The sequence below is a fragment of the Puma concolor genome, chromosome A2 (genome assembly GCF_028749965.1).
Source record: "Puma concolor isolate L17-30 chromosome A2, mPumCon1.1.hap2, whole genome shotgun sequence".
NCBI classification, from domain to species: Eukaryota; Metazoa; Chordata; class Mammalia; order Carnivora; family Felidae; genus Puma; species Puma concolor.
In genome coordinates, this window is record NC_141668.1 from 41912062 (window position 1) to 42954560 (window position 1042499).

General features: G+C 40.1%; 4 protein-coding genes, 4 long non-coding RNA genes and 1 pseudogene across 14 annotated transcripts; 5 read left to right on the forward strand and 4 right to left on the reverse strand.

Moving 5' to 3' along the window:
* Positions 1 to 2504: 2504 nt before the first annotated feature.
* LOC147583121 (uncharacterized) lies at positions 2505 to 167583 on the reverse strand. The gene is made up of 5 exons (XR_015245547.1): positions 167309 to 167583; positions 167005 to 167214; positions 163764 to 163896; positions 162913 to 163105; positions 2505 to 2655 (listed from the first exon to the last, which is right to left on the reverse strand). It is a non-coding gene; the product is annotated as an uncharacterized LOC147583121 (long non-coding RNA).
* Positions 167584 to 195836: 28253 nt separating this feature from the next.
* Positions 195837 to 200419, reverse strand: DNAJB9 (DnaJ heat shock protein family (Hsp40) member B9). Its single transcript, XM_025929865.2, has 3 exons — positions 200182 to 200419; positions 198312 to 198538; positions 195837 to 197336 (listed from the first exon to the last, which is right to left on the reverse strand). The coding sequence occupies exons 2-3, from the start codon at positions 198526 to 198528 to the stop codon at positions 196885 to 196887; spliced, it is 669 nt and encodes a 222-aa protein (XP_025785650.1). The 5' UTR covers positions 198529 to 198538; positions 200182 to 200419; the 3' UTR covers positions 195837 to 196884.
* A 143-nt stretch (positions 200420 to 200562) lies between these two features.
* On the forward strand, positions 200563 to 208269 carry THAP5 (THAP domain containing 5). The gene is made up of 3 exons (XM_025929853.2): positions 200563 to 200794; positions 204294 to 204486; positions 204971 to 208269. The coding sequence occupies exons 1-3, from the start codon at positions 200715 to 200717 to the stop codon at positions 205877 to 205879; spliced, it is 1182 nt and encodes a 393-aa protein (XP_025785638.1). The 5' UTR covers positions 200563 to 200714; the 3' UTR covers positions 205880 to 208269.
* A 4887-nt stretch (positions 208270 to 213156) lies between these two features.
* On the forward strand, positions 213157 to 940859 carry ELMO1 (engulfment and cell motility 1). Of its 7 annotated transcripts, XM_086692444.1 has the most exons (36): positions 213157 to 213242; positions 275879 to 276058; positions 315393 to 315598; positions 316337 to 316548; positions 328708 to 328770; positions 333268 to 333399; positions 342526 to 342639; positions 343230 to 343381; positions 352081 to 352196; positions 371203 to 371250; positions 371909 to 372027; positions 381221 to 381289; positions 395219 to 395285; positions 401227 to 401362; positions 504456 to 504603; positions 528782 to 528822; positions 529857 to 529929; positions 565584 to 565634; positions 569798 to 569967; positions 581532 to 581567; positions 593543 to 593642; positions 600796 to 600947; positions 603077 to 603155; positions 607710 to 607754; positions 608762 to 608812; positions 611337 to 611459; positions 613130 to 613261; positions 661349 to 661453; positions 695081 to 695189; positions 772798 to 772934; positions 891618 to 891781; positions 902450 to 902562; positions 911686 to 911793; positions 923434 to 923516; positions 934019 to 934096; positions 939444 to 940859. In XM_086692444.1, exons 15-36 carry the CDS (start codon positions 504526 to 504528, stop codon positions 939642 to 939644), a joined length of 2229 nt encoding a protein of 742 aa, XP_086548570.1. In that variant the 5' UTR covers positions 213157 to 213242; positions 275879 to 276058; positions 315393 to 315598; positions 316337 to 316548; positions 328708 to 328770; positions 333268 to 333399; positions 342526 to 342639; positions 343230 to 343381; positions 352081 to 352196; positions 371203 to 371250; positions 371909 to 372027; positions 381221 to 381289; positions 395219 to 395285; positions 401227 to 401362; positions 504456 to 504525; the 3' UTR covers positions 939645 to 940859. The 7 variants fall into 7 exon arrangements, with proteins under 7 accessions (XP_086548570.1, XP_086548600.1, XP_086548586.1 ...); XM_086692474.1 differs by lacking the exon at positions 607710 to 607754 and having other exon boundaries at positions 213159 to 213242; XM_086692460.1 differs by lacking the exons at positions 213157 to 213242; positions 275879 to 276058; positions 315393 to 315598; ... (9 more) ...; positions 395219 to 395285; positions 401227 to 401362 and adding an exon at positions 404459 to 404853.
* GPR141 (G protein-coupled receptor 141) lies at positions 230682 to 276514 on the reverse strand. Its single transcript, XM_086692500.1, has 2 exons — positions 276131 to 276514; positions 230682 to 233711 (listed from the first exon to the last, which is right to left on the reverse strand). Exon 2 carries the CDS (start codon positions 233695 to 233697, stop codon positions 232792 to 232794), a length of 906 nt encoding a protein of 301 aa, XP_086548626.1. The 5' UTR covers positions 233698 to 233711; positions 276131 to 276514; the 3' UTR covers positions 230682 to 232791.
* On the forward strand, positions 278309 to 281575 carry LOC112866635 (large ribosomal subunit protein uL16-like; annotated as a pseudogene).
* On the reverse strand, positions 884156 to 908060 carry LOC147583122 (uncharacterized). The gene is made up of 2 exons (XR_015245581.1): positions 907938 to 908060; positions 884156 to 886486 (listed from the first exon to the last, which is right to left on the reverse strand). It is a non-coding gene; the product is annotated as an uncharacterized LOC147583122 (long non-coding RNA).
* Positions 940860 to 967903: 27044 nt separating the features above from the next.
* On the forward strand, positions 967904 to 1017785 carry LOC147583123 (uncharacterized). Its single transcript, XR_015242849.1, has 5 exons — positions 967904 to 968010; positions 987551 to 987647; positions 996962 to 997060; positions 1004182 to 1004267; positions 1017637 to 1017785. It is a non-coding gene; the product is annotated as an uncharacterized LOC147583123 (long non-coding RNA).
* Positions 1017786 to 1024738: 6953 nt separating this feature from the next.
* On the forward strand, positions 1024739 to 1033578 carry LOC147583124 (uncharacterized). Its single transcript, XR_015242850.1, has 4 exons — positions 1024739 to 1025830; positions 1027022 to 1027090; positions 1031360 to 1031563; positions 1032394 to 1033578. It is a non-coding gene; the product is annotated as an uncharacterized LOC147583124 (long non-coding RNA).
* The last annotated feature ends 8921 nt before the right edge of the window (positions 1033579 to 1042499 follow it).

A 1042499-nucleotide genomic window follows, 5' to 3' on the forward strand; every position in this document is an offset into this window, starting at 1 on the left:
TTTTTTGTTGTTTAAGCCACATAGTCTATGGTATTTTGTTATAGCATCCTGAACAGACTCAGACACTAAGTGACGAGTGGTCCACTGGTGCCACCATCACTGAAAGGTACACTATATCATATCAATTCTGGATCACCTCAGAAGCCTCCAGTATCATTTTCCTTCTCTTGGTTTCTACTTGACGTTTTGCCAATACCCATATAACTGATAAAAAAAATCTTCCCAGAACATAATAAAATCACATCACTTCCTGATAAAGAATCTACCTTGGTTTACTGCTATATCAAGTTCCTTTTTTTTTTTAATTCAAGTCTCCCTAAAATAGCCCCATAATTCTTGATCCTTGCCTCTAATGTCAATCTCTCTAACATGTCATGTAACAAAAATTCAATCCTGTTTATATTTTATTTAGTTTCATAAAGTCTTCTAATGATTTATAACATACCACACTATTTATGTATAATGTAAGATGCAATTAGTACCAGACTAAGGGGTTGCCTTTTCAAGTGTTGCCATAAGGCCACCTCAGAGAATATTAGGAAAACAAGCATTTCATGACCTAAGTGTCAGAAGATCAGAATTTTAGCTTCAGCTCTGGTGCTAACCAGTTATGTGACCTTAGGAAGATCATTTTATCTCTTTCAGCCTCTGCTTTGTCATTTGCAAAACGCAAGGCTTATATTCAATTATCTCTTAGGTTCTTATAACTCTAACGCTTTATGAGGCTCTTATCTCTCATAGACAAGGGTTATTTAAGGACCAAAAATAAACAGCACTAGCTTATAAGTTAGTGATTTTATAGGAAATATGCATTTGAAGCAACTTAATAAACTTTATGATACCATATTTACTAGATACATAAATTAGCAATTTATTCTTATATGGATTTTTATTTGTTTCTTGTTTCTGTCATTTGTGCAAAGTGTTTTGGCTTTTGTTTATAATCTAAAGCAGTCTACCTCTGACTGATGTGTCTGCTTTACACAAACTCCAACATTTCCAGACAATCCCAATTGCTTTGAATCTGCTCACATCTGGTCACAATAAAGATAAAGCTGTGATAACGTTTCTAAAAATAAGTTAAAATTATCTGAGTAGGCAAAAAACAATAACCATAATAATAGAGATTGCTACATCTGGTGAAAAATGAAGGGAACTGCTGCAGATTTCCTGCCTCTTGGTCATTTTACCTCCAAATTTTGCTCAGACTCATCCACACAGATTACCCTCTATGGTGCTAACAGTACAAACCCACTATTTCTTTCAAAGGCAGACTCAAAACCCACTTCACCAGCCCTTTCTTCCTCATGAGACAGCAGTCATGCTTAGCTCCACTTCAGTCCCTTCCCAGCTATGAACCCTCCCTCCTTAACCATCTACATCAAGGCACCATCATCATCACTCTCCTCACCGCTCAGGAAGTACATCCTGATGTGCACACTCCCAACTTCTTATCCTCCATACCAATATCCTACACCAAATTTTGGCTATATCCTGGCCTGTTCTTCTAGATTGCAGATATATTAAAGCAAAATATATTGATGGCCGAATACTGACACATAGGTTAAGATGAAAATATATTTATTAAATTCCAAAGTTAGTGCAGGCTAGGAGACATTTGATAGTGTGAAAAAAGGAAGAGAATACAAGTCTTCATAGCCGAATTAGCTTTGTCATGCATGAGTCTGATAGGAAGTCAAAGCTTCCATCAAAATGGAAAATGACCTGTGTAATTCTTCTGCTTGGTATATACAAGACATTAACCATTCCAGGTAATGCTAATAGCCAAGTTACATAGAAGGAAGAATGAAGCTTTTGAAAGATAGTAAACGGCAGTGGTGAAGGCCACTGGCTATGGATTCAAGCTGTCCAGGCTCAAGCCCCTTTGCCAATTACCAGCACAGAGATCCTGAGCAAGTTACTCTACATCTCTGCGCCTAAATGTCCCAATAATAGGCTGGGGATGGCACTACCTCCTACCTCAGGGAGATTTTGTGACAATTAAGTTGTTCGCACATATGTAAGCGTGTAGAATAAGCATTTCCAATTATTGTTGCTGTTGTCAAAAGGACCCTCAATTAAACACATAAAGCAGCAAATTAAGAACAGATAGAGGGCTGCTAACAAAACCTGTGAGTTTTACCAATTGCAAATGAAACAATTGGGAATTTTCAGCAATTAATCAATCCTGATTCAAGGAAGGAAAACACATTATAAAGAACCTGGTGGAACACAGAAGAGGATCATCACACACACAAAGATTTCAAAGAAAAAAGACCCCGAATAGATCCAGCAGAGGACATTCCCTTAGCATCTAATTCCTTAGTTGCTATCAATAATAGAATAATAGTGGGAGTCATAGTGGAGTTTTCCATGCATATATGTAAAGAATAATGTTTATGTTTATTTAGTGGTATTATAGTTATTAAATACAACTCATATATCTGGGCTCAGCTCCTCACCTTATCATATTTAATGTTGTTTTTGTAAAACCCAGGCTCCTAAGAAGTGGATATTTGTACCTTGTGATTCACGTGTCTGGAGTGGCTATGATGCTGGACCTAGGATGGACATGCCAGGCAAGAAGCGCTTTCAGAATGGTGCCTTGTTCCTTGTTGTGCCACCAATTCAATTACACGATTCCTCTGAAGTGTCCTGTGAATTATTACAAAGGCACTTAAAGTCTCAACTTAAAGAAATGGGTCCACTTCCTCCTTTCCTGACTCCTATCTTTGTACATCTCCAGTATATACAGCCAGCCAGTCTCTTCTTGACTCTTCCTCCCGTTCTTCCCCAAGCCTCCTCCATTTACATGTCTCCACTAGTGAACTACTACCATGCCTTCTTCCCAAGACTGCTTTTCTTTCATCTAGCCAATATGCTGTGTGACACCTCACTTTCTGCTTTTCCTACTCCAAGCTCAGTATTTCTATGTGATTTTCACTCTCTAATCGTTTTGCACATAATTTTCCTCTTTCTGTATCTCTCACTTAACAAATGATGTGCCAGACCGCTGGTGTCAGTCATTAACCTCAGGAAAATGTGTTCCCTCTCTTCATTCTGTTTGTTGGTTGAAAAGTTAGCCTAATCTTGATGATTTGATATTAATGCTAGCAACATATGGTGTTAATTAAAAGATTTCACTTTTATCAGATAAGGGGTATAGTATTCTTATCTCAACTTCTTTACAGCAAGAATTCTGAACTCTGATGCTAGAAGACCCCATCCTCACCATATCTGACCCCTCCATCTTACTCAGAAAAGTATGTTGGTGATGTAGCTTGGCAACAATATCCTTAGAAATTTGACTATTCTTATCAAATGACAATGAAAATGATTAGATATTAGTCCCTGGCAAAGAGATTTTTCCTTGACTATGGCTGGTCTGGGCTGTCAACTACTCTATTTGAACACAGTATGGCCCCAAGAAAAATTTAATCCTCAAAGAAGACAGTAAGTGCTACTTCATGAAAAGTAAGAGAGGCACAACTCTGGGTGAGTATCTGGGAAAATAGACATGTTTATCCTGTAAACAGAGGATACAATTCAAGAGGAAAGCTCAGTACTTTAGTATAAGAGCTATGCACATATTAAAAAATTATTGGCAAAGTTATATTTGGAGAGCTCTCAGGCTCTCCATAACCCTACCTGCCTCAAGAGCCAGGAAAGAGGAAAAGCTGTGATTGCCCTTGGTGAAGATATTTCTCTGACTAGGAAGGGCAGCACAACCAAAGCCATGCCAGAGGTGGGCAGCAAGCCCAACAAACCACAAGGCCCACATTGGTAAAAAGCAATGATCTAATTAGGTCAGCAGGCAGAGCACAGGGGCTGATATGTATGGAGAAGCACCTATGTTCAAGTCCTAAACTAGAAGCTGTTCACTATGTCTGCATTTCTTCCTGGTAACACCAAGAGTTGGATCATATGATTACCATCTCAGATAAGAGAAAATAGATTCAGAGAAATTGACTCAATTTCCCAAAGTTATAGAAGTCATGAGGAAAGCCAGTCTCCTGAAAGTCTTTGTGACTCTTTATCCACTGTACTACCAAGTATCCAGAGAAGAAGGGCAGCGTGGGGAGGAAGAAGTATAGAGAAATAATCCAAGGAGGGAATTCACACCTGAATGAGAGGATAGTGAAGCAAATTCCTAAGAAAAGAACTTATTGAAAATGGCTGAAACCACAACTGAAAAGCATTTACAGAGACCTTACTATATAGTTAATTTGAGGATAATCATTCAACAACTATAGATCATATATTTTGGGGGCATGGATAAAAATGTTCAAGGAGCACCTGGGTGGCTCAGTTGGTTAAGAGTCTGACTTTGGCTCAGGTCACGATCTTGTACTAAGTGGGTTTGAGCCCTGTGTTGGGCTCTGTGCCTACAGCTCCAGAGCCTGCTTTGGATTCTGTGTCTCCCTCTCTCTCTCCCCCACTCATGTTCTGTCTCTGTCTCTCTCTCAAAAATAAATAAACATTAAAAAATATTTTTATTTTTTAATAAAATGTTAAATATTAAATACCAATACCTTTTAGTTAAGGAACTTTTAAAAAAAATGTTTATTTATTTTTGAGAGAGAGACAGGGACAGACAGAGCATGAGCAGGGGAGAGGCAGAGACAGTGGGAGACACAGATTCCAAAGCAGGCTCCAGGCTCTGAGCTGTCAGAGCAGAGCCTGACATGAAGCTCAAATTCACGAACCATGAGATCATGACCTGAGCTGAAGTTGGATGCTTAACCAACTAAGCCACACAGGCGCCCCTAGTTAAGGAACTTTTGAAGAAAGCATAAAGACAGAGTTACTTTGCCACATCAGTGCTAGAAAATTATGTCAGGAAAGGCTTCACAGATGGGTGACTCTATGTGAGTTTCATAAACTAGCAGGCATCTACCAAGCAGAGGTGTAAGGGAGAAAGTAGAATATAGGGATTCCCAGCAGAGGACATGAGCAAAGGCACTGAGACTTGAAGTAGCATAGTGATCTATAAAAAGCAAACTGCAGAAGTCTACAGTAAAATTTACATGCATGAAATGTACTTCAATGAATTTTGACAAACATATTCAACTGTGTAACTCGCACCTCAATCAAGATATCATCACCCCCTGAAAACCCTCTTGTGACCCTTTAATTCAATTGCTACCAACCATGGTCAATATCTGGTCTAAATTTTATCACTATGGATTGGTTTTGCCTGTTCTTGAATTTCTTATTAATGGAATTATTGGTATGTTTTCTTGCATATAGCTATCAACATAAAGTTTTTGAGCTGCGTGCACAAGTAATACATTGCTTTTTGTTGCTGAGTAGCATTCCAGTGTATGGATATACTACAATTTGTTTTCCTATTCAAGGAGTAGGTTGGTGATGGCTAATGCACAGAATTTGTACAATGATGGGTTGAGGAATGGGAAATGTATCTTAAAATAAACCTGAAAAAAAAAAAAAGGACAAACATCATAGCAAATAGCTTACTGAGGTATTTGGATTTTATCCTAAGGGCAACAGGTAGCCAGCCATTACAGGAGTTCTAAGGAGTTTTAAAGGGGGTGGGATGTATATATAATCAGAGACTAATACCCAGCTTATCACTAAGGGGAAATCTAAATCTCTAATCAGTAATTACTTACATTTCACCTCAAGGTCTGAGTCTTTATAATTGCCATCCAGAGTGGATGCACTCCTTCTAATATCCCTCATTTTCATGTTCAGCTAACCTATTTTGAGCACCTATTATGTGTCGGGCAGACTATTAGTAAATGCCACACACATAATGGTTCTTAAGGTTCCTAACATCTTCATTGCTCATGAGGATATTCTCACATCTCCAAGATTTGCCTCTACAATACAGCCTGGCCATTTGATTTTGTTCTGCATTCTCCAGCTGCCTTGTCATAATGGGAGGATTTGATTCTGCTCATTCTTTTTGGAAGAAAACATAACTGTGTGATTGGAATTACAGCTGAAAGCAGGTCTCCCCACAGCACAGACACACTGTTTGAGTGGCTCAGAGGTATTAGTGTTTAAACATTTCATGTTCAGTCTCATATAAGCTACCAGTGCCCATTGGACAACCAGTTGGCAATTGCCAGTTGGATTGGCAGTTATGGCAGTTTTCTAGGTTATCCAATGGAATGATTTTTCTGACCCTTTTGATGGGACTAGAGCCAAAAATGCATTCACACAAAATACCCTAGACTCCATTTGTCAGAGGTAGCTCCAACGTAGGAAGTATAAAAAGAAAAAGGGCCATCAATTTCTATGTCCTTTGAATAGACTCAAAATCATTTGCTTGTTTTATCCTCATCCATTTAAAACTGCTTTTCTTTTATTGAGTACAACTCCTTAAGAAAAATCAAATTTTATCAAGTATAATTGTTTTAATACAGAAAAATACTGCTCAGTTATAGAGAACTACATGCTTCATAAAATGCTTTGTGAGTTGAGTTTTATGTCAGGGAATTTTGGAAGGCAGGTTGGCAGGTAACGCCAGCATTGTGGAAAGAAAATAAAGAGAAATAGTAATGCTGGAGGAAAACACTGAAAAGACATCACTGTCCCCTGGTCCAAGATGAAAAGTGAGTTATTTGCCAGCAGTGGGCTTCCTAGAATTCAGGGAACAAAGACTAAAACAAAGATGGGCTAAGCTCAGGGACCCCAGAGGAAACTGAATGCAGGCTTCCTGGCAAGCAGGAGAAGCTTGGGCCATGAATGCCTACAAACTGGAAATGATCCACATGGCAAAGGTCTCTGATGGGCAAATGAGGGCAGAAAGACTCACTAGCCAAGCCATCAATGATCATGAGGCAGATGGACATTAAGAAGATGGACTGTTTTGCTGGATTTTCATTTGCCCATTCTCAGTCTATGGGTAAAATATGTGTATGTGTGATATATGTGGAACAGGATAATTTCAGGATACAACGTATCCTGTGTGTATTCTCTTTCCCTTCCTTTGCTTTGAAGCAGAGAGTAGGCTCTATGTTTGTTTCAGGAGAAGTTCATGGCAGAACAACCTGGTCTTTCTTTTCACAAGCTTAGCACTTCGGGAAGAATGAGGTTTGAAAGAAAAAGATGTCCCCAGGCTGAATTATGAGCCTTTGGACTGGGAATGGTACTATAATCTGTGGTGACACACAACTTCAAGGAAACTGAATCCTACATGGGTCTTCTGAATTGACCAGAACCCCATATTTCAAGAATGGCATGGGAGAGCAGAGCCATCTCATTGAAAGTGGAAGGCAGGTTGGGAGGATAGGTATTTCAGTGGTTCTAATTCTTTATGATCTCCAAGCAATCCCAAACTTTCAGGCCAATAGTAAGGGACAGAAAGAACATCCACATGACAGACCACACCAGTCTCTAGCCAAGCTGATGGGTGAAGAAGTACAACTGATTTTTTGTACAACTGATGTTTCAGTACAAAGTCCCTTTCAGACCACAGGGTAGATGGGAAATTCAGGCAAGACAGTGTGGATTTGCAATTGCTTGGTTGACTGTCACTGAACACCACTCATGCTCATTGCCCAGCAGCTTTTAAATCTCCAGGATAAATTTGGTCCCTTTATAGTTAAAAAGTTACTTCCTGCATCATTTTATCTTTTATCTGCAGTATGAACCATCAAAGACTTTTCCCTGAACTTCCCCCACCAATGAAATTGTAAAATTATATAAACTTCTAGTTTTGTTCCCTGATCTACAATCTGCTCTCTGTACCTCATTCAGTCTTGAATAGTCTCCTTTAATTTGGAAGAAATCCCTCTTACCTTAATCCCACTGGACATTAGTTTTGAAAACAAAGCCCATGAAGCTCTCCCACAAATTTTTCTAAAGAAATGAGCAGTTGACCTCACTATTTCCTTGAATGGAGAGGAAAGTAAGTTTTTATTATTATAAAATCATTATAAGATTAAGATTCATTGGGCAACTGGGAGCAGGAAAGTAGAGTTTCATCGCTTCTAAAGTGTTCATTCCACTTGTGTCAAACATCTGTATTCTAAGCTTCTCTCCTTCCTTGGGCTAAAAATATGAAGCGCTTTGTATGCTCTAGTCAACATTTTTCTAAATTTACCTTCGTCACAATGGGCATTTCAGTCATACCTATGATAGAAAGGTGACCAGTGGACCACCAAGACCTATCTGAAAACTTGGTAATGTATGTGAAACCTTGGTAAAGAATATGAAAAGGGAGGCACAGGGATGACTGTAGTCACCCCTCCAGGCACAACAGGGAAAGAGTCAGAACAAAAATTCCATTGCTGTCCTAGGAAAAGCAGTAATTACATGCACAGTCCCATCAGCCAGACTTCCTAAGTGGAAATCCTGGCTCCACCAGGATTATGTGCCTTTGATAAGGTACCTGGCCCCTCTGTGCCTCAAATCCCTCACCAGCAGAGCGAGAATATTAATAGTAAATGTTTCAAGTGTTGTTGGGAATGATTGACTCAAAATTTACAGATATCCATATTACAGATAGCAAGAAGAGCAAACTGAGAGAAGAAGACATCCCTCCCCTGAAGATTCACACACTGCTTGTGCTTATGTCCCACTGGCCAGAATGAAGTCAGAAGGATACATCCTGTAGTCAAGGGAATATGATCTTTATCCTGAGAAGCCATGATCTAAGATTTGGAGGGTTCTTTTTCTGAGAGAAATGGGGAATAAGTATGAGAGAACAATTACCACCTTGTACCAGAAGTATCTCTTAAAAGACTGAGTTTGTGGATGGAGATTCATTCCCACTACATAAGCTTATTTTTCTCCAAAATGATAAGTATTTCCACAAGATTGGGAGAAGATATGTTAAGGAAGGAAGCATTCCTAAATTTAAAACTCTTACCTACAAAATTTGTATGGAACCACAGAAGACCCCAAATAGCCAAAGTTATGTTGAAAAAGAAAACCAAAGCGGGGGCATCACAATCCCAGACTTTAGCCTCTACTACAAAGCTGTAATCATCAAGACAGTATGGTATTGGCACAAGAACAGACACATAGACCAATAAAATAGAATACAGAACCCAGAATTAGACCCACAAATGTATGGCCAACTAATATTTGACAAAGCAGGAATGAGTATACAGTGGAATAAAGACAGTCTCTTTAGCAAATGGTGCTGGGACAACTGGACAGCAACATGCAGAATGAAACTGGACCACTTTCTTACACCATACACAAAAATAAACTCAACACGGACGAAAGACCTAAATGTGAGACAGGAACCTAGAGGAGAAAACAGGCAACAATCTCTGACCTCAGCCGTAGCAATTTCTCACTTGACCCATCTCCAAAGGCAAGTGAAATAAAAGCAAAAATGAACTTTTGAGACCTCATCAAGATAAAAAGCTCCTGCACCGCAAGGAAACAATCAACAAAACTAAAATTCAACTGATGGAATGGGAGAAGATATTTGCAAATGGCATATCAGATAAAGGGTTAGTATACAAAATCTATAAAGAACTTACCAAAATCAACACTCAAAAACCAAATAATCCAATGAAGAAATGGGCAGAAGACATAAATATCCACTTTTCCAAAGAAAACATCCAGATGGCCAAAAGACACATGAAGAGATGCTCAGCGTCACTCATCATTAGGGAAATACAAATCAAAACCATGATCAGATACTACCTCACACCTCTAAGAATGGTTAAAATCAACAAGACAGGAAACAACAGATACTGGCAAGGATGCGTAGAAAGGGGAATCCTTTTACACTGTTGGTGGGAATGCAAACTGGTGCAGCCACTGTGAAAAACAACATGGGGGATTCTTCAAAAAATTAAAAATAGAACTACCCTATGACCCAGAAATAGCACTACTAGGAATTTATCCAAAGGATACAAGGAGGGCTGATTTACAGGGGCACATGCACCCCAGTGTTTACAGCAGCAATTTCAACAATAGCCAAATTATGGAAAGAGCCCAAATGTCTATCAACTGATAGCTGGATAAAGAAGATGTGGTTTATATATACAATGGAATACTAATTGGCAATGAGAAAGAATGAAATCCTGCCATTTGCAATATGATGGAACGGGAGGGTATTATGCTAAGTGAAATAAGTCAGTCAAAGGAAGATATATATCATATGTTCCAGTCATGTGGAACTTAAGAAACTTAACAGAAGACCATGGGGGAAGGGAAGGGGAGAAAATAGTTTCAGAGAGAGAGGGAAACCATAAGAGACTGTTAAATACAGAGAACGAACTGAGAGATGATGGGGGCGGGGAATGGGTGATGGTCATTGAGGAAGGCACTTGTTGGGATGAGCACTGGGTGTTGTATGTAAGTGAAGAATCACAGGAATCTACCCCCAAAATCAAGGGCACACTGTATTTAGCTAACTTGAAAATAAACTATAAATAAATAAATTAATTAAATAAAACATTCTTATTTGTAAATAAATTAAGAAAAAAAAAACCTCTTATCTCCTACAAAAGAGTATGAGCAAAGCAAGAGTTACTCAAGAATAACTTCATTTGGTGCCAAACCTATCTTATATGGTGGACAGGACAAGCACTATAATCCTGAATTTATAGACTAAGAAAATTGAGGTTTCTTATTCATACAAAACCTAGTGTCTTATCCATGACTTCTGACCAAAAAACAAGTATTCTTTTCATTAAACTAAATTTAGTTTGTAGCCCATCTAAATAGCTAATCACTATATACAGCACATTTTATAAGAAGCAATAGCACTGAGCAAAGTAGTATAACATTGTATTTTAGAAGCAGGGCATCTGAATTCTGTTCTCAACTCTCCTGCTCCTTAGTTTGTATCTTGAACAAGTAATATTTGTGTACTTGACTTACCAGGTTGAAATGTGAAAGCTTTGTAACTTCACTCTTCATTCTATATAATGTGTCACCAACCACAGTATGAGCTATTCCCAGGCAAGAATCTAGCCCTCATATAACAGAACCACTTGTTACTGAGCATACAAAAAATAACTCTATAATATGTGATCTCTTAGACTAGATGACCTCTAAGGTTATATGGAAAAATGTTTGGATACCCACAAAGCATCAAGAAGCACTGAGTAAAGGCCTGGTGAATAAGTAAAAGCACCTCTGATTTATACTGTTTGGTGAATAAATCATTTGATAATTGTGGCAAGTGAACCAAAAGGAAATTGAGATATTCTAGGAAGCAAGGTGAATCAGACAAGAGTCTGGAAAAAAAATTATTTTTTAATGAATTTAACCACTGGTAATTAGGATTGGCAGTAGAAATTAGCATAAACACACCATCCAAATGATAATGCAACTAGAACATTGTTATAAATTCTTAATGCCTCTTTTAAGAATAGAAAATGACAACTCATCAAAGAACAATTCATCAGGGTTCACCCAGCACTGACCCGAGTGCTTCGTTGCTCTGAACTGTGGAATCTGTTCCAATTTACCAGGCAAAATGCTTAGAGTGGAGAAAAGAGAATTTTCATATATTAATAGTCTAGATTGGTAGGTTTCAAAATTTCTTGGCTGAAGCAAATTGTTCCATTTTTCAAATAAATTAGCAGGCAGAAATCTAAAGTAATAACAATAACAACAATAACTAGTATTTATAACTATGTGACAGGTACTATTCTAAATATATATATTAATATATTTAAACCTCATAGCATTACCCAGAAGTTGGTAATATTATTACCCCCAGTTTTTTTTTAAATTTTTTTAATGTTTATTTATTTTTTAGAGAGAGAGAGAAAGAGAGAGAGAGAGAGAAATGGAACCCCAAGCAGGCTCCAGGCTCTGAGCTGTCAGCACAGAGCCCAATCTGGGGCTTGACCTCAGGAACCGTGACATCATGACCTGAACCAAAGTCAGATGCTTAACTGACTGAGCCACCCAGGTGCCCCAAGACACAATTTTTTGAAGTCTCCTTTCTGTAACAGAAGTGCAGAAGTAAACAGCAGATTCCCCCTAATGAAAATAAGTGTTCAGAGCAATGTAACTACATGCTCAGTACATGTAACTACAATAGATGTCAGCAGACTATGGGAGAATAAGGACCACATGGAACTCTGCCCTTTACATACTCAAGAGTTGACCAACAATGTATAAAGAGGGAAATGTATGGTTTTCATTTCCATGTGGTAGGTACCTTCGCTGCAGTTTGTTTCTCAGCCAGGATTTGCATTGTTAATCATAGTGTACCCACCGTAGTGGCCTTGCAAGTGCAAGGCCTTTCTCTCATTCTGGAGCCCTTTCTTTTTCTTTCTCTGTGGAATGAAGTAGAATGTGATCCCCAAATCACAGACCCCTGGTCTGTGATAAATGTTAGTGACCAAGAGAGACTCAGGCAAGAGAGTATGACCGGCAAACTACTATCAGAATTCAACTAACCTGGGAGATACTCAAGCAGATCTACCCTGACTATACTGCATTATGGTATTTTCTTGTTCAAAAGACAGCATAATTTTGTTTTTAATGTTTATTTATTTTAGAGACAGACAGAGTGTGAATGGGGAAGGGGCAGAGAGAGAGAGATGCAGAAGCCAAAGCAGGCTCCAGGCTCCAAGCTGTCAGCAGAGCCCCACGTGGGGCTCAAACTCACAGATCGGACTGCAAGATCATGACCTGAGCCAAAGTTGGACGCTTAACCAACTGAGCCACCCAGGTGCCCCTTTAATTTTTTTAATGTTTATTTTAGAGAGAGACAGAGAGACAGAGAAGACAGCATAATTTTGTATTCACAGGAACATAGACCTCAGACGGTAGCAAAAAAGTTTCACTTGCTTTAGAAATCCTTCTTATGGGGCACCTGGATGGCTCAGTTGGTTAAACGTTTGATTCTTGACTTCATCTCAGGTCATGATCTCACAGTTCGTGAGTTTGAGCCCCGTGTCAGGCTCTGCATTGGCCATGCATGTGGAGCCCGGTTGGGATTATCTCTCTCTCCCTCTCTCTCTGCCCCTCCCCTGCTGTCCCTAAGTAAACAAACTTTTAAAAATATCCTTCTTATAACTTAATTCAGTAAGTGTTTATCCAGCCCCCAATCTGTTCATGGCACGAGTCACTTCAAGATGACAGTGACACAGTATCATCCATCAGTGTACTATGGTAATCATGATCATCTTTGCTCGTTGAAAACCTTTATCTGTCAACCATTCCTCTCTTATTATGGATGAAAGTTTTCATCTTTAAACACTTTTCCCTCAATAGCAAAAGACTCCAGTGCCTCTCCTAACCTGGACACAGTAGGAAGGAAGTACTGGTTTTGGCATCACAGAAACAGCCTCCAAGGGCAAGGAGTTCCCAGGATCAGCCTAGGCTGGGGTTCACTCAGTGGAAATTTAATCAGGTTTGTTAGCGGGTGTGAAGAATTCTAGGGCACTAACCACACATAACAATCGTTGTCTTGTTTTGGCACATGTATTATGGAGGTTTTACCAGTCGGATGAATTGGCTGTTCCAGAAAAAAAATCCTCTATGCGAGGGAACTGTGTTTAAGTGGAATAGATCTGGCAGGTGGTGGTCCCGAAGGAAGATCTTTTTCATGTTCAAACCTGAACATTTCTAGCTTATACCAGAGAAATGGACAGAAAGACGGAATATGTATGCACTGGCTAGAAAATGAGATCTCCAGCTCTAGGCATCGGCTCTTTACAAGAAGTTTTAATATTTAAAAATCTTTTCAAAAAATGCAAACACAGAACATACGTCGTTTAAAATAAGACTAAATTTAGCTTGGAATTTTGAAAGCCTATTATTTAGATATGCAACAAGATAACTACTATCCCTGCTGTGATCATGGATTATAAAATATGCAAGTGTGAGATTGCTATGCTTCACTGATTCCCTTCTCTCACATTTATTTTTATTTTATTTTATTTCTTGGAGGAAAAACAGATGTGTGTACAGCCCTTTGGTGAAGTATGAACAGCACCACATCAGGAGTTCATATTGGAAAGTTTATAATTGATCACGATAATTTAGTAGTACTTTTTTAAAAATTTGATAAAATTGCTGCACAACTCTAGATTGCACAGAAGTTGTGCAATTTAGTAGTCATTTACAGAGGAATATAAAAAATAAAGTATCCATGTTTCCCCAAGAGAAATGGAAACACAATTTCCTAAGCAAAATCTATTCGTGTTGGAATTTTTATTAGCTTTCTGTAATGGAAAGGCTATTAAATATATATTGTTTTGTGCTTCTGAATAGTTTTCACATCTCCTTAAGTGAAGACAAGATCAGTATTGCATCACGAAAAGTACCGTTCACGCATTGTAAGCGCCGGTTCACAATGCAATGGGCTGGATAAGGCAACATAAATTCCAAAATCTAAATAGGGCAAATGTGTTAAGATGAAGGATAGCTTTATTACTTACTCCATAGATGCTATGAAAAGGAACACAGAAACCTGAGGTTTGAAGCGAGCTTTTACTGAAATGTTCTTTAAAGCCATTTATTTGAAAAGGTAATGACATCTAGTGGCAGATTCAGCTCATCACTACTGTGTTCTCACAGACAGATCTTTGGCAGGCCACCTTTTTAAGACATTCCAAAAATAAGAAAATAAATCTGGCATTTTGGGTCAACATGAAAGATTGAAAGTTTATTGCAACTAAAAGAGCACGTTTTCATTTAATAGTCAAAGCCGACAAAATGAGACTAAGCTAGCAATTTGAGAGAGTGAGGGTACTGTTCTCTTAGTATTCCAGTGTGTTGGTGCTCCAAATTTTCTAGAGTCAATTCCATCATTTCAATGAGGACAATTAAATTAATGAAAAACACTGTTATTGTCTATTCTGATAACATATAATAATGTCCACTGGTACAAAATAATGGGTAGAAGTATGGTCTTGATCCAGTCCCACTTCAAGTGAACCACGGAGTTTCAGCCACAGTATTCTACAAACTTTCCCTCTCTTCTCTAAGGAACTAAACCCAGTTAGACTCTCTGAAAATATTTACTGAGAACTTACAGGCAGGCTATGGATCCTTTCCGCGTAAGTGTCTGCTTAGACACCATGGGCTTACATGGACAATTTCTCTCTTCAGAAGTATATTCTAGATTACATGGAATATTTAGGCCAACTTTAACCCCCAAAGAATCCTCCACCGGGTGTGATATAAACTAGAAACTATTAGGTTATCTGTGGAAATGGTTTGAGAAAGCTTGAGATCTCATTAAAAGCTCCATTCCCATGAAGTTATACTTGGTTCTTAATTTTAATCAAAGACATTTTCAACACCTGCTAAGCCCCAGTCACTGCATTAGACCTAAGGGAGTAAAGCCAAATAAGTCAGAACTCTTGACCTTGGAACTTCTCAGTCTGGTGGACCATGGAATCAGGAAGCACAAAAATGCTAAAGCAAAGGTAAGCCCTGGGTTCTTTTATGAGAATAGAGAAGTTACTTACCCAATTTTGTGCAGGAAGGAGGAGGAAGTAATGACAATGAGAAAAGCCTTCCCTGACCAGATGGCATTGGTGCTGACTTTTAATTGAAGAAGTCAGAGATAGATGAAGAAATGCATGGTGGTGGGAGAAGGTAGAGCTTAGGTAGAAGGAATGGAGATCATAGGACTTACATGAAAAACAAATCATTCAACATTCATTTTACACTAAAGAATATCAGTTACCTTTGAAGGATTTTAAGAAGAAACATGATAGTATAGGGGCACCTGGGTGGCTCAGGTAGTTAAACATCCAACTTCAGCTCAGGTCGTATTTCATGGTTGGTGGATTCAAGCCCCACAACAGGCTCTGTGCTGACGGTGCATAGCCTGCTTAGGATCCTCTCTCTCTCTGCCCCTCCCCCACTCATGCATACATGCCCTCTCTCTCTCAGAAAGAAGGGAAGGGAAGGGAAGGGAAGGGAAGGGAAGGGAAGGGAAGGGAAGGGAAGGGAAGGGAAGGGAAGGGAAGGGAAGGGAAGGGAAGGGAAGGGAAGGGAAGGGAAGGGAAGGGAAGGGAAGGGAAGGGAAGGGAAGGGAAGGGAAGGGAAGGGAAGGGAAGGGAAGGGAAGGGAAGGGAAGGGAAGGGAAGGGAAGTAACAGTATGGAATTGGAATTCTAGAATGATACTCCTCATGGAGAATGAATCCTGGGCTCTAAAGGACCCATTAAAGTCACAGAAGACTATGTGGGAGACTATTTGCTGGATTCTCTGAGAAAAGAAATCAAGCCCACCTAGTTTAATTCCAAGTTGGCTAGTTAGACTCAGGATGTGTGCAGCTTGGGCAGCAAATCTCACAAATTGGCAAATTAGCCATTTTTAGAACTCAAGCAACTTTCAGTCATTTTGCTCATCTAGAAAACTTTCTATCTTACTTCCTCCTACTTAACAACAACAAGAGTTTAAGAAAGAAAAGGAGAAGATGATAAAACTGACAGTGGCAAGAGTCCTTGTGAGAGTTTTCCTGATGCTTCAACTGCTGCCAGTCAGGTTGACCATCAGTCAATACTAGAAGTAATTTGGGGCACCTGGGTGGCTCAGTCGGTTAAGCAGCTGACTTTGGCTCAGGTCATTATCTTGCGGTCTGTGAGTTCGAGCCCCGCATCAGGCTCTGTGCTGACAGCTCAGAACCTGGAGCCTGTTTCGGATTCTGTGTCTCCCTCTCTTTGACCCTCCCCCGTTCATGCTCTGTCTCTGTCTCAAAAATAAATAAACGTTAAAAAAAAATACTAGAAGTAATTTTTCTGAGAAGTACAAGCAGAGAAGTACAAAATGCAGACCAAGAGAGAAAGTACACAGCTTGGGGAGAACGGTCAACTCTAATCCCTCTTTGGGCAGACTGGTTGTTTTTACTGCTCTAGGAAAATGGCAGAACAACCTCTTGGGACTCTTACTCTTCCACATATCATTCAGAGCCAGGCTTTCCTCACCTTCCCTTGAAGCACAGTCTGATGATATGACTATTTCTCCAGCAAACCTCAGAGCATAAAATCAAACCAATGAGCCCAGAGCTGAAACAACTATTCAAAGCATTTCAGAAGGAAAACTTTGCATTTGTTCCTTACATGTTTTGCACACATAGGAGGAAAGGAAGAGGGGTCCACTACGCCATACGCAGGCAAAAAAACAAAAACAAAAACAAAAAACCAGATACCATGATGACAGATGAGCAAAGCTGCTATAGCTTTCAAGACAAGAAACAATGTTGGCCTAAACAAAGGCAGTGAGAACAGGTGGGGATGGGTGTCGGGGGAATGTGACCTGTTTTGGAAATACTAAGGAAATTGAGTTAAGAAAACTTGCTGACCAGTTAGTTGGATGTAGAATACAGAGGAATGGAAAAATCTGAGATAATGCCCAAATTTCTGGCTTAGAAGACTAAGCAGTGATGCCATTCACCAAGCTTAAAAATGTAGGAGGAGTTAAGATTGGGAAGGGAGGGAAAAAAAGGAAAGGAATTAAGTTTTGTTCAAGTAAGGCTGGATTTTCTGTGGAACATCAGTGAGCTGTCTTCCAGGGTTGCTGTTGTTGCTATCCTTTTCTTTTGGGCTGTGTGGGACTTTATATATATTAACCAGTTATCACATATATAATTCTTAAATACTTTCTCCCATTTTATAGGTTGCCTTTTAATATTGTTGATGGTTTCCTTTGCCTGCAGAAGCTTTTCAGTTTGATGTGGTCCCATTTGTTTATTTTTGCTCTTTTTGCCTTTGCTTTTGTCACAAAAATATTTTTTTAAGTAATAAACTATTCAAGCTACACCCTTACTTTATTCCCTTTTCCCAAATTTCTTTCCTTCAGTGCATGCTTACCTCTTAATGAGGACTTGACTTTTCAGGATGTTTCCTTAGCACCCTGCTATATACATCCACTCAAACATGCACCCAACTCCTCTTGGGAATGTCCCATAAAGAAGCTGTTTTGTTTTGTTCTACTCTGGGTTGTGGTAGGTACAAAGCAATCTCTAAGAAGCAGAATCAGGGACAATGAGGTATATGCATCTACTCCAACATCTCTTCCCTTTTTGGACAAAAGAGAGCATCTATCTAAACCCTTCTTAGCACATTTGGGTCACAATGAAACAGACTTGGAGGAGAGAACCATCTCTCTAAGGGGACCCTCAAGGTTCTCAATTCTGACCATGGTCTTGCATCTTCTGAGTTAACCATAAACCCCAGGAACCAGATCTAGTGGGCCATTCTGAGTTCTTATTAGGTATTTGAATATCTAATTTGAATATCACAAATTATGATAGAAATGTCAATATTGGTCATGTGGCCCCCTGAAATCACAAAACCAAAATTAAACTGTAAGAAAAATCTCACCTAACCTCAAATAATTGTTTATCTTAACTTCTTTCTTATCAGAAACTTACCCAGTCCTAATCTTGTTCACTCTATCGCCCAGAAAAATAGCCTTATTTAAAAAAGGAGCACATGTCAACAAGAAGATAAAAGTAGCATCTATTTTAAATTAAACAACTTTATTACATGTGACTTACTCTATTTTAACACAAAAGGTAGCATTTTAAAATACTGATGCCTTTATATGTAATCTTGGCTAGAATATTCCCATATTTGATCATGGAAATCCATTTACCAAATTAACAAACTGCATGTAATCCAGTATCAGTTCAATGATCAACTCTGCTTTGCTGTAATTTCAAAAAATTCCGCAATTATTTACCACTTGTTATATGCTAATGCTGTACCAGATAAAGAAGGTGATGGATGAAGGACTTAGTGCCTACCTTCAGAAAGCACATGGTCTAGCAGTGTAAGAGAGCTTCATAAACCAGGAGTGATGATACAGCGTGGTAAGTGTTTGCTGCTGGCACATAGTTATGATGTGACAGGCTCTTTAAATCTACTCCTTAATTAGATGAGTTAATTCATGTCAAAAGCTTAAAAGAGTGACTGGCACACTACAAACTCTCAATAAATATTAGCATCTTTGGGAATAACATATCAGTGATCCATTTTAGAAATGATTGAAACAACATACTAAGAGAGATTAAATAATTTAGCAAATTAGCTAGAATGTGGAGAAGCTGTGATTGGCACTGATGTTGGAATGACATCAAAACTCACAACCTCCCCACCCTGCTCCACTACTTCTCAAAGTATGCAGATGAGAAGAGAAGTGAATAGGGCTTCATTCTGCCCCTGGAGGGGGAGTTAAAGTCTTCTGAGGCAGCAGCACAAGAACTGGGACTTGAAGAAAATATTCATTAGGAGGCAAAGAGCAGCAGAAGGAAATTCCAAACAAGGAAAGCATCTGAAGAATAATCAAGGCTCAGACAGGCATGACATATCTGGGGTGGCAACAAGTAGTCCAGAGGGACTGCAGAGTTAGAAGTTCAGGAGGAGATTCAAGAGGAGACATCGTGGAAAAGACACGGAAAAGACAACGCTGAAAAGGTCGCCTGGGAACAGATGAGGAAAAGCCACAGACTGTGCTAATTAACATAACACTCTTGGTACTGAGGAATTATTTGTCGTTTTAAGAAGGAAACAGACATGAAAAGGGAAAGGTATCAGAAACAGGTAATTTGGGAGAAGTGAAGAGAGGCACTGAGCTGCCTGAAGACGAAACCATTATTAGGAGACTCTCTGATGATAGACTGTCTAAACTCACTGAGAAACGAGGAGAGCCAGAGAGGGGAAAGGCAGAAAAAAATAAAGGAAGGGAAAAGGAATCCCAAAGGTAGTTTGGACATGCCATCAGCAAGACTTACTGACTGGTTCCTGGGGATGTGAAAAAGAGGAGTCACAGATGCCAAAGTTTCCAGCGGGAGACGCCTGCGAAGTAACTCCATGAAGAGAGCGGAAGTGCAGAGGAGGAGAAAGCTTACCATGGAACAGCTCTGTGATCTTTAAGAGGCCTTAAGTCCTGCCAGGTGAAGCTGGTAACTAGCATCTCCCACACGAGGTCTGAACTGGAGACAGAGGTTTGTGGAAATCAAGCACAGTTGCGATGGAAATGGATAAGAGAATCAGAACATCAAAGAACCAAGAATTCATCCTTTGGTAATACCAATATTCCCAAGCTCCCAGAAGGAAAAGAAATTTAGAAGGACACCCGTAAATAGCAGTCAAAAAATTAAGAGGAAAATTGCAGGAAAGTAGTGATTTGGAAGACAAAGGATGCTTTATTATGGTAAATGCCACAGAGGTCAAGGAGGATAACAGCTGAAAAGAAGCCATTAGATTCGGCAGACAGGCAGGTCAGAGGCTGTGGGTAACCTCCAGAAGCCGGCTTCTGTGGAGTGATGGGTGTGACAATCCGGAGGAAAGAGGCAAGCAGTGGGTAGAGACTTTTCTTTCAAATTCGGCTACAAAGAAGTGAAGATATTGAGCGATAGGGGACTCAAGATCGAGGGAAGTGGTGATAATTCTATGTGGACATTTTTATATATTGACAAACTGATAAGATAAAGGGCCAGTGAAGACAACTGTGAAGATATGAGAGAGCTGGGAAATAAGACTAACTCCTAAGAAAAGTCAGTGTGGAATCTCTAAGGATTAACAAGCTTTCATTCTATGTATCGGTTTTCCTTTAGTCCCTTGCCAGTCTCCTGGTGTTTTTAGAAGAACAAACTTCAGCTCACCGGTGCTAGGAGCCCAGAATAAATACTTTTAGAAAACAATAATTGGCCTTTTTTCAGGCAGTCATTTTTTATAATCTCTTCAGATACACAACCCATTATTTTTATGGCTTCAGCAACGTGGGTCCTCAAATCAAGGTGTTTAGTGGCAGATACCTGCAGTTTCAGAGCGTGACACCTCGTCAGTGCCTTCCTACTATTTCTTGCCAGGCCTTTTATTTACAGCTAGCTCACCCACATGTTCTCTCTCTCTTATATCTATCTTCTATATCTGTCATATATGCATATCTTAAATATATCTTGTAAAATGCTTTAGGTATAGAGCACTCTCTCATTAATTCTCCACTTACTTCAGGATTTATCCCACCTGCTGCTAATAAACTGGTATGATTTATAACATGCAGTTAACTTTCACCCATTACAGCCTAACTCCGAAAGCTTTCCAAACACTATTCTAAACCTTACTGAAGCTGAGCCCCTACCTATTACCAGATATTTCAAAGAATACCTTAGAAATAAGTTTTGAAAGCCGAAGTCCCGCGGGCTTCCCTCTAAGAGACACTTACACTACCCCACACTTGGAATAGGTTTCAACTACTTAGTCTTTTTTCTTAAATACATAATTCGAATTCATACTCAACCTATGCATCTTTTCACAAACAAGTCATGATACCTATTTCAGAATATGTTTTCTAAATGCCTTAAGGGAATTAGTTCTCACATCAGTGAGAGTTTAGGTATAGCCACAACCTCAAGGCAAGTGGATGGACAGGTTTGTAAATGCTTTTCCTATGTGGCATAATTAACCATATTCTTGAGAGACCACAGGATGATCTTCGAGGTATTTAGCTCAGGTCTCTGTATTTCTTCTTCAGTCACCCAAATTGGGGCCATATTCACAATGTTACTGAAGTAGGGGAGACTGGTGGAACAGCAATTCTGGGGAGGAAGAGAAGTGAAGATTGAGAAGTTTTTGAGGAAAATCCAGATGAAGACAGATGTCTTACACTGCCACTTACGGTAAAGTTCATGGCTAGAGATAGCACTTCCTACGCTGAACGTGAACACCTTTCTTATTTCTGGAAAGGTCCCTGGTATTTGCTGGGTGGGGCAAATGGCTCAGGTAACTTTATATTTTATTTTTTCCAAATTGGCACTCAGCAGTCCCAAAGTCAGGAACTGTCATAAATGACAAAGATTAGTACTAGTTTTCCAAGGAGAAACATCAAAAAATAGCACCAAGCCTTAAAGATTTTCATTCAGCAACCAGAACATAGAGTAGGTGGAAATAAATGGTGATGAGATTTCAGATGATTAGTTTTCATCCATGATACAAGAATAAATGGGTTCCATTTAATCAATGAATAGTTTTTCTTAGCTCATTTTTCCCTTTATCCAGCTCTCAAATGACTATACAAATGACTATAAAGAGGGCTGGGAATGGGGGTGGGGGGTGGGGAAGGGTAGTAAACTGAGCTACAGAATCATAAAGGAGGTAAGATTGGGTATGCATCAGTGAAAGATAGGATGTGGAATTCCCGTAAGAAGTTACCATTATAAAAAAATACTTTAGAAAAAAATCTTCTCCTTACCTATGAAAATAGAGAGAACATAAGCAAAACTGTTTCCCTAAAAACAACATAGGCACCATTTCTGCTTTCCTTTGATAAGCCATTATGAAGGGAAATAATTAACCATGGCATCTTCTAACCATTCATCCACAAAACTTCCTTAGCAGAGACATTTTCTATTCTACAGTTTATAAATGGATCTAGGCTTCCATATTCTCTATGAAAGCACTTATTAAATGAATCACTGTATTCTTTAACAAGGTCCTTGGCTCTCTCCAGAAATCACAGGCCCACATCAAATCTCATGGGGATTGGCTGTCTAAATTTACATGATGTCTTATTCCCTGAGTGCTGGGTAGCATTAGGGAGATAGCAGGATGCAGTATAAGGAACTTAGGCTTAGGAATCCATAAATGGTTTCTATCCTGGCAATCAACTGAAAAGTGATTTGCATGAGTTATAATCTCTTTGAATATCAGTTTCCTCATCTGTTAAAAAGTAAAGGTATGTCTTCTTCAAACTCTTAAAAAGTTGATTTTCTTGTTATAAAAGAATTTGAGGTGATCATCATTTTGCAAGAAGCTAACATCACTTTTTTAAAATGAGAATGCTTCATTAAAAAAACCCAGAGGCAGAATTACATGATTAACTCTTTATATTCTTTTCTGAGTTATCTTTAGTTGTAATCATAGTCATACACAATCATACTGATTAATATAAAGAGTAGATCACATAATTTATATTTTATATTTAGACCAGTTAATGTGTTCAACAGGACTTTGTTCTTTCTGAAGTCCTAGTTTCCATATGAATTATAAACATCTTTGTTAGCAGCTGTTTTACTATAATGTCTTTCTTGGAGCATGTAGGTGTGGTAAGACCTGCAAAATGCACAGAGAGATAAATATCCTCTTAGCTTATTCCGGTCATACAGTATTTCTTCCTGTGGTGAACATTTTCTGAAGAGTCATTAAAACACTATTTTCCCTGCATAACTAATAGCAGCATGGGGTTAAGTCAAGTGAATAAATGACTAAACGGAGATCATTTTCTTAGAGAAATTGTTTTCTCCTATGTCTAAAGCTTGTGAATTGTCTGGTATTTGTCTGACTCATCATCATTTTTAAACATTATGAAGTAAACAACACATGTGCATACTTGCACTCATTTACATATCACACAAAAGAGAAATAGACATCATGTCCTAACATCAAAGCCTGAACTGCAGCACACATCTAGAGTTCTGGAAGGTGATTTAGATAATTAGCTTCAAACATTACTGATTCCTGAATTTTATAGGGCACAGACCTAACCCTCACATGCCATTCATTCATTTATTTGTCTGTTCATTCATTAAACACATGGTAATGTAATGGGTCCTAGCTAAATGCTGAGAAAATATAAAGACAGTCCCTATAAACACTTCTCAACTGATGACAAAAGTGGACATGTATTTAATACTATATATATATATATGTGTGTGTGTGTGTGGGTGTGTGTGTGTCTTATACCTTATCATTATACCAATATACCTTATAGTACAGGTATGTTCTGGGAACTAGGTACTGCAGAAATGTTTTTCAATTATCCTTCCAGATTTCCTTTCTGCCCCTCTCTGTGGTGCTCTCAGGAGGCAATCTTTATGGCTATTTCGGCAGCCTTACCTTCCGGCTTCACAATGAGTTCAGACAATGGAAGACATTGAAAACAGGACAGAAGGTGCAAGAATTCTGAGGACAGGGTGCTTATTCCCCATTTCCTCCTTGAGAGATAGCTACAGATTGTACAATACACCAAACCTCTTGTCAGGTGGTCCTCTCCAGGATAAACCACAAGGCACGACCTCCTCTTGCCCCATCAGGCACAAGGGTGGTAATAACTGCCAGCTTTTGCTAGTTCTAAGCTCCTGCACTATCCTTCATAGGTCTTCCTTAATCATATCTACACATTTGTAAATAATCCCTATGTTAAACCCTCCTCAAGTTACTCCTTTTAAGTATGAGGTCTATTTCCCACTGTTTTCTTGATACATCATTCAAACCAAAATGGGCTGGGAGGGAACACACTTAGGAAGACAAAGTACACCACCTGGTCATAAAGAAGTAAAAGTTGGAAAGGAGAAGAAAGGGATTGGGGAAGGGACTATGAAAGTGGAAGGAACTGCATTGACAAAAGTGGAGAGGAAAAGTAATATTTGATACCTCTAAAGCATCTGGAGTCTCTGGGAAAGCAGTGTAACAGACAAAGAGGCAGACAGGAGACAGATCATATAGGGCCTGGTGCTATTGAAGGGAATTTGAGTCTCATTATGAATGCAACTCATTTTCCTTGAAATATTTTGTTCAGTGCAGTTTCAAAAGGTCACAATGGTGGCATTTTTTAAATTAGAGGGGAGAGAATGAAATTGGAAATAGGGAGAGCATTTATCAATTTATTACAATTATCAAAACAATGCAGTTGAGAAATAATGCACAGCTGGACTAAGGTCATGCCAGCAGGGACTGAGAGAAGGAAATGGAGGAGCATATATTTGATAGCATTTGGTGACCAATTAAACATTGACAGAAAGGTAATGAAACATACTGGCTTAAATGGCTTAAAAATGATATTTTTTGAGGGAGAGGATTTATTATGGGGTTAGCAAGGTTCTTCTAGTTTTGCATATTTTGACTTGTTTTTGTCCTCCCAGAAACTCCTAAAAATAACAATTTTATCCCTATTTTTTTCAAAGATATCGAGGTATACAGAGCTTAAGCAACTTGCCCAACATCATACAAGTTCAAAAGACAAGAGTGCAGGAAAAGGAGGAGTTTGGAGAGGGGGGTGAGCTAGATTATGATAACAGGTTGGAGTACCATTAGTTTCTCTAATAGTCGGAGACTATTCAAGTCGGGAGACATTCAAGTAGAACAAGCTGATGAACAACTGGGTATACTAGCTCGAGGTACAGCAAAAGAGAAATATTAATAGCTAGAGACACAAGCGTGAACATTTTCAACACATACTCTTAGTACCTGGAGTTTTGGGAGAGGATGTGAGGTCCCAAGGGAGATTATGCAAAGTGATAATGGGTTTGAGGATGGAGACCAAGGCAACATTACATTTAAGGAAAGAGTAAGAGGGGCTTGAGCAGTAGACTCCACAATCGAATCCTGTCCTAAAATTCCTCACTAATCTTCCACCTTTCCCCACTGAGAATCACTCCAGCCAAATTTATCTCCTGCTCTTGTATTTTGCTTCTTCTGATTAACTCCCTTTGGAAGATGCCACTTCTGTATTCCACTCATCCAAACTTTTCTCAGTCACAGGGTCCATTTCAAATCCTACCTCCTCATTGGAATTTGGTCCCAATTATCTCATTCTAGGAACTGTAAATACACTTTGCTGTAAAACTCAATGAGCATTGTCAGTTCCTTTTGCAGATATGTATCTTTGCTGTTGCTTATCTTTGCTTTTTTCTGTAATGATATATCCCCAAATAGATCATAGACTCCCTGAAGGAACAAAGATTCTTATTTTTATGTCCTGTCACTCCCAAAATAATGCCTCATACATGGTGGATATTTGGTAAATAGTGTACACTCTTTGATTTGGATTTAACAAGAACTAGATAGTATCCATGTTAGCAAGTATGTTCTTTACTAAGTGTCTGGGAAAAACGATCAGGGAATTGAAATATTTTACTCCACTACCATTCTCCTCTTTCATCTGCCCGATGTATTCATGTTTATTAAGGTCTCTTACTCTGAGGAAACATCATAAGTTCTACACCCTTTCCGATCTATCTCCTATACAAACTCATCTGACCAAAATTCCATTCTCTCAGTGCCATCCTTTTTGCAAATGAAAACTAGTTAACCTGGTCTTTTTTTCACCTCCTCTAGAAAAAAAGGTGAAATTGCCAGGGTCCATTAGAAGAAATGCACTAAACCTACAAACATAATTCAATGACAGTAATCTAGGCACTATAGAATATATTTTGAGACACTAGGGTTTGTCATGTTCTTTAAATCTTACTTCACACTTCACATTCCTAATTATTTCTAGGATCTTGACCTGAAACCTATTACAATATAAAGATATTTGGGATAGAAGGTTTCCATTCTATGAACTCAAAACTTTACCATTTCATTTCATGTGGCTTAGGAACAATTTTTAGGAATAGAATGCATTTCACTTAAAACCTATACTAGGAAGAACACCCTATTCACATTTATGTTATCTCATACATTTGGCATAAGCAGACTATCCACTTGCTTATACATTATACAATTTAACATTGTATAAATCTCAATGTCTAAAATATCTGTAAGTTTACAAATAATGTTTGCTTTGCCTTTAGATGAATTGTGCATGTCTCTTTAATTTTTCAGTATAATTGTGCATGGATTATTAAAAATGGCATGTGTAAGTGATAATATTAATAAAATACTAATTTGTGCTCTAATGATGGTCTCCCACTGATAGAAAAATGCTAGGAAAGAAATGTTGACATTATTTCTGAAGCAGTTTAGCTCATTACAACAACAGCAAAATCTATCTTTTTTTTTTTTTCCTAAAACAACAGCACAGTTTCAAAGAGCATCATCCATTTGGCTTTTATCTATAGAAAGGAATGATATTGATGGCTAAAAGTAGCTCTAGAATTAGTAAACTGGATTAAGTACAATTTCTCATTAATGAGTTGTCCTTTTTAAGAACTAAACTTCTCACTAATATTTTTATCTTTTAGGAAATAAACTCAACATTTAAAGAATCCACATGGATATATCTATTTTAAATATCCACATCAACATGGAATTGGGGAAGCTCTGTGTGCTTGGAAGCAGGTTTTAGTTTTATCTTTATTATTTAGCAGCTCAAGTTATTAAATAGTGATTTTTTTCACCTATAAGGACGTTAATAATGGGCAAATCACAAGACTATGAAGATTCAATTAGCTACAAACTGCCAAAACTTCAGTGTTCTTAACTGGAAAAACCCTATATAAATATAACAACATTACCTCAGGTCTTTAAAGAGTTTATAATTCAATGTGATATCATGGAGGGAAAGTGAGTTTTGGAGTTTGACACCACTTCCTAGTTATGGAAGCTGGGATCATTTACTTAATATCGAAATACCAAAAACCCCTGACATTGAAGTTCCACTTTCACTAAAGATGCAGAAAGCTACAGGAAAATATCACTTGAGCCATTGTTCCTAAAAACAGCAAAGAAGCTGGAAAACTTATACAATCATAATATTTGGTGACCCTGTCAGAGAACTGAGGCTACCAGGCATCCAAATTCCAAAGAATGATACGCATCTTGGCACGGAAATAGGATACACAAATGTTTTCACCTCAGCAGAGCATGGAGGAGGAAGTGACTTCAGTAAAGGCAGATAAGAAGAGATCTGGCAAACAGATACAAAGTTAAAGGCTAGCATGACAGTTTATAATAACTAGGATAAATTAACAGTTTATAGAGCAACACAAAAATGATTGAAGAAGAGTGGGAAACTAGGTAAGCCTCCCTTGGTGGCATACACGTGCATGTGGTGATCAGCGGCCCTGTAAACAGGATGAAATTCTGACTTCCCCATACCCTTCTCTCATATCAACAGCATTAAGCTTTGAACTTACTGACACCAAAAATCAGTAACAGAAGCTATCTGGAAAACCACTGAAGATTTAGAAATTAACCACCACAATTTTAAGTGCATCTATGGATCAAAGAAAAATATCACAAAGGAAATTAGAAAACACTTAATGACTGGAAATGAAAACACACCATATCAAAACTTGTGGCACATAGCTAATGCAGTGATTACAGGAAAATTTATACCATCAATTGCTTTAATTAGAAAAAAGAAAAGTAGAATTTTTTTTTACAGAAAAATAAGAGCAAATTAAAACCAAAGCTGACAGAGCTAGAAAATAATAAAGACTGGTAAACAATGAAATTAAAAAAGAAAAACAATAGATAAAATCAACAAACACAAAAACTAGTTATTTTAAAAGAGTAACAATACTGACAAACTTCTAGATAGTTTGGTCAAAAAAGAGGAAACAAACAGGGGCACCTGGGTGGCTCAGTTGGTTAAGCATCTGACTTTGGCTCAGGTCATCTCATGGTTCATGAGTTTAAGCCCTGTGTTGGGCTCTCTGCTGTCAGCACAGACCCTGCTTCAGATATTCTGTCCCTGCCTCTCTCTGCCCCTCCCCTGCATGCATTCTCTCTTTCTGAAAAATAAATAAATAATTTTAAAAAGAAGAAACAGAAAACAAAACCATCAATACTTTGATAAGAAAAGAGGGCATCACTGCCTATCACATAGTTAAAGGGAGAATAAGAGGACATTGTAAACAGCATAATACCAGTAATTTTGATAACTTAAATGAAATTTAAAAATATCATGCAAGACACTATCAAAATTCACTCAAGATGGAAAAGCCCAATGTCTATGCAATAGAGCAGGGAGGGGGAGAAAGAAAAGGAGAGTGAGAGAGAGAAAGAGAGAGAGAGAGAGAGAGAGAGAGAGAATTCCAAGCAGGTTCTGCACTGTCAGCTCAGAGCCCGATGTGGGGCTCAAACCCATGAACCCCGAGATCATGACCTCAGCCAAAGTTGGGGCTCAAACTCTTGAATGACCTGAGCCAAAATCAAGGGTCAGATTCTCAACTGACTGAGCCACCCAGGCACCACTAGACAAGGGTTTTAGAAGAAGAAAAAATAAAAACTACTCTTAAACATAGATATTAAAATTCTTACCAAAACATATTGACAAATAAAATCCTATGAAATAGAACTAAGTGGGCCTGATCCTAGGAATGCAAATTCAACATACCAAAATCAGTCAATTTAATGTCAAAAGACTAAAATAAAAAGAGGAAATGATGTGATGATCTCAATAGATGCCTCCTAAAAAGGCATTAGACATAATTTAGTATCCACTCATGAATTTTAGAAAAACTGCAAGTAAGAAGGTACTTCTTTAGGAATGAGTATAATAAAATATAGGTACAAAATATATGCTGCAAGCTAGAAAATACTGATGAGAAAAATAAAAGAAAACCCAAACTAAATCCTGTTCATGGACTGGAAGACTCATTATTGTTAAGATGTTAGATCTGTCAAACTGCTGTCTAGATTCAATCCAAACAACATCCTAGCAGCATTTTTGTTTTTGTTTTTTAGGGTTTGGTTTTTTTTTGGTAGAAATTAACAAGCATAATTATAAATTTTATATGGAAATGTAAAGGACTTAGAATAACCAAAATAATATTTAAAAGAACAATACTGGCAGACTCACAGTCACTGATTTCAAGAATAGTATAAAGCTAATCAACTATTTATCAGCCTAAGGACAAATGCTGTAGATCAATGGAACATAATGAAGAATTCGGAAATAGGTCTACATGTCTACAGTCAATTGACTTTTGACAAAGTTGTTAAAAATATAGATAAATGAAGACAAGATAGCTTTTAAGAAATCGAGCTGGGATATCCACATGCAATTAAACAGAAAGAGACAGAGAAAGAAACAAAGAGAAAAGGAAAAAAAAAAGATCCTTGACTCTTACCTTGTACCACATGTAAAAATTAATTCAAAATTGGTAAACATCTTTGTGATTTGGGGCTAGGCGAAGATTTCTTGGGTATAATACCAAAAGCACAATCCATAAAAAAAAAAAAAATTGAGACAAGCAAAATTTGAAAACTTGTTATTTGAAAGATATAGTGAGATTAAAGTGCAAGCCACAGACTGAAAGAAAGTATTTATAAAATTCATAGCTGATTAAGAACTGTTATCTAGAATATATAAAGAATTCTCACAGCTCATTAATAGAAAACAACCCAATAAAAAATGGGCAAAATATTTTAACAAACTTTATCAAAGGAAAAATACTGATGAAAAATAAGCACATGTATTTAAATGAATGAATAAATGAAGTGGCCCATAAATATGGATGGCCATTCCTTCACTCTGGTCTATTCTTTTTTTTTTTTTTTTTTTTAATGTTTTATCTTTCCCTGCGGTAGCACAGTAAACCCTTAAGCTTGGACTAAGTGGCAAGGAAAAGGTCAGGCTATAAGAACTCTCTGTTGGAATTTCAGGCACAAGTCCAGTCAGTAATAAAGGGTTTCTTTGCTTCCATGGTTATATTCCTTGTGTATGTATCTTTCTTAGGACCACAGGGGAGGTCCATCTGTAATATGGGGCAGGATTTAATTATCCTTGAATTTCTTTAGCTTAATAATGCCATACACCCACTATCAAAACCTCACTAAGACTTCCAATATATATCATAATAAAAATTGAGAGAATGTTTTTATTACTGCTGATATGGCATATTTGTTACCAGAACTAGGCACATAACTAGCTACGGAATGATTAAAAGCTTTAGAAGAACTAACATTTATTGGAAACCTACCAAGTGCCATGAGATGTCTACCAACTGCAACAATTTATTGAGGTCCCAACTGTGCCAGGGACTACAGTAGGTGCTTAATGTGCTCTATTGACTTTAAATCTCACAATAGCTCTATAAAGTAAAGTTTATTACTCCCATTTTACAAAATGAACTGAAGGTTAAGGAAAGCAAGGTTAAAGTTACTCTAACAGTAAGTTGCATCTACAACTAGAGGTCTAATTTTCCTGTGATATCACATTGCTTGGTTAAGCCATTTGAAGTTCTTATATTAGCAACTTAATAACTTACAATTGTGTAATGCTTTATACCTTAAAAATGTCATAATTTCCAAGAATACTAGCCCTTAACCTTGCACCACCTGCAAAGTGTAGCTTCTTATTCTTCCCCATCTAGCTCCACATAGCTCTTTATTTACATGTTGAGGTCCCCATCTTCAGTGTGTCTCCCATTTCTGGATGTAGAAACTCTTCCTTTGCTATGAAGCTCATTGTTTCCAAATATAAGTCTCCATTCTGATATCCCCACTCAGCCAAAGAAAACCACACCAGGTACTAGAAAAGATGCAATGCCTGTTTCCCCATCACTCCTAGACCCAAGTATAGGATCTTATTATTGCAGTATGCTGAGAGCCATATTCAACACACATTCCAACACGCTGGAGTAGATGGAACAAGAGGAATTTACTCCAGGGGCGCCTGGGTGGCTCAGTCGGTTGAGCAGCCGACTTCGGCTCAGGTCATGATCTTGCACTCCGTGAGTTCGAGCCCCGCCTCGGGCTCTGTGCTGACAGCTCGGAGCCTGGAGCCTGTTTCAGATTCTATGTCTCCCTCTCTCTCTGACCCTCCCCCGTTCATGCTCTGTCTCTCTCTGTCTCAAAAATAAATAAACGTTAAAAAAATTTTTTTGAAAAAAAAAAAAAAAAAGAGGAATTTACTCCAAAGGCTAATGCCAAGTTCACCTAGGAAAAACACCATCAAAGCTTTAAGCCCACACCTGGCTGGAAAATCAGAGTGGAGAAGAGATGGCTATACAAAGCTTCTCCTACAGAGCTGCACAAAGCTCTTTGGGAGTATATGATAAAACATAGTCAGGATTTTTCTGACAGTACAGCCTGAATCCGTTTGTTGCTTCAACTACACTGGACAAGAAGGAGAAAATGCATGACAGGTCTTTGTACTTGATATATCAATGTGCTGTGTTCTTGCCTACTAGCAAGTATTATCCAATCAATGCTCTGAAATTTAATCAATTCAATTAGCATCCTTTCAGCCTGGGGAGGATTGAAGAGGGAAGGTAGATGCAGGGAGCCTACAGAGTTTCCACATCAAGTCACCGACATTATATATTTAGTAAATAATATATAAGGAGTAATAATCACCAAACCTTTAGAAAGGGGTATATTTTCTTCCATGCCCTTCTTTCCATCACTGTAATGACCTTCATGTCTCCATTCTTATTCTCAAAGATTTATCATATTCCACTTTATTAATAGTCATTTGTATTTAGGTTCTATCTCTCCCCCAATATGTTAAATTATCTAATAAAAGTACTAAGCCTTATTCCTCTTTGTGTTCCCTATTGTGCCTTCTATACATTATTAGTTCTATCAATGTTACTTAATGGGATTAATCTCCCTACTGCTCTTTTCAAACTTAAGTAGCCAAGCCAAAAGGAGAGAACTCAGAAGTTTTATTTTGCTTCACACACTCTGACTCAGCTAACATATTATTGACTCTGAGTTGGAAGGCAAATTTTATCCAAGATTTTATTACTTCTTAGCAAGGTACTTCATTATGACTTTATTTGTACTTTCAAAGTTTTCACTGGAGAATAATGGTCAGTCTCAGATCTACTGGACTGGATGACAGAAATTCCATTTGGCATCATTTATTATATCCAAACATTACTATACACTGTCATTAATTTTGTCATTTCAGCTGTGAGAGACCTAATCTTACAAAGTGACTAAGAGGAAAAAGCTGAAATATAATTGGCAGGCCTTGTGGTTTCCCTGTAGAAAGACCCATCAGCTGAAAATCTAGAGTAAGTCATCATCACCAGTCAGATCACTCATCATATAGAAAATATCAAAGAACTGTACTCTCCTTTCCCTATTGTGTACTTGGAGTGCAGGAACATCAGTTTTATACCTGATTTTAAGGCCTAGCCATTCTACATATTGTATAATGTAAAATCAATTTTTTTTAAGGTTGAACAATTAATGTTTGCAGTGTTCTATGATATTAAAGGAGTTTGGACCAAACTGATTTTCAGGAAAAAAAAGCAGGGAACCGAGCCAGATGACAGTTCAAACTTTCGTTAGTGTCCTGTTCTATGAAGCAATGTTACTTAATGTTTCTTTTGTAGCTGCTCCCTTGTCTTTTCTTCCAAGAGAGAATAATGTGGTTTTGACACCCACTTAAAATGAACTCTACTGCTCTGGGATATTGAGGCTTGTCTGCATGTTTGTTGGGAAAACACCTGCTAAGTGCAGCAACAATTTGGCATTGAGTTGGAGATCCCAATCATTTACTCTGAGACGTCCAACACCACGAAATGCTTCTGAACTAAGGCACTCTCTGACCCGCTCACCCAGGACCTCTTGCGTCCCTAACCACAGGTTCTCTACCAGTTTTGACTAGTACTTCCCCTTGGCTCAGCCACTGTTGGCAGCAGCTAATCTAGAATCTCTATCAATTTTATAGATGTCTCCTTAGAAAGACCTTGTTAGCTCTGCTCCAGTCAAGTTTCAGCTATAACCCATATATGCTATTAGAACAAACTTAGCTGCCATGAAGCCCAAATCCTGGTATAACTCAGGCTTGGTCTAAAAACTGACCTGGTCCCTGAGTGTATCTCAGATTAACCAAACACCCCCAAATCTAGGTTTCCAGTTCTCTGTAGAGTAAGCCAGTGTTGATCAAAATAAGAGACTCAGATCAGCACATAAACTATTAAAAGAGGAGAAAAATGCAGGCAAAGAATAAAATCATATTTAAAGGAACTCCTTTCTCCCTATGAAAATTATATACACATTACATTTTCATCCTTTTAATTCAAATTAATAACTGGAACTCTTTGGCAGTCTTCATTCCCTGAGGTACCCCATAGCCCATCCCATCGTTCACATATTCTTTGCTAAAGATGCTTTCTTTTGCATCTATTCTAAAGGTGAACTTACTTCCCTTATTTAATTTTATTTTATAAAATTGGATTATATTTCTCATGGAAATATATAATTAAATCTCTTCTGCTGCCTGAGAGGTTGTTTTAAATAATAATTGTTATTAGATTTTGTTATGACAACATAAAAACAAAATTTCCTTTGACACACACGTTTCATAGAGATTATGGAGACATCAATCAATAGAAAAAGGACTGTGATCTGAGTCTTCTTGTGTTTAAGAAATCATTCTTTGTTTCTGCAAGAATTGATTAATTTTAGCAAAGAGTACTAAGAACTCATTTACCAAACTAAACTTGTGAGCTTCTGTATAAATATAATTTGAATTCTCTAGTAAACTTACTTGTATGATCCATAATTCATATTTTCTGCCAAAAGATATGACCTTTCATTTAATGAGCATCATTGACAAATAACCTAATTAGTTTTTAAATAAAAAATATTGTATTAGGATCAAAAGGTCTAATGTCTCTGAAGGGATCATAAAAACTTGAAACTAGATGCCTGAAAAGCGGTAAACACCTCTGGAGTTTCAAGTATCACTGCCATACCAGCCACTTCATCTTAAATGTCAGGTTCATGTGGGTTAAATGTTAGAAGTCCATAAAGTTGTAAGATAAAGGTCTTGGATGCATAAATATATTAAGAAACTATTAAGGAAAAATCTTCACATTTTTAATAACTTAGGACAAAAGAGGATCATTTCAAAAGAAAAACATGCCCAGTTTCTCTTTTATTGCCATGGAAATAATAATTACTTAGTAAACCTTTTTTTTTATTATTATTATTCAGTGACTGACTACATCAGGTATGGAAGGGAAAAAATGGTACCAAAAAAAACTGGTATTATCCTTATTAAGTATCTCTTATATGGAAAAGAGAATCTTTAAATTTGAAGATGAATATATCGTATCACTGCTTATGGAATGTTCACCCTGTACTAAGCACAATGCCAGGGAAGGCAGAGGTATGGCTTCTGCTCAAAGGAGTTACCATTTAAGAAATACAGACAGGGGCGCCTGGGTGGCGCAGTCGGTTAAGCGTCCGACTTCAGCCGGGTCACGATCTCGCGGTCCGTGAGTTCGAGCCCCGCGTCAGGCTCTGGGCTGATGGCTCAGAGCCTGGAGCCTGTTTCCGATTCTGTGTCTCCCTCTCTCTCTGCCCCTCCCCCGTTCATGCTCTGTCTCTCTCTGTCCCAAAAATAAATAAATGTTGAAAAAAAAAATTAAAAAAAAAAAAAAGAAATACAGACAAAGCCATTTGCATATAAGAAGAAAGTCAATACTTGAGTTAAATGTCAGAGTTACAGAAGTACAGGTTCTCAAGCAATTCTTAAATTTTTTGCCCTTTCTTCCTCCTGTATCTTCATTTTTTTTTTTCTTCTTTCCGTTTCTTCGCACAAGGGATTTTTACAGAAAGGGTAAATAAAAGAACTTTTATTTTGAGGACAAAAGAGTAAAGAAATGGACAGTTCCAAGCACAAAGGGCTGCTGAGAAGACAACAGAGAATACAACAGAGAATAGGGAAAAATCTAACCAGGACACAGGAGACCAAGAAAGGAATAAGGCTGAGAGAACCAATTTCTACAACTGTTCCTGTGTTCTTTGTTAGCAGAGGATGAAGTAAATATTCATTGTTATCTGGTTTTCTTTGAAGGCATTGGGATTGCAGAGGAAGAGGCAGTGGTTGAAGACTGGCTTCACACCCTTCCGCCTCTGTTCCACTTGGAGTTATGTTAACTAATCTTGCAGATGTTGACTGAAACAGGTAGGAAAAACATCCTAAAGGTCAACCTGACATCCCATTTGGCTTTTAAATACTATTATTTTTAGGGACTCAGAAAAGTTAAGTTTGAATGACTATAATTACTTGCCTTATATTAGAATAATCATGAAAGCATGTCCTGAATTGCTTCCACTTTACTTTTGTTAAACTTTGAATGAATTTATAAAGCAAATGTTGACCATCTTTTAATGATATGGGGAGAAAGGGAGAGATATAACTGTTAGATAATATGGAATTCTGTAAGCATTACCCTAATAACCCCTCACAAGTCTCCACACAAAAGCTATCATCATCCCCTCTTTACAAAAGTGGAAACTGGAGCTCACAGAGGTTAAATAGCATGTCCAAGGCCAAACAATTTGTGAGCAATAGGTGAGGATTGGACCCACTCTTCTAACTCCAGAGACAACACTGTGATTCACTACACTACTTTCCTAAGGAGGAGGTAAAGCTGATCAGATAGACTGGGGAAGATAGGTTCACACAGTTTTTCACAAAATGTAGTACATACAGCACTGGTGGTGCTCAAAATGAATTTCTGCGCTCTTTGGACAGATTTTTCAAAATGTTAATACTAATGTATTTATTAAGAAGTATGAAGAATGAACATGACCAGCTTATTAAACCCATTATTTCATGAATATTTTTGTTTGGAATAAGACTAATTTTTTAAAATATTTATTTATTTTTCAGAGAAAGAGACAATGCAAGCAGGGGAGGGGCAGAGAGAAAGGGAGACACTGAATCGGAAGGAAGCTCTAGGCTCTGAGCTATTAGCACAGAGCCTGATGCAGGGCTTGAACCCACGAGTGGTGAGATCCAGACCTGAGCTGAAGTCGGACTCTTAACCAACTGAGCCACCCAGGAACCCCTGAATGAGACTAAATTTTTAAAAGTGAACTGTTTAATATGTATGCAAAAAAAAATCTTGGAAAAGTAATAGTACAGATGGGGAGTTGATGGGGAAAAGGTACAAAAATAAGAAATGAAATTTAGGAAACAGAATTAAAGCACTCCAACCTGAAGAAATCACTAGTACAAAGTCATAAGGATATGAAAATAAACAGTAAGTATAAAGAAGAGCAAATAGGTCATTATAGCTAGAGTATAGAGTGGACAGAAATGAGACCTGAGAGTTTAGCATGTTAAGAAGCTTAGAATTTAAAACAATAGAAATCGGGAGTCATTAATAGCTTTGACATGGTCAGATTTACAGGTAATAAAAAATTCTCTAGCTATAGTGAAGAAGATGGATCAGAAGAGAGAGATCCTGGTGTCCCTGGGTGGCTCAGTCAGCTGAGTGTCTGACTTTGGCTCAGGTCATGATCTGGTGGTTCATGAAATGGAGCCCTGCATCAGGCTCTGTGCTGTCAGCTCAGAGCCTGGAGCCTGTTTCAGATTCTGTGTCTCCCTCTCTCTCTCTCTCTAAAAAATAAATTAAGAAATTAAAATAAAAATAAGAAGAAGAGGGATATCCTGGCAAAAAAGAAGCCAGGTAAGACATCATTACACCACACTCATTATGATGGCTACTACTAAAAAAGCAGAAAATGGCAATTATTGGTGAGCATGTGGAGAAATCGCAACACTTATGCACTATTGGTAGGAATGTAAAATTATGCAGCTGCTATGGAAAACACCATGGTGATCCCTCAAAATATTAAAAATAAAATTACCATAGAATCCAGAAATTCCACTTTGGGGTATATACCCAATGTATATACATATATTATTCAGCCTTAAAAAAGAAGAAAGTTCTGAAACATGCTACATCATGGATGAACCTTTAGGATGTTATGCTAAGTGAAATACATCAGCCACAAAGGATAAATGTTATATGATCCACTTATATGAAGTAACTAGAATAGCCAAATTCACAAAGACAGAAAGTAGAATGATGGCTGCCAGTGCTGGAGGAAGAGGGAATAAGAAGCAATTATTTAATGGGTATACAATTTTCATTTTGCAAGCTGAAAAGAGTTCTGTGGGTAAATGGTGGTGATGGTAGCACAACACTGTGAATGCACTGGATGCCCTTGAACTACGCCATTAAAAACAGTTAAGGTGGTGGGGTGCGCAGGTGGCTCAGTCAGTTGAGCGTCCCACTTCAGCTCAGGTCATGATCTCGTGATTCGTGGGTTTGAGTCCCACATCGAGCTCTGTGCTGACAGCTCAGAGCCTGGAGCCTGTTTCAGATTCTTTGTCTCCCTCTCTCTCTGCCCCTCCCCCGCTTATGCTCTCTCTCTCTCTCTCTCTCTCTCTCTCTCTCTCTCTGTCAAAAATAAATAAACCTAAAAACAGTTGATGTGGTGAATCTTATGTGTATTTTGCCACAATATTTAAAAATTTTTGAAAAGAGAGAGAGAGAGAGAGAGAGAGAGAGACCATTAAAGTAATCCACTCAATAAACATGGAACCCTTAGCTAAAACTTTCATTGGGTGAAGGGCAAGAAGCAATAACTGATGGAGTCACTGAGCCCTCCTCATAGTGAGGGCTCATACTCAACATGTTGGCCAGGTTGGCCAACTAACTCAACTGCTGGCCAGGTTGGATCACTTCTGATGTTTTTAGTAATTTATTCATGGATCCCATGAATTTATTTATATATAATAAATAATTATTGAATACTTACTCTGTGCTAGGCAGTATAAGACCCAAGGATAAAGCAGTGAACAAAATACATAACTATCCCTCTGATTTTCTAGAAGTGGACAGGAAAGATAATGGGTCTTTCTTCATTCACAGGTTTGTGCCCTTCAATTATTCTTTCTTTGTGTGTCCAGATAGCACTTTCCATTCCCAGCCTGTTTTCTTAGCCAATGTTTGGACTTGGGCATTGCCAACTTTTTATTTGATAAAGATAAAGATCTTATCAATTACCATGAATTCAGAAAAGGAAGAAAACCCTAACATACAAACAATAGTCTAACACTAGACATAATTTTAAAATAAAGAACAACGTGGGTGCCTGGGTGGCTCAGTCGGTTAAAGTGTCTGATTCTTGGTTCTGGCTCAAGCAAGATCTCATGGTTTACAACATCGAGCCTCAAGCTGGGCTTTGCACTGACAGCATGGAGCCTGCTTGGGATTCTCTCTCATTCTCTCTCTCTCTCTGTTGCTCCTTCTCTCTCTCAAAATAAATAAACATTTTAAACATAAAATAAAATAAAGAACAATCTAATAAATATATTTAATTTTAACTCACGACCTGCTCGTTATTTTTTTATTTTTTTGCCATGAAACAAAATTATCTTCAAGGGCATTCCCTCTCCTTTGGACACTCCTCTGGATTAGCAGTAAGATACCACTGGACTTAGGTGCAGCCAGTTCCTCAAAAGTCTGGGCCAGGTTATCTCTACCTTCTTTGGAGTAACAAATGGCTTCATGGGTTCCCACTTTGGCTGTCTTTGAACATTAACACCTATAAATAATAAATATAAATAATAATACCTATAAAATACCCAGAGGATTCTGCCAGAACTCTAATAATCCTTATAGCCATTAAATGATAAATTCAATTCAGACCCAGATAACAGGCTAAGTACTAGAAATAAAAAGCCCTTTAACTAAAGAATGGAGATATTATCTATTATCCAAACTGAGACACTTCTAATGAAAGAGGCTTCTGTTAATACTTATGCCAGAAAAGCTGACCCATGCAAATTAAGACATACGGTCACCCTACTTAAAGGAGCTCACAAGTTGGTAAGTATCATGACCAAATTGTGAAAAGTCACAGGAAAAGGCAATTCCTCTGGGGGAACAGGGAGTCTGAGGGTGGTGATCGGGGGACACTTTCCAGAGAAAGTAAGGTTTTAATTAAACTTCAAAGAACTGGTAGTGTCTCACCTCTAGGAAGAAAATGAGAAGTACACTTCATGCAAACAAAACAGAGAAGAGCTCATTAAAATACTGGTTGCAGAGGCACCTAGGTGGCTCAGTTGGTTAAGCATCCAACTTCAGCTCAGGTCATGATCTTGCAATTTGTGGGTTCAAGTCCCATGTTGGGCTCTGTGTTGACAGCTCAGAGCCTGGAGCCTGGTTCAAATTCTTTGTCTCCCTCTCTGTCTCTTTCTCTGCCCCTTTCCTGTTCATGCTCTCACTCTCTCTCTCTTAAAAATAAGTAAACATTAAAAAATAAATGCAATAAAATATTGGTTGCAATTCTAATGTTACCAATTATAGTGGAAAATACTAAGGGTTTATAAAACAAATATTTGTCATAATTCTTTAACTTTTTGGAGTTTGTCATTTAAAAAAAAATGTAAACACAATTTTTTAAAGGCAAAATAATGGATGAGACTTCTCCCTTGACTATAGAACACATACAGGAGGCCCAGATATGAAAAAACTACCAGATAAATAGGAGATCAGGGGAGGAAGAATGAAAGACAATTTACCAATATAATTCAGAAGGGTTCTTAACCTCCAAAAACTTTCATCATGATAGCTTTCTGGATTCAAGAGAGGTTCCAAGGATGGATGTATGGCTGATTATGTGACAGATTCAAGAACCATGTTTTTAGGGGCTGTTGCTTTGTAGTTCTGGAGTCACCAACAGAAGACAAAGCTGGTCTGGTTTATAAAATATCTGAGGTTTTTGTTGTTGTTGTTGTTGTTGTTGTTGTTGTTGTTTTAACATCTTGATATGTTACTTCTGTAACTCAATGTGTGAGTGTCTCCAAACCCACTCCAAGGGTTGCATATTTGAATGAAATTTATGCAAGACACCTTCTCCCGTTACAATGTATTATAAGCTTTTCCCAGGTTCAGCTTCTCCCCACCATCATGACAACTCGGAAAATAATCAGTAAGAGTCAGCCTGCCATGAAGCCCTTTAGTTTCTATTCCTTTTGCTAATTTTCATTATCTTTTAATTTTTAGCTAAGCGTCATGGCAGCTGGTCCTGATATCCAGTATTACTAAATCACGCAAAAGCAAAACTACATAAATTCTACATATTAACTAGGGCTGTGTTCCAACATATGTTTCCTCGGCTACCCATCTTTTTTTTTTTTTTTTTTTTTAATTTTTTTTTTTTTTGCAACGTTTATTTATTTTTGGGACAGAGAGAGACCGAGCATGAACGGGGGAGGGGCAGAGAGAGAGGGAGACACAGAATCGGAAACAGGCGCCAGGCTCTGAGCCATCAGCCCAGAGCCCGACGCGGGGGCTCGAACTCACGGACCGCGAGATCGTGACCTGGCTGAAGTCGGACGCTTAACCGACTGCGCCACCCAGGCGCCCCCCTCGGCTACCCATCTTAGAACTACATGAGTAGTACTTACTAAAATACAGATTTCTAAGCCTAGTTTCAAACCATTATTTCAGAAGCTCAAAAGATGGGTCCTGGAAATTTGCATTTTTAACAAGTTCTATGGAAATTCTGCCTCCACACTCCTGCCATTAAGATATGAGGTTTGAAATAACTCCCATTTCTATTTGTGCTACCTTAACAACTTGAAGTAAGAAGGCAAAATCATCTCAAAAGGAACTAAGGAAATGCTATCTTAGAGGCAACAACCAGAGATATGTGGGGAAACTAGTAAATGGCATCATCCAGGTTAATAACTTACTCAGCTGCAAAAGGCTCACACACTAAAACTATTTTGAGAGATCATAACATTTTGTAATTGAAGGGTGTACAGGAGTCATTTAGTGAAACCTTAACTCAACCTCCATATTAAAGCTGAGGAAATCAAGGATTGCAGAATTCAGTTATTATCTATTATTTTATTTATTTTGAAATAGACGATTTTTGCTTGCTTTTTCAAGAATCATACATAATAATGACATATATAAAATAAATGCATTTTTCCAAAATAGCCAGTCTACCCATCCACTGAGGGAGGATAATCATAGCAGTCCTAATTTATTTTGCTATAATTTAATCCAATTATCTAAACTCCAAATGTGGGGGGAAAAAAGAATTTATGTGAATAAATGGTTCAGTCTCACAGTTATAAATAGGTTAGGATGTGTCAATCATCCCATGCCCTCAGAAGGCAATGAAGACACAATCTGAAATGTCATGCTTTTTCCTGCTGTGAGCCACATGAAGGTTACTGAATTTTAAACATATTTGTACGCTTAATAAATACAGATTCTTCTACACACATGCCACATAAGCACAAGTACATTTTGCTTATTTCTGTGTTATGTTTATAGAATCATCTAACAAGGCTCAAATCACAAATCACCATAAAAATGAGATCTTTTTCATATGGAACATGCCCCATAGAAATAAACATATGACCAAAAGCTAAACAGATTTAACCAAGACCGTCCACCAGAAAGCCACAAAATTCAATCCTTAGCAAGAGAGGGAAAATAGTTTCTTGTTTCAGGGCATGTAACTAATAAAATGTGTTTTCATTGGGAAAATAAAGCTGTTAATCACACATTGTTATAATCACTCCAACACCTGCTTCTCTTTCCTTGCTCTCAATGCAAGTTTCCATTTCACTAAGAAATTAGATGCAATCCTAAAAGAATGTCCGTCCACAGTTCTGACCACAGCAAAAACACAACTGTGCTTATAAATCCTGCCTTCTCTCCTTTAACAGGAATGAGCTATCCATTCTCCTCAAAAAGTCCAAGCTCTCCACCCACACTAAATCTTAATCCTCTTATCTTCTCAACAGAAACCACTCCAGTGACTATTTCTCCCACATTCTCAATGGTTTTTCCTCTTTACTAGAATATTCCTATGGGCATATAAAAATCTGCACATCAAAGAAAAGGAAGGAAAGGAGAGAAGGGAAGTAGGGGATGGGAGGGGAGAAGAGAGGAGAGGAAAGCAGTTAAGAAAAAAGCCTCCCGTATCCCTCTATTGCTTCTCTGGTTACCTAAGAGATAAGGCTTACCTTGTCAAGACTAACCTTCTCTAGTCTGGGCTCCCAGAAAAGAATTTGTTGTCCTACGGAACTCCCCATGGAAACTGTGGAGCTAGTACTTATTATAATCAATCCTGGTCAATGAGAAATTTGAACCCCAGCCCTCTGAGCTGTTAAGGTAGGGACTGAAGGAATCAGGCTGGAATCAAAGTATCACTGTAGTCCCAGATAACATCAGGAGAGGAGCTGGTGTAACTAACTTTAAAGCCCCACAGCCTCATGTCAAAGTACCTCTTCTGGAATAGAACACTTAGCCTTGCTAGATCTCTATGTATTGCCCTAAATGCATCAGGCAGTGGGGGGCTCAAGCTTCTGATACTGGCCCTGCCCCTATGAGTTGTCCCCAAACAAACACTGCTCCAACAGGCCTGGTGTGTATGCTGTCTGCCCATTCACCCAACATGGTTGAAACGAAAATTTCATTCTGTTTTTAGCAAAACTCCTCAATAATTATTTATACTGCTGCCTTTTCTTTAAAATTTTATTATCTTTTAAACCGATTCCAGAAAGAACCTGTCTCTATCATTTCTCTGAACAACTCACAAGATCTGAACCCACCCACTCCCTTGCTGATGTCTGCTGTCCTCCCAGCCACATAGGCTGCCTTCAGTCTCTTGAACACACCCCGACCTCAGGACACTTGCCCTTCCTATTTCTTCTGCCTGGAGCACTCTTTCAACAAACACCTACATGGCTGATTTGCAGCTTCTTTAGGTCTCCAGAGTGACTTTCCTTAACTACAAAATGTAAAATTCACTGGTATCTTCTATTACCTCTATCACCTTATATCACCTTTCTACCCTGCTCTGTTTTTCTTCCTATTGTATTTATTGCCACTTGACTTACTTACTTACTTACTTACTTATTTATTTATTTATTTATTTATTTATTTTTAATTTAGAGAGAAAAAGAGCACAAGCAGGGGGAGAGGAGCAGAGGGGGAGAGAGAGAGAGAGAGAGAGAGAGAGAGGGAGAGAGAGAGAGAGAGAAAGAGAGAAAAAGAAAGAGAAAGAATCTTAAGCAGGCTCCATGCTCAGCACAGAGCCCAATTCAGGACTCAATCCCACAACCCTGGGATCACAACCTGAGCCAATCAAGAGTCAGATTCTCAACCAACTGAGCCATCCAGGTGCCCCTATATTAACATTTTTAAATTGTGATTATTTCTCCTCCAGAATGGAAACTCCATTAAGACAAGGTTCTTGTTTTCTTTGCTCTCTAGTGTACCCCCAGAGCTTAGGACAACACCAGCCTTATTGTAGATGACTATTGTGTTTGTTGAATGCATACATAAATATATAAATATTAAAATGATGAATAAATTAAACTATGTCAATCACAGTTTTACTAAAATTCTAATTATTTCATATTCCAATGAAAGGCTTTTAATAGTCATGTAAGAGATTACTTTGAGATGGCTGATTAAACATTTCATTTCCCAAACTAAATTTCTACCCTTGGGTCGCTATTTTCAAACAACCTTTCAGCCCTTTTGAAAGAACCCCACATAGATTATTATTTACTCTTTTTATTTTTTCATAACATTCTCAAAGATCAAGTAAAAAACACATGTCAAAACAATTTCTCCCTGTTTCTTCTGATTAAAATCAATATTCTCCCTGCTCTTAACAGCAGTAAAAATCAACACAACAGTTTCTGTTAACTCAATAGAATGTCAAGCGATATCTGAGTGTATTGTTACCAGCAGGGATATCAACAGAGGACTACCAACAGCCTATAATCATTGCTGTTTTTATTATCTACAAAATGTCATGTGTGCATATGGCATTTCACAAAACAACACAGTGAAAACAAGGCTCCTATCTCAAGCTGCTTAGAGCTTATTTAGGCAGAAAACTAAAGAATGGGGAGCCAAAACTTAAAAGAAGGGCCTGTTGTTGTGAGAAAAGAATATGATTGATCCAAGTGTTTAGGGCAGGGTGGTAAGTCTCATTCCTTACGTGACTGTATTGCTTGATTCCGCTCTTTGGATCACAAACAACAGCCATAACCCTAATTGCCTTTCTCCAAACACTGAGCCTGTTAGTCATAAAGAAGAGAGCTCAGAATATATCCATCAGCAAATACACTGTTAGAAATGTCCACCAGTAATACAAAGCCACATCCCACCTACAGTTGCTAGCAACATCTTGTAATATTTTACTATTTAAAGAAAACCGATCTTTCCCAAGAAGTCCCATAAAAACTACCTTGAGCTTAGTTTGATAGTGAATTTCTAAGTTTATATAATTTAAAGCATTTGATTAAGGATATTTACAATAGGGGTTATTTGTAATAGTTAATAGTAACTTATTTCAATTACTAGGAAATGATTGTGCAGATACATTAAAATGTGCAATAAAAGGACTAAATACAGTAACCAAAAAATGGAAGCAACCTAAATGTCCAAAAAATTGTTTAAAAGGACTGGATAAGTAAATTAAATCTATAACACACTATACTAAAGAATACCACTCGGTCATCAAAAATGGAGCTTTGGGTATTTATTGATTGTTCTAGAAAGGTGTTTTATTTTTCTTTTTAATTACAAAGCAGCATGTGGTCCAATGGTCCTACTTTGACATAAATATATGTATACACACACACACACACACACACACACACACACACACACTTACACGCATATATATACTCACATCCTCCATATATATGAATGTGAATACAGAGAAGGTGAAAAACAGCAAGAATGTGATAGAAAGAAGGTGAAGGACAGAGAAGCCAAAATAAATGACACAGAAGCCCTTACAGAAAAGAGTGGAGAAAAGCATGTTAAAAGAGAGAAAGCTCAATGAAGAGAGAAACAGGACAACCCAAATAGGGCCACCAAAGACACCCACAGAACGAGGTGCACAGATTGAGTCACACCCACACAGATTCACACAGATAGGAAAAAGTATGAAAGGACATATACTAAAAGGTTAATAGTGATTAAGTCTGAGTGGAGAACTTATAAGTTTCACTATACCCTTCTACATCACTTGATTTTGTACCATGAAATCGTATAGCTTTAATAATCAAAAACAGTAAAATAAAAACTACTTACAAAAGAAACTGGAACTCAAGAATGAAATGGACACACTTCAAACACAGAAATAAACAAATAAAATCCTCAATTTCTTAAGTGCTAAAACTTAATGAAAATTTGAATTATTCTTTAAAATCATGGAAGATTTGGTCTTTATTTACTCAATAATGTATATCAGTGTCATTGTAAGAAAAAGCACAGAGCCTATCTTCCAACTGCTTCTTAATTTATTCTATAAGACCCAGTGTATGCCAACCAAAAAGTTATTTCTCATTCAGAATATCATTTCCATATGAAAACAGCACATACATATTTGTATTTCATCTTTTCTTTAAACCTCAGAACTTCAAAGACTTCAGGCAATCGCAACATATCTAAGTAGGAACAAAGGTAATCACCATCATGTCATCCAAAATCAGATACAGAAGGAAGTTTTTCAGAGAGAAACAGAATTCTTGATCAGAATTATATAGTTCTTAACAGTCACTTCAGAGACAGATCCAAATGTAAGGAAAAGTTTGAGCAAAGGTGGCACACAATTTTTGCTTTAGAAAAGATCAGAAAAGATACACAGCTTCAGCAAATCATAAAATAAGTCACTCTGTATGCCCAAGAGTAATGAAAAATCAACTGTTTTTAATTCTTTCAGCAAAGAATTCATTGGTCTGAAAAACTAAGGTAAAGATGATCATTTTTTAGCATAAAAAGCACTGGTATATAAGTTTTATTTCTGAGTTTAAAAACCAGTAACTTTTAATTCACGAGAGAAGCTGAAAATCAATAGTACAGTAAAAGCTAGTGGTTTTCCACTTAAATTTCTTATCATATAAATATAGCTATGTGCATTAAAATAATAATAACGTATGTCAGATTTTCAACATGAGACAAACATAATGCTTAGAGGATTACAGACTAGAGTTTTCATTACTACCAAAATTTTTAATAAACTTCATTTAAAATCATGTTATTCTAAATAGATTAATTCCAAATACATGAGTAGAATAACTCTGAGTCACTGGATTTTATTGGTAAATACTATTTACAGAAACTATAATAATTCCTTTAAAATACATCATTCACAGAATCAGTACTTGCCTAAAATATTTCAGTGGTATTTCACTGCCTCCAAAATAAAATTCTGGAATCACTTTCTATGATTTTCCAACCATCTACTATTTCTTAACTTTAATGATGAGATTTATTCATTGTAATTTTTTTTTTGCCATTCACATACGTGTTTATTGCCATCTAAGTTGAACTATAATATCAACAATAAAGTATATATATATATAATGTATTACATGTATAAAATATATATTATATATTTTATATAAACATGATATATACATTATATATTATAGAAAGAGAGCTATAAAAAAATCAGAGGTCCCAGGGCTTACTATCAGGGAGACTGATTTAGTAAATTGAGAGTAGGGGCTCCGACATCCAAAATTAAAAAAAAAAAAGTGCTGATGTACCAAGTTTGTTAAAGGACTTTGGAGACTTCTAGATCACAGGCCGGCTACACCACCTCATAGTGTTACATTGCACTTTGCACTTTTCAGTGCTTCATATAAATTAACCTAATCAATATATGCCCCATTCCATCCCAAGATCTTTCCACTGCCACTTCTCAGCATGTTCTATGTCTTTGTTGTTTTTTTTTTTTTTTAATGTTTCCTTATTTATTTTGATGGCAGGGGAGGAGCAGAAAGAGAGGGAGAGGGAATGCCAAGTAGGCTCCATGCTGTCAGAACAGAGCCTGATGCGGGGCTCAATCCCAGGATCCTTGAGATCATGACCCGAGCTGAAACCAAGAGTTGGATGTTTAACCAATTGGGCCACCCAGGCATTCCTCTAAGTCTCCTTTGAACTCTACTTATTTTATATACAAAATACATTGGCACAATTCTATACAGGGTCTTGAAGGACATTGTGAATGTCTTTATGTACATGTGCATACTCTCCTTAACTAATGAAGTGGAGATGTTATTTTATACCTCACTAGTCATCTTTCCTCTCCTGTAGTTCTGCACCTTCTTCCACATCCCAGACCATCCCTTCCCCCCGCCCCTCTCTTTCTCTCATTATCTCATAGCTGACCTCCCTCTTAATTTTTTTCCCCAATTCTGGAGCCCCCAATGACAAATACCCCTCACCTTCTTGGTTGCTTTACAGGGTGTTCTCATCCCTGTGCTTACATAAAAACAGAAGTCTTCTCTTTGGATAGGGCTTTTCTTACAACTCCTTTGAATGGAAGCTGCCCTTGTTCTCATGCCACACATACACCAAGGAAAGGAGCTGGCATTTTTATTTTCTTGGCTTCCCATGGGCACTTCCAAATCAATTAATTCATTCCACCCAAGTGTGAAAAGAAAACATTTCTCCTTTGATTCCCAAATCATCAGATACTCTAACTTCTCCCTTTTCCAATGATGCTGCTTCAAAATTACTGCATATTTAGTGCAGATGTTAGCATCTGGGGCACTTGGGTTACTTCCAGTTTTTATCCAGAGGGACACTAATAATACCAATGGAGAGCCTCATAATCTCTTGACCTACTCAACTGCTATTACCTTCACTCTTCTTCAATATTTCTCTTCTAAGACTATATAATGAACTTTATCATCTAGTCAGAAGTCTTCTATCTCTGAAAAAAAGGAGCTCAACAGCCAACTTTCTGGTCACATTATCTTAAATAGCAGTGGTCCCCAGGTCTCGGGTCCACCACAGACTTTCTCTCTGATTTATTTTCTCTTTGGGAAATCTCAGTCCCGCCGATAGATTCAACTTCTCCCTTATTTCCTGATAACCACTAAATCTATCTAATTCAGATTGCTCCCCTAAACTACAAGTCTATATGGTTAGTTCTGCTGTAAATTTCTATTACGTTACTTTATAAACACCTTAAACTAATAATCAAAGCCCCAATATCCTCATCGGTCCTCTTGTACATATTCCTTTCTTCTAGGTTCCAGTTTATCAGAATAACAATGCAATCATCTACCAGGTAACCAAATACCTGAGAGAATCATCCTAGATGTACTTCTCACTCAGCCACACAACTATCAAGTTCTGTGCATTTTACCAACCAAATCTCTCTCTCTCTTTTTTATCTCCACTACTTCTCTGCTGAATCTAGGACCTCAGCTTTCACCTTCTCAATTACAATAACTTCCAAACTCAATGATTCTAAAACTTTGTTTATAAAAGGATCACTTGTTTGCATGTTTAAAATGCAGATTTTTTGTGTCCCTTGCTCAGAAATACTGTTCAGTTGCCTGGAATCTTCATTATTAACAAATTACTTTATCCTTTGCAGGTGATTCCAATCCTGGTGACCCATTCAATCAGACTTTGGGAAGCACTGAACTATCTGTCTCTTGTATTTCTCTTTCATTCCATTCTGCCACTGGTGACAAAATGACCTCTTGTTATATTCAGAGATCATATCTCTGATTCTTCCAGGTATGTGTGTTAGTCAAGAGTCTTCAGGTACAAATGGCAAAAAACCCGATTCAAATTAGCTTAAATTTAAAAACACACACATGCAAATTGGCTTGTGTAAAAAAACAAAAAACAAAAAACAAAAAAAAAAAAACAAGGAAAGGAGGATACAGTTTGTAGACACCAAAAAGAAAGCTCTCAAGCACTGTAAAGAAATTATTTTTCTCTCTTATTTCCCCTTCTCTCTGTAGGTTACTTCACTCTCCCAGACTAGCTTCTCTAGAAAGCAATCAGTCAGTGGCTAAGAATCTTAACTTTACCTTAATGATCTTTGACTTAGAAATGAAACACACATCCTCAGACCATAATTAGAATAATCCACAGAAGTATTCTGACCAACTCAGTGTGGATCACGAGCCCATCCTTGGAAAAGTTATTCTAATGGAGTAGCTGCGACAATGATTTCTGCAGCTGTAACAGAGGTCCACCCTTCTACTATCCAAAGCCCATGGCTAAATCTGGAAAAGGAGTAATTCCCCCAAAGAAAGTGAGTATTGCTCTCTGAAGAAGAAAGAGTATTGAACAAGCAAAACATTGGTTCCTTATTAGGTTAAGATCTTAACTCCTCTATGGGGCATGAAGATTCTTCATAATCTGGTCCCTACATTTGTCCTTAGGGCAAATCTATGCTCCGGTCAGGCTGCCTTAAGAGCTCCTGCCCCCGTAACTCCACTGTGCCCTACCTGTATCTCCTCTGTGGTACTTAACCACACTGAATCCTATTTCTTTAAGTGACAGGGTGGGGGTTATGTCTGAATCCCTGGAAAATCACAAGATACCTTCACTTTTATAAGTTTGGTGCCTTGAAAAGTGCTTGGCATAAAATATGTGCTCTGTAATTAATCAATATTTGTGTACTGATTATGTAAATAAATTCTAAATATAGAAGCAAAATGCTGGAATCTCTGAACCAGACTGCAACATTGGTGATTTGAGTTGGGAAAATTCTTTCTTTGCCTGCCAGGTCAGTGAAGACATTAATTCCCAGATCCTGCTAACCAAAGCTGCAGTTAGAAAAGATATGTTCCTGGCATTCCAAAGTAGAACACTGAGTTTTCCCATTATAAATATAATTACATAGAAAGCTTAATTTCTAAAACAGCATTCACACAGTAATATTTTGGGCATGTTATATAATAAATTTTCATGTTTGTTCCCAGAAGCCAACATTATTTCTATGATGGTAAAAGAGTATGCTTTAAGTCACAACTGAACATCAAATCTCTGAACATAATATTCCACAAACTGAGAATTTTCTTCTGGATGTATTTTATTTGGCTATACTTGTGAATTCTCTTAGCATATCAAAATTGTATTTATAACACATATTACTCCTAAGAGGAATATTTTCCACTCTAAAACAGCTCCTCTTTAATTGAATTTATGAACTATCCTGGGCATGCTAACAGGTAACTGCTATGGTCGTCACCATCTATTTGAACAACACAGGCACTGTCTACTTTCCTTCTAGTCACTTATAGACAGAGCCAATTGATGCCTATTGAATACCAAATAAAGCATCATTAAAGTGACTTGTTTATGGAGATTCTAAGAATCATTTTTCTTATCATGTATTCCTATAATAAGTGCTTCTATTGGTATGTCAGCAAAACCAAACAAATAGAATATATATGAAAAGAGATTTATTTTAAGGACCTGGCTCATGCAATTATAGGACCTGACAAGTCCAAAATTCATAGGGCAGGACAGTAAGCTGGAAACTCAGATAGGAGTTGATGCTGTGGTCTTGATGTAGAATTTCTTCCTCTTTTGGGAAACCCTAGTTTTTGCTCTTAAGGCCTTAAATTGATTGAATGAAGACCACACACATTATTGAGGGTAATCTTTACCGAAAGTTTGTAGATGTTAACCACGTCTATAAAACCCCTCCACAGAAACGCCTACATAAATGTTTGATTAAATAACTGGATACTAAAGCCTCAACACATGGATATAAAAATAACCATCACAAGGATGCCTGGGTGGCTCAGTTGGTTATGCATCACCCAACTCTTGATCTTGGCTCAGGCTCAGGTCGTGATCTCACAGTTTCTGAGTTTGAGCCCTGCACTGGGCTCTGCACTGATGGTGTAGAGTCTGCTTGGGATTCTGTCTTTTTTTTTTCTCTCTGACCCTCCCAAGCTTGTGCACTGGCTCTGTCTGTCTTTCAAAATAAATAAATAAACTTAAAAAAAAAAAACAGCCATCACACTATCGATAGGACATACATCTGTCAACATTTCAGTGTTAGCATTTGGTCCTCAGGGTTACTAATTTTGAAGTACTGAGACACCAAGATAGATTTCTTCTGTCTTAATTCTCTTTAGGTTAACCTGCTTTTTCCCCTAATGAACTTCAGTTTTTAGTTGCTAGAGACCTTGAAACTTCAATGAAAAGAACAAAAGAGCTTACACCAAGTTGTCAGATTGCTAAATACCAAGGAGGAGGAAGAGAAGGAAGAGACAAAGATGAAGACGAATTTTAGGAAGATGATAAAAACAATGGCAGTGCTGAAGAAGAACAAGGAAGAAAGAAGAACAAGCAGGGTTCTGAGAACAGGAGGGGGAAGGAGGAGAGACTGGGTCCTTTAGGAAATAACAAAGGATTTCAAAATGCGTGATTATGGATACTCTCTCCTGATAAATATACATACGAATTTTAAAAGTCTAACACAGCGCTACAAAGAGCACAGGAGCTATTAAATTTGGACTCTGATCCAGATACCTCAGTCAATCATAGTCTAAAACCATAAATCAGAAACTGTCTTCATTCTATGCGCCATATTTATTTGATGGTGGTGATGGAAGTTTGTGCCTGTGTTTGTGTTTGAGTGGGGAGGCTCCCTAAGTCACAAAGGTAAACAAACTGGGAGGGGGCTTTTTTCTTTAAAATCCCCTCACATCTGTTGGGATGGTTACTATCAAAATAATAATAATAATTAATAATAATAAAGGGTTGGTGAGCATGTGGAGAAATTAGAATCCTTGTGCATTGTTGGTGGGAATGTAAAGTGGTGCAGCAGCCACAGAAAACAGCATTGAGGTTCCTTAAAACATTAAAAATTTCATATGATCCAGCAATCCCACCCCTGAGTATACAGAACTGAAATCAAGGTCTCGAGAAGAGATATCTGCATTCCCATGTCCATTGCAGTATTTTTCACAATAGCCAAGATATGGAAACAACCTAAATGTTCATTGACGGGTGTGTAGAAAAAGAAAATGTACATATGAGAAAATATTATTCAGCCTCAAAAAGGAAAGAAACCCTGCCTGCCATATGCCACAATATGGGCCAAACTGTCTGTATGCTAAGTAAAATAAGCCAATCATAAAAGAACAAATACTGCATGATCCCATATACATTAGGTACCTAAAATTGTCAAATTCATAAAAACACAGAGTAGAAGGTGGTTACCAGGGATGAAGGGAGAGTTAAATGGAGAATTGTTCTCTAGTGGGTGTAAAGTTTTAGTTATACAAGTTAAATAAGTTCTAGAGATCTACTATACAACATTAGTGCCTATAGTTAACAATACAACATGATACAGTTTTGTTAAGGGGGTAGACCTCAGGTTAAGTGGTCTTAACACACACACACACACACACACACACACACACACACACACACACACACACAAATCCACAAAGAAATAAAGCCAAGCCATGTATTTTAAAATGGGCTAGGGGCGCCTGGGTGGCTCAGTGGTTAAGAATCTGACTCTTAGTTTCGGCTCAGGTCATGATCTCACGGTGTGTGAGTTCGAGCCCTGCACTGGGCTCTGTGCTGACAGCACAGAGCCTACTTGGGATTCTCTCTCTCTCCCTCTCTCTCTGCCCCTCCCCCACTCACTCTCTCTGTCTCTCTCTCAAAAATAAATAAAAGTTAAAAAAAACTTTTTAAATAAAATGTGCTAAAGCAGAAATGACACATGCACTGAAAATATCAAAATATTATTTGAATCAAAATAAGGCTAGTTTAAAAAAAAAGGACAGTTTCATCTGGTTCCCATCTTTCATTCTAGAGATATAAACTTGGACAAGATACAGCCTCTGTGCTCCATTCAGGGCTCTCCTGTGATAAATCCAAAGGAAAAACTGATCCATTACATTCATTCATTCAGCAAACATGTATTGAGTGGTCTAGTACAAGTAGTTGCTGTATTAGGTGTCACGCAGTAAAGAAATATAATGCACCTGTAATCAAGAAGCCTATAATCTAGTGGTGCAGACGTGCATGTAAACAGCTCAACATTTCACAAGGGAAAATGGAATAAGCACTGCAAGTAGAGGTAAAAGCAAATTGCCGCCAGAGCACAAAGGAAATAGCACTTAAAATGGAAAAGGGCAGACTTCAAGAAAGAGTTTTCACAGAGCCCTTAAGGAAAATCCTTGTCAACTGTCAGAGACTGTGGAGTAGTGGATGGGTTTAATGGGACCCGAGTGTGCATATGCAGAGGGTGAAACTGCACAGCACGTTCTGGGAATAGTAAATATTCCAATATGATAAGGATATCCAGTTAGTAGTCACCCCGATGCACCTCATCTCTCCAACGTCGTTAGATGTTCATTGTCCAGAGTTACCTATTCATGTACCTGCACTTTTGAGTCCGATCATCCTGAGTGGCAGATAATTTTATTTTCTTCTAAAATGTTCTCCCACATACATAGGATAGTGATACACCATCTTCTAGGCAATGTTCCCCATAAAAACATGTTCACATGGAAACACACAAAACAACCCACAAGGTACAAGGACAAACAGTGGAAACTGTCTCAGACTTCCCCTTCTCTCTCTAAGTCTCTCTCTTCACCTAGAAGTAAAGCAAGTCTGCACAAAGTCTGTAGGTCCTTGTGAAGCACACAACAGGATAAGGACAGCAGCAGGTGGAAATGTGGAAGGGTGTATTCTAGAAAAATATTTAAAATGACCAAGAAATATGGATCTTAATAAACAAACAAACAAACAAAAAAAACAGGAATTGAGGTCCCAGAAACCAAAACGACTGCTGTTCCTCTCCACCTCTCTTGCTATATCCTGGTTTGGAAAGTAAGCCTGGTCTGTAGACCAGCTTTGGTTCAATCTTAAAGGAGTCCTCAGAGAATCTTTGTCCTCCCCATTCCCTATTGTAGGAATATCTGTTGTTTTCCCTCTCACAGTCAATTTTCACCTGGTTCTAGGGACAGCACCCAGATTTCCTTTTAGGTGCTACCTTTCACAGGTTGGAAATATCTGAGAAAATGAAATTGGTGCTTGACTAGTGACCAAAAAGAAGGCATGTATGAATTGCTTTAAGGCATGATGTGAGTTTAAGGGTCAGTATCCCAAAGGAGGAACACATTGTTACACACTATTCTCCCCCTTGTACTAACTGATTACTAATCTTGCCTTTTATCCCCCAGAGTTTTATTGACTATTCTTAATAGGACAGTCTTTAAAAAACAATTCTAAGTACCTAAAAGAAGGATTTGCTGTCCAAGAAGAAACAAAAACACTGCTTTCTCCTCTCTTCCATATGCCTGTTCTTCCGATTACGATGGAGCTACATCCACCTTCAAGAGACACCTCACAGCCACCCCTCATGTTGTTGCTCCAAAGATAATTTCATAAGCCACATTTTTAACATTATGGCTTTGACCACAGAGTGACTGCTATTTTTGACAAGACTTCTTGTTAAAGTATTCACTATTCAACCACAGATAGTGGCTTTGTTAATGTATACCTTCTTGTCTCTAACAATGGTTAAGAAAGAAAGAAATCAAGAAACAAAGAAATGAAGGAAGGGAGGGAGGGAGGGAGGGAGGAAGGAAGGAAGGAAGGAACGAAAGAAGGAAGGGAGGAAGGGAAGGAGGGAGGAAGGAAAGAAAAGAAAAAGCTTTCTGCTTAAGTATTCTAGTCTCATTTTCCATATCTGTAAAATGAGAGAACAGACAAGGTGATTTATAAAGTTCCTTTGGCTCTAATAACCCATGATTTGAAAACACACTAAGCATTTCAGTTGGCAGCACTCTCAGGTAGAATGACCCTCACCGTGTGTTACCATTCAGAGATAGCAAAAGCTATGGTTCAATACGTAGATGAACTGGCTCAAGACAAGTTGACATTGTTACACCAGGACTTGCAGATACTAAACTGAAGTCCGACACCACACTGCATTATACGAATGAGTTTCTGTGAAGCGAAAGCACCAGGATTCGTAGGCATGGAGCTTAGAGGTAAGTTTTGGCTGGGAGGGGGCTGTTGTCTCCTCTATAAATGTTAAGCAGTCCTTATAAATACCATTTAACAAAAATACATAATCATAATGACATTTCCTAGGACTCCTATAAAAGACACAAAGCACAAGCCCTTCGTCAATGTCTTCTATTATAATGTGAATGATTTAATGAAATTTGAAGTTGACAGTAATGGTCTCATAAAACGACGTACTTTAGCTCAATAAAACAAAGGTGAAACAAAATAAAATCTAGAGCATATGCCTGGTATTTTAAAGATACATACTTGCAACCTATCATAGGAGTCAATTATTCTGACACATTGTATTCATGTATATTAGTGCATGTAAAATATGCACTAAATTAAAGGTTTCAACTTGAGTCATGCAGTAGGCACTAATATGGGCCAGTGACCTGAGATAATACAGCCAAGATGGACTCTTCATGCCATCACTTACTTATATTTTCCAGGGTATATAAAATGTGGAGTGGGTTTTCCTTCAAATTCTAGAATTCAACTACTTTTTCTCCATTTCTGCAACAGATTGCTACCACTCTGCACAGAGCTATCATCTTCTCTTATATAATCATTGCAATAGCCTCCTTTTTGGACACCCTGCTTTCACCCTGGTCCCCTATATCTATCTGTCCTAAAAAGCAGACTCATGCTTTTAAAATGTCATTCCTCTACTCTCTCTCATCCACTGGTTCTCATATCATTCAGTAAAAGCCCAAGTGTTTACCATGACCTACAATGCCCTACAACATAGCAACAACATCATCTGAAAGTTTGTTCGAAATGCAAATTCTCACGTCCTACTCCAGAAGTACCAAATTATAAAAACTCTGGGAGTGGGGGCCAGAAATATGTTCTAACAAGCTCTTCAGATGATGGGAATGAGGGCTAACGTTTGAGAACCACAAACTTATAGGACCACACATCCCACCCCTTCTCACTACCTCTTTGACCCGTCTCCTAGTCTTCCCTTTGCATATTTTGCTTAGCTCCAGTTATAATAGCCTTGAACTTGCCAAGCATGTTCCAATCTCAGGTGCTTTGCACATTTTGCTACTTCTACACATGAAACTCTTTCCATAATATCTGTGAAGGGTGTTCTTCCACATCCGTTAGGTCTCTGTACAAATGCCATCTAATATAACAGCCTTCCCTGACTATCCTATATAAAATAGTAAACCTTGGCCCCAAAATTCTCTTTCCTCCTTACTTTGCTTTGTTTTTCTCCATTGCATGTATTATCCCCTGACTTAGAACATTTCTCTGTTAATAGCCTGTCTCATCCACCAGAGTGTAAGGTCCATGAGGATGGGATCTTTGGTATTTACAAATAACCAGTGTCAAGAACATTTCCTAATATGGGGCAGACACTCATATATTTATCAAACATATAAATTCAGCTCCTAACCCTGAGAAAGACATAAAGGCCCAGGACCAAACCATTGTGTGGCTGTAACTGAAATATCTTAAATATCTCTCCTTTTTTAAAAGTCAGCTTTCCTGAATCATAGATTCTTAGAGCATTAACAATTAAGTCTCCTTAAACTTACTTAAGGGAAAGTACATTTTAACTAGCTGCAACTATACCAGAGATATGTTTATCTACTTAAATGATTGCCATATATACATATAGAACATAGACTATGTAGCACATAGCACACAGGCTTCTTTTTTTTTTTTTTTGAGGGGGTACAGGAAGCTGATGGAAGAGTTGTAGGAAAAGTTGAAAGCTTACTGAATAGATTCTTCATTGGCAGCCTTAGTCAAGCAAAAGGTCCATTAAAACAAAGTAGTAAGCTACCGAATAGCTGCAAAAAACAAATCTGTCACTGACATTACTGTAGATATCAGGAACCTGGGAGCAAGAGAGTTAATAGGGTGGGTGCCAAAATCAGAATCATAAATGGGTGGAACAATGGACCAAACATAATAATTTGACATTAAGAAATCACAGGTGCAAAAAAGAAGGGGATGTGGTTTAATGGTATCATAACTGCAAAGTACAGTTGTGTTTTACAAGTACTAGAAAAGTTCTTGGTAACATCGGTCATTATTTGTAAAATATAATATTAGGAAGAGGGAAGAAATAATCACACACACACACACACACACACACACACACACACACACACCCCTTTACTATGCAGGTAAAAGAGTACATGCTTTGAAAGGTCACAGATCAAAGAGAATTGGTCAAGATAAAAATAAACAGAATATTGAGAGGGAACAAAGCTGTCATGTGGGACACTCAACTCACATGAGTTAAAAGAAATCTGGGACATTTACCCACAAAAATAGACTCCATGTGATAGAAAGAAATATGAGAAAAGGAGACATTAATGGTTGCCTTTAACTATATAAAGAATTGCCATACAGAAACAGAATTTAGTTTGTTCTGTATGACAAGAGGAGAAACTAAGAAAAATTGGTGGGAGTTCCAAGATGGTGGATTGACTCTGTAGAAGAAAGACCTAATCAATAATCACAGCTGTCCCAGATTAGTAGAGGATGGCTCCAACAGGCGTTCAGACAAATTCCAACCATAATCCAAGTCACCATTCCTCTGCCTGTGTTACTACCATGCCCTCCTTGGTCTCTCGCTTCCAGCAGCCCCTTCTCCAGCAGCCTGAGCAAAATACAGAACTGCTCCGATTCCCTCACTTAAAATCCTTCCAAACACCCATTGTGTTCAGGATAAAATCCAAACCCCTCCTTCACCACTCTACGTGTCCAGCCTTCTTGTTCACAGTCCTAACCTTGTGCCCTGGGCTGCAGCTCAAACAAGTGTTTTCTAGATCTTTGAACAGGACGTGCTTCTCTCAACCCCAGACTTCACTTCTCACTTAGGCCTCCACATACAATACAATGGCTTCTCAGTGCCTATGCAAGTTCCTTTGGTCCACAGATTGAAACTTTAGTACCCAGCTCAGATCCCTTCTCTGTCCAACCAAGCTAAAGCCAGCCCCAAGCTCCCATAAAGAAACACAAAAACAAAATTGCAGTGATCATTTTAAGACATAAACCAGACCACCTCATTCCCATGCTCAAATCCTCAATGGCTTCTGATCACGTTTAAAACAAAATCCTCCTCACCATAATCTGCAAACCTTGATCTGACCTCTGTCTATCTCCATCCTCACTTGCTACCTGTCAGCCCTTCTCTCTGCTGTAGCCATGCTGGTCTCCTTGCTGTTCTTCAAACACCTGATGCAACTTTCTGACCTCACATCTTTTCACCTGCAGGCTCCTGTACCAGGAACAAAAATTTCCCAGATATCTGCATGAGTTGGTCTCTCACTTCATTCAGAATTCTTCTCAATTGCCACGGCCTTGGGATGTTTTCCTCACCATCACTCTATCAAAAATAGACCTCCCTGCTCTTTCCCTTTCTCTTCCATTACTTCATTTCATAACCTTTATCACGATGTGACTTCCTACTACGCATTTTTTTGTGTCTTGTTTCTCTTCCTTAATAGAAATAAATGAAAGCTCCACGAAAAAGAGAGTTTGTCTTACTCTCTGTATGCCCAGCTCTTACACCAGTGCCAAGAAAATACTGGGCACTCATTAAACTTTAATGTAACAAATCAGTAACTCCTCTTGTTCTTCTACACAGCATTCATCACTACCTGAAACACACTATTCATTTCCTCAGTTGCCTATTCACTCACTGTATCTCTACCTCCTAGATAGAATATAAGCCCTATGAGTTTATCTGTCTTGATCCTTGCTGGAATAATGCCTGGCAAGAAAGAACAAAATGACCAATTAATGAGTAAATTTAGATGACACATTTTTAGAAACATTCACTGACAACATTCATCCTTAGTTTACCCAGCTAAGGTACATGTTTCTTATACATTCTCAGCATAACATCCTATGCTTCCTTTGTCATGGCCCTTGTACTTCACAATAATGCTTGTTTCCCTGGTTGTATTTCCTGCTGAACTGTCGGTGCAGAGAATTCCGGAATGTGGTCATTTTCTTCGCCAGTTATATCCTCTTATCACTAGTCCTTAGTATAAGTATATTCATGTTTGTGCAAAGCAGGGAGAAGGGTGGAGGGAAGGGCAGATGAAGAGATAGAAGGAAGAATGAACTACCTTTTCTGGGAGTTTAAAAGATTTTTCAATTTCTAGTACTAGTAAAACAAGATGACCATTGAGGTCCCTGGGTTTTTCCCAAGGTAACATCCAAAGAAGCCATAATGGGATAAATTTCTAACTTGGGGCTTGAACATAGATTCTAAGAAGCCAGCTGGAGTCTCAGGGGGCACTGCTCACATTAATGTCAAAGACATACCAATCACTTGCATAAATAATGTTCAAATGGTTCAAATATTTTTGCTTGAGGGATCTGAGGAAAATTCTGTTCTCCTTGAATCTGTATTTTTCTTTCTTGTTTCCATATCTTCCTTGTTTCCATATATATATGTACATATACTTGAGAATCATTCATTACCACCTTATGATTCTCTTCCACAAAATGTAGAAATTTATTTTTAATTTCTTTTAAACACAAGGCTATATATTTTCTGTGAATTAAGAATTCATTAAAATTATTATTGGTATAAAATTGATAAAATAATCTACATATATTGGCATATATAAACCAAAAAGATAAACACAAACATAAAAGTGTTCATATATGAGGTAAAAATTATAAATACAAAAAGCAAAACTTTATTGAGGCTATCTCTTCATGAGAAGGGGAAGTTTATAATGCCTTAATTAGAAGAATTATTGAACTGTGCCTCTGCTGCTATCCTGTAGGCTTTGAAGTCCCCAGGTCATGCCCAAGACTGAGATTCACAATTGGAAAAGGTAGGCTTTTCTTTTGTAACCTAGGTAAAGAGGTCTTGTGGACGGAGAGCTAACAAAGAGAATGTCGTCTACCTCAGATAACTGCTCAAGTAAATCCATTTTAGAAAACAGCATATATGAAGCCAATTATCTGGAAAATGGTTTTCCTTAAAATGACCCCTGAGCACCACACTTGGAAAGTCCTTTGTACCTGGTCTGATCACCGCCCTGTCCTATGATGCTCTCCTCTTATAAGCATGTCTCCAACATTCTCCTCATGGCAATTCAGAGCCATGCTTCTGAGTTCCAGGCCGGCATTTCCAGCCCCTTGTGTGGCAGTCCCACCGGCACACCTATTTGATAACTCATACTCCATATGTGCCACAACAGAGCTAACCCTGTCCCACTCCCACGCAAACTACCATCACTTACATTTTTGATTTCACATAATGGTGCCCACCAGAAACTTGTGAAAATTATGAGAAATACTGTTGCAGAGTCTGGAGATATGAAGAGATTTAAGTGCTCTGAATTAAAATTTTGCCACCCTCTATAAAGATTAACCCAAGGGAAGTGTATTGGACAAGAATTATTAATATGTGAATATTCCCACAAACGCCACTAAAAATGTACATTATACAAGACCCCCTTCTATTGCAAAAGGCAGAAAATCAACTTAAATCAGCTGAAGGGGGAAAAAGGATGGGATTTCTTAGCTCACGGAGCTGAAAAACTCAAGGGTGCATCAGCCTCAAACACAGCTAGACCAAGAGGTTTATCCTGTTGCTTTTTCTCCCCATTCTCCAGTCCTGCCTTCCTCTTGAGTCAAATTCATTGCATCCAATCAGGGAAATGGAGGGGAATAGATGCTGACAATTCCACACTGTGATCCTCATAGCTTGTGATACACAAAGGAAGAAAGAGCCTGTATACTCAGTCTCCTGGGGACGGTTGTGGGGGGAGGGGGTGGCTGACAGATGCAGCTTTGGCCACGTGCATGTCCTTGAACAAATCATTTTGGCCAGTAGAATGAGTGAGTCCTGGAGGGGAGGGGCTGAGGTGGGACAACTTCATTGTTGTGATTTGGGGCATCTCTGAAAAGAGAAAGGAAGTGTTGGGTTTGTGTGAAGAAAATAAATGAGAGATAAAGGAAGCATTTAAAGTATTGCTTTAGAGTATGCAATGCCTTTCATGTGGTTAGAGCAAACAGGTATAGAGAGAACTATTCAGAATTACTGTTGGGTTTCTAAATTATTCCTTTGACTACTTCAATAGGACTAGATCCGTTATTATACAAATACTATATTCTATTTGTATTTGTACATCTATCTCCCCTACTAGATCAAAGTCTCCTTGAAAGTAGTAGTTATATTTTCTACATTTTCATAGTGCTTTGCACACAGAAAGGACTCGGAAGTGTATTGGTAGAATGAATGACAAGTTCATGATACATGATTTTTCTACTCTCAAGGCACTCCAATTAAGTGTGTCCTTCAAATTTTAAAAAATACTTAAGAAAGTGTTTTCATGGTCTCCGATTATAACTGCGACTTTAAGTAAACACGAATTTCTTTGTACCATTCATAAATTCCTTCTAAATCATTTTCTCTCTTCATGTGAATCAAGATAGTTAAGGCTGTTATAATCTTTCAAAATTACAGAATCAAAGGAATTCAGGCATAGAAGAGAATTTGAAATACTGGAACCAACTTCTTGTTTTATGGAGATGGAAATAAGATCTCTTTTTAGTTAAAATTAGTTATTCACTCCAATAGTTATTTAGTGCCTAAACCAGGACTTGAGTTCTTAAACTTCAGTTTTAGGACTATGTCTATATATCATCTTACCTCCTAAACATTATACCTTCCTAAAGACACATTCAAACTTCCTCTCTTCTCTGCGTACTAAATAAACATAATCATCCACGTCTTTCCCATAGTTCCTTGTATACAAAATGTGTGCAAATAGGGCGCCTGGGTGGCTCAGTCGGTTAAGCATCCAACTTCGGCTCAGGTCATGATCTCGTGGTTTGTGAGTTCGAGCCCCCGTCAGGCTCTGTGCTGACAGCTCAGAGCCTGGAGCCTGCTTCAGATTCTGTATCTCCCTCTCTCTGCCCCTCCCCTGCTCACACTCTGTCTCTCTCTGTCTCTCAATAATAAATAAACATTAAAAAAATTTTTTTAATATGTGCAAATAATATGGGGTAGTATAAAAACACAGCTTTAGTGTCTGATAAGTCTTAAGTCTGCTTCTTTAAACCTGTATGATCTGATGAAAGTTTGTTTAAAACGGGTGTAATAACACCTATAGTTACTGGATATCTATAAGGTACTGAACTGTGAGCACATAACAAAACAAAACATCTAATACATCATAGACCCTGAACAAGTATTAGGTTCCCTGGCTCAAACCCAAATCCCCATCCATAGCCAAATAACATTTATGAAAAACACTGAAACATACAGATTTCTATGCTAAAAGTCTATTTTAGATCAATGAAGAAAGTTTGGTTAGAGGTTGGAATAACAAGAGGTTTAGGTACTCTATGTTAAATTAACCATTCTCCAAGTTAATAATACTTCTTGTCCAACTCATAGTCCCATAATACTAATGAAATGAAATATTCCATTAAGTTTATTTTTATAATGAGAAAGTGTAGCACCAAACAAGTGCAGTAGCTCAGACCACAAAGTACTCAATGGGGTCTTATGGGATTTACTTAAAAGACAAAATTACTTTGTCAGTGATAGGAGCAGAGATTAGAAACTAAGTAACAACCCCCTTTTTCAAACATTACCACCTAATCTACAATACCATGCCAGCAAAGAGAGCAGTCGTGTAGATAAAAAGTAATTTGATAAAATAATGGCTGCCATTTTTCTACTGCAATTGCTCTGCGACATAATTTATAGGGACCATACTTCTCCTCTTCTTGATGACAGGTAATAGGAAAAGTTCAGCAGCAAACCTTGATATCAGGCTAAGACCATTTGGATCAGTGCAACTAAGTCATTTTTAACTGTTTCCTCAATTATTTTTTTCAACTTTTACTCCATTTCATCAAAAAGAAGGACAAAAGTTGATGATTAAAAAAAAAATCTCTGTTCAAAACTGAGATTTGTAGATTAAAAAATAGTTCTAAAATGATTTTTATTCTATTCTAAGAATAATGGTTCATTTTCTGCATTGAGATGATTATGAATTGGTCTATAATTTATCACCATGAATATTAAAATCTGCAATAAAGAGTTACATATACAACTCTTATGAAAATGAAGCTCACAGTTTTTTGTTTAATTGACTCTGCGCCCTATGTATTTCAAATAAATCCTGAAGTAATTCAAAGTATCACAGATTATAAAATGTGGTATTTAAGAATAAAAGGAAACAGATCACCTGAAGGATGTAAGTGGAATACTCCTTTTAAGCACCTGAGTTGAGTTGATTAAATTCCTTGAATACTAAATTTAGCTGTTGAGTTTCCAGAATCAAAGAATATAAAAAATGGGCAATTGCAGTAACTTTCATTTTTAGCCACTCACATCATACTTTTCATTATATTTTGTATGGATTCTAATTTCTCCTTTACTATTTCAATTACTCTTTGTATGGATCTTATCTTGATATTATAATTATCTGGAATAAGATAATAAATGGATAATTTAGATCTTTGATCTTTAATATCACGTATTAGGGATAGCTCAGGATGCCACATTTCTATGCAAGATAAGAGAAAAAATATGATTTAAATACTGAAACTTTAAGCAAGTAAGTTAAGAAATGACCAATTGTATTTTATAAATTTGTGGTAAATATGACAACTCAGATTATGCTATTGATGTATAGCTATTCCCTCTGGTAATTGCTAAGCATGAAGTCTAATTTTTTGAAATTACTAGAATAAGAAAATATATTCTATTCAACATAGTCAAAGAAGCTGTCATCAGTTTTTATATAGGACAACTATGCAATCCATATACAGAAACCATTCCAAAATATTCACATAAATATCTGTGTATTCATTTTTTAAATAAATATTCAATGGGAAGCTTCAGTGTTCGGGACACCATTCTAGAAGCAAGAGATTCAATAATGAAGCTGCCTGCCTTCATAGTTTCCTTCCATTCTAAAGAAGAATATAAACAAAAATAGTAGATATGGAATATAAGGGGTAAATGCCCTGAAGAAAAATAAAGGAGCATGAAGAAGACAGAAGTGTAAATAATATTTTACATATTATTAAATTTTAGATGATTTAGATTGATACTTTCCAAGGTGACCAGAGAAAGCATCTGTAAGAGGAAGACTTTGGAGCAGCAACATAAATGTAAATATCTTGGGAAAGAGTATTCCAGGAAGACAGAATAGCATATTCCAAGGTTTGGAGGCAGGATGTTAGAAAGGAATCCTAAGGTATAAACCAGACTAATGCTAATTAAAGATAGAATTCCATATAGTTTTAAATCCTTCCTCTCTTTAACTCAGTTTTGACAATGTTTTGAAAGACTAGAGAAATAATGATAGTCCAGGATCAACTTCCTGTGCCAATATATGGTTCCTGAATATTGAGGAAAGGATTCTGATAGGTCAATTAATCATTAAATAGTCCTTAATCATCCTTAGCAATTTTCCTAATAATATGAAATTGCTTTGTGTAGTAACCAATAATAGAATACATGTCTTGAATTATGCTTTTTTTTTTTACAAAATACAGCTTGAGGGGGGCGCCTGAGTGTCTCAGTCAGTTAAGTGTCAGACTTTAGCTCAGATCATGATCTAACAGTTCATGAGTTCAAGCCCCATATCAGGCTCTGTGCAGACAGCTCAGAGCCTAGAGTCTGCTTCAGATTCTGTGTCTCCCTCCTCTTTGCCCCTCTGCCAGTCATACTCTGTCTCTCTCTCTCTCTCTCTCTCAAAAATAAATAAATCATTTTTTTAATTTATAAAATACAGCTTGAGGAAATGATAATTCAATTGTTTCTAGGCTAAAAAAACTTTATCCATAATTTTGAAGTAATAAAGTTATCCCCATCCTGAGATAAGAAAAAGTAGTACTAATTATTTAGTAGTTTGGCAAAGTTCAAGGCTCATCACTGAGGAAGGATTTTGTATAGTTGTTCAACTTGACCTGTGAGAAATTCTGAAGGGAATGAGACAGAACTAGCCTAATTGTGGTGAAGGTGCTGACGGATGCTATATGAAGAGAGAAAGTCTGTCATGTGTATACCACAGCAGAACTCTCAAGGTTTTATGAAGAATTCAGCAACAACTAAAATTGCTTTCTTTGATACCCTATTTGGCCAGATCAAATACAAAATCTCCAGCCTGGCCTCTCTGCTCATTGACAAATAATTAGTTTATCCCTAAAAAAGTACAAACAAGATTTTTTTTGTTCTCAGGTTAACTATTTTGTTTTTAATTACCCTTACCTCTCTCTCTTTTAGTCCTGTTTTTTTTTCTTTGTCCCTTGACTCAGTCTTCCAACTCTCTGTAACATTTGAATGTATTAATTTTCATTCAAAATAATTTTGAAAGTATACAGCAACAGCTAAATGTCTCTGAGTTACACCTTGGTTAATCTGGGCTTTGAAACAATGTTCTTAAAGAACCTGATGAAAGTTACTGAATCTCTTCCTCCCAAAATGCAGTGCATCCATACACATCAAATTTTACACAGATTCACAGGCTTCCTGAAGCATCCCTTTGTGTCTATATACACTAAGGGAAGAGCCCCTGGCTGATACAGATTTAACGACTTCTCCCATGCCATCCACCAAAAGCTTTAGATCCATTTACAGTTCAGATGGATACAAACTGAATCTTGAAGCCATTTACAAATCGTAGCGCTTCCCAGTTCTGCTCTAACATAGAGCTGTACAAAGGGCACAATGTCTCTATCTGTCATGAGCTGGTCTTAAATACCTGATAAAACCTGCTTCCTTAGAGAATTGTGATATGTTTAAATCGTTATGCAAACCAACTAAATGGCTTTTGTGACAATGACTTGCTTACGATATTGTCAAGATAGTTTTACCTAATAGTTCTGGCTTCCTATTGGATTTTGCCAAATAATAAAGTCAACATTATCAGCCGTTTCTTTAATCAGGTCTAATTGTGCTATATCTACTCCCTGTGTCACATAATTGAAGTTGCTTCTTTCAGACGTCATATGTGAAGTATTACGTCATATGTGAAAGCCCAAGAAATTCCCCCAAAGAAAAGACATTATCCTCACTGCACCTTAGCAGTCTTATCTTTCACTGTTTCAGCTTTCCAATTTAACAAATAATCAGCTTGATGGTGAGATGTTTACACAAAATTTACATTGGAAATTATCATTTCCCATGGTCAACAATATCATCAGACCTTATTGAAGAAGTTCAACAAGTTGGCATTGAATCTACATTGTGAATACATGCCCATGTTAAAGTTGAGATTATATATCAACTCTAAAGATGGAAAAACCTATCTTGCGTGGTAAAGAGAGTAGCTTGAGTGCTTTCTCATGCTGGTAAAGAATCCTGTTTGTTGAAATTAGGTTAATGCTAAATAATCAATGTGTATGTGTTCTAAGTGCTATTCATCGTCAGAGACTGGACCTTATCTAACTCATCCTACATAAATATTCTACATCTCTCAATACCTGATTAAAAATAGTTGAGATAACCACAATACCAAAAGCCCACAGCTAGATCAATTAGCAAAGCTCAACATTGAGGAGTTTCAACCTGTATTGTGACAGCTTTTGTCTGTGCTACCTTTCTGAGAATAACTGTAAGGCAAGAAGTCTTGGAAGATAAAGATAGGGTCTTCCCTCCAGGGAAGACAGCAGATTTTTTTAGTGGCAAGAATTAAAAAAAAAAAAAAATCTCCCTCTGGAACAAATTTAGGCAAACTGGCTAGCGTCTTCTTTATAAGAATGGGGCTCAGGATTGGTACTCAGCTGTGACACAGACCCACTATGTGCACACCATTTAACTAGGCCAGGTTACATCACTCTACAGGACTTGGGGGAAGAGGGGAACCATTGAGAATGTGGAGCTCAAGCTTCTTACTGTGCCATGAGTAATAAATCCTTTGTCTCTGATACCGGAGTCTCATGTCTTTTGCCAGCATTCTAAAACTGTGGCAAAGTAACTGGTTAGTTTGCAAGCAGAGTAAAATCTCAGGCCCTTCACAGTTGTTGACACTAAGCTAAATAAGCAAAAATAATTGGGATAGGAAATAATATCCAGATTTCTGCATCTGGCCAAGATAGAGTAATGAGTCAAATTTATCCTCATGCCTAAAACAAATATAACACTGAAAATAATAAATGAAAACAATGCTTCGAAGACATTCGGACATCAGGCAATGTAGCACAGAGCAAGGGATAGTTTGAGCTCACAACAGCCAAAGTTTACAACTTGTAATTGATAGAGTAGAAAGAGTATTGCCTCAGTAGTATGGTAAAATTATCCCTAGACTGAAGATTATTCTGGACCCAGCAGGACCCAAAAGAATCAAATTGTTTCCAAGTTAACTTAGCTGCATCCTAGAACAAAGTTCAAGAATATTTACAAGGATACAAAAATATCCAGCATCCAACAAGGTAATATTCATCATGTCTGGCATCCCATCAAAAGTCACCATGCCTGGGAGGTTGGCCACGAGGGGAAAAAGTCACCATGCATGCAAAGAAGCAGCAAAATGAAGATATCCAGGGATATTCTTTCTGTTCAAAATGTGGCTCCCAGACCAGCAGCATCAGTGTCACCTGGGATCTTGTTAGAAATGCAGAAAAGCTGAGGCCCCACCTCAGCTCTACTGAATCAGAATCTGCATTTTAATAAGATCCCCTAGGAGTTTAAATGCACATTAAAATTTGAGACACAGAACTAAAACTTTTAGTCAAGGGAGTCTCTCGAAGGAGTAACTTAGAAGTACTTGCTCAGAGACTTCTACATAAAATATGTGGAAAAGGAATATTTATTCCAGATTTCAGATTTTTTCTTTCCTAAAAACACAATACGGTAATACATGCACTTTTTAAAAAAATCATATTCAATAATAAGTGTTTTAATAGAAAAGTGATAGTCCACAAGACACTTTTCCTATCTGAAGTCTGGATTTCAAAAGGTGACAACTTTTAACTTTTTTGTTTTAGCTCTTTTAGTAGTTAGTTCTTTAATGCTTAAAAATATACTTAACACTATAATCTCTTGATCTGTCAAATCTGACTCTGGTATGAACTATAAAAATTTAGCTTAACACTATTTCTACTTTTTCCCTCTAACCTCCCCTAACGTTTGATAGCCGTTATAAATTTTTACCATACAGTGACCATTCATTTCTACTGGAGATCTATGTAATTTTAAATAATAAATATATAGATATAATATTATTTTCCCACCAATTTGCGACAATATTTCTGTACCATCCACTCTACAGAATGAAGATAGTGGCACTTTTTCTTATCTGTCAGCTATATCTTTACCTTCACACTGTTAAGGTCGATCACATTTACATCTATTCTGTTTATTAAAGTTTACGATGCTTTGTCTATAAGTTGATTATTGAAATTGGAAACCCACAGATAGCACTTATATTATTATAGCTATATACCTATCATTCACTGAAAGCAAAGAAATGTACTAGGATTCTGTATTTTATCCTAGTGTCCAGGTCATACAGTTTCTTTTACACCCTACTAATTTCCCAAAACCTGCCAATTTGTTAATTGCTTCATATTTGGATTATGGCTTTCTTACGGAGGATTCTGTGTGCATGCTGGTGATTGCTCTTGCCTTTCCTTGAATACACATTTGCCTTATTTTCTCATGTTGAGAAAAGTAACTTGTCTACTCTTTCTTTTTTTTTTTTTTTTAAATTTTTTTTTTTCAACGTTTATTTATTTTTGGGACAGAGAGAGACAGAGCATGAACGGAGGAGAGGCAGAGAGAGAGGGAGACACAGAATCGGAAACAGGCTCCAGGCTCTGAGCCATCAGCCCAGAGCCTGACGCGTGGCTCGAACTCACAGACCGCGAGATCGTGACCTGGCTGAAGTCGGACGCTTAACCGACTGCGCCACACAGGCGCCCCACTTGTCTACTCTTTCAATGACATCTTGCAATCACTTATTTTACTCTCGATATTCTTATCTACTGCTTTGACTCTTCTCCATTCTTCTTCAGCAGATTCCTCAGGATACTTGATTCTGGGCCTGCTGTATAGGTGATATCCTGAATTTGTTTCCAATGGACGCTAGAGTTACTTCTACATTTTTTGAGTGTCTCATCTTCCCTTTTATTGTTTTTCAAATTTGTAGTACTTGAAAAGATCCTCAAGTAACTTCCTTCAAAATATATAAGGGAGGTCAATTTTCTGCATTTTTGCATGTCAAAAGGTTAATTACCATCATATCTCGGTGGGTATGGAAGTCTAGATTCAAAATAATTTCCATCAGAGGTATTGATTTTTTTAAGTTTATTTATTTTTGAGAGAGAGACAGAGAGAGACAGAGGCAGAGACAGTGACAGAGTGCAAGCAGGGTAGGGGCAGAGAGAGAGGGAGACACAGAATCTGAAGCAGGCTCCCGGCTCTGAGCTGTCAGCACAGAGCCCAATTCAAGGCTTGAACTCATGAACCGAGAAATCATGAACTGACCCAAAGTCACTCAACTGACTGAGCCACCCAGGCGCCCCTCCAGCAGAGGTTTAAAGATATTGCCCCATGGTTTTCTAGTATTGAGGACTGTCCATGAAGAGTTTGATGCCAACCTGATTCTCATTCCTTTTGGAGTGGTTTTTGTTTTGTTTTGTTTCTTTCTTTTTCTGACTGGAGGATGTGTATTTTTATCTTTGGTGTTCTAAAATAAAATAATAAAATAATGACTGGAGGAGTGTGTATGTATGGGCATGTGTGCATATGTGTGTATTTTTGTTCATTATACTTTATACTCTTTTCAGTCTAAAGACATTTATTTTTCCTATTACTGGTTTCATAATTTCCTCATTTTATCTTCTTTTCTCTGAAATTCTTACCAGATGGATGTTATACTGACCTTCTTACAATTATTTCTCTCTCTCTCTCTTTCTCTCTCTCTCTCTCTCTCCCTCATGCACTCTATATCTACTCTGGGAGATTTTCTACTTTACTCCCTGACTCTAATTTCTGAGTAATTTACCCTGTTCTTATTCATTTTGCATGAATATTTCTAATTTTTAAGAGTTCCTTCTTGTTCTTGGTTTTGTTTTCATGAGATGTTGACTTGGTTTTATCAGAGTCCTTATATCTTATTCCTTTCTGAATATGCAAATTAGAAGTTTGGAATTTATTGTTTGTATTTGTTTTAAGCTATACTTCGTCCTCCGAATCAGCTATTTTTCCTTTGAGATGTTTTTCTACTGTTATATACATTTGTCTTTTTTTTCTACTAGGTCTCTTCTTAATAGGAAATCTGTGTATGTGGACAGGACTAATTACCTGACACACTTCACTTTAAAGTAAAGGGGTAAAGATCCAACTTGTAGCTACGAAGAGAACCCCAAATGTCAGAATAGCAACCCTAACGCTTCCCAGGCAGTTTATTTAATTTCTGTGTAGAAGAATTTTCTGGATTTTCTTGTCAAAGTTTAAATATTGAGTTGTCCACATTCTGCCTGCCAAAGAACAGGAAAAGGCAAAAGGAAGGGAGGTGTGGAAACCAAAGTATTTTTGTTCCAGCAGGCACACTTTTAATTCCCTCCTGCCTGTTAACACACTTTCCCATTCTCACCCTCCTATACTGGCCCACGACAAGTCTGGTGCCTTTTGAGGGGTTCTGCCAGACTTATTCTGGCCTCTGGTCCCAACCCTGCAGGATGTACCAGCCTGCTCCTGTCTGCTCCATCTTCCAGATAAGGACTGAAATACCCTGTCAGCTGTTGCTCCACTGTCTTCACCACTAAGTAGATTCCATTTCTTAGTCTTTAACATTTCATTTGGGTCTTGAGAGGGAAAGGAGGTTATACGTGTGCTCAATTATCCATCTTGAATTAGAAGCCAAAAGAGGCCTATTACATGCATTATGTCATTTAGTTCCAATGTAGCCTCTGGCCACAAAATAAAGTCTCTCTTTTCATCAGCTTCTGAGCACAAAACAAGGTCATATTTCCTCTCTGTGTACAAAGTATGATGGCATGATTTCTACCCCACACAATGGTTTGATTACTCTGCTCTTTTGGGGGGACCCAAAGGGGAGGTCTTAGCTGCTTTCAATAGCAGTCAGCCTCCACAGCCATCTTCCTGCACCCGGATCGTCTTCCTGACCCAGGCTACCCAACATGGTCACATGTGCAGCCAGAAGTTACTCTGAGAAGCTCCAGCAGCAGCAGCAGAAGCAGCAGCAGCACACATATGCCAATGCCCAACCCAGGTGTCACCCACAAATGTTCCCAGAGGCTGAGGGTGTTGCCTGCAGACTTCCCAGAGCTTTAGCTCCTCAAGGTATCAGAATATTGAACACCTGCTTGACTCAGTAATGTGCTGCTCTTTAATATCTGTCCCCAAAGCAATTCTGCCTGTACCCAGAACCTCATAAAATCTCTTTAAACTGTTCTCTTAGCTTCTTCAACCATTCTCTGGGAGCTCAAAATTTTAGTCCCTGGAGCTAGGTGAGAAACTGATAGCAATCTATCCTCTTTATTATCATTCTCACTCCTTCCTGCCCTGCCCCAAATCTCCCCTCATCTCTCTCTGACACGTATGCAAGAGCCCTCATAGTTATCAGATACTGATAACTAGATACTGCTAGTTCCGGCAGGGGAGCACCTATGTGGCTTAGTCGGCTGAGCGTCCAACTCTTGGTTTCAGCTCAAGTCATGATCTCATGGTTTGTGGGATCAAGCCCCTCATTGGGCTCTGCACTGATAGTGCCTGCCTGGGATTCTCTTTCTCCCCCCTCTCTGCACCTCCCCTACTCTCTGCCCCTGCCCCACTCATGCCTACTCTCTGTCTCAAAATAAATAAATAAACTTAAAAAAAAAAAAAAAAGATACTGCTACTTCCTAAGTGACTTAAATGGGCATCCTATGGGAGTTAACTCAACTCTTATGGGAATTAAATGCTACTATTGCCACATTTATATAGAGATTGTTTAAGATACAGAAATAACATATAAAGTTTTTCAGATTATTTTTAGGTTAACCTGAAAATCAGAATTCATTATGTTCTAACCATTTTCCCTGTAATGGTAACTCAATGTTGATTTGGTATTTGTTTCAAATTGCTGATAAACACTTACTTTATGTTTACATTTAAAGAGAACTTTGGTAAGGTGGATTTCTTAAAGTTTCTTAGTTCATGATTTAAATTTCCATCCTGAGACCCAACTTAAACTGCTCAGCAGAACGCTGAGAAGCATGTCAAGTTCACTACTGAAAAGAGTATAATAGGGGAAGCATGTCATGCCAAGACAGTCCAACAAGGTCTTTTAAAATCTGTCACAATTCTAAAAGGGAGAATAATACATCATATGACAAAATGGAAATGTTACCTGACTCCTTTTTAAGTTTGGATAGGCTCAGGCTTTAAATAGACTTCAAAAACCATCCATTCTTTTTCTAGAGTGAAAGAGCAGACCATCTTGTTGATAGTATATAATATTACTATACACAGAGAGAAATGTGTAGTGATGGATCACCCTGAATTTGGCAGATAAGAAAATGGTAGCTCCCCTTTCTCCAGAAAATAACCCAACTTCTTTTTATGTTAGAAGAAAATGTCATGGATCTTTTCATGTTTAGTCAGATTTCTATATTCGCTTCACTTGCAAGAGTGAACTAGTTTCATTGCTTGAACTAGTTCTCATTCCCAGCATTAAATCTCTGCTTATAAAAGTACTTTTCTGTGTTGTTAGGCTATAATTGTAACCATCTCTGTGCTACCAGATTATCAGCATTAACATGACATTTGTGTTGGATAGAGATAATGCTCTTCATTTTTGCCACTTGGGCAGTTCACTTCCCTAAAGAGAAAAATAATTAAAGGAAGGTAAACATGAAAAAACACATCCAGGACAAGCACCTACTCACTAAAGAGATTAGACCATATTAAGAACACATCAGCTAACTGAGTAATTTAGAATGATGTTCTAAGGAGACACAGTTCACCAATGCAAACCCTAAACCTCTTTTCCAATGGCTACAGACACCATGTAGACTTTGCTCAATTTAAAAATGCAAATAATCTTTGTAAAATAAGAGTTAGCTAATAAGATTTAGTTAGTAAGTCTTAGCAAAATCCAGCACTACGCCTGGAAAATGTATTTAAGGTTTGTGCCCATCATTTGTGCAAAATAATAATAATAATAATAATAATAATAATAATAATAATAAAGTAACACACTTGAGGGCATTCTTTTCTCATATGCAGATTCAGACCACAGATGTCTACACACCCAGAACACTACCCAAAGAATATGTATTAACCAGACCCAGATGAAAGTGTTGTTTATGGTAGTCAAATGACTAACTCACTCACTCTCCATCCACATTTGCAGACCCAAGAAGAATGCTCATTTTCCTTATCATTTGAATAAAAAAGCAAATTCCTAGTTTGGGAGCCAAAACACTGGTCCCCTTTGGGTCTCAAGAGCCATCATTAAAACTGACACTAATTGGTACTGTTGATGACAGCACAGAGTGACAGGGTAGGCTCTCCAGAAGCACCATTCATCCTTCTGAGTAGGAGCCAGCTTATTCACGGATGGGGAAATTCAGGTGACCCCACGCTGAGCCTGTGATTGTCATTCATGCTCTGTGAAGACAAAGGATGACGGGACTTTTGATCCACCACTTCCTCCAAACACTGTTTACTGTCTTTGCCTCAGCACATCACCTCCCTTCCCAAGCTGAACTGATGAGTAGGAATTCAAAGGCAATGAAATCTTGGCTCTGATCAGTGATCCACGCATGGCAGGTGCTGAGAGGCCCACGGCAGTACTCACAGCGCATTTGGGTGTTATGACAGGAGCTCAAGACTGTGATGCTAATGAAGCTCATACAGCAGAATGCATTTTCCGGCCCAAAGAAGCACTACACCTCTGAGTGATAGGAATCTTCTTGGGTTCCATTGCGGTTCACTACTGGTGTGCATGGCAAAACTCATGCCATTGCTAATTTTGTTTTATTTATATCCTTCCTATCTGTTCTTAAATGCACTTGGCTTCTTCCTACCATATTCCCCATATTCCATACCTACATAGCTGCTGTCGAACTATAATAGTGTATCAGAAAGTTTGCTTTATAAATCCAAAAGAACATAGACTCTATCGTACCTACCCACAAGAAGAGAAGAGTTTGTTCCTGTTAGGGTGTGATCCAGAATGTTCATCTTGAGACAACTTATATCCAGATATAATCATTAAGTTAAACAAAGACAGAACAAAAACAGCCTCAAGAAAAAAAAGTTTCCATGCACAAAACGGAAATTTTTCAAGTAGGGAAAGGAAAGGAGAATGATTTCAAAATCAAATATTGAGCAGCCACTGAAAAAATAGAGATGCATGAAGAGATTCATAAGAAATGCATAAATACAGTGTCATATCTTGAAGAGACAAATGCTAATAAATCTGTATACATACTTTTTTTTTTTGCCTTATCTTGAGCTCATAGAATAGCATAGGTTTCACAGGTCATTTGAAAAGTCATTCTATTTTCTCAGTGCCTCTATGAGGGGAATGAAATGCCGTCAATAATTTACCAGATGTTTCCAGTCTCCTGCACAATCTTTGGAAGGGTTTTGTCCTTATTACCAAAATCATCTCACTAACTGGGAGGTGTGAGATATAAAAAGAACAAGTTCTATTTATCTAAAAATAACAACCAACTAATGAAATTTGGAAGAGGACTGCACTTTTCGATTAATTGTTGGTTATAAGATCGTGCTAAATCCAGAGATGGAGAGAAGGTCATATCTAATCTGTGTGTCTTAGACTCACCCACTCAAAGCCCATTCAGAGGAATAAGTTATACCAACACATAAGACCACCAAGCAAATAATATAAAGTAACTACAATAGTTAGGACTGCCTTAGAGCACCAAACTCAAAAAGACATACTATGGAACTTTATATTAAAGATAAATATCCATCAAAAAAAATTTTTTTGAAGAGAACTATATCTGACACTGTGAAGAACAAAAGTGATTTTTTCAAATATGGCTATATCATAGATATCAGAAATTTCACATTATTCAGTGATAGATGAAATTAATAGTATTATATTACATTAGCATAGCAGCACCCAAAACAAAGAGAGCCACCATTCGCTATGAACCCCTTAGGCAAAAATGAGGAAGATGCAGGAAGTGAGATGTTAAATGCCTTTTTCTAAATTCTTTGGTATCCCACACAGCACCTTGCACATCATTCAGTAGATCCTTGTTGATTAATGATAAAGTCCTTAGAAGGGCATAAAGAGCTCTACCAAGCTAGCTAAAATGATTTCCCTCAGGCAAGGAAAATTATACATTACAAGGTTCAGATCAAATTTTAGAGATCAGAATTCAACCTTTCATTTTTCTGAAGGGAAAATTTAGGACTAAAGTGGTAAAGGATGTTCCCCAAGGTTATTCCGTTAGTTTGCTAGAAATGTCCAGTCCCTTCAGGAATTCAAGGTTTTCTTTGCTCTTACTGTATGCCAGGACTCTGCATGATACAGTCAATGGCAGTATCCTTGCCTTTGTGAGATGACAATTTTTACAGAAGGTAGACATTTAAAATACCTGATATGGGGACTGAATTGTGTTCCCTGACTTTCATATGTTGAAGCCCTAATTCCCAATATTACTTTATCTGCAGATAGGGTCTTCAAATAGCAAAGAAGGTTAAATGAAGTGATAATGGTGGGACTGTGGCTTTATTTAAAAAAAAAAGACCTCTTTGTCTGTGTGTGTGTGTGTGTGTGTGTGTGTGTGTGTGTGTGATGTGAGAATACAGCAAGAAGGCAGCTGTCTACAAGCCAGGAAGAGTGCACTGGCTAGAAACTGAACCCTGCTAGAAACTTGATGTTGGACTTACCAGCCTCCAGAACTGTAAGGAGGCAAATTTCTGTTGTTGAAGCCATTCAATCTATGGTATTTTATGGCAGCCTGAGCTGACTAAGTCAATAGCTACAACAATTTGTAGGGAAAGAGGATGGACAGCACTCCTCATAGATTTCAGTCCAGACTTCTAAGAAAGTGGGCACCATAGCCACTGTGATCCAAACTGAGAACCTGTCCCTGGTGAATGCACAGAACTGACTAGAAAGGGCAGAACCTCATGAGACTAAGAAGGAGAAGCAGCTGAGACAAACCTCCCAATTGTAAAAGTAAGCCCAAGTGAAACATGAATGAAGATGCATCCTATTGAAATCTATAGGTCAGACATCTATTGTTGGCAGCATGAATATTTACTCTCTTCTTTAGGCAGACACCCTAAAGTCTGCAGATAAGTAACAAGAATACAGCAGTGACACCTTAGACATTGTCCTTGCCCACAGGATCTCACTTCCACAAGGGAAGACAACCTAAATGGGGGTTGCCATTAATCCTAGTGTTCCTTGAGAACCCAATGAATTCTACAGATTGGCCATAAAATCTGTCTCTGCCCATCTTATTCTGTGCTTTAGCTTCTAATGACAAGAACTTCTGATAGTTTTACAAACTTTTGCCACAAGCTTCCTGATGTTACTTACGTTTGAAGAAAAAGCACTAATTGGGCCATAGTCTATAAGAATTTATCCGTGTGGATGAGACCTAAGGTCATGAACAAAGTCTTTGTGTCTGGATATCAGGCTGGTCACTTTGCTTGTTGATCAGGCAATCAATGTGTGTAACTCAAGAGTTGGTGATTAATCTGTCTACCCCTCAGTCAAAGAAGTCTAAGATAATATTGTCCTCCAGATCTCCAAAGCAGAGCTGTCACAAAATCGCCTATAAAGTGGATTACATGCTAGATGCAAACATAAATCACCATTAAATGTATGTAGCAAAGGCTGCTATTGTTGACTGGCATCTACAAAGTCCACTCTTACTGGACCCTGGTATTTAGAAGATAGGGTCTAGATATGATCTCTGACAACTGTGGCTAGTGAATACTGCCACCCAGGAAGTAAGCATCAAAGGCATGTTTTAAAAGTGCAATAGGCAGCCATGGCATTTTCAATGCTTGAAGTCAAGACTGAATGCTATGCCCTTAGTCACCTATAAGTTTCCTTTAGAGAGGGCCCTGGAGATCTTTAAGAAATTCATAAATGATTTCAGATTGAAATCCATGCTCAAGTACCAACCCTAATAGCCAGAAATGCCTGATGCTCTGCCCTCATCCAACATTCTCAGCATTTCAGAGCTTAAACATCTGAACAGGATAGCTTCTGATGAAGAAATTTCTAATCAGTGGTAAAAGAAAATACATTGATATAATGCATTATAACAAGAGATCCTTACACAGAATAGGTGTATTTTTTAACTGCATTACAAAATTCAGTTAGGGGAGTGCCTGGGGTGCTCAGTCAGTTCAGCATCTGTCTCTTGATTTCAGCTCAGGTCATGATCTCATTGTGTGACTGAGCTGCCCACATCAGGCTCTGTGCTGACAGTGCAGAACCTGCTTGGGATTCTGTCTCTCCCTCTCTCTCTGCCCCTCCCCTGCTCTCACTTTCTTTGTCTTTCAAAATAAATATATAGGCATTGTTTTAAATGCAATTAGGGAAGGGGAGAAAAATAGTTACAAACAGAGAGGGAGGGAGGCAAGCCATACGAGACTCTTAAATACAGAGAACAAACTGCGGGTTGATGGGGGGTAGGGGAGAGGGGAAATTGGGTGATGGGCATTGAGGAGGGTACTTGTTGCAATGAGCACTGGGTGTTGTATGTCAGCCAATTTGACAATAAATTATATTAAAAAATAAATACATGCAATTATGGACAGCTTTGGGAAACTTGTAGTCAGAATGTTTTCATGCACAGGCAAGTTCAGCAAAGGAAAGCAAAGCAGGCAGGTCCTGGAAACTCCCCTTTTTCTAGGATGCCTTAGTTGGGCTGGAAGAAAAGTCTGCTATTAAGGTTCCCGGTTCTACTATGTCTATGGCCAGGAGAGGATACTGGAGGAGTTGGTGAATTGTAAAGAGACAAGTTCATTAAGTTTTATCTGATGTAGAAAACCAATTTTAATGGAAACCTATACCCCAAAGTTTCAGATAAGGGGTTGTCAGTAGTTTTAAGTGCTTTTTGATTTGATGATAAAAGAAGATGAAGAGAAGGGTTGGGGCTCTATAGAATAATCAAACAGAATTTTATTTCAGTTTAAACCAGACTTTTCTTTCCCTTAATGTAGTAATAAGTTGCCAGAGACCTGTCAAAACAAACATTGAATGAGGACCATGATAAGCAAAGTACAATGATCTCTGAAAATATGTCACAGGGGTCTTCCAGGACAGAGTCCTTTCTGAGGAGCTAACATTTAAACTTGGTCCTGAAATATGATTAGAAGTGAACCCTTTGAAAACAGAGTGGGAGGTGGTAAGAATGTCTTAGAGGAAACACCACGAACAAAACTATAAGATAAAACAAAACAAGTTGCATTCAAGGCATGAAAAAGTTCAGAGTGATACTTATAAAAGAGGGGAGGGAAAGGAGATGAGGCCAACAATCTAGAAATGGTCCAGGTGGCAGATTTTATAAGCTGGATTAAAGGATCTTAAGTGCATCCTCAGGACAATCAGGAAATCATTTGTGTATGAAACTTAAATTATGAAGTTTCATAATATTGCTCTAACAGAATAATATAAAAAGGATTTAAGAGAAACATGACTATAACCAGGAAGATAAGTCAAGAGCTGTTAGAGAATGCCAGGTGAGTGAGAGAAGATGGTCAAGATAAGGGAGATGGCAGTGGAGATCTGCAGAAAGGTACATTCTACACACTTGATATTTCCTGCTTAAGCAGGCAGATGTTGGAGTCTTCTGAAGCAAAACATATCCAAAACCCTACTAAAGATCTTCAGTCTTTCCAAGTCCAGTAAAAGGCACAATCATTCCCCTAGAACTGGAAGTTGGGAACCTTGGAGACATAATAGATTCTTCTATTTTCCTTATTTGCCCCCCATATTCCCCCATATCACTCTACTTTGTTCACAAATCTCATTAATTCTACCTTCAAAATTAAAGTCTTTGATTGTCTTGGTTCATGTTGGAATCAGACTCAAAAAGATTTATATACAAGAAGTCTAGTGGGGATGACACAGGACAACATTTCCAGGGGAACAGGGAAGCAGGATGAACAGAGGCAGTGGTTGAACTGCCATGTAGATGCAACAGAGGTGTCAGCTGATCCTACAGGGACCTCTGTAGCTAGAATGGTCTTTCTGAGTTATCCTGACTTAAGGCAAGGACCTTATTATTCTTTCTCATTGACTGGTCACTGGCTGTGAGCCAACCCAAAGGCATGATCTTGAAGGAGGCACTTCTGTTGGGCAAAGGACAAGTCCTGGGGATAGACTAAGCTCTATGTTGTTAGCAGTTAACACCCCTAGTAACTGGGAGAAAGTGTCTCAGTACTAAAAGGAGCCTTTGGGTGACATATCACAGAGTCCTCCATGTCAATATTTGTTCAGTTCCTTCTTTACTGCTGCCAACATTATTAAAAACCATTATAATCTCTCACCTTGACAATGTGTTAGCTCTGCCCCCATTCTTGATACTGTCCAATCCATTCTCAACCAAACAATCAGAGGTATCTTCTTGAAATGTGAAGCTGACCATGTTATTACTCTCTAATTCTCAACTGGAGACTTGACCCTGCAATTTAAATAAAATACAAATTCCTAACCCTGACTATGTCTACTACTTCCTAACCCTTCTTGTCTTAGTTCATTCACCCTGGTATAACAGAATACCATAGATTCAGGGGTTAATAAACAACATAAATTTACTTCTCACAGCTCTAGAGAATGGAAAGTTTAAGGTGAAGGTGCTAGCAGATTCAGTGTTTGGTGAAAACCTACTTCCTGGTTTGTAGACAGCCATCTTTTTGCTGTGTCTTCATATGACAAAAGTGGCAAAGAAGCTCTCCAGAGCCCCTTTTGTAATGTAGTCTTACTACATTATCAGCACTGTGAGGTTAAGACCATGAAGATTTTTTTCACCTCTGAATCTCCAGAATCTCTGAATCTCCAGGTACTAGCACAGTACCTGACACTTGTTGAATGAATGAACAAGCCAATGAATGGAGAATACATCAGGAGATATTTAGGAAATGCAATCAACAGAATTCTGTCAAATGCAGTGGGTGACTGAGTGTGACGGTTTAGGGAAAGTGACTCCTATGACCATACATTGGGCATTTTGATGCTGTCTACTGAAATGTTACAGAAGTGGTTTGTGGGGAGTGGAAGGAAGGTCATCTAACCCTGACTCATTATATCATGTGATTAACATATACTTTATTCCCTACAACTGTGGAAACAAGGACATTTACCAGACATGCCTTTTTACCTTAAAGCCAATTTCTCTCTTAATAGGCAACTCCTATAACTTTGAGCTTTCTTGATCAGCAAACACTTTGATCCATCTTGCTTTCTTTCACTGAAATCTGGCAGCTCTTAAAGACCCTTCAGCCTCTACTACATGCCAAATTATGCCTGCCTTTAGGACAAAAGCATGAGAATTAGGCAAAAATACAGAATTTGAAAGAAGAAGGAAGTTGAATATGGAAAGGAACATACAGAGGGGGGAAAACAGCCAGAAGGAAAATAAGTCTTAGCCCCATGAAGAGCAAGAGACAAAGACTCAGCTCTGGCTGTGTTGAGTTTAAGAGAACAGACCTCATGGAAAGCAGTTAATGGCTTCACTATTGTTATCTTTGACCTTCTACAGATGTTTAGTCACAAGTATATGTTGTAAGGGAAGCATAAATACAGCCATCTCTGCAGTATCCGAATTCCAACAATCTCCCATGCTTCATCTTTTCGTTAGTAATAAATATTTGCATTTAATTTCACATCACAAAGTTATATCGGACTGTCCAAAAGACATCTGTGTCTATGTCAACTTTCAACTAATCTTGCTGTTTTAAGTCTGATATTATGGATAATCTCAAATAGCATTAAAACTAAAATCACAGGGGCGCCTGGGTGGCGCAGTCGGTTAAGCGTCCGACTTCAGCCAGGTCACGATCTCGCGGTCCGGGAGTTCGAGCCCCGCGTCAGGCTCTGGGCTGATGGCTCAGAGCCTGGAGCCTGTTTCCATTTCTGTGTCTCCCTCTCTCTCTGCCCCTCCCCTGTTCATGCTCTGTCTCTCTCTGTCCCAAAAATAAATAAACGTTGAAAAAAAAAAAAATTAAAAAAAAAAAAAAAAAACTAAAATCACATATACATGGCTTTCATTATTACATAAATTTTTGGCTATGGATTTGCCTTTCCTAAATACATACTCCAGAAGTTATCTGTGACTCACAGTGGTTACAATGATCCTCACAAGTTAAGAAATAAAGAATCTTCCTCATATTACAGATGAGAAAACAGAAATCCACAGAGTCACTGTGACTTAACTAAGTCACATGCTTGTGGTGGAACCAGAGCTCAAAATTCCCAACCCCCTGTTTAGCATAGTCAGTGGTAGAACCAAATGGCATGCCTGGACTATTTCTCATGACCCAGTAATTTCCAAACTTGGAGAGTTGCAATACTATTGCTGATCTCTTGGACATTAGCCCACAAGATGGCAAATCATTGTTTAGAAAAATATTAAAACCTTTCAGATAATTGGGAGCATATTCCAGAGTACAATAGTGCAGCTAAGAATTATAAACTGAATAAATTCTTCATTTAGTCCCTTAAATTCATTCTTAGCTCTTCTCCTCCCTGATCTGTCACTGTAAGCCTGACCCAATGACCCACATCATCTTACCTCCTTTGTGGCCTGACTTAAATAGGGCTTGGCCCATGGGCATCACCAGAAGGAAACCAGAGGCTGGGAGGAGAGAGAAATAAGTATATTTCTTCCCTTTACACTCTATGCTTTGAACCACATTTCCACCAATTACTTTCTTCCAGGACTACAATTAATATTAGGTGACCCCTCTCTGAAGCTCCTACTGTCTCTAGGCTCAAGTAATACTATCTCCCTTCAAGCCCAGGGGCTAGACTGGCTTCCTTTGTTGCTAGTCTCTAGGTGCCTTGACATCCCTATTCATTTCCTTAATGCTGTTCACCCTTCATGGGGGTGGAGGGCTTGAGCCAAGTGATTTATTTATTTTTCTTCTGGAACTTGAATGGCACATGCATATAGAAACAATATTTACGTTAAGGTTACTCAATCAAATATACACCCTCTGAGCTGCAGTGCTGTATACATAACTGCAATTAGCTGAATCTTTATGGAAACAGCAAGTAGAAATAGTTTTAAGTTTGCTTTGGATCTTGAGTGTGCTTTTTATCATAAATAGCAGTCATAGGTCTACAGAGACCAGCTCAAATAGGGGAGAGAATCAGAGAACAGATTCGGATACTTGGGAAAGTGTCGCCCCTCTCCCCAGTCCTGGACTTATGAGGTAGTTGAAGTTCATGTCTCAAAAACACCAGTCAAATAGAAGTAGTATTAATTACATATAAAACAGTGATGTTATCAGAAAATGCCAGAACCCTGTCTGAAAAATTGCTACATTACCTGCAAATCCCTGACAGCTCAATTTGATGTTAAGGTGTTTTCACCAAAACAATGGCTTAATCACTCCATTACAGGCAAAACTGCTATATTAACTGATAAGGCTTATGGTGTACTATCCCTTATCCCTGGCAGCAACATATAGGTCAGCCCACGAGAGGGTGACTTACAAGAACATATATCATAGATCCATGCTTAGAAAAACTTCAAGCCTCAGCAGTTCCTGCATTTCCCAGTGACTGCACTCACTTGGAGATTGAGAGAAACAACACTGATATTTTATGTAAGAGTTTAGGTAAATTTATAAGCCAGTACTGCCACTGCTGTATCATCTTCCAGAATGCACAACTTAAGAAACTGCCTATATCTAGAACATTTTTTTGAATGCCAACAAATCATCATATTAAGACAAAGAAATATAAGCCTTACCCATGTGGACTATTTGTATTTTATATTAATTTCTATTTAATATTCAATTAAATATTTAATCCTCTGAAAATTACATTACTTTGGTCATTCCCCTATCCATTTATTTACTCAATTTGTTTGCTTGTTTTTTGGAATTCTGGGCACTAAGTTTCAGAATAGTTAAGCTGCCCTGGGTCGACATGTCCTAAGAAGCAAAGCCTAGATAATGAAAAATCTTCCGACTCCAAGTCCCATGCTCTTCCCCTCCACCACATTGTGCGTTTGTTCATACTATTCAAAAGCATACTATCTCTTCTAAGAGAAAATTTAATAAATCCTACTTTAATAATAAATATACTTCCAAATATATCTCAGATTTCTCCCCTTTTCCTTCCCATTACCCGATTGCCAGCTGCCATCATCTCTCCTCTGGACTTCTCCAATAGTCATCTCCCTGCTTCTACCCTTGCCTGCTCTCATTCCCACAGTTCTTAATCCACAGAACAATAAGAGAAATTGTTTTCAATATAGATAATATTATGTCACTACTTTGCCTTGAAAATCTAATGCTTTCCCATGGCACCAAGAATGAAACCCAAATTCCTTACCTGGCCTACAAGCTCCTATATGATCTGGCTCCTGTCTGCCATGCTGAGCTCCTCTCCAAACCACCAGTATTTACCATGCCTGAGCTATCTTGCCATCTTCCTACCCTCTGAGCAAGCCAGGCTAATTTCTACCATATAGGGCCTTTGCACTATTGTTACCTATGTCGGGATTGCCTTTTCTCCAACTCTACCCATGACTTTCTCAGCTTGTCATTCAACTTTCATTGAAAGTCACCTCTTGTCTGGCCACATTATCTAAAGGAGCTTCTTGCTCTATCTCCAGATAAAAATCCTATTACCAGATTTTATTTTCTTTATGATAAACATTACTCTCAAAAAGTTTTACTCATTAACTGTATTTTTTGAGGCAGTTTGGACTATTTTCAGCAAATAGTCCCTCTTTCCCACAATATTCCCTATAAGAGGTATGTATTTCCCCAGTCCATTGATCTAATATTTGGCCACATGACTTCCTTTGGCCACTGATATGTAGTTGGAAGTGACAATGAGCTTTAGGGAGCATAAGTCTCATCGGCCCTCTTGTGTTCCTAATTCCCACTCCCCCCAAACCCCCAAGAGAAGAGCTTGTCTGAGGCAACCACTGCCCTTCAACTTGGGTCCTGGAATGACAGACACATGGAACAAACCAGAACCCACTCATACCGTAGAACAAAGTCAAGTAATCCCAGATCTAAGAGCACGAAATAGACGTTCTTTATTTAAGGCACTATGTATTTACTATTCTTTGTTGCCATAGCAAAAACTCAGAGCATTTATCACTCCATGAGTTATTTGTTTATTGTCTATCTCCCTGGCTGAAAGGCAAGCTCCATGAGAGCAAAGACTTCATCTCATTCACAGCACCAAAGATGGCATCTGGTTTGTAGTTGGTACTCAATAATTACTTGTTAAAACTCATTAGCAGAGTCTGTTACAATCTACCACTGTAGAAAATTTAAAACTCATTGGACAATCTGAAGCTTTAAGATGTAATATTTAAACAATTCCTTAAATTCCTAAATTTCTCTATTTGTTGACAACAAAGGACTTTTTGTTATTCCCTAAAATCAAACCAACTGAAAATGAAAACAATTGAACTATAAATATGTTAAGTAGCAAAAAGGAGCAAGCCTGAGTGGTTTCCTCTGAGAGTAACAAAGAGGTTGCTGTGTGCTGAGAGTGTTTTCCCGTCAAAACCTGAAGTAGTTGACTAGGCCACTAACCTCTCTTCCACTCAGATGCTTCCACACTAGGCCTCCTCTCCCCTCCTGCCTTTGTATTTTGCCTACTACTCCTCCCTTTTTCTGGAACACCCTATTAAAAATCTCTGCATTTTAAGATTATAGCTATTCTTCAGATTCCATCCGTTGGCAAAATCTTTTCAGTCTTTGCCATACAGAATTAATCTCCTGGGAACTTAGGGAGGCTATTTGTACTATGTAACATTCATTACATCTTGCCTTCTATCTGGTCATGAGGACCTCTAATAAGCTATGTGAGGACAGGAGTCATGTCTTATTCACTGCACACTGCCCTGACAATCGTGTAATTCAGACAAATATTTGTCACTTTGAAAATACTGAAGTTTCAAACATCCCTTACCACCCTGGTATGCGATAGGACTGGAGAAAAGAGAAAAGACTACATTACTAACCAAGCTTTCTCACAGTATAGGATTTCTGTGGAAGTAGAAAGAGAAGTCAAAAACTAAACCTGCTTCTTGTAAGTTCAAAGATGCATAAAGAGGCTGAGGTTTTTCTCTTATTGCTGACATCCACAGATAATAATTACCCAAGTTGATTCTGAAGTGCTTTGTACATATGTTTGACTCTGCCACTGAATAATACTTACAAAGCTTATCACTTCTTTCAGGAAAGGATCAATTTGAATGTTTTCACATCCAAGCAAGGCCAATTTGTGGGAAAAAGAATAGGCACGTTCATTATTTGGCATAATTAGAAAAATATCAAGTTATACCACCCACTAAATACAATGCATCATTCAAGCTTCATTTCTTTGGGACAAGAGGTATCCTCTTTTAAAATCTACACCTGAGAGAGTCCACAGATTAAGCTAAATAACAGTTATTCATATCCTAAATGAATCAATTTAATAAGCTTGCGTCCCTCCTGACGTCCAGTAAAAATTGTTAGCCCTGGGAAAAGAGAGTTTAAAAATCAGCGAGTGTGGAGAGGAAATCCTAACACATGATGCTGCTCTGGGAACACGTTGATGGGAGCCCCAGCTGACCCTGAACAGCAACGATTGGGATATTATGACCTAGGGAGGGAGGAGACGCCAGAGATGAAAGAGAGGAGCAAAAGAGAAGATACATGTATGCTAATGAAACTTCTAAAACCTCACCCAACAGCGCCCTGGGACAATGTTCACATAAGATGAGTTTATATGATGTCAGGTTAAGTCCTTTGGGTTCAGTCACTTAACTATATTGGAGTGGGGAAAAAATCATCACTATTATCTGACTGCTTTAACTGTCAAATTCCCTGATTCACATTAACAAGTTTCCCTAAGGTGACTCAGATGCTATGTATAAATGATGGATATATATATTTAATATATTTTTATTAAATATATATTTATATTTTATTAAATATATATTTACTATATTTTATTTAATATATTTTACTTAATTCTAATATATTTTTATTAAATATATATTAATATATTTTATTTAATATATATTTAATATACATATTTAATGTGTGTGTGTATATATATATATATATACATATATATAAAAAATGTACATTGAAAGGCATCCAGAACAAATGTCCACAGACCAGCTGATCTCAAACAAGAATTTAGTATGAAGATTTGACATCACCCACAAAGAGATTAAGATAAAGTACTTTCTTCACCATTTTGATTCAGACACTTGAAAGCCTGCTATGATCCAGAAATTGGATTAGAAACAAAAACAAATAAGATAGATTTGCTGTCTTCAAAGAGCTAGTAGTCTAATAAGGGAGACTGACATAAAGAGGTAATTTCAATACAATGCGAAAGGATTGACTGAGCAAGGCAGAAGGTAGCAGTGGCAGAGCAAACAGTGGAGTGAGCTGCTGTCTGAAGAACTGCCTTTAGTTCTGACTAAACTGTGAAGTGACAAGAGATAGAGCTTTTGCTTCATGGGAGACAGAACTCGGACAGCCTTTTCTGCCATGCAGAGCAACTTAGAGGCTCTTCTCTAAGGAATGGAAATCTATAGAAGAGTTTCAAGCCTGAAGTAAAAAGATTAAATGTGTGGTGATGTGGTTTATGGATTGATGTGTGCAACAGTTTAAGTGATATATACTGGGAACATGAATAGGGTAGAGACAGTAAGAATCAAAAAGGACAGGGCAAAAAAACAATAATGTTCTGGCTTCTTGGGAAGGTGTTGGGTTCACTGATGTTCTCTACATTATTAGAATAAGCACACATACAATAACATACATACTTTTTTCGGTATTAAATATTTGATCTAAAAGAATTAAGCAAAGAAAAAAAGAGTTGCAGATTACAGAATATTTGAAGGTTCAAAACAGATCAGATATGTGGGCAGGAAAGTGGAAGAATCTAGAATGAGGACTGTCCCATACAGTTATGCATGTCATGCCCTGAACTGAGGGGGAAAGAGGGGACTGACCTCCAACCTGATCTTTGCTTATCACGTAAGGTTTGCATGTGCATGGAGAAAAGTCACCTTTTTCCAGTTTTCACGAATGTACTACATTGGCAAGTGGCAGCCCTGTCTAGGGTAACTTCCAGTTTTCCGTCTTGAGCAACTGAACGCTGGTGATAGTACCAGTGGCTGAACTACTAGAAGAGAAGCTACTCTTGGGTCACACTGAGGGGAAATGAAGAAGATCATAATATTAATTTCAGGCCATGTATGATGCCCAAGAGAAGATATCCACCAGAAATGTGTACCTATGATTCTCAAGGTCGAGGGAAATGTCAAAGGTAGATACAGAGAGCTCAGTGACACATAAGAGGAGCTAATGCATAGAAGTAGGAGAGAGTAGTAAGTGCAAAACAGTATCACTTAATCTGGAGGGGCAGACAAAGATGAGCTCAAGAAAGTGATCACTGAGCCTATTGCTCTAACCAGAGATTTAACAATCTCTAATACGTCGTTTCAATGATATCTTATTGCACTTATAATTTTCCTGAAAACTTAAAGCTTGTTTCCTACAAACCATGCAGTCAGTTCCCTAAAGTACCAGCAAGCCCATTTCTCATCAACATTAAGGCTTTTAACTACGTCCTTATCTCTTCTTGAAAAACAACTGATTGCCTGTCATTGGCTTATACTTTTCAAGATGGATTCTATAAAAGGTATTTCATCTTACACGTTGCCTTAGTCAACCAAGGATATATTGCCTCATGTTTCAAGACACATTCAATTCAAAACTGAAATTTAAGCCTCTGTCTTTAGCACTTTGCCCTTTTACCCCTGTGGAAAATGGAATTTTTATATAATATTTTTGGTGACATTCTTGCCATTCAAATGGCCCAAACATTTTTTAAAGCAACATTGCACTGCAACATCTTATTAGTAAAAAGGAAGAAGTCTGAGATGGATTTCTGAAACAGAAGTCTAAAATACTTTCATCAGCAAACTATTCACAAAGGTCTTAGTGAGTAGGTTCTCAGCCAAATGCAGTGGGATTAGTTAATTAACAGAGAATTCACTATTATTAGTTACATTTCCCTTTTCAGGGAGGGGCCAGACTTTGGGTTAGACCTAGGGAATTCAAAGAATAGGATATGATCCCCACATTTTAGAGATTCAACCTGGCAGATTATCAAGAGTAAAATATCATAGGGGCGCCTGGGTGGCGCAGTCGGTTAAGCGTCCGACTTCAGCCAGGTCACAATCTCACGGTCCGTGAGTTCGAGCCCCGCGTCAGGCTCTGGGCGGATGGCTCGGAGCCTGGAGCCTGTTTCCGATTCTGTGTCTCCCTCTCTCTCTGCCCCTCCCCCGTTCATGCTCTGTCTCTGTCTGTCCCATAAATAAATAAAAACGTTGAAAAAAAATTAAAAAAAAAAAAGAGTAAAATATCATAAATTGTCAGCTGACATTTTCTTCAGCTCTAATTACATGAGAAAATACGGTGAGGCCTCCATCTTTAATAAAATTTTATTTTAATTTTACTAAAAAGTGTTACTTCATAGCCCAATTCATTCCATTATTGCATCCTTTCTCCTCTTTTAATTTTAAAACTTCAAAATAAAGCAGGCTTACATGACTTATTATTTATGACATTTTTAATATACTCATCACTATTCAAGGTAAATGTCATAGAAAAAGAGATAAATTATGTGTCCAGGAAGGCTGCAGTTCATAATTCTTGCTCTCTTTAATGTCAGTGAGCCCTGGACAAGTTTTCAGGGACAAACTAGCAGTTAATGTAGATTATGTAGATTCAACCTCAACCATCATTTTATGAACCAGAAACTCCTAGATTTCCAAGCCTGAATTACAAATCAATTTGATATCACATTTATTTTTATTTTATTCACCTGCTTATACCCTGCAAAATAAAATGAAAAGCCCAAAACAGTATATCGTGTCATTTATTCTCTTTGGAACCAATAGAAATGCACCTTGTCTACTCATCCAACAAATAATAACTGAGCATATACACTGTAACAGACTGCATTAGTTAAAAATGGTGTCTGTGCTGAGGACTTCCTAGAAACTTAGTACATATCTTTTTTTTTTTAATTTTATTTATTTTGAGAGAGACAGAGAGAGAGAGAGAGAGAGAGAGAGAGAGAGAGAGAGAGAATATCCCAAGCAGGCTCTGTGCTGTCAGCATGAAACCTAACATGGGATGGGGCTCAATCACAGGAACTGTGAGATCATGACCTGAGCCAAAATCAATAGTCAGGTGCTTAACCCCGTGAGCCACCCAGGCACCCCTAAACTTAGTACATTTCTATCACATTTCTTTTTTAAGTTTTTAATTTAATTCTAATTAGTTAACATACAGTGTTATATTAATTTTAGGTGTACAATATAGTGATTCAACAATTCCATGTATCACCTGATGCTCATCATGATATCTATCCCATTTCTTTATAAAGTTTGTAAATTCTCAGAAAGACACACATTAATTATCTCCTAAAATTATATTTGGGGGAAAATGATGAAAGAGCTATTTCTCAGGATGTAAATTATCTTGTTTATTTTAGTGGAGTCATATTACATAATACCACAAAAAAAAAAAAAAACCCACACACGAAGAAAGGTATATGGAAGAACCTCATCTGTAGCATGATTCAAATGAGTTTATTGTATGTTTTGATGGTTATCACAATGTGGTTCAAGGGCCAGAGAATCCACAGCTAATTTCTTTTGCAAATACAAAATTGTAAGTAGTGGGAGCTTGGGCATTATTAAAAGGGTAGACAGAACATCTTCTCAACAAAAATTGCAACATATTTAAATTGTTCCATTTATTTCTTTTCCAATCCCCTACACTGCTCTTGTCATTCTCTTTGAAGCTATAAGGAGAATGATCCACCCTAATTTTTCTTTTCCCTTCTCAAACCATGTTTAGATTTATTATTGCCCTTAGATTTTCAATCACTCCCATAGTGCTTCTCTAGGAATTATTCTGGATCCCTAAAGAGCTTCCAAATATATAATTATTTTTGTGCTCTTTTAAAAAAAATCAATGTTTAAAAAATGTAAAAAAGTATTCTCAAATCATCTCCTGAAAATTTAGTTTTCTAATCCTTAGAAGATATTTCCCTTAATTGTTCAAAATAACTACCCCACACGCACACGCGCACTTGTATTTACCTTCTTTTCCTCTACCCAGTATTCAAAAGGACCTGAATTTCTGATATGATGACTGCAAGAAATAAAATAAACCAAGGAAACAACTGATCTATAGACTCTTACTGAATAAAACATCTGAAATAAGCTTACAGTCAGTAGCAATTTCAAGTATGTTTTATCCTATTCATGATAGGTTGTCCAATTCATTAAATCTATCTCTAAGGTGGCTTCTTTTTGGCAACTACCTTCTACAATGAGTCAGGTTCAAAAAGGTCATTTTTTTGCAACTTATATTTGCATTTACTGGTTGGAACAAAGCATTAAACTACATTTAATAACTCATAATGACCTTGAAAAGGAAATAAATGTCACCCTTCTAAGCATATTAGATAAGCTAAAGGTTAATATGAAGACAAATATTCTTTTTTTTATAAATCTTATTTTTGTTTAACAAAAGATAAAAAAAAGCCATTGCATTATTTTAAGGATCCAAGTTACTGGTGTTCCCCAATGTTCCATAGTAATTCATGGCCCAGTAAAGATAAATATAGATAGATAGATAGATAGATAGATAGATAGATAGATAGATAGACAGATAGAGATATAGATAAAGATATGTATTTTTTCCTAGTGATACTAGAAATGGGTATTTATTCTTTTAATCATTTCCTCCCTCTTCTCTCTTTTTAAATAATATGTCCATACTGCATTTTCATAAAGTCCACTGTCATTTCCCAAGGTGCCACTCTGGCCAAAGCTGATTGGAAGAAAAAGCCTAAGAGGAGCCAATTATATTTTCTCACATCCATCATTTTACTGGAGTTTAAACTAAGAGAGCCCAGTCAGTGAATATTTTAGCTAGGAGATTATTTTCTAAATACTAGAATGGTCATTTTTTCACCTAATGCAAAATGATGTAAAGAGAGTCAGTTAACAAAAAAAGTGGGAGAATGAAGCAGACACAAGAGAACTGGAGAGATACAGACCCTGAGGACAGGAGAGACAGAGAGAGTGACACATCCAATGCCAACCCTTCCTGGTATCAGACTGCACATCCTACCTTTGAGTTCTGTAAGATCTACCAAATCTTCCTTCTGTCTTGGCATATTTTTAATAGGTTCTACTTTATATAGTCAAATCACATTTGATTCAAACATTGATCTCTGTTCAGTATACAGGTAAAAGCAAGGTGCCAGGCATTGTCAGAAAAGCTGACTTTGGCCTTGTCTTACAATTAGTATCCAACACAGGATATGTGGTTGCCAAAAGGAGCTCTGCGATCTTAGTTGAGTCATGGTAACTTTGAGTCTATGTTTCTTTGCCTTTGAAATAAAGGTATAAGGACTTCTCACTCTAAGGATTTGACAGTATGGCAGATTTGATACCCCAAACAAACTTTCGAATAAAACAAAATATCAGATAAAAATTTTAAAGTATTTTTTAAATGCATCACTGAGCTAACACAAAAATAATAAGGGTGTCAAGCCTCAAACATAAAATAACCCGGAAGCTCTAGGAGATAAAAGAATGCCAAGATCTAGTTTTGACCTGAAGATTTTTACTGAAGTTGGGACACCCTAAGCTTCCACTTAGACCTGCCTAGGAGGTAGGGGATGTGAGATAACGCCCAGGGCTCCTCAAGGCTGACTAATCTAATAAGTGGTCCCTGCCACCCTCACTGTGGAAGGGTAAATGAGACATAACCCCACTGCACAGAACAGAACAGAAAAAAACTCATCTATGCCAACTAAGCTTTCTTAAAGGGAAAAAACATATATTTACCCCAGTAATTCATAACCAAGAGCCATCCTAAACCGCATTTGCAATCTGTATTCACACTATCTATGTGATCTGAAAAAAATCCTCAAGAGGAAATTTTAATTTATGGTGGTTCAGGTTGGTAGCAGCCCCAGGGAACTGGCAAAATAACTGCAAATCTTATTTTGAGGTGTATTGATCATCAACTAATTAAAGAATAATTCAGACAGTAAATTAAATGCAGCCTTACTTTCTAAATACAAAGCTGATCATATCAGTTCTGCGCTTTAAAAAAATTGTCATTGCCTTTTAAAAGTCAAACTTTGTTCAGTTTCCTCCCAGTCACACACATGTAATGATCCACCCACAAAGCGTTTTGTCTCCTAGCCCCAAACATCAGAGTTGTTTAGAGGTTTTTAACTACACAAAGGAGCAGATCCTATACAAGGAAGGAATTTCTACAATGGAGCACCAATTAACAATGCACTGAAATGGAAGTTCAGACTGCTAGACCATGCTGGGATCCTCTGCCATTGGGAGAATAGATAAAAGATCTTGTTGACCAAGATCTCAAAGTGGTTATTACTATTAAATGGGTTCATGGAGAATGGCTGGAACCCAGGTAATTCCCTGGAACACGTTCTTTTACAATCACGCTTAGTGATAAAAATTAGTAACTTGACTTTTTAAATGAGCAATGGACTCGAACAAAAATTTTTCCAAAGAAGGCATATAGGGGCACGTGGGTGGCTCAGTCGGTTGAGCATCCGATTCTTGATTTTTGGCTCTGGGCGTGATCTCGTGTTTTATGCATGAGATTGGGTCCCACATCAGGCTCCATGTTGACAGCACAGAGCCTGCTTGGGATATTCTCTCTCTCTCTCTCTCTCTCTCTCTCTCTCTCTCCCCCTCTCCCTCTCTAACAAATAAATAAATAAATAAAAATAATGAAGGGGCGCTTGGGTAGTTCATTCGGTTGAGCATCTGACTTGCTTTCGTCTCAGGTCATGATCTCATGATTTGTTAGATTGAGCCCCATGTTGGGCTCCATTCACTCAGTACAGAGCCTTCTTGGGACTCTCTCTCTCTCTCTCTCTCTCTCTCTCTCTCTCTCTCCCCTCTCTCTGCCCCGCCCCTGCTTACACACACTCTCTTTCTCAAAATAAATAAGTAAACTTTATTAAAAAAAAAAAAAAAAAAAGAAGACACATAAATGGCTACCAGGTATAGAAAAGATGTTCAACATGGCTAATGATTGGAGAAATGCAGGTAAAAACCACAACATCCCCTCACATCTGTTAGGATGGCTATTATCAACAACAACAACAAAAAGAAAAGTATTGTCAAGGATGTGGAGAAATTGGAACTCTTGTACGCTATTGGTGGGAATGCAATGTGGTATAGCTGCTACAGAAACGAGTATGTATGTTTCCCAAAAAATTAACAATAGAATTACTATATGATCCAGCAATCCCACTGCTGGGTAAAATGAAAGCAGGATCTTGAAGAGATATCTTCACCACCATCTTCAGTGGAGCATTATGCACAATAACCAGGATATGGAAACAAATCAAATGTCCATTGACAGATGAATGAATTAAAAAAAAAATGTGGCATAGGTTTCCGTTCTTATAAATAGAACATTTCTATGAAACCTTTCATAAATCAAAGAAATAATTACCATTAATTCATACAGAAAAAAATTGGGGGCATTCCCAGACCCCCAAATAATCTGTCTTAGGTTTTCTGATATCTTAGGTCATATTTTGCTAATGGATATACAAAATAAATCGAGATAAAACACAGATGCTCACAGACACAGTTCAGAGCTATGGCAGCTTGATGCTGAGATGCCAAGGGTAGTTCTTAGAGAAGGAACTTGGTGGGGTGTGCGCTGCCTTATAATGGTTCACTGCAAAACAAACACTGAACACTATTTTCATCTTTTTTCCTAAAAGTGAAAATCCTTTTCAGATTTCTTTCCATTGATCAAAACAGGTATTAATGTGAGGCTTTCATAAAAGCGAAGTGTTGTAAAGCAAACTTTCAAAAAGTGGGGGATACCTGTATATGCTTACGATGGAATATCATTCAACCTTTGAAAAGAAGAAAATCCTATAATTTGCAACAATATAGATTAACTTGGAGGACATTATATTGCATGAAATAAGCCAGTTTCAGAAGGACAAATACTGTATGATTCCACTTCTAACAGGTTATTTAAAAGTCAAATTCATGAAAGCAGAGAACAGAATGGTGGTTGCCAGGAGATGAGGAAGGGGAAAATGGGATGTTATTGTTCAACAGGCACAGAGTTTCAGTTATGCAAGACGAATACGGTCTAGAGATCTACTGTACAACATAGCACCTATAGTTAACAACAGGGTATTGTGCACTTAAAAAATTTATTAAGAGGATAAACCTTACACTAAGGCTTCCTACCTACCACACAAAAGAAAAGGCATGGGTGGGGCGTACAAGGTAACTTTTGAAGTCATGATGGATGTTTGCTGCCTTGATCGTGATGATGGTTTCAAGGGTGTGTGCATGTTTCTGAACTCACATACATTAAGCATGTACAGTTTTTTTTTTTGTTCTTCCTGTTTTTGTTTATGCCTTGATAAAGGTGGTAACAGAAATTATATGAAGAATCAATGCCCAGGGTTTCAGACATTTAAAGAAGCAGTGTTTGGAAACTATAACCAGGCAAACAACGCCTACCACATACAAACAGAATTGTAATGGGTAGTGCGGAAGAAATCATAAGTACAAGAACTAAAAATTCTAACCCTCACTCACATTCCCTTTATTGCTGGGTCATTTTTCTTTTAGTAATTGCCCTTGTCTTTGCTGGTGCCCTCCACCAATACTGTAAATGGTGTTTAGTGATAGTGATTAATTTGTCATTCAGTAAGTAATGTGGGTAATATCAGGATGGACGGATCACAGGGAGACCACAAGGAACAAAATGCCACCCAGATATTCACACATGGATTGAAATGCAGGAATTGGCCACAACTTCAGCCTGTTTCCCTCTGAGAAACGAGTGAATATAGTTTAGGTTGTAAATAATATAAGAGGTAGGAGCATTTTTGAATGTCTATTATTAGTGTTTCTCAAACTTTTATTAGTATCTCCCTTTATTAGTATTTAAATTTCAGGGGTGCCTGGGTGGCTCAGTCAGTTAAGCATCTGGCTTCGGCTCAGGTCATGATCTCACGGTTCATGGGTTCGAGCCCTGCATAGGGCTCTGTGCTGACAGCTCAGAGCCTGGAGCCTGCTTCGGATTCTCTGTCTCCCTCTCTCTCTGCCCTTAACCCACTCGCATTCTGTCTCTGTCTCTCTCAAAAATAAACATTAAAAATAAATAAATAAATGAATGAATGAATAAATAAATAAATAAATAAATTTAATTTAAATTCTCCCTAATGAGAGAAATTAAATAGTAAGGAAGAAGATTTTGTCATGTAAGGTTGAGGTTTAGAGAACCACAAACCATTGGGATACTGTATTTGGTTCCTACTCCTGCACAAACTACCACAATTCAGCAGCTTACAAAGGATACTTTTTTCTCTTATAGTCCTGGAGCTCAAAAGTCCAAAATCAGTTCTACTGGGCGACAAGCAAGGTGTTGGCAGGCCTCAGATCCTTCTGGAAGCTCTGGGGAAGAATCCATTTCCTTGCCTTTTCCAGATTCTAGAGGCTGCCTGTATTCCTTGGCTCCTGGCTCCTTTCTCCATCTTCAAAGCCAACAGGGTAACTCCCTCAGATCTTGTGCTTGTGTCATCACGTCTCCTTTTACCGACTCTGAGCCTTCTGCCTCCCTCTTAGAAGGACCCTGTAATTACACTGAGCCCGCTCACATAATGTAAGATAATCTCCTCCTTTCAAAGTCACATCTGCAAAGTCCCTTTGTACCAAGTAAGGTAACATAGTCACTCACATAAGCTGAGGATCAGAACATGCACCTCACTGGGGGAGCCAAAAGCCTACCACAAATATTCAGCCTACCATAAATATCTAATATTCCTTCCCCTCCGCCAGAACCAATTTTGCCTCTTTGAGGGTAATATCACTACCATTTAGAATGCATGCTATATATATAGGAAGGAATATGTGCATGCTAAGTAGCCAAAGGATGGACTTTACTGAACAGCTTCAAGGGTTGGGAGCACTTCCATCCATTCTCCCCTTTTCTTGGTACTAGCAAACCAGATTTCCTCCAGAGAATGGCCCTTTCTTCATTACATGCAGCCTTAATGAACCCATATATCAAGGGGCCTGCTTTCTCCCAGTCAGGGTGCAGGAATCTGGTGGTCAACTAGCTCCTCTCTGTGAGCAATAAAAAAAGAAGGGATTGGGGTTTCATTCAGCATGCAAGGAGACTGTCTTAGAGCCCACACTTCCTTAATTCCTGGCTCTTCTGCTTTCCTGGATCCACCAGATCCTTCCAATATATTCCATCTTTGATTGAGTTGGCCAGAGCTGATTTTTTCTTTCAGCATGCACACAAATAACTTCAATTCAATCACAATAAGATACTTTAATTTCTTTTTTCTTGTGTTTATTTCTTTATTTTGAGAGAGAGGGGTAGAAAATGAGCAGGGGAGGGTCAGAGAGAGAGAGGGAGACGGAAAATCCCAAGCAGGCTCTATGCTGTCAGTGCAGAGCCCAATGCAGGGCTCAAACTCACGAACCGTGAGATCATGACCAGAGCTGAAACCAAGAGTTGGAGGCTTACCTGACAGAGCCACCCATGCACCCCAAGATACATTAATTTGATACCACTATTATACTTTGGGGTCCAGGATTTCAGGAAAAATGAATAATCCCCAAAGTCCTTTTACTTCCATTTTGAATCAAAATGAAATTGAGCAATTTAACAATGAAATAAGTAGAGGACCACTAGTCCACAAAACTTTCTGCGATGGTGGAAAAGTCTTGCATCTGTGGTGTCCAATTCAACAGTCTCTAGCTACATAAAGCTAACCAGCACTTGAAATGGGGCTAGTATAACTGAGAAACTAAGTTTACAATTTTATTTAATTTCAACTAGGTTTAATTTAAGTAGTCACATGTAACTGTTTGCTATCATACTGGACAGAGAAGAATTGGAGCTATTGTATTTTTATAATTAAGAATGGCATCACACATGATACAGCATCTCTAAAATAAATGACAAGAGCCTTAATCATGGGAGCTAATTACTCTTATTTTTACAAATTCTCTGAAATTTCATAACAAAGACCCATGGTCACTGGCTGGATATTTCTTTTGCCCTTCCCAATCAAGCCTCTATTGTTTTCTTTAACACTCTTGGCGCCTTAGGCTGACACGTAGGGATTATATAAATGGACTCCATTGCCCTCTGGCTTCCATTGGAGGTTGATTACTGGGAATTCCCAGCAGATGGAAGGCAAGGAGCAGAGCAAAGTTGGTTTGCTCATCTCCCTGTTCCCTTCCTGCAAGGTAGCTATGGGCTAGCAATATCCCCCAACCACAACTAACAGCTCTTTTCAGGCTGGCATCTCCAAATGCCTTTCTGTCTGCAGGTTCTCGTAACAACCCCGTTTTCTGTCTTCTGGCCCTGAGATAGTGATGGTACCCCACTGTTACCAGCTCTCAGGTATTTAAACTGTGTTCTACCTTGCTCCACAAACTCCACCCTTATTTATTACTCTGTTTAAGTATCCCAACCATCTCCAGCTGGGACACTGATAAAATCAGTTAACATTTTCATTTCATAATACCTTAGAATAAGGTTTAAAACTATAAGCTAACAAATGGATATATCTCACCATAGAAGTAAAGAGGACCCTAATCAAATGTGTCATTGCTATAAATATTTGTCATTTAACACGTACACATATACACACACAGCACAAATGCACATACTGAGAGTTAGAAATAAAGTCAATTCAAAGCTCTAAGGGACAGTAACAATATTTCTATCATTAATAGCAGATATCAAAGATTCTTCTACAAAAGCAATTACAAACGTGTTGACACAGATCCTAAACTGCAATTTGGTCAGACTCCTGGGAACTTGTTTTCAAATGCAGGTCCCTTGGAAAAGAAGATAAAATATCAGTGGATTCCCATCAGTTCAGCCTAGTTAGGTTACTATTAATCAAAAAGGAAAGTGGAAGCAAAACTTAGTGTTATTTGTCAACTAAACACAGTTGGAAACAAAAAATGAAAAAACTTGTGTTTTGCCAGGAGGATGAAAATATGTGATATCCAAAAGAAACTTCAGCAACTGAAGAGCTCATGCAACTGAAGATATTTCCAGACTATGCTGTGAGTGGTCCTCTAGGAAACTTCTACAATCTTCCTTAATCTAATCTGATGGGAGTCAGCCCCTCACCCTTCTTTCAAAAGAAGCCATTCTGAAGTTAATCTCCCCCAAATTTTAATTTTTTTTTTTGCAAAATTTTAATTTGAACAAGTCCCTGCTAAAACCAGAAAAAAAGAAAAATATGAAAGCCACTTCTGCCTCAAAAGCTATCCCTTTACTTGTCGTTAACAAATGGGGTCCTATCTAAGATAAGTAAGGACTTCCCCAATGTCAAACATCTTGGCCCTCAAATCGGGTATCTACTGATTGTTCTTAGTATTATATTCCAGTTATTCTAATTAAAATATCATCAATGTTTTCCTTTTACACATGTGTGTATGTAATTATGTATATATTGTATCTGTGTAAATATCTTATATACGATATATATGTCAATTACATATATACACATATACATATATTTATATTTATTTACTTATAAACTTTTTAAGGATCTTTAGGAGGAGTGTTTGGTCCAAAGTTTAGTTACTGGCTACACTGATTAGAGTAATACTAGCTGCCACAATGTGTATTGCATCAAACTCATTAGGACTTTATTTCTTGCTGGACAGGTGATCAGATCAGTGGGGTTCAGATCCTCACAGTCATTCAGGGACCTAACGTGACAGATGCTTTGCCATCTTCAATATGTAGCTCCCAAGGCTCTCATGGCCATCTCCCTCCTAGACAGCCAAACAGGAAAAAACAGCATGAAAGATCACAATTGGAAGATTTTTCAAGGCCAGAAAAATATGGCATATATCACTTCTACCTACATTCTCTGAGTTAAAGAACCAAGTCACGTAACTATACTGAACTGCAGCAAAGGCTGGGAAATGAGCCTAGCTGTTTGTTCATGAAGGAAAAAAAACCTGGGGATTTGAGGAACATCTAGAAGTCTCTGCCATGATAGCATTAAACCTTTCTTGCAGGGGTGCTTGGGTGCCTCAGTCAGTTAGGTGTCCAACTCTTGATTTCGGCTCAGGTCATGATCTCACAGCTTCATGGTTTCGAGCCCCATGTGGGGCTCTGTGCACTGACCATGCAGAGACTTCGTGGGACTTTCCCTCTCTCCATCTCTGCCCCTTCCCCACTCGCTCATGCACGCTCTCGCTCTCTCTCTCCCTCTCTCAAAATAAATGAATAAACTTTAAAAAAAAAGCACGTTTTCTTTCAGCCCCTGAAACATATACCTAGGAAACAGGAAGAAAGAGAACCGCCCCCGTTTTCTAAATGGGAAAGCTACAGCATAGACAGTGTGCTGACAACAGAAGCAAAACGGGATCTCCCACTTCCAAGCTATTAGGCCTGAGACTGGTATTACCATCCTGCCAGAATGAAACCCAGTGAGCTGAAAACATGGCTTATGCTAGGGGAGAGGAGACAGAGGAATAAATAACTGACCCAGCTCCACCATTCACTTCATTCATTGCTTACTTCACAGTATCCCATCTATGAAACTCACTGCCCACAAGAGGGGAAATTGAACCTGCTGAACAGCCAGAAGACTCTACACTTGCTACTTATTTCTCAAGTTGTGGTGTAGGGCTAAACCCTCTATAGCAGTTCCAAAACCTTACAGTGGTTAGTTAAGAGAACACCGGCGGCTCTACAAGCAGAAACCCTGAAATCTCAGCAGCTTAACACATACATTTATTTCTCCTGCGCATAAAAACGAAATGGGTATTCCTGATAAGCTGCCAGGATTCCTGTGAGCCATGTTTGAAGACCCAACCTCCATCCAATTTGCTGCTCTTCTATTTTCAACATGTGGTTTCCAAGGTTACCCCAGGGGTGTTCATCCCGTCAGCAGCTGAGAAAAAGACAGGATGGAGAAGGCGGGTCTCACTCTTGACCCTCTCTTCCTGCCAGTGACACACAGCAGCCCTGCTCATGTTTCATTGGCAAGGCCATTGGCATGGCCACACCTAGGTGTAAGGGAGGCTGGGACAAATGCTGTTGTTTCCCAGCAACGGTTTTATACTGTAATAGGAAGGACACACATTTGTGATGAAGATCTAGCTCTCACTGTCACAACCCACTAGGAACCAGTGGAAAGAATCCTTTTATTTCACGAGTTGTTATCTGTGCCACAAAGAGTTCTGTTTCCATAAATAATTACTTACAGTGGGCTTTCTTTAGCCTGGTGTGGCTGAGCTTCAGAGGTAAGTGAATACTTTGAAATGTATTCAAATTTTCACAAGTACAGACTACATTTTTAAAAAGGGTCCATAAACTTTATTTCAGATTTTTCAGAGAACTTCAAGAGACCGCCACCCAGATATTTTTACATCATCTCCACATAGAGATTTTTCTAAACTAGCTTTGTCCTTCTACACCTCGTTCCCTAACCCAGTGGTTTGTGAACTAAGGAATCACACCCACAGAGGATCACTCTGAACGTACAGATTTCAAGACGCTACCCCAGCCTTAATTCAGTGATATTGAAATTGGGGTGAAAGGGATGTTAGGCAATCTGGGAATATGTGTGATTTTTTTAAACTTTCCACGTAGCCATTGTTCTTACTCCCGAGCTAACCTGAACAGGTGTATCTCTTGCTAAAGAGAGAGCTTGTTCCTCATTAGTGTTGCCAGTGTTTAGCTCCCCCCACTCAGAGCACACATTCCGTTCAGTCCAGCCACAGTTCAGCTTGTTTCTAACACACACAATCTTGGAATATTCATCAGATCCACTTTTGTTTTCATATATCCCGGAAGGACCCCTTTTTACTTATGATGACTTACATGACACTTATTAAGCATCTCCTACATGCCAAACATCATGCTTATCGCTTCACATTTCATTTAAAAGTCACAGCAACCCATTTGCAGATGGGTAGACTGGGGTTCTACACCTGTATCATTCGTCCACTGTCACAGGGCTAATAAGTGCCTGACCCTAGAGTCACAACTCACTGCCTGATTCCATTCTATTTGTCTGATACGAGAACCTAGTTAACCTATTTTTTTTTATAAGAACCTATTTTTAATCCCTCCTTCTCTTCACAACACTGCAGAATATTTTCAAGGCTTTATTATTGTTGGCCTCTCCTACTCTCAGCAGTTTTGCTCTACTCAAATACTACTTGAGGCTTTTATCTTCCCCCATTTTAAAAGTTTAATTATGAGGAGTCCATGTATTAAAAAGAGGAACTCTGTAACTATTTCCCAGTGGTAACAATGCATGTATTATTTGTCATCAATTTTTTCCATTCAGAAGCACCAAATGAAGTAGATGTGAAACATTCAGGATGTCAGGCTGAGCTACAGAGTTTTTTCTCTGCTCAAACAGAAAAAGAGATACGTTGGTTGCTACAAGTCTACAGATATCCTTAGAGCTTTGATCACAACATGCATAGCTGAGTGAGGCTGTTAATGACAAACACTTCAAAAAATAATTAACTGTTATATGTAACTTCACGTCTCAAGGAATCCAAGGTGCAATATCAGGAATTTGTGTTGAGACTGCAAATTATTTTGTGGCCAGATGGCACATGGTTACATTTCCTTAACTCATTCTGTTAACATCCCATGCTGTGTCTCTTTCTGAGTCCCGTCTCTGCTCTCACACCCTGCTGACACGGTGTGACTGAGCTCTACTAGGAAAGACCTGGAACTTCCAAAACCACTTCCTAAGTGGCAGAAAGCTCCTGATCATAAAAACTTTAATTTTCCTACTGAATAGGCCACTTTAATCACTTGGTTGGAGTTGGAGAAGGTGGGAAGTGTTTTGTTCAATTTTTTTTTTTTTGCTTGGAGGAAAAGTTAGGAATTTTTTTCTCCTTAGTATTTTTTCCTGGGGGTAAGTTGGAAAGGGAACAGAGACAAAACATAAGTTAGTCAATGACACTATTTTGAATTTCACTAAAATATTAAGCAGATACAAATGGTTAAAAGTAGTTTAAAAATAGTTTATAATGAACTATTTGTGGATTTTAATTGTTCTTGCCATCATTATATCAACCACATTGTTTTCTGAAAAATACTACAGGTAAGAAAAAAGGTAAAGGGGAGGAAGTGCCATCACAATATAGGAGATCAGAGACATTGACTTGGGGCAGATATCAGTGACTTAATAAATGAATTTAGGGGCGCCTGGGTGGCGCAGTCGGTTAAGCGTCCGACTTCAGCCAGGTCACGATCTCGCGGTCCGTGAGTTCGAGCCCCGTGTCAGGCTGTGGGCTGATGGCTCAGAGCCTGGAGCCTGTTTCCAATTCTGTGTCTCCCTCTCTCTCTGCCCCTCCCCCGTTCATGCTCTGTCTCTCTCTGTCCCCAAAATAAATAAACGTTGAAAAAAAATTAAAAAAATAAATAAATAAAAATAAATAAATAAATAAATAAATAAATAAATAAATAAATTTAGAAGTTAATTAGACAATACACCATACATAGATACACTTCATAGTTACTTACTGGTATCCAACTCACAGCCCCCTAACGTCCCCTCACTCTAAGCTGTCAAGGTATGTGCTGGGCAGGAACCAAGTAGCTCTGGGATGGGGCAGAGCCCATGCCCCTTGTGGGTTGCTCCTCCCTTCCCCCCGTGTTGTCAGGATCCCTCTTGATTGGGGCTCAAAGTGGCTGCAGTCAAGTGTTCCCACTCCACTGGCCTGGTTGCAGGGTCCTCGCCTGGGGGAGGGAGCCATGCCCCAGCTCCTTTCTCATGTCTCTGGATGTGTTTCTATTTTGCACTCTTAACATCTGCCAAAACTATCTACATTGAAAAAAAAAAATCTTGCTCCACACTATTTTCCCTTTAGCTTAATTAGAAACATAATTTTTTTTTCAACCCTTCAGTCGTCTTGCATCTCCAGTCTCCTTGTATCTCCAGTCTCCTTCTCCTGGCTAATAAACATATCCAGATTTCTTCTATCCTGAAAATGTTTCCTTGCTTGGTCCCTACCTCTAAGTCTGTGCTTGCTTTCTGTTCAGCTGTTTCTGAAAAATATTCTATTCTAGCTATCTCCTCATCCTTGCATCCCATTCCCATCTCCCAACCACGAAAAGCTGGTTTTCACCTCCTACCCATCCCACACTTGCCTCCACTCTGCAAAAACTGCTCTGGAAATGGCAACCAACAATCTCCATAGTGTCAAAACTGTCAATTGTCTATTCTTATTCTACTGGTTCCTTCTGTCCCATTTGAGAATGATAGAGACCCAATCCTTTCTAAAACTGTAAACCCTTGGTTTCCATGGTATTATTCTCTCCTAGGTTTACCCCCTTCTGACTATTCTATTACTATCTCCTACAAGTGTATTTTTGCTTCTCCTCTGCCTGTTCCTTAAAAGTTGGTGTCCCACAGGGTTTTATTCTCTTCTCACTTTTTCAGCACACTGTCTTTCTCACCATATGCTCCTTTCAGGTAGCTTCATTGGAGCTAACGATTTGAACTCTTATGTGCTAAGGACAACAAAAGCTAGTTCTATAGCACTGCCTTCTGCCCTGAGTTGCAGACTCGACCAATGAAATGCTCTCTTACATATACTCCCCTGGATATCTACAGTCACCTCCTATTCAATACAGACAAACCTGAAGGTGACCTCTTCTCCCCCACAATACTTCTTCTCCCTTTGTTACCAGTCATTCCCATGTGAGTCATTCCCCCTTTGTTACCAGTAACATGTTTGATAATAATGTGTTTTGGGATAATGCCTCAGCCATATAATCATGGAATCATTTCCTACTCATTGCCCCTGTTGAATGGACAGTAGACCATTGATTCTCCTGACTCACAGTTGGTTGGACCAGGAGACAGAAAGATGCAGACATGTGGAATGAAGCTGAATCCCAGAAATGGTTAAGCACAAAGGAAAAATGCATGAGCTCCTATCACTAGGATTCATGGGCAGCCTTGAATCTAAACCCACCCCACCAGTGAAGCCCAGACCTCTTCTGTTCTTAGGAGTCCACTTGTGTTCTGTACACTTCAGAAGGGTCTCTGCTTCTTGCTACCAATATAATACTGACCAATAATAACAACTTGTATCCTTAAATCAAACTGACCTCAACTTTTCAACAGGATTACAATGCAATTCCTATTAGCATCAAGTGTCTCTACTGCTCAGAGTTCCTCATTGCCATGAACCCCCCAGAACTTACTCTAATTATAACATGGCTCTCTAGATGCAACTAGCTAAGTCGGATCTTGGGTAACATACTGTCTCTGTTCTAATTTTCTTCTCACTCAGGAACTGCTCAGAATCCAAAATGTCAAATATAAATTATTAAGAATATATTCAAGAAGTCATTTCTGTCAGTTTCCAGCATTCCTGGTGCTGCATTTTTTTGCTAGCTGTTTTAATAATCCTCTTTTAAATTCCATTTGTCAGATTACCTTTAATCAACAAGAGTGCTGTTGCATGAGGTATACAAATGGGAAAGAACAAAATCTTCCTCAAGGTGCCTCCTCTTGGAATGAGCCTGGAAAGTGACACCTGGGTGGAATTGATTTTAAGAAAATGTACACTCTGAGTTCTAGCATGAAATGTCACACTAGATCCTAAAGGAAATCCCGATATACTAAGCACTGCCTGACATGTGAGGCTAATACTCATAACTGTTAAGTTTAAAAGCATTTCACTTATAGTTGCTTCTTTCAAGAATAAAATAAAGTCCTTTCTTCAGCTTTGGCTTAGCTACTCTTTAAGTGACTCAGAAGTAAGGCAGAGTAGTTAAAGGTTAAAGCAATTTGTCACAGCCACACGTGAGCAATTCAAAGTTCTTTAACCCCTTCATTCTGTGAGGACATTTTCCTTAAAAACAGACTCTGACATTATTTTATAGCCACTAAGTAGCTCAGAATACATAGGAGAACAAGAATCAGTAACCAACTTCCCTGACAAAACTTTACATGGGAAAAACCATATAATCTTCCAGTCTAATTAATTTCAGAAGTTCCTAATTGGGTATTTTGTTAGGGTTCCTATCTCAGAAAAATGATAAGCACCTCCAGCCTATAACATGCTAATCATAAATAGTTAATCCTGTAGTTTTTCAAGCAACTATGATTCACCATGAATCATGGTGAAGAGGGGAAAAAAGAAAAAAGAAAACAAAAGAAAAAAAAACAAAAAAACAAGCCTCCCAGGGTGAGCTGCATTTACTCACTCAACACCTTTGTAATTTGTTAAGCTTTTTTAAGTCACCCTTTAGTCATACCCCTAAAATCTGGATGTTGTATCCAAAGCAAAAAATGAAAGTGGGAAATAGTTCCAAAAGAGTTTGTTAAACTTTTCCTTTTACACTAACCAAGAAACATGTGAGCCAAGTCACCATTTCAATTCATTTGAGCTCAGATGAAATCTGGAGATAGATATTTTTATTAAAAGGCTACAGTCTTATTTGGTCTACTCATGAACTAAGAATGTCATAATCCTGGTTCTCATATGTGGGATATAAGAGCATATTATCATATAGTTAAATCACCAGCCTTGCTCATCTAGGATATCATCCTAGGATTTAAATGATATACTGATGAAGATTCATTTTAATAAAAACATAAGTTTCTGATTGTACTGAGTGGGGAAAAAAATAGGATCATGAAAGATGGCTATCAATAAGACAAGATAATAAAATTAAAATTTTCTCTCTACTATTTAATATGCTGCATTGGAATTTCGACAGAATTCAATTTATATGTGCACACATACGCACACATTCTCTCATACACCTCATGCCAAAAGTGACAGATTGGGATTACTAATTTAGAAGGAATGTGGACTGTGTCCTACCAACTTTGAAATACGTTTTAGCAACCTAGGAGAAGAATGGCTTATTATAAATAAGATAGACTACAAGTCCAGTATTTATCCAAAGTATTTATGTATATCGGAAGTAATTTAAGAAATTATACATAAAATTCACTTAACACACAGTTCAATGGATGCAAGGAATATATTTTCAAATTAGAAAGACAAAAAAATACAAAGACATATGAAAATAGGTTGAGTGCAAAAGGAATTGGGAGAAGGGGGAATTCAGGTGGGCTTTATAAATTAACAGAATCTCTAAAGCAGTGGTTCTGAACCTTGAATGCAGATTACAATTACTTTGATTTCCTTCTATTTAGGTTCTGATTTAATTGGTCTGAAGTGTGGGCTTGGCATTAAATTTTTTTTTTAACTCCCCAGGTAATTCTAGTGAGCAACCACAGTTGAGAACCACTGCTCTAATAGGTGTAAACCTTGAACTGCCTCTACGGTCACATTGGGATGGGTAGAAGAAAGTGCATCAGGAAGGGAGAATGGGAGGCATAAAGTTAGGCGCTGTAATTTGAAAGGAGAGGTGAGCTGAGCAAAAAGTACTACTGGCAAAAACCCCAGCCACCTGGCACCCCAGTCAGAGCTCCCCGTGATGGCATTTACTTTGTGAGAGCCCCACAGCTCAGAGCGTGACCTTCAATTTTACACATTAGAGAATATCAATTATCAACTGCTCAATCTCTCAGAAACCTGTCTCAATGACTGCACTCATAAAATAGTGAAGTATGAGCCAGAATGCCAAAGAATGCCTTTTCAAAAGGAGACGTATCAGCCTAGTGGGTCGCATATCATACTGACATTAGGGCAAAGCTATATAGGAAGCCAGATTATAGTCAAACATTAGTGTAAAAAATCAAAACAAGGATAACTAATTGCACAATTTCCATGGCTAATACAGCAAGTATGGAGAGCTGGATGCTTCCATCTCCTTCATATATGCAACCTTAATTCATGGACCAGATACCCAGGCAATTTCAAAGCAATTTTTCTCCAAGATGATGCTCTTATTCCTCATTTTTCTTTGGTTTCATGCTCTTGCCTGCCTCTGTTGGTAAATTCTTCCTGTAGCGATGTTAATACTATTGATTATATTACATTTAAGCTTGGTTTATTCTTTTAGATTTGAATCTAGGAAGCATATTATCTCTTATAATTACATATTGATTGTAGTTTTTTTTTAATTCTCAGAGATCTAGAGAAACCTTAATTTTGTTACCTACAGAAGAGAATTGGGAATAAAAGTCAGAGAACTGAAGCAAAAGAGACAGTTTCAGAGGTAATGAGAAATCAGTTTGTACAGCTCTGATGAGGACAAGAATCCTGAAATATGGTGTATTTATTTATTTATACCTCCCTTCTATCAAAATTCTGAACATCAAGTGGGCTACTTATTTTAATGTTATATATTAATATGTTGACACAATGTATTTACACATACATATAATACATATATTTATAATTTTATTGTGTATTACATAATTGAGTTCATTGAGAGTTTATTTATTTGTATTTGCTTATTCTTAGAGAGTAAGTTAGCCAGTAGTTGGCTAACTCTTCCTTCTTTCCTTCTTGCAACTGTTATTTATAAAGGAGCTCTTCTCACTATAGTGCTATTGCAAAACTCTACATCAGATTGGCTTCGGAATCACAGTACTTAAGCTATTTCATGAGATTAATCCCTTTTTCATTGCAACAAGATATTAGTGTTACAAGATGAAATCAATACCTTGATTTTGAAAAATTCGAATAAGAAGAAAACATCATGATAACCTGCCCGGATAGCATCTATGAGTGTTGCTGCTGAATTATAAAAAGAAAGGAAATGTCACTTCCAATCATTGGATTTAAAAGTAAGTTAGTCATTTTAGCCCCTCTTCTGAGGGGAATTGAAGTCTTGGCTTATCAGAAAAAAAAAAAGAAAGAAAGAAAACAGAGATGAAGACACAAAATACGCTTATATTTTATTAGGATTGGCTAGCTTTTAGGCGATACTTGACTTATTGTCATTTCATATTTAAGCATAGATACATCTCAAAGCATTTCTGGAGGGCCGGTGTGTTTCGCCCAAACCTCAGCTACCAAGAAATTGATTCAGGGGAGCTAGGCTTGTGAATTCATGTTCTGGATACCAAGCCCTCTACACTGGCTGGATTAAAATCATGGTTAGAGGCTGAAATCACCTTTATATCATGATCCAACTAATCAACTCTCTTACTTGGCACTCTTTTTCCCAGTTATCTCTAACATTCACCCAAGAGTTTCTGTGGCCCCTGATCATCTATCTTACTTCATATTTTTTCCATTAAGAAACTCACTTTAACAGACTCATACCCATACACCTGAAGTTCTTCTTATTTTCTTCCCATGCTCCAAAACTTCAGTTTACCAAACATTCCATAAATTAATAATAGCACCCTTCCCACATTTTCTCTAACTGGTACTCAAATCAAAGACACATAATCTTAAAATTTTACCCCCTCTTTTTCCAAAAGCTGCTATTTCTCTCTCCTCAGATAGGGATTCATTGCTCTTAAATAGTTGTGGCAGGTGGATTCCAAGGAGGAGATCAATATCTATTTTTTCTCAAAATTTGTAACTATAATAAATGCTAATGGTTCCAGAAATTTTCCAGAATTCTTCAACAATTTTAAAAGAATTCAATTCTGTAAGATATGATTAGATGTAACTATTGAGACACTTTCTCAAGCTGTCACTTCAGGAAAATTAGATGGTTAACTTTCTACCAAATATTTTAGAAAGTTTGGGAGGTTTTGGATATCTTCTGTGTTATGGAAACAATCTTTTTTTTCCTCAATGGTCATTTTCAAATCCTGTAAGAATATTCATCTGAATAAATACAAATCACTATTGAAACGTTAACAGTAACTGATGATACTCTATTTCAGTCTTTTTTTTCTGAATGCTGCTGTTGTTGCTTTTACTAATCCCATTCTTTTAATATAGTCATGCCTGGAGAATGACAGCCCAACAGCTCATAGTCAGGAAATAAGTCATCAGAAAATAGGAGCGAGCAAGTGAGGGTCAAAATGAGGTATAAACATGTTTCTGAAGCCAGAAAAACACAGTAAATTAACACTTCTCAGTCAACTTCTTTCACACCCAAAACTGTCCATAGACTTTCCCAACACATCAAGAACAACAAAAGTCAGTGTTCTTGCATCTTTCTGTTTCTGCAAAACTCTAAGGTAACAGTTCTTGTTCATACTTCTACAGATACATCATTGATTTAGCTCCCTTCTCACTGGGAAAATTGGTGAAGTAGAAAAACAGCTGGGCTTTTGATTTGAAAGAAGAGGTACAACCATTATCCAAAAAGCAAGACTTACTTTATGAAGTTTTAGCCACACTTGTAAAAGGTCAGTTGTTCTGTCCAGTTCCCCATTTGTAAAATGGGCATAATAGCACCTACTCTGGTCATTGTAAGCACAAATGAGAAAACCTGGTGTGGAGAAGGAAGCTCTGGGTGATACTTCTCTATGCAAGAATTGAGGGAACCTTATCTCTCTACTGCTGTCTAAGCAAACAATAGCTTTGCCAGCTACTGAATCCAACCAAAATTCATACTGTCTCTAGGAGAGCTGACAAAAGCCCATAAGTATTCTACTTTAGGAGAGGTGATGGCTCTTTGTATACCTTTTCTTTATTTCAGGGCATAAATGTGTATGGTGATCTTATTCCTTTAAGCTAATAATTTTGAATCAATAGTAGTATCCACTATTTATTGTTTTGTAACATAATCACCTCTAATACATGTGTTAGGGTTCAGTGAGCTCAGATTTACGTGGACTGGATTTTCTTAAGGGAAATTTCTGCGTATTGCCTCAAACAAATATGTCCTATAGATGGCAGGCCAAGATCTCCTCTCACAGGCAAGCAATGTTTGGTCAGAAAGATTAAGTGTACCTGGAAACAGCATCCGAGGCTCACTTTTGAAAATCTGATTATGAAACAGCACATTTCTCTGTTGTTCCAAGAACAGAAAATTTGGAGCATACTTTAGAGAAAATATACAGGTATTACTGTGGAAAGCTGAACAGTCTTTCTCAGTGACGAAGATGCAAAGGGAGCATGAAAAACCTGGTTGAGGCAGGTCCCAAAAGGAGGCTGAAACCCCACATAAAGCTTTTTGCATTACAATTCCTTAAACAAACCTAAATCAGCAATATTAAATAGATGCTCTGCTTCCATAAGGAATTGCCACAGGAATCCATACTCCAACTCTGGAATTCATCCAGGCCCCTCTCACTGGGCTGCCTCACAACACTGGTTTCTTCAGCACAGATGGTCCACCAGCCGAAATCCCAATGCCCAATTTTGCTTCATGCTTCAGCTATGTTTTCCTGATTAACCCAATTGTTTCTCACAGCGCAACATTCTGTCTTTGACACCAACACTCTTCAACAACTAGACTGTCACTATTTACAAGAACTCAGACTACGGACAGAATGGAATCCTACCTCAGATCTTGAAGGGGTAAGAGGCCAGACCTATTCCTCACCAGCAGCTCCTCCCCAGAGGAGGGTGATGGGATATTTCTCAGAGGCAAGAGAGATAAATCATTGAGCAAAACATCTAAGTAATTGGAAGTGGTCTGAAGGGGGAGAAGTAGCCTCTGGATGTATATCTGTTCATTCATTTAATGAACAAATATTACTGAGTCATGTGCTAGGCAGAGTTCTATAAGCTGAGGATAAAGGGAAGAGCAAGACAATGTCTCTATTCTCCTGGAGCTAAAGTACTAGCTGGGAGAGACAGACGTCAAACAAATGAAAAATAAAAACATACATAGATGCATAACTAAAACACTGATGGTGCAATAAACAAAGGCTAAGGGACTGGAGGCACCTCTTTAGATTGGGCCATCAGAAAAGGCTTCTCTTACAACATGATACTTGAGCTTAATCTAAATGAAGAAAAAAGGAGTCATGAGAGGAAATAGGGTAAGAGGATTCTAGGCAAAGGAAATGGCATGTGTAAAAATCCTGAGCTGTACATAACTGGGTTAGGTTAAAGAACAGGAAGGTGTTCAGTGCGCCTACAAAACAGCAAATGAAAGTAGTAGATGATGGCAGAGATTAGTGGGACCAGAATATATAGAACTGTGTAAAAGCATGATAAAGTGTTTGGATTTTATGCTAACAGCAATGGAAAGCAATTAGAGGGTTTTATGTAGGATAATGCCTGGTGTGATTAATGTTTTAAGATCTCGCTCGCTATGAAATGCAGTATATATTACAGGGTTCAAAAGTGGTAGCAGAAATAGCAGTAATGAGACTCATGTCTAGAAGAGACACAATATTGGCTTGAAATAGGGTTTGCAGTGGTAGCAAAGGGGCTACATAAAGTGAGTTACAGTGTATTTTGAAGGCGGCACTGAGACACTGGCTGATGCACTGGATGTCATTTACAGACTGAAGTGGCATTTACTGACATGAGAGGCAGAAGAAGAACTAGTCTGAGGGAGGAAATCCAGGATTCTTATTGGGATATGCTACTTTGAGATGCCTCTAGATACAGAAGGAGAGGCATCCTTAGTCCAGACTGCTGTAATAAAGTACCACAGATGAGCTGGCTTACAAGCAACAGATACTTATTTCTCACAGTTATGAAGATTAGAAGTCCAAATCAGGGTGCTAGCATGGTTGGGTTCTGGTAAGAACTCTTTGCTGGGCTGCAGACTGACAATTTCTTGGATCCTCAAAAGGCAGAAAGCAGTTGAGAGAACTCTCTGAGGTCCCTTTCATAAGGAAGGACATTAATTCCATTCATGAGGACTCCACCCTCATGAGCTAGGCATCTCCCAAAGGCCTCACTCACCATCACACTGCAGGTTAGAATTTCAACATTTGAATTTGAGGGAGATGCAAACATTTAGTCCATTGCAGGAGTGGACAAAGAAAAGCTAGATTTATGACCATTGAGCTTGGTTGGTTGGAATTATGGATAATATCTTGGAGTCACCAGCATCTGAAGACATGAGACTAGATGACAGGAATGAGGTGGAAGGTCATCTAGGACTGGGCCCTGGGGCACACCACCATGTGTAGATGGGAGAGCAAAGGAGGAGCCAGCAAAGGAGCCTGAGATGAAAACTCATGGAAGCCAAGAGAAGAAAATGTTTAAAGAAGAAGAGTTCAACTCTACCAACTGCTGCCAAGATGTGTGAGGTGAAGACAGAGAACTGACCAGGGTCAGACTGGGATGGGGCAAATGTGGTGCCCACCTGGCACTGGCAGACCTTGACAACATGTGCCTCCTTAAAGTCTGCACCTTAGATGCCACAACTGCCTCACCCTGGTTCCAGCTCTGTCTGGAATTGACCGTTGAATTTGGCAACAGGGACGTTATTAATGAGCTCGATGAAAAATGTATCAGTGGAGGGGAAGGGACAGAGCCTGAGCAGTCAGTGATGGAAAGGCCAGCAATGAGGAAGACAAAACAGTGAGGGTTGATAATGACACTGGCACTGAGCTGTTTCTGGGAAGAGAACAGAGAAATGGAGCACAAGCTGGAGGAAGATGTTAGGTGAGGGCAGTGGCTTAATGATAGTAAACCTGGAGCATTTTCTTATGCTGATGGGGATGATCCATGGGTGATAAAATTAATGGAAAATAGGACATTGCAATCCCAGAGCATGGAGAAAAAAAATGTCTCTACTCCAGAGGGAAAAGAGGGAGAGGATAGAATTACAGCCAGAGGACCACATTGGAAAGAAGCCTGGGTTTCCTCAGATAAGCAGCCACTCAAAACTCCATGTTGCAGATGCGAAACTCAGGCTGCAGAGGAGATATTCTGCTCCCAGACTGTGCTCTAAAAGCCTTATCCCTTACAACCCTAGCAACATCTCAGCCTGTGCTACATTGAAATGAAAAGCATTGCTCATTCTGGTGGGTACAGCCCCATCTACAGGGCAATGGTAGAGGGGGTGGCCATTATCGCTAGCTAGAGAGGAGAACACATTTACGGCAATGACAGTGGTTCACCTTCAGAGCACAGAGGGTGCTCATCAAAACATCTGCGGCATTGATGTCATCTGTCCATGGTAAGGGAGAGAAGGAAGAAGAAGAGGAGAGGGAAGAGAGCAAGAAAGAGAAGACTCAGCCCTCCTGTTGCCACAACTACCTGTTTTGTTGTTGTTCTGTTTTGTTTTGTTTCGGCTGCAATTTATAGTATGTGCTCAGCACGTTATTTTCTATGCTGAAAAGTGTTATGACCATCAAGGCACTGGGCTAGGTGCTTTATCATCTCTAATCCACATAGCAGTCCTGAAAGTTGTGTGTTATTGTCCCATGTTTATAGGTCAGGAAAGTGAGGCTCAAAGAGGACAAATGATTGCCCATGGTCACTGTTTGAGTCCAAGGCCTGTGGGTGCTGCAGACAGACAGCCGAGGGGCTGGAACACGGCACTTGGTGATGATCTCTGTCAGCCCTGGATGAGCCCAGGATGGAGACCCAGGACTCTGTCCAGACGGAGAGAAACATGGGGACAGCAGGAGGTGGGGCATTTTCCTGGTGAGCAGAGTTCATGAGGAATCCTTTTTTCATGTCCCTACAGTTACTTTGACCATGATGCCTGCCCCTTTAGGTTGGTGGGGAGGGGAAGTACTGTTCCATAACTGCATAATTCTGCAGCTAACTACACATGGTGTAATTTCCCACTCTACTCTCAAGTTGCGGCAGCTAGAAAGAAAAAAGAAAACAGGCTTATCTCCACGTGTACAATTAAATCTCTATAGAGAGCAGTGTTAGTCCTACTCAAAGACATCGGTGTTCCCCTCGTTGTGTGAAAGAATTATGAAAGCGTACCTCGCTGAGTTATGTCCTGAAATCTTTGAAGGAAACTTAAGTCTCGCTGGACTTGCCTAACTCTCTTGAAGTCTGTAAAACCGGAAGGGAAGATAAGGTTGCATAAGCTTCAATTAAAGTTTCCTTTCAAATATCCACAACTTTACACACATAAAGAGTAAGCTCTCGTTAATACTTGCTGGCACATAAACACTGATAATGTTTTAAAATGTATATTCCACAGAAGAAACACATTTTCATACTTAAAAGGTTTTATATTTTCATATTTGGAAAGTTGGAAGATGAGTTATCTGGCTTCTGACTGATTCCTTTCTTTATCAAACTCTGTGAGGCATCAGTTTTTCACCACTAATGTCCCTTCCCCTCCACCAGGTACTCAAAACAGTATTGACTCAAAATGGATCACAGGCCTAAATGTAAAAGCTAAAACTATACATTTTCTAGAAGAAAACCTAGAAGAAATGTGCCATGACTGTGGGTTGAGCAAGAGTTCTTAGAAACAAGAGCAAAAACATGATAAAAGAGAAAACTTTTAACAGGACTTAATCAAAAGTAAAGTCTTTTGCCTTTTAAAAGACATCATTAAGAAAATGAAAGGACAAGCCACAGACTAGGAGAAAGGATGTGCAAATCATATATTGTAGAAAGGACTTATACACAGAATATACATAAAGAATTATTTCAGCTAAATAATATGAACACACAACCCAATTTTAAAATGGGCAGAGGGGCACCTAGGAGGCTCAGTCAGTTGAGCATCCAACTTTGACTCAGGTCATGATTTTGCAGTTTGAGTTTGAGCCCCACATCGGGCTTGCTGCTGTCAGCCTGTCAGCACAGAGACCACTTTGGATCCTCTGTCCTCTCTCTGTCCCTCCCTGGCTTTCACTCTCCCGGAAATAAATACATATTTTCAAAAAATTTTTTTAAATAAATAAAAATAAAATAGGCAGAATATTTGAATATATATTTCATCAATAAGACATGTGAGTGGTTAATAATTATAAGAAAACTTGCCCAACATCATTACTGATGAGTGACATGAAAATGAAATTAAAAGGAGACACCAGTGCGCACCCACCTGAATGGCTATAATCAAAACAACAGACAGCACTAAGTGTTGGTGAGGATGTAGAGAAACTGGAGTTCTCATACATTGCTGGCAGGAATGTAAAATGGCACAGTTACTTTGGAAAACAGTTGGGCAGTTCCTTTAAAAAGTGAAACAGAGGCACCTGAGTGGCTCAGTTGGTTGAGTCCAACTTTGGCTCAGATCGTGACCTCATGGTTTGTGAGTTGAAGCCCCACATTGGGCTCTGTGCTAACAGCTCAGAGCCTGAAGCCTGCTTCAGATTCTGTGTGTGTCTCTCTCTGCCCCTCCCACACTCACATTCTCTCTCTCTCTCTCTCTCTCTCTCTCTCTCTCTCTCTCAAAAATGAATAAACATTAAAAAAAAAAAAAAGAAATTTACCCAAGGGATATGATGGCATATGTCTATGTAAAGGCATGTACCCAAATGTTTATAGCCACATTATTCAGATAGCCAAAAAGTAGAAACAAGTCAAATTTCCATCAGCTTGTGAATGTATAAATAAAATGTGTTATCTCCATATAATACTATTCAGCAATAAAAAGGACCAAACTACTATGGATGCTAAAACATGGGTGAATCTCAAAAACATGCTAAGTGAAAAAAGAAAAATGCAAAAAAATGCATGATTCAATTCAGATTTATATTCTTCAAAAAGTATGATTCCATTTAAAGGAAATGTCCAGAAATGGAACATGTATATAGGTGGAAAGCAGCTTGTTGGTTGTCTGGGACGGGGTGGGAGTAGGGATTAACTGAAAATGGGCACAAGTGAACTTTGGCAGATGACGAAATTGCTCTAAAACTGAAAAGTAATGATTGCAACAACTTTATAAATTTACTACAAGTTATGACACTTTAGGGGTGAATTTTATCGTACGTAGTTATACCTTACTAAAGTTGTTTGAAAAAACGAAAAAATTTAAAAAGAAAGAGCCAGGGGCACCTGGGTGGCTCAGTTGGTTAAGCATCCAACTTCAGCTAGCTCATGATCTTGCAGTCTATGAGTTTGAGCCCCATGTCAGGCTCTGTGTTGACAGTTCAGAGCCTGGAACCTGCTTCGGATTCTGTGTCTCCCTCTCTCTCCGCCCCTACCCTGCTCATGCTCACTCACTCTCTCTCTATCTCAAAAATGTATACTAAAAAAATAAATAAATAATAAAAGAAAAGAGCTATTAGGTACTTGACGGTCAGCGAAGTAGATCTATGGCTTTCACAAAAAGAATTATTTAATTCCCCCATGAGAAATATTTTGAGACACTTGTTAAATTGGGCAAAAAGCTTACAGTCATTTAATACCACGTAGTGGCGGATATATCAGGCAGGATGTGCTATGTTATACAACAGTATCTAACATACTTAGAATAATGTTATTCTAAGTAACCTCTTAGAATCTGTGGTTGAAAACAGAGGTTAGCAAACTTTTTCTGCAAAGGGCCAAATAGTAAATATTTTCAACTTTGTTGGCCACATAGTTTCCGTCTCACCCACTCAATTCTGCCTAGACAATATATAACAAATGGACATGGCTATGTTCTGATAAAACTTTACAGAAACAGGCAGTGGGCTAGGTGTGGCCAGTAGGACATGGTTTTCCAACTTCCGACGTAATTACCACTGATTTACTTATAACTCATACTTTATTGCGAGTCAACCTGGAGGCTTTGCTCCATGTCATCTTCACTGAGACCCAACGTGATGAAGAAGTGACCACGCGGATCATTAAAATTTACCGAGGCAGAGTCCAGAGACTGTGACAAATTTCTCACTGGCCCTTAAGGTTCCACTCACATTTTATTGCCCAAAACAAATCTCATGACTATGCCTAATTTCAAAGGGAGTGGGCAGTGCAAGCCACCACATGCCTAGAAGCCACCACATGAGCTAGAAGTCACAAATGAACAATACTTAATTACTACAACAGAGAGAATGGAGGAAGATGTGAACTCTCATCCACTGCTGAGAAAGTAAGTCAGAAAACCACTTGGAATAATTTAGCATATTTAGCAAAGTTAAATATGCTCTACAAACCAAAATTTCTACTCTTAGGTGGGTGCCCCACAGAATCTCCCACAAAAGTCCACTAAAAATATACATACAAAGATGTCCACTACAACATAGTTTATAATGGAAAAAACTGAATGTACCTTCAATGTCTATTAATAGCAGAATAGATAAAATTATGGTGTTTTTTAATAAAATGATATCATACATAGCAGTCCAAGTGAATAATATATGGATCAATGAAAACAAATTACTTTGTCAGGATGCATATATCTAAAGAAAGTAATTTTGAGTCAAAAGGGAAAGTTGCAAAAGAGTCCATACACAATGATTCTGTTTATTTCAATTACTAAAAATACATTGCTTGTGGAGACATAATATAAAGAAATGGGTACACATTAACTTTAAGACAATGCTTATCCCTGAGGACATGTGGAGGTTAAGGGACTTTCTATCTACAGTGTAGTATTTCATGAAAAGTATCTGAAGTTATGTCAAAATATTAATACGTATTAAATCTGGATAGTGAAAAATGTGGGTTTCTGTTATATTTTTTATTCTTATTTAGATGCTTCAAATACCTTTTAAATTACAAAAAAAAATAATTGCTGCAGCTAGTGTATGATTGTCAGCAGAGAGAAGTGTCACGGTGATATTAAATGACACAAAAGAGCTGGCTGAGCTAAGAGCAAGACAATGAGTTGCCCTCACAAGCTACAAAAAAAATGAGCCATGAAAGAGAACAAACGAACCTCACTGGCTGAGCAGGCTGAAAGCAAAAAATGTCGGGACTCAACTCTCTGAGTTAGGGAAAGTTAATAGTGAATAAAACCCTCAAAATATAAAGTCCATCTCTTCATTACTTTGAATAATACTTTGTGGTCATTTAAGAGATTCTTGTTAGGACTTTCACAATATAACAATTATTGTGTCTTCCACATTGTGCAAGTGTTCTATGATAACGGAAATCAAACGGAACGGACAGAGGAAGGAAGAAATAAAGAGAGAGAATGAGAGAAACATGGAATGGAGGGGGGTTGTGTGTGCTGGAAGTTGGGTAACTGAGCTCCCGTCCTTTAGCTCTGTCACTACATTGGTCTTGAGCAAGTAACTTCAGCTCTGTGAGTCTCAGTTTCTTCCTCCTTAATAAGAGGACAATGACCTAGATTCCAACTTTATATTCTATGATCCTTGAAATATCCATTCAGGTTCACATTTGGAAAAAAAGGTATTCCCTGAGATAAAAAACCCTCATCCTCTGTCTGATCCAGTGAACAAAGTGCTAGAATAAAAAGTTAGGGTCACAATTCAGCACGAAGGTCAAAGCCACACATCATTCATCAAGGCAGTTGCTATGCAAGCGTAGGTGGGGTAGGAAGTGAGCTAAAGTAGCCTAGGGAAACTGCTGGGTTTCAGACTTCCATTTATGATGAGCAGGATCCAACAGCCACACCCTCAGTTAGGAAAGCCTAAAGACAACAGTAAGGAGAAGTAAAGGTTTATGCCCACCTCCAATTTTTCAGGATCTCAGAGCAACATAAGAAACCTGAGGAAACTTTGGTGCATTCAAATCTTCAAAACTTGCCCCAAAGTTGGTGTGAAAGGTTTAGATCATATGATGTAGAACAAAGTCTGATGAGAGTGGTTTCTACCACTACACTAATACCAAGAAAGAAATACAGACAGATGAGAAGGAAGGAAGGAAGGAAGGAAGGAAGGAAGGAAGGAAGGAAGGAAAGGGAGGAAGAAGAAGGAGGAAGGAAGGAAGGGGAAGAAGGAATAAGGAAAGAGAAAGAAAGAAAGAAAAAAAGAAAAAGAAAGGGAGGAAGAAGAAGGAGGAAGGAAGGAAGGAAGGAAGGAAGGAAGGAAGGAAGGGGAAGAAGGAATAAGGAAATAGAAAGAAAGAAAGAAAGAAAGAAAGAAAGAAAGAAAGAAAGAAAGAAAGAAAGAAAGAAAGAAAGAAGAAAGGAAGGAAGGAAGGAAGAAAGAAAAAAGAAAGAGGGGGGAGGGAGGGAGAGAGAGAAAAGAAAAGAGAGCCACAGTTGTTCTCTTTCCATGACCCATTCTTCTCATCACCCACCTCTGCAGCATGTCAGCCCTTCCCCATAGAAGCCATAACAATGTCTAACATTTCTGTCTAGACTGAGTTCTTTGCTTTTCAAGTGGGATTGGACCACATCAAGCCATTTTTCCCTACAGTGATTGACAAGAAATCATCAAGGAAATATAATTTGGAGGGCTGAAGGTAGCACATGGAACTTGTGATCTGGAGAAGCTCCCTTGAGAAGTAGAATTCAGGATTATAAATAGACACTTTCAGGTGAAAGTTTTCCAAACAATCCAACCATTTCTACATTTGATATGATGTCATTACAAACCAAGATCTTTCCATTAAAGTGTCAAGACTCAGATTTATACAACAGACATAAAAATAAAAGCTAAACACTGAGACAAAGAATGTTAATGGAAGTTATATACATACATTAAGGGGAAAATGCACCTCTGAATGTTGTTTATGTAGAAGGCTATTTGTAAGTTTCAGCTTGCATTTCCTCAGATGTTATTTCAAAGTGTTTCAATTACTGATGTGCTAGAAACATTTCTCACATTTTAATTATGCTGTGGAACACACTGATTCCAATCAACACATTGAGGACAGTTTTAAAGCCCACAAACAATAAATAATTCTCATTCATACAGAGTCCAGGCTTTATTCGTATAGATATTAACATGCATTTAGTACCTACTATGTGCTTTACTAAACACAGGTATTTATGAAACACAAGTATTTAGATACTACTCCCTCTCTGCTGCATGGATAATGAGGTTTCCCCTTTGTGTCCCCAAGCTGACATGAGAATGACATTTTCTATGTGGCAGAGAGAAGCAATAGGTCAGCACAGCGAGGCAAGCAGAGGCCAGATCACAAAGGATCTTGTGTGTCAGATCATACATAATCGTGAAAGCTATAAAAACTGGAAATTTTTCATTTCAGGAGGTACAGGAACAGATTTTCATTTGTAAAAGATCACTCTGGCCAAGGTGGAAAGAACAAGGTAAAAGTAGGGGCAACAAGATGGGTTCAGGGTCCATATAGTAATAAGGAGCTTGAGTGCAGGTACAGTTTGAATAGGTGCATTGACATAGTTTGGTAACCAAGTGAGTTAGAGGTAAAAGACTGAAGGCAAAGATAACTCATTGTTCCCTGGCTTTGGCCACCAGACAAGAAAGAGTACCACTGGCTGAAAGAGAGAAGAACCAGGTTTGCAAGGAGAGGAGAGTGACAGACAGTTCATTTTGAACATGTTGAATCTGAGGTACCTGTGGTCAGTCACTGTGGAAATGTGTAGAGAACCCTAAGAAATCTGCCTAAAGCTCAGAAAAGATACATAGGGAATATTTGAGACCCCAGGTGTAGATGAGCCCTTGCAAGGAGAGTCTCTCATGGAGGAGATTGATACTAATAATACCCAACACTTTACATGTATTAACTGATGCTTTCACAGAAACCCAATGAGGTAGGCATTATCATTATCCCCCTTTTGTGGCTTGTGAGACTATGGCACAGATAATATAAGCAACTTGCCTGAGGTCACACATAGCTAATCAGTACCAGCTGGGATATGAACCCAGACAGATTGTCTCCAGCCTGGGCTCTCAATCTCTAAGTGATGCAGTCTTCCTAAGACAGCATGGGCACGGATGGGCACAGAGGCACCCTGGACAGCAATGATGTGAGAGAAAGGAAAGGATCATTTGAAGAATATTGAGAATGCGAAGCTAAAAAAAAAGGGATTGGGAAGGCCAAGGAAGAAATAGTTTTAAGAATTTGGAAGAGGTCAGGAACGTCAAACACTGAAAATATCATTATCCTATCATTTGTAAACACACAGGAGAAGAAAAGAAAATTCTCCATTAAAAAAAATAAATAAATAAAATTTGGAAGCAATCTAATAACAGCATTCAAACATTTATATTGAAATTATTTAATATTTCTGTCCCTTTATAATTTCTGTCCCCAGTGGCCACATAAACATGAGGCAGTCAGGCAATGGGTATGAATTTCAAAGTACAAATATAGGCTGTTTACAACAAAGTTTCCTCTGTTCCTCTCCTGGAGTTCAGTCTTGCCCATTGCTAGGTAAGGGCCACTGAAAAACAAAATGATTCATCCTGCTGCGACATCATGCCCAAAGGAGACAGTGAGATTAGTGAGGGCACTTCCCAGCAAGGGTATTAAACCCAATTTGTCCAGCACTAACTCCCTACTGCCACTGCCAAAGAAATGAAAAGAGGAAGCAGAGAAAAGGCAGCTTTGCAATCCATCCTTGAAAGAGCCACAATCAGATCAAAAATAAAAATCCTTAAAGCCTGTAGATATGCTCATTAAAGCTGTCGATTTGTCAACAAACCTTGACATATCATGCATATTCCAAGAGTCTGAAAATAACTCCGGATCCTGAAATCTAATCTCTCATCCCCAAAGAAAACAGTAAAGCCAAACTTTAGAAAGCCTAGCGTTTTCTCATTTTCAGTTGGGTGGGGAAATACACTAAAATATACGGCTCTAAAAAGTTAGAAGGTTGGTATCTCCTTAGCTCCATTCTCTCCTTCAGTGGCAATATATCTCCCTCTTGTGGATTTCAGGGATATTTCCACCCAGGAGAGTCCCTTCCAACTTACACCTCTGACTTAATCACTAGGTTGTATTGCATAACTATAATCATAAATAAAAAATGAGGTATCTATTGTACCCTCCTCCTAACTTGAAATACTAGATGGAATACACACCCTAGCAACTCACATTCATTCCTCTTCTGGAAATGAAGTAGCTGTTAAGAAAACTGTGATAATGTATCAAATATTTATTAAGCTATTATGAAAAGCATGGACACAGGGCACTTGAAAATGCAGAGCTTGCTTCAGCAAAAATTTACAACCTAAAACAGAAGACTGAACATCCTGCTGAAAACTATGTGTCAGTTGCTTTGATGGTAAAAATAGGCTTGGACTAAGACAGCTGACCAGGTGGAAACCCCCACCTGTGCCAAGCAATGCCAAACACTTAGATTCTAAAAGGCGGGAGTCCAGGGTGAAGTATGGTGGAGTCCTGTGACTATGAAACTGATATTTTCTCTTATATATATAAAAAGTAAGTCAATATAGGAATTAAATTTCATCATTCTGTACAGAGATAATGCTACCAGACAGAAATACTATTGAATTCTTGTACTGCTACCTTAATTTTTTTCAATATCTAGACCTCCTTTTTATTTTCTCCCTTTTCAGAAAGTATCATTCCCTTCCAAGAGTAACCCTTTTACAATTTTCTTAGCTTCACTCTCCTTTGCTACGTTTCCTCTGCCTACAATTTTGCTCAGGTCTTTTGCATCCCCTCCACTGATACTTCTTTGAACTACAAAGTCCACTAGAATTATTCCCATTCAAATTAGGCTCTACTTTGTTTCATTCATTCACTAAGGAATCCCCGGCAACAAAAACAGTGCCCAGTCCAGGGCAGTTATCAATAATTTTTTTCCTTATTAGTTATTGTCTATGAATGTCTTCATTGAAATATAACCATCCCATAAAACTCACCCTTTTAAAGGGTACAGTGGGTTGTTAATATAGTGGGTTGTTAATATATCCACAAAGTTGAATGATAGTGGTACAGTCATTGATGAGGGACCATAAGGCAAGCTGATAGCCAAGCACAAACTAGTGTGTGCGCACACACACACACACACACACACACACACACACACGCTCAATTGGGATATGTGTGCCATTCCTCAGGCACTCCTGTATGCCCAAGAACAAAGAAAAGAAAAGAAATGGCTAATTGACAGAGATCACAGTCATGGAGGACATGAGTCTCCATCAGTTTACAAATATCTGAGTAAATTACAAGAAAAAGACAATCTTATCAAAAACCTTATCTCCAGAAACCTATAGACTCAGTTTCCTGGAGCCCCTAGTATACCCTCCCCTCCATAGTGATGTGGGGAACAAAGGCAAGAAGGAAATGGCAGGTAAAATTTAATGTCCTTATAACCTGCAGCCCATAGACAAATACTTGAGGAAAATACAGAGTATAATGTTTGTCCAGGAACCCCCTACCATTCTAATGTTAATGACTTACTAGAGAAAAACAACCTTAGCTCGACAATAGCCAAGGACTCAGGTATCTTAGGAGTCCTCTTTAGCATACTTAAGTCCTTCTAGAGGCCTCCCTGTTGACTCTACCCCCCCAACTCCATAGTATAAAACCAGTCATTCTTCACAACTGCAGCACAGCTCTTTCTGCCCTCAAATTCCCCATCAAGAGTTCTCTTTTCTTCACATCCTCACCAGAACTTTTTAACTATTTTTTTAATAATAGATCTTCTAAAACATATGAGGTGATACCTTATGGCTTTGATTTGCATTCTTTGATGACTAGAGATGTTAAGCATCTTTTCATGTGTCTCTTGGCCATTTGAATGGTCATGTGTCTTCTTTGGAAAAATGCCTATTCAGGTCCTTTGTCTATTTTTTAATTGGGTCGTTTTTGTTTGGTTGGTTGACTTTTGCTGTTAAGTTCTATGAGTTCCTTGTACATTTTGCATTGTAACTTCTTTCTGTATATGTAATTTGCAAATATTTTTCTTCCATTCTATAGGTTGCTTTTCATTCTGTTGATGGTTGTCTTTGCTATGAAGAAGCTTTTTAGTTTGATGTAGTCCCACTTGTTTATTTTTGCTTTTTTTCCTTTGCTTTTGATGTCAAATCCAAAAACTCATTGCCAAGACTGATGTCAAGGACCTTATGCTTTCTTCTAGGGGTTTCACAGTTTTAAGTCTTACATTCAAGTCTTCAATCCATTTTGAGTTTATTTTTGCGTATGGTATAAAACAGGGATTCAGTTTCATTCTTTTGCAGGTGAATATCCAATTTTACCAATACCATTGTGTGAATAGAATATTCTTCCCCCATTTTATATTTTTGGCTTTGTTGTCAAAATTAATTGACCATATATATGTGGGGTTTATTTCTGGGCTCTCTATTCTATTCCATTGATTTATGTGTCTGTTTTTAATGCCAGTACCATACTGTTTTGATTACTATAGCTTTGTAATCTAGTTTGAAAAGAGGAAGTGTGATGCCCCTACCTTTATTCTTCTTTCTCAAGATTGCTTTAACTATTCAGGCTTTTCTGTACTTCTGTACAAATTTTAGGATTGTTTTTCTCCATGAAAAATGCCACTGGAATTTTGATAGAGATTGCATTGAATCTGTAGATTGCTTTGGGTAGTATGGACATTTCAACAATATTAATTCTAAATCAAAATTAGACCTTGTATAAAAAAGGAAAAGTGGAGTCAAGGGTGAACTATAAGGTAATAAGTTTGTGTTATTCTAAGCCACTAAATTTGTGGTAATTTGTTACAGAGGCAATAGGAAACTAATATAATCACCTTTCATTATTTAACAGGACTTCTAATGTGGATGGTCTTCCTGGCAATAATGTAGTGCTCAATTTCCAGTGATGGATGAGAAGCAGTTTAGAATTTGAAAACAAATAACAAATAAAGTAATAAAGAATGTTGATATTATTTTATTTTAAACTGTACTCTAAGTATTTACATAATATGATGGTTAATTTTATGTGTCAACTCAACCTGGCCACAGGGTGCCTAGATTAAATATTATTCTTGGGTGTAGCTGGGAGGATGTTTCCAGATGAGATTACCATTTGTGTCAGTGGTGGACCCAGTAGATTGCCCTTCTCAATACGGGTGGGCATTATCCAATGTGTTGAGGGCCTGACTAGAGCAAAAAGCAGCAGACTGGAATTACACTACTGGCTTTCCTGCATGTCCAGTTACAGAGGGGAGACTCTGTAGTGGGATTTCTCAGCTTGTATAAGTGCATGCACCAATTTCTCATAGCAAATAAATCAACACACACACACACACACACACACACACACACACACACACAGGTTCTGTTGCCCTGAAGAACCCTAATACACGTAGCTTTAGGAAAAACTAGATAACCTCAATGATAACCTTCCCATTATTCCTATGATAACTCTTCTATCTCATTCAACTAAGTACCTTTTGGCTGAACCCACAATATACTCTACTTCATTAGTAAATCCTACAGATTTTGTGATGTTAAACTTCATTCATTTAAGCATATAAGAAAAACTATGTGAATTACCACAAAAGGCACATTTTAATTTGCTACAAAAGTCTAAAAACATGTGTGAGCTCAGTGATAATTTGAAAACAATTGAGATGCGTGAACCTGATTTCTATCAAATAAAACCATGACATAAATTTACTATCTAATAGAAACTATGTTATGCACTAAAATCAACTAACATTTTCATCTGAGAAATAAAATTCCACAAAACAACACATACCCATTCCAACATACAGTTTGCTACTGCTATGGTCAGAATGTTTGTGTTCCCCCCAAAATTCATGTATTGAATCCTAATGCCCAAGATGATATTAGGAAGTAGGGTTTTGAGCAGTTAGTAGGTCATGAGGGTGGAGCCCTCATGAATGAAATCAATGCTCTCTTTAAAAAGATCCCAGAGGGGTGCCTGGGTGGCGCAGTCGGTTAAGCGTCCGACTTCAGCCAGGTCACGATCTCGCGGTCCGTGAGTTCGAGCCCCGCGTCAGGCTCTGGGCTGATGGCTCGGAGCCTGGAGCCTGTTTCCGATTCTGTGTCTCCCTCTCTCTCTGCCCCTCCCCCGTTCATGCTCTGTCTCTCTCTGTCCCAAAAATAAATAAAAAATGTTGAAAAAAAAGTTTAAAAATAAATAAATAAATAAATAAAAAGATCCCAGAGAATTCCCTTGCTGCTTCCACCATGTGAGGGGATGTCTAGAAAAAATAAAACTCTGATCTGGTTCTCCTCAGGAAAGACAAAGGAAGAAATGAGGTATTTCTAACCTGTACCTCACGACTCCAAAATAAAGGATTCTCTTAATGGACTGAAATGTAGTACATTTTTAAATACAGTAGAGTGGTGCTTCTCAAGCTATGAAGGTATAACTATTCAAGAATCTCATCCTGGAGGAGGGATGTACAAAAAAAGCGCACAGTTTATTATCTTTCCATGCATTAGCTTCTCTAGAATATGGGATTCCCAAAGGAATTTATACTATTTCCTGACAACCCCTAAGCATAAAATTAATAAAGAAGGTAAAAGAAAATTTGCTCTAGAGATTCAGAGCTGATTAACTTAAGCCATGCCCGTCCGTCACTCTCTGGAAGCCAATTAAGTAAAGTACTCAAATGCAACACGTTAACACCATAAATTAAAGTTGGCAAAAAGTTTAAATCCTATCATAAAATTAACCATTGTAAGTAAAGTAGTTGTGAAAATATACCTTTAAAAATAAAGTATATTTATGTCCCAATTGCTAAGCAAAACAAAGGAAATTTTTATTGTGAAACAGCCAAAATGACCCCATCAATCTTTCCTAGCTTTCCATTGGGGAAAGAGGTTCTTTGCAGTATGAGGTATGTGAAATTAATCTTCTTCAAGGGTATTATTCTGCAGGATCCTCTGAAAAAACTCATGTACAATACAACTTTTAAAGTTAACTCAGGGTGGGGCGCCTGGGTGGCACAGTCGGTTAAGCGTCCGACTTCAGCCAGGTCACGATCTCGCGGTCCGTGAGTTCGAGCCCCACGTCGGGCTCTGGGCTGATGGCTCAGAGCCTGGAGCCTGTTTCCGATTCTGTGTCTCCCTCTCTCTCTGCCCCTCCCCTGTTCATGCTCTGTCTCTCTCTGTCCCAAAAAATAAATAAATGTTGAAAAAAAAAAATTAAAAAAAAAAAAAAAAGTTAACTCAGGGCTACAATATGGCCAGAAACAGAAGGAAGGGGATTCATGGCCCTGATTTATTATTTTCTCTCTGTAATTTATTTGTAGACAGTATCACCCCCAATCATATCTCCACACAATAAATAAAGAAATGGACAGACCGATAGATTAGATAAACTAGCCCTGTAACTCTGTCTTGTATGCATGCTGTCAATAGATATTGTGTTTTTGAACTCAATTGTCAAACACCTGGCTACTGAACCATGGCTTTTATGACATAATCAAGAGAAAAGTCATTATGATGAGGAAGAAGAGTCCCATATGCTAAACCTAAAAGGCCTTGAAAATTAGGAGCCCGGGTTAATTGATTATACTAGATGATTCTAATGTTACATATTACCCCAAACACTCACAAAACCCCACCCTTATTCCATGCTCTGGAACTATACAAGCACCAGATAAAACCATTCTTCCCCTATTTCCACATTATCCTTGACATAAAGAGGAAGGTTTCCAAACTTTACATGCTACAGATGAAACCAACCTTCATCCTTCACTACATTAACTCTCACCACCTATCTGCCTTGAGTCTGAGATAGACTTATCCCTTTATTCTTGATTCATTGATCACCTCAACAAGCCCAGACTCACCTCCTCTACATATGCCTTCATCCCTGGGCTCTTCTTACCAGATGGCTGTGTCTTTACCCTTTTATGAATTCATCTCCCACCTGTCCTCAAGTCCTGAAACACTTCCAATATGTCCTCTGAAATCCACCATTAAGTGTCAGCAGAATCTAGGCACCTGGGTGGCTCAGTCAGTTGAGCACCCAACTTTGGCTCAGGTCATGATCTTGCAGTTCACAAGTTCGAGCCCCGTGTCAGGCTCTGTGCTGACAGGTCAGAGCCTGGAGCCTGCTTCAAATTCTATGTCTCCCTCTCTCTCTGTCCCCCGCCCCTGCTCGTGCTGTCTGTCTCTCTCTCAAAAATAAACATTTAAAAAAAAAGTGTCAGCAAAATCCCTTGTACTAATATGTCATCAGTTTGACTTGGTTTTCTCCCCAGGGTATGGCATGGCTTCATCTCATCAGACTATGTACCCGTTACCCCTCCTTGTTACAATTATCTACAGACCTGGGTCCTTCTCTACTCCTTGAAGAATTAATCTCTTAAGTCACTGTTCACTTCCAACACCCTGCTTGTCATTATTCTGGGTAATTTCAATATCCACCTGATGATCCTTCCAATACATTTGAACTTACCTCCTCTAATAATCTTGTCTTCCTCCTAACCCAGCCACCTTCTCATTACCAAAAGAGCAACTCCCCCGTAAGCTCAATATCAAGCATCCCACTCTCCCACCACCACCTCTTGTTCTCTAATATCCCAGTCCCAACCGGGGCCTATCACTTTTTCCCACATTCTATTCATATATTTAATATCTTCTTTATGTAGTTTAAAATCCACAGACCATCATCTCTCTTTTGCATAGAACCTCAGCTCTTTTTTCCTCCTCTTGCCCCATGGTTCTAACTTGGCAAAACTCTAATTGCAGTTAAATCTGACACTCTACCTGTTCTGTCCTAACATCTATGAATCTAAATATAATGGAAGAAAAACATCTCGCTGGATCTTTAAATCATGATCACTAATCTCAGATATTTTGAGGGCTGCCTGGTGAATAAACCGTATTTCTCTACTCTGCTCAATTTTCTCATTCTCCTGAAGGACTTTTTCAAGCCTATTCCTTCACCTGAAAACTCCAGCACCTCCTCATCTTCACTCTCAGTTTTGCTTCCTGTATCTCTAAGGAAAGAAGAGTTCCAGAAACTACTGCTACCACCTCTACCTACCCTAGCTTCATGTATTCCACCTTACTTTTCCATTACCAGAGGTGAATTTTCCATGCTTTCATCTAGTCAACTCCTCTACTTGAGCACAGGAGACCATAATCTCTCAAGTAAATGCTTTTGCTCCAGAAATTCCCCCCTCTCTTTCCTGATTTTTTCATCTCTACTAGCTCATTCTGTTAGGTATAAAATTACCAATTCACAAATACTTCTATTGTCAACTTCATCTCCATTTTGCTAAATCAAATCTCAATCTTCAAACTAAATGATATGTCTGCAATATCTGACTTAGTCAATTACTTAGTCAATATCTGACTGAGTCAATCCTCCGCCTTGAAAGACTTTATTCACTTGGTTTCCAGGACACTCTGGTTTCTCTCCTACCAATGGGATGCTCTTCAGTTTCCTTTGCTGGCTCCTCCTCCTCTTTATGACAACAACACTGGAGGGGACCTAGAGCTCCACCTCTGGATCTCTCCTCTATCTATATTTATTTTCTTAATGGTCTATCAATCTATAAGCTGATAACTCCCAGATTTATATTTTCAGCCTGACCTCTCCCATAAACTCTAGTTTCAATATCTAACTACATTAGGCATACTCTGCTTTAATAATGCTATGTAACATACCTCATGTATATCAGGTCACTGAAGTGACTTATGATGATGCATTTCTTCCCGATTTATCTTCAGGAGTGCCAAGGCATCTTTGCTTCATCCTACAGAATCAGTTCTGGTCTATTCCACATATATTTTATTCCAAGAATAGCAGTTCCTCAAGGGTTATGTATGCTCTTTGTATGGCAGAGAGAGACATCTTCAAAGGAATTGCCACATTTTTATCATATCACCAATCACCTCAGCTCAATTGGCACGCTGTTATTTCTACCAACAATTAACTGGAGAAAGAAAGTCACATGGCCAAGCCCAGCCTCAATGAGTCAGAGAAGTATACTCTACCCCAGGGAAGCCATTTAATGTAATCTACTGCACCAACTCCCTATACAGCATCTTCCAAAAAACATCTCAAACAAAAATCTCAAAACTTGTGATGGACAAAATTGATTTTATCCCCTAAACCTGCTTCTCTCACGATTTTTCTTTCACATACAACATCCAACCCTATTGCCTTTACCTTTAAATATGTCCAGAATCTGACCTCATCTACTCTACTGTAACCAACTTGGTCCAAGTCACCATCATCTCTTAAAAGGAGGATAATAATAACCCCCTAACTAGTCTCCAAATTTCCACCCTCATCCTCCTATAGTGTATTCTCAATGTGACAACTAGTATGAGTCTTTAAAAGTAAGTTACATTGGGGTGCCTGGGTGGGTCAGTCAGTTAAGCATCCGACTTTGACTCAGGTCATGATCTCACAGTTCATGGGTTCAAGCCCCGCATTGAGCCCTGTGCTGACAGCTCAGAGCCTGGAGCCTGCTTTGGATTCTGTGTCTCCCTCTCTCTCTCTCTGCCCCTCCCCTGCTCATGCTCTCTCTCTTTCTCTCAAAAATAAACATTAAAATAAATAAATAAATAAATAAATAAATAAATAAATAAATAAAGTTATATTGTGTCACTCCTCTACTTAACCCACCAATCATCTCCTTTACCACTCTGATATCATCTCCTACTATTCTCCCCCTCATTCCATTCCACTCAAACTTAACTGCTGATCAGTGCACACAACAGATACATTCTTGCCCACTGACCTTGTACTTGCCCTTATCTCTGCCTATATGGCTCTCTCTGCTTTTCTTAGGACTTTATTCAAATGCCACCATCTCAGAAAAGCCTCCTTGAAAAGTCCAATTTCATAGTACACTCCAACTGCATAGTGCAAGGAAGTACTATGATGAACATAGCTGTGGGAACCGAGAAGCTCACCAATCCAAACTATGAGTCAATGTATAAAGTACCTTTATAGTAAGAACATGCCAATGAAGAGCAGTGGAACATTATACTTTGTCACATATAACCTGAAATTCATTACCAAGAGGTAAGTGGTCTCTCCCTCAACCTGTGAGAGATGAGTACTTCCCTGATTCACTGATGGTGGCTAGGCCATGTGACTTCCTTTGGCCAGTGGGTTGTGTAAAGAGGCATTATGCAAGCAGAAGCTTTAAACCGGCTGTAGTGATTTGGCATGACCACTCATGCTTTTAGCATTTACCTTGAAAAGAATATGCCTAGAGTTGCTTCTGGCCCCAAATAAGAGTCATGTGGATCAAACCTAAACCATTCCATGGATAGCACCCAAGCCCAAGAAGCCCAGCAGAGCCCAGCAAGTCATATCCAACCTGCAAGCCCATAAGAAAGGAAGCCACTTATTGTTACAAGCCACTGGATTTTGGGAGTTGTTATGCAGCATTACTACAACAAAAACCTGAAAGTATTTTCATACACAACATCAGTACCATCTAGAAAAGTTTCTACAATCTTTCTCCATTAATTTTTTTCCACTACATCTCACAGAGTTTTACCCTTTCTCTAGTACCCAGCTACCACTATCACTCTTCTTCAGTGATAACTTCTTGAAGCAATAGTCTACATGTATTTGTCTTCTTTTACTCATTTCCCAACATGGTTTAACCCCCCTCCAATCAAGTTTACATCTTGATATCATAGAGACCATTTTCTCAAATGTCACTCATTCCTTTACCAAAGGGGCAGATACAACACAGGGCTGTGGCAGTAGGAATCATGACAACTAAGTCCATCCATAAGTGACAAGTAAAGGGTTGGGATGAATTGGGGAAGAAAATGTAAAGCAATTTGAGAAGCACTAAATTTTCAATCTATTGAATATTTAATCCAACTCTCTCCCTTTCAATTTTTACATTAAAAATTAAAATAGTTTATCTGTTAGATGAGAAATCAATCTCAACTTTCTCAACCACTAATTTGGTAATTTTATGTAATGCCACTTCAGTTCTCTGAATCCTGATATTTGCATTCATAAATTTAGAAAGCTAAACTTCATGGGTTTTGAGCAGAAACTTCTGGGAATTTTTCAGAATTCAGAAGCAAAAGACTTCCTATTCCTCCATCTAACTCTGATATGATGCCTTAGGGTAGAGAGGGATTTGGGCAATCTGAAATGCTCAGCAATTGATTTCTTACCTTCTCAAGCCTTGTTGCACATCCCTGACACACATTCACACTGGTCATTTAGGAACACTAAGGCAGATATTCTCCAACATTCCTTTAAATACTTAGTAGGTATGTTTACCTTCTATAGATTGTGATCTGAAAATATTAACTGAAATGTTTGTACGTCTAATGCAATCTATCTATGCTATCTAGTGAATATAAGCTTTCTTTTTTCCTGTTATAATATCTATCAAAGCACTAGATATTAACACTCTTCATATTAATTTACCCTCCCAGACCCTCAAAATACCGTATATGCAAGTGCTCTTATATCAAGCCAGCAACTTTGCAATGACATATATTATTTTCTTCATATAACCAACAGTATGGAGGGAAAGAAGAATTTAAAAATTAGTGTGAGCTTGGGAGTTGTGTATTTTAGATATAAATTTTCCCCATGACATAAACATTTGAAAGCATTATAATAATTGAATGTTTTCTTCTTTTATTATCTCTCTATTCAGAAAAATAATAATTGTATCATTTTAATTTGAGATTTTAGTATATGAAAGCATTGTTTTTCATACTTTTATTCAATTATTTCAATATAAATTCACATATATATACATGCACCAGCCTTCTAAAAGTCTAATACCCCTGCTGCTCAGACAGACATCAAGCAGTTTCCAAGGGAACATTGCTTCAAGCCAGTGATCCTATTAAAAAGATCCCTCTGAGAACAAATATCTCTTCCCTTCAATATCATTCAGAAGCATTAAATTAGAGCCACTCCTCTTGAAATGAAGAGAACAATCCTGCACTTAACCATCACAGGGTAACAGAGAATGTTCCCCTTAAAAGCATAATTATTCTACAGGGTGGCAGCACTGGTATGGACCATTAGCTCTGACAGTGAAAAGCTTCTAATTCCTCTACAATTGAAAAGTTGCTCTAGATGACAAGAGATCCACAAATCATGATTATCTTAAAATCAGAGAATTAAGCCCTGTAGCTGAAAAGACTCTCCAGAGATCTGATGCCCAAGTCCTCTGGCTGGGGCAAGGAGCAAAGCCAGAAACTAGCCCTGCTGAGAAGTCCATAAGTGATGCTGCTTGCCTGGTATCAGCCATCAGAGCAACAGATAACTCTTTAAAAGTTTTTTGGTTTTGGTTTGTTTTTGGTATTTTTTTTTTCTCATTACAAAATAATAAAAGTTAGAACACGTAAGAAAGGACAGGGAAGAGGGACACCTGGGTGGCTCAGTTATTTAAGCATCCTACTTTGGCTCAGGTCATGATCTCACGGTTCGTGAGTTCAAGTTCTGTGTCAGGCTCTTGTGCTGACAGTTCAGAGCCTGGAGCCTGTTTCAGATTCTGTGTCTCCCTCTTCCTGCCCCTCCCCCACTCATGCTTGCTCTCTCTCCTTCTCTCTCTCTCTCCCTCTCTTAAAAATATATAAACATTAAAAGAAAGAAAGAAAGAAAGAAAGAAAGAAAGAAAGAAAGAAAGAAAGAAAGAAAGAATTAGAAAGAAAGAAAGAAAGAAAGAAAGAAAGAAAGAAAGAAAAGAAAGAAAAGAAAGAAAGAAAGACACAATGAAGAAATAAAAATCAACCATACTTCTTGCACCTAGAGAGCCACTGTTAACGTTTTGGGACGTAGTTCTAAACTTTGTGACACTAAACTGACTTTTTAAAGACTCAAGTGAGTTCATTAGCATACACATAATGTACTTTTATCAAAGAGTACTTTATTGTAAATATTTGCTCCATCTTACTAAATATACTAATCAAGATTTTAAATTTCTGTAGTAAATTCTAATTTACTGTACTGGAATTTATTTAATAAAGACCGATTTTGACACACTTAGGTTGTGATTTTTCACTCTTACAACTAATAGGGAAGTAGACATCCTTAAAAATATACCCTTATGTACAATATACATCATCGCCACAGAACAAATTCCTAGAAGGAGAATTGCTGGATCACAGATATAAGTATGTTAAGATTTAATATACTTTATCAAAGTACTCCTCAGGTAGTAATAATTGAAAGTCCACCATCAGTATTTGGGAATGAATACCAGAAATGGCACTGGAATCCTTGGACGGGGTCCACCCAGGACAGTTCTATCTGTACACAGCAATAGCCAGGGGAATTCTGCCATCTCTTAAAGGCCAAAAGTTGGATCACTGAGAAATATTAGATTTATATTAAAAAATAAGACCTAATAAGAACATTACTAATAATGTTAATTTATAAATACTTCTAAGCATCTATAGATACTCCACAGAAAAGTTATAGCAGTAAGTTCCAGCTCCTACTCAAAATGAGCCAGAGCTAAAGGAGTTTTCTCTTTTTGTTCTAGAAACTTCTTACTGTTTTAAAAGGGCCTCCTATTGGGGTGCCTGGCTGACTCAGTCAGTGGAGCATGTGACTCTTGACCTTGGGGTTGTGAGTTTGAGCTCATGTTCACCATAGAGATTACTTAAAAATAAAAAAAATCTTTAAAAAAATAAAATAAACATCTTTGTGATAGGATAAAAGGACCCTTAACACGATTATAAGAGAACATAAACTCAACCAGCTATAAAGCCCAGACAGGTATATGAAGATATAAACTTGGCCAATTTCAAAACATTGGACATTGAGGAGTCTGTAGCAAACTGAACTAAACTAATTTAAATTCAAATTTAAATTTTTTTTTAATCATGAAAGACAAATTAAATTATGGAGGCACTTTACTTTTTTACACTATACCTTATACTTTTTTACACTATTTTTTAGAGTAGTTTTAGGTTTACAACAAAATTGGAAGGAAGGTACAGACATTTCCCATATATCCCTGTCCAAACACATGTATGGCCTCTCTCATTACTAACATCACTTACCAGAATAGTACTTTTTTTTTTTTTTTTTACCAAGGATGAACCTACATTGACACATTATAATCTCCAAAGTTGATAGTTTACCTTAGAATTAATTCTTGGTGAGGAACAGTCTATGGGTTTGGACAAATGTATAATGACATATATCCATCATTATAATATTATATAGAGTATTTTCACTGCCCTAAAAAAATCCTCTGTCCTCTATCTATTCATTCCCCACCCCCCAATTACTGATTGTTTTATTGTGTCCATAGTTTTGCCTTTTCCAGTATGTCATATAGTTGGAATAAGCCCAGTGTATAGCATTTTCAGACTGACTTCTTTCACTTAGTAGGACATCTTGGCTGCTTCCAACTTTTGGCCATTATGAATAAAGCTCCTATAAATATCCCTGTGCCAATATTTGTGTAGACATAAGTTTTCAACTCCTTTGGGTAAATACTAGGAGTACAATTGCTGGATTATATGGCAAGAGTATGTTTGGGTTTGTAAGAAACCACCAAACATGAATGGGTTTTGGATTTTGTCAAATGCTTTTTTTCGCCTCTATTGATATGATCACATGATGTTTCATTTCTAGTCTGGTGAGGTAATGGATTACATTAGTTGATTTTTGACATTGAACCAACCTTGCATAAATGGGATAAATCCTACTTGGTCATCATGTATAAAACTTTTTATAAATTGTTGGATTCAATTTACTAATATTGTGTTGAGGATTTCTGCATCTATATTCATGAGAGATATTGCTTCGTAGCTTTCTTTTTTTATAATTTTTTTTTTTTTATCTAGTTGGTGTTAGGGTAATACTCACCTCATAGAATAAATTAGGAAGTAGTCTCTCTGTTCTGTCTTCTGAAAGAGACTGTAGAGAACTGGTATTCCTTCCTTAAATGTTTGGTAATTCACCATGGAATCCATCTGAGCCTGGCGCTTTCTGTTTTGGAAGGTTATTAACTATTGATGCAATTTCTTTAATAGATATAGGCCTATTCAGATCATCTAACTCTTCTTGTGAGTTTAGCAGACAGTGTCTTCCAAAGAAATAACCCATTCCCTCTAGATTATCAAATTTGTAGACATAGAGATGTTCAAAGTATTCCTTTATTATCCTTCTAACAACCCTGGGATCTATAGTGATGTCCCCTCTTCCATTTCTGATATTAGTAATTTGTGTCCTCTTCTTTTCATAGTTAGACTGGCTAGAGGTTTATTGATTTTACTGATCTTTCCTAAGAACCAGCTTTTGGTTTTGTTGATTTTCTCTATTGATTTCCTGTTTTGGGTTTCATTGATTTCTGCTATAATTCTTACTATTTATTTTCTTCTGCTTACATTGGATTTAATTTGCCCTTCTTTTTCTAATTTCACAAGGTGGAAACTTAAATTCTTTTTTAATGTTTATTTATTTTTGAGAGAGAGAAGGAGAAAGAGACAGAATACAAGTGGGGTAGGGGAAGAGAGAGATGAAGTCACAGAATCTGAAGCAGGCTCCAGGCTCTGAGTTATCAGCACAGAGCCCAACCCAGGGCTCAAACTTACAAGCTGTGAGATCATGACCTGAGCCAAAGTCAGCCACTTAACCGACTGAGCCATCCAGGCACCCCCCCAAGGTGGAAACTTAGATTAATTTTAGATCTGTTTTTCTTTTTTAATATATGCATTTAATGCTATAAATTTCCCTCTACACACTGCCTTGTAGCAGCCTACAGATCTGGATAAGTTGTTTTCACTTTAATTTCAAATTCATTTATTAAGTTATTCTGACAGTCAAGCAAAACATATTAAGGGAAAATTTTCACTCATGGACCCCCAGATTACAACTGTTTTGTTTTGTTTTGTTTTGTTTTGTTTTGTTTTTTGTTACTATTGTAGATTATTCTCAGTCTCTAATGATTATTCAAAGTATGCTTTGAGGGGCGCCTGGGTGGCGCAGTCGGTTGAGCGTCCGACTTCAGCCAGGTCACGATCTCACGGTCCGTGAGTTCGAGCCCCGCGACAGGCTCTGGGCTGATGGCTCGGAGCCTGGAGCCTGTTTCCGATTCTGTGTCTCCCTCTCTCTCTGCCCCTCCCCCGTTCATGCTCTGTCTCTCTCTGTCCCAAAAATAAATAAACGTTGAAAAAAAAAAAGTTTAAAAAAAAAAACAAAGTATGCTTTGAGCAACAAAAATTTATTGAAAGATTTTTATGGATGCTTGCTTCAATGTACTCTTTAAAAAGAAGACCCAACCTGTGACATTTTATTCACTAATACTAAAATGGGGTTTCTTTCTATGAGCCTATATCCTGTCTTGTCTGTGCTCTGCCTTGCTGCAGCAATTTGTGGTGTCCATATCCAGTCAGTGTAGTGGAAAGTTGTTGCAAATTTATTATTGTTAGCAATAATAAAAAATACTAACATTAGCTAATATTTACTGGATTCAGTTCAACAGACTATCTTAACTAAAAAGGCGTTTCCCCATTATCCACCTCCCCATGGAAGCTCTGGAGATGTTCCTTTTAACCATTTCCCCCACAAAAACATATACAACCTTCCCTTATGGTAAACACAATAAGGTGGTTCAGGTTCCAAAAGACTGAGGTGCCCAAAGTTAAATGGTGCTTTTGCCTTTGGGATACAGCAGCATACTCTAATTACTAATTATATAAATTAAAATTGTTACAGATTTGAACAGTATACAACAGAGTCTCCTTTGTTGCAAGGTCTCTGGAAACAAGTGAGAACACAAGGAAGGAAAGGAAACATGGGCTAGGAAATGCAATGGGTGGCCCTTATAAAGCTGATTTTCAGTTGTGAGGCTGATATCCCAAGGGAGTAGAACTCTATTTAAGCCTAATGCTTTGGGGGGATGGTAAAGTTCTTGAACTCACAAGCTGAAACATTCTCAAGAGGGCTGTTTATTCAGAAGAGACATATTAATCCATTAAGCTAATGCTTTAACATAAAAGGCTAGACTTACTACATTAGCTTCAGTGACCTAAGTGATTTTGCCCATTTGAATAAATAACCTTTGGTGTGAACAATATAAAAAAATAATAATAATAAGCATCAAATTCCACTGTGTGTGTATGTGTGTGTGTGCATGTGTGTGCACATTCCAACTGTTGGGTTAAATTCCTAGCCTAGGTCTTTGTATTACTCTAACAATCTCCCACACTCTGAAACATACATCTGATCTAAAAAAGAAATTGCAACCAAAGGCCTGTACTTGTCTGGATTAAATGAAAGTTTTCTGAATGTGTGTAAGAGGAAAATTCTGCATAAAAGGAAAGATAAGTTGTGACAACTTGGGACTCCAAAGTAATAATGATATAAAATTATATCTTAATTGTAATTAATAAGGTTTGGAGGTACTGAAATGTGAGTTAACCATCTATGTTTAGAGTGAAGTTTACTCCTGAAATATGTTGAAATATAATTTTCACTAAATCTTAATAAATCATTTATAGCAGATGTTAAGTGTATCAGCATAACAGGATCATGCAAAGAAGTTAGTAAATTCCAACCTAGTAATAGCATCAGGCAAAACAAATATGCATGATTAACAGTGACAGTTTGAAAGAACAGCTCTAAGCAATTTAAAGACCCAGGGACCAAAAGGATCAAAAGAAACAAGTTACTTTCATTGGCTGAATAGAAGTAACTTTAAAATTGGGATTGTTGTAAGATGCTACTTAAAATGAGCTACAGGAAAGCAATGAAAGAGGACCTATTTTATTCTTGAAAAGCCTGTTCTGTCAAGGTTTTTGGAGAACCAATTATTCTTAGGAGTTTGTCAAATAAATGCCTCTGAGCCTGTCTCAAGCTAAAAAATTACATACAAGCATTTAGCATGTATTAGTTTGACCCTGTGAGCTGACCTCATTCATGAGATTTCAACAGAGTTGTAGAAAAATGCTTCAACATGCTAGCACACCTTAATCGAACATGACATGTTTTATAGCAAAGAGTATAATGTGGGAAATTGCATGAAAACGAGAGTAAAAAAAGAAATTAATTTAATGCCAATCTGTATCTCAATACCACTCAGAATTTAACAAGAAACACAAACTACATAACCACTAAATTCTGGTTTCATTGATCCAAATCCCCTCTAACTTTTCAAACCAACCCACTCACTTGTCTTGTTTTAAATATTTATGAACTCAGCTTTTATCTGGAACAATTATCAATTGCTAATTGTTATATTAATAATAGAAAATTACATTCAACACTGAAACAGATGGTCTCCTTTCACTCCACTCCACACTCTTCGTCTTATTGAAAACTCTCCTAAAAGCCAAAAACTATCAATCAGTTGAATGGGTTTTACAATATGTTTATTACTCAAGATGGGGTGTCAATGAAAGCTTTTCTTAGTGAGAGGCAATTATTTTGATCTGGAAAAAGTTCACAATATGTTTGATAACCAACATTTGCCTAAACATAAATATTTTCTCTCTTTTCCCATTAAAGAAATGTAATCTTATACCTTCTAATCTCTCACTCTTTGACATTTTATTAACCATTAATCTGGTGAATATTTATTTGACACTCAGTGAAACTATAGATCATATATTTACATATGTTTGAGAGCATCTCTTTAATGTGGCCTCTCTGGGACTTGGATCTTCATGAATATTGCCTTCTCTCTCCATTCTATGATCTCCTTCTGTGGTCTGCCATGCATCCCTGACAAAATAAACCCTCTGATTTATATGGAACTAATTAAGTCATCCTCATTCATTTATACCTTTAAAAACATTCATTCATACCAATAAGATCTTCCTAGACTAAAAGGATTGTATATATGATAATTCGAAAAACTATAACAAAGATATAAATACAAGCTTGATTTTTGCAGGCCTATTTGCACATTTTGTGGCACTGCTTTATTTAAATATTTATATTCATTTTCTATGAACATAAGAAAATTTAATGGTCAGAATTTTCATGGAAAAGCTAATCAAAAATAAATTCTTGTAAAGTAATTGGCAGCAAAACACTTCAGACTCACCAGGTAAATTATAAATATTTTAGTCATATTATTAAGGTAAACTACACTAATGTCAATTCTTTACTGGCTTAAAATGCATTTATTCTAAGTATTTTTCTTTAACCATAATGATGAAAAAGTATTTCAATAGATAAATATGTGTCTATGTTTTTTATCATAAGCAATGTTCTTGTTTCCTTTCATTAACCAATTGCATTTCAGCATGAAAAACATTAAAATTAGGATAGCCAGTTTACTTCAGCTGTTGCCTTATTAGTTATCACTGGACTGAGAGATCAGTCAGGAAATTGTGCTTTCCTCCTTTTTCAAATCCTAAACTATTTCTCATTTGCAAATAATTTAGCTAATAGAAACCATTCTTTCTAAACCTGCGGAAGAAATTCTGTTCCTAAAAGCTTAATTGTCTCTACAGAACTCCTATGATACGTATCTTGGGGGAAAAAAATACAAATAAGACAAAGCTTTAAGATGAAACTTTGCCCCTAAGAATCATGGTTGGCCTTGGTTCTGGTACAAGAGATCCTCAATCCTGATGCTCAGACAACTGAATCCCTGAACCTCTTCTGGAAAGCTTTGTCCCTCCCCAGGCTGGGGGCCAAGTCGGAACAGAGTTTCACTCAAAACTGAGGCATTGATTCTAGTAGAACTCTTGATATCTTTTCCCACAGAAGCTTTCAGCAACAAGGTCGGAGATTCTCAATAATAGGCAGAACAGTGTATAAGAAGTGAAAGCTAGAGACACAGTGCTGAGCATCAGGTGGGAAGGTGAAAGAGAGGCTGTGCCTAGGAAGATAAATCATACATTAAAAGTATGAGGGATAGGCCCACGTCAGGATATGGTACCTCAAAAGGGGACAGGCAAGCAGTTCAGGATGAAAACTATGACCAGTGCACAGGTAATACCAATGATGTGACATGGCAAAGGGCTTTATGATTAATATAGGACCATGCAAGTGTTCTTTTCTATTCAGAATCCTGAGTAGAAACATGGCACAATCTGGTATTCCTTTCAGAGATTTCACTCTAGTGTCAATGGAATAGATTGGAGAAACAAGAAATGGCAAAGGTGTAAATGAGGGCACTAGAACTGGGGAATATTCAGGGAATAGAATTGATAGGAATTGGTAAAAATTGGCTGCTGGGTCTGTGTGCAGACTTAAAGTAATATTTTTGTATAATTCCCAGGTGTGAGTTGGCCAAATGTGAGGATAGTAGTTCTACTCACACAGCTGGGAAAACAGAAAGAAGAGCAGACTTTTGAGTAAAATAATGAGGTCAGTTTTGACACTTCTGTTAAGCAAGATAGAAGTATCCCAACCCAACCAAAGAGAGACCACTCCTTCAGCCACTCTGGCTTGGTATTCCCATCTTTTGGGAGGAACTACAACTTGTAGCCAGAATCTCACTGTATTCACAGATGCTCAGAAGTATCTATAAATTATTATTAAACCTTACTTACTGTTTGTTTTTTTAGTGTAAATCTAGTATTTCTCAGTGAATTAATTTCTGACCTTTTAAGGGGTGGCATGATCCCTCTTATCATTGCTATGTACAGATATAACTGTCTTGGGTGGCCCTGCCCAAAGACACCAGGATTTATACACTAATGGTGGACTTTGAATGGTTATTACCTTTCTAAGGAAAATTTTGACAAAGTGTATCAAAAGTCTTAGCACACTTATATTCTATGATCTAGCAATTCTCCATCTAGAAATTTGTCCTAAGGAAATTCCCAGAGAGGTACACAAAGATTTATATATGAGGATGTCTAGCACACTATTAGTTATTAGTGTAGAATTTAAAGACTACCCAATGGGATTGTTTAGTAAGCAACTGGAAGTAGCTGATCCCTAGAAGTCCATCTCCCCCATTCAAAATGGGCATATTTCATCTACAGATCCCAGTCCTTCTTTATCTCTTCAATCTTCCCCTGATCTTACTCTTGCCTTTAAGTTGCTTCATGCCTATTTCATGTTTGATCCAATCCTGCCTTCTCCAAGACTAGTCTGCACTCTGAATTTTACTTATCTGTTCTTCATCCAATCCTCACAACTCTAGTCTTCTCTACATAGTAGACAGGTAATCTGATATTCAAGCACGTGAAACACACCAGGCAGAAGGCCAGATCCACTGTAGTCTCCAAGATGAGATGGTTACATTAGCACTAATCTCCTGAGCCCCATGCACTCTGTTTCTTGTATTCACAAAGGTGTAATTCCAAGCACAAGAATTCCAAACAAAGCATAAAACAGGAGTGCCATGGCAGTGAGTCAGGTAATACTTTAGGAAATGGGGCTTTCAGGTATCACTCCTTCATCTGGCCATTTATTCCATTCTAAAACTGGGTCCATCCTGGTCTCTGATTCATTTGAGGGCTGCTTATATGCTGCTCTTCTGGAAAGTTAAATAAGTCAATCTTTCTGAAAATATTTAAATTGCAAAACATTGCCATTATTTCTGAAATAGATTGATGTAATTATGACAGAAAGACGGTAATTGAGTATATGAATATAGCCAATACGTTCTTTAGCAGTCAATGACTAACATCAGTGCCAGAACTGAGAACACTGCTAGAAATTTAGCTTTGGATAGTTAAGCCATTTTAAGATGTATTTAAAAAGTTTCTAAAATACCTTGTCCTAAACACTGCCCTTCTCAAACTACAGAGCCACCCAGGGGAGACCAAGCAAATTCCTAAGGGTGACAACAGCATATTTTAATTGTCAGAGGAAACACAGGGGCAACTGTCAGATTCCATACAAACTGCAGCTCCAAAACAATCCAGTTTCAACCTTATATCTACTCACATTCCTTTTGATGATGTTAATGTCTTTTTTCCCAGTTTTATTAAGATATAATTGACATATAAAACTGTATTAGCTTTAGGATCTCCTATATGGATTTACCGTGATGGTATCATATCTTTGTGAAACATTTTCAGATGTTTCTGTGATGAAAAGCAAATTGAAACAAAAATTAATGTGAAATAAGAAATAAGAGTGGTATGGGGTGCCTGGTTGGCTCAGTCAGTTGAGCGTCCAACTTCAGCTCAGGTCATGATCTCACGGTACGTGGGTTCAAGCCCTGCATCGGGCGCTGTGCTGTCAGTTCAGAGCCTGGAGCCTGCTTCAGATTCTGTGTCTCCCTCTCTCTCTGCCCTTCCCCCACCCATGCTCTGTCTCCGTCAAAAAATGAATAAACATTAAAAAAAAAAAAAAAGAAATGAGAGTGGTAGTTCTATCTGAATTTACAGTTTCAGAATGCATGCAGGGCCCAACAGTCATACAATACTATGAGTAAAAAATTGTTGGTATTTAAGAATAAAATATTATTTTTCTTTTTACTCTAAGTGTATTATTTTTCCAAATGGCTTCTTTGATGTTAGGGCATAAACACCCATTAAGTTACTTGGGCCTAAATACTTACTAAATAGGTATATTAGTTATTTTTTTGGCCTAGGGACACAGTGAAAAAATTACCAGACGCTAAGGGTACTTGCTATTTACAGAGAGAGTTCGAGAACCTCTGCCTAAACGCTATGAAACTCGAGACATAACTACACATTATTATTACATCTTGGCTCTTTCACAAAATTGAACAAAACGGTTTTCACAAAATTTTGTTTGAATATCACAAAAAGCATTTAACTTCCAAATATACAGAAATTCTTAATATTAATCCATTTTTTATGAAACTAAATACTGTTAGCCATCGTATAGGATTTTATAAAGATAAACATTAAATCTTTATTTTCAAAAGAATTAGTTTTTCCTCCTATCTTTGGTTTCACATTTCTGTAATTTAAGAAAGTACAGACTTTTAGGCAAAGTCCCACATAACTAGTTGCCAAAGAATTTATTTGTATGGAAATTTCTCTTCAGCCCTCTCTACTGATACATAAATATAGTACGTAAAGTTTAACCTCATTCACAGAGGAAGAAACACCTGAGGCATGCCAATCAAGCCAAAATCTTTTATCAAATTGCAGGTGTGTGTTGTTTTCAATATCCAAACTAGCACCAATCATTCAAATCAGCTTACTTTATGTAAATTAGTCTCTTCAAAAAACTTCCTTAATCCAGGCCGTTATTAAGTGAAATGGGATTTACCTCAACTAATGTCTGCACAGAGGGAAAAACACACAAGGGAAACCTTATTATAGCTTGAAGAACTGGGCTCTCCTTTGTTTACTTACAATCCCTCCTCTGGCAAGAACAATGAGCAGGCTGTAATTATTTTCTTGACTGTCATTTTTACAGTTTTAATTTGATGCTGCATCTTAAGGAAAAGAGAAGAGGCATACAATGATGAGACCTTTTTTTCTATACCAGTCTGGTTTAGTGATTAAGAAAGGGGGACATCAATTTTGCCACTAATTTCAAAAGGGACAAATCTAAGGAAACCTATACTCTTGTGCTTACAAAGTAGAAGAGACCAATTTTCTAACTGGTATGACTGTGTTCCACTAGAAAATAAACACCCACCTTGGAATTTTTTTCTCCATTAAATAGCAATGTATTTTTTAAAAGGAAGGGCCGTCAAGAAGATTCACAATCTTGGGACATCAGTCCAGCACAGGTTTTACAGTATTAAATGGAAGTTTAACCAGGAGGTAAAGGTGACTTTTGATGTGTGTTTTTAAAAAGTCTTGATTGGGGCACCTGGGTGGCGCAGTCGGTTAAGCGTCCGACTTCAGCCAGGTCACGATCTCGCGGTCCGTGAGTTCGAGCCCCGCGTCGGGCTCTGGGCCGATGGCTCGGAGCCTGGAGCCTGTTTCCGATTCTGTGTCTCCCTCTCTCTCTGCCCCTCCCCCGTTCATGCTCTGTCTCTCTCTGTCCCCAAAATAAATAAACGTTGGAAAATGTAGGTTTGATCTGGAATAGGGTCCAGAAATCTGCATTTCTCCTATAAAAAAAAAAATAAATAAAAAAAAAAAAATAAAAAGTCTTGATTGCTAAGGCGCCTGGGTGGTTCAGTCAGTTGAGCATCTGACTTCAACTCAAGGCATGATCTCACGGTTCTGTTCCTAAGTTCAGGCCCTGCATTGTGCTTGCTGCTGCCAGCTCAGAGCCTGCTTCAGATCCTCTGTCCCTATCTCTCTCTCTCTCTCTCTGCCCCCACCCGTTCTCTCTCTCTCTCTCTCTCAAAAATAAACAAACATTAAAATAGAAGTTTCAATTGCTTTGTATAATTAAAGAATAGCCTGAGAGAAAACCACTAATTTTTGGAACCAAATCCAGTCATTGGTGACAAACTTAACATTCTTTTATATGTTCAGACCTTGTGTGTGCTAATTTAAAACTGACAAAAAGCCTTATCACCTGGAAGCCTGGGAAAATGAGTTCTCACCATGTCCCTTTGAAGGTAGTGGCTCACATCCCATACTCAATGGAAAGTGACACTTAATTTGGCAGACCTTGGTTTTAGGAACCCAAGAGAATAAATCTGTCCTAGTAACCTAAAGTACACAAAAGAGGTTGATACAGGGTGGAATTTACTTTCTCAAAATGTCACAAGCAGCCTAAGGTGGGAGCCAGTGTGAAACTGGTGCAAGGCAGATTTTGAGGAAAATTATGGGATTGATGTTTTTATTTTTATTTTTTACTATTTTAATTATTCTAAGATTTGCACTTTGCCAAGTGATTTTTTTGGTATTACTTTAATATATCTGCGACATTCATTCCAGACTCTAAATAAACATAAATAAACCTTAAACACATACTAGCTGCCACACATATATGCCATGTTATCACCATCTTCCCAGGCTCAGATGAACCCTGCTATAGGAAAGACAAGATGATATTTTTGGTCCCCCTGACTTTTTTTGAATAATCAATGCATAACAAACTCCAAGGCGTAAGTAAAAGTCAGCCATAAAAAATGGGAACAAAATTAGAAAAGTCATCCTCTGCAACTGAAATTTATATTAATTCATGTGGAATGAATGTGATTAGGCTTCTGCAGGAATGACCATTGAGAGACTTGGAAAAAGATCAGGGTGTCCCTAAATCTCCTTAGGTCTCAAGTCCAAATATAAGTCACTATAGCCTGGGCTTTGACTTTGGATAACCTGGATGACCACATGCTCACGATACATGCAAACATGATGTAGCATTCGGCACGAAGTTTAGAAAATGTAGAGTTGAAGATGAATAATTTTTTGAGGTTTATTCAGAGAGATGTGGAAGACAAGTCATTAGAAATACACATCCAGTGGTTAATAGAGCAGGAGTAATTCTCTAGTGTCTTCCACAATCCCCAAGAAATAGCCTTCAGAACTACTCCATTCATTTTACCATCATCTCATATGTTCATGTTTGTCTTTTTGTCAGCAACTTGGATCCCTGGGAAGTCTGGTAACAGGAAGGGCTGCCTTAGATAAGGGTTTTCTAGTGACAAGAAAGGAAAATCCCCACTGAACATTAAGTTAGCACTTGTTTAGAAATAAATCCACGAGACTTGTTCACCTAAGGTCAATCTCCAGAAGCTCATCATTCCTAAGTAAACTGAGAGCATCAAGTTTCTTGAAACTGGATTCTGGACCCACAGGAATTTCATCAGTCCTCAAAAGAACCGTGCTTGCAGAAACGTGTGAAATGGTGCAAAAGTAACACATGTAGCATATCATTATACATTTGTCAAAACCCATAGAATGTACACAAGCAAGAGTGAACCCTAATGTAAACTATGGACTTTGTGTGATAATGATGTTCCAATGTAGGAAGTTTCACTGATGGCAACAAAGGTACCCCTCTAGTGTGGAATGTTAACGGTAGGGGATGATGTGCTTGTGGAGGGCAGAGGATATATGCTACTTTCTATTCAATTTTGCTGTGAACCTAAAACTACTCTAAAAAGTAAAGTCTACTTTAAAAAAGAAAAATTAATGCATCCAACCAGAAGGAGTTAAGATATACACTTTGGAGGCAAAGAGACCTGGTTTTAAATCCTGATACTTGGGAGCCTGGGTGGCTCAGTCAGTTGAATATCCGACTCTTGATTTTGGCTCAGGTCATGATCTCACAGTTCATGGGTTCAAGCCCCATGTCGGGTTCTGTACTGATGGCATGGAACCTGCTTGGGATTCTCTCTCTCTCCCCATCTCTCTGCCCCTTCCCTGCTCTCTCTCTCTCTCTCTCTGTCTCAAAATAAATAAATAAGCAAACATTAAAAAAAAAAATCCTGACACTTGCTGTGGTTGGGTGACATTTATCCTCTCTGAGCCTCAGTTTTTTATCTGTAAAATGGAGAACCTAAATATATACCTTCAGTGTTATGACAGTTAGATGAAATAATATATGTAAAGCATGTAGAATAGCTCCAGGCAGATACTAAGATTTCATAATTTCCATACTCTGCCCAAAATAAATCCTATAAGGTTGGGCCTAAATTAGAAGCTATCCTTCATGCCAAAAAGTATAGAGCTCACTGTGACTACTCTGAGAGCCTAAGGCACATAGGGGGAAAAAAAAGCAAGAAATGGCAGGCCACAAGACCAGGCCTCAGAAAAAGAAAGCATCTCCAGTAAATAAGTTGTTAGGGTTAAAAATTTCACAAAGCATATTGGTTGTATCAAGCTTTCTTTTTAAAACACTTGACATAGGGGCATCTGGCTGGCTCGGTCAGTAGTGCATGTGACTCCTGATCTCAGGGTTGTGGGATTGAGGCCATGTTGGGTGTAGAGATTACTTAAAAATAAAATCTTAAAAAGAAAACACACATTTGATGTAAACTTTATTACACTGAATCCAAACTATGTGTCAGACACTGTCTTAAATGATGGAAATATAGAAATTAACAAGGTATGTATTCTTCCCTCAAGGGACCCAAAGAACAGTGGAGAAAACCAATAATCATAGAAAATATACCATAAAATGTACAGTGGAGACCCCTCCCCCCTCCCCCAAAGAAAAAAAACAATTCTTCTTTGGTCAGCAAACAAAAAAGTTTCTAAAGAAGAAGCAACAGGTGAATCTTGAGAAATACTGCAGCTTAGAAAATACTTAAGGAAGGGGTGCCTAGGTGGCTCAGTCGGTTAAGTATCGGACTCTTGATTTCAGCTTAGGTCATGATCTCATGGTTGATGAGATCGAGCCCCCCCTCCAGCTCCATGCTGATAGCATGGAGCCTGCTTGGGATTCTCTCCCTCTTTCTCTGCCCCTCCCCCTCTCACACTCGCACGCACGCGCGGGCACGCTCTCTCTCTCTCAAAATAAATGCATAAACATTTTTTAAAAAAAGAAAGAAAATACTCAAAGAAAAGAAGTTCATTGAACAGAGACCGGATCATAAAGAACTCACAATTTTCATGGGAGGAACTGGAGCAATGTAAGTCAAAGAGGCAAAGCACTCCTTTTAAGGGATGTTAATAAGAATTAGTGTTAAAAAACAAAACAAACAAACAAAAAAACAAGTATGCCATAATCTAATGGATCCAGAACATGCTGGGTCTAAAAACGTAAACAGTGACAAACAGATCTCTTTACCATAGGATTTCTTAGCACTTTTAACATGCAAATGTGTATTATAAATCTCCAAAAGGAGAATCTGATGTAGGACATTTTCCAAACTTACCTGACTCAGAACCTCTTTTATTCCATGCTCCTCACAAGACATGTCATTCAACCCATTCTAGGATATGAGGTTGTTGTCTAAGAGGAGTGAATAAGGAGCTTCAGCCAGAGAGTGAGGTGAGCTAAATCCTCTTGCAGATCCCAAAGTCCTATAGAATAAAGTGCAAACTCCTCATCCCACCTCCCAGCTGGACCCCGCACCACCTCTTCTAGCTACATATTTCCACTCCCTCCCTCCATGTTCTCTACACTTTGGACAAACTAGACATTTCATTTATTCCCAAGAATGTTTTTCACTTCCCTTGCTTCTGAGCTCTTGAATAGTCTCCTTTTGAAATTCTACTTTATCTTTTGGGATACATCTCAAAGACTACTTCTTCAATAAAGTTTTTCATGATTCCCCAAATCATGTTAATAACACTCCCTGTGTGTCTTGCTTTTATTTCTAGTTGCCCTTCTTTCATTCTATTCTAACAGATGGCAGTGCTCATGTGCAATGGGAGAAAGTTGGTGGGGAGCGCTGGTGACTGCTTGCCAGAACTACCCAAACACCAATTGCAAATTTTTCCTTCTATAGCACTATTTCCTCTTCCTTTGCCCAGTGACTGCCCTACCTCTCTCTGTCTCTCTGTCTCTGTCTCTCTCTCTCTCTCTCTCTCTCTCACACACACACACACACACAGAAAAGGGTACCAAAATATCACTCACTTCACACAAATGTGCAGAGAAAATTCAGCTTCTTTATTTTGTCTGTAACCGATCTAATCTTTCTCATTAGCACCCACCTGGTGAGTAGTGATAAAAACTGAGTTTATTCCTATCTTGTAAATTAATCTACTTTTTTCTGGAGAACCCAGTCTTTTCTGGATAAATGCCCAGTCTTTCAGAGGTCCTGATTCTTCCTTCTATTCTGCAAGAGGGCATCTGGGCATATGAGGTGTGTTTCCTGTGTCCTTCTGATGGTAGGGGGTCATCTGGGATTTACATTCTCCATCCTTAGGCTTTTCTCTGGACTGGCAATCATAAACTGAAACTGTCCCTCAGTGTTCTGTTGTTAAATTTGGCAGTTGTTAAATTTGGCAGTTGACAGGATTCATGATCTGACCTCTCTCTGTTTCCTTAAGCCCTCATGATCTGATTTAAACCCATCTTCTATCACTAAAGCAGGTGGTCCTGGCCCAGGTGGTTTATCCATGGCTCTCAGCTACAAGGTCACCTCCACTCTGCCACAGAAACTCTTGGCATGCTAGAATCTCACCTCATTTACTCTTCCCTCCTCCCCTCTAGGGCCTGCAAGACAATCTGGGACCCCATCCAAGTAGGACTGGAACAAAAAGACAGCCCAGGAGAGCTAAAGTCAGTAGGTGCTCAATAAAAATGTGAATTCTAAGAGTTAGATTTTTATACATTTTAATGTTACCAGTGCCTATGGTATTATTTTCACGAAGCTCTGATAAATTAAAATATAAATTTTATCCAAAGATTCAATGTTTTATATAATCATTTTAACATACACAAATTTGGTTACTTATTTTAGCTTATCATCATCACCCTCCATTTTACAGGATCATCATTTTACAGTAATAAGACCCCTACCCTCAGATACTTTAAGCTTTAAGAAAAATAATCATGATATGGATATATGAATGAAGAATAAGCAAGAGCACCATGTTAGCAGGAGCAAGGCCCCTATCCACAGTTATTTTAAATTTTAAGAAAAATAATCATGGTATAGATACACAAATGAGGAACAACCAGACAAGAATACTTGAGCAAAATATAACCTTTAAATCAGTGAGAAGGTCAAGACACAGAAAGAGTCTAACAGTGAGACAAGGGAAACAAGGGCTTGAGACAAGTGGACTTTGGAATGCAGGCAAAGTAAGATCAGGGAATTTCTCTCGGTAGTCATTCTCCATAAAGGTAACAGCACAGTGTTATTCAAAGGACATTAAGCATCTCTAAGAGTGACCCTAAACTCTTCTACAAATATGAAACTATGTAAATGGATTCCAAACTGATAGAATCTTTCAAATATTTCTCTAAAACATAGGTTCTGAATAAAGAAAATTAAAAAGAAAAGAAAATTAAACCCTTTCTAATACGCTAATCACATCTGTTCTTACTCCTCTGTATTAGTTCACCAGTCAGAGACTGGCTTCCAGCTTCCTGCTAATTGTGACATTAGCAGAATGTAACACTTGCTTTGGAAGAGAAGAGAGAAATCCAGACAGCTTTTAGCATTTGAGTAATTAATCATTTAGTAGGTAGTACTGGATGTTGGGTCAGGGGAGAAGGATTAGAAATCATTTTAATAGTGGATGAAAGGAAGGCAGGAGTTTTAGATACCATTTTCCTTCCCAGGAATATCCCAGAAGTTGTCATTAAAAAAAAAAAAAAAAATATATATATATATCTGATACAGAGTTAGGAGTTCATTGGCTTATTTCTTTTTATTTTTCATTTTAAGTAAAGTCTTCCCTGAAGATCGCTGCACCATGTAAGTATGAAGCCAAGCATTGACTATTTCATCACACCAAATACCATCTCTTTTCCTCTGAAAGGTGTTGAAAGGTTCGTTTAATCCAATGACTCAATTGGAAACTTTAACAATGCATTTTATATGACACACAATTTATCTAGGTTTTAAAAAATACATTGGAAGAATACCTTTGTACATTTCAATGACCCTGAGAGAACCTCAGTTACTTTAGATTACATGGATATTGTGCTACAACCTGCCTGCTTAACTGTAAACTTTTATCTCCAATTAACTTCTGCCTGTGATCTATTTAAACCCTCAGAGAAGGGGAGAGGTAGGAAGTCAGGCATAATGGTTCTTCCTGGAATAAGGCAGCTCTCAATCAGCTTACAGGTATCAAAGGGCAAGGAGGCCAACAAAAGCTACACAAAACAGGGGATCTTACCTTCATTCAGCCTACACTGAGCCTGGTGGGCATGATCTGGTGGGTTGAGCTGAAACGCAGAAACATTCCAAGTGGGCAAAGCAACAAAGAGAAGAGCCTGTCCAGACCTTCCCAGGCTCAGCAAGCACTGGCTCCATGTAGCCACCGGGATTCAGGATCAGAAGGTCCAAACATTAGAGGGCATTAATTAGCACAATGAGGGCAGAAGCAGAAATAAAATTCTACAGCCTGGACAAGTGTATGCATGTCAGTTGGATGAAGGTGGTATATAACAGATAACCACAATGGATCCAATAGAAAGAGAGTTGAGGTCCATTACAAGTGAAGCCAAAGGAAAGATGAGAGAGAAGATGTCACCTTGCAAAGTGAGCTGTGTCCACAGTGCTTGTAGATCAGTACTACCCTTTTGGGAGGTGGAGAACTTCCTTTAATATGTCTACCAAGATATGATCCCTTCCTTTCTGAAGGAGACTATATCCTCTTGATGATGTGCACATTTGTAACATGCTAAATTCTACCCGCATTTAATTAGCACATAAAGCACTGAGTGACTCTCCCAGAAAGACGGTATCAGACCTCACTGAATATTTGTTCTGGGTTAGGTAATACCACTAACACGTGTGGTACAATGATCTGCTGCTTTCCATTAAGTCACATCAACTGTTCCTCATCATAACGCCCCATAATGCCCTCTGTGTCCTGAGCTCCTGCTTACAACAGACAGAAAAGAGGACAATCCAGCAATTTCAGGTCATAGTCCCTCATTAAGTTAATGACCTGGTTGGGGTCAAACCCTGGGCTTCACATTTGAATCACCTGGGGAATGTCTGAAAAACAACAAAGGTCTGGATAAGGCCTGGATGTGGTTATTTCTTAGACCTTCCCGGAAGAATGTAATGTGCCCCAGGGCTGTGCATGATTGTCCAACTGAAGGCATTACACACAAACAGCAGCAGATTACAATGCTGACGGTTTTTCAGATCAGGGAAAGCTCTGAAACTGGCTAATCCCTATGCAACAGAGCACAGCACAGGACAGTTCCTGGCCTCCAGAAAAAAACGATTTCAAATTGGTTTGTCTGTTGTTTTGTAGGGTTGTTGTTGTTGTTAATATATTGGCAGCCCATCACGGATATGTCTAAGAATCTCCTTGCCAAGAAATCCCCAGTAATCACTTAACCCCAGCTATGTATTCATTTAACCCAGGTTTCTATGGGCCACACAGACCTGCAGAGAAACGCTACCATGGCCTTGGAGACCATCACAGTGTAACTGATTCTACCCCAAAACTCCCCATGCTGTCCTCGGCTGCCCTGGAAGTCCTGAGTGGTTCATATTCCTCCCTTGCAACAGTTTCCACTTTTCTGCAGCCACTGTCACTGGTGTCCATTCTCCTATAGCTGCCATTATTGAAGGCTTATTGAGCAACCACAATGTCAAGCAGGAGACTGGGTTCCTATATAGTATTTCATGCCTTCCCTGACCACACAGGTCGGGTTAATTAACCTTCCAACATGCTGAAAGAGCTCCCTCTACTTACTTTCTGACAGGAACTTCTCTTCTTTTACAGACCCAGTGCTTGCCTGTTTTCTTGCCTATATACCCAACATATGCACCACGAGAACAGTACTGGGTTTTTAGCCATTATTTGATCCCCAACAATTTCTCTTCCTCTGTTACAAAGCAGGACACTCTTAGAGGCAGTCCACTTGGAGGCAGCCTGACACTGAACCATACTGCCCGATTTCAAATCCTGTCTGTCTCTTACTACTGGTCGTAGGACCCCAGGCAAGTTTCTTAGCCTCTCTATGCAAGCATTTCCTCCTCTGTAAAATAAGGATACTAAATAATAAATGACAATAGTACATATAAAACTATTACTAAATATGAAGTGTTTAAAAGAGAACCTGACATCGATGACCAATTGTCCTAGTTTGCCCAGGACTGAGAGGGCTCTCAGGGTGCAGAACTTTCAGTTTGAAACCTGAGAAAGTTTCAAGCAAACCAGGATGAGTTGGGTCACCTCACTTGGCACACAGTAAGCAGTATATACACGTTAGCCTTTTTGGCTTGATGTAGTTGGTGAAACATGGAAAGATGGTTCTTTTGGACCATAAGTAGATGGTTAAATATCTGTAATTTCTGTTACTTTCCCAAAAGTCAAGTCATTTGAGCAAGATGCATCCCCCACTAAATTGCTCATCCTGAGACCAGGACTCAATGTGCTTATGGATTCTTTTGTCTTCAAACTTATCCAAAGTAGAGGCCTGAATCATCTCTGTTCCATCTTCCCAAGGTGCCTATATTAAAATCACAAACTCACTTCTCATTGGTTTATTTACTCTTCAGTCCTGCTGGTTAGAAATAGGCTTACTTCACATTGGCTCATTTGTTTGATCTTGTTTAATGAAGCAAATGTTTGCAACACTAGGAAGTAAAATATTATTACTGTCGACAGTGCCCAATGTTATTTGGCTTTCCATCATAGTGCTTGCTATGCATAAACAAATGGCATTTCTTCACCTTCCTCATCTCTACAAGCTGCATAATCACAAACAATATTAAAAATATCTCTTATACACTGGTCCAAGCTCACATAGAGATGTATGCATGTAACATAATTAAAAAGTAATGTGAATTTTCACAAACACAACAGAGCTAAGCATTGCAAAATGATGTTGTCACTCTGGAAGGAAACAACAGGGAGTATGAGAAGGAGCAGAACTTTCATGCCAGATACATCCCAATTCTCTCCTAGTTCCAAGGGGTCTTAAATCACCTAAACATTTTTTTAAAAATTTTTTACTGTTTATTTTTGAAAGAGAGACAGAGTGTGAGGAAAGGAAGGGCAGAAAGAGGGAGACACCAAATCTGAAACAGGCTCCAGGCTCCGAGGTGTCAGCACAGAGCCCAACATGGGGCTTGAACCCACGAACCACGAGATCATGACCTGAGCTGAAGCCAGATGCTTAACCAACTAAGCATAGACTTGTTGCATAGACTTGTTGCATAACCTGTTGCATAGACTCAACAAGTCTATGCATTATGCTATATATATATATATACACACACATATATATGTGTATATATATATATATATATATATATATATACATGTGTGTGTATATATATATATATATATATATATAGAAGGGACATGGACAAGGAATCTTTGAGAAGAAATTTTATGTGTCAATGTAACAAAATTGGAATGGATTTAAGTTTTTTTTTTTTTTTTCAACGTTTATTTATTTTTGGGACAGAGAGAGACAGAGCATGAACGGGGGAGGGGCAGAGAGAGAGGGAGACACAGAATCGGAAACAGGCTCCAGGCTCTGAGCCATCAGCCCAGAGCCCGACGCGGGGCTCGAACTCACGGACCGCGAGATCGTGACCTGGCTGAAGTCGGACGCTTAACCGACTGCGCCACCCAGGTGCCCCTGGATTTCGGTTTTTAAAGTATGAGTTTTTTTTTTTTAATTAATTTATTTACTTTGAAAGAGAGAGACAGAGAGGAGGGAGGGACAGAGAGAGAGACAGAGAGAAACAATCCCAAGCAGGCTCCACACTGTCAGCACAGAGCCCAATGCGGGGCTTCAATTCATGAACCCTGAGATCATGACCTGAGCCAAAACGAAGACCCAGATGCTTAACTGATACCCCAAAGTATGAGTTTTAATATCAAAAGTACATTGGCACAAAATTAGACTTTTGTTTTCTCTCTGTTAAAAGGACAATGGTTTCTTGGTCTGCTCTTGGTAAGAGAATGTGAGAGGTGTTTTTCTACCTTTTGGGTAATCTACCTGGAAAGGAAGATTTGTGTCTTACCAAAATAATTTGCTGTGTTTCATGCTGTCTTTATCAGGTCTTTGATTCCTTAAGAAAAGCCAGTTTTCTCAATATTGAAAGAGCTCAGTATTATTCATAACGAGCTAAGTACTATTTCATAATGAGCTGAGAGTCTATGCAGTCAAATGTTCAAACTTTTGACAAATTCTCAAAATAAAGCTCTAAATGGAGTCTTTTTTACCTCAAAGTTACTTTGACATTTCCCAGAGGGTCTCTGAAAAGTCTCAAAGGATTTGCCTCACCTTGTAAAAGAGGGATGTTAAACTATTAGGTTTATTTGGTGGTTTGTTTGGCGTGGTAAATTATGTGGGAAGCATTGTCAAATAAAAAGAGATGCTAGATCTTAGGTTATCTGTGTCTGGATATGTTACTAACGTGTGTATCCCAGAAATTGTCTAAAGTTTCTGGAAACTTGTCGATACTCTCATTGTCCAACTATTATCCTAAATTATTGTCTGCCACAGAAATAACTACATTTCCTTGTCAAATGAATTCTCATCAGATCATTCATTAACCATGAACATTTTTAAAGTCTTTTTTGTCATTTAGTTATTGTCTTACTCTTTTGCAAGGGTGCTTCATCTTCAGAGAAATTCATGGAAAGGACTCTGACAAGTACTCTGGATATAGGTTTCTGTTAACTTTAAGATCACAAAACTGAACTAGATAAGAATTTTTAGAATAAAAAACTGGACTCAAGCAGAACCAGAATCAACAATATGATATTGAATGAACTGATGAAGATGATTATATTTTGTATAAATTTTCTTTGAAATATTACTGGTTCCTTAATGTTATATTTTTGCAGATTTAAGGAAACCTTTTTCACTTTTCTCATAAGCTATCTATGACCTACAGTAAAGTATGTCTATGTAAACAAAATTGTAACATTTCCTTTTTGTCCCTGATTTATCTAGAATTCAGAAACCTATTGAGTATTCTTATTTTCATGACAATACAGTTATTTGCATAAGTTCAGTGAGAATCTGCTCTCCCTGTAACACGATATAATTGGAAACATTGGTTTTTACTAAGGCACTAAGGCTTTGACTAGAAAGTCATATTTGAGGGGCGCCTGGGTGGCGCAGTCGGTTAAGCGTCCGACTTCAGCCAGGTCACGATCTCGCGGTCTGTGAGTTTGAGCCCCGCGTCAGGCTCTGGGCTGATGGCTCAGAGCCTGGAGCCTGTTTCCGATTCTGTGTCTCCCTCTCTCTCTGCCCCTCCCCCGTTCATGCTCTGTCTCTCTCTGTCCCAAAAATAAATAAAAAACGTTGAAAAAAAATTTTTTTAAAAATAAAAAAAAAGAAAGTCATATTTGAGAATATGCATTAAATCAGATATAATCAGAACAGTTTTAAGGAACTAAGGTGGACATTATGGAACCAATAAAAGCCCCAAGCCCCTTGGAAAACCTGACCTTGTACCTTGGTTTACAAAGTTCCCAACAGTCTTACCAGGTGACTATGACAAGTCAAGTCCTGGCAGGCCCAGGAACCTCAGGTTATCTAGGCAACCTCCAGAAGAGAAGAATTCACCCAAATCTATAGAAATTCCAGGCAGAGTCTGATGGTGAATTCTTGGCTTGGCTTCTAACCCTAGAAAGGCTTTTAAAAGTCTAGTTTAAGATTCTTTATGAAAAGTTCCAGCAAAGCAGATTTAAAAAGAGCCTATCTGCATGATCACTGTTCTTGCTGTACTCCTGTAAATAATCAGGCCGACAGACTTATTTTATAAACAAATTAGCCTTCCTGTCACTACCTTTGATACAGATGATGGTGATTGTAGAGGGAAAAATTATGTTTCTGTAAAAAATTATAACACAACTTTGTGGATACCAGATTCTAGTGCCATTCATTGTCTTTGATTTTTATTAAGTATCTATAAACCAAACTGGATCAGTAATTCCTCTACTTTCTCCTAATATCCTATAACTCTCCAGGCTAACACTTTCAATTTTCTCCCACCCCTCTGATTTGGAATCAGTAAGAAAAAAGACTGCCCTTGAACACTTTGGAAGGGACCATACCAGGTCCTCCTCACCACCCAAACAGCAGCCAAACTTCACATACTTGAACCTTGGATCCACATCCCCCAATCAAAAAGGGCTCCTCCAGCTACACACTAGCTGGAGATCTAAATTTTAAATTGATTGGGGAGGTTTCTCCCCAGAAGCAGAGAGCATCTTCAAGTATACAGCTCCCCCAAGATCACTGATCAAGATCTTTATCTCCAACATAGAATCTTTATTGCTGCTGCCTTTCTGCTACTTGCTTTTCCTCTCTCTCTGTTCACACATGGGAAGACAGTGCTCCTTAAGTTTAGCAACTATCACTGAATAGTTAAGGCTGTAGCTGCACAAGTCCCTAGATTTTCTTCCTAAGGTGGGTTTAGAGAACAGAGTTGCTTTAGATTACCTATTGGCTGAACAAGAAGTCAGTACTGTGGCAAATATCTTCTGCTGTAGCTCGATCAACACCTATGCTATTGTGGTAAATACAGGAAATTAACAAACAAGCCACTTGGCTAAAACAGGTTGATCCTACTTCAGGTAATTACATTGATTTATTTGATACTGACTGGTTTGGTTGTTAGGGACCCTGGCTAAGGAGCACACATCAGTCTTTTGGTATTATCCTCCTAATAGTTATCATTGTAGTCTCCCTGATACACAATGTTCTCCTATGCGTCTAAAATGCATGTGCATAAACATCAGCAGTACATTGGATGATCTCACTATACTTGGAGAAACAGAAACAAGAAAACAAAGAGACAAACTGCAAAAACAATTCTTCCCCAGATCTGACATCTCGACCTGTGAGTTTCACAATGAGAAAAGATCAACTTAACTCTACTGGTGATTGAGAGTGGTGTTAATACCAAAATTTTGGTCAATCTCTCATGTATGAGAAGATGACCAAAAGGTGGGCATTATCAAATTAATTCAATAGGGAGGCCATTAGACTGATGTGACTCTAATGCCATGGCAGCCTATGTAAGCAAACCAAAACCCAATCCCGTCAGTACCTCAACATTGCAAAATCAAAGCTCAAGAACAAGTAATTACAAACAGCCAACTAGACTCCACACCATAGCCAATCAATAATTTCCCTACTTGAGCCTTTTCCCTATAAAAGTCTCTCCCAGAGCTCCTGACACTGGAGCCCTCCTAATCACTTTGGGTTTGGTGCTGCTGGTTCCAATTGATTTTTGTTCAAGTAAAATCTTATTTCTTTTTTCCAAATAAACTCTTAAACCCAACCAACAAATAAATAAATAAAGTAATAAGGAGAAGTAGGTCATAAACTAACTCTGAGGCAATTCTGAGAGAGGAGTTTCAAAAACATTCTGCAAACTGATAGAATCTTCCAAATTCGTTCATAGATTTCCAAGGTAATTCCTTGAAACAGCAACCCTAACCTGAATGATTGCTTCTAGGATCATTTATTTTAATCACATTTATTCTCATCCCTTTTATGTAATTAAAAACAATTCTGATTTCAGGCACTGATTAAGATACTCTCATCACCACTTATGCTTGATCTGTCATAAGCCAAAGCTGAAAATTATTTCTTGTTGTGTACATTCTTCAGAGTTTACATAACAACAAATAGGTTGTATCTGTTACACACGTTACTCTTGCTGATGACGACATGTAGGGCAGATTTCCACAGCCAGAATGACGAATAGATTTGTGTTTCCCATCTTGATATTTAGGATAAAATACCACAAAAAAAATGGTTAAAAATCTTTTGGTTTCAGTGTGATTAAATAATATGCTTGCATTAATATCTGTTCACTTTGCTGTGAACTCTTGCCCTCAATATGTATTATCAGAAACAGTGCTTTTCTGCTAGGACGAGCTGCCATAACTATCTCGAAGAAAAAATATGCTCTTGGCCACAAAGATAAATTATAGAAGAATTTTTTAAAAAGTTACCTGATTTTAAATCAGGTTTACTGATTTAAGAGGCACGTGGTGAGCTTTCAGACCTCAATTAAGGTTGTGATTTCAGAAAAAGAAAATGAATTTTCCAAGCAATTAGGTGGTAATAGATCTAATAGCTTTGGGGGGAAATAAATGGGTATTTTTAACTTTGACAACTGGCTGCCGTGCATTTGTTATATAACCTCTTTTGATAAGTATTTTTGTTCCAAATACCTTTTTTAATTATCTGAAAATGCCTTTTGCAGGGAATTATAAAGAGTAACAACCACAAAGGAGACAAGCATTCTGCCCTACAGAGTCAATGGCATTCACTTTTCTAAAAACATCTCACGTTAATTTAATAATACTCATTTTAAAAGGTCCAAAAATATGTGCTTACCGATAAACCGTATGGTCTCAGAAGGATATCTTACAAGAAAATGTGTCAGCTTTCATAAACTTCCACAGGGGACCCTTTTCCTTTTGAAAGAAAAAAACCTGACTTTGAAAACACACTGGAATTTGAACATGAAAAGATCTTTTAGCAGTATGAGAATGTAATAGAATCCAACAAAATCAGTGTATTTCATATTAAAGTAATGCCCTGTGTTCAGCTCATCCATGGGACAAAAGAACAAATCATTGCTTACAGTGATGTAGCATAGGTATTCAAAGTTAATGGAGATTTAGATTCCTCATTTACTTATAGTTAAAGGAAATGCTAAGGAAAGGCTAAGATTGATTCATCTGGAAATAGAGCCATTTTTCTATACCTTATGCTATAGGCAAAAATCTTTTTTAAGCTTTTTTGTTCTCAGTGTGCAATTTTCTTCGTTATTTAACCCCACTTTTCACCAGCCAATTCTATGGAGTGTTGAAATGCATTCTGCAAAGTCTCACAAAGACAGAAATCTTCTATCCACCAGTTTTGTATGAGCAGGAAAGAAATTATTTGAGTTTTGTTGTGGTTCTCCTGGAGGCCCCAGAAGCCTGGCCTCTCTAACCTACAGAACAGCACAAATACTTGGCTTTGGGGCAGAGGAAAATATTTCAACCTAATAACTGAATGAGATTTCTCTACAAGAGGACATAAAAAATTAAAACACATAATGGTTGAACCTAAAACTTGGCCGGAGACAAAGGAAGTTTCATGTCCACTTTGCTGGAGTTGAAATAATTGTTCATGAAATGGGGATTCTGAGATCATACCATCAATCAGTTAATGAGTAACGAGTGGAACAATAGCCAACTGATTCTGTCACTTTAGCCACACCGATAATGAATATTGATTTCTAAATCCAAATCATTCAGGAGGTGATCTATAGTGTTTACTCAGTTGCTCTGTTCACCTGGCCCCTTAGTAATGGATCTCTAGAGTGCTTGCTCTCCTCTGAGATCAAAGCACAATGTATTGGTGCTAATAGAAAAATAGCAGCTCTCCTAAGCTCAGGATCCCTGTCTCCATGGGAGGAAGCAAGGGGAACGGAGTGTCCTCAGCTCAAGAAAAGCTGGGACAGGACCTCAGTGCCACAGAATTAAGCAGGAAAAGCAGCACAGGTCATGGAGCCACAGTGACATAGGGTCAAGCTTAAAAGCATAAACACATAATAATGATAACAACAGGTGGCATATACTGAGCATAAATATTTGTCAGGAATTGTACGTATCTCAGCAACCCTTGACAACCTTTGAGATACATTCTATCCCTGTCTCAGGGCAAAACTGAGATCCAGGAAGCCAGTGGTGGAATCAAAGTTAAATCCAGGCATCTGACATCTGAGTCCTTGCTTTTGCCAGAACCTCTTGGTAGCACTGGCCAGAAGTGAGTAAATAGTCAAAATGAACATAAAACTGAATTAATTGGCCAGACATCAAGAGAGGGGCAAAAGGAGACGGTGGGCAAAGGTTCAAGGGGCTGAGCCCTATAGCCAGGACCAGCAGGTAGGTATGTGATGCTGCTTTAGAAGCCTGTTCTCAGCCACATCCAGCAACTATGGCCTGTCTCTCTTTAATCACCTGCAATTATGAGCCACCATCAGGCAGGGATAACTAGAAATAGTCATATTGGCAAATATGGGTAATTCAAGAGCAAATTCCCCAGGTCAGAATTCCTTCAGGTATCCTCACATTTTAGAACAACTATTATTTTAAAATCTACTTGTAAACTCTTGAGAAGAGGGTAGTAACATGTGGCTAGCATGTCTTCATCTGAGAAGCTCAAACCATTTCACAGTGGCCCTGGGAAAAGAATCATTATTCAGTGCCCTGAAGCTAGGGTTGGAGTATTAGAGAAGAACCCAGTGTCTTCCCATGGCCCTGTGGGGTATTGTGCACTTTGACCTAGGGCAGAGAGAAAACAATGGTAATTTAGAAATTGGAATCTCACAGCTTTTTTTTTTTGGCAGAAATCACATGCCAGAATCTCTGAAGGATGAATGTATTGCTTATTGTGAATCAGGGAATCAGTGGCAGAGTCTATGGGGCCTACCAGATAAACTGTTTTGCCAGCGTTGATTTGTTAAGCAATTAGAACATGTGCCAAATAAAGTCTTACACCCATTATGCCACGCTGGTAAATAGCCAGCTTTAATCTTCAGTACCTTTAAATGGTTGCCATTATATTATATTGTCCTCAGTGGATCATGTATCTGTTTATAATCCTTCTCTTTCTAGAATTGTGGTTTGTAAAGAAATAGATCTGACCAGTGAAACCCATAGTATGGAATTATCTTTACTACATAAATTTATAGTGCTTTATGTTTACAAAAGATTTTGTTGTTGCTGCTGCTAGTTCGTTTCAATGGATCTGTTTAGGTAAGTATGGCTATTTTCATTTCACTCCTGAAGGCTGACAGAGATCACATTGCTACAATTTACCCACTAAACTCATGACCCAAACAGAAGTCATATGCTGACACCCAGCCTAGTGTTTGGCCCATTTTTTCTTTCACTTAGGCAAAAGGTAAAAAAATATGGACAATTAACCAATTTCCACTTAACTAATGATTATAGATATATAGGTTAAATGATTCAGACCAAATCCTTTCCTAATCCTCATTCACATCAGTACTAGTATTTCTGGCAAGAATTACTTACTAAAGTAATTGTACTTTAGTAGCATGTCTACTGGTTTTTTATTTTCTTAATTTTTTTTTATTTTTAAGATTTTAATTTTTAAGTAATCTCTACACCCAGTGTAGGGCCCTAACTCACAACCCGAGATCAAGAGTTGCATGCTCCACCGAATGAGCCAGCCAGATGCCCCTGTACTGGTCTTTTGGTTTTGCATATTAAGATTTGAGTGCAAACATGCTTTAGACCAGGACTGTACTGGTTCTGTAGGGCCATAAGGGCAAGCACAGGGACTAAAGGCCCAGACCCACTTCAAGTGACAGTGTGCTCAAAAAACCACAACATACACACCTAAAATGTCCTGAAAAACCAATGTACCCAAAAGTGTGTGATAACATTCAGGTCAAATCCTAACGAATAAAATCCAACTGTAGAAATGCTAAGAGAAAACTTTCTGAGCCACCGTCAACAGCCACCTGGTTTCAAACAATATTTAGCAAACCAAATTCCAGCATACCAAACAAAGAAGGAACATTCTCTAGACTCTGGTGTGATGATATTTGATAGCATAAACTAAGGGAATACACACTAAAACAGTGGTTCTCAAAGTGTGGTCCCAAACCCCAAACATTAGCATCACCTGGAATTTGTTAGACGTACATATTCCCAGAACCCTCCCCAGACTCACCAAATCAGAAACTTGGGCAGGAGCCTAGCAATCTGGTTTCACAACTTTTCCAAGGGTTTCTGAGGCACACTAAAGAAGAGGCATCTGCTTCAAGTAGAATGAGATCAGGAAAATTTCTTGAAGGAAGATAATCTTGAGTCAGACTTCACAAGAAACAGAAGGCTTGCCCAGTTTTCCCTCTTGATAGAAGGCTCTACAAGCAAGGCCACAAAAACCCAGATTAAATATTTACACTTTCAGATAGGTTTAGGCTCTGTTTAATGCTAAACTGTATCATGCAACTACTTTGGCTGATCCATTTTCTACTGACGTTTCAGCCTAAAATTTTTACTCCCCAGGAAGCCAGTGAGCTATCTTAAGAAAACTAATAATCACTCTCAAATACTTGAGATTTCACATGTTATCCTTCAAGATGAAATGTGAATTACTTCCCTTACTGGCAATTGTTACTTCTTTTCTTTGTCCATTTTGCAAACCATATGTTTAGTTCAAAGGTGAAATGTGTAGGAAATTTACAAAGAGGTTAAAATTAATGTGAACATGATACTACAAAGATTGCTGAATTCTAGTCAACATTTTTTAAAGTTCTAATTTCTTGCCACAGAGTACAGTTTTTCTTAACACAAATATACTACTCCCTTTCATTAGGCTCCATTTGATAACAATTTTAGTGTTCTACTTCCCCCTTGTGGTGAAAATTAGCATTTTTACTATTTCTGAAATCTAAAGGTTGACAGAGAACAGCAAAGGCTTATTTATACTCAGCATCAAGTTTAAATGGAAATTGACAAATTCAGCCAATCATTTCATGATTTCTTTATAACATTCAAATTCAGATCTTTTTTAAATACCTGATGGTTGGTAGAATTTGTTCCTTTTCATCCAGATATATGAAATTATCTAGATGCAGACAAAAACAAATGATGGGAGTAGCCAGTCAATTTTTTTTCAAACAGCATTAAATTGTTGACTTTTTTAGTGTTCCTGAAAATAGAAATTCAATGCATCAGAATAATGCAATCATTACTGTCAAGTATAAAGTTGCTAATGACTCTACAGAGAATTTGTGGTAGGCTTCTCAACATTTATTTTGTAAATACTGCACTAGTTAATGGATAGCTCACTAGAAAAAAAAAGGCCCAGTTTAGTCAAAATTTCACTATAAAATCTGAAATTTACAGCTGTAGAGTTGACTTCTCAATGGTGCAGGATTAAGTGCCATCACAGCAACAAATTTCAGTCATTTATCACAATGTATTTTGAGTTGAATTACTGGAGTTATGAGTGTGGTGTCAAGACTGACAATTTAAAAATATAAAACCCTCAGAAGTCAAAGAAAATAAGGGAAGAATTGACAATTTCAACAGCTATGTTTGCATTCATGTTGCATTCAAGTTGTCAACTCCTATACAGTGTCTGTGTGATAATCTCAAAAGCATTGATTATGTGGGGCAAATGATGAACCATATAGGGGTCTGATTAATGAGGGTGAACTGGTTAGGATAACCAACCTCAATCCAAGAAAAAACTGGGATAAATAACCATGGACTCAACCTTCAAATAATTCTAGTTTCCTTCATCTCTGATATTGTTAAGCAGTGACATTTTTTTAAACACTTGCTATATTCAGGATGCTGAGCTAATGAACCATCTTGTCCTTCAAGGACTAGCTCAAATGCCAGATCTCTAAAGCCAGACACAATGAATTCTTCCTCTTCAATGGTAAGATAGTGCTTATTCCTACAACTAGGAATATGCTTCACACATGATTGTATAACTATTTTGTGCCCAGCTGTCTTCCTCACTAGGCTCTGAGCTCTTTGAGGAGAGGAACCACATCTAAATCATGTAGAATTACTAAAATCTAGCATAGTGCCTAGCATATAGTAAGTGCTCGATATTTTTTTTTTCCTAAATGAATTGAATAAATGAGGGTGAAGGGTGTAATACAAAGGAGTTGAAAGTATAATATTGGCCTTCAATTAGTTTATGGTTTATCTGCATAGGTTCTCTAAGTGTATATTGACTGGTTTGGTCTTTGTATGAGTGTAAGAAGTATAATAAAATGTATGTGATCTCTTCTGGGGTTAAGGAGAACTAAGAGAGGGTGTTTATTTGTTAAATGCCCCTTAAATCAGCTTTTCCACTAGCTCTTCCTTAAAGGCACAGAACTTGCTGTGTAGTCAGATGAAACTGGGCACCTTTAATTTTTTTTTTAATTTAATTTATGTATTTATTATTTTGACAGAGAGAATGAGCAAATGCAGGAGGAACAGAGAGAGAGGGAGAGAGAGAATCCCAAGCAAGCTCTTCACTGTCAGTGTGGAGCGGATGCAGGGCTTGAACTCATGAACTACAAGAACATGATCTAAGCCAAAGTCAGATGCTTAATCAACTGAGCCACCCAGGTGCCCTGGGGCCTCTTTTCTTGATCAATGTTATTTTATTTTCTCCACAATAGCTGTATGACCTCCAGCTAAGTTTGCACATGGGCAGAATTGGAAAGTGATCAATAACATGTGTTTTTTAAGGATATGAAGAAGACCCAATTATCCACTATTTTCCCCACAACTATGTTAACTAAAAATCCACCAAAATAAAATTGATTCCATTGTGCCATAAGTTTCCCCAACCATTTAAAAATGAAATATCTATCCCCTTGGAGGGGCAACCAACACAGTTCTTGACACCTTGGTGAGTACTGATGTTTATTAGACTACCTCCCATCTGTTCTAACTAGAACTGAGAAAGAGCATGAAGATTCTGGGTACTTAATAAAAGAAGGCAAGTGTCGAGGGGTGAGAATGAACATAAATTCTCTGACAGTGAATCACGGAAGCCCTACCATTCTAGACTTCTGCATTCTTGGACTGAGAGGGGACCCATTCAGTTGGCCTTCCTCTACATTTTCTGCTATCACCTATCCACCCACAGTTTATTACTATGATCCCTCCCCTTCAAAGTGACAACTAATTAGAGAGAAATCATTCCTTATACTATCAACCCTCAGAATGTTCTTCTTCCTTCCCAAGTAACATATGCTAGCTTATGTGATGTGGCAGGCTGTAATTAAACCAAACCCAGCCTCAGCTTAACTTCCAAGCAGTAAATGCCATTCCCACCAAGAAGGTTTGAAAGCTTTTATCACATAGCCTTAGGGCAGAGTAGCCTGGTTATCCAGCTAGAAAACAGTCAGCTAAGAGCACACAGACCCAGGGTGAGATGTAGTGGGCAGCTTCACACAGTCCTGCTTCCTCCATAAACTAGCAAAGCCAGCATCTAGCATTTTCCACAGGACACTGAAAAGACACTATGCCCTGAAAATCAGCAGATGGTAAGATAGTTCTGCAAAACCATACTCTGGGCCAGAGCTTAACTGAAGGCTGACAACTCTCTATGATCAGGAATACAAATCCTAAAGCAAGAGGGAGACCTGCTCTTGCAGACAGGGCTCTAAGAGTAGCCTGAAACACACCAGAGAGGAGTCACCTTGGACGGATCACTAGATCTGAAGCAAGGAACTGGAGTCAAGTGGACAGCTGTCATTGTTGTCATCGTTATTTTTACTGCTGGGCCAAACAAGATTTCTTCTTTCCTTCTAATGTTACCCTAAGTCCCTTCAGGGTAATTGCCTCTCCACCTCTCTATTAAGTCTGAGTGGAGCTGTACCTTTACCCAAACCAGAGATTGGGCACCAAGTCATGGAATGGGTGGACTGTGTCCACTCCCTATATTCTGTATATACTGAGAGGGGTGCTACAAATATTGAATATGGAGAAGAGTAATTTTTATTTAAAAAACAAAGTTTGGGGCACATTCATTCCAGGGCAGAACCTGTAAAAGATGGTCAGATACTTTCTATTGCCAAGACTGGCAAGACTGCCCTGGATTTTGTTCTTATTCTATTATTGTGTGGAAGTCATCGCATTTCTAAGCCTATGTATTCTATGATGAATCCCTCCAATAAATTTGCTTTCTCTAGAGTTAGCAGTAACCAGTTCAGGTTACTTATAACTAAGGAGGCCTGACTAATACTCATTGTAACACATACACATGTACATATATAACTATATAATAAATCTGGTTACTCACCTATACCAGGTACCTTAGACTGATTGAAGATGCCCATAGTAAGCAAAATCAGGTAAGCAGACATGCAATTCATTTTTCTGTGGGTATGTCATGTGCTATGTTTTATCAACGTATTTCCAGCCTCTTATTCTGGATGATCTCTGAGTGAGCCAGAAAAACAGAAGTATAATAGAATGTTGAGCATAATCCTCTTGACCTCATTGCATGGACCTATTGAATGGAGAACTCAATCTCAGTCTCTTGAAAGGGAGAGAGGTTATTTCTTAGATGAAGTAAAGGAATCAATACCTTTAGGGCATTTTACCTCAGAGTAGATGTGGCAGGCAGCAGATTCACATTAAAATGAATCCTTTTAGGGGCGCCTGGGTGGCTCAGTCAGTTAAGCAGCCGACTTCAGCTCAGGTCATAATCTCGCGGTCCATGAGTTCAAGCCCCGCGTCAGGCTCTGTGCTGACCGCTCAGAGCCTGGAGCCTGTTTCAGATTCTGTGTCTCCCTCTCTCTCTGACCCTCCCCCGTTCATGCTCTGTCTCTCTCTGTCTCAAAAATAAACAAACGTTAAAAAATAAATAAAAATAAAATGAATCCTTTTGGACTGTCACTGGACTGGATTGCCACTAAGGCTCCCATGCAAGAGCTGAAAAGACCAAGTCTTGTCATTTCCTGTGTGTCTTAGTTCCTGGGTGCTATAACAAAATACATTGAGTGGCTTATAAACAACAGAAATTTACTTCTCACAGTTCTGGAGGTTGAAAGACCTAGATCAGTGTGCCAGCACGACTGGGTTCTGGTGAGAACCCTCTTCCAGGAGGCACACTGCCAACTTCTCATTGTATTTTCACATGGCAGAAAAAGAGCAAGAGAGCTCTTTGACATCTATTTATTTATTTTTTTTTTTTTTAATTTTTTTTTTAATTTTTTTTTTCAAGTTTATTTATTTTTGGGACAGAGAGAGACAGAGCATGAACGGGGGAGGGGCAGAGAGAGAGGGAGACACAGAATCGGAAACAGGCTCCAGGCTCTGAGCCATCAGCCCAGAGCCCGACGCGGGGCTCGAACTCACGGACCGTGAGATCGTGACCTGGCTGAAGTCGGACGCTTAACCAACTGCGCCACCCAGGCGCCCCGACATCTATTTAATAAGGACACTAATCCCATTTATGAGGGCTTATGACCTAATTACCTCCCAAAGGCTCCACCTCCTAGTACCACCACATTGAGGGTTGGATTTCAACACATGAATTTGGGGGGACACATTCAGTCTATTGCACTGTGAATGGCAAAAATGTCCCTATGACATAGTAGTGTTGGGTTGGACCTCAGACCATTTTCTGCTCCATCCACTCCAGGCTAACCCACTCCTCCTCAAAATCAGAGTTCCATTTTCATTGACTTGCTCACCCCTAAGCACCACTCAGAGAAATAGGGGTCTAATAATTACAGGAAGAAAATTATTTTCTCACAGTTCTTGAGGGTAGAAATCCAACATCAAGGTGCTATCAGGGTCAGTTTCTGGTAAGATGTATCTTCCTGGCTTTGGGAGCTGGGGGTAGACATACAAGGCAGCCCATAACAAAGGCCCACAGATTGGGAGGCTTAAACAAAAGGAATTTATTTTCTCACAGTTTAGATTGGTTTCTTCTGAGGCCTCTAATTGGCTTGCAAATGGCCATCTTTTGTGACTTCACATGGTCATCCTTCTGTACAGGTTTGTGCCAAAATTTCCTCTTCTTATAAGGACACCAATCATATTGGATGAGGGCTTATCCTAGTGACCTCATTTTACTTAATTACCTCTTTAAAGACCCAGTCGCCAAATACAGTTACATTCTGAGGTACCAGGAGCTAGTTCTTCAACATATGAATTTTAGGGGGGACAAAATTCAGCCCATAACAGTAAAATAATAAGTCAAGAAACTGAAAAAATGATGAGAATAAAGAATGAGACATTTATCAAGGTTGGGCCCCAACTCTGCCTCTGAGGCTCATAGTTGCTAGCACAGAGAGAGAAGCTTGATCGGTTATAAGACATTCATCATGCTTTGTGCATGGATTTAAATGATGTTCTTCCACAGGCAGTGTGGTGTTGTTGTCTAATTAAAAAGTCATGACTCTAAGGGTGCCTGGGTGGCTTGGTCGGTTGAGCATCTACGTCTTGACCTCAGCCCAGGGTCATGGATTTGAGCCCCATGTTGGACTCTGCACTGGGTATGGAGCCTACTTAGAAAAAGTCATGACTCTACTGGTAAGAGACTCAAGCCAGGGAAAAAAAGAATAGTACCATGACAGCCCAGTAGGAAATGCATTCTTCAGCAGTGACAATCTTAGAGATTCCTTCAAAATACACAGTCACAAAATACACAATTCCTTCAAAGTCACAGGGCAACTATCTGCATTTCAAGATTCTGGGGACAGAAAGAGTTCCCCCAAAGAAACCAATACTTCATAAATAATATACATTTATATGTGTTTGCATGGCATAATTTTCAAAAATTACCTACTGCAGTTATTTTAAACAACTTCCTAATATTAACCACAGTTCTAATTTCTCAACTAAGTAACAAAATTCATGAGGGATCATAGATCTAAATAGGCTCTTCATAGTCTCCAGCATAAAGACCATCATAGCTCAATGGGTCAGATATGAGGAATGTCCAGGGACTGGAATCGCAAAATTTAACCTTTGATTCTGTGTCCTACAAACCACTTAAATCCTCTTTGGAAGAGAAATAAATATTTGGGAGTGAGGAAACAAGAAGGCATACATCAGGATGAATGGTATAGCCTAGAGATATGTCAGACCTTCCAGTCACATTCAGAGATAAAGTGTATCTACAAAGTGAAGGGAATTATCAAGTAAGCCTCCTTTTCTGCCACAGATAGGAAATCTTATTTAGTGCTAAAGGATCATGAACTTGGGAGATTGTCTGGGTTTGAATTCCAGAATGATCACTTATTTATTTTTTATTACATTTTATTTGAGGAGAGTTGACACACAATGTTACATAAGTTTCAGGTGTACAATGTAGTGATTCAACATTGGTATGTTATGTTGCACTCACCATAAGTGTAGCTACCATCTGTCATCACACACTGCTATTACAACACCATTGACTATATTCCCTATGCTGTCCCTTTTATTCTTGTGACTTAGGCATTCCATAACTGGAAGCTTCTATCTTCCACTTCCCTTCATCCATTTTATCCAACCTTCCCATGCCCCCTTTCCTCTGGCAACGATCAGTTTGTTCTCTGTATTTATAGGTCTGATTCTGTTTTTCGTTTGTTTATTCATTTGTGGGTTTTATTTTGTTTTTTTTTTTAGATTCCACATGTGAGTGAAATCATATGGCATTTATCTTATGACTTACTTCACCTAACACAGTACCTCTAGGTCTATCCATGTTGTTGCAAATGGCATGATGTCACCCTTTATAATGTGTAATATTCCATATGTATATCTTGGCTATTGTAAAGAAGGCTGCTGCAAACATAGGATGCATATAACTTTTCAAATTAGTGTTTTTGTTTTCTTTTGATAAATAAATACCTAGTAGTGGAATTATTGGATCATGTGGCATTTTAATTTTAGTTTTTTGAGGAACTTCACACATCTTCCATGGTAGCGGCACCAATTTGCATTCCCATCAACAGTGCATGAGGGTTTCTTTTTCTCCACGTCCTTACCAACACTTGTTATTTCTTGTCTTTTTTATTATAGCCATTTTGGCAAGTTTAAGGTAATACCTGTGGTTCTGATTTGCATGTCCCCGATGATTAGTGATGTTGAACATCTTTTCATTTGTCTGTTAGCCATCTGTACGTCTTTGGAAAAATTTCTACTCAGGTTCTCTGTCTTTTTAGTGGGATGGTTTTTGGTGTTAAGTTGTCCAAATCACCATTTATTAAATGTATGCCTTTGGGAAGTTTCATTAAGCTCTCTACACCCTGGCTCCTCATTTGTTGAGGAAGAGAAACAACTGCATCTATTTGAGGATTTGTTAAGAGGATTTAGTTAATATGTAAAGTGCTTACAACAGTGCCTGGCACGTAGTAAGTGCTATTATTATTAAATAGTTCCTTAAGCTCTGAAAATTATGGGTTGGTATAATCAAATTTCTATTGTCTGAGTAGAAGTGATAGAACAGTTTCAGCCATGTGTGCATATTTACATGTCCCAGAATGTATTTTGTATTCTGAACAAGGTTCATGTATCCAGAAGAGGACCTCATTCTGTTAGCATAAGAGGGACATGAGTTCCTTTGTCGATGCCTCATAATGAGACACCTCTGCATTTAAAACCCCAAAGGGAATTCTCCCCTTATGGAGCTGTTGTAATACCTTGCAATTCAGATAGAATTACCTATCTAATTTCACTCCAGGTCCAGACTTTACACATTTCTTCTCCAACTGGGCATCTTTATTTAAGATTATTTTCCCCAGGTGTATTTGTGTTCACTTTTCTTAGTTGAATCTTGTTATGTTTTTGTTCAAATCTCTGAGCTCCCTTCAGTCTTTGTAAATGATCTCGGTCTGTGGTGTTAGCACCGTCATTTGGTGCTATATTGTAAGCTTCATTGCATGTATTCTCTCTGCTAGATCATTAATGATGCTTTTAAAATTTACATCCAAGACTTTTTTCAGTCTTTTTCTTACATCCACATGCTTTTCTCTAGAAAATGACACCGCCTGGCTAGTTCTCTCCCTTTGTTCTCTGTCATTCATTCTCTCTTTGTCCTTTTAAGAATGAAGGGAAACTGTTACCCAAGTAAGCTCTGTTATTCCAAGATGGCTTTTCTCCCTTCATGTACTTAGTGCAGATACATAATTAGTGTAGGACATATTTGAATGGGATAATTTGTTTTATAAATTACAGCCACAGGCTCATCTGTTTTTGTATACTTTCTCTTCGTTCCCCTCATATCTAAAGTAATCGGAATTACGCTGCTGCTTATGTTGACTCCCTGTGGTTCTTGCGATATGTGACATCTGTTATTTTACAGTACTTAACTCACGTGCACTGGCAGCCAGGCACCTATTAGAAATAACAATTAAGGGCATAAATAACACACATCTGCATGAGTTCTGGCGCTCACTCAGGTATTAACTCTGCTTACCATCTTCCAGATTTATTCTCTTTTGCATTGTAAGAATCATTTGATTTTGGAGAGTTTAGCTTTCCTTCCTGTGGAGACTTCAGCATATATTTATATAATTGTTTTTGTAAGTTGGGACAAGTGTGTGGTTGCGTTTGTGTTGTGTGCTCTTTGATAATTGCACATTCAGGAGAGAGAGACACTCCCCATTGTATTCTCTTACTGCAGTGCTCGGCTTCCCACCTGAATAGTTTTTACAACAGCATCAAGCATGACTCATTGGTAATCCCTGCTGATATAAAATTCATATGCCTGTGTGCTTCCTTCTGAAGGCAGTGATTTGCATTTCTGTAGAGGTTTGAAAGAATAGGAGAGGGTTATTATCTGTTATTATTTGCTGACCACCCACAGCACTCACAATGGGGTACAAGAGACAGAAAGGAGAAAGGTCAGCTCTTTAAAATGTACATGTAACTAGCTCAGAGCCAATGGAAGCATCTTGGTGGCACTTTAATTAGCAGCTTCCAGGGTCAGAGGACTCTAAAAAGCTTCCTAACATCTACTTGGAGCCCATGGAAACTGTCACTTCACAGACTCACGAGATGAGAGGGCTGGCAGAGAACAGCTGCGAATTCTCTCTGCTTCACTGTGAAACAAGATGGTTAGTGCCACCTCACTCCTGCTTTTCAGAGCTTGGGGCTGGGATGCTCCATGGACATCACTGGCATCTGCTGGGTGCAACAAAAGCTTTAAGTGTTTATCCCCCTCAAGAAAAACAGGAATGAAAAAGGAAGGAACCATCTGAATTCAGTGACTGAAGGAATGGTGCTTCAGTGGATGGCATTGTAATGGCAGGACAGGCCAGATCCATTGGGAGAGAACGGAGCTGGAACAGAACCTGAATAAGGAGGATTCTGATGGTTAAGTCAGACTGGAATCCTAAACCCATGTTTCCCAGAATTAGCCATCAGAAAGAGAATGAGGAGGCTTTTTTCTTTTTCTTCAAAACAAAAGCATAACTTATAACACTAAAAATACTCTTACAGCAATCTAATTTTTTTCTAAAAACCTTTCAAATATTTTTAAATGACAGAGCATGAGGTCAGAGAGTTTTCTGTTTGTTTAGTTTTGGAAGATGACAGATGAATGAGAAGGTTGAAATAGATCATGTATAAACTATGCTTTCCAAACAATATGCAGGATTCCAGCATCAGAAAGGAGAACAAAGCTTTAAGTACTAAAATATGTCAAAATATGATAATACTAAAGCAAAAAATCCAGATATGTAAATGTCCAATGACAGGGAAATGGTTTAATTATGTTATATCTATGTGGTGGAATTATTAGATAACCATCTTCCTAGATGGTTATCTTCCTAGAATTAGGCTTTCAAGTAATTTTGATGATCAGGGAAATGCTCACTATATAATGAAGTGAAGCATAATACAAAACTATCCCTGCAGTATGATTTTATTTATGAGAGTGTATGTACAGATGTCCACACACACACACACACACACACACACACACACACACACACACACACAGGAACACTGGAAGGAAACACTCCCAAGTGTTGATAACATTGTTATATCCAGATGGGAGGAGCATTGGGAATGATTTAATTTTCTTCTTGACTTTTTTCAATCTATGATTAATGTATCTTACTATGAAAATCAAAAATAAATGTTTGTAAATGCCTAGCCTACTCTGAAGAGATAACTCATCTCACAGGACATTCACTCATGTGATACTAATTTAACATTTTTAAAAGTCCGTCTTAACCCAAATCTCTTCTACCAGTATCCTGCAGGTGCCCCAAATTCCTATAATTAGAAATTGATTTCACAACATATTTTGAGCAAACAATACATATATTGTATAATCCTATTTCTTCTTGCCTTTTAAGTAAGTATATATCCTAATACTTATTTATCTTGACTTATTTATATTATTATACATGTGTTGGGAACTGACCCAACCCAGTTGGTTCACAAACGTTAGCTTCTTTTTGATAAACAGCTGTGGGCTCTAAAGGTTGGAAGTAGGTGATAGCAAAGGTCTCTTTTCCCACAGCTGCCTTGTCAGGGGGTGTCTGGTACAGTGAACCCAGATCTCAGATGGACTTTTGTACAGGAGACAAAAATTTATTAGCATGCAGGTACAAACACAGGCATGCTCACTTCTCTCTGCTCAGAGTGCACATAGGACAGAATGGAATCCTCAACCTCATATGCCAGGCAAAGAGCATAGGATTGGATTTAATAAATTCTTGCTCCCTATTCATCAAGTGCAGGTGTGCCTGCATAACATTTCTAGCCAATTCACACATCTGGAATACTAATAATTTTACAAAGAAAAAATTATTTCTAATATCCATTATATGCTAAAAAATAAATGACTGGAGATCTTATAGTGGTTCTTCTAGTGTGTGGCCTTTCAATGGTAACTGATTGATTAGTATATGTCAAAGATTAACTAATCAGCTCTACAGTATTGATTAAAGCCAACACATATACTTAAGTAATTTATAATAAGTTATAGAGCATATAATCTTATGCCTTTACCTAAATAATCTGAAGAATAACCGGTAAATTACTATTAGTGGTATTCTCCAAAAAGAATGGAATTAGGAAGAAGGGACTTTTTTTTTCACACTCTCCTGTATTATTTGTTTACAAAAGCAAACATTATTTTTGTAATATATATTTATACTAATGAAATTTTTTAAAGGATGGGATACATGATAATGGAGATTTATTCAGAAATAGCGATTGACCTCTGCATGCCTTCAGAAGTATACAGCAGTGTGCTGGGGATTTGGAAAAGCACAGAATGAACAAGCCACTTTAAGAGTGAATTTTGCTGAGAATTTCAGATGGGTTACAGCACTGAGCAACCTAAATGGTAAGCAATTTAAAATAGATGTTGAAGCAGTTTCCCCCCCTTGGTCTTCCTTTCCCAACCCTTATGGCGCTGCCTCCCGCCCTGCCTCCCCCTCAGCCCCTTGATTTTAGTGGGAACATATGAGAAGTTATGCCTGCTGCATTACTGTGCATTAATTCTTGTTGTGAATTAGCTCATCAGATTATCAGCAGTCATGATGCGACAATTACCTACAAGGGCCAAGGAGTGAGAAGAGGATGTAACTGGTGGCAGCTAGTGGTTGGGAGCTTTGAGTAGGAAATGCAAGGAGAGAAAGAATGGTCTGGAGCTAAAAGGCAAACTGAGAAGGAATACCCTGAACCCTGGGGGCAGCCAACCCATGAGCTCTCAGGTTAGGGGACTAGAGCTCTGAAGTGGTGTGCCTTGGGGGCTGAATAGGAAGAGTGGAGCAGAGAGGTCAGGGAGCATTAACACCAAATAGTTTTATTACACAATTTTATCCCTTCCCAGAAAAAATACAGATGTAAATTCAGCAGCAGACAGCGCTATGTCAGTCATCAGATTTGCTGCTGCTGAAATACATCTGTCAGCTTGTTTGCATCAAGCAGAAGAGCTGAGACTACAATCCGTGTTCATGATAGATGGAGATTTGGAAGACATTTGCTTTATCCAGCCTTTTGCTTACTTAGGCATCATGCAGATACAAAAGACACCGCCAGAATTTGCTTAGACAACACTGAACATGGGATAAGAGTGAGAAGGAAGGGAGAAAATCACTATGAAATATTGCCACTTCCACTGCAATTCTGGAACCATCATTCTAAATTGTGAAATGCTTGCTGCTGCGTATGAGGAGCAGGAGCCTTTCCTGATTCAAAGGCATTGGCAGAAGGCTTCATTTGTCAGGGAAGGAAAATGCCTAATTCAAAATGAAAGTCACCTGGCCCTGATAACTTGAAACAAATGAAGCAAAACTTCATTCTTTGGTTCAGTGCCAGGGAACCACTCCTGTCCCTCTAGAGAGGGTGAGTTTCCACCCCTCACCATTTCTCACTTGCTATTAGACCCTTATAAGCGTAGTGATGGAAGAGAGAGGACAATGGGATCATCAAGCTAATGAAAATTAACTACTTTTTGTGTATTTCACTTCAGTTGCCTTAGGAAAGTAGCACAAATCTCTCACTCTTGCTCTGTCTGCCTCTGTCACTGCAGGACAGCTTTGATTCTGCCTTCCTGTGTCTGAGTGAGTACAGACCACTCCAGAATGTCGGCTTGCTTCCTTCCCCTGACATTCCTCCTTTTCCCCTTCCCTTTCTTCCCAACCTTCCTTCCCATAAACCTAAAGTCTAATTCAGACAGCTGGTGCATGATAACAAATCCTCTATTCATCCATCCCCCATCTTTTTAACAAATATTTATTTACAGCCTGTTATGGATGAGATGTTTGAGAAGGGAGAAAAAGCACTCCCCCAGACCCCCTTCCGCAGCTTATATGCCTGAGAGATTCTGAAAACTCAGCCCCTAAAGTGACTGTAAACAGTTTGCTGCTGTTTTCTGTATAGATCTATAAAGAGAAAGTATTACATAAAAATTACATATCTATTCTAACAATGCTCAGTGATTCCTAGCTGAATGCTACCCTCCTCCTTCAGCAGCTAAGTAAAATGAACCAGCAGAGCAAATAGAATCTGGTGCCCATGGCAACATACATTCCTGCTTTGAACTTGTCAATCCACCACAAGGAAATCACATTAATGGGATGTTTTTCCGCTACAAATAGCTTTTGTCTTCACATTTTAATTACAGGAATAGATTTTTCTTGATTTCTAAATTCTTCAAAGACCTGGGCAAAAAGGAGAAAAAGTAAAATAAAAGTAGTGTTGTTTCAAAACGTCCTTGAAATTCCAAGCAGCCTTTTAGTTGAGGGAAAGAAGGTGGAGAGAGAAAAATGATCTATTTGTCACCATTTTTCCCCACTTACATGACCATGAAAAGTCAAAGGCTTAGGTGGATACTCTTTCAGCAATTTGTTTGTCTTTTTAAGATAGTTTCCTCATCTGTAAAAACAGAGATAACACAATCTGCCTCATAAGAGTGTCATGAGGTTTAATTAATGTTTACGAAGTGCTAAGGATAACTGTTGAGGATTATCAATTAATACTGCTGGCTAATCCTGGGTGGGAGAGCCTCGGTTTCACCTTAGGCCGTTAGCTATTTCATTCAGTCATTATCAGCCAGAAAATGATCATTTTGTCTATCTTTAATTGCTTAATCGTGGACCATGACTGTAGGAGTTTATGAACACATTTTATGAACAGATTAGTAAGTTCATGAAAAAGATGAAATTAGAACTAATTTCCACTGAGAAAGCTGGGGAAATAGGATATGGCACCTAGGTACCACCATGAATTCTACAGGAAACTCCAAGGAGGACAAATTTGGACAACAAGAAGGAAAGAAACAATGAATATTTAAGTTGCAGATTTTAGTAGTCTTCATTCTGACCTCAAAACCAGCTATATGATAAAGGCTCTAATTGAAAAAGAGGGTTGATAATTTCTGATTTGCGAGAGTCTATCTCTCTAACTCTTTCTAAATCTTTTAATCTTGATTTTTGAGAAGAATTGAAAGGACAAGACAAACTTACTTGCAGGCCTTGGCTTTACTTACTTTGTAGACCTATAGGCATGGAAGTAAAAAGGTAGAATATGACCCAGAGCTCTGGGCCCTCCTTGCTCTTAGTTCTTAAGAAAAAAGACTTGCTACTTTAGGACACTATTGACTGAGGAAATTAGACCAGCCTCAGCCACTGTCTGCTGCTCAGTTTGTTGGACAAACCGAACCCCACAGAGCACAGAGTGCAAGCAGAAAAAAGCTACCTGGACTGCCCTCAACTCTTCACACTGGCTCTCACAGTTTGCTCCTCTGTGCCCTTGGAGGAAATCCTGGGCAGGTCTATAGGTATTCAGGTCTATATAGGTAACAAAAAGTCTTCCAAAGTGTTGGTGAGGATGTGGAGATAGTGGAATCCCTGTGCTTCACTGGTGGGAATGTAAAATGGTGCAGCCGCTAAGAAAAAAAGTTTGGCAGTTCCACAATAAGTTAAACAGAATCAACATAATCTAGCAATTCTACTCCTAGGTGGTGTATACCCCACAGAATTAAAAACAGGAACTCAAATACTCGTAGGCCCATGTTCACAGGCAGTGTTATGCACGACAGCCAAAAAGGTGGAAGTCATCCAAGTGTCCATCCGCAGTTAAATGGATAAACAAAATGTACATGTACCTACAATGGAATACTATTCAGCCTTAAAATGGAAGAAAATTCTGACACATGCTACAACATGGATGAACCTTGAAGACATTATGGTAAGTGAAATAAGTCAGTCACCAAAGGACAAAAACTGTATGACTCTACTTATACGAAGTATACCTATAGTAGTCAAATTTGCAGAGTCAGAAAGTAGAATTGTGTTTACAAGGGGCTGAGGGGAAAAGGAATGGGGAGTTACTGTCCAGTGGGTACAGGGTTTCAGTTTAGATGAAGAAAAAGGTCTGGAAATGGATAGTGGTGATGGTTGCATAACAATGTGAATGCACCAAATACCACTGAACTACACACTTAAAATGGTTAAGATGGTAAACTTTCTATTATGTATCTTTTATCACAATAAAAACATTTAAGTCCCTTAAGCACTTTGGGCAACAGAATATCTGACCAAATTTAAGTCTAAAATTTTAGTCTGCATCCAGTTTTACTCCCCTCTCCCTTCCTCCATCAGCAGGACACACCCCTGTGGCCCAAAACATTGCAGCGGAGAAGCTCAATGCATAAAAACTGTTCAATGAACACAGTATTAGATGAACCAGATATACATATGAATCCAAATGAGGAAATAGGACACTGAAAAGGTATGTCTTGATACAGATCAGGAATGCTGTACATGTATCCTGTATGTCCAAAAGCAGGGGACAGGTGGGGATGATGTGATGGGAAAATGGAGAAACTAAAAGAAAACCTCAGCCTTCCTCACAGGGGAGCTTGTACTAGTACGAGTTCTACCCTCTGATTTCCCTGCTCTCCCCGCTTCTGACTTCATCCTCTTTTCCTTTTATGGCCTACTCCAAAGGACAAGAACATGCACAATGCACAATTGATGGTGAACAATAGAAAGAGCAATAGAACACAGAAGGAAAAGGAAAAACCCTGTAGAATGGTATTCATTTTACAGCACACCCAGGCTGCTCATAGCTTTAAAGCAAAGCAAGGCCTCCATCTAGTGGGGAAGCAGAGGTGTCCAACATTGCAAATGTTAGTTGCAAATTTATGAAACCTTCCTCCACCCTCCATATTAAATTTGGCAGCTGTTCTAAAGCTATATGCCAACTAAATCATGCTTGACAATCATATTTGTTTCTGGCTACTTAATTCATTCATTTAGTCCAGTAATAGATATTAACAACATTATATTCCCTACAGCAATGCAAACAATTACAGACATTTGTAATGTTCCAGCTTCTGTGTCACAGATGCTAATGCATCAGTTAAACTCAATGAAAAATATCTGTCCCTCGGGGAGTAGGTTAAACAGAATAAAGGTAATTTTTTCTTCTTTACTAGTAATAATGGAAAAAGTGAAGAATCTGATCATTTTGAAAAAAGTCTTTTCACCTTTAGGCAATATATATTTTAATCCATCTAATTAAAACAAACAATACAGTTCAAACTACAATTCAACCAATATATACCAAGTGATTTTTTAAATAAGAAATACTGGCAAGACTGCAAAGTCACTCTTTATGTGTAGTTTAATGTGGAAAATTCTTCAAGACACTGGTAAGACCTTGGTTTGAGAGCATAATTTGTTCTGGAAAAATGCTTGTAATCCAAACCTTATAATCCAAGGTTTTACTGTAGTCAGTGGTCTAGCAACTGCCCAAAGTTTTTAATTAGAAGTTGACTTGAAACAGTTTATTCAGTTTCTGCTGTGTAATAAAAACACGGAAAATTACATTCAATTTCATTTCATGTGGAAACATACCACTAATTGGACTAATAAACTCTTATATTGGTTACATTTTTGCTGGACCACTTTTTCCCCCCATCTACTCTGAGTAGTGATAGGAAGGGGTAGACTACACCCTCAGACCTTTAATTTTACTTGTTGATTGTCTTGGGTGGACAGATGCTAATTTTCATATAGATTAAAACCTTGGATTGCAAGTAACTTGTCCTGCAAGTGTTCTGCAAGATGAGCAAACATTTCTAATAAATTTTAACTTGATAAACGAGTGAAGTCTTGCAATATGAGTAGTACATGATGCCAAATGTCACATGATCACAACTGAGCCAATTGTTCTTGAAATTTGCCTTGGATTATAAGCATGTTTCCAGAAGAAATTATGCTCACAAACCAAGGTTTTATTGTATTTTTTTAATAATGTGTTTAGAATTCAGTGGAAAGTTAGAAGAAAATAAAGTTAGAGAATGGAATAAAAAGAAAGCATTCAACAAACTACAACCAATAAGGTTTAGAAAAAAAAAAACAACACAACAACTCTGCCACCCTCTGAGAAATGTACAGGAATCCTGGGCTAACAAGTGACAGCAAAACAGGTCAGGCCTGGCCTTTAGTCCACACCTCTCATCATCCACCTTCTGCTGCCTGATTTTGCCATTAAGCACTGAACCTCTACTCTCTATGAGACACTGTATTATTTCCTATTGCAGCTGTAACAAACTTAGTGTAAATTTAGTGGCTTAAAAACAACACAAATTTATTATTTTATAGTTCTAAAGGTCAGAAGTCTGAAATGGATCTCATGGGTTAAAATCAAGGTTTGGTAGGTCTGTATTCTTTTCTGGAAGCTCTAGGGGAGAACCCTTTTCTTGCCCCATTCCAGCTTCTAGAAGCTGCCCTTATTCCTGTCATCTTCAAAGTCAAGCCCTTCTCAGGATACCCATTTCTCAGATCTGACTCTTCTGCTCTCTCTTTCCCATTTAGAGACTCTTGTGATTGCATTAGGTTCACGAGGACAGCCTAGGACAATCTCGTTATGTTAAAGCCAGCTGAGTGGCGATCTTAATTCCATCTGCAAATTTGATTCCCCCTTGTTCTGTACCTGAACATATTTACAAACTCTGGAATTAATACAGACATGTTTGGAGGGCCATTACTCTACCTACTACACTGTGACAGAAGCTCTGCATGGCAACCCTCTTCTAGTGCTTCCCAACCTCTTTTTACACCAGGGAACACAGGGGAAATGAATTATTTTATGAAAATATGAAAATGAAAATACTTTATGGAATATTGAGGCTATTTTTTAACAACTGGATAACCTAGTCATGCCCCAGCACAATTTTTTGGGAACCCCTGAAGTCTACACTGACCACAGGATTGATCATAGCGGCTCACACTACTACTCCTGTTAAGGCTGAGGCACTCATAGACCAGCATGTACTGTCTCCATGGAGTCTTCCAAGGCAGATAAGTGGGAAGGGAAGCTCTGCCATTTGATTTGCCATCCTACTTCCTCCCATTCTCAGGGGATCACTCTCTCCACCAGGCCAGCACATATTCATCTTCCTACCTAAGCATTACCTTCCCTTGTGTTCCCTTGTGTCCCCTTCTTCCTATGGGGGCAACTTAATGTGATTCCTTGCTGCTCCTGACACTTCATGAAGGGTTTGAGTGACAAGTGCTAGAATTCAACTCAGACTATCTTAAGCAAAAAGAGGACATCTTTGGTCTTCCATAACTGAAGAGTCTAAGGGGAGTTCTGGCTTCAGGCATAGCTAGATCCAGAGCTAAATGGCCCTGGAATTCTCTGTGGACACTTTAAGTTCCCTTGAAGTAGCTCTTGACAGAATCAGGTTGACGTCAGTCTTTCTGTTAGCAGTCCCAGGAGAAAAGATATTTTATAATCTAAACATGAATTAATTGAGATTTCTTTTGACCTACTTTATGATCCGTTTGAAAATACTCTAGAAGTGTTGGAAAAGACAAAAAGTTCTTTTGTTTATAAATACCAAATAGGGGAAATTATCAGTACACCATTTATTATGGCTTTAAAATGAAATTTAAATCACATGTTTAGGTGTCTGTGCCAATGCATATAGCTCAAAGGGGTTGGGAGAAGTAGGATTCTTTTAAAGGTTTTTAAAAGATAAGCTCACCCAACCCTATTCAGGGAAGAATGTCTATTTAAAAAGAGTTAACACTCAACTTTAATTTCTTAACTCAATAAAAGTTTTTCTAAAGTTCCCCTTTGATCCTCTTATACCTGAGGGGCAGTGTCTTAGTTTTCTGACTATCCAAAGATCCACCAGTATCCATATATAAACTGATTTATCTCCTTTCAAGAATGATCTCTTGAGATAGTATCTCTGACAGTTTGGAGATGGTATATAAAAATTATTTTCTAACACTAAGATGTCTGGCAAAAAAATAATAAAAAATTAATAGTAAAAGAGATGTTACTTGGGATTTTAAAAAATGCTGGATGACTAGGTCAGATTATCAGTGTCTTTATGTACAGATGTCCCTTATTTAGTATAATCGAAATAGCTCTATTCAGATTAATCTTTCATGAGTTGAAGGATTCTGTAATGTTTCAGAAAATCAAATTGCTGAGATAATGTGCATTGTGTAAATTATCTAATTCATTCGTTAAGTATTTACTGAGTATTCACTCTATAGCAGTCATAGATCTAAGCACTTAAGACACATCAGTGAACAAAACAGAGATTCCTATCCTCATGGAATTTACAGTCTATCAAGAGGAAACAGATAACATAAGTAAGCAAATGAGTACTGTGAAAAAATGGAGATGAAAAGAGATAAGGACTGTGGAGGTGGACAGACACTATGGTATTAAATAGGATGGCCCAGGAAGTCCACTGAAAAAATAACATTTGAGCTAAGACTGGAAGAAGGTAAAAGGATTGGCCATATGGTAGAAAAATGACCCAAAAAGAGGAAACACTAGTGCAAAAGCCCTAAATAGGAAGCATGCCCGGCATGTTCCTAGAGGGGTAAAGAGTTCAATCTGGGGGCGCCTGGGTGGCTCAGTCGGTTAAGCAGACGACTTCGGCTCAGGTCACGATCTCGCGGTCCGTGAGTTCGAGCCCCGCGTCGGGCTCTGGGCTGACGGCTCAGAGCCTGGAGCCTGTTTCAGATTCTGTGTCTCCCTCTCTCTCTGCCCCTCCCCTGTTCATTCTCTGTCTCTCTCTGTCTCAAAAATAAATAAACGTTAAAAAAAAAAAAAAAAAGAGTTCAATCTGGCAGGAACACAGTGAACAAGGGGATAAAATTAGTGAGTTAAAGGGAAGGGGTGGGATGATTATAAAGGATTAGTAGACCATTATAAAGGATTTAGCTTTTATTGTGAGAAGGGAGTAAATGAAAAGTTTTAGGTAAAGAAATAATAATCTCTGATTTACCTTACAAGAATAATCCTAGTTGCTGGTTTGATAACAGACTATAAGGGGTAAAGGATGGAAATTTACCTTTACTCAATAATCCATATGAGATGATAATGATATTTGCATTGGAGGTGATATAAAGTTGTAAGATTGTGGATATATTTTGAAGGTATAGCCATTAGGACTGGCTATGGGGTGTGAGTGCAAGAGCACGAAAAGAATCAAGAATCACTCCAAGGTTTCAACCTAAGCAACTGGAAAGGTGGATTTGCAATCATCTGAGATGGAACAGATTTCAATCAGAATATCACAAATTGTATTTTGGACATGTTGAGTAGAGTTGTACTTTATACAGTTGGATATATGAATATGGAGTTTAGGAGAGACCTGACTTGGAGATAGAAATTTGGAAATGCAGGTAAATTGACAGTTTTTGAACTATGAAAAGAGGACACATAAGGAATGAGCATAATCAGAAGAGAATAGAAGAAAGGAAAGGGGAAGGAAAAGGAAGAAGAGGAAAGGGAGGAGAAGAAGAAAGAAGTGGAAGGGAGGGAAGGACTAGGACTAAGAAGATGCAAAGGACAAGGGGAATAGAACAAAAGAGACTGCCAATGAACAACTACTGAGGGACACGAAAGACCAAGAGTTTGTGTTCTGACAGCTAAGTGAGGAAAGAAGATTAAGGAGAGTATTGAATTGTATAAGATGAGGCCTGAGAAATGATCAACTTATTTATTATTTGACACTGATTTTGTACAGTAGAGCTCATCAACAAGAGAACCCCAACAAGAAAGTGTTGGTGGAGTGGTGTAGCTAAACTTCTCCAAAGAAGTATACATATGAGACAGCAACTAGTTGGAAAAATAAAGAGAATTTGTTTTTAATGCGGAAGAAACAGCAATAGGTTTGTTTGTTGGTAGGAATTATTGAATGGAAAGCAAAGTCTTGATAAAAGGGAAGAACTTCTGGAGCAGTGTATTGAATGCTCTGAATGACATGACCCAGTGTAGTGGAGGGCTTGGCTTTAAGTGGGAACATGAAGAGTTTGTCGATGGTAATGGGTTCATGCAAAGGCAGAGAGAGTAGAGCTTGTGCTACCAAATGATGGTGGGAAACTTGGGAAGTTCTTTTCAGATTGCTTCAGTTTTTTTCAGTGAAGATAGATTTCCAGTAATGAATGAATATGGATGCATTTACCTTTGCATGTTTTTCCTGTACAGGTGAAGTTTCTAATTTCCCCAGTACTGGCTTTCTACATTCATAATTTTTATGTCATTTTCCAAGTGGCAAACAGAGACATCAAAGAGCACTCTGGGAATAAGGAGGACTTTTGGGCTTCTACTTTTGAGATTATGGCATTGCCATAATCACAGGCAGTCTATCTTTATAACCAACATCCAAGTTTAATCTGGAACTTCCTAATATTCATAACAAAGAAAAATGAGGTAATATATGTGTACTTTGCACTTTTAACATCATAACCCTTCTCAAATCACTCTTCTAATCTCTCTCTACTAACTACAGTAGCTCTGTGGATACATTAGTCCTAATACTTGTGCATGGAAAGCTTCTAGAGTAAAGTTTTTAGAAGTTTGCCTTTTCTACAAATGTTTGTTCTTTAATGAAAGATATGTCTAGTCCACGGTTTCCAAAGAGTATCACACAGTATCACACTGGTCCAGCAAGCTGCTCTTGCAAAAGGGTTTGTTGATGACAGATTTTAGAAATGCCTCAAACTGTATCTGCTTCATGGAGATATCTAACATAAATTAGCATATTAATGACTTCGAGAAGTCCTAAGACTCATAATCCAGTGTTTCCCGTATTTGACTGTGGAGTTCTTATTTTCATTAAACACACATATTACACACTTTACAAAAAGCTAGTTTAGTGCTGTTCCTTTTGTGAAAATATAGTATTCCTAATAAAATCCTAAGACATTTTATTTTGGTAATATTTAAGAAAATGGATGTGACTAATACATTATTGCAGCATGTCTAGTCTATGCCAACTAACATACACCTCTACCTACACAGGGGAAAAAAACAGAGAGGAATTGATCATAGCCTTCCCTGAAAAGCAAAGAAAAATGTTTTTCTCCATATCTTATATCCCAGATCTATGTAGGTCTATACAGTGCTCCTGGTCTGTGTCAGAGAAGGAGATTCGGTATTATCTAAATGACAAGAATGAACACAAATAATCAAATAATATGCATTAGCAAACTCTGGTTCATTCCATTTCTAATTATGAAATATATAACATAGAAAATGCTAAGGTAAAACTCATTTAAAACAAGAAAATGTTGGGGCGCCTGGATGGCGCAGTCGGTTAAGCGTCCAACTTCAGCCAGGTCACGATCTCGCGGTCCGTGAGTTCGAGCCCCGCGTCAGGCTCTGGGCTGGTGGCTCAGAGCCTGGAGCCTGTTTCCGATTCTGTGTCTCCCTCTCTCTCTGCCCCTCCCCCGTTCATGCTCTGTCTCTCTCTGTCCCAAAAATAAATAAATGTTGAAAAAAAAAATTAAAAAAAAAAAACAAGAAAATGTTGTAGCACTTTTAATTATCTACATATTAATACATTTAGTTGTAACTAAAAGTCAATTGTAAAATATTGGCAGAAAATTTTATTTTAATGACTTTTCCCTAATATAGGCAATGAATCATGTAATGCTTCAAGTGACTATTGCTATGCAAAATTATATTTAAATAACAGGAAATTAAGTTTAAAATATTGAATAGTTGAAAATGTTTGCAATACTGATTTAAACTGCTAATTTATTAAGTGATAATTACATAATGTGTCACATCCCAAAAAAGATTCTATCATGAGGCATCCATGGGGCCTCAGCAGCATAGGTTGCTGGGGGAAAAGATGAAAACAATGAGTTGGCAGCATCAAGATTAAGGGAAATAATCCGGATGTAGATTTGACTCCCTATAGGCCAGTAGATAAAAATTCAAAGCCAATATTCAAATAAATGAGGAAAATTGAGGTTTGACTGAGGTAGGATGGGGCGGAACAGAGAGGAGTGGGTGGCGAAAGATATGATCAGGTTAATGGGCCATGGTAGCAACCATCTTCACACACACACACACACACACACACACACACACACACACACACAAGGAAGAAAGAAAAAAAAGAAAAAAATAGAATAGACTTGACTTTGATGAAAGGGACTTGAACCTCTAATTTAGTGTACACCATTTAGCAAATAACTTCCCTCTTAAAATGCCTACATCATGACAAATACAAATTATCAAAAGATCTTTTGATATATAGACGTTGAATAGGTGGCTAGGCCTGCTTTCTACTTAAATGACTGTATCATGAATAGTAGTAGACTAGTAAGGCAGAGAATTCAATTTTGTACTTCAGAAAAATCACAAATTACTATATTATGGAACTTTGAGGTCTGTTCCAAATAGTTGAAAGCATAAATGTTAAACCTACCAATGCCAAGATTCTACAGTATTTAAAGTGAGGTTGGTTCCTGACTCACACAAAAACTCAGCCACCACTTGGGGATACAACGAGAAGAGCCCAATCCTCTGTTAAAACACCTATCTCATAGTGAAGAATAAATCATAAAGCAAAACCATTCAAGGCTACCGAAGTCTTTGTTTTTTAGTATTCAACTATTCATAGTATACACATTCTTCCAATTCCTCCCCTCTATTCTTCCAATTCCTAATAGAGTACCTTTTTTCTCCAGGTGTCAGTATTTTTGCAGGACACCATGAGTTTTAGGGGGAGAATAGCCCCAGCCCCAGCAGGTGGTCATGATTGGCCCAAACCAATCATGGTGGTCATATTTCCCTTGTTAGTGACTAGTCTAGCTGTGGACATGTAACAACATAGAACATTTCTGGACACTAAGATGGGAGGGAAAGTTTTTTTGAAGGTCTTCCAGAGAAGGTTTTATTGCTCATGATGAAGCCAACACTTCCTCTGATCAGAGGAAGACAACTACAAAGAAGCAAAGCCAGATTCCTGGCAAACTCCTAGAGCTGCCTGACTGACCTCTGGACTCTTTGCTAGAAAAGAGAATAAACATTTTATTGCTTTGTAAATTTAATTTTAGGGGTTTTCTATTAGCTGCAGGCATCCTAAGTAATAGACCAAGTTTTTTTTCTCTAAATACATGCTAATGTAGAAAAAAATCCTTTCACAAACAGAAATTCAAACATCACAGGTTCAGGGCACCTGGGTGGTTCAGATGGTTAAGCGTCTGTCTTCAGCTCAGGTCATGATCTCATGGTTTGTGGGTTCAAGCCCTGCATCAGGCTTTATGCTGACAGCTCAGAGCCTGGAGCCTGCTTCAGATTCTGTGTCTCCCTCTCTCTGCCCCTCCCCTGCTCGTGCTCGGTCTCTCTCTCTCAAAAATAAAAAAAGACAAACATCACAGGTTCCTATAAAATGCAAATAAGTCTTCCCTGCCTTCTCAGTGCCACATCTGAGAAATTATCAGGTTAGCAGGTGCTCTGGTGTTTATCATTAAAATTCCAAGTGATATATGCTTAAATCACTGGTCTTTGATTACCTTTCAACAGAATCAATTGATTACCTACCATGAAAGATGATATAATTAATACACTAACCTTTTCTTCCACCTTGCCTTGTCTTCTTTCTCTTTCTATTCCCTAATGTGAGGTACATTTTAGATAATTCCTATAAAAATAAATCTTGTGTACAATTTAATTGTAAATTACAACTTAATTGTAAGTTGAGTAATAGATCCATGAAGGAAACAAAAGTTTTGTTTTCTGAATGAGAAATTCCCATGTCAAATTCTAATCTATGCTCTTGCTTTCTAACTTTCCTTATTTCTTCATGAAGATATATACGCACCTGCCACTGTCTCATTTCCCATGCTGTACCCTTTCTATTACATTGTAATTTAAAGTAAAAATCAGCATATAGCATATGTGGGTAATAATCTTTGAGTTCTTGGATTTCTTTAAAAGTTTGTCTGTTTATTTTGAAAGAGAGCAAGCATGACTGTGTGTGAGCAGGGTTGGGGCAGAGAGAGGGAGAGAGAATCCCAAGCAGTCTCCACACTGTCAGCTCAGAGCCGACATGGGGCTTGACCCAACAAACTGTGAGGTGAGATCATGACCTGAGCCGAAATCAAGAGTCAGATGCCCAACCAACTAAGCTACCTAGGCATCCTGAGTTCTTGCATTTTTGAAATGCCTTCATTTTTGTCTCCCCTTCTGTTAATAATTTATCTGGTTACAAAGTTTTAAGTTCAAAAGCATTTTTCCCTAAGCTCTTTGAAGACATTGCTCCATTCCACTCCAGTACCTGATATTATTTTTCAGATATCTATTAAATTAATTCTTGCTCTTCTGTAGGGAAACTTCTTTTAACCCCACTTCCCCCACCAAATACTCTTCATTTCTCTGTAGCTCTTCCCAAGAAAACTATACATCGCTTTTCTAGACTTGGTGTCTTCTATCCTCTTTCTCCTTCTCACTATTTTGCAATATTTTTTTTGGTTTGGTTGGGGTTGGGAGAGAAACTAATCCTTATATTCTCCCATAAGATGAGACCATCTTGCCCGCACATGCTAGAAGCTTTATTATGGAATTCTCAAATTGTATTGCAATTCCAAATTGTAAGGAATTCTCAAGAGACTGTGATAAATTATTCACTTATATTAGTATTTTGATCTGTTTCCATTTACCCCGTTATTTTACAGACCCAAAGGATATTTCACCAAGAAAATATATGTATATGTATAGAAGTGGTGTGATTATTCTATTCTTCACTGACTAGATATAACCTGAATTCACTACTCAACTGTCAGAACCTGTTTGATACCACTAACTGCTAATACTGGTCCAGTTAGTAAAGGATGAGACTAGATTATAAGAATCATTTGCTCTTTATCCTAATAATCTCATTTTGATTCTTCTGTTCGCCAATACTATCTTATTTTAAAAATACGATTTAGTAACAATGACTAGTTTTTATTTTCTTGGGACAATATGAAAGGAATTTTTTAAATTAAATTGTACTGTCATATTTGCTTGATGATGGCTTTTATAGGGTATATAGTCCTGAAAAAACAATGCTATTTAAATAGCTATAGCAGTGATCAAAAGAAAAGCATGGTGATGAAATGTAAGCTAGAATAAATAAAATTATAAAGGGTCTGATGGGATCTTTTTCAGGTCATAGTTAATTCAAATAGAGAGAGAATGGGAACACAAGCATATCATTTTTGCTCTACTTTAAGAACACATACTATTTAATATGTGTTCACAAATGATTCGTTATGATTTTTTACTCAATTTAGGTTGGTATTTACCAAACTTTGTTGGTGGCACACTTGGATATAGTTAAAGGTACTAGGTAAAAATAGTTCCATGGTCCAATAAGTTTGGCAAACAATACTTGGTATATTGACTAGAGATTAATGATATAGACTAGCATATTGAAAGCTCTGAGAAGCCACTAAGACGGTGTATTCTGGGACCCAAACTTCAAAAGCGTGGGAGCATGTTTTCTCTCCACACCACAAGGCAATGCTCTGGACACTAGCTGGGTGTCCTACAATTCAGCTCAATTCTGACACTATCTACCCCTAGACAGCATCAGATCCCATAGGTTAAGGGCTCAGTCCTATAAGACTGCCCCTCCCTTCAGATGCCAAATGCAAGCCCAGCACATTACTTGTGTTTCTGACCAACTAGCTACATGATTGGAGTTTCCCACCTCTCCCTCCTCAGGTTTGGTTAATTTGTTGAGCAGCTCATAGAACTCAAAAACATTTTATTTCCTAGATTACAGGTTATTGTAAAGGATATAACCCAGAAACAGCCAGATGGAAGAGATATAGGGCAAAATATGGGGACAGGGCAGGGACATTCCTTGTCCTCTCTAGACACACCACTCTCCCCAAATCTCTATGTGTTCCCCAACTGGGAAGGAAGGTTTCTGAACCTTCTCTTTTTGGGCTTTTATGGAGACTTCATCACTTAGGCATAATAGATTCAATCATTGCCATTAGCTATGGATTCAACCTCCTGTCCCTGTGCCCTATCTGGAGGACTGGGGATGGGTGTGAAATTCCAACCCTTTAAACACAGGGTTGGCTCTCCTCGCAACCAGCCCCCTTCTTGGGTGTAGTCCCAAAATCACTGCATTAATAAAACAAGAGACAGAGTTATCACTCTCATTACTGGAAATTCCAAGGGGTCTGTAAGCTGTGAGCTAAGAACTGGGGACAAAAACCAAGGATATATGAGAAACATATTATGATCATTTAAATGACCAAATACATATTTCTTATAATTCACAATATAGTGCCTACCTATAAACATATTTAACAAGGTTTGAATCTTAACCTGGATTTCACAAAATTATTTAAACATTTTTTTTGCAGCATACTTATTAACATCCTATATAACACTATTCTGAACAACAAGCTATTTGCTACACAGATGGAGTCATAACTGAAACTCAATTAAAATATCCATGTTAAGAATTCTGTCCAGAAATATATTCGCTATAAATTACTTTCCAAATAATTTCTTTGAAAGCACTTAGTTTGGCTGCCATTGTCTCTTCAACCTGCTCCGAACAGGTGGGGCATCCCCACCACCTGACAGGAACTGGTCTTGTCAAAGTCATTTCTGACCTCCATATGCTAAAAAACAAACAAACAGGGCGCCTGGGTGGCACAGTCGGTTAAGCGTCCGACTTCAGCCAGGTCACGATCTCGCGGTCCAGGAGTTCGAGCCCCGCGTCAGGCTCTGGGCTGATGGCTCAGAGCCTGGAGCCTGTTTCCGATTCTGTGTCTCCCTCTCTCTCTGCCCCTTCCCCGTTCATGCTCTGTCTCTCTCTGTCCCAAAAATAAATAAAAACGTTGAAAAAAAAAATTAAAAACAAACAAACAAACAAACAAACAAACAACCCACAATGGTCAGTTCTCAGGGATTATCTTATTGTACCTAGTGGCAGCATTTTACAAAGTTGATCAGTTTCTACTTTTTGATAGATTTTAGTTTTTGTTTTTTCACTTTCTCCCAGGACACAAAACTCTTAATGCACTGGCTGTTTCTTCTCATGTACCTTTGTAGGTTCCTCATTTTCTCCTTGCACTTTTAGAGTGCCCTGAGGGTTCGGTTCTTAGATTGCTTCTTTTTATATCTAAAAATATTCCCTTGGTGATTTCATTTAGTCTCAAGGTTTAAAATATTTTAAATTATATTTTGACAATTAAATTATATTCTGACAATTCCAAAGTATACATTTCAAGTTCAGCTCTCTTTTCAAATTCCAGGCATATCTCCACCCTCTAGATATTTTCTCAAAGTTGATATGTCTAAATTGAACTTCTGATCTTCCCTCTCAAATGTCTTTCTCCTTTAGCCCTCCCCCTCTTGTTAATAGCAACTATCTTTCTAGTTCTCTATAAACACAAAGCTTGGAATCATCCTTTTCTCTTTCATGTCTATATCCAAACCATAGGCAAATCTTGCTGGCTCTACCTGCAGATTGCACGTGGAATCCAACCACTTTCCACCATCTCTACTGCTATCATCCAGGAACACTGCATGAGCTACACCAATTTTTCATTCTGGAATACTAAAATAATTTAACTCACGTCTCTATTCCACTGTTGCCCCTCCACAGCCCATTATCAACACAGTGCTAAAATGATCTAACATGTATGTAAGATAAAGTCATTTATTTGTTCATAACTCAGTTATCACATCACATTGCAAGGCCAACTTCTTTATAAAAGGCAAAAGCCCTATGTGATATGCTCCTAATCCTCACCACATTTATAACTCATGTCTAGCTACTCTCCTTGTTCACTGACCTCTAGCTACACTGGCTTCTTTGCTGTTCCTAGAACGTGTCACACATGCTTCCATCTTCCATGCAAATAACTCAAACCTGCGCAGATTCACCTTCTTAGTGAGGCCTGCACTGGCCATTCTGTTGAAAATTGCTTGATCTGCCTGCCCTCTCAATATCCTATATCCCTCCTCCGTGCTACATTTTTTCTGTAGAGTTTATCACCTAACATAGTAATTTACTTATTTGTTGTGGTTATTGCAGGTCTCCTTCCACTAGAATGTAAGCACTGACACCCTATTATTATAATGAATAACAATAAATAGGACTGCACAACAAATTATCTAGCATGGAGGAGTAAAAATAATTTCCCCTCTTCCTCTCTAGGTTCTTGACTGAGACTCCTCTTTCCCCATCCCTCACCCTGTAATAAAAAAAATAAATAAAAAATAAAAATAAAAAAACCAGATTAACAGGAAAAAAAACCAAAGATATTTAATAACATGTATACCTCAAGTATACATGCGAGACACTCAGGAAAACTGAGTAACTTTCCAAAATGGCCCAACCATCTCCAGAGAAAGACAAAAGATGTTACGGTTGGGGGAGCCAGTTATGGAAGATTTTCAGGTAAAGCACAGTAAAGAAGAGTAAGGTTATTACACAGGTTTAAGTCCACATCTTCTCCATTCATCAGAGTTTCTAGTGATTTAGTTATCTTCCTCTTCCTAGTACAAGGGGAGACACCCTTACAAATTGAGATATTCCTTTCAAATATAAATATCTTTTACAAAAACAACATCCTCTTGTTTTTCAGAGCGTCTCCCATGTCTATATTTTGTTTTTGTTTTTTTTTAAAGAAAAGTAATCAGCCAAAAATACTTTTTAGACCTAAAAGGCATATTTAGAGGTGGCAAATTCTGCTCTTCACTAGGTAGTTCCCCATACAGCAAGGTCTGGAGAAAAGCAGGGGAGGAGTTTGAGTAGCAAAGTTGAGAGGAGAAAGAATCTGAATTTTGTAGAAGGGTCCAAGTAAGTCCTGCATGATAGGGAACATATATACCACACATCTACAGTTATCTTCCAGTGACTTTGGTTGTAGTTGATGTTCATGTAAATTCATACCGCTTCATCTATCCTGTCTGACACCATCATCACATGGAAAGAAATCTTGGGAGAAGCAGGTTAAGTAAGATAAGGACCTCTGCCTGATTCACTGATGAAATATTTTATCGTAAGTCTAGTACTACTAAATTTTTAAATTTAAGTTATCTCCTATTATCACAATTATTTCCTGAATTATAGTTCTTTGTCAGGGTTGGATGTTGGGTTTTCCTTAAATGTCTGACATTCCTTGGACATCTGTGTTTATGAAGGACTACATCAAATTCCAGATTGCTGTGAAAAGCAAGTTTCCTCAGCAATTAGATAGCCATTTGAACAGAAGCTATGGTTCTGTGTAAGTTGTCAGGGCATCTCAACCAGCAGGCACCTGCAGGTATGTGGATGGCTTACAGAAGCTATTGTTTCCTACACATGCCCAAGTAAGGAGGCTTTACTCTGGGAGTGGAATGGTGTCATTACTCATCCTTCCCTTCCCCAAGCGAAAATTTACTTCACCTCTACTCTACCTTCTATAGCACCCCAATACCCTCACTGAGGAGCCTCCCTGGGAATAGGATAATCTGTTTCCTTGAAAATTTATTGTTTTAGGTTTTACCCTAAAGAAAAAGCTATCTCAGTTAATAGCAGTTTAGCTGGAGGAAAGAAGGGCAGGGGTTCCCAATGCAGTTCTTCAATTAATCATCATGACTGAACACTGGCCCATTCCTTTTGTCTCCCCCCACCCCCACCACCCAAATCTGAGCCTGAAAATTTCTCTAGGATACCTGGCCATGGTTCTCTTTTCTCTCAATCCAATCCCTTCTGCTTTATTCCCTCCTGGAATGTCTCAAAAATCCTCCTCTTCTCCAGAGCTTTTAGGACTTCATTCTTATATTTTCTGTTATTGGGACCAAGAAAGAGGGAAAACAATCATGGTTGATTATACTCAATCTGTCATCTGGAATTGAAGGTACCAGCATTAACATAAATATAAAAACTTTGGAGATCTACTGGTGGTACCAACATCTTCTTTCCTAGTGTGTTCTTTTAATTGCTAAATAAACTTTCACTTCAGAAAATTAAAATAACTACCCTAAGAATGTACAAATTTTTAATTGTCCTTCGGCAACCTGAATTCTCAAAGAACTAATCTCAGAATTGAAACTGAAACTCATAGCACAAACAATTGCCTAAAACCAACCGTCAGATCAGGAGTTAATTATGCCAATTCTGGAACACCAAAAAAATCTCATGCCTACTATATGCCCTATAGTATCTAATTCAAGACATATTCAATCCAGAAAACTTGGAAGAATTACAAAAATTCATTCAAGAAAAAGACTAAAAGTCACGTTATGGATATTACTATTTTGCCCAGAAGGAAAAAAAAGACTGGTAGATTTCCTGTATTGATTTGTGTAGGGAGGATAGATTAAGTTATTGTATTGATCATTTGTTAAATATAGTTTTCTATTTTTTACCATACACCTGTACAGACTAAAAAGAAGAAAATGTGTAAGTTATTGAGAAAACTTTTATGTTGATTACTGGTCTAACTTCCAGTTGCTTATATATCAAACTATACACACATAATACACATACCCCCATAGATTACCTAAGTATATTTTTGATATTTAGTTTGTATCTAAGGTGTGCGTGACTCAGGGTCCATTTTTTCCTTGCAAAAATTATACCAAAGAGTCAAAAGGGAGGTTTAAAAAAAAAAAAAGGGACATTCAAATAAATGTTCAGAATGGGAAAACAAGGGGTAATCTGGCCCAGAAGAAAAAGGGGACAGATGCTGACAATGTAAAGTTAATCCTGTTTGAGGTTTTTTGTTTTTGCTTTTTGCTGCATTTGTTCTGTTCATAGGCTACAGATAATCCTCAGACCAAAATTCAAGGTATGGCCATTTTCTTATCAAGCAAAAGAGGTAGATGGGGCACTTGGGTAGCTTAGTCAGTTAAGCCACCAACTCTTGATTTCAGCTTGGGTCATGATCTCACGGTTCCTGAGGTTCATGAGATTGAGCCGAGCATGGGTCTCGGAGCTGTCAATGCTCCCGTTCTCTCTTCCTCCTTCTCTGCCCCACCCCCTGCTCTCTCTCAAAAACTAATAAACATTAAAAAAAAAAGTAGTAGGTATATCTTCCAGGAAATAATTAAGATTCATAAATTAATAATTTCATTTTCTTCAGTTTGAAAATTAAAGATGATTATTAACAAATATAGCTTTATGTAAAATCTCTTTTTCCCAATCAGGCCTAAAGAGGAAAGAATACTTGCTCCTAGCAAGCAAATACATCAAAATCATAATTAACAAAATCTTTAAACTACAAAAACTTGTGAGGGAAGGATGATAAGAAAGTAAGAGTTTTTCAGGGTTTCAGGTCAAAAATAACTTCTGGAATATGGTCTATGGTCAGCATAAGAAGCCCCATTGTTTATATATCCTCCATAGGTCCAGACTACAGAATAAACTTTTAACAATGACAACTGACGTCATATTGTAAATATTATATTTCTCTCACTCACACACAAGGTTTTATGAGACATTTACTAGTTTTAATGTATCCATAGGATTAATACTCATATGGAGTAGAATGCAAAAAGTGCAGAACTAAAGAAGTCAAATGAAAACAAAAGCACACATTTCTTAGGATTTAAAAATATTGCACATAATAAGTTTGCACAGAAATTACTGGCTGTTTGTATAAACAGAATGAGGTATTAGTCAATCTCTAGATAAAGATGAGTGCAAAGAAGAGGAACCACACACGAGATACATAAATTCATAGAAGACCTAGAGCGCCAACGACTAAGAGAAATGTGAAAAGATGTGTAAATAAGCTATGATTTCAACACTACAAAATCATTAGCCAGGGACCAAACATGTAACAATGTCTTGGCAATATTTCAAAAGTTTTCAACTGTCTTTCAGCCTAAATGGCTATAAGCAATACAATCATTTCCCTTACTCCAATTTTACTACAGAAAGGTATGGTTCTGTGGTAAATATTAAACCGTGACTTTCTGAAACTTTCAGTGGAAAGATACTATTATCCTTTGTTGAGTGACTCAATTACAGTTTCATGTACATTTAGCAACCCAAATCAGAGATGCTGCAGAGCATGCAACTTTAAATTAGCAAAGGTTTCACTGCAAAAACCACTGAAGTTCACAAATTTAAATCTACAGTAAGTTTTAAAGTTTAACTTTTAAATACGTATCAGGTGAACTCAATCTTTTCTTGGTAATAAAACTGGCCACGCAAGTAAGCCCAAGGGCAAGTAGAGAAAAAAAGACCAGGCAGAATTATAATATCTTTTGTTTTTTTTAAAAAGAATGTTTCCTAATCAGGAAAATTAATAATTATCTATTTCTCTAACTGAATGTTGCTGAATTTTCAAAAACCATTTAAATACATTTAATATCTATATCAAGTTAAGTGAAATCATGCACTTGTCAAAATAGTTCACAGAAAACTGTTTTGCATCAAAGATATTGAAGAAGAGTCAACTAGTTGGATTTAGTGAGGACAAACAGTGAACTACTGTCCTGAACAGTCAGTGTATGTAGTAACCATATTTCCTCTTCGTTGTGTGACAGTCCTGCAGTGCTTGTTAGATCCATGGAATCTATTTTCAGTCTGTACTGTGTGCCGATTGGTGGTGTCAAAACCACTAAAAGAAAACATTTTCTCCATATCTTCAAACATGTCATCAAACAGTCCACCTCCAAAAGAAAACTCCTGGAAATGATGTCTTTGTCTACTGGAACCATCCTGGCGTGTCTGGAAGTGATTTTCAAAATGCTTCTTGGACCGAGTGTTTTGGTTTTGACCAAAAAATCCAAAGTCTTTAAATAAGTCATCAAAATTAAAGTTAAATGATTGCTCAAAAGGGCTTCCGTTACCTCTTTGTCCTTTACCATTAGTAAAAGCACTGTGTCCAAGTGTATCATACTCTTTTCGCCTGTTAGCATCTGAGAGTGTTTCATATGCTGAAGGAAATAAAAATATTAGTAACTGAAGGTATTCAAATTTAAATATAACCCAACCTCTTCAAATAAGTGAATTCAATTCTCTATTTTAGGGAAGAATATCATACCATCAATAAAACCAAAACATTATAAACGCAGGAAAAAGGTAAAATGAAAGTTACAGTAGGCAGGGCCTTTGTCTTGTTCACTGTACAGTATCGGCCATTAGCATATGCCTGCCCCCAATAAATATCCAATAAATATTTGTTAAATGAATGCTACCATTAGTTAAAGGTAAGCATATGGGTAACAATTAGTTATTTTTCATATTATTTGGGTAAAACCATTCTTGTATTAAATAACTTAATGGCTCAATATAACTTTAATTAGTTATATTTAGAAGAATTAAGATTTCTCACTTCCTTACTAGTTGAAGTCAATGTTTAACTCCAACTCTCTATTCAATTACCCCCATCCACCATTAATTACCATATGCTCAGTGCAACTTGTTTCAGGGCTAGTCTTAAGCTAAAATTTGTTTCATATTTTTTCTTTAAAGACAAATGTCATTTTTAAACATAGATGAAGAAAAAACCCACATTTCAAAGTCTATTTAAACTTTTTATACTTAATATTTTTATATTTAATCTCCATACTTAGTAAAAACCATGTTTCATAGGTTAGCTTATAAGTTTTGGGAACCTAAAATTCCTTTTAACATGTAAACAATAAGCTACTTCATAAACAATAAAAGAAAAGTAATACATTATCAACATTTTAAGATCTATATGTCAATAAAAATGCATACTACCATTTATCCATCCATCCAGGAATCAAAGTATTTATCATAATAGTCTCAAGAATCTCCCTTTATTTAAATGTAGATCCCTCTCTGCCACCCACCTCCACAGTATCTCCAGATACATACACTTCTTAGCTATCATTCTCCTTTACTAGTTAATATCTGTGAGACCTCAGAGACAGTCATTTACTTACCTTCTGCAATCTCTCTGAATTTTGCTTCAGCATCAGGGCTCTTATTTTTGTCAGGATGGTACTTCATGGCCAACTTGTGAAAAGCTTTCTTGATTTGGCGCTCTGATGCTGATTTTGGCACACCTAAGATATCATAGTAACTTTTGGAGGCCAAAATTAATTCCGTTATCATTAAAATGCAGATTGCAAAGACGAAAACTGACTGGGGAGTAGCCATTTTTAATATCCTAAAAAAGAAAAAAAAAATTATCCATGGAGCTAACGTTAAGATTTTTTAAAAAGAAGCCCAGTGAACTTTTAGGATACAAGCTATACTTCCTGCAGTATTAACATTGTTAAGCATATAGTATCTTGTACTTGTTTCCATGTTATTTCATTTTACAGGCTTTATTACCCCTACATTGGTTGTAATCTTCTTGAAGGCAAATATAATTCAACCAAAGTGGGAAAAAATCTTCTTTGCTTTACCTTTCCACTAATACTCTGGTCATACACAGAGTAGACACAAAAATACTCAATAACGGATTTTTGCCAGTTAATATTGAAGATTCATCATTTGTAAACATTGTAAAAAGGGTGGGAAATCCAAATAATTTTTCAAAGGATGTCAATTTCCCTTTCAAAAATTCATATTCTAAAAGGATTAAAAATAAGAGTATTTAACTTCACAGAAAAAGTACATTACCAAGGTAAACAGCCCAGTAGGTCTGAATTGATAATCTTCCCTTCCTAAGAATGTACCAACTTCAGCCTTCATTTTGGCAAGGTGAGCCAAGTATTGCAAATAGAAAATCTCATCATAATAGTATTGACAATACAGTAGAATGTAATGATTTTTTAATCGTAACATCCCAAATATTTAACAGAAAAATGGATAAATGGGTTTTGTTAAAAACTTGTAATTAACAGAATTTAACATTTCTCCTAAGGCTACCAGAAAAACGAACTGTCATAGTCGTTACTTTGGATAAGCTAGTTATTTTCAAACTTCTCAGTAGTCATTAAAATATTTCTCTAACCTTAAAGAAGTTTTACATTAGAATTCAACTTAGAATTCTGGGTAGTATAGATTTAATGACTTGGGATTCAAAACGAATGTGATCCTGTTTTTTGAACTCTACTACAGGAGTTCTTAATAACCTATGATGACATTACAAGGCTGACGAAAGACAATACGGTTTGTGGAAACTGCCTGCCTTTCTCTCCTGTGGCATTTTCTGAGCGTAATTAGCAGATGGATTCCTCCTTTCCAGAGAGTTACTCATAGTCACGGGCACCGAGGATCAAGTACGACCGTCTAAAGAACGCAGAGGGAGTACTGCGGACGCCACAAAGACTGCAGGTACTTCCCTAGTCAAAGGGTGGGTCTGAAACTGACAGGGAGGCACACATTACTGGTTTAATGAAGGTTACTCCACAGTTTAGTATCTGACACTTTTTTAGGAGACCGACTTTGTATTATACTGACTTCTCCTTCCCAAGAGGGACCCATCGGACAGCAGCCTGGGCCTTACTCCCCAGAGCCGGTGGCCGGTTGGGCTGCACTGTCCATCCCTTACCCCAAGACGACCCCATACGCGTCCGGTCCGTCCAGGCACCGCCCTCGCGGCTGTCCGCGGCCCGGAGGCCAGCCCTGGGAGGAGCTGTCCGACGCCCGAAAAAGCCAGCGGCCAACCCAAAACACAAAACGCCCTATTCTGTGGTTCGGTCATCTCCTTTTTCCTCGTCCCTCAAGAACACCAGGCAGCCTGAAGCGCTTGCGACGACCGTGGCAACCACCGAGAGGTCAGTCTACAAAGACCGGCCGAAGCCCTGGGGACACTCTAAACACCCCTCCCCGCGACCTCCCGGCCTCTCCCCACATCCTCACCCTCCGACTGCTGCTGCTCAACAGAGCAGAGGCGCCGGGAGACTGACGACCGGCTCCACACAGCTGCTCGGCCCGGCCCTTCGCCCAGGTCTCCACGGCCTCCCCTAGCCGGCGGGCGCCCCACTGCCGGTTGCACACCGACCTAACGCTGCGCCAGCCGCCGCCGCCGCGACCCCTCTCAGCCCGCTCCCCACTGGCCGGCGGCCGCTGCTAGCGCCGCCACCTCAGAAGACCTACACGAAACGCTTCCCTATTGGCTCCCGCTTCCCCACCTGACCCTGGCGCCCTACGCGCACGTGGAAAACTGTTGTTGCCGCTCAGCCTGTGCGTCACTTCCGGCCCCAACCTCCCGAAAGGGCCGTGCTGAAGCCTGAAGAAGCGGAAGTGAGTCGACTTTTGCAGCGTCTTTCCTCTCGGCCTATTCCGGCGCAGGCGTGGTGGCCTCGGACGGCCTGGACTTGCGGCACCACCTTGGCAAGGAGGTTCCGCCAGCGCCCCTCGTCGGCCTGGGCCTTCTGGGCCGCACCCGAGCGATGCCTCGCTATTGCGCAGCGATTTGCTGTAAGAACCGTCGGGGACGAAACAGTAAGGACCGGAAGCTGAGTTTTTATCCGTAAGTTGTCCTTCGAGCAGAAGCGTCAGACGCCTTGTCTTTGGGCCACTGTCCTGTGGCCGTTGTAGCCACGGTTTGGGGTTATCTGGAAATTCGTCCTCGGCTCTCCGGGCGTGGCTCTTCGCTGCGCGGGAGAAGGATGTTAAGGGTCGAGTTGAGTTTACCTAGAAATGCCCTGGACTAGGACACTGGGCTGGTGGCGAGGCATATAGGGGCCTTTTTGGGTGTTAAATAGCCCCCTAAAACAGTAGAGTTTGGGCGGTGCTCCGTGGATTTCCGAGCGTTTCCCCACCTCACCTGATCTCATTTTATTGTACGACGTTAACCACCACTTAAGGCACACATCAAACCCGCCGAGTGGGACGTTGCATTCACAGTTAATTTACACCTTCTGTGAGTTAGGTTGCATAGATGTTCTTAAGTCCGTCTTCTCCCGACGAAACTAAGGCCCTTCAGAAAGTAGGTTACCTTGAAAGTTCTGTGACAAAGCCAGGATTACAACCTGTGCCCTGCTCAGGGCTCTGTAGACTTTTTATTTGTACAGACAACAGGCTAAGTGTTGTTACAAACTACTGCTGCCACGAAATATTTCCGTGAACCCACAGAAGTGTTCATTTTTATTCAGAAGAAGAGGGAAGCAGTAGTAACTCGGAGTCCAAGCTCCAAAGCCAGACTTAGTAGGTTCACAACCTGGCTCCACTACTCTGTAGCTGAATGACCTTCTGCAAAGTTTGAACTCTCTGTGCCTGAGATCTCTCACCCGTGGAGTTATTAATTGTACCTACTTCACACTTTGTGTGTAAATAGGTAAAGCTGCACTTGACAGTCAATACGTGCTTAATATATGTGAGAATCAACATATTTGCAATATTCTGTTTCCTTTTTTTCTTGTTTGTAAAAATAATTCATTTAGCTCTAACCTGGTCGTCTTTTACTCTTGTAGATTTTCACCAGCTATTTTTTGAAGCCTGTTTTACTTTAAACCAGAAACTCTGTGTTCGTGGATACAGTTGCTTTCCATGATCTTAACTAATGGGAAAAAAAACAAAAAACAAAAACAAAAAACCTGGTAACACAAAATAACTTACATATGGCAATATTTCCAGGATTGTCTCCCACCCATAGCCCACAAGATGCAGAGTGACTTTTGAGAGGAATTGTTAGTCATCAATAGCTGTGGCTCTGAGAAGGTTTATAGCAAAAAATCATGTTAAACTTGATTTAGCCTCATATTTCCCAGATTTATTTGGCCTTGGATTTAGGGGGAATAATGCCAGACTCCAAATTCTTTTAAGTTAATCTTTCCATAGTTACTGTTTTTAAGGAGGGAAAAATAATAATGCCAGAGGAGGTCAATTGTAAAGATTTTTTTCCTCCAATTATGAATTTACTGAAAGTGGGTTTTTTATGTTTTTTATTTCCATATGTAGTCTGAAAAATAAAAATTGAATTAGTTTTAGTCCCCTAATAGCACCAAACTTGAAGAATTGAATTTGTTAATGCTAACACTGTAATAAGCTCTACTGTATACTAATTTGATAATTCAGTTTACATATGTATATAATATTCAGTTTATACTGTGATTATTTTATACTTTTGGGGGGATTAATACGACATTGAAACAAAATTACTGAGCAAATTGAACCACACTGTAAAGATATGAAGTTGTTCAGGAAACCTATTCCAGGAGATTTCTTAGAGATTTACCTGCTGAGGAAGTATTGCAGTCCAGTTACTAATGAGGATATGCACAAACTGATTTTTTTTAATTATTTATTTATCTATTTATTTCTTAGTTTGGTAACTTAGTATAGGTACAATAGAAATAATCTGCAAACAGCGTGCTTATACATAAAATGACATTTAAAAATATTGTAAAAGGCATATTCCCTTTTTAGATGTAGCAGAAAAAGTATGAACTTACTTATGGCTAACAGAATTTAGGTCTTCTGAAAAGAAAATTATTTTTGCCTTTAAATGTCTTTTCTGGTTATGCGTGTTATACTTACAACCTAAATTACTGATACATGCAAGGTTAAAAGTTTTTCAAACCATGTATGAATAGTGTATCTATGGTAAGAACTTACAAAGGTAGATCATCTGATTATTCCATATAAGGGTATCTGGGTTAAAAATTATTTCCTACAAAGTACCCAGACTCCTTTTCCTTAGCATCTTCTAAAAAATTTTTTATTTTAATGTTTATTTTTGAGACAGAGACAGAACATGAGTGGGGGAGGGGCAGAGAGAGGGAGACACAGAATCCAAAGCAGGCTCCAGGTTCTGAGGTGTCAGCACAGAGCCCGACGCCAGGCTCGAACTCGTCAACTGCAAGATCGTGACCTGAGCCGAAGTCGGATGCTCAACCGACTGAGCCACCAGGCACCCCTCCTTAGCATCTTATAAAGTTATCAATATTTGCAGGGGTGCGGGGGGAGGCATGCTATTACAAAGCATAACCTAAATGGTTGGTATTGAGAGGGAATGTATAATTGCTGCTTTCTATATAAGAAACCTTATGTCGTTACTATTTTTTAAAAATAAGAATTTAGACTTCTCATAAAATCATTGAAATATGAATTACTATTAACTCTTGTTTAATGGAGTTTAACTGAAACCTATTTAGATTGGTAGGAAAAGTTTTCTCTCAGATTCTGTCATTAGCCTAATTTTGCCTATAACACACATTTCATTATGTTAGCACCAACTCTAAATAGAGGTTATTTTCAGCCCAGGAACAGCACAAAAAGAACTGTCTTACTTTTCTCTGTCTTTTCTCTTTGATTTCAATTTCATGTTATAAAATATGAGTCTGTTCTTTACAACATTTTTAGTTCTTGTGTCAGTTTTCTTTCATAACTTGAATTTTAGGGTTCTCAGTTTATTGATCATATAAGTTTAGAAATAGTAGACTAAATTATGTATGGATAGATTTGAGGCTGATTCTGGTAAAGGGCATGGAATATTAGTACTTTTATAAAATATAGTATTCATTGTCAACTAAATCACTTACTTGAACTAACTTTTAAAAAAATATTAATAAGGGCCTAAAGTTTAATACTTCCTTGAAATATAGAAAAGACACCATTTGACTTATTAGTATATAGTATAAGTATAGAATACATTTGAATAGGACTTTGTAGTTTATGCCAAGCTCTTTCCCAGTTCTAGGCAAAATATACAACAAAATAAAAATATAATATAATCCACAGAAAATATGAGTAGCTTTTATCCTTTGTTGGAACACACATATTTTACTTGAAGAGACTCTGAGTTCTGTTTTACCAGCCAGTCTTCTCAAAAGCTTTGGCTACATGTCTTAGAGCTTACTCATCTTTCCTCGAGAGGGGATGTAGTAATTATCACAAAGATGCTCTTACATGGTAGGGACTGTTGCCTTGCTTTTGCAGCACTCAGTGCATAGGTTACCCTATGTATGCAGTCCTGGAACTTGGCAAAATTGTAAAAATATAGCAAAGTTTTCCTTTTTTAATTTCAGGTTTCCTCTACATGACAAAGAAAGACTTGAAAAATGGTTAAAGAATATGAAACGTGATTCATGGGTTCCCAGTAAATACCAGTTCCTGTGTAGTGACCATTTTACTCCTGACTCTCTTGACATCAGATGGGGTATTCGATATTTGAAACAAACTGCAATTCCAACAATATTTTCTTTGCCTGAAGATAATCAGGTATTGGAGGCAGAGCATAGGGGAGAGGGGGATAATGCAGGGTGGTAGGTTGCAGGGTCGCAGGTAATGAGGTTAAGGGAGGGAGAGGGAAAGATAACTGCTGGGGAAACAGATGCTTGAGAAAAAGGAAGAACTAATTTATGCTTTTACTAAAAGTATGATAATTAAAAAAATTAAACCATTGTGAAGCATACCTTAAGAACCAAAGATAACATGTGCATAAATCATTAAGTTATTGACATAAGATAGTGATCTAAGATTTTGTTACTGGTCTTTGAGTGATCTGAAATATTTCCATCATATATTGAATGTGCTTAATACTTTATAAAAAACACTTTGAAGTAATTTGAGTTGTTATATGCTTAGAACTTTTTTTAACTGCATAAATTTGCTTGGCCAATTTATAATTAAATATTCAGCACTGACTAATAAGAGAATAAGGTTAGTGAGGACATCTTTAGAATTTGAAAATATTATTTTCTAGGAAAAAGACCCTTCCAAAAAAATATCTCAGAAGAAAAAATTAGATGATGAGAAAGAAGTATGCCTAAAAGCCAAGTCACAAGAATCATTTGCATCAAATGAGCTAAAGAAAAATACAGTTAATACAGACATTCTCCCTGAACACACAGAATTACTTAATTCTTCTACCTTGGTGAAGCCACCAGCTGCAAAAACAGAAGGTATACAAAATAACATATTAACTCTTAATCTGATTAAACAAGATATTGGAAAACCAGCATCTACCTTGGAAACATCAGTTACCCAAAACATAGGTGGTTTTCACACATCTTTTGAGAATCTCAATTCTACAACTATTACTTTGACAACTTCAAATTCAGAAGATATTCAACCATCTTTGGAAACCCAAGAAGTACTCGAAATCACTACGAATCATCTTGCTAATGCAAACTTTACAAATAATTCTGTGGAAATAAAGTCAGCACAGGAAAGTCCATTCTTATTCAGCACAATTACTCAAACAGTTGAAGAATTAAATGCAAATAAAGAATCTGTTATTGCCATTTTTGTACCCACAGAAAATTCCAAACCTACGATTGATTCTTTTGTACCTGCTCAAAAAGAAACTGTGGAAATGGAAGATCTAGACGCTGAAGACTCCTTATATAAGGATGTAGACTATGAGACAGAAGTTTTACAAATTGAACATTCTTACTGCAGACAAGATATAAATAAGGAACATCTCTGGCAGAAAGTCTCTAAACTACATTCAAAAATAACTCTTCTTGAGCTACAAGAACAACAGACTCTTGGAAGATTGAAGTCTTTGGAAGCTCTTATAAGGCAGCTAAAACAAGAAAACTGGCTCTCTGAAGAAAATGTCAAGATTATAGAAAACCACTTCACAACATATGAAGTTACTATGATATAGAGTGTTAAGAGGTTTTAAAGCTGTGACTTTTATATAAGCTTTTTGCAGCCAAACCAAATTATATGTAAAGTGAACTTTTTCCTGTATAAAGTTCTCATCTTAATGAAGCTAAGCGTTCTAATATTTTGAACTGTATCCTGTTCTTATAATGTTCATTTTTGGGAAAAACTAGAGAGTTGTTGGGCTGTAGAGAAAAAGTTTCACTATTTGGTAATCTTCTAAATTAAAGTTAAAATAGAGTGAATAAATAATATGGTAATATGATTCATAAAATGGGAGAGCATGGATATGGTGAAAGGGATCCAGAAGAGAAATAGACTCAGGTATCAGTCCTGGTTCTACCATTAGCTTATGACTTGGGCAAGTTACTATTGAATCTCAGTCTGTAATCTGTAAAATAAGGGCACTTCCTAAATCTAGTCTGTTTATAGTTCTTTTCCTTTCTATTCAGGTACTTCTAATAGAACAGATTTTCTATAAGGTAATAAATACGTAATAATAGATATTGGCTAGCATTTGATGTTATTAACTATTGGATTATCCTCAAAATTCTGTGGTGTGTGACATTTTGACTATATAGTAATCTGTAGTAACAAAGGAAGGTACTCTTTTTATAATTTTATCCACTTGAACTAAAATAGCCATCCTTTAGCCAGTTCATAGAAGAGGTACATTAAACTTGAAAGAACATGTATTTCAGTACCGTATATGTAGCTGACCATCATAATACAGAGTCACTTAATCTTAACATTCTGTATTTAAGGTTATAATTTGCAAACCAAAGTTTTAATGAGGTTAATTTTTAAAAATCTATATATTACTTTATTTTAGAAATCATACCTTTTATCTGTTTAATGTGTAACTTTTAAAAATGTGTGCTTTTGTCATTTTTAAATTCCAGAATGATAGAGTAGTACTTAATATTCTACATGCCCACTTACATATATTTTATTAAAATACATAAGAAATTATAGATATTTGGTGATGTTCTTAGGCAAGTAGGAGAGAAATGGTGATATAAATAAAAATACTGCTTATATCCATATGAATTTTTTAAAATGTGAAAGCAAAGACTTAATGGGAACAACAGAAATGTGAAAACAAAAAAGATCTTGTAAAATTGTCACTTCATATAATTAAAATATGTTACTGATGGTGGTATTGAGCAAGTTCTGATCAGTGTGATTCATATTTTTTCATCTTTTTTTTTTTTTTTAAATAAAAAATACTATTATCTTCAAGAAAGATTTTGAGAATTCTTGAGGTAGCATGTTTTTGGTCCTCGAAGATAGGAGGTGCTCAATAAATATTAGTTGACTGCACAGCAAATAGTATACTAATTGTTTTGTAAATTCACGGTGATTGTTTTTGGCCACATTTTAGTTTTTTTAAGCTGATAAAGTTAATTGGTATTATATAAATATGTGTCTGCTAAATACAAAAAGTTGATTTAGACATGTCCTTATGTGATCATGGGAGAAAAAAAGAAAAAACTTTAAATTTTTTCATAAATTGTGTGCAGATAATTGGTAGATTTAATATTGTTACCTTTAAGTATTCTTATATTTCATTTTTACAGTACTTTAATAAAAATAGTATAGATGTAAATAACCTTGATAAGTCATTATGAAGTAATGTTTCAACTCTGTTTTTAACTGTGTATATTGTAGTTATTTTCCATTTGTTTGAAGTTGTAGTTTACTCAGGAATAATTTAAACTCATTGTATTTCTTTAAATTTAATAAATTATAAATATTTAAGATATTTTCTTGGCCTGCCTATATTCAATTCGGGATGTTTCCAACCTGTTAACTTCTAAATATATTTGGGGATTCTGATGAATTTTATTTCTTACTTGCATTATTATAGCAATCTCTTAGCTAATCTTGCCATATTTTTAATCCCTTCCATATCATTGTGGATTCTGTCAGCTTTTTACTTCAACTATAGATCTAACTATAGCATCCACCCACTACTTAACTTTCCCAACTCAGAAATCTGAAATTACTCTTGAATACCTACAGAATAAAACCAAACTTGTTACTATATGTGATCCTATGTGATTGGCTTCATCATGTGTTCTAGCTGCACTACTTATTTAGCATTTTCCAAATATAGAGGTGACTTTCTTCCTGAAATTTAACCAGTCAAAATTGCAGTTTGATTGAATTCCATCTCCTTTTTTCCATTCAAAATTGTTTTCTCTCTGCTCCTACAGGGCTTCATTTTATAACACCATAACAGCGTTTGCTGTATACTTTTTTACTTCATGATATTTATGGCTGTTTTTTGACCAGATTGCAAGCTTTATAAAGCAGAATTTTCATTAATCACTTGTTTCTTTGACAGTGTAATATTCACTCAATAAATGTTTGGATGAACATTTTGAATTTGCCTACTTGATTCTTGTCACTTAAAATCAAGAACCTTCTTAACAGAATGGGTCCTTGATACCTTAGAATGTTTAGGGAAAGTTATAGATCTTTACATAATCGTTGAAACATTCTATGTCTCCAGTGGACAATACAGTTTACCAATTATCTGCTATGCCATCTCTGAATTTTGTGTGTGTGTGTGTGTGTGTGTGTGGTAGACTATCCCCACTCAAATATTTTCTGTTTTCTATCCTATATAATTAAAAAGGAAGTAAGTCCAAGTATGGCTATGGAATATATCTCATTCTATATTCTTTCCTACACTGTGACCTTACCACTCTCTTATCAAGAGGTGAAATTTATTTCTCTACCTTTCTTAATCTGGTGGGCTGTGTGAATGCTTTGACCAATAGAATACAGTGAAAGGGATGCAGCCAGTTCCAAACTTAGCCCTTAATTGGGTTGGCAGCTTTTACTTATTTGGAACAGTATCTCTTCGAATGCTAGATGCCCTCTAAAATGTGTGATTACCCTGATACCATACTGGAAAAGCCAAAGCCACATGGAGAGGCTCTAGAAAATGTGAAGAACCCAAAAAGCAACTCAGTTTGTATCACAGAGTCCTGAAAGACAGTAATTGGAGTCAACAGGTATCTCTGGAATTGGAGGACGAGGTGTGAAGACATGTTTTTTTAAAAGAATAGAATGGATATTAACAAGCAGTAGTCCTCACACAGCTTGGCAGGTGTCCCTTTCCTAAACTCAAAGGTTTGCAAGTTTATTCTCTGGAGAGGACAAAACAAATTCTTCAGAAAAGATCATGGGTATCCCTATACCATACTGAAAAAGAGGTATTAAGTGAAAGTTTATAGTGAAAGTTTGTATCATTAAGTGAAAGCTGAATAGTGAGCTCCAACCTAGCCTCTATCATATATTCAGTTCCCAGAACTGTGGCAACCAAACTTACACCCTTTAGTTTTCTCTTGGGAATTTGACAAACTCATGATGATGAAACAAGATTTCACATTGAGAGTTCCAGCTGGGTCCAGCTAAGTCACTCTTCAGTAGTGATTCTTAACCCTTAACTGCATCAAAATCACTCAAGAGGTTTTAAAATGTTTCATTACTCAATCTGATTCAGTTAGGTATAAAACCTGAGTATCTGTGGTTTAAAATTTTTCCCAGGTGATTCTCCTATACAGAAAAGTTGAGAATCCTTGCTCTACAGTAAAGCTTATGGACATGGCTCATCCCCGAGTAAAGAGTTTCTCATCAGTGTCCTGCTGACAGTTGACAGTCAATTGTATTGGAGATAGCAACCAAAATAAGTACAAAACAGCAATTTAGAGAAAATACTGTTAAGTAGAAGAAGAGTTAGGGGAAAGAACCAAACTATACTTAATACTCTTACTAAAAAGAGATGTATATTGTATACCTGAAAACAAAAACAATACATTTTTATTTATTAAAAAATTTTTTTAATGTTTATTTCTGAGAGAGAGACAATGCGAGTGGGTTGGGAAAGAGAGACAGGGAGACAAATCTGAAACAGGCTCCAGGCTTTGAGCTGTCAGCACAGAGCCCGACACGGGGCTCCAACTCAGCAGCTGTGAGATCATGACCTGAGCTGAAGTCGGACACTCAACTGAGTGAGCCACCCGGGCGCCCCAACAATACATCTTTAAAAAGGAGTATTAAAAAGAGCCCTAGTAATTTAGTGTGATATTAGGGACACACCGAGGCACATTATTTTTAAAAATCAAAACTTTAGACACAAAAAGAGGATCTTATTTCATCAAGAAAAAATCCACAAAGGGTCAAGAATAGGACAGCTTCAAACCTCTGAATGGCTACACTGGAAGCAAGACGAGATCAATGATTTGAAAATTATGAGAAAAAGATTTCCAAGATCAAATCCTGTATCCAAAGTCTCAAAATATTGCATCCTCTCTTTTCTAAGGCAGCTATTGGAAAATGCATCCTAGGGAAACAAGGCTGTAAAAGAAAATTAAGAGAATGGCCTGTCTTATAAAATTATACCTGTGATGATATTTTATCATTCAATTGATCCCGAGATTAGAAATAGGAAAAAGGAAATTCAAACTGAGAAAGAAGCAGAGAGAATCCCAAGTTGGTAGTTAAGGGAGGTCCCAATTTAATAGCCTGACCACCAGTCCAAATTAGAATAGGGCAGAAGGCTCAGGGAGTTCTTCAAGAAGATAAAAATTGATAGAATAACTGACTGGGGTAGAATTTAGAGTTGAATGAATAGTAAATACAGAGAAAACTATGCAAACAAATCGGAACAAATACACAAAATATGTAGAATGGTCAAGCCGTTATTTCTTAGTACATACTAAGATACATAATTAAAATAATGTAGTTAAAAAATACATAGTTAGGGGCGCCTGGGTGGCGCAGTCGGTTAAACGTCCGACTTCAGCCAGGTCACGATCTCGCGGTCCGGGAGTTCGAGCCCCGCGTCAGGCTCTGGGCTGATGGCTCAGAGCCTGGAGCCTGTTTCCGATTCTGTGTCTCCCTCTCTCTCTGCCGCTCCCCCGTTCATGCTCTGTCTCCCTCTGTCCCAAAAATAAATAAACGTTGGGAAAAAAATTAAAAAAAAAAAATACATAGTTAAAAAATACTTAGTACGTCGTTAAAATAATGTAAATACAATATAAGCATTGATATATTAGGAAGATAATATGGGGCAGGGGGGGTGTGTGCCATGCGCATCCATAGGCGTGCATATATAATTGTGCTGGGGCCAGGAGCAAGGAGTGGGATGATGTAATTGAAGCAAAATCCTCATCAACCATAGTGGGATATCAAAAGATAATGCCTAAATGCAAAAACTTTAAAAATAGCAAATTAAGCATATTATTTTGAGTTAAATAGGTAAATACATAAAGAATCCACATATGTCGTTGGAAATTGTTGACTCAGGAGTAAGAAATGGAGAAGGACTGCAGTTTTTTGTTACAAGGCTTATAGGATGCTGACTTTTTAAGCACATGTTTAAGAGTAATGGGTTTATTTCTATTCATCCTCTAGGACTGACCTATTCATTATTTTATCTACAAAGCCTTCATTTGCCTTTCCAGATGCCCTTTTTAGTCTATTAGCTACCTTTACTTTTCCTATTATAATACCTATCTACCAGTATCATTATTGCTTCTTTACTTGTTCTCATATCCCCAGTAATAAATTTTCATACCTTCAAAGTATAAGCTTTTTACATGCTTTTAATAAAAGCTTCATTGTGTAGCACAATTTCTCATACAGAGTAGGAGCTCCATAAATACTTGTCAAGTAAGTAACTTGTCACCTACTAAACCATTTTTCAGGAATTATTTTGTTGGGTCTAATTCTGTCTCCACATTGAGATAGTCACTGGATAAGTTAACCAATTTGCAGCTCCATGATGCATTATTGCCCCATTATTCAAGCAGGCTCTGTTAAATTACTAACTTGAATTATAATGTAAATAATGCTACTTTATTTTTAATTTTTTTTTATATTTGAAGACATTATAGCATCCAGTGGCCTGCAGCTTATAATCCACACAAATGTTCTGTAAATCTCACAAAAGCTTGAGAACATAGCTTTGACATATGGAATGCTACTTTAAATCTTTCATTGGCATGCTATAAATAGTACCTAGTAAATGTGAAGTACCATTTCTTCCAGACTAGAGTTTTGTAACTTGGAAGTGTGGACTTTAGGAAGTCTCCAGGAGGGTCACTGTACCCCCTAAAATTTAATGTGACATCTTATGTATATAGACATTTTTCTGGAACGAGAAGCCATAATAATTTCTATTATATTAGAAAAGGGATAAATGACTCCAAAAAATTTAGACAATGCAATAATACCTTACATTCTACATTGTGCCATAGATCATAAAGCTCTTTACATACTTTATTTCCTAAGCACTCTGCAACAAAAACATAAGAAAATGTGTATTCTAGATTTGAATACACAAAACCCCCACCAATTTAGCTATGTGGAATAGAACTGGGATTAAAAGGATAATCGGCCCATATCCGAAAATGGGCTGGGTAAATTCTACACAATTTTTAAGAGTTTCCAACCAGTGTTATTTCATATTTTCTGAAAAATAGATTTTAATGTTCAAATTAGTATATAGACTGTCAGAAAAACAAATTCAAAGATTATATAAGTACTGTTTTGATTTTTGGAAAATACTATTTAAGTACACTTGTTTCTTGGTTATTGAAATATAATTCAAAATAAGAAGCAATGGAACAGGAGCCAATTTCAGAGCGAGCCTAATCTTTGTTTTCCTCAGTGCATGGTTCAGGTTTTACATTAATAAAAATGCATAGTGTTTTTAATATGCACGACAGACTAGCATATCAAAAATGTGAAATGAGGTTAATTTTATTGAACTTGCCAATATGCTTAGTCTAGGGAAGATGAATTTACTGACATGAGACTAGAACATAGCTGAACCATGGATGAAAAAGAAGTCAATCAGTTCAATGATGGGGTATTAAAATATGAGGAGTTTGGGAGGAATGAGGTGGGAGAGCAAAGAGCCTCCTTCAGATTTTCCAGATAATCCTCAGGCAATCATTAAATAAGAAAGCATTCATCTATTCCTCCCTGGAACACTAAGTACTATGTTAAAGAGAGATTTGGTTTGCTGTGTTAAAATTTGGTGCTTTGGAGGTCTGAAACATCTTTTGGCATATTAACTTACAGTCCACATGCAAGTTTAGTTTTATTAACTTGGGAAATGAGAAAATATGAAGGGAAAATATGTGGTAGAATATAGGAGGGGCATAGAGCTGAGACTCAGAAGACTGAGCAGTCCGTCTTGCCTCAGAATTATAATCTAATCTCCTTTGTCAGGCAGAAGCACATTACTGGGTATCATCACAGAAATGCATTCCTGAAGACAAATACTATAAACAAAGCCTTTTACTGAGAAAGACAGCAAAGCCAGTCCAAGGCACAGTGAGGTAAGCTGCTCCTTCTTTAGCAATAGCAAAATACTGAGGATGAAGAGACACCATTACTAAGAACAGGGAGTGGAGCATTTGGTTTTAACAAGCAATGTTTGGCACAGGAGAAATTGCTTCCAAACTTAGATTAAGTATTCCCACAAATCTCCCCTTTCTGTCTTTCTTTTGTTAATCTGGGTAGAACTGAAACAAGAACTTCATGGGTGGTGGGGCCTATGTATCACTGAAGAACCAGTTGCAATGTCACCTTTTCCATGTGGACACACATACACACACACACCGCTTAGTTTTTCACTCCTCTGTCTTTACAAACTCTATATCATTATAACTAGATAATTCTTTGTTGTAATTACCACCTTACATATCAGGTCTCTCTGATTACATTGCAAGTTACTAAGAAGTGGAGATTAACACTTACTCATCTTTGGCACTATAGGGGAGGAAAAAATTTCTCTGCCTTCTTAGATTGAGTGTGTGGGCCTGTGAAACAAACTGACAAGAGAAAAACAGTTTATTAGCACATTAACACATGCATGGCACATACATGTGGGATAACTCAGCAATGGGTAACTAAAACGGGTGGTCAGAACTTGGGGCTTATATAGCATCTTAACAAAGAGAAGTGAGGGGCACCTGGGTGGCTCAGTTGGTTGAGCGTCCGACATTTGATTTTGGCTCAGAATATGATCCCAGGGTCGTGGAATTGAGCCTTGCATTGTTGCAGAGCCTGTTTAGGATTCTTTCCCTCTACCACTCTCCCCCACTCATTCTCTCCCTCTCTCTCTCTCTGTCTCTCTCTTGGGTAAAACAAAAAAACAAAGAGCAGTGTAAGACAAAGGTAAAGGGGTTTAGGTCCATAGGGATGGCAAGTTATGGCAAGGTAAATATATGGAGGAAACTTAGGGAAGATAAGGGTTGTTTTAGTAAGTTTTTTTATGTAGCTTACTCTGATGCTGGTAAGTCTAGAGTTGTCTCTAGTAATTAAGAATTATCCTGCTCTTCCTAATATAGGAGAGAGCCAGAAGGTTTTGTGTGTGTGTGTGTGTGTGTGTGTGTGTGTGTGTGTGTGTGTGTGTGTGTGTCTGCTTCTTCTCAGTTGTCCTCAACTGAAAGCAAAGTGATATGTTTTGGGGTGACATAATCTGACCCCCTTTAGCACCTAGTAGGCCCTCAATTAGTTTTGGGAAAACACAATAATATGCTGTCTCTTGTGGCTATATTTGAATGACGGATGGTGGATAAAGTATATAGCATTATGCTTATGTCTAATTACTTTTAAATGCTATAGAACACTAACTTAATAAGAATTTTAAATTGCTCAGTTTCAAAGCCTATTCTAATTCAGTGCTGGCTCTTTTGCCCTAACGTGTATCTCAAATTTACCTGTTAACAGCAAATAGAAGTTTAAGATAGTTAAGAATAGGCAGGGGCGCCTGGGTGGCTCAGTCGGTTAAGCGTCCGACTTCAGCCAAGTCACGATCTCGCGGTCCGTGAGTTCGAGCCCCGCGTCAGGCTCTGGGCTGATGGCTCAGAGCCTGGAGCCTGTTTCCGATTCTGTGTCTCCCTCTCTCTCTGCCCCTCCCCCATTCATGCTCTGTCTCTCTCTGTCTCAAAAATAAATAAAACGTTAAAAAAAAAAAAAGAATAGGGATATCACTCTTTTCAATTTGAGGCCTCATCTAGAAAGTCACAAAATATTTACTCCAAGATTTCAGTTTTCAATTGCAATATGTAAAATGATTTAAAAATAAATAAGACTCAAAAATCTAAAATCTAGTAGTGCTAAAGATACCTTACTGGTGATTACTAAATCTTCCTTATGTTGGATTTACCTAAAATCTAAGTTGAAATTTTTTAAGTCAAGCCTTTAATTCTTTATTAATTATCGTCATCTTAAGTAATTTACCTCTTGATTTAGATTTTATTTTATGAAGTTTAAACTTCACCTACATTTATTCTATAACTTCAAATATATATGATTTCTAGAAGTGTTTATTTTAGTCCGTCTTGATTTTCACAACTGAACTGAGAGCATATTAAGTGTACTTTGTTTGAGCTTTATAGAGAACCTGCCATTCGGTCTTGTTGCCATGGAATGTTTTCTACTGACTCTCTTAAAGTGACACATATTTACTGTTTATGATTGTTCTGGGAACTACACTTACCTATTTAGACATGAAAAATCACTTTCGGGGCGCCTGGGTGGCGCAGTCGGTTAAGCGTCCGACTTCAGCCAGGTCACGATCTCGCGGTCTGTGAGTTCGAGCCCCGCATCAGGCTCTGGGCTGATGGCTCAGAGCCTGGAGCCTGTTTCCGATTCTGTGTCTCCCTCTCTCTCTGCCCCTCCCCCGTTCATGCTCTGTCTCTCTCTGTCCCCAAAATAAATAAAAAACGTTGAAAAAAAATTTAAAAAAAAAAAGAAAAGAAAAATCACTTTCATTACACTATAATAGAATATGGATTTTCTGAAACCTCATTTTAACCTGAATAATACTTTGCTTCATTTGCTTATCTTAAATCTTGTATCAGTTCATTTTCTGGAGTAATTCAACTGTTTTGTCATTCTTAGAAGTGTGTCTATTTTTTTTAAATATAGCATCAAATCCCACATAAACTATGGCAAGTTACATTTCTTTGAATAAGGCAAAATGAAACCAAATATAATTTGGAATTATCTTTCCTGAGACATGTATCTAGCAAGTTTGACTATCTCTTCCTCCTAAACTTGTTTTACTGCATTTCCTGTGTTGGTTTTATATTTGTTTATTTGTTTGTTTGTTTATTTTTAGAGACAGAGAGTGCGGGAGCATGCATGAGAAAGTGGGGAGGGGAGGGTGAACAGTGGAGGTGGTAGAGGGAGAGAGAAAATCTTAAGTAGAAGAAAATCTTTACACCCAGAAAGTTTGTTTCACACTCATTCTTACAACTCCTTTGGTTTTTTGTCTTTTGTTTTGTTTTTTTTTTTTTTTTATCTTATTTTAATGTTAATGACCTTTTTTATTTAGAAGATTGAAAGTTTTGGAGCACCTGGATGGCTCAGTCAGAGCATCCAACTCGTGGTTTCGGCTCAGGTCATATGATCTCATGTGGTTTGTGGGTTTAAGCCCTGCATCGGGCTCTGCGCTAACAGAGTGGAGTCTGCTTGGGATTCTCTCTGTCCCTCTGTCTGCCCCTACCCTGCTCTCTCTCTCTCTCTCTCTCTCTCTCTCGCTTTCTCTCTTTCTCTCTCTCTGTCAAAATGAATAAATAAACTTAAAAAAAAACCTGAAAGTTATGGATTACCTTATTTTCTCCCTTTAATATTTGGTTGCAAAATTCCCTGGACCTAAAGGTTTTGTTTTGTTTCATTTGTTTGTTTGTTTGTTTGTTTGTTTGTTTGTTTTTAAAGAGGTTTCTGAGAACAAATTCTTTTTTTTTTTAATATTTATTTATTTTTGAGAGAGAGAGAGAGACACAGAGCATGAGTGAGGGAGGGGCAGAGAGAGAGGGAGACACAATCCAAAGCAGGCTCCAGGCTCTGAGTTGTCAGCATAGAGTCCAATGCAGGGCTTGAATTCACGAACCGTGAGATCATGACCTGAGCCGAGGTCAGGCGCTTAACCAACTGAGCCACCCAGGCACCCCTCAATTTTTAAAATAGAAATGAGGCTATTCATATTTTCTTTTGGTCATGTGTTTGTTTTGGAAAGATCTGTTTTTCAAAGGTTTGGTCCATTTCATCTAAGTTGTCAAATGTTTTGTTCATAACACCCTTTTATTATCTTTTTGATGTCTGTAGGATTTGTAATGATATCTAACCCTTTTTTTATTCCTGTTATTGATTGGCCCCTGCATTAAGTAACATCTTTAACCCCCTTTACATGTGGGAAAATGAGCCCCAGTGGTGACTTACATAACTTGCTGGCTCAAGATGGTATGATTTGTTATTAACCTCTGATTTGCAGTGCACTGTGTTTTTCTGTATATATGTTTACCTGAAATATCTCACAAAATTTTATTTGACAAGCAGTCAAAACTATAGCTGGGATGAAAAATAATATGAAGGAAAATTCATGCCATGTAAGTCTTGGATAACTGTTGGCTAGAACAATTCAGTATAGCTATCAAAAATACTTGGAAATATTTCAGACCTAGAATTGAAAAACTAAAGATAACAGTTGCTATAAGTTGCAGAATTTTTAAAGATAACTTTTCTTTTGGAAAGTAATCATTTGGTGATGGACTGCTTGGCATTGGTCTATAGTCATTATGATTCTAGTACTATCATGATGGTAGATGGCTATCATCGATTTTTTCCCTCTCCATATAAGCACGTCATACTCCCATCAAGAAATAGCAGATAGAACCTATTCCTTACCTTCCCTTGAATCTGCGATGGCCTTAGTGACTTGCTTAATGAATAAAATGTGACAGATGCAATGTTCTGGGACTTGCACAGCTAGGGCATAAAAAGCCTTGCAGCTTCTGCTTGGGCCTCTTACAACACTTTGTCTTGGGGAAACCGGTTACAACATAGGAAGTCAGAGTATCCTGATCTCACCACATTCTAGAAGCTATATGAAGGTACTTCAGTTAATAGTCTGAGCTTAGAGTTCTGGCCATACCCACCAAGGCACCAGACATGTAAGTGAATCCACCTTGAACCCTCCAGACTGGCCCATCTGCCAGCTGAATGCCACCAAGCAACTTCAGTCAATGCCATATGGAACAGAAGAAACCAAGCTATGCCCGAATACCTGACCCATGAAATTTTGAAATGTAATAAAATGCTTATTGTTCTAAACCGCTAAGGCTTAGGACTGTTACACAGAGGTTAACCAGAACAATGACTATTATGTAAATGACGGAAAACATCCCTAACATTTAGCTTTATAAAGACTTATGTGAGACTCCTGATTAGTTGAAAGAGAACCTAGAAAAATACCATCAAATCTGACATGCTAAGTGGTATATCCTAGACAACTTTGTTCTCCTCCACAGAGCTAAGATGACAATACAGTTTCTAAAATTTATAACAGTTCTTGCCAACACAGTTATTTCAATTTAATATTATTGACTATTTCTGGTCTCCAGCCAGTAAAGACTTGTTTTTAGGGGCAGCTAGGTGACTCAGCCACTTGAGTTTCAGACTCTTGATTTGGCTCACGTCATGATCTCGAGGTTAGTGGGTTTGAGCCCGCATCAGGCTCCATGCTGACAGTGCTTGGGATTGTCTCTATCGCCTCTCTCTCTGCCTCCCCACCCCACCATGCTCACTCTCTCTCTCTCTCTCTCTCTCTCTCTCTCTCTCTCTCTCCCCTTGTCTCTCTCTCTCTCAAAATAAATAAACTTAAAAAAGAAAAAAATAAAAAGACTTGAAGGGCACCTGGGTGGCTCAGTCGGTTAAGCATCCTTTTGATTTCGGCTCAGTTCATCATCTCCCAGTTTATGAAATCGAGCCTCACATGGGGCTCTACACTGACAGCATAGAACCTGCTTGGAATTCTCTCTGTTCCTCTCTCTCTGCCCTTCTGCATGCACATGTACACATGCTCGCTCGCTCTCTCTAAATAAATATATTTTTAAATTTGTTTTTATGTTTAAGATATTATAATGAACAAGACTTTCTGATTATTGGTTGTCATCTTGGAGAGAAAATAAAAACATCTTCATGTGTAAGGATATATTCGAGTTGTAATGTAAGGCTTGAGCTTTTAGATTTTGGCTCTAAACATACTGGACTAGCTCATATTTCATGATGCTTTGAAACAAATCTCTGAATGAATGGATCTGTAATAGAGGATTTGCTTTCTGAGATAATTATCTCTTCCTGGAGTGTTAAAAAGCTTTATGTTGGATATCCATGGTGTCTCATGCAACTTAAGATTAGTCTGTGCTTTGCAGCCCCTTTAGCCAATAAGAGCATAAACAATATAACAAAGGTTAACATATAAAAAGCAATGACTGCTAAATTCAACCAAATATCTAGTGCTTTTTAAACAACATCCTGGATCATAAATTACTTTTAGTAAAAGCCTCATACCTAATTTGGCTTGGTGAGAATTTAATTGGAAAGTGTATATAAAGTAATTCAGTGTGTCTGTCCTGAGTTTTTAATCCTTCTTTTTATTCTTTAATGAAGAATAATTGTATAGCAACAGAAAACACAGTCAGTATCTAAAGTCATTGATTCCTTCTTGGCTCAACCAGGAATCATTCTCATTAAACAAAAAAAAATACATGTGGAGAAATAGTTATCATTAAAGAGTCCTTTCCTTGATGCATATTAAAAATCATTATAAGCCTTCAATGAATGCCACGTTTCTATATAGCTCTTTTTATGCAGCTTTAAAGTGCTATCACAATTGTTCAGATCTGAAGAAAATAAGAGAAGGTGAACTGGCTCACATGCCCACTGAAAGGAAACAGCTGAATGACTGAAATTTCCAGCCTTGTTTTTAGCTCATTAGGCAATTGTTAAAGTGTTTTTCCATTGCCATAACAAAAGTAATTAAATCCAGGACAGACTTTTTAAAGAAAATGGCTTGTAAACACTAAATCATATCTATCCCAAAGCCCAATGGCTTCAGTAGTTCATAATAGTCACCATAGAATACATCCATTTCTCAGGATACACAAAGGCCCATATCAATAGTCAAGTGGCTTGTATTTGACAACTGTTGTTGGCAAATGAGTAGAAAAGCTATCTTATCACTTAAGGCTAGTAAAATATAGATATACTTTACTTACTGAGCAGACCAAATTGTTTCATGGCTTATGATTACATTGTAATGCAATAAAAGCCATAATAAAAGCTGTTACTTCTGGTTATTTATGTATATATAAAAAGGTACATTATGGATTATTCCTGTGCATTGTGGAAGCTATTGCTCCCTCACGCACCCTGGAGGATTCATTAATTCATTTGTTCCTTTATCAACATTTAATGAGCATGTATTGCTAAAAACTGTTCTATATTCTGAGTTTGCAACAATAAACAAACCAGAAAAAAAAAAATTCCTGTTATCTTGAGGCTGACATTCAATTTAAAGAGAGAAAACTAACTCAAAATTTCAAATAAATGAATTATATAATGCCAGAGAGTAAGAAATAGTGTGAAGAAAAATAAAGCAAGGTATGGAATAGAATGTAAAAGGAGTACATTTTTGATGAGATGATCAGTGAAGGTCTTTCTGGAGAGGGGACACTTCTTTTTTTAGATATTTGTGTGTTTTGTTTTGTTTTGTTTTGTTTTGTTTTGTTTTGTATGGAAGTAAGCTCTGTGCCCAATGTGAAGCTCAAACATACAACCCCAGAGATCAAGAGTCACATGCTCTACCGACTGAGTCAGCCAGGTGCCCTGAGGTGACACTTTAGATGAAATGTAAATGAAATAAAGGGGAAAACTCTGGGAATATCTGGGGAAAGAGTGTTTCAGGCAGGAACAGCAGGTGTAAAATCCTGAGGCTGGAACTTGATTGGTAAATTCAAGGAATAGCAAGACCTGTGAGGTTGAAGTGACCTAGGGAATGATCACCATGATGCTGGAGAAATGCCCAGTAGCTTTGGATTTTACTGTGTGATAAGAAGCCATTAAAAAGTTTTGAGCAGAGAAATAAAAGATTCCTTTAACTGCTACATAAATGACAACATAGTGGCAAATGAGAAAACCCTGAGAGCAATCAGGAACCTGCAGGAGGCTATGGCAAAAGAAGATGGTGCCTTGGATAAAGGTGTGTTCTAGATGTTTTCTGTTTGCTTCTCCAGATTCACTTTCCATCCTTCCCCATGGTGTTTTGTGCCCTAGGAGGCTGGTTTGATTCAGCCAGTGGGGGACACTGGCAGAAATTGGAGAGCAAGAAGAGAGTGAGGAGGGTTATTTATTGTCCTGATTCACTTCCTGCAGGGTCACAGGAATTGATGTGTGCCTCTATCCATAGCTCCTCCTAGGCAACCCTCTTCAAATGCCTTTGCTTTCTAGGTTCTATAACGTCTAACATTCACCCCTTTAACCTATGCTAATGAGGGCTCTGCAAGGTTGCTAACCCTGAGATTTCATACTATCTCTTGTTGAGTTTTCTAACTCAATTTATACCTTTAAATAGTGCCTTTCATACACCCTCCCCAAATTACTGTGCTTTAATGAGTGACCTGTTTCTTGCTGGGCCATGATGGCACAGAGTGATAATGGTGATAAGAAGTACTTGGATTTGGGATATATTTTGACAGGATCTGCTTAAAGATTGGTTGTGTGCATACAACCTGAGATATGAAGAAGGGATACAACTTGCTTTTTTACCCTTAATAATATGGAGGTTTTCTTCCAAGTCAAAACCTAGACGTCTGTTTTCAGTTAATTCACACAATTCCAAAACATGAATATGCCATGGCTTATTAATCACCCCACTTGAAGACATTTAGTTCCTTTCTGGCTTTTTGCTAATATAATGCTGCAGTATACTCTTGCACTATACATCCTGTATCTTTGTGCATTGTGGATTTCTTGAGGACATATTTATAGAAGTAGAATTACTATACCAAGAGATAGGTACCTTTAAAACTTCTATAAATATTTCCAAATTGCTCTCCCAAAAAGCAATATTAATATGCCCTTCCAACAACAGTGACCTTTACCCTCACAATGAAGAAATATTAAACTTTAAAAAATCTTCTGATAAAAATGTTATTTGCTTTTCTGAACGCTAGTGATATTGAGCATCTTTCCATGATAGTTGGCCATTGTTTGATGAGGAATATGATTACACATAGATTCAAGATAGCTCCCACAAAATACTTAATTACAAAGAGAAAAAAAGGAACTTCACAGTGGAGAAATCTGGCAAACACTACCTTAATTAAGTGACCAAAGTGACTGTCATCAGTAATGGTGATGTGGTTTGAAGTGTTGGGGTTCAGAGCTGACAGCCAAGAGAGAATTCTTGAGACATCTTTGTTACAAAAAGGTGATTTTATTAAAGCATGGGGACAGGACCCTTGGGCAGAAAGTGCTACACTAGGGTTGTGAGGGGTGACTGATTATATACCTGATTATACAGTTGGGGGAAGTAAAGATAAGGGGAAGTTTTCAAAAGGACTTTCATATGCCAAAGACTCACAGGATCCTGAGGGTTGTGCTAAGATTTCGTTTTGTCCTTAGCAAAGTGTCAGCATCAAGGCAGCTAAGGTCCCAAAGGAAGGTTGCTCTGCCTGTTTCAAGGACTTGTCAGTGGGTTGTAGGCAGTAAGGTAATTTAATTTTTCATTTGCCTTTGTTTCCCACATCAATGGGACAAGTCAAAATTGTAGACCACCTCATGGTAATGGGATATAATAAGAAACAATGTGGTACTGTTATGCCCAGAATTCGTGATCCCCAAAGACCACCAGGGAGCCGAGTCCGATGCAAAAGCAAAGAGCCTTTATTCGAGCTAGCTCGAGTTCAATCCCCTACCTGCACCAACGCAGCAGTGAGATGCCCAGGAGAGATAGCGAGTTTTAAAAGCACAAAGGTTTTATTGGGGTCTAGGGGCAGTTGGTGACGTAATGGCTGTGGCCTCAGCCGATTGGCTGGAGAAGGGTCGTGGCCTCGGCCGATTGGCTGGGGAAGGGTCGTGGCCTCGGCCGATTGGCTGGGGAAGGGTCGGAGTCCTGTTACGCAGGTCGCCGGGTGTGTTTTGATCGGGAAGTTTGAACGGGTGAGCTGGAGGTTACTCAAGGGGAGGAGGCGTGGTCTGAGGTTTCTGCGATTTTCTCGGAAAGGGGGCAAGTCGGGGATATAGTCACTCAAGGTGGAGGACACAGAACAAGATGGAGTCAGCGGCGTAGGTCCGCCCTTTCAGTACCTGGGTGAGTCAACCGGTTAAGCTAAGTGTCCAACTCTTGGTTTCAGCTCAGGTCATGATCTCACAGGTTCGGGTTTGTGAGACAAAACCTGGTGTCGGGCTTCTCACTGTCAGCTTGGGATTCTCTCTCTCCATCTCTCTCTCCCCGTCTCTCCGTCTCTCCCTCTCTCTCCCTCTCTCTCTACCCCTCCCTGGTACATGCACTCTCTCAAAATAAATAAACTTTAAGAAAAAAAAAAGAAAGCAGCAGCATTTCTGTGATATTACTACCAAAGATACATAATCTGAATCTAATCATGAGGCAAAACCCAAACGAAGAGACAAACTAAAAAACACATGTTTGTATTAAGGTCGTGTAAGATAAGGAATGACCAAAGAACTATTCCAGAGTGAAGGAGACAGAAGCAGTGGGGTCTTTGGATTAGATAGTCATGAATAACTTCCTGATTTTTAAGCTTGTATAATCATTTATAGGAGAAACAGACCTTGTTGATGAGAAATTCTCACTAAAACATTAGGAAGTGATATGGCAACAGGTCAGTAACTTGTCCTGAAATTGTTCAGGAAAAAGCAGTTACTTATATTTTATTTGTAATTTTTCTTAAAGCTTGAGATTATTAAAACAACGACCAACTTTTTCACATCAGAAATCACAATACATATTCCTCAGGAATACTTCTCTACTTGGCATCCAACGGACACCATACATTTATTCTTGTGACAGAGAGGATAAATCTTAACTTGCTTTCTCTTCCCTGGATTGTTTTTTTTCTGATACAGGTTCAGCAGTGATAAATCATATCATAGTGGTTAGAGAAATATCTCATCACACTATCTACAAGTTAGAAAAATAAAGGTTCTGAGAGCTATTCAAAGGCTGTGTCATTGGAGAGAAAGACTTAAGTAAGGTACTGGCTTGCTTCTCATAAACTCTAGCCTTTTCGGGATTTCAAATGTAGGGGAGTTTCCTGAAACCCTGTCTTTTTTTTTTTTTTATTTTTTAAATGTTTTATTTTATTATTTTTGAGAGACACAGTGTGAGCAGGGGAGGGGCAGAGAGAGCCAGAGACACAGAATCTGAAATAGCCTCCAGGTTCTGAGCTGTCAGCTTAGATGGTTAAAAGACTGAGCTACCCAGGAGCCCAGAAACCCTGTCTTAAAAGTATTCAAATGTTTTGCTAATTGGCAAGCATTCAAAACAAAATGAAACAAAAACAGGTTACCAAAATCCCAATCCTCTACAAAAACAATGGTGTTTTGTTTGTGCTCTATACATTATTTCTAAGAATTAACTTAATTTGGGATCAAAAAATTAGTTGCAACAAACCATTATTAAAATAAAGTACTAAAACCTCTAAATATGAACTAACTAAAAAAAATTTTTGCTTTCAGAATTATTTTTGCTCTTATAGCTAGAGATAAGTTTTAACAGTATCTTCTCAACCAACCTGCTACAAAAAAACCACAAAGTTTTTATGAAATAGTTTTTTTTAAGAAAAACAATCTTTTGTGTAGGGTTCTGAAAATGCTAAAAGTTTATTTTTCTTACTTAATTTTCTCTTCTCCCCAACCTCCTTTTTTTTTTTTTTTTTTTTTTTTTTTTGGTAAGTAAATTAAGCTTAAAACTCAAGTAAACAAGCTTTGAAAAGCAGATACAATTGGTTACTTTGGGCTGCCATCTAGTGTTAAAGAAAATATTTACCTTTTTCATATTGACAGCGGTTTCAATATGACAAAAGGTGAAAGCAAATACTATCATTAAAATATTAAAAAAATTTTTTTTAATGTTTATTTATTTTTGAGAAAGAGAGAGACAGGGTGTGAGCAGGGGAGAGGAGAGAGACCGGGAGGGAGACACAGAATTCAAAGTAGGCTCCAGGTTCTGAGCTGTCAGCACAGAGCCAGTCGCTGGGCTTGACCTCAGGAACTGCGAGATCATGGCCTGAGTCCCAAGTTGGATACTTAATTGACTGAGCCTCCCAGGCAGCCCCTTTTTTTAAAAGTTTATTTATTTTTGAGGGGGGAGGGGCAGAGAGGAAGACGCTAAAATTTTTTTTTTATTTGTTTTAATGTTTATTCATTTTTGAGAGAGAGAGAGACAGCACAAGTGGGGGAGGGACAGAGGGAGACAGAGAGAGACAGAATCTGAAGCACGTTCCAGGTTCCAAGCTATCAGCACAAAGCCTGACGTAGGGCTCAAACTCACAAACCATGAGATCATGATCTGAGCCAAAGTTGAACACCCAACCGATTGAGGCACCCAGGTGCTCCCAGGATAAAAGATTTTTTAAATAAAAATTAAGTATATTTGAAGTATATAACATGTTGATTTGATACACATATACATAGTGCAAGATTACTACAGTTAAGCCAGTTAACATATCTCCTCACATAGTTACCACATTTGTGAGGAGTGCACTTGAAATCTACTCTTGTAACATATTTCCAGTGTTCAAAACAAAATCAAATATAGTCATGCCTTTACATTAGATCTCTAAACTTATCCTATATAACTACAAATTTGTACCTTTTGACCCACATCTCCCTATTTCCCCACCAACCACCATTCTACTCTCTACTTCTATAACTTTTACTTTTTTTTTTTTTTAACTTCACACACATTTGACCCTTGAACAATACAGGGGTTGGTGCATTAACCCCTTGCCTAGTCGAAAATGCATGTATAATTTTTAACTCCCCCAAAACTTAATACTTAAAGTCTGCTGTAGACTTGGAAGCTGATGAGGCCACATAAGGCAAGCTGACCCCCCACTCCCCAAATCACCTTCCCCCAGGTGGGATATGTGTGACATTCCTCAGGCACTCCTGGCTACCGAAGAACAAAGGAAAGGAGAAAACAAATGGTTAACTGGTTAACTGAGAGATCACAGTCATGCAAGGTATGAGTCTCCATCAGTTTACAAATGTCTTAGTAAATTACAAGAAAAAGGCAATCTTATCAATAGCCTAATCTCCAGGAACTCCCCACTGTCTTAATGATAGTGCTTTGCTAGAGGGAAAAACAGCCTTAGCTTGACAATAGTAATCCAGTAATACTTGAATCTTCTTTAGCATATGGAAATCCCATTAAGAAACTTCCTCTCGGGGCGCCTGGGTGGCGCAGTCGGTTGGGCGTCCGACTTCAGCCAGGTCACGATCTCGCGGTCCGGGAGTTCGAGCCCCGCGTCGGGCTCCGGGCTGATGGCTCAGAGCCTGGAGCCTGTTTCCGATTCTGTGTCTCCCTCTCTCTCTGCCCCTCCCCCGTTCATGCTCTGTCTCTCTCTGTCCCAAAAATAAAAAAATAAACGTTGGAAAAAAAGAAACTTCCTCTTGACTTTATCTCCCCCAACTCCATGTGTATAACCAGTCACTCTTCACAATCCCAGTGCCTGTCTTTCTGTCCACAGGCCCTGTCCCCTGTGCTTTAATAATTTTTTATTTCAACGTTTTTTATTTATTTTTGGGACAGAGAGAGACAGAGCATGAACGGGGGGGGGGGGGGGGGGGCAGAGAGAGAGGGAGACACAGAATCAGAAACAGGCTCCAGGCTCCGAGCCATCAGCCCAGAGCCTGACGCGGGGCTCGAACTCACGGACCGCGAGATCGTGACCCGGCTGAAGTCGGACGCTTAACCGACTGCGCCACCCAGGCGCCCCCCCGTGCTTTAATAAAATCACCGTTTTTGCACCAAAGACATCTCAAGAATTTTTTCTTGGCCATCAACTCTGGACCCCCATTACTCCCCATGAGAAGCCTCACCAATAAAAAAAAAGTTGATTAACACATATTTTGTATGTTACCTGTTTTATATATGTATTCCTACAAAAAGTAAGCTAGAGAAAAGAAAATGTTAAGAAAATCATAAGGAAGAGAAAATACATTTACAAAACTGTACTGTATTTATTGAAAAAAATCTGTGCATAAGTGGACATACCCAGTTCAAATTCACCTTGTTCAAGGGTCAACTGTACATATCTTCTTTATCCATTTATCTGTTGATGGGCACTTGTGTTGTTTCCATATCTTGGCTATTGTGAGTAATGCTGCAATGAATATGGGAGTACAGATATCTCTTTGAGATCTTGTTTTCAACTTCTTTGGATATATGCACAGAAATTGGATTGCTGGAACATATGATAGTTCTATTTTTAATTTTTTGAGGAACCTTTGTACTTTTTTACATAGTGGCTCTACCAATCCACATTCCAGCAACAGTGCACATAGGTTATCTTTTCTCCACATCCTTACCAACATTTATTATCTCTTGTGTTTTTGGTGACAGCAATTCTAACAGTGCGAAGTAATATCTCATTTTGTGGTTCTGCTTTGCATTTCCCTGAAGATTAGTGACACTGAGCATCTTTTCATGTACCAGTTGGCCATTTGTAAGTCTTAATTAGAAAAACATCAGTTCAGTTCCTCTGCCCATTTTTAATAAGATTGGGGGGGGTTTGCTATTGAATTATGTGTTCTTTATGTATTTCGGATTTCAATCCCTTATTGGCTATTTGATTGCAAATATTTTCTTTCATTTGACAGGTTGCTGTTTCATTTTGTTGATGGTTTCCTTCACACTAAAGATGCCTTTTAATTTGATGTAGTCCCACTTTTTTATTTTTGCATTTGTTACCTTTACTTTTGGTTTCAAATCGAAAAAAAAAATCATTGCCAACACCAGTGTGAAGGAGCTTAGTTCCTATGTTTTCTTCCAGGAGTTTTACGGTTTCATATCTTAAATTTAAGTCTAATCCATTTTAAGCTGATTTTTGCACCTGGCATAAGATAAGAGTCCCATTTCATTATGTTGCATGTGGTGGTCCAGTTTTCCCAACCATTTACTGGAGATTGTCCTTTCCCCATTGCATATTCTTGGCTCCTTTGCCATAAAATAATTGATTATAAATGCATTAGTTTATTTCTGGGCTCTATTCTCCATTGATCTATGGGTCTGTTTTTAAGCCAGTATTATGCTGTTTTGATTACGATAGCTTTTTTTAAAAAAAAATTTTTTTTTTCCAACGTTTATTTATTTTTGGGACAGAGAGAGACAGAGCATGAACGGGGGAGGGGCAGAGAGAGAGGGAGACACAGAATCGGAAACAGGCTCCAGGCTCCGAGCCATCAGCCCAGAGCCTGACGCGGGGCTCGAACTCATGGACCGCGAGATCGTGACCTGGCTGAAGTCGGACGCTTAACCGACTGCGCCACCCAGGCGCCCCAACGATAGCTTTGTAATATAGTTTGAAATTAGGAAGAGTGATGCCTCCAGCTTGGTTCTTCTTTCTCAATATTGCTTTGGCTTTTGGGGATCTCTTGTAGTTGCATACAAATTTTAGGATTTTTTTTTTCTATTTCTGTGACAAATGCCATTGGAGTTTTGATTTTGCATTGAATCAGTAGATTGCTTTTGGTGGTATGGACATTTTAACAATAATAATTCTTACAGTCCATGAGCATGGAATATCTTTCCGTGCATCTTCCTTAGTTTCTTTTATTAATGTCTTAGAGTTTTCTTTGTACAGCTCTTTTACCTCTTGGTTAAATTTATTTCTAAGTATTTTATTCTTTTTCATGTAATTGTAAATGTGATTGTTGTCTTAATTTCTTTTTCTGATAGCTTGTTGATAGTAGATAGTAATGCAACTGATTTTTGACTATTGATTTTGTATTTTGTAACTACTGATTTCCTTTATTATAACAGTTTTTGGGGGGAGTCTTTAGGGTTTTCTTTTTTGGCATTATCCAAGCAAATCCACCATCACTGTGCCCTGTTACCATAGGGCTTTTGTTACCAACTATCTCCAAAGTGCTATAACCAGCCCGTATTACAAAGAGAATTTCCTGTTCCTGTCACCCCCAAAAGGTGTGAGAGTCCTCAGTCCATGCCTCATCTTATTAGAGGTTACGTGAGCAAAATCTGCATAATCTAATAAATGGCAATTTCACAGTTTCACCTCACTGACCTTCCACTCAAGAGTTGATGACTGAGAATGTCTTGGCTCAGTGCCCTCCTTCACAACCCCTTTATTAGCTTAGGAAAGCAGTTTTACTGGCAGCCCCAATGAGGAGGATTAGAGGAGGATTTACTTATTTTCACCACTTGTTGAATCATTCCACACAAAGATTACAGGCAAAATAGTTTCTTTCTACCTAATCTATGTCAGGTTAAGGAGGAAAGGGACCCAAAGACCTTTTCAGAGGAAAAATAAGAAATGAGCAAAGGTTGAGTAGAGAGCTTTTCTTGACGGATGCCAGAAACAATCTTTCTGTCGGTGCCTCAAAAATTGTCATTATCCCTGGGTTTAAAATCTGGTAGATATTGACCATGAGCCAATTTGAGAGTCGTGAGTTCCCTCAAAGGGAAGTGCCTTTGTCTTATCAAAAAAGAAAATACACATATATATTTTCTAAAAAGTTACATTTACTCTTTTAATCACTGCAGAAATGAAATAGTTTAGAATTGAATCAACCTGAGGTTTAAGTATTCCTGAAATATAAGAATATTTTTTCTGTTCATAATGTCATAATTGATAAATCTGCCTTTTAAATTGACTCTGTGCTGGCTCAATTGGTCTCAATGATTGCAGATCCCAAACCTTTTTATTGCAAATATTTGGTAACACTTTTACCATTTTAAAACAAAATTCACAGATAATATAACCTTCTTACAGTGTTAAATATATAATGTTCTAACTGTAACAAATGAATAACGAAGAAGACAGTTATTTGTAATAAAGTAGTATATATATATATATTTAATATATTTCAATGTGTAAATGCTCAGACATGATCACCAAAGGAGACAAAATCAGGCAGTCTGATGTTGGCATCTATTTCTAGTATCTACCTGAATACAACAGCTACAAATATTGTTTGCAGGTTTGTTCTGTTGTATTTTAATGCCATAGATGGTGTCACCATTGATAATGTGATTTTCCAAAGGAATGAACAACTCTTGGTAAAGTTCTGAGGAAAACATAATAAAATCTTTCCTCAATATCCATGCCATGGTAGCTACATTTCTGGAAAATTCAGAAAATTAAAACTATACCTAAAAACACTATGCGTTTATGAAAATAGAATAAAACCTGACTAACTGCCCTAATTATTATTTACATATGTTTCACTTCATAAATGTCTGGAAGAGCATTCAAATACACAGTGAGACCTGGTAATTATTTATTTTTTTTATTTATTTTTTTTTCAACGTTTATTTATTTTTGGGACAGAGAGAGACAGAGCATGAACGGGGGAGGGGCAGAGAGAGAGGGAGACACAGAATCGGAAACAGGCTCCAGGCTCTGAGCCATCAGCCCAGAGCCTGACGCGGGGCTCGAACTCCCGGACCGCGAGATCGTGACCTGGCTGAAGTCGGACGCCCAACTGACTGCGCCACCCAGGCGCCCCCTGGTAATTATTTATTATGCAGACAGTTGTGTGCAAGGCAAAATGTCTCTGACCCCAGCCACAATTGCCAGTAGTATACTCTTATGATTTGGATATTCAAAAATGGCCAGAGAGGCCAGTAATGCCCCCACTCCTGCATGAGATTCATTTTCATAGTAATGAGAAACAGCAAACAGACAAATTGAAAATGTCCACTTATTTTCTAAATATTGATGATTAAGTTATTTTATGTTATGGAATATTGCATTTCTATATTTTGGGTAATATTTCATAGAGGTCCACAGAAATAGGCCCTTTATTATGATATATAATAATATAGGGAAAAGCATAATGTCTGAGCTTAACATATTAAAAACCTGGAAGAGGTTATAACACATTTATTTTACAAGCTAGCAGATATTATGATAGTAAGACATAGATATATAAGAAAAGAAATTTGATGTAATTTCTGTAAATAACTGGAAATTTTAATGTTTTACTATTTGTATTATTCTATGCTATTTATTTTTGTTATATTTTACTAATTATTTTCCTACAAATTTTATGGATGTAACAGATTTTCTTAAAACGTTTGTAGATCTTAGAAATTTCCTTACAACTTTTATGAGTCATGAGAAGGAAAAAAAAACTAAGAAAAAATGGTAAAAGAAGGCAAATAAGAAATAAAGGAAATATAACCTTAAAAAGAACAAATAAAAGAAATTTCAAAACAGGAAAATTTTGGTAACAAGTCATCGATACAGCATGTTGCTGCTTTGTCTTCCTCAAAATTATTTTCTATGACTTAGTAATTTTAGTGATCATAGAAACTCACAGGGATATTTCTTATTCATCTGATAAATTTGTGGATCCATAGAGTATAACAAATTAAGAGAAATCTTTAAATTCTGAACATTTATTTTGCTGAGAAAAAAACCTTACCTTAATTCATTCCATTCTTTTATCCCTAGCACCAATCACTTTAGGTTTTCTGAAGCATTAAAAATGAAACTGCGTCAGTTCCTTGGAGAGTTTCAAAATTATAAAACTTTGGGAAAAATAGTAGAAATATGAGCAAGAAGGGAAAAAAACCCACAAACCTATGTATCAACTTAGCAGCCTAATCTCATAGTCTAAATTAATTTTTCCTTTTTTTTTTTTAAGTTTATTTATGTATTTTGAGAGAGCATGAGCTGGGGAGAGGCAGAGAGAGAGAGAGAGGATCCCAAATAAGTTCCATGCTGTGAACATGGAGTCTGAACGTGGAGTCTGGCTTGAACTCAGGAACCATGGGATCAGGACCCGAGCCAAAGTCAAGAGTCAGACAAGGGCCAACTTAACCTTCTGAGCCACCCAGGTGCCCCTTAAATTAATTTTTATTTAGATTTCTCAAAAGGTCTTTTTTAAGAATATTGTTTTTGTTTAAAGACTTGTAACTTTAAGGGTAGAAGGGAACTCTAAAATGTATAACATTCTGTTTCCAAGGAAAATCTAAATTAACTGTGGCTCAAGACATCTAGAGTTATTTTCAAAAAGCATAAAGGGAAAAAAATTAATCATTTCCTTAGGAACTCATTTTAATGCTTACCAGCATATTGGTGAGGAATATTATTTAACTTATAGTTTCACCCTCATTTATATATGTTTAGTAAACTTTTTAATGATTTTTGGATTTATTGAGGATGTCGATCCCCTGTTCTTAAACTTGACTTTTTAAAGGACAAATCTAGATAGCCTTGTTACCCCAGAAGGCTGCAAGGAGTTCTGTTTCTCTTTATTGCTAGATAAGTGACTTCCTACCAAAGTTATGATAATCTAGAAAAATGTCTTACTGCTCTCCACCCTTATCTGTTATTTGTCAGGGTGGGAATTGAATGGACATCTTATCTGGTTAACCAAGTAGAGTTTGTGCCTTTGGGGCTGATTCATTGCCAGGATTAATTTACCTAAGGTTAAGTGGAATGAAAAGAACTAGAGGGCTAAATCTGTCCAAAGCTTGAAAAAGACCATGTTTCAAACTGATGAAACCAAAATAAGCTGGTGAAACTCAGAAACCATTAAACCCATGGTACCTACATGGGCCAAGTAGACATTTTATACTGGAAAATAATGCTGTAGTGCAGCTCCAAGAGGACTGAACATCACTAGTCTTTCTATAGACATCATTTAGAGATGGCAGGGATTAAATAAGAACTGGAATGAATGCTCTGACATTTTATAGTCTTTTTGTTTGGCTGCATCAAGGCATGGTTTTAATCAAGTAAGGAAATAACGCTTCCTGCCTCTCTGTGCCCATTTTTACTCCCAACATAAAGGGATTCTGAACCCTGTGGTTTGTGGCTAGCGGCACAAAAAGCAATTCCATAGGTCAATTATCTTTTGTTTACAATGGCTTCCCCCAAGAACAAAGAGCAGCAAATCAAAGCAGCTAATTGCTGTTACGCTCAAGAAGATTTCATTATAAAATGCAACAGTGTTGTTACAGTCACTTGACTGTGCCACCACATATAAGTAATAGATCCTAAAGAACTGGTAGGGAAGGAAGCAAACAAGGATGACTCCTATAAAAAAAAGGTTTTTCAGCTGGGCCCAGAACTCCTGGTGGGACAACAAGGAGTGGCGTAGCTTCCGCACCATTGACATAATGATGAAGATCTGGAAGACCAAGAGAATCACTGCAATGGCTATAACAATAGTGACTATCATATAGTTGATAACTTGCACATGGGCACGAGCAAGTTCTTTGTGGAATTTAAAACAGTGTTTCTCATCATACGTCTCAGAATTTCCATACTGAGAAACAACCAGGGGTACCACAATGACAATCACCAGCAGCCACATGCCAGTACTGGCCGCTACAGCATGCAGTTTTCTGTAGAATTCCACTTTGTCCTTGCGCTTGAAGAAGATGAGGTACCTGATGACCAGGATCACCACATAGAACAGGAATGTGAGGTACATGTGGATGTGTAGCATGGCGCTCACAAATTTGCAGAAGGGCAACCCGAATGTCCAGATGTGCTTGATGAGATATGTCAAGCGAAAAGGCACTGTCACCAAGAAAACACTGTGGACCACCACCAGGTTAATGACTGCTGTGGTAGTCACCGACCGCGTGTTCATTTTCACCAGCAGGAACAAAATAGAGATGATGCCCATCAGTCCTCCAATGAGCACTATGAAGTAGAGCCTGGTTAAATGGGGTGTCAATATAGGACTGCAGGAAGAACTGTTGTGGTCAGCCATATTTCAGAAGTCGCCTAGAAGAGACAAAACACCAATATAACTGACAAAGCTTCCAGAGCTTTGTTCATACCTCCTTCCTAGCATTGGCAATATGACTTTGTCACTTATCTGTGTATATGATATAAACTTTATGTACCTTAAGAATAAAGACTATGTCATATGCATATCTGTATACTTGAGACTGAAAACATAGTTAAATCATTAATTGTTAAGCTTTAATAGGTTAAAGACTTCATCGAGAGGCCCCCAGAGACATGTATGTATGCACATAGTCAAAACAGTTTGCATAAAACTGGATTGCAGACCATCTGAAGCTGACACATGGATACTATTACTGTGACAGCCAGTGGGGAAAAATTATAGCATGGAAGGAAAGTTGAAGTAGATGCATTAAGTGTACAAAATATTTCTCTTTTAAGTGTGATTCTAATTCTCTAATTCCTTCCAACTCATCAGCAAATGATGCAAGAGTATTCATAATTCATTAGGATGCTAAATAGTTTGGTCAAGGAAAATCAACTACATCAAAGCAGCAATAAACAATAGGAGTGTATATGTGAATTTCTCACCATAGTTATGTTGTAATCTAGCAGTGAGGCCTTGGCTAAATTCTCATGGGTCCCACTGAAAACACAGCATATCTCCCAATTCTCCCATTCCCACACCTTCAAATTCGTGGAAGAACCACTATCACTTTTCCTCTGAAAAGATCCTTTCCCTAAATAGTCTTAGTCCCTTCTAACCCATTATCCACATCCTAATTTATTATTTATTAAATGAAAGAGTTAGTAATCCTTTAGTTACACTAAGTCATTTCTTTTCTTACTTAAATTCCTTCAGTGGCTTCCCATTTCTTTCAGAGTAAAAAAATCCTGGGGCTCCTGGGTGACTCAGGTCATGATCCCAGGGTAATGGGATCCAACCCTCCATCAGGCTCTGTGCTAACAGTGTAGAGCCCGCTTGGGATTCTCTCCCTCTTTCTCTGCCACCACCCCCCTCTGCTTGTGCATGCATTCTCTCTCTCTCTCTCTCTCTCTCTCTCTCTCTCGGAATAAGTAAACATTTTTAAAAAAATCCTTCCATGTCTGCAATGTTCTGGGTCATGGCAAAATCTGATCCCTTGAGACCAGATTTTAAAAATGATCTAGAGGTGAAATTGACAGAATTTAATGGATTGTATATAGGGAAATGAAGGGGGGGGGGGGAAGTATCTCAGTCACTCCCAGATTTCTAACTTGAACAATTGTGTGATTAGAGATCTGTTTACTGACACCAGGGAGACTGAGGATCATATCTGAGGAAGAGCAGTAATTGAATTATACTCTTAGTACCTGATCTTTGTAACACATTTGCAGTTATTCTTACTCACTTCACGAATGTCTCTTCATATAATCAAAATTACCCAGCAGTTAAAATGAACCACTGATGAATTACAAAAACATTATGCTGGTGTACATGTAAATCATATATTCTCAGAAGTCCATTCTTAAGGTGTGAAAAAAATCTTTCCATGTATGAAACACAAATATACATAGGTACACAAATGGACAAGAGTATATCTATGGCATGAAAACTTCATAAAGAGGGGAGAAACAATTAGGTAACAAATGGCTAAAAATGTTCTTTAAGGGGGAGATAATTTTAAAAGTTAAAGAAACACTGTACTAAATAAAAGATGGCAGCCACAAAAGACTACATATTTACATTTTTTTTTCTAGAAAATCAAAATTAATGAGGCAAAAGGTGAGTGTAGTCTAGGACACAGGTAACAGGGGTAGGATTGGCTTCAAAGGGGTCTGGGAGAGTTTATGCAGAGATGGAATGTTTTATATCATGTTGGTTACAATTCTAGTTATTTGTCAAAGCTGAACAAATTGCACTCTTAAAGTTGGTGAATTTCCTGGCATATAACTTATACCTTAATAAAACTAATTTAAAAAATAATAATAATAACCTGACCCCAGGAAACCTGCTTTTGTGGGCATGGAATAGAATTTCCATGTGACCCACTTAAAAGATTCTTTCATGTTATATTTGTTCTATGTGCTGTGTAATCTTTGTATTTCCCTTTTATTCTTCCCTTTGAAAAGTAGTTCCTTCAAGTAAACATTTAATTATATTGTGTTTGTATCTGAATTAATGGTAAATGTGTCACTGTAAGTTCTGTCCATCATTATCTTCAGCTATTGAACTAGAATCTGGACTGATTTCTTAGAGAAGAAAGTATAATCAGTCTTATTTGAGTCATTTGTCTCAAATACTCCTTCTTTCTTATGTATAAACTGCTATGATCTCTGTTCCCTAGTTCCCAGACATTACAAGATACTGTGTAAAGTATTACAGAGTAGACACCTGCTTTTTTTTTTTTTTTTTTAATGTTCATTTATTTTTGAGAGAGACAGAGCACTAGCAGGGGAGGGGCAGAGAGAGAGGGAATCACAGAATCTGAAGCAGGCTCCAGGCTCTGATCTGTCAGCACAGTGCCCAATGTGGGACTTGAACCCTCAAACTGTGAGATCATGACCTGAGCTGAAGTTGGACACTTGACCAACTGAGCCAACCAAGAGCCCCTAGACACCTGCTTGCACCAGCTAAAGTGGATTTTGTTGTCTTCAGTTAACAACCCTGGCAAAGCTGATCAATTCCTATTTCTCCTTTAAGAATCCGCTGAAGCAGGGGGACCCCTGGGTGGCCCATTTGGTTGAGCGGTTGAGCCTCTGACTTTGGCTTAGGTCATGATCTCGCGTTTGTGGGTTCAAGACCCACATCAGGCTCAGAGCCTGGAGCCTGCTTTGGATTCTGTGTCTCCCTCTCTCTCTTCCCCTCCCCTGCTCATGCTCTATCTCTCTCTGTCTCTCAAAAAATAAAATAAAACATTAAAAAAATATTTAAAAAAAAGAATCCACAGAAGCAGGGTGTCCTTCAGGAAGCCTTTGATAATCTCCATTTGCAATTCAGATAGTGTGCCATTCCTCTTTGGCCCCATGGAAAATGCACCACGCTTGCTTCTATTATGGCATTTATGACATAGACCATAATTCTCAGTTACGCTGCCTCCAAACAAGACTAACTACAGAAGAATCATGTTTTCCTTTTATCCACAGAAACTAATGAATTTTTAAAATGAATGTAAATATCGTTATTGAAAACTAACATGCATATATAGTAGAGTGCTCAGCTGTATGTATATAGCTCAATGAATTTTAAGAGTAAACATAGCCTCACCAAAGGTAACCTCTATCTTCATAACTAACACCATAGAGTAGGTCTATCAACTTTGAATTTTATATGGGTTTAATGTCCTTTGTTTGTGTGTATCTAGCTTCATTCACTCAACATTATGCTTTGAGATTCATTCACGTGTATAGTTTTAGTTCATTTTTTTTGTGGTATGTTAGATTATTGTATGAATATGTCACAGCTATATTTTTGATGGATAATAGTATTATTTCCAGTTATAAGGCTATTATAGATAACATTACTCTGAACATTCTTATAAATATCTTTTGTAAAAATAAGTATGTATTCTGTTGGAAATTTACCTAGGTGTGGATTTGATGGGTCAGAGGGTATACCTATTTTCCTGGGGTCAAAGTCTTTACACCTGGAAATTAAACAAATGTCTTTATTTACCTAGTTGATTGTCTAATATAATATGAACTGTTGTTAAAGAGTGCAGCCAGGGGTGCCTGGCTGGCTCAGTCTGTTGGGTGTTGACTTTGGCTCAGGTCATGATCTCATGGTTTGTGAGTTTGAGCCACGCGTCGGGCTCTGTGCTGACAGCTCAGAGCCTGTAGCCTGCTTCGGATTCTGTCTCCCCTCTTTCTGCCCCTCCCATGCTCATGCTCTGTCTTTCTCTGTCTCTCAATAATAAATAAACATTAAAAAAAAAAAAAAGTGCTGCCGATCTCTTTAAGACCTGAAAGAAGGTGGAGCATTTGGGTGGCTCAGTCATTTGGCCTCAAGTCATGATCTCATGATACGTGGGTTCAAGCCCCACATCGGGCTTTTTGCACACAGTGCAGAGCCTGCTTCAGATTCTCTATTTCCCTCTCTTTCTGCCCTACTCTGCCCATGCGCTTGCTCTCTCTCTCTAAAATAATTTTTCTTTTTTTTAAAAAAAGGACCTGAAAGATGGTAAGGGATATAGTTACACTTCCATGGAGATAATCCATTACTAGTACAAGGAGTCAGGAAATTGCTTTAAACAACATCTATAACATTTATTTGCTGATGCTATTTAGATATCTCATCCATATATCTTCATCGTTTTTCCTCTTCTTGAAATATTCTATCCTATTTAATCCCCTTTGTGTATCCTTGAGATCTAAACTCAGGTTCCATTTCCTTCAGGACTCCTTCCTGCCCCTTAGACATTTCAGCTGCTTTCTCAAAATGCTTTACTTAGGTGCCTCATTCCTTTCTTCACTGCTTTATTAATTCCTAGTTTAATTCTTTATTTTAGTCATTTGTGTACTTGTTTTAGACACTGGATTTCTTTCAGAAGTAACATTTTTTTAATAGTAGGCACGAGTTGTTAATTGAATGAGTGAAATAATGGTAAAAGACTGCTTTGACTTTATTAAACATATTCTTGATAGGGCCCCATTTGGATCTAATCCAGTAACTAATGTCAAGATCCCAGAAATAAACTATAGACCCAGAGCAAACTCTCCTAAGGGAGTAAGATTGTCTCCCTGTTTCTCCATGAACAACCTTGCCTTGGCAGGGATCTCTTCTTTATCTGTGATCGAACCCTGATGCTCAGCAAGAAGCCTGGCCTCAAACCAGTCTCCCTGTGCCCTCTTTCATTCCCCTCTTTAAAATCCTTCTTCGTTCCTTTTAGTGAAAAGAATGAAGTATGACATCTACCATGCCATAAAACCTTTTGCAATCTGACCCTAACTTATGTTTCAAGGTGAACCTCCTGTTATGACCTTCTCCCTACCCCTGTTTCCTCATCCTGTGCCTTGGACTTACAGACCTTCATGCCATTCTTAGAATGTTCTCTTTTAAACCTCCAGGTCATTTCTTCTCTCCACAGACCCCAAACATACAGCTGGACACTGGACACTGAAGTCTAGGTTGTATGATAAACGGTTTTATATCTCTTATTTTAAAACTTCCCCTGGCCTCCCGTTGTCTCTTGGAGGTGTATAAACTTCTTAGCATGCCATGCTAGATCCCTGCCACTGGCCTTTTATCATTCTGTACCTAGCTTCTCTGCCACTAGAGCACCAGGATTCCCCTGCTCTGCCTGAAAGATTTCTTCATTGTTCTGTTTTGACCTCAACCCACGCATAGCAGAACTCCTGGGTTTACCCTGTGGTTTGGCTGGGGGCTGTTTCCTTGTGTCTTGGCATTTCCCTTCCCACATACTTGCTTGGGCCTCATTGGTCATTGCCCAAGGCTTGAGGACTACTTTAATATCAAAAGCGAGACATCGAAGTGGCCTCTGTGGCTATTTTATAAGGAATCCATGGTAGAGCCAACATCAGAGACCAATCTCAAAGTGAGAGTCCTAAAAAATTGTTAGAGTCCTACAAAATGGCATTAATTAGTCCACATCCTCATGAGTACATAGACATCAGGTCCCAGATCCCCTCCTTTCTAAACAGAAAAGCAGCTATAATCAACTTGGGATTTTCCATTTCATTTAAGGGACTCCCTGCCACAGTCTATAGATTAAGTAATAGCATCGCATCGATGTTTCTTATGTATATATAGTACATAGTGAAGATTCTGAGGTGAATAAAACACACCTCTGCATTTAAATCTCTTTCTATCTGATAGGGGAGAAGACGTACATAAATTATTTATAACACCTACAGGTATATTTAAAAATGCACCAATAATTCAGAAAGGGGAGTGATTAACACAGTGGGGACAGAATGTAGTGGCAATAGAGTAGTTCTTGGGCACAGATGTACAACAGATGCTGCATCTTGAAGGTTGTTTTGAAGTTCCAGAAGCAGAGAAGAGGTAGAGCACTCCAGGTGTAGACAAGAGGCTGATAAAAAGCATGGATCCATGTTCAGAGAATCACCTGTAGTTTGATGTGCCTGGAACATTAGGCAAATAAGCAGAATACAGGCAAATGTCTGTAGATGACACTTGTCATCATGTTGCCGTCATGTTGCCACTCTGAGGATTTCCTATTTTATCCTGAAAATTATGAGAGATGTAAATTTTAAAATGTAAAATGCCATTTAATATTTCAATTCCAAAAGCTGGGTTTTGGCAACAGAATGGAGAAAAGATTGAAGTGGGGCAAGACAAAAAGAGTGATACCGTTAGGAGGCTATTATGCTGATCAAGTTTAAATATCATAAAGATTGGTGCAAGTTGGTACCACCTAGGGGAGTTTTGGGGAATTTTTTGCACCCAGACTAAACAGAATTGAAGACTCTGGGGTTGGAGAAGACTTCATGTGCTTCAGGTATGTCCGTTAGCAAATAGTGACATCTTCATATCAAATCAATGATAAAAGGACAGGAATAGTCACTGAATATTTTAAGAGAACAAATGCCATATTAAAAAGTCATTAAACCCCTCAGGCAAAGAACTGAGAGTCTAGTTAGTTTTCTGAAAGAGAAAAGAGGAAAAAGTAACTTTAAATGTAATTGATACTGTCAAAGAGAAGAGAATGATGTGAAATTCAATTATACTTGTTATTGAATAAAAGATGTACTGAACCAACACAATTAGTGAGCTTGTAAGAATGTTCAGAAGGATTCCCACAGCTGGAACAACAACAAAAAGCCTAAGAGATAGGAGATGTAAAAGAAATTCTAAGACGGGTGCCTGGGTGGCTCAGTCGGTTCAGCATCCAACTCTTGATTTTGGCTGGAGTTGTGATCCCAGGGTTGTGGGATTGAGCCCCATGTTGGGCTCCGTGCTGTGTGTGGAGCCTCCTTCAGCTTCTCTCTCTTTCTCTCTCTCTCTCTCTCCTGCTCCTCTCCCTGCCTCATTCTCTCTCTCTCTCTCTCTCTTAAAAAAAAAAAAAAAAAAAAAAGAAGAATCTAAGAAACACCTAGGGCAAATTTAGAAGTTCCAACATCATCTGGAAATAGCAGAATGGAATGAAACATTCAGATAAAGAGTCGAAGAACATTCCTTACACGTAAAAAAAGATGATGTCTTTATGTTGAAGGATCTAACCAGTGCTTAGCTGAATTAATAGAAAAGACTCACATTAGGCACATCAGGATGGAATTTCAGCTCACAGAAGACAAACTCACATATCCACTTGGATGTCTAACAAACATTTCAAATTTAGTATATCTAAAGCTGAACTACTGTGCTCTTCCTGCCCATCTCCCAAACACACATACACCATTCTTCCTGATACCCTCCCAGGCTCAGGTAATAGCAACTACATTTTCCAGTTGCTTGAGTAAAAAACCTGAAAGTCATCCTTGATTCTTCTTTTTCTCCCCAAATTCACCTACACTCCTTAACCAACCCTAATCCTTCCTCCTTAAAAATAATCTACTGTACCAGATGTTTTTCTATAAAGGACATTACTGAGACAATTGGCAAAACATGAACAGTCTCTAGATTAAATAATAGCATTGCATCAATGTTTTTTTCTTGACTTTGATCATTCTATGTCATTATATAAGAGTATGTCATGTTCTTAGAAAATATACACTATATGTCATAAAGGCATCATGTCTTCAACTTACTCTTAAATAGATCAAAAAATCGTAATAATATATATGTATCTATATATGTATATATACATACACATACATGCATGCATAGATACATATATATAAATTGAAAACCAAATGTGATAATTATTACAATTGGGGAATCTGTGTGAAGGGTATATTGGAGTCCTTTGCACCATTCTTATGCTTTTAACAGGTATAAACAAAATTATTTCTGGGGCACCTGGGTGGCTCAGTCGGTTAAGCATCCGACTTCAGCTCAGGTCATAATCTCACAGTTTGTGAGTTCGAGCCCCGCGTCAGGCTCTGTGCTGACAGCTCAGAGCCTGGAGCCTGCTTCAGATTCCGTCTCTCCCTCTCTCTCCCTGACCCTCATCCACTCACACTCTGTCTCTGTCTCTCTCTCTCTCTCAAGAATAAATAAACATTAAAAAAATTTTTTTTTTTAATTATTTCTAAGTTAAGGGCACCTGGCTGGCTCAGTTGGTGGAGCATGTGACTCTTGATCTTGGAAGTTGTGAGTTCAAGCCCCATGTTGTGTGTAGAGATTACTTAAAAATAAACTCCTAAAACATTATTTCTAAGTTAAAATTATGAAAAGTAGAATCTAAAATATGTCTACTCTTCACCACTTACATTGCTATAACTGTGATTCAAGTTGCATCATCTTTCCCTAGGAATATTAGACAAACCCATAAATTCTCCTTTCTTTGACTCTTGCCTCCCTTGTTGTCTATTCTCAACTCAGCAACCAGCATGCTCTTTCAATGCCATTCTTCTTATCACAATTTTCTAATGGCTTCTTATTTCACTCAGACTCAAATCAAAATTTCAAAAATGGTCTATTAGGCCCTACAGAATTTAACCCACATCCCCCACATTCTCTCTTTCATCTTATCTCCTACAACTATCACTTTCATTGGTATATTCCAACTAGGCATAATAACTCCTTGCATTTTCTCAAACTTCCCTGGAATGTTCTCACCTCAGGGCCTTTGCACATGAAGTTTCCTCCTCAGGAGTATTCTTCCCAGATATCTGCACAGCTTGATCTGTCCTTTACCCCCTTCATGTCTCTGGCCAAAGGTCATCTCAGTAATTCACTTCCTCGCTTTCATATTTAGTATGTCAATACTCCACTTTCACACAGCACACCTCATCTCCTTTTTCTACTTTATCATTCTCCACAGCATTTATCACTGACCCACCATATGTTTTGTTTGTTTGTTTGTCTTCTTGTTGCCTCCACTAGAATCAAGTCCTTGAGGACAAAGAATTCTGTTTTTTTTTCACTTTTTTTACCTCTAGCATCTGTAATAGCGCTTTGTGCCTAGTAGCTTCTTAATAAATAATTATTGAATGAATGGAACCAAACATCCTAAAAGTTCCCATAGAGAAAAAAAAAAAAAACAAAAAACAAAACACAGATAATCTATAAAAGAATTAGAAACAAACCAGCATTAGACTTCTGACATATTACATGCTGGGGGGAAAAGAATCTGAATGGTTTTGAAAGATGATTTTGAATTTAGAATTCTGCTTGCAACCAAACCTGCATTCAGAAGAGTAGAAAAGCATTTCCTGATACATGAGCACTCAGAAAGGTTACCTCTCTCAGATCTTTCCTGAATTATTAATATAAATTCCAGCAAAATGAGAAAGGATCTATGGGATTCCAAAAATAGAATAGTGAACCAAAATATAAGTGAAACACAGCGAAATCTATAATGTTACCACACAAAACTAAAATATGGTTTCAGCGTGGTGGGGGTGGTGAAAATAAAAAGGAAAAGTTCTATGTTAAGATTTTTGTTTTATTGGGGAAGGGATTAAAGGTAGTATTTAATTGCAGAGAATCCAAAAACTATGAGTTTAAACTTTTGATGAAATTTAAGAATGGTCAACTTGGTGAATAGATGTTGGTATGCCTTACAAATTATAAGGAAAAATGAAATACAGTAAAGCCAATAAATCTAAGCAAAGGAAGGGAGGAGAAACAATAAAACAGAAAACAAACGAAAAAATGGTAAGTAGACAAATTTAAAAAGGAGAAAATTAGTGTAGACACCTCTGAAATCACTATATTGTTCCTTCCTCTACTTACTAAAAAGAATTGTATGCATTTCTGTGAATATACTAAAACCCACTGAATTGTACACCCTTTTTTAATGTTTATCTTATTTATTTTGAGAGAGAGAGAGAGAGAGAGAGAGAGAGAGAATTCCAAGCAGGCTCTACACCCAGCACAGAGCCCGATATGGGGCTCAATCCCATTACCGTGAGATTATGACCTGAGCCCAAACCAAGAGTTAGATGCTCAATTGACTGAGGCGCCCAGGCACCCCTGAATTGTACACTTTAAAACAGTGCATTTTATGGTATACAGATAATATCTCAATAAAGCCATTATTTAGAAAGAGAGAAACTATCTGAACTGAGTAATGAGATAGGGGAGAGGAGAAGGAGAAATGGTAATGAGAAGGAGAAAGAGAATTATTACTGACAAGGTAAAGAATTAAGACAGAAACAATGGTGCTAAGCAACTTCCTCCCTTCCTGTTGGGAGGAGAGAAGAGAAGTGTAACGTAAGAGTCCTGGCTAGACAGATAGCTCAGTGGCCTGGTCCCTTTGACCCTACACTTCATTCCTCTTTGCTTCCCACTCCATCCCTGGATTCACTTCCTCCTACCGCACTGCACAGATGGGCCTGTGGGTGAATCCATTCAATATGAGAGAACAAGAGCACTTGTCACTGTGGTCTCACTTTTTCCTCATTATGTTTCACACCCATCCTTGTCCCCAGAAATGAAGGATCCACAAAAGATGTGTAATTTACCACTGTGTCACCAGGGCCAGAGGGACACCTGTACCAGGGATCAGAAGACAACATCACAAAATCTTAGAATCAGAATGAAATCTAGAGATCACCACCATTTAAACAGAGGAAGACACTGCAGACCACACAGGGACTTTTCGTTAATCTAACAAAGTAGTCACTATCTAAACCTCAGGTCTCCTGTTCTAGTCCAGAACTGTTTTCATGACACAAGACCACTATGGAAAGAGTACAGAGGTCCAGAGACATGAAAGGCAGCTTCTGAGTGGCAGAGCCATGATTGAAGCCCTCCCCCAAGGATACTTCTTCAAGGATATCAGTTAGGAGCCAGGATGAATATTCTGCCCAGGTAGAAGAGGCGGAACAATGAGAAAAGGTTGTTGATGGACAAACAGCTTCCCTGCCTGTGAGATATCCTCAGAACAAATTACATTTTGTTATGTTTATTGAAAAAGAAAATAGGAGCATTCACTGTAATCACTCTGGGAAAAATCAAGCAGATTTTATCCAAAATATTTTGAGAAAAGACTCTGGAATGAGAGCTCCACATTAAGGATAACTTCAGGGTAGCTAAAAAAAGAAAAAAAAAATCTTTCTGAAAATACCAGAGGCAGTGTGAAAAACAACAAAACATAAATGTCAGGTCAACAGAAATCCATTTGAGAGAATTATATGCCTAAGTAATATACATGAAAAAAAATCCCCCTACATTTGTGTGTGTATGTTTGCCTTCTCTCACAGTCCTCATCTTTGCTATTCTATTTCTGTTTGAAAGGAGTCTCCTGGGTGTTCAACTAAAATTATAAAAAATGCTTGCTTAGGCAGTGTCAAATAAAGTTACATCTGTAGTCTTACTAATCAAAAAAATCAATTCCAGCCAACAATAACATTCTGGGTTTGAGCTATTATCTCTCCAGTTAATTGAGTTGTTAAACATTGTTCCTGACTTCACAACTTCTGGTTACCCATAAAGGAAGTGAAAGCTGATGTCAGAACCCCATGAGGTTGAAACTCAGAGGTTTTGTACAGAGCGAGAGTTACACTGCTTAGTAAGCCATCTTGGCACACTATTTACCACCTATTTTCTCCCCAAATAAGGAGAAATCTGTGAGGTCTTTCCATTCCTGGGGAGAACTTTGCACACATCTCTAGGCCTATAGGTATTAAAATGTGCTATGAATTCTTGATCGTACACTATACTCTCAGCCCTCAACGAGCAAAGCCAACAATGAAAGAAAACTGTCAGAAGTTCTACAGGTTCTTCTGTTCAAACCATGGCTCCCCTTCATATCTAAATAGAGCTCTGGGAAATCCTTGATCTCAGCTGAATATAATCTACCAACAAGTCAAGATGCAATGGCCAACAGAACACCTAGGAGGACCAGGAATGGAAAATTACTTTAGAGAATGTTGAACCTCTTCATTAAGGGAAAGATGGCATTTCATTTGGGAATTACCAACATCTGTGGTAGGAAGGTACCATAGCTTCAAGGGTAATGGAAAATATAAGCTTACTCAGAAGAACTTTCCTCAAGTCAAAGCTGCTGAGAAATTAGCCAGACAATTTAGTCAGAAATTAGCCAAGGCTCACTCTCCTCCCTTCTTTACTCCCAGGTGCCTCTGAATGTATGTTTTTTTTTATCAACAATGGGTATGTCTGTTCAACACAGTGTGTTGGTTATGATAGCTGCCCTGCCTCCGTTCCTGACACTGTGATGGAAATTTCATACATTATTTCTAATCCTCCTAAGAAGTCTAGGACATGGGTATTTTCTATCCCAAGTATCAGATCAGAAATTGAGACTCAAGAAGGTTAAGCAACTTTTCCCAGGTTACTCAGCTAACAAGTGGCAGCACTAGAGCCCAAATGCTGAGTGTCACTTCACTGGGTTGTAGCAATAGAGTCCTCCTGAACAAAAAAGTGGGCATTCCATTGCTGCTGCATCGCTGCTCTCCTCGGAGTTGGGGAATCTGCTAGACAGTTGATCCTTGTTTCTCCACTGCATTTGTTTATGTCTTGTGACCAGAGTACTTAAGGGCAATTAATTTGAATACTAGCAACAGACTTGGAGAAGTAATTAAAATAGGTCCACTCAACATTCTCTAAAGTCAATATTTGCGAAGCAGTTCATCAGATTGCAATATAATAGAAAAAACTGAATTAAAATTTAATTACTAAAATTTAATTTGTCCTAAAGATAGACTCCTGAAACTTTTTCTTAATTCCTTTTTACTTTTTGAACTATGTCCTTAACCACCCCACCCTTTTTGAGATGGAAAATCGTACTGAGAGATTGTTATGGTGGGCCTTGTCAAACTGCTCAACCCCAGACAGATCTAGCCCAGGGAAGTCCATGTGTAACCATCGACGGGCACAAGGGGCTGGTATCTGCAAGTATCTGCTGCTGTGTGCCCAGGAATCCCGGGATAAACAGCTGGGACACACCCCTCCCCTGGGAGTGCCAGGCTCGAATCATGCCACATCTTTCCTCTGACTCCCTGGTTCCTAATTAACTTCACAGCCTTCCTAGATCTTGAGCCTCCCTGAAGCCCATCCATTTCTCCATGTTCTGGCACTCCTTTCTTTCACTCCATTAATTCTTTTCACCCGTTAATTTAGTTGTAGCTTTCAGGTCAATGACCCTCCCAGGACCAGCCAACTCTTCAGATCTTGGTTCAGCCTGACTATAAAGTTCTTTAGGCCCTACTTCCTCTACTATTCCTGCTGGCCCCTGTTTCCAAGGGCTGTTCCTGCTTCTCTTCATCCTTAACTTATTTCTAATAGAATCCCTGGAAGGATTCAATCTTTGCCTTATGCTCTTATTTCCTTACCACTTCCTTTCAAAGTTTATTCCCCACCCTATCCCACAGGGGCTGAAATAGTATCCTGCTGAAATCCCCAGAGTAAGAGATACCACTAATTTCCTCAGTTTTGTGTTTAAATCTCAGCTTCTTTGTTCCTGTTTTGCTACCCAGCTGCCCCTGAACTGCATATTCTAACCATGGCCAAGGTGAACTCTAAGATTAGACAATATTAGACCCTTCTTACAACAGTGACTTATGACTCTCAGATATGTGTGGCAAAAGGTAAATTTCAATATTTTTTAAAAGTTTTTTAAAGCTTATTTAGAGAGAGAGAGAGAAAGTGTGCACATGATGGAGAAGGCCAGAGAGAGAATCCCAAGCATGTTCCACACTGCCAGTGCAGAGTCAGATGTGGGGCTCAATGGATGTCACAAACTGTGAGATCATGACCTGAACTGAGATCAAGAGTCACATGCTTAATTCACTGAGCCACTCAGGTGCCCCAAGTTTTAATATTTTTGAAGAGAGGAACTAAGTCACTAGGATCATTTTGGCCCTTTATACAGGAAAATGAAGGCCAGTTTGTCTATTAATAAACAGAGGGTAAAATCCATTTTATAATAGAGGAAGCTATTATTAATGCTGGATGAAGGAAGAGCCACCAGATATCTAACTATGGATCAGAAAGCTTCTTGGCAGATCGTTGTACAGAAGACTCATCACTGCATCTGATGGTCAAATAAAATGACCAATCTTGAGATCCTGTGACTCAACAAAGACCTGGCTTTTTCAGTCATGCCTTACTCCATCTCTTAGCTCATTCAGACTGCCACCTTAATCTCAAACAACAGAACTACTTTGTAGTAGTCCTGGTTACCAAGCAGCCAAAGGCATTTCTTTGGGGCTTTCTGGTTCACTCTTCATTTTCTTAAAGGTACCTGATAGCAAATCAGCAGCTTCTCTGGATTCTGGCCACAGAATTAACCTCAGTCCTGAAGGGCTTTAAAATAGAATATTCAGAAAGGACTTAGACCTTAAAGTTCCAAGACTGGCTGAGGGGGAAAGGCAGAATTCACTAGAGATCTCAAACTTGTGTCACTGACTTGGCTTAAATATTTTCCCGTGGATGATGTTTTTTCATCACAGATGACATGCTAGTATTACTGTTAATATTCTATATTCATTTATTTATGGCTAAAACTGCCATGTACAATGAGAGTAGAAATGCCTTGTCTTTCCCATACTTTCTGAGTGAGATGGGAATTGAATGTTGGCCAGCCCCCAAAGATATATATCCAAGTCTATGAATGTGATCTTATTTAGTAAAAGAATCTTTGTAGATGTGACTGAGGATCTCAAGATGAGATTATCCTGGATTATCCATGTGGGCTCTAAATCCAATGACAGGTGTCCTTAAAAAAGACACACAGTGGAGAGACAGGAGAAGAGGAGAAGGCCATGAGAAGACAGAGGCAGAAATTGAAAATGTGCAGCCATAAGCGAAGAAGTGCCTGGAGTCAATAAGAAGCTGGAAGAGGCAAGGAAGGATTCTTCTTTAGAGCCCTCAGAGGGAGTATGACCATACTGGCACCTTGATTTCAGATGTCCAGCTCCAAAGCTGTGAGGGGATAAACTTCTGTTGTTTTAAGCCACCAAGTTTGTGGTAATTTGTTATGACACTAATACAGGTGGCCATAATTTTAATGTTTACATTATCACAAGGGGAAGAAATCTTAATTCTGGCAGAACCTCTGGGTCTGTAATGTCAGAATCACCCAGATCTGTGGGGACATATTCAAGTACAAATTGTGCTACATACCACAGCCTTCCCAGATTACAGGAGAAAGTTAAGTTCATCGGATGAAACTCCCCATTTATAAATAGTAAAGCTTACTCTTCAGGCCTCTGTAATGTCCCCCACAAAACTTACCAGGAAAACTTAAAATAGAAGAGTGTTATGGAGGTGCCTGGGTAGTTTAGTCAGTTGAGCATCCAATTCTTGATTTTGGCTCAGGTCATGATCTCATGGTTGTGAGACCAAGCCCCATGACAGGGTCAGCGCTGGAGATGGATCTTGCTTGAGATTCTCTCTCTCTTTTTCTCTCTCAGTCTCTCTCTCCCCCTCCCCCCCCCCCCCGCTTCTGTCTGACTTCTTGATCATGCAGATGCACACTCTGTCTCTCAGCAACAACAAAAGAGTATTGTGAATTTGTGCTCTGCTTGAGATACTGTATCTTCAAATTCCATGCTGTGGTAGGCATCTGAAACTTAATATCCTCAAAGTATTTTCATATACTCTCAGAAGAACCCACATTAGGTAGATGAGGTTCTAGCATTAGTTCATCTCTCATTCCTGCTTAGGGCAAATGTCATGTTTCCTTTGCCCATGAGAGGCTTTTTCAAGAAGTTCCATGAATGCGTATGTCATCATTCCATTTAGTTCAAATCAAGGCTCACTAGCAGAAATGATTTTCTAACCCTCATTTTTTCCTAAAGCTTCTATTTCATCCTGAATCACCATTCACTTTCTATATAATGTTTAATGTAGTATCTAACTATAAAAGTGCCTGTTGTTTTGTATATTGATTGACCATTTCCCTTACTAAGCAAGAATCTCCCATAGGACAGTGACCATAGCTGTTTAGTCCATTACTAGTCTGATGCAGGATACATAGTAAACACTAAATATTTTGTTAAATATTTGTTGAATTTAAGGCTTTTTACCTCCCTTACTAGGTATAAATCTATTAATGGTGGCAACTTTCAATGTAATTAATCTATTTTATCCCAGAGAGAAGAAACCATGCGTTGCAAGGCTATGAGAGCAGAAACTGATTTCCTGGTATATTACCTTGGAACAATTATATTTAAGGTGCATATATGTTCCCAAGAGATGTGTAAAGATTATATAGTAATGAATTAGGGGCACAAAGTAAAAGAAGACACAGTCCTGCCCTCAAGCAGCTTATCCTCTCCTGAAAGAGGCAGATACATGTAGTAGAAATACATGAAGGTAGAATGAGAGAGTGCCTTGAGAGCAGAGTGATGAGAGAAGCCAAACTGGGAGAAGGAGAAATCCAGGAAAGCTTCACGGAGAGGCTGCTTGTGAAATGGAATTGAAGGATGGAAAGGATTTGGTAGACAAAAAGAGAGTAGGGGACAGAAGGAGAAGACAGAAAATGTCAGGGGATGAAACAACATGAGCCATAAAAGACAGACACCAAACTTTGAAAGGTTTGTTGATGAACAACTTGGTCTTCTTCATTAAAACCATGAACACATCAATCAGCAAATATACAACCTCTCTGTAAGTTTGATTATTTTGTCCTTGTTGTTCAGAGATGTCCTCAATCTACTTAATTTTGGAGGGGGGAGGGAGGTGACAGTAAAAGATGTATTTGTATTTCTCTTTAATTGCTTCTATTTTAGACCATATACTGTAGACTAGAGAAAAGAAGCATAGTGTTTCCTTTTTGTAGATTTGAAAGCAGCTTCTCATTCTCACAAGGCCTCAATCTATATTTTCTGGCCACATTCCCTGCTGAGAGGTATCATGTGTTTAAGAAATGACATAAATGTTAACCATAGTCAGACACACATAATTAGGAAGGTCCATCTGTAATCAGACACCCCCCATGGTTTAGACAGGGCCTTGTTCCCTTTTAATCATACCCATCATGAAAAATTGAGGCTCATGACCTTGGCGACCTTCCATATACCTTCCTAGGCACCTTCTATAGAGCTGGGCTCTAATGAATGCTCATAACACCCTTGGCCCCTTGGGAAACACTTTATCACTTTATCAATCTCCAGTCTATAAGGGAAAACTTCACTTTAATGTTTAGATACACAGCTTGAGTTGAAAATCTAGCCAAAATTTCAGCAACTTTAAGTGCTCTTTTATAACACATGAGACACAAGCAAATAACTAAAATGGAAACTTCATTCTTAAATAGAAACTCTTAAGAAGGCAGGGAGCTCCTAGATGGCTCAGTTTTGTTAAGCATCTGACTCTTGATTCATAATCTCATGGTTCTTGAGATCAAGCCCTGCATTGGGTTCCACACTGATAGCGACAGTGTGGAGCCTGTTTGGGATCCTCTCTCCGTTTCTCTCTGCTTCTCCCCCACACATGCATGCACATGCACACTCTCTCTCCATCTCTCTCTCAAAATAAATAAATGAACATTTTTAAAAAAGAAATTCTTAAGAAAGGAACCATTTAAACAAACAAACAAACAAACAAACAAACAAACAAAACCCAATTTGTACTGGCTTCCTGAGCAAAAGAACTAACTCAACTAAAGAATATAGAAGTTACCACTTTAGGCCAACAAGAAATCATACTTTCATTCACATACTTATTTTTTTGACCGTCTTTATTAAAAACACTAATCCCAAATAAAACAATGAAATAGGGTAATTTTTGTTTTTTAGGGTGCTACGTTTCTACTAAAGCCCTGACTATTACTTGTTCTTCTAATTTCTCTGTCCATCCCATTCCCTAACAAAGCTGACTTTTTCCTATGTCCTGATTTTTCCCAGCAATATATCACACATGACCCAAAAAATTCCTAACTAGTCCTTTATGTTCTAAGTCATCTTTCAACTCCCTCAAGAATTTTCTGTTATTGCTCCAGAAACGTAATGATCTTTCCCACTCTAATAGTTGTATCACTTTTGATTCACATCATTGCAAGTTTTAGTATAGCTTTTTGATTTGGCTCCTCCCTCTACATAATAAATATATAGATACCCAGAGAAGGAACTATGTTTAATTTTTTTTAGTTTTCCCCTCAGTTCTTAGCAAGACTGGTGTCTGCATGGCTCATTGAAAGAATGAATGATGTTGTGGATGGTTGTGTTTGTCTGCCTCCTCAGACATCAGTTCTGCCCTCCTCAAAACCCATCATTTCCATTTTAGGATCTGTGTCATTCTGAAGACGTTGACTCCATGTCTCAACTCCAAAGATGGGACTCTAGCCTTGGGCTAAGGTAAACTGAGCAGTACATTTCATCCCCCAGCTCACACCTAATCATAATTATTGCTTCAAGATGGAGGTATGACCTAGGATGGTCCAGTTGGAAAGATTTCAGGACTCTTTCTGGCTATGCTGGGCAAAGGCAAATTCTCTTGTTTAGAGGTATGTATATTTGAGACTTAGAAGTGCTGTGGTCATTTTACTGGCATAACAGAAGTCAACATTACAGTAAGCTCATGTTGCTGATACGGCTTGGCAAGAAACAAGCATAGGTATCTGGTATAGGAAATATGTTCTTATATAACATATAGGAACAGGAGGAAAAGAGAACAGGAGGAAAAATCCCAAATTTTGAGCCCATCTGATAACAACAACAACAACAAAAAGTCAAATTAGAGTTCTCTTCAGTTTGCATTACTAAAAATGTCATTATTTCCTCATATGTAATATGGGACCAAGAATGAGATAAATTATGTAAAGCACCCAGCATGGAGCTAAACACTGAACAGCTACTCCATAAATCTCAATAATTTCCCATTCTTTTCCTCCCCATCTAGAAGTCTTTAAAAACAAACAAACAAATAAACTCCCAAAACTGAAATATATCAATAATGAAAAATTCTTGTAATAACATGTTTTGAAGAACTCAGGATAAAACTAGATAATGCTCAGGAAAGAAACTCCATCTTCCAGCTTTTGCAAGGAGAAGACTAACCAAATCAGGACTCATATAGTTTTGTGAAACTTTGTCATTACAAATAAGGTAATAGCTTACATCCTGTTTCTACACATCAGAGTAACAAACCATGGTGCAACAATGCTTGCTACAAAAATGGCAGATGAAAACACAAAGAAAAGTAAACTCTTGATTCCTTGGGCCAGATTTTTACGTTAAAAAATGTTCATTGGAAAATGAGGATAATGTAAAGGAAGAAACTTCAATTTGATTTATTTAAGGTTATTTGGATAAATTCAAGTTTGCTTGGCTTCTTTTAGGATTATTCTTTAACTTTAATTGTCCAAGAAGTTATGTAACCAGCAATTAGCTACCAAGAGTTCCAAGTTATTAAAAAATTCTGTTACAAATATAACACTCTAGAACCTAGTAGACTATAAAACTGCATAGTAACTGTCTTCTACCAAGATATTTGTAATTATTTTGTTACAGTGGGAGGAATTCTCACTATTATTATTCCCAAATTCTTCTAGAACCTTATAGGAAAATATAGTCCTTTGGAATCAAGTTATCTGGCTAGTTCTATTAGCAAAAATGTATACTATCATTTTTTTCCAGTTACCATGATTAAATGTAGTAATTTAGGTGATATAAGAGAAAAATAGCCTGAGCCTAGGTCCCAGCTCTGTGGATTATTAACTGTTTAAATCTCTTTACTTCAAAGTATTAGCCCTCTCAGCTTTATAGAGGATAATGATAATAGTACATGCCCTGCCAAACCCATGGGCTCTCAAGAGAATAAAAAGGATTCCCAACAATATTTGCCACCAAAATACCTGGCATAAAACCTAACCTTAACTGCCTCTAGAACCCAGGTTGGGGGTAGGTGGCAGGTGATGGGGGAGGGGAATGAAACAAAAGTCATTCAGAAAATAATAGGAAAGGGGCGTCTGGGTGGCTCAGTCAGTTAAGCATCCAACTCTTGATTTCGGCTTAGATGATGATCTCATGGTTCATGAGTTTGAACCCTGCATCAGATTGGGCTCTGTGCTGTCAGCGTGGAGCCTGCCTGGCATTCTGTCTCCTCTCTCTGCGCCTCCCATGCTTGCTCTCTATCTCTCTCTTAAAATAAATTTAAAAAAACTTAAAAAAAAACAAAAGAAAATAGTGTGCCTGCTTGGCTCAGTCGGTAAAGCGTCCCAACTTTTGGTTTCGACTCAGGTCATGATCTCACTGTTCATGAGTTCGAGCCCCACATCGGGCTCTGTGCTGGCAGCATGGAGCCTGCTTAGGATTCACTCTCTGTCCCTCTCACTGCTCCTCCCCCCACTCATGCTGTCTCTATCTCAAAATAAATAAGCTTAAAAAAGAAAAGAATAGGAAAATCATTAGCTTTGCAGCTGAACACAACCATATTTGAATTCTTACACTATTACTAGTTTGATCTTAAGCAATTTATTTAATCTCCCTGGGTTCAGTTCCCCCATTTATATAATGGAATATTATATTATCAATATTGCAAAAGTGTTAAATGAGACAACAAAGAGATATAAAGGGCTTACTATAGAGTCTTGCTTTAGGAATTTGTTAATAAATTGTAGCTGAAATTACACAGAATATTCAAGTAGAGAAACAAGGTTTCAGTCATGAAAATATATAACTAATGGGTACTTTGAGCCATGAATTGGAGGTTCTTTAGCAGCAAGACAGCATATACTGGAGATGGCATATACTTAAAGTGATGGATCAATTGAAGCTATGAAGTTGGGAACTTTCATTAACTCATAAGTCTCAACACAGACAAGTGTAACAGTGGTACCATGTGGAATACAGGAAAAGAATTAAAACACTCTAGGCAGCAAAAGAGGAAGAGAAATCTAAACAAGAGACCTAACAGATACCCTTGGATATATTGGCTGAAGTGTTTTTTTAACAATTTACCCATGAAAAAACATTATAGAGTAGCATCAGAGTCCAATGGAATTTTATCTGAATTTTTAAATATGTAATAATATTGGACTTAATTATTGATAACATGCACACACTATATTTGTGGCAGGGGCATTATTTGCCTACCTCCTCACTCTCCCACCCCATGTGCACACACTCTGACGTGTGACTTTGCAGTCCCTCCCACTATAGGACCAGCTTGTATTCCCAGTCCCCGTGACTTTATGTTTGGCCAGGTAACTTGCTTTGGCAAATAGGCTAAGGTAAAAGTGACAGTGTGCCAGTCTTGAGCTTAGACCTTAAGAAGCAATGTCTCTGCATATTCCCTGTGTCTCTGCTATTACCAGGAGAAGACCATGCTGGGTTAGCCGCTGGTCCCAGGAGGAAGGTGAAAGACACATGAAGTGGAACTAAACCATCCAACAGAGCCCAGCTTTTGTCAGCAGACACCAGAAGTGGGTGCAAGCTGAAATGAGATCTGCAGAGCCACCCTGCTAAGCCTAGACCAATTGGCTGACCCTTAGCCAGTACGTAGGTCCATAAAGATAAACGATTGCTTCTTTATGCTTTTGAGTCTTGGAATGACTTATTGCAAGCATTTTGCTGGCAATAGCTAACTGACTACACTGTTCTTAAGAGGCATCTTGCTTTTTAAAGTATTGTCCCTATCTGCTTATTCATTGCCATCAGAAAGGCAACCACTGTTTGCCATCCTTCAGGTGTCAAGGTATGCTTTAAAAAAAAAAAGTCCTTTGATTCATGACTTATACATTATCTAGAGAAGAAGAGAAAGGTGATATGAAGAGTGAATGGCAGTCTAGTTTTTATGGTGAAAACAAAAGTAATATTAAGTATGGAAAGTCAATCACCATATTACCCTTTTTGTTTTTGTTTCTTCCAAACTTTTTGGTACCTCTCTTATTGACTCCCCAGTGGTAAACATGTGAGTAACCTGAGTCTCTTAACCACCAATACTAACCCTTGGGTCCTTCTCCATACAACAACATATGCACCTATTTAGGCAAGCCTAGGAAATTTGGAGGTGAATAAGTGACTGTTACCAAAGGGACCACAGGCAGGAACTCAGTCACTCCTCTCTTGTGTCCCACAACCTATGGAAACTTGTAATACAAAGCCTCTAGAATCTTGAATAAGGTGGCCTTATTAAAGAATAAGGTAGTTATTCCGAGATTGCTGAGTTGTTATGAAGTAATGGTATTTATCCTGCCTTTTGGGTATCTGTCATCTATTTTTTAAAAAATGTTTATCTATTTATTTTGGGAGAGTGTGTGCACACACACGTACATGCACACATACACGTGTGGTGAGCAGGGGAGGGGTAGAGAAAGAATCCTAAGCAGGCTTTGTGCTGTCATCATAGAGACCTACTTGGAGCTCAATCTCACAAACCATGAGATAGAGACCTGAGCGAAAATCAAGAGCTGGATTCTTAACCCACTGATCCACCCTGTGAGATCATGACCTGAGATGAAATCAAGAGTCAGATGCTTAACCCACTGAGCCACCCAGGTGCCCCTCTATCATCTATTTTCATCATACACAGAGGACTGAGATTTCCAGACCTCTGACACTTCTGGCTGTATTTAATCAAACCTTGAGGCTATTATTCAGGTAAATAATTTTATCTTTATCTGGAGTTGGAAATTTGCATGTCTAGGATACCTAGTTAGCTAGATCATACCTCATTCAAGAAGATCTAAACATATCCTGCAGAAAGTATTCAGGGCCAAGAAAAGGTTACAGGCAGAAGTTGTGAGATTTCAGAGAAAGATTTCCTGCAGTTAGGAGACTCATATAAAATTGCCTGGTGGTGTTTCAAATAGGCTTAAATTCAAATCAATGGCTTAAATTTGCTAGCAGAGGTAGAATTTTAAGAACCAGATTTTTAAGGAGAAATTAACCTAGAGGAATTAATTTCTGATGAAAAATTGAAGATACCCAGTAGATTTGGGGAGGTATCTAGCCAATTCATAATTCATCTGCTCCGGACCCTATGACCTGATTTTTCCAGCATGTGCTCACAGTGTTTTTCCATGTAGCTCACGGTGAGTTCATCTGTACTTTTAACAGAGCTGTAGCCAATGAAATGCTCACTTTGGTCATTTATCAGGAAGCCTCTAGATTGGTGCCACTCAAGGTTAGTCTGTGCATTGACAGCATCAACTTCACTAGGGCCCTATCCAGGCTGACTGAACAAGAATCTCTGGGCTGAGGCTCAGCAATCAATTTTTTTTTTTTTAATTTTTTTTAACGTTTATTTATTTTTGAGACAGAGAGAGACAGAGCATGAATGGGGGAGGGTCAGAGAGAGGGAGACACAGAATCTGAAACAGGCTCCAGGCTCTGAGCTGTCAGCACAGAGCCCGACGCGGGGCTCGAACTCACGGAGTGTGAGATCGTGACCTGAGCCGAAGTCGGCGGCTTAACCGACTGAGCCACCCAGGCGCCCCTCAATTTTTAAACCAAGTTTTCCAGAGGGTTCTTGGCCGTGTTCATATTTGAGGACTACTGACTTAATTCACCTTGAGCAAGTCACCCCTCTGTCCACAAAATGAAGAGGTTAACTTGGATGATGTCAGTAGGGCCTTTAGAGCTCTGTCATTCTGCTATTTCACTCCAAATAGTATCAATCTCTCCCCCTGCTTTTTTTCCCCTTTTGATCCATGACTGTTATAGAGTGTAAAGGAAGACTTTGAGAGCCAGATCTGTGGTAAGTCATCTCCACTCTCACCCTAAAGAAACTAGAACACCACTAGTTATAATAAACACATGGGATATTTGATGAAACAGGTATGGCATTCTGAAACTCAGAAGGAAAAAATTTATCCTGTTATATACATAAGTAAATAGCAATCAAAATTGTGTAAGCAAAACAAAAATACCTTCCTACTACTTCCTAGCTCAGTCCAGAAATAATGACCATCACAACAACAATAAGGATCTCTGTCACCCAGATCATGGGCTTTAAATATAATTTCCCTCTAGAAGAAGCCAGAGCTGCCTGTTGGAGAAAAGTGAGGGAGAGAAGAGAATTCTAGATTTTAAAAGATGTAATAAACAGATCAACAAGGGCAGTGTGTAGGCCTTGTTTGGAGCCCAAGTCAAGAAACCAACTGAAAAAAGTATGAGGTGATCCGGAAAATTTGAACAATAACTGGCTTTCTATAACACTAAGGGGATTATTTGGAGCAAGATAATTGTATTATAGTTATTTTTTTTTAAAGGAGTCCATGGGGCTCTTGGGTGGCTCAGTCAGTTAAGTGTCCAACTTCGGCTGAGGTCATGATCTCGCGGTTTGTGAGTTCATGCCCCGCGTCGGGCTCTGTGCTGACAGCTCGCAGCCTGGAGCCTGTTTCAGATTCTGTGTCTCCCTCTCTCTCTGACCCTCCCCTGCTCACATTCTGTCTCTCTCTGTCTCTCAATAATAAATAAACGTTAAAAATTTTTTTAAAAATAAAGGAGTCCTTATCCTTTAGAGATACATATCAAAGTATTTATGGATAAGATATTACATCTGGGGTTTTCTTCAAATTGATAGAGTTGTAGGGGCTGGGAGAGGAAGAAATCAAACCATAGCAGCTGTGAGCCAAGTCGTAGCTGGGTAATGGGTGCATGGGGGTTCATTGCTCCCTACTGTGCTGTGTATTTCAATTTTTCTATAATCAGTAATCTAAAAAGAATGAAGCCAGAAAACATTCCCTCCTCCAAAATACAAACCATGAAAGATAGATACACTTCCATTTTCTATTATGAAGAGTGAATATGGTTAAGTCCAATGCTTCCAGAGGAAGCATTGCCAGTGGGAGGGGGGGTCTCTCCAGATGCTCAAGTGCCCTCACTTTGTCTACTTGGAGCCAACCCTTGTTTTACCCCTTGCAGAGAGGGCTTTGTGAGCAGAGGACCCATGCTGTGAAACAAATGCCTAGAGAGTGTTAGTGCTAGCTTTGTGGGCACACCATAGGCACTCAACAACTGCTCGCTCAATAAGAAATACTTCCAGCAGAAGTACAAGTGGCCAGCTGACAGACACAGATGTACTTGAGTCCCTGCTGCTGTGCTCCCTGCCCTCACATTCAATACCCAAGCCTCCCTCGCCCTTAGCCCTTAGCTACTTACCACGCCCACTGGCAGCTACTTGTGATCTGATCTTCACTTTTGGTGGGAAACATCTAGTTTAGGATTGCCCTTTACAGATACTTCTTTCATCTGTGCCTTTAATGAATTGTGTTGACAAGGTAAAAAGACCTGACATCAACGGTTTTCAAATAAGTGAAAATTAAAATGGTAAGATCTTGGGGTGTCTGGGTAGCTCAGTCAGTTAAGTGTCTGACTCTTGATTTCAGCTCAGGTCATGATTTCAGTTTTGTGAGTTCGAGACCCATATCAAGCTCTGTGCTGACAGCATGGAGTCTGCTTGGGATTCTCTCTCTCCCTTATTCCCTGCCCCTCTCCCACTCGTTCAAGCTCGTGCGTGCTCTCCCAAAATAAATAAACTTAAAAAAATAATTATGCTACACCCACATGACCTATTAAGCCTCTGAAATTATGCTTACATTAAATAAAATAGAAGATACGTGTGATAAAGAAGACTGTTTATACACTGATCTCTGCATAATCTGAATATATATATATATATATATATATATATATATATATTTGTTGAAAATTACTGTATCAAATATTTAAGAGTAGTTGGTTTGGGCAGTTGTATTGTGAATGATTTTAATTTATTTCCGCACACTTTTGCAGTGTTTTTTGTAAACATTTTTTGTAATAAGAATACTATTTTCATAATCATAAATTTTTTTAAAACATTAGTTCTATAAATGTCCCTATATTTCTTAATTGCCTGATGTTAATGACTTTGACGATAGAAACAAAACAACAGCCATAGATACACTCAGAATAGGTACTATCGCTTGTGCATTTAATATAGTTTTTCTTGGCTTAGTTAAAAATATAGTGTAATAAGAACTTCATCTTAAGGTCATTTGGATGATAAATGAGACACTATGTAGAAAGAATCCTTGTAAGCCTTTAGGTTCAGTTTCCTTTGTATGTAAAACGTTGGGAAGGCTGGGGTAAGATACTATATTTGAACATGCCTTATAATCTATGAAATGTAAGAATGGTAGCCATTGTTATTACTTATTCGAATGTACTTTAACAAAGGCATTTGGGTTTTGCCATCTTATTCCTGCTCTAACCTTGCATAATGACTCCAGTGGTTCTGCAAGGAAAGGACCCTGTTTGCATGGGTTTAGTACCCTACACTTGCCTCCTTGTTCCCCCTCACCATTTCCCTAAAGTAATCTGTCTTTTGCTGGGAGAGACACATGACTTTCCACACACACAGTGTTCCTCTCAGACATGACATTACTACTCATTTTCCCAGGTCTTATGAGGTCAGTATTAGCTTTCACTACTCCCTGCAAATGACATCTCCTTTTGTTACCACCGTTAGTACTCCCATTAAACTGTGGAGGAAGAAATGTGTCTTCCTAACACAAAAATAAATTCTGGAAGAACAACAAGTCCTGCTTAATTGGAACACAGGCTGCTTTTGGCTGCCTTTTTTGCCAGGTAATCTGTCAGGAGACAGTTTGAGGAAATGCTGATAGAATCAGAGACTAGATTCAGATTCAACCATTTTTCCTCATCATGTTTAAATATGGCCACTTATAAAATTACAACCTTCTATCTGTTCTATCTGCTAGGCTGCTGTGATGGTTTAAATAAGCTGACTCTTAGATCCAAAGCATCTTAGAGGTTACATATTATCTAAGAGGTAATGCACTCTCCAGTGTTCTTTTCAATTTAGGAAATTTCTTTCACATCCCCACACTTCCACTGCCATAGAATCCATACTCTTGTTTTGTGTGGCAGTCTGTAGCATTATTGGACAAAAGTAATTGCTGGAAAGTTCTTTATTATATTGTACAGAAGTCTACCTCCCTATAAAAACCCCACCATAGTTCTAGTTCTATTCTTGGGAGGTTTACAATTTAAGTGTTGTTTTTTTTTTTTTTCCTTTCTAAATGATATTTCTTCATCAACCGAAATATTCCTATCTTCTTTCTTTCCTATCAACCTCTATACCCTTCTGTAGAATTACAAGCTTTGGCACTGGAGTCCTGCCTTTATCATTTACTAGCTGGGCTGTCTTGGGCAAGTTACATAATTAATATCTCTATACTTCATTTTCCTCATCTGTGAATTGGATTGTTATAATGTGGCATATTTCATAAAGTTCTTGTATTATTTCACTTGCATGCAGATAATCTACATAAAACACACAGGAGGACTAGGTATAGAGGTGGCACTTTATCACTTTATAAATGTTCACCATTAATGAAGGTGATAAAGATGGTATGGTTTCCTTCCTCATGTGGCCAGACTATTTGGACACTCTAGTCTATCAATGTCCTTCTTAAGTTATAATGCCAGGATTGGAGGAATAATCAGGGAAACTGAGAATTAGGTGGGATGTGTACCACATGATCTGGATGTTAGCTATTTGAAACTGAGCAACTTACTTTATTTCTCTAAACTTTTATTTCCTCATCTATAAAATGAGAATTATAAGATTATATGCTTTGCAAGTGTGTTGTGAAAATTCAGGGATGATACTGCACTAAGGTACTAAATATGTGTCAATCATGGTTTAAGCACCATATTTAAACACAGTACCATCACCTTGGCAAGCAGTAAGCATTCAATATTATTATGACAGGAGAAGGTATAGGAGTTTCAGGGTGCAGCTGTCTGCCTCTAGGGTAGTATTTTTGCCCTCGACACAGAATCTGTGGTCACCCCACCCCTGAGAAACCCCACACATATCTAACCACATTTCTGCCCAGCTCTACTTGCCAGATACTTTGACAGGAAGGAGATAAAAGGAAGAAGAAGAGAAGAAGCTTGGGGAAGCATAGGAGACAAAGAGGAAGAGGGAGACTCTGTAGGAGTGAGGGAGAAGTAGGAAACACACCAGGTGGGTGGTCGCTCTCAGAAAGAGGGAACAGGAGGAGAGCCACCAACATGAGAAGGGGCCTTTCTTATTTTCCTTCATCCATGCCCAGTTTCTTTGCAAGAGTCTGTGCTCAATGATGATTCATGTGAAAAATGAAAAAAAAGAACCCTACAAAATTCACACCATCACTTGCTTAGAAAAAGGCAATGGCATGAAGAACAAAGAATATGAGCTTTGGTATCAGATGCATTTTCTTTTTTTTATATAGTTGCATTTTCACGGTACTCATCATTAAGCCCTCCGTTTGAATACCAGATTCGAAGTGTTGCCTTTAATTTGTTGACTTAGATTCTTTTTTTGCCCTTTATTTGTGAAATCTTTAGTCCTGCCAGAAAAGTTAAGACACTGTAGGGGGAAAAAGATATTCCTACATCCTCTTGGTACCTACAGGGATCTGGAGGATCAAGAAAAGTTCTCTCCACTGGGAGAGTTTAACTTTGAGCCTTCTTCTTGAATCTGGAAAAAAATGCTTTTGGAGGCATTTTGATGTCCAGAGTTACTGAGAGCCCTGAGCACCTCTGTGTTCTGAGCTTTGGAAGTTTACTTATCACAATCCAGTGATTCCCAATCTGGTGACCGATTTGCACCATTAACCCCCTGCTCTGTATCTCCTAGACTTCCTGGCCACAGTTTAGTGTTAGATGCTACTAGTAAGAAGGGGTGTCCCTGTGACAATCTGAAAGTGAAACTAAAGAGAAGCTGTCACCTTTCCTTTGGAAACAGCATGCAGGCCCAAGGGCTTCTGTAGAGAGCAGATAAGCCATTCTGGAGGAGGATGTTAGTCTTCCTCCAAATCACCCTCCTTGGATCAAAAGCAGCTGTAGTTTTCAATGGCAGTTTTCTGAGATTCCTATTCCTGTGCTATATCTTCCCTGAGGTTTTCAGAAAACAAAACAAAAACCAGAAACTGCCCCTAATCTTTACTCTCTAAGCCCTCCCAATGGTGCTGTAGCATCTGATCCTCTGCACGATGTCCTTCCCTGTTTGGAACGCCTGGAATGGTTTCAGGGTTTCTTTTTTCATGGTACTCTGGTTGTGCCAACTGCACAATAGACTTGCCTGGACAGTTGTGGGAAAACACTGACGCATGGCTCCTACTTCTAGAGACGAGCTTCGGCACCCATATTTTTAAAATGCTTTCCAAATATTTCTAATGGGCATCAAAGATAAAAACCACTGTCTCAATCTCAAATTGAACACCTGATCTCAGCTTCTTGTTTCTTTTTTTGTCAGACCCACATTTCTTGGTCATTTCAAATCAGCTGTATCAAGTGAGAGAACTTGCTCTATCCCTTCCCTCAATATGTTTTCCCAACACATTGAGGATAGGCCAATAAAAGCAGTTTTCAAAGTGGCCTAGGGTTTCTTGGTGTCTCACAGAAGGTACCTGGGAGAAGCAAATGTCAATGCAAATATAAATGTGTAAAGACATACAAGAGTAAATTAAAAGTAAATGATTAAAAAGATTTACCAGGCATTTTGAAAAATAACCAACATTGTACTTTTGAAAATGAAAAATATGCCAATAGAACCAGCATCCCAAAGGACATATTTGACAAGGAAAGTAAAAACTGGTGAGCTGTATAATGGATGTGAATCAATTCCTCATCGTACAGCACAGAAAGAAAAATAATAAGACAAAATGGACTGTATACCTTTTTTAGCACTTTACATATAATTTCTTTTATAATTCTCATAATAATCCCATAAAGAAATACTATTGCTTCCTTGCCTTAGAGATGAGGAAACTGAGGCATAGGGAGGCTACGTAACTTGCACAAGTTTCTATACCTAAGAAGAGATAGAGCCATTATATTTGACCTAGAGAGCCTGGCTTCAATTTTGTTACTCAGCAACTATGTTATGTTATCATCAAGAAAATTGAAACCACAAAAAAAAAAAAGGTGATGTGGAGGCTGAATTTGTTCTAGAAGAGAAGATAGAGCAAAGTAAAGGCAGGTTTTTTTTGAGAGATAATTACTGAGACTTTTCCAGAATTGATGAAAAATAACTATCATCAGGTTCAGTAAGTTCAAAAAAGAATGAAAAGAAAAAGAGATAAATCCATACTTAGACACAGCAAAGTGAGAATGCAGAATGCTAAAGAAAAGGAGCCACTGATGTTAGACAGCCCATTAGAGAAGATAGATCACCTAAAAAGAAAATCCTTTATACAGACAAGTGGGCTCTTATAAGCAGCAGTGGAGGTCAGAATACAGTAGGATAGTATCTTAAAAACAATGAGTAAAAATAATTACTGATGTACAAAGTATACCCAGCAAAATTCTTTCAAGGATGTGGATGAAAGAAAGACTTGTGTACAAATAAAAATTGACAGATTGTAACACCTAGTTCTTTACATTAGGAACATGTAGAAGATATATTTAAGGAAGAAGGAAATTTATACAAGAAGTGACAGAGGAAAAAATTTCTAATCAAAGAAACTGCAAATATATGGGTAAATCTAACCAGATTTTATATAAAACAGCAATAATAATATCTAATTTATTGGGGTAAAATATAAGACAAAACTAAAATACTGGGCAAAAATATAACTTGAGAGGAGGTTTTCTGTCAATGTGTTGGATCTGTCAATGTTCTGTCAATGTTCTAGGATCTGTGTTTGAGAGGAAAATATGATATTGTTTAACTTAGGGCTCTGAAAATAGTATGAAATTTCATATTTCTTTGAAAGCACTAAAAGAATAAAAATATAATGTGTATCTTCCAAACCAGTAAGGAGGAAAAATGAAATGAAGAAAAGGCAAGTTCAATTGGTTAAAAAGGAAAGAAAACAAGGAAGGAAGGAAGGATGGACAGAAGGAAGGAAGGAAGGAAAGAAGGAAAGAAGTGAGGAAGGAGGAAGGGAAGGAAGGAAAGGTAGAGGGAAGAAGGGAAGAATGAAACCTACAAAAAGATACACACATAACACACTGAAGAGTAGGAATAGATGCACGTTTCAGTAATGATTTATTTCAGTGAACAAACTCTATAGTTAAAAAAGATTATCAGACTTTATGTCTAAAAATCCATTAGAATCCCATTATTTAGACACACCTTAAATAAAAGAACCTAGAAAGTTTGAAAGAAAAAGTACTAAAAAGCTACAGCAGGCAAACACTAACAAACAAACAAAAAAAAAAAAAAGGGAGGAAGTAATTGATATGTCTGTATCATCATGATTACAAAACAGGCCTGCAGTTCTATGCAATGAATGCTGTAATAGAAATAAGTACAGTCTATTGTGAGGGAAAAGGGGAAAAAAACCTCTTATCAGAGAGTTTAGGGGAAGAGTTGAAAGAATTTGAAGGAAGAAAAGGAAATAAACATTTGGCCAATGTTTGTTGAGCAGCTGCCTATTCCTGGCCCTGACCTGAGTGATTTATTTGCACTCTCTCCTTGTAATCCTTATGACAACTCTCTACAACATGAATTATTACCTTCAGGTTAAGTAGGTTGACTAGGGCTCATATGTGGCTGAACAGGACATTGAATTCAATTCTGTCAAACCAGACAACCCACCATGTGAAAACTGAGCCTTAAGTATTTATGTGTAGAATTACCAAATAAAATATAAGATAACCAGTTAGATTTGAATTCCAGATAAACAGCAAATAATTATTTTTGTACAAGTATCCCATGCAATATTTGGGACATACTTATACTAAAAAATTATTTATCATTTATCCAGAATTCAACTTTAACTGGGAGTCCTCTATTTTTGTTTTCTAAATCTGGCAGCTCTAGGTGAGATAAAAGGGAGGCCAGAGGTGAGCAGAGATATAACGGTGCTTAGCAAATGTCCCCCTTGTGTCCCAAAGCAAGACTCACCTTCTTTCCTCCTGTGACAACACATTTAAATAAATCAAAAAATATTTATGGTGTACCATTTTCTTAATTGTTATTTAAGGAGGGGGGGTTAAACCAAGCTTGTGGGAGAAGAAGAACATAGGCTGGACTCTTCTTAAAAGAAAGAATATTATCTAGTGGGCTATATCCATAGAAATATATAGGAGCTGGGTATAAATTCATGTATAAGTTTTATGACTGTTAATTTGCATGAAAAATGTCATTGTGTGATATTCTATTTTAAACATAAAGTCATACAAATGCTCATGTGCCAGTTACCCATACACACTTGTATTTTTTTCTGCACATTTGGGGAATGGGAGATTCTAATTGAAAATTCCTTTTAACCAAGAGCAGCGGCATAGCGTGTAGTTGGAGAGGTTCAGAGGGGAAACATCTCCTGCAAGATGCCCACCCCATCTTTCTACCTACAAGTTACAGATAGAGACAACCTGATACAGTGGTGATAGGTGACTTTTGCTTTCAACTGGGACACGATGTTATGCCTTACTAAAAGAGAAATCTATAAAAAGGGAATTGGGTGCTGAGGCTGGACATACTATGTTTTTCCAGTGCTTTGGTACTGAATTCCAGTTTCTGCATTTATTCCCAAACCCTAAGTTTTCAAAAGGTCAAACTGTAACAAAATGCCTTCTGCCCTATGTTTATTCTGACCATATACTCTTTCTCTTTCTCTTTTTATGCCCCTAAGTCACCAATTCAATAACTTACTAAAATTGAGGCATAGGGTATAATGAAACAAATAAGGCTTAACACCAGCTCTACCAGCATCTGGATAACTGAGGACAAGTATTCAACCTCTCTGAACTTCAGTTTAGCTACCAAGAGTTTTCCTTCAAGGAGCAAGGAAAGGAAGCACAGAATGATGGTTAGATAAGCCCTCTGGCTTCTTGAGCTCCACTTCCCACTATACAGGATCACAGAAGCAAATGATAGGAGGCACCGTCCTGATTCTGTCATGCTCAGAAACTGGTAGTTTATTTCAAATGTTTTTGGCAGTTTTATTAAAATAAAACACAAATTTATATTTACACATATTTTCCTATTATACACATTTAACTATTCAAAATATAAAATACAGGGGCGCCTGGGTGGCTCAGTTGGTTAAGCGTCTGACTTCGGCTCAGGTCATGATCTCGCAGTCTGTGAGTTCAAGCCCCGCGTCGGGCTCTGTGCTGACAGATCAGAGCCTGGAGTCTGTTTCAGATTCTGTGTCTCCCTCTCTCTCTGACCCTCCCCCGTTCATGCTCTGTCTCTCCCTATCTCAAAAATAAATAAACGCTAAAAAAAAAAAAAAAAAAAAACAAAATTCAAAACAAAACAAAACAAAATATAAAATACATTAAAAAAAAAATCCAAGTTGATTTGGGATTTCTGACTGCTTATAATCTAGATAAAAGGTTTTCAAACTACAGGTTAAGAGCCAAATCCCATCTGCCAGCTGATTTTGTAAGTAAAGTTTTATTAGAACACAGCCACACATATCTGTTCATGTACGATCTGTGGCTGCTTTCCTGCTACAATGACAGTTGAGCGATCATGGGAGGGACTATATGACCTACAAACTCAAAAATATTTACTATGTTTTTTAACAAAAAAAAAAGTTTTTTCCAGTCTCTGATTATAAATTGAAGAACTTATTTATTTATAAAGATTTTATTTATAGGGAGAGAGCATGTGCACACGGGTGAGGACATGATGGGGGGAGTGGCAGAGAGAGAGGAGACAGAGAATCCCAAGTGGGCTCCACGCCAATAGCATGAGGCTCGAACCTACAACCCCAAGATCAAGAGTCACACACTCCACCAACTGAGCCAGCCAGGCCCTGTGAAATCAATTTATTTAGATGGGCAGGAATTCATTCATGGGTTCCAGTGGTGCCAACAAGACAACAGCATATAAGACTGGAAGCTTTTATAATTAGAAGTCGTAGCTGATCTGGCTTCTAACCCCACCTTATATAGAATATGTACTGTGAGATAGAGAGAATTAAAGCTTGGCATGATGTCAAACATAGGCAATGTCAATAAATGTTCAGTCTCTTCATTTAAACAGGTATTAAAATGAATATCAGCTTTTCCTCTATACTCCGTTTCATTTCAGAAGTGAAAAAGAGCAAAGGAGAGCAGTCAGGAGTGTCACTCTGATAAAACGAGACAATGAAAGGCCTCTGTATAATTTTGTTTAAACACAGACAAAAACAAGGTCGCTGGGCCACACATGAAGTACCATACATCCCCTTCCTTAGTTAAAATTTATGACTGAAACATAAAATTGCCTTTGCTTTCTGGCAACATCCAGTATAGCGCCAACCCCTACTTCTTGAAACCCTCCCCTAAATCACTCCATCAAAGCCCAAATTCTATGATAGATTGTTTCTAATACTACTTATTGAGTTAGCCCGTGGTCCCCCATGGTGTGTTTTCTCCCTCCCTGCAATGAGTAATAAACCAGAGTTTTTAAACTACAGGTATCCACGTGGTCTTTGATTGAATGTCATTGACAGATGGGACAGTGAGATGAGAATAGTTTCAGGTTTATTGTAGGAACTATAAACTCTACAGTGGTTGTAGGAGGGAAGAAAGATGATAATTATTGAATAATACTGTGTCCTAGGCATTTTGCATATGTCAGTACTTTGGATCCTTACAATTCTCATTTGAGTTAGATATGATCTCTCTTTTACGGACACAAAAGCTGAGGCTTGTTGGAGTTGACCAAGGTGTGGGGCATGGCAGATGTGTTTGCCACTTAGAAGTATACAAAGGCCGAAAGACTCATGATTTTTTACAAAGAAAGCATAGCTAAAAGGAATAAGGCCTATATCTCCCCCTATGATAGCCTCTCTTGTATGTATGCACAGTACTGGGTATTGGGGCCAGGATGCACAGATCGTCTCTCTGAATATTCCTTCTCTCAGGCCACTGGATCGGAATCTATGGGGAGACTTAGAAATTGGTGCTTTTAACAAGTTGTTCAGGTGCTTCCAATACAGACACACCTGGAGAATCACTGCGTTAATGTAATGGACTGCCACATTCCTTGTCAGTCCTTCAAATTTCACACATCAAGCCTCAGTTGAGAGTCCCAACCTTCTGACCCCTCTGTCTTCACTGACCTTCCTACTCATAAAATTATCCCAGCTCTTAGAGTCCACATCATGCAACTCGTGCCCGAATACAGAGGCTGCTGGAGAAAACGCAAACAAAATTCACTTCCCTGACCTGCAACAGTATCCAGGTGACCTTAATCTTTGATTTTGTCATTATCAACATAAAGTAAAAATTATCTAAACCTAACCTGGAACAGAGCTTTTCTGTGTAATCCACTTCACTATGTTCTTTTGGGAAGCAATTAGTATTCCTGATAAAATGCTTTCAATTTTTTTCTAATAAGTCTTAATGGTATTAAGACCTGGTATAGAAAACTAGCTACTTATACAAGCTACCTATACATCATCTGGCTAATGATTTTTACTCAACATTCTTTTTCTTTTTATGCAATCTAACAAAAATTATCTAACCACTTTTTTCTTGTTAATGTCTCTGCCAAGAGCAACATCTTAGAATTGGCCTCTTTTAGATCTTTTTCTCTGAACAAAATTTGACATTAAACTTTCAAGTTCTTTTCATTGAATTTTTTTTCAATATATGAAATTTATTGTCAAATTGGTTTCCATACAACACCCAGTGCTCATCCCAAAAGGTGCCCTCCTCAATACCCATCACCCACCCTCTCCTCTCTCCCACCCCCCATCAACCCTCAGTTTGTTCTCAGTTTTTAACAGTCTCTTATGCTTTGGCTCTCTCCCACTCTAACCTCTTTTTTTTTTTTTTTTTCCTTCCTCTCCCCCATGGGTTTCTGTTAAGTTTCTCAGGATCCACATAAGAGTGAAACCATATGGTATCTGTCTTTCTCTGTATGGCTTATTTCACTTAGCATCACACTCTCCAGTTCCATCCACGTTGCTACAAAGGGCCATATTTCGTTCTTTCTCATTGCCATGTAGTACTCCATTGTGTATATAAACCACAATTTCTTTATCCATTCATCAGTTGATGGACATTTAGGCTCTTTCCATAATTTGGCTATTGTTGAGAGTGCTGCTATAAACATTGGGGTACAAGTGCCCCTATGCATCAGTACTTCTGTATCCCTTGGGTAAATTCCTAGCAGTGCTATTGCTGGGTCATAGGGTAGGTCTATTTTTAATTTTCTGAGGAACCTCCACACTGTTTTCATTAAATTTTCTTTAAAAATTTAGTAGTAAAATAAAGATTATTATACCTATCTCCTGCTTAGAAGCCATAAAAATTTTGACAAATACAGATCCTCATGGTGACATGATCTTTGCATTTGTTTTACATGGATAAATTGTAGCTTTCCAAATATATTATTGTCTCCTAGACAGAAGGGGTCATAAACATCTTTGAATATTTCCACATGCCTCTCTACCTATAACATTAACAAAGAACGAAGTAGATAATAATCCCTATTTTACTATTCATTTTTTTTTTCCTGAAAACAAGAAAAAGTTTTATTTGACATTTGCTTCATGGGAAGAGATCTGAAACAGGCCAATTTAGCAATTTTGTTCTTGGTAGAGATATTTTTAGGATATATTGTAAATAATGTGGTGTATGGAAAGAGAGACTGGGGGAGTGGATTGATGAAATTTTTTAATTTAATTCTTGCATATCATGTGCAAATCCCAACTAAAGCTTTTCTAAGTCAGGCTCCTGCATAGAATAAAGTCTGTGCTAGATATGGTCAGTGCTCTGCAAAGAGATTACAACCTAGGGGAAAGAGAAGACTTGCATTAAAATAGTCTTAGGCACTGTGTGATAAATTACATGAGTGCCATTGTACAGGTGTGAAATAATAAGAAACGCATATATTTGTCTCTGCCCCCAGTCCCTGACACAGAACTCCTAACTCCTTGTAAAATCCTAAGTGATAAGAGCACTCAGAACATGGTGACTCCGGGTGGGCTCCCAGATGGCTTCTGTATGGGGGGGGGGGGGTAGTCAACAGAAAGACCAAATCCCAAATTTTCAGTCCCATCCCATCCTCCAGAGAGGGGAGAGGGACTGGAAATGGAGTTCATAATTGATCAATCCCAAAAGTAGGGGCTTTGGAGAGCTTTCAGGTTGGTGAACATATCCACACTGGCAGGGCATCTCCCCTGACTCAATAGGGACAAACTCCAGGGCTCAGGGTCCCTCCCAAGACCTTGCTTTATGTATCTCTTCATCTGGCTGTTCATTTGTAACCTTTATAATATCCTTTAATAAACTGGTATACGTAAGTTAAGTGTTTCTTGAGTTCTGTAAGATGCTTTAGCAAATTAATCAAATCTGAGAAGGGAGTAGTGGAAGACTGTTTTGCAGCCAAATCTGACAGAGTGATGTGCACCATGAGGACCTACTACTTGTGATTGGTATCTGAAGCAGGCTGGGAGCAGTTTTTTGGGACTTGGCCTTTAACCTGTGGGGTCTGACTCTATCTCCAGGTAGACAGTGTCAGATCGAGTTAAATTATAGGCCACAGCTGGTATTGTGGAGAAATACTTGATGTGGGAAGAGAAGGCTCTGTACATTTGTTAACCAGAAATGTCAGAATTGAGGTATTCTGTATTAGTAGTAAAGGACACACCCATAAAAGGGAAAGAGTGGGTGGTTTTTCTAATACATAAGGTGACACAGAAAGAGGAGAACATTTCCATCTGTCAATGTCAGTGAAGGCCCTAAGACGTAGTTGCTGTGCTGGTTTTGACAACTAGGAGTCCCAGAGGGGAAAATGAGGCAGCAGTGGTCTAGGTATGGATCACAATTTTACAAAGAAGATAATGTGTAATATGCATTTGGGGAAAGATGAGATATTCTAATAATATCTCAGGGGGAACAGATTGGAGAATAGTGGGAGATAATTCGTGTCAGGTGTTCTCAGACTAGACCCCAATATTTTCAAACCAGAGATCGCTGGGAGCCAGAATAGACAGGTGATTTATTTTTTCATGTGATTCTAACAATAGAACCAATAATTTATCTTTCCAGAAAAGAGCAGATACTATGATTCCATTCATCTGAAGGATTTAGAATAGTCAACATGAAAGAGACAGAAAGTAGAATGGTGGTTACCAGGGAGTGAGTAGAGAGTAGGGATTTATTGTTTAAGGGGTACAGAGATTCAGTTTGGGATGATGAAAAAGTTTTGGAGATGGATAGTGGTGATGGTTGCATAATAATGTAGCTATATTTAATGCAACTGAACAGTACACTTAAACATGGTTAAAATGGTAAATTTTGTGTATTCTTTAGCAAAATAAAAATAAGAAACAGGAAAATAATTTGTCTTTAGGACAGACACTTGCTTTAGTCAAGAAAGGATAATTTTGGTGAGCTTTCTCGTAGTACAACTAGAAGGTATTGAAGATGCTTCATATATGGATGGACTGCATTTCTGTTCAATGGGCCTTGCTCTTTAGAGATGATTATGGAACAAACTTATTTTTGATACACTCTAAACAGAGCTTCACATAGGAAGGGAGAAACCTGAATTTGTCGATGTGAAGGTAAGGAGAGAAGTGTTCTGCCCCAGAATCATGAGTAGGCCTCAGTAGCATGGCCACACCCCAGGGCTAATGAGAGGTAGCTGTTGGATACCTCCACAAAGAAGTAGTAATGCCCACATCAGGTGATCCTAACTTTAACTTTTTCATTTCCTTCTACAAAATTGTAATTTTTAAGTTATCATCAAGCCTTCAATATAGTTCACAGGCCAGCAAACCACAGCCGGTGGACCAGCCACCTGTTTTTATAAGTAAAGTTTTTATCTCATCACCGATACTTGTTTATGTATTATCTGTGGCTGCTTTTGCATGACACCTACAGAGTTGAGTAGTTGTGGCAGAGATTGTATGGTCTATGAAACCTAAGATGTTTATTATCTAGTCCTTCCAAGAAAAAGTTTGCAGAAAAATTTGTTACAGATTCAAGTCAGTTGTGTTTGAGAGGGAACCAGAGGTGCCCTGTTCACTTTCTGGAATGAAGCCAGCCAGAAAGGTGCAGAGGTGGGGTGCCTGGCTGGTTCCATTGGTTGAGAATCCAACTCTTGATCTCGGCTCAGATCATGATTTCATGATTCATGAGATCGAGCCTCACATCAGTCTCTGTGCTGACAGCACGGAGCCTGCTTGGGATTCTCTCTCTCCCTGTCTCTCTCTGCCCTTCCCCTGCTTGATCACTCTCAAAATAAATAAATAAATATTTTAAAAAAGAAAAGAAAAGAAAGAAAGGTGCAGAAGTGATCTGCAGATAGATCCCAGGGCAGCAGTCAGATGAGAGGCACCCGCTGCTTTGGGCTTATAGAACACTGAAGCACAGCCCAGAATATCTCAAAAATCCTTCAGGAAGGGACGGAGCTTCCTGTCATAACTTAAGCCAGACCTTGGACCTTAAATATAATTGGGTTATATATTTGAGATCCCATTTATGAAGGTTTGGAATTTTGGACTCTATGTAGGACTAATCTCAATCCCTAAGGAGATCCAGGAATATGACTTTAGCACAACCTCTAACAGTTGAACAAGTGGTGTTATTTAAATTTTTTTTTCAACGTTTTTTTTATTTATTTTTGGGACAGAAAGAGACAGAGCATGAACGGGGGAGGGGCAGAGAGAGAGGGAAACACAGAATCGGAAACAGGCTCCAGGCTCTGAGCCATCAGCCCAGAGCCTGACGCGGGGCTCGAACTCACGGAGCGCGAGATCCTGACCTGGCTGAAGTCGGACGCTTAACCGACTGCACCACCCAGGCGCCCCAAGTGGTGTTATTTAATGCAGCATGACACTGCACAGGCATGCTCTGTAATTACATCCCAAAGTGAATAGTTTGTTGCTATTTACCTAACAGCTTTTGCAGTGGAGGGGGAGTGAAAGCAGGGAAGGAGGTGGGATGCACTTTTTTGAATAAGGACATTTCAGGCATAACTCCAGATGTACACAGGACTGCGCAGGCTTTTCATTAACATTTCTTAAATTTTTTAAATCTTAAGATTTAAATTTCCCTAGAGTAGTGAATGAATCACTAGCCAGCTATTGTAAATTGAATTCCCCTTTCATAAAATTAAATTATTCCTAGATAGAGAAGAGAGGTACATTTCAATTGCAAGTCATTCTCTACCCTGTGTAGCTGTGGGGAATCCCAAGTGAATGGTGCTCAGATTTTGGCATCATCATTTGGCAAGGCAATGGAAATCAGGCTGAACTTCTTTATCAGAGAACAGAGTGTTACTGTAAGTACTATTAGATCTGAGTTTTGGATTGCCTGTTTACGTGTAATGCTCTAGCTGGTACAACCAACTACCTGGTCTTAGCAGGAATGGCTCAGACGCTGAGCATGCTGCTATTCCTTAATCAAACACCACTCTCCATCACTCCCTCCCACAGACTAGGTTACTGGAACATCTGTAACATGTGAATTAAATTCAACAAACTTCACTCTTGTTAAAAAAGATGACTTAATCCCCAGGAACTGCAATCTTTAGTTGACCAAGTATTTTGAAATCACGGTTATGTCCAAAGTTGAAAAGAGAAGCAATCTTTGGCCTTAGCAATGATTGTTTTTAGAGCATTTTGGGTGCTAGGCCTTCAATGTGTCTGTAATTATGTGCCATAATAGGATTATCTTTTCATTCATTCATTCATTCATTCATTCATTCAAATATACATTCCAGAGATGTTGAGCACTTAGTATGTGGCAAACATTGTTCCCAAATAACAAGGATGAAAAATGCATAGTTCCTGCTCTTACAGAAGTCATATTTTTAGGAAAGAAACTCTGCTTAGGTTAAATTCGATTATGGTTATCATGACTAATACCATTGTCATCAAAAATAAGATAAGACCATAAGAATATTTGATTAATATTTTGACATCATTCATACCAGATTTGAAGACACTTTGCAAAGTAATATCTCAAAAAATGTCTGACTAATTGCAGAATTTTTGTCAAAGCTATTATTTGGAAGGATATTACTGATTTGTGCATATTACAATCTTCTTCAGTATATTTTTGACATGTTATTTTGGTCATAATGTGCTAATAACATCTATTGTAGTGTTAGCACAGTGGCTTAGACATAGTAGACATCCAATAAACATTTCATTGAATTTTAGATTTGGAAAGCATCTTTAGGAATCATCTAGTCCTGTGGTCCTTGACCTTAAATTGGGTTTTGAACCCCTCAAAAATCTGATGAAATATGTGGGCTTTTTTTCTCATTAAGAAGTAGCATATTTACATACACTCAGACTCTTGTATACAACTTTAGGGGATTGGTGGATCACCCTATGTATCATCCACAAACTCCTACATCTTCCACTTTATAATTGTTGGAAATCATTGCCTAGAACAGGAGTTGGAAAGCTATGGCCCCGAGGCCAAATATAGCTCATCTCCCATTTTTGTATCGCCTGTGAGCTAAAGATGGTTTTTACGTTTTTGAATGGTTTCATATTATCTTCAATTTTGCCTCCTGGATGGCAAAACCTAAATTATTTACTATCTTGTCCTTTATAGAAAAAATTTGGCAAGCCCGGGCCTAAAATGGTTAGAAAATATTTTCTAAATCACTCAGCCAATTACTAGAAAACAGAAGACTAGAATTCATACCACTTGATTCCTCATTTATTGTTCTTCTCATTACCCCTGTTGATCAGTTAAAATATTGACTGATTGATTGACTTAAACCCAATAAAAAATATAACAAGGAGTTGTAAATCTGGAGTCCTTAATAAAATTTCTTAGACAAATAATTATGCAGTTGTATAGGAAGTGGAAATCCAGGAATTAAGTGACCCATCCAAAATTATATTACAAATTTGTTAAGCAAGATTAAACTCAAACTCAAGTTGTATATTACTGACTTACTTTTTTAAAGTTTACATTATATTTATTTCACATATTTAAAGTGCAATACTTCTTGCAATTCTGTGATTTTAAAGTTGTTTTCAGATTCCCTCTGTCATGTAGTACTGCAAAAATAGGATAAAAGAATCATAATAACCATTATTACACATGTTACTTTAAATATACTTCTTTTAGAAATTTCAAAGTGCCTGACTGCTGTTGATTGTTTTCTTCTATTGATTAAGGCTGCCAGAATAGTTTTAAACCATATGTGAAAATATTACCAATAATAGAGCTTAAAGATTTTCAGAGGAAAAAAACACTTAAAATATAAACATTTTAATAATATGTAAATGCAATATCAAATGCCCAAAGGCCTCTATGATGGTTTTAACAAGACTCTCTTTTTTTCTTTTTCTTGACAGATTCCAAAACCACTTTTGTTCATTTTTGACCACATATAAAAACTGGGTGTCACCTTCAGAGCAGTGTGTACTACATGGCAAGAACTGGACAATTCCTTTTCTAAAGGAGGAATTGTGATCAAGAGGAAATAAGCTTGCTTTGTACAGCGAGACTGAAGATTCTGAATTAGAACTTCAATGGTAAGTTCAGTATGTTCTCTTCACGCATAACCTTCATTCATGAGCGCCCCACTCCAGGTCTTCCGCACTTACCTGAAAAAGCCAGACTTCTCAGGGAGGTACTGAGATGGGCCACCTGTCTGAATTCCAGATGGGATTCTTTTCTAGTAATAAGTCTGCTTGGGCACTTCCACGGACTGAGTGCATTCGAAAGGCCCAGCCAGTTCACTAAACCAAAAGGAAACTGGTGTGTTCGAAGTTCCGTAAGAGCGTCAACAGCAACCACAAAACCTCAAAACTATTTCAAACACACTAGCGTTGAAAACCCAGGCTCTTAAAAAGATGAACAGTAATCCAGGTTGCAAAATGACAACAAGGCCAACTGTCAAGAAATATTAAGGTCTTAGGACTACTGTAAGAATCCATTAAGGAAAAAAAATGATATTATCAAAAACAAAAAGGGGAGATAAACTGTGTGTTGTGTTTGGGATGAAAGATTGTATATGTAGTATTTCCCTTCGAAAATTGACAGAGTTGTTCTGTCACCCACTGGGAACCTAGAACTACTATTCTTATCATGTATTTTGGTGATTAGCTCTGTCATGGATATATAATATTGCCTATGATATGACACTGAACAGTTGATTTACTTAGAGTGAGAGAGAGGATGGTTCAAGCAGAGACCATTAGAGTGGCAGAGTAAGGGAGTACATTTGTCCACAGCCTTGCTTTTTAGACTCTTAACATTATCTCCAAAAGAAGATAAGCACACAGTCACAGAGATAAACGGCAAGTATTTGAAAGAAAAATAAGTTCCTCAAACTGCTCTAATTTGTCTAGCTTATTATGCAGCACTGTAATAGTCTAGAAATATTATAATTATTGTGTAAATTACATGATAATTTTGCATAGAAATCTGTGAGTTAAAATGCTAATTTGTTAAATATCAACATTTTAAATATACTCCAGTTTTTAGCTCTAATTTGACATTTCTGCATTAAAAAAAAGAGAAAAGCGAGCATCAAACACACCATCCCTGGGTTCTCTCTACTTTCAAGGCCCTAATTAGAATTATGATTTTGGTAATTTCTGATGATTTTCGGTTTCCTGTCAAATGCTGAAGAATATTCTAGGCAAACAGTTTGCAATCCCTGTTTCCTATTGTTCACATTTCTTGTTTTACGCCTAGTATTATTAGTGCATCTGACTGTTGTTTTTTAGTTTCAAGGGAAGGCCTCTTTGTCTGGAAAGTCTTCAGCTGCAGCAGGTGTGCCCTTTTTGTGTTATAGGAGTAAAAATGTTATATGTTTCAAAATAACTCAAACTGCAGGAATTTTAATTTTTAGTAATGGTAGAGAAGACTGTTCCAGACACACCCACCTTCTAAGAACAACTAAAAAAAAAAAAAAAAAAAAAAAAAAAAAAAGGATAGAATATAAAACCTATTGGTTTGAAGGCTATAGAAAGCTGGCCAGGTCATGAGAACCTGAAAAAGCAAAATCCCCAGGAAAAGAGAAGTACAAAGCGTGAACCTGATTTTTAATTCTAGTTTTCACTCAAGGTGTTTCTGATTTGTAAGTGGCCACTGAGAGGCAGAGAAATTGAGCAGAAAGGGGTAGTTAGGAAGCTCAGAAGTGAAGGACACCTGTTTAGGGGCAAAATTAGGGTCCAAGGACCACAAAGAAGGTGGCACCCTTATAGTCAAGCTTTTAAGTGGGACCTTTACAGGACTTCACCTTTGGAGAAGGCATGAACTAGAAATGCTATGTCATCACAAGATTAGAGCCAAATTTCTAATCTACTAAATTAGTTAGGTAAATAGATAATCAGTGAATAGATTAAGGGATTCATCATCATCTTAACAGCCTCCCTCTTACCATGAGCAAAAGTTATCTCTGGAGGGGCACCTGGGTGGCTCAGTCGGTTAAAACCTCCCACTCTTGATTTTGTCTCAGGTCATGATCTCACAGTTCGTGAGATCACATTCTGTACTGGCAGCATGGAGCCTGTGTGGGATTCTCTCTCTGCCTCTCTCTGCCTCTCCCCTGCTCACACACACTCTCTCTCCCTTTATAAATAAATAAATAAACACTTAAAAAAAGTAATTTCTGGAGCCAAAAAAAAAATTCTAGAGAATGATAACACTTTCTAAATCAGTAAATTAGCTCTGAAAATTTTTGCATGTATTATTCAAGGTTCTGTTAAAAAAAAAAAAAATATATATATATAATTTGAAGATACAATTGGCTTTATTTTTTAAAGTTTATTTGTTTAACTTGATATAGAGATTGGGGGAGGGGGGCAGAGAGAAGGGAGAGAGAGAATTCTAGGCAGGCTCCACACTGTGCTGTCAGTGCAGAGCCCCATGTGGGGCTCAATCTCATACTGTCAGATCATGACCTGAGCCAAAATCAAGATCAGATGCTTAACCCACTGAGCCATCTAGGCACCCCTATAATTGGTCTTATTTAATGACCCATGAATCAGGCAGCATCCCATCTAGCAAGTAGAGGGGAGTTCCTCAAGTTTCAATTGACATTAATAGGCATACTTATGTCAGAAGATAAGACCTAATAACCAAAATCACGAAAATAAACCTAAAATAGAAACAAATGCATAAGGAGATACAGATTGAAGGACTTTAAAATAACTGATTAATAGTTTGAAGAAATAAGGTGAAATGCAGAGAATTTTACATTTCTTTTGGGAATCTAGCTTTTAAAATTCAAATGGAAATTCTGAAACAGAAAAATAAAATAATAAAATAAAATACTCAATTGATGGGGCTAATAGAAGATGAGACACAGAAAATGGAGCTAGAATAAATCAGAAGAAAATATCAGATTGAAGAACAGAGGAGGGAAGAAAGGATAAAAATTACACAAAATCACACAGAAGACACAGGGGAAAGTCCTAACATGCCCAGAATTGGTGTCCTATAAAGAGAGAAGAGAAAGAATTAGGCAGAACCAATATTTAAAGAGGTAATAAGATAAAGAATTATACAAACCCCCTAATATAATAGTATCTAAATGAGTGAGCAATCACAAAGGTTTTAGACCACATGAAAAAAAGTACATGACACTAAATGTTAAGAAATACACTTGAAATGCAACACACACACACAAAAAAAAACTAAAATAGATGAATGAAAAAAAATTGTAAGGCCAATATAACTATCTATATTTTATATATTTATCAGGCAAATTAGACTATAAGGCAAGACACTTTATTGGCAATAAACACAGGAAATTTTATTATGATAAAAGAGTTAATATTTCCAAAATATTATAGTTGTAAATTTGTTACACTTAATAATGAGTTTCAACATATGTAAAGCAAAATAATGATGCAACTAAAAGGAAAATGGACAAATCCATTATCATAGGGAGATTTTTAACAGATGTCTCTTAGTAACTGATACACCAAACAGACAAAAATTCAACATGGATACAGTAGATTTGAACAATGCAATAAATAAACTTGACCTTATTTACATACCTTATACTCAGCAAATGCAAAATTCATATCAAATGCCAAGCCAGTTAACCAAATGATGAATCTAAAAGAAACCTTAAAAAATATCAAAAAGTAAAATTATACAGAGCACATTTTCTGACAACAGTGAAGTTAGGATAGAAATCAATAATGAAACAAGATAATATTAAAAATTTTATGTTTGAAAAGTACTCAAACTTTAATTACTTAGTTTTTAAGTAATTCAAACACTAAGAGAATGAATACAAATGAAAATTAGGAGATATTTTTCTTTGAATTATAGTGAAAGTTCAACGTATCAAAACTTTTAGAATACAGCTATAGACATACTTAAATGCTTTTATTAGGAGGAAAAAGCTGAAAATAACCTCTTTTCCTTTGGCTTGCCACTGGGCCCATGGGCCCAGTGGTATTGCCATGGGCCACCACCCACCCCGGTGTTACTGGTATTGTAAGAACAAGCGGCGTCCAAAGTCTTGTTTCTGCAGAGGTGTCCCTGATGCCAAGGTCCGCATCTTTGACCTTGGGCAGAAGAAGGCAGAACTGGAGCAGTTCCCACTGTGTGGCCACACAGTGCCAGAGGAATACGAGCAGCTCTCCTCTGAAGCCCTGGAGGCTGTCCGTATGTGTGCTAACAAGTACATGGTGAAAAGCTGTGGCAAAGATGGTTTTTGCATCCAAATGCGGTTCCATCCCTTCCACGTCATCCTTATCAACAAGATGTTGTCCTGTGCTGGAGCTGACAGGCTCCAGACAGGTGTGTGGGGTGCCTTTGGAAAGCCCCAGGGCACAGTGGCCAGGGTCCACATTGGCCAAGTCATCATGTCCACCAGTACCAAGGTACAGAACAAGGAGCATATGATTGAGACGCTATGCAGGGCCAAGTTCAAGTTCCTTGGCTGCCAGAAGTTTCACATTTCCAAGAAGTGGGGCTTTACTAAGTTTAATGTGAATGAATTTGAAGACATGATGGCTGAAAAGTAGCTTATCCCAGATGGCTATGGCTTTGGTCAAATACATCCCTAATTGTGGCCCCTTGGACAAATGGTAGGCTCTGCACTCATGAGAACCTTGACACTGCCTGCTCCTTATTCACGCCACAATAAACCCTGCTTCCTGTCAAAGAAAAAAAAAAGCTGAAAATAAATCATCCAAGTATCCATTTCCACTAGTTAAAAAAATTAGGCTGAGGCAACAGGCACATGAAAAGATGCTCAACGTCACACCTCATCAGGGAAATACAAATCAAAACCACACTGAGATATCACCTCACTCCAGTCAGAGTGGATAAAATGAACCAAATAAGGAGACTATAGATTCTGGAGAGGATGTGGAGAAACGGGAAACTTCTTGCACTGTTGGTGGGAATGCAAACTGGTGCAGCCCCTCCGGAAAACAGTGTGGAGTTTCCTCAAAAAGTTAAAAATAGATCTACCCTATGACCCAGCAATAGCACTACTAGGAATTTACCCAAGGGATACAGGAGTGCTGATGCATAGGGGCACTTGTACCCCAATGTTTATAGCAGCACTTTCAACAATAGCCAAATTATGGAAAGAGCCTAAATGTCCATCCACCGATGAGTGGATAAAGAAGTTGTGTTTTAGGGGCTCCTGGGTGGCTCAGTCGGTTAAGCAACCGACTTCAGCTCAGGTCATGATCTCGCAGTTTGTGAGTTCAAGCCCTGCGTCGGGCTCTGTGCTGAGAGCTCAGAGCCTGTAGCCTGCTTCAGATTCTGTGTCTCTCCCTCTCTCTACCCCTCCCCTGCTCACGCTCTGTGTCTCTCTGTCTCTCAATAATAAATGTTAACAATTTTTTTTAAAGTTGTGGTTTATATATACAATGGAATACTACTTGGCAATGAGAAAGAATGAAATACAGCCTTTTGTAGCAACGTGGATGGAACTGGAGAGTGTTATGATAAGTGAAATAAGTCATACAGAGAAAGACAGATACCATATGTTTTCACTCTTATGTGGATCCTGAGAAACTTAACAGAAGACCATGGGGGAGGGGAAGGAAAAAAAAGTTAGAGAGGAAGGGAGCCAAACCATAAGAAACTCTTAAAAACTGAGAATAAAATGGGGTTTGATGGGGGGGGAGTGGGAGGGAGGGGAAAGGGGGTGATGGGCATCGAGGAGAGCACCTGTTGGGATGAGCACTGGGTGTTGTATGGAAACCAATTTGCCAATAGATTTCATATTAAAAAATAATAAAAAAATAAACTTATTGTGGTAAACATAAAAAAAAAAAAAAAAACTAGGCCAAGGAAGAGCAAAAAGAAACAAATAATAAAATTAAAAACATATATCATGGGGCGCCTGGGTGGCGCAGTCGGTTAAGCGTCCGACTTCAGCCAGGTCACGATCTCGCGGTCCGTGAGTTCGAGCCCCGCGTCGGGCTCTGGGCTGATGGCTCAGAGCCTGGAGCCTGTTTCCGATTCTGTGTCTCCCTCTCTCTCTGCCCCTCCCCCGTTCATGCTCTGTCTCTCTCTGTCCCAAAAATAAATAAACGTTGAAAAAAAAAAATTAAAAAAAAAAAACATATATCAGTAAAACATAAAACAAATGTGCTAGAGAAAATAAATCTAATAATACATTTAAAAGACTAATTAATTTCACAAATCCCTGGAAAGACAGATCAAGAAAAAAAGAAAGTGCACAAAACACCAATATCAAGAATGATTTTTTTATAACAAAGGGTCTTAACTATAGATCCCATTGTTAAGGAAATAAAAACAAAAGGATATCATATCAGTTTGGGGGTAATAATTTCTATGAAATGATTTAGAAAGGCATAACTTAGGGGTGCCTGGGTGGCTCAGTCAATTAAGTGTCCGACTTTGGCTCAGGTCATGATTTCATGGCTATGGATTCAAGACCCACATCGGGCTCTGTGCTGATGGCTCTGACAGCTCGGAACCTGGAGCCTGCTTCAGATTCTGTCTCAGTCTCTCTCTGCCCCTCCCCCACTCGCACTCTGTCTCTTTCTCTCTGTCAAATATAAATAGATATTTTTTTTAAAAAGCCATAATTTACCAAAACGGTTAAAGTGGCACAAGAAGAAATATAAAATGCAAATAATTTAGTATCTACTAAATGAATTGAATCTGTAACTAAAACCCTATGAAAGAAATTTCCATGTCCATCAATTTTACTAATCAGTTCCTCCAAATATTTAGAAATAAACTCGACCTTACATATACTATTCCATAGCTCAGAAAAAGAGAAAAATTTTCCAAGTTATTTGTTGAGGTCATCATAGTTTTCATAGCAAATACTGGTAAGAACATTACAATAAAGACCTAAGAGAGACTAACTTTTATTTATATAGACACAAAGCCTATAAAAAATATTAGCAAAGCAAATCCAGTGATATAAAAAAAATGATAATATATTATGGTCAAATGAGAATTATTCCAGGAAGGCAAGATAGTCTAACGTGAAAAATCAATGAATGCAATTTACCACATAAACCAAATAAAGGAGAACAGTCATATGATCATCTCAAATAGAGACCAAAACACATCTCTGAATAAAATTCAACATCCATCCATGATTTAAAAAAGAAAAATGACAAACTAAGAATAGAAGGATATTTACAAAATCCTATAGCAAACATCATGTGTCACTGAGAAACATTGAAAGCTGTCCTCTTGATATTAGACGTTCAGTTCAACAGAGTATCCTCACCCAGTGTGATGAGGCAAAACAGTCAATAAAAGGTATAAATATTGGAGGGGTGCCTGGCTGGTTCAGTTTGGTATGTAGAGTGTGTGACTCTTGATCTTGGGGTTGTAAATTCAAGTCCCACATTGGGTATAGAGACTACTTTTAAAAAAATAAAATATTTCTTAAAAATGGTATAAGTATTAGAAAGAAAGAAATAAAACTGTCTTTATTTGCCAGTGGAATAATTTTATACATAAAACTTCCAAAGACTACAGACACACTAATACAATAAATGTATTAATTTAGCAAAACAGTTACATGTTAATTTGCAAAAAATCGATCATATGTCACGATTGCAACACACAAGCAGAGAATGCAATTTTTAAAATAATACCTTTATTTATTTACTTATTTACTTATTTATTTATTTTTAGAGAGAGAGAATGTTCAAGCATGGGAAAGGAACAAAGGGAGAGAGAGAGAATCTTTTTTTTTTTTTTTTTAATTTTTTTTTTCAACGTTTTTTATTTATTTTTGGGACAGAGAGAGACAGAGCATGAACGGGGGAGGGGCAGAGAGAGAGGGAGACACAGAATCGGAAACAGGCTCCAGGCTCTGAGCCATCAGCCCAGAGCCTGACGCGGGGCTCGAACTCCCGGACCGCGAGATCGTGACCTGGCTGAAGTCGGACGCTTAACCGACTGCGCCACCCAGGCGCCCCAAGAGAGAGAATCTTAAGCAGGCTCCATGCTCAGCACAGAGCCCAATGCAGGGCTCAATCCCATGAACCTGGGATCATGACCTGAGCTGAAATCAAGAACTGGGTACTCAACTGTCTGAGCCACTAAAGTGCCCCTAAAATAATACCATTTAAATTAGGATCAAAGAATATTAAAATAAATCTAACAGAATATCAGCAGATCTTCTATGTAGGATACTGTATAACATTGAGAGAAATTTTAAAAAGACCTCAGTGAATGGAAGACTATATATTACTTTCAGATAAAAAGATTCAGTATCGTGAGGATGTCTGTTCTCCTCTAAGCTACCTATATTCAATGCATTTCTTTTTTTGTTTTCATTTTAATTCTAGTGTAATTGATGTACAATGTCATATCAGTTTCAATTGTCCCATTTAGTGATTCAGTAGTTCCATATATTGCTCAGTGCTCATCAGAGTAAGTGCACTCTTAATCCCCTTCACCAATTTTACCCATTCCCCCATCCACCTCCCTCCTGGTAACTATCTGTTCCCTACAGTTAAGAGTATGTTTTTTGGTTTGTCTCTATTAAACTTCTAATCAAAATTTGAACAAGTGTTTTCTGTGGAAATTGACAAGATGATTTGAATGTGTATATGATAATGTAAAGAGTCTAAAATGTCAAAAACAATGACAAAAAAGGGACATATTTGAAAGATTTAAAATATCAGGTATCAAGAGGGGCACTTGCATGGTTCAGTGGGTTAAACATCTGATTCTTGATTTCAGCTCAGGTCATGATCTCATGGTTCATAAGATCAAGCCCCGCATTGAGCCCTGTGTCTGAGCTGTGCACTAACAGCCTGGAGTCTGCTTGGGATTCTCTCTCTCCCTCTTTCTGTCCCTCCCCTCATGCGTACAGGTTCTCTCTCTCAAAATAAATAAATAAGCATTAAAAAATAATAATTTAAAATACTGGGTATCAAGATTTATTTTAAATCTAAAATAATTTGGACAATATAGTATTAGCAGAATAATATACAAATAGACTAATGGAAGAGTATACAGTCCACAAACTAATTCACACATGTATGGACACTTAATTACAAAAAAGGTGGTAATATAGAACAGAAGGAAATAATGATCTTTCAATAAATGGGGCTGGGTCAGCTGGACATTCAAATGAAAGAAAAAATGAATCTTGACTCCTTACCTCACACTATACATAAAAATCAGTTCCAGATAGAAAGTTGATCTAAATGTGAAAGGTAAGATAATAAGATTTCTGAAGATAACAAAGAAAAGTATCTTTATGACCTTGGGATATAGAAAGAATTTTTTTTTCTTAGAATACAAAAATCAATAAGCACTAAAGAGATACTGATAAGCTGAACTACACTGAAATAAGATTTTTATGCCCAGCAAAGACATCATCAAGACAGTAAAAGGGCAAATCATGGAGTGGGAACAGATTTTTGTAGTTCATAAGCTGACAAAGGATTCACATCAACTAAGTACCAATAAGAAAAAGATAATAACATGAAGTTTACGTATACAAAATATACGAATAGACAATTTGCAAAAGATTTCCCAATAAACACATATTAGTGATTTGGGAACTGCAAACAAAAACTGCAGTGGAATACCACTAACTGTACATCAGATAGCTAAAATTTAAATAGAATTTAATACCTCACAATTAAAATTTAAAATTTGAATAGAGTTTAATGCCTCAGAATATCAAGTGTTGCAGAGGATATGGAATAAATAGAATTTTCATACACTGCTAGAGGGAGTGGAAAAGTGGCACACTAAAGCTGTGTTTTTACAGCTGAATATCCAAATGACCATGAACCAGCAATAGCATTCCTAGATATATAACCAACAGAAAATGCATACGCATGTGTACCAAAAAAAGTTACAGTTCTAACAGCAGTATGTATAACAGTCCAAATCTGAAACATCCCCGAGGTCAATAAAAAAAATAAAATATACTACAAAAATGACAGTGTGGAATGTATAGAATTGCTCTTACCATGAAAATGAATGAAGTAATTCTACACGCAAAAACTTGGATGGATTTTGCAAACATTGTATTAATATAAAGAAGTCAGCTGCAAAAGAAGGCATTGAGTGATTACATTTATGTAAAATTTAAATATTGGCAAAACTGATGTAGGATAAGTCACAAGTAGAAGTGATGACTAGAAGGAGGACTTCTGTGGTATCTCTTGATCTGGGCAGTAGTCAAATGTGCTTGCTTTGTGGTAATTTATCTGATTTTACCCTTATAATTTGTGCACTTTTCTGTCTCTAGATTATGCTGAAACAATAAAATTTTATTTTTAAAAATGACCCATACTGGAAATGCAGTGCTGTAAGTTATTTGCCACTAATTATTTTCACAGTTCTTTTGTTTCCAAATAAGACTTCAGGCAATGTTCTCTTTTCTCCTTAAAGCTTCAGATGGAATGTTCTCCTTTTCGGAATCACTTGCATACTACTGCTCCTTTTCCTGGGTTTGATGCTAACACATCCTCTTCCTCATTTTGAAATATGTTTGGCCAGTGCTTCATCCCCAGTGAAATACGTGCCTGAACAATTAGCTCCAAATCCATTTTTAGAGCTCATTTGGAACAAATTTGCATATGGCATTTGTGAGCTTCCTGCTCTTACCTATTAAATCAATATGCAAAGTAAACTCTGTTTGAACTCTGCTGTAGATCTTCAAAATCATCTTAAGAACATAAAAGGAATGATTTCCAATATTGGGACCCTATATAAAAATGAGGCTGGTGATGATGGCATGTCAAATATTTAAAGAGCAGGGGAGGGATCTGTGAAGCTCAGAATCTCAGTGTTTGAAGATACACACTGTTACTGGAAACACCCTTCCAAGTAGTCATCCAGTCTCTGCCTGCTCATCTTGTGACAGTGCTGACATTTAAAGTGATTCATTGCTTACAAGCTGAAATGTCTTACCATACTATCTACCCACATCTTCAGTTCCCCACTTATAGCCACCGAGGAAAAACTTTCCCCTTTTCTGCACAATAGCTCTGCAAGTACCAGGTGACATTTGCTTTGTCCAGTTTGTGTCTCGTCTTCTCCATGCCTGGGGCTGCGATCTGTTAACAGAATACTCATGTGGAATAGCTTTGAGTTCCCCCACCCTCCTGGCCTCTCTGCTTTCAATACCCTTCAGTTTATTTAACTGCTTTCTTAGGGGTTCATCCAGGACTGCACCAAACGCCTTCGGTGCGCTCAGACCTGTGAAAGGATATCTCTTTATGTGCTACTTTTTTTTTCAGAACTGCCTCCACATCTCTTACCATCCTGTGCTTTTGAAGCCAAGAGAAGACCTTTGCATTGATCTTTACTAAATTATTTTGCTCCAAGGTTTTTCAAAACTTTTTAGATCCTAAATCTCACTACTACACTTTTATTCAAGATGTCTAACAGAACAGAAGTTCAAGGTCTCTACCTATCCAAAAATTTCCATTTGAGAACCAGTCTATTCATGAGTGTCCTTCAAGAAAAGTTATTCTCCAAATCATACAGCTTGTGTTTCCAGAATGTCAATATTGCCAACAGCAACCTTGCCAAATGCCTGGATGAAAAAGCCACATACCTATGTCTAATGAATATTGTTCATCTTCATTCTGGTAACCTGTGCAAGATATCGCTGTCACAACTTAACTTTCCAGTGACATGAATTAGAATGTGGACTCTGCATTCACAGTAGAATGCAAAGATTTGGAAGTTAATCTGATTCAAGTTCCTCTCTTTTATCTAGTAAATTAGGTATCCTTAGACCACATAGACTCACTCAGGCTTATTTTACTAATTAGGACAATGGGATAATGCCCATGCCCCTACTGCAGAATTTTTTAAATGTTCCTTGTTTTATGATTTGTGTGACCTTTGTCTAAACCAGTAAATTCTCTTCAAGAGAATTTCAAGCTGCATATATACAGTGTTCTGAAACAGAGACCATCAAACATCTTCATCAGTGCAGAGGCCCAAGGTTTTCACCATTTAATGCATCCACACACTATATTTAGTTATTAAAAAAAATTATCCCCTGTAATGAAATGTCATTACAAGGGGTGACAATGACCACAGTGATGATGACAATGACAATGATGATGATGATGATGATGATGTACTGATATACAAATGGGGCTACACCCAGGACACCCTGAAGTCCACACCCTAATGCTTCTATTGTTAGAATAACTGATGTCACTCACTTGGCTTCCCCCAGAGCATGACATGTCCTATTTATATGCATGTCAGGATCTTATAAGGTATTTTAGGGTGTTGCTAGGGTTGACAAATGAATTTTATGGGCGAACATGAACGCACCACAAATCTGTACTTCCTGTCAACAAAAGACTAGATTCCAGGCCAATGTAATTCTCAGGAAACAAGTTTTACAGTACTATCTTTGTTTTTTATTTTTTTTTTAAAGTTTATTTATTTTGAGAGAGACAGAGAAAGCAAAAGTAATGGATGGGCAGAGAGAGAGGGAGGGAGAGAGAGAGAGAGAGAGAGAGAGAGAGAGAGAGAGAGAGAGAATCCCAAGCAGGTTCTGCACTGTCAGCACAGAGCCCAATGAGGGTCTGGAACTCACGAACTATGAGATCGTGACCTGAGCTGAAGTCAGATGTTAACTGACTGAGCCTCAGGTGCTCCTACAGTACTATTTTTAAAGCAGAGCTTGTTTTCTAGAATAGAAGCAGAATAGGAGCCCCTACACTTAGGGAGACTAAACTCCCATAGAGAAGAAAACCTAATGGTATTATAACTTAGGAAGTGTTACAACATGGGGGAAGAATTCCAATTTCCAATGTATTTATTCACCAATAATTTACACACACACACACACACACACACACACACACACCCCAAATAGATCTAATAACTGAATCACCAGGCAAAAACTTTTATTCCAGGCTAAGCCAGGCCAGCACCCAATTATAAGCCTCAAACATCCCAATCCTTTTCACAGAAATAGTCTTAGACATTTTCTCTTGACCTTTACCTTAATTTCTTTGCTTAGCTTCCATTTATTTTTTAATAATTTTTTAGATGTTTATTTATTTTTGAGAAAGAGACAAAGTGTGAACGGGGGAGGGGCAGAGAGAGAGGGAGACCCAGAATCTGAAGCACACTCCAGGCTCCGGGCTGTCAGCACAGAGCCCAATACAGGGCTCAAACTCACAGACTACAAGATCATGACCTGAGCCGAAGTCAGAGGCTTAACTGACAGAGCTACCCAGGTGCCCCGCATACCTTCCATTTCTACATCCATCTAGCTCTTGACTGCTTTGCTTTGGACCTTATGCTTGCTATTTGTAGTTGAGGGTGGATTTGACTTCTTAGTTCCGGATAGCCTACCTACCTGATGGAGCTCTAGCCTGGAACTCATCATCAGTGATGGTTTCCTTGTTTACTTAACACTCCACAAGTGAGAGGTACAGAGAATTCTCCTCAGAGTGGTGAGCTCTTGCCAGAGAAACTTAAGAGACAGTTATAGTGGGCCTTTACTTTAGCTGCCCCCAAATTTTTGTTGTCATTAAAAAAAAAATTCATTCCATGTTTTCCTGTATTTTCAACACTTGTGTTTTAGTCCTGTATTTTTGTTACTGCATCTCCACGGTGCATTTATTCTTGCAGGACGAATTTATTAATTTATTCAGCAATCATCTATTGTACCATTGTACTTATGTATTTAGCAGCATAGCTCCAGAAACTATTAGTTTGATTCCACCTTTGCTGGGGAACTTGTCCACTGCTTGTGCAACACTGTAGGTCTCATCACACTGGCCAGCACTCTGCTAGGCGGTACCTCTTTGTCTTTAAATTCCTTTGCCTTGGTACACAAGTCTTCCTATTCACACACTATCTCTCATTTGCTAACATTCCCAACTTGTAAATAAAAACCTTAATTTATCTACATTAATAAAGCCATATTTGAGCCAATATTTATGTTTTGTTTATAGTTCATCAGAAGATGAAATCTATGAAAGTAGGGATTATGGTTTATCTACAATGACTGACCAACACTTAGCCCAATAGCACAAAACACATTGTATATGCTCAATAAATGTTTGCTTAGCAGGTAGATTGATGGATGGTTGGATTGATGGATAGATGGATGGATGGATGGATGGATGCTTAGTATGTTCCAGGCTAATGTTAAGAATTTTTCATAGGGGCTTCTGGGTGGCTCAGTCAGTTAAGCATCTGACTCATGATCTCAGCTGAGGTCATGATCTCATGGTTCCTGAGTTTGAGCCCTGCATCAGGCTCTGCACTGACAGTGAGGAGCCCGCTTGGGATTCTCTCTCCCCTCTCTCTCTGCCCCTATGCTGCTCATATTCTCTCATTCTCTCTCTCTGTTTCTCTCTCTCTCTCTCTCTCTCTCTTTCTCTCTTGAAATAAAAAAATAAACTTAAAAAGAATTTCATATAAAATGATTCCTGGAGATGTATTGTACAGCATAAGGAAAATAGTTAATATTGTATTGTATATTTGAAAGTTGCTAGTAGAGTAAATCTTAGAAGTTATCACAAGGAGAAAAAACTCATAACTATGTGTTTGATGGATATTAACTAGAATTATTGTGATAATTTCACTATATATGCAAATATTAAATCATTATATTGTAGACCTGAAACTAACATAATGGTATGTGTCAGTTGTATCTCAATTAAATAAATAAATAAGAATTTCATAATTTTTAAAATATTATCCCCTCAGCAATTTTTAGGGGTAGGAATCATTAGTCTCATTTTATAGCTGGGAAAGAAAACTGAGAAATATTATGGTAGCTTTCCCAAGGCTATTGTTAAAAAATACTGTTATTACTTGGTATTCTGTTAGAGTTGCATTAATGATTATGATTAATAAACCTGTTAGCTAGCATCTTTTGAACACTTATGCCTTCAATAAGTATTTTCCTCACATTATGTTATATAGTCCTCAGGCAACCCTGTAAGATAGGGCCATTATTATGCCCATTATATTTAGTCTTTACTGTCACACCCAAAGTGTCCTATACGTGCATGACAATTTAAATGAGAGGTGTGAGGGGCGCCTGGGTGGCTCAGTCGGGTAAGTGTCCAACTCTTGATGTCGGCTCAGGTCATGATCTCACAGTCTTGAGATGAAGCCCCGTGTCGGGCTCTGCACTGTACGTGGAGCCTGCTTAAGATTCTCTCTCTTCTCCATCTGCCCCTCTCCTCCCCGCTTGTAAGCTCTCTCTCCCCTTCTCTTTCTTAAAAATGAAAGTAAAAAATAAAAGTAAATGAGAAGTGTGAAATACTATCTTTTCACTTATTCACACTTCTGTCTCCATGGCCAACTGAGGAAGTGGAACCTACAAAGAACCTCTGCTTCTGCTTTCCTGAAAACAGTGTTACCCAACATAAATAAAATCAGTAAGTATCTACCGTTGCTCTTCCAGTTCCTCATTACTAGAAAGACAGTGATCCAGATAGCTAAATTGTCATAACTAAATTAATCTGAATTTATCTCCCATTAATGATAGGCATTAGGATAGGACCTCAAGGTTTGGACATGCTATGATAATATTGAACATATATATTAAATATATAAATATAAATATAAATATAAATGTAAAACTATATATTTATTTTCTCTTACATGTCACCCAGGCAATTAAATAGCCAGCTAAAGGGGGTGTTTTTATCAGAGAACCCAACTATAAATTGAGTTCATCTAACATCATCATTCCTGACTTGACTTATTTTTTATTTTTAAATTTTTTATTGAAGCATAATTGACACATAACATTATATTAGTTTCAGGTGTACAGCGTAATGATTTGCTATTTGTATGTATTGTGAAATGATCACCATAATAGGTCTCGTAAACATCCCTCCCCACATACACAGTTACAGATTTTTTTCTTGTGAGGAGGAGTTTGAAAATTTACTCTTTTACAACTTTCAAAGATGCAATACAGTATTATCAACTATAGTCACTCTTTATCCTTACATTGGCTCTCCTAATAAGTCTGATATCTCTTGTAGGGTTTCTTCACATTTAAAAAAATCTTAGTTCTCTTTTCCTTTCCACCTGAACAATTGTGGAATCCCTATCCTTCAGGTTGTTTATTCTTCTTTTTCATCTGATCTGCGCAATTACCAAAGCTTTGTAATGCATTCTTCATCTTATTCGTTGAGTTCTTCAGTTCCAGAATTTCTGTTGTTGTTGTTGTTTTTTTTTAATATAATTTCAATCTGTTTGGTAAAGTAGTCCTTCTGTTCATTAATTTTATTCCTGGGTTTATTGAATTGCCTGAGTTCTCTGTAGTTCATTGAATTTCTTCATAAAGCTATTTGGAAATTTTTGGTTTTGTTTTTTTGCTTTAAAATTTCATTAACTGAGCATAGTTGACATACTATGTTACATTAGTTTCAAATGCACTGCACAGTGATTCAACATCTCTGTAAATTATGCTATGCTCACAAGTGTAGCTACCATCTGGCACCATACGATGCTATTGCAAATATCATTGACTGTATTCCCTATGCTGTGCCTATTCATTCCATAACTGGAAGCCTGTATCTTGCATTCCTCTTCACCTATTTTGCCCATCCCCACCCCCCTCTCCTCTGGCAACCATCAGTTTGTTCTCCATAACGGCTATTTTGAATTCTTTATTGGTTATATTGCAGTAGTCCGTGTCTTGAGTTGAGTTCCTGGAGAATTATCATTTTCCTTTTGTGATACCATATTGCTGTGATTTGTCATAGCGTTGGATGAAATGTGCCTGTGCTGTCACATTTAAAGCAGGAAACTCCTTTCTTATTTATGGAAGGCTTCATTTTCTTGGATTCTAACAGCTTAACAAGTGGTCAATTAGAAGCCTTTCTTTTCGTTTCCAGAAGGTGGTGCTATAACACAAGTTTTTGGTTTCTCTTCTCAGGCTGACCACACCGCACACTGTGATCACTTTTCCACCTCCTCTGCCCTGCCCGGAAAGGTAGCTGCTCCCAGCTGCCACGCTGCTACCAGCACAATCCCAGGGCCCGGCAGCGTGAGCTCTTGGGAGTGGGGCTGCCTCACCCATTCCTCCCTTTTCTTTGACTGCAGAATTGTCTCTATCTAACTCCAAAGGCTTGCCAAGTTCTCCCATCAGGTGGGCTTGTCCCTCCACAAATTCCCTATTTCCCATGAGTGCCCAATTGTGTACTCTCCAGGTTACTTCCCCCGCCCCCCCCATAGAAGCAGGTGGGGGTGGGCCACGCTCATGAGTCCCGTGGATACAGAGCATCATCTGTGTATCTCCACCCACTTTTGATGCACATGTGGGTGGATGTCCCAGGTGTCCTGGCATACTGTGCAGAGGCACTTTTGCTTGGTTCTGGATGCCCCATTACTTGTAAATCAAAGGGGAGGGAAAAAAGAAACGACTCACACTGCCATGATACAGACCTCACTCTCCTCCAGAACTTTCCTTTAAAGAGCAATAGCCTTAGGATAACTAATTTTTCTTGGTATGCCCAGAACTTTCGTAGTTTAGCATGAAAATCCCACATTCCAGAAAACTCCTCAGGACTCAGAAAGCAGGGATGTTGAGTCACTCTGCATGTCCCTTCAAAACAGGCCTCTAGGATCTGATACCAGCTCCACACAAAATGGGAGCTCCACTGAAAACCTGTCAATCCACAACTCTCCTTCGTAGATAAATCACATTTCTTTTCTGTTTATTAAATAGTCCACCTTCTTTGAAAATACGAATCTAAGTGGTATATCTTGGTCCTGCTTGGCCTCTATCCAGATGGTAATGCTGCTGAACGGGCGGCTGCTCTCCAGCTTGGATAGGACTTATGAAAAATGATGCCCATTACATCAGGGTTCTTCCTGTAGCCCAAGGCACACCTCCTCAGTGGCACAGACTGGTCTGCAACCAGCCAATGCTGCATCACAACTATGTAGACATACAGAGAATTAAACCTCCTATAGCTATGGTGCCAATGGACTGGGATGTCAGTGGGTACACTCCATAATGTGGCCAGTATCTTTGGTGGTCACACACTAGTGACCCCAGCAGGCATTAGGATCTTCCCTGGATGGGCTCACAACAAAGTCTACTTTAGTTTGAGTGTTGTCCACACTGATGCGCTCATTCATATTTTGTAGCACATTATTCTCCAGCACCCTTGTGCCCTCGTTTGAATGAGCACTTCAGGAAGCTTGTGTCCTGTTATGGGATGCTTTAGTTCCAGGTTAGCAAACTTTTTCTGTAAATGGACACATAATACATATTTTAGGCTTTTGCAAGCTCTATGAGCTCTGCCACAACCAGTCAAATCAGCTGTTAGGAGTCAAAAGCAGTCATAGACAATACACAGATGGCTGTGTTCCAATAATACTTTATTTATAAAAACAGACAGCAGGCTAGATTTGGCCTGTGGGATGTAGTTTGTGAACTTATGCTGTTAACAACAACAACTGTAGTTAGCTACATAGTTCTAGAGCAAACAAGTGTTGAAGCAGTTCTGGAGAGTGTAATATATGATCCAGTTTTATACATGTTCAGACTGCTAAAGATTTCAAATCATTGGAATCTTGATCTGGTTGTTAAACTCTTTAGGCAACCTCAGACATTTCAGTAAAGCACTGACATTCTGACTTCTTGACCAGGAAGATTGTGGGAGAGTAGGTACAGATATTCTGAAATTCACCAGATTGAAAAAAAATGTTTTTCCCTGCACTGTCTTTGAGTATATAAACTGGACAGAGCCTCTAATTTAAATGTTTTTTCCAGAATAAACATCTTATTTGAATGCTGGTCAGAGAGAGAATCCCAAGCAAGCTACACACCCAATGAGGGTGCGGGGGACAGAGGCAATGGGGGGCTGGATCCCAGGACCATGAGATCATGACCTGAGCCGAAACCAACAGATGCTCAACCGACTAAGCCACCCAGGCACCCCAAATTTCTCTTTTAACTCAAAGACTCTCATCTATTCAACTGGTACATAGTGGGCTTCACAATTGTTCTCTTGCCAGCCACAGTGCATAAAAATCTCCCACACTCCTCAGGAATTTGCCTGAGTAACTGCAGATTGCCTGGAAGTATGAATGCCTGTAGCCAGTTATAATCTTGAAGGGCACTTTGTTCTGAAATGAATTTTAAGCTGTATGCTCACTCATTTAAAATGTTAGGGTCTCGTTAAGCCAGTCAACAATTCCTGCCTTAACTGAATCATTACAAACAAAATGATCTCACAAAAACTTATACTTTTAGAGATTTATGAAACCTATTGCCTGATCAATTTCTCATCTCTTTCCTCAAAATATCCCCAAATAAAGTGACCCCTTTTTTTGGCTACTCAAAGCTCCCTGGAGTAGTAAAATCTATTTTAAAACTCTCTGTGCCGTAGTCATTTTAGAAAACTTTGCCATAATAAAAAAAAATCACCTTTATTCACATAAGCGAAGTCTGGGGAGAAAGCACATATTTATCACATCAGAGAAAGTTCTTTCAGATAATACCTATCTTGGGGACACAGGTTCAGACAAGTCTCTAACTTGGCTGTTTTGGCAGGAAGCTCACTGGGGACACACACTCCAACTGGCTCCGCTTTAATGATCTTACATAACACTCTCATAACCTCTGTGGAGGCATCACTAGGGTATGAAATTGTGGCAAACCAATCTATGAGTTTTTCATGGTATAAACAGCCCAGAGTTGCTATCATAAAATTAGCAATTTCTCTAATAAAACACAACATTTGCAACTTATATCCACTGAGTTTCCAGCCCCGGCAGAGATGTTGCTTTTGTTTCCCCTCCTCAATAGGTACCAGGTACAGGAAGGCTATTCTGAGTTCCAGATTATATAGATTATATTTACAGTCATCCATCAGAAGATATTTAGAAATAGTTCAACTCATATCAAGAAGCCTTTCACATCCATCCCACACAGTGCCTCACTGATCTTAGAAAAGCATTTTGAGCAGTGGATGGTGGAGGTTGATGGTCCCTTCACATTGGCAGACAGATTCATACCCTCATTCTCTTAGACATGAAACCTTAACATAGAGAAGGAAACAACATGAAATAAAATGAATTCCTATGAAATACACAGCTAACCCTATTAGTACTAAAACACACCTCGACTGGAGTCTCAAACCCCTCCTGTCTCCACCCTCCCAAACACAAAGTGAACACTAGTTTTGCTGATGGTAGCAATGTCCCACATAACAATTTTTTTGCATAAAGTCAGAGCCATCCTCTGCAAAACATGTCAGCCTACTCTTCTCTGCAATGACTTCTGGGAGACTCCTCTTTCAGTCTCTTAGACCACTAATTCATGTATCACTCATATCAACTTCACAATTTAATTCATCTACTGTTTTCTTTTTAATTTCCAGGAACTCTGTCTTGATTTATAACAGCAATGAATCTTCTTTTGTTAATGTGTTTCGTTGTTTCCCCCCCCCCCCCCGCCATTAACTCTGCTTCCTTGTGTATTTCTTGTGTTTTCATATCAGTGCCTCCGTTTCATGTTATTAGTTTTCTTGATATTTTTGAAGATTTGAAATTCTATGTTCCTATTTTGAGTTGAGGGTTTAGACTTAAAGCTCTGTTGATTAGGAGTCTATTTCATTCCCAAAGGAGCATTCTTGTGTCCCTGCTGTGACTCGAAGTCCTGGCTGTGGGACTAGTAGTATTTGTTTAGAGGGGTGTCTGGAGATGATGCTGGGCAGAGTGTGCAGAAGGCCAAGGGAGTAGAGTAGGGTTCCTCATTTCTCCTTCAACCACATGCTTCTCTGAGTGTCTCTGTATGAGAACTGTCTCTGCAAAAACTCATGCCTTGGCTTCTATCTATGGGAAAAGCCTGGTATCTACTGCTCCTTTTTCATTTTTAATTCCTGGCTGTTACCTAAAGGTGCAGCTTTATCTCTACCTCTGCTCTGCCTCTTGGTCCAGCCCACAGTATCCCCAGGGCTCCCCCCACCCCCAGTGGGCAGTGTGAGCAGAGAAGCAGTAGGTCCCAAGCAGCCCAGCTGTTTTGAAGGAAGACCTTTAATGAACTACTCTGCTGGCTGTCTTACCTGCATTTGTGGACTCTGACTTTAAAATTTCTCTTTGGAGAGGAAGGGATTGCATCTGAGACATTTGTCTCTAACCTGTATTTTGGGTTATTCTTTTAGTTCTGATTCCTTTGTAATTGCAATGCCTTAAGACTTCTGCTTCACTGATAGCAGACTTTCATATTCTTCCATCACTGTTAGGAATTATTTCTTTTAAAATACATTTTTCACATCCGTCAATGGAACTTGAAACAGAAGAGGAGATAGATGCAAATGCTGCATCCTTCGACTTACAGCAGATGTTCCAAGAGGTTATTTAACTTTGTTAACAAAAGGCAAATCTTGGTAAAGATATATGGGTTTGCTTCTCTCTCTCTCTCTCTCTCTCTCTGTCTCTGTGTGTATAAGCATGCATGTGTATATACACACACATATATATACAGATACATTTTTTCCAAACCTTAAAACAATCTTTTAAAGTATTATGGTCATCAGTTTTATGGATGAAGAAATTCAGTGAAAGCTTAAGAACTTTTGATTAACTTGATCTAATTTCAAATAAGTAGGAAACTTGTACTACACTTGACCTAGTACATCCTTTTGTCTATTTTTATCTATTTTAAAGTGATTTGCCGCCACTTGCTGCTGTCAGTGGTGCCTAGTGGTAGCTGGCATATACAGTAGGCACTCAATGCATCTTTACTGAATTCAGTTGACATGAAAGAACCAGGATTCTATACCCAGTGTGTCGAATTTCAGAACTTACATTGTTTTTACCACACTCTATCATCAGAGCTAACATTGCTCTAATTCTTCAGAGTTAAGACGCTACTCTCTCCTTATGCAATGTAAGGAAACTGCGTTCTCACGCAATCCCTTCCTCTAGCCTGAGGCATTTTCCCAAGGGCTCATTTGCATAGTCAGTAACAATTCCGAACAGGACACTTCAGCAGTGAGTTTTAGAAACTAGAACCCTAGAAAGGATAAGCAGCATGTGTCCATTTTGGTCTTTCTAGCTGCTTCCCTGGTGCCACAAACTTAAGATAATATACAAGGTGGAAATATTAACAAGATGTGAAAATAGAATGTAATGTCAGGAGCAGCAGCTTTGGAGATAAGAGGGGCGATCCATTTAAGCTGAGGCTGCACCAGTGTTGAAATCCAACACTGATCATGATTAGTAAACAGCACTTAAAGAACATCTGTTCCCATAGATACACCTGTGCTAGTGCTTTTGCTTTGCTTTTAGAGGAGAAAGGAGCACTTGCATGCAGGTTTATATGAATACATAAAGGCTGAAAATGGGCCAATGGGATGCAACTTCAAGTATCTTTCCAAGATTGGGTCCATGGGCCTGGTTGTAAATCCTATGGAGGGTAAAAGATCTGTTTACAAGAACACTCTCAGAACTGGGCATGACCAGCATTGCTTGGCTTCCCTGACTATAGATAAAATGCAACACAGAGTGAGTGCCATGAGCATGGTCTTCATTTCTGCTCCAGACCCATTAACCATTATGATTCTAGCCCTGTGAATTAGTGCATTGATGATGGAGACCACAGAGTAGCATGGGACCCCCATGAAGACCAGGAAGTTCAGCAGGAGGTGGTGCAAGCCCGGTGAATACCTGTGCAGAAATTGGAATTATTGTGAGACAAGTGACATACCTCGGGGGGATCCCTCAGAACTTTTGTGGGGGGCTACAGAAAGTGGACTTCATGGGAGACTGAAGTCATATTCCATGAAATAATGTAATGAGCCAAAATAATTTGAGAATTAATATTAACATGACCTCACCTTTATCTGCAGCTGTTAGAGTCTCTGAAGATTCTGGTTTTATTTCCTTTACTTTCAGTCATTTTCCCAATTCCTAGTACCATGTATGTTTAGGCAGAGTAGTACAGCTTACTTAGTAAAATAGGCTCTGAAGTCTAACTGCGCAGTCTGGACACAAAATGTTGCCATTTGCTAGTTGTGCCCTGTGTTTACTCCTTAACCTTTCTGTGTTCACTATGCACATCTGCAAAATAATACCTCCCTCAAAGTGTCATTGTGAATGTTAAATGATATCAAGGACCCAAGCACAGCATAGGGCTTGGTCCACTTTAAGCATTTGTTTGTGTTAGCTGTGTTGTTATTGTAATTAGTATTACAATCATTATTATTTTTTTAGTTCATCTTCATTTGGGGCGTTAGACCTGCTTATCCCACTCTACTTTTCATTTTCTCAACACTGTTGTGTTATCATAGACTTCAAAGGTTTTCTGAATAGTCATCTGTATGCAAATACTTAACTCTGTGCATTTTCCCTTTTCCTTTTGATAGATAGTGGTATTTGTTGACATTTATTCCTTCACTATTCACTGCATCACATATTCACCCATTATGTATTATGTCTACTGTATGCTAAGGATTCTTCTAGGAACTAGGTATATGACATTAAGCTACCCTCGGGGAGCTTACATCCCAATGGTGGAGATAGACAATAAAGTAAACACATATGTAATGTAACATTGGGTCAATGTAAGGGCTAAGAAGAAAAATGAAGCAAGGCAAATGGATAGAGAGTGACAAGTGATGTCAGCTTAAATAAAGAAATCAGGAAAAGCACCCCTTTATTTGTAACAGAGTGTGGGGAAGCAGTAGAGTTCTCAAGAGGTGAACTTGATGGTGAACTGATGAAAACAGTGGAGTTCTCAAGAGGTGAGCAATTAAGAGGAGTGTCCTTGATAAAAACAAGGAAGATGGTTGAGCAGCTAGAAGTACAACAGAGGAAACCAGAGAACAGATAGCTAAGAAGAGCCCTCCTGGGGGTAATTCAAGCCTCAAAGACTACCCCTGCAAAAGACCCAGCTTTAATTGGATCAGACTGTGGAGCAATGTATGACCAAAGGTGTTGTCAAAAACAGTAGAGAAATCAGCTAGCAATTAATTTAGTGGAGGCTAACAGCTAGGTGTGGTAACCAGCTTGAAGCTTAATGGGCAGTTCAGTTAAAGAGAATTGGCTAAAACCATACTATCCCCAAGGAAGGAGACCAGAGAGGCTGTGCATATACCTGAGATAGATCAAGAGTTTATGTAATCTGAATAATGTAGAAGGAAAAGAACTACATGACAGTGTCAATGGAGAAAAATCATTTGACAATATTCAACACCCTTTTGTGGAAAAAAAATTCAACGAACTAGAAATAAAAGTGAATTTCCTGTATCTCATCAAAGGTATCATCTCTCAAAGGAGAAACTCTCTGCAAATATCATAACTTAATGGTGAAATGATGAAGGCTTCACTCCTTAAGATAAAGAACAAGACAAGGGTGACCATTATTACCATCTCTGTTCAACATTGCACTGGAAGTTCTAGACAGCGTAATTAGACAAGAAAAAGAAATAAAAGACATCCAGTTTACAAAGAAAGAAATAAAACTATGTCTAGTTTCAAATGACTTTATTTTTTATATAGAAACCCTAAGGAATATATTTTCTATAGAAAATCCTAAGGAATCCACTATTAAGTGAGTTAAGTAAGGTTAAGGATGATCAATCTACAAAAACTATATTTCTATACAGCAGCAATAAGTAATCTGAGAATGAAATTAAGAAAACAATCCCACTTACAATAGCATCAAAAAGAATAACATATCGAAGAGTAAAATCAATAGATGAACCACAAAACTTGTAGTGTTAAAACTATAAGACATGGTTGAAAGAAATTAGAAAAGACCTAAACAAATTGAAAGACATCCACCTTCATGGATCAGAAACTTGATATTTTTAACATAACAATACTCCCCAAATTGATCTACTAATTCAATGGAATTTTTGTCAAAATCTCAGCTGGCTTCTATGCAGAAAAGACATCATGGGGGCTGTGGAGTAGAGGGTAGGTGGAGGAGGCAAGAGTGGAGGTGGAAAGCCCACTTTACAGGCAATTCCATTCATCTAAGTGAAAAGTGATAGGCTGGGCTATGCATATGGTGGTGGGGATGGAGAGATGTGACTAGATTCAAGACATATTTAGTGTGTAAAATCTGCAAAAATGTGAAAATAAACCTGGGGTAAATAACATGAGTCTGTAAATGAACATGATATTGGAATAATTTACTCTAATGAGCCCTTCAGAGAATCACTGCCAGATAAATCTAAATAAATAATGAGAATCTGCACATTGACTAAGATGCAAAGCTATTCTTCAGTGAGTGTTCTGCATAAAAAGCAACATCTTTCTTGATTGTTCTTGGCAACTTCTCAGAAGTTGTATAATTGTTTTATTGTGGAGCAGTAAGTCTTGCTGTATATTCTAAAACCTCCTTCCCAAGCAAAGTCTTTAGCAGAGAATGGGGGGCTAAAACAGCACAGGTACTCAGAATTCCTAAAAAAAAAAAAAAAGTAGAAAGTCATTTATTCAGAATAGGTATTTAAAGCTATTACATTATTGACTTAAGGATTCAGTAAATGGGGGTCTCAGCTCAGTTTCTGATTTCAGTTTTATTGAGGTATAATTGACATATAAAATTGTAAACCATTTAAAGTGTGCATCATGGTGATTTGATATAGGTTTACATTGTGAAAGGATTCTCCCCTAGTTAATTAACACATCCATCACCTCACATATTTATCTTTTTGGGGTGGGCCTAAGAACATTGGACTTCTACTCTCTTAGCAAATTTCAATTATACAATACAGTGATATCAACTATCTTCTGAACTTTTAAGCAATTTTTTTCTGCCCCCCATCTTTAAGATACTACCACAGATAGCAAGAAAGACAAATAGGTTAAGTAGTGGTTTCCTTGTAAACATGAGTTCATTCTCAGGTTGCTAAATCAAAGGGATTAAACCTACTGCTGCCTATTTAATCACTGAACTAAGTAATGGTATGTTTTGCTTTTAGTTTCAGATTCTATACATCAGGTTTAAACTTTAGTGCCAACAGCAAAATCCATCCTTTTAATTTATGGCTTTCATTCTAACTATTGATTCTTTATACAATTTTTTTAGCCCCATTTCTGTACTTGCGATGATCTCATTTGAAGCTCATTTTATCAAATATCATTTTAACACCTGACTTTGTGTGTGCTGTCAAAATTACATAGTCTAGAGGGAAAATGCTTTGCTGAGGCAGTAATAAAAATATTAGTAAAAAAAATTCTATACCACCAAATACAGTTGATATGGATTATTAGAATTATTAGCTGAGTATGTTTATTCTAGGATTTTATATTCTGAGATCAAAGCTCATGTTTTCATTTTGTTATTAGAAGGAACTGCATCGTTTTGTCTTGTATGCATAGTTCTGCCAAATAGGTGCTGAATTCAATACTGATATCAAAACTAATGTATCTTTATAATTAACCTTTCTGCTGTAACAGTATTAAATGTAAAACCATGTGACATGGTTATAGAAATTTCAGGATCTGAAAATGAGTCATCTTTCGCAACAGATAACATTTTTGTTCCAAGAGTTAATTTAATTTCATTTAATTCTCAGTAAGTAAAAATCAGGAAAAGGTTTGATTAATAAAGCTAAGGAAAGCGGGGAGTAAGTCCTTACAGGAAACCCTCTGTGGAAATGTTTTTAAGTCAAGTACATTTTATATATAGCACTATATATCCATTTACGCAGACTCCAGATATAACCAAGCAAGTGTGACAGACCATTATACTGGCTGCGATGAGACTCCACCTGTTTGGATAACCATCCTTTGGCTTAAATCATGGAACATATCTTTCCTTGACAACCAAATTAAGTTAGAGGGGAAAGAGAACATTAGCACTTACTATGTGCTGATCATGGGGCTTGGTCCCGGCTTCATAAATTGATTTCAGACATTTAGGACACGAAAAACTCCAACATGTTTTCTCTCAGTGATACTGTCTGTAATTAATAATAGCATCACAATTAACTCCAAAGATAACAGGCCAAATTCTCACAAATAAAAAAAAAAAATAATGCATCCAGAATTATAGCAAAAACCTGAGATAGTAATGTCAAGTAGCAGCTATGATAAGTGTTAATAATTACTTACAAATATCACAAATGTTTCTCTTTGTGCACTCCATAGCACAGTGTAGCACAGAGCACTTACTTTAACAATCTGGTAGTATTTCAAGGAGGAGAGGAGGTATTTTGTTGCATGTTCTCATCTTACTATTCTCTGGAAAAGGGTTAAGCTTTGGATGCAGCCCCATGAATTCATTGGGTCAATATTTCTAATATGTTTTGGTCTCAGAGAAACAGGTGTTTCAGAATATGATAAGCTACACTGTAAGATACAGACACATGGTGGGTGAGTGCATGGATGTCTAGACAGAACCTCTCCTCCTTGAGTTCTTCCCATGCATCAGACATGGTACCAAATGGTTTGCATAATTAATCCTCACAATAGAACTATTTTCCCCATGTAAAGGTGTGCAAGCAGCAAGGTTTATTATTGTATCAATGTCAAATGGAGGCAGAGTAGGAATCTAACCCAAGCTTGTCTGTTTCTCAGTCATGTGCCTTTTAAAAATCATTACATTGTGCTCTGTCTTATTATATTAACAGCTATATAGGAGATGTTTACTGGGTGCCAGTGTGTTTACTCTTTGATGATATGTTGTGTTTCAAATCCATGATCTCTTCTGAGTTAGGTATTATTTTACATATGAGGCTCAGAAAGGCCAAATACTAAATAGTTTTATGACCACCAAATCCTTGGGCTCCTTTGCTGACTTTCCAAATTGAATCACTTTGAAAATAGGACATCTTTATTCCTAAGAATTTTAATAATAAATGCATAGGAAGCAAGGAGCAATATCTTTTCCCCCCTCAACTTTTAGATGAGGCAACTGAACCACAAAGGATTTAGTGACTTGCAAGTTTTCCTTAGCCAGTCAGTGGTAAAGTCAAAATTATAGCTCCTGGATCTGAATCATGCTGTTTCTCTGGAATGCTCTGCACCTGAAGAGCCTATACTCAGCCTTTGTTATTCCACTGCCCATCAAGCTTCCTGACTTTCACATTGCTCGGCTCCTCTTGGTGGTCTCCAAGGAGACCAGGAGGCTACTGCCTGTTAGAAATAGTGCCTGTCTTCTAATATACAGCAAGACCATGATGGGTCTTAGTGGTGTGGGCTTTTTTCCCTGTGTATAGAGTGTGTGTGTGTGTGTGTGTGTGTGTGTGTGTGTGTGTGTTGTTTTGTTTCTAACAAAAGACACTCTTGAGGGGATAATATTCTGGCTTAACTTCAGCTTAAAAAATCGGTTTTTCAACCTGTAATCTAAACACTCTCCAAAGATATTAAAGGACTCATAAACAGAGCCTGGCCTGCACATACATTTCCCAAGAGGAGAACCGAAATGCTTTGCAAGGCAGGATCTACAGAAAATACAGTCTCTTCTGCACACTGGAGAAGTGTATCTACTGTGAGAACGCAAAGACCTGCTTCCCAAGTGGCCTTGGCAGAGAAGAACACTTCTTATTACCATGACACTGGGTACCGTGTGGTGTTAGCTGTTACAGGGGCAAAGCGGGGCCAGCCCCTTATACTGAGCCAAATGGCCAGTACTGACAAGGATGAAATAGCTGAGGAAGCTCACACTGTCTTTGTTCCTATTAGGTTTAGTGAAAATAGCACATAGTCTATCAGATAACCTGAACAGCTACCTTTCATGGTCAGTAAAATGATCATAAAAATAATAACAACTACAATGACCACCTTACAGGAAAGGTTCTTCTAAGAAAATTCTAAAGAAACTGTGTGTGTGTGTGTGTGTGTGTGTGTGTGCGCGTGAGCATATGTGTGTGCATGTGGTGTATGTGTATATAATGTAATATACATAGAAATATATATTATATACTATATACATAAAACATACTCAGCACAGTATTCATGCATTGATTCATTCAACCATTCAAACACACAATAAGTGCTGGTTTCCTAGATTCTTTTTGTTCTGCCCCCTTTCCCTACCTCAGTCTGATTTTTGTCCAAATGCTTGGGATAGCTCTGAAATTCCTTTTTCTATTTTGATTTGAATTTAAAATTTGTTTTGGTGGTTTAAAGAAAGCATCATCTCCTCCCTTCTCCTATAAGAATTATGACTTAGATGTTTCTGTCAGCTCTCAGCAACTGGCTTCTCCTCAAGACAGTAAACATCTGAAATTGGAGCGTTTCAGAGGTTGAGTATCTTGCCTTTTGAGTCACAGACACAAAAGGGAAAAAAAAAAGAAGTGAAAAGCATTTCCTTGAATATGTGCTGGTCTCTTAAAACTCTTGTTCTGTGGCAACCTTCTCTGCTCATCAGCCCACAGCATTTCCTCATCCCTGTGGGTATTTAATAGCTGAGCTGAGTTGGTTATTCTTTGTGTTAGGGGCAGAGTATATTTCCCTGTTAGTCTGTTAGCCTATGCCCTATTAGCCTGAAATAGGATCTCCAGGCCATCTCCTCCTTGTTCTCTGCCTCAGTGTCTTCACACAGACTGTCCTTTCTGTCTCAAGCTCTTCAATCCCAGTCCTGCAACACCGCCAGCAACCCCCAGGGACCCCTCAGCCCCCGTACAATCCCACCTCTTAGTTAAATCTTGTGAAGCGTTCAGATTCCCAGCCAGCTGCTTAGGAAAATTGGAGTCTTTTGTTATACATTTTAAAAACAAAGCAAAACAAAACAAAACCTACATTTCAAAGCAGTTGTCACAGGTTGAGATCATACACGTGTGTGTATGTGGCTATCTGACAAACATCTGTCTTCACCACAGCACCACAAGCTATAGAACAGTGAAGATTGTGTCTGGTTGTTTCTGTTATATTGCTGCACCTAGTACAGTGCTGGGCACACCCCTTAGAAAGAATCATTCCCATGAATATTCCAAAGCCTCAGCCCCAACTACGATGATGCCGAAATGTCCCCTTAGAAGGGATATTCATTGGAACACTGAGTAGAACTGCCAGAGTCTTGGGAAAAATCAAGGATGCTTTTCAGGTACGTCATCGATCCTTATTTCGCATACTATGTTTGGTGGCAGCATGTATACAACACCTAGAAGAATATGAGCTGCGCTCTCTGTCCCATGACTGTGTACCCTGCCCTTCTGAACAACAGGCACACAGAAAGGGAAGGGTATCAACCTCTGTCGCTCTCCTATGATGTGCCAAGCACTTTGTCTACACCATTTCATTGAAGGGAAGGACTGTGATTCTGCTTATTCCACATTCCCTAAGGCACCTCTGTGAGTCTTGGACATGTAGCAGGCATTGTATTAAACATTTAGTAATGCTCATCAAAGAAATTGCATTGATGAAAAGAGGGGCCCTATGATACGTAGGCAACAGTAGACAAACTAAAACAATAGTGACTCACCAGGATGTGTTTTTCACTTCTGTGATTTAGAAAAGAGAACTGTAGCTGGGATAAAATTCTGAAAATTAAAAAAAAAACAAGTGTTTGCTTAGTGCTATAGGAGAAAGTGTTGACATAAAAGGCAATTAAGAGTGTGTGTTAGAGGCACCTGGTGACTCGGTTGGGTGTCTGACTCTTGGTTTTGGCTCAGGTCGTGATCTCATGGTTCATGGGATTGAGCACCGAATTGGGCTCTGTGCTGACAGTGCAGAGCCTGTTTGGGATTCTCTCCCTCTCTCCCTCCCTCTCTCTGTCTCTCTGTCTCTCTGTCTTTCCCCCCACCCCTCCTCCACTCGCACATGCACTCTCCCTCCCTCTCTCTCAAAATAAATAAACTTTTTTTTTTTTTTTAAAGAGTGTGTGTTAATCACTGAGATAAATTCTTAGGTAACTGAAAAGCTAAGATAGCCAAATTTTAATAGCTATGAATAAGGGGTTCTGGTAATGTAGCACCTACCTCCAAAAATATCCCCTAAGGTATCTGTTTGGCCTCAACATAAGCAAGCCCTCAAGATGTTTTTGGCTCAAACGTCAATCATTTTGAATGATTGAAAATCATTCACCTGGAAAATCTTTTCTCATCTGTACCTCTACCATTTCTCCCCCAAATACTAGAGTACTTTGAAACAAATCACTGGTATTATAACATTTCATCCATGAATGTGTTAATCCTAAAAGATAAGAACTCTTCCTTTTAATATAACCATAATACCATTGTTATACCTAGAAAAAAAGGATGAATAATTCCTTAGGATCTTACTTTAGTATCTTACTCAATCAGTGCTCAGATCTCCCAATATGTCATATAAATGCTTTTATTGTTTGTTGGTTGGTTGTTTTGTGTTTTTTTTTTTATTCTCACAGTTGGCTATTTGGGATCAAAATCCAACCAGGGTCCCCATTGTGTATTGGTTGATATATCCCTGGTGTCTCTCTTGATCAATAGTTGCCTCCTCCTTTGTATTTCTATTTGCAATTTATCTTTTGAAGAAAGTGGGTCATTTTTTCTGTAGTCTTCCACTCACTGGATCTCACTGATAGGTCAATAGGGTATTGTTTAACATGCTTTTCTGTCCCTTGTGTTTCCTGTACAGTTGTACTTAGAGGCTTGATAGGTTCAGGTTCAATGTTGGGCAAGAATATCTCATAGCTGGCATTTTGTATTTCCTTTCACATCACATCACGAGGCACATAGTATTATTGTCTCTCTTTTGTGTTATGTTAAAATTTATCAGTAGATTCAAGTGTGGTCAACTTGAGCTGTCCATTATGAAGTTTTTTGTTAGCTTTTCACCAAATGATTTTCATAGTCTTTGATACTCTTTACCTGGATCTAGTTTTTATTAGGGGTTCTGAAATGTTGATACTCCTAATTCTATCATTCCTTCTGTATTTGTCAGCTAGAATTCTCATATAAAGAACATTCTCTCATTAATGGAATATGAATATGTATGTATACATTTATATTCTTAACAGTTTGTATGCAAGTGCAGGACAAATTCTTTTTCTTTGTTTACCAGTTTTCAGATTGAAGGGGTTCGATTTCATCTTCTAATGGTGATCATAAGTTTGTTTTTCTTTTCAAAATGTCAACTATAAACTCATGGATTTAAGCATGTTTGAAAGGATTCAACTCATTGCATTATTATCCTTATCAATGGTTCAATTATCCCATTTTTGAGACCAGTAGAAGCCAATTAAAGTCAGCTCTAGAGTCCTTCTGATATGACCCCAGTGATTTTCAGTAACTTCCTGACTTTCAAGACTTAGATGTCAGGGTTTATGTTGTACGTTTGCTGCCACAGACCTGGAATCAGCCATTCCTGCAAAGTTTTATTGGTAGTTTTCTTCTCTATTTCTAGAAGCTTTTTATACATGAAGTGATATAAGCAGTGGTGTTTTTTTTTCCCAGTTGACCTTTTGTCTTTTTTACTTTACATATGTGAAAGTTGCTTCTGGATTTGAGTCACACATAGGAATGTATTCCACACTCCTAGTCTATAGAGGAGTTTGCTCATGTTTTCTCCTAGTGTATATGTAATTTCACTTTTCAAATTTAAATTTCTAATTAATTTAGAGTCTATGCTAGTACACAGTTGAAGGATACATCAATGTTGTCCTTTTCTAAATGGCTAATTATCCCAACAGATAAATTTATTAAAAAGTACATCTTGTTCTCTTCTCTTCCTTTTTCTCCATTTCCAGAACAATTAGCTATTAAAGCCATTTAGTGGAGTGTCCCCATGTGAGAACAGTGTGGCAGGGACTGAGGCTGAGTAGGGTGAGAAGGCTTAAAGGGGAAAGGAGTTCCACAGGTTATCAGAGTCCAGGTAGGGTCTGGAGGGCATCTGTGTGTGTGTGTGTGTGTGTGTGTGTGTGTGTGTGTGTGTGTGTTTTAGGTGATGATGACCCTATGTTAAGTATCAGAACCCAACAATGGGAGGTAGACATTTTCATGTGTGGGAATCAAGGTATAAAATGTCAGGGCCCAAGCAGAGTGAGGAAGGCACGTATATATGAGGCTGGCCAGGCATGAGGTGTCAAAGCCCAAGCAGGGAACAGAGGATCTTTGCGCAGAGAGAAACCCAGCATCAATTGTCAGCACCCAAGTAGCAAGACAAAGTCATCTCTGTGGGGGAGGAGTGTGGTAGCAGTGATGGGGGATTGATTCTATCCAGAGGAATTGATCAAGCAGGTAAAATATGTAATGGATTTTGAGAGCTTATTATCTCATTGTTGGAGAAAGGAGTTATTAAGAGAGAATGAAAGAAAGCTAAAATGCACGCCCTTCACTGAAACCTACAGAACAATGCAGAGAGAAACTGAAGAATACCTCAACAATTGCAAAAATATACAACATTAATGTATTGCAGAATTCATTATTGTTTAATCGTGAATCTTTCCCAAAGTGACTAGTAGATTCAATACCATCCCATGCGAAATTCTGGCATTTTGGTAAGAATTAACAAATTGATTTTTAATATTTATAAGAAAATATAAAGGACCTAGAATAGTCAAAACAATCTTGAAAAAGAAGACAACTGAAGAAAAATAATTTAGAAATCTTTAATTATATGATATTAAATCTTATTGTAAAATGGTAATAATTAATAAAGCATGCTATTGACATAGGAATAGAAATATGTCCAGGGTACAAGTCACCTTGAATTTTTCTTTGCAGTAGTTTGCTGTTTTTAGTGTAGAGGTCTCACATGTTGTTTGTAAGTATATTCAATTTTTTATTCTATTGCAAATGGTACTTTTTTTTTAATGTTTATTTATTTTTAAGAGAGAGAGAGAGACAGACAGAGCATGAGCAGGGGAGAATCAGAGAGTAAGAGGGAGACCCAGAATATGAGACAGGCTCCAGGCTCCAAGCTGTCAGCACAGAGCCCTACATGGGGCTCAAACCCATGAACCATGAGATCATGACCTGAGCTGAAGTCAGACACTTCACCGACTGAGCCACCCAGGCACCCCAATGGTATTGGTTTTTAAATTTTGTGTTTCAGGTGCTTGTTGCTAATACATAGAAATAAAATTAATTTTGTATATTGACTTGTATCCTGTGTGCTTGCTATATTCCCTTATTTGTTCCAGCTGTTCTTACAGATTCATTTAGAGTTTCCTACATATATAACCATATCATCTATGAATAAAAATTATTTTAATTATTCCTTTTCTCTGTATGCCTTTAGTTTCATCTTTATGCCTTATTGCACTAGCTTGGACTCCCAGTACAATATTAAATAGGAGGAGTGAGAGTGGGCAACTTTGCCTTATTTCTAAACTTAGGGAGAAGATATTCAGTCTCTTACCACTAAGTATGTTAGGTGTCAATTTTTTTGTAGATATTCTTGATCAGTTTAAAAAGCTTTCTTCTATTTCTAATTTGCTGAGAGGTATTGTCATAAATGGATGTTTAATGCTTTTTCTGTATGTACTGAGATGATCGGATGGTTTTTCTTCTTTATTAAGATGATGAATTACATTGATTGATTTTCAAATGTTAAACAAACTTTGCATTCTTGGGATAAAGCCCATTGGTCATAATGTGTTATTCTTTTTATACATTTCTTGATTTAATTTCCTAATATTTTGTTAAGAATTTTTCCATCTGTGTACATAATAGATATTGGTCTATCATTTTCCTTTCCTTTTTTTTTTTTTTTTTTTTTTTTGCCATTTTCCCAGTTTTTCTTTACTGTTTTCCTTTCTTTTAATGCCTGCTGTTTTATTATCAGGGTTTGGCCTCATAAAACAGGTTTTGATATGTTCCTTCATCCTACGTTTTCTGAAAGCACTTAGATAATATTAGTTTTATTTCTTTTTAAAATGTTTGTCACTGAAGCCATTAGGGCCTGGAGATTTCTCTGAAAAAAAGGCTTTTAATTATAGATTCAATTTCTGTGTGAGAGATGGAACTATTCACCTTTTCTACTTAATATTATGCAATTTTAGATAAATCTTTTGGGTTTATTTTTCAAGGAGTTTTTCCATTTCATCTGAGTGATCAAATTTATTAGTGTAAAGTTGTTCATTATTTTGTATCAACACCTTGTCAGTAACTTTAGGTCTTGTATTGATGTTCTTTTGTCCTTCTCAATGTTAAGAATGTGCGCCTTCTTCCTTTCTTGCCTTTATTACCCTTGACAAAGGTTTGTCAATACTGGTAGTCTTTTAAAACCTAAGTTTTGAGTTTATGATATTACTGATTAATGTATGCTTTTATCTTTGTTTTGGTCATTGGGTATCTCCAAATATATCAGCCACATTTCAATACTCAAATGTGTTAGAATGACCTGTTCATGCAGAAGCTAATCACTTAGGAAATGAATTATATTTGTCAAAAGTTACTGACTGACTTTCAGTAGAAACTATTTAACTAACTACTAGACATTATTCAATTAAAGGAAAGAAGCAAAACAAACCGTTTATCAAACAAGAAGTAGAGATAGAAACTTTAACATTATTTGATATTACTTAAATTTTACTGTTAAACCTAAATGTGATACATTATTCAAATTCAAGCACTTGGACTGTAAAAAAAAAAAAACAAAAACAAAAACAAAACACCACAGTATCTTCATGGTATATTACACAATCAGTTGCTCATAGGCAAAAATTTTTCATTAGAACCTTTTGACTGTTAATGAGAAAAAAGAATCACATACTAAACTTTGAGATACCAAAGAAAGTACTTTGCAATTGTATATTTAAATGTATGCCATTGTTAATTAGTAAATTAGTTTTTTATCTAATTTAATAAGATTTTTTTTTCCCTGAGAGGCTGATATAAAGCTGGTGATACTTGTAATTGATCATATCTCTGAATTCAAGAAATAAATATTTTGCAGAGAAACTGAAATTTTCATGACTATTGATGACCTTTTAGGAAAAATAAGAAACCAAATTAAAGCAAGATGAGGAAAAAATTCTGAACTAAACAATAATCATGGAAGAAAAAGATGAAGCTGTCAAAACATAAAAGCTGCTGGCCCCAAGGGAGCTACTTCTCAGTCATGTTTGTTCAGATCTTAACGAAAAGATTCTTTCTTGGCTATTTAAACCCCTTTTGATCTTATAAACAGACATAAAGCTTCCTTATTAATATTAGAAAGCTAGAATAATCCTGATACCTAACTCTAATAGAAATAACACACAAAGGGAAAAAACAAAACCCATTGCATGCTCATTTGTAAATGTTAATTCACAAATCCTAAATAAAATAGAAAATTTAGTTCAGCAGTATAAATTTCAGAAATTCAATGATTAATATTGGAATTTCTAGTAATATCCTCAATTAGTTGAACATATCTCAAATGTCTGGTGGAATAAGAAAAAGGGGTATAGCTGAATTAAACAAAGTCAAAGAAATTTCCAGCCCACAAGTATCCTCACAGCCTTAATTTGTTCATATACAAGGAGAAATTGTTTTCACTCTTTCCAAACTTGGTTGAACATAAAACCTTTTTTCTTTCTTTCTTTCTTTTAGATTTTTATTTTGTTAAGTAATCTTTACACCCAATGGGGGCTTGAACTCACAACCCCGAGTGAGAATCGCATGCTCCACTGAATGAGCCAGCCAGCCGCCCCCATAAAACCTTTTTTAATACTAGAAATAATGTGCTTTACAACTCAGTTTGAGAGATGTTGAACAATGTCAATAGATGAAAGGGGGAAAGCCAGGTGATCATTTTGATAGATGTTAAAACAGCAAATGACAAAAAAAGGGAAATAAGCACATTTACATATTTAAGAACGCTTGGAAATTCTAACAGGAGTACTGGTGCAAAAAAAGAAGTAACAGAAGCAAATACAAAAAGGAAAAGAATATATAGTATTAGTTTATAATGACTGGTTATCAGGAAAATAACTCAAAAAAGTCAACCAATAAATGTTATAAAATCATGAAAATGTTCAATAAGGTACTCAGCAAAGAATAAAAAGTATATTAACAAAAAATAAACTATTAGGAAATAGATGGAAAAATATCCCATATTCAATGACCACAAGATATAGGAATTAAATAGGGAAAGAGTAAAATTATCATGGACTTATTTGAACAAGTGATTCAACTCTGATGAAGGACCTAAATGAAGACTTGGATAGCTAGAGAGGCAACATGAATCTGACAAAAAGAAAATCAAGTTATCTAAAGAAATGCAATACAAGAAAAGCGAGTAGAGTTGAGACATTTGGCTAAGTGTTTGGGGAGAAAGGAAACAATTAGAGCTCCACTTCATATATTACATAAATATAAATTCCATGTGGATAAAAAATCTGATTTCCAGCATAAATCATGTAATATTCATATAATCATGCAGTGGGGGATGCCTTTCTAAGCCTAATGCCAGAAGCAGAACCCATCGAGGGAAAGATTGATAGATTCTGTTATCAAAATGTTGGAAAAATTTTTGCTATAGCTTCTATGCAATGAAATATCCATGAACATAATTTACCAACAACCAAAAAGTATTTTCAATATAAACTACAAAGGGTAACTATGTTTGATACGGGATCAGATAAGGAAAGAATTAATACAATAAATGCCAAAGAGTTTTTAACATACAATTTGGAAGAAAAGAAAAAATTAATCAATTGATACATGAAAATTGCTTAACTTCGTTATTAAGCAAAGGAATACAAATTGGCAGTGAGTTACCCTGCTTTACCTATAAAACTGTCAATTGTTTAAAAATCTGAATGATCCTCAGTGGTTGAGGTGATGTAGGGCACTGACACATTACACCCACTAGGAGAAAGACTGGAACTGTTCTAAAGTGGAATGTTTAGCAACATATATACCAACATCTTTAAATACCTTAAATGCCTCTGGGAATGTTTTATTCCATGGGAATTTTTAGAGATCTAAAATCTAAAGTTTTGGGGGTGCCTGGGTGGCTTAGTCAGTTAAGCGTTCTACTTTGACTCAGGTCATGATTTCACAGTTTTGTGGGTTTGAGGCCTGTGTCGGGCTCTGTGCTGATAGCTCAGAGCTTGGAGCCTGCTTCAGATTCTTTATCTCCCTCTCTCTCTACCGCTCCATGCTTGTGCTTTGTCTCTCTCTGTCTCTCAAAAATAAATAAATGTTTAAAAAACTGTTTTTAAATAAAATCTAAAGCTTTTAGTGAAAAGTTTAGCTATGAAAATTTTATCATGGTACTGTCATTTGAGTGAAATTTGGACAAGCATAAATGTTCACAATAGGAATTTACTTAAATAAATAAATTGTACAAAAATAATTTCTTCCATTATTATTAATTATGCTATGCATGAAATTTTTTGATATGGAAATACTCTCCTGGTGTATTAAAAGGAACATACAGATTAAGATACATTAAACAGAGATTGACAAACAGAGACCAAGAACAAGATGGAGAGACTCACAGGGACGACTCAGATGAATACACACTAAGCTGCAAAGTATAGTTATGTGAAGGGATTTGGGGTGTGTTTTATTTGTGTTTTTAATTATCTGAAAAAATTTTTCACAATAATACGCAATGTTTCTAACAACAAAAAGAAATAAAATGTACTACCTCAATTGTGAATAATATTACACCAAAATATTAACAATAGATACAACGAGAGGACTGTGGGGGGCCTTTCACTTATATTTGCACTTATAAGCCTTTCTGTATTTTCCTTTAATGGACAGGTATAACTTATGCAATCTGGGGGAAAAAAACAATGCTATTTTTTTTAAAAAAAGCAACACAGAGAGATGCTCTCTGTTGCCCTCATAATACAAATCCAAAGTACATTCGAAGGTGTATAATTTTCTTCATGATTTGGCCCTTGCTTACCACAGGTCAGCTCTCTTACTATATCCTTTACTGCAGTCTACGGCTGGACAGATCGACTTTCAGTTCCCTACAAACAGCAAAGCTCATTCTTTCCTCTGGGCATTTGCTCCTGCCCACACACCCCTTCTGGCAACTTCTCAACAACCCCTTTACTGGAAAACCTCCTTCACCCATCACATGCTGCCTGGTGGGTCAGGTGCCTCGTGCACAACTACATCATTTCATGATTCCCATATCACTTTCTGTTTTCTTGTCTTTCCCCACTCACTAGGTTTTCTAAGTTCCTATGAGGAAAGCCTTAATGAGTGATCAATTATTGTTGTCAAAAGAGGTAATGAAATAAGAGAATGAATGAACCAGCCTCCATGTAGCGGATGCTGCCATGGGCATCTCATTTATTTTCTCTCATTGAATACTAACCAAGATTTCATGAGGTAGGCATTATCATGTTCCTTTTCCAGTTAAAGAGACCAAAGTCCAAAGGATTTATTGGATCGCCCTCAGCAGCCCCCAGCACATAGTAAATGCTAATAATTACAGAATAAAAGAACACGCATAGTCTAGGGTAATTTCTCTAAAGGCAAAACTCAAGGAAGAATTGAGCTTATTATCTGGATAACTAAAACAACAAGTGCTTTGTTATGAGGATGAGATTGAGAGTAGAAATGGGAATAGGTTGTTTATTTTACTTTTTCTTTTGGTCCTGAATTATTTTAGGTGGCTACATAGAGTGGCTGGATTCATCTGCATTGAAACCCCTTGAGAATTTTTATAGGTTGAACCAAAACAGAATAATGAAATGAACCCTCCTAGGCAGGAATGCAGAAGCAGACATGAAAGATGATTTCTCTGAATTATTTGGCCTTTATAGAAAGAACCATGATGAGTTTCTAGAAAATGCATTATTGATGTGATGTAATAAGGTGAGCTTTCTTTTTTTTTTCTTTTTTCGTTTCAAATAATGTCTTATTTTATATTAACCACGGTATGAAACATTGCCACTAAAGGTTGTTTTCGGCACAAGTGAATTGTATCTGATTTTATACCCTGCCTTTTCCATCTATCTTAATATCTCTTATGTTTGTGAATGAGGTTTTATTCATGTCATTATTCGATTTCCAGTTCAGCATGGATTCAATGGATTCAAGAGATTTTTCTTTCCCAAATCATACCCTTTGTTCCCTACATCGAGTTTTCTGATTTTTGGGTGGTTCCTGGTCAGTTCATGCTTACGCCCATATTTTATTTATTTTCATTTCCTTCTACATAAAAATAACACTCTTTAATTGTGCTATAGTTGAGAAAATAGATATTTCAAAATAATTAAATATTTTGATTTTAAAAGGGCAGCTTCTACTTAGTGTCTTGAAAAATATTGAAATCCACAGCCCTGTTCTCTTATTTTATATACAAATCCCACATGCATGCAAGATTGTTACAGGAGCACCAAACAAACTCAAAATCCACATAAAAGGAGAATGGTTAACTAGGACTTGGTATGAAATTTGCAAATTTAAATTAGGCAAATATTAATGTTCTTTCCATTTGAGTCTTCTCACTATCATCCAATAATGATTTATTTCTTGTCTATTTAACATTCAGTTGGTTCTAACTTTAAATGCATACTGAGCAAATGTCCATTTTCTTCCTTTCTGCAACAGAACGTCTCTTGTGTGCCAGGCATTGTGCTAGGCACAGTCTCCATTCTCTTGGAGCTTGTAGTGTAGAAAGAAGATAGATGAAGTCACACTAATGAATGTATAAGTACAAATCAAGACGAGTGCCCTAAAGAAAAAAAGTGTGGTCACAGGAACTCCTCTGTGGTGCGTCAGTCAAGTGGCACACCCGCCAGACCTTTAAACTGTGGTCTCTGGTAAGTCTGCAGCATTCCTGGGCTGCCTGTGATTACACCGAAACATTTTCCCTGCTAAATACTTGAGATGAAAACCTTGCTAGACCTGACCTGGCCTGAATTTTAAAATTCAGTTAGAAAGTCTCCTGCTTCTACTGTTAACACTGCAACAGATTATATTTTCGGGTTTGAAATGAGAAGTTTCATCTTGGAGGTGGCTGCCCACCTGCCAAGGCTCCATTTAGAATGTGTGGTTCAAAGTGTTTGAGTATCCACAGCAAAGGAGGGCATGGGACAAGCTCCAGAGAAAAAAACATCGGGTGTGTGACAATGTGGCAGCATACAGGGACTTCAGCAACAACACACAATGTTCCCTGGACAACTCTGTCCTGTTTCACCATTGCTCACAAATAAACTCCCCCTTACACACACACACACACACACACACACACACACACACACCCCTTCACATCAAATGCATACACTTAAGACACAGATCCCACATGCATGCAAGATTGTTACAGGAGCACCAGGGAAGGAACTGAATGAATAAAATGAGAAATTGGCCTTTTGTCAAATATGTGTGGTCAAGGTAGATGTTGTTCTTGGGAATTATTGATTGGGTTTAAGGTTTAGTGAGTTCACATCAGGTACTTGCTGACTTCACATCGGACAAGTATCATCTTACTAAACTGCGGAAAAATGAGACTCAGAAAATTCAGGCACTTGTCCAAGGTCACTTCACTTCTAACTGGCAGATTAAATTTAAACTCGCTTGTTCAGAGTTCTCTTTCCACCATCATTTTAGGAAAAAGATGTTGAAATTGAAAACATGAAGAAAAATGCAGAGTTCATCCAGCAATCTCTGGAAAGGCTCATAGAAGGGATCCTGGGTGGGGGCGCCTGGGTGGCTCAGTCGGTTGGGCGTCTGACTTCGGCTCAGGTCATGATTTCGTGGTCCGTGAGTTCGAGCCCCGCGTCGGGCTCTGTGCTGACTGCTCAGAGCCTGGAGCCTGTTTCGGATTCTGTGTCTCCCTCTCTCTCTGCCCCTCCCCTGTTCATGCTCTGTCTCTCTCTGTCTCAAAAATAAATAAACGTTAAAAATAAAAAATAAAAAATAAAAAAAAAAAAAGAAGGGATCCTGGGTGAGGAACAAGAAAGATCCTATGTCCTGGTCACCAACATAACAGGAGCCAGGAAAGCCTTCCTTCTTCAGAGAGAACCAGTAATTTCTAGGGGAAAACACAAGGCCTTTACAAAGCCAAAGTCATGATCCATGAAAGAAATAATTGATAAGGTGGACTTCATTAAAATTAACTATGCTCAGTGAAAGACACTGTCAAGAAAATGAGAGAACAAGCCACAGGCTGGGAAAAAATATTTTCAAAAGACTCATCTGTTAAAGGACTGCTATCCTAAGTATACACACAATTTTTAACACAATAATAAGGAAACAGGGGCGCCTGGGTGGCTCGGTAGGTTAAGCGTCCGACCTTGGCTCAGGTCATGATCTCGCGGTCCGTGAGTTTGAGCCCCGCGTCGGGCTCTGTGCTGACAGCTCAGAGCCTGGAGCCTGTGTCAGATTCTGTGTCTCCCTCTCTCTCTGCCCCTCCCCCGTTCATGCTCTGTCTTTCTCTGTCTCAAAAATAAATAAACATTTAAAAAAAATTTTTTAAATAAAAAAATTAAAAAAAGAAACAAACAACTCAGTTAAAAAAATGGGTCAAATACTTTAACAGACATCTCACCAAAGAAGATACACAGATGGGAAAATAAGTATATGGAAAGAAGTTCTACATCATGTATCATCAAGGAAATGTAAACTAAAACAACAATGAGACACTTATTATATACCAATTAGAATGGCCAAAATCCAGAACACAGCCCAGATCAAAAGCTAGTGAGGATGTGCAGCAAAACAGGGACTCTCATCCATTGCTGGTGGGAATGCAAAATGGTGGGGCCGCATTAGAAGACAGTTAGGTGGTAACTTACAAAACTCCGTCCACTCCTACCATAAAATACCAGCAATGGCACTCCTTGGTATTTACCCAAAGGAGCTGAAAAGTTAGGTCTGTACAAAAATCTGCACACAGATGTTCATAGAAGGTTTATTGACAATTGCCAAAACTTGGAAGCAACCAAGATTTACTTTGCTAAGTGAATAAATAAAAAAAAACTGGTACATCCAGACAATGGAATATTATTCAGTGCTAAAAAGGAGCTATCAAGCTATGAGAAGACATGGAGGAAATTTAATGCATATTACTAAGTGAAATAAGCCAATCTGAAGACTATATGCTGTATGACTCCAACTATGACATTCTGGAAAAGGCAAAACTATGGAGATAGTAAAAATATCAGTGTTTGCTAGGGGTTGGGGGAGGGGGAAATGACTAGGCTGGGCACAGAGGTCGTATCTGAATGATACTATAATGATGGGTATATGTCATTACACATTCGTCTAAACACACAGAATATACACCAAGTAGGAACCCTAATATAATCTATGGATTTTGGGTGATTGTGATGTATCACTGTAGGTTCATTGATTGTAACAAATGTGCCACTCTGGTGGAAGATGTTGATGGTAAGGGAAGCTGTGTATGTGTGTGGGTGGGATATCTGTGCCTTCTAAATTCTTCTGTGAACCTAAAACTGCTCAGAAAAAAACAATAGTCTTTAAAAAATAAAATAAAAAACCAGGCCTGTATTATATTTCACTTTATCCAGGTTTCCAGTTGATAATCTCTGATCTAGAATCCAGTTGGATGAGTGATGATTTCATTGTTTTTTTCTCAAAGATATCCTTAATGGTCTGCTCCTTTGTTCTCCCACTTCTTTTCTAGTTTTTATCCTGATTTCGATAATAATGTGAGTTACATGTTTGACAAACATTAGTTTATTATCTTGATTCTTCTGTTGCTAAATGCATATTGTGATTGATAGTATGACTTAGCATTTGTGGAAAAGGGAAACTTGCAGGAACTTGTAGGAAAGAAATATGTAAATACTTACTGGTTTCCAAGCAATTTACATAGTATAGAGAGCATTTAATCATTACTACAGCACCATAAGTCAATGTTATTATGACCATTTTACAAATGGATAAACAAAGACTCAAAATCAAGTTCCTATAGCTCACGTACCCACATACTATTTGGCATGCAGTAATTGCACCGTAACATCGAAATCTGCAACAATAAGGAGAGGGTGGTATATAATGATGTTAGCAGTGCCGTGAAATAACACAATGAGGGTCTCAGTTTGGGGTTGGAAGTTAATCTTCCCGCTCTTGTTACCAGAGCATGTGGAACACTAATCCTGCAAGAGGACACAGCTGGCAGTGCCACCACACGCAGCAGAAGCAGGGGCAAGGGGCAGCAGCATTACGCAATAGCTAAGGCCTATGGAAAGGCAAGTAGGGGATATTCCTCCATGATGAGGCACAGAAAGAAATGGATCTGATTCCCCCAGAACGAGGCCATTAGGCTTGTTGGTTAAGGGTTATTACTAGTTACACAGTAAGTGAGGTCTGGATATTTATATCAAAACCTCTTGCATATCCTTTAGAACTAATCAAATATAACCATAGTTATTACATCAACTTGTACAGGGTTCTCATCACAGAATAGGGACTAACTCTTTCTATCTTCAAATTTGAGTATCATCTTCATAAGGGTCTAAATTAAAGCATCCCATGCAGGTGTTTTGCTTGTTTGTTGTTTGTTTTTGTTTTGTTTTGTTTTACCTCTCAAGGGTGCTCAAACAGCAAAAGATGCCACTAGATGACCACTGAGAACAGATCCTTGATTCGTTCACCATGATGATTGGGTACAAATGGCAGTTAAGAATTGGGGCAAGGTTGGTGCGCCTGGGTGGCTCAGTCAGTTGAGCGTCCGACTTTGGCTCAGGTCATGATCTCACAGCTCGTGGGTTCGAGCCCCGTGTCGGGCTCTGTGCTGACAGCTCGGAGCCTGGAGCCTGCTTCGGATTCTGTGTCTCCCTCTCTCTCTGCCCCTCCCTTGCTCATGCTCTGTCTCCCTCTGTCTCTCAGTAATGAATAAACTTAAAAAAAAATAAAAAAAAAAGAATTGGGGCAAGGTTGAATTGCTCTGCCTAATAAGTAGGAAGTTATTGTAATGGAAAGAGAAGAGGAGGGAAGAAGAGAGGCAGTGGATGAAGGGAGAAGGGAGAAGAGAGGCTGGTGTCCAGGGACTATTTTGCCAGGAGGTAATTTTAAAGGACAGGAATGTCTAACAGGAGGTTTTAAAGTTATTTTCGGCGGAACATCTGACGTGAACACCCTCGTCTGCCCCCTAAGGACTCTCCCGTCTTCTGCATCGTTCCCCAATGCTTTTCCAGCAGTGGATTCTTAGCAGAGAATCAGCCAAGTGCTGGGCATCTGAGCGGAGCTGAGATGCTGATGTTCCATAGGAGGAAGAGGGGCAAGAAGTAGCAGAAAAACAGAGAAAAGATAGAAGGAAAGAAAATGTGTGGCGGAGGGGGCAGCCCAGTCCTCAGACGTGTTTAATTTCTCTTTGAATGTGCAGAGTTTGGGATTGGAACCAAAGTCTCCCTGACCTCCAAGCCCTGCATGGTCTACTCAAATATAAGCATACAACCGAATCCCTATTTCTAAAAGTCAGCCCACCACATAAACTCAGTCCCTGCTGGTTTGCAAGAAGCAGAGGACATTTTAATGGTTCCCATGACACAGTGAAAACACCCAGAAACTGCCAGAAAGGCTTTCACAGCCTCCCACCAAACAGCTCCAGACTATTGTCTGTTCTTACTTTCCCCTTCCAGGAACAGCTGTAGTCTGCAGCAGTTCAGGCTGTCAGCGGTCTCCCTCTGGGCTTCCCTTTTGCTCCCCTTTTCCACCCACGCAAGTCCTTTGTGCTCTTCACATCCCTGCTCACATCATCCTACCCCCTTCAAGAGGGCTTCCCAATTCCCTTCCCGATTCTGCTCAGTTTTCCATAATTCTGTCCCCTGTCTCATGTCTGGGGCCAACTTTAGCCATCTGTACATCCTCCCCACCACAGACCAGCATGGTGCAGAACTATAATGGGTTCCCAATAAATAATGTTTGCATTGAACGTAAAGATGATGGGTCTGTAACGTTATTTGCAGCTAACTTTAATAACCCCTAGAGGTTTCTTCTAAATAATAGGAAAATCAGATTTTGGCGGTCTAATGCAGAATTCAAATGCAGCAAACCCAGCGTAGCTGTCTTGCAATTGGCGCCTGTTACTCCTGGCGCTTGACTTAAAAGTGGCCTGGCTAAATGATTATATGTTTACATTAGAGACAATTAGGAGGATGAAATGATGCTGGGGAGAAAAAGTGCTATTGATTTTTTTTATGCCCCTCGGCTTATCAGCTGGGGCTACATGCCAGCCATATCCAGTGCAATAATAGCCAGAGGCTTGAGGGTTTTTGTAGTGAGCCGTGAACTTGAGTGGGCATATTACAGGGTGCCCAGTGGTTGTTCTGGGAGATGTACCTGCTTAGATGCCATTGGAATTTCCAATTTTTTGGCAAATGTCCTCACACCAGCTGGAACCACAGCTCTGGCAGATTCCAGGAGGGGCTGGCTGCACTCTGCACTGCCCTCAGGCTCATAACTAGCAGACCTGTTCTGCCGGAATCTAGAAATACGGTGCCCCTCTCTTCCTTAACTCCTTAATTGGCACAGAGGAGACTTCATCCTCCCAAGAAGGCCACAGGGAGATAGACAGCAGTGTGGTAAATAAAGCATCCTGACCATTGAAATGATAACTACTTATCCCATGAGCATTTACACCCAAATGGAAGCAAACAAAATTACAAAGTGGCTTATGTCCTTATTTGTTATTGCCAACATTATTCTTTACAACCACATACTGCTTTCCTTTACAAAGGCCCCACAGCACTTCTCAGATGTCTGGATACTAACATCCCTAAAAAAGAGCAGATACTGTTGAGTGGCATATCTTGTCCCTGCTTCAAAAGGCTTCTTCTCTAAGTTTAGCATCGTCTGAACATGGAATAGAAAAAATGGTAAAGGACATTGTATGTTAACTAACTTGAATTTAAATAAAAAAAAATTTAAAAACTATAAAATACTTAGGAATGCATAAAATATGTGTAAGATCTCTGCATTAAAAAGTGCAAGGCAAAAGAAAAGAAAAGAAAATGAAAGGAAAGAAAGAAAAAAAGAAAGAAAGAAAAGAAAGGAAGAAAATGGTAAAGGGAAGAGCTGGGTTACACACATAAACAGACAGGAATGAAAGTCAGAGAGAGCCAGAAAGGAAGAGAAAGAGATAGACACAAGAAGGGAAAGAAATAGTGTCAGAGGCATAAAAAGAATAGAGTGATGGATGCACAGATGGAAACACAGAACCCAGCAGAGCAGGCTGACAGACAGACAACCCACCACAGCCAGTCCGAGATCACGTTCCCCCTTAGCCAGTGTGAGGGACTAAATGGTGCCTGTGACCTTTTTTCCTCACAGGCAGTACTCCCTCTGGTCCCCTGCCACACTCACCTACTCCCCTTCCCCCAAAACACATCAGCCCTGTATGACTCCTGTGTCCCTAACCGTGACCCAACCCATGGCTGGCAATGACAAGGAGATGCTTCACGGAGTAATAGAATAAGAAGCAGAGTCAAGAAAAGAGAGCACAGGAAAACAGCCATGGGGAGGAAAGGAGGAAGGGAGGGAAGACATGATAACGCTGTGGCAAGGATGGGTATCTCTGGGAAGACATGTTCACATTACAAAGTACACCTGCTGGGAATGGCTCAGGCAAGGGGTGGCAGGCTTATCTCCTTGGTTCACCAGACTTCCTGGAAGCTGGAGTGGGGCCTTTTCCCTGCCCTTGTTTTGTAACTCAGGTACCAGCCACCTGGTGACCTCTGAGTTCCCCTGCTCTTAGGGCTGACCCTTCCTTTTTTATTTAAGCTTGTTTATTTATTTTAAAAAAAATGTTTAATGTTTGTTTATTTTTGAGAGAAAGAAAGAGCACAAGCTAAAGAAGGGCAGAGAGAGAGAGGGAGACATAGAATTTGAAGCAGGCTCCAGGTTCTGAGCTGTCAGCACAGAGCCTGATGTGGGGCTCAAAGTCATGAACTGTGAGATCATGACCTGAGCTGAAATCTGACTCTTAGTCAGTTGAGCCACCCAGGCACCCCAAGTTTATTTATTTCTGAGAGAGAGAGTTGGAGAAAGAGAGAGGCAGAGAAAGAGGGAGAGAGAGAATCCCAAGAAGGCTCTGCGCTGTCAGTGCAGAGCCCAATGTGGGGCCCTAATTCATGAACCATGAGATCATGACCTGAGCTGAAATCAAGAGCTGGACACTTAACCTACTGAGCCACTCAGGCACCCCTGACCCTTCCTTTTAATAGTTGAGTGATAATGGCTTATATTTAGGAAACACATGCTTAAGTTTTTAGAGCTCAAGTGTCATGATGTCCTGCAATGTATGTGCCAATAGCTCCACAAGAAAATAATAAAAATAAATAGTAAAAATCAAAGTCATACACAGAAAAGAAGAAATAAAGCAAATATGGTCAAATGTTAATAATTCTTGATTCCATGTGGTGGGCATACAGGAAGTCAGAGTGACTTTCATTCAATATGTCAAGATGTTTAAACTTTTCCTTTATGAGAGATTGGAATTAAAAAAAAAAAAAACTAATAAAAAGGAAGAAAAGAGTTAAGTAGAGTCCCTTGCCCAGTGGCGGGAAAATCAGCACACTCCCTACATTTCCTCAGGGCTCACTTGCTCTGATTTCCTGTGCCTGCCCCTCCATCACCTTATCTTTCTGTTTGGTGATGCCCCTTTCTCTTCACCCTGCTAGACCCAAACATGGACTACAGCCCCTTTTTCCTAATTTCCACAACCCCCCCCCCGCCCCCCATGCAAGACAGGTGTGTGCCATCACTTTGACCACAGATCCTGGGGCAGTGATCGGGGCCAGGATTCCATTGCAAAGCATCAAAGGGTATACATGAAAAATTGAATATTAAAAAAAAATTAATGTTTGTTTATTTTTGAGAGAGAGACACAGACAGAGCAATAGCAGGGGAGGGGCAGAGAGAGTGAGGGAGACACAGAATCCAAAGTAGGCTTCAGGCTCTGAGTTGTCAGCACAGAGCCCGATGTGGGGCTTGAACCCATGAACCGTGAGATGATGACCTGAGCTGAAGTCGGACGCTTAACCGACTGAGCCACCCAGGTGCCCCATGAAAATTGAATATTTTTCAATCAAAACCAAAAATAATGTTTGCCTTTATGGTTTTCAAATGGGTATACACTGTAACATCTTATTCTTGTAGTAATATTTTCAATAAAGTGAGACAACTGAAGGGTGCTGTTTCTAGAAGTTCTGTAGCTAGTCCTCCCACCAAGAGAACCAGCATCAGTTTTCCTGCTGGTCATCTCTTGTCTAACCCTGCCTCCTCAAGAACCAGCCTCCTCCCAGCCAGCAGATTCTCTTTCTTCTTCACTCCCTCCCTCTTTCTATCCACACAAACTCTGAATTCAACTCAATTTTCATGCAGAACCACTCACTTCTTTCTATCTTCTGTCCCCTGTTTCCAAACTCTATGTCTGTCTGTGTGGTAGGAGGTGGAGCTGCCTCTATAGAGCCACAGATCTATTAATTCATTTGGTTAAGCAAAAAATCATTTGCCCCCTGAGAGCAATTATGCTAGCAGAGGGCAAAAACATCCACACAGTGTTTATTTTAAACGGCAATTTAAAAAATTCTTGCTACCTTGAACTTTGGCTTCACCAAAGAACCCTATTTAAAATGTGGCAGACACTCAGTAGCAATTTGTATGGGAACTTTGTCTGCAAAGCCTGCTGCAGAAAGGCTACTGTCATTGGGTTTTCCTGGGTCACTAGCCTGAGAGAGGACAATTGAGACAATGGAAAGAAGTCTGCCTCTGCCCCATTTTCCCAGCCTGGTGATCTGCCCCACTATCACTGGGATTTCACTCAACTGGCCCACTGACAACTATGCTAGGTCTCTTTTTCTTTGGGGACTTACTTTGTTCTTTTTATGCCAGCATCCCAGGCCTGTCTTGGCTCTCACCTATTCCTGGAAAACCTGTTTTCTCTGCGTTGTCCCCACATTTATGAGAGCAGGATTCAGTGACCTCTGTCCCTCACATCATTTTACCAGACCCAACTTTCACAGGCAACATGAAATCCTTCAGGATCATCATCCCTGCCCTGTTATTTCTTCCTCTGCTATCCCAACTCCCACAGGATGCTTCTTTTTGAGAGAGGTTTATTTCAGTTCTCCACTTTGAGGGAAGCCAATGCACTCTGCCTTGCTTCTGGAACCTTGTACTATCAGAAAGAACTGTGGAAACATTACTGCTCTAGATTAGCCAAAGACCTCCTCGTTCTGGATGAGACCAACTTGGAGTCTTTACTTGCAATAAAGTGGAAGTTTCAGGACAATAAGAAATAGAAACTTGTTCAAAGTTCTCACTCTCCCATCCCCTATTAAATGAGATACCAAATAATATTTAAACAGCACCTGCACTCTGGATAAAGGAAGGCTTCCTCAGATGCAGACCCTTTAGGCCCCAGACCTGCAGGGAGCCCCAGTCAGTGGGTGAGAGTCCTTGCAGCAGCCAAACTCTGAGTAGCTAGCATAGACCCTTTCCAGGACAGGGTAGCCTTCTCCACCATTTTGCTATTTCATTGAGGCCAAGAGTTAAGATCATAATCATATCTTACCAGATTTGGGGCACTATGGGATAATGTTCTAATTTTAGTAGAAACACGAAAGAATGATTTCCAGAAAAATGAGCTTTCAGCCTAGGGTTTGCAAAAGTTGCGTATTCTCCTTCATTGTAATTGTAGTTGCCTTGCAGAGGGACATTTAGAACTTCTTGTACTTTTCTTAAAAATCTGCAATGAATAGACAGAGCCTGTTAATCCTATCTGTTTTCATAACTGGGACACATTACCTGATGGAGTAAGGAGCCCTGTAGAACCACATACCAGCAAGTGGTACTGTTCCGAGAACATCTCCTTTCCTTGAGAAGCCTGCCCCCATCCTTTTACAGGTGTGCTCCCACACTCTGCCCCAATGAGTGGGCAATGGCAACCTCTTCGTCTTAGGCAGTCAGAGTCCTTCCCACGGAATTAAGCTCAAGAGAGACAGCCTTTCCTCTCTGGAGGGAAGATTTGGAAAATGTGAGTCCAGAGCCATTGCCTGCCCCTGTGCCCATTACATGTCTTGAGCCACCCTATAGAAAGAAAGAAGGAACCCAACAACAGACAAGAAAAGCAGAGGTGAGTGATACCGAGGGGCCCCTAGTTTCCAGAGTCACAAGTTCTAAGAAGAACCCTGGGCACAGCCTTCCCAAGGTTCTTCTTCTAAGTTGTGTTTTTCTTTTCTGATGTTGGTTTTGACTTTCTTAACTACTGAAATAAATAAATAAATAAATAAATAAATAAATAAATAAATAAATAAATAAATAAATACTTCTATGCTTAGCTGGTTTTCTAGTGTCTGGAACCCAAAGAATCTGACCTAACAAATGGACCATAACTGATCTATCTTATCTTGAGAGTTGATATCATTACTATATGTCAGGAATTGTGTCAGGCCTTGAGCAAAGGCAGATGAGTAGGACAGCCTCCACCCTGACTGTGCTCACAACCCAGAGTGGGGGTGAGGGGGGTGGCAGGTAACATAGCTATATGGCACTCCTTTCTCTGAGTTCCTGGATTTATCACCTGACATGCAAAAGACCCATGCTCAGGATTCTCTAGCACACTCATCCCACAGAAGTAGCAATGGCCCTTTTTCCCTTTATATTCCTGTTGTTTAGTGCGATCATAAAGGCCTTCTATTTGTTATAGGAATAAGTGAAATTATGCGGTCATAATAACAACAATGCCTCCTTATGATTTTCAGAGCCCTTTCAGATAAATTATCTCAAATATCAAGAATATCCAGTCCATGGAATTCATATAGTACAAAGTTGAAAAAACATCCTGTAAGACCTTCAGCTTCCTTCCCTTTCCATATCTACTCTTAATTTTGCTTTCTATGTAGGCTTCCTTACTGAGAAAAAAAATGAGCTAATGGCTGGGAGCTGGAAAGGAAGGGTGATAAAAGTATCTGATTAACTTAGTTTACATTTCCTGAAAATAAGATTAATTGGTTTCTGTTGAAGATGAATCTCAGGGCCTCAGGTACCTAAGAGAATGATCCTCCAACAATGACCTGGGAATCAAAGTTCAAGGTCTGCCAAGCTGCAACCTCAACATCTCATTCACTCATTCATTCACTGAGCTCTATTGGGTGCCATTATGTACCAGGCATTATGGCGTGACTGTCTGCAGTCTCATGAGTTTACAACCCATTACAGTGGTTTTCAAGCTGACTTATACCCTAGAATCACTGGGAGAGCTTTAAAAAATACTGGTACCTAAATCCTACTCCCAGAAATTGTGATTTCATTAGTCTGGGTATGATCTGGATATTTGGAGTTTTAAAATGTCCCCACATGATTCTAAATGTCCAATCAAGGCTGAGAACTACTGGTCTAGGAGAGAAAGATAAATACACAGGGAATTACTAGAAAGGGTTTAAGGGTTTACAATGGGACCCCATGAGGCTCTCTCCACTCAGGCTTAGAAGACCCTGAGAGCCTTCCCAGAGGAGGTAGCTGAGATGTGAGGGATCAGGAAGACTAACCAGGTGATGGTGTTTGGAAGACAGGATAAGAAGAGTATTCTGAGCAAAATGAACAGTAAATGTCATAAGAAAGTGCACTGAAGACAGGTAATGTTGGAGAGCAGAAATGACAGCAAAGGAGAGACCAGAAGTGATAAAAATTGAACTTGAAGAGGTGAGCAAAGATCAAAACACAAGAACTGAAGTTTTGAGATGTAATTCTGAAGCCAACAGGGCTCATTATGAAGTGCGCTGTGGCAAAACAAAAGGCTCAGCTGTTAGAGATCCTCCGCCCCCTGCCCCCGCCCCCCACAGCCCTTCAAGCCCTCACTCTTATGTATCAGAATGACGCCAATGGCCACGCCATTGGAGCAGCAAGTTTAATGTAGATTGGTGACTGTGTTCAGGATTTGTCTTTTTAAAATCTTGTCTATACCTAGTCACTGTGTTTGATACATTTATAGGCTTTCTTTTTCTCCCCAGGAGATCAAAGTCACCTCACCGTCTCATTAACCTTCACTTGGCATCCTTAAAGGAGATAATGAGGTAAGTAATATTAGGGAAAGTTTTAAACACTTAAAGATTGAAAGACTTGCCAAAAATACAATACAATAAGCTAAGAAAACACCAAGCTCTGGAGCTGCTTTTTCCCTCTGATTCCAATTTATCTGCAAGATGACATTATGGAGGAGAACAGGTCAGCTTGGAGCATTGCAGAGCAGGGCAGTGCTGAGCTTCAAGTTAACCTGCACTTAGAAAAAAATCAGAGGGGAATGAAATTGCTTTTTGCTCAGGGAAGTTCTTCCAATTTCAGTTCCAGGGGAAATAGTTAATTCATGAGCCGAGCCGTGAGAGAAATGAACGCATTGGTTCCCAGAGGAAAAGGGATCTGGCCAGCTCTCCAACTGCTAATACAGATTTTAGGCTATTTTACATTTGCCCTCATGGGGGAGAAACTAGATATCACTTATCTAAAACTAAAACATTTTGAATTAGATCTGACCTGGTAGATTTCCGCTAACTCAGCCACCACACGTTGAGGTTGGCCCATTTATTCGGTTTAGAATCAGTTAACTGTGTTGCAAACTGCCTGCTCCATCTGGGAGCCCTAGCTCTGATTTTCAGCTGCTCTTGCCTGTATGAAGTTCCCTCTCACCTGAGCATCTGGAAAAGGTGGTTTGAATTTACCTTTCAGTTCCACCCTGAGTTCAGACAAAGAAGGCAGAGTATGAGCTAGACCAGTGCTTCCCAAACTATAATGTACCCCCAAGTCACCTGGGGACTTCTGAAAGGGCAGACCCCACATTCTGCCTTTCTGCCAAGTTCCCAGGTGGTGACGCTGCTGCAGGTCCATAAACCATACAATTTCTCTACCTGTTCTGACGCCCTGAGGCAATCTCTCCTCTCAAAACCACCTTCCCTATCACCTGGATCATTAGAGGATCATCTGGGTCTCAAAGGCCTTTTGTCCTTCCAGAGTCTCCTTCTTCAAACACTTCCCCTGGAGGATTAACATTTGCTGCTCCCCCAGCTAACAGTATCAGAGATTAGGTTTCAATTGGTTGAAATCCAAACCAAAATGGAAAGAGTCAGGACGGTGGATACTAAAGGAACAAAGGCAGCACGGAACAGAGAAAGGCACACATTAATGACATGATCTTCCCCAGTGAAAGGGAAACTAACAAGCGAAAGCAAAGCCACTCTTCCTGTCCTTAGAGGAGTTTCAAACCAGAGGCATTAACTAGAACACACTGGAGAGTCACAGCCTTGAGGGAAATCCCACTATGCCCCAGGATTTGTTTTGGGGGCAAATTATGTGAATTCCTGCATTAGCTCCCTAATTTGTAGAATGGATATGACAATACCGATCATCCACCTGGTATTGTTGTGAGGGTTAAATGAGTTCTTCCATCTTAGATATTGCCAAGCATCCAGTATGGTAGCTCTAACAGTCACTCAAATATAACCAAAATGCAACTAACAAGCATCGGTGAGGTTTGCAAAGTTCAGATTAGTAGAAAGACTCAAGAAGGACTTTGGGAATTCAGCGAGCTCCAGTCTAGGGGTGAAAGGAATACAGTTGATCACACAATTTGTCCTGTCAGATCTTGTATTCTATCTCAGCTCTCAGCCTTGAATGATGTCCTCTCCTCAATAACTGTCCCTGTAGAATTTACTTGCAGAGTTTTCCCCTAGAGACATGTCATATTCGTGAAGAAAACTTGCCCCAATAATTATTATGGATCCTTCTTGATATACCTTACTTAATTAGAAGGCAACACTAGACATCGATTCCTTCACTTGCCAGTTACTAGTTGACCTTGAGCAAATAACAAACTTTCTTACCCTTGGTTTCCTGTTCTATAAAATGGGGGCAAGAGCAACAGTCTCAGATGGCTGTTGTGAAGCTTAACTGGAGGATTCTCTGTGGCCCTTCGGTAACTGCAGATTGTAGTTCCTTCTTCCTTAAAATCCCCCATCAAGGTTACGTCACCCCACTGTGACAAATGGAAAGTCTCTTGGGACCAAACAGACCAAGCTGAAGATTGATCCTAGCCTTATTTCTTCATTTTTTTCCCTAACCTTGAAATGTTCACTCCTGTCTTCTTAACTCTTACCCAAACTCATGCTGTCAGTTTTCCCGCAGACTGTAGCAGACCAACGGACTATGGAAGAAGCTGAGTTGAACATGATGTCTTAGGGCCTCTCTTTCCTAACAACAGATCCAAACAGGGCAAATTCAAATGTCTGAGGAAGTAAGCATCTCAGCTGCGGGGCCTCAGGGTGGGAACTGCTCCCAGGAAATGGCAGAGTGAGGCACCCCACTGGCAGGGGCACAGTGAGGCCTGGCGAGGGGCTCCCCTTCTTCTCCCTAGAACTCAAATGTCCCCAAGCCAAGAATTAGAAGTAAAATTGTCAACATATGGTTTGTTTCCCAACAAATGATGTTCACTTTAGGCCGTGACGATTTTCTAAAATCCCATTTAATATAATTTCATTTTCTATGAGCTAGCAGACGGGGTCAGAAGCTGCAAAGCAGAATGGCTGTGCCGTGTGTGCTCAGTCACGTTGGGAGGGTGACAGGCTCCATGTGTCTGTGTGAGGTACGGAACTGTTAAAACAAATAAGAAGAAAATCAGGTCAACACATAGGTATTATGAAGGTTAAAAAAAAATCCTAATTTGGGAACCTAGAAAGTTGATAATCTGATTTTTTTTTTTTAATGGGAAATGCAGTGTTGAGATATATGGGAATAGAGCACCACCTTTATCAATTCTCTCATCCTCTCTGGGCCTCAGTTTCCTCATCCAAAAAATGAGGCTTGTTTGGGGTCAGAGATCACAGAGGGATTTCACTTCCTGTGCTAAGTCTAACCCACTTCCTGTGTTAAGTCTAACCCATGGCCGTGGCTACTCTGAGGACTGGCCTGAGAAGTCTGAGGCTCTAGCTGGACTGATATTACAAGAGATACTTCATATCTGTCATGAGTCTGGGGTAGCATCGGTTATAGTTGGTGCTAAACACTTGCAACCCATGTGAATCAGATGGCCTCTGAAGTCCCTTGCATTCTTAGTAGTTGTTGGGTCTAATTTACCCACCACGGGCTGAAGGGCACAGGCAGAGGAGGATCTGTAGAAGATTAGACTGAGACGCCCAACAGATAGGAGTCCCCTAGAGATCACTCAGGAGCATAGCTTTGGCTAAAAGGCATCTTGAAGTTTGACTTGCCTTGTCACTGAACACCACTCACAAATTCAAGCCTAAGCAATACTTGTGACACAGAAACCAAAAAGCATTGTGTTTAGACAACAAAGATATAGGTCCTCATAGTTCCCTGACTCTTGGCACCTATAATGGGTTGTGTGGTGGTCCCCGAAAAGATTTTTCCATTTCCTAATGCCCTGAACCTGTGGATGTTACCTTATTTCAAAAAAGGGTCTTTGCAGAAGTTAAGTTAAAGATATTGAGATGCGGTCATCCTGAATTTCTCAGGTGAATCCAAATCCAATAATAAGTGTCCTTATAGGAGACTGGAGAGAAGGCACATGAAGAGGAAGAGAGGCTGTGACCACAGAGCAGAGATTGCAGTGATACAGTCAAGGAGGCCAAGGAGTGGCAACAGCCACTACTAGCTGGAAGAGGTGAGGAAGGGTTCTTCCCTGGCCTCCAGAACATGAGAGAGTAAATTTCTGTTGTAAGCCACCAAGTTTGAGGTCATTGTTACAGCAGCCACAGGAAATGAACACAGCAGCCTACAGGAGTAATGGTGGCCCTAGAATAGCTCAGGCTGGCCAGAGGAAGAGTCAGAACAGTGGCTTTGTGGAGAGGACATCGGCCCAGATCCTCATCAGTCCTTCATGCCTCCCGTGCCTCCTTTACATGGGATCACTTCTGCAGCCCCCAAGTAAGAAGGTTCTGCCTGGATTCTTCTGAGGCTTTCCACTCATCTGCACCACCTTGGCCCTCAAATGGCCTCATCCAGGCCACCCCTCATGCCAGACTTGACCTTGGCCAAGTTGTATACTCTAACTCAGCTACTAGCTTAATCATTAATCATAATTGCCTTTGTCTAGAATGCTCCTGGCCATGTTGGAAAACACACTATCAAGCTAAACTCCCTCCCCTGTATTACCCAAATGAGAGCTTGCAACTGCATGCAAAACTACTGCCGAAACTCTGGCAGCATTTGGCATCTGAGGAATGGAGCAGAAGAGGAACTCGGAAGCAAGAGAGCTCTCTCTAACAGTGTTTGATACGGAAACTTTCCTCTCCAATTTCCAGTAAATAATGCTCAAAGGGGTCATTTCTGAAATTTCCTCTTTAGGGCCTCAGAATTGCAATCTATAGGAACAGCAGTTCACAGCAAGAACAAGTGGACCAAACCATGAATTTCTTTTGATGCTATTGCCCTTGCCCTACCTTTTTCTCATGCTGTGTGTTGCTTGAACATCCTGAGGAAATCTGGATCTCACCATACAGGAAACCTCTCCCCCAGATTGGGAACTTGACCAGTCTAACTTCCACTTCTCATTTCATTTCCAGCCCTGTGTTTGTACTGAGACTTCGCTAGGACAGATAGAGCACACTGTCCTGGGAGCCCTGCCTCCCCACCGTGGTCACAACTTGCAGCAAGGAACTAATCTGGTTGACATCTCTCACTTTATGAGAGTTGTGGTAAGGATTCTATTTACTATATGTTACAATGCAATATCATACATTACTATGGTCTACTACATACCATCTGTGGGACGCAGAGCATTTATTGAAAATCTGGCAGACAGTGGCTTCTCCTCTATAGGGAAGGAGTAATGACAGCTTCCTTGCATGATTACACTGAGAATCAACATATCTGGTACAGGGGTTGGCACTTGTAAAGTCCTCAGGACTTTACAGCCACCCTGTACAGTGTACTTTACAGCCATCATGACTCCCATTGTTGCTATTGTGATCATTGTTATTACCGCCCTCCCCCAAAGATACATAATCCCTTACTCTCCTCACCACCATTTCTGCCTGCTGCCTTGTGTGCTCATATAATGACTGAGCGAGGGATGAAGACAGGAGAAGAAATGTAAGCAAAAACTTGGTGCCTGCTGGATCAAAAGAGGTCTGAGCCATTCACAGACTAAGAGATGCATTTGTATCTCAACCTCTTTGATTATCTCTGTTTCATATTCTGTCCACAGACTCCCTGTTGGACACTTCCACTTCAGAAATCACAGCAGCCCTACTGGCACTAGGCTTTGTCTCCAAAACCACCAACCTCCGTATGAAATAGACATCACCCCAAGAAGCCATCTTGCTTTATGAACGATGAGACATGTGACTCCAGAATTGCCTATTGAGGAGAGCCTTGATCCCTCCCTTCTAACTGATGTCACTGCTGGAGTCCTTTGGCCAAGCACAGAGGGAAGGGCTTCTGCTTCTGTCCCCACCAGCCTGTTTGTGCACTGAAAGCCCTAGCCTCATCCTTCTTGGTGTGCTGGCTCTGTGCAGCACTTTATTTATTATTATTATTATTTTTAATGTTTATTTATTTATTTTGAGAAAACATGAGTGGGAGGAGGGACAGAGAGAGAAAAGAGAGAGAATCCCAAGTAGGCTGTGCATTGTCAGCACAGAGTTCAAAGCACATGGGGCTTGATTTCACCATCCATGAGATCATGACCAGAGCCGAAATCAAGAGCTGGATGCTCAACCAACTGAGCGACACTGATGCCCTTCTGAGCAGCATTTTAAAATGTGGTAGCTCTCATTGTAACCCCTCCACTGCCTCAGCTCTGACTCCTCTTTTCAACCCATCCACCTCTGCCCTCACCTCTCCACTCAGCCATGTTCTTCTATAACTATACATACCTAGCTCTTGACAAAAATGCAGGTTATCAATATTGCCCCTGACCTTCTTAGGCAAACTTCAACCTTCCTTATTGTTCCCACCAGATTACCCCAGCTCTATTCTAAGTGGGAGCCAGACCCTAGTAAGTATGACTGTCCACCCAGGGGTTGCCCCCAATTTCTCCTGCAATCTCATCACCCCAGTCAAAACTTGACTTTCCACCATAAAGTCAACAAGTCTCTTAGAAGTGCCTCTGATGAACTGGTCACACTGCCATGTAAATGACAGATGAGAAAGCAAAGGCACTCCCCTTGGGACTGGTAACCTGACAGGGGCAGACATTTCCTCCCCAAAGAGGCATTCCTCGGGGTCCTCAGTTGGCCAAAACATTGAGAATGGGTATACCTTCTCAAAAATGAGTTATTTCTACAAAGGTCAATCAGTATATTAGTTTGCTAGGGCTGACATAACAGAGTATCACAAACTGAGTGGCATAAACAACAGAAATGTATTGTCTCACTGTACTGGAGGCTAGAGGTCTGAGATCAAGGTGTCGGCATGCTTGCTGCTGGAATGGACAATCCATTCCATGCCTCTTCCAGCTTCTGGTGGCATCAGGCATTCCCTGGCTTGTAGATGGTCCTCTCCCTGTGTTACCACATCATCTTCCTTCTGTACATACCTGTGTGCAACTAAATTTCCCCATTTTATATAGATTTCCCCATTTTATAAGGACACTAGTCATTCTGGGGTAGGGACCACCCTAATGACCTCATTTTATTTTGATCATATGCAAAGACCTTATTTCCAAATAAGATCACATTCACAGGTTCTGGGGGTTAGGACTCCAACATCTTTTGTGGGGACATAATTCAACCCATAACACTATGGTATAACATATCCTTATTTACGTCAAACATGCAGTCCTGAAGACCTCATGTACTTCAAAGTTTTCATAATTAATTTTTCTGAAGGAAAAACAATAATAGTTAAGGGCACACGAGAGGGACTATTATCTCAAATTGTATCTATCCACAAACATGTGACTTGTTTGTCCTTGAATATTTCTTTCTTCTTCTCTCAGTGTTTTCGCTAATATTTCCCTTTGAGAGTTCACTAAATTTACTGCTTGGCCTATCTCAGTGGTTGTCTGGCTTGTGTAATGGCATTTTATGTAACTTGCACTGCAAAGTCACCGATTTGCAGACCCGATTTTCAGCACTCAGGCTAGCCATATGACTCAATAACATCTTAGATGATATTGTTATGTGATTCAAAAAGTTTTAAATGCTTAAGTTGCAGTGACTATTAAAATAACAGCACAAAAGTAACCAAAATCTTTTGCAGAAATTCTAGTGCATGTAAACAGGAGGGTGATCCACAGTCCACCGACAAAGGAAGCAGGGTATTTCCATCAACAGCTGAAGTAACACTGTCAAATGTGAACACGGCATATAGTTCATTTGGCCCCTGCTTTGAAATTGTGTGATTTTTTTTTTTGTAAATTTGAGGAATGTATTTTTTTTTTTAGGAAACTAATTGAGACTTTGTTAATATTCTCATATCATGCTATCTCAAATTCACATAGTTCACATTTGCATTAAGTGCCATTGGACTGTGTAATAAGCACCTTTACTTCAGTAAAAAAAGAATCACAGAGCAAAACTACGCAAAGGAAGAAAGGCAGGTGGAAGCTACATGTCTAGTTAAAGGCCAGTCTTATGTAGATTAGGAATAAATGGGTTTTAGCCATGTCTCTGGTCCGTGGTCTTTAAATTATTTATTCCCTGGTCCTCTCTGCCTAGCTCTGAAGTCCTCTAACAAAAGAAATACAACCTTTATTATATGATTTTTTTTTTTTTTTTTTTTGTCCTCTCCTGCCTCCAGCCACCAAAATGGGCCCGGGTATAAATGCTAAACTCTTAAAGCAGAATGACATGAAGGCATGATGAGGCAGTCAACTACTCAGCAGTACTGTGCTATGGGAGGCCACAGATCGGGAGTCCTGAGACTTGGCTTTTGGTCTTGGCTCTGCCACCAACAAGTTATACTTCCTGGAACGACTTGTTTAATTTCTCTTGGCTTTCCCTATAGTGAATGGTTTTGTCCGTTTTTGTTAAAGGGATGGAAAGCCAAAGGCAATACACAAGATGCACAACTGTTTCCTTATAGAGAGAAGCATGGGTCATGTGAAGGGGATCTCACATCATGAGCCCTTGCTTCTCCCTACGAAATCCATGGTTCTCCCAAGTCCTCGGGGAGACCAGAGGTGTCCTGTGCCATGGAAAGTGCCTTGGACTGTTCTCACCGGTTTTGCCAATTGTCTCATTACGAATGGCCTCACATGTCCCACTCTACCCCTGCTTTCATCTGAACCTTCACCCAGCCCTGGTGGGGAAGAAAGGCTTTCTTCTCAGGACACTGTGCTGATCCTGACTTTGATTGCCTGGCAGGTCCTGGACAGGCCCACCCTACGGCTCTCAGATAGAAAGGCCCTAGGTAGACACAGTGTCCATATTTTCTGAACCAAAACACATGATCTGTTTCACAAGAGACTTATGAATTTTAAAAATAAAATAATCTGAAAAATATGGAAAGCAAATATTTAATTTAGCCTCTAATTAATTTCCGTCATCAAAAAGGAACAAAATTACATTAGATTTATCTACCAACGAATCCCAGAATGAGTTTCCCCATTTTTGTTGAGGAACTGCAATCCTCTCCCCCCACCCAGCTGGTCTCTGTTGCTAATTCCATAGCCAAGCCTCATATCTTCTTTCCAAAATTCTTTCCTCTCTACATAAAGGAAGAAATTAATGTTCAGCCTCCTGGAAAAATAAAAGGAAGAACATATCTTTTCCCAGGTCTTAGGATCTTCAGTGTAAAAACACATTATATTTGTAGGCTTATTCTTTTCACCCCGTCTTCAACAGTGGTGTTTCCAGAGAGATTTGGAATTGTGCTCTGGATTCATCCTCAACATCTGGATGGACTTGTTTATGTCTGATTGTTTCTCATCTTATGGGGGTGGGAGTGGAGAGAGAAAGGCATTCAATACTCAGCTCTTGCCTGCCCCACCAGCCCTAGCAGCAACTGGTGTCAGTAAATGAAAATGACCTGGGGTTCTAACATCTGTGAACCAGGTTTCCTGTAGAGCTGATGTACAAGTTGGAGGCAGGAGGGAGGTTGAATTCAGGAAGACAGTGCCTTGCCTTTGCAAGGTGCAGTGGGGGCGAATGACTTCTGGAGGAAATAAAAAGTCCTCACAGGCATGAGTATCATTCAACTTATTTTCTTCTGGAAAGATTGTTCAGAGGCAGGCTGATGAAGAGGTCAGAATACACAGTTATTTTAAAGCCATTCCACAATTTCTTCTGTACTCAACCAAAAGGTCATTAAAGTTGCCAACAGCTGATGTTGTATGCCAACTTACTTGCAGGAGAAACCGATTCTCACAAAGCCCTCTTGTCTCAGATCGGTTTACTGGCCTGACAGCTTTCAGAAAAGAGGAGGAAGCAGATGTTCTTCTCCCTCTGACTTCAGTGGGCTTCCCACTGACCTCTCCAGCAGCAGAGACCTGATTTAAGCCCAGTGGGTACCTCTGAACCAAAGTGCTGCCTCCCCTCTGGCATCAGGTCCCTGACCCCAAGCCTCTCTGGTCCAATCAGTGCTTTAGAGGAACAAGGTCTCTTCTAAGTTGTGTTTGTATTTTTTTAAATGAAGGAATGGTATTTTCTGGTTTTGAAAATAACAGAGAGATGCAGCACTAACTCTGAAGGTGAGAGTGGCAGGCTGAAGTGCAACTGTAGACTCTGTGACCTGCCAACTTGAGTGACAGGCTATTTACACTCATTAGGGGACTCCAAGAATTGAAGGCCTCTGTGGATTTCTTGACTTTTTTGAATACTTAAAAATAGAGTGTTTTTTTTTAAAGGGCATCATTTAGGAATCATCCAATTATCTTATGATTTATAATCTGTATGCTTAAGCTTCTGTGGAGCTTATCAATACAGTAGAGGCATTAGTGATTAATAATTAGTAGTGAGAAACCATAAAGGTTCAGAACGTGTAGTTATTTAGAGAGGCAGCACAGCCCAGTGGTTAAGGCACAGGCTCTGAAGCCAGCCTACATTTGAGCCATGGCTCCATGACCTTGGACAACTGACTTAACCTCTCTGAGCCTATTTTCCCACCTATAAAAATAGCATGAGAAAAGTACTTTCACATGAGATTGTTTTAAGGACTAGATTCTTGAGTCAAGACCCAGGCATCAGTATTTTTTTTTAACATCCAGATGATTCTCATGTGCAGCTAAGCTCTCCAGCCAGAGGTCCCCCTTGCCTGTGACCTTTGGCTACTTCTCAGAGGATGCCAAAGTAGAGGAGGCCCAGATTTGATGGGACACCTGGCAGGCTGAGAGGAGGGTGAACGAAATCTCACACAAGCTTCTTTTCCACAGGCACTGTGTGCAGGAAAGTCTCCTCTCCACCCTGGATGTCTACCTCATGTGCCACATAAAATTTAAAAAAAAAAAAAAAAAAGCCTTCCAGCAGCACCACTGGCCCAAAGCACAGCCATGACTTTCCCACACTCTAGGTGGGTAGCTCTGCTCAAAGTGTACAAACTGACGAGTGTCATTTCTGTGCTCCAGGGCCGAGGTCTAGGGGGTCTCCAAATTGGTCACTTCCTACAGTTTGTGGCAGAATGTTCCTTCTATGACACCCATGAAGCTGAAAGGTGACTGCTCTAACCATGCCTCCTCAGCAAATAAGGGCTTCCTCATTCATTCATAATCATTAATCTAAGCGATTTGAACTGAATTTGAAACCCAGTTACATTACCAAGGCATTTTCAACCTAACGTTTGTCAATGAAAGACAAGAAAGAGCTGTTTGATTCTTTAAATATCATTTTTGAGTTGTTGTTACATGGTTTTAAAATTTTTATTCCCAGCCTTGAGAATAATGGTTTTTGTCAAGAATTTTAAAAGATCATCATTTAAAATCTTGCTCAGGGGTCACCTGCGTGGCTCAGTCAGTTAAGCATCTGACTTTGCCTCAGATTGTGGTCTTGTAGTTTGCTGCTGTCTGTGCAGATCCCACTTCAGACCTCCTGGCTCCCTCTCTCTCTGCCTCTCCCCTGCTCATGCTCTGTCTCTCAAAAATAAATAAACATTTAAAATAAATAAGTAAATAAATAATAAATAAATGAGACCTTGACCAGAAACTGCATTTAGCCATTTCATGCATAAAACCTGACTTTTTAAAGATTCTATGTGGAAGTTTTATACAAATTCATTTTCTTAACATAATTATGTAATATAAAAAATTATTTTTTCACCAATAGTCATGGAGATACCCCCTAACTCCCCTTGAGCTTCTCCCAATGTGCTGAACAAATACCATTGTTTTCTTTTTTTTCTTATTTATTTTTGAGAGACAGAGAGACAGAACATGAGTGGGGGAGGGGCAGAGAGTGAGAGGGAGACACACAATCTGAAGCAGGCTCCAGGCCCTGAGCTGTCAGCACAGAGCCCAATGTAGGGCTCGAACCAATGAGCCTTGAGATCATGACCTGAGCTGAAGTCAGACGCTTAACCGATTGAACCACCCAGGCGCCCCTACATATCGTTGTTTTCTATGTGTGCTGTGATGGGTCGGGAAGCATGGCCTTAAAGAAGTTTTGCGTGAAACATATGCAAGAATATTTATAGTGAGACAAACAGGAAACCACCCAAAAGTCCATCAACAATAGAATGGACAAACGATGGTGTGCTCACAATGGAATAGGTTGCAGCAAGGGAAATCAATGAATTTCAGCAGCATGTCAACATGAATGAATCTCAAAACCTTGAGATTAAGCAAGGAAATAAAACAAGCCACAGAAGAAAACATACCAAGGCCAAAAACAGGCAAAACCAAACAAAAAATCTGTGATTTTTAAAGGGAAAATAGAACCATTTATTCATTTGAGTCTGCTCAGAGCTCAGAGACTTGAAGTTTGATGGTTTTGTTCTACCTGGATCCTCTTTCCCCGGAATGATTTGGTTTGTCCTTCCCTGTAATTAGGTCTCTGTTCAAACAGCACCTTAACTGTGTGAGATCTTCCTAGACCAGCTGATATAAAATCCTGCCAGAGAACGTGCAACATACACACATGCAGACAAACCCACAAATGCACACACCACACAACAAATACACACCAAGCGCCTGTCTCCTACCCACCTTATTTGACTTTTCTTCATAGAATTCAACATGTGGCATACAGATTTGTTTCCTTTCTGTCTCACCCCAGCCCCCCAAACAGCAGGAACTCGTTTTGTTCACTGCTGCCTCTCCAGCACCTGTAACTATGGCTGGCACCTACTAGGAGTTCCATTAAAATCTACTGGATCCAAATGAACATGTATTTAGCACCTACTTTATCACAGCCTACCAAAATCTAGTGCAGGTACGAAATTTAGAGTCACCAACTGGCGTGTGGAAAAATGAAACCTTGTTTTGCCATAATTGCACCTTATTTTGTCTCAGAATCCAGTTTTCACTGGTTGAGAAAATCTAAAACTTTCTATTCCAAAGTAAACCTTTCCCTTCTGGATTTTCCTGCAGGCTCTCCTTTTGAGCAAACAGTCCATACAATATTTTACCCCACTCCCCACCTGGCCCTTGTTTCTCCCCCTCTCCTTGGAGGTGAGTTCGTTCCTGAGAGGTGGGGGCTTACAGTGCAGAGTGAGGGGCCCCCCACCTCCTTCATACAGGCTGTTGCATGCTGACATCTATGACAGTCTTACTTGTCCTGCGGGACCTTTGTTCACAGACATCTGTCTCCACTGTACCCACTGATGAAATATTTGAATTCCCCCTCCGCTCTCTGCTCTCAGGAGCCACCCACATTACTGATTATTTTTGTTCTCATTACACGGCAGTTCCGCCACCTATGAGCCCCTTTGAGGGGCGTAGGCAACTTTCAGATAACTTCCTGTACCACCCTAGAATTGCAAGAGATCGGGAAAAGGGATGCAAAGGTTTTCTCTCACATCATTTCATGTCTATTGCACCTCTCCCACGTTGACCTATGACGTTGCTGCCTCTTCAGACTTCACCCAGAAGGAAGATGCTCTGAGGTGCCCCCAAACTCACAGGAGTCTCCCTGGCATCCGCCTCGAGCATCCTTCTCCTCTAGCGAATCAAGCTTGGTCTCAAATCCCCCCACGCAGCAAAAACAAGCTCTTCCAACATCCTGAATCTCTCCCTATTCTCCAAAAACTCAAAGAACTTTTTCTCTCTCAAAAATCTTGGCTCTGGCTCTATTACCAGAGGTTTTCAAAGTAGTTGACTCTATTCAGAAACTCGACTGATTCTGAACCCATCAGCTCCCAGAGCAATGAATGACTCAATGGGTGGAAAGCTGGGGGCAGCAAGCAAAGTGAAGAAAAGAGGAACATCTGTTGTTTTCTTGGAGTTTTATCTCACCACAGCAGAACCCATGGCACCAAAAGAGCTTAGGAAATGGCTTTACAAGTTTAGGTAGTGCTTTATTTATCTAATCCTTTGGGAAATCTGCAAGAGTACTTTTTTTTTTCTCTGTCTAACAGATGTTCACTACCTGCAACTCCCATTTTTCTTTGTTTTTAACAATTCTTGATGGAAATATTTGTACCGCATATTTCACATCTTACAAATGTATTCAGTGTATAATCTAGAAGATATGGCCCAATTTTCAAAAGAAAGTTGTCTTATCAAGAATATCAATTATTACCTCATGCTATTTGATAGCTCTGAAAACTATCATGGGTTAGGGAAATGAGCAGGATGGCTTGACTTCTACTATATCCTGGCTCATCTGTTATTCTTTCTTCCACCTCCTTTCTTATCAGCTTTTCTCAAGGCTGCTACTATTTCTGAAGGCCAGGAGGAGTGCCTGGGCACCCTTTCTGTCTATAACAGATTGTTCTTGCTTCTCCAGGTGTGGTCCTTGGGCCGTGGCATCAGCATCACCTAGGAGTCTTCAGAAATGCAGAATCTTGGACCCCTCCCTAGATCAACTGAAGTAGAGTCTACATTTTATCACGATCCCAAGGTGATTCATGGACACATTAAAGTTGAAGAAGCACCGCTCCAGATTCAGTGCTTCCCGAGCCAGACTGAGTCCTGGCCTCACTCCCAAGAAATGTCAGTTCAGTCCCAGCTCAGACCTGAGCTGCCTCCTACCTACCCACCCCATGTAATTGTGATTTAGATGACTTGTGGCCCAGTACTGGGCTGACTTTCGTAGGTACAGAACAATTCCCAGTATAGGATGAGCTAGGACAATTTTCCTTCACCTAGAGTCTGGACTGACATTGGGGCAGTAAGTCAAGGAGACAGCTAACAGGAAAAAGAATGTGGTAGAGAAAAGCATCCTCAGATACTTTTTTGTACATAAATCCCATCAGCTTTATTGCGATGATAAATCATTGCAGTTGTGGTTACAAACATACGTACACTTTTTCCTGCATATCCCCCAGATTGTACTTCTGTGACTTATTTTTATCTACAAAACATCCCTTGGTATCTATCATGACTTGATTTCACCTGAATTGCAATTTTCCCTGGACTGGAGGGAGGAGGGGCGGATAGGGTGAGATCAGCTGGTCTCTTCTGACCCCTATCTGGATCTTATAACTGTAGGTCAGGAGAATATGTTCTGGAGCTAGACTGTCTGGGTTCACGTCCTGACTCTACCCTTGTCACTGAATGGTGCAATGCCAGTTATTTCAACTCTCTGCCTCAGTTTCCTCACTTATAGTATGGAGAGGATCATAACTGCCCCTACCTCTCAGGTAAGTGTAAGATTTATATGAAATAATCACATGTAAAGTGCTTAGAACCATAGCTGATACATAGCAAGTGCTCAACAAATCATTGTTGTTATTATTACTATTATTATTATTCCTAAACCCAAATAGAAAGCCTTAAAGCCACTTTTATTTCCTCCTTAAGCCATTGACCTTGAAGTCAATTTATTTCTCATCTCTGGATCTCAGTTTCCTCATCAGTAAAAGAAGGTAAGAACAGTGCTTACCTCACAGTGGAGTAAGAATAAAATGAGATTTTTAGAGAAGCATCTAGTGGAATATCTGACACACATAGGCTCTGAGCAAATCTTAGCTGCTTTCTCTCCTTTGCCATGAAAACAGATAGTCAACACAACTAAATGTTATGTTATCTTACATGCAATTCACATTCAAGAGGCTAGTCGCAAGAAACACCTATTCACCCTTCAGGACCCACCTTAAATACCGTCTTCAGTGTAGCTCCCCCACACTCACACAGGCACCCCATCACTCTGTATACCAACTGCCCCCATAGCACTTAGTCTACTGGGTTGTGACACATCTGCTTGAATGTACACCCCCCAAATTAGCTTGTGCACTGGTTGGGGACAAATCTCATATTTTATTCATATCTACATCCCCAGGAGACCAGACAGGGCCTTACGCAGAGTAGGCAGTATTAGTGGCATGGATAGGTGGATGAGTTGGTCAGTGGGTGGGAAGATGGGCAGAGATAAGGAAGCCTGGGGAAGTTCCTTAGTCCTCCTGACATCATGGAAAGATGTAGAGATGTGTTTAGCTCCTCTTGTTCACAGTTGTGTTGGAAGACTGGAGCTAAACTCTGCAGGTAGAGTGCAGTACTTTATTAAGTTGTGGGTAAGGAGCTCTTTCCATCTAGGTGGAAATTCAGACAGAAAATAGAAACGAGTTCATAGCATTTAGGAGTTCCATTTCCATAGCTGAAGAGTACTGGGGTTGTTCAGAGTTTATGCAAACCTTTTAGGATGGCGTCCTACGTCCTCTCTGATCTGGTCTCACTGTCTCCTCCCAGGCTCCGTTCTTCTCTATCTCTTCTTCGCTACCTCCTGAGAACATTTTCAGTCCAAGAACATTTTCCAGGTGCCCATCTCAGCCAATTGCTCCCTCTGCACACTCTCAGAACACTACTGAATTTTATGTCTTTGCATTGTTACTTACCCATTTTACAGATAAGGAAGCTGAGAATTAGAGAGATGATGTAATTTGCCCAAGTTCACACAGGTAGTAAATAGAAGCATCAGGATTTGAATGTGGCTGCATGGCTTTAGAGCAAATGCTCTTGAACACCGTGCGTAGAGCAGGGGTGTTAGCTTTTTTAGCAGGTATGTCAATAGCACTCTGAAAAAGGGGTGCTGATGAGCTGACTAGCACAAGCCATTAAAAAAAAGAGAATGCCTAATTACCACAAATATTAACTCTTGGTTACTCTGGTGATTAATCTCTTTATCCATATTATTCTCATGGGAGTAGGGCATATGTATATGTATATATTATATATTATGTATATATGTATATGTATATATATGTGTGAATGTGTATATATATAATATATACATATTATATATATGTATATATTATATATATAATATGGTATCAATTTATACAACATATAAATTGTTGATTTCAAATTTATAATCTGTTTCCATGGGCCAGAGTAAAGGCTGAAGTTCAAAGTGGGGTCTAATTAACAGTAACAATTATTCTTTTATTAGTACTTTTTTCTACTTGCTATTGTAGGACTTAAAACCAATGCCAAGCCTCCCAGTATCTGTTTATTTCAGAGAAGTCTTTTTTTTTTAATTTTAAGATTTTAGTTTTAAGTACTCCTTACACCTAATGTGGGTATCAAACTCACAACCCAGAGATCAAGAGTCGTATGCTCTACCGACTGAGCCAGCCAGGGAGCCCCTCAGGGAGTCCTTTGAGATGTCATGGACATGAAGGCCATGCTGGCTACTAACACGTGGACCTTCTCTTCACCTGTGTTCTGGACACAGGTTGAGGCTTGCTAATGCTGCTTCTGCTCTCACTAGTATGACAGCACCATATTTCCCCCAATTTACCAAAACCATATTATAATCTAGGTATATGGCAAGAGAATGCCTGTCTCCTTTATTATTTCCCTTAGGACTCTAAACTCCAAAGTGATTTTAGATTATGTTTGTGTCCCCCAAATTTTAGCAAGACCAGGTCTTTTAGTTTTGACTAGACTCCCAACCACTGGGCTAGTGAAGAGTTCCTAGTATGGACCTTCTATTCCTGTTCTTTAGAGCTCTACCTTCTCTAGTACTCACTTTCCTCCCTGTGCTTCCAGACTCAGAACCAGACTCAAGGTCTGCATTTGACTTTGAAGCCTCTTTGGACTTTACTATTCCCTGTAAATTTCTGAGGGTAATAACACCACCTTTTTTGTTTTGTTTTGTTTTGTTTTGTTTTGTTTTGTTTTTTTACAGTTCTTTTCCAAATAAACAGTACATCTTTGAACTTCTTATTAATCTTTGTCACCAACCTTGGGGATGGGCAAGGCTGGTGTTAGTTACTGCCCCAATCTGTAGGTAAGGCAATGTAGACAGGTATTAAGGAAATACAGAAAATAACATACGATCCCCAAAGAAAGGCCAGGATCTGGCCTTGTTTAGCATAGGTGGAGAAACCTGAGTCACCATGAAATCATAGTTTTCAACTTCAATGATGAAAAAGTCTCTTACCTAGTAGCTTGATGGGGACCAGATGTCCCTTTCCTAAGTTTAGGACAAAATGAAAAGGAACACTTTTCTTGCAGCTTAGAGTTGATGTGTGGAAGAAGGTTATGATGAAGACAATGCAAGGGCATTAGGAAGGGAACTTGTGGACAGTAGGTAAAATGAGCATAGACTTTCATTTCTTTGGGATTGCTTAAGGAGTCTCTTAGAGGGAAATAAATTATGTAACCACAGGACCTTATCTTGTGATATGGGTTCTTTATGTCATCCCATTCCCAACATGACCAGAAGAAACCTGGAATAATATTTTCCAAAGAAGTTTCTGCTCTTCAAAGAAAAGTAGCTTATCTGGTCACTTAACTTTAGGAAATTTTGGGTTAAGAAAAGTTAAACAGGTTGTTTTTTGTTTTTGCAGTATCTTTTTTTTTCCTCTTGGGGATATGAATCTCTGACAATAAAATATATTCTCTATTTTCTTAAGTATTTGTCCACATAACTCATTCCTCCCAGGGTATTTTTTAGGGCCCAATTTCACAAATTGCACTTTGATCCAATGTGTAGGTATTTCTATAGAAATAGAATCTCTTAGAGAGGTTCTAAGACACACCTCTCTCCTAAACAGCCTTTCCTTCTGGCCCTGCCAAGGACCAATGGGACATCCTTTCATAGGCAAAGCCTTTTAAAGAGGTGTAGGATTTGCCCTTGGGTTCATTACAGCAGAATACCCAGGAATCCAATTAATCCTCAGGTCCAAGTTCCAATTCCCAGTCCCTGGCCTTCATGGTTTCCAGGTTCTGTGTTCATTTTCCTGATCAGGCCATGTTATAGACTGAATTGTGTCCCCCCCAAATTCGTGTATTGAAGCCCTAGCCCCTACTGTGACTGCATTTGGAGATAGGGCCTTTATGAAGGTAATTGAGGTTAAATTAAGTCATAAGGCTGGGACCCTAATACAAAAGGACAGGTGTTCTTACAAAAAGAGGAGGAGACAGAGACAGAGACCAGAGAGCTCTCTGTCTCTCTGCACATGAGCAGAGGACAGGCCATGTGATGACACAGTAGCAAGGTGGCCATTTGTAAACTGGGCAGTGAGTCTTTACCACAAACCAACCCTAGCAGTCCCTTGACCTTGGACGTCTAGCCTTGAGAACTGCAAGAAAATAGATTTCTGTTGTTTAAGCCACCCAGTCTGTGTCATTTTGTTATGGCAGCCCTAGCGGCTAGTACAGGCCATTGAGATCCAAACAGGTCTCTTCCACAATTAAGAGAAATCTCAGCGCAGTAAATTTCCCCATAGCCTTCTTCAAAGAAATATATATCTGGGATTCCTTCTGCCCCATTGATTATTCCCTAGTCACTGGCTCCTATAATGCAGAGAAATACTCTTCTGCCTTTGAGCATCCTATAGAATAAGGATCAGCAACAGGCGAGGCATCACCTAATCTCAACCATACAAAGACTCCCGCAGGACCAAGGAACACAGGCAGAGAATTTCATTCTCTCGGCATCTCTGCTCCTATGCAAACAGGATTTGCTGGAGAAATGATTCACCCCGCCTAAGAAAATTACCGTAAAGTAGTTGCTAATGACTATCCAACGATGACTGCTCGGTGCAGAGCACTGCAGCCACCTGACACAGCACAAATCCTGACATTTTGGCAGCGTTCCTTTGTCTTACATAAATCATCTCATCTTCGCAAGGAACTGGGGCTGCCAAAAGCCCCAGTGAACAAACACAGCCTGGCAGATGTCACGATGGGACCAAGAATACAGGGTCCTGGAAAGGGGACCGGCAGGCTGACACACCTCCTTAAGTCCCAGGAGGCATGGGGAGGGCAACAGACACAAGCTGACCTGCATGTTAATGTCTCCCATGTACAGAGAATAGAACATGGGAGACAGAGGAGGAGAAGTTGGTTTGGAAGTGTTTTAAAGCGAAACCAAACACGTCTCACCACTTTAACCACTGAGGAGATTTTCAGATTATTCAAAGGCAAAGGCATCCTATAAACAAAATACAAGCACATAAAACGTGTTTTTAACTGGAAAGAGCAATCCAGGGCTATTTTAGATGCTTCATATAACAGAAATATTTATGTTTTTAAAATTTATTTATTTGTTATTTGATAGAGTGTGCAGGAGAGGGGCACAGAGAGAGGGGGAGAGAGAATCCCAAGCAGGCTCCACACTGTCAGCACATGGAGTCCGATGCGTGGCTTGATCTCATGATCATGATCTGGGCCAAAATCAAGAGTCAGACACTTAACTGTCAGAGCCACTCAGGTGCTGCCCCAGGAATATTTATGTTTAAATAGAAGGAAGAAAAATGGTTAATTGGATTCTTTTGAAAGAAAGACCATTAAAGCATATTTTTACAATAATTGGTACTGTCCTGCCCAGGGACACTTGAGTCCCCAGAAGTCCCTCAGGGAGTATGAGAAATCACCCCGCCTGCAGTGGCAGCCTCTTGGATACATCTTTTACACTGCCACCATGCCACCATGATGAAAACCATGTTTTCAAACTGCAGAACTTTTCACATCGCCCCCTTACTTAAAACCCAACAGTTGGTTCTTTTTGCCTTCCAAATGTAATCTAAAATCATCAGCCTGGGCCATGGGCTTCTTTATAATGGCCTTCTGCATATCCCTCTGCCATCATCTCCTGCCCTCAGACATCACCCTCCACTATTGCTATCCAAACTGCTTACTCTCTTCATCTCCACAACTTTACACATACTATTTCCTCCTCTACTGAGTGAATTATAGCTCATTCTTCAAGATATGGGTCAAATTTACCCTTCTTTTCATGTCTCTAGGCAGTGTCACTATTCCCTCCCCTACAGCCCAGAATGCTCCATTCTTCCCTCTGATATAAGATTAGTATTCAGTACTATGACTATTAGTTAGGATATATTGATAAATGTTGGGATGGTGGGCCTTTGAGGCAGGCACCTTTCTTATTCAACTTTGAATCTATTTGATACCCTCTAGGCTAGGCATATTATCTGTTGGCCCAGAAAAATCTTTTCCTATGAAAACATGTGGAAACAAACAGACAAATGAAAAACATGAGGTGATTCATAAAATATCCTGAAGCCTATGGAAAAAGTAATGTTTCCTGAAAACTTAGAAGAGTATATATATAAACATGTCTTTCAACAACCAAGAAGGAAGGAAGGAAGGAAGGAAGGAAGGAAGGAAGGAAGGAAGGAAGGAAGGAAGGAAGGAAAGGAAGGAAGGAAGGAAAGAGGGAGGGAGGGAGGAAACAGGAAAAAATCAAAAAGTATTGGCTTTGTGTCTTCAAAAAGACATGGAGGGCATAACCTCCAGAAAAGAGGATCAGAGAACTACAAGGACAGAAGAGTTGAGATGAAAGAATAGATATAGTAGGAACTTATCAAGCTGAAAGAAAAAAAATACAAAAAAGCAAGGAATTACAAAATGCAAAAGCAAAACCAAGACTGAATTAGAGCCATAAACAGTGATTTCTCATAGTTCAGCTATGTTTCCCCACCTGGCACATCAGATCCTGGCTCCTTCCTCCTGCCTGATCTGTGCTACAGAAGTCCCAGCAGATCTTCTGACTTAGCCCCCTCTTGTTATGAATCTCTGCTATCTGGGGGATATCAGCTGAGGGAAGAGGTAACAAGAAGGGCATGTAATTAGCCTTCTTGGGTATGTAGGCAGCTGCATCTTGGCCACTGGATGCCAAAAAGTTAAAGAACATAGGTCATCTAAGTAACAGAAAGGATAAACAAAAATAAAAATAATAGTAAAATAAGAATAGAGATAAAGATTCATCATGTTTACGAAATTAGTATTTTGCTTTTTTAAAGATGATAAGTTAAGGATCTGACTCCAAAAGCAAAGTCAACAAAAGCAAAAAGAAACAAGTGGGGCTACATCAAACTAAAAAGCTTCTTTCTGCACAAAGGAAATCATAAAGAAAAAGAAATATCAACCTACCAAATGGCAGAAAATATTTGCAAGTCATATATTTGATATGGGGTTAATATCCAAAATATATAAAGAACTCATATAATTCAATGGCAAAAAACAAAAACAAAAACAAAAAACAGTCTGATTAAAAAATTGGCAGAGGATCTGAATAAACATTTTCCAAAGAAAACATACCAACAGATGGCCAACAGATACATGAAAAGATGTTCAACATCACTAATTGTCAGGGAAATGCAAATCAAAACCATGTTAGGTATCACCTCATACCTTTTAGAATGGCTATTATCAAAAAGACAAGAAGTAGCAAGTATTGGTGAGGATGTGGAGAAAACAGAACCTTTGTGCACTGTTGGTGGGGATGCAAACTGGTGCAGCCACTATAGAAGAGTATGGAGGTTCCTCAAAAAATTAAAAATAGAACTACCATGTGATCCAGCAGTTCCACTTATGGGTATTTATCTGAAGAAAATAAAAACACTAACTCAAGGGCACCATGGGTAGCTCAGTAGATTGAGTGTCCAACTCTTGATTTCGGCTCAGGTGATGGTCTCAGGGTTTCTTGGGTTCAGACCCTGCATCAGGCTCTGTGCTGACAGTGCAGAGTCTGCTTGAGATTCTCCCTTTCTCTCTACCCCTCCCCCACTCGTACTCTTCTCTGTCTCTCTCAAAATAAATAAACTTAAAAAAATCCAAAAAGATATTTTCACTCTCATATTTATTGTAGAATTATTTATAATAGCCAAGATAGAGAAACAATGTAAGTGTCCATTGATGAATGCATGGATATGTGGTATGTATGTATGAATGAGTGAATGAATGTGTGGAATACTACTCAGCCATAAAAAATAATGAAATTTTGCCATTTGCAACAACATGGATGGATCTTGAAGGCACTATGCTAAGTGAAATAAGTCAGACAGAGAAAGACAAATATCATATGATCTCACACATATGTGGCATCTAAAAGCAAACAAACAAATAAAAAAAAAACAAGCTCATAGATACAGAAAACAGATTAGTCATTGCTGGAGACAGGAGGAGGGAGGTGGGTGAAATGGGTAAAGGAGGTCAAAAGGTACAAACTTCTAGTTATAAAATAATTAATGGGGATGGAATGCACAGCATGGTGATTATAGTTAATGATATTGTATTGCATGTTTGAAAGTTCCTAAGAGAATAGACCTTAATAGTCCCTATCACAAGAGAAAAAAAATACATAACTATGAATGAAGATGGATGTTAACTAGACTTATTACTGTGATCGTTTTGTAATATAAACAAATATTGAATCATTATGTTGTACACCCAAAACTAATATAATGTTGTATGTCAAGCATACATCAATAAAAATTTTAACAAAGATAAGAAGTTCTATTTTTACAACACCAGGATATTTGGAAAATACCCCAAAAGTAAGTATTAAAAAGAAGTAAACACTATCCCCAAATTACCACCAACACTGTAATCCACATTTTTCCAAAAATTTTTCATGGTAATACATAAAAAATTGCATAGTTATCCTACACTCATACTCATATCCTACATAATTTCCTTAAGTCTCTGTTGAACATAGCCTATTAGAATAAATAAATTTAGCTGCTATAAGAAATAAGCCCAGGGGTGCCTGGGTGGCTCAGTTGGTTGAGCGTCCGACTTTGGCTCAGGTCATGATCTTACAGCTCATGAGTTCGAGCCCCACGTCGGGCTCTGTGCTGACAGCTCAGAGCCTGGAGCCTGCCTCGGATTCTGTGTCTCCCTCTCTCTCTGACCCCAACCCAGTCGCATTCTGTCTCTGACTCTCTCAAAAATAAATAAACATTTAAAAAAATTTTAAAAAAAAAGGAAATAAGCCCAGAAATCTGCATCTAAAATGATAAAAGTGTATGACTTCACCAGATCGCAGACCACTGCACACAACAGAGCCATTCCCCTTGCCACACCAAGGATACTTTCAGCCTGTGATGCTAGGAGCATGAGGCAACATCTTCAACATTCCTTGTAGGTCACTATGGAAAGAGAAGAAGGAATGGAAAGCAACGTGGGTTTCTGAGAGGACAGGCCTGGAAGAAGCATGCATCACTACTGCTGACATCCGTGGACTCGATTTCAGTCACAGAGGTAAGGGTCTGACTCCAAAAACAAAGGTGACAAAAAGGAGTAAGGGTAAAAATTTAGCTGCATGCCCAACACAAAAGGAGACACAGAAACTAGTGAGCATTAGCAGTCTTTGGGTTGTGTGGTGGTTTCAAAATATGTCCACCAATTACCTGATGCTCCTCCCTTCAAAAGGTAGAGCCTAATTCCCTTACCCTTGAGTGTGGAAGTTCTAGCAAAGCGATGCAATGGTGTATGGCTTCTGAGACTAGGCCGTAAGAGACATTGCAACTTCCTACTTGCTCACTCTCTCTTCTCTCTTGAATCACTTACTCTGAAGGAATGTCAGCTTCCTGTCAGGAAGACACTCAAATAGCCATGTAAAGAGGCTGAGGTGATAAGGATTTAAGACTCCTGCCAACAGCTAGCAACAACTGAGACAGACTTCCTCTTAACCGCCAGCCATCTGAAAAGGCCATCTTGGAATTCATCTTCTAGCCCCAGTCCCACCTTCAGATTATTGCAGCCCTAACCAACATTATGACTGCCACCTCATGAGAGATCCAAACTAGAAATCTTAGATTTTGACACAAAACCTGTGTGACACAATAAATGTTTAACATTTTAAGCCACTAAGTTTTAGGATAATTTGTTATATACCAATAGATACTTAATGGAGCATAGATCAACACACACAGCATAAGCCTAGGCAAAATGTCGCCTAGTGGGACTTTGGGCCCAGACCTAAGATCAAACCCTTAATGGAGGCTCAGTGACTCTCTTACTTAAACGTGGCAGCTATGAGAGTGAGAAGCAAAGCTGACAGAGACGCTTCCTCTATGTATTTCCCTTCGGTCCAGACCGTATTCTGGCCCTCTAAGTATTACCACTCAAAGGGTCAGGTAAAGCCATTCCAAGGGAAATCATGCCAAAGAAAAACAAGGAAGAGGAAGGTGGAATCTGAATCTGAACAACATGTTCCTGGAGGTAGAAGGAGGAGGCAGCCCCTTACCCCTCTTACAGAAGTAGTGCCAGGAGAAAGGAGAGCAAATTTGCAGAAAGGGAAAAGAAAAATGGAAAACTTTCCATTCTGACCTGGAATCAAAACCTCTTTCCTTGTTTCTCAAAATTCTCTACATCAAAGTGCTGGGAGTCATTACATATCCTTATACACAGATCCATTCACATTAGAATTCTTGTGACGTGGGATGGAGTGGGTTAATACAGAGGATCTTTATGCCTTCCTGGGAGACCAAATGGTGTTATTTCCTGGCCTCATTCTTCTCTGCTTTCTGATAATAAAGGCTGGAGTCTGGCTTAATTCCATGATAGAATAACAATTTCTAACAATAGCCTATCTTCTCAAGTTCATTTTCACTTAATAACATCATATTCTAATACACAGAGTTACTCAAACGAATAACCAACAAAGTCTTTCCAAATGGAGACAGAAATAAACTGCCTTTAATGGACAGAGTACTTAGTACATTAATTGTTTACATACAGCAACAAACATTGATTGCATTGGTTTGTTAATGTCTAAAGTTCTTAAATGATTTTTTTAATAAATTAAAACTGTCCCCTTTTACTGGATTATCACTAATTATTTCCATCTTGACAGCTCATTATGCTTTGGGTAAATCATGTTTTTTAATGTTTATTTATTTTTGAGAGAGAAAGAGAGAGAGAGTGGAGGAGGGGCAGGGAGCAAGGGAGACACAGTATCCAAAGCAGGCTCCAAGCTCTGAGCAGCCAGCACAGAGCCCTATGTGAGGCTCGAACCCACAAACCATGAGATCATGACCTGAACCAAAGTCAGACACCCAACCGGCTGAGCCACCCAGGCGCCCCTGCTTTGGGTAAATTATTAACAAATTCTGAATTTAGCTCAAATTAAAGAAATGTTTTACCAGCAATAGCAATATGGCTATTGTTCAGCAGTCAGTTTTATCCCTTGTTTGAAAGACTAACTTGCCTGGTAGGCCCTTTCTAAGTGGATGGAGATAGGTAGGTAGATAAGTAGGTAGACAAGAGGATGGATAGAAAGAAAAAATGAGGGGTGCCTTGGTGGCTCGGTCGGTTAAGCATCTGACTTCGGCTCAGGTCACGATCTCGTGGTTTGTGAATTCGAGACCCGCGTCAGGGTCTGTGCTGACAGTTCAGAGCCTGGAGCCTGCTTCAGATTCTGTGTGTCTCTCTCTCTTCCCCTCTCTGGTTTGTGCTCTGTCTCTCTCAAAAATAAATAAACATTAAAAATTTTTTAAAAAAGAAAGAGAAAATGAGATAGGGAAAGAGAGAGAGATGGGTGTACACAAATAGAAGGCATGGCTGAAACACACAGGAGACAAAACGTCTTGATTGCTTGGCAGAAAGCGCAACACCCTGAGATCTGAGACCTGGTTCTGTGTCCTACTCTGGCACTTAGAACTTTTTCACTCAAAGCAAGTAACTGAAAGCATTCTCAAGTCCATGTCCCTGTTCCTGATAGGGAACACCACCATGCTGTCCTGCCTATGGTGTTGAAATACTTAATATAGGTGCCAGTGCTCTAAAAGAACAATCCAGAGTGCAAGAGATCATGCAGATGAAGAGAAAATGCCTCGTGTGGCCGCCATCTCCAATTTGTAACCCTCCACTTCCAAAATTGCTTTTGCTGCTCTGAGGAGAGTAGAGGCAGCTTCTTGCCAGAATTCCATTGTGTTTAGTTCCCCCTCACACTTTGTTCTTGCCTACCCCAAACCTTCGCTTCCAGAATAGGCCCAAGCTCCTGCTAAAATAAAATTTAACTATAAAAAGGATTTTAATATCTCTGAGCACATGACAGCCAAAACCCAAACTCTGATTAGATTCCTTGCTATGCTTGACCCTAAACTCAAAGCACCAAAAGAACAAAATTGTTCACTCTTTCTCCTCCCTCCTCACATCTAGTGTGTTGGAATGACCTTTGATGACCTTTGCCCTCCCTTCAGGTCTAAGAATCTTCACCATAGTATCCCAAGGCTTTATCCAAAGCCACCAGATTCTCATCATTTTACCAAGCCTACCCTGAGCTCCCAAGACCACCACACAGTTAATCTACCCCTAGGACACTCCCACTCCCACCTCCTCAAACACAGGACAGTGCAGAAAGGGCAAGTTCCCGCCTGTCTTTCCCCATCATATCCTCTGCTAACCTGTGACACAGCATTTTGGTCAAAGCAGAGTTGAATGAATCATAAATGGTGAGAGAGTTCCCACTTCGCAGTTTTCGGCATGGATGGCACCTTACCTTAGTGGATTTGTCAGCTGCTTTTTCGGGCTCAGGAATCATGCCAGCCTTAGCAGCATAGCATAGAGCTCAAGAAAAACTAGCCAAGAAACCATGAATGAGATATAAAATGGCAAATGCGCCCTAGGCTGATGGAGGAGAAGACAGATGTGTAATGTTAATCAAATGATTCACAGGTGCCTCTGGGTCTTTTCAGGATTGCCAGGACCCAGAAACACTTGCATCATCATTGCAACTGTTTGTATCAATGAAGTAAGTTTTTCATCGGCCAACAAAAAATACTCACAGATGATCTCCAATTTCTGTTAATCCAGTTTGGATTTTAGGGGAGCCAGAGAACTCCAGGTAACTGTGAGTTTTCATCACCTCTTAAGCAACTGAATGAACATACTAGTCACTTTAAGATCCTTTTCCACAAGTCAGCAAAGTCCCTTTTCCCTGGTTTGGTGTCCTCGGTCCCAGTAGGGAAATCTCCTAAGTATTCATGCCTACTTATTTACTCTAAATGTTCACACCTGTGCCCCTCTTAGTGGCCACCAGAAAATATATTTATTGGAAGCCGCCTCAAAAGTAGGCAGTTTGCAATGGTTTTGAGGAGCCTGGCTTCAGCCCAGTGTTGCCATGACTTTTGTGACTTTTTATTGCCATTGCCACTACTGCTACCACAGGCAAAGGATTATGAGAAACCAGATCTATTACTATCTCAGCAAATGGTGGGACCAAATAATTCTGAGGATCTTGGAGGGGTGAGTGTGTCACATTTTATTTATTTATTTATTTATTTATTTATTTATTTATTTAATGTTTATTCATTTTGAGAGAGAAAAAAAGAGAGAGAAACCAGAGGAGAAGCAGAGAGAGGGAGAGAGAGTATCCCAAGCAAACTCAGTGCTGTCAATGTAGAGCCGGACATGGGGCTCGATCTCATGAACCATGAGATCATGACCTGAGCCAAAAATCAAGATTCAGATGCTTAACCGACTAAGCCACCCAGGTGCCCTGTGTCCTATTTTAAAATCAGAATGTGAGTAGGACTTGGCCGTTTTCTTATACTAAGTAAGAGCAAGCTGTCAGCTGCTGGGCTCTGGCCCAGATTCATGGTCAAAGACCTGGGCTTTGTGGCTTTGAGCTTTCTCTACCTTCACTCCTTTCTTCCACAAGTGTGACAATCTGCCTGGGGCCTCAGCAATACAGGTTGCACATAGGTACAACCAGGGAGTGGGAAAGTTGATCCCTGGAGAGGACCCTGGGTAAATTCCCAGCCTCGTCATGCTTGGGTGGGAGTGTTCTGAGGCACGTTCCACAGTTTCTCCGAGTCCCTAGAAGGACTGAGTCCCCACTATATCCTACAGCCTCCTCATCAATGTGTCCTGTGTTGGCTTTTTCCTTCTCTGTCTCACTTCACTCCCTGCTTCTGCTTCCTGGGATCTCCTCCCAATAAGCCACCAGCACCTAAGTTCTTGGTGCTGCTTCAGGATGTCCTCAGAGTCCTGCTTCAGGATGACCTGAAAAAAATGAAGACCTTCTTATTTCTTTTCCTCTTTCTAAACTGTGCTGGAAACTCACTTTCCTGGAGGCAAAGCTGAAGGTAGTGGATCTGGGGTCTGAGTCATGGGGAGTGTCAGGAGGACACCAAAGGATGCTGAGGACATGAGCTGGATAAGCCCCTTGCAGTGCCTAGCTAATGTCAATAGGTTCCGTGATGACATTTATTAAGAGAACATAGACATAAAGGTCGCCCTTGCTCCATGTTCCTGTATGGGAACTCCCCAGCATGCTCCAGGGGCTGAACACCCACAGCGGCTGTGGCTTACCGAGCCCTCACCCTGTGCCTGTTCAGGGAGGAGCACTGGGTGGGATGTCACTCCATCTTGGCAGAACTATAAAACTCCCCCCAACACTGCCAGCATCAGCAATAAGGATGGTCTATTGCCTGCTGTTTTTAAACAGATTTACAAATTGAGAACATTGCTTCTCCAGCAACAGCACAGACTTGTCGAGAGCAAACAAGAACACCAACAGCTAGAGTGTTAAAAATGCAGCAGAATAGAAGAACTCTGTGACTTTCAGTGTGACTTGCAGCCCTTGCAAGGAGGGAACCCAATACAGAGTCTAGATGCCTAGAGTCCTGTGCTGACGGCATCAGAGCTGAGTCAGGTTGGGGGGTGGGAACGGCAGAATCCATGAGATATTCCCACTGTTCCAACATGCTAGTGACCAGGTATGCTCTCCGTTAACCCTGGAAGTACACTAAAATTAATGTTTCTTTTTGTTGCCTGGGTTTTGGCTAGACCTGTGCTTATTAAAAAACAAATAAACAAGGAGCACCAGGGTGGCTCAGTTGGTTAAGCATCCAACTTCAGCTCAGGTCATGATCATCATGGCCTTTAGTTGCAGCCCTCCATCAGGCTCTGTGCTGACAGCTTGAGCCTGGAGACTGCTTCTGATTCTGTGTCTCCCTTTCTCTCTCTGCCCCTCCCCCACTTATGCTGTCTCTCTCTCTCTCTCTCTCTCTCTCTCTCTCTCTCTCAAAAATAAGTAAACATTAAACAATTGACATTAACTTAAAAAAACATTAAAACAAACAAAACTTGTTTGTCCCAACTAATCCTTTTGCTGATTCTACAAATCTCCAGTTTAGAAGTTTCTCCTCACTTCTCACTTCTAGTGTGGGAGTGACCTCTGATGACCTTTGCCTTCCCTCAGGCCCCTTGAAAGAATCTTACTGAAATGGGATAAACCCAGGTGACAATGACTGTCAAGATCCTGAGACCTCGAGGGGATCCAAGCTCTAGGTAAACAGCCACTCTTAAGTTATACTGTTTCAGACAAAGGGTAAGATAATAGAAGACACTTAGGGTTCAAGGTCTCAGAAGTCTGACGTTTTAAAATTAATTGATAGGTGACCAATGCTTGCACGAGAGAACAGTGAGAAAGGGACGTGTTCCTTATCCCTGGGGAATTTCTTAATGTTGTAAAAGATGAGTAACCACACTAGAGGAAATTGGTTCATAAAATAAAAATATCAATGCAGTGGAACTTTAGGGTCAGAAAAAGCTAGACTCAAACCAAGCTCTGCCACAGAGTACCTGAGTTCCTTGTGCAGTCTACTTATTTGGGACTTCTTTTGAGCTAAGGAGTTGAAACACTTAGGTACTTGCCAGGCATTTCTCCCTTATCTACTTGCCACTTTGTTTATGTTAACGCCCTGCCTCGTTCCATGCTTGATAAATACTACTATATACTCTTAGTTTCATCTTTCCTTACTGTTACCTGGATATGCTTTTCCTATTTCATTATGAACTTTCAAAATAAGTGCCAGATCACAAAAGGACGAATACTGTATGACGTGCTTAGAGTAGTGGAATTCAGAGACAGAAAGTAAAGTGGTGGTTGCCAGGGGCTGGGGGAGGGGAGAACGGGGGAGTTAGCATTTAATGGGTATAGGATTTCAGTTTTGCAAGATGAAGAACGTTCTAGTGATGAATGGTGGTGATGGTTGCAAAGCAATATGAGTGTTCTTAAAGCCATTGAACTGCACACCTAAACAGGGTTAAAAAGGTATATTTTATGCTATATATATTTCACCATAATTTTACGAACAGAACACCTGACTCATTCTCATGATATTTACCTGTAAGGTTCACCAGAATGGAAATATTTGTCACATCCAGATCCACCTTAACATTGTTTTCTAGGAAGAATTGAGGTAGAGAAATACATACTTTCCCCTCCTGGACAAGGAGGATATATGCAGTATGAGTTTTGCCAAGGGAAGAAGAGAGGCAAGGTGGCATTTCCCTCTGAATTTTGGTTTTATGATCATTCTTTCGTCTTCTCTAATTTGCTGTCTTAATTCAACGCCATCCTTAAAAGTGGACGTCTTTCTAAAACAGCCACGTTCGAGGACAAACCACTCTCCCACTGCGTATGTTGGTTAAATTATCACGTTGTTTAAATTATCAGGTGAAAATATTTGCCCTGTGCTGGGTTTTCTGATGGTAACAGGGTTTGAACTTGACTAGACTTTTTTGTTTTATTTTGGTTGTATATCATTTACCCACATCATTTGGCAAATTACTGTATGAATATTTGTACTGATGTTCCCACAAAAGGGCACTAAGTACTGCACTAAATCTTAGCAGAATCCCTGTTGGAACACTCTGTGAAATTGACGGGATTTGGGTTTTTAGGTGTTTTCCTTCCACCCAGCTGAGCTGCATTCCCACAACCCGATATAAAAGTGTGGCCATTCACATTAACTTAAACTGATGACATATCTTTTCCTTCCCTTGATTTCCTACAACATATTTTCCCGTTATCCTTTATGCTCTACAATTACTTGGGGGAGTTTGCTTTTTGGCTTAAAAGCCTATTGCCATTTTATTATTTTAGAACACCAAGGGAATCCCTTTCAAGCAAGAGAGCAGCATTTTCTCTTCCGTCTTGAAGGAAGCCAGACCCTTCGCTGTCCCATTTCAGGCTGTGGATTGTTTTCTGACCTCTGGTTTCAAGCAGCATGGATGGCATACGGACTCAGGACTAAGGTTTTGTTTGATGCCAACGAGCATCGTCTCTCCTCGCCTTCTCCCGTGGCTGCTGCTAGTTATCCTGTTAAAACAGTGGCGGCAGCATATCTGCCCAGGCAGTTCCGCTTCTTGCATTTATTCAAATAATTTGGATGCAGATTTTCTTTCTCTTTCAAGCACTGAATATGATTCAGTTCCAAATATCCGTTATTATTTCACCTGCCTTGAAACGGGAATTGTAAGCACTCGGATAAATGATGTGAAAGACTGTCTAATTTCCGTAACAACCTCTGTCAGCTGTTAACTTGCAATTTTATAACATCTAAAACATTCTGAAATTCCTCTGTGCTTATCCCTGAGTGAGCTGACAGCCACGTGGCCCCTGCATCAATTCTGCCAAGAAAGAAGGAAAGAGAGAAAAGGAACTATTTTCCTCTTTCTCTGGCAGTGGAAGAACACTGCTCTCAAAGCTCAGCCTGCGTGAGCAATGAGTCTTTTTCCATAGAATAGAAGACTCAAGAGCCCATCACTGCATACAGTTGGGCTTAATTAATTTAATTTCTCTCTTCAGAACGCTCCCTTTTCCTTTCTCAGAGTCAAGGTGAGGGGAGAATGGGAGGGAACAAAGGTGGGAAGCTCAGAGATCAAAAAAGAACAACTAACCCACCGAAGAGCCCAGTGTTGTTTTCAGCGGCTGAAAACCCTCTGAGTTGATGAACCATGTGTTGTGTGTTATGTGAATATTTGTTGCAACATAAAGATAGCGTGAGGTCATCACTAAGCTCACCCTGCTGTAGGTGGTGATCATTTGGTTTGTAATAAGCTTCAGGAAAGACAGCTTTCAAGAGGGGTCCACCACATTCAGGAGCTCTGTAACAGTTACTTTCATAACCCTAAATCCAGAGTTTCCATGAGGACACTCTAAACAAACTGTATAGACTAAATAAACATCGCTGTGGGGTGGGGAGGGCTCCAATATGGAAATCATGGTGACAATACATTGGCAGGAGTTGCATACTGCAGTAAATTATAATGTAAACAGCTTTCCTTGATAGAAAATCCCATATGGAAAATGGAATCCAGCTGTAGACTATAAATCACATAAAACACCACATCTCTGCACTGAGTAGGAAAGCTGAAGAAGGTAGTGTAGGGACACTTGGGTTTTTTCCAGTCTGCACAGCAGGGGGTGAACTTGATGTGTTGACCTTGATTACAAAAGGTGGGTGCGCAGTTCCTCAGAGGCACATTCCACTTAGGCTCAGGTTTACAAGCCAGAATTTGTTTCCTTGGTCCTACTTTACTCTTTATCAGAGTAAAGACGCCAGCTTCTGACAAAGGGTGTGGGAAAGCTTCTGAATCCGTGAGTGTTCCCTAAATGCCAGACACGAGAAGAGTTTAATTAAAAACTTAAATATAAAAGCAGAAAAAATGCAGCAAATAATTTAACAAGCACTGCCTCCAGATTAACAAGCGTCAATATTTCGTCCTACTTGCTCCAGGTCTTTGTACCTTTATATAAAAGATACAAAATATTCCGGTTAAAATGGAAGCTCCCTTTTTTCCTCTCCTGAGTCCCATTCTCCTCCACCACTCCCCCCCCCCCCCCCCCCCCCCCCCCAGGCAGAGAAGCAGCCGTGCTGCATTTGGTATCTTTCTTATGTGGATTATGTTACTGTATATCTCATTCCCTCCAGCAATTCTTTGAAAAGGCTATTATCCCCGCATTATAGATGAGGAAACTGAGACCCAAGAAGATCAGTATTTGCCCATGGTCACACAGCAAGTAGGTAAAAGAGTTGAGCCTCACAGACCGGTTGCTCTGACTCAAAACTTGTGCCCTTTTTTACCATATCCTACATTTGGGGGAGCTGGTCTTTCTCATCTGCCCTGAAGGTGGCAGGGATTCTTTCCAACTGAATCCTTTCACCTCTTCAGATCTTGATTCATGGGCTTTACTTTCTGATTCCTTGATGGAATCATTTTCAAATTTTTGCCTTTTTGGTTTATAAAGCCAAAGCATGAATCCAACCGGGGAGGGTTAAGATGGGAGAATTACATTATCTTAGCCTATGCATTTGGGCATCCTATCTGTTTTTAAATGCACCACTGGTTCATGATTACCTTCCCGAGGGCCAACGGTGTAGCCTATATTTCATTGGTCCCATGCCATTAGGGAGCTATCTGTGAAGTGGTTTTTAAAATCTCTCCCTGGATACTTACAATTTGTTTCATAGCTGTAACACTCAAAAAGGACTTCCAGAGAAAGGTGGGACAAAAGCAAAGCATAACTTAGATTCAAGAGTGACTACAGTACAGACTTAAAAAAAAATGGTTTTGCAAAGTAATTTGGTAATATGTATCATGAGCCACAAAATTATCTATAATGTTTGACTGTAAGAACTACATTCTGAGAATCTATCCTAAAGAAGCAACCAAATAGTGGGAAAAGCAACATTCAAAACACTTCCTAATTCTGTTATTTATTGAAGCCTGGAAGGGAACTAATGGTCCAACAAATGTTGTTAGATGTACTATAGAAGGACCCCTTGACTGAAACATGTATTGTCATTAAATTGATAAAAGAAAAGCAAGGCACCCATCCTCACTGCTAATTAGGTGTATTAAATTTGCCAAGCTGGTTAATCATTCCGATTTTCAAATTTCTCAGTAGCAGTATACAAAATACTGAAATCTACCTTAAACATACGAGAAAATTGAATGGGCTAAACATGAAATAACTTATTCCACTTATGGCACTGGATAGTACCCAATAAACTGTACCTAATAAAATGATTATCTATGAAAAAGGTATAGATTTGTTGCAATTACTACAAAATATGTCAGTAAAAGAGCCTGGATTCAAATATATAAAAAGATAATCTAATTTATGTTACATGTTTTTATTACAGTAAAAAATTAAAAATATCTGATTTGGGGTAGTGGTGTAGGAGAGGCAACATTTTTACTCTACCCTCTTAGGTTCATGTTTTAGAGGCCTGCAAATTAAATGTAAACTTATAGGTTATCAGGGGAACAACCAAAACTTATATATAAAAAAGAAGTGGCTTTCTGAAATACATATATACCTATATACCTATATATATCTTATAGGTATATAAAAATGGGAGTTATATACCTAACTTAACAGGGAGAAGGAGAAGAAAAGGCTTCTATGAGAGGAACAAATGGATTTCTAGGAGAAAAAATAAGAAAATCTGTGATAATGTTTATTCAAGCCAGACTTGGTCTTAGCTTTTTTTCTTCTCAGACATAAAAATCCCCTGAAGATGGGACTCGTGGCAGCCCACTCCCAGAAGTTTCTGTAAAGGAAGGCTTTTTGCTGCACCTATTAAATCCCAAATGTCTTTGCTTTAAAATAATCTTTATATTAATTCTGGGGGGCCTAAATGGGCCTCCACATTGGCATAAAGCACTTTTCCACCAGGGTGCCTGGGTGGCTCAGTCAGTTAAGTATCTACTCTTGGTTTTGGCTCAGGTCATGATCTTATGGCTTGTGAGTTCCAGCCCTGCTTTGGGCTCTGTGTGGAGCCTGCTTGGTATTCTCTCTCTCTCTCTCTCTCTCTCTCTCTCTCTCTCTCTGCCTCTCCCATGTGCGCTCACTCTATCTCAAAATAAACTTAACAACAAAAAAAAACCCCACTTTCCCCTCTTATATATTAAACAAACTTGCTGTAATATTGTTAGGCAGATTTTATAAACTTTTTAAATAAAGTGATATTTTCTAGGCTGTTACTGTATAATCTATGACAGAGGAAGCTTTTCAGTTCAGAAGAGAAAAATTCTAACACAGTCTATATTCAGAGATCATTGCAATGGTAGAAAGAGCCCTGGACTATCATCCCAAGGACCTCTGGTCACATCACAGGAATAGGATTTACCTCCTGTGTTCCACCATCCAATGGACTGGGATATGCTGGTCCTCAATTTCCTCACGTATAAAGTAAGGATAATAATAATGTCTAATTTGCACATTTCTTAAAAAGAACTGGATAAGATCTATGTAGGTTGAAAGATCATTTCATTAATAAAGACTCATTTATGTTAGATTAAAATACTTTAATATATATGATCTTATAAATAAGGTGACATTTTATTCATGTAATGAATAAGGGAAGAGGCATGATGATTAAACCTGAAAACTTAAAATATATGTATGTATTCACCTCCAGGGAATGGCAAGCTGATATTCACCCTTAGGCACTCCAGTGGCTACAGCTTACGTCAATGCTGTCGTTTTAAAGACAAACTTGTTTTTTTAAAACTGGAGTTAAGGAAGAGCTAGAGACCTTACGGAAATAAAACAATAGCTTAAAGATGACCCTGAACACGATGACCTTGAAAAATGAGATTGTTATTAAAGAACATTGCATTGGATACTTCATCCTGGTTATTTTTCCAGCTCAAACCAGAAATGCCACCCTCTTCATCTCCTAGAGTCTCTGACATAGTTATGGATAGAAACTGGATGACAATGGGTTCATTTTTGATCCAGCAGTGTTGATTTAGACATGGAGTTTATCTGCTAATTTAACCAATATTTCCTAATATAAACCCTCCACCCACTCACAAACTATTATAAAGAATTTTCCCGAAACTTACAGCCTTACCTGGAAAAAACAGTTGTTCAATCCATCAAATGTAGCTATTAATAGTAATTTTAAAATTGTCCTACAAGGTCCAAGTGAATATAAACATTGGAATAAAGTACTCTGTGCACTCATAATATGCTTCTAAAAATTAAGCTTTTCATGTGGAAATTATCAAATAAATAGCTGTCCTCATTTCTGTGGAGATAAATAGCTCCAAGATTTCATTATTTGTTATGAATTTTCAAAAGAATTGGTTAAAACTCATATCTGGTTAACAGCCTGACACAGCTTCTCCTATTTTCCACAAAAATACATAGAAAGCTTTTCTTTTTTAATGATAGTCATAATGCAATTTTTTAAAGGACTATTGCCAGAATCCTGGAGAAATTTCTCTAACTCCAAAGTCAAATGATAGACAAAAGCAAGTGACTAGTTGGTGCTTTACCTCTGAAAATAATGGAGGCTTTCATTCTAAAATATCGACAGATATCCTTCATCCTTTCCTAATTTCATCCTCCTGATTCAGACTCTTTGCCATGCAGCCGCTTTTCTAATGCTAAATGTCTGGGTAGAGGTTTTTAAGGCAATCAGGATACTGGTTAGCCATTCCCCAGAGTATCTCTCCTTTCTCCGTGTAGTCAGAAACTGTGACCCCCAGGGCAACTAGACCGCATTGCATTCGGGGCTTGTCCACTTACTGAAGTGCGAGAGAAACTGCAGAGGACATGGGAAACAGGACATCCTAGGGATTATAGGTTTTTAACTTTCTTCATTTGCTCAGAGTATCAGGAAATCAGGAAACCTGTAGAAGTGCTCTAAATGAAAGCTCACTAAAGCCTAAAAAGTCTGCCTTAAAACTATAGGAAATGTGGGAACTATATAGATGCAGAATAGGGTCATGGGCATTCCACAGTTACTGTGTCAACAACCACCAAGTCACTATTTATTGGAGGATGAGTAAATATAAAAAGGGTGGAGGTTAGCTTACAAAAAAATCAGGTAAGAGAAAGGAAGTGTCTTGAATACTCAAAGAAATCACTAATTTCTGAAATGATGTTACCGCAAGAACGAAAAAAAAAAGTAATTTTGAATACTCTGTCATCTCCACTAGGATAATAGAATACTTGAGTTCAAATCTTGCGTGCTGCCATCACCTTGGGCAGATTCCTTAATCATTCTGATCTTCATTTATCTGTAAGTGAAAAAATGGAGATAAAAATATTTCCTCATATAGGGTTGTATTAAGAATTGCATAGTATTGTGTAAATGAAATGCTTCAATGCTTAGAAAATGGAAGAGTATAGCAGTGGTAGTAACAGAGTGGACGAGGTGGTAGTGGTGACAATATTTTCAGTAAATATTCTGATGTATATATGTATACTGATCGGTTGGTTCTGATGTATCAACATGTTTGAGAACCACTGTGTCCAGACTCCTTCCATGACCTGGTGCCTTCCTACCTACAGTTTCATCTTTGCCTTTCCCTTCGTCATAAAACAGAACTTCCCACGTATTATAGGATGAGCTCTTCTATGCCTGGAGCTATCCCTTTGCCTGGATCACAGACCCCACCTCATTCCAGTTCTTTGAAACACTTATCCCTATTTATTCTTCAGTATTCAGCTCAAGCATTGTCTCCTCCAAGACCTATTTTCCATCAAAGGAAATATGCCCAACAAATGAGCAATTTCTATTTTTATGGTCTCCCAGAGCATTCTGTAGCAGTAACTCAAACACATCTTTGCATTATACTGAAGCTATCTCTTCCATGTCTGCTTCTGTTCCCACCAAGCTTTGTCTTAAGGACAAAGCCCATATTCTGTGTAGCAATTCCAAACTCTAGATTTCACCATGGAATGATTATTTCGGTTTTACAATGGATAGTTTACAATTTTTTTAAAGTTTTTGTAATGTTTATTTTTGAGAGAGAGAGCGCAAGCAGGGGAAGAGCAGAGAGAGGGAGACACAGTCTAAAGCAGGCTCCAGGCTCTGAGCTGTCAGCACAGCCCGATGTGGGGCTCAAACCCACAAACCGTGAGATCACGACCTGAGCCAAAGTCGGATGACTTTGACCAACTGAGCCACCCAGGCGCCCCTAAAATATTTTTTAAAGCACTATTACCAAATTAACAGTAAACTATGTGGTAAATTACAGAGCACAAAGAACAATGGCCCAATTTTTTTCTGAATTTGTGTTTAATATACGCATATACAACATATATGTGCATACTTCTGAGTTAAAATAACCTATGAAGCCAACATTTCCTAAAGCAAATTCCTAGAAATACTTGTTTCATGAGCTACTCAATGAAAAGAAAGATACGTGAAATTAGATATTCTGAAATATCCTAAACTAAGAATTGAAGAATCATTGTTGAATACAATGGTTCCAAGAGTTATTTGACCATGATGCCATTTTGTTAAGTATACTTTTAAACCCTCGGAGTAAGTAGAGTTCTGTAGACACACATTTTGAAAGATGCAGAGTGACTTATTCTAACCAGTCCTTTTGCTAAGGTGGCAGACAGCACAGATGCAGATGTCATGGCATAGAGAGACAATTTTTGTTGGAGTGGGCTCTGCTCTTACTATAGCACAGCCAGAAGCAACAGACACATTGCAAGTACATTCTGTTGCATGGCTGTTCACCTCACCCTTTCCACTACTAAGGATTCTGCTCTGCTTTCATAGGCAGTCCTTTTAATTCAGTGAATAACGTTTTCCCCTTTTGAGGCATGTGTAAATGGATTGCTAACTATTTTGCAATGCATCCATCTGTGACCACAGTCAGGTTCTGGGCAGCAATTAATTGAGACAACCTGAGATATGATTATGCCTCACAAATAGAAAGGAAGAAAGGAGGGGGGGTTCTTCTTTCTTTATAGTATCAATTTTATTTCTAACATTATTTGTATGATATATATTTGTTTATAACATCACGTTTATCATATTTTTCTGTCTATTTTTTTAAATTAAGGCATAGTTTGGGGAATATGTACAAAAATGCACTTCTGATTTACGGTTTTGGGTGGAATGAGGACAGAACTTAGCTTCTCCTATTTTATTCATGAAATCTTAGTACAGGAAATGGTATACTATCCATTTATGTTAGTGGCTTCATATTCAGCACAAAATTAAGCTTTCTGCCTGGTGTCATTTGTCAAGTAAGCTTTTTAAAGCAGTAATTTTCCTTTATCCCTTTTAAAGGCAGCTTGTTCTTAAAAACCAGAGTGTGCCACATTACCCAACAAATTGTCACCAAGGAGAAGGAACAACATGAAAGCTGGGAATTATAATGCTGACCAAGTGCAAAGCAAATAGTTTTTTTGACCACCAATCTTATCTCAAATGCAGAGACTCAAATGTCAACTTTGGTAATAATTCAGAAGGTTAACTGACACTCTGCCCTGAATCTGAAATACTCAAAATTGTACATGTGTTGAAAATGCAGACTATACAAAGGTGCCAATGTACCATAAATATACATGTATCATATACAAAATGATGGAATGCCAGTCTAAGTGTTTACGAAATTTCACCCTAAACAAAATATTTGTTCCAGCAATAATGAATAATTTTAAATATTTGATTCCATATATAGCTGCTAAATGCTTAAGATTTAATGCTGCCTTAGAGAAATTATAGGGAGGCCATATCTCATTGAAATATTGGCTGGAAAATTCTGGTTGCTAAATCTCTATCTAGAGTCATACAAACAAGCATTCAAATCATTTTGGGTTTTCAAAAGAACCTGCAATTACCTCTCTTCACACTAGGTGGTGTAGTCAAGACCAACAAAGCTATCAAATGGATGAATACCTTTGGTTTAGCAAGGTCAAAACTAAAGGAGAGTATCATTTTAACCTTGAAAACAGATATGTATCTTGTGTTAAAATCCCAGTGTGTTTGATAAAGAGAACAGATGAAGAACCAGTAAAAGAGGAATGGAAAGCCTGTTCAAATAGCTTTGGGGATAACAGGGCTTCTTAAAGATTAAGTCACCAACCACGAGGAGTACCAGTGAAAATCCACATTCCTAGAATCCACACCGCCACACTTTACAATTACAGCATCAGAACAGCAGGGATGAAGTAGGAGCCTGAGTCTGTTCTCCTAAGATACACTCGAGTTGGTCTTTATGCAAAACTCTGAGAAATAGATTTAGATTGCTCTAAATCTGTCCAGGGGTAAGAAACCCCAGTTGACAAGTGTTTGATGTTCAGAAACTTTTTTTTCAGCTTCCTATAGCTTGTATCTTGAAGATCAAGGGTTATAGGCTTCACTATAAAATCTCCAGAGGAATTTTTCCTATGTTACCATTACTGCAAGAAAAAAATCAGAGTGGCAGATTCAGCCCTATGTGTAATAGAATATTTGGAAAGCAGTTTGAGCTTTGTAGAATGGGGAAAAGAAATGTATTTTATAGAATGCAATGAAAATGAATCTCTTCTGAGAGGAATGGGTGGTAGTTATATTAGATATTCAAAAGTCGAGCCACATTGATCTGCCTTTTGAAGTAATTACATTGATATCCGGAGTTTAAAGAAATGTATTGCTTGTTCCCTGTGGATGTTTTCAAAAATCTTTTTTTCTAAACCAAAGCAGTGTTTTGTTTTGTTTTTTTCTCTAGCTTGAATCACAAAAGAAAGCATTTTACTGAAGTGCAGCTAATTATTGTATAGGAATATATGTGTATGGGTGTTCATGTGTGTGTGAACTCCAGAAATGAGTTCTCTGTTTTTTATTTTAAGTGAGATTTTTTTGTTTGTTTGTTTTGGTTGAGTCAAAGCTTGCTCCCTTAAACTCATTTGTTTTAAGATATTTTTAAATGGACAATATACTAAGATGAATTTCCCACTAGTCTAACTTCAACTGAGTATACAGAATAAAATGTAACCATTTCTTTAAGACTGAGCACAATCCGTAGGGCGCCTGGCTGGCTTGGTTGGTATAGCATGCGACTCTTGATCTTGGAGTTTGATCCCCATGTTAGGCATAGAGTTTACTTTTAAAAAACTGAAAAAAGAAACATTTAGCACAATGCATGTTAAAATGTGTCCTGTACAGCATACTTAAGGAGCCATTTCTTCAGGGCTCGCTGAGGACTATTTCTCTACGGTATATGAAACCAGGCAACTTTGTTCCTTGAATCTTTGCACATACATTTTATGGTTTTCTTATTTTTTCCCCCTTACTTTTAATTGTTATTTCATGTTGCCATCAATACACCAAGGCAGTTGGGAGGACTCCTGTGTCTAATCTGCAGAGGTCTTGGAAGGCTGATAGCTAAATGTAGTTTGTCAGAAACGTGTACCGAGTGAGAAGAGTGGGGGCCTAGTGGGGGAAGGGGAGGCTGCATTAGTCAAGTGTCTACCCTGGCTATACTTTCGAATTTTCTCATTCTTGATTATTTTCCCAAAAGGTGAAGCTGCAGGTGGTTGAATGGTGGTTACCTGAACTATTATTTCGAACAAATCTTTCTAATCTGTTTTTACTTGGGATTATAATCATAACATTTGTAGAAAAGCTTTGTGGCCCCCTCAAGGTATATAAATCTTGTTTTATTTTTCATGTACTAATAGCATAGTGCATTTTCTCTCTTAACAAAAATGTCTCCATGTGCTTCAGCCTTTTGATTTCTAAAAAGCCTGTCTGCATTGTTATATGTGCATATATGTGTATGTGCACATGTACAAATATAAATGCAGATATGTGAGTGTGTATTTACTATGGGGCAGAGTGAAAAAGGAGCTCATTCTTCCACACTGGGAAACAACTTCATATGAACCTGCTTTCTTCTGAGCCATTTTTATTGCTTGCTTAATTATCTTTATCAAGGTCACTAAATGGTAGAAATGCTGACAAGAAGGAATGAGGGTGCTTTACAAAGGAACAGTAAGCCAGGACTGCGATCGCTCATGTGCTCCCTTTGGGGCAGGGTGGGGGAGCTGGTGAACAAAAGCAACAGTTTCCAGGAACAAACAATGGCATTCTCTGTGACCTGGAGCACAGCGAGCAACCCTGTGTCCTCACACGTCAACTCCCTCCCTGAGACCCAGGCTACCTTTTCCTCCAGCCACATCTACAAGGCCAGCATCTCAGACACTTTGGACATCTTATTTTTCTTTTTGGTTTTAGAAAACATTCCTTATAATGGGGGGCGGGGGAGGGAAAGCACTTTATATTTTTTTTAACTAAAGAACAGCTCTAACAAATTTACAAATCTCTAAATACATGAGGGCCTGAGTGTCTTTGTTGAGCCTTTGATCTGGAATTGCTATATCTTCCCCTGACCCCTCAGTGAGGGTAAAGACAGGTCTTGCTTTGCTCAACATGGTCTCCCTTGTGGGGCCCAGTGCCTGGCATAGAGAAGGCCCGAAACAAACATTGTGAATCAACTGATTGACTGTAGTTGCAAACAGAAACTCGACGGTGGGTGATTAAGTTTAGCCCGTATAAGCATCAGTCAAGATCAAAACATAAATGCGTTTATGTTTGTGTCTCTTACAGATTTACTTCCTCTTGTTTCTCCTCTGAGAGCTTTGAAAACATTTTAAATTTTATGAGGAACAAATGACATGTCCCACTATGCCATCTCAAATCTTCTTTTCTGAATTCAGGTTTCGTCTTAATTGCGGAAAAAGTGACACAGCTGCACTATAGAAAAAGTAAGCACAGAAAAGCATATTTTTAAAAATACCCATAATCTCACTGCCCAGAAACAACAGCCACTAAAATGTTGTTTCCTTCATAGTTTTCTGTATTTATGTCTTTAATGTATATCTATGTTCACATAATTGAGGTGTGTTGTAAATATAATTTCATATTCTGCTTCTTTCATGTTATTTCCTAAGTGTATGCCAGTCATTAAAACTTCCTCAAAAAGCATAATTTTCATAGTCATGTTGTGCTCCACCATAGAATGATGCCGTGTAATCAAGTTAAATTCATTTCTCCATTATCGAACATTTAGATCATTTGGAACATTTTATCTTTATGACCATCTAAAGATAGTGTTTGTGCATATCATGTGCACATAATGTTTGTGCACAACAGATTACTTTCTTGGAATGGTTTCCTAAAAATAGACTTGACTATTTTTAACGCTTTTGATTAAGTATTGCCATATTGCCTTCTGCTTTTATTGCAATTTGTAGATTAAACTTCTACCAGCAGTGAATGAGACTGTAACAGTAGCTGATAGCAGCTCCCATTTGTTTTTGATGTCTTATGTACCAGACACAGTGCGAAATGCTCTATGTGTGTCATATCATTAACTGTAACCATACCAATATGAAGTAGGTATCCTCTCATACCTATTTACAGATGAGAGACTGACAAAGAAGTTGCATAACTTTTCCAATGTCGTACAACTGGATTTGGGATCCAGATGATTCACCTCCAGAACCCTGGCCTTCACCATACTGAGGGAACAACATTGAAAGGTAACACTATATACCTAGTATTTTGATTCTTTGCTAATTTCATGAAGGAAAAGACCGTATCTTGTTTCTAAATTTCATTATTTTAATATTAGCAATTTTAGGTGCTTTCTTATTATAATTATTAGCCAGTTCTATTTCTTCTAGTGTAAATTGTCTCTTTCTATCATTTGCTACTTAGTGACTCTTCTCTTTTTACAATATAAACTTGTTAAATATTAAAAATATTCTGTTTTTCCTGTGCCTATTGGTGGCTAAAATTGCTCCTGTTTGGCATATAATTGTATTAGGATATTTGACCTTGTGACGGTTCATTTTTAAGCAGTCAAATATATTATTTTTCTTTGTGATTCATTCCATCACTAATTTTATGTTCAAAGGTAGTTCCGTATCCAGATATCTGATATTAACTTACATTTTCTTTAAAAACTCTATCCTTTTCTTGTGTTGATCAACCAATCTTTCTAGGTTGTTTACCTAGAAAGTCTTGCTAATTGCCTCAGGTTTCGTCTATTTGTCTGAGACCACACTGTTAGAATCCAAGTGGAAACAGATCTTTTCTAACATTTCTGTTACTCTGAAAACACAGTTCACAAAAATTTCAAGACAGCAACTTTGTCTGCTCCATCTCCCCAAAAGAGGAAAACCAAGAAAGCATAGATACACATTGCTAATGATCATTTGATACAGAGGATTGAGTTTTGGTCCTGGGCATCAGTGCCCTTTTCTGGCACTGAATTCACTTGGGTTGGTTCTCAGTATAAGAAGCCAAAAGACTAGAGTTACTTATGAGGTGTCAGTTTTTGAAATATAAACCCTAAAAGGACATATTTCCAATCCAAGAGATCTGCCTTTTGTGCTAGATCACTGTAGAGCAGTCTTTGTTTACAAAGCATCACATTATCTGGCAACAAAACCTCATAACAATCAAGGCTCCTTTCATTTTCCCAACACTGTTTGCTGATAATTCTTCAGAAAAATTTTGAGATTTTTTTTTCATGCTACTAATTTATGCCAACATAAATGGGAGTCTAATATTCTGTTTAAAAAGAAGTGTAAACATATTTTGGGGATGCTTCTCCATTCACTCTAAAATCTAAAGTCTGAAATTATTTACATGCAATTTTCAGTGATTTATTAACTAATTATCAACTGAGGTAGGGCTGATGTTGAAAGGGTAGATTTGCTATTGGTTCCTAAACTACTTTAACTCCCAGGAACAGAAAACCTACAATTATAAACAAGACATAGGCAACCATGGTAACAGATCTACTTTTCACAATAAATACACATTTTTTCAAAAACAATTAATGTTCCTTAATGTTTGACTGATTGTTACAAGCACTTCCAATGGTATCTGTTACCTTCTTTTTTTTTTTTAATATTTATTTATTTTGAGAGAGACAGAGAGAGAGAGAGAATATGAGCAGGGGTGGGGCAGAGAGAAAGGGAGACATAGAATCTGAAGCAGGCCCCAGGCTCTGAGCTGTCAGCACAGAGCTTGATGCAGGACTTGAACCCCGAACCACAAGTTCACGACCTGAGCCGAAGTTGGATGCTTAACCAACTGAGCCACTCAGCCAACCTGGTATCTGTTACTTTAGAAATAAATGTCCAGGTAAATATGGGTCTAGATGCATTAACTTTAAGTTAATTATATAGACCTCGGTTATATTAACTTTAGACTTGAAAATCTTGTGACTATGTTTTGATCCAATTTTAGACTATGTTATTATGCACATACCTTTTCAACAAACAGTTAATCTGGAAGTTATGCAATGATTTATAATGCATGATGGGATATTAAGCAATTACTATTTGAAAATAATAACTTCAGTGGAAATCCAAATGGTTCTCCAAATATGAGGAACAGTAAATCTCCTCCAGCTACTTTTCATACCATAAGACTGAAAGATATTTCACAAATTATCTGGACTGACTTTGAAGTAACTGAATGAAATAAAAATTATTACCCAGAATACCCTAATTAAAAGTGATTATTCATACCAACAGCTAAATTTATTGTGCACCTACTATATGCCCGAGATTTTCCAATCAATTGGCACTGATTTCTCAGGTACTATGTCATTCTCATTTTATGCTCAAGAATACTGAGGCTTAGAGCAGTCAAATAACTTGTTCAAAGTCAACTTTTATCAGAAAGTCTGTTTAAGACAGACTTAAGCCTGTCCTGTCTGAATTCAGGAGCTGAGCTCTTACCTCCTATGTAATAAATAAATATCAACCACATTCTGCCAACCCATCCTAGGTACACGATTATTAAAAAGGCTGGCTCTTCCATTATTCCTGAACTTCATTCAGCCAACATAGTAGTCAAGATATCTGAGGAATTGGACCCCATAAAAAGATGCCAGGAGTGACCCAATTAGCCAAGAACACCTATTTTTAAAGGTAACTAAGAGTGTTTGGAGGCCCTTATTTTTGAAAGCCTCTCTTTCTGAATAGTGTACCACTTTTTGCATAGAATCTCTTCTGTGTGAGAGTAGAGGTCAAAATAGACTGCAATGGCTTTTAATGGGCACCTTATTTTTTGGGACACATGGAGTGTCCCCATGTGACTCATTTGTAGCCATTCTTTTTTTTTTAAGATTTTATTTTTTAAGTGACCTCTACACTGAATATGGGGCTCAAACTCACAACCCGAGATCAAGAGTCGCACGCTCCACCAGTTAAGCCATCCAGGCACGCCTATAGCCATTCTTTAAGTAAAGAAATAAATTTGGACCAAAACACTAAATACTAAGTGTACATTTGAGGCTTTTTGATGCTTATTCTCCTTTGCCATGAAAATATTGCCAATTTCCTAATTGTATTAATGTACTATATTATAAAAAGTGGTATCACTGGGGGAGAGCTGAATAATGGTAACATCAGGCCACTCTGTACTATTTTTTTGTAACTGCTCATGTGCCTATACTTCAAAAAAAAGAGTTTTAAACTATTGCCAAATTTCCATCTTGCCAGGGAAATGAACTTCTGGGCTTTGCAGCTGATAACTCTCATCCAGCTAAGGTCCCTCTTGGGGTATTGGCCATCACTTTGAAGAGGCACTGATGTATGAAATGGGCACAAATTATTATCATAGAAGGACCAACAGAGCATATCCATAAACCTGCATAGAGGGTCTACCTCATGTCCTCCTCCTGGTATGTAGTCGAGGGCCAGGGTGTCTCTGAAAAGCTTCATTAGAAATGAAAGTCAACCTGTTGAGGAAGACTCCCAACTGCCTCTAGTGGCACTTATCCCCTGCAGAAAGACAAACTCACCAGGTGACAGGGTGAGTCCCAGACAGAGGTCTGCAATGAGCGGGGAGGAATTAGCCATGCTCCTTAGCTGGCTGCTGCCTTTGGATGTTTACTTATACACATCAGTGCCAGATCCTGACAAGGACAGATTACCCGAGTGCTGGCTTCTGGGAAGGGAACGTGCAGTGGAGAGAAGAGCAGAGCAGCCTCGTTCGGGCGAGCAAGGCCAGTCCCAAGCGGAGCTCCAAGAGCCTACAGGGCCCCTGTCATCAGGGGGACTGCTCACATGCTCACCCAGGAAATCTACTCTTTGTGAACTGCCTTGAGCTACTAGGAACATTCCCAAAATAAGACATTGATTTGAAGGACTGACGGAGGGTGAAAGAAAAAATTGAAGATCTGTTCGGAAGGCAACTAACTGTCTGAAATGCAATCTCTGCTTTTTGTTTGTTTCTTGCGTAGAGAGAGAGGAAGGGAAAAATAGAACCCTGATAGCTTCACCTAGTTAATGAGGCTGATCCTGGAAGTTCGTGGAACCCACTTTGGCCCATCCTACCCAGAAATGCCCCAGTCGGTATTCAGAGGAACCTGTTCAAGGTGGTATTAGGAACAAGGTTGCAACTTTGAAAAGATAGAGCCCTGCACACAGCATGAATTCGGAGGTGGAAGAAGATCTGCTAAGGGAATTTGGGAAGACAAATGACAGGGCAGGGAATACAAGGAATTCTCGCACGAGCCATTTCATAGACAACCCCAAAACTGCCCATCCGTCTTCTGCCGTCAGCCTACCAAAAGCCTTGTTGGCGTCTCTGAAAATAGATGGCTAAATAAGCCTAAGCTTTTTTGGTTCATAGAATTGGTGAATCAAAGGGGCAGAAGATTTATCTCATGCCTCTAAAGATCATTTATAACTTGGCTAAGTGGCCCAGGATAAAACCACAATAAAGGTGATTCATGCAGGAAATCCATTCTGTTGAGGCAGAAATGAAAATCCACATTAAATCACCGTCCATTCTGTGCACGGGAGAATTGGAGTGAGCCAAGCTCAGTGGATTCCCAGGCACACTAAAGGCTGAAAACCCATTGTTCTTGGAAAATGGGGGAAATGAGACTCCTTTAAAGTGGGAATGCAGCCTCTGGCTCTGAGAGCAGGGAGGTACTCCTGACCAGGGTGAGCTGCCCAGTGGCCCTGCCATGCGGGTGTCTGGGACTATATTGCCGGATGGCAGCCAGCCTGGGGATCTATTCAATTACTGCAAGATCCTTGCCAGGAGGCTTTTATCAGCTGCACTATTTATCAAGACAATTGGACCCAGTACAAAAACCCACCTTTGCAAATTGCCATGAAAGGGCTGTCTATGTGGCTGAATCAGGGATGTCTGCTGCCTCTTGGCTTTTGAACTCAACTGTACAGTTATTGCATTTTCTCCTGGCTGGGATCACCTGAAAATATTGTTGTCCCCTATCCTTCACCTTTCCTTTTGGTCCAGAAGTCTAACGTATTGAGGGATAATCTAAGCGCAAAAGCAAGCTCACGGAGCAGTCACACATGGGCCCATTATTTTGCACATGATTTATTTTTTGCATGACATTAAAGTCTTCTCAGTCTTTTTCCCTAACCTTCAGCTAGAACCACACTTCTTCCCTTTTTCCTGCTAATGATCTATCAGATCTCACTGTTGAGCATTGGTTATGACCAAGTGAGATGATTTCCAAGCCTGCACCCTCGCTTTTCAGTGAGAAGTGGATTGATGCTTCATCGGAAGGCCTCAATTTTATTGTAAGTTAACAAAAAAAATGCAGAATATTTTTAGTACACTTAGTTTGGGATTTTCCTTCCCCATTGGTTCTTTATTAGCCTTTATTCATACAGTAAGGTTGTATGCAACTTAAAATACAGTTATTCAGTCATAATGAACAATACCTAATGCAACTCGGTTGGTAGCAATGGAGTCTGAAATGGAGATAATCCACGAGTACATACACATCAGTGTGGTACTCGCCACAAATCACTGGTGCTCCTCTGTTGTCGTGACTGAAAGCTGACAGTGGCCATTGTGACACATTCTAAAGGGTGGTCTAAGCAATTCATCCGGAGTTGTAATAAAGGTAGGAATTCCATCCATGATAGATTTAGCAAAAGCAAAACCTCATTAAAGTAAATCCCCTTCTCTGAAAATAAGTTAAATCTATTAACTGCTTTATGCTCTTGTCAAAAGTGCCCATGTCCTTATAGGTGATGGTAAGCTATCTTGTCTATTGACAAACACACTTGAAAACTGGATTTATATGAGAATCATTGGCTTTCTTAAAAAAAAATAATTCATGTCTCTTCTTATGCACTGCATAAGGGATGCACCCTGCAAACATCAGCAATCAAGAAGGCTTATTTTATGGTAAAAGCAATCTGGTAGATTGTAGGTAGAACATTACATTTGTCTGGTCATATAAATCTTATGGGCACAAACTAAAACATACTGAATGTGTCAATTAACCAGAGTTCCTATTGGATTTTTTTTTTTTAATTTTTTTTTCAACGTTTTTTATTTATTTTTGGGACAGAGAGAGACACAGCATGAACGGGGGAGGGGCAGAGAGAGAGGGAGACACAGAATCGGAAACAGGCTCCAGGCTCCGAGCCATCAGCCCAGAGCCTGACGCGGGGCTCGAACTCCCGGACCGCGAGATCGTGACCTGGCTGAAGTCGGACGCTTAACCGACTGCGCCACCCAGGCGCCCCTTTATTGGATTTTTTAAAAATAAAAACTGTTTCTCATGGCACTACAGTCAGTACTTTGATTCGTTCCCCTTTCAAAGACTAAGGGAAGGGATAGGCCCCTGGTAACAGGCTGTTGCCCATCAAACTAGATGGAGACAATTAATTTAATGAAGAGTTTCTATTTAGGAGGAAGCAGTAGGAGGAAAGGGCAACGGTGGGAGCTTCCACCAGGTTGGCCGGTGTTTTACAGGCAGGAGAAGCAGCTGGAAATTTGGATGATGGTTTTGAAAGCCTGATGATAAGGAAAAGGTCACTAAAGTTGAAGTGGTGGGTGGGAAAGTGGAGCAGACCAGGCTAATGTGGCAAAACTGAATCATCTTGTGTGTGTTAAAGCTTTTAAGGAACTCTTTTCTTTTTGCTTCAAACAGTTTGTTCTTCTCCCTAGTGACTACTGTCCTATGAATGGCATAGATTATTTGCCTCTTTTCTTCCACCTAAATCAATTCTAAAAGCAATTTTTTAAAGTTCAGTTTATATGATAAGGAATGTTCCCATCAGACCTGAGTCATATTGCGAATGTGTGTCTTTTGCTTTAGTGTGTAGTTTTTTTAAGCCAATGTTGTTCCCAAACTACTTTAGAAACAATGTGTGTATTTACAAAACTAACAAACATCGTAGCTTGGAAAATTCCTTTGGCACAGACAGGAGTGTTCAGCCACAAATGCTTCTGACTTAAAACCTGAACCAAATAAAACTTGACAGCAAGGCAAAATATTTTATAGGCAAAGTGACATTTTATAATAATGGAATAATAAATGCAGAAGGGAAAATGAACCAAAGCTGAAATATCATCTGAGATCCACTGGATACTAAAGGGAGGTGAATCTCATTTAGACTTTTCCTGTTTTTATTACACTAATAATTATGTCTATGACTGAAGCACTCTTAAACTTGGAGAACTCCCGTATTTCTAATTACGTGGTCGCATATCTCCAATCGCATGTCTCTATGAGATCTGGATGATGCAGTGGGAAGCCTTGGTCGCGTGGTAAAATGGATGGATATGGAAAGAAAAGTGATGGAAAAATCACAGAACCACTTGATCAAGCACTTCACTTTGCAACCAAATCAAGCAATGTTTAAATCAACCTGATGAACATAATACAACCCAAAACCCATCTACAACTGGACATTAAATCACATTACAAATGGAATTAATAAAGACCAAGTAAGCTTACTTGCCAATCTCCTGTCTTCTACCCTACTACAAAAGTCAGCAACCACTGTTGATTTGCGCATTTAGGAAAATCAGCAAGGGTCTATCAACCACCTTTCTAGTCCATAGGACAATTGTAAAGAGGATACAAAACATTGATGTGTTAGTCTGGGAAAATAGAAATAGTCAAGGCTGGTTTTAACACAACTGGGTTAGACTAGGATTAAAAGAGAGCCAGGATTGCAAAGCAAGTTGGTGTGTGGATCTTCCCACAGTGCCAGGAGACATGCATCTGCCTTTCTTTCCTTTTTTTAAAATTAAGTTTATTTATTTATTTTGAGAGGTGGGGCAGAGAGAGAGGGTGGAGAGTGAATCCGAAGCAGGCCCTGCACTGTCATCGCAGAGGCCAACACAGGGCTCGATCTCATGAACCATGAGATCATGACCTTAGCCAAAAGCAAGAGTCAGATGCTTAACCGACTGAGCCACCCAGGTGCCCCACATCTGCCTTTGTGTAAGCGTTGATGAAATGCACTTTGGGTTCACTCCAAATGGATGGACTCCAGGCTGGGAAAAGCCCACAGTCCTCATGTTCATCACTCAGAAATAGATATTTCCCCAAAAGAATGACCATGGTATAATACTGAAGAAACAAAACAAGGCAAACAAGAAACTTACAGTCATCAAATCACTAGATTAAACAATGACTTTAGCTAATGTAATTATTCATTTGACAGACATTTATCACTTGGCCGACTTTTCCATGGTAATATATGGAGTGCTGGAGGACAATTGGAAATGATCTAAGCATCTTATCTCTGGATGTTTGGTTTCATTAGGTCTGGAGTGGGGTCTAGAAATAGATCCTATTTGTTTGTTTTCTTGCTTGCTTGTTTTAAACTCCTGAGAAGATTCTAAGGATCCACAAGTTGGGAACCCACTGATCTGACAGAGGTTTTCAGTCTCTGTGTTGCCTGGTAAGTCAGAGAGAGCATTAGGGAGGAACCAGAGCTGGTGCAGAGAGCATTGATCATAGCTCCAGTCTCTGAGCCTGCAGGACAGCAGCTATAAAGTGCGTTGCTGGGGAAGAAATTCAGAACTTTTTATCCAAACATTACGTTACTATTTAGAAGCTGTGTGACCAGGACCAAGTAATTAAACTCCTTGAAGGGGTACTTATCGCACCCCCTTTCAGAGTTGTTAAACATTCTAAGTGAGATTGTAACAAGGCCTGCTCTGGTTCCTGGTCCATCATCAGGCTTAGTTTCTGTCCTTCTCCCTCACATAAGGTGTAGCCCTTCTTCCCCTCCTCCTTTAATGTTAAAAATTGTTTTCATTCTCCACAACCCAATCCCAACCTACATACTCCATGAAAGCTTTATGACACCTCCACCACTCCCACCACCAAGGCTCACTGACCTCCCTCCTCATTGTACTTCTGTGGCCCTTATATTCAGGATCACATAATCTGATACTTAATTGTCCTCCAGTCTCTTCACGAGTATTATTTTAATTTTCCTGGCCTGGCTCTCCTTGAGCACTCAGACAATGTTTTCTTCATAGAGGGGCAAAAGAATTCCTTGTTGGTTGATCGAAAGTACCTGTTGGGCTGCTTCCATAAGAGACATCTAATGAGGAATGGGAAACCCTCAATTTTCTGTCGACATAATGCAGTGGAGACCAGCCAACATTGCCACGGCTTCTGTAGGCATTAGTATTCTGAAATAATCATCAGAATGCCAGTCTCCTTCCACCCCCACTCACTTATTTTGTTGGAAAAATGCAAAACCTGCATTTTCCATGAACCACATCTAACTCTATGCACAGAGTGAATGCAGTGTCTGTGTTTAGCATCCCAAATGTGATAATTATGCATTATACTTACTCCATGGCTAAATCTTACATTTCTATACTAAAACACAAAGGAATGACTAAATACTCTAGTGTGTTATCTTGCCCTTCCTTACCATTGTGGGTTTTCTTCTTATCATCCAGATTGGCCCCATGCTGAAATGCGCCTGCAAAAATAAGTAAGAAACTTCAGATGTATACAAGACTTAAAAGGTGAGTGACGAGAAGAGGTGAATTGTAGGGACACCTGCCAGGAAACACATGAGCATATTGGAAAGAGGTAGCAGTGTGTGTGTGTGTGTGTGTGTGTGTGTGTGTGTGTGTGTGTGTGTACGCCTGTGGAGAAAGCAGATTTTTTTTTAATGAGGAACAAAAGCTGGGTTATGTAAGCAGCACTGTTCAAAACAGCTTGTATAGCAAGAATGGAAACAAGGTATGAATATTCATAAGTAAAATGGAAGAAGTGTTCATTTGCAAGGAAGTGGAGATGAAATTCTGAATATTGTTTGACCACAATTTTACCCAGAAAGCTTTGGATGTGTAGATCACACAATATGTCATACAAACATAAAACCAACTAACCCCATTGCCTCAATATTCCCCTTCTTCAATACACTAATAACCAGTTTATTAATATTTCTACATGGTATTCAGTCAGGTTGTCTTGATTTTGATTCTTCCACCTCTGGATACCTAAAAGTGAAAGAAGAGGGGCGCCTGGATGGCTCAGTCGGTTAAGCGGCTGACTTCGGCCCAGGTCATGATCTCGCAGTCCGTGAGTTCGAGCCCCACATCGTGCTCTGGGCTGACAGCTCAGAGCCTGGAGCCTGTTTCGGATTCTGTGTCTCCCTCTCTCTGACCCTCCCCTGTTCATGCTCTGTCTCTCCCTGTCTCAAAAATAAATAAATGTTAAAAAAAATAAAATAAAATAAAAGTGAAAGAAGAAAGAGATAATAAAAATAATTATATACAAAGATTAACTCCAAATGAATCAAAGGCTTAAATGTAAGAGCCAAATCTATAAAATTCATACAAGAAAACATAGGGATGAATCTTCGTTACCTTGGATTGGGAAATGGATTCTTACATATGACATCAAAAACATAAACAAGATAAGGAAAAAATTGATAAGTTGGACGTTACCCAAATGAGAAACTTATGTACTTCCAAAAGATACTATCAAAAATGTTAAAGACAACCTACAGAATGGGAAATAATATTTGAAAATCATATATCTAATAAGAGTCATGCATCTAGAGTATAGAAAGTACCCGTGGGGATTCTGTATGGCTCAGTTGGTTAAGCATCCAACTCTTCATTTCAGCTCAAGTCATGATCTCGTGGTCTTGGAATCAAGCCCTGCATTGGGCTCCATGCTGACAGAGCCAAGCCTGCTTGGGATTCTCTCTCTCCCTCTCTCTCTGCCCCTCCACTGCTTTCATGCTCTCTCTTTCTTTCTCTCAAAAAATAAAGTATATAAAGGACCCCTATGATGCAATAATAAAAAGTGAATAACCCAATTAAAAATGGGCAAAGTATCTGAGTAGACATTTCTCCAAAGGAGGTATACAAATGGCCAATAAGGACATGAGAAGATGCTTAACATCATTGGTCGTTATGGAAATGCAAACCAAAACCATGAGGTACAACATCACACTCACTAGAATGGTAATAATAAAAAAGTCAGGTAACAAGTGTTGGTGAGGAAATGGAGAAATTGCAACCCTCATACACTGCTGGTAGCAGTTCCTCAAATGGTTAAATATAGAATTAGCATTTGACTCAGCAATTTCACTCCTATGTATATACCCAAGAGAAATGAAAACATGTCTATGGAAAAACTTGTATACAATATTAATAACACCATTATCTATAATAGTCAAAAAAATGTAGAAACAATCCAAATATCCATCAGCTGATGAATAGATAACAAAATGTGGTTCTTCATACAATGGAGTATTATTCAGCCATAAGAAGGAATGAAGTACTGATTACATGCTATATCATCAATGAGCCTTGAAAACGTGCTAAGAAGCCAGTCACAAGACCACAAATTATGTGGTTCCATGTATACGAAATGGCCAGAATAGGCAAACCTCTAGAGACGAAGAGTAGATTAGTGGCTACTTAGGGTGGTAGAGCGCATAAAAGGGTGATAGCTGAAAAGATAATGGGGCTTCCTTTTAAATTTTTATTTATTTTTGAGAGAGAGAGAAAGAGAGAGCAGAGGAGGGAAGAGAGAGGGAGAGAGAGAATCCAAAGAAGGCTCTGCACTGTTAGCACAGAGCCTGATGCAGGGCTTGAACTCACAAACAGTGAGATCATGACCTGACCTGAAACCAAGGGTTGGACACTTAACTGACTGAGCCATCCTGGCTCCCCACGGGCTTCCTTTAAAAGTGATGTAAAATGTTCTAAAGATGACTGTCGTAATGGTTGCACAACTCTGTGACTATACTAAAAACCATTGAATTGCATACTTCAAATAGGTGAATCATATGGCATGTGAATTATTATTTCAATAAAACTGTTGCAAAAGAAAAAAAGAAATGAAGAAAGAAAGAAGAAAAAGGAAAAAAGAAGTACTCACCATGATCTTGGGCTCTGTTAGAAGACCCAAGCTTTTTATCAAATGAAACTCTATCAGTGAAATTATCAATAAATTGAATGATAGGAACAACATGAAAAGAAAATGATCAAATGAAACTCATTCCAACCTCTAATGCATTCCCTAAGTCTTATGTACTGTCATGTAACATTTTAATGATGGGGTCTTAAGCAGTGATATTTTTCCCCCCTCAAGTAGAACTTTGATCCCTCATACATTTGCCTTGAAAATTGGAAGACTCAAAGCAAAGTTGATGTCAAATGGCAGACTATATTATAGCATTTGTCATAGTATTCAATCTGTGGAGCTTAAGTTTGGTAGTATTTTTCTTTTCTATATGAAGCCAAGAACAAATTGAGTAACCTTCTAGAATTTGATTAGGAAATCAGTGGATCAAAGTTTTAACTTTAGGATGAGGTACAGTAAGGGCAAAAATTAAATACACTTCAACCTGTTCACAGGATTTAGATAATCAGCCCAGAACTGATCTGTTGCCTCTGTTTTCAAACTGCATTCTATGGATCCTTCTGTGGAGGAAGGGGTCCAAGGAGAGTGTGTTCCAGGTTTCTCCATCCAGAGAAGCTCCACTTCTATCTGTTCTAAATGTAGAATTTCTGCTTAACAAGATTCTATGGCTAAACAGGTGTTGAAACATGGGGATCTAGATCATTTTAATTAACAGAAGCATCCTGAACTTTCCCAGCCTCACAAAGTTTTTGTAAAAACATGAGCCCACCTTCACTCACAGAGGAAACGTCACCAGTTCACAGAAGACCTGCTTCCTGTAAAGGACTTCCCACCCCAAATATTTCTTGGAGTCTTCTGGAGGCATTTTGTACATGTTCAAGAACAGGTCACCATTTATTCACTCAACAAGCATCAGTTCTGTGTTTGGAACAATGTAGTTATCTTCCAGCAGTCAGGTAAGGACTTTCTGCCCTACCCTTACCCTGTCCTTTGTTCTTTTGGTCAGGCAAGACTACCACTTTTAACAATGAGGGAGAGATCACCTTTCCAGTCCTTTTTCGACCAGCTATGATGAAGAGATGCCATAACACCTGGAGGAAATTAGGATTCTCCCTAATCCTTTCAACACAAACATGTGACAACAAGATGTTCTGGCTGTTTAAAAAAAATCTAAGGGGAACCTGGCTGGCTCAGTTGGAAGAGCATGCGACTCTCAATCTAGGGGTTGTGAGTTCGAACCCCACGTTGGACATAGAGATTACTAAAAACTAACTAAATAAATAAACTTAAAAAAATACAGTATACAATTCAATGTGTTCTTTTTTAAAATCTATACTGCCTTGGCTCAGAGATAAAGCAAGATTTTTCATCACATAGCTTTAGACTGTGGAGTGTGAAAAATTAATGAAATTTCATTGTAGAATAAATGGGCTTTTGAAAATCTAACTCAAAATGAGCCATTGCTGGTTTCATGTGGCATCTAACTAGCAGTTTCTGATGTGGCCTTGTCTGGTTTCCCACTGAAACACCCATGGAAACTCAGAGAACAGCGAACACTCAGACAGACAGCTCACCTATTACTAGAGTATGTATGGCACCTGCACTAACTTAATAGTGGAGTTAATATTTGAAGAGCCGAAACCTCCTTTGGGGGAGCCAACATAATATTTTGTGATTGAAAAAGCTTCATCCCTCCCACTCTGCCTCAGAACCTGAGTCTCCCTCAGTCATCACTTGGACAAGTGTTCTGCCTTTCTCCCATCAGGGAGGCCAAAACCAACCTTTTAAACCAACCTAGTTAGAAAATACTGTGTATTTTGATTTTTATCTCTGTATTTATATTTTTGGCAATTGCTTCTATATGCTTTTGGCCAGTACTATGGTGAAATTATCTTAAGTTTAAATTATGATAGAAGGAATTCAATTTTGTTCACTGATGCATGTCCATTACCTAGAACAGTGCTCTGCAAAGAGTAGACAATTAATATTCATTGTTTGCATATTCATAAGTAATTAGTTTTAAAAAGTCAATAGGACCACAATTAACTTCTAATCACACTTGTGCTTTAATTTTTGAAGAGAATTTAGGCACAGAATTCTTTAATAATGGTTAAATAATTTCATAAAGAATTTTATTATGAAATTCACCAAGAGCTGAGAGAAATAAAAACCAGGAGTTGGTTGAAAGAAGGAATAGTCCATTTAACAGCAAGAGTACTAAAATAGCCTTTGTTTATTAGTGACCTTCAAGGAATCAGCCCTATGTCCTCTCCCCGCCTACCAAAGCAAGTGTTAACAAGCCCACTCATTTGCCAGAGCAGAGCTGGGCTCCCAGTCAATGCCGCTGACAGTGGAAGGAAGAAGAAATAATTATTTCTTAAAGCCACACATTAATTTAAGCACTTGGGAAAATTCAGTTTGTGAACAATAAAGAATGAAATGGGAACAAAAGAAAAACCGTGTTTCATGTCAGAACGGAAAGGTTAGAGACAGAAACAGCAAACAGAATGGAGTGTGTGGAAACACAGTGAGCTGGAACCAGTGGGAAGACCAGCCTCCTGCTGCAGCATGGCTGGCATTCACCTCCCCACCTGTGAACGGGGACTTTACACTCTGCACACTGCCACCACCCGCTTTCCCTCTGTATAGACAAGGTGGGGGATGCTCACTAACCCCCTGGCAACCTACTTGTTTGAGGAAGGACGTTAAAATCATGACTACTGTTTGGGGGTTTGAGGGCACATGGAGTTAAAGGCAGCTCTAGGGCCATCTTTATCCTTCTCTTTTCAACCCTGCACCCAACTCCTGTGATTTCTATGTATAAGTCACCTTCTTCCTTTACTTCCTCAGCTTTGAAAGATAAACATGAAATACTAGATTAAAATGTTTTTAATTCTGCCATTTAAAGGTGCTTTGGGGGGCACCTGGGTGGCTCAGTCGGTTAAGCGTCCCGCTCCAGCTCAGGTCATGATCTTGTGGTTGGTGAGTTCCAGCCCCGCGTCGGGCTCTGTGCTGACCGCTCAGAGCCTGCAGCCTGTTTCAGATTCTGTGTCTTCCTCTCTCTCTGACCCTCCCCCGTTCATGCTCTGTCTCTCTCTGTCTCAAAAATAAATAAAAACGTTAACAAACAAAGGTGCTTTGGAATATAGGTTTTATTATTATTTAATATGGCAAGGCTGCCAGATCCGAAGTCAGCTGCCACTGAAAAATAGTTACACCTATAGATCCCAAGAGGCGGGGGTGTGTCATGCAGTGGAGGGCTACGTGGGGACGTGCCAGGGTCAGTCAGGAGGCAGAGGGAGAGGGGACAGTTGTGAGCCAGAGCTTTTACTGTGATTTCTGTAGGAAGGAATGGGCCTGGCATTGTAAGCAGGCTTAGGATTGGCTAGTTTGGACAAATTCAGTGGGCTCTGGGGCACAGGGTCTGTCCCTAGTTGTCTTGTACCTCGTCCTGGAGTACTTACGCAAGAGGATAGCGGCCCAAAGTGTGAAAGCCAGAGACAGGAGGTGGTGGGGATAAGGGCTCTGGACTGTTGGTTTGCATTTGAAAGGTATGCTCAATGTCCAGTTGTTAACTGTCTCTAGGTATTGGCTAGCCCTGGGAGGGATAGTCCCTCCAGGGTCAGCCAGGCCCCAGATGTCAAAGCATCAGAATACAGAAAATAAAAGACATGTTTCATACAAAAGGCACTTGCATAGATTCAGTTTACCAGAGTAATAAACCCAGCATTTCAGCTGGTGACTTTCATTATGATGTGGAACTCCAGTATTGAAAGGTCGGGTTACCCATACATTCAAAACCATAAAAAGGGTTTCAAGCTGGATGTGAAGAAACTACTTCTATTGCAAGGAACCATCCTCATTCTTGCCCTGATGATTTGCTCTATCTGAGTACTAAGAAAAATATTTCAGGAGGATGCTTTATGCTTTATTATTGACCATTAACTTGTCATACCATGAAGGAAAAGGATGGTATAGGACTGCTGATAAGAGCAAGAAGATTTTCTCTTTATCACAAGGTGGAAATCCAAACTAGTGCATCAATAGCAGAAGATCTTATCACTCAATAGAAGTTCAGAGCCTTGCAGAAATGGACCTGCAGGAAATTACTTTCATGGAGGAGGAAAAAAAATGACATCAGGTTATTGGTCCCAAATGGCTCATCCTAACCTCCAGAAATAAAATACAGATGAAGATGTCAGGAGGTAGGAGACATTCAACCACATTTAAACTAAGACTTTCTACCAGCCTATTATTGGAGTTTGGAAGGAATTCTCTCTAGCACTGAAGCTGATGGAATTGGATAGAAAAATACGATCAGTGACTCATTCAATGAATGCCAGTTTGCCATAAGGTAGGAAGTGCTTGCCTTCATCTTGCACAGTTTATGTTCTGGTTACTAAAACCCAAAAAGGGGATGTATAGATTTTTCTTCCTCTGGGATGAATAGGCAAGCAAAACAAAAACAGAAACAAAATATGCCCATGGAAAAAAAGGTATTACCAAAGGATAAAGAATGCCAAACAAGATGTCAAGAACTCCAGAGGAAAAACAAGCTTCTGAAATGGCTTTATTTCAGAAACCAAAGGAAATTGTTAAAAACTGTCAACCTCAGCAGGATTAAAGGAGACATATCCTTCATGAGAGAGAAGCAGAAAAATAAAAAGAAATAGACGAGTCTGAGATGCAAAGGGAAATGAATAAGGAAGGTATTCAAGAAAACTAAAAATGTAACACCAGAACCAACACAATTACTGGGAAAGAACAAAACTGCTAATTGAGAAAATCAAATCAGTAATGGGGCAAGATTAAGAAACTCTTCCAGAAAACAGAGAAAGAGAACAAAGAAATAAAAAATGACAAGACAGAAGATGATAATAAGTGTCTAGGACAGAAAATAGAGAGTTAACAGAATAATTATATGGTGTACCTGAAGAGAAATTAGAAGGACAGAACAAGAGCAAGAATCAGACACAAATGTATAATACTTTCATAGACCAGAAAATACGGGGGTTTATCACATTTCTATAAACTTATATACATTTTGACAAAATATTTGCTTTACAAGAACTACAGGAAAATAAAAAATAAGCCTATAAATTGAAGAGTGGGTTATGTGCAAAAGATAAAAATCAGGTTGACCTTAGCCTTTTCCTCTGTGACACTAAATGCTGAAGACAAAGTATTGGCAGAATTTTGAGGTAGAAAATTGAAATGTAAGAGTTTTTTCGTATGCAGGATTGTCTTCTCACAGTGTGAGGTCAACACAAAAATATTTCCCCAGTTGTAAGGGCTCTGAAAATATATTATTAGCTCCTTACCTTTTTATTAAAAAAAGGATATATTCCTTCTGAATGAGAGAAAAACAGGAATAAAGAACTCAAGATCATAGATTTAAAGTCAGCCAATAATGATATGTGCCATTTAGTTTCAGTAACTATTGAAAATTTAGTTACAATAGCAAACGAAATTCTAAATTAATTTTTTTTTTTAATTTTTTTTTCAACGTTTATTTATTTTTGGGACAGAGAGGGACAGAGCATGAACGGGGGAGGGGCAGAGAGAGAGGGAGACACAGAATCGGAAACAGGCTCCAGGCTCTGAGCCATCAGCCCAGAGCCCGACGCGGGGCTCGAACTCACGGACCGCGAGATCGTGACCTGGCTGAAGTCGGACGCTTAACCGACTGCACCACCCAGGCGCCCCTCTAAATTAATTTTTGACAGAGGAAGATTTATATGACAAAACAATAATTGAATTCCCAAAATCTGTATAAAAAACTGTTTCAAAACCTAGGAATTAGGGTGATTATGGTGGAGAAAAAGGTTTCTAAATTCCACATTTCATTTAAAAGGACTCAGAGGAATGCTTTTCATTTTTTAGTTTGATGTAGGAAGATTATAGGTTTTTTTTATGTTTATTTAAAGAAACCTTAAAGATGCGGGGCCTGGGTGGCACAGTCGATTGATCATCTGACTGTTTCAGCTCAGATCATGATCTCACAGTTCATACAATCCACCCCTTCGTCAGGCTCTGTGTGACAGCATGGAGCCTGCTTGGGATTATCTCTTTCCCTCCCTCTCTGCCCCTCCCCTGCTCGCACACACTCTCTCTCAAAATAAATAAATAAACTTAAAAAAGAAAAAAACCTTATGGGGTGCCTGGGTGGCCCAGTCAGTTAAACTACCAACTCTTGGTTTCAGCTCAGGTCATGATCTCATGGCTTCATGGGTTCGAGTCCTGCATCGGGCTCTGTGCTGGCAGCATGGAACCTGCTTGGGATTCTCTCTCTCTGCCCCTCCCCGACTCGTGCTGTCTCTGTCTCTTTAAAAATAAATAAACTTAGGGGCGCCTGGGTGGCGCAGTCGGTTAAGCGTCCGACTTCAGCCAGGTCACGATCTCGCGGTCCGTGAGTTCGAGCCCCGTGTCAGGCTCTGGGCTGATGGCTCAGAGCCTGGAGCCTGTTTCCGATTCTGTGACTCCCTCTCTCTCTGCCCCTCCCCCGTTCATGCTCTGTCTCTCTCTGTCCCAAAAATAAATAAACGTTGAAAAAAAAAAATTAAAAAAAAAATAAATAAATAAACTTAAAAATCTTAAAGATAACTACCAGCAACACAAAATGACAACATATATTACCTTCAAATCAGTGAAGATAAGTGCAGACATATTATGATGTGATCCTAGTTTTAGTTTTAAAAAATGTCTAGGAAAAATGTATGTAACATGTATTTTTTTTCAATTTTCACTGTTTCTAAAAGGAACATATATTAATTTTAAATGTAGAAAAAATTTTAAAAGAGATATCTCTCATATATAAATGAAAAGACTCATTGGCATTTTCTAACCAGTTTCTTTGTTTGCTCTGCACAATTCACCATCAGAACTGTCCTTATGTGCAGAATCAATTAAACATCCCATGAGAAAATGGGCTTAGTGAAAACTTCCATCTGGACTTTTGGAACAAATAACCTGCATCACTTTAAACAATGATTTGCATATCAAACATCGTTTGCACAACATTTGAACTGAGGTTACATAGAGGCATCTTCTTTTTTTTTAATCCTAGAAAAGCAACTATTCATGTACTTTGATTAGATAGTGATCTCTTTGAAGCCTGAGATTTTTTTTTTTTTTTTTATTCCCACTACCCAGCCCAGAGCCTGGTTATATGTTTGTCACATTCAAGTGAAATGAAATGACATAAATGAAAATATCCTGCCAGATGATTGTTGCTGTCACCATGTTCATTCCCATTATTGATCACAAGGCATTGATGTCACAGCCTCAAACTTCTTTAGTTGCATTTTGGGCCATTCCAAACTATTTCTCCCTCCATATTTTTGTAAAGTTTACTCACACCTGCAAAACCCAGGTGGTGTTTGTTACTATATATGCTTTTAATTACCAGTTGCTTAAATGAGCCATAGTTGTGAAATTGCATTTTCTGCTTAAATTTAAAACTTTTTTCCATCATCTGATTTTTATTTAGGTCCTGACTTTTCTTCCCCCAGGTTCTATGGATCTGCATTAATTTTATTTTCTTTGGAAAACTTGTTGAAGCTAACAATTTTAACATGGCAGGCTTTTTCACACCCCCAGGCCTTTGTTCATGCTGTTCACTTGGCCCAAGTGTCCTTCCCACCCCCCCCCCCCAGCACTTTTATACTCATCTGAATTCAGATATCACTTCCTTGATTAAGCTTCTCTTCCATCTATGGGTTTCCATTGCACATTGTACAGTCATTATAATGTTTATCAAGTAGTGCAGAGCCTGTGTCCCCTCTGTACCAGACCCATTCTTAGAACAGTATAGCATGTGCATTTTATAAACCCAATTTATGTAGAGTTGTGTGGTAGGCCCTCTCCCAGACTCCCAGGATGTGACATTGAACAGGTAATGAACCATGACGTGGTACTATCTTCATGGAGCTCCCGAGCTTATCTAATAAGATAATGACTAGTTTTGACCGAGCCATGACCAAAATAGATGGAATGATATACGTAGGGTGTGTGTGGGGGGGTATCTACTTAAGATAGGTAGTCAAGGCAGTCCTACTTGAGGGCAAACTAAGGCCAAGGCCTAAAGTACAAGAAGGAGCTAGACATGTAGAAGCCAGGCAACTGCCTTCTAGGCAGAGAAAAAAGCACGTGCAAAGGCCCCAAAGAAGGTATAATCTTGCCCTGTTCAAGGAAAAGAAACAGCTTAGTATGTCTCAAGCAGAGGGTGAGAATCTCCCACAAGGGAGAAGAGTGGCATGAGCTGTCACTTAGGCAGAGGGACCCACGTAATGATGGCCCTGCAGTCAGTGGGAAATTTTGATTTAATTCCATTAGTCATGAGTTACCATTCAAGTTTAAAATAAGGAAGTGCCATTACCTCATTTCTGTTTTTAAAAGAAATGAGAATTCTTCACAGGGGAAGTAAATTGGCATGAGAAGTGTTTTGGGTGGAGAGTAGTGCCATTTACTGAAGTTAGGAAGAAGGTGGGGCAGGGGGTGTTGGAGTGATTGGGTTTTAGACACAGTATGTTTGAAAGTGGAAGAATCAAGCAGGCAGGTGGATTTATGAGTTTGCAGTTCATGAGAAATGTCTGGCTCAGAGATTTAGTTTGAAAGATATTCTCATATACATGGTATTTAAGGCTATGGGATTGGAATGGATTACTTTGGAAGGAATGGAATAGGACCCAGGCCAAGTCCTGAGGCAACCGAACGTTTGGAGGTCAGATGAAGAGGCAAAACTAGCAAAAGAGCCCAAGAAGGAGGGGTCAGTAATGTTGGGGAGTGTGATTTGAAGGAAAACAAAAGGAAAGTATTTGAGAAAGAGCAAACAGCCAAGTGCGTGGAATACTGCTAGGAGTGCAGTGAATGAGGACAGATTTCCTTCTGAGCTGATACACCCCAGCTGGTTGGTGGCCTTGTCAAAAGCAGTGTCGACAGGGTGGCAGGAACAGAAGTCAGATTGGAATAGATTGTAAAGGAGATGGAGGTGAGGAAGGAGAGATGATAAGGGTGTAGCTTTGAGAGAAATTTTGCTGTAAAGGGGAGCAGAGAAATTACTTTCTGCCTATGTCTATAACACATACAAGACATACATTTTGAACACACTACAATACTTCTTTTTCAAGACTACTCAAAATATAAGAAGAATCAATAGACCAAATAGGAATATTTATAATAAATGTGTGAGATGGGAGAAGTCTTCTGTTAATCACAGTACTTTTTTTGTGAATTTCTGTTCTATCCTACACAGCTAAATAAATAATAGCTGACAACTTAGGAGCAACTGAAATTTGCCAAATAAAAAAGATTATTTTATTCAACACTCATAACAACCCTATGAGGAAGGTACTCTGACTATCCTGTCTTATAGATGGGGAGTTCAAGTCTTGGAGACTTAAAAGATTACATTGGACCACAGACCTAATAAGTGGTAGAGGCATGATTGGAACCCAAGTTTTGACTTCAGAGTCTGCATTCCTAAACTTAGCAAAACAAGAGTTGGAGATAAGAAAGAAGGTATTACTGACACAGGATAAAAGCTAGAATCTAAGCCATCCTCATTTACAGAGAAATGGTCTTTCACAATTCACTCATAATTTTGGTAAGAAGATGAATGTCTTTGTTAAATAATCTTCGTAAGTAATTTAGATAATTCTGTGGGTGGCTGAGAATAAATGAACAGAAGCCTTTGATGTGATCTCTCTGCCCCCTTTTTTTTTAAATGCAAGCAGGACAGAGATTTAGGAAATGCCATCAATGTGCCAGTAAATCTGGAATATTTAAGACTGAATATTCTAAAGGTCTCTAAGAATATGCCCCAGACATTCATAAAGGAAGTGTCTGAGTAAGAGTAGTACATCCTTTATTTACTGGGTTTATGAAATGTGCCTATAGCAATAGCTTCTAGGTACGTTTTTTAAAAAGTAGGTTCCCCAAACATTTGACTAACCAGAACCCACATTTCATCGGTGTATAAGGCAACATCCAGGTAGAAAAGTTGAGTCTCATGCATGGCCCAAAGAGATCAGCAAATGCATAGAGGCAAAGAAAAGACAGAAGTGAAGTGTGAGCCAGATGAATGCCCTCTGAAAACAGAATCCACCTGGCTCTCCAAACCAATGGCTGCCCTACTCATTTACAGAGCAAAGAGACACAACTCAACTCTAAGAAATGTTTAAGGCCACAGTCATTTAGTCGTCTATGCATTTAGTCATCTTGCAAATGGTTTTGAGTTTTTCAAAGCACGTCACGGTGCAAAGAGGCAGTTCAAGCTCTTGAGGAATTTATGATCTTCAGGAGAGATGAGTTCCTTGGCTTATCTGCCAAGTGCCACAGGAGTGACAGACACCAAAACAGGGTGGTTGTGAGAATAGAAAAAAGAGTAGTGAACAGTGTCAAAGACTCTAAGGCAAAGGTGTAATACAGATTAAAAAAAAAAAATCACAAATTTTAAAGGAAATATGTTGCCCACTATTTAAATTGCAAAGAAAAGAATTAAAACAAACATTTAATTCATTCTCAGCACTGATATTTCTGGGTATGCATTTGTACAGTTGAAATATGTAATGTACATTAAAAAGTCTTTTCTCTTTTTCATTCAGTGATATGTTGTGTTTCATACCACATTATATAATTTTCAACATCATTAAAAATTCATCTTATATACAGGCCATTTTAATGAGTATTTAATACTCCATTATGTGGTTAAACTACAACTTATTTAAGCATTGCCCTTTTTTTGACCATTTGAGTTCAATGCAACTTTTGAGATAACTTGAAATATACACTTTAGTGCCAACCATGTTTGTCTTGCTCTGATTATTTTAAGTACACATCACCAGAGTGAGTGAAACTTCTGGATCAAAGGACAGGAACATTTTTAGGGCTTTAGTTAGATGATGTTCCAGGAAGATTACAGCAATTTTTATATCTTCAAGGAAACTCTAGGTGTGTCTGTCTCATTAAACAATGGACTACCATAATCATCACTTTAATATATATATATATACACATATACACATATAATATAATACACATATATATATTAGTTTAATGAGTAAAACAATTACTCATAGTTATTTGAAATCTTTGAGTTCTTTGCTTAAATTCCATTAATATTCCATAAGCCACCTGCATTTTCCCTCTTATGAACAATCCGTTAATATCCCTTGCTTATTTGCTTTTTGGAGTTCTAGTGTTTTTTTTTTTAATTTTTTTTTTTCAACGTTTATTTATTTTCGGGACAGAGAGAGACAGAGCATGAATGGGGGAGGGGCAGAGAGAGAGGGAGACACAGAATCGGAAACAGGCTCCAGGCTCTGAGCCATCAGCCCAGAGCCCGACGCGGGGCTCGAACTCACGGACCGCGAGATCGTGACCTGGCTGAAGTCGGACGCTTAACCGACTGGCCACCCAGGCGCCCTGGAGTTCTAGTGTTTTAATGATGTGTTTGAGTTCATTGTATATCAAAAATCATAACCCATTATCATATCTGTAACAAATATTTCCAAATATCTTCCTCACTAATGGTTTGCCTTTCAATTGTCTTTGCTTTATGTCAGCAGGATGGACAGAAGCAGAGGCAGAGATGCCTTAAAGCATCTGATGCCTTTGGGAGGAGGAGCGTTCAAGGTGAGTGTGGAGTTTCTGGACACATGCGTATCCCTGTCCTGGCAGATGAGTCTGAAAGTGGATGTGAAGAGCTGTGTTTGGTTCATAGTTTGGATTATCGTTAGTATACAGTGACAGACAATTGGAGGCTTAAAAGAAAAAAAGGAAGTGACGTGATCAGACCTACCTCTTAGAAACAGAGATCTAATAGTTGGAAGAAGGGTGGGTTGGAGGGGGAAAGGGTCTTACCAGTCTGTTCCTGGACTATTGAAGGAGCCTCTTTGGTGGTCTCCTTGGTTTAACTTCCATGACTTTGGGGTGCCTGGGTTGCTCAGTCAGTGAGTGTCCAACTCTTGGTTTCAGCTCAGGTCATGATCTCATGGTTTGTGGGTTTGAGTCCCACGTGGGTCTCTACACTGACAGTGGAGAGCCTAGTTGGGATTCTCTCTCTCTTCCTCTCTCTCTGCCCTTCCCCTGCTTGTGCTCTCTCTCTCAAAATAAATAAATAAACTTAGAGACTTACCTGACTTTTTCTTTATGCTTAAATTTGAATATTTAAATTTAAGTTAAAATAAGGAATGGAGTATAGGATGGACATTTCTTTCTTAGAGAAAGAAATAAAATAGATAAAGATGAGTGAAGATCCCAATAAACTGAAAGTGTTTGTGGGGCCAACATTAAAGGAATACAGGACTTTCTTTTCCAACATGTGCTTGTTTGGTGGACATATTTGATTAAATCCTAGAAATTATGTAGAAAAGTAGGAGCGATAAAATCATAAGAGATAGGCTTGCCTGAGAGCAGAAGGCATCAAGTGCTAGAGTTTAGGATTATTTGTAGGTGATGGGTAACCTTTATGTGTTAGACATGAATAAAGTAGCTTATTGGGAACATTAACTTGAGAATGTGTAATATTGATTGAAAAGAGAGAGAATAGAAGCAGGAAGATCAGTCATAAGTTTATTGCTGTGGTACAACATTTCTGGAGGGCAATTGGTGATATGTAGCAACAATATAATACATCCATCTTTTTAAAAAAATTTTTTTACATTTATTTTTGAGAGACAGAGAGAGACAGAGTGTGAGCAAGGGAGGGGCAGAGAGAGAGAGAGAGAGAGAGAATCAGAAACAGGCTCCAGGCTCTGAGCTGTTAGCACAGAGCCCAACATGGGGCTCGAACTCACGAACCATGAGATCATGACTTGAGCCGAGGTTGGACACTTAACCAACTGAGCCACGCAGGTGCCCCAATACATACATCTTTTGACCCAAGAATTTAACTCTTGGGAATTTATTAAAGAAATAATAGAAAAAGTGTTTAAAGTTGTAGGTGCAAAGATGTTAACTGAACTGTCATTTATAATAGAGAAACAGTTTTAAAACTAAATATCCAACAATAATTCATAAGATGAAATTCTATGTCATGACAGAAATCTGTATTTACTAACCTTGAAATGGTTTCAAAATACACTTAAATGATGGGGCGCCTGGGTGGCTCAGTCCATTGAGCGGCCAACTTCAGCTCAGGTCATGATCTCGCAGTCCGTGAGTTCAAGCCCCGTGTCGGGCTCTGTGCTGACAGCTCAGAGCCTGGAGCCTGTTTCAGATTCTGTGTCTCCCTCTCTCTGACCCTCCCCCATTCATGCTCTGTCTCTCTCTGTCTCAAAAATAAATAAACGTTAAAAAAAAGTAAAAAAAATACACTGAAATGAAAGCAGAGAGATGAAAAACAGTATATTTAGAATGCCTCCACCTTTACTTTAATCATATATATCATCTCATCCTAGTAATCCTTGTAGAATTGTTATCTCAGTGGTGATTTCTAAAGCAAATATTGTTTAGAATAAATTTCACCAAATAAAATGTTCAAATTCCTCTCTTTCCTTCCTATCAGGAATGGAGTAAAATGGGACAGGGGCTAGGGCCTCAGTAAGTCTGTGCCTAATGTTAAATTAGTGTAAGTTCCATGTACTGTACATTTGTAATATACAGTAACATGCCACTTCTGCTTCATTTCGGTAACTGCAAAGGCACTTTTCCCCAAATACCGTTTATCATCTGATAGCCTCCAACTGAAGTCTTCAACAGTCCCCATAAGGTCAGCTATAGAAGTGTGGCATGGATCTCTGTTAAAGCAGAACGATCATGGCTCTGGATTGAGAAATATGCTTTCAGTCCCCATCTGCCACTTTATAGTGAATTTGGTAAGTCACTTAACCTCTTTGAGTCTGTGTTTCATCCTTAAGTGGGGATAATAAAATATCTTTCCTTTAGTTTATGTGAATTGAACATAAATAAAATCCCTTCCTTGATTTAATTCTTGTCTCTTCAGACGAGGAAGTTTAGACAAGGAATATAAATACTAGGGTAGCTTGTTTTATTTTTTATCTTAATTAAAAGTAACATATCCACAACTCATTGTATAAAATGCTGAAATATGTTTCCTTTATAATTAGTCTTTTTGGAATAAAACATAGATTATTTTCCCCAAATATCACAAACCTTTCCTCTTTTCATAAGTGTACATGCAAATTAAAGAGGATCTCACCTTAATTATAAGTATTTAAGATAACATAATTATGTTATGTAACCTACCTCAGATTTATATTCAAGTCCATAGTGTATTTTCCAGAAAAAAAGGCCTACCATCTTTAGGTTCATCTAAAACATTTTGCTCAGGGAAACAAAATGCTATTTAAGATTTTTACTGTCAGGTAAATATATAAAGAATCCTACTTGGTTTTTACTTTCCCCATTCATAACCTAAATACTAGGCTTTTTAGGAGAACAAATGCACATGCTTGCAAGTGAGTAATTACTTTCTTGGTCATAATGCTATTGTATTAACATGAGATCTAATGTTATTCCTCCAAATTTAACCCAAATACTTATCAAAACTTTTTTTATGCAAGTCTTAAGAGCCATATCAAGTCCAAAGCCTTAAAATTGGCAATTAACAGTAAAATTACTACCGTATCTCTAAATTATCTTTTCACATTTCATCCTTCCACCCCCTTTTTTCCTTTGAAATAAAAGAAGAAATAAGGTCATGTTTGGGGGCAAACAATATAGGGTGTTGACAAAGAACTGCAAAAATTGGGACACTGTCTTAAAATAAAATTGATGTCATTGTGGATGTTTGAGAGTTGAAAGTAAACTTCAATCAATCTGGGGCCCTAAATCCAAAAAAATCAATGTATATAAAACTACAGATGAGCTAAGTTTTTGTAGGTATATACGTCCTTGGAGAGACCAAGTTAGTAGGTCAGCTGAGGTGTGCTAACCCCTGAATTGTATGTGGTGACCCAGGAGGGGAAGTGGGAAGATGTGATTATGATTCCTGGAAATAATGTAAAGAAAAATGTGGAAGAGCATAATGGTTCAGAGTGTCCATTTAATGTGTCATGTGCCTGGAAAAAGAAGACAGTGTTTTAGGAGAATTCTGAGTGGTCTCTGGAGGGTACGACTGGGTGTTCTATAGACCAAAAGGAGAGCTTTTTAAAAATCCAATAAAAATTTTTTTTTTTAATTTTAGAGAGCACCAGCGGGGGAGAGGGGCAGCGAGAGAGAGAGAGAGAGAGAGAGAGAGAGAGAGAGAGAGAGAGAATCTTAAACAGGCTCCATGCTCAGTGTGGAGCCTGGCACAGGACTCAATCCCATGACCCTGGGATCATGAACTGAGCTGAAATCAAGAGTTGGACACTCAACCGACTGAGCCATCCAGGCACCATTAAAAATCCATTTTAATGAAGCATAATTTATATACAATAAAATTCACCTTTTTAATTTTTATTTTTTAGAGAGAGAGAGAGCACATGTACATGCATATGAGCAGGGGAGGGGGTAGAGGAAGAGGGAGAGAAATAACTTCAAGCAGGTTCCATGCCCAGCACCAAGCCCAGTGCAGAGTGCAGCTCGATCCCACTACTGTGAGGTCATAACCTGAGCTGAAGCCAAGAGTCAACACTTTACTAACTGAGCCACCCAGGTGCACTTCATCTTTTTTAAAAGTAAAGATTTTTATTTTGAGATAATTGTGTATTCACACACAGTTGTGAGAAATAATACAGAAATATTCCTTGAACCATTTATCCAAGTTCCTCCAATGGTGAAACTATAGTAAAATATTGTAGGGGCACCTGGGTGGCTCAGTCGGTTAAGCGTCAGACTTCGGCTCAGGTCATGATCTCACGGTCCTTGAGTTCGAGCCCCGCGTCGGGCTCTGTGCTGACAGCTTGGAGCCTGGAGCCTGCTTCAGATTCTGTGTCTCCCTCTCTCTCTGACCCTCCCCCATTCAGACCCCCGTTCAGTTTTGCTCTGTCTCTGTCTTAAAAATAAATAAACATTAAAAAAATTTAAAAAAAATATTGTAATATTGTACTATTGTACAATTGACCTTGACTATATCAATGTCAAAATCCTGGTTGTGATACTGTATTGTAGTATTATTATAAAATATAGTATATACTGTACTGTACTATTGTATACTGTGTAAAAAAACCAATATATTGACATTGACACAGTCAAGGTAAAGAGCAGTTCTATCACCACAAGGATCCCTCATGTAGTACTTATATAGCCATCCCCCCAGCTTCCCCCACTTTCCCACTCCACCATCTCTGACCCCTCCCAACCACTAACCTGTTCTCCAGTTCAACAGTTTTATCATTTCAGGTATGGTATTTAAATGGAGTCAGACAGTGTGTACCCTTTTAGGATAGGATTTTTTTCACTCAGCATAATTCCCTGGTAATTCATCCAAATTGTTATGAATATCAGTAGTTCATTCCTTTTTACTGCTGAGTAGTATTCTATGATATAGAGGACCACAGTTTACTTAGCTAATCATCCACTGAAAGACAGAATGTACTAATTTTAACTTTGTGTTTTTGATGAATTTTAACAAATTGATATACCCATGGAATCATTGCCATAATCATAAATGGGACATTCATACAAAAGAAATGAAAATATATGTTCACACACACATTACGTGAATGTAGCAGTTTCATTCATACTAGCTAAAAACTGGAAGCAATCCAATGTCCAACCACAGATGAATAAATAAAAGAATAAATAATGATATAGCCATACAGTGCAATACCACTCACTCAGAAAAAAGAAATGAACTACTGGTATAAATATCATACATAATGAAAAAAGCAAGACCTAAAAGAATATATGCTCTATGATTCCAATTATGTGGATTTCTAGAAAAGATAAAGCTTTTTTAGCGTCAGAGAGCAGATCAGTGATTGCCTAGGGCTGGGAGGGAGGAGGGGAGCGGTTGACTGCAAAGGGGCACAAGAAAACCTTTCTTGGTTTAAGAGAACATTTTAAACCCTAAACTGGGGAGAATCTGTTGCTCAGAATAGAAGGATGTTACTTTCACAGAAAACAAGGAAGTGCTGAGAAATAAATTTGTTTATGGAGGATGGTAAAAAGAGCAGAGTAGGGAAAATAGATGCTCAAAGGACCAAAGTATAGAAGAATAAAGAACTCCAAAGGTGAAAAGAGTGGAAACTTGAAAGAAACTTCTCAAAGCTTCAAACTACAGAAGGCTGATTGGAGCCTCATAACACCAGGGATGTGAGCCTCACCTATTTGACACTGAGTTTGTAATATGTAAATTTCCCTACTTGATTTTGTGATTTTTTTTTAATAATAATTCTACACTTGTAAAAACGAAAAAGAATTTTTATTTTTAGAGAGAGAGTGTGATTGGGGAGAGGGGAAGAGGGAGAGAGAGAGAGAGAGAGAGAGAGAGAGAGAATGAGAGAGAGACAGAGACAGAGACAGAGAGAGATAGAGAGAGAATCCGAAGCAGGCTCCATGCTCAGTGTGGAGCCTGACATGGGGCTCAATCCCATGACCCTGGTGATCGTGACCTGAGCTGAAATCAAGAGTCAGACGCTCAACCAACTGAGTCATCTAGCTGCTCTGGTTTGTGATCTTTACACAGCTGTGCTCCCTGTCCTTCTTTGGGTCTGGAAGGAGAACTTAGCCCTGTATATGCAGAAGCAAACAATGTGGAGACTGCAGGTGTGGAAATTCTGCAGGAAAATTGACAGGAAAATTCTCTCTGATTCCACTAATTGGTAAGACATGAAATTACCTCCAATAGCAGAAAGCAAACAAGGAACATTTTCTTTGCTTTTCTTGGGACTCTTTCATGACAAGATACACTGTGATATTTTCTACTGATGCCCTGCTGGAAGCCCTCTCTACTCCTCCCAAAAGTATGGAGTGCTGATATAGTAAATGGCATGCCCAGATGGAAATAAGCCCTTTTAGCCTAATACATATCCCCAAATCCCCTCTACCCTTGAAGGAGACAGTACTTCCCTGGTGTAGAGAGAAAGACTGGAGCAAAACAAAGACAATAGGACTGGAGGCATGAGTTCAGTCTGAAAGAGAACATAAGAACAGATGTCCAAAACTAGGTGAGAGTAGGGGTGAATACTAATGCCAGGGGGCCTGGAGGTGGGAGAGAAGTAAGATATGGTTACTGGGATTCAGAACTGAGGAAATAAACTAAAGTAAATAGGAAGCAAGAAGGAATCAAATTAAGTGGGGAGGATTGCTAGGAGATGCTAAAACCACTGGTTAAAAGATCATTCTGGAATAGGATATTTGCACAGTGTAAAGTATCCTATCACTGATTTCTTATTACTTGTAAAGGGAAAATTTACTTTTTCACTGGAGTTATTCACTTGGTGGTGACATTTCCCAGGTGGTTAAAGTTAGTACCACCAAGACTGGCATAGACTGACAATGCATATACCAGTGTGATGTAGTGTCAAGTCCCCATATCGCTCATGAAATGTTCTTACCATAAATGTTTAACCTGAAGCCCTAATCCATATAGAAAAAAGTACAAAGGATAAAGGGGTAAGTGAAATCACACCACAAGAGACAGACAAATCCAGAGTGTGAGCTATTCTCTAAGAGGGTTTGCCTGGACCCCACACCTTATTAGTAACAAGGATTAGAAATACAGGTTCTAGATAGAAGGAAGGGGATATTTTGCCTCCTAATACTGTAGGCAATAGATAAAGTGAACGGATGAGTTAGAATCTGGATGACCAAAGAAGAAACCTCAGTTAGACCCTGAGACCCAAAGCTTAACAAAAAAAAAATTGGAGGTTAAGACCAGGGTCTCACTATATAGCATTTATAGAATAAAAGTGAGAGGAACTAGTGAATCCAAAGACTCTGATCCTTATCATGGCAGAGGAAGCCACTTAGTGGGGTGTTTTCCAGAACCCTGATCTGTTCTCACCTAATCTGTGGGTGTGGGGAGACACTGATGCCTGACTGCATTAAATTCAAAAAGACTTAGAGAAGGTGAACCAGGGTCTTTGGTCCCAGAGATCAACCACATAAACACAGACATGACCTAACAGTAACATAACAAAGAATTTTGCCTTGCTATTGGATCAGCAGTGAGATAGATGCATTTGAAAAATAATTGACAAGATTTAGCTGTATTGTTTGTAATGGTTAATTAATTAATTAATTTATATGACAACTAACTTTTTTTTAAGGATCAAGACTGGTGTCCTTCAAGGGAAAGATGGTTAAGATGAGAGAGATTTGAAACCATAGGATTTGAAACCATAGAAGTTAGAGTAACGGAGAGCATTTAATCCTCAGGAGAATGTTTAGATAGAATTCAGTGTCTGTCTTCAAAAATCTGAAAAAGGGTATATCTTGGAGGAGGGATGTGACTTATTCCATGTTAACTGCAGAGGGCAGAGCTGGGATCAAAGGGTACAAGGAGGTGGATTTGTCTAATTGCTGTGCAAGGAGAGACACAGAGTTCCCTGTTTACTCTTGGAATAATTATGACAGCTAACATTTACTGAGTGCTCATGATGTCTGCACTATAGTTGAAGTCTTTATATGTCTTAGCTAAAAAGTTGTGGATCTAATTCATAGTTACTATTACAAGTGCTCATAGCATCATTGGTAAAGGTTCCTTTTACTGGCTGCTTATTAACTTACTTCGTTTGGATACTTACCTATTTACTGTTATTATATCATTATCATTTTACAGATGAGGAAGGCTGATTACTTTTCTGGAATCATCCTACTTTAAGTTATTGGCTTATAATGATCTGGACCCAAGTCTTCCTGCTACTAATATTGCCTTCAGAGGTTATGCATATAATAAGAGGTCAGATCAGGGCTGTTCATTAGAAATATAATGTGAGCCACTAATGAGAGCCATATGTGTAATCTTACTTTTTCTATTAGCCACATTAAAAATGTAAAAATAAGCTATTGAAAATATTTTAATTATTACATATATATATTTATACTTATATTTTAACCCAATACAATAACCCAACTGACTCATCACATCTTAAATTATTATCATTTGTTCAAGTGATGTAATCAACACAAAAATTATTAACAAGGTATTTAACGTTCTGTTTTTCACACTAAGTTCTGTGTCTATATTTTCATAACATCTCAGGACTAGCCACATTTAAAGTGATAGTTGCTCGGGGCTCTTGGCTGCTAATGAGGAGCCAGCACAGGGTTAAAATTTAAATCTCTTTGCAGGGGAGAGAGTGGGATTGCAATTTAAAGAGGACCTTTACCTTCCACCTTATATTCCAACGCCTCCTTGCTCCTGATTTACCTCCTTTGCCAGTTTGAAGTAACAACTGCCTTTGTCTTTTCTGGTAGAGCCAACGTATATACTTCTGAATTTGGAGAGAGCAGGTGTTTTTCCTGCAACCTTCCAAGGACTGTCATTTCCCTTCTGGCAGCTACACTGGGAGTTCATTTGTTTGAATTTTGCTTTGAAAGTCACAAAAGTAGGTTGCATTAATTAAATAACGTACTCCAAATACCAAATTGGGGGTAGAACGTCTTGCTTTATGAAAAGTTATGCAAAATTAGGGAGTCCCTGGTTTAATTGATTAGAAATAAATAGTGTAAATGCATAGGTGACTATAAGAGGGAGTAAAGGTTTTGTTATTTTTGCCACGCTGCTCACGGGTAGAGGCAGAGCGTCAGAACAAACACACCAGCCTCTTAAAGTAGCTTTAAAACAGCCCACCGAAGTTTCCCCTCGAAATTCCAAACCAGCTGCCAAAAATGAAAGCTTATAAAAAGATGCCACGCGCTCTCGGCCTCCCGGAGGTGGCGCTATGACGGTGACGGAGTTAATTAGTGCCTGCAAAGCGCCGCGTGTGAGCTCATCCGAGAAGTCATGCTCTGCACACATATTATTTATAGCCGATCTGAGGCGTGCACGGTGTTTGACATTTTTCTTCTTTTTAAGTAGGGGGACTTCAAAAAGTCGTGGACATTTCCCTCCACCCTCCACCCCGCAGGCAAAGTGCAGTAGGCAGGCTCCAGGGCGCGGGCGGGAGGTGAAAGCGCCAACCACGCGTGCCGGCGTGCAGGTGCCGGGGGCGGCGGTGGCCACTCTGCAGCGTCCGCTCGGGAGGAGAGTTCACGGTTGATCTCGGGATGCCTTGCAGATGCAAAATGTGTCTCTGGCCAGCAGGAGGAAGGAAGAGGAAGTGAGAGCAGCGGCAGCCGGCGGCGCAGCAGCCGGCGGATCCCCAGTGTAAGTGCGTGTGCGCGGGCGAGGATGGGCACGGGATAGAGGCAGAGCCACCCACACGGCCGCGGCCCGGAGCTGAGGGACAGAGCTTCTGGCCCCCCTTCAATGGTCACGGGTCGCCAGAGCTCTGGTCGCGCGGAACCCTCGCCGCCACCGCCGCTGTCCTGCGACCCGGGGCAGGTTCGTAAAGTTTCCTGGACTGGCGCCGCGCCCCGACTCGCCGACCTCAGCGCGGCCGGGGAGGGAGCTGAGGCTGGGGCACTGGAGGAGGCGTCCTGTTCTGGGGGACTCTGGGCGCCGCGGAGACACTTTTGTTTCCTCCCTGGGGGCTCCGCGGCTGGAGCAGGGGTAGCCGCGGCGCTCTGCGGGGCGAGGGCTGCGGGCGCTCCGGGGCGCTCAGCAGTTGGGGAAGTCTGGGCAGAGCCGGGCGGCTGGAGTGGGAGTGGGAGTGGGAGCGGAGGGAGGGGGCGCGGGAGATGGAGAGCAGGGCCCGGGGCCCGGGAACCCGCGGAGGCGATTTGGCCAGGGCCGGCTGGTGGGGGCCGCCGAAGGACTGCGCTGCTGGCTCGGGGGGGGGGGGGGGGGGGGGACTGGGGACAGGGGAGTGTGGGATTTGGGGGCTTGGAGATCCGAGAGGCTGCGCCTGGGAAGGTACTGGCAGCTCGGGCTCCGGCTTTTCTCTGGTACTCGCAGATGGGAGGGAATCCCTCGGCGACCGCGCTCTTGGGAGGGGACAGCGATGGGCTAGAGGGATGGAGGGCCCGAAGGGGCAGGAGGAAGCGATTGGGGCGGCTGGGACCCTCAGGGGCGACAGTTAGTAAATACTCGCCTCCTGGGAACATGCCGGGGTCTCCCGCTGGGACTCGGAACGAAGGAGGCGGGGGAAGGGGGGTTCTATGGGAGATACTGGCATGGAAGGGGGGGGGCACCAGGCGCGCCTTCAGAGTAGGGGCCAACGGAGCTTTGGGGGTCCTGGAATCCGAGCTGAGAGGGGCGGCGGAGATCGCTAGAGTAGCTTTGAGGAAGAGGAAATACAGAAGTCTGCCAGCCCTGGGGTGCGCGCGTGTGTTTGGGGTTGGGAAGTCCGTGTTGTGTCGCGGGCGCGCGCGAGGGCGGCGAGCGTGTGAGCAAGTGAGCGTGTGTGTGTGTGTGTGTGTGTGTGTGTGTGTGTGCTGTGTGTGTGTGTGTGTGTGTGTGTGTGTGTGTGTGTGTGTGATCGCGAGGGGCTCCGAGCTTGGGACTTCCCGCCAAGTGACCCTCTCCCGCTTGGGGGCCGGACGTTTGAAGTTGGCAATTCCGGGCAGAGGTTGTTGGCGGTGGGACCTGCGTTGACCTAAAGCTGCAGGGCTTGGCCTCCCCCAGTGACCTGGCCCTGGGGTCCTCTGGACAGCTCTTAGGACTCACTGAGCATATTTTGTGCAGCCCTGTGCCTCGGACCATGGGCCTGCTAACACCGCTGGCCAAGAAGGATGCGGACTTAATCCGCTGTATTTAAGATTTCAGAGAAGCTTGAGACCAGGGTTTCTGCCTCCGGAGGCAGGGACTTGCAGGCTCCCAGGTTATCGCTGCTAGTGGCTTGGGGGTGGCGCGGTGGAAGAATTTCGGAGGTTTTTGTTTGTTTGTTTATAAAATAAAATAATTAATGATATGCATTTATGCATCAATCATTTGAGGGTAACTTTAGGAACTAGAGGGGCATAACCCCACTGGGGTTCACTTTTAGATCAAAAGGCTGGCAGTAGCTATTGTTAAGGGCCTCTTCTGGTTGTGGTTTTTCATTTTTCCCCTCCATACCCACTTCCCAAGGTTATTTCAAGGATTTTTGTTTCCCAGTTTACAGAACTGGGGACTCAGAAGCCCAGATACCCTGCCGTCAGGTGGCAGACTTTTTTTTTTTTTTTTTTACACGGTTGCCCTTCTGAACTTCTGCTCTTTACTATGGTACATTTCCTATCTCTTGAGGGCTGTTACAGGTTAAATGTTGCCTTTTTTCCTAGTACATTTATTACTCAGATTTTTTTTTTTTTTTTTTTTTTTTTTTTTTTTTTTTTTTTTTTTTTGTTAAATTAGATGGACTGGTTGTCTTGGGAAATTGTGAGGGAATGACTTGACCTGCAGTGTTGGAACTCTGCAGTGGGGGGTGGGGTCTGGAGGGAAGGGAACTGGGGAAAAAGTTAGTAGGTGTCCGGGAAGGGGAAGTTGTGAGGCAGTCCCAGACCTGGGTCTGGTAGAATTTAGGATCCCTTTTTGGGCTACAGGATGGGTAGTCCTGTTAGTGGCCATATCTTCACACACACACACACACACACACACACACACACACACACACACCCGCCCCCATCCCCTTGTCCTATTCCTACTTTTCTTAAAACTGCAGCCAGGGGCGCCTGGGTGGCGCAGTCGGTTAAGCGTCTGACTTCAGCCAGGTCACGATCTCGCGGTCCGTGAGTTCGAGCCCCGCGTCGGGCTCTGGGCTGATGGCTCAGAGCCTGGAGCCTGTTTCTGATTCTGTGTCTCCCTCTCTCTCTGCCCCTCGCCCGTTCATGCTCTGTCTCTCTCTGTCCCAAAAATAAATAAACGTTGAAAAAAAAAAAAAAAAAAAAAAACTGCAGCCAATCTGATTGACTTAACATTCTTCTTTTTCACCAAGTTCTTTCCCCGGGACCTTTGCATATGTTATTCCTTTTGCACAAAGAACTTTTCCCCACATGTCCAGATGGCTCACTCCCTTGCACACTTCAGGTCTCTTCTACCCAGTTGTCAGCTTATAGGCAGCCTTTCCTGACCTCATGTAAAATAGCAACCAGCCACTCCATGGTCCTCTTAAGTAACTCAGTTCCACCCCCCCTTCAGCATTTATTACCCCCTGGCATTACATATTCATTTGTTTATTTGATTATGTCTGTTTTCCCATTAGAATGGAATTTCCATGAGGGTAGGGACCTTGACTTGTGTATAGATACAGAACCTAGACTGATGTACTGACCGAGAGATGCCTATTATGGGAAATATACCAGGCAAATATTGCAGCATCAGTGGCAAGTGAACCCAGGTAACAGGCTTTTGCTTTCTTTCTTTCCTTTGTCCTTCCTACCATGCCCAGCCATTCTTCTTGCAGACCTCTTTCTGCCCTGAGTAGACTCAGAATTTTAGCCTGAAGAAAGGAACAGAGAGGTGATTCCTTGAGAGAGTAGAAGACCAGTATAGTTTATTGATAACACGTAGCCACTTCTGATCTGGTGTTTGTTTTATCATATTCCTTGGAGAAAGTCTTTGCAAAAGTACGTGTTGCTTTACTCAAAGAAATGCCCCCTCAGGAAGAAGGGCATTGCTGTGAGTGGGGTGAAGTCAGATATCCACTCTATCTTGTTCTGCTTTCCCAGAAGATGGAGGTGAAGGCAGAGGAGGAGAAGACGTAAGGAAGAAGAGAAGCGGCAAATGTCTAGGAGAAGAAAAATGAAAGGGAGAAAACAGATGAGGGGCTTCTATAGTGCTTCTAAATCATAAGCATTTATGAAATTACAGTATTGAGATAAGATAATACTTAAGTGGTTTAAAGTAATTTACCCCCTTTGGGTGTTTGTTGTGAATGGGTGGGGAGAGGTGGAGGAAGAGAGTGCTTTGAAGCCCTTGCAGAGAGGATGTGGCTGGGGTGTGCCAAGGGGCTCTACTGAGTGCACACGTTGCTTACCTTACCATCTTTCTTAACACTGAAGGTTTAGAGCTAATCATTCCTATGGAGGACATTTCCTGTTCTGATCTAAGACACTGGGTACCCTTAAGGTTTGTAACAGGAAGCCTGCCACAACTTTTTAATGCCTGAAACCATCCAGGTGGGTAGTTTGGTTTTTAAGACATTCATTCTATTGAATTGGGAAAAGGTGGGGAATTACTAAACCCTGTCTACATCACAAAGCCTCAAGTGTTTGCTGCTAATTATGCAACTCCATCTCTGCTTCCTTCTTGTCAACTAGTCTAGTGTTTTTGAAGTTTGGGGTTGCAGTCTAGGAGTAGACCATAATATCAATTTATCATGTCCAAACCAGCAGTTTAAAACATGAAATAGAAGGGTACAATGGAAAATAGGGTGTTTTACAAAACAGACACTGAATCTTAATGTCAAATGCGTTGCTTAAGGTTAAAAAAAAAGTCTATTAAAAGGTCTATTTTAATAACTCTGGAGGCCCTAGGAATCTACATTTTCAACCAATTTGCCAGAGATCCTGATGAAAGTGGTTCACAAGGCCATACTTTAAGAAATATTTAGCTGCTCCCACCCCTTACCAATGCTATTGGTTTAATTTCCTTCAAAAGCTGCTATTTACAAATGTTCAATTAGATGCAGTGAAAATGTTAGCCATTGACTTAACTTTTAAAATGCTACTGTTTATAGAACTTGATGATATGCCTGGCTGTGATTCTGCCATATTGGCAAAACTGGAAATCTGGTTGGTATGTTTGTCACTTAGCGATATGGCGAGGCAGTAGATTCATCGGAAATAACTCTTTAACCTTACTTAGAATAAAATGAATGTACTCTTTTCTGGCCAAGTTTTAGTTTAGTGCTTTGGAGGTCTTTGGAAGCTTAATCAACTTTTCCTTTCATATTTTATACCCGGTATTCCCCATATGCCTATCTTAATTATTTTTGGACATTTGCAAAGACACTAGTCATCTTTTCTTGTGGCAGCCATGCTGCTGTGATACATAATTAGATAAAACATTTTATTTTATTTATTTATTTTTACGTAGGCTTCATGCCCAGTGCAGAACCCAACACGGGTCTTGAACTCAGGGCCTTGAGATCAAGACCTGAGTTGAGATCAAGACTCAAGATGCTTGACCAACTAAGTGTTGGTTAAGGTACCTCTAAATAAAACATTTTAGAGGACTTGGGCTTGGGCCTGACCAACCAAAGAAGAAAAAAGGGTGAGAACTTTAGCACCATCCAAAACAAAGATTTTAAAGACCAACCATCCAGGAGAGAGTGTGTGGCTCCCGTGAAAGGCATGTGGCCCCTGAAAGCCTTTGACTATGCTCAGCACAGCATTGTTAGGTACAGCGAAGCCATCCCTGCATGCATAACACACAGAGGGGTTGCGGTTTTCAATCTCCTGGATAATTTAGGTTGTGGGAGTGTTAACAATTCTAACTTATTTATAATAACCAGTCCTGAGGCCCATAAAACATTGTTAGGATCCGGGGTTAGGTTAACTGTGTTTTCTAAACTTTCACAGGATAAGTGCAGGTACAGTTTGACCAGAATTTTGTCACTGGCCTAAGGAAGTGAACAGTGAAGTATCCAATAGGAATCTGTGTGGGAGAGGGAACGCTAGCACATTAAATAGAATTAACCACAGCAACAACCTGGCGTAGTGCTGAGTGGAGAGATTAGTCACATGTATAAATAGAAGGAGATGACGATTCCCAGTCAGTGTTCTAGGCCCCCACAAACACTGATTTCCAGAATCTGAGCAAGATTATTATTGGAACCTCAATTTTAGGAATTGAGGCTACAGTTTTGGCTATTTTAGTTCTAACAGTTAATTCAGGGAATAAAACTTCCCTCAGTTAGAAAACGTTTACTACTTGCTGGACTCCAGGACTGCTGTGTGTCGGGTGGGTTGTACTTGTTGGGTAAGGGACAGTGGTTGGAGGGCACCATGATTAGGTAAGCCCTGATTGAGCATTGCCTCAGTGGTCTTGGAGTCACAGGATCCGTGCAATATTTTCCTCCTTGCATCAAGAGCTGACACCCTTCTTCCCAGAATGCTGCTTTGGAAACGGTGGAGAATAGACAGCAGAGTATTATCCTACTTTACAGATGTGGCTTGAAGGAATGAAATGTCACGGGGATATTTGGAGAGTAGATCTGAGCTTTCCTGACTCTTCTTCCCCTGTTGGTCCTTTCCCGTGCACCATGATGCCTGTTTTGGTGATTTCCTGCTCTTGTTGGTTCTCTTGTACTAGCCTGGCCTGAGGCCAGAACCCCCATGTTGAGCTAGGCTGCAGTGCATCCAGGGAGCACTTCCCTCCTGTATGCTGGTAGAAGTGACCTGGGTTCCAGTGGATGTGCTTTGTGTTGCCGTGGCTCCCAGGGATGTGCTTTCTGCCACTGAGACCAAGTTTTGCTGAGTTGGTGTCTCTCTTTGGATATCTCATTCCGAAGCTAAACTAGTGGGGGGGACAGCATGCCCATCACCTAAGCTCATGATATTGGAGCATATAAGCCAGAATGGAATTCATTAATCAAAAATGAGAACAGTGTTTGCCAAGGAGAATAGACACATATTCTTTAGCGAACACTTTTTTTTTCTCTCTCTCTGTGGGTGAGTCATGGTGAAAGCAAAAGCATGGAACCAGTTGGTGGTGGGGAGGGACCGAACGGTGGTAGGGAATACATTTAACAGCATTTTCCATCTAGTCTTAAGTTTTGCTACTTCTGCCCCATAGATTAATACCAACTAAGGGAACCAGAGACTGGAGTCTTCAACCAGAATGGTTTTTCCCTTGGGTGATGCTGAAGCTACTGATTCTGTTCTTTTTCTCCTTGCAGGCTATTGCCTTTTTTTTTTTTTTAAAGTTTATTTATTTTTGAGAGAGAGAGAGAGAGAGACAGAGAGGGTGAGTGGGGGAGGGTCAGAGAGAGAGAGAGAGAGAGAATCCTAAACAGGCTCTGCAGTGTCAGCGCAGAGCCCGATGTGGGGCTTGAACTCATGAACTGTGAGATCATGACCTGAGCCGAAATAACCAACTTAGCCACCCAGGAACCTCTGGCTATTGCCAGTTCTATGTTGAGTCTTTATTTCAGGCAGTCTCAACCTCAGCACTCTTGACATATGGGGCCGGATAATTCTTTGTTGAGGGTGCTGTCCTGTGCATTGTAAGAAATACTAGCTTTTTTTGGCCTCTACCCTCTGGATGCCAGGAGCAACACCCAGTTGTAATAACCAAAAATGCCTCCAGACATTGCCTATTGTTCTTGAGAGGGCAACCCCTCATCCCCCAATTGAGAACCATTGTTTTGTTTCCTTACGTAAATTAGACTAATTGTGTGCTGTCTGACAGGCTAGACTTTTGATAGCAGTTTGTAAGTGCCCCAGTTTTCTTGATACTGGTGAATTCTTAGACCCTGAGGTGGTGTATTCACAGATAGATGGCCTCACCCTATATGTTCTTTGATTTTCTCTAGATCTTCAAATTTCCTCTGGAGCTTCCTTCCCTCCTGTATTACAATTGTCTTCCTAACCCAGCTCCCTTTCAAGTTTGAATTTCATGTGTGTTTCTTCCTGGTCTGCTGTGGCTGAAGAAACCTAGCAGCTCATGATTTTATGTTTCAGTTTCCACAGAAGGTCTGGAATTCTGGCCACTGGTTGCTGCCTTAACCATCACCTCTACCTAATGGGAATATGATAAATGAAATGAGGAAGGTGGTTAACAAAGCTCAGTTTGGCTACATTCAGAGGCCTCTGTCACAAGATTAAGGAAGTGTCTGTGTGGGAATGAGTTAACAGGGTGAAATACCTCCTCCTTTGCTTGTAAAATGTACCTTGGCTAGTTGGATAGTAATAGATATTGATATTCCATTAGTGTGACCAGGACATTGTACTGGTCAGGGGAAAAGCTTTAAGGTACGTTTGTATGTGAAGTCCTTTCCCCCTCTATCCATTAGATTTCTGTCCTAATCTTGCCACATTTATTTTCTTATGTAATTATCTGTTGACCTTTTATTTACCTTCACTGTTTGGCTGCAGTAATAGTGCAGAGCATCATCTAGTGGCTTAAGTAATGTAGAAATATTGCTGGCTTGTATGCTGGCTATGTCTCCCCAAGGCAGCAGCCTTCTTATAAGTCACAGCCCTATGCCAACCCTCCACCCTTCCTTCCGCCCTTTGTGCCTTTTTTTTTTTTTTTAAGTTTGAAATTACGTTTAGAGAGCCAGCATTTTGTGCTATGGGGTTCTGTGGCTGAGCAGTGCTAGATGAGCTATATTTTCCAGTCTGCTACACACAATTACCCTTAATTTTGAAGCGTAATGCATTTCAAAATATTTTTTTTTTTCTGTTTTCAGGCTCTTTAATCCAAATGCAGAGCCACAGCTGGCTTTGCCCGTGGCCCTGAAAAGGCATGTGGCTTGGGAGGTAGAGCTAGTGGAAGGACTTTGGTTAGATTGCGTATTTTTGGCCGAGTGAAGAGTGAATTCCAATCACACTCAGTAAGGCTGGTTTTTACTTGACTCCTGACCACCTTCGCCCCTTGCCCCGCCTCGCCGTTTTTAGAGCATTTTTAGAGTAGACCCTGTGCCCCAGTTATTCCAATTGTGGGCCACTCTGTGGGAAGTGACTGAGTACTCAAAAATTTAGGTTTGGGGGAAGGGGTTGATTCTATCATACACTTAATAGTAAGCATGTGTTGTGTATGTATGTGTGAGAGAGAAAGACACACACCCACATACACATACATTTATGCAGCTCTCTTAATAATGAAAGGTCTTAGAAGCAAAGACACTTAACTATATCAGCTGCTAAATCTTATTTTCTTCAGTGCTTGTCATATTTACAGCAAGTCAGTACAAATTTTGTTAAATCAGAACCTTTATCAAGGAATGAATGTTTCCATCATTTTTGGACTTACTCTACTGCCACGAAGTGACTTCAACTCATTAGAACTATTTTCTCAGTTACTATCCATTCTTCAGTGGAGAGTTTTGGGAAACATTTGCCTGGGTTTATATGAGAGAAGCACAATAAAGATTTATTTATTAATTGTAGTATACTTTAAAAAATAAATGTGTGGCTTACACTTAAATGCACATAAATGTTTTCACATTGAAATATTGCTACACTTACAGCACCCACCATAACACATTATTTACATTATTCGTTCATTCATTCATTCGTTTATTCAGCAACCATTTTAATTGCATTTCATGTTCTGAGGTCAAGGCACTTCTTGGACATTATAAGATCCACTTCATATGAGCCGTATGGGAAGAGGGGCTGTGTGGAACACAGACCCATTAGCAGATAGTCATAATGGAGTGTGATAAATGTATGTGTAGAGTGTTTGCAGATCACAGAGGAAAGAGTTCACAATAAAGTAACTTTGAGAAAGATCTGGAAAGCTGAGTATTAAAAGAAAAAAAAAAAAACACATGATATGTCCAAGGAATACATCAATCAGGGTAGTCAGGAGAAAGTCTGGAAGAGGCCTTGTGTCAACTCTTCTGGGAGCTGGGCATTTAGATTGAATGGAAAGGAAAAACAAAGGATTTTAGGTAAGGAAAAGATACAATTGGAATTTGATGAGAAATGTAACTGCCAGGGCACCCAGGGAAGGTAGATGAGAGGGGGCAGCAGGAAGGAGGTACCAAGGACTGACGGAAGCTGTAAGCTTCTTCCTTCTGCAGCTACCCAGAAAAACATGCAGTCTTAGGCAAATGAATAAATAAGTAAAGCAGCATGCTTGCGGTGTAAATGCAACCTGAAAACAGGTCTCTCTACCCTACCTTCTAGTCTGAGTAGTGGGCCATCCTCTTCCTTTAAGGAAACAATTTCCAGAGACAACCCCCCACCCCCAACCAACGGCTGGATGGAAGTTGGAGAGAAAGGATATTGACATTGATGAAAACAAAACAAAACAAAACAAAACAAAACAAAACAAAACAAAACAAAATAAAACTTGGTGACTGATTAGATTTGGAGAGAAGGGAAAAAGTAGGAGCCTTTGAGATTTAAAGCTAAATAAATAAATACTTGCTGGCTGAGGATTCAGGTATCTTTTTGACTTTATCAGCTGAATGACTTGGTGTAAGTTAATTATCATTCTCAGCCTCAGTTTTCGTATCTGAAAGGGGAGGTAATCTAAGTCCCTATCTCTTGGAGCTGCTGAGGTAATTAAATGTAATGATGATTGTAAAGTAGGGTACCCCAGAAGCAGTGCATTGGATTTGCTGTTGTTACTGATGTTATTATTACTAATTCAAATAGTTACTATTCAGGCTTTTTATTCAAATATCTTGCTAAAATCCTTTAAAGACATACATTTATTATTTCATCTTCTCTATGAGTTGTAAGTAGCCCAGGAAATTCCTGTTAAGGTCCTGGCTAGACTGTTAGTTTGATTTATGTCTCTTTTGCTCAAGAACACAGAGAGGTAAGCTGCTGAAATACAGGTCAGGGGAAATTACGATCAATTGTGAATGAAAAGAACTGACCTAATGAATCCTGTTAGCAACTTGAGGTCCTCAAGTAGAAGCTCTTGTAAATAGATTTCTTTCTCCCATTCACTTGGAACTAACGTGGGGTTTTGCTGTGTTATTTTATTATTATTTTGCTTCATGTAGAGAGAATGGAGGTTGCTAATTGGGACTCTTCCCCTTTCCTTGATTCCAGTTTTCTGGGGGGGGGATGTTTGCACTTGCCCGGTGTGGACAGGAGCCCAGTGAGAAACGCCCCACTTAGTGGAGTACTGGTGGAAGAGCAAATGGCAGGAATTTAATTCAGTTGAACTGGGTTTCATCGGTTGTGTTGCCTATTAAGGAAATTCAGTGGTTCCAATAACACTTTGTAAACGTCTCTTTTTGAATCATTTGGAACATTCCAGTAAGTAGGGACCTATTAATGTTCAATGGCAGGTGGGTGGTAGTAAAGTGTTAATCTTTCTTCTTTGATCTGAACCTGTCAACCTGATTAGGAAATACTCTGGGGATTAAAACAGAAAAATAAAAGTAGGATGACTACAGTCCTGAGTGTGACCCAGCATCGATCTGTTGGCCCAGAGTAATGAAGCATGCCAACTCTCCCTTTCAAAAGTGTCTCAGGTTGGACAATTCATTTTATGGCCATCTAAGTAGAAACCACCTGTTTCCATTTCTGTTTATTTTTTCTGGCTTTTGCTAGTTGTTTGGGTGACTTTTCTGCTTTATGTGCCTCCAGGAAGGCAACAACTGGCTTGCAGACGCACCAGCTCATTAAGGAGTAGCACATGTACCTGTCACTTGGTAATGGCCTTCACGAAGTGGATTGAAAAAAAAACCAACCTCAATGCAGACGCTAAACTGCCATGACGTAGAAGTGTGCAAGAGAACTGTGCGAAACGGAAACTGCTTCTCTAAACTTGTGCTTCGAAAGAGTGTGGCTTCCCCACCTCCCGTTGCTGTAGTTGTAGAAGTCACTCATATCTCCTCTAGATGCAAATCTCGTTTGGTATGTGACAAATCGCACCCTATTCTCAGTGTAAAATAAAATTTCCAGTCTCTATCTCTTCTCCCAAGAGGGTGATAAGTATGGATGATTCAGCTGCTGGGTTGTCACCTGTGTAGCAATACCTCTACACTGTGTATTAGGATTGGTGTGTAACTTTAAGTAGGATCCAATGTTAAATAAATGTTTAAAGACCCATAAAGAGATTTATGTAGTGAAACACAGATTTATAGTAAATCACTGGAGAATTACATTCAGAGCAAACTGCGTATCAGTTTAACTATGATTCAGACACCTTGATTTGCCCTGTACCCATTTTATGGGTGACGAAGTTTGTCTGTTAGAGAGGCTGGCTGCCCAGCATCATGCAGATCCAAATTCAGTGCTCTTTTCTGCAGCACACCAAATGCTAACTTTCCTGCTGCCAAGTCTCCATCAATTTGTCAAATTCATTTTTGCCTCAGTTGAACCTGTTACGTTGGGATGTTGTGTTGAGTGGCCATGCTACTTGGTGAAGGGTGGAGAACAATTTGGCATGAGACCTAGTGCCAGAACACAGGTGGCAGACTGTTCATCACCTGACCCCAGGGCTGACTGCAAGCAAGATGGCAGAAAGAAGAGGACGGTAGTAGTGGATTCACTTATATTCCCGTGAGACATGATTCTGCTGTCATAGAAGTTGTGACTTTAAAAAAAAATTTTTTTTAATGTTTATTTATTTTTGAGAGACACAGAGACAGAATGGGAGTGGGTTAGGGGCAGAGAGAGAGGGAGACACAGAATCCGAAGCAGGCTCCAGGCTCCTAGCTGTCAGCACAGAGCCCGATGTGGGGCTTGAACTCACGAGTTGCAAGATCATGACCTGAGCCGAAGTCGGATGCTCAACCGACTGAGCCACCCAGGCATCCCGGAAGTTGTGACTTTTGATGACTTGTTTAGAGCCATTTTAAATCTTTGAATATGCTACTGACAATTCTGGCATATGCAAGTGTCATGAAGCAGTCTGAGAATCGACTCCTGGAGCTGATCATGATAAGGCACATGAAGGGGTACAAAAATATAAGAAGTCATCATGAAAATCTCCAAGTTTGTTTTTATTTCAAAATATATATTTTAGACAGTGAACAGGCTTTAGGGTAATCATTCATAACCAGATCAATGCAAGGCCCAGAGAAATGACATAATAGCAGTTGTAACATTGAGTTTCACTCTTCCCTCAAATTCTGGCAATTGTGTTATGTAGAGTTGGGCTCATCCATTAGTTTTTTGTTTTTTGTTTTTAATTTTTTTATTGTTTGTTTATTTTTGAGAGAGACAGACAGAGTGTGAGTGGGGGAGGAGCAGAGAGAGGGAGACACAGAATCCGAAGCAGGCTCCAGGCTATGAGCTGTCTGCACAGATCTTGACGTGGGACTCGAACCCATGAGATGTGAGGTCATGACCTGAGCCGAAGTCGGATGCTTAACTGACTGAGCCACGCAGGCACCCCGGGACTTATCTATTTGAAATGAGAAGTGCCAAAGAAGGTATCTAGTATCATATGCAGGGAAGGGACACTACCACAGGACTTTAGTCTTCAGGGTACCAGAGACATTGGAACCCCTTATCTTTAGGAGAAGGATCATAGTATATTTGATGGTTACTATGGGTCTGATTTTGCCTCCAGTGTTTTCCTTTTAAAATACTTTTTAATGCATTTGTTTACCCACAAATATTTATTGAGGACCTGCCAAGTACGATGGGGTGTACTATGTGATACATAAACAGTGGTGAGTCTTTTTCCTACAAAAAATAGCAGACCTATTGCTGCTTTTAGCCTGCCTAGACACTCACTAGCAGAAGAAAGGTGCATTGATCAAAGGATCACACAAATAAATGTGACATTTAAGGTCCTGATGCTGAAGGGCTGGGGAGGAAAGACACTGATGCTAGAAGGGCCCCTGGCAGGGGATTAATGTTGTCAGAGAGGGCTGGGAAGAGGAGAATGGACTTTTTTGGGAAAAGAGGAGTCTGTGCAGATGACTAGCATATGTGAAGAGCAGACACGGATGTTGAAGGAACAGGAGACCACAGTGCCCAGGGCAGGGAGCACTCCAGGCCTGGAGTAGACTGGGGAGGAGGGCTCCTCGGGATCAGGGGTTTGGGTCTTTATCAGAAGAGTGGTGGGAAGTCACTGGAGTGTTTTACCCGAGGGAGTGATGTGATCAGATTTATGCATTGCAAAGATCTTCCTGGTTATAGTAAGTTTTACATTATTTAAAGTTGGTCACAATGTGGATGCTCTCTTACTATTTATTTATTTATTTATTTATTTATTTATTTATTATGTTTATTTATTTTTGAGAGAGAGAGAGAGTGGGGGAGGGACAGAGAGAGAGGGAGGAAGAATCTAAAGCAGGCTCCAGAGCCCGACTAGGGGCTCGAACCCACGAACTGTGAGATCATGACCTGAGCCGAAGTCGGATGTTTAACCGACTGGGCCACCCAGGTGCCTCACTACTTTTAGAATCTAACCATTTCTAAGAGAATCAATGTAGTCACTAGTGTCTCCTTCAAATTTTAAGCAGCAGTTTAACCAAATGATTTAACATGGATGTTGCACAGTGCCTCGTTCTTTGGTTCTCAGCCTTCAAAATGCCTAAGATTCACTGGGAACAAGAAACTGCATTTTAGCAGGTTTCTCAGTTGATTCTGATGCCAGTGGTCCCAACTCCACTTTGAGAAGCATTGTCCCCAAAAGTGCTAAGGAGTGAAAAAAGAATATAAACCTTGAGGTAAAACATTGTGAGGCTGCCAATAGAGGAGGGAGCCTCTTTACTGTTGGAGTTTTAACTTGGACCCGTTCTCCTGATACTGGAGGGATTTTCTTCTAGTGCACCTGAAATGGATTCTAAATCCTTTGAGTTTCTTCTAATTTATTTCCTAATCCTTTCATATGCAGCTGTTTTCTCAGATCTGTGGCTTATTCCCTCTGTGTCTCTGATATTTTACTTTACATTGTGTTGCCATTTAATAAGAATCTTTTTTATGTAAGTCCCAAATGAGGTTATAAGGCAGGGAGGCAGGGGGCAGTGTGGGAGGCCGGCCAGATGAAGAGGGGGCTCAGAAGCCCCTGCTTGGCTTTGCTTACTTTGCCCTCTACAGCACCAGACTGAGCACCTTCTGCCAAGGTGAGACCAGTCTATAGTTACCATAAAAGGGGATTGTTTTCAGCTATTCCCCAGAGAGTAGGAGAGGCCAAAATTCTGGCTCAGGTGAAATCGGGCTGAAATGAATATTAAGGACAGACTTAGAGCAGAAAAGAAGTCACAGAACACATCAGACAATTCAGCGGGTGCTCAGAGAGTAAAGTGCCCTGGACCCACATCTCCCTCTGGTCCACATGACACAACTCAGTGGTCACCTCCTTGGGGAACCTTCTTGATTTCCTGGTATCCCCTCCTAGGACACGTTCGGTGCTTCTCTGTGCTGAGTAGATTGGAGGTCGTGAAGGTACATATTCCCAGTGCTGAGCCCATAAGAGCCACTTCATGGTATGTTTTCAGAGAGAAGCACAATTATGTATGCAGATGAGCACTGTGTCCTACAGTCCTTTTGGGAAGAGCCCTTTCAAATGGCTTCTTTGTCCCTGAGTATGGAGCCCAAGGACACGTGGTTCGGGGATGTAACTCTCATTGTACTCATTTCTTCTGAAGACAACTGCTGCTGGAGGTCACTGTGATTGAGTCCTGGGCCAGACCAGATGTCAGATGTGGGGAGACAAATGGCTACTGGCTTTGCAATGCCCTAATCCTGTGGTGGCCCTGGTTACTGCTTTGCTGTCATTCCACTGTGCCCAAGTGTACCTTGGATGTAATGAACTTTCCAGAGGAGGAAACCAATGTTTTGTCATTTGCGTTATTGTCTGCAGAAGTATTTATACCTCATGTAGGTATTTATAATTCTCTCCTCATCACTGAAAAGCCTGTGGGGCATAGATATTAGAGACCATAACTTGTAAGAATGTAGAAAACATTTCTTGGCTTCAACCCTGAAATTTCTATCCTCTTTGTGCCTTCATCCCCACAGTTCAGCCAGTGTTGAAGCTTGAGAGTTTTTTTCTCTTTTCCTTCCTCTTCAGTGCCTGTGGACGACCAGGCATTCGTGACATACACTAGGGGTTGGTATCCCTACCACATATGTGGTTACCCACATTTCATTTAGTACATTCTGAGAGCACCGTGGCCTTGATAATTTATGTTTCTGCACTCTAATTGCACATTATTTTTCTAGCAGCTATCAAAGGTTTCAGCTAGCAATTGAAACTTGATAAGTGTCATGGCTCTTCATTGCTGGAATGATTAATCCTGATGTTCAAGACCTGAGCCAAGCCCATTTCTTTTAAGACAAATAGCACACACAGTAAACCCCAAACTTAAGTGTTCCGAGTTCACTCTGAAAGTAGAGCACATTCAGGCCTCTGGAACCGCATTCTCAGAACTTCCACAGCCCCTTTCTCCCTTGATAAAATGAGCAAACCAGTCTTCACTCTCCCAGTGTGGGGATTCTGCCAGTTGCTGGGTCTGTGTATTTCAATTATATATTCTGGAGCTGGAGACTAACCATGGGATGGGCTCTGTGACCCACTGGATAGACTGTGAGATGGCTCTGAGCTAAGAAACTCCATTGATCACCTGAACTCCATTTAGCACCTTCTCTGATTGGTGGGCCACCAGTGACATTTTGGATCTCCTGGAATTAGTGACAATTCAGAGCTGGTGCCTGGTAGTCCCTCGAAGGTCTGATTATTTCCTTTTCCCTAATTCACATTCCCCTTAGTGAAAGCCTGTAGGTCCCTTTGGAGGAAGGCTGGGAGAAAGATTAATAGTATGAATTTTTGGCGATCTACCAGGGTCCTTCCTCAAGGGGATCCAGTCTCGCCTTCATTTAAGGGGTTCTGGGCCTATAAATTGGTTTAAGCACGGGAATTGGTGGAGAGGCCATGACTTTTTATGATTCAGGTTAGACTTTTGTCCCCTTGACTCACATCTTCTCTGCTTCTACAGATTAAGTAAGAATTTAGTAGGCTTTCTGTCTTTTTCACTTGTAGTTGACACCAGGAGTCTCTGTGAATCCAACTATGCTGATTGGTCTTTGACGCTGCTGTCCATATGGTAACCACACTGCCCTAGAAAGTACTTAGAGTCTTTGACTGGCTGAAGGGCTGACCTGCCGGCTCCCTTAGACACTTCACTGAACTGGCTTGGGGAAGCAACACAGGCAAGAGCTTCACAGCCACAATGATCGAAGTTGAAATTACTCATCATCTCCTTGCTATGGGCAAATTCATTAAGCTCTCGTGACTCCTGTTTCCTCCTGTATAAGTGGAAATGGTGCTCATGTGTTGTCACAGTAAAATGAAAAATGTCCCCAAGGAATGGAGTTCTTTGGGCTCCAGCAGGTGTGAGGTAGATGTGAATGGGTGTACACGTTTTGAACCTCTTCTCCAAAATTGTGCATTTAAGCCTGTTGGTTGGATGGAAGGGGTGGAGTTAGGAGTCACAAATGGACTTACAGGATGCGCTGTTTGTGGTTAGCTTCCCATTCTCTTCAGGTTTGCTGAAGTCCCTCAAGTACGGGCTCGATTTTAACTGTTGTAGGAAAAAGTGCCATTTTGTTAAAAATAAGTAATGCCTACAAAAGAATTTCACATTTCCTGTCCTCTGCATTAGGACTTAAATTTCAAGTTTACTATGTTTTCAAGAACCAGTGTTTGATTCCTGGGTCTTATTTTTCTGTCTTTAGAGAAATAAAGTCTGTATGGGACAGGTGACCTTCTTAGTACTTAGCTGATGCTGTGGAAAGTCTTGTTTGTGGACCCCGTTTGTGGACTTCATTAATTGACTCATTCTTCAAACACTCAATGCCAGGGAAGTGTGATACACAGGGAGTGACTTGGCTTCCTTCAGGGGACACCCATAATACAGGGTGATTAATACCCCCACGTAGGCACTGACCACTGTCACTGTTGGCCAAAGGCCTGCTTTATGGAAGATGTACATGGTGAGCTCCGCGGCTCTGGTGGTCCAGGCATGGAATTTGGGATCAAGAGGCCATGGTCTTGGTTCCATGGCTGCTAGGACTATAATCTGTGGCCTCCCTTGGTTGCCTCAGTTTTCTTAGCTATACTGTGGAGGGAGGCTGCTAGATACGATGGATCAATCCCAAGCAAAAAAACCATGGAGCAGCTGCTTCAGAATCATCTCAGCAGTTAACAAAATTAAAATCTGGGCCCTCAACCTCAGAATTTCTGATTCTGGGCAGGTTCTGGAATTTGTATTTATACAAGGACTCCCTGCCCTGGCTGATTTTCATATGAAGCATCCTTTGGAAGGCCCTGGATGACTTCCAGCTTCCCCTTCTTCCCTATAGCTCCACTCCTCATCTTTACAACCTAACACCCTCTTAAATATCTCCTTCAGAGGGCCTTTTTGACCTCTGACTGATTGGCTCTTTATAGGGAATTAGGCCTTGCCTCCGTGGAAAAAACAAAACAAACAAAACCCAAAAAACTTTAACAAGACTCATCACTGTGTACTTGTGTATGTTTTTGTCTCCCATATTGGCTCTGGAGCTTCTGAATGTTATGATGGCACTGTGTTGGCCATTGCATCTTCTGTGTCCTGCCCACTGCTTGGCATGGAGAATATGCCTAAAGGGGGGTGTTCACAGGGCAAGATGGGAGAGTGGGGAAACCGTAGAGTGGCTCCTTTCACTGCCTGTTAACACTCCTTGAAGAGGTTTCATGGATGTTTCCAAAAAATCACTCCAGCATCTTTGGGATTGCCCATTGAATTGCTTAATTTGCATCGGCTCTGGCACCCAAATATCTGCCTGTTACAGAGGAGCCTGCATCCCTCCTTTAGCCTCCTTTAGCCTCAAGACCCCAGGATGGACGTGGGATTGCTGAAAGAAGCGGGGACAAGGAGACACGTTGGAAACTGACAGCTTAAACTCAGGTGTTTTGCAAACACAGGGACTTCCGAGATATTAGTTGGCATTCACCTCTCTTTACCTCCTCCCTTCCCCAGTTGAAAAAGACAACCCACAATACGTGGGCCCCAATTCTCCTGAGGACAGAATGGAGTCACACTGAGAAAAGGGAAGTTGGTTTCCTGGTCGCCCTCCCACTCAGGAGTTCTGCGTGGCGCCATCCCACACTATTTGCATCACTGAACTATACACATTGCCAAGTCTGCATCTTAAATTTAAACATTTGGATGCTGGTAAAGAAAGCCCGAGGGAAAAGGTAACATTTCACCCTAAGCGGTGCGTAAGCACTGTACATCGTATGTTTTACTTCTGCTTTTGGATTAAGGACAGAACGTTAATTAAAAAGTAAAAAAGCTCATTTTCTGAGCAGCAATTAATTTGTGTTCTCTCTGCTTTTCATCTGTCGAGCCTTTGAATTTTTGAAAACATAAAGGCTGTAAAAGATCTCCTAGGGGTCTTTCCAATGTGCATTCCCGTCTGATTGTTTTGATCTTTAGGCTACATATTGACTTGGAAAAGGAACCAGTGTTATAAGAAGAAATGTCATCGCAAGGATCTGGTTTCTGATTGTCCTTTGGATGGCGCAGAGGTGATAGGGCTCCAAGCATATGCTCTTGTTGTTTATTGGTTCTGCCCAGTCCCCGTCCAGAGTCCAGTGTTCCGTTTAGTCAAAACCACTAAGAAGCAACATAACTGGATTCATTAGCCTGAGTTCTGAACGCTCCTCTGAAGAGTTATTTTTGTATCATACAATTTTAATTTTTGGGGACAGGCTGTACTACTTTCCAGGTGCCAAAAGTGATCACTCAGATTTTTTTATTAGGTACTATTTTAGCTTCAAAAATATTTTATTTTTTATGGACTGCTTTGTGCCTTTGACCCAGTTCTCTTTTCCCTGAGATGTGTGCCCTAAGAGGATGACGTTTATGTTAACAATACCTGGAATATTAATTCCTTTCAAATGAAATCACTGTCCCCATCCTCCTTCAACACACACACACACACACACACACACACACACACACACACAGCTTCCCAAACATGCATCCTTCATACTGGTAAAATGTGTTTAGAGTACATATGGGGAAAACTGATTTTTCTCCCTTTTGCAGCAGGAGGAGGAATGTACAGAAGTCTTGTGAGAGGTAGCTGGAGTAATCGAGGGCCCCCAATTGGCAGACCTGGACCCTGTTGTCTGTACTGCTCCTTGTGGAGGGATTTTCATACTCATGGTGGCCGTGCCGTGAAGGAAGGACCACAGACAGACCCTGTAGAAATAAGAGATGTGCCGTTTGCAGAAGTGAGCTGTCAGCAGCCATCTCCTCTAACTGTAATTTGCTACAGCCTAGAAATGAACAAGTGACAGCTATTAAAAGGGCTTTAGAATAATTGCAGGTAAGAGTGAAGATATTATAGAAAAGGCATTTTATGCCACTTATACTTGTTTTCTACTCAGGAAAGGGCTGAAAATATTTGCAGGCCATAACATGTTTACAAAACAAAATAGAATCCTTGGTCATTTTATTTATGACTAGTCTACAGTGTTCTTTATGGCTTCTTTCTTCTTTTCTTTTTTTTTTTTTTCTTCCATGTCCTAGTGGCTTTGGTTTAGCTGACATCTGAAGGAGGGCGGTATCACGTTGGAGGGAGCCGTGACACATTCTCAGCATTGGTCGCTGCCAAGGGGGTGAGGTGACTGGGGGTTATTTCATCCGAGATGTCAAAGTTCCTCACCATGTGCTTTTCCTAGGGGGAGGGGGTGGAGCAGGGGCTCTTGTTCTTGGCTGGGTGCCATCATGCTGTCATGTGCTTTTTGTGAATTTTGGTTTTAGAGTTTGAAGAAGCCTTTGCCCAAAATATACCTTAAAAACGTCTCCCCACCTCCCAGCTAATGTAGCACATCCTAGAGATGCCCCCCCCTTTTTTTCTGTAAATTGAACTGCAGTGGTTGTTCATTTTCACAAACCATTTTGTTTCAAGTAAGTATACATTTGCTTGACAGAAAAAGAGTTGAAATATCTGAATTTAAGCGAGAATTCCAAGTGCCATTCTTGCCTTGGAAAGTCACAGAGTCAGCTCCATGCCCTTTGTCATCTGTGATTTCCAGCAGTGAAATGATTTGAATCTAGTTTCTAAAGAGGACCCCTTTGATCCTCTGAACCATGATCCTTCCTTGGGGGAATCAAGTTAACCTTGGGAAGTTCAGTTTGTGATTTTTCAGGAGAGAAGATACAGCATATTTTACTGCAAAGACGTTGGGCATTCTAAGTTAATGTTTCCCTGCCTATGATATTGAGGAGTTAGATACTAATGCGTGCCATGCAGAGGGATTTGTGTATGGTATGTTATTTATTTCTCACAGAGTTAACCACTATTAATAATCTTATTGTATAGATAAGAAAACTCAAAGCTTAGAGAGGGCGAATCACTTGTTCAAAGTCAGAGCCAAACAGAACGATGGACTGATCTTAGGTCAATGAGAATAGTTAACATCAAAGAAGACTCTGGAGAAGAGATCCTTTTGTTAGGAGACTTACAGGCCTGTGGAGCAAATATTTATTGAGAGCTTAAAATGTGTGCTGAACTGCTAGGCACCAGAGACCCAGAGAGCTGCCTGAAGAAGACTCTTGTGAATGAAGGGTCTGGTAGCCTCACCGCAGGAGGGAACTCCCATAGGACTTTCCCGGGGAGATTCTCCTCATGTATTAGCATGTGAAGTGCTGAACAGCCTGCAGTCAGAAACCTGTTTTCTTTGTAATATTTTTGGTTTTCGAACTCAGTTAACCATAGGTTCCCTTTTTCTCCAATAAAACGTATTACATTTTGCAGAACCAATATTCTGTGCAGCACATGTTTGGGACCTAACCTAATCCTTTTAAACTCATTTTTACACACGTGAGAAATCTGAGGTCCATGATGACTTGGCCAAGGTCAAAAGTAGTTGTTGGCAAAGTTTGTGTCAGTCACCCATTCATTCAATAAGTATGTATCCAGTGCCTCCCAGGGTGATTTGGGGTATAGCAGTGAACAAATTAACAAGACAAATATACATGAAGGCAAAGCGATAATTTTAAATAATAGTAAATCTATGAAAATTGGAAATTTTTACTTTTTCAGCATTCTTTTCAAGACAGGAAGCTTGCCTTTTTCATCTTTGTTTCCCCAGTTTCTAGCAAAGGGCAGGAATGCACTTTCAATAAATAGTTGTTGAAGAAATAAATGAGCTGTTGATGATTTGGGGCCTTTCCTATTATGTAACAAAACATTCAATTAAAAAAATAGCAATTGCTGATAGTTTTGGGGTGTATTACTCTTTGGGAAATTAAAAATGAAATGGTCTGGGAAGTCCGCAGATTGAAGTAGGTTTATTGATCACGCTGCTGAGAAGCCACAGTTCTGAACAGTACTGACTTTAGACAGTCATTAGAAGGCAGGTACCTTATGTGAGAAGTTGTGTTTCCAAATCATCTCTATAGGTTTCTCAGGGTTGGTAAATTGTTTCATTGCATAGAATTTTCAGACCACATCTGTTTCTTGATTCCTGGGCTTTTGGCCATGTTGCTAAAGTGCCAGAATTTCTAAGGCTCTACCCACATTGCTAATATCAATAGATTCTTGAGGAGTATATAGTTTGTTCAGATGCAACAGACGTGGGACAGAGAATCTTATTAGATGGCCAGTTCTTCATGGCTTGAATTAGAGGGGACCTGGGAATACTGGGCAGTCTGGTGATTTTTCTGAACTGTGATCTAGATCTCTGCTCACGAATATTGAAAAGAACTAACGGAAAGATGTATTATATGTGAAGCATATGAAAAATGGCTGACATCAGTACAGTACGAGGGTCTATGAGTCCATTGGCCTAGAGGTTCTGGTCAACAAAGCAAATAGCCTTTCTACTTGCATTATCTCCTTCTCTTAAGGAATTTGTGGCTGAGGAAGACCATTCTGCTGTGGAGGAAATGATGATCTAACACTGGCATGTTCATGTCTCTTTACAGTTTGCCTTGTTGTCCCAGGAAGGGAGGGGGGAGTGCCACGATGGACCTTGTTCTGCATTCCTCAGAGTGGGAACTCCCTGCCCCCGAGAGACCTCCACCCATGAGGTTCACTCAGCAGGGCCCGCAGGACGTAGGCACCCAACACATCACCGCAAGCAGATCATTTAAGAGGGCATTTCAGAGAAGGGCATTTTAGTGGTTAGAAATGCAGCCTTTGGGAGCCTGTGTGGCTCAGTCGATTATGCGTCTGACTTTGGCCTCAAGGTTCCTGAGTTTGAGCCCTGCATCCAGCTCTCTGCTGTCCAAATAGAGCCTGCTTCGGATCCCATATTTCCCTCTCTCTCTGCCCCTCCGCTGCTGGCAATCTCTCTCTTTCCTAAAAATAAATAAACTTAAAGAAAAAAAAAGAAATATCTTAATTTCAGAGAAGGGCATTTTAATGGTTAGAAATGCAGCCTTTCTGGTAGAGAGCACTTACAATTTAAAAGAAGAGAAAGGGAAAAATGAATCTGACACCGTCTGTCAAATTCATTTCTAGGTTTCTCATGGAAATCTAGGTTTCCCCAAGAGGGTATTTCCCTGAGAAGGAATTATTTGATTCTACGTGGCTCTGTGCATCACAGCAAAAATCAGACATCTGTTTCTGGGGAAAAGAGGCAAAGAGGAATTGGGATAGGTATTTGAGAAATAAAATAAAATGGAAAGCTGCAGGTTTTATTTAGCCCCAGAAGTGAAAGCAGAGCTTTTAGAAGTTAGGTAAAGAGATACAGGCTTAATAGTATCTGTAGGAGTTTACTGTAGGCTGTAAGAGGAATGTCTGACTACAACGAGCAATGAAATGGTGGTAAATGGTATTGAACGGAAACGGTGGATCTTTTAACCTTCCATATTTTAAGTAAATAATCTGTAATGTAGAAGACATTGGTGCATGGCAAAGAGCATGATACCTGGGGCTGGAAAGAGCCAGGCCTGAATCCCACCTATTCCACTTATAGATGTGAGAACTTAAGTAAGCTGTGTGATGGTTTTGATTTAATAATTTTCTCATCTGTAAAATGAGGATTATAATACAGACCTCCAGAAGATGCTATGTGGTGCTTAGCAGGCCTGGCATGTGAGGAGTGCCCAGTAAGTAAATGGTAGCTTTTATTATGAACTCTAAATAGAAAAATACCTACCTAGTGTCCACCACACCTGGAGAGGAGCTCTGAAATGCCCTCTGGAGGTGCTTCCAAACCTTGTGACTTGATTTAGTGTGGCATCATGCTTGCCTGATTTTTTTTTTTATTTCCAAAGAAATCTTATATTTATTTATTACCCTGTAAAAAATAAGACTTTTTGGAATTTGCACAATCCATTAACTAATTCTAAAACCCCTTTCCTAAATAGGAAGGCAGGCGTTGCCCTGCTCCATCTGCCTGTTTGTGCACCTGTTTAAGCATTTTAAAATCCAGCAAAACATTTAAAATCATGGAAGCCAATTGCTTCATGACTAAACAAAATTCCCTAAAAGTGTTGTATATTCCTGCCAATAGCAGAATCCTCCAAAAGAAGTAGGAAAACCATCTGAGCTTCTTTATTAATGCTGTTGATGTGTTGAGACTTGTACCAGGTCCCTTAGGCCAAAAGGAAGCACAGATCTGGGGGTGGGGGGGGGGGAATTGGATGAATTAAGCCAATAAAATCTTATCTCTTGGCCAGAGATATGTAAATTCTTTATCTCAATTAACAGAAATAAGACTGTCAGGTCTGGAAAAGACTTTGGTAAATAATGCAAACTCATTGCCTTATTGAATTTATTTCTCTGGATGCTATAAATGTAATTGGTAATCAATAGGTATTGTTTGCTTGCCGTGTGAAATAGTTTCAAGTTGGGCTAAGGAAGAGTCTGTGGTGTTGAAATAGAGGAAAGCTAATTTTCTTATGCTGGGATTGGCTTTAATCTTATTAGCCAGATGTTCTAACCATTAAAGCTAACCAGTCAGATGAAGCCACAAAATCTCAGTTGCACAATGTAATTGGATTGTGAACTGCATTCTTTAAAGGTCATCATTTGTATGGGACAGAAGCACCTCTTGTCTGCATTTTGGGAGCACAGGTTGGCTCCCTGGTCTCATTCAGGTCAGAAACACTGCTGGCATTCACTTTGGACCTCAGCTCCTTGTGGTTAAATCACTGCATTTGTCACCTCCAAGCACAGGGGCCAATTTTGGCCAATGAAAGTGGTTAACCCTTCTGCCTGGCTCTCTCCTGCTGCTGTTTATGAGGCATGGCTCTTTCATCTGTGCCTGTTGGAAGAGCGTTCAGAAAAATCCATTGCAGCTCCCAATTTTGATAAAGCCTTTAATTTTCCATCCTTTCCCTTGGCAGCTTCATCCGTTTGCTGCAAATTCAACTCTGAAGAAGCCAGGGTTGAATTGAGGTGGCAGTTTCAGAACTGCCTGGAGTTTAGGAGGTGTGATTATATTAGAGAATCTCCAGCCTGGAGTTTGCTTGGCATTGAAATCTGAAGGCTTATACTATCCTCACAGGGAAAGATTTATGGTACCTGGGGAGAGAGGACCGTGGCCCAAATGAAGTGTGATATTTTGATAAGGTGCTTGGCAAGGTTCCTGGGTATAGAGCAGAGTAGGTCTCCAATGAATACAGGCAATCCTGAACCCTCTTGGCTGATCATTACAGAATGCGTGTCCACTAGGAGATGAGAAAATGTGTGGTGGGCAATATAGAAAGAGTACAGTTGGCTAAAATAAGCAAATAGGGAAAAGAAGCCATTTGAGAGAAAACTTGGCGCATATTTGGTATTTGTGTCTGTTTTTCTCTTGAAATGGGCTGATGTGTTGGCAAGACGTTTCTGGCTGTTGTCAGAACATCTGTGCTCCTTTGCAGAAGACTCAGGGTTCTAAAGTGTTTGGTGGAAACTATGTAACTGCCACTCTGTCTCCTCATTAAGGAGTTAAGCCTCTACTGCTCCCAGTGTGATTTTTAAAGAAAGACCTGGCACACAGCTCTGGGCTTTTACTTTTGCATACCACGTGGCAGAAGAGTTTCCAGCAATGAAATATAAGGCCATCAGATTCAAGTGTGCATCCTTGAGGCCAATCAGCTTTGCTTGCCTGATTGGAAATAAGAACGAAAGATGCCAAGTCAGCAAGGTGTTAGTGGTAAATGCTGTTACAGTGATCCTAAAATATCAGTGACAACACAATAAGAGTGTCGTGTTTGATCGCCTCAAAGTCCAGTGCTGGTCAGTGGGGTCACCCGGGGCATCCACACCTAGCCAGCACACTACCCATCTTCTACCTGTCTTTCTTTCTCTAGAACTCCATCACAGTGGCCAGATGTGGAGGAGATTGGGAAATGTGGTTAGTGAGGTGCTTGTGGAAATGCGGGGACTTACTGAATACATAGTATTGTCTCTACCACAGCCCTAAATGTTTTTCCCAAACAGTTGTGGATCCAGGTGTTGTGGGGCCTGATGCTTAAGCAGGTGTGAGGCTCACTTTAGAAAATGACACGAAATTAGGTATAAAAGTGAATATTCATTTACAGTGAGAGGGGAAGGGCTCAGTCAAGCAAGAGGCCATGCAGATAAAGGTTTCTTAGTGCCACCATAAATGTAGCTCTGCCCCTAGATGTCCCAATAGAAAATGGATGTTTCCCCTGCTTGAACTGTAACCAAACTGCCCTGCTTCATACAACCGCCACGGAGCACTTTGTGCTAGAGAGGGTACGTGGAGCCAGCTACCCCACACTGCCCCCCAGTGTGAACACTGCTCCAGCTTGTCTGGGGAGCCACTTGGCTATATGCCCATGATCCTTCATGTACTTTGACTCAGCTATCTTCCCTTCTCCTCCTCGGCTTGCCTGCACAGGGCTGCGGGCACGGGTGCAGAGGCAGATCCAGAGTGACTGTAACCTAGCCACTGGGTTCCAGACCGAACATCCTCCCCTGCCCGCATTTATAAATTTGGCATATACTGAGAGTGTGTTAATATCAGGATTAGTTGGGATAATGCATCAAAGTAACTTAGCGTAGTGCCTGGAACTTAGTAAGAAGTTAATACATGTGGTCTATTTTTTTATTATCATTCACACTAGGCAAAGATTTATGTTTGAAGATGTTCAATCTGCATTAGTCATATGTAAGAAAATGAAAATATTCTAATTGTCCAGTGACAGGTATATGCTTGAATTATATGGACTGTTACAGTAATTACAAATGATGGTAAAATGCTTTATGCAAGGAAAAATGCATGTAAAATAACAGGTGAAAATAATGATAGGAAACAGTGTGGCCCAATTATGTAAATAATGAGTAAATTAAAAAACATTGAAGTTAGGAAAATGTTAGCCTTGGTAATTTCTGGATGATAGATGTATGACCAAACTTTATGCTCGTCTTTATAGCTTTCTGCATGTCACAAATTATGTGTAATTATTTAAATAACAATATTACTGATCTTCCCTTAAAAATAACAATATTACAACTTTATTTTTTTATTTTTATTTTTTAACGTTTATTTATTTTTGAGACAGAGAGAGACAGAGCATGAGTGGGGGAGGGTCAGAGAGAGAGGGAGACACAGAATCCGAAACAGGCTCCAGGCTCTGAGCGGTCAGCACAGAGCCCGACGCGGGGCTTGAACTCACGGACTGCGGGATCATGACCTGAGCTGAAGTCGGACGCTTAACCGACCGAGCCACCCAGGCGCCCCACAATATTACAACTTTAAATGTGCCTGGTTATTTTACTGTTTCTGAAGTGCTGTCACTTCATATTTAATCTTCACAACAACCCTGAGAGAACAAAAAAGAAAAAACCTTGCGTTTTTAATGGAAAATGGATAAAACAAAGCAAACCCATCCAGCCACTGAGAACTTTGAATTTTTTGAAACTTCCAGATAGCATAGTCACAGAAATTTCTATCTCTTTCCTTACATTCCCTAATTAATTCTGCTGTTCGCCAAGCACTGTAACAAAGGTAAAAACACTTCTCTCTTCTCGATTAATATGGCCTTCTGTTTAGATCTTTCATTACAAATATTTTAAAAGTATTAGTTTGGGTTAATTTTTCATGGAGGTTCTAGACTACAGCTTGGAACCCTAGCCTTGTTCTGTCAGGAAATGCTGTCTGCATTTCAGCCAAGGAGTTTAGCAGTACACTTTGGGTCAGAGCCTGCCTGCTTCCCAAGCAGGGCTCCTGGGCTCCCTGTCCCCCACCTGCCCTGCAGGTCCAGCCCTGTGCTCTAGCACTCCAGGCCTGGGGAGTGGGGTTGCCGGAACAGCCTCTAGGGCCACAGGGACCAACATCTCCTAATCAGATCATCCTGCATGCTCTTCTACCCTGACTGACTGGTGTTCTTTATCTGACTTCTTTCTTGTTCCAAGTGCCAGAATCCTCACCAGAATGACCCACTGAGAACTGGGTGCTTGGCTCCTACCAGACCCTCCTTCGTGCCTTATTAGCCCTTTACTGCAGAAGCTGAAGTCTGCCTCCCACTCCTACCTGGTGGTTGATGTCTCCTGATAAAGGCCTGCATGGAGACTTCCCTGATTCTGACTACCAGGCCATACCTGAGAATATTGTGTTTCTAGATTTGCCCTCTCCACACCTGGCCTGGCCTGCTGCTTCCTGTTTCAAGTCTGACCCTTGGATGCTGACCTGGTTACTTGAGCAAACCCAAAGGCGTCCTTGGCGTGGACATCCAGCAGGTTCAGGATTCTGCTGGTGCAGTGCACTCCCTCCAAGCTACCAAAGCTGCCTCTCTCTTTGCTTTCGGCCTTGCTCGCCCCAGGGACCTGGGCAGATCCGATTCCAGGTTCTGGACTCTCCTGTGGGCCTTCCCTCCCTCACTGCAGTTAACTGGGCCAGGTCACCAGATACTGCACTTTGAAAAGACAACCTGTTTTGAAGTTGTCCACTGCTTGGAGGACTACCGAGCTGCAGGCTGCTGGGGGTGCTGGAAGGCGGGTAAGCAAGATAGCTTGTGCTCCTCTATGCTTAGGGGTAGAATCTTCTTATTTCAGCTGTGGCTAAAAGTATCATTCAAGGCGGTGCAAAGTATGTTGCACTTTCTACCTGGAACAGTTTCAAGTGCCTTAAAAGTATCCTGGGATGGGAATGTTCCTGTTCCTGTGTCTTCCTTAACAGGCAGGTCAGGTTAAGTGGAAAGTGTGGGCAGGGAAAAATGTCAGGGAGAGCCTGGGTTGCTTTGTTAGATTCCTTGGGCTGCCTTAACAAATTGCAACAAACTGGATGGCTGCAAACAGGAATTTGTTCTCTCAGGGTTCTGGATGCAGAGTGCAAAATCAAGGTGTTGGTAGGGCCTTGCTCCCTGGGAAGTCTCTAGGGGAGGATCCTTCTTGGACTCTCAGCTTCTGTTGGTTCCAGGCATTTCTTGGTTTGTGCACAGGACTCCTATCTCTACCTCCATCATCACTTGGCTGTTTTCTTGTGTGTCTCTGTCTTTGCATGGTGTTTTCCTCTTATAAGGACACCAGTCATATTGGATTAGAGCTCACCCCAATGATCTCATCTTAACTTGATTACATCTGCAAAAACCCTATTTCCAAGTAAGGCTACATTCATGGATCCTGGGGTTAGGACTTCAGTATAACTTTTGAGAGTCACAATTCGACACATAACAGCTGCCTTTGATCCAGTCCTGCTGAACTCACTTCCGTGGTGTGGCCACCAGCAGGACTTATTTGGGTCTTACTTTCCTTGGCTTTAAGTGGAGATAACAGTACTGCCCTCTAAAAGGGTTGTTGAGAGCATTAAATGAGGTAACGCTTGGGAGAGTATCTGGCTTATAGACAGCGCTCAGTAGGGTGTTAGCTCTTATGGCCAGTCACGTCCAGTCCTTTGATTTCACAAGCTGGTTCATGGAGGAATTGAGTCACACACAAAATTACAGTAAAGCAGAAGGTTAATTCTTTCCAGGCTGTGACCCATGGGATTTATCTGCACACAAATTCTGCTTACAGTGTTGTTGTCAGTGCTCCTTTTGCCCAAGTATTAGCTTGGTTGACATCTTCTACACTACTCTTTAAGGTGAATGCAAAGTAACTCTCTTGGGCAAGGTCTAGAGAATCTAGGCCTTGAGCTAGGCTGAGAAAAATGGGTCTATCCTCTAGGGTCATCGTGTAAGACACGTGGCTTGTGCACCACCAAGCTCCATGGTGCCATCCATAGGGCCTGTGTGAATGGCACTGCTGCAAGCATTTCAGGGAACACAGCCCTCAGATGGCTGAGGGTCCTTCCCGGGGTTGCATGAGGTTGGTTGGTGGGTACCACAAGTCATGGTGTGAAACTTGAAACGTATTCTACTGGTTTAATTAATTGGTAGAAATGGGACTCCAGAGATTCAAAGATTCCATATTCCGTAGCTTTGCAGAATAAATATGTATATTGTATTATGCATCAAGGTAGAACCTATAAGTTGTCCTCAAGTCAAACTGCTCTGGTTTTCCCCACATTGTCACTGTGAATTTTGTGTCATCAGTTTCACAGTTGGAAGCACATCTGATGTGGAACATAGGTGCTACAAGTTGAAGGCCTAAATAAAGCTCAGCTTAAGACTGAAGTCCAGTAAAGGAGTTCTCTATCAGTTCATTCACTTATTTCTGGTATAAGTCAGTTGCAAATCTGAAAATACGGGCTTGAGTTTGAATGTTCATTTAGTGGAGCTGATCATCTGAAATGCTTGTTATTAGAAAGATCGCAGATTTCATTATGGAAGTTACTTTGAACGTAATATATGTGGGTCTATTGATGTTCTGGGAATTTTGAAGCTGTGCTATAGAATTTTGAAGATGTTCTCGTATTGAAGATGTGCTGTAGCCATTTGGTTTATGAGCTGTTGAGGTGCTGTTTATTTTTAATATACTCTGTTCTTTCTTCTTCCCAAAGCAAATAATCAAGAATTACTGTTTAACTTTAAGTGAGATTCATTTACTTTATGTTGAGAGTTCTTATTACTTTAATTTATTTTCCTTTTTCCTTGAAGCTCTCATGTCTTTTGGAAGATAAATCTTCCCATGCAGTTTCTTGTGCATTCTTTTCCTTTTCAGTATTATTACAACCACAGCAAGGCATGTTATTACACACTTACCATATGCCAGGCACTGTGCTAACTGCTCTAGATAGATTATTAGTATTATTAATTTCATATCAGTACTAGATTTTTAAGTAGTGTCTGTTAGAATTCACATTTTATAACGAGTGTTTGAGGCCTGGGCAGACAGATTGGCTGATGTTTGTAAAGTGGGGGGGGGGGGGCAGAGTTTGAGCTCTGATACTCCCACTTGGGATCCTGTGCCCTCCACCCTGTACTCTTGATATTGCAGACACTGTCCATTCTTTGCATTCAGGGAACTTCAGATGCAATCTAGAATTTTTCAGCGATTCAGAAGGCCTCTGCATTTTCATGTAGTGTGAATTTTGGGCCAGTGGATGGATTCACTGTGTTTAATTTGTTTTGTTCAGGTTGACATTGTGCTAATTTGCACAGGCAGTAGCTGAAAGCAGTGGGAGATATCCCAGTAAGGCTCTGGGTTGCAGGAGAAATTAGCATGGAATTGAGAAATTCACAGGTTTCATACCTAGATAACCTTGAGGATTGACTCAACTTGTTATTGAGTATGTATTTCTGAACATAGAACGTTACTTGCTTTTGTGTAATAAATAATACCAAATCAACTCAGATAACTGGTTTGAAAAGTTAAATAGGGTTTAAAATTTTTTTTTTTAACATTTATTCATTTTTGAGAGACAGAGAGAGACAGAGCACCAGAGGGTAGGGACAGAGAGAGAGAGGGAGACCCAGAATCCGAAGCAGACTCCAGGCTCTGAGCTGTCAGCACAGAGCCTGATGCAGGGCTCGAACTCACCAACCGCGAGATCATGACCTGAGCCCAAGTCAGACACTTAACCAACTGAGCTGCCCTCCTCTCCCTTTTTTTTGTACTTGTGGAATTTCTCAAGGACTCTAGTATATCCTATGTGCATTGCAATCCTCAAGAGAGAATAAAAGGAGCCTTAAGTGTTTTTGGAATGTACCTGACAATTGTTTGCTTGTTTATTTGTTCATATTTTGTTCTGACAGGTAAGATTAGTCTTAATGCATTTAGCACATGTTATTTTAAGTTTTTACAGTGGAGTGGTTAGTATGACCTTGACTGTAAGTAACAGAAAACCCAGTGCCAAGTGGCTTAAGCAATAAAAGCTATATAAGTGCAAAGGTTAGAGGTATAGTGAGCTATAGAATTAGTCTAATTCAGCCACTCCCTAGGCATTTAGGATTTGGTTTCTGTTTTTATTTCTGTCCCTGCCACAGTTGAACTTTGGATCTGGACATAGGACAGATTCCCCTCACAAATGAACAGGGTGGTGACCAAAGAATGCCAGAAGAAAAATCTGATAATTTTTAGGAAGAACGCACGGGTGCATGGTTGCTTGAGAGGCATCAACAAATGCCCACCGTGGCCAGTGGTGTGGCTATGCCTAATTTAGATTAATGAAGATATTAATTCCATGTTTTCTTTGCCTTGTATGTGTTGGCATTCTAAATGTGGTGTATAGGGATCCCCCCCGCCCCCAATATTTCTGGTGAATATTTCTGTAGTTCCCTCTAAACACAGAAAAAGTTCCAGCAGCATGCTCAGAGGTACCATTCTGCATATTTCAGTTTCCCATGTAGCCATACCAGAGATCTGGTAAGATACCAGTGCTGGCTGCTAACATCCACAAAAGTTTTAAACTTAGTGAAAGGAGGCTAGAATGACATTATACCCATCCATAGCCATGTGATTCATATTTACACTTAATATTATTTTGATGTGAAAGTGACCTGGTGAGTGTAAATTGACTTCTCTTAATTTACCCTTTCACTATACTGCTCGCATGTTTTTTTCTCAGTTCTCAGAGAAGTGCTGAAGGGTGTTTGGTTGACTGACAGGCTGGGAACAGTGAGAAAAAAGAGAACTAAGGGCTATAAATTTGCATGTCACACGGACATCCAGTTTTTGGCCATGGGGTTTCTTCTGAGAAGTCAGAAATGCCTTCAGATGACCTGGTTCATTTGCTGGTTGCCCTATTTATTTGCCATATTGCACCAATTGGTATTTCCTTCCATTGTTCAGTTGATCAACTGAATGCCTGCTATGTGCAAGGTATTTTGTATGGATTCTAAGTTGATCGAGACTTTCTTTAGAAACACAGCTTTCTTGGTCTTTCAGTCTGGTCAAGGAGATGACAGGGTGCACAAATAACTGACACAAAGGATCAAGTGAGGAGGGAGGCTCAAAACAAGTTCTAAGAGGCTGAGAGGAGGGAAAGATTCCTAGAGGGCTGAGGAGTCCTATGTGAGTGGGGGAAGAGAGAAGACTGGGGACTTCGGACACAGGAAGTGTTAGCAAAAGGATAAATAATCTGGTTTGGCTAGAGCCTAGATGTTGTGAGGCAGTCAAAAAAGAAAACACCAAATTAGTCGAGTCACTTCTTGTACTAGGGATTTATTGTTGTTTAACCGTTACTCCAAAACTCAGCAGCTAACCCAACAAGAAGCTCCTGTTGCCTTTCATAGTTTCCGTGGGCCACGAATCCAGGAGCAGCTTGGCTGGGCAATTGTGGCTCAGGGTCTCTCCTGAGGTTGTACTCAGATGTCAGATTAGGGATGGAAGATTTGCTCCAAGGTAACTCATTCACATGGCTGGTAAGTTGGTGCTCGTCTTCTTGACATGATGGCTGGCCTCCCCCAGAGCAGAAGTTTGACAGAGTTAGTCAGGTGGCAGCTGTACTCTTTTAATGATCTAGCCTTGGAAATGACATAGCATCATTTCCCAAAGATTCTATGTATTAGAAAAGCCCAGTCTAAGGGAAGGTGGAAATAGGAGTCACCTTTGAAAGGGAGGCGTGTCAATAAATAAAGGGAAGAGTTTCAAAGAATGTGCACAGATACTTAAAACTATACTGCTCCTGAATGGAAAAAAAAAAAAAAAAATGACAGAAGCAGAAACAACAGTTGCATTGCAGTAGTTTTTTTTTTCTTTAGTTTTCGTTTATGTTTTCTTTAGTGGTAGTTTCTTTAGTTGTTTCTACATAGTCTTTCCTCATATTGTTGGCATGTTAGATTATTTTTGATTGGTAAACTATGGCATAAAATAATATCTTAAGTGTATTTTCATCTACTAAACCAGTTATTTAAAACAAAAGTTGGTAATTTAATTCAAGAGGTTTCTTGTAGCAGAAACTTACTACATAAGGTAGTAGATAAAGCAGAAGTGTCCCCAGGCTGGGGTGGAAGTGGAAGGGCGCAGCCTCCCCTGAGCACCCATCAGGACCCATAAACACTGGGACCCTGGAGACTAGAGCTCTGCTTGAAAGCCATGCCACAGATCCTTCTAGTTCGTTTTTTATTTTCTTTAAGAATTCAGTTTGTTCTTTTGAAGAACTCTTTCCTATTCCATGATTTCAAACTGCTTTGTAAAATGTTTTCAAATCCTGGGGTGCCTGGGTGGCTGAGTTGGTTGAGTGTCCAACTTCGGCTCAGGTCATGATCTCAGGGTTTGTGAGTTCGAGCCCTGCATCAGGCTCTGTGCTGACAGTTCAGAGCCTGGAACCTGCTTCGGATTCTGTATCTCCCTCTCTCTCTGCTCCTCCCCCACTCATGCTTTCTCTCAAAAATAAATAAACATTAAAAAAATGTATTCTAATCCTAAGAATTATTTTCGGCATTTTAAATATGTAGTTGGGTCATGGCACCCAATGATAGTATTGTTTCATTTAAAATGCATGTTTTGAGGGTGGAGGTGGGAGGTGGTTGAGAGTGAGGAAGAGGACTTTAATTTGAACAGAACTCCCCCCTCTGTGGAGCACATATTAGTTACGTACATACCCGGGGACTGAAGAGAAAGGGTGGTTATAGCAGTGAAAGACACGAGCCACCATTCTCTGTGATGTCAAAACTAAAAGCCGTCCGTGGTCACGGAGCCTCAGACAGTCACAGTATTACCTGCCGGGGTGGGAGGCAAAATTCTGAGAATGGAGAATATGCATACTTTTGTGTAAGTGTTCTTGATAATTTCCAGAAGCAACAGGAAATTTTTATGAACCAGATAAAGAAAACTATACTCTTTAGTCATATGAATATTAGTTTTCTCAACATAACAGTATACTACTAAGGTCCCTTTCCCTAAAAAGCCATTTCTGTAGACTGTGTGCATGAAAAGAGACCCTTTAATAGAGAAGTTGGAAAAGCAGATTACATTACCTCTCTTTAACACATTTAAAGGGCAATAGCCAGCAACATTATATTTTATTTAAAGAAATTTGAGGATGAAAAGCATGAAGATACTAATTTTTCTCTACCATCACTTTGCACTTTCATTGCTGCTACGCTGAACTTTACCTACTTGTTCCTGGAAAGAAAGAACATGTAGCTTGCTGCACAGATTTCTTTTTAAAATAAAGAAGTGTTGTAGTAGATGTAGAAAGCCTAGAAGAAACTAGGGGCTGGTTGTCAATTCAAGAAGGAAGATTCTGTTTGTTTCCCACCCCCCCTTTTTTTTTTTTACAAAGATGTGTGTGTGGGAGGAGATTATTGCTCTTTGAATTCCTCCATTACCAATCGCTGTTAATACCTGTGGGATTTCCCATTTAGAATATTGGTAAGGTAGAATTAGTTGCTCTGTCTCCATAATTATTTCTTAAAATGGTTTTCTAAGAGCCAGTAAAATGTGCTACTTCTTGTTCTTTCTTCCTGTTGTAGCTGTTCCGGGTTTTATTATGAAAATGTATGCGTGGGAATAAAAGCCCAAGCTCTTATCTAGCAGAGTGTTTGGCATGGAATAGCATCAGTAAACATTAATTCCCTTCCACCTTTCCTTACCCTGATGCCTTCTGCACTGACCCCAGCATCTACGTAGGGAGGGTGTCAAAAAGCCCCAGAGCAGATGGCTTATGAATAACATCCTTTTCTTCATTCAGCTCAAAATCTTTTCACTTATGTCTTCTAACCTTTGTAGGTTTATCTATTTCTCCCCAACATGCGACCCACTGTTTTTTATCTCTTCACCAGCATAGAGCTCAGGTTGCCTTTGTGTAGGGCTGGACCTACAGGCCCAACTATGGTTATCTTATTTCTCTAACAGTACTAGTTTTATCTTGTTTGAATGAAGAAAACTATTAGAAACTTGGATTATTGATCATTCCATTTTCATTCATGTATGTCCTATATGCCATCCATCCATCCATCCATCCATCCATCCATCCATCCATCCACTCATTCATTCATTCATTTGTTCAGCATAACATTTATTGAGGGCCCACTGTGTAGGGTTGTACATGTGTTGGGGTGGGGCATGGGGCATGGAGGCTACTGTGACCTAGACATCCAGCCCTTTGTCTTTGCCTTTTAGTAACTCACAGTCTGGTGGAGAGATAGACATGTAAACGAGTAAGTACATTTCAAATAAGCATTTATCCAGCTCTTGCTAGGTGCAAGGACATGAACCAAATTTCATTATTTTAAACCTGATCCTTTCTTTCAAGGAGTTTATAGTTTAGTACAGGAAAGAAAACACATATCTAATTTAGCAACAATTTAGAGAGCTTTGTATGTGTCAGTGTAGTTGGGCAGTTCAAGTTTATTTTCATGTTACTTACCTAAAATAGACCCTTAATATGCAAAGAAAGTAAATATCTTTGGAGCTGGAATAATTAGAGTGGGACCTGAAGAGAAAGTGGGAAACAGAATAGTTAAGAGTAGTCGAGTAGTTAAGGGCTCTGGACTGTGGGAGTCAAATATATCTGGATTTGGATCTTGGCTCTCTTACTTAGTAGTTTTGTGACTTTATGGGGGGAGGGTGGTTAATTGCCTTTCCAAGGTTTAGTTTCTCCATCAGCAAAATGGGGATAATATTGATAATACTGTGGCAGATTGTATTTTCCAAAGATGGCCAAACCAGTATCTCTCATTTCACATGTTCTTACCCATGTCACTTTGACAGTAATTACTCACTTAGTAATAGGGTTTTGTCTCTTCTCTTTGATCTTGAGTGGAAAGTTGTGACCATCTTGACCAACAGAGTATAGCCTAAATGGTGTTCTATGACTTGCAAGGCAAGATCATAAAAATGCTATGCATTGCCATCTTGTTCTGTGGTGTTCGTTCTTGGAAGCCAGCCACCATGCTGTGAGGAAGCCCAAGCTGCTCATGGAAAGGTCCAAATGGGAGGAATTGAGGACATTGGCCCACAGGCTTGGCTAAGCTTCCAGCTGACAGCTAGCACAGCTTGCCATCTTGAAAGTGGATCCAGTAGCAAGCCCCAGGTGAATTGTCCTGGCTGACTCCACATGAAGCATAGACCAGCCATGCCTCAACCCTGCCAAATTATATTTTCATGAGCAAAATAAATGATTGTTGTTGTTTGAAGCCACATATTATTGGGATGGTTTGTTACACAGCAATAAATAACCAGGACATCTGCCATGTAAAGTTGCTATGTGGATTCAGTGAATTGATGCTTATAAACCAGTACAAAACTAATGCTTCACAATAGTAGTTCTTTTCATTATTGTTACTAGTTGAGAAGATAATGGAAATCAGCATCAATTCAAAGCATTTAATGGAAATCAGCATTAGTTCACAGTGAGGTCACAATCTAAAGTTCCTCCTGAACTTCTGGTATGGGATAGATTTTAAGGAACTTGTTTTGTTCACTTTTTTGTCATTTGCAAAAATTCTGTTGTGTATCAGCTTCCCAGAGTTCTTTTCTCCTGGGTTTATGATACTGACTCTGCCAGACTCTGTCCTCCTTTGATCCAGAGTTTCATTCAAGCTTTTGGTGTCATGACCAGATTCATAATCAAGGTTTTAAACTTCCAGAATATTCTGCGAAGGTCATGCTCCTGATGTTATTAAAATTTTTTTTTATTAAATTGTGGTAAGAAGCATAAAATTTATCATCTTAAGCATTTTTAGGTATACATTTCAGTGGAGCTGAATACTGCTGTACAACAGATCTCTGGAACTTTTTCATCTTGCATAACTGAAACTCCATACCTATTGAACAGTAACCCCTCATTCTTCATTCTCCATGCCCCCAGTCCCTGGCAATCATCACTCCACTTTCTGTTTCTAAGAGTTTGATGACCTCATGTGAGTGGAATCATGCAGTATTTATTCTTTTGTGACTGGCATATTTCACTTAGCATCAAGTCTACAAGATTCATCCATGTCATGGCATGTTCTTTGGGCGTAAAGATATTTGGTAGAATGTGCTTCTTTTGAAGGCTGAATGATATCTATCCCACTGTATGTATGTACCACATTTTGTGTATCCCTTCATCTGCCAGTGGACATTGGGTTGCTTTTACCTCTTGGCTATTGTGAGTAATGGTGCAGTGAACATGGAGGCACAAATACTGCTCTGTTGTTATTTTTTCCACCTTCCACCAGTACCAGAACCTCACTAAAATGTATTTGAGAGGGGGAGGGGCTTATTTGTGTTCGCTGCCATTTTTCCCCCAATATATTTTAGAGAGTTGTACATCATTAGGTGGTCAAGCTGCCCAGCATATTGGGGCGTTCTTCCCAGGGGTTTCATCTCAGCATGCGTATCTGTTGTGTAACCTGAGTAATATTAGAGTTACACCTCTATTTGAAGGGCTCTTCCTTGCTTTCAAAGCATGGTTTCACATCATAAAAGCCATATATGAAAAGCCCACAGCTAATATCATCCTCAATGGGGAAAAACTGAGAGCTTTCCCTCTGAGATCAGGAACATGATAGGGATGTCCACTCTCACCACTGTTGTTTAACATAGTGTTGGAAATCCTAGCATTAGCAACCAGACAACAAAATGAAATAAAAGGCATCAAAATTGGCAAAGAAGAAGTAAAACTTTGACTTTTCACAGACGACATGATAGTCTATGTGGAAAACCTGAAAGACTCCACCAAAAGACTGCTAGAACTGATACATGAATTCAGTAAAGTCGCAGGGTACAAAACCAATGTACAGAAATTGGTTGAATTTTTTTATACCAAAAATGAAGCAACAGAAAGAGAAATAAAGAAACTGAGCCCATTTACAATTGCACCAAGAATGATAAAATACCTAGGAATAAACCTACCCAAAGATGTAAAAGACCTGTATGCTAAAAACTATAGAAAGCTTATGAAGTAAATTGAAGAAGACACAAAGAAATGGAAGAACATTCTGTGCTCATGGATTGGAAGAATAAATATTGTTAAAATGTCAATACTACCCAAACCAATCTACACATTCAGTGCAATCCCAATCAAAATTGCACCGGTGTTCTTCTCAAAGCTAGAACAAACAATCCTAAAATTTGTATGGAACCACAAAAGACCCCAAATAGCCAAAGCAATATTGAAGAAGAAAACCAAAGTGGGAGGCATCACAATCCCAGACTTTAGCCTCTACTACAAAGCTGTAATCATCAAGGCAGTATGGTATTGGCATAAAAACAGACACATAAACCAATGGAATAGAATAGAGAACCCAGAGTTGGACCCACAAATGTATGGCCAACTAATCTTTGACAAAGCAGGAAAGAGCATCCAATGGAAAAAAGACAGTCTCTTTAGCAAATGGTGCTGGGAGAACTGGACAGCAAGTTGCGGAAGAATGAAACTAGACCACTTTGTTACATCATACACAAAAATAAACTCAAAATGGTTGAAAGACTTAAATAAGAGCAGGAAACTATCAAAACCCTAGAGGAGAAAGCAGGGGAAAACCTCTTTGACCTCAGCCGCAGCAATTTCTTACTTGACACATATCCAAAGGCAAGGGAATTAAAAGCAAAAATGAACTATTGGGACCTCATCAAGATAAAGCTTCTGCACTGCAAAGGAAACAATCAACAAAACTAAAAGGCAACCAACGGAATGGGAAAAGATATTTGCAAATGACATACTGGATAAAGGGCTAGTATCCAAAATCTATAAAGAACTTACCAAAGTCGACACCTGAAAAACAAACAATCCAGTGAAGAAATGGGCAGAAGACACGAATAGACACTTTTCCAAAGAAGACATCCAGATGGCCAACAGACACATGAAAAGATGCTCAATGTCACTCATCATCAGGGAAATATAGTCAGAATGGCTAAAATGAACAAATCAGGAAACTACAGATGCTAGAGAGGATGTGGAGAAATGGGAACCCTCTTGCATTGTTGGTGGGGATGCAAACTGGTGCTGCCACTCTGGAAAACAGTGTGGATGTTCCTCAAAAAATTAAAAATAGAACTACCCTATGACTCAGTTATAGCACTACTAGGAATTTACCCAAGGGATACAGGAGTGCTGATGCATAGGGGCACATGTGCCCCAATGTTTATAGCAGTGCTTTCAACAATAGCCAAATTATAGAAAGAGCCTAAGTGTCCATCAACTGATGAATGGATAAAGAAGATGTGGTTTATAGATTCAATGGAATACTGCTTGGCAACGAGAAAGATGAAATCATGCCATTTGCAGCAATGTGGATGGAACTGGAAGGTATTATGCTGAGTGAAATAAGTCAGTCAGAGAAGGACAGATATCATATGTTTTCACTCCTATGTGGATCTTGGGAAATTTAACAGAAGACCATGGTGGAAGGGAAGGGGGAAAAATAGTTACAAAGAGAGAGGGAGGGAGGCAACCCACAAGAGACTCTTAAATACAGAGAACAAACTGAGGGTTGATGGGGGGGTGGGGGAGAGGGAAAATGGGTGATGGGCATTGAGGAGGGCACTTGTTATGATGAGCACTGGGTGTTGTATGTAAGCCAATTTGACAATAAGTTATATTCATAAAAAAAGCATAGTTTCACAAGCATTATTTTATTTAACCCTTGCTGAATGATGGCTATTTCTTTAATATGGGGAACAGAGGATACAATTATGGATGTAACCTCCATGCAGCTGTTGGCATTTAATATCGTATTCATGTTCTATACCAAAGTGAGCTTCAGTTATGAGTAGGCTTGATGTAGTTTTTTACTTTATTTTTTTACTTAATAGATGTAATTATTTTAATTTTTTTAGTGTTTATTTTTTGAGAGACAGAGTGCGAGTGGGGGAGGGGCAGCTAGTGGGAGACACAGTTCAAAGGAGGCTTCAGGCTCTGGGCTTTCAACACAGAGCCCAACACAGAGCTTGAACTCATGGACCACAAGATCATGACCTGAGCTGAAGTCAGACGTCTAACTGACTGAGCCACCCAGGAGCCCCAATGGATATTATTATTTTAATAGAAGTTTTAGGTTTATGGAGAAATCAGGGACTAACCACAGAGAATTCTCATATCTCCCCTCTCCTTGCACAGTTTCAGGTGTTATTAACATCTTGTGTTAGTATGGTACATTTGTCACAGTTGAACCAATAAATGACACATTATTAGTAATTGAAGACCATAGTTTACATTAGGGTTCATTCTGTTTTGCGTTGTTCTGTACATTTTGGCAAATGTATAATGCTTGTATCCACCATTACATAATCATACAGAATAGTTTTACTGCCCTAAAAATCTCCTGTGCTCTACCTGTTCATCCCTCACCTCTATGCCCCCTCCCGGAGCCCGTGGCAACTATTGATCTTTTTACTGTCTCTGTAGTTTTGCCTTTTCTAGAATTTCATATAATTGGAATCAAACTGTGTGTAGCCTTTTCAGACTGACTTCTTCACTTAGAAATATGCATATAAGGCTCATCCTTCTTTAAAAAAATTTTTTTTAATGTTTATTTACTTTTGAGACAGAGTGAGGTGGGGAGGGGCAGAGAGGGACGGAGACAGAGAATCCGAAGCAGGCACTGCGCTGTCACCGAAAAGCCCTACATGGAGCTTGAACCTACTAACCATGAAATCATGACCTGAAGCAATGTCAGATATTCAACAGCCAGAGCCACGTGGGTGCCCCAAGACTCATTGTTCTTTTTGTGTGTGTGTAGCTTGATAGCTAATGGCTGAATACTATTCCATTGTGTGGATAGACTCCTGTTTGTTTATCTGCTTTCCTATTGAACGATGTCTGGGTTGTTTCCGAGTTTGGGCAATTATTAATAAGATTGCTATAAGCATTTGTGTGTAGGTTTTTGTATGGATATGAGCTTTCACCAAATATCAAGGAATGTGATTGTTACATCATATGATGGGAGTTTGTATAATTTTGTAAGGAACTGCCAGATTGGCTTCCAAAATGGCTGCACCATTTTGCATTCCCAATGCAAATGAATTACAATGAATGAGACTTCCTTTTGGTCTGCATCCTCACCAGCATTTGGTGTTGTTGGTGCTTTGGATTTTAGCTATTTGAATAGATATGTAATGTAATCTCATTGTTGTTTTAACTTGCGGTTCTCCAATGACATATAATGTTGATCGTTTTTTCATATGCAGCATGTTTTTAGTCTTTATTTTTAAAAATTTTATATTGAACTCTTTCGAGACTCACACACACACACACACACACACAAAACAAACAAACAAAAACCCCACGTATAGAGCCATCCCTTAATCCAGCTTTTCCCAATGGTAACATCTTACTTTTATCAAAACCAGGAAATTGACATTGCACAATGCGGTGAACTAGGCTGTAGACTTTACTGGTATTTATTTCATCCGTTTTTTGTGCACGGATTCTATTTTTGTGCGTGTTTATAGTTCTGTAAAGTTTATTGTCTATGTGAATTCATGTAATCACAACTACAATTAAGATATAGAATTGTTCCATCTCCACAAAGACACTCCCTAGAGCTCTGCTTTTATAGTTACATGCTCCCCACAAACCCTGCCCGGCCCTAATCTCTGGAAACCACTATTCAGACATATGTTTTTTTAAAAAAATATACTTGGGGTTATTGATCTAATTTTGTCTCTGGGTCAGTATAATTTGAGGGCTATTGTTCGATTGATGTTCCTTTATGGGTCCAGTCTCAGGTTAGTTAGAATGAGCATCTTCATGTACATTTTGAAACAGGAACATTTTCTTCTTAGGAATTCAGATACAAAGAAGTTTTGCCAGCCGTGTTGCAAAGTTTTGAACGGCTAACAGAAAAAGAGGCACTTTAGTGAACTTGAGTAAAATGAGAACACTTCAGGAGTTTGGGACAGGTTTGACTTCAATGTATGTGTGTCTTTGCTACAGATTGTGAAATATAGTCATTAACCCTTAATGCAGCAGATCTGTTAGGCTGGGATTATTATATGATAAAAAAACTACACAAAAGTTTCATAATAAGTTCCTCAAAGTAAAGATGTACCTTAGTCCATTTAAAACACGACTTAAATTGGGGCATCTTAGTGGCTCAGTCAGTTAAGCAACCGGCATTTGGTTTTGGCTGAGGTCATGATCTCACAGTTAGTGAGATCTGCCCTTCTCCCCCACTCACTCACTCTCTCTCTCCTCTCTCTTTCTGTCTCTTAAAAAAAAAAAAAAGCAAGCAAGCAAGAAAAACGTCTCCAGACATTGCCACATGTCCCCAAGGAAGAAGCAAAGGAGGAGTCATCCCTAGTTGAGAACCACCGATTTTATACAAATATTTTCACACATACATATATTTGAAAAATATATAGTATTATTTTCTAATTTACATAAATCACGTGGAATTTATGTTTTGTTCTGTATCTTGTTTTGTCCATTTGTTATTATGTCATTGTATTTCAGCCATGAACGTAATTGTAGTGTATCCCCTTAAGTAATATATATTGGGTCACCTGTAGACTGTACCTGTATGACATTTTATTTATCTGTTGATGGACATGTAAGTTGTTTAAGTTGTTTCCAGTTTTGCCATAAAAAATTATTCTTCGGTGAATGTTTTTGTCCATGTCACCCCTGAGCATGTATGTGATTATCAGAGGCACTGAAGAAAAGCCCCGTTGAATGTATTCAGCTTTACTATAAATTACCAAATTGTTTTCCAGACAGGCTTTATTAACTTAAACTCCCAATCAGCAGTGTATGTCATCCTGTTTACTCTATATTCTTACTGACACTTGATATTTCAGAATTCTTTGTTCTTTGCCCTGAATATCTTCCGTGGTATCTTATTGTTCTACTAATTTACATTTTCCTGATTCCTAGTGAGTCACCAAGTTTTAACTGGACGGACCTTTGGGATCTTCTAGTCAAGTGCATTTTAAGATGAAAAAAAAAACAAAACAAAACCAAAGAATGTGGTTTTACTTCTTTCATGTTATTTTTATTTACCAGGAATATTTTTCTTTCTCACTGCTTTATGTTCCTCATGGTCTTGTTGTATTGAATTCTACTTAAAATTAAGTGGAAGGCTTTCACATTTGCAGCGAAGGTGGGAAATGTATAAGTAGAGAAAAAAAGAAGAATTTTGATAGTACAGATTTACCAGCCATCCCAAGAAGATGGCTGTTTACTGAACTGATTGTGTTTGGCCATAGGGCCTAGTTCAGGAAGGGCACTCAAGAGTTTGCATGAATGATGGAATGAACCCTGAGATGTAATGAGCTAAAGTCAAAGTCCTAGGAGCAGCTTTAAAATACCCTTAAAGCTGGGTTTTTCTCATCTCCTGCAGCTTGAGCTTAATTTCCTGGTTCTGTCTTTACCCACAGTAGACCTAGGAATTCCTGATAAGGGAAGCAAGTGTCAACATTTTGCTTATTAATGATTGGTTTCCCAGTGAATTTTGACCCATGCTCCTCAAGGCAGTCCTCTTGAGCTACCCTCCCAGAGTCCAGTTGCTAGGACCAGCAGAGTTGACCCTCTGGGATAGAGCACAGTCCCCCAAGGACACGCAGTTTCCTCTGACGGCCTCTGGAAACTGGAAGAGGTCCAGCCAGTCTGTGCTGTAACTGCCACGACACTAGTAAGCTTATCTTCCAGACAACCTCATTCCCATTAACGAGCCCAGCATCCTGAGTCCTGGTAAGTATGCCAAAAATGATTTCAGTGCCCCACGCACATGCAAGTTTAATTGCTCTGTGGTTGCGTAAGATGCAAAACGAAGGAATGTATTGCCTACAAGGAATGCAATTGTGATTATGTGTAATTCATTGCATCACAGATATTTGTGTCAGTCAAAGCAGCATGGAAATGTATTTGTTTTACTTTGTGATTTGGAAGAATAACTGCAGATAATCAAGCTTTCCCTAGAGTTAAACTTTGTGGGCTTATTTTTATGCTAAATGATGCACATAAATGCATGTTAATATTTTGTCAAACTGAAAAATATTTCTTGCTGAAAGAGACTCTGGTAATAACACTTTTTAAAGCTACCACATGGAGGATGCCATAAAGTCCATTTGTGTGTTTATTTCTTCTGTGATTCTTGTTTTGAGTAGGCATCTGTTGATGACCTACTGTGGGCAGTGTGCTGTCCCAGGTCCAAGAGCTAGAAAGACAGATAAGGGGGAGGCCTTATCTTGGGAGCTTTTTGTCAAGTGGAGATAAAGATGCACAAACAGATAGGCACTGTGAAAGGTGATAGATACCATGTGATACTGGGCAGAGGGGAGGAACTTTGGGATAATCACTTTGCTAAAGTTACAGGTTTCTCTCTGTACCCTGAATAATGAATGTGAATGCGATACAGATGAGACAAGGGGTGGGGCTGAGGCTGGAGCTGAGTGTTCCAGGCAGAGGGAATAGTATGGGCAAAGGCTAGGAGTTGTGAAAAAGCCTGACCTTTTGGGGGAGAATTGTTATTTATAATTCATTCTTGTTGTTTGGTCTGAATGTATTGAAAACACCCATGCCCTGCTCCTGGGAATACTTCATTCAGATAAAATCTTATCACCCATTATGCTACCTAACACAAGTATTTTAGTCCCCAGCTGGTGGTCCCCATTGCCAGTACTTCATTGATCTAGCCATGGTGACTTCTCTCCAGGGAATGTTGCTCAGCAAATGCCTTCTTCCAGCCAGTTTCATAGAGTCCACACTTTTAGTGAGGACACTGATCATGTGCCCACTTGCATTTTATTCAGAAAAGGGGGAAAAAAAAGAGGGAAAGAGATTTGAGCCAAGCAATCACTGATTTTTTTTTTTTTTTAACTAGAGATTTTATTTTGTCATCAAGTAACAATTATCCAGCTACAACCTCAGTCTATTTAGAACTAAGATTTGAAGTCTGCCTTCCAGACCCCCAGAGCAAACCATGGAAGAAAATATCCAGGAAACATTTGGGACTGGAGTGTGAGACTCCCCACCCCGCCCCCCTGCCCCATTTTTTTTTTTTTTTTTTTTTTTTTTTTTATTACTGAATTCAGAAACTGCTCCATTTCCACAGAGAAGTTACATCTCAACAGTGGTTCGAGTTCTGGGCTCTGCAGCTGGGGAGCATTTGAACATTGCTTTCAACTTGGGTAAAGGAGAACCCCTGTGGAAAGGGGTTCCCTGGAGGGCCTGAGGGATTTATTATTTACTAGATTGTTACTTCCATTAATGCAGAGAAGCATTTGAAGGATGCTTTCTTTCCCCCCAGAGATGTCATTATTGCAGGTAAAAATGACATGGGAACCCTGGGGATGCCCTGGAAAACGGAGGGAGTGGCAGAGATGAGCAGAGAGCATGAGCACCACTGGAAATACTGGCATGTCCTGCTGGAGAGCACTGGGCATGTGCAGGAGCGTCCTGCAGCACGTGGAGTAATTGGAAGATGAAAGAGAGGACCCGCTTAGGGTGCAGGTCATGGGTCTCTCTTGGTAGGATTAGGGGGAGGTGGTTTGTGGAAAAGAGGACAGAAGGTGCTGGTTCAAACCTTTCCATGCCCTCTTTACATCGAGTGAGTTTCTGTACTGATTTGACAAGAAAACTTACAATATGAGGGATTTTTTTCCCTCCCATCCCCTCCTCCCTTTTTCTTTTTCTTTTTTTTTTCTATTAATAGACGTTATTTTTTTTTAGAACAGTTTTAGATTTACAGAAAAGTTGAGCAGATAGGACAGAGAGTTCCAATATACATTCCCTTTTCTGTACAGTTTTTCCTGTTATCAACATGTTGTATTAGTGTGGTACATTGAAAAAAAATTAACAAATCAATATTTATGCATTATTGTTCATTATATCTATAGTTTACATTAAGATTTAGTCTTCGTTTTGCACAGTTCCGTGGGTCGTGACAAGTGCATAATGTCATGTATCTACCATTATAGTCTCATACAGAATCGTTTCACTGCCCCCCCCAAATCTCCTGTCTTCTCCTGTTCCTTACTGCTCCCATCCTCACGCCTGCTCCCCCCAGCCTCCAAACCTCTGGCGACCTCTGATCTGATCTTTTTTTTTTTTTTTTAATTTTTTTTTTAATGTTTATTTTTGAGACAGAGAGAGACAGAGCATGAATGGGGGAGGGGCAGAGAGAGAGGGGGACACAGAATCGGAAGCAGGCTCCAGGCTCTGAGCCATCAGCCCAGAGCCTGACGCGGGGCTTGAACTCACGGACCGTGAGATCGTGACCTGAGCCGAAGTCGGACGCTCAACCGACTGAGCCACCCAGGCGCCCCGATCTGATCTTTTTATTGTTCCTATAGTTTTGTCTTTTCCAGCATGTCACATTGTTGAAATCAAATAGTCTATAGCCTTTTCAGACTGGCCTCCTTCACTTAGAATTACGCCTTTAAGACTCATCCACATTGTTTCATGCCTTTATAGCTCCAGCACAATTGCTGGGTTGTATGGTAAGACTAAGTGTTTGGCTTTTTAAGAAAGCACCAAACTGTCTTCCTAGATGGCTGTACCATTCCTCCTTGCTTTTTAACTTTCCACATGACTTTAGTTTGGAAGTAGAACATAGAGGTAATTTGTGGAGAAATGCAGATGCTACTTAAGGTGCAGCGCACTGATTCTGAAGTAACTGGAGAAGTGGATTCGATAGGATACAAGAGCAGAAGACTTGATGAATAATGCCTTTTACTATAAGGACATTTATTGTTTACTTAACCAAAGTCAGGAGCAAGTGGCTTCAGATTCATTAAATAGCTCAAGCTCTTTTCTCCTCTTTTGCTCATCCATACTCAGCATGTTGGCCTTTTGTCTTCTGCTTGCACTTCATAGTGTGAAGATGGCTGTTGTAACACTAGGCGTCATGTCCTCACAGAATAAGAATAAGGAGGCTCAACAAGAATAAGGAGGAAAAAGAAACACCAGTAGTTCTCTTCTTACTTTGTCTCTTTCATCAGAAAAGCGACTGTTAGCAGATTTCTTCTGATGCCTTATTGGCCTCAAATGGGTGATAGAGTCACTCCAGCTGCTTGGAGGCCAGGAAGTGGCTGTTTTGAGCCCCTCTAATGTTTGACCAGGCCTCCTCCATTTGCCCAATGGACTGTTGCTACTTGTCAGCTTTTTTGGCCTCAGTTTCCTTCTTCTGTTGTATGAGGGTTGGGGTGTTCACTCATTTTCCAACTGTGTTTCCATGAGCCCCAAGCTTCTGGAGATGAGCTTAGGGTGCTTTCTGCTGGGAAATGGATGGGGGTAGACTGAGCCGGGTTCTGCCTTCCCACTTCTTCCTGGACAAGCCTACTTCCAGCTTCCTTACAGGTTAGGGCTCCCGGAGGGTTTCCTTTGAATAAGGCTTTTGCAGCCAAAATTCAGTGTGAAAGCATCCTGGGTTGGATGATGGTGAATGTCTCTTTCAATTCTAAGAGTCAGATTTTTGCACCAAGGTGAAACAAGGCTATTCGTTCCCTAAGTGCTTTGTAAAATCCTTAGAACTTTGTCTCAAAAGCTTTACCAAATGCACATGTTGTGCGCCGGCTGAAAGGAAACTGGTTTTGTTCTCTGTCCTGAAGGAAGAGGACTTTGCCATTTTGAAAGTGGTTTAAATCTTACTTCTTCCTTGACAAGGAGGTAGTTTGGAGGTGAAGATAAGATGGTCAGCAGTCTGAGTGTTACCTCTGAAAAGTTAAAAATTTGATCTTTCTTAGTCTTTTCAAACGTAAATATCTAATGTCCTTGAGCAAAAAACGATGATTTGTGTTCTCTTCTGTTCTTTTCTAACTCCTGTCTATATTTATGTGAAATTTGTGGCCTTTCAGATGGGCATTTTATATTTGATGTAGTTATGTTTGTTTGTGTGTGTGTGTGTGTGTGTGTGTGTGTGTGTGTGTTCTGGAAAATGTTGTGGGCCATTGAAATATATTTCAGTTAAGGTGCTTTGTAATCAGCATTTATGCCCTGAAGTGATTTTATGAAATTTTATGGAATATAAAATACAAAAAAAACCCCAAAACTAGGTGTGTGCTCCCTAAGGAGGAATGTGTCAATCTGCTGGTGAGTGAAGCTGACATATTTTTGTTTTTCTTTCTTTTTCCTTTTTCTTTTCTTTTTTTCTTTTTCTTTTTTTGGAAATAACTCCGGTGGCTTCACGGTCCATGCAGCACACTGTGATATATGGACAGCATGCTGGTGCTGGTACCAGCTGATACCAGCCTGGGATGCCCCCCTGATCTTGGGCAGCTTGTGTCTTTCTGGTCTTACTGGTACAGTATTTAAATAAGGAAATCCTGCTGTGTGAAAGACAAAGAGCCTCAGTTGTACCTGAGCACAAGCTATCTGATGTTTCATGGTGACAAGTGTCATCTCATTTACAATGCATAACTCCCTCCAAAGTAGATGTGTTCTCTCATTTTGCAGTGGAACACCGTGAAATACCAGACTTGTGCCATATTAAGTAGCCAAGAAGTGGTGGCAGAACTGGAGATGAAGTCTTCCCAGAAGACTGAAGATTTGCCTCTAAATCAGTGGCTCTGCCCTTCCAAAATAATTGGCATTTCTCAGACTTACTAATTTTGGGGAACACTTTTGTTTTTGGTGCCAAATAATTTGCGCATTTAAAGATGTTTCCTCCTCATAACAGTCCTAGGGAAAAGAGAGCTTATGCTGGCATGTAGTATGGGGGTTACAGTATTATCCCCATTTTATGTCGCAGGAAACTGAGGATTGAGAATTGTAGAGGAGATATGTCCTTCCAGGACATGTGAAAATCTGCTGAAGATGTTGGACAAAGGGTACTCCTGATAACACTGCTTCCAGCTTCTGTGGGTTTATAAAATTCCCCCAACGTAGTCACTCAGCTTATTCTTATGACTGATGGCACAGTCATGCGTTGTCCAAAGGTGGGGGTGGTGGTAAATGTTTGTCTACTGGAAAAAAATGATAAAAACTTCAGCCTTTCCTCCTTTCCCATACACTTTCACAGTGGCTCATAGTCACAGTTCTTGGGATCCCCTTCTTTGCCTGCAATGGGCTGGCACTGGGGCCAAAGTGGAGGGCATGATGTGCTGGCATGGCATAACTCTTCACAGGGCCTTCTAAGAGTGGGTTCAGGCCCTGGTGAAAAACACATTGGTGGTTCCTCCAGTGAGGACTCACTGGCTGATAATGTCTACATAAAAATTGAGATTAACATGCAAAAAAATTGCCTGACACACACCTCCCCCCCCCCCCCCCCCCCGCCAACCCCCAAGTCTTGGGGGAGAATCATTCTCCTCCCGCTCTCCTTTCCCCCAAGAAGTTTGTTGAGTGAGTTGAATAAAGAGCGTGATCCCAGCCCTCATAGTCATGTTCTGGCAGAGCATGGGTGGGCTAGTGATATCCAGCAAGACAGATCAAGGAGGAACCAGAACCTGCAATGGATTGAGGTGGGTTCCAGATGGGAGAGCAGAAGCCCAGCTGGAGGCTGAAGGTCTTTGTCCAGCCAAGTGGTAGAACATGGTATCTGGACTGGAGGGCCTCAGGGGCAGGTGTTAGACGGTTGCCTTGTTAGGTTGGTGAGGGTACCTATGAAGGGTCTGCTCCTTGTCCCATTGAACTTTAGCATTAATGAAGCTGGCTTCCTCTAGTAATTCAGTACATCTGAAATGGAAAATCAGTTCTGGGTTGGAACATGCCAGGAAGGTGGGGAATGATCTTTTTAGGAGGTCAGAGTCTTAAACTGAGGGTGATGTTTCCCAGAGAGGTGCCAGAAACAGGAAGCTTTTCTGTGCCTGTGGGGTTGGGGGTGGGAGCCCTGGGAAGTAGTGAGGGGAGGGACTTATACTCTGGGCACAGACCTGTTTAACAGGTCTATCAGGGGACTAAGTCTAGGAAGAAGTAGTATCACAGTGCCACAGTTCAGGTCATCTTTTCTTTCCATTTTCCAAGTAGGATTAATGGAAGAAGGTGAGACTGTGACAATAGCAGCTATACACAGAAGCCTGTGCTCTCTTCTGATCCCTGGCCTTTCATATGACAGGAGGTAAATAAAATACTGGAAACAAAGAAGGAAGATAAATAAAGTTGGTGAAGTCAGTCCCTTTCTGATTCCTACCTGAGTTTTTTTATCCCGTTTCTCATATTAAGCAGTGAAAAGAGCTTTAGAAGAAAGGACTTGTGATGATTAATTAAATGCTTACATTTAAATGAATATACAATTGAGTTTTCATGTGAAAGAAACTTTAAAGTACTAGAGATAGGAAGGGAAAATAAAAATGAAAGAGATATTAACCTCCCTACTTTTCAGGGCACTTGAGAATAGAATTCAAAAACCCTTTCCTGCTTTTCATGTGTTTACACATCTTTTTAAAAAGTGACCCTGGGGGCAGGAAAAAATAGAACATATTTACTAGTATCTGTTGTGCCTCAGGGGCTGTGCTAGAGTTTGTATAAATGTGAGCTCATTTAATGCTCACTACAGTCCTGGTGAAATGTGTGTCATTGGCCACATTGATGAAAAAATTGAGGCTCAGAGAGGTTATAGGCACTGCTCAAAGGGAGATCACTGGTAAATGGACCTGAGGCATTCCAGCTGTGTCTTCATGAACATGCTGTCCATGCCCCTGTTAGTGTGTGTGTGCTACCGAATGGAGCTGTCTTACAGATGCCTCTTACAGTCATTCCTTTTACCCCTATGTGTTCCTGACATATTGATTCAAAGGTGAGCTTGAACCTTCTTTCAGTTTTCTCAGCCTTTGAAAACTGACCCTTCCTGTTTTGAGCATGAAGTATTTTAAGCATTGCTATTCAAAGGGATAGAAAAGTTAAAGAAGAAATGAGGAAAGTTTATACTGTGAGAGGCCATAAAAAAGGTGTTTTGACCTTCTATTGGGTCTTAGTTTATTTCTTGTCTTAATATATAAGTAAATTAAAATTCAATTGATTATATATTTTGCGGATATTCTACCTTATTCAGTAGAGTTTAAGACTATGCCCAATTTTATATATCCAGCCAGTTTCTTTCCAATGAAAATTCCCATCTTCAGTCTGTACTTATCTGTCTTTCTTAGGGCTTAGCTATCAGATTTAGGTTAATAATCCGCATAACATGATGCAGTCATCTTTTATTTTCCCCCTTTTCTTGTTCAGTGAAAGCAATTGATGCTATGAATTTTCCTCTTAATTACTTTTTTGCCTGAGCCCTGTAGGGTTTTGTATATAGCATTCTTAAAATAATTGGTTTCTGGCAAAGATTTGTTGAACACCTATGATATTCTAGTATAAAGGAAAAATATATACACTATACTTTAAACTTGAAAATAGGCCAGTAGGCAAAGGGATGGCTGTGTGTTCCTTCAAAATCATGCTAGCTTATTGGCCCCACCTAAGGATTATCTGATTCTCTAGGTGTATTGCCTTTCTTTGCTTTTCTTTGACTTACTTTTTATTGTCGGTTAAGGTATTTTACAAGTCTTTGAGGGTAGATTAATACCTATAGGAAATGGTGCAATGCAAATGATTCTTGTCCACAAGAAAAGATTATCCCCCAAAATATAACTTTGCTGCCCTGCAAGGCATTATTACCTAGCTTTCTATCTACTTCAGCAATCTTATTTTGGAATGTTCCTTTCAGGGACTATATATAAATATGTCTCCTCTCCTAGAACCCTCTGAAACAACTTTTCTATCCTGTCGGTTTTCTCGTTGAATTAAATACATCTTTAATAGGTATTCATTTTGTGTTTGTATAAGGATCATATTTTTAATGTTTTGAAAATTGATTCACACTAGGAACAACATAAGAGGCTTTCACATGTGTCAGAAAGACCCAGAGCTGGACATTAGTTAAAACAGGAAAACTGATATTACAGGAACTATTGCAATAGGGGAAAAAGAGGACTGGGCTCAATTCCGAATGCAACAAAGGAAAGTGGAGATTTATAGCCAAGGATCAGGGAGAGGGTCAGAGAGAGAAAATTACTAAGAGGAAACATCAAGAACAGGGGATTCTTGTGAAACTGACACAACAGGATTCTTGCTGAAGGCAGACCAGGGTGATCATTTATCACCTGGGGGGTAATGGTGGATGAGGAATTTGGTCAGATATTGAGGGTGGGAATTTTCTCTTAAACTGATTTTAGCAGGATTCTTGTTAAAATTGGATTCTGCAGGGTCAGAGGTGGAAGCTCATGGAGAGGCTTTATTGAGCAGGGGACTCAGAGGAGGCTGATTAAAATTTGGTCAAGGAGAGAATCCTTGTAACACGAATAATGCAACTTAATCTTCACATAAATCCTCTTAGGTGAGCTTATCATCGTCTCTAATTGTACTCAGGAAGAAATAGGCTTAAGAGTGTTCAGGTGGGTGTAATGTAGAGGCACCCGGTGAGCCCAGGTTTATATGAATCAAGGTCAGCTTCGCCATGTTACCATGAGAAGAGCAGTGACAAGTGTGACCTAGTACGGTGCATGAGAGAATATGGATAAATAAAAGGAAGAAATAGGTGAAGGAAAAAAGTTTGAGATCACCTACAAAATAACTATGATACTATTGTGTTTTTTCTCCCCATAGGGCAAAATTAAAGTGTGCAGAATATCTATGCAATGGTTGAATCAGATGGATTTGACTTGGAAAGTCCCTATCTCCTACCTCAGACCTGAATATTTACTTACTGGATATATATAGAGAAGTGGTTTAGAAGAAGTAGCAGAGGTGCTTGCTTTTACATTAACAAAACAAAATGTTGGGAGAGGTGGGGTGCCTGGGTGGTTGAGTTTGTTAAGCATTCGACTTCGGCTCAGGTCATGATGTCACAGTTCCTGAGTTCCATCTCCCAGTTGGGCTCTGCTCTGAGAGCTCAGAGCTGGGAGCCTGCTTTGGAGTCTGTGTCTCCCTCTCTCCCTGCCCCTCTGACGCTTGTGCACGCCCACTCTCTCTCTTTCAAATAAATAAATAAAACATTAAATAAGAAACAAAAAAAGCATTGGGAGAGAAGAACTGTGATTGCTTCTAGATCTAGCCAAACACTGGGATTTCATCTTTCACTATGCAAATGTCCAGTTCCAAAGCTTAGCCTTTTAATACTGTGTGGTGTTTTAAGTTTTTCTTGCGGATCTCATAAACTTCTCAAAACAAAATTGGTTATAATTCACTTTACTTAAAAATAGGGGCGCCTGGGTGGCGCAGTCGGTTAAGCGTCCGACTTCAGCCAGGTCACGATCTCGCGGTCCGTGAGTTCGAGCCCCGCGTCGGGCTCTGGGCTGATGGCTCAGAGCCTGGCGCCTGTTTCTGATTCTGTGTCTCCCTCTCTCTCTGCCCCTCCCCCGTTCATGCTCTGTCTCTCTCTGTCCCAAAAATAAATAAACGTTGAAAAAAAAATTAAAAAAAAAAAATAAACATATGAGGGATGTGCTATGAAATTAAATCAACAATATGCTGCTTCAAGCCCAGGATTACTGGAAATGATTAGGGAGACATAAGTGGTAGGTGGTAGTGAGAGAGGCAAGGGTGAGCAAGTCTTAAAACATCTCTCCCTCCTTCTCACTCTCCCTGTAAAACTACTCTCAGCTATGCCCACAGTAATCACTGCAGCAGGTAACATTAGGAACTTAAATGTAATTAAAGTACTAGGGCTGAAACTCAGCATGCCATGGTATCCATCCGTAGCAGCAGACTCTGTCCTTGAAATACTCTACTAACCAGGTTGTGTATAACTTCAGTGGGGTTCCAGACTGGAGGTTGGGAAATTGGTTTTTTGTGTCTGGAAGTGCTAAGTCAGCAACACCTACTGTTGTTATATTCTGCATCCTGATTACAGGCACCCCCGCTCCTATCCATTTAATCCAGAAGCCCTCTGGACACTCCCGATACTGTTCTCTCCTGCACTTTTCACACACCTGCGAAATCCCATGGATACTGCATCCTGTGTTTCTAAAGAATCTGGCTTCTGCTTCCTTCCCACTGTTCCTGACCTAGATTAACAACTGTCTTCAGCCTCTGGTCTGAAGATGGCTGCAGTGGTCTACTAACCAACGTCCTTCCCTCTGTGCCCTGCTTCCTCCCCTCTGTAGATGGGTTCCTCGCATTGTTGCAGAAATGTCCGTAAGATCTTGCCAGTTGGCTTCGAATCCTTTAGTGGCTTCCCATGGCTTACACACCCTTGCTGAGCATCCAAGCCCTTTTTGCCTCAGCCCCGGTCCACCTTGTTCTCCAGTCCTCCCTTCTCCTGTAGTTCACCTTTGCTCACAGTCTCATCTGGAATCTGTTTACATCTGCTTTCAAGCAGAACCTGCAGACTGTGTTGAGCCAGCCATTTGTCCTGGACTGCTTCCCTCTCAACCTGGATGGGGTCAAGCATCTCCTTCTCGATACTGCACTGTAGCTTTTTATTTATAACCTTTCTATAAGAGACCATGCTGTGTTCTGGAGGCAGGGCAGTGTCCGATATACATTGTTGTCTCTGTGCTTAACAGGGAGGAGCTCCCCATAAATGTTGGTGGCTTGAATGAATGAGTGAAATGGGACCTTTCTGGCAAGAAAAAGTTAATGCAACTAACCTTTATTTAGCTCTGGAATATTTGTGTGAGAAAGACTTAAGGTGTTCACAAAAGCATATCATCTCTTCTTTCTTTTCTTCTACTTTATCCCATCTCTAGAAATGTGTCTGTATAACTCAGATGTCATTACTATCACTATTACTACAGTTCTCTCCAAGGAGGAGGCAGGAACGGTGGAGCAGAGAGGGTACAAACCAAGATATGCCCAAGTCCCTTCCCCCAGTTCGGTCTGTCTTTGAAGTAGGCAAGCCAGTCTTCATGGACATGAGGGGATTTGAGCACACACACACACACACACACACACACACACACACACACAAGCTATGTGTGTGTGTGTGTGTGTGTGTGTGTGTGTGTGTGTGTGTGGAAATGAACATCACCAGCAATGGGACAAATCAGAATCCTATACCACCTGGTAACGTGCAAGGAAAAGGATGCAGCTTCACTTTTCCGTGATTTTCCTGCCAAAAACTCATAATCTGACTCTATAATCACAGGAAGCATCAGACAAAGCCAATTTGATGGACTTTATACAAAATAAACAGTCTGTAATTTAAAAAAAAGAGTCAAGGTCAGAAAAATCAAGGAAAGACTTAGAAGGGGGAGGTGTTTTAGGATGAAGACCAAAAAGACATTAACAATTAAAAGAACCCTGTGATTCTGAACTGGATCCTTTTGCTATAAAGTACATTATTGGGACATTTGGTGAAATTTGAATGGGGTGCAAGCAGCAAATGTAATATGTATTATATGTTAATTTCCTGATGTTAATGGTTGTGTTGTGGTTATGGAGGAGAATGTTATTGTTGTGGGAAATGCACACAGGTATCAGTGAGTGGTGCACCTTTGGGTTGTTAAGTTACTTTCAGGAGGTTAAGAAAGAAGGTTCTTTGTATTAAAATTGCAATTTTTTTTTGTAAACTTGATACTGCTTCAAAATAAAAATTTTAAAGCAAAAATGTCAATAAACAAACTTGGACTTGTCCCCATGGACAGGTTGTCCTTATGTGATTCTCGGTGTATTTACGGTAAGGAAATTGTGCAGAGGAGGGGCTTCGTTTTCCTTGAGCTGAATTGGGAGCCAAGGGTGAAGTTGAGGGGCCTGGTGGAGAGCAAACATGGATCCTGTGTCATCCCCCCCCCCCACCGCCCCCGCCACCTCTCCAGTCCTCAGCAGGTCGCCTTACCTGAAAACAGGCTCAAAAGACAGACTGGCAGCTCCAGCAGAGCAGGGCTACCTCCCAGGGACAGGTGCAATTGGCAGGCTTCTAGTAAGATGCCAAGTTGATGATTTACTGTGAGACGTGTAAGTGCCAGACCACTGGCACTCTTTGACGAGCAGATTTCCTCTGTATAGCAAACTTCAAGGCAAGCTTGGTGGTAAGCAGGAGAGTGCGAGGTAAACAAGGAATCACAGTGAGGAGAGCTAGCCAGTGGAATTAGTGTCCAGAGGTGTCCTGTGAGGGGAGCCTGACTCCTCCATCCTGCATGGGAACGTCACACTTGGCAATGGCATGTGGAGGCGTGAATTGGCGGTGGGGCTTATACTCCCTTGGGCGGAGCTGGGTGGCTTCTTAGACTCCGATTTTTGTCTGCTTCCATGGTTGGCCACCTCTCTGCCTCTGACTGATGTGTTCTTGCTTTAAATAGGGAATTAGTGTCAGGCAGGTTGTTGACTCTTGAATGTCTTTGCATGTCTCTGTTCTGTGTTGACTCCTGGGTTGAGTTTATTTGTTCACTTTCTTTGAGTTCCTTTAGAGGTCCTCGTTGGCCACTACTGGCCACGTGGGAACTTGGGGTAGAGAGAGGTTACGCTCTAGAGAAGCAACTTCCCTTTTTCTATTTATTTTTTTTTAAAGCCTGGAGCCATGTAAAAGGAAAGAAAGACTTAAAAAAAAAAAAGGCCCACCTTCTTGGAATATCTTGTTATCTCTAGAGTTCTTGAACTTCCCCAGGTTTCAGAGATTTAGCCAAAATAGGTATTTCTCCCTTTTGAGAACAGTGTGCCCTCTGCTGTGAACCAAAGGCATTCAGCTTTTTGGTGCAAAGTCTATGTGGGGCTGGCTGGTGATTCTAGCTCTCTTTCCACGGCTGAGTAGCACTCTCTCAGGCGTGAGACTTCCTGGCTTCTCATCCCCCCCCCCCCCCATGGCCTCTTGAGGTTTTCTGTTGTTACTCACACAGGTGGTCAAGACTCTGCCAGGGCACTTCACGACCCCCAGGTACTTAGCCCTGGAACTTAAGGTTCCAAATGGCTCTGTATGTAAAAGCCATTTGTTTCCTGGGGGGTGTCACAGGAGACCCAAACCTTGAGGCTCTTGAGTGCCACAGCCTGTTTTTTGAAGAGTTGCCTAAAATCTGAAATGTAAGTCAGCCTGCAGAAAGAAGCTATGGTTCTGTCTGGCTCATCAGTTAGAGACCAGACAAAAGGGTCTGGGTCCTTCGGTGAGTGATGAAGGGCTGTGTGCTTTCAGGCACGAACTCCGTATCCTTCTTCAAAGGATAGTTAGAAGGTTGTTTTGATTTTTGCAAAGGAAGAGCATATACGTATATGGACTGGCCCACACTAGTCCAACTTAAGGGTCCTCAATTTAGTGTGATTTTATATTTTGTTTTCTCCTTTGCCCATGCAATGGTAAGGCCCTTCATACAAATGCCTTAATAAATGATAAGAACATGCCTGATTTGGCATCTTCCATGACATGGAAATTGAACCCCAGGTTCAGTTGGGGATGGGGAAGCAGCATCTACGTGGTCACCAGGTCAGCTGCTGAGCCCTAGCTTGACCCTCTGTGTACTCCTGAAGAGCTGTTGGGATCTGGTGAACAGACACAATAGACTGGAGGGTGGTGAGTGTCTGCGAGACTCAAGGAACAGACTTGGTTTCCATTTGCAAACAAAGTAACACTGCAAGCCCCACATGAATTCTGGAATTAGTCTTTGCTATATGTGTGATTTTTTTTTTCTTTTTCTCTTTCTATTTATTTATTTATTTTTTACCAAGTCAGGGGCTGTGATGAGTTATCAAACTCTGCGGACCAGAGAAAGGAATAGAATCAAATCACCTGAAACATGCTATTCAGAGCAGGTAGGACTGTAGTCTGCTCAGGGACCTATAACTTTCACTTTCATTCCATCCCTGGGCCTCCTTGCATCTGGGAGTCAGAGAATAATAATAAAATAAAGGCAGGCTGTAACAAGAAATGTGATCCTTGGGGTACCCTACTAAGCTGTGCCTCTGTCAGTCAGGTTTCCTATTTGATGGAAAGAGCTCTGCCCTTTCCAGCTCTGCCAGGCATTCCCCTTGGCGGTGAGGGGGCGTGGGCTTGATGTGAAACTGAGCCCTCTCCTTGCACGTGGTGAGGCTGACAGCTGTATAAGGAAACATTCCCTGGAATGGGCTTCTGGTCCCTGCTCAGTCAAGAGGCAGACTTTTTACTCCCAGTGACAGCTGCAAGGTACCGATTTACGACGCGGCACTAGCTCAGAATTCCAATTACCGTTTGAGTTTGCAAAGAGCCTACATTTCCGTGCCTATGGTGCATTTTTACAACTTGCCACTGTGATGGCCAATATAGAGCCATCCCTCGTTACTAATATTTCTAACCAAATGATTTGCGGAATGAGAGCGCAGGTGATATATATATATATATACTTAAGGCTTTTTGCTCCTTGCCGGGGGTTGGGGGTGGGCGGAAGTGCTGGGGAATCTGCTCGGAATTTCAAGAGGTTAAGAAAGGCAGGTGGAGATGGTGAAGGCTATCAGATTTTGGAAGCTGAGGAACACCTGTGAGGGTGTGGGAAACATGTATTTTCTGTTTACAGTAATTAATTTTTGTTTCAGAGATCAGCTCTCCCTAATGAAGGTAGCATGTGCCAGAGAGTTAATAAAGGATTTGGGGGGGCACTTGCACTTCATGCTTTATGCACACCCATAGCTTAACGCGGTAGCATTCGTTTCTTCTACAATTCTTGACAGTCTATTTCCTCGGGCTGAAGGACGACTAGAGTCGCTGTTGTAAGAGCAGGATATTGAGGATCTGGAGACTAGCACATCCCCTGCGCCCAGGCTGTCATTTTTGCCAGTTAATGCTCCACAGGGCAGGAGGATGGAAGGTATGTCTTCCAGCTTTGACAATTCATGGATCTTCAAGGCGCTTGCATCGCTATGTTTTAGCAGTGGATCAAAGTGTATAGATTTCAAGTAACAGCTTTGTTGCTTCTGTTGGAGGAAATCCACGTGTCTGTCCACATGCACGTCAGCACAATGGAGGAAAAAAAATCTCAACATTTTAAAATAGATCTTTAAAAACATTACCAAGACTATGTAGTGCTTTAAAAAAAATCCTCCTTCTGAACTTTGAAAGTCTTTTTCTGCACACATAAAGGAAAGGTCTTATGTGGCTGTTTTGCTTAATGTGGGCTGGTTTTATTTTGGACTCTTTGAAACCCAGCGTGAAGGCTAAAATTCTATGTGGAGAAGTAAAAAATGAAAGGAATGGTGAGGTTTTGGTTGTGCTAAATTAAAGTGACAAGGTACTGATAACAGGGCATGGCTGTGCCCACAAATTAGCCCTCTCTAATTTGCTGCTGAGGAAAGGACTGCTTTGGTGTTGCATTGTAATTTCTCTCTTGAATTAAAAGTTTAGAAAGTCTAGTTTGCTCAAAAGAGAAAACCTGGAAAACGTAAGCCTTTCAGTTTTGAAATGGCCCATGGTTCCCCTATGTTCAAGGAACTGTTTGAGCTAATCTTGCTTCAGAAGTATGTAAATTACATGGTTTTATGTTTAGAAGCCACACTGTGTGTTGGATTATTTGTGTGCTACTTAAGGTAGCCTTTTCCAAAGTTTTTGTTCCAATCCAGGATGTACTTTGTGTTCCTTAGGTGGCATCTGTGTTTTGTGTGGTCTCCTCTGTATATATGAGGTGCTATAGGGGCGCCTGGGTGGCTCAGTCGGTTGAGCATCTGACTTCACCTCAGGTCATGATCTCATAATGAATTCATGCGTTCATGAATTCAAGGTGTCCAGCTCTGGGCTGACTGCTTAGAGCCTGGAGCCTGGAGTCTGGAGTCAGCTGGAGCCTGATTTTGTGTCTCCCTCTCTCTATGCCCCTCCCCCACTCATGCATGTGTGCTCTCTCTCTCAAAAATAAACATTAAAAAAAATTAAAAATAAAAAAAAATAAGGTGCTATATTATGTACAGAATGGATTTCTGATGGGGGAAGGAGGTAAAGAAGGCAAAAGTTACTTTCTCCAACTTCCATTTAGTTCTAGGCAGCAGCTTGATATTGATGGGGAGCTGGGATGACATTAAGTTTCTCCAGGTACAATATGGCCTACCTCAAATTACAATATCCCTGTACCCCAAACTCAGCTTTCTAGAGGGCTGAAATGTCATTCTGTGAAATCAATGATCATATTACAAAAAATTGGCCTCATGGATTGTAGAATATGATTCGGGATTGTTTATTACAGTACTGCAAAAAATGGCAATTCATGATAATTCATCTTTTGTTTTTAGTTTCTGTTGGTGTTTTCTCAAGGAGAGACCCGCTGCTCCATATCAGATTGTCCACTCCTTGATGTTGACACTTGTGTCCTCGTAAGAGGCTTTAATTCATCATGGCTAATCCATACTTAGATAGTCATGGTGTTTCCTAAACTGTGTTCCAAAGGTGGTTAATAGATGTGATGTGGAAAGGGTTTTATGGTCAAATTTGAGAGACACTGGGATAAACAAAGCTAACAGATTGCTTTACTGAAGGACTTTTCTGGGCCTTTAACATTTATATATGCACATTGTAAATTGTCAGGACAGTGAGTGGAGTAGACATCTGGCACAGGTATCTGTTCCTAAGTGCATGCCTAGGGAACACTGCCTCAAACTTTGGCTCTGCCTGTCTGCTATGGGTTAAAACTGTGTCCCTCCCGGAAAAGATAGAGTCTTCCCCTTGCCCCCAGTACCTCAGAATGCGACCTTATTTGGCAATAAAGTCTTGTAGATGTAGTTAGTTAAGGTGAGGTTATATGGGAGTAGGGTGAGCCCCTAATCTATTATGACCAGGGCCATTAATAAAGGGGGAATTTGGACATAGACACATACATACCGTAGGACAGTGCCGTGTGAAGATGGAGTTATGTTGTCACAAGCCAAGGAACTACCAGAAGCTAGGAGAAAGGCCTGGGATAGATCTTTCCTGAGCACGTTCAGAGGGAGCATGGTTCTACCCACACTTAATCTCGGACTTCTCACTCCAAAACTGTGAGACAACACATTTTTGTTGCTAAGCCCACTCAGTTTGTGGTACTTTGTTATGGCAGCCCTAGCAAACATTGCCATTTTAGACTTGGGCTCAGTATCTCAGGCTCGTTTTCAGGGTGGGCTAGAACCACATTCCTAGTTCTAGAAGCTTCTCAGCCAAGCTCTTCTCTGATCTTTTCTGCATTGTGGGTTCATTCTTTTTTTTTTTTTAATTTTTAAAAAATGTTTATTTATTTTTGAGAGAGACAGAGAGTGCACAGGGGAGGGGCAGAGAGAGAGGGAGACACAGAATCCGAGGCAGGCTTCAGGCTCTGAGCTGTCAGCACAGAGCCCGACCTGGGGCTCGAACTCACAAACTGTGAGATTGTGACCTGAGCTAAAGTTGGACGCTTAACTGACTGAACCACCCAGGTGTCCCGGTTCATTCTTTATATATGCTGTGTGTGGTACTTCCACTAGGGCATGTGCCTTCTTCCCATTGACCTGGAACACTGGTTCCTAACTCTAGTTTTACGATGGAATTATCCAGGAAGTCAAAAAAATACTAATGGCCAGGCCCCGCCCTGGGCCAATTAATTATAGTCTCAAATATTAGACTTGAGACTATAGAGTCTGTACCATATTAGAGTATAGAGCTCAAGTATTTCCTTTAAAAGTTCTCCAGGTGATTCTAAGGTGCAAGCAGGGTTAGGAATTACTGAAGGCAGCAAGGGCTGAGTGTATGTCAGGGGGGGTTGGGGGGCTGGGTGATGGAAGCACCAACCAAAATTCAGCAGGGGATGGTAGGTCTCTTGTTGAAGCCAAAGAGCTGGGTTTGAACCCTGGATCTTCCACTTACCTACCGTGACTGTGTAAGAGTCACTTAGTGGCTCTATACCATGGCTTACTCATTTATACAGTAGGGATTATGATTATCCAGTAAGGCTGCTGTAAGGTATCTTAGTGAGGTCAGAGTTCTGTAACAGAATATGATAGACTGGGTGGGTTTTAAACAACACAAACCTATTTTTCAGAGTTTGGAGACTGGGAAGTCTAAGATCAAGGTGTCCATTCGTGTCTGATGAGAGCCCATTTCCCAGTTCATCTTCTTGCTGTATCCTCACATGGTGGAGGGGCCAAGGGAACTCTCTATGGTTCCTTTTATAAGGGCACTAATCCCATTCATGAGGGCTGCACTTTCATGATTTAATGACATCCCAAAGACCACCCTTACCCCCCCAAATACCATCACACTGGGGATTAGGTTTCAACATAGGGATTCTGGGGACACAGACGTTTAGTCTGTATCATGAGAGTTCAGTGAGCAGTATTGAATTCAGGGTCTGAGAGATAAGCATTGAAGACTCTTGGTGAACATGTTCAGGAGACCCTGTGATCCTGTTCTCATTGAGTCTTCCAAGGCAAGAACAATCTGTCCCTGTAATCTTCTGTCCTTTATCCAAACCTATCCCTTCATTACTCTTCCTTATTCCTCCCTCCCTCTCCAACTGCCTGCTCATAACAATCACAACATTCAAAACAAAGGAAACCTGCATTCTTGGTATGCACACCCTTTCTTCACAAATAAAAAACATTGGTTATGAGAGTGTGTTTATTCCTTAAGGAAGTGGGCTCTGGGCTGAGGATGAGGTCACTGTGGCCCATACCACTGTGGGCTGCAGTCACTGCTTTTATAGGTGAAGTCATTCTTAGCCAAGAGCAGGCAGCTAAAGCACAGCATCTGAAATACTACCCAGGAGTCCCCAAATTGAAGACAAGCCTGATCTTAGGTAAATAGGTAGCCCACTCTCTTGTGAGAGCTTTCTGGCTCCTGGCTCTGAATCAGAATTAACCCTGGGAATGCCTGTTGAATCCAGATCTCCAGGGGTCAGAGCTGGTGTTTGGTGTTTCAAAGGTCTACAGATTACTCTAATGCAAGGACAGACTTGCCACCCTTCATAGTCTGTATGTATGCATGCATGTATGGGTGTAGGCATGCATGCATTTTGTCATGTAGAAATCCAAGTACTCATTCAGTGCTTCATTCACACATGTCAGTGTGTGCCAGGCTCTCTTCTAGATGGGATATTGGCATAAATGAAACACTCATGTTCACTTGAAGCTTCTTTTCTAGTGAAGAATCCAGAAAATAAACATGTAAACAAATACCTGACATAATGTCAGACTTTGAGGAGCACCAATAAGAAAATAATATAAAGGAGGCAGGTGGGAAGGACAGGACATTGTTTTGGTTAGGGATTAAAGCAGGCTTCCCCAACGAGACAACGTTGGAGCCTGAGTAAAGAGAGGGAGCAAGTCACAGAGCAATTTGGTTGGGGGGATGTTCTAGGCAGAGGAGAGCTTTGTGTTTGGTGTGCTGGAGAACAGCAGGGCCAGTGGAGTGGACTGGACAGGGACAGAAGTGCAGAGAGGAGTGGAGGCCAGACCATAGAGGCCGACAGACTATGCATATGGCTTTGAATGTTTTCTCAGTGTGATGGGATGCAAAGTTTTGGGCAGGGGAGTGACACGATCTGATCTGTGTATTAAATGTGTCACTCTGGAGAATTTATTGACCATTGTCGGCCAAATCCCAGAGTCCCAAGGAGGCCCACTAAGAGGTATGTTTTCAGGCACTGTCCAAGGAGGTTTATTCATTTGCTCCCAGAAAAGTAGTAAACCAATTCCTAGGCAGTGTTGGCTATGCTTAGAACATCAAAACAAAGTATAGAATGTAAACTTTTTACACTTTGTCAAATCTGTATATTTTAAAATATGATAGCTGCAGTGTTATTTTAACGAGACGATAAATTCAAACAAATTTGTGTTCTTTTGTATTGCTGTCTTTTCTTGTGTGCAACCCTTGTTAGTTTTATTACAGGTTACAGTAATGGAAGTAATTTGTAGGGGTCAAATTTTTGAGGCAAGTTATTGAGTAGATCTAGAATTTAGTGTTTTCCTGACAAACAAATGGAGAATTTCCAGTTTTCCTATAATCTAATTATTGTGATCCCTCTTGTTGGTAAGTATTGTATCTTTCCTAATGACTGGCACTTTTTATTTGCATGTGTATCACTTCATTCATCTTGTTTGAGTGTAAGTAATTGAATGTCTGTTGTGGACTAAGTGTTTGTGTCCATCCAAAATTTGTGTGTTGAAGTCTAATCCCCAATGTGGTGGCCTTTGGGAGGTGGTTTTACACTTTTCCTTAACATATTATAAGATAAAAAGGGAAAGTAGTAGAAACATTGTATTTGGTAATAAAAGAGATAGGTAGAAAACAAAGATGAGCCGTCAAATAAAAACTGAAAATATAACAAAAAATGTATATGTAGATTCATTTGTGAAGTGTTTCAAAATTTTTGTGTTAGATGCTATGTAACAAAGGATAAGTAAAAATTCATGAACTCACTGGACAGATACAATCTTAACCAAGTACTCAAAGTTGATACCCTCCCTCATCAATGGGATAAACCAACTGCATGTGCCTCCTGATATGAGGTATGACACCACTCCTGTTATATTTCTGCCAAAAAATCAAGAGTCTCATTTCAAAGAAACATTAGGAAAACCCAAATAATGGGACGTTCTACAAAATAACTTTTGTAGATTTTACCTTACTTTCAAAAATATCAATGTCACAAAGACAAATAAAGACTGAAGAACTCTCCTAGATTGAAAGAGACCAAAGAGCTAGATAACTCAATGCTGTAAGTCATCCTGGATTAACTCCTAGACCAGGGAAACAAATTCTGGTCTTGTATGATAAAGGACATTATTGGGGCAATTAGTGAAAGTTGAATAAGGCTTGTAGATTATATAATAGTGTTGTATCAGTTTTAACTTCCTGATTTTGATAATTGTGCTGTGATTATGTAAGTGAATGTTCTTGATCTCTAGACATGCACATTAAAGCATTTAGGATAAAGGAGCATCACATTTGCAACTTTCTCATAGATAGTGCCAGAGGAGGAAAAGCTCTTTTTCCTCTATCCTCCTAGGTTCTCCGGCTGGGGCTCTGCACATTAGACCGACAAAAGATGAAATAATGAGAGAAAAACAAACAGAAGTTTATTGCAGCATGCATACACAGAGGAGAAACTCAGTGTTGGGTAACTCAAAGGGGTGGTTAGAACTTGGGCTTTATAGCATCTTCACAAAAGAACAGTAAGTTTCAAAGAAGTGATAAAGTCAAAGGAAAAGGGTTTTAGGTTTTCAAGGGTAGCAAACTATGGGAAGATAAATATGTGGGGCAACTGGAAGGTAAGGGTTAATTTAGTAAGGCTTGTTTATGCAATTGCATCTTGGTGCCATCTCATCCTAGGGGATAAGGTTGTCTTCATCCTGGTATGGAAAGCAGGGGATACCTTTATGGGGGATTTTGTGTTCTGTTGTCAGGCAGATTGGCAGAGGGCAGAAAGCTCATCCTGTGTATGCCCTTTTTAAAAATTGCCTTCAGCCCCCAGTAATCCTGATGCTAGACCAGCACATTTTGGGGGTGGCATACTCTGAACTCCTTCACTCTTCTGAAATAATACAAGAAAAAGAGATAAAGCTACTGTGATAAGATGTTAGTATCAGAGGAATCTGGACAAAGAGTATATTTCATATTCCTACTGGGGTTTTTTCTAAGTCTCCAATTAGTTCAAATTTGAACCCTAAATTGAGTTTAGGAGTGTATTTTCCTCCAAATTTCAAACACCCCATAAGCTAGCGTTTTCTTTTTTTCTTTTTTTTTAATGTTTATTTATTTATTTTTGAGAGAGTGAGAGAGAGGGAGAGGGAGAGAGAGAGAGCGCGAGCATGAGCATGATCAGACGAGGGGCAGAGAGAAAGGGAGACACAGAATCCTAATCAGGCTCCAGGCTCAGAGCTGTCAGCACAGAGCCTAATGTGGGGCTCAAACCCGCCAATCGTGAGATCATGACCTGAGCCAAAGCCAGACACGCAACCGACTGAACCACCCAGGTGCCCTTGGTGTTTTCTTAATGGTAGAAAGAAGGCTTCTTTTTTAAAAATATAAGGCAAGTATTTGAGATTTCCTTAAATGTTTGGTCAATTAGCTAAAAACGTTTCAACATTATCACGTATCAATAGAGCAGTGTGAGTCTTGACATGCCAAGAGAGCCAGTTAAAATTAAGTGGACCAGTGGGAGGTATTTTTCTTATACTTGATTCTTAAATAGCCTTAAATAGTCTTCAATTCTTGAATAGAAAACTAATGTGCAGTTTAAAGTATTTACTTCATACTGCTCATAAATCTGAAGATTTGTCTCCTTGTTTTGAATGTGTTTTAAAAGAGGACATAAAAATTTACTAAGAAGTGAGACATTCACCGTAGAGGGGATTTCCTGAATAGTGACAGTGATCTGGAAACTTGTCAAAGATTCTGTCCACTCCTGTAGGCTAGAAGGAGGCACAAATATTTGATGTCTCATGTTCTACATATAAATTTACCTGGACATTGGTTTGTAGATGGTTCAAGCTTTGACTGTTAAAAATATGTGTAATTGCATAAACTCACATTTTTGTTAATCTTAGAGCCTACGTCACAGTGTGAAATCACCTGTTGTTGTTATAAATAACTTGGGGCTCCCTTATGAATTGTCACTTAAGAAGTAGTAGCTAGTTGGGGCGCCTGGGTGGCGCAGTCGGTTAAGCGTCCGACTTCAGCCAGGTCACGATCTCGCGGTCCGGGAGTTCGAGCCCCACGTCGGGCTCTGGGCTGATGGCTCGGAGCCTGGAGCCTGTTTCCGATTCTGTGTCTCCCTCTCTCTCTGCCCCTCCCCCGTTCATGCTCTGCCTCTCTCTGTCCCAAAAATAAATAAACGTTGAAAAAAAAAATTAAAAAAAAAAAGAAGTAGTAGCTAGTTCTTGCAGTTTTACTGTTCAGAGATGGTGTAGCTTAGTGGCTCATTTTGTACAGACTGTTGTCCACTTCATGGAGAAGAGTTTTGCCTCTTTCACCCTGCACTTTCTACTGGAACTCCGATACACTGGCAATCCCGAGGTTTTATTCATTATGACCACTCTACCTAGAGTAATGGTACCCTGTTTTTGAAAGAGCAGTTCTTTTGTGGGTAGTACTGATCTAATGAATGGACAAAGGCTGTGAACTTGGACATTATCTGGGGTCTGTCCTCACTCTACAGCAGCTGTAGAACCTTAAATAAGCTACAATCAATACTCAGTATTTGTGGATTCTGTATTTATGAATTTGCCTACTTGTGAGTATTTATAACTCTAAATCAGTGCTTCTAGTGCTTTTACAGTCATTCACAAACATGCACTGAACAGTGAAAATTCTGAGTTGCCCAGTGAGCACATTCCCAGCTGAGGTCGAACAAAGCAACACTCTGCCTTCTTGTTTCAGCTCTCATGATGTAAACAAATGTCCTTTTCATGGTCTGTTTGGTGCCATGTTTTTCACATTTTTATGCCTTTTGTTGTGATTTCACTCTTTAAAATTAGTTCCAAGTGTAATGACAGAGTGCTGTCTAGTGTTTCTAAGTGCAAAAGTTTGTGCCATGCTTAAGAGAAAAATGTCTGTGTTAGATAAGCTTGTTCAGGCAGAAGTTACAGTGTTGCTGCCATGAGTTCAATGTTAACGAATCAACAGTTCATATTAAATAAGATATCTTTAGGCAGAAACACACATAGAACAAAATTGTGTATAGATTGACTGACAAAAATGTGGCTGTTGGCTCACAGGAACCTAACTGTGTATTTCCCTTAGGAGCAATAGTTCAGCATTTGCCAATTCAGTGATCCCAGTGACTTTATAGAGCAAATAGAGAGAAGTGACTTTATATTTGACCTCTCTGAATTTCAGCTTCCTTATAGATAGGGTGTCTATATATCTTACTCATCATACAGCCCAGAGTGAAAGTGAGAATTTATCGAACAGTATGCTGGTTCACCGAGTCTAAACAATTATTGTTGAGAAAACTGGGTCATATTACCTATCATAGGTAATATGGAGCTTAAAATACCTAATTTCAGGAGCACTCAGCAAATATTTATGGACCATCTCCTACTTTCCAGGTAGAGCATGAGGTCGGATCGAACCTGACCCTTTCTAGGAAGACCTTAGTGGCTGAAAACTAATGAATGAGGAGAGAATGATGCAAGATAACATCCTGTTAAGGATTCTAGGGACAATGGGAATCTTTTGAGAGATTCTAAATAGGGAAGTGATAAGACATTTAAAAAATTCTCTGTACGGGGCGCCTGGGTGGCGCAGTCGGTTAAGCGTCCGACTTCAACCAGGTCACGATCTCACGGTCCGTGAGTTCGAGCCCCGCGTCGGGCTCTGGGCTGATGGCTCAGAGCCTGGAGCCTGTTTCTGATTCTGTGTCTCCCTCTCTCTCTGCCCCTCGCCCGTTCATGCTCTGTCTCTCTCTGTCCCAAAAATAAATAAACGTTGAAAAAAAAATTTAAAAAAAAATTCTCTGTAGTGAATGGAATTGGGAGTGGAGGGGGGAGTAAGTCAATGCAAGGGAAGTGTCAGGAGGCTACTGTAATAGTCCCAGCAAAAATGATGGTGAAAGTGGAGGTGAAAGAAGACTGACGTACTTAGGAGTTCAGTTCTCTTGGTCTTGACAATGAATATGAATGTACGGAATGAGGAAAAAAGCTATCAGGAATGATCCTCAGATTGCTTGAATAGAAGTCCGTTTTCAGAAAAGAGAAATGTTGAAGGAGAACCATTATGGTGAGCAGAGTCAAGCATTTAGTAAGTTAGATTTAAGTATATTTACATAGAAGACCATCTGTAAGTTTTAGTTTTTTCCCCTTTTTATTTCTGGCAATAGCAATTTTTAAAATGATGTTTGTTTTTTTCTCCCCTCTCTCTTTATCTCTGTGGGTTTGTGCATATTGGTGTCCAAATCTGGTTACTACTCTTTCATTTTCCATACCGATTTTCCGAGCATTCTTTTGCACGCATTAGTTGGAAGTCGGTTAACACCCCGTGTCTTCAGTTCTGCCACTGTCCACAAGTATGCGGTTTTCCCGGTCCAGGTTTCAGAACTGCTTCAGGCTGCCCAGGAGAGACAGAAGTATGGGCCTCATCTGGTTATCTGGTCCAGGTTCTTACACAGGCCACACAGAGTGGTCTGACTCTGGCCTTCCGAGGGTGCAGCCCTTTAGTGCACACACGGGAGCTCAGCTGCTGCAGTGCTGGCTCCCCATTCCAGCATGACTGGTTTTTTGGGAGCCTTCTCCAGATCCTGTTTTTGAACTTGGGTTATACTTCTAACTCCTCTAGTCTTTGGGATCTGTTGGGAGGAAAACTTCTCTCTACCCACTTAGCTTCAAAAGGTCTGGGTCCTGCCATTTAACTGACAAGAGATTAACAGGGAAAAGCAAAGATTTACTTACATGTGCATGCAAGAGTACTCAGTATTGATTAACTTGCCTAATAGTCAGAGATAAAGGTTTATATACCAACTTAATAAAAAAGAGATGTTTAGAGCTTCAGTGGGGAAGTATGGAAAGTTCTGTTGGGCTTTTTGATGCTAATGCACAACTGAATTCGTTGGTCCTGGTGCTAAGGGTTAGTCTTCTCTCTCCAGGCAGAGAGGGTGGTGGGGCGTAAGGGGCCTCGTCTGTACTGTAGGCTGTATTTTTTGAAGCCTCTGCTGAAGTTTAGATAATTTTCTTTCTGTGGTTGCTGATTGTGCTGACGTTTTTAGTTTGCAGTAATTTTAATACCTCTTTGGTGGGCTGTTAATTAATCTCTTCAGACTCTAGGTTTCCTTTTCTGTCAGGACAATCCAAACCCATCGGTCTAATTAAATTGAATGTCCTAAGAGAGGGATTCTGGATCCCTTTTTTCCTGTGGGTAGAGGATGGCTCCTCTATCCTTCTGCACATGTATCCACCTTCTCGTCCTTGATCTACTCTGCCTATCAAGGAGTACTGGAGAGGGGTAACCCTGCTCAGGTCACTGAAGGTCACTCCTCCTCCCTCTTGTCAGTGGTACTAGTTCACCCCTCATTTGCATAACTGTGTGAGGCCACCTTGTTTACTCATCACTAAACTAAGATCTGCTTATGGTGATTTATCTTTGTCCACTCACAGACAGACAGACAGACACATGGTCTGGCAATTTCCCTTTTTCGAAACTTGTAAGACCTGCCACATCCTGTGGAATCAGAGACTTTTAACTAATGGGTAAGTAAGAGACGCTGTGAATTACAGATTCACAGATTTCTTGCAACTTTTTGGTCTTGGATAAATGAAAAATGCTTAAAAAACAGTGAACATTAGGTGAGGTCAGCTTTGATAAAAGGTAAAATCCTAAACCTTTGCTAACTGGTTTGTCCCTTCCCTCTCAAGCTGCATGAATCTGTGCTTTTTGGCTAGGAAGAATTTGATCTGTTTACCAGCTCATAAACCCAGGAAGGCTTCCCTTCTTTTTCACTTACCAAGTTTTTAGCAGGGAGAGGAGTAACCTCTTAAGATGTGATTATGCGTGCTTTTGAGTACTGCTTTGCCTCTAAGGAGAGGAAATACTGTAGGAATCAGGGACATAGGAAGAAAGAACCAAAAATTACTTTGTAGAAGTTCTAAATTAAAAAAAAAAAAAAAAAACCGATTAACTAGTGTTCTCTTTATCTGGCGAGTGGTAAGGAAGCCTCAGATACAGTCTATTCAGCTTTTTGCAAGACTTCCAGAAATGTATTAATAAGTTCTTGGACAACATGGAGAAAGGGGAGCTGGATGTTGATACAGTCAGACACAAATGGTTGCGTAACAATCTCATTCTCAGCCACCACCTCCTTCTTTTTCCTTCCTGGGCTGCTTGGGTGTCCAAGGTTCTGGCCTTCAGCCAGGACTCACTGGTGTGCCAGTCGTGGCCAGCATCCATTACGATTGGTCATTGTGGACCCTGTGCTGGTATTAAGTATTTTACATGTGGTCTCAGGGTATAATAAACTAGAGCTCTTGGGGAAGGCTGGCCGAAGCTGGACTAGGGCCAGCTAGCTCCTTGGGAACTTTGTGCATGGTGCCCACCCCCCCACATATAATTAAAATAAAAAACAATCATAAAATAAGTGTCAGGAAATCCAACACAGTGCACATATTCTCATGATGATGACCTTAGTATGTTTTTAGAACTATAAAGTAACAAATAATGTTTTATTTTCTCATTGACTGGATGTGCCTGCTTTGTTAGTCCCTTAAACATGAGCCTTTGTTGAACTCAGAGCAGGCCTCCTACGGCAGCAGGGAAGGGAGAGAATTGGGAAATATGGATTGATTCTATTTACATTTCAAGCTTCTATCCATAGTTGTGTTGGCTTAAAGTGAGTAAAAATTGTTTGCATAGCCATTAAGCGTTTACGATAACGTGTTGGGTTGTTTAAAAGAACAGCACTGCTTAAATTAAAATAGCACCACGCACAAATAAGCCATAGACTCCTTGCAGTGGAACGATGAAGCACAATATTCAACAGAGGGATTAACCGCAAAAGTCTAAATTTATTAAACTCCCTCTTTTGCATATTGGTTTAGTTAGATTGTTTGCTTTTGGCTTTAGGGCAAGTAAGTGTGCCTTTCCCAGAACAGATGTCCCCTAGCACTGTCTTCAGCTTTACATCTGCTTCTCCTGTTGTAATGTGACATGCTGACTTGCAAAGCAGATGGTGTGGCGGGATTTCAGGTGAGGCTCATTCAGGTGATTCTTCCCTTAGGTGTCACAGCACACTGTGACTATTGCTCAGCACCAAGGGTGAGATCAGAAGCGTGGAGGGGGGATGTTGCTTTTACAAGCCTCAGGATACCGGGCTGGCTGTGGCTGCATTTGCCGTCATTAAGAGCCTGTCAGACTGGGGAGATGATGTCTCCTGATAATCGCTCTCTTCTGCTCAACGCCAAGTTGAAGAGAAAGATAATTGTGAGAAAAGAGCGCTGAAGAGAAGCGCTGACTGTCAGATCCCTTAAAGAGTGAGGGATTTATCTAGGAACACAGCTGAAAATACCCATTAAATATGTAAACTAGACTGAAGGGGTTGGCAGAAAGAGTGGCGTTATTTATTGAATTACTGCGTTTTTATTAGTTTGAAATAAATATGTTTCAGTTAGCCCTGGGGAGGAGAGAAAAGTTTATTAGTACAACTCTAAGTTATAAAAAGTGTTATTTAGTTGCTATAATTTTAAAAATGAGATGTGTAGGATAGGGGAGGATAAAAAGAAATCTATGGAAAATCCTATTTTGGACCTACCTGGCCTTATGATTTTAGAACATTAAACACAGTGATCATGTATTGTATATTTATCATGTGCCAGTGTCTCATGGAGGCACTTGACTTCATATAATCATCCCAGCACACCTGTGACGTAGTGGTCCTACCCACATTTAACAGATGAGACGTTGAGGATTAAGGGATTTGCCTAGTCACTCTGGTAGTTAGTGATAGAGCCAGTTAGTGATAGTGATCTCAGAGATTAAGGTTTTAACCACACGAAAATGCGTTGGTTGCCTCAGTCACTTTTCTAGTTACCTTCCCTGTTTTAAAAAAGCGGGGACAGGGGAGCCTGGGTGGCTCAGTCGGTTGAGTGTCCGATGTTTGGTTTCAGCTCAGGTCATGATCTTGTGGTCCTGGGTTGACCCCTGCATCAGGCTCCCTTGCTGGCAGTGAGGAACCTGCTTGGGATTCTCTCTCTCCCTCTCTCTGTGGCTCCCCAGCTTATGTTCTCTCTCTCTCTCTCTCATAACAAATAAGTAAAACTTTAAAAAATTAAAAAAAAATTAAACAGTGGGGACAGGACTAAATTATTTTTAATGAGTCAGTGAGTTTTAGAACTAGAAACTCATTGCTTTTTTTAAAAAAAACTGAGCAGACCCAATGTTTATCCTATACTTACTGCAAAAGGTCAAGACAATGACTAAGTGGTAATTACTAGCAAGTATTTGTAGCAAATTAAGTCATTTCAGGATTTTACTTTTGACAATTATTTGTATTAGTTTTAGTAACAGAGACATGGAAAGAAGGTATTTCTGAGCCACATCTCAGTTGCTTTCTCATTTCTGTCTGTATGACCCTCCCCCCACCCCGTCGTACTCTGGAGTTGCTAAATAATCATATGACAAGCCATCAGCTCATCAAGGGAGTGATGAGTAAATGCAAGGGGTGCGTGAGAGGAGGGAATTTCAGGCAAGGAATAAGAGACAAGCCACTGAAGAGAACCAGGAAGAGACTGTTGATTCTGTGCTTTTCAAAAGTGAAGGTTATTTAACTCTGCCTCCTTAGAAAACATGCTCCTTCCTCCTTTAGGAAAGAAAAGATCCATTCTTTAGCAGGTCACAGATTCTTTTACATAGTGCAGTTTATTAAGATGTAGCTACTTTATCTTTATTAAAATTTTTAAAAAATGTTTATTTATTTTTGAGAGAGACAGAGCACAAGTGGAGGAGGAGCAGAAAGAGAGAGACAGGAAGACACAGAATCTGAAGCAGGCTTCAGGCTCTGGGCTGTCAGCATAGAGGCCAACAAGGGGCTCGAACCCATTAACCATGAGATCATGATCTGAGGCAAAGTTGGAGACTTAATGGAGTGAGCCACCCAGGGGCCCCAAGATGTAGCTACTTTAAATATATACAAGAAAGTTTAAATGTACTTCCATTATTTATTGCTATAGGGACATCTCATCCTTTTGTTATCATGCTAAAATCTGGTATTTCACAAAAGTTAATTTTCTAGGTAAATAAATACCAAAACGTAACATTTTAATTAATTAATTATTTTTTGTTTTTGAGAGAGAGAGCAAGTGGGGAAGAGGGGCAGAAGGAAAGAGAGAATCTTAAGCTCCTTTAAGATTCTTTTTTAAAAAAAAATTTAAAAAATATTTATTTTTTGAGAGAGAGTACAAGTGGAAGAGGGGCAGAGAGAGGGAGACTCAGAATCTGAAGCAGGCTCCAGGCTCTGAGCTGTCAGCACAGAGCCCGACGCGGGGCCAGAAACTGGGAGCCAGGCCATGAGATCATGAGTCAAAGTCCGATGCTCAGTCGATCGAGCCACCGAGGTGCCCCCCAATTAAGATTCTTAAGATCGAGATGTGGGGCTCCATCTTCCCATGCCGAGATCATGACCTAAGCCAAGATCAAGAGTTGGACACTTAAACTGAGTGAGCCACCCAGGCACCTCTTATTAACGTTTTCATTTTAATAAATTATGATAGAATTTTACATTTTTAAGTATACCATATAGGCAAATGAGGATATATAACATATGTATTGTTTAATGAGGAATAATAAAAAATTAATACTCATTTACCCACCACCCAGCCTGAGAAATGGAACTTTATAGTACCTTTGAAGCCCTGATCCCATTCCTCTCCCTCATCTTTGTAACCTTTGTCCTGAATATCTAATTCATGATTTCTTTTTATTTTTTTATTTTATTTTATATTTTATTTTATTTTATTTTATTTTATTTTATTTTATTTTATTTTATTTTATTATTTTTAGGGTTACATAAATATAGACAGTAACTTTGGAACTTTATAAAAATGGAAATATTTTGTATTAAATTCTCTGTGCCTTGTTCAACATTAACATTATGGTTCTGAGATCCACCCATGTTGATACATGTAGCTGTACTTCCTTTTCATTCTTTATAGTGTGTATTCCATTTTATGAATATGCCACCGTTTATTTTTCTCAGGATAGACATTTATTTGAGTTGTTTCCAGTCTCTTGCTGTGAGGATGATGCTATGAATATTTTTGTGCACCTCTCCTAGAGCAGATGAGTAACAGTTTCTCTAGGGTGTATCCCTGGGGAGGAGAAGCTGTGTTGTAAGGGGTGTATACACCTACCACCTTACTGGGCAGTGCCATCATGATCCCAAAGTAGTTGTGCCATAAATTCTCCCAGGAGCACATGAAGTTCTTGTTGCTCCACATACTTTCTACACTTGGTGTTGTCAGATTATATAAACTTTCTAGCCTCAAGGATGTAAAATGGTGTTGCATTGGAGTTTCTTTCCATTTTCCTAATTACTAATGAGGCTGACCATCTTTTCATAGGTTTATTGACATTCTGGTTTTTTTTAAATAGGAAAAAATTAGAGACTATTGTTCATCAACAAAAGAAACCCAAAAGAACTTCATGTTTTCTCTTTCATGAAATGCCAAAATGTGTTTATGTTGCTTATCCTTTTTTATATTGATTCCTTGCAGCTCTTTTTATATGCTATGTAATAAGTCTTTATTCATTATAAATGTTACAAATATCTTTTCAATAAGTGATATTAAAAAAAACTTGGGGCATGTGGGTGGTTCAGTAGGTTGAGTTTCCAATGTCCAACTCTTAATTTCGGCTCAGGTCATGATGTCACAGTTCATGAAATTGATCTTGTACAGCACTATGCATTGACAGCTGGAGCCTGCTTGGGATTCTCTTTCTCCCTCTCTCTCTCTCTGCACCTCCCTTGCTGACTCTCTGTCTCTGTCTCTTTAAAAAAAAATAAACATTTAAAAAAATATGATTTACAAATATTTTTAAAAAATTAACCAAGTAAATTAAAAAAAATTTTTTTAAGTTTATTTGTTTATTTTGAGAGATAGAGTGAGCAATCAGGGGAGGGGCAGAGAGAGAGGTAGGGAGAGAGAGAACCCCAAGCAGGCTCTCTGTTGTCAGGACAGAGCCCAACTCTGGCCTCGAACTCACAAACTGAGATCATGACCTGAGTGGAGACCAAAAGTTGGATGCTTAACCAACTGAGTCACCCAGGTGCCCCTAACCAAGTAAATTTTGAGATATAATTGGCTTTATTAAATGATTCATGAAGTAGGCAGCATCCCTTCTAGCAAGTAGAGGAATACTCCAAAGAACTGTACAAAATACAAGTTTTTTTGTTTGTTTGTTTTTTTAGGAAGGAGGGTGGGGCAAGAAAGTTACTAGCAAAAGAAAGGAAAGGATTGTTTTAGGCAAGGAGGTCTTTTCATGTACATCACCTAATCTTCCTTTGGGAGATATAGAGGGTCTGTGTGACAGGTTACCTTCATTGATGCTGACCAGAAAACTCCTGAATGACCAGTTAAGATTACGTTTTGGGGGGAGGTTGAATCTGCAATTTGGTCGGGCTATTTGTATCCTTCTTAAGAGATCCTTCTTCAGTAATGATAATTAAGATATTCTTGTGTATGTGTGTATGTGTGTGTATATATATATATATTCTAAGACTTACCTTTCTATTAATTTATACTTAATGTCTGGAATTGTTTCATTTAATGTAGATTGTGATGTGGGGGTTAAGTTTAATTTTCCCCACATTGTTCTGGTGCTATTTATTAAATGGTTAATTCCCCCCCTTCCCCCCCCCCCCCCAGTAGTCTGCAGTGTCAGCTTTAGCAGTTACTAAGCCCTCATCTGTGCTTAGGTCCTCCTGCAGCCTCTATATTTGTTACATATCCTTGTTGATGTCTTTACCATATTGGTTCCTCTTAGTCATAAACTTTATATCTCTCCATCTATTTTGGGGTGTTTAAAATTTTTCAATAAATTTTATTACTTTGTATAGAAAGATCTTGTAAAATTTTGTTTGGTATATTCCTAAGTTTTATTATTATTATTATTGTTGTTATTATTATTATTGTAAATTGTATATTTGAAAGATTGCTCTTTCTAATTCTTTATTGCTGGTGTATAGAATTGCAGATAACTTCTATGCATTGACCTTATATTAATAAATCTTGACAAACTATCTTATTAATACTAATAAAGTTTCTGGTAGATAATTATATTGTCTGATTAATGGCCAACTTGCTTTCCCCCTTCAATCCTTATAATGTTTGTTTTTCTTGTCTTATTGTGTAGGCTGGGACCTCCAGTACAATATTTAATAGAGATTGTGCTGTTGGACTTCCTTGCCTTGTTTTCAATTTTAAAAGGACTGCTCAATGCTTCATAATTGAGCATGATGATTGCTAGGCTAAAAAACCTATAGGCTTTTTAGATATATTTTACCAAGGAAGTTTCCCTCTACTCTAATATGTCTACTTTTTCTAAAAGGCTTTAAGAAATTGTGATTGACTTAGAGTGTTAGTGATTCTGATGTCCTGTTCAGCCATGGCAGGAAAGGAGTTAGATTTATTATCAGTGATTGATAATGATGCCTGCAGTGGTGGCTAGTGGAGAAGGGGTGATAGAGGGAAGTAGCATATGGTAGCTATAGTTTATTTCTGCCTGTTTATATGTTGTCAAATAATTTCATGCAAATTACCACATTTTGGCTATGATTTCTAGCTTTTTGTTTTTGTTTTTATTTAGAGGATTCTGATTCCATTACTGTGACTGGAGCCCAGGTCTAATGCTCACCAGTTTTTTTCTATTACAGTCTGGTGACTCTTAATATGTACCCTGCTTAAGTAACCAATTCTTTCTTCTGTAGTCTTTCCCAGGCTCTCCAGGTCACACACTTACTGAGTTGAAACTGAAGCCTGCTGTTTTTCACTGTACTTCTGAGGAATTTCCTTAAAGCGTCTAAGAAATAATTGGCTTACCCCGAATCTAATCAGTTTATTTAGTTATTCAGCAGATATTTATTGAGAGCCTACTATGTGACTAGAGGTCTAATGGTGAAGAGGATAGCATTCCTGCCTCATAGTTTACACTCTAGAGTGGAATTATGACAATAAACAAATAGGTGAGTGTGCAATATAGTACAAGGTAGTGATAAGTGGTGAGTGAAGGAGAGTGAGAGAGAGAGGAAGAGGATGATTGGGAATGTATGTGTGCTGGCGTGTATACCAATTTTATTGGCGTTAGGTTATGTAGAGAAGGCTTCTCTGAGGAGATGACATTTGGGTAGTCCTGAATAAGGTGAGCAAACAAGCTATGGGAAGTTGTGGGAACAGTGGGTGTAAATCATAGTATTTTTGAGGAACTACAAGAAGTTCCACATGGCCAGAAGAGAGTGAGCTAGGAAGAATGGAGTAGGAGATGGGGACAGAGAAAGAGAAAGAGGTCAGAAAATGTTGGGCTGGTAAAAACTCATCAAAGAGATTCTGCTTTCATATTCTTATTGATATAATGGAACTATGTAGGTGTAAAGTATTTTAGTAGCATCTGATATGTTTGTTCTTTTATTCTTTCAATGATTTCTTCAGTCCATTATTGGGTTGCTGAGAGTAAGAATGTAAATGCCTTGCGAGCAGCAACCAGGGTTTACTTAACTCTTGTGTCAGAATCTCCAAGCTCCATAATTGATGGAAGGAAGGCCCTTGTTAATATTTGTGAAATGAGCAGAGAATATTTTTCCCCTTGGAGGAGTTTAGGCAGTGCTGTTACTTAATTGAGGCTGGTTCTTTGGGTCAAGTTGGGAGATGTTGCTATTCTGCAGATGCTAGAGGAATGAACCTTGGATAGGGTAGGTGTTAGCCACATGTCTTTCTAGCCTTGAGTTGCTCTATGGATGAAACTCTTCAGTTTCAGTGAGGGTGGGAAATTCTCAAACTCTGACTTCCTCTCTTCAAATAGAAACATACAACTTAGGTAACTGTAAATGATTCGTACATGATCCCATAACTTTGTTTTACTTCAGCTACTGTTTTGAACATTAGGTATTAGGATATTGGAATGAATCTGATTCAGAGCTAGATGTTAACTTCTATGCCTTAGTCACCTATTTGTAAGGTGAGATTATGTGACAGTATTTGCTGTCCTACCTCACAGAGATTCTATGTATGATGAAATGAGATGGATGTTAGAAATTTGGTTTGTCTATTTTAATGTATGGTAAATAAAGTCTGATAGACTGTAGTTATTACCAATAATGTTGGTTTTGTTGCATGCAACATAATTTAACTTTGAAGAAAAAATACTCTTGATTTTGCATTCCTAAAGGATGTGACTATAATTTCTTCCTTTGTCTTATAGAAGAATGGCACAGATATGAAAATTGAGGGGTAAAAGTAAGGAAGCTGTTACTAAATTTTCCTTTTTATCTTTTATTCCCTTTGATTAAGATGGGATTTGCTGCTTAGAATTCAGAAACAATTTCTAGATAATTTTATTTAAAATTTTTTTAAAATTTATTTATTTTGAGAGAGAGAGAGAGAGAGGGGCAGAGAGAGGAGAGAGAGAATCCCAAGCAGGCTCTGCACTGTCAGCGCGGAGCCTGATGTGGGGCTCAAGCTTATGAACTGTGAGCCAAAGTCAAGAGTCAGATGCTTTACGGACTGAGCCACCCAGGTGCCCCTAGATCATTTTAATAACCTTGGAAACCTCATTGGTGGACAGGCCCCTGTGAGTGGTGGCTGGAAGTGAAATCTTAGTTTGGTGATTCATTTATCAGATGTTTTCTTATCAGCATAGTGATTGTAATCTTTAGTAGGCTATACAATGATTATTAACTGTTTTACATACTTAGGAATCTTAAAGTCCATGCACATATTTAGTAGTATGACAACATGGGAAGGAGAACGGTGGCCATGGTGGTACTTTCTGTGTGTCTGTATGCCTAGGAAAAGATAAGCGATGAGATGGAATAATTATAAGTAATAGAGAGAAGAGTCTACTATTGGGAAAAAGAATTTTCAGACTGTCTGCATTGATTAACTAGTTGGTTAGCTCTTCAGCTCTCCACTTTACCTTGGAAGCTACATTTTCTCCTGTGTCTTCACAGTGGGTTTGAACTTTTATGATCACTGAGATCAAAGTCTTGGTTGTAAGAAATTATGACTGAGATGAGTAGTTTGTATTTGAGAATTGGCACTTTGGTGGTTCTACAATAGAAGAGAGTTTTCTCTTCTGTTTCTCCTAATGAGGAGAGCTTCTTCAGGGACCAATATTGAGCAGATCTCCTACTGCCCTTTGTGTCCTGCTGCTTGTTTGGTGTTGGCCCGCACTAACTAGAGGGAGCTTGGATACCATCTCTTTCCTGTTGAGCTCTGAATCACTCCTCTCGCCACACTTCAGCATGATCCCCTGCAGCAAGCTTGGGAATTGATTCACCAAAACAAATTCTTTCATTTCCAGGTGCTCATTTGAAGGACTCTTCACTCTGTGAAGTTTCACAGCCTTTGATTACCGTAAGACTTTAGGACCACATCATAGAATTTAAAACAGAAAGTGAAAATGTGGCCTGATATTAGAAGTTATTTCAGTAAAAGTGGATGTGTTTTCCAATCTATGGGAGTAGACAGACTACTATTGTGTTCCCATTCCATGGAGGCTCAGATGTAAACCTGTGGGGTCAAAGAGCTTTTTATTTGATAAAAGCTAAAAACTTACCCGTATTCCTCACAAGTTATGACAGTCATTCACAACTGTCAAATATAAAAATGTTTGGATACCATCCAGGGATAATCTTTAATAAGTTCCAGTGCTAGACATATAAGAGTTTATAGAAACTTTTTGAGCTTTGCCAAGAAGATGCTTCTGACCTGTCTTCAGTAAGATTCCTTTTTGAATTATTTTTTTATCAATGGTGACAGAAAAGGGAATATCCTTAGCTGTCTTACACCTGAAAGACAGGATTTGTCCAGAAAAGCACTCTACTTTCTCCTCTTTCTTAAGCAAAACTTGCCAAATCTTAAGATGGTGAAATGAGAGGAAGAGCAAATTTGGTTTGACTTGGATTTTTTCTTATCTTAATTACAAAATGTAAGAATTCTGGAAAAAAATACTATAGTAGAAATAAAGTCCAGAATTTAAAGCACTAAAGCATGCCTTATAGAACTCATGTGTTATTTTTTTCCTTTTCACTAGATTTTTGAAACAAACAAACATGGAAAGTCTCTTTCTCCAGTTGGATTAACATTTAGGTGAAAGCCCAAATGGTCAAGTGTGAGTAAAACTCTTTAGGAAATTTCTAATTTAAGCATAAGTATGTTTCAGCATTCTGATTTTTGTCTGACATTTTGAATGCTTTTAGTCATGGTTACAATACTATATTTGGCAGAATGGATATTAGACACAGAGCCATATTAAGGTCCCCTGAGTATCTCTAAAATCTTGTTTTATTTTGATAAAGACACAGATAAAGACTGTTTGAGAATTTAATCCAAAGGGAAGAATGTATTGAGGGTTCCAGTTTGGTTTGCTGGGAGGATATCATCCTTTGACACCATAGTGGCCCAGAGATGGGGATGTATGGGGGCATTCTCTGGCATTCTGTGGGGAGGAGCCTTCTTTACTTCTGAGAGACCTGGCCTAGGGCAAGGTCTTAGTTAGAACCGAATTAAGTGAGGGGATTCTTGAGGGATTGAGTTTAAATACAGAAGCATAGATGGGAGGGTGTGGTGATGGTCATGAAGTCATTAGCGTCCTTCTAGGGTATAATTTTTCAGGGAACCCTTCCCTGGCCTTTTTGGTTTCCTGCTCACTGTGTTTCATTTCTTTCTCCAATTCCTAAGCCCTGGAGGTAACTTCCTTTCTCTTTCTAGCTCTGCCAGTGTTTAGATCTTATGGTATTATGGATTCTGAGAAATTAGTCTTATCGTTTCTTGAGATTTTCCAGAGTTATTTTTCCCCTTCTAGTAAGAAATGAAAGGTAGGAAGTAAAAGGAATAGTAAATGTGTTTTGGAATGACTTCAAGAAGCTGGGGGCAGAAAGGAAAAATGGAGAGGAAGGGAGACTAAGTTCCATAGTAGGAGTTTGACATACTACAGCAGCCAAGAGAGGGCCAGAGGTACTGAAATGGGATTGGGAATAAAGGGAGGGGGCAGAGGAGGGAGAGAGAGATGGAGAGGGGGAGAGTGAGAATGAATATGAATGAGGTCTGGACAGGCGGGCACTGGTTGGATTATGTAGGCCTTTGTGAAACTGTCAAAGACTTTGGGTTTGGAGGCGTCTGGGTGGCTCGTTGTTTAAGCATCCGACTTTGGCTCAGGTCATAATCTTGCAGCTCCTGAATTCAAGTCTCACATTGGGCTCACTGCTGACAGTGCAGAGTCTGCCTGGGATCCTCTGTGTCCCTCTTTCTCTGCTCCTTATCCCTCCCCCCTCAAAAATAAAGAAACATTAAAAAAAAGACTTTGGATTTAAGCCACCCTCAGTGGGAGCCATTAAAGGCACCTAAACAGAAGAGCCATTTAAAAAATGTTTGTGCTTTCCACGTTGGTGGCTGTGTGGAGAAGAGACTGGAGGCTTGTTATAAGTCCAGTTGAGAGATGTTGGTTTGGCCCAGGGAGCGTCAGTGAAGATGGAGAAAACAGGATATATTTGAGAGAGTTTAGTTGGATTGGTGGTGGACAGGAGGCGGCAGGTAAGGGAGAAGGAGTGTCAAGAAGGACACCTGGGTTTTGGCATGAGTACTGAAGTCCATGTGTTAGTCAGGAAAGACTAGGTCCCGCTGTGGTAACAACAGCCTCAAAATCTCAGGCCCATATCACAAAGTTTTCAGGCCTGCAAAGTGGGCCATACATCCAACTGATCCTCCAAGGCAGCTGCCCTTTGAACTCAGTGGTCAGACTGCCCACCATTTTAACAGACTTGGTTCTACCAAGTTTGCTGTGACAAAGGAAGAGAGGACATGACTCTTCAGTTATTCTGTCACTCTTACTCACATGTTGTCCACAGTGGGTTATGTATGGCTATACCCTTTTATTTCAAGGAGCTGGAAGTGTAACCCCCTAGTATACTCAGAAGAGGAGAAACAGAAAACTTGGTGTGAAGGTCTACCACAAACCCATTTTTTAATATTTCCATATCTCCATTTAATATCTTCAATATCTCCTCTGAAGGAGGAGCAGATTCTGGAGGAAAGAGTTTAGTTTCACATATGCTGTTTGAGATGCTTATGTGATAAACTAAATATCTATATCAAGTAGGCAGTTGTATATTTGAGGAAGGGAGGAAGAAGGAAAAAAAGGAATGAATGAAGGAAAAAAGGAAAGGAGGCCAAGAGAGTAGGAAGGAAGAAGGCAGGAAAATTTGGGTTTTGTATATATGTTGAAAGTATATCTGTGGGATTGTATGAGATTGCATAGAGATGGTGTCTAGAGAAAGACTAGGATGAAGAAATGAACCCTGTGTTAGTTAGGTTAAGCTATGCTGTATTGTGGGTCCTTTATGGTTCAGGGTAAGATTCTGTCATTTTATACTGTACTGTCTGGACAGAAACGGTCTGAACACAAAATTCAATGTCACTTTCCCAGCACCTGGAAGAATATGTTGAAAGAAGTGGTACCTGGTAAAACTGGACTAGCAGGAGGTAGTAATTGATAAATTATATTATGTTATATAAGATCATATCAGATTATATTATATTATATTATATTATATTATATTATATTATATTAGTCTGTTTTTTTTTCTGGTCAGCTTTGTGGAGATAGAACAAAATTAATTGCTTTTGCTTTCCCTTCAATGAGTATTGGCCAATGTATAGAGTCATGTATCACCACAATCAAGAAACAGACCATTTACATCACTCTAAAAATGTTCCCTTGTGTACCCTGTGCAGTCAAACCCCTCTCCCCAGACCCTGGTAGCCACTGATGTGTTTTGTATCAATATAGTTTTGCCTATCCTAGAATTTTATATAAATGGAATCATGCAATATGTGTTCTTTTGTATCTGGCTTCTTTTATTTGGCATAGGGATTGGCAAACTTTTTCTGTAAAGATTCAGATAGTAAATATTCTTACAGGCTATAAGGTCTTTGTTGAAAGTACTCAACTTTGCTGATTACATCATGAAAGCAGTCTTGGAAAATATATAAGCGAATGTATGAATGTATGTAACTCTGTTCCAGTGAAACTTTGTTAACAAAAATAGGGAGAAGGCCAGATTTGTCCTAGGCTGAAGAGAGCTGACCCTTGACTTAGGAGAATGCTTTTCAGATTCATTTTTATTACTGTGGGTAGTAAATCATTCTTTTTTATTGCTGACTGGTATTCCATTGTATTTCAAATATTCCATAATGTGTTTACCCATTCATCAATTGATGGGCATTTAAGTTGTTTCTAGTTTTGGCTTTTATGAAGAAAGTTGCTATGAACGTTCACTTACAAGTCATTGTGTTAACATATGCCTCCATTTCTTTTAGGTATATACCTAGGAGTGGAATTTCTGGGTTATATGGAAATTGTACATTTACTACTGTAAGAACTGCCCCAACTGTTTCTTTAAAATAAAAAAAAAAACATTTTAATGTTTATTTATTTATTTTGAAGGAGAGAGAGAGAGAGAGAGAGAGAATGAGTGGGGGGAGGGACAGACAGAGAGAGAGAGAGAGTATGAGCAGGGGGAGGGACAGAGAGAAAGGGAGAGAGAGAAACCCACACTGACAATACAGAGTGGGATGGGGGCTGAATCTCACTCAGGAACTGTGAGATAATGACCTGAGCTGAGACCAAGAGTTAGTTGGGTGCTTAACCCACTGAGTCACCCAGGTGTCCCACCCCAAAGGAGACCTACTAGTTAACCACCAATGTATGAGAATTCTAGTTGTTCTGAGTTCTTACCATTGTAGTGAGTGTCTACTGGAATAAATATTTATTAATATTTAAATGTTAATGGTTATAAATAAATCAATGAAGTATAGTGGGAATATTGTCTAGTGTCATAGATTTTTTAGATATGATTTTTTAATGATTACTATTCTGTCTTATGGCCTTACCATAAATTATTAAATGGATTTCCTATTATTAAACCTTAAGACCATTTATAAAAATTTCCTTTTGAAAACAGAGCAGTCACCGTCTGTGGAGAAGACAATACATTCAATATTGCTCTTACTGGTAAAGGTAGAGAGCGCAATTAATTCTTACTCTTATTTGCAGTTACTTGCTAGGACATGTGCCTTTCCTACTCAGTTGATCTGGGGATTGGGTTGAAATCCTTTTGAAATTTGATGCGCCTAATTCAATCCCACTTTTGAGTGGGCAGCCACCCTGCCTCTTCATGGGTACATCAAGGAGTACCCTCAGGCACATCCTGGAATTTTCTTAAAAAGTATTTTGTGTCTCTTGGTCTCCAAGTAATTTGTGCCTTAACATGTAGGTGAATTAATTTTTGTCTGGGTAATTTTTAAGTAAATGTTTTAAATGTCTACCTCAGTTGTTTATTATTATTATTATTATTAATGTTTACTTATTTTTGAGAGAAAGAGAGAGAGAGAGAGAGAGAGAGAGAGAGAGAGAGAGAGAGCAGGAGAGCACAAATAGGGGAGGGGCAGAGAGAGAGAGAGGGGGACAGATGATCCAAAGCAGGCTTTGCTGATAGCAGAGAGCCCGATGCGGGGCTTGAATTCATGAACTACAAGATCATGACCTGAGCCGAAGTTGGACACTGTTATAACCAACTGAGCCACCCAGGTGCCCCTCTACCTCGGTTTTTAAAAAATCTCTGTCAAGTTTTGTAAACTTCTACTTTAAGCTGTGTAACTTCCCAGTGAACTGTCTTATACCTGAGTGAATTGATTTGCTATTTAGGTTTTCGCTATAATAAGCTCATTAAATGTTGGAGCCCGACACCAAAAAGTCATTATTTCAGTTTTGAGTACTTGTTCTGAGGCTATATATTCTGACAGAGCTAGATGTCAATTAAGATTATTCCTTGTTAGTGGAAATAAAATTGTATTATCTGCTTATAAAAGAGTCCCTCTGGATCCTTTCTCTAGGGACGTAGGAGAGTATATTCAACTTGTGCAAAAGTTTATCCGTTCATTAAGTGGAAAGGTAAGAATATAGAGGTCGTCAAGAAATCCCAGTTTTACCTCACCGGAAGTTATGCTTGAGCCATGGGGTGTTTTTCCTGCAGAGCTCTCAGAGGAGCTGCATCAAATTGCAGGTTCTGTCGCAGCTTCAAGAAGTCAGTCAGTGTTGAGCCTGAATGGCTCAGGCCATGTGATTCCTTCCATGGAGTCAAGGTTGGATGCAAGTTTGGTAAGTCACCATCAATGTTATGTTATACCAAGTGAGAAGGTACAATAGGGATCCATAATGAAAAAGTACTTATAGCCTCCTTCTTCCTCATGAACCATATTTGTTGTAAAATCCTGGATTTGCCGATTCATAGAGCTAATGTCGACTGGCTTTCACTGTGTGCCAGGACCTGTTCTATGCATTTTGTGTGTATTAAGATAGAATGAAATTCAGTGTAATGGCACAGAACACAAGACTTTGGACTGGCTAGGCTGCTAACTAGCCAAGTTAGTGGCTGGTTTCCTTGGAGACTACATTTCCTCATTTTTAGAATGGGAATTATGAACAGCATCTATTTCCTAGGGCTATTGGGAGGATTCAATGAGTTAATATATCTGAACTGTTCAGTGGGGTGCCTGGCACATAGTAAATCATATGAACACTAGCTATTACCATCATCACCTTATTACTCATCTCAAGAAAGCTGTGAGATAGGTACTGTGCTTTTCCCCATTTTACAGTTGAGCAAACTGAGGCACAGAGAGCAATCCTCCCAAGGCCATAAGGCTAAGAGGCCATGAAACTAGGATTAGAATACATGTAGTCTGAGTCCAATCTGTGGCTGTAACTGCTGTGCTCTGCTGCCTCTCCATTTAAAAGAAAGAAATGGCTATGAATTTTAGGTGTAATCTGCAGTAAAGCAAATAGGTCCATAAGGAAGAGATGAGTAAGAGGGGTGTCTCTTGTACTGGGGGCTTGGACTTTACCATTGGTTCTTCTGGATGAGTCTATACATACATTGACATGATAGTGGTCAACGAAGTGACCGAGAGTGCATCTTCTGTCTGGAGTGGTCCTAGTTCAATAAGTTGGCATCACCATCTATTCTGTTAAGTCAGCCGGAAGGAGCTGGAATCCTGGGTCATGCTGAACTCCAGCTTTTCCCTCTTCCTTGTATGCAGTCTATCATCAATTCCTGTTGATTTTTATTTTTTAAATATCTCATAAATCTCTCACCTTCTCCATCTCCAAGGCACCACGTCAGCCGAAGCCACTGTCATCAGTCGCTTTCTTTCCAGTCTCCAGCAGTCTGTCCCTTCTTGCTCCATTCCAGTCTGCTCCACTCATAGCCTAAGGCAAAATGCAAATCTTGTAATCTTGTGCCCTGGCCTAAAGCATTACCCATTTCACATCCAAATCCAGATCTGTCTGATTCTAAAACCTGCCTTCTTTCTTCTGCCACCTTGCAGAAGAAAGTTTGGAACGGTTAGCTTTGATTTGCAAAGATGAAAAAAGTAAGATTCTTAGGTGTCAAGTAGAATCAGGTTTTCTTTGACCTCATTCATTACATTCATGCCTCAGATAATTAGGTCCCAGAATCTGACCCCATTACCAGACCCGTCAGCAGAACTCAAGTGTTCCACAAAGATTTATAATCTCTGACCTCTTTTCTGGGCAAGGCAGAGCGTATCATAATAGGAAAATGAGAAGATGCATAGCAGCCTTTTCTAATTTTTTTTCCCCTGCAACCTCGCTCACTAATCTAGCAGGTTATATAAAAAAGTTTTTTTTTGGTGTATGTGGTTATTTTTACTATTATTGGTTGGGTTTTTGCCTGACTGAGTCTTTATCAAACCAGATATTAGCTGGTTGAGTCCCAAGTTTGCTAGAACTGAGTGCTGATAATAAGAATTTTAAATCATCAGCATGCTGTTAATTTACCGAGGTAAAATTTAAAAGGCACTCAGTTAGCAAACTGCCAGCACTGAGTTGGAAGTCCCTCTATCTGGTTTCCTCTCATCAGCTTTTAATCTCAGCCCTTCCCAGGGCATGCAGACAGAGTGTGGGGGATCTCTGCCCAAGGGAAAGCAAAGAGGAAATGAGCAGGCAACAACAAAATCTATCCAGAACGTGATCCTCGGGTTGGCAGGAAGCCAACTGGCAACTCCAGGGTGTAACCAGTAATATTGGTTTTCAGGATAGAACTGCAGGCCGCCTTTTCCCCATTTTGTACCGGTTTTTATTTTTATTTTTTATTTTTAAATGAATATGGTAAGGAATTTCTGGATTCACATATATGCCTATGGAAGAGCAATGATTTTTTTAAAAATCTTTATTTATTTGAGAGAGAGAGAGAGAGAGAGAGAGAGTGCTTGAGTTGGGGGGGGGGAGGCGATCCACGAACAGTGAGATCATGACCTGAGCCCATATCAAGAGTAAGACACTTAACTGACTGAGTCACCCAGGAGCCCGAAAGAGCAGTCCATTTGTTCAACGGCAAACAGTGGCCCATTGGATCCACTGTTATCTTGGTGTTTGTGTGAAAAACTCTTCAAAGTGTGGCCACCTGTCTATGCTGATAGCATGTGCCCAGACAGTGTTTTATCTTAAGACAAATTGCAACAAACTTGTGAGGGAACCCAGACAAAAACCAGAAGTAGAGATCTCTATCATTCAATCCTGGGAGTCCTGGCAGAGCCTCCTCAGGTGAAGGAGGTAAGAGAGAAAAACCACGTTTTGGTTTTTGTTTGTCTTGTTGGGCCTGTGGGCTTGTGCCTAACAACCAGAGGGATAAGCTATCTAAAACCCTGAAAATGGAGGAAATTCATGTTTCCTAACAGAAACTTCCCTGAGAAACATTTCAGAGTTCTTCTGTGTCTAGCCAGGATATGATACCCCCGGTAGTAGAGCTGTGTCATCATCGGCCACTTAGTGCCCATGAAAACCCCAGCTTCTGGGGAGCAGCTGGGCCCAGGTGGGGTGGGCCATGCTCATCAGGCTCCAGGTGCCTCCCCTCCTTCAGCTTGGTGGGTGGAGCCTCAGCACTTTAGAGCTACTCACCTGGAGAGCAGGACAGTGAAATCAGTGAGTGGGGCAGCTGGACGGAGGTGTCCCTCAGACAGGTGAGAGTTGGAAGTCACTCTGGAGGGCTGGAGTGACATGTAACTGGGGAAGCTGTGTAGTAGTGGTGGGGCAGGTCCCTCTCTGTGCAGAGGGCACCCCTTTGGTCCTTCTTGAGGGACTTGTAACTGTCGCATACCTGAAGGCCACATCCACTTCTTGGAGAGAAAGGATTGAGAAGCAGTTGAGTCCCGGTCACCTCGCTATACTTACAGAACTTGGCTGTGAGACGTGGGTCGGGAGAGAAATCGGGTCCGTTTTGTTCCATCAGGTTATCTGCCCAGGCATTTCTGCTTTTGAAATGCAGGAGGATTCTTCCGGAATCTTAACACTATCCTTCCTTTTCCTATTCCTTCCAACGCAGTCACTCACCTGGAAGCTTGGTGCTCATCTTTTAAAACCCAGAAGAAAGAAAAAGTGTTCGTATCTGTAAACCCTCCGTGGACCTGAAGCCAAGTTAGCATTCCTCAGAACAGTTTGTCCAGTTTGGTTGTGATGCTAAAAGGCGAAAAGAACCACCGTGCGGTGGGACTTCTGTGTGTTTCACTAGGGAGGCTACTGGCTGCCGTGTCCAGGTCCCCCATGCCTGCCAGATTCATAATCATAATACTACCCTAGCAGACCCTGTTCCAATTGTTTATATGTTCAGGGTTCACAACAGTCCCATGAGAAAGGTTCTATTGTTCTTCCAGTGTTACAGAGAGGACACCGAGGGCTAGCCATGTTATGTAACTGTCCAAAGTCACAGAGCTGTGGGTAGGTCAGGGCCCGGATTAACACCCAGGCAGACACCTGACCTTCACACTTACTCACCAGCTCCTGTCCGTCTGGAGAATTAAACCTGAAGGACCCGAGGAGGGAGAAAGAGGCAGAAGCTAGTGCCATCCTCCGTGTGCGGCATTACATCATGTACGCGTTGTGCAGGATGACTAATTCTGTGCTGAGTTGTCAGGTGGCAGCCTGTGGACGCACAGCCCAGCCCTCCGCCTGCCACAGAAGGCCCTTGCTGCTCATCTGATGCAATCGAATTTCCTAGGGTGGCCTTTGCTGCTCTGCTGTTGCTGGAGAGAGAGAGAGAGGGAGAAAGAAGTTTCGCATATTGTTTTTTGATCAGCAGGTTTGGAAACTTTGAGTGTTTGGCTCACAGGATGGTGGAAACGCTCCAGCATTTCCTGTGGCCTCGAGTCTGGGTTGTGAGATAGAGAACTGGGCCTGAGCTTTGTCTCCTCCACCGGGGAATGTCAGCACACATCACGAGTGACAAGGCTTGCCTGCCGGGAGCAGGGGAGCTGGGGGGGGGATCTGAGGGGGGCGGACAGGAGGGGAGCAGTCACTGACGTTACAACAGCCGAAAAGGAATTTGAAAAGCAAATATCCAAAAACCAGAATAAAGGAGGAAGTGTGTGCCTTAGTTTGTAAAATAATGAACTTTCCAGTTGAGATGCTGCTTCCCAAAGTGCGAGAGAAAGCTCCTAGTGAAGGGAGAAGAACCAGCAGCTCAGCTCGTGCCTCATCTTGTTTTTGACAGAATTTCTCTGGGAGGAAAACAGATCTGGAGTAGGCCCTGCTCTCACCTCTGAGTGCCTCTATTTCTATTTCTGTCCAATGGGACACACGAGTAGCTGCTGCTTGAAGAAGTGCCTGAAGGTTTTCTGAGGAAGGAATTCTGGATTTTAAAAATGCATCATTGGTTTGAGTAATCCTGTGCATTTTTTTTTAAATGTCTGAATTTGCTTTTAAGGAAAGAGTGATTCATTTGTTTTATTCATTCACTTGTCTGAAAAGTATTTATTGAGCTGCTATTTGCCATGCCATCTGGTCTAGACTAGAGGTACAGAGATGGATAAGATATATGATCCCTACCCTTGGGGAACTCATAAACTAATAGCATAAGGTATGGAAAGGTGTTCTGGTAGGAGCTTCGTAAGCACCTGAGGAGATAGTTGGGGCCATTGCTTCTTAGCTGGGGAGGCTGTGGGGTCAGGGAAATCTATCAGAGGAACTGGCACATGAGATTGGCTTTGAAGTCTAGGTGGGAATTTTTGAAGCCAACCCAGGGGTGGAAGGGAAAGACATTCCAGGGAGAGGGAACATTGAGAACAAAGGCGGGAGGCAAGAGAATTTGCCATGCCCAGGAAATGGCCAGCAGTTTGATGAGGAAGGAGAGCCAATATTTGTCTTGGTGCTTTTCCTCTCCTCTCAGGACACTGTGGCACACCTCGAGAGTAATCCTCGCTTGGCCAGTCTGGGGCTTGCCTTCTTTAGGCAGTGCTACCCACAGCCACTGAAAAAGGACTGTTGATGATCTTAAAGAAGAACCTATTTGCCACGACTTAGAGCGTCCTCGCTTGTGTGTGCTTGTGGGTGGGGCTCAGGGATGCATTGGTGGGGGGAGGGTGTCTCCTGGTACTCAGAGGCAGGCGGGAACCAGGCTGTGGGAAGTTGATGTGCTATAGGTCATGAATCACCAGCCAAGGTTTTAAAGCTTGAGATTCAAGCTCTCACAAATCCAAATATTCTGTTTCTTTTGCTGTTTATCTTCTGCTAGTTTGCACAGTAGAAAGCTGTAGTTAATTGAATTTTTACTGTCCTCTGTGAATTGGAAAGAGTTACTCAAAAGAATTGGGTTGCTTTCCTGGAGATAATCCCATAGATGCAGGTGATGATAATTCAATATGGGACTAAAGGAAAGTGTTTTCTCTGCCACTTTCCACTTTATTTCAGGCCAAGACTATTCAGCACTTCTGTTTTTCTTGAGAAGTGGAGGAGGTAAATGGTCTCAAAGCATCGTTTCCCGAACTGTGTCCCATGTGAAACTAATGCCACAAGATGCTCCATGAAAAAAAAAAAAAGAATTTTCTAGAAAGATATATTTGGGAAATAGTATATACTGCATACAAAAATTTCACGGTACATATATATTACATTAAAGGCCCAATAAGTCCTATAGTAAAGGAACCTTTTTAAAAATGTGCTATAGTGATTAAAAACATTGACTGTGGAATCAGACACATGTGGATTGAGTTCTGGCTGGGCTCCATATTTGGATATGAGACCTTGGGCAAGTTACTCAATGTCTGTGCATTTTAGTTTCCTAGTCTGTAAAATGGTTTAGTAATGGTACCTATTTCATAAGGTTGTCATGAAAAGTATATGATACATGAACTAGCTGGTTCCATAATTAGCTGTTATTTCATTTGATGTTTTACAAGAGATTTATTTTTTCCTTTTCTTTCTTTTCTTTCTTTCTTTCTTTCTTTCTTTCTTTCTTTCTTTCTTTCTTTCTTTCTTCTTTCTTTCTTTCTTTCTTTCTTTCTTTCTTTCTTTCTTTCATGTTACATTACTTAATATCTGAAGGAAGTAGTGTTGTGTGGGAAATGCCAGGCTAAGGCTAATTCCTGAAATGCCTGCATGATTCCTGGCAGCAGTCCAGGAGAGGGAAAGCAGCTTCTAGGCACTGAGGGCTCCATCAGAAATGTGGACATGCAGATATTGAGCTCTAGGACTGGGGAATAAAGTATCATTCCCATTTGGCTCCAAGGTCAGATTGTGTAACTTTAGTCTGTGTTTTGTGGTTCAGTTGTCTCTTGAGGGACTGGCAAGATTATAACTGAGGGCAGTACACAGATATGGTAGGGTTGATGTATTAGTTAGAAGTTTTTCAATTACAAGTGATGGAAACCTACCTCAAACTCACTTACTGTACCAGGGAATTTATGGGTTCATATATCTAGGAAGAATATTAGGAGAGCTCAAAGAATGGAAGAAAAAGTGTTAGGAGCCAGAATACTCAACGTAGTTAAGACTCTTGTTCTCTTTTCCCCTCTCCTGTCTCTTTTCTCTTTGTCTTTGCTTCTCCTTGCCATATTCCTTCCTATTGCAGACAGCCCATTCCCACATGGATGGAAGATGGCGGCCTAACAACCCCCCATTGAAAGGGAGAACTCTTTCCTTCCAGGCCTCATAGAGCAGTCCCCAGAAATTGATTTGCTTAGATCATGTGTCTGTCCCTTGGACCGATCAATCACTCTTGCCAGAGAAATGGGCATTGTCATTGGCCCCACACATGCCCAATCTTGGTTGTGGGACAGGACCTGCTACCTGAAGAGAAGAGGTGGAAAAGCTCACTAGACAGACAAAAAACAAAGCTACAAGAGTTCAGTAAAGCTGTATGTGAGGGAGAATGTGCTAGAGTAGAAGGTTACAAAATTGTCCTCAAATGATATCAAGGTTTTCATGTTTTTATATAAATTTCCTTTCCTGTTGATTTTAGCAACTTATTTTTTTTTTATTTCTCCAAGTGGTCCTTATTCTACATCTCATCTCTCTTTTTTTTTTTGCAGTTAAACTATTATATTTATGACTATTACTGCCCACTTTGTGAAGTTGGTCTATGTAATAAGTTTTTTATTAAAAAGTTTTTTTTCTTTATTTTTGAGAGAGACAGAGAGACAGAGAGACAGAGAGACAGAGTGCAAGTGGGGGAGGAACAGAGAGAGAGGGAGATATAGAATTGGAAACAGGCTCCAGGCTCTAGGCTGTCAGCACAGAGTCCTATGTGGGGCTTGAACTCATAAACTGGGAGATCATGACTTGAGCCAAAGTTGGATGCTTAACTGACTGAGCCATCCAGGCACCCCAATAAGTTTTTTTAAAAGCAATATTAGAAGCAGTCACCTTAGTGCCCTGCTTTTCAACCAGAGATGATTTTGACTCCCAAGGGACATCTGGCAATGTCTGGAGACATTTTGATTGTCTCCATTTTATAAGTGAGCATCTGATTGTATAAACTGGCATCTACTGGATGGAGGCCAAGGCTGCTACTAAACTTCAGCAGAGGCCAGGATGAGCCCCACAGCAAAGAATTATCTGATCCAGAATGTTAATAATGCTGTGGTTAAGAAGCCCTGCTTTAGTGGTTTCAGGAGATCAGACCTTCTCATGGCCAAGTTTATTACTCTACATTTTATGGATTAAAAATAAATTAATTTTATTTATTTCTAAAGGGCTTTTGCTTTTTTTCTTGATTGTATCAGTGTATGAGAGTGTTATTTTGCCCACATTCTCACCAATCAATGAACATTTATTTCTTACCAATATGATAGACAAAAAAGGTCTGTTTTGCTGCTTTAATTTGCATTTCTCTTATTACTGTTAAGAGTGACCTTTTGGGTATTTATTGACCACACATTTCCTCTTGTGTGGATTACTTTGTAAACTAAAAAAAAAATTTATAAGAGATCATTGTTAAGGATATTGATACTAGGTTAGGTCACAGCTGTTGCAAGTATTTTCTCGATTGCTTATTATTTGTTTTTAAATTTTTATGGTGCTTTTTGGAATGGTGAAGATTTTAAGCGTCTTTGTGTCAAATCATCAGCCTCTTCTTTATGCTTTCTGTCTTCAGTGTTACGCCTGTTTACTAGGGCTGTCATAACAAAGCACCACAGTCTGGATGGTTTAAACAACAGAAACGTATTGTCTCCTAGTTCTTGGGGCTGGAAATCTGAGATCAAGGTGTAGGCAGCTTGGCTCTTTCTGAAGCCTCTCTCCTTGGTTGTCGATGGCCGTTCTCTTACTGTTTCCTCAAATGGTTGTCCTCTGTACCTGTGTCCAGATTTCCTCTCCTTACAAGGACAACAGTCAGATAGGATTAGGGCCCATTCTAATGACCTTATTACAACTTAGTTTCCTCGTTAAAGGCTCTGTTTCCAAATATAGCCGTAGTCTTGGGTACTGGGGGTAAGGACTTGATCATATGAATTTTTGGCGAACACAGTAGCCCACAGTCATGTTCGAGGGGCCTCCAACACCTTGGGAATATGTAAATATTTGGGGGAAGTTACCAAGCTCAGTAAGGTTTAGTATCTTCATTCGTTTACTGTAAGGAGTGCCAACTATCACTAGGGGAAGGATGCAGGGTAAGGAAACAAGTGTGTGCTTCAGGCTTCCAGTCCAATGCCTGCTCTCAGCTTCTGCCCCTGCTCCTTTCTACCAGCTGTCCCATGCCCTCCATGATGACATTTCCAGTTGCTGTGAGAGCAAAGACTTTTCTCTGCAAGTTTGCAACATATTGTAAAAGGGTAGCTAATAGCACGTTTCGCACCTGGCAAGTTGAGTTATTACTAAGATTACCTTAGGAGGCTTTTGTCAGGAGCATATACATAAGTTGGAATATTTGATTCAGTTCTCTCTCTTCCTTTCTTTCTTCTGAATGGTTATGTTTTGCACAGTGTTCCCCTGTTCCTGAAGCCATGAAACTTCCTCCTTGGCCTCTGCTGTTGTCAGAATGGATGTTAATTCCCTGATGGAGTAAGAGACTCTGAAATGGCACTCCCACCATCTATCGATCTATCCAGATCCTCCAGTGCAGGGGAGGATCCCTGCTCTCATGGTCTTCCCTGGCAGTCATTGCTCATCTATGCGACTTGGAAAGAGGAACGTCTGTCCTCTAATGCATGTTTGAGAAGGGAAACAAAGACAGAGTTCAGCAAGCGTGGATGAATCATAGCATCCTAGATGAGGTGAAGTGGGAGGCACCTGTCTCTTACTGTATTCTTGGGCCTAGACAGTAAGGCTGTTGGGATGTATCATTCTGTTTGGAATAAGAAGGATGTTGTACAAAGAAGAGGAGAAGAAGTAGGCCTTCCTGAGGCACAGTGCACTGTGCAAGACTGTGTCTTCCAAAGCACAAAGTAGAGGGCTCAGGAAAGCCTGAGTAATAGACGGAGATCAGAAGATGCCACTTTGCAGTAAGGATTGTTTTGAGCTGAAATCAATTTAGAAACAGCAGCACAGGAGGAACTCTCTGCCATTCTCATTTCTACTTAAAAGCAGGGCATAAATGTTTCTTTTGTAAAGGAAATTTAGATCTATAAAGGGAATTTCTATTTGTAAAGATATCTTCCTCTCCCAAACCTGGAAGAGAACTACTCCAGACACCACTCTTAACCACATGAAAGGATTTGAGACTGCATAACAAACCAACTGAACAACTTGTTTTTTAACCATACATTTCCAAATCACCATTCCACCCCTTGTATCCCTCAGGAGCCCAAACCCCTTTGCCTTCGTCTAACCTCTTGTCCACACTTTGTCACCCTGTGTGAGAGGGTATGTAAGCTCCAAGCTCTAACCACCCCTTTGAGTTACTTCTCACTGAGTTCTCCTGCATGTATGTACATTGCATGAGTAAACTCATTTGTTCCTTTCTGTCAATCTTGCCTTTGTTAGTTTAGTTTGCACTACCCAGGCACTGAACCTAAGAGAGCTGAGGATAGGTTTTTTCCCTTCCTCTCCAGATGGACAAAGTGAATGAAAGATTACTTTCAGAAGGGTGCTACTTTCAGAGTCCCTTTCTCTCTCTCTCTTTTTTTAAATCTTTTTTTTAAAAGTTTAATTATTTATTTTGAGAGGTGAGGAGGGGCAGTGAGAGAGGCAATCCCAGGCAGGCTCTGAAATGTCAGTGTGGCGTCCGACGTGGAGCTCGAACCGTGAGATCATGACCTAGGCTGAAATCAAGAATTGGATGTTTAACCGACTGAGCACCTCGGCACCCCTCTCTTTTTTTTTTTAAATGTTTATTTTGAGAATGTGAAGTAGAGAGTGTGTATGCGCACTTGTGCACGTGAGTGAGAGCGGGAGAGGAGCAGAGAGAGAGGGAGATAGAGAATCTCAAGAATCCCAAGAATCTGTGCTGATAGTACAGAGCCTGCTTGGGATTCTCTGTTTCCTTCTCTCACAGAGGCTGATGTGGTGCTGGATCCCTTGAACTCTGAGATCATGACCTGAGCCAAAATCAAGGGTCAGATGCTTAACTGATTGAGCCACTCAGGTGCCTCTAGGCCTTTTCCCTCTTTACCTAACCTGAATACTAAGGGAAAAGGTTGTCTATTTTTTTTTTTTTTCTACAAGGGAGCATTGAGCATTTGAAATATGAGACTGGTGCTCCCTCTCCACTATTCCCATAATCAGTATAAACCTATTATTTGTCACCAGTAGATAATGATAGCCAGTGGGCAGAGGACAACTTTCCTGGGGAGGAATGAAGGGACAGAGGAGTTGAAGCAAATCATTTACCCAGCTGTTTGGTGTTTCTTTCCCATTGATCCACCTTTTGGCTTCTACTGGCCCATCTGTCAGCCTCTTTCAGTGCAGTTGTGGGGGCACACAGTTCACCAGGGCAAGTGTGTTAGTTTTTCCATTACACAGCTCCTATAGGAATGTCCACATAGGCTTGATTTTTTTCCCCCTCTCTTAATAGGATTTGCTGGTGTAACAGAAAGACTAGAAATAGGATAAAAGGGTTTAAAGCCATTACAGGGACCAGAAGCTAAAACTATATGGGAAATTCGGTGGGGGGGGGGGGGGGGAAGGATCAGGTATTTGGAAATTTTATGCTCCCAAGACCTAATCAAGCTGACTGGAAAAACATGTGGTGATGTAACAGATCTTTAGGAGACTACAATGAGGTGAGCTTCAAACAGAGATATAAAGAACTTTGGACATAGACCAATGTGTAGAGACAGACAGATTTCTAGATGGGAATCAAGAGCGGTTTCTCTCTGTTGTCTTGGAAACGTGACCTAAAGCTAAGAAGGAGACCTTCAGCAGAATGATAAAGAAAATTGCAACTTGCTCAAGGGTTATGGAGTCACATGTAACTGACACGGGGACTTTAGTAACTAAGTCCCAAATAAAAAGCAACTAACTCCTCTGTCTCATTAAATTCGCTCAACTATAAGCAAAGCCATTTGACATGCATATTAAGGTTGTAGAATTTTCATGTTAAAAATGGAATCAAGTAAATCAATCAGCAGGCAAGCAGGGACATTGCAGAATTCTCCACCCGTTTCCTAGTTGCCTCCAGGGATTTGAGAGTTACCTTACAAGGCAGAATGGTTGGAGTGTCTAGCCAGCTGCACAGACTTCCCTTTAATGGGTCTTAAATTTTAGTTTGCATAAGAATTATTATATTAGGCTGTTTACCAAAATTTATGAACCTTATATTTATGGGGCAATTTTGACAACATTAGACTCCACTTTACTGCTGGTGGCTCTGATGAGATAAAATTAACTGTTCTCTCACGGAAATATAAATTCAAGAGGATAAAATGTGGACTTCTGAGGATAACAATGTGGACTGGATTATTCATTCTGAAATGGTGCACCTGACTCTTCCCTGCGGGAGCCCCGTCTGTGCTGTTTGTTAGTGTGGGTAACACTGATGAAGTCTAATCACACTTGTCAAGTGAATTCCCAGAGGATTCCTTGTAGCCTTTTGGCTCTCTCAATGGCTCCTTTGTCCACTGCTGCCTTCTTATTCTCCACAGAGACTCAGGGAGAGCCACATCATTGGATTCTCACCTGTTCAACAGGTTTTGTCTCAACAGTCTTTGAGGAATAAATACCAGTGAAAGGGGAAGAAAAGCACCCTTGGCTTTTGATTCCTGGGTGGTTAGATGACCTCTTTTAGTGTAATTCTAGACTATTTTGTGTAGAGGTGGGAGGAGGGTGCTCAAAATGCATTTTAATTTTCATTATCTATTCTCTTGATCCCCAGGATCGTGTGTTCTTTGTTTTGAGTAGTGTTACCTGGTGTTTACACAGTCTATTTTCACATTAGAACCTGTTTTCATGATTCTTATTCTAGGGTGTATAACTGGTTGGGATTGAAACGATGTGGTACAGACATAATACATTGCCCATAGAATTCTCTAGTGAATAAAGGAGCATAGAGACTATGAAGAGGAACACCCCAGTACAGATTTGCTACTTGTGCTTGCATATATGAGACCCCATAATTATTTAACAAGTCCCTGTTGTAGAATATTCGTCCAGGTGGATGTGCAACTTTAAGAGGACGGAGATTCTCCACTATATTTTCACACGCGCACACACACACACAGACACACACACAAATTTAAGTTTTGAGTCACATGAATGTGTTATCCGTTCAAAAATATTAAGTTAAAAAAGTCATCCTAAAGAAACAGGCCAATAATCTAGGGGAGGCAGCAGAGGATAATCTTACTTCTTTTGTGAAAGCAACACTATTCATTCCAGTGAAAATTCAAGGTCTGTTCTGTTTGCCGCACTATCCACATCAGTCAATTTTCCTCCCTCCTGAAGGCGCAGTGTGTGAACTGGCCTTGGGGAGGGAGTGTGTGTATGCATGTGTGTGAACCTCAGGGCATTTCTTCTTCCTCATGATATCCTGGTTGCTATAGCGCGGAGCTCTATTTGTGACACACAGAAAATACTTTAAAGAAATGCTGCTTCCTGACCATGACTTCCTGGGCAATCTGTTCTTCCGGAGACTGTTGAGCGCGAGAAGTTTACATGCGTTTCTGGACAGAGTGAGCCCAGCTCATCCAGACCCTGGGCACCACTGGGAGCCAAACCCCGTGGTAAGGGACAAACTGCCCCTTGCGGGGACCACGTCTCCTGAAGGCTTCGACTCTAGGGCATTGGCTCCTTCCTGTCATCTGTCTTCTCTCCTCAGGAGCAGCCGGAGGTACAGTTGGTGCCCTGTGTGTTGTATACCCAGAGCCGTTTCTCATACCTAAACCACCAGTGAAAACAGGAAGTGATGAAGCAGAATTTGCCCTGCATCGGCACTGAGCAACTTTTCTTTCTTTTTGTCATTCCTCATTAGGTGTAGACACGTGTGGCCGTCTGCACTGTAGGATCCCGGTTCTATAAGCTTTGGACTCCCTGGGATTACCATGCCGCCCCCCGCGGACATCGTCAAGGTGGCCATAGAATGGCCGGGCGCCTACCCCAAACTCATGGAAATCGATCAGGTCAGTCATGCTGGCAGCAGTTTGGGGGTTCTCTTCAGTCTTCTTTCTGTCTTGGAATTTTCACAGACTTTGGTTAGCTCTTTTGTCCTCCTTTCTCTCTCTGGCTGTGCTGAAAAATCTGTGCAATAATAGTTGCAGTGTAGTTTGCTTTGTGTACCAGATACAGTGACGACGGATGGGGTTTTTATGCTCGTTCAACATCTACTTGGATTGTGTGAATACAGGGTTTGTGTCTGAAGCTGGGTGAGAGGCAGCAGGGCCCAGTGGCTTAGGTTCCGGGCAGTTGGCACAGTGGAGGCTATCCCGGCTCTGCCTGGCAGGCGCTCATGAGTAGGTGCAGGTTGTTTTATCCTAGGCAACACGAAACTTAATTTTTTGATACACTTTCCCGTTTGATTTTGCAGAAGCAGCCAACAAGTACATTACAGTAACCGCTTAATAGTGAAATTAGTATAGAGGGGCCTGGGCTTGCCTCCCAGCTAATTGTAATTTTATTATTAGTGTAAAATGCACTGTCTGTCTAGTGCATTGTCTGGCATGTAATACATCCTCAATACGTATTTAATGAATGAAAAAATATTGAAAAGATTTTTTATTATGGCCCTACCTTTAAAGGCCTCCTTTAGCTTGGGTCTCAACAGTCTTACGGTGTGGCTTTGATTTGATTTGATTTGATTTGATTACAGGTTATCTCAGGAAGGTTACTAGAGCAAATAATTTAAGGAAAAAAAAAGATTGAGACTTATGTACACTTAGGGTTTCATAAAACAAATACCATAGAATTCTAGGTGGCTTTTAATATTTTCACAATTAGGCTACCATGGCAACTCCACTTTTTATATATGTTCTCAGTACTGTTCTATGATTATGATCTATAAATTTTTTTTCCCCTGGTCAGATGTTATTATCTGGTTGAAGAATACTGTAAGAGTTGTATGGCATTGTGTGGATCCAAAAGACTATTGACATAAATTATAACGGTCAAATCAGAATCAGTTGAGCTTGAGTGTGAATTTGAGGAAGGGTAAAATTTTAGGATTGTTGTCAACAAAAAGGTGTCATCGGTCCAGCTCATCATTGTCATTTTAACTGCTCTACGAGGCAGTTTTTGTGGAGCTCTAGAAGCAACCCATGTGGGTAGAGAAGCCCATCCGGTAGTTTTATATACATTTGTGTCAGGTAACAGATGTTTGTCCTTTCTCATGTGCTGTTCGAGAGAGGAGGTGAGTTGAATTTTAAAATATGCTTGGGACTACCTGGTGCAGACTAAATACAGTTAGGACTAGGTTTGCTACTGGCTAAGGGAACCAACGGCTTCAAAGGGGAGTTGACCTCTTACATCCACATGGCAGTCCTGGGCTGGCGTGGTTGGTGCTCTGGGGACATGAACCCAGGCAGGCCTCTTCTGTCTTGTTGCTTTGCCTTCTCCATATGTGTGGCTGAGGACGGTTGTTCGGGCTTCACCTGGGAGCTCATTGGAAATGCAAAGTCTCAGAACCTACCCCAGATCTCCTGACCTAGAATCTGCATTTTAGCTAGGTCTCCAGGAACTCCTGTGTCTAGTTAAGTTTGAGAAGTACCGAGCTGGATCCCTGGTACCCCAGGTCTGGGGTACTTGTTTAAATGTTCTTGGGGCTTCTACCTCAAGTGATTCTAAGTCAGTGGTTTAGTAAATTTTTCCCGTTTGATTCTGCCGTGGTTCCGGGAACCTCTGCTATCAGGCAATAGCTCCTGATACACATTCTTAGGGGTTTGTGGAGTCAGTGTCCTGTTCTTGCCTTTGGGGATGGCCTTTGGTGTGTGTGTGTCTTAACACTTATTTTTTAGTTATCTTTTTATTTTGGAACAATTTTAGATTCATAGAAAAATCGTGAAGAGTCTATTGAGAGTTTCCATAACCCCTTCACTCAGTCTTCCCTAATGCTTAATATAACTGGTACATTTCCCAAAATGAAGGCATTAACAATGGCACATTACTGGTAACTAAACTACAAACTTTATTTGGATGTCAGCAGTGTTGCCACTGATGTCCTCTTTCTGTTCCAGGATCTAATCCAGGAATGCCAACCACATTGTAATATAGTCGTCATGGTTCCTCATTCTCCTCCAGCCTTTGACAGTTCTTCAGTCTTTCCTTGTTATTTCATGGCTTGAAAGTTTTGAGCAGTAACTTTAGTTCAATACAGTTTTTAAACAGAGAAATGGCAAGACTAGTACAAAGAACTTCTGTCTACCTTTTATCCAGATTCTTTAAGTATTAACATTTTGCTTCATATGCGTGACTGTTTTCTCCATTTTTTCTCTTTTTAATATATAGCTTTTTTCTGAACCATTTGAGAGTGACTTAGAGGCATCATCCCCTTTTACTCCTAAATACTCAGTGTAAGAACAAAATCCTTCTTTTACATAACCATAGTCTCTTTATAAAAGCCAGGAAATTGAACAGTAGTTCAAAACTATCATCTAATTCAAAGTCCATAGTCCATATTCAAGATTCATCAGTTGTCCCAATAAGATCCCTTATCCCTCCAGGCTCATGTATTACATTTATTGTCCTGTCCCGATGGTCTCCATTGACATGGAATGTTTCCTTAGTCTTTCTTTATCTTTTGTGGCCTTGACAATTTTGTAGAGTACAGGACAGCTTTGTGGAATATTCTTCAGTTTGGGTCTCTCTGATGTTTTCTTCCCAGGTTTTGCATTATCAGGTGAAATGCCAGAGAGATGATGCTGTGTCCTCTTCGGGGCATTGTATCAGGAGGCACCTGGTGTTTCCTTGTCTCGTTCTTGGTGATGATCCGGTTTTCCAAAGGCAGATATGAGGTTCACAGAAGTTAAATGATTTGCCAATTCATGAGGCCAGGACACACACCCAGGTCTCTCTTACTCTGAAGACTGAACTTTTAAACAGTTGGCTAAATTGTGGGCCTTGTGGTATTGCCATATGGAGACTACACAAAGGATTAGAAACCTAACCCCTTATTGCCCTGCAGCTACTGAGATGGGAGTGAGAGACTCATGGCAGTGCTGGCGTCAGGTGTTGTTTCTTGATTGGGTCAGAAATTGGCCCAAGAATTGGAAATGTATTTGCACATGCAACAAAGACTTGAGCCATGATTCGTACTTGGACTTTTCTTCTGATCTTTTACCTTGTTCAGTGAGGGTCGCATAACCTGCCTCTCTCCTGTGGCAGGCTGCCTTTGTTCAGAAAGCTCTTTGCTCCTTTTTACCCTGGGTAGCTACTATTTCAGTAAAAGGTTATTTCTGGGAGTTGGGTTCGGCTTTGCTGTCCCGTGTTCTCCTGAAACCTTGAGTATCCTTCCGCTTATCCCATTGTGTTGTCCCTGTCTGTCACCTTAAACCGGTGGTCCGACTCAACCTTGAGCGTGCCCAAGGATCACCCAAGGAGCTTGTGAAAAATGCACATTTCCAGCCGAGCTGCAGAGGTTTTGATTCTGTCGCCAGGGGTGGGGCCCTTCCTCTGCTTTGTGAGGAACACTAAGTGAGGTTGATGCAGGGGTCCCCACACCTCCCAATCCAGGGGCTCGTGAGAAACCGTCATGAGCCTGTAAATTGCTTCATCTTTGAGTGCAGTTTCTCTAGTGCCTGGAGAACAGTCCGTCCTTAATCAATGGATATTTAATTAATGAATAACTGGAAGAAGGAGCACATTTCTGCTCAGCTTTGCTCTATTGATGCCTGTTTGGTTCAAGGGGATGTCTGCACGGAGCCGACTGGTTTGTTTTCTCTCCAAATTGTGAAGCGACAATTCTGCCTTTCCACTCAGCAGGAAAAGCCCCTATGGGATTTTTACAAGAGGAGTTTGCCATACCATAGGAAGCCGTCAGAGGAGTTGTAAGCTATCTCGTTGGCGGCTTCTGCTTTGGCCTTTATGGTCTGTTGCTGAGTTTCACCCTCAGGGGCCACTTGAAGCCACCAGTCGGTGGTTGTCTGGACACACTGAGCCTTAAAGCCTCCCATCCCCTGTCCTGGTTAACTTACTATTTTCTGAACAGCTTATTTTTCTCAGTCAAGAGTATAGAACCCTCGACACTCTGACGAGAGGCGTTTGCTGAGAGTTAGTGTGGCCTAAGCAATGCAGTACACTCTCCAGGACATTGAAACCTGGATGGGGCCCCGGAGCCCCCATATTTGTGAGAGGCTCTGTTACCCTCTTTGAGCCTCAGTATCTTCGTTTTGCAAAGCTGACATAATAATTTTGCACTTTCATGATTCTTGGGAAGATTAAAGAAAATGTGTGAAAAAGAATGTAGGACATCGTCTGGCTCAGAGTAATTACTCCATAAAGGCAGCCTTGTTTCTGCCAGTTTAAGCAAGTTCTCCTTAGATTAGGAAATGAGATGCGCTGGTTTTCTTTTTCACCTGCTCTTTGTCAAGAATGGTTCCCTGGCTTTCTCCTTCTTTCTGTGCCTAATGTTTTTATTTTTATTAAACAATTTTTTTAATGTTTATTTTTGAGAGAGAGAGTGGGGGGGTGAGGGGCAGAGAGGGGGATACAGAGGACCCCATACAGGCTCCACACTGATGGCAGAGAGCCAGATGTGGGGCTCGAACTCACAAACCATGAGATCATGACCTGAGCCCAAGTCGGACGCTTAACTGCCTGAACCACCCAGGCACTCCTGCCTAATGTTTTTAATGTTTAGGAACAAGAGACAACTAAAGGGTAAGTGGGAGGCATCACCTAGTAATAAGGGAGAATGCTAACTGGACATGCAGCCAGTTGTGCTGTGGAATATTCATTGGCTCCCTAGCACTTCTCCTTGATAGTTTCTTCTGTTTCTTGGCCACGTGCCAGCATTCTGGGCAGCAGATATTCTGTTCCCACATGTGTGCCTCAGGCCTCTAGTTTCTCCTGTCTGCCCTGCCCCACATTCCTTCCTTTCCAAGGAGTGCACTGTGGCCAGAAAGCCACCACTCCTGTCTGCGCCTTACAAGTCCTCTGCTTATGGGTTTGCGTGCCTCCAGGATCTCATGATGCCCTTGTCTCCTGTCATCCTCTTCCTGCCCCACACCCGCACCCACTGCCAGCAGAGGAGGGAAGGGATGGTCCTGCCCCTGTCCCAGGCCATTCAGTCTGTCCCATCCCCTGACTCTCTGGCTGCACCTGTGTTCTAACCCGTCCTTTCCCCTTACCTGAGGCTTTGCCCCATCACTGTTGTCTTCAGTTGTTCTGTTCTCTGCTTTCACCAATAAGCTCTTCTGTTCCTGCCTTGGAAGGCCCTTCTCTTGACCTAGTAACTCTCTTGCTAGTGTGTAATTTAGGTTGTGTCTTTCCATTCTAAGTTGATTTAAATGTTGTCAGTATAGACCATCACCTGTGCTGTGTCAGTATCTACTTAATCTGAGAATGAGTAACAACTTTCCTCTCCCTGGAGCTGCTCTCTGATGGCTGCAGTGCCTTCTGCTTTGCTAAATCGAGTGGTCCTCCCTCCGCCTTGCTTGGCCTCGCTGTCTTGGTTACACTTGGCAAAGCTGCTCATTCTGATCTTCTTGAAACTCTCTGTTCTTCATTAAGCTGCAGTCCTGAGATTCTCCCTCCTTGTCTGATTAGTCTTTGTGAGTTTCCTTCATGGTTCCACGACTTTCTCTTTTCTAAATTTGCCCCAGCCTCAGTGCTTAGCCCACTGGTCTGTGTGTTTACTACTGATACTCTTTGTCTAGATTCCATGTTCTCTCTTGGCTTGAAGTATAACTTCTATCTAAGTAACACCAGCTCTGTCACCAGTGTGCCCCTGCTGGCTGGCCACCAGGTCTTCTCCATTTGATAGATACGTTATTCCTCTATATAAGCCTCCATGTGCCTGCAGAATACAAGCAAGTGATTGGTGAAACTGTGCAGATGTAAGCCTGCAGAAAGGTGGTGTGATAGGAGTTACCAACTTTTGGAAGTTATTTCAGGTAGAAGAAGGATGGGTTAGATGTGTTGTTCACAACCCCAAGTGTACAGACTCCATCCTGTCCATACAAGGAAATAAAGCCCACTTCTACTCAGGAAAAGCTAGCCCAAGCCATCCCAGCAGGCAAGGGGTCTGGGTCATCTCTAATATCTGTGCACCGGACAAGCCCTTGGGAAGGTTGTTATGCATCATGTTCAGGCCCAGAAACAATGATGGGGAGAGATGCATATATTTTTTTAAATGTTTATTTTTGAGAGAGAGAGAGAGAGAGAGAGACAGAGAGACAGAGAGCACGAGCGAGCAGGTGAGAGTCAGGGAGGGGCAAAGAGAGAGGCAGACAGAGGATCTGAAGTGGGCTTGATGCTGATAACAGTGAGCCCGATGTGGGGCTTCAACTCACAAACTATGAGATTATGAACTGAGCCGAAGTTGGACATTTAACTAACTGAGCCACCCAGGTGCCCCGCATGGTTTTTTAACCTTAGTTGGATCATTCTCAAGGATCCTCCTCAAATCCTTCCCAAATGCTTCAAGGGTGAGGGGTGTATGCAGTGTGTTTGAAGGCTTTTCACACTCACTCCTGCAACAGCAGCTTATATTGGCCTTTTGATTTTTGCATGCTTTTGCAAAAGATTTTGTTTGAGGAGAGTATAACACAACTAAAAAAAAGTAAGTCATGGATGCTTCTTGAGTGATCCTAAGACTTGAGTCAGATTCTTTCTTTATTTATTTAAGTTTTTCTAAAAAAATTTTTTTTTAAATGTTCATTTATTTTTGAGAGAGGGAGGGACAGAGCATGAGCTGGGGAGGGGCAGAGAGTGAGGGAGACACAGAATCCGAAGCAGGCTCCAGGCTCTGAACTGTCAGCACACAGCCCGATGCAGGGCTCAAACTCACAAACCGTGAGATCATGACCTGAGCCAAAGTCGGATGCTTAACCAACTGAGCCACCCGGGTGCCCCTTGAGTCAGATTCTTTAATTTGACTTGATGTCCCCTCCATGATTTCCCTTCATATTACCCAGGGTGCAAGGTATCTTTGTATTGACCAGGGTTCAAAGCTGCTGTGTGCAGTTTTTAAGTACCATCTTGCTATATAGAAGCTTCCCCTTTAGAAGTATGTCCCTGCACATGCATGTATGTGGTTCGTTTCTTGCGGTTTCTTTCTGAGAGTAAACCTGCTTGAATTCCTCCTGCTTCTGTTCAGCCCTTCATTCCTTAAAATCCTGGCTTTGCTAACACTGCCCAGAGCCTTCTTTGTATTCAAACCTTTGCTGAGTGTGTTATAATGCAGTTATTTTTCCATCCTTCTCATTTCTTATACCATTTTCTTTACCTGTAGCTTTTATTCAGTTAATATAGTATGCACATAATGTTGCTTACATTTTTTTAGTGTACCCATGTCTTTTGAAGTAGATTATATGCTCCCGGTGATCAGTCAGCTTGTGTTTTACGTGTATTTGTACCCTGTGATCCCTTACATCGATCTCTATTTCTGTGTGTATCTACTTTAGGTTTGAACTATGAACAGTAAGGATGAGAATAAACCATTGATATTCTCCATCCTCCTAGCAGAAATATTGTAGTAGCATCCTCTGCCTATATATGGTCGGGGATATTATTTCCCTAAGAGAAACCTACATGATGTGTTTTCAGGCAAGTGTGTACAAAATGACTGCCTGCATATTCCCCTTAGCTATCCTATTTCTGTAGATATGTTTTTTTTTTTGTTTTTTTTTTTTTACACTTTTTAATGTTTATTTTTTTTTGAGAGAGAGAGAGAGAGAGAGAGAGAGGCAGGCAGAGAGAGAGGGAGACACTGAATCCGAAGCAGCCTTCAGGCTCTGAGCTGTCAGCACAGAGCCCGAGGTGGGGTTCAGAGAACCCATGAACCATGAGATCATGACCTAAGCCAAAGGCAGACATTTAACCGACTCAATTACCTGGGCACCCCTCTGTAGATATTTAAGATATAATCTAATACGTATAACTTTGATTTACCGAAGACCTTTTTAAAGCTCATTAATTGCATAAAGCACATTTAAATTTTTGTGCTTGACATTGGAGTTTTGCTCATTCTGTACATAATAATAACAGTAGCAGTAGAAATAATAGCATGGGCCATCTGATGAGCACATACGATATGCCAGGCAGTATGTTAAATGCCTTGCAATGGAGTATTTCATCCCCAAAAAAGACTTTAGATGTCCTAGTTCATAATTGTTCACAAGTTCATTAATTTGCCTCAGATCACACAGCTAGGAAGCTACTGATTTGAATCCAACACTTCATGATACTAAAACCCAGGCCATTTCTACTAAACCATAAATGTGTTTCATAGCTCTTTTTTAAAAATTTTATTTCAGCCTAATTGAGGTGTGATTGACATGCATTATGAGATATTTAGAGTGTACATCATGGTGATTTGATATACAGATATAATGTGAAAGGATTCTCCCCCATAGAGTTAATTAACATACCCATCACTTCACATATTTATCTTTGTGTGTGTGTGTGAGAATGTTCAAGTTCTACTTTCTTAGCACATTTCAATTATACAATACACTGTCATCAGCTGTAGTCACCATGTTTTACATTAAGCTTTATTCATCTTTTTTTTTTTTTCAACGTTTTTTATTTATTTTTGGGACAGAGAGAGACAGAGCACGAACGGGGGAGGGGCAGAGAGAGAGGGAGACACAGAATCGGAAACAGGCTCCAGGCTCCGAGCCATCAGCCCAGAGCCTGAGCTCGAACTCACGGACCGCGAGATCGTGACCTGGCTGAAGTCGGACGCTTAACCGACTGCGCCACCCAGGCGCCCCTAAGCTTTATTCATCTTATAGGTGATAGTTTGTACCCTTTCGCCAGCCTCTGCCTATTTCTTCTACCTCCCCAGTCCCTGGCAGCCATCTTTCTATTCTGTTTCTGTAAGTTTGATTTAAAAAAAAAATTCCATGTGTAAGTTATATCGTGTAGTATTTGCCTTTATTTAACTTACCTTACTTGTTAAGTAGTTCTTTTTCAGATTCTCCATCTCTTATGCTCCTCCCTAATTGTTCCAACCATTAACACCAGTCTGATTTGAGGAGACACATACACCATTGCCAAATTTGCTTGCTGCAGCCACTAATGACGTGACTTCCAGGGACACACTGTGTTATGAAAGCAAAGATGGTATTTCTTTAAAAATGAGGGGCAGGGGCGCCTGGGTGGCGCAGTCGGTTAAGCGTCCGACTTCAGCCAGGTCACGATCTCGCGGTCCGTGAGTTCGAGCCCCGCGTCGGGCTCTGGGCTGATGGCTCAGAGCCTGGAGCCTGTTTCCGATTCTGTGTCTCCCTCTCTCTCTGCCCCTCCCCCATTCATGCTCTGTCTCTCTCTGTCCCAAAAATAAATAAACGTTGAAAAAAAAAAAATTAAAAAAAATAAAAATGAGGGGCAATGTGGCCACTGGCCTAGGTTACTCCAGAAGGAACCACCTGAAATGAGACATCCTGTTGAGGCTGGACACTGGTAAGGCAGTTTGACTTGGTGCTTATAGGCATGGGCAGTGGGCAGACTGAGAGGGCCTGAAAGTCTGGGCTGCCACTTGAGAGCTGTGTGACTGGGGGCAAGCCTCCTGCTTTGTAAGAAAGAATTGGCAGTATTCATACATCCTTCCTGGCATTGTGGGGATTCAGTGAGATCATCATTCAACGCTCTGCTTAATAATGGTAACCACTAGCAGTCAGTTATGAGTTTTCAGATTGGCACAAGCTTTTTGTGTTCCAGGCAAGACTGGAACCAATAATACAAACTTCTACTTAGTTGCATTAAAGTCAGTTCTGTAGCCTGAAAACCCATAATTCCTGCGACATTTAAATATTGACAGCCTGGTGAGCTAAAATGACAACTGAACCCAAAATAAGTTTTGAATTCAGAACTTTAAGATCACATATAGCACATAGAATGCACAATATGAATGTACTTAATACCACTGAACCGTACATTTAAAAATGGTAAGGGCCACCTGGGTGGCTTAGTCGGTTAAGCGTCTGACTTCAGCTCAGGTCATGATCTCACATTTTGTGAGTTTAAGCCCTGAATTTTGCTCTGTGCTGACAGCTCAGAGCCTGGAGCCTGCTCTGGATTCTATGCCTCCCTCTCTCTGCCCCTCCCCTGCTCGCTTGCTGTCTCTCTCTCTCAAAAATAAATAAACATTAAAAAAAACCTTTATAAAAATGGTTGAAAGTGGAAATTTTATGTTTCATATTAAGTTTATTTATTTTGAGAGAGAGCAAGCAAGCATGTGAGTGCAAGCCAGGAAGGGGCAGAGAGAAGGAGAGAATCCCGAGCAAAGCCCTATGTGGGGCTCGATCTCTCCAACCTATGAGATCATGACCTGAGCTAAAATCAAGAGTCAATAGCTTAACCGACTGAGCCACCCAGGTGCCCCTGGAAATTTTATGTTGTGTGTAGGTTACCACAATACACAAAGTTTTAAAATCCCGTAGAATCGAGAAAATGAGATTGGATTTCTGAAAAGCGAGGTTCCAACTTTGCAGTGCAAAAATTAAAAGTCCTGTAATTTTCCTAGACTGTTCTTTCCTGACTTGTTGGATTGTATCACCATTTCTCAGCCTCAGAGCCACTGAACTTTTGGACTGGATGATTCTTTTCTTTTTTTTTTTTTTTAAATTTTTAAATGTTTATTTTTGAAAGAGAGACAAAGTGTGAGCCGGGGAGGGGCGGAGAGAGAGGAAGACACAGAATCCAAAGCAGGCTCCAGGCTCTGAGCTGTCAGCACAGAGCCTGATGTGGGGCTCGAACTCATGAACCATGAGATCATGACCTGAGCTGAAGTTGGACGATTAACCTACTGAGCCACATAGGTCCCCCTGGACTGGATGATTCTTAGTTACGAGTGCTGTCCTGTGCGTTGCAGGATTTAAGCTGTATCCTGGCCTTTACCCACTAGGTGCCAGGAGCATCCCCTCCCGACAGTTTTGGCAACCAAAAATGTCTCTAGACATTGCCACATGTCCCCTGGGCAATTGACGAATTTCTCTCTGTTGAGAATGGACTAAATCGGTGGTTCCCAAGCTTGGTTCTTTGCTGGAATCACTTACGAAACATATTGAACATACGGAGAGGATTATTTGTAGGTACATTCGGAGGCCCAGGGATTCCTGTTTTTATCAAGCTCCTTGGTGATGCTGATGCTCTTGGGGCCAGATTTGGAAATCACTGTTGTGAGGCCCTCTAAATTTCTGACTCTCTCTGTTGGCGACTCATCTGGTTCCCACAGTAACCTTCAGTGTGTGATTCAGTACCCGCATCAGTAAAATGGTCCTACTGATTCTTCACCTCTCCTTACTTTACACAGTGTCCAAACATAGCACCTGCAGGAGCTCCTTCTGTTCCACATGACAAAGATGTGACAAAGCCCGTGTGTGGCTGCACTATTGCTTTGTGTGATGTCATAATAAAGGTAGAATGACACTGTGACAGGAATAGTCATTCCTCATCTGATTTTGCAACTGCTGGACTTGGTATTGTAGCTGTTAAACTTCCTTTAAAATAAAGTGACCGGGCCATTTCCTTTTCTGGTTTAGCTCCCTCTTGTTGTGTGACAGAGTCTATATAACCCCATAAAATAGCGTTTGCCATGCTTTGGAAGGGAAAGACAGCAAACCTATTTCTCTCCTCAACCATGAGCTCAGTTTAATTGAACAAGAATGAATGCTACCATTCTGCTTTTCCTTCTGAAAATGAATTGCAGATTTTAGTTTGCTTTCTAGGTAGATTTCAGCAGAGAAATCTTTCTGCAAGGGGGTGGCCCTGGTGAGAGGAACGTGCCTTTCCTTGTTCCCACCATGCATTCTAAATATATTATTACATTTTATTAATTACCCTTGGGAAGATTTATTTTTGTCCTTCCATCAAAGCCATCCATGATCAAAAGACAACCAAATGGCTTTGAGATAAGATATATCCATTTTCAAAATGATTGTAGATGGACCATTACTCTGGGACAAGTTTGTGGTGATCTGTTTGGGTTTGTCAGCATCATCACGATAGGATGCTGGTTATTTCTGGCTCACTTCTTTCTTGACCTCCTGACCCATATAAACAACCACGTATTAGCCTATTTGCCTTGGCCATCTATGTCCCTTGTCCTGCAAACTCAATATATTCAAAACTGTCCTATCATGCCTATCATGCCTTCTACTCCAAGACCTGTGTTGCTTTGCTCCAGAAACTTCATGTTTTCCTTTTCCAGGTGATAGGTGAGAACATACACGTAGTTTGCTGAAGCTGAAACTGTATGTCCTCCCAGGCTCTTCCCTCTCCATTGGCTTTTCTGTCCAATCAGTTACCTCAGTAAACTTGCCTGCATCTGGTCCCTTTTTATCACATCTGATGCTGCTGCTGCTCTGGCTGGCCCTGTTTTCCCTGGGCAATGTGGAGGAACAGAGAGAGCAACAAGGGAGGACTTAAAAATAAGTGTGTCAGATATCTCCCAAAGGGAGAACTTTAAAAGCAAGAGGACGATATCTCCATGAGCAGATTATGAACACAAAGGAGGTAGATAGAAATTGAGGAATATATGGGTATCAGAAAGAATCAGTTAGAAATCTTAGAAATGGAAAGAATACATATGGTAAGTGAAATATAAAAAAAGAAGGAAAACTACAAAAGATAAGTAAAAACAATAGAATGCACAGACAGAATAACCCTAGAGTAGATTTGGCTAAAGAGAAAATTGATAACTTGGAGAATGAGAATGAGGAATTCATTCAGAACATAGCTCAAAAGATGAATGAAAAATATGATTGTGAATTTGTGTTAAAAGGATGCATTAGGAAGTTGTAACCTATGTCTAGCTGGCAGTCCTACTAATAAAGAATGCAGAGCACCTGGGTGGCTCAGTCAGTTAAGCATCTGACTTTGGCTCAGGTCATGATCTCATGGTTTGTGAGTTTGAGTCCCATGTTGGGCTCTGGACTGATAGCGTGGATCCTGCTTCAGATTTTCTGTCTCTGTCTCTGTCTCTCTCTGCTCCTCTCTCTCTTTCTCTCAAAAATAAATAAATAAACATAAAAAAAGGACAAAATGAATGGTGGAGAGGCAATATTTGAGGAAATCCTAGCTAATATCTTACTTCTCTGGAACTGAAGAGAAATTCTGCAGTGGGAGAGAACAGAGGCTCTGGATTTGGCTGATTGGATCAGTAGAGGCTCTGCTATTCAGAGCTAAATGGACTTAGTACTTTATCCAAGAGCCACAAGAAAAGGAGAGGTTTATAAGCAGGGGATTGGCATGGTATGATTTGTACTTTTAGAAGATGTCCCTACTGAAAGCAGCCTAAAATCTGCTATTCATTTTCAGAAGGAAAAGCAGAATGCTAGAGGTCATTCTTGCTCAGTTAAACGGAATTCTCGGTAGAGGGGAGAAATAGGTTTGCTGTCTTTCTCTTCCAAAGCATTTGTATGTTTTGCAAGAGGTAAAATGAAATGAGAGAGATTATTTAGACAGCCCTTGCAATAGTCCAGGCAAGGAGTGATATGCCGTGGCTTAGGATAGTGATGGGAGATAGAGAGAAGTGAAGCATATGTCTCATCAAGATGTCTAGTAGGATTAAATTGACACGAAATTGATGATTGATTATATGTAGGGGGTGTCAGGTGAAGAGGAGGGAAATGTTAAAGATGATTCCTAGATTTCTTGTGTGAATAGCGAATGGTGGTAGCAGCTATCAAGATAGTGGAGGGATATTTAGGTGGACTCACAGTCTTCATGGAAACCTTACACAAATGGGTACAGGAGAATAAAGCAGGTATCTGTATGACTGTACCTCCTTTCAGATTTTCTTTGGGTTTCAATGCACTGGCCAATTTGTCCACTTAACTGGTCTCTAAACCTCCAGTGCAATCACCTGTCATTAGGAAATGCACTTGACTATGTCACTTTCCTGTTTAAAAACTCAGGATGGGTCCTAATCATCAAGAGTTGTTTATAGGACTTAGACATCTTTTGCCTCTGAGTTGCCTGTTTAACCCCTCTCTCATTCATGCATATGACACTGTTCATATGCCACATGAGCCATGGCTTTGCATTTGCTAGGCTTATAACCAAAAGTACCCTAAGCAACCCAGATATCATCTGTTTTTAATTGCTCCTCTGTACCCAGAAGCAGAATAAAGAAGAAGGTTTAATGAGTCACCTGTGAGATTGACTTGGTGGGGCCGAAGAGCCAATAATATGAAGGGCAAGGAAGCTATAATGTTGATTCCAAGCTTATTTTCTGGCAAACTAGAAGAAGATGAGTAAAAGCTGCAAATTAGGAAAGAGTTTTGGGGTAGGTTTTGAGTCTGAGGTTATGGAAGGATACACACTCAAGTTACAATGGCCCGAAACAGAAGGGAACTACACAGAAGTGAGGGCTGGATGTTGGATTTGAGCATAAGGTGAGAAGGGGACCAGAGCACAGAGAATTCTTCCACTGGATGTCGGAAGTCTCAGTGTTCACTTAGGGTTTCATCACAAGGCAGTGTCATCTACTATTCTCATGGAAGTGCTGAAACATCATGCATTAAATAATGTTTATCATGACCTCACTATGTGCCAGGAACCAAGATGCCCAGAAGTCCAGCACCCTTCCCCTTGGGTGTTAGTTTTGGGCACTTGGTCTTGTTGTTCATGGTTGCCAGGGTTTCAGATTTGGGATGGAGTTAAAGAACGTGGATTCTGAAATGACATAGGTCCAGGTTCAAATTCTGGCTTTGTTCTAGCTGTTTTAAGGCTTTGAGCAAGTTACTTAACATCTCAAGATCCTATGACAGTTTCATCATTTGTAAAATAGACTTAGTAGTATCATCTTATAGGGGATATAGGATAGTCATTCAATAAATTGTAGCTATTACTATTACCATAAGTGTCAGAAAGGCTGGCCAAGTGATGATAGAAAATAAAAGTCTAGGTTGATGATGTCTCAAAGTTAAGGGAGTTTTAGAAAGTGCATGAGGTTGTGGCCATTGTTTGCATATTCCAAACCCTTCAAGAAGAGCCTGTCTTGTTATTCTTCAAGGCTATGGTTCAGCCTTAGATTACCATTGCCCCATTCATGGGACATCTATTTGAGACTTGAAAGTCCATGTCCTTCCGCTGTTGGCTGGCAGATGTCCCAGCACATCCATTACCATTCAAGAAAGAAGGATGAATTGGCATTGGTGTATCCACTCACAAACAAGTAAACCCACCACATAACGAAGAGAGTCAAGAAATAAAGGAGGGGGAGAAATTGAAAAAATAAACTCGCTTCTTAAAAACTCCCTTTGCCACCAGTTCCTCTCAGTGTGCTTTTGACTGCTGTCTTATATCGAATCTTGGTTTCTTTGCAGTTGATAAACCTTCATAATCCTGTTTTTAAATTGAACCTGAACAAAGTAAGGTTCTGGCTTTCTTGTATCTGCTCACCTAGACTGATAATACCCTACTTATGTGGGTCCACAGTCATTTCTGTTTATCCTACTGAGCCTGCCTGTCCTTTAAATTTTAAATCATGCACATAAATACTTATTAACCTTCCACATATGAATTTGACACAAACAAGTGGACTATTTCACAGGAGGGAGAGTAGGCCGACCTTATGACCTCAGCTGGTTTGGAGTACAAATCCCTCCTTTCCACAGAGAACACTTGGTTGCAAGCGTGTGGAGTATAGTGGTGTGCCAGCCAGTGGGGAGTCATCTGGGCATACTTCTTGGAAAGCACTGATATTAGGGAAAGTTGAGAGGGAGATAGGAAATAAGAGATTGGTTGTTATTGCTGCCTGAGATACTGAAATTTGGGGGAAAAATAGGTTTCTTATGTCCCTAGCAACATTGGTATTAGGATAATATAAAATAGGGACTGGGAAGGAGAATCCAAAAAGATAATTGGTATCAGTCGTGCTTTGTTTTTGCATTGTTCATTTTCATACTTTTGTCACTTTCTAAAATTTCAGTTTCCCTTCCAATTGAAGGCAAATACAGTTTCTACTGAGGAGGAATATCAGAATACCTCAAAGAGAAAGGGTTTTTTTCACTTGTGTGTAACCCACTAACACACAAAAGTGCTAATTATTTATGTCTTTGCTCATTTACACAGTCCAATGATTTTTTTTACACAAAGATTCTACTTTATCTTGCTAAAATGTGATATTTAATTAGTTTCATGAAGCTTGAAACAAGTCATTATAAAGAAACCATTTCTGAAACAAATCATTTGTCAAGAAAAAGGTGGCATAGCCTATCATCTTTCAGTTTTTAAAATTAATGTGATCCGCATGGTTGTACTACTTTGGAGATGTAGTTGTAAAGCCCTTTGTCACTTCCAACAATGGAATCTTGTGCCAGTGATTCACATTGGAACTGTTATCAAAATACTTGCTTTCCAAGAACCAGCTAACTTTGCCCAGGAAAGTGTGGTTTTGTCATTCTCGTTCAGATTATTCAGGCTGCCCATAGGAAGACAGTAGGCACTCACACACCTTTCAGAGCGCATCACATTCCTCCATACAAAAGTATGGAGGTAAATGGCTCTGAAGCATGGAGACTCATCATAGGGCTCCTTGGGGCGGGGGTGGGAGGATAAAGCTGTTCTAAGATGACTTGTGTCATTGACACAATGTCAGGAAGCACCTCCGGGAACTAGGCGGGTTACTGTACATTAAAGTTTCTCCAAATCCTATTGTAGGCTAAGTCGTAGTTAACATGCGTATCCCTTCTCAGAGGTGTCCTGACATGTGGAAGCTGGGTTTCTTTTCTTTCTGGGCCAACATTACTCATAACTGCTGTGCAGAATATGTTCAATGAATTTCCATCTATAAAAGCAAAGTAAAATCCCAAGTGCTGTGCTGTATCGCCTCAAAGTGTCAGAATAAAGCATCTGTCACATTCTTTTAAAGCATTGGAGAAAAGCTTTTTAACACACTGAAACCAAAAACTTTAAGTCTTTGTGGAAAATAGTTTTGCAATTAAAGGACTGTAAGACGCTGGCCGTATGGAAGGGCAGACGCATGGTGGGGATCGGAGATTGCTTCTGCTTTCCTCTTGCTATGTTCCTTCTTTAGCTCCTGCGTGAGCTTTAGCGGCTGTCGGAAAGAGACCAGAAGAAAGGGAAAGAAGCTAAAAGTCTGGAAAAAGAAGACGTGGTCTTAATGAAACAATATTTGCTAATTGCCTGCCTTGCGGGGGCCCAGCAGCCACTCGCCTGGGAAGTGACAGAGGTGTCTCAGAGGTGGTCTCTGCCTCCATAGCAAGTGTAACTGAGTTGGCAGACAAAATGAAAATGAGTTGAAGAATGAAGAATAGGAAGAGATGAGAGCCAAAGGCAACAACGGGGCTGGAGTCACTCAAAGAAGAAAGAGGAATTGGATATTCATTCATATATTTATTTCATCAACCTTTTTTTAAAAAAATTTTTTTTTCAACGTTTATTTATTTTTGGGACAGAGAGAGACAGAGCATGAATGGGGGAGGGGCAGAGAGAGAGGGAGACACAGAATCGGAAACAGGCTCCAGGCTCTGAGCCATCAGCCCAGAGCCTGACGCGGGGCTCGAACTCACGGACCGCGAGATCGTGACCTGGCTGAAGTCGGACGCTTAACCGACTGCGCCACCCAGGCGCCCCTATTTCATCAACTTTTAAAAAAAGTAGCTGTAAAGTGGCAACACAGGATACAAGAATTTTGAAAGAAGCTCTTCATAAATAACATTATGCAGTGTCTTACTCTGTCCTGGGTGCTATCTCAAAGGTTTTACCTGTGCCATCTCAGTTCATCTTCATGATACTACAGTGTGTGAGGTACTGTGTTTATTTTCAGTAGAGAAAACGGAATCACTGAGAGAAGTCATAAACCTAAGGATTACAAAACCCGGAGTTGCAGAAGTTGGAGTTTAAGCCCAGGAGGTCATTTTCTAAAGATGAGAGCTCATAGTTGAGGGAAGATCTAGAAAGGCAGGGAGTGGATAAAAATTCAGCATTCCCAATGCTTTCCTGGTGTCTGTTAACTTAATGTCACCACATAAGCACTTTCCCCCCTGTGTCATTAAAAACATTTGAAATGAGTAAGGTTTCAGTGAAACCAGGCTGTTTTCTGGGCGATGTCCGTTTTGGGACAAGTGTGTGCCTGACAAGTGACTGTCGGAGGCTAGAACTCCAGCCCATAATCCGTAGGTGCTCACAGCATGTGGTCACAACGCTGGGGGTGCTATCAGCCTCCATGGGTCAGTGTCAAGGGAGCAGTGTGTGCACGGACAGATTTAAGAGCCCTGAGGTGAGCCTTTGGCTGGATGAGTCTTCAGGACAGATGCCTCTGCCAACGGACAGGAACAGATGGTTAAACAGGAACTGTGCTCATAGGAGGCATGTCAGGGACAGGGACATGGATGTGGCAGAACTGTGGGGCTCTTTCCAGGGGAAGGAGCCTCAAGGCAGGCTGGATGCTGCCTGCCCCTAAACAAACAAGCAGAGATTCCTAAGGATGTTTCTTCTTGGGATTCTCTGATGCCTTAAAAGAACCATGTGGTTTGTGTGAGAGCATAGTTTTTTTTTTAAGAGATAAAAGGGAGCCAAGAGGAAGATCTGGTTTAGTAAGGAAGAAGATGAAGTGTTAAGCTTTCATGAAGGGGTGGCAGGACATCCACATGGATCTGCCCGAGGGGTTATTGGTATTGCTGGACCAGACCTTAGAAGAGGGTCAGAGTGGGAGGCATGGATTCAGGAATTTATGATACTGGCATTTCATTAAAGACAAGGGAGAGATAATAAAAAGGAAAGCAAAGACCAACACCCACTTTAACGAATAGAGAGAAGAGAGTGTTGCCAGAGACACAAGATTAAAAATGAATTGCTAGAGAAATTGGCCATTCGCAAAAATGTAGCTGATCTTATGAAAAGTAGATACACAAATCTTTTTGTATAGGAAATTTGCTCTCCTGACTCGCTGTCTTTGATAAATTCCATTAGATAAGGGAATTCTTTTGGAGAATAAGAGTTAAAGTCAAAAGGGAGGAATAAATCTTAAAAAAACAAAACAAAACAAAACAAAAACAAAAAAAGCTACTCCTTGAATATGACTGTTGGCACATGGTACTTTGCCAATCAGATTCATATGGAAATGCATACTTTGACAAATAAAAATATTTCTGCCAGCATTAAAATTTCCCCAGAAAAATAGAAAATGAAGAAATACTTTTCTATGCTGCAAGATGACCTCACTGTTGCTAAGGGGAATGAGGAAAAGAGTGTGGTGGTCTGGCGCCACCCCTAACCACCTGCAAGGTGCAATCTGGTAACTGTCTAACCCTCCTGGTTATCCTTAAAAACATTCCTGCTCTTCCCATCTCAGCTCACTGCTGAGGCCAAGAAGATAGTTTTGACCTTTAAAACAAAAAGCTTAAGGAATTTGGTTACTTTTTAAAAAACTTTAAGTAGGCTCCACAACCTGTAAGTTTGAACTCATGACCCTGAGGTTAAGACTTCCACGCTCTATTGACCGAGCCAACCAGGCGCCGCAGTTACGATTTTTTTTTAAGTTACGAAAACATACTTAGGTAGTTAAAATAATTTTGCCTCAATATTCTAAATCCTGATAGATTCAAATAGAGTATAGAATTTTATTTTTAGCTCCTTTAGGCTTTATGGAATCAGGAAGAAGAACCAGTTTTTGCCTTTTAGACCTAATTTTCTTTTTCTCCTGAGCCTTTTCTCTCAATGAAGTGAAAGACAAATTGTTCCTCAGGTCTACAGAAAGCAATCAAAGTGTCACCATACTCCCAAGACTTAGAAGACTGGGGAGATAGGCAGAAGCATCGTATGCCGCTTGAGCAAATGTTAACCAAAACATAGGCAGAGCTGGGGCCTTTGGCTTGGAATGTAAGTGGCACAAGGAAACTCACGTCAGACTAAGGGCTTTGTATAGGAAATGAAAAAAGCAGTGGCACCAGACTAGTGTTTTCTTTCTGGGTATCTTGTTCAGTCCCAGTTTATGATAGTGCTGCTCACCTGTGTGACCTTGCTAACGGATGGTGATGGTCATTTGATGGGTATCTGTTTTATCACCTGTTGAATTACACTCGTCATCAGCTAGCTCGCTCAATGCTTTTCCAAGCCATGAATCACATAACTCCTTCGAGAGGCATCTGTGCAGGGAGTAGTGACAGCATTCACGTGTCTAACGACTTCTAGCTAACAGCTGCTTAGAGCCACCCAGTGTAGTTTACATGGTAGGAAGGGGGGGGGGGTGTGCTAGTTAATCCAGGCTATTCTTCAAATAGTTTCCTTTATTCAAGGCTTTTTGTTTGTTTGTTTGTTTGTTTGTTGACAGAAAGTGAATGTGTGGGTTTTCCATTCAACAGAAATGCATTGAGTCTCCTTTTAGATTCTACTAGCACCTATATACTATGGTAACTAGTACTGAGGGCTGGAGAAGATTAACCCACATGAATTAAGAGGGCTTGTTCTCAAGGGACAAGAAGATAAGACAGAGATACAAAGTTTTGGGGAGTGACTTATTTAATGTGCTAAGTACAGAGAGGGAGTGACTTCTGTCTGTGTGGTTGGGGAGATCAGAGACATCTGCTTAAAGGTGGATATTCTGCTTTGAAATGGATATTACTGGTAGTAAGAGTTCATTGTTAGAACTGGAACAGAAAGGAGAGGGACATTCAACAAATGGTACAAAGTGTAAGTATGGAAGTGGGATTCTTTTCTTTTCTTCTCTTTCCTTTTTTTTTTTTTTTTTTTTTTTTTTTTTTTTTTTTTTTTGGTGAATCATGGACTAATCCAGAAGCATGAATAACATGTACAGCATTAGTAGAAAGTTTGACTGCGTGAGCACAGATTGTGGAAGGCCTTGGATGACAAGCTAAGGGATTTATACCATATTGGTGATGGTCACTGGGGATCTACAGAGGATATTGGGGCAAAAAAGAGTGACCTGAGCAAAGTTTTTAGGGAAAGTCAGATTTTACCCAATTATGGCTAATGTAGGGATTGGAGAGAAAGAAGCTGGGGATGTGGAGACTTATTTGCAAGGATCTGGTGACAGTGTCCTGAGAGCTCTACAGAGGTAGTAGTAAGGTCTGGAACGGATAAAGGGGAGACAGTTTGTGGAGGCAACAATGACGAGACTCAGTGGAAATGCATATATCACAAAATAAAGAAAAGGGGAAGGCAAGGATGAATTCTCTACAAATGTATGTGAAAAACTGCCCCATGTAGGCAGTGTGGGAACTAATGGCAGATAGGAATCAGAGTTTGATGTGCCAGTGGAGCATCTGACTGAGGATTTGTGGTGAGTCATCAGTAATGAAGGGGTTGCACTCCGGAGTGGTTGGGACTAGGGACAAAGAATGAGAGGCAATGGCATTGGGGGGAATATTTGTCTGATAGCAGGAGTTGGGATGGGGAGTGTCTGTATGTTAGGAGAGTAGTTAGGAGGTGAGAAGTCATGACGTGCCTTTAACTCCGTTGAGCCGGAGAGTGAAGAAACGAAGGCTGTAGGTGCTTCTGAGCAGAAGCGGTGCAACCAGAGGGAGCCGTCGTGGTGGGGGTGCGGGACCTTTGAGGTCCTGCTGTTGTTGGGGCAGGTTGATGGGTGAGAGTGATGGTTTTTGTTTGTGTATTTAATAAGATTCCTGAAGGAGAGTTAAATGTTGTATCTAGCAAGCTGTCAGAGATGTGCAAGAGAGTATTTGGAGCCAGAACTTTACACTCTGGGCAGTTGAAGTGAATGAGGAACTGACCGATTAAGCAAAAGCGGAAGAGACCAGAACAGAAATGTGACGTTAGGAAGTTAGAGGCAAAAGAGAAACAATTGAAGGATATCTTGGCTTTTACTGATGGTGTATTGGTTAACACTGTAGGAGACTGAAGGAAATACCATGAAAGCTCTGGAAAGAGGGTTTCCAAAAGAAGGCAGTAGTAATAGTGTCAAATAAGGTAGATGAATTAAGGGAGAGGAGGACTGTGAAAGTTCACTGGCACTACCTTTGGGTGGTGGGAGCTAATATTTCACTGGAACAGCAAGAAGAATAGAGGAGACAGGTGTGGGGCGTGGGCCATAGCATTTATTCTGAGGGGTTAAGGCTGCCTTTTGGGTGTGTTATGTTCAGTTAACTGTGATTCCTTTTCATCAGTGGTTTAGAGCCTTTGTATAATCTTTGTTAAATCTCTAAGTTCTTCCATGGTTTTTACTCCTTTCATCTATCCAGCCTGAGAATATTCTAGATATAATAGTACCCCATAGACTTCTGTCTGTTCAAATTTGGTTCTGAATCTATGAGTCAGACCTGAAGGAAAATCTAAGAAATTCCTTTATGACACCTCAACTAGGAAATCTAATTCTGGGAGCTATTGTGTTAGATGCCTTCTCCTACCTCAGTAGCAATGCTTTCTTGGTCTGATCTGTTGTTTCAATGTAATTCAAGGCTAACATCCAGTCTTGTTATTTAGATTTCAGTTTTGAGGGTGTAAAAAGTAAGATTAGGAGGGTAGGAGTGATAAGTCTTCATAAAATACAGATAGCCTGGAGAAGGCTCTGGCAGTTGGAAGTGCAAAATCCTCATCTAATGGGCATAGTTTTACTCCTAAAATTCCTTTGTCCTTTGGATGTGAGAACATCATTGCCCCTCCACTCAAAGCTAAAGCCATAAACAGTGGATAAGTTCTTGTGAAGCCATTGGCTTGTATAACATGTAACTTCTTTGGAGAACCCAATCTCCATTTCTCATCTTATTAGAAAGGAGACCAACTCAGGATGTTGGGATAACCCAGCAGCTTTCCACTCCTCAATGATTTCTAGGTTCCCCTTCTTCCCACTGGATTTTTAGTTTAGTCAGACATTCTTTTGAACACATGGTGGTGGACTCAGTCATAGAGACTAGATCTCTGGTGGGCAGGAGTTCATTGGAGGAACACTGTGGACTGAGCTGGAGTCAACTTTTAGCTAGGGCTGGAGGCCCTTAGAAGGGACTGTGAACAGTGGTCAGAATTCACTAATTTGTCAGAGCAGACATGGTAACATCATGTCTCAGGGCTATTCTGTGACATGAGAGAGTAATAAGCCAAAATCCTAACCCTTAACCCTTTTTTGATTTTTCTGCTCTTTGTATTAATTCTCATTTATTTCTTATAGCAGCCCTGAGGAATGGGTAGGTCCTATGCCCGTTCTACAGATAAATTAGTTGAGGTTCAGCAAATTAAGGGAATTATATAGGTTATACTGCAGACCAGTTAAGGAGCTAGGATTTGAATTGGTTCTGCTTGATTCAGTATTCATTTCCCCATAACACATTGCCCTTCAGAGGGACAGAAGCAGAACATGTTTATATGTAGACAGCTTTTTATATGTTTGTATCTGAAAAATCCAAGACCATGTGTTGTATTTCTTTGATTTTTCTGCCCCCTTTATTTCTTGCCTGTGATTTGTTCTTTTGGTTGACATGCTACTGCCCACCCCAGACAGAGATAGATGGGGGGTCTGTTTTCATCCAAAGTAGAGAGGTTTCAACATCACTGGGTGAGCTGTGTGTGTCTCTCTCTTTGCTGCATTCCTTCTCTCTGGGGGCAGGCGGAGCGGAACACAGCTGTGGCTGTTAGGCCTAGAGCACAGCTGTAGTCAGCCGGCCAGTTGACACCATGGCACATGGTGTCATGGTCTCATTACTCAAGTGTGTCCAGCTCAAGCTGCTGCATGATTGGCATTTGTCAGGGCCACGGTTAGGAGAAGAATTCTATGCACTTTGTAGGAACAATTTCGCAATGCCTCCTATTCCATTTACCACACGTTCTCATAAAAATGTCCTGAATCCAAGCTTGTTTGCGTAACACCACACTGCTGGTTGCCTGCTTCGTGTACTGATCCTGAGGAATTCTGGTTATCGTTTGACCTTGGGGCTCTCATTGCCTGTGAGGTCGTTGAACAGAGCTCTGTGTTCATCTTGATTTTAGCGCAGCTACGTTAAATATGATGCATGTTTTGTTTAACTGATAATGTTAAGAATAGAAAAAGGGACCACAAGGATAGTAAATCATTAATATATCGGGCGGTGACGGCTGGTAGATTACACCTTGAGAAAAACACCAGACTCACTGACAACAACCAAGAATAGCAAATGGAAGTTCTCCTTACTTAGATATCTTTTTATTAGGCTCCTTTTCTTCTTCTTTTTTTAATTTAAAATCATGAAATGAAACTAACAGCATTTCCTTTTTTTTGCTATTTTGCAGAAAAAACCACTGTCTGCAATAATAAAGGAAGTCTGTGATGGGTAAGTGTTACTTAGGATACGTGTGAGTTGCTTCAGTCCACAAACTGGAATCTAATAAAATATTCCTGTGCAAGTATTATTGCTCTATTATTATTATTTTTAGTTATAACATTATTTATAAGTCACTACCTGACCTCCGCAAAGACATCAAGAATCACTCTGTACGATTTACATGCCCTCTTACACCAAAAATTTTCTGTTGTTCCTCAAAGAGCAGAAAGTGTGAAATGGCTGGTGTGTGCACATTGGGGCCGGTTTTATTTATTTTGAAAAGTTGTGGTTCATTCATCCTACTCAGCAGGGAGCAGTCTGAAGTTCCTGAGGTTAAATACACACCTCATCTGGTAAAAATTGAGAGGACCATTCAGGCTCCCATAGAAGACGAAAGAATTTAAAGGACAAGTCAGTGTGTGGTTTTGCTGCCCCATGGAACTTGACAGTGTTACAGCTTTCCTACCTCTCTTTGGCTGGCCTTAACAATCCAAAGGGAAAGCATGTATAGAATTGCATGAGGTTTTTCTGCTCCAAAGCAGAATTATGAAGACAGTGTTACTTGGAGTTTATTTAAGACCTGGGATACTTGATTGGAATGTTTCCATATGCAGCAAGCATAGTGATTAGGGATTGCAGAACAGAGACCATTGGAATATAACAATTATCAAAAATTTAAATTGCATTCATTTCTTCTGTGTTCTTCTTTCTGCTCCATTCCTTCAAAATGGGGGAGGAATATAACATTGTATTTAAACACCCCTGCCTCAAAGCCATGAAAATGAAATGCTTCAAGGTGAGCCACATTCCATCCACTAGGTGTGCAATAGGACCACAATGATCCACAGAGGAAATGATTGGTCAGGGCGATGCAAGGTGGGCTAATGTCATTCCAGTGTTAGGAAGCTCACTGGGGGGTGTGTTGGGTACTGGCCAAATTCCAAGTGTAGGGTGCTTCATCCTTCTAATTCTGTCACACTGTAAAAGTGACAATGACCCAGTTTTTTTTGTTTTTCTGATCAGTTTATGCTTATATTTTTAAGGTGGTCCCTTGCCAACCATGAGTACTTTGCACTGCAGCACGCCGATAGTTCCAACTTCTATATCACAGAAAAGGTAGGTCAACCACATTATTTAATCTGGGACACTTCTATTTAAAAAAATTAAAATATGACTGATATTTCCTGTGTTCAGGACTAGACTAGACCTGCTGATCTAAATTTTAAACCTCTATCATCTGTAAAAATAGAGTGTGCAGAGCAAAGACTGCTACTTTAGTATGAACAAGGCAATAGTTAGCGTCTTCAGGAGTGAAGACCAGATATGTTTCTGCATCACGTTTTAGCAACTACATTTGCCTTCTAACTGTGCATATACTAGTCATTCTTATTCCTTGGTTACAGCATTTATTTGATGTTTAATGACTCCTTTCTCAGACTGCTTTTTTTTTTTAAGAACAATCTCTTAAGTCCTGTTTAAAGTAGTGGAAACGATGATAAGAAACCTTTTCAAAGGCAGCATTGTGTAGACACTGAGTATTCTGTGGCTCAGGGAACCTTGCATTCTTCGTGGGGGATTTTTTTTTTTTTTTTTTACTCTTTAAGAAGTTTGGAGGAGAAGGAGGGAGTGGTGAGGACTAACGTGGTTGTGGCAGCAAGTAAAAGCAATGTCTCCGAGAGATCCCTGACAGGAGAAGGGAAAACTAATATTTATTCAACACCTACTGTGTGCCAAGGAACTGGGCTAGGCACATTTACATCCGTTTGTGCGTTTCTTCCTCAAGACTAACCTGTGTTGTAAACAGTATTGGCTTTGGTTCACAGATAAGAAACTGAACCATGAAAGTCCAATGGCTTGGCCAATATCTCACGAGCAGTAAATGATACAATCAAAAAACAAGTTTAGGTTTTTGTGCTTCAATCACTTTGCCTTTTGGGAATTTCTAGAAGAGCTTAGTGTTTAGTTAGTTTAGTTTTATGAAGAATTCACTGAAATACATAGAGTCAATATTGTCCTCATGGAACTTTATAACCTTGTGGACTTGGTGGGGAGGAAAGGCTCAAGCCCCCTGAACAGTTTTCATGACAACAAGGTAGTCAGTTCTGGGACAGAAGTGAATACAAAGTGCTCTTAGAGGAGGGGGTTATTGGGTGACCTCAGGCTCCAGACTTTGTTCCTCCCAATCAGCAGTCCCTGGAGCGACCATCAGTTTACCTGTGAATCAAGTGGTTGTGCAAGGTGGAGGCTGTAACGAGGGTCCTGCAGTTACCGTGAGGGCTTGCTGTCCCCAGAGGAGTGTGTGTGTATGGGGGTTGGGGGCAGATGGCAATTCAGTACAGCCCAGTAGGAGTATAGCCACAGACTTGGGAATGCTTCTCAGAAATTGCTTTGTTCTTCCCAGATGGACACTGGAATTTTCATAACTGATCATGTTTTTCTCTTCCTACTAATTGACAGAAAGCTGAGAGTCAACAAGTGGACTAGATTTCCTGGCCTGTGTTATATTTAATTTTACTTGTTCCTTTGATGTGTTCTACAAACACTTAGTTTCCTGTCTTTATTTTCCCTTAGCTTCATTTTCTTACTATTTTTCATTGATTCTTTACTGATTTATATAATATGCATGCTCTTTTTCGTGAGGTAAAGAGGGTATAAATAAGTAAGTTAAATGTTAGCAGTTAAACATACTGCTGTGGATATCTTTAAGCAGAATACGGTCTCATTTCAACTCGGTTCACCTTTTAAAGATAACTAAAATATTACAACTTTTAGGGTATTATCAGAAAAGATTGGATGGTTTCCTACTATTTGGAGCATAATACGAAAAAGTGTAAAAAGTATTGAGTGATATAATTATAGGGCGATAGAAGTTATAATGGATTTTTCAAATATCACCAATTAGTGGGCAGTGCTATCAGTTTTGTTGGTTGCAACAGCATAAAAAATGAGAGTAGAATAGATCACAGCACTTCACCTGTGTTGTTTGTAAATCCTTGTGTCGTACACACACATATACAGGACATGTGTATTGTGCTGGTTTTTTTTTACCTTGGGTTGTGGTAACAGCCCAAAGTCACGGAATCACAATATCCCTGCATTTGGTTAATCTGTATTGACTTGTGTCCCCTGGTGGCTGTGCTGTAACCTGTCATCATTGGCAGGAGACGTCAGTGTGTTGTAGATGACTAGGATGAGATTCTCAGACTGTAGAACATACTCATTGCAAGGAGAACCTTTTAGAAATGGACATTTTCAGATCCCAACCCTAGAGACTCAGATTGAGCTGGCCTTGGATATGGCCTAGGATTTTGCAGTTTAAGAGCCTCCATGGAATTCTAATGGAAACCCTAGGACCACCTGGGGGGATATAGCTCTGGGGCTGTTTTTTGGTACCAGTACCTTGTGTACCACACTCTGTGCATCGTGAACAGAAGTTATGCACTAAGTTTGACTTAGAAGTATGTGTGCAGCCAATTCTTGGAATAATATAAAAATTCATAAAATATTTATGCTTTTGTTCTAATGAAAATTAATGTATACACAGAAAATTCAAACTACTCAGAACAGTGGGAAAATTATTAAAATTAAAAAAAATTTAATGTTTTATTTATTTTGGAGAGAGAGAGAGAGAGAGAGAGAGAGAGAGGCAGGCAGGCAGACAGGCAGACAGGCAAAGTACAAGTGGGCAGGGGCCCAGAGAGAGGGAGACACAGAAACCAAGCAGGCTCCAGGCTCTGAGCTGTCAGCACAGAGCCCAACGCTGGGCTTGAACTTGTGAACCGTGAGATCATGACCTGAGCTAAAGTTGGACGTTTAACCAACTGAGCCACCCAGGCACCCTGAGAAAATTGTTATTTTATCAGGCATCTTAGTTGTTTTTTAGAAAATCTTGTGTTGCCTGAGAACATTGTTAATGTTGAGTTTGAAAGGGACCGCCACCTATGTTTGTCATCCAGTCTGTCTGTCTTCAGGGGGCAGTAGCAGAGATTATTCTTTTATTAAGAGTTTAGGGAACGAGAAGACTCATCTTCCCAATCATTGCTCTTTGTTTGTAAATAGAATGTCATCACTCTTCCTCCTGCAGCTGTTAGTGGGCACAGCTGTGTGTGCATGTGATACAGAACTCACATGTCATGCACAGGGCAGGAGAGACCTTGGATCCTGGGTCACAGGGGCAAACCTGGGCTGCCTTCAGTCTGCTGTTAGGTTAGTGCAAATACTCCTATACATAGAGCCCATTTTCCATTTTAGCCTCATTTTGGTTACTTACAGCCCAGTGAGTTGTTAGGTAATATTTGCATTACCATGGTAACTGGTGACTAATTTTTGAAACTTGTACATGTTCTTCTTAGTTACTGATTTTCCCTTGCATATGAGGTGGTCTCCCCCCCTCTGCCAGAGATAAAATATCACCTGTAATTTGAAAGAAGAAAAATTCTCCAGGCTCGACAAGCTAATGCATTTTGTGACTGATGGACGGATGCTTGTAATTCTCTTCTAATATCCTCAGGAAGGCACCTCCCTACTTTTCTCATGTTATCCAAGTGCATTTTTCCAAAATAGTCTCATTTGCTTATTGGGCCATTAACTTTGGTTTTTCAGTGGGAGAGAATATTATGTTGTTGAGCAGTGTTCAGCAAAAGCATAGCATAGAAATCCTTACAGAAAATTAAGGTTTAGCTACTCACAAGCTCAAATTCTGCCCCAGAAATTTTTATATTTCAGGGTGATGTCCGAATGAAAGAGAGAGAGAGAGAGAGACAGAGAGAGAGAGAGAGAGAGAGAGACAGAGGCAGGAAAAAATAAAAAATAAAAAGTGAATTGTGTATCTTTTTTCAGCTTTATTGGGGTATAATTGACAAAATTGTAAGATCTTTAAAGTACATGGTGATTTGACATATGTATACACTGTGTAAGGATTCTCCCCATCTAATTAATTAACACATCTATCACCTCATGTGCTTATTTATTTATTTGGTGGGAACATTTAAGTTCTGTTAGCAAATTCAAGTTATATAACACAGCATTATCGACTGTAGTCATCATATTTTGAATTAGATCTTTAGACCTTGTTCGTCTTATAGCTGAAAGTTTGTGTTGTTTTACCAGTCTCTCCCTGTGTTCCCTGTCTCCTATCCAGCCCCGGAAACCACTTTTCCACTCTCTGTTTCTATGAGCTGGACTTAAGTGATACCATGGAGTATCAGTCTTTCTCTGTGTGATTTATCTTACTTAGCATAATGCCCTCAAGGTCCATCCATGTCCTTGCTAATGACAAGATTTCCTCCTTTCTCATGGCTGAATAATATTCCACTGTGTATATGCCACATATTCTTTTATCCATTCATCCATCAGCAAACACTAAGGTTGTTTCTACACCATAGCTGTTGTGAATAATGTGGCAATGAACATGGAAGTGCAGATATCCCTTTGATAGCCTGTTTTCATTTCCTTTGGATAAATATTCAAAAGTGGGGCTGTTAGTTAATATGATAGTTTTATTTCTGAAGAGTTGAGGAACCTCCATGCAGGTTTCCTTATTGGCTGTACCAATTTACATTCCCACCAACAGTGGATGAAGGTTCCGTTTTCTCCACATCCTGGCCAACACTTGTTTATTTATTTGATGATAGCCATTCTAACTGGTGTGAAGTGATATCTCATTGTGGTTTTGATTTGCATTTCCCTGATAATGAATGATGTTGAGTACCTTTTCATGTACTTATTGGCCATCTGTGTGTCTTTGGGAAAATGTTCATTCAGTTTCTCTGCCCATTTTTAAGTGGGATTGTTTGTTTGTTTATTTGTTTTTGCCATTGAGTTGTGTGAGTTCTTTATATATTTTGGGTATTAACCCCTTAACAGATGCAGGATTTGCAATTATTTTCTCCCTTTCCATGGGTGGCCTTTTCATTTTGTTGACAGTTTCCTTTACTATGAAGAAGATTTTTAGTTAGACATATCCTACTTGTTTATTTTTGTGAATTGTGTGTTTAAGTATTCTGGTGGAATTTGTCTTCCAAAAATTTTTTATATGGAGAGACTGCTAATAAGCATTCTAGCTCATTATCCTCATTTCAGTCTGATGATGTATTTTTGTCTCCATTTTACAATGAGGAAGGTGAGACCGAGAGAGAGGTTAAACAACAGGTTGTATAGGTCATGCAGATGGGCAGTGGTTAAGCTGAGTCTTGGACCTGGGTGGGTCTTTCTTCAAAGCTTTCTAGGCCATCTCCTGGAAACATTCTGTCCCCACTGCCCAGGCCCCAATATGTTTATGATTCTTTTCTGTGGACCCCAGACCACTGATCCTGATGGTAATTGCCTCACGAAAATACATACAGGAAGTTACAGCCAGCTTCTTGTGAGCATTTGTTACCAGCTTCAGTCTGTGGCTTCCTTATTCCCTAAAAGGATAACTTGGAGGAAGTTGTAACAAGTAGTGTTCCACTCCCTAGAAATTAGCAAAGTACAGCTGACCCTTGAACAACAGGGGTTTGACCTACCCTGGTTCAGTTATACATAGATTTTTTTCAATAAATATAGTACAGTACTGTAAATGTATTTTCTTTATGATTTTCTTAATACCATTTTCTTTTCCCTAGCTTACTTCCTTGTAAGAACACAGTATATAATACATATAACATACACAATATGTGTTTCTCAGCTGTTTATGTTATTGGTAAGGCTTCCAGTCAACAGTGAGCCATTGATAGTACAGTTTTGAGGGAGTCAAAAGTTATATGTGGATTTTTGACTGAGTTGGACCTCAGTGCCTCTGACTCCTATGCTGTTCACAGGTCAACTGTACATTTTCATTTGGATTGTATGGATTATATAATTGTGCAAGGTAGTATTATTGTACTAATACCGTTCTTTTTAGGAAAGTTGCTTTGTCATCCTTAAACCTAAGCATTAAGAGAGAACAGGGCATAGTGAAGGATGCCTTTGGTAGACTGTATGTTCCACTGTTAACCCCCTACTAAGACCTGTTTCAGAATGTCTGAAGTATAGTGATATACCTTGGTAGGATCTTATTTAGATTAATTCTTATTTTGTAGGAAGAGAGATGGCCAAGCCTCATCTGGGCTCTCTTAGCCAAGCTGGCTGCAGCAACCTTTGGGAAGGAAATGGGGTCATTTGTGGGGCATCCCTTTTTATGCCATTCTCACTTCCCAGATGCTCTTGGTTCTCAAAGGCCTTGAGACTCCCAGAACCTGGGTAGATAAGGATTGTGTCCCTGGGACTTGTATATTCTACCCGGTCAGGAGATCACTCAGTTAACCATGTGGAATTCACTTCAACTGTCATGCTTTGAGTACTGGGCTCCACAAAGGGCCTAGTGAGAAGAATATGTTCCATTCTCTGCATTCGTGATCTCACTGTCTAGTGGGGGGACATAGTCTTGAAATGGGCACAGGTTTTAAGGAAGGAGAGGAAAGAACCGAATAATTATAGGAGGGAGGAGGTCACCAAATGGGTCTTTGAGCAGGCTAACTATGTCTGATCTGAATTGGGAAATATATTCATTTAAAGACCACACTCTTTTTGTGAGTTTTAGCATCCTGGCAGGCCAGTTTGGGAGTGCTCTGGTGGGGGGAACAACTACCATGAACATTTATTGGATGCTTGCTCTGTGGCAAGCTGTGTGCTAAGCGTTTTGCATGGACTGTTTGTCTTATTAAATCTTCATGGAAAGCCTGTGAACCGGGTTTTATTGTTACATGTTCCATTTTACAGAGGGTACCGCTGAGGGTCAGGGGTGTAAGGAAGTAGGCTGGGATTGGACCCAGGAAGTCTGACTCGAGAGCCAGTGTCCCACACTCTTGGGCTGTGCTGTGAGACAGGCATTTCGGCACGCCTCATCATGCCATACCAGAAATGGGAGACATACCAGTTCTGGTGCTGGAGATGAAAATAGATTCTTTCATCATCTTCTTTTGCCTCCCTAGTTTCCTCTGTTGAAAGTCCTCATTCTACCAGCTTTTGACCTCCTGAAAGCCCTTGACTCGACATACATCCTTGACCCAATAACCCAATTTGATCAGCATTGTTGGGCCAAGTAGTTTGCTTTAAAACTTCTGAAGAGGTACACACATCACCAGTAGAGCCTCTTTTCCATTTGGAGCAAAGCTAGTAAGTCCAGGGGAACTGGCTTCACCTCTGTATGGGAGGGTCAGCTTTGTGCAGAGATGGTGGATGACACCTCTGAACTGGGTCGGCTAACACAGGGGTACGTGTCTCCGTTGGTCGCTACAGAAAATGAGAGCAGGAGCGTCCTGTGGCTGGCTCAAGATCGCTGTAATCAAAACAGTTCAAATTTGTGCATATGCCTTGGGTAATTTTTATTTCAAACGTGCCCTTTTTTGTACGGTGGATGTAGGCTGTCTAATAAAGAGAGAGCAGGGGCATTTTTGTTAACCACATCTTTCTCTGTTTTGGGTTGGTGTCCTGAAGCACAAGACATCTCACGTCAACCTGGCTCATCTTCTAAAAGTGGCTAAAATCTTGTGGGGTTGGAGGTATTTCTGAGAAAAGATTGGGGAACTTTCTTCTATTTTAGGTATAATGTGAAAGTGCAAAACTTTTTGGATGATAAGATTCTAGGACAATAGAATTAATAGTAGGGGTTTTCAAACTGTAGATCATCCCTCATTAGTGGGAGTTACATCATTTTAGTCAATTGAAAGAGCTTTAAGAATGGACTGTAATAGAGAACAAAAATAACAGTCTGTTGCATGTGTTGTTTTGCTTCTTATACATTCATAAAATACATGCGTAGTCTTAGTTTTGCCTTGGCTTGGGGGCAGAAGTGTTGGAGAGTCACTGAAGATCATTACAAGGGAGGGTTCGCTAGGGAGAATAAATACAAGGCTGTATGTGAAATAGTTTAAGGAAGCCTCGCGATTGGAGTGTGTTCTTCCCTGAAGAAAGTGTCACGCATCCACAGACCACCACCAACACTGCCACCAAACAATATACAAAGCAAACTGAGGCATGTCTTTTCCTGGGGAGCTGTCCTGCCCCTGGTTCCTGGGCAGGAACCAGACGGCAGCTCTATGGCCTGGTGCCCTGTGTCCTTTGCCTATTGTCACAGAGCCAACGGCACCACGAGCTGACACATTATCCTAGCTGGGCCCCCCATACTCTCTTCTGGGAATCTGAAATTCAGGGGTGAGTTGGGTGGTGGTGTTTGCCGGAACGGGCAGTCATATGGAATCACATCTGATGGCAGATAAGTCATCCCGCAAGCCAAATAGTTGGTAGAGCAAGCTGTAAGCGCACAGAGTAAAACCAGCCTGCAGGAAGGATTGAGGTAAGTGGGAATGAAGGCCCCCGAGGGAGTCAGCAGTGGTGGAGAGGGAGAAGCTCCCATTCTGATTTCCCTCTCTGCTTTCTGTGTCCTGTCTTTGCACCCCTGAGAGAGGACCTGCCGGGGCTTTTCAGTCCCACCCCTTTACTTAAACCACTTTATGTGGGTCTTGGTTACTCTTGATCAAAGAACTTTCACGGGCATAGGCATTTTAATTTGAGCAAACCAGAGCCCAGGAATGTAAATTTCCTGACCCAGCCGCATTCCCTTTTCTGCCGCCTACGGTAGAAGATTCTGGATTTGTTCAACAGAAGCCACTGTCACCACCTCTGCAAGCTGCCCTCTGCCAGGTGTGACCGGCACGGGCCCCCACCTGCAGACCTGAGCCAGTGCCCCAGGACCGGCTCTCAGCAGGCAGGAATGCAAAGAAAAATGTTCCTGCTTTTCACCTTGCCCTGTCCACTCAACTCTCCTGGGGTTCCTGACTCTAAGCATTTCTTCCGTGCTGCCCCTTTGCTCTCTCCCGTGCCTTTCTCACAACCTGCTGCCTGCTGTGGCCTTGTTAAAGACTCTACGTTCACATGTGCCTTGCTGCTGAGTTCTCCCTTTTTTTAACTTGTGATTGAACCTGACTTTTATTATGGACGCTCCTTGCCCTGATGGCTGCTGGAATGCCTGTCACCAGCTTTTGGAAAGCACTGGACTCTCCTAGATAGGCTACTTGTACTGGATCTGCCAGCTTATAACCCAGGGCTGTCAAGCAGAAACAGCCATGCCAGGAGGAAACAAAACAAAACAAAACAAAACAAAACAAAACAAAACAAAACAAAACTATGCATGCGTATGTTCGATAAAAGAAACTTGTATGGACTTCCCGGATGTGCCAGGCACTGTGTTGAGCCCAAGATAGTTCCAACCTTCGTGATTCTCAAAGTCCAGGAGGGAAGAAAGACAAATAAATATTTAGTCCAAATTAGCCAGTTATAATTGTTAAGTGTCACAAAGGACAAATGTAAGCATCCAGACCTAATTTAGCCTGGAGCAGGTGACATTTAAGCAGATATCTAAGACAAAGGTGCAGGGCGAGGCCCTTGAAATGGGCATAATGTGGCTAGAGAGTTTTGCATAAGCCTCAATTCTCAAGGCCTTGTAAGGCCATATTAAGGATGTTAAATTTTATTCTAAGGGCATTGGGGAGCCTTATGGTTCTAAGCTAAACCATAAATGACTACAGACTTCCCTGTGATTAGTCTGAATGTATCATGCTGGAAGAGTGGTCAGCCTATGCTAGAAATGATCAGAAAACCATTTACCATGGAGAGGAAGGAAATGCAAGGGTATTTTGAAATAGATCTAGAGACTGACATCAAATGCTGGGTAGCTCTCTTGATTCCAAGGAGAAAATGGGACCAGATAAAAATCTTCTTGAAATGTCTGCCTTCAAAAAGCTTGCCACGGGGGCATCTGGGTGACTCAGTCGGTTAAGTATCTGACTCTTGATTTTGGCCCAAGTCACGATCTTGTGGTTTGTGGGTTTGAGCCCTGCATCAGGCTCTGTGCTGACAGTGTGGAGCCTGCTAGGGATTCTCTCCCCTCCCCTTCTGATCCCCACTTGTGCTCTCTCTATCTCTCTCAAAATAAATAATAACTAAACTAAAAAAAAAAAGCTTGCTTTGTATTAACCTCCTTGATATCTTGGCTAAGGTTAATAATAACATATTGCAGTTAAATTGAACTGTTCTCTTTATTTATTTCCACAGTGCTGTCTTCTTGATAAATTTGTTGATTTGCACAGCCAGATAAAACGTTAATATAATTATCTGACTAACATACTCAATTTTAACATCCCTTTTGGGTACTCCTAATATAGAACATAAAACATTTTCTAACTTATATTCATAGGAAAATAAGTAGAAAAAAATCTTAATATTTCCTGTAGATTGGGGCATAGGAGTGAAAGAGGGAGAAATCTATTTGCTCAGATTTGACATTTAAGCATGTGATGGGATGAAAAAGATAAGTCCCTGATTTCATAGAGTTTTCAGTCTAGAGATAAACTAGATAGACACCAATTGATGATGGATGGGGGTCATGTTTGAAAAGATTATTGGGAATATGATTTTTGAATCAGTTAGGTTTATAATTTGATCCTCTGTGGACCTATGTGATTCAGTGCACATTTAAAAAATCTGTTAAGTAGAATCTGAACTCTTATGCTTTATTTTTTTTTTTTTTAAATTTTTTTTTTCAACGTTTATTTATTTTTGGGACAGAGAGAGACATAGCATGAACGGGGGAGGGGCAGAGAGAGAGGGAGACACAGAATCGGAAACAGGCTCCAGGCTCTGAGCTATCAGCCCAGAGCCCGACGCGGGGCTCGAACTCCCGGACCGCGAGATCGTGACCTGGCTGAAGTCGGACGCTTAACCGACTGCGCCACCCAGGCGCCCCTCTTATGCTTTATTTTTTAAACATCTGACTCATACACCATAAAATCTTCTCAGTTACTATATATACTGCAATGGTTTTAGTGTATTTATAATATAATATGTAGTGTTTTAGTTTTTAGATAGTAAGTCTGTGTCATGTCCACCTGGGGTACTTTCATTTTCCAAAACAGCAGCTCTCAGATTTAAATGCAGATCATGTGTCAAATCTAGAGGTTTAGATTCAGTAGATGAGGGCTGGGGTTCAAGCATTTTTAACAAGGCTGTTGGTCATGATTGCACACTACCACTAGAAGTGTGAGCAGGTTCTGGATCTTTCCCCTTATTCCTGCGTATGATGAAAATCCACATTATGAAATCTTATTGGCCTGTAGGCCTGGGTGCTCCCTGAACTGGAGGCATCATTTTACTGTTGCTGAAAGAGCATGAGGTCCAATTTCTTACTTATTTAACCTGGCCATCAAGGCGTGTCACAGTCTCGCCCCAGGCAACATTTTCAATGTTGCTTGTCTATCTTGTTTTCTCAACTTCAGAGAAACTGCCTGAATAAACTCTAAATAAACCTTGCTTCTGGAATTCAGTCCTGTTCTTCCTCCCTCCCCTTCCTCCTATTATGTGTTTCAGGTACAGGACTAGGTGCTTTGGATAAAGACACAAAATAACATACTCCTTGCTTCTGGGGAGATGAATCTTTGCAACAAACACACACTGGAAGCAGTCTTATTAAAATAACTGCCATTTCAGGACAGCTGACCTCTTCTCCCTACCAATCCTAAATTGTTTGAGCTGGAAGAAACCTTGGCTATTTGCCTGAAAGAATCTTAACCCCAATTCTGGAGATTAGTTTCTTAATTCAGTCTTCTTTGTAAATTTCTTCCCATCTTTACTGCTTTCAGAATCATTGTTTCTTTAGTTATTGTCTGGTAGTTTCATTTGTAGAGAATCAGAACCTGCATCTCTTTGCTGTTGCCTTGAAATGATGTTTAACTATTTGTGTGCTAATTTGTATTTTCTTCTCCATGGGATTCGAAACACCTTGCAATCAAAAATGTGTTCCACCTCTAGACCCCTCTTACCAGTGTCTCACCTGGTTTCTTGAACAAAAAAGAAATAGGTGTTTGAGGACTGTTTGTTGATTTAATGCGATGCAGTTTTCTCTGTAAGATAGAAAGTACAATTAGTCTCTTAATAAATATGTATGATGTTGGTTAATTCAATTAACAGAATAGGCACATACACTTTCAGATTATTCACCATGGAGGAATTGTAGAGTGAATAAATGAATCTTAATGCTTCTCTAAGAGTCTTAAATCAATGTTAAAAAGTTGAGGTTGGCTTTGGTCCCCCACAGCTTATTAATTATCTCTCTAAAATAAGTACACTATATATATTCACACACACACACACACACACACACACACACACACACACACACACACATCTGAATTTGATATTCACACATTGCTGAATATCAATTAAAATTTTTAAGGGTTCATGAAGTCTCATAATAATTAAATCAGTTCTATGGATTGAAGTACTCTCTATTTGGAATAAATGACCTATTCCTGAGAACATGGTCAGCTTTAGGAATTTATCTCTAGTTCAGTGCAATTGCCATGGGGAGGGAAAAATAAGAGCCCCCTGTACCTTACAGTATACAAATAAATCATTATTATGCAGATAATCAGACAGTAATATAATTTTAGTCAGCATTATCATTTTTATTTTCATTATAGCAAATTACAACCTCTAAGAATCAAACTATACTTATGGAAGATAATTTACCCCAAATTATGTGATTGTTCAATTCTGAGAAAGTGTATTTTACTTTATTTCACCCTGGGGATCTATTAATATTCATGTGGCTCACCTATCATAAGTTCTTCACTTTAGTCAATTGACTCTAAGGAAGCAGCAGTCACAGGAGAGCAGAGAGAATTCTAGGCTTAAATAAATGAATGCTTCAGACTTTCCGTGAAGGAAAATATGGGCCATGGCTTAGAAACCTTGTTGGCATTCTCTACCCCACCCCTACACACTCTTTTTCATTACATGAAGGAGAAGTTTATGATAGTCACACTCCACAGTGGTGACCCATTTTCCAATAACCAGTGAACAACTGAATGCAGCTGTTTGCAGTTGGTTTTGCATGTACATATGGTGAAAACATGTCACCAAGAACAGAGGTTGGAGCCAGCATTTTGACCAAAACAAAAAACGCTTTGAAATAATGTCATTTTGTGTTGGCTTGTGTCTTGGTCCTTTTAGGCTGTTATAAGAAAATACCCTAGACTGAGTGAGTGACTTATAAACCATAAAATTTTATTTCTCACAATTCTGGAAACAACAAGTCCAAGACGGAGGTGCTGGCAGATTTGGTGTCTGGAGAGGGCCTGCTTCTTGGTTCAGAGGTGGTCATCTTTTCACTATGCACTCAACATAGCAGAAGGGAGAGAAAGCTCCAGAGGGTCTCTTTTTATAAGGACACTAATCCCATTTGTGAGGGCTTTACCCTCATGACCTAATCACCTCCTAAAGGCCTCACCTTCTAATATCATCATATTGGGCATTAGGATTTAACAAACAAATTTGGGAGACACAAGCATTCACTCTGTAGTAGTATCTTGCCACATGTGAACCAACACTTTTTTATAATTACTCCCCAGACCTTACATTTTGAATTTCTCCAAGTCAGGAACCAAAAGATTATTAATATTATTAACATTTACTTTAGGTGGCGCATGGGTGGCTCAGTCGGTTAAGCATCCAACTCTCGATCTTGGCTCAGGTCAGGGTCTCATGGTTCGTGAGTTCTGAGCCATGCATCAGACTCTGTGCTGACAGTGCAGAGCCTGCTGGATTCTCTCTTCCTCTTTCTCTGTGCCCTTCCCCCATTCACGCTCTTTCTCTTTCTCTCTCAAATATGTAGACTTAAAAAAAAATTCTACTAAAGAACATACTAGATTTTTCCCAGTTCAGTAGATGAAGACAGAAGGCCGGGGTTGAGCTATGGGCAAGATGATGGCCCTATGGCACACCTGGGTGTTTGATTCCTGTGATGTTATTTAGGATGAAATGGTAGGTACTGCTTGGCTTCCCTCAGCCCTTTCTCAACCCATCAAGCTCAACTTATTAAAATTGGAATACACACACAATCACACACACCCACACATGTGTACGTACTCCTCAGACTGTCCGGACCTTCCTCACGAGCTATGCAGCCCTGGGATTGGGCTTTGGCCAGCCACTGCCTGTTCTGGGAATGTCATCTCACCTCTATCCTGGTATTTTGTTCTCAGTGACTCAAACTAAATTGGCTGTAGACTTTCTGAAGTTTTCTGTAAAAACATTTTTTTGGGTGGTTTTAGAATTTCCTAATTAGAGTTTGGGAATTGGATGGGAGCTATCATTTTAAATCATTTGGTGCTTTTCCTCTAGGGAAGACTTGGAAGAATATATACTTATTTCAGGATGAAGAAAAAAAAAAGCCAGTCTAACTTGAGTCACATAAATGAGAGGGCGCAGGAGAGAGGAGGTACTGACTGCCATCAGAATTACTCAGATGTCAGTGGTTTTATGACATGTTATTTAATGTTTACCACTGACTGTTGGATAGAGGCTATCATGGTGATTACACAGGCAGCTAACTTTTTTTTGCTTAGGCTCCCTAGCTTGGGTTTGGTAAGATAGGACTGCTTCTAGAATTGCAAGCAAAGATAAATGCCAGAGGTCATGATAATTCCATGTTCTCTAGTTCAGTTATTAAACCAATGAATAGGTTGACTCAAGTACTCAAACATTTAACTGTGTCATGCTCAGATACAGAATGAGTGACGCACTCTGAAGGCAGGCGCTTGTTTACCAAGAATGGCCCTAGAAACACTAGAATACTCCTAAACAAAACTAACAATAGTAAAAAACAAAACCAGTTATCAGTGGAGGAAAACAGTTCTGAGAAAGGCTCTGTGATTCTTACAATGTGTTCCGCAGCCAGCAACTTAACTGCAGATTTCCTAAGCATAATCTCATTCATGGTTTTTTTTTTTTTTTCTTTCAGAAATGAGGTTATTTTTGTCTAGCTATTAGACTACATTTTCTCAAAGTTTTAGGCTGGAAACAATATAGACATCATGTGTTTGTGTCAAAGGATAAAAGATTCATGAAACAGGGGCGCCTGGGTGGCTCAGCTGGTTAAGTGTCTGATTCTTGATCTTTGCTCCAATCGTGATCACACGGTCATGAATTCAAGCCCTGCATCAGGCCCTGCGCTGGGTATGAAGCCTACCCTTTTTTCCTTTTTAGGAAAAAAAAAAGGTTAATGTAACAATAGTCACTTATACTATTTGGAAAGCCTTTAAAAAATTTTATTTTTAATGTTTATTTTTGAGAGAGACACACACACTCAGAGCGTGAGTCGGGGAGGAGCAGAGAGAGGAGACACAGAATCTGAAGCAGGCTATCAGCATAGAGCCCAATGCAGGACTCGAACTCCCAAACCGTGAGATCATGACCTGAGCTGAAGTTGGATGCTTAACTGACTGAGCCACCCAGGCACTCCTGGAAAACCTTTTTTTTTGTTGTTGTTATTTTTAGTATGTTATTTTCTGCATTATTTTATATTTTTAAAATGTTTGGGAAGACCTATCAGGATGAATTCATGACTATTAATGGTTGTGATCCACAGTTTGAAAAACATTTTATTACAAGGTCCCAGACACAGATTTCCTCATCTTTTAATCTCAATGTCTAGAACAGTGCTCAGTAGATATTTGTTTCATGAAAAATGACTACCCACTAGAACAGTAAGTCAGTGACCCAAGGACAGACTTAAGGGGTAGGCATGAAACAAAGATCAAAAGAAAAAAGAGAAATAAAAAAAAAAAAAAGGGAAGAAAGTTTGGTAGACAGACTGGAGAGAGCAAAGAGATTTTAATCTCCACCTGTTTGCAGTTTTCTGGATGTGACACTGGGTGACATAAGGGTTCTAGATTGCCCACTCTTTCCACTGTGATCAGAGTTAAGTTACGGTAATAATTATTGCGTGACCTTTTTTTTTTTTTTTTTATCTCCATTGTTCCAGCTGTCTATTGTTGCTTCAAAAAACACCCGAAACATAGTAACATAAAACAAAAACCCATTATCAGTGGAAATGATTAGTTATACTCATTGATAATCTGGGTCGGGGATTTGAACATGGCAAAGCAAGGTTGATGGCTTGTAATTCATTGCTTGGAGTCTCATTTGGAAGGACACAAATATCTGGGAGATGGAATCATTTGGAAGCTTCTTCACTGGTCTGTTTGGCTTCTGGACTGGAATGACTCAAAGGGTGGGCACCCATCAGCTGGAACCATAAACTGAAGTGCCTACATGTGGCCTTTGCATGTGGCTTGGGCTTCCTTGCAGCATGTAGCAGTGTTCTGAGAAGCTCCCTGCGATGGTACTTCCTAAGAGCCAGTGTTTCAAGAGAGCCAAGCAGGAGCTGCATGGCTTTTGATGACCTAGCCTTAGAAGTTCTCTGGAATCTTCTGCTATACTCTTTTGCCTGAAGCAGTCATAAGCCTGCCCACAATCAAGGGCAGAGGACAAGGGACCACCCTCTCTATAGAAGGAGTGGCAGAGAACTCTGGGGCTTTTTCATGAAACCACCGTATGCAACATCTCTTTAGCTTTCTCTTTCAGGGAAGAGCTGTGAGACAGGTTTCCTACTTTCCAGAGATTATCCAAAGATTAAAATGTGTTTTTTACTTTTGCTAGATTTCAACTGCTTAAGCTAAGAGGAAGAAGAAAATATAAAGGAAGAAAAGTAGAAGAAAGTTTGCATCATTAAAACATACAGTAGCAATGAGACAATTTCCACTTCGATAAAGTATACAAGAGGCGAAAAGATCTGTTGCTTCTCTTTTTTGAGGATGGAGGGGGGACAGTGATTGTATAAATTGAGAAAGTGTTCACAGGAAAATAGAGGGAGTTTATTAGATACTTTGATATTTACTCCTTCTTCTTCTGAGAATAATTTTGGGGGAAATTGGTTCACTTCCTTTACCACACTTAAAGTTTCAAGTCCAAAAACAAAAGTGAGCATTTTGTTACATCAACTGCACTTGTAAACCAGTAAGTAACCACTCTTCATTTTTCAAAGACGATCATGAAGTTGGTGCTGTAGCTACAGAGAAAGATCTGAAAGAGACCTGGTGGGTTAATTGCAGTGCTGTCGAATCTCTGGTACTGATAGAGGTCAAGTTAACCTTGGCTATCAAGCACACTTGTCATTTCTCACTCCTTTGGCGGGGGGGCGGGGGGGGCGGGAAACCCCAACCAAAACATAAGTTTAAAAATGATTCATTATGACCTTATTTAAGATTTTGCATTTCATTAAGAGATGACTAGGAAGGGATAGCTTCCTCTTACATTATGGTTTTTAAAAATGTATTTCTTCCCTTTTGCCATTCTTTCTTTGCTCCCTGACTTTTATTTTTCCCTCCTGTGATCCTGTTTCTTCCTGCTGATTTTTCCTTTCTGTCTCTCTGTGACTTCATTTTTCTTTCACTCTATCTTTCCTCACTATCATCTTTAGTTTATTAGCCATCTTTTAAAAAAATGTCTCTTCCCGGGCTGTGTTCATCTACTTTTCTTTCTTTTACCCTGTGGTCAGATGCCTTATCTCTTGTAACTTCAGACTTGCAAGCACTGTAGGTTTAGGTTTTTAGATATAAAAAAAAAAAAAATAATAATGAGGTACCACTTTACTAATTTAGTGTAACTTATATAAAAGTCTTTTCTCAGTATTTGCTGCTCCTAAGCAAGCTGATATGAAGTAATCAAATTTCATTTACAAAATTTACACAAATAAGGTAAGCACATTGGAGACATATTAAAAAAAGAAGAGTCAAAATTGTTTAAATGATCACAATCCTGTTACTTAGAGAAAACTAACATTTCAGGATACATATTTGAGTTTGGATACATATTTGTTCTTGCAAAATGAGATCATAGCATACACATTTTTTCATAACTTGCATTTTTTTTTAATTTGAGAGGCAGACAGTGCTAGTTAGGGGAGAGGGGCAGAAAGAGAGAGAATCTTAAGCAGGCTCCACGCACAGTGTGCAGCCTGATGCAGGGCTCAATCCCACATTGAGATAACCACCTGAGCCGAAATCAAGAATCCATCACTCAACTGACTGAGCTACCCGGGTGCCCCAGCATAATTTACATTTTAATGTAATACATACTGGACATCTTAACATGTTAGTTAATATACTCTGCCTATTTCATTGTGTACTGAAGAATAAAAGGCTTAATACTAGCAAGACAATATGTAAGTTACCTAGCTGTGGTCATCCCTCAGTGAGTCATATTTTCTATTTATTTGTCAAACTTTCTTCATGGCTGAAAGTATTCAACTTAGTTTTAAAATCAGTTCTTTTTGTTTGGACTTTTTACTTGCCTTTTTTCTCTTCTGTTCTATTTTTTCTTTTGTTTTTAATGTTTTACTAATCTTAGAGAGAGACAGAGTACAAGCAGGGGAGGGGCAGAGAGAGAGAGAGGGAGACACAGAATCTGAAGCAGGGTCCAGGCTCTGAGCTGTCCACACAGAGCCCGACATGGGGCTTGAACTCACGAACCGTGAGATCATCACCTGAGCCAAAGTTGGATGCTTCACCGACTGAGCCACACAGATGCCCCTCTCTCTTTTGGTTTTTTAAAACAATACAATAGCATCCATTCTTTAAACTGAGGCTTTTTGTGATTTTTTTCACTGTTTCCTGAGAAAATAGAAGTTTAATGATGAGTCAAAGAAACGGGGTCATCCTGGCTTATACAGTCACCATTTGTTAAGGACACCCTAGGCACCAGGCACTTTAATGGATGATTTCATTTAAGCATTTAGGGCTCACAGAAGCCTTAGGGGTTTTGGAGTTTTAGGTTGCAGAGCTTCTGGCGGTGAATTTTGGAATTGAAATGAAGATCTTCTGTATTATTATGAAGAAAGTTCCATTTCAGGGGTTTTCAGAGGTGGTTCAGGAATTGCAGATGTATTTAGTTTATACAGCCTTTTAAAATATTATTATGAGTTCTTTAAACATAAGTAAAAGAATCAACAGAAACTGTAATAAGAGCTTCATCATTATTAAGGTGCCAGGTTAAGTTGACTTTAAACAGACATCAATATGAAGCATTTCATTTCCTCCATCCCTGTGCATATATTTACACTGCTTATAAATGTGTCATTGACTGGGAAGATTGTACTGTTTTATTTTAAATCAGGCATGAACCCATCCATTCAAGCAAAATCATTAAGCAGGTTTACTGCTGCTGTACCTGTGTGCTGGCCCACATAGATCAGGGGTGGTTCAGATATATTGGCTTAGGAGCATGGCTGGTGTCCAGTAACAGGTGAAAATCTAATTTGATTCCTTTCTGTGAGCTTTGGATTTTTTTTTCTTTTTGGTCTGAATTTGAATATTTATCAGGAATGAGAGTTGAGATTAGATGTTAGTTATATAGATTGGAAAGAAAAGGTGTCCCATTGTACCTTTTCCAAGAATCCTTAGATTTCGAGTTAGGCTCTCAAAAACATTTACCACTGACAGGTACATACGTGTGTGTGTGTGTGGTTGGCAGCATCCAAGGTGGCACCCAAGATACCCACCCCGTAGTGTTGCATGCCCAGTATAATTCTCTCTCTTTGAATATGGTCTGGATCCGTGGAGATGATGGGATGTCACTTCTGTGATTATCTCATACTGTATGTTCCAAGGCATTTGCATATGCAGTTAATGTCCTTAATCACTTGACTTTGGGTTAATCAAAAGGGCGATTATCTTTGTGGACCTGACCTCATTAAAGGGGACCTTTAAGAGAAGCTAAAGCATTATAGAGATGCTCTCCTATTGTCCCTGAGAAGGAGAAAATTGTCATGTTATGGAAAAGGCTCCAGGATAAGGATGGGAGGAGAGCAACCCCTTGGAGTTGAGCATGGTTCCTTGTCAATAGCTAGCTTAAAAATGGAGGGAAGAGGGATCTTAGTCATACACAAGGAAACAAATTCATCAACAATTGGAATGAACTTGACAGAGGCCTCTGAATTCCAAATTAGGATTCAGCCAACCAGCATCTTGATTTCAGCCCTGAAAACCCCAAGTAAAGGACCTAGCTAAAATGTTCTAGATTCCTGACCCATAGAAACTGTGACATTACACATTGTGTTGTCTTAAGCTTGTAAGGTTGTGATAATTTGTTATACAGCAGTAGAAAACTTGTACACAGTGGAAATGCATCCAGATTTTCTCCACAGTGAGTAAGATAATAAAACACAAAGTAAATTGAATGTGGAAGCTTGTTATATTATTGTGATTATCATCCACAATACCAGATATTGAATTTTTATGTTACTATAAAAGCTTCCTTAATTCCTACTGATGACCTTGATAAAATACACATTTACAAACTTGAGCTCATAAAACATGTTAATATTAATACACTGCCTCTTTGTCTAGTTTAGGTTCTGAGGCATCATCTGAGGGATTTTTTTTATCCCCTTTCTAGAACAAAAGCATTTCATTATTTGAAAACCACTGGCTTGACTAATAGGCACTTTTTAAAAAGACTGCATTTTGGTTGTTTTAAGAATGTAACTGTTGGCAGGGAAAAGAAGAACAAGATTGTGCAAGGCTAATTTATAGTCAGCACATTGTTTTTAAATATATGTTTATATCTTTAATTATTCCCTCATTATAGAGTAATGCATAGATGTAAGAAATCCAGCCACTGCTTTTGACTCAGACCGATGAATTTTAGACTAATGATATTATTGTCAAGCAGAAATCATTTAAATAGTAATTTAAAACTTTTTAATCATGCCATATTTCAAACATATCAAAAAAGCACAGGAAATGATATAACTGACACCCATATACTCAATCATCTAGATGTTAATAGATATTAACATTTTGCCTATTGCTTCAGATTATCTTAAAAAAAAAAAGGTAGTCTGGCTTAAGCCCTACTCTGTCATTCTTCCTGTTTCTCTTTCTATTCCTCTCTCCCCAGAGGTAAGTACTAGCCTGAAATTGATGTACATTATCCTCATGAATGTTTTATAGGTTTTCTACATATTTATGTTTTCGTGAATAATATAGAGAATTGTTTAGCATTTTAAAATTGAAGTTACTGCTATCATACTGTAGGTAATATTTTCCAATTTAAGTTTCTCATCCAAAGTTATAGTTTTGAGATGAATTATGCATAATACCCCATGGCATGAATAAAACCCAGCTGATAAGCAGTTGTTTCCCCAATTTTGGTATCACAAATAGTACTGTAATGAATATTCTTGTACATGTATTCATGTGCCCTCGCTTGAAAGTTTCTCCACTACAGAATGTAGAAAGCCTTTGGGTTGCAGGGTGCGCCCCGATTCAGCCTTACCAGAAATTGCCCAACGACCTTCAGCCGGCCTAGTGCCACCCATAACGTAGAGTTTGTATTCCCACCTTCCTAACCAGCGCTTGCTGTCACAGTCTTTTTAGCCAAGTGGATGGGGATGCTGGGCGGCTTCTTGTGGTTTTAATTACTATTTCCCTAACTGCTGAGGCTGAGCATATTTACTATGTTTATTATCTCTTCAGATTTCCCTTTTACAAACTGCCTGTCCAGTCTTTGTCCAGCAGTGGGAGCAGAGTGTTGTACTCTCATTGACTGACAGGAGTTCTTTATCAGAAGTGGACACAAGTTCTTTTTTCTATAGCTCCGCTTAGTCCATAGCTTTTTGTTAACTTTCCTGTGGTGTCTATTGTTAAAAATCAGTTAAAAATTCATTTTAAGATGATTAAATTGATCTCCTCCCCCCCACCTTTAATATCTGGGCTTCCCATATCTTGTTTAAAAGCACTTTCTCTAGCCATATGTCATAAAGGTATTCTTTTGTGTTTTCTTTCGAAAGCTATGAAGTCTTGATTTATATATAGGTAATTAATCAATTTTGAAAGTGTGTGTGTGTGTGTGTGTGTGTGTGTGTGTGCGCACGCGCACGCGCACGCACATGCATTAGGCAGGGCTCTAATTTTATCTTTTTTGTCCTAACACCATTTGTTGACTAATTCATTGCCCTTCTTCCCATCCCCATGATTCTGCTTCTGATCGTCGCTTCTGTTGTGAGTCAAGTTTTCTTCAGTATAGGTATCTTTGTGGCTTTTTGGTTCTTTACCACACACCTTCGATCACTTACAACTTGGTAACAAAACTTGATGCTAGGAGAATGAACCTGTCTTCTTTTTCTTTATCAAAATTATCCTTCCCAGTCCATACTGTGCCATTTATATGTGTTTTAGCATCAGCTTGTCAAATCCTGTTAGGATTTTAATTAGCATTGAACTAATTTATGGATTAATTTTGGGGAAAATTGCTTTCTTTTTTTTTTTTTTTTTTTTAATTTTTTTTTTTCAACGTTTATTTATTTTTGGGACAGAGAGAGACAGAGCATGAACGGGGGAGGGGCAGAGAGAGAGGGAGACACAGAATCGGAAACAGGCTCCAGGCTCTGAGCCATCAGCACAGAGCCTGACGCGGGGCTCGAACTCACGGACCGTGAGATGGTGACCTGGCTGAAGTCGGACGCTTAACCGACTGCGCCACCCAGGCGCCCCGAAAATTGCTTTCTTTATGGTATTTTTCTATTTCATCCATGAAAACGATTTATCTTCATTTATTAATTTATTAGAATGTTCTTTGACATTTTCCAATGAAAGTCTTGTAAATTTTTTTTTCAATTAAATTTAGTAGACATTTAGTGTACGTTTAGTAAAATGTATGCCTAAGACCTCATGTATCCATCATAAGTTATATCTGTGTTTATGCACTTTCATTGTTTATAGCTATTTATGTATTATATATTGGGCATTTGCTGTTTACAAGTCATTCTTTGAGTTTAATTAATTTCTACAAACATTGACATGTATTTATCAGTTAGTGTATTTCCCATTTTTTTTTTTAAAGTTTTTTTTCAACGTTTATTTATTTTTGGGACAGAGAGACAGAGCATGAACGGGGGAGGGGCAGAGAGAGAGGGAGACACAGAATCGGAAACAGGCTCCAGGCTCTGAGCCATCAGCCCAGAGCCCGACGCGGGGCTCGAACTCACGGACCGCGAGATCATGACCTGGCTAAAGTCGGACGCTTAACCGACTGCGCCACCCAGGCGCCCCCCCCATTTTTTTTTTTAATAAACAAAATTAAGTGTCTGAGAAAGGAGGTAACTTGAATATGATTGTCTATGACTAATTGTAAGCCTGGATTTTAACTCAGTTTTATTTATACCTTTACCTTTTGCTAAAAGCCATGTTGTAAATGGCTTTTTAAATCAGCTGCTGTTTCTATGATATATGTCATCTTATTTCACAGGATCTTTTTATAGTAAAAAACCCAAAACCTTGTTATCGAGTCTCTATGTGAAAAAGGCATTTATTTAATTCACCAAGTAGTTGTCCCTTCATACCAATTAGTTAGTTCATCTGGATTGGACATACTTACACCAGAAAATAAGTCTATAAAAGAAATGCTTTCTTTGGCAATTATCTTTGGATCAACTCTTAAGAAAAAAGCCTTATTTAACTGAATTGGCACAGTCTTGTTATTGCTGACTATGTCATGAGTGCTTTCCACGAAGGTAGAGTTAGTTCCCTTGCCTACCCTGACAAGACAGACAGCTTCTGGAGACAAGGCCTGGATGTCTGAGTGCAGTGTGGGTGCTCTAGTGAAAAAAGGCAGAGGAAAGCTCAAATGCAGATGAGTTTGTAAAACTTTAAAAGTTTTGACTGTTTACTTCCTGCCCCTTGCGTCTGTTATCCCTACTAACTCCTCTAGAAGACTCTGTTTAAACTCTGATTTCGTGGGGCACCTGGGTGGCTCAGTCCGGTTGGGTGACCAACTTTGGCTCAGGTCATGATCTCACGATTTGTGGGTTCAAACCCCGCATCGGGCTCTATGCTGACAGCTCAGAGCCTGGAGCCTGCTTTGGATTCTGTGTCTCTCTCTCCTCCTTGTGCTCTGTCTCTGTCTCTCAAAAATAAATAAACGTTAAAATTAAAAGAAAATAAAGAAAATAAACTCTGATTTCCCTCCTGGTGCAAGGAGGGAGGGAAGAGAGGATGGCATGAAGCAGACTCTTGTGGATGTCCACTGAAGCCCATTCTTTGTTTTGTGTGCACTGTTGGGTACTTTGTCTCCCACACTGAATCCACAGCCTGCCTTCCTTAGGCATCCATCCCGCCTCTTCTCTTAATGGGGCCCTTCCCCATAGGGCAGGAGCAGGTGGATTTCTGGGAGTGCTTTTGGATGGCCTCATGAGCTTCAGAGCTTGGGTGTTGGAGAGCTTCAGGGCTGTTGTGACCTTGCTCCTGTGCCTGGGCAGCCTGGTACTGTGGCCCAGGTGACCAGTGTGGTGGAATACGGCTCATTTCCATTCAGGACACCGTTGCGGACACATGGATTGGTACTGGAACACGAGCAAATACATGTCAATTCTCTGTTTTAAAAAAATGCTTAATGATACATGTGCCTCATAGTAGGCATGAAATAAATATCCTCTTGTGGACAAAAGGTTGTAGATAGAATAGGGAAGGAAAGGAAAGATAGTTTGAAATTTATTTGCATTGCACAAGGAAGAAAGGGACTGTATGTCTGTCTTTGAAGACATAAATGGACAGTTAGCTTTAGTTTACAAATATATTCTGGCTCTTACTCTCAATTGTGATTAAAATATCCATTCCATTCACTTAAAAAGTATTTATTGAACACGTTTCACCTACCAGGCACTGTTTTAGGCACTGATGATGATAAAATGTGAAGATTCCCACTCTTCTCTTGCATATGTTCTTGTGTGTGTGTACACAGATGGGAAATTTTTAAAAAACAAACAAGGTATTTATTTTGAGATTGGGGTACATGGTATGAAGGAAGTGAGTAACGTACTGTGATACACATATGGGGGCAGAGTGTGGTAGGTGTTACAGTTGAGGTTCAGCCTGCTAGGCCAGCTGTAGAATATAGGTTCCAGAACAGGTCAGAAATATGATTTGGCTTGGCTCAAGTTAGCAAATAACCAGATGAAAACGAAATACAGCTACAGCAGTGTGGATGTGGTTTCCAGAATAAGGAGCTTCGGACCTTTCTTCTTCTAACACATGAGCCCTGAGAAGAAAACTTATGCCTCCTCTCTAAGCAGTAATTCTCCTGTAAGGATTTCTGCTACCCAGGGTTACTGTCTTGGTTCTGGGTCTTCTTCATGGGGTCAAGCCAGCTCCAGGGCAATCTGGATCTCCCTGCAAGGCCCTGGATGTCCATCTGTGGGCCTTGGCCGAGATTGCCATAAGGCATCAAGAATGTCTCTCTAAAGAGGAGACATTTGAGCCAAGACTTGTGGATCATAAGGAGGCAGATCATAGCATAGCAGGAAAAGGAATAGCCAGTGTGAAGGCCCTGAAGCATGAAGGACTTGGTGTGATAGGGATAGTGAGCTGGGGATGGGAAGTAGATTGGATGGGATTGGAAAGGTTGGCTGGGGCCACATCCAGCTGAGTCTTTTAAAGCATAGTAGGTATTTGAATTTTCTTCTGAAATACAGTGGAAAACCACCATTTTAACCTGGAATCCGTGAACTTATGCAGAAAGAAAGTTACAACTCTGTGAAAATATAAATTTTGCATTATTTCAGTCATGAATATAGGCAAGAAGCCACAGTAGTAAAGCAGTATCTGTGCCAATGTTACCAGTAGAAATCATAGATATTTCCATTTATCACTGTTATTACAGCTTCTTCAACATGTAATTTATGATCATTACACTTAATTAGAAATTATGGTGGTTATTAGACCTTGTAATGTATCTTGTTATTTCATGCATTAATACAGGGATCAACAAACTGTAGCCTTTGGGCGGAATCCAGGCTGCCACCTGTTTTTGTAAATAAAATTTATTGGAACACAGCTGTGCCCATTTATTTATGTATCATTGTTGCAGCCCTTCCGGCCTGCAATGCTTAAAATATGTACGATCTGGCAATTTCTGGAGAAAGTTGCTGATAACTACATTGATAAAGCAGCATATATGTTACTATGATACAATTTTAAAAATATTTGCATAACTATCGGGTTTTTTTGCAAGCGTATGCATTTTATTTCTGCATTTAAAGACCTTATTCAGAGAAAAGATCCATAGGCTCCACCCGACTGCTAACACATCCACGATCATGGGGAAAAACAGAAAAGAAAAAGAATCGCTGTACTGCGATGTCTCAAGGCAGGTGAACAAAATGGCCTTGACCTGTGTTCCCTTTGCCTCAGATCCTCTTCCGTCTTCTTTGTCAGGCAGATTTTCCATAATTTTGGTGCTCAGTAGCGAAGCTGCCCCTTCTTACGAATGATGTGTTGCATCCATTCTGTGTGCCAGACCGAGGCGTTGTTAGCACTAATTTAATCCCCACAGCAATACCATTTAGTCTAGGTATGACTGTCTTCGTGTGGCAGCGAGGGAGGTCCAGAGATGTTGTCATGTACATGTAGCTCATTTACCGAATTTCACTGAGCACCAGCTATGTGCCAGGTGCTGTGCCAAATGCCCAAGGAGACAAAGCTGTTAGTGGAAGCCACGCTTTGAGTCAGGCCCTTCAGATACCAGTGTGTAGGTGGGTCACACCACAGCAGCAGGTTACTTTTGGGATACCATGTGACACCATGCTCTTTGATGCCAGCCAGCGAGCTTGTTCACTTCTCCCTCTCTGATGTTTCCATCCCACTTTGTTCCGTAGCTGTCTGCTACAGAGGTGTCCGTCTTGTTCTCCCTCCATAGTCTGTTGTTTGCATTGGCTTTGGCTAGAGTCAGCTGTGGAGTTGGCATTTTCACTGCTGTAGCGGCATCCTTGGTGATCCCTGCCAGTGCCCTTGCAGTGGCCCTTTAAATGTGTATGTTTTGCAAGCATGAGCTTCTTTCCTGTAAGTGCCGCTCTCCTCTCCAGCACTTTGTGGGTTTCTGAGGCCACAGGCTCTAACTTGCCAGCAACATTGTAACCTAGGTTTAAACATGTGCAATGTGACATTTGATTGGGGGCTAAGTTAAAATTGATGGCAGTGGAGAGGGGCTGGGGAATCAAGTCTCTGTCTCAAATGGATGATAAAACACGACTGCAGGGGAAGGGCTGTTTCATGTGGTTCACTCCAGCTTTGCTGGTTCCTCTGTCAAAACCAGGGAGGTCGCTTTCTCCTGCAGAAACATAGACAATCTTCATTAGCTGGGTTGGGCAAATACCCACAATATCAGACATTTTTCCTGCTCTCTTTCCTTTTTTCATCTGTTGCCCACAAGGAACATTGTTCCTGTAGTTATCTACACATGGGCAATGGTATTTTTTTGGTGTATACACACACGTTATATTCCATCAATTTGGACTCATGTTATAATACTGTTTTGCAACCTATATTTTTAGCTGCACAATGCAATGTGATATGTTCTCATATTATTAAACATTTTTTATACCAGCCCTTTAATGGCTGTGTTATGTATAATTGGCCTGCTTAACTATATTTATTTCAATTTTCCTTCATATTAGGGAACCTTTGGAAGACTTTGTATATCAGCCAGGGTATGGAAACCATACCATTATTTGAACAGGAGCATTTTATTTTAAAAAATGGTTCCTTGTAGGAACTGGTTAACTGTGAGGAAAGGGATAAAAGAGGATGCTGAAGACGCAGTTGCAGCAAACCAGCTGTGGCCTTTAGTCTGAGGAGTGGGCAGTTTGAGAACTAAAGCCCAAGAGAGGGAACTGCCCCCCTCCCCAAGGCTCTTCGAAGAGAGCATGGCTGCCACAGGGACATCACCACCAAAGTGAAGGATACACACCTGTGTTGGACTATAGAAAGGAGTCTGTAGTAGGCAGAGTGACTTAGAAGTGGCCTCTGTAGGCGGAGTAGGGCAGGAGGCCTGAGGACTTGCACATCAAATAATAAGAATCATGGTGGTGGATGGAAAGCCAGCAACCTTTCTCTGACCAGGCAGGATCATTCCGGTGCCCTCTACTGGTGAAGCTTCACATTCTGTCAGGTGGCAAAGGGGAATGCTTGGGTCTAGCTCTTGTATTCCAAAGTGGGGCCAAGAAAGCTGGGCTTTGATATAAGAAACAATAAATAATGCACAGGATTTGCTTTTAGTTTTTTTTTCCCCCCATTATGACTAATACTGCCTTAGACAGCGCTTGTAAGATGTTGGCACCTCTGATGTTTCTGTAGGACAAATTCTTAGAATTTGATTTTGAACATTTTTAAGGCTTTTGTTAAACATTACAAAATCACCCACCAAAAATTGGGCCATATTTACTCTCCTTCAAGTTATGCATGTGAGGAAAGGCATAAATTTTTATCATAGAACTTTTTACTAGCTTTTCAGATCTGGGTTCTTGTATCAGATTGTGAACTTGGAGACTGGAGACGCTCAGGGCAGGTGGGCCTGGGGCTGGAGCCTGCGGGCTGACTCAGTAAGTGCCAAGCCCTGCAGTGATGGTAGTTAGAAGTGTGTTGCTAGAATCCTTCATCACCTCAGCCAACCTCCTTAACTTACTTCCTTTCTACTCCAATTCACTGCTGATGACAGATTCATTTCTCTGAAGCATTCCCTTCATCATAATCAGTAATTTTGCTCAGAAACCTTAAATGTTTCCTCTTTGTTGTACTGAGAATAAAAGAGAAGAGAATTGACCTTTGGTGCTGGGCCCCTTGCCTCCATTCTGTTGATGAGGAAACTGAAGCGGATCGACTTGCCCAAGGTCACATGGGAAGTTAGCTGGCTCAGGCCCAACCTGGGCTTCCTTCCTTGTGGTCTGCTGCACTTTCTAGGCTCCCAGACCGCTGTTGGTCCATCATGCTCATGACATTACTGTTCTCCCAGGGCCTGTAGTGAGAGAGAGAGATTTTCTTAATACATGTCCTCGTTCCTCAGATGACCACACTATGCCATTGCTGGTGCTGATTCCGCTGTCTGGATTGCTAAAATTGTCCCCCTCAGCTTCTGTGCTCAAGGGGGCTGCCTACTCTGACTTCAAGGTTGAGTCTAAGACTCATCTCTAAATACTGACCTTCCATTATTTCTTAGCAAATTGTACTCAGTCAATTCTTATCCTAGGGTGTCAGGGAGACCTGGATATGGATTGAGCCCAACCTTGAGCTTTTGATCCCTGGGCCTGGACACCAAGCTAGGTGTGTGCTCACTCCTACCATGTGAACTTGGCTGAGGAAGCAAGCAAAAAAAGGGTGCCTGTTTTTCAAGAGTGAACATCTAATAGTGCTTGTTCCTTTAAGGTAAGACAGTATGTTCTTCTGCAGAAAAACATACTGTTCTTCATCTCTGTCTTCTACAAGTGGTTGATTAAAATGCTGAGGGGGACCAGCATTCTCCCCATGTTCTTCCCCTGGGGTTCACGATATCCCGGGAGACTCCCTGGGCCCCTGCAAGCTGTCTACCTGCAGCTCTCCGCTCATTTTACCCCGAGTCTCATTACATATGGAAAGAGAGCAAACCATTCCTGTGCAGCATGCCCTCGGCCTCCCTCCGTGGTCTGTGTTTACACATCACAAATAGGTAGTTAGCAGATATCTTCCTTTATACCTGCCTCGTTCCGTCTTCTCTTGATGTTGGGAATTGTGTAAAGGATGCCTGTGTTCTGTGAAAAGGAAAGTGATGGGAGAAAAACAACTGAGAATAGAATCGAGTTAGGGGCAGGAAAATAGAGTGGACAAGACGTCAAGCCCAGATCCTTCGATTAATGGGTGAAGATGAATTGCTCAAGCTGTCTGGGGATGATGGGGACATGGTCTCTGATGGTAAACGAACCTGGGGAAGGCCACAATGGGAATTACGGTGAATGTGCATTTACCACAGTTTGCCACACATTCTCATCTTTCTACCTCACCCCCGCCTCCCAGCCTTCTTTTTTTCCCTGTTTTTGGAGGTTCAGATTTTTATTTTAGGGTATTTCTAACATCGCTCCTCAAATGTTAGACCCGTAGTCCTCTGTCTGGAGGCATTGCTGCGTAACCTAGCAACCGGCATATCATGTACTGTCCTCAGTTATTCCTTCAGCCTGAAGATTTGAAGATCACTCAAATGGACACATAAAGGACAAAAGGGGTCAGGTTTACATGAAAATCAGTGTTTGTGATGATTCAGTAATGGAGGTGAAAAACAGCATTATTTAGTAGTAATACATCCAAAGTAAGGGCCCTGTCACATCTGGAGAGAGAGAGAGAAGCAGACAAGAGAGAGGAGGAGAGAGGGAGCCAGAGGAAAAAAAGACCCCGGAGCTGCCTGCCCTCCAGGAGTCTGGCTTTTCGGGGTCGTAAGCACCCTCTCCCCCTCTGACCTTCTCTTTCCTTGCTTTTTGACCAGGGAATAATTCTTAATTTGTCTGGCTAGATAGAAAGTTGGCATACCGAGAAAAACAAATTTCAGAGGGAAAAATAGGAGAACAGTGACATTTTTCAGCAGGATCTTATTATCCAACCCACACAGAGACCGAGTCGCTGAGCTAGTTCTGTGAAGAAACACAAAGACATCCTATCGAGACGCCTGTGAATGTCAGGGGCTAGTACAGTCAGGAACTGCTGGGCATGAGTAAATATGACAGTGGGGCTTTAGCTGGCTTTCACTGGGCCACTTCTTCTCGTACACTGTGTGCAGTTGGGACATTTCACTGCACAAATGTTCTGGCTGCCTCTTTTCTCTTCATTTTTGAGGTGCTGGCATTAGTCTTGTTTGCCTCAGACTCTATTTCCTTGAAATTCACAATACTTAGTCTGAATGTGCTGGGTGTTCTTGCGGATTAGACTGGGATGATTCTAAACTATTGTGCCTCAGAGTTACTTAGGATTATAGCGAAAACGAGCATCCCTGAGAAAGTGGCTAGGGAACAGGAGCCCTAGAAACCAGTATTTTAATGTGCCCTTATGGTGACTCTAAAAGAGATGATATGACGGTCATACAAAAAAATGGAGGATTGAAGACTGATTTCTCAGAGAGGGGCAGGGGGCAGTGTCTCGGCCTGTGACTCGATGGATACATTCTTCATTTTTGCAGAATGCCCCTCTCTGTTTGGGGGCGGGGGGAGGTTGGCCCATTGTTTTCTTTTCTTCCCCATATGCTTTTATATGTCATTTAGTGGTGTTGTTCCTTGGCTAGCCTGGGAAAGTGACCCTGACCTGGTTGAATGCTGCTGGATTGGCCCCATTGGAAGCTGCTCTCCAGGGGTCACCAGTACAACCTGTTGATGAAACAAAGCTGGCCAGTATATTGCTCACTGTGGTAAAGGGAAAACACAGCCATGCAAAGCTTGGGCAATGTCTCAGCAGGTGCAGGCGTATTGGTCAGGCTTCAACAAGAGATGCAGAACCAGTGGGAGATATGTGCAAAGAGGTTTATTGCAAGCAGTTGGCTTACGTGATTGTGGGGACTGGATAGGCAAATCCAAAATGCATAGGGCATGCTTTCAGGAAGAGGAGGCTGGAACTCTGGGATAAAAGTTGAATCTGCTGTTCACTGGTAGAATTTAAGGCCTTTCAATTTATGGAATCAGGCCCACCCAGATTATCTTGGATAATCTCTCCTACTTAAAGTTAACTGATTATCAACTTTAACCACACCTGCAAAATACCTTTACAGTAACACCACCTAGATGCATATTTGATTGAGTAATTGGGGAGAGCAGACTAGTCAAGTTGATATATCAAAAGACTATCGTAGAAGGTAATATCAGAATTTCTTGAGAATTGGAATTTGATTTAGGCTGATCTTTCAAAGCATGTATGGATATGGTATGGCAGTCCAGGATTGGTGTTAACAGCAGAGATTTTCCAATTGAGGGATTCAAAGAATTTTTGGATGCAAACAGTTGATGTTTTCCACTGAAGAGTTTACGAGCCTTTTAGGAAATTCCTATAAGGAAATTCACTCTTTTCTAATGAAGGAAGACATACACTTTTGTTCCCAAAGCATGAGCTTTGTGATTTCTTCTTAATTTATGAACTAGAAACATTAAACACAAATATGGCTACCATACTGTCAAACTGGCCACTGCAGAGACAGGACACATTCACCAACTGCAAATCAGAGCCAGAATTTTACCTCATGTATGCCTGCCCCTCCCTCTTTAAGTGGCTAAAGGCCAGTCTACCTTGTAAGTGTCATATCTTTACTCTCTTTGTGCATCCTAGACTCTTTTTTTTTAATGTTTATTTTTGAGAAGGGGGAGGGGCAGAGAGAGAGACACACAGAATCTGAAGCAGGCTCCAGGCTCTGAACTGATAGCTGGACCTTAACGTGCCAGCTGATAGCTCAGAGCCTGATGTGGGGCTCGAACTCATGAACTGTGAGATCATGACCTAAGCCAAAGTCAGATGCTCAACCAACTGAGCCACAGGGGTGCCCCAAGGAGACCCCACTTTTTAAAAAATGTTTATTTATTTTGAGAGAGAGAGTACAAATGGGGAAGGGCAGAGGGAGAGGGAGAAAGAGAATCCCAAGTAGGGATCACTGACAGTGCGGAGCCCAACGTGGGGCTCAATCCCACAAACATGAGACCATGACCTGAGCTGAAATCAAGAGTCGGATGCTCAACCGACTGAGCCACCCAGGTGCCCCTGGAGACCCCACTCTTAAGTGATGCTCTACATTGCCTGGATGAAATTTATAGAATCAGAGAAAGCATAAGCCTTTTCCTTTGCTGACCAACTTTACATTCTTTGGAGAGTGGAAGGTGGCATCAGCCTGTGGTCGAAGAGGTGTCATCCAGTTGATTTTCCTGATAGAACACAGCCTCTGAAGCACAGGTCTGTCTGTACTGCCTTTCTCTTTGAGTCTCATCTACCTTTCTGACAGGACCTTACCACTTAAAATAATTTTTTTTAATGTTTATTTATTTTGAGAGAGAGAGAGCAAACAGGGGAGGGGCAGAGAGAGAGGGGGAGTGACAGAATCCCAAGCAGGCTCTGCGCTCAAACTCACCAACTGTGAGATCATGACCTGAGTTGAAACCAACAGTTGGGCCCTTAACCGACTGAGCCTCCCAGGTGCCCCAGGACCTTCACATTCTTAATGCAAATTTAATAGCTCTTCCCCTTATCTTCTTTTATTCCAAAATGCAAAACACTGATTAGAAACACATTTTTTTCAGAGGAAAGGAAAAGCCAGAAGGCAAATGAACTGCTAGCCGAGAAGACAGAGGCACAGGGATGAGAGCTGCTGTCTAGTTAATGGTGGCTGTCCCTCTCATTTTTGAGCCACTTCTAGGCTGGGCTCAGCGCATTTATCACCTCTTGTTCTTACTGTTTGTTCCCCATGCAATGGCTCGCTCTCCCTACTTTAGGGAAGAGAAGACTTACATCCGTGTGGTTAAGGACCTCGCACTGAGCACACACACCTGGTTTGAGCTAGTTGGGGAATTTGAACCCAACTCCTCCTGTCGGTGGTTTTGATGCTGCTTTTGGTTTAAACACACAGTGCTCAAGACTCTTTCTTTAAAGAACTCATACTTAGATCCCCAAAAGTCAGGAGTCAACATTGCAGGAGTCAACCTGGGGGCCAGCTGCTTACTTTTACCCCAGTCATACCCCCACCTAGGGTCCTGTACTGTGGGCCTCACAGGGAACCCCTGAGAACCTGCAGGGCTTTTGCTGATACCATGCTTACTTCTTTGCTCTCATGTACGTTGACCAGTTGATGAGGATAATTCCCCTCTGAGGATAAATGCAAAATTTTGGTCTTTTTCCAGAGAGAAAATGGGCAGAGGGCTGACTCAGTAGTGGAACATGCAGTTCTTGATCTTGGGTTGTGAGTTTGAGCCCCACGTTGGATATAGAGACTAGTTTTAAAAAAATCTTAAAAAAAAGTTTTTATGATGGTTAAATAAGCAGGACAGCAAACCCCCAAAATACCCCAGCTCAGTGCCTTTCAATAAATGTTTATTGCTATTATTAGGAATCCCTACCCTCACTCCAAATTTCCATGAGGAAATATTATCCTAAGTCCTCCCGGTCTCTTTGTGTTCACAGGGCCGCTTTTTCTTCTTGACTGGTTATTTGGGAAGAATAAAGTGGGCCCCTTTTTCTCTGGGAAGGAAACTGCTTTAGGTCTGACCTCAACAGGTAATCTGAGGGTCCAGTTAGCTGTCTTGTTGGTTCTTACCCTGAGCCTTGTTTTCCGTAAAAACTAGTAAAGGGGATATTTTAGGTTTTCATCTTCTGACTCTCTTATTTCTCAATTCATTTAGAACCTGAGCAAGAAAGAGGGATGCTATGTTTTCAGCTTCCTTAATGTTCTATAATGAGAATTTGCTGTCTTTCTCTCCTTCGGCAGAGAGTCATAGAACTTTAGGGTTGAAAGATTTTTTAAATGACAGAAATTAATTTCACCTTTCCTGCCGACCAGGTGGTCATTCGGGCCTTGCCTGACACTTCCAATAATGAGAAGCTTGCTTTCTCCAGAGGCAGCCCAGGGTGTCTGCCTGCGGATGCTCTAGATTGAGCTGGAATTGACAGAGTTGGACTTTCAGGCCATCCTGCCCTTGGTATAAACGTTCGGATTAGGTTTTCTGTGGGAGACAGTGTGGGCCTGCTTTCTTTTAGGTAGTCGTTTTAGAAAATTCATTTTCCAATAAGTAGTCAGAATTGGCTGAGGGAGAGAGAGAGTGTGTTCTGTGTGCTTTTGGCATCTTATCCTGAGAAGCTTTGTACCACCTCCGTGTGCCTGCTGAACACATTCCAGATTGTGGCTCCTCTTAAGTGATGCAGGAGAATGATCCTCATGGCGCTTTATTAACTTCCTGGCCTTTGTGCTCCAGAGTGGGGCATGTGGATGTGCGACTCCCATAAGGTCTCCTCCTGAAAGCTGAGAATGGTGCGTACTCTGGTGGTAGGAACTAAAACTGCCAGTGAGATTCTACTTCCAATGCCAAAGATTCTACGTGACAGCTTTAGGACATTCACCTCCATCATGCTTGCCAAGTGGAGAAAGACTGATTTGGGCTCTGCTTATTTATGCTGTGTTCTTCACTCTAAGGTGACACACAGTTAGAGCTGGCAAATGTTATGAAACCAAGTTCCTTAATATAACCTTAAAAAGGTAGCTTTATTTAGATGGGATTCACATTCCCTTACATCCACTATTTAAAGTGCTCAATTCAGTGATTTTTGATATATTCCTAGATTTGTGAAATCATCACCACAATCAATTTTAGAACATTTGCATCACCGGGAAAAGAAACCTTGCAACCATTAGCATTCATCTCCCCCCAGCCCCCACCACCTGCCAGCACCTGGAAACCACCAGTCTGCTTTCTGTCTCAGTGGATTTGCCTATTGTGGAGATTTCATATAAATGGAACCATAACAGCGGTGGCCTTTGTGTCAGGATTCTTTCACTTAGTGTAATGTTTTCAGGGTTCGTTCATGGTGTAGTATGTATCAGCATTTCTTTGTATTGCCTAATAATATTCCATTGAATGGGTATACCACATTTTGTTCACCAATTGCTGGACATTTGGGTTGTTTCCAGCTTTTGGCTATTATGAATAATGTTTCTGTGAGCATTCATGTACAAGTTTTTGTGCAGATGTGTGTTTTAATCTAGCAGAACTGGTTAGGTTGTATTTTCTAAATAACCTTTCAAAGTTGCTTTTTTTTGGTTTGCTCTTCTTGGGCCCTATATTCCTACTCTCTGGACTTATACTCACTTCTGTGCTGAATGCGTCTGTGACTTGTTATAAAGTTAATACATCTGAGACCCAGTTTAAAGTTCTTTGTAGAAATAATTAAAAATCACTCAAGAATTATGAGAATAAAGTGACAAACTGAATCATAAGAATTCTTATTATATGGTATCACTACTAGATTATTTTTGCCTTTGCTCTCTCTTCTTTACTAAGCTTCTAAAATTTGAAGACTTACAAAGATTTTATTTTTCTTTTCCAGAATCGCAATGAAATAAAAAATGGCACTATCCTTCGATTAACCACATCTCCTGTAAGTTGATTTTAGTTTATAGCTTTCTAGTAAATGCTTTGGTCTTCAGTTCTGCTATATGTGATTATGGGATATTCATTTTTATTTATTTATTAAAATTTTTTTAAATGTTTATTTATTTTTGAGAGAGTGTGAGTGGGAAGGGGCAGAGAGAGAGGGAGATATAGAATCTGAAGCAGGCTCCAGGCTCTGAGCTGTCAGCACAGAGCCCAACGTGGGGCTCGAACCCACGAACCATGAGATTGTGACCTGAGCTGAAGTCGGACACTTAACCGACTGAGCTGCCCAGGTGCCCCTGGGATATTAATTTTTGAGGGTAACTTTAGTGCAAGACAGAAGGTGTCTGGAATGTCCTCACATGCAGATCCTGGATTAGCAGTAATGCCTTTCCTTGTATTTCCCATTTCAGAGGAGGAAACTTTTATTTCAGGTTCAGTGCAAGTAAATTGACTTTAAGGTTTGAGTTGGGTGGTCACTTCAACAATTCTCATATTACAGATGGGGTAACTCAGTTGTACTGGTTGGTTTTACCCACCTGCCCACACATACACCTAATGCCATCTGAGCGAATTCAGTCAACGGACAAAGCAAACAAAACCAAAGACAGCCTATGATTACCTCTCTTTAAAGTCAGGGTGTGTATGTGTGTAAAAGAGAGAGTGTTTAAGTGTTTTTCTAGTTTTGGTCAGTTATTATGACAACTCATAATAATATAATTTGAGAAATATTTGCCACTAAGGTTGTTTCATTGACAGCTGATTCTAGATGAAACACTTCAAAAGCTAAACAAAGTGCTGCAGAATATTTAGACTACTGTAGCTGGCTGTGTTGCTTATCTTCATCTCTCTTACTTGCTTGCAGATTCTTTGGATAGTAGCATTAGCATATTTAAACTGTATTATTTCACAGTGCATTTTATTGCTTTCCTAAAAAATAACGTGCACAAAATACACCAAGTGTTACTATTTTCACTCCGCATATGTCATGAAAACTGTGTCTAACTCTTATTTTCAGTTTCCACCAAAGCCATGTGGTAGGCTAAAAATAAATTTGAAAATTGGGAAAAGCATCTGGCTAAACTTAAATTGTGGGTACTGTAACTACCACACATTCTTCTGGTTGAAAATTACATTAGAGAGGCTTAAAAACTCTTAAACATTGTACCCAACAACATCTTGAACCTAAACACCGTGATAAGCTCCACAGAGTGCATCGTGGGAGTTGGCCAAACTGTCTTCTGGTGCCTTCTTTTCCACTTTCTGGAAATCATATTTCATACTCCTTTTCCAATGGCCACATGATGAGCTGAGACATTTTTGTCTGACTTAGCATTGACCTTACCTCAGTCAGCATGAATTAATGTTAATTTGACCTTTCGAGACCGTGATTTCATTTGGTTTTTGTAGTTTCTGTTTATCCTGTTAGAATTACTCATTTGCTGGCTGGGCAGAAAGAGTCCACCTTGCCTTGTTAGGTCTCAGAATTAGAAAGGCTCAGTTTTCACATCTAAGCCAAAGAAGAAGTTCATTCTTTTTTATTGCCATGGGTGCATGAACAAAACTTCCACAACATAAGCTACTCCTTGAAAGAAGGTTAGGTGTTTGTCAGGGTAAAGTTTTTCAGCGTCCCGATAGCTCATGCTTTTCTGGTAGTGACCTTCACATTCCAGCAAGGTGAATGGTGAGATGTGAAAGCCAGTGCACAAGGCGATATCCATAAGATGGAGTCCACCTACAAGAGACTGGTGTCTGTATTCTAAAGACTGGTGGTTTCCAAACCCGAATCATTGGTGGAACTTTAAAAATGCGGTTGTTTGGGCCTTTACTGAGAAGCTGAATTATGATACCTGGAAACAAGGTCCAGGAATCTATATTCATTTTAAACAAGCATTTTATGATTTGGCTGTAGCCACAGGGTCTAGAACTGGGCATTACTCTAAGTGGGATATTTTGGATCTGTAAAAACTTCACTTGCTGTCAGTAGATTGTTTTTTATTATTTTGTGTTTAACTGAAAAATATGGGTCAGCATATGCTAACTTTCACTTTTCATGTACGCACAAAAAAATGTTAAAAAATATAACCGTCTCCATCAAATTTGCTAGGAAGTGTTAGTGTACCATACAGAAATCAGCAAATGGTGTCATACCATAAAAATGTTTGATTCTTTCCTCTACCTCAGCTGAACTTCTTCTGTAGCCAGACAAAATGCACACACACCGACATGGGCACACTTATGCATGCACACACATGCACACACTCTTGCTTTAGGTAATGTGCAACTGCGCTGAATTCCACCTGTGTGACCTTGGGCAAGTTACATAACTTGTCTGCACTTCAGTTTCCTGTGTACAATGAACATGATGAGGACAGCCACCTGGTAGGATTATTGTGTAGATTAAATGAATTCCTTCATGGGGGTATTTAGAATAGTGGCTCATAAAAAGCCCAGGTAACTTAGATTTTTTTATTACTGGTACTAGAAGTACCACACACCGTTAGCATTAATACTGACAATGAAATAATTTTTGAGTATTCCTTATTATCGTAATCTGTATAATAAATGCAGGCTTCCTGCTTGGAGGAAATTGTACTTTTCGAGGAATTCAAAGTGATCTGCTTGGGGTAAATATATGTCAGTGCTGTCTGTGCACTTGAAAAATTTACAAAAAAGTGTATCTTTGAATGATTTTAAAAGATAAAGTGATTCTTGCTCAGCTCTCCATTCTCCCTCTTAAAAACATGGGATTTAGGGTTCGTGTGACTTTTCAGATATCCAGGAAACTGAATGAGTAGAGAGAGTTCTGGTTCTCCTCCACCTTCCTCCTTCTCCTCCTTTTTTAAAATTTCTGATGCAAAGTGTCAGTTTTTGGTTATAACTACAATGGGAGACCACTGTGCTTCTCTGACCAAGTGATGGGGGCATGGGTTCCATTCCTGCCTCAGCATCTGAAGGGTTGGCATTGGTTTCCCTGCTGGGTCCCCTTCTCTCCTTGGGGCTACTTTCAGGTGACAGGGAAGGGGAAACTGGGCAGGGAGGAAGGGGACCTTGACTGTGGAGCCTGTTGGGGTCTCAGAACCTGTGTGGATTCCCTTCCTTCACTCTGCAATCTTAACCCTGTTACAGTCCACACGGGGCTCCTCTGATAGTTCTAATGAGTTTCCATTCAGAAGATACGTCACTTCCGGGGACAAATACCTCCTCTTCCCCTTTCTCTGAAATATAACAAGTTTCAAAGGAGAAACAGGTGGCTGAGAAGGAGAATATGAGGATGGTACATTGCTTCACCCATTGCAGTTTTGAGTTAAATAGTAACTACCACAGATGTTGAGTTATTTCCATTAAGCAAAAATAGAGGCAGAAAAATTTAATATTTTATTTTTCTTACTGTCTGCCCCAACTGAAAAGTAGCTGTGAAAATCTTTACTGGAAGAACGAGAAATATAAACTGCAAGTTATTATCCAATATATTTCCATTCCTCCCTGTCCGGCATGTAGTAGCCAAGGGCAGAGGCCTTAAAAAAATGTCTAATTTTAGGCGAAGCTACTGATTTGGTTTCCTAATTATTTTGTTTTATATTTGTGCAATAATTACCCAATGCCTGTGAAACACATGTTGAAAAGTAAAATTTATAAGCACTGTTGTGTGTTGTGCTAGAAGATTTTCAGTAACTGGGAAAGATTATTTCTAATGAAATAATGTCTAGTGAAGCTTTTGAACACTCTGTGTAGGCAGTTACTGCTCAGAATATTGACGGAACGCATGAATGTTCTGTATAAATTTGCGTAATGGCTTAACTAAGCAAATACCTTTTTGTCATTTGTAGACAATAATTTTACTTACAAGGTAAACATTTTCCCATTTTTCCCTCCTCACTGCCACTCCTGTTCCCTTTCAGGGGCTTTACTGTTTTTGTGCTCTTACTTTTCCAAGAGACAGAAACGTGGGCTTTGTCAAGAAGGCAACCAATTGCCATCATTAAATTAACAGACATTGCTTGAAGGTGGAGTCATGCAGGTTGGAAAACTGCCCTTGGTATATAGAATGCACATGGTCTTATGCTTCTGGGCCCTGTTGTCTTCCTTTCTCAATGAAACAGTAGTTTTTTGTCTATTGTGGTTTCCTCTGTGAACACTCTTCCATTTATTTTTGTCCTCAATGAGGCTCAAAACGCCCAGCAGCTCCATGAACGAATCCAGTCGTCAAGTATGGATGCCAAGCTGGAAGCCCTGAAGGACTTAGCCAGCCTCTCCCGGGATGTCACATTTGCCCAGGAGTTTATAAATCTGGATGGCATCTCTCTCCTCACGCAGATGGTCGAAAGCGGCACCGAGTAAGCATCTTTTATCCAGACTTCTAGTCTGTCCTATTCTTTCCCGCATTCTGGGGATTTGTTACTTTCCTTGTACTTGTAATTTCTAGTTTTAAAGACCAGAAATTGACCAAAAAAACGAAATCTATGTTTCAAAGTCTTAAACTAGGTCAAAATAGCATCCCTGAATAATCTTTTAAAACATTGTCATTTCAACGATGAAATGCTTAATTATTTAAAATTATAAATACTATAAATATTTATCAAATACTTACTGCATATAAAGAGTGGAAGTTGGGAGAATTTAAAAAGTTGTGAGCCAAGCCATTAAAAAATTTATGGAGGCAGACCTCAGCTGAGATATAATTCCTTGTGAGGGCTGGGACCAGTTACAGCTGACAGAGGGGGTGTCAGTGAATGGGCTTTAAGGAGTTTGAGTTCCATCATGATCAGGAAAGGGATGGACATTTCTCCTTCGGGAGCTCACCTTCTCAGGGAAGACTTTAATTCTGTGGTGTGATTGGGAGTAAGGAGCCTCCTTACCTGGGGGTAAGGAGCCGGGTGGGAGCTAGCTCTTACTTGTGTGGACAGATGACTCCCCTCACCACCAAACGCCAGGGTAGGGTCCATAGGTAGCTAGCTACTCATTCCTATATGGTCAGGTGCTACTGGCATAGACTATTAGAGCATGTAAGTTACAGCCTGTGAAAATGCCAAAGCAGTTAATTACGTATGCTAAATTAATGATATGCAGAGTTGGGATAGATATTTATTAGGAAAGAATACATGTCACTGGGAATTGGGGTTTAAGCCTGGGTCATGTAGATCTCTCTTCAGTACATGGTGATTCAAAGAATGAATGGATGACTGTGCATATTGGAGATCTATCTTGGCCCTCTCTTCCAGTCCCTTTCCCCTCCCTTTCCCTCCCTCCCTTCCTTCCTTCCTTCCTTCCTTCCTTCCTTCCTTCCTTCCTTCCTTCCTTCCATCTCCTCCTACATGTGGCATTATTTAGTCTCTGCAACTGGCACTAGTGAAAGATTCTTTTTAGATGGCAAACAGGCTTGGATGATCTGAAAAAGGGTCGATTGTAGACAGTTATTTTATTTATTTATTTTTTTATCATTTTATTTTTTTAATGAGGACTAAAGCTCATTAAAATATGGGGGAACATCAACTTGCAGCAGGGTGGGGAAACTCAAATTCTGGGTGTTACCAGCATCCCAGCAGGCCTACTATAAATTGGAGCTGGAGTTTGAAACAGCTCAAGGGAAGTTGAATAAGTTTATGGATCCAGAAGACTTGACCAAGGAAAAGGAGAAAGGGTTTTTGTCTGTGTTGGAAGCTCCAGGCTGAGGTCTAGTGTGGAGCGTGTCAGATCCCTCATTCCTTGGGGCTAATGAGCAGCAGAGTGTGAGCTGGGATTATGAACACCTTCACTGGTGACTGTGGACGACTTCACATGGCTGCCACTCCTGCTTCATGCCCATCACTGCTTCTGGTGGGACAGTGAGCCCTAGGGGGTTGAGCCTCAGCCACATTTATGGCATGTTAAGTGAAAACGTAAAAGTGGCCCCACATTTACTACCTAAGTCCCAGACATTGATGTATCACAAGTGATGTACTAGAGCCAGTTGTAATGTAACCTGCTAATATTAGGCGGTTCTACCACAGACCTAGGTCTCTAGGGGCTTAAGCTCTTGAATATTCAGAATGCTATTGTGTTAATGCCTCCAGGTTTTGCAGAATTGTGATCATAATTACAATTACAATGTGAAATACACTGAAACCAGGGGTCCATGTGATTTGCACCCTGAATAGAGGGTTGAGGCAGAGCTCTGAGACCCCCAAGGGCGGCAGTTATAGATTTTGACAATGAGGAAAAATGCATGCTAGGAGCGCCAGTAGTTTAGTTTCTCATTATATTGGTTTGCTAGTGCTTCCATAACAAAATATCACAGACTGGGTAGCTTAAACAACAGAAATTTATTGTCTCTTAGTTAGGGGGGCTGGAAGTCTGAAATCAAGGTGTTGGCAGCGTTGGTTTCCTCTGAGGTCTCCTCGATTTGCAGATGGCTACCTTCCTGCTGTGCCCTCACGTGGTCTTTCTTCTGTGTGTACTTATTTCTAGGATCTCTCTGTATGTCCAAATTTCCTTTGCTTATAAAGACACCAGTCAGATTGGATTGGGACACACCCTCATGGCCTCATTTTAACTTAATCACCTCTTTAAAGGCTTTGTCTCTAAATACTGTCCCATTCTGAGGTGCTGGGGGTCAGGGAATCAACATATGAATTCTGAAGGGACACAATTTAGCCCATAACACTCATTAAGGGGACACTGCCCTTTCTGCTTGAAAAGGAAAAGAGTAAAAACTGATGCCTTGTATTTGTCTTGTCTAAATTATTACTTATTGTCTATATCATTGCCTTACTCTGTAACCCATTTTGACCTCAAGGGGGGCCCAAAAGAACCACTAATCCTCAGAATGAGGATTGAGGATGGCACGTCTGAATTGTATCTCCATGTTGCACATGTATAACCCGAGAGAATGTTGACACTGAATGTACTTTATGTGAACTACAGTAATTGAATTCCTGCTTTAAAAAAGTGTATTAAAGTAATTAGCATTTTAATTATTTATAATCCAGAAGCCATGTTGATTTGTTCCATGCAGCCAGGTTTCAGACACACAAATGATTCAAGGCCAGATCTTGGGTGAATTCTCATTTGCATTGATCTCTTACACTGTCCCATCACACTATGTTATGGGAAGGAATGATATCTCTCTGGATCATCTTTAGTGTCCTCCTCACCATCTTATATGAGTTCAAAGCCCTGCTACTTCGGGGGATGGAGGGAGGAGGCACCCTGCTTCCTTCTGCTGGGTCCTGCGACTCATCTTAGAGCTGCTCGTTTGTTGCACAGCTATTTTTCAGGTCTTCTGCTCAGATTAAAAACAAAAGAGAAAGACCTTTTTCTTGTAAGGAAACCTGGCTTCTCAATTAAACTTCTAGCAAGACATTCATTAATTAACAGGAAACTTTTGGAATAGAAACTGTACAAATTAAATGGATCCTGCAATTTGGAAGGCATTTGGTCATGACTTCCGGGCAGATTTCCAGCTGGGCAAGGCAGAGGTTTTGTGAAGCAGGACCTGTGGAAATTTTTAGGAAACATTGAAGAAATGCAGCTGGAATTTTTCTCTTTACTTTGAGCTATAATGAGATTCAAAGATTACTCACCTGCTTGTCGTTACTCAAGGCTGAGCTTTTAAAGGTCTCCCTCGTTGGTGCCAGGAGGGGCCATCGGGCAAAATTAGCAACAAAGGAGCAATGGAGAGTGTCACTTTGGCAGAATGCAGTGATTAATACCTGAATTGAATTTTTCCATCCTTGTGGAATTTTGAAATTCTATTCCCAATTTAAGCTTGAGACATAGGTGTGGAAGCAAATGAAGTTGTGAGGAAACTTCTCAATGTTAGCTCAATCTGAGCAAGGAAATGGTTTCAGGGAAGGAAATTTCAGGAATGGACAGTGTTTACTAAAAAATGGGTATTGAAGATTTTTCAAGGGATTAATATCTGAAACATATAAAGAACTCATACAACTCAATGAAACAACCCAGTTGAAAAATGGTCAGAAGATCTGAACAGACATTTTTCCAGAGTATACATACAGACGGCCAACAGGTACATAAAAAATGCTTAACATAACTCATCATCAGGGGAATGCAAATTCACAAAAACACAGTGAGATGTTAACTTACACCTGGCAGAATGTTATCAAAAAGACAAGAAATAACAAATGCTGGAGAACATGTGGATAAAAGTGAATGCTTGTGAATGGTTGGTGGGAATGTAAATTGGTACAGCCACTCTGGAAAACAGCATGGAGGTTCCGCAAAACATTAAAAACAAAACTACCGTATGATCCAGTAATTCAACTACTAGGTATCCATCTGAAGAAAGTGAAAACATTAATTTGAAAAGATACACACATTCCTATGTTTATTGCAGCATTATTCACAATTGCCCAAATATGGAAGCAGCCTAAGTATCCACTGATCACTGACGGAAGAATGGACAAAGAAGATAGGAGATGTATGGAGTACTACTCAACCACTTGTGACAACATGATGGGCCTAAAGGGTATTATACTAAGTGAAATAAGTCTGACAGAGAAAGACAGATACTATGTGATTTCACTTCCACGTGGAATCTAAAAAACAAAAAAAAAACCCAGACTTAGAGTTATAGAGAATGGATTGGTGGTTGCTAGAGAGGAGAAGGTTTGGAGGGTAGGCAAAGTGGGTGAAGGAGATCAAGTACCAACTTTCAAGTATAAAACAAATGAGTCACAATGATGTAATGTACAGCATGGGGGAACATAGTAATATTGTATTTGCCTTGTATGGTGACAGATGGTAACTGGACTTACTGTGGTAATCATTTCACAGTGTATACAAATGTGGAATCACTATGTTGTACACCTGAAACTAACATAATATTGTATGCCAATGACGTCTCAATAAAAAAAGTTCAGATGATATATTTTTATTTTATTTGAAAGAAAAAATCATACCTGCAACTCCAAATCCCATGTAGCGAATTACACTGCTTTTCTTTGGCTTTCAATAAAACACCGTGTTCTTTGTCTATGCCTCTGTGCACACAGACAGTGGGACAGTTTGTCCTGTGTCTTTCCAGGGTTAAACAGTCAGAAGAACAGGGGGAACATTTCCAAGAATGAAAGGGCAGGATTCTTATAGTTTCCTTCCCATTTGGCAATGTGACAGGAAAATTACGCTGTTGGAATATGAGTAAGCTGTAGCACCACCCTGGGCAGAAAAGTCAAGAGACTGAAAAAGTTAAATTTATGTATTTACAAAGACCTCAAGACAGTTTTTTGAATTAGCTTTCTCTCCTTAGTTAAAAAAAAAAAAGTGTGTGTATGTGTGTATGTATATAGGAAAATAAGAATCATTTGTAACCTGCCTTTCGAGAGACCTTTTTAACATTGTGGTATATACCCTTTTTGTATTTTCTTTTAGACACACACACACATGCACAGGCTTTATTACAAAAGTAGAATATATAATTACTTTATTACAAAAGTAGAATAATTATAATGCTCATGCCTTTGTAGCCTGCTTTTTGTACCTAACAACATTGCCATGTCATTAATATGATTTCCTTTATCATTTTTGTCATTTGTATATTGTTTCACTTAAACTTTAAGTACAGTTGATATGCAATAATTTGAAGGACGTGCACAGTGTAGTCAACCATCCCACAATTGTTGGACATTTGTATCGTTTTCAGGGTTTTTTCATGATTGTGAACATTCTCTAATCAGCTATTCTTCTAGTAAAATCTTTGTGAGTATTTAAATTACTTTGTTGGAGTACAATTCCTGATTTGGAGGATATACATATTTTAAAGCTGTTTTAAAGTGAGAACAGCCCGAAGCCCACTGAAACGTCCTCATTTATACTTTACCACTCATGTAGAAATATGTCCATTTCTAACACCCTGGCCAGAACTGGGCTGGGGTTCCCTTAGGGATTCTAGCTTTCCTAAGAAAAATAGTAGTGAGATAGCTGAGGGGTTCTCACTAATCTGGGGAATTTATAAGCGCTTTTTGTTTTTTTGGTTCAAGTCATTTCTCCAAAATTTGGCGGGATTAGGAACAGTGGAAAGAGTCCCATAGTTATTTTAGAGATATGTAAAACTCTTAGGTAATTGTCATAAAAATAAACAATGTGAACTGTATAATTATTAGTCCCCTTCCCAATCTGTCATACATATGACACAGATGTATGTATAGCTCTGTGTGTTTTCATTTATAAGAGATTTGTTGTCATCATTCATTAACAGACAGACGGTTTCATATGAAACTTTCATTAGTCAAACCATTTTCTCCTGGCCAGAGTAAGAGCTGTAGCCATTCCTTAGGAGATGTGAAAATTGATGTATGACTTGAATTAAGCACCTGAATGATGTCTTGGCTCTGATATTGCCTACCACCCACAGTTGACAATGGATTTACAGATTTTATTCATTTGGCAAAGTGTGTATTATTTGAGTGCTGAATATTTATGACACCAGGTTAGGCAAATGGGAAGAGGTGTTCTGGGGGCGAGGGGGTGGGGACTATGTGTGACCTTTTTTTGATGTTTTGTCTTCACACAAAACATGACTTTGTTTTTTGAAAGTAACTTTGTTAACCTCCATGGACATAGATTATCAGCTCTAACTTATACTCTTGTTTCTAAGAATTCGATGTCCCTTATAAACCTTGGCTGTTCTGGAAGGTCCAAGCCAGGCCAGATTGTCAGTGACTCAGTGACTGGAAGCTAAGCACAGGTCGCAGAGTGCATGCCCTGTACTTCACCTTAGACATGAGGCCCAGGGAGGAGCAAGCAGCTCCCAGGACCAAAGAGAAAATGCTCTGTGTGCTCTGTAGGCCCCAGCTGTGAAGGCTGCCCAGTCTCCCCACATCCTTCTGCCTGATTTCTTGGAGCCTGCACTCAGCAGAGCTCAGGGAATTCCAACTGGAACAGCCCTCATGGGGCCCCGCCAGAGATTTACATCACAATCAGAGGGGTCAATCATCTTGTGCTTTGTCAGCCATTGTGTGGCAGAAATTTCCTTAAACTGGATCTTCCCCCTTCCAACTGCTCTAAGTTTGTCTCTGGGTCTTTGTCCAATTGTGCAGTCATAGACCAGCAGACTCTAAGTCAGGGGTGGGTGATGGTCTGGTGAGGCCAAAGAAAAAATCCGGAGAGAGTGATCGAGGTGCACAGGTTTATTGGGGGAACTTACAAATAAGGAGATCAGAAGCAGTCAACTGGACAAAGAGTCTGCTGCTGGGATCTGCGTGCCTCAAGCTTTGATAGCACAGCAACGTAGCTCAACAGCTCTCTGCAACCTTTCCCTCCTTGCGCAGCCAGTGTTCCAAGGGGATCAAGGCCTGCCCATCTGGACACTCTCCGTTACGAAGAAGACACTCTGGGTTGGGCACCCCCAGGAGCCCCTGACCTTAAAGGCTGAACAACACATTCTTCCACACATTCTGCTTGATGGGAATATAGAGGGAGGTGGGACTCTACATTCTCCAGAGAGTGACTAACAGGGACATTCAGGTGTACTTGCACAAACTAGCTATCCAGCATCACTCTGGAAATGGAAATGAGAAGGGGTCACGCAGCCTGTTTTAAAGAAGAGATTATCTTCTTCTAGGAAACAGAATGCCATACCTTGAGCTCAGGTGAGAGGCCTCTGGCCATTCTGAAACAGCAGCCTTTCTAGAACCATTTCTTTCTGGTCATGTTTCTTCCTTTCCTTTCCTTTCCTTTCTTTCTTTCTTTCTTTCTTTCTTTCTTTCTTTCTTTCTTTCTTTCGGAGTAAGAGAGTGCATGTAAGCTGGAGAGGGGCAGAGGGAGAGGGAGAGAGAATCTTAAGCAGGCTCCACACCCAGTGTGGAGCCCAACGTGGGGCTCAATGCAGGGCTCAGTCTCACAACTGAGATTATGACCGGAACCAAAATCAAGAGTCAAATGCTTAACTGACTGAGTGACCCAGGTGCCCCTTGGGCATGTTTATTTTAAAAATGAGTATATTGAGAAAGAGAGAAAGAAAGAGAGGAGAGAACCTCAGCCAGAGACATCAACAACGAAAAGTTACCCTTCTCTTTATGCTTAATCTGAATCAAAAGTGAGGAGGCTGAGAAGAAACACTGGTCAGGGAGAACTGTCTACGGCCAGAGTCTGCTATAGCAGGGGGAACACATATAAAAACCTAGAGGTGTTCAGGCACTAGGCCAGAAAGCTATCTTGAAAAGTTGTACTGGTAGGTTTATGTATTACACACACACACACACACACACACACGTACACGTACACGTACACGTACACAGATACACACCCCACATACACGTTTATTTTGAACCAGTGCTGTTAAAAAATAAACTGAGGCATATGAAAATTTTTAAGAATTTATTTGACCAAAAATCAATTGGAAGCTATCAGTGCCAAACTGGAAGTGGTTAGGTTTCTGCTGCACCTGTGGCAGGGGAAAGACTTTTAGAGAGAAGAGGTGGAAGGAAAGCACCTATTTGACTGGCTGCAGCTTAAAGCCTCATTGGGTGTTCCTGATTGGTTGTTCTTAGATACCGGTTTTTTGTTTTTATTTGTCTGTGTGTGTGTGTGTGACCCTGCAGCATTTACAGGCTTAGATTTTGGTGTGCTTCTAGAGGCTTCTGGCCTTATGGCCACCTCAGTTAATGGCCTCCTTGTTTAGTTAACTGAAGGGTCCCCTACTAAATGGAAGAGTTGCAAGATCAAGTTTGAACACTTGTGTCTGTTGTGTCCTTTAATACAGAGATCTAACTCCAGGTAGCGCCTTGCACCAACTTTCCTCTTGTTTCCTGATCTTTTTCCTTATGGAATTATTCCTTTTTTAAAAAGTTTTTTAAATGTTTATTTATTTTTTTTAAAAAATTTTTTTTCAACGTTTTTTATTTATGTTTGGGACAGAGAGAGACAGAGCATGAACGGGGGAGGGGCAGAGAGAGAGGGAGACACAGAATTGGAAACAGGCTCCAGGCTCTGAGCCATCAGCCCAGAGCCTGACGCGGGGCTCGAACTCATGGGCGGTGAGATCGTGACCTGGCTGAAGTCGGATGCTCAACCGACTGCGCCACCCAGGCGCCCCCAATGTTTATTTATTTTTAAATGTTTATTTATTTAAATATTTATTTTTGAGAAAATAAATAAATGTTTATTTATTTTAAATGTTTATTTATTTTTGAGTTTTTTTAAATGTTTATTTATTTTTAAATGTTTATTTATTTTTGAGAGAGAGAGACAGAGCATGAGTGGGGGAGGGACAGAGAGAGCTGGGAAGACACAGAATCCGAAGCAGGCTTCAGGCTCTGAGCTGTCAGCACAGAGCCTGATGCATGGCTTGAACCCACGAACCATTAGATCATGACCTGAGCCAAATTCAGATGCTTAACTGACTGAGCTACCCAGGCGCCCACCTCCCCCACCCACCATGGAACTATTCTTCAGTGGTTCCCTTTCTCTCATGATTTTGGCACTTTTTGAGATTATCTATCAGCCACTTTTAGAATATCCTTCAATTTGGGTTTGTTAAAAGGTAATTCATTAAAGGTGCTTTTAAGAAAAAGATAAAAGCATGGCTCTCATACAGATATAAAAATGAACATATGTTAAGACATTTTACTCATGTGACATGAGGGAATGAGGCAGATGCTCTAACAGTTTCAAAGGAAAAGTCAAAAGGGCACCGATTTATATGGAGCAAAGGGTTGGTGAAATGAATTGCAAATGGAGACAACCTGGATTTCCGCCTGCAAGGAGGAAGTCCATTAGAGCACTACATGACAGGACAAAGTATATATATTCATCAGTTACCTACAACTTAGAGACAACAGGGCTGGAATCTGCTAATTCAGAAGAGTTTGCAACGGACACTGTACAGTTTTCCATTGGAACAGAATTTTTGTTTCTACATGTTTATCCTGTATTGTTTTCCTGTTGTAAACCCATATGATACGTCTTTGTCTGGAATATTAGAGATGTTTGTGTGTGGTTTTGTTTTTTTTCATTGCAACCTATTGATGGCACATGATGTCTTTTTGTCTTGTTACTCATGTTCACTTTGACTTAAGACCCTTATAATAGTGCCTTCCAGATGTCTCTACTGTAACAGTTTTTTGTTTGTTTTTTATTTTTGTTTTTGTTTTCTTTTGGGTAGTTACACCACAGAAAATGGGAAACAGTGTAAGTCAGGTTGGTATGTTTTCCCCCAGAGATTTGGTTCTACAACAATACCAGCACACCAGTCTTTCAAACAACATGGACTCATTCAGTCCTGTTTAATTCAGGAAGCTATAATCTGTCACTATTATTATTTATTTTGGTGCTTGGTTTGTCCCAGATTTGGCTGTCCTTCTGACCTGTCCTGTCCTTCCCATTATTTTTTGAGCATTCATTACTTTCTGGTGCAGTGACGTGTTCCAGGGTTATCTAGATCTTTCCTTGTCTCAGTCCCATCAGGAGTCTTTTTTTTTTTAATTTTTTTAATGTTTATTCATTTTTTGATATAGAGAGACAGAGCGTGAGCAGGGGAGGGGCAGAGAGAGAGGAAGACGCAGAATCTGAAGCAGGCTCTAGGCTCTGAACTGACAGCATGGAGCCCAACGCGGGGCTACAACTCACGGACCGTGAGATCATGACCTGAGCTGAAGTCGGATGCTCAACCGACTGAGCCACCCAGGCGCCCCAAGGAGTCATTTTTACAAGGAGCTCAGTTCCTTTTAGTGGACAGTAGTGTCCGAGGTCTGCCCGCCTGTGACCACCTACTACTTTCACTCTTCCCAGTGGCTTTTTGAAGGAGGAGGGTGGGAAGGAAGCTAATTTTTTTTAAAGACAGATAAAGGAAAGGGATGGGAGGAAGAAGAAGAAGATGGCTGTATACATTTTTACCCCCACCCCTGACCCCCAGTTTTACCAGAGACTAGATCTGATCTCCTTGTGGTCAGTTAGGTTTCTCAAGTGGTTACATTTTATGTGGATGAAAATGAAACTTAACTTCATCTGAAGAGCCAAATCATTCATCAACCACTTACTAAGTATCTGCTCTGCATGTGCCTGACATTATAGTAGTGAGTCACAGTGTCAAGCCCCTGCCTTCAGAAAGCTGGAAAGACAGTGAGGTGCCCTACGAAAGTCATACAGCTGGTGTTTCTCAGTGAGTGCAGATGTGAGTCCCACCTTCAGTCTGGTCACGTGGGGGAAATCGGAGGTCAGGGAGGCTTCCCAGAGGAGCCGAGAATCTGGTGAATTTGGAGTAGAACTTAGCTAGTTGGACACGTTGGTTAGAGGGAAAGGGTATTCCAAACAGGGAAGAACATACCTAGAGCCACAGATATTTGGCAGACTGGAGGGATGGGAAGTGGTTTGATAGGACGAACATCACTTGTTTCCTTGTCTTCTTGACCCCAGGTTTTTAAGAAGCATGATTGTCCTTTCTTGCAGACAAGATTTGTCTATTGCACACTTTTTTGCAGGCTGCCATCACAGAGTTCCATCTGTTGTCCAAAACTATTGGAGTCTATTACGATGTCTTTTTTTCAAAGAAGCAATCTTTTCTCAAGAAAAGGGAAAATAGAATTAGTGGGCATTTTCCCAAAGAAAGATAATTATTTCTTCATTGTTTGGCATATGCTTAAGAACTGGTCTAGTTTTGGGCTCTACTTTTTTTCATCAAACGTTTACCCATTTTGTTCAAAATGGAATGTTCTTATTGCCTTTATTCAAGTAAATGCAGTAGGTTGGTTGCAGTAGTTTAATCTCTGCCTTTTGATTGTTTCTTATCATTAGAGAATACCAATTTGGTACTTTGAATAATGTTTTGAAATAAATAAAGTCTTGTACATCATGGCAGTTAAATCTTCCCTATATCTAATCCTGAGCTCTCTTCAAGATATATTCTTTGTGTAAAAATTATTGCTTTCAAACATACTCCTCACATGGTTGTTTTCAAATTTTGCAGACGGTACCAGAAATTGCAGAAGATCATGAAGCCTTGGTAAGAATTTATGATCAATTAATACAGATGATGTAACACTTCCTTCTTCTTTGCATAATTAAACCCTGTCCTCTGACTGATTGTATAACTATGCATCTAGATATTTTAAGTAAGTGATTTTTTATTCTTTGTTTCATGTTCTTATTAACAGGTTTTTCAAACATTTATTTCCCATTTTTTTGCTTTGTGGTAGAAAGGATATTTTATGTTTGTGGCCACAAAATGATTACATCAGAATTTCTCTCTTTCTCCTAGAGCAAGGCTAGGCATAATTTTATGTACTACTTTAAACAAAAACTTCCTTTTTTGTGGCCTATGTGATGTTCAAAGTCAAAAGTCTTTGATTTTCTTCAATGACTTACTATGAAAAAGATACACATTAAAAAAACATTCAGGATTGAAGTATGGAATGAAAATTATTTACTTTGAGTCTCAGAAAGTAGTCATCTGTCAAGCGAATTGCATGTTAATTGTGTATGGAGATCTCAGAACTTCTTTCTTAGAGTTTTCCCCCCCTCACTGCCTTTCTTATCCATTAAACAGGGTGAATCCAAATGGGGCCTAGCAAACTCTCTACAGTAGGCAGAACAAATTTCCATTTCACCAAGTTGTTAAGCAGATAATTTCAATTTGAGAAGGAAGACTGAACAGTATCTGAAAATGTGCACCTTATTTTTTAAGCCCTCGGAGAAAATTCTGACCACTTCAGTGTTCAATACTGGTCTCAAGTCATTCATCTTCCCCTACCCTTCCCACATAGAAAAAAGCATATATGCTCTTCAGTTATTAAATTCTAATGAAGTAAAAGGTACTACTGAGATTTGAAGGTAAATTTTTTTAAACGTTATTTTGAGATATATGTTTGCGATAGTGGAAACACTTAATGGTAATGGAAGCAGAAGCCATCTTTCATGAGAGTTTGTTCTGGGCACTGTCTCAGTGTTTACATTCATTACTTTTACACACTCATATCTGACACACAAGATCAGTATAATGAGAATTATTGCCTTGATGCAGAGGTTAAAATCAGGTAATGGAGCTGGGATCAAACCAAGTTTTTCTTTAACAACCTCATGCAACTTGCTAATGTAGAGGAAGTTGGGGGCTCTGAAGCTAAAATAATTTCTTAAAGTTTATTTGCCAATAGTTTTAATCACTTGGTATGTAGGGATGCTGGAAGTGGGATTACGCATTAACCATGATTTTCATTTATCAAATGTAGACAAAATCAGTGCTCAGGGCCCTCGTTCTGGTAATGGTGGAATGTCTTAATTAGACTTAATACAGATAAAAATGGTTAAATCTGGACAAAGTAGTGTGAACAAAAATACCTAAAAGCAACTACTTGAAGGAACTGGATAACCCCCCAAAGTAGACAGAAAGAGGGAGGTCAGTTCTTGAAAGAACATAATGGGTCTCATATGAGATTTGTGTGTTTGTAGCTTTTGCCTGAGGGTACCCGCTCATCCAGTTAGCACGGGGCAGCAGTCAGCCTTAGTCTTGGTAAGTTACTGAGAGGATATAGTTTGGGGGCTGGCAGAGCAGCTAGATTATTAGGGGCAATCTGTGAAAGAAGAGAAGCTCAGAGGGTAGGAGACCTCATTTCTACAGGTTCATATAGATCCACCTATAAAATCTGCCCAAATCAGAAGCATGAATGTGCATGTGTGAGTATGTATGTGTGTGAGAACCCCAAAGGACCTGGTAAAAACATCTACTGGGAGTGGAGAGAATTGAGAAGAGATTTAAACCGCTGCTCTTTGCAGAATTTGGAGTTTGATTCTAGCTAGGTTAATTTCTGCTCTAACAAAACAGTCTCAGAAAAACAGAACTGGATTTTGAGACTTGACAATCTTTTATTCCCAGTGTTCAGAATATAACAAAAATTACTAGGGGCGCCTGGGTGGCTCAGTTGGTTAAGCATCTGACTTTGGCTCAGGTCATGATCTTGTGGTTTGTGAGTTCGAGCTCCATGTCAGGCTCTATGCGGATAGCTCGGAGCCTGAAGGCTGCTTCAGATTCTGTGCCTCCCTCTCTCTCTGCCCCTCCCCCACTTGTGCTCTGTTTCTCTCTGTCTCTCAAAAATGAATAAATGTAAAAAAAAAAATAAAAAAAATTACTAGATAAATGAAGAACAAGAAAAGATGACCTATTCTTAAGAACAAAATAAAGCAGATAGTAGAAACTGACCCTGAGGTGACCCAGGTGTTGGAATTAGCTAATGGAGACTTTATAAAATGTTATTTATTTTTGACAGAGAGAGAGAGAGGGAGGGAGGGGCAAAGAGAGAGTGAGACATAGATTACAAAGCAGGCTCCAGGCTCTGAGCTGTCAGCACAGAGCCCGAAGCGAGGCTTGAACTCACGAACCGTGAGATCATGACCTGAGCCAAAGTGGGAGGCTTACCTGATTGAGCCACCCAAGTGCTCTGATAATGGAGATTTTTAAAGCAATGCTTATAAATATATTAAAAGATGAAAGTATTAGTATAATGAGTGCACAGATGAGGAGTCTTAGCAGAGAAATGGAAACCATAAAAGATAACAAATTGGAAATTATAGAACTGAAAAGTATAATACTTAAAATGAAAAATTCACTCTATGGGAGTTGAAGATGGAAGAAGAGACAATAACCTTGAAGATGAATCATTTCAAATCACCCAATCCGAAGAATAGGTAAAATAAATAGTAATTGACCTGTGAAATAGAAATAATTGGTCTAAAATACATCTAATTGTGATATCAGAAAGAGAGGAAAGAGAGAATGAGACCAGAAAAATATTTGAGGAAATAATGACAGTTTCAAAATTTGTTGAAAAATATATTTATAGAGCTAGGAAGCTCAGTGATCCTAACTGGAATAAATAGAAAACTATACCTGGAAACATCATAGTCAAACTTCTGAAAATTTTTTTTTTTTTTTAAATTTTTTTTTTTCAACATTTATTTATTTTTGGGACAGAGAGAGAGACAGAGCATGAACGGGGGAGGGGCAGAGAGAGAGAGGGAGACACAGAATCGGAAACAGGCTCCAGGCTCTGAGCCATCAGCCCAGAGCCTGACGCGGGGCTCGAACTCCCAGACCGCGAGATCGTGACCTGGCTGAAGTCGGACGCTTAACCGACTGCGCCACCCAGGCGCCCCAAACTTCTGAAATTTAAAGATAAAAAGGATACCTTGAAGGCAGCCAGAGAAAAACAACTTACTACATTAAGAGAGTAAGAATAAGAATGAGAGCTGATTTCTCATTAGAAATAGTGGAGGCCAGAGAGCAATATTTTAGAAGTGTAAAAAAAACAAAAAACAAAAAACAAAAAAAACCCCACACAAACCAAACCAAAAACAAAGAAAACCCCACAAAAAACAAAAAACTTGTCAAACCAGAATTCTTATCTAGTAAAACTATCTTCTGAAAATGAAAGTGAAATAGAAACACTTTTAGATAAAGGAAAACTAAGTTCATCATCAGTAGGCATACACTACAGGAAATAGGGAGGAAGTTCTCCAGCCTGAAGGGACATGCATTAGATAGAAATTGGGCTCTACAGGAAGGAGTGAGCAACACTGGAAATTATAGATATGTGGGTAACTAGAAAAGACAAAATACAGTTTTGTCTTTAAAATTTCTCATATTTATTTACATTTGTAAAAATGTTTATTTATTTTTGAGAGAGAGAGAGAGAAGCAGAGAGAAAAAGACATAGGATCTGAAGCAGGCTTCAGGCTCCGAGCTGTCAGCACAGAGCCCGACACGGGGCTGGAAGTCAGGAACCGTGAGATCGTGACCTGAGACAAAGTCTGATGCTTAATCGACTGAGCCACCCAGGTGGCCCTCATATTTCTTTAAAAGGCATATGGCCATACAAAGCTAAAAGAAGTATAACTCAAAATCCAATAGAGGAATTAAAAGGGACTATAAAAAATATTTGCAGAAAAGAGGTAAGGAAAGAGAAACAGAATAAAACACAGCTGAGACAAACAGAAAACAGATGATAAATTGATTGGCCTAAACCTAATCATATCAATAATTAAATTAAATTTATTTATTTATTTTCAACGTTTATTTATTTATTTTTGGGACAGAGAGAGACAGAGCATGAACGGGGAAGGGGCAGAGAGAGAGGGAGACACAGAATCAGAAACAGGCTCCAGGCTCCGGGCCATCAGCCCAGAGCCCGACGTGGGGCTCGAACTCACGGACTGCGAGATCGTGACCTGGCTGAAGTCGGACGCTTAACCGACTGCGCCACCCAGGTGCCCCAGTAATTAAATTAAATTTAAATGGACTAATCACTGCAATTAAAATATTTCAGATCATATTTGAAAAAGCATGACCCAGCTATGTGCCATTTATAAGAAATGTATTATAAATACAAAGGTGCATGTAGTTCAAAACTTGAAAATACATACATGTAAATGTGAATAATAATAATTTTTTTTTTACATTTATTTATTTTTGAGAGACATTGGGACAGAGCGCGAGTGGGGGAGGGGCAGAGAGAGAAGGAGACACAGAATCTGAGGCAGGCTCCAGGCTCTGAGCAAGCATTCAGCACAGAGCCCGACACGGGGCTCGAACCCACAAACTGTGAGATCATGACCTGAGTCGAACGCTTAACTGATTGAGTCACCCAGGTGCCCCAAATGCGAATAATAATAAAACTTAGTTGTTTTATCAGTAGCAGACAAAATAACAATTCAAGACAATATTTTGTCAGAGATAAAAATAATTCATAATAAAACATGGTTGCGTTATTAGGAATACATAAAAGTGTTAAATGTTTATGTACCTAATATAAGATTTCAAAATACATGAAGCAAAAAGCAACAGCTAAAGGGAAAAATAGACAAATCCGTGGGGCACCTGGGTGGTGCCCCAGCTAAGTCGGTTGAGCATCCGACTTCAGCTCAGGTCATGATCTCACAGTCCATGAGTTCAAGCCTCGTGTTGGGCTCTGTGCTGACAGCTCAGAGCCTGGGGCCTGCTTCGGATTCTGTGTCTCCCTCTCTCTCTGCCCCTCCCCCACTGGTGCTCTGCCTTTCTTTGTCTCTCAAAAATTAAAAAAAAAAAAAAAAAAAGAAGACAAATCCTTAACAATAGCTGGAGATTTTAACACTGTCTTCTCATTGATAGGAAAACTGGCAAAATCAGTAAGGGTAGGCAAGATTCGACCAACATTGTAAAATATCTTGGGTCACCATTTATATGGAGAGCATCACATTCAACAATAACAGAATACATATTCTTTTCAGTGTATGTGTAATGTTCACCAAACAGACCATATACTATGCTGTAAAAAGTCTCAAGAATTTTCAAATGATTGAAATTATACAGATTACATTCTTTGACCACAAGGAAATTGTATTTTAAATCAGGAACAATAAATTTGCGGAAAATCCTCAGATGTTTGGAAATTAAAAGACATACTTCTTTAATACCCAGGAGTCAAGGAATGCACCCAGGTGAAATTGCAGTATATTTTTAACTGAATGATAATAAAATATAATATAGCAAAACAAAATTTGTGGATGCAGCTAAAGCAGTGTGTAGAGGGGAATTATATCCTTAAGTGCTTATGTTGGAAAAGAAGAATGGTCAAGAAAAATCAGTGATCTAAGTTTCTACCTTAAAAAGGTAGAATAAATAAGTGTGAATTACATAAGTGGGAGGAGGGAATAAAAGGAGTAACTATCCGTGAAATAGAAAACACATAAATAATAGAGAAAATTAAAACTAGAACAGATTATTTGAAAATATTTAGTAGGAAAAAAGAAGAGAAAAATCAATTGTCAATACTAGGAATAAAAGAGGGAATATCACTACAGAATACACTGAAAATTAAAGGGAAATAAAAGAATGTTATGAATAACTTTATGCCAATAAATTTTAATCTTTAGATACCAAATGTGCCAGCTAATGAGACTAATGAACACTGGTGCAAAAATCCCCGGCAGCATAATAACAAATATAATCAAATGATATATAAAAAGGATAATACATTGTGGCCAGTGAAAGTTTATCCCAGAAATCACTCAATGTTTGAAAAGCAGTCACTGTGATTCAGTGTTTAGTAAAACAAAGGAGAGGGCTTAAAGAGAAAAATGATCTTAATAGATACAGAAAATAATTCATAGATACAGCAAAAGCACTTCATAAAATCCAGCATCCATTCATAAAAATTCTTAGCAATCTAGGAATAGAGAGAACTTCCTCAACCTGATAATGAGCATCTACTAAAAAACAAACAAACAAACAAAAAAACACATCATACTTAATGTTGACATACTGAATTCCTTCTAACTTCTGCCCTTTTAAAGATTGGGAATAAAGCAAATGTGTTTGCTTTTTGCACTTCTGTTACATTGTGTTGGAGTTTTTAGCTATAGCAATAAATCAAGAAAGAAAGAAAAGACATAATAATCGTAAAGGAAGAAGTAAAACCATAGAAGACATGATTATCTGTGTAGAAAATTGTAAATCTATAAAGAAAGTCTTAGATCTCATAATTGAATTTAGCAAGGTTTCAGGATACAGCATCAGTGTATAAAAGTGATGTATAGGTATGCATTAATAGCCAAATGAAATTTTGAAAATTTCTATTTACAAAGTGGCAAAAATTATAAAATTTTTAGGAATAAATTTAACAAGAGACATGTAGCATCTCTTCACTGACAAATACATGACTGAAAGAAATTGAAGGCCTAAATAGGTAGAGAATATACCGTTTCTCGGAAGACACACACATTGTTAGGATAGCAGTTCTCTCCAAATTAATCTGTAGGTTCAGTGCAATATTATTTTTTAAAAAGAAATTGCAAACCAATCTTAAAATTTAAAGGAAATGTTTAGGACCTAGAGTAGCCAAAATAGTTTTGAAAAAACAACAAAGATGAACCAAGTTGGAGGATTTCATTAACTGACTTCAAGACTCACTATAAAGTTATTAACACAGTGTGATATTGGTATAAGGGGAAAGACAGATCAAAGGAATAGAATGGATTCCAGAATTGATCCACAGTTAAATTTTTACCAAAGGAGTGAAAAGAACGTTGGCACATTCATGCTATGATCTGAAGGCCAAGGGAATGTCTACAGGGTGATTTATAAATTTATAACCTTTTATGTATATACTTTTTACCACATACAAAAAAAAACATTAGGAGAAATTCAAAGGGCAGGACAGACTATATTCATTAACTTTGGGAATTAAGGATATATTGAGTATGACTTACCAAAAACTTTAAAAGTGGCCTTTACTTGCATCTCTTCTCCACTTCTGCCTGGCACCCAATCAAAACATTTGGAAGCACTGTTCTTTTATAAATTTAGCAGCTTAAATTGAAATGCTTCAAGATTGGCTGAATTTTGTTGGAATGAAGATGGTCTCTACTGAGTTGATGAGAAACATTTAGTTGAATCATTCCAGCACACATGGTGTGTTGGCTGTGACATAGCTCTCGACCAGCATGTAGTTTGCAGTCGGCTTAATCTGTGGCAGTCAGTACTGCAAAATCTTTAGCTTAGCACTTTATAAAAAACAAATAAAGCAAACAAATAAAAGTGCTTCTGCACGTGCCATGTGCTTGCTTTATATTTGTAACCCTTTTAGCCTTGATCTTGTGCACGCGGCATTGATTTCAGAGCCTTGGCTTCTGCCTTCTCTCCTTGGAGCGTTAAGTCAAGTCCTCTAGGAGTGAGACTAAACATCTATGTCAGGGTTCAATAAGGGCTTTTATACCTGCATCATTTGAAATTAGGTGATTGAGTTCCTTGATTTGGAATGTAATAAAATTTTAGGATGGCCATCTTCTCCTTGCAACTGAGGGTTTGAGGTTGAATTTTAAAAAAATTCTCCTTCAAAAAAAAATCCTCCCTCATGGAAACCTAGTATGCCATCCAGCAACCAGTCGTAATGAATTATATTTATGTTATATATGCACTATATATATGCTATATTATATTTGCATGTGTATATATATTTTTATATTGTAATACATAACATGTATAAATGTATCTAATAACATACATATGTTATATAGAATATATTAAATAGAATATATATGTTCTGTTCTATAGTATAACCGACTATATATGGTCTAAAAATATATAGAATATGTTAGATATATAGAATATATAGAATATATTCTATAGATATTCTATATATTTTATATCTATATAAAATATATAAAATATATAGAATATCTATATATAGATATTTTATATCTATATAAAATATATAAAATATATAGAATATCTATAGAATATATAGAATATGTTAAAATATATGATGTGTATAAATAAAATGTTATTAGATAATATTTCTACAAAATATGAATATCAATAATATAACATGTATATAAAGTGTTATTAGATGGACCAAGGGAGCGACCCCTGCCATGGACACCTTGGTGTGTGATATGAAAGAAGCTTCTCTCACTTACCAACCATTCACACTAATGGAAACTACAAAGCATATAAAGGCCTATCGCAGTGGCAGAAATGGTGCTCCACCTCCTTAACAACCATGGAGATTAAAATCCTGGCCCCAAAAGCAGATTGGAGATTTGAAAACCAAATGATACACTTTCTCTCCGTCCTTTCTCTCAAGTCCTTGCAGCCTGTCTGAGAAGTCTGTGGGCAGAGTTCTAGAGCATTGGAGGAAGCAGGACAATCCTAGATGTTACTTAGGCCACTTGGATTATGGGCCCATTGAGCAGGGGACAGAGTCATTTTTCCTTCAGATAATTAGAGAGCATAAATATAATTTATTTCTTGTTTCTAAGGCAGTTAAGAAAGACTAATACTATCTCTATTCTCAGCCTCAACTAGCTCCAGGGAATATAAAGACAAGTTTGATTCCAAGAGTGTGTGCTTTCCTTTGTCACTGCCTGTCCCACTGCTCATGCTGTTAGTGACAACAGTGAGGCAGTGTTTTGCCTGTATGGAGGCCATGGGTGTCGTTCTCCAATGTCGTGTATATGGGGACTTTGAGCGGTTGAGATCTTTTAACATGCCAGGTATAAGCAAATGGCAACTATTATATGTTTGTTTTCCGCTTTTCTAAGTAAAAAGGAAAATAAATTAGCAAATAGTGTTTACTGATAATGATACGGTAAAATAATACATTAGCTAATATTGTTTACTAATACTATACATTGTTATGTAATAATGTTTTCACAGTAATACTGATACCAACATACTCTATTAATAAATCTTGCTAATTGTTTTTATACCTGGCTCTCCTATTTTCCTGATGCAATTTACTTTTTTTTTTTTTTTTTTTTTTTTTTAATTTCACTCAAGCTAATGTCTGGATTTTGTCATTCATTGTCTGTAGAATGAGTCATTTCTGGAATTCTCTTTTAAAATTTGACCTTTCTTTCTCCTCTTTTTAACACGTTTTTCATCCCTCTACTTTTTTTTTTTTTTTTTTTTTTTTGGTTCTGTCCTTCAAGTAAGTTTGAGTTTTCTGGTTTGGGACTTATTTTGGGGGGCACGCCATGTAAGGGGCCCCTGTAAGATTAGTATTGCCAGTCTGTGAGTCAGAGAAGCCTTTGAAAAAAAGTATTTCTGGCCTGCATGGGTTGGCTTTCCTTGCGTTCCACCCCCCCTCAACCCTGGCTCCAAGGACAGAGAATATTTGAAGGCAAACATTTGAAGATCATGGGCTTTGCTTATCTTTCTAGAAGATCACTTTTGCATAATGATCATAGCTAACACTCACACGTTGCTATATATATACACCACACACTGTTCGAAGAGCTTAAAGTGTGGTAGCTTGTTCTATTTCCCCAGAAATCCTGAGTGATCACCACCACCACTGATTTTTTTTTTAATAAAGAGCGTGCATGAGCAGAGAGAGGGCAAGAGGGAGAAAGAGAGCGAGAGAGAGCGAGAGAGAGAGAGAGAGAGAGAGAGAGAGAGAGAGAGAGAATCTCAGTCAGGTTCCATGCTCAGTCCAGAGCCCAACATGGGGCTTGATCTTATGAACCATGAGATCATGACCTGAGCTGAAATCAAGAGTTGGATGCTTAACCGACTGAGCCACCTAGATGCCCCACCACCATCATTTTTAATAAATGAGGAAACTGAGGCACAGAATGTATCAGTAGCTTGCCCACTTAGAATTGGAGGGGAAAACTGCTATCTGACTCCTGAATCTGCACACATAATCATTTTTATCTATTTTTATCTGTTGCATCTCATCGTCTCTGATCTCTGGGAGCTTTGGATCATGGTCTTCTGAGAGCCGTTGCCTCTTCTGTAGGTTTCTTTCTTGCATCACAGCTTGGAAAGTGATGCAGAATTCCCAAGGCCATTACTGAGTCTGGGCTGAGAGAACTGGGAGGAAGGGAAATTATGAAGCCATTTTACTTTTTTTTTTTAACGTTTATTTATTTCTGAGACAGAGAGAGACAGACATGAGTGGGGGAGGGGCAGAGAGAGAGGGAGACACAGAATCAGAAGCAGGCTCCAGGCTCTGACCTGTCAGCACAGAGCCCGAAGTGGGGCTCGAAATCACAAACCGTGAGATCATGACCTGAGCCAAAGTCGGTTGCTCAACCGACTGAGCCACCCAGGCGCCCCATATGAAGCCGTTTTAAAAGAAACATCAGCCTCAGGCACCTGGGTGACCCAGTTGGTTAGGCATCCGACTCTTGGTTGCAGCTCAGGTCATGATCTTCTAGTTTGTGGGTTGAAGCCCCGCGCTGGGCTCTGCGCTGATATTGTGGAACCTGCTTGGGATTCTCTCTCTCCCTTTCTCTCTGCCTCTCCCCTGCTTGCTCTGTCTATCAAAATAAATACATACATACATACATACATACATACATACATACACAAACAAAAAAGAAACACGAGCCTGTTTTCTATACTATTAACTGAGAATAGATGGGAAAATTCAATCTAAACATTCTATGAGACTTTGTAGTGTAGCAATTGTATATATGAGTTTACAGATTCAAATTCTGAACTATATTTTTTAAAAATCAAGCACATGAATCTGTGAGGTTGCATAGTATGCAGAAATCCTGATGGGCATAATTCAATGTACTTGAAGACAGTACTTATCTTGAGAGTTAACGTTTATTATGATGATGATTTACAGTAGAGGTGAGTTTCTGTAAAAGATTCTGAGTGTCTGTTGAGTGTGGTTTTGAACGCATTAGAAACTAGGATATTGTCTGATAAGGGTCATGGGTGGAACTGTTTGTCTCATCTCTGTTTTGATTTCTAACTCAAACATTAGACCCTTCCTATAGCCTTCCAAATCACAGCAAGTCTATAGTAAACAGTCATTATTTCTACAGATATTCTATCAAGACTATTAATAAAATGCTGTCCAGGGTAACAGAAATGAATATGCTTACTTACATATATATTTGTACCTATGTGTTTGTGTGTGTGTCTGCACTGACACACACACACTCACACACACACACACACACACACAGACCACTCAAATCCTGTGCAAAGTGCTAATACTCTTAATAGAATTATTTCTAATTATAGATACCGTGAATAATAAAAGAAGCACATTGCCCTCTCTTGGTTACTCTAACTTTCATTTGCTGAAAAGCTTTTCTTTAAGTTATCATTTACTGAATGCTTATATACTACACATGTGATTAAGTGCTCTACAAGCAGCCCTGTGATTAAATAGGTATCACTATTCAGTTTTTCAGCTAAGACAGAGGCTCAGAAAGATTTGTGAACTGCCCAGTATGGCATAGTTCACCAGAGTGAGAATCTGTGAGAGCCCAGGTCTGTCCCACTGAGGCCCTGGCTTATTCCATAAAACCCACCTTCCTCCTTTCCGTTGACTCACAATTTTTAAGAAGTTTCCTGAGGCCTAGCTGTGTATCTCAATGATCTTTTATAATTCTTCTGTATCCACTTATTTAAAGCTTTCTCACTTCTGTGTCTGTGCTTCTGCTCAGCTCTCCATCTCCATTAATCTTCTCTGTATTTTCCAGCTTTGGAGACATGCTGTCCTTCACCCTGACAGCCTTTGTTGAGCTGATGGACCATGGAATAGTATCCTGGGATACGTTTTCAGTGGCGTTTATTAAGAAGGTAATGCAGATTGTTTTTTCAGGGCTTAAATTACTTTCATAGATATTTTGCTCTGCTTTGAGGATATGTCATAGTTGTTTCTTATAGTTATTTGTGTAAAAGATAGATGTGGTTGTTGAAAATATTATGCATGTGGGGTTCTGGGCACCTAACTTCTATGTGAAGATGACATTGTCTCCCCACCAGGATCGTAAGGGTGTGTATGTGAGAACCCACAGTCAAGGGAAATCAAGGAATCACGTTGTTTACACTACAGAAGCAGTCCCTTAGGAGTCCCTGGACAGGATTCAGTTATTAAGACCTAAGTAGAGTTTTATCTATCCTTCGTCAACCTTCTCTGCCCTCAATCAGGTATTCAGGGAAGGAGAAAGAGGGAAAGCATATTGATTTCCTGCATACCTGGGTTTGAAGCAGGGATATAAGAGAAGGAGGTGTGCTTCGGTCCATGCTTCTTAAGTCAAGCTCACTTGTAATCATGGTGCAGTAAATGTCTCTGGGATTGATTTCTCCTTCTTTAGGAGGAAGGTAATGAAGGGATGGGCAAGGTGGACTTGGTGTGGGAACAGAGGGCAGAAGAGCCCCCGCCGTTCCCTGAAGGGAAGGGGGGCGCCGTTCCCTTATAAATTTACTTTATAAGTATAGATTTCTGGGAAGGGTTATGTAAAATAAAGAATTTCAGAGAATCTGTGCAAAAGCTGGAAAGTCCAAGCAAAATGCAGAAGAGTCACTTGAATTTTTTAAACCTTGTTATTTTAATCCATGTTGAAATCATGGTAGACTTACAGAAAAATTGCAAAAACAGTACAGAATGTTCCCAAATGCCCTTCATGCAGCTTCCCCTAGGTTAACATTTTACATAATGATGGTACAGTTACCGAACTAGGAAATTAACAGTGGTACTATTACCATTATTTGATTTCACCATTTCTTCTACTAATGTCCTTTATCTGTCTAAGGGCCTGACCCAGGATCCCACATTGCACTTAGCTGTCATGTCTCCTTAGAGTCTTCTGATCTGACAGTTCCTCAGTTTTTCCTGGTCTTTCATGACAGAAAGTTTTGAAGACTACTGGTCAGTTATTTTGTAGAGTGTCCCTTATTTTGGATTTGTTTGGTATTTGATGGTTAAATTAAGGTTATGCACTTTTGGCAGGAATGCCAGAGAAGTAGTGTCATACCTTTCTCACTCAGCACATTGTATCAGGGTACATGGTGTCAACATGTGTTATTAATGGTGGTGTTGACCTTGGTTACATGGTTGAGGTGGTATCTTCTGGGTCCACTCACCGTGAAGTTCTTTTCCTTTTGAAGTTAATCAGTATCTTCTGGGAGATACTGCCTTGAATGAAAGGGCACAGAAAAGCCCCTAGATTGTCAAATGAGGGTGTTGGAATTGGGTGCCCCAGAGATCGAATGCTTACATGATACATATTTATTTCAGACAAGAGCTGATTGGGAACCAGGGCCTTCTCAACAGACCTCTGAATTCTCTTCCCTTATGTAAGGGCATAAAGCCAAAGGAGATGATTAATTTAGGGAACTACTAGAAGAGGAAGCCTCAGTCAGTGGTACGAATTGCTAAAAAGAAAAGAAATGATTGTAGATGAGAAAGCCAAGGAAATGTAAGCAGTGAATGATGAATGTGAAGAACAAATTGCTGTGTTCTGTCTTTCTAGGATAAAAGTTCTAGAGAAGTAAGTTCAAATCTGAAGATACTGGGTTTTGTGTATTTTTCATACTTAACAAAAATGTTAACTCATACTGGATTATGGCAGGCCTTTCTCTCCTACATCCAAATTGCCTTGCTTGTCTGTTGTTAGAGCCTCTTTTGCGCTGAAAACAGTGCTGTTCTGAATGCAAATTCCTTGAGGTTGTATTGTGCTTTCATCCACATTATCTCTTTTGATCTCCAGAAATCCTTTCCAGAACAGAACAGACTGTCTTGCTATTACTGGTCAGGAGGGGAGGATACAATGGCTTGGGGAGGTTAAGTGATGTCATAGGGAGTGGAGTGTCACTGGTCCCATGGTTAAGGGCTTCTTCCCCTCATGCTATACACCTGTGCTTTCAAATGGTGGGAAAAATAGCTTCTGAAGATTGGTTGAACCAGTATCGCCTCTGTTCAGCCCTCCCCAACCTCACTGGTAAGAAGTTAAGTGATTTCTTCTGCTCTCCATTCTCCTTGGATCTTGCGTTTGTCCCTGTGCAAACACTTACCACATTTTTGTGAATTCTTTGTTTTTTTTTTTACTGGCTTCCAGTAGACCATGAGTCGTAGGAGATTGTAACCACAGCTTTCTGCATGACTTTATCCTCAGGGCCTGGCACCGAGGAAGACCGTAATACCTTTGTGTGAAATGAATGAGTGAAACATGTTTTGGAAGAATTTTTTTAAAACTCTAGAACTTGAAGAAAAGAAGGAGTATAGTAACACCGTATTTAACTCTGTTTCAAGTAAAAATCAGTTGTGAGTGGACAGGGATTTGAAAACTTTTTCGTTAAATGACATGAGAAGTGGTTAGAGAGAATGACAATAATTTAATATTCTAATTACGTAAGAAAATGGTTTTCATTCATTGAAATTAAATTAAAAAGTCTAAGGAAGCAAAGACTAGCAGTCTTGGCAGTTTAAATAAAAAAATTAAATATTTTCTCAAAGGGCAATACATTTAATGGATTTCACATTCTCATTCCTTGCCATTCTCTTTCCTTTGCATTGCTACTTAGATCTCAGTCCCTTATGAGAATCTGAAAAATGGCCATCAGAAAATGACTTTATAATTGATAGTTTTTGTAAGGTTAACTTTTTTTATTCATTAGCTGGATCAAATTCAGCACTTTCACAACCCAGGAATTGTATGCAGGCAACTGTCTTTTAAATGGAGCTTTATCTCAACAAAACTCATCTAGGAAATGCCCTGACAAAAGATGTTTATCTCTGTGGTCCAGACTTGGCTTCCTATTAATGCCAAATTCATACCACTTTGGAGAAATATTTTTTCCCTGCCAGCCCGTCTTCTTCTTTACTATCTGTTTTCTTATGTGTGGATGGAGATTCTCGTTTACAAACTTTGTCTGCAATAAATAACATCATTTCATAAACATTTTGAAAGGTAGAATCCCTTGATGACAAAATGTAATGTTGCTTTTTAAAGAGTTGCTACTTAGGGAGAGGGTAGGAAGTTGTGGAGAAGAAAGAAAGGGAAGAAAAACAAAACTAAAAACTAGAACTTTCTATCTTACCCTTTGGTTTTCCCCTAGCCAAGTATAACATCAGTGCCTTTTCTCAGAAGGGGTGTTTCATACAAATGCTCTTACAGCCTTAGCTCTGCAGGAGGGCCTGGTTCACCCTACATAGTTTACAGCACCTGGACAGACATCCAGCCAATTCAGTTTAGAGACTCAGTAATTTTTACCTCTTAAAAGACTAGAGAGATTCATGGGCCTGTGCCCAGATAATTTAAAATATGGCAATGGAACTGCAGGCTCTCTGTGGTTCTTTTCAGTTTTGACAGCATGGAAGAATTTTAAGATCTCGCCCTAAGTTATGCTAAGAAGTGTTTATGTGAGTTTAATAGTTTATATCTTTGATGCATGCACTGTGATGCCCCTTAGCTTTTTAGAAGCCACGCAAATACTCCTCCGTATTATTTAGGTAACATTTAAAAATGAATGCAAGCATGTGGAGGTAGTATATATAATTATTGCTAACTCTTCTTACCTCTTCTTTCTTACAGTACAGACCTACTTTCACACAGCTGTGCTTTGGCTTAGGGCTGGCTCACCTGTGTGGGCCAAAAGTACAGTAATGGAGCCAGAAGTAATCTAAAGGCAAAGAAAGTCATTGTTTCTTTGGGGGTGGGCAAGAGAAATTAAAAATTTAACCAGAAAATCTTTACTGTTCCGTAACTATACTAAGATCTATAGTTATTTAAAATAGACATAGAGAATAACGCTTGTATTTTGACGAATTTGTACATGCCCTAATAAGGAGCCTGTCTACAGTCATTATGTTTGTTCAGTCAGCCCTGATGCCTTGGTTATTGGTACTTATTAGATGGAAAGATTGGGTCATTTAAATGTCTGGTTAGAACCACTGACAGATAAAGGCAAAAGGTGGCAGTTAGTTTAAAAAAGCCACTAGTATTTTAGTACTACAAAATACTAGTACAAGTATTTTCACGTTCTCAAGCCACAGACTTGTACATAGACTTCTAACGATCTGCATGCCTGCTGTCTGCGAGGCAGGACTCAGCTAAGTGTGTTACACAGAATGCTCCTTTTGTAAGCTGCATTAGGATTGCTGAAATGATAGATTCCATATCTCACAAAAGAGGTGAAGTATAGAAAAGATTAATTTTTAAGAATATTTTGATGAAGGTAAGGGGTTAGTTTTATGGGAGAGAAATTGATAGAAATGGCAAAGGGAAATGGAATATGTATATGGAATTCAAATATGCCTGAATTAGAGCAGAGAACACAAACTCTTGTACGACATTTGAGCAAGCCCCCTGGGACCATGACGGCCAATAATTTGTAGGAAACTTTAAAAGAAGGTATAGTTTGTATCAGAAAATATTGAGAGTTCTGGTTGGATATTTTGAGAAAGGAAATGTTACCAAAAGGATATTTATGGAAGTAGAGGATAAATGTGTATTAGAGGGGAATCTTGAACATAAAGGAAAGTGAAGATGCAGTCTTAGTAATCCAAGAATGAGTTGGCCCCTGGGCCGATGTTGTGCATGTACAACTGAATGCGTATCAAAGGGGAGACATCTCAAAATGTGTTCGTAGTGATAGAAAATAGGAGACTGGAATTATAATCACTAATGATTATGGCAAACTTGGAAAAAGGTGATAATTGAGAAAGGAGGATTAAGAAGACAATGAGATTGGTTTTCACACCTTTTAATTTAGGCTTTGTTGGAATATCTACTTGGAGTTGTACTTTTGGATGCCAAGAATAAGCAATTAATGTACTTCATAGTAAATGCCTTTTTATTTTTCTGTCTTTGCTAGACTATAAGGTCCTCGAAATTAAAAAATCATGTGGGTTTTGCTCATTTACCTATTTCCAGATCTTAGGACAGTGTAAGCCTCTTTTATGGCACACAATCCATACTAGTACTTGAATAAGTGAGACGAGTGTGTGGAAGCTACAAGGTAGGGGGGCAGGTATTGACAGTAGGCTCTCAGGTGGAAGCTTCTCCAGGAAGTCTTAAAGGTACATCCAAATTTACTAAATGGGGGCAAGAAAAGGAGCATGGAAGGTGGAGAGATAGTGCTGAGAAAAATCAGAAGTACTGTCAACAAATTTATTTGTGAGTTCTTTAGCTTTTTTTTTTTTTTTAATTGAGTACCAGGAATTATGCTGGGATAATGGAAAATGGTTGAGGTGGTGTTGGTGAAGAAGTCAAGGAACTGACATTCTGTTTAGAGGATGTCTAAGTGAAGTATTAAACCGTGGGCTCAGGATGAGGGTAATTGGATTTTTGTCAGAAAAAGATGGCCTTAGCTTGGTAGATTTGACAGAGTGGAGCAGACTGTGAGGATTAAGGCAAAGGCTTGCCAGGGACAGTAAACACATTGGAGAAGTTTATTAGCCATGAAAGGAGCTGAAGCAGTCTTTTGAGAATCTTAAAATTTTCATACTCTTCCTGTGCTTTATGCTATAAAATAATAGCTTTCTGGAATATAAAGCCATAATATTGCCATACTATACTTCTTCATGTCATCTATTTGCCACCCCTGAGATCCAGATGTATCTGGGGCCAGAGAGGGTATTGGTATCTGTATCCACTACCCTTACTTCCACCAGGGAGTCATTAGCTAGAAACAGTGGAGACGGTAACTGTGGTTGCCATGGGCACCTTTGCGTTTAATCTTGTACAAGGATGGAGAGGGGATGAGGAGAAGGGGTCAATGGGACAGCAGAAAGGAAGAAATTAGTGCCAATGGGGAGAAGCAGCAAGTGTCGATTTGTCATGGAACCAAATTATTTAGCTTTTAAGAAAGTAGTCATTATGTTGATATAATAACAGCCTTTTAGTGTGAGTTGTCAACAGACAGGGATAACTTTTTTTTTTTTTTAATTTTTTTTTTTCAACGTTTATTTATTTTTGGGACAGAGAGAGACAGAGCATGAACGGGGGAGGGACAGAGAGAGAGGGAGACACAGAATCGGGAACAGGCTCCAGGCTCCGAGCCATCAGCCCAGAGCCCGACGCGGGGCTCGAACTCACGGACCGCGAGACCGTGACCTGGCTGAAGTCGGACGCCCAACCGACTGCGCCACCCAGGCGCCCCTGGACAGGAATAACTTTTAATGAGACCTCTAAAATAAAACCTTTATGGTACCCATGTGTTTGGGTTACTGTGATCCATTATTCTAACCCTTATTTTACTTCCCTCTTACATTGTGATTTATTGTGTTTGAGGCCCTAGTGATTCATTCCTTAGGGAATATATTTTAGTGCTTAAGCTATTATTTTAACTTTTAGCACTGCTCATTTAAATGTTCTCCTGTTTGCTAAATTTGAGATGAAAGGAATGTATTTTAACCATAAGGAATTGGAAGAATGGGGGAAAGAGTGTTTCATTGTTGAATAATGAGGAGCGTAGCCAGTGCCTAAGAAGTTGCCAATTGGATTGTGTTGACAAGTGTGATTTGTGTGAATCCCTTAAGAATATAACCAGGGTCATAATATGAACATAAAAATCATGAATCGTGTGGGTGAAGGAGTAGCCTGGGAATGGAAGGAAATGGCTATTAGTATATGTTGAAATTACTGTCCCAAAGAAACACAGGAGTCCTCACAATATATGTGTTGAAATCATCTGCCTCTGAAAGCTAAAACCCAGAAGAAAAATCCCAGAAAAACCAGAAAATAATTCTTTGAAGCTGTCTCCTTTTTAAAGTTGCTTATTATTGAATTATAGAAATAAGATATAAATATTGCTTTGTAATATGTAATATGAGCAATCATCGCTGACTTGATGTGTTCCTTACTATCCTGCTATAATTCTAGATACTTTTCATCCTCTGTGTCTGGTGTTTCTTAAGTGAGCTCCTAATTTCCTTAGTTTGCTCCCTTCTGGACTTCTATGCTCTGTTTACTTCAAGTAGTCAATTGTGTCCTTCTTGGATTTTCAGATAGCAAGTTTTGTCAACAAATCGGGCATGGACATCTCAATCCTGCAACGGTCCTTGGCCATTTTGGAGTCAATGGTGCTCAATAGCCATGACCTCTACCAGAAGGTGGCTCAGGAGATCACTATTGGACAACTTATCCCACATCTTCAAGGGTAAGCATACCACTGCCACCCCCTCCATGAGGAGGGGAAATGGTTCTGGTAGACAGCCACCATGGAGCTCTGGGAAACATTTTGGATTGGTTTGATTAAATAGGCAGAAAAGGAATCTTGATTTGACATATAGGCACACCATGTACCAGACCCATCCCCCATCACACTGAAATGGCACAGTGACTTGCCTGTGGAGTGGAGCGGGGGCGCGGGGTGGGGGGCATGCCTGTTCCCAGTACCTGGCTCTTCATAGGCAGTTTTGATGAATGTGGTAGATACCGGTAGAATTTTACTTTTAACAAGGCCTAATAGGACAATTTGTTCTCTTGAGTTCTCAACAGTATCTTTCCTTAGTCATTAAAAATAGTGTTTTCTGTGATGAGTATTTTCATAGATAATTGGGAATTTTTAGAGGTAGGCCTCTTTCTTAGGCTCAAGGTGATTACAGTGACCTTCAGTTTTGTATTTTGTAACGTATGTGTTTTATCTCTAGCGGCTTGAGCTCTAAGATGAGGCCCTGAACAGCCTGTAGGCTTTCTCTTCTCTCTACTCTTAGGTAGTTAGTAAGGTTCCCTCTGAGAAGCCCCCCCTGTTCAATGCTACTTTATAAATTAACCTATTTGGAGTTGCAGGGGGCAACAAACCCCCTGAGGTAGCTTACACAAGACCGGGGGTTTACTGAAAGAATACTGGTACGCTTTCTAGAACCCAGGAATGACTTAAGTAGCTAAGCCTTGACAAGGATAGAAACTATGGCCTCCTCGGAGTCCTCACAACAGGCCTTTTCTCTTGTGTTTTGGTTGGCACTAAAGTGACTTGGCTCCCAGTAACTACCACCCCTGGTCTCTCAGGACACATTTGCCAGTTCTCAAGAGGAAATCTGATTGGCCTTTTGGGGTTGGGAATGCAGGCTGGGGCTGTGAGGGAATGTTCATTAGTTCTCAATATGCCAAAAATGTTACCTGTTATGTTTATAATGTAAACTACCAAAGTGCATTAGATGTTTCTTTCATTTGGAAGGGGGGATGGTGACCAGGATGTAATAAGATTTTAAGTCACACAAGCTATGGATTGTGGTCTCAGGGAAAATGAGCACATGATGATTGTGTGCAAAATGATGATTTTGTGCAAAACCTGTCTAGAAATAATACCAGTTTCACATTTCCCTGAATGTGAAATGCATTATTTCTATAGTCTGTGTCTTTTCTCTGAATCTCGAGGGCATACTTGAGCATTCACGGTACACTTTGCCAAAGTGGAGAGTTTCTTATTTGGCAAGTGCCATGCTGAGGATTTTATATACATGAACTAATTTTATCCTAAAAGCAACACCTTTAAGAACCTGGGTTCTCACCCAGGGTTACAGATGAGGAGATGGTGTTTTGGGGATACCCCATGAACTCTTCCAAGGCTACATTGCCAGCCTGCGGAGCACTGGGCTTTAGATTTCATCCCTCCAAGGGCTGCATTCTCAACTTTGCTTCTCCCTAAATTATTTCTAAATGTAGCTCTCCGGCTGCTCTTTGTTTGTGCCTTGGGTCCTTCTTGTTTACTCTTTACCATGGAGCTTCCATGAGATTTTTGCTTCATTTGGAATTTGTGACTTCATTTTGGTAAAAAGAAAATTTGTAAATTTAAAAAATAAAAACCTGTTGTTTTTATTATTTAAAAAGTTTTTATTTGAAAATAGATTTTTAGAATATGTAATATCATTGCCATGGAGACAAAAGTGGTATCCTTTATAATAAGTCCAGGAGTGTAGGGACAGGCAAGTCTGGTCCCTATATACTTCATGCAGCAGACGGAAAATCACACACACACACACACACACACACGGCCCCTGGGTTCATGTTTTAAGCCTAATAGAGGAGAAGGGGAGAGAGCCGGCTGACCACCTATCCCCAGGGAACAGTGTGTTGTCCAGCTAGCAACAGTAGTTGTACCCCCAACTCTCCCCCTGTGTTTCCTGCCTCATGATGATGATTGAAATACATTCTCATTCAGTGACAACTGCATTTTCTAGGCCATGTCTTTCTCTCTTATCTTTTTTTGGGGAGATCATGACCCTTATGATGGTCTGACTCAGAGGTAGCCTGTTCTGACTTTCTGTATTGTTTGTGTCTTTACAGGACAGATCAAGAAATCCAAACCTATACCATTGCAGTGATTAATGCACTTTTCCTGAAGGCTCCTGATGAGAGAAGGCAGGTAGGCTGGATTTCTTTTGTCTTAAGACTGTACCTGGGACTGGCAACTTTTGGGGCAGTGAGTGCCCTTTCCTTCCCATCCTGGGGAGTCCTTGGGCATCCCTGCTGCTCTGCAGCCCGGCTGGCCAGCCTGGGCTCGTTCACAGATCCAGTGGGCACTAGTTGGAGGTGCGCGAGCCCTTGTCTGAGGAAGAACACTCGGAAGGCTCTGGAGGCAGAGTCCTTTCATCAAATGAAACCCAACGTAGAAACTCGAAACATAAAGAGATGAAAGTGTTACTGCTGTGGTGGAAGCAGAGGTAGAAGCCTTGAGATCTTCTGTCATGTCGTTGAATGCTTCCTAGGGCAAGGGAGGTATTTCTTCCTGCCTGCAAGCTGTTCTCCTTTGCCCATGGAGGTTTAAGATGGCAAGGACAGGAGGGAGGACACGCAGATTGCTGCTACTGGTTGAGATAATTGTTCCTATGTCTGGGGAGCTCTTTGCTCCATGACATTTCTGTTGTCCACACATGCATGTGGCGGGGAGGACTGAGCAACACATTTCCCTTCTTCTGTGCAAACAAAGGAAGGGACCCTTTGATGTACCTATGTAAAACCTGTCCTTTGATACTGTCCTTTGTCTGCGGATCTCTGGTTCTTCTGCAGTGAAGTAAAGGATCATTATAGATGGTGCTGTGGAAGAAGTAGAATTTTGCACGTCTTGGAATATAGCTTGCACCTCAAAATCCATTCCTGTTTTTTCCATCAACATAACATATATTGTGTTACCTTGGTCACAATTCACTTCATTTAAAAATGGGTTGGAAATATGATATGTTTCCACCAATAGCAAGTATAGCGGGAGCTCTGTGACAGTTACCACTAAATTGTTTTAGCAGAACTTAGAAGCTAGCATGCTACTGGACATCATGTCAAGAATTTTAGTTTTTAATTTTATTTTTTTTCATTGCCAAGGATTTTAAACCTCAGTGACTAAATGTGAGGGTTTCTGGTTTTTCATTTAGAATCATTTGCTTATTCCTAGGGGGTTCTGTTTGCACAATGAAGGGAGTGGCTTTGTTGTTTCCTGTGTTTGGTTTGGTGCTGGAGCTGGGGGTTGCCTGCCCTCCCTAAGCCTGTGCTCCAGGCTGGATTTTTAAGGGGAGCGTGGCCGGTGGAATCCTAGGTGGCACTGCCCTCTTAATGTCTAAATATAAATTACTGAGCTCATGATAACCTCCAGCAGCCCAGCGAATGGCCTGACAGCTCTCACATGTGCAGTCCTGACATAGGCATTGGAAAAGCTTGATCCTTCTACTGGCCAGATCAAGGACACCTGGCAAACTGGTAGCTGAGTGTGGAGTGGGGGTCAAGAAGCCTGCTATCTGGTCTGACCTCATGGGCTTCTCCTTTTTCCTGTGGAAGAAGATGTTGGATTTGGGGAAGCAAAAACTCATGCCCACCCTAAGTGCTATGATTTCACTTGGATCCCTAGATCTCAACCTGTGTAAGATGCATACACTTTGCATCTTCCTGGTATGCCAAGAAGTACTGTTAATCTTCTCAATTTGTATCAAATGACCATGGAGAAATAGGGAATCAGTTGCCTATTGTACTGACTCCAGAATAATGACACCAATGAAAATATAATGGAATACGAACATAATGTTAGGTTTGGATTTTGTGAATCAAATTTTATTTTTTGAAAAGTAGGCAATATGAGACTGAGATGACACGGATTGGCAATATATTGCTATAATGATAATAAATCACAAAGGATAGTCTAATAACATTACATAATTCAAGAAAACAGTCCAACTAAGAAAGATAGAGTATATATAATCAAGCCAAAAATTTAGACTGTAATTTAGTCTTTGAAATAAAAACAGCGACAACATAGAAAATTAATTTTGACTTTATAAATTGTGTTGAATTTAAGGTGAGTCCGTGACTATTGTTTGTCAAGAAAAGGAATATTTAGATTTTTAATTTAAAAAATGTTTTTCAGTGCATTAAGAGAGAGTTGGCTCTAAAAATATAATTTCAAGTACATGACAAAAAAAGTTTGATGTTATTTCCTGAAGGTTAGTGGAGCCTGTAAAGCAGAAGATCATACTAATTGGGGATATCACTTCAGTTCTATTATATATATTGTTATTGGCTTTTCTTGTGAAAAATTAAATGTTCTGTATTTTGGGGGTAAGTAGGAAAATTTACCAAAGCCTGTCATCAATGATAATATTTTGAGAATTTGCCATGTGCCAGGATCAGTGTTCGATGCTTTGTGTCTTATTTCATTGAATTCTCATGTCTTCTGAAAGCCTTATTATTGCCTCTTTACAAATGAGAGTCAGAGGGAGTAAAGAATTTGACCAATTGCTGAGGAGATAAGAGTCACAGCTAGAATCCCAACCTTGACCTTGCTCTTCTCTGCAGAGCATCCCATTGTCAAGGAGGCGTCACCCACAGAATTGTCTCCTGTTTGCCGAGAGAAGAACTCTCTGGAGCCTGAAAGACACAAGCCCATTTTCTCCCTCTAATTAGATTAAAACATAATCTAAACATTTATTTATTGGATTTATAGGAACAGCTTTGTTTGTTTGTTTTAAAGCCTTAGGACATTGGACAGATTCCACTTCAGTGAAAAAATTTTATTTATTTCAACTTCTCCTCCAGACTTTGGGCCAAACACGTTGGTAGGACTCCATTAACTTGGTTTTCCTTACTTTTCAAAATGTTTAAAATGAATTCAGATGGATTTTAAACACCTCTTTTTGCTTTTACTGAGGAAAAATACCACCATGGTCAGATATTTTTACTTGTCAGGCAGACTGGAGCGATATTTTTGTTTTGTGTTCATTGAGTGGGCCTGAGAGAGTGCTGGGTTTAGAGGGGGCTGGGGCGGAACCTCCCGCTTTGCCAAGGCCCCCTGGGGGTTTTTGGGGGTGTGGGAGAAGGTGGTGGTACAGGGGAGGGGGTCTCTTGCTTCCCCATGCCTCCTGGATGTGGGAGATTCTCCCTGTCTCTGCACAGGTGAAGGGAAGGGGTGCTTGTGTGGGGAAGGGGGCTCTTGGGGATGGGAGCAAACGGATCCTTTTCCTTACAACTACATGCCATTATTCATGTTACCATTTTCATGGCATACATGTTGGTGAGGTCCCTTCCAGATTTTTCTATAAATATTTATGGTTTTCATAAGTATTATTTAAACAAAAACCTTTTTAAAACTTAAAAGATTTGGTGGGAAAATCAGAAAATACAGATTCAAAGGAAGAAGTTTGAATGACACCTCTAATTGCATGCCCCAAGAGAGAACTCTTGCAACTGGTCACACTTTGTGTGGCCCCTCTTCCTGCTTTCTTCTAAGCAAAGCCTCTTCTACATACATGATTTTTTTTCACTACATGCACTGGTTATTTTTTTAACTGCTTTTAAAAATGAAACAGGATTTTGTGAACATGTTTCCATGTTAATATACATATATCCATATTTTTTTATTTTTAAAATTTTTTAATGTTTATTTTTGAGAGAGAGAGAGATGGAGTGTGAGCAGGGGAGGGGGCAGAGAGAGAGAGAGAGAGAGAAGGAGTCACAGAAACTGAAGCAGGCTCCAGGCTCTGAGTGGTCAGCACAGAGCCCAACGCAGGACTTGAACCCATGAGCTGCAAGATCATGACCCGAGCCAAAGTCGGATGCTTAACTGACTGAGTCACCCAGGGGCCCCCCTACATCCATATTTATATCTATCTATACTTTTATATCATCTTAACGGTATAAAATATTCTCTATGGACTCTCAAGTTTACTCAGTTTTCTTATATTGAACAACAACAACAACAACAACAACAACAAATCCATGTTGGAGACAAGGATTTTTTATTTTCTCCCTGACCAAGTTTCTGTTCCTTACAAGGGTAGTAGAAAACGTTCTTTCATTTCCAATCATTTATTGTCTACTTTCTGCCAGACATAGTGCTCCAGGCATGGAATACAAAGATGAAAAGGACAGTCTCGGTGCCCTTAAGGTGACCATAGGCTTACAGAAAAAGATAAATAATGTCAACAGATAATTACAACAATTGCTGTAGATACTGGAAATAAATTGTCCTTTTTAACTTATTTAAAATTTCATCAATCAATAGGCTAAAATAGAGAATTTTTTTCTTTTTTTGTGTGTGATTAGGCAGTAATTTCATTTTTATAAAAGAAAATAAATTAAAAGAACTGTAGGGTCCTTTGGGTTCTTTGTTTTTCATGTGGTCCAAGAAAAAAAAGTGGACCTTCCTATTTGCATTAGGAAGCAAGTACTGCTTTCTGTGCGTACCATAGAAAGACAGGTTCTTTCCAGGCTGCTCTTTTACTTGTTTCTGTGTGTGTCATTGTCCTTGCTTTTTTATTCTTAAGAGATTGGAAGGTGATTTGAAACACCTCACAGTATTTATGCACTTTTCTCTGCAATGCAGTGGGTCAGCAGGGGTGTTAAACGAAAATTGTAACCTCTAACAGAGTCCTCTGAATTTCCATCCCTTCTTCTTTCCTACTTGCTTTCCTTTCTGTGGTGACGATGGCACCATTAGGTTGGTGTAGAGAGCAGTGTTGACATCCTTGATTGTCCTCTGACTGTAAGTCCCCACATTCTGTTTCTGCCCAAGCCTGCTTGCGTGTCCCCCTTGCACTTTCTCCCTGTGTTCTGGGTCCTCCTTGCTTCCTGCAAGTTTATTTTAACCTCGAATGAATTCATGGTTGTGTGTTTGAATCGTAGCTTAGTTTCTTCTCTACTCAGTTAAGAGCAGCAACCCTAAAATCCAGCCCCTCCCTGCCCAAAAAACAACACGCAGGTGTCTTCCTGAATATGAGCAGTATTTTTGTTTTTGAATGTTTGTACCATGGTTGTACCCAGCTTTATAATTTCTCCTTACTATCTGTTTCTCAATATTTAGAAAGAGTGTCCATGAATCATTTCTTTTAATAAAGTCACCTGCAATTCCTCTGTGTTAGCCAGGCAGCCCAAAGCCCAAGGTACAGCTTGTAGAAATGATGCCTAGCAATGCGGAGTGTGGGCTCTAAGAGCTTCGCATTTGCTCAGATATTTGTCCTTCCCTAAAGAGCTGCTCGGTTCACTTGCATAGATTGTTTTCAAGCCCTGGGATAAGTACCACTCCCTCTTTGGTTTTGCATAGATTAAGAAGGTTTAGGTCCTTAAAATGATGGTTCTCTACTATGGGGATCTCCTTGGGGGCAGGCGTGTCTCCTAGTGAAACCTCCCTACACATGTATAGTCTAATAAAAGCTGATGAGCCTTTGGAATGGAGAGCCATTGCTCTCCTTTGGAGCATTCACTTTTAATTCAGTACTCAATTTTTCCTGGAAGGTGGAAATTCCTAAAAAAAGGAGAGGAGAAGTTTGTGGGTGCCAGATTTCCTTCCTCTGCTTTTGGACAAAGCTTTGTTATCAAAACAGAACATTCAAAAAGTCATTTGAATACCACTGCCTGTTGGTGTCTATTCCTTCATAAGAAATACTGCTGATATACAGTTAGGAAGCACACCCAGGATAAAGTCGTTTGGGGCCATGTTGGAATGGATTTTTCTAACCTAAGGTTTTATGTGGGTGTGTTTTCCTCCAACAGGAGATGGCGAATATTTTGGCTCAGAAGCAGCTTCGTTCCATCATTTTAACAGTGAGTACCTATGTGCCGTGACTTCTTTGTTGGGTGGGAATGGTCTGGTGTGTTCATATATCTCCTCTTTTGGCTTCCATTCGTGGTGTGTTCTATGACTTGCTTCTGTGAGGAAGCAGTAGGAACTAGAAAGGAAGAAGTGTGGTTTTGGAACTGGAATAAACAAGGCTTTCCCACAGGAATGGCCTCCTTTGATTGTAAGGAGGAGTCTCTGGAACTGCTCTAGAAAGACATTCTGGCAGAAAGGGGTGGAAATCTCTCCCAGTGGTGCAGGTTTATTATAGTTACCATCACTCTAGCTTTACATTTAGGAAATCAGGGGCTCCTTGACTTAAAAAAATCCACTTGTGTGAGCTTATACAGCTTTTAATGAGGAAGCTAGCTGGAAACCTTCTCAGACTGACAGAAGCCCTGTAATTTTGACCATCATTTTCCTGGGCCCCTTTGCAAGACACAGGCAGGAAAGACATACATGGAATCCACTTGTGAACTGCAATGCAAAAATGACCTGAAATGTCAGTGGAAAAGAAGCCCTACATGTTACGTTGTGAATGCTTCAAAATAAATCAAATAGCATGATTTCTCGAGGCCTTATCTGCTGCTTGACTTTTAACCAAAGGCTGAAAGAAACATGCATGATTGATTTCCAGCTTACGAAAGAAGCAATTTCTGTTTCTGTGATTTCAAAGAGTTCTACAAGCTCACAATTACACACACACACTCTAATATAATGAGTCTTTTGAAAGTTAAAAACCTTTATGAGGGCAAACACAATAAATATTCTAGAATCCAAAGCCAATGGCAATGACTACAGTTTGTCATCAAGTTTGATTTTAAATTTCCTGGCTGACAGGATAAAAAGAAACATATGAGTATAATTTTCATTGTTTAATGAAAGAGGTACCCCAGTTCTTTGGGGATGACACACTTTTCCCTCCAGGAACTGGAATATGAAATGAGTGTTTGTTGAGTATCCTAGTAGATTCTTGGTCCAAGAATGGTCTGGTAGAGATTGCAGAGGGGGGATTCATGATATGGTTCATCTTTGTCCTGGCTCTCAGTGGAAGTGGAGGCTTCACTACCAGATGTAGTTCAGTGAAGGTGTTTGTGTGAGAGGAGGAGGGTGGAGGGACAAAGGATGAGAAATGTTAAATTAAGGTCTTAGCCCATGGTTGTTACCTGGGTGTGGCAGTGGGGGTTAGAATGCCCAGAATTACAGTGGGCGGAAGTGGCTGTGGCTTCCATGTCTGAAAGATCACTTTGCTTCAGTGGGAAATCTCCTATGAGACTTTGGTGGCTGGAAGGTCAAGGGTGGTATTCTCAGGCAAAAACTTGGAGCACAGATTCTTTTGAGTTGCTAGTAAAAAAGACGGCTATACACCTTGGATGTGAGGCACATACTATGAAGTAACATTCAGTTCTGAAAATGGAAGGGTATGGGGTCTCATTCCGCCTCTCCATCTCACTGACTAGCTTCCCACCCACACAACCCCAATATTTTGGTTCAGTGACTTTTTTCTGTTCCTCATTTTTTCTCTCTGCCTCTCTTCTTTAACTGGCTATTTTGACGTGGTGCTCACAGCTAGGACATGGAGTCCAATGCATGTTGGGTTTGGGGGCACCTAGAGAAAGTTCTTTCAGATGGCAAGATGTGGTTGGCTCTATCACATTCAAAACCACTGATTTGAATAGTCGTTTCACCACAATGACCGGTTGTTTGGTTGTTCGGCATTTTTAAGGCACAACCACAGTCTCTGCTAAAGAAGATACATGTTAGGCCCCAGCATTCAGTCTCCTTTCTGACCCAGCTCTGGTGGGGGCAAAGGCCTCCATATCTAGTCTCCTGTCATTCCTTTTATATTTGTTCCACTTTCACTCTCTTTCTAAGGGGAAGGGTCATTTTATTTTTCATTTAATTGTTAGTAGGCAAGTAAAGTTAAGCACATGCTTTCCCTCACTGCATTGTGGTGGTGGTGGTGGTCTCTGGATAGTTTCCACAGTGAATTAACTGCAGGCCTGACAGATACTTTGCTTTTTTGTGTTGCTTCTAAAACTTTTCCACATTTAGAAGTGGGATGACGTGTCAGGGACCATGGTAGGGTAAAATGATGGCAAAATTGCTTACAAGATGTATGCACCATTCACTCCTCTACTGGCCTGCAGGGGATGCTTCTGTTACAGAAATCCAGTCTTCCTTCTCAGCTTATTTCAGGCACACCTTCTTGACTCATATTGTGGCAATGACCAGTGCATTTCTAGTGCCTTCCATTCTTCTCCCTCCCTCACACAGTAGGTCTTTTCCTGGTTTCTGGCCCAAATAGCAGGAATGTTATTGGGCTCTGGAACATAAACAAAAGCTCTGAGATCACCTCCATGCTCCCCTTTCTTCCGAAGGGCGGTTCCACCCACCAGCCCACACTCCCTGTGCCTCCAAATGGAGAATTCTGGGTCTCTACCTGGCATAGTTATGGGGATTAATTGTTTGCTTTTTCTTGTTTAAATTTTTTCTGAACTATCTCTACAGAATGTTATCCGAGCTCAGAGAGCCATCAACAATGAAATGGCACACCAGCTGTATGTGCTACAGGTGCTTACCTTTAACCTTCTAGAAGACAGGATGATGACCAAGATGGACCCCCAGGACCAGGTGAGTGTTCACCTGACAGCAGCAAAAGCACATAAGGGAGAGAAAGTTATTTAAAATCTTTTCTGGGGCTACTCCCAAACCAGGAATTTTTAGGTGATGATAATTGTTTTATTGTCATCTTTTTTTTTTTAATTTTTTTTTTTCAACGTTTATTTATTTTTGGGACAGAGAGAGACAGGGCATGAACGGGGGAGGGGCAGAGAGAGAGGGAGACACAGAATCGGAAACAGGCTCCAGGCTCTGAGCCATCAGCCCAGAGCCCGACGCGGGGCTCGAACTCACGGACCGCGAGATCGTGACCTGGCTGAAGTCGGACGCTTAACCGACTGCGCCACCCAGGCGCCCCATGTTTTATTGTCATCTTAGAACTTGGGGGAATGCATCTAAAATTTAGGCAAATTTAGGATCAGAGAATAAAGCAAATGGATTACTTCATTATACATCGAACACACGCGTATTCTTCCTTTATTGGATAAGAAAGCCTGATGTCACACAGCCACAGATCTTGGCTTTTGGTCCCAATACCTTCAATGGTAATGGCTCTGGAGTCAAGTTCCCGGACAACCAGGGCCATTTGGTTGCTCTGTGTGATACTGACCCTGCAGATTGAGGAAGTGATTTCCATTCTCCCGTCGTCATTACCGAAGGTGGGGGTCCCAGGTGACACCTGATTTCTGGGCTTGCGTTTTTGTTGGTTGGCTGTTTGTTATAATTCTCTCAAGGTCTCTGGTTGTTGTGTGTGAGAGGTTATGTCTCCATCCAGAAGGCTTTTGGGGAACTTTACTGTGTGAGGGCAGAGTGAGAGGAAACAGCTGGGAATCCTGCTGTAGCACATTTTCAACTTAAACAGCGCTGCAGCTTTGGAAAGGAAAACACTCATTATTGGCACGTGAGGGCCTGATCTATTGCAGATGTGAACTGCACATGTGAAGTGTGTAACAGCCACGGCACTTCGTTCATGGCACGAGGCCATGCGATTAAGAATGATGGAGAGGCTTTGAGAGGCTGTCCGCCATGCCCTGGACTTTTGGCAAGGCCAAGTGTAATCATCCCAGAGAGATGAGACTGTCATCTTACCACTTCTAGTGATGGAAGGCCATGCATCTTAATGTGGAACAGCCCTCCCTGTTTGGAAATGCTTCCTTTTATTTATTTAAAACATACATTTTTCTCTTATCATGGTAAAATACACATAACAAGAAAGTTAACCATTTTAGCCATTTTGAAGGGTTTGTTTCCATGAAGTCACTTCTTAGTGGAGTCCAGGACCCCTTGTCACTTGAATGCTGTTCATAAACCTCTATGCCTCTCACTTTGTTTCGAACAGTGCGGAAGTCCCAGGTTCTTGAACTTGGCTTGTATGAACCCAAGCCTTCCATAATACTTGGGGCTCCATTTAGAACTTGACTAGGCAATTGACACCAGTATTCCAAGTGACTTGGCCATGAGGATAATCGTGGAAGGTTGCCAGGGCTGACCAGCAGGGAGAGTGGCAGGGGGACTATGCAGAGCCCTAACTTAGAACATTGGTTGTCTTTTATCTGTTTTTCTTTTGCCTGAAAGCAGTGATTCATTTAGACCCTGGGGAAAGAGGGAGTGTATGTAATGTCACACAATGAAAGCAGCTCTTCCCTCCCCCTCCTTTTTTTTTTTCTCCCTAACGCCTTCAGGCTCAGAGGGACATCATATTTGAACTTCGAAGAATCGCTTTTGATGCAGAGTCTGAACCTAATAACAGCAGTGGCAGCATGGAGAAACGCAAGTCCATGTACACACGGGATTATAAAAAACTTGGCTTCATTGTAAGTAAGCTGTCTCCAGTAAGTGCTCTCCTTCCAACATCAGGGGCCTGACCCCAGCCACACAACTGATGGCTCCTCCGAGCGTGTGGTCCTCTTGTGCCTCACAGAATAGTTTCCATATTTTCCAGATGTTTAGCTGTTTAAACAGGATCACATGAAAATCTCTTCTGGCTGCAGTGAAGCGGAATAACTTGCACAAGTGTGACTAATACTGAGTTTGTTTATTCGGTTCTGATTAAGTGTAGTTAGCCCGGGATGCATCTAGACTTCATTAAGTCTACTTCACAAGATGCTTAAGGTTCTATTCGAATTAAATGGGCAATGGCAACTGTGGGATGGATCTTATTATTGGGTTAGTGATTGGATTACTTACATACATGGATTTTGTATCAAAGTCAAATTGGGAGGCTCCTGACATGTATTCACGGTCAGATTTATGTGATTTATATTTTCCTAAAAGTTTTGCCTTGCTATGGGCACTTGCTATGGGCTCCTAGATTTTCTTTTTTTCAGTTTACAGATCAGAACACAGCTTGTCTGGAATATAATCTATTGTTTTTGTTTCAACTTGGATTCCTTTCTTGCCTTTATCATCATTGCATTTCTCCCGTGACTTTGAGCTAATTAATCTCAAATTCTCCGGCTGTAAAATTAGGTCTCCATTTTAGCCTCCATTGTAAATGGCAAAAAATGAGATTTTGGCTTCAAGGATTAGAAATCACCAGGCATTGCTTTATATTTCCGGATACACTCTCCTTTAATACACACACGCGCACACACACACGCACAAATATTAATATTTATATGCATCAGTATCCTGCTTTATATGGTATTTGGGAAACCTTGCCTTTCATGGGCATTGTCTTTGCAAATATTTCCACGTGAGTTTACTTGTATTGTTTTTCATTACTGAAGACTTTTTCATTATTTGAATGGACTACACTTTATTTAATCAAACCCTTTTACTGAGCATTTCAATGTTTTGAAATTACCAGTAAGTCTACAGTTAACATCTTTGCCGCCCATTCGTTATACACATCCATGATCAAGTTATTAAGATAAATTTGTGGGACTGTCATTTCTTTGGCATATATTTTTAAGGTTGTTGTTATTACCAAATGGCTTTCCTTTCCACAAACACTGAGTCATTTCCACTTTAATCCAATGGATCGGAGTGACTATTTTTTTAAACTTTTCTAATGTTTCCTAAACTAAAAAAAATCTGATAAGTTATTGTTTTCATTGTGATAGTCTTAATATATGTTTTCTAATAAGTATACTTGTCAAACATCATATTGTTGCTTTGCAACTTACTGTACAGAGGTACTGTGACATCATTTTTACCTCATCATATCTCATATTTTTTAATGTATATTTATCCATTTTGTGAGAGAGTGTGCCACTATGGGAGGGGCAGAGAGAAAGGAAGAGAGAGAATCCCAAGCAGGCTCCATGCTGTCAGCACAGAGCCCGACACGGGGCTTAAACCCACAAACCGTGAGATCATGACCTGAGCCGAAATCAAGAGTCAGACGCTCAACTGACTGAGCCACCAGGCTCTCCCATATCTCATATTTTGACTGACACTACATTTGATTTTATAGTTGAATCTATTTTTTAAAATCTTAGCAAAAAGTTTCGTGGCTGAAGGACCACGTGAGATTTCCCTGTACTTGCTGTGTATCGATGGTCAAGGCTTGTAGGTGACCCCAGCCCTGCTCTCATACATCTGTGCATTGGCAGAGCCTATTTATCAGGGATATGGCTGAGGGAATGTGGATGGGGCTCACGTTCTCTTTCCCCACCCAGTTCTTTACAGGTTTTACTTTTGCATGTTGAACGAGGTCTATCCAAATCACCAGGGAAGCTTTGGAAAATCACCCAATCTCCTACCCTCAAATCATATCAAAATAGCTTGGGAAGAGATCAAGGCATGTGTATTTCAAAATACCCCCAGCTGATTCTGACATCTTGTCCTGGTGGAGAGCCTGGGTGTAGGGTTTGCCTGAGTTGCTACCGTTTCGTGGTCTTCCTCCACTATTGCCTGGATTTCCAGTGCATTTGAACTATGCAGAAAATACACAACGCTAGTTGTTTCTACATGCTGCCACCCAGGACTCATTGTGTCTCTGCCCCAGGTCCTAGTGGTTTTTGTCAGGGGGAATTTGGATCCCAGAATGCACAGTGTCATTTCTTCTTCTGGCCATGTGTGTGAAGGACAGAGAAGAGAGGGAAGTCAGGGGAAGAACACTTACCAGGACTTGGGTTATTACAGGTTCTTAAGGTTATGACAGATCTCTAGGAAGGGTATATATAATGGGCGTGGGACGTATGAAACATCTCCCTTTTTATTTTCGGGTTCTGGTCCTATGTGAAATAATCAGAGTATTTCATGAGCCAAACTCTGAGTGACTTTTCTCAGTGTAGCTCCATCTGTGTTAACATGATGTTAATTCCTTCCACAGTTTAGTATTAGAGTATATCTGTCTTAGTTTTCAGTGTCTACTGAATGTTCTGCTTCAAGTACTTTGGGAAAAACAATGTATTTTTTTCACTTAAAATTAATCTGATGTGGTTTTAAGGCTTTAGCTCTTATGTGGCCTCCTTTCAAAGGACTTGAAAAGTCATTTTAGAAAAAGCAGAGACCTGGAACATAGAATAACCAAAAGAGAGTTGGTTTCCTTTATTTTTCCATGATTCTTTTTTTGGTTTTCAATTTTAGTCCTTCCCCTGAAACTTCTTCTAGGCCACTGTCGTGCATAAGAGAGTTGAGAAATTGGAAAGACGAGTTAGTAATGATTTCTAATGGTGGAAATTTTCCAACAGCTTTGACAAGCAGAGATTTTCAGTTTCGAAGGCCAGTCCGCCAGAAACAGACAAGCCTCAGTAAACGGAATCATGCACTCATTGCGCCACCTAGAGACCGTCGTGCAAAAATGCTGGTGGGACACAAGTGGCCATAAAATCTCTAGGTGCTGTAAGCTGTCTTGATGCACAATTCTCTCTGTGCTTCTGAAAGAGGAATAGTCTTGCCCATTCCCTTAGTGAACTCCTTACTGTCTCCTCCTTTAGGAGCACTTGAGATTTGGACAATCTTTTGGATCTCTTTGAGGAAGAATTTCAATTCATAAGATGAAGATTGTTGTTTCTCATTTCACATCTCCTAAGGAGGCAATGCCTAGGAAGTGTTAAATGACAAGTTTTTGGAGTTCAGTGGGCCAAGATTTTAATTCCATATTTCCTAATTACAAGCCATTGGACCAGTGGGCCCGTTATTTTCACCTCTTCGGCCATCAGTTTCCTCAACCATGCAGCTACTGTTCTATTTCAAGGTTGTTGGAAGGCCATTAAAGATCATCTGTTAGTGAGTGGCCCAGCACGTGGAACGGAGGATGTGCCCAGAAAATACCACTTCCCTTCCTTGCTTTGTGGAGAGCACATGTCATGGAAATCACAGGCAGCTTGTTCAGTTTTCCAAAGCAGGAGGGGCAGTTGCTCCCACAAGGCAAGCAGAACAGTTGTTAAAGGATAATAAAGCACAACACCTTTGAGAAGGCAGATGGCCTTACATCTCTTCTCAGCACAGCATCCCAACAGAGCAGGTTTTTCTGATGAAATAATTCTGAAATCTCAATTTAAAGTGGCTAAATGGCATGTATGGTTAGTCATAACACAGAAAAGCATCTGCTTCTAAAACAAAGCTGCTTAATCTTCTAAGATCTCTCAGTTCATGATTCTCTAGTTTCCAAGTAGACATGCCTTTGCACGTCCCTGGGTGGGAGGAGGGTCAGGGTTACTGGAACTAAGAAGGGAAGGGCACATATATTTCTCAAGGTGATGGAAGGCAGATTCTATTTAGAATGACTTTATTTTGAAAACCGGGGAAATGCCTGCTAACAAACTGTACCTTGTTGGTTATAATGGTCAAGAACTGTGTCAAATGGTATTCATACTCTGTGAAGAGTTGTGTTCCTGGCTAGAAACCCTTCAGATGTTGAATTGGTAGCTTCTCTGCTTAAGATTTTTACCTTTGTCCAGTTTGTGGGACAGTCATTAAAAAGGACATATTTGTAGTTCATCTTTCTTTCTTTGTTTCTCTTTCTTTCTTTCTTTCTTTCTTTCTTTCTTTCTTTCTTTCTTTCTTTCTTTTTTTCTTTCTTTCTTTCTTTCTTTTGAGACAGAGAGAGGGTGCATGTGAGTGAGGGGGGAGAGAGACAGACAGACAGACAGAGAAGTGGGGCTCATCTGGGGCTTGTGTTTTACCTGAAGCGGGGCTTGTACTCACCCAATGTGGTACTTGAACTCACAAACTGTGAGATCATGACCTGAGCCAAGGTCAGATGCTTAGTGACTAAGCTACCCAGGCTCCCTGTAGTTCATTTTTCTGATCTCTCTTGAACTAAGGCAGGTGTTGAAGTTGGACAAGGCTGTTTTGTTTTTTTTTTTTCTAGATGCCCCCCCTTCTCCCATTCCTTTAGTTTGGAACCAAAATAAACTCATTTTTAAAAGAAACTGTTTCTGAACAATATAATGTGCTTTAATATGAAAAGTTTTGATAAATATTTCCCTTTCCCTTAACATTTTCAGATTGTCTTAAGAGAAAGAAGTGACTAAGATGTAAAAGTGGAAAATGGCATTGAGAAAAATATTATTTCAGAATTAAGATTCTCTTTTATTTATTAAAAAATTTTTTAATGTTTACTTATTTTGAGAGAGAGACAAGAGCGAGCAGGGGAGGGGCAGAGAGAGAGGAAGACACAGAATCAGAAGCAGGCTCCAGGCTCTGAGCTGTCAGCACAGAGCTTGACGCACTGCATGCAGACTATGAATTTAGATGCAGTTATGCCGATGTTACAATTACTATTGGTATTATTATTGAGGATGAGGGATGGGAGAGTCATAAGTTGTCCCAGGAGGATAGTGAAAAAATGCATGGTTCAAAATAAAAGTTACTGATGGAAGAACAATGTGTGCCTGGGAAACTGCAAGCATGTGTCATGGGCTGACATTTTAGCTTGCATGCAGAGAGAAGTCAAATTGACTTTGCAAGAGAGAACAGATTATAGAGAATTTTAAATTCAAAGGGGTTTGAAATAGTCCTCATTGTTCATGGATTCCATATTTGCAACTCCAACTATTCACTAGAATTTATTTGTAACCCCCAAATCAATACTCCTGCTTTCATAGTCATTTGCAGACATGAGGTCAAACAAGGGGGGGATGCTCCACCTTCTTGTTTTGGCTACAATGCTTTAAATGGGAGTCCTTTTCATAGTCTGGCCAAGGCCTCAATTTTTGAAACTTGTGTTTTATGTTGGTGATATTGCTATTTAAAGTGGTCCCCAAGCATCGTGATGCTGGGTTTTGTAAGTGCACAGAGCTGGGATGTGCCTTATGGGGGAAATGTGTGTGCTAGATAAACTCAGGTCAGGCCGATGTTCCAGTGTTGTTGCCGTGGGTTCATTGTTAATGAACCAACAATATGTATTAATTAAGTTGTCTTAAAAAATACATAAGACAAGGTTACGTATCGATTGGTTGGCAAAAGTCATGTGACCAGAGACTGGAAATAGCCTAACACTGTATTTCCCCTAGGAAGCAATGGTTCAGTATTTGTTATATCCGGATTTTCCATGATGTCATAGAACATGGCTATAGGAAATAAGGAGAATCGAATGCACTACCAGTGCCTGGGGAGCTTTCAGTCAGGGGTAAGCCCTGGAGAGGAGGACCTCAGGCAGTCTCAGGCTCAGTCCCCTCCCAGCCCGTGCCTGTGAATGATAAGTGGGGAAGAGAAAGCCCACCGTCCACTAGCTGACAGGCGTGTGAGGTGTAACAGTGTCTTCCCAACACTTGGTGCACTGCTCAGGAGACATGGCGGACATTGATGCATTTGTTTGGAGTCAGAAGCTTCCTAGAAACTGCTGCTGTACAAAAATACCATGTTCTTGAGATCAGGGGAATTTTCATTCCACAATCACCGTACATAGAGGAGAACCCTGCCTATGGGAGACTTGGCTTCTATTTCTGCATCATTCCTGACAGGACTTTCTCATAAGGTTTTGTTGCTGAGAATGTTCCTTAGAGCTCTGTTCCTTAGAGCACAGAGACAATAAGAATCCAGAATACATTTGTGGGAATTGCAGAATGTAAATTTTGACGTGTACCTAATTTTGTGATTCTCCTCATCTCTCCCCCCACCTTTGCAACTCTGGTAACTACAAGGTGAAGCAGCTTTTTGTAAAGTCACATTTTCCCATATGAATGATTTGATAATTAGGATAGCGTTCCTAGCCGAACACTTTTCTTTCAAGTAGTTAAATATGTGACCCATAAACAATAGGTCAGAAAAGCAAAAGGGACAACTAGTATTTTTCTGAATTGTCATTTATTGAAATTCTGCAAATTTTAGCTATTCAGAATTCGGGAGGTCCCTGTGTGGGCTGCGGTGCTCTTCCAGGAAGCTCTGGCCAATCCTTTCCAGTCCATCCAGCCCCAGACCATCCCTTCCACTTGAGAGACCCCTGGGGGATGTTAGTTGAGGGCCTACCAGTGACTGAGACACTGCCATGGTTCAGTCTTAGTGAATTTGCAGGCAGACACTGTGTGTGCCCGTTCCTTGGAAGCAAGTCTTCTATATTCTGCCTTGTGGGCACTACGATCTGGTCCCTTCTGGTCACACACCCCTTTTCCCTATCTGAAATGCAGCAAAACCCAGTCCTAATCATTTGCACTTTTTTTTTTTTTAATTTTTTAAATGTTTATTTATTTATTTTTCCAATATATGAAATTTATTGTCAAATTGGTTTCATACAACACCCAGTGCTCATCCCAAATCATTTGCACTTTTGCTAGTGTAACCAACCAGGGAGATTCCGGTTATTATGAAGCTGGAGCAGAATCAGCCACCAGGTGGCGCAAAATCACAGCCATCGATTCCCAACCAGAATCCCCACCCTCATCCTGCTTCTAAACTTGGACAAACAGCCCCTGGGACACCCAGTGACATTGCAGCTCTGCTTATCAGCCTGCAGAGGGTGAAGTTGTAGGACCAAGACAGGAGCCTTAGGATTTGGGGGGGGGGGGCTTTCTTTAGCCTTCACTGGGGACTTTCAGGGATAGGAACACCCTAAGATGCCCAGCTGGCCTCTCTATTAATTGAGATTTGTCTGTTGTTCGTGGCAGATGAGCTTTTCTCTGGTATCCACATATCCTGACTCTCATTCTCAATTATTTTTTCCTCATGCTGTCATGGGGGCCTTTTATATGAGGTATAATGGTCTGTACATCTAGTATTATCTTCTGTCTTAACATGGACATGCAGGAAAGAATGCACTGGAAATGGAAAAGCTAAATGCATATGGACTGTAGAAACAATAGTAATAATGTATTTTGAGGTTAAAAACACCCATAATCAAAACATGACAGCAATAACATGGAAGGGGTAGGGACGATTGGAGGAGTCCCAGGGAACCAGCATTATTGGGATGGGGCGCAGAGCTGTGTAGGGAACTCTGAGCTGATTCTTAATATACATTTCTCAGGTAAATAGAATTTATAGAATCATTTTTCAACTTTTTAAGTAGCCACTTCCTGAGTTGCATGTTCAGAGATGTTGTTGAGACTTTGGCCTTGATGATAGGGACTACTTGAGCCTCTTGGACATTTTTGGAATTTATCTCTGTCTGTGCCTTCCTCACTCCCAACAAATAGCAAGGTGGGGTGGTGGGGGGGGTGGTGGGGTTCTGAAAGGAAAGCAGCCAAATGAGGGCATTCTATGAGGCTGCCAACAGTTGAGGCAAACGTTGCAGGCAGCTATGTTGTTCACTTTCTTGATTGGTGAGTGGGAGTCATGTCTTTCCAAGGGACTCCTTCCTTACAGATGAAGAGAAGACCACCAGTGTCTTGTCCTTACATGTCCAGGTTCTGTGGTTCTTTCATGAATGTTCCTGGTTACATGATACATAACATGGCACACACTGCCTTCACATTTGGTTTTAAGTGCAGAGACTATAGCTTTGTTGAAGTTCTAATTATACATGTAGAAGAGGGAAAGTTAGCTCTGGAAAGATCTCTGGCAGAACCTAGGGAGATCAGATATCGGGTTGTATTTGCCATCAGTGAACCCAGCAGAGCAGACCACTGGGACAGAGAGTCCTGTGAAGTAGGTTCTTCAGGTTGGTGCAGCCTCATATGGCCACCTCTATCCCAGGTTAGTGTCATCACTCTTCCTAGTGATGGAGAGAGACATCAAGAAGTTCCATGTGGAATACTTACAGATCTTTTCTTCCCTGATCTTGCTTTGCTGTCTGGCTGGATTGGGGAAGTTAAAATTGGCCCAGTGTGGCTTACAGGGGCAGCGCCAGCATGTGCTCTCACTGTGGGAGGTAGAGGGTGGGCCCCCTTTTCCTTTGCCCATCTCTTGCCTTAAGGCATATGTTGTTCCCGCCATTTCCATCAGGTCAGTGACTTATGTATGTGCCATGTTATTCCCCTTGGCCCCACCTTAGCGGGGGGCAGGAGCTTGGAGGGGCAGATAATCTCCTCTCAGAATCAGCCCCAAAACATCTGGCATTTACCTGCTATGGATGCCCCCTGGAGGTGGTGAAAAGTACATCGGTCCTTACTCCCTGACCAGGGACACATAAATAATTATACTTGTGAAATTTTTTGATATTTTTTTTAATTTTTCTTTTTAATTTTTTATCTTAAGTAGGCTCCACACCCAACTTGGGGCTTGAGTTCACGACCCTGAGATCAAGAGTTGCATGCTCCACCGACTGAGCCAGCCAGGCACCCCACGTTTTGATATTTTTAAAGGAAATAGTTTAAAAGAGAACTTTTTCATGGTAATAACAATATTTGAGCTTCATATTCCTCTTCTGTTTTTTACTGTAATTTATTTTAACTCTACTCAAAATTTTTCAGGGATGACTACTGAAAACTGAGTGAGGAAGACAGGTTTCCCAGATCCTTTCCTGTTGAGCACCCATTGTTGTACCAGAGGAGGGCCATTTAGATCTCTTGTTAGAGCTGGATCTGTTTTCTGTCACTAGGGGGCGCTCCTAACAAAGGCATGTGTATTAGTTGCTATTCAGGCTGAAGATGTCTTTATAAAGAGCCACTCAGATGTGCTTGAGAAGGCGGAGTACTTAGTGGGGTAATTTTAGGAAAGGTTCACAAGACCCCCTGCCCCAGTCAAGACCTTTCACATTCCATTTTTAGTTTAAAACCCACAAGAGCTTTGTCCTCTTTTAAACATGGCTGTGGCAGAAGGCGGCAACTTATTGAACAGTGTTAGTCATTAACCTCTTAGCATATTGTGCACACCTTCTTGGCATCCTTTCTTTATACATGGAACTTTGGAGCCAAAGGGCACCATCCAGCAGGTACAAGGATGATACTTGGGGGTTGTAGGCTTAGTGACATATAAATAAGTCCATTTTATTCAAGACTAACACAGCTTTTGTGAGCACAGCCCCTGGGCCAGACTGTCTGGTTTTGCATCACAGCTCCATTGCTTATCAGCTATGTGACCTTGGACAGTCGATTTAACTTTTATATACCTCAGTATCTTCCTTAGTAAGATGAGGGTAAGTAATAGTCCCTGCCTTACCTTGCTATGGAGATTAATGAGTTGATATGGTTAAGTTCTTAGAAACCTGCCTGGCACTGAGAAAATGTTAATAAATTCTATGTAATTACTGATTTACATTTAGATCTGATGGCCATAATGAGTCCAGGGGCCACATTTTCCCCCTTGGATAACTGGGACAGTTCTCCGTTTGACCACAACCAGATGGGTTCAGAGAGTAGAAATATGTTAGCTTCAAAAGCAAAGCTAATCCTAAGGGGTGACGTGTCCCAAAGTCCGTGAATTCTAGAGAATTTTTATGAGTGCTTATCAGGGCAGGAATTTTATACCCTTCAAAGAACCTCTTTAATGAAGACGTGGTTCTTTTCCCTCTGCCTTTTTGCTACTCAGGAGCAGCTAGCACACAGGCCTGCTGCTAGGTATGTCCTTATGGATCCAGTCTGTACACAGTACAGTACTCAGTACACAGTAGTTGCTTCTGTGAGAACTTTCAAAGGCAGGGAGGGCTCCAAACCACGAGATAAACCAAAGAAGTTTTGCTGTCCACAACAGGAAGCACTTTTCAGTTGGCTGACTCCATCCAAGATAACCATTGAGAGTACCTTGGACTTAGTCTGGACAGCGTGAGACCAGAGCATTTGATCAGAGTCTAGAATAGGATGAGCAGTTATGGCATCCTGGCGTCTACGATGGGTTGTTGGAAACATCCGTCACCTCTTCCCATTATGCTTTGCTGTCGTTGCCTGGCCTAGTGATTTTGCCTCTGGTAGGATCATATCAAAGCACCCTCAAGAACAGTGCTGGCTCTCCTGGGGTGCAGGCAAGAGGGTGAAGAAACTGTCAGTTGCTGATACAGTTGCCTGCTTGCTGTTGACCTTGCTTTGGACAGCCATTGAACAGCTCCACATGGAGTTAGGGTGCCTTCTATTTTTATTCTTTTTCCTGAGACTTTTTTTCTTTTTCCCAAATGGACACCAGTTGTCAATATGTCTCATAGCTCTGAATTCGGTGTGATGTGACCTTGGGGAGGGGGTGTGAGCGTGACATCCAGACCTGTTTCAAGTCTGGGACGAAGTAATTTATACACCGGGAACTGGCTTCATGGCGTGGGATTCTAATTCTGGGGACGGCATTTTGTATGTGTAGGAAGACTGTCAAAACCTTTCCAATGGGAAGGGACAAGAACCAATTTGAGAAGAATGTGGTTATGTAAGAACTGTCCTGGTACAAGCATCTTGGCACAGTTCTTGTACTTGTTCATTCTGAAGGGGAGAGAAAGGGAGCAGGAGGAATTCTCTGTGAATGCTGGCAAACCTCCAGTCCCTCTGCTGATAAATGATGCACCCTCTTGAGATGGTTCTGGAGATGACATAGTTAAAAGGGTGATGGGTGTTTCTTAACCCTTTCTTATTATTCTTGCCCCTCTTCTTTAAATGCTTACCAAACTGATTAGCCTGCTGGGAGCGTATGATTTTTAGGTGGCCCATTGGGGTTTCCATTGGTTTTACATCAGTAACAAAACAGCCACAGCAGCCACCCCTACCAACAGCAGCATTTTGGGGTTCTTCTTGGGGGCATGGGTCAGATGGCTCCCATGCAGTATTTTGTTTCATCTCTGCAAAGCACAAGGCACAGCTACTATTATTCCTATTTTAGAGATGCAGAAAATGAGGTTTTTTAGCTTTAGGAGGCTAAACACCTGCCAAGGGGCATGCATTGTTTTGGCAGGAAAAGGACACTTTTGCAAACTGTATGTGACTCCTTGAGTTGTTTAGCCAAGGGTACAGACTGAAGTGGAAGCAAGGTGGGGCAATAGGTGAATGTAGTGCATCATGGCATGGCTCTTTTTCTGGCCTCTAGGAGCACTAAGTGGGTGTGCAAAGCTGAGACCTTCTCTACTCCCATAGAGTCCTGCCAGCGTTGAGAAACCTACCAAATGCTTGTCTCACCGTGGCCTTTTCATGCTCAGAATATCACTGTGAATGAAGAATGCACACCAACTGTTTTAAGGGAATGTGGGCAGACCGTTGACTTTGCTGGTTCTCAAGTCAAACCCAGCAAAAACAAGTTCACATCCTTGTCTGGGGGTAGAAAGTAGAGTAGCGCTTGCTTGTTCTTGAAAACAGTGTTGCTTCCAGTTTTCCAGAATCCTAGAAAATCTTCCCAAATACTCAGGGCCAGCAAGTGGCAGCAGCAGGGTCCGGGATCCTGGCCGCCTGACTGCAGTCTCCTCGTCTGCCTCTAGGCTGTGCTGTCTGTGTATTTAAGGAAACATGGAAATGCTAGATGAAAGGTCTCCCTCCCTCTAGATTCAATTCTGGTTAAACAGGGAGGCCTTGTTTCTGTTCTCTGGTTGTTTGCTTCTGCCAGCTACCTCAGTGTTTTCCAGTCATTTGAATTTTCATTGATTTTGTTTCTGAGTTTCCTTTGCCCTTCTCTTCTTCCTCCAGACTGGGAGCCTTTTCTGCTCAGAGATGCTTTCTCTTTACCACACCAATGTTCACCTTGCTGCATAATTAAAACAAAGTAATGAAGGAAAGCAAGGGCTTTGGTGACTCAAGTCCTGAATGTTCTCATCTACCTGACTTTATGGAAATTCAGAAATTGGCCTTAATTTCTGCTTCCTACTGCTCATGGAACCTGATATTAACTATGTTAATTTTGCTTCTCTCAGCCATCTAACCCTTTATATATTTGTCTGAGATGTCACGTATGTTCCTTCTTAGCTCCCTGGAAGGTTTCTCCCATACTCCTACTGTGGCCAATGCTTGTCACTTGTGAGCAGTGTGGGAGAGGGGATAGGCTGGAGAATGGAGAACAGAGAGGGAGATCCTTGCAGTTCGGCTCTTGTTCTGGGGGCAGAATTCACCACAAACAGCATATTTGGGACCAAGTCTGTTAGGAGAAGAGCTACGGTAGCCCTGACAGATAGGAAAGCTGCATTAGGTGGCCCATTCCTCTCTTGCCTGGTGAAAGCGTTGCAGAGCCATGCAATTTCTGTGCACTGAAGGGAGCCCTGCCTCCAGCTGGCTGAGCTTGGCTGAACACCCACAGTAGGTATCTAAGGCATGGGAGGAGACATGGCCTGGACTTCAGCTGTCTGATCTGAGTGAGTCACTGAAAGATGGAACCCCAGTGGGCACCTATAGAGTTCCTTGGTAATAATGGATCAGGCAATGGAATAGAGGCATATTATTAAATCTAGAGTAATAAGGGACTAATGAATTGACTCATTTTTTTCATGCAACCAATATTCAAAAGCATTTCTTATATTTAAGGCACTGTGCCAATAAACTTCTAGTCACAAAGGTAAACGAGGCAGAAGCCAAGACCTTTGTGGAACTTAGTGCTTAACGAATTCCCTGTACCTCTAGACCTCTGTGCATGCTATTCCCTCTACTCAAACTCTTTCTTACTCCTCTCCCCTGCAGTTCTCAGTCCAGTTGTGATTCTGGTGGGATGTTACATTCTTAGGCTAGAAAAGGTGAGTTTGATGGGCAGTCTGGGATCTTTTCCTGTTTCAGCACCTACTATCCTCGTTCACTAGTCTGATGTCTCCCTAGAGGGGTGTACCCTTTTCTGTTTTGCACACCATTGCATCCTTTGTACCCAGCACAGTCCCTAACACTGGCACTGGATAGGCATATGGTAAGTGTGTGTTTAATTAATTAATTAACGATTCTGTCTTTCAAAAAGGGAGATGCATTTCTGTGTGTGTGTGTGTGTGTGTGTACGCGCGCGTGCGGCTGTCGGTTTGTAATACCAGGTGGAGGTTGATGTATAATATGAGAAAAATACAGAGTAGAAAATGCCCTTGAAATTCCAAAAGGGAACAGAAAGGATTTGTTTGAGGAATCCATGAAATTATATGGAAGAGACATTGGAAATGAGTGTTAAAGAATGGGCAGTGTTAGACATACAGGAATTAGAGGAAAAACAAAGGGACGAGCATGAGTGAGCTGGGAAAGTGGGGGGGGGGGCATGGGTGACAAGCAGGGAGAGGCTGAAGAGTGTTAAGACAATGCTCCTTTGATAACAGGCCACGAAAGATTGTGTGCTGGGGTGTTTAGATGATACTTGATATATATTTTTTTTTTTTTTGAGAGGGGGGGAAGGGACAGAGACGGGGAGAGAGAGAATCTCAAGCAGGCTCTGCTTGTGCTCGAATCTCAGCCCAGAGCCTGATGTGGGGCGTGATGTCACAAACCATGAGATCATGACCTGAGCCGAGACTCAACAGTCAGACGCTTAACTGACTGAGCCGCCCAGGTGCTCTAATACTTGACAATTTTTAAATTAGGAGATTGTGTGGTGAAATCTGAGGATTTCCCTTTGGTAGTATAAAGATGACCTTTCGGTACATATCCTCTTAGTCTGTTTGCTGTGCGTACCCATGGGGCTGCTATAGAACCTCTAATGGGTGTCCTGGAATAGAACTGCGTTGAGTACCCGAGGTGGATTCTTCTGAGCAGAACATAGTAGCAGACTTACATGTTTATGCATGTGCATGGATATGTGCATTATGTTTGTGCACACATGTGTCCCTGTGTGTCCCCATATACCAGCAGGAGACAAAGTGATGCCTAGAGAAAATTGGGTAGCCTGTAATGCCAGAACTCTCCCAATTTATTTGTAAGAGCTAGGAAATGTAATTAATACTCTTCCGTTTGCAGAGTCCTATTTTAGTGTTTCCTAGTGATGTATCAGTGTGTATATATATATATATATATATATATATATATATATATATAGTGCCACCCTATTTTTAGTGCTGGGCATGAATATATGCCATAAGACGGCTGTTTCCCAACGGTGTTGTACCTTTAAGCTCCCTGTGCTGCAGGCAGCCACCCTGAGTAGTGAGTGGCCTGTGGTTCTAGGTCATCCTCTGATGTCCCTGAACCTGGCAGAGCATATCCCTACCCTGGGTGGTTGACAGCTCTGTCCTTTTTGCTCTCCACTATGGCTTACATAACAGCTTTTAGCTTTCAGTTCAGTTTACATGTCAGAAAAAATTATGTCCATCTTATAAGAGATGTCCGTGAAGATATGAGCCTGGCAGAATGCAGGAAGCCAGGGGGCCTGGGTTGGATAAGCAGCATCTTGTGGGTTGTGCATTGTAACCTGCTGTCTGGTTCTGGGGCCTTGTGTTTGCTTAGCCTCCCGGAGCCATACTTCCCAGGTGTGTTCTTTTCCTCCCTTGTCAAGAAACCAGGGGAAGGCGGTCAAAGCACTCATGAAGTCCTGGGCAGTATTTACATGGTAGTGCAAACGTGTAATAAACAGATATTACTTGTCAGGTTAAATTCTTCAAATCTCTCCTAAAAATCTCTTCACCAGATCTGAACACACATCTGCAATGTTTGGTTTTGCTTTTTGGTTTTGCTTTTACTGATACACTTTTTCTTTCCACTTTTTAATAAGATTTCTTTCAGCAATTCGATTTGGTGTGGCCCTATTATGGAAACTTTAGAGAGGAGGGAAGATCAGGAAGAAGCAAACAAATACACAGGAAACCACAAGAAGGCACCCATATCCCAGCCCCCACATGCAGACACTGCTACTGTTTAGCCTGTTTCTTTGCTGCTGATCCTGTGACCTCTGTTCTTTACAAAGTTGAGATTAAACTCTGTGTTCAGTTTCCTTTCACTTCCACATGTCATCAGTAATCCTTGATGCAAATCATGTGTAGTGGCTGGATAGCATTTCATGAAATGATTGAACCATAATTTACTTAGGCCTTCTCCTGTATTATTAAGGATTTAAAAAAATATTACAAAAAAATGATTCGGTAGATATCACTGTGCATAACTATGGGTCAGTGTTGAGAATTATTTCCTTAGGAGGGATCATTAGACTCATGGACCAAAATGTAAGGACATTTTTGAAACTCTCATTTATAATTTTGTGTATTTGTTCTTCCTATTTTAAAGTCCTTCTCCCTGCTTTCCATGAACCAGTTTTTACTCATATTGTTTCTACTACTTTATTTGAATTTTTTTTTGTTTTTTAAAAAAGCTTATTAATTTATTTTGAGAGAGAGAGAGAGAGAGAGAATGTGTGTGTTAGCAGGGGAGGGGCAGAGAGAGAGAGGGAGAGAGAGAATCTCAAGCAGGCTTTGCACTGCCAGCACAGAGCCCGACATGGGGCTCAAACTCACGAGCGGTGAGATCGTGACCTGAGCTGAAATCAGGAGTCAGATTGCTCAACTGACTGGGCCACCCAGGAGCCCCAGAATTTTTGTTGTTTACTTTTTTCTTTAAACTAACCATTTTAATTCTAAAAGCAAGACTTGCTTCTTGCAGAGGATTCAGGAGTGTAGATAACCAAAATGATTTAGGTAAGAATCAGCCATATTCCTTCATATGTAAGTACTGTTACAATCTTGATGATATTCTATATTTATATATATAGATATGCTTCTACTAAAATTGTGATCCTACAGGTTACTTTTTAAATTTTCAAGATGAGTTTTATTTATAAGGTTTCTAGTCAAACACTAGACTCGGAGAGTTTATTGTGCTATTTTAGTAGATGCTTCCCTTTATCTGACAGAGCATTGTGAGAAGTTTTCTTTCTTTCATGTCTCAGGTACACAATTTTGATAATAAAAATAATTCCTATAGAAAGCATATTGAAACTTCTCTCCACGTTAGTCCTAGGGCTATTAAATGATAATTATTACTCTTATTTAATATCTCTCTGAGACAAATAAACATGCTACCTGCAGAACAAATGAAAGGTGTTATCCCGGAGCAAAGGAATTTTTTATGATCAACAGTCTACCATTAGCATAATGTTTATTTTAAGCATTTGCAGACTTCTTATCACCTGAATTATAGTTTATAAATATTAACCTAACTATTGATGTTTGCTGCTCCTTCATTAGTATTAGAGTTTCTGATAAATATCTTTTTTTTGTAGGTGAAGGACAAAACAATAAAGTAAGTCTCTAGGTATCTGGTGATTGGACATGGCTGTAGAAAGATTTCGAATCCAAGGTAGTCTACCCATATAAATCCCTCAGATTTCCTTAGGGACTTGCATTCCAGCTTATCCATAAAATCCAAGCTGATAATATGTTCTCTTGTAAATAAAAATGTCGAGTGAGTACAATAACATCACATGTTTATTTTACACAGCACAGCGGTTGTGCTTTGCACGTGCTTTACAAATTATCAAATACCATGCTAAAGATGGACTTTAACACAAAAATTTAGCACAAAATTTAGATTTAGCACAAAAATCTACTGCTATTTATTTTCTTTTTCAAGTTTCAGCAGTAATTTGTTAAGCACTTTTCCCTGGAAAAGTATCTTTTCATTCGTTTGGGAGTTCATTAGTTAGGCTAGATACTTATCTGATTCCATTAAGGTCATGAAGATCAGCTCTTCGAATGACCCAAATAATACACCCTTGTACCTCTGAGAGGGTGGCTTCTCTCCTCACGACTCTGATCCTCAGTTCCTGTAAGGTCCAAATGTTCATTGTCTCTGTCCTTGGATTCTCATGAGATCCCACTGTCTTTCTTGAGTTATAGCAGGAGTTAGGTAGACTCACTTTTCTTGAAGGTTGAGAGTTCAGATAAATGTTGTTTTTTTTTTTGCCTAAGTCACTGGGATCTCTTTAAGAATGACTTGTGTCCTTACTTTTTGATGTGCAAAGTGGTGACAGTGATTTTATATACTCCCCCCTTACAAAATTGTTACACATCAGAGGTGATAGTGTATGTGCATGATTTGTAACTTCTGAAGCATTGTGCAAATGATAACAACAATTGCCATTGGAAATAAGATTTTGATGATTTTATTTTTAAAAACTTTGTGAATGGGGCTTCTTGTCACAGGTGCTAGGAACCATTAAAGTGAGAAAACTACCTGGCATGCATATATATGTATTATAGATACATACATATATACATATGTACGTATCTATCTCACATTTTAGTTATTATGTATCAGTTGATAGCATTTGGGGTGCCTCCCCCTTTTGGTTATTAGGAATAATGCTGCTTATGAAGGGTTGTATAAAGTCTTTGTGTGGACATGTATTTTTTTTTTAATGTTTACTTATTTTTGAGAGAGAGAGAGAGAGCGCGCGCACACGTCTGAGAGCATGAGCGGAGGAGGGGTAGAGAGAGAGAGGGACAGAGAATCCCAAGCAGGCTCCACACTGTCAGCACAGAGCCTGATGTGTGGCTCAAACTCACAAACATGAGATCGTAACCTGATCCAAGAGCAAGAGTTGGACGCTTACTGACTGAGCCACCCAGGTACCCCTGTGGACGTATGTTTTTATTTCTCTTGGTTATACACCTAGGAGTTGAATTATTGGACCACATGGTAACTATGTTAAACGCTTTGAGAAATTGTCAGGCTTCTTCAAAGCATTAACAGTAAGTTTTATTCTGACCAATAGTCTATGAGGTTTCTAATTTTTCCACATCCTTCTCAACACTTAATATTATTTGTCTTTCTGATTAGAGTCATTTAGGGTGTGTGAAGTGGGTATTGTGGTTTTGATTTTCACTTCCCTGGTGGCTAATGATATTGAGCATATGTATATCTTCTTTGGAGAAATATCTATTCATATCCTTTGCCCAATTAAAAAAATTTAATGTTTATTAATTTTTGAGAGACAGAGACAGGGCGTGAGTGGGGGAGGAGCAGAGAGAGAGGGAGACACAGAATCCGAAGCAGGTTCCAGGCTCTGAGCTGTCAACACAGAGCCTGATGCAGGGCTCAAACTCACTGACTGCAAGATCATGACCTGAGGTGAAGTCAGATGCCCAACCACTGAGTCACCTAGGCGCCCCTCCTTTGCCCGATTTTAACTGGGTTGTTTCTCTTTTTGTTCTATATTCCAGATTAAATTCCATATCAGGTCTATGACTTGCACATTTTTCTCCCTTTCTGTGACTTGTCTTTTCACTTTCTTATTAGTGTCTTTTGAAGCATACAGGTTTTTAATTTTAAGGACATCTATTTTTTGCTTTTTGAGTAAATTTGGTGTCGTGTGAGAAATCATCATAAAGATCTATATCTGTGTTTCTTCTTAGAGTTTTATAGTTTTAGATAGAGCATTTCAATCCATCTTTTCTTCTTCTAAGGAGTTAGCTTTGAGGAAGTAAAAGAGTTCTGGAATATAAGTAGTGAAGTGAGATCGTTAAGTGGAGAGTACATAGCATAGTCTTGGACCCCCTCTCTCCTGGGTGCTACTTCCATACTCTGTGCATACCTTAGCCACTCTTCACAGAGCAAATTCCAATTCATCTCCTAGTTTATCTCTTTTTGTCTGATGGGCCCTGAATAATAGGAGGTCATCTTCTAGATCTTTCTTATCTCTTTAGCTAATGGGAGTTGAATGAATGTGTACTGAATGAATGAATAAAGCTTTTGGGCCAGTCAGTTGCTATTATTGTCCCCCTGCTTTTTTCTCATACTTGTCATATCTTTATTGCAAATGCTTTAGGGTGATTTACAAATTACATTGGTTACTGAAACAATATTATTTACAGAGTACAATGGCAGAATTTTTGCCATTTTTTTTAATACTCAGGTTTTATTTTTGTGCAATATATTTAATCACTGGGAAAGTGAAGGTGTCAGTCACTACACATAGACCTGTCCCTCCTCCTCTAACCTGCCTAGAGTCTCACAGACACTAAGCAGTGACACCAGGGTTCAGTGATAATTTTGTTTCATACCCAAGCCATTGTTTTTTTTGGCACTAAACCAGGCTGTATCTCTGTGAAATAAAAGGTTAAGAGGGGGCACCTGGGTGACTCAGTTGGTTGAGCATCTGACTCTTGATTTCGGCTCAGGTCATGACCCCAGGGTCGTGGGACCCTCCCTGTGTTGGGCTCTGCACTAACTGAGGAGCCTGCTTGAGATTCTCTCTCTCTCTCTCTCTCTGTCTCTCTCTGTCTCTCTCTGTCTCTCTCTCTCTCTCACCCCCCCTCCCCTTCTGCCCCTCTCCCCCACTCACTTGCCCTCTCTGTTTCTCTCTTAAAAAAATAGGTTAAGAGAACTCAGGAATTAAAATTAAGAAAGTGGTTATAGAACAAGAGTTGTTGATTTAGCTTCCTCTGAAATAACTTTTAACCTTTTCCCACTCTGAAAGTACATGATGGATCTCGTATATAGCCCTCTTACAGTTAGAGAGCTGTTATGCTGCCTCTCTCTCACTCTCAAGGACACATCAGAGTTCAAGTGAATAGCTCCAAATTGTTATCATGAACCTGCTTATGGTATTTGCCAGTGTATAAAACACACCACTGTGTAAGATGCATGACCAGTGTTACAGAAGTCGGGAGAGGGTGAGAAACCCTGGTCTTTGCTAGGCTGCTTGCTCAGGTTGCCAGCAGGGGGCAGCATGTCCACACGGTTTCCTGCTTAGTGGGCCTGTGGGTGAGTGGGCAGTGCTGTCATCAAGCTCACCCCAAACCTGGTACCTCTTCATCTCTTATCCTCCAAGCCTGACCACCCAACTTTAATTAGGCAAGGTGAAAGAAAACCTGTTTTCAGTGTTGTTGTTTTTTGAGGAAGGCAATGAAAAGAAAATAGTCCTTGTATGTGAGCAGACACACTAAAATATTTTGTACTTTAGGTGAACGGATGTGTTTTGTGTGCTTAGGGTTCCTTCCTCTGTAGGGGGTACCTATTCCCTTTGCCACAGCTGCAATGCTCAGTGTATGTCTCAACCACAAGTTAAGCCTTATTTTCCTAAAGAAGCACTGCAGTGTCAGAAGGCATTGTACATGGTTATAGCACTTTCCTTAAAGCCCACTGTCCAAAGTGCTGATTTTAGAGTCTGCCAACCTGCATTGAAACCCCAATTTAGCCACTTACTAGCTGTGTGACCATGAGGTTATAATATATTCCTGTTTTCTTTAATTCAAAGAGGAGTTTTTTTTTTTTTTTTTAACAGGTAGAAGATGGTCTTTATATACACCCAGTTTGGTTTCATATAAATTGACCTCGTATTTCTGTAAATACATTTGTATTTCTGTCAAAAGCCCTGGCTGATGCAGGGAGGTTCAAAGGTAATATGATCTGGAAGTATAAAATCAAGTTACTTCAGGTAGTGTCAAATTATTTAAGTTGTGGAGAGTGAAATTGGAGTAACCTACAAGGTGCTACCTTGTGGTACATTCACTTACAAGGGTGTGAGGTGGGCGTCTTTGTTCTCAGCAGCTTAGCCTGGCAGAGTAGTAGGCTCTGGAATGGAGCTCTTAGGGCAAGGAACTGAGCCTTGTTTGAGGCGGGCTGTCTGTGGCCGCTGGGCATGTCTATAGTTTTCCAGCTAACAATTTAGGTCTGATACTTGTTTCCATTTCAAGTTTGAGCAACTGTGACTCCCGGAGACTCCCCTGGGACCCTTGTTATTATTTTTATTTTTATTGAGGTGAATTTCACATAACAAAATTAGCCACTTTAAATAATTCATTTAGTACATTTACAGAGTTGGACAGCCAGCTATCTGGTTCACCCAAATGATTATATTTTTAACCCTGTATTTTGATAGAACTTTGAATTTAGGGAAAAGTTGCAAGAATAATATGAGGAACTCCTGCATAATCTTCAGCCAGATTCAGTTATAACATTTACCTTTTTCTACATTTGCTCATTGCTGTGTGAGCTTATTCTCCCTCTCTCTCTCTCTCCACATACACACATACACACACATACACACACACACACACACACATACACACACACACACATGCAAATGTGTGTATGTATATACACATATAGGTAATATAGGTGTATATCGTAGGGTTAATATATAGAAACTACATATCTGTAATATGTATAGTACATAGGCATATTACATATGTATATAGTGTGTGTAATATATATAGAGAGACACACACATGCACACACAGAATGTATATATGTATATATTTTTTCCCCTTGAACCATCTGAGAGCATGTTGGAGACACTGTGTTTCTTTATCACTAAGTACTTTAGTATCTATGTTTATATACTAATAAGGGTACATAAGATAATCACTAAAATCTGAAGATTTAACATTGATAAGTACCATTGTGTAATCCACAGTCCTTACTCGAATTTCATCAAATGGCCTTCATACCTTCAATTTTTTCCAATCCAGATCCAATCCACAATCATATGTTGCATTTGGTTGCAATCCTCTTTGCTCTCCCTTAATCTGGACCAGTTCTGCTTTTCTTTCTGTCCCTTGACCTTGATATTTTTTTAAAAATATTTTTTAATGTTTATTTATTTTTGAGAGAGAGAGAGGTGAACAGGGGAGGGGCAGAGAGAGAGGGAGACACAGAATTGGAAGCAGGCTCCAGGCTTCAAGTCGTCAGCACAGAGCCCAATGTGGGGCCTGAACCAATGAACCTCGAGATCATGACCTGAGCCAAAGTCAGATGCCCAACCGACTGAGCCACCCAGGCGCCCCTTGACCTTGAAATTTTTTGAAGAGTACTGGCGAGTTATTTTGTACAGTGTCTCTCATTCTGAATTTGGCTAATGTTTTCCAAGATTAGATTCAAGTTCTTATTATATTTTGTACAATCCCTTATGGAAAAATGAGTCCTGACTTCCAAATGCTAGCGTTTATGAATGCTGTTTATCATGCGACTCTTTCAAAAGCCAGCAGTTGCATGTAGTTGGCATTTTTTTCCCAGCTTTATGTTGTGAAGATGCCCTAACCCTGTGTGCTACAATGGTAGTGTTAGATTTACCTTCCCTGAGACCACTGAAAGTCAGTAGCCATGTGGATTCAGAAGTCATTACAGTGGAGGTTGATGACTTCAAGACTGGAAGGCACTGAATGAGAATCATGCTGTGCAGCCCTCTGTGTTAAAATCATTGTTCTTTGGTATCGTGGAGCCAAATGGAGTTTACTGTATGTTCATTCACTTGTCAGATGTTGAATGAGAAAATGACACTTTGCAATGTAAATTGTTAAGATAATTAAGTCAGTCTTCTAGGGCATGGTGAAGAAAGCTTGAGTCTGCCTGTTGGGCTCCTGCACCCCTATCCAGGGGGAATGGAGCAGTTCATTTCCTCAACAATGCAGTTTCCCTCTGCCAGGCAAAAATATGTTACTACCCCAAGAATAAAAAGGAAATCAGTGATGTGAATTTTTATACATGGCTAATTTCTTACGACTTTTATTATTGTTTTTATAGCTACCATTAGAAGCAGACCCAAGGAAATCACTTGCCTTTCTACTCTTATCTTTTCCTTTTATCCACCCTCTTCCAAAATCTTTGCTTTTCCTTTTCCCATCCTGATTATTTGATAACTCAGCTTTTCTCAAAAGTACTCTGGCTTTTGTTTTAAATATTAAGTGAAAAACCAAATGCAGATGAAATTTAGAGGATGATGATGAGGAGGAGGAAGAGGATGATGATGATGATGATGATGATGATTAGAGAGAGAGCACGTGTGAGCAGGGAAGAGGGACAGAGGGAGAGAAAGAATCCCAAGCAGGCTCCACACCACACTCAGTGTGGAGCCTGGTGGGGAGCTTGATCCCACAACCCTAGGATCATGACCCAAGCTGAAATCAAGAGTTGGATGCTCAACCTACTGAGCCACCCAGGAGCCCCATAAATTTGGATTATTTTTAAGTCACATGGACAAAATTTCCCTGGCTAGTCTGTTCCTACGAAGAAAAATTCCTCTGTGTTGCCTTTAGCTTTTAAACTTTTAATTTTGAAATAATTTTAGCTTAACAGAGTGTGGCAACTATAGTTACAGGGAGTTACTTAACCCTTCACATAGCTTCCCCTAATGTTAACATCTTACATAATCATAGCATATATCAAAACTAAAAATTAAATTTGGTATATTAAATATTAACTAAACTATAGAGTTTATTAGGATTTTACCAGCTTTTCTACTAATGTCCTTTTTCCTTCCCAGGATCCCAGGATACATTTAGATATTATGTCTTCTTAGTCTCCTTGGTCTATGGTAGCTTCTCGGTTTATATATATGAAACAGGCTTCCTTGTTTATAATGGCCTTGACACTTTTTATCAAGGTCTAGTCAGACATTTCACATAAGTTTTTTTCTCAATTTGGGTTTGACTGTTTTCTCATGGGATTTTTGGCTTTTTGGAAAGAATACGACTGAGGTGAAATGCCAGTCTCATCACATCATATGGAGGGTGCATGATACCTTTGTTGACTTTTTAAATGTTCTTATTTTCTTTCTCTGTTTTGCAGTTTTAAATACGTTTTTATGGTTACTAAAAATATTTTTAAAAATGGAATGTTGTGGATCACTTAAAGAATTGTTGATGCAAAATCCTTAGAACTCTTTAAGTTTTCTGTATAATGTGGGCTGTTGACGTGAAAGTATATCAAATCAGTGTTGTTTCCTCTTTCTCAAATTGTGCAGCCTTTCAAATCCACCTGAGAAGCATGGGTATGCCACTTTATAAAGTGTTTAGAGAGTCATGGACAAAAACATACCAAATCTTGAGATTTCTTTTAAGGTTATTTTTAATGAACTGGGACTGGTTCATACATTGGAATACATCATGCATGAGAAATATAAGTGATTCAGTGAGTGAGTTCTGTGGCTCTGAACTCTCCACTGAGGCCCAACTTTGACTCTCTGACTTTTCAGTGAGGGTGTTTCTTTGGCTCAAAGAATCTATGTGTTATTTTATTTTTTCAGAAAGCTGATTTTAATCCTAACATAAACCTCCCCTTCAAATATAATGACTAACTCAGGTGTGGATTTATCTCATTTCCCTTTACTTATGAGCTTTCTAAGTCCTAGTTTACAGTTCATGTTAAACAATAAGTCCACATGAGGAAGGGCCTGAGTTAATCCACAAAGCATAGTCAATGCGTGACTACCACTAGCTGAAATTGTCACTCTCAAGCCTTCTCTAATTAGTGGTGCACTCTAAAAATCTTTTATAGTGATGTCCTCTGGAACACAGAGTGACAGAAATAAAACAAAACCCATAACAAAAGAAAACAAATAAAATAAAATTTTAAAATAAAATTAATCTTTAGAAGGGAGATTGTCTTTGTTTACTTCCTGAGATTTAATTCTAATTATGGATCCCAGAACACATTCTGAATTATTATGGTGAAGCTTGACTATCACTAATTCCCTATGCTTCCAATTGGCGGGGGGGGAGGGAGGAGGAAGAAAAATTTAATTAGCTCTGAAGTTTGAGGATTCTCAAAACAAGCACTATTTCCATGCCACTTCCCTGCACTTTCTCTCGCAGATGATGCATGTAATTGCTAATATTTCTCGCATGATGCGTGAACGTGTTTGGCAGCCATCACCATGGAGCTGAGTTCCGTGAGCTTTCATAAGGCACATATGTTCAGAAGGTGCTGTGATGGGGCACAGGACACAGCAGCTCAGATCTGTAGCCCGTAGTCTTCCGCAAGAACACGCTGTGTTCAGAGGAATGATTCTCAAAGTTTCTAATTGGAAAAGTGATCTTTTTAAATTGCTTGAAGCTCTTAATTTCAGTTCCACTGAGAACTCTCCCGTCCTCTTTCTGTCTGGGTTTTAACATGCAGTGTCTGCTTGCATGAGTGGGTCTGTTTCCCCACTGGAATATGCATCTACACTTCTTCCTTATCATTTTTTAATTGCTCTGCTACCTCCTACTTTCTCATTAAGCTGTGTATTCCACATTGGTCAATGTCAGTATTGTCTGACATAGATTGTATATTCTTCTTTTTTTTAATTTATTTTTAATTTATTTTTTTAATGTTTATTTATTTTTGAGAGAGACAGAGAGAGAATGCAAGTGGGTTAGGGACAGAGAGAGAGGGAGACACAGAATCCAAAACAGGCTCTAGGCTCCGAGCTGTCAGCACAGAGCTTGATGCGGGGCTCGAACTCACAAGCCTCAAGATCATGACCTGAGCCAAAGTCGGATGCTCAACCGACTGAGCCACCAAGGCGCCCCTTAAAACTTTTTTAGTGTTTATTTATTTTGGAGGGAGAGAGAGACAGAGCCGAGCAAGGGAGGGGCAGAGAGAGAGGGAGACACAGAATCCGAAGCAGGTTCCAGGCTCCAAGCTGTCAGTACAGAGCCTAAAGCGGGGCTCGAACTCACAAACTGTGAGATTGTGACCTGAGCTGAAGTCGGATGCTCAACTGAGTGAGCCACCCAGGTGCCCAATTGTATATTCTTCTAAGAGCTATGAACTGCTTTTGCCTCTTTCCTTCCTGATTTTTTTTTTTTCATTTTCTGTTTACGGCATGAACCATACAGTAATAAGAAAACAAAAGAAAAATAAGTTGTGTGTTCTCATTACAACAAACCAGTTATTTTTGTTCTGTTTCTTTCTAGTTTTGATCCCACATGTAGAAGTTAACTGTACTACTGAAGGACAGATTATTTTATATTCTACTTGAAGCATTATCATAAAGGTTTTCTCATGTTGTTACCTCGCCATCATCCTCATGACCATTTGTTTCATTGAGTTGACACATGGCCATATATTTAGATATTTTCAATTGCTGGACATTTAATGTTGCAGGATTTCTTTGTTCATCTAGCTTTCGCCTTTCCTTTCGAATTACTTCACTGGGACAGGTCACTAACTGAATTGCTTGAAGATTTTCATGCTTTTTAGGTTCTATGCTATGTTTTGTTTGTGTTTGTTTTTAGCACAATGTCATTTATATGAAGGCACTTTGTCAATGTCTTGGGATGAAGTGATGATAAGGAAGCCTATTTTGGAAGCAGTCTTCTTCTGTGATATTATTGTTGGGATTCCGATGATGTCTTTTAGTGAAGTAGTGAGAGTAAAGCAGCCACTGAGTCTTGGGGAGCTTGTCAAATCACTGGCTCGTAAAAGGCCGTTTTGAAACTCATTTGTCAAGCCCACTGTAATGTATACTGAAATTATTCCTAGTGACTAACGATGTATTCTTAACAGTATTCAAAAGCTATTTTAAAACCTGCTTTGGTCTCCTGTATATGATTCCAAATATCATTTGAAAGTTTTCTTTTATGTCTTGCCCAAATCTCAATCTGCTGTGGAAAATCATTTTCAAGAATTGTAGTCTTAACTTGCAATTATGTATAGCCACATTTCTTCTGCATAGAGAATAGAGGCATTGCCCATTCTGCTGTGATCCTGAGTGATCTGCTGCGTTTTGAGTTGGGCCTGGCGGAGAGTGAAAGCAACACATCTCTGTAGAGTTAAGAGATGTGTTTGAAGGTGTGATCTTTGATACCACTCCAGGGTGGGTCCTCTCTCTCAACCTCTGTTTGGTTCCACTTGTCCCAAGGAGAGGACTTACTGTGTGTACCACTGATGCTTTCTGTGATCGTTGACCATTGTTATCCCATTCCAATCAGACACTTCGAAAATCTGCTGAACAAATTTAAAGAGCCGTGGGTAGTTACGAATTTGTACTGGGTGAGGTGATGATAGTATATGACGCCTTGCTCTGAAGCCCATACTCAGCATTTGGAAGTGATAAACCTTTTATTAATATGCTCATTCTCAACAACTACCCAGCCTTCATTTCTTTTTTACTTTCCTCTCTGTCCTTTTCTTTTTATTTTTCTACCTCTTTGTCTCTTTTCTGATGTTTCAAATGTTGTCCCCCCCGCCTCTTTTTTTTTTTTTCCATTCCATGCCTCTTCTTCTTCTTCTTCTAGGTCAACCCGCCCCACTGTTTCATCTTTAGAACTCCCTTCTTTCTTGGTTTCTGCCATTCTTAATTCCTTTCTTGTTCCATTGGGAAAATAGGCTTTAAATTTTGAGTGTGCTGAGGGAATGCCATTTTATAGTGAAAAACTACAGGATTCAGGGACTGCATTTGTGGCTTATGGATGAAGAGAGGCTGCAGGAGCTAGTGCTTATGGGGGTGATTTAAGGGTGATGGCTCAGTGTCTCAGGTGGACTTGATTATGTTGTGGGACAGCTGGATTTCAGCCTGATTTTGACCTCTCCTTGCCATGTAATTAACAGTGTGCCAGCCACAGATCATAAAGTAAGTGCAGTTCAATGAATAATACCACGTACTGCTGCCTAAAGTTTGTCTTACCCAGGGGACCCAGTGGGCATGGGCTATGCCTGGATGTCTAGCCAGGAGTGACATTTAAACTGAATTGCCTGGGGGCGCCTGGGTGGCGCAGTCGGTTAAGCGTCCAACTTCAGCCAGGTCACGATCTCGCACTCCGTGAGTTCGAGCCCCGCGTCGGGCTCTGGGCTGATGGCTCAGAGCCTGGAGCCTGTTTCTGATTCTGTGTCTCCCTCTCTCTCTGCCCCTCCCCTGTTCATGCTCTGTCTCTCTCTGTCCCAAAAATAAATAAACGTTGAAAAAAAAATTTTTTTAACTGAATTGCCTGATGCTGGGTGATGAGAGCTCTGACATGCATCCCCAGACAGCTGCTCAATGCAGATGGCTGATGAGCTCTGAAGCTGCAGGCTGACGTGTCCAGGAGCCTAGGGGCAAGCTGACCCTTTTCTCTTTAGGCACAGCATCTGTGTTGGCTGTTTGGAAATAATCAGAAGACATTTTAACTTGTTTTCTAGCCAAAGCTTGGGGCACTCAATTTTTGGTGATTAAACTAGACTTCTAAATGGATTTCCTCTAACCCTGAACTCCTTGGACAGAGATTCATGTTATGAAGTAGGTTTGCTTCCCTTGATGAGTGTTGCAGTGAATTCAATCCTTCTCATGGCATTGTGTTGTATATTGATTAACAGAAAATAAGCTGACTGCCAGGCACATTCATAGAAAAAAAGAAGTGGGGGGTTATTAATCATGGAATGGATAACTCATTTACTTGAGACACATAAAATAGATTGAGATATAATGGGGAGGGTACAGGGCAGAAAATTCACACACACACACCCACTCCTCCCCACCCCACACACATACACACGCTAATCATGGTTTCATTTACTAACTGAGGAATTTGGTAAGGTAGCTCAGACATATTCAGTGGATAAATATGTAAATAGTCTTCCAATAATCACTAAGGTATTATTCGGAACACAAGCCAGTTGACTTTAGTTTCACCAGAAGTTGGGCAGATATGGCCAAGTAGTCAATCAGTAATCATTGGAATTCCTAGAGTCTGAGGGAGCCACTGCTATTGTGACTTATCTTTGTCCAACCTCATGAAAGCCAACAGAGCCAGCGCTGTCTGTGTTGCACATTTGGGTTTGGGCTAGTGGTCCTGAGTGGGGCTCAAAGGAGAGAGGCGGGCCCTTTAAAAGGAAAACATTCGGGGCGCCTGGGTGGCTCAGTCAGTTAAGTGTCCGACTTCGGCTCAGGTCATGATCTCGCGGTCCATGAGTTCAAGCCCCGCGTCGGGCTCTGTGCTGTCTGCTCAGAGCCTGGAGCCTGTTTCAGATTCTGTGTCTCCCTCTCTCTGACCCTCCCCCGTTCATGCTCTGTCTCTCTCTGTCTCAAAAATAAATAAACGTTAAAAAAAATTAAAAAAAATAAAATGAAAGGAAAACATTCCTTTTCTCTTCTCTAAATAAGTTTTGAGTTTAACAAACTGACGTAAAAGAAGACATTCACCTTGGGTTTATGCTTCATGCCCAGGAGGAGGGAGGAGAAGCCCTGATGGGAGAGGATGGGCAACCTGGGCTGTCCTGAATTCCCTACAGATTCATTTATTTAATCATCCACTCAGAAGCAGCAGCATGCGAGAGGAGCTATTTGAACTTTTGCAATTTAGCTTCACTAGTTACCTTTGAAAATTTTTATTTAAGTGTAATTGACATGTAATGTCCTATTAGTTTTAGCTGTACATTATAGTGATTTGATATTTCTTTAAAAATATTTTTTTTAATGTTTATTTTTGAGAGAGGGAGAGAGAGAGAGAGTGAGAGAGGCAGAGAGAGGGAGACACAATCCCAAGCAGGCTCCAGGCTCTGAGCTGTCAGCACAGAGCCCACAGCAGGGCTCAAACCCATGAACCGCGAGATCATGACCTGAGCTGAAGTTGGACACAACCGACTGAGCCACCCAGGTGCCCTATGATTTATTTCTATACATTGCAAAATGGCCCCCTTGGTAAGACCACCTGTCATCATATCAAGTTACTATAATATTATTGACCATATTCCTCATGCTGTACTTTACATCCCAATGACTTATTTATTTTGTAACTGGAAATTTTTACTTCTTAGTCCTCTTCACTTATATTGCCTAACCCTTCCCCCTTGGTAACCAGCATTTTGTTTCTGTATCTGTGAGTCTGTTTATATATATATATTTTTTAAATTCTACATATAAGTGAAGTTATATGGCATTTGTCTTTGTCCGACTTAATTTACTCAGCATAATATGTTCTGAGTCCATCTCTATTGATGCAAATGGCAAGATCTCATTCTTTTTTATGGCTTAGTAATATTCCAGTGTGTGTACGTATAGTGTGTGTATGTGTGTGTGTGTATGCATGTGTATGTATATATATGTACGTGTGTGTATATATATGTGTATATATATAGATGCATATGTATGTGTGTGTATATATATACACACACACACATATATATATATGCACATCACATCTTTTTTATTCTTCATCTGTCAGTAGACACTTAGGTTGCTTCTATGTCTTGGCTATTATAAATAATACTGCTATTTACTTTGAAATAATTCTAGAAGCAAATTTTTCTATCATTCCTTCCATTGCTTCCTTCCGTCAAAGAGGACTGTCATGAATTGGCCCCTAATTCCTCAGTGGTCTCTGTTCTTGGATTCTCCAATGATGACATGGGTTCAAAGGGGGGGGCACAGAAAGAGATAGATGCTTTCCCATGCACCCATACCTGCCAGGTCTGAAAATAGGGGGATATTACTGTAGTCACTAGATCTAATTTCAAAAAGTATATCTCTGGAATTAAATGAGTTTGCCTTAAATTCTGAACAGTTGCAGATGATGTAATCTTTCAAGATATTTTATTAGGAAGATTAAATTAAGATACAGGAAATGCTATTTCACATTTCATTGGAATGAAAGTCAAGTCTTGTGAAAGTTGTTTACTATAACAGAAGGTTGTTGGGCATCTGTTTCGACTCAGTTTTCTCATTGTTTCAAGATCTGTGTTCTTGCTGCCCTCTCTCTACTCCTTGCACACTAGAAAATCCAATCTGCTAGGAGCTTGCTGAGATGAGTAAGGGCCCTCTGCCAGTTGTGGGAAATTTGGACTCAATGAAAGTAGTCAGTGAAAACCTCTGTTTGCTGTATCAAGCATGTGGTACTTAAATGCATGCATGGAGCCTATTTATTTAGCTCCAGCATTGTAACTAAGATGTCAGTTTTCCTTCTCGGCATAGCATATACATGTACTAATTTGATGGTAATTGAGTAGTTGACTTGAGTTCTATTTCTGGTATTGTTGGTGATGTGCCCTCCATCTGAGATGAGTTTTTTGGCTGCTGTAGACTCTAAAATTCCAATCAAGGCTGTTAGTACCTTCTGATAGCAGACTAACTCTTCACTTTACATTAATGTCACACCAAATCTTACCTTTTCTTAACTTAGCCGATGAAGTCCATGAAAAGATAAGGAGAATGATAGACTGATTTTGGCATGTGGTATTTTGGATAGGGGTGTGGGGAGGAAACAAAATGAGGGATGCATTGAAATGTTTTTTGTAGCCTTTCTTATGTAAAAGGAAATGCTGAGAAAACATTTCCTAGATATTGAGAGTAAAATTCTTTTCTGAAATATCCTAAGTGGCTCTGAAGAGGATTTCAGTATGAAATGACGTCTTTTTTTTTTTTTTTTTTTTTAATGAAAGCACAGACAATTCTGTCTCCACCCTCAACCCTTTACAGAATTTCAAAGGAGAGGAGAAATAGAAATGAAGTTGACAAGAGAAGCCATCTAAAATTAAAACTCTCCATATGGAATTGCTTTTTCTTTTCCTGTAGATATTGTACTTACTCTAAGTCCTAGAGACTCTGTTCCATCTTTGAGAATTTTCTTACAAGTTGGTCGTCCGAGCCTCTGTTAACTCCTAGCTTCTATCATCGTGCACAATCTGTATCTTTTAAGTGGTGAAAATATGTTCTTCTAAATGACAAGTTTTTTATTTTAAGAACATCTTTTCTAACTTTACTTATGTATTGAATAGATGTTAGTACAACATTCAAAAGTTACAAAAGGTAAAAAAAAAATTGTAAAAACTGTTACTTTCATCCCTTTCCTCCATCCTCTGTTTTCCCTTCCCCGGAGGCAAATAAATCCTATTCCCATTTTCTTTGTTTGTTTATTTTTAGTCTTTGGTTCGGAGGCCATTGTGTCTAGGACCTAATGGGGTATAAGTAGCTCTTTATACTAGATGTGCTTTATTGGTTCCCATCAATTTAAAATGTATTAGAAGAGAGGATAAGTCCTGGTTGTAATAATAAACTAATGGATCATATTTAGCTACTCACATAAGTTTACCTAGAAATCTCATAGGTAATTCTTCTTGCTGCTGTACCTACATTTATCTGTCCATATTTCACTGTCCAAGATGCCATTGATCAGTAGACATACATTTTATGTATAACTAAAAAAGAAAAAAAAACCTAGGCAATTAACTATTACTCAGTATTCCCTATTATTTCAGAATTTAAAAAAATATTATGTTTATTGAAAGAGCCATGCTAGACTTGATGATACACAGATGCTTATCGTTGAACACTCTTGTAAGCAAATAAAAAGAAAATACCAGGGGGGTTCCTGGGTAGTTCAGCTGGTTAAGCTTCCAACTCTTGATATTGGCTCAGGTCATGATCTCAAAGTTGTGGGTTCAAGCCCCACGTTGGGCTCCATGCCAAGTGTGGAACCTACTTGGGATTCTCTCTCTCTCTCTCTCTCTCTCTCTCTCTCTCTGCCCCTCCCCATTCAAGCTCTGTCTCTGTGTCTCTTAAAATAAATAAATAAACATTTAAAAAAAAAAGAAAATACAGGGAAGTAAATTAAGTAAGTTTGATTCCTGAAACTTGCCCACCTTCTTTGAATCACTTTTGACTCAACTCTTCATTGTCTGTATTTTTCCACACAATTTGTCCTATGTGCCATCAAGAGCCTTGGCAATTCAGTTTAAAAAGAATGAAAAGCTTTTGGTGCTGAGCTCTTAAGACACCCTCCTTCTATAATTTTGTAGAGTCAACACACTTTTGATTATCACTGGGCTGGAAATGTATTGAAGTAGGCCTGGCTCTCCCCATCCCCTGTACTCCCCACAACCATTTGGTGCTTGGGATTGAAAAGCATACAAACATTGTCTCCAGGTTTATTCTAGACCCTGATACCCATTCTGCTAGTGTGGTGCTTGCGTTTTTAGTATTCACACCATGCAAAGAAAATTACTTCATAACTGCTGTCTGATCGAGAGCAATTCAGATGCCATTGACTGTGAAATTCTACCCAAATTTAAAACTGTTAATATGTGAAAAAAAGTGCATCTTAGAATTAATGGAAGATGGTAATATTAATTTTAATCTTATTAATTAAAAATAAAATTTCTAGAATTTTTAATCTTTCATGTGAAAAGTATATCTAAAATGTGGACTTTTGTAGTGCTCATAAATCAATATCCTAAGTCATAAGTACTAAGCTTTGAGATTGTGAAATATCTGAGATTCTTAAGTGTGAAACTCCCCTTCCTTAGTATGCTCACAAATAATGAGAATATGTTCCTTTTTCAAAACACCTGAAATGAGACAGTTTGAATATTTAAGTGGCAGTTTAAAAAATCTTTTTTTTCCCCCTAATGAGTCAACTATCTATTTTTACTCTTAAGAAATACAAAAATCAGATTTAAGGGTGATCTTCCAATTGAAAAGGGGAACAACAAAAAAATCTGTATTTGCAGCTCAGCTTGTCTTAAGTCATAGCTGTTTTTTCCTTTCTTTTAAATGTGTAATATTATAGCCTACATATTACTAAGAGAAATTATTCAAAACTTGGAAATAAGGCAAAAATGTGATGTTGAAGCAGTCAAAATAGTAATAATAGCAATAATAATAATAATAATAATAATAATAATAATAATAACAGGCCTGACCAAGGACTATTTAATCTTCTAGGAGAACACCCTTATATTTGACTTGGTTATTTACTGTTGTTAGAGCCCAGACACTGGGAAATGATACATTAATGTGTAGATTTGTAGCTGGTAGAGCTGTCCACTAGGAAAGCTAACCCCAAATGTTGAAATGCTCTATAAGACGTTAACCAGTTTTGTAGGTAACCTAGCAATCTTACACTAAAATTATTCTTGAAAATGCTGCAAACCCCTTCCCCCTCAATGCTCTTTGAAGCAGCTTTCTCACCCTGCCGCTTTCTTCATTATGGTGCTGAAGAAATCTTGACACATGGTTAGTCTATATTTTTCTAAGAGTCCTGTTTTTAATTTTCTGAAAATTTTACTTCATCAAGACTTAAATCTCCCAAATGAAACAGAAGTTATTGCCAGTTACTGTGATGTATATTTGTGGATTTACAAGTGTGCTCAGTAAGTAGTCCGTAGCCACCTGAAGGCGTGATAATGCATGTTTACCCTGTTCAAAAGTAGATTGCTGAGACCATGCATGAGTTAGCCTTTATCCAGTGGTTCCAATGTGATTAGCAAATGATTGTATTCATGTGGATGAAAAAGCTTCAGGAGCTGGAGCTGGGCTTGTGTAAGGAATTATGGGATTTCAGCCACAGCTGGGATTATATACAGAATGGTGAGCAGCATTCCGGGAAAGCAGCCTAGGGGCGCAGGAGTGCCCACAGACAGAGATGCTGGGGTTTCCTCCATTAGAACCAGGAGAGGGGTCTCCTCAGCTCTCATCCAGTGTGTAGTGATTCCCTGGAGTTATCACCTTTGTCCTTCAGGGAGTTATCAGACATTAAATTCACTTATTTTGGGTTCCCCCCCAGTTATTCTTTTATCTCTCTCTTTCCCTCCCTCAGTCCCATTTTTCTCCTTTTCTCCTTTTCTTCTGTTTGCCTCCTTATCCATTAACAAATGCTCCCTCTATTGAAATGGTGGGGAAGATGACATCATGTTTAACTGGATATATGTTCATTTGATTACTTCAGGGCTTTCTAGAATGCCCTGATGGCAGTCTTCACAGCAGATGCCAATCAGTGAAACACACACACACACACATCAGTGAAGACAAAATTTCCTATGTATTTGAATATTGCATTGATCACCTATTTGGTATCCCTAAGCCATTATGAGGCAACAGAATACTCAAAGTACAAGGCTGCATTATCTTATATAACTTAGCACCTGGAAGTCAGGTAAAATGTTGCTGAATGTACAAATGAATGAAAAATGAGAAAAGCTATTGACTCTTCTTTGCCAGAAGTCCTTATAAATAGAACACATTACCATCCAGTAGGAGACTGAAAATTTCCATGCTTGAATGCAAGAAAATGGAGAAGGTCAAATATCCTCCAGCATCTTTTGGGGACATTTTAATTCTTTAGTTAGTTGACGTCTGATCCAGGGGCAGGGGGATGGCTTAGCAGTGTCAGTAAGATGGGCTCTTTAGCACAATGCTGGCAAGATCGAGAACTAAGTGTGGGCTGAGAGTAGTGCAGGGAATCAGAACCATGGAACCAGTGAGAAAGCCAGACTTCAATTAGTGATGGCTAACACCTAAGAACTCAAGGTCAGTCAATGTCCTCAGGGCAACCAGGCCTACAATAAAGACTAGGATTTCTGAACTTGAAGCTCTGGCAGAAGGTAGCAGAGGACATTGATGCCACTGTCAATGGAAAGTGAATAACTCCCAGGTGCCATTTCCCTGGAGCTTACCTGGTGCAAGGCTCAGTTCAAGGCGTTTTCTATATGTTATCTCATTTGAGCTTCATACCAGGCCACTGAAGGAGGCAATACCTATACCGTCACAGGTGAAGAAGTGGGTTTTAGAAAGGTGACATTTCTTTTCTTGTTTATTTTTATTGTTTTAATGTTTTATTATTTATTTTTGAGAGAGATAGAGAGACAGAGTACAAGCGGGGGAGGGGCATAGAGCAAGGGAGACACAGAATCCAAAGCAGGCTCCAGGCTCTGAGCTGTTAGCACAGAGACCGATGCAGGGCTGGAACCCATAAGCCCTGACCTGAGCCAAAGATCATGACCTGAGCTGAAGTTGGGTGCTTAACCGACCGAGTCACCCAGGCGTCCTGGTGACATTTCTCTTCTAAGAACATCAGCTAATGTTGAAGATTGCATTGGAATTTGGGTTAGTCTCTCCAAGTCTGAGCTACTTATCCCCATGCTTTGCTGCCCCCTATGTATGCTTGTTCAGCCCTATGTGGTTAGTCAGGCTCTTTCCTGATAGAGTGCTACTGAGTGTGAAGGACCAGAGTCTTTCCCATCTGTGCAGAGCCAGGTCGGGGAGGACCATCTGGAGGCCATTTATAGGCCCCATGAACATCATGGGCACAAGACCCAAGCAGTCTTTTCTCCCAGTACTGTTCTCCAGGGTGGGCGTCTCTGGGATCTTTTAGGGGAAGGGGTGGCTGTACTTCCTTTGAGCTATTCCTTCATTTTTCCCTTCCCACCCCCTACACACAGGGTCACTGAGGGAGGTACTACCTCTGCCAGCTTACAGATGAAGAATGAGCGCTTTGTGAATGAGCAGACCCATTTTGCTCCCTCTGCATGGTGTCTGACATGTGAGAAGTCGGCAAAACTCCTTCATGTCGGGGTGCTGAAGAAAAAAAATGATCCTTGACTGCAAAATGGGGAATAGGAGAGCAAATCAGGCTCTTTTGGAGACAAGGGAGGATTTTATAGAAATATGTTCAGAATGGTTTTACAAAAACTACCCGTATACACACTGAGTCTGTTTAAGAAAGATTCATTTGTGCAGGATTGAAATGTTCCTATTAATATTCCTTATCTGAGAGAAACAGAGGAGTCTACTGAATTTCACAAAAAGGTAATACAAAAACTGATATCTGAGGGTCTTCTTTAATTCTCTGCTTCCTCTTTCGTTGTTGAGGATATATTTCAGTTCTCCTTCACATGCCAGCATACAGCAGGGGAAAAAGATAGCATAATCAGTATAAAAGTAATACCAGACGCAAGCACCCATTTGCATTTCTGGCAACAACTACTTTTGATCTTACATTGTATTATTCCATAATATTTAAGGTGCAGAGCCCTAAAGTGATTAACCTACTTTCATTTGCTGGGGTCAAATAAGATTAATAAAACGCAGACTTTCTAAATTTAACTTTTAATTATGGGATATTTTGATGAGAGAAAAAGAGCAAAATCTAAAAGGCATTTGTGTCCACACACACACCACTTAGATTTAACGGCTTCTAACATTTTGCTGTGGTTTCTTTGAACATCTTTATTTTGGGAGGGGGACTCTTGAGAAGACAAGAAATTACAGATTCGCTTGACATCCAACCCTCTTCCCGTCTGTCCCTCTTCCATCTCTCCCTTGTCTTGTCAGGGTGCAAATGTGTATTATTTCCCTGCATATTTTTGTACTTTGAGAAAATGGTTGTGGGCATTTTGAGTGAAATTTTCTTCACAAATAGCATTTAGTGATAACAGCGTCAGTTTAAAGCCATGTATCTATTTTTTAAGTTATTTTTCTGGGAGGTATTATTCCCAAAGTACCCAGTTATTAGAGGAAGTTGAAGTTCGTAAAATAACTACCAAAAAATAAGTTAGACTTTAAGGAGTTAGTTCCAGTTTCTCCTACCCTCCCCCTTGGAGAACCTTGCAGATGCATGTATGTGTGTGTATGTGTGTAGGGAGGGGCTTCCAGACAAGGTTCCTGGAGCACATTAAGCTCACAAGGACAGACAAGAGCTTTTATTTTTTTTACTTTATTTTATTTTTTTAAGACAGTAGTTTTTAATTCTGTCTAATCTGTTTGCTAAGGTTAGGGGCAACTTGGTATTCACATGCTATTTACCTAACATTTCCAATAGTCCTCATCCTCTTACAGAGTTTATTGCCTCTCTGGTTGGTAATGGTGTTGAATTCCTATTTATCAGGTCCTTATTCTAAGGAATGAGAAAGTCACAGTCACTCTGCAGATGAGCAGGTTTATAGGGGCGAAACCAGACCAAAGGGTGGCCTGCATTTGTACTGGCTATGATGAGTGACACCCAGGAGGAGAGATAATTCCTCCCTGGTATTTGCTGATTTCATAGAAGAAGGAGGTGTGGCTCAAGATGCACGTTTATGTTTATTTAAAAATTTAATTTCAGTACTGATTTTTAAACCAAAACTGTGTAACACCTTTGATCTTTTTAACCTCAGCTCCAGCTAGTTCCTTTTGGAACTATTCTCTAAAATAAGGAGCCTCTCTTTTCAAGAACTTTCAAGATCACTGGGGGTGAATGCATCTGTTTAGCTCAATTGTTACTAGGTTGAACCATGTGCAATACCATTTTTGTAGGTCAAAAATGGTTGGATGTCAGTTTAACACAATAAGTTTGGGGAACCCTAAACATTTACAGGTCAGAGAACTTTAGAGCTGATAAATTTCATCAAGATAATATAGTTGTCCAACTGCCAACATTTATAAGTGATCACCTGCGGCTGGCCTAGGATTGTCCAGTTGGTGGTGAAGTGACTAGTACAGTCCCCTAACGAACTGTGAGGTGTGGTGTAAACTGTCAGGCTCTAGCTGGTGCTGGCTTAATAGGGTCGGGATAAATGAGGTGGGTCCTTTAAGCCCAGAGAACTATACCCTGGCAGGGCCAGCATATTGAGGAAACACCCTGAAATGGCCCAAGTTCAAGAGGCCTCAGGACCTGAGATTGCCCCTGGTTTTGAGAATTTGGATCAGACAGGACCTATTCCTGGCTTCTTCCATCTGAATGAAACCCTTCTAATCTCACAGTGTCTGAAATGCTGTTTGTGGATCTAGGCCATACACATGCCTGCATAGGGCTTACTTGGGCAGGTGGAGCTGAGCCTTTCTGCCCAGTGCATCCCTCTGGCATACCTGGATACTGACCTACGGGGAAGGCTTCAGCAGAGAGTTTTCAGCAGGGTCCAAGGACAAGAATTCAAACTGTTTCTCATGTTCTTCTGCATAATGACCTCTGTTCCCTTTTGCTAGAGAATAGTGGGCACACCTCTAATCGAATATAAGTAAAAATCAATGCATTTTCATTAGAGAAAATAAGAAAAATATTGACAGGTAGAAAAAATATTCCATCTTCCCACTACCACAAATAATTACTATTAGTACTTAGGTAAATTTCCTTCCAGTTTTTAAAAGCATTTAAAAAAATTCCTAATTACATGCTAAGTCTATATCTTGATATTGCTAATGTATATATACTGTATGTGTATATATAGAGAGAGAATACAGAGAGAGTATTCTAGATAAAATACACATTGCCAAGGAATATATACAACTGTAGAAATTTTACACAGACTACAATATATATTTTATATTCTTATTTTTTACACTTACAATAACTATGTCTCTGTGAACACAATTTTTAAGGGCTGTGTGGTATTTTATCAAGTGATTCTTTTTTACCATTGTGTAGTTATCCATTTCTCCTTTTAGAATACTGGTTAAGAACATGAGTTCTGGAGGCACCTGGGTGGCTCGGTCGGTTGAGCATCAGACTCTTGATTTCAGCTCAGGTCGTGATCCCAGGGTCGTGGAATCAAGCCCCACATTGGGTTCCACACTGAGGTGGAGCCTGTTTCAGATTCTTTCTCTCTCTCTCTCTCTCTCTCTCTCTCTCTCTCTCCCTCCCTCCCTCCCTCTGCCCCTCTCCCCTGCTCGAGTGCTTTCTCTCTAAAAGAAAAAAAACATGACTGGACTATTGGGTACAAATCCTAGCAAGATGGTTGTATGTACATGGCAAGATACTTAACATCACTATGCTTCTGTTTCTTCACTTTTAAAGTGGGCATAAGAATTCTACTTATTCTGTTGCGGAAAAGAGACCATAGCCTTCCAAATTTTAAAGCCAGACTTTGCCATTTATGAGAGCTACATCGAAGAGAGGAAGAACACGTACCAGCCACAATCCAGGTTCCTAACAGATGAAAATTGCAGGCAGGCTTCTATATCCGAGTATATCAAAGGCCCACTGCAAGGTTTGTCTGTGGTTAGGAGGGGAGAAGGGGCCCAAAGACACTAGGGTGGGGCATTGAGTCATGAGTTTAAGACTACTGAAAACATTCTTTTCAACATAATAGAATTTGTCCTTGGGAATCTTGAAAATAATTAACCATATTTATCCAGGTAAGTAAAGCATGGAACATTTACAAAGGAGCCATCATGCTGTCTAGGGAGCAAAAACATTTACATTTATTTTTTAGTTGAGCTTTTTAACTTTTGTTAAGAAGGAGGGACTGATTTTCTTAACTCAAAGGGTTGCCTTGAGGACAAAATGCATAGAATAGGGGTAGGCTAAGTCTTTTTGTAAAAGGCCAGGTAGGAAATATTTTAGGCTTTGCAGGCCATATTCAAAAGCAGCCACAGAATATGTAAATAAATGAACATGGCTGTGTTCCAACAAAGCTTGCTTTATGTGTTGAAATTTGAATTTCATGTAATTTTCACATGTCACGATTATTATTCCTCTTTTGATTAAAAACAAGATTCAAAACTTCCTTTAAACTCACAACTGTGCAAATGTAAGTGGCGGCATGTGGAGGTTCCTCAAAAAATTGAAAATAGAACTGCCCTATGACCGAGCAATAGCACTACTGGGAATTTACCCAAGGGATATAGGAGTGCTGATGCACAGGGGCACATCTATCACAATGTTTATAGCAGTACTCTCAACAATAGCCAAATTATGGAGAGAGCCTAAATGTCCATCAACTGATGAATGGATAAAGAAGATGTGGTTTATATATATAATGGAATGCTACTTTGCAATGAGAAAGAATGAAATCATGCCATTTTCAGCAACGCGGATAGAATTGGAAGGTATTATACTGAGTGAAATAAGTCAGAGAAGGGCAAATATCATATGTTTTCACTCATATGTGGATCTTGAGAAACTAAACAGAAGACATGGAGGAATGGAGGAAGGGAAATAGTTATAGAGAGGGAGGGAGGCAAACCACAAGAGACTCTTAAATACAGAGAACAAACTGAGGGTTGATGGGGGAGTGGGTGAGGGGAAAATGGGTGATGGGCATGGAGGAGGGCACTTGTTGGGATGAGCACTTTGTGTTGTGTGTAAGCGATGAACCACGAGAATCTACCCCCAAAACCAAGAACACATGTACACACTGTATGCTAGCCAATTTGACAATAAATTATATTAAAAATAAACAAACAAATAAATAAATAAATAAATAAATATTAAAAAAAAAAAAAAAAAAAGTAAGGGGTGGACCCAATTTGGCCCCTGGGCTGTCATAACCTCTGGCTCCGTATAGCCCTTAGCACCCACTAAGTACTGTGTGTGTTAGCTGCTGCCCCCACAATTAGAGTTGTTATCACCACCATCACCATCTCTATTCTAGGGCTGTGCAGTGCTGGCCCTGGAGGAGGCCAGGGTGGCAGCACACAGCCCTTGCCTCCCTTTGACCTCCTGGGAATCCGTCTGTAGCAGCTGTGGCTTCATCAGCACTTGGCTCCATCATGGCAAAGAGCTGCCTTCCAAAGGCTGCTTGGAGAGTTGTGCTGGAATCCAGGGAAACAGGCTTCCTGACCGATGAGCTAGGGCTGCTCTGGGGCTGTGGTAGCACACGTTCTGTGTCCTCTGGTGGACCTTTCCCCTGTGCTCTTCCTGGGTGAAGAGGAGAGATAGAGAAACCCGCTCTACGTGGCTGGCGCTAGTTCATGCCCTGTTTTAAAGCGACAAAGGAGAAGAGAAAAGGGGGTTCTGAACAAAGTGGTAAAAAAAAAAAATGAGCCGGAATTGGAGGGAAGAACCAGTAGGGAGTCACTAGTGTGAGCCACGGTGCTTGGATTGTTCAGAATCCTGTGTGCTCAGCTCCATAGAAAAATTGCAGATATCTTTATAAACCTTGACAGCATTACTTCATTATTCATGAAGGCTTTTTTTTAAAACCATAACCAGCTTCATTTTAAAGGAAATTTATTCTCAAGGCATTTTTAATTGAGTTTTTATGGTAATTCTTTGTGTTGACTGTTGAATCAACATTCCAAATAAACTATTCACGCTTATCCTTTTATTCAGCGAGTCTCGACTCTGCCTGTTCAAAATGATGAAGTGAGAGGAAACCCAGATTTTTCTGAATTGTACACATGGCAGTGCATGGCTTTTTCTGACCTCTTAAGAGTCATTTTTAACTAAGTAAATTTGCATTAAATCCTGAATTTTTGGTGTGATCTTCCATTGTGTGCACGTATGGGTTTATTTATGAGTGTGTATGTACATGTGTGTGTGTATGTGTGTATTTCAAAAAATGTGTATTGTAAAGACTTTGGATAACTCCTGAGATGGAAACTTTTTGAAGGCAAGTAGTATTTCATTTCATTTATTTATTATTATTATCTTTAAAAATTGTTTTATTTTAAGGGGCACCTGGGTGGCTCAGTTGGTTAAGCATCGAACTCTTGATTTTGGCTCAGGTCATGATTTCGCGGTTCACAAGTTAGAGCCCCATGTCAGGCTCTGTGCTGACAGTGTGGGGTCCGCTTGGGATTCTCTCTCTCTCCCTGTCTCTTTCTGCCCCTCCCCCACTTGCGCTCGCTCTCTCTCTCAAAAATGAGTAAAGAAACAAAAATTATTTTAATTCAAGTATAGTCAACAAACAGTGTTATATTAGTTTTAGGTGTACAACAGAGATATTCAAAGACCATTTCATTTTAAATCCATCTTTGGATGAAGCAGATCATGTCAGGCCCCTCGTGCCTTGCATAGTCATAGATGCCAATGCTATTTGATGAGAGGGAGAATGAAGCAGGGGCTGTGAGGCATCGGGAGGTCCTTGTCTACAATCCTCTGACCTTTGGTTGTCCCCACAGCACTCTTCCTGTACACTCAGCCCTTGTCTCAGTATTTCTAAGGACAGGAACTTCTCAGCTAATCCTGTTTTCTTTTAGCTGCACAGAATAATATTCATCCTTCAGATGCCTGCAGACAGAGGTAATAGTTCAACCCACAATGCCCATCCCACCTCCAACACCACACCACACAACCCTTTCTCTTCTCCCCGTGCTAAATATCTGAAGTCTCCCCCACCCCCCAACCTTTCTGATATGCCTTATGTTTAGACATTTTTGCTTTTCTCTGGCCACTTTTCTATGCACAGTTTCCCATGTGTCAGGAGCTGGCTCTCTGTGTGTGTGCTAGAAGTGTGTGCCTATGTGCCAGATGTGCCCTGACTTGGGCCCAGTCTGTGCAACCTCCTTTGTTCTTCTTGTTGTGCTCCTTTTGTGGGTTAATGAAACCCAGTTTGTGAGATACTTCTGACTGCCATGGGAAACTGACTCTTCTTGGACTTACTGCCAACTCTAACTCCTCGTTCATGGTAATATCAATGGTCTTGAACTCTCCTAGGATTCAGAACAGTTCCCGGGAGGGGGCACGTTTAGTGATTTCAGGTGGTCCTAGAGCTCAGTTGAATCAGGGTCCATTATCCGAATGATGAGGGTGGCCTTCTCAAACCAGGGGAAGTGGCCAGGTTGAAGGGCAGAAGGGCAGGAGGCAGCAGGTCAGGGAACAGAGTGACAGAGGGCAGCAGAGGTATTAGAGAGGGTAGGTAAGGAGAAGAGAATGTGCAGCTGAAAGGGAGTTACAGTGGGGAAGCGAGGTAGTTCAGGATCTGCTGTCCTGAACTCTTAGCATCTTACTGGGTGTTTCTTCCATGCAGATCTTTTGTGTTTTACTTAAAAGAATCAAATTTTAATGATGAGGAGCTGGACTCTGATGAATTATTCATAAGCCAGATTTCCCTCATTCTGTAGATATGTGCTTGAATTAAAAAAAAAATTTTTTTTACAGGACTTTACATTTTTGTGATTAAACTTCTCGCTAATGGGGCCTATCTTCCTATTCTCCAAAGACCTTTCGAACCTAAATAGGAAAAAAAGCTACAGAACTGAAGTGGTGACTCTGCCACTTACTAGCCATGATCTTGCATAAGTCAGGGGTTCTGACCCTCATCTGTAGGAAAAGCTGGATAACGTTGACCTCATTCATTATACTTCCCTCACTGGGTAGTCAGGAAGATTAAATGAAATCCCACATTTGGAGTGCCTGGCGTGATGCCCACCAGTACCAGTCCCAGCTGGTCACAGTTATTTTTCTGCTCCTCAGCATATTTGCCATCTTGCCCACTTGTAAGGCAGATTTGATAGGGCGTCTTCTCTGTATTCATCCCAACTATTGAGAATTTAATGGAGAGAGACCAGGGCCAGGATCCATAGATTTCTAGAAGCTGCTTCTAACTTTTTGGAACATTTGTTTATGTTGGGGGTCACAAAGTCAGATGCCGTTGAGAGCCTCCTTAGATAAATATGTGAAGTAGCCAAGTGATAGAGCTGTGGGGCCTCCATGACCCCCCCCCCCCCAGAGCAGGCATTTCAATAAAGTCTCTGCCTAACCAAACACTTGGTACAGGGAATCCAGGTTCTAACTCCATTGGCCGGCGGATATAAGTTCCTCAAACACTCTTGCATTGGGTTACTGTGACTTTAGAGCAGTGGTTCTCAAAATATGGCCTAGTAACCATTAGCAATGCCTGGGACCTTCTATGAATGCAAATTCTCGGGCCTCACCCCAGACGTATTGAATCAGCAACGAGGGCAAGGGATGGGCAGCAATCTGTTTGAACAGACCCTCTAGGAGATTCTGATCATTCTCAAATTTGAGACCCACTGATTTAGGAACATGCTCTCAACCCTGGCTGGACATTGGAATCATCTGGGGAGCTTTAAAAATCTAGTTACTTTGTTCCTACCCACAGAGTTTCTCATTTAACCCACTTGGGGTACAGCCTGGACGTCAGGATTTTTCATCAGGTGTGTCCAGGGTTGATAACTGCACTTCTAGGGAGCCTGTTGTGAGGCTCCTGGGTGAGAGGTGAGGAGTGGGAGGCATGTGGTTTGATAGACCTCCCAAGTAATCTGCTGTACTAGTCAGATTACTTGCAGACCATGACCTTAAACTACCAGCCACACAAAATATCCTTGAGATGGCTTTTTGTAGACTGAATATTCACTCAATGTGATTTGTCTTAAAGGTTGCTTTTAATGCTATATTTGTTCAGCAAATGTAGACACTCGTATAGCACAAATATTAACTCCTAAATTCTCAAAGGCTTTCCCACGATATGCCATCTGGCAAGCATTATTGTAATCATCTCTTTATTATCCACACTAATGAAGGACTAGCATGGCATTGGTAATTGAAAAACACAGATCATTTAAAAATCATTCAGGCTGGTGCCAGCCCTGCTTCCCCAACCAGAAGCATTTGGGAGTAGAAAATATTGACTGATGACAGTTCCCTACCCCCCTGTGGAGGTACCGTTGCATTTTATTTTAGTTAGAAATTTGAGCAATAGAAGAAGCGAGAGGCTTCTAAATTATAATTACTTTTTTCTGAATAAAGGAGTCTGTTTTCTCAATGAGAAGCCAAAGCACAGAGCAGATAAGCATTGAGTATATTTAAAATGCATTGTACTTTGGAACTAGTGGGTTCAAAGTGTGCTGTAGAAGAAGTTGCATGGGATTTGAGGAATCATTGGATCTGGATTCTAGATCTTAGTCTGCTGTATTGCCTGTGTTATTTGAAATGAGCCACTTCAGCCACTGGCGGGGCTCGATGTGTGGTCCCCATCCAGCAGCATCTGCATCACCTGGGAATTTGTTTGGAGATTCAGATTCTCAGACCCACTCCAACCCTTCTGAATCAGAGACTCTGGGTGAGACCTGGAATTGGTGCTTTAACAAGCCTTCCAGGAGATTTGAATGGCTGCTCAAGTTTGAGCATCGCTGCTCTCCACCAGGGCTCAGTTTTCTCATCTATAAAATAATGCTACCAGCCCAGATAATATTTGAAGTCCATTCCAGCTCTCCACTGGCCTTGGTGTATGGCCTGGAACAGGTTGGAAGATTCTGTCTTAGACCTTGAACCTTTCCTTGGATGTGTGAATCAAATAATTCAGCCAAAAACCTGGCATGGGGGTAACAGAAGAGAACCAGATCTCTGGGAACTCTGTACCCAAACACCCCATAGAATGCTCACTATAAAGTAAACTGTGCTTTCTTCAACTGGTTGGTACCATTTTCCCAAAGTGAAAATTCCTGGTGCTTTGGAAGGGGAGGCAGACACTACTCCTTTTTCTGGGGGCCAAGAGCTGTCTGATGTGATTCACGGAGCAGCGCTTCTACAGGAACTAACAAATGGCATCTCAGAAGGATGTACAGAGGTACACGGGCTTTGCAGTAAAACAAGGGAAAATTTCAAGCTATTTATCAAAGCTCTTGCAGCTTCCATTTCAAGACAGGTGGAAAAAAATAACATGGAACAAGAAAAGAAAATAAATCTGTATCCAGAGCACCTCATAAATAAGAAAGGAGTTAGGGGAACTGTTGGCCTTGCTAGATTCTCAGAGTATTTTTGTCACAGTTTAGAAAGCTTTCAAATGTTTTGGCAGTATAATTCTTATACTTTTTTCATTATCAACATTCATGATTGTAGAGTCATTTCATTGGCTATTAAAACCAAAAGAGAAAAAGGAAACAAGCATTTCAAGGAGAGGGAAACTGAGAAAATGATACCTGCAGTTAAGAGAGAAAGAGAGAGAAAGAATGAGCGAGCACTTAGTTCACCCACAAATACAAATTTTTTTTTTTTCATCTAAAATACAGTGATGCTGGGGCGCCTGGGTGGCGCAGTCGGTTAAGCGTCCGACTTCAACCAGGTCACGATCTCGCGGTCCGTGAGTTCGAGCCCCGCGTCGGGCTCTGGGCTGATGGCTCAGAGCCTGGAGCCTGTTTCCGATTCTGTGTCTCCCTCTCTCTCTGCCCCTCCCCCGTTCATGCTCTGTCTCTCTCTGTCCCAAAAATAAATAAACGTTGAAAAAAAAAAATAAATAAATAAAATACAGTGATGCTTTATAATTTAGGGCAAGTCAGAGGAAATCAAAGGCAATTTTCTAATTGGCTTTTGTTTAGTAAGAGCCTATTTGTGGGAGACAATAGGGCATGGTTTATTGAGCATGAGAGACTTGGGTCTGTTATGTCTGGGAGGGGTAGACAAATTATAGCTTTTATTAAAAAGGATGGATCACAGGCTGGCCCACTTTGCCTGAGCGAATAATTTGATTGAGGAGGACTGAAGTAGTTGAGGACCTGCATTGGTCATCTTTGTGAAATCCCTACTGGTGTCCAGTGGACCAATGACGTGGCACTAAAATCCTGGTTAAAAGCCTGTACTTGGAGTTCGGATTCTGGCCCAGCCACACACTGGCTCTGAAACATAGGGTAAGCCACTCAGATGCTCAGCTTGTTTCCTTGTCTTTCAAAGCAAGATAATAATAGAACCTACTTTGTGGGAGTTTTGCGAGGAATCGGAATCGAGTTAGCATATGCAAGGTCCTTTACATAATGCCTGATACGTAGCAGGCATTATTTTACTGGGACTGTTTGTGAAATAGCTGTATGTTTCTTTAAAAGAATCCTAAAAATAAACTCACTATTTCTTAAATGTAAGACCTCTTGAGAGCAGCAGTGCTGTATCTGATACCCTCAGTGTGATTGATAGGAGTCTTCGAGAGGATGCTGGGATCACAATTCAAACAAGACTGATGACCCTTGAGCCGTGGGGACCTTCTGCCTGGACAGCTTCACTGACATAGCTTTGGGGGGTTGTTCGAACTGGATTCAGAGGAGCTAATTTTCGTCATTTGATTTCCTTTTCCTGTGCTTATTTTTGGAGTGGACTCAGACCAATGCTAGAAATAGGTCTGAAGTAAATGTCATGTTTTCCTCTCATATTTGGCATACTCTCCTTTGTTGGCCAGAACGTGTTCATGGCAGCTAATATTGATTAGCCTACATTTTTCTCAAATAAACTTTTTTCAGGCTATGTAAAGTCTAAATGCTAGCAGTACCAAAATAAATGCATTCAACTTATAAACCAGTGGTAGAGAACAAAGTAGGAACAAAAGCATGCTGAGACATATTGTCCAAACAAGACATCGCCTGCTCTGCCAAATCAAAGCTGTGAGGCCCTGGGCAAGTTTCTCATCTCATCTGAGTGGCAGTGGCCCATCCATACAGTGGGGCTAATAATAATGCCTGTTGCCTGTTTATTAGATAATCCATGTGAAACACAAACTAGTGCTAGCCCTCAGAAATTACTTGGCCAATACCAACATTTTAAATGTTATTTCTGTCTATGAAAATCTAATGTATCAAAGTCAAAATGATAAATTTATGTAGGTTTACATGAAGATAAAAAATGTCATCCTACTTGATTATTTGGAGCTGGGCTGGTGGTACTTTGGTCTTGAGAAGAGAAATCAGACTTCTGGTGGTTGGTGAAATCTGCTGAAGAATTAATCTGATCAAACATTTTGTTTTAACCACAGAATCATGTCAACCCTGCCATGGACTTTACCCAGACCCCTCCTGGGATGTTAGCCCTGGACAATATGCTGTACTTTGCCAAGCACCACCAGGATGCCTACATCCGGGTAAGCATGTAGCACCTTTTAGTTGATGTAGGTCTCCTACTGACTTTGAATTTCAGACTTACAGATATGGAGTGGGTTACCTTTAGACGTGTGTCTCCACTCTTTTGCCTTTCATCACTCAGTAAGTATTAAAATTAAATGAAATCACTAGGGGCCCTGAAATCAGGATTTTTAACTTTTAAATGTTCTCACATGATGACATCTAAAAAAAAAAACACACAATAGTTACCGAAAAATGATGTCTTATATAGTTCAGCAGTGAATTATGACAAAAATTCTTAGACTTAAATAACAATAAAGAGAAATGAACCATCTACTCAAAACTTGCACAATCCCAACTTTAGCAAAGATCCCTTAGGCTTATTCTGCGTTTTGCAAAAGAGACCAAGGATTCTCTCTGGTTCTGTTTCTGTTCAATCCAATGCTGGAGACACAATAAGATAAACAAAAAGAAAGAAAAGAATGGGAGAGATGGGGAGGGAAAAGAAATGTCTTCTCTCCTATTTCTTAACAAACTAGTGAAACTCCAGCTACCAGGAGAAACTCCTTTGTGGGTGAGGCATAAGGAAGCTAGAAGATGCCACCTGCTGAGTGGGCAGTGCAGGTGTGGGAAGGGCTAAATGTGAAAGAACAGGAGCCTAGGGACAGTAACATAGGGCTGCTCCACTGGATGCACTGTTTGTGCTGACACCTATCCCCTGTCCTCAGGGAGAGGAGTCCAGATTCAGCGACGGGGAGGCATCCTCATCCAAGGCTGAGATGGGGGAAGATCTGAATAAATGTGACAAGAGAATTGGTGAATAGTTAAAATTATGATTAGATCTCAGCTTAGAAAATTTTTGATGAGTGAATTGCCTAATGCAGAAACAATAAGGCTGACACTAGAATAAGATGAGTCTTTACTCTGACATTCTGTGTCGGATCCCTCTTGATGGGACTGGCTTTCGGGAGACCGGGGTTCAAGACCTGGCATTATCTAGTGATGTAAATGTGGGCAGTTCCTTTTGTCTAGGCTCAAAGTTCTTCCCCAAACAAGGGAGTGCTACTCCCCCAAGGGGCATTTGGAAGTGTGTGTGTGGATTTCAATGCTAGTTACTATGTCAATGGGGTATGACTGGCCAAAACCTATAATACATGGGACAGTCCGCACAGTGAAAAATTGCTCTACCCAGTAGCAGCCCCCTTGAAAAAAGTCATGCCAGGTTCTGAGTTCCCTGTAGGCACTATATTTTAACTTTATGTGTTTTTCTATATATGCAGTTTGACAAGCTTTGATTTATACTGAAATATTCTTTATAATATGATTATGTAAAAGATGTTATGCATTCCTGTGAAAGGTTTGGGATCAGGTGCTTGGTCAGAAATGCAGTCCTTCATAGGAAAATTATTTGCTCATGGAAGTTTAATTTGGCTTATGTGTGTATATATTTATTGCACAGATTCCTTACTAGGAATATAATCTGCACTCACAGTAAATAAATTAATATTTTTGAGGTGCCATATAGTATAGCCTTGGAGAGTTGAGTGTGAAAAGGAGAAGCCAAATAGAAGTTGAATTTAGCCTTAACTGATTAATGATTGTAGATGAATGTTTCTAAAGTTAGAGTGTATTGATGCTGAGTGCACAGGAAGCCTATGTCTCATGAAAAGTGATTTAATGTTTGAAGCCCATTTTCCTCAATGCAGTCTCTAAACTCTTACAAGTAAACTTAATACGTGGCAATCTGAAAGAACTTTACATCTGATAGGGACTTAAAAGAAAAACCTATTTGTAAAGAAAAATGTGGCCCTTTTTGTCCACATCCCCTTTTCTTTACTGATTAGACAATGTCTATATCTGATAATATCTATATTTATACTTCTATAACTAAGATGTCTGTTATTTTCTCAGAAGTGTCACTTTCCTGATATCATCTGACTTTGGGGCATTAAGTCCTTATTGGAAAGCTAAAGCTATTTGCATGAATGACTGGGGCTAGGGGATCGTATAAAGTCCAAGGACTTCTGCAAGGAAGCTTTGGGGGTGACTATGAAAAAAGTTATCATAGTGAGAGTGAAATAATAGTATAGATGGTAGAAATAGTCATCCTAGACAGCTAACTAAATTTTGATCTATGAGTTGAATGGTCTCTTCTGAAATACAGAAATAGATTCTTTTTAAAAATAAGTTTATATTTTGATAAAAATTTGCTTTGTTTTTGGCCAGGTAAATCTCCTGTCTGAATACAATTATTCACTTATTATTTATATCTTTCATTCATTAAACTCTTATTCTGTACCTGAATATAGCTTCACCATTCACTTGCTGGTCTGATTTACAGTTGAGATTTTTAAAAGGAATTGTAACACACACATACACACACACACACACATACAGGCGCATACATATATATTTCCTCTTTGCCCTTGACACCCCCCCTCCAGCTATCATGTTTCCTCAGACACTATGTATTTGTATTTTTATGAGTTGTCTTCTTGCCCTCTGTTCTAATCATCTGCCACTCAATTTGAATACTTTGCACCTTTTCAATGAGGCTTCCACTCATCACTTTCTAGAAACCGTTCTCCTGCCAAATGTAGAACAGCTCCCCCTTCCTCCATTTCATCTGTCCTTCTATTGACACTGGACACTGTTTACCATTGATCAGTTCTTTCTTTTTGCCTGGAGACAGTATTGTCTGTCTTGGTTCTCTCTTTGTCCATTTCTCTTAGTCTCTCTGGTAGCTTTCTCTCCCTCTGCCTGTCCATCTAATGTACATAATCCCAAGAACTCAACTGTAGACCTTTTTTCTTCTCAGTGACTCAGTCTGCACATGTTTACTGAGTAACTATCAAATGCCCAGCGAGGAGCTAGGTGATGGGGATCCTCAAGGAACATGTCACTCATGAGTCTTGTCGTTGAAGAGTTTACTGTCTAGAGATGGAGAGGCGGGGTGAAGAGTTAAATACCAGGCACTTTCTGAGCTACTTAGAATGTATTTTGATTGGAAAGGGAGGGGATGCAGAGGAGAGTCACCAACACAGATGTGGGGGTAAAGTCTGGAAAGCTTCCTGGAGGATGTGGCTTCTGCACTAAGACCACTTGGATAATGCAGTTAATCAGGTGAAGGTCACAGGGTATGGAGAGCAAGTCTGAGTGGAGGGAAACATGTAAACAAGCATGTAAAGGTGTGTGCCTTTTTTAGGGAACCAAAAATAGTATAGTATGGCTAAAACAGAGTGGTTAATACGATATGGTTTGAGACACATGTGGGCTAGTTCATTAGGGACCCTAAATAAGGTGGGTATTAAGGTGTATTAAGGTGTTTATGCTGTATTAAGGTGTTTGTTTGGGCTTTAGCCTGAAGGAATTGAAGAATTTCTGAAGTGTTTTAAGTAAAGATGATGTAAGTTAATTTTAGAAAAATCATCTTATTGCCAGAAAACAAATGTGAGAAATCAAGACTAGAGACAAAAATAAAAATTGGAAGTAATTTGAACTAAGGTAGTGACAGTGGCACTGGGGAGAAGCAGTTTGAGTGAATTATTTTGGAGCTAAAATAAACTGGACTTTCTCTGAGGAAGAGGAAGAAGAAGAGAAAGATGATTGGCATGAGTGAATGGAAGAAAGGTAGTGCCATTAATGAGACAGAGAGTGCAGATATGTAGGGGTAGTCATTTGGAGACGCCCAGACCCTTATATGCATGTAGGACATCTGTCCAGCTGGATGTGTCTAGTAGGCAATGAGGTATGGGCAGGAGAGCTCAAACCCGTGTAGACACCACATTCTGTATATTCTACATCCTTAAACTTGATCATTCCCTTTAATTTGTTCGTCTAGATTGTTGCCATATTATCTCAGTGGCCTTCCAGCTGAAATCTGGTATCTTTGTACCCATCTTCTATGCCAGCTGCTAGGGTAATCTTTCTAAACAGAGTTCAGGACACTTTGGGTACTACCCCTGCCCCACAAGCCTACCTCTTGTGGTACCAGGCACATAGTAGATTTTTAATAGTTTCTTGTTAATTGAGTAAGGAATTTCTCTAGTTTTTATTTAAATGGTCTCTTGCCAAGGATTAATTCATTTTTATCACCTGAGAATCATGGGCGTTGTTCCTTTTAGCAATTACATAAAAGTATAATTTCGCAACTTGGCTTTATTAATGGGCAACCTGGTTTCTTGTGTATTATTTAAATATACTTTGTAAGTGTGTACTAATGGAAGCATTGGATGTAATTGAATTACCCCACACTTGGATAGGCACAGAACACAAGGAAGAATTGCAAATCTGAGCATCCCACTATGCCTGGAGTAAAATATGGAGGCATAGAATGATTTCAGACTTCTGGGTCTTATTTTCCCTGGGCATAATTGCTTTTACTTTTTCTGGAGATGCTTCATTCCCCAGTTCTCCCCACCACAGCTCTCTCTCTCTGAGAGGTAGGGGGTAGCACTTGGCTCCCTCCTATGATCCTGCTGTCATTTTTTCACAGACAGGATAATGGTATAAAACTGAATGTGTTTGCTTTTTGTTGTTGTTTTGTTTTGCTTTTTATCCCCTCCCTGGAGTAGCAAATCTAAATACCTTGGAAGATAGAAAATTAGTGACTCCATTGGAAATAAAACTTTTGGACTTATATATTCTTTTATTTAATTATTTATTGGGAGCTAGTGAGAAACCCCAAAGTGACTTGGTTTTACGTTTGGTTCAAGACTCATGCTGGCTATTGTGGAAGCCAAGACTGAGCCACAAAGCAGGAAATGATGATGAGGAAACCTCAGGCCTCCAAAACACGTAATGGCCAGGTCTGAGGAAGAAGTAGGATCATCAAAAATACTAAGACATGCTGCAACTAAAGGAAAGAGTGGTTTCAGTTCAGTCTTGCATGGTCCCATTTGTCATCCCATTTAATCCGAGTAAATGTGTACCTAAAGTGGATTGGGTAGCATATAAGACATGTTCCATAGATTGGCTCAGTTTTCAAGAAAAGCCTATGGGGTAAGCATTGTTAACCACTGTTTTATAGATTCGGGAACTGGGATCTAGAGAGGTGCAGAGTTCCATTGGTTAGGTCAAATAGCCAATATTAAGGGAAACTTAAACTTAGGTCTTTGGCCTTCAAGTCTCAGGCATTTTCCAGTCTGAAGTTTCTTGTCTCTGGGCTTGGGGTGTGGTGGACACAAGAGAGCTATTCTTGAAGTGGAGGAAAAGAGGACAGTCTAAGACAAATGATTAGAAGACACGGAAAGTTGGTGATGCCATTAAGGAAGTGTTTGTATTTACTTAGGGTCTTCCTAGATCTAGCATAATCAGAAAGTCCCCCTTAAAAGTAAGAGAGGGTACATTACTTTATGTTTAACTACAAAGTTTGTATACAGCATCGCATTGTCTTTATTCAATTGTAAATCCTTTGAAAACTAAGGCTTTTTCGTATATGTTGTCATATTACTGAATATTTGACTGAGCCTCAAATGATGGTATTTAAAGGAATAAATGAGCCTGGCAAAGGTATCACTGTAGAGCTTTCCAGATTTCAGATGTGGTTGTAAGTTTCAGTCTAGTGACATGAGAAGTGACATTTAGAAGATCAGGGGAACTTCAGAACCTATTGTCAGTCATCTGTCTCCCTCTTGGCATTACAGCCAGACAGACGCATGCTGTGCATTAATCCCAGGCCCTAAAGACGTCAGATAAGCTATTTAAATGTGCAACAATAAAAGCCAAATGCATGCAAATGAGATATTTCTGTTATTGCTTCCATTTTTTTCAGAGGAAAAAAATTCACACAAAAAAGAAAAACAGCCCATCTTCTTAGATGCTAAAAAGCATCTGACTAAAGGAAGAGAAATTTCTTTTAACATTTACATTTATTCATTCACTGACTCATTCAGGAAATATTATCAAACACCTACCATCTGCCATCGTGGTGCCATGCACAGTGGATGTGGTGGTCAACGAAAAAGGCAAAGTCTAGTTCTTAGATATCAGAAAATAGAATAGCAAGCAAACGGAGAGTAGAGATTGTTTTATCGTGTTTTCTTATTCTTCTCCCCCTTGGGGTTTTTCTTGTTTCCTTCTGGATTTTTAGATGTGATCTATCCTGGGCCCATCTACCAAGTCCCAGGACCTTTACTTGATAGTTCTTTGCAGTTTTCCACAATATACTGAGCAGGTCAACATTTCACCATTTTATATAAATTATCATACTGGTTAACCACATCAGAATCACTTAGGACTTGCTTTCTTTCCCAGTGACCTACTTTTCAGCAACGGCACTACTTGTTAGAGAAATAGTCTGGTGTTGGGTCAGTGTGGACTAGAACAAACCCGACCCCTCTTGTATGTTTTCTTTAGTGTGTTGTTTGTCATAAATAAAATGTTTTCTTAAGGAAGCTGTTACACAACTAACACAGAATTTATAAAATCTTGAGGCTTCTAGTCACAAAATTACGAGTGGACACTAGAAACTACTTGTTCTTTATGTACCCTACAATTCTTGCCTCAACATCCCTCATAATTTGTGATGAGCATCTCATCCAATTGGAATATCTTTGCACACTGGGTGATGATGCTAGAAGATAATGGATTTCCTGAGGTAGGGGGGTAGGAATAGAAATCCCTTTAAAAATAAGATTAATTACAATGGTTTCATGCGGTTTTGAGCCAGGGCATATGTATGTTTCTAATATTATACCAAATCAGAGCAGAAATATTTATATGTCAAGTAAATTTGATTATGGGAAAAGATGGATATTTGTCCTTCAGAATTATTTTCTCAAGCTTCTTTCATTACAGCCATTTTTTTTTAAACAGATGAAAAATGTAACGTGTATTTACACTATTCCAAAACCTTTAAATGGATTCTTCTTCCTCATGATACATACAAAGTAAACAATACTTTGAAAAAAATGTTGGGAGAAATATTGGTTTAGACCCTACCTCACCACTGAGACGGAGGTCTGGGTGTAGAGGCAGTACTGATAAGAAAATGCTCTGAGATGACCTCGTATGAGAAAAGCTACCATTTTTGAAACCTTTACATATTTGGAGTACTTAACATACATTATTTGTAATCTTCCCTTTAGTGCTCCCCGAGTTGGGAAGATAAGGTGACCCCTGTACCCTCTTCTTCCAATATATAGATCTCTCTGTCTGCTGAGACACAAAGCCACGTTGGGGAAACTGCTTTTGACTTCTCTCTCCTGCGTCAGAGGGTGTAAAGGTACTTGGAATAGCAAACACAGAGCTTGCCATGAGCTGACAACTATGCTAGGCACATTTATTCATCCTTCACAACACCTCTGTGAGGTCGGCACTGTTGTTATTTCTATTTTACAGATGAGGAAACTGACACACAGAGAAGTTAGGTTGTTTGCCCAAGATCACCCAGCTAAGAAGATGCCAGAGCTGAATATAAAGCCAAGTAGTCTGCTTCTAGTGGCCTTTAGAGGTTTATAGATTCATATAGGGTTCACAGCTACAGTTCAGATGAGCCTGTGGATGTGTTTGCTCAACCGGCACAGTATTTTTAAAGGGAAGAGAATTTGAATTGCCTGTAGGCAGGGCATGCATTCCCTCTTCAAATAACCATGAGCCCCAGAACTCTATTCTTTTCCGCCTGGCTGCTTCGTGCATTCTAGTTATCTGCCTTGTACCTGAGGGACTTGAGTTAGTGATCACTAATACTGGTGGTCTGCAGTGACCTTTGTGAAGTTCTGAATACATTATTGGCACACAATAGGTGCTCAAACCACTTTATTTGCTTTTTTCCCTTTCCCAGTCCATAAAGTTGTGTTTGATTAATGTCCCATCTCTCTCTTGCTGAGAATAAAGGACTTAAATTTCAACCTCCCAAGGGCAGGCAAAAGGAATAGGCATGTTTCTCAAATTCTCCAGTTGTAAATTTTAAGGAAAAAAAAGTCATCAGATCTTATTATAAATACACTGGACCAGTGTTTTTGGGGGCTCTAAGCATGGTCAGCCCTCCTCACTGTATGTCAGCTTCTTGGTGCCCACCAGCCAGCATTTAAAGAGAATGGGGACCGAGTATCCTACATGCACTAAGGCAGAGTGCTGATGGAGGCAATGCTGAGTCTTGAAAATAAATTAAGGAACTTTTAACATTTCAAGGGGGAAATTGGCAGTTTCCCAAGCGACATAATTACAGGACAGTGTGTAATGTGTAATTAAACTTAACTATGAAGCAAATGATTGGAATAAAGCTTGGTGGCACATCATTTTTTTTGTTCCCACAGTGCTGACAGATCCTCCCCTCCCCTTGTCCCTGAAATGGCTTTAGCAGCAATTGCTCCTAATTTTTTTTAAATGAAATTATATGTTGCCAGTTAAATACACAGTTTCATGTAAAGGAACCTTTTTTTTTATTTGAATGACGTTTTCCTTCTAGGTGATCTGGAGCACAGAATCACTTTGGAATAACAAGGACCCCAAGGCACAGCCTTGCTGGGACTTTAAAATGACTCTTTGTCTAATAATTCATTTACATACTTTATCCTTTGCTCTTATTTTTATTCTTTCTGTGACCAAGGTCCACAGCCTAGAGGCTTATTTTCATGTAGTTTTTTCATGTTATAAAAATAGCGGCATTAATTTCATTGATTGTGAATAACCAAGCTGTTACTGCCAGTCAGGACCCCTTGAGAGAGTGAATATATGTGATTAGATTTAGTAATTGCACTGGAAGGCAGAATTTCTGACTTCCAAAGTCAATGATTTGAACGGGATGCTTCAGGAGTTAGCATGAGATCATTGTTCAACATGGGCTTGGTTTTGTCTCAGAAGACCCATCATCTGAGGGAGGGCGGGCAGGTTCCACATATATTAACTGCTGGGTATAACAGTATATGCATTCTGTGTTCACACCACCTGAGTTCTTTTGGTACTGGAGTCAGTAGGTCTAAAGCATGATAAATATCTATTTCATTCTCCTTTGCTACCAGCCCAAGCTGGGTATTAGGTTCAGAATTTTTTTATTTAACTATATTTGAAGGTTTTTCTGGTTTGTATTTACTTTTAAAAAGCAGTAGGACTTTATTTTTTTTTAATGCAGTAGGACTTTAAAACACAGTGATGGATTGCTTGAAAAAAAAACATTGAAACCAAGCTATATAATGAACTCTATGGAGTTGACACACTGCACACCTAAGCCCAGTGTGAATTACAAGATTAGAAACTAGGGACAGCCTCATGTTTACCAGTGAAGTCCTCAGCCGACAGTCATTGTTCTGATGTCTCTATCTTAGACTCAGTAATACCTTCGCATTCTTTCTTCCAACTGGCTCTCCCTCAGTCTACATTATCCATTTTAATGTCTCACTATGCTAAACAAATAAATATTTATTGAGTACCTACTCTGTGACCAGCTGCCTCCTTTCTGCTGTCATTAACCACACTTCCATCTTTGATGACACATTTTTCTGCCTTCACTGTGCAGAGCTCAGTAGCTGCTGTGCTGGGAGTTTGCTGTTGTTTCTTCCCTTTTTTGCACTCATTGCTGCACCATGTTGCAATGCAGAAGTTCCAGGGGTTGCAGCTCATTTATTTCTGTTTTTTTAAGAGGGAAAGTTTTCTGGGAATCCTCTCTTTTTTGTGTGCATAGACTTGGAAGGTATTATAGGTCTCATTGGCTTTTTAAATAATAGACTTTATATTTTAGAGCAGTTTTAAGTTTACAGAAAAATTGAGCAGAAGGTAAAGAAGTTTCCCAGGTATCCCCTGCCCCCCCCCCCCCCCCCCGTGTACACACAGTGTCTTTAGTTACATTTGATAAGCCAATGTCCTGCAACCTTGCTATAATTGCTTATTGGTTCCAGGACTTGTTTGTTGAGTCTTTGGAGTTTTCTATATAGATAATCATGTTATCTGTGTACAGTTTTACTTCTTCCTTCCCAGTCTGTATACTTTTTATGCCCTTTTCTTATCTTATTGCATTACCTAGGACATGTAGCCTTGATTCTGATCTTAGGGGGAAAGACTCAAGTTTTTCAGCATTAGGTATGATGTTAGCTGTAGATTTTTTATAGATGTTCTTTATTAAGTTGACGAAGTTCCCCATCAGTATTAGTTTGCTAGGGCTGCCATAACAAAGGACCATGGACTGGGTGTCTCAAACAACAGAAATCTATCCCTTGAGATTTCTGGAGGACAGAAATCTGAGATCAAGGTGTCAGCAGGACTGGTTTCTTCTAAGATCTTCTTCTTGGTTTGTAGATGTTTGTCTTCTCCCTGTATCTTCACATGGTCTTCTTTCTGTCTGTGTCTATGTCATATATAAGGACACCAGTCATATTGGATTAAGACCCATTGTAATGACCTCATTTTTGTCTTAATTACCTATTTTATTTAAATGCCCTGTCTCCAAATGTAGTCACATTCTGAGGTACTAGGGTTAGGACTTCAATAAGTGAATTTGGAAGCACACAATTCAGCCCATAACACCCTCTATTCGTAGTTTGCTGAGAGTTTTTTGAATGGATGTTGGATTTTGTGAAATGCTTTTTCTATGTACATTAATATTATCATATGATTTTTCTTTCTTTGCTGTGATAAGTTACATTAATTCATTCTTGAACCAATCCTGCATATCTGGAATAAATCCTATTTAATTATAGAGTATAATTCTTGGGTTCTATTTGATAATATTTTGTTAAGCTTTTTATATCTGTGTTCATGAGAGGTGTTGGTGTGTAGTTTTCCTGTCTCATAATGCCTTTGGATTTGGTTTAGAGTAATGTTCTTATAGAATGGATTAGGAACTTTCCTCTTCCTCTATTTTCTGGAACAGATTATAGAGAATTGGTATTATTTCTTCTTTAAATGTTTAGTAGAATTCACCAATGAAACCATCTGGGCCTGGTGCTTTCAGTTTTAGAAGGTTACTAATTATTGATTCAAATCCTTTAGTAGATATAGGCCTATTCAGATTATTTATGTCTCCTTCTGTCTTTTGAGGAATTGGGCTCTTTCATCTAAGTTATCAAATTTGTGGGCATAGGGTTGTTTATAAGATTATTATTTTTTACTGTCATTGGATCTGTAATGATGGCTCCTCTTTCATTTTTGATGCTGATAAGTTATCTTTTCTCTTTTTTTCTTGGTTAGCCTGGCTATAGTTTTATCATTTTAATTGATCTTTTCAAAGAACCACCTTTTGGCTTCATTGATTTTTCTCTGTTGATTTGCAGTTTTCAGTTTCATTGATTTCTGCTCTAATTCTTATTACTTCTTTCTTCCACTTACATTACATTTAATTTGTTCTTTTCTAGTTTCTTAAAGTGGAAGCTTAGATTATTGATTTTACATCTTTCTTCTTTTATAATTTATGTATCGAATGCTATAATTTTCCCTCTAAGGATTGGTTTTGCTATATCCCACAAATTTCCAAAAGCTGTATTTTAATTTTCATTCAGTTTAAAATATTTTCAAAAAAAATTAGGCTTTTTCTTTAAGTCTTGTGTTATTTAGATGAGTGCTGTTTAATCTCCAAATATTCTGGGGTTTCCCAGCTATCTTTTGGTTATTGATTTCTAGTTTAATTCTATTGTGGTCTGAGAGCATACTTTGTGTAATTTCTATTCTTTTTTCTGTGAATATGTGTCTAATGGCCTGGAATATGGTCTATCTTGTGAATCTTCCATGTGAGTCTGAGAAGAATGTGTGTTCTGCTGTTGTTAGATGATGTATTCTATGCATGTCAATTAGATCCAGTTGATTAATGGTACTGTTCATTTCAACTATATACTTAATGAATATCTGCCTGCTGTATCTATCAATTACCAAAATATAGATATTCAAGTCTCTGAGTATAGTAGCTGATTTGTCTATATTTTCTTGCAGTTTTATTAGTTTTTGCCCTACATAACTCAATGCTCTGTGGTTAGGAGGTGCATATATTTAAGGATTAGTATGTCTTCTTAGTTGACCTCATTGTCATTATCTAATGTGTCTCTTTTCTCTCTGACAATTTTCCTTGCTTTGAAGTTTGCTCAGAAAGTGTAAAATTAATATAGTTAATCCATTTTTCTTTTGATTCATGTTACCATGTGTGGGGTCCTCCAGTCGAATTGGGGCTACCAAATGTGGGGTGTCCCAATTGGGTGGGAGCCAGCAGCATAGGGGGTGAAAAAATTCACCCAAGGCAGAACAAAAGAGAAGTTTATTGAATATACCCCAAGGGAGTAGCGGTAGGACAGCAAAGGAGAGACTGCTGCAACCAAGAGGTGGTGAGGGGCCACAGTTATAGGGCAGAGTGAGGAAGAATGGGAATGTATGGAGTTTTCCCTTTTGTGGTAATCTTAAGAACTGTGCCTGGTGTAATTGGTCAGTTAGGGCCTGTGGCTGTTTCAAGGTGGGTCCCTAAATGAGTCTGTTGGTATTGCCTGTTTGCATTCAGCTTGCAACCAGCGAGCTGGTTGCTGTGGGCCCTTTTACCTTACTCAGCTTTTCCTTGATCAGGTTTGTTGACTGAAAGCAGCCTCTGTACCAAGATATGTCTTTCTCCATGTCTCTACTTTTACACTAAATGTATCTTTACATTTAGAGTGGATTTCTTAGTGGACAATGTTTAGTTGGGCCTTGACTTTTATTCACCCTGACAGTCTCTGTGTTTTAATTGGTGTGTTTGATTATTCACATTTAAAGAAATTGTTGATATAATTGGATTAATATTTACCATATTTATTTCTGTTTTCTGTTTGTTGCCTTTTCCTTCATGTGTGCATGTGTGTGTATTTTCTTTTGTCTTTCACTCCTATTTCTACCTTGTCTGGCTTTAATTGAGCATTTTATGATTCCATTTCTCTCTTCCCTTGGTATATTAATCATACTTCTTTTAAAGAATTTTAATTGCTGCCCTAGAGTTTGTAATACATTTACAACTAATCTTAGTTCACTTGGAAATAATATAATACCACTTCACAGGTAGTGCAGGTACGTTAGATAAGTTAAAATTTTAAAAATACTTTATTTTACCTTCATCTATTTCTTCTCTAATGTTCTTTCTTTCCCAATAAAGATTTAAGTTTCTGAAAATTTTCTTTTAATATTTCTTGCCAGACAGGTCTACTGGTGACAAATTCTCTATGTTTTGTTTGTCTGACAAAGTCTTTATTCTTCCTATCTTTCAAGGATTATTTCTTTGGACACAGAATTCTGTGCTTTTTTTTTCCCAACACTTTAAATATTTCACTCATTCTCTTCCTGATTGCATGATTTTTGAAGAAAAGTTTGATGTGATTCTTATCCTTGTTCTCTGTTAGTAATGTGTTTTCTCCCTACCTGTAGCTTCTTTCAAGGTTTTCTTTGTCTTTGGTTTCCTGTAGTTTGAATATAATATGCCTAGGTGTAGGGTTTTTTTTGGTTTTTTTTTGTTTTTTTTTGGTTTTTTTTTTTGGTATCTATACAGCTTGTTGTTCTCTGAGTTTCCTGGATATGTGCTTTGGTGTCTTTCATTAATTTTGGAAAACCCTTAGCCATGTTTACGTCAGATATTTCTTCTGTTACCTTCTCTCCTCCTCCTCCTGGTATTCTTATCACATGATTGTTACAACTTTTGTTGTACACAATTCTTGGATATTCTGTTCTATTTTTTAAAATTCTTTTTTCTTTTTAAATCCACCAAACCATGCTAATTCTATAGAGTTAGGAGATGTTGCTGGAGACACAGGCAGGAGCAGATCATGAAAGACCTTACATGCTTTGCTAAGTAGTTTACATAATTCAACAGAACATTTCTGCATTTGTCTGCTTTACATATTGTACTTCTGTGTGAAGATATCATGTAGATACAGGGTCTACTTCTAAAACTGCTATAGACAATGGCAATGACTGAGGAACTTTGAGGCAGAGAATGATGTGGTCTGATTTGCCTTTAAGAAAGAACAGGCCGGTAGAGGCATAGAGCATGAATTGGTGGTATCTGTAACTAGAGGCAGAGTAATTGCAATGGTCCAGATGAGAGATGAAGAGGTTTGGTGTAGAGCCCTGTAGCAGGAATGGGTTTGAGATGCAGAATTCCTTTTTCTTTTCAGCTTAGGAAGTTTGTATTACCCTGTGCTTAACTCACTGGCTCTTTCCTCGTCGCTGGCGAGTAAATTAATGAGCCCATCAAAGACATTCTTTATTTCTTTTACAGTGATTTTTATTTCCAGTATTTCCTTTTGATTATTTCTTAGTGTTTCCATATCTCTGCTTACCTTGCCCATCTGTTCTTGCCTGTTGTCCACTTTTTCTATTAAGAGACTTTAGCATGTTAATCGTAGTTATTTTTAATCCTGCTCTGAAAAGCTCCAAATCTTTACCATATCTGTGTCTGACTCAAATGTTTTATTTGTCTCTTTGGATTGCGTTTTTTTCCTTTTAGCATTTCTTGTAATTTTTTATTGAAAGCTGGATATGATGTATTGGGCAACGTGAACTGAGGTAAATATGCCTTTGGTGTGAGATTTTGTTTATCTAGTTAGGAATTATCTGTGTTTATGTTTGCTGTAGATGTGGTGTCAGAGGCTGAATTTCCTTTGGTGTCCTTATTTTTGTCTGTTTTGTTGTCTTTGTTTTTCCTTAGAGACTCGTCCAAAAATAGGGTCTGGAGGCTTGTAGTTTTTTACCTGTGATCTTGTGCTCTTCTGCTATTATACAGGAGCCCTGTTTATATGATGGTAAAATATAGGGAGAAGGGAAGTGTCCTATAGTCCTGTGATTAGGTCTTATTTTTTTATTTTTTTAATGAGCCCATGTCCTTGTACTGTGACCTTCACATGTCCTTCTCAGTTCTCTTCTCCTCTTTTAGATGAGACAAGAGGGCTAAACATGGCTATGATCTGGTATTTCCCTTCCTTCCCTGAGATTGGTTAGGCTCTGGTGAAATCCAGGTAGTTTAGGCTCTGGTAAAATAGTTTCCCTTGAGGGCAGGCCACTGTTAAAGAGAATGGAATGCTCTGAGCTTAGTCCAAAATGCTTACTTTTTCTCTCCCCCTCTTTGAAGCAAGAGAGGATTTTTCTCTGATCTTCATCTTGAAAACAGGGCAGAGCTCCTAGAGGTATAACTCATGAAAGTGTGGAGACTCCCTGAAGTCTGAGCCCCCAGGAGTTTTTCCCTCTTAAGGCACCTCTAGTCTCTTGCAATGTCAGTTACCTTTTGAGTGTTCCCAGCAGGCTCCAGCATTGGCTTCTGCTCCTAGTAAGCCGTTTCTCTAGTTTTGAGGGTGACAGTTTACCCTGTGACCTCAATTCTCCGATGGAACTAAGAAGAGGTGTTGATTTCTAGTTTCTTCAGCCTTTTTTCTTGCTGTGAGTGTGGGAGTGACAACTTCCAAGCTTTTTACATGTTAGACAGGGAACCAGAAATCCCCTCCTTGGTTTTTTAGTAAGAAAAAACAAAATGAAACAAAACATAGCCCACAATTTTGTTTCATTGCTGGATATTCCTGTACTCAGTTGTTCTTTTCCTACAAATTTCCTTCTGGGATCTACTTTCTTCAGGGGTTAAGCTTGGCTAACTGTACTCAGAACATTAATATTTAAATGTTTCATGGCACTGACTATGGGTCGCCACAATAGACCCTTCCAGTTACTCTCAAATCTCTGGCTCAGAGGATTGCTCTTCATTTCATAAAGACTCTGTTGCCATTAACCTCCATCAGCAAATTCTGTTGACTCTACCTACAAAATCCACAGCCCCATCTCTTTTCCTACCCCTACCTCCTTTATAATAATCCAATTCATTAAATATCTCTCTTGTAATATTGTATTAGTCTCCTGATTGGTTCTTCCTGCTTTCACCCTTGTTCCTCTTGTCTGTTCTCAACACGGTGGCCAGAATATTAGGAAACCAGAACAATCCTTTGAAACATTTTTCTCTTCATGTCACTTGTCTGCTCAAAATTTTCCAATGGCTCTCATCTCACTCAGTGCAATCCAGAGTCATTGTCATGGCCCCAAAGGCTGTATGATAGTCTGCCTGTGTCTCTTTATGTCCATCTGTTCCTTGCTCACTCCAGCCTCAGAGACCTCCTTTGTATTAGTCTCCTTGAGCTGCCGTAACAAAATATCACAGACTGCCTGGCTTAAACAATAGAAATTTAATTTTCTCAGGGTTCTGGAGGCTGGAAGTGTGAGATCACGATGCCAGCAGGGATGGTTTCTTCTCTGGCCTCTCTCCCTGGCTTGCAGACAGCTGCCTTCTTGCTGTGTCTTCACATGGTCATCCTGCTATACTGTACCTTACATTGCTGGTGTCTTATCCTCTTCTTACAAGGGCACCAGTGGTATTGAATTAGAGCTGCTCCCTAATTGCCTCATTTTAACTTAGTTGCCCCTTTAAAGGCTTTTATCTCCCAATACAGTCATGCTCTAAGGTACTGAGGGCTAGAACTTCAACAAATGAATTCTGGGGGGACACAGTTCAGTCCATAGCATCCTGTTGACCTTGAACATACCAGATGTACTCCAGCCTCTGGGCATTGTACTAGTTGCTTCCTCTCCTGGGAATCTGCTCCCCAGTTAGCCCTCTAGCTTCCTTCCTCATTTCCTCTAGACTTGGGGCGGCCTTTGCTCACCACCAAATATTAAGTAGTAATATCATCTTTTTTGCTCCCTGTCCACCCATCCCCCCTTTGTTTTTCTCTAAATGTAATTCTTGTTTATATACTCTAAATTTACCTTTGTGTTTATCTCCTGCTCCATGAGGGGAGATACTATGTGTTTGTCTCCGCTCTACCCCAGTGCCTAGAGTAGTGGCAGTCACACAGAAAGCACTCAGCACATATCTGTTAAATGAGTGCCTAAATCACTTGTGTACTGGTGTTCTGCCTTCTGGCTGGGATTGCCAGTTACTCCAAGGTAGGAAGCCATGGAAATAGGTTTCCATCTGGAACATGCTATAACCTTCCTGGTTGTAGCTATCCTCTGGCCTTTGTCCATCCTGGAATGGAAACGAAATTAGCGGTTATACTGGTGTGCCTCAAAAAGCCCTTGCTCCAGATATGCTGATGTTTATACTTGGGTGCATCACTGCTGACTTTTGTTTTTAAGCTGTATTCATTATGACCAGAGTCCAGCTAGTATTAGCAACTTGCCTACCAAATCAGAAGGCATTTTGTATTAGTATAATAAAATTTAGATGGTAATGTTCCCAAATGCCCCATTGTATTTGATGAAAATAAATTTTTCCCTTAGGAACCATGCAATACACATGGTATACCCAAGAGTGTTTGACATGTCAGGTAATTTTATTTTTACATGGACCTTAATTTTATCAACTTTTCCCCTGCATTGGTAAAACCCAAGACTCCAAAATATAGTGTAAAATCATAAATAATAGACCATATTTTCTTGTATTTTATAAAGCAATTAAAACACTATAGTAATAGATATAACAGCCCTAAAACTTCTCACAGACTGGTTTAGTAAATGTTATTCTGTATAAGGGTGCTTATACTTTATATGTAGAGGCTTTTAGAATACAAGGCTCCAATGTAGATCATTCATACCTGCCTATAAATTTGCCGTTACCAAGATGAGGGAAGCTAGCTTGGCTGACTTTTTAGTTCTTGAATGGTGATGCTCCTGTACCACAGGATCTTTGTACTTGCTGTTCCCGCTGACTCAGCCCCTCTTTTCTCCACCCTTCCCCCTTAACTTAACTTCCATTTAGTCTTTAGGACTTCATCCTTAAGGCTCCTCTTTTACTGATTATTTTTCCTTGCTATTTCTTTTACAACACTTATTCAGTTTGAAATTGTATAATCATATGTTTTATTATTTGATCATTATCTTTTTTGTCCTTTGCCCTCACTCCCTAGCCTTGGACCATTTAAATTATTTGTTAAGTGAATAATGAAAGATTTGGTATGTTGAATCCCTGACCAGCGTCATTCCCCTTTTTTCCCCTCAGAAGTCTTTCATGGCCAGGGCGCCTGGGAGGCTCAGTCGGTTGAGTGTCTGACTTCAGCTCAGGTCATGATCTCACAGTTCGTGGGTTCGAGCCCCTTGTCGGGCGGGCTCTGTACTGACAGCTGAGCCTCGAGCCTGCCTTGGATTCTGTCTCTCCCTCTTTCTCTGCCCCTTCCCTGCTCACGCTCAGTCTCTCTGTCTCTCTCTCTCTCTTTCTCAAAAATAAATAAACATTAAAAAAATTTAAAAAAAAAGAGAAATCTTTCATGGCTATAGTGATATGTGTCAGAGGACCAAAACTGAAAGCAGACTTGGAAGAAATCTGTCTTTCAGTGAGCTGGTGGGATCATCTAAATGGCATAGTTTGTTAGGACTGATGAGCTGCATGGTGTTAAGCCTCACATAAAGTGTTACTTATGAAAGCCATAAGATGTGTATGCTACGTGAATAGACAGGAGTTCTGTGTGAGAATATGACTAAGAAGACCAAAATTTAGTTAACTGTTTTGGCTGTGGGGTCAGTTCTGCTGAAAACTTGGTAGTTTGGGGCTACACTCTGTATATGGTGGGAACAAATAAAAGGTAAATATTGAGTAATGAATATGTGCCAAGGGCTGTTATGAATATTTTATATGTATTACCTCATTCAATTCTTCCAACTCTGTAGTTTGTCCCATTTTGCAGATGAGGACTCTGAGGCTCAGAGATGTGAAGTCACTTGTTCATTGTTATAAATAGTAAAATGCAGACTGGGAAGTTGGACCAGACAGTTCTGGGGTAATAACTTTTTAGTACTCTACATTTAATTCAGTGGTATGCTAGTAAATAAGCTTAAAAAGAAGACAAAACAAAACAGATTTGCCAATGTCTATGGTGTAAATATTTCCACTGTAACTGATTTCCAGCTACTGATAGTTTCTGGCTTGCAATTTTTTAAAGTTAAACAATTGCTGATTAGCTTGTTTTAGCACACCATGCATTCAATCCCTCTGATGCTTTCACCTTCACATCTATTATCTCCATTTGCTTTTCTCACAATATGATGAACTATGTGGAGTCAGTGGGGTTAACCTAAGTGTCCTCATCTTTTCAATGGGTGGATAGCATGTCAAGTTCCCAGTGTCAATAAGTGATGGAGTCGATTGAGGGGCACTCTCTCTCTTACTGACTCACTTTTGGCTCTACACATGAACAACCTCTTCTGTTATTAGCATCATCCTTCAGAATAGGACATTTGTTACAAACCAGTGAACATGCACTGACACATCATAATTACTCAAAATCCATAGCTTACATTAAAGTTCACTCTTGGTGTTGTGCATTCTATGGGCTTGGACAAATACATAGTGACCTGTATCTACCTTTATGGTATTATATATTTTCACTGCCCTAAAAATTCCCTGTGCTCTGCCTGTTCATCCCTCACCACCATACACAACCCCTGGCAGCCACAGATCTCTTTGCTGTCTCCATAGTTTTCCTTTCCTAGAAGGTCATGTAATTGGAATTGTACAGAATGTAGCCTTTTCAGATTGGCTTCTTTCACTTAGTAAAATGCATTTAAGTTTCTCCCATGTCTTTTCGTAGCTTGGTAGCTCATGTCTATTTAGTGCTGAATAACATTGCATCATGTGGACTTACTGGTTTATTTACCCATTCACCTACTGAAGGACTTCTTGGCTGCTTCCAAGTTTGGGCAATTATGAATAAAGCTGCAATAAACATCATAGTGCAGGTTTTTGTGTGCACGTAAGTTCTCAGCTCCTTTGGGTAAATACTAAGGAGTCCTACTGCTGGATCGTATGGTGGTAGTATGTTTCCATACTATTAAAGAGTCTTCCGAAGTGATCACACCATTTTGCATTCCCATCAGCAAAGACTGAGAGTTCCCGTTGCTCTACATCCTCACCAGCATTTGGTTGTCATTTGCGGATTTTGCTGGTGAAATGACTTTAAAAGGGAACTCTCTTCCATTTAAATGGAGTGTTAAATGACACAAGCTTCTTGGATGATGGGTTGTCAGTATATTTTAAATGGCAAAAATACTGAGATCTTTTGACTTAACACGTCCATTTCTAGAAATTTACATAAAGGAAATGATTTTGTAAATAAATATAAAAAATGCTTCACAGGGATGTTGATCATTAGGCTTGGGTAAGTGCAGAGGACAGGATGTTGGGGTAGAGGGAGGGGTCAGGACCCAAGAATGCGAGTGAAGGGGCAGAGCTCAGCACCTGTGAAAATGGAAATACTATAGCAAGACAGCTGTTTCTCTTTGCCCTGGCAGCCTTATGTACCTTAGGATTTGTATCTTTTTTTTTAAATAAGGAAAATATTCTGAAATGAAGGAAAAAGTAAAGTCTTTTTTGGATAAAACAACTGTGAGATAATTGATCTTTCTGATATTTAAATACTTATGCTATGTATTATGTTGGCTGCTTGGGCACAAGAATAGCCATCCTCTCTGTGGTATCCAGTGTGTGCCTTGTACGGCATAAGAGGGGCTTGGTCCCTTCCAGAGGGCAATGTTGGGCTGGTCAAGGTTTCTTCCTGGGAAAACTACAAGCATTGCTTTGGCTTGCCTTACTGTCTTCCCCTCTCTATCCCTATCTTCAGCGATCTTTGTCTATTATAGAGTAATTAAGAGAAATCTCATTAATCTCAGTATAAAGGAATATTTTTGAGTGTCTTATTTTCCATTTCTCATGTCTTACCTGAAAACACCATAAAATCAACAGAGAGGCCAGGCATCAGGTAGGGAAAATGGGGCTCATATTGAGGGCCTGTTTCCAGCTAGAACAGGGGACTTGCAATCAGAACCAGTACCCAAAATGCACAGAGGAAAAGGAGGGCCTGCCAGGAGCATCAGCACCTAGGAAACACGAATAGGTTTTGCTTTCAGTATTTCAACATGGGATGCCAGCCCAGCATGGGAGGGTTGCCCCTCCTCTGCCCCAGAGCACCCCTGCAGGATTCCCTGGTGATGGGAGAGTAAGGAGTGGAGCCAGCACACCCTTGCAGGGTATCTGCAGGGAACGTCTTTTGCTGTGGAAGCTGGCTCCCTGTCATCTCATACATTTTTTCCTGCTGGTTCTCACTCACAGTATTTACAGGAAAGCATTTATAGCAAATACTTGCCAAGTGTTTTCCATAAACACAACTAAGGACATTTTTCACACATTCCAACAGCTCTGTAAATGTTTGTTTTCACAGCGCACAACAAAGGTGAGTATAGTTTCCCTAAACCGGCCTTGGAAAATGTGAGCTTCGGCCCAGTGAGGATTTGCATCTGTGTTGGTCCTTCACTGTGGCCGCACCTCCCTGGGGACACATCAGGCACTTTCAGTAGGCTCAGAGTTTCTAAATGAGTTGCCCTCCACCACTTGGATTCCATGTGTGGTGAAGTGCTCCAGCCGTGGAGTAGCTTCTGGGTCCTGAGCACCCTCACGAGGAAGGAAAGGGTGAGGTTAGAGGCTGCTGGGAGCATCACAGAGGTCACTGCCACTGATGAAGTCCACAGGGAAATATGGATGGAAGAGATAAGTTGATTGTGTCTCAGTGAAGATGCATGTGAATGTACAGAAAAAAATGACGACATTTTTCGTGTTAAAACCAAGCAAGTTGATGCTCGCGGGAAGGACAGAGATGCCTACTGGACCCTTGGTGGGCATTGCCAGCCCAACTAGAGGCCAAAGCTTTATCGTGTAGTGTCCATTCACTTGCTTAGTAGCTGTCTCATTAATAGGCTCCTAGTTCATGTGTGACTTTGCTACACTGTTAGGGATTCACAGGTGATTGAGATGTGGTTCTACCTGCTAGGGAAAATAAGACACATATACTTTGCCACAATTTGGGGCAAGAAAGAATTGCTGTAAGAAAGATATAGTAGATAAAGGGCTGTGGGGTTTTAGAGGAAGGAGTTGCATAAGGTTTTATGACGAAAGTGACACCGAGTTGGGTCCAAAGGAGAAGGGAAATTTAGACAAATGCTGAAGGGAAAAGGGGGGGTAGGGTGGAATGGTATCAGGGGAAGCAATTTCTAAAGAAGGAAATCACATCTGGACCCACCTCTGCAGGAGAGCTACCCACATCTGCGCCCACCTCTGAAGGGCAGCTGCCCCCACAGAAGTTATCTATCTTTTAACAGAAGTAGCCAAGATTTTGGGATGCTTATATAGAATGAGATATAATGAGATGAATTCCATTTAAAAAGCTAGATATAATAAAAGAAAGATTTCTTTTTCACATGCCCTTAATCAAGTAAAGCAACGTATGGACTAATTTCTTAATTGAGTTTCAAGAAATAATTTTCCCATTGTAGCTATTTTAATATGCGTATAATCAGAAAATCAACATTTTCTGTTCGACAATGTTTCTAAAAAGTCCGATTAATTGTCCAGAAGAAGGTGATGGGAAATAAATAGTTCTCTCTCCTCACCTTTCCATCCCTGCAAGTCCTTTCTCTCAAACCAGAGTGAATTTATAAATCTATGAGCTAAGTGAGAAAATGATGTGTGATCTGATTTACAGGGATTCATTTTATGACTAGCTCTCCTGGAATGTGTTTGTTTAGTAAAGCGAGTTATGTCCAAATATGTTTCAGACAATGTATGTGGAGCATAACTTAGCTTTAAGACCGCAATAGCTGTTAAGGCAGTAGTGACAATTCCTCAGTAAGAAATCAGGCTTGAGAAATGTCAAGCCTAATTTTTCATCCCACGGTGACTGTCAGACAATGCCAGCATCTCGGTGTCTTTGCATTCCATTGAAGGAGATGGAAGGCATTTGTATGCAGTAATGTAATGTTGAATGAGTCAAAATTCTGCCCTGTGATCTTGTGATTTATTGCTAATACTGCCCAAGATGCACAGGGGCTTCTCTGCCTTCATTCAGCATCCATTTCCCAGTTGCAATTAATCTTTATTACATTCCATACCTCCCCTCTGGTCTGGAATGTTAAAAAGATTGCTCAGGAGAGAGCCTGGAATCAGCTTCTTCTCCTTCAAGGCTCTCCCCCTCTGTGAAGTTGACTCTGCTTGCCCATTGCATCTCATGTGCACCTTTGTTCCAGGAAGTAATACTTTCTTGTAAGAAATGCAAACAGTATAGAAGTAGATAAAAGAGGTACATAGCAAGTGAAAGCCTATCCACCCTACAAATCCCATCCCCTTGCATCTTCCAAAGAGAATGCAAGCCCTTAAAGATGGTGTTTTGTTTATATATGTATTTTTAGCATCTAACAAGTTACTTAGCAATAATAAATGCTGGAAGAAATACTTTTTGAAAGAATGAATGAGTGAATGAATGAATGAATGAATGAACGAACGAACCAAAGGGTGTGGAAGAGAGTGGAGGAGAATTTATATGTATGACAGACCTGGGAAGTATAGTACTTTGCTTTCCAAAATGTGGGCCTCGGACTGGCAGCATCAGCATCCTCTGATGAAATGCAGGATCTCAGGCTGAACTCAGTCTATTGAATCTGATTCTATATTTAAAAAAATTTTAATGTTTATTCATTTTTGAGAGACGGGGGAGAGAGCACGAGCAGGGGAGGGGCAGAGAGAGAGGGAGACACAGAATCCGAAGCAGGCTCGAACCCACAAACCGAGAAACATGACCTGAGCCGAAGTTGGGTGCTTAACCGACTGAGCCAACCAGATTCTATATTTTAATAAGATCTTCAGGTGATCCACGAGTGCTTTAAAGTTTGAGAAGACCTACAGTAGTATGTGTCTGAAAATAATGCTGACGAGAGCTTTCACGAATAAATGCAAGGAAGTGCATGTGATTTGCATGTAAGCAGTGTGCAGTGGATCCCCTTCCCATCAGTGGATCCTGAGGGCTTTGTATGTACTTCATGCTTTACTCCCCTCACAGATCCCATGTGGCTGTCATTGAGCGTCCTCTAGAACTATCATCCTGGGCTATTTCTGAACCTCTAGTGCCTCCAACTGGTCAGTCCTAAACCCCAGCAGGGAAATAGAAATATTTTTTGCCACCCAAGAAACAGTTCAGACCACAGCACAGCAGTCACGAGGCTTGCCTGAAGATGCCCGGCACGTCACATTTAACTACTACACAGCAGACACATTACTCAAGTGCCAAGGCATGGTTTCCTCATCCATAACAAGTAGTCCTGCTTCAGGGCTTGTGGGGACCAAATGAGGTAAATACTTGACAGTTTGCACAAGATAATCAGTCCATCTGTATTCACTTTTTAAAAAAAAAAATTGAGGTGAAATGTCACATAACATAAAATAAAGCATTTCAAAGTGAACTATTTGGTGACATTTAGTACATTCACATGTTATGCAAACACTACCTCTATGTAGTTGCAAGACATTAATTATAATCATCCCAAAAGGAAACCCTGCATCGATTAAGCTATTGCTCCTCATTTCTCCTCCCCCTAGCCCCAGGCAACTGCCAATCTGCACCCTCTATGGATTTTAACTCATTAATGATAGTTTTCATTAGTCACAGCAAAAAAATAAAATAAAATAAAATAAAATAAAATAAAATAAAATAAAATAAAATAACATAAAATAAAATAACATAAAATAAAATAAAAATGAAAACAATCAGATTTATTTCTCCTTCATCTACTCTCCTTGCTTTTCATGTCTTTAAAAACAGGAGGTTCACTAATGATGGAAAATGAGAATATAGACGTGGCATAACTTTAAATCAGTGGTTCATAAAGTGTGGTCCCAAACTGGCAGCATCCACGCTATCTGGCAAATTGTTAGAAATGTAGATTCTTGTGTCCACCCCAGGACAACTGAATCATAACTCGGAAGCTGGGGCCCAGCAATCTGTGTTTTTAATAAGCTTCCAGATGATTCTAACACAAGCTCAAGTTACAGAACCGCCGCCTTAAGTAAACAAGATGTTACCTCTTCGAGCGCGTCACGATGCCCATCCTTGGGCCCCGGAGCGCATGTCCTGGTCTAAGAGAGGAGGTCTTCTAGCTCAGTTTCTGTGATGCGGGCATCAGCGGGGAAATCACTCCTGCTATCCTCTGGCCCTTGGAAGAGTCAACAGAGCTGATGTCTCGGCTTCCCTCAGTGACATCGGGGTCACCATGCAGGCATACACCCACGTCATCCCTGCTGTTACTTCGTCTTTCCTTCTTTGTGCTGCCCAACCCCACACTGGGAGGGAGGACTTTTCAGCAGATCATAGCTGTGATTGCTTGGTGTGTTTCACACATATATCAAAGTGCAGGCAGTGCTTCTTTTTGGTTGATTAATGTTCAATTCGAGGTCTATTATGAACCTCCAGGCTTTAATTACTACACCATTACCCAGTCAATTCCTTGCCATTTTATATTTATGGCTTTTATTATGCCTCTGTATGTGCAGTTGCCTAATTTTATTCTGGAAGGATTTCACCTCATTAGCTGGGTTTTATACCATTCTTCTCATTTGTCCAGATTGTTATTTATCTCGGTTCCCTGTGTGCACTTTCTACTTTTTTTGCCCACTAATCTGACCTCTTATACATTCCTTTTCTCCTTTTCCTGGGACGCATTGTTCCTTTGCCCTTGGCAACTGCTCTTTAAGTGTTTGCAAATTCTGCTATGGGTGTTCTATGCCCTGGTCACACTCTTATCTCAGTCATTCCAATGCAGCTGTGTGGTGTCATCAGTCTTGTCCAATGGCCTGGAGGTCTGCTCTTTAGCCCTGGACGTGGACGTACCACGGACAGCTTTATTATCAGATTTATTTCTTCTTCCACCTAGCTTCTATATGTGCAATTCAAAGATGTGTGGATGGAGGTTTTTTCTTTTTTTAAGAGTATGCTGCTAAAAATAATTTTGAAATGTTCTCTGAAATGCTTTGTAACACATTCTCCGTCAATCCCTCTAGTGTCTCAGAGGAATCTAAGGTTTGGTTTACTTGCTCATGTATTTTCTTAGGTTCCACTCCAGACCTGCTGAATCAAACTCTGAGGGACTGGCCTTTTGGTCTCTATCTACCAAGCCTGTGGGGATGATTTAGATGCCTCCTCAGGTTTGAGATGCTGAAAGAACCTTAGGGAACCCATCCAAGCCAAGAAATAATATTTGTTCTATCTGAGTCCTTACTTTGACAAAAAACAAAGATTAATAATCTCGATAGCAGTTTTGTTTTGTTTTCTGGTGTGTGTGTGTGTGTGTGTGTGTGTGTGTGTGTGTGTTTCAACAGTTTTGCCCTAGAATGATAAGAATATTTCAGTGAAACAAGTAGTAACACCCTGGAACCAGAGCTCATGTAATTATGTATAGCAATGGTAGATCAGTTGTCTCTATCATTGAGTGTGTGGGAGTTCTCAGGCACTAAGGTATCTTTACCATCACTTTTTTCCATTAATCTTTACAACCTTTGTGGAGAGGTATTCTTCCAAGGTTAAGGAATGTGCATAAAGTCACCAGGTCTGTTAGAAGTAGATCCAGGAAAATCATTTCTGTCTGGAGTCGTAATGCTATCTGCTCATCTGTTACCATGGTAAGGACTTTCTTGATCAAAACTCTGTTACTATTTCACCCTCTCCTTTTTAAGTAGGAACAGGGGTAATGTGTTTCGAGAGGAATCAGTAATTAGGAACGTGTGTTCTGGTGTCAGGCCACCTAAGTTCCTGAGCAACGTCTGTTTGTTTCTGTGCTGTGTGACCTCGGGAAAATTACACACCATCTTCTTGCTTCAGTTTCTCCATCTTTAAAGTGGGATAGTTCAGTATTTCTGTCATGTGGTGGTATATGTATCTTAAATGAGACAGTCAATGTAAGTGCTTAGAACAAGGCCTAGGAAATAAATGCTCTCGATAAATATTAGCTCCTGTTTATCTTTCTCTGTTCTCTTGTCTTGCACCTTTAAAGTTATCTCTTTAAGATCCATTCTCTCTGTGGCCTCACTTCCCTTATCTGTAAAATGGGGGCAGTGGATCAGGTAGACGAGCAGCTGGGATTCAGATTTGCTCGGGTTTGTTTTCCTCTTTGGCATACTTTCGGTAATGTTCCTTACTCTCTGCCCATTTGAAATCATCTTATTAGGGTTTGGCATATTTGTTGGGTTTTATGGACTTGCTCAAAATTCATGATCACAATTAAGTTCTTGGGTAGCCCCCTTGAGGCAGCTCAATGTACTTTCAAGTGCTTCTCTCTGGGTTTATGGGACCAATCGCCATTAGCACCTGGTACCATTAGCACCAAGGGGGAACACAGGAAAAGTGTTCCCTTGTGGCCGTCAAGTCGCCATGAGAGAACCTCAAACTGGGCTTACACTTTTATTTTATTTTATTTTATTTTCATTTTCAAAAAACTTTTCTCGAATGTTTATTTTTGAGAGAGATAGAGTACAAGCAGGGAAGGGGCAGAGAGAGAGAGGGAGACACAGAACTGGAAGCAGTCTCCAGGCTCAGCCATCAGCACAGAGCCTGACACGGGGCTCGAACTCATGATCTGTGAGATCATAACCTGAGCCAAAGTTAGATGCTCAATGGACTGAGCCACCCAGGTGCCCCAAGCTGGACTTATACTTTAACCTCAGAAGAGGTCTGGATCTTGGTGATGTGATCTAAGCGCTAACTCTTCATTCATGATCCTGTTACTAATGTGAATTATTTCTGTGCTGCAGAGGGAACCTCATGGATACAAATAAGGTTTTTTGTTTTATTCATTGGTTTAATATGAGAGAAGATTGGAATTTCTTGTGGTGGGTCAGGAGATAAGTTTTAACAGAGCCTACAAGGTTGACAAGACTCTGGAGACAAGTGTCCTGTGGTGGCCGTGACAGTTTAATATTGGGACTGCATTGCCCAAAGTGTCAGGCCATGACTTATTCTTCAGGGTCCTTGCTCATTCCTGCCCTTGTATCACCCCGTATCCCTGTGGGAGACTCCTGCTGAAATAGGAGCACATGGGGCTTCCTGCCGGCATCTTGGGTGTAAGCAGGTGAGGACGCTTTTGTATAAGGTTCTCGTGCTAAAAGGATGTGAGCGCCTCTGGCTTACTTTCAGATGTCCCCCACAGAGCCAGCCTCACTGAAGTCATGATTTTGGTTTAGTTGCTGGTAAAGGCATTGTGTGAAAGGGGTCACACAGGAATAGGAAGAGGGGGGACAGTGAAGAGATAATAAACAACAACTGGGTCAAGTCTGTTTTAGGCACTTTGCCTTTGTCTTGTGATTTAATTTGCACAGAAGTCCTGGGAAGTGAGTTTTTTATAACTTCTGTATGTTTCAGAAAGAGGTGGAATGCCTTGTGCAAGTTAAACTAGTTTTGCCAATGCTTCCCGTAGCTTTGTGTCAGAATTGGGACAAGACAGACAATCCCTCCTCTTTGGAGAGAACACATTACAAGTTCACACCCTGTCCTTGGCGGCCTGTGAAGAGGCCACTGTGCCGTGTCTGACTCCCAGAGCCAAAGCAGCATATGAAAGAAGACTTCATAGATGAGAGGTGGTGGAAGAAGCCGTCAAGGCTCTCACTGCAGGGCTGGAGTGGGAAGACTGAATGGATTGGCCTTGCCCTAGAAGTAGAGAGCTCAGCAGAAAGTAGAGGAAAATGTGTCCAGGACAAGCAGATGAATAAGTCAGCAATGTGATTGATATCGAGGCTAAGAGGGCCAGGGTGGCCCCAGGAGCAAGAAGGAGTGGGTGTTAGAGTGTGGCTGGCCTTGTATTCAGAGCTTAAATGCCCAAGCCAAAAAGGTTCATGATCTGAACCACTGGAGAAGAAGAAATGCAGAACACTCAGAGGACTATTCAGAATTTAGGGAGGGAAAGCCTGGAGGCTATTCCATGCAGCCTCAGTCACTCACTTTGAGCAATTGTTACTGATCTTCACAGGATAAATGAGATAAGAGAGAACCTTATACTTTTGTCTAGAAGGAGCTGGGATTTATAGACCCACTTCAGTGAGATACAAGAAATTGATCAAAGTTACTTCACCACTTTAGTCATGAAATCCATTGAGGTTTATGGTAATATGTATGTGACGACCATTTTCACAGGAAGAGATTTGGAAATCGAAGACTTAAAAATGGAGTTCTATGACTGACTTGGGCCAGCTCCATGCTTTAAGCAAGCCAACTCTTCGCCTTGTTGCCAGTACTTTTTTAAGAGTCTAATTGTAATACCTGCCTTATCAGTCTTACAGACTTGTTGGGGGATCAGTTGATAGAAGTTATGTATATATACCCTGAAAACCTGAAAATATTTAAAAAACATTTTATACTTAATATGGCACAAGTATCCACTGTTTTATTTTACGAGACATGCAGACAGTTAAAACTTCTTTTGGGGTATGATGTATTCTACGATGAGTGATAATAACAGGTTTTTGTGCTCCATCTATCATGGCTTCTGTTCCAGTATGTTTGCTCTTAAAACTAGAGTGAGGAAAACATAAACATGGAAAATAGACCTTGATATTTCCAAATGGAACTTTTCAAAATGATGTCTTAGGTGAGCATGGTTAATACCAGAATGCTGAACATAGGTAGAACAGCAAAGTAAATGTTTTTATTTTAATTTATTTTATTTTTTAATTTTTTTAATGTTTATTTATTTTTGAGAGAGAGAGAGAAAGAGAGGGCACAAGCAGGGGAGGGGCAGACTGAAGCAGGCTCCAGGCTCTGAGCTGTCAACACAGAGCCCGATGCAGGGCTCAAACTCCTAAACTGCAAAATCATGACCTGAGCCAAAGTTGGATGCTTAACCAACTGAGCCACCCAGGCGCCCCAAATGTTTTTTTTTTTTTAAGTTACTGTCTAGTTTAAGAATTATCTTTCACTATAGTAATATATTATTAGTAACATTCATGATCATAGACTTCTCTGAATATTTCCGTCGGAATATTGACCCTAAAAAGCACACAGGTAACTTTAAAAATTACTCTGCCTTGTCTAAAGAAACCACTCCAGAAGTAGGTTTATTTTTCTTTAGGTGGGTAAATATGATAAGATGGATGGTACATTAAAGAATAAAGAGAAGGGCTTCTCAAAGCTGATTTACATATTGATTACTTAAATTACTCCTTAATTTAGTGCCTGCTAATAAACAGTGCCTTGGAAATGTTTCCGGAACATTTATTGGCTGCAGTAATTCTATCTCCGGTGTATGCAGATCACATCCTCATTAAATATTGATGTGCTCATGAAATGTTAATAGAATGTTAATGTGAAATGCAGGGGGATCTCCTCAGTGGGAGCTGGGACTGGCTGAAAACTACCTGTCTTCTGTCTTTTCTTTATGTTCTGTCTTCTTCTTGCTCTGTTGTTTCCATTAATTCCCCCATCATCAGGAGGTTTGGATTTGCTCCTTAATATATGTATAGCCGTCCCAGATACAACATTTTTAAAAGAGAAAGATTTACTGATTGATGGGAATTTAGTTGTTCTCCCCTCCTGCTTCCCTGAATTGGAATTCTTGGTTAGAACTAGAATGAATTCCTCTAAAAGGAGAAGGGTGATTCAGGATTAAACTAATGAGTCTTTGTGCTCAGCAGATTGTGGAGAAGAGATTGTGAAGAGGGAATGAGGCTTTCAAAGACTCGAGCACCGGTCCTTCCTTGCTTGACTGCAGAAGGGATTTAGTTGGAGTTTACGTTCAGCTTTCTCAGAGAAAAAACAATCAACTACATAACATGTGTTTCCCTAAAGACACTGCAAGGAAGAATTTTTGTCATAAATCTCAAGGACAATAAAGGTTATGCTCATGATGATATTCAGTACATAATTATTTATGTGAGCATATGTTCCAAATGGTTGAAAAGCCTCAGTAAACAGTACGGTTCATCAACTTCTTGGACAATCGTGAGGGGGGTAAAGCGATAATGGCGAAGGCTGTGAGAACTGCTTGTGGCACAACAAATGCAGGAGGAGATTGAAGACACAGACTATGTTGTGACTATGGTTGGGTTTTAAGGCAGTCCTGGCAGGAATCTCCCCAAACAGTTGATTTGTTAGTGGGGTACTGTTAGTGCATATAATAAGATGCGTATATATGTGTGTTTTGGTGTCTGTGCAGAAAATAATCGGAGCACATTCTTGTTAAAATCCTACTCCTTTGGTTCTAAGCAATGCACCTGATATTGAACTCCCTCACATCACTTTGCTGTTTGGAACCCTGTCCATATCAATAAGATAGCACTTTCACTTACTTTTCTTTCTTCCCCCTTTTTTTCTCTCCTTTCTTCTTCCATCCTTTCAAATATTCTTTCTTTTATCTCACTTTCCTAAAAGCCTTCCCCTCCTTGTCCTCTTCATTCCTTGTCTGCCTCTCCTTACCTTTCTATGATCACATGCCAGGTGCCCCATGCACACTCAGTCTGAGCTGCCCTAATCTCTGCCAGGGATGCTGCCCAGGCCCCCCCTTTCTTTCTTACTCCCTCTTATCCTTTCTCTGCACTCAGATATTTTCCAATCAAATCAGGCCATGTCACTCGTCTGCCTAAACCTTGTGATTAGCATCTCAGGATCTTGGAGTGACACCCCACGCAGCCCTGGGGCAGAGGTCTTGGCTCACCTCTATGCTCCCCAGGTTTGTTTTCCCCCTTTCCAGCTCCTGGAACCCCAAATGCTTCTTTGGGCAAGCCCAGACCCCTCCACATTATAGGCCAGGCAGTCTGCTGGCCTGGCCCAAACACATCCTACTCATCTACTCAGGGGCACCGTCCTTGATACCTACACCTGGGATATTCTTCCTCCCAGACCTCGACTTGGCAAGCTCTTTCTCATCCCCAATTCCCAGCAGTCACTCAGTTATCTAAACTCTCCTCTGCAGGCCTTCCCCATTGCTCTTTAACACCTCAACCAGTTATTTTTTTTTCCCCATAACACTTGTGATAAACTAATTACCTATTGTTTTTATCTGTCTTCCTCAATTAGAATGAATGTTCAATGAGGTCGGAGCCCTGGTCTATCTTGTTCTCTACTTTGCGGGGCTTCTTCCTAGTCGATAATTACCATTATTGATTGAATGAATAAAACACTATTTCTGCCACTGAAGATTTTGTAGCCTAAGGGGTAAAACAGCATAGGTCGGTGCACAGCGTTGATGTAGACTGGGAGACACCCACCTGCTCAGGATGTCGTGTAGCTCTTGAGGAGGTACCAGGCAACTATATCTGAGATGCTCCAGAGATGGATAAAGTGGTTATTCCTTTTGTTGACACATGAATTTGAAGTTTAGTGACTTTGAAATAGAGTTTTCTTGCTTTGTTTTTACTTTTGTCCAATCCCTGTATACACACTCCCTTAATTATGGTAGGAACATTTCAAAGTATCTTAAGGATAGAGGAGAATTATTAGACCAACCAAAGAGTTTTCAGAGGAAGTTTTGAGCAAATAAACTGTAAGGACAGGGAATCAGCTTTTCTGCAGGAGCAAAGGTTCCCAGGGCTTTCCTATGGCTTTTCCTCTCTGCTTTCCTTTGCATTTGTGTTTGCTTTTCTTCAAAAAAAAATTTTGTAACATTTATTTATTTTTTGAGAGACAGAGTCGGGGAGGGGCAGAGAGAGAGGGAGACACAGACTCCGAAGCAGGCTCCAGGCTCTGAGCTGTCAGCACAGAGTCTGATGCAGGGCTTGAACCCACGAATTGCGAGATCATGACCTGAGCCGAAGTCGGATGCCTAACCGACTGAGCTGCCCAGGTGCCACCCCGCCGCCAAATTTTTTTTATTACAGGTTCGCATTCAGGTAGCTCCTGTGCTCACATACCTTGTGGACTGTCAGCACAGTTGGGCCAGTTTTTTTCCCCTTTTGTATGATAAGTCTCAGGGACAAGCTCTGGTTGGTTCCTTTTGTGTCACATGTCCCTTAGGCATGCTTCAGTCAACTAATATGGGGGGGTGAGATCCTGTAAGAACATGAGAACCTCTGTGGGCAGATATGGGGAATTAAAGGGTGCCTGGGTGGCTCGGTTGGTTAAGTGTTAGACTTTGGCTCAGGTCATGACCTCCTGTCTCATGGGTTTGAGTCCTGTGTCAGGCTCTCTGCTATCAACACAGAGCCCACTTTGGATCCTTTGTTCCCCTCTCTCTGCCCCCCTCCCACTGGTTTCTCTCTATCTCTCTCTCTCTCTCTCTCTCTCTCTCTCAAAATAAATAAATAAACTTAAACATTTTTAAAAAAATAATAAAATGTAGGAGTTGAAGGCCCAGAAGAGCTGCTATTCACCAGGAAAGGAAAGACTGAGGGGAGAGAGCGTGGTCTTATCACTTCAGTAAAAGGTCTTTCTTGTCCTGTTTTGAAAACCTCTCCATCCATAAGCACTTCTGTGTAAGTGGAAACCAGCAAGCAAAATCTGCTCTGACAGGGTGGAAAGTTTTAGGAGATTTGTAAACCATGTGAGTTTTAGGCGCTATATACTGAGTATATGCTTAGCGTACAATTGTGTTTTGGCCCCAACCCTTTGTTTGGCAATCTGGGGTAGATCTGTTTCTGTTACCACAGAGCCAACATTATTTTTCAGTTTTTTTTTTAATGTTTATTTTTTATTTTTGAGAGAGAGATAGACCAAGAGTGCAAACAGGGGAAGGGCAGAGACAGAGGGAGACACAGAATCTGAAGCAGGCTCCAGGCTCTGAGCCTCAGCATAGAGCCCAACGCGGGGCTCAAACTCGCGAACCTGAACTGAAGTTGGGTGCTTACCCAACTGAGCCACCCAGGCGCCCCATCTTAGAACCAACATTTCAACATTTTCTGCAAACTGGCTTCCCTTACTTACCTGTTCCCTTTCCACTTGCAGATTGTGCTTGAGAACAGTAGCCGGGAGGATAAGCATGAATGTCCCTTTGGCCGCAGCAGCATAGAGCTGACCAAGATGCTGTGTGAGATCTTGAAAGTGGGCGAGCTGCGTAAGTAACACTTGTTTCCCACATGGGCATGATGCTTGGCAGGGACCCCACTTCCAGGGTTGTGCCTGGACCTACGCAAAGAATTCCCAAGGTGCTGCTAGCGGTGCATGGGCATCCCTGTGGACCCAGCATTCTTTGGCTCAGGCTTCCAGTGCATGTATTTCTGCATGTCTGTCTTGGAAATACACATTATTGTTATCTACAGGTGGAAAAATTTGCAGGTATGATGGCTGAATTTCAAATGTTATTGAATGAGTATATATTAAAATAGTCCTGCATTTAGTAATCTGTTAAGGAAAAAGATCTATGGATTTCTTTTTTTAAAATTCTGGTTTTTAACCTACCAGTAGATTATTTTCTTTGCTTTCTTTTGAAACAATTTTTCTCTGTAAAGAAAAATTGAACACTTTAATAAAATCCTCTTCTCCCAATATCTCACTTGTTTAGAATACTTTCTCTAAGAGAGAAGGAATTATAGAAGAAAATGGGTAGCTGATCATGACAAATGTGGTCAGAGATATGCTCATTGCTTTTTTTCTTATTTACATTACAAAATTTAGGAGAGGACACCCAGAAAAAGCAGGTATGATAATTTTCCTGCCTTTTGCTCACTGGTGTAATTTGGGTTTAACCTGTTAAGATGAGTCTGATTTAACCTGGCTTGCAGTCATTGTCAACATTTAGCCTCCTTAAAGTGGCTGAGTTCCATTCCCTCCAATATCTCTAGAGCTGACACACATATAAATCTTCCCTTGTAGGCTTAATAACATGGGCGCCAGAGAAGACTGTTTATACCAGAGGAATGTTGGATGTTTGGTATTTGTTGTGAAAGCATAAATATTCAGTTACCTGCTTGAGAGTTTAAAATAATGGTCTGAGATGATTAATGGAAAGGAATCCAATGATTAAATTGGAAAGGAGGTTATGCTTTATTTACATTGTAAAAACCGACTATAGGTACTATTCAGGTAAACTAGAAAATTAAGAGCTTAGGGAGGAAAAACGAGGAATTTAAGTCTGTTCGACCAAGCACAGCAAATATTATCATCCTCCAGTGTGGGTGGATGGGGGAAAGAGGCTGAAATTGACATGAAACTTCCATGAAAGTTCTTTACTTATGAGCCCAAACTAGGTCATCTGTACGTTAGAAGAGTAGTAGCCTGACCGAGAGATTTCTGTGTCACTCTGCTCAGGTTCACTGTTCACCAAGGTTAACATTTCAGTTTACCTGGATCCTTTTTTTGTTTTAAAGTTTATTTACTTATTTTCAGAGGGGGGAGGGGCAGAGAGAAAGGGAGAGACAGTCCCAAGCAGGTTTGTGCTGTCAGCACAGAGCCTGATGTAGGACTAGCGCTCAAGAACCGCAAGATCACGACCTGAGCCGAAACCAAGAGTCGGATGCTTAACCAACTGAGCCACCCAGGCACCCCTATTTACCTGGATCCTTGACCCAAGTTATCCTTCCTACTCTCCATCAGACTAACTTGTTGAGATTTACGTCTGCTGCCTAGCTTACTGTTTATTCAGTTGAAGGATTAAAGTCCTGAGTCAAGCAGATCCTACTGAATTCCTCATCCTGACAGCGGTGACTGTTTCATGTTTATCTCAATTTTATGGGGGGCGCTGCAGGAAGTCACTTGCTAAGAAGCATTGCAAGACCCGCTAAGATTTTCAGAAACTGGACAACAGTCATGCTCTGTCTTGGTGCTTGCTTTGTCTAGGTTATCACCCCACATTGCCCCTTTCCCTATGGCCTGCTTTGGCCAGTTCTCACCTTCATGGCAGTAGAAAGTGTATAGAGCGTATTCTTCTGTGTTTCACTACTATATCCAGCCTCTGCTCTTCTCCTTTGACAACTGACCCATATCTATCGTGCTAAAAGTTGACACAGAACAGAGATACAGAGGAGCAGAGGGAGGGAGGATGCTGGGAGTGAAGGGGAGATGGGTTCTGTCTCTGCCCCTTAGGATTCTCATGGCCTTGGGTAATGTCCTCACAAACTTCACCATGCTCTTACACCTCCACATTTTCCCCAGAAGTAGATTGGTAGTATTTGGGGTGATGATTTGAGTAGTTGTGTTCATTTTGGCCTGGGCACAGAGAGGTACACGGGGAATAGAGCGTATTCAGCCTAGGGAGACCAACTTGGAAAAGATGGCCAAGTTCTAGACTGTGTGTGGGCAAATATGGATCTGATTTGGACTTTCATCCATGTCAGTGTGACTCTATTTGGTGGGCAGCAGCGGGGGACCATGGTGGCAGGAGTCTGAGCAGACGGTTCTGCTCATGTGAGTGTCAGCTCTGTGCTTTGCGGTGGGGGTGGAGCCAGGGGTAGAGACACAGACTAGGGACTGACCTCTGGCTGGTGCAGAGCAGCTCTGCAAGACTTCTGAGGACCTGACATCAAGCCAGGAACTAGGACAGAACTCTATTCCTAGGGACTGAGATAAAGAGTGGGGATGAAGGTAAATACCTTGAGGATCCCTGGGGGTGTTCCAGGTGCTGCTGTTGCACTGTACATTATTCCATATCTCACCTTCTGCTGCAGAGAAGGTTCCAGCCTTCTGCAATGACTCATTTAGTACCTGGTCTGGCCCATCTCTGCAGCGAAGTTGGACTAGGTTACCTAGGGCCTGGTATACCAATGGCAAGCTCCCTTCATCCAAGATGACAGATGCATTTATTCATCTGTTTAATCAAAATCTATTGATTACTTACAATGTGCCAAGGACTGTGATTGAACACTGCAGATACAAAGGTGAGCCACTTATGATCCCTGTCCTCCAGAAGCTTGCGCTTGAGAAATTTTTGGGACTGATATCTTCTATTCTTAGTTATAAATGATTGCATATTTATTTTAAATGCCCATTGTCTATTCTAAAGTAGAATTTTGCCAATGTTCTGATAGTTTGAGGTTTTAGGTTAGCCTATTTATTGCTTGCCCTACAAAGGTCTTTCTGGACATTTTGCAAGGCTTATGGAGGATTCCACATTTCTGAAGTCTACATGCCCAAATGAGATGTTTTCAGCTCATAAAATATTAAAGGATTCCTACATTCTGATTGAGTGCTAGACATCAAATGATGAAACACCCTTTGGTAAGAGGAAAATTGCTTTTTAATGGATTGCCTTTTGCCCATTGCCATAGTAAATAAGTTGCTAATATGGAAAACAAATCTGAGTGCACCCTGATGTTGAGGGAAATATCTGTTTTTCTTCTGGGGAAAATTAGTTTCACATACAAATCCATCTTCCTTTGGTTTCAGTGTGTCTGCTTTTCTCTAAGTTCATGGTTCTTCTCATATTTGTGTTAATAATTGATCTGGAAGATCATGGTTGTACTAAATCTATAAGCAAGTGCAGAGATCAAAGAAGTTCCACTTAAAGATCTAACTGATTGAGAAAAAAGACATATACAAGAGTAGAAAGATTCAATTTTCTACAAACGCTTTGTTTTTTTATTTAACTTACAGTCTTTGACGAAATCCACTTCTGAAATACTGGTTATATTTTGATGTCCAAAGCAAACATACTAATATTCAATTAAATTAGTGATACCAAGTATTTATGCAGTTTTTTTAAGATTGCTTTTTAAAAAGCACTATTTTTCTGCTTCCCAATTATTAACATTGCAAGAGGTGAATGTTTAATAGTGTGGTATAAAAACCAATATCTGATCATTTATATGCTTAAAGCACTTTATCAGGGTTATTTAGTTGAAGCCCCATAACACCCCCAGTAGTTAATCAAGATCAATAGCATCTATGTTTATTAATGAAGAGAAGACATAGACTTACTGCATATTGTCTGGGGTCACTGGGCTCAAATCAGTGCTCAGGAAGCCCAAAGAATAGTACAGAAAGAAGCAGAAAAGTAGAATGGTTGCATTTTGGCATCTGGATGACCCATCTTTGAATCACAGCTCTGCTACTAATTGCACGCCTTGGGCATGTTTCTTCCTCTGTTCTGAGCTTCAGATTCCTTATCTCTAAAATAAAGCAATACCTGCTGCACACAGTTAGTTGTTGGGAGGATTAAATAAAATAATGGGCACTGCTTTAGTTGCAAGATAGATGATTTTTTTGCAAGTGATAGAATCTCAACTTTCCATAAGCAGACTGCAGGTTAAGTGACAGAAGGAGAATGCTCTGACTTAAGTAATAGCTGGAACCAGAATCTGGAGCAATGACTCTGTTTCTTCACTCTTCACATTCTGTCTAAAATTATTCTTTGTAACCTGCTTGGTTCATGAGTCACTTGAGAGCAACACACTTGTTTTTTCCCTTAGTTTCAATCTTAAAAATCACAAAGAAGAATACCAGTGGACCCGGAGGTGGCCACAGATCCCCATTGGGCTGGGTTGTATAATTGGCAGTTCCAGTTAGAAGAACAGGACTGGAGTAGAGTGAAGAGCAAGTCTTGAGAAGAAGAGGTGTATTTGTGTGTGTGCAGTGGGTAAGGGTGTGGGGAAGTAGGAGGTGGTGCACTAACAGAAGAAGGGAGTCATCTCACAGACAAATACAAAGATATTTGCTATAGATGTGAAGTCCTAGGCAGATACCTAGCTCTTAACTGGGGCTAAAAAATGGTAACTGTTGTGTTATTATGGCACTGTCCCCCAAAACAGTAAGTTGTTGAGAGATACAAGGAAACTTTGAGTTTTACACAATAGGTTAATTACTTATCTTTGGGATATGTAGCCCCTGATCCAGTTATATTCCAATATCAAGTAGGGCTAGGATACTTCTTTCTGTCTCTCATTCATTCATTCATTCATTCATTCATTCATTCATTCATGATACACAGGGCTTCTTCTCTATACAGGATCTAATCCCTGATGACATGGACATAGAGCACACACTCCATTCTCAAGCAGCCTACATTCTGACTGGGGAGTCCTTCATATAAACAAATAATTAGAAAACACATTGTCATTTAGAACGTTACATTTAAGTTACACTAATATCACTAGGAGGCAGTGGTTGGTTCTTTCTGTCCATAGGAAGCTAGACAGGCTAAGGAAGGGAGAATCTTGGGAGGTTTGACACAGAAAAGGAGATACTTGAATATGTGGAATCACAGAGATGAGAATACCCAGGTAAGCACAGGTGTGTGTATGGTGGGCAGCAGCTGTTAAAAATTCCAGGCAGTGAGATGTAGGTGAAAAGACTTGGAGGGTCGGAGAATTCTAGTTCTATATGGCTAAGGCGGGGGGGGGGGGGGGGGGGGGGGGGCTTGAGGGAGCAAGCAAACGGAGGAGATGCTGACGGAAAAAGCAAGAGTTAGATCATAAAGATTTGCCGTGCAGAAGAGCTTGGACTTTACCATGTAGGCAGTGAGAACCGATAGAAGGATTTTTAATCAGAAAAAAATGCCCTAGTCCTAGGCATCAGATTCTAGGATTAGATTTTGTCTTCTGGCCGTGACAAGAACTTGTGAGTACAGGGCCAGTATCAGGGACAAGGTTACTTCAGCCCAGCTAGTATAGCAGTGAGGAGGCTTTTCAGCTTCAAGTATTAGAAATCCCAACTCAAAATGGCCTGTGTAAGAAGAACCTGTATTGAATATCATAATTGCAGAGTTGAGTAAGTCCTAGAGATGGTTAACTGTTCAGTAATCTCATCAAGGACCCAGGTTCTTTCTACCTTTTGGTTCTGTCATCCTTGATGTACAAAATTTGTCTTTAGGCAGGTAGCAAAATGGCAGCTGCCATCACATGGTCCAGGGGAAAAGAAGCTGTCTCTTCTAGTGAGTCTCTTTTAGACTTGTGGAAATGTTTCCAAAAGTTCTTCAGCAAACTCTCACATCTCATCGGCTGACACTGTGGCCTGTGCCTACCCGAGTCATTGATAAGGGGAACAGGAACAATCATTAGCTGCTCCTGAGACAGGGTATGAAGCCAGCCTTCCTTGAGTATATGGCCACAGGATGATAGATAGCTAAAGAAAATAGGGAAAATAGCTACTTGCAACCCTTAATTCTGTCTCTTTACTTTCAAAACTCTCCTCTGCATTTTCCTTACTGCTGCAAAAAACTATAACAAATTGAAGTCAGATTACAGCCCTCTGTCATTTTGCCTTCACTGGGAATTGGGGAATGCATTAGTATTTTTTTTTAATGTAGCAATATCAAAGGTTGTGGGAAAATGGTAATTGAGGTTTGATTATAATGTATTTCATTTTTCATCACTAAGATGCTAGGGCTCCACTACCTTACTTTCCTTTCAGCAAATGTATATTTTTCACCTCCTCAATTATGCTTTTGTATGTGGGTTATTCTCAGGTGTATTTTGAAGGGCAGAATGGACACATACATTTGTGATTCAGGTTCTCATATTTCCCTGAAATAGTTTTCCATCTTCACCTATGTGACCATATGTAATTAGATTAAAACTTAATAACTGCTTCTCTGCGTTGAAAAAACAAGAACGAAATGTACATCACATGCTATGGAAATATTCAGCATCTCCTTACTTTGTCTTTCAGTGACGATATTTATTACAACACACCAGTGGTGCTGAGTGAAGCACCTTGTATAATTCATCACCCAGACACCTCTGCTTTAGCAAGTAAAAATAACACAGATGAGCAATCTGAAGGACTCTTTGGAGTACAGCAGCAATTAGAATAGACACTTAACTCTGGGACATTGGTGTTTTCGTACTTTGAGAAGTACCATCCATCACTTTGATTCTTAGAACATTCTGGCTAAAGAAAACTCAAGAAAAGTAGTTTTTTAACAATTAAGCCTCTTAAGGGACTTTCTTTAGCCCTCTTAATACTAGCTTATTCCTAAGCTCCCTGGAAAGTTGAAGCTTCTCAGACCTTGACTCTGTCTTGAATCTTCATTTTTCTATTTCTGCTTTCATATGATACTTCCACCTGCAGCTTAACGTAAAAACAAACAAAAATAAATGCAATAAATGTTCAAGGCCTGAGCCCATTATTTAGAAAGTTTTATCTACTTTTGGCCCAAATTAAAAATGTCAAAGGAGAACGTATAAGAGTCAGTCGAGAGTAGTTGTTTACAATAATTATAGAACTGATCTCAGGATTTGTAATAGCATTATTACAAGGCAGGAGGATTTTTTTTTTTAATTTTTTTTTTCAACGTTTATTTATTTTTGGGACAGAGAGAGACAGCATGAACGGGCGAGGGGCAGAGAGAGAGGGAGACACAGAATTGGAAACAGGCTCCAGGCTCTGAGCTGTCAGCACAGAGCCCGACGCGGGGCTCGAACTCACGGAGCGCGAGATCGTGACCTGGCTGAAGTCAGATGCTTTACCGACTGCGCCACCCAGGCGCCCCAAGGCAGGAGGATTTAATGTAAGATTCTTGTATTCAGAATCAGAAGCACGTGGCAATTGGCGCAGCTGATACAAGTAAGGGATTTTGTCAAGATGGTCAGCCACCTTGCTCCTTTGTCTCCCATTTGTAACCTGGGAAAACTCTCATCATCATCATTATCATCACCACCACCACTGCCATCATCATCATTCTCATCTCAGAACTAGATGAAGAAATATAGGTTAAAGTGTTTTGCTAAATGTAAAGTGCCAAAAGTTTCACATTTTTTGCTAAATGTGAAATACCCTATTTGTGAAGGAGACAACAACAGAAATATGCAGATTTAGAGACACCGAGGTGTATCTCCTCCTGTAGCAAAGTCAACTCTGTGCATTTAGTGGCTGCCTTAGAACCTGAAGTTCTGTGGTTACTTGCTGGTGTTTCAGGAGGCAGTACTTGTGGGTACTTCTAAAATCTCAAGGTAATTCTTACCTCCTTCGGAAGAGATTGCTGCGAGAAATTAAACTCGGTAGTTTAAAAGACTATCTCAAGCACATCCCAATTATAAATAGATGAAAATAACGTATATTCATCATAGGCATTTTTAGGGCTTGCTCTTTTCTGGTTTATTTCTGAGAAGATATGTAGCTGGAAACAATCAGCATCCATTTCTGTTGTCTCTTAGGTTATAGATTGAGGGGTGAGCCTGGTAGGTTTGCCCAACCTCATGATGAAGAGAGACAGACACAGACGTGTTGAAAGAACACAGATGCCCACTGTCTTCCCTCCCACCTTAGAGGTACTTGTCTACCAGGTTCATGTACAACATCGGGGTTGAATGACCATTCTGATTCCTCCTGACTCTCTGCGGGGGAGGGCACCACATTCTCCTGGAAACTCCCATAGCACGTTACTGGTGCCTCTCTGTTATACTTTCTTCTGTTTACTAATACTTTTTTTCCTTTAATTCCTAAAAATTGAGGTAGTTTATAGTAAAGTATAATTTCAAAATAAATAAGTGGTAAAAGCAAAGGCAAGTAAAAATTATAATTAAAATGGATTATGAATGTTTGCAAAGAGCATGTTATAAAGGCCTTAGTATTTACTAGTGGTAGACTTTGAATTTGGCTCAAAGATTTGTCTCAGGGAAGCAGGAGGAGCTCAGTAATAGAAAACAGATGTGGGACGCCAGGGTGGCTCAGTCGGTCAAGCATCCAACTTCTGCTCAGGTCATGATCTCACAGTTTGTGAGTTCAAGCCCCATGTTGGACTCTGTGCTGACAGCTCGGGGCTCAGAGCCTACTTCCAGTTCTGTGTCTCCCCCTCTCTCTACTCCTCCCCCACTCATGCTCTCTCTGTCTCTCTCTCTCAAGAATGAATAAACATTAAAAATAATAAAATAAAGAAAACACATGAGTACACATCTCACATGAAGAAGCTCAGTGTGTAAACCCAAATGCTAATTTCAGTTAAGGCTAAAATAGTATTTGATAACATTTAATATCATTTGTTAATGATGATGGAATAGACAACTTCTTAGCATTATTTTTTTTCTAAGCTACCGTAAAGCAGCAAGCCAACATATATTTAAAATGGTGATAACAAAACAGCTTTCCCATTAAAAACTGGAACTAAAACTAGGGTGCTATGGAGTGCTAACATTCACCAGTAGTGTCTCTCCTTGATCTGGAAGACACAAATAGAGGTATAGTTCATTGATAGAAACAAAGTATTTTAAATTATAGACAATAAAACTATCCAGAAATCCCTGAAGAAGCAAAGAACAAGCTGTTAGAATTCATGTAGCTACATGGTGGGTAACAAAAATTGGTAGCAGTTCCATATGTCAGCAGTAATTAGTTAATCATAAAATGGATAAAAAGTGTTCTTTTTAACTGTGGTAATACAAATGTAAACTACCTCAGAATAACACTAACAGAAAACATCTTGGACTTGTGTGAAGAAAACTGTAAGACTTCACTAAGATATATAAGTTGTAAATTAATAAATAAGCAAAGGTTTTATCCCTGGTAGGAAAACATTAATATTGCAATAAAGATGTGAGCTCCTCCAAATCAGTGTAGGCTCACATATCCTTCCAACGTACTAACAGAGACTGGGATGAGAACTCTACAGAATGACTGTAGGGTTCATTTGGAAGAATAAGGAGGGAAATTGGTAAGGAAAGACTGATGTGGTCAGCAGTAAGTGAATGGACATAAAAATACATTTCCTTTTGGGGCACCTGAGTGGCTCAGTCGGTCGAACATCTGACTTCAGCTCAGGTTATGATCTCCCAACTCGTCAGTTAAAAAAAAGAAACACATTAGAGTAACAGGATCCCAATAGATGAAAGATGCCATTAGTATGAACAGCACCTTCACTCCTCATCTGTGAAATCAGTCTAGTATTAAAGTTACTAATCTCACTTCAAAAACGTAAGGTGTAACACCGTCTCTCACTAGTTCCACACCCTGGACTTGGACCCACAGGCTCTTCTTTATCTGAAGCAATAATCTAATCAGCCTCCTCAGCACTTATCATAAGATTGAGATGTACAGGGGCGCCTGGGTGGCGCAGTCGGTTAAGCGTCCGACTTCAGCCAGGTCACGATCTTGCGGTCCGTGAGTTCGAGCCCCGCGTCAGGCTCTGGGCTGATGGCTCGGAGCCTGGAGCCTGTTTCCGATTCTGTGTCTCCCTCTCTCTCTGCCCCTCCCCCGTTCATGCTCTGTCTCTCTCTGTCCCAAAAATAAATAAAAATAAAAACGTTGAAAAAAAAAATTAAAAAAAAAAAAAAAAAAAAAAAAGATTGAGATGTACCAGGCCATGAGCGTAAAGGTCCTAGCATGCTATAAAAGTAGAATAGTAAGTAATGAGCATGAAATGAGAAAGTGTAAGCAGAATGCAGAAAGATGCCAACAGATGGTAAAGTAGAGTAAAGTCGACCCCAAAGAGAAAGGAATTAAAATAACAGCAATCAGGATGCAGGACTGCACTGACATGATGGTGAATTTCTATTCTGTAAGGTTTTTAAAATCAAAACATACAATAGTAACTCAAACACAAATACACACAAAACCGAGAAGCAATGCTCACAGCTCTGGTCTTTAACTCACTTCCCGCAGAGGTGTTTTCCCCTGAGGGAGTCCCCAGAGGTTGAGAGAGTAGCAGAGGACAGAAAGGTCGAGATGCCTTTTACAGCCTCTCATCCTTAACCTCAGGCCTTTGGATGGAGAGATTTTCCTGGCTGTTGGAATACATAACAGGGTAGATGCCGATGGAGTCTCTCAGCCCTGAGCACTTGAACTTCAGTCAATAACCACTTGCTGATTTAGGGACACCTGGGTGGCTCAGTCGGCTGAGTGTCTGACTCTTGATTTTGGCCCAGGTTGTGATCTCAGGGTCTTGGGATCTCAGGATTGTGGGGTTGAGCCCCATAGTATGGAGCCTCCATAATTAAGATTGTCTCCCTCTCCCAAAACAAAACAAAACAAAACAAAACAAAACCACTTACTGATTTAAAGATCAGTAGAAAGAATTTATTTTTTTAAAATGAAAATGACCACTGCCATTTATTTATTAGATGCTTTCTACATGGCAGGCAATACTGAAGGCAATACTCTGTCAACCCTTTCAACATCTCCATTTACAAACGAAGTGTCTGGGACTCTGGGAGAGGTTAAGTAGATTGAGGCCACACAGGCATTAGATACAGTTCCCTTTTGTGGGATAATGTTGTTCCCTTTACTTGGAACTATTGCACAATGCTGCAAACCACTGCTTTCATGTTTTTAAAATGTCTTGTCTTCCTCACAGACTGTAAGCTCCTTGAGCACTAGACTCAGAGTGAATTCATCTCCCATCTCACCCGGTAGTCCAGGGATTTACATACAGTCTGCAGTTAATAAGTATTTATTTCATGAATGGAGTAGCTTTCTATTTGCTTGAGGGTTAGTTCCAAAAATATTTTTCAGACATCACTAAATTTTTTATGAACTTTCTGTTTTACCCTGAAACTTCTCAAACACCATCCTTTTAAAATTTTCTAATAAAGTAAGAATGAGTTCTACAAAGGGGTGCCTCCTCATTCCTCCCCCTTCTCTTCCTCCTCAGGATAATTTAGTGAGAAGGCCTACTGAGTCCAAATTTGAATTAGAAAATATCAACACTACAGTATGTTCCCCAAAGAGGAAAAAATTTTCTATTTTCAATCTTGTGTTTCAGAACACACAGCTGTGTGACTTCCTAATTTATTGTATTCCCAACTGCCTCCAGACAGCTCTCCATTGCTGCTTCTTTCCTACCCACCCCCTGGATGTGGGAAATGGGGAAAATTTTAACCAGTCCAGAATGAGGATGCAGAGAAGCCAGTGGACTGCTCCTCCAAAGATGCCTGTTGCCCAAGCAGGTGCACCTAGCAGCTAGAATCTGAAGGGAGCCAGGTTTCCTGGGATGGCTGCTGGGGGCTAGGAAGTAAGCTGTCAGCTCCTTGGAGACTAATGCCAGCTGCCTGTGTGCTTCCCTGGAGTGTGGTCATTCCCCTGCCTCTAGGGAGCAGGACACAGCTTTGGATCCCAGCAATCAAGCCCAATGTGGCTTCCCTTAATTCGGCTTTCCAAGGGTTTGGCCACGAGAACAGATTGCAGCTGTGGCCTGAGCATCTTGAGAAGTATGAATCATTTTTTTTTTCTGAAGAAGCTATTTTGAGCTTTATAATTGCATATTTCATGTTGTTTTTTCATAGAGTAAGGAGAATGACTTGCATTTTTTTTTAATAGAATTCTGCTAGTTTCTTTGCTGTTGTGTCTTGTATAATCTGGGCCAGTGATTTCTGAACTTGGCTGTGCATCGGACTCATTTGAGGGAGCTTCTGGGGAATATAATTTCCTGCCATGGAATCCAGAAATCAGTATATTTAATCAACTCTCCAGTTCATTCCTAGGCAGCTGGCTGGTCTCTCCTAAGTTTGGGAATCTCTGTTGAACTCCTTTATGGTAATTTGGATCGTGGTTAAATGGATATTTTTATGGGGTGGTAAGAGCTCTAAACTGGGCCTTAGAAGGTGCAGATTCTTTTTTTTTTTCAATATATGAAGTTTATTGTCAAATTGGTTTCCATACAACACCCAGTGCTCATCCCAAAAGGTGTCCTCCTCAATACCCATGACCCACCCTCCCCTCCCTCCCTCCCACCCTCCATCAGCCCTCAGTTTGTTCTCAGTTTTTAAGAGTCTCTTATGCTTTGGCTCTCTTCCACTCTAACCTCTTTTTTTTTCCTTCCCCTCCCCCATGGGTTTCTGTTAAGTTTCTCAGGATCCACATAAGAGTGAAAACATATGGTATCTGTCTTTCTCTGTATGGCTTGTTTCACTTAGCATCACACTCTCCAGTTCCATCCACGTTGCTACAAAGGGCCATATTTCATTCTTTCTCATTGCCACGTAGTACTCCATTGTGTATATAAACCACAATTTCTTTATCCATTCATCAGTTGATGGACATTTAGGCTCTTTCCATAATTTGGCTATTGTTGAGAGTGCTGCTATAAACATTGGGGTACAAGTGCACCTATGCATCAGTACTCCTGTATCCTAGAAGGTGCAGATTCTAATTCTGGCTCCTTTACTGACCAGCTCTAAGCTCTAGACAAGCCTCTTCTCCTGTGTGGTCCTTAGTTTCCTCTGGCATAAAACAGTTCTTGCCCAGGTGGCCACCAGCTCCAGAGCTGCTGTGTTAAGCAAAGACCTTTTTACGGACCCAGTATAGTGACCGTAACCACTAAATAAGTTGCCTGAAACTTTGCCATCATCAGTTCTGGAGTGACGTGGTGGTATTGGATTCTGTGCAAGAGAAATAAATGCCCAAAGACCTTGTTGTGAAGGGTTCCTAGTGACAAGGCAACCTTGCAGCACGGACAGAGGCTTTGTTGTCTGCCGTACAAATAAGACTGCTCTCACTTTTTAAGTGTAAAGTTGAGTTTAATGTGCTTTTCCCACTCTGAATTCTTTCCTCCTTTGAAATATCAACTTTATTGCCAGCAAAGAGTTCTTTGAGAAGAATTAAACCTTAATTTTGCCAGAACAGATAAAGGAAATGGCAAAAAGAAAAAAAAAAAAAAAAACCATTCCTCTGACTTCATTCTTCCCTGCCTAGCAGATTTCACACTGTCGTTTCCCACCTTGATTTTCTCAGCTGGGTTTGGTGGCTCTTGCCTCTCCATGCTGTGGTGGGGCTGTTGGCTGAAGCAGCAGCATTGTCCCATCATTTGGGAACAGGAGAGCTTAAATAATCCTGAAAGTTGGAAGAAGAACCAAGCCTAAATCCAAATGCTGCTTAACATTTCTGCAAGTCATATCTATACCCCGAGAAACACAGCCCTAATGCTTCTTTGGCTTTTATTGGCTATGTAATGATTTGAGGAATCGCTTTGTACTGGAGCCCAGAAGAATCCAACCAGAGTCCACACTTCATTTCCCATCCCAACCTGCCCAGGTCAGAACTAATCCTGCTGCTTCTCTGTGTCATTAATGTTGTCAGAGGAAAACCTCAAATTTAAGGCCTCGTGGGTTGACTATTCTAATCATTTAAAAATGTTTGTTTTGGATTAAGAGTTTACCTTAAGGCCTATGCGTTAACAAATGTTCCTATTCAATTGTATTCTAAAAATAAGCTAATATCATCCATACCATTTTGTAACCTGATTCTTTTCACTTAATGTGCTGCAGACCTCTTTCTTTTCAGTAAATTTATTCACTTGTAGTTTATCCAAACTTTCAGTAGTTGAATAGTATTTCATTTCATATGCATGTGGCCATATTGTGGATATGGATATAAATAGCATCCCGTTTTATGAAAGTATGGGTCTCTTATTAACAGATATTTACATTGCTTACAAATTTTTGTTTCTATAAAGGGCACCTGGATGAACATTTGCTCAGTAAATACACTTAATTAACATCTTCGTACTAGGGCTGTAGCAGTGAAATGAAACAGAACACCATCTCTTTCCCTAAGTCTCATATATTTATTTTACTTGGAGAGAAACAGACAATAAAGAAATAAGTATATCTCTGCCACATGGTGGAAAAATGCAATGAAGAAAAATCACAACAAGGAGGATGCATGGCATTGCCTGACTGAAAAGACTGTGTTGATCACAAACATATGAATGTAGTGAGGGACTGGGCCGAGATAGTATCTGAACAAGAGTTTTCCCAAAAGAGGGAACAGCAGTAGAAAGGTCCTGAGGCAAGAGTATCCAGCATGGGAAACAAAGAGGAAGGAGGCCAATGTGACAAGAGCAGAGAGAACTAGGTGGGGGGTAGCAGGAGATAAAAGTAGGGGTGGAGAGTGGAAACATTCTGCCATTGTAACAAAGTTAGCTTTTACTGTTAGTGAAAAGAGACGCCATGTGATGAACTGAGCATACAGGTGACATTATATAACTTACAATTTGAAATAATTATTTGGATGATCTATGGACATTAGACTATAACGGAGAACAAGTTAACACCCTCCGCTACAGCAAGTTGACAGGTAATAGTGGCTGGAACCAGGGTGTTAACAGTAGACTGAAAAGTGGTTGGATTCCAGATATATTTTAAAGGTAGAGAGAGCCAGCAGGATTTTCTTAACAGATTGGATGTGGGTGGGAAAGGAAAAAAAAAAAAAAAAAGAAGAGTCAAGGATGGACAGCTAAAAGCATGGACTGGTCAGTGAGATTGATGGAGAGCATAGAAGACCAATGGTTTTGTTTTGGTTATGTTTATTTTGAGATGCCTTTAAAAAATTTTTTTTTCAACGTTTATTTATTTTTGGGACAGAGAGACAGAGCATGAACGGGGGAGGGGCAGAGAGAGAGGGAGACACAGGATCAGAAACAGGCTCCAGGCTCTGAGCCATCAGCCCAGAGCCCGACGCAGGGCTCGAACTCACAGACCGCGAGATCGTGACCTGGCTAATAATCATCCATTATCTTACCACCAAGATAGACTGATATTTTTTCCATAAAATGAGATTAAATTATATTGTTTTTAATATTCTATTCTTTCCATTTAATATATTGGGACTATATTCCTACAACAATAAGTATATACTTATATCATTATTTAATGCCTCTTTAATATTTCATTGTATGGATCAACCATCATTATTTTGACCAGGCTCTTATTACAAGATATTTTGGGATGTTTCCATTTTTAGTGAAAATAGCACTGCGATGAACATCTTTGTAATTCCATCTGACTATTTCCTCAGCATTAATTGTTGGAAGGTAAAGTTCTGTGTCAAATGGTGTGATATTTTAAAGCTTTTTATTCCTTTACAGTTTACCTCTAGAAAGGCTGAAGCATCTACACCCCCACTGAGCAGGCATGTGGATTTAGGGACAAGGTTTAGCACAATTTTTTTGAACTACTGAAAAAATTGGGGGTTGAGGAAGAAACCTGAGATGGTGAGATTTGGGTGATGATACATAGGGAAACATTCAGACAGGTAAACACATATCTAATAGATAACAGACATGACAGAGATTGATAAAGCTAGATATGATCTGTATTTATCTATACCACAGGCACATTATGACTTTCATGAGCCCTAGGTACTTTGCTTTCATGAACTCCTTCCTCTGTAAAACTGTATAAAAATTTATATTTTTTACTACATTATTATAAAGATGAATATTATCCAGGCTGGATTCATTATTATATGTTCATTATTATCCTATTTATGTTTCTCTTCTAATTTTAAAAGTGTAGGATGAAAACATTTTATGGGCTTCTAAAGTAATTCCATGCCCTCAGAACTATACCTGCCCTGCCCCATGGACAGGGTCAGCCCAGATTACACTGCTTTATGCTTTTAATATTTCTTTCTTTCTTTTTTATTTTTTAATGTTTATTTATTTTTGAGAGAGAGAGAGAGAGAGAGAGAGAGAGAGAGATTGGGGGAAGGGCAGAGAGAGAGGGAGATACAGAATCTGAAGCAAGCTCCAGGCTCCAAGATGTCAGCACAGAGCCTGACGCAGGGCTCGAACCCACAAACCATGAGATCGTAACCTGAGCCGAAGTCGGACATTTAACTGACTAAGCCACTCAGGCTCCCCTATGCTTTTAATATTTCTAATAATAGATATTACTTAGGACCAAAAAATAAAAGAGAAAAGTATGAGACTAAATTTGTAAATATTCGTGGTCCCTACTAGGTTTCTTTATTTTTTTCCACAAAGGGAGAAGGTCTATTCCTCTTTTCTCTTATATTCATCCCATTTCCTTCTTAGCAGTGGACTGTAATAGAAGACCTGGATCCTGCTGTTAAAAAAAAAAAAAAAAAAGTAAGAGGAAAAGTAAAATCTAACCAGCTTCCCTCCCAGACTTGCTTCTACTCCTGATCTCTGGTGTCACCATTCACCCAGTTGTTCACCCTGAGACTTGATATCATCCTTGGTCACAGACTTATATCCATAGCCGGTCAGTGATGGCAAGTCCTATCCAGTAAGCACCTAAAGGTGTGTGTGTGTGTGTGTGTGTGTGTGTGTGTGTGTGTGTTTTCTGAGATGTAATTTGACATATAACTTTGTATTAGTTCTAGGTGTGCAAATGTAATGATTTGGGGAGGGAGCTGATATATGTTCATATTGTGAAATGATTACCAGAATAAGTTTAGTTAACATCCAGCACCTCATATAGTTCTAAATTTCTACATGTTGTGATAAGAACTTTTATGACCTACTCTCTTAGCAACTTTCAAATATACAGTACAATATTGTTGATGATAGTCACCATGCTGGACACTACACCCCCCAGAAAGTTTGCACTTTTTGACCACTAAAGATTTCTTCTGTGTCCTGATTGTTCTGTTTCCACTGCCATTACCCTCCTCTACACCATCGTGGTGCTGCCTCCACACTTGCGCCTCTAATCCATCCCTGCTCCACCCTGTAACCTGGGCTTTATCTAAGCCATAAATCAGATTGGTTTAATCCCGTTCATTAAAATAAGATGGCTTTTGTAGGCCTCTGTTTTCTTTCAAAGTCCAAATTTCTTTTGACCATACTCACGCTCCAGAAATTGCAACACGATGTACTTTCTGTTTTCTCTTGACCTTTATATACACTGTCTCTTCATTCTAGAACACCCATCCCCCATTGCTTTGTGTCCCCACCTCAGACACACTCTTTGGCCCCCACTCCCTGAAAACACCCTTCCACTGGGCTGAGCTTGACCCCATTGAGGCACATCTCACACTAGATGGAAATTACTTGTCTGTCTTTGCACATTTTCTCCCTCCAGCTCCATCTGCTTCAAAATTAGTGTCAGTTCCATCCAGATTCTTGTGTAAGGTTTTCCGTCAATCAACATGGGTTAGAAGCTTGTAGAGGGCACATGGGTGGCAGCAAAATATAGGACTGGATGTAATTCAAGTTTTTAAATGTTTATTTATTTTGAGAGAGAAGGAGAGAGAGAGTAGGGGAGGAGCAGAGAGAGAATCCCAAGCAAGCTCTGCACTGTCAACACGATCTCTTGATCTCATGAAGCATGAGATCAGGACCTGAGCTGAAATCAGGAGTTTGATGCTCAACTAACTGAGCCACTCCAGCGCTCCAGGACAGTTTTGTTATAAAGTTGAATCCATTGTCTCTGGGGTTACAATTTGGACAGTTGTCAATAAACTGTCTCATTTGGGTCAAGCAATGCCATGTGGGATGACAGAAGGCAGTGGGACAGGTCTCAGCCACAGTGTGGGACATACAAGGAAGAGCTCAGCATGTTTGTCACCATCATCCTGATGGCACTGGCATTGGGAATCCAGCCTACCAGGGTGGGCTGCCTGCTGGGTGGTGGAGCAGCCTCAGGGCCACATGTGTTACTGTCAGTCAGACAGAGGTCAGAAATCAGCAGGTGAATGAATCCTCTGGTTGCTAGACTTTCAAGCTCTTTGTCTCTTTATGTGATGGGGGCCCAAGTTTCTTTGATGCTCTTGGCCTTGAGGAAAAATCAGAATCACAGCTCTTGACACTTACTGAGCTAGAGGTTTGGGTTTTCAGGAAACAAATGATGAGGAAGCAAAGAAAAACAAAAAATCAGACAAACCCAAACTACATCTAATCCTCTGTCTTTGGGCCCATTTTGCTTTTCTGTTAGAACATTGGTCATCATAGCTGGTTAAATGGTAAGAAAAGGACCCTGGGACCTTTTTTTTTCTTTTTCTGGCATCTTTTTTCTTAATGCACCAGTTCCTGTGCCAGGTGGTTGCCTACATTTATGCTTAAGAAAATAACATAATTTCTTTTGTTCTTGAATGTTCCTTGTGAGTCATGACCTTGAGTCATATGACTTCTCACTTGGAATAGTTCATGAGATGTGGTTGTAGGTATTTTATGTCAAGAAAGAAGAGAAAAATATGTATCTGGAAGGAGGCAGTCAAATGGATTACTCTCTTGAAGTAATTGCAAATAGTGACTCATCAGGGGTAATGAAGTCACTTTAGTGAATTTTGAATAGTGTTTTAAAAAATGGAAGAAAATAATGTTTAGAGTGCCTCACAAGTAGCAAAGATAAGTGCTTTGTTAGATCAGTTTTACATTCATCTGCATGTGTACTGGGATGCAATACGAAGTATGTCTCATGCTGTAGGTCACAGCTCAAAAAATTTGAAAGCCACCACCCCCTGCCTGACAATTAACTCTGAAATTCCCTACTCAATAGAGTGTTGTATGTTTTTGCATTAATGTCTACATCACACATTTTTTGATTCAAACACATTATTCTGTCAGAGTTTATCTTAAGGGATGAGTTGCCTGCCACTCAATCATACAAGTGAGGTTGATTATCATCCATAGACATCTCCTGCATGATTCCTGCTCACATCTTTTCTCTTGGTACTGCTCCTGGCTCTTTGTGATATCCCTGAATTTTCAGGCTTATTCCTCTTAGAAGGGCTTCTTTATAGATTAGAAAATGAGAATTGTATATGTGACATCTCCTGTGTATACATAAGAGGGAGCTACAAGACATGTCTTTAAATGAAAGGACAGTGTCAGTGCTTTGTGCCAAAAATGACTGGTGCCTTAAAACAGCTTTTTTGTTTCTGATTTATTTCAGTGTTTTTCCAGTGTTGTGTCTGAAAGAGAATATATTCTGTTTCAAATAATTCCAAGTGGAAAGCCATCAACCACCATTTATGTAAAAGCCCGTATCTGAAACCCAAGCAGAAATGTCTGGTTCAGTGATAAATGCCTTTCATTCCTCCTGGGCCTCCTTCACACACAGTTGAGGGAACGTGAATGAGAATAAGTGGGGCATGAGAAAGCAATTTCCAGGCCCCAACTAACAAGAAAATCACTGAATGGTCATTCTGTCCCATGCAAGCCTAGGACTGTGGAAAACCCGCTATTGGGGCCTTTAAACAATCTTGCCTCTGTCTGCTCTTTTGACCTTATGCCCCTAAACCAACTCCCACAACCAGCTTGCATTTTGTTTAGATATAGGCCATTTGCAGCTCCCTAAACAAGTCAGACTACCTCCATTGTGCCTTGGTTCCTTGGCACTTTCTCTGTCAACTGATTTTGGTCTAATACCAACCTGTCTTCTGTGGCCCAGGTGACTGCCACAAAACCTTTGGGGACCCTCTCTACTAATCTGAATTCAGTGTGCTTCTATTGATCACCTGTCATACCATACCACCTGCCACATACCAAGAACAGTACTCAAATATGATAGCAACTTACAGAATTATTAGATATCTCCTGAGCGTCTGTGATGTCCCACATCTTGTTCCAGGCACTGGGACTTTGCTGATCTGTTGAAGATAATCTCAAAGTCAGCTGTAGAATTATCTTTATGTTCCTCATTAACTTATATTCTAGCAACAAACAAAAGATGAATAAAGCTATTTTCCCTCATAGTAATCCTTTGATTTCTATCACTGTTTAGACAAGTGATATTTTATACCAAATATTTTATTTTGAAATTTACTTTATAAGTTTTAGAAAGGATCAGCATTTTAATTTTTTTAAGTAAATGATCACATAATAATTGCCCTTGACTTTTTTCCTGCCATTCCTCTACCAAAAAAAAAAATCACATTGAAACCAGCATCATATCACATATACATGTGATATGATAAATATATAAATAATTGCCCTTGATTTTTTTCTGTCATTTCTCTACTAAAAAAAATCACATGAAGCCAGTGTCTTATAATTTCAGATTATAAAATTATATTTAAAATTATAGATCTTATAATTTAAGATTATAAAATCAGTACATTAAAAATAATCTTCTTTCAAAAAAGTGCACATCCGTTTTTGAAGTTTTACAAAATGGGAGAGATTTTCAGGAATAAAATTAAAGCCACTCACTATTCTGTATCCTGAGATAACAGCTATAGTCACAGTGATAGGTTTTCTTCTACCCTCTACTGTATCTGTATTTGTATCCTCAGATTATCTCTATCATACATATGTTTGCATTTACATGTATATAGAAAAAATGTGGATCATATTGCCTCTATAGTTCAGAGTTCTATTTTTCTCTTCACTCAAAATGGTCATATCTATAACATCTTTATATATCTTAAATTATCTTACAATATATTCTTTGATGACTAAGTATCATTCCATTGTGTAGATCTATCATAATTTATGACATAGAAGTTTATTTTTATATGCTGAAGTTTTTCCTAACTTTTACTATTATAAACACCTCTGGGATGGATGATTATTCTTGTAGATAAATCTTTTATTCATCTTTAATCTTTTATTTAGAATAAATTGCTAGAAGTTAAATTGCTAGTCACGTCCACCCTTAAGCTCTGGATACCTATTGCCCAACTATTCTCTGAAAAGGTCATTTCAGTGTGTATGTCCCTCAACCAAATGTGAGAGAGTACCTGTTTACCATACTAAGGACTGTCATAAAAAGAACAAGACTAAGTAAGAAACCAAGAAATTCTTAATTCGAGAGTTCAAAATGTTGTCTTATTCTTGGCTGTTTTATGAGAAATTAACAGCTTTTGACATATATACTGGCCATTTACATTTTGTTTATCAGTTCTATTCTAATTACATGAGATTTGCACATTCCTTATGTGGTATGAATAGGAGAAAACTATGACACTATAGTGTGGCATGTGATTTTTATACAGGGATTTGCAATATTGATTCTTTGAAGTAATCAGCATGGGTGATTCTAATTTGGAAAATATATAGGGTCATGATTTTACTTACATATTTCAGGCTATTTTAAAAGCATTAATATCGAGGAGCTATACACTGACTTGTATTCTGAAGTAATAGCAGATTAGGTTGTGAGGACCCAATCCCTATTTTCAGAGGGAACCCTTTGCAAAAAAGTCCCTTTTTAGGCATTTCATCACTTTGGGGAGCACTGTTCTCTTTATTGAGTTGCCAAAAGACTATAGCATAGTTGGGATAGTATTTAATTTTTTTAAGTGTTAGATTCTTTTTTATTTAATACTTTTATTAAAAGAGTAGCACATGGGGGCACCTGGGTGGCTCAGTCAGTTGAGCGTCTGACTCTTGATTTCGACTCAGGTGATAATCTCACGGTTTGTAGGTTCAAGCCCCATGTGGGGCTCTAAAGTGACAATGCAGAGCCTTCTTGGGATTCTCTGTCACCCTCTGTCTCCCCCCTTTCCCTTCCCCACTTGCACTCTCTCTCAAAATAAACTAAAAAAAAAAAAAGAGAGTAGCACATGATACTGTATTTTATGTAAGACATTTAAAATAAAAAGAATACTTCTCTCCATCTTCGACTTGTTTCTTTTTGAGTCCCAGCTCCTTTGATTTGATGGGCTCTCCTAGTCCTTTTTAACTGCATGTGCTAATGTGTTGTGTGTGTGTGTGTGTGTGTGTGTAATATTATAGAACTCATTATTTTTTTTTTTTTAACATTTATTTATTTTTGGGACAGAGAGAGACAGAGCATGAACGGGGGAGGGGCAGAGAGAGAGGGAGACACAGAATCGGAAGCAGGCTCCAGGCTCTGAGTAGAACTCATTATTTTTAATGGCTAGATAGTATTTTAGAGCAATGCCTGATCTAAGATAATTCTTTAAATGTGAGTGCAAACAGTGTTAGGTTTACCTACAGGGAATTTTGTTTATTTTAATCTATTGGAGGAAGTGAAGGGTCCAGGAGATGACCTTTTTGGCTAATGTTAGTAGAGAAGACATGGTAGACTGAGTTTCTTTTAAGTTATGCCAAATAATGGAAGATGATGCCAAACTTAATTATCCTCTATACTTGATAAATCTATCTAACTTAAGGAGACTAATTAAATTTGGGGAGGGGAGTAATAAACTGAATGTGCACCATCAAGGAGCAAGGTCCCTTGAAAGTCTGTCTAGGAGAGTTGAATCAAAACATCCCAGATCAATTTATGTTCTTGAACAATTGTCCCACTCAAAACTCTGAAATACAATTATGAAATCCCTTACTAGTTTCTTCTTGAGAGCGTGAGGCCAACTTTAAGAAAAGAGACATTTTTTTCCTAGGATTGGAGGCGTGGTGAGGACTAGGAGGTGTGTATGTGTGTGTGTGGATGAGAGGCATGAATGAGCTATTCTCTTCTTTCTGCCATTCATGTAAATGGAATTATACAGCATGTAGCCTTTTGTGTCTGGCTTCTTTCACTCCACATAATGTTTTTGAGAGTCATCCAGGTTGTCACATACTGTTTCAGTACCAAGTAAGCTTCAGTTTATTTTCCTTTTTCCCTTCTTTATTTAAGGCAGGTTTATTGAGATATAATTAGCATAGTAAAGTTCACTCTTTTTAGATATACACTTCTTTAGTTTTGAAAAACATGTGTAGTCATTTAACCACCACCACAATCAGGATATAGGCAATTTCCGTCTCTCCAAAACGTTTCTTCGTGATAATTTGTTTTGTCTTTGATCAGTAGTTCTCAGCTAGTAGAGAATGGGGAGGAAGTAGTGATGGTAAATCTAACTCTACTAACGTAAACCTCCAGTAATCTTATATATTCAGCTTTTAGTCTTACACAGCTATTCCTTGATGAAAGTGTCCCTCTACCCCCTTGTGAATCATACAGAGAGGAATATCACAGTAGAGAAAATATTGCATTTGTTTTGTTTTTGTTTTTTTCCACTGGATTACCATACTTGGCTTAATCCAGGTGTGGTAGTTCCACAGGATGGGCCAGAACCCCTCCCTGACAACAAAGCAAAACTGATGTCCATCATTCTGAAATTCATCATATCATTTTTCACTAGCAGTCAATAATGGCCAAATTCCTTGTTCAAGAAAGCAAGGGATCATAAATGACAACACGAGTGTAAACCTACCTCATTGGCTAATCATTGTTCCTGATTGACAGATATTATCCAAGCTTGATACTTAAATACACATTCTGAATATTACACACACACACACACACACACACACACACACACACACACACACAGGCCCACAAGTTCACAGATGTCAGTAGAAGTTAACAAGGCATGTGGTTTTCAGTGAACTAAGCAAGTTGATAAATAAGAGGTCTTAACCCTCTGCTACAAATGAAAAAAAAAAGAAAAGATACCATCTTTAAAGGGTTTTTCTCAGCCTACCGTATCCTCTTTAAGTCTGTTTATGGCACTCCCACAAGATATGGAAGGCTCTCGAAGCACTAAAGAACGGTGTGACTTCAGCGGCATGGCCCCTTCTGCTGTCACTGCCACAAAAGTAGGGGTAATGAGGTTAGAAAATGGCACAGTTGTAGTGTCCTCTCTCTTACCCGCTTTGATTGCAATCTTCTCACCCCCTGGAGGAATAGCTTCCATGTCTAATCGGATGAGGTGAAGAAAAGAAAATTGCATTTATTTTAAGCTTAAAGTTTAGCCAGATGGGAGCCAGCTTAAGTTCCGTGTGAATGTAATTTGATTTTTCCCCATCGCACCAGCCCATGTTGAGTTGCCTCTGACAACTGATAAAATTCACATTTCCAAGCAAATCTCGGATTTAGATATAAATATGCAGAGTGAGCACACAAATTAACTCATGTTCTCAAAGTTAAAAAGGGTGAAATCGGACTAACTTCACATAAGGAAAATTTCAACTTAATGCTGGTGAAACGGAGCAAAATAGAATATAACCCATAATTAGACTACAGAATTCTTTCAATTCATAATTTTTAACAGAATGAGTAGGAACATTCTAGCAAAGTTGATTACTAAGTCTGAGACCCATTTTCTCATTAACTTTTGGTGTAACATTGGAGTGGGTTCCATTTGAGATAATTTCCCAAAGATTGACCTAAAAATGCTTGTTATGAAATAAATTTGGGAAACATTATGAGATGTGAAACATTAGAGATTTTAGCACCTATTAGCAGTTCACATTTTTTTGCTGTGCTAAGGCACAGTGTGAGCATTTCTCTTCTAAGAAATTTCTTCATTTCATGCTTGCAGCTCTTAGACCTTCCGCTTTTAGTTAGCTCTCGTTCTGGATTTCTATCCTGTCTCCAAGGTGAAGGGGCTCGGAAGTGATGGAGTGCAATTTGGTTTTTCATTATCAGTCTGATTGAGATTTAACTTTCTAACTCCAATGGTTTGGATCTAGAAACATATTTTTTTTTTTTCTTTTAGATAGATCAGCCTTAGGAACAGACTTGCAAGATATGGATAAAGCAAGCTTTATATGCTTGAGAGGGAATGAGATAGAGTTTCACCTCTACAGCTGGGAGCTACCTAACTACACAGCCCATCTTGTGTCTCCACAGCTTTAATTTAGGGTACACCTGGAGGATGGATGAGGCCTGTGAACTTTCATATGTGTCAGAGTGGAATAGGTGACCCACATTCAGCTTCTCTTTGGTACAATGGTATGTGCCACTGCAACCTGTGGTCTGTTATTACCTCTTGCTCTCTTCTCTTAGCCTCATATTTTGTCTTGAATATTCAAATGCAAATATTTTGGGTACCTCCGTAATGCTAAATTTGGTACTCCCATAACATCAGGCAGAGGTTGAACTATTTTATTTATGAGTGAGAATAACCTGCCTAGAGTTCGTATTTCAAACTCATCCTTTTGAGATTTGTGAATGAATCCAATCCAAGGAGAGCTTTCAAGAACACATTTATCAGCCATGTAACCTTCATTTTCAGGAAACTTTTTAACCTTCACAGTGTTAGTAATGGAAGAAAATTCTGCCTTTTTCTTTTTAAATTTTAGGTGAGTTTTCAAGATGGTCTAGACTAACAGTTTCTATTTCTGGATTTTTAATTTTCTGATTCCTGAGTTAATAGAGATAACCTAGAAGCAAAGATGTTTTAATATTTTAACAATCTAAAGCCATTTCTGAAATTATCTCCTTTTTGACATTTTTTTCTTAAACAAAAATGCCTTTTTTTTTCCTGGTGGTGAAACAGGCTCCTATACATAAAAGAAAAATTAGAAAATGAAAAAAAAAAAAAAAACATATCACCCAAATAGCCATTGCTAATGTACTTTGTGGTTCTCCCAGCCTTTGGTGCATGTATTTAGAAATTTTGTATCCCAGCATGCAGCAGACTTTCTTTAAGTTGTTAAGATGTCCTGCACACTTGTGTGGGCTGGATGGTCTTTTTCACATTGATTATTCATGTTTTGTTCAGTTGATGGGGCACTTTAGCAACATTTGATCGAAATATTTCCTTCTGAAGCATCATATGTGCAGGTCAGTGCCTGGGCTGTCTGTTGCCCCTCAGTAATTGGTAACATCCATATATTTAAGACTTTTATTTAAAAAATGAATGAATGGGTTTCTTCTTTTATTTATTATTATTTTTTTAATGTTAATTTATTTTTGAGAGAAAGAGATAGAGTGTGAGCAGGCGAGGGGCAGAGAGAGAGGGATATGGAATTCGAAGTGGGCTCCAAGCTCTGAGCTGTCAGCACAGAGCTCAGTGCAGGTCTTGAACTCACGAACCATGAGATCATCACCTGAGCTAAAGTCAGATGCTTAACCTACTGTGCCACCCAGGTGCCCCAGTGAATGAGTGTCCATAGGATACAGGGATCCCAGTTTTTATTGGGTCCTGTTTAAATTCTAGCAAGGTTTTCTTCATAACTACTTGTGAAAAATTGTTTCTGCCCCTAAAATTGCTCAGATAAAGAATTTATTCCCAAGTCCTTTTTATTGGCATCTTTGTTCAATCAGTTGAAAATCTTATAGGTTATTGCAGCTTACTTGTTCTTCTTAACTGGGTAATGCAAATGGATTTCCAAGTAGCAAGTCACAAATATGTTGCCCTCTAGCTTTTTTTTTTTTATTTTTTTATTTTTAAGGGTTTTTATTTATTTTTTCAGAGAGCGTGAGCGGGGAGGGGAAAGAGAGAGAAGGACAGAGGATACAAAGCGGGCTCCATGACGACATGCTGACAGCAGCAAGCCTAATCTGGGGCTCGAACTCATGAAGTGTGAGATCATGACCTGAGCTGAAGTCAGACGCTCAACTGACAGAGCTACCCAGGCGTGCCCCTCCTCCAGTTTATTTTTAAAATTAATTTTATTCTGCCCTAAAACTGGTATGAGCCCTTGAGTCCAGTTTTCTCTGTATCAGTGGCTCTTTGAGGTACTTAAAAGCCCACTGACTTGAAGCCACAATGCCTTCTCAGGGAATGACCCCAGAAGACCTGCATACTGGATGCCACAGAACACCCTGGTGTTTGCAGCCAGAGAACCTGTATTTGTTCCTGGAGACCCACTTTGTGCCAAGGAAGATTCCACATTGTCTAGTTCTTGCCACTGCCCTCAAATTGCTGCATAGACTCAGAAGTGTTGGGCCCCACACCTAAGCATAAATGTTTATATTAATGGACATGCCACATCCAGTGGTAACCACAAAGCTCAGTACCCTATGGCTTTGGCTCCAACTCTTCCTTAGTGATTTACAAGATTGACTATTCCTTCTTCCCATGTAGCCTAATGCTGTTTGAGGCAGGCAGCATTCTTATTCTTGATTTGTTCCCCCTGTCTACCAGGATTATTGTGTTTTCACTGTCAAAACAGATACATGATCAGGTCAGAGAACACAGAGGAAAAGCCTGTGCTAGAGATAATAAATTGGGAGTCATTGCCATATGAGTTGGTGTTAAAGTCACAGTACCAGTTAAGATTGTCTTGAGACAATTTAAAGCAGGACAAGCGGGAGTCCAGGCTATAACACCGTGGAAAACCTTCATTTAGGAGCCTCATAGAGGGAGCAGAGGACCATGTGATGGGGAGGCTGGAAGGGGAAGGGCAGAACCAGAAACACAGAAGCACCAGAGGATACTGCTAAGAAGTAGGTCAGAAGAGGACTAAGCTGTGTGGGGGGGACATTAGAGATCTTAACCAGAGCAGCTTCCATAGAGAAACAGAGCTAGAAGGCAGAGAAGGGTGTGCATAGAGTGGAGGAGAGATTTGGACTTGGAGAAGCCCAGAGGGAAACAGCTCCTTCTAGGTGCCTAGCCAGAGGGCAATAGCAGGTTGGGGGGGGGGGGGAGGGGGAGGGGAAGGGTGAATCCTGGGAAGTTATTTGTTTTGTTTTTGTTTGTGATGGTCTTTGGGTTTTTGTTTGTTTAAAGATGAGAGAAATTACAGCATATGTCAATGATGTGCTGGAGCCAATTATTAAATTTTCAGCAAGTTTGGTAACTGGTTGTTAAACAATTGTGAGTTTAAAATTGGCCACAATAGGACTGCGTACATCAGAGAAACTAACAAAGACAAATAAGCCTCTCAACACCAAGAGCTAGTGGTTAAACAGTTATCAGCATACCTCTGGAGATACCTGAATATAGATAGACAGGATCTGCTAGAGAGGAGAGAGAGGAGATGCTGATGGGGCCTGGTCTTTGAGGATGGAGAAGGAGATGGAATCCAACTCTCTATGGAGAAATTGGCTTTTTCAACGTGTTTTTTTTTTTTAATTTATTTTTGGGACAGAGAGAGACAGAGCATGAACGGGGGAGGGGCAGAGAGAGAGGGAGACACAGAATCAGAAACAGGCTCCAGGCTCCGAGCCATCAGCCCAGAGCCCGACGCGGGGCTCGAACTCACGGACCGCGAGATCGTGACCTGGCTGAAGTCGGACGCTTAACTGACTGGGCCACCCAGGCACCCCAGAAATTGGCTTTTAAAAGCAGGAAGGACATGACCTCCATTTTAATGGAACCCAAGAAAAGAGGACGAGAGAAGAGAAAACTGAGACTTTAAGAACAGCAGTAATTATCAAAGCTAACATTTCCGAGTGCCTGTTGCGTGCCAGACACTTTTCCACGTGCTTTGCCTGGATTATCTCCTATAACAGCCACACGCCAAGGCAAGTATTATCGTTAGGTCTTCATAGATGAGGAGTCTGAGGCACAGAGAGGTGAAGTAGTCTGCCAGACCTAAGAGCATTTGTATCAAGGAGGCAGGATTTGAACTCAGCGGTCTGCTGCCCCAGCCCTTGTGTATGGCCTCTGTACTCTCTAGTACCTCCCGGAGAATATGGAGATTCTGTAGCAGGAAGTTGACACAAGTTCTCTGCTGATTGCCTTTGTTTTCTCTCTGAAGAATGCGGAGACATCCATAACCCCTCAGAGTGAGGGGAGCTAATAAGAAACATTTAAGGAAAGTAGGAAATACGTAAAATGACATGGCCTGTGGGCGAGCAGGCTTTCTAGAGAAGGTTGGCTGTGTAGTGAGGCAATCAGTGGGATCTTATACCTTCAGTCACCTCAGCTATTCTGGGTAGGCACAGAGAAAGTGGCCTGTAGGGCTCCTCCGTGGTTAGGCTTATGACGCAGGGATAGAAAAGGAGATGGGAAGGACAGAGGAGTTTAGGGACTTTGGAAGATAGAGCATGATTGTAGTAATGCACTGTGGACACAGGATGGGAGTAAGAGAATATGGAGGTGGGAGGGGGCTGCTGGACTTGAAGTTTTGAGGAGGTTGAAGAACTATAGCAGTTGAACTAATTGGGGAGGTAAGAAAGGAGGCTACGTGAGCATTGAAATTTATTGATACTGGTTGTTACAGCACGCGTTCTTCCTCAGTATTTTCAGTTCAGGTATAGTTGTAGAAGGGAATCGCAAACGTGGAATGGGAGTGAGAGTTACTGAAGATGAGGCAGGCCAAAAGCCATATGTGTGGACCTTAAGTATTCCAGGGTAAAGGCAGAAGTTGTGATGGAAAGAAGGGCTGTGATCCTGGTTCTAGAATATTTATTATTAAATAACTTATCATTTAACATCTTTTAATGAATAACATTTGAATATTGCTGATGTTAATTGACAGTTTTGAGGGTCAGTTGCTATACTAATTTATTGTGTTTATCAGGGAAGGGTACAATCAGGCTCTGTCCAGGTGTGAACATCATCAATTGGATTGACAATCACATGATACTTGAAACCTTAACTTTGATACAAGTGTCAGATCCCTGCCCCCTTTTCTCTCTTGAGCTTTCACTGAAACCTGAAGAGAATTGGCATTCATAAGTAATAGTAGGTTACAGTGTCCTTACTGGCTGGATGAAATAAAATCACATTCCAAGCCTTGGTGTGTGGGGGAAAAGGTGTCTGTTTATTCTCTTTGATCCCTCTGGAATTCCAGGGCTCACACCCACTATACAGTCACCTGATGAGGCGGTGCCAGTGGAAGGAAACATTTCTCTTCCTGTAACGAGTTACTGACATGAGTGTTGTTTGCCGTGGACCTCATCTTGAGAAAACTGTGCTGCTTTGTTAATGCAAACCTCGACCTAACTGTGAGTTCCCTTGCTTAGGGGCAGTGTTTCCTTGTGCTCCAAGTGGGACTTAATTTACAAGGTCCAGGAAGCAAGCTGCAGTTGCTATGGGAACAGTAACTGAATTTCCTTCCTTTAGTACACTTAACACATCAACAATGATGCTATAGTGGTATAGGTACATCTTCCTTTCCCCCACTCTGAGGTCCTTTTCCTTTTTAGATGGATTATTGTTAAGCAAAGGAGAAGGAGGAGTTAATTTCACAGACCTCCCTGATTACTTACCTGATTAGTGTGTCATCATATTCACCCGGCCGGTTGTTCTCATGGTAGTCCCATGTTCAAAGGTTGTGTGTGTCTACACTCAACTTCCCACCTTCAGTTTGTGCTAGTTTTGACAGCCTTTCTAATGTCATGGAGGCCCTCACAGTGAGGGAGAGAAAAATGTTGTTTATCCTCATACCCCTGGTGCCCAGCCTATTGCCCCAAATAGAGTAATTGCTTATTGAACTTAACATGGCTTTGTGTACTATGGTAAGTTGTGTTCATTCACATTTCATCTTGACCGCCATGCATCATTTCTTCAGTAAAATTGAAAGGCCTTTTGGGTTAGATATCTCGAAGCACATCGAGTGTGATTGTCAGAGAAGTACTTGCATTGCATTTCGAGGCCACATAATCTTTAGCCCAACATTTGCATATTAATGGATAATTGTAAAACATTATGTAAATTATACATGGTGGTGAATATATTATCAAATCAAATGGCCTTTAGGGGTAATTACAGGATGTGCTGTGTCAACCAGGACGCTGCAGGTTGAATGCTGAGCACTTTCCATAGAATGAAATATAACCTGGCTAGGGTTTATTTCTGTCCAAAGTCATGGGTTGTCTTTCAGTGTGATTGTTCCTTTTGTTAGATGATGAATCTAACACTTGTGGTGATATTAGTCACAGAATATTAGGGATTAAAAGAATAAAATCCTGACTGAAATACATTAGACTGTGGAAACTTTTAAGGTTGGTAATTAATCTTCAATATTTGAGTCACAGAGAAAGTCCCATGAGTATTTATGTCTTTCATTGTACTTACTCTAACATACTTTCTTTTTTTTTTATTTCTGATAAAATAATTCATGCTCATAGTAAAATGCAGCAGACAATGCAGCCTCCTCAAATTAGCCCACTGCCAAACTACTCATTCATTTATTGACTGCTTACATGTGCCCTCCTTGGAGAGCACTGTCTGACTTACCACTCTGTTCTCCTTTAGTCTAACTTGGTGTCTGTTTTGTATATCCCAGTAAGAAAGTATTGTAGTAGGAGGGAAGGGAAGGGAAGGGAAGGGAAGGGAAGGGAAGGGAAGGGAAGGGAAGGGAAGGGAAGGGAAGGGAAGGAGGGAGGGAGGAAGGATGGAAGGAAGGAAGGAGGCAGGGAGGGACACAAAGAGGAAAGGAGAGATGGAGGAATGGGGGGTGGGGGGAGGAAGAAATTTGGGCTAATCAGTGCTACCACCGTGGTACTGAATTCTGGGCAGCCCTAGTCATTTCTTCCACCATTTCATAGGAAGAATGAAACAAGGTTTCTCTCTAGAACATGCCTTTCCATAAAGGAGATCAATGAATTCTGGCTGTATCTAGTGCTTTGAAGGGAGGCTACCTGTCTATAAATCTCTCCCGTAGTAAACTGTAGGTAGCAGACCAACTGTCCTTTATCACCATTTAAGTTCTCTTTCTTTCTAATCCCTAAGACCCTATCCTACTTGATCTCCATGCAAAATGACCTTCTACCCCCATTATTCTACATATTTCACAGTTTTCTGTTCTGTTAATCGTGACGACTGAAGGTAAAACATTTTATCCTAAAAGAAGCCTGATATTATGGCAGGTATCTACCTTCCCAAACCAAAATACAAACAATAAACAAATTTAGAAGATCAAAACCTATTGATGACCAAAATAGTCATTTGGATGTATACTTGCAAATCTGTGTTTTTGTTGGAGGAACCTCTGAGATCACAAACCTTCTGTGTGTGAGTGCTCCTCTCCTTTTCTGTGCTTCCTTAGGCCCCAGATAATCACCACATTGGACTGGAATCAGGTGACTTGGGGCTTTAATCCAAAATTTTGACACATTAATTGATTTACTCAGTTTACTTTTACTTTATAAGTAAAGCCAGTGATCTAATATTACATAATAGTAAAACTCAAAAGAATTGTTGACTGAAGTTTTTATATTTTGGTCAATTGTCCTAAAATTTTGTAGGCCCATTTCTAACTAGACACAGAGAAAGGAGCTTTGCCCCATTAAGAGATACTTCTGTTGCTTTTTTAGCAGCAGAATTTGAGTTAGATGGTTAAATGCCCCCCCTTGGCTTCTTGCTGAATCTGTGACCTTGGACAAATATCTACACTAACCCTTCCATCCTGGCCTTTAGAAGCATGGGACATGATTCCCACTCATAGGACTGATGTAAAGGTCAAAGGAGATCAAAGATAAGAGCCCCTAACAGAGGGCCTAATCCATAGTAGGTGTTCAATACATGTTTTCTCTTGTTCATGTTGTCCTTGTTTCCTTCCTCTTCTTGTGATATCACAGAAACTTCCAGAAGTAATAATTGCCAAAACTAAAATGCCAACAGGCAGTGAGGTCTAAGTCTGTACCTGCCCTTGATGAAGTCATGTATTCATCATCTATTTGCCTTTTCTCCATTTCCATCTCAGATTGGTAATTTGGAGCCATTGGGAACTAATGAGAAAATGAAAGGCATTGTTATCATTATTGCTCTGGTGCTGTGAGGTCTCATGTGGGAAAATCTGAGAGAGGAAAAGGATAGAAAGAAAGAAAGAAAGAAAGAAAGAAAGAAAGGAAGGAAGGAAGGAAGGAAGGAAGGAAGGAAGAAAGAAAGAAAAAAGAATCCTGCTCAGTATTAAGCTGTGCTATCTAGGGCCTCCTTCATATGACTTCAAAGCCACATTTTCTTAAGTGGGTGTTAAAGGTTTAATCTCCTTGCCAGTTAGAAATAATTCCTAATGATTAACATAATAGTGAATCATTTTTTGGCTCTGTGAGATACCATTGATGGCAACACTGGAAAGCAGTGAAACACAGAAATGGCCTCTGCCTTACAATGAAAGAGGAAAATATAACAGCTAATTAACAGGCTATAGAACATTTTCTACTACTGTATACTAAAAGTTTGACACACATGCTATTGGTTTTCAACAAGGCTAAGTTATCCAATTTTTATGGTGTTCCATATGCAGAGAGCTGATACACTGGCCCTAAGCTCACTTTTCTGCTTTGAAATCATTTTAACCTGACACTCATGACAGATGCTGTAAAGAATGGAGGCATGCCAGGCTCCCTGATTTACAGAACATCTGTATGTAAAAGTCCCCTAACTGATGTGGTAATTGTTCTGGGCAAATCAGAATTAGCCCCCTTCAGTTCATTAAGAAAAGTCATAAATGTGAGCACAGAGGGGTGTTAATAAGGTAAGGGAGCTGTCTCAGGGTGGTTTGCTGGACACTGGAAAAGAGTCTAGCATCCAGCTCTCATCTGAGACTATAACTACAGGAAACCTCGGGAGCCTCAGGTGGCCCTGGTGGGAAATCTCAAGCCAACAGGATACCTCATGGATAGCGGTACTATGCCTGAAGGGCATTGGCCCCTCCCATGACCCCCAGAAAGAAGGATCCTACCATGGATTTCAGAAATCCTTTTTCAGTATGGGTGAACTCAGACCACCAACTCTAGACTTTCCAAATAGTTTGCAATCTTTGAGGAATCCTTCAAGCAAGTATTTTTGGATGTGGATATTATCCATGTGGAATCTAGGGCCTCTTCGTTTTCTAGAAGTATCTTCATACCGTACTCAATACCTAGAGGCTGTCCTGGTCTTGGAAAGCCACTCTAGAGGTCCCTGTACTGAGATTCTCTGAAAGATTCTCCAGTGAAAGGTGTTTAGTCCTCGTTGAACCTGTGGGAGTTGGAGTTGTCTATTGACCCGTGTGCAACACAGAATCACTTCCCATCACCTCCTCTGGTTAGTCTGATGAAAGCTTGGTAAGATTCCTTTTCCTCGCTTTCTTCCCTGATGCAGTATGGATGCCTGGCCACCCTCGCCAATATGGCAGCAAAGTGCGGGGTGCAGTGTAGGAGTGCCCTTAAGGGCAAGAGAGAGAACAGTTGCTACATGGCTCCTCACCTTTCAGGTTTTTAAAGTGAATTTTAAAATGTACAATGCAACTGTGATGAATGAGGTAAATCTTTCCCACAAGAATGGAAGATTTAAAAAAAAATTATTTTTTTTATAACTCTGTTGCTTTGATTTGAGTGGTATATCCTGAAGAATTTAACGTTTGCATGAAACCAGCCCCACAGAATCAAAGAAAGTGAGAGCAAGTAGGGATCTGATCTTAGCATAAAGGAGTACAAAGAACTCTGGACTAAGGACTCTGAACAGATTTTTCACTGTTCAGCAGCCAGTCATATATGCTATAATGTATGTTTGTGCATGTTAGTATAAAGTTGCCCTCTTTCTTATAGCACAGAAGGACTAATCTTTTTTCTGTATTTGTGCCCTGACAACTTCTTTAGGGTTTAAAATGTCTTGCTCTTTATTAAATGTTGGTGATAACAGTAGAGGACTTTTTCAATGGTTTTACTTGACACAATGGGAAGTTTATAACATTATGCCAGTTCCCAAATTTAAAAGAAAATGTTTGCTATTCTGTAAAGGCCCAAAATAGAGAACATTAATTAGCAGAACTGCCAGCAACCACTTCCCACCAAACTCAGCTCTTTAGATGAAGCTCAGAAATGTGAAGACATGTGCCCTTCCTTATAGATACATGTTCAGCTCTTTGAGAGAGCATGTGTGTGTATGTGTGTGCCTGTGTGTGTGTGTGTGTGTGTGTGTGTGTGTGTGTGCGCACATATACACTCATGTACATCAAAAGCTTAAACTAACCTCTCCTCTTCTGATAATGCTCTAAATATTCCTGGCTGAGGGGGTATTACTGAGCTGGCTAGAGCTTCTATATTTTGGAGACATTGTAAAGGAGGAATGATGAAGCCCTTGTAAGAAATAAAAGTCATGAAAGAATCTCTTCTGTAGACAATTTCATGAGCGCCTCATCACTTTGGGAGAGCTTGACTTCTGTGTCCAAATGGTTTTACCATTTTCTGTCTAGAATAACAGATGGCAGGACATCTACTGTATGAAGAGCAATCCAGGTGAAAGTCACTAAAAGAGTCAGTCTCTTTCTAACCCTTTATTTTCTTTAATCATAAAAATGTAGACATTTGTACAAATAGTTGTTAAAATTTTTTTTCAAAAGCATGACAGATTTGCCCCATGATATCATTGATTTTAACCTTAAATCAGAGCCAGGATGCAAAACCCACTGAAGAATGTATAAAAGGAATAAAGTAATGTAAAAACTGCCATTGGTGGGCACCTGGGTGGTTCAGTCAGTTAAGCATCGGACTCTTGATTTCAGCTCAGGTCACAGTCTCACAGTTCATGAGATTGAGCCCCACATTTGGCTCTGTGCTGCTTAGGATTCTCTCTCTCCTCCTCCTCCTCCTCCTCCTCCTCCTCCTCCTCCTCTTCCTCCTCCTCCTCTCCCCTCTTACCCCCTTCCCCTCTCTCTCTCTCCCTCTCTCTACCCCTCCCTCTCTCTCAAAATAAATAAATAAACATTTAAAAGCCTGCCATTAATAATAAAATTTCCCTCAAAACTACCGTAATTCATGTCTGTCTTGTTACATATTTGCCTCAATCCATATAGCAATCATTTATTAATCAGCCTACTTATTCTTCTCTCTGTATTTTATCTAATAAACTGAAAATGTACTAATATTTTTGAGTACTTACCATGTGTTAGATATTTTCTAAGAATTTTTAAGCCTATTACCTTATTTAATACTTAGTCATCCCATGACTATCTTAATCTCATTTTAGAGATGAGAGAATTTATTCACAAGTCCAGTGACCAGCACAAGATTGCACAGCTAAAAGGGTCCAGGTAATAAATGAAACTCAGGACTCTGGCTCTAAGCTCTTGCCCTTCGTACTGGATTCCATCATCTTGGCCCTGAGTGTATCATTTCATTTCCCCTCCTACCTTCCCCACCACCACAGACACACCCACACAGAGTCAAAAGAAGCTACTTTGGTGGTGGGCAATTCCATCTGTTAGTCCTAGAATACCTTTCCTCTTAGTGTCTAGTGGGGTCCCACCTTTGGTGTCTTATAACCCAAGTAGGGTGGGTAATCAAATCTACTTGCTTAGAAAGAAACAGAGGCAAATGGATATTTCTTTCATTTTCCATGTCATCCCTCTCATATTTAAAACTTGCCAGATTAAATAGACCAAATTTGTGATAGGGATATCCTTTTTGTTTTCTAACAGGCACTGACATTCCGTCCAGTGGACCGTGGTTGGGCTTAAGCTTTTTCATGGGAACTGTGCTTGGTCTGATCAAGGTGGTTGCAGTAGGAATTCTGAAAGTGTAGCACTGTCAGAATTAGTCATCTCATGAATGGATGCATGAAAAGCAGACCCCGTCTACTGCTTCTATCAAGAGAGTCACTTAGAAGAAACCACAACTGTAGTTGCTTTTTAATCTCTGCATATCTTTACTCTTGGGTACACTGACCTCATAAAGAACTGGCTGGGGATCTATAGTCAATAAATATAGCTTGTATTTGTAAATAATCTTTCCTCTAAAATGAAAGAATTACTCCATAAATTTTACTAAAATTAAAATACTTCCTGAAATTTTAGTGAGGGAGGCAAGGCTATTGTAAATCATAAGTTCTTTTTGGGTAGGATTGTGTCTTTACATATATCTTGTACTTCTCAAAGCACCAATGTTTGTTAATGTTTTGTGACTGTTTCCTAACTAAGATCAATGCTAAATATCAATGAATTACATGAAATGAAACGTGAACCTTCTGTGATAGCCACAGTGTATTGCTGGGTACTGACCATCTGTACGTGTGCCATTCATGTGGCCAGTAGTAATTATGGTGCCCCCTAGAATTGGGCACCACTCAGCCATATACAGTAGTGCAGTTGTGGGCACAGAAGGAGCCATGACTAATAAAACTTAACATAGATGTGGTATGCAGGTGCATTCCCCAGACAGCTTCTAATTCTCAAACACTCAGGAGACAGAACCTATGAGAGATTCTATCTACTGAAGGGCTGGAGCTAACACCGGGTTGAACACTGATATATTTAAGCTGGTTGGGGAAGTTCCTGGAAGATAGTGACCATGCTTTGTTGGTTCTTGGGAGAGTATCTTGGCAGTGAGTCTGCAGGGGAAGGGTAGGTATCTTGACAAGTTGATTCTAGGCTTAAACATATAACCTGAAATTCTTAAATTTATCTAATAATGGGCCTAGGGGTCTTTGTCTGGCTCCTGCTATAGTATCAATTGCCAAAACTTGAACAAGTTGAGGTTCAGAGAGGGAACTCTGCCCCAATTTCCGTACCTAGTAAGTTATAGAAATGGAGTTCACCCAAATCTTTAAAGCCCATTTTCTTTGTAGTATGCTTTGCTGCTTCTAGTTTGAACAAGTTTTTTTTTTTTTTTTTTTTTTTCTATAGACATTTCAGCTCTTTGTTTCTTGTTATCATCTCTGTGTATTTGTCCACTGGCCACAGAAACCATTTTCTCATATTCATTTTGATGTTCAGTATTTACATTGAAGGATGAGTTGCAACTGTTTTTTGACATGGCTGACAGGGAGACACAGGTATCGTGGGGGAGCTAAATGATAAGCTTCTTAGAAATCTGTTTCCTGGGTGATGGAATATACTCAGCTCTATTGTTTGTAAGCAGTAGCATTATTGCTACGACAAGAAATGCAATACATATGCTAATATGTGCATGAATGGTTGGAAAGATGTTTGAACCCAAGAAGCTTGTCTGTTTCACATTTACAAGCAATGGAAATTGAAAATTTTTTAGCAGGTTTTCAATGAAGATGGGAGAGGTGCCAGAAACTGGAGATTGCTACATAGTGGTGCATTCCTATGAATTATCATAGGCATGCATACTATTTGCAAGGGCTTGGATAAAATTATTGTGAATCTTGAAATCCTATGATTGTATAAGGTATAGGTTATACAGATCCCCCAGATTCATGAGCATAGTCTGAGTAAACAGAAATTCTTAAATTTAATTTGAATTAAGATGATACAGGAAGCTAAAATTGTATTTCTTTTCACAGTATCTCTTAAGATTTCCTTAAAGTATATAATAAAATATCAGTACATTTTGCCTGTTATAAGTATCCCCAAGGTAAAAGTAGCCCTTTAACTTTATATATTACTTTATTATAGCACAAATCACTTTCTTTATTACAGTGAAGTTCTTGTGCCTATAACCAATTCCATATTCTTCACAGATATTTGAAAACAGAGGCCAATTCTTGTACATCTGCATGGCAGGCAGGTAATCAGTATCTGCTGAGGGACTGAGGGTGAATGGTATCATTTTCACAATCTTTAAAAGTAGATTCTGAAAACTATTATCACTGATAAAAAATTTTAAATGGATTATTCAAAACAGTAGTGTTTGGTTTTAGAAGATAAAGTAATAAATACTTTGAGAAGTTTGGGGTTCCCTAGATTTAATTTCCACCAAAAACCACTTTCTTTTCTGTCATAAATGTTAACATGATAAATTAGAGGTGCCCTAAAAATAGTGTATCTAGTTTGTAACATGAGGGCATGTTTTAAGAATTTCTTAGAATCATTTTCTTGGAGGAAACAGAGTCTATCCTTGGCTGTATCTTTTTAAGGATTTGAATCTATAATCTGAATGAAGCCATGCAAATTATACTCATCAGACTTTTTAGAATACTCAAATTAAGAGAAGCATTTATAATTAAAGATTTTTAAATGTCATAATAGGCTGAAAACTTGGGACAAATATCAAAATTAATGGAACTTTTATAAAATTCTACACTTGTATTTAAAAAAATCAGTTGCACAAGTTTAAAACTGAGGTGACTTTGATCAATAACTCTGGGCAAAGGGCCTGAGCATTTCAGTTGATGACACTGTCAGTCTAATTCCATGGCAAATGGTTGTTAAGTAAAACCAGTGCAGTCTCAGACTACACTTACAGAAATAGAGTTTCCAGATCCAAGGAGGGAGTTAAAAGTCTCATGATAAATATACTTTCCTCAGACATGCCTGGAATACTAGGAATCATTCTAGGACACATATTTTAAGGAGGTCTTTGGCAAGCCAGGAGCATATATAGAGAAGTAAGTAATGATGTCTTTAAGCAACAATTGAAGAAATGGGGTATGATTAGCCTCAAGTCGAGAAAGCTAAGAAGAGACACATTAACTTTCTTCAAGTATTTCAAAGACTGTCAAGTGGAAAGGTATTTGATGTACTGCATACAACTCTAGAGGGTAGACTAGGACCAACATGTGTGGAAGTTTCAGGAAACTAGACAACAGGTTTTTGTTTGTTTTAAACACATGAAATTTTGCAACACGTTGTGAGGCACTGCTCCTGGCCAACCAAAGTTACATGCCAATCTTTCATGGATGTTACTAATTAAGAAATTTCTAAGAATGGATTTCCCCCATGTCTGGAAATGCAAATTCTTAGACTATTCTAACAAATGTACCTCCAAAGATAGAAAAACAAAGAGATGTATTATTTCTACCTGATACTTGCCCCACTCCGAGACATCTGTTGAACATTCCTTAAACCACATACTGGTTCCAGGCTTTCTCTGTGGAGGAGACTAGATCCTTAGGGAATCTTGATATTCAGGGCCTGTGGTTGCCACTCTCCTTGGTGCTAAATGTAGGCTTGGGCCTTTTGGGCCTCCTCCCAGACTAAGATTTGCTGGTGTTTTGTATTGCTTTGTTTTTGTTTTGGTTTTTGTTTTACTTATCTCTACCCTGCTGCAATTCAGATCGCAACTCTTGCCTATTGATTTGCCTTCATATTATGGCTCCATACCATTTGGATTACATCCTTACATCAAGATTTTTTATCATTTTGCCTGCCTTTTTTAAATCTGGCACCCAGCCTGCCTTGACCCCAATCCACTGACCTGTCAAGAAAGATGAGTTATGGAAGAGATTTGAAATTTGAAGTTTGGAAGAGCTGCAGTAGGTGAAACATGACTTTCATATATCTCTCTTATTAAGCATTTACATTTCCAATCACTTGAAAACTCATGATATATATATATAAAATGATTATATAATCATTTTATATATATATATATAATGATTATATAATCATTTTATATATATATATATATAAAATGATTATATAATATATATATATATATATATATATATATATATATATATATATATATAATGATTCTTAGACATAGACATGAAGGCAAATATTAGACAAGGTGGGCATCTGGTTGAAGAAGAGAGTCTTAAGGGTATGATGAGGCCACTGATGAACTAGACATAAAAATGGGAATTTTTAACTTACAATTTGGTTTCTCTCATACATATAAAGCACTGTTCCTGGTAGCTGCAGATATCAGTTCTTTACACTACCATGGCTTTGCATGGAAATGAAAAGCTTTTAGTAAAGGTCACCACATGATAACTAGAAGAACCACACTGACAGGACATCTTGACAATAGGAGCAGAGATCTGATAAACTTGGGCTTTACAGAACAGTCATGCTCTGCAGATGAGAGGACACTGTTGGAATAGCGTGGAAAAGTCTTCTATCCTTCTGTCGGGTCTCACCAGACATAGAGAACTTGATGGGAGCATTGTTCCCTGTAGACCCAGGGAGCTAAGATTGAGCTCAAATGAGAGAATCTTGGAAACCGAAACTTAAAAGAGGAAAAGGAAACACTAATGGAAAAGAAGAATATGATGCATAATGGAAGGAAAAGCCTGAAAATCTCTTATATTTAATGATAATTAACTTGTATAAAAACTTGCACAGAAGCCAAACCACTTAAGGTTCATAAATTATATAGCCAGATTTTAATGGTAAAATTCCTTGAGGAAAGGATTCTTTCAAAGTTCACTATTTATAATTTATAAAATATTGCATACCCAGTTATGCAGTTAGTAAATGCTTTCCATGATACCTGTGATTTTGGTTGAAAGAGAAGAAGATCCCCTTTAAATTAAGGGCGAAAATAGAAACATGGTTTGGGAAATACAACAAATGAAACAGTTAATCCTCAAGATTCATCCAGTGAGGTTTTGTGATTAAATAATATTTCATATAAAGAACTTTGAGGGTGAAAGAATCTACACTTTTTTGTAATTTAGGCCAATCTTTTAGTAGCTGGTCAAATTCAAGGGCAAGTTTATTAGTTTTAGAAAAATTATACAAATTGGGAAGAGCCACTAAAGAGGCAGCCCATTTATTGAATAATTCTCTTTGAAAGTTTTTTTTTTCTTGAATAAAACATTCTCTAGAGCTAAGGTGTCCCAGTGTCCACTTGAAAAGCCCTTATTCTCATATATTACCCAATGTGATAAACAAATAGAAAGGCCCATTTCTCATCATCTCCTCCACCCCTTATTTTTCAACACCACAGTTGTTTCAGACATTTTGGTGCTACTTATATCCACTCAGAAAGAAAGCAGTATTTGATCCAGTGCTATGTAATAGCCAGAGGAGGAAGGAAGCTGAACATGTCCAAGAAAGAATTCCTATGGGAAATTCCACGTTGATGGCAGGGCACCCTGCCTGAAACCCTTAGAGTAAAGTAGGCCCTCCACATGTGCTGTCTCCTGTGGTTAAATTGTCTCCGTAGCAGCAGTTAACCTCAGTTGGAGCAGGTTAAATATCAGCAACAAATGTTGGACTTTCTTCCACTGAAACACAGATGAGACTGTTATGAAAGCACTTAAAGTTAGCCTCTGAACGTGGCTTCTACATCTATCAAACAGAGGTCATATCAGCTACCTCACAGAGTTGCTCTAAGGCATTTGGGTCATTGTAGGGGCACAATAACTATTGGGGTTTTTTCCACCTTTTTCTCAAAGCTCTGTTAAGCAGTATTAAAAAAGAAAATTAACAAAGTAAGTTCTTTTTAAATGTTTGTTTGTTTGTTTAGAGAGAAAGAGAGCAAGCCAGGAAGGGATGGGGAGAGAGGGAAAGGGAATCCCAAGCAGGCTCCTCATTGTCAGCGGAGAGCCCGACAAGGGCTCGATCTCACGAACTGTGGGATCATGACCTGATTTGAAATCAAGAGTTGGACGGTTAACTGAGTGAACCACCCAGGCGCCCCCAAACTAAGTTTTTCTTTTTGCCAAACACCTAAGTATCATTTGTCCCTGAAAGTCTTACATCTTCATACTAAATAAAGTCTATGATGGATCCATCTCCTCCTGAGGGGAGGCTCCACAGGGTGGCTTACTTTGAATACCATGATTGAATATGACAAATAGGGCTGCTGACAAATCTCTTGGCTTATCCAGTTGTCCTAGAGTAATAAAACACATACTCCCAGGAGAAAGCCAACTTGGAGAGGCAAGTGTTGACTGTCTGATGTAATTCTACATTGAAAATTTACAAGGAAAACAAGATCTTTTTCAGTGGTCAAAATGATAGAAGGTGGAAAAATAAGAGGATAATGTAAAGTAACTGTAATAGGTATGAGGTTTCATTTGGTGGTGATGAAAGTGTTCTAAAATTATATAATGATGGTTGCACAACTCAATGCGCCAAAAACACATTGAATTTCACACTTAAATAGGTAAGTTTTATGTAATGTAAACTATATCTCAGTAAGCTGTTCATTTTTTTTGAGGGGTGAAAAAGTGATATTCTCCAACAGCATAGGCACTGAGGACAAGAAGGCTTGGGTTCAGATCCCTATGACTTTATGGTAAATAGTTGGGTGGCCCTGGGTGAGTTATTTAATGAGCCTGCACCTCAGTTTCCTCATCTCTCAAGTAGAGATAAGAAGACCTCCTTCTGGAGTTGTTGTGAGGATAACTGGGATAATGTATGTAAAACGTCTTCCAGAATGCTTAACTTATTTTTTTTTAATTTTTTTTAACGTTTATTTATTTTTGAGACAGAGAGAGACAGAGCATGAACGGGGGAGGGGCAGAGAGAGAGGGAGACACAGAATCAGAAGCAGGCTTCAGGCTCTGAGCCATCAGCCCAGAGCCCGAAGCGGGACTCGAACTCATGGACCGCGAGATCGTGACCTGAGCTGAAGTCAGACGCTTAACCGACTGAGCCACCCAGGCGCCCCCAGAATGCTTAACTTAGAGAAAGTCCTCAGCAATGCCAGTCATCAGGCATGGGGGAATTTGCTGGTACTGACAGTGTTAATAGAAGTAGGTCTTCAGTGTGAAAGTTCAGAGCCTATAAGAAGTCTTTATGAGAGAAAATTTAACCATCCCATTTGAGGATATATTTCTTTCCCCAAAACTATATTAAGGAAAATTGAGTCCATTTTATTACTTCAATAAGCCCTTCTTCATTCACCCTTTCTCTGAGCTGACCTGGAAAATCAGCTAATTCACTTATACAAGTATGTGATTAGAAATCAGACAAAATCTGTAAGCTCTTCAAGGAAAGCAGGACCTTTAACATCCCCCCCCAACCCCCCAACCTGATTTCCTTTACAATGAGAAAGCTGAGTTGCACAAAGGAAAAGGCATTGAACAGGTCCTGTATCTTAGTTAGTATTAAAGGGCCACCAACTGAATCCTTCTGCAGCAGACTGGTCTTTTTTCATGGGAGGGTGATGCAGGCAAAAGAGAATCCTTGCTGGAAAGCTGAACCAGGGACTTTGTGGGGAGATGGCCCTGAGAGTCCCAGAGCAACACTGGCAGTTCTCAGGCTGCAGGAAATCTCCCTATCCCCCCAACTTAGATCCTGTATTTATTTCTCCAGTTCACTCAATATACACGTAATAAGTGCCAGCTTTGTCCAAAGTAGAACAGTAAGTGCTTACTGTTTATCCCTGAACAAGGCAAATGTGGTGTTCTCTGTCTTAAAAGCGGACATTCTGGTGGGAAGATCAAGAAAAAACAAGTTAAAGAGAAATTAAATAATTACAAATTGTACCAAGTTATGAATAAATCAAAGGGCTAAAAAAGAGAACAGCAAGCAAGTGCTTGCTTTCCCAGTGGGTCTGTCTGGCCACATCACATCACTAGAATAGCCCTTTCCATCCATTTCCACATCTGTGAAAGGGAAAAAAAAAATGCCCACACATCACGAAATGTAACCCAAGCCCATTCAGTGAATGCACAGTATTCTGGGTCAATTGGTCTTCGATTTATCTTTAATTATCCAGATACGTTACTGCTTAGGCTCTGTCTTACAGAAGACAGTGGCTACATGAGTCCAAAGAGAGACAACTCATTGAAAGTAATTTGAATATATTACAGAACTTAGATAGGAATCGCTGTGATGATTAGCTCATGGAATATTTTTAAACATGTGTTCAGGCTAAGTCCTTCCACCACAACTTTCAAATGTGAGTACTTTTACTTATTTCTTTGTTTTGTGAGCTGGATGGGGAGCTGATCCCAAGACAACAGCTTCTGCTCTCTAATAAACAGAGACAAGAATCTTTTTCAGCATTTCAGATAACAGAATAGTCATAATAATTGTGCAAATACACAGGAAAAAATGTTTTTCGTTTGCTGTCTTATAAAATAATTAAAATCAGCTTCTACAAATAGAAAGAGATTATTTTTTATAATTTAAGGAAATGTATTTTGTGAGTGTATAATGTATAATAAAGTAGGTTTTCCACTAGATGTTAATGACTAAATCAGTGGCTTCAAGTAGAGTTGGTTTTGCACCCCAGGGCATATTTGGTAATGTCAGGAAACATTTTTGTTTGTCACAGCTGGTGGGGAGTGCTGCTGGCATCATAGGAATAGAGAGGCCAGGGATGCTGCTAAAAAATCCCTCAATGCAGAGGACAGCCCCTTCTCAAGAAAAAATTATGTAACCCCAAAAGTCAGTAGTACTGAGGTTGAGAAACCCTTGCCTTAATCAGTAAAACTTGTTATCATAAATTTTAAGATGTGAATATTTAGTTCTCCAAGGTGAAAGCCATAATTTTTGATAAAGTATAATGATTTTTCAGATAAACTGCCATAGTAAATTTTTAACACGGTGAGTTCTAGTTTGATCAAAGAAAACAAGTTTCTCTTATTTTAAGATACCTTTTTTTTTAAATTTTTTTTTTAACATTTATTTATTTTTGAGACAGAGAGAGACAGAGCATGAACGGGGGAGGGTCAGAGAGAGAGGGAGACACAGAATCCGAAACAGGCTCCAGGCTCTGAGCTGTCAGCCCAGAGCCCGATGCGGGGCTTGAACTCACAGACCTCGAGATCATGACCTGAGCCAAAGTTGGACGCCCAACTGACTGAGCCACCCAGGCGCACCTAAGATACCTTTTTTAAAAAAATCACTATTCCTTTCCTGGGGACGCTTACCCAGTAGTGTCAGCCGAATGCAGACAGTGACAAACAGATAACTTCCAATTCAAGTATTAAAGTTCGTATGCTTTAACTTGGGGAAGTTCCTCAAACTCATCACAGGGTATGTTTATTTGCAAGTTAAGCAGAATTCGGATATGTTTATGGTGGCAGGTATGGTTATGCATATGGCACTTAACTAGAATAGACCCCATGACCTAGTCATGGGGGAAGAGTTTGCAGCTGTGGTGCAGCCAGAATCTTCTTATTGAGACAGATCCTTGAATGCTGATGCATTCATTGATCCCATAGGGAGCAAGTGACACTGAGGTGGCTGCATCTACTCATTGGGTATTTGTTCTCCTCCTTATCCCCTGTAATGCCTCATGTGACCACAGGCCAAAATGGGCCCCACTTAACTGGGGCCAGGCTGGTGTTCCTGTTCATTACTGAGGCTTAGACCCGCTTTCGTGATCAGCCCCGCTCTCTCGGTGGTGTTTTAAAGCTCGTACAAGCTACCAAAAGTCGGATATGTATAGAGAAGAAATTCTGTAGCACGCAGGTACCCTGATTAATGAGCTGTTTCTGTATGTAACAAGCTATTTTGTTCAGTTAGGCTATAAAATGCAATGCCAGGTCATTTGTATTCAACATACATGTTTTGCAGACAAATTGCTAGAGGCTGGGGACAGAAGGGTGAGCCAGCCCTAGCCCTGCCCTTCTAGACATTTATTCACTTATATGACTCAAAGCTTTTTTTTTCTCCTTTGCAAGTTAAAGAAATACCAACATCAACTACTGAAGAGGAATTGTGCAGACTCTTTTTTAAGGGTTATGTTTGATTGTTCCTAAGCCATAATTTCTTTATATGGGAATCTGTGACTTATAAACACAAAAGAATAATTTCTGTTTCATTATAAGCAAACAGTGAGCTGTCCCCAGCATTTCCCAATCTCTTCCACAAACTGAAAGGATCTTGAAAACCCCTTTGTGCCTTGTACTGGAATTGTTTAGAGAGTTCCCAGGTTCCCTTTAAAAAAATCAGAAAACAAATTTATATCAGCTGTTATGTTGCTCCAGAAATTCCCTTGATCTCTCAAAGATCTCCCTTCTCGATCTATCAAAATCTCATGCAAGGTACATATTGTTGCTTTCACCTTGATCTCTCCATGAGTTTCAGATTGTTAGGGTTAACTTTAGCACACATGTGCCTTGGTCTTTGATTTGTCTCATGCTTTGATTTTTTGTTTTGTCTTGTTTTCATCATTCTCATTCTCCCATTTGATTCATCAATGATTATAAACTATCAAAACATCAAACCTAAACTTCTGCTCTAATGAGAGCAGACACACTAGGGTTCTTTCCTCGGCCGATCTAAAGCCTGGAGGGCAGCCCCAAGTGGGATGCTTACAGTGCTGTCATTCTCCAGCAAGAGGGTGGCTGGTCAGAGGCCTGGGACCCTTTATTCTCTCATTAGTTAGTGCTAATACTCTGGGATTCCTTGTGTGAAAAATATAAAGAAGGCTTGATGTTTCTGGTAGAATCATCTGAGATGGTTCTGACTTCTAACAAATACTACTATATATGTATAGAAAACATTTTTCTCCCTTTCAAAGGCTGACCTTGAGTTAGTCTGTTGAAATTGTGTATAATTGCTGGGCAGTTGTACATAGTCTATAATTTAAAAAGGAGACAGGTAAAATATATGTTTTAGGTGACAGTGAAAGATCAGCTGGCTCTCGGCTTACTTATGTTCAGGAAGCAGGGAAGTGGTATGTAGGCATAGGTGGACACCATGAGTATAAATTGAGGATTGATTTAGAGTTTGGCAAGATGTTTCTGCAGGCTTTATCCACAGAAGGCTGCCTCTAGTGTAACAATGTGGCTCCAGGGCCAGCAGGGTGGAGGAGAGGTCATGAGGCCTGCAGGGAGCAGGCAGCTTCACGTGGGTTGGAAGGTTTTATTTCACCTCTCAAAGCCTCAGTTTTCTTCATCTCAAAATAAAGATAATTCTAAACCTCACAGTAGCTACCTAATGTGTGATAATGTGTGGGGATATCCTTTGTTAACTCTGAAGTATTGCATAAAATATACTCTTTATCATGGAAATATAGACTATTCTGTAATTTTAGACTATCTTTAGGGAATTTAGGATAAGCAAGACTTTATTGAACTATTTTCCGTTTCTCTTAATTCCTTTGTGGAATGAGGCAATGCATAAATATATAAATAACTTCCTCCTCCCAAGTTCAAATAAGAGGTATTTTTAAGATTTAATAGAGAATAAAGGACAGGGAAATTGCTGTAGAGCAAAAGCAGTCAGTGAAGGGAAAAAAGCATTTAAAAAAAGCTTTTGAACTATTATGATTTGAAAAAAATATGTACCATCTTATCAAAATAGAGAAGTTTTTTTGTAATGATGATATGTCAGAAGTTTGGGGCAATAAGTAGAGAATGCAAAATCTTAGCTTCTTATACCACTATTTTTTTTTTTAACAAACTGTATCTTTTAGTACAGTGTTAAATTTACAGAAAAATGAAAAGATAGTACAAAGAGTTTCCATATACTCTGCTCCCAGATTTTGCTCTTATCTTAGTATGATACATTTGTTACCATGAATAATAGTACTATTAACTAAAGTGCATACTTTCTTCATATTTCCTTGGTTTTGACTTAATATTCTTTCACGAACCTACCCCAGACACCATTTTCTATTCTGTCATTGAGTTATACTCTAGTAAGTCCAGAATGTAGTCCTAGGTTCTAAGGGTCTCTTATTGATCATCCTTGTAAAGCATTCAGAGCCTCATAATGAGCGAGTAACATTACCTCCATTCCAGAGCTCAGCTGTATAACCACTTTATCTGAGCAAAACATAGGCAAAACCTATTATGGGCATTTAAAAATAGCCTGGAACAGCCTCAGTAAATTACAGAGTGTCAACCATGTTCATGAACATCACTTCTCGCATTACTTCTCTAATTCATACTTATTTATTTTTTACACACATTTCTAACACCTTTTGTACCATAGAATGTTTTGAAGCTTTCAAAATGAGTCCACTACTCATAAACAGCTGAAGGTTACTTAAAATCCTAGAATAAATCTCAGTCAGGAGACCCAGAAGATAGTGTGGATGAAAGTGTTACTCTTTTAACGATTTTAGAAGCTTTTGAATTCAGCATCATGATGAGTAAAAGCGCCTATGATCATGATAATAAGAATGTATAAGTGTTCAAGGATGTGGATAGTGAAACTCAATGTCTAAATCTAGGCTCTGCTTATCTCACAGGAACTTTTCTAGAACTTTCTGTGGAGTATACAGATGAACTATAAATCATCTTTTAAAAGCTAGAAGTAATCAAACAACTCACTAATGGAGACTTACTATTTCACCTGAGAGGCAGTACCACCCCTCCCAACCCCCACCCCACTGGTTATTCCAAGCATCCCCAGTCGACCTGAGAGACAGGAATGGCCATTACAATCATTGTCCTTGTTTGTTAGTAAGCACACTCACCATCAGGCAGGTTAGAGAAAAGTTGTAAGGACACTGAGACAGAGCTCTTTCCTGTCCATGCCTCACTGAGGATTTTCACATCTGCTCCAAAATAGCTATTTGCTGTATCACAAACAAAACAAAAGCAAAACAAAATACAAGCAAATGCCTGTTTATTGTAATTATTTAAAAAATAAATGAGTTGGTTGTAGCACTTTTCCCTTATAACTGTATACAAACATCCCATGCTTCTCCCCTCTGCCCATGTCCAGTGCGTATAAAAAAGACTACTCATTATTTCTAGCCCCTTTTTGGGCAGTGGGGATAACATCACTGTAATAAAGTGACAGAAGAACACATCTCACAAACCTCAAAAATGAGAACCCTGTTGGGGCGCCAGGGTGGCTCAGTCGGTTAAGCCTCTGACTTTGGCTTAAGTCATGATCTTACGGTTCGTGAGTTCGGGCTCTGTGCTGATAGCCTGGAACCTAGAGCCTGCTTCTGATTCTGTGTCCCCTCTCTCTCTGCCCCTCCCCTGCTCACTCTGTCTCTGTCTCTGTCTGTCTTTCTGTCTCTCTCTCTCACTCTCTCTCTCTCTCTCAAAAATAAATAAACATTAAAAAAAAAAACGAGAACGCTGAATTCTTTCTCTGGAGCTGGCAGCACATCTGGCCTTTGGCCTGGCCCCTTCCCCACTGGTTTCCTCTCCTTCGTGTGACTGTTCTATTGCCACGAGTTCTGTACACACACAGAACTCACATCAGTCCCCTGGCTGCATGTTAGAATAACTAGGGAGCTTTTAAATCATGTTCTGGCTCAGGCTCTGGTTGTTTAATTTAGAGCATCTGGGGTAGACTCAGACCTCAGCAGTTTTTTTGTAAATGGGTATATTGAGATACAGTTTATACAGAGTGGAGTTTACCCTTTTTGTGTGTATAGTTCTTTGAATTTTGAGAGACACACACACACACACACACACACACACACACACACACACACAGAGTCATGCAGCCAACACCACAATCAAAACATAGATTATTTGTAACAACCCCCAAACTCCACTGTGCCCTTATAGTCAACCTCTCCCCTTACCCCATCCTGGAGACTGTTTATCTGTTTTTTGTGGCATCAGTAATTTTTAAACATAGGTGATTCTTGTCTGCAGCCAAGGTTGAGAATGGTGGTCAGTAGAGCTGCCAGGCAGCCTTTAATAAAATTCAGGGACACAGGGGAGGAAGGCTGCAGTGTCTTGTCAATACATTCAGGAAATCCATCAGTTTATCTCATAACTAGACTTCCTTTATGACTATTAGCTGAGAGAAGACTGGTCTGTTGCTTGTGTTTGTTGTGGTTGTGTCTTTGTTTTAGTCGTGGTCTGAAGAGAGACAGGAATGGAGTGACTGGGGGGCTCTGAGACTTTGCCCAGGGGAGGCAGACCACCCATTCCTGCCCCGGTGCAGTTTTTGGTCACCGCACACAAACACACACACACAGTTCTTTCTAGGTATCTGCACTGTTCTCAGCACTGTGGACACAACAGTAGGCTGCATGTACAATGTCGCTGCTTGAATGAGGCTTACTGCAAGTGGGTGGAGATAGGCAATCAGCAAATAAAAGCCTACACAAGGAAGAAAATGTCATGTTGTCTTACAAAATGCTGTGCACAGAACTGAATGGGGTGATCTGATAGAGGCTACTTTAGACTGGGTATGAATGTGAAGAGGTCACATTGTTAAGCCAGGACCTGAATGTCACACGAAAACAGCCATGCAGAGTTAAGGAATGTTCCAGGCCAAGGAAACAGCTAGTGTAAAGACCTTATAGTTGGAAATGAAATTCGTGGGTGTTGGGACAGCAGGAGGTCAAAGTGTCTAGATGTAGGGGCAAGGGAGGGGCAGTGGATGAGGTGGGAGAGGTGGACAGAGGGCAGAGCTCCTGGGGCTTCATAGAATGACATCTAAGTAGATTTCATTCTCTGTGCAATAGGCTGTGATTTGAAGCAGGAAATCACACGTTGTAATGCGTTTTAAAACCTCACTTTGAGTGCCATGTGGAGAATGCATTATAGCAGGTGGAGTGGGGATGAATGGAATTGAGGAAGACTAGTTAAGAGACTGGTGAGGTGAGACGACAGTGGTTTCCTTACCATGAGGACAGAGAACAGTGGCCCCACTGATGCTAGAGACGTGTGAGAAGTGACCCCTCCAGATTTACAGTGGATCGGGTGTGGAGTGCCAGGGGAAGTGCAGAAGTCTCAGATTGTGGAATTGAACTTCTGATCTCTTGTGGTAGATTTCCACTGGCCTCTCCCCATATAACCTGAATCTTTATTATAGCTTGCTGAGCCCAAAGATGTTAAGCTATAACCCAAACCTGACATCACCAATGTGGCAACTGGGTAGGTCAGCTTGAGTGACATGCTCCTGCAGATTAACCCAGGGAAGAGAGAGATCAGGCTGTGAATGAGAAAAATCAGTACCAAGAAGTAGGAATGGGGTTAACAGGGAAGCTTTTGATTAATTACTACAATACTGCCTTAAACAAACCAGGTTTTACAAAAAGATCTGGCTCTGCATATACATTTACAGTGAAATGCAGAATAAAATGTGAAAATTAAAAGCACCTGTGAACGCATAATTCTCCTGAGAAAAACAGAGCTGTTGAAACCACATGAAAGAAGGTACCTACATGATGAAACATAAAACATGAACGTCTTTATTTTCAAAAGTGTAATTAGCCACAAGTATTTCATCAGGATAGCAAACAGAATGAAGAACACCTAGGACCACATTGGTAACTCGAAGGACAGCAGCTCAGTTCAGGATGTGCACCTGCGTGGTGGTTGCTCCGCCATATTGACCTGTGTGCTCTTGTGGGCAAGGTCATCACTGTGCATAGCTTGATATTCACATTTTTACTCCCCTTTCTTTGGCCAGTATTTCAGGAGTTGTGACTTCATTCTTGTTCGCTGCATTTCTTTTAAACTTATGTCAAAAACTCATCCTTTTTGTCTCCTTGGTAGTACTTTTCAAACAATGACTCCATCCTGCTTCAAACTCCCTCACTCTGGCTGAGAATTTCTGGGAGAAACTGGAATATATAAATAACTATCTATATAGAACATTCAACCAGGAAGGTCATTGCCTACCTTGCTGATCAACTGTGAGCTCTTGAGTTATCATTGGAACAGCATTGTTTTATATATATACCTTATATATTTCAGGTGCCTATAGTCCATCCACTATAAATAAAGCTCCATGGCTGTAAAATGACAAATGGTGGGGCACCTGTGTGGCTCAGTTGGTTGAGCGTCTGACGATCCCACGGTTCACGAGTTCGAGCCCTATGTTGGGCTTTGCACTGACAGTGCCAAGCCTACTTGGGATTCTCTGTCTCCCTCCCTCTCTCTGCCCCTTCCCTGCTCGCACACGGGCTCTCTCTCTCTCTCCCTCCCCCTCTCAAAAATAAATAAATATTTAAAAAATGACAAATGGTAAAAATCTTTGCATTGTCCCTTTTCCCTAAAGACATTATACGGACAGCCAAGGTGGTGCCATGATGGAACTGAGTGTTATTTTTCTTTATTCCTTTCCTATAAGGAATGTTAACATCACCTATTATATATGCTACACTTTTCTTTCATCTCTCCAGCTTCCTATCCCCAATTAACTTTCAGACTTATATAGCATTTTGATGATACACCTATAAGGGAGGCACAACACCTATTTCTCACACCCACCATATATATCTTTTTAAATGTTTATTTTGGGAGAGAGCCAGTGTGAGAGGCAGAGGGACAAAGAGAGAGGGAAGAAGAATCCCAAAAAGACTGCACCATCAGCACAGAGCCTAATGTGGGGCTTGATCCCACAAACTGTGAGATTATGACCTGAGCTGAAACAAAGAGTCAGATGCTATACCGACTGAGCCACCCAGGCACTCCTTACACCCACCATATTTTGGCTGATGGGGTGGGCTTTATAATGCCCCATCCCTCCTTCTCTGGTAGAGAAATACACTAACTGGCGGTAACATGATGTGAGAAACATTCACTACTTTAAGTTTGATACTGGCTTCTTTTGTTCTAGGGCCCACTATAAATGGAGTCATTTCTTGGGGAGGAGGAGAGATTTGCTGCTCTTAGAGTGTTGTACATCACATTAGGCACATACTCATAACAGCCAGATGCTCTAGTGTTTATATTTCTGCTATTTTTGTGTCAGTCAAATGTTATCGTCATACTAATACTGGATCTTCCCATGGGAATTCACTTCTGTTGGTCATGGATTCGAAGACCTAGCATGCAAAAACTCTGTTCAGTATCACAACTACTTTTGTCTTGAAAAAAGTCACCTGTTTAACCTGTGCCAAAGGGAGTACTCATGAGTAAAATGATCTCAAACTCTTTCTATTCAGCTTTAGTTTTACGCTCTGAGAATGGTTTTGTCTGATAGTAGATGTCTAGGCTGAACATCCATCTTTCTAATGTTTCACCGTCCAATATGTTAGCTACTAGCCATGTGTGGCTATTTAAATTTGAATTAAGTAGAAATAAATAAAATTTAAAAATTCATTTCCTTAGGCATCCTAGCCACTTTCCACACACACACACACGCACACGCACACGCGCGTGCGCGCGCACACACACACACACACACACACACACACACACACACATTTCCATTATCACAGGAAGCTCTGCTAGACAGCGTTATAATGTAACATCTTTCCTAAGTAAAATGAAAATTTTAAGTCATTGCATTTTTAATTATCCTGGATTGGAGCCTACATTTTCTCTTAAACCATCATTATGTTGATCATATAGAGAGAGTAGATCAAAGAAACCATTTTATCTCAGACCGCGGCATGTCATGATCTTCCATCTTACGCTCTGAAAATATGTGACGCCACCCATGTTGTGAGCCTGTGTGTGCCCATGTGAGTGTTCTTACAAATGAAGTCACATCTATTTATAGCAGTAGTGATTTGTTTCTTTAAATATGACACAGAATCCTTTGAATATGTTTTTTAAAAAAAGAAAATTTGAGTTTCCTGAGTTTGGGAAAGTAATATTAGAAAGAAAACATGTAAGCAAGAAAAAAACTTGTCATATCTTTTCATGTCCAGCCTCCTTTGCTAGGAATTCAAGGTGTAGGTGATGCTTAGAATATTTAGAAAAAGCAACAACTTCGATGGTAAGAAATAAGATGAGACTGGAAAGTCTATCCCAAAATATTGTGAACATCCTTTGGGTTACTGTCATGGGCTTAATTCATTGGTTCCACAAGGTTTGTACTAACATAAGAGAAGTTGTCCTGTCAAACCAGGGCACACCTGGGAGGAGTTCCGGGGACATGAGTCAGCACAGGCAGGTCACAGACCTAAAGCATCCAAGGGCAGGATGAACCTGGGGCTGAGGCACATTGTGTCCCAGGAGACTAGAGCCAAGCAGGCAGGAGAAAAGGCAAGAATGTTATAAGCAAGGAAGACTTTGGAACTGATGGGAAGGGAAGTGCAAGGGTGCATGTAAAGCTGGATGTTCCCCAGCAATTGTTGCCAAGCCTCATAGCCTCACGCTCATTTCCTTTGGCTTCCACTGAGGTGTCTGTGTGGTTCCCTGATTGAAAAGCACAGGGCCATGCAGGACAGTTAAGGGATACATCTTTTGGGGATCTGGTGGATGATGGACAGAGCAGATGGGTGCACTCAAGCATTGTGTCTGTTAAGTCAGAGCTGTCATCTCTGAAAACTTTTGATTGCAGTCTCTAATCAGTGTCTTTCAAATAGGTTGACTTTTCCATAATTTCTACAGTTCTTTTTATTCCATATTTAACACTTAAGGGTGTCAGCTGCCCAATTAACTGTATGCTGAAGCCATAGATTAGTGTATCTGTGAACACTATGATATCATTCAGTCAAGATGAGATGATGTCTTGAAGCAAAAACAAAAAGCCCTTTGAAAATGGCCTGTCTGGTTAATAAGGGTTTATATTCTGTAAGAAAAACACTCAGAAGTTTAGTTTAGCGTTAGAGAGAGAGAAGTGAAGTAAAGAGAAGAGAAGAGAAGAGAAGAGAAGAGAAGAGAAGAGAAGAGAAGAGAAGAGAAATATCTACAGATCCAGATTTTAAATGTTATCCCCACTGGCATTTATTTTCATGCACTTAGAGAGCAACCCAACCTTGACTTCTGATTTCTCGAACTTGGTTTTGGGTTGGTGAGGGAGATGGGCCAGTGACCGATTTCTGTGGGTTCCGTCACAGATTGTTTTTTTGCCTCAGCTCATTTCCCCTCCTTCCTTCTCCCTCTGTCTGAATTTTCTCCAGAACAAAGATGGCCTTGCTTGTCTTTGTCACATTCCTTTGCCAGAGGCTGCAGGCCTGCGTCCAGTCTGCTCAAGCCCTTCATGGCCCGGCTCTTGGCACTGCCTGCTGAGTCCTCACCACGGGAGATGGTTTTGTCTTCCCAGGTAGTAGCCCAGTTATTTTCCAGTCTCCTTGGCTATAGGGGTTAGTGGACAGAATTGGCCAGAACCCAGTGAAAGAGTGGCTGATCAGGTGTTTGGCCTAATTGGAAAGGGAAAATGCAAACATAAATATCAACCGGAATAAAAACAAAAGCTTTTAAGGTTAATGAAAATAATAGTAAAACATGTGTGACTCCCCCACTTAATGCACAGGAACTGTTGGCATCAGACCTATTCCCATGAGAAACCTCTTCATCACAGATTTTCTTTTCTTAAAACATTAAATGGCATATGCTACTCTCTCTACACAAGAGAATTGCCATTTTGTTTGCCGTGAGATTGACTAGTGGATGTAGAAAATTCCAGCAATAAACTTTCAACTCCTCATTTTATTATTTTGTTAGAAGCTTACCTTTTGTTCAGTAATAACCTCCTTGGTATTTCTCACTAGCGAAGTCCTCACTCCTCCCCATTTTACCGCCTTCTTTCCTCTACTCCACCTCCCATTTACACTGGCCACTTTATTCTCCTATGATTTCTGCAAACTCAGGCTCTCAAAGTGATCCTTGTTTCTTTCATCTTCTCATCCACGTTCAATTTATCAAAAATCTGATTTGAATATTTCTCTCACAGATGTCCAAACCCTGGTTATATCACTTCCAGGTTACTGGATCCTTTCCAGAAGCTTCCCTCCAACCCCAGTCTTGCACCTATTTTGAAAAAGAGGGAACAATTCCACAGCCAAAATGCATGGCTCTTTTTTGTGAACTTTCTTCTGATTTTTAATAATTCCTAGAACTCAGCTCAATTACCACATGTGATACCGGAACATCTTTGAAGATACTTTTTATACATTTTCTTCTTTGATTTTCTCAGCTGCGCGAGGTTGTGAGAAATTAAGTAATTCACCCAGAAAACATATGTCTGTTCCGTGTTGGAAAGTGGACCACTACTTAAGTCTGATTTCTTTCTTTTGCACAGTGCTGCAGTCTAATTCAGAGATTTACTCACTGTTTACACCCTTTCTTCATCTTCTATTGTTTTTATTCTGCACCACTGAATGTTCTGGATCACCTAGCCCTTTGCAGCTGCCTTCGGCATTGGATAGTTTTTCTCTCAGTGTCCTCTGTGTGTCCTTTTCTTGGCTTTTGGAAATCAATTCTGATTATCTTGGATGTGGATGTTCATTCCTGATCATGGGACAAATTGCTTTGCAATTCCGTTTCATGTCCTGTATTCTGATAGAAACCCCTATCATCAAAGACACTGCATTTGCCTCATATCCTCATAGATTCAACATACCCCTACCTTCTGGGAATGGACATCCAGGCCTTGGCTATGGCATGCTGACCTGTTTGAAAGTTATAATCTAGTGTCTGGTATTTTTCCTCCCAAACACATGTTCTAGACATTGTTTTTGCTTCATTTTCACCCAACATTCATGATAACAAAGCTCTATTTTCATAAGAGCACTTTTCTCCTAAAAAATCCTAAGTGATGTGAACATTATCCATCTTTGCAGTGTGCCTCTGAGGTAAGTGGGTGGCAGTATTTTTATCGCTTTCTATTAAAGCCGAGGCAGAATTCACTGCACCAGGATCCCCTGGAAAGCAGAGCGATCTGGACTTAGTGAGTCTCTGCTCTGTTTCATTTATTGGCCACCATAAACCTACTCCTGGTAGAACTGTGCATAGAAGCATCTTTGCAGGCAGACTTATATGCATGCATTTAAATGGCTTCCAAGAGACGTTGATTATGGAATTTGGAGTCTGAATGTAAGTGGAATTTGAAATGAGCCTGACTGGGAAATTGTTCTGAAAGAAAAACACATTCAGAACTATGAATTAGATTCTACCCATCCTAAAGTCCAATTCAAATGCCAATTTCTATGAGAAAATAAACCCATCATTTCCCTGGATTTTTTCATAACCCTTTGCATGTTCTCCCTTGGTGGTATTTAAGTTACTGTACTTAATTCTGCTGCTCCTCTGTGCAGAGTCTGTGCCTGATTCACCTCTGCAAACAGCCACTCAAAATTTTTTTCTGAAATGACAACAAAAGAATTAACCTCTATTGTGTATCACCATTGTGGAGGCTAAAAATTCTTCCAGCGGCAGCTCTGGAGTGCCCTAGGTGACATGAAGAAGATGGCACCCATCTGACGGTCCTCTCACTTTGCTTCATGTTCACTACTTGACCACTGATGATGCTGGAGAATGCCTCTGTCCTTGGCTGAGTATCCGAGTATCATAACCAAGGAAAGAATGTCCAGCCAGCCGTTTATCAACAGCAGCTCTGGGAGACCAGCTTCAGGAGCCAAGCCTGCAGGGTGTTGTGCAGTGTCTGCACCTCCTTTGAGTGTTTCTGCTCCCCATCGATGACAGGGCAGAGCAAGGCTGGCCAGCTACTGGCCTCTCGGGAGTAGTGGGAGCTTTAGACATGCCAGGTCATCAGAGTATCTGCTGCTGTGATGAAAGGCACTTCAAGCAGAGTCGCTTGTTAAAAATAAATAATGCCAATTCCCAAGCTGCCCCTGGCTCTCTTAGATGTTTCTAAGAGGTGCCAAGGCAGCCCACAAAACATCAGTAATGAAAAGGAAGGGAGAGCAAGTTCTTTTTGTCATAACAGTGAACTGTGAGTCATGTCTCCTAACTCATCGAGAACATACAAAGGAAGCCAATCAGTGGGGGTGCACCCTAATAGGATGTTTCTCCAGTGACTCAGGCAGGCCTGGAATGAGGAGCAGCCCGAATCAAGCCAAACAAGTATATTTTTAAATCTGGGAGGGCGCGTTTCCTGGTACAATCTGATGATGAGTCCTACACACTTACATGCTTATTTTAGCACAGCCACTGAAATGTGTGGGCACGGTCTCCACAGAGCCTGCTCCTGTGGTCATGTTTTGTTTTGTCAGTGGGGATGCATGTTTAGTGGTTAGCAGCCACTGGCAAGAATAGATTGCAGTGCAAAGCTTCAGTGTAAGAAGATGAAGAATTTTTGAATGTTGTGACTTCAGCAACTTCATTCCATCAGACAAGAACCACTTTACAATGAACCATGCATTCCACAAGCATTTTTTTGAAGACCTAAGTACTGAGGATACAAAGACAGAGAAGGCAGGGTCCTGAGTCTCCAGATTCTTAGGATTCCTATGGGGAGACACAAAAGCACACAGAATTGGGAACTTGGCAGAGGGGGAGATGGAGACCCTTAGAAGTGTCAGCCAGTAGGTAATAGTAATAAAAGCATTCCATAGAGGAGCTAACAACTGCATTGGATCTTAAAGACCTACAGGACTTACCACTAAGAAGGGGAATGAGCTGAGGAAGGGTGTTGAAGTCCTACATTAAATCATATGCTCAAGTCTGGAAGTCTTGCAAATGGTGTATTTGAGCTTTTTCGTCCTTTTATTTTGTTCTCAAAATTTTGAGATTGTTTTCTCCCTCTCCTCATAAATGCATTCCGGAAGTTTTATTTTTAAAAGCTTGCCCTGAAATTGGCTGATTCAGAGCTAGGCAGGGTCCACATGTATTAAGGATTTTGGACTTTATCTGAGAGATTTTAAGCAGAATGGCTTAATTATTTTCACTATGAAAAGCACTGATAAAACTAAACTCTTGTTGTTGCTATATCTGTGTCTTGCCGTGGCTGTAGTTAGATTTGAACAACCTACTTATGAAGGCCAGTGAGGAAAACGGATGCATCTTGACAGTGGGAGACCATTTGGAAGCCTTTTGTCCTAACCTAGGAGAGCAGCAATGAGCACCTGAGCCAAGAGAAGTGGCAGGGAAAGGAAAGGAGGAAATATGTTTAGGATATGAAGGGGAGTGAGAGAGAAGCCAAGGCTGACCTGGATAGCCAAGTAGATTCATACCTGAGGTGGGAAACCCAGTAAGTCTGGATAATGAGTTCAGTTTGGGTCATTTTGAGTTTGAGGTGACTAAGGGACATCCAGGTAGACCATGTCCAGCAAGGAGCTGGTTGTCCAGAGCTCTGGGGGACTACCTGAGCTTGAAATGGAGATTTGGCAGCTGTGAGCATGGAAGTTGCAAGACTAGATGAGTTTTCCTAGGGCAAGAGTGAAGAGAGAGGAGAGGAGAAAGATGAGAACAGAACCTTGGGTAGAAAGGAAACCCGAAAACGAAGAACAAGACTATGAAGGAGACAAGAGAGTACAGTGAGATTGAGAAGAGCATATAAGTAGTGTTAGTGAACTGTTGTCATTCTGTTTTTCCCTCTAAAGTCTTGATGCTGTTGGGTAATTTTGAAGGCGTTCATGAGGAATCCACTTGCATGTATACACACTAGATATAATGTCTTTCTTAGTAGGAAATATGGTGTCATATTGGGTATCTTATGGTACGTTCCAGTGACCATACGTGGTGTCCCGGTCATTTGTATGTGTAAGAGAATAGCCCTAATAACAGAAATGGTCTCTGTTTTTAGAGAATTGGAAAATTTTTATAAAATGGAAGTTCCTGAGTACATTTACCAGGGGAGAAGGAGAGAATGCTTTCAAACTATGAAGAACAAAATTGAATGACCAAAAATTAAAATAAAATAGCTGTCTACAAAAAATGAGAATTAAAGTGCCTGAGAGCATTAACTGTTATATCATGTAGAAGGAAGGTCTAAGAATTTCCATCAGAATCTTCCTACTGGGGTGAAAAGCACCTTAATTTTAGTCTTATCCTTATTTGGGTTTTTCATTAAGATGTGTCCTTATCTAAAATGACCTCTTTTTGGTGAGGGTTTAAAAAGAAAGAGAGAGATTGAGAAAGATGATGGCCAAGAAGCTGGAGGCCAAAATAACTCTTACTGAATTTGGTTTAAGGCAAATTCAACTGGAGCAAAGTCTGCAATTGCATAACAATCACCCAAAAATATGCAAGGACTATATTGTATATATTGCAGGGGTTAATTATCATTTTATATCAGCAAGGCAGGGTAGGAGGAGGGGGAGTAGCAGATATTCAGTATAAGAAGAACTTAGATAATTAATGAAGAGTTAAAATGTATCATCACCCATCAGTTTAGGACTGAATTCTTCGGAAACACACATTCCTAAGGTAGAATCTATGCATGCATCCATCCCATTGGTCCAGGAACAAGAAACTAATGTTGGGACACCTGGATGGCTCAGTCGGTTAGGCGTCCGACTCTTGGTTTCAGCTCAGGTCATGATCTTGTGTTTTATGAGTTCGAGTCCCACATCGGGCCTGCACTGACAGTGCAGGATTCTCTCCCCCTCTTTCTCTGCCCCTTCCCTACTTGTGTGCACTTTCTCTCTCAAAATAAATAAGTAAACTTAAAAAAAAAATTTAAAAATCAAACAATGTTCAATTCACTGGAATACCAATTAGTCCACAATGCTGTGTAGGATGAAAAAAATAGTCTCATTAAAGCAGTAACAAGAGCTTCAACCTAATTCTATTAGTGCTTTTTAATAGTAAAATAGTTTTTATCAACTGCAAAACTGGGAGCATTCTGGGAGCATTCCTAGTGAATGTGCCACATGCTACTCAAATTTATGTTTCAAGATACCACCAAGACACTGACAGCTGGTTTTTTGTTTGTTTGTTTGTTTGCTTATGAGTTTGTTTCTGTGAAATAAAGAAATTCAATCCTAACATAATCTTTTTTTGAAAAAAATCAGAGTGGGTGGGATTTTTTAAATGAGTAGATTTGATATAATTTGGCTCTTTATTGATGAGAGATTCTTTTTTTTTAATTTTTTTTTTAATGTTTATTTATTTTTGAGACAGAGAGAGACAGAGCATGAACGGGGAGGGTCAGAGAGAGAGAGGGAGACACAGAATCTGTAGCAGGCTCCAGGCTCCGAGCTGTCAGCACAGAGCCTGATGCGGGGCTCGAACTCATGGACTGCGAGATCATGACCTGAGCCGAAGTCAGCCGCTTAACCGACTGAGCCACCCAGGCACCCCGATTGAGAGAGATTCTAAGATCTGATATACCTGGGGTAGTCATGGATCTGTGTGTGATCCGTCAGGGTCAAAGGGGCCCAGCGGCCTTAGATTGTGAATAAGAATTTATTATGTAAATTATTATATAACCGTGTAATGGTTAGGACCGCAGCAGCAGCAACTACATAGGTAAAAAGCTACCGGGGCAAGGAGACCTCTGAGTGAGTACACTGGTTATGCATATATTTGGTTCAGAGCATAGCTTCTGTAGGCTGATTGCCTCCTGCAAGCACATTCTGGCTGTGTGACTCAGACAAAGTCACTTAGCCTCTCTGTGCATTGGTTTTCTCACCTGTGAAATAGAGATGAAAATTGAACCTGGCTCACACTTAATTTTCATATAATTAAATCATTTTATAATTTTAAAGCACTGAGAATGGTGGCTGGTATATATGAAGCACTATATAATTGTTTGATGACAAAAAAAGATTGGTCTGACTAGCTTTATTTCTTAATCTTTCAGGATATTAGCCTTTCATTAAAAAAGATAAATTTTGTATCTTCTTTATCAGGATAAGGATCTATTAAGCCAATGAGCAAATCGATGCCCATGAAATTAAGAGTCTACAAATTGTTGATTTCCCCCCAGCACTAAAGAGTAACATTTCAATGGGAATACATGTCTGCTATAGATAAATTGGCAAAAGGAATACCATCTTATACCAACTGTAAGAATCGCATATCCAAAAATTATCTTAGTTAGCAATAGCAAGTCTTCATTAAAATGGCGGGTCTGAGAAGAAGGAAATGGAATCAAATTTATTTTTAAATCACAGTAAAGAGGAATTCTAGGAAGTATTCACTTTCTGCTTTAAAAATCTTCCATTGGAGGGTAATTGCTGCCCAGTGAGTGACAGGACAAGGACTCTGGACCCAAACGCTTGTTAAACCCTGGCTGTACCTCCTGTAAGCTCTGTGAGCCAAGCCATGTCACTCGTCTGGGCCTCAAGTTTTCTCATCTGTACAGTGGGGATGATAGTAGCTGCACCAACCTCATGGAATTGTTATGATGATTAAATGAGCAAATACTTGCCAGGAGCTTACAACAGCTCTTGGCACATGCTCACTGCAGTATTCTCAAGTAAGTCACACCCTGTTCTAGGCTGCTCACCTTCTGATTTGCTGAAGCAGATTCCCCAGGTGTCTTGTTATTCAGATTATGTCCTTTTCAAGTTTTCCAGCCAGCTGTTTCTGGTTTGGTATTTAATGCTTTTTCCTTTTGTTTCTTCTTTTTTGGTAAATCTCAGTCAAGTGCCTGTGTGAAGTTTGACCTTTTCCTTAATTATTAGCACAGTGCTTGAGGATGTGCTTCTTAGGGCCTGGTGTTCTGTTCATACACTGAGGGCTTCTCTGTCCCTCCACACAGGCCTGCCCACATAATCCTGGGCAAGAGAGAGATGTGCTTTTTATCATGCTTTCTTTTTTAAGAGGACTGAATGGAACTATATACAGGCAAAAATATTAGGGACTTAACTCTGGTTTTGTTCACTGATATAAATCTCCATCTTCTCAGATCCCACATTGGCAAAAGCATGATTGTCAGTGGATTATTCCTTTAATATCCCCCATATCTCCCTTAATTCCACCACCCAGGGTGAACGCATTATTAACACTGTTTTGCAATCCTTGAGGCCTTATGTTCCTTGTGACAGAGTCCCAGAAGGGCCCAAGACAAGCACTGGACCTAGTGTTCCTGGTCTGAATGGGTGTGTGGTAAATGAAGCGGGATGGGAATGGCAAGGGGAAACCCCCTGCCAGGGCCTCGGTGCTGGCTGTTGATCTGCAGAGGAAGGTTACATCTCTGTAGTTTAGGAACGTCATCAGATTTGGTTTTCTTCCCTGTTGCATTTGTGTAATTAATTTGCCTTCTTTATATGGTTCCATATTGTTCTCCTAAGAGAACACCTATGCTTGGGTTTCAGAAAATTGGGGGAGAGAAGGAGGAGGACTGGGTCCTTTTGCAGGTCTGACAGTTTTAAAGCAGAGAGGGAAGCCTGAGTGGAGCCTTCCAAGTGCCCTTATCACAGCACAAGTGCTGAGATGTGTGTTGTACAAAAGTCGGGGACATCCCTCATCCTGTTCTTTAAGCAGTGCATGAAGTGGGACATAATGGAAACCATAGGGAAGAAAAGCATGTCACTGGAGGCACAAGTGGGGGGGACGTGCAGGTAGGTGTTAGTGGGAGGCTGGCCATGGGGGAATGCAGAAATTACTAGAGGTTCCTGTTTCTGCAGCAGTCAGGAGGGGGAATCCAACCAGGTGGAGAAAACTGAAGGTCTGTAGAGGCACAAGGGAAGGGACAGACTGGCAAGGCTTGAGTGAAGTGCCCTTAGCAAAGGGATGGACTTTGGAGGACAACTCCATGGGCTCCATGAAGAGAAAACTCCAAAATTTAACACGTAGAAATACAAGCAGGGGTGGTTAACTTGATAAAGAGGTAGAAACTGTGCTTGATTTTAGGCTTCCTTCAGAGGCCAGAGAAAAGTTAGAGGCAGGGAAGTAGGGTCAGGCTGACAAGTGCTGAATGACTTGCTAAAGCAAGTGCGTTTTATGTGAAGAGCTACAGGTGGTCTCTGAGATCTTAAGGAGAGTCATTTACTGAGCAACAGAGAGCAGAAAGAATGGGATGAGGAGCAAGCCCTGGCATGTCCCCTTCCCTTAACTTCGCATTTAATGAATTCAGGATTGCTTATTTTCGGCCCCTTTTGCCAGCTCTCTGGCTCTGGCAAAGGCTCTGAGCCTCAGGTCAAGGTATAATCCGTGGTCATGCAATGGCGTGCCCGCTTCTTGCTGGACTTTCAGTGAGGCACATCCTAGCTGCTCCTGAATCTGCCTCTATCCCAGCATAACCTTTGAGTGCCCATCTCACATGGTTGGACAGGCAATTATTTATATGTATGCTAAATTTTCTGTATGACAGTCTCTTAATGTGCCGCTTCTCAGAATAATTTTCCTTATAAAGGAAGTTTTAACAAAGGCAGGCAGAAATTTGCTTTTTGAATATGTTCTTCTTTGCCCTGCCCTAGATTATTGACCATTCAACAAGAATTTTCCTATTTCCCAACCCTCCACTGCACAACCCCCCCCCCAATGCTGCAGCCACACCATCCCCAGAAAAGTAGGTAAAATATATTTAGCAAGGTAAGTATGCTTTGCCCTTAGTTTTTGCATCGCTAACACACCACAAACTTGATACTCCTTCCCAGAGAATTCATTTTTTTTCTCCTCTTTTTTTTTCCTTTTTGGCCCAAGAAGAAAACCCTTTCTTAGACCTGTACGTGGATCCAGAAATGATTATTTTGCCAACAGATAAAGAGATAAGGTGTCAAGGACCCAGGTTCCCTTTTCCTGAATGTCTTAGTTGTTTCAGCCAGAGGGCAAAGGAAATGTGCATGCAGAGCATATCAGCAAGACGATTTTTTAATTATAAGCAAACTTCCAGGGGTCACTTAGCTTGCTCTTATCAGAAATCTGAATTTAATGGAATTTCTGGGCATTTTTTCTTTTTGTTAAATGTCTCTCAAGATGAGGGTGGTACTGCTGCTCTATGACTTTCCACAGGAACTGAGTACCTTCACGAAGGCAAGTTAAAATAATATTCTAAAATACATAAGAGGGGCGCCTGGGTGGCTCAGTCAGTTGAGCGTCCGAATTCAGCTCAGGTCATGATCTCATGGTACGTGGGTTCGGGCCCCAGGTTGGACTCTGTGCTGACGGTTTGGAGCCTGGAGCCTGCTTCAGGTTCTGTGTCTCCCTCTCTCTGCCCCTCCCTCTCCTCGCACCCCTCTCTCTCTCTGTCTCTCAAAAAAAATTTTTTTTAATTAAAAATAAGTAAGATTTCACCGCAAGCTAACCCTTGTATTCAATTCCACATTTGGAGGGGAGAATTACACATCATATTTGTATTCTGCACGAGGTTTTATGATTAACATTTGTTGAGTGCTTATTATATGACAGGCACTGTGCTAAGTGTTTTATGGGAATCCTCTCACTATGTCTTCACCCAGTTCTACAAACTATGAGTTACTGTTATTGTCATCATAATAAAGGACTCAAAGACATTCAAGAGCTTGGTTGAGATACACAGTGAAGGTGCAGAGGGAGAATTCTAGCCCTAGTCCTAACTCCACAACTGACGTTCCTAGCCACTTTAGCTCTAAAGTTCTTATCTGGTTTACCACTTGTCCTTAATGCACTAAAATATCAAGTAAGTGGATTCCAGAATAACAGCAACCCTCAAAGTACCTGAATTTTAATTCCATCAAAAAGAGAAAAAATAGAGTAAGAAAGGAGAAGGGAAGGCGTTACTTCATCACTCTGAGTCTCCAATGCTGAGGTCTTCAATGAGGTCTCCAAAGAATTAGATGATCTGTTTCCTGCCTGCTCCTTCAGCCTCATCTTTTATTCATCTATCCTTGCTTATGTGGTCAAGGTCACATAGATAATGAGCGGCAGAGCCAGGATCCAAGCTTAGACAGATGGGCTCTAGCACTATGTTCTTAACCACCTTGCTAGTTGAATGGATGGATAACAGGTGGACATGGACACATGGATGGACAGAAGGAAGGGAGGGAGGGAGGGAGGGAGGGAGGGAGAGAGGAAGGAAGGAAGGAAGGAAGGAAGGAAGGAAGGAAGGAAGGAAAGGGAAAGGAAGGAAGGAAGGAAAGGGCAAGGAAGGAAGATTTGTGAATGAGTGAGTGAATGAAGGAACCAGCCAAACCTGTGATAGCTTTTCAGCACCTGCAGTACTCTTCACTGAGGTCACGATCTTCATTTGCAAAACAGCAAGCATATACTTACCTATCCAACAGGTGACATTATACTGAAGTCTGGGTGTAGAGAGATGTACCTGACCAACTTCAGAAGCTAATACCACTTTAGGTAGTTGGACTAGGATGCCTAAACAGACAGGTTATATGCTTTTTTATCCAGTTAGTCAACCTGGCTAGGTAAAGTGCCAAATCCCTGGTTCCAGAGATGGTGAGTAGGGCAAACACAGCACTACTTTTGAGAAGCCCATCTAAGTTATCTGCAGTAGTTTTATCATCTAAAATGTTATTGTCCCTTTTTGATCACCTAGAAAGCTCACATTCTATTTTTTAAAGTTAACTTTTTATGAGCGTAACTTAAATGCATAGACGTGTTCAAATCCTAAAAGCACAACACAGCTCAATGAATTTTCCAACTACCAACTAACTAGCTAGTTAGCTAATTTCTATCTAGATCAAGATAGAGAGTATTATACAACCATCAGAGACCCTTCTGGCTTGCCCCCCCCACCGATTTTTATCTGGAAAAATAACCTGTTTCCACTACCGTAGGTGAATTTTGCCTGTTTTGAGCTTTAGATAAACAGGATCATATAGTATGTTCTCTTTTGTAATGTTCAACATTATGTTTTCGTTCATGTTATTATGGATAGTATAATTTTTACAAAATCATTTCTTTGTGGTAAATGTGCTGCTGTAGGAATAAGCTATCATTTAATCTCTTGGATGGACATTTGGGTTGTTTCAAGTTTAGGGCTATAGCAAATAGTGCTGCTCTGAAATTTCATGTACATTTCTTTTGGGGCACATATGTATGCATTTCTATTGTATTTATATGTATGGGGAGAATTGCTGTGTCATAGAGTATGAAATTTTACCTCTACTAAATATTACTAAGCTGGTTTTTAAAGTGGTTGAGCCACTTTACGCTTGCATCAACACTCTATGAGAATTACTCTTGTTCCACATTTGTATCCACACCTAGTATTTTCTACCTTTTCATTGTAGCCCTTCTGGTGGATGTTTGAAAGTTTATTTATTTATATTTACATTTTCCTGATGACTGAAAAAGCTGAGCACTTTTTCATATGTTCATTGGCCACTTAGATACCCTATTGCATGGAGTGCCTGTTTACATTTTGTCCATTTCTCAATGTCTGTCTTTTTCATACTGACTTACACAGGTATTTATATATCATGGATACCAGGTCTTTGTCAGATAATGTTGAAAATGTTCTCCTGTGGTTGCCATCCTACTATATCTTTTGATAAATAGAAGTCCTTGGTTTTAATATAATCCAATCAAACATTTTCATTCTGAGTAGTGATTTTTTGGTCCAGTTTAAGAAAACTTTGGTCACCTCAAGGTCATGAATGTATTTTATATTATGTAGAAGATTCATTGTCTTTCCTTTCACATTCAGAACTGTAATCCACTTAGAGTTGATTGTTGTAGATAGTGTGAGGTAGGGAATCATAATTTTTTTTTTTCTAGATGCATATACAATTGGCCCAGCAAAAGCTTTTGAAAATCCACTACAGTGTCCCCTTTTTCATAAATCTAGTGTCTGTATATACAGGTCTGTATCTGAACTCACTGTTCTATTCCATTTTTCTGTTTTTCCATCCACAGACTAACATCAAGCTGTTTTAATTACTGTAGCTTTATAACGTCTTTGCATCTGAAAGTATAATTTCTCCAAATTGGTCATTTTAGCTACATACAATAATAATTATTTTGCTATTAAATCTGGTAACAACTGGCATTCATTAAGTGCTCATCTTATCCCAGTTAATATATGAATCATGTATCACTATACATTTAATTCTTGCAAAAATCTGATGAGATAGGAGGCATTGTCTTTCTTATAATGAGGAAATTGGGGTTCAGAGGTAGTAGAAGTTGACCAAGGTCATGTTACTATTAAGCAGTGACACCAAGTTTTGCACCGGCCAACCTCGCTCCAGAATTTCTGCTCTTTTATTACCACACACTGCGTTGCCTGGAAGGCCTTGGGTCCTTCTTGCTGAATTGGCCGCCTTTTGGTGCTAGAGTCTGATTTTCAGCCCTAACACTACAGTCAGTTATTTTTTTTTTTCCTCTCTCTATGTCCTTAAAAAAAGCCCATAGGGAAAATGAACAATGAAGCACTGGATTAGCTACTGTGTGTCTTTTCAGTGTGGATTTCATACTATTTTTAGGCATGATAGAGGAGAGAAAAGAATATCTAGAGTTCTGTTAAACCAGGCTTCAGGAGCTGGAAAGAGCTGAGCGGGTTTCAAGCCTCTGATCCCCTGTCCTGAAATAGGGGGGGTGTTAGCTTCTATATTGGTGGAACTCAGCAGCAGTTGGGGAACTTCAAATTCTTTGCCCTTACTCTCCTTTGTTCACTTCTCCCTCCTACAAAAGGTTCTGAACTTTCAACATCTTCCCACACAGTACCAAAGCCCCAAAACCAAGCCATTACAGAATACCAGGTCTAAAAATAGAAAACTCAAAGGCTACAAGGGTAAGAATTTCTACAAAGGTATATAGGTAGAAGTATACATTTGCATCTGAGAATTCATAAATATATTATCTAGACTGACCCTAGAGCCACAAATAGGTCTGATTTGAATTTTCATGCTGCAGATAGCTAGTAAGATTGTATAACTGCTCTGGCAGTTTTGAGGTATTAAATGCTTTTGTGTGTATATGATTTATCCCTTTCTTCCTGCAGCTCATAATTTTAAAACAAAATGCATTTTGTGTTAAGCCAGAGCTTATTTCTTTTTTGGTAAAAATAATCAGAATTTGCCTAGTGCTTCCCGAATCTGTGTCCCTCTAGTACCCGCAAATGGATTCACATAACAAGGGTCATAGACAGCATGGAACAGAGCTTTTTGGCATCTCAAAAATTATATTTATCTTACAAAACTCCTATGAAATAGCAGAAATTTTGTGCATTTGCCTGTGTTGTCTTGCCATTCTATCTTCAGTCAGGTAATTTTCTTATGTAATGGTCTGCATTAGGTGATATTAATAGGTCTGAAAGGGTATAAAAACATCTAACAATTTTCTTATGAAAAAAGAGTTAAGTACTAGCTCATCAAACGTTTCCAAAGCCTAGCAAATGTCATTTTGATGCTTTAACACCCTAAATGAAATGTGTAGCCTTCCTGTCATTCAAGGAAATAATAATTTAGGAAATAATTATAAGTTCAGTGCAGGTGCAGTCTGCAAGGTGTATAATTGTTGTTGGGCATTAGGGAGTTGAAAATACATTATCTGGGGGCGCCTAGGTGGCGCAGTCGGTTAAGCGTCCGACTTCAGCCAGGTCATGATCTCGCGGTCCGTGAGTTCGAGCCCCGCGTCGGGCTCTGGGCTGATGGCTCAGAGCCTGGAGCCTGTTTCTGATTCTGTGTCTCCCTCTCTCTCTGCCCCTCCCCCGTTCATGCTCTGTCTCTCTCTGTCCCAAAAATAAATAAACGTTGAAAAAAAAATTAAAAAAAAAAAAAGAAAATACATTATCTGGTGTGTGTGTGTGTGTGTGTGTGTGTGTGTGTGTGTGAGTGAGTGTACGTGTAGTTTTAGAATTTTAGACTTGGCAGGAATTTTACCAGCCCATTTCATTCACAGGTAAAAACTGTGGAACCCAGGGAGCTAACATGACCTTCTGGAGGTTACAAGTAGCACTAAAACCCATCCTCTGTACTCATCTTTCATTGTTTACTTCCTGTTCAGTGGTAGCCCTTGACCTCTGACACTCTAGTGACAATACGCACCTCATCTCACATTATCCAGCGGAACATAGGAACAAATCTACTTTGAAAGGCAAAGTGTGACAAAAGTGTGTACAGCATTCTTATTTTTATTTTTAAAACTTATGTGCATGGATTATAGCTGCTGTCAAAGCTGGCCTATTTATAAGTGAATTAGATGTCAGCGAATTAATAAGAACCCATTTTACCCTCAGCCCTGAAAATACCTTAATATTCCAGATTTAAAAGACCATTAAGTTGATTCTTTTTTACAAAGTAGAATCTCATTGTGTTAAAAATAGTGTGCTTGAAAACAATTTGGTTTTTAAAAAGTCTTACTATTTTTGGCCCATTGAAAGTTTCTCTCTAAATTTCATTTATAAAAGCATTGCCTAGTAGCTAAATATTTTTTTCTTTAGTGTTTTTATTTAGAAGAACAACAGAATAAGCCTCACCCTCTGTGTTTTGTTTGTTTGTTTGTTTAAATCTCTGAATGAAGAACTCTATTCTGGAGACTCAGGCCATCCCTATATGCTGATGCAAGCCCCCACTTCTCAGTGGGATGGCCTGGCCCAGGGTCCACGTGATATCCAATAAGCATCATCGTTCTTTTGGTTCACCCCTGCACTGACCTTGCCTCTTATAATCACTGTTTCCACTGACTCCTCACAGCAAACTAATGGAGTTTATACCGTTGTTGCCCCAGTGAACAGATAAAAAGACTGAGGTATGGCCAGGTGAAATGACTTGCCCAGGTGACTCAGCAATAGTGAAGAAACCAGGATTGGAACCTGGAGGTCTGCTCCCAGCGTCTTCACCCCCTTTCTGCCTTGGTGAACTCTGGGCAACCCGATGTGCCTTTCTCACTGCTCTTAATGACAAGAAAGGAAAGCAGATCAGGCAACCTGGATGGGTTTTTCCCGCCTGATAATCCTCGGTCTTGAATATCTGCAATTTGAACATTTTAGAAGAAAAACATATGAATACTTAATGCTTTATCCTTACCTCTCATACTGGAATACCCTTAAACAAGGAGTCATGAATCCCAAAATACATCAGAATCTTTTCCTCGTTCCCTGTATGACATGTCAAGGAACAAATTGTTTTTGATTTATTTTTATTGAAGTGCAGTTGACACACACAATATTATATTAATTTCAGATGTACAACGTAGTGATTCAACATTTATACACATTGCAAAGTGATCACTGTGATAAATCTAGCTACCAACTGTCACCATACAAAGTTGTGACATACTATTAACTGTATGCCCTATGACGTACGTTGCATCCCCTAGCCTTATTTATTTTATAGTTGAGAGCTGTTTGCCCATTCCTCACTGCAAGGGATGAGTCTTTTCAAGGGGTGTAGGATGGGGGCGCCTGGGTGGCTCTGTTGGTTGAGCATCCGACTTTGGCTAAGGTCATGGTCTCAAAGTTTGTGAGTTCAAACCCCACATCAGGCTTGTTGCTGTTAGCGCAGAGCCCACTTCGGGTCCTCTGTCCCCCTCTCTATGCCGCTCCCCTGCTTGCACTGTCTCTCTTTCAAAAATAAATATACATTAAAAATTAAAAAAAAATAAGTATTAAATGATGACAAGCCCGTGTCTTCTTGTGGAGGATGCAAACACTGTCTCTGGTGAGAGAATGCTGGGTTTGATTCTAAGCCCTGTCACTGCAAGTTACTTAATTTCACTGCTCTCACTTTTCTCCTCTGTGAAATATGGGTGATAACAGTGACCTTGTTGTTATTGAGGAGTCAGAGTTAGGACAAGTAAAACTCTTACAACAATAGCCAGCACATAACTTTAAACAAATTTTTTAATGTTTTTATTTATTTTTGAGAGACAGAGCATGAGTGGGGGAGGGGCAGAGAGAGAGGGAAACAGAATCAGAAGCAGGTTTCAGGCTCTGAGCTGTCAGCACAGAGCCTGACACGGGGCTTGAATTCATGGACCACGAGATCATGACCTGAGCCAAAGTCGGACACTTAACCAACTGAGCCACCCAGGCACCCATGGCCAGCACATAACTTTAGGTAATTGCTGGCAAGTGCCCTTCTTCTATTTCTGCTCTTTGAATCCCCTTTATCCCCCCATGATATATCCATTTAAGTTGTGTTTTCCAGTGCTGCCATTCCTAACTAGGAGCACAGACATGACTGCTAGTCAGTCTGGAGAATCACTCCTGCAGGGAATGTGTTCTGATGCTAACTTGATCCTGCTGTTAGCAATGGCTGTCTTGTCTCAGTGTTCTTTAGTCACTTAGGCCTGTGGTTTCAAAACACAAAAGAATAAAATAGAGTACTTTCCCCAGGATCCTTACTGTGTGGCTTCCATTTGCCCAGCCTCCACCACTTGCCTCTTCCTTCCTCCCTCGCTGTAATGGAGAGGGAATTGTGCCCTAATGCATTGACTTCAGGGGTGTGGCCCTCTGCCTGGGGACAATCTCACTGTTTCCTGTACTTGTTTTTTTTTTTCTTTTTAATGTTTATTTATTTATTTTTGAGGTGGGGGGAGGAGGGTCAGAGAGAGGGAGAGAGACAATCCCAAGCAGGCTCAACGCTGTCAGTGCTGAGCCTCATATTGGGCTTGAACCCATGAATCACGAGCTCATGACCTGAGCCTAAATCAAGAGCAGGGCTTTTAACCTCTGAGCCACCCAGGTGCCCCTCCTGTACTATTTAATGAATTAGCAGCATTTTTTTATATTACCAGCTTAAAAGAACCTATGAGACTTGCATATTATTTGGAGGTTTGAAGGAGAGGATGGAAACTTAGACTTACTGTGTGTCAAGGCCCAGCCTCTGCCAGACACTTCACCTTCTATAGCCCTAGGAGGTAACTAGTAGCATGTTTATCTTACTGATGAGGAAGCCAAGGAGAGAGATGCTTGTATCACCAGCCCTAATGAGAATTCAAATCAGTGCTTACCTGATTCTGAAATTTATATTCTTTTCAGAATACAACCCAGTGGGAAAGAGTCAGGTGCTATTTTTCTCTGGAGACAGTGTTGATTGGCCAGTGTTGATGGGTGCATGTACACTCAGCATGTGACATTTCAGCTTTAGGACCTGAACTTACCACTGGATTTTGACCTAATCAACAAGAATGATTGGTTGGCCCCAACCCCTCCCTATCAATAGGATCCCAAAGACCATTCACCAGATTTTTCTTCTTCCCTTCCTTATCTCCTAGAAATGTTAAAGTCTTTAAGAAGCCATATAGTGCAATGATAATGATGACAAAAATAATACTTAATAGCCATTGTTTACTAAACCTATCTATGTGCTAGGTATCTTATCACATATTTTATAAACATAATCTAATTTGATGGTTATAAATCTTATAAGGTCATATATTTTACAGATTCAGGGAGTTTCGTTGTCTGAGGCTACATAGTATGCTAGGGAGCATCAAATCTGGTCTTTGAATGTAGTTCTGTTTGACTGTAACCATTATACCATCCTGCCTCCTCATTCTTACTTTCTCCTTTCTCCCCAGCCTCTGGTAATCTTGAGCATGTGTTCTCTTATGCTAATATCCGTGTGCTTGCATGAGTTTAGGTTTCCACATCAGTAATTTCATGTGTCTAAGAGTAATAGAAAGCCTGGAAACAGTGACTTAAACAAATCATATACAAGGAATTCCTTAGGAGTTCAATTCAGGATTGATATGGTGATTCCACAGTGCCATCAGGAGCTCCTTCTAATTGTCTACTCTAAGGCATAGCCTTCATTTTTGTGCTGGACATGAAGTTGTGTTCTGAACCTGAAGAAGTTGAGGTGTGAAGGCAGAGGAAAAATGAACAAGCCAGTCAAGTGTCCTTCCTCTTGTAAAGGTCTTTCCTGGAAAATCTACCCAGCACTTTCCCTGTATCTATCATTGGTTGTGATTGGGACATAATGGTCACTCTTAAGAGAGACTAGAAATTGTACTTTTTTTTAGGTGGGTGCATTGTTGCAATGAACAAATTTGGGGTTTGTTAACATGGAACCCAACCTGTTAATTTCTTGAAGTAGGTCAAATAAATTCATCCACTGTGACTCTTCCCCGGGGACTGACTATCTAGGGGAAACTTGGTGTGTTCCAGAGGCTGAGAATATCTTGAGAAGATGAAAGAGTTGGTTGACTAAAAGCTAGAACCAGGTAGACTATGTCGTGTATTCAAGAGAGTTGTCAGGGGGCACCTGAGTGGCTCAGTCAATTGAGCGTCTGACTTCGACTCAGGTCATGATCTCACCGTTCATGGGTTTGAGCCCCATGTTGGGCTCTGTGCTGACAGCTCAGAGCCTGGAGCCTGCTTCAGATTCTATTTCTCCCTCTCTGCCCCTCCCTGCTCATACTCTGTCTCAAAAATAAACATTAAAAAAAAATTAAAAAAAAAAGAGTTGTCAGGAGTGCAGCTTGACCTGACCAAGGGAAAAGAAAGGTAAGATCTAGAAGAGGAGTGTGACCCAGTGATTTGAATCCAACTCTACTTGGATCAGGACTAGTAGGAAGAAAGCAGAGGAATCCTAGACTCTAAATATACTCTAAGCATTAATAGTTAAGGTGATGCTACTTGTAAGATTTTACTTCATAAATATCTTCTCTGGATATAAAAGCAGTACTTTAATATTTGTATTGCTGGGGGAGGCACAATAGAGGAAGAGTTAATTGGGAAACAGAATGAGAAAATGAGAACAACAGACAATGATGGGCTTTGATTATGGCAGTTGGAATCCCAGCTCCACCACTTGCAAGCCTTGGGACCTGTGACCTTGGACAAGTCACCTAACCTTTCTAACTCTTTCTTTCTTTTTTCTCTTCCCCATCCATCTAACTCTATTTCTAATTTAAAGAAAAAAGAAATTGATAATATCTTCCTCATGTGCTTGTTGTAGCAACAACAACAATGTAGACCTAGTGCCTGACATATGGCTGTGGCAGTGGTATGGCTGTTGTCTGGCAGTGGCTGTTGTTGGTACTGTCACATTGCTAGATGTTGTCCATCAGCAGGTGCTGGCTGTACACTTGCTGTGAGTCCCACTGGACTGGGGGGTCAGGATCCTGGTTTCTGTTGAAGGAGCAGTGCAAGAAGATCTGGGAGAGTGGGTAGAGAAGTTAATTTTCAAAGCAGCAGTCATAAGGAAGTGTCCTGAGCTCTTGTCAACTAATGCAGGAAGCCTGCTGGGTCAACTAAACTGCAGGTTTCAAATGCTCATTTAGGGCCACCTAAAGAAAGCTCATGATGGAAGGTGTAATTTCTCCAAGATTTACCTTCCTTATATATAAAATGAGGATAACCATCATGCCTACCTACCAGGTTGTTGGGAGGGGAATACCAGTAGAGCTCCCGGTGCATTATATGCACCCAATAAATATTCTTTATTATTAATGACGTTCCTTCCCTCCCTCTTCACCTAAGCAAGTGCAGGGTTTGTTGGTCTCAGTTTTGTTTGGTTATCTCAGCTTCAGTAATCCCATAAAAACTTTAACTAGGGCATAAAGTACACACATAATCGCACTGGGTCCAAAAGATACTGTGATAATGTGATTAATAATGAGTACTTGGATGGCAGTAGTATTTTAGAGTGCTTCTGTGGACTTGTAAATTCCATTGGCTTCAGTGCTTGGGAAAGTGAGACTGACAGCTCATTGCCCAGGGCAACAAACACACAATCCACCTGTGTTTACATTCCAAGTTCTTTAAATAGCTTTGTGTCCCAGGTCAGAACTTCACTTTTGCCATTTTTCTGCCAGTAACACAGGCTGGGGGTTGGGGTGACATATGTTCTTGCTGCTGATTTCTCAGATGTGAACAGGCTTGACTAGGAGCTGGGGGGAAATCAAAGAACAACCCATGTTCCTGGAAATGATACGCTGGCACAACATTCTTTATCATCACCACCACCTTGCTCCATGTTGGTGACAACTTTTATCCTTTCAAAGCACTTGCCCATGAGTCATGTCATTTTATCTCTCTGAAACCAGTGGAGAAGGACAAGGAGATTTCATTTCCATTTTTTTAGTTAAGAAAATCAAGGCTCATGGGGTGCCTGGGTGGCTCAGTTGGGTAAGCCTCAGACTCTTGATCTCAGCTCAGGTCATGACCTCACTCACGGTTGGTGAGATGGAGCCCTGAATTGGGCTCCACGCTGACGGCTCGGAAGCTTGCTTAGAATTCTCTCTTTCTCCCTCTCTCTCTGCCCCTCCCCTGCTTGCCGAGAGTTCTCTCTCTTTCTCTCTCAAAATAAATAAATAAACATTAAAAAGAAAAGAAAAGAAAATTGAGGCTCAGGAAGTGGCTTGCTCCTGATTGGCATGGGCTGGACTTAAACCCACATCTTCTTCTGCCCTCAGACCCAAACCTTTTCTACATGACTACAAGTTGCTGCTAGTCTGTGCCCTTACCTTGTCTGGAATAAAATAGCCTCTGTGTAGCTTTATATCTACCCTTATAGAGGTCTGGAATCCACTAAGATAGAGGAGCTTGGGACATAAGAACTTGTGGCCTTGCCAGGGCAGAGTGTGTTTGCTTAGGTTTGATTAGGGTTCAATTGCTGGGCCTGCACCAGAGGATTCTCTCCAAGCAGAATCAACCACATGGCAGGCACAGGGCTTTCCACAAGTACATAAGGTCTTTGCTGTAAGCCCTATTCACGCCCTGCAGCCACTCCTCTCCCGGGCTTCTAGGGCTTGAAATTCTACCATTTGGAACCCTGAAGACTAATTGGCATTTAAAGAGATTCTGATTAAAATAGGAACTATTTCGCTATACATACAGCTTATATTTTAAAAAAAAAAACTTATGGTACTGTTTTTGGGGGGAATCACAAAATCTGGCTCTTTCTAGTGTCCTCATCAATAAGGCATGAACCATAAGAGGCATTGTAAAGATCAAATGAGATGTATGTAAAAGGACTACAAAAATGTAAGCTTGACAGTTAGGGAAGAAGGGAGTGGCTGCGGTACTGTTCTGGGAAGAAGGAGAGAAATAGGCACAGCTCGAGCTCAGAGCACTGGGTCTGATGTGCAGAAACCCTGCAACGGGGAGGCAGGAAGGCAGTCTGGCTGATTTCACGGTTTGGTCCAGGACTGGACCATTCACGGCCTTCAGAGCCATTTGGGTTGCTTTGACCTCCAGCCATCTGTGTCTGGAGATGTAAAACAAATGGTTAATGGCATCAGATGGTATATGATCTTAAATGTTCCCCTGCTTACTGCCATAAGAGGGAAAAGAGCCCCCTGGAGAAATAATCGAGGATGCTATTTTCAAAATTGCAATTAATTGTGTGCTTGGGAAAGCTCATCCTCTGCCAGTTATTCTGGTGAGAAAGGAGAAATTAAGAGTGATGGAGCTATGACTGAAGGCAGTTTGAATCATCTTTATAACGTCAAAAAGGCAGATACAGAGCCCATATTCAACACCAGGGATCCTGGAACAAAAGCTATAAGTTCATGTCTTAGGGTGGGTTAGGAGCTGACTTCCTTCAGTCAAAATATGTCCCTTGGGATAGGTCTGACCGTCTGACCTTCAACTTCACAGTTGCCCATGGACACTATCATTAGGTTTCTTTTTCAAAATGCCTTACTTCCACCGTGGCTTGAGCCAAACATTCCTCCCATCATCTCTCTTTGGGACACCCACATGTGGCTGTGTTCTCTCATTTCACTCTGCAAACTTTCTCTTATTTCCCTTCTCTTTCCTCCAGCTAGTGAGACCTGCAACGACTTCCACCCAATGTTCTTCACCCATGACAGATCCTTTGAGGAGTTTTTCTGCATCTGTATCCAGCTCCTGAACAAGACATGGAAGGAAATGAGGGCAACTTCTGAAGACTTCAACAAGGTGAGGTGAATCTGAGGCAGAGGCAGCTTCCTTTGTCTCCCAAGGAGCCTCACCTTTGTATGGTTCCTTAACTGTGTGTGGAAGGCAGATCAGGAGAATGGGGACAACTGTGATTTTTAGGTTGCCTTGTAAATGAAAAAAGGAAGACATACCTGTATAGATGGGAAGCTTGTGTTGGCGATGTTCTCATCTCTCTAGGGATAAGCCTGGAGCAGTTTTGTTCCTTTTGACTAACTAAACTGGAGCCACCAGCAGAGACCCTTTCTTGAAAAATATTATCTAGAGTAACTTATTCCGGCATGAGTCCAGATGCCTTGTTATTGCAACACCCATTGGATGCCTCTCTCTCCCCTTGTGCAGTGGCTGTTGGAGAAAGAATGAGATCAGGAAGGCGTCTCTTTCTAGGTAACTTGGTTTCTTTGTGGATTATGCATGTGTTGAGATAATCTGCGCTTTGCTGTATCAAAAAGAGTTTTTATTAAAATGCAAAATCTCTTTCAGGGAGTTTAGTAAATTTATATGGAACATTTTTTTAGTTTGCAGAAAGCATTTGATTCTTTGAACGGATGTCTTCTTTGGTTTTCTATAAGAGTGTAAATTTCCCATTTCTGTTTGTGAGTGAATGTTGGGTACCAAGAAGAGTGTTGACCAACTTAGAGAAGGCAGAAGTATCATGTAAACTTTTCACGATAAACAAAATCTTTATCCTTAGATAAAGGCCTTGTTAACAGTAATCACATCGCTAATGATAACTGATGGTTGAGACAGGTGTATTCAGGAGAGGTATATTGGGAGAGGTCTTCAGTACTTTTAATTTGCTACTGTTTATGGATCTGGGTTTGCTTGGCTCCATCACCCATACCTGCTGACCTGGTACTGGGCATGTAAGTGTTGTCGCTAAGAGTCAAAGGGTCTGACCTCACCGTCATCCTATGGGGACTTCATAGCTTGTGCTTGGGGCATAATATAATGTCAGAATTCCAACTGTGCTTCATGTTCTTATTGGTCTTTACCTCCCTGTCACCTTTCCTCTGAACTTACAGCCCATCCTTCTTTACCACCATGTTTCTGGTTTGTGGCACCTGGAACTGATAGCAGTTGAAAAGAAAGGAAACCATGAAGAGGAAATGATACTCTTTGCTGAGCCTCAGTTAGGTTCTAACCTGACTGTCCCCATCAGCATAATGATCTCACCTGCAGTTGTAGCAGACAAATGCCATTCTATCTTGGTCACCTTGGGCCATCTATTTAATCCATTGAAATAGGCCCCAGTGACATGGAGAGCCCTGATGCGTAAGCTACAACTGGAGCTGCCAAGGGTCTCAGCAGCAATGCACAGGCACAGATATGATTGAAGAAGGGAGGTGAAGGAGAGAAACCCAGTAATTCTGTAGCCTCTTGAGTGTACTTCACTTGATTAGGAGGGACGTGGCAATTCAGGTACAAATCATCCTCTGGAAAGAGGAGTGAAGGAGCAGGGAGACGTTCGTACAAATCAAGCCAAAAAAAAAAAAAAGAGAGAGAGAGTTAAAAAGTCTCTGAAATGGTCAAGGCTACTCTGCCCCTGGATCAGAGCAACTCTTCATGTACTACAGTGTTTCTGAAAGCCATCTGGTCTTCAGATTCTATGTTCATGGGCCACCTGTCCCTTCAGGAGAAGGGAATCCACTGGCTGGCCTGTGTTCTGGCATCAGGTGTCTGCTTGCTTGCTTTTTCTTTTTTTTTTTTAAGTTTATTTTTGAGAGGGAGACAGAGCAGGAGCAGAAGAGGGGCAAAGAGAGAGGGAGAAAGCGAATCCCAAACAGGCTCCATGCTCTTGGTGCAGAGCCCAACACAGGGCTCCATCTCAGGAACCATTAGATAATGACCTAAGCCAAAATCAAGAGTTGGACCCCGGCATCCTGTCTGTCTGCTTTCTGAGAGGATGTCATTCACTCTGCTTCTTCTGAATTACAGAAATTGGCATTTTTGTCAATGATAATGATGTATATATATTATTGTTGTTGACATATGCACAGTTGAGATATTTGGAAAATATTACCAAATTTCTGCAGAGGAATCACTCAAGACGGTTAGCACTTAGATCTTAGATGCTTAAATCCTACAGAACATGTAGTTTACAAAATGGAGCCCCAAGAATACATTGTTGGCAAAGGTGACCAGAAGCGTCTGTCTTTAGGAAGTGAGCATGGCTCTCAGGTCCCTGTGGTTCATCGTGGCCATGTGCTTGGGTCAGTGGTAATGATATCCTGCCTGTGCAGGGTGAGGTCCCTGACGTGTCAACTCTGCAACTTTTTATAGTTAACTTATATGGCTGTAAAAACTGTCTTCAGCAAGATGTCTTCAGCAGGTTTGGGGGATAGTGTTTCATCGTGGCCCTAGTGCCGTCTTTTTGCATCATCTGCCGATCGTAGATGTTCAGTGTCACATATGTGCTGCCAAGTAGTGATGGCGGTTTATGGCTGCGAGTAGGCAGCTGGAAGCCTGAGAGCCAGAGGGTCTCATACTATGCACACATATCCATTGGTCAAGAGTGAATACCAGTGATGGAAATGACCAGGGATCTAAATTTTCCATATTAAATGTTTTTGCTATGGTTGCTTTTTTCTTTTTAGTGTTACACATGCCTTAGTTTTGTAAACAGAAGAGTGTATCAGTTAATGTACTCTTTTGTCATGTGTGTACTAGTTTTCTATGGTTGCTGCAACAAATTGCTATGGACCTCATAGTTTAAACAATACAAATGTACTATCTTATGTATAGTTCCATAGGACAGAAGCCAGAAGTGGGATTCATGGGTTAAAATTAAGGAGTCAGCAGAGCTGTGTTCCTTTCTGGCTGCTCTGGGGGCGGGGGTGGGGGGGTGGGGAGGGTATCCATCTAGTGTTTTCCATGTTCTAGAAGCCAACCTGCATTCCTTGGCTGGTTGCCCTTTTTATCTTCAAAGCCAGCCAACCACAGGTCCTATCCTTCCCACATCACACCTCATCACTCTGATCCCTCTTTGGCTTGGATCTTTCACTCTTATGGACCCCTGTGATTACATTGTACCACCTGGGTAATCCAGGATAATCTTCCCTATTTTAAGGTCAGCTGATTAGGAACTTCAGTTCCATCTGCAACCTGAATTCCCCTTTGCCATGTAAAGTAACATGTTCACAGATTCTAGGGATTGGAACATGGACATCAGTGTGGGGCAGGGGGATATTTTTCTGCCTACCATAATATATGTTTAATTTGTAGGTATATTAAATTTGTATCCGTATTTATGCATATCAATTTAAAATATTGAAACATGGACGGATGAGCTTTTTGTTGTTGTTGTTCTATTTGCTGGTAGACCAGCATAATATCAGAGTTCTGCTAGTGGTTGCTCAAGTACAGATTTAACTATGTCCCTTTTCTTTTATGTCTCTGTTCTGCTTCTACCAGCCTTGTGAAAAAAGATGGGCTCTGTATGAGGGCCTCTAGGTCAGTGTCTTCCTGATTTTTTTCCTGCTGCTTGTCTATCAACCACTGCTCTACTTTGCCAAATAATAAGTTGGAAAAGGGAGAAGGGTTGAAATTTTAATCAATTCACTTTTCTTCTTGCTATTAACTTTGTAGCAGAAGCTATTGAATTTAGGAACACACATGGATTTGGGGTTATTGGTAGGTTTAATGCTTTCCTTGTTTCCAAAGATTCCCCAAATGCGAATTCCGAATATCTTAAAAAAGCCCTTCATGAGACACACTTTCTTTTGAACTTTCTTGGCCACCATCTCAGACTGTTGCCACTTTGAACAGAGGCATGGACGACGGATTTGCTTGTCGACCTGTGACCCCCAGTTCTGTAAGAAGGACTTAGCTATCTGCCTTCTTTAGCTCATTACTGGAGAAGCAGTATTCCTCAATCCAAAATTCTGATTTTACAAACAATACCGGATTCCAGCAGATGCAGGAATTTCTCCTACAACCCACCTTGCTTGGGACACTAGTTTATAGATATCTCATGCTTAGTGGTTACTGCTTCTGCTGGAAGCAAATGTTTGGAAAAGCATCACTCTTCTTGCTGCTCCAGACTTGGGAAGCAGAAGATGGGATGTTTTTTATTTATATGAAAGAAGTAGAATTAGAGAGTGATTAAAATATTTATGGTTTGAAAAGTACTTTCTTTCAGTTTCCTAATATAGCAGTCCCTGCAGAATAATCCATTGATTCAGGCCATTGAGTTTGTATTCTGTTTTTGCCTTTTGTTACCAATATTTTAGAGCATGCATTGTTCATTTTTATGGGCATTAGAGAAGAGCTCAAAATGCAGCTGAATACCTCGGCACACAAGTGCCCCATAATCATTTCATTGAAGCCCTCATTTTTTAAGCAGAGTAGGAAAGAAGACATAAGTGATTTGGGTAGTTCAGGTCTGGGAATCTTATTTAAAGCATTTGTTGCCGACCATGCCACTTTAAAAATTCTAATAAGAGTATAATACACTTCAAAATTGATATTTATGTGTAGCAGTGTTTTTCAGCCTTGCCTGAACATTAGAATCACCTGCAGGGCTTTTGAAACTTCTGTTATCCCAGTGCTCAATTGCACAACATAACAATTACATCTTTGGGGTGGGGCCAAAGCTCTCATGAAGATTTTTCATTAAGGTGGATTTGATCGCTAAAGGTGAATCACATCTGTGGAATGACCATTAGTGGATACATGTAACACAAATCACCAACTAGTACATATTGTATACATCGATGAAGTAGTATGCCCATTGGTTTGTAAGACCTGGTTGTGCTACTCAGGAGCTCTATGCCTGAAAATAAAAAGGCCAGGGGGTGGGAGGAGGCAGGAATACCAGTATCCCATTGCCCTCTCTTGTGGTGCTATGATACTAAATTGAAGTATTAAATGTAAAAATGCTTCAAGGAAGTAAAATGTCATATGCAGTTGTATTCTTTTGATATGTAATAAGATAAATCCTGTCTATGAGAAATGAACAAATTGTCCTTTTCAAAAGAAAATGGGTTTTTTTGGCCATTATGTTAAACAAACAAAGAAGGAAACAATGAGAAAAGTGAAGCTGCGTATGTGCCACAGATTGAGTTCTGAACGGAATGAATGGCATGAAGTTCATTTAACTTTGGCAGAAATAGGGTTTAAACTGAAAATCTCATGGATTTGGGCAGAAACAATTTCGGTCCCTTAGTTTTCCATGTGACAGGCCGTGAGCAGCAGGCTAAAACTCAGGTTTCACAAAGATCAGGTGTTTAATAGCTGGAGAGAGTTAAGGCCTCTCTAGCCATTACCTAGCAGCCCAGACCTCTCTGGGGATGTCTGCACCTTCTAGATACCATCCAAATATTTGTTCATGGCATTGGGGTTACTTTAGATGTTATCCAAATCAGCACTAAAAATGAGATCAAATGACTTTGCCATGCTTTCAAATTGCCAAAATGGAAGAAATTAATGATTTGAAAAATGCAGTCACTCTAGAGCAAAAGCACTATTTTAAAACTTTACCCAGCAGCATAATATGCAAAGCACATGCGATAGAGGTTAGGATCTCAGGCTTGCAGATGAGAAATCACCCCTTAAAATAGGAGAGGCTGTGCACAGAGAGAACCCAGGGCCTTCAGACAAAGCCGCAGCTGCCCCTGGCTAGGCTACGAGCTCCGTCTGAGTCAGTGGGAGAAAATCTCAATTAGGAAGGATTGGAGAGCACAACAGAGAAAACATCCTGGGAAGTCCTCTGGAAGATTATCCATGGAAAATAGCCACTAACTAGTCACATCTAATGGATTACGGTGTGGTGTAGAAAAGGGATTGTTTGAAAGCTTAAAGGCAGTGATGGCATGAATAAGAAAGGGAAGTATGTTCACTCCCTGAACTGTTTCCAGTTTACTGACTTTCTGTGCATGCTTTTCAGGGGGCAATTATATATTCAGGAGTCCCCTTCCTAGGCCAGCTCAACTTCATAATGGTGCAGACAGCGCTCTTGTTGGTTAGCTAAGCTGGCCTAGGGAATGAAAGGTGGTCTGTAACTCTCGCCATGAATAAACATGAATCTCCTCATTTGCATGAGGCAGGTGACTGTAAAATATCTTGGAGCAAGTTGTGAAAGGAGGCTTTGTGCATCCGTGCCCAGGGGAAGCTGGGGAGGACTCGGAGTTGTTTATCTTCATTAGAATTCTATCTAGGGCTGCTGTTATTGATCTGAACCAGGCCTGGGCTAGCTAATAAAGTAGGTGTATGTTTTAATTGAAACATGAATATTTAAGTAGAGGAGAATTCTTTTAAAGGGCCCTGATGTACAAGGAGGCTATCCATTTTTCAGCTGTCTAGGCCATTTACAAGTATTTATTCAAAAAGCTTCTCGTGTTTCACAAAGGTCTTTAAGGTTTGACACAAAGGAAATCGTACTTCCTGTAGAAGCAAATGCATTATATGAATAGATTTATTTTTTCCTTTGAGGCTTCCTGGTGGGTAGGTAGCAAAAGGTTTTGAGTGTGTGTGTGTGTGTGTGTGTGTGTGTGTGTGTGTGTGTGTATGTGTGTGCGCTTAAATGAATGCTTTTAAGTTATTCACTTAAGGTAGTGTTACTCTTTTTTATGGAATTTGCCACTTCCATTTGGACAGTAATCAAGATATGTCTTCTACTGTCCTCATCAATATGAACTGTGCTGTCTAGAGGCAGCAGGAAGACTGAGAAAGAGACCAAGTAAGATTTTTTTGCTCCTCCAAGAACCAAATTTCTCCCTCTGGGGGCACGATTCCCTGACCCATTGAGAATGCAAGGTTGGAGAGGAGAGAACCAAGGCTGAATGCAGCTGGAGTATCTGGTGGCAATCCTGGCCAAGTGGCTCCCCACTGGCAGTGTGTTCTTGAGAATGTCCTTTAGGCCTAGATTCCTTCTCATCTTTAAACTGGCAGTAGCAAAAATAACAATAACGACAATAGTAATAATAACAATGATATTTCCCCAAATCACAGTGAAGATGAGGCCCTTAAAGCTTGGCTTTGTAAATTGGCCCATACAAATGGGACCATGTGCTGGTCTCAACAGTCATAACCTAAATTGACAGTCATTTGCACTTGGTTGTGTAGTATAGTTGGCCTGCTTTGATTTTCCAAGGTAGTTTGTTCAAATACCTATAAATACAGATTTTTCCATACCTCTGTGTGAAAATCCATTGAACTTTGGTTTGGCTGCAAAAGGAGATGTTGACTGCAATGAGGACAGATTCCTGAGCAAGGAGGAAGTCCTCTCTGTGTGTTTCTGGTCACAAGGGATGCCCCTCCCCAGCCTGCCCACAGATACCCTGCAAGTGACTGAGGAGCTTAGCCAAATCTCAGAGGCACAGCACACTTGTCATTCTCTCCCCAGCCAGCTGCATAGCCTTGTGCAAGGGATTCAGCCCTGTGAGCTCCAGATTGCTCATCTGTGAGATGAGAATGGGAAATCACTGCCCCTAGGCGGGCTCTGAGCTCTCTGGACCACATCGGGCAGATAAACTACTTGGCTCAGTCTTGCCTGAAGCAACCACTAGGTGACACATGTTTCTAGATGCCTCTGAAAAGGAAAAGGATAGTTATGGCAACACTAATAGCAGACATTTCCAGGAAAAAAAAAAACAAGCTTTTCCTGTGGATTTAGTGATTAAGGTAATAGAATACCCATCCCACCATATTGTCCTCGTGGTCCCAGCTGCACAGGGTCTGTATGACTTTTATGAGAAATGTGAGAGTGTTCATAAAGTGGTCTATTTCTAGGGATTGTCCCAGGTCGTGCCATTAATAGCCCAGGGTATCTCCTTCTGAAGGGGTTATATCCTGAGTCATCCAGAAAGAGTTAGATTTTGTTGACTTTGTTTATGTAATTTCCCTAAGAAATGGTTAAACTGTTTAAAATTTGTTCAAGAATCAACTGTTAGGTTTAGTTGGCTGAAACATTGCTAATGTGTTTTTCTTTCTTGATGTTCTCTTTCTTAATGTTAACTGGAGCATTTATAAAAATGATAATTACCATGATTGAGTCTGATGAGTAATTTTGGATAAGCCTGACAATAGTAAATCTACATCTTAGAGGTTCCTTTAGGTGCAAGGTCTAGCTTTGAGTTATCCTAGTTTCCAGTCTTCCTGGAGTCAGTGTCTCTTTATAGGTATAACATGTGCTAAACTGACACTTGCTAATTAGGAGACAAAAAAATTTATAGTTTCTTCCACTGGACAGCAGTAAGATACATCAGTCCCTTGGTTCATCTCCAGATCATCTCTGAACATGAAAATAATAGTGACTCTAAGTTAACTGCTCTACGTAACTCTGCTCAACGACTTCTGAAACTTCTCTCCCTTTTGTTAACTACACTTTGGGGTGCTGAATGAATTGTTAACTGGTTCCTATGACCTGGATTCCATATTCCATTGTGGATTGTGTTAGGGATTTGATAATGGCACAGAAATCATTTTATTAGTATATGTCCAATTAAAAAGAAGCTACCTACATTTTAAGTAAGGCATAATGAGATTTAGGCATTTTAAATTAAAGGGCAGGTAGGAATCAGAGATGGACAGCTAAGAAGAGTACCATTAGATGCAAATCTCTCATGAAATATGAGTCCTCCTTGATTTAAAAGAAAATATTTATCTTGTAATTGCAAAGAAGGTGAGTGTTTATATGTAATATGGGAGTTGAGAACACAGTTCTACAAAGGGATGTGTTTCCTAAGGTAGAACAGAAGATCGTAAAGGTACTGTCATTTACATGCTCTTTTTGCCAACTCACGGTGCCAGAGGTTAGGAAGAGGCAAGGGATGGAAGGCAAAGAGGTGCCCTAGATAAGATGAGACAGGGAGTCAGAACAAGAGAGTGGTGTCAGAAGCCGTTTGTTAAGACTCCAGTATAAGAGCCGGGAGAAGTTGAAGATCCCAAGTGAAATTTCTAAGTATCTCCTGCAGAAATACCAGATCTAAGGGGTCAGAAGTTTTAAAATAGAGTTAATTATTTAAATGTGTACAATTCGCCTGCTGATTTAAATTGCTTATATGTCTATGCAGGGTTTTCAAAACCATGCTTTTATATCTGAGCAGCAGTGAATGATGGGTCAAGCAGTCCACTTTTATTTTACCAAATAGAAACTAAAACCCTCACCTGCTGGTTCAACGCCAGATGCTAGCTGCTCTCTCCATGTCCAGCATAGAGCTCAGCCACCAGGTCAAACAGGTCAAAAGCAGGAACAAAGGAAGAGGGTACCAAAGCAAGACTAAATTTGTTATAGGAAGAAAAGTAAACATGAATACTTGAATCAGAGAGATGAGAACTCTAAACTGCTGGTTTCTTCTTCTCCTCTTCTTCCCTTTCCCCTTCCTTGTATTATTTCTGTGTTTTCCACACAGTTCTGTTGAAATTAAAAATAATAGTAGGTGCTCAGTGAAACTATGTGGGAAGAAGTCATTTAGATAGGTAGTTAAGTCAGATATTGTTCCCGCACTAGGTGTACATCTTCCTTGGGGAAGTTCTCAAGCCAGCCGCTGTCACTTGTGCCAACGACATACTCAGATGACCCTCAAGTGATCCCCTTGCTTTTGCCCTAATAATACCATTACCTTAGAACTTAACCACCGTGAACTGCAGTTGTCTATTTAATAGTCTTCTTGAGAGCAGTTCCTTGCTTTTTCTGTATTCTCAGGATCTACTCAGTGCCTCGGATGTAGACAGTATTCAGTGTTACTATCCCACAACCATCATACACACAGCATGGCCACATTAGTGTTCCATATCTTGGTAAATAGTGTCACTATTTCACCTACACTTCAAATGCTGTGTATTCTTTCAACAAATACTACTTTGTGTCCACAACACAGAAGGCATGGTGTTAGGCACTGGGAATACAGAGGTGAACTAGATAGGTGGTTTCTGACTTCCTGGAGCTGGCAATCTAATGAGTTTCTATTTGGAAGTTTATGGACAAGTTCCTCTTTGTGAAGCCAATTGGTGGCCAAAGCCGCTACAATAACTAAGGTCCTCTGCCTTCTCATCATTGCCTTAGCTCAGATCTTCCTCTTTTCTCCAAATCTGATAGATGGGATGTCTGCTTGCAGTCCTTTACTGATCCATAGGGGTGATATATATCTATACATCCTTGCCACAGTCTGATGGGGAGTGAATCGCATTTCCCCTACCCTTTAACTTTTCACATTGGCCAGTGAAATGATCACAAATATGAAGCAAGCAGAGGCCTGAATATTGCATGTGTGGTTGGCGTGGGCTCTTGCACTTCTGCCTTCATCATGATATGAAGTATACTCCCTGAGCAGCCACTCCTCTTTCAGTGTAGGTCTCAGAATGAGGCATATGAGTACAGTTTCCCCAATCATCCCATAGAATTACAGCTTAAAACTATAACCTTGGCTGATCTATAGACCTGTGAGTTTGAGAAGAAATTCTTAGCTATTGGTATTATTTGTTACACATACTGTGGTAGTAGCTGACTGAGACACGAGCTATTGCAGTAACTTATCTTCCAGCTTTGAAACCTTCCTACTTTCCAAATGTCCTCCAACATGGATCTGACTATATCATTCTTGCTTTTAATCCATCATGGCTGTCCATTACCTGCCTCATAAATTTTCATGGCCTTAGCAAGATGTTTAGATATCTCTTTAATTAACCTAATGTACTTTTCTTGCTTCGTCCTCATATCTTCACGTTGCACCTGCTCTAAGCTCTGTAATATTCTGAACTGCCAGTACCTTGTGTATGCCATGGTACTTTTATGTTGCAGATATGTACTCACCCTCATTCCTTCTGCCACCCTTCCCTCATCTGCTTGTTGAAATTCTGTTTTAGGAATTTACACATTGCCACCTCAGGGATACCACCTTGGATGATTACCATCTCCTTTTCATTCAGAATGAAATTCTGTCACTCTACCCCCATGACATGGAAGCGTGAACTTCTTTTGGAAAATATCTTCTAGCTATATAGTAGTAGTTATTTAGTTACAAACTTACCTTTCTAAATTAAGTCAATATAGCATTGAGAGCAAGAACTATAACTTTAAATCCTAATATTCTCCAGGTTATTTTTGAAATAGTATCTGCCCAATTACTTTGGGTTGAATGTTGAATGAATAAGTGGCCAGAAATGTTTAATTCACACATTATTTAAAACAGTCCACCTAGCCAATAAGATGAATTAATTTACACTGTTTTAATATGGAATGGTCACTCTTGTTCAATTCCTGGAGACCATAGGTACTAAGTATTCTGCAGTTCTACCAAGTAAAGAATTTTCTTACCCCAAATGCCATTAGGCCTTACTGAGAAACATTTCTAGATCCTTCAGTCAGATCCTCTTCTTCAGATGCCAATACTTGGAGGGATTATAAAATTATTTTGCCATTTCATTATTTTTTAAAATGTTTTATTTATTTATTTTTGAGCAAACAGGGGAGGGGCAGAAAGAGAGGGAGACAGGAGACAAAGAATCCCAAGCAGGCTCCGCACTGTCAGTGCAGAATCTGACACAGAGCTTGAACCCACGAACCAGGAGATCATGGCCTGAGCCAAAATCAAGAGTCAGATGCTTAAGCAACTGAGCCACCCAAGCAACCTGCCATTCCTTTCTTAACAAAAGTGGTAGTAATTATTTTTCCACCTATGTAGCTTTATATAAGGTGAATGAGAGCCTCAAAGACATTGAACAGTCATAAAATAAACTGAATTTCTTTTTTCCAAGGAGAGTGGTTAGAACCCCTAGTTAAAAAAAGAAATCCCTCTGTTTAATTTTTTTTCCTTGATCTTAAACCACATACGGTGGCCATTTGGGGAGTACTCTGTTTCCCACTAGTCTTCTTTCCAGGCCAGTAGGGAAAATAACGTCAATAATGGTGCTCATCCTTTCACAGGATGGCTGCTGAGAGACCTTCAGTGCAGAAGACAAACGTGCCTGCTGGCAGGTCCACCCATTTAGGTGACTGCATACCCGGCAGACATGTACCTGTGTAGCAGTCATGTTAAATAGTAAATGTGAGCTCCCCGTATCATTCACAAAAAATGGTCTTTTGTATTTTACCTTTATCTCCCAAAGTTCTCTTAAATTAGTAAAAAAAAATTACATTTCCCAAGAGTGTCGTAAGAGTAGGAAGATTTGGTTCTTGCCACAGTGATTATGTGTTTTAGGTGCTGGAGGCAGTCAGCTCCCGAGAGCGTTTCTGGTCCCAATTTCCTTATTTCTCTTTCACATTTCCGTTTGCGTGGCTTGGCTGGATCTGAGGTGTGTGGCATATGGCTTTTTGCTGCTTGAGCTGCCACAGAAGTGAATGTCACTGGCATATAATGCCAGATTTCCATTTTGTGAATCACAGAGCCATGAGATTCTGTCCGAAAGCTCCCAGGCCACTAGGAGTCCTTCAAGCAGAAGCAGAAAAGGGTAAGACCCATGCCTCAGAGATACTGTTCCTATTACAATGTGTCGATCATGATAAAAAGTGCATATAAAATGGAGATGCTCTTGCTCTCGAGTGTGTTGGAAAAAGCTGCTTGGCTTGTTGACTTCTTTTATTGTGGTCAGGGGAATGGGCGATCCTGGCTTTTTGCTTCCAAGCCCTAACTAAGCACACACTGGTCAGTCAGGGATGTAGAGTTGGTTTTGAATTTTTTCAGATAGATAAGAATTCACTTGTGCACATACCAGAAAAATAAGACTGTGAGTAGAAGATATCAGTGGTTTTTGAATGCAGTTTACCAGCATTTTGTATTCATTGAATTTTCAAGTTACAAAACGCTTTAGGACAGAGTTGGATGATAATGGGGAACCGAAGCTGCCACAGACACAGCCTGAGCCTCGGCTCCCCACCTTCACCCCTCACTCCACATCCGTCCCTACCCCTGCCCTCCCCAACTGCCTCCTGTGCCTGAGGAATCAAGAGAAGGACTTGGAAATTCACAAAGAAGAATAAGTTCAATCAATAAGTTCAGTACATTCAGTCAATAGATTCAGTAAGTCAGGAGCATTGACCCTGGACTCAAGGACTGGGCTTCAGACCCGAGCTCCATTATTTCCTTGCTGGGTGACCTTGGGCACATTAATATCCTTACCCCCTTTTTTCAGCCTTTTCATCTGTGAAATATGGAATTTAATATATGCTGTTGTGAGGGTTAAATGAGCCAGTATTAGGATGATAATATGAAATGGACAATACTTGATCCATTTCTGAATTGGAAAATTAAATATTCTTTATGGTTCATCTTAGTATATATAAAGCACTTGGGCCATTTCCACGAAGAAAAGTACAAGAAGGATGGCATACTGCTCCAGACGAGGTGTGGGGAGGCGTGGATTCTGTTCCAGCTCTGCCTCGAGCTGACCACACAACCCTGGGCTCTTGTCCCTCATCTGCCCTCACCACACCCCCCCTTTTTTTTTTCTGGACGAAGATGTTCCTGGAAGCCACTGAGGTGGAGGCCTTTGAATTCCTCCTTTGAATTTTCTCTCTTCTCATCTTCTCTGGGCTACCACTTGATCAATTAATACAGTCTGGTCCTTATATCATCAATCTTGTCCTCTTGATGCTGTCTTCTTACCAGCATATAAATGTACTCACATCTCCTGCATTTGAAAAAACAAATAACACCTTCTTGATCTTCCATCCAGCCCTCACTCCAAGCCGTATTTCCTCACATACTTGCCTCAGTTTGCCACCTCTTGTTTTCACGTCTCAGTAATTTATTAATCCACTGCAACCTGTCTTCTGCCCTCCTAAAAATATAACTAAAGCAGAAGAAGAGCGATAAGACTCTAAAAGGCACTGATTTATACTGTCAATACTTGAAAACCTCTTTAGCCACAAAAGCCATTGGTTTTGACGATGTCAAGAATGGCCTCTGGTGGACATTTTAAAATCTGTCTTGTTTGCCTTCTTTGCAGCCCTTGATTCTCTCCTTCTTAAACAACATCTTCCTGTGGCTTTGCAAATAAACACAACACACACACACACACACACACACACACACACACACACACACACAGAATAGATACATGATATGCTATCTATATTAAAGGAAGAAATAAGATAATAATCATAGTTCCAGTTACAGTGATATTTTTAGAAAAAAAATTAAAAGGTAACTAAAATATATAACTAAGCTCAAGAAAAGAAACCTGCCTCTAAAATGCACTAATACGTATTTTGAATATTCAAAAACCTCTTCAGCCACAAAAGACATGATTTCTAAGAGACAAGTGGAGATTGAGAGGAATTGTTGAGTTGTTCTAATTTAAGACTGGAAAGAAGTCACATTGTTATGACTCCCTGCTCTGATGAGAAAGATAGACATCAAAAAATTTGTAAAAATAAATCTTTTATCCCTTACATTTTTATGCTTATTGGCATCCTCCTTTCCTCCCCCTCAATTTTGTCTCTTCAACCTAAAAAGCTACCCAAATCTCTCCTATCCATACAAATTTTTTTTCACCCCCGTTCCTCTTTCAAGTTCTTACCCAATCTCTTTCCTTCCCTGCACTGCCAAATTTTCCAAGAGAGAATGCCGTCTCCACTTGCCTGCCTCCTCCACTCACTGTGGTCTGATGCTCACCCACGCCCACCCACTAAAACTGCTTTATTTAGGTCAGCAGTTACCTCCCGAGTGTCAGGTCTCTTCCCAGTGCTCATCCTGCTCCGTCTCCCTGAAGCACTGTGTGCCCTGCCTGTGCTTCCTAGAATCTGGTCTATTCCCTGACTCCTGAGGCACCACTGCCACTTCTCACTGACCCTTCAACTTGCCCATTTCTAAAGCCCTTCTCATTTCTCTCCCACCTCCTCCCCTCCACCCACAGTGTCTCATCTTCAACCATCCTTCAACTCCAGGAGATGCATGGCGTCTCACCTCATCTCTTAGACGTGGAACTCTGAGTGATCCCTGGCTTCCTATCCTCTCCTGCCAGGTCCCCACATCCTGTGGATCCAACCATGTGTAAGAAGGAGCCATCTGGCTTTTACTGTTATGGCCCTGTTTCCTGACACCGTCATCTCTTACATGGACTCTGTCTGTCCTTTTATTGTTTTCCCTGAATCTGGACTCAGCCCATGTGTAAGTTCTCTTCCCCCTACCAGAAACACCTTTCTAGAATACAATTCTTCTCATAATGCATCCACACTCAAAAACCTTTGCCTCCCTCTTCTCAAGCATGGTAACTGAACCTTTTCATTCTATTGCGAACCACTTTTACAAACAAAATGCCCATTGAACTCTTCAACACACCCCTACTAACCTCTAATTAATCATATGGATGGCTCCCTTAGCATACCTTGTACTTCCAAGTCTCTGTCCTCACCCATGTTCCCTTGCAAGGAAGACCCTTCTCCCTTTGGTTGAAATTCTGCCCATCCTTCAACGTCCAGCTCATGGGCCCTGTGGAACCCCTCCATGGAAGCAGAATTAACTGTTTCCTCTCAGGCACACTTTCTTTTTACCTCTCTTGTAGCACTTTAACATACTCAGCCATACATTGAGTTTGAAAACTTATTTTAGCAAATTAGCCTGCTAAAATGGGTCCCTGGCCCACCTCATGGCTGTTTTGAGACAATACTGCAGAATCTTAGACAAACCCATTGAAAACCATGGTCATAGACTTAGTTATCCACACTCTATCACTCTTATTCCTCAGAACAAGGACAAATTCTTCCTCACCCCTCTACCCCAGGGTGCCTACCAAAAAAATTATATACGTGCTCAACACATGTGACCTGGATTGAATCTTTACCCAGCCATTAATGGAGAAAAGAAAGAAGATAATAATGTCTTTCTTTTTACTAAGCTGATAGTGTTTTAAAATGAAAAATCACATTCTAGAACAAACTTTGCAAATTATACAACAAATTTAGGCCATAAGTGAAGGGCATTGTGTGGCTAAGGTATGGCAGGAGAAGTGATTCTTCAGTGTGATGATTTCTTTTAGGACCAGGAAAAAAGAATAAGGCATTTCCAGAAGACAGAGAGAAAAAAAAGGGAATTGTGTATATGTGTGTGTGTGTGTGTGTGTGTGTCTTAAAAACACTTTTAGATTTTGTTGTGGTGGCATTTACTTCCTGACAAAAGCTAACTGATGTTTCATGCTGGCATGTACTCCTGCACATAAACCAGGGGCTGAGATGCTTGAAGAAACTTTCACATCTCAGACCAAGCTGTGGCTGGGCCTGGGACAACCAGCTTCTGGTTGTTTGTGAAGTTAATTACCCCTCTCTGCCCCTCCCTTGTTTATATGGGGCAGGAGACCCCGGAGCTCCTTCGATAAAAAGGAACAGAAGACTTGCCATCCACAGTGACATTAAAGGGCCCCTTGCTACCACTTTGCTGGTAGAAACCTTGACATTTCAATAGAATTTTAAGAAAGCTATTAGGACAAAGTGCATTTGGGAAATTCACCAACAATTGATGACTTCATTTACAAAGTCACGCAATACAATGTGGCTGTTTAGAATCATAGATGTTCTGGGGAGAAAAAGAAAGTTATGTATGTAGATGTTCATTTCATTATTATTTATAACAGCAAGAAAATGGAAAATAACTCACAACTCAGCAAAGAGGATATGATAAATTCATTTATGGGCACATTTATTAATATGTTAAATTTTTCAGTCATTGAAAATGACATATGTGAATGATATCTAAATATAAGAAAATATTTTTTATATTATATTAAATGTGAGGGAGCAAAACGTAAAATTTTATCTTACTAAATACAAATAAAAACTAATATGCTTTTAAAAAAATATTTGTTTATTTTTATTTTAGAAAGAGAGAGAGCATGCACAAGTTGGGGAGGGGGAAGAGGGGGATAGTGAGAGAGAGAATCTTCAGCAAGCCCCATTCTCAGCACGGAGCCCAACATAGGGCTTAATCCCACGACCCTGAGATCACAACCTGAGCTGAAATCAAAAGTCCGACGCTTAACCGGCTGAGCCACCCAGGTGGTCCCCAAACTAAGAAGTTTTAGACCTTCTTTTTAACAATGGTTTCTCCTGCGTGATGTGATTAATTATAATTTTTTTCTTTTTTATTATGTGATTTTTAACTTTATTTATTTTGAGAGAGAGAGAGAGAGAGCACACAAGCAGGGGAGGGATAGAGAGAGAGGGAGAGAGAGAGAATCCCAAGAAGGCTTTGCATTGTCAGCACATAGCCTGATGGGGGGCTCAAACTCACAAACCACAAGATCATGACCTGAGCCAAAGTTAAACATCAGACTCTTGACTGCTTAATTGACTAAGCCACCCAGGCGCCCCCCTCTTTTATTATGTTTTTAACATTATACATTTTCTCTACTGAGCATGCATGTTCTTACAGTCATAGTTTTAAAAAAAAATTTAAAATACTGGGATGAAGAATGGTCACCAAGTTCCAAATCTGGTATGATTAGTAGTTCTGGTCTGGAGGGAATTCTTTGATCTCAACACCCCATGTTATAAAGTCAGGCTAAATTTTGTTTATTCTTCCTTGAAATAAAGCATGGGTTTAAGCCAGCTGTACTAGCTCAGTCAGTGTCCTGTGCTTTATCCTGAAGTTGATTGGTACAAAGATCAAAAGCCCTCTGAGGCTCTATTCAAGGAAGACTCATTAACTGGAAGGGAGTAGTGAACAGATGTGACATCCTTGAAAAAATGAACCAGATAACAGACAGGGCTGGGCCCTGCACCTGGACTGCCTATAAAATGGGTTGATAGGGGGTGGGGGGAAGGGGAGGGTGGGTGATGGGCTTTGAGGAGGGCACCTGTTGGGATGAGCACTGGGTGTTGTATGGAAACCAATTTGACAATAAATTTCATATTTAAAAAAATAATAAAAAGATAAAAATGTGAAAAAAAGAATATAAATAAGTAAATACATACATACATACATACATACATACATACATACATACATACATAAAATGGGTTTCCGAAAGGGAGTTTTCAGATGTGCTTCCCAGCGCACGCTTTTCCCTCTCAGGCTAGGGATTGCAGGGCTGGGAGGAGGGAGGAATGGGAGACGTAAGAGATGATTCACTGAGTTGTTTTCAAAGCTATCCTTGTCTCCTAACTTTATCCATGATGGTGGGTAGAATGACCGACAAGTGCTCAGAAGGCTTTTGTAACTTCCATAAGTATAAAGGTTTGCAATAAGCTTTTGTATTTTTGGCTAAGGCATCAGAGATCCCTAGAGATAGTATTCCTGGTGTTGTGTTAATATCTGACTCTTAGGAATTCGCAGTATTGGGGATAGCTCTCCAAAGAGATAATTATGAAATAACATGACACGTGCAATAGCAAAAGTCCAATGCAACTGTATGGAAGTAATTCAGAGGAGGGAATTCCTTACTTTGGAAGACTTTAATGTATGAATAGAAACTTACCAGGTGAGCAGAACAGAGTTCACTAGGAAACAAACAAACAAACAAACAAAACCATGAAATTTAAGAAGTACATGAAGAGAAAACTTAGTAAGTGGTGCTTTATTACTTTCAAGATATTAAGGCTGCATTCTTGGATGCCCAAGACTTGAAAAGAACATGAGGCAACATGTGAAAAGCACATTATTGGCACTTCCTAAACATTAATTGAATGACTGGAGGCCAATTCCGTACTTCCAAACTGAACTTTTTGGGTAAAATATATTTTTTTCGGTATATGCAAAGAACCGCTGCAATGTCTAACACACAATAGATCCCCCCAAATATAAGCAGCAGCATGGCATCTAACACACAATAGACCCCCCCCAAATATAAGCAGCAGCACTTTTTCATGGTGGAAGCTGTGTGATTATTGGAAGTATTTTGCTCCACAATTCTCATGCCTGTCACTGTGTCGAGAGAATTGTAGGCGATGCATTTCGGAAATCATGTTTCATATTTGCCTTGGGATGACTTGGAAGAGGAGCATTTTTGCATGTAAATGGATTGGTTACTGCCTTTTGGGGGCAATTTTTATTTATATTATCAAGTTAACTCCTTCCTACACTTTGCTAGCTTAAAGATACAGGCAAGCACTGAGCAATAAAATAAAATTATATTTTTGTGTGAATTTAATTGCTGCACAAATTAGGTTTCAGGGCTCATTGTTTGTGAGAGTTGGGAATAGCCTGTTAATATCATTTGTCTAGAGGTTATGGTTCACATTTCAAAGCTTCATTTAATTGGAAGTACAATAGAGAGCAGTTTGAAGTGGTCTGGCTCTTACAAGCTGAAGGATTTGAAGAAATGAGTTGAAGAACAGACCTGTCCTTGTGGTGACAATGCTGGTTTGCCAGGAGCAGGCACAGTCTGAGTGGGTTTTCTTAGGAAGGTGCTGGGTTGTTGCTGATACTCATTGAAACTCTGGGCACATAGTTGTGATGTGACTGACTGGCTCTGCCAGAGTCAACTGCCTTTTTTTTAATGATTTTAATTTTTTTATGTTTATTTTTTAGAGAGAGAGAAACAGAGCATGAGTAGGGGAGGGGCAGAGAGAGAGAGGGAGACACAGAATCTGAAGCAGGCTCCACGCTCTGAGCTGTCAGCACAGAGCCCAAGACAGGGCTCAAACCCACGAACAGTGAGATCATGACCTGCGTTTAAGTCGGATGCTTAACCAACTGAGCCACCCAGGCGCCCCCAGAGTCAACTTCTTTACCAATGGATAATGTAAAAATAACTGGTTTAAACAGGACTTGCCATGGAATCCCATATGGTGATCGCCTCTGGTCCTGTGGGTGTCCTCACCTTGTGGCTCCATATCTGGGCCCATTCAGACCTGTTGGGCCCCCTTTCAAGCCCTCAAACTCATTCTGCTCTGCCTCTCTCCCCTTTCATACCTCAGAGCGTGACCCTCAGGAACTGACTCCCTATATCTCTGGAACCCCCATTTCCTACATCCTTGCCTGGATGTACTGCATCTACTCATCTTGATCTTGGTTCTCTCTTGCACAGCAAACCCTCCATTCTTTCCCCTCTTCTCTGGCTTGCCCTGTTCTGTTGCAATATAATCCCTGTTGTAACAAGAGACAAGGACCACAGATTATCCGTGAATCTGTGAGCAGAAAGAGCAGAGAAAGGAACGGCATCGAATGTTAACTATTTTATAAAACATAGATTTAATCTCTACCAACTGCTGTGAAATTGGTTCTCTTATTGAGAATATCAGAAACTAATTTTTTTTCTCGAAAGGTAGATTACTTGTGTGTGAAATTGATATGTGTTTCAGAATTGAAAGAGATTTACTCATGTGTTAGATCTGGAAACCAAGAAGAATGTGATAACAGCCCCGAAGCTTCCCTTTTCCTGATGGTGAAGAAGCTGTTTCTCATTTTGTGTCACCTAAAGAATACCCTGCCTTTGGCTCAGTAGCTTTTTGCCACCATATTGCCAGTGGACATGCTTGGCAAAGCTGAGTTAAGGATTTTGGCATTTTCATTTTTCCTTTTGGCATGATTTTTCATCAGCCTGCATTTCTGGAATGCCTTTCCCTGGTATATTTGGAAAATTCAAGCTGGCAAGATGATAAGCTTTCAGAATTTCACCAACTATTCCTTTGAAGGCACTCCAGAATTATAAGAGATGCATGATATTGGGCCTTGCTCTTCTGGCCTCCGTGTTGTTCTCAGGTCAGCCCACCCCATTTGCCCAACTTTAATCACACCTCAAGGACTTCCAAACCTCAACTCTCCAACCCTATGAATGCCAGTCATGGTCACACATCCGAGGTCAACGTCTAGAAGAGGAAAGAATAGAAGATCTATTCATAGACATGTTTGCATTTTGTAGATCTGGTTTTATTTTGGTGTTTGTAGGTCTTGTTTATATTTTAGGCATTTTGAAGGAGAATACAAAAATGGCCAAGTCCAGGGAAATAAACCTACTCCTATTAATGTCTCATGAATATGAGTTACGAAATGGAACTCTCCCTTAGGATGCTATTGGAATCATCCCAGCTGCTCCAGCAACTCGCTTGTAGGAGCTCTGAGCCTGTGGTGTAGTAAACTGCTTGTGGTACTTCACAGACACCTGACTTTGAATCCTGAGTTGCACCCTTACTGGATGGTGACTGTAGATGCACTATTTAAAAGTTGTAGGTCCCAGTTTCCCTTTTTGGAAAATGGGCATTTTTAATGGTATTGGCCCATCATAAGCACTGCATATACATTTGCTATTATTTCTCTCATCCTCCCACAGATGTCAGCACTGTATCACTGTATCATACAATCTTTAGCATCCAGGGACCTAAAGATAGAGTGCCATTAAGCAGACTTGGTAAGTTCTGCTTATGGTCATCTCCCAATAAGGGTGAGGGAAAGAGAAGCATCTACCTTTTTGTATGAGGATTTTTCTATGGAATATTGTTATGATTATCTCCCCATGGGGATAAAAGGATATGTAAAAGGTATTCTGGCCATGTTTAGTTGAAGTTTTGCATATGTTTTCATTTTAAAATGCATCATGTAAAAAAAAATCAGAGATAATGATCTACTAGTTAACCCAACTAACTAAAGAAATACGTCTCTTGAATAAAATAAAACAGTTGAACTGAGCTGGTAGTAATTATACTTCTGACCTATTAGGGCAGAGTCACTACTTCTGACCTCACATCCTTGGAAGATATGATCTGGATTGGTCTGCACTGGGCCTGTTTCTGTTCGGGGTGGAAGTAAAGTCAGAGTGTGTGTGTGTGTGTGTATGCTCATGTATGTGCATATTTGCATATATGGTCAGGAGAGGGGATATGCCTTAAGAAGGCTAAGAAGTAAGGGTGCCTGTGTGGCTCAGTCGGTTGAGTATCCGACTTTGGCTCAGGTCATGATCTCGTGGTTTGCGAGTTTGAGCCCCATGTCGGGCTTTGTGCTGACAGCTCAGAGCCAGGAGCCTGCTTTGGATCCCGTGTCTCCCTGTCTCTGCCCCTCTCCTGCTCACACTCTGTCTTTCTCCGTCCCTCAATAAGAAATGAATGTTAAAAATTTTTTAAATAAAAAAAGGAAGGCTAAGATGTACTTAGAGGTAAGCCTTCAACAATATACACCCTACTTCTTCAGAAGTTTTTTGACGCTCAATGTGATCCTCATGACCTCCTTAAGAATCAGTTGACCAAAGAAAAAATGGGATTCAGTGTAGCCATGTCATGAACTAAGGAAGTCATCACCATCACATCTATTGCCAGTGATGAACATGCATCCTGATGAAATGAAGGTGCAGATTGTGGAAATAATGTTTGGGACCAGGAGTTGGAAAATGGAAGGATTTGCTATTAGCGCCACCTCCCATAGCCCAGTACATGGAATTCCCTTCAGCTCCTTTTTAAATACTCCTTGTAAATGGTGTTCATTTTAGTTAAGACTGGTAGGTAAACTAAGAGAAATTTAGCCAGCTAGTTTAGAAATCATTCTACAGCAGTCACTATATTTTCTGACCCCCAAATACAAATCACCCAGCAATTCTTTTTTGATTTGTGAATTTATTTAAAAAGCACTACAAAGGTATGTGAACTATACACTAAATTTGCTAATAATAATTGTGAATGGTACTAGCAAATACCTAGCAAGCACGGAACAGAGAATACAGGCTATAATGTGGGGGTTGAAATGAAGAGATTTCTTCTGATTTTTATCCAGATGCCCAGGGATGATTTCCCCCTCCCCTATTTCCCAGGTTTTGATGCTTTGATTCCCTTCTACTATCTGTGCACAGCACATGATAAATACGAAGGTGTTTAGAAGCTTGATGACATGCCACCAACAGTACATTTTGAGCCTCTGTAGTGCAGGTCCATTACACTTCGTACCAATTCTTGGGTGCTTGTTCAGGTATAAACCAATTAACTAAATGTAGGTTTCTCTTTCTTGAGGTTCATCGGCAGCTCTGAGGCTTGTGTAGACTCTTTCATTGCCCAGTCTAGAAAGGAAAGAATACACAGCAGTGGCCAAATTAACTGATAGTCTGTGATCTCAGCAACACAACTACTGGACAAGGTTCTAGGGAAAAATTCTTTGCAAGTTTCTCCAAAGACCATGTGGCTGTTTGGTATAAAGTGACCCCTTATGAAAATGTAGATGAGGCTGCTGATCTTTCAGAACTAAAACCGTGACTAGCTTGGTGAACCAGAGATCCTGCGTACTTGCTTTTGAATAGAAGAGGAGGGTTGGAACAGACTCAAAGAAATATTCTGTCCACCTTGCAGTTTGTCTTCAAAGTGAATTTTCTGGGAAAAAAATTACCCAAAGAAAACTTACAACCTTCCTTAGTGTCCACAATACTACATGACCTACCTGTCTTGTTGCTAGCATCTCTACCTCACTGGTGAATCTGGTCTTTAAGAACTTCCATGTTCTGGGGCGTCTGAGTGGCTCTGTCAGTGAAGTGTCCGACTTTGGCTCATGAATATCATGGTTCGTGGGTTTGAGCCCCGCATCAGACTCTCTGTCAGACTCTGACAGCTCAGAGCCTGGAGCCTGCCTCAGATTCTATGTCTCCCTCTCTCTGCCCCTCCCCAGCTCATGTTCTGTTTTCTCTCAAAAATAAATAATAAAAATTTAAAAAATGATAACTCCCATGTTCTTTCTTCATATACGTACTCCTAGAAGCTATTGAGCTATGTATGCTCAGTACCCACTGTGCTATGGTACCCACACTCAACTCGAGAGTTTGCAGTCAATCAAAGGGAGGTAAACTTGGCTTAATAGAACTGCATCCTTTGGGATGGCTTACAGTAGTGAAACACCCTGCCCCCATTCTCAAAAAATTAAAAAAAAAACTTTCTCCATTTTATACATTGAAGATTAATTAATTTCCTTTATGCAAACGTCTCTTAGGAGTGATTCTCAAGCTGTGGCGTGAATGAGAATCCCCTGGAGAACTTGGAGAAATGTTCCTAGACTCCATTCCCTGAGATTCTGGTTTAGGAGGGTTGCGGACAGATCCCAGTAATCTCTATTTTGAGGAGAATCCCAAATGGTTCTGACACAGATAGTCCCTGTAGATCACACTACAGCTGGAGCTAGAATCCCTTGGTTCAGAATCCCAGCTCTGCCACATTTTATCTTGGTAAACTAGGTCAAGTTATTTAACCTCCTATGCCTCAGTTTCCACCTTCTGTATAATAGGGATAATAATAATACCTCACAGAGTTTTTGTGAGGATTAAATCAGTTAATTCATATAAAGTGCTTAGTATGCTATCTGGACTCTTAATTGCTCAATGAATGTTAGGTAGATCAGGCCAACAAATTATGGATGCCTTGAAATAGATTATTTTATAAATTGAGTTGTATAGGTATTTTGGGGGGCAGGGAATCATTTTAATGGAGTCGTACAATGGTTTGTCATTGCTAATAGGATAAGAAACAATCTCCTTAATGTGATTGTCTAGGACCCTACAGGTCTGGCCTTTGCTTGCCGTCCAGGCTCATCTCACTCCATCCTTTCAGTCATTCTCACTGCAGTCAGCTGCATTTGGCTTCTTTCAGGTTTTCAAAGAGGACACACTCCCTCCTAGGCAATGTGCATCTAGACAGGCCCTTCACATGTGCCATTCCTTATGTCTGAGACACTATTCCCCTCACTTTTAATTCAACTTTTACTCTTCCTTTAGATCTTAGCTTAAGTATCTTTTCCTCTGAGATACTTTTCCTAACCTCACTAGGTTAAATCTTTTCCTTTGTGCTCTCCTTCATATCCCATATAAAAGTTATACTTTCATATTTTTTTTTGCCTCCTCTAGTAAAGTTATTTTGCCATAGGGCAAAAACCATGCCAGTTAGTTTTGTCACTAGCACAGTGCTTGGCACATAAACACTCACTGTGTACGGTGGAATAATTGATTACATTTGCTTGAGGGAAGACCAGGTTGGAATGACATGTTTCTGTATTTAAAAAATGGTGATTTGAACAGTCTCAGGAGGGTGACAGTGCAAGGGGTAGGTGTCCTCATGGTAGAGGAGAGTAGGCAGAACAGGTTAAGGATGTTCCAGAAAGGTAGTCAAAAAACCCCAAGATATCCACTGCCCTGGAGGGTGGAGATCGTCTGGACAATGCTGAGAAAGATGGCCAGAGTTGGATTTGGGTGCCAGAGAGTCAGTACATGGATGAGAATTCCTTCCCAAGATCACAAGGGCAAAAAGACAAAATGGAAAACCAGGATTCGGATTCTTGAAGGATTCTCTAACTTATGCCAGAATCATAGCCTTCTTTGACACTTGACATCTTCAGTCAGTCTTTGTACAGAGTTGAAGGCTTCCACAGACACACAGATGAGATTATCACCCTCTCAGTCCCCTCTTGGGTCTGACCTGGCCATGCAGCCATTTATTGCTCAGTGGTGGCCCCTGCTGTTAATGAGAAAGATAGCACATCCAGAGTCCGACATTAACTCTAGTCATGTAACTAGCAGAATTTGGAGAAAACAGGAGAGGAGTCAGGGGGGATGTAAATGGACTGAGGAAATCCCCAAGGAGACCCCCACTGTTCAGGGTGCCTTGTGAGTTGCTAGGGCAAGAGAAGAAGCTAAGCCTAAAGATTTTGTGCTTAAAAATCTTCTATAAGCTTCTCAGGTTTATTGCTTCTCAGTTTAATTCACAGTGCCCCCTGAGAAATGCCATTGCAAACTTTTATTTGGAGCCTTTCAGGGCCATTAGATGACAAAGATTTTTAAAGAGCCCCACTAACTCTTTAGGTTAACTTCTAGTAAATTTTAATTAGGGGTGGAGACACAGTATTTATGCTCGTTTACATCCCGAATAGGAATCAGAGTATAGATCCTTCCGTAAGAATCCTGCTGGGATGCACTCCTGTGTACACACATTTCTGGGCATGTGAGCACCTCTGGCATGTGTGTGCTATGTGTACAAAGTAAGGCAGTTACATGACATTTCTGGACAAAAACTGAATGTGAAGACAAGAAGAGAGAAAGCAAACTAACAATCAAATAAAAGTAGGGAGAGGGGGAGAGATGAGATTGCAGTTGATTATGGGTCTGGCAGCAGATGTTCTACACGAATCCAACTCGCTGCAGCCAGTCTGTTTCCATGGCAACAGAATCAGTAATTATTGAGCCCAGGCGCTCCCCCCTCCTTTCTTGCAACAAGGTGGAGGCTGATGAATATGAACTATCTCTAGCCCATCACCAGCTCTTTCTTTTTCTTCTTCTTCCTCTTTTTCTTCCTTTTTTTTTTAAAGTTCTTTATGGGAAAAGTGGAGGTATTGAGGAATACCGAGAAGAGGAGCTATGTAATACATATTGATGAAAGAGCATAGGGCACTAAAATTGAAATGAAGCTATTATTTTTTTCTCTTGTGATACTGTAAGAGAAAAGCTCTTCCTAGAAAAGCCGATGATCTCTGAAGATGCTAAATAAATGAGCAGGAGTTTCCCTGAAATGGAGGCTCCCTTTGATTGGCTGATCTTTCTGCGATTCCTGCCAATCGGAGCACCCCTGGGCTCCAGCTCCATAAACATAAGCAAAGCTACATGCTTATTCTTCTGGACTCGAAGTGTGTAGCATTCAAAGGTGTGCGGCAGGTCTCCATTCACATGGCTCAACTGGAAACCTATTTCATGAACAAGCTTACTCAGGAACCATCTGGTATTCCAGCACATTGTTCTTCCAGGGGACGACTCTAAGTCATTTGGTGGCGGCTTAGCAGCAGTATTGTAGTTGGGAAAGATGGACTTACGGGAGCTTGGTGAGTAAACCTCAGTCTTAACACATCTGTCTGCCGGTATTAGCAGCCTGAGCTAAAATGCAGCTTTGTCCTATTGTCTGCCGAGAAAACTATGAATTGGAACAAGCACATGGAAGAACAGGCGTTCTGGGGTTCCTGTGATGTGTGAGCTTCTGTATTCCAAAGCCTGCATGCATTGCTTGGGTATGATTGGATTTGTAGTTGACTGTGTATTATACTGGAACATTGGTCTGTCTAGTAAGGATAAGGATTAGTGTGAGGAGTGGAGTTTTGCTTTATCTCCCTAGGTATAGATCCAGTTCAAAAGAAGGTGTTTTTAAAACTAAATTAAGCGAAGTCAACCCTGTGCATTGCTGGGAAGAGAGAGAAAGGTGCAGACACGGAACTGAGTGGTGAGCTGCTTGACCATGTTACTGGTGTTTGCATTGTGAAGAGAGATGTTATTACAATGGTCTGTCAAACACTTCTTAAGACCCCCAACCACAAAAGGAAGCATCTCTTCTGCACGCACTGCTGATCTCAGCTTGGAAGTGTGCAACTGAGCTAGGTCATGCCCCTCACTTCTTTCATGAAACCAGTCTTTAAATCAAAATATATTCTCTCGCTTTTTGAAAATTAATTTCAAAGATGAGTTGAAGTGCAGACAGAGAGATTTTAGCTGTCAAAAACCATGCTTCAAAATGACTCTGTTTTGAATCCCTTTAAACCCCCGAAAACCAGAGAGGGTTTGCAAAGTTATATTCAAGGATTGGCTCTTTGCCAGGGAAAGGATGCTCTGAGCTATTGCTTTGCTCCCTGGGGTTTAATTTTCTGACACTGGTGATGAAATTCTCGATTTCTTTGGGTAGAAGCAGGAAAAATAAGAAAGCAGTGCTGTAAACAGGCAATGGAGGGGCAGTATGGGGAGGGGGAAACTCTTTGCTTTTAGAGAGCCTTCTAGCTGCAAACTTAAAAAATATATGTAGCAAGACAGAACTCAAGCACAGTGTAGGATTCCAGAGGAACTATAATCTTTCTGAACATGGAGAGGAGAAGCATTGCTTTTGGCGTGGGTGCAGAGAGCGGGGGCTGAACTTGGGGTTTCCATCTCTGCCTGAGAACCTCTCCTCAGCGTCTCTGCTGGTTTTGAGGCTTCATCATTGTTACTTTGTTTTAAATGTAATTTCCTATCTTATGTGCCAGGAAAACAGGCATACCGCATGTCTTCTATTTACAGTACACTTGGGTTCAAACAACAGAGAGGAAAAGAGGATAAATCATTATCATCTGGCTCAAAAATATATGCACATGAAATAGTTGAACATGGGAAATCTTATTGGCTTGTCCTTTATAACAATGTCCTTTTGACCGAAGAGAGTGTTACAGGTCTTCATGTGGCTGTAGAATGGAATTGGCTGTGTCCTAAATGCGATCTGTGATGAGCGAGTAAAGAAACAAAAGAGCTAGGAAGGTTTTGCCTCCAGAAGACCCAAAAGCAGGGCAAGGGTAGTTGGAAGAGACTTGCTCTTGTGACCTGATACCACAGGAGGAGATGGCCAAGTTTTCTCACTGTGAGTAACAGTCACAGCTAGGAGAAACCTGGTAACTTGATGAGGTCAAAGACCTGTTTGCTAGCTGAAGGCCCCTCTGGAATGTAGGCTGTCCTTTGATCCCAAGAGGCTCGAGATGGTGTACCAAATTGAGAATTCCACCTGATCGGAGGCAAGTGTGTGCACGTAAAGTCTCCCTATTACATGTCGTTCCTTGGCACACCTGGATGCATGTATAATTTTGAGCAAGTCTGGTTGCTAGTGGATGTGCATTAAGTGATGTCATTTCATTAGAATGGCCCTCCATCCTCTTTTGGTCTCTTTTCTCCCAAAGTAGCGTCACTTACATGAGTGAGGTACTGGCACCTGTTGGCAAGAGTGAGAGAAGAAACAGCCTTTTATGGAAGCAGTAAAAATGTTTTGTTTTTTTTTTTTAAACTAAGAGTAGTTATTAACCTATTTTTGGATCGTGGAAGTCCAAGAATTTGAAAGCTATGAAACTCTCCTCTTGCCCTAAGAAAATATATTAATGCATAATCACATAATACTCTGATGACAGCCCATTTCAGGGTCATGTAGGATCTTTGTCCTGGGTGAATAGCCAAGAATTTATTATACCCTCAAGTTTATTATCTCCTTTTTGAGAAGGGGCCACTAAATCCTGCCATAGCCCTGTGCCAATCAACTGCTGACTTATGCAGTGGCTTCAGTAACTGGTGAGGTCCTGTGCATTCTAAGTTAGAATGGTTAAGGTTTAAATTAAGAAGTCTTGGAAATAATTCTAGATCTAGATTTTCTCACTTCTCAGCTTGCAGTGTTGGTGTAACTAGGATCACTGGGCTTGAAATGAACATGCTCTTTCAAATACCAGAATTAACTGCAGTCTTGTACCTGTTCTGTTCACTCCTGAAGAAGAAAGCTTCTCCGTACTGCCTCTTCATGGCATTTGTAAGATGTAGGACATATTATAAACATAAATGTAAAGATAAGTAAAAATGAATTCCCTCAGATTTTCAAGTGACCGTCAGACTTGCCTCATACGTCAAAGTAAACATAAACATGTTAAATCCAATCCCTGAAATCCAGCACTGAGAGTTGGAAGGGTAGAATCCTTCATTTCTCCTCTCAAGTGGAATAAAATCAATCACAGCAGGAAAAGCTAACCTGCCTTGAGCATTTACTGTGTGCCAGACACTGTTCAATACAATTTATGTAGACGTAACAACTCGCTGAATCTTTACCACCTCCCCAAAAGGATGCCTTTTATACCTATTTTCTAGATGAAGAAATGGACTCTCCAAAATATTGAGGAACTTGACCATGTTTACAAAGCTAGGAACTGGCAAGGGGTTTGTGTTTTCACACATGTTGATTTACTTGTTTGCTGCATCCATGGATGGAAGGAGTGTGAATGGACAGGGGAAGGAGGTCTCCTCGGCTGTCTGTGTAGTGGAACCAGGCCACACGGAATTGAATTCAACAATCATTGTGTTAATTAAAGTCGAATTAGAAAGGCATTTTATGGTGGTTGGGTGAATTATATATAGTACCATTTAGGAAAAGATGTTTGAGTAAAACCTTGTCACCAAAATGTCCCATTTGTTTATCCCCTTGTGTTATTGTATGATGTGCTACCTTATTCTGAGGAGCGTTTATTTGACTAATGAGAACTAGGCCAGTTTCTACATGAGACCAGCTCCTCCTGGGCCATCTGCAAGAGGTGGAAGGTCATCAGTTCTATGGCTGCCCTTTGCTCACATTTGCCAGGAATGATTTGCAATTGCCATAGCAACAGTGAGGGTCATGAAGGGTCAGGAACAACAGTGCAGCTGGTTTGGGGGGTGCGTCACCCACAGTGGATGTGGGAATCACCAGGGCTACCATGTTTTCTGAAGACCTTGTGAATAGGCCAAGCTCAGAAAGAGATTTTAGGTAGGTCCAGAGGATATACATTGATGGAACAACTGGAAACTTAGAAGTTTAGGCCTGAAAATCTTTGAATGTGACATAGTTTTCAAACCAAGTCGCTCAGAGTTGGGGACATTGACAGGACTGGGGCAGTGTGGAACCAGGGTGGGAGGCAAGTGAGTCCTCCACTCCCACTTCAGAGCATCTCCATTTCTATCTGTTTTTTTTTTTTAATGTTTATTTTTGAGAGAGAGAGAGAGAGAGAGAGAGAGAGACAGAACGTGAGTGGGGAAGGGGTAGAGAGAAAGAGAGAGACACAGTATCCAAAGCAGGCTCCAGGCTCTCCAGCACAAAGCCCGATGTGGGGCTCAAACTCACAGACTGTGAGATCATGACCTGAGCTGAAGTCGACTAGTTAACCAACTGAGCCACCCAGGCGCCCTCCCAAATTTTTTTTTATTATTATTATGTTTGTTTATTTTGAGAGAGAGAGAGAGAGAGAGAGAGTGGGGGAGGGACAGAGAGGGAGGGAGACACAGTATCCGAAGCAAGGCTCTAGGCTCTGAACTGTCAGCACAGAGCCCATCGCAGGGCTCGAACCCATGAGTGTGAGATGATAACCTGAGTTGAAGTCGGACACTCAACCAACTGAGCCACCCAGGCGCCCCTCCATTTCTATCTGTTTTACCAACCAGCCTTTCCATGGGAGACTTACTAATGAAAATGAAGTGGAAGGAGTTAGGCCACGAGAAGGAAGAAGAAAAACTATTGATGTCCTAAAATATCCAGTTTGACATATACAGAAATAGCAGACCAGAGCATATAAGCAAGATCACATTGCTAGATGGAAAAGGAATCTGTAGGGGTCTTAGTAGCAGGTTTTAAAAACGGATTATTTGCTATGCATGCCTGATATTATGCACTTTCTACTATTAACACTAGGTACGTGAATGTGTAAAAGACAATTTCAATAGCTATTCAAAAAAATAATTCCCTACAGGGATAATATGGCAGATTTCTTTCTAGATCAGCACTGTCTAGTGGAAACATAATGCAAGTTATGTATGTAATTTCCATTTTTTTAGTAATCACATTTAAAAAGTAAAAAAAAAAAGTGGGTCTACAAATTTTAATAATATATGTATTTAACCCAGTATGCCCAAAATATTTGAACATGCAACTACAAAATTATTAACAAAATATTTATATTCAGTTTTTTTATGTTAAGTCTTGGAAATCCAACATATAATTTATACATACAGCACAACTCAGTTTGGATACTGAATTTTCACAGGAAATCTGTTTTTAGATTTCACAAAATGTATAGTTAAAAAAGTAGAGTCACATACCAAACTTGTTTAGAACATACATGAAAGTTTTTCAATAGCTGAAGCTAGCTAAAATTGAATAAACTTTGTAACTCAATTGTGCAGTCCTACTAGCCACGTATTTCAAGGTTTCTGTAGCCATGTGTGGTTAGTGATTATTCTGCTAGACAGTATAGTGCTGGATTCTCAAAGAACCTTCCTGATACAACAGGCCGGTGACTTCTCTCACTACCTCATCCTGCCATGGCACTGTCATCTCTCTTACCTCCATGAAGTACCCGCAAGCACTTGTTGCTCAGGCAACAGAGAGAGGCACAGAACATTAGCATTCCCAAACTTGTTTACTTTTGCCCTTAACCATTGTACATAGAAAACTCAACATGTAGCTAAATCTTGGTTTTTCCATTACTCTGTTAGGCAAGAGGGAATTAAAAGGTGTGCCATTTCCTATTGCGGAAAGTCAGCATCCACCTTCTGTGGCATTTTTCTGTCCCCAGATATTGTGGCCTTGCCATTCACTGTACTTTGGGCCCCCACCTTCAACTCAGTATGTTCAGAAGACACGGGTTTAGTTTTAATAATAAGCTACGCAAACCTTGATTGAGAAGATAACTCTGCTGCAAACATTATTCTTTATGAAGACAAGTGTAAATTGAGGGTAAGGGATGATTTAATTGCTGTCATCTTATTCAATTCTCCAAATTTTGTTCAGTTGGAAAATATTGACTAAGTAGTTCTTACAGTTAATTTGGTCTCAAAACCCTTACCTTCAACATCATATGCTATTCTATTTATCCACTCCCCAAGGTTGTTGTTTTCTTTTCTTTTAATGTAAAACCAATTATGAGAATGTAATCAACCTTTTAAGTAAACTAGATCAAAATCATGCTGCAAAGCCGTCTTAGAGGCATCTGGTCCCAGCCTCCTAGAGATGTCCTGACATTGATAATTTCAGCCAAATCTGCAAGTAGAAGTGATAAAGCTCCCTCTAGGCTTGGTCTTCTTGCTGAGGTTTTGTTTTTTTGTTTTTTTTTTTTAATGTTTATTTATGTTTGAGGGACAGAGACAGAGGACAGGCTAGGGAGGGGCAGAAAGAGGGAAACAGAGGATCCTAAGTGGTCTCTGCACTAACAGCAGAGAGCCCGATGTGGGGCTTGAACTCACAAACTGCAAGATCATAACCTGAGCCAAAATCGGATGCTTAACCAACTGAGCCACCCAGATGCCCCTAAGCTTGGTCCTCTTAAACATTCAGTTAATAAAGAGGTCTTTTAGAAATCTCACAAAACATTGAGAAAGGTGGGGAAAATCCATGTAGTTCAATATGATCTCTAATGTCAGTGATGCCTTCTGGTCCAACTATACTTGTTTCCTGCGTGTTGGACAGAATTCCCAAGGAGGATGCCTTGTGCATATATGTACTCAACAAATATGTGTTGGATTAAATTGTGTGGCCCCTTTACAACTTATTTCTCTTCATGGCAGGACTTTATCATCTTTGCTGAGGCAACACTGACAGACCAAGTAGATTAAACCACAGGCAGGGTTGAATCCAAGAGCGAGATGACTTGTTTTGTGAATCTGCTGATGTTTGGCCAAGCAAAAGACTGTCATGAGTGGAAAGAAGTGCTGTGGGATTTCAGTGAGCACAGAGACGCTGGGAAATAGCTTTATATTGCATTGGTGTAATCAGCATTACTGTAATTGTCTTTGCATTACCACAGGATTTTGAAGTCCACTCATTTGCTAGCTAATTTAAATCTATGATATTCTAGAAATTCAGGACTAGAAAAGTACTTGTATAGATGACAGAGCAGTAATCTAGAATCTAAGACTTTGAATATTGAATTATAGTTTAGCAACTAAATTTTATAAGTAATTTAACCTTTATGCTCCACAGCACCTACACATGGGTAAAGACAAGTTTAGACCTGGTGATTTCCAAGATCAAGCTTCCAAACAATCTATTCTCTAGGGCCCATATTTCATTGATCATATCAGTCTTTCCCACTGTACCCAGATGGAGCCTCAGAATCCTTCTTAACACAGCACTAAGTCAGCCACTACCAAGCAGTCAGAATTGGCTTACAGCTGGAACTGATTTTTCATCCCTCTCCTATGTCCTTTTCTCAGCTCTGCATTGTGCAAGACTTTGAAAAGGAACATACAGGGAATTATCAGTATGCAGGGTTTCGGGGATAATGGAACGACAGTTCTTTACTCATCTTCTTGCTCAGCTGTTCCATGGAGGTGTTGCCATCTGACAAGGAGGGCTGCAGCCTGGCACTTTGGGAGCTCACTTTTCCTTTCCTTTGAGCTATAAGTGATGAGAGACCTGTCAAGGAGAGCAGTTCACTGGCATCATTCCCAGACCTGGAAGCATAATGAAATAAAGTTTCATTCTGACTTGGTTGGAATTTTTATAGCTGAACATTTGAGATAGCATCTGGGGCAGTTCTAACATCCACTTGCCTGGTTGGAATGAAGCACCCATCAGCTAATGGACTCAGGCCTTCATACTGGCAGCCCATACTGATAGACTTGCCCTTTGGGCAAATCGTTTCTAAGTAGAGCCAGCCAGGCCACAGGTCCCAGCAGCTGAGATGGAGCTCACTTAATGTCTAATGGACCAACAATGTACAATATGCATTACAGAAGCTTTATCATATACAAAGAGTGATATCAAAGCAAGAACTGGTCTGAAAGCCACCAACACTGCTACTGCACATAGATCTAGACTACTTAATGTTAAGGGTTTAATCCAAGGCTTGGGCTCTGGGGATGTTATGTTGGTACAGTCCATTGGCACTCTTTCTAGTGCTCACACCCTTCCAGCTTTAGAGAACAGTTGGGGTCAATGGGAAAAAGTCCTCATTCTGGATTCCATAAGCCAGGCTCAAACATCTCTGCAGAGTAGACCCAAGAAGCTTTGTAAAAACCACCTTATGGGAGATCCTTCTCTCTTCCCTTAAAATTTCTTACTAGGTAGATGACTACTTAACCTCTCTGAAGCTTAGTTTCCTCATCTGTAAAAATGGAAGGGGCTTTTTTTAACAAGGCTGTGGATGAATGAAAATTAAACTATGGTGTCTGCATAAGTGATTAGTGCACCATAATGCACTATGCAAGGAGAAAATAGTATGATTATGTTCCTTGGGTAGAAGCCATTTACTTTTTGTATCTTGCAGAATGTCTAGCTCAGCTCTTTGGCTGTGGAAGAATCTCTAATTGGGCAACCAGAGTGCTAGGAGGGCACATGCTGTCTGCTCTCAGATTACTCTCCTGGATCCTCAGAGACTACCCCAGCCCTGCTGGCATTGGAGGCCACCCAGAGAATACAGACCACTGCCCTTAGAACAAAGCCTGAGCTTAGTCACTAATAAGATTTAGATCTTGCCATATTACCTTTCCAATCTTTATAATCCTTTTTTGTCATGTACAAAATATAGATAATATCTACCCCATCATATACATAAAAATGTTTAGAGAACAAAAAAATTAACATATCTCATATGCTCTGTGGATTGTGCATAAGGTAATACATAAGGTATTACTATTATTATTTCAAATCTAATATCTCTTAACAATTCAACCTTGTTTATAGAGGAAGAATCATTGGAAACATGTTTCTGGAGCCAGAGTCCCAGAAGTTCCAGGATAGTGATGTATGTTTTCCTGATTTTGGAAGCCAGTCAAGTTCAAATGATATTGTGCTTCTTGGCAGGTCCCTTGTGGCATTCAGGAAGGCTGTGACCTGTCATAGATAAATGGTGGCTTTTACATTTGTTAAGTCAAGATGTTCTTGGTTTCTGCATATGGCCCACAAATCTTTCTGGATTTCTGGGTTTTAGCCATCCTACCCCAACTCTGTCTTTCTTCTTCATGAAGACATAATAAAGCATTGGAAAACATGCTTGGTTTTGGTTCATCCATATGGAGGTTCCTAGCCACTTCTTGGTAGCTTTATTCTCTGCCTCCTCCCCCGTAGCCACGCACTTTACACCCTTGGATTATGTATTCTGTCAAAAAGAAGAAAGGGTGATGTCTTCCTTTGTTGCATCTGGTTATCTATTTACTATAAACCAATCACTTCCCAGATCTTAAAGAAACTGGAGTCCAGGAATGGCAAATAGATTCCATCTGGTGACAACTTAGGTACTTGAGTGGTGGCAGTGTGGGGCCCTCATCTGGGGCCAGGGGCCCTTGGGTGGGGAGGGAAGGGTGACAGGGTACAGTTACCTTATTACAAGTGAAGAGAGTAAGGCTTAGAGAAATTAGTCGACTTGTTAATATGTCTGTTAACAAGGGACAACATTTATATTTCCTTGCTCTCTCAATTTAGTCAACAACCACTATTTGTCCAATGCCTGTGTATCAGTTCTAGGCCTTGATATTATCTATGAACATAAATAATCTGTAAACATTAATGGATTAACCTGCATGGAAGCTTATTTTTCATGCAATCATTAGCGTCAAAGTTGCCTAGAATATTGAGGCTATGATAATAAAATTCCCAACAAACTAGTTATTTATACAAGCTGACCTTTGAACAATGCAGGTTGAATCCACTTATAAGTGGATTTTTTATAATACAGTACTATAAATGTATTTTCTCTTCCTTGTGATTTCCTTAATAACATTTTCTTTCCTCCAGCTTATTTATTGTAAGAATACAGTATATAACACATATAATGTATGAAATATGTGTTAATTGACTATGTTATCAGTAAGGCTATTAGTAGTTAAGTTTCGTGGGGAGTCAAAATTATATGCAGGTTTTCAACCATGTTGACGCCTCTAACCCCCACATTGTTCAAGGGTCAACTGTATTCACTCATTTGTGTGTTCCCTTATGCGTTCATTTTCCTGCCCATTTACGTAAAGAATAAATCCCACTTTTCAAAACTTGGAGTTTTGTAAGACTTCTTTGAAAACAACTTGAAAGTAACTGATAAAAAACAAATTGGCCAGTAACTGTCCTTGATTTTTGCCTTTGTTCCCCTTGATCTGCTACTTTATATGGCCTTGCTGGCACAGAGGTGAAAATGAACAATGAAGAAAAATTGAACCCTAAAAGCAAACTCAAGAGCCGTACACTATCCTACTTTTGCAAAGCAACCTAGAAGATGAAACGTAGGTGAACTGAAAATTTTCCATTTAACCAAAGGTTTCTGAACTGTTAGAATTGTCAAGGGAGAGAGAATTGGCAATTATGGAGAGCTGCTGTAATTTCATGTCACCTGGGGAGAGGTGGTGCTGTAAGAAGCAGTGGGTGAGAAAATGTCTTAGTCCTCTGAGCACCGTAGTAACAATAATCATAATAATGTGTGTGGCACTGTCTGTCTCTCCCATCCCTGGTGTAGTTGTATGAACTCACCCTCGGTCACCTGCTTCAAGGCCAGAGCAATGTCAGAATCACTTGTCTGATGGTTATGAGAATTGTGCCTTCTATGCACGAGGCACTTTACACATGCATAGGTTCTTTTAATGGAATTTTCCAAACCTTTTTTTTTTTAATCGTTATTCTTAACGTAGATATTATTTTGAAATTACTACTTGCAGCGGTCCATCAAGGTACAATTTTTTCCTGGTTTTATTGCAAAATAATTGACGTACATCACCGTATAAGTTTACAGAGTACAGCATGATGGTTTGGTTTACATGTATTGTGAAATGATTACCACGATAGATTTAGTTAACATCCATTATCTCATAGATACAATAAAAATAAAAGAAAAAAATTCTCCTCAGATGAGAACACTTACGATTGACTTTCTTGACTCTCCTATACACTGCACAGCAGGTTACTTGTGTCATCATGTTGTGCATCACACACTAGTATTGATTTATCTTGTGACTAGAAGTTTGTACCTCATACCACCTTCCTCCAGTCCCCCTTCCCTCCAACCCCCACCTCTGGTAACCACTAACCCGATCTCTCTCTCTTTTTTTTTTTTTTAATGAGTTTGGTATTTTGTTGTTGTTTGTTTGTTTGTTTAGATTCCAGATATAAGTAAGATCATACACTATGTGTGTCTGTCTACCTTAGGTCACTTAGCATAATGGCTTAAAGGTCCATCCATGTCACAAATGATAAGATTTCCTCATTTTTTTATGGCTGAATAATATTTATTGTACATATATATCATCCCTTCTTAGGATACAAGTTTTTATCAAAGAGTGCATCCCCCAGCCTCACAGGATAGAAAGCAGGATTCAGGGAGGCTTTAATGCCGATTATCAGTCTCCGTCCTTTTTCCTAACACATTTCCTTACAGCATTCAGAACAATGTTAAAAGGCATTGTATCCCCTTTTACAGATAAGGAAGCAGATGTGAAGAAGTTAGCTTATTATCCTTCCAGTAAGTGGTAGAGTGGAATTCAAATCCAGGTCTGTCTGATTCACAAGCCCATGTTCCTTCTACTGACGTCTAATACTTTCATTTCAGTCTTACCACCTGTATATTGATTTATAACCAATGCATTAGAAAAGTAGTCTTCAGGGGCGCCTGGGTGGTGCAGTCGGTTAAGCGTCCGACTTCAGCCAGGTCACGATCTCGCGGTCCGTGAGTTCGAGCCCCGCGTCAGGCTCTGGGCTGATGGCTCAGAGCCTGGAGCCTGTTTCCGATTCTGTGTCTCCCTCTCTCTCTGCCCCTCCCCTGTGCCCATGCTGTCTCTCAAAAAATAAAATAAAACATTAAAAAAAAAAAAAAAAGAATGGGAAAAGTGAGAAGTGGTATGGGAATTTGAGTTCTAAGACAGAGGGTGGCAGTGACCCATGGGCCACATCCAGTCTGCTGCCCATTCTTGTATATAAAATGTACTGCAGCACAGCCATGCCTATTCATCTACATATTGTTTAGGACTGCTTTCGTGCTCCAGTGGCATTGTTGAGTAGCTATGACAGAGACTGCTTGGAAAGCTTAAAATAGTATTTGGCCTTTTACATAGAAAGTTTGAGGACCTGTTATTAAAGGAGAAAAATGATGTAAAATCTCCAACTATAAAGAAGAGTTTTTTCATGTATGTTTAAGTGAGTAATTATGGGTATAAAGTCCCTGATGTATGTATATCCAAGGATACATTTAAAAGAGTGATGTAATGGTTTTATTTTTTTACAACAATATTTTAATACACTGAAAATTATATTCTTTGCAGCTATTTCAATTGTGATAAAAAAAGTCCAGCCATCAACTTAAAAATGTGTACATAGAGGGGGGTACATAGATTTTTTCAAAACAGAGAATTAAGAGACCACTGCCCTTAAAGACAGGATCAAGGGTGTGACTTTCCATAATTTAAGGCTATCGTATGATGGATGGGAGCTTGTCTTTTTTTATATGGAGCAAATCGAGCCCCATGTGAATACCTCAGCCTTCACTCCAGCTGATCTTCCACAACCTTGATGGGTACCTGATGGAAATGTTGGAGTTTTACAGGATGATGTCAAAGAGCAGTCTCTTAAATGTCTGGGTGTCTTAAAGATCAGAAAAGTCCTTTGCAAGTCCCTGTGTTGGCCCTTCTATTGGCCAACTAGGAGGAAGAAAGAACAGCAATGCCATTCCAGGAGGTAGAGGCTGGGCTTTTTAGGATGTACCTGTAGAATTGATGAGAGCCTATGCTATCCTCCAGCCACACTGATGGTGGATTGCACTACACAGATGGATGTTTAAACCCGCTTAGCAACCTTGATGCATGCTTTGGGTTGAATTCTGTCTTCCTCCAGAAATGAGATACTGGTCTTAATCATCAATACTTCAGGCTATGACCTTGTTTGGAGATTGGGTCTTTACAGTGGTAATCAAATTAAAGTGAAGTCATTAGAATAGGCCCTAATCTGTTTGTGTCCCTATAAAAAGAAGAAATTTGGACCCACGGAAAGACATACTTTAAGAAAATGAAAAGGCACAGGGTGACTCAGTCGGTTAAGCATCCAGCTTCAATTCAGGTCACGATCTCGCGGTTTGTGGGTTCGAGCCCCATGTCAGGCTCTGTACTGACAGCTTGGAGCCTGGAGCCTACTTTGGATTCTGTGTGTGTGTCTCTCTCTCTGCTCCTCCCCCACTCACTGTCTGTCTCTCTCTCTCAAAAATAAATAAACATTAAAAATTAAAAAAATAATAAAAGACATAGGGAGAAGACGGATACCTACAGGCCAAAGCTAAAGGACTGGGACAAATCCCTCCCTCACAGCCCTCAGGAGGAGCCAACCCTGTAGACATTTTGGTTTCATACTTCTGACCTCCAACACTAGGAGGCAGTAAGTTTCTGTTGTTTAAGCTGGACCCAGGCTGTGGTACCATATACTCAAAAGCGTAGCTTCTCTTAACGGACTTTCCAAAGCTCAGTGATTTTTATGTTTAGCTATGTTTTGAAATTATTACATGACATGGTCCATCAGAACACAACTACTTTTTTTTTTTCAGGATGCATCTAAAGACCGAGAACTGGAACCAGGGAGACTTTGATCCTGGCCCCTAGTCTCCTTCCTTCCCCTTAGAGCAGTTCAGCAGAGCAGTTAAGATCAAAAGCTCTGGAGCCAGAGCTCTTGGGTTTAAATTTTACTAGCTATGTGACTTTGGGGCCTGTATGGCCTCACTTGTTAAATGGAAGAATAACAGCACCTGCCTTGTAAGGTTATTGTGGGACCTACTGAGTTAATAACATATAAAACTCAGTGCTTGGTGCATAGTAATTGTTCACCAATAAAATATTCATTGTATTATTGGAGGACCAAAAAGAACAGCCTCTGCCTAAGATCTACCCAGACCCATGAATCACCTAGCAAGTACTACCCACATGTTCCCCTAAAATTCTTAAATCCTTGTTTGTGAAATTGCCATATAAATGTTAGAAGGGTTTTTTATTTTAATTCTCAGATTGTCTTTTCTCTTGTGTTATCCTGTCTTATTCTTACAAAGTCTCATATTTGAGAATAGCTAGCATGCTTTATTAATCCTTTAAAAAGTATCTGCTCCAGTACCAGTTGGCAGTTAGATTTCATCAGTCACTCGAGATTATGGATTAACTCACTGATCTTTTTACCCTTCGAGCTAATTAGCCTTTGGACAAATACAGCTAGTCACAGAAGCCAAACACAGCTGACCAAACACATTTCAAAGAGTAAATTTGGTGGGTAAATAATGCCAAGCTTAGATCTCTCAGTAATATTGCTTTTCTGAGTCACTGGAATCTCGATGATCTTTCCTTCTGAGCCAGAGTTGGAAGTGAGGTGTTTACAACCCTTCGAAGCAAAAGGGAAAATGTGACTAATTAAACTGGCTATCTCCTCCCTACTTAACCCCCCCCGCCCCCACCACCATTTAAGATGATTCTTTCTCTGATGTTCTCTAATAACTGGCCCAGTTTGACTTTAAATGACTTAAGCATACCCTTTGGGACCCTTGTTTAACGACAAGGGAGACTTTCCTAGATCCCCAGCTGAAATGTAATTTTACTTACTTTAATTTAATTATCACTACCTGCCAAGACTTTGTCACACCTCCTTAAATCACCTTAAACAGTTCATCTCTCACCTTGGTGCTAAGGCCTGTTAAGTACTTGTAGATAATTATCATATCCTCTTAGACAATGTTTGGTGAAACTCAGTATTTTTAGACCTTTCATTCTTTGCTAAATAAGACCTCTCCAAGTAGTCTCCTGTTAGTTGAAATTATTCTTACACTGTAATAGGCACAACCTCACCAATGAATTGTAAGGGAATTGCAGGGGGAGTCTTTCCCTGGGGCCAACCATCCCCTTTGTAAGGGCAGCTGGATTGGTGTGCCTATCCTGGTGTCCCGCTCTATTGGGCAGGCTCCTGGTCTCCTCTAATGTCTCCTTGCATGGGCAGTCTTACGCTGTGCATCCATGATCTTCTGAGTGATCACTGCTTCTTCCCCATGCCACAGGGCAGATTTCTGGAGGAAAAGGGATTCCAGATTGAATGTCAGTTCTGACATTGCACAACCACATACCTGCTCATTAGGGTTTCATTTTCATTCATGCATTCAAGAAAACAGAAAACAGGAAATGGTTTAGCTCTTTTTTCAGAAGAGTAGAAGTGTAGTTGTTTTGCATTGTCATCAATATCCATTGACAAAAAACATTTGTGACATGAATACTAAATGCCTAGCACTGTGCTTTGGGCAATAGGAAAGAATCCAAAGAGAATATAATAGGAAGAATTATATTAGGATATAGAATTAGATATTCTATTAGTATATATTAGGTATATCTATATATCTATATCTATATATAGATATAGATATATAGATAGATATACCTAATATCTATTAGGTATAGATAATATATAGTATATATTATCTATATATTAGTATATATAGATATATTAGGATATCTATTAATATCCTATTAGATATTAGGATATAGATTAGAATATAATAGGAAGAATCCAAAGAGAATATAATCTAGACTTTGCTCTCAGGGATCTTAGAAAACAGTGAAAAGCTTATAAGACAGTAAACAATATTGAATAGCATTATCTGGTTAATAACAGAATTGTAAGCTTCAAGTGAACCAAGTCCTAGGCCACTATTCTGTAACTAGTTCGTTTGAAAAAAATATCCCATGGTGAAGAGCACCATATGTTACACTTGCGTGGGCTTTCCCAAACCAAGATATCGTGTCTGATACCAAGTGGCATCTGTCTAAATGAATTATGATAATACGAGTTTATTATACAGAATTAACTGTATATGTATTTGAAAAGGAAAAATGACCAAGAAACATTTCTCCGTGAACAAAGAAGGTAGTAGGATACACAGAATATGATCCATGGGGTGTGTGCGTGCACTTGTATGTTTTGAGTGTCTGAATAGATTTGTGTGTGTTTGCATATATGTGGGAAAATGAATAATAAATTAATACAACAATGGGTAACTCTGGAAAATGAGGCTGGGGAACCCAGAAAGAGGACCATTATTTTTAATATGATATTCTCCTATAACTATTTTTACTGAAAATTTTATATTCATATTTATCTATTTTTAAATAATTTTTTAAGTTTATTTTTATTTATTTTGAGAGGGAAAGATAGAGAGCAAGTGGGGGATGGTGGTTGGAGGGAGAGGGAGGCAGAATCCCAAGCAGGCTTCTTGCTGTCAGTGCAGAACCCAACACATGGCTCTAACTCTCGAACTGAGAGACCATGACCCGAGCCAAAATTAAGAGTTAGTCACCTAGCCAACTGAGCCACACAGGCGCCCCTATATTTATCTATTTTTAATTTAACCATGATAATGGATTCTTAAAATATATTGATAAAATATTAATAAAAATTAAAAGTGCCATACAATATTATAATATAGGAAAGTGTGTATGTTCTTGACTTTAATTATTGGAGAAAAAAAATTAGAATTTGTTTCGTAAATACTAAGTGCATTGATTCTCATCCTGTGGTGATTCTTACCTGTTGATTCTTTCAAAATTGAAACACCCAGCCCCAGAACTACCCCAATTTTATAAAACAGAATTTCAAGTGAGGTTTAGTTAAGTGTACTTAAAAACAACACACACACACCTTGCCACCACCACTTCCCTAGGTGGTTCTGATGCCCCAAGTTGAAGTACAGAACTAGAGAGGAAATGAAAAATGACAAAAACTATCCATTGTGTCCATGAACATACTAGGTTACACCTGTGAAAAGATAATAATCTTAAATTGGATTGAAAAACAATATACAATCATGTTCTACTCACCAAATAACGACCCAAGTAAACGATAGAAAAAAATTTAAAATGAGAAATGTAACACACAAATTGGGGAGAAAAAGAAAACAGGAATGGCAATATAAACATCATAGAAGAAATTAAGCCAAAAAACTTTGTATGGGAAGGAGAATCATTTCATAGATAAAGCATCCAAACTGAAAGGCAACGAGGGCAGTCATGAATCTTTATTCACAACATATCAGTATCACCAAAATAAGAAGAAAGAACTAAAAATACAAGAAGAAATGGACAAAAATATAGCTTTGAGAAAACATCATTGCATTATTTTTCTATTTCAAATGAAACCTATAAAATTTTTTTAATAATATAATTAATAAGTGTTAACCAATAGGTACATATTGAATTGGCATCTTCTGCTGAAAGTATGCCTTCTTTTCCAAGTACCCATGGAACTTTAAAATAAATGTGTCACTTACATGACCAAAAGTCCTTAATACATTCTTAAAGGGACAGTCTTGTAAATAACTACTGAATCAAAGAGAAAATCAAAACTACTGTTAGAGACTATTTAGAAAATGATGACCATGAAAATATGGCATGACAAAACTTACAAGATACAGGCAAAGCTGTCCTCAAATGGGAGACCCCTAAAAATCATTATTTTACAAGTGTTATTTTATAGAAAGAAGAAAAAATGAAGGAAGGATTTAAATTAAGTTAGAAAATAAAAATAAAGGAGCACCTGGATGGCCCCAGCAATTGAATCTGACTCTTAATTTTGGCTCACGTCATGATCTCACAGTTCGCAAGTTCAAGCCCTGCATCAGGCTCTGAGTTGACAATGCAGAGCCTGCTTTGGGATTATTTGTCTCCCTCTCTCTCTTCCCCTTCCCCATCTGCTCTTTCTTTCTCAAAAATAAATAAGTAAACATTAAAAAAAGAAAGAAAATAAAAATCAAAGAACAAATAAGGCAAGAGGAAAGGTATAATAAAAATAATAAACTAGGAAACAGAAAAATAATGGAATCTTAAAGTGAATCCAAGAACTATTTCTATTAAATAACTAATAACCATTGTCAATTTTGTCAAAGAAAATATGGAGGAAGCATGAATTAATAAATTTATAATTGAAAATGATATTAAAATAGGCATAGAGATGACTAAAATATTATTGATGAATTTGATGGGTGGCAATATGTCAATATACTGGAAAAGCTCAGTATGTACCCACACACACAGACATGCACAAACAAAATAATTATAAGCCACTATGTATGCATATTTGGGAAATAATATACAGATTGCTAGCAAAGCAAATTCTATTACTTTGTTGGTTGAGATATATATTTGTGTGATCTTCCTGAAAATTGCAATGTGTATTAAGAACTTAAAATTTTATATGATCCTTGACCCTCTTATTCTAAATCAAGTAGTTTATCATAAGGAAATCAGAAATGTGGAAAAAATGTCTTTAATAGGAGACAGTTTAAGAAGACTAATATCATGGGAGTATGCTGATATTACTGTTTGTGTGGGAAAATGCAAATATAGAATGATTTCATCTAGAAAAAAACATGTAATTATGAACTGAAATAATTCTGGAAGACTGCACTACAATGTTAATAACACTCATCTTTTGAGTGTAGGGTTTACAGGTGATCTTTATCTTCTATGTATTTTGGGGTACTTTCATTCTTCAATGAGATTGCAATATTTTGTAATTAGACCATTAAATTACTAAATTAAAAGGAGAAATTTTAATATAAAATCATAGGAAAACATTTAATAGGAAAAGCACATACAAAAAGCATGATGTTCATAGCCTATCAAGACTGAGAATGCCACAAAACCCTCAATGTTCAGTGAGTAGTTAGTATACTTTTCCATTGCCTGGAAGAGGTTATGTATGAGAGGTGGAGGGAGAAGGTACTAGTGAGGACATGTTCTTCCAAAACCTGAGGTCTTTGGTATCACCAGTGATAGTGAGGGTGCGCTTAGCACCCTCCCTTTACCAGATACATAAAGTTTGGTCAACACTCCCCCTAGTGGCAATTTAACAAATCTCCTAAAATAACTTGCCCAAAGAGCCAGGGCTGAAAACTGATGTCAGCCTCAGTTAATTGAGGCACTTGTTAATGAAACATAATGCTGGGCTCCACCTCAAGAGTATGGCTCAGAAATATGTATTCCTTTTATTAACAAGAAGCCTAGTTGATTAAGATATTCAAGTGTGGAATCTATTGACCTAGATCATATATTCCTGAATGTTGTAGAAAAGAGAGGCAATGTGAGAAGAAAGAAATTCTTGTAACCTAACCTAGTATTAATTTCCAAAAAAGAATAGAGGTCAGAGGTATTTGTATTAATTTCCTACAGTGAACACTTGTGAGAACACTAGCTTCTGCTTTTATTCCTTATGCTATCTACAAATATATGGGAGTGTAAATTACAAACAAATGGGTTATACCTGGTTATTGTTGCTTTATTATTCTCCATTCATATTTCTAGACATCTCCCACACCTTAGATTTTCTCTCCAGTTTCTAGACAGCCAGACCGTTTGGAACAGCTCGCCGATTTAATCAACATGCTGCTTATCATGTTTTCCAGATGGTTAATGGGTCTCTTAAATAAAACTGGCCCTAATTCTAACTGGTGCTTCTATTCTGATCCCTTTTGTAGAATAGTTTGTTTCATGGCCAAACTTTCTTTTCGTTATTTCTCTGTGGTCTTTGGTGATCCCTTTTTACCACTTCTTTGTTCAGAACTGTCAAATGGCACATCAATTCAATCCACTAATGTTCATTGTACACACAGGGGAGAGGAGACTTGTTCATATCCATATCAACATGCTTCCCAAATAATTTATCATTTACATATAAAGTTTTAGAGAATAGGTTTGTCATCATTATTGATTGACAGAGGAGAGAGAGCCTTCTTGTGGAACCACAGACTGGTGGTTCCCATTGCTGTGTCTGCTTCAAGAAGGAGTGTTCTTGTCATATGAAACAGCACTATTTGGGGAGCAGTGTATATGGATCGAGTTTTCAGGAGTCTTACTTGAAAATCCTGTGGTCTTAATATTCAGTGCTATGCAAAGGATTCCAAATATAAATAACCTTTGAGCTGACCCACAGATTTAGGTCTGATTCCCATTTCACAAATGGTTTCCAAAGTATACAGTTAGGTTGTATAAAAGTGACATTAAAAGTCATGTTGGCAAAATGCCATTATGGCATGACTTCTGCAATAATGAATGTCTGAAAGTAGGCAAGATAATGTAAGATTTGAATGGGGTTGCATTCTGAAAGGAAGGCAGCCAGAGGTCCTGAGAATTAATGGAGGAGCTGCAGAAAAAAAATATGGCTCTATTACACCAAGCATTTTCTTCTTTTCCTTTCTATTGCCTGACTGAAATGATTTGGCAGAGTTTAAAAATAAATGAGCTGTATTCATTTTTCCTTCAGAGCTTTGCTTTGAAGGCATTCTGTAAGGAAAAAAAAAAGAAAGAAAAACTAACACAGACAGTATGGGGGGGATCAAGACATGAAAATGTAAGCATTCTATCCGACAGTATCTATTTAATAGCCCAGCACTCTTTATGTGGATAGATATGCCTGCTTCCAATTAAGATCGTATCACATAGGCAAATGCGATGCTTCAAAGAGGTGCTAATGATCTACTAGGTAGTGCAGAGGAAATGTTGTTCTGAATGGGCTTCAGCATTTGAGCCTTTTCACTGTCATCTGTACATGGCACAGACAGTGACTGGGATTAGGTTTCTTACAGCAACTCGATCGCAATTTTCAGTGCTAACTAGAGGCAGGATTCTTTTGCAGGCATATCATTTGTGTTAATCATTGCTTTCCACACTTTATTTTAGCCACAGAACCCTTATTTTCAACAGAGTGGACCCTTACATGTAAACACATGAAAGTCCAACTCTATGATGGAAACCAGGTTGCACATCTCAGAGATTCCTGCCCCACCCCTGCCCCTGAGCTTTTATTCCAGTGCCTCTCCCACTTCTCCCCATGGCAGGGCTTGAAAATAGTCTTCTGGGAGAAAAAACAAGATTTCTTCTCCACAATCTCTAGGGGTGGGGGGAAATGCTTTTAATTATTCATTCACTTTTTGATGGGACAAGTGTGTATTCAATGCCTGTGATAAGTCAGGCCCTCTTCTAGGCACCGGGGATGGAGCAGTGAATAGGAAAGATCAACAGCCTGCTCTCAGGGAGGCAGCAAGGGAGACAGTGGGGCATCCAGGACATGTCTGGTGCTGTGGAGAAGATAAGGAAGGAGGGGCAAGGAGAGGGGTCCTAGTGAGAGAGTCAACAGGGAGAATGGTAACGTCTGTCCAAGAAACCTGGGTGCTGAGGAAGAGTGGCCATATCCAGAGCTTGGGAGTGTTTCAGGCGAAGAAAGCCCCTGAAATCCCTAAGGCAGGGGTATTCAAGTCACATTCAGTGTCACAGAGAGGATGTGGGAGTTTTGGTGGCTGTGGGAGAGGTCAGAGGTAAGCAAACTCCTTTACAAGATGTGTAGTAAGCCATGATGGAAGTTCCATTTTTACATTTTATTTTAAATTCATTTTCAATCATGGTTTAATTATTTACTTTTAAACTACTTGTGATTAAGCTCTTTATATTTTTATTCCACCAACTTCCAAGATGGCTTTGAGTTAATTCACATACATGATGCCTTAAAAGCTCGAGACCATGTAGCAGGTGAATGAAGTAATAGATAGTGGGATTGAGAATTAAAAAGGTAGTTCTGTGTTCCATCAGAACCAGGGCAAAAGAAAAAAAGAAAGAAAGAAAGAAAATGATGGCTTATGTAATTCTGTTTAGTTAAAAGGTAAGGCTATATCTGTTCTTAAGGGAAGAAACTTCTAAAATAAATTCTAAACATGATGTATTCCATTGGGCATATACAAGAAACATCAATAATTCCCTTTATGAATATTGAATACCTAATACCTAATACTGTTGACACTCTAGGGAATATAAACCTTAATCAAACAAATTCTGCCTTCCAGGGGCTTGTAGTTTAATGCGGTATGTAACAAACGTACACAAGTAACTATACTACAAGGCAGGAGATATAAATCTTACTTTTTGGAGTACCTAGAAATGGACATAACAGTTATAACATAAAAACATGACTGGAAGCATTTAAGGGTTAGAAGAAAGAGTTAAAGTAACCAGTCAGGCCTATAGCTTTTCCATAATCCAAGGATTTCCCATGCAGTGCCCAGGGCAGAGTCTTCAGGTTGTCTTCCTCCGCTGTCTCCTCTCATAGGCAGGAGCTGGTCCTCATTCAATCCAAAGGTGATTCTTTGTCAGGAGCCTGAGGGAGGTGTTCTGCCTTACTAATTTGGAGACATCCATACTTTGGATGTCCAATGTGTATGTGACCAATTGGCTTTGTTATGAAAATTAAGTGAAATTAGAAACTGTAGGCATCATAAAAAGAAAAAAAAAAAAGATGCCTATAATCCACCTGTCCAGAGGGACACTTTGTTGATATTTTCGTCTATGTCCTCTCAGACACTTTTCTATGAATGTGGATAGGGAGAGAATCACACCATCCAAACCATTCTGTGGCCCCCTTTTCTAGCCTCCTTAAACTTCAAGACATGCAATTATTGATATCATTAGTAATTGCCTCATGGCACTGTGGTGTATAATTGCATCATAAATTACTTAACCAATTTTCTGGAGTTGATATTTAACTTGTCCCCAATTTTTCACCACTAGAATCAATACTGAGACGAACATTCCTTGAAATGCATTTTTTCACACTTTCCAATTTTCTGTAATACTTTTCTGGAAGTGGAGACAACAGTGATTTTTGGTAACTGTCCTACTTCTAACCGAGTCACACAAATACCCAAAGCTTTTGCTTTAAGACTTTTTTACTCACTGGCTCTAACAACAGACAATGCTAAGCTATCCTTTTTACAGAACTGGGTGGGGGGAGGCAGGCTTCAAAGCACCGAACACGTCCCTGAATTTTAGATTGTCATTTGTTATTCCTTTCTTCCCACTTCAACCCCACTGATTGCTTTAAATCAATAACCTAAGCCAGAGCATGGATGGCATCCAATTAGTTACCAAATTCCTTAAGTTCTGCCTCCTAAAAAGTGTCCTGAATCTGTATGCCACCCTCCTCCAACTTAGGCCATGACCAATAACCCTGGGTCCCTATAGAGTTTCCTACATGCGCTTATCTTATTGGGTTTGGCTCACCCTTTAATCCGTCTTTCATATTTCATTTTAATGTAAATCTGATGATGCCAGCGCTCTGCCTCAAACTTTGCAATGACTCCATATCGCTTTCTAGATTAAATTCAAACTCACGGCTTGGCATACAGGCCTTTATTTCTGGATCAAGTCCCCTGGACTGAGTCCTGAGAATCTATATGTTTTAAACCTTCCCTTTGATTTCAGTGGAAGCAGCCCGGCCCTTCACAAGTCCCGAGATGGGCACTTAGGAAGTGCTGGTCTGCTTGGAACCCATTCCAGAGCAGAGGCCAGCTGCAGCTAGGAATTTCCCTCAGCCACAGCTTAAAATGACCCAGCACACTGTGATTATTTTAGGAAAAATTTCAAAAGCATTCTACCAAAGAGCAACATGTTTGCAAGTATAGATTAGAAAATCATTTCCATTTAGGAAGCCTAATTACTTAAGTGACAATTTTTAAGCTATGAAAGCTTTTCCTGCTGAGTCAGGATTTTCTACTCGAGGCTAATGCAAAGCAGGTAGTTGAAATTAAAGACTGGCCCCAGATACTACCACGTGCTTGACTGTATCAAAGTTCAGAGCATCAAGTATTGCTCTATGGGACAGAAGGGCAGGAGGAGATTTTGTTTAGATCTTATTAAAGCACTGTGTTAAACTTTGTTTTTTCAATGAAGACATTTAAATTTTAGGTTCCTTAGAAAAATACTTAGAAGCCATTTGGTTCTTTGTATTTCTAATAGGAAAGGGTATTCATATCATCAAATTGTTAAAAAAAAGAAAAGAAAAAAATTTTTGAGAAGTTCTGTGTTTCCTTGGGATTAATGGTGAAGTTTAAAAAAAAACTACACTTGTGAAACTGAAGACAATATTACAATAATAGTGGGCTATTTTATCTCATCTTTTGCTAATCCTTAAGGAGTTTGATGGACTAAAATCCCTAATTTTCATAGCAGGTAATGTGAATACCCATTGTTAATATGATCATTAATATCATTAATATTACTCCTGAAAGATGCAGAGTTGGGATTTAAAACAATTTTGGTTACTTTTCTTTTCGTCTCCTCCACTAAAATGTAATTTTCACAAAGCCAGAGTCTTTGTCTTGTTCACAATGTGTCTGCAGCCCTGGTTCATGGTAGGCATGGACTAAATATCTGCTGAGTTATGTTTGCATGCCAAAGAATGAAGATTTTGTGTAGCATACTCCTCTGAGGAGATATAAGAGGAGAGAGAAGTTTGATCCTCAACGTGAAGGAAGCTTATAATAGTACAGAATACCTTTTCTTCAAATCTATCTGATTTATCAAATTATTATCATGCTGTGTACATTGCAGCTTGCTTCTCAGTAGAAAGTCTATTTTGTCTTCTTCTGTATCTATTATCTATCCTATCTTATCACCCTTGTAACACATTGTCAATACATATCTTCTGAAATTGTCATCAATGTGTACTTTATATGTATGTGGTAGGGGTAACATCCTCACAACACATTCCCTGATCTCCAGATAGGTCAATAGATTAAAAAATCATTTTCAAAACGATAGGCAAGAAATTGCAGGAGACACTAAGCTAGATAATCTATATCAGTGTTATTCAAAATGCTGGTCAGCAAGCTCTTTATAACTGATCTGCAACAGGAGCTTGTACTAAAATAAAATGCAAATCAATTGTGTCATTGAGTACAGTTTAGTTCAGTTCATATCTTTTTCCTGATAAGACTTTCTCAATGAAGGAAGCAGGGTGTTGACATTCATTCTCATGCAAGATCTTTATCTTATTCTGGACAGCTCTAAAACAGTTCGTTGACTTGCACTACCACACATTGAATAGCACTGGTCTCCATCAACATCTTGCTTACTTAAAAAAAAAATCTCCAAACTGCCTCTTAAAAGCATCATTTTCAGTTTGTTAAATGGTTATTTCTTTAATAAATACTTGTATAATAATAATTAATAGAAATCACATAATTATTTAGATAGATAATGTTATGTCAAGTAGTAGCAATGCTATGGAAAAAAAAATTAAACAAGGTTAAGGGTTAGAGAAGGATAGGAGCTGCTTTTTTGGTCAGAGTGCTCATGAATGGTTTCTGTGAGGAGGTGACACTGAGAAGAGAAAGTTTCATAATGATAGCTGGGAAAGAGCATTCCAGGAAAAGAGAAGAGTAAACTCAAAGGGCTTGAGGTGGGAATAAGTTTGGTGTGTTTAAAAACAGCAGGGCAGGGGCACCTAAGGTGGCTCAGTCAGTTAAGCATCCTGACTTCGACTCAGGTCATGATCTCATGGTTCGTGATTTCGAGCCCCCACATCAGGCTCACTGTTGTCAGTGCAGAGCCCGCTTTGGATCCTCTATCCCCTTCACTCTCTGCCTCCCCCCACCCTCAAATAAATAAACATTTAAAAAAACCCAGCAGGACAGTTTGCCTGGAGGGAAAGAAGGAGAGTGGTAGGAGAATGGGTCCCAAGAGCCAACCAGGTGTCAGACTTTGCAGGGCCTGATAGGCCATGGTTAGCACCTTGGCTTTTGTTCTGAGTGAGACTGGGAACTTTTGGAGGGTTGTGAGCAAAGGAGTGACATATGACAGGTTTTAAAGGGTCACTGTGACTGCTGGGGAGTAAGGGTGAAATGAAGCAGATGAGAAGGCTGTTGCTTGCTGCAGATTAGCCAAGGGCTGACTGATGGCTTAGACAAAGGGTTGGGAAGGGTTGGGGATGGGAAAGAGCAGTCATGTTCTGAATTTGTTTTCAAGGCAGAGCCAACAGTATGATTCTGGGTTTTGATGGCACCATTTACAGAGATGAGGAACACTTGGGAGGAACAGACTGAGGCAAGGGAAGAAGAAAGAGTTGAGTTTGGACCTGTTGGATGTGAGATGCCTGATAAACTTAAAAGTGCAGATGTGGAGAGGCATTGCAATAGATGCATCTGAGTCCAAGGAAGAGATATAATTTGGGAGTTGTCCACACATAGACGGCACTTAGATCAGATCATCTAGTGAGTGAGTAAAGACATAAAAGAGGTCCAAAGACCAAACCCATGGCACTCTAACAGCTAGAGGTAGGGAAGATGATGAAAAATTCAGTAAAGGAGATGAAGAAATAAATACTGGAGGGTTGGAAGTATACAAACAACAACAAAAAGGTGATATTATGAATACCGGGAGAAGAAAGACATTCTTAGAAAGAGGCAGTAATCATCTGTTTCAAATGCTATTGTGAAGTAAAGACTATACATTATCTATCAGATTGGGTCTAATGGAGGTCACTGCCCATGATTAGAGAAGTTTCAGCTCTAATTCGCTGCCTGATTAAAGAAGTTACCTTGTGATTGGTTTTAGTTTCTTAGTGAAATGAGAATCAAAGTTATTTGATGAAAACTGAGGAAGTAGGGGTGGGCCCCAAAGGTTTGCTAATGGAGGAGAAGCTGTGAAGAGTGAATCAACTGGGGAAATAACAGCAAGATTGCCAAACAGAACTAAGAACCCATTTGTTAGTTAAGGCCATAAGTTTAAGATGAGCACCACTGTATGCTTTTCTCCAGCCACGTTCAGGTGAGTGGAGGCAGAGAACAAGATTTAAGGGAAATCAGTGTTTTGCTAGGCAAACATAATGCAGGAAGAGGTTCTAGGGATTTGAGAGTGAATGTAAGGGAGAGTATCACTGTGAAAGGTAGTTCAGGGGAGTATAATGGTTGAGATCATTGAATTGAGGTGACCATGGAACTAGGAGACTAGAGGTTGGGTGGATATTGAAATTACTAAGAATGATAACAGAATGATGGCAAAGATAAAGAAGGTAAGAAAATCTTCAATAAATTGTGGATATGACCAGGAGGAGAGCTAATAGCATAAGGAGAGATAGTGGGTACTACAGTCTGATGGCAGGCAACTCAGGGGAACTGGGCAGGACTTAAGCAGTAGAAAAGACAGTGGTCTGGAAGCAGCAACAAAGAGCAGGAAGGACAACCTTATCCAGTCTCCAAAATCAGTGGTATCAAGTGTGGGACAAAAAACTTGACAAGACTTTAAGAGAAACTTTCAAAAGAAAGTCAGCCAAATTTCCATCAGGGCAGGAAAGAGAAACAAATGCTTGGAGAAGATACAGGAGAATTTACTGATGACAGACGATGAGTTTCAGAGGATGCATTAGAAAGATTTGGAGATGGGGGCAGGGGTGGCCAGAGCTTCAAGCATTTTAAGGAGAACCTTTCGGAATGTAGATCTGTGAGAGTCTTGGTGATGGAGGATGAGCTGGAGTCCTGGGTGTGTGCTCATGACTGAGGTATACAGGCTGATTTGGTGGAGTCTTAGAGACAGTGGGATACTCAATACTAAAAGTTGTTACTTGTTGGGACTGGTCTCTTTGGTGGCTCTCATGGTGAGGTGGAAGAACTGGATCGGAGAGAATGGAAATTGCACCAGAAGGCGGGGGCATTGTTGAGGACTCCTTGGATACAAAGGAGAGTAGTCTGTCAGGGGCTGTAGAGCCCTAGGGCTTTAGCCTCAATCTTGTCAAGGACAGCCTCAAAGTTTCCAAAAACCATACTCCTTCAATTGTCCATCAACTTCTCTAGATAGGAAAATTGTCATTTAGTGATTGAAGTCTTTGCCTGAATGTATTTCAGAATTACTAGGTTGGTTGAATGCTTCAACAAATATTATTTTCATGGAGAGCACTTCAAATTTACATTGGAAAAGAGCTGGTGCTATTCCACTCCACAGAAATGAGGCTGACAGCACCTAAATAGCTTTGGCTATCTCTTGGGGAGATCACAGTTGGTGGGAAATCGACAACATTACCATGGAACATAACTTGGAAATGATATTTTTCTTTGCTCACCACTAGGCATTTTGGTCTTAGGAAATGCAGATTACCCAAGAAGTAATTAATGTGTAAGAACAATGGGCACTTACTTCAAATAATGATTTCTTGCCATCTTTTCCTGCATTATAATCAAATCTATAGACTGCTTATTATTTACCTATTATAAGTTCAGCTTTCTTGCTTTTCCTGTTTCAAAGTAGTCATTGAAAAATTGCCCAACTGATGATTTTTTTGTAGGGAAAACATATTTTTGATGATAGTCTTTCCAACAACTGCTATAAAGCTTTGTCACTACAGGCTGTTGCAAGATGGCCTCACTTGGTAGCCTTAAAGTCTAATTAGTTTTCTTATACGCCTGGGTGCATTTCTGAGCTGTAAAATAAAACTCATTGGATAAAGTGACCTTTTTTCCTACATGCAGTCTAGCCGATTTCAGAACTGTCCTTTACAAACCTATAATACATTGATTGATCTGATGGCATTTGGGTCTAAAATTACTTCTCAGGGGCGCCTGGGTGGCGCAGTCGGTTAAGCGTCCGACTTCAGCCAGGTCACGATCTCGCGGTCCGTGAGTTCGAGCCCCGCATCAGGCTCTGGGCTGATGGCTCAGAGCCTGGAGCCTGTTTCCGATTCTGTGTCTCCCTCTCTCTCTGCTCCTCCCCCGTTCATGCTCTGTCTCTCTCTGTCCCAAAAATAAATAAACGTTGAAAAAAAAAATTAAAATTACTTCTTAGATATAGAAGAGAACATGATCTTGTTTTGGAAGTTTCTGACTTAATTATTTTCCTTCAAAAAAAAAGAAGGCAGGGGCGCCTGGGTGGCGCAGTCGGTTGAGCGTCCGACTTCAGCCAGGTCACGATCTCGCGGTCCGTGAGTTCGAGCCCCGCGTCTGGCTCTAGGCTGATGGCTCGGAGCCTGGAGCCTGTTTCCGATTCTGTGTCTCCCTCTCTCTCTGCCCCTCCCCCGTTCATGCTTTGTCTCTCTCTGTCTCAAAAATAAATAAAAACGTTAAAAAAAAAATTAAAAAAAAAAAAAGGCAAATTCAGAATTTGAAGAGAATTATAGATTTTTTCTTTAGCCTATTCCTCAATCAAAATGTTTATGGCCTTAAGGACACTCTAGACAAGAGAAATTTTTAGAAAGGAAATAGATATTGAGATAGATAAATTTGGATCAGTCACCTATTTATGTGTCAAGTACTGACTAAGAGGGAGATATAAAAATGAAAAAGGATCTCATCTCAAGTATCAAATGGTTTAGCAGTGGAGACAAACACATAAACCAATAACTGTTGAGTTCCATTAGACTTAAGTAAGGGGTGTGGGGTCCTCATAAGGGAGGAAAGATAATAGGTAGGTGTTGGAGGGTGAGGAGCTGGGAACCTACCAAGAACAGAAGATATTTGAATTAGACTTTGGAAGATAATTAAGAATTTGCCAAACATTTTGGACAGGAGTGGAGTAGGGGTCATCTGAGAGGGAATTCAGAGAGGAGACAACAGCCTGAGCAAAAGATGAAGGCATGAATAGGATAGCTTTTGCGACCCTCAGGGGTCAGCAAGGGGCCTCTGACAGAGATTCTTGGCTCCCTACCTTTGACAGCTTTAGAGAAAATAAAAAGATGTATAAATGTTTCTAAAACATTATGGAAAACACTCACTTTTATTTGTTACCTGGAGACTTTTGGAAGTGAACTGAAATGATATGAAATTGGATAATTTTTCTACAATGAATCTAAATAATTCATTTGGTGGGTGCTTTCATAAAGGAAGGCTTTGCACCTACTCAGTGCATTGTTCTACTTGGGAATTTGTTCTTAAGAAGGGATTCTCCATCTTTTGGTGAATGGGAACCAAGGGGCATAGTGATGAGAATTATGAAAGATGAGGTGGTGTAGAGAAAGAACAAGAGTTCAAGTAGAGGAGGAGTGTTTATTTCCTAGTGGGAACAGTTATGAGCCGGATGGCCCTAAAGTCACCTGACCTGGAGTTCATGCCTTCCTCTGTAGAGGGACAACTGGTATGTTGTTCTGAGACATATTACAGCATGTATGGGGTAACAGGAAAGCCCTTTAGTACAACAGCCTTGAGAGTTGGTGGTGATACTAATCTCTCAGTTGTAAACTTGGCTTTGTTAAGGCTCCAGGGTCATAAATTATAGGATGAACCTAGAGAATGGTTCTCAAACTTTGGGGACGTCCCCAAACATTTCTAACCTAGTATATTTGTAAAAACATCAAATCTTGGGAACCTCCTCCAGAATTTCCAATCCAGTAGGACTGAATAGGGACGTAGCTTAGGAATCTGCTTTTTAAACAAATAGCCCATGTGATTCCAAAGAAAGTAATCCAAGGAGACCATTTTTAGAGAAACTGTCTCAAAAAATCTTAAAAGATAGATGCATCCAGCAAAATCGGGCCAGAAAGTGCACAGCCTATTAACAAAGCCTTGGGTCCTTACCTCCTGAGAGAAGGTAAGTTACTCTGTTGAGTTTCTGCAGATCCTCTTTGACCAAGGTGTCCTAGCTTAAGTTTGCCTGGCTACCTTGAGCCAAATCAAGGAAATGATGACCTTTTTGAAGCACAGTGATTGTGTTTGGAGTGAGGATTGAAGAGCACAGGCTGTGGCCCTCAGGCAACTGCAGCTCTTGCCCTAATCCTTCTTGGGGCTGCATTGTCCCTTGCTGAGTATCAATCTGCCTTCTGGAGGTGCCCCTCCTTCCCCTGCCTCTCCACCAGCCCTTCCCCAAGGGCATCTGCCATCAGGAAGGTACTCTAAGCATTTGGCCTGAACCCTCATTTTGATACTCAGCAGTTCTGTGACTTCCATCAGTTCATTTACGTTCCCAGTGTCCATTTCTCAACCATAAATGAGGATGACATAACCTCGCTTGCAGCACTGCTAGCTAGGAGATGCAATGAGATGTGCTTAATGCTCCCTGTGAACCTGCTGTGTGGGCTCCGCCATCCAGACCATGATGGGCTTGTGCCTCACAGCAACTTGTGTGTTTATGCTTTTCTGAGCAACAACAATGTGACAAGGCTGCCTAGGAGTCCGAGCAAGGTTCCGAGCTTTAGGCATGGAGTCAAAAGCAGAAAACGGCTCTAAAATTTTCACCTGAAGTCTGTTGGCTTCTGAATAAAGATGATAATTTGGGGTGTTGCTATTTGAGTATAGCTGACACACAGTGTTACACTGGATTCAGGTACAGAGCATAGTGATTGGATGAGTCTATATGTTTTGGTCAGCTCACAAGTGTAGCTACTATCTGGCACCATACAACGCTATTACAGTACCATTGACTGTATTCCCTGTACTGTGCCTTTTATTCCTGTGACTATTCATTCCATAATAGCCTGTACCTCCCATTCCTCTTCACCTATCTTGCCCATCCCCCACCCCCACTCCCCTCTGGCAACCATCAGTTTGTTCTCTGTATTTATAGGTCTGATTCTGCTTTTTGTTTATTCATTTGTTTTGTTTTTTAGATTCCACACATAAATCAATCATATGATATTTGTCTTTCACTAACTTATTTCATTTAGCATAATACCCTCTGGGTTCATCCATGTTGTCACAAATGGCAAGATTGCATCCTTTTTTTTTTTTATGACTGCATGATATTCCCCTGTGTGTATATGTGTGTGTGTGTGTGTCTGTGTATGTGCGTGCACATGCATGCATGAACATGTATGATGTCTTTATCCATTCTTCTATCAGTGGAATCTTGGGTTGCCTCCATATCTTGGCCATTGTAAATAATGCTGTGGTAAACATAAGGGTGCATGTATCTTTTCAAATTAGTGTTTTCATTTTCTTTGGGTAAATACCTAGTAGTGGAATTATTGGATCATGTGGTAGTTCTATTTTTAATTTTAGGGAGAACCCCTAAACTATTTCTATAATGGTTGCACCAATTTGCATTCCCACTAACAGTGCATGAAGTTTCCTTTTTCTCCACATACTCACCAACACTTGTTATTTCTTGGTTTTTTAATACCACCCATACTGACTGGTGTAAGGTGTTTCTCATTGTGGTTTTAAGTTGTATTTCCCTGATGACTAGTGACACTGAGTGTCTTTTCATATGTTTGTTCGCCATAAAGTTGGTAATTTTGGATTAAAACATTTAACGTTCAGGGCACCTAGGTGGCTCAGTCGGTTAAGCGTCCAACTTCGGCTCAGGTCATGATCTCGTGGTCCGTGAGTTTGAGCCCCATGTCGGGCTCTGTGCTGACAGCTCAGAGACTGGAAACTGCTTCGGATTCTGTGTCTCCCTCTCTCTCTGCCCCTCCTGTCGCACTGTGTGTGTCTCTCTCTCAAAAATAAATCAACATTAAAAACAATTAAAAAAAAACATTTAATTCTCCTTTTTTCCAAAATTCTCCTTGAAGTGACAAAACACGTATACACACATATGTGCGTATGTGTACGTACACACACACACACACACACACACACCCTACATACTATACCAGTCCTGGAGCAAGAAATAGGGCACCCCAGTCATTTGTTTAGCAACATCCAACATATACACCCATGAGGTGCCAGACTCTCAGTGGGCCCGTGTTGTATAGGCTAAAATTAGACATAATCTACATGTTCAGCAATAGGAGCAAAGTTAAATAAATAGAAAACTGTGCTTTCCTTAAAGATGGTGGTGTGTTAGCGTATTTATTTATATAGAAAAGGTGTTTATTTGTTATATGTAAAAGGCTTTAATACACATTATACAATATTATACTAAAACTATTCTTATAAAAATTTCTAGAGAGATATGCATCGAAATTTTTAACAGTGCTTTTTGGGGATAGGATTGGAGATCATTTTTTTAAATATTGTTTATTTATTCTTTCTAACTTAATTAGATTGAATTTAATACACTAGCGTAATAAATGTATCTAACCAAATGAAACAGTTGGGGCTTTCAGACATTAACTTCAGCGTTAAAAAATATTTGTGCAGCTAGTTTGAGGCTTTTGTATGATGCCCATCTTTATGTCAAGAAGGCAGTATCTTCTTCCATTGGACACCCTGTCCTCATTATACTGAAATGTCATGGGAGTCTTACCATCTTCCTGTGGGTCCCCTAAGCTGTACTGTGGGGGTAACAAGTAGATTTGTCTCCTCCAAGAACAGAAGGAACAGAAGCAACTTTGGTACTCCTATGCTGTCTGTATTAATTTCTTCCCCATCTATTCACACACCAGTAGAATTTCTCTTATGTAAGTGGACCTCTCTCGAGGCTCTCTGTGAAAGAAAAGAATGTGTTGTCTTTTCTCTCTCTCTCTCTCTCTCTCTCTCTCTCTCTCTCTAAGAATACCATCACAATCCCCACTTTCCTTCTATTCATTTTCATAACTGAGTCTAGAGTGATTGCTTTTTCTTTGAACCTTGCTTGAAAGTGCCTCAGCTCCTTTACAACAGCCCCTGTAACCTAGGGACCTCGAAGGTGAGAGCGATGATATGGAGGTGCTGTCTTATTAATCAAACGTTTCCTCTGTGCTGGGCATTAATCATATAAACCTGCACAGCTGGATAAGATTCATTAGTGTCATCTTTCACTGCTCTTGTCTACCCATTCTGCTCACCGTCTGCGGCATTCATTAAAATTCCACTGACACTTTGGTGGCCAGCACCATCACTGTCTCTTACCTCCCGTGGCCAGGTGCTGTGTTTGACTCCCTGGGGACACGAAAGATCACTAAGAGGTTACCGAGCAGAACATTTAATTAAAGGCCCTCTGATGGCCTCTTTGACTGATTTCCTTTCAAATCTGCCCAGATCCTCTGGGAACTTCTTCTCAGGATCCGTGTTCTACACTGAGCCAGATGGCAGCCCCCAGGGGTAGAGACGGTCCTTGGCATGAGACTGAGCATCTGTATGTTGTGGGTTTGCCAGTAAGACACACCTGTTCACCAGTCACTACCCCTCATCTGGGGGCATCCTTCTGGTGCCCAGACTCTCCTCCCTGGTTCCTAACCATTTCCTTCTTCAATCCACTTTCTAACTTCTATATATGGGTCTTTGAGTTCAGACTCCCTTGCTCCGCCTTTAAATCCCCCCTTTATTTAGTTATTCTTTCAACAAATACATATTGAGCACGTTCTATGTGCCAGACCCTGCACCAATCCCTGTGGACACAATGCTGAACCAAAGAGTAATGGTTCTCCCCCCGTGGAGTTCACATTTTAGCAAGGGATACAAGCAAAAACAAAACAAAGGAGTAAACAAGGCAAAATGGTCTCAAGTGTAAGAAGTGCCATGAAGTAAACAAAAAAGGGGCAGAGACAGAATCACTAGGGCTGGAAAGCCCTAGTTTGAAGAGCGTGCTTGGAGAAAGCTGTGCTTCCTAGACCAGCACCAGCAGCAGCACCTGCAAACCTATCAGAAATGCAGATTCTCAGACTGTTCCCCTTTCCCCTGAATTAAAGACTCTGGAGGGGGGGGAGCAGCAGTCTGTGCTTTAACAAGCCCTCCAGATGATTCTGATGCCCACTCATGTTTGAGAATGACCAATTTAGGTTGCAACTACATGATGGGAAGGAAGTAGCCATATGAAAGTGTGGAAGAGAGTAAACTGGAAGAGGGGGCAGAAGACTCAAGACAAGAAAAAGAGCTGGGCTTACTCAAGGAAGAGAAACCAAGACTGCTTTGGCCAGAGAGAAGTGAGGGGGAAAATGTCAGAAGATGATGTTAGTATCATGAGCAGGGTCAAATCATGCCAGTTCTTATATCAGGGGAAGGGGGTTGGACTTTAGCTTAGTTAAAAAGAGAAAGCACTGAAGCATTTAAAGCAATACCATGCACCGATCTGAATTACTTTTAAGATGATCTCCATTGCTGAAACCAGAGCAGGTTAGAATGGCTTCACAGTGGGATTGGGGAGACCAGTTAGGAGGCTGATACACTGGTGCAAGCAGTAGATGATGGTGGCCTGGGCTAAGGTGGTAGCCATGGAGATAGAGGTAAGAAAGTAATTCCAAGGTATATTTCAGAGAAGTTCAAAAGGATTCGTTGATAGGGGTGCCTGGATGGCTCAGTCAGTTGGGCCTCCAACTTTGGCTCAGGTTATGATTTCATGGTTCATGGGTTCGAGCTCTGCATCAGGCTGGCTGCTGTCAGCACAGAGCCCACTTTGGATCCTCTGTCCCCCTCTTTCTGTCCCTCCCCTGCTCATTCATATTCTTTTTCTTTCTTTCTTTCTTTCTTTCTTTCTTTCTTTCTTTCTTTCTTTCTTTCTTTCTTTCTTTCTCTCTCTCTCTCTCTCTCTCTCTCTCTCTCTCTCTCTCTCTCTCTCAAAAATAATTAAAACATTAGGGGCACCCAGGTGGCTCAGTCAGTTAGGCATCTAACTTCAACTCAGGTCACGATGTCACTGTTCGTGAGTTCGAGCCCCGCGTTGGGCTCTGTGCTGAGAGCTCAGAGCCTGAAGCCTGCTTTGATTCTGTGTCTCCCTCTCTCTCTACCCCTCCCCCACTAATGCTATGTCTCTATCTCTCAAAAATAAAAAATAGATACTTAAAAAAAAAGACTCATTGATGGTCTGAGTATAGGTGGAGAGCAACTATGGAGTGGGGAGGGTTCACAGCTCTTCCCTGTTTCTGTCTTAAGTATCTGGGTAGATAAAAGTGTTAATTACTGCTCTGAAGAGGCAACGGGGCAGGCATGCCTTCATGGCCTTTATCTCAGACTCTCTGTAACGTGTTTGGCAGGCATCTTACTGCCAACTGCATCAGGAAACCTATCCTTAGCTTGATTCACAGTTTACCTCCTCAGTCCAATCCAGACCCCCAAGACAGGTCCATTTTACTGATCTTCACAAGGGCTCTATCGCTTCCACACAAGGTCTTGTGTGCATGAAGGTTTCAGGAATACCTAAATGACTGTGCCTGTGTGTAAAGCAGTGTCCCTTTCAGAAAAGAGTTGAGTCAGTCCCTGGCCCTGTTTAGAGGTGCATATTTGTTATCTTCACTTTAGGAAGGAGAAAAGAAGTAGAGAGAAGAGAAATAAATTGTATGGATCCACGAAGCAGAGACAGCCCTAGAATCTAGTAGGCCTTGAACCAAAAGAAGCAGAAGATCAGAGTGGCCAAGGGCAAAGGTGGAAATTAGAGAAATCTGTGGCTCAGTGGTGAGTGACCCTTTGCTCAGTCACCCACCATGAAGAGGGAACTGCAGGAGGGAATAGGAAGGAAAACAGATTTTGAAATTCTTTGCATCTCCTGCAGAGAAGGTGGGCTGGTTACATAAAAAGCTGCTTGTGGGCTGCTCAATTCCCGAGTCTTGCTCATGAGGCAAAAGGAATCATTACCTCCTCTCCCATACCTATGAACAATGAGCATGTCAGTCATTCCAACCAGTCAGGAGTCAAACCTCCAATTGTCCACGCACCTTATTGCTTGTGTACCACGAAGTGCACCTTGCCCCACATTTAACATGTGTGGAATGTGCAGGTGGCTGCATCTTCTAGATTTCAACCCTGACAAAGATGGTGAGATATAGGGCATGGGGATGAGGCAGATGTAAAGAAGATGCAAAGGAGCACAGAGAGAATCAAGAGCTTGCTAACTCTGGCCGAAAGAGCCATGACCTAACAAGCTGGGAGGTTGATCCAGCAGAATCAGCTTACACAGGAGGTCTTTGGGAATTTGCTTAAGAAATATGTTTACATTGTCTATGCGATTGGCACTTAAGGCCCATGGTTCTCAAACTGGTGGAAGAATTTACCACAGGGGGCACTTAGCAACGTCTAGAGACAGTTTTGTCACAGTTGGCTGGGTGGGCAAGGGTACTGCCAGCAACTAGCAGCGATAGGCAAAGGATGCTACTAAACATCCTGCAGTGCACAGGACAGCCTCCACAACATAGAATTATATGGACCAAAATGTTGGTAGTGCTGAGGTTGAGAAACCCTGGGCTAGGCCATGTGAGGAGAACAGGATAAGAAAGCATGGTCTGGTGGCTGTCACCGAAGAGGATGTGGCCATCCACACTAGGAAAGGTATGTCAGCTGGTCTGTCATTAGAGAAACAAGATGAGGAAATTCAGTGAAATCCCAACTATAATTTCAGCTCTCATCTGAGTCTCCCTGGCTATAAACAAACATTTAATGCCTTCTATCTGGGTTCAAGGTACCAGGTAAGGTGAAGTAGGAGTGTTCAGGGCTGTGGCAGGCAGAGAAGTCAGAGGTAAGAGTCTAGTAAGCCATGTTGGAAATCCTTTATTTCTCATCTTCATGGTAGAACCTTTGTAAGGATAAAATGATAGTATATGCAAAGTGCCTTTACCTGGCTGACATGCTAACCAGATGCTGAAGCTTCTCCTTGCTCCAGAATTTAGCTGAAGGAGCCCAGCCTCTTCTGCCCACAGTTATGTGAATTTGGATCCCACATATTGCCTTAGTTTTCCTCACCTTCCCCGTCAGTGCACAGAAGCAAATCCCCCTCCCCCTTCCCTCTCTCACTAATTTTAAGGACACATTCCTTTGAAGTATTCCTAAGCTGCTCTAAGATAAGTTTTCCTGTAAAATCAAGATCCTATTCATTCTAGTTGTGCTTTTCACCACTTTTTACTACTTGTATTCAATTTGCATTAATTGAGTTTCTATTGCATGCTAGGAACTGTCATAGATGCTGGGGAAATTAAGTCAAACATCACATAACCCCCTACTTGAATGTGTTTATCACAGACAAGGGTTTGTTCATCTTCTGTCACTTGAACCCTACCTTCATGAATTGTCATATTGTGTAACTGATATACCTGGGTTACATCCTGTAGGAGGATAGTCAGCCAAAAGAATCTAGGGGGTGTGAGGGCACTTATGGGACATTCCAAGTAGAGGCGGGTGGTTTCCTCATGGCCTTCCAGGTCACTGGTCAGAATGTGAGTAGGTGAGGGGCAAGAATGCAGTTATAGAGGTGAGGCAGGTCAGCTTAGAAAGGGCCTTGTATAAACTACTGTAGAGTTTGGGCTTTGTCCCAAGGTTCCTGAAGATTACAGAAATGATTTAAGCCAAAGAGAGACATGATCAGAATTGTGCCTTTAAAAGAGAACTCTTGAATTGAAAAGTCCAAGAATCCTAGAGGAGAGACCAGTTTAGGAGGTGGTTGCCTAATCCAAGCAGGAGATGATAAAGGGCCTGAATCAAAGTAGTGGCCAAAATTGGGAACTGGGTCCATAGATGTTTATTGGAATCAGCAGATTTGGGTAATTCATTGGATGGAATTGAGAGTGAGTTGGAGAATGAGAAATTCAGGATGACTTCTTAGCAGATATTGGAACCTCCAACTTAGAAAATATGGGAGTAAGAGCAAATCAGGATTTGGGCGAAAGAGTTGAGTTCAGTTTCTGAGCTAGCTGTGAAGTGCTTCAGTTCCACATCCAAATGGAAACAATCTCTTACTCAAAGCTAGAGAGCCTAATGAGCAAAGGTGAGTGAGAGGGTCTGAAGATACAACATTGGTGTCTCAAGCGTGAGCTGAAATTGCAAGACATTTTAGTTTGGTGATGAGATCACTACCATCTGAGGATGATTAGAGAGGTAGACGAGATGGCTGTCTTCAGTGGAAAATAGAGGACCCTAATGGTTTCAGAAGGAAGGTGTTGGCTTTTATGGAAAACCATCCCACCCCCATCCCTACTATAGATCTCAGTCTTCCCTTGGAAGGCAGGGAGCAACACATACACGCACACCTTTACACATGCACACACACTCACACAACACACACGACATAGAGCTTGTTGCAGGAAAGGTCATTCTGCTTTTGACCAAGAGTGGCTTTGAAACTTCAACTGCAAAGAGGTGATAGAATTCCACTTTTTTGTCCTGACAACCTTTATCTTCACAGCATAGCAGGAGGGTCCAGTGGCCACTTGGACGACACATGCACTTTCCCTGTAACCATTAATACTGTTCATTCTCCTACCTACCGGAGGGAGTGTAACCCTCGTAGCTACCCCACACCTCTCTTCCTGGTGATGGAAATTTCCATTATTGACGGAGAAACAGCAGGCTAATAGCACAGATGAATTGTAAATTTTGACAGCCCCGACAGGTAAATATTGGCTTTGCACAAACAAGTTTCTATAAATAACCTGTCTGCTGTAGAAACTCCACAGATGGCAGCAAGGCTGCCCAAGCGTTGATTTTCCCAGGGCGCTCGGTGCAGGAAAGCACAGCTGTCAGCTTTGCTGTTCTCGGTGCGAGCTCAGGCCGCCTCTGCTGTGCCTGCAGCCTGTCCCGATCCTATCCTCCTTTGGCAGGCAGAGGCAGGGACAGACAGAGATCAGTCATGTCAGTAACCTGCCTTCAGTGCCTTTCATGCCAGCATTGTAAAGGGATTCTTAAAGACATTCTTAAAAATGTCACTTCAGGTTTTGCACTCAAAAGTGGGGATTTGTCTGATATGGGGATTTGGATGGCCCCTTGTGATTAAAATTGGTCCTATTGAAAAGAAAATGAATTGAAATGAGACATGTAGCCACTCTGCACTGTGTACCATGTGGTTGCATTGCTAAAAATAGCATTGTCAAGGGCTCTGGGCAGATGTTGGCCTATTGTCTATGGGCACACCATGGACACTGACCTGAAGGGGAATTGCACAGTGGGGAGTCATTCACACCAGCAAGTCCTCTTGCTGGGGAAATTTGCCCAGTTACCATCTCACCCCATCCAGGGAGCCAACGAGAATGTAGTGAGCCACCATTGGAAAAATATGGAGCCGTTCTTATTTCTCAAACGTTGAGCTAAGGGCCCATAGCTGGAATAATTCTGACTGAAGTGATGGCATTCTATACGATCATTCTAGGGATGCCCAGAAAGCTTAGTGCTAAATTAAATGCTCTGTCATTGTGGCTGAATTCTAGTTTAGAGAAGGAGGGAACTCTAGTTCCCTTTCTCCCTGATGTTGATTTACTTCTGCTTCTTATTTCTTTGGGCTAATTGATTTAGTGCATTTTATTGTAAGCCCCTTTAAACTCTTCTGGATTTAGACAAGGTATAAATCAGAGAAGGTGAATCACATGATTCTAGAAGGTGTCTAAGATAACCATAGTAATAAAAATAATAATATTTTTTCCTCCTACAAAGGCTTGGAGAAAACAAGTGATGATAATAGACATTGTGCAATAGACAATTTGTAGATAGAAAATTAAGAGGAAAAATATGGAGAAGTGCAGTAGAAAATAACATGTGAATAATGAAGTAATGAGGTGTCATACCCAAAGCAGAGTTGTCTGTAGTGTTTTTTTTTAGCCTTATCCCAAGAGAGGAGAGCAAAGCAGACATGGGTCAGCAGTCATTAGAAAATATAGCATGTGTTTGCTGTGCTCTGTATTCACAGAGTGAATTCCAGACTTTTTATTCCTGCTCCTAAGCAACTGATCGCCTTTGCTTTTCTGGTAGGGTTACCTTCTAGTTATAACTCTACGTTCAGAAGGAGTACTCATTTTTTAGGGTTTGGAGCTTTGGATTTTTTCTCCAGTTCTGTCTCTATGCATGATGTCTATGGCTTTTTTTGTGATGTTTATTAATTTATTTTGAGAGAGAGAGTGAGCATGAGCGGGGGAAGCGCAGAGAGAGAGGGAGAGAAAGAATCCCAAGCAGCCTCCGTGCCTTCGGCCAACACAGAGCCGAACCAGGGCTCAGTCCCACAAACCATGAGATCATGAGTCACACGCTTAACCAACTGAGCCACCCAGGTGCCCATCTATGTTTTTAATAATGGCTATGAATACCATGAGTTGGGCTGTGTCCATGCCTTCTACTTCCCAAGCACTCTATAAAGTGCCTGGCATCCAGCAGGCAACAGATCAATGTTGGTAGAGTAGAGTAGACACAGTGAGCTCTGGTTATCAGAGGAATCTAATTTCCATATTGGGGGAGAGACCAGAAGAATCTTTCATGGGTAAAATTACTGTTTGATATTCAGTAGTATTGTTGAGCAAGATGCTTGGCATAGAAAATAATGAGTCATCTTCCACTAAATCTGTAAGAAGGATGGAGCATATAATACAGTAGCTTTGTAATCAGGCAGACTAAATTTTGAATTATGCACTCCTTCGTGTGAACTGGTGGACTCTGGCCAAGTTATCGAGTCTCTTTGAATCTCGGCTTCTCTGTTTTTAAAAAATACAGGCTAATAATCGAATTCTCAGAATTGTGGCATCCAAGATGCAGCATAATGTTGCCGTTGCAAGCAGGGATGCTGGAACCACATTGCTAGGTCGACATTCTGGCTCTGCCATTTAGTAGCTGAGTGATCTGTAGAAAATCCCTTACCTTTTCTGTCCCTCGGTGTCTTTACTTTTAAAATGGAGAGAGTTGCTGTGAGGAATAAATGATATATGTAAAGTACTCAGAACAGCGGGGCATATAAGTATTCAGTGTGTGCCTATGACAGTATCAGGTGGCCCTGAGAAGGGGCGCCCTGCCTCGCATGCTCTTTTCCTCCATCTCACTCGCTCACTCTCCTCCTGCTTTTCTGAACAATTTCTTGATCATTTTATTAATCGTGAAACCAGCCGCACTATTGTCATCTTAATAAAGGATTGCGCAGCTATTATCTAGTACACATGGCCTCGCTAAGAGGGGAGCGTGTCAGCTTCCACATAAATCCAGGAAGGAAGCCTCTGAGGCCCCGGGAGAGAGAAGGGAGGGTGTTGTTACACAGAGCTGGAGTTAGGGTTTTCTTCCTTTTTTGTTGTTATGAAAGTATGTTAACTGAAAAATAAAGTACAAAGTATTCTAAAAACCAAAGTAATGCACATTTATCCAGTAAGGGGTGAGTGAACTATTTGGAAGCATATGATACACTTCATTTATTCAAGATGTTGATAGATACTTCATTCATTTTTTTATTCAAACTGTCTTAGGTAACAATTGTACAGTGGGTCCCTATGCCAGGTGCTGGGGACAGAAATAGGAGCACAACTGTCTTTGCCCCCATCCCCCCACCAAAACTCCAATCAACTTGGCAATGTCAACTAATGAAATTTGAGAGCACAAGAAATTAGACAAGATCTGTTCATGAGTGATGATCCAGAATACCAAAAGGAAGATTATAGATAAGGAGAAGGCAGTTAGCTTTAAGTTAGGACGAGTGTAGTACCTTAGCTGGAGCAGAGCATAACAGAGGATGTGGCAAATGGAAGATTGAGTTAATATAAATGCCAGTGTTACTTTGAAATTTTAAGAATTAAAGAAAAAAATAAGTGATTATGAATGGGCACAGTGGGAGGACTTCATGAGTGTGTTTCATTCCCATTTGTCTATTCATTCCCCTCGAACCAGGTAGTCACTGGTGTCCCCACGATACAAATGAAGAAACTGGAGCTCAGAGAGAATTAAGGGATAGCACTCATAGGGAACACCTCTAAGATGGGAATCCGGGCTCCCCAGGTGGCTGCAGTCCCTATCACAGTACACTATCCTGCTATGCCAACTTACTACAATTGTGATCTGAAGGTGGTTGGTCATGATGATTTATCAATGCAAGACAACTCTGGGATTTCTCAGTGGCATCTTATAGCAACCACTGTTTTTTCTTCTGGCTCCTAGAGCATCTTCTCCCCTCCTTCTTGGGAGCATCTTATCAGTTGTATAACAACTCTTGGGCGTCCTTTACCGTGTGTTCCTTTTCTAGCAAGTATTCATCATAGATTTTTTTTTTTTTCACAGAGGCTAAAAACTATCCTGGCTGAGGCAGTAAACCTCCTAATTAGCATGCAATGCCATGTATGCTCTCACATTATAATTCCTTCTGGCTAAAACACAGTGGACTCACCATCAAAGTAAGCACTTCCTTTAAGAGGAATAAATCATGCCGTTTATCCAGATTTACTCCTTCATGGTGTAAATCTGTGGCTTTCCTGTAACCAAGAAAATCCATTGTCTGTGGCAAAGAAAATGCCCTCTCTGTATCTCTCCAGAAATCCTCATCACACATCCTAAGCTTTCTTAGATGGTAGTGGCACCACCCTGCCTCCTGAGACTAAGAAAGCACCACTTTTGAGCCTTAGCACAATTTGAGGACTGTCACTTGTAATCACTTCATGTTTCTATTTCAAGGGTTGTTGACTGATGTTTTGGCAAAATCATTTTGTTTCTTCCAGATATTATAGCTGAGGGGTCTTGAAGTAACATGCAGCTGCACTTCCTGGTAGAAGATGGGAGATTTTCTAGACGCAGTAGAGGAGGGGGCTACTTAGTGAATCAGAGTTGGGTATGGCTCAGTGACCTCTGCGATTTTAAGTGACCTTAAAAATCTCTCTCTCTAAATATCTATTGATGAGATGATGAATGTATAATCCATTGGCTTTATGTAAATTGTAGATAACTGTTTATTTTAACTTGTTTAACTTGTTCACTGGAATTACCCAGTGCCAAACTAAGATGATGCTAGCTTTCTAACACTAATGTGAATCCACGGCAACTGGTGTTGAACAGGGAGGCTTAGGAAATGAACAGGGAGGCTTAGGAAACAGAATTCAAGTCCTGCCACCTCCCAGTGGTACAATCTTAGATAGGTTGGTTAATATCGCTGAGCTTCAATTTGCTCATCTGTGAAAAGGAGAGGAATAAGACCCCACCTCACAGGGTGTTATAAAAGTAAGGTAAGGGTGTTTTGTAGAGTGAATGCAGTGCCTTCCAAATGGAGAAGATGAGTTAAATTCTTTGGAAGTTCATGTTTGATTATCTACCCGGAAGTAATCACAAGACTGGAAGCCACGGACATTTTTCCCTAGGTTTCCAGATTGCCTAAATGGGTTTGGGGTTTGGCATGATATTTTAATGACTCTTAGGACAGGCCATGCCAATCCCTCAATTTCCAAGGTGAAATGGAAAATTATTAGGTATTATGCCAGAGGATAAAAAGTCTTATATGCCCATATAGGTTTATGATATCCTAGGTGTAATATGTTGGATAGATTTAACTTGTATATGCTAATATGTGTAGTGAACCTCCAAGAGGGAGATATAAGAAATGAAGTTTCTCAAAACTACATCACAGAATTCTTTCCTTCTTCTACTTCTTTTCTTTCCCTACGCAGCATGCCATGGAACTAGTGCTACCCAGGGCATACTCTGAAAAGTGAACCAAGGAATTCTAAAGGGACTGCCCTCAGCTCTTTACACCTGTAGTAGTAGAAAGGCATGGTGTCAGAGATAATGCCAAATACCAAAGCATGTATAAAGTACAAATATGTGACTTCTGAATATACCATATAGTAAGTGAAGGTGCAGTAGGCCCTTTTCCCACATGGTCTCTGTTTAGCTGATATTTCAGAAATCAATTTATTTTTTGTAGAGCCAGTGTGGATAAGAGTAATGGAATATATCCCAAGAGTGTATTTATTGTATAATTGGAAACTAACTTGGAGTTTAGTTTACATTGGTTAAGGATATTTCATAAAACAGCTGAGGGCAAGTGCCACCTCCTTCATGGAGCTTCTCTCAATCCTCCAGTTAGAAGTTGCCTTTTCTTTCTCTCAAACTGTCACCAACTTTACCTGTGCCTCTCTTGTGCATTTATAATTTTCCACCTCACACTAGAGCTAATTGTGTACATGGATTATCTCCCCTGCTGATGAAGAAACTCCCCTTGTGGAGTGCTTCTTAGAGCCTCACAATGTCTAGCAAAGAGTTTGCATGTGCTAGACACTCAGATGATTGACTTGATGAGAGAGTTTCTCATATTTCCCTAAGATTATTTTAATTAGTTATTAGTTAGCTAATATTTATTGAACATCTATGTGCTAAGCACTTTGCATTTATTATTTCACTTAATATTCACAACAAAACTCTGAGGTAGATACCTTTTCCCTTCAGTATACAAATAAAAAACTGAGGCTGTAAGAAATCATAAATAACCTGTACCAGTACTCCAAACTATGGGTATTGCTTCCCAAACCTGTGCTGCAGATCATTAAGCATTGCCCTGTCTGGGGCTAAAGAATAGACAAATCCTCACAATCCAAAAGAGCAGCCTCAGAAATACCTTTGCACTTCCCCATTATCCATTAAGTTCCAATGTAGAGATAATCACACCCAGAAATGAAAGACTTATAGGCCAACAGCCAATTGCTTTTCCTCCTACAGTTTGAGTGTGGAAGGTTCCCTTTGGCCTGTTCTGTCTGAGGTTGGCTTTCACCAGATTTGCCCTGCTGTGACTATAAGCCCTTGTTAAGTTTGGGTTAATTGCCAATTTAGGCAGTATTCTCCTTTAGAAAGTCCCTCCAGAGAGAATGGCCTCAGAACTGGGAAATGGTTGTCTATTTGCTCTCCACTTGTCCAGCTGCTAATGGGGTTAGGAGGATGCCAACAACATATGCCACTCCAGATTCTTCTCATTTAAAAAGTCTTGATGATTTCCACACCCAGTGACTTTCAGCCTATTGCCACCCATGGGGTCAGGATGTCAAACTAACCAGTATTTATTGGGCACATGACACATGTAAGATAGGATGTCACTGTGAACTCATTCCCAGTCATCTTGATTCTTCTTCCTTTTTGCTTTTGCTAGGGCCATACAGTATGGGGAATAGAATAGGAGATTTGAGTTCTCACTCCAGATCAGATGCCACCCTACACTTGCTGCAGGCAAGCCACTTGGCCCCTCTGGCCCCTAGTCTCCTCAGCTAAAAGCAGGATGGCTGTCACCCTTCCTGCTCTCTTCTTCTTAGCCTGACTTTCTCAGAATGGGAGCATCTTCCCAGGGATAGAGTTTATCTGGACCCTGAATGGGTATGGGTACCGTTTTATGCATATGGCTTTCTAGAACCATTGCAGTACACTGATATGTTTTATTTACTACTTCATTTCTGAGAATGTTCAGAAAATGCAATTCTTTTTAAGTTAGTAGAATCAAAACCTAAATCCAAATTGGAGTGGGATTTACACTCTAAAGACTTTTACCTGCAGAAGGTGAAATGCCCAGAGATGGCAGTTACAGCCATTCTAAGCTGCTTCCCTTTCCCCACACACACCTGACTAGGTTAGGTCTAGTGTTCTGTCTCTGGTAAGTGGCCGAGTCTTTGACCTAGATATGATATGGCCAGGAAGTCAACAAAGTCCTTTCTGAGACTCATGCCCAATGTATAATCATACCCACAGGAGATGATTTATAGGTCGTTTTCCATTTTTTAAGTAGCTTTAAAAATTAGACAGGTAAACACCTGTTCCTTTTGTTTTATTGACAATATCTATGATGTTTTGAATCAGTAGAATTTTTTTAAAAATGGACATCACTGAACAAAGCAAACAAGTATTCCCTCCCTCATGGAGCTTACATTCTAGATAGCCATTGATGACAACTAAGACAAAAAAGCAGAATTTGCCTATCCAAAAAATATAGCATCCAAAATGAAGCAACTGCATAAAGTCTCTCTCAGTCCATGCACCTGGACCTGGCAGCTGATTAGCTAATTAAAAAAACCATGAAAATAGTTATGGTTAATCATAACATGATATGTGTGTACCCTCAATGTTTTATTTTGACTTAAAGCATATAAACACATATTCACTCACCAATTTTTTCATACAAGACCAAAGCATTTCTTAGGTTTGCCATTTGGAGTTTTTAATGACCAATAAACCATACCTAAAAGTCACCATCTGCAATTTTCAGTTCCAGTTTACTTAAAATGGAGTGAGATCTTGAAGGCACTTAGGAAGCAGTCTAAGTACAGAGTCTTCCAGTCTTTGGGGTTGACCCACCCACACCTGGTTTGCCAACAGTTTTGATTTTGTTTTAGCAACTTTTTTTATCCAATGTTCCAAAGCATGCAACTTAGAGCATTTTCTTTTCACACTTACATTTCATCAGTGTATATAATCTGCAACCAAATTATGTAATTACACGAATAAGGCAACCGGCAGAAACAGGTTTGAAAACAGACTCCAAAAGCTCACATCTCAACTGGTGGAAGCAGAAGCACAGGGGCACAGCCTGCAGTCTCAGCTTGGGTGTCTGTCACCATATTTTACAGAAAGGATGGAGAACATTTCTTAAGCTGGCAAATCAGTTGTGTGGCCGTCATTCAAGAGAACTCCTAGTGTACTTCCGAATGTGGCGGTAAGCACCCATGATTTGCATTCCCTAGAACAGTGTTTCTCAGCCTAAGTGCTGTGGAACCTTAGTGGTTCTTTGGGGGTGATTAAGGATCATAAGAGAGAGTTGGCAGCAGGTCTGAAGGTCCCCAAATCCTTAAACTGTAGGCGCTACACTTTTATCTATTTTTATACATCTGTATACTTTGATTTTGATTTTGTTCTTTAAGACTTGGAGATTGGTAATACCTTTAAATAAAGGGATACTGGGATGCTTTTAGAGAGAGAATGTTAAACTTTTAGCTGTCTGGAATGAGCTATCATAGGTAGAGGATATCTGATAACATTTGTAAGTCTTTTAGAAAGATAGGTGATTTAAAATGTATGGTTTCCACCTGATTTGTTAGTAATTCTGAACAGACACTGTCTTTATTTCCTGGAGCTGCCATAACAAAATACCACAAAACAGGTGACTTAAAACAGCAGAAATTTAATATCTCACAGTTCTGAAGCCTAGAAGTCCAAAATCAAAGTGTTGACAGGGCCATGCCCCTAAAACCTACTCTGAAAATCTTCTGAAACCTATAGGAAAATCCCTCCTTTCCTCTTGGTGGTTTGTTGGCAATCCTTGGTGTTCCTTTCTTGCAGGTATATTACACCAACCTCTGCTTTTATCATCACACGACATTCTTTCTCGTGTGTTTGTGCCTTCACATTGCCATCTCCTCCTAAGAAAACGAGTTATATTGAATTAGTATGACCTCATCTTAACTCATTATATTTGCAGTGATCCTATTTCCAAGTAGGGTCACATTCTGAGGTACTGGCTTTAGGACTGTAACATATTTTGGAGGGGGACACAATTCAACTCATAGCAGGCATTAAGGGTCCTCTGGATGTAGTTCCTTCTGCCCCCAGCACCCTCAATTTCTAGAAACGGCCGATGAGTGGAACAAAACTTCTCAACATTTATAATGCTGGAGATGTCCCTGTGCTTGAATAAAACTGAAATAGATCCTCTGGGAGAATCCCTTAATTGAGATGAGGCAGTGTACCCAGAAAAGATACCACAGCGAAAGGAGCTATCATGTCTTGAGTGCTTACTCTGTACTGAGTTCTATGCTAAGTGCAACACATCTCTTCTTTTATTTTTTATTTATCTTCCCCCAAATTATAATAGCTATCTCTATTATTTTATATACTTTAATTTGCAAGTAACAGAAAACTTAATAATTATTATCTTTAACAAGAAGAAAAATGGCTCATATAACTAGAAGGTCGAAATACTGTGGACTTCAGGGCTGGCTTAATCCAGGGGCTTCAGTTCATTTTTCTACAATTTGGGGGGCCCTACCCTCCTCTGCGTAGCAGCTTTCTTGATGTATGTTGCACACCACATCATCCCATGAAAGAGAGAGGAGTCACTTTAGGATATGACCCCAGAAGAAGCAAGAACATTCATAGACCCAGTCTTCCCTCTGCTTATCTCCTTGGCTTGAATTTGAGCACACACCCAGTTCTGAACCATATGCTATACAAAAAAAGGGGAAGGTTATACTCAGACCAATCAGATCCACATCTGGGTTGGGGGGGGTCCACATTGACTCAGGCTCAGGGACTGCCCAGAGGATAGACAGACATGTGAATAAAAGTAGGAAGAAGAGGGAAGGCAACTATTAGGTAAGCCACCAACAATTGCCCACCTCAGCAGACCCCGGGTACAGATGAAATATCTCAGATTTAGGGAAGTTAATCCTTTCCAAAATCACACCGCTCGTGAGTGAGTATTAGGCTAACAGCACCAAATGTCTCTGACTGTCATTTAGCATGCTACCACCAATTCTCTTATAGGAGGGACAAAGCATTTCCTTTGCTTTTTGGAGTCACTGCCTACTCTCTGCTTCTAAGAAACTTCATTCCGCACCCTTGGCCATGTACCTCCTAATAAGAGCACCAAGAGCCTCATTATGCAGAATGAGTGAAAAATGCTGCTGAGGTCTTGAGTGTCAAGAGAGAATAGGAGGGCTTGTACTGGGTGGGGTGGGAAGTGGATTCCCAACTCATAGATGGCCTCAGTAGGACCACTGAATTGTTAGCCACATTTTTCTGCTTTAATGCACTATGATCAAGATATTAGGCAGGATGGCTCACTAAAAATATCAGAGAGAGAGAAGGAGAGTACTCCCTACAAGTTTGCAGTTAGGCTAGTTGGGTACTGTTTTAGAAGAGACAAGGCGATACCTGAATAACCTCTCAGGAGAAACTTGCCATGGGGGTGTTTACTGTGATTGAACAGAACAGGAAACTCCTAGGTAGAAGGATGGAAACTTTTCTTGTATGCCCAGCATCTCACCCCAATGATGAGAAATGTGGAAAGAGTTTCTTCACACTCAGACCTTGGGGACAACCTGAATTTTTGGCTCTAACCCTTACTTGAACTACTTCTGTGAATTTTATTTAGAATTTGTCTGGCCCTGACTATTTGAAAATTTTTCTAGTGTCTCCAGGCTCCAGTGGAGGGTCGCCAAATTGAAAAGTTTTTCGAAGACGTTTTCTCTTGTGAGCATCTGTATTGTCAAGGAGAAAAAAATTATTTTGCCCTTTATTAATCTTCATGCTAATTGTTTCTTTTTCATCTCCTAATCATCAAAAGCACATGTTCATTTCCATTTCAGTCATTTCAATTACTTGTATCCAAAGCAGAAACAATCCCAATGTCATTAATTTTGTGTACTGCCCAAAAGCAACCAGCTCCCCGCCTTCCCTAGCCACACCCAAAAGTTCTCCTCCTCTTTGGAAGGCACTCCCTCCAGGTTGGGTTTCATAGGTATGTGCAGTGAGAGGGATGTAGTGTGAATGCTGTTAAGCCGGTGCCCTTCCCCACCTGCAATTTTTAATGCAAAGACAGATATCCACTCCTCAGACCACTCTGGGAAAGTATTTTAGCAGCCTGGGTCCTACTGTGTAGGTTGGGGGAAGGGCCGAATTAAATTTGCACATAATAAACCTGATTTGCAGAATGCCAGAAATGTGACTTGCCACCTGAGTTATCCTCAGTTCTCCACATTTTTGTCCCTTGCTGTGCTGGCCCAGTCTCTGTAAGACCTTGCTCCCTACACATTTCCTCTAAGAGTGAGGCCTGACCTCAACCCAGCTCCCTTGACTTCAGTCCCACAGGGCTCTCACCAGCCCCTTACTCAACCCAAAGCATCTTGGATCCAGCCTGGAGAGCTAGATCAACATATTTCAAACATGTCCACAGCCAAACCCTTCTTTAAAAATAAAAAGACTAGGAGGCTCAGTAAGTAATAGAGATAAAAGCAAAGCTGTTCCCACTCAAATGGGAGGGGACAACTTGAGCTCTTGGCCCTTGGTCCTTCAGGTAGAATCTCTCACCTCTTTGAACACAGTGTAGAAACCACAGACCTGAAAGCACGAGATCACTGCTTGCCTAGCTAGGGCCCTCAGGTCCCCCTGCATTCTGCTCCCCAGCTCCCTGCCCTCTCTGCCTAGCAGTTAGAGACCCCAAACCTCCCCAAGTTAATGTGCCTGCAAGAGTTTCATGGAACTTCCCTTCTTCCCGTAGAGATCTAGCCCTTGCATGCAGAAGAGCTTTGCCCCTATCCTACTGCCCTGGTTCTGGACCTCTCTCCTCCCAAAGACTTGTATTGCTCACTATAGCTCCTCCAAGCCCAGAACATTTTTCAGAGAAAGCTTTTGAAAATGTGTCTGGATAGACAAGCTTGGGTCATTGTTGCTCATATCATTGTGATTTCACCACTAAATCTCACCTTAGAGTGTTGGTGAGAACCCATGTTCCAGGAAAAGAGCATAGAGTTAGGGTCCTCCCAGCTCTTTAACTAGAAAATGCCTGATGTTCCTAGAAAAAAAAGTGACTAGTCATTCCTGTGTGGGGTGCCGTGAACCAAATAGATTAGTGTCCATGAAAATGCTACAGTTGCGCCCTGTTCCTATAAAGTTTTAGCTACACAAAATCTGTGGCACTGAATAGTCCCATATAAGCAAGTGTAGAGTACATTCACTCCCAGCCTGCAGCCATAAGTGGCATAAAAAGTCATTTGCAGCCACACATGCTCTGAGCTGCTTTGAGGCAGGAATTAACGGAGCCAAATGAACACCTCAGTGTGTCTCTATCAGTGTAGCCCCTCTCTGGGTAGCTGTGAAGAGCAAGACTGATTCTTCTTGTCCTTTCAAGGCCAATCCAAACAAAAATCCTGAGCCCTGGCTGGAGCACCAACTCTGGGAAGGCTTCTCTCCATCCACCATCTCTGCTGCACGCAGTAATAACCCTGAGGCATCATACAGGCATTTCCCATTCATCTGCCAAGTCAACAAACATTTACAGAGCCTTTTCTGTGCTGGCCACCAAGCTTGATATTGGGCACTGAAAGGCAAATGCATCACAGAGGAAAGTGTTATCAAGTTACTCAGAAGGCTGAAGAGTTATGGGGAATCTTCATCTTCGAAACATCCAAGAGATTGTTGGATGTTTGAGACCTAGAGGAAAGAACACAATGAGCTCTTGTCCTTGCTCTCTAACTCTAGTCTCTTTATCTTCTCAGCCCATTTTTTCTCCCCAGTCAACAAAAACATATGCCCGTAGAACTTTCCAGCTGTGTTTCACTTAGTATTTTCTGTAGCACTCTCTTCCTCCCACCACTTACCCCTACAAAAGTAATCGTAGACCACCCTCTTCTAAATTACAAAGTTTTTCAATTAACAGGGTCTGAATTAATGACATATTTTATCCACGCATTTCAAGATTCCATTAGAAGCATATAGACTTCTCAATCCTGACACACTTTTTTCACCTTCACCCGTGAATCTGGAAGTGACAGGAGGGCATTAGGCATATTGCTGCCTTTTAGCATTTACCAAACCCAGTCCTTGAATTGATTTTCACTCATCTCCCAGTTAATCAGAGATCTCCTTGAGGGAGGAAAAGAAGGAAACTAATACTTCTAGTTAAAGATATGAAGCCAAGAGCTGTGTGTAAATTCTGTCTCATGCATCGACAGGGGCCATGTTTTATTAAACTGTGTCTAATAGTGCCCTGCCTGCCTCCTAACACACACACAATAAATGTTTAACGAATCAATGAATGAGATTTACCTTCTAAAGAGCAGGTCATCTTATGTCTCAGTATGTGTTTGCCACCTGAGCCCATGCAATTTCTTATATTTAGTATCTGGTTACCTGAAACAATACCTTGTACTACACAGAGCTTTTTGATTGTCAATTTACATGCTTAAAGAGAGACACATATACACAAAAGTCCCTGGCACATAAAATTTGCTCAATTACTATCTGATACCTACAGATGGTCATTAAAAGAATTCTATGTGTGAGGTAATGCCATTCCCCTTTTCATGGAGGTAATTCTGTGTGTGTCCAAGGTCACACAGCTCAAGTTTTCAATCTATGTCTAAGTTACACACATTGAGGACCTTACCGTGTGTTGGGTGCTGTCCATGTGTTTATAATTTAATCCTACAACTCTCTAGAGTCTATATTAGTGTTGTGATTGGGGAGATTATGAAACTGAGGCCTTGAGAAGATAAATGAGTTTTATTTAAGGCCACGAGTTCATACATGACAGGCCCCTTTCCCGAGAGCACTCAGTATAACTCAAGTAGCCAGTCCCAGTCCTAGGAGATTTACCCTCTTGAAAGAATCCCCCAAAATCTGCCTTCTGTGTTCTAAGGGAAGTGCTTTTATTTCCAAATGTGAACCCATCTTTCTTACTATAAGTTGATTGGTACTCAATAGTGTGATCACAGCCAAAGTTTCCATCTTATAAATTCTGCATTCTTTAAGACCGAATGTATCAACTGTAAAATTGATGCTAATGGATCAAGTGCAGTAGGAAAGCCAGAAACTCATTTCCATTCTGACTTTTTAAAAGAACTAATAACATGATAAAGATGAAGATGGAGAGGGGCGCCTGGGTGGCGCAGTTGGTTAAGCGTCCGACTTCAGCCAGGTCACGATCTCGCGGTCCGTGAGTTCGAGCCCCGCGTCGGGCTCTGGGCTGATGGCTCAGGGCCTGGAGACTGTTTCCGATTCTGTGTCTCCCTCTCTCTCTGCCCCTCCCCCGTTCATGCTCTGTCTCTCTCTGTCCCAAAAATAAATAAACGTTGAAGAAAAAAAAAATTAAAAAAAAAAAGATGAAGATGGAGAGAAAGAAACTAAAAGTACTCATAATCTCACCTCACAAGTAAGTCTGTGTGAAAAGTCACTGAATTTGTCTGCATGCCCTCATTGTGCAGAAGTAGAGGAGGCAAACCTTTACCACTCTAGAGAGCACACTCTGGCCTCTTTTTATTTTATTTATTTATTTATTTGTTTATTTGCACTTGCCTGATTGGAAAACAGCTGAAATTGCAAATATGACATGGTTGGAATAATAGACTTTCTCATCGAGAGCGGAACACAGAGCCAAGTTTACTTAAAGTATGTAGCTGAGCATGCTCTGTAGAAGATGATTTTATCCTATTTTAGAGGGTATTTCAATTATGGCTTACTCTTATAAGGAGCAGTGCCTCAGAACCCAGGAGTGACTGACGGAGAACAGTGTGTGGCTGGGGAGATTTCCCACTAACTGCAACTCAGCAAATTAAAGGCATAAGTAATTTTAATGACAGCATAAGAGAAATGAACCTTCAAAGGTTAGGAAATTTTAGCTTTAACTTGGGGGAATTGCACACAGGTAGGCTTTAAATTCTTTTTATCTTAAAAAAGCACATTCTAAAATATTATAATATATGCATGTGGAATAAAATTTATTGAATCTGTAATTTGGAAGCAAAACATAGCTTTTGAATTTCCCAACATTGGCCTGCTATTTATATTATTAACAGAACTTCCTTGGGCCCCAAATAGCCCACTTAGCATTTTTAGACACATCCGGGGCCATGGCTACTCCTTGGTCAATGGCAGCTGGCCTGTGGGTTGGGACACCCTGCACAACAGGATGGACAGTTCCGTTACAATACAGAGAGAGCGCTCATGGCTCCTCGCCCACTGGATGTGTTTCCCATCTCTCTTTGCATTGGGTTGACCAGTTTTCACAGCAGGGATGCTACCTAATGAGCAACATAATCCCCAGACATAATTTAGGCCCTTGTGGAGTTGCATTATTCCATTAGGCCACTTGGATCTCATGGAGGAGCAGACTATTCATTTTCTCAATTGCTCCTGAAGGGGTATGCAAAGCTGATGAACCTCCTTACTTACACTTTGGGAGTAACTCATTGACCAGGCAAGCATTGGCCCGCGTCCAGGGAACTCACTGGGAAACAGTATTTTTCAAGTTCATTTGTAGGCCAATACAATGGATTTGGCTATCATAGACTTTACTGTTTAATATTTTACTACACCCTGCCAGCTACCTTTATATTTTTCTGCTATAATGACTTTCAGACTTACCTATTTTAAATCCATCAGCTGATTGAACGATTCATTGTTCACTTATTCAACAAGTATTTACTGAGTGCCAACCATTCAGAGCTGGGCCACACTGAATATGAAGCTAGAGGACTTTGAAATTTGCCTAATAAAGGTTTGGAGGGTGATTCTGAGAGTCATAGTATGTTTGCCCATTAAGAAATAGTTATATGACAGTTTAATTCCAACCTAGAGTGAGAAAGTTTCTAACTAGTAGCTTGCTGTGTAGTCCCCTTCCTTCATAAAACTAAGATGCCGGAGGCAGGAGGGCCAACAGAAGAAGAGAACCTAGGAAATTAAGAAGGTATAACAGCACCTACTCATTCACCCACACAGGAGGGCAGGCAAGGCTCAGTGGTATGGCAGTAAAGAGTATGTGCTTTGCTGTCTCCTGTGTCCTCTATTTGGTTCCCAGTCTGATACTTACTAGCTATGTGACCTTGAGTAAAGCTCTTACCATCTCTCATTTGCCCTTTCTTGGTAATGTGGCGATAACAACATCTCCACTACTAGGACAGGTACAGCACTTAGCTCAGTGGCTGGCCAGACAAAACCTTCCATGAAAGTGGCTATACTGCCTTGCTCTCAGTCAGTGTGGCCCTTCTAGTCCATGGTCCATGCTGTGCATCTGCAAGTGTACATACTCACTCTGCAGCTCTGTTTGTATCAGATGTACAGAACGTATACTTTGGAATGTTCTTGCCATTATGAAAAGATGTACAGAATGTTCACTTTGGAACATTCTTGCCATTCACATTCAATCTAGTAGAAAAAGGCTCCTACTTGCTCTGCAGGCGCTGTCTCATTCCTGGAGTCTCTCCAGACAGCCCCATGGGTGGGATGACTGACTGAATCTTAGACCATAGTTAATATTTACCATGTGGACTGGGAATGGGGTTGGGAGGATGGCTGGCCAACTCTTTGGAGGCAAGTGTTATTAACTAGGCAGTGGGAACCAAGCAGGGCTGGAAATAGATTGTCGACATTATCTTTTTGTTGCAGGGTGTTGCCGCTCCTACTGCTTTTCTTGTCAGTGCTTCCTGGATTGGGGGGGGGGGGGAATGGCAAAATATACTGTTTTTATCAGAGGCTCAACTTGTCAAATATAGAATGCTGTTTGTGTGTCGCTGGTACTGTTTTTATTGCCTTCTGCATCTGATTTACAGATGGTTCTTTTTGACTGGTTACACTAAATGATTTGCTTAAAGTCCTATTGAATGGAAGGGGAAGGGGAAGCATTACTGTCAAAGCCCTGCAGTCCACAGGATAGGAGGTGGAAGGAGATTCGGAGTGTCTTTAAATAATCCTATTCTTGGATAGGAAGTGCAGGTGACGAAAGACAGTCAGCTTTCTGTTTTCTGGGGCAGAGGGAAGACACAGTTATGAATCCTGGAGTTAATCCTGAAGCCTCACCTGAACCAAAGGAGCTTATCTGCTTGGTTAACAAGTGGCAAAAAATGGAACTTTAAAATCTTCTTTTTCCTGATTTGCCTTTTGAGCTTTTCAGAGATTTACCAACACCCCAGAAAAGTGATGAAACAAAGAGATGAAGCTTGGGTTTTGTATTAATCAGAGGTTGATTGGCATGCCTTATTTAGGTCAAATTCAAGTCTGGCTTCCTAGAAGAGCTGAGAGACCAGTCACCTACTTCCTGCTATTTGAACCCCCAAATCTCTCTCCCTTGAGCCTATTACAATAGCTGAAATGACAGTCTTTAAAAGTAACCAATTTCTTTAAGCATTAAACAGCCCATGGGCCTCTGTCCATCACTCATACTCGACTGTCATCTAATTCTTCAGGTTTGAATTCTGGAGTTATACTAATGGTTTGGAAGGAAGGGCCATGTGTTTTGCAAAACAAAACAAAACAAACAACAAAAAAAAACTAAACAGCTTGGTACTGTCTCCCGAAAATAAGACTGGATATGGTACCATAGTAGGGGGTTCTCTATTCTGGGCCACTTTATGTACCATAAGCTTTTAGCTCTGTCACTCCAGCCTCAGGCTTTGTGTAATCCTGGTCAAGAGTAAGATGTGGCAGACTGCAGATAAAGGAAAGAGGCTGATCACATTGATATACTGGGGAATGACAGGGCACTCATAAATACAGATTGCTTCATTCACAGAATATTTACTGCCCCATATCTGGGGTTGCATCTGGGTGTCTTGGTGCTGGGAGCAAGAAAAGCCATCTCTGTTCTTTACTCAAGTCACACCCAAAAAGAAATGTGCAAAATGATGCCTTGATGATACATGTGAGAAAGTTTGGACTCAGCTTTCTCAAAATCGTACAACTAAAAAGGTCAGTTTAGGATTTGGACGTAGCTCTGCCTGACACCAGTTTCCATGCATGCCCTCCTGCACCACCCTGCTTCCCTCTTAGACCTCAGAAATCACTCCGAAACTCCCAAATTTCAGCTGTCTATCAGGGGTTACAACTGGTGATTTTAAGTGTTTAGTAAATCTTGCTAGTTGTGGGTCCCTCTCACAGATAAAACATGGAAACTCATTTTATTTATTTTTTTTTTTAATTTTTTTTTCAACGTTTATTTATTTTTGGGACAGAGAGAGACAGAGCATGAACGGGGGAGGAGCAGAGAGAGAGGGAGACACAGAATCGGAAACAGGCTCCAGGCTCTGAGCCATCAGCCCAGAGCCTGATGCGGGACTCGAACTCACGGACCGCGAGATCGTGACCTGGCTGAAGTCGGACGCTTAACCGACTGCGCCACCCAGGCACCCCGGAAACTCATTTTAAAAGATAAGCAACAGCAGCACCCACCCCACCTGTGAGACTTGGAGCCTGTTCCAAGGATGCCACATCCATCCATTGGCATTACCTATAGTCCTGTGTCTCTCCCATTGACTGGACCGTGGGTTTTGGTTACCAAAAGTGCCAAGAGCCTGGGCATGCTATTTGGAAGCTTCATCTAGCAGGAGTCACTCATATTCTTTATGGAGCCAAAATCCACTTCAAGTGAAATGGAACAGCAATTCCCATAGCCTTAAGGAGGGTGAACAAAGACAGGAGGAGCATAGATGCACAGAATGTCTCAGTCATTCGTTTGTCATTTTCCAAGTCCTGGTCCACTCGTGTGGTTGGTTGGTTGGTTGGTTGGTTGGTTGGTTGGTTGGTTGATTGGTTGGTTTGATGGAAAATTGAGTGTACCTTTTGCATGTTCCTAGATACTTCAACAAAAATAGTGGAGTGAATCTAGGAAAATCAGTAGATTAATTAGGATATACAGGGATTTATTTTTCTCCAGTGTGTGTGGAATTAGGACAAAGTTAACTTAAAAAGCAGGAAACACAATAAATTATGGGATTCCATTGCATTAGATATATAGAAAAGTATAAATCATAAAAGTCTATAGGAATTTGAACATAATAGTTTGGGAACTAGAAGGACAGGTCTCTGGGCTTCAGAAACTCACATATGAGATGAAGCACTAAGAGTAGAGTAGACATATGGCTCCTGCTTGCCCCTCTGTGTATTGGGAACGCACATGAATGCAACCCCCCAGGGAGTAAGCACAGGCCTTGAGTACTGTGTTTCTTCTCCATCTCCTCCTTCCTCACAGGAGGGGAGAGGCAGGAGGGGGAAAGGTTTAATCATGTGAGGTTTAAGTGCAATCCCGACTAAAGGTCAGAGCTAAAAAAGGCAAAGACCGAGATCCCAGCCTCAGTGTGAGTGAGTCATTTCCCCCATGGGACTCTGAGGGACCATGCAAAGGGCCTCTAAACCTACCACACATAAGACAAAAGGAAAACTTATCCACTCAAGTTTGAAAATTCACGGCCATACACTCCAGAGAGAGGGTGTGTGACCTTGAGCAAGTCACTCCCTGCCCATACAAGGTTCTTCAGCTGAGATGAGGGGCAGGCCTGGGTCTTAGCCCTGCCCTCCTGTGAGACAGCCTGCCATTGTCCTGATGACAGTGAATTGTGCTGACACTACACAGCAGGGGAGAAATGAGGACGGAGTCTCCGTCACGAATTCAGAGTTCTTTCCTCCCTCCACCTCCTTGCCTTGGGCAGCTGGGATCTTCCTTACATAACATGGTCAGGAAAAGGAGGGCAGGAAGGTAAAAATATTACCCAGAAGTTGTGGCCAAGCCAATACCACGCTGGGTTCCGGAGATGGAAGAAGATGAAGGGGACTTGGAGGGAAATGGGAAGGAACAGAGCACACGTAAAATCAAGATTGATTCCTCTGGCCTGGGGCATTCATCTGTATTTGGTCCTCTGTGTGACTGCTGGGTCTACCCTTGGAAAAGAGGCCGTGGGGGTGGGCTGGAGGGGGGAACACATCCATCACTATTGTTCAGAGTGTTTAATTTCCCAGAGACTGTCATTAAACAAATTTCTGCCCTAGTCTGGCAGCCTTCACAGACATTTGTTGGAAGAAAATTACGAGGATGTGATTTGTCTGAGGTAATAGCCAGGCTAGGCTCTGGATTCTTAATGGCACATAGACCTTTTGCCTTCAAAAAAAAATTGCCTGTTAGGAAATTCATTTTCTGCCCTATCTTTGCAATCAGAGTCAGACGGGTTGGGGCAAAGTGGCATAGACAACTTGCTGGGTTTTCAGGCCTGGAATTAGAGCCCAGGAACATTGCAATGAGTAGGGGGCAGTATAGGGATCAGATGCTAGGGACTGAATGCTAGGGTGGAAGGGATTCTGGACATTAGGAAGGACGCCTTTCCTGGAAGTTTCTGGCTGTTACCTGCCAGGAATAGCATCCTTTCATAAATTAAGGTCTTATCATTTGCTGCAGCAGCCAGCCTAGAGAGGCCAGGCGAGGCTCGGCACAGGGATCTGAGGGGCAGGGAGCTGTGGAGAGATTGCAAGGCTGCTGTCCCCAGCCTTTGGAAATGTTCAAGCGCTGAGAGAGTCATGAAAAAATGATCGCTCTGTTTGTTCCTTGAAGTATAAAAATGGTTTTATTTTTAGACATTACGGTGTTTTTTTAAAAAAAAATCTACTGGCAGTTGTCTTCAGATGCAGCCGTGGAAAGTAGAATAACGCTGCCAAGGATGGGCACAGGCGAAAGCTTTGTAAGGGATCAGGGTTTTCTCAGCTTCAGCACTACTGACATTTGGGGCTGGATAATTCTTTGTTGAGGGAGCTGTCCTGTGTATCCTAAGATGTTTATTTAGCAGTGCCCTTGGATGCCAGTAGCACCCACACCTCCAGTTGGGATGACCAAACATGGCCAAATGTTTCCTTGGTGGGGGGGGGGGGTGGCAAAATTATCTGAAGTTGCCCAGAAAACAGTCTTTCCCATAGCCCTGCATTCAGTTTTTCTTCAGTGAACGGTTGATCCCCCAGACCGCTGGTCTCCCTTGTGCCCACTTTCCTTCTGGTTGTCCACCGCCACCCTCACCCCTGAGGGAGCACTCCCCTCCCCTTCCCGCACATTCTCTGATTGCCTCCCTGAGATAAAACACATTCCACCCTCCTCCTATCTCCCCCAACATGCAGTAAGTTTAATGCCTGCTACTTGTCATGAAACGTTTGCATTGTATTTACCAACTATATGTCCTTTCAGTAGAAGTTTGCCAAATGTGCTGCTTCTGCAGGAGAAAACACATTTCCACTCAGTATTTCCATTTGGTTTTGTTTACGTGTGTTTTTTTCAGGCAATGCCAAGAGGACGTATTCATCCTGAGATCTCTGTGGTTCTGTTCTTTGTACAGTGTTAGGTTTCTTTTATACCTCCAGTTATCTCAGGCCCCAGAATGCGAGCATGGAGACATGCTCTGCTAGAGGGAGGACCCCACTTTCAGAGCACCTACATATAAGATGGTGGTGATTTGTACTGAGTGGGCACAGCCTCCATCCCGTGCACTTGCACCCAGATTATCCAGATTCAACACACCTCCAAGGAATAAAGAAAGGCATTTGTCCTAGAAAAGATGAGCTAAACCATGAGGTCAAGGCCAGGGCTGTTGGGCAACAGTCTAAGATCTAAATGTTTTAATAAGATCCAAACTTAGGATTTGAAGTTGAGTCTGGCTGAAATAGGTAGCATTTAGAAGAGTGACAGTCCTAACAGACAACTTGGTGGCCCTGTCACTCCTTGTGTAGAGCTCTTTGGTGGTTCCTGCAGGAGGACTCCAATCTCCTTGGCCTGGAACATAAGGTTTCTGTGATTTGCCCATATAAGCCTCACTGCCAGTCTCCCCTCTGACCAACGCCTTCACTCTCTGTGTTCCACTATACACAACTATTTCCAGTTTTCCCAATGTGCCACGCTATTTCATACCTTTTCCTGGACTGTCTCTCTCTTCTCTCAACCTGGACAATTCCTTCTCATCATTCTTGACCTACCTCAAACATCTTATCTGTGGTGCTACATCACTGCCTAATAAACTGTGATATATTATGGTTCTTCTCATGACATATTCAAATTATATACGATTTTTTTCTAATTTCCAAAACTCAGCACAAAGTAGGCACTCCCTGAATGTAAGTGAAGGAATTAATGTATGATCCCAGTCCCATAGAAGTCATTTAAGATTTGTTATTCTTGAGAGGGTTTTTTTTTTTAAAGCATTCATTTTAGAACTTCAGTTCTAAATTCTAGCAGGTGCTTGAAAATTCCAGATTTCCCACCAAACCTCTTCCTCTTTGGAAATCCCAGCCAATTCTAAACCCATAGGCCAGGCCCTTTGCTGCTGTGTACCCAACCACCACATGGGTTTTTAATCATGGTTTACCTCTATGTGTGGTTTGGGCACTGTTTTCCCTAAAATGAAATTGGGTTTCCTTTCTACCCTTCTTTTTCCTACATGAAGATATAATATTGACATACAGGGTTTTTCTGCAAGATGTGAGCTGGTTTCAGAAGGAATTTTACTTGTTAGGTTAACAAACCCATAAATACTGTAAGTTGTATTCTGTCCCATGAATTTGACTCATCTCTGTTTCTTCTCATTCATTAATTAATTGGCATCTAGTGGATGCAGAAAACAAAAAGAGTTACACCACCAGGGAGACCACAGTCCAGTGAGATAACTATTTCATGTAATATCTCCACTGTCCTGGGGACATGCTCCCATAATCATGTGCTGGGAATAGGGAAAGCCTATTGGAGGGAGAGACAGCTTGCAGGAAGGTCCAGACAGACAGCACAGAGGAGGGACTGGGCTGGGAAAGGTGAGGTCCTTGGATGCCTGTGGCATGCCCCTCTCCATATAAGTTCTTCTCATTCATCCTCCTTGACTACTTTAATCATGGTTATTCTTACTCATTATCACCTGTAAGGAAGGCAGCAGGTATGAGAGGCTCTGTGAGCACTTTCTATAGGAAATGTGTCATTAGGATGAAGTTTTAAGCTGACGCTTGCCATTTTTTTTAAACTATCATGAAAGATGAATGTGAAATGGAGGTACTCAGACCTTAATTCCTGCTGGCAGCCAAGTGCAGCAGCCAGAGTGGAAGCTCCTATCATTGTCTGGAATTCAGCCACCCTTTCATTTCCCCTTGATACTTCCAGAAGCAAGTTAATCGTTGAGTCATATTCACTTATAAGATGGAGGTTTTCATATTTTTCTTTGTCTTCCTTGTTTCCCTTCTCTTTCCTTTCTCTGTCAAATCATGTTTGTGAAGGTTTCTTAATTTTAGAGAGAAAAGATCCCAGATATACCATGTACTTCAGTTAAAAAAAAAAAAAAAGATGTCATGGGGATCATTTCATGATGTATAAAAATATAGAATGACTATAGAATGACTATTATGTACACCTGAAACTAATGGGATATTGTATGTCAATTTTGCTTCAATTTAAAAAATCCCAGAATCCAAGAATAAAACTGCATATAATGACAAATTAACCAAAATGAGAAAAATGACAAATAATCTGTGGGCTGAAAATTTCCCAAAAGCCAGGAATAAATAAAATGTCTCTTAAAGTGCTTAGTGGAGGAGGCTGATAAAAGAATCTCAATTATCTGTTGTTTTTTTCTTCAGTCTGTGATATCTGATTTTAAAAGGGAAAAATAGTTTTAAAAAAAAACCTTAAGGATATGAAGCAAGATAATAAATAGAAGCTCATGAACTTCTGTGAATTTCCAGGTAGAAAGAAAATGTATTCATAGTAAAACAGCCAGTGTATCTGTAGATTTTCTTTCAAGAATAGCATCACTTACCTTAGCCTCCTCTCTTTTATAAAAGTTAAATTACTTCACTTGTACAATTGGATGCCTGGCCACGTACCTACTAGTGTTGGAACTGTTAACTGTTTTACTGTAAGTAAATATCATACTTTGTTTCCCTTAAATCTGCCTCATTCCGATAAGGGAACAGAAAAAAATCATCAAGAAGCAAATATGTAGAATTCTAAGTGTTTTATGGAGAATGGGAAAAGTTCCCCAAGAAACAGAAGGAAATCCAATCCAGACGGTGTCAAGTAGGCCTATGTAGAGAAGTTCTCCCACCCTTTGGAATGGTCTCATCTTACCTGGGCACTTTCTAATAGCGAAAGCCCAGCAAATGCCCTAGAGATTGATATCCTTCTTCAGAGCATTTTCTCAAGAGATACAAAACGCTGAAAGATAAATGACTGCCATAAATCTGGGGGGTTTGCAATGTATCTGCTGTGGTCTGAATGCTTGTGCCCCCCTCCCCAAATAATATGTTGAAGCCTTAACCCTCATAGGTGATGGTATTAGGAGATGGGAAGTTGGGGTGCTTTGCCCTCATGGAATTAGTATTCTTATAAAAGAGAGCCTACAGAGATCTCTAACCCCTTCTGTCACCTGAGGACACAGTGAAAAAAATTCCAGCTATGAACCAGAAAGAGTGCCTTCATGCAACCATGCTAACACCCTGATGTTGGACTTTCAGCCTCCAAATTGTGAGAAATAAATTTCTGTTAGTGTTTGTATACTACCCAGTCCATGGTATTTTGTCACAACAGTTCAAACAGACTAAGATGGACTCCTATCTGGACTCTTTGTCCACTGAAGAACATTTTGGGAAATTTTCTGTATTGAAAATAAGGGGTTCTAGAGAATGCAATTAATAGTTATTGAATGGCTGCAGTATATCAACAATTGTTCTTGACTCTTGAGCCAGGTGCAAGAAAAAGATCCTCATCTAGCCATCAAGGAAGACGAGGAAGAGAGTACTAGTAGTAATAATAATACTAATAATAACAATAAATATTATTAATAATAATAATACAGGGTAGGGTAATATTATTTCCATTTTATTGTGGAAGTATTGAGGCCAAGAAAGGTTAAGTAACTTGACAAGGCCACATGGCTAGTAAGTGGCAGAGCTAAGTTCTACAGGAAGAAGGTCTGATCCAGTGGGCCAGCTCTTGACCACAAGCCACACCACTTCTCAAGGACATTGACATTGAAATAAATCATCTAAATGTGCTCATAGAGGCCTACAGAGAAAGCTTTGGATGTACACTGAATAGAGTGACTAGTCAGGGAGTCAAATGAGGTGACATTTCAAGAGAGGCAAGATGGTCAATCTAACAGCAAAAGGTAAAATGGCAGAAAACAACATGGAAAATTTTGTTCTTAAATTTCCATTTTGAAGGGTGATTTAATATTACCAGATTAAAAAAAAACTTTTATGCATAAAACCACAGTAATCTAATCATATTCATTAAAAGATGTGCACATATATATGCAGGAATTTCATTATGTAGGTATGTAAATTAATGTATTGGGTGAGAGATTATGTTTTAGGATACAAACCAAGCACTAGGTTATGAATTAAATTTTAAAGAACTACATAGTTTTGGACATTGTTTTAATATCCACACATCAGCTGAGTGGGAAAACATGAACCTTCAGAGTTATATGAGGTCAGTATCTCTCTCCAGAGGCAGTGCCAGGTGATGGTTGCCTGCACTGGGCAACAGTCCAACTACCCAATCAATCTGAAACTCATTCGGAAATGAAGAGTGACACATCTTATTCACTCCATCATTTATTTTCATGGACTCACTGACTTGTAATCAACAAATATTTTTATTTTATTCCAGAGCCTTATATGGTGGCTCTGGAATGGCTTGGCCGAAGGTGTGGGATCTGGGTCTTCCAGGCCAGGCTAGAAGATAAAGTCTAAGGCTGGCCCTTGGAGGAGAAAGCTATTAGACATTAGTCAGGGTTTGTATGCCCAAAGGGAAGAACCAAGCATTTTGATCATATCACTGTTGATGTCACATGGGATAGGAGGATTTTGACCCCGTGGAGGGTTTCCAGTAATGACACAGTTTAGTTCTGAATGGTCCACAGAATCTACGATACCAGTTTCAGACATTGTCTGGAGATTTAGTGATGTTAAGAGCTAGGACTCCAAGGAAAGGTAGTTGCAAATGGTTAGATGGGTTGTCCCATTACAGCCAGGTCGGTAGTAGAGTGGGTTCAGGAGCGTTCATTCTCCTGAGAGCTTTGGATTGCAAAACTCTTTCGCAGAAGCTCAGCCTGTATCACAGAGTGTAGACATAAGAGCTGGAGCTCCGTGAGCACTGGGGGGCCAGAGCTTTCATCAGAAGACGAGATACTGGGTTTGTGGCAACACACGGAGCAGCAAGCAGCCTAACTTCCATATTTCCCAGGCCCACACTGTTCCATGCACTCTGCCTTCATTGTCTGATTCTCACAGCAACCCAGCAAGGTTGATGTCATTGTCCCATTTCACAGATAAAGAGGCAGAGACTCAGCCAGTAGGTGACAGAGTCAGGTTTCAAACCCTGGGTTAGCGGACTCCAAAGCCCACATTTTTCCTGTTTTACTAAATGCTGCTTCTCTCAAGCCTGTCATGGCCTCACACACAGGTAAGGGAGATTGGTTCGGGGATTTATTGGTGATAGCCTTAAGGCTCCAAGGTTCCAGCCTACCTCTGAGCAGCACTGGAAAAGTCAGGGACTCCATGGTGCTAAATGCCGTGGGAAATAAAACAGAAATGAATGATTGCCCTCCTCAGTACTAACCAAATGCTGACTTCCATGAAGCGCATAGTGACATCCAACAGAGAGTTAGCTGAACCATCCTCAGTGCATCCTCACAACTTTATTTTAGCCCAGGTGTTGGCTGAATGACTAAATGAATGAGTGAAGGCACATTGGCTTGCTCTTATAGATTAGCTTTCTTGCTACGGATAAACCGAAGGAAAAAAATATTTTCCCATACCCCCTAAAGCGAGTCTACTTTGTTTTGTGGGAGGTAGCAATTTATAGACCTATCTACACATTATTTTCTAAAACTCAAGTATTTTGGAAGAGCAGATGGAGTACCATACTGTATACACTAGTCATATATTTTGAAATACATTTCTTTTTGAGCAATTTGGTTCTGCTTTATTTAGCAAAAGCCGTTGAAGGTTTTAAAAGCAATGATGCAAAAGACATGAGTGGCTGAGATCACAGTGGACAGACCCTCAGGCATAATGCCAATGCTTTTCAAATTCTGCTCTGCAAACCCCAGCCCTGGCCCCCATTGCCTCCCACCCTTAGAGACGCCAATCCACTTTGTCCTGGAGGAGGGAGTGGAGCCTGGTTATCTGTATTTTTAAAAAATCTTCTGGGTGATTCTGATGTGCACCCAGGTTTGAGAAACAAACCTGGTTTCTTATATCTCATTTTCTTGATACCTTTATTTCCACCTATTAAATTACTAGAGAAACAAAGGAAAGACAGTTTCATTCCTTTTATATCTTCTGAGAGTCATGGGGGAAGCAAATAGGTGTTGAGCACCCCCTACTTAGCCAGGAGATTTGGTTATGAATTTCACTTAATATTTACAGAACTCAACAAAATTTAAAGAATCATTTGGCCCTCTTCAGTTCATAGCTTGTTATTGTCATAAGTCCCTGAAAAACTTTCCCCTTATTTTCCTCTTTACCCCTGCTTCCCATACCCACTCCCCTTCCCCAAAGGAGAGCTACCTAAATATGCCAGCACTAACATGTGCAAGTGTCCTTATAAAATGTATCTTATTGTGTTTGTATGTGCATATTGGTCATTCACATAAATGATAAATATATAATATAAATAGACTATTAAAAAGTAAGAATTTTTCTTATTTTTTGCTCAACATTGTTTTCAGATATATCCCTATTGCTGTGTAGACTTCCGACATTTGCATAGTATTTCATTGTCTGCATTCACTCCATTTTATTTGTATCCTTCCCAGTTGATATACCCCCATGCTACCTCCAGATCCCCACTATCACAAAAAATTCTGCAACTAACATCCTCATTTGTGATCCTTGGGGACCTGTGTGAGAATGATTTCTGGGATGTGTGCCCAGGAGTTGGATCTCAGAGTCATATGATATACACATATTTAATTTCAGATTGTTTTCCTAAATGGAAACAGTACATGAGAGTTCTCATCTCCCTACAGCCCCACCAACATTTGGTATGAACCATCTTTTAAATTCTGGTCATTCTGATAGCTAAGAGTCATTGTTGTTTTAATTTTTCTACCTTGGATTACTAGTGAGTTTGAGCATGCTTTTTACATATATGGATTTTCCCTTCTGTGAATTGCCTTTTCATGTCCTTTATCCACTTTTCCATTTCTTATTTATATTTGAAACATTAATCCCCTGTCAGCTTGAGCTGCTGCAATACTTAACTCCCAGTTAGTTATTTGATAACTGACCAATAATTTCTATATCTGAATAAAAATCCTTACTACCTAACATGGGCAAATCCGACAATTTTCCATCTTACAGGAAGTGATTTTAGGATCTTTTTTTATGAAATACTTCCCCACTTAGAATAAGTATTATGATTTCCATTTATGTAGACAAGGAAACAGGATCCCAGTGACTTGTTGTACATTGTCACACCATCAGTAGCATGATTGGAAACAATCATTAGCTATTAATACATTAAATCATGGTATTCACAGCATTTTTAAAGCCATCAACTATTGTTTGCAATCGAAACAAGCAATCTTTCAAAATTTGCAACCTACAGCTTCTCTCCATCAGATTTCACAGAATTTTCCTTTCTGCCCTGAAATTCTTGCAAAGTGTCTCCAATTGCATTACAACTAGTCGTAATTACAGCTTTGGCCTTCATTAAGCTAATTACTACTTGTACTCATATTGAGCCATTTCACTCAAGTAATACCGTAAGCCAGTCCTTTCTCTGTGCTGTCTCTGCCTTTTCTAGGGAAACACAGGGCTGACATCAGAGTTCTGTCTTTCCTTAGAGCAGGGCATTTCCAGCTGTCTTTCTCCAAGGATCCCTGAGGTACAGCTCAAGTGTCTCACAGGCCACAAGAGGAATGGTTGGAGGAAGTTGGGGACTGGAAGGAGGCTGAGCACAGACTCCCCCCACCCCACGCACCCCCCCCCCCGCCATTTAACCCAGACAGGCTTTGCCTTTATTTGTTGTGTGTACTGGGTGATATGTAAGATCTGCTTGAAAAAGGATTCTGCTGCTAAAAGGGGCAGCGGGGGTGCGGGGGGAGAAGCAGTGCCTTCGAGAGCTGGACTACTTAATATAAACTGATACATTTTCATCTCTCGGCTTGTGTCACATTTATATAGTGCGTTACATTTTGAAAAACACTTTAACATTATCTGAAATTATAAAACCCCTTAAGGTAGGTATATTTAAACAGCTGCAGCAAAATTTTCCCACAATTGAAGCTCCATATTGCGGTACCCGTTCATTCTAGCAGGCAGGCTGAAGGGCCATATGTCAAGAGATTATCACCAGCTTGGGTAGAAGGTAGAGCTAGATGATCTCTAAATCTCTGTGTTTGTGCAGAGATGTTATATCTGGAAATGATGAGAGAAGAAAGCAACATGAAAAGAATGACCTGCGGTAAGCCTCTTGTCTGTTGGGGGAGGAACATTTATTGACCTCCTGCCACACTCTGGTCTCTGTGCTGGGTGCCTACGGCCACCCTGGGAGGGAGGTATTATTGTATCCATTTCAAAGGAGACGAAACTGAACCATGTTAGGTTAAGTTGGAAAAGCTTATAGCCCAGAGTTCTCCAACTCCCAAATCAGGACTCTTGCCACTGCAGAAGAATGCCCCCACAGAAGCATTGCATCTTTTTTAAAAAATTAGCCTCCCCAAACTTTATGTAAGCAGTTATTATTTTTGGAAAGAAGTTCTTCATAAGTAGTTCTGCATCGCGCCAGGCATCATATTCATGTCCCCATGCTCTCCCTCCTTCCCTCCCTCAGGTCCTTACCTCCTGCTTTTGGATCAAGCCGCATCATCTGTCATTTATAGCTGCATTCAGCCTCCTTACTGAGGAGGTCACTTGCCATGACTCAGCTGTTAGCATCTTTCCTGCTTTGATTTCCTGGGTTTCCAACACAAGCTCGTGCTATTTTCGGTTTTGCCTCAGATAGGAAGATTGGAAAACAGCAGTCCGGCCTTCTGGCTCTCCAAGTTGTTGATTTGATTTGGCTTTCTCTCTTCATTCATGAATTCTTTCTGTGCTGCAAGCTGAGGAGGGTTGCATGTTTGAAATATTCTTCTCTCTTCTCAGAGGGTGCACATCTGGGACACAAACGGGGGCCTAATGTGGTGTCAGCTTTGGTTAGCTTCGGTTTCGCTCTTCCAATGAAAATCTCTCAAACCATGAAATCGGTCTTTCCCCTCCTGTTTCCTAAAGAAAAGAATAAACATATAGAATAATATTGCTGAGTATTTTTACTTCAAATAGGCATATTTAACCTTAGCCCTTTATTATTAGGGCAAATAGTTGAAGAAACTGTGCTCTGTTAAGTTAAAGCTCTCTGATTTCACAACTTGAACTTCTGGAATCTTGTATTTTACACTAGGAGGCCATTTATACCAATGTCTCTGACCATTCTAAAACCATGGAGGATGAGAATGTACCCTTATGTGTATAGCACCTTACAGTTGATGAAGTGTTTTCATACGTGTTCTCTATTTTAACTTAATTACTCTATGGGTTAGGTTTTATCATCCCTATTTCACATAAGCAAATTCAGATGCAAAACGCCTTGAACTTTACAATAAGGCATTTTGCTTTATTATAAAGCAAAACTGCTTTATTATTAAGGTGACTCAGCAGAGCCACCTAGACCTAGCACATGCAAGTCATTAGCTTCTGTTTCTAGAAACAGTGCTGCATGGATGGAGAGATAATGTTGGCTTTGGGAGAACTGATCCATAAGAAAAGTTGAGGTAATAACACTGAAATGGCACTCAGCTGGCTGACCCGTAGGTCTGAATATCAGCGGGGCACAACTTGTGGAATCAAGCAGGGTTTTCTATTCTCCAGGTAAAAAGTCAGGGCCTTTATTTGTGAACTGTTTTTCTCCCTACCCTTTCCTTTAAGGATAGCTCTCTGCCTCTAGCTGCTGTTGGACAAGCCCCCAGAACAGCCAGGATGCTTTTAGGATACCCCAACCAGAAGAAATGAATATCCTACCCATTGTCAGTAGACTAGGCAATATTTTAGGTATCGGGGAAAGCATGATTCATAGGAAGTGTCCTTGCCCAAAGAATATAACCATATGGTGGAGGGTGGAGGGGATGTTGGCTTAAATTAAGTCTTTTGATACAATAAGATCGAGCTGTGATGGGGTGACAATTGTACCTGAGTGAAGGATGAGCACTTAGCCTGTTAAAGAGGGGCAGTTCAAAAAGAGAACTCAGCATAATCGAATAAGAACATTACCAGTAACTCAGGTTTTCTAGAAGGCAGCATCTGAACTGAGAAATGGTAGGCAATGAGACCAGGAGACATAGGCAGAGGCCCAGTGATGGAGAACGTTGTTTTCATTATTGAGAAGTTTGGCTTTTGTGCTGCTGAGCACCTGAATCCACAGGGGTCAGATTTGTGGTCAGCTCATCACACCGTCATCTGTGGAGAAGGGATGGCAGGGGTTGAACATGGAGGGAGGGAGATAAGCTAAAAGGCTTCTGAAGAGTCCAGATAAGGGACGTTGAGCCTCAACTAGCAGAGGAAGGAGGGGTGGAAGGAAAAAGGCAAAACACAAAAACATGGAGAAGGTAGAGTCATAACTTGACGATCAGACACAGTGTGAGAAAGGAAAACGTGTCCAAGATGACTTCATTATTTTTGGTCCAAAGGAGGATACTAATAAACTCTTACAGAGAATGTTTCAGGAAGGACATTTTAAAAGGAAGATAATAAGTTGAGCTTTAGAATGTTGAATGAGAAGTGCTTATGGGACACTTCTAGAAGAAAATATTCCATAGACAAAGCCATTTGTAGCTCAACGCTAGAAATGCAGATTCTGCTCTGGTTTCCATCATTCTTTTTCTCACCCTACCTCTTTAAATCAGTGGCTCTTATGGACTTCATCACGACCAACTCTGAGAATCTGAGGAAAGCAGCAGATTCTCTGGGAGTGGGAAAACACACATGTCTCATGTCATGTTCATGAGACATGGCACACAATTTCAGGTAATTCAAAGAACTCCAAGTTAATAATCTTTGCCTTAAATAGGACCTGAAGCTTTAAAATTCCATGCAAATCTCTGAGCTCCCAAGTCATATATTAGGAGATTTTCAAGGGTCCTCTGCTGCTGTGGTGTGATTGGAGGAGTCCAGTTACAACCATGTGGTTTATTATCAACACAAGTCAATAGCAGATCAGCCAAGGACAGCAGTACCCAGAAACTGTAACACACAGGCTCATTTTAACTTTTCCATACGCTACTTAGTATCTTTTTTATTATGGCCCCATTCTTTGCCTGTGCCATAAAATCATCCCCAGATTCTCCTCCAAGGCAGAGTTGATAGAACACATGTTCAGATTCTGTTGCTATTTACTAGCGTGCATGTAGTCTTTCTTGTTACAATTTGTTGTCATACAGTGGGGATCCTACTGTGAGGACAACCAAGCTCCATCTTCCACTATATCCTCTGCTCAAGTTGGTCAGATTCTACCTGTGTCCAGAACTTAAGTCACTTTTCATCTTTACAATAAACATTGTGCAGTTTTCACCTCTATATTTTGACTGTTTTTCTACAAGCTCTGTACAAGTTACCCTGAAATAAACTTGTTCATGCATTTTATTCTCCCAGTGAACCTTGTTGGCATTCCTTTTCTCTAATGCAACAGTCTTTCACGTTAACAGAGTCCCCCAAACAAATACAAAGGTGTAATGAAGTATCTTCTCATTTAGTATTTGTTGAGTACTTGCTATGTACTAGGTCTCCATTGAGGAATCCAGTCTAATGAATGAGGCAAATATGGATTTATAAATTACACACAGTGTGATCACTGTGTTAGTAGAGGTGTGGGACCCAGGATGTCAAATAGTGCAGGCTGTACTATCCCTTGTGCGACGCAGGTACTCAGCCCTTTTTCAGTGAGCATTTGTTGTACCCCTCCTGAGTGGCTGCAAGGCGCTGTGGAGGTAGATACTCAGACAAAAAAATCTTGAACTTGAGAAACTTTCACAGCTTAACAAAGATAGACAAAAAAAAGCTCCAATGGAAGCTAGATGTGATACAGGCCATAAATGTAAAGTAAAGCAAAGCAAAGTGGAAACAGCGTTTCCTGAATACCTAGTATGTATCAGGAATTATTTTAGGTACTTTCATTTACATTGTCTAATTGCATATTCCAAATCATGTGTTAAAGTAAGTCTTATCCCTATTTTACATAGGAGGAAATTAAGGCTCAGAGATGATAAGCAAGTTACCATAGATCTCCTTATTTCCACTCTATATAGCTAAAGAAGCTTAGGAAATACATCAAAACAATGAAGTGAGGAAAAATATGACCTACTTTAGTCACCACCTCATGCTCCAATTTTCTCTTAACTTCATCTGTCTCTTTCCCCCTTCCCATTATGGTTAAGTATATACCCTGGAACATCCTTAGGCTTTGTCCCTTACCAGCTACAACTATTATTAATATCCTGATAGTTTAAAAAAAAATCCCTCTGGATGTGGTTCAGCAACTGTCCCCTGTCTTCCTCCCATGAGTTACCCAATCCCTGGTAGCATTAATATTAGATATAATTAAGTGTGCTGCCTTTATAGGGTGATCGTCCATGGGCATGCCATCTTTTTTATAAAGCAGGAACATTTTTTAATAAGACATAGACATGGCCAGCATCTTTTCTTATAATTCAGGGCCTCTCATGTCCTTTTAAAAAAAAATTTTAATGTTTATTTTTGAGAGACAGAGCATGAGCAGGAGGGAGGGTCAGAGAAAGAGGGAGACACAGAATCTGAAGCAGGCTCCAGGCTCTGAACTGTCAGCACAGAGCCTGACACGGGGCTCAAACTCATGAACCAGAAGATCACGACCTAAGCCAAAGTCAGGCGCTTAACCAACTGAACCGCCCAGGCACCCCCTCTCTCATATCCTTTTTAACAAAACTAACAAACCCACACTTTTGGTTTCCTTTACTGGATGGGAATTATTACAGCTCAGCTACATTTATCCAGTATCATAGAAATTGCTGAATATACTCCCTAAATGACCCAAATCTTATCCCCCTTTCAATTTAACACTTTAAATAAATGCCAGCAAGCTTCAGCGCTTTGGAAAATTACTGTATGTCTGAAACAATTTGGATATCAGTATTTGTCATACAACCTTCCTAGGTGTGACATCTAAAGCAATAGCCACTTAGCTTACTTGCATTCTCTGTGTGGTATTTACCCAATAGTCATCACTCATGTGTGTTCATTAGGTCTTGGGGTGATGAGCCAAGCCACTGTATTCTCAGCTGGACCTGGAGCCTGTTTAGTTTGGCACTGATTAATGATGTGTGGGGAGTGAGCAGTTTGCAGAGACATTGTAGAAACCTAGTTACCCAAAGACAAATAGCTGGAAGTTGTCTGATGGGAGCATGAGAGGTGGGTTCTTGAGAAACGGGAGTCATTTAGAAACACCAGTGTGACTTTTGGTTACCCTAACTAGAGAAGGGACAGGTTCCATAGTAGATGATGCTTTGGGGTGTTATTTCTTGATACACACCCCAGGATAAGGTGTGAGGCACGCTACTGATGTGCCTATCCAGCTACAACCTTTCTCTGTTCCTTGGTTCTCACCATTTGTAGACTGGGCTTACAGAGCCTGCCTGCTTCCCAGTCACCTTCAAACAAAATGTAGGTGTCTCAGTAAAGTATCTTGCAACATTCCTTTTGAAGATCTTATGCTAAACGAGCAAGCACTTATAGCTTTACTTTTTTTTTAACCAAATCAATCTTACACTGGAAAAACAATGCTTTGAGTGTAGTAATATTAAGTGTAAGATAAATAATATTTATCTTGGCTTACATACTTCCTATCTCTTGTTTTTCCTTCTCGTTCCATTCACCTCTTGCACCATGTGGGTTTGGCATCCATTCTTTACTCAAATTTTCTCCTTTTTGCCTCTTTCTCTTCTTTGAGTGGGGCAATGAGGAGAGACATGTTGATATTGAAGTTATAGAGAAAATGTCTTAGCTCTAATTGGGTTGCTATCCTTCTTGTGGCATGCCAACAGCTGGCACAACACATTTTTTTGTAGTCCTTTCCAAAATAGACTCTTTCTCCCTATTACTGACAGGGAACTGATGGAAAACATATATAAAGTTCCCTTGGCAACTCCCAGCCAGAGACTTTGTGAATACCTATTTCCTGAAGATAACCCATTGTTTAGAGGACTTTTTTTTTCACCAGCCCATCCAGAATGCTCAATTCAAAAGTTACAAGGATGCCTTTATTCATTGGGAATGTGGAGAAAAAACAGAGAAGTAGGAGGGTGTGCCCAGGGTTACACAGGAGGCAGCACAAGAAGAAAGATGCAAAGCCCAGTAAACACCAGGTGTTCTGGCTTAATTATTAATCTTTGACTTTATCACGGAGTTCTTCTTCTCAAGATCTTAAATTTTCACCACTTCCTGCAAAATTCAGTTCAAACAAATTCTTCTTGGAGTTACAGGCCTCCATAGTCTGATCTAGACCCATCTTCCACTCTATCCTACCCCCTTCCTAAGTGAATAAGCATAAACAATAACTATCATTTATATCTGGTCCTGTAAAAGTTGCTTGATAAATATTCTTTTAATCCTTGTATCACGTTGCAAAGTCTATACTGTAATTTCCAGTTTATTGGGGGAGCTCAGGCTTAGAAAGTTTCAAAAACTTACCCCAGAACACATAGATGGTGGAAGTGAGAGCCAAGATTCAAACCCAGTTCTGCCTGACTCCAGTGCTTGCTGCTTTCCTTTGACCTTCCTTAAATTCAAAGTGATCTTGAGCAATTGCCTTCTTTTTTTGGAGAGACAGACAGACAGAGAGAGAGAGAGAGAGAGCATGCATATGCACATGAGCTGAGAATGGAAGGAGGCAAGGGAGAGAGATACTCTTAACCAGGCTCCACACTTAGAACAGAGCCCATTGGGGGCGCCTGGGTGGCGCAGTCGGTTGAGCGTCCGACTTCAGCCAGGTCACGATCTCGCGGTCCGTGAGTTCGAGCCCCGCGTCGGGCTCTGGGCTGATGGCTCAGAGCCTGGAGCCTGTTTCCGATTCTGTGTCTCCCTCTCTCTCTGCCCCTCCCCCGTTCATGCTCTGTCTCTCTCTGTCCCAAAAATAAATAAACGTTGAAAAAAAAAAAATTAAAAAAAAAAAAAAAAGAACAGAGCCCATTGCAGGACTAGATCCCACAACCCTGGGATCATGACCTGAGCCGAAATCAAGATTCAGATCCTTAACTGACAGAGCCACCCAGGCACCCCAAGCAGTTGCCTTTTTATTGATGGGAGAGCCCTAACCCCCCTCACTCTTCTTTTCAGACCTAAATCATACCCCCATCCTGCAGAACTCCACCCAGAACCTACTTTGTTCCTACAATGTTTTCTAATCTCCCAACTGGAAACGGTCTCCCTTCCTTCGAACCACAGAGTACGTGGGAATGATCATTTGACATCATGCCTCAGAGCAAATCACATGAAACAGGTAGAAGTCAGGAGCTTTGGGTTCAAATCCCTGCTCTGCCAGTGTCATTTTTATTAAATCACTTAATTCTCTCTTAGCATGTGCTGCAACCTGACCTCTAAAGTCCCATCCAGGCAAAAATTCTAAGATTCTGAAGTTGTATTTTATATAGAATTTCTTGTATGCTTTGAGTCCTATACTTCTTTGTATTCACTAGTCATTCGTTCGTTTATGTACTGAGCGTTGATATTTCAGCCTTGATCTTGGAAGCACCATAATCTTCTAGAGGCCTCACCTCCACTTTTGGGCTTAAGTCCCCGAGGGCAAGGACTTTGCTTTTTTTTTTTATATATACCCAAAGCAGATAAAACAGAAGGAAAAGTCTCTTTGACAAGATGAGATCCCAGAAAAAGAAGTTTGCACAAATACCAGTAAGCACCATGTAACATTTGCAGTCTCACAGTGTTTTCAGCTTCTCCTCAATCCTTGTGCACCTGTACATACAAGCCTGACATTACCAACCTGCCCCACCCCCCAAAGAATGGCTATCAGTTAATTTAAGTCACCATATTTCAACTTTGGTTTCAAAGGACTATCATCTTCTATACCACATTTAGTGACACTTGTCCCCTTTGGCTCCTGCAGGTCCTCAGACATTTGTTTTAGCAGATGGCAGTTCTGCTTATCCCATCAGCAGACACCATTCTGGAAAGTAGATGACATCTTCCTCCCCGCAAACCCTCAGCAAATTCCTCCGACTGCATTTTTCATTTGTCAGATGTTCATGCTGATTCCCAGACGCCCTTATGACAATAATAATAAATGTAAAACTCTCACCTGGATTTTCTTTCTAAACACTTTCCTAGTGTGCTTGCTACTTGAGCACTTCCTAGGTACAAGGAGCTATGTGTTAACTTGCTACTCTTTTCCCTGACATAGTGTGGTAGCATTTGCCAACTATAGGTAAAAGTTGCAAATGTCTTTTCATTCAACTCTCATATTCTGAAATCAACTGCATCGTGGTATTTCCACTTTAATAATTTAAAGCATAGTCTTTCTAAACTCAGAACTTGGATTCAGATCTCTCCCCTGTTGGGGCACCTGGGTGGCTCAGTCGGTTGGGCGTCCGACTTCAGCTCAGGTCATGATCTCACAGTTCATGGGTTCAAGCCCCGTGTCGGGCTTTGTGCTGATAGCTCAGAGCCCGGAGCCTGCTTCGGATTCTGTGTCTCCCTCTCTCTGTGTCCCTCCCCTGCTCGTTCTTTGTCACTCTCTGTCTCTCGAAAATAAATAAACATTAAAAAATTTTTTTTTAATCTCTCCCCTGTCAGTTACCAATGTAAATTCTCTAAGCCTCAATTTTGGGAACTGAAAGAAATGGAGGGTCCCTCTTTGGCAGGATTGTTGTCAAGATACAATGAGAGGAAAGATACCAAGCTTAGAGTCCTGTACCTCCACTGAGTAAAGTGCCAGAAGGTGCTAAGAGCCGCCATTCCATCCCCTCTGATAGATAAAAGGTGCTTTCTGAGCACCCATCCCATTTGATTCTTATGACTGCGCCTAATTAGGTGAGACAGAGAGTGGATATTAAATTTGTTTTCAGTTTAGGAGTATGTTTTCTGCTTCAAGAATGGGATGCCTGGTGAGATCCAACATAACATGCGTACATTTCTTAAGTGAGAAATTGAGAACTGTCATAGGTGTAGTTTAATGTGCTTTTGTTTTTTGAAGCTTCCTTTGCTTGTACCACTTTACACGATTCATGCCTTTTTCCCTTCTTTCACACTTTCTTTTAAAAAAAGCAACAGAACAGAACATTGACTCTCCAATATACCTGAACCCTAATACATACATTATATTCTTTTAGACATCATTTCATTTGTTTTTATTAAATAAGGAACAAGTGGATTTATAGAAACTGATGTTACTTCTAAAAAATCCTCAGTGAATTTCACCCTAATTAAAATGCTAGGCAATTTCCATAAACATTGGTCACAGAAAATTTTTCCAGAGTTATAAAATCATGGAAATTTGAAAAGAAAGAAAAAAGGTGATTGTGTTTAACATCAGATCTATAATTAGGAGGTCTATAACTAGGAGACCCCTGTCTGCCCACTGTTTCACCATGTCAATAAATACATGTCAGCTCTGAGTGTTTGACACTGTTCTAGGACCAATGACTAGGTCCTTACTGCAGACAGTATATCGTTTTCAGAGGTGTTAGTATTGGGTTCGATTGCCAAGATAGTGAGTTAGATAGAAAGTCTGTGTAGTTATTGGATTGAACAACTTTCACAGGTACATAAAATTGAACACAGGTGCAGGCCCTAAAACGCCTAGGGTTAGTCTTCAAAGAAATTGGGCATTGGGACTTTTAAGATACTCTGATCCAAGGTTACTGAACAGTTGAATACGTTAGGTAAGACTAACGGTTGCTTATCAACATTGATTTCTTCGGAGATGGAGGGTGAGTGCCACCAAGAATGCCTAATTCAACTGGTTGTTGGTGGTTGCCTGCAGGCAGAGTCTGGGTCCAGCAGAAAATAAAGTGCCCTGATAGATTAGTGATGCTCACCACTGACCTGGGAGAGAGCAATGATGGTATATATGCCGCATCATTACCTTCTACGAGGTTTTCTCCAAAGGATGCATAGGTAGGGCAAGGGACCACATTCGGGTGAAGCGTGGCAGATGCAGTGGATTGGGGAAACCACGGGAACAGCTATGTTCATCCAGCTGTGAGAGATAATAGCAAATGGGCAAAAAGGAAGAGGAAATGAGTGGAGAAACACAGGAGCCATTTCAGATCTTCCTTGGGCTCATTGGCTCCAAACCACCAAGTGACTGTTGGGATTTTACAGAATCAGAGCAGTCTGGGCTGTTTTAATTGTCTGAATTTTGTGCTGTGGTGGTTGACAGGTTCTCCTTTAAAGATAATAAATGGCTCACAATTACTTTAGTTTAGAAAGTGCTCCTCTGCCCTGGGACACTGTAATAACCAGCCATGGAAAAGAAAAGGCCTGGGGATTTATGAGGTGTCCCAATTTACAACCATCTGGGAAAAATACAGCAGGACGTTGGTATAGCAGTGTGTTAACCAGAGTTAATCTATCATTGCTACTGTTATAAACCCTCTCTTTCCTTCTGCTTAAAACTATCACAGGGATTCATCCCTGGCCTTCACAAAGACGTACCAGAAATCATTTTTTTAAAGCACGTAACTCAGAAATATAGTCTGGTTGACCTTCGCTTTACTGGACTGAGTGGGAAATTTTCCAGGTATGCAGGATTTTAAAATCCACTAGTGATAAAAAGATAAATGAGGTATAGTCTCTTCTTTCTGAAGGCTCAAGGTGTCCTACTGGGAGACCAGTAGTGAATGCATAATTTCAATACACTCTAAGAGGTGCCATTGTTGAAACAATAGGGTAAGAATAGAAACACATTTGTATGCACAAAAACCAGTGGTATGCTTAATAATCACTTTGTTTTCCCTGCCCCCAAATTACATTGTTAGCCCATACCTACAATAGAACTTATTAAAGTCCAACATTATTATTTATTTGCACACCTTCTTCCCCCTAAGAGGAAGTTTTGCAAGGTGGGCACTGCGTCTGGTTTTGTATTCCCAGCACTTCACCCCGAGTTTAAGTACCTAATAAATGTTAGCTGAGCAAGTACAGGATGCTTCTAAAGATTTTAATACCAGAAATTGACAATTCATTAGGTAAAATTTAGAAAGTAAAAATATATTTACTCCTAATATATTCTGTTGATGATTCAGAACACCCCTTCCCCATATATATCACAGAGTATAGACAATGGGTGCTGCTAAATTTTAAGTTCCCACTGTGTGGCCGTTTCCACTGCCCCATCTGTCTGCTGAGGAGCACCCACCAACACTTCATTTTGATGGCACTGTCCTCCCAGAGGGACTTGCTGAAGCAATAATTCTGGTTTCCCTGGGGTCCATCAGCCTTGCCTGATGGCAGAGCTGGTTTATAGGATCCAGACCTCGCTTTTCCCACTCTGTATCGCTTGTGGTCTTGCCTGAGCAGTCTGCTTATGAAAAGTTTATTGAATATCCCTTCCAGAGGGGCAGGCTGTCCCATTTCATTTGTCACCATTTAACAGTTTATGCAGAACATGCTGGGAAATCTCAACATGCAGAACTTCTGGCCTCACCTCCATGTGAGACGGTAGACGTTTCATTTCTTTCCAAATGGCAACTAATTTCAGAGTAGTCTGAGGCTAATTTATCAGTGTCCACCAATACTCCCCTTCTCCATCTTCCTTTAGCCCTATTCAGTCACTCTACACATATTTATGAAACTGGTCCTGGCACACAGAGATGAATTGAGTAAAATCCCACCATCCACAGAGGTTGAGACACTCTAAGGTAGATCAACACGTGAGCAGACGTTACCATTCACTCCTTTCCTTCACACCTTACATTACAATGAATGAGTGAAGAAGGAACAGTGAGTCCATCTCAGATTTATTGGTAAGAGCCCATAATGTTTAAAGGGCTACCTATGGATGCCATTTATCCATAAACAAGGACAGTTGAGAATTGCTCATCATTTAGCACTGTGTATTTTAGCCTCATGATTGTGTGACTTCAAAAAGGAAAATCCTTTGAGGCTCAGTTACTTTTTCAATGGAGTTCCTCCTCTGCTTTGGGGGACCTCTCCGAAGAGTCATTCCACAAGTGCTACCACCACCACTCTTAGCCATGGCTGCAGGAGCACAACACCTCAGAAGCAACTCCAGCTTGGGAGACTTTCCCACTGGGAAGATCATTCTTTGTAACTTTCAGAAGATTTGCCAAAGACTTTGCTTTCAACATCTATGCTTGACAAAGTATGGCTAACTTTAGTGATCAAGCAATAGTCAACCAATAGTAGTATAAGTATTAAAAGAAAAACTAACCATTTCCCCCAACCCTATTAGAAAAGAGTTTCTCAACTTTTGTAAGAAAACCAGCCCCATTTGTTTCTGCCTCTTTCCCCACGCATGGTCACATGTTTTGACTGACTTGTTTGACATGTTGTTTATTCAAAGCTGTAGATTAAATGTCACCCACTAATGTGATTTGCTCAGACTGCTTGCCTGAGGCTGACTCCATCAGACACTGGTGAAAATAGCTCCCTCTTGTCAACCAGGGCCTTCAATTAGCTGACCAGCAAGTCTGCCCTGATTACTATATTAATTTGGCTCCCTATTTTCAGTAGAGAAAGGAAGTTTGGTCATATCGCTATTTGCCTCTCAATTGCTGTCCCTTCAAGGGCAGGCTGTGGAGAGAAGGTAGTGATCCTAAACCTCACCTTTGTTTCTCCTCTTTTGAACTGGCTTCCTGCAGATGCTGAAGAAAGTGAGAAATGTGTTGCTTCTATATTCATTGTTCTTCAACAGACCCAGCACTAATTGATTTTAAGATGAATTCCTGGTTGAAAGATTTATTTTTTTACTGGCCATAAAGATACCTTAAGCCTTAAATAAAATGCCTTCTCATGAAGAACAGGACAGCTGTTAGTGCCTGTGTTTTAGTCTTTGGAATGTGAAATCGCCCAGTTAGCACCTGCATGGAACCATGGAGTCAGGCATTGTATAATGAGCTATTTGGGAGACTAACACCAAGGCCCTCAGAGTTCTCAATTTGGATTATGATCAGATTCTCAGGATGCTTGAAGCTGCCTGAACATCTCTCTGTCTCCTGCCATCCAATTCCTATTTTATTAGTGGCTAAAAATCAGAGGAAGCTCACAAAGCAAGGGAACAGTGCTGGGCAGCTAGCTTCCCTTTCTAACTGCTCCAGGGCCATCTTTGCTCTCAGGGCATGTTTGAAAAGTCACCTTTCATACTGTGTCTAATACTAGTTGTCCCTCAGGTTCCCCAGGCCCGTGTCGACACTACCGGCTGCAGGTTGCCTACTCAGGTTGGCACGCAGGCTGCTGCCCTGTGTCTGGGAACATTGATGCTAACTGCTACCCAAGGAATTGTGGGCCCATTGGGAACACTGTGGTTGCCTTTGCTAAAGGGGTCCCTCAGCAGCACTTGATCCTAGTAGGCAGATGCCCACACCACAGTGGCTCTGGCTGCCTCAGTGATAAGCAGCCCAGGCACAGTGGTCTGGTTCCTGAGTAAAGGTGGCCTCTCAAAGCATGTTCAGAGCCAGCATGGTCCCCTGACCCTGTCTCTGACTGTCCTAGATGAGAACACTCATCCTGTTCACACTGTGGCTAATATCTGAAGACCAAGCATTGGGGGAACTACAGGCAGTAGCAAGCCGAGGTCTTGGTTCCTCATCTGTAAGTTGCATTGGGCACGTGAAGGAGGGAAGAGGCCTGTCCCTTCTCTCTTTCCCCTGGAAGGGAAGCAGTCATCACTCCTTCCTGTCTTCTTGTGCCTCCTCATTTAGACCAGTAGATCTCAAGCCCAGCCACACACTAGCATCCCCTGTGGCGCTTTGAAAAATATACCCAGTGTCTGGAACCTATTCCAGACCAAATGAATCAGAATCTCTGGGGGTGAGGCCAGGCAAAAGTCTGCTTTAAATTGTATTTTAGAGTTAGAGTTGGGAATTGCTGATTTTTAAAGCTATTTATTTCTTTTAATCACTTGATGGGTCCATTCGGAATAAATAGGTAGACATTTTCTCAGTTACTACTATGTGAGTGGATTGTGCAGACCCTGGATATGCATTAATTAATGAAGGACACTGTTCATGATGTTACATAGTATGATCCCATGATGGGAGAATGGGGGAACCAGCACCGACATGAGGGAAGGGCAGCAGGTCAGAGAAGGATTTTGTAGACTTGAAGAATGAGCAGGTAGTAGGAGGATTTTAGTCACAGGTGAAAGGAAGAACACAAATGAGGGCACAGGGGTGAAGTTCGAGGCACTGAAAGGATCTCAGTGTGACTAGATCATGGGGTGTGAGGGGTGAAGCCAAGGAGGAGGCATCTGCTAGAGCGGGAGTTGGAAGGCAACCACGTGTGCCCACATGGCCACATTAGAGAGGCTGGTCATCCACAAGCAGTGCTGAACCACCGTAGGTTCTAAGCAGGTAAATGATATGATCAGACTTGCATTTTGGAAACAATCTAGCCTCTGTGGGCAGGGTCTGAAGGGGACAGAGGTAAAATCAGAGGCTTTTAGGTAAATCAGGACAGGTAATGATGGGCCAGAGGCCCAAGGAGGAGTTAGTGAAAATGACATGGAGTAGACCAAAGGAACAGGTATTCAAGAAGCAAGTCGACAGCACAACACCCTTAAAAGTGTAATCCTCAGAGCCAAATTCTCAACTTCCAAGCCCAGGTAGTTCCATTATTTTTATCATTGCTGCATAGTTTTCCATAACTCACCAAAGACATAATGCAAGTCAGAGTTGCATTTCGGTCACAAGTACAGATGGATGGCCCCCAAAGAGCAGGCCTTGGCTGTCAGGCAGTTTATACTCCAGGCTCTATCTTGAGAGGAGTCAAACCAGGGGAAGGTTTTGGTCTGCAGTGAACTGTCCTTTTTCTCAGTTCTTGGGTACATATCTTGGCCTTTGATGTAATGCACAACAAGCCTAACCTGTGTGGGGTTCAGAAATTCTATCTTAGGGAAGAAGAGTTACAGTGACCTCACTCCTCACATCACACATAGCACTGGCCTTCAGCTCTGAATGAAGTCATCATCAGCCCCTCAGACAGATATCCTAGGAGTTGAGAGCTCAGAGGACTGTTAGAGACCCACTGGAGAAACAGAGACAGCAAGGGAGAAGCTAAGCTAAATGACTTGCTGATTCTCAGTATGACCGCCTGCCAAGGTTCAGCCATGTCCATTGTGAAATGCGAAGGAGCTTTTTTGCATTTATTATTGCATCTGATTCATGAATAAAATGTTTCAAAATCATCTTGCATAATTGAGGACACATGATGAAATCAAGAGGGGCTGGAGGTTGCACACCAGCTAAGCTGATCCTCTGTGATTTCAGAACAGTTTCTGGCCATTTACATTAAGCCTGACCCCACAGGGCCCTTCATTAGGGGACTGCATTGGTCAAACCTCAGCAGGACATGTGGCAGGATGGAACAAGGACAGGAAAAAGTATCTTCGAGGCTCTGAAACCATTCAGGGGGACAATTGAGAACACTGTTTTCAAGAAAACAAAAACTTAAATATTGGAATCAGTTCTGTTCAGTGCAACTTAAATATAATCTTGAACTGCCCTCCATGCATTCTAAACAGCCTGTGCCATCATGAAGGGGTCTTCATACCGCAAGGACTATTTTATTTTTTGGATGAGCTGTCTTGAGGACTAAGATTCACAGGAAACCTCCTAATGATGGGGATAGTGTTTAGGGATCAATGCTCAGCATCTCCTAATCCTGACTAAAGTTGGTCACCTCCACTTTCTAGATAAGGAAACAGGTTCAGAGAAGCTGAGTGATTCATTCACCTAGTTCAGCATATCATGGAGCCAGACTTTGAAATGAGCATGGCCTATCTGTAAAGCCAGGTGTTTTTCCTCTATACCAGGGGTTGCCAAATTGCTGCCTACAGACCAAATCTAGCTCACCACCTGTTTTTTAAATCAAGTTTTATTGGAACAGAGCCACACTCATTTATTTACTTCTTGTCTGCAGCCAGTTTCACACTGCCAAGGCAGAGCTAAGTAGTTGCAGCAGACAAAATATGGCCCTTACCAGAAATTTGCCAACCTCTGCTCTGTGCCCATACTGCCCCAGAATAAATACAGAAAACCTAAATGCTTCTCCTTGGGCCCAGAAAGCATTTTTAATTTTTCTCTCCCCTTCATTTAATACATTTGAGACCATTCAGCAAAAAGTCTCATTTGCGGGGACTAGCCTAGGCAGTCCACTCCCCAGCCGTGGCAAAACTACAAAGTAAAACCATTTTTAGTTTCCAGAAGGTGTCCTAATTTTAAAGACCTCTAGGGGCTGGAGTGGGGGGGGGGGGCGGGGGGGGATTGAAAGCCTGCATCTAGGTCAATATTTGTCCCTGCCTAGAATGTCATCAGTTTTTACCCTAACTTCTAGCACTTTTTCTGGGCAAGGCCTCTTCTCCCCACATCCTAAACTTGGAGATTATCCCTTCAAAGTGATCCCTGGTCTCTGGGAAGTTATTCTGCCTGTATATGAGCAGTGAGACCCCTCTCCAGGCAGAATCCTTGCAATTTTTTGGTCCTTATGAATCTTCAGTCATTTTTTTTGTGTGTGTGTAAGGAACATTCTTAGGAAGAAAAATGGTCCAGTCCTAAAGCCTGGCAATGACAGTTCTCCCACATGACTCATTTTTAAGCTGGACTGTGTTGACATCTGTCTTCTCTGAGACAGCCTTTTCTCTTCATTATGAAGATAAATCCATTTAATGGGTCACTACTGATTGGGTAGATTGTACATTTTTGTAAGTGCTGACTCCCTCCTTTAGTGATAATGCCCAACAGTGGCTTTTTTAGAAACTCTCTACTCTTCACAGACCAGCCTTTTCCAACTCAGCCTGGGAAAGGAAGCCCAAAACGATCTCTCAAACCCTAAGACAGCACTTCAAAACCACGGACTTTACTTTGTAGACTTTGTAAAAGTGCACTTTGAAAACCATGTTAACAGTCTTATAACTGTGTTAAGGATGTATTTGCTTAATTCTACAGATAAAATGTGGGAGCCTAAGAATCTTTGGCATTAAACATATCAACCATTATTACAGTCTGCAAGATACCGTATTAAGTACTAGGGACCACAATACAAATAAGGAACAGTATCTGCCCTCTAGGGATTTACAATCTAGTTGGAGAAAGGTACACCAGTAACTGACTTATCTCCTTTAATGGGATATGGCACGAATTGCCATTGATGCCACACTGAAGGCTGAGAAGTGGGGCTAAATGTTTGCTGAGACCAAGCTTCTCACATTTAGTGAGTGCTGGAATCATTTGGAGGAGCTATTGAGAAACCCTGTTTGCAGGGTGCTACTCCTTGAGTTTCTGATTCAGTAGATCTGGGGTGAGTCTGAGAAGTTGCATTTCCAGCAAGTTCCCAAATGATACAGATGTGGTCTCGGAACACTCTTTCAAGGATATTTTATTGTAGGAGAAACCTCTGATATAAGTCATTTCATTCTCGGAAGGCAAGGGAGCATGACATCATATTTGTTGTGTGTCTAGTATGTTCTATTTGGTGTATTGAAATAATATCTTATTTCGATTTCACAATAACCCTTTGAACTCTGAACTATTATTTCCACTTTATAGTGAGCAGACTAAGGCTTGGGAAGGGAAACTCATGTATGGTCCAAGGTACCATAAATGGTATGAGGCTTTATCTAAAGAACAACACCTTGACAAATTCTAAATGATTAGTATTTATGGTTTACGAATGAGAAAACTGAGTCTGGGAGAGATAGACTGTCTTCGAAAAAGTCACAGCCTGGCTTCACAGTTGTGTATTATGAGAAGTAAGGGAGATGATTCCTTTTCAGAAATACCAAATAAAAGCTGTGCTATCTAATTAACAATAGGTTTACAATCTATTGGAAATATGTATGAACCAACCCCCCCAACAATGGAGTCTCAAATCTTTAGACACTTCACTTCCTGTTTCTTCTTCCCCTCTCCATTTCGTGGGCTTATTTTTGTGGGCTTTGCCATGAGCATGAGGGAAGGACTGAAAGTCTCTGTCCCTGAAAGTCACCTCAGGGAATATACACTTGTTTCCGTCAGACTATTTTTGGTCTTACATGGGCATAGACAATATCCGGGTAAGGCTATAACCTCTAGTACTCTGCCAGTGAGGAGCCAAGGGAGGGACTTGCATGCTAGGAGATAAATTGTCTGCTGTAATTGTCCTGAGTGTGCATGTCTGTCAGTCCCCCATTTTTGCAAGAATGTTGATTAAAGCCTCGCTTCACTGTGCTCTGAGTCTCCGTGTCCCTCCTTTGATTGGGTCTGTGGGCTTCTTTCTAACATGTATGTTGGGCCCTAAAGGCTGAGAAGCCATCCTGCAACCAGTAGCATCCATTTGCTGAAAGCTGTAATATGGACTCCAAAAGCATATTTTGTCTAATGTCTGACCCATGCACTCCCTCCCTCCAGCCTTTGCTCTTGCTGGTACCTCTTCCTGGACTTCCTGCCCCTCTTCTTCCCTCAGTAACTCCCATCCATCCTTTAAGTCCTAGCCACAGTTATGTCTCGGCCTTGCAGACTTTCTGACTTCCTTCCTCACCGCAGTGGCAACAGGGATAATGGCTCTTTAGTAATGTTTCCCCAGACCCCTCTCCAAGCAGAATCTCTCCCAATTTTTGTATGCATCCCAACATACTTTATAGTATTGAATTTCATCACACAGCCCCCAAATCCCCTGGTGACTTATCATTAATTATAGAAAAAAATCCAAATTTTTCATCTTAACCAACAAAACCACCCACTGTCTGGCCCAGCCTGACTTTCAGGCTTACCTCACAGCCCTAACTCACTTTTCCAACTAAATGAAGCCACCATACACTCCTCCCCACCCAGGGATGTCTTCTTCTCTCTCCAAGCGTTGGCTCATGCTGTTTCTTCCACCATTAATGGTAGCTCCTTCTCTGCTTCTCATCACGTCCACATCTGGTCTCTCCCCAAGCCCCAGCCAAAGTCCTGGTGCTGTGCTGTCAGCCCGTCAGCACTTGAGAGGGACCAAGTATTTGAGGAATGAATGTCTTGCCCTCACTTCACTGTGACATTACTTCCTCCCTTGGAGGAGGCAAGTATGTACATGTCTTATCCACTTTCCCAGACTGGGTGCTCATTCGACACAAGTCTTCAGATGTCTCACTTACGGTGCCTTGCACATTGTTGGTGTTTGAAAAACAGTTGTTGAATGAACGGATGAATAATGCTGGATGAAGATTGTGGGTATAAAGGTGTGGTCAAATTGGTGATTAGACTAGGAGCACAGGGAGGCTCAGGAGATCTGGGAATAAAACACAGGAGCGCATTTCAATGTACAACAGGAGCACAGTTGGATTACCAGCATGTTTGATTCTAGTTAGGGTTCCCCAGCCCTTAACACCATTAACCCAACCTTCCAAGGAGCCCAAAGGTTTTCTCCATTTGAGGTACATATGTCTTATGGAACTGCCACTGCTTTTGTAACATGTGACATTATCACAGAGAACACGTGCCGGAAAAATTCCAGAAACACACCACAGGCACAGTTTGACCTTGATGAAATAATCGGTCAATAGCAGTAAGTGAATGCAGATTCTAAAAGCATGTTTTGTTTGCTGTCTGTGGCAAAGCATATTCTGTAATTAAGAAGTTTTAAGTTCATTGATTTGCTAATGCCTCTGCTACACCATCTGTGGGTTTTCCAAACAATGATAAAAAGTTTGATATTTTCCGAAGAAGACAGAGTCAAACGTGGTGGTTGTGAATGTCTTGATTTAAATTGCACACATAGAGCATTCTGGAGACTTAACATTATTAATTGTAGCCTTTGTGGAAAGTATTTTGCAAAGGAATAGAGAAATATTTGATTTATTTAACTATTTTGTCTCTTTAAAAAAATCAATGACATTTTTCACTGGGGTCATTTTCCTTGGCACACAGAGTGACCATAGAACTTCTCAGGGCTGGTGCCAAGCAAAACTGTGAAGTAAATCAGGGAAAGCCAGTCTTTGTCTTCCCTAACCTCTGTTCTATGCTGTACACATACCAACCACTTGCACCCCTTCTCCTGGAGCCAGGTGCCCCTTGGCTTATCCTTATCTTTTTTCTTATCCTATCAACCTACTCTTAGGAAATGGTATGTGTTTTCTTTTAAACTGAAGCATAAGTGATTGTTGGGAATTTAAAAGATTGTACCACTTATGGATTCTTACATCTAGCAAAAGATCAAAGTCTTAAGCTAGAGGAATTGAAACTCTTAACAGTAGATTTTAAGCATACGATTGAAGTAGGAGCTGAAGAATATCCCAGACCACCGTAAGGGATTATCATCATTTCCATGCAAAGGTACAACCATGTGCATATAAATGAGGATGATTTTTAAAACGTATTTCTTATTAAAGCACCTTTGTTGTTTCTATCCATCTTCCTTCTCCTACTTTTCCCCAGTCTGGGCAACCTCCAACCCATAAGCTGGTATTCCTCTTTGACTTCATTATATGTATTCATTGAGATCTTAAGTTGTAAGTGACAAGAATTCCATTCAAATGGGGAAAAAAAAGGTTCATGTAACAAAACCAGCAAATGTCAGGATTGATTTAACATTATGGTTGAATATAATTTAACCATTAGCACATTCTCTCTCTCTCTCTCTCTCTCTCACACACACACACACACACACACACACACACACACACACACCTTTCTTCTGTCTAATTTGAACGAAATCAGTCTTAGTATCTCCCACTCTTCCTGCATGTTAAGGGACAGTGTTGCAGTTGTCAATTTTAGGAGAAAAGAGCATGCTTCAGTTCTGCTTCACATCAAGTCAGAAGTCTGGCAAGGATGCTGATTGGTCAATTGAGGTCACATGACCGCTTAGTAGTGTAATCATTGTGTCTAATCATATGTGGTCTGGTGACTGTCATCTCTGTGACAGCCTCTTAAGAAATGCAAAAAGTAGGAGAATCCCCTGGCCCTCTTTCCTTATCTATAAAATTAGGGAAGTGGAGATGTCTCTAAAACTTCCCCAGCTTTAACCTGATTCTATTTAAAAACTGCTTCTTCATTTTTGGTATTCTAATCGCTCTTAGTCTCTCTTACATGCCCTCTACCTCCCACATGAGGGTCAAATAACTTTGGGAGATGATAATTATCTCCTTGGTTTGACTCTGAGTTTCTCTAAATGGGGAAGGGGACAGACAGCTCCTGTGATGCCCCACTCGTGAAACAGCAAACTGTTATAGTTCAACCTTGACCAAATTTAACCACCATTTATGCCACATAATATAAGATGGTCACAATTTTCAAAATTTGTCAAGCATCCCAAATTTAGCATTTTTCTTGAGTAAAAAAAACAGCAGATCAGGTGGAAGGTCAACTGGAAATTTTCCTTTATTCCATTATGCTGGGGGCATGAAACGATGCTTATGTAACTGGCTCCAATTCAGATGCAGCCCAGGCTCAAAGGGGTTAATTAGGTGTCATGTTCAGGTTATTCATCTCTTCCCACAGCATTGAACACCCACTCTTCCTGCAAAACCCATATAATGACTGCTCTGAAATGCCTCCCTGTCTGCCACCAGAGACCACCAGTCTGTCTACTCTATCACATCCACACTTCTATTGTAACAATTATTGCCTGTGTCCAATGTCTAGCTCTTATTACACTGTTAGTTCACAGAAGGCAAGGGCCATACCTTATTCATCTTTGAATTCCTAGTGCCTCACCCAGTATAGACACATGATGAGTATTCAGGGATGTTTGTTGTATTGACTTTGTAAGTAATGCTTCTCATGCAACTTTGTAATAATTGCTTCAAATCAATATTTTCTGCTTTATGGTAAGCTGGTTACCAGTGGAGTTAGACTGCATGACCCAGCCATGGTCCTAGAAACATTCATGAATCAGAGTCCAAAAGGATGAGAATAAACTGAGGGTTGATGGGGAGTGGGAGGGAAGGGTGGGTGGGTGATGGGCATTGAGGAGGGCACCTGTTGAGATGAACACTGGGTGTTGTATGGAAACCAATTTGACAGTAAATTTCATATTAAAAAAAAAGGACAGTTGCCTTCATGTCTTTAAACCACTGCTGTCACCAGCAACCACCCCTCCCCTTCATAGGGCAGCTGTGGCACACAGGACCTCTGTGGTGCCTACGGGATAAAGCAGATTCATGACTACATGACAGAGATCTGTCATCCTCCAAGTTTTCTTCTGTAGTTTCCTGAAATTTCCTGCCATTTTGTGATAAGACACTACCTCCCAGAAAGTCCTCCTGAAAATGCAAATATGTTACCTAATGGAGGTTCTTCTCATTGTGAACTTGGGTTCCTAAATGTCAGAAGCATATAAGGAAAAGTGAGGGTTGATATCACTTGAAAAATAGATAGATTTGTTTTTATTCCTGTCACCTATGACTCATCTTCTCTTCAGTTCAGCCATTTTCAATTGACTAAAGGAAAATATGCCTGACCTGGGATGCCTGGAACATGGGGGCACTAAAAGCAGTGGGTCAGCAGATGAGTAAAGAGTAAGGACACCTGGCATACCTGAGGTAGGGGACTCATGTCATTGGGGTCACCTGACTTCTACTGGGAAGCCCCCAGGTTTTCCTGAAGGCCAGTTTAGTTCCACTATCAAGGAGGATATGCTACCTCCCAGTGTCCTCTAGACCCCTGCAGGTCACTGAACGGGTCCTTATGTGGACAGGACAGCTATAAGAGAGACATATATTTGGAGAAAGAAACCTGAGCAGATTGCTTAGCAACCCACACCATCAAAAAGCTCAGCAAGTACAAGGAGCTGTTAAGTGTTTAGAGGACGTTTTAGCTGCGTAGTATTTTCTAAGGCGGTGAGATTCTCCCATCACCTAGCACTCAGGCACATTTGGAAGTTCAGGTTTGCCACAATCTTTTCCATGCTGTAAAACTGTTACCTCTATTACAATAAAACTTCATGAAAATGTCATCTTGGTGTAGGACTAGTCAGTGAGCAATTACCAAGCACCTATCATGCATCACTTATTCAACAAAGAACTGATCAGAAGCCATAAGGAATATACTGGGATCACATTCATAGTGATGAAGGCACACACATGGCACCCCAGGGCTGTTCACCATCAAGTGCCTGCTGTATGCACCATACTGGACTGCTTGGTGCCATTGAAGGCTAGATATGTGTAGCCTTGGATAAGTCCTCCATCATTCAGTCTCAGTTTCTTCATCTTTAAAGGAGTGGTAATAACACCTATTCTGCTGGATTGGAAGGAAGATTAAATGAGATGATGAATAAAAAATGTGCCTGGCACAAAATCTAGCATAGAATTGAGTTGCATTTGTGATTTTTTTCGTATTTTTAAGTTACCTATTGACCCCAAGGATGGTGGCATGATTGGCAGTGTAGTAGAGTGTTCACACCGTAGGGTTCAAATCCCAACTCATCCACCACCAACCAGTCAGAGGATTTTGAACTGGTTACTGAATATTTCAAAGCCTCAGTTTCTTTATATCTAAGTAGAATGATGATCACATCTAACTCATAAATTTGAGTGGATTAAGAGAGAGAACATATATAATGCACCAGCATAGTATCTGGCACATAGTAACTACCTTGTCAATGGTAACAATTGTTTTCATTTGCAGTAGAGGATAAAAAAAGAAGCAGGGAGATTACTGCAAGTGTCTTGGATGCCTCTGTGTTCGCTAGTCTTTCCCTGCTTTATAAATTCTGATGAAGATGAATCCACATTAATGGAGGCAATGTTTAATTGCCTCCTTGTGGGCTGGATAGCACATTACCATATTCTTTTTTCTTGAGGCTTCCAGTGGGATATGTCTGTTCTATTTAATAGACTTCTTTTTTTTTTTTTTTTTTTTTTTTGTGCCTGGCTCAAGAAGGCACGTGTGCATTTTCAAATCCCTCGTTTGTATGAACACTCAGGCCTTAACTACATGGGGAAAGCATTCTGGGAGGGGCCAGTGTGGGTATCGTTTCACGTTCATTTGAACCGGTGCCAACCAAACTTCCACAGTTGATTGTGTCTCAGTGATATTCTTCCAGAAAAAATAACGGTAATGCAGAGTCCTCACTGCTGCTTGGACTTCTTTTGCTTTTCAAGTTTGCATTGTCTGTGGTGTTGGCTTCAGCACAGACATGTAATATATTAAGCAAATGGACCACTCCTCCCGGCCAGGCCTCTCATCCCCAACCCCAAGTTAGTCCATCCGTCTCCTTCCTTGTGGTTCTACAGGTACAAGACAAAGTTGAAGATGTACATCATGGTAGTCTACTCTTTGGAAAAGCACTCTCAAGGTTTGGGCAGAGAGTGCAAGTCAAGGGAGGCAGGGAGGTAGGGAGCCATTATCTCTAGAAGATTTTTTCCAATGGGCAAGGACGGCCCCCAGGAAAATTATGGTCTTTCTTTCATCTACAGGTAATGCAGGTGGTGAAGGAGCAGGTTATGAGAGCTCTCACAACCAAGCCTAGCTCCCTGGATCAGTTCAAGTGCAAACTGCAGAACCTGAGCTACACCGAGATCCTGAAAATCCGCCAGTCTGAGAGGATGAACCAGGAAGATTTCCAGTCTCGCCCGATTTTGTAAGTAACCGCTGTCCTCTGTCTCCTCGCAGGCTCTGACCCAACACTTCTGGTCTGAAGGCCTGTTGTGGGCTGTGTCGTGAGATCCTTACAGAATGCCAACAAAAGACACTCCAGGCAATGCCAGTTGGGTTCCTCAAGTCTCAGCAGCTCCCTGAGGAAGGAAGGCTAGGCAGGGCCGGCTGAGGGGAAGGCGGGCACAGTGTTGGCAGCAGGACCGAAACCAGGAAGTGGCCTGGTGACTGACGAGTCCTCTGAGAATTCACAGTCGAAAAGTGGGGGGGGGGGAACCTTTCCTAACACCCGGGACAAAATTTTTTTGCCTGTGTAGCTATTCTCGGTAGGTCCCTTTGATTGACAAGAGCAAGGGCCACTGATAATCCGGGCAATATGAACACTGAAGTCCTGGGTGGAAGAGACAGATTGAGAGGAAGAGAGAGATCCACTTCTCCCTGCCCCCTCAGCTTTGCCTCGTGGCAGAACATCGTGCATCACCTGCTTGCCCATCAGCCTGCAGGTCTGAGAAGGAGAGGAAGCAGGCCCTCTCGTTATAGGACTTTGCAGCACCAGTTGCTGTTTCACATACCGCTATCTTGGGGATGCTCTGCACCTCCAACACAGAGACTGTTTTGTTTTGGGGATTTTTTTTTTGATTCATCTTTTCTTAGAACTGGCCTATTGATCTTCCCTTGTCTTTTTCTAAGAGCCAGGTCAGTTTTGTTACCCTTATAATTTATACAGAAGCAAACAGGAGAAAAGGCAGGGAGTGGTAAGGAAAGTGATATTTATTCTCATTCTTCCTGCAGAAGACTGGACACAGCTTCTTCTGAACTTTTGGTGAAGCAAACCTACAGTATAGGTGTCATTATGACATTAACCTTCTCGGTCTCTGTCTCATCCTTTTTCTTTCTACCCCTCTTTCTGTCTTTTACTCTTAAATATTTGGCCTTTTTAATGCTTGGCAGTTTGCAAAGCAGCCCCTCCCGCTATTTCATTTCCTCACATCCATATGAAGTAGGTAGATCTTACTCCCATTCAAGGAGCAGGTATAGACCAGAGAGGTGAGGAGCCAGGACTTTAACTCCAGCCCACCGATCCCTCAACCAATGCTCTGTCCACCCCATCAGAGCTCCTTTGCAAAGTGCAAGACTAAGATGAGGTTTAAGAAAGTTCACAGGTCAGGGTGCCTGAGTGGCTCAGTTGGTTGAGTGTCTGACTTCAGCTCAGGTCATAATCTTGTGGTCTATGAGTTCACGCCCCCTGTGCTAACAGCTCAAAGCCTGGAACCTGCTTCAGATTCTGTGTCCCCCTCTCTCTCTGCCCCTCCCCCACTCACACTCTGTCTCTGCCTCTCAAAAATGAATAAACATTTAAAAATTTTTTAAGAAAAAGAAAGTTCACAGGTCTGAAAAGACAAAAGCCAAGCTGTCTACTATGTGTTTATTTTCAGGCCCTAAGAAGCACGGTTAGAGACTGTGGAGCGGAACTGCAGATGTTAGTGAGGGTGACCTTAGGTGCAAGGGAGAGAAGCACTTCCTGAGGGTCTTTGGCTCGCATCGTGAGACTTGAATCACACCTGCATTGAGCACCAGCCCGCTGTGCAGCAGGCATTGCCAGGGCTTTGCCACTGGTCCTCAGCCAGAGGGTCCAGCTAGTCCTACCAGAAAGAAAGCCCCTCACATAAATGATTGACCCCTCAGAGACACAGTTTCTTATTTGCAGAGGGGGACAATTCTGCCTCACCCCATCCCAGGGCCTACAGTCCTGAAATGTTGGATTTCATAAGGTTTGTTTCAGCGGATGTGTAAACACGAGGAAACTTATTTTTTGACACCAATTATTAAAGCCTAAAGGGAGACTTTAAGAGACTACTTCAGTTGAGGCCAAGGGATTCTAATTAATGTTTGACCATGACTTTATTCTAAGTAGAAATGTTAACCACATGTGAAGTGTGAATCCCTTGCACCTGTTTTTGGCCTCATATCTTTATCTCCTGAGGCTCTGCCCGTGACATTCTGAAGTATTCTCTTGATTACAAGAAGCTCTTATCTTTACATTTATTACATAAGGGGGAGCCATACAAATATAAAGGAAATCTTGGGTATGTATGTAGCCTTGGCAGCATCATTTGGCCACAGGACTGAAAAGCACCGCAGCTCACTAGAGCTCTTGGTATAGTTGCAATAAGTCATGAAGACTTGTCAGAAACTATAGCAATTAAAGTGGGGTGGAGCCCATGAACCAGCCTGATCATTATCCTGGCCTCTGAGATGGGCAGTTGGCAGCCAGCCTCCTCCAGCTTCTCGTCCAGTGGTGTTTTGCCTGTTGAGTGACCAACTAGACAAGAACTCAGTGTGAGATTGGAGGAAGCCTAAAAGCTGCCAAAATGGCTCGGAGAACAAACTCAAGTCAACAGAGAGAAAGTCAACACATGTATGATTGTTTGTATTCATTCATTAATTCACATAACAAATATGTATCAAATGACTCCTACCTTCTCAGCTCTGCCCAAGGTGATGGGGACAGGCAGAGAACCAGAGGCACTTGACTTCCCACTGTCCAAGATTGTGAAACTGGGGTTGCAGGGTTAGCACAGACTGGGCTTGGTTGGAAGAAGCACGGGTAGGGATTGTCATGAGAACATAGAGGAGACACATCTCACCCAAGCTCAGGGATTAGGATATTAGAAATTTAGAACTGAAAAGCACCTTCAAGGTCATCCAGTTTAAGCTTTTCATTTTGAGGACTGGGACAATGACTTACCTGGGGCTTGACTGAACCCCACTGGCCACACCCTCACCAGCCTCTTGACCCCCATAGTGCGCCCCCCCTCACCTGGTCACCTCTGTGACTATCGCACACAACACGGTGGCAAACCTAAGTGCCACAAAGATGCTTTGAGGCACACATCCCATTATTATAAAACGTTGATGTTTCCCGAGAAGAAAAATGCACACCCTGTATGAGCAATTATTTGGCGGGGGGAGATATTCAGTGGGGTGAAGAAGCTCTGTTCTATTTCTTAGCTCTTAACTCATTGTTTCAGAGAGGAGATATTTGTTTTTCTCCACTTAGCATGACTTTACAGGGACAATAAGTCCATCCACACAATTAATCCGAGTTAATGGATATAAAAAGCTTGAATAGTCCAAAAATAGGTCATTTAACACTACATTGGGGAGAAGAGAGGCAAGGATAAACACCAATGAAGCATAGCAGCAAAAGGTAGCAGATCCACACCCAGGCAGCTAACAGATCTGGAATCTGACTCCAAGGCCACCACCTACCAATATGGCTCTGTAGACAAGTTACGTAACCCATCCTAAGCCTGCTGTTGTTAATGTCTAAAAAGGAAGATGATTAAAGCGTATACATTGTTGCATCGTTATGTGCATGACCTAGTTCTTTAAAAGCATTTAGCATATGCCTGGCACATAATATCCACTAAGAGAAATGTTCACTCTTACCCATTAGCTGATAACCAGAATTGAACATGTGGTCACACTGTTGAAATGTAAATGATAAAACTGACACTATGAATGTCTTTGTATGTGCCTCCCCTGCCTTATCTCGGAAGGTACAGGAGAAGTATAGGTAAGAAAGAAAAAGTAAAATCAAACAGAGCCGGAAATAAGGCCAATGCCTATCCTGCATATCTGCCTCCTCACTAAAGACTGGCCACAAGCTTTGCTCAATGCTTTCTCTTAACCAGTGCCGGTAGAATGGTCTGGTCAGTTACACAATTTTCAGTGTTCAGTGCACTTGACAAATACTTATCAAATGCCTGCCACATGCTGTTCTATGTGTTGGTGATTCAGCAGTAAAGAGGACTCAATTCTCACCCTATTGTGATTGTATTGTTGTGGAGAGAAACAGACAATAAACACAGTAAATAAGATAGCATGTTAAAAGAGGATAAAGACCATGGGAATGGAGAGCTGGAAGTTTTAAATAATGTGGTCAGAGTAGATCCCTCTAGTTGGGATGGTAGCATTTTAGTAAAGATGTTTAAGGGAGCAGGCTATGTGTGCATTTAGGAGAAGAATACAGCAGCGAGAACCAACAGTACAAAGGCCCTGAGGTAGGAGTAGGTCCGGGTGCTCAATAAAGAAGGCCAGAGTGGCTAGAAAAGAGTAAGCAAGGGGGAGAACAATAGGAAGTAAGGCCAGAGAAGAGGCTGGAAGTTGATATGGAGGGCCTTGCTGGGGAGCCATTGGAGGGTTTTGAGCAGAAGATTGGCATGCTCTGATGTGGGTTTCTAAATGATCCCTCTTGCTTACTATATTGGGAATGGACTCCAGGGAGGCAAGTTTGGAAACAGAGAGATCAGTAAGGAAGTTACTTAAATAATCCAAGAACAAAATGATATAGATTAGATAGATTTTGAAGATAAAGGTATTTCCTGATTGATTGGATGTGGGGTGTAAGAGAAAGAGAGGTGTTGAGGATGAGCTCAGGGTTTTGTTTGGGCTGAACAACTAAAGGATAGAGAGAGTGGAAGATGTTAGCACAGGGGGTCGGGAGTTCAGCTTTGGACCTGTCAAGTTTGAGGTGTCTGTGAGACATCCAAATAGGCAGTTAGGTTGATGAATCTGGAGTTGAACGGAAAGGTCCAGGTTGGAAATACAAATTTGGGAAGTTGTCAGCATAAAGTTGCTATTTAAAGTCCTGAGTCTGTAATATAAAGAGCAGAGGAAGTACAAAGACTGCATTTGGAGGCCCTCCAGTGTCAACACAGACAGATCAATTTCCATGAAACAGACACTGTCATTCAACCCACCCAAAGTCTTCACAGAGCCATGTTAGATCAGGGGTCAGCAAAGCATAGATGGCTCTTGGGCCAAATCACAGTCACTCTCTGTTTCTGTAAATGCAGTTTCACTGGAACACAGCCACATTCGTGTGTTTACATACTGACGACAGCTTTCACTCTGCTATGGCAGAGCTGAGTAGTTGCCAGACAGTATATGGCCCATGGAGCCTGAAATATTTACTACCTGGCCTTTTACCGAAAAAGTGAGCCAATCTCTACTGCAGGTGAGCGCTGAGTAGCAGCTCAGTAGGGCAGACCACAGGTGCAGGGGGGCATCGCACCAGTCTAGTGGTGCGTCTGTCTTCTGTATATGGTGCTAACCTCACTGGACTCATACCTGGGATCCTCTTCCAGAAACATGCTGGACTTGGAATTGTCCTTCACACATTCATTTAACCTACCCCCTTTAATCATCCTTCCTGTATTTATTTACAAGGCCTTTAAATAGAATAAGAAGGGTATCTATCAAAGCAAAGGCAGTGAACCCATGACCTTGGCCTCATTGACCCCAAGCTGAGAATTTCAAACCCCAATCTAGCCCGTGGTGTTATTGCCTGGATTATTCTGAGGTCAAATCTCATCCACAGACACACCATGTAGGTTTTACCTATGTTTTCCTAGTTTGAGTGAATTTTATAGCAACTGAGTCCCATTTGCACAGAAAGAAGAGGAAAATCACTTAGAAAACAGAAAAGTTATCCCCTTTTTCTCATTGTCCAGGCATGTTTTGGAGGCCTTTGGGGTTCATAATAAGGAAAGGCTAACTCTTGCAGCAGCAGATTCACTCATTCCAGTGGTCTGTCTCCCGGGGCTGGTTCCATAATGGAATGTGTCATGATGAGCACATCTGGGGCTCACACTAAGACGTCATAAATCATCAACTAAAATTACTCGGAAGTACTTTCACTTATTTCCTCTTTTTAGTCCTCTTCTCTGCATCTTTATCTCCTTTTTTTTTTTAATAATTGAGTTTTAGCCTACCAAAACTATTCTCTAAAGATACATCTTAACCTAAGAATCAGAGAAATTCCCAAACCCTCTCTCCAGTGATTTCTTCATCCCGCAGTACAGTCTTGTCCTCTCTGTCCCATCGCCCTGACTTGGAAGTCAGGAGCAGTGATTTATTGTTGTGTGTGACTGCCCCGTCAATTCCCCTACCTTCTTCTCCCATTCAGAGCAGGGTTCATCAAAGCTGCAATATACTAAGTCCATTTTACAAAAGCTGAGCATTGATAATAAATAGCTTTAGTGATCTGAAAGCCTGAGATGAGACCCTGGAGGCCTGCACAGGAACAGCTTTACAAATATACCAAGCTGTATTATTAGGGATGAATCTCCATATTATGCTTTATAAATGCTCAATTGGAACAGTATCAAATGACAAGAGATTTGAAGCCATTTGAGTTTAAAATATGTATTAGCAGAGTGTACTGGCATACCCCATTAGATAATGGCCAGATCCTTTGATGTAACTTTTTAAATTTTTTTCTAAGTTTATTTATTTATTTTGAGAGAGACAGGGACAGCATAAGTGGGGAAGGGACAGAGAGAGAAGGAAAGAGAGAGAGAATCCCAAGCAGTCTCCACACTGCCAGTGCAGAGCCCTTTGTAGGGCTCAAACCCACGAATTGTGAGATCATGACCTGAGCCATGACCAAGAGTCAGACACTTAACTCACTGAGCCACCCAGGCACCCTGATGTAACTTGTTAATTCTCTTTTTCTCACATATAAATAGGAGCAGTTTGTATGCAGAAGATTTAAGTTTGTACCCCTATTCCACACGTAACCTCTGTGAACTGTTTCTCCACCTGTAAAATGGAAATACTGCCCATTTACTAATGACACTGATAAATATTCCCAAAACATGAGCTATTCTGAGAGAAAACAGGAAGGGGATGAGCTAAAATGGGACAGGACACTAGCTGCTCATAGCAGACACTTACCCAGAGTGAGTGCCTTCCCCACCCGTGAACCAAACACCGTGTGGAGACAGCTGGCCTATAGTCCAGAACAGGTCCAGAGTTAAAATTGAAGCTGACAGATATGTGAGCCTTGACTACAGTGAAATATGGCCACAAGGAGAGGTGGCCTGAGGAAAGGAGAGAATATTATCAAAGCAAATTCAGTAATACCTTGTGTTCCTGCCCGATGCTTATAGAGCATTTGCACTCATACTGTGTCCCTTGTGAGTCACAGCAGTTTCCCAGAAAAGATTCTTATCCCCATTTTACAGATGGGGAAGCTGAGACCTACATGAAAAATGAGTCATGGGCAGAGTTTAGGTTGAAACCCTAGTTTTCTGAGTTCTAGATCTATGTTCAAATCAATACTTCACCTCTCCTGAGGGTTCTTCCTGCCCAGCATCAGCTAGAATAGCTCTAGCTTTACCAGAGTCAAACACTAGGGTGCTACATAAAATTTCACATGATAAAAAATTATGCTCTTTAAAGAAAGATTTAGAAGCCATTGTACTCTATTCTGATCTCTTTATGGCATAGTACATCTAAAACAACTTTATATTAGCCCTACACCAGATGCAAATAATCCTTAATTTATCCCATGATTATCCCAATCTCTGTAGGCTGGAGTCTGGGGCGATGTGTTTTTCCCATCTGTGAGACAGAACGGAATGCCTGTGGTTTGCCCAGGATATAGTGTTTGCTGTGGAATTAGTAATTACAGGGCTGACCAGTAATGCTATTTGGTCGGATCGTAGGTGTAGTCTATGAGTTTACCTGCTGTAGGGGGGAAATGTGACCAAATATTTATTGTCTTGGCAGAGTCTAGTGAGTTTCTGCATGCATTTATATCTATGACTTGTGAAATGGAAGAAATTTCTCGGGAGACTTTGGTCTAGAAAAATGTCACTGAAGCGGCTGGTGCTTTTGTGGGTATTCTGTAAATGTCAGAGAATCTATAGTGTTGTTATAACAGATAACCCCATCCACTAACTCTTAATAAATAATTCTCTAAAGCACCAACTTGGGAGGTAGTGGGATGGTCGTGGAAAGATGCAACTTGCACTTCCCTGCCCCATCTGCCCATAATGCCCTTTCTTTTTCTTTTTGTTTCTTACTTTATTTTATTTTTATCTAAATTCAAGTTAGTTAACATATAGTATGGTATTGGTTTCAGGAGTAGAATTTAGTGATTCATTTCATATATATGATACCCAGTGCTTATCCCAGCAAACACCCTCCTAAATGCCCATCACCCATTTAGCCCATCCCCCACCAACTTCCCCTCTAACGACCCTTAGTTTGTTCTCTGTATTTAAGAGTCTCTTATGGTTCACCTCCCTCTCTGTTTTTATATTTTTTTCCTTCCTCTATGTTCATCTGTTTTGCTTCTTTAATTTCACATATGAGTTAAATCATTTGATATGTCTTTCTCTGACTGACTTATTTTGCTTAGCATAATATACTCTAGTGTCATCCACATTGTTGCAAATGGCAAGATTTCATTCTTTTTTATCGTTGAGTAGTATTCCATTGTGTGTGTGTGTGTGTGTGTGTGTGTGTGTGTGTGTGCACGCGCGCGCCACATCTTCTTTATCCATTCATCAGTTGATGGACATTTGGGCTCTTTCCATACTTTGACTATTGTTGATGGCACTGCTATAAACATTGGGGTGCATGTGCCCATTTGAATCACTTTTTTGCATTCTTTGGATAAATTCTTAGTAGCGCAATTCCTGGATCATAGGGTGGTTCTATTTTTAATTTTTTGAGGAAGCTCCATACTATTTTCCAGAGTGGCTACACCAGTTTGCATTCCCACCAAATGCAAAAGTGTTCCCCTTTCTCCACATTCTCACCAACGTATGTTGTTTCCTGAGTTGTTAATCTTAGTCATTCTGAGAGGTGTGAGGTGGTATCTCAGTTGGTTTTGATTTGTATTTCCCTGATGATGAGTGATGTCGAGCATCTTTTCATACATCTGTCAGCCATCTGGATATCTTCTTTGGAAAAGCATTTATTCATGTCTTCTGCCCATTTCTTCACTGAATTGTGTTTTGGGTGTCGAGTTTGGTAAGTTCTTTGTAGATTTTGGATACTAACCCTTTATCTGATATGTCCTTTGCAAATATCTTCTCTCTGTCAGTTTCCTTTTAGTTTTGTTGATTGTTTCCTTTTCTGTGTAGTAGTTTTTTATCTTGATGAGGTCCCAATAGTTCATTTTTGTTTTCATTTCCCTTGCCTCCAGAGACATGTCTAGTAAGAAGTTGCTGCAAGCGAGGTCAAAGAGGTTGTTGCCTGTTTTCTCCGCTGGGATTTTGGTGGCTTCCTGTCTTACATTTAGGTCTTTCATCCATTTTGAGTTTATTTTTGTATATGATGTAATAAGGTGGTCCAGGTTCATTCTTCTGCAAGTCACTATCCAGTTTTCCCAGCACCATTTGCTGAAGAGACTGTCTTTTTTCCATTGGATACTCTTTCCTGTTTTGTCAAAGATTAGTGGCCATACATTTATGGGTCCATTTCTGGGTTCTCCATTCTGTTCCACTGATCTATGTGTCTGTTTTTGTGCTAGTACCATACTGTTTTGATGATTACAGGTTTGTAATACAGGTTGAAGTCTGGAATTGTAATGTCTCCAGCTTTGGTTTTCTTTTTCAACATTACTTTGGCTATCTGGGGTCTTTTGTGGTTCCATACAAATTTTAGGATTGTTTGTTCTAGCTCTGTGAAAAATTCTGGTGTTATTTTGATAGGGATTGCACTGAATGTGTGGATTGCTTTGGGTAGTATAGACGTTTTAATAACATGTGTCCTTCCAATCTGTGAGCATGAAATGTTTTTCCATTTCTTTTGTGTCTTCTTCAGTTTCTTTCATAAACTTTCTATAGTTTTCAGGAGATAGATCTTTTACCTCTTTGGTTAGATTTATTCCTAGGTATCTTACAGTTTTGGTGCAATTGTAAATGAGATCGATTCCTTGATTTCTCTTTCTACTGCTTCATTATTGTTATATAGAAATGCAAAATGATTTCTGTATGTTGATTTTATATCCTGTGACTTTGCTGAATTCATGTATCAGTTCTAGCAGTTTTTTGGTCTAGTCTTTTAGTTTCCCACATAGAATATCATGTTGTCTGCAAAGAGTGAAAGTTTGACTTCTTCCTTGCCCATTTGTATGCCTTTTATTTTTTCTTGTTGTCTGATTGCTGAGGCTAGGACTTCCAATACTATGTTACACAACAGTGGTGAGAGTGGACATCCCTGTCGTGTTCCTGATCTTAAGGGGAAAACTCAGTTTTTCCCCATTGAGGATGATATTAGCTGTGGGTCTTTCATATGTGGCCTTTATGATGTTGAGATATGTTCCTTCTTTCCCTGCTTTCTTGAGGGTTTTTGTCAAGAAAGGATGCTGTATTTTGTCAAAAGCTTTTTCTGCATCTATTGAGCAGATCATGTGGTTCTTTTCCTTTCTTTTATTAATGTAGTGTATCACATTGATTGATTTGCACATATTGAACCAGCCCTGCAGCCCAGAAATAAATCCCATTTGATCATGGTGAATAATTCTTTTAATGTACTGTTGGATTCGATTTGCTAGTATCTTGTTGAGAATTTTTGCATCCATGTTCATCAGGGAAATTGGTCTGTAATTCTCCTTTTTAGTGAGGTCTTTGTCTGGTTTTGGAATCAAGCCTCATAGGATGACTTTGGAAGTTTTCCTTCCATTTCTACCTTTTGGAACAGCTTCAAAAGAATAGGTATTAACTCTTCTTTAAATGTTTGGTAAGCATTTAAAACCACGGAAAGCCCTTGGAAAGCCATGCCCATGATGTCCTTTCAACCAACCGCTGTTCTTAAGGTATGCTATGGAATATATGTTTGTCCTTCACAGGGAACTAAAGGAGAAGATTCAGCCAGAAATCTTGGAGCTGATCAAACAGCAACGCCTGAACCGCCTTGTGGAAGGGACCTGCTTTAGGAAACTCAACTGCCGACGGAGGCAAGGTACTGTGTTTGGGACCACTCCACCCTCAGCTAGGGTGAACCGTGGCCCACTCCATGGGGTATCACAGGGCACGGGTGCTAGTTTACAAGTAGGCTATGCAGCATTGTACTCAGAACAAGAATAGCAGTCCAGGTAAGATTTGACTACTCATGCATACCCAGAGAGAATCAAAGAATTACCAGAACACCCATGGAACTGTTGTTCAAGAACAACTAACATGTACTGAGCACTTACCATGTGCCAGGCTCTTATTTTAATGCATTTCATTCTCATGGTAACCATAGGTAATCCTGTGATTATGCCCAGTTCACAGATAAGGAAACTAAGGCACTGAGGAGTAAGTAACTTACTCAAGTAAGTAACTTGCTCAAAGAGCAACTTGCAGAAGAACAAGGATTCATACTCCAGCAACCCTATGGCCCTTACTTTTAATGACTCACTCTGCTGTCAGGAGAGCTGGCACCTAGTGTTGGGTTTGATCTTGAAACTTTCAGCATGGATGGCCCTTATTCCCAAATCCCAATACTGATTCTCTTCTAGGTATAAATTACTTTATTTGCAGATGCAGGTAACAGTGAACCCAGATGGGATAGAATCAGTTTTGATAATCTTGCAAGAAGAACTTCTATTGACAATTCTTGCAAGAATTGTCTCAACGAATTTTAATCCAAAAATATCTTGTCAAAATGGGTGCCATTAGAGTAGTTCCAATAGGTGGGAAGCACTTCCAGCTGTTTTTAGGGAAGTCAAGTCCCACTATTTGCTTTCTTTTTCTTTAGACAGGCTGCTGACTGAAAAGTCAAAGTACTCCTATCATATTGTCCTACAAACAAACAGAAAGTAAAACTGGAAAATAAGATCTGGGGAGAGGTGAAGAGATTGAGGGACAGCCAGGAACAAGCATCAGAATTAACAGTTATACAAAGAACAGACACCAGTTACGACCCAGGAGAAACTCTGGCAGATCTTTTTGAAACTCAGTGGATGTTCTGCTCAGACACAGAGCTCACCCACTAATGACAAACATTATTTCATGTTTTTGCTGAGCCCATCCACCTGGCCCTTTACTTAAATGGCCTTTGTGCTGAATGTTGAGTAAATTCAAACTATTTCGAATATTACCATTAAAAATCATATTAAAGAACTTCCAACGGTGGAACTTCCTTGAGGAATGAAAATTCAGGTTGTTCCCAGAGATTGAAAAGCTATGGCAGTGAGCTTCAAAGGGGGCCTCAGGGGAGAGGACAATGGGCAGAATAATAATAAGGGCTGAGATGCAGCTGGTGCTAAGAAAGGCTCACTTTGGGAGAGCAGTGGAAGAGGGCATTTCTTGCATTGACATCTTTCTCACCGCATTCCTTGCATTGGACATCTTCCTATTCCAGGAAGGTAATGTGGCATGGTGGTGAGGACAGGAGACCCGGAGCCAGATGAAATGGGCACAGTCCTGCCTCTTCCCCTGACCAGCTGCATGACTGTGGGCAGTTTCTCCATCTGAAATGGAGCTAACAAGGCCTGTATCCTGAAGTTAGCATAAGGAGGGAGGGTGATCATGAATGTAGCTCTTAAACAAAGGTTAGCTCCTACTCTTCGGGGAGATGGTGTAGGAAAAGAGCAATGAGCTGGTAGTGAGTAGACTTAATTCTAGGCTTCCCAACTCTAAGTAACCAGCTGGGTGCCTTTAGGCAGACACATGACCTCTCAGGGCTACAGTTTCTTATCTAATAAGTGAGAGAATAGGACTAGATGATCTCTTAGCCCAGTTAGCCAGAAAGTCAATTCCATACCTGATCTCTTCATCCCTTTGAAAAACTCAATAGTGAGGACATATGCTCCCATAAGATGATTTATAAAGCTTTTATGTACTCAGCTTGGGCAAAGGACATAGAAGTGGGAGGAGGAGGGGAGAAGTGGCACATGGACACAAACCGTCCAATGCCTCCACTGACGTTCAGCTAGGATCCTCCAGAACTTAATTCAGAGAAGTCAACTTAACCTTCCAGTCTACTTTGCCATGAGTCTTCCCTTTTTAGGGTGAAATTATTCTAGTGGACTCTAGAATAATCCTGTTTCTAGATATAATAATGACAGTTTTTTGGCTAAAGAGGTGTTAGTCTGTTATCTGAAAATCTGTCCAGTTTTCTAAAAATGACTTACCTAATGAACGAAGGAATATTAGCACCTAGATTATAAATCCATTAGTTAAGCTCCCTAGGGAGCCTGCCCATCTGTGTTTAATATAAAATCATCCTTCTGGGTGCAGAAAGGAAGGCCTTTTGGTGTTTGGTAAATGGATTTAAGCACAAGATCCACATTCAGCACAAGATCCTAGTCTGATGACTAGGTCTGTGTGCTTAAAAGTAGGGATTCAAAGCAGACTGTGCTGAAATTGGTTTCCTATCATCCCATCAAAACAGTCCATTTAGATTTACACAGATTAATGAGGATATGATGTAAAATCATTTTAATCCTTTGAAAGAGGTGTACTTCCACAGGAGCTCTCAGAGGGGAGCAGCCATGTGGTGTCACAGCTTAAAGAGCAAACACGCGGTGAAGGAATGGCGGCTGCACTCCCTTGAAACTTGTCCAACAGTGATTTTGATATAGATGAGTTGATTCAAGTATTAACTTTACAGGGGAAAATATGAAAGAGTTTTTTGTCCCACAAAACTGGAAAGTGGAGAAGCAGACAGAGTCCTTTACCACACTGTTTGACCAGAAGACCTGTGTTAATACCTACCCATAATTCTACCTGCCTCAGTCACAGCTCTGCTACTTGGTTAGACTGATGTAGATATTCACAAATCTGGGTTTCCTGGAATTCTGACCACTTTAGAACCGCAGTAAATCATGTGAAACACATCAAGCTGTATTCTTGTGCCTGCTTCCCCACTCACTAGCTGGGTAGTCTTGGGAAACCCGCTAGATCGCTCTACGTTCCTATTTCCTCATCTGTCAAAGGATGATGGTTTTACATCTAACAGTTATAAGGGTTAAATAAAATCCTGCATCTGTAGCACTCAGTGTAGTGTTTTACACATTGTCAAACATTCATTAGTGATAGTTATCATTAATTTTAGCTTGTAGATCCGCAGAATATAGGTTTTTAAACACAGATGGTAGATTGGCAATGGATATCACATGCCAACCTCACGCCATTCTCTTCCTACCACAGAGTATGGAAGACTCTTGTTCAGACTGGTTCACAATGAGATAGATTGCCTTGCTTCTGTAGGAGACAGTTCAGATGAAACTCCAGAGGTTGTTTATGTTAGGGCCATTATTGGCATCATGAGAATCTGCAGGATCAGCAACTGCTCCCTATTTTCCTTCGATTTCAGAGATAGAGATTAGGGGCTTTCAGAATCACTCATGTTGCATCGTCTTGCCAAGAGCCCAGGGCTACACATTGTTGTGTCATTTCAAGAAATGACAACATGAAACTTTTGCTTCTCATTGAAAACACTGTCCATTTTGTTGGCCAGCATCCCTTCTCTAAGCGCTAACATGACAAACTTAATTTGGAGCTCAGGAGTGACCAAAACATGTCCTCCCACCAAGGAATTGGCAGACTTCCGCACTGCTGCCAAGGGTGATATACCTTACGTTGGTCTTTTAGCTCACCCAGAAAACCTAGCGGCAAGTGGTCTATTCATGCACAGAACCCCTGTAGGAGCAGGCTATTTCTTCCACTGTCCTTGATTGAAATTTTCTTTTAAGGCTTAATTAAGCCTTATCATAACTTGTTTTTTCTAACAAAAAGGGGAAAATAAAAGCATATTTTCAAAGGAAGAAAATCCAATTGATTTTCAGGGACAGAGCACATTCCTGCAGATCAGAATAACAGATAATCATTGTTCTCAAAAGGTGGAGGGACCAATAGTAGACAGGAGGGTTACCATTAACTGGAAGAACAGGAAGATACTAATATTTGTGAGCCAGATCTGTGAAAGGTGCATAAGTGGATATCTTATATATGTTTTACTCATATAATTAGTAACATTACTTAACAAAAGAAGAACAGGGATCCCTAAGGTTCTTATAATTCGGCCAAGGCCACTTGGATGATGTGTGAGGGCCAAGTGCATAGCCCAGGTCTGTTTGATTCCAAAGTGCAGATTAGGCCAAACCATCTTTAAGAGGATTTGGGGCTCTGGAGTCATCTTCTGTTGTGAAAGGAGACAGCAGTCTCCAGGGAGACAGAATTCTGAATCAAAACACCTGTCTCTTTCTGGAGATTGGCGAAATGAGGAAGATTTGAAAAGCAGGATGACCTTTGTCTGTATCTATATTCATTGTCCTCCTTTACTGGACCAACAGAGGAATCTTGTATCTCATCACCATTTCCCTTTAAAAGCATTGCTGAAGTCCCTCGTGTTTTGTGACTTGGAAACCTTCAAGCCTAGGCAGGAGGAAGACCTGAACACATTGAAGATGTTGCACATTTTAGGTTAACCTGAGAAAGCTCCAAAATCCTAAGGGAAGTGCTCTAAAAATTTATTCTAGTAAAGGCCACCTGCTTCCCAAACACAGGTCTCTCAGGATTCCCTGTGCCAGCAGTCACCAGCCAACTGGGGGCTTTGCACCCAAGGCAAAGATGTCACCCTGAGTCCATGCCAGAGCTGACCTGCACCTCACTGAACTGCCCAGCATTTCACTTTCAACAGTGGTAGCTATTATTCAGCTTGCTCACCTCCTCTACGGTCCTACTGGCCAGCCCCAAACATGTCTCCAGCCTTGATGATGAAGACAGATGATCAGTCGTACTGTTGGATAAAGCTACCTATGGCTAATTTAATTGAAATTTAATAAAATTTAATTCTTCTTTTCTTATTATTGGATAAGGATCTGTGGAGTATTTCCATCATTACAGAAAGTTCTATCAAGCAGTGCTGCAAGAATTACAGTTGTCAGTGGTTATTAGCTCTGTAATGATCTATGTGACATTGGGAATAGCTTTAATCAGCCCTGGAGACCTTCTTAGCAGGCTTGTGAGCTCTGAAACCAGCTTTCCTCTCATCCTTCACACACACACACACACACACACACACACACACATGCATGCATGCACGCACACGCACACATACAGAGACAGACCAAGAAAATGAAGTACAAAATTGTCTCCAAATTGTCAGTTTTTGAATTTGGGGAATGAAGAAATGGCTATTAATGTGCTAATACTCATAATTGACTGGAAGACCTCTATATTAACTCCTGTTTATTCTTTAAATGCTAGTAAACAATCTTTAATATTGTTCTCACTGCCTCCTGCTAATTGCTTCTAATGACATAATCCACTCATTCATTGCCCAGAGGGATTGAGGAACTAGTAACATCATGCTGGGCTTTGAAAAGAAATACACATTTTTCTTACCATTAAAGAAACTGCAAATCAAGCTGCTGCTGCCGGCTGACACTGAAATCGTGTCACGCAATGAGCTGGTGTGTTCGCTGCTCAGAGCTGGCAGCCCTGTTGTCCTTTACGGCAGCTCCACCTTTGAGACTGACACACACACATTATGATGCCTTGAAACCTTCCCAGAACTAATGAGCCCAGCCTTTATCCTGAGGAAGATACTGGCACAGTATCCACCCATTTGTTTATGAGTCAAAACAGCTTCCCCAAGCCAGTTCAGCCCCTCTTCCAATATTTTGTCATCCTTCCAAGATTTCCTGTTTGATGGGGAGCAACAGAGCAATCACTTAGGTCGGTGACGTACCGATCTTTTTGCTCTCTACCATTGCAGTAGGGGACTGAGAAAGAGGAACTTCTAGAGGATAGGAGGGGAGTTAGCCAGAGGAAGGAGGAAAACTAGAGGAGTGTGGAATCCTAAAAGTCAAGAGAATTTAGGCCTCCTGGAAGGAGGACATTCTGGCAGTTGTGCACCAGCTATTGTTAAGGCGGGATTCTGGGTAGCCTTTTGGGTTCCTTTTAAGCAGATGTCAACGGCAACTTTGCAAAGATGGTTGCTTGGCCTTCAGGAACCCTGACAGACAGCCACGGGTCTCTCTTCGTTTCTGAATCGAAGCGTATGTTACACAAGAGACCTTCCCTGTCCCTGTTTTTCCTTGCAGTATGGCCAGAGTCCCTGAGTCCCTGTCCCTACTTCCCAAACCTGGGAAGCAAGTGTTTCCACCATGTTTCTCTTATTTGCCACTAAGAACTAAGGGAGCCTGTTGCCCTAGAGCTTCTTGGCTTTGTCTCTCATTGTCTGCCTTTCACCCTAACAGTTTTTGTGCTGTACCTAATAGAGTGCTGCATGTTTTGTAGGCACTCTGCAAATATTCACTGGATAAGTAAACTTCCCTTGAAAGTATATGCAGCAAAAACTTTTGAAGTCTTACGAACGAACACAAGTTGTGCATTTTACTTCACAAGATATCTGGTTATACCACTTAAATTTTTTAACACTCACCAGTATATTGAGAATGAATGATCTTTGATCTTTGATTGCATCATACTGGCCCTTGGGCTTTAGGTTCCTACCATTACCCTTAGAGTTTATCCCAGCTTAAGAAGCCAGGGATCCCTGGAAAGAACCGGTTGGGACCTTATTCTAAATAAGACCTGTATATCCCAGTGCACAGCTAGCTCACTGACTCCTTGCTGGCTTTCTGTCACCCTTCAGTTGCTCACTTAGCTAAAAATCGCACCGCCAAGGTATCAGGGGAAGAAAGCTTCGTAGAAAATCTCTCCAGCTGGCTTTGGACAGTCACCGCAGGCTATGTAGGCAAGGTGAAAGTTCCCTTTGGGGAGGAGGAACCTCCACAGCCTGTCATTCAGGCCCCCCACCCCCTGAGCACTATTGCTACTCACGGCCAAAGCATGGCCTGCTCCCTTGGAATTCACAGTTCCTATTGTGAATTACAAATCCGATTCCCAAATGTGTTCTTCATGGAAAATTGATGATTACATGTTTGCCTAATTGAAATGACTGTGAATTATTCAGGGAATAACTTTATTCTCTGCCTTTGAAATACTCTCCCAGGAAAATGACCTATGTTGTATGTATGGATATAATTTTGAAAATTGAGCAACGCCAGATGTTTCCCTAGCCAGCAAATAACTTTTCCTTTCCTCCCAGATTTTTCCAGAAGAGTTCAGATTCTTTTAAAAATGTGGATTGCCATATTATGAGTACCTTCAAGAGTTCTCAAACCCTATTTATAGATGAGGAAGATAGGAATCCCAAAGGTGTTTTGCTTTTGTAGATCAAGTTGGGGCATTTTCTTTGTTCGTTGTGTGGCTTTTAGTTCCATTTTTAAATCTTTCTTTTCTATTAAAAGAGTCCTAGTTAAAATATAAGCTTTGCAGTGAAGGCGATTTTAGATAGAAAAACCCTTTCTTTAAAATGTTGTGATAGCTTTCTAGTCAGAGCAGTTTCAAAGCAATACATGTTTGTAGGCACAGTAATGAGGTGACTTGACCAAGGCCACCATGTTTGCCAACTGCATCATTGCACAAAGGGGCTTACAGGTCATAGATGCTTTCAACGTCATAGATGCTTTGTGCCTTAAGCATTTTGACCAAGTCCCCTTGGGTCCTCATTTATCAATTTAACCAACACCAACTGTGCAACCCCCATGTGCCAGGCACTGTGCCAAGGGATTGGGACAGTGCAATTATGAAGACAGTGGCTGTCATTAGAGAGCTCTGGCTTCACACTGTCCAGGCTCATGAGTATCCTGAGTCCTCTTCTTCCATCAGTCATTGTTAGCAGTACACCTGCGAGGGCAAGTTGCCTAGGGTTTGTGGTAAAGAAGGGGAAATACTAAGATGCTTAACATGGGGGCACTAATAATCAAAGAAGACACTGGGGCATCCAAGAGGATGAGGAGAGTTCCTTCAGCAGTAGTAATCAGAGAGGGCTTCCTGGAGGAGGAGGCATCTAAGCACAGCCTTGCTTGAGAGCTTCACAAAGATTGCTGTCACAATTTAAATTTCTTATCTATAAAAAGTGTTTTTGCCTCCCCCCTACCTCTCAGGCTTATTCATTTTTATTACCTTGGAACACAGAGGAAGTTAAGTTGAGGGAGTTATTTGTAAGTATGGTCCTAAGACCCTGGTCATGTCTAGTTCTTTATTTTTGTCTTAATTTTTTTTTTTTTGAGTTTCAGGTGTACAATATAGTGATTCAGTACTTCGTATATTACAAAATGGTCACCACAGTAAGTGTAGTTACATGTGTCACCATACTCAGTTGTTACAATACTACTGATTGTGTTCCCTGTGCCATACATTACATCCCCATTCTTAATCATTTTATAAAGGGAAGACTGCACCTCTTAATCCCCTTCTAGTCATGTCTATTCAGAGGACTACACTCTAGGAATTAGAGAGGAGATGATTGTGAATATCCTCATTCTTTGGATAAATCCCTGAATCATTTAGGTTATTTCCTCATAAACTCCACCCCTTATGTGTATCACTGGCATCCTAAAAATCCATTTGTTGATTAATTTGCATGTATTAGCCCCAGGGGTGGGGGTTCGGTATAGCAACTAAGATGTGGCACAACTAAATTACCTCAACAGTTTTAAAATCTCGGAGAGGAAAGTGGAAGCAGGGGAGTTCCAAGAAAGCTGCTTTTTCTACATTTCCCTCCCCACTTTTGTCAGACCTAAGAGGATAGGGAAGGATGCCCATAGTCATTATAAATACTGATGAAATGACACTCTGGAAGCCACCACCGCAGAACACCTGCTGCCATTATGCCTGAAGGATTTAATAACCTCCCCAGTGGTTACCCAATGTATTTTAGTCAGGACAGTGCTAACTAAATATCAAAATCAAGAGGCCTATTGCCCAGGGCTCTAGAATTCCTTCCTTCCTGAAGACTTAAAATTTAGTGTTTATTTATTTTTGAGAGAGACAGAGACAGAGACAGAGCACAAGTGGGGGATGGGCAGAGAGAGGGAAAGACACAGAATCCAAAGCAGCCTCCAGGCTCCGAACTGTCAGCAGAGCCCGACGCGGGGCTCGAACTCACTGACCGCAAGATCGTGACCTGAGCTGAAGTCAGACACTTAACCGACTGAGCCACCCAGGCGCCCGGGATGTTGATACTTTTAGAAATCAGAATCACTTACCTTATAAATTTGTGTGTTTTTTTTTCCTTCAGACAAGTTTTGGTACTGTCGACTTTCACCCAACCACAAGGTTCTGCATTATGGAGACTTGGAAGAAAGTCCTCAGGGAGAAGTGCCCCACGATTCCTTGCAGGACAAATGTAAGTGGCTCTCCTGTGTAGGAGGACTGAGTTTGGGTTGTTTGTTTCTCTTCCTGGTCACAAAATAGCACGCAGGAAAACTACCAGCCCAAATAAATCCACTGGACGTGTCTCATCTTGTTGTAGGTCCTGGCCTGAGCGTTCTCATCACGCACGAGACCCTGATAGACTGGGGCTTCGGGACAGAAAAGGGGAGGGCACAGAAGGAATGCTCACATATCTTTCCTGAAAAATGTAAAGCTGGGTTTCAGATGTCCACTTTCACACTACTCCTCCAGTTGCTGTTTTAAGGAGCAAAGACAATAGAAACCTGACTCTGTCGATTGCCTTTTTCTGATGACCCAGAATAATTTTCCATGAATCATGAACTTGATCCCTACCGCATGTACTCATTATAGTTTAGTGTATCCCATGACTGTAATGCAGAGCTAATGGGAGACCCCAGGATGGCTAACCTGCTTCAGAGAAGTAACTCAGGCATTTAGAAAATTTATTTATATTTTTTAATGTTCATTTATTTTGAGAGAGAAAGAGGGCACACGTGTGTGTGAGACACGGAGGGGCAGAGAGAAAGAGAGGGAGAGAGAGAATCCCAGGCAGGCTCCACACTGTCAGCAGGGCTCAAACCCATGAACAATGAGATCATGACCTGAGCCAAAACCAAGAGTTGGTAGCTCAATCGACTGAGCCACCCAGGGGCCCCTGACACTTAGAACATTTATGATCAGTTACATTCTATCATCAGCTAAAATACATATCCCTGAAACACATATTATTTGTATTTCTTTGCTGTTTCTGTACAATTCTATTTTAATGTGTATGTTTTTGAAGAGCCAGTAATTTGCCAGATTATTTTAGCCCAACACCAAACCAGGGTCCAGGTTCTTAGACAGTATTAAGTGTGCGAATTAAACCAAGTATTATATAAACATTAAAATACATAAAGGTGATACATTCATTTGGAAGAAAAATGAGATAAAATGAACATAACCTCAGAGGACATCCCAGTTAGAGAAATCAGAGTGGGAAAGAGTGAGAAAACAAATAAAGAACACTATTAAGTAGCCTTCAAAAGTTACACTGACCCTGCATAAGTCATCTCAGCAGGATGTCACAGACTGAATCCTTAGCCCCAAGCCCCAAGGTCTTTCCTCTCATCACCCCAGGGCCCAAGGAAGTCAGCTCTGTACTACCTTCCTTGCAGCCCATGGCCACCAAAGGCAAAAAGTAACCACAAGTGACAGATGCCTGACACATTCAGAATCTGCGCTGACATATCAGGTGGACAACCTAGAACATTCTCTCTTCCTCCAGCTTAAAAATGGAACAGTCTAGTCTTTGTAGAGTCACTTAGCTCAGAAAGCAAGCTTGTTTGCTTTCATAGGAGCACTGCTTCTCTGGCCCACATTATTGGCCTCGCTAGTGGAAGGTGGAAGAAATCTGAAGCCCACAGCTACAGCGTCTGGGACAGTGTCTCTGCATTGGCAGCGTTCCAGGCCTCTGCCTATAATGAGGATCCTCCCTTCAAGTCTCAGAAAGCCTTCCCCATTCCACCATGGACAAGCCAGGCCAGTGGTTCTCAGAGTATGGTCCTTGACCCGTGAGCAGCATCTCCTGAAAATTTACTAGAAATACAGATTCTCCAGCCTCTTTTCTAGTCCTACTGAATCAGAAACTCTGAGGACAGGGATTGGCAACCTCTGTCTAAAACAGACTCTCCAGGCAGTTCTGATGCACACTCAGAATGAGAACTGCTGAGCTAGATACTGCCTGATAATCTTCGTGATGATTTCCTAAATTTGGCTTTACCAGTAAGTAAATATTGTAAAAGAACAAAAAAAAAGTGATTTGACAGTGGGTTGCCAACTTTTCATTTTGGTAAAAAAAAGTCTAGTAAGAAATAAGATCTAACTAAAATTTAATATCACATTCCTTTCATTAAAAAAAGAAGGGGGAGGGGCTCTTAATCATGAAAAACAATAAGAAAGAGCTGAAAGACCTAATCTCGGAATATAGGACAGTTACTTCTACTAAATTAAATTAGCTTTATTAAAAACTCACAGCTTGGTCTTCATTTTCCTCTCTTTGCTGTTCACTGGTGAAAACTTACTGGCAAAACTTTGCTCGCGAACTTGGAACTGTCCAGAGGCCAGCAATTTGGAATCACTGCTACAGTGGGAAAATGAAGAGTTAATGGTGACTATTGCTCAAAGCAAACAGAAGTTTTTTGGGTTTTTTTTTTATGTTTATGTATTTATTTTTGAGAGGGAGAAAGAGTGAGAAAGAGAGAGAGAGAAAGCTACGGAGGGACAGAGAGAGAAAGGGAGACAGAGAATCCCAGGTAAGCTCCACACTGTCAGCACAGAGCCCAGCATGGGGCTCAAACTCACCAAACTGTGAGATCCTGACCTGAGCTGAAATCAAGAGTTGGGATGCTTAACCAACTGAGCCACCCCGGCATCCTGCAACCAGTTCTATACACAGTCTGCCACAGTCTCATTCTTCACCTGACCACGAAATAGGGAAAGTGGTCTGGGGAAAACACACACACACACACACACACACACACACACACACACACTCAAACACACTTGCACACAGCATAATTCATTTTTTTTTCCCACATGGACCAATGAATCAGCTTTCCCACTCACTGGACATATTATTTATTCCCGTAGTTATAGGGATATAATCCACTTCTCAACCCACATATAGGCATTTGATTGGCATTGTTTACAGGTGTTATATGCAGCACCCCCATTCTAGCTGTTTCTGTTGCTTAGGAAACTGGTAGCCCAGCTCCTAGAGAAGGTCAAGGGGTGGACAGCTCCTGAACTTGTAGGGGCAGTTCCTGGGCTTGCCCACAGGCTGATGCCCCTACCCCCAGCTCTACCAAGGCCTGCACCCCCAGGAACCCAGGGTAAAAGTAACTGGATATAAACCAGGAATGCCAATGCCAGAGAGAACCAGCTTGCCAGGGCGTTCACAGAGGAGCAAGGTTAGAGCTGCAGATCTCTAAACAGCTTTTGGTGGTGGCCACAGAGTGATACTGGTCCTGGGAAAGGGTTACAATCGTCCATTCTGACAATGGCTCCAAAACTCTAGTCTTACCTTACCTTACCTCTGCAGCCTTTGAAATCCAGTACTTCGGAGTTCAAAAGAGTTTCTCCATTAACAGTCTATCCATTGAAAAATAAACCAGGAATGCATACTTGTACAGGTGTATGCATGCAGGGGTGTGTGTGTGTGTGTGTGTGTGTGTGTGTGTTCTTGAGATTATATCTGTAGGCACATGTGAGCCAAGTAGGGGGTGTATTCACGTAAATAAGTAAAATGAACCTGGTATGTGCTCGAGATGAGAAGCCCCATCTTGGGAAACTAAAGTCTGCTGCTTCAGGCCTGGCACCTGGTTTGCCTTTAATTTCAATTCCATGGGCATTCTGCCCATCATCTTAGAGCCCTTAAAAGTCATAAACCTCGGAGTAGCCATACTTATATCAGACAAACTAGACTTTAAATTAAAGGCTGTAACAAGAGATGAAGAAGGACATTATATAATAGTGACAGGGTCTATCCATCAGGAAGAGCTAACAATTATAAATGTCTATGCGCCGAATACCGGAGCGCCCAAATATATAAAACAATTACTCATAAACATAAGCAACCTTATTGATAAGAATGTGGTAATTGCAGGGGACTTTAACACCCCACTTACAGAAATGGATAGATCATCTAGACACATGGTCAATAAAGAAACAAGGGCCCTGAATGAGACATTGGATCAGATGGACTTGACAGATATATTTAGAACTCTGCATCCCAAAGCAACAGAATATACTTTCTTCTCGAGTGCACATGGAACATTCTCCAAGATAGATCATATACTGGGTCACAAAACAGCCCTTCATAAGTTTACAAGAATTGAAATCATACCATGCATACTTTCAGACCACAATGCTATGAAGCTTGAAATCAACCACAGAAAAACGTCTGGAAAACCTCCAAAAGCATGGAGGTTAAAGAACACCCTACTAACGAATGAGTGGGTCAACCAGGCAATTAGAGAAGAAATTAAAAAATATATGGAAACAAACGAAAATGAAAATACAACAATCCAAACGCTTTGGGACGCAGCGAAGGCAGTCCTGAGAGGAAAATACATTGCAATCCAGGCCTATCTCAAGAAACAAGAAAAATCCCAAATACAAAATCTAACAGCACACCTAAAGGAACTAGAAGCAGAACAGCAAAGGCAGCCTAAACCCAGCAGAAGAAGAGAAATAATAAAGATCAGAGCAGAAATAAACAATATAGAATCTAAAAAAACTGTAGAGCAGATCAACGAAACCAAGAGTTGGTTTTTTGAAAAAATAAACAAAATTGACAAACCTCTAGCCAGGCTTCTCAAAAAGAAAAGGGAGATGACCCAAATAGATAAAATCATGAATGAAAATGGAATTATTACAACCAATCCCTCAGAGATACAAACAATTATCAGGGAATACTATGAAAAATTATATGCCAACAAATTGGACAACCTGGAAGAAATGGACAAATTCCTGAACACCCACACTCTTCCAAAACTCAATCAGGAGGAAATAGAAAGCTTGAACAGACCCATAACCAGTGAAGAAATTGAATCGGTTATCAAAAATCTCCCAACAAATAAGAGTCCAGGACCAGATGGCTTCCCAGGGGAGTTCTACCAGACGTTTAAAGCAGAGATAATACCTATCCTTCTCAAGCTATTCCAAGAAATAGAAAGGGAAGGAAAACTTCCAGACTCATTCTATGAAGCCAGTATTACTTTGATTCCTAAACCAGACAGAGACCCAGTAAAAAAAGAGAACTACAGGCCAATATCCCTGATGAATATGGATGCAAAAATTCTCAATAAGATACTAGCAAATCGAATTTAACGGCATATAAAAGGAATTATTCACCATGATCAAGTGGGATTCATTCCTGGGATGCAGGGCTGGTTCAACATTCGCAAATCAATCAACGTGATACATCACATTAACAAAAAAAAAGAGAAAAACCATATGATCCTGTCAATCGATGCAGAAAAGGCCTTTGACAAAATCCAGCACCCTTTCTTAATAAAAACCCTTGAGAAAGTCGGGATAGAAGGAACATACTTAAAGATCATAAAAGCCATTTATGAAAAGCCCACAGCTAACATCATCCTCAACGGGGAAAAACTGAGAGCTTTCTCCCTGAGATCAGGAACACGACAGGGATGCCCACTCTCACCGCTGTTGTTTAACATAGTGCTGGAAGTTCTAGCATCAGCAATCAGACAACAAAAGGAAATCAAAGGCATCAAAATTGGCAAAGATGAAGTCAAGCTTTCGCTCTTTGCAGATGACATGATATTATACATGGAAAATCCGATAGACTCCACCAAAAGTCTACTAGAACTGATACATGAATTCAGCAAAGTTGCAGGATACAAAATCAATGTACAGAAATCAGTTGCATTCTTATACACTAACAATGAAGCAACAGAAAGACAAGTAAAGAAACTGATCCCATTCACAATTGCACCAAGAAGCATAAAATACCTAGGAATAAATCTAACCAAAGATGTAAAGGATCTGTATGCTGAAAACTATAGAAAGCTTATGAAGGTAATTGAAGAAGATTTAAAGAAATGGAAAGACATTCCCTGCTCATGGATTGGAAGAATAAATATTGTCAAAATGTCAATACTACCCAAAGCTATCTACACATTCAATGCAATCCCAATCAAAATTGCACCAGCATTCTTCTCGAAACTAGAACAAGCAATCCTAAAATTCATATGGAACCACAAAAGGCCCAGAATAGCCAAAGTAATTTTGAAGAAGACGACCAAAGCAGGAGGCATCACAATCCCAGACTTTAGCCTCTACTACAAAGCTGTCATCATCAAGACAGCATGGTATTGGCACAAAAACAGACACATAGACCAAAGGAATAGAATAGAAACCCCAGAACTAGACCCACAAACGTATGGCCAACTCATCTTTGACAAAGCAGGAAAGAACATCCAATGGAAAAAAGACAGTCTCTTTAACAAATGGTGCTGGGTGAACTGGACAGCAACATGCAGAAGGTTGAAACTAGACCACTTTCTCACACCATTCACAAAAATAAACTCAAAATGGATAAAGGACCTGAATGTGAGACAGGAAACCATCAAAACCTTAGAGGAGAAAGCAGGAAAAGACCTCTCTGACCTCAGCCGTAGCAATCTCTTCCTCGACACATCCCCAAAGGCAAGGGAATTAAAAGCAAAAGTGAATTACTGGGACCTTATGAAGATAAAAAGCTTCTGCACAGCAAAGGAAACAACCAACAAAACTAAAAGGCAACCAACGGAATGGGAAAAGATATTTGCAAATGACATATCGGACAAAGGGCTAGTATCCAAAATCTATAAAGAGCTCACCAAACTCCACACCCGAAAAGCAAATAACCCAGTGAAGAAATGGGCAGAAAACATGAATAGACACTTCTCTAAAGAAGACATCCGGATGGCCAACAGGCACATGAAAAGATGTTCAGCGTCGCTCCTTATCAGGGAAATACAAATCAAAACCACACTCAGGTATCACCTCACGCCAGTCAGAGTGGCCAAAATGAACAAATCAGGAGACTATAGATGCTGGAGAGGATGTGGAGAAACGGGAACCCTCTTGCACTGTTGGTGGGAATGCAAATTGGTGCAGCCGCTCTGGAAAGCAGTGTGGAGGTTCCTCAGAAAATTAAAAATAGACCTACCCTATGACCCAGCAATAGCACTGCTAGGAATTTATCCAAGGGACACAGGAGTACTGATGCATAGGGGCACTTGTACCCCAATGTTCATAGCAGCACTCTCAACAATAGCCAAATTATGGAAAGAGCCTAAATGTCCATCAACTGATGAATGGATAAAGAAATTGTGGTTTATATACAGTATGGAATACTACGTGGCAATGAAAAAAAATGAAATATGGCCTTTTGTAGCAACATGGATGGAACTGGAGAGTGTGATGCTAAGTGAAATAAGCCATACAGAGAAAGACAGATACCATATGGTTTCACTCTTATGTGGATCCTGAGAAACTTGACAGGAACCCATGGGGGAGGGGAAAGAAAAAAAAAAAAAAAAAAAAAGAGGTTAGAGTGGGAGAGAGCCAAAGCATAAGAGACTGTTGAGAACTGAGAGCAAACTGAGGGTTGATGGGGGGTGGGAGGGAGGAGAGGGTGGGTGATGGGTACTGAGGAGGGCACCTTTTGGGACGAGCACTGGGTGTTGTATGGAAACCAATTTGACAATAAATTTCATATATAAATAAAAAAAAAAAGAAAAAAAAATTAAAAAAAAAAAAGAAAAAAAAAGAAAAAGGCAAAAAAAAAAAAAGTCATAAACCTCATTCCACTAGAAAAATGAAATGTTCCTTTAATTAATTTCAAGTGCCTTGCTCTTGTCATGTACGATTGCCCTCTCTTGAGACCAAGGGGGAAATTGTCTTCCGCCCCTTGAGTTAATCAGTGCTGAATATTGAGATATTGATGAACCAAATAGTGTAATTGAATCTTCTTGCTATAGAGAGTGCGAGTAAAGATTGAGGGCCTCTCCTTGGCTCTCTTCATCCCTGAAGGTTTAGGAAGTCTCTTCTCATATTACTTTTGTTTGGCAGGAGATACGGCCCTACATCTCTCCCGCTAAGTTTACAGGCTTGCATCACCCTCACCAGACACTAGACTCCATTGCTTTCCAGCTGTGCCCCAGGCCCCTCAGTGCCTCCCTTTGAAAGAATCTAGGCCAGAGCTTCTCACCCCCACATCCAAGGGGCCAGAAAGAAGGCTCACTCCCTTGCACAAGGCGATTAAGCCTATTACAGAGGGTGGGAGGGGCAGCTGAGACAGCAAAACAGAGTGGGCAATTTGGGTCACTGAAGCACAGTGAATACTTCAGGTCCCTTGATCTATAGAGACAATTTAACTTTGATTATTGGTAATGAGAATAATCGCGGACAACATTTATTGAGTGCTTACTATATGCCAGGCACTATGCTAAGAGCTCTACATAAATTACCCTCTCACCAACCTGGAGAGGTAGACATGATTGCTCTTGTTTTACAGTTAAGGAAATGGAGGTACAGAAAACGTGGCCGGGAAACAGAACAGAGATCTGATTGCAGCCATCCAATTCCATGGCCCAGGCTTTTCCCCACTACCTGTGCTGCCTCGATTAGAAGCCAACAATGATCCTGGCTCCTGCAATAGGACTTCATTCTTGGAGCAACCATATGAGTAGCTGATGCCATAGTTTCCACATTGCAGATGAGGAAGGTTAGGCTCCAAGAACTTAAGCCCAAAGTGGTACAACCAGTAGGTGGATCTAGAATTCAAAGCCAGTCTGATACCAAGGGCACAGCCCTTCCCACCACTCTGTGCTGCCAGGATAGAGATCAGATTCTTCATTGAACTGAACAGGGATAGGATCAGCCTGTCCCTCCTCTGAGCGTCACCACTCACCAGAGCGTCTATGGAGCTGTGTCTGCAGCAAGGGCTCTTGGCTTACTAGCTACTTCCTGGGGTGGTTTCTGCCTCAATGTGGCTCTCAGTGGTGAAAGTTAAAACTATGTTGGTGGCCATGTGTGCCTTTTCAATTGTATTTTTGTTTTGAATCACAATTACAGATCCTTCCACAGATATCAGCAGTTAAAGAGTTTCCTAGAGAGTCTGAAGTGATAACCACATCTGGGGCTCTGTTCAGCATGATTTGAGGATTCTGACAGCTTCCAAACGTAGGGAGTAGTCATGACCAAGCAAGGGAGGGTAGGGTAGAAGAAAAAACAGTCCTGACTCTGTCCTCCACTAACTATGTGACATTGTATAATTTATTTCCTCTCTTGAGGCCTCAGTCTTCCCATTTGTAAAATGGTCGTATTGAATGAGATGATCTCAGTCCAGCTCAAACTGAGAAAAAAGGGCAGAAAGAAATGAGGCCATACCTCCAAAGATTTAGAGTGGACTGTTGGGTGCCAGAGGGACCCTTTTGATTCCCATATCTCTGGGCACCCTTTCTTTATGCTGCTCCCACATAAAAATGCCTAATGGAAACACTAGCCTGACTTTGAAGTAATCAGGAGCCCGTTCCTGCCTCCTCAGAGTGTAGATTCAAGAGACGTGAGTCTGATTCTGCTCATGGGAATAGAAAGGACGGCATTCTAGCCTTCTGATGCCTAATCTTCCAATGCATCTAGAGACAAACTATGCAAAGAGCAACCTTTAAAAGCCATGCTGTATTTTTAGAATTTTGTGTTTCCTTTTAGCCATAATCCTGTGAGTAATATAGCAGCTTGTCTCCTTGACAGGGGACAATGCATATAAAAAACAGAATATGTACTGCCACAAGCACAGTAGAAAAGTGCCTTTTCTTCCCCGAAGCCTCCTCATTAGAGATTCTGAAGACTACTCCCACTGTAGACCTTTGTGTTACTCTTGTCCCGTTCCATATGATGGCTTTTCAAAGCCAAAGGGTAACTTAGTATTTATAGATTGTAGAAACTCTTTCTAGTTCGTTGACCATGTTATATATGATACAACAAAAGACTCTCTGCACAGTAACTGTGACTCAAACTCCATCTGAAGCTTGAGAAGGCTTTGACTTAGGATGTTAACTCTTTCACAAATTCACTTCAGTGTCGGGTTTTCAATTGAAAAGTAAACACGGAGTTGACCCAACTTCCCAGAGGGCCCAAATGTCCACTCCTGGGGTAGTGATTAGGCAACCCAATTGACCACTGAGGGGAACAGGGCTGATCACTGGTTATAAAAAATGGATCTCAGAAGAACTGAAGTCAGTGGTTGTGGTCAAAAGTAGGTCCGGGAATTATAGAGACTGTCTTTAGGAAGATGCCAATTCAAAGGGGCCAAACAGAGACAGGAAAGACATCCCAGGTAAAGGATTCTGCCAGTGAAGATAGGCTGCATTGCTGACTTATGCTGCGGGAACAAGTGACCCTCCAGATCACAGTGGCTTATGACGCTAAGAGTATATTCTCATTCATGTTACGTGACTGACATGGGGTGTGAAAGTGCTGCCCCACATAGTCACTCAGGGACACAGGCCAGTGACTGCTCTGCCCTCCCACAGCTGTGCCATCTGGATGGAATATATGGCTTGTTCAGTTTCTGAAGAGATTCTGGTGGACAGTGACTTTTTACTGCCTCTGTCTAGAAGAGACTGGCATGCCGTTGCCTCTCACATTTCACTGGCCAGACATAATCATGTGGCCCCACCTAACTGTAAAGGTTGCTGGGAAGTGTAATCTTCCATATATATGTCCAGAAAGGGAGGAAAGCCAGATACCACTCAGCACAAGTAATTTCTGCCAAAGGGATCTAGAATTAGGACTGCGGGATGAAGGAACAGACATGGTGGGACAGATAGCAGGGAGTATATGCAGAGATTCCTGGAAGAGTTGATCAAAACCCCACTTTTCTCTGGGGCTAAAGAAAGCTCTCGGGGATATCGACAGATTTGAACAAAGTCTTAGGAATTTTAGGGTACCTGAAAAATGTTAGCTTTTTAAAAGGCCTTCCTGTTGTATCATTTTGATATTCTATATATTTCATAATTTCGTCTTCGTCTAAATCTCTCCCCCACAACCCAATTCCCCAATAAAAGCAGGGGAATTTTAATTATGAAATCTCTCATCATCTTCTTCATTAAGGGAGTCTAAGGCATTGGTTACTTGAAGTTTCTGCAGATCCTAAGTGGGCCTCTAGATTCACAGTCCCTTGTGGGACTACAAGATCAGGGATTGGAGAGGGACAGGTGACTTTACAGTTTTTTAAGCTATGGTTCCAAACCATCCCACTGCCTTCCCTCTCTCAGGTGATCTTGACAAAAGTTTGAAACGCACAAACCCGTCTTTTATCTTCCTCCAAGTCCTGAGTAAGACATGAGATAACATCATTTTATCTAACTGCATTATTCTCCAAGATAAATACTGGCTACCATCTCCCTATCAAAAAGGAATGTTCCCTTTATTTAATTGAGTTTACTTTCGTTGTCTGTAAAACAGAGATTACAAAAATCTGTCTCCCAGAGTTGTGAGAATTAACAAGGTGGTAGAGAGTGAGGATTTGGAGAGTGACTCTTCAGATTCAGATCAATTTTTTGTGGTAAGGTTGCTTCTCCTCATTATCCAAAACTCAGAAGCTAATAGCTTCTCAGAAGCAAAGCACTTGGCATTGTTCCTAGCAAAAGGGGTCTTGCCTAATATCAGGATTAGCACCACTGGTATTATTATCATTATTATTACTACTGATTCTAGTACCATCACTTTTACATGACTATGATAGCTTTTCTTAGGAATTTGTTTCACAAATGGGCATTTGTTTCACAAATTCTGGTCGTGAACATAGACTTTTCTCCCCAGGGATGCTTTTTAGCAGACTATTTTCCTTTCTGTCCCTGGGACCCTGCCTGACTCCTCTTTCTCTTTTTGCCTCTTTTTTTATTTCCTCTTTCTGCGGTAGTTTCTCAGAATGACAACTGCGCCCGCCGACTCAGTGCTCACTCCTGACTCTTTATTGACATCTCAGCTTTCACATGGTGTAGTTACTTTCATTTTCTCTTATGAATTGCAGTGCCGGTGGCAGATATCAAAGCGGTGGTGACGGGGAAGGACTGCCCTCATATGAAAGAGAAAGGTGCCCTTAAACAAAACAAGGTATGATTCCGAAATTATTGCAAACAGTTCTATGCACACCGTGCAGTCAGCAACTGTGGTGGGCCCAGCCCTGCTTTAGTAGCAATGCGTGTGTGCGTGTGTGTGTGTGCGCATGCGTGTGCTATTGCACATCACTTATTCTGCCCTCCTTCGTCCTTTCCTAATGCTTTTACATCTCTCAGCCTTGTGATTTCACTGATCACTTTCTTTTTTTCTTCATGTTCTTTTTTTTTAATTTGAATCCAAGTTAGTTCACATATGGTGTTAATAATGATTTCAGGAATAGAATTTAGTGATTCATCACTTATGTATAACACCCAGTGCTCATCCCAACAAGTACCCTCCTTATTGCCCATCACCCATTTGGTTCATCCCCCCACCCAACACCCCTCCAGCCACCCTCAGTTTGTGCTCTGTATTTAAGAGTCTTATGGTTTGCCTTCCTCTCTGTTTTTATATTATTTTTTCTGCCCTTTCCCTATGTTCATCTGTTTTGTTTCTTAAATTTCACATATGAGTAAAATCATTTGATATTTGTCTGTCTCTGACTGACTTCACTTAGTATGCTACACTCTAGTTAGCATAATACACATCCATGTTACAAATGGCAAGGTTTTATTCTTTTTCATCGCCAAGTAATATTCCTGTGTGTGTGTGTGTGTGTGTGTGTGTGTGTGTGTGTACCACATTTTCTCTATTCATTAGTTGATGGACATTTGGGCTCTTTCCATAATTTGGCTATTGTTGATAGTGCTGCTATAAATGTTGGGGTGCATATGCCCCTTCGAATCAGCACTCATGTATCCTTTAAATAATTACTGACTAGGGCGCCTGGGTGGCTCAGTCGGTTGAGCATCCAACTTCAGCTCAGGTTGTGATCTCACAGCTCGTGAGTTCAAGCCCTGCGTCAGGCTCTATGCTGAAAGCTCAGAGCCTGCAGCCTGCTTCAGATTCTGTGCCTCCCTCTCTCTCTCTGCCCCAACCCACTCGCATTCTGTCTCTATCTCTCTCAAAAATAAATAAGCATCAAAAAAATTTTTTTAATAAATAAATAAATACTTAGTAGTGCAATTGCTGGGTTGTAGGGTAGTTCTATTTTTAATTTTTCAAAGAACCTCATCACTTCGAATCCCCACCACCTCTTCCATTTTCTCACTTCCTGTCCCCTTCCAACCACAGGAATTGTCCCTTATTGTTGTCACCCAGCCCTCTCTCAAGCCTTCTCCACTCATCCCCATCCATTCTCAGGGCCTCTCCTAACTTCTCATTTATGTTCATGTTCTCCCTTCCCTGACTTCCTCCCCAATCTCTTTCATTTTCATCTGCTGTCCTTACCTTCTTAAAATCTTCTCTGGAGTCTCTATGAAGCCTGGGAAAGGCAGAGACCAGATGATTCAAAATGTTTTAGAAAACTTAAGGGCCTGATAGCCTTCACCATCATGGAAAGTACTGTGAAATAACTGAAACCCATCTTAAAGGAGAAAACTTCCCCAAAGGTGAATACTCCTTAAATCTCCTTCATGTCACAATATTTTTCACCCTCCCCTCCTAGTTTACCAACCAACTGATCATCATAACAGACCATGTTCCATACTAGAGGGCGTGGGGAGGAGGCATTATCTGAAAAGGTGGAAGAATTTCCTTTGCCCTCAGTTTGGAAGTATTTGCCCTTGGAAGGGCCATCAGGGAGCCAATTATTTATTTCTCCCTCTCAGCATCTTGTAATACATAGTACCCATCCATGAACAAAATTATTCAGATTGATCTGGGTGCTCCAGCCACCTTGGCACCAAAAATACCACCCAGATCGATAGGTTTCTCCTTCATCGTCCATGTCTGTATCTAAGAGGAATGTAAAGCTTATACACATCTCCTTCTCAATCAGGTTTAAAGTGAACAATCTCTGATCTGTAATTTCAAATGTTGTAAGACAAAGGGGAATCCACATCTGCATAGGATGACCCTGTCTATGGTTAAGGAAAAACAAAAGTGCTGTGAAAGTACTATATAGGAAGATAAAGGGGAGCAGATACAACTAAGAAGGCCGATGGCAAGATCATTGTTTTTTAAGTTACATAAGTATTACTCACCTCAACTCTATGTGAATTCCTTCTTTGTCAAGCCTGTCACAACACCATCACGCAGTTCACTTGACTGACAAGTGTAATGACACGAGGGCATATGCCTAAGAGTCTGTGGATCATCCGTTACACCGCATTTCTCTCTTCTTCATGATATGGGGAAACAGGGGTTGTACTTCTCATCAGATTTCAGAGGAGCATCCTTAACTTTACCAGCAAACTAACTATACCAGCCTTCACGGTCTGCCTCCTTTACCCACTGAGATGCAGTACACAGTCTCAGGGAGCACTGGCTCCACTCGGTCCCATGGTTATATAACACTTGCCGCTGAGCAGGAAACAATGAGGGGAAATTGACAGCAACAAGAGTTTATAACCCAGAGAAGACCAGGAGAGGTGTAGTTGCTGGCAAAACAGATTGCCAGGACTCATGGACTCTGAGTAGGGATAGAGAGAATTCTGTAAAATATGTGTGGAGAGATTGGTTTCAGCCCCAACATATAATGTGCTTGGGAATTTTCACCCCTATCCTTATAGTAAGAAGAAATCGAATAAAGTGAAAATCCACAATTTTCTTGGACCTACCAGAGAACTGAGGTTGCAGGGCAAACTACCCCCCACCCCCGGAATCTGGAGAGTCCGGTGTATCCAAAGAATCACAGCCAGATGTGCTCACCGGGAGCAAAATGCACCAGTGCTATAAATTGTAGGATCAGTTAAGTGACAATTCTGATTAATTGCTTTAAGCTGAGTGAGGGCTAGTGTGAGAGGGAGGAACTTCGGGTTTCAGTCTTCTGGGGGTCGTACTTTCATGAGCTTTACCTCCAGGAACCCTAGAGATTCTTGCAGGGAAGAACTGAGGAGGACCACTCCTCATGTCTCTGGTAGGGGAAAGGGAAGAGTAATCATAAAATATGCCAGAGCCTTCTTCATAACAAAGCCCTTTTACCTATCTAGGTGAAGACAGTTTCCCCCATTTTACCCCATTTTAGCCTTTCTGCCTCAACTGTGGAGTTGGGCGTAGGGGAGAAACAGTCAACAGCAGTCAGAGCCTCAAGGAAATTGATAGGAAACTCTGCAGCCAAGAAAAAGGGGAGGGGTATGAGGGGAAAGGGAAGGCTATGCAACTTGAGAAGGCGACAGCCACAAGATATAGAGCCCCTAAAAGATGAGGACTTAAGTGGGAAATTATAGAAAACTGTCCCTCACCCATGTCCTAACACCACACTAATAAGACTCCAAGATAATAATGTTGGATCAGGGCTGAAAGATCTTCAAGGCATAAACTCTCTCTGAGGAGGAGTACTTAGGGAACCCCAAGTCAGTAGAGGAGACAAAAACAGGGACACTACAGGAATTTGAAGCCTCTGGCACTTATAGCTATAGCAAATGTTAAACATATCCCAATTCCTTGCCAGATCAACATAAATCATCACTCTAAAGGTCTATGTATCTTACTTCCTATTACCTGACACAACATGTCTAGATCTCAACCAAAAAATTATAGGAATGCCACAAAAAAAAAAAAAAAAAAAAAAACAGCCCGAAGAAACAAAGCAATCATCATCAGAACCAGACTCCATTATAACACAGATGCTGGAATTATCAGACAGAATTTTAAAATAACTAGGTTGGGGGAGCCTGGGTGGCTTAGTTGGTTAAGCATCTAACTTCAGCTCAGGTCATGATCTCATGGTTCGTGAGTTTGAGCTCCATGTCAGGCTGACAGCTCAGAGCCTGGAGCCTATTTCATAGTGTGTCTCCCTCTCTCTCTGTCTCTCTCTCTCTCTCTGCCCCTCCCCCACACATGCTCTGTGTCTCCCTCTCTCAAAATTAAATAAACATTAAAAAAATTAAAATGACTAGGTTATAAGTGTCATAGGCTCTAATGGAAAAAGTAGACAACCTGAAAAAACTGATGGGTAATTTAAGCAAAGAGATGGAAACTCTAGAAATGAATCAAAAGGAAAGACTATCAATAAAAACACTGTAACAGAAGTGAAGAATGCTTCTATGCTTCTAATAGGTTTATCAATAGACTTCACATGACCAAGGAAACTATTAGTGGCTTAAAGATGAGTCAACAGAAACTTCTAACCTGAAACGTAAAGAGGAAAAAAATGAAAACATTAGAACCCCAAAGAACTGAGGGACAATTGCAAAACGTATAACATATGTGTAATTAGAATACCGGAAGAAAAAGAATGGAGCAAAAGAAATATTGAAAGAATGGCTAATGCAATCCAAAATTAATGACAGACATAAAATCACAAATCCAGGAAGTTTAGAGGACACTAAGCAGGATAACTACTCAAAAACAAAAACAAAAACCACTTGGGCATGGAATATGCCAACTTCAGAAAACCAAAGACAAGGAACTGAAAGGAGAAATTCACAAATCCATGATTATATGGGGATTTCAACACCCCTCTGTCAGTAACTGATAGATGAAGCAGACAGAAAATCAGTAAAGATATTGATGACCAGAAGAGCACCATCAGTCAACTTGATCTAATTAACATTAGTAGAAAATCCATCTGACAACAGCAGACTACACATTCTTCTCTAGCTCACAAGAGACATTTCACCAAGATAGACCAGATTCTGGGCCATAAAATATATCCTAACAAATTTAAAAGAATAACAATAATACAAAGTATGTTCTCAGACCAGAGTGGAATTAAGCTAGAAATCAGTAACAGAAAGATAGCTGGAAAATCTCCCCAAATATTTGCAAGTTTAAGAACACACTTCTAAATAACCCATAGTTCAAAGAAATCTCAACGGAATTACAAAATAAACTAAATAGAAATAAAATATAACTTAATGTGTGGGATGGGGCAAAAGCAGTGCTTAGAGAGAAAATTATAACATTAAATGCATATATATTAGAAAAGAAGTAAGATTTAAAATCAATAAATTTTCGGGGTGCCTGGGTGGCGCAGTCAGTTAAGCGTCTGACTTCAGCCAGGTCACGATCTCGCGGTCCGTGAGTTCGAGCCCCGCGTCAGGCTCTGGGCTGATGGCTCGGAGCCTGGAGCCTGTTTCCGATTCTGTGTCTCCCTCTCTCTCTGCCCCTCCCCCGTTCATGCTCTGTCTCTCTCTGTCCCAAAAAAAAAAAAAAAAAAGTTGAAAAAAAAAATAATAAAATCAATAAATTTTCTACCTTAGGAAACTGGAGAAAAGCAATATAAGCCTAAAGAAAACAGAAGAAAAGAAATAATTAATATTAGAGTAGAATCAATGAAACTGAAAACAGTAGAGAAAATCAACAAAGGCAAAACTTGGTCTTTAGAAGAGATTAATAAAATTTATAAACTTCCAGCCTGACTAACCAAGAAAAAATGAGAAAAGACACAAGTTACCAATATCAAAACAGGTGTGGGGATGATGATCTCATTTGAGCGGATGATATGTGTGGGTGATGTGGCCTTCCTGTGTCAGACTCCTCTCCCCTTAGAGGAGATCAACAAAACAAACTGAGTAAATGGCGTTTTCCAGTCTATTTTGGGTTTTGGTTTTTGGTTTTTTTGTCATGGAACTCATGGAAAATTGAATGGATGGATGGATGGATGGATGGATGGATAAATGAGGCCCAGTGCTATAAACACATAGATAAATAGCCAGTAGAGGCTATTTCCTGGTATTCACCGGTCTAGATGTTCTGGTCACCACCAGCTCTTCCAGGCTACTTTGAGGGCTGAGATAGGCAGTATGTCTGCCAGCCTGGCTCTTTCATTCCATACACATGAAAATTGTTTGTCTTGCAACATCTATAGTGTTCATACACCCAGTTCATCAGGCAAAACATCAAAAGGCAAAGAGGAAACCGTGGGTTCTGAGAATTGCCTTCCTCAATCCCACACACCCACACCCCTTCTCCTAGTACTCCACAGGGCTGTTGCTCCCTACCTCTGGGACTTCTGGTAGAAAAGGGGAGACCTGCAGCTTAAAAGGAGACCTGACCAAAATGTGTCCACAAGAGATCTGTCAGTACATGGTAGAGGAAATAACTAAGGTGTGTTGCTGGCTCTTCAGACAGTTTTTCCAACTAGAGGGTAGGTTCTGACATTTCATGCCATGGGTCTTTTGGTTAGTTTAATCGCTGAGCAAGACAAACTGAGAATTAGGGTCCATAAGGGAGACACTTCATTAATAGCAATATATTGGTAACTGACAGGACTTCTCACTCATTCAACATCTGATATGTCAGGCACTGTCTAAGGTCCTGGGAATAGGAAAGGGAAAGGAACCAAACCTTTCCCTGAAGGCACAGGCACTTGTTCCTAGAGTCATTCACTCAGTCAGCATTGGATGCCAGTCAAGATGAGCTCTGAGCGTAAGTAGTGAACATAGTCCCCAGAAGGAAGATCTGACCAGATATCACTGATATGGATAGGACTATCCTTGACATAGCAGAAGCTTCCCTCTCACCATGTCCTAGAATCCAGCTTTTATTTTTCCAATGTGATTCATGAACCTGAAATAAGAAGCAGATTATACTAGAAGCTAATGTTCTAGCATCAGCTTGAAAACCCTGGTATTAACCCAAAAGCCCTTTACTGAGATTTACTTTATTCATCATTCATACTCATATGACATTGAGTGTCTTCCTTGTACCATGCCAGTGCCAGGAGCTAGGAATTGAAAGATAAGCACAACCTGGCCCCTGGCCTTGGGTGTCTAGTAGATATAAAATTTATGTGCCAACATGCAATTATAATCCAATATTGTCTATGCCCCAGAACCTTTAAATACAGGGAGAGTCTGGGAGACTTGAAAAAGGCTCCCAGAGGAAATGGTATCTGAGCTGAGTTTTGAAAAGGAATTGTTCAGGGGTAGAAGCAAGAGGAAGACTTTCTAGGAGGAGGAGAGAGTATGTGAAAAGGCACAGGGGCTTTCCAATATATGAAAGAATATCCTCTGATTGAGATACATTGAATTTACAGTATAGGATTGATAGAGACAGAGAGAAGAAAATGGGTGGGAGAACTATTGGCTGATAATGCTAAGATAGATTGGGGCCAGAAAGTTACAGCTGCCTGAAGAAGGCAGTATCCTCTATTATTATGTACTACATGAATGAGTAATTTTTGCCTTCTAAAATAGAAACTCAAACTCATAGAGATATAGATGAGCAGCAGTGTGTTACAGCTATGAAATCTACTGCTATGCCTATGGCCAATTTTAGCACACACACACATGCCAAGTTATACCCTATGTCTTTAATCAAAATGCTTTGCCCTCAAGACGACCTAGATACATGGTGGAGAACCAACACAGTTCAAGTGAATGCTGGGAAAGATGGCCAAATAAGGCATGTCACCCCAAAACAATAAAAGGAATGGCAGCCAACACTGGATACTGAAAGTATGTTGTATCAAACTCTACTCTTGTGTTCAGTCAGTCCATCATTTGACCCCTGGAAAATGGCAATCCTTAAAACAAAGTGCCATCCATGCCCAGAATTTCTCTGAGCTCCCCTGACCTAGCATGTCTTATCACTGGTCTTAGGGCCCAGGAGTTGAGGATGGGGTCAGAGGCCCCAGGGCATAGGTTGGGGGGGAATCTTCAGTTTCTCCTGCCTCCCATATCCCCAGAATTTTCCCATCCCAGGACTTCCTTCACATGCTGAGAGATGTGAATTAATGGAATAGAAGATGAAAATAAGGAGCTCCTGAACATTGTTTTTCACTGAATTAAATCCAGAGGGCATAAAAGACCTTAGGTTGTGAATAGCAAAGCCCCAGAGCATCAGATGTCTGAGTGCCACGGAGCGTGATGAAACCCAAGAGGGGGACGTTCCCCAGACCCATGACCACGACTCTACCTTCTCCTGGCACCTCTTTCCCTCACAGACAGTTTGGACAGGTGGCAGCTTCTGGAGTGTTAGTCCAAGAGGTGGCATCGCTCCCAGCTCTGTAGCCTCTGTGCTTGAAGTGCTGAAGAGCTGACCTCCACCAACGACTCAATGACAACAAGCCAGAGACGTCAATAAAACTCATTACAGGCGATAGCAGCCTTTAATGCAGTCATGTGGTTCAGAGAATTAATTCCTCCCACCCCTCCTAGGCAGCTTTAGTGAAATGAAAGTGGGGATTGACATCGTCACGAATTTCCCATTTCCTGCCTGTGTTTATCAGGAATCTAGGTCATGACAGCTCCGTTCTTTTACTCACGTCCTCACTGGTTTATGCCTTAGGAGGGCAGAGCCTGAAGTTTGCAGGCCCCCTCCTTTCTCTTCCTTCTCTGTGCCTCTGCAGAACAGACAGTGTCACAAGGACAACCACACTGACACTCTGGCCTCAAGTGACTTTAGCACCTAGTCAAGCAGCTGCTTCTGGGCCCTGGTGGTGTTCACACTGGCTGTCATTTGCAAGGGGATGATTCACGTGACTGCTCTCAGCAGAGGACCGGTTGTCCAGCATCCGCCCAGAAATCTGTTTGTGAATTTCACCTTTTTCCAGTGACCTCTGAAGCTCACCTAGGGTGGCTGCCAGGCTGCCATATACTGACTGGTCGTTCACAAGCAAAGCCTATCCTCCCCTTTCTATCCAATCGCTCAAGCATGAGTCAGAGGGTTTTCCTGAATGTTACTAAAATTTGTAAAAAATCATTTATATCAATGTTCCTAATCTAAGAACAATTTTTTCATGAATATATGAGATCAGAGCTTATATTTTATTGAATATACTTGTTTCTTTACTTGTTTACCCAAAGTGGGGAGGACATTTATTTGGTTCTCATGTTATGCTCTTACAGGTAATAATGTATACAGTTTTTGCTTGGTTTTGAGAATTTTAGGAATAATCCCAGGAATGAGATCCCCGGTTCTTGATAAGGATTGCCTGAATGGTTTTTTTAAAAAGATAACACCAATTTATGATATCACTGTAGGGCTCATGACAAACTAAAAGACCCAAGGGAGATGCCAAGCTTAGTGGAAAAAATATTTTTGTTTCGTTTGGTGAGCTCTTTTTGTTTCATTTTAATATTATTGGCCTTCACTGGGCAGACCTGAATGGGGGCCTGAGAGAGAAGAAAGGAAAATGGGGATGGGGTAGTTTTACAGAAGCTCCCATTCTTGACTTGGCATTCTTTGCTTCACTTGCTCCTACTTCAGGCAGGGTGAGGAGGCCGAAAGAGTGTGAGATCCTGGTAGGTCTGGGCTCAGAACAAGAGCTGTTCCTTCCTCATGAGTCAGATACAGACAAACCTCACGAGAGCCCAAATAGCCGGATGGTTGACTTTGTCAGGAGAGGCATCCAGCTAATGCTAAGCCTTCAGAATTCACTTGGCAAGAACTCTTTAACCCATTTGAAATTCTGAAATCTGGTGGCATTGACCTCATCTAGACAGATGAGGTCCATCTTCTTTCTGGAGCATTCTTGCTGTGCATGAGTGGCCAAAGGCAATCCTCTGATAGATGTTAGGCAGAGAGTGATGTGGAAAGCTATGCCCTCCTGAGAAATTATGCAATATCTGTGTGTTATAACAATGTAGAGCACCAATGTGGATACACTTGGCCCTTCTCCAGATTAGGAGCTGGTAGGGTGTTGAGATGTGCCATAACTGTCATCTTGCAAAGATTGTATCCTGCTGACCGCTCAAACTAGTAGAATAATCATTGTGCCCAATACTGTACAGCACATAGAATTAAATTCTTAAGACATACATACATATTAGACATGACAGTGTCTCGGCCAAGGTCATACAGGTACAATGAAATGGCAGTGGTGTTTAGTCCTTGGCCCTTTGTGTCTGACTCATAGCCTGCATTCAACAGGCACTCACCAATGAAGGAACCCAGGCATTCTGACACTGGGCCCTTGCTTCTCCGTTATACTCTGCAGCCTCTTTGGATAAAATTTAAGTTTTGTGTGGCCTTTGCTCTACAGTAGCTTAAGGAACAAAGGGCCTAAAGATAATGAGTTCACCCACAAGCCTCATGGACTCCCATGTAGCTTTCATGTTTTAGGAACCTCAGACCCACATGGACATCTGTGTATTTGGGGTAATCAACGATAGAGCAGCCCTTAATCTGCTGGTTAGAGAAGAGTTTACTATTTCTCAAGGCTTCCCTGGACCTGGAAAGGAGATGCTGAAGAAACAAGAGTGGCATGGCTTTGGGGCTATATGGCTTTGGACAGTCATTTAACTTCTCCAAGCCCCTGCCATAAAAGAGAAATGATCACACTTGTGCAAGGATTATCTTGAGAATTGAACGAGATGGTTCATGCAGACTTCCCCTGAATAGAAGGAAAGTGTGAACCTTGGAAAAAAAGGATGCTCCTTCCCCCCATCAGCCTCACTGACAAGCCCCTCTTGTGTGGGCTTATTCCACGTTCAGTCCGCAACCATTTGTAACTGTGGAACGAATGTACCCATTCTTAACGTGGTACTTTCTCTCATCCCTTGCAGGAGGTGCTTGAACTTGCTTTCTCGATCTTGTATGACTCAAACTGCCAGCTGAACTTCATAGCTCCTGACAAACACGAGGTAAGGGTCTCAGTGGGGTTAATTTGTGAGAGAGTGTCACATTTTCTCTAGAAGAGCAAGCAAGAGAGAAATATTGGAAATAAATTTCATTTTAAAAAAAAAGCCTGCCTAAGAAAAATCATGAACAAAGGAACATCTTGTTGATTTGGAATAGAATGGAGACTTCTTTAAAAACTGCCCATTATAACCAATTCAACCTCTTACTAGCTCGACCAGTAGTTCATGGTAAAGAAAAAGAATGTACAAATGCTTCATACTCAGCAAGGACATAATTGTCGATTTGAAGAAGAATCAGCCCTGGTCAAGCACTGGTTTTCACTGAGTATTTAATTTTTAGTCAGGATCTTCCCAAGATAAACGTGTCTCTCTTCTTTAAAACATTTGATGAAGTAGGTTTTCTACCATGTTTCTTTAAGTTATTTTAAGAGTTTTGGGCTGTCTCTGCTGTTGGAATTTTATTTTTGAGATGATTTTATTCCTTTTTGACATCTTGTTATATGTATAATTTGTTTCTCTTCTTGAAGCACGCTGTCAGCTATATTTAAAATATTTAGCATAGATCTAGGAAAATGTATTTGTAAGGTGAAATAGCAGCTATGGTTGATTTAACTTGTTCTCTTGTAAAACAGAGCCCAATATTATGTTTGAAACTCTTATTTTTAGATGATACCATTCAAATTTTTGTTTTACATACGGTTGCATAAACAGCTTTTAGAAAGGAAGGGAACATTTTAATGGAACCTGACTTTTGTTTCCGATCTCCCCTAGGAGACTCTGCTCATTTAGAAGTTATTCAGTATCTAGTTTTCACTGGTTTAAAGCTTTTGCATAAAATTGTACATCCCAAAGAGAGAGGAAAGATTAGATGCAAATCCTGCATTTAGAATGGTGCTTAAATGTAATTCTGTGTTACTTGACATTTAGTTTGCAAAAGGGTATGACTTTGTCTTCATCTTTCTGAAAATAGATACTGTGTCCTACCATTTCTCTTTTTAAACAAAATTGTGGTTATTCACAGGCCACCATATTTAAGACATATACAGCTTATACATAGTAGTATAGAAAACTGCTTTAAAATGTAGAAATGTGGATGTTATTTAAATCTCTGCAAGGCTGTTTTCTCCAGTTTGCATTAATTCCAGATAAGGATAAATGTTCTGGGACTGCCAAATTTTATTTATAACTGCCACATTTTATTGACATAGTGAGGAGAAAAATGCCATACACTTGTGAATACTTTTGCTGTCTTCAAATCTCTTTCATATGTATTACCTCATTTTATTTGCATCCTCGGTCAATAAAACAGAACATTCTATTACAGGTATCTTCATTTACCACATAAGGAGAGTGGCCTCCCAAAATCGAATACCTCAACATTAGTAAAGATGATAGTACTTACAACCAGTGTGGATTGCCCTGTGCCAGGCATCCTCTGTACTTCCCCTCACTTAATCTTCACATACCTCTGAAAGAAACAAACTGTGATTATGCCCATTCGATAAAGGAGGGAAGTGAGTCACAAAGAGGTTAAGAAAGTTGTCCGGAGTCAAACAAGTAGTACATAACAGAGCTGGAATTTAAACCACAGGACCCTTGCTCCAGAAACCCCGTCTCCCTGGCCCCTGCACTGTGTAGCCAGGAAGGCAGAGAGCAGGACCTGAACTCAGCTTCCTGCCAGTGCCTGTCACCAAGTGTCAGCAGTTAATCAACTCGGGGCCAATCTGGTCTCCCCTATACCTCCACCCACACCCAATTGCCCCCTCCAGATTCCTATCAAAGTAAATCCAATTATAGTGTTTATTTGCAAATATTCCTGTGTGCATCTCTGAAAATAGCATCCATTTGGAAACCTAACTACAATACCACTATTACACCTGACTTTTTTAGACATTTTGATACTACCATCTGTAGTCGGTTTTCAGATTTCTCCACTTGCCTCGTGTATGTATGTGTGTGTGTGAGTGTGTGTGTGTTTCTTTTATACTTTGTTCCGATCAGAATCCAAATAAGGTCCATGCATAGAAATTGATTAACTTGTTTCTTCAGTTTCTTTGAATCTGTAGGTTCCTCTCTTTCTCTCTATCTCCCTGTCTTATGAGCATCTGCTTTTGCTTTTTTTTTCCTTTGCAATTTATTCATTGAAAAAAACAAGTCATCTGTCTGGTAACCTTGCTGAGAGTCTAGATTTTGCTTTATTATAAGTATGTGTATTAGTTTGCTGTGGTCACTGTTGCAAAAAATTACCACAAATTTAGTGGCTTAAAACAACATAAATGTATTACCTTACAATTCTGGAGGTCAGAAGATGCACGTCTTTGGGGGATAAAATCAAAGTATTGGCAGGCCTGAATTCCTTTATGGAGGGCCTAGGGGAAAATCTGCTTCCTTGCCCTTTCCACTTTGGGAGGCCACCAGCATTCCTTAGCCACGGCCTCCATTTGTCCATGGAGGTTGAGTCTCCACAGCAGTTCATTCCAACCTCCTCCTTCTCTGTAGTCAGAACTCCCTCTCTCACTCATTCCTATTCTGTTTCCCTCTTCTATGTTTTAAGGACACTTGTGATTACATTAGGCCCACCTGGACAATCTAAGATAACCTTTCTACTTGGAGATCAGTTGATTAGCAATTTTAATCCCCTTTGCTGTGTACCCCAACATCCTCACAGGCTCCAGGGATTAGGACATGGTTGCCCTTAAAAGGAGAGTTTATTCTGCCTACTGCAACCTGCACTGTTACTTCTCATGTTTATCTGTCTCCTGTGTTTCCTGTTCAGTGATAGTTAGAGGATTAATCTAATTCAAGCACAACTTTAAGCAACAGTGGTGTTGTATTTGGTTGTCTATCTTTCGGAGATGTTAGCAGCCATTGATGATTATTGCCTAGATCTTTGGACCCATTAGACATTGGAAAAGGTTAATATCTCAATTCTATCATTCCCTTCTCATTTATTAGCGGGAAACTGGCCCCATATTTGAGGTAATACAATTTACATATAATAGGCAGGATAAATACTTGATTCCCCTTATTAGTCTTCAAAATAATTCCTCATCTTCCAAATGAGAACAATGAAGTGTTTTGGCATTTGAGCATCATTATAAAGTAATGGATGTAAACATATCAGTGTTTTAATAGGTTGCAGTTATTATTATTATCAATGTCCAAATTATCCTATCTAGAGAAAGTCAGAGCACCTTCTGGTTGACTTTTGTGTCCAATTGACATGACCCCAGATGTCTTTGACAACTTTTCAGTCATTTTGCTATGACAAAATATTCCAGGCTCCTCTTGCATGTTTTCTGCTTTCTCTCTTTGGAGTCTTGGTCCCTTTTTGGTAGAAAATGGTATTTAGCAACCAGAATCTGGGCATTAGGTGTGCTTACTATTTCTTGGTTCATCATTATTTTTAGGTCTTTTTATGGGCAAAGCTAAGAGCTATGGTGTTTTTTAAAAGACAAAATACATTGTAAGTTCATCTTGATACTTCAAACTCAGATTCTGTACTACAGAGTTTTTATTTATTGGTTGATGTACTTTTCAATAAAATTTTCTGTGCCTGCTGCTTCTCAAAAGAAAGGCGCCACAGAAGTATTCCTGTGGGTTACATTAATCTGTACTAGGAAGCTAGCCAGGACTGGCATGGCTGTATAAAAAGCAGTAATCCCAGCACTTAGGGATTTACAGCGTTCGAGCTGGAAGGAGCCTTAGAGAGCATGGAGTTCAGTGGTACCAGTATCTGGAGGTATATCAGAATTCACTGGAAGTTTTTCTGAATAAAATTTACTTACCCAAGATATGCAAGTTCATGATCTCCAGGGTAGGACCTCAGTATCTATTTTTATCAAAGCTATTTATGTGGAAATGGATGTTTAGATGAGTTCAGAATCTATCTAAGGTATTACTGAGGACATTAATACTTCCAGAGATCTCTTAGCGCTCAACTGATATTTAGATGGGTTAAATGCTTTGGCAAAGATCACATAGCCAAGGCAAAGTTCTACAGTTCAGGGCTGCACTGCTAAGACATACAACCTCATAATACAGCCATGGTGCTTCTCCTCAGCTGAGAAAGTGGTGCCATCGGTGGGTACCATGGTGAGACTTCCATATCACTGTGACTTAAGATTTGTAAAGTCCTTGCAGTCTTGTAGTACCTTTTATGTTGAGATATGTTATATTCCTCACCACAGCCCAGGTAACCACACTGCAAAGGACAAGCTAAGTAGGGTCTGGAATTGTCACTTGACTGAGTGAGGGCAGGACAAAGGGGAATCTAGAGCATGTTCTAGAAGGAAGACTAGTCTGACAGTAGGAGCAGAGCAATTGGTATCACAGAGATCCTCTGTAGGACTAGAATATCCTAAAAGGTGAGAAGAACACAGCATCCAGAATGCAGGCGGTTTTCTCAGATTCTGGCAGCAGAAGCTAGTCCTTCCACCAGGTATCATGGCTCTAATACCATGTCCCCAACTTACAGCCCCTGGGAGGGAAGCTGACAAGAACAAAGCAGGTCCTCAGATAAACAAGGTACAGTTTCTTCCCTCAAGGAGTTCACAGTCAACTGGAGAAACAAAGAGCATAGTTCCTTTTAATGAGAAAGGAAGAATAAAATTCTTAGTTCGGTGCTCTGGAGGGTCTTCCCAGAAAAGCCACGTCCCCAGGAACCAGGCTTCAGAGATATGGAGGAGAAAAGCTCTGGAAACTGAAGACTCAGGCAGAAGAGACAGACAGCCAACCCACCTCCCATGAAAATCACCCAATAATTTTAGCCATTTTGTCCACCAGACATTGGGCAGCGCTTTTGCTGAGAAATGCAAAGGTGGGACTACCTTTGGCTCCAGGGCAGGTGTGGACTGTCATAGTGAGTGTTAGGAATCACGTAGGAGAGGCAGAGATTAGCCACTAGACTAGGAACCATGCTTGTAGTCAGGAAAGAAGCAAGCTCAATGTAATGCCGAGCGCAGTAGTGTTGGAATACATTGTACCAAAAGCTTAAAATCAAACTCACTGGTGGGATGTTAGAGACGTCATGTTGCAAAGTCATGCAGATCCGAAATCCTCCTGCTATTATGTAAGAAGGCATTATTTGCATGGAAGCATGCAGACACTAGAGTCAGATTGCCTGGGTTCGAATCCCACTACCTGCTACCAAGTTACTCAGCCTCTCAGGGCCTTGGTTCCCTTGACTGCAAAACAGAGATGATAACAGAAGTGTCAACTCTATGAAATGATGATCTAGGCAAAGCACCTTCTCCAGAGCCTAGCACATGTTGAATAATCAGTGTTAACCATTGTTACCACACTTGTGATTGTCATCAGTAGTTACACTTGTCGCCTCCTTTTCCACCAGTACTGTATCTGGACAGATGGGCTGAATGCGCTGCTGGGGAAAGACATGATGAGTGAGCTGACCCGGAATGACTTGGACACCCTGCTCAGCATGGAAATCAAGCTCCGCCTCCTCGACCTGGAAAACATTCAGATCCCCGACGCACCTCCACCCATCCCCAAGGAGCCCAGCAACTATGACTTCGTCTATGACTGTAACTGAAGTGGCCGGGCCCAGAAGCACCCCCTCCAAAACTGGAAAATCTAGCTAATGGGAGAGAAGAATGAAAACACACCCACGCCTTGGAACCCTCTCGCGGTCAAGAGAAGCTGTGGGTCAACACTTTCTTTGGCCTCACCTCTAGCCCCAGCGTTCTTCTGCCCCTACCTGGCATCCTGCTCACTGCCCTGATTCTGTTTCTAGACTCCATTGCTTTAGGTCACTTCCCATGCTACAGTCTACTGGTGGGAGCAGAGCAAAACCCACCGCCAATAAGAGATCCAAAGGGCCCTTCCGTCCTATCTCCCATCAGGCACATCCTCCCTCCCCGGAATGTGCAAGCCGGCAGCTCCAGACTGCCCCCAAACCTGCCCTCCAGACGGAAGGGAGTGCCCCAGTGCTTGCGTCTGGAAGAAACAGCCTAGCTTCTCGAGAAGACCAAACACCACCTCCTCGTTCCCTTTCTCTCTAGAGTCCGCTCACACCACCAGTTCCGTGTGAATTGAAATAGCTTCCAAATCCCTTCCCTCCTCCGTCCAGGCCTTTGCCTCATGCTGTTCCTCTCTGGTCCCAAGAGCAGCAGCAGCAGCCTCGTCCTAGCTTTCGCCAGCACCGGGTCTCCCGGACACAGTCCCAGGTCCCATGCCCACTTCACATCTGCACTGTGACTGTGACCTACCTTCCTTCCTCGCCAGCTAGTCTTGGGTGTCCTCTCTCTGCCCCAGCCCACACCTGCCTTCTTCATGCCTCACACCCTTCCGGCCCCTTCGCTGAAAGCACAAATGGTGAAATCAGTTGTCGTCCCCATCTCTAATATACTAAACCTAATGCCTCTGTGGCAGGCGGCCCCTGTCTAAAGGTTTGGTGTTACCTTGTGCTGGGGGTTCTGCTGCAAACAGGCTCCACGGGATGGTCAAGCTGTCAGACATCCAAGTTTACATCACTGTAATTATTACAAGTATTGACAATTTGCAAGGGTTTGGGGTTGTTGTTTTTTTGTTTTTTTTTTTTGTTTTGTTTTGTTTTGTTTTTTTCGCTTTGTTTTTGTACAAAAGAGTCTAACATTTTTTTGCCAAACAGATATATATTTAATGAAAAGAAGAGATACATAAATGTGTGTACTTTCAAGGTTTTTTTTAATTATTATTTTAATCCTGAACATCTTCCTGAGAATAACATTCCCTTACACATGCTGTGGAATAAAATTAATTGTGATGAGTTGGGGAGCCTGTGTTTTGATTTGGTTAACTTAGGTGCTTGCTACTCGGTCATAAGCTTCACTCGTGAGCTTGTCAGAAATGTGGCATCTTTGGCCCCACCCCAGCCCTCAGAATCAGGTGATTCACGTCCCCCACTGGCTGAGGGGACTTAACCACTGCTATGTCACCGTAGACTCTGAGCATCAATAAGGAATGTTATTTCTAAGATCATCTCAACTGATAGAGAAAATCAGACCCACTATGTGAAAATATGGCTATTTATGTTACACTGTTGCCTCCTGACCAGGACTTTTCCTCTTTTATTTTTTTCTTCCTTACCATTGTATAATGTATAGAACTGGCCAAATTCAACACATCATACTTTGAGGGAGCACATTTAGCTATGAAAAAGAATGCAAACCCATGGACTGGAAATAAATTAAGTCAAAACTAAATAAGCCTAACTATGAGTTAATAAGATATGGGTCAGAGCCCAGCAAAGGATTTTTCTGAGGTCAGTTTCCACTGGAGGTGTATCTGGATCATAAACTCCGAGGGCCGGAAGGGATGTCAGAAAGGTCCAAGCGTGCAAATTAAGCATGGTTGCAGCACAAGTCACTCTGGGCTTGCCACAGAAGTGTTAGATGCCTTCAGGTCACTGCTCTTTACCATCATCAAGATGTGCAATTACAGACTGACTTGAGTTGAGATGACATGGTCCAGAGCCCTCCATAAATTGCAGGGGAAAAAAAGTCCTTTAGAATCCATAGTAATTCACAGGCGATTATGCTTCCCATCAGAACACTCACACTTGACTGTCAAGTAGATGCTTCCTTTGTCATTAAGCATTAATGACATTAACCCACCTGTCCTTCCTGTCAGGCACACTTATTGATCCAGCCATCATCATGATAAAATGATAAATACTAGGTAAAAGAAAGTAGACAGAGTCATACTATTTTTACTTTGAAGTTACCAGATCTGTCCTTGAAAGGGGAATTCTTTGGATCAAGGTATCTGAGGTCCTGACTCCAGGTTTAAGAGACTGATCTGTCCTAGAACCCTTGCTGGGAAGAACCAGCCCCTGTCTTTTTTGGCACTCGTGCTTTGGTACATTAAATAGAAACTAACCCTTTCTCGACTATGAAGAGAGCATTCTCCTAACTCTCCTTAGACCTCCTTCCTCTGCGGATGGATGAGATCCAGAGTATGATATCATTTTTTCATTTTGCAACAATATGAAGCAGGGTTGCTGTCAATATTTGGACAGCTCATCTTGTGTGTCTTGACTGACAACGCTTCCCACACAGCAAGCCTTCCCCTCCAGCTCAGCCCCTGCAGCCTCAGGTTTCCAAGCCTGGATGGATGAATTGGCCAAAGCCAGGGAGGGGTAAAGTAGGAAGCCCAATTTTATCATCCGGTCTACACCGCATTCCCCAGTTCAGCTTTACCTGCAATAAAACTGGTCATTGCTGATATTTTAATTCCTGTCTAATTTTTTATTTAGAACCTAAAGCAGGAAGGATAATTAATTGGCCCCCTCAGACTCAACTACTTATAAGGGTAGAAAAACCTAACAGTCGTTGCAAAGGAAAAGTACCAGACTAATGTTTCTTGAGTCTATTTGCAAATCCATCCTAAGCCATCTTCCAATTCTCAAGTAAAGCATGTCCTACCACCTCCTCTTACAATGAACTCAGCAGGTATTCCAATGACATACATTCCTTTCATCCATTTTGTTATAGTTATGCGATATTTTACAATTAATATAAACCTTTGGCTTGAAGGAAATGAAATATCCATACCCTAATTAAAAAAAAGTGCTTAGAGCTAAGCACTAGGAATATAACAAGAATAAGATATGTAAATCTAGAGTTTGCAAAAATAAGAACGAAATCTGTAAGATCAGAAATGTATAATCAAGCTAGTCAAATACAAAACAAATAATTGCAGCACAGTGTGACAAATAGTACTATATAAATATGTACAAGGTAGAGAACTAGAAAGGAGCTTGTGCTCAACACTTTTGATAATGGGATTAAGTAAAGCAAGAAAAGAATAAATATTTGAGTCTGGTCTCAAAAGAGAGCAGTTGTTCCCCATGCAAGAGACAAACACTCCAGGCAGAGCAAAGTGTACAGGGCATGGAAGCATGAAAACCCGTGACCGTTCACAAAGCCATAAGTCACTAGGTGTGACTGGTATGTAGGATGTATATGGGAGAGACTACTGCAGAGGAGTGAGACACAAATCATGAAAATCATGACATAGCTTGCAGGGGACTTTTACTTGAGGGCAAGAGAGCGCAGTCAGAGGAGGGATGTTGTCAGATATACCATTCGGAAATATCGCAATGACAAAACACCCAAGTAGGGGAAAGACAGGAGCAGGAGAAATTGAAAGAGATGTTGGCAAAAAGTGAATGGAAATAGTCTCAAGCCAGAACCACTGTGCCCAGACTCCGGTACAGGCGATGGCAAAGAGGAGAGCAAAGGTATTGAAGAGGCAGGATAGCTGTCTCTGAAGTCATGGAGAGAAAAGAATGCAAAGGACTCCTGGGCTTCTGGAATGAATAAGCAGATAACAGAGCTGTTTGGCTCTAAAATCAGGAAGAGAGGAGGGACAGGAGATTTTAGGAAATAAGAAGATGAGATCATAAACTGAGTTTGTTGGACTTCTCCAAAGAAAGAAAATCTTGAGACAGTCATTTAACCACTGTGAGGCTGCTTACCTCATTAATAAAATGGAAATCTCATTACTTGAGAATACTGTGGATGGGGCGGCTAGAACCATCAGTGCTAAAGAAGTAAGTCCCTCTCCCTCCCCAGGTATGGCCTCCCCTTCCCTCCCACCCCTTTCTTTCCTTTGGTGTGAGCAAACCATCTCTATTATAGCTCAAACAAAATGACGTGTTTCAACCAATGCAGCCTGCTTTCTGAGAAAGATAAAAGAGCGAAGGAGAGAAAGGAAGGAAAAATGGAAAATTGTAACATACTTCTTGAAATAAGGATTTCTGTGACTTGCCGTAAAACCACAATTTAAAATAAATTTGGGGGAAAGGAGGTATGGTATAATCCCATATGAAAATACAGTTCTACTCTAAATTTTTCTCTTAATGTAATTACATGTTTTCTGACATCGAAATGTAAAATGAACACTTCAAGTTAAGTAGGTTTTTTTAATTCACAAAAATAATTAGAACAGAGCCAGATGAAGGAAGGAAATAATTCTACCAGAAACATCATGTAAAGAGAGTTGCCAACTTGAACGCTAAATCTGAATTTCCTCCTGGAAGCTGGTGTAAATAAGGAAGCCAACTGGGATGTATAGCTCTCATGTTCTTAGTAAAAGGAAAAGTTTTATTCCATCACAAGAAAACAACCTTCCCCTGGCACCAAATTTTGGAGGAGACGTGCTATCAAAAGCACTTATCCCTTCAATAGACATCTCTTAGCAGGTGCTATTTGTCTGTCTTTCTGTTTTGCAGAAGAAACGGGTTGCCCCTACAGTCCCTTGAAAGATGGAAGCAAACAGGTGCCAGAGAAGGGACCATCTGGGTGCTGGAGGGGGTTTAGGGACAAAGTGATAGAAGAATCGGAAGAGGATCCTGGGAGTAGAGCAACTGAGGAAGGGTTGGACAAAGAAAGAGGTTCAGAAAGCATGGAGTGAAGCCATGGCCAGAAGAGGTGCTGGGCAGGAGGAGCAGGGTCCAGGAATCAAATTCCACAAGACTTCCTTTGGGCACTCTCTATGCACCAAGCACACTGCAAAGGGATATAAAAATAAATGAGAAGTAGACTCTGCCTTCAAAAAGCTCATAGCCTGAAACGGGAAAGAGAAGCAAATGAATACAATCCCTGGCTAAGGAGACCATAATGTACAATATACTGAGCTAGCACTTGAAACAGGAACTAACTGCCCCCGCCCAGAGGAAGTGAGGTCTGGCAGACTTGGAGGGGGGACAGGAAGCCACCGGGTGATAAGGGAAAGAAGGCCAAGCTCACTCCCTACTTGTCCTTTGAACCTCACTTTGGTCATCGCTTTCCCTGGAAATTATTCCCTAGGTCCCAAAGTCAGGGCTGGGGACTCCTCTGTGCTCCCACAGACACCTCTCCTTACCCTGTCACAATTGTTTGAGGCTTTCACTGCCTTCCCCACTAGCCAGGAGTTCAGTGAAGGAGGAACCAGGCTGATTGTTCTCACCACTCTTGTCCACTACCTTAGCACAGTGCCAGGCATCTAACTGGACTCCATCAATACTTTCTGAAATAATTGATAAAGGGCATTCCCGGAAGAGGTAAGAGTGCGAGGCCCTAGAAAGAGGAAACGTGTTATGGCTGGAACAGAGATGAGCATGGGAGAGACAACAGTAGGAGACAAGCTTGGGAAAGAGGGTGACGGACCTTGAATGACATGCTAAGCAGCTGCAAGTGTATTCTTTTATTTTTGTAAGTTTACTTATTTATTTAGAAAGAGGGAGAGAGACAACCAGGGGGGAGGGATAGAAGAGGATCCGATGTGGGCTCTGCACTGACAGCAGAGAGCTGGACATGGGGCTCAAACTCATGAACTGAGATCATGCACTGAGCCGAAGTTGGACACTCAACCGACTGGGCCACCCAGGGGCCCCATGTAAATGTATTCTGTATGTGAGCTGGGACCACTGACATATACACGTAGGAGAATTGGCAGGACCAGATTTGCATTTTGATATCACCACACTCATACCAGCAGCAGCACAAAACACAGTTTGAAGAAGTGTGGGTCTGGAGGCAGGGCAATCAGGCAGAACCTGTGTCAGAGGTGCTTCACTTTTCAGAAGGCTGACCATGCCAGTCAGTCAAATTTCTAGGATCAGACTGAGTCCCACAGAGATTATAGACATGGGCACTGTAAGAGGTGAAGTTTAACCATCATTGCAAGGACAGAAATAAAAGGCAAAAGAATACATTTTTGAAGTCTAATGTACAAATACAAAAATAGATGTAAGACCAAATCTTCCTCAGGCTACCGGAAAAAGCAAAATCTGGACAAATTGCTAGTTATAAGATACTCTGCCTTTAAAAAAAAGATAGGGAGTAATTGAAAATACAGAGATAGATAAGATATACCAGCAAATTCAGAGTCACGGTGGTGCACATGGGGAGAGAAGATGGCAAGGAAGGAGCAAATAAATGTCAGGCAAGTAAAATAGAAGATAAAAGGCTGTGGACAATGAAAGTTATTTTGTAATTCTCTTTGACACTGGTACAATTTGCTATGTTGATGTAACTGACAAGAATGTCTAATGCCAAATAAAACTGTCCTGAAATACACAGACCAAGACTATTATAAACACAAGAGAATTGATGAACACCATACTTTATATAGAGACCTTAAATAATGGTATTAGGCTTTAACTAAGATGATTAACTGGATTCAGTAGATATTTCAATATATATAATCTACAATAAATGTACACTATTCAGATATCTGAGGAATACGTTCAAAATTAACTGTATAGTTGTCAGCAAAGAAAATCATTATAACGTAAGGCAGAAAGTAAGTATAAAGGATTTCCGGCTCCATGACAATATAGAACACATCCTCTCCCCAAAATTACTTTAAATGCAACAAAAAACTTGAATACAATAAAAACGAGGTTAAATGTATTTACTTTAGCTTGTATTAAAGAAAGAAATCCACAGGTGCCCACGATGAAGAGAGAACTGAAATCGGAAGCAATGAGCTGTGGCTAAGGGTGTTGATGCCTTGACAAGGGTGTGGGCTCTCATGTCCAGGCGGGGTTGGATACCAGGGGTCATGTGCAAGCCAGATGAGTGATGGAACTGAGCTCTTCCCATAAAAGCCAGGCTCCTGAGAGGGCTCTGTTGCAGGTTAGAAGGGGAAAGAAATCTATCCATTGGTACAGGACAACATGAGATCTTGAAACCTTCAGCCTGTGACTTATGTGATTTTAGGGTTCACGTTTATACCGCTTCTATGTGTTCTAGAATGCCCACTTGAAAGACTAACATAAAACATGGTCCTGGGCTGGTCAGAGCTGGACTCCTGGCAGACATAAATGAAAAGCTCTTCTGGGTATGACCCTCTATGAGCCAAGGGGGATTTCCATAGGAAAAGCAAATGCTATTAAAAAGTTGTGCTCAGAATCAAAGGTAAAACAACACTTGGAAGCCATCCATAGTAAGTGGAAGATTATAAACTAGAAATCGATTTCCAGTTAAAATGACAATCAAGAGTGAAAAAAAAAAACTAATGTTTTTGTCACAGGCAGATGATCTCTAAGAGTGAAAAGAAAACGGAAAGTGTTGGGGGCAAATCTAACAGCAAAGGGCTGTGTAAAAGTCAATAGTAACAACTAATTCAAGGTGTATTAAAACAACATGAAATTAAAATACAGAAAAAGAATATAATATAAAATTAAAGGGCATAATGTAACTGGAAACATTTTAATCTTTTATTTTTCAGTATTTTAGGAATACTGATCATCTTTAGGCTTTAAATCAATTCTGCATATTAGAAATTGAGGATTAACTATTGAAAATATTAGAAATGAAAATGTGTGACTTCCCTATCAATAGAAGAAAAATGTAATAAAGAAAACTAAGTCAACTCAATAATAAATAACAGAAGGAGCACCCAAAAAATGAACGCTCCAATTGAAAAATGTGAAAAGGATATCAACAGGCAATTCACAAGATATAAGGTGAATGATGAGTATAGTAATGAAAAAATATTCACCGCCATACAAAGTGAAGAAATACACATTAAAATGAGATGCCTATTTGGCCTACTACATTGGCAAATGGCTATATGATTACATGTTCTTTCTCTTAATATGTAAATGAGTCAATAAGAAAAACAGAAAAACCCAACACAGAATAACCCAAAAGAAATGTGGGCTAACAATGGGAGTAAGTAAACCCTTAAAGAATCATGAATAGACACTGAAAAAAGAAAAAGTTCATGGTCACAAATAATTTTAAAAGGCATATTATTAATACCTTAAGACAGAATTTTGTCAACGAAATTTTTATACATTCAACGATGACAAATGATAATGAAACAGGCTTTCACAATCTTCCCGGAGAAAAAATTTGGCAAATATATCTACAAAGTTTTCAAAATATGACTGACTCTGACCTTGTAATTCTCATCAAACAGAGCTGCTCTGTTTGTTTTGCTTTATCTGTTTTACACGCGAAGCTGCTGTGTATGATTTTGTTTTGAGAAGGGATTCCGGTGTTTAAAAATAAAACTTTAAAACCTCAGGATTAAATAATTTATGCGACATCCATTTCTACCATGGCACATGACTGGTTCTCAAAACTATATGAAGTGTTTCATTAAAAGGAAAGATGTCAATAACCACTCTTCGTCAGGAACATACAAATCAAAACCACAATGAGTTACCACCTCACACCAGTCAGAATGACTAAAATTAACAACTCAGGAAACAACACCCGTTGGTGAAGATGTGGAGAAAAGGAAACCCTATTGCACTGTTGGTGGGAACGCAAACTGGTGCAGCCACTCTGGAAAACACTGTGGAAGTTGTGCAAAAAAATTAAAATAGAGCTACCCTATGACCCAGCAATTGCACTACTAGGAATTTATCCAAAGGATACAAAAATGCTGATTTGAAGGGGCACAGGCACCCCAATGTTTATAGCAGTATCAACAATAGCCAAATTATAGAAGAAGCCCAAATGCCCATTAACTGATGAATGGATAAAGAAGATGTGGTGTATATATATATACATACATACAAACATATATACATACATACACTACTTGGCAATGAAAAAGGATGAAATCTTGCTATTTGCAGCATTGTGGAGGGTATTATACTAAGCGAAATAAGTCAAGCAGAGAGAGACACGTATATAATTTCACTCATGTGGAATTTGAGAAACTCAACAGATGAACATAGGGGAAGAGAAGGAAAAATGAGATAAAAACACAGAGGGAGGCAAATCATAAGACTCTTAAATACAGAGAACAAACTGAGGGTTGCTGGAGGGGGTGGGGGAGTGGGTTAAATGGGTGATGGGCATTAAGGAGGGAACTTTTGGGGATGAACACTGGGTGTCATATGTAAGAGATGAATCGCTGGGTTCTACTCCTGAAGCCAAGACTACACTGTATGTTAAGTAACTTGAAAATAAAAAAATAAAAAGTAAATTTAAAAAACATTAACTAAAAAAGTAGCTTATAGAATAGTAGGAGTAGATGTATTTTATTTTATTATTTTTTTTAATTTACATCCAAATTAGTTAGCATATAGTGCAATAATGATTTCAGGAGTATATTCCTTAAGCACCCTACCCATTTAGCCCATCCTCCCTCCCACAACCCCTCCAGTAACCCTCTGTTTGTTCTCCATATTTAAGAGTCCCTTATGTTTTGTCTCCCTCCCTGTTTTTATATTATTTTTGCTTCCCTTCCCTTATGTTCATCTGTTCTGTGTCTTAAAGTCATCATATGAGTGAAGTCATATGATATTTTTCTTTCTCTGACTGACTAGTTTCGCTTAGCATAATACCCCCTAGTTCCATCCACATAGTTGCAAATGGCAAGATTTCATGCTTTTTGATTGCCGAGTAATACTCCAGTGTGTGTGTGTGTGTGTGTGTGTGTGTGTGTGTGTGTACACACCACATTTTCTTTATCCATTCATTAGTTGATGGACATTTGGGCTCTTTCCATACTTTGGCTATTGTTGATAGTGCTGCCATAAACATTGGGATGCATGTGTCCCTTTGAAACAGTGTCCCTGTATCCCTTGGATAAATACCTAGTAGTGCAATTGCAGGGTTGTAGGGTAGCTCAATTTTCTAATTTTTTGAGGATCCTCCATACTGTCTTCCAGAGTGGCTGCACCAGCTTGCATTCCCACCAGAAACGCAAAAGAGATCCTCTTTCTCTCCATACTCGGCAACATCTGTCGTTGTCTGAGTTGTTAATGTTAGCCATTCTGACAAGTGTAAGGTGGTATCTCATTGTGGTTTTGATTTGTATTTCCCTGATGATGAGTGATGTGGAGCATTTTTTCATGTGTCTGTCCGCCATCTGGATGTCTTCTTTAGTGAAGTGTCTATTCATGTCTTTTGTCCATTTCTTCACTGGATTTTTTGCTTTTTTGGGTATTGAGTTTGATAAGTTCTTTATCAAAGATACTAACCCTTTATCTGATATGTCCTTTTCAAATATCTTCTCCAATTCTGTTGGTTGCCTTTTTGTTTTGCTGATTGTTTCCTTCGCTCTGCAGAAGCTTTTTATTTTGATGTGGTCCAAATAGTTCATTTTTGCTTTTGTTTCCCTTGCCTCCAGAGACATGTTGAGTAAGAAGTTGCTGTGGCCAAATCAAAGAGGTTGTTGCCTGTTTTCTCTGATGGGATTTTGATGGCTTCCTGTCTTACATTTAGGTCTTTCATCCATTTTGAGTTTATTTTTGTGTTTGGTATAAGAAAGTGGTCCAGGTTCATTCTTGTGTATGTCACTGTCCAGTTTTCCCAGCACCACTTGCTGAAGAGACTGTCTTCATTCCATTGGATATTCTTTCCTGCTTTGTCAAAGATGAGTTGGCCATACGTTTGTGGGTCCATTTCTGGGTTCTCTATTCTGTTCCATTGATCTGAATGTCTGTTTTTGTGCCAGTACCATGCTGTCTTGATGATTACAGCTTTGTAGTATAGCTTGAAGTCCGGGATTGTGATGTCTCCTGTTTTTGTTTTCTTTTTCATGATTGCTTTGGCAATTCGGGGTCTTTTCTGGTTCCATACAAATTTTAGGATGATTTGTTCTAGCTCTGTGAAGAATGCTGGTGTTATTTTGATAGGGATTGCATTGAATATGTAGATTGCTTTGGGTAGTATTGACATTTTAACAATATTTGTTCTTCCTATCCAGGAGCATGGAATCTTTTTCCATTTTTTTGTGTCTTCTTCAATTTCTTTCATAAGCTTTCTATAGTTTTCAGTGTATAGATTTTTCACCTATTTGGTTAGATTTATTCCTAGGTATTTTATGGTTTTTTGTGCAACTGTAAATGGGATCAATTCCTTGATTTCTCTTTCTGTTGCTTCATTGTTGGTGTACAGGAATAAAACCGAGTTCTGTGCATTGATTTTATATCCTGTAACTTTGCTGAATTCATGAATCAATTCAGCAGTTTTTTGGTGGAATCTTTTCGGTTTTTCATATAGAGTATCATGTCATCTGCAAAGAGTGAAAGTCTGACCTCCTCCTGGCTGATTTGGATGCCTTTTATTTCTTTGTGTTGTCTGATTGCAGAGGCTAAGACTTCCAATACTATGTCAAATAACAGTCCACAGAGAGTGGACATCCCTGTCTTGTTCCTGACCTTAGGAGGTAAGCTCTCATTTTTTCCCCATTGAGGATGATATTAGCATTGGGTCTTTCATATATGGCTTTTATGATCTTGAGTATGCTCCTTCTATCCCTACTTTCTTGAGGGTTTTTATCAAGAAAGGATGCTGTATTTTGTCAAATGCCTTCTCTGCACCTATTGAGAGGATCATATGGTTCTTGTCCTTTCTTTTATTGATGTGATGAATCACATAGACTGTTTTGTGGATATTGAACCAGCCCTGCATCCCAGGTATAAATCCCACTTGGTCGTGGTGAATAATTTTTTTAATGTATTGTTGGATCCAGTTGGCTAATATCTTATTGAGGATTTTTGCATCCATGTTCATCAGGGAAATTGGTCTATAGTTCTCCTTTTTAGTGGGTCCTTTGTCTGGTTTTGGAATCAAGGTAATGCTGGCCTCATAGAAAGTGTTTGGAAGTTTTCCTTCCATTTCTACTTTTTGAAACAGCTTCAAGAGAATAGGTGTTAACTCCTCCTTAAATGTTTAGTAGATAGAATTCCCCTGGAAAGCCATCTGGCCCTCGACTCTTGTTTTTTGGGAGATTTTTGATTACTAATTTGATTTCCTTACTGGTTATGGGTCTGTTCAAATTTTCTATTTCTTCCTGTTTCAGTTTTTTTTTTAACGTTTATTTATTTTTGAGACAGAGAGAGACAGAGTGCAAGTGGGGGAGGGTCAGAGAGAGGGAGACACAGAATCTGAAACAGGCTCCAGGCTCTGAGCTGTCAGCACAGAGCCAGACGCGGGGCTCAAACTCACAGACTGCGAGATCATGATCTGAGCCGAAGTCAGCCACTTAACTGACTGAGCCACCCAGGCGCCCCTCTTCCTGTTTCAGTTTTGGTAGTGTATATGTTTCTAGGAATTTGTCCATTTCTTCCAGATTGCCCATTTTATTGGCATATAATTGTTCATAATATTCTGTTATTATCGTTTTTATTTCTGCTGTGTTGGTTGTGATCTCTCCTCTTTCTTGATTTTATTTATTTGGGTACTTTCCTTTTTCTTTTGGATCAAACTGACTAGTGGTTTATTAATTTTGTTAATTATTTCAAAGAACCAGCTTCTGGTTTCATTGATCTGTTCTACTGTTTTTTGTTTTTTGGTTTTTGTTTTTTGCTTTCAATAGCATTAATTTCTACTCTAATCTTTATTATTTCCTGTCTTCTGCTGCTTTTGGGTTTTATTTGCTGTTTTTTTTTCCAGCTCTTTAAGGTGTAAGGTTAGGTTGTGTATCTGAGATCTTTCTTCCTTCTATAGGAAAGCCTGGATTCCTATATACTTTCCTCTTATGACCGCCTTTGCTGCATCCCAGAGGTTTTGGGTTGTGGTGTTATCATTTTCATTGGCTTCCAAGAACTTTTCAATTTACTCTTTAACTTCTTGGTTAGCTCATTCATTCTTTAGTAGGATGTTCTTTAGTCTCCAAATATTTGTTACCTTTCCAAATTTTTTCTTGTGGTTGATTTCAAGTTTCATAGTGTTGTGGTATGAAAATATGCATGGTGTGATCTCAATCTTTTTGTACTTGTTGAGGGCTGATTTGTGTCCCAGTATATGGTCTATTCTGGAGAATGTTCCATGTGCACTGGAGAAGAATGTATATTCTGCTGCTTTAGGATGAAATGTTCTGAATATGTCTGTTAAGTCCATCTGCTCCAGTGTGTCATTCAAAGCCATTGTTTCCTTGTTAATTTTTTTATTAGATGATCTGTCCATTGCTGTGAGTGGGGTGTTGAAGTCTCCTACTACTATGGTATTCCTATCAATGAGTTTCTTTATGTTTGTGATTAATTGATTTATATATTTGGGTGTTTCCACATTTGGCGATAAATGTTTACAATTGTTAGGTCTTCTTGGTAGACAGACCCCTTAATTATGATATAATGCCCTTATTCATCTCTTGATACAGTCTTTATATTAAAGTCTAGATTGTCTGGTATAAGTATGGCTACTCTGGCTTTCTTTCGTTGATCATTAGCATGATAGATGGTTCTCCATCCCCTTACTTTCAATCTGAAAGTGTCTTTAGATAAAGTGGGTCTCTTGTAAACAGCATGTAGATGGATCTTGTTTTCTTATCCATTCTGTTACCCTGTGTGTTTTGATTGGGGCATTTAGTCCATTGACATTTAGAGTGAGTACTGAAAGATATGAATTTATTGCCATTATGTTGCTTGTAGAGTTGGGAGTTTCTGATGGTGTTCTCTGGTCCTTTCTAGTCTTTGTTGCTTTTGGTCTTTTTTTGTTTTGTTTTGTTTTGTTTTCCCTTCAGGGAGTCCCCCTCAAAATTTTTTGCAGGGCTGGTTTAGTGGTCACAAAATCCTTTAATTTTTGTTTGTCTGGGAAACTTTTTATCTCTCCTTCTATTTTGAATGACAGCCTTGCTGGATAAAGAATTCTTGGCTGCATATTTTTCTGATTCAGCACATTGACTATATCCTGCCACTCCTTTTGGCCTGCCAAGTTTCTGTGGATAGGTCTAGTGCAAACCTGATGTGTCTTCCCTTGTAAGTTAAAGACTTTTTTTCCCTTGTTGCTTTCATGATTCTTTCCTTGCCTGAGTATATTGTGAATTTGACTATGATATGCCTTGTTGATGGTCGTTTTTTTGTTGAATATAATGGGAGTCCTCTGTGATTCCTGAATTGTGATGGCTGTGTCTTTCCCCAGGTTAGGAAAGTTTTCCGCTATCATTTGCTCACATAACCCTCCTACCCCTATTTCTCTCTTTTCCTTTTCTGGAACCCCTATTATTCTGATGTTGTTCCTTTTTAATGAGTCACTGATTTATCTAATTCTTAAATCATGCTCTTTTGCCTTAATCTCCCTCTTTTTTTTCCTGCTTCATTACTCTCCATAAGTTTGTCCTCTATACCACTGATTCTCTGTTCTGCCTCATCCATCCTCCTGCCGTGGCCTTCATTCGAGATTGCAGCTCAGTTATAGCATTTTTTTTTATTTCATCCTGACTAGATTTTACCTCCTTTATCTCCACAGAAAGAGATTGTAATCTATTTTCAACTCCAGCTAGTATTCCTATTATCATGATTCTAAATTCTGGTTAAAACATCTTGCTTGTATCTGTGTTGGTTAAGTCCCTGACTGTCGTTTCTTCCTGCTCTTTCTTTTGGGATGAATTCCTTCATTTTGTCATTTTGAAGGGAGAAAAGGAACTAATGAGGTAAAGAAAAATTAAAATAAAAAGAATTAAATTTAAAAAAATATTAAAATTAAAATATTAAAAACAAACACACACAAAAAATCTAATAAATGATGCTAGATCATAGGTTGTTTTAGTCTGAGTGTTTAAAAGGGGTTGATAGATTAGAGAAAAAAGGGGAAAGGAAAAAAAAATAAAAAGGATATCATTTGAAAATTTGAAAAAATGAATACACTGAAGTAGACTAAAATGAAATGATGGAAGTAAATTAGAATTTGGGAAAATGTACACAAAAGTAAAAAATATAGTAGAAAAAAATAAAGAAAAATATTTTAATAAAAATGAATTTTTTCTTTCTGTATTTAAGAAAAAGAAAAGAAACAAAAAAAGAGAAAAAAGAAAAAAAAGAAAATAGAATAGATGGACCAGCGAACAGACTGAAATATGACTGAAATTACTTTGTTTTCCCCTAGTATTCAAACTATGAAGTGCTTTATAGTCCATAAACTAAGCAGGTGGAGAGATTTGTGTTTCTGGAGAGCGAGGTTGGCACAGTTGGTCGGGGCTTAGTGTAACGACTCTGTTCTCCACTATATGGCACTGCTTAGCTTACTGGGGTGGATTGTTGTGGTGCTTGTAGGTATGTGTGTGCATACATGGGAGCGTTGAAATGGCATCACCCAGCTACCCAGCCTCTGGTATCGGAACTCTGTTCTCCCAGATAGGCAATCACGCACCTGTCCTTTGTCTTTGGCCTCCAGCCACTCCCCGCTTTTACACAGTCTGTGACAAAGCCCCAGGCAGCACCCCCTCCTGAGTTTTGTCTCATATGCGGCTGGTTTTCCCAAACCCTTACTTCTGAGGGGCTGTGGCTTTGACCCTTTCTGCCCCTCTGCAGAGGGTCTCACTGAACAATGGTCAGGTGCCAGCCACAGCCAGGAATGCTGGCAGGACCATGCTGCTGCCAATGCCCAGAGACTGTGTCCGGGTGCCAGCCCACCCCAGAAAAAGTTCCCAATATAGTGTAGCAGCAGCACTTCCTGGATCATGGAAAATCACAACACATATCTGGCACCAGGCTTCACCCTTAATGACCTGTTCCAGCACCAGCGAATGTGGTTGTTCTCCCAGGTCCACTGGGGCCTGCCTTTGGGGGACCCACACAGCCACTACTAGGTGTCCTCCCAGCAGGGGAACTGGCTCTCCCCATGTGGCCTGAAGAACCCCAGACTCCACTCTGCTCCTGGGGATTCGCCCTTCCCATCAGAGCACCACCAGGTATGGAGCTGCGGCGTTTCAGATTCTGCGCTCCCCCTGTTTATGGTCTTAGTGGAATTTATACCCTCTCCTTTCTCCTTTCTCCATTTCTCCCTTTTCAGTTCAGTCCCTGCAGCTGTTTCCACTTTTCCACTTTTTCTCCAGCTGCTTTTTAGGGGGGTGCTTTTCCCATATTCTTCCTCCCCACCCCACCCCCCTGTCTCCATCCTCTCTCTGCCCACAAAAGCGGCTCCCTGCCTCCCTGCAGCTTCTCCCTCCCCCAGTTTACCTCTCCATGCCACATACCTGCTGAGTTCTGTAGTTCAGGTTTTGCAGATTGTTGTGTGAATCCTCAGATCAGTTTTCTAGGTGTGCAGGATGGTTTAGTGTTGGTCTGGCTATATTTCATGGACGCGACACACACTCAAAGAAAGGTGTATTTTATTTTTAAATGTAACTGTGTATATTAAATATGCTTAGAAAAGGATTTAGAAGAATACATACCAAGGTGTTTTTAATGTTTTTCTCTATTTGGATGGAATTCTGAGGATTTGTTTGCTTGTTTGTTTATTGCCAGGTCTGTTTCAGATTCTTGTAATACATATGCCCTGCCTTTGAAATAAGAAAAACTTATTTTGCTTTTTTTTAATGTTTATTTATTTAGAGAGAGAGAGCAGGAGTGGGGAAGGGACAGAAAGAGAGAGGGGGAGAGGATTCCAAGCAGGCCCCTCACTATTAGTGCAGAGCTGAACTCGGGGTTCAAACTCACAAACTGTTAGATCATTACCTGAGCCAAAGTCAGACGCTTAACTGACTGAGGCACCCGGGTGCCCCTTATCTGCCTATTTGGATGATGAGATTTAATGAGTCAAGTCATATCAGTAGTCATGAATCTAACCGACCATCCAAGTGTGGGAAGACCATCATCAAGCAAGCCTGTGCTGGAAAACTATAGTGCCTAGAACCCAAATGGTTACCAAAATGCCCCCTACTGATGCAGAAAAATCTGAACACAGTAGTCTCCTTTATCTGAGTACATTGTAAGACCCCTAGTGGGTGCCTGAAACTGCAGATAGTACCGAAACCTATTTACATGAAGTTTTTTCCTAGGTGTACATACCTATGGTAAAGTTTAGTTTATCAGTTAGGCACCATAAGAGATTAACAGCAACAACTAATACTAAAATAGAACAATTATAACAATACACTGTAAAAGTTATGTGAATGTGGCCCTCTCTCTCTCAAGGTATCATATACCATACTCACCCTTCTTTTTGTAAAATGACAAAATGCCTACGTGATGAGATGAAGGGAAGTGAATGATGCAGGCAGCAGCATGAAGCTACCACTGACCTTCTGATGATATGTCAGAAAGAGGATCATCTGCTTCAGGACCACAGTTGAGCGGGGGTGCCTGAACCCCAGAAGGTGAAACCATGGATAACGGGAGACTACTGTACATATAAGAATAAAAGAACATTCATTACCTTTACTACCTTTCATTTAATATCCGGTGTGCACCGCTTAAGGCATATGTGTACATTCAATCCATCTTCTTCATGACACCTTTTAAATATTTGAAAATATCTGAAATATTCTGAATATTTGAAAACAGCTATTATAGTCCTTGTCAGTCTTCTCCTATTTCTTTTGACCCTTCCTATGTGACATAGTGCTATAGGTTGAATGTTTGTGTCCCCTAAAATTCATATGTTAAAAACACAGTGCCCAAGGAGATGGTATTAGAAGGTGGGGCTCTGGGAAGTGATGAGGTCATGAGGGTGAAACCCTCATGAATGGGATTTGTGTCCTTATAAAAGAGACCCCAGGTTGCAACTTCACCCATTTCCTCACGTGAGGATAGAAGGAGAAATCAGTGGTCTGGAACCCAGAAAAGAGCTTTCACCAGGACCTGACCATGCTGGCACCGTGACCTTGGACTTCCAATTTTCAGAACTGTCAGAAATAAATGTCTGTTGTTATAAACCACCCAGTATGTGGCATTTTGATATAACAGCCAGAAAGGAGTAAGACACATGGATTATAGCTCACCATCAATAAATACTCTAGTTTGATGGTGTTCCACTCAAAATATGTCACCTAAAACCAAACACATTTTGGGGCACCTGGGTGGCTCAGTCAGTTAGGTGTCCGACTTCAGCTCAGGTCCTGATCTCACAGTCTGTGAGTTCAAGCCCTGCGTCGGGCTCTGTGCTGACAGCTCAGAGCCTAGAGCCTGCTTCCGATTCTGTGTCTCCCTCTCTCTCTGCCCCTCCCCTGCTCATGCTCTGTCTCTCTCTGTCTCAAAAATGAACAAAAAAAAATATTTAAAAAATCACATTTTTCTAAATGTGTTTTGATAGTCCAGTAAGTGAGACCTTACTTAATTTGCAGAATATTTTTGCATGATTAAAACTTAAGGACACCAACTTCTTTTATTTTGTTTTATTTTCTTTTCATTTGAGTTTTTTTAATATGAAATTTATTGTCAAATTGGTTTCCATACAACACCCAGTGCTCATCCCAAAAGGTGCCCTCCTCAATACCCATCACCCACCCTCCCCTCCCTCCCACCCCCCATCAACCCTCAGTTTATTCTCAGTTTTTAACAGTCTCTTATGGCTTGGCTACCTCCCTCTCTAACCTTTTTTTTTCCTTCCCCTCCCCCATGGGTTTCTGTTAAGTTTCTCAGGATCCACATAAGAGTGAAAACATATGGTCTGTCTTTCTCTGTATGGCTTATTTCACTTAGCATAACACTTTCCAGTTCCATCCACATTGCTACAAAAGGCCATATTTCATTCTTTCTCATTGCCAAGTAGTATTCCATTGTGTATATAAACCACAATTTCTTTATCCATTCATCAGTTGATGGACATATAGGCTCTTTCCATAATTTGGCTATTGTTGAAAGTGCTGCTATAAACATTGGGGTACAAGTGCCCCTATGCATCAGTACTCCTGTATCCCTTGGGTAAATTCCTAGCAGTGCTATTGCTGGGTCATAGGGTAGATCTATTTTTAATTTTTTGAGGAACCTCCACACTGTTTTCCAGAGTGGCTGCACCAGTTTGCATTCCCATCAACAGTGCAAGAGGGTTCCCGTTTCTCCACATCCTCGCCAGCATCTTTAGTCTCCTGATTTGTTCATTTTAGCCACTGACTGGCATGAGGTGGTATCTCAGTGTGGTTTTGATTTGTATTTCCCTGATGAGGAGTGACGTTGAGCGTCTTTTCATGTGCCTGTTGGTCATCTGGATGTCTTCTTTAGAGAAGTGTCTATTCATGTCTTCTGCCCATTTCTTCACTGGATTATTTTTTGGGTGTGGAGTTTGGTAAGTTCTTTATAGATTTTGGATACTAGCCCTTTGTCCGATATGTCATTTGCAAATATCTTTTCCCATTCCATTGGTTGCCTTTTAGTTTTGTTGATTTTTTCCTTTGCAGTGCAGAATCCTTTTATCTTCATGAGGTACCAATAGTTCATTTTTGCTTTTAATTCCCTTGCCTTTGGAGATGTGTCAAGTAAGAAACTGCTGCAGCTGAGGCCAGAGAGGTTTTTTCCTGCTTTCTCCTCTAGGGTTTTGAGGGTTTCCTGTCTCACATTCAGGTCCTTTATCAATTTTGAGTTTATTTTTGTGAATATTGTAAGAGAGTGGTCTAGTTTCATTCTTCTGCATGTTGCTGTCCAGTTCTCCTAGCACCATTTGTTAAAGAGACTGTCTTTTTTCCATTGGATATTCTTTCCTGCTTTGTCAAAGATGAGTTGGCCATACTTTTGTGCGTCTAATTCTGGAGTTTCTATTCTATTCCATTGGTCTATGTGTCTGTTTTTGTGCCAATGCCATGCTGGCTTGATGATTACAGCTTTGTAGTAGAGCCTAAAGTCTGGGATTGTGATGCCTCCCGCTTTGGTCTTCTTCTTCAAAATTTGGCTATTCAGGGTCTTTTGTGGTTCCATACAAATTTTAGGATTGCTTGTTCTAGCTTTGAGAAGAATGCTGGTGCAATTTTGATTGGGATTGCATTGAATGTATAGATAGCTTTGGGTAGTATTGACATTTTAACAATATTTATTCTTCCAATCCATGAGCATGGACTGTTTTTCCATTTCTTTATATCTTCTTCAATTTCCTTCATAAGCTTTCTATAGTTTTCAGCATACAGATCTTTTACATCTTTGGTTAGGTTTATTCCTAGGTATTTTATGATTCTTCATGCAGTTGTGAATGGGATCAGTTTCTTTATTTGTCTTTGTGTTGCTTCATTGTTAGTGTATAAGAATGCAACTGATTTCTGGACATTGATTTTGTATCCTGCAACTTTGCTGAATTCATGTATCAGTTCTAGCAGACTTTTGGTGGAGTCTATCGGATTTTCCATGTATAATATCATGTCATCTGCAACAAGTGAAGGCTTAACTTCATCTTTGCCAATTTTGATGCCTTTGATTTCCTTTTGTTGTCTGATTGCTGATGCTAGAACTTCCAACACTATGTTAAACAACAGTGGTGAGAGTGGACATCCCTGTCGTGTTCCTGATCTCAGGGAAAAATCTCTCAGTTTTTTCCCCATTGAGGGTGATATTAGCTGTGGGCTTTTCATAAATGGCTTTTATGATGTTTAAGTATGTTCCTTCTATCCTGACTTTCTCGAGGGCTTTTATTAAGAAAGGATGCTGAATTTTGTCAAATGCTTTTTCTGCATCGATTGACAGGATCATATGGTTCTTATCTTTTCTTGTATTAATGTGATGTATCACATTGATTGATTTGCATATGTTGAACCAGCCCTGTAGCCCAGGAATGAATCCCACTTGATCATGGTGAATAATTCTTTTTATATGCTGTTGAATTCGATTTGCTAGTATCTTATTGAGAATTTTTGCATCCATATTCATCAGGGATATTGGCCTGTAGTTCTCTTTTTTTACTGGGTCTCTTTCTGGTTTAGGAATCAAACTAATGCTGGCTTCATAGAATGAGTCTGGAAGTTTTCCTTCCCTTTCTATTTTTTTGGAACAGCTTGAGAAGGATAGATATTATCTCTGCTTTAAATGTCTGGTAGAATTCCCCAGGGAAGCCATCTGGTCCCGGACTCTTATTTGTTGGGAGATTTTTGATAACTGATTCAATTTCTTCGCTGGTTATGGGTCCGTTCAAGTTTTCTATTTCTTCCTGTTTGAGTTTTGGAAGTGGGTGCGTGCTTAGGAATTTGTCCATTTCTTCCAGGTTGTCTATTTTGTTGGCATATAATTTTTCATAGTATTCCCTGATAATTGCTTGTATTTCTGAGGGATTGGTTGTAATAATTCCATTTTCATTCATGATTTTATCTATTTGGGTCCTCTCTCTTTTCTTTTTGAGAAACCTGGCTAGAGGTTTATCAATTTTGTTTATTTTTTGAAAAAACCAACTCTTGGTTTCATTGATCTGCTCTGCAGTTTTTTTTAGATTCTATATTGCTTATTTCTGCTCTGATATTTATTATTTCTCTTCTTCTGCTGGGTTTGGGGTGTCTTTGCTGTTCTGCTTCTATTTCCTTTAGGTGTGCTGTTAGACTTTGTATTTGGGATTTTTCTTGTTTCTTGAGATAGACCTGGATTGCAATGTATTTTCCTCTCAGGACTGCCTTTCCTGCATCCTAAAGCGTTTGGATCATTGTATTTTCATCTTCATTTGTTTCCATATATTTTTAAATTTCTTCTCTAATTGCCTTGTTGACCCATTTATTCTTTAGTAGGGTGTTCTTTAGCCTCCATGCTTTTGGAGGTTTTCCAGACTTTTTCCTGTGGTTGATTTCAAGTTTCGTAGCATTCTGGTCTGAAATAGTGCATGGTGTGATCTCAATTCTTGTATACTTATGAAGGGCTGTTTTGTGACCCAGTGTGTGATCTATCTTGGAGAATGTTCCATGTGCACTCGAGAAGAAAGTATATTCTGTTGCTTTGGGATGCAGAGTTCTAAATATATCTGTCAAGTCCATCTCATCCAATGTATCATTCAGGGCCCTTGTTTCTTTATTGATCCTGTGTCTAGATGATCTATCCATTGTTGTAAGTGGAGTATTAAAGTACCCTGCAATTACCACATTCTTATCAATAAGGTTGCTTAGTTTGTGAGTAATTATTTTATATATTTGGGGGCTCCTGTATTTGGTGCATAGACATTTATAATTGCTAGCTCTTCCTGATGTAATTACCTTATAATTATTGTATAATGCCCTCTTCATCTCTTGTTACAACCTTTAATTTAAAGTGTAGTTTATCTGATATAAGTATGGCTACTCCAGCCTTCTTTTGACTTCCAGTAGCATGATAGTTCTCCATCCCCTTACTTTCAGTCTGAAGGTGTCCTCAGGTCTAAAATGAGTCTCTTGTGGACAGCAAATAGATGGGTCTTGTTTTTTTATCTAGTCTGATACCCTATGTCTTTTAGTTGGAGCATTTAGTCCATTTACATTCAGTGTTATTACAGAAAAATATGGGTTTAGAGTCATTGTGATGTCTGTAGGTTTCATGCTTGTAGTGATGTCTCTGGTACTTTGTGGTCCTTGTAACATTTCACTCACAGAATCCCCCTTAGGATCTCTTGTAGGGCTGGTTTAGTGGTGATGAGTTCCTTCAGTTTTTGTTTGTTTGGGAAGACCTTTATCTCTCCTTCTATTCTGAATGACAGACTTGCTGGATAAAGGATTCTCAGCTGCATATTTTTTCTGTTCATCACATTGAAGATTTCCTGCCATTCCTTTCTGGCCTGCCAAGTTTCAGTAGATAGGTCTGCCACTAGTATTACTGGTCTCTCTTTATATGTTAGAGTGTGTTTATCCCTAGCTGCTTTCAGAATTTTCTCTTTATCCTTGTATTTTGCCAGTTTCACTATGATATATTGTGCAGAAGATCAATTCAAGTTATGTCTGAAGGGAATTCTCTGTGCCTCTTGGATTTCAATGCCTTTTTCCTTCCCCAGATCAGGGAAGTTCTCAAGTACGATTTGTTCAAGTACACCTTTAGCCCCATTCTCTCTCTCTTCCTCTTCTGGAATTCCTATGTGATTGATATCGTTCCATTTGATTGCATTGCTTAGTTCTCTAATTCTCCCTTCATACTCCTGGATTTTTTTTATCTCCCTTTTTCTCAGCTTCCTCTTTTTCCATAATTTTATCTTCTAATTCACCTATTCTCTCCTCTGCCTCTTCAATCTGAGCTGTGGTCTCCTCCATTTTATTTTGCACCTCATTTATAGCATATTTTAGCTCCTCCTATTTCTTAGTCCCTTGATCTCTGTAGCAATAGATTCTTTGCTGTCCTCTATACTTTTTTCAAGCCCAGTGATTAATTTTATGACTGTTATTCTAAATTCTTGTTCCTTTATATTGCTTAAATTGGTTTTGATCAATTCGTTAGCTGTCGCTACTTCCTGGAGTTTCTTTTGAGGAGAGTTCTTCCATTTCATTATTTTGAGTAGTTCCTGCTGTGGCTCCCAACTGCAGGGCACTTCCTCTGTGTCCTCCGGAGTAACTTGTGTTGGTGGGCGGGGCCGCAGTCTGACCTGATGTCTGTCCCCAGCCCACCACTGGGCCACAGTCAGACTGGTATGTACCTTATCTTCCCCTCTCCCAGGGGTAGGACTCACTGTGGAGTGGTGTGGCCCCTGTCTGAGCTGCTTGCACACTGCCAGGCTTGTGGTGCTGCTTTGATGGGATCTGTCATATTAGCCAGAGTGGATCCGCAAGGTGCACAGGGGCAGGAGGGGCAGGCTTAGCTAGCTTTGCCATTGGTGGTCCCCTGCAGGAGGGGCCCTGCAGCACCAGGAGGGAGGCAGACCTGTAGGAGGGATGGATCCACAGAAGCACAGTGTTGGGTGTTTGCATGGTGCAAGCAAGTTCAGTGATGGGAACTTGTTCCCTTTGGAATTTCGGCTGGGGGATGGGAGAGAGAAATGGCGCTTGCCAGCACCTTTGTTCCCCTGCCGAGCTCTGTCCTTCTGTGGCTAAACAATTCTCCCTCCCAGCGTCCTCTCACCCTCCCGGCTCTCCGAGAGCAGAGCTATTGACTTTTAACATTCCAGATGTTAAGTCCCGCTGGCTGTCAGAACTCACGGAGTCCAGCCCCTTCGCTTTTGCAAGTCAGACTCGGGGGCTCTGCCTTGCCGGGCTGGCTGCCCCTCCATTGCCCTGGCTCCCTCCTGCCAGTCCTTGTAGCACACACTGCCTCTCTGCCCTTCTTACCCTCTTCCGTGGGCCTCTTGTCTATGCTTGGCTCCAGCGAGGCCATTCTCCTAGTCTTCCGGCAGTTTTCTAGGTTATTTAGGCAAATGTGGGTGGAATCTAAGTGATCAGCAGGACAAGGTGAGCCCAGTGCCCTCCTATGCCACCATCTTCCCACTCATGTCCTTCATTTGAGTTTTAGAACCGTGTAATACTATTGACCAAAGATTCTAAGAGATTTAGCAAGGTCTGATAATATGAAATATAATTTTTTTAAAAATGCACAAAATAGGAACCCAGAAATAATAACTCATGAGTGTTTTTCTAGCTAATTGTATGTGTGTTTTAGAGAGAGAGAGAGAAAAATCCCAGGTCTTGTGCAATGTCATGGTGGTAGAGTTGTTAAGAAAATATAAGCTTTGAAATCCTATGTCAAATTCCAGTTGTAATGCATGCTGACTGTGTGACTTATGGTAAATTATTTTCTGGTTTGTAAAGCTTTCTTTATAAAATCCTTTTATAACAACTGTTGAAGGATTATATTAATTCATATTTATAAGTTTCGTAAGAAAGTATCTACAATATAGTAAATAGTCAAAATAGTACAGAAGACCTTTCAGACATCCACAGCAAACACATGTCTACACTGGGTCCCTTTGAGTTTGAGAATCAGGACACACTCCATTTTTCCTCCAAAGCTAGCTGCTGAACATATGGATCTCATAGTTAACTATAACTTTCACACTCTTCTTCAAGAATTACTATGAAGCCTAATTTTCACTATTCAAATCTTACCCCTACCTTCCTCTGTGGTAGTGGTGGATACTGAATAAGTGGGCTAGACTCTGGATAGTATCTGGAAACCCAGGATCAGTGATCCAACCTGCAGGAATAGAACTAAAAGTGGAAAATGAGTCAACATGCAGGAGTCAGGCATTGCCAGCAGACAGTGAAAGCAAGGAGCTAGGGGTTATTCCAAGAGGTGCCAAGGATAATGGGGTAATCTCTGTAACTTGCCTTTATTGGACATGAGAAATGTGTTGCCTGTATGGTCCTGGCTGCCATTTACTCACCACCCAATGGCAGACATTGTGCAAAATGCTTTCCATGCATTCATTGTGTCCCTTCCATCTCCAAGAGGTTGGTAGTGTTACTTATTTCCCAGATGAGAAGTCCAAAGCTCTGAGAATTTAGGTCACTCTCCAAGGTCACACAGTAAGGAAGGAGGTGAATCTAGGGCTGAGTGTGGTTTTCTCTGCCTCCATTGGCTCTACTAACTCAAAGGGACGGTTTTGGTGGACCTTCACACTCTGATACTCAAGCAATTTTTTTTTTATCCTAGTTGAACCTTCAGTTCTCCCTTCAGTGGGGGAAAGTGGGCAATCACATTTTGCTGATGGAATCCCTTACCTCCAAAACACTAGGCTTCTCTAGAAACCCCATGAACTGTGTGCTGTACCCCAGCCTGCAGTCCCTGGTCCCTTAAGCCATACCTTACCTGTTTAGCCTCACGTCTGAGCAAGTCTTCACAGCTGCCTCAGTTCTAGATCTTTCATCTGGAGTCTGTAATGCCTTACCCTGGTAATTAGTTGTAACAGAACTTCCTTATTGTTCTCAAAATACCCCCACAAACCTTTATTTATTTATCCTGGATCCACCAACTCTTCTCTTCTTGGCCTATCTCTCTCTTTTATATTTGCTCTTAGATAACTTCGTTAGCTACCTCCCTATTTTCTTTGGGGTCATCATGGTCCTTTAAAGCTGCCAGGATAGGTATTTATGAAGATTTTATTCCAAAATATATGCCCAGAACCTGTGAGGACGTGCTTCAAATGCAAAAGAAAAAAATGAAGCTTCTGGGTGGCTCAGTTGGTTAAGCATCCAACTCTGGACTTAGGCTCAGGTCATGATTTCACAGTTCATGAGATGGAGCCCCACTATGGGCTCTGCACTGATAGCATGGAACCTGTGTGGGATTCTCTCTCTCTCCCCCTCTCTTTCTCTCTTCCCCTACCCATGGTTGCACATGTTCATGCTCTCACTCTAAAAATAAATGAATAAGCATTTTAAAAAATAACCCTTGCCCTATCATTAGGTGCCACTGAGTCATTCCCTCATGAAGAGGAGCATCCATGGCTTTTCCTGTAATCAGCTTTCTAGCACTTTCCCCATTTCAGACTAGTGGCTCTTTGAGAAAGAAGACCATTCCCTCTCAAGACCATATTTTTCATTTTCCTATTTACGTTTGGAAAAAAGCAACATGCTATCACCATAGAATGCAAAGCAGAAGAGGGAGTAAGAGCCAGAATGGGAGTGGAGTTTCAGGCCTCAGCAGAGCCTGCTGTGGGGTAGTGTTTCTGTGCTGACCCATTTACCAGGTATGCACAGCCCTCCAAGAGCAAGTGCCCAGGGCTGACCCTGCCTCTGTGAAGAGAACATCTGAGTCCCATCATTCCTTCCACCCCATCTAGGGGCTGTCTCTTTCTAGCACCTACTATGAGCAAAGCAAGGAGCCATAAAGAGTCATATGTGCAATTTTGTTTGGCCTAAGTCATTTTAACATCTGTAAAGCAACCATGAATTCATCTATCACCAGATAAAGTCATTATTGAAGCAGCTGTTACCCAGACATGACTCCTAGCTGGGGCGGTGGGAGAGCAATTTATCTGTTAGCGGCAGCTTGCCAACATCTCACTTGCAATTTACAGAGAAGGAGAAATCCTCCGAATATAAGGTTCAGGCAGACATGTTTAAAATGGCTTTTTAAATTCTTTTTAAAAATAATATCTATTGTTTTTCAATTTATAAAACACTTATAGAAAATTTGGAAAATTCAGAACCATGTACACAGGGGAAAATGATCTAATAAAGATATTGATTATTAATATTTTAATATATTCCCCTTCAAGGCATTTCTCTGTATATTAATAGATAGATAAATAGATGATAGATACATAGATAGATAGATCGATAGATAGATACTGTATTATTGAGAATATGCCAAATATTTATATGTGTTTGTACCTCCAACTGAGTGGAATCAGCCAGGGAAAATGAGTCTGTTCCTATCACTCTGCCCACAGTTTAGCCAAGTTTCCTTGGGGTCCCATACAGAAACTCTATTCATCTTTTTCTAGTGTTTGGCATCTTGTTTCATGTGGCCACTCCCCACAACTTCTGGAAAAGTACCCTGGCCAGTCTGAGCACCCTCAACTTTTTATACGAGGATATCTCTTATGTTTCTCAGTGTCTGGTACTAGCTGATGGGAATGCTAGCAAGTCAATCCCATAAGTCAAATCGGGAAAAGTCAATGGAAATTAGATGAATCAGGATATTAGAGAAATGTTAACAGAGCCCAACCTGAAGACCAAAGAGGAAAGAAATGCAGGCCAACTCAGTCTGAATTGTGATCTCCCCCACCTTACACTCAATAATCAGAGAAATTCCATTTGAGTGTTTTTCCCAATGCTCTTTCAAACCTTCTTCGTGAGAAAGGAAGGTGTGTAAGGCACATTCCTTACCTTTGAGGAGCTCAGGGAGAAGAATATATACTCTCCTCTAGGGCCAGGTTTCTCCACCTTGGCACTAAGGACACTCAGGGTCAGGTAATGCTTTGTTGTAGGGGGCTGTCCTGTGCTTTGTAGAATGATAGCAGCCTCCCTGGACTCTACCCACTAGATTCCAATAGTACTGCCCCCCCATCACCCCCAGCAAATTGCGACAACAAAAAAATGTCTCCAGATATTGCCAAATATCCCTTGTGGGGCAAAATTGCCCCCCATTGTGAACCACTGAGCTAGATGTAGAGTTTGGGGACAGGGAGATACCCCCACTGCCTGCTGGCATCAAACAGAATGATCCTATTTGCAAATCATGAAAAAAAATGTCAACAGCAATGTCCTTAGGGACATCAGGGCCAAAGCACCCATAACCATGTGGATCTGGCAAGGAGAAAGGAAATAAAAATGGGTTCACATACCTTATTTCTTTTAAACCTCTCAACAGTCCTTCGAGGTGCACCTTATTTCCCTCATTTTGAAGGTGAGAAAACTGAGGCTGATCGGATAAGTAACTTGCCGGGAGATCACAGAGCTGGTAAACAGAGGGCTTCCCACCCTCCCCTGCTGTATCCAGCTAAGAGGTAAGAGTTCTTAGAGTTTGCACAAAGGAAAGCCTTATAAGCCTTATAAATCCTGGAGCATAAGGAGATGGGTCTGAACAGGGGTGGGCTTTAGCAACACCCAAAACTGAGTGATTCCACAGAGAAGATATCACCCCTTCGAAATCCTCTGGTTTGTTTAGAATCACTTTGTCAGCAAAACTGTCGTTGTAGTATTTTGTCTACTGATTGGGCCCTGCAATTAAGCCTCCCTTGATGAAGGCACGTTAAGGCTAATTTTAAATCTGATTACCGTCAGCACGACATCTATGTGAAGCTGTTTTTCAAACAAGTGACAGCGATTTTCCTGGGGATGCCAGTGTCAGAGGGTGTTGCCAGAAGTCTTTGCAGCTATGTCTTCCTCTCCCACCCCTGTAGCCCCCTCCAGATGTGGTGAGTTCACAGCATGTTAAATTCAAAGTGCCTCCATGCAAGGAAAGTGCCAACGCTTCTCTCCAAGGCCTTGGTGTCTCAGCGCTGGCCTGAATCAGATAGCAACGGAAGATGGAGTATCTAATCAGATTAGCGAAGGGAAAAAAAAGCTCTGGGGCTGTGTCCTGAGGTCCCTTGACTTGGATCCTCCTGTATTAATAACAGTAAGAGCCATTCCTCCATTGTGGAGGAATAAAGGCAGAGATGGATTGACCAGATTGTTAAAAAGCCTCTTGGCCCCAGAGCCTTCCGCTGTCTCTCAGATCTTCTGATTTTTCTTTGAATAAAACATATGTTAAGCAAGACAGGAGCCCTGAAGACTGTCTCTCCAGACCCCCTTCAACCAACAGAGAAGTTGACATTCTACCTCCACTGCTTAAGATGACACCACTTCCATTAAAGTGTGTCAAGTGGGGCAACACCAAGCATGCCCAGGGCTGTGGAATCATTTCTGGAGTCTGCACATTGACCTGAGTCCAGTGCTAATCATCCTTTTTCTGACTCTCAATTTTCCCTTCTCCTTCATATCCTCTGCCTCTGAGACAATACGCATCTCTGTAAACTGTCTTCTCAAATTCCTGGCAAGAAAACAAGGAGCCTAAGGTCCTTCATGTCTGGACCGTTGCTTATCTCTTTGGATTGCTCTCACTTACAGTGAGGGCTGGACAAGTGCAGAGGTGATAAAGCCGGAAGAGAGGTTTGGAAGGTAGAAGAGGCAGTGCCTGGTGACCCATCAAGTGTGGGAGTAGACATGAGGGAGCAGTCCAGAGGGACTCTGAGGTTACTCGCTTCATTGATTAGAACAACGGTATACATTAAACAGCAGAATGAGTTCAAGGTGGGCAGGGTGGTGTGGGAGGAACACATCTGCAGGAAGATGGGTGGTTGAATTTAGGTCATGGGGGTTGGAACACTGAGGGCCACGCCAGGGGTTGTATCTGTGAGAGAAGAGCAGCTCCGTCTGCAAGAAAGGCTGATTTCCCTGTCATTCTCCGTAACCACTGGGGCAAGCCCAATGACTGCTCTGTTGTTAATGAAGATTTCTTGTAAGTAGGAAGGTGACCTTAAAGCAAAACGGTAAGTCAGGGTCTTAGTGTAAGATTTTTCATGGTGGGGGAAATGGAGGGAGAGGAAGAAGACTATTGGTTTCTTCCTTGCCTTTGCACATCAACCAAAAATGGGCATTGCCTAAGGGACTTGGTCTTCAAGCTCTGGAATAGCCACAGCTCCAGATCTCCAGGCCTGGTTATGAGAACCTCAGTCTCATCCCTAAAGGTCCAGACCTACAGCCTGGAAGAGTCAGCAGTTGCACCAGCTGCAACTTACTTGTTTGCTTATGCTTTTCATTAGTGGTATTATTATTATTATTATTATTATTATATCAGCATTAAAATACCTTTCGTTCTGTCATTTTAGTGTGTTTTATCCTCCTTTCTAAAGTGTCTCATCTTGGGGCACCCGTGTGGCTTAGTTGGTTGAGTGTCCGACTTCGGCTCAGGTCATGGTCTCATGGTGCGTGAGTTTGAGCCCCATGTCGGGCTCTGTGCTGACAGCTCAGAGCCTGAAGCCTGCTTCAGATTCTGTGTCTCCCCCTCTCCCTGCCCCTCCCCTGCTCACTCTCTCTCTCTCTCTCTCTCAAAAATAAACATTACAAATTTTTTAAGTAAATAAATAAAATGTCTCATCTCATTTACCTGCTTTCCTATTTAATCTTTAACCTTCTGAGTTTTAGAGACAGTTTCCTTTGTTATTCTTTTTGTATTTTCATTAACATGCTGCCTTCCATTCCATTCCATACATTTGAATTTGTTTTGATTTTTACTTTAGCTTTTTAGCTCTGGGTTTTTTTAATCATTTACATTTTTATCTCTAAACCTTTCCTTTGTATCCATTCACATTTTTACTTCATTTACTGATTCATGTAAAAATTCTTTTATGTTCTTTTATTCCTTTTCAAAATCTCTACCCTTAAACTTAACCTGTCCCTCCCAATCACTTTCTTACTAGGTTTTCCCCTTTCAATGTCTTTTTTTGTTTCTTCTTAACTTGAAGTCATTTTTGCTCCCTCTGTTGTTGTTGTGGCAAAAAGTTTCTGGAAATAATTCCCCCACGTCCCATGCTAAACAGAGATTGGATGTCTTTTCCCTTCTAAGGGCACACCCCCTTCCTCTCCATCTGGCTCCAATACAGTTTGCAATATAGATTTTTAGAAATAAATTCTGAGACAATTCTAAAATAAAGTGGACACACACACACACCCCTCTTACCTTATAAAATGAAATTCCTTCACAACCAATCATGATGCCTCTGGAGATGGGACATCTGAAGAGCTGGAATGACAGTTTATCACTTTACCACATTACGAGGAGCTGTGAGTTTTATAATCTCTGGCTCCAGAGAATTCAAAGAACCATAGAAGAGAAGGATTTCAAGGGGTTACAGTCTCATTTGGAAGAATACATGTCATGAGAGACATGGAAGAGGAAATGGAACCAGTTAGGAGAGATAACTGGAAGGCTAAGTCAGGGTTGATTGGGAAGAACAATGTGAAAGAGAGAAGTTACAGGACCCCTACTCAGTGCTGAAGACACTGCCCTATCTGCTTTGTAAACATGGCCCCCTTCCATCTTTATAATAGCAACCCTGCATGGAAGGTATTACTACCATTCTAGAGATTAGAAAACTGAAGCTCACAGAAGTCAAAACATTTTTCTATGACCACATGGACACTAAATGATGGAGCCAGAAAATGAATGAGTTCTCCCTGCTTCTAGCATCTGTGTGCAAATGCCATTCTCTACCCTTCCCTTGGTAAAGATGAAAGAGCAAAAGATTGCAGAGGAAAAAGTAGAATATGGAAAATGTTCTCCAGACCCATCATCAAGGGTATTTGGGAACTCTGAGGGGTCCTACAGGTCAGGGACAGAGGAGGCCCGGTAGGTTCTTCAGCAGCTGGGATGATCTGGAGGTGAATGGAAAGTAGGGGATCAAAGCATGAACAACTGGCTAATCAGAAGCCCCACGAGGGAGCGAAGGGCTGTCTGAGTGCGACTGAGGGAGAGCCGAGGCCTGGTCTTCTGGAACTGCACCATCCAAACGCAAACCAGTGTGCGAACACGCCCAGACTGGTCTGGAAGTATGTGTAGTTTCCTAGGGCTGTAATAAGAAACCTGCAAACTGGGTGACCTCAGACAACAGAAATGTATTCCCTTACAGAAGCTAGGAGTCCAAAATCAAGGTGTCAGTAGGCCCAGGCCTCTCCCCTATCTTCTGGGGATTACCTGCAACACCCGGTTTCTTGGCATGCACCATGTAACTCCCATCTGCCTGTGCCATCACGGGGCTGTCTCCTCTCTGTGTCCATGTGTTCAGATGACATTCTCCTCCCTGTGTGTCCTTCTCTGTGGCCCTCCTCCTCTTCTTTTAAGGAGACCAGTCATATTGGATTAAGAGCCCACTGGGCTCCAGTGTAACCTCATCTTAAATGAACTGATTATATCTGCAACAACCCTACATCCAAATAGGGCCACATTTTGAGGTTCTGATAAGAACATAAATTTTGGGGTGACACTATCCAACCTATTATAAGGTGACAAGCAAAGTAACACAAACAACCTATAAGAGCCTGCAAAACTCTGTCACCAAAATCTGAGTCTGGAGTTCTTAAACCTGGCTACGTTATGGAACCACCTGGACTGCATTGTCCAGTCCTGCCACTTGGGCCCACCTCTGGAAGTTCTCATTTAATTGGCTTGGGTGCAAACTGGGCTTTGGAGTTTTAAAAGCTTCTCAGTCGGGGCAAACACGCAAGGCAAGTTTGTGAACCACTGCAAGGAAGCAGTTGGAGGTGGGACATCAGCCAGTCTACAGTCTCATAACAAGTTAGAGAACTGAGGTGGCTTTCTGTCACAGCCCTCAGATTTTAGAGACCACCTGACCTCAGTGGAAGAAGCTCTGGACTCTGTCTCACAAGCAGGCATAGATTTGACTTCATTTTCTTTAGCTATATTCCCTCTCTGAATTTCAGGCTCATCCTCTGTAAACAAGATAGTTGGACTAGATGTGTTCTGAGTACCATTCATGCTTTTAAAAAACACTTCATATTCCTTTATTTGTTATTAGCAAGTATTGAACATCTGCTATTAAAGGAATTCTTAGCTTCTGTGACTTCTACTAAAAAATAAGGGTAACATCTGGGTAAGTTGCCTCCCAATTTATACACTTTGTAGAAGGAGAGCCCACTCCTTCATGTTTTCACTTCTTAGCCCTTAGCACAGTGTCTGGCACACAAAAGGGACTCAAAAAATATTTGTTGATTTTCTGATTGCTTATGTATAAAGAATGTTCCAGTGCAAATAACCTACCTCAACTCCCACCCAAGCCTATGGCCACAGTAGTAAATCAAATGCCAGTAACAAAACCTGGATCTGATATTGTAAAAATAGTCAATTCTGGTTCCTCCTCTTACCAGCTGGAAGTGTAGGCATTTAACTCATCTCTCTGAACATCAGTCCTCTCATCCTAACATGGGGTTGGTAATACTTACCTAGTGAAGGAACAGTACAAATTGGAGATAATACAATTGAATTTCATAGCATAGTGGTTGGTAATAAATAATGAATTATTCATGTGGATATACTTGGGCCTATCACTAACAAAAAAAAAAAAAAAAAAAAAAAACATCTCTTGGGGGTTTTGAGATCTATGTCTAACTTCTGCCAGAGAACTATGGTATTGTTAACTAAAAGCAGGAAAGATCACCTTCTAAAGTGTTAATGTTTAGTACTGTTAACATCTGGAAGCAAAATAAGTTACATTTATAAAAACTTCAGCCTTGGGGCACCTGGGTGGCTCAGTCAGTTAAGCGTCCAAACTCTTGGTTTCGGCGCAGGTCATGATCTCATGGTTTCGTGAGTTCGAGCCTCGTGTCAGGCTCTGCACTGACAGAACAGAGCCTGCTTGGGATTCTGTCTCTCCCTCTCTCTCTGCCCTTCCACTCTCTCTCTCTCTCTCTCCAAATAAATAAACATTAAAAAAACAACTTTAGCCTTGGTATTTTGAGTATTAACTTGTCACTCAGTCACCTGTGGCGTAAAATATATGATGCAAAATATGTAACTGTTGTTAGTTATCTATTTCTCTATAACAAAATACCACAGAATTTAGTGTCTTCAAATAACAAACATTTATCTTTTCATAAGCTTCTGTGCTTAGGAGTTCAGGAAGGGCGGAGCTGGCTGATTCTGGTGGAGGGTCTCTCTTGAGGCTGCAGTCAAGACTTTGGTTGGGGCTGTGTTCATCTGAAGGTGTGACTAGAGCTAGAGGACCCACTTCCCAGGTGGCTCATTCATATGATTAGCAAGTTGCTGCTGGCTGTTGGGAGGCCTCAGTTCCCTGCCCCAAGGACCTTCCATACTGCTGCTGGACTGTCCTCAGGACCCAGCTGCTGCTTCCTGCACAGTGAGTGATCCAAGTATGCAAGGCAGCGGCTACAACAACTTTCCTGATGGAGCTATCGAAGTGACACTTCATTGTGTCTATAATGTTCTACTGGTTACAAAATTCAGTCCTGTTCAATATGGGAGGGAAATCACAGGGCATGAACAGCAGAAGTTGTAAACGATGGGGGACCACCTTAGCGACTGGTGGGCAGTCCACCTGAATCAAAATCACCCAACAACCTGGGCCTCATCTTCATTTTAGGCAAACTTCCCAGATGATTGTATCATTTACATTAAAATTTGAGAGCGATTGCTTTATTGTACTAAAACATGTCTATCTATATCTATATCTATCTATCTATCTATCTATCTATACAAAAACACTGAGGTTATTATGGATAATTATTACTTCTGGGAGTGAGACAGGGTGGTTGGGGCAAATATCACTTTTAAAAAAATGTAATGTTTATTTTATTTTTTTTTTGAGATAGAGAGAGAGAGAGAGAGAGAGAGAGAGATTGAGAGAGAGAGAGAGACAGAGTAGTGCGAGCAGGGGAAGGGCAGAGAGAGACACACACACAGAATCCAAAGCAGGCTCCAGGCTCTGAGCTGTCAGCACAGAGCCTGACACGGGGCTTGAACTCATGAACAGTGAGATCATGATCTGAGCCGATGTCAGATGCTCAACTGACTGAGACACCCAGATGCCCCCAGATATCACTTTTTTAATAATAAACATGTGCTATTTTTATAATAATAGCTTTAATTAATTTTTTAAATGTTATTGGACACCACTTTGGATGTTGCCTTATGCTGTCTGAATCTCTTTTGACTTTAAAATAGAAAGTAGAACAAGTATAAGAATGTAGCCACTAAGTACTGACACTGTCTCCTGCTACATTAAGACAGAAGTTAGAATTCCATGGAGTACCACTAAAGGGAATTCACCCCCTCTGGCTTTGCCATGTTCCTCTTCAAAGAATTGGAAGCCAATCGAAGAGGGACAAGGTGGCCCAGTTTCTCTTCCTTTCCATTCTTTTCACTTAGCTTCTATGTGTCCACAGAATAGAGATCACACATTTTGGCAGAGAATGCATTGGTGCGAGTGAATGAGAATGTCCTTGTTTTAACACTTCAACTGCTTTCCCTGTCCTATTTCAAAACATTTATTTACACAGCCCCATGCCACCTCTAGAGATATTTGCAGATCAAAGCTCCCCAGATGATTTTAACTGGTGGAAGCCAAAAGCTTATCAGTATTCTCTCGAGATTCGGGAGCATCAGGCCCTGAGCAACTGAAGTAAGTATAGCAAGACTGAAGAGGAGAAGGAAAGAGGAAGGGCCGCTTGAATTAGTGCCTTGGGCATATCTGGCTTGGTATTTATGCTATCCTGTTACCAACATTTCTCTATTCTCCAGTAAGTGTGTGAGAGTTGGGGAAAGGGTGGGCAGGTGGACTCCCTCAGACTCAGTACTGCTCAGAATCACTATTGTGTCTTTGGAGGCCCTGACTCCATCCTTCTTTGTTCTTCCTTTATTATTTGGGCAGTTAGTTTGAATAAGCATCTCTAATTAACTCTTTCAGATAAATTCTTAGAAGTAAGATTACTGGTCAAAGAGTACGAATAACTTTGAGAACTTTGATTCATGTCCATTCATCAGGCAAGTGTTGACCTATTTTAGACAAATATTCTGTAACAGACATGTGTTTATGGGCACATGAATTACAAATAATTAGAAATAGCCAAGCTTTAATGCTTTTCAGTGTTCATAACACTTCACCTCCCCCAATCTATTGGTTTGGCTTTAAATATTTAAAATTGTTTGGTGATCCACAAAGCTTTCAATGGTAGTGCTGTCATCTGTGTAAAAGAAAAGTTTAAGATTCCTTGTCCATGCATTCAAACCATCGGGAATCTGTAGTTCAAATGAGCCAGGCAGATTGTGTTGGCTAATCAGTAAAACAAAGAATTTGCATGTCTTCATGGTTGTGGAAATACAAGCTCATGAATATAATATGCTAACACTGTAGAGGGTTTATAAAAATTGAGATGTAATTCACACATGATAAGATTCGTCTTTTAAAATATACAATTCAGGGGCGCCTGGGTGGCTCAGTCGGTTAAGCGTCCGACTTCAGCTCAGGTCACGATCTCGCGGTCCGTGGTCCGTGAGTTCGAGCACCGCGTTGGGCTCTGGGCCGATGGCTCAGAGCCTGGAGCCTGCTTCCGATTCTGTGTCTCCCTCTCTCTCTGCCCCTCCCCCGTTCATGCTCTGTCTCTCTCTGTCGCAAAAATAAATAAACGTTAATAAATAAATAAATAAATAAATAAATAAATAATATATATATATAATTCAGTGGTTTTTAGTATATTTGTAAGGTTGCACAACACCACTATCTAATTTCAGAATATTTTCAGCACTTCGAAAAGTAACATCATGGGGTGCCTGGGTGGCTCAGTCAGTTAAGCGTCTGACTTCAGCTCAGGTCATGATCTCGCGGTCCGTGAGTTCGAGCCCCGCATCGGGCTCTGTGCTGACATGTTTCTCTCTGTTAACCTTTAAAGAAAACTGATCCAGGGTTTCTCTCAACTTAGTGTTTTTGTTGTGTCTCTAATTCCTTTCCAACTTATACATCATCATCATTTTAGCAACAATTAATTTTGATTCCTGAATCTCTGTCTTTTTATCTAAATATAAACCATACTTCATGACTCTATTAGTCTATTTGTAACCATCCAGGCAGGAGTAGGAAATCTGTGGGAAGGACAGATCAACCATGTTGCAATAGATTTATCTCTCCAGCTGAACCCTTCTTGAGGATGCCAAGTGTTCTTTCAATTACCAATCTGGTGACACGTTGAACACCACTATAATTTATGTCACAGGGAGTCTAGGGGGCAAGAAAGAGAAATTAGCCAGATTTTCAATGGCATTGCACTGTCATATGAAACAGAAGGATTGTGCACAGGCCAGCTTCTCTCCAAGGGTCACAGTGCCTTCCCAGGCTCACCCTAGTACACACAGTATTTGCATCAAGCTAACAGTGATGATAGACTGCATCCCACTGCAAATGCAAAACATACCCTTCCTCCAAATTAACTGCTGCTAAATAATAAGATTGGACAGAGTGGCACAACCAGACTGCCAAAGAAGGAGTGATTCATCGGATGCTTGGAGGAGCTAGCCAGGGCATCGGAGGACCTCAGGGCCTCACAGCACAGCAGCTCCATCTCGCAGTGATCGTAGGCTTTTAAGCTCTCCAAGCATCAAGTAGAATGGCAAGACTCACAAAATGGGACCATGGGAGAATTAGTGGCAGCAAGGCAAGGAGAGGCATGGTCACAATGACACATATCGACTCCCGCTGCACTCCTCAGGTCACATAGCAGGTGTGGAATGCTAAGACTGAGGGCAGTAGGTTTGCTTCCCCAGAGGCTAGGCAAGAGAATCGCTCGAAAAGATGTGACAAAATAGATTTGATCTTGTCACTAAAACTCGCAATTTTTTTCAAAGTTTTGGGGAAACAGATAAGAAACAATGAGTATAAAAAATGCTTATTAAAAACTGCCATATGCGGGGAGCCAGGGATTTCTCAAATGCTACCTAGTAAAGTGGGCAATAATATCTTTCTTCTAGCCTATAAAACAACATTCCAGTAAAATAATCTATAAGAATATTTCCTATTGCTCTTCAAAAAGGGCAATTGTTGGAGGAGAGAGGAAATTGTGATTAGTAATATGCCAAAGCCAAACACATGGATGTTATGTTGTGAATTAGCAACATGCTGAAGAGAATGTTGCTCACCTGGGCATCGATATCAATTCGCCACCCTATGTGGCAAAGAGCATTACATCAGGTAGGAGCCACTGAGTTTAGATAGGGAATCTGTAAGGAAGGATTTCTTTCTGGTCTACTTCACTACCTTAGAGCCTGTTGGCAGTGGTGTTCGACAGAACGTGACCACTGGTTGACCTTGAGCCGGACCTGGGCAATCAAGGACCCAGGATCCTCACCACTCCCCTTTCCTTGGAATCTGCATTCTGCTTGCTTTCCCTGCTACCAGTATAGTGATGTAGTGCTGAGACCATGTATACCATGGATGATATACATGACTAAGCCCAGTTAAGACATCCATATAATTTTTAAGATTCTGGCAGGTGGGTGTGGAGATCTACTATCCAAAGACAGGCCATGCAGATAAATTCCCTTTCTTATTAGACCTATCGCCTACCAATCTGGACTGGCCTGCCTCTTTCTTGGGTCTCTCTTTGCCCTTCACAAAGGGAACTGGTTTCAGATTACCCCAGGGAACTCCGGAGGAAAGTTTGAACCAACAGGCTTCTCTTCCCACGCCTTCCCTCTTTTTCACTCCCAGGTCTCAGGGTGAATGCCACTCCCCAGACAGACCTTCCTGCCCACCCAAGAGAAGTTGCCTTACCGCAGCCCTGCAGCTTGTTACTCTCATTCAGCTCACTCATTTTTTTTTCATGAAAATGAGCACTATATGAAATTACCTTTTAAATTCCTTGTTTACTTTTTATAGTCTGTCACCAATGAAATGAACCCTGAACAAGGGTAGGGACTTTGTCACTTTTGTTCATGCTTTATTCTTGGAGCTGGAAACAGAATCCGGTATTGTAGGTGATTAAATATTTGTTGAGTTAATGAATCAGCATGACAAAAAGATTAGTTGAGATTTACTGGCCAATATTCCAGAATATAAATAATATGCTTTAAATTGGCTAAAGCATCAACATATTACAAGTCGTAATAGACAGAGAGCAGTTTCTGATGTTAAGTGTATAGACCTCCTCACTACAGAGCTGTCATGGTGTATCAGTTATCTCTTTCTTTGCAGGAAGTAGCCCCAGAACTTAGCAGGTGAAAACAATAAGCATTTATTATTTTATATCTTCTGGAAGGTCGGGAATCTAGGAGTGGCTTAGCTAGGTGACTCCTTCCCAAGGGCTCACATGAGGTTGTCATTTGGGACTGTCATCTCTGAAGAACTGAATGAGGCTTAGCCATTCATTTCCAAGCCTACACACATGGCTCTCGGCAGAAGGCATCAGTTCTTCCCCATGTGGGTCTCTCCATAGGACTGCCAACAACATGGACCACTCTGGAGCAAGTGATCTGAGAGAGAGGGAGAGTGCACACAGGCAAAGGAGACAGTGCCCAAGATAGAAGCTGTAGCCTTTCACAACCTAATCTCATAAATGACATATCATCACTTATGCCATATGCTCTTGGTCACACAGACCATCTGGGTACACTGTGGGAGGGGACTCTACCAGGGTGTGAATACCAGGAGGCAGGGATCACTGGGGACCATCTTGGAGGCTGGATGCCCTGTGTGGCAAAGAGAGTACCCTTCCTTCTGATCCCTTCTGGCTCGCTCTTTTCTCTGGATAGTCTAAGAGCTGCTGCCCATCTATGGTAGGTCCTGTTCCGTGCTATCTGCCTTGGGATGTCTATGTTTTGAAACAAGGTTCCTCATCCTCAAGTTATAAACTAGTTCACTTTCCATTTTCATTATTTCCATTTTCAATGATAAAGAGATTTTTACTTCCCTCCAGTACAACCTGCAAAACATTGGCCACTAATTGCTTTGATCCTAAAGTGGGTTCTGTTATAAGATGTGACCTATCTGCTCTGTGGTTGGAGCATCTCTATTCTGTCACTTCAGCATCTGTCCTAGGTTCAGCCTGCTCTGTTTGTGGGAAGTAAGAGGTTTTTCTGCTTCCCTTTGTCTGAGCTGAGGTCATACCCTGCAATGGGCAAATATGATACTGTGAAAGCCATGTGACCCTGTCAACTATCTGCCTTTCTGCAACCATCAGAAATGTGGTCATTTAACTAATGGTTTAATTAATGGCTGCCACAGTTTAAGCAGACCAGTGCATTCCAAAGTTGGCTTCTATTAAGAACCTTGTGGGTAGCTTCTGAAAAAGATCCATTTCCTAGGCTTCATTCCCAAATTTTCGAGTTCATTTTTAAAATCTGCCTCTTGTTTAAAGCTGATCAGGTAAGTCTGACAATCAAACAAGTTTGGAAACATCTGGGATAGGGCAAAATGAAAATCAGACCCTAAAATAGGAAATCAGACCCTCTCAAACCTCATGGAGTGGGTTCTCCACTGTAAAAGGGATTTATTACCAGAAGGTAGGGAAAAGGACAACAGGGTAGGCCCATGCATATGCACACCACAGAGAAGTTGCTGGCATTATACCAGCATCTTTTCAGTGTGTAGCTTTTAATAGTGTAATCCAGCTTGGAAAGAGGAAAAGAGAATAGGTTACACGACCTCTTCAAGCCCCTTCTGCAAGTTAGATGATACGAAGTTTGAAATGTTTGAATGATATCATGCTGAATCCCTGCTGCTGGGAGGATATGACGGTGCTGCTTAAAAAAAATACCTTGGTGCCTGTGTGTTTTTTTTTTTTTTTACAAGAGATGATTTCAGCTCCAGCCCAAGCCATAAATGACTTTACCCCCCAAAAGTAGTTTAAAACATCCTTCAACTTGTTACAGTATGCCAAGCACATGGTCATCAGAGCTGCGAGCCCCGGGTGTAACAGTCAGAACAGAGAATCACAGAATCTACACCCACAGTTAGCACCAGCCAAGTGCATTGGAGGCAAGGAATGCCCATGCTAGAAATCAGTGAGGAAGACTCAGAATGCAAATATGGTATTTGTAGGAAACACAACCAAATGCTAAGACTTCTTAATAAAGTTTTGAAGCACAGGAGAACAATTGGCCATCTCCTTTGTCAAGAGCAATGTGTAATATCCAGGAACGGAACATCCAGGAACGGAACATCCAGGAATGGTTGTTTTCTTCTCTCAGAGAGAAGAAGCCAAGGATTAACCTCAGATTTCTTTGTCTACTTTTTTTGTAGTTTATTGTTTATATGTATACATGTACATCAGCCACATGTGGTTTTCATTAATGGGGTAGGGTTATCTTTGGTCACCTGTATCCAGTCTGAGCTAGAAAGTTTTTTTTTTTTTTTTAATTTTTTTTTTTTCAACGTTTATTTATTTTTGGGACAGAGAGAGACAGAGCATGAACGGGGGAGGGGCAGAGAGAGAGGGAGACACAGAATCGGAAACAGGCTCCAGGCTCCGAGCCATCAGCCCAGAGCCCGACGCAGGGCTCGAACTCACAGACCGCGAGATCGTGACCTGGCTGAAGTCGGACGCTTAACCGACTGCGCCACCCAGGCGCCCCTGAGCTAGAAAGTTTTAGGGCTGGGTGGTTCCTTACCAGACAGGGAGAGTCAAAATTCCAGGGTTCAAATCCAGTGCACACTTCCTCTTCCAGAATTCTATCTTGACAAAGCTTGTTTCTTTCTGGGAGTATACAACAGTCTCCGACACCAAGCTACCACACAAATAAAACAGTTTGTAAAACTGTTGTTAGATTTTAATCACCCCAATTTATATACTTGGAATACAAATTTTCTTTTTAAAAATATCAGATGGAATTTAAATATTTATTTCATTCAGTGCTTCTTTGGTTGATTTGTTTCAGAAGCTGACAAGAACTTACTGGTAATTATGTTTGTAAGTTTTATAATAAGTAACAGATTATTTTAACAATGATAATTATCAGATTGCCCTATTTATAGAAAATGAATATGTAAAACAAAATAATAGTCATGCTCATATCTCAATTGTTTCATCTGCTCAGTGCCAATACATTCTAAAGGAGAGCTGTTTAGTTAGATTTTTAAAAACTTAATATCTGCTTGTGGTTCCTTAATGAATTCCATTATTTTAGCTTGTTTCTTGTCTTTTCTTATAACTATCACGTTATTTACTTTCTTGCTGCTAATGAGTCAGTCTATATTAATATGTATGATGTATCTTCCTTCATTTCAGCACATGTAAGTGAACAAGCACATCTTAGCACACCCATGAACACACATGGACAGACGTGCACACACACACACACACACACACACACACACACACTCCAGACCCACGTGACCACATGCAGGAAGAATTTGTCTCCCTTACTCAGTCTTGGAGTTCATACAGAACAATAAATTAACAGGGAAAAGAAGGAGAATGTTACTGATCTTCTCCTGATCAAATACCATAATTTTTATAATTTAGTTTTTATTTTTATCAAAATTATATATCTATACTTATAGAGTCAAATAGTCCTACCAGGATAGTCACCAAAATCAAGCCGCAACAATCCCCTGTTCCCCACCCACAGTCTCACATTTCTCAAATTACTTGTTTTTCACCCTCACATCAATAAGTTACATAGTGCTTTTAAAGCTACTTTTAAGGCTACTCATTTTTCAGCAGAAGGCAGCATAAAATGCCTTTCTCCTGCCTCTTTTTCACTCTTCCTCTCACCTCTCTCCCTCTCCCTCTCTCTCTCTCTCTCTGTCTCTCTCTCTCTCTCACACACACACACACACTCATTTCTTCCCCTCAGATCCCACTTACACCAAAATTTTTTATTAATTCAGTATTTAACATTTACATTATAACTATAGAAACATAACTCTCAGTTGAGCCACGTAGAATATGCACAACTATTTGTTTTCTCTAAAATTAATGACTGGCTTGTTTTTAAATTCGGTTTGCTTTGTATTTGCCCAGACTCAGTTCTGTAAATCTCCCCCAGTACTTTAGGCCATGCCGGGAATGATGCCAATATCATCTTCTCATGGATACTCTCCAGCCTTCTGAGCCGGTTGCCCTCTCCGTCACCGTCATCCAGTTGGGTTCTCTCCTCTTTCATCTTCTGATTCCTGGATCCCAAGTTCCTGTGTTTTGGTTTACACCCTCATTTTGGAATTGTTTTTTTTTTTTTTTATTGAGATGAACTTCACATAACATAAAAGGTACCATTTTAACCACATTAAGGTGTAAAACTCAGTGCTAAGTATATCTACACTGTTGTGCAACCTTCACCATTATTTAATTCCAGAATATTTTCATCCCTTCTCCCACCAGTAAAAAACCTCCTTACCATTTAAGCAATCACTCCACATTCTTCCCTAATCCCAGTCCTGCCAACCACAATTCTACCTTCTGTCTCTATATATTCGCCTATTCTGGACATTCCATATACATAGAATCGTACGATATGTGGCTTTCTGTTGCTGGCTTCTTTCACTTAGCATAATGTTTTCAGTGTTCTTCCATGTTGTAGCATATATCAGTACTTTATTCTTTTTATGGATGAATACTATTCCATTGTAAGAATACGCCACATTTCTTTAGCTATTAATCAGTTGATAGACATTTGAGTTGTTTCTACTTTTGGTCATTATAAGTAATGCTACTACAAATATTCCTGTGCAAGTTTTTGTGTGAACATCTGTCTTTAGTTCCATTGGATATACACCTAGGAGGGGAATTGCTGTCATATGCTAACTGCATGTTTACCACTTTGAAGAACTGCCCAGCTAATTTCCACAGAACCTGCAACATTTTACATTCTCATCACCCGTATACAAAGTGTCCAATTTGTCTATATCCTTGTCAACACTTCTAATTTTCCATTTTATTAAACTGCTGTTATTATTATTCTAATGGCTGTAAAAGTGATTTGGATTTGGATTCCTCTAATGGATACTGACGTTGATTTGTTTATCTTCTTTGGAGAAACGTCTAGTCAGGTCCTTTGCCCATGTTTAGAATAAGCTGTTTGTCTTTGCATCCTTGTTTGAGTTCTTTATGTATTTCTACTACCAGATCCTTATCAGATACATGATTTGTAAGTATTCTCTCTCATTCTGTGGGTTTTTTCACTTTCGCAATAGTATTCCCTGATGCACAATTTTTGCACATTTTGATGAAGTCCATTTTATTTTTTTTCTGTTATTGTTTGTCCTTCAGATGTCATATTTAAGAAACTGTTGCCTAATCTGAGGTCTTGAAGATTTACCCCTACAGTTCCTTCAAAGAGTTTGATAGTTTTTGCTCTCACATTTGCGCTTCTATTCAAGTTACTTTTTGTGTATACTATGAGGTAGATGTTCAAATTCATTCTTTTGCATGTGAATATCCAGTTGTTTCTATACCATTTGTTGAAAAGACTGTTCCTTCTCCATTGAAAGGTCTTGGCATGCCCGTTGAAAACCAGCTAACCTTGTATGCATATGTTTGTTTCTGGCCTCTCAATTCAATCCCGTTCATCTATATGTCTATCTTCCTGCCATACTGTGTGTGTTAGCTTTGAAAACAAAGCTTTATGGCATGTTTTGAAATCAGGAAGTGTGAATACTCCTTTGTTCTTTTTTCAGGCTGTTTTGGCTATTCAGGGTCCCTTACACCTGCATGTGAATTTTAGGATGAGCTTTTCCATTTCTATAAAAAGGCCTTCAGAGAGGCCTTGGTGGAGAGGGAACGCACTAAATCTGTTGATTGCTTTGGAGAGTATTGCATTTTGACAATATTAAGTTTTCTGATCCATGAACACAGGATCTCTTTCAATTTATTTTGGGCCTCTTCCATTTCCTTCAACAATATTTTACGATTTTTGTATACAAGTCTTGCGGTTCCTTGCTTAAATTTATGCATAGGTATTTTATTCTTCTTGACACTATTGTACATCAGGTTGTTCTCTTAATTTCATTTCAGAGTGTTCATTGCTGGTACTTGGAAATAGAATTAATTTTTGTATGTCCATCTTTTGTTCTGTAACCTTGAGGAACTCGTCTCTTAATTTTAATCACTTTTGATAGCTGTTTTAGGGTTTTCTGTACATAAGAACATGTCCTCTATGGTTAGAAACAGTTTTAATTCTTCTTTTCCAGTCAATATGCCTTTTATTTAGATGTCTTGCTTAATTGCACAGGCAAGAACTTTCCAGCACATTGTTGAGTTGAAGTGGCCAAAGTGGACATTCTTGTCATATTCTGATGGAAAGCTTTCAGCCTTTCACCCTTAAAAACGTTAAGTGTGGCTGTTTCATAAATGCCCTTTATTGGGTTGAGGAAATTCTCTTTTTATTTCTGATTTGTTGAGTGTTTTTATTATGAAAAGCTATTGGATTTTGTCAAATGCTTTTTCTGTATACATCATGATAATCATATAGGTCTTTTTTTCCCCTTCCTTCTGTCATTGTGGTATATTCCGTTGATTGATTTTTGTGTGTTTAATTACTTTTGTATTCTGGGAGAATTCCCCTAGGTCATGTGTAAAAACTTTTCAATATGCTGCTGGTTTTCTAGTATTTGGGTAAGAATTTTACATCTATATTTATAAAGATATTGGCATGTAGTTTTACTTTTTCTTGTGATGTCTTTAGCTTTGGTATCAGAGTAATGCTGGCCTCTTAGAACAAATTAAGAAGTGTTCCTTATTCTATTTTTTGGAAGATATTTCAAATAATTGGTGTGAATTCTTTAAATATTTGATAGAATTCATGGGAAGGCCATCTATTTTCTCCTCTTAGGAAAAATTTCTGCTTATAGTCAGTGTTTTTACATTTCATTATGATGTGCATTGGTATGGATCCATTTTCATTCAAGATTGCCCATGGATCCAACTTCCAGCCAGAAGACATAAAATCAACAGAGGATTACACAAAAAATTTTTAAGGCCTAGACCGAGAAAATTGTATACTTCCACTCACATTCCACAGGCCAAAACTCAGTTACATAAGCCACAAGATAAGGAATTTAGGTTTGGATATGTTATGTTTGAGATGTTCATAAGGTATCCAAGTAGAGATGTCAAATAATTAGATGGACACATGAACCTTGTGCTCAGGAGAGAAGTCTAGGCTGGAGATAGAAATGGGGGAGTGTCCACATGAAGATGATATTTAAATCCATAAGACTATGAGATTCCCTTGTATGGAGAGGAACACAGTCTGAGGCAGTCTATGTAAAGAAGTTGGGAAAAAGAGAATGAACCAGTAAAAGAGTCTCTGGAGGGATAACCATTGATATAGGAACCAAGTGAAGAAATCAAATCAAGGACAAGAGAGATGAGCTGTGTGAAATGCTGTTGAGTTTACAATTGAGAATTAACCAATATTTTAGCAGTTGGTGGTCACTGGCTATATTGACAAGAATAGCTTCATCGGAATGATGGGAATAAACACCTACTTAGTGATTAATTTATTCATGCAACAAGTGCTCAGTGTTGGCAGTAGCTAAAACATGCAGTCTGATGCCCTCTCCTGCCATAACTTATAAATGAAAGGAACATTACGTTTAGATTTAAACTATAAGATCAACACCGAATTGATCTACAGGAGATATATAGATTTACTTTAAAGTTATAAAAAAAATATATAGCTCCCTGGTTCAAGACTTGAAAACTACATGGCAGAACTTACTCATTTCTCCAAGGATGGGAATGCATTGGCAAGAAAGCATAGCCAAGGACATCTCTAGTAAATGTTGGTTCAATCCTGGGGACAGAAAACCGTAGTAAGCATCAAGTGTTCCTGTATCCGTACAGTGAGTCCTCAGTTCAGTAAGTAAATTGGCAGTTATATGTCAACCCATTAGACTCATGAGTGTGATCAGTGTGACTCAGCTTCTGAGAGATGAAGCCACACCCACTGTGTGTTGACTAGGTCAGGTTTCTGAGCCACCAGCACTGAGGACTGGCTAAAATCCCCTCCTGGCCCAGTCCTCTTAGGATACAGCCTACAGGCCCTCCTCCAGTGATAACCCTCCTTCCCTTGCCATCTGAATATCTGCACCAAGAACTTTTTATGTGCATTTGGCCACGAAGTTAAGATTCTCAGAGAAATAAAAGAAAACTCCTGGGCTCACGAGCTCATGGGCTCACGGGGACAATGGTACGTGCAAAGTTGATAGTGAGAGAGAATGGCAGAGCAGAAAGGGAACAAGGTAGTACAAAGAAAGGCCAAATGAGATTTTACAGACCAGAGACTTTCTGTCAGCCCCTCTGCCCGGCCAGCCCCTCTCCTTGTGACCCAGAGCTGCTATGGCCAAGAGTTTGAGCACTGAGAAATGTTTTCAAAGGACATTCTTTGGCTTAGAGCTGAGTGAGTATCCCTTTTCAGTCTGTCTCGTTTCATGTGATGTAGTGAAAAGATGCAGTTCCTTTGGAAGCAGACAGACCTGGCTTCAAATCCCATCTCTCCCACTTAATTGTGTAACACGGGGAAAGCCAGTCCCTCTCAGCAGCAGTTCTTAATTGAAACCACTTTTCCTATAGGGTTGCGGTGAGGATTAGAGAAAAGGTATGGAAGAGACTGGGAGCACAGAAATTTTTAAAAAAAAATGTTGCTAATTTTACATTCTCTATGCTTAAGCAAATCGGTCAGATGTTTCCCTCTGAGACAGTGTATCATATAGCTCATGGGCTTGAGGAATTCATTGTGAGTTTCAGTTGAAATTTACCATCTGTGTAACCTTAGGCATTTCACATAACCTGTATCAACATCAGTTTTCTTGTTTGTGATGTTGAACCCATCAAGTTCTTGTGTTAAGTGACAAAATGTCAAAAGGTGTATAATGTCAAGCACACAGTCAGGCACAAACTCAGAGTCCCCTCATCTTATCTTGCTTCCAGTCTTCTTCCTCCATGTGTTCCAGGTTCCTTATAGAGATGAGGCATTACGGAAAGTGGCTGGGGGTTAAACGACGCAGGTTAAAAAACCAGCTTCTCATTTTTCTTTTCTAGAAAAATCAAAGTCTTCTAACGATAACATGAGCCAATCTATGCCTCAGACTATGGTCTGCACCGGTGAATTACAGCTGTGGAATCTCTGTACAATTTGGTAAGATGACTTCCTGGGAAAAATATCATGCCCTTCTTGGAGTGGGTGGAGTTTATCACGGCACTTGTATCTGTAATTCCATGTAAACCCCTTGGTGACCAAGGAGGGTGAATGCTGTACTAAGGTTGTGACTTATTCGTAGGTTACACAGGATGTGTGTGCAGAGCTGTAAGGAGATGTCCGCTCTAAATAACTTTCTGGATCTCATTCAACCTTCATTCCCCTGTATTTTCTGTCCCTATGAGCTTAGTACTAACTCTTGGAGAATCCCATATTCCTGGATATCAATTCTCCCACTTGCCTGAGGTTCTCAGGAGTCTGGTTTGGACCATTCATTCCCCAAAGTAACTCAGGCAGCCTAACCAGGAATGTGATCAGGCCAGTCGCTGGCCTCTGATTCAGCCTGGAATAAGATGACTATAAAGGCCAAGTGCTTTAACTTGGGGGATATGAACTGGTTATTGAGAGGATTAAAAAAGATTCACTGTTGTGTTTGGGGAGGGCAGGAAGGGATGTACCCTGCCGTGGTGATTTCTAATTAATCAGACTGGCTCGGGGCTGCGGGTTCGGCTCTGTAAATAGAAAGCAGATGTTGCCGTGGGGCTGCCAGAGGAAGGACAACAGCCGAAATGCTTCAAAAGCTGGGACAGTTTCAATGCAAAGGATTTGAAGAAGTGATGAGGAAGTTTTTAGATATTGTATTTTATTACAAGTAGTAGTGGGCATGTATAGCCATAACACCTTATTCTTTCCAGAGAAAAGCTGCCTAAAATACGTTTCAAATAAACTTCCCCAACCTCCTTGTCAAAAACAAAAAGATTTGAAGATACAGATAATTATAAACTGGACTTAGAAACCAGCCTGTATTTACAAAGTGCATTCTTGTTTTCTCAAAAGTAAGATACACATTCAGAGCATCTACCGTGTGCCACGACTTCACGGCAGATAGCTCCTTGAATTCTCATAAAAATCCCGTGAAAGGGTTGGCTTTTATTTTTTCTAATTATCTTCTAGCTGAGGAAAGGGAGGCAAGGAGAGTGACGCAAGCTTCTCTGGGCAACATCGCGGCAAGGGGAGGAGCTGGGGGAAGCCCGGGGCTGACAGGCAGAAGCTGGGGTGGAGCCTGGTGAGCTGAGCTCTGACTCTGACTCTGACTCTGACTCTGAGCCCACCTGCCTGGTCCAAATCCCAACTCTGCCCGTACTGGCTGCAATGCCTTGAGCGAGTCACTTAAGCTCTCGGTGCCTCAGTGTCCTCAACTGTAAGGTGGGGATGAGAGACCGAATATACAGACGGACGATGGTCAGACCATGTGTGACAGTAGAACTCTGGTCTTCTGCATCTGCAGCAACCAGTCCAGGAAGCCAAACCACAAGGTCTGGAGCGTGTGGCCAATGACTGCCAGCTTCTCTAGTTTTTTACCCTTCCTTCCAATTCAGAACCAACCAGAGAAAGCCAAGTCTACTCCCCAAACAAATCACATAAGATGCGCGACGTCAAATTAGCCCACCTCTTGCTTCCCGGCCAACAGCCTCCAGTCAGAGCCTACCTGAAGACTGCCTGTCTTTAAAGCTTTCCCACCCCTCTGACTGCCTCTGAATCTACCTAGTGCAAGTGATGGTGACTGACTCCTCTCCTACAGCAAGCCTTGAACAGCTTCTGTTTGTTCTCATTTGGGTGGCCTTTGTTTATTTCCGCAGGGATACTAACAGCACCGATTCTGTAGGAGTGCCATGACTAGTAAAGGTAAAGGGCTTAAAGCAGAACCTGGCACATATTAAGTACCCACAAAATAGGGTTTTTTTTAATTAGTAACTTCACAATGGAAAGTGGTAAAACAGATTCCAATAAATTACTTGCACATGAAAAAAATTAAGAACTACTGAAGGATGGGTATTGGGGGAGATACTTAGTTGAGGCTCTTCTCTGACCTGTCCTGGGCAATATTGTTGATATCCCTACTCTGTAGAAGAGGAATCTGAGATACAGCAAGGCTGAAATTTAAAGAAGTCAGACTCCTTAGTCCCTGTTATTTCCACTTCTCATGCTCACATTCTCTAATGATTTTTCTTCTTTTTTAAGTTTCCCTTGGGGATGTCTGCCTTTTAGGGGTTTGTGTAATCTTGGCCTTTGTATGAGAACAGAGTGGGTAGGTCACATGACTCCCCGATTTGTGACGCCGCCAATCATATTTATATCATGCAGTAATATTATGGCAGGACTTTCTGAAAAGGTAAAGATGTCACTGGGTTGAAATTAAATTGTTTGGGTTAATCCCCTAGAGAGCAAGACCCAGAACAAAGTATTTCCCTGGCACAGTGATGGTTGGATAGGAGTTAGGAAACCAAATTAACTGGTGCAGTGGGAGACAGACATTGTACATTACCATATTAAAGGCTTTTTAAAGGCAACAGAGGAAAAGACAAACCGTCTCCAGAGAGTTGAGCCTTCTAGTTTCAGGTGGTGCTCCTTTCTTAGGAAAAAGTAAACGATTTGACAACTTTGGAGCAACATGAGGAATAAAAAGAAGTAAAGGAGATAATGAACACCTCTGTTTCATAGTAAGAGTACATTTTGCTATAGGAAACAAAAAGCTGTGAAATAGCCCTGGGAACCCCATACATGGGGAGAAAGGTGAATAAGCAAATATTTTAAAATAAAAGTTTCAATAGCTAAGTTAGTAATGGAACTTAGAGTACACAGGAGGTATTTATACTCTTTTGACACATATTCTAACCAGAGCGTTGTATGTATGACTTTTAAGCAAAAGTAATGGCTCACTCATCCATTGCACATTGCATTGTGTAAATTAAAAAAATGTTTTTTTTGTTTGAACTGGTAGGTTTGATGAGGTCTATGAGAAATCCCATATTTAACTCCCTTGCTTCCCTAATTTCCATGATAAAGATCAAAAAAATTAAGGAATAGTCTGGAACGTGATGATCTGACATGTGAATGTCTTGTGAAATGATTACTACAATAAAGTTAATTAACATCTTCATCCCTTCACATAATTATCATTTTTCATGGTGATAGCTTTTAAAATCTATTCCCTTAATTTTCAAGTATATAATACAGTATTGTTAATTATAGTCACCATGGTATATATTTGATGGGATTCTTTTTTAAATACCTCAAAAAAAGAAAAAAAAAGTAAAGAAAATATTGCAGTATCTTGATAATTGTTGAATCTCGGTGCTGGTAATATGAGGGTTTGTTGTATTGTTCTTTACCTTTTGGTGTATTTGAAAATGTTCATGTTAATTTTTTTTTTTTATTATATCACTAACATTTCAGTCAAAATCGATGTGTTCATCATTTGATTTATAATGAGCAGCCTCTGGAACAGAGTATTCTTTTTTGGATTATCTACTTCAAAAGTTACCACACATAACTTTTGTAATATTAGACCTGTAGGTATTGGTCAAGGGATCTGCCTCACACCAGGTCATGGCCTCTTTAGGGGTAGTTCACATCCAATTTCTGGTGCCACTGGCCCCCTTACCCCAATTTGAGACGAGTTTGAGAAGCTTTCAAGCCCCCCAAGAGATGACTGAGAGCTTTGCTGTGGCTGCATTGCAGTTTACCTTCTCCCTCTGTTCAATCTCGCCCCTCTCCTCTCTCACAGGTGTTATTCCTAAGAGCAGTAGCCAATCAACCCCCTACACGCAGCTCTCACTCTAGGCTTCTGTTTCCCAGGAAACCTGACCCAAGCCGGCATGCAATGACCTCCACTACTTGTTGTTGAATGAAAAACACAAATTGCAAAATCGCATGAATAGGAAGATTCTTTGCAAATAATGATAAGAAAACCCAAAAGCATACATTTCTATATAGATGTAAATATACAGAAAAAGATATAGAAACATACACACACATGCATATACATCTTTTTAATTTGGGGAAGGGAAGTGAGTTGGGAAGATGTGAAGGGCAGTTTTTCGTTTTACTTGAATCATTTTAACCTTAATAAGATGAATTAACTTGTTATTTGTATTACTAAAAGTAAGTCAATAGTTTGTTCTTTTTAAACATGCAATAGAAGCTGCCTTCAGCAGATGGGGAAACTCTAGACACATGTGAGTGCATAAGAAGATGAGATTAAGACTCCCAAAAGCCAGGCCAAAAAAAAAAAAAAAAAACAGCTAATGTGCAATGTGCAGAAATATAAAAGACATGAAAAGTAGACCCAGAGCATTATGTGAGTGTATGTATGTGCGTTTCATCTGAAAGAGAGATTCCAGAAGCAAGGCAGAGCAAAGGAGCAGAAGCAATCATTAAACAAATAATAGAAGAAAAATGCCTTGATTTGAAAAGCCTGGAGGCTTCAGAGCAAAAGGGTCTCTAAGTACAAATATCTGAAAAGAAATATAGAAGAGTCTCTAGGCAAAATGTCTGAAAAGGAATGCACATCTATGTGGTAGAAGGTTTAAACTCAAATGACAAAGAGAAACATCTTACAGGAATTCAAGGATTAAAAACAGGTTGTCTCCTAAATATAAAAATAGCTCAGTTGGCACCAGACTTGTTAAAAATACCACATGCTGAAAGTCAATAGAGAGTAACCACAGCATTTGAGAGGGAAATATGTGACCTAAGGGTTTCACATCTAATGAAGTGATATTTAACGTGTGCAAGAGCCATCAGAAGAGAGTCTCATACATGTAAGAACTAAGAAGCATAGCATCCACATATTTTCCTTAATAAAAATTAGTTGAAGAAGTATTGATGCACAAATGCTCCAGACCAAAACCTTGAATCTGGAAGTTGGCTAGGAAATTAATGGAGATGAGCAATAAAATAAGTAAAATTTTGAACTCGTCTCAATAATTGATATTAACTTGGAATACGACAATGCAAATGTCAAGAGTAATTCTTTAATGTTCATAATGATGAGGTTTTGGGGTGATGGAGGGGTGGTTCAGAGCCAATGGCCAAGAAAGAATTCTTGAACATGTCTTTGGTGCAAAAAGGTGATTTTATTAAAGCACAGGGATAGGACCCATGGGGCAGGAAGAGCTGCATGGGGTTGTGATAGGTAACACATTATATACCCTCAGGTTGGGAGGGGGTCAGGAGTAGAGTGAGTCTCTAAGGAATTTTGGAAACAAGGTTTCCAGGACATTGAGGGGCTAGCTGTTGCTAGGGAAACACCATTTATTACCGTTTAATAAAACCTCAGTCATGAGACACTTCAGATGTATATCAGGAAGCCATAAGCTTGGAGTATGATTGCCAGCATCTGTCTTGGGAGAGTTAAGATAAAGGAAGTAGACTCACGGGATCCTCGAGGTTGGGATAACGTTAAGCTAAGATTCTCTTTTGCCTCTAGTAAAATGTCATCAATCCAGGTAGCTGAGATCCTAGGGGGAGGCCGCTCTGCCAGTTTCAAGGACTTGTCAATGGACTGTAGGCAGTAAGGGAATGCAACTTTTCATTTGCCTTAGTTTCCCACATTACCATTGCAAGCGCTTAAACCCCTTTCCTTTGTTATTGAGTAGCCAGGAGTGTCCGAGGAATATCACACATATTCCACCTTATGGGGAGGGGAATGCTGTTCATCTGTATTTTGCCTTCAGCTTGCCCCCTACTCCCTCATCAATAACATAAAAAATCATGACAATTCTTATTAATCTGGATGGAAAGCCCACTGTCTACTGACAAAACCTAAGGAGAGATGCTAGGCAAAAAGGGAGGAAGGAAAGAGAAGGGTACTATAATCTGTTATGTTTATACAAATATCAAAAATGCATTATTTCATCCTTGGTATTAATTGAGAAATATACACTTTTTCAGTTTAAAGACTATCAATGGCATGCCAAAATGACAAATTTTAATTTCTAAAGAAATAAGGAAAAAATTAGGAAAATTTGTCCTATGAAAGAGAAAAATAGGAAAAGAAAAAAAGCAAAAGAGGAGGAAAATATGTTTAAAAGTACAAAATAAAATGACGAATTCAGAAAGAAATTAATTGTTAAAATGAATATGAATATATTATATAGAAGTATTACAAACAAAAAATAAAATATTTTAAAAATATATTAGGAGAAATTGACAGAAAATATGACAAATAGGAAATTTCACTATGGATGTCCAAGAATCTGGAGAGTAGTAGAGAAAACTATAAAGTTTACAAAATCAATATAATTAATAAGCTTGTATCTCTATTTTTATCTATCATGAATTACACTAATTACAACCATTGATAGTACATTTATAAAAATTGGTATCTTGAGCCACAGAGCAAATCTCAATAATTCCAAAAAAGACATTATATGAACAGATTTTTTATCACGGTGCAATAAAATTGAAAGTTAATGGCAACTGGTTTTGAAAACTTCTACTTGGAAAGTGAAAAAAAAACCCAGCTAAATAACACTGGAGCCAAAGAAGAAATCAAAACTGCAATTAAGGATGATTTAGAAAGTCATTGTAATGACTAGAATGGATTCATTTTAATGGGGTATGACCAAAGCTATCTCAAAGACATTTCAAAAAGAGGAAGAATACTTGGCTATGCTTTTACCAAATACTGACCCTAAAAAAGGACTAATAAACATATAAACTGAAATTCATAAATTTGAAACAGAACTGATAGATAAAATGGATTTAATTCTGAGCAGGCCAACCAAGAAAACAAAGGAGAGAGAACAAAAATATACATCATTAAGTGTGAAAAAGTACATATTACTGTAGAAACATAAAAACATTAAATTCTTAGAGATGACAAGAAAGAGATCAAACAATGAATGTAAATCAGTTACTTTCCCTATGATGAGACAAAGGCTTCACATTGAACAGGAATTTTTTTTTTTTTTAATTTTTTTTTCAACGTTTTATTTTATTTTTGGGACAGAGAGAGACAGAGCATGAACGGGGGAGGGGCAGAGAAAGAGGAAGACACAGAATCGGAAACAGGCTCCAGGCTCTGAGCCATCAGCCCAGAGCCTGACGCGGGGCTCGAACTCACGGACCGCGAGATCGTGACCTGGCTGAAGTCGGACGCTTAACCGACTGCGCCAGCCAGGCGCCCCTTGAACAGGAATTTAAAACAACAATAACAACAACGAGATACAACTAAAGCAAATAATCTGAAATTTTTAAATGAAAGGAGGCAGAGATCCACCAAGTAAATACAATGAAGTTGGGGCGGCAATAGTATCTGACAATATAGAATCTAAGGCAAAGGATTAAATAAAACAAAGAAGCTTATTTTTAATGGAAAAGAGTACAATTGCAGTGGACATATGCACCTCTCCATGTCAAATAACACTTTTTTTAGGGTGCCTGGGTGGCTCAGTCGGTTAAGCTTTCGACTTCGGCTCAGGTCATGATCTTGCAGTTCATAAGTTTGAGCCCCACATCTGGCTCTCTGCTGTCAGTGCAGACCCTGCTTCAGACCCTCCGTCTCTGTCTCTCTGTCTCTGTCTCTCTCTCTCTCTCTCTCTCCTCCCCTGCTCATGCTCTCTCTCTCTGTCTCTCTCAAAAAAATAAATAACATTCATATAACACTTTCTTGTGTTAGTCCAGAAATAGAGGAAAACTAAAAGACATGTAAAACAAATGATCACAATTGGGATATGTATAGGAAAACCCTTGGAAAATCACTTTTTATGGGCTAGGGCTCTTTAACATTGCCGTATGAAAAATCATCCTATTCTTTGAAAACAAATGGAATTAATAAACTGTGGCAGTTTTTCCAAGCTCTATATTCCTACCCAGAAAGACTGGGTAATGTTTGCAAAATTTCTTTGAGCACTAGTTCTGTGTCTAGAAATGACACTTGTTTGCTGTTTAATGTTTCTATTAGAGAAAAAGCAAAAGCAAAGATAGTGCCTCCGTTAGCGTTTCAAATCTAATAGCATTACCATGTGATGTCATCCTTCAGCCCTCTAATTCCACCCCAGGAGAAATTTTGCCATAGGGTTGGCACTCCATCGTCTTTGAACTAGCCACCCTATAGAGCCCATCAACACTGACTCCTGTGTCAGGGTAAACTTTTATTCAAAGGAACTAGACTAACATAGAGTCCATGGGACTGCTTGGAGGGAGGAAAAACCAGCTTTATTTTTTTTTTCTTCTTAGCAGAAGGATTAAAGCAATTTGGGTAATATTGTCCTGAGATGTCACATACTCTTACAGCAACAGAACTGCACACTATAGTACAGATGTGTGTGTTCGATTGAAGGAGGCAGGTAGGCAGGAGTGGGGCTCATGATTCCACCTCCCATATATCTCCATTCTCTCCCAGGATCAGCCAGCCTCGCGACGTGCAAACACACACAGACCCAGACTGTGAGTGAAGACGTGGCAGGTCAGAAGGAGCACCTCATGCCATAACTCTTCACACTGCAAGATAGGTGCCATGACTGCCCTGTTTAAAGTCTTGGCTGGGAAACTCAGGTGTCCAGGATGTGGTCACTGTGGGTTGATGTGCAGACAAAATGTGATGTGGGTCTAAAAGTTGGCTCCACCACTGTCTGTACAACCTCTGACAAGTCATTCAACTGAGACATTAATGTACATACTAATCCCTGGAGATACAGTGATGATATAGTCATGAAGCTTACAGTTCGGCCGGATCCCGTATGTGACAAGGGAGCTACCTTGCAGGACCATAGGAAGTTTCAATGGGTTTAACATCTGCAAAGTAGGAGCCTGATATAGATTGGGGGCTCAACAATTGCCCCATTTTCTTTACCCTGTTCCTTCCCTCACTGCCTCATTTCCTTGCTTCCTGTGGCCACTCTGTTGCTCCATAGCCCCTCCAAATGAGACTGGGGAGTGAGATGGGAAAAGGCAGAAAATTTATATTAACAAAGCTTTCTATGTTGAAGACCAAAGTACTGGTGAGAGTGGATGCTAACTAGTCTGCTAACAATTTAGCTAAGGGTTTCTCCTGAATATAAACATCTCTGCCCATCAGTGAAATTTTGCCTGAGGTTTGACACATCATGCATTTATCCAGTTCCATCCAGTTAGAGCCAGGAGACACAATTAAAAAAACAAGTCACCTAAGTGTTTGTGCAAACTAATTAGAATAGATTCTTAAAGAGTTGTATGTTTAGTCTTTGTTGTCTTATGGCGTTGACTTTGACACAGACCTCTAATCTTGAAAGTCATATTAAACACAATATTAAACACATATTAAACACACTAAGTTCATATCAAATACATAATGAATAATCTGGCTAATGTAATCTGGCTTATTTCCCTGTACAGACATTTCTTTCCCTACTGAATAATAATAATAATAATAATAATAATAAATAACAACACCAACAATAATGCTCATTTGTATTCAACTTCCACAGTATCTGATCCTCGAATGAATGTAAGCTGCAAGCTCTTCTACCTTTATGACAGCCCTGAAACATTATATGTGAGATCCTGAGCTTTCTCAAAAGGCAAAGGTAAGAAATTTCTCCATGCAAGAAAAATCATTAAGAAATAGAGTGACTCTCTACCTGACCAGCTACAGGCTGATATAAAGAGCTGTGTAGCCAATGACATCCTACAAATGCACAGCCATAACTATTATAGAATTTCAAATGGGAAGGGGAGTGGTGGTGATTTCCTTTTGTTGTCATTGCAGAGGGTCCTGGGGCATCTCCAGGACAGCAGATTCAGTCCCTTCTCATTACCATCTCATGAACAACTCAATCAGACTGCTGCTTCCTGGGTATTTCTTTTAAGTCCCAATTTACCCCCTTCCTGCTTTAAATGACAATAGTATTGGTGGGAGTACTAATACTATAGCTATTACTTTGACTACTGCCTTTCTTCAGCACCCTTTCCATGCAAAGCACTATGCCGTGCATTACATAATTAGCTTATTTGGTTCTCTCCACTACCCTGTGTGACTGGAATTATCATTCTCTTCATTTTCTGAAGAAGGAACAGGCTTAGAGCTTGTATGAGTTTCCTAGTGCTGCTGTAACAATTACTTCAAACTTAGTGACTTAAAAACAACATGAAGTCATTACCTTACAGTTCTGGAGGTCAGAAGTCTGAAATGGGACACACTGGGCTAAAACCAAGGTGTTGGCAGAGCTGCATGCCCTCCTGGAAGCTCCAGGGGAGAATATGTTTCCTTCTCTTTTCTAGTGTTCTAGAGGGTGCCCATGTTCCTTGGTTCCTGACCCTCATCCATTTTCCAAGCCAGCAATGGTGGGTTGAGCCCTCTCACACTGCATCACTCTGATCTCTCTCTGCCTCAGTTTCTTACTTTTAAGGCCGCTTGTGATTACGGTGGGGCTACCTGGATAATCCAGAATATCCCGCCCCTTTTTAAGGTCAGCTGATTAGCAATCTTATTTTCCCTCTGCCATGTAACATTTTCACAGGTTCTGAGGCTGAGGACATGAACCTCTTTTCAGGGGGCAGATGGGGGACATTATTCTGCCTACCACAGAGATATCACATAACTCGCTACAGGTCATGGAACTGATAAATGGTATTTTCTTGAGTCAAATGTTGGTCTCTTGATTCCAAAGCCTCTGCTAGTAACCTCAACCCACACTGCTGCCCAGTAACATTCTACCAACAACATCATTTCCTAAGACCCTTTTCTGTGGCAGACACTATCCTAAATACTGGTGGTTCATATATGAATAAGAGTTAACCTCTACCCCAGAAAAGCTCACAAGCTTGGGGATGAGGGGAGAGTGGCTTGTAAATATTAATAAATAATTATAATGGTAAATGAGAAGTATATGTCAAAGACCGTGGGTACACAGAGGAGGGAGTAATTGACTACAGGAGTGGAAGGCCTTGTGGGATGGGGTTGGAGAGGATATGTAATGTGATCTAAAGGATAATTAATTCAGTAGGCAAGGAAGGAGGTGAGGAATGCTTCACGCACAGAGAATGATGATGGGAGAAAGGCTGAACAATGGAAGTGACAATCTGTGGGAAAAATCATTCATTTTGGTAGGATCAGGCTGAATATCTGAGGTGAAAGTAGAAACTAGGTTGGAATGGGTTCTGAGAGAGAAGGGCCTTTCAGGACATACTGAAAGGTCAGGTTTCATGGTGGAGAAAATGGAGTGCCATCAAAAGATTCCAAGGAAGGGAGGATTATGATCAAACTTGCACACTGAGAGTTCTAGTCGGGTATCTTTGCAGAAGATGAATTAGTTGACAGGTTGGGGTGATGCAGTAGGGGCTGAGGTCAACATCCAGGTGAGAGATGGTAAGAGACAAAGAATGGCCAGTAGCCATGAGAATGGAGGGTAAAAAGCATATCCAAGACATTGCTGAGATGGACTCAATAGACATTAAGACACTAATTGTGAAGGGTTATGGGGCAGATGGTGATAAGGTAAGTGGTGTCAAGAATTACCCAGAGGGGGCGCCTGGGTGGCTCAGTCGGTTAAGCGGCCGACTTCGGCTCAGGTCACGATCTCACGGTCCATGAGTTCGAGCCCCGCGTCGGGCTCTGTGCTGATGGCTCAGAGCCTGGAGCCTGTTCCAGATTCTGTGTCTCCCTCTCTCTGACCCTCCCCTGTTCATGCTTTGTCTCTCACTGTCTCAAAAATAAATAAACGTTAAAAAAATTTTTTTTAAATAAAAAAAATAAAAAAATAAAAAAAAAAAAAGAATTACCCAGAGGATCTCTAAGTTAAAGGTACACAGTGACACCCTAAACAGATGTGGAATTTCACACAAACCCACCCTATCATTCATCGCCAAACATATTTGTAAACTCAGTGTCATAGATTTCTGGGGGGGAACAATCTTCTCTCTGGAGCTTGACTCTCTTTACAAAATCATGTAGAAGGAATTCCTAATTATGGCCAAAGTGGTGCTTGATTATGAGGAGTGGGCGGGGGGAGGGTGGATATTCATGTGAGAGAAAGAGAGAGAGAGAGAGAGAGAATATTTGGAGGGAAGTATGCCCTTTCTAAAACAACTGGTCATATAACTGAAGAATAAGGCTCCCCTTTCCCTCCTCCATGCAGAACTACTATGAGTGGAGAATCAGCCTTCTGCTTCCCTCCCGAGACACTGACATGTCCCAATTGTCTAAGGAAATCTGGGATAGGTCATCTGATGACCGGTCTGGCAGTGGCAAGATCTATTAGGAGGAACTAAATCTTAGGGGTGTATGTGTCTGTGTGTGTACTTGCTTATGTGTTTCTGTCTGTTTCTGCACATATATCCATGTGTATGTTCATGGTAGAGTTGCCAGACTTAGCAAATAAAAATACAGGGCACACAGTAAAATTTGAATTTCAAGTAAACGGCAAATAATTCTTTTCAGGTAAGTACACCCCATATGTGTGTTTGTGTATGCAATATTTAAAACTCATCTATCCTAAAATATTGCTCATCATTTGCCTGAAATTCAAATGTAGAACCCATGCTTTTGTGTGTGAATTTGTGTGTGCTGTGTGAGACTCTGTGTTTACGTGTGTTTTGTGTTTGTTTATATGCCTTGGTGTTTGTGTGCGTGTGTGCATCTGGGTTAGCGGATGCCTAATAAGAGATTTAGCCATTCGTCCCCTGGAAAAAATAGAACACTTCACATAGAAGAAAAAAAACAATCAGATTTTTTCAATTATTAATTTTGACTTTGAACAAGTCACAGAAAAGTAAAGAGGTTGAACAGATTCATCCATTTAAATATTTATTGACCATTATAGGAGCAGAAGGTACAAAGGCAAATAATTCATAGAGGGCTCACAGTCTAGAGAAAGGACGTCTATACAACGGATGAGGTTACAACGTAGTAAATGCCACGATAATCGTGCCAGCCGAGATCCCAGTGACTGCAGCAATACCTTTCACTTCTTTGTGTCTGTGTAGCCAGGGCAGCATGCAGACAACAGATATTTCAATGTGATGCTTTTATCACTTGGAATCTTTAAATTATGATTATTGGAAGCATGCTTGCTGCTCTGCTAAGCACAGATGATCACCCAGTCATTCAGCTGAGGGAAGCATTGCTCTATTCGTCAGGTTTGTTTGTTTTTAATACTAGCACTATTCGTGAAAGCCAAGAAATGTCCCTGAATTCTTCACTGAAAGCATTTATTAGCAGCCCTCTTATACTGTAATCTTGGACAGTACACCTTGTAGTTTTAAAGGGCTGCCTGCTTCCCCTGCTAGGTATCTGAGCTCCCTCAGCATTGGTTCCAGACGCTTCTCTGCCTCTCCTGGATTTTTTGCACTTTTGTTGTTCACCCACCATTTTCAGGACCTGTCTTTCAAATAAAATTATCTGGGTAAGTGAGATATTGGCCATTCTGGCTTGAAATCTGTCTCAAGTGAGCATTCACACCCCTACAGAAAGCTGCCTTCATGTAATAATTGAGGAATTATGTAGGAGTGTCTGCATCCAATGGTGTATAGTTAGAAGACAGGCCAAGCTGCTACAGCAAAGAAGCCTCAGTGGTGGCAACAAGACAGAAGTGTATTTCTCACTCACATAGTAGTCTGAGCCCAAGCTGTCTTGGCTGACACGCAGTCCCAGAGGGACAAGGAGCCCAGTTCCTTCTGGCTTGTTGTTCTGCTGCCTTCAATCCATGGCTGCTAGCCCACAGTTGGCTGTCACCAACATGGCGGCATCCCAGTCAGCCAAAAGAGGGAGAGGATGAGGAACACGAGCCCAGTTCCCTTCAAAGTCCAGACTTGGAAGGTACACCAGCACCTCCCCCCACAGATGCAGGTGAGAATGTGAGCTTCAAAAGAGGCCAGAAATATGATCTTCATCAGGCTATCACTGTGGAAGAAAGGAAGAGTGGATATTGGGGCAACTAGTAACCTCTGCCCCAAAATCATCTCCCTTGAACCATTTAGAACACTCAGGGAAAATAGCCTTCAGAATATACCTGTCTGTCTATAGCTGTGCAGAGCAACAACCAACACTAACTGAGCATTCGCTGTGTTCCAGATTCTGTGAGAATCATTCACTGTGTGTTATTTTACTTAATTCTGATAGGCAAAGAGCCTGAGAGGTGAAATGACTTACTCACTGATAATTATTGGTGCTAAAGGGAGCATTTGGTCCCATGACCTTTCCCACATATCACCCTGGGTCATATAATCCACTGGTGACTATGTGAATGCCTTAGCTAGGTGCTGGATTCTTGGTTGCCAGCTCAGAATCACTACCATCCCCATCTACATCTCCTCTGCATTGCAGAAGCAAAGCAGGAACTACATTTCCCAGAATGCCATTCTCTGCAGGATCCAGGTAAAAGCATCAGTGAGAGATATCTGGAAGCAGAAGAGAAGCAGAGGCCTTATCCTGCAGAGGTGATTGTGTCTAGATGCATGGTCAGATGCAGCTTCACAACAGCTTTCCACCAGTTCTTGAGAATTTCTGGCTTTGGTGTTTCATGCTGAGATCATGGAGGGTTGCTTCTCTTTCACACCTTGGCCCTTCCAAAGGTTACATAAGTAAATCCCTGATGACTATGTAAAACTCTCCATACCTGGTACACATAGACTGATCCCTCACAGACACAGAACATAAGATGGTGAGATCAGGCAGAATTCTTTGTGTATGGCAGAAAGAATACTAACATTGGAACTGAATGAACTGGGTTTGAATCTAGCTTTCTCAACTCACCAAGCATGTACTTGGGCACACCACTGAAATTATGAGAGCCTCCACATTTTTCATTTATCAGATGGAACACCATTATCTATAAAATCATTGGGAGGATCACATGTGGTAAAATATTATAACAAGTAACACAACACGATAGTAGAATATTCTTGTCATTATTACTTAAAATAATAATAACCAAGCATATTATTCACATTCTCATGTAATTCTAAAACAACTCTCATTACTATTATCATTCCTATTTTACAAGTGACAAATCTAAGAAACAGAGAACTGAATTACCTTACAAGTGACTCACAGCTAGCTCCTGACAAAACCAGAAATTGAACCCCTGTCTCTAGTTCTAGAGCTCACACTCTTAACCACTATGTGTTGAGCTTCCTGTTAATACACATTTCAACTAGCTTGTTTATTTCCGCCTTCTTCCTCAACAAAGAGTTTACTAGAATTGCCAACAAGAACTAAGTCCAGAGAAGAGACTTTATGGGCATCCACTTATGTGGAATAATGTCCTAATAATTTCAAGAATCCAATACAGAATTGGTCCATCTGGTAAGGTGCCTCGTCCCTGAGTACTTTCAAGACAAAGCTCAAGGAAAACTTACTTAAAGGCAGTAGTGCTCAGCCTGGGACGACTATAACCTCCAGAGGACAACTGGCAATGTTTGCAGACATTGTCATGTCTGGGGATCAAGTAATAACAGCATCTAGTGGGGAGAGGCCAGGGATGTTTCTGAATACACTCCAGTGCACAGGGCAACTTCCCTCCCTGCAAACAACGAATTATCTGGCCCTATTCAACAGTGTTTCTGTTGAGAAATTCTGCATCACAGGAAGTGCCGTGAGGTTTTTAGCTCCTGATATGTATTACATGGGGCATTCTCTAAGATTATGTTATCAAATGTGGTAGTCACTTGCCATGTGTGACAATTTAAATTAAATTAAATTAAATCAAACATTTAATTCCTCATTCACACTAGCCACACTGCAAGTTCTCAGTGGCCAGATATGACTAGCAGCCATTGTATCAGACAGTACAAATTTATAGAACATTCCATTATCTCAAAAAGTTCTTTCAGACAGTGCTGCTGCAAGAACTTCTTACTCCAAAATTCTATTAAATATCTCAAGCTACAGTTCCTTGCATGTTATGAGAAACCAAATATTAAAATGATGATTTTTAAAACAGATAAAATAGGGCATATTTACTTATATTGTAAAAATGATCTTTTAAATGTGAATGTTTCTAATATTAAAAATTATCTTCTAAACGTGAATATTTCTAATATATTTGATGGCTTATCTCCTTGTTAAAAATCTGATTTATTTGGTTATAGATCATTAAAACTGGGAAGAGAATAGAAGCTTAAAGCTAGAATTGGCAAAACCGCTATAAATTGAAGCTCAAGAAAAGGACTTGAGACAGCTCTGAAATTGCTATGTAAACCAAAGATTTTTTATGAAGCTGTAGAATTTCTTAGTTTAAAATAGGGTCTTCCTGGAGTGCTTGGGTGGCTCAGTCAGTTGAGTGTCTGATTCTTGATTTCAGCTCAGGTCATGATCCCAGGGTTGTGAGATTGAGCCCCCCTACCCCGTCAGGCTCTGAGCTGTGCTAAGCATCGAGCCTGCTTGAGATTCTCTTCTCTCTCTCTCCCTCTCTCTCTCTTTTTCTCTCTCTCTCTCCCTCTGCCCCTCTCCCCAACTTGTGCGTGTGTGCACCTTCTCCCTCTCAAAAAATTAAAAATTAAAATTAAATGGGGTCTGCTTAATATTTTTGGTTCAGATTTGTATAATTGTTTTTAGGGAACACAAAGTTCTTGGGGAATCTGATGAATGGTATTGATCCCCTATTCGCAAGTGGGACCATGTACACACAGATACGTACTGATACAATTTTCTTTACAATTCATGCATTCAATCACTTCATAAAGCTTAGGTAAACCCTGTGTTTTCCAGCTGATCTCTCCAGATGAGGAACTTGAGGCCCTGGGAAATGAAGTGTCATGTCCAAGTTTACACAGTGACGGAACCTGAATCAGAAGGTGGATATTCTAAATTTCAAACCTTATACATTCATTAAGAAATACTAGTTTCTATAAAGTAGCAAAGAAATTAATCAACTGTGTGATATAAGATGTACTATCCAAAGTCTTCTGCTTGGCCTCTCTGAAGGGAGGGAAGGGGATAGTGCTTAAAAAGCAATGAAATGTTTTCCAAAATTGCCAGAGGGCAGAATACAGCCGATTCAGTACTCCATGGTGTGGATTGTATAGCTCTGAATGAAGCAACATGTTCTGTAATTTCTGATTTTTATCAGAATGTTTCTTTTTTGAGAATCCATTGCCTTTCTCCATACAACATGTTCCCAGTAATAATAATACGAGCTCCTCACCAACATGCCTCCATATTTCTCATCAAGGCTTAAGAAGCAGTTTGTGAATTCCCTCTTGAATAGCTCATTAAGTTATTTGCTTTGGTTCCTGCCTCCTATCTCCTGTGTTCTGTGTCCTTATTTGTCCTTTTTCTTAAAAGCCAACAAAGAGCCAAGAAACATCCCTTATGTAAAATTCCAAGATTTTACTCCTGAGCTTAATTATACAAAGTCGTGCCTGTTCTATACTTATGGCTTTTCAAAGTGTGCCATTATGTAGAAGAGCAAGCACAAGCAAAAGGTAGCAAAGCTCATTGAAAGTCTAATCCACGAAGCGCTGTCCCTATTGAAATACTGTAAATAGAAATAATATTCAGGAAAACAGAGATTTCCTCTAAAGCTGTGCCCAACTCATCTATTCACAAACCTCAAACTAAGTTCAGCAAATCAAGTACACTTAGTCCAATGTCTGGAACATAGCAATGAGTTTAAAAAAAAAAAAAATGTGTGGAGTGAATACACTAATTTTATTTCCCCGTTTGCCATTCACTCTTTGTTCTCCATCCTCTTCTTTTGGTCCTTGTCCTGACCCCTGTAGACCACATCGCCCAGGCTTTCTTGCCAGGTGGCCACCTGTTGGCTACAGGCAATGAGAGGTTGGAAAATGGAAAGACAGACACAGTAAGTACCTCTTCCCGTGCCCCTCTCCTGCACTTTGCTTCTGGTATGGCTGTGTCCTCCACAACCACAACTCCCATTGTGTGGCCCCTTTCTATGGCACCAGCTCTTCCTAGGCTCCAGAAGCTGTACTGTCTCCTCTTGCCCCTTTAGGTCTAAGACCCAATTAACAACTTCCTACACTGCTGGTTCCTGGATGTCTCCACATCCTTTTTTGTTCCTTCGACCCTGCACATGTCTCAGCAAACCATTTGTCTTAGTAAGCTTGGGCTGCTATAACTAAATACCATAAACTGGGTGGCTTAACAGACAGAAATTTATTTCTCACAGTTCTGGAGGCTGGGAAATCTAAGGTGAAGGTGTAGTCTGATTCTGTGGTGAGAACCCACTTACTAGACAGCTGTTTTTTGGCTCTAAGTTTACATAGTGGAAGGGATGAAAGATCTCTCTTAGTGGGAAGGTCACTAATCCCATTCAGGAGGGCTTCGCCTTCATGATCTGATCACATCCTAAAGCCTGCCTCCTAGTGCCACCATTTTGAGGGGTAGGACTTCAACATATGAATTTTAGGGGGACCCATTCAGCCCATAGCACCATCCCTTCATTAAAATGGAACCAGATGAGGGGTGCCTGGGTAGCTCAGTCAGATAAGCATTTGATTTCAGCTCATGTCATGATTTCCTGGTTGGTGGGTTCGAGCCCCACATCGGGCTCTGTGCTGACAGCTCAGATTCTGATTTTGCTTCTATGCCTCCCTCTCTCTCTCTCTCTCTGCCCCTCCCCTGCTTGTGCTCTCTCTCTCTCCCTCTCTCTCAGAAATAAACAAAAAAACTTAAAAAATTGAACCAGATGAGTTAAATTTTGTTCTTCATTATCGGTGAATAAGTGAAAAGATTTAGAAAACCAGCTTTAAAGTAATGTTGAATGTTTAATTTTTAACATTAAGGAATAAAGCTATAAATACTAAAATCACTTCCCAATATATTAAAATTTCAATTACTGAAATGTTATCTACAAATAAGTTTTAATTTACAAAAATTTATATTCACATTTATATAATATATGCCAGGGATCAGGGGCAGGTAATATAATTCAGAAAACTGATCTAGGTGTCAAGAAAAAAAGTGCTAAGAGCATTAATAAATGACAATTGGCAATTAATTTATACCTCCATTATCAACTAGAGGTTTACTTCATGTATGTATATGTATATGTATATGTATATGTATATGTATTGTAAATAATCCCCACCAATCATAAAATTGACACAGCTGGTATATCATCTAAGGTCCAACTTCCAAGTTAGAGCAAAATCTTCTCATATCATAACTACATAGGTTTAGGGAGGTGGGGTCCAAGCGGGGCTGGAACGTAGGCTGGAGTCAGTTTCAGGTTATAGGTATGAGCCATAGGGAGACACATCATAGCCAAAAGGATTGGTTATCCATCAGGAAACAAGGCTTGAATGACTTTAACGTAGAAGGTAGGTTGAAAGCCAGAACCAGAGTTTCAGGCCCGGAGACACCAGTCTGTCTTTGAATGAATGTTCTCTTTCTTCTTTCATAAACATACTCCCTCTCACACTGTTGCTCACTCTCTTTCACTGTGACTCTCTCTCATTATAGTCCATAGTATTTATTTTTCTTATTTTTTTCTTATTTTTCTTACCATTCTAAAAAGTAAGAGATAGTCAACATAGAAAAAATACCAAAGAAATAAAGATAAGCAAAAAGAAAATAAAACATAAAATGACCAATAATCTTTTCATACTGAGATAACTAGTTTTCACAGTTTGATGCATACACTTCAATACGTGGGTGATTGATGGCAAGCGAGGTGAATAAATGATAGGTGGTATTTCCTAGCCAAAAATAATCGAATGTACATGTTTTATAACTTGCTGTTTTCACTTAACAGTATGTTTTAATATCTTTCCAGGTTATTGCCTACCGTTCTGCAGCATCATTTTTATAGCTGAAAAATATTCTATTGTATGAATTTGTCATTGTTTGTTTACCCAATTCTTGGAAATTTAAATTCTTTTCCATGTTCCCCACTTTTAACCATGCTATAAAAGATATCCTTATAATTTTTGCTACTTCAATAGCAGGGTTATTGTTATTATCTAGATACTTTAGAGTAATGGCAAAGAGCTTTGCCTACTCTTCTTACCCCTGAGCTATGGCTGTGATTACAAACAAACACAATAATCATAGGATCAGCTTAGTTTTAAAGGGATATTCAATCCATTGTTGCCATTGTTGCCATTGTTGCAGGGCCCCCTGTTATCAGTATCCCTTTCCCCACACACTGTTATATTGACCAGGTAATCTGGGGAAATTAGTTAACATTTTATTCAGTATTTCTTTTTTTCTTATGAATATAAAGTGGCAGAATGAAAGGAGACACACATTCTTTTCTAATTCTCTCACATACCCACATACACACACTAAATGTAATGCATTTCACAAATGTGTGAGAGAGTGCATGTATACATGGCGGACTGTCTCTAATGATGCCTCATGCTGTTCCTACTGTGGGCATGATAGGCAGAGTGTATATGCCAAGGACAGGACTGGGAATGAGGAACCTCTGATTGCCTGGGTCCAACTCTCAAGTCAGCTGCCTGTCATGTCCTCTTGATTACCTCCTCCAAATGTGACTACCATTTATTGAGCACTTACTATGTGCCAGGGGACTTTATATGGTTATCTTATTTAATCCTAACAACCTTATGAGAATGAGGCAATTGAGGAAGAAAGATTTTATAACTTAACCCAGATCACAAGGCTATTAGGTAATAAGTGTCATATACCAAAGCATGTTTCTCAAATATTACCAAGAAGTTTGCCACTAGGAACATTGGGAAATGAAATCCAGACTGTATTTGTCCAAATAAATAAATAAATAAATAAGTAGCCAACCAAGCCAAATCAAAATGGGCATTTGCTGTGTAATTTAATAGCCTAGATCCTTATTTGGTGATGTCGCAAAACAAAATAACTTTAATCCAGGTTCCTCTCCCATCCCCAAAAAATTTCAGTAAAAATGATTTATTAACATCTGAATGTGGTTGTTAACAAGGTCCTGGAGAACACTGCAGGGTGGACTTGTTTTTACTTATTCTTCTTTGAATGCTGTGAGCTTTTTCCTGTCTCTGTTCCTTCATGTATAGAATCCTATTTCTCTGTAGTTCCCTTCCCCTCCTTTTAAAAGTATTTATGCCATAGTTACATCTCCCCCATTTGAAAGTGAACCCTGTGAGAGTGAAGAAAGAAAGAAAATCAGCATTTGAATGCCTGCAATGAATCCCACCGAGAAATTCATACACATTATTTGAGTGGGCAGGAACCAAACCCAATTCCTCTTTATAGGTGCTGTGCTTATTATACGGCATGGTTTTGCAGCCTGTGGGCCAACACAAACCGCTTCTTTTGTTCTGTCGACTTTGATGCACTTTGTCGTATGTGTGCATGTTTACGTTTTCAAAATCATATATTAATCGACTTGGTACCATAAGGCAAAGTCTGAAACTAACAGACTGTTGATGTAATGCAAAAGATACAATGAAGATACTAAAATGAAACTAGGATGTAGACACCTAAAAGATCCCCAGGGAAATGCTTCAATAACAACGTGGAACTCCGTGAATTAGGAGAGCGGAAATGGATGCCACAGGCAGAAGAACAAACTGAGTTAAGGAGGGCCCATCATTATGATGATTTAGTACAGAATCCACTTAAGGGGAAAACACTTGGGGATGTGGGAAGAAGAAGAGGATTGAGAGGAAGCAAATTGACATTCCAGTCCTTCTCTTTGTGGCTGTTAAGATAATTCTGGTCGTACCCGCAGGGAATTAATTATATGTCATAGTAATAGTTAGACTCCACTCATATCATAGTCTTACCTTGTGGTCAAATTTACTAATCGCTGAAAATTGTCCTGCATCCAGTACTAACTTTCTGAAAGGGAAGTAAACCCTTAGACCACAGATGGACCTTACTGCCCTTGGTTTATGATCTTCCATCATTATGCTGACGGTTGGCAGCCTCTCCGGCATTTTCTCTAAATGTCTCAGTTGAAGGGAAAAATGGGCTTTTTTATGGCTCTGGATCTATCTTCTGTCACTGAATTTATTTCCTCTTTTGGGCCCTGGATCCTGTTCTTTCCCTCCTGCTAACCACTTTTGTTCATTAATTACCCCTTTCTCACATTTATCTTTAACCTTCCATCTCCAAGCTCTTCCATATTTACAAAAACCAACAAATAAACAAACAACCACAAAGAAACTACTACCTTATATGCCTATGTCCTAACCAAACATCTTGGAAATTTTTCTACATTCCTTATTTCCAATTCTCCACCCCCTTCTGTGCCAACGCTCCCCTGAAAGTCCTCTCAGCAAGCTGATCAATGACCTCCTAATGCCAAACCCAGTCCTTTTTTTGCTTGACATCTTTGTAGCATTTAACAATTGAATACTTTCTCATTTTTAAAACCCTTTCATGTATTTGCTTCCACAAACTCAATTCCATCTACTCTTTTCTTATCACTTCTCCCCTGGGTTTCTGCTAAAGGCATCTTTATAAAATGGATTTCCTACTTCTTAGTTTTGCCTTTGTCTAGTCTACTCTTCTTGCTCGGTGCTAGAATTTGCATTTTTGAAATGAAATCTGTCACCCCTTAATGATGTCCTATTGTTTTCAGGATAAAGTTTAAATGCTGTCACATGGCTGGTAATGTCCTCTTAATCCAGCCCCGCCTTGCTTGCTGAAAAGGAAATTGCTTGCCCCAGACTTCTTCACTTTCTGTTCCCTTAAGCTGGAACCACACATTGCAGTGACCTGTTCTCAATTATGCACCGGTGGCTCCTGACCATCACATAGCAAAGCTATTCACCAGTCTAGGCTAGCAAGACAACTCCGTGAGAGAGAAGATCTATCTTATTTGGGGTGTTGTACTTTGGGTTATTACTTTACCCTAGTCTTTACTGAAACTAGTTAAACTGGTTTCTCCTCATGCCATGTGGCCCTCATCTTGAATTGGATCCTGTGTTCCATTCAAACCAGGCTAGTTGCATTTCCAAAGCGTCCACATTCTCGTACTCTCCATGTTTATGTACGTGCTGTTCCCTCTGTCTAGAGTCTGCCCCTCTCTATCTCTGCCTTACTATTCTTATTCATGACTTAGGACTCCAGTCGAGTGTCTGTCCCCATTTGAATCCTTCCCTAATATGCCCCTCACCCCCATACTTTGCCCCCACAGCACTCTGCGCATTTTACCACAAGGTCTGTGATCACTGGTTTACCTGTGTGTTTTCCCTCTGATTATGAGCATCTTGATGGCAGAGGTGATCTTGTATCTCTGGCATATAGTTGGGGCTCAGCAAATGTGTACTCAGTGAGGAGTCAGAGAAGCTCAGTATGTTCCAAGTTTCCCTAGAGGAAGTCTGTGTGTATCTGTGAATATGTGTACATGTGTCTGGGATTGAGCCATCTTAACAGAAGTACCAGGAGCCTAACAACCAGAGGCTGGGAGTGTAGCCAGTATCTTTAGAGAGTGCTGAAGGAGCAAGCTGGGACTAAGGGTTCAAATGCCAAGTCCAAGGATCAGGAGCCAGGGAGATCAGGAGGAGAGTAATCAGGACAGTCTTATAGAAAGAAGGATAATGGCCCCTACAGATTCCATGTCCCAAACCGCTGAACCTGTGCATATGTTTGGCTACATGGCAAAGGAGACCTAATGGTGCAGATGGAATTAAGTCTGCTAATCAGTTGGTCTTAAAATAAGGAGATTGTCCTGGATAATCTAGTGGGCCCAATGTAATTCCGGGGGTCCTTAAAAGTGGTATATTGAGGCAAAAGATGGAGAAAGCAGGGAGATGGCAGGGTAAGAAGGATTCAGTCTAATATTGCTGGCTTTGGTGATGAAGAGCAGCCATGAGCCAAGGAATGAGGGCAGCCTCTAGAAGCTAGAAACAGTAAGAAAGTGGATTCTCCCTTAGAGCCTCCAGAAAGGAAGACAGGCCTGCCAACACCTTGATGTTAGCCCAGTGAGACCCATTTCACACTTCTGACCTCCACATCTGCAAGATGATAAACACGTGTTGTTTTAAGACACTGAATTTGTGGGGTGCCTGGGTGGCGCAGTCGGTTAAGCATCCGACTTCAGCCAGGTCACGATCTCACGGTCCGTGAGTTCGAGCCCCGCGTCAGGCTCTGGGCTGATGGCTCGGAGCCTGGAGCCTGTTTCCGATTCTGTGTCTCCCTCTCTCTCTGCCCCTCCCCCGTTCATGCTCTGTCTCTCTCTGTCCCAAAAATAAATAAACGTTGAAAAAAAAATTTAAAAAAAAAAAAGACACTGAATTTGTGGTAATTTGTTGCAATAGAAAGAGAAAACGAATAAAAGTATCACCAACTGAATGAACTTGGACAAGACACTTAATCTCCCTAAACCTCCTGCCTCATCTTATTAACAGGGATCATACTCATTCTGTGATTGTGAGGATTAAATGAGATATTGTATCTAAAAATCTTGGTAAAGTGCTTGGCACAGAGTAAGTACTTTGTGAACAGGAGTAATTGCTGTTATTATTATCATCATTGTTATTGTTCACTAATTTGCCCAATACCTCTAGGGTAGAGGGGAAGGAAGAGACAGAGACAAAAACATGGGAAACAACACAATAAATGTCTATTTTGGAAATCTGCAGGCATATTTGGTTTTAGCTCTCTTGTAATGTGTCTTCTTAACTCACAGAATGTGCTTCATTTCCTTCTGCTCTCTCTCTCTTGCTTTAGGTATTAAGATCTATTTTAAATTTAGTCATTTCAAAGCCTCCTTGGCATCGTGTAAATGTCGCACCATTAAATATATATTCAATGAGCGCTCGAGCAGGCTGCCTTCCCCGCCAAGAAATGGAGTCCCGTAGGTGGGCAGGTGGAGGAACTGACAGACACCCCCCCACCCCCCCCCCACCCCCACCTCCACTCCCACCCCCCCCCCCCAACAAGCCCATCAACTCTGCTGTCCTTACTGAGCAGAATCACGTTTTATGAGCTCCAAATCAGGATGTGTGGTCTGACAAGCACGTTTTCTCCCGAATTCTAATTTAGTTTTATGAAAAGGTTTTCACAGGTATTAAATTAAATCACATGAAATTTAGTGGATAGTCTTTGCTGCAAAGAATAAAATCTCAAGTAAAAAATTCAGGGAAAACATATATCAGTTTTTATAATATTTGAAATTTGAATTCTCGGTGACAATCTAGACTGTAAGGTTTGGTGGCCATCTGGTGTGGAGGGGTGCAGTTTGCTTCTATTGTGTTTTGTTTTCCTTTGCTCTCAGGTATCCCCTTCCCTGACGCTTACCCCTGAGTCATGCTGCCCTATTCTAATGACGCGACCCTCATGAACTAACTGCCAGACATAGAACGCCAATTCCTGGGTGAAGGAATAGATGTGTGACACCAGCTTGGCTGATCATGATACGCCTTCACCCTGGCCAGTGATTGGCCCCATGGATAGGTCCATGATCCAAATGGAGCCAATTTCATACAGACAGATTAAGAACATGACTTTCTTTCCCCTAGAATAAGAAGCAGTGGAAAGCTATGTAGGAGTTGTTGCCCGCCATGTTTGCCACCACAAAAAGGAAACATATCTGCAGGAAGTGAATGGGGCCAAAACCAGAAAGAGGCAGGACTGAGAAGTGGAGAGGAGAAAAAAAAACAAAAACAAAAAACAAAACAACCCTAATGACATCTCTGAGCCCTCAGACCCAGCAGTGCCTAACACCACTTATTCCCCATCCTTCTCTGTACATGAGCCAATAAATCTTTTTTAAGTGGGATTTCTGTCACTTGAAATTGAAAGAGCCCTGACTAATACACAGGGTTATTGCAAAAACACTGTCGAAAAGAGACCTCAGAAAAACCAATCCAGAGGTGGGCCAAACAGACACAGGAAGAAAACAGAGTGATCTAGCAGGCGATAAGGCGGGGAAGAGCATGAGACTCAGAGTCAGAACAGCAAGGTTTATATTCCAGCTCTGCCATTTACCAACGACCTTGGAAAAAGTAAGGTGCAACCTTGGATGACAGCGTAACATTTCCACTTAATGGTCTATAGAGTGGATGACTATCCTATTGTTGCCATATATAACATGATGCTCTGAACACTCTTTGTAAATGTTAAGTGCTTGAAAATGGCACTTATTACATAGAGAGCAGCACCATAAAAAAGACTGTGGATTGAAACATAGACTGAAAAGGAGAAGCTAGGCTGTAAGTCACTGAACTCTTGAGAGAGAAATATGGAAACCAGTTAATGGTTGGATCTTCTATAAGGTATCTCAAGGTCAGACAATACTGAATGTCAGTGGTTTGAGTAAAAACATAGGCAAAATCTATGCAAAAACTAGAAAACAATTCTAAGGCCGTGTGTGGGATAGGAGTCAGAAGAAAGAGAAGAAAAGAGAACCAACACTTGTGAGATGTCCACAGTATCTCACTTGTATACCACGCATGCTCTCACATAACCCATGAAGTAACGCTGCAAGTGTCAGGTATTAGTGTCCCCAGTTTAGACTTGGGGAAAACAAGGCTCAGTGCTTACAGTCAAGCCAAGATCTTAAGATTCTACAACTGAATCGCTAGACTATTCCACTGTCCATAAAATACAGTTGAGCTAGACTCTGGAGCTTAGGTGAGGATATGCTTAGTTTTTTTTCCAGATTATAAAGACCAATAAACCAATATTTTAAATAAAATTTTAAATTTTAAAAATTTTGTTGGGAATGGTTTTCTGCTAGATTTAAAGTCTAGTGCTTTTAGTAGTTACTAGAAGTGTGTTTCTCTTCATCTGGGTGTCAAGAATCATGAAGGGTCTGAGATTTTAGCCTGCTTACACACGAATTAACTAGCCTGTTACTATTTTGTGGATGCTGGCAGAAGACATAAGACTCGTGGCCAAAGAGACAAAGACCTTTATGATTCATGGCAAAAGCAGTAGTCAGAGCTTTATGTTGGTTTATGTCGGTTGGTTCCCAATCCCCACCACCAAGGCCCATGAAGGAGACAGAGAAAGCCCATGGCGAGTGCCCACACATGGCATAGGTTACATTACAGGAGGGGAACACTAAAACTAGGGATTTATTGCTTTTATAGCAAGTGAAGGCAAGACTGTTCTTTGTTTGGGGGAAGATGTTACCATCATCCCTCAAGATTGCCTTCTGCAAACACAACTCTGAGAAATATCCTACGTATGGAGGAGGCTGGGCCTTGCATTTTGGGCATACCCAGCAAGAATGTGTAGGGAGGCTGAGGGCCCACGGTGAATTGCCTCTCCCAGCACTGAATCCTTCTCTAGACAACAATGAGGTCTTGTTGCTACTTACCCTCTCCAACTGCAGTTTCATTCATTTGCTCTCCATTGAGATCATCCCTTGCACATATGTCTTTCTTGTTCTGCTTCTCTTTCTTGTTCTGAACTACCAGAAAATTACCTTTCTAGTATCTCTAGTTAGGGCAGGCTACAAGGGATACTCCCTTCTGTGAATTTGAGGACAGAAGGACAGAAGCAGCTATTTTGTCATGTTCTCCCAGTTAAACGAAATACTAATCTACTACCAATCTAATACCAATGCTACTGTGAAGGGATTTTATAGATGTAAACTGTAAACGGTCTTATCAGTTGACTTGAAATTCAACAAAAGGGAGATGATTGTGGATGGACCTTACTTAATCAATTAAAAGCCTCTTAAAAGAGAGCTTAGGCCTTTCCTGAGCTAGAGACCACAGACAGCAGCTAGCTTCTCAGTGGTTCCCCTTTCCCATTAGATCCTCCTTCCTACCTGCCTGCCTGTGGACAGTAAGTTTCAGCTTGGACCCGTGGGTTTCTAGCCTGACATGGTCTTTTGTTCTCAACTTCCTATCCTATGGACTTTGGGGTAGCTAACTTAGTCCCCACAATTATGTAACTCAACTTCTTGTAATAAATACCATAATATATTAAGAAGAATTAACATATTATGTATGCATTTTTAAATGTTTAGTTATTTTTGAGAGAAACAGAGAGACAGAAAGAGAGAGAGCAGGGAAGGAGCAGAGAAGGAGGGAGAGAGAATCCCAAGCAAGATCTCCTCTGTCAGCACAGAGCCTGATGTGGAACTCAAGCTCACTATCTTGAGATCATGACCTGAGCTGAAATCAAGAGTCAGACGCTTAACCGACTGAGCCACACTGGCACCCTAGCATATTATATTTATCATTAATATTTTTATTAATTAACCAATAACTAACACATTTTATATTAATATTTATAATGTATACAAATTATAATAAATATTATAATCCATAATATTTACAATCAACGTATGTATCCTACTGGATTTTCCTCTCTAATTGAACTCTGACCAATATATGTGCCATTTCATGGAAACTGCTCATTTAATGAGACTGAGACCTCCTTCCTGCCAAATTCAATGGCATTCTTAGTCCTCATTTTGAATGACACCTCACTCTTTAGGTTGCTTCTTCTTTGGTGTTAGAAATACCATTGAGGCTTTCTTCCCAGTACATTTCCTATTCTGGTTGTCTTATTCCTCTAACCTTAGTCATTTTCCTAAGAGTATTCTTGCCATGGTATATCTCTTCCTTCTTTCATGCAGGTGGCCTTCAATCATCATGGTCTTTACTATACTATACATTGGTCATACCAATGACTCAAATATATTCCTCTCATTTTCACCATCTCAGAGTCTTTATTAGTGCAACTCTTGCCCAACCCAGTTCATGAAAGATGCATCAAAGAGGAGACCAGCTCCAAGGCTGTTTGAATCTTCCTCCCCTCTGGACTCTAGAGAAACTGCCTTCATGGTTATGATAATGCTGATAAATGAAATTATCATTTATCGAGACTTGATATGTACTATACACTATTTAAGGTGCTTTACAAACATGATCTTATCTAATGCTTCCAATATCCTTATGAAGTCAATATTATGATTCCCTTTTTGTTCTTACACATTTTAGTATTATTTGTTCTAGTTCTGTGAAATATGATTCCCATTTTTTTTATGAGAAATCTGAGAATTGGGGAAATGTTATGTAATAGGTCTTGGGACCCACAGCCAGTAGATGTCAGAGTTAGGATTTATATGCTCAACCCAAGTTCCAAACAACTGATAATACTGCCTCTGTCAGAAGATATGGACAGTGAGGGCATAATCATCAAAGACCATTTACATTTGTAGAATCTGGCCAGGCATGGCAGACTTGAGCAGGTAGCTTCATCTTAAAAGCTGGCAGTAGCCTTTGGGTGACTATTGAAACCATTATAGCCATGAGTCTTATCTAGCTGGTATAATCACAACTGTTCTTTGCCCGTGGCTCCTAATGTAGCTTTGCAGATTCTCCGAATACCACTGTATACCCTCAGACAAAGGATGGCAAGATCTTTCCCTTGCCAAGCTGTCTGTCTCCAGTCATGGACAACGACCCAGCTTCCAGACCATACTACTGTCTCACTGCTACTGCTTTATCACTCCTGATCTATGACCTTGAATCCAAATCTGAACCACACCATATTTGGCAGACCACTAGCCAATAGTCCAGGGGATTTAGTGGTCATTCCCTCTGATGTCAAGTCAGTGCAGTGTTTTTGCAAAATCATGGTGCTTAAGGCATCCTGCAATAGAAAGCAGTAGAACACTGATGCCAATAAGAAAAAAATTGCCTTCTTCCCAAACAAGAATTTTTTGGCAATTATTTTAGTATTGGCTAAAGCCTGTAAATTTTTGGCTCAGTATTTACTTTATGGGCCAATCATCAAATCCTGATGTGGCTGTGAATAAAGATTATGTAGAATATGAAGAATAAATTACAAAGATGGCCATGGAAGCCTTGCAAAATCGAAAGGCATATGTGCCAGGATGGCAGAACATCTTGGCAGATATTTCCCTTGGAAGAGGGGGAATAAGGTAATTATTTCCCTACTCTTGGGACTTTACTTTCTGCTTCTTTGAAGAAGTCCTTGACAAATATTTTACATTTATCCACTTCCTTTTGTGGTAGTTTGTTTGAACATTTATTTCAGTTGGTTGTGAATTTATTTCAGTATTTTCAGAAGTTGGTCTGACAAGTTCACTATATCAATTACCCCAGCCAGTAAAGGGACCACTTCCCACCTTCTTTGTTAGTTCAGTGACATGAAGAGCTCAAAAATGGCCTTGGAATAGCCTCAGCTCCCAATTTAGTTGAGCTGTGATGCTGTTTTCTGATGGAACATTTCTCCTCAGAGTACAGCTCTTAAGGTTCTGGGGATAACATCAAACAATACTGCAGCCACTCTCATTTCTCTTAGTTCCCAGGCCTTTGCATTCTGGCTACAGAGAACATACCACCAGCTATTGACCACTGGTTTAAGACACCTGCTTGTGAAAGATTTTCTTCATCAGGCCATTCCATTAATATCAAGTCATCTGCTTCTGGGTGACAGGAGAGTCATAAATGCTAAAGGTAAGAGTCCTTTGCCACACATCCTTTGCCACCAAATAAGTGCCTTTGTGAGATACCATGTCAATGGATAAGGCATCTGTAGGTCCACAAATAGGAATGCCAGCAGAAGAATTCTGATAAAATAAAGCCAAAGTGTATCTGAGATACACATTTATGCCTGTGAGGACAAATCACTGTCTACTCTGTGCTTTATTAAAGACCATGGCTGCTGAAAAGCTGGGCAATCAACAGTGGCCTTGGCCAAATAAGCTTCGGGGATAAGAAATCCATAATAAGCCTCCATCTTTGCCTCTATTTCCACTTTCTACATGGGCTCATTGAATAAGCACCAATGTTGCCAAAAAAAGGAGAGTGACTGACAGCCACCTTTCCTACCTATTTACTGAGAGCATTTACACATCAATAGCTGAAAAACCAGGTGCCAGGAGTGGTTATTGATTTTTTTCCTAATAAAGATATATCCAAAACCTCAGCTATGATTGCCATAACCACCTTATTAAGTCTGGAACAATCTACCATTATTCTCTAAGACCCATCTGGCTCTTGGATCTGCCAAGCAAGACTAGTTAAATGGGGATGTGGTAGGAATAATCACCCCTGCATCTCCCAAGTCTCTGATGGTGGCACTAATCTTTGCAGTTCCTCCAAAGAATGCCACATTGCATTGAGCTTATTATTTTGGGGCTTCCACTTGGCTCCTCCTATTATACAATCTTCATTCCACATAATAGAGAGCTAATGTGAGTATTCTGCCAATTGAGTATATCACTTTTCTGAAAATGGGAAAAATAACCAGATGAAAATTGGGTAAGAGAAGACACTTGTGCTTGCCAATGATTACTAGTGGCTTATCCCTTTCCCTCTGCTCCCATCGAGGAGGTTATCTATGCACTCCTCAACTTTGAACAACCCAATCTTGGAATCTTGTTTTTTTTTCAGAGGCTGTGTCCTGGGCCCACTTCTCCCAGTACTAATTACTATGTAAGTCAAGATTCTGGCAGAGAACAAGTAGTACATCCAAATTAGGGTAATTGGAGAATGTAATAAAGGGATATTTTACAAAAGTGTGGGTAGATTTAACAGAAATCAATAAGGGATAGAGAAGCCACACAGGGTTAGCAACATCAGGGAGCAACCCCTGGAACTCAAGAAGAGGGAATAGTTATGGGGACTGAGAGCTGTAGCCTCCAGTAAGGATTACAGCCACTGCTAACCTGCAGCCTAGTAAGGAGGGAGCCAGAGAAATTAATACCCTGACTCAAGATACCCCAAGCCAATAGGTTTCCCACCCCCAGTAGACCAATTCTCTCTCTCTTCAGGGAATCTCAATTCCAAAGAAGACATTGCAATGGCACTGTCCAAAACTGACCATGCTTGAGCTCTCCTACTTTCCAAACTCAAGTTGGTCAGCCTTTTCTTCAACTCACTGAGCTACCTTCCTCCTGCTGTAACTCTTTCTTTCTGTTTACTTTCGGCTAAATCAATCAGAGCCATTTCCAGTAACAACGATAATTTGAGTCTCGGGTGGCGAAAAAGTAGAAAATGTTTCTAAAATTTCAAAAACCTAACTTCTGGCCAATAATTAATTCCACTTAATATTCCCATTCAAACTAGTTTTCATAGCTAGAGCACGTTTCAAGTGCTGAAACCTGGAGGATGAGCCAATGTGTCAAAAGAAAAGACGAGGGAAGCAAAATGATCTGAACTTCACCTTCCAATGATTTATAAAATGAGACATGAAGGTTATAAGACAAGTCCACTCACATCAACAATAAAGTGAGCAGAAAGAGGTTGGACTAGGATCTGATGAAAGAAAGACACCAAAAGCTTCTGTGCATGACCCCTCCACCTTGTGCCCTTGAAGAGGTTTTTAAGTAGAGATGAGACCAGCAAAACTATTTTTAGAAGGACCACTCTGGCTGCAGGATGAAAAAGAAGTAGGCTGGAGGAGGGACCCGATTGGAGTTTGCTACAGGGTCTGCGCAGGAGAAGGAGCCCAAGCAGGCAAGGCCAGGAATGGGCTCCAGGAGTGCACGGGGCAGGTGGCTGGAATGTTTGTCATCTGATCATGTGGTGACTGGAAGGATAATTCAGACATCATCATCGATCTCTATTGAGATAAGCAAGAAGAGAATTTATTCCTTCTTTTTATATCCCTTAAATGTGCTTATTTCACTTTGTAGACATAAAAACAAAACAAAATAACAAAAAAAAAAAAAAACCCAACCTAAACATCAATCAATATAATTGGATAAAGAAACAATATTACAATTATGCATTGTAATGTTGTGTATTAATAGGGAGATCTGTAGATCTATGGGAAAATGATCACAATACTGAAATGAAAAACAGAAGCTGCTGATGGTATGTAGAGAATCCTACCATTTTGGAAAAACAACAAATAAAATGTGTGTGTGTGTGTGTGTGTGTGGCCTGAATTTAGGAGTACAGGTGTGTGTGAATAGAAAAAGTCAGGAAAGATCTTCACAAAAATGTTAATGGCCGCTATATTTACAGATTATTTGATGGGAAATTTCTAAATTCTCCATACTATCTGTATCATTTTAATCTTTAACCACAAATATGTTTTATTTCTATGCCTGAAAAAGGTGGAAAAAATATGTTCATTCTGTGATAACAAGACCACTTAAACAAGACCAATGCATATGTTTATAAGAAGAAGCAGAGGATAAAGCCCCCTGTAGACATTACAGCAAAGATTGCTATGGAACGAGAATGGAGTAGGCCTTTTGACACCAAAATACACTTTGGAACAGACCAGAACATTCTCTTGGTGACACCAAACTAAGGCTTTTTACCAGTCCTTTGGTGAAATTAATATGAGAACCCCATGGATACTCTTTAGGGAGTCTTGATTATAATGACATCTAAGTTAACACTGTCGTAACTGTGCAGGATTTTTAGCCCTCATATTTTATTGTCTATCAAGATCCAAGAATTTTTTTTAAATCCATGCAAGTAAAGTAAGATGCAAATGTCGGTGCTCTCCCTTGGCTACTGTCGTCAATGTTTTGGTGGGGAAATTAAGCAGGACCAGCCATTATAATATGGCTTGACTCTCTCTGGGTGTGCTTCACCATCAGGGTTGGTTTTACAGATGGGTGACCTATGCAGCCACACAGGGTCACGTTCAGAAGAACCCTTGGTTTAATGTTCTGCTGTGGTCACTCTAAAATTCTTTTTTTTTTTTTCATTCTTCAATTCTTGATAATTTTATTTTTGACTTTGTGTTTTGTATGTGAAATCCAATGGGGCAATGGAACACGGGAATGATCAGAAGTGACAGGTGCTGTATGCATGTGTTCTTGCTTCTGCTGCACCATTTGCATGTAGCCTTTGAGATGTGCATGAGCAGAGAATCCAGAAGGATCCACCATTCATGGAGTCAAGCAAGACTCCAAGCAAGTTCAAAAAAGCATGTTCTGTCTACAGTGGAGGGAGAGGGGGTGCTGACAGCCCCAAGAGCCTCTGCTCTCTGTTCAAGCCAGAAGTTGCTTTGAATACAAAAAGAAGGCAATCACATTCTAAGAAACCTGAATGACCAAGGAATCCTGTCATATTCTTTCTTACTCTTCTTACTTCCCTGCAGTAGCCAACCATGTACTGAAAATGAGCACATATAAGGAAAAGGAAAAGATATGGCACCCCATAGTACCTTTTCTTTCACTCCTTCCTCATAAATCTGGGAGCCAAAGATAGAGAATATTGGTAGATTTGCACATATAAAGTGAAATAAAATAGTGAGGGTTCTTTGTTCAGCATTTCCAGTGTTTTATAAAAATTAAACATATATACATGTATATATATGAGATATGAAATAAAAATTGTGCAGTTTTGGTGATTCCACATAAGAGGTAAATGCTCTTACATTTGCATTTAAAGTTCGTATTGCACAGTGGTGCCTCAGTTGATTAAGCGTCCCACTCTTGGTTTCGGTTCAGGTCATGATCCCATGGGATCCCATGATCCCATGGTTTGTGGGTTTGAGCCCGGCATCAGGCTTTGTGCCGGCCATAGCCTGCTTGGGATTCTGTCTCTCTCTCCTCTCTCTGCACCTCCCCCACTCTCTCTCTTCCAAAAAATAAATAAATAAACATTTTTAAAAAAACATTGGTATTGCACAGTATGAGTACAAATAGTAAATTCAAACTAAAATGTAGAATTTTCATTTTTCTTTACTTATACTAGTACTGAACCAAAAAAATTTACATACCATAACAAAGTAAGAGACAAACTGTGGAGGAAAAAACAAGCTTTGTATTTTAGGACCTTTAATGGTACTTTTTACTGCATTTTGAACAAGAGGTCCCAGATTTTCATTTTGCAGTAGGCCCTGCCAATTACGCAGCCAGCCCCACCTGTGATTGCAGCAGCCGTCAATTCAAGTGGCTTTGGGACGTTTTGGTGGTAACTTGATGGAGGCAGTGGCGAAGGCTGAGAAACTGCACAAACATCACTAAAGGCGACACAGGAGAAAGGGGTCTGGAAGGGAGGTGGGGCATTGACTAGTAGCCTTTAGCAGTGCCCCTTGTGCAGCTTTCCAGGAAGGACAGGGACAGCATCACTAAAGAGAGATGCTTAGTGTAAAGAAGCAGGTTCATCCCTTTAAACTGCATGGATTTCTCTGCAATTTAGTGCTGAAAAGTGATGTTAGAGAAAGGCTCTTTTCTCATATGATTGCTGATAACCTTCTGTCTATTACTCAAGCTCAATACTTGGATGTATTTGTGCAGCAAAGCTGAGCCCTTCCTCTCAGGAAACCCAGGGAACAGCGTGATAGATCAATTGATTTGTCAAGCCCCAGCAGACAGAAACAATTTCCTTGGCTAGACTTGGTTAATGCAGATGGCCGGCTCCTTCACCCTTAGTACACCTCAGCCTGGCCACGGATAATGTTTCTGGGAGGATGTCACAGTCTCCCTGGAAAGCTCTGGGCTCTTCCTCTAGGCATTTGAAAGAGAAGATAGCACAGCGCAGCACCAGCCTGAGAAAACCATTAGCGTAACTTGGGTGTGCCTGGGAGAACAGATTAGGTTGTAAGGTGCCTGCTGGTAGTCCCATTGAAATCTGATCCTGCCTTCCGTTCCTGTGGTGTCAACCACCAGCACACCTGAGGCTCAAGGTGGAGAGAAGACAAAGAACATACCAGCCAAATGCCAGTTCTTTATACTTGCAGCACTGGCTTCTAGCCTCTGTCTGATAAACTGAGATTGTGTTGTCAAGAAGCACATGACTTTGGTACCTTAGCAGATTCTCTCCTTACTGATTTTACTGCTTTGAAGGCAGGGAGGAGAAGAGGAGAGCCTCCCACCCATCCTCTACAGATACTTATATCATTCTTCACATTAAATGCTCCAACCATCTCTAGTCCCGTGCAGGTGGGCATGGGGTGGGGAAGGGCTGAGAACTCTGTTACAGGCATTCCGAAAACCACAGTAGGGCTGGAGTTCCCTGCTTCTGCACAGCCATTTGCCCTCCATCACTTTAGTTCCTGGAGTACCTTCCCTACTTCTTCATTGGCTAGTGTTCATCAAATCCATTTCCTCTTTTTCCTGGCTACACAGGTAAGACCACATTTCCCAGCCTCTCTTGCTGTAAGTTGTAGCCATGAGACTGGGTTCTAGCCAGTAGAATGAGAGCAGAAGTCATCAGTGTCACTTCTAGGCCTGAGCCAACAGACCTCTTTCCCTTGTGCAGACTGATGCAGAGGACCATAGCACCAGGAGAGCTGAGTGATAAAGGTGGTTGGGCCACAATAAAGAAGCGATCCTGGTCCTTTCATCTCCACTTGAAGGACAGCCACCCTTTAATCATCAGGAATTTCCATTTTGGAAAGGGAGAGATGAACTCTTATTATATCTAGGGGTTGTTTCAGCAGCCAGGGTTACCATAACCAATAACAACTGACTTCCAATAATAGCGTTCATCCTCCTGGGGACTTAGCCACAGACATTAACTGTTCAGATGTCCTCCAGCCGTCTGAAGACTCCCTGATCTTTGATATTTCATTTTAAAGGCTGAAATTCCTTCATACTTTAGGGGGAAATCATGGCTCTCCTCTTCCCACCTCCATCCCTACCAGCGTCTCCTGGGGTTCCTGAAAGACTTACTTTTCTCCTGATCACCTCTTGCTCTGACATCACACAGGTGGGCAAGGACATGATGGGGTTCTTTGGTCTTTCATGTTTCTTACAGCACCATTGTCTTCCTTCTGCATTCAAAACAAGTTCTGGTTTGAGTGGAAGCCATGGAAATTGTTGGCTTGTTCTCTCTTTGAGTCCTGCTGAAGTCCCATGCACCAGGGTCCACTGAAATTCTGTACCAATGGGGGTATTGCAAACACTGACTGTGAGTGGGGAGGCAGAGAACAGTGGATGTGTTACTACACCTGTCTCCTGTACTCGGGCACAGGCTCTATTGTCCTATCAGACTAACAATACAGAGATTCACAGATAGGATATTAACCGTTTTAAGAGGATGAAAGCAGAGCATTAAATCTCAAAAGGGATTCTTTGCTCCTGGGCCCTTATGTGACTGCACAGTTCACGAGCCTCTGAGTGTAACTCTGGAGAAGTACACCCCCTTTGTCCTTCCTCTCGCTGGCTGGCAGAGCAGGTGTGTGAGGCCAGGGGAAGAAGGGACAGATCAGAGGGGAACAGATGAAGACTGCATGATGTAAAACCTCTTTCTGATTCTTCCACTGGCATCATCTGCGATGATGTTTGTGAACTGGATTTTCCTTTGGGGAACGTAATTAAGTGTTGCATCATGCGTCAGGCCTCTTGTGGAACAAAAGTAGAGCCAAAAGATGGGGCATTGGTGTGCAGGTTACATGTGCAGATGTGGGGCTAGGGATGTGCACACAACAAACAACTTTGAATAATTGAACCCTGTTCAATTATTTTGTTCAGGCAAAATAATTAACATCCTTTGCCTGACCTGCCACTGGGAACTTTTCTCTGGTGTGGACTCTCCCAAATCCTGCCTCCTGGCCTCTCTGGGTCCTCACTCTCTCCATTAACCCCCTACCCCCATTGCCTTTGGAAGTGCAAAATGTTTTCTACTTTATATGCAGGGCAGTTATTTCCACTTCTGATTGATCCTGATCTAATAGGCCAAATTATGCTACCAAGTTAATTGCTGAAGGAAATAAAAACAAAACGACAAACAAAAACGTGGCTTATTTCCTTTAAGAATTTGGCTGCCAGTATTTACATAATTATTTTTCTCCCAAATACTCTAGGAACAGACTTTCTTGACATGGTTTTAAAACCCTCAGAAATCCATCCCTGCCTCCCTAGGTGAGTGTGGAGACTCTTCCTCTGGTCTCCTATAAAATCTTGTGCATATCATACATATACCTACATATACATATAGTCAAAAATCAACAAAGCCAGACGTTAAAATGCTAAAATAGATTTTATTCAGCAACTGTTGATAGCTGAGAAAGAGCTGAGCTCCCTTCCAATTTGTGCAGTGGTGACTGGGCATTTCAAAGGGGAATGAGGGAATCGGGAGAGGGGTGGTCAGGGATGTGAAAAATTACAACAGGTTGGTCAGTTAAATGCATCAAGTCAGCTGTGTTTGCTGGCTGGTAATTGAGGCTGACAAATGAGGATTCTGTCCTCCCACAGAAACTGGGAGACAGAGGCCCTATTCTTCCTGATGATTACATTCCAGAGAAATCGCTTTCAGGTCCTTGAGAAAGATGCCACTGCCACATATTGTCAATTGTAAGCCCTTTGTAGTAAATTGTTAAGCAAGGCATCTCATGTGTACAGTCTGCTCAGCCACATAAGAAAGGTCCCTGGGCCTGGAACAGTCCTTACCGGGAGATAAGGGGCCCACACAGTCTGCACTGGGCTTGTCACCTTGTGTGGGAATATCTTTCCCTGTTTCAGGTGTAATGTGCTCCTTCTGCGTCAGCATGTGTCAGCCATCCTCAGGCACACCTTCAGCCTTCAGTATTTCCAGCTCCAGGGGAAGAGTCGAGGCCCTTCCACCGCAGCAAAAGATAGGTGAGCACAGCCCCATTGCCTCGTGTCAACTGTCGGGGACCTCCACTAGCCATGGGGTCCAACACACATTATTGGAGCTGATCTAGCTCTGTCTCTGCTCTTTCTATGTGAGTAAATCATTGTTTCATACAGTGCTTGACCGTGTTGGCAGCCCTGAACTTTCTCAAAAAAGCAGTGAGAACTGGGTCATCTTAGGGACATGGCCTTATGTTACTAGAAGCCCTGCCAGAGTTTGGTCATCTTAGTGTAGGAAGAGGTTTGGATGGAGTAGTGATGTGACAAAAAGTAGTTCTGCAGCTCTTAACATAGGCATAGACATATTCATACACAAACACACATACACATACACAAATGCACACATACACATACATATTCACAAACACAAACACATATACATTCACATACACACATACATATACACAAACACAAACACATGTACATATGCACACGCATAAACAAACACAAACACATGCACATACACATATACATACACAAACATATACACATACACAAGCACATACACAAACACATACACACACATATGCACATATACATATATATATCACACACATGTAATCTTTTTCAATGAACTTTCAAAGATACTCATCCCTCAGGCATAAGGCAACTCTGCCCAGAGGAAGTCCAATTTTACAGGTCATGCTCTAACCCTAAAGGACAACAGGAAAAAAATCCAGATCCAGTACAAAATATGGTCTCCTCTGAAGGGCTGCTACGGCCATTCTGTCTCACAGCTATTTCTTCTTCCTCACCGAGCTGCCAGGACTCTCAGGTTTTGAGTGAGATGATTCATCATAACAAGTACACTAGCCCTCGTGTTCCTTTTTTTTCCTCTAGTGATTTGATTTCCTACTTTTATTTCTTCAACTATGTTGTTTATATGTCCCTGGATATGAGGATGGTCGAGGCAGGAAAAGAAACTAACAAATATGTGACACAAGCTTAGGTTTTTGCCTCAAACTTTACCGTGGCTTGTATCTGTTACGGGTGTGGAGAGCTAGAAGCTAATTTGGGAAGAATTCATGGTGTGAGTCTTCAGTGAGCATGTCCTTCATACAAGGCACAGTTGTCAAGGCAGTCCAGAGGAGGAGGGGGGTGTCTTAGTTTTCTATTGCTATATAACAAACTACCACAAATTTAGCTGCTTAAAACAACATACATTTATTATTTCAGTTTCCAAGTGGAATCCAAGCACATCCTACCTAGGTGCTCTGCTTGTGGTCTCCTAGGGCTACAATCCAGGTGGGTATCATTTGGGGTACAGTCCTTACTGGAGGCTCTGGAGGAAACCCTCTTCCAAGCTCACTCAGATTGTTAGCAGAGGTTACCTTATAGATGTAGGATTGGAGGCACTGGCTTTTTGCCAGTTGTCAGCTGGAGGCTACCTGTAGTCTTTGCCACCTAGACCTCCCCTCCCTCCATATGGCCTCTTACTTTAACAAGCCAGAAGGAACATCTCTAGGGTGAGTCTACTTAGCATGACAACATCTTAGGTAATCATAGGAATGATATCCCATCACCTTTTATACTCTGTGGGTCAGAAGCAAGTCACAGCTTGAGTCCACACTTGAGGGGAAGGATTCCACAAAGGGATATATGTTGGGAATCAAGGATTATGGGAGAACACATTAGAATCTGTTACCATAGGAAGATATAATATACATATTATCAATTATAGCTTCTGGCCTCAAGGAGCTTATGACAGAATTTAGCAACAAAAAAAAAAAGATGTATAAATATGTACTAATACATCAAATAGAAATATTATGATCCATAGGCAACAGAAATCACATCAGCTTACAAGATCATGAAAATTTTCTGAAGGGCTGCCACCTGGGCTCACGTCTGTAAGTAGAAGACATTTTGTGGGAATGGAGTCTGCAAAGATGGGCAGGGACCAGATTTTGTTGGGTGCTAAGTGCCAGGATTTTGCAGTCTATCACACAAGCCTATACTTCCACACATAGGGTAAGTGGTGCTGTGCTGGGAGTTGATATTCAAACCAGGTAAGCAAGGCCCTTCATGGAGCATTGGTTTTACTAGAATACTTCCTGGGGAGGAAAACACATTAGTTTTTATATTAGGGTAAGTGTCGCGGAGTAGGATGCAGAATTGAAATTTATTTTTCTTAAGATTGGAGACTCCAAATCATTTTTCCTCTGGCTCTGGTGGAAATTATCGAGAAGGAGCAGCCCTGAGTAGCTGCTGGCCAGAGCAGCCACCAGATATGGAGGTGCAGGGCAAGAGGAGCCAGACACGCATGCCCCTGGAGGATGGGAGATAGATGAAGGGCCCTCAAACAAGGAGACTTTTCCTTGACCAGGTCTTCCCAGCCTAATCCATGCTGTTTCCTACTAGTGTGAGGAAGAGAAACAAGTTTAAAACTGACAGCAGAAATCTTTAGGGGGTTAGGCATGTTGGCACTTTTTCCTCCCAGGGTTAAGGCTACTTCAGCAGAGTTTTGCAGCTGGTGGGGGAGGAAAGGGAACAGTCTACCTATCTTGGACTCTCCCTCGCAATTGCGAAGAGGCAAGTGCTGAAGATTTAGACCGGTGGCTGGCAGACCAAATCCATGGTGAGCCAGGCAATGGTGTTTGCATATTTAAATGATTGGGGAAAAAGATAAAAAGAAGAAGAAGATTTCCTGACACAGGAAAGCCATATGAAATTCAAATTTCGGTGTTTATAAATGTAGTTGAATTGAAACACAACCTATTCACTCCCTTATGTATTGGCTATGGCTGCTTTCACAGTTCAACGGCAGAGCTGAGAAATTACAACAGAGGACAGTGGCCTACAAAGCCTAAAACATTTACTATCTGGCCCTTTACAGAAAATGCTCACCTTGCTTAGAACCTTTACAAGAAGGGAGGCTCCAGTGGACGCTAACCTTTTCCCATTTGACTCCAGATCCTCTGCTCGGTCTTCTGCAGTGATGTCTGTCTACATGCAAGCTTCCCAAACTGCTCTATGAAATGGTAATAGGTGTTCTACGGAGCAGAAAAAGTTCTATAGTAAATCAAATCCTGGGTTTTAAAAAAAGGATAAAATGATTTTGCTACTGGAAATGTTCTCAGCTCTTTAAATATACTTTGTGGTAATCCAAATTGAGGAGATAAATGTTAGCCTTTCCCAAAGTTATTACCTCACTCAATAATTTCTTTTAAGGAATATCTATTATTATCTCCAAGTGTTCCATACAACACAGGTTCATCAATACTACTCCATACCTTTATCACATATCAAGAAATTATGTTCCAATTTGAAGCAAATCTCTCTTCTTTTTTTTTTTTTTTTTATTTTATTTTATTTTTGGGACAGAGAGAGACAGAGCATGAACGCGGGAGGGGCAGAGAGAGAGGGAGACACAGAATCGGAAACAGGCTCCAGGCTCTGAGCCATCAACCCAGAGCCTGACGCAGGGCTCGAACTCACGGACCGCGAGATCGTGACCTGGCTGAAGTCGGACGCTTAACCGACTGCGCCACCCAGGCGCCCCAGCAAATCTCTCTTCTTAGTGCAGTCCCCTTTGATCTTCCATTCCCCTCTTCGGACATATAAGTTTACTGGGACGATTGTGCATATCACCCCTTCCCTCACTAGAGGCATGCTTACTCTTTTACTGTGCCCCCCACCCAATCTGTGATCTCATTCTCTCCCCTCCCCACAAATCTCCCCTTCACGGACATGGGAAGGCAGCAGTTTTCAAGCTGCAAGTTATAATCCATCAAGGGGTTATGAAATTGATTTAGAGGGTCAGTGACCAGCATTTAAAAGCCAGTAAAATAAAAGAGGATATAAAATATCAGAGTGCATCACAATAGTACTTGGTGAAATTTTTGTATGGGTTATGGGTCACAGCATAAAATATATTTCTTACTTTGGGCCATTGTTAAAAGTGTTTAAAAGCCATTGTGCTAAGGTGCTAACCAAATAAAAGAACACAGCAAAGTCTTATAGCTAACATTTGATTAGCAAAACTGTTGTATCTGTCCCACTATTAATTCTTCTCATGCGTTTCCACCCCAGGGTATCCATTTTAAATTGCAAACATAAGGACCCAAGGACTGCGTCTTTTGATTAACCTCTATATCTTCTACCCCTGACTGACTGTGGGACTCACTTCCCTACGGAGGCTGCATAAATATTTGATGTCGATAATGAAATGAAATTAAAAGCTAATAGGATAAGCTCTCCAGTTTCTACTGCCACTGTCTGTTAAAGGATGGGAAATAGCCCTCTATGTCACGTCCACTTCTGTATGGCCTTCCAGACCCCTCGCTACACACAACCTAAGATGACCCAAGGGGCACTTCTCCCTTCTTCAGCAGAAAGTGCACACCTGTGGCTCCAGCCTCTTCCCCAACTGCAATCTTCCCATGTTTCCCCTCTTGCCAGCCTCTGCACTAGCCACCATCCAGGCACCCTCATGTGTCTACACGCACTGTCACTCCCTCTGCCTCGCAGTTTCTCCCTCCACACTTTGTGCATGCTGAAATCCCTCTTACTTGTGAAAGTCCATGTTGCATAGACGTCTGTGTAGCCTGAACACATGGAGCTACTTGCATTATTTTTCATGGCCCCATAGGACCTTATTCAAGCAGCTGTACAGAAACAATGACCCCGAGCTGTAAGTTTTGATGTGTCTATGGCCTCCTCTTGCCCATTGGCTTCTCTAGGGCAGGGGCTGTGTTTTATTTCTCTCTGAATGTTCCATGCCTGGAATGGTGTGGCTCAAAGTAGGTGCTGGTAGTGTTTTAAGTATAAATGAAAAAGAAGAGGTAGTATGAAGTATCAGAGGGATGCAAAGTTTTCTTATGGGATACACCACATTCCTTTCTCCCCCAAACTCCTGTCCCTCTCCAGCACCCAGGACAGAGCTGCCTGGCAGGCTGCGGAATCTTTAGATCTGTTAGTGGAACCAAGAGAAGATGCACACATGCATTCCAAGGATCTCGGGCACAGAACTGATGCAGAGCCTCTTCTGCATGGACTAACTCTCCAGAGATTTCCTGTCAGGCCATTCTGTATGCAAGGAAGAAGTTTTAAATGCTCATAGAACTCTAATGTGACCACGAGCTAGTACGCCTGGTAGTGGATGATTAATGACTTGTAGAATGAGCCCAAATGCGAGCTTTATAATAGCTGTGGATATGGAGGACTGCAGAATTAAGAAGTTTTGTTCTGAACCTCTTGCAAGCTTTTCTGTTTAGATCCCACTCTTTTTTTTAAATTTTTTTTTCAACTTTTTTATTTATTTTTGGGACAGAGAGAGACAGAGCATGAACGGGGGAGGGGCAGAGAGAGAGGGAGACACAGAATCGGAAACAGGCTCCAGGCTCTGAGCCATCAGCCCAGAGCCCGACGCGGGGCTCGAACTCACAGACCGCGAGATCGTGACCTGGCTGAAGTCGGACGCTCAACCGACTGCGCCACCCAGGCTCCCCTAGATCCCACTCTTATACACCCTCCTTCCATCCCACACCCACCTTGTCTTTGTTTCCCCCCCAGAACTACAAGACCGTTTCTCTCACCCCAAGCCCACCAGGATGACCTGACCTGCAGTGCCCCAAACTTGTCTGTGTGGCAACAGTGTTTGATGCCACCGTCCATCAGAGCAGTGCCTTCTCCAGGGACTAATTCACCAGAGGCTGCAAGATCGTCCATAGGATGTGCCTCACTGGAGTCAAAGAAGTTGCTGAAAATTGAAAACAGGTGAGCCATGGGTTAGATTCCACCAGGAAATCCATGCACAACTCTAGGAATATTTACCTTTAGCCACATAAACCCCAGAATAGAGAAGGAAAGTAAATAAGGCCCCTAGGCAAGTTCTGGCCCTCAACCAGATGTAAAGGGAAAGTGATCTGTGGGATTCTTCATTCTCCTTGGGATTGTGGCTTCTCAAGAAGCAGAACTGAGATTATTAAATTTAGTCGTGAGGTTGCTGGCACCAGGCAAGAGATCAAGTAGCACCAAAGAGGAGCAGACCACACTTGATGGAGGCTGATGATGAATTCCTCTTTAATTAAATTCGACCCAGTGGGCAATCCACGGTGTACACAGACCATATTCAGCTGTGGGGCCTCAAAGGCCACTGAACACCTGAGTGTCACAGACACTGAGGCAACAACTCCAATGCTCATCTCATTCCTTCCAGGCATGCTTGCACCTAGTGACCCTCCCCCACATCAAGACACCACTGTCTGTCTCCCCGCCACCCCCCCCCACAACCCCGAGGAACTGGAGTCTTGTCCTCGTAACCTCCATCCCTCTCACTTACCTCAAAACCTCAAGACTTCCCTCCCTAGATATCTTTAAATTTTCCTTACCTTTAAGAGAAAAAGAGCATGAGTCAGGGAGGGGAAGAGAGAGAGACACACAGAGGATCTGAAGCAGACTCTGAGCTATCATAAGAGAACCTGATTCTGGGAACAAACTCACAAACTGTGAGATCGTGAGCTGAGCCGAAGTCCCTTACTTAGCCCACTGAGCCTCCCAGGCACCCACACTCCCTATGTATTCTTAAATCCCTTCCTCTTCCATAGAACCTCCCGGGTCCTTTGAGTGATCAACCAGCCTTGGGTGACCTGGCCCGTGCCTAGCTCTCCAGCCTCAGCCCTCTCTGACACCCTCCGGCTTGACATCTCGTGCTTGGGGCCCTGCCCGCAGCCCTGCAGCAGGAAACGTAAGCAGAGGCAAGTGGCAAACAGGACAGAATCTGTAGCATATATAAAAGTCTGACAGTTTTCATGTATATGACATATATAAACAGTTACTATGGATCAGTAAGCAAATCATGAGCTGTCCACAAAGAAAAATCTATATATAAACAGCCATCCGAAAACAGAAAAATACATGTAGGGAGAATAAACATAAGGGATAAAAGCCCAACCATCATAGTAACAAAAGAAATACAAATTAAAAGGACGATGAATATTTTCTGCCTTTGTAGGTGAAGTAAGGGGTGAATTAAGACCTCTCCTATGCGGCTGATGAAGTGCAGATTAGCAAAGATTCCTCATGGGAAACTTTACTGCGTGAAAAAAGTCTTTTAAAATCTGTAAAACAGTGACTAAGCAATTCCACTGGTACAAATTTATCCTGAGGAAATAATTAGTAGATTGAGAATTTTTTTCACTTTGGTGATGTATAACACAGTGTGGTTTCTAATGGAGAATACATAGAAATAATCCAAAGTGCCAACAATTGGGTACTTTTAAAGTAAATTCCATACAATACACTACACGCATCTATTTAAAAGGGAAGTATGGAAGTATAACTGTTGACAAGAGACGGATGTTTGTTCGTAAATTTTTAAGAGAAAAAAGTTTATAAAAATATGACACTATTTTTTATTTCAAAAAAGGTATATGTATGAAATGACAGGGAGAGTATACACCAAACCATATACACTGGTTATACCTAGAATAGACTTGCTGGTGAAGAAATTTGGGGGAAGCCTTTCTACATTTTTCCATCTTTGAACAATAATACTGATTTATTGGTATAATAAAAAGTGGTTTAAAAATAACTCAAATAAAATTGCCGAACTTAGAGTTATTTATTATTGAAGGAATAGACTTGAGCAACTTAATTTTTAAAATAAAGCCAGCCATTTACTTCAATCCAGAAGACATTTATCCATCTAGAAGCCAGGCGTGGTTGTGTGTTGGTGTAGGGAACACTGGTAATTCACACAGTCGCTTAAATAAACCTTGTTAAATTACAAATTATGAAAATTTGTTTGATTTATGAGTCTTGACTATCATGCCCAAGCTGTTTTAGTGTTGATGAAGCTAGGTGATATAAAGAAAATGCATTTAAAACTTAAATGACACAGTTACATGGGTATACACATGTCAACGCTAATTGAACTACACATTTAAGATTGGCCCATTTTGCATTAGGCAATCATACTTCAAAAATGTGAAGGCAGAAAAATAAAAACATTCATAAAAATGACATAAAATATTTCACATTTTTCATCTTGAGCTTTTAATGGGTCTGTAATGTTGAATCAATTAGAAGCCAGAACACAAGAGTACTTCCACTTTTGACTGATGGATGGTGTAGTTGGTGTCAAACAAGTCTCCCACTGAAAGCAACTACAGAAGCTGGATAAAATAACAACTATTAGAAGTCATCAGGGAAAAAACAAGGACGCCATGCTTCCTTATCAAGGCCTAATTCTCACACCATGAAAATCCTATAGAGAAGGGAATGCATTGACATGAGCTGGACATTCTGTGCTCTTGAGGTATTTTCTGTCCCGTAGGTTGTGTTTGCGTGGAGCTCAATACTGAGAAACAAAGAAGAAAGAAATTTTTGAGAAGGTAAAATCTAAGCAGAAACTTTGATTTCTGGAAATGCTAGAGAGAAAAAAGAAAAAAAAAATGAGTTGAGAACACACAAAGAAGAAGGGGCCCTGATAAAACTCTAAGTTTTTGTTGAAATTCTTAAAAGACACAACTTGTAAGTAGGGGAAACCAGAAATAGATCTGATGCCACTGAACACAGATGATGTGCCAATACTTTGTCTGCCTTCCAGAGGTAAGCAACATCTTTCAGAAGAAAATAACATCATCTGGAGCTTCTGCTATTTTTCATACATTTTGATATTCAATAAAAAATTGATATGAATAATAGGAAATAGAAAGAAATCATTGAAGATTAAAAGACAAAAGTCCCAGAAGATAGACTGTCACCCAGAATCACATAGATGTTTGAGTTATCAAATACAAACTTAAAGATAACTATGATATATACCAAAAAAAAAAAAAAAAAAAAAACTATTGGAAAATGAAGAATTTTATCAGATAATTGGAATCTATGAAAAAAAAATCAAATGGAAATCCCAGAACTAGAAAATGTAGTAAATGATATTAAGTATTCAACAGATGGGTTTAGCAGCATATTAGACATGGAAGAACAATGAACTAGTTTAACAGAAAGTTGGCCAACAGAAAATATCTGGAGTGAACCACAAGGAGAAAACAATGGAGGGGGAAAAAAGATGGAAAATAAGAATACAGAAAAGAGTGAAGACACTCAGGGAGTGTATAATTGATGTTCAAAAATGGATAATCCATCGACAGATGAATGGATAAAGATGTGATATATATATATATATAATGAAATATTACCCAGCAATCAAAAAGAATGAAATCTTGCCATTGGCAACTACATGTATGAAACTAGAGAGTATTATGCTAAGCGAAATTAGCCAGTCAGAGAAAGACAAATATTTTATGACTTCCCTCATATGTGGAATGTAAGATACAAAACAGATGAACATAAGGGAAGGGAAACAAAAATAATATAAAAGCAGGGAGGAGGACAAAACATGAGATTCTTAAATACAGAGAACAAACTGAGGGTTGCTGGAGGGATTATGGGTGGGAGGATGGGCTACATGGGTAAGAGGCATTAAGGAAGACACTTGTTTGGATGAGCACTGGGTGTTATACATAAGGATTGAGTCACTGGAATCTACTGAAATCATTATTGCACTATATGATAACTAATTTGGATGTAAGTAAATTAATTAATTAATTTAATTAAAATGAATAAATAAGATTGGTAAAGTAAAAAAAAAAAATGGACAAAAAGAATGAGAATAAGACAGACATAATATTTGAAGGGGTTGGCAAAGAAATTTCCAAAACTGAGTTTCTTTAAAAAAAAAAAAAAAAAAAAAACACAAGAAGAGGCTAGATTCAAGAAACACAGCAAGCCTTAAGTATTAGGATAAATACAAAGGAAACCACATCTAGGCACAAGTAACTAATTGTTTAACACCAGAGACAAGGCAAAGATCCTGAAAGCAGTCAGAGAAAAAAAGATACATTTTCTACAGTAAGTCTTAAGTCTATTTTTTTAACAGAAATTATGGAATACAAAAAATAAAACAACGACAACAAAAAAGAGTAAACATCACATCTGCCAGGGAAATACTGAAAGCTTTCCCCTGAGATTGGGAATAAGAAAAGAATATTTGCTTTCACTACTTTCATTTATCATTGAACTGGAAGTCCTAGCCAATACAAAAAAGCAAAAAGAAAAATTTAGAAATAGGAAGACTTGGAAGAAAAATGGAAAGGTGTCACTATTCACAGATGACATGACTGTATACCTTACTCCCAGGGAGTCTAGAGAAATGAAGAGATGGAAACAAATCCAGGATTGAGGGGCAAGGCAGACAGGCTAGGAGTCCATTTGCCACAAATAATTTGTAATGTGGATTAGCCACAAGGCTGATGATTCTGAGTCCTTTTTGAGCAATTAGACATTGCTGACTGTAACATTAGCTCAGGAACTTTTGAAGATCCCCTAGGAAGGACACTATTAGCAATGTTTTAAAGCCATAAGGCAGCTCCCTGTGTATAACCATCCCCAACCTCTCAGCCATTCAGAGTCCAGGCCAATGTCACCTCAGTGAACCCAAGAGGAAATAGACGAGCCACTAACACCGTTGGAGTATGGGCCCATGTAAAGAAAGTACTTTAAGCCCTTTCTGGAGTTGATGTTCTTGAACGTCTGATTTACACTCAGACCATACCGAGAGTTTTGGTTGGTCACTGAAAGGAGTAAAGTGGCTTGTGAACAATATCTGAACATCCATGCCTCCTCTGAGTGTACATGCATATGAAGAAAAGTGAAACCCAGTTTCTTCACTGCCCAATAAAGATAAGTTGAATGCATTCCATTGTTGAGCTTCATTTTGTTTCCATGGCTAGCAAATCCTCTGAGATAAATGTATCATCTCCTAACGATCAGAACTGGGTAGTTTTTGCATCTCCAGAATTGGGAAGTTCTTCTTCCTAATACAGTACCTGTATATGTGGGTATGGTGAATATGTTCCAAGCGTAAGCCTAACTTAAAAGATTGACCCACTACTGTTCTTAGTAGAGAATTTTATTAGTAATGTTGATCATTCCCATCTTAGACATATAGTACACGCTGCACTCAGAAGGGTTAGGATTAACAGCACAATAGCAATGCTTGAGCTGAAGTCTAGACTGACTCTGAACTCAGAGCAATGACTGCAATGACTTGTGAGTAAAGAGAGGGCCAAGATAAGTGTGTGTAATGTCTCACTCATATTCCTTTTATTCACGATCAAAAGGGACCTACTGCACCTAAAAGCCACAGGTAAGCCAAGTATCGACAGAGTGTTGGTGCATGGCTTGGTATGTGGGCAGTGGGTGATTCCTAGAAACAGTGTGTTTATTTCACTTTTTTTTAATCTTAATGTGTAATATGGATATAGTGAAGTCCATAAATCTTGACTTAAATTTTTACAAAGTGAGTACCATGTACTTACTATCCAGATAGAGAATATTTGCATTCCAGAAGCTTCCCTTATGACACAAACTCTGTATTCATTAAACAATTCCTCATTCCCCCTAACCCATCATTCTGCTTTCTTTCTCTATGAATTTGACTACTCTAGGTACCTCTATAAGTGGACTCATACAGTATTTGTCCTTTTGTGACTGGCTTATTTCACTTATAATAATGTCTTCATTATGAACATGGGTGTGCAAATAACTTTTTGAGACCCTACTTTAAATCCTTTTGGGTAATATATACTGTGAAGTCAAACTGCTGGATCATATGGTAATTCTGTTTTTAATTTGTTGAGGAGCTGCCATGCTATTTTCCACAGTGGTTTCACCATTTTACATTCCCCCCAACAGTGCACAAGGGTTCCAATTTCTCCACACCTCTGGCAACACTTGGTTTTTTTCCTCTTTTTTTTTTTAAAATAATAATTATCCTAGTGGATGTGAGGTGGTATTTCATTGTGGTTCTGCTGAACTTCTTGACCAGCGCACTCACTATAAGATCCAGCCCCAAGAAGCAGCCTGCCATGCCGGCATCCTGGCCAGGCCTCCTGAGGAAGAGTCTCAAAAGAGAGGGAGAGAGGATAGTTCTTAGAACTCATAATTGGTTCCTGAAATGGCCATTTGTTGAGCTTAATTGTGTTAAGTCTAAGACATACTATGTTTATCATGCACACATGCGCAGTTAAGGTGTAGACCTATGAGGGGGGAGTGATCAAATCGGATAATTTGCTGAGTGAGTGCCGAATTTCTGGAAGTGAGCACCATGGCCGGTTCTCCATTGCAAATAAAAGAAGTCATCTTGTGGGAGGTTATTCAGCTACAGAGCTATAGAGCTCTTTATGTTATACGTGCTGCATGTCTGTACAACTGTGACAACGGGACAGAAAAATAGGGATAAAATGAAAACAGACCCTGCCAACAGCCAGACTAAAGTGGGGAGGCCTGAGAATGAAAACAGAAACTACACTTGTGAAACATAAGCTATCCTTACAAAACAGATCAATCGTGACAGACCATTGGGGCTCAGTCTTCAAACACCAGCTCCTCCAGACTCCTGTGCACCGACATAAGACCGTGGAGAGACAGCCCTAATGGTAACTCTGCACAGACTTGTGTGTCCCAAAGATAAGACTGCTGGCTTTTCCAGACACTCCCTAGTTTACAAAATCTCATCAAATCCTGCCAAGACCTTCCTGTGACTAACTCCAGCCCCTAAAACCTTCTTAAGTACCCCTCCCTCTCTCCTTATCCTCCCTTCTGAGAGGCTCCTGAGCTTCTCGGGGTATGTATTGTCCATTGCTGCAAGATTAATAATACAAATAATTTTGTTGACTACAAGTGGACTCCAGTGGTCTTGGGCTGCAGGGCAATGCTGAAATTCAGACTGTATACAATGCCTGAAGCCAGCTTTCTCTGATGCCACGATTCTGGAAAAGAGCAAAGCCACTCTCTCTGGCTACCTTTCACTTTCTCCCCACACTTATCTCCATCTTCATTCTCCAAACTCCTGGACACCTCAGGCCTTATACTTTTATTTATGAAAGCTTCTTATAAAAATGAATAATTTAGCATCATGAGAAACGTATCAGGCTGACCTAAGAATAAAGCAATCAAAATCACATTAAAATTATATCATGATTTTTCCCTAAGACTCACTAAGGAGCCATGAGAAAATCAGCCCATCAACCTCTTGTGAAATCCCGGTGTAGCGTTTAACAAATTTTCTGCCTTCGGATAACTACCCCACCATTAATTTTCTTTTCCCTTAGTGAAAGTTTCATTTCATTTCTTTAAGGTGACATCATGGAATAGTGAAATAAAATGTGCCAGGGGTCCTGGAGTCACATCCCCCATACCTTTACCTCTCAGCTTATGGTGGGCAGAGTGCTGACTCTGCTTTCCCACCATCCAGGGAAAGTGCGAGAGGGCTTTCCTCTGCCCAGCCCCCTCCCCTCCCTCGAGTCATTCTCCCTGCTCTCTAGAATTTGCTTAACCCAGTGGAGACAGAACCAGACCCTTCTTAGTGGCCTGGAGGGAAGAGCCTAGATCTCTTATTCATGCCTCGCTCCTCCCATTCTGCATACAATGTGGCTTTGGGAGCAGTTTTGCACACAACCTCCCTCTCTCCTAGCCAGAGTAGACGGATCTAGAAGAGGTAAATGAATCCCTTCATGAAGAATTTCACCCGAGGCAGAGAGAAACTGGGACTGCAACATATAAATTCAGGAGCTGTCAGTGGCCTTACAGGCTGGAAACTGGGGAAGATGGTCCAAAGCCAAAGGGAAGGATGAAATGGAGGCTAAGAGAAAAACAGTAAAGATATCCATGCAGATTCCTTATGGAGTGCCTGGGTCCCGTGCTTCCCGAGGCCCCATGGCTTTTCTGTTCTTGGAGTCCAAGAGCTTCTGTGGTATCCTTCCATTGAAAATTAGGTTTTGCCCAAGCCGGCTCCCATGGGTTCCTGTAACTTACAACCAAAAGAACCTGAGGAATGCACAGGTTTCCTGGTGTAGAGGATCTTCACACCCTGCAAGAAGGGAGCACACTCCCCATCCCCAGGACTGTACCATCTCCCTTAGTGAGGTCCTTCTGTCCCCTGAGCTGAGTTAGCCACCCTTAACTCTGCTCCCCAGTCCTCCTGACGTGATCCTGCCATGGCGCTAGCCCTTCATTCTGTGGCCACGCACAACCTGGACTCAGACATCGTAATTCAAGGCCAAGGGCTGGGTCACTTCATTACACACCCCTTCTTCCTTGTTATCATTGCCCTGTTGACTGGGATCCAAAATTGTACACACTTTTTCACAGTTTATGTGAAAAAGATGTGAGTTCCTTATTTTCGACTAATGATGAAATCTTCCTTTCAACCTGTGGATAATGCACGTGAAGTTTACTCTGTTTGCATCTTTTTTTCAGCATAGTTGACACACAATATTATATTAGTTTCAGGTGTATAATATAGTGGTTTGACCAGTTTATATGTTATGCTTTGTTCTCCACAAGTGCAGCTACCATCTGTCACCATATGTCACTATTACAGTATCATTGATTATGTACCCTATGCTGGGCCTTTTATTCCTGGTACTTACTCACTCCATACTGACTGGAAGCCTGTATCCCCCACTCCCCTTCACTCATTTTGCCCACTCCCCACTTCTATCCCCTCTGGCAACCACCAGTTTGTTCTATTTATAGGTCTAATTTTGGTTTTGGTTTGTTCATTTGTTTTGTTTTTAGATTCCACTTATGAGTGAAATCATATGGTATTTGTGTTTTTCAGTCTCACTTATTTCACCTATATAATACCCTCTGGGTCCATCCATGTTGTCTCAAATGACATGACGGCATCTTTTTTATGGTTGTGTAATATTCCATAATATATATTAGGAATTCCATATATTCCATGACATATAAATATTCATATATATATACGTGTATATATACGTGTATATATATACACGTGTATATATATACATACATATATATATACACGTGTATATATATATATATATATTCACATCTTTATCCCACGTCTTCCTCTTTCTCATCCATTCTTCTATTGATGGACACTTATGTTGCTTCCATATCTTGGCGATTATAAATAATGCTACAATAGACTTATAAGCAACGCCACATATATTTTTTTCAAATTAATGTTTTCATTTTCTTTGGGTAAATACACAGTAGTGGAATTATTGGATTATATGGTGTTTCCATCTTTAATCTTTCTGAAGAAACTCCACACTCTTCCACAGTGGCTGCACCAATTTCCATTCCCACCAACAGTGTGTTAAGGTTCCTTTTTCTCCCCCTTCTCATCAACGCTTGTTATTTCTTTGTCTTTTTTATTTTCGCCACTCTAACGGGTATAATGGAGGCTACAATTTAAACTTGCCAATTAGTAATATCTCAGTCTCTGTGAGTTGGAATAGTCTCTCTTGGAGTGACCATGTCTCTGTTGGGTATGTGCTCAATCTTCTGGATCTCCCCCCTCTCCTTTTCAAGATGGCAAATGAGGAGATGTCAGGGTCGTGGGAAAGAGTGGACTCTTACTATACGTGCTCAGTTCCTGCAGTGTCCTTTGGCTGTCCTGTTTTTCACGAGGATGTCCCCTGCACTGCTGCTGGCCTCTGAGTCTGAAATCTATAGCTGGTGAATTTGCCATTGGTCTCTGAGCTCCATGTCAGCTACATGGCCCTTTTCATAGCACTGGCCCCACTTTGGACTTTGCTACTGCCCCACCCCTTTGGCTCCTGGATCTCTTTGCCCCATACTATCTCTTTGTACCTTGCAAACCTCATCACCCACATCCTCAGCCAACTTCTGCCTTGTCTACATGCCATGGGTAAATCTCTGAGTCCCCCCAGTACACAACACTTAGGCTGAGGCTAGCTGGGGGACACTAATTCAGACCCCTCCATGCCACATCTGTTGCACCACACTTTTCACTTTGCCACAGGCACCTCATGCAGCTGAGAGATTCCCTCTGTGGGATGGTGTAGGGTCCCAAACAACAAAACAGGGTAAAACCTCTGCGATCCTGGCTGCCCCCTCAACCTTTCCAACACCCACAACCCTCAATTAGGGCTTGTAGAGAGACGAGTCATTTTATATATGTCTGAGCTTGCTCCGCTCTCTGATACTCTTCTCCTCTACTTTGCCGGCTCAAAAGGAATATGATTTTCCCGGTCCTTTCTCTCTGACCCAAAACCCTTTTATGTGATTTCCTTCCTAAAAGGGATGCCTTAGTAAAACCCCTAAAGGTCAGGCGGTCCTTTGATAAATTTCCTTAAGCTCTCATTCAAAGCCTATTTCTCTCTTTCTCTTTTTCTCTCTTTTTTTTTTAAAGTTAATCAGTGGTGCCTGGGTAGCTTAGTTGGTTAAGCAGTCAGTTTCAGCTCAGGTCATGATCTCACCGTTTGTGAATTCAAGCCCTGTATCAGGCTCTGTGCTGGCAGCTCAGAGCCTGGAGCCTGCTTTGGTTTCCGTGTCTCCCTTTCTCTCTGCCCCTCCCCCACTTGTTCTCTCTCTCTCTCTCTCTCTCTCTCTCAAAAATAAATAAACGTTAAAAAAATTTAAAGTTAATCATCATTTGCTTGGCTTTCAGCCCACAAGAGAATGAAGATGTCAACCAAAAACAGGGAGGCATGCATACTGTCTATGAGAACACAGTGAAGGAGGAAACAGAGAGACCATGAAAAAAAACACACACAAGGTGCGCCTGGGTGGCTCAGTTGGGTCATGATCTCACAGTTCGTGGGTTTGAGCCCCACATCAGGCTCTGTGCTGACAGCTCAGAGCC

What these genes read in the sequence shown, in the direction of transcription:
- DNAJB9 (XM_025929865.2), bottom strand. Translation starts at nt 198,528, where the DNA reads ATGGCTACTCCCCAGTCAGTTTTCGTCTTTGCAATCTGCATTTTAATG. An exon ending in ATTCAGAGAGATTGCAGAAG is followed by an intron (nt 197,337 to 198,311) that starts GTAAGTAAATGA and finishes TATTTCCTTCAG; the next exon opens with CATATGAAACACTCTCAGAT.
- THAP5 (XM_025929853.2), top strand. Translation starts at nt 200,715, where the DNA reads ATGCCTCGCTATTGCGCAGCGATTTGCTGTAAGAACCGTCGGGGACGA. An exon ending in CGGAAGCTGAGTTTTTATCC is followed by an intron (nt 200,795 to 204,293) that starts GTAAGTTGTCCT and finishes TTTTAATTTCAG; the next exon opens with GTTTCCTCTACATGACAAAG. An exon ending in CTTTGCCTGAAGATAATCAG is followed by an intron (nt 204,487 to 204,970) that starts GTATTGGAGGCA and finishes ATTATTTTCTAG; the next exon opens with GAAAAAGACCCTTCCAAAAA.
- GPR141 (XM_086692500.1), bottom strand. Translation starts at nt 233,697, where the DNA reads ATGGCTGACCACAACAGTTCTTCCTGCAGTCCTATATTGACACCCCAT.
- ELMO1 (XM_086692444.1), top strand. Translation starts at nt 504,526, where the DNA reads ATGCCGCCCCCCGCGGACATCGTCAAGGTGGCCATAGAATGGCCGGGC. An exon ending in ATGGTCGAAAGCGGCACCGA is followed by an intron (nt 569,968 to 581,531) that starts GTAAGCATCTTT and finishes CAAATTTTGCAG; the next exon opens with ACGGTACCAGAAATTGCAGA. An exon ending in CAGTGGCGTTTATTAAGAAG is followed by an intron (nt 593,643 to 600,795) that starts GTAATGCAGATT and finishes TTGGATTTTCAG; the next exon opens with ATAGCAAGTTTTGTCAACAA.